This window comes from Salvelinus fontinalis, chromosome 37 (genome assembly GCF_029448725.1).
Source record: "Salvelinus fontinalis isolate EN_2023a chromosome 37, ASM2944872v1, whole genome shotgun sequence".
Lineage (NCBI taxonomy): Eukaryota > Metazoa > Chordata > Actinopteri > Salmoniformes > Salmonidae > Salvelinus > Salvelinus fontinalis.
Genome location: NC_074701.1, coordinates 811,972 through 1,930,000, shown reverse-complemented (window position 1 = coordinate 1,930,000; position 1,118,029 = coordinate 811,972). Strand labels below are relative to the sequence as shown.

General features: G+C 42.2%; 6 protein-coding genes and 4 non-coding genes across 11 annotated transcripts in view; 7 read left to right on the top strand and 3 right to left on the bottom strand.

The window, feature by feature from the left end:
- Window positions 1-11,680, bottom strand: part of LOC129835976 (NLR family CARD domain-containing protein 3-like) — a 15,249-nt gene extending 3,569 nt beyond the window's left edge. The window contains exons 1-12 of the mRNA XM_055901688.1: window positions 11,595-11,680; window positions 10,429-10,570; window positions 8,069-8,185; window positions 6,674-6,790; window positions 6,241-6,325; window positions 5,883-6,111; window positions 3,738-5,502; window positions 3,276-3,449; window positions 2,085-2,258; window positions 971-1,144; window positions 686-732; window positions 1-237 (exon numbers count right to left, since the gene is read on the bottom strand). The exon at window positions 1-237 is cut by the window's left edge and continues 3,569 nt beyond it. Of these exons, the coding sequence (XP_055757663.1) occupies window positions 1-237; window positions 686-732; window positions 971-1,144; window positions 2,085-2,258; window positions 3,276-3,449; window positions 3,738-5,502; window positions 5,883-6,111; window positions 6,241-6,325; window positions 6,674-6,790; window positions 8,069-8,185; window positions 10,429-10,511 (3,202 nt within the window). The 5' untranslated portion in view covers window positions 10,512-10,570; window positions 11,595-11,680. The remainder of the gene's footprint in view (window positions 238-685; window positions 733-970; window positions 1,145-2,084; window positions 2,259-3,275; window positions 3,450-3,737; window positions 5,503-5,882; window positions 6,112-6,240; window positions 6,326-6,673; window positions 6,791-8,068; window positions 8,186-10,428; window positions 10,571-11,594) is intronic.
- A 40,102-nt stretch (window positions 11,681-51,782) lies between these two features.
- On the bottom strand, window positions 51,783-114,859 carry LOC129835973 (NACHT, LRR and PYD domains-containing protein 6-like). The gene is given in 20 exon segments (XM_055901681.1): window positions 51,783-54,706; window positions 56,989-57,035; window positions 57,205-57,378; window positions 69,402-69,740; window positions 72,818-72,991; window positions 73,229-74,741; window positions 74,744-75,019; window positions 75,400-75,628; window positions 78,190-78,274; window positions 78,612-78,728; window positions 79,585-79,701; window positions 82,832-82,948; window positions 84,016-84,132; window positions 85,165-85,281; window positions 86,131-86,235; window positions 90,452-90,568; window positions 91,564-91,680; window positions 92,672-92,788; window positions 93,566-93,670; window positions 114,739-114,859. Coding segments are annotated over 19 exon segments (4,524 nt in total). The 5' UTR covers window positions 93,655-93,670; window positions 114,739-114,859; the 3' UTR covers window positions 51,783-54,149.
- Window positions 114,860-150,756: 35,897 nt separating this feature from the next.
- On the top strand, window positions 150,757-159,356 carry eif3s6ip (eukaryotic translation initiation factor 3, subunit 6 interacting protein). The gene is made up of 15 exons (XM_055901678.1): window positions 150,757-150,921; window positions 151,253-151,295; window positions 151,491-151,701; window positions 151,795-151,874; window positions 152,279-152,340; window positions 152,527-152,596; window positions 152,706-152,779; window positions 152,968-153,139; window positions 153,415-153,569; window positions 155,141-155,311; window positions 157,248-157,381; window positions 157,766-157,939; window positions 158,263-158,452; window positions 158,587-158,667; window positions 158,898-159,356. The coding sequence occupies exons 1-15, from the start codon at window positions 150,892-150,894 to the stop codon at window positions 158,970-158,972; spliced, it is 1,722 nt and encodes a 573-aa protein (XP_055757653.1). The 5' UTR covers window positions 150,757-150,891; the 3' UTR covers window positions 158,973-159,356.
- A 385-nt stretch (window positions 159,357-159,741) lies between these two features.
- On the bottom strand, window positions 159,742-877,633 carry LOC129835970 (cadherin-23-like). 2 transcript variants are annotated; one of them, XM_055901677.1, is made up of 67 exons: window positions 877,331-877,633; window positions 822,288-822,391; window positions 795,625-795,699; window positions 677,582-677,724; window positions 668,898-668,945; window positions 664,955-665,047; window positions 535,361-535,555; window positions 535,012-535,140; window positions 481,681-481,759; window positions 454,468-454,580; window positions 450,817-451,005; window positions 427,207-427,356; window positions 425,274-425,432; window positions 386,111-386,175; window positions 385,715-385,952; window positions 376,856-376,961; window positions 376,373-376,500; window positions 367,653-367,725; window positions 366,171-366,287; window positions 365,314-365,426; window positions 362,603-362,710; window positions 337,873-338,062; window positions 337,376-337,521; window positions 336,761-336,980; window positions 336,225-336,377; window positions 334,949-335,062; window positions 333,116-333,264; window positions 319,098-319,158; window positions 318,509-318,657; window positions 317,698-317,833; window positions 316,171-316,559; window positions 315,754-315,855; window positions 314,276-314,425; window positions 311,228-311,356; window positions 300,816-300,944; window positions 299,993-300,220; window positions 261,810-262,031; window positions 253,440-253,559; window positions 252,972-253,152; window positions 226,552-226,685; window positions 226,151-226,360; window positions 225,691-225,798; window positions 219,897-219,999; window positions 219,481-219,606; window positions 219,081-219,284; window positions 217,129-217,587; window positions 216,759-216,875; window positions 206,226-206,450; window positions 185,074-185,243; window positions 184,330-184,467; window positions 172,799-172,918; window positions 171,476-171,653; window positions 171,058-171,269; window positions 170,634-170,828; window positions 170,154-170,267; window positions 168,294-168,423; window positions 167,811-168,074; window positions 167,335-167,496; window positions 165,220-165,476; window positions 164,974-165,071; window positions 164,515-164,715; window positions 164,231-164,271; window positions 163,913-163,973; window positions 163,558-163,687; window positions 162,862-162,981; window positions 162,562-162,672; window positions 159,742-162,180 (listed from the first exon to the last, which is right to left on the bottom strand). In XM_055901677.1, exons 2-67 carry the CDS (start codon window positions 822,370-822,372, stop codon window positions 161,842-161,844), a joined length of 10,101 nt encoding a protein of 3,366 aa, XP_055757652.1. In that variant the 5' UTR covers window positions 822,373-822,391; window positions 877,331-877,633; the 3' UTR covers window positions 159,742-161,841. The 2 variants fall into 2 exon arrangements, with proteins under 2 accessions (XP_055757652.1, XP_055757651.1); XM_055901676.1 differs by lacking the exons at window positions 162,562-162,672; window positions 315,754-315,855; window positions 316,171-316,559; ... (28 more) ...; window positions 822,288-822,391; window positions 877,331-877,633 and having other exon boundaries at window positions 314,276-315,110.
- vsir (V-set immunoregulatory receptor) lies at window positions 263,709-292,281 on the top strand. Its single transcript, XM_055901680.1, has 7 exons — window positions 263,709-264,033; window positions 281,772-282,173; window positions 282,430-282,480; window positions 283,445-283,555; window positions 283,765-283,792; window positions 284,214-284,398; window positions 289,245-292,281. Exons 1-7 carry the CDS (start codon window positions 263,943-263,945, stop codon window positions 289,280-289,282), a joined length of 906 nt encoding a protein of 301 aa, XP_055757655.1. The 5' UTR covers window positions 263,709-263,942; the 3' UTR covers window positions 289,283-292,281.
- trnav-aac (transfer RNA valine (anticodon AAC)) lies at window positions 726,832-726,904 on the top strand. The gene has a single exon. It is a non-coding gene; the product is annotated as a tRNA-Val (tRNA).
- Window positions 727,031-727,103, top strand: trnav-cac (transfer RNA valine (anticodon CAC)). Its single transcript has one exon. It is a non-coding gene; the product is annotated as a tRNA-Val (tRNA).
- On the top strand, window positions 727,428-727,500 carry trnaf-aaa (transfer RNA phenylalanine (anticodon AAA)). Its single transcript has one exon. It is a non-coding gene; the product is annotated as a tRNA-Phe (tRNA).
- trnav-aac (transfer RNA valine (anticodon AAC)) lies at window positions 727,826-727,898 on the top strand. Its single transcript has one exon. It is a non-coding gene; the product is annotated as a tRNA-Val (tRNA).
- Window positions 877,634-895,713: 18,080 nt separating the features above from the next.
- Window positions 895,714-1,095,115, top strand: LOC129835969 (phospholipid phosphatase 4-like). The gene is made up of 7 exons (XM_055901675.1): window positions 895,714-896,284; window positions 994,264-994,372; window positions 1,005,263-1,005,353; window positions 1,062,815-1,062,878; window positions 1,063,214-1,063,338; window positions 1,081,698-1,081,868; window positions 1,087,764-1,095,115. Exons 1-7 carry the CDS (start codon window positions 896,196-896,198, stop codon window positions 1,087,973-1,087,975), a joined length of 861 nt encoding a protein of 286 aa, XP_055757650.1. The 5' UTR covers window positions 895,714-896,195; the 3' UTR covers window positions 1,087,976-1,095,115.
- The last annotated feature ends 22,914 nt before the right edge of the window (window positions 1,095,116-1,118,029 follow it).

Genomic DNA, 1,118,029 nt, shown 5'->3' with positions numbered 1-1,118,029 from the left:
TCCTGTTGATTCTTTTATATGTCACTCCTATACCAGCCTCTCTACCACTCCACTCTACCTCCCAGTAACAGCGCCCAGTCAGACCCTCTCTACACAGCACCTGTCCACAGTCCTCAAATCTCTCTGGGTGATCAGGATACGGCTGCTTCTCTGTCCTACGTGTCACCTTTCTGTTCTCCTCAGAAAGAGAGAGGAGTCTGTTTACTGTGTTTGGGTCCAGTGTGAGATCACAGACATCTGATGGATGAAACCAGACACAATATTAGAAATCATCATCATTCACATTAGAATGTTAACTCACTTTTCACTAATTAATTTAATGTAGATGTTTCTAGGTATCAAAAGGAGAAGTTTAGGTAACTTGAGACTTGTTGAATGATCATATGTTAAACTGTATGGTAATATAAAACACACTTATTCCCATTAATTACACACACACACACACACACACACCTGTATGCATCATGAACACACACACACATTTCTAATTTAACACGAACGCACCACACACACCGACATCGTCAAAGCAACTCTTGTAAACTTTGGTGTCCCTGATTTCTGCTTCTGTAGAACTACAGCTGATATTTAATATGACCAAGTAAGTAATGATGGTGGTCTTTGACTTTGACTTAACTTGAATTAAGACTAATTCTTAGTCATATTCTTCACAGCAGTCAACACTCACATTTTCTAAGCCCAGGTTTCATTGTGTTCTCTCCACCATGTTCCACACTGTAGCGGTAAGCAGAAGAACAAACAGTCATTGAGGGACACACACACACACACACACACACACACACACACACACACACACACACACACACACACACACACACACACACACACACACACACACACACACACACACACACAGTCAGCATATAATTTGTCCAAGTGGTGGTATTTGTCTTAACTAGCCTGATAAGTCAAACATGTCTGATATGAACATTGACATAAACCCTCTACATACTTGAGTTTCTCCAGTCTGTAGTGTGGATCCTCCAGTCCAGCAGAGAGCAGTCTGACTCCGGAGTCTCCTGGGAGATTGTAGCTCAGGTCCAGCTCTCTCAGGTGTGAGGGGTTTGATCTCAGAGCTGAGACCAGAGAAGCACAGCCTTCCTCTGTGACTAGACAGCCTGACAGCCTGCAATGAGAAAATCATATTAAAATCACACTGATATTCTTTGGTGGTGAAAATAGAAGCAGTATACTTTTTTTCAACATTCAGATATATCGTATAAAGTACAAATATTTGAGTAGACTGACCAGACCCGTTTAAAAAGCAGTATCAGTCAAAAGACAGACAGTGAGGTATCAGATTTAGATTGTATTGAGTATATAGTCCACACCATATCAGTTTTGACAGTGAAGCTAACATTTCAAATGTGTCTCTATACTCTAACCTGTTCGATTTCAGATCAAATGTTTCATTTGAGGTGACAGTATATAATGTTACCTTTTATTTGAGAGCATTTTCATTACGCATCTGTATCACAATAAAGAAAAATGAAGCCACTTTATGTATCTAGTCCCCCTATTTGAAGAAGTCATACGTATTCTGACCAATTCACTTAAAGTGTATTAAAGTAGTCAAAAGTTGAGTATTTGGTCCCATATTCTTTGAATGCAATGACTACATCAAGCCTGTGACTGCCATGATTAAGAACGATCATGAATGAATCATGAATAATGATGAGTGAGAGAGTTACAGATGCTACAACAAAACATGCTAACCTCTCACCATTACCAATAACAGAGGTTACAACAAAACATGCTAACCTCTCACCATTACCAATAACAGAGGCTACAACAAAACATGCTAACCTCTCACCATTACCAATAACAGAGGCTACAACAAAACATACTAACCTCTCACCATTAACCTCAAATAAAAGGTGACATTCTGTACTGTTACCTGATATGAAACATTCTATCTAAAATCCAACATGCTGGAGCATAGCACCAAATTTAAAACTGTAAGCTTCACTGTCTAAACAAATATGGTGTGGACTATCTGTGCCTGGTAAACACATTTGGATGTGGTGAACAGTTATCACTTGTGGACCAACTACAGGATTACTGACCTCAGAGTCTCCAGTTTACAGTGGGGATTCCCCAGTCCAGCAGAGAGCAGCTTCACTCCTGAATCCTTCAGGTCATTGTTACTCAGATCCAGCTCTCTCAGATGTGAGGGGTTTGACCTCAGAGCTGAGGCCAGAGAAGTACAGCCTTCCTTTGTGACTAGACAGCATGACAGCCTGCAAAGAGTAAAATCATATTAAAATCACACTGCTATTCTTTGGTGGTGAAAATGGTTGCAGTATATATTTTCAACATATTCAGATATATTAGTGTCCTGAAACATGCCATGTCTACATAAATGAATGAATTAATCATTATTATAAATTCTCATAATATTACTTGTAGAGAGAAAAATGTATAGTACAACTATTTGAGTAGACTGACAAGACCAGTTTAAAAAGCAGTATCAGTCAAAAGATAGACAGTGAGGTATCAGATTTAGATTGTATTGAGTATACAGTCCACACCATATCTATTTTGACAGTGAAGCTAACATTTTAAATGTGGCTCTCTACTCCAACATTTTGGATTTTAGATCAAATATTTCATATGAGATGACAGTATTTAATGTTACCTTTTATTTGAGGATATTTTAATACATATCTGTTTCACCATTTAGAAAAACGAAATCACTTTATGTATCTAGTCCCCCTATTTGAATAAGTATTCTGACCAATTAACTCATAGTGTTTTAAAGTAATCAAAGTATAGTATTTGGTCCCAAATTCTTTGAACACAATGACTACATCAACCCTGGGACTGCCATGATTGTGAAAGATCATTAATGAATCATGAATAATGATGAGAGAGAAAGTTACAGAGGCTACAACAAAACATACTAACCTCTCAACATGACCAATAACAGAGGCTACAACAAAACATACTAACCTCTCACCATTACCAATAACAGAGGCTACAACAAAACATGCTAACCTCTCACCATTACCAATAACAGAGGCTACAACAAAACATGCTAACCTCTCACCTTTAATCTCAAATTAAAAGGTTACATTCTGTACTGTTACCTAATATGAAAAACTCCGCCTCAAATCCAAAATGCTGGAGCATAGCACCAAATGTAAACTGTAAGCTTCACTGTCCAAACACATATGATGTGGACTATGTGTGCCTGGTAAACACATGTGGATCTGGTGAACAGTTATCATTTGATGACCAACTACAGGAATACTGACCTCAGAGTCTCCAGTTTACAGTGGAGATTCCCCAGTCCAGCAGAGAGCAGCTTCACTCCTGAATCCTTCAGGTCATTGTTACTCAGGTCCAGCTCTCTCAGGTGTGAGGGGTTTGAGCTCAGAACTGAGACCAGAGAAGCACAGCCTTCCTCTGTGACTCCACAGCCTGACAACCTGACAAAGAGATCATCATGACTTCACAAACAGACTGTTGATTTCACGAGTAGTGTAGAAGGACAATGGCAGATGCATTTGGTTTATTCTCGCAAACAAAATATAGATTCATCTTCGGTCTCGTAGAATTTTATGGTCATAATGTTATACTAATGTGAAAATCAATGCATTGATTCATTATTTGTTTCAATATAATATTATATACATATTATAATACATATATACATTTCTCTAAACTGAATATTTCTTCCTGATGATTAGTTCGTATATGTCATTTGATGTACTCACAGAGCAGCTCTGGAGGCTTTGACCACTGGCAGCAGCCTCAGAAGACCTTCCTCTGATCTGGAGTATTTCTTCAGGTCAAACACATCCAGCTCCTTTTCTGAAGTCATCAACACAAAGACCAGAGCTGACCACTGTGCAGGTGACAGGTTGGCTCTAGAGAGACTTCCTGAGCTCAGGTAGTTTTGGATCTCCTCCAATAGAGAATGGTCATTCAGTTCATTCAGACAGTGGAACAGATTGATGCACCTCTCTGGAGAAGGATTCTTCCTGATTTTCTTCTTTATGTACTTGACTGTTTCTTCATGGCTCTGTGAGCTGCTTCTTGTATTCGTCAGTAGACCTCGTAAGTGCTTCTGATTGGACTCCAGTGATAGGCCCAGAAGGAATCGGAGGAAAAGGTCCAGGTTTCCCGTCTCACTTTGTAAGGCTTTGTCCACAGCACTCTTGTAGAAAATAACTTCAGGCTTGTCTTTTGTTTGCAGTTTGTCCATTAGATTCTCATTGTTGTTGATGAATGAGAGGAGCACATATACAGCAGCCAGAAACTCCTGAATGCTCAGATGAACAAAGCAGTACACCTTGTTCTGGTACAGCCCACATTCCTCTTTAAAGAGCTGTGTGCACAATCCTGAGTACACTGAGGCTTCATTGACATCAATGCCAACCTCTTTCAGGTCTTCTTCATAGAAAATAAGATTGCCCTTCACAAGCTGTTGAAAAGCCAATTTTCCCAGTGACAGAATGCTCTCTTTATTCCAGTGTGGACCTGTCTTTTCTTTCCCAAGATACTTTTCATTATTCTGTTTAGTATGAAACACCACAAGGTGTGTGTACATCTCAGTCAGAGTCTTGGGCATCTCTTCTCTCTTATGTTTCAGCATGTGTTCAAGGACTGTTGCAGAAATCCAACAGAAGACAGGAATGTGGCACATGATGTGGAGGCTCCTTGATGTCTTTATGTGTGAGATGATTCTGCTGGCCAGGTCCTCATCACTGAATCTCTTCCTGAAGTACTCCTCCTTCTGTGGGTCATTGAATCCTCGTACCTCTGTCACCTGGTCAACACACCCTGAAGGGATCTTATTGGCTGCTGCAGGTCGGGTAGTTATCCAGATAAGAGCAGAGGGAAGCAGATTTCCCTTGATGAGATTTGTCAGCAGAACATCCACTGAGGTTGACTCTGTGACGTCCCAACAGATCTTGTTCTTCTGGAAGTCTAGGGGCAGTCGGCACTCATCCAGACCATCAAAGATGAACAGAACTTTGTACTTCTTGTAGTTGGAGATTCTTGATTCTTTGGTTTTCATTGAGAAGTAATTAAGAAGTCCAATCAAAGTGTGTTTGTCCTCTTTCATCAAATTCAGCTCCCGAAAAGGGAATGAAAATACAAATTGGACATCCTGATTTGCTTTTCCTTCAGCCCAGTCCAGAATGAACTTCTGCACAGAGACTGTTTTTCCAATGCCAGCGACTCCCTTTGTCAACACAGTTCTGATAAGTTTGTTTTGTCCAGTTAAGGGTTTGAAGATGTCGTTACCTTTGATTGCAGTCTCTGGTCTTGCTTGTTTCCTGGTTGTTGTCTCAATCTGTCTCAGCTCATGTTCATTATTGACCTCTCCTGTTCCACCCTCTGTGATGTAGAGCTCTGTGTAGATCTTATTGAGAAGTGTTGGGTTTCCTTGTTTAGCGATCCCCTCAAACACACATTGAAACTTCTTCTTTAGATTAGATTTGAGTTCACGTTGGCAAATCACAGCAAGCTCATCTGAATCTAGAAATAACACAGAGGATATTAATATTATATCTGTTTTAATGACTACAGTATTGAAGGACTGTTTTAAAGTTTGAATTATAATAATTTATTATCTTAACTGTCTGCATAAATCTATACATTTTTTAATACTGCGTTAAATACCGGTGTGACTAATTATATTATTATTGATGGTGCTATTAATGTTGTCTCTCTCTCTCTCTCTCTCTAAATTAATCAACACAACACATCCCTGCTGCTACTTGATGAGGTCACTAGGTGTTGTGTTAAAGCTGCTACAATATCATTGAGTTACACAGCTACTTTAGCTGTACTTTAGCTACAGCTTTTAAATGTTATAAAACAGCATTCAACATGAGGCTGACAGATCTTACATTTCTCCAGTGTGTTAGCAAGCTCCTTCTGGTTCATTTTCCTCAGGACGTGCAGTGTGATCTTCAGAGCCCCCTCTCTGGCACTGCTCTCATGCTTCTCATCTTCAGCATCCACCACTTCCTTATCCTGCTTCTGACTAGCAAAGCCTTCTGGGAGATCTGGACTAAGAATCCTCTTGAAGATCTTCAGCTCGCTCTTCATAAATGACATAATATTCTCTTCAAGCAACTGAAATAAATCAAGTAAATAAGTTAAGCAAGTGAAGAAATGCTTTCTCAAGAACACATTAATGATTGATTGACAGATCAACTTTACTTGAGAAAAACAAAAACAAATGAACATAACAGGACAACATACTCTGAATATGCAGGCCAGGTCTGTTTGATGACTCTGGGAAGACTGACCACTGAGAATCTCTGACTCTGATCTCTCCTGTTGGTTTCTGTGGACAAAACATGAGATTCCATCTCCTGATCCAGGGAGTACACACACACACACACACACACACACACACACACACACACACACACACACACACACACACACACACACACACACACACACACACACACACACACACACACACACACACACACACACACACACACACACACACACACACACACACACACATACACACACACACACACACACTGGACAATGAAAATGTAAAAAAGGATTAGCCTATGGATTATGAAAACAACCATTAGAAACGGGAAAATGTGAGAGGAGAAATGACTAGAGACAGTGTTGTTTAACTCACTGACCATGACCCATGAGTTCTTCTTACCTTTGTTCAGTAGAGAAGTCTCCCTCTCTAAACATTATAGGAGGTTCCATAGACTGGTCACTCTTCATGGACAGACAGCTGGGTACAGGGGAGGCTGGTCTCTCCTGCTTGATTGGGCTTCAACACAACAGAGACAAACATTATGTCTCTCATCTACTCCGGAGCACACACCCTTACAGAATCACTGACCCAGTATGGAGTCAGCAGGAGCAGGTGCCCCGGTTATAGAGGTGGAGGAGCGCGTCCGGGAGCACGCACCCTTACAGAATCACCGACCCAGTATGGAGTCAGCAGGTTATAGAGGTGGAGGAGCGCGTCCGGGAGCACGCACCCTTACAGAATCACTGACCCAGTATGGAGTCAGCAGGAGCAGGTACCCCGGTTATAGAGGTGGAGGAGCGCGTCAGGGAGCACGGACCCTTACAGAATCACTGACCCAGTATGGAGTCAACAGGAGCAGGTACCCCGGTTATAGAGGTGGAGGAGCGCGTCCGGGAGCACGCACCCTTACAGAATCACCGACCCAGTATGGAGTCAGCAGGTTATAGAGGTGGAGGAGAGCGTCCGGGAGCACGCACCCTTACAGAATCACTGACCCAGTATGGAGTCAGCAGGAGCAGGTACCCCGGTTATAGAGGTGGAGGAGCGCGTCCGGGAGCACGCACCCTTACAGAATCACTGACCCAGTATGGAGTCAGCAGGTTATAGAGGTGGAGGAGCGCGTCCGGGAGCACGCACCCTTATAGAATCACCGACCCAGTATGGAGTCAGCAGGTTATAGAGGTGGAGGAGCGCGTCCGGGAGCACGCACCCTTATAGAATCACTGACCCAGTATGGAGTCAGCAGGTTATAGAGGTGGAGGAGCGCGTCCGGGAGCACGCACCCTTATAGAATCACCGACCCAGTATGGAGTCAGCAGGTTATAGAGGTGGAGGAGCGCGTCCGGGAGCACGCACCCTTACAGAATCACTGACCCAGAATGGAGTCAGCAGGTTATAGAGGTGGAGGAGCGCGTCCGGGAGCACGCACCCTTATAGAATCACCGACCCAGTATGGAGTCAGCAGGTTATAGAGGTGGAGGAGCGCGTCCGGGAGCACGCACCCTTACAGAATCACCGACCCAGTATGGAGTCAGCAGGTTATAGAGGTGGAGGAGCGCGTCTGGAGCACGCACCCTTATAGAATCCCCGACCCAGTATGGAGTCAGCAGGAGCAGGTACCCCGGTTATAGAGGTGGAGGGGGTCGTCCGGAGCACGCACCCTTACAAGAGATTGGTGTGTTTTTTCACTATCTAATCATGGCATGGGGTTGTTCAATGACATCCATGTATTTGTTTAAAATCTAGAGACAATGTTGTTTAACTCACTGACCATGACCCATGAGTTCTTCTTACCTTTGTTCAGTAGAAAAGTCTCCCTTTCTAAAGTTTATAGGTTGACTCATAGACTTGTCACTCTTCATGGACACACAGCTGGGTACAGGGGAGGCTGGTCTCTTCCGCTTGATTGGGCTTCAACACAACAGAAGAAAACATTTGATTGCTCATCTGTTCATCTACTCTGGAAACGTAAGAAGAGTTTTATTCCAAAACGCTGTATATTCATTTTCAGAAATGTTGGTAAATGAGATTTTATTGTTTAAAGAAATTATTTAACCACTACAAGGCTTTACAAAATGATTCTAAAGTGGGTAACATACACTTCAAAATGTCAGCGCTAATGAAAAAAGGATCAGCCACTACAAAAAATGTCTCTTAATTATAATCCATATAAAAATGCACATTTGCTGTTATTTTCCTGCTGTGAGAAACTTTGTCAAATTAAGATTTGGCATCTGTAAGTGTCTGTGTATACATTGATGTTTACACAGACACGGTGACTGAGTTCATCATGAAGTATAGGGGACGTTGTTCCCACTGTGACTATTAAAACCTACCCAAACCAGAAACCGTGGATAGAGGGACGCATTCGCGCTAAACTGAAAGCGCGAAACACCGCATTTAACCGTGGCAAGGCGACTAACAATATGGTTGAATACAAACAGTGTAGTTATTCCCTCCGTAAGGCAATCAAACAGGCAGAACGTCGGTAGAAAAACCCTGCCCTAGATCCAATCCGATTACCGCCCCAATACATTACCGCCCCCACAGACAATGCAATCGCCACTGCACTGCAGACTGCCCTATCAAACCTGTACAAGAGGAATACCTATGTAAGAATGCTTATCATTGACTATAGCTCAGCATTCAGTCTGAACCCAGCCCTGTACAACTGGGTCCTGGACTTCCTGACGGGCCGCCAACAGGTGGTGAAGGTAGGAAACAACACCTCCACTTCACTGATCCTCAACACTGGGTCATCACAAGTGTGCATGCTCAGTCCCCTTCTGTACTCCCTGTTCACCCATGACTGCGTGGCCATGCACGCTTCCAAATCAATCATCAAGTTTGCAGACGACACAACAGTAGTAGGCCTGAATACCAACAATGACGAGACAGCCTACAGGGAGGAGGTGAAGGCCCTGGCGAGGTGATGCCAGGAAAATAACCTCTCCCTCTATGTCAACAAAATGAAGGAGCTGATCGTGGAATGACGGAGCACCCCCTATCCACATCGACGGGACAGCAGTGGAGAAGGTGGAAAGCTTCAAGTTCCTCGGCGTACACATCACTGACAATCTGAAATGGTCCACCCACACAGACAGTGTGGTGAAGAAGGCTCAACAGCGCCTCTTCAACCTCAGGAGGCTGAAGAAATTTGGCTTGGCCCCTAAGACCCTCACAAACTTTTACAGATGCACAATTGAGAGCATCCTGTCGGGCTGTATCACTGCCTAGTATGGCAACTGCACCGTCCACAACCGCAGGACTCTCCAGAGGGTAGTGAGGTCGGCACAACGCATCACCGGGGGCACATTTCCTGCCCTCCAGGACACCTACACTACCCGATGTCACAGGAAGGACAAAAAGATCATCAAGGACAACAACCACCCGAGCCACTGCCTGTTCACCCCGCTATCATCCAGAAGGCGAGGTCAGTACAGGTGCATCAAAGCTGGGACCGAGAGACTGAAAAACAGCTTCTATCTCAAGGCCCTCGGACTGTTAAATAGACATCACTAGCCGTCTCCCACCCGGTTACTCAACCCTGCACCTTAGAGGCTGCTGCCCTATATACATAGACAAGGAATCACAGGTCACTCTAATAATGGAACACAAGTCACTTTAATAATGTTTACATACTGCTTTACTCATTTCATATGTATATACTGTATTCTATTCTACTGTATTTTTGTCAATGCCACTCCAACATTGCTCTTTACATTTTTTTATAGATTTCTTAATTCCATTATTTTACTTTTAGATTCATTTGTGAATGTATTTTTTTGAATTGTTAGATATTACTGCACTGTTGGAGCTAAGAACACAAGAATTTCACTACATATTAACATCTGCTAAATATGTACTATATGTGACCAATAACATTTTATTTGATTGAATTAATCTTAAGGTAGCTAGTTGAGACAACCACATATCACAGTCAAATATAAAGGATACAAACATTCCATTCCTGCTAAACAATGGATAAATAGAGTTTTGCAAAAAAAACTAACATTTTCATACACATCTACAATCTGGTACAGAAATGTTGAAGGTACCAATAAGCAATCAATTCTGAGGAAAAAACACAAATGTGAAAAAAAAATGGTATATTGTTTTGGAATATAAGTTCTTAAACAATATTGTCAGCTCACCTCTTAGCTTTGGTGTCACGTCCCTCAGAGAGACCACTTTTAGTGGCAGGGCACCCCACCTCTCTCTCCACAGAGAGACTCATTTTAGAGGCAGGACCCCCCTCCTCTCTCTCCCCAGAGAGACTAATTTGAGCGCTGACCCCTAAACAGAGATCAAGCATGTTGGTTGTGGTTAACACAGTGACAAATAATTATTGAAGGTCAATTGTTCTCTTTTATTCATTATTCATTCAGTATCTCTTAGAAATAAAACATTTACTAACAGACAAATCCAAACAGTCAGGTGATTTAATTACTTTTTCTTGCCCAATGACTACTCAAAACCTGAAAACTAGGCCAAAAAATGTGCCCCTGATAGGCCTACAGCTTATTTCAGATAGACTACAGTAGTAAACTAGCCCCTGATAGGCCTACATCTTATTTCAGATAGACTACAGTAGTACACTAGCCCCTGATAGGCCTACATCTTATTTCAGATAGACTACAGTAGTCTGGGCAAGAAGTAGGCAAGATGTAAGCTGAATGATTTAGCAGCTTGCTTAATTCAAACTGACAGATTAATTAATTTAACATGAATAGCAAGGCGATTTTGAGGTAAGAAGTGCTTCTGTTGCCCAGTAGCCTGCTGCAATAGAATACTGAGGATGGGGTCGTAATTTCAATCAATGAATCTAATATTAATACTATGATTATGAACTGAACAGGTCTATGAATCTAATATTAATACTATGGATATGAACTGAATATGTCGATGCTTGTCAACAACAGCCAGGGTTTTATTACCTGTAGCCTAATCTGAATGACTGTTACCTTCAATCTAATGCATTCTAACATCTGATCAGCCATTGAGATAGAACTGTTACCTTGGTCACACTTGATAACTTCCAATTGAATTAACTAAACATGCACATTACTAGTTGCATAATAACACAAGGCTACAACAACAATAAACTGAAGTTACAGGCTTACTTTAATGACAATTTAAATAGCCTACCTTAGAACATGTAGGCCTACTGATTAGATTCCACTTTGAAAAAACTGCTGTCTGTCAGCAACTCAACTCAAGTAGTTGTTCTACTAACCAGTAATATCTCATTCCTGGTATTAATTATCTTACTCTGTCCTTTAGAATAGATTATTGTTCAGAAATACTTAGAAATACTTACTTTATTTTTTTAGTTCTCGACAAATAGTGTTTTCTACTCTGTCGTCTCAAAATGGATCCTGTACAAAATAACAACTTTACTTTCTGTTTCACTCAGGCATCTCTCCACTCTGATAATAAAACGTTATTTTGGCATCTTCCACTAGATGGAAGTAAACACCTGCTGTAACTAGACTTTACAACGGTAAGTGTTTGGTTTCTTGGTCCTGGTGACTCCTGGGAAGTGTCTCAGAGTTGGAGTGCTGATCTAGGATCAAGTCCCTCTCTCCATGTAATCTGATTCATTATGATCTAGGATCAGGTCCTCCTCGCCATGTAATCTGATTCATTATGATCTAGGATCAGGTCCTCCTCTCCATGTAATCTGATTCATTATGATCTAGGATCAGGTCCACCTCTCCATGTAATCTGATTCATTATGATCTAAGATCAGGTCGCCCTCTCCATGTAATCTGATTCATTATGATCTAGGATCAGGTCCACCTCTCCATGTAATCTGATTCATTATGATCTAAGATCAGGTCGCCCTCTCCATGTAATCTGATTCATTATGATCTAGGATCAGGTCCCCCTCTCCATGTAATCTGATTCATTGTGATCTAGGATCAGGTCCCCCTCTCCATGTAATCTGATTAATTATGACCTAGGATCAGGCCCCCTTTCCATGTGTAACAGTATAACTTTAGTCCGTCCCCTCGCCCTGACCCGGGCGCAAACCAGGGACCCTCTGCACACATCAACAATAGTCACCCACAAAGCATTGTTACCCATCGCTCCACAAAAGCCGTGGCCCTTGCAGAGCAAGGGGAACCACTACTTCAAGGTCTCAGAGCAAGTGACGTCACCGATTGAAAGGCTATTAGCGCGCACCACCGCTAACTAGATAGCCATTTCACATCGGTTACACATGTAATCTGATTCACTATTATCTAGGATCAGGTCCCCCTCTCCATGTAATCTGATTCATTATGATCTAGGATCAGGTCCCCCTGTCCATGTAATCTGATTCATTATGATTGTTTTGTCTCATGTCTCTTTATATTCATGTAGCCTGGGGGCCATGTAATCTGATTCATTATGATTGTTTTGTCTCATGTCTCTTTATATTCATGTAGCCTGGGGGCCATGTAATCTGATTCCTTATGATTGTTTTGTCTCATGTCTCTTTATATTCATGTAGCCTGGGGGCCATGTAATCTGATTCATTATGATTGTTTTGTATCATGTCTCTTTATATTCATGTAGCCTGGGGGCCATGTAATCTGATTCCTTATGATTGTTTTGTCTCATGTCTCTTTATATTCATGTAGCCTGGGGGGAATGTAGCTGTATTGAAATGACCTTGTTTTATAACCTTCTTTGTTGCTCAGTGGTACTTCAATTGTCCTGACCACGCCCAATTCTTTCACACAGTAATGCTCCAGCATCCACTCAGATCTTATGCATCTAATGCATTCCTCAAATACTGCAGAGTTGTTAACAACTTTAGTAGGCCTAATAATTTTATTCTGAGTCATGAGAAAACATTTAGCAAAAGTGATGGGAATATTGCATTTTGAAAAGCAAATACTTTTTGAATACCATTGAGAATGAGGCCGTTTTGAAGGGGCTGATACAGTGTTGCACTATTTAGGGTGTTTTGAAGGGGCTGATACAGTGTTGCCACTATTTAGGGTGTTTTGAAGGGGCTGATACAGTGTTACCACTATTTAGGGTGTTTTGAAGGGGCTGATACAGTGTTACCACTATTTAGGGTGTTTTGAAGGGGCTGATACAGTGTTACCACTATTTAGGGTGTTTTGAAGGGGCTGATACAGTGTTACCACTATTTAGGGTGTTTTGAAGGGGCTGATACAGTGTTACCACTATTTAGGGTGTTTTGAAGGGGCTGATACAGTGTTACCACTATTTAGGGTGTTTTGAAGGGGCTGATACAGTGTTACCACTATTTAGGGTGTTTTGAAGGGGCTGATACAGTGTTACCACTATTTAGGGTGTTTTGAAGGGGCTGATACAGTGTTGCCACTATTTAGGGTGTTTTGAAGGGGCTGATACAGTGTTGCCACTATTTAGGGTGTTTTGAAGGGGCTGATACAGTGTTACCACTATTTAGTCTGCGTAGGGCTACTGGTACCGTCTGTAACACGGAAAAACGTATTATAGTTTATTATATTGCCGACTGACCTTCAAATAGGCTACGCAATATAGTGATAATAAGCACATCTTCATAGAGGAGTTTATTATAGACCTCTAATAGGCTGGGTGGAGATATAGAGTATAATACATATAGGTCCGTAATAAACTAGGTGGAGATATAGATTATAATACATATAGGTCTATAACAGGCTAGGTGGAGATATAGATTATAATACATATAGACCTCTAATAGACTAGGTGGAAATATAGGTTGTCTACGAGTATATCATCATAGTTTATATGCTGTATATATAGCCTACCATGCTATTATATTTATTACCTTACATTCTTTCTGTAGGCTACGACTGTATCATATTGACATTCTGCTTGGGTTCTGTAGGCTACGACTGTATCATATTGACATGCTGCATGGGTTCTGTAGGCTACTACTGTATCATATTGACATGCTGCATGGGTTCTGTAGGCTACTACTGTATCATATTGACATGCTGCTTGGGTTCTGTAAGCTACTACTGTATCATATTGACATGCTGCATGGGTTCTGTAGGCTACTACTGTATCATATTGACATGCTGCATGGGTTCTGTAGGCTACTACTGTATCATATTGACATGCTGCATGGGTTCTGTAGGCTACTACTGTATCATACTGACATGCTGCATGGGTTCTGTAGGCTACTACTGTATCATATTGACATGCTGCATGGGTTCTGTAGGCTACTACTGTATCATATTGACATGCTGCATGGGTTCTGTAGGCTACTACTGTATCATATTGACATGCTGCATGGGTTCTGTAGGCTACGACTGTATCATATTGACATGCTGCATGGGTTCTGTAGGCTACTACTGTATCATATTGACATGCTGCATGGGTTCTGTAGGCTACTACTGTATCATATTGACATTCTGCTTGGGTTCTGTAAGCTACTACTGTATCATATTGACATGCTGCATGGGTTCTGTAGGCTACTACTGTATCATATTGACATGCTGCATGGGTTCTGTAGGCTACTACTGTATCATATTGACATGCTGCATGCGTTCTGTAGGCTACTACTGTATCATACTGACATGCTGCATGGGTTCTGTAGGCTACTACTGTATCATATTGACATGCTGCATGGGTTCTGTAGGCTACTACTGTATCATATTGACATGCTGCATGGGTTCTGTAGGCTACTACTGTATCATATTGACATGCTGCATGGGTTCTGTAGGCTACTACTGTATCATATTGACATGCTGCATGGGTTCTGTAGGCTACTACTGTATCATATTGACATGCTGCATGGGTTCTGTAGGCTACTACTGTATCATATTGACATGCTGCATGGGTTCTGTAGGCTACTACTGTATCATATTAACATGCTGCTTGGGTTCTGTAGACTACTACTGTATCATATTGACATGCTGTATGGGTTCTGTAGGCTACTACTGTATCATATTGACATGCTGTATGGGTTCTGTAGACTACTACTGTATCATATTAACATGCTGCTTGGGTTCTGTAGACTACTACTGTATCATATTAACATGCTGCTTGGGTTCTGTAGACTACTACTGTATCATATTGACATGCTGCATGGGTTCTGTAGGCTACTACTGTATCATATTGACATGCTGCATGGGTTCTGTAGGCTACTACTGTATCATATTGACATGCTGCTTGGGTTCTGTAGACTACTACTGTATCATATTGACATGCTGCTTGGGTTCTGTAGACTACTACTGTATCATATTGACATGCTGTATGGGTTCTGTAGGCTACTACTGTATCATACTGACATGCTGCTTGGGTTCTGTAGGCTACTACTGTATCATATTGACATGCTGCTTGGGTTCTGTAAGCTACTACTGTATCATATTGACATGCTGTTTGGGTTCTGTAAGCTACTACTGTATCATACTGACATGCTGCTTGGGTTCTGTAGGCTACTACTGTATCATATTGACATGCTGCATGGGTTCTGTAGGCTACTACTGTATCATATTGACATGCTGCATGGGTTCTGTAGGCTACTACTGTATCATATTGACATGCTGCTTGGGTTCTGTAGACTACTACTGTATCATATTGACATGCTGTTTGGGTTCTGTAGACTACTACTGTATCATATTGACATGCTGTATGGGTTCTGTAGGCTACTACTGTATCATACTGACATGCTGCTTGGGTTCTGTAGGCTACTACTGTATCATATTGACATGCTGCTTGGGTTCTGTAAGCTACTACTGTATCATATTGACATGCTGTTTGGGTTCTGTAAGCTACTACTGTATCATACTGACATGCTGCTTGGGTTCTGTAGGCTACTACTGTATAATATTGACATGCTGTTTGGGTTCTGTAAGCTACTACTGTATCATATTGACATGCTGCTTGGGTTCTGTAGGCTACTACTGTATCATATTGACATGCTGTATGGGTTCTGTAGGCTACTACTGTGTCATATTGACATGCTGCTCGGGTTCTGTAGGCTACTACTGTATCATATTGACATGCTGCATGGGTTCTGTAGGCTACTACTGTATTATATTGACATGCTGCTTGGGTTCTGTAGGCTACTACTGTATCATATTGACATGCTGCTTGGGTTCTGTAGGCTACTACTGTATCATATTGACATGCTGTATGGGTTCTGTAGGCTACTACTGTATCATACTGACATGCTGCTTGGGTTCTGTAGGCTACTACTGTATCATATTGACATGCTGCTTGTGTTCTGTAGACTACTACTGTATCATACTGACATGCTGCTTGGGTTCTGTAGGCTACTACTTTATCATATTGACATGCTGCTTGGGTTCTGTAAGCTACTACTGTATCATACTGACATCCTGCTTGGGTTCTGTAAGCTACTACTGTATCATATTGACATGCTGCTTGGGTTCTGTAAGCTACTACTGTATCATATTGACATCCTGCTTGGGTTCTGTAAGCTACTACTGTATCATATTGACATGCTGCTTGGGTTCTGTAGGCTACTACTGTATCATATTGACATGCTGCTTGGGTTCTGTAGGCTACTACTGTATCATATTGACATACTGCATGGGTTCTGTAGGCTACTACTGTATCATATTGACATACTGCATGGGTTCTGTAGGCTACTACTGTATCATATTGACATGCTGCTTGGGTTCTGTAGGCTACTACTGTATCATATTGACATGCTGCTTGGGTTCTGTAGACTACTACTGTATCATATTGACATGCTGCTTGGGTTCTGTAGGCTACTACTGTATCATACTGACATGCTGCTTGGGTTCTGTAGGCTACTACTGTATCATATTGACATGCTGCTTGGGTTCTGTAAGCTACTACTGTATCATATTGACATGCTGTTTGGGTTCTGTAAGCTACTACTGTATCATACTGACATGCTGCTTGGGTTCTGTAGGCTACTACTGTATCATATTGACATGCTGCATGGGTTCTGTAGGCTACTACTGTATCATATTGACATGCTGCATGGGTTCTGTAGGCTACTACTGTATCATATTGACATGCTGCTTGGGTTCTGTAGACTACTACTGTATCATATTGACATGCTGCTTGGGTTCTGTAGACTACTACTGTATCATATTGACATGCTGTATGGGTTCTGTAGGCTACTACTGTATCATACTGACATGCTGCTTGGGTTCTGTAGGCTACTACTGTATCATATTGACATGCTGCTTGGGTTCTGTAAGCTACTACTGTATCATATTGACATGCTGTTTGGGTTCTGTAAGCTACTACTGTATCATACTGACATGCTGCTTGGGTTCTGTAGGCTACTACTGTATCATATTGACATGCTGTTTGGGTTCTGTAAGCTACTACTGTATCATATTGACATGCTGCTTGGGTTCTGTAGGCTACTACTGTATCATATTGACATGCTGTATGGGTTCTGTAGGCTACTACTGTGTCATATTGACATGCTGCTCGGGTTCTGTAGGCTACTACTGTATCATATTGACATGCTGCATGGGTTCTGTAGGCTACTACTGTATCATATTGACATGCTGCTTGGGTTCTGTAGGCTACTACTGTATCATATTGACATGCTGCTTGGGTTCTGTAGGCTACTACTGTATCATATTGACATGCTGTATGGGTTCTGTAGGCTACTACTGTATCATACTGACATGCTGCTTGGGTTCTGTAGGCTACTACTGTATCATATTGACATGCTGCTTGTGTTCTGTAGACTACTACTGTATCATACTGACATGCTGCTTGGGTTCTGTAGGCTACTACTTTATCATATTGACATGCTGCTTGGGTTCTGTAAGCTACTACTGTATCATATTGACATCCTGCTTGGGTTCTGTAAGCTACTACTGTATCATATTGACATGCTGCTTGGGTTCTGTAAGCTACTACTGTATCATATTGACATCCTGCTTGGGTTCTGTAAGCTACTACTGTATCATATTGACATGCTGCTTGGGTTCTGTAGGCTACTACTGTATCATATTGACATGCTGCTTGGGTTCTGTAGGCTACTACTGTATCATATTGACATACTGCATGGGTTCTGTAGGCTACTACTGTATCATATTGACATACTGCATGGGTTCTGTAGGCTACTACTGTATCATATTGACATGCTGCTTGGGTTCTGTAGGCTACTACTGTATCATATTGACATGCTGCTTGGGTTCTGTAAGCTACTACTGTATCATATTGACATGCTGCTTGGGTTCTGTAAGCTACTACTGTATCATATTGACATGCTGCTTGGGTTCTCTAGGCTACTACTGTATCATATTGACATGCTGCTTGGGTTCTGTAGGCTACTACTGTATCATATTGACATGCTGCTTGGGTTCTGTAGGCTACTACTGTATCATATTGACATGCTGCTTGGGTTCTGTAGGCTACTACTGTATCATATTGACATGCTGCTTGGGTTCCGTAGACTACTACTGTATCATATTGACATGCTGCTTGGGTTTCTGTAGACTACTACTGTATCATATTGACATGCTGCTTGGGTTCTGTAGGCTACTACTGTATCATATTGACATGCTGCATGGGTTCTGTAGACTACTACTGTATCATATTGACATGCTGCTTGGGTCCTGTAGGCTACTACTCTATCATATTGACATGCTGCTTGGGTTCTGTAGGCTACTACTGTATCATATTGACATGCTGCTTGTGTTCTGTAGGCTACTACTGTATCATACTGACATGCTGCTTTGGTTCTGTAGACCACTACTGTATCATATTGACGTGCTGCTTGGGTTCTGTAGGCTACTACTGTATCATATTGACATGCTGCTTGGGTTCTGTAGACTACTTGTGTATCATATTGACATGCTGCTTTGGTTCTGTAGACTACTACTGTATCATATTGACGTGCTGCTTGGGTTCTGTAGGCTACTACTGTATCATACTGACATGCTGCTTTGGTTCTGTAGACTACTGTATCATATTGACATGCTGCTTGGGTTCTGTAGGCTACTACTGTATCATATTGACATTCTGCTTGGGTTCTGTAGGCTACTACTGTATCATATTGACATGCTGCTTGGGTTCTGTAGGCTACTACTGTGTCATATTGACATGCTGCTTGGGTTCTGTAGGCTACTACTGTATCATATTGACATGCTGCTTGGGTTCTGTAGACTACTACTGTATCATATTGACATGCTGCTTGGGTTCTGTAGGCTACTACTGTATCATATTGACATGCTGCTTGGGTTCTGTAGGCTACTACTGTATCATATTGACATGCTGTTTGGGTTCTGTATGCTACTACTGTATCATATTGACATGCTGCTTGGGTTCTGTAGGCTACTACTGTATCATATTGACAAGCTGCTTGGGTTCTGTAGGCTACTACTGTATCATATTGATATGCTGCATGGGTTCTGTAGGCTACTACTGTATCATATTGACATGCTGCTTGGGTTCTGTAAGCTACTACTGTATCATATTGACATGCTGCTTGGGTTCTGTAGGCTACTACTGTAGCATATTGACATGTTGCTTGGGTTCTGTAGGCTACTACTGTATCATATTGACATGTTGCTTGGGTTCTGTAGGCTACTACTGTATCATATTGACATGCTGCTTGGGTTCTGTAGGCTACTACTGTATCATATTGACATGCTGCTTGGGTTCTGTAGGCTACTACTGTATCATATTGACATGCTGCTTGGGTTCTGTAGGCTACTACTGTATCATATTGACATGCTGCTTGGGTTCTGTAGGCTACTACTGTATCATATTGACATGCTGCTTGGGTTCTGTAGATTACTACTGTATCATATTGACATGCTGCTTGGGTTCTGTAGGCTACTACTGTATCATATTGACATGCTGCTTGGGTTCTGTAGACTACTACTGTATCATATTGACATGCTGCTTGGGTTCTGTAGACTACTACTGTATCATAATGACATGCTGCTTGGGTACTGTATGCTACTACTGTATCATATTGACATGCTGCTTGGGTTCTGTAGGCTACCACTGTATCATATTGACATGCTGCTTGGGTTCTGTAGGCTACTACTGTATCATATTGACATGCTGCTTGTGTTCTGTAGGCTACTACTGTGTCATACTGACATGCTGCTTTGGTTCTGTAGACTACTACTGTATCATATTGACGTGCTGCTTGGGTTCTGTAGGCTACTACTGTATCATATTGACATGCTGCTTGGGTTCTGTAGACTACTACTGTATCATATTGACATGCTGCTTGGGTTTCTGTAGACTACTACTGTATCATATTGACATGCTGCTTGGGTTCTGTAGGCTACTACTGTATCATATTGACATGCTGCATGGGTTCTGTAGACTACTACTGTATCATATTGACATGCTGCTTGGGTCCTGTAGGCTACTACTGTATCATATTGACGTGCTGCTTGGGTTCTGTAGGCTACTACTGTATCATATTGACATTCTGCTTGGGTTCTGTAGGCTACTACTGTATCATATTGACATGCTGCTTGGGTTCTGTAGGCTACTACTGTATCATATTGACATGCTGTATGGGTTCTGTAGACTACTAATGTTTCATATTGACATGCTGCTTGGGTTCTGTAGACTACTACTGTATCATATTGACATGCTGCTTGGGTTCTGTAGGCTACTACTGTATCATATTGACATGCTGCTTGGGTTCTGTAGACTACTACTGTATCATATTGACATGCTGCTTGGGTTCTGTAGGCTACTACTGTATCATATTGACATGCTGCTTGGGTTCTGTAGGCTACTACTGTATCATATTGATATGCTGCATGGGTTCTGTAGGCTACTACTGTATCATATTGACATGCTGCTTGGGTTCTGTAAGCTACTACTGTATCATATTGACATGCTGCTTGGGTTCTGTAGGCTACTACTGTAGCATATTGACATGTTGCTTGGGTTCTGTAGGCTACTACTGTATCATATTGACATGTTGCTTGGGTTCTGTAGGCTACTACTGTATCATATTGACATGCTGCTTGGGTTCTGTAGGCTACTACTGTATCATATTGACATGCTGCTTGGGTTCTGTAGGCTACTACTGTATCATATTGACATGCTGCTTGGGTTCTGTAGGCTACTACTGTATCATATTGACATGCTGCTTGGGTTCTGTAGACTACTACTGTATCATAATGACATGCTGCTTGGGTACTGTATGCTACTACTGTATCATATTGACATGCTGCTTGGGTTCTGTAGGCTACCACTGTATCATATTGACATGCTGCTTGGGTTCTGTAGGCTACTACTGTATCATATTGACATGCTGCTTGTGTTCTGTAGGCTACTACTGTATCATACTGACATGCTGCTTTGGTTCTGTAGACTACTACTGTATCATATTGACGTGCTGCTTGGGTTCTGTAGGCTACTACTGTATCATATTGACATGCTGCTTGGGTTCTGTAGACTACTACTGTATCATATTGACATGCTGCTTGGGTTTCTGTAGACTACTACTGTATCATATTGACATGCTGCTTGGGTTCTGTAAGCTACTACTGTATCATATTGACATGCTGCATGGGTTCTGTAGACTACTACTGTATCATATTGACATGCTGCTTGGGTCCTGTAGGCTACTACTGTATCATATTGACGTGCTGCTTGGGTTCTGTAGGCTACTACTGTATCATATTGACATGCTGCTTGGGTTCTGTAGACTACTTCTGTATCATATTGACATGCTGCTTTGGTTCTGTAGACTACTACTGTATCATATTGACGTGCTGCTTGGGTTCTGTAGGCTACTACTGTATCATACTGACATGCTGCTTTGGTTCTGTAGACTACTGTATCATATTGACATGCTGCTTGGGTTCTGTAGGCTACTACTGTATCATATTGACATTCTGCTTGGGTTCTGTGGGCTACTACTGTATCATATTGACATGCTGCTTTGGTTCTGTAGGCTACTACTGTATCATATTGACATGCTGTTTGGGTTCTGTAGACTACTACTGTTTCATATTGACATGCTGCTTGGGTTCTGTAGACTACTACTGTATCATATTGACATGCTGCTTGGGTTCTGTAGGCTACTACTGTATCATATTGACATGCTGCTTGGGTTCTGTAGACTACTACTGTATCATATTGACATGCTGCTTGGGTTCTGTAGGCTACTACTGTATCATATTGACATGCTGCTTGGGTTCTGTAGGCTACTACTGTATCATATTGACATGCTGTTTGGGTTCTGTATGCTACTACTGTATCATATTGACATGCTGCTTGGGTTCTGTAGGCTACTACTGTATCATATTGACATGCTGCTTGGGTTCTGTAGGCTACTACTGTATCATATTGATATGCTGCATGGGTTCTGTAGGCTACTACTGTATCATATTGACATGCTGCTTGGGTTCTGTAAGCTACTACTGTATCATATTGACATGCTGCTTGGGTTCTGTAGGCTACTACTGTAGCATATTGACATGTTGCTTGGGTTCTGTAGGCTACTACTGTATCATATTGACATGTTGCTTGGGTTCTGTAGGCTACTACTGTATCATATTGACATGCTGCTTGGGTTCTGTAGGCTACTACTGTATCATATTGACATGCTGCTTGGGTTCTGTAGGCTACTACTGTATCATATTGACATGCTGCTTGGGTTCTGTAGACTACTACTGTATCATATTGACATGCTGCTTGTGTTCTGTAGGCTACTACTGTATCATATTGACATGCTGCTTGGGTTCTGTAGGCTACTACTGTATCATATTGACATGCTGCTTGGGTTCTGTAGATTACTACTGTATCATATTGACATGCTGCTTGGGTTCTGTAGGCTACTACTGTATCATATTGACATGCTGCTTGGGTTCTGTAGACTACTACTGTATCATATTGACATGCTGCTTGGGTTCTGTAGACTACTACTGTATCATAATGACATGCTGCTTGGGTACTGTATGCTACTACTGTATCATATTGACATGCTGCTTGGGTTCTGTAGGCTACCACTGTATCATATTGACATGCTGCTTGGGTTCTGTAGGCTACTACTGTATCATATTGACATGCTGCTTGTGTTCTGTAGGCTACTACTGTATCATACTGACATGCTGCTTTGGTTCTGTAGACTACTACTGTATCATATTGACGTGCTGCTTGGGTTCTGTAGGCTACTACTGTATCATATTGACATGCTGCTTGGGTTCTGTAGACTACTTCTGTATCATATTGACATGCTGTATCAATAACAATCTGAAAAAGAATCGAATCCACAATTACATAATATGCAATGAACTATTGACTTTTTCCTTTGTAAATCATTATTATAACCCAAATGAAACCTAAATGAAACCTTTGGTACACATACAAAAAGTTGTATTTGTATTTTGTATTAAAACTTTGATTACATGTAAAAAACACCTCAATGCTGAACTAAATCTAAATATGTATTTGTATTATAACCTCTGAAGAATGTGTCTACAACTCACAAGTATTATTAAAAATGTGTAAGAAAGGGCCTCCCGGGTGGCGCAGTGGTCTATGGCACTGCATCGCAGTGCTAACTGCGCCACCAGAGTCTCTGGGTTCGCCCCCAGGCTCTGTCGCAGCCGGCCGCGACCGGGAGGTCCGTGGGGCGACGCACAATTGGGCTAGCGTCGTCCGGGTTAGGGAGGATTTGGCCGGTAGGGATTTCCTTGTCTCATCGCGCCCCAGCGACTCCTGTGGAGGGCTGGGAGCAGTGCGAGCTAACCAAGGGGGCCAGGTGCACGGTGTTTCCTCCGACACATTGGTGCAGCTGGCTTCCGGGTTGGAGGCGCGCTGTGTTAAAGAAGCAGTGCGGCTTGTTTGGGTTGTGCTTCGGAGGACGCATGACTTTCGACCTTCGTCTCTCCCGAGCCCGTACGGGAGTTGTAGCGATGAGACAAGATAGTAATTACTAGCGATTGGATACCACGAAAATTGGGGAGAAAAGGGGAGAAAAATAAAAAAATAAAAATAAAAATGTGTAAGAAATTCAAATACATAATATTTGTACCCTGTCTCAATAGTCACAAGAGAAATATTCGGAACTTTTAAACAACATTGTAAACTCTTTACACATACTTATGCTACTTTCACATAACAAAATACAATGTCAGTGTCAGTGTCTGCATCCTTCGATGCTGTGGGGAATGTGTTATATCTGGTACATGTTCCTCCCTATAGATATTCTTAAGACTAGGGGGCGATATTTTCGTTTTTGGCTAAAAACACATACCCATTTGAAACTGCCTATTTCTCAGCCCCCGAAACTAGAATATGCATATAATTGTCAGATTAGGATAGAAAACACTCTGAAGTTTCCAAAACTGTATTTTTTTTGTCTATGAGTTAAACAGAACTGATATTGCTGGCTAAAACCTGAGGAAAATCCAGTCAGGAAGTGCCCCTGTTCTTGAAACCTCTCTGTTCCTATGCATACCTAGTGCCCATAAAAAGGGAAATCAACCAGAATTCATTTTCAATGGCTTCCCAAAGATGTCAACAGCCTTTAGACATCGTTTCAGGCTTTTATTTGAAGAATGAGCGTGAACGACCACATTGTGTAAGTGGATAGGTGGGGGCTCTCAGAGTGACTTGTGCACAAAAGAGAAAGTCAGCCATTGTTACTCCCGGTCCTAGTGAAGAGCCAACTGTCCCGGTTGATATATTATCGAATAGATATTTGAAAAATACCCCGAGGATGGATTATAAAAAACTTTGACATGTTTCTGTGGACATTATGGATATAATTTGGAATTTTTGTCGGCGTTTGACCGCTCTTTCCGGTGGATTCCTGGGCCTAACGCATAAAACTAATGGAGGTATTTGGATATAAAACATATCTTTATGGAACAAAAGGAACATTTGTTGTCTAACTGGGAGTCTCGTGAGTGAAAACATCCGAAGATCATCAAAGGTAAACGATTAATTTGATTGCTTTTCTGATTTTCGTGACCAAGTTACCTGATCCTAGGTGTACTTATTGTTTTGTCGAGCGATCGATAAACTTACACAAACGCTTGTATTGCTTTCGCTGTAAAGCATAATTTCAAAATCTAAGACGACAGATGGACTAACAAAAGGCTAAGCTGTGTTTTGCAATATTGCACTTGTGATTTCATGAAATTATATTATATTATATACTTGTGGCGCTAGGCTAGGCTATGCTAGTCAGCATTTCTGATGACAATTATCCCGGATCCTGGATGGGTGGTTCAGAAAGGTTAACATCCTCGATACTAGTACATTAGTTGCTGTAGGGAATGTGTTATATCTGGTATATGTTCCCCCTATAGATATTCCTCACCATCCTAGATACTAGTACATTAGATGCTGTGGGGAATGTGTTATATCTGGTACATGTTCCCCCCCTATAGATTTTCCTTACCATCCTTGATACTAGTACATTAGTAGTACATACCAGTGTAATAGTGTAGTACTACAGTAGGGCCCTGTCTTCTGGATACGTGCAGTACTGTATATAAAACATCAGCGACTCTTTGATTCAACAAAAGTTCTTGTTCTCTACAGTTTAACAGAAACAATATTTCACTCCACTCTAAAAATATACTTTTGGTTTATAAACATGTAAATAAAAACTAGAAAAGGAATACTAAAATAGCCAATGTATCGTCATGTCATGTACATCATAACCCGTGGGGGTTCACAGTTGTTCAAATGTTGCATATACATTTTTTTTGTATCTCGATATTGTGTTATATTGTTTTCTAGAGTGTACGGACAATAATATATATGAATGCAGCTGCCACTTCATTAAAAAACTTTAGATGCATTTGACCCTAGATAATTGTGTTATATAATGGGTACATGGGGGTTTGCTAACTCTGGAAATTCCTTTGGTTTGTACAGAGTTAGTTAAATCAGCTCTTTGCCCCCCTTACATGGGGAATAATCTCCAAGCTGCTTTAAACATTGCTGTTTTTTGTGTCTCTAGGTTAATCTCTAGACTGAGTGAGGCCTGTTACAGCTTACTTACAAAACCTTTAAAAGGAGTTTGTGAAACCGTTCAGTCATGGATGGATGTAAAACATATTTAACACATATTGCTTGTTACAGAAGACTACTGTTGTACATTGAATCGCCATTCATCCCTGTTACATCTTGATGTGATAGTTCTCTATTTCTGTACATGTTTCTAATCCACATAGTGTGAATAGTGGATTCCATAAAGTTATTACCCCCCTAAACCGAAATATGAATTTACCATTATGATCTTTCTTAGCACTATTACTTTTGGGTTCTAATCTCCCTCTTTCAAAATCCCCTCTGTGACCAAATCTCTAACATTCATGATCCTTCACATATATTTTAACCCTAAACCTCCCACAAGAACTATTGTCTATTGTTTGTCTCAATGACCTTACTGATAATATCAACGTTTTATACAGATCGAAATACAATGTTGGCTACAGTTTTCATGTCTTTCATTATGCAGACATTTGTTTATTAGATTATATTTCTCATTAAGAATACTGTTGTTTTAATTCTATATGGTTCCTGCATTGCTTTGGTCCCGTGTTCTCTTATGGGTCATTGATTTAAATTACAATATATCAATTATGTTCTCGGGTCAGTTACTTAGAAGGGCCTGTGGTCCCACCCCACCCTTGTGTTCCCAGGTCCATATTTGGGAGCCCATATACATTCAGGATGTTAGGCTTACTAGTTATGGAAAATGTTAGGAAGACCTGTTGGTTGTAACAAAAACAAAACATAAAAATTACATTTGACCCCATCTTTTCACATGCTTTTTATATGGGTCTTTTTAATTTAGCCTGTTGGAGGGCTCCAGCCACTTGGAGGCTCGGTGCATATACAAAGAAAAAGTACCCAACTCAACCATTGATGGTTGGTAACTAAAATAATGACATGTTAAGGTTTTCATTGTTTTGTTTTCGGAGTTTCTTGTTTTTGCATATGACTGTACATTATATGATGCCGTAAGAGGGTTGAGGATCAGATCATGCCTATTGGTATTATTGATCAATTACTGATCCCAAAAAGACACACACAGGTTATGGGTTAATTCCATAGCTTTTTTTCATTGCTTGGTAGTGTATTATTAGCCTGGTATGAGACACGATAAATAATACAATTTAAGTAAAGTATAAATAAACCATATTATCTTAAGGTGTGAGATGAATAAAAACATGTGTTATCACATCAACATCATAATCTTTCAGAATGTACCCGTTTTCAGTATAGAATGACATGTATACAGATTATATTACAATTTTTTGGTGTTTTGTCTTAATGATTGTTCTTTAGTAAATAGGAAACTCAACAGTGTGTTAGGCCGAGAAACATTATATAGATGGTTGTTTTATTGTTGTTGAAAGCTTGAAATGTACACAATGAGAAGTGATATTGTAACAACAGTTTTAACGGTGTAATTGTATCAAATATATATCTTTGCATGTTTGAATTAGAGCTCTTTTAAACTGTTTTCATCACTGCCTGGTAAACACATTCTTGTAAGTTGGAGCTATGGTTATATGGGCTGCTGTACAGATCTGAGCACATGACAAGATGTTTCTGGGTATGTCTCACCTGCAACATAATAATAATAAAGATTATGATAATAATAATGTTATATTCCTTTTACAATAATACAAATCTGTCAACCAAATGTATTTCTGAAAACCCCTTTTTTGCATCTTCAATAGTTCTAACCGTTAATGTTGGATGCCTCCAAATCAATTATTTCCTGTCTCAGCTGTGTATCCTATAGACGTTTTAAATCATTGAAAGGTTAGTTGAATCTGTGTTGGTGGCTGGACAGGTAGTATGACTGACAGTGAAAGTGAACAGGTTCCAGAGGAATGGATGATAGTGTGGCCTGAAGTCCTTTAACCATAAAGTGATATATTTACTGAGTAGTGTGTGCGGCCTAACATATGAAACAGAATAACAGGTATCCTATCAAATTCATAACATGTATTCTATCAAATTCATAATCACAAAGATCAAATCATAACAATCATTATTAATAACATACGTAGGGAATTCCACATGCCGGTTCATTAAGAAGTCAATAGGTATCATCCTTGAGTCATTTACATTTCACCCTTTCAAGTGTCTTCATGTGTACATGTAATTTCATGACATATTAACCATGTAACTTTGGCATAATTGATCTGTGATGATCAGTAGAGTCTTGATCATTGACCAAATGACATTACACGTTAGATTTGAAGCGTGCGCTCCAAGCCGCTCTCCGCGGTAATAACTATAAACAATACCTGATGGCCCACTCTGCCGATCGCAACAGAAAGTTCAGATGAAAGGTAACCAATTCGGTGGACTTCCAAAGATTCCTGGACGCACAGAACTTCTGGATTAGTCGGAGTTAAGGAAAAGAAAGCAGCGAGATCGGGCTATGGCTATTTCCTCATTTTATGGGATGAGATCGGTCGTACATTACCACCCGGCCTAAGTCATAAGTAAAGGACTTTCAAAAAGAGGCTGGCTTGATTGACTGTGACAGCCCCCCACCCTGGAGAGCAGCTCTCCTTTGATCCCCAACCTAGGAAAATCACCTGTTGTTTGGGTATCATTATGTATATATGCCCTCCTATTGTTGAATTGTTTAGATAAAAAAACATTGTTTCAAACACTACTGCAGAGACACACACACACACACACACCCCCACACACACACCCACACACACACACACCCACACACCCACACACACACACACACACACCAGGAGAGATCAAATGCATACACATGCTTTAACATATACAGATGCACCATCTTGTTAAATAAACACCAACTAAAGCAGCGTCAAAGGAATAGATGCACTATATGCATAAATTAACACTCACTCTAAGGCGTGAGAACAGGAACAGGATGTCCTGACAGGATGCCCCTATATTGGCACTCCCTAGAGCACGTGATAACTTCCACTAATGCCAAACATATCACTTTTACCAGTCAGTGTATATCCTGCGAACCCTCCACTAATGTTAAACAGCTCACTGTTACCAGTCAGTGTATATCCTGAGAACCCTCCACTAATGTTAAACAACTCACTGTTACCAGTCAGTGTATATCCTGAGAACCCTCCACTAATGTTAACCTGACTGTTACCAGTCAGTGTATATCCTGAGAACCCTCCACTAATGTTAAACATCTCATTGTTACTAGTCAGTGTATATCCTGAGAAACCTCCACTAGAGAGAATAAAGTAGATGTCACGTAAAAGTCTGATTTATGACCCTATGTCATGATGACGTGTGCACGCCCATATTTGGGCTTCCTGTCAGGACATCCTGGCGGGAAAGTGACCATGTGGTTATATATGGGCATCCTGTTCCTGTTCTCACGGCTTAGAACGAGTGCGAAAAAAAAGTTATATAATGTCTTTGAAGTTGTCATGATGCTTGATGTCTAGGGTCCTCTTTGAACGCAGTGGGGGGGGTGAACATTTCAAAGAGTAAGCATTTCAAAGAGTAAGGCCCCCCCTATTTTATTGCCCTCAGGGTTGTTGTCCATGAAACACGAATGTCCTGGGGTATTGGGCTTTGCAGACGCCTTATAAAGCCCCAGAACAATACACGCGTAAGACTGAACAAGATTTAAAAAATCACCATGGATTTTGTGATCAGTGGCAAAGCAGTGTTGACTGTAGCAACGAAAGCAGGACCTCGGGTGGTACATAGAGCAAGGGCAAAGTATCAAGCCGCAATATATGATGCGCCAAAAATGTTTTTAAATGTGTATAGAACCCAAATACCTCCCGCAGCTGCTCTGAAAGATCAAGTGCTGATGTCTAATGGACAGCAATGGGGGTATCGGTTTGATTACCTGGCCTGTAAAGTGAACTCTATATGGTAGCTGAAGGAGAAGAATATACAGACCAGACTTTAGGAGTGGACTATGGGGTTGAAGACTGGTCGGTTTTTCGCAAGGTTGTGTGTCCTGAACTGGGCCTTATCACCAAGGGGTATAGCGTGTTCACGGGCTACGAGCCCGTTGGGAAGGTACTCCTAACTCCTCAGGAAGAATATTTCACAGGGTGAAAATACAAAGAAAGAATGGACTTCCCTGTGGCTGCGTGGAGTTCTATATCGGCAACGAGGAAATCCGCAACCAAAACATCCGTGAGGGTGGCCTGACTGGGGATTTCAGGCTGCGCATGCTTATACCTTTTAAAAGTTGGGATCTAATGGAATTGAACATGTTGCAGGTGTTGGATGCTCTCTTTGTACAGAGCCAACAGCGGCAGAGCCTTGTTCATGTAAAGAAGTGCATAATATATACGAATCGTGAAGATTACGATTCAAACGAGTCTCAAGAAGGTACATCGTCAGAAGAAAACTAAGTACGAGGCTTCATTAACCACGCCCAGATACCCAAAGGCCTGGTTCCACAATAAAAGGAAAAAAGGAGCCAGTTCTTCATTTCATCATATACCATGGATATCCATACCACCTACGAGTACTCCGATACGACATGGGGGCCCGACACTAAGGACTCTATGCCTCGCAGCCCGACACTCTACTCCCTCCTGGCAAGACCCGCGACACCACCTACATTTACACAGCCTGAGGATGGTCAGTACAATTTTTGTGGACACCATCAAGGCCTCTGTAGCTACACTTTTAGACGTGGTGATTGGAGAATATATAAGAGAAAAATGCATCGGCTGTGAGATCAATCATCCCAGCCAGCGTCGTCATCCGTGCCTATACGACCCGCCTAGATACTACTTCTTCAATCATTTTGAGGAGCTGGTGAAAAGACTGTGGTCCTGCAGGTTTATACCAGCGCTGGTCAGAACCCTGGAGTCTATGGGTCTTGTGCCGTCTATCCCCAGAGTTAACGGGGTAACCGAGGCCTTCCTACATGAACTGAAGGAGGCAATCTACATCCACGAGAAACTCAAAGAAATCCGACACACCCTGGTGGACGACAATAAATACCGGGAAGCTGTGGTGGCTGATGTGATGACTTTCTGGCTCAATAAACCCCAAGAGACCGAGTGACATTTTGTTATTTAGACGTAAAGCTATGGGTAACTATGTGTCTAAGATGTTAGAGAGAATAAATACATTTTTTCTTTTGAGACAACTTACAAATGTTATGCAATGTTATCATTCATCATTAAATCACAAGTCCAAGACACCAGATGAAAGATATACATCTTGGTAATCAAGCCATCATTTCTGATTTTTTTAAATGTTTTACAGGGAAGACACAATATGTAAATCTATTTGCTAACCACGTTAGCAAAAGACACCACTTCTTTACTCCACCATTTTTTTTTACTCCATCAGCAGCTATCACAAATTCGACCAAATAAAGATATAAATAGCCACTAACCAAGAAACAACCTCATCAGATGACAGTCTGATAACATATTTATTGTATAGCATAGGTTTTGTTAGAAAAATTTGCATATTTAAGGTATAAATCAGAGTTTACTATTGCAGCCCCCATCACAACTCTCACCAAAGCGACTAGAATAACTACAGAGACCATCGTGTATTAGCTAATTACTCATCATAAAACATTTTTTTTAAATACACAGCGTACAGCAAATGAAAGACACAGATCTTGTGAATCCAGCCAATATTTCAGATTTTCTAAGTGTTTTACAGCGAAAACACAATATAGCGTTATATTAGCTTACCACATGTGCAAACATCACCCCAGGATTGATTCAAGGCAAAAAGAGCGATAACGTGTAAACCACCAAAATATATAAATTTTTTCACTAACCTTCTCAGAATTCTTCAGATGACAGTCCTGTAACATCATATTACACAATGCATATAGAGTTTGTTCAAAAATGTGCATATTTAGCGGCACAAATCGTGCTTATACAATGAGAATAGTGTCCATAACGTCAAGCAATCTGTCCGGCGCCATCTTGGAAAGGCACCTATTCTTATCGAAAACTATTCATAAACTTGACTAAAAAAATACAGGTTGGACAGCAATTGAAAGACAAATTAGTTCTTAATGCAATCGCTGAATTACATTTTAAAAATTAACGTTACTGCGCAATACAGGGTGCAATAACGCAAGGCTACACTGCAAATAATGGCGTCTTATGCATTTTACTTTTTTCAACAGAACAACGAATTATCAGCATAAATAGTTCCTACTTTTTGATGAACTCCCATCAGAATCTTGGGATAGGTGTCCTTTGTCCAAAAGAATCGTTGCTGGGTTGGAGAATGTTGTCTTCCACGTTGCCATTAGCAGTACACAATGGCATGCGAGAGAGATATACCCAACAGCCTACAACGCCAGAAAATGAAATACCCGAAATCGCAATATACTGACATAAACTGATATAAATCGGTTTAAAATAACAAGATTATGATGTCTTCAAAGCCTATATCGAATAAAAACAGAGCCGGATATAACTAGAAGCTAAAACGGGAGCTTCTAAAACGACATGCCAATGTCCTCAGTGCGTCAGCGCAAAGAATCAAAAGGAGGGACACATCGATTACAATCCATTTATAGACTTTCTGATCTGCATAGAGACTCCATTTCAAGGCCCTCTATTCGCTGACACCCAGGGGAAGGCGTATGCAGTGCATCTCAACCAATAGAAGACAGGCAAAGTATACACAGGTCTGAGAACAGGTTGGAAAAATCTGCATTTCTCAACTCCACATAGGGAAATTGCTCTGTCGTGTCTTTGACTATGCCAGATTAATTGCTATGACATGCTATTCTATAAAAGAATTTCTCCGTAATGAATATTACCTGATTGAAATAATCATGTAAATATGAATTAACTAGAGAGGGACACCACGAAATAATATTTATAGAGCTATTATCTTTCGAATAAACTCTTAAAGATTTAGTAATATTTTACTAAATAGCAGTCACATTAATCGTCATTTATTCAGTCTCATCTGAAAGTTGTAAGTCCTTGATTATCTGCAAGAATCCTGGCTAACAAGTTGAATCAGCAATACAAAATTGGGTTTAATTATTTATTTACTAAATACCTAACTAATCACACAGAAACACACATACATAATTAAATCATAGCTTGATCACAAATTACGTCATACAGAAAAACGTCCCTAGCGGGCAGATTCGATATGACAGCTTGTTACACAAAGGAAAGGGGGGGAGTCCTAGTGAAAGAGCGGGAGACTTGACATAGGCGAGCTGTGCTATCGTAAATACAGTATCTTATGCATTCTAAATTACCGCCCATTTGAAGAGGAAAATGCAATCAATATTTACTCTGAGCTGCGCTTCAGTAGGTTGGTGGTAGATGGCCCGTGTCATCACCTGAGTCCTCTGTCCTTTGAAGAATGTCTCTGGTAGTCACGGGAACGTTGTGTGTATTAGACGGGATACTTGGACTGTCCTTCCGAACCTGCGTTTAGCTGTTGCTAACTCAAAGGCTAGGAGATATCACTTCTGTAGTGAATACGAGTTCAAAGTTCATACCATTCACAATCAAAGTCCATGCTGATGTTGGCTTCATCTATAGTGATTATCTGAACCATTCTGACACTGGATCGTCATCCTAGAGTACCCGGAACAGAAAGTTATTTTATGGGAAAATGGCTTTTATAGTGGAGGGAGAGGGGTGTGTCTGAAAGGTTTATAACCCATGCCTCTTCACAGGGGCGGACCACTGTGAGCAGAGGAAAACTTATGAAAGCACAGATCTCTCATTTGGAAGCTAAAATTACATTTCATCTCTTCACAAATAATGTCATATTCAAACATTTGAATTAAACAACAATTCCACGTGAATCCGATATCTCTGACATTATCGACTTTCCACAGTAGAGTTTATGTCATTCAATCCTTTATGAGAATTGTGTCAGAGGGCAACCGAACTGACATATTATATCTTAAGTACCACCACATATGTTCAGTTGGTCGGATCACCAGAATATAGTTAATTTCCCCAAAATTTTGATGTTACCAGAACCTCTATGTTAACCCATGGGTTTCCTTTTGTCACATCAGTTATAGTAGGGAGAGAGAAAAAGGGGGAAAGAGGTATTTATGACTGTCATAAGCCTACCCCCAACCCAACGTCATGACAGCTCTAAGTCTAGTTCTGTTTCACTTACAGACATAATTCAAACGGTTTTAGAAACTAGAGAGTGTTTTCTACCCAATAGTAATAATAATATGCATATTGTTCGAGCAAGAATTGAGTACGAGGCGGTTTAATTTGGGAACACCAAGAAAAAAATAGTACTAACAGCTCCCCCTATTGACAAGAAGTTAACGTATCATATTTGTTGTTTATATGCTTATATATCTGACGTGTGTGTTTTAAAAATTCAGCGACACAAGCCTGTAAATCTAAACCAAATATATAGGGCGCTGCATGCTGTGATTGTTGAGAACTGGGACGTGTATCTTGCAACGAATCCTGAATTGTCTGTATACGTAATACTGCATTCATAAAAATAAAAATTCTCAAAATGAAAATGAAATGTTGTCGTTATTTGAAAGTGGCTCATTAACGTTATTCTACCTCAGAGAGGCAAGAAGGATGGCGGAGCAGCTGTTAAAAACATTTGTTATAATCCCGCTAACCCCGGGTCTTATGGGGGTAAAGAGTGTTTACAGAGAGCTATAGCCGAAGAAACAGGTAGCCTGTTAAGCGATGCTAAAGTGAATGAGTGGTTATCAGAGCAGGACGCATATACTCTCCATAAACCTGTAAGAAAACTATTTCCAAGAAATATATGACCTCCAGCAGGCCACAAATGTGCATGTGTCTGCTCAAACGGTCAGAAACAGACTCCATGAGGGTGGTATGAGGGCCCGACGTCCACAGGTGGGGGTTGTGCTTACAGCCCACCACCGTGCAGGACGTTTGGCATTTGCCAGAGAACACCAAGATTGGCAAATTCGCCACTGGCGCCCTGTGCTCTTCACAGATGAAAGCAGGTTCACACTGAGCACATGAGCACATGTGACAGACGTGACAGAGTCTGGAGAAGCTGTGGAGAACGTTCTGCTGCCTGCAACATCCTCCAGCATGACCGGTTTGGCGATGGGTCAGTCATGGTGTGGGGTGGCATATCTTTGTGGGGCCGCACAGCCCTCCATGTGCTCGCCAGAGGTAGCCTGACTGCCATTAGGTACCGAGATGAGATCCTCAGACCCCTTGTGAGACCATATGCTGACACATGCACATTTGTGGCGTGCTGGAGGTCATTTGGCAGGGCTCTGGCAGTGCACCTCCTTGCACAAAGGCGGAGGTAGCGGTCCTGCTGCTGGGTTGTTGCCCTCCTATGGCCTCCTCCGCGTCTCCTGATGTACTGGCCTGTCTCCTGGTAGCGCCTCCATGCTCTGGACACTACGCTGACAGACACAGCAAACCTTTTTGCCACAGCTAGCATTGATGTGCCATCCTGGATGAACTGCACTACCTGAGCTACTGTGTGGGTTGTAGACTCCGTCTCATGCTACCACTAGAGTGAGAGCACCGCCAGCATTCAAAAGTGACCAAAACATCAGCCAGGAAGCATAGGAACTGAGAAGTGGTCTGTGGTCACCACCTGCAGAATCACTCCTTTTTTGGGGGTGTCTTGCTAATTGCCTATAATTTCCACCTTTTGTCTATTCCATTTGCACAACAGCATGTGAAATTTATTGTCAATCAGTGTTGCTTCCTAAGTGGACAGTTTGATTTCACAGAAGTGTGATTGACTTGGAGTTACATTGTGTTGTTTAATGTTCCCTTTATTTCTTTGAGCAGTGTATATATTATAATTATTTCACGAACTCACCTTCAGAAAGCTTCATTAAGAGGTTTTCACAGATGATCTTTTTAACTGTTCAGTCCGATAACTATTCTGGGGTTGCAGGCCTGTGGGATTGCAGCTGCGCTAAAACGATGCTAACATCATGGGGACTATCTGTTTCACAAGACTCGTTCCGCGGTTGTGTCCCTAACGACAGATACTACGGAATGAGTTTACAGAGCAGGGGTGACATTTTTTTTTCTTTTCGGGCGCTATCCGGTATGCAACAAACGGTATATTTGATTACAAAGGTAGTGGGTTCAAACAACAGGATTGGGGTGTCGAGACAGTATCCCCCTTTTGATATCCTGCATCCTACACGACAGCACAGGCACGCACACACACGCTCGCACATGGCTTTTACGCAAGTCTTTTTTTCTCCGGGACCGAACGGTGTGAGAGAGAAAACGAGAGCTTCCCGTTCATTAAGTGGTGAGATATTGCTTTTAAAACCATTTTAATTCATAAAAAAAATCAAGTACATACAGTTTATAGCCGTTCATAATTAATTTCGCCTTTTTAGTATGCCTTTCTTACAGATAAAGGGCCTGGGTAACCATCCCCATTATCCGTGTCCAATTCCCCATCAAACTGCCTGGCTCTCTTGCACGATCCATCAAAACTCCGTAAGTTTTCACTACATGGGTATATAATCCGTCGGGCATTTAGGTCCTGGGTATGTCTCAAGGATAGCCGCGGCCAGCGCCGTAATTGTTCACGATTTTGGAAAAGATTGTCCAGTTTATTCATAAGTGTTATGAAAATGGGATAATCCACCCATTTAAAACTGTCTGTGAATATCTTAACCGTAGAATCCTCCGGTTGGAATATGTAAGACATATGTCCCTCACTCGTACCCAAAACTCTTTTGAAACACTCTGGGGCTTTACACAGAACTTCCTCGAGGCTTTGGTCCCTGGGTTCATGACAAGAGGCGCATAACATACTGAGAATTGGCCTAGGTGTCATTTTTTGTTTAATGTTAAGGGGGTTATTTAAAAAAAACTTGTTTAGTATTATGCATGTATTGTTCTGGGCTTTATAAGGCGTCTGCAAAGCCCAATACCCCAGGCCTTTCGTGTTTCATAGACAACAACCCTAAGGACAATAAAATAGGGGGTGCCTTACTCTTTGAAATGTTCACCCCCCCCCCACGCAGTTCAAAGAGGTCCCTAGACATCAATCGTCATGACAACTTCAAAGACCTTATATACATATTTTCGCACTCGTCCTAAGGCGTGAGAACAGGAACAGGATGCCCATATGTTGGCATAACCACCTGGTCACTTTCCCGCCAGGATGTCCTGACCGTATGCCCAAATATGGGCGTGCACACGTCATCATGACATAGGGTCATACATCAGACTCTTGACATGCGACATCTACTTTATTCTCTCTCATGTCCTTACACCAACATGTAGAAGTCTGATGTCCCTTTATACCACAGGCTGGACAAACCATGTCCTTACACCAACATGTAGAAGTCTGATGTCCCTTTATACCACAGGCTGGACAATCCATGTCCTTACACCAGCATGTAGATGTCTGATGTCCCACCTTGCCACAGTGGAAGCATGTGACTTGATTTCCCATCACTGATTTTCAGTTGAAACACTTTTCCTTTTTTTGTGATTAGCTTATTATGTATTTTAAAGGAACAAAGACAAGAACAAATAGCAGCAGGAATGGTTATACAGCTGGAGACACAATACTGTTAAAATATATATCAGAACAAATAGCAGCAGGAATGGTTATACAGCTAGAGACACAATACTGTTAATATATATATCAGAACAAATAGCAGCAGGAATGATTATACAGCTAGAGACACAATACTGTTCAAATATATATCAGAACAAATAGCAGCAGGAATGATTATACAGCTGGAGACACAATACTGTTAATATATATATCAGAACAAATAGCAGCAGGACTGGTTATACAGCTAGAGACACAACACTGTTAACATATATATCAGAACAAATAGCAGCACGAATGGTTATACAGCTGGAGACACATTACTGTTAAAACATATGTCAGAAAACCACGTATTGCAGGTAAATACAATTATGATAATAAAATCAGTAAGGTTCACATTTGCACTAAAATGATAATGAACAGGCAATCAGTAGGGTGAAAAACCCACAACAGTAGATATTTTATGGTTTCAGTTGCAGATAACCAGCTGTCAAATGTTGTGCTACATATCAAATCAAATCAAATCTTATTTGTCACACGCACCGAATACAACAGGTGTAGACCTTACAGTGAAATGCTGTCTTACAAGCCCTTATGCAGTTTTAAGAAAAATACCCTGAAAAACAAGAAATAAAAGTAACAAATAATTAAAGAGCAAAGTAAAAAAAAAACTGCATATGTAGAAAGGAGCCCAAGACACCTTAATTACATAGATCACACAGAGGAGAGGTTATGATTTTCATTAAATGATGTTTTCTGGGTGGAAGGTGAACCCTGTGTATGAGATTACAATGTATCAGCTGGTGATTAGGATTGTTAGATGAACCCACTAAATTCCTGATGAACTCAACTGGTGAGCCTCTTTAGCAGCTAGTTCCATGGACACACTGATTTCAATGTCCTTCACCAAGGTCAGATGACTTTCAGTCAACAGTCTCTTTAGTGTAGCTTCACTCCGTAGCCCACATACTAGTCTGTCTCTTATGATGTCATTTACAACACCATTCAACTCACAGTGTTCTGATAGTTTCTTTAATGCAGCAGCAAACATTGGTACTGATTCTCCCTCTTCCTGATGTCTCCTGTGGAGCCTGAACCTTTCAGCATTAACTATTCGTTCTGGTGAAAAATATCCTTTAAGTATCTTCACAATATCCCTATACGTGTTATTACCTGTTCTGGCTGTCTTTGGCCCCATTACACCAAAAACTGTAGATACAATGTTGTGCTCATCAATGTAATTTACAAGAACAACATTTTCAAACCGTTCTGTATATGAGGTCCCCTGCTCAATACTTTCATCAAACTGTCCAATGTTTCCAACAATTCACACCATTTTTCATTTCTCAATAGGCTCATGATTGTCACTCACTTCAGTATTGTCCTCAAACACAGCAATAGTTTCCTCCGTCACATGATCTTCCTTCACTTTGCTCATTTAGAAGTTTTTAATTCCAAAGTTCTTCTCCACAGTTTAACTTTTTCAGGCTAGGGGCAGTTTTCGGAAGTTTGGATGACTGAGGTGCCCAAAGTAAACTGCCTGTTACTCAGGCCCAGAATCTAGGATATGCAAATGCATGGTAGTATTGGATAGAAAACACTCTATAGTTTCTAAAACTGTTAAAATAATGCCTGTGAGTAGAACAGAACTGATTCAGAACAGAAAAATTCAGCTCAACAGTGATTACTGTACCAATGGGAATGGGAATATCAAAGGAATACCTCCCAGATTGCAGTTCCTAGGGCTTCCACTAGATGTCAACAGTCTTTAGAAAGAGTTTCAGGCTTGTTTTTGGAAAAATGAGCTAGAATTTGTAGTTTTTCTAAGTGGCTCCCATTTTGGCTGTAGTGTTTATAGCGCGTACCGGTGAATGCGTATACTTTGTTGTTTATCTCCGCTAATAACAATAACGATTCTCCGTCTTAAATTGTATCATTTATTTACATTTTAGGGTACCTGATGTTTGATTAGAAACGTTGCTTGACTTGTTTAGAGAAGTTCATTGGTAACGTTTGGGATTCATTTTATATGCAATTTGAACAGGGGAAACCGGTGGATTATTGAATGAAGCGCGCCAGCTAAATTGAGTTTTTGGGGATATAAAGAAGGACTTTATCAAACAAAACGACCAAGGTCGCTGGGACCTTTTGGATTGCCAACAGAAGAAGACCTTCAAAGGTAAGTGATTTTTTGTTGTTGCTATTTCTGACTTTTGTGACACATCTGCCTGTTTGGAAAATGTTTTTAATGCATTTGTGTGCTGGGCGCTATCCTCAGATAATCGCATGGTGTGCTTTCGCCATAAAGCCTTTTTTAAATCTGACACAGCGGCTGGATTAACAAGAAGTTACACTTTTAACTGATGTGTAACACTTGTATTTTCATGAATGTTGAATATTAATATTTCTGTAATTAGAATTTTGCGCTCTGCAATTTCACCGGAAGTTGTCGAGATGGAAGGCTAGCGTCCAACTGATCCACAAGAAGTTAATTGATGTCCTTTCCTTTAATCAATGTATCTTCCTCCCTTTTACTCACATTTTTTTCCCGCTCCGACATCCGTCTTGAGTCCTTTTCTGCCATCCATGACGATATTAACTCTCTTTCCTAGCTAGCTCCACTATGCACTTGCCTCTGCTAGCAATACACTGTGCTAACGGTAGCCTAGATTGTACCACAGAAAATAACATTTTCAAACAGTTGAAAAACCGACTTCTTCCAGACAGAATAATTCCTGTAGATTCAGACTTACTCATCGGCAATCTTTTGTTATGTTTTGTGGGTTTCATTACCTCGTCTGTATAACAATTCAATAATGATGAGACTGAAGACAGGAATCAGTTCAACCATTTATCTGGAAAGTGATCATCTCAACACATACAAACCCCCATGGTGCTCTGCGGCACAACCCCAATATACAACAGATACATCAATAAATAAGTAAGTGGACAGTAAACAAAACTCGTAGAGGGATTTCAATGTTCAGTTATAGAAAGTAGGGCCATGGGATAGGGTCAGAAAGGTCATTATGTTTGATACCTGGTTACAGAGGTGACGTAACAAGCACAAGTTCCATTATAACACAGTGAATTAGAGTTTAGAGCTAAAAGCAGACATGGACAGTGAGACGGTGTGAGGAGGTCAGGGGTGAAACACTGGACACATTCTGATCATGGCTCAGACCTGACCTGAGACACCCAAACAGAAGATGCCATATCAAAGTACTGGCCAGTAGGCTATATGGGATTTCCTTTCATCAAAATCCAGAACATTTAAATGAGGCATCTGTCAATAAAACGTTTCTTTAGAGCTTTAGTGAAAGGATGGAATGACTGAAGTGTGTTACTAACATTTAGTGAAAATATGGAATGGCTTAGTGTTACTACCATTTAGTGAAAGGATGGAATGACTTAGTGTTACTACCATTTAGTGAAAGGATGGAATGACTTAGTGTTACTACCATTTAGTGAAAGGATGGAATGACTTAGTGTTACTAAAATTTAGTGAAAGGATGGAATGACTTAGTGTTACTACCATTTAGTGAAAGGATGGAAAGACTTAGTGTTACTACCATTTAGTGAAAGGATGGAATGACTTAAGAGTGTTACTAACATCATATCAAACATAAAACATTTACAACTTCTCTTTTTATTACACTGAACAATAAAATAAACCTAACAAGATTTTACTGAGTTACAGTTCATGTAAGGACATCAGTCAGTTGAAATACATTCATTAGGCCCTAATCTACGGATTTCAAAAAGTAAGAGTGTGGATCAGAAAACCAGTCAGTATCTGGTGTGACCACCATTTGCCTCATGCAGCACGACACATCTCCTTCACATAGAGTTGATCAGGCTGTTGATTGTGGCCTGCGGAATGTTGTCCCACTCCTCTTCAATGGCCGTGCAAAGTTGCTGGATATTGGCGGGAACTGGAACACGCTGTCGTACAAGTCCATCCAGAGCATCCCAAACATGCTCAATGGGTGACATGTCTGGTGAGTACTCAGGTTATGGAAGAACTGTTTTTTTTTCAGCTTCCAGGAATTTTGTTCAGATCCTTGCGACATGGGGCCGTGCATTATCATGAAACATGAGGTGATGGCGGCGGACAATGGCACGACAATAGGATCTCATCACAGTATCCTTGTTCATTTAAATTGCCATTGATAAAATGCACTTCTGTTCATGGTCCGTAGTTTATGCCTACCCATACCATAACCTCACCGCCACAATGGGGCACTCTGTTCACAATGTTGACATCAGCAAACCGCTCATACAAGTGGTCTGAGGTTTTTGTATGATAAAACTGCACATTTTAGAGAGACCTTTGGAATGATCATGCTGTTAATCAGCTTCTTGATATGCCACACCTGTCAGGTGGATGGATTATTTTAGCAAATGAGAAATGTTCACTGTGTGTGTGTGTGTGTCCAGTGTTTGTGTGTGTGTTTACTGTATGTGTGTATGTGTCCAAGATGTGTGTTGTACAAGTGTGTGTGTGTGGCATGTGTGTGTGTGTCCAAGGTGTGTGTTTGTCAAGTGTGTGTGTGTCATGTGTGTGTGTGTGTTGTCGTGGATTTATATAATTGAGGATCTGCTGGAGTCTAAGTCAAAGCAAGATTGTTTATTTGTGATCTTGGAGAGTTCCACAGTTTATTTGTGAACAGAGTGTGTCACAGCACAGTGTAGACAGTCTGAATTCAGAAGCATTGTGATCTCAGAGAGAATAACAGAGTTCCACAGTGTAGACAGTCTGAATTCAGAAGCATTGTGATCTCAGAGAGAATAACAGAGTTCACAGTGTAGACAGTCTGAATTCAGAAGCATTGTGATCTCAGAGAGAATAACAGAGTTCACAGTGTAGACAGTCTGAATTCAGAAGCATTGTGATCTCAGAGAGAATAACAGAGTTCACAGTGTAGACAGTCTGAATTCAGAAGCATTGTGATCTCAGAGAGAATGACAGAGTTCCACAGTGCAGACAGTCTGAATTCAGAAGCATTGGGTGATCATCACATATCTTTATATATTTTTTTTACATTTATTTCATTTCACCTTTATTTAACCAGGTAGGCAAATTGAGAACACGTTCTCATTTACAATTGCGACCTGGCCAAGATAAAGCAAAGCAGTTCGACACATACAACAACACATAGTTACACATGGAACAAACATACAGTCAATAATACAGTGAAAAATAAGTCTATATACAATGTGAGCAAGGGAGGTGAAGGCAAACAAAATATATATATATAAATAAATAAAAATATAAAAAAGGCCATGGTGGCGAAGTAAATACAATATAGCAAGTAAAAAAACACTGGAATGGTTGGTTTGCAGTGGAAGAAAGTGCAAAATAGAGATAGAAATAATGGGGTGCAAAGGAGCAAAATAAATAAATAAATACAGTAGGTAAAGAGGTAGTTGTTTGGGCTAAATTATAGATGGGCTATGTACAGGTGCAGTAATCTATGAGCTGCTCTGACAGCTGGTGCTTAAAGCTAGTGAGGGAGATAAGTGTTTACAATTTCAGAGATTTTTGTAGTTCGTTCCAGTCATTGGCAGCAGAGAACTGGAAGGAGAGGCGGCCAAAGGAAGAATTGGCTTTGGGGGTGACCAGAGAGATATACCTGCTGGAGCGCGTGCTACAGGTAGGTGCTGCTATGGGTGACCAGCGAGCTGAGATAAGGGGGGACTTTACCTAGCAGGGTCTTGTGGATGACCTGGAGCCAGTGGGTTTGACGACGAGTATGAAGCGAGGGCCAGCCAACGAGAGTGTACAGGTCGCAGTGGTGGGTAGTATATGGGGCTTTGGTGACAAAACGGATGGCATTGTGATAGACTGCATCCAATTTATTGAGTAGGGTTTTGGAGGCTATTTTGTAAATGACATCACCGAAGTCGAGGATTGGTAGGATGGTCAGTTTTACAAGGGTATGTTTGGCAGCATGAGTGAAGGATGCTTTGTTGCGGAATAGGAAGCCAATTCTAGATTTAACTTTGGATGGGAGATGTTTGATGTGAGTCTGGAAGGAGAGTTTACAGTCTAACCAGACACCTAGGTATTTGTAGTTTTCCACATATTCTAAGTCAGAGCCGTCCAGAGTAGTGATGTTGGACAGGCGGGCAGGTGCAGGCAGCGATCGTTGAAGAGCATGCATTTAGTTTTACTTGTATTTAAGAGCAGTTGGAGGCCACGGAAGGAGAGTTGTATGGCATTGAAGCTCGCCTGGAGGGTTGTTAACTTCTTGATGATAGGGTGCAGAGTTTTCACTTAGGGAAAAATAGCGTGCGCAATTTCAACTTCGTGCTACTCATCCCCAGAATATAAGATATGCATATAATTAGTAGATTTGGATAGAAAACACTCTGAAGTTTCTGAAACTGTTTGAATCATATCTGTAAGTATAACAGAACTTATATAGCAGTCAAAACCCTGAGGACTAACTTTTTTATTGTTAAGTTCCTCTATGTTCAATGGATTGTTTTGGGCAAACCAGAATTCTAATCAGTAAATGCGCAGTTTCTACTGCTTCCACTGGATGTCGCCATTGTATGGAAAATGGTTAAGGTTTTTTCTTAGTGAGGTGAAAAAGATATTGACCCGGAAGTGGAGGGACGTCATTTGTTTATGTTTGAGATTTGGGCAAGACATGAAATGTTCCGTGAGTTTGTTGATATCCTGTATTGAAAACAGATTGACCTGTCTTCAATTTGATCGATTATTAACGTTTACAAATACCTTAAGCTGTATTACAAAAGTACTTTGAAATGTTTTGGCAAAGTTTAGAGGTAATTTTTTTTAGATATTGTGTCGTGATTTTGTTCAAATTGAACGCTGTTTTTCCTGGTACAACGGCGCCAAATAAATGGACAATTTGGATATATATGGATGGAATTAATCGAACAAAAGGACCATTTGTGATGTTTATGGGACATATTGGAGTGCCAACAAAAGAATCTCGTCAAAGGTAATGCATGTTTTATATTTTATATTAGCGTTTTGAGTAGCGCTAGCATGGTTGAAATAGGCTACACTCTCTTGTTTACATTGGGCTATCATCAGATAATAGCATCTTATGCTTTCGCCGAAAAGCCTTTTTGAAATCTGACATGTTGGCTGGATTCACAACGAGTGTAGCTTTAATTTGATATCTTATATGTGTGATTTAATCAAGTTTAATTTTATATAATTTTTTTGAATTTGGCGCTCTACATTTTGACATGGCTGTTGGGACGCAAGCGTCCCATCTATCCCAGAGAGGTTAACACAGTGTCAAAAGAAGGGACAGAAGTATACAGAATAGTGTCGTCTGCGTAGAGGTGGATCAGAGACTCACCAGCAGCAAGAGCGACATCATTGATGTATACAGAGAAGAGAGTCGGTCCAAGAATTGAGCCCTGTGGCACCCCCATAGAGACTGCCGGAGGTCCGGACAACACACCCTCCGATTTGACACACTGAACTCGATCAGAGAAGTAGTTGGTGAACCAGGCGAGGCAATCATTAGAGAAACCAAGGCTGTCGAGTCTGCCGATGAGGATGTGGTGATTGACAGAGTCAAAAGCCTTGGCCTGGTCAATGAATACGGCTGCACAGTATTGTTTCCTATCGATGGCGGTTAAGATATCGTTTATGACCTTGAGCGTGGCTGAGGTGCACCCATGACCAGCTCTGAAACCAGATTGCATAGCGGAGAAGGTATGGTGGGATTCGAAATGGTCGGTAATCTGTTTGTTGACTTGGCTTTCGAAGACCTTAGAAAGGCAGGGTAGGATAGATATAGGTCTGTAGCTGTTTGGGTCAAGAGTGTCCCCCCCTTTGAAGAGGGGGATAACCGCAGCTGCTTTCCAATCTTTGGGAATCTCAGACACGAAAGAAAGGTTGAAAAGGCTAGTAATAGGGGTGGCAACAATTTCAGCAGATAGTTTTAGAAAGAAAGGGTCCAGATTATCTAGCCCGGCTGATTTGTAAGGGTCCAGCTCTTTCAGAACATCAGCTGACTGTATTTGGGAGAAAGAGAAATGGGGAAGGCGTGGGCGAGTAGCAGAGGGGAGGGCAGTGCTGTTGACCGGGGTAGGGGTAGCCAGGTGGAAAGCATGGCCAGCCGTAGAAAAATGCTTATTGAAATTCTCAATTATAGTGGATTTGTCGGTGGTGACAGTGTTTCCTATCTTCAGTGCAGTTGGAAGCTGGGTGGAGGTGTTCTTATTCTCCATGGACTTTACAGTGTCCCAGAACTTTTTTGAGTTTGTGTTGCAGGAAGCAAATTTTTGCTTGAAAAAGCTAGCTTTGGCTTTTCTAACTGCCTGTGTATATTGGTTTCTAGCTTCCCTGAAAAGTTGCATATCACGGGGGCTGTTCGATGCTAATGCAGAACGCCATAGGATGTTTTTCTGTTGGTTAAGGGCAGTCAGGTCAGTAGAGAACCAAGGGCTATATCTGTTCCTGGTTCTAAATTTCTTGAATGGGGCATGCTTATTCAAGATGGTGAGGAAGGCATTTAAAAAAAATATCCAGGCATCCTCTACTGACGGGATGAGATCAATATCCTTCCAGGATACCTCGGCCAGGTCGATTAGAAAGGCCTGCTCGCTGAAGTGTTTCAGGGAGCGTTTGACAGTGATGAGTGGAGGTCGTTTGAACGCTGACCCATTACGGATGCAGGCAATGAGGCAGTGATCGCTGAGATCTTGGTTGAAAACAGCAGAGGTGTATTTGGAGGGCAAGTTGGTTAGGATGATATCTATGAGGGTACACGTGTTTACGGAATTGGGGTGGTACCTGGTAGGTTCATTGATAATTTGTGTGAGATTGAGGGCATCAAGCTTAGATTGTAGGATGGCTGGGGTGTTAAGCATGTTCCAATTTAGGTCGCCTAGCAGCACGAGCTCTGAAGATAGATGGGGGGCAATCAGTTCACATATGGTGTCCAGAGCACAGCTGGGGGCAGAGGGTGGTCTATAGCAGGCGGCAACAGTGAGAGACTTGTTTTTAGAGAGGTGGATTTTTAAAAGTAGAAGTTCAAATTGTTTGGGAACAGTTGGATAGTAAAACAGAACTCTGCAGGCAATCTTTGCAGTAGATTGCAACACCGCCCCCTTTGTCCGTTCTATCTTGTCTGAAAATCTTGTAGTTAGGGAAGAAAATGTCAGAATTTTTGGTGGTCTTCCTAAACCAGGATTCAGACACGGCTAAAACATCTGGGTTGGCAGAGTGTGCTAAAGCAGTGAACAAAACAAACTTAGGGAGGAGGCTTCTAATGTTAACATGCATGAAACCACGGCTATTACGGTTACATTTACATTTAAGTCATTTAGCAGATGCCCTTATCCAGAGCGACTTACAAATTGGAAAGTTCATACATATTCATCCTGGTCCCCCCGTGGGAATTGAACCCTGGTCCCCACCGTGGGAATTGAACCCACAACCCTGGCGTTGCAAGCACCATGCTCTACCAACTGAGCCACACGGGACAGAAGTCATCAAAAGAGAGCGCCTGGGGAATAGGAGTGGAGCTAGGTACTGCAGGGCCTGGATTCACCTCTACATCACCAGAGGAACAGAGGAGGAGTAGGATAAGGGTACGGCTAAAAGCTATGAGAATTGGTCGTCTAGAACGTCTAGAACAGAGAGTAAAAGGAAGTTTCTGGGAGCGATAAAATAGCTTCAAGGAATAATGTACAGACAAAGGTATGGTAGGATGTGAATACAGTGGAGGTAAACCTAGGTATTGAGTGATGATGAGAGAGATATTGTCTCTAGAAACATCATTGAAACCAGGTGATGTCATCGCATATGTGGGTGGTGGAACTGAAAGGTTGGATATGGTATAGTGAGCAGGGCTAGAGGCTCTACAGTGAAATAAGCCAATAAACACTAACCAGAACAGCAATGGACAAGGCATATTTACATTAAGGAGAGGCATGCTTAATCGAGTGATCATAAGGGTCCAGTGAGTAGAGGTTGGTTGGGGTCACGGCGATCCAGACAGCTGGCCGGGTAGCTGGCTATCGGTCGCAAGATAGCATAGGATGGAGGTCTATTTTTAGTCACCTCGTGCGTTTCCGTCGGTAGATTAGTGGGGTTCCGTGTGGTAGAGGGGATCAATCCAATTGGCAAAATAGATATAGTGACCCAAGAAAAATTGTCCGATATACTTATTCAGATAGCAGCCGATAAGACAGCTAACGATTAGCGGGCCCCAGATGAGCGTTCAGGTAACGTCGCAACGGAGGTGCCAGTTGGATAACTCCCTCGGGCAGATAACGTCGCTAGTCAGTCGTGAAGGCCCGGTGGGGCTCCGCATTTGTAGTAAAAAAAACGGGTCCGGATAGGTGATTGTAGCCCAGGAATGGCTGATGGAACTCTTCAGCTGGCTAGCGCCGGAATAATTTAAGTTTGCTCCGGGATCGACGTAAGCCAATCGTCACACGCTTTGCAGCTAGCTGCGAAATCAAGGTGTAAATGTCCAGAGCTTGCGGTTGAAATCCGGGGATATTGAGAAAAATAGGTCCAGTATGTTATGGTCTGAGTCGCGTTGTACAAAAGTGCCGATAGATTATCGAGCTAAAGGAATAGCTGATGACCACAAAACGTGGGTAGCTGAAATACTAACGTTAGCCAGTAAACCGGCTAACTTCTGGGTAGTTTCAGGTTAGCTTCTGGCTAGCTTCTGGTTAGCTTCTGGCTAGCTTCAATTGTGAGGTAAATAATACTTTTTTTTGTAATTGGTGAGGCGGGTTGCAGGAAAGCCTTTTGTAGTTGAGTTCTTGGATAATAAAATATATAAAAGATATGCGAAGAAAGGTGTAAATATATATATATATATATATATATATTCAGGACACGACAATACGAGGATAAATGACGTCTGAACTACTATGCCATCTTGGAGTTGGGCTGATCTTGATCTCTTCTTGGGCGGGACTCTACCTTCCCTTTTTATCTCTACAAGGACACAGGAGACAGCTGGTTTGACTCAACCTTCCCTTTTTATCTCTACAAGGACACAGGAGACAGCTGGTCTGACTCTACCTTCCCTTTTTATCTATACAAGGACACAGGAGACAGCTGGTCTGACTCTCACTTCCCTTTTTATCTATACAAGTACACAGGAGACAGCTGGTCTGACTCTCACTTCCCTTTGTATCTATACAAGGACACAGGAGACAAGTGGATTGACTCTACCTTCCCTTTTTATCTATACAAGGACACAGGAGACAGCTGGTTTGACTCTCACTTCCCTTTTTATCTATACAAGGACACAGGAGAGAGCTGGATTGACATTCACTTCCCTTTGTATCTATACAAAGACACAGGAGACAGCTGGTTTGACTCTCAGTTCCCTTTTTATCTATACCAGTACACAGGAGACAGCTGGTTTGACTCTCCGTTCCCTTTTTATCTATACAAGGACACAGGAGACAGCTGGTTTGACTCTCCGTTCCCTTTTTATCTATACAAGTACACAGGAGACAGCTGGTTTGACTCTCCGTTCCCTTTTTATCTATACAAGGACACAGGAGACAGCTGGTTTGACTCTACCTTCCCTTTTTATCTCTACAAGGACACAGGAGACAGCTGGTCTGACTCTACCTTCCCTTTTTATCTATACAAGGACACAGGAGACAGCTGGTTTGACTCTACCTTCCCTTTTCATCTGTACAAGGACACAGGAGACAGCTGGTTTGACTCTCAGTTCCCTTTTTATCTATACAAGTACACAGGAGACAGCTGGTTTGACTCTCCGTTCCCTTTTTATCAAGGACACAGGAGACAGCTGGTTTGACTCTCCGTTCCCTTTTTATCTATACAAGGACACAGGAGAGAGCTGGATTGACATTCACTTCCCTTTGTATCTATACAAAGACACAGGAGACGGCTGGTTTGACTCCCACTTCCCTTTTTATCTGTACAAGGACACAGGAGACAGCTGGTTTGACTCTACCTTCCTTTTTTATCTGTACAAGGACACAGGAGACAGCTGGTTTGACTCTCAGTTCCCTTTTTATCTATACCAGTACACAGGAGACAGCTGGTTTGACTCTCTGTTCCCTTTTTATCTATACAAGGACACAGGAGACAGCTGGTTTGACTCTCCGTTCCCTTTTTATCTATACAATGACACAGGAGACAGCTGGTTTGACTCTACCTTCCCTTTTTATCTCTACAAGGACACAGGAGACAGCTGGTCTGACTCTACCTTCCCTTTTTATCTATACAAGGACACAGGAGACAGCTGGTTTGACTCTACCTTCCCTTTTCATCTGTACAAGGACACAGGAGACAGCTGGTTTGACTCTCAGTTCCCTTTTTATCTATACAAGTACACAGGAGACAGCTGGTTTGACTCTCCGTTCCCTTTTTATCAAGGACACAGGAGACAGCTGGTTTGACTCTCCGTTCCCTTTTTATCTATACAAGGACACAGGAGACAGCTGGTTTGACTCTACATTCCCTTTTTATCTGTACACGGACACAGGAGACAGCATGTTTGACTCTCACTTCCCTTTTTATCTGTACACGGACACAGGAGACAGCTGGTCTGACTCTACCTTCCCTTTTTATCAAGGACACAGGAGACAGCTGGTTTGACTCTCCGTTCCCTTTTTATCTGTACACGGACACAGGAGACAGCATGTTTGACTCTCACTTCCCTTTTTATCAAGGACACAGGAGACAGCTGGTTTGACTCTACATTCCCTTTTTATCTGTACACGGACACAGGAGACAGCTGGTTTGACTCTACCTTCCCTTTTTATCTGTACACGGACACAGGAGCAACACAGAATTATACTCAGAAGAACAGGAGATTATAACATGACAGTTTCACAAGGTTAGTCACATACTCAGTTATGTGGACACATACAATTAACATTTTCATTTACAGTCTGTGTGTCCAGTGTGTGTGTGTCTCCAGTGTGTGTGTGCCCAGTGTGGGCGTGTTTAACTATACTTGTGGGGACCAGAATACTAAACCAAGAGACATTTGATCAACTGGGGACATTTTGTTGGCCCTCACAAGGTCAAATGTTATTTCTAGGGGGTATATGGTTAGGGTTAGAATTAGGTTTAGGGTTAGAATGAGTTTTAGGGTTAGTTTTAGGGTTAGTTTGTTGGTCGGTGGAGCAAACAGGGAGTCACGCACGCCGGAAGGCAGGAGAGAGAAGCTATGAACAGCAGACAAAAACGCGACTGTGGGCTTTGTTCCAAGCAAAACATCGGGCGGATAGACCGACATTTCAAAGTTGGCCACAAACTTAAGTCTGGTACTATCGAATGGAAGCAAGCTATGCTAGCGAGCCGGCATTCGACTGACAGACAGCAGCCCGAATTAGGGCAGTACATGCAGCAGAACGATGGTGGAGGAACACTGGGGCTTTGCCGGGGGCTGACAGTGAGTGGTTAGCGGAGCAGCAGCTGGGGGGCGAGAGTGAGCAGGAGTGGTGGTGGTGGTGGTGGTGGTGGCACAGCCAACCAGTCAGAGCGGTGGTGAAACACGGTCGGAACCGAGGGAGCAGGGCTGCGTCGGGGGGACTTCAACGGATAGCGAGAGAGATGAGGTCGACGGTGAGTCATCCACTATTGAAGGTCGGGGGCCTACCCGGAAGCAAGTAGAAAAAAATATAAAAAGGGTAAAAACCCTTCAGTGAAACTTATTGACAATAGTCATTTACATTATAGTCGCACAAGTCTATCCCAAGTACGGGGATTCCTCCGCATTATGACAGAGGGCATGGCCGGTGTGATTTGGGTGGGCATTCTATGTTTTCTATTTCTTTGTTTTTGGCCGAGTATGGTTCCCAATCAGAGGCAGCTGTCTATCGTTGTCTCTGATTGGGAATCATACTTAGGCAGCCTTTATCCCACCCAATGTGCTGGGTAATTATTTATTTTGTGTGTGTGTGTGTGTGTGTGTGTGTGTGTGTGTGTGTGTGTGTGTGTGTGTGTGTGTGTGTGTGTGTGTGTGTGTGTGTGTGTGTGTGTGTGTGTGTGCGTGCGTGCGTGCGTGCGTGCGTGCGTGCGTGCGTGCGTGCGTGCGTGCGTGCGTGCGTGCGTGCGTGCGTGTGTTTGTGTGTGTGCGCCACGGTTGCGTCACATTTGTTTCTGTTTACCTGTTCTTTTTGTGAAGGTTTCACTATGATTAAAAGAAATGTGGAATTACACGCTGCGCCTTCGCTCATCTATGACAGGGAGTTTGAAGACAGTGAACGTGACACCGATGAAGGACTGTGTTCCCTGGATAATTACAGACGTGTGTCGGAGTGGTATAGCCAATGTGAAGACCGTGGTTTGGCACCATCCACATTAAAAATCTATCGGGCCGATGTTCAAAGTTTTCTGAAGTATCTTCTGCAGTTCCGATTGAAGATTCTGCGGGCTAAAGCCGGTGGAATTAGAAAGGTTGCTTGGCAAAGATGGATCGGGATTTGCGGAAGACCCAGGCAGCGCACAGGGCAAAATTTCACAAACGCTGTAGAGACGAGGTGCTCAACGCTGCGGAGTTAACCCGGTTTGTCGAGCTAAGTAATCAGTCTATTCCTTCGGTTCTCAATAGACTGGATGTCCGAGCAACCTGATCTGACAGACGTAGGTTTGCGGCTCTCATGACCAGCCGGTTGGCCATATTTAATGGCACTAGGCAATCCCCAGTCACCATGTTCAGTGAGAGGGATTTTATGGAAGTAACCCTGGAAAATGGGGGATACCAGCTGTGCGTTGCAAGCCACAAAACAAACTATAGCTTCAGGGAATGCAGAATTGTGATGTCGGAGAAGGAATACACTTGGCTTAAAAACAACCTGAGGATTGATTATAAAAAACGTTTGACATGTTTCTATGAACATTACGGATACTTTTGAAATTTTCGTCTGCCCTTCAGGACCGGAACGAGCCTGTGGTTTTCTGAACATGACGCGCAAACCAAATGGCAGTTTTTGGTTATAAAACTAATCTTTATCAAACAAAAATAAAATGTATTGTGTAACTGGGAGTCTCGTGAGTTTAAACATCCGAAGATCATCAAAGGTAAGCGATTAATTTTATTGCTTTTCTGACTTTCGTGACCAAGCTAATTTGCGGCTAGCTGTTCTTACTGTTTTGTCTAATGATTGATAAACGCACAAACGCTTGGATTGCTTTCGCTGTAAAGCATATTTTCTAAATCTGACATGATAGGTGGATTAACAACAAGCTAAGCTGTGTTTTGGTATATTTCACTTGTGATTTCATGATTATAAATATATTTAGTATTTTTTTTGAATTTGGTGCTCTGCAATTCAGCGGCTGTTACGAAAATTATCCCACTAAAGGGAAAAGGAAAGGACCCAGTCCACCCGGAAGCTATTCCCCCCTGCCCCCTGCACTTATTTTCATTACCTACATGATTTTATTGAAAAACGGTTTTGATTACATGGAAATGTGCGTCTATTTGTGCCCTTTCGTGCAAAAACAGTCCCATCCAGATTGTACATTTACTTTTTGAGTTATTAATGGTTAAAGACCAAAACGGTGATTGGGGGATTTGACCCCTGACGGCAGAGCAACACTGAAACCCTGTAGGTGACAGGGCTTATGTCGATAATGCACCTAGTCCGGTAGTGTACACACTTAGCTCCGGGTTGACTAGACTGGAACCGGACCGATTTCAGAAACCTGGGTTTCGACAAACAGATAACCATTTCCTAGAGATCCGGGGATGGTGGCAAACTTCTAGACCGTGCAGATATTTAGAAACGGGCTGTTTCGAGGGTTCTGGGTCCTTCAGAACCACGGTTCGAAGCCTCCGAAGGTGACCATCCCTTCGGCGACCGATTGGAGGTTGTTAAGCCCTGGGGAGGGCCTGGCTTTTGAGCCCATGTTCTGGATTTAAAAAAGGCTGGGTCTTTTGTCCCATTTGTGCTTTGGGCCTTACACCTCGGGCATATCCTAGGTGGGGATCGAACCTGGGTTGGCAGATGAGGCTCGTGCGCTACACGTTGAGCCATCGCCCTTTGATGGACAAAGAGGTACCGAGGTAAGGTACGGGTTCAAATTTCCCTCCAGCCCAATTCATCACATCTTGCCCCACAGCTGGGGCACATTAAGCCCTTGTTTAGGGTTAGGGGCGAAGGTTTAGGGTTAGGGTTAAGGTAAGGATACGGGTTAGGTTTAGGGTTGGGGGTAAGGGAAAATTGGATTTTTCATGGGACTGAATTGTATGTTCCCACAAGGTTAGCTATACAAGATTGTGTTTGTGTGTGTGTGTGTGTGTGTGTGTGTGTGTCCAGTGTGTCCAGTGTGTGTGTGTGTGTGTGTGTCCAGTGTGTGATTGTGTATCCAGTGTGTGTGTGTATGTGTCCAGTGTGTGTGTGTGTGTATGTGTCCAGTGTGTATGTGTGTCCAGTGCGTGTGTGTGTCCAGTGTGTGTGTGTGTCCAGTGTGTGTGTGTGTGTGTGTGTGTCAGGTTATTATTTCCAGGGATACTGAAGAGTCAACATACCAAACCTAAAACCCTGGATAAAGAGGCTCAGTGAATGTGGAGGTGAATGTGTACAGGTGGGTCAGTGTGTCAGAGGAAGCTCTATAGAAGGACAGAGTGCCGGCTGGCCAGTCCAGATACACTCCTACTCTGTGGGGGCTGGAGGAGGGGACGTCTATGGTAGTGTCATTATTATTGTGCCAGGCAGTGTAACTTTTCTCAGAGCAGTCCAGACTCCAGGACTTGTCACTGTATCCAAGACAACAGTCATTAAACTCTCCTCTCCTGCTGATTCCTCTCCTGCTAATTCCTTTATATGTCACTCCTATAACAGCACCTCTCCCACTCCACTCTACCTCCCAGTAACAGCGCCCAGTCAGACCCTCTCTACACAGCACCTGCTGCCAGTCCTTAAATCTCTCTGGGTGATCAGGATACGGCTGTTGCTTCTTTCTCCTCCATGTCACTTTTCTGTTCTCCTCAGACAGAGAGAGGAGTCTGTGTGCCGTGTTTGGGTCCATTGTGAGATCACAGACATCTGATGGATGAAACCAGACACATTATTAGAAATCATCATCATTCACATTTAATGTTAACTCACTTTTCAATAATTATTTTAATGTAGATGTTTGTAGGTATCAAAAGGAGAAGTTAAACCTGTTAGTGTGTAGGGGGCTATTTTCACTTTGGGAAAAAATTGTGCCCAATTTAAACGGCCTCGTACTCTATTCTAGATCGTACAATATGCATATTATTATTACTATTGGATAGAAAACATTCTCAAGTTTCTAAAACCGTTTGAATTATATCTATGAGTAAAACAGAACTCATTTTGCAGCAAACTTCCTGACAGGAAGTGAAAAATCTGAAATCGAGGCTCTGTTCCAGGGCCTTCCTATTAATTTGCCTGAAATCTATGGATATATATGCACTGCATACGCCTTCCACTAGATGTCAACAGGCAGTGAGAGGCGGAATGGGGTGTCTAGCTTGATCTGAGGCCGAACAAGAGCTTTTGGAATGACGTGTCTGGAATTTTCATTGTCTTCGAAGGCGCGAGAAGGAACACCAGATTGCCTTCTGGAAAGCTTTCGGTATACACGTTAGATATCTCCGGCTCTGATTTTATTTGATATATGTGATAAAAACATCATAAAGTAGTTTTTTAAAACCGAGTTATATCAGTTTATTGAACGTTTATTGCGATTTTCTGAATTTTCTTTTCTTTGCGTCATGTGAAGTTGGGCATGTTTGCGCCACATGGCTAGCTATGTTTGCTAATTCGACAGGAGAAGAGGACATTCTAAAACCAAACAACAATTATTCTGGACAAAGGACTCCTTGTACAACATTCTGATGGAAGCTCAGCAAAAGTAGGAACCATTTATGATGTTATTTCGTATTTCTGTGGAAAATGTTTAGTTCTATTTTCCGCCCTCATTGCAGGCGCTGTCTCGTTATAACGTAAGCTGTATGTCGTACTAAAGTTATTTTTAAAAATCTAACACAGCGGCTGCATTAAGAACTAGTGTATCTTTCATTTGCTGTACAACATGTATTTTTTAGTAAAGTTTATGATGAGTTATTTGATTAGATTAGGTGACTGTCTAAAATATCTTTGTGCATTTTGACTACGTATTCACATTGTAAAACCACGATTTTGTACCGCTAAATATGCACATTTTCGAACAAAACATGTATGTATTGTGTAACATGGTGTTATAGGACTGTCATCTGATGAAGTTTGTCAAGGTTAGTGAATCATTTTATATCTTTTGCTGTTTTTTTTGCGATCGCTACCTTTGCGGTGAATGAATGTGGTTGTGTGTTTGGCTATTGTAGTAAGCTAATATAATGCTATATTGTGTTTTCGCTGTAAAACACTTAAAAAATCTGAAATATTGGCTGGATTCACAAGATGTTTATCTTTCATTTGCTGTACACCATGTATTTTTCATAAATGTTTTATGATGAGTATTTGGGTATTTCACGTTGCTCTCTGTAATTATTCTAGCTGCTTTGGTGATATTTGTGATTGTAGCTGCAAAGTAAAACTATGATTTATACCTGAAATATGCAAATTTTTCAAACAAAACATAGATTTATTGTATAACATGTTATAAGACTGTCATCTGATGAAGTTGTTTCTTGGTTAGTGACTAATTCTATCTCTATTTGGGGGTTTTGTGCAAGCTACCTGTGCTGTGAAAGAAATGTCTGTGCTTTTTTGTATTTGGTGGTGAGCTAACATAAATATACATGGTGTTTTCGGTGTAAAACATTTAAAAAATCTGACATATTGGCTGGATTCACAAGATGTTGTTTATCTTTCATTTGCTGTATTGGACTTGTTAATGTGTGAAAGTTAAATATTTAAAAACATATTTTTTTTTAATTTCGTGCGCTGCCTTTTCAGTGGAATGTGGGGGGGGTTCCGCTAGGGGCTAGAAAGGTTATTAAGGTAACTTGAGACTTGTTGGATGATCAAATGTGATACTGTATGATAACATAAAACACACTTATTCCCATTAATTACACACACACATCCTGAACACACACACACACACACCTTCATGCACACATGCATGAACACACACAAACACACACACATACATTTCTGACGTAACACGAACACATACACACACCTACACATGGTCAAAGCAACTCTTTGTAAACTTTTGTGTCTCTGATTTCTGCTTCTGTAGAACTACAGTTGATATTTAATATGACCAAGTAAGTAATGATGGTGGTCTTTGACTTTGACTTAACTTGAATTAAGACTTATTCTTAGTCATATTCTTCACAGCAGTCAACACTCACATTTTCTAAGCCCAGGTTTCATTGTGTACTCTCCACCATGTTCCACACTGTAGCGGTAAGCAGAAGAACAGACAGTCATTGAGTAATACACCTAAACTCACACACACACTATCATATAATATAACTTTGTCCAAGTGGTGGTAAGAATGTTTGTCTTAACTATCCTGATAAGTCAAACATGTCTGATATGAACATTGACATAAACCCTCTACATACTTGAGTTTATCCAGTCTGCAGTGTGGATCCTCCAGTCCAGCAGAGAGCAGTCTGACTCCTGAGTCTCCTGGGTGATTGTAGCTCAGGTCCAGCTCTCTCAGGTGTGAGGGGTTTGACCTCAGAGCTGAGACCAGAGAAGCACAGCCTTCCTCTGTGACTAGACAGCCTGACAGTCTGTAAATAGTCAAATCATATTAAAATCACACTGCTATTCTTTGGTGGTGAAAATAGTGGAAGTATTTTTTCAACATATTCAGATACATCAGTGTCCTGAAACCTGCCATGTCTATTTATAAATGTATGTTTCATTATTAGAAATGACAAAGTATCAAAGTATTGCCTGCAGATAGAAACATGTATAGTACAAATATTTGAGTAGACTGACCAGACCAGTTTAAAAAGCAATATCAGTCAGAAGACAGACAGTGAGGTATCAGATTTAGATTGCATTGAGTATACGGTCCACACCATATCTATTTTGACAGTGAAGCTAACATTTTAAATATGGTTCTATATTCCAACATTTTGGATTTCAGATCAAATGTTTCATATGAGGTGACAGTATAAAATGTCACCTTTTATTTGAGGATATTTTAATACATATCTGTTTCACCGTTTAGAAAAATGAAAGCACTTTATGTATCTAGTCCCCCTATCATTCACGACTCATTAAGTATTTTGACCAATTCACTCAAAGTGTATTAAAGTAGTAAAAAGTTTAGTATTTGGTTGTAAATTCATTTGTGCATTTGCAGTTTGTTTGGGTTATGTTTTGCCCAATAGTAAATGAATGGTGGATGATGAATGGAGCCATTTTCTGTCTAATCCTGATGATGCCATGATTAATACAAATCATAAATCAATCATGACAAATGGTGAGTGAGAAAGTTAGAGGCTACAAAAAAAACAGCTAACTTCTCACCATTACCAATGTTGGGTTCTGAGAATATGAAATATACTTATTCATGTCACTGATGGAGTGTGGAGGTTTACAGGGTCTACACCAGAAGGTAATGGTTATAGGAGGAAGGCATATAGTGGAGGGTCTACACCAGACGTGAATGGTTATAGGAGGAAGGTATTAAGTGGAGGGTCTACACCAGACGTGAATGGTTATAGGAGGAAGGTATATAGTGGAGGGTCTACACCAGAAGTTAATGTTATAGGAGGAATGTATATAGAGGAGGGTCTACACCAGAAGTTAAGGGTTATAGGAGGAAGGTATATAGTGGAGGGTCTACACCAGAAGTTAAGGGTATAGGAGGAAGGTATGTAGCGTAGTCACCTAAGCTTGGAATATGTTGAGTGCAGGAAGCGATTACATGTGGCAGGTATTGATAAGGAGAGAGAGCCTTGAATTAGTGATGGAGGGGGTTGAGGTCAGGTCACCTATAGGGAGAAATAAAAGTGTATGCCCCGTATCACTAGTGTCCTGCCGAGCATTAAAAAAATGATGTTCGTACAGATCTTTAGGAGGAGACTCAAACTATGAGGAATGGTTAAATGTGCTTGTGTGAACATGTTTTTGTCTGAATGCAGCTGTATTGATCCTATGGAAAGAATAAACTTGGTTAAGCTTTCATAATGTCTGTTGAGTGTTTTACTCTGAGTATACTTCCTGTTGAATCTGCAGACATGTTGCTGTGCGTTTTGTTGCTGTGCGTTTTGCTGCCAACTTTACTTTACTTTGCTAGCTGACAACTTTACGTTTTTTGTTTTGTTTCTGTTTTTAATTACCGTTTATATTTTTAGTTTTTCCATCGCAACTTTTTTCCCTCATTCAACTTTTTCACTCCGGACGCTTTATCTGGACATGGTTCGTCAACACCTTCAACAGCCGAAGCTAAGTAGTAACATTAACATGATGTCTTCTAATTGCAGTCGCTGTACTCATAATATACAGGAGAACGATCGCCTTACGGCGAAAATAGCTGTGCTGCAAGCCCAGCTTCAGATGCAATCGTTAGGCACGGGTAATTTCAGTGTAGGAAAGGAAGAAACAGCGTCTGTGCCACCAGTAAGTACAGATAGTAACGTTAGTATAAATCCCCCCGCACAGTCCCCGCAGCCGGACAACTTTCTCATGGCTTCTGGAGGGAAATGCTGTTGGAATGCTCAACCGGTGTCGCTCATTCAGCCGACAGAAACTTTCAACCGGTTTTCCCCATTATGTAGCGAGTCGGAGTCTGAGTCTGAGTCTTCTCTTGTCTCTACTCCTCCCGTTACGGGGTCTGAGACGCCGAAGGCTCCCACCGTTAGCTCTGACAAATTGAAAACCCTAGTCATTGGAGACTCCATTACCCGCAGTATTAGACTTAAAACGAATCACCCAGCGATCATACACTGTTTACCAGGGGGCAGGGCTACCGACGTTAAGGCTAATCTTAAGATGGTGCTGGCTAAAGCTAAATCTGGCGAGTGTAGAGAGTATAGAGATATTGTTATCCACGTCGGCACCAACGATGTTAGGATGAAACAGTCAGAGGTCACCAAGTGCAACATAGCTTCAGCGTGTAAATCAGCTAGAAAGATGTGTCGGCATCGAGTAATTGTCTCTGGCCCCCTCCCAGTTAGGGGGAGTGACGAGCTCTACAGCAGAGTCTCAGCACTCAATCGCTGGTTGAAAACTGATTTCTGCCCCTCCCAAAAGATAGAATTTGTAGATAATTGGCCCTCTTTCTGGGACTCACCCACAAACAGGACCAAGCCTGACCTGCTAAGGAGTGACGGACTCCATCCTACCTGGAGGGGTGCTCTCATCTTATCTACCAACATAGATAGGGCTCTAACTCATTTAGCCCCACAATGAAATAGGGTGCAGGCCAGGCAGCAGGCTGTTAGCCAACCTGCCAGCTTAGTGGAGTCTGCCAATAGCACAGTCAGTGTAGTCAGCTCAGCCATACCCATTGAGACTGTGTCTGTGCCTCGACCTAGGTTGGGCAAAACTAAACATGGCGGTGTTCGCCTTAGCAATCTTATTAGGATAAAGACCTCCTCCATTCCTGCCATTATTGAAAGAGATCGTGATACCTCACATCTCAAAATAGGGTTACTTAAAACCTCTACCGAGTACCTAACCCGGATTCGGGAGCACCCCCCACCCCCCCCCCCCCACACTGATTAGCATCGTTAGCATAGCGTCACAATTAAATAGTAGCATCTAAATATCATTAAATCACAAGTCCAAGACACCCAATGAAAGACACAGATCTTGTGAATAAAGCCACCATTTCAGATTTTTTAAATGTTTTACAGGGAAGACACAATATGTAAATCTATTAGCTAAACACGTTAGCAAAAGACACCATTTTTTTACTCCAACAGTTTTTTCCTGCGTCAGTAGCTATCACTAATTCGACTAAATGAAAATATATATAGCCACTAACCAACAAACAAATTCATAAGATGACAGTCTGATAACATATTTATGGTATAGCATAGTTTTTTATATTTTTTAAATGTGCATTTTTCAGGTATAAATCACAGTTCTACATTGCAGCTGCAATCTGATATAGCGCTGATGCAGCCAGAACAATTACAGAGACCAACGTCATATAACTAATTACTTGTCTTAAAACATTTCAGAAAAAATACACAGCGTACAGATATTGAAAGCCCAACATCTGGTGAATCCAAACAATATTTCAGATATATTTAATGTTTTATAGCGAAAACAAAATGTAGCGCTAAATTAGCATAGCCACGCCAGCCAGAACCAGCTGGGCGCGCCCGACCAGTTCACATGCACGACAGATATATGAAATAACATCGTAAATTGGGTCTTACTATTGCTGATCTTTCATCAGAATGTTGATAAAGGTGTCCTTAGTCCTGATGAGTCGTTCAATCCATTCACAATGGCAACTTTCCCTCTTCATTTAGCATAGGTACTGGTCGACTAGCACGGTTCTGTCCAAAGTTAAAAAACTCACAGAACGGAACACGGCAAAACTCCCGAAAAAATTCAAATAATCTGATTAAACTATATTGAAAAAACATACATTAAGATGATATGGTCACATGTATCAAACAAACTTCGAGACGGAGATAGTTTTCATCCGTAACGGCAGCATAACAAAAGACAATTGCACCTCTAAAACGCGCGTTTCAGAGAACCGGAAGTTGTCGGTCACGCTAAAGAAATAGGTCTTATTTCACGTCAGTACAAGATAAACAAAAAATTTCTCCTCTGACGTCTTCCTGACAACCAGAGGAAGACGAATGAAGTGTGTTTCGGGTCATCGGTGGCGTGACCATATATAGGCAGAGCGTTGAAGCGAGCATACACATCTTGCAATCTTCTTCTTGCTCTGGGAAAGTGCTGTCAAATGACTTGTGTTTCACTCAGAGACAAAATTGAAACGGTTTTAGAAACCATAGCTTGTTTTCTATCCAATGGTATATGGTTATATGCATATAGTAACAGCAATAATTGAATAAGAGGCAGTTTAATCTGTAGAGGAAATTATGCTAATGCGAAAACAGCACCCCCTGTATTCTCAAGAAGTTAATGTTAGATCCCTCACTTCAAAGGCAGTCATAGTCAATGAACTAATCACTGATCATAATCTTGATGTGATTGGCCTGACTGAAACATGGCTTAAGCCTGATGAATTTACTGTGTTAAATGAGGCCTCACCTCCTGGTTACACTAGTGACCATATCCCCCGTGCATCCCGCAAAGGCGGAGGTGTTGCTAACATCTACGATAGCAAATTTCAATTTACAAAAAAAAAAATGGCGTTTTCGTCTTTTGAGCTTCTAGTCATGAAATCTATGCAGCCTACTCAATCACTTTTTATAGCTACTGTTTACAGGCCTCCTGGGCCATATACAGCGTTCCTCTCTGAGTTTCCTGAATTCCTATCAGACCTTGTAGTCATAGCAGATCATATTCTAATTTTTGGTGATTTTAATATTCACATGGAGAAGTCCACAGACCCACTCCAAAAGTCTTTCGGAGCCATCATCGACTCAGTGGGTTTTGTCCAACATGTCTCTGGACCTACTCACTGCCACAGTCATACTCTGGACCTAGTTTTGTCCCATGGAATAAAGGTTGTAGATCTTAATGTTTTTCCACATAATCCTGGACTATCGGACCACCATTTTATTACGTTTGCAATCGCAACAAATAATCTGCTCAGACCCCAACCAAGGAGCATCAAAAGTCGTGCTATAAATTCTCAGACAACACAAAAATTCCTTGATGCCCTTCCAGACTCCTTCTGCCTACCCAAGGACGTCAGAGGACAAAAATCAGTTAACCACTTAACTGAGGAACTCAATTTAACCTTGCGCAATACCCTAGATGCAGTTGCACCCCTAAAAACGAAAAACATTTGTCATAAGAAACTAGCTCCCTGGTATACAGAAAATACCCGAGCTTTGAAGCAAGCTTCCAGGAAATTGGAACGGAAATGGCGCCACACAAAACTGGAAGTCTTCCGACTAGCTTGGAAAGACAGTACCGTGCAGTACCGAAGAGCCCTCACTGCTGCTCGATCATCCTACTTTTCCAACTTAATCGAGGAAAATAAGAACAATCCAAAATTTATTTTTGATACTGTTGCAAAGCTAACTAAAAAGCAGCATTCCCCAAGAGAGGATGGCTTTCACTTCAGCAGTAATAAATTAACCTGTTATGGCTGCTAGCTGAATATTGAAAAAACTGGAAAATGTGTGCACATTTTCAAACGGCCTCCTAAGAAACTTTTTATTTTCCAATATGCATATATTTACTACTGTTGGATAGATAACAGTCTGTAGTTTCTAAAAAGGTTTGAATTGTTTCTCTAAGTCAAACAGAAATATTTTTACAGCCATTTTCCCAGCCGAATTGAGTTTTCCAAAATGCGATGTGTCTCTTTAAGACCTTCTCTATAAAAGGCCCTTTGACTTAGGACCATAGGGACACGTCACAGGCGTTCGTCAGACTGTAATGCGGAAGTGAGAATTGAAAGGAGTCGAATATCTCGTCCATGGACTGAATAACACACCTTCTTGTGAGACCTGCGCAGTTAAAAAAAAATTCCGGGCGCGAAGGATAATTTGTTCTCGGCTTCTGGAACAAGGTAGATAACGTTGAATATGATGCCTGACTACGATATTATTTGATACATGTCACAAAATCATCCTAAAGTATGTTTTTTCAATATACTTTAATTATATTATTGCAATTTATTCTGGACTTTAGATGTGAAACGACGGAAGAATTTTTTGAAGAAACGCTTTCTAGCGCCGCAATGCTATCGTGCCTGCTAACCAAAGAGGGAAATAATTCGTTCTGGAACCCAACTAAAGACTCTACTGGACATTGGACCCCGTTACAACATTCTGATGGAATATCAAGAAAGATAAGACCCAATTTGGGATGCTTTTTCATATATATGTCGAACTGTTGTATGCTAACTCTGCTAACTGTGCTAGGCTAGCGCTTGACTAGAATCAATGCTGCCTTATGCTAGCTTATGTTGTTAGCTAATATAACGATATATTGTGTTTTCGCTGTAAAACACTTCAAAAATCGGAAATGTTGGCTTTATTCACACGATATCTGTCTTTCATTAGTTATCCACCATATGTTTTTCTGAAATGTTTTATGAGGTGTAATTAGTAGCCGACGTTGGTGTATGTATTTTCTCTGGCTACTCCCGGCTGGATTCAGACTCTAGCTATGTATTAGCATTTTTGGGTAGCATCAATGTAAAACTGATTTATAGCTAAAATATGCACTTTTTATGAACAAAACATAGATTTATTGTGTAACATGTTATATGACTGTCATCTGAGGTAGTTTTTTCTGGGCTCTTTAGGTTGGTTTTAGTTTATTTCGGTTGGCTTGTGCATGCTACTTCAATCATAATTCATACTTCATAATCATAATTCATACGTGTCTGTCCACTTTTGTATTTGGTGGTGAGCTAACATAAATATATGTGGTGTTTTCTCTGTAAAACATTTAAAAAATCGGACATGTTGGCTGGATTGACAAGATGTTTATCTTTCAAATGCTGTATTGGACTTGTTAATGTGTAAAATTTCAATATTTTAAAAAAATAGATTTTGAATTTCGCGCCCTGCAGCTGTTGTCATTTTCGTCCGATTTCGGGCTTGCACCCCAAACAGGTTAATGAACTTCTTTGAGGAAAAGATCATGACCATTAGAAAGCAAATTACGGACTCCTCTTTGAATCTGCGTATTCCTCCAGGGCTTAGCTGTCCTGGATCTGCACAGCTCTGCGAGGGCCTGGGATCGGGAGAGACACTTAAGTGTTTTAGTACTATATCTCTTGACACAATGATGAAAATAATCATGGCCTCTAAACCTTCAAGCTGCATACTGGATCCTATTCCTACTAAACTGCTGAAGGAGCTGCTTCCTGTGCTTGGCCCTCCTATGTTGAACATAATAAACAGCTCTCTATCCACCGGATGTGTACCAAACTCACTAAAAGTGGCAGTGATAAAGCCTCTCTTGAAAAAGCCAAACCTTGACCCGGAAAATATAAAAAACTATCGGCCTATATCGAATCTTCCATTCCTCTCAAAAATTTTAGAAAAAGCTGTTGCGCAGCAACTCACTGCCTTTCTGAAGACAAACAATGTATACGAAATGCTTCAGTCTGGTTTTAGACCCCATCATAGCACTGAGACTGCACTTGTGAAGGTGGTAAATGACCTTTTAATGGCGTCAGACCGAGGCTCTGCATCTGTCCTCGTGCTACTAGACCTTAGTGCTGCCTTTGACACCATCGATCACCACATTCTTTTGGAGAGACTGGAAACCCAAATTGGTCTACACGGACAAGTTCTGGCCTGGTTTAGATCTTACCTGTCGGAAAGATATCAGTTTGTCTCTGTGAATGGTCTGTCCTCTGACAAATCAACTGTACATTTCGGTGTTCCTCAAGGTTCCGTTTTAGGATCACTATATATTTTACCTCTTGGGGATGTTATTCGAAAACATAATGTTAACTTTCACTGCTATGCGGATGACACACAGCTGTACATTTCAATGAAACATGGTGAAGCCCCAAAATTGCCCTCGCTAGAAGCCTGTGTTTCAGACATAAGGACGTGTGGGTCGCTGAAAACGTTCTACTTTTAAACTCGGACAAAACAGAGATGCTTGTTCTAGGTCCCAAGAAACAAAGAGATCTTCTGTTAAATCTGACAATTAATCTTGATGGTTGTAAAGTCGTCTCAAATAAAACTGTGAAGGACCTTGGCGTTACTCTTGACCCTGATCTCTCTTTTGACGAACATATCAAGACTGTTTCAAGGACAGCTTTTTTCCATCTACGTAACATTGCAAAAATCAGAAATTTTCTGTCCAAAAATGATGCAGAAAAATTAATCCATGCATTTGTTACTTCTAGGTTAGACTACTGCAATGCTCTACTTTCCGGCTACCCGGATAAAGCACTAAATAAACTTCAGTTAGTGCTAAATACGGCTGCTAGAATCCTGACTAGAACCAAGAAATTTGATCATATTACTCCAGTGCTAGCTTCCCTACACTGGCTTCCCGTTAAGGCAAGGGCTGATTTCAAGGTTTTACTGTTAACCTATAAAGCGTTACATGGGCTTGCTCCTACCTATCTTTCCGAGTTGGTCCTGCCGTACATACCTACACGTACGCTACGGTCACAAGACGCAGGCCTCCTAATTGTCCCTAAAATTTCTAAGCAAACAGCTGGAGGCAGGGCTTTCTCCTATAGATCTCCATTTTTATGGAACAGTCTGCCTACCCATGTGAGAGACGCAGACTCGGTCTCAACCTTTAAGTCTTTACTGAAGACTTATCTCTTCAGTAGGTCATATGATTGAGTGTAGTCTGGCCCAGGAGTGTGAAGGTGAACGGAAAGGCTCTGGAGCAACGAACCGCCCTTGCTGTCTCTCCAGGGCCGGTTCCCCTCTCTCCACTGGGATTCTCTGCCTCTAACCCTGTTACTGGGGCTGAGTCACTGGCTTGCTGGTGCTCTTTCATGCCGTCCCTAGGAGGGGTGCGTCACTTGAGTGGGTTGAGTTACTGACGTGAACTTCCTGTCTGGGTTGGCGCCCCCCCTTGGTTGTGCTGTGGTGGAGACCTTTGTGGGCTATACTCGGCCTTGTCTCAGGATTGTAAGTTGGTGGTTGAGGATATCCCTCTAGTGGTGTGGGGGCTGTGCTTTGGCAGAGTGGGTGGGGTTATATCCTTCCTGTTTGGCCCTGTCCGGGGGTTTCTTCGGATGGGGCCACAGTGTCTCCTGACCGCTCCTGTCTCAGCCTCCAGTATTTATGCTGCAGTAGTTTATGTGTCGGGGGGCTAGGGTCAGTTGGTTATACCTGGAGTACTTCTCCTGTCTTATCCAGTGTCCTGTGTGAATTTAAGTATGCTCTCTCTAATTCTTTCGTTCTCTCTTTCTCTCTGAGAACCTGAGCCCTAGGACCATACGTCAGGACTACCGGGCATGCTGACACCTTGCTGTCCCCAGTCCGCCCGGCCTTGCTGCTATTCCAGTTTCAACTGTTTCTGCCTGCGGTTACGAAACCCCTACCTGTCCCAGACCTGCTGTTTTCAACTCTTAATGATCGGCTATGAAAAGCCAACTGAGATTTATTCCTGATTATTATTTGACCATGCTTGTCATTTATGAACATTTTGAAAATCTTGGCTCTCTCTAATTTTCTCCTTCTCTCTTTCTCTCTGAGAACCTGAGCCCTAGGACCATACGTCGGGACTACCGGCCGTGGTGACTCCTTGCTGCCCCCAGTCCGCCTGGCCTTGCTGCTATTCCAGTTTCAACTCTTCTGCCTGCGGTTATGGAACCCCTACCTGTCCCAGACCTGTTGTTTTTCAACTCTTAATGATCAGCTATGAAAAGCCAACTGAAAATTATTCATGATTATTATTTGACCATGCTTGTCACTTATGAACATTTTTGAACATCTTGGCATAGTTCTGTTATAATCTCCACCCGGCACAGCCAGAAGAGGACTGGCCACCCCTCATAGCCTGGTTCCTCTCTAGGTTTCTTCCTAGGTTTTGGCCTTTCTAGGGAGTTTTTCCTAGCCACCGTGCTTCTACACCTGCATTCTAGCTGTTTGGGGTTTTAGGCTGGGTTTCTGTACAGCACTTCGAGATATTATCTGATGTACGAAGGGCTATATAAAATAAAATTGATTGATTGAGTATTAGAACCTAACACCAATAACAGAGGGGGTATGATCTTTGTGCCTATGTAACTTTCTCAATCATCATCATTCACGACTCCTTCATGATTATTCATAATTATCGTAGCATCCACATGAATGTAGAAGTGTTCAGAAACATCTTCTATTCTTACTGACAATACAAGTGAAGTGACTCCAAAATGACAGGACATTATTCACCATTCAGTTTCTATTAGGAAAAACATCCAAAACACAACCAAGACAAACTGCAAATGCATTCAACAAGTTAGTAGAATCACAGATTGATGTAATCACTGCAGGCATGGAATATGGGACCAAATACTAAACTTATGACAAAATAAATTTGTCCAAATAATTAAGAATTTTAGAGACTTAAAACTTCTTCTTAATAGGGAGCGCCGTTTTCACTTTGGGAAAATATCGTGCCCAAATTAAACGGCCTCGTACTCTGTTCTAGATCATACAATATGCATATTATTATTACTATTGGAGAAAACACTCTATAGAAAACACTCTGAAGTTTCTAAAACTGTTTGAAATATATCTGTGAGTAAAACAGAACTCATTTGGCAGCAAACTTCCAAACAGGAAGTGAAAATTCTGAAAATGGGTCTCTGTGAAAGGACTTGCCTATTCAATTGCCTTGTATTAATGGATCTGTATACACTTCATACGCCTTCCACTAGATGTCAACAGGCAGTAGAATGTTGAATGAGGTGTCTAGCCCGATGTGGGACCGAATGAGAGCTTTTGGAGTGACAGGTCAGCCATATTGGCAGTATTTTGCTGCGCACCAGGGAGCACCATATAATTTTCTGCAATGCGTTAGGTAGACACGATGAAATGCTCCGTCTGGGTTCTTATTGGATACATATGAGAAAAACATCATAAAGATGGATTTTCAACTGAGTTTGACCAGTTTACTCGACTTTTATGACTTTTGGAATTTTTCGTTCCATGCGCCAAGCGTTCATGGACACGTGAGCACCATTATGCTAGCCAAACGTATTGTATAACATGATGTTATAAGACTGTCATCTGATGAAGTTGTTCAAAGGTTAGTGATTCATTTTATCTCTATTTGTGGGTTTTGTGAATGTCAGAGACGTGTGTGTAGGTGGCAGGGAAGTCAGGCGCAGGAGAGTCAAACAGAGTGTAAAATGGAGTCTTTTAATAAATGTCCAAGAAACATGCTCCATAACACTCATAAGAAAATGAATAATAAACAAATATGGGTACGAAGACCCGACGCGCACCTATACAAAATAAACACTACACTGACAGCAAACAATCTCTGACAAAGACATGAGGGGAAACAGAGGGTTAAATACACAACAAGTAATGGATGGGATTGAAAACAGGTGTGTGGGAAGACAAGACAAAACCAATGGAAAATGAAAAATGGATCGATGATGGCCAGAAGACCGGTGACGTCGACCGCCGAGCACCACCCGAACAAGGAGAGGCAACGACTTCGACAGAAGTCGTGACAGTGAAAGCTATGTTTGCGGTGAAAAAATGGCGTTGTGTGTTTGACTATTGTGGTGAGCTAACTAAAATATATATTGTGTGTTTTCTCTGTAAAACATTTTAAAAATCGGAAATGTTGGCTGGATTCACAAGATGTTTATCTTTCATTTGCTGTATTGGACTTGTGATTTCATGAAATGATATTATATGATATCACTGTGGCGCAAGGCTAGGATATGCTAGTCAGCTTTTCTGATGAGGATGATCCCGGATCCGGGAGGGTGATTAAGTAGAGGATAAAGTGCTTTCATATCTAAACGGTGAAACAGATATGTATGTAAATACCCTCAAATAAAAGGTGACATTCTGTACTGTCACCTAATATGTAACATTCCATCTCAAATCCAAAATGCTGGAGAATAGCACCAAATGTAAAACTGTAAGCTTCACTGTCCAAACACATATGATGTAGACTATTTTGTGCCTGGTAAACACATGTGGATCTGGTGAACAGTTATCAGTTGTTGACCAACTACAGGAATACTGACCTCAGAGTCTTCAGTTTACAGTGGGGAGTCCCCAGTCCAGCAGAGAGCAGCTTCACTCCTGAATCCTTCAGGTCATTGTTACTCAGATCCAGCTCTCTCAGGTGTGAGGGGTTTGAACTGAGAACTGAGGCCAACACTTTACAGGATGTGTCTGTGAGTTTACAGCCAGTGAGTCTGCGAACACAGAAGAAATACAATGACAGACAGGTTGTATTAAAGTGTTACGCTTAGCTTTCCCTGCTTACACTGTAACCTGTGCACAAATAATGTGTTGGGATTGACCTCAGAGCTGAGACCAGAGAAGCACAGCCTTCCTCTGTGACTAGACAGTCTGACAGCCTGCAAAGAGTCAAGTCATATTAAAACCACACTGCTACTGTTTGGTGGTGAAAATAGTGGCCGTATATTTTTTTCAACATATTCAAATATATCAGTGTCCTGAAACCTGCCATATGTATTCATAAATTAATGAATGTATCAGTATTATAAATTATCATTATATTATTGTAGAGAGAAAAATGTATAGTACAAATATTTGAGTAGACTGACCAGACCAGTTTAAAAAGCAGTATCAGTCAAATGACAGACAGTGAGGTATCAGATTTAGATTGTATTGAGTATACAGTCCAAACCATATCTTTTGACAGTGATGCTAACATTTTAAATATGTCTCTATACTCCAACATTTTGGATTTCAGATCAAATGTTTTATATGAGGTGACAGTATAAAATGTCAACTTTTATTTGAGGGTACTTTAATACATATCTGTTTCATGTTAAGAAATGAAAGCACTTTATGTATCCAGTCCCCCAATTTGAAGAAGTCATAAGTATTTTGACAAACTCACTCATGATGTATGAAAGTAGTCAGAAGTTCAGAATTTGGTTCAATATTCCTTGAACGCAATGACGACATCAAGCTTGTGAATCATACTTGGTGATTGTATTTGCAGTTAATTTGGGGTTATGATTTGCCCAATATTAAAATGGATGATTAATGGTTATAGGAGGAAGGTATAGAGTGGAGGGTCTACACCAGAAGTTAATGGTTATAGGGGCGGCAGGTAGCCTAGTAGTTAGAGCATTGGACTAGTAACCGAAAAGTTGCAAAATCGAATCCGCGAACTGACAAGGTAAAAATCTATCGATCTGCCCCTGAACAAGGCAGTTAATTAACCCACTGTTCCTAGGCCGTCATTGTAAAATAAGAATTTGTTCTTAACTGACTTACCTAGTTAAATAAAGGTAAAATACATTTTTTTAAATAGGAGGAAGGTATATGTTGGAGGGTCTACACCAGATGTTAATGGGTATCTGTAGGAGGAAGGTATATGGTGGAAGATCTACACCAGATGTTAATGGGTATCTGTAGGAGGAAGGTATATGGTGGAAGATCTACACCAGATGTTAATGGGTATCTGTAGGAGGAAGGTATATAGTGGCGGGTCTACACCAGAAGTTAAGGGTTATAGGAGGAATGTATTAAGTGGAGGGTCTACACCAGATGTTAATGGGTATCTATAGGAGGAAGGTATATGGTGGAAGATCTACACCAGATGTTAATGGGTATCTGTAGGAGGAAGGTATATAGTGGCGGGTCTACACCAGAAGTTAAGGGTTATAGGAGGAATGTATTAAGTGGAGGGTCTACACCAGATGTTAATGGGTATCTGTAGGAGGAAGGTATATGGTGGAAGATCTACACCAGATGTTAATGGGTATCTGTAGGAGGAATGTATTAAGTGGAGGGTCTACACCAGATGTTAATGGGTATCTGTAGGAGGAAGGTATATAGTGGCGGGTCTACACCAGAAGTTAAGGGTTATAGGAGGAATGTATTAAGTGGAGGGTCTACACCAGATGTTAATGGGTATCTGTAGGAGGAAGGTATATGGTGGAAGATCTACACCAGATGTTAATGGGTATCTGTAGGAGGAAGGTATATAGTGGCGGGTCTACACCAGAAGTTAAGGGTTATAGGAGGGATGTATTAAGTGGAGGGTCTACACCAGATGTTAATGGGTATCTGTAGGAGGAAGGTATATAGTGGGTGCAACTAAGCTTGGAATGTGTGAAGTGCAGGGAAGCGATTACATGTGGCAGGCATTGATAAGGGGAGAGAGACATGAATTGGTGATGGAGGGTGTTGAGGTCAGGTCACCTATAGGGAGAAATAAAAGTTTATGCCCCGTATCACTAGTGTCCTGCCGAGCAATAAAAAAACGATGTTCGTACAGATCTTTAGGAGGAGACTCAAACTATGAGGAATGGTTAAATATGAGTGCTTGTGTGAAAATGTGTTTGTCTGAATGCAGCTGTATTGATCCTATGGAAAGAATAAACTTGGTTAAGCTTTCATAATGTCTGTTGAGTGTTTTACTCTTAGTATTAGAACCTAACACCAATAACAGAGGGGGTATGATCTTTGTGCCTATGTAACTTTCTCAATCATCATCATTCACGACTCCTTCATGATTATTCATAATTATCGTAGCATCCACATGAATGTAAAAGTGTTCAGAAACATCTTCTATTCTTACTGACAATACAAGTGAAGTGACTCCAAAATGACAGGACATTATTCACCATTCAGTTTCTATTAGAAAAAACATCCAAAACACAACCAAGACAACCTGCAAATTAATTAAACAAGTTTGTAGAATTACAAGCTTGATGTAATCACTGCAGGTAAAGAATATTGGACCAAACACCAAACCTTTGACTAAATTAATTTGTCCTAATATATACTTAACACTTTTTCAAATGGGAGAACAAGATACATAAAGTGCTTACATATCTAAATGGTGAAACAGATATGTATGAAAATACCCTCAAATAAAAGATGACTGTCACGTTCGACTTCCTCCTCATCTGAGGAGGAGTAGTTGGAAGGATTGGAGGACCAAAATGCAGAGTGGTATGTGTTCATCATGAATTTAATAAAGAGAGAACACTGAACAAACTATACAAAACAATAAAACGAACGTGAAGCTATAAGAAATGTGCTGACACAATCAACTAACATAGACAATCACCCACAACCCACAATGACAAAACAGGCTACCTAAATATGGTTCCCAATCAGAGACAACGACTAACACCTGCCTTTGATTGAGAACCATATCAGGCCAAACACAGAAACAGAAAAACTAGACATACCACATAGAATGCCCACTCAGATCACACCCTGACCAAACAAAACATAAAACATACAAAGCAAACTATGGTCAGGGCGTGACAGTGACATTCTGTACTGTCGCCTTATATGAAACATTATATCTCAAATCCAAAATGCTGGAGCATAGACCCAAATTTAAAACTGTAAGCTTCACTGTCCAAACACATATGGTGTGGACTATATGTGCCTGGTAAACACACACAGTTATCACTTGTTGACCAACTATAGGAATACTAACCTCAGAGTCTCCAGTTTACAGTGGGGATTCCCCAGTCCAGCAGAGAGCAGCTTCACTCCTGAATCCTTCAGGTCATTGTTACTCAGATCCAGCTCTCTCAGGTGTGAGGGGTTTGACCTCAGAGCTGAGATCAGAGAAGTACAGCCTTTCTCTGTGACAAGACAGCCTGACAGACTGAGAAAGAGATCATCATGACTTCACAAAGACACTGTTAATTTAACAAGTAGTGAAGAAGGACAACGGCAGATGCTAGAATTGTATGGTCATATTGTTATACTAATGTGAACATCAATTAATTTATTCAATATGTTTTTCAATATAATATTATATACATATTATAATACAGATTTTTCTCTAAACTGAACATTTCTTCCTGATGATTAGTTCTTATATGTCATTTTATTTTCTCACAGAGCAGCTCTGGAGGCTTTGACCACTGGCAGCAGCCTCAGAAGACCTTCTTCTGATCTGGAGTATTTCTTCAGGTCAAACACACCCAGCTCCTTTTCTGAAGTCAGTAACACAAAGACCAGAGCTGACCACTGTGCAGGTGACAGTTTGTCTTCTGAGAGACTTCCTGAGCTCAGGTAGCTTTGGATCTCCTCCACTAGAGAATGGTCATTCAGTTCATTCAGACAGTGGAACAGATTGATGCACCTCTCTGGAGAAGGATTCTTCCTGATTTTCTCCTTGATGTACTTGACTGTTTCTTCATGGGTCTGTGAGCTGCTTCTTGTCTTTGTCAGTAGACCTCGTAAGTGCTTCTGATTGGACTCCAGTGAGAGTCCCAGAAGGAAGCGGAGGAAAAGGTCCAGGTTTCCCGTCTCACTTTGTAAGGCTTTATCCACAGCACTCTTGTATAAAGTAACTTCAGGCTTGTCTCTGAACAGCAAAGAAAAGATACTGGACTTGGTTTGTAGTTTGTCCATTACATTCTCATTGTTGTTGATGAATGAGAGGAGCACATATACAGCAGCCAGAAACTCCTGAATGCTCATATGAACAAAGCAGTACACCTTCTCCTGGTACAGCCCACATTCCTCTTTAAAGAGCTGTGTGCACAATCCTGAGTACACTGAGGCTTCATTAACATCAATGCCAGCCTCTTTCAAGTCTTTTTCATAGAAAATCAGATTGCCATTCACAAGCTGTTGAAAAGCCAGTTTTCCCAGTGACAGAATACTCTCTTTATTCCAGTGTGGACCTGTCTTTTCTGTCCCAAGATACTTTTCATTCTTCTGTTTGGTATGAAACACCACAAGGTGTGTGTACATCTCAGTCAGAGTCTTGGGCATCTCTTCTCGCTTATGTTTCAGCATGTGTTCAAGGACTATTGCAGAAATCCAACAGAAGACTGGAATGTGGCACATGATGTGGAGGCTCCTTGATGTCTTTATGTGTGAGATGATTCTGCTGGCCAGGTCCTCATCACTGAATCTCTTCCTGAAGTACTCCTCCTTCTGTGTGTCATTGAACCCTTGTACCTCTGTCACCTGGTCAAAACACCCTGAAGGGATCTTATTGGCTGCTGCAGGTCGGGTAGTTATCCAGAGGAGAGCAGAGGGAAGCAGATTTCCCATGATGAGATTTGTCAGCAGAACATCCACTGAGGTTGACTCTGTGATGTCCCAACAGATCTTGTTCTTCTGGAAGTCTAGGTGCAGTCGGCACTCATCCAGACCATCAAAGATGAACAGAGCTTTGTACTTGTCATAGTTGGAGATTCTTGATTGTTTGGTTTCCATTGAGAAGTGATTAAGAAGTTCAATGAAAGTGTGTTCATCCCCTTTCATTAAATTCAGCTCCCGGAAAGGGAATGAAAATACAAATTGGACATCCTGATTGGCTTTTCCTTCAGCCCAGTCCAGAATGAACTTCTGCACAGAGACTGTTTTTCCAATGCCAGCGACTCCCTTTGTCAGCCAGTTCTGATACGTTTGTCTTGTCCAGTTAAGGGTTTGAAGATGTTGTTACATTTGATTGCAGTCTCTGGTCTTGCTTGTTTCCTGGTTGTTGTCTCAATCGGTCTCAGCTCATGTTCATTATTGACCTCTCCTGTTCCACCCTCTGTGATGTAGAGCTCTGTGTAGATCTTATTGAGAAGTGTTGGGTTTCCTTGTTTAGCGATCCCCTCAAATACACATTGAAACTTCTTCTTTAGATTAGATTTGAGTTCACGTTGGCAAATCACAGCAAGCTCATCTGAATGAAGAAATAACACAGAGGATATTAATATTATGTCTGTTTTAAGGCCTACGGTATTGTAGGACTGTTATAAAGTTTAAAATTAAAATTATAATAGTTTATTATCTTAACTGACAGTATAAATGTTTAAATGTTTTCATAATGCATTACAGACTGGTGTGACTGATTATATTATTATTGATGGTATTATTAATGTTGTCTCTCTCTCTCTCTATAAATGAATCCCAACACATCCCTGCTGCCACTTGATGAGGTGACTAGGTGTCGTGTTAAGGTTGCTACAACATCATTGAGTTACACAGCTACTTTAGCTGTACTTTAGCTACAGCTTTTAAATGTTATAAATCATCATTCAACATGCGGCAGACAGCTCTTGCTTTTCTCCAGTGTATCAGCAAGCTCCTTCTGGTTCATTTTCCTCAGGACGTGCAGTGTGATCTTCAGAGCCCCCTTTCTGGCACTTCTCTCCTGCTTCTCATCTTCAGCATCCACCACTTCCTTGTCCTGCTTCTGACTCTCAAAGCCTTCTGGGAGTTCTGGACTAAGAATACTCTTGAACCTCTTCAGTTCATTCTTCATAAATGTCATAATATTCTCTTCAAGCAACTGAAATAAATAAAGTAAATACGTTTAGAAAGAGAAGAAATGCTTTCTCATAAACAAATTAACTGCTTTTTCAAGCGAAGGCCTTGTAAAACTTCTTATGGATACGTGGGACGGTAGCGTCCCACCAGGCCAACATCCGGTGCAATTGCAGCGATTAAAAAATACTAAATTCAAATATTTAACTTTCATGAAAATATACGTGTAATACATACAAATAAAGCTTATTTTCTTGTTAATCCAGCCGCTGTGTCAGATTTCAAAAAGGCTTTATGGCGGAAGCTCACCATGCGATTATCTGAGGACAGTGCCCCGCATACAAATGCATGACAAATAATTTTTCAACCAGGCAGTTGCGACACACGAAAGTCAGAAATAGCGATATAATATGCCTTACCTTTGAAGATCTTCTTCTGTTGGCAATCCAAAAGGTCCCAGTTACATTACAAATGGTCCTTTTGTTCAATAAAGTCCTTCTTAAAACCTTGTATGGCTGCAATCCCGCTACCGGGATGATATGACAAAAGCCAGTGATAGTGCAGGGCGCCATATTCAAACAACAGAAATCTCATAATTAAAATTCCTCAGACATTCATGTGTTTTATATCATTTTCAAGGTAATCTTGTTGTTAATCCCACCAAAGTGTCCGATTTCAAATATGCTTTTCAGCGAAAGCACTACCAACGATTATGTTAGGTCACCACCAAACCACAATAAGCACAGCCATTTTTCCAGCGAAAGATAGTTTTCACAAAAAGCAGAAATAGAGATAAAATGAATCACTAAACTTTGATTATTTTCATCAGATGACACTCATAGGACTTCATGTTACACAATACATGCATGTTTTGTTTGATTAAGTTCACATTTATATAAAAAAATCAGAGTTTAGATTGGCGCGTTAGATTCAATAGTTGCAAAAACATCAAGTGATTTTGCATAGCCACATCGTTTCAACAGAAATACTCATCATAAATGTCGATGATAATACAAGTTATACACATGGACTTATTGATATACCTCTCCTTAATGCAACCGCTGTGTCAGATTTCAAAAAAGATTTACGGAAAAATAAACCATGCAATAATCTGAGACGGAGCTCAGAACAATAGCCAAATTAGCCGCCATGTTGGACTCAACAGAAACCAGAAAATACTTGATAAATGTTTCCTTACCTTTGATGAACTTCATCAGAATGCAGTCCTAGGAATCACATTTCCACAATAAATGCTTGATTTGTTCGATAATGTCCGTTATTTATGTCCAATTAGCTACTTTGGAATTGTTTACCAAAAGCCCTAACCAAAGTCACAAAGCGCGACCACTATAACGTGACGAAATGTCCAAAAGTTCCGTTACAGTCAGTAGAAACATGTCAAACGATGTACTGAATCAATCTTTAGAATGTTGTTAACATACATCTTGAATAACGTTCCAACCGGAGAATTACATTGACTTCAGTTGAGAGATGGAACGGAGCTCCCTCTTATGTGAACGCGCCTCTTCAATGCGTGATCACCTCGTGGCAGTGGTGACTAAATCCTGTCTCCTTCGCCCCCCCTTCACATTAGAGTCATCAGACAAAGTTCCATTGACTGTTGACATCTAGTGGAAGCCGTAGGAAGTGAAAATACATCAATATCTCGCTGTAATATCAATGAGAACTTGGTTGAAAATCTGGCACCCCCAGAAAAATTCCAAGCAGGAAGTGGAACTTCTCAGGTTTTTGCCTGCCATATGACATAATTCAAACATTTTTAGAAACTTCAGAGTGTTTTCTATCCAATACTAATAATAATATGCATATATTAGCAACTATGACATAGGAGCAGGCCGTTTACTCTGGGCACCTCTGTGCAACTTTCATCCAAGCTACTCAACACTGCCCCTGCAGCCATAAGCAGTTAATATCCATAAAAACTCAAACGTTACCAATAAACTTATCCAAACAAGTCAAACAACGTTTATAATCAAACCGTAGGTACCCTAATACGTAAATAAACGATCAAATTTTAGACGGAAAATCGTTATTGTCTTTACCGGAGATAAACAAAAAGAACGCGCTCTCGTCCATGCGCATGGAAACACTACAGCCAAAATGGGAGCCACTTAGAAAAACTACAAATTCTACCTCATTTTTGCAAAGACCAGCCTGAAACTCTTTCTAAAGACTGTTGACATCTAGTGGAAGCTCTAGGATCTGCAATCGGGAAGGATTTTGCCTTATAATAAAATTGACAGACATTGAAAACAGTGGTAGGATGAATTTGTTTTGGGGGGGGGGATGGTTTGTCCTCAGGGTTTCGCCTGCATTTCAGTTCTGTTGTACTCACAGACATTATTTTAACAGTTTTAGAAACTTTAGAGTGTTTTATATCCAAATCTACATCTATTTGCATATCCTAGCTTCTGGGCCTGAGTATCAGGCAGTTTAAAATGGGCACGCTATTCATCCAGACGTGAAAATACTGCCCCCTACCCCAGAGAGGTTAATAAATTATTGACAGATTGATAGATTAACTTGAGGTAAACAAAAACAAATGTACATAAAAGGACCACATACACTAAATATGAAGGCCAGGTCTGTTTGATGACTCTGGGAAGACTGACCACTGAGAATCTCTGACTCTGATCTCTCCAGTTGGTTTCTGTGGACAAAACATGAGATTACATCTCCTCATCCAGGGAGTACACACACACACACACACACACACACACACACACACACACACACACACACACACACACACACACACACACACACACACACACACACACACACACACACACACACACACACACACACACACACACACACACACACACACACACACACACACACACACAGACTATGGACTATGAAAATGGACAAAAGGATTAGCCTGATTATGAAAACAACTAAAATAAATGGGAAAATGGGAGAGGAGAAATGACTAGAGACAGTGTTGTTTAACTCACTGACCATGACTCATGAGTTCTTCTTACCTTTGTTCAGTAGAAAAGTCTCCCTCTCTAAACTCTATAGGTAGACGCATAGACCAGATACTCTTCATGGACACAAAGCTGGGTACAGGGGAGGCTGGTCTCTCCTGCTTGATTGGGCTTCAAAACAACAGAGACAAACATTACATCTCTCATCTACTCTGAGCTCAAATGGGGAAACATGAGTTTCATTCCAAAATGTTGGTAAATTATCTCATATTGTTTAAAGAAATGATTAAACCACTACAAGGCTTTATAAAGACTTCTAAAGTGGGTAATTTACACATTAAAAGCACATTTGCTGGTATTTTCCTATTGTGAGAAACTTGAGTCAAATTAACATGGCATCTGTAAGTGCATTCATCTTTAGATATCTGGGTGAGACAACCACATATCACAGTCAAATATACAGGATGCCAACCTTCCATTCCTGATAAACAATGGATATATAGACATCTGGGTGAGACAACCACATATCACAGTCAAATATACAGGATACCAACATTCCATTCCTGTTAAACAATGGATATATAGATATCTGGGTGAGACAACCACATATCACAGTCAGATATACAGGATACCAAACAGTCAGTTGATTTAATGTAATTACTTTTTCTTGCCCAACGACTACTCAAAACACCCCCACAAGGCCTGAAAACTAGCCCAAAAGTTGCTCTTGATAGGCCTACATCTTATTTTGGGGCGACAGGTAGCCGCACACACACACACACACACACACACACACACACACACACACACACACACACACACACACACACACACACACACACACACACACACACACAGGGGGGAAATGTTGTGTTTGTTTAATATTGTTTTAGGACTGTGTAAATGGACAAAAGGATTAGCCTATGGATTATGAAAACAACAGAAAGAAATGGGAAATTGGAAGAGGAGAAATGACTAGAGACAGTGTGGTTTAACTCACTGACCATGACCCATGAGTTCTTCTTACCTTTGTTCTGGAGAAAAGTCTCCCTCTCTAAACAGTATAGGTAGTTCCATAGACTGGTCACTCTTCATGGACACACAGCTGGGTACAGGGGAGGCTGGTATCTCCTGCTTGATTGGGCTTCAACACAACAGAGACAAACATTACATCTCTCATCTACTCTGAACTCAGATGGGGAAACAAGTTTCATTCCAAAACGCTATATATACATTTTCAGAAATGTTGGAAAATTATCTCGTATTGTTTAAAGAAATGATTAAACCACTACAAGGCTTTATAAAGACTTCTAAAGTGGGTAATTTACGCATTAAATGCACATTTGCTGGTATTTTCCTATTGTGAGAAACTTGAGTCAAATTAACATGGCATCTGTAAGTGCATTCATCTTTAGATATCTGGGTGAGACAACCACATATCACAGTCAAATATACAGGATACCAACATTCCAGTCCTGATAAACAATGGATATATAGATATCTGGGTGAGACAACCACATATCACAGTCAAATATACAGGATGCCAACATTCCATTCCTGGTAAACAATGGATATATAGATATCTAGGTGAGACAACCACTTATCACAGTCTAATGTACAGGATACCAACACAAGTCATGCAGAAGAACAGCTCCTTACTTGTTATAACTTTTTGGTTGTTAAGAGCGAGATTGACACGATTCAATTAGCAAAAAATGTATAGGTAATCAAATTGTACAACTGAAGATCAACACAGGAGGAAAAGATTGACAGAGAGTGAGTTAAAAGACCAATCTTCATCGTGGTAGCTAGCCAAATTCAAATCGGTCAGCTAGCTTACCGTCTAGCTCTAACTGTTTCCTGGTGGTAACCATAGCAACATGGCCACCGAGGCAGCGTTAGCAGCGACAGAAACTGAGAGACTTTCCCCACTTTTTTTTGAATACCCAGCAGAAATCAAATCAGAGAAAGGAAGAATCAATTTTAAACACAGAATTCTGAGGGAGAACCCAGAAACTTTGTTTGCCGACTGCTCACAAAACAGGACTGTTACAAACCTGTTATTTTACACAGACCACACTACTGCCTGGCATGCAGCTGTAACCAGGCATTTCAGCTATACCACGAAGAAAGGCATCTGCAAGGGAAGGCAAATCCACATTTTTGAGGACAGCGATAAGGACCAGGAAAACAGGTTTCTGACGGTAAACATGTATCAGAACGGCACTGTCATGGTCCAGGGCAGTGAGGCTGCACTCAGCTCTGTTGTGCAGGACTTCCCCACCCTAACGAAGACAGCGGAAAGCAACAAAGAAAAGGACAGCACCCCGACCTCTCCTCTCACCTCAGGCACCCCAACAGCAGGACCATCCTCCCCCCTGCCGGCCTGCAACCACCAGAGCCAAGGCCACACTACCATCAGCCTGTTGAGAGACAGGCTGGCTGTGATAGAGGTATGGGTTACTGAGCTGAAGGAGCAGCCCCTCAGCTACACCAACACCAGCCCAGACACAGAGCTTCTACAGGACCAGATCAACCAGTGCAGGACCCAGCTGAAGAACTCTGTCCAGGAGCTGAGAGAGAGCCTTACCACAGCGCTTGAGGAGGTAAAGGCCACCATGAGGAGAGAGCTGGTGCAGGTAAAGGAGGAGATGGCAAAGGAGTTGTCTGGCATCAAGAGGGTGCTGCAGCACAGAGAGCAGACTGTAGAGACTCTAGAGAGAAGCTGCAGCCCCTCACCACCCCTAACAACCCCACCACCCCTAACACCCCCACTGACCCACCTTTACCCACAACCCCCCCCCATACCGACAACACTTTACCCACACACCCAGTCAACAAGGAGGCTCACATGGAGACACCTACTACAGAGAGAAGCTCTCTGGCCCCCCCTGACACAACCCCACACACCCCTCCATGTACACAGGCCCTATGTACTCCAGCCCCAGACTGTAAACGCACTAATATGGTAAAACCCGCTGAGGTGGCCATTTTAATTGACTCAAATGGGAAATTCATCCAAGAAGATAAACTCTTCCCCCAACACAAGGTGCGCAAAATATGGTGCCCAAAAACACAGGATGCACTCCACATCCTGTCCCAGCCTGTCTTTGGCACACCAGGCCACATTATTATTCACACCAGCACCAACAACCTGCGAGAGGAGCAGGAGAGAGTAGGCAGCCTGGTCAACAGAGTAGCAGAGAGGGGAGCAGGAGAGAGTAGGTAGCCTGGTCAACAGAGTAGCAGAGAGGGCCTCTGAGTGGTTCCCCAACTCCCACATCACCATCTCCACTCTGCTGCCCCGCAAAGACTTTCATCCCAGTACCATTCAGAAAGTCAACGCTGACATCACCAGAGGGTGTGGCCTACTCCCGAACGTACACGTTGATCACCACCCAACAATCACCCCAGAGCATCTGCACGACCACTCCCATCTGAGGAAGCAGACAGTAGGGATGTTTGCCAAGTCTCTAAAGGACGTGGCACTTGGTAGACAAACACCCCATGCCGCACTGGACAGAGGACCACCCAGAGACCCCTACCAGACCACTGCACCAACAAGGAGCCCCAGGCCCCTTCAACGCCCCACCAGACCCAGCGCACCCCACAGGCCCCACCCACCACCAGACCATCACCACTTCCATCGGCTTAGCCAGACCGGACCGGGCCCAGCCTACTACCCCGCACCAGACCACCACCCCTACCAGACCAGAGAGGAAGCCCCACGGCCCAGACCTGGCCCTCCTCCACTCCGCAGGGCCCAACGGCAGGACCAGCGCAGCTACGCAGAGGTCGTCAGAGGACAGGAGAACCCTGTAGGATTAAGTGAGATTAAACAGCTCCTCCAATACATCTGCACTAAACTGCACTAAACACACACGGACGCACACAGACGCACACACACGGACGCGCACACACACACACACACACACACACACACACACACACACACACACACACACACACACACACACACACACACACACACACACGCACGCGCACACACACACACACACACACACACACACACACACACACACACACACACACACACACACACACACACACACACACACACACACACACACACACACACACGGAGGGAGGAAATGTTGTGTTTGTTTAATACTGTTTTAGGACAGTGAAAATGGACAAAAGGATTAGCCTATGGATTATGAAAACATCAGAAAGAAATGGGAAAATGGGAGAGGAAAAATGACTAGAGACAGTGTTGTTAAACTCACTGACCATGACCCATGAGTTCTTCTTACCTTTGTTTTGGAGAAAAGTCTCCCTCTCTAAACAGTATAGGTAGACCCATAGACCGGTTACTCTTCATGGACACACAGCTGGGTACAGGGGAGGCTGGTCTCTCCTGCTTGATTGGGCTTCAACACAACAGAGACAAACATTACATCTCTCATCTACTCTGAGCTCAGATGGGGAAACAAGAGTTTCATTCCAAAACGCTATATATACATTTTCAGAAATTATCTCATATTGTTTAAAGAAATGATTAAACCACTACAAGGCTTTATAAAGACTTCTAAAGTGGGTAATTTACACATTAAATGCACATTTGCTGGTATTTTCCTATTGTGAGAAACTGAGTCAAATTAACATGGCATCTGTAAGTGCATTCATCTTTAGTTATCTGGGTGAGACAACCACATATCACAGTCAAATATACAGGATACCAACATTAAATTCCTGCTAAACAATGGATATATAGATATCTGGGTGAGACAACCACATATCACAGTCAAATATACAGGATACAGACATTCCATTCCTGCTAAACAATGGATATATAGATATCTAGGTGAGACAACCACATAGCACAATTAAATATACAGGATACCAACATTCCATTCCTGATAAACAATGGGTGAGACAACCACATATCACAGTCAAATATACAGGATACAGACATTCCATTCTTGATAAACAATGGATATATAGATATCTGGGTGACACAACCACATATCACAGTCAGATATACAGGAAACCAAACAGTCAGGGGATTTAATGTAATTACTTTTTCTTGCCCAACGACTACTCAAAACCCGCCCACAAGGCCTGAAAACTAGCCCAAAAAATTTGCCCGTGGTAAGCCTACATCTTATTGTGGGGCGACAGGTAGCCACACACACACACACACACACACACACACACACACACACACACACACACACACACACACACACACACACACACACACACACACACACACACACACACACACACACACACACACACACACACACACACACACACGCACATGGAGGGAAAAATGTTGTGTTTGTTTAATACTGTTTTAGGACTGTGAAAATGGACAAAAGAATTAGCCTATGGATTATGAAAACATCAGAAAGAAATGGGAAAATGGGAGAGGAAAAATGACTAGAGACAGTGTTGTTAAACTCACTGACCATGACCCATGAGTTCTTCTTACCTTTGTTTTGGAGAAAAGTCTCCCTCTCTAAACAGTATAGGTAGACCCATAGACCGGTTACTCTTCATGGACACACAGCTGGGTACAGGGGAGGCTGGTCTCTCCTGCTTGATTGGGCTTCAACACAACAGAGACAAACATTACATCTCTCATCTACTCTGAGCTCAGATGGGGAAACAAGAGTTTCATTCCAAAACGCTATATATACATTTTCAGAAATTATCTCATATTGTTTAAAGAAATGATTAAACCACTACAAGGCTTTATAAAGACTTCTAAAGTGGGTAATTTACACATTAAATGCACATTTGCTGGTATTTTCCTATTGTGAGAAACTGAGTCAAATTAACATGGCATCTGTAAGTGCATTCATCTTTAGTTATCTGGGTGAGACAACCACATATCACAGTCAAATATACAGGATACCAACATTAAATTCCTGCTAAACAATGGATATATAGATATCTGGGTGAGACAACCACATATCACAGTCAAATATACAGGATACAGACATTCCATTCCTGCTAAACAATGGATATATAGATATCTAGGTGAGACAACCACATAGCACAATTAAATATACAGGATACCAACATTCCATTCCTGATAAACAATGGGTGAGACAACCACATATCACAGTCAAATATACAGGATACAGACATTCCATTCTTGATAAACAATGGATATATAGATATCTGGGTGACACAACCACATATCACAGTCAGATATACAGGAAACCAAACAGTCAGGGGATTTAATGTAATTACTTTTTCTTGCCCAACGACTACTCAAAACCCGCCCACAAGGCCTGAAAACTAGCCCAAAAAATTTGCCCGTGGTAAGCCTACATCTTATTGTGGGGCGACAGGTAGCCACACACACACACACACACACACACACACACACACACACACACACACACACACACACACACACACACACACACACACACACACACACACACACACACACGCACATGGAGGGAAAAATGTTGTGTTTGTTTAATACTGTTTTAGGACTGTGAAAATGGACAAAAGAATTAGCCTATGGATTATGAAAACAACAGAAAGAAATGGAAAATGGAAGAGGAGAAATGACTAGAGACAGTGTTGTTAAACTCACTGACCATGACCCATGAGTTCTTCTTACCTTTGTTTTGGAGAAAAGTCTCCCTCTCTAAACAGTATAGGTAGACCCATAGACCGGTTACTCTTCATGGACACACAGCTGGGTACAGGGGAGGCTGGTCTCTCCTGCTTGATTGGGCTTCAACACAACAGAGACAAACATTACATCTCTCATCTACTCTGAGCTCAGATGGGAAACAAGAGTTTCATTCCAAAACGCTATATATACATTTTCAGAAATTATCTCATATTGTTTAAAGAAATGATTAAACCACTACAAGGCTTTATAAAGACTTCTAAAGTAGGTAATTTACACATTAAATGCACATTTGCTGGTATTTTCCTATTGTGAGAAACTGAGTCAAATTAACATGGAATCTGTAAGTGCATTCATCTTTAGATATCTGGGTGAGACAACCACATATCACAGTCAAATATACAGGATACCAACATTCCATTCCTGCTAAACAATGGATATATAGATATCTGGGTGAGACAACCACAAATCACAGTCAAATATACAGGATACCAACATTCCATTCCTGTTAAATAATGGATATATAGATATCTGGGTGAGACAACCACATATCACAGTCAGATATACAGGATACCAACATTCCATTCCTGATAAACAATGGATATATAGATATCTGGGTGAGACAACCACAAATCACAGTCAAATATACAGGATACCAACATCCCATTCCTGTTAAACAATGGATATATAGATATCTGGGTGAGACAACCACATATCACAGTCAGATATACAGGATACAGATATTCCACTCCTGCTAAACAATGGATATATAGCATTTGCAAAAAACTTTTTTCATACACATCTAACATCTATTAATAATAAATATGAGATCAGTAATATTGAAGGCACCTATAAGCAAACATTTCTGGTTAAAAAACAAATGTGAAAAAATTGTGGAAAGAAAGTTTTGGAAATAAACTTAATAAATTCCTCATAAAATTGTTATCTTACCTCGTAGCTTTGGTGTCATGTCCCCCAGAGAGATACATTTTAGAGGCAGTGGCCCCGTCCTCTCTCTCCGCAGAGAAACTGTTCCCCATTTTAGAGCACTGACCCCTAAACAGAGACCCAACATGTTGGTTGTGTTTAACACAGTGACAAGTAATTATTGAATGTAATTTGTTCTCTCTTATTCATTATCATAGAAATAAAACATTACTAACAGACACATCCAAACAGTGATTTAATGCAATTACTTTTTCTAGCCCAATGACTACTCAAAACCCGCCCGTAAGGCCTGAAAACTAGCCCAAAATATTTGCCCTACATCTTTTTTTTTACTATTATAAAAAAATATATAATTACATTCAGAGCGACACACAGAATTATACAGGGTCAATGCCCTGCTCAAGTGCACATTGACAGATCTCACACCAAACCAAAAAACGTGAACCCAAACCCTCCAAAATCCTCCCACAGTTCCCCAATAGCTGTCCCTCAACTATTTGAGACCTCTCCCACAGTGCCCCCCTAGAAAAAAAGAAGAAAAAAAATACAATTAATTCCCACCCCCAACACCCCCCCCCCCCCCCCAATGCACCAACAACCAAGAGAATGAACAAAAGATAAAAAAGAAAAAGACAGAAGAAAACAGGAAACAGCAATGCAGAAAAAACAACAAAAAACAAAGGACATCAAGAACAACTAAAATCATAACAGCAATGTGTGAGGTTCTGAGTTATGCACTACAACCCAATACAAATGTGATTGTGATTGAATACTCAATGTGATTGAATATTAGCAACTGTTGGCCTGGGCGCCTGGGTGTCTGTGTGTGTGTGCTGGAAGTAACAGTTAGCCCCAGATACGTGTGCTGGGAAGCTGTGGATAGCCTTGAGCGAGAACAGTGGGCTTTGTATGCAGGTGCAAATAGCTCAGACAATGTTGCAGAGCTGTCTGACCTCAGTCTCTGGGGTGAGGGAGCGTAATCTACACAGCAACAGCGCCGGGACACCAAAGAGCGCAAAGAGGCTAGGACTAGCCTGAGCGACGGCGATAGGCTGGGTGAGTCTAAACCACGCCCAGTCTCTACTCTGACAGGCCGGCTCGGAAGCGGGAACTATCTCTGTCATGAGTATATTATAATATCCTTGTCAGGAACAAGTCAGTTCCTTGTTCCACCCTGCGGGGTGGTGCAGTGAACCCGTATATACGAAAGTTGCATTTGCCATTTATTACTTAGTTAATAAAAAATACATAGCATACAATTAGTGACTCATTGTCATACTTGTCCTTATACCAGATTGAATTGATGCAACCCTAACAAATGCCAACTGTATACGTTTTTGTGCATGTCTGGCACTATTACATGGATGTGTGTGTTCTTGTATGCGTTTATTTGAATGGGAGTGTGTACAAACACCTGCACCGCATCAGCCTCAGGCAAACCGGCATTAGCTGTAAAAACTTTTCCCCTCACTGTCATTCAAACTGACTTTTTGTTATGTTTTATTTTGACTTTATTTTTTATTTGTATCTTTACATTCTATCTCCGGCACAGCAACTCCACTCCCTCTTGTCTCCAATTCCACATCCCAACCCTCAGCTTCTCTTAGCCTATCCCACCCATCTCTGCTGGCCACCATGTTCGGATTTCTACGCAACATATATCTTTCAACAATGCTGTGATGTTTAACGTACAATTTCAATCTATCTAATCCAATAGAATCCACAGATTGCGAGTTGAAGATAAATACTTGTACTAAGAGTATTAGTATATTAGTAATTGACTGACCCGGTCTCTCCAGATCTCCCAACAGTACTATTTCTAGGGTCAATTTTAGATCAAATCTATGCATTTTCAGCCATTCCTGAACCTGAGACAAGAAACAGGCTACCTGAGGGCAATACCAAAATAAATGGTCTATTGATTCTGTATCCTCATGTCGTGTCTTTGGCGTCATTAATCTGAAGATTAATCTTTATCAAATGACTCTCTGTAATTATTATTACGCGATTAACCTGTTTGGGCTGCAGGGGCAGTATTGAGTAGCCTGGATAAAAGGTGCCCATTTCAAATGGCCTCGTACTCAATTCTTGCTCATACAATATGCATATTATTATTACTATTGGATAGAAAACACTCTCTAGTTTCTAAAACCATTTGAATTATATCTGTGAGTAAAACAGAACTCATTTTGCAGCAAACTTCCTGACAGGAAGTGGAAAATCTGAAATCGATGCTCTGTTGTAGGGCCTGCCTATAAATGTGCTTGATATGTATTAGTATACATGCACTTCATACGCCTTCCACTAGATGTCAACAGGCAGTGAGAGAAGAAATGGAGTGTATAACATGATCTGAGGTCGAATAAAAGCTCTTGGCATGACGTGACCCCAATTTCCTGTTTTCTGGAACGCGCGAGAAGGGACCTGGTATTGCCTTCTGAAAAGCTGTCGTTATAGACGACTAATATCTCCGGCTTTGATTTTATTTGATAAATGTGACAATATCATCGTAAAGTATGTTTTTTCAATATAGTTTTATTAGATTATTGAAATTTTTTCGGGATGTTAGGCGTGTTGCTTTGTCTGCGTATGTTCAGGAAGGAGAGCTTCGCGCCACTTTGCTAGCTTTCCGTGCTAATTGACTGGAGAAGAGGACATTCTAAATCCCAACAACGATTGTTCTGGACAAAGGACCCCTTGTACAACATTCTGATGGAAGATCATCAAAAGTAGGACCCATTTTATGATGTTATTTCATATATCTGTTGTACATGTGTACTAGTAGTTTGCGGCCAGGTTTTGGGCACGCTCTCGCCATAACGTAAACTACATATCGTAATGAAGTTATTTTTAGAATTCTAACACGGCGATTGCATTAAGAACTAGTGTATCTATCATTTCCTTTACAACATGTATTTTTTTGTAATGTTTATGAATAGTTATTTGGTCAGAATATGTGAGTGTCAGAAAAATATCCGGACGTTGTGGGAAAAACTGGCTACATTAGCATAATGTATAACCACTGATTTCAGCTCTAAATATGCACATTTTCGAACAAAACATAAGTGTATGTATAACCTGATGTTATAGGACTGTCATCTGATGAAGCTTATCAAGGTTAGTCCAAAATTATATATCTTTTGCTGGTTTGTTATGATCGCTAACTTTTACTGCTGGTAAATGGCTTGTGTTTCTGGCTATTGTGGTAAGCTAATATAATGCTATATTGTGTTTTCGCTGTAAAACACTTAAGAAATCGGAAATGTAAAACTGATTTATACCTCAAATATGCACATTTTCGAACAAAACATAGATTTATTGTATAACATGTTATAAGACTGTCATCTCATGAAGTTGTTTCTTGGTTAGTTTGGTTGGTTCTTGGTTAGTTAGGTTGGTTTTGTGCATGCTACCTGTGCTGTGAAAAATGTCTGTCCTTTTTTGTATGTGATGGTGAGCTAACATAAATATACGTGGTGTTTTCGCTGTAAAACATTTTAAAAATCGGACATGTTGGCTGGATTCACAAGATGTTTATCTTTCATTTATTTGCTGTATTGGACTTGTTAATGTGTGAAAGTTAAATATTTCTAAAAAATATCTTTTGAATTTCGCGCCCTGCACTTGAAGTGGCTGTTGTCATATTGTGCCCGGCTTAAGAAGAAGTTAAACTGATTAATCATGTAACTGTAATTAACTAGGAAGTCGGGGCACCAAGGAAAATATTGAGATTACAAAGTTATAATTTTCCTAATGTAACTTTTCAGATATTTTCATATCTGATCAATAGTCTTCTGATTAATGAATTCTTCTTTACCTCACGTTAGTCTCATTCCAAACGTCGTAAGTTGTTGGTTATCTGCACGAACCCAGTCTTCACTACGAGTCATCCATACATCAATTGTCTTAAAATAATTTATTTACTAACTAAGTAATTCACAGAAATGCATAAACAAACAGTAGATAGTTACAAGGAAATGATAGAGGAGTTTACCTAGTGGGATAAACCGGTATCACACACACACACACACACACACACACACACACACACACACACACACACACACACACACACACACACACACACACACACACACACACACACACACACACACACACACACACACACACACACACACACACACACACACACACAGGGAGGAAATGTTGTGTTTGTTTAATATTGTTTAATGATTATGAAAATGGACAAAAGGATTAGCCTATGGATTATGAAAACAACAGAAAGAAATGGGAAAATGGGAGAGGAGAAATGACTAGACAGTGTTGTTTAACTCACTGACCATGACACGTGAGTTCTTCTTACCTTTGTTCAGTAGAAAAGTCTCCCTCTCTAAACATTATAGGATGATCCATAGACTGGTCACTCTTCATGAACACACAGCTGGGTACATGGGAGGCTGGTCTCTCCTGCTTGATTGGGCTTCAACACAGCAGAGACAAACATTACATCTCATCTACTCTGAGCTCAGATGGGGAAACATAAGAATAGTTTCATTCCAAAAAGCTATATATCCATTTTCAGAAATGTTGGTAAATTATCTCATATTGTTTAAAGAAATGATTAAACCACTACAAGGCTTTATAAAGACTTCTAAAGTGGGTAATTTACACATTAAATGCACATTTGCTGGTATTTTCCTATTGTGAGAAACTGAGTCAAATTAACATGGCATCTGTAAGTGCATTCATCTTTAGATATCTGGGTGAGACAACCACATATCACAGTCTAATATACAGGATACCAACATTCCATTCCAGCTAAACAATGGATATATAGATATCTAGATGAGTCAACCACATATCACAGTCAAATATACAGGATACCAACATTCCATTCCTGTTAAACAATGGATATATAGATATCTGGGTGAGACAACCACATATCACAGTCAAATATACAGGATACAGACATTCCATTCTTGATAAACAATGGATATATAGATATCTAGGTGAGACAACCACATATCACAGTCAGATATACAGGATACCAAACAGTCAGGTGATTTAATGTAATTACTTTTTCTTGCCCAACGACTACTCAAAACCCGCCCACATGGCCTGAAAACTAGCCCAAAAAATTTGCTCGTGATAGGCCTACATCTTATTTTGGGGCGACATGTAGCCGCACACACGCACACACACACACGCGCACACGCACACGCACACACACACACACACACACACACACACACACACACACACACACACACACACACACACACACACACACACACACACACACACAGGGAGGGAGTGTTGTGTTTGTTTAATATTGTTTTAGGGCTGTGAAAATGGACAAAAAGATTAGCCTATGGATTATGAAAACAACAGAAAGAAATGGGAAATTGGAAGAGGAGAAATGACTAGAGACAGTGTGGTTTAACTCACTGACCATGACTTATGAGTTCTTCTTACCTTTGTTCTGGAGAAAAGTCTCCCTCTCTAAACTTTATAGGAGGTTTCATAGACTGGTCACTCTTCATGGACACACAGCTGGGTACAGGGGAGACTGGTCTCTCCTGCTTGATTGGGCTTCAACACAACAGAGACAAACATTACATCTCTCATCTAATCTGAGCTCACATGGGAAACATGAGTTTCATTCCAAAACGCTATATATACATTTTCAGAAATGTTGGTGAATTATCTCATATTGTTTAAAGAAATGATTAAACCACTACAAGGCTTTATAAAGACTTCTAAAGTGTGTAATTTACACATTAAATGCACATTTGCTGGTATTTTCCTATTGTGAGAAACGGTGTCAAATTAACATGGCATCTGTAAGTGCATTCATCTTTAGATATCTGGGTGAGACAACCACATATCACAGTCTAATATACAGGATACCAACATTCCATTCCAGCTAAACAATGGATATATAGATATCTAGATGAGTCAACCACATATCACAGTCAAATATACAGGATACCAACATTCCATTCCTGTTAAACAATGGATATATAGATATCTGGGTGAGACAACCACATATCACAGTCAAATATACAGGATACAGACATTCCATTCTTGATAAACAATGGATATATAGATATCTAGGTGAGACAACCACATATCACAGTCAGATATACAGGATACCAAACAGTCAGGTGATTTAATGTAATTACTTTTTCTTGCCCAACGACTACTCAAAACCCGCCCACATGGCCTGAAAACTAGCCCAAAAAATTTGCTCGTGATAGGCCTACATCTTATTTTGGGGCGACATGTAGCCGCACACACGCACACACACACACGCGCACACGCACACGCACACACACACACACACACACACACACACACACACACACACACACACACACACACACACACACACACACACACACACACACACAGGGAGGGAGTGTTGTGTTTGTTTAATATTGTTTTAGGGCTGTGAAAATGGACAAAAAGATTAGCCTATGGATTATGAAAACAACAGAAAGAAATGGGAAATTGGAAGAGGAGAAATGACTAGAGACAGTGTGGTTTAACTCACTGACCATGACTTATGAGTTCTTCTTACCTTTGTTCTGGAGAAAAGTCTCCCTCTCTAAACTTTATAGGAGGTTTCATAGACTGGTCACTCTTCATGGACACACAGCTGGGTACAGGGGAGACTGGTCTCTCCTGCTTGATTGGGCTTCAACACAACAGAGACAAACATTACATCTCTCATCTAATCTGAGCTCACATGGGAAACATGAGTTTCATTCCAAAACGCTATATATACATTTTCAGAAATGTTGGTGAATTATCTCATATTGTTTAAAGAAATGATTAAACCACTACAAGGCTTTATAAAGACTTCTAAAGTGTGTAATTTACACATTAAATGCACATTTGCTGGTATTTTCCTGCTGTGAGAAACGGTGTCAAATTAACATGGCATCTGTAAGTGCATTCATCTTTAGATATCTGGGTGAGACAACCACATATCACAGTCAAATATACAGGATACCAACATTCCATTCCTGTTAAACAATGGATATATAGACATCTGGGTGAGACAACCACATATCACAGTCAAATATACAGGATACCAACATTCCATTCCTGATAAACAATTGATATATAGATATCTGGGTGAGACAACCACAAATCACAGTCAAATATACAGGATACCAACATTCCATTCCTGCTAAACAATGGATATATAGATATCTAGGCGGGACAACCACATATCACAGTCAGATATACAGGATACAGACATTCCACTCCTGCTAAACAATGGATATATAGCATTTGCAAAAAACTTTTTTCATACACATCTAACATCTATTGATAATAAATATGAGATCAGTAATATTGAAGGTACCTATAAGCAATCATTTCTGATTAAAAAACAAATGTGAAAATATTGTGGAAAGAAAGTTTTGGAAATAAACTTAATAAATTCTTCATAAAATTCTCATCTTACCTCGTAGCTTTGGTGTCATGTCCCCCAGAGAGATGCATTTTAGAGGCAGGGGCCCCGTCCGCTCTCTCCCCAGATAGACTGTTCCCCATTTTAGAGCACTGACCCCTAAACAGAGATCCAACATGTTGGTTGTGGTTAACACAGTGACAACTAGTTATCGAATGTCATTTGTTCTCTCTTATTCATTAACATAAAAATAAAACATTACTAACAGACACATCCAAACAGTGATTTAATGCAATTACTTTTTCTAGTCCAATGACTACTCAAAACACGCCCGTAAGGCCTGAAAACTAGCCCAAAATATTATAAAGTTAATATCAAAGACTTGTTCTTATTTTGTCGGTATCGATAGTCTAAGAGTTTAGCCACGTGAGATGGTTAAAAGATTCAGTAGTCTGGTCTCAAACCTTGGCCCTCTCGTTATTGAGGTAAGCTGGTCTGCAACCTCAACCTCAACATGGTCTGTCGAGAAATTCTCAAGTGGGGGTTTTATTCGGAATTGCAGAAAAGGGCCTGTTCCAGGATGCCCCACCCTACCTGGGCTCATGGGCAGTCCTCTGATTTAGTTAAACTCCAAAGGGAATTGGAGTTTCCTTCATTAAACAGTCCAAAATCACATTACACAATTTCACAAACAGTATCATCCTCACTCATTCATCTTATACAACAATTAGATGTAAGCCTCATATCTGAGGCTATTATATAAACAGCGTTATGGTAATGTGGCCGTATTGTCTCCCATGAGTTTCAAAAAATTGTACCAAACGGACCATTTCGCAGCTGGATTCTTCACCGATCTTTTATACCTTCTCCAGAACATAAATGTTTCTTCGGTTCTCCAGTTCTGTGAGGTGGAAGAAATTACTTTGTTCTCTCTATGAAACTTTACTCTCTCTTTATACTGTGGCCATGAGGAGATAATCTCCTCCAGGAATTTACGACCTTTTGTCTATTTCTATTTGGTTTCCATTCGAAATTCATTGTGGAGATCTTATTTATATCTTTTGTGATATGAATACCAAGTATGTCTACTTCACCATCAGCCCATTTTATAGGTAAACTACAGGGTAATGTAAAAGTTGTATTTTTTAAAGATCCAATACGTAATATTGTACACTTATCATAATTAGGTTTCAGTCCAGAGAGTACAGAAAAGTTATCTAGATCTTCAAAGAGACATTGCAGGGATCTAGCTTGCGGACTTAATATAAAACTTGAGTCATCGGCATACACGGACACCTTTGATTTTAAGCATTGGATTTCTAATCCTCTAATGTTGTTATTGGATCTGATTTTAATAGCTAGCATTTCGATGGCCATAACGAACAGATATGGTGACAGCGGACACCCTTCTTTAACTCCTCTTGACAATTCAAAACTCTCTGAGAAGTAGCCGTTATTTATTGTTTTACACCTGGGGTTGCTATACATTACTTTTACCCATGTTATAAGAGAATCACCGAAATTGAAAAAATCCAGGCATTTATAAATAAAATCCAGTCTTACTTTATCAAATGCCTTTTCAAAATCTGCAATAAATACCAGGCCTGGCTTCTTAGATGTTTCATGATGTTCTCTTATTTCTAGTAGTTGTCGTTTATTATCTCCAATGTATCATCCATGCAAAAAACCTGTCTGATCAGGATGAACAATATCTGTTAAAACCCTTTTAATTCTGAGTGCATTTCGCTAGTATTTTTGCATCACAACATTGAAGTGTAAGGGGCCTCCAGTTTGTTAGATAGACCGGGTCTTTATATTTGCCATCTGGGTCTTGTTTTAATAATAGAGAAATCAGACCTTCCTGCTGAGTACCTGACAGACTACCATTTCTATAGGAGTAGTTAAAGCAATCTAACAATGGAGCTTTTAGTAAAAAAAAAGGCTTGAAATACATTTGAAGTAGGAAGTTTACATACACCTTAGCCAACTAAATTTAAACTCAGTTTTTCACAACTCCTGACATTTAATATTCGTAAAAATTCCCTGTCCTAAGTCAGCTAGGATCACCACTTTATTTTAAGAATGTGAAATGTCAGAATAATAGTAGAGAGAATTATTTATTTCAGCTTTTTTTCTTTCATCACATTCCCAGTGGGCCAGAAGTTTACATACACTCAATTACTATTTGGTAGCATTGCCTTTAAATTGTTTAACTTGGGTCAAACGTTTTGGGTAGCTTGCCACAAGCTTCCCACAATAAGTTGGGTGAATTTTGGCCCATTCCTCCTGACAGAGCTGGTGTAACTGAGTCAGGTTTGTAGGCCTCCTTGCTCGCACACACTTTTTCAGTTCTGCCCACAAATTTTCTATAGGATTGAGGTCAGGGCTTTGTGATGGCCACTCCAATACCTTGACTTTGTTGTCCTTAAGCCATTTTGCCACAACTTTGGAAGTATGCTTGGGATCATTGTCCATTTGGAAGACCCATATGCAACCAAGCTTTAACTTCCTGACTGATGTCTTGAGATGTTGCTTCAATACATCCACATAATTTTCCTCTGTCATGATGCCATCTATTTTGTGAAGTGCACCAGTCCTTCCTGCAGCAAGGCACCCACACAACGTGATGCTGCTACCCCCGTGATTCACGGTTGGGATGGTGTTCTTTGGCTTGCAAGCCTCCCCCTTTTTCCTCCAAACATAACGATTGTCATTAAGGCCAAACAGTTCTAGTTTTGTTTCATCAGACCAGAGGACAATTCTCCAAAAAGTACGATCTTTGTACCCATGTGCAGTTGTACACCGTAGTCTGTATTTTTTATGCCGGTTTTGGAGCAGTGGCTTCTTCCTTGCTGAGCGGCCTTTCAGGTTATGTCGATATAGGATATGTTTTACTGTGGATATAGATACTTTTGTACCTGTTCCCTCCAGCATCTTCACGACGTCCTTTGCTGTTGTTCTGGGATTGATTTGCACTTTTTGTACCAAAGTACATTCATCTCCAGGAGGCAGAACACGTCTCCTTCCTGAGCGGTATGGCGGCTGCGTGGTCCCATGTTGTTTGAGGGTAGACTTTGAAACACATCCACAGGTACACCTCCAATTGACTCAAATTATGTCAATTAGCCGATCAGAAGCTTCTAAAGCCATGACATTATTTTCTGCAATTTTCCAAGCTGTTTAAAGGCACAGTCAACATAGTGTATGTAAACTTCTGGCCCAATGGAATTGTGATACAGTGAATTATAAGTGAAATAATCTGTCTGTAAACAAGTGTTGGAAAAATTACTTGTGTCATGCACAAAGCAGATCATAACCGACTTGCCAAATCTGTAGTTTGTTAACAAAAATTTGTGGAGTGGTTGAAAAACAAGTTTTAATGACTCCAACCTAAGTGTATGTAAACTTCCGACTTCAACTGTACCTCTACCTGGAGTTTTTCCAACTGAAAGGATTTAATAGCCTCAAAACGTTATTCCATTGTAATTTGGCCTTGCCACTGATCTTTCTGTGCGTTTGTTAATTTTCAATGTTTTTATATTATTTGGAAAGAATTCCTTACGGTAATCTTCATTCATTCAGTGGGAGAGGATGAGACGGAAAGAGAACATCCTTTTTTTAAATATCATTCAGAGAATCATAAATGACTCCGTCTTCAGTAACGGGTTATTGAAAATTATTTTTGTTAGCGTTCCTGTATTGGAGATTCAGGAAGAATTTTGTGCATTTTTCTCCATATTCCTTCCATTTTGCTTTATTTTTGTAATATATTACATTAGATCGTTCTTGAATAAGTTCCTCAGGTTCTTTTTGTTTTTCCTCTAACTTATCTCTGTATCTCTGTAGTATCGTTTTTATTGCTATATACCTGTACTATTAGTTCATGTATTTCCCTTGTTAGTCTTTTCTCTTTAGCCAGAAACTGCTTTTTTATTATTGATGAATATTGAATGACCTCTGAAGGTACATTTAAAGGTATCCCAAACAATAAGGAGATTTGCTGAACCTTTATTATACTGAAAAAATTCAGTTAAATATTATTTTGTCTTAGTTAAAAATAAGTTGTTCTCCAGTAAACTTTGATTAAATTTCCAATATCCCCGTCCACGTGGAAAATATATAAGAGTTATGTGAATGCCAATTAGATAATTATCCTATCACATTCTGTCTCCTATTAAAACTTTTTTAACCTTTGATGCAAGAGAAAAAGAGACAAGAAAGTAATCAAGACGACTAGCTTAATTAAGTCTCCTCCATATATATCTCACTATGTCGGGGTTTTTTAGTCTCCAAATATCCATTATTTCTAATGTTTCCATAATATTTGTGATTTCCTTAAGGGCACAGTGACGATAGTTTGTAGAGTGATTACCTTTACGGTCCATTGAGGTACTTAACACTGTGTTATATATCTCCTACCATAATGATTTGATCATTTGTTGCTTGTAAATTCAATAAATTGGTATAAATGTTTTCGAAGAAGTGTGGATCATCCTGATTTGGACCATATAGATTAAATAGCCCAATCTCTTTTTCGTCCACTTTCATATCCAAAAAGATCCACCTTCCTTGTGAATCCTTCCTGACTATTTGTACATTAAGATCTACATTTTTGTTAATTAATATCATCACACCCTTTGAGTTCCTTTGTCCATGACAGAAAATTATTTCACCACCCCATTCCTTTTTCCACGCAACTTCATCTAAGGATGTAGAGTGAGTTTCCTGTAAACAGTATATGTTATGTTTCTTTTCTTTTAGCCATGTAAAGAATGTTCTTCTTTTTTTTATCTGCCAAACCGTTACAATTATAACTAGCTATACTTATTTCACCCCTTACCATAACTAGATACTATTCTCAGGCTAAATTGACCATAATTGGTGCTTGTAAAGTTGCTGCCATCAGAGGTATTATGAAGGTCAAAATTAGAGCTTTCAAATGTCTGATATTTAGAATTCTAGAAATAGGTTCTTTCAAAATGTGTATTCTTCCCTTGCCTGTTTGCCTATGACCCAATGCCACAGATGTTAGAAAATTGGGACAAGATATTGTGTGTAGTAAATCTGAGTAGGATGATGTGTATGATATTGGATGTGATTTCGTGAGAGTGTGTACGACGTCTGTATAAGAGTAAGACTATAATGTGTGCTTTCCAAATAAATAATAACTCCGCCAATTTGCATGGTTGAGTGTCTATGTGTGTAACATGTAGTGCGTATAGTCTTAATATTCATGAACGTTATTTATTTATCCGTTATTTTTACCAGGTATGTTGACTGAGCACACGTTCTCATTTGCAGCAACGACCTGGGGAATAGTTACAGGGGAGAGGAGGGGGATGAATGAGCCTATTGTAAACTGGGGATTATTAGGTGACCGTGATGGTTTGATGGCCAGATTGGGAATTTAGCCAGGACACCAGGGTTAACTTCTCTAGGATATGTGGGACGCTAACGTCCCACTTGGCCAAAATCCAGAAAAAATGTAGCGCGCCAAATTCCAATATATTACTATAAAAATCTATACTTCATGAAATCACACATGAAAGACACCAAATTACTACACATGCTACACATGTTGTGAATCCAGCCAACATGTCTGATTTCAAAAAGTATTTACGGGGAAAGCACACCAAACAATTATGTTTGCTCAGTACATAGCCACAGAAAAACACAGTCATTTTCCCAGCAAAAGATAGTAATAACAAAAAACAGAAATAGAGATAAAATGAATCACTAACCTTTGAACATCTTCATCAGATGACACTCATATGACATCATGTTAAACAAAAAATGTATGTTTTGTTCGATAATGTGCATATTTATATCCACAAATCTCGGTTTACATTGGCGCCATGTTCAGAAATGCCTCCAAAATATCCGGAGTAATTACAGACAGCCACGTCAAATAACAGAAATACTCATCATAAACTTTGATGAAAGATACATGTTTTACATATAATTAAAGATACACTGGTTCTTAATGTAACTGCTGTGTCAGATTTTTTTTAAACTTTAGGAAAAAGCATACGATGCAATAATCTGAGATGACGCTCAGAAATAAACAACATTTCTCTGCCATGTTGGAGTCAACAGAAATACGAAATTACATCATAAATATTCCCTTACCTTTGATCATCTTCATCAGAATGCAGTGCCAGGAATCCTAGTTCCACAATAAATCGTTGTTCTGTTCGATAATGTCCATTACTTATGTCCATTTAGCTAATTTTGCTAGCATGTGTAGTACACGTGTCCAAACGCTCGCGCAGATGCAGGCAAACGTCGGACGAAAACTTCAAAAAGTTATATTCCAGGTCGAATAAACTGGTCAAACTTAGTAGAGAATCAATCTTCAGGATGTTGTTGTCATTTATATCCAATAAGGTTCCAAACGGATAATTATTTTCAGTCTCTATAAGTTATGGAACGCAAGACGATATAATGAGGAAAGCGCGTGACCAAGAACTGGCAATCTGTCAGACCACTGACTCATTCCCCTCCCATCCGGTCCCACAGCACACCATAAGCTTCATTCCACGTTTTACTGACTGTTGACATCTAGTGGAAGGCGTATGAAGTGCAAACAGATCCATATATTACAGGGAATTGAATAGGCGATGACTTTAACAACGACCACTCTCAGAATTTTCACTTCCTGTTTGGATTTTTTCTCAGGTTTTTGCCTGCCATATGAGTTCTGTTATACTCACAGACATCATTCAAACAGTTTTAGAACCTTCAGAGTGTTTTCTATCCAATAGTAATAATAATATGCATATATTAGCATGTGGGACAGAGTAGGAGGCAGTTCACTATGGGCACGAAATTCATCCAAAAGTGAAAATGCTGCCCCCTATACCAAAGAAGTTAACAACCCTACTCTTACAATAAGTGCCATGGGATCTTTAATGACCTCAGAGAGTCAGGACACCCGTTTTAACATCCCATCCGAAAGACAGCACCCTACACAGGGCAGTGTCCCCAATTACTGCCTCCTACTGGCCCTCCAATACCACTTCCAGCAACATCTGGTCTCCCATCCAGGAACTGACCAGGACCAACCCTGCTTAGCTTCAGAAGCAAGCCAGCAGTGGTACGCAGGGTGGTATGCTGCTGGCAAACATAATTGTAATTCATATCGAATCACATCCCAGCATTTCCATGTATTTTTTATTTTTATTTATTCATTTATTTCATAGCAATTGACGTTTCACATGATCATGAGAGAAACCTTGCATTACTCTAGACACGGCTTCGCTATAGTACAAATGTATTCCGTACAATATGTTATTATTCCCCAATGCCCCTATTCTGATATCTTCCCCTTGCTTGTTGTAAACGTATATAAACTTGTAGACAAATACATAAAAAAGATAGACAAACAAGAAACATATTAAATTATAAAATAGTTCTTGACAATAGTGTCACGGCTCCTCCTCTGCAGTGCAGGGGGCGGTTCCTCCTGCAGGCAGAGGAGGGTCGTTAGTGATTGGAGCCACCTGGGCTCAGGGTATAAAACTGCTTACTAATCACCTCTCTCTCTCTCTCTCTCTCTGCTCCTCCAGGTATGCTCATGATTTGTTTGTTCCTTTTTAGTTTTGCATAGTTTTCACTCAGTCATGTTCACACACACATATTCATGCACCCATGCACTTTACATACACCTTACATTATGATACATCCACACCTCATTCCTATTTCTTAGTTTAAGTTAATAGTTTGTTTAATAATAAAGAACACTTTTGAATTGGCCTATACCTGTTGTTCGTGTCCCCTCATTTTTGTCACAGGCTATGAGCCGGCTTGTGACAAGTGGGGGCTCGTCCGGGATAGTAGTTAACTTGGGTTAGTTTAGTTCAGATTGACAATTTTTTTTTGTTTGAGTGGATGTTTTGGTTGGGCCAATTTTGTTGAAAAGAGAGTTGAGAGCCATGTGTTCTTTTGGTTCAGTTAGCTTGGTAGCTAAGCAATTCACTCTGTGTTTTTCTGGGTTTTGTTCAGGTGGGAGTCCTCTCCTGTTGAGGCATATCAGCAAGTGTCAATAGGAGGCTTGTGGTGTTTTTGTTTTAGGTGGCAGTGAACGTGGGTAGAGCATCCCTTTCCCTTTTCCCCTACATCGGCTCGGGAGCACCTCCGTGGTTATGGGAGGGCCGCCAGTTTCTGGTTGTCTTTTCCACTCCACTGGTTTTGTGTGCATAAAACCCCACCACATGTGACTGCACGAAGACCAGGGCCAGTTAGTTAGTAGTTTTGGAGGATAGTGGGGTGTGGCTCCTGTCCTTGAACCCAGATTGACAGCAGGTGAGTTGTGTTTTTTTGAGCATTTGTTATAGTTGTATTGGTTGAGGAAAATGTCTTCCATTTTGAGTAGTTTTGTTCAAGCTCCTTCAGAGGTAGCCTTAGAGTTGTGTACTAAGGAACAGTTAATTGAAATTGCTGAACATTATCAGATTGAGATTGTTGATAAAAAAATTAAAGAGACTGTTAAAACTAGCTTAAAGCAGGGTCTTAGGGAAATGGGTGTTTTTGGCGGTCAGTCTGCTAGTAGTGAGGGTGCAAGTTTTCAGTCTAGCCCTTCATTAACTTTTGAGCAGCAGAGGGAACTGTTGCAAATGCAATTAGAGATAGAGCGATTGAGAAATGCTAATAGACCGGAAAGACTACCCCAGTTTGATGTTTCACAGAATCTTCGTTTGTTGCCTAAATTTGAGTCAGATCCAGACACATACTTTACTTTATTTGAGCGTATTGCGGAAGCTAGAGCTTGGTCAGATTTGGACATGACTATGTTGTTGCAATGTGTACTTACAGGTAAAGCACGTGAGGCTTTTGCAGCACTGAGTGTAGCTGACAGTAAAGTTTATGCTAAAGTTAAATCAGCAGTTCTGAAGGTCTACGAGCTTGTGCCAGAGGCATATCGTCAACGTTTTCGTTACAGGAAAAAGTTAGATTCACAAACCTATTCTGAGTTTGTTTGTGATTTGACTTCTGCATTCAATCGTTGGTGTACAGCTTCTGAAGTTAGTACTTTTGAGGGTCTGTCTAATTTGATTGTGTTAGAACAGTTAAAAAATTCTGTGTCTGACCAGGTTGCTACATACATGAATGAACGTAAAGTTAAGTCTCCAAGTGATGCAGCCATCCTTGCAGATGAGTACAGGCTAACACATAAAAGCCATTTTGAGTCAAACAGTGACATGTACCATAAAAATAACTTTACTCCTAGGAATAGGAGGTCACCTTTTTTTGGAGATTTTTTCAAAAGGCCTCGGCAGAAGTTTGGGTCTGGAGGACTTAAAGCACCGGTTAATGCTAATACTTGTCGCTACTGTTTAGTTGAAGGACATTGGAAGAAAGATTGTCCTCGGCTTCATTCAAAACAGTCAGGTCAAGTTAAACCTGCTATGATGGCAGCTCCTGTTACAGCCTCTGACCACCAGGGTGAGCTGTTTCAACCACTAGTTGAGTTTGATTCTCAGGTTTCCCGCTGTGATTTTTCAGCCTTTATTTCAGATGGTGTAGTGTCCCTGGTAGATGGCAACCAGAATGTTAAAATCAAGATCCTAAGAGACACTGGAGCTTTAGATTCTTTTATTCTGGAATCTGTTTTGCCGTTCTCTAAAGAGTCTGATACTGGCCGTTGTGTAATGGTATGTGGTATGGGTTTAGTTCCATTCTCTTGTCCTTTACATGAAGTTACCCTAAAATGTGGTCTGGTAGAGGGTGATGTAGATGTTGGGGTTAGACCCCAGTTGCCAGTAGAGGGAGTCCACATGATTTTGGGGAATGACTTGGCAGGTAGTAAGGTGTGGGCAGATGGCAAATTAAACATCTGTAAGAAGCAACCTTCAGTGTCCCCTGCAAGGGAATCTCCGGATCAAAACTGTGTCTCCTGAGGTATTTCCAGTTTGTGCGGTTACCCGCGCAGCCTCTCGTAAGGAGATTGAGAGTAAGCCAGAAAGTCTTGAGTTGCCAGTCAAACTCCAGACAGAACAGTTGACTAGTTCTAGAGATTCATTGATGGCTGAGCAAAAAGCCGATACTAATTTGGCTGATCTGTTTGATAAAGTGGTTCCTGATTCAGTGGTGAGGAATAGTGCTCAGTGTTATTTTCTTCTTGATGGGCTGTTGGTCAGGAAATGGGTTCCACACTATGATCAGGGTCTAGGAGAACCAGTCTTTCAAATAGTTGTACCTACTACTTTGCGAAATAAAGTGTTGCAAACTTCACATGGTGATGTGGCAGGTCATATGGGTGTTCGTAAAACGTATGATCGTATACTTCGTTATTTTTTCTGGCCACATTTAAAGCGGGATGTATCTCAGTTTATTAAAACTTGTCATACGTGTCAGTGTACAAGTAAGCCAAACCAGGTCTTACAAGGTCGGTTGAAAAACTCTCAGACTTTGCAAAACCTTGGGGTTTTGGTAGATCATTTAGACTCTGAGAAATGTGATGAATTGGTAGCTCTTATTAGAAACTACCCTGTTTTGTTTTCTGACACTCCATCACAAACCCACTTAATTGAACATGATATAGACATCGGAGATGATAAGCCTATCAAACACAGATTTTATCGTGTATCTGAGGAGAAGAGACTAAAACTGGAAAAAGAGATGCAGTCTATGTTGGACACAGGTATTGATTTGGCAAAATGTGAGTTTGCCAAAGTGAGTTTGCCAAAGTCACATACTTTGGCAAGGTTGTTGGTCAGGGATTTGTCTGTCCCGTAGAAGCCAAGGTTCAGGCTGTGAAGCAGTTCCCACAGCCCTCTACAAAGAAAGAACTGATGCGCTTCCTGGAAATGGCGGGGTACTACCGTGCTTTTTGTAAACTTTTCGGTAGTAGTGTCCCCACTGACCAATCTGTTGAAGGCCAAGGCTGAATTTATCTGGTCCACCCAGTGTCAAGAGGCATTTGATGCAGTTAAGACTCTTTTGTGTTTGGCACCTGTGTTGGCAGCACCAAATTTTGGGAAACCTTTCAAATTGCAGGTAGACGCCAGTCAAATCGGTGCTGGGGCTGTGCTTCTCCAGGAGAATGACGACAAGGTTGAGTGTCCAGTCAGTTTCTTCTCCCGAAAATTTAATAAGTATCAGAAAAACTATTCTGTAATTGAAAAGGAGGCTTTAGGTCTCATTTGGGCTTTACAGCACTTCGAGGTCTATGTTGGTTCTGGTTTGACCCCTTTAACTGTGTTCACTGACCACAACCCACTTGTTTTTCTGAGGTCTCTGCAAAACCCAAACCAGCGCCTGATGCGTTGGGCTTTGTTCTTGCAACCTTTCAACCTTGATATTAGACACATTAGTGGTAAGGATAATATCATTGCTGATGCTCTGTCCCGTGCTCCTTTAACCTAGCTTGTAGCTTTTCTCTGCTGACCCCTACGGGCTATCTGCGCCTCTTTTCTCTTAAATTGCTCCCCAGGTACCAGGGCTGCTGAGTTTGAGGGGCGGACAGTCAACTGGGGGACACGGAGATACTGCTAGGAGCCGGGATTGGTATTTTTGTTGTTTATTTGTTTTTTGGGAAATTTGAATTATTTTGAATATGTTGGAGGAAGTTGGGTTGAGGGTGGGACCCTCATTTTAAGGAGGGGGGTGTCACGGCTCCTCCTCTGCAGTGCAGGGGGCGGTTCCTCCTGCAGGCAGAGGAGGGTCGTTAGTGATTGGAGCCACCTGGGCTCAGGGTATAAAACTGCTTACTAATCACCTCTCTCTCTCTCTCTCTCTCTCTGCTCCTCCAGGTATGCTCATGATTTGTTTGTTCCTTTTTAGTTTTGCATAGTTTTCACTCAGTCATGTTCACACACACATATTCATGCACCCATGCACTTTACATACACCTTACATTATGATACATCCACACCTCATTCCTATTTCTTAGTTTAAGTTAATAGTTTGTTTAATAATAAAGAACACTTTTGAATTGGCCTATACCTGTTGTTCGTGTCCCCTCATTTTTGTCACAGGCTATGAGCCGGCTTGTGACAATAGAGAGAGAGAGAAGAGAAGAGAGAGTGAGAGCAGAGAGCGAGATCAGGTGTGTGTATGTATAAGTCCGTATGTGTAAGCGAGCATGTAATTCAGTATGTGTGTGTTCATATCCACTTCATAGTGTTCAGATATTTTTACAGCTCCCATACTTTTTTTTGTAACCTGACGTCCCTGTAGAATTTAGTACAGCCACAGTGTTATGTAGCTCTCTCGGAATAGCTGTCCATCTATAAAGAGTTTGTCCACAATGAGAAAGGCACTCTTACCCTTCTCCCTCTGTTGCTTCTGTACCGGACACAGTCTCTTTTCGACGTTTGTTTATCTCCCTTGGAAATTGGTCATTGAGACCGAATTTGGTCCCTTTAAGCTTCCTTCCCCTGCTTTTGATCAGCTCCTTTTGTTGGTAGTGTTCAATTTTTGCGATGATCGGTTGGACCCTTGGTCTTGTTGCTCTGAGCTCCAAGTCTGTGTACTCGGTGGAAAGCCACCTTGTTTACAGTCTCTATAGGGAGATTCAAGGCGGATATCATGATTTCTCTGATCGCGCCCTCTGAATTATTGAATGCGTTCTCAGGAATCCCAGAAAAAATAGATTTAGCTTGGCTGTGAGTGCCTTGTTCTCTCCTTGAAGCGTCATAATTTAATTCTGGCTAAACTCCAAACTCCCCCTCAGCCCTGCTACCTCCTCACACAACTTTTCCAGTGTTGTATGGATTCCAGCCAGAGCACTAGCCTCTACTTCCACGGTAAGTAAACTGTCCGTGTCTGTAGATGAATCTTAAAAAATTGTCGGGTTAAAAGTTATTTTGTGAGGTAGTCAGATCTTTCCATGATTGAGTATGTTGTTCCTCCATAGCGTAAAGCTGTTGCTACTCATCGATTTCCCTCAGGATCTCCTTAGTATCCAGGTTGGCTCTTTACTGCAACCAGTTGTTTTACAAAAAGATAACAATGAGTCTTCCCCATGACAACAACAGTTGTCTGTAGTACAGCCAGCTAGCACTCGCGGAATCCACGCAAAAAATGCAGTCCCAGCCGTAAAAGGGTAACCGCGTTGTGGCATCCTTTGCAGCAAATGTTTAGTTCTGATTAAAATCGATTTAATAAGAAATATTTAATATAAACAATAAAACCAAGTGTAGACAGTACAATGTTCTGTTGCGCGCTCGATAGGCCTACATCTTATTTCAGATAGGCTACAATTGCCTGGGCAAGAAGCAAGATGAACGATTTAGCAGTTTGCTTAGTTAAAATTGACATTAATTTATTTAACATCAATAGCAAAGCCAGGGTTTTATTACCTGTAGCCTAATCTGAATGACTGTTACCTTCAATCTAATGCATTCTAACATCTGATCAGCCATTGACATTGACAGCCATTGACAAGTGTGACCATGTTACCATGGTCACACTTGATAACTTCCTAATGAATTAACTAAACATGGACATTAATAGTTGCATAATAACACAAGGCTACAACAACAATAAACGGAAGTTATAGGCTGTTCATTATATACGTTTGCCAGCTCCAGGTTGGCTACACAAATGGCACAAAATGATTTGCAACGACACCAGTCATTTCAACATATTTATAGTACAAAATGGCAGCCTACAGTAGCCTAGATAGGCATAAAGATAAATAGGCTATTTGACGGCCAACAGATGTATCATTCTCCACAATTAATGTCAGTTTCATTGTGGAGTTTTTCTCATAACAGAAGCACATGATGGAGTTCACAAACTTTCCTTCCAAATTTTCACTCCAGAGACCCAAGAACTGAGCATGCGTAAAACCCTCTGCATGATATGGTTTTCCATTAGCAAAGTCGACATTAAAACGCAGTTTAAACCACCTCCAAGTGAATTTATCTAAAGCGCTCTAGAGCCCCTAAAGTAGTTTCCTGTTTTTTGTCACCGTATCTCTAGAGCCCCTAAAGTAGTTTTCCTGTGTTTTGTCACCTTATCTCTAGAGCCCCTAAAGTAGTTTTCCTGTGTTTTGTCACCTTATCTCTAGAGCTCCTAAAGTAGTTTTCCTGTGCTTTGTCACCATATCTCTAGAGCTCCTAAAGTAGTTTTCCTTTGTCACCGTATCTCTAGAGCCCCTAAAGTAGTTTTACTGTGCTTTGTCACCTTATCTCTAGAGTTCCTAAAGTAGTTTTCCTGTGTTTTGTCATCTTATCTCTAGAGCCCCTAAAGTAGTTTTCCTGTGCCTTGTCACCTTATCTCTAGAGCCCCCTAAAGTAGTTTTCCTGTGTTTTCACCTTATCTCTAGAGCCCCCTAAAGTAGTTTTACTGTGCTTTGTCACCTTATTTCTTGATGCACATCAGTTCTAGAGCTTTAACCTGTTTTTTTTCTATTTAAGTAGGGAAGTCAGTTAAGAACAAATTCTTACTGACAATGGCAGCCTAGAAACAGTGAGTTAAGTGCCTTGTTCAGGGGCAGAACGATAGAGTTGTACCTTGTCTGCTCTGGGATTTGATCTTACACCCTTTTGGTTACTGGCCCAATGCTCTAATCACTTGGCTACCTGCTGCCCGCTATGGAAAAATGGTTGTAAAATAGTTGCCTACATGAAGACTATTTAAATAGTCTACCTGATAACATGTAGGCCTACTGATTAGTTTCCACTTTGAAAACTGCTGTCTGTCAGCAACTCAGCTCAAGTAGCAGTTCTACTAACTAGTAATATCTCATTACAGGTATTCATTCTCTTACTCTGTCCTTTAGAATAAATTATTGTTCAGAAATACTTACTTTTTTTTCAGTAGTGTTTTCTGCTCTGTCGTCTCTAAATGGATCCTCTACAAAATAACACATTGACTTTCTTTTCCAACCTGATAATAGTGTTTTATTGGTATTTCCACTAGATGACAGTTAACACCTGCTGTAACTAGACAATCCAACAACAGTGACCACGTTGACATGCACACCAATATCCCATTACTATTTGGGATACTCTGAAGTATTATGTTTTTGAGTTGATGCATGTACACATCTTATCCCATGTACTGTTGTTTCTGCTGTCTACTCAGGCTGTTTCACATATATGTGTTGTGTTATGATGTTTTCATCTGATTGTCAAAACAAAATCACTTCTTAAAGTAGGCTACTTGTGCAGTTTGATCCACTGTAGTAATGTATTTATCTGATACTCTGTACTGGACCGTATAGCCTACTGGCTACTTTTACCCCTCATTTAGATACCTTTCTGCTTATAATTTTCTACATTTGGTAGGCCATTTTGTTGTCAACTATAGTTTGATACGTGCAGCTTCTCTTCTGTCATAAATTGTTGCCCCAGAAGACTAAATAAAGTAGTTCTCTCCAGAATAATGTTTTACATTGATAGACTAAATACAGTAGTGCTCTCCAGAATAATGTTTTACATTGATAGACTAAATACAGTAGTTCTCTCCAGAATAATGTTTTACATTGATAGACTAAATACAGTAGTGCTCTCCAGAATAATGTTTTACATTGATAGAATGAATGCATTAGTAATCTACAAGTTAACACTGGTAAAGTTGACCATTGAGTTTTAGTTACCAGATGAAAACACAATAACTCCATAACAGTGGAACGATTGTTCCTGTGCAAAATGTCCAAATGTCTGAACGGTTTTAAGGAAATGAAAAGCTGAGAAAACGACTAAACACGTTTCTGATCAGGTTTCAAATACGGTCTGCTTGCATCATAATGTCAAAGATAACACCTTACACTCTCATCCACATTATCTGAAGAGATACTGTCTGCTTGCATCATAATGTCAAAGATAACACCTTACACTCTCATTCACATTATCTCAAGAGATACTGTCTGCTTGCATCATAATGTCAAAGATAACACCTTACACTCTCATTCACGTTCTCAAGAGATATTGAAATAAATCATATTTATCCACCCCTGTTCCCCGGACTAATTTTACATTTGTTGTTTCATTTAAATGCAAGAAATGCATAATTCTGCAGATCATATTATATTCGTTTATAGGCCTATAGTCAATGTCCAGATTTCAGTTACTATTCAATTTAACCCATATGATTTTAAATTAGTACTATTATGTTTATTTATGGCTACAGGGATACTCGTGAACGGGATATCAAAGGTGCATGTGTGACAAAGTGAAAAAGTAGAGTTTCCATCAAACTCACTCGTGATGCGCGCAACCTTGGATATCAGAGAACACCGCAGTTCCGGGTAGAGTAGTGGGTGAAACCATTCACCTCAGAAAAAGGGGTGATATGAATAACGTTTCCTTTCCTTATGTTATGTCGAATTCATAAAAAAATATTTGCTGCCATTCTAGTAAGGTTGTTAAAACGAGAGGTCTTCAGACTTACCATTTTTGTATTATTTTCCTTGAAAGAACAAGTAGTGGGTTTTGAGTGCTTCTCCCCTATTTGGAAAGTTGGTCTGCCTGCTGTTCAATCTGAGGTATTCTGAGAGCACGTCTCTCAGAATATGCTGTACATAAAAACTGTTTAAAACTGTAAAACACAATAGTGTATCTGGAACACTGGTTCATATATCCAAAGTCAATAGTGAATGTGACCATGTATATATTGTAGCAACCCGCACAGACAGCTGTGTGTTATGTGTTAGGCTAGTAGGTGGTTGTGTTGTACTGACCAGTACCCAGTGTTCGCGGGGTCCGACATGTCAATCAACCTGCTATCTGCCAATCACGGGAATGCCTGGAATGTTCTGATGCCGGGCATCCTTGCGGTTGGCGGAGTGGCGTGGAGGGGGTTTGGGCAGGGGGATGGAGCATTGGAAGGTTCAGCCTTTGTTCTCTCTCTTACATCTGGGCTTCACAAGAGAAGGTCACGATTGGCTTGTGGGTTATCCTCCATTTATTTGGCGTGGGCTACGGCCAAACAGTAGCCTGTGTAAAGTTGGTTAAATAAACCGTCAATTCGCAAACTCAATCCTCTGTCTGGACAATTGTTCATTTATGATCTAGTCAGGTCATTACAATATTTATGTTGCCGGTATTTATGTATATATTTATGTTGCCGGTATTTATGTATTTATTTATTGTGTATTTAAGGCATATTTGTGCAAGTTTATCAAGTGTCTGCTAGCTTAGCTAGCCATGTTAATGACGAGCTAAATAGCACTGTAATGTCACCCTAGCTATTGCTAGCAGGTGATTTATTGGTAATTCAAGACTTATTTATTGAAATATTAAGTGAATGATTATTTTCTTACTACCTTCAAAGGTTTATATAAAAGGGTTGTACTTGTGCTCTGTATTTATGGATTAATGTCACTTCACATTAAGGGCATGTATCATTACTGTTGCTCCTATCTAACAGTTATCTTGTGTTCTACTTAACCAGTGAACATGTGGCTGTGACCATCCTGTCAATGCCTGTCCTGGTGACTCATTTTACATTTACATTTTAGTCATTGAGCAGACACTCTTATCCAGAGCAATATACATGCGGTCCTGGTGCCCCCGGGGCCTTATTCATAAAGGCAGTGTCCCAGAGGAGGAGTGCTGATCTAGGATCAGGTCCCCCTCTCCATGTAATCTGATTCATTATGATCTAGGATCTGATCCCCTTGTCCATGTAATCTGATTCATTATGATCTAGGATAAGGTCCCCATCTCCATGTAATCTGATTCATAATGATCTAAGATCAGGTCCCCCTCTCCATGTAATATGATGCATTATGATCTAGGATCAGGTCCCCCTCTCCATTTAATCTGATTCATTATGATCTAGGATCAGGTCCTCCATGTAATCTGATTCATAATGATCTAAAAGGCTAAACTGATCCTCCTTTAAAAGAGCCTTTGGAGACCAGGTCATCCTCATTTAAAACCCTTAGCCTACAATGGTCACACCCCCACTGAAATCTAATAAATTAACATAATAAACAAATCAAATCTCTGTTTAAGATAGCTATGTCTGTTTTTTTCCTTGGGCTGTGTCTCAATCCACCTCATCCTCTGATATCACACTTACGCATCTGTGGTAATGGTTGCAGAGCTAGATTGGTGATTGTCAGACCATGACACATCCCGAAAATCGGTCTTCTCACAAAATCGTAAGTAGAGTCTGAACGGTTTGGCCAACAAACTATTATGATACCACTCTATTGAAATCTGAGACTCGTACGAACACGATGGTGTTCTCCGTTTTGCTCTAGGAATTACAACAAACTAACAGGGTGGAAAGTGATATTAGGGGGACAGAAAAACTTAAATTAAATAATATGAATGAAAAATGAATGAACAAATGAATGATTGAATGAATGACATTTTATTTTCATGTCAAATCGCCAACTGGCAACACTTCCCTTATGGGCTTATTAATTACCACATAAACAAACATTATAATAATTCACTGTGGTAATTAAATGATCATTCTCCTTCCAGTGTTCTCTGCATTGAGCATCACATGAAGAATGAAAACAATGAAAGGTAAAAATCAATACATAATAGTAAATAAGGTGATGGAAAATATAATTATATCCCTAGAGCAGTAAATTAATATATACACATACATAACATATACAGATAAATGAATACAGAAAAAAAGAAACAAAAGGCATTTGAACCCAGTCTGGAACAAAGAGAAGATTCATATGGGAGACAAGTCTATACACAATCTATATACACACACATACCATTTACCACATAGAAGATTCATATGGGAGACAAGTCTATACACAATCTATACACACACATACCATTTACCACATAGAAGATTCATATGGGAGACAAGTCTATACACAATCTATATACACACACATACCATTTACCACATAGAAGATTCATATGGGAGACAAGTCTATACACAATCTATATACACACATACCATTTACCACATAGAAGATTCATATGGGAGACAAGTCTATACACAATCTATATACACACATACCATTTACCACATAGAAGATTCATATGGGAGACAAGTCTATACACAATCTATATACACACACATACCATTTACCACATAGAAGATTCATATGGGAGACAAGTCTATACACAATCTATTTACACACGAACCATTTACCACATAGAAGCTAAATATTTGTACAATTTAATTATAGGTAGCCCTTTTTATTTTATTCCAGGATTTATAAAAATATTCCGCAAACGGAAACACACAATGGACAAAAAAAACATTTAAATTGCTCCTCATCACTCAGCCACATTCTGCCAGGGTATATCTGGTGGTCTGTCTCCTCATCACTCAGCCACATAATGCCAGGGTATATCTGCTGTGCTTTCTGGAATAAGAGCAAGTGTATATCATGGTATAAAGGGCAATAGAGGATAACATGAGTTTCATTCTCTATTTCTTCGATGTCACAATAGTTACATAGTCTTTCCTCCATTTCACCACAATACCTGTTTCAATTCGCAGAGACAATATCCGTGATCTGACCTGTTTCAATACGCAGAGGCAATATCCTTGATCTTACCTGTTTCAATACGCAGAGACAATATCCCTGATCTTACCTGTTTCAATACACAGAGACAATATCCCTGATCTGACCTGTTTCAATACGCAGAGACAATATCCCTGATCTGACCTGTTTCAATACGCAGAGACAATATCCCTGATCTTACCTGTTTCAATACGCAGAGACAATATCCGTGATCTGACCTGTTTCAATACGCAGAGACAATATCCCTGATCTGACCTGTTTCAATACGCAGAGACAATATCCCTGATCTTACCTGTTTCAATACGCAGAGACAATATCCCTGATCTTACCTGTTTCAATACGCAGAGGCAGTATCCCTGATCGTACCTGTGCACATAGCGATCTCTTGTTTTGAGGTAGGTTATACATAATATTTCTCTCACACACCAATTCACCGTTAATCAAACAAAAGGTTCTACATTTGGGTTTATGATTCATCTCACACACCCATTTTCTTTTCATATTGCATCAACAGTTGTTTTTAATCATGAAAAAAGTAATTAATGAAAGAGACTTTAGCTAGGACTATAAAATAATGAAGAAATAGGTTAAAAAAATGTATGCTTTATATTTCTTGTGGAAGTTGATAAATAACACCTGGGGACAAAAACACCTACATCTTATGACAAAAAGTGTTAAAATGCATAAAATTCCCTTTGATCCATATTTTGGTGTTTTTAAGGTAAAGGACACCTTATATTTAAAGCCTTTTGGAATCCACATTTTACACTAAATTAGAACTGATATTTCCTGGGGACAGAAAAGGCACCGCATGGTAGGAATGACTCAGCATCACTCCGACACTAGTTTTGTGGATTCCAAATGTTCCCTCTACTTCATTCTAGATTATTAACCTGAAATACTCACTTTAATTGGAAACTGCATTGCAGTATAGAGATTAAACTATGAGCTGCTCTGTCATCTCAAAATGGCCCTGTACAGATACTTTCTGTTTTTCAGTTTCAACTGCAGTCAAGGCGTCACCCCTTCATGTAACTATAGTAACCAGAGGGTGGCGCTAACAGTCAGTTTCATGCGACAGCAGTAACTCATGACATCGCATCTTGCTTCAATTTTATTATAGTCTTTCTTCAAGACATTATTTTTGCAAAATATATAATTTACTCGAAACCAGGTTTAGTTGTGTTTTTTCCCCTCCTTATTGTGTGACGTTAATAATTGTAAACAGGCCTACAAACCCAAAAGGTTATAATTTGAGAATGTTAATTTGTATGCCTCAAATATTAAACTGTCTTAAAATATTTGATGATTAGTTGAATCAGGTGTGTAAGTGCTGGTAAGAACAACATGATTGAGAAACCCTGAGATAAACATAAAACCATATAATTGAAAAGCCCCTCCACCATCTCTACCAGACGTTTTACTGCAAACATGTAGGCCTACTGATTAGTTTAAACTTTGAAAACTGCTGTCTGTCAGCAACTCAGCTCAAGTAGCGGTTCTACTAACTAGTAATATTTAAATTACAGGTATTCATTCACATACTCTTTCCTTTTAGAATTCATTATTGTTCAGAAATACTTAGACAACGTTTACGCATCTTTTTATTTGTAAAATAATGTTTACTCAACTTTGTATTTGGATAATTATCGTTTTCCCACTTTTTATGCGTTTCTAGCGTTAAGTCTAAATTCCATCGTGGAAACCGGGCCCAGGTTGTTCAGCATGATTAAGAATCATATCTCAAGCCTACTCTGTCTGTTGAATGTCTGACTACGACCTAACTTTATAATAGTTTTATGTAGCCTAGACTTACCAGAGTCTGCCCGTCTGTCCTTCAAATCAACACATTTATCTTACTTCTAATGTTGCCGAGATACGTGCGCTACATTTTCACAGCTGTTTTGTAAATGCGTAGACCACACCCTTACTTTCACTTTCATATGAGGAAATCACGTCACTTCTGACGTCACTGGTGTATGGTAAAAATAATGACGATAGAACCCTGTGAGTTCTACTAACTAGTAATAATATGTCATTCCAGGTATTTATTCTCTTACTCTGTCCTTTATTGTTCAGAAATACTTTATTTGTACTTCTTTCCATATAGTGTTTTCTGCTCTGTCATCTCACCATGGATCCTGCATTCAGGTATCTCCCCACCCTGATAAGAAAGTGTTTTATTAGTACCTTCCACTAGATGTCAGTAAACACCTGCTGTAACTAGACTTTACAACAGCATTCCTTATTCATACAGGCAGTGTCTGAGGATGAGTGCTGATCTAGGATCAGGTCCCCCTTGTCCATGTAATCTGATTCTTTATGATCTAGGATCAGGTCCCCCCTCTCCATGTAATCTGATTCATTATGATCTAGGATCAGGTCCCCCTCTCCATGTAATCTGATTCATTGTGATCTCGGATCAGGTCCCTTCCTAAGCCAGGATTCAGACACGGCTAAGACATCCGGACATCAGGCCAGCACCGGAAATCCTTCATAATCACCTTCTCCTCAAAGACCACGTAGACTCTTCCTGGATGGAATGGCACAGCAGCTACATCTCTATCGTCATCAATGACTGAGATGATGGCTGCTGGTCTCTTGAGTCATCCTCTTGGAGTATTACAATAACACAACCCACCAAGTTATGAACACTCCAGATTCATCCTCTTGGAGTCTTACACTAACACAACCCACCAAATTATAAACAATCCAGAGTCATCATCTTGGAGTGTTACACTAACACAACCCACCAAGTTATGAACACTCTGGAGTCATCCTCTTGGAGTATTACACTAACACAACCCACCAAGTTATGAACACTCCAGAGTCATCCTCTTGGAGTGTTGCTGGAAGACATCTGAGGACAACAGTTAGATCGGTGTTCACATCACGTGGTTGCTAGAGAACCATTACAAACATGAACTATTTAACTATGTAAGGGTATCACTGATCTTAAAATGTAACATTTAAATCAATTAATTTGCCTCACATTTTGCTTACTGATTTAATGTATATACCTGGCTGTAACCATTCAGAATGGCAGCCATCTTCAGTCCATTTCTTCCTGTCTTTCCCTGCTTCTCTCTGGATAGGGCTAGCAAGCGTTCTGTGTGTTGGTCCAACATTGAATTAAATAATCCCGCAGTTGCTGGGTTGTGATGCGATGGTACTCTGCACATACCTAAAACAAAGTACAAAGGCAATTGAAAACTGCTTTACCACCCACCCATACACACACATACTTGTTCCTTGAGGAAAAGTGCTGGCGATCTGTCTTGGATATGCTCTATGGTGGGGCTCAAGGTAACAATCTCTTTATGTCTCAATGCAAAGGTCCTACACATACTGCTGTTGACCAATGATAAGTCAATCCTGTCTTGGTCAGTTTCTTCCAACTCCTCCACAAGGACAACCCTCAACCTCTCAAGACCTTCTTCAGTTTCACCTTGTGGGAGAAAGTTTACTTCTGCTGGTCAAGGCCGCTTTATCTTTGAAATGTGGCGAGTCGCCATCTGGGCTACTTTTACACCTCTTGCCGCTGTTAACTTTCACTTCTGGACACCCTGACTTGCTGAGTTTGAGTCTGAAATGTCCCATTTTGAACACCAAGCTGTCTCTCCATCCATCACATCCCCTTTTGGAGCCAGACTCTTCCAGGCATGGATGTTTCTGAACTAATCAAATCAAATCAATTTTATTTATATAGCCCTTCTTACATCAGCTGATATCTCAAAGTGCAGAAAAACGAATGCTTCAGCAGCACTTTATATCTCCTTGTTGCCAGGGTTACATCTTGTATTCACATACTGCTCCAGCCATGCCCTCAAGAATCTGATGTTTTTGCTCTTTGTTTAAAGTAAGGCATTTCCCATGCATATCTTTGGCTTCATTGCCTTCCCTGAGAGCAAACTCTATGTTGTGTGGAAAATTGGGAACCACAAACACGTCTGGCCATGCACTTTCCCTTCGGGGTGATAGGCAGCTGTAGGTCTCTCCACTGTCACTTGTCCCTGCAGAGCTGGAAGTTGAGCTACAGTACAAGTCCTTTACTCTAATTTGACAGTTCCCATGTTTTGTAGTTCATGAATACTGCTCAGATTGCATAGCTGGCCACCAAAATCAGGGTCTTCAAACTGGACAAGGACACTATGGAATTTCACATTTTTCACGCAGTAAAGCAGTCAGTTGAGGGCCAGAATCTGGACGACAGGGGGGTGTCACCCGTTCAATGCCTCCCTCTCCTAAGTGGACTCTCAGTCTGAAGAGACTTGTCAGCCATATCGCTGTAGGACAGGGGAACAAAGATGACTTTTCTACCTGCTCAAAAGTATGAAGTGCTTAGTAGTACGGACAAGTTGTCCATTCAGTCTGTCTGCAGTTAGAGGCATAAAGTCATGGAGATCTGATGGTGTTGTTACAACATATGACTCTTCTGTTGTCACCTCAGAGGAGCTTCAGGCGCTCTATATACAAGACTGGCAGCTTTGGCATATAAACAGAGTTTGATTGTTGATGAGTTTGAGGTTTCCAATTAGTTTGAATTGGGGCAAACCAGCATGTAGTCCAGACTTTGATGTTTCCAATTAGTTTGAATTGGGGCAAACCAGCATGTAGTCCAGAGTTTGATGTTTCCAATTAGTTTGAATTGGGGCAAACCAGCATGTAGTCCAAAGTTTGATGTTTCCAATTAGTTTGAATTGGGGCAAACCAGCATGTAGTCCAGAGTTTGATGTTTCCAATTAGTTTGAATTGGGGCAAACCAGCATGTAGTCCAGAGTTTGACGTTTCCAATTAGTTTGAATTGGGGCAAACCAGCATGTAGTCCAGAGTTTGATGTTTCCAATTAGTTTGAATTGGGGCAAACCAGCATGTAGTCCAGAGTTTGATGTTTCCAATTAGTTTGAATTGGGGCAAACCAGCATGTAGTCCAGAGTTTGATGTTAGGGTCAGCACAGATTAGGGTCAGCACACTGACAGAGTACAATGTTACAGAGGGACAGATTAGGGTCAGCACACTGACAGAGTACAATGTTACAGAGGGACAGATTAGGGTCAGTACACTGACAGAGTACAATGTTATAGAGGGACAGATTAGGGTCAGTACACTGACAGAGTACAATGTTATAGAGGGACAGATTAGGGTCAGCACACTGACAGAGTACAATGTTATAGAGGGACAGATTAGGGTCAGCACACTGACAGAGTACAATGTTATAGAGGGACAGATTAGGGTCAGCACACTGACAGAGTACAATGTTATAGAGGGACAGATGAGGGTCAGCACACTGACAGAGTACAATGTTATAGAGGGACAGATTAGGGTCAGCACACTGACAGAGTACAATGTTATAGAGGGACAGATTAGGGTCAGCACAGAAGTCATTGCAGAGGACAGTACATCAGCACCATGTACTCTGTCTGATGGGGAGACTATAGGGTGGACAAATTGTGTAAGGCATAAACAATTGACAAAAGAGTCGAGAGCATGACAAGACCTCACCAACCTTATTCAACACCCTTTAATTTCTTATCTGGCTGCATCCACATGATGTCTGTATCCCTAGTTTCAGGAGGATGTGTATGGTGTGTTAGACCTCACTACCCAGTCCTTTCCTAACCGTTCCATTCCCCTAGTTTCAGGAGGATGTGTATGGTGTGTTAGACCTCACTAGCCAGTCCTTTCCTAACCTTTCCATTCCCCTAGTTTCAGGAGGATGTGTATGGTGTGTTAGACCTCACTAGCCAGTCCTTTCCTAACCTTTCCATTCCCCTAGTTTCAGGAGGATGTGTATGGTGTGTTAGACCTCACTAGCCAGTCCTTTCCTAACCTTTCCATTCCCCTAGTTTTAGGAGGATGTGTATGGTGTGTTAGACCTCACTAGCCAGTCCTTTCCTAACCGTTCCATTCCCCTAGTTTCAGGAGGATGTGTATGGTGTGTTAGACCAGGTTTGCACACACTGCAGCAGGGACTTTGGCCCACTCCTCCATACAGACCTTCTCCAGATCCTTCAGGTTTCGGAGCTGTCGCTGGGCAATACGGACTTTCAGCTCCCTCCAAAGATGTTCTATTGGGTTCAGGTCTGGAGACTGGCTAGGCCACTCCAGGACCTTGAGATGCTTCTTACGGAGCCACTCTTTAGTTGCCCTGGCTGTGTGTTTCGGGTCGTTGTCATGCTGGAAGACCCAGCCACGACCCATCTTCAATGCTCCAACTGAGGGAAGGAGGTTGTTGGCCAAGATCTCGCGATACATGGCCCCATCCATCCTCCCCTCAATACGGTGGAGTCATCCTATCCCCTTTGCAGAAAAGCATCCCCAAAGAATGATGTTTCCACCTCCATGCTTCAAGGTTGGGATGGTGTTCTTGGGGTTGTACTCATCCTTCTTCCTCCAAACACGGCGAGTGGAGTTTAGACCAAAAAGCTCTATTTTTGTCTCATCAGACCACATGACCTTCTCCCATTTCCTCCTCTGGATCATCCAGATGGTCATTGGCAAACTTCAGACGGGCATGCGCTGGCTTGAGCAGGGGGACCTTGCGTGCGCTGCAGGATTTTAATCCATGACGGCGTAGTGTGTTACTAATGGTTTTCTTTGAGACTGTGGTCCCAGCTCTCTTCAGGTCATCGACCAGGTCCTGCCGTGTAGTTCTGGGCTGATCCCTCACCTTCCTCATGATCATTGATGCCCCACGAGGTGAGATCTTGCATGGAGCCCCAGACCGAGGGTGATTGACCGTCATCTTGAACTTCTTCCATTTTCTAAAAATTGCTTTCTCACCAAGCTGCTTGCCTATTGTCCTGTAGCCCATCCCAGCCTTGTGCAGGTCTACAATTTTATCCCTGATGTCCTTACACAGCTCTCTGGTCTTGACCATTATGGAGAGGTTTTAGTCTGTTTGATTGAGTGTGTGGACAGGTGTCTTTTATACAGGTAACGAGCTCAAACAGGTGCAGTTAAGGAGGTGATATGTTTTTGGAAAAAAATTCACATTTTCAAAATTTTACTCTTGGGTCTTGACTTGTGTTACATTTGCAATATGAAAAATTACAGTAGAGCACACTCGCCATCTATTGGATTTTTGGAGTGTTACAATTGGCATTTGCCATATGGCATTTGCAATCAGTTTTGGATGAAACGACGCTGAATTGAGTGGTATTGTACATCGTGTATCGTGTATGTTTCGTACGGTGCCAATAAATTCCCATTCATTTTTGTCCATTTCAGGGGGGTGTTCCCTTACATGTGGGGCAGGCATGGCTGATTAGTGTTCTGCACATTGAGGGCCTTACATATGGGGCAGGCATGACTGATTAGTGTTCTGCACATTGAGGGCCTTACATATGGGGCAGGCATGGCTGATTATTGTTCTGCACATTGAGGGCCTTACATATGGGGCAGGCATGGCTGATTAGTGTTCTGCACATTGAGGTGCCTTACATATGGGGCAGGTATGGCTGATTAGTGTTCTGCAAATTGAGGGCCTTACATATGGGGCAGGCATGACTGATTAGTGTTCTGCAAATTGAGGGCCTTACATATGGGGCAGGCATGGCTGATTAGTGTTCTGCAAATTGAGGGCCTTACATATGGGGCAGGTATGGCTGATTAGTGTTCTGCACATTTCAACAACCATACAAAAGCCTTGTTAGTGACAAATTGAGCAAAGTGATATGAGAATTTTCCCAAAACTGCATATTTGCCCCACAGACCAGTATTCAAAGCATATCCTCTATTGGTTGTAACAAATGTATTAAATGTGCTGATGTTTTGGTAAAAGGTATATTTGATGTTATTTGTCAGTTTAAAAGGTGATAAATGAAAAATAGTTTAATTAATGTGACATAAATGGTCATATTTATGGAAAGTACTTTTTAATTGCATTAGCCTATCTTTATTGGCCATTTTCTCAAAATGACATGTTCCCCGTGCTCCAATTCATTTCTCTCAGTCTTCAAAGGATGAACATTCACATTATTCCACACACAGGTTCTTAGGTTTTATAGTCAGACTTTTACAGAGATTTTTTTTTAATATCTTGTGTCGTTTTGATGTTAAGTGTCATTTTATCTGTAAATATATGCAAAATATGCATCCATCATACATGTGAATAGTGTTTTTTAAATAATTCCATGAAATGAAAATCTTTTGATAAACTGTTGTGTAAAAGTCTGACCATTGAGTGTCTTATCACAATAAAAGAAAAAGAAAAAACATTCTTCCTTGAAGCAATGTGTTTAAAAACGAATTCTCGTAATATGCAAATTAGTGCATGTTTAAGGAGGTTTTGCCTCATTTGCATATTTACATGTTATAATAAATAAAACTTGTGATACAAAAATATATTGTATTTATGTATACTTTCAACTGGTAAAGTTTCAGACTGATGAGAGTAAAGGAAATAAATCCCTATTAGCCTGTGATGCCTGGGTTTAAGAGCAACTGGGCTGGCAGGTAGGATTTAGTTTCTCCCTGTTTCTGGCCCACACTCCAGTACAGTAGGTGGTGGTAATGCAAAATAACGTTGGATGCCATCTGCTGTTAAACCCCACCGAAGAAGAAGAAGTAGCAGTACTAGTACTAGTACTAGTAGTAGTACTAGTAGTAGCAGTAGTAGCAGTAGCAGTAGTAGCAGTAGTAGAAGTAGTAGAAGTAATAGAAGTAGTAGGCGTAGTAGTAGTGGTGGTAGTAGTAGTAGTAGTAGAAGTAGAAGTAGTAGTAGGAGGAGTAGTAGTAGTAGTAGTAGAAGAAGAAGAAGATCACAGTTGAGTCATAAAACCAAAGACGGCTTTCAGGTACGGACACAAACATTTTATATTTTATAATTTGGGCGAAGTATATGTTTAAAATAGGGCTGGAAGAAAATCCTGCTTGCTCTCCAGGAAGGTTGGCCACCCCGACCTATTTCCCAGGTGTTTGAACATTTTCTTGTTATAAATATTAATTTCTAAAAATCCCCCAACCTTGAAGAAAAATCTATTGAATATCAATATTCAGGTGGTTTCTACCTACTAGTTGAAGGTCCTTGTCATCATCTAACTGTGGCTGTGGCTCAGTTGTGGCTCAGTTGGTAGAGCATGGCGCTTGCAACGCCAGGGTTGTGGGTTTAATTCCCACGGGGGGACCAGGGTTCAATTCCCACGGGGGGACCAGGATGAATATGTATGAACTTTCCAATTTGTAAGTCGCTCTGGATAAGAGCGTCTGCTAAATGACTTAAATGTAAATGTAACTATACATAGATATAATACGATGTCTTTATGAGTTGTAAGACCCCCAACCATCTCTGCATGTGGACAATACTAAAATGTCAAAAAGGATATTTGATTCCTGGAACATTTAATATCCAATGCTTATTTGTATGACTGATTCAAAACTGTCCGTGACGAGCTGCAAAAAATACATAGCCTCATATCATTCATTTTCAAAGACAGAAGTAGGGTATAAGACTTCAAATATGTGATTGCTGTAGACTGGCAACACTGGCAAGAAGTGGAATAATAAAATAAGTCTGGGGAATAACAGTAGTGTTCTTGCTGACAAGTACATTAATTACCCTGATCAGACTTACTGTATATTATGGACCATTGTTAAGAAGGAGATCAGACTTACTGTATATTATAGACCATTGTCTATAATGGGCCTGACTGAAACATGGCTTAAGCCTGATGAATTTACTGTGTTAAATGAGGCCTCACCTCCTGGTTACACTAGTGACCATATCCCCCGTCCATCCCGCAAAGGCGGAGGTGTTGCTAACATTTGCGATAACAAATTTCAATTTACAAAAAAAAAAATGACGTTTTCGTCTTTTGAGCTTCTAGTCATGAAATCTATGCAGCCTACTCAATCACTTTTTATAGCTAATGTTTACATGCCTCCTGGGCCATATACAGCGTTCCTCACTGAGTTCCCTGAATTCCTATCGGACCTTGTAGTCATAGCAGATAATATTCTAATTTTTGGTGATTTTAATATTCATATGGAAAAGTCCACAGACCCACTCCAAAAGGCTTTTGGAGCCATCATTGACTCAGTGGGTTTTGTCCAACATGTCTCTGGACCTAGTTTTGTCCCATGGAATAAATGTTGTGGATCTTAATGTTTTTCCTCATAATCCTGGACTATTGGACCACCATTTTATTACGTTTGCAATCGCAACAAATAATCTGCTCAGACCCCAACCAAGGAGGATCAAAAGTCGTGCTATAAATTCTCACACAACACAAAGATTTCTTGATGCCCTTCCAGACTCCTTCTGCCTACCCAAGGACGTCAGAGGACAAAAATTGGTTAACCACCTAACTGAGGAACTCAATTTAACCTTGCGCAATACCCTAGATGCAGTTGCACCCCTAAAAACTAAAAACATTTGTCATAAGAAACTAGCTCCCTGGTATACAGAAAATACCCGAGCTCTGAAGCAAGCTTCCAGAAAATTGGAACGGAAATGGCGCCACACCAAACTGGAAGTCTTCCGACTAGCTTGGAAAGACAGTACCGTGCAGTATCGAAGAGCCCTCACTGCTGCTCGATCATCCTACTTTTCCATCTTAATTGAGGAAAATAAGAACAATACAACATTTATTTTTGATACTGTTGCAAAGCTAACTAAAAAGCAGCATTCCCCAAGTGAGGATGGCTTTCACTTCAGCAGTGATAAATTCATGAACGTCATTGAGGAAAAGATCATGATCATTAGAAAGCAAATTACGGACTCCTCTTTAAATCTGCGTATTCCTCCAAAGCTTTGCTGTCCTGAGTCTGCACAACTCTGCCAGGACCTGGGATCAAGAGAGACACTTAACCTGTTTGGGCTGCAGGGGCAGTATTGAGTAGCCGGATAAAAGGTGCCCATTTCAAACGGTCTCGTACTCAATTCTTGCTCGTACCATATGCATATTATTATGACTATTGGATAGAAAACACTCTCTAGTTTCTTAAACCGTTTGAATTATATCTGTGAGTAAAACAGAACTAATTTTGCAGTAAACTTCCTGACAGGAAGTGGAAAATCTGAAATCGATGCTCTCTTCTAGGGCCTGCCTATAAAGGTCCTTGATATTTATTAGAATACAAACAACGATCGCTCCCGACAAAGGACCCCTTGTACAACATTCTGATGAAAGATCATCAAAAGTAGGACCCATTTTATGATGTTATTTCATATATCTGTCGAACATGTTGTACTAGTAGTTTGCGGCCAGGTTTTGGGCACGCTCTCGCCAGCAGCATACCACCCTGCATACCACTACTGGCTTGCTTCTGAAGCTAAGCAGGGTTGGTCCTGGTCAGGCCCTGGATGGGAGACCAGATGCTGCTGGAAGTGGTGTTGGAGGGCCAGTAGGAGGCACTCTTTCCTCTGGTCTCAAAAATATCCCAATGCCCCAGGGCAGTGATTGGGGACACTGCCCTGTGTAGGGTGCCGTCTTTCGGATGGGACGTTAAACGGGTGTCCTGACTCTCTGAGGTCATTAAAGATCCCATGGCACTTATCGTAAGAGTAGGGGTGTTAACCCCGGTGTCCTGGCTAAATTCCCAATCTGGCCCTCAAACCATCATGGTCACCTAATAATCCCCACTTTACAATTGGCTCATTCATCCCCCTCCTCTCCCCTGTAACTATTCCCCAGGTCGTTTCTGCAAATGAGAACGTGTTCTCAGTCAACTTACCTGGTAAAATAACGGTAAAATAAATAACGTAAACTGCATATCGTAATGAAGTTATTTTTAGAATTCTAACACGGCGATTGCATTAAGAACTAGTGTATCTATCATTTCCTATACAACATGTATTTTTTAGTTATGTTTATGAATAGTTATTTGGTCAGAATATGTGAGTTCCAGAAAAATATCCGGACGTTGTGGGAAAAATATACTACGTTAGCACAATGTATAACCACTGATTTCAGCTCTAAATATAGACATTTCAGAACAAAACATAAGTGTATGTGTAACATGATGTTATAGGACTGTCATCTGATGAAGCTTATCAAGGTTAGTCAAAAATTATATATCTTTTGCTGGTTTGTTACGATCGCTAACTTTTGCTGCTGGGGAATGGCTTGTGTTTCTGGCTATTGTGGTAAGCTAATATAATGCTATATTGTGTTTTCGCTGTAAAACACTTAAGAAATCGGAAATATTGGCTAAAATCACAAGATGCCTGGCTTTCATTTGTTGTACACCATGTATTTTTCAGAAATGTTTTATGATTATTTAGGTATTTGACGTTGGTGTCTGTAATTACTCTGGCTGCTTCGGTGCCATTTCTGACGGTAGCTGTGATGGTAGCTGCAATGTAAAACTGATTTATAGCTAAAATATGCTCATTTTTCGAACAAAACATAGATTTATTGAATAACATGTTATAAGACTGTCATCTGATAAAGTTGTTTCTTGGTTAGTTTGGTTGGTTCTTGGTTAGTTAGGTTGGTTTTGTGCATGCTACCTGTGCTGTGAAAAATGTCTGTCCTTTTTTGTATTTGGTGGTGAGCTAACATAAATATACGTGCTGTTTTCGCTGTAAAACATTTTAAAAATCGGACATGTTGGCTGGATTCACAAGATGTTTATCTTTCAAATGCTGTATTGGACTTGATAACCTTTTACGGGGGCAGCCCGACACCGGTACACTTATGACAACATCCAGCTCAAAGTGCAGGGCACGAAATTCAAAATCTATTTTTTTTTTAATATTTAACTTTCACACATTAACAAGTCCAAGACACCAGATGAAAGGTGCACATCTTGTGAATCAAGCCAACATGTCCGATTTTTAAAATGTTTTACAGGGAAGACAAAATATGTAAATCTATTAGCTAACCACGTTAGCAAAAGACACAACTTTTCTAACTCCATCAGTTTCTTACTCGATCAGGTGCTATCACAAATTCGACCAAATAAAGATATAAATAGCCACTAACCAAGAAACAAATTCATCAGATGACAGTCTGATAACATATTTATTGTATAGCATGTTTTGTTCGAAAAATTTGCATATTTCATGTATAAACCATAGTTTACATTTCAGCTACAATCCGAAATTGCACCGAAAGCAGCCATAATATTTACAGACACCAACGTCAAATAGCTAATTACTCATCATAAAACATTTCTGAAAAATACATAGTCTGCAGCAATTGAAAGACAGGCATCTTGTGATTCCAAACAATATTTCCGATTTATTAAATGTTTTACAGCGCAAACAAAATGTATCGCTATATTAGCGTAGCTACAATAGACAGAAATAATTGGGCGCCCACGGCCAGTTCACATGCACGACAGATATATGAAATAACATTATAAAATGGGTCTTACTTTTGCTGATCTTTCATCAGAATGTTGAAGAACGTGTCCTCTGTCCAGATGAGTCGTTGTTTCGATTCAGAATGGCAAATATCCCTCTTCAATTAGCATTGGCACTAGCCGAGTGGCATAAATTTCTCCAACGTAAACACAGTCAGAGGACGGAACACGGCAAAACTCCTGAATAAAGTTTCAATAATCTGATTAAACTATATTGAAAAAACATACATTACGATGATATGGTCACATGTATCAAAAAAAATTCAAGCCGGAGACGTTAGCCGTTCGTTACCAAGGCAAAACAGAAGTCAATCCCACTTCCTTCAGAGTACCGGAAGTGGGCGGTCACGTCAAAGAAATAGGTTTTTTTCCACCACAGACCGAGAGGAGCAAAAAAAATTCACCAATAGGAAGGCGTATAGAGTGTCAGCAGACTCCTAAGTGTTAAGACCATGTATAGGCATCAAGTTGAAAAGAGCATCGATTTCTGACATTTCACTTCCTGGTCAGGAAAAGTGCTGCAGAAGGACTTCTGTTTTACTCAGAGAAATAATTCCAACTCTTTTAGAAACTAGAAAGTGTTTTCTATCCAAAAAGAATAATAATATTCATATTGTACGAGCAAGATTTGAGTAGGAGGCCGTTTGAAATGGGCACGATTTCACTGGCTACTCAACACTTTGCCTTGCAGATGTGTGAAAGTTAAATATTTAAAAAAATATATATTTTGAATTTCGCGCCCTGCACTTCGAGCTGGATGTTGTCATAAGTGTACCGGTGTCGGGCTGCCCCCCTAAAAGGTTTTAATGATCGGCTATGAAAAGCCAACTGACATTTTCTCCTGATTATTATTTGACCATGCTGGTCATTTATGAACATTTGAACATCTTGGCCATGTTCTGTTATAATCTCCACCCGGCACAGCCAGAAGAGGACTGGCCACCCCTCATAGCCTGGTTCCTCTCTAGGTTTCTTCCTAGGTTTTGGCCTTTCTAGGGAGTTTTTCCTAGCCGCCATGCTTCTACACCTGCATTGCTTGCTGTTTGGGGTTTTAGGCTGGGTTTCTGTACAGCACTTCGAGATTTTAGCTGATGTACGAAGGGCTATATAAAATAAACTTGATTTGATTTGATTTGTTAAGGAGAATTGTTCCACTGAACAGACTTACTGTATATTATAGACCATTGTTAAGAAGGAGAATTGTTCCACTGATCAGACTTACTGTATATTATAGATCATTGTTAAGAAGGATAATTGTTCCACTGATCAGACTTACTGTATATTATAGACCATTGTTAATCTCTTGGAAATAGGGGGCGCCCTTTTCACTTTTGGATAAAATGGTGCCCAAATTAAACGGCCTCGTGCTCTGTCTTTCATACGCATTCCACTAGATGGCAACAGGCAGTAGAACGTGGAATGAGGTGTCTAGCCTGATATGGGACCGAATGAGAGCTTTTGGAGTGACAGGTCAGCCATATTGGCAGTACTTGGCAACGCACCTGGGTATGTCATATCTTTGTCTGCAATGCGTTAGGTAGACACGAAGAAATGCTCCGTCTGGGACGTTATTGAATATATGAGAAAAACATCCTGAAGTTTGATTTTCAACTGAGTTTGACCAGTTTATTCGACTTTTATTATCACATTTAGAAGTTTTCGTTCAATGCGTCAAATCTTCATGGACACGTGAGCTACACATGCAGCTAAAGTTGCTAATTTGACAGAAGAAATGGACATTCTAAAACAAAACAACGATTTATTGTGGAACTAGGATTCCTGGCACTGCATTCTGATGACAGTTCATCAAAAGTAAGGGAATATTTATGATGTTATTTCGTATTTTTGTTACTCTGTTGACTCCAACATGGCGGAGAATGGCTGAGCGCTGTCTCAGATTATTGCATGCTGTGCTTTTTACTAAAGTTATTTTTTTTAATCTAACACAGCGGTTGCGTTAATGAGGGAGCAAGGACGGACGTAGTCAATATAACTATTTGTTCAGCACTTTTGAAATGTAGAGCAACAGAATTCAAAACGTAGGCCATTCTTACAGTGTTCTCCCTGTACACCAAGTCAGAACCATAGGATAAATAAAGGGGGCATGTAAGCAAACAATGAAAGCTCTTACAATATTCAACGATTAAATTTTTTAAAACAGGTTATAGGCTACATGTGCAACACCAAGTCAGAACAGAAGGAGAAATTAAGAGGGGTAAATATACCAAATTCTTAGGGTGAGACACATGGGCTACTAACATCTTACTAGACAACATACACTTAGTATTACTTTCTTAGCTACAGTATACATATCTCCCTGGCAAATTATATAATTTATGCAGCACCACAGAAGACATTTTTGAACTCAACTTGTTGTGCTGTGCTGTGCTCACTTGAACAGGAAGGTGGCACGGTGGTCCTTCGTGGGAAAATGTTGTCATCAAAGTCTGCCATTCTCTGGATTTATGGTGCTTTCAAAACAACTGGGAACTCGGAAAAAAACAAGGTCAAGTCATGATGACGTAATTGAGCTTCAGGTCGTTGCTCTAGTAAGAGGCCGGATTTACAATTCCGAGTTGGATGACCGTTCAAAACGCATTTTCCCAGTCGGAGCTCGTTTATTCCCGACTTCCCAGTTGTCTTGACCTCACTGAAGTCAAGTTTCCGCAGATCCAAGTTAACTTCTCTGCGCTACGGATCCCTTTTACGGTATCACTTTCCTAAACAACCGCTAGAATTGCAGGGCGCCAAATGCATAAATATCACTAAAAATATTTATAATCATGCAATCACAAGTGAAATATACCAAAACACAGTTTAGCTTGTTGTTAATCCACCTATCGTGTCAGATTTTGAAAATATATTTTACAGCGAAAGAAATCCAAGCTTTTGTGAGTGTAGCTTTCAATGCTACAACAGTTATCCCCAAATTAGCATGGTCACGAAAGTCAGAAAAGCAATAAAATGAATCGCTTACCTTTGATAGTCTTCGGATGTTTCCACTCACGAGACTCCCAGTTACACAACAAATGTTCTTTTTGTTCGATAAATATTATTTTTATCACAAAAAATCACCATTTGGGTTGCGCATTATGTTGAGAAAACAGAAGCCGTGTTCCGTTCGACAAATTCCAAAAAGTATCCGTAATGGTCGTAGAAACATGTCAAATGTTTTTTATAATCAATCCTCAGGTTGTTTTTAACAAACATAATCGATAATATTTCAAACGGACCATAACCTATTCTTTAAGAGAGAAACGGAAAATGGTGAGCCCCTCTGTCGCGCGCAGGAAATATTCAGAGGACAATTGACTACTTTGAAAAATATCGCTCATTTTTCAAAATAAAAGCTTGAAACGATGTCTAAAGCCTGGTCATAGCCTGATGAAGCCCTTGGAAAAGGAATCTGGTTGATACCCCTTTAAATGGAGGTTAGACGGTGTAACGGCGTTCCTCTCTCTCTTCATAAGAAGAGGAGGAGTAGTGATCGAGCCAAGGCGCAGCGGGTTGTGAAAACATGATGAGTTTTATTTATAAGACAAACGAAACAAACTATACTTTAATAAACTAACAAAATAACAAAACGAAACTAGACAGACTAGTACGACGAACTGACATAACACACGCAGAACGAACGAACAAGTACTTACTACAAAAAACGCACGAACAAACCGAAACAATCCCGTATGGTGTAAACATCGACACAGACACAGGAGACAATCACCCACAAACAAACAGTGAGAACACCCTACCTAAATATGACTCTTAATTAGAGGAGAACGCAAAACACCTGCCTCTAATTAAGAGCCATACCAGGCAACCAAAACCAACATAGAAACAGATAACATAGACTGCCCACCCAAAACACATGCCCTGACCTAAACACATACAAAAACAACATAAAACAGGTCAGGACCGTTACAGACGGGCCAGGGAACACAGATTTCTTTTTTTAAATATCACCTCCGGGTTACATTTTCTCAGGTTTTCACTTGCAGAATAAATATTGTTATACTCACAGACAATATTTTGACAGTTTTGGAAACTTTGGACGGTTTTCTATCCTAATCTGTAAATTATATGCATATTCTACGATCTGGGCCAGAGAAAATGTCCGTTTATGTTGGGCACGTTATTTAAAATAAAATAAAAATCTGACCCCTAGCGCTAAGAAGTTAACAGTTGTTTTGAGTGCGGCACAAATCATGCTTTATTGATAGCATGGCCAATGTTGAATGTTAATCATTTTAAACTAGGAAAAGAGACCCTTAATCCCAGATGTGGGACTACACAGCCACTCCACTGAATAGCAGGCTAGTGATGCTTTGCAATGCGTGTAGTTAGCCAGTATCACTAAATCCTTCGAAACCACTCATTGTCGCATTTACGATTTCCAATATGTTGTGTAATGTTTATGTCCAATGGCCGATGAGCACTGATATGTTTAACCTATTATTTCTCTTCATTAGTTATCTTCATGTGATTTGCCAGTAGATTGTCAACTTGATTCATGATGATGACTGCAAGCTTGCTAGCTAAGATTTTGAAGGTATGATGTTGACATGATCAGTCCAATCAAAGCTACTGTAGATATAACGTGATTTGACGTCATTTTATCTGTGGCCAATGACATTGAGCCTTCTTGGATGGGCACTTTTAATGTATCTCTATGAGAGCACCCAAAGGTGCTCAAATTCTCCAGGTCTCCCCTTAGACTTGGAGGTGACGTAGTTTCCCCATGAGTGACAGAACACTTGGTCAATCACGGCGCAACACTTTTTTCTGCTGGGTTGCCCCACCACCACTAAAAAGCACTGAGCTCGGCTGAAACACCTACATTTTGGAGTTGCCTTACTCAAGAAAACAAAAAAGAAACCATGTTTGTATGCAGCTTTATTAATTCAATGATATATATATATATTTTTTTTTTACATTGTTTGCAAACTTATATGTGTCACGTATTAATGCCAAAATAACATGCAAAACAGGCAAGCCCCCAATTCTTGGGTGGGATTTGATTTATTTTGCTAAAGATTTAGGACTCAAAACAGCCCCACCTGCCTTGAATGACGGGTCGCCACTGCACCCGTAAGTGATTCAGTCCTGCAATAATGAGGCTGGTCAACCCCACACTCTTGAGTGTTGGGCCAAGAGCTCTGACATACAGAAACCAACAGAGATCTTATATAGTAGACCTATAAACGCTTAGTCATGGCTGGTTCCACCACAACTGACTCAATGTGTTGAACATGTGGATGAGGTGGCCAAATATTCAGAGTCCTCTGTGTTCTCCTACGAGTACCAAGAACTGTTGGTTCTTAGAATAGAGGATGAGGAGAGACTTTGTTCAGAACAGACAAGTTTCAGAGAACAGAGGGTAAGAACACGAGATGTGCACAGCCGTGGTGAATTAGGTACAGAGTTATGTGAAAACAGCAACTTACACAACCAGAGTAACAGGATTGTACACATATTTATATTACATACACACCTATCCTTTATATTACCTGGAAATAATGCTAATACACATGTTTTATACCAAACACCCTGGATAGAGGGGTTTCCACACTAGAGAGATATTCATACCAAACACCCTGGATAGAGGGGTTTCCACACTAGAGAGATATTCATACCAAACACCCTGGATAGAGGGGTTTCCACACTAGAGAGATATTCATACCAAACACCCTGGATAGAGGGGTTTCCACACTAGAGAGATATTCATACCAAACACCCTGGATAGAGGGGTTTACACACTAGAGAGATATTCATACCAAACACCCTGGATAGAGGGGTTTACACACTAGAGAGATATCCATACCAAACACCCTGGATAGAGGGGTTTACACACTAGAGAGATATTCATACCAAACACCCTGGATAGAGGGGTTTACACACTAGAGAGATATTCATACCAAACACCCTGGATAGAGGGGTTTACACACTAGAGAGGTATTCATACCAAACACCCTGGATAGAGGGGTTTACACACTAGAGAGATATTCATACCAAACACCATGGATTGAGGGGTTTACACACTAGAGAGATATTCTACATTGCTGCTCCAGTGTGTCTTACTGAACATGACCATAATTAGAGTGAAACATCACGTAGTGCTTGACACAGGGACACTGACTCGCCATCATACCAAAGCATAAACCCTGGATAGAGGGGCTCAGTGAATGTGGAGGTGAATGTGTACAGGTGGGTCAGTGTGTCAGAGGAGACTACGTAGAAGGACAGAGTGCCGGCTGGCCAGTCCAGATACACTCCTACTCTGTGGGAGCTGGAGGGGCGGATGTCTATGGTAATGGGATTATTATTGTGACAGGCAATGTAACTGTTGTCATAGCAGAAAAGAGTCCAGGACGTGTCATTGTATCCAAGACAACAGTCATTAGCCCTTCCTTTCCTACTGATTCCTTTATATGTCACTCCTATATCAACCCTTCTCCCACTCCACTCTACCTCCCAGTAACAGCGCCCAGTCAGACCCTCTCTACACAGCACCTGTTCATAGTTCTCAAATCTCTCTGGGTGATCAGGATACGGTTGCTCCTCTCTCCTCCATGTCACCTTTCTGTTCTCCTCAGACAGAGAGAGGAGTCTGTTTACTGTGTTTAGGTCCAGTGGGAGATCACAGACATCTGATGGATGAAACCAGACACAATATTAGATATCATCTTAACTCACTTTTCACTAATTCATTTAATGTAGATGTTTCTAGGTATCAAAAGGAGAAGTTAAGGTAACTTGAGACTTGTTGAATGATCATATGTTAAACCTTATGGTAATATAAAACACACTTATTCCCATTAATTACACACACACACACACATTTCTTATGTAACACGAACACGCCACACATACACACACACACACACACACACACACACACACACACACACACACACACACACACACACACACACACACACACACACACACACACACACACACACACACACACACACACACACACACACACACACACACACACACACACACATTGTCACTGCAACTCTGTGTAAACTTTGGTGTCCCTGATTTCTGCTTCTGTAGAACTACAGCTGATATTGAATATGACCAAGTAAGTAATGATGGTGGTCTTTGACTTTGACTTAACTTGAATTAAGACTTATTCTTAGTCATATTCTTCACAGCAGTCAACACTCACATTTTCTAAGCCCAGGTTTCATTGTGTGCTCTCCACCATGTTCCACACTGTAACGGTAAGCAGAAGAACAGACAGTAATTGAGTGATACACAGGAACACACACACACACATACACACACAAACACACACACACACACACACACACACACACACACACACACACACACACACACACACACACACACACACACACACTGGACACACACACACTGGACACACACACACTGGACACACACAAACACACCACACACACACACTAACGCACAAACACAGTCAACATATACCGTTGTCCAAGTGGTGGTAAGAATGTTTGTCTTAACTAGCCTGATAAGTCCAACATGTCTGATATGAACATTGACATAAACCCTCTACATACTTGAGTTTCTCCAGTCTGCAGTGTGGATCCTTCAGTCCAGCAGAGAGCAGTCTGACTCCTGAGTCTCCTGGGTGATTGTAGCTCAGGTCCAGCTCTCTCAGGTGTGAGGGGTTTGACCTCAGAGCTGAGACCAGAGAAGCACAGCCTTCCTCTGTGACTAGACAGTGTGACAACCTGCAAAGAGTCAAGTCATATTAAAACCACACTGCTATTCTTTGGTGGTGAAAATAGTGGCAGTATATGTGTTTCAAAATTTCCAGATATATCAGTGTCTTGAAACCTGCCATATCTATTTATAAATGGATATCTCATTATTATTTGTTTTACTCACTGCTTAAGCATACTCTGCCAAACCGGATGTCTTAGCCGTGTCTGAATCCTGGCTTAGGAAAACCACCAAAAACCCTGAAATCTCCTTCGCTAACTATAACATTTTCCGCCAAGATAGAACTGCCAAAGTGGGCGGTGTTGCAATCTACTGCAAAGATAGCCTGCAGAGTTCTGTCCTACTATCCAAGTCTGTACCCAAACAATTCGAGCTTCTACTTCTAAAAATGCACCTTTCCAGAAACAAGTCTCTCACTGTTGCCGCTTGCTATAGACCACCCTCTGTGCCCAGCTGTGCCCTGGACACCATATGTGAATTGATTGCCCCCCATCTATCTTCTGAGCTCGTGATACTAGGTGACCTAAACTGGGACATGCTTAACACCGCGGCAATCCTACAATCTAAGCTTGATGCCCTCAATCTCACTCAAATTATCAATTAACCTACCAGGTACAACTCCAAATCCGTAAACATGGGCACCCTCATAGATGTCATCCTAACTAACTCACCCTCCAAATACACCTCTGCTGTTTTCAATCAAGATCTCAGCGATCACTGCCTCATTGCCTGCATCCGTAATGGGTCTGCAACCAAACGACCACCCCTCATCACTGTCAAACGCTCCCTAAAACACTTCTGCGAGCAGGCCTTTCTAATTGACCTGGCCGGGGTATCCTGGAATGACATTGACCTCATCCCGTCAGTAAATGATGCCTGGCTATTCTTTAAAAGTGCCTTCCTGAACATCTTAATTAAGCATGCCCCGTTCAAAAATGTTAGAACTAGGAATAGATATAGTCCTTGGTTCACTCCAGATCTGTCTGCCCTTGACCAGCACAAAAACATCCTGTGGCGTTCTGCATTAGCATCGAATAATTTGCATCCTGTAGTACTAACTCAAAAAGTTCTGGGACACTGTAAAGTCCATGGAGAAGAAGAGCACCTCCTCCCAGCTGCCCACTGCTCTGAGGTTAGGAAACACTGTCACCACCGATACATCCACTATAATTGAGAATTTCAATAAGCATTTCTCTACGGCTGGCCATGCTTTCCACCTGGCTACCCCTACCCCGGTCAACTGCCCGGCACCCTCCACAGCAACCCGCCAAAGCCCCCACCATTTCTCCGTCACCCAAATCCAGATAGCTGATGTTCTGAAAGAGCTGCATAATCTGTACCCCTACAAATCAGCCGGGCTAGACAATCTGGACCCTCTCTTTCTAAAATTATCTGCCGAAATTGTTGCAACCCCTATTACTAGCATGTTCAACCTCTCTTTCATATCTTCTGAGATTCCCAAAGATTGGAAAGCTGCCGCGGTCATCCCCCTCTTCAAAGGGGGTGACACTCTAGACCCAAACTGCTACAGACCTATATCTATCCTACCCTGTCTTTCTAAGGTCTTCGAAAGCCAAGTCAACAAACAGATTACCAACCATTTCGAATCCCACCGTACCTTCTCCGCTATGCAATCTGGTTTCAGAGCTGGTCATGGGTGCACCTCAGCCACGCTCAAGGTCCTAAACGACATCATAACCGCCATCGATAAGAGACATTACTGTGCAGCCGTTTTCATCGACCTGGCCAAGGCTTTCGACTCTGTCAAACACCACATTCTTATTGGCAGACTCGATAGCCTTGGTTTCTCAAATGACTGCCTCGCCTGGTTTACCAACTACTTCTCTGATAGAGTTCAGTGTGTCAAATCGGAGGGCCTGTTGTCCGGACCTCTGGCAGTCTCTATGGGGGTGCCACAGGGTTCAATTCTCGGGTCGACTCTCTCCTCTGTATACATCAATGATATCGCTCTTGCTGCTGGTGATTCTCTGATCCACCTCTACGCAGACGACACCTTTCTGTATACATCTGGCCCTTCTTTGGACACTGTGTTAACTAACCTCCAGACAAGCTTCAATGCCATACAACTCTCCTTCTGTGGCCTCCAACTGCTCTTAAACGCAAGTAAAACTAAATGCATGGTTTTCAACGATCACTGCCCGCACCTGCTCGGCCGTCCAGCATCATTACTCTGGACGGCTCTGACTTAGGTGTCTGGTTAGACTGTAAACTCTCCTTCCAGACTCACATTAAGCTTCTCCAATCCAAAATTAAATCTAGAATCGGCTTCCTATATTGCAACAAAGCATCCTTCACTCATGCTGCCAAACATACCCTCGTAAAACTGACCATCCTACCGATCCTTGACTTCGGTGATGTCATCTATAAAATAGCCTCCAACACTCTACTCAACAAACTGGATGCAGTCTATCACAGTGCCATCCGTTTTGTCACCAAAGCCCCATACACTACCCACCATTGTGACCTGTATGCTCTCGTTGGTTGGCCCTTGCTTCATACTCGTCGCCAATCCCACTGTTATCTACAAGTCTCTGCTAGGTAAAGCCCTGCCTTATCTCAGCTCACTGGTCACCATAGCAGCACCCACGCGTAGCACGCGCTCCAGCAGGTATATCTCACTGGTCACCCCCAAAGCCAATTCCTCCTTTGGTTGTCTTTCCTTCCAGTTCTCTGACGCCAATGACTGGAACAAACTGCAAAAATCTCTTAACCTCTAACGAGTCACCCTCCCGGATCCGGGATCCTCCTCATCAAAAAAGCTGACTAGCATAGCCTAGCGTAACGGGACAGGGATATCATATAATATAATTTATGAAATCACAAGTCCAATACAGCAAATGAAAGATAAACATCTTGTGAATCCAGCCATCATTTCCGATTTATAAAATGTTTTACAGCGAAAACACAATATGTATTTCTATTAGCTAACCACAATAGCCAAAGACTCAACCGCATATTTTCACCATGTTTCTACCGCATAGGTAGCTATCACAAAACCAACCAAATAGAGATATAATTAGTCACTAACCAAGAAACAACTTCATCAGATGACAGTCTTATAACATGTTATACAATAAATGTATGTTTTGTTCGAAAATGTGCATATTTGAGGTATAAATCATAGTTTTACATTGCAGCTACCATAAAAAATATCACCAAAGCAGCCAGAATAATTACAGAGAGCAACGTGAAATACCTAAATACTCATCATAAAACATTTATGAAAAATACATGGTGTACAGCAAATGAAAGATAAACATCTTGTGAATCCATCCAATATTTCCGATTTTTTAAGTGTTTTACAGCGAAAACACAATATAGAATTATATTAGCTTACCACAATAGCCAAACACACAAATGCATTTATTCACTGCAAAAGGTAGCTATCGCAAAAACCAGCAAAAGATATAAAATTAATCACTAACCTTGAACAACTTCATCAGATGACAGTCTTATAACATCAGGTTATACAATACACTTATGTTTTGTTCGAAAATGTGCATATTTAGAGCTGCAAACCGTGGTTATACATTGTGAATATGTAGCAACATTTCCCCAGAATGTCCGGAGCTATTTTGGACACTCACCTAATCTGACCAAAGAACTAATCATAAACGTTACATAAAAATACTTGTTGTATGTCAAATGAAAGATACACTGGTTCTTAATGCAACCACTGTATTAGATTTTTAAAAATAACTTTACCATAACAAACAGCTTGAGTTATTGCGAGACAGCCCTCGCCAAAACGGCGGAGAATAGGAATCAACATTTTCCACAGAAATACGAAATAACATCATAAATTGTTCTTACTTTTGCTGAGCTTCCATCAGAATCTTGTACAAGGAGTCCTTGGTCCAGAATAAATCGTTGTTTGGTTTTAGAATATCCTTTTCTTCTGTCGAATTCGTGCCACAAGGCTAGCCAATGTTGATAACGTTCCCATTTTCTCTCGACGCAAAGAACGGAAAACTCCAAAAGTCCCAATAAACGTTGAATAATCTGATAAAACTCGGTTGAAAAAACCTACTCTACGATGTTATTATCACATGTATCAAATAAAATCAGAGCCGGAGATATTCGCCGTGTAAACCGAACGCTTATCAGAAGACAATATCGAGGTGCTTCATGCACCTAGGTAGACAAAGGAAATTCCTGACCTGCCACTCCAAAAGCTCTTGTTCGACCTCAGATCAAGCTAGACACCCCATTCCACCTTCCACTGCCTGTTGACATCTAGTTGAAGGCGTATGAAGTGCATGCATATCGATAAATATAAGGCAATTGAATAGGCAGGCCCTGAAACAGAGCCTCGTTTTCAGATTCTTCACTTCCTGCATGGAAGTTTGCTGCAAAATGAGTTCTGTTTTACTCACAGACATAATTCAAACAGTTTTAGAAACTTCTGAGTGTTTTCTATCCAATAGTAATAATAATATGCATATTGTATGATCTAGAAAAGAGTACGAGGCCGTTTCATTTGGGCACAATTTTTTCCAAAGTGAAAACAGCACCCCCCTATTGACAAGAAGTTTAAGCTGGAGACTCATATCTCCCTCACTAACTTAAAGCACCAGCTGTCAGAGCAGCTCACAGATCACTGCACCTGCACATAGTCCATCTGTAAACAGCCCATCTATCTACCTACCTCATCCCCATACTGTATTTATTTATTTATCTTCTCCTTTGCACCCCAGTATCTCTACTTGCACATTCATCTTCTGTACATCTACCATTCCAGTGTTTAATTGCTATATTGTAATTACTTCGCCACATTGGCCTATTTATTGCCTTAACTCCCTTATCTTACCTCATTTGCACTCACTGTATATTGACTTTTTTTCTTTTGTTCTACCGTATTATTGACTATGTTTTGTTTATTCCATGTGTAACTCTGTGTTGTTGTATGTGTCGAATTGCTATGCTTTATCTTGGCCAGGTCGCAGTTGCAAATGAGAACTTGTTCTCAACTAGCCTACCTGGTTAAATAAAGGTGAAATGAAAAAATAAAAAATAAAAAATATATATTATGACAAATTATCAAAGTATTGCTTTTAGAGAGAAAAACAAATATTTAAGTACCGACCAGACCCGATTAAAAAGCAGTATCAGTCAAAAGACAGACAGTGAGGTATCAGATTCTGATTGTATTGAGTATACAGTCCACACCATATCTATTTGATAGTGAAGTTAACATTTTAAATGTGGCTCTTTACTCCAGCATTATTGATTTCAGACCAAATGTTTCATATGAGGTGACAGTATATAATGTCACCTTTTATTTGAGGATATTTTAACACATATCTGTTTCACCATTTTGAAATAACAGAACTTGATCTATTCAGTTCCTCCATTTGAAGAAGTTATAAGTATTCTGACAAATGTACTTCTAGAGTATTAAAGTAGTCAAAAGTTGAGAATTTGGTTGTAAACTCGTTGGTTGCATTTGCAGTTTGTTTTGGTTGTGTTTTGGGTTATGTTTTGGCCAATAATAACTCAATGGTGGATGATGACTGGAGTCATTTTATTTCTAAGTGAGTAGATAACATGTTTCTAAACACGACTAAACTAATCCTGATGATGCCATAACTAATTCAAATCATAAATCAATCATGAAAACTTTGATGTGAAAAAGTCACAGAGGCTACAACAAAACATGCTAACCTGTCACCATTACCAATAACAGAGACTACAACAAAACATGCTAACCTCTCACCATTACCAATAACAGAGGCTACAACAAAACATAGTAACCTGTCACCATTACCAATAATAGAGGTTACAACAAAACATGCTAACCTGTCACCATTACCAATAACAGAGGCTACAACAAAACATGCTAACCTCTCACCATTACCAATAACAGAGGCTACAACAAAACATGCTAACCTCTCACCATTACCAATAACAGAGGCTACAACAAAACATGCTAACCTCTCACCATTACCAATAACAGAGGCTACAACAAAACATGCTAACCTCTCACCATTACCAATAACAGAGGCTACAACAAAACATGCTAACCTCTCACCATTACCAATAACAGAGACTACAACAAAACATTCTAACCTCTCACCATTACCAATAACAGAGACTACAACAAAACATACTAACCTCTCACCATTACCAATAACAGAGGCTACAACAAAGCATGCTAACCTCTCACCATTACCAATAACAGAGGGGGTATGATCCTTGTGCCTCTGTAACTTTCTCATTCATCATCATTCAAGATTCTTTCATAATTATTCATAATCATGGTAGCATCCAAATGAATGTAGAAGTGTTCAGAAACATCTTCTATTCTTACTGACAATACAAGTGAAGATACTCTAAAATGACAGAACATTATTCACCATTCAGTTTCTACTAGGAAAAACATCATCCAAAACACAACCAAGACAAACTGCAAATGAATTCAACAAATGAATCGCAAGCTTGATGTCATCACTGCAAGCAAAGAATATTGGATTAAACAGAACATTTTTGACAAAATTAATTTGTCCAAATAATTAAGACTAAACGGTAAAATATATATGTATGAATACCTTTAAATAAAAGGTGACATTCTGTACTGTTGCCTAATATGAGACATTCTATCTCAATCCAAAATGGTGGAGCATAGCACCAAATTTAAAACTGTAAACTTCACTGTCCAAACACATATGGTGTGGACTATGTGTGCCTGGTAAACACATGTGGATCTGGTGAACAGTTATCACTTGTTAACCAACTACAGGAATACTGACCTCAGAGTCTCCAGTTTACAGTGGGGATTCCCCAGTCCAGGAGAGAGCAGCTTCACTCCTGAATCCTTCAGGTCATTGTTACTCAGGTCCAGCTCTCTCAGGTGTGAGGGGATTGACCTCAGAGCTGAGACCAGAGAAGCACAGCCTTCCTCTGTGACTCCACAGCCGGACAGCCTGACAAAGAGATCATCATGACTTCACAAACACATTGTTCATTTAACACCAGTAGTGTAGAAGGACAATGGCAGGTGCATGTGGATTTTCTCTCAAACGGCATACAGATTCAACTTCTGTCTCCTACATAGTCTCCTGGAATTGTATGGTCATAATGTTATACTAATGTGAACATCAATGACCAGAGCTGACCACTGTGCAGATGACAATTTGGCTTCTGAGAGACTTCCTGAGCTCAGGAAGCTTTGGATCTCCTCCACTAGAGAATGGTCATTCAGTTCATTCAGACAGTGGAACAGATTGATGGACCTCTCTGGAGAGGGATTCTCCCTGATTTTCTCCTTGAAGTACTTGACTGTTTCTTCATGGCTCTTTGAGCTGCTTCTTGTCTTTGTCAGTAGACCTCGTAAGTGCTTCTGATTGGACTCCATTGAGAGGCCCAGAAGGAAGCTGAGGAACAGGTCCAGGTTTCCCGTCTCACTTTGTAAGGCTTTATCCACAGCACTCTTGTAGAAAGTAACTTCAGATTTGTCTTTTGTTTTCAGTTTGTCCATTAGATTATCATTGTTGTTAATGAATGAGAGGAACACATATACCGCAGCCAGAAACTCCTGAATGCTCAGATGAACAAATCAGTACACCTTGTACTGGTACAGCCCACATTCCTATTTAAAGAGCTGTGTGCACAATCCTGAGTACACTGAGGCTTCTTTGACATCAATGCCAGCCTCTTTCAGGTCTTCTTTATAGAAAATCAGATTGCCATTCACAAGCTGTTGAAAAGCCAATTTTCCCAGTGACAGAATGCTCTCTTTATTCCAGTGTGGACCTGTCTTTTCTTTCCCAAGATACTTTTCATTCTTCTGTTTGGTATGAAACACCACAAGGTATGTGTACATCTCAGTCAGAGTCTTGGGCATCTCTTCTCTCTTATGTTTCAGCATGTGTTCAAGGACTATTGCAGAAATCCAACAGAAGACTGGAATGTGGCACATGATGTGGAGGCTCCTTGATGTCTTTATGTGTGAGATGATTCTGCTGGCCAGATCCTCATCACTGAATCTCTTCCTGAAGTACTCCTCCTTCTGTGGGTCATTGAACCCTCGTACCTCTGTCACCTGGTCAACACACCCTGAAGGGATCTTATTGGCTGCTGCAGGTCGGGTAGTTATCCAGAGGAGAGCAGAGGGAAACAGATTTCCCTTGATGAGATTTGTCAGCAGAACATCCACTGAAGTTAACTCTGTGACGTCACAACAGATCTTGTTCTTCTGGAAGACTAGGGGCAGTCGGCACTCATCCAGACCATCAAAGATGAACAGAACTTTGTACTTGTCGAAGTTGGAGATTCTTGACAGTTTGGTTTCCATTGAGAAGTAATTAAGAAGTTCAATGAAAGTGTGTTCATCCCCTTTCATTAAATTCAGCTCTCAGAAAGGGAATGAAAATACAAATTGGACATCCTGATTTGCTTTTTCTTCAGCCCAGTCCAGAATGAACTTCTGCACAGAGACTGTTTTTCCAATGCCAGCGACTCCCTTTGTCAGCACAGTTCTGATAAGTTTGTCTTGTTCAGTTAAAGGTGTGAAGATGTCGTTACATTTGATTGCAGTCTCTGGTCTTGCTCGTTTCCTGGTTGTTGTCTCAATCTGTCTCAGCTCATGTTCATTATTGACCTCTCCTGTCCCACCCTCTGTGATGTAGAGCTCTGTGTAGATCTTATTGAGAGGTGTTGGGTTTCCTTGTTTAGCGATCCCCTCAAATACACATTGAAACTTCTTCTTTAGATTAGATTTGAGTTCACGTTGGTAAATCACAGCAAGCTCATCTGAATCTAGAAATAACATAGAGGATATTAATATTACGTCTGTTTTAATGCCTACAGTATTGTAGGACTGTTACATAGTTTTAAAATATAATTTATTCTCTTAACTGACTGTACAATGTGTAAATGTTGTCATAATGCATTACAGACTAGTGTGACCTCTCTCTCTCTCTCTTTCTCTCTCTCTCTCTCTCTCTCTCTCTCTCTCTCTCTCTCTCTCTCTCTCTCTCTCTCTCTAAGTTAATCAACACAACACATCTCTGCTGCTACTTGATGAGGTGTTGTGTTAAATCTGCTACAATGTCATTGAGTTACACAGCTACTTTAGCTGTAATTTAGCTACAGCTTTTAAATGTTATAAAACAGCATTCAACATGAGGCAGACAGATCTTACTTTTCTCCAGTGTGTCAGCAAGGTCATTCTGGTTCATTTTCCTCAGGACGTGCAGTGTGATCTCCAGAGCCCCCTCTCTGGCACTGCTCTCCTGCTTCTCATCTTCAGTGTCCACCACTTCCTTATCCTGCTTCTGACTCTCAAAGCCTTCTGGGAGTTCTGGACTAAGAATCCTCTTGAACATCTTCAGCTCGTTCTTCACAAATGTCAAAATGTTCTCTTCAAGCAACTGAAATAAATCAAGTAAATATGTTAAGCAAGAAAAGAAATGCTTTCTCATCAACACATTAATGAATGATTGACAAATCAACTTTACTTGAGGTAAACAAAAACAAATGTACATAACAGGACCACATACATTGAATATGGAGGCCAGGTCTGTTTGATGACTCTGGGAAGACGGACCACTGAGCATCTCTGACTCTGATCTCTCCTGTTGGTTTCTGTGGACAAAACATGAGATTACATCTTGCCCAACGACTCCTCAAAACCCGCCCACAATGCCTGAAAACTGGTCCAAAAAATTTGCTTGTGATAAGCCTACATCTTATTTTGGGGCGACAGGTAGCCGCACACACGCACACACACACACACACACACACACACACACACACACACACACACACACACACACACACACACACACACACACACACACACACACACACACACACACACACACACACACACACACACACACACACACACACACACACACACACACACACGGAGGGAATGTTGTGTTTGTTTAATATTGTTTTAGGACTGTGAAAATGGACAAAAGGATTAGCCTATGGATTATGAAAACAATCTAATTAAAAGGGAAAATGGGAGAGGAGAAATGACTGGAGACAGTGTTGTTTAACTCACTGACCATGACCCATGAGGAGAAAAGTCTCCCTCTCTAAACTGTATAGGTTTACCCATAGACCGGTCACTCTTCATGGACACACAACTGGGTACAGGGGAAGCTGGTCTCTCCTGCTTGATTGGGCTTCAACACAACAGAGACAAACATTACATCTCAGATGGGGAAACAAGAGTTTCATTCCAAAACGCTATATATCCATTTTCAGAAATGTTCGTCAATTAGCTTTTATTGTTTAAAGAAATTCTCAAATAAATTGTTGTGTTTTTTCACGATCTAATCATGGCATGGGGGTTGTTCAGACATGTCTTTGTTTATAATTGTTTATAATCTATCACTTCATTTCAGAGAGACAAATGTTTTTTTGCTAAATGCTATATGTCTGCCTCAATCTCAGAGAAATATGTAGTACTTCTAGGTTTTACACAGTCAAATGTTACAAATAAATACATTTTAATAAAGAACTGTACAAATTATACACTTGTGACATCAATATTTACATATTTTAAAATAATAATTCAATTCAGTAATATGAGATCTGTATGTATAACATTTACATTTGGCATTTTAGTCATTTAGCAGATGTTTTCAGGGTCTGGTTTCCCAAAAGCATTTCAAGGCTCAGTTCATCATTAGAATCTTCGTATTATCATTGTTAAATCTCTGAGCTGTTTCATAAAAACATCGTTACTAACGTTGAAAACGCTCGTAATCTAACACCTGCCTCAGACCACTAGAACAGCTGAGTGTGTCATTAGTTGCTTTCTTGCCCTTCCGCGTGACTTTATACACAGAAGATCTCTGCTAAACTTAGAATCACATGGTTTATCCGTCTCTTTGTGATGGCCAATAATTTATCTCCATATATTTCATGATGTGTAGCCTAACACGATCACAATTATGTGCCAAATCTGTGATTTAGTGCATTTTTATTGGTTAGGCATTAGAATAAGCCGCCTCAATATTTGTAGCCATAGGTGATAATATTTATCTCGATGCTGATCCGTCATCAGTATTGCGAAATAATTATTATGTTGAGGAAAGATTTGAATGGAGAAAACTGATCTGAGAGCAGCGTTCCCTGTCTTTCCGTCCTATCAGAATTGATACATGCTCCACCAGACGTGATACCTTGTAGTGCTGCTGATCCAGTTTCTACTGGTCTGCCTGAGGATATGGAACTCTGACCTGTTCACCAGACGTGATACCGTGTAGTGCTGCTGATCCAGTTTCTACTGGTCTGCCTGAGGATATGAACTCTGACCTGTTCACCAGACGTGATACCCTGTAGTGCTACTGATCCAGTTTCTACTGGTCTGACTGAGGATATGGAACTCTGACCTGTTCACCAGACATGATACGTTGCCCTTATACCTTGTAAATTAAAAAAAGGAAATAGTAACACAAAATAACAATAATGAGACTATAAGGTGTACCAGTACTGAGTCAATGTGCAGGGTACCAGGTAGTTGTGGTAATAATGAGGCTATAAGGAGTACCAGTACTGAGTCAATGTGTAGGGCTACCAGGTAGTTGAGGTAATAATGAGACTATAAGGAGTACCAGTACTGAGTCAATGTGCAGGGGTACCAGGTAGTTGAGGTAATAATGAGGCTATAAGGAGTATCAGTACTTCGTGGTTTTATGCTGCCATCTATTGGAAACATTTAGTAATTAAAAGTTATTAATTCATTACAGACATTGGTGAGGCAGCTGAGAATAAAGCGTATTTTTCTTGTTAATTCCTTAGATCAGTCTCAAACCTGCCCCACCTATCCCAATTTATGGACTTTCACAAAGAGGTTACTAGGTCACAGTTCAAAACACTAATAACAAAATAAAAACAGCAAAATGCTTAGACAGGTTTTATTAACAAAATAATCAAAATGCTATTTAGTACTATAATTGTATTTACTAACATAATATTATTACTAAAATAGTTTCTAAAAGTGTTCTACGCCACACTACCCTAGAATTATGGTTAGGGTTAAGGTTTGCACACACTGTATATAGATTTTCTTTTCTATTGTATTATTGACTATGTTTTGTTTATTCCATGTGTAACTCTGTGTTGTTGTATGTGTCAAACTGCTGTGCTTTATCTTGGCCAGGTCACAGTTGTAAATGAGAACTTCTCAACTAGCCTACATGGCTAAATAAAGGTGAAATAAAAATAAAAATAAATAAGGCTAAGATAGGTAACACGTAGGGTTATGGGGTTAGGGGTTAAGGATAAAATTGATTATACATAGGGTAAGAGTTTCTGTATAGCACTTTGTGACATCTGCTGATGTAAAAAGGGTTTTATAAATACATTTGATTGATTGTTTGGTTTAGGGTTTTTAAGGCAAAAAACAGTATGCGTTTATAGCTCTCTTGTCCCCTCCCTGTGGCCTTCTGTGGGTACTACTTAAATCATTCACGACACCTGCTAGGCTCATAATCTGAGGTAGCAACTGAGTCAGATCTACAAATCAATGAGCTAGACCTATCCATTTGGTTTGCAACTCAGTGAACCTGCGCAGCATTCGCTCAATTCGATGCCTACAAACGAAGATTTTGATGCATATCAAATTACCCAGCAGCCATTCAGAAACAATATGTCGTCCAAAAAAAGTGTTATTTCTTAATTGAAACAAATATTATAGCTGTTTAAATCAGCCACATCTTGTAAAAGAGGGCAGAGACATATGTTTTGTTAAGGTTGTATACCTTTTTTCTGAGAAAATGAAATCAATCCTGAAAAAGCACTGGCATATTCTGCAATCAGACAAAACAATCACACACCTCTTCAAGGAACCCCCACTGGTCGTCTATAAGCGTGGTCACAATATTGGAGATATCTTGGTGAGATCTGACCTGCCCCCTGAGCCCCCTCAGACACTCTTGACACCCATTCCAAATGGGAACTACAAACGTGGCTCATGCGCACAGTGCAATAGCACTATAAAAACATCCTTCTTCAGACACCCACATACAGGTAGAAAAATCCCTGTTATAGGTATCATCTCATGCAAGACCAATGGAGTAATCTATCTCATCACCTGTTCATGTGGAAAAGCCTATGTAGGACAAACGAAAAGACAATTAAAACAACGCATAGCTGAACACCGCAGCTCAATCAGGTGTAAAGAACATTGACTATCCAGTAGCAGCTCACTTTGTTGAAGCTAACCATCCCATCTCCTCTCTCAAATACACAGGCATTGAGGATGTAGTTCTACCAAGGAGAGGAGTTAACATCGAGATCCTACTACTACAAAGGGAGACAGGATATCCTGTCTAAAAACATGGTCTGAATAATGACTTTGAACCTCATGAGGCCCTACGCTGGACGCCAGCTGCAATTGCCAAAGCCTGTAAGGATCTTTAACAAACGATAATCCAGGGCAAGGTTAGTTGTTGAATGCACCTTTGGGATTCTGGCAGCCCGGTGGAGAATGTATTGGAGAGTGCTTGGTCTCAGCCCCTCAAATGTCGATGCCTGCGTGAAGGCCACATGTGTTCTCTATAACTACCCGCGGAGGTCATTCCAGGAGCCGCTCCGGATGGAGATGGGCACGCCAAATGGTCACCTACCTGATGTCACCAGGGCAGGTGCCAACAACGCCCCCAGACAGGCACTCCAGGTGAGGGAGAAGCTGACCACCTACTTCTCATCGCCAGCAGGTGAAGTCCCATGGCAGTATGCCGTGGAGTGAAACTGCTCTTTTAAGAGCCCCGTAACACAAAGGTTATTTTAAGAGCCATCCACCGTTGTCCATAAAGTTGCATTTCCCCCCCAGATTACTTTATGTATCATTGTCTCTCTTCATTTGGAAGTTATATTGAAGTGAAATTTGGGAGTAAAGACCACACCTTAAAACCCCTTCCCTCTCCCATTAACGTCAGTATTATACACACCTGGCATGGTACATCAGGTGAGCAGGAGCACTTATTAAGGTTATACGACATACAGTTAAGTATGATAACAAAGGGAAAGGGTAACCATGTTCACTGGCCTGACAAAAAACAGGTGGTAAAAAAACAAATTAGGAAGAGAATGTTTTTACTTTCATCAAGAAATAAGCAGATTAAGTCTAAATTAGATATTAATAGACAACTGAAACAACTGACTATGAAAACATTATTTAATTAGTATTCAAGTACAGGAAAGAACATGACAGGTATGTGTGTTGTAAAAATGTTTAAAAAAAATATATAACTATTAAAAGAGGTGTGTATGTGCGTGTAAAAAATAAATAAAATGAATGTGTGGCCTGTAATCTGTAAGGGAACAACAAGAGCATGTATTTTTGGCACCACTGCAGACCGATACAGGGACAACTCATAAAGCCTAGACGTAGTAGGGGAACTTCAGACATGGCCATAGAGAGAGAGGGCAGGGCACTGGAGATCTGAGGGACAGAGAGGAGTGGAGAAGAGGTGTATGTGTCTCTGTCTCTGGAAAAAATAAAATAATGTGTAACCATAACACAGCTAAACAAACAAATGGCCCTTGGATGTCATGGACCAGTCGATGGAACATAACTTCACAAACAGTTTCAACACTCTGGTTTTCAAGTGGTTTTAAATGAAAGAAATATATTCACCTTTAGTCTCGTAAGAGACCAACAAGAGCATCTGTGAATTCTCCGGTGTGTGAGTTTCAATTCTGTCAATTCATAAATCTATGTAACACTAATAATGAATGCTATCCTAAGACTTTATAAACAAATGACTTTATGAATTGACTGAATTTAAAGGGAACTGACGTGTGTGTGAAAGGAAAGGTACAATGAGAGAGGTCAAAACAGCAACCAGACAACTCCTCTTCCTGTCCTTCCTGTGAGCTGGTCAGCTAAATTGACTCCATCTATGGAAGGGAAGAGAAAAACAACACATACAAACATTACATAATATAACACCATGAAAAGGTGAGATTTATGTTAACTAAATACTGCATGTATAGTGTCGTTAGTGGCATAAATATTAGAACAGTGTGGTAAAGTTGGTAATACTTGCTGTTTACTCATGGAATGTGTATTTCAGATCAGAAGATGAATGTGACAGGCAAATATTTAGACAGCAAACCGTTGTTTTAGGATATTTTCTAACCCAGAAACAACAGCTATACATGTTCCTCATATTTATACTTTGATCTGAAATACCAATTAACCTACATGAGTATACTGTAAAAATGACCTACTTTACTTTACTGTCACAACACTTAATGACACTACCTGTGATGTAGTGTACCCTTGAACTTGTCATTGAAAAGCAGCTGATACATGTTAACCTTGACTGCTGCTTTTCTTTGCTGAGGCAGCCTCTTCAGTGTTGGCACCAGTCTCATGGCAAAGAGGGTCTCTTCATCCTCCTTCCTGTGAGCATCAGGTTGGGCTGCATCCCTCTCGACGGCTTGGAGGAGCCTCTGCTGAAATGAGTTGAGTGGATCTGGGGGCTGGTACCTCCGATGACGCCTGGTGTGACGTTGTTCCTCTTCGTTTCTCTCCACGGGCCACATGCTGTTCAACGAGGTCCTCAGTGGTCACTTCCGTGAGGTTCATAATAATCTCAGGTGGTCCTAGATCCTGAGGTGCTTCCTCCATTTCATAATCTTCCATGGCTGCACCGGTGGTGGTCATACTCGTGGATGATGTAGACGTTGTAGAGGGTCTTGATGAACCGGTGGGGACAACACTTGTGGTTGACGTAGTAGAGGGTCTGGCTGTAAAATTTCCACTCATTGCCCTAGGTACAATAAATGGATCCAGAAAAGAAAGAATGTGGCAGAAGCGCCAAGGCTGCTGGCCTGAAGCTGCTGACCCAGACCTCTTCTTCTCTTTCTCTGCCCTTCTCTCTCTATGATACCTGTCCCTGAGTCCTCTCCACTTCCTCCTACAGTCTTCTTCTACATAGACATGAACATGATAAGCCAAACCATTACCTAGCCTAACTAGAGTTATTAGATAGCTATCATGGACATGTCACCTACTGTACACATAGACACACACACACACGGTTATCTAACCAAATTATCCGGGGTACAGTAGTATCTACCATTTATATTACTATTTATCTAGCATACACTCACACTCTTTCAAACATGATTATTTGGTAAAGTTATCAGGGGTAGTAACTAGCATGATTTATTTGACTATTTCTTTTACACACACACCTCATTGGCTAGGTTAGCAAGCTAGGTTAGCTAGCTAGCTAACGCTAACTAGCCACATCTAGCACAAGCTCACTACTAAACTGACCTGGCAATCCTACTATCGTGGACACTTGTCTCCAAGCAGCATTTTTTTGTGTTTATGTCCCTATAGCTGTCAGCAGTTGTGTCAGAAAGACACGGTTTTGAGGATACTGCGAAAATGATTCTCTCCTCCATGTGTCCAACCGCATGCAAGCATCTGCAAAAGGTACCTGCATCAGTATAGTTGCCTAGCTGCGCAAAATGTTAGCAGCAGTGATGCAAAGACACAGTCGGTGTGTTTGAAACGTTAGCATTTTGGTACACCAGAATTACATTCGTTTCCAATGAGACGCTCCGTTTGCTTTGCAGCATTGCGTTGCAGAGGCAGTTGCAGTGCGTTCGGTGTGGTGCATACGTTGGATTTATCGAACGTATGCGTCAAACTGTATGCGTTTATGGCTTGACAGAATTAGCAGCAGAATACTATTGGCGTCGAACTGTTGGTGTGTTCGAAGCGTGACTGTCTACTATTTGCGTTGAACTGTTGGTGTGTTCGAAGCGTGACTGTCTACTATTTGCGTTGAACTGTTGGTGTGTTCGAAGCGTGACTGTCTACTATTTGCTCGAGCTACAAATCGATTTCCGGTTCCTTTCCAGCGCGGTTTTGTGAAGCGCACATTTCTATATAGCAGCTGTTTTCTTTGAGTTTGAACATATCCTAACATCATGTCGTACCCAACCGAAGAAACCGAAGAAGTACGTAGCTAGCTAACTGCCTATTTTATTTTCAACAGTTTATCTGGTGATCATAGTGCGGGTCCGACACATTGGGACGTAACGCTAGCTAGGTAACGTTAGCTAGCTAGGCAGTTGATTTGATAACGTTTTACTCGGAAACTCACTCACTTTTTGCCTTTCATGTGCGAAGTAGTGTTTATGAATTAACGTTACATAACTAGCTAGCTATTTTAGATAGACACCGGCTTCACCAACTAGGATTTGGACTGTTGATGACTGATTGCTAGGTAAAGAGGAAGGCCATACGTCATGTTGTTCATCATTTACATACTTCTCCATCTCTCCACAGTATGACCCTTATTCCTACACAAATGACGATTATCTTCATACTGGTGAGTGTGTAGTTTCATCTAGATATTTGTCACAGTCTATTTGTACCAAATAGTAGACACCATAAAAATATAATCACGTCAATGATTACATTTCTATGGTAGACACTTTTTGCACACTATCCCACCATTACAACTTCAGTGCAAAACTAATCCTCAAGAATGCCAGTACCTCACCCATCCTCAATCTTCTTGCAGGTGACCCTAAAGCCGACCTGGCCTACGAGCGCCAGTACGAGCAGCAGACCTACCATGTCATCCCCGAGGTGATCAAAAACTTCCTTCAGTACTTCCACAAGACCATCTCGGACCTCATCGACCAGAAGGTGTACGAGCTGCAGGCCAACCGTGTGTCGAGCGAGAGCATCGAGCAGAAGATTTATGAAATCCAAGATGTCTACGAGAACAGGTACTCTCTCACACACTTTTCTGTAGTGATATCGTAACATTAAAACACTTGAGTGTCATGTTTTTCATCTTACACATTCTCCCCTCTCCCCAGCTGGAACAAACTGACGGACCGCTTCTTCAAGACGTCTCCTTGGCCAGAGGCTGAGGCCATCGCTTCCCTCGTCGGAAACGGTGAGTGTGTCAGTGTACTTTTACATAGTTGCTAGAGGGGAGTGAGAGAAGTACAAGTTATTATAGTGTAAATTGCTACGTTGTGTGGAGTGCATTAGTAACATATCTGTTTCAATAAAGCTGTGGCAGCAGGAGTGAATGACTGACTTTATTTGTTGTTTTTGCAACGGTGGGCAGAGAAACGTGGACCTAATGGTAGGAGTTTAAACTGTAAACAGGATATCTAGTGTCCTTTTAGGGGGTTCTTTGCTTCTTCTTTTTTTTAGAGCCCTTTGCTTGTAGAGTGGCAACCATGTGGTTCACAAACTAGTTTGCCTCGTCTGTTCTTGTTGTTGCTCTTCTCAATTTGTGTTCTATAATGAAGTGGGAAGAAAGCAGGTAATCGTGTATTGTTAATAATTCAGATGCTGTGTTCCTGATCCTGTATAAGGAGTTGTACTACAGGCACATCTACGCCAAAGTCAGCGTGAGTATCTATCCATCCTGCCACCGAACCATTGTTTAACCCCTGTCGGCTTTCAAATGAAAGTCTGACATCACCGGTCCTGGATGGATTCAAGCCAATGGAGTCATAATGCACAGACGATAATCATGTCAGTACTTCGAGGAGTTTTTACTTAAATGATGCCATTTTGTATTTTTTGACCATCAGGGAGGACCCACTCTCGACCAAAGATTTGAGTCTTACTATAATTACTGCAACCTCTTCAACTACATTCTAAGTAAGTCTGAGCACTAAAGATCTGTTGCCTTGATATATTTTCATATATATGTTGCCTTTTGGACTTTTTCAACGTCTCATTAAGCAGGTATATATTTTGTTGTATACAGATGCAGATGGACCTGCCCCCCTGGAGCTGCCCAACCAGTGGCTCTGGGACATTATTGATGAGTTCATTTATCAGGTAAATGAACATAGGTTGGTGTGCCGCTTGTGCATTTTTGTTTTTCCAGCTTCAAAATGTGATTTTCGGACCAAATTTCTTCTTCATACTATAATGGCATTCATTTGATACCCCTCGGTCTTCAAGGTGCTATGGCACGTGGACTACATTAGAATAAGAAACGAGTATCCTCTTGTTCCCCTAACCAGTTCCAGTCATTCAGCCAGTATCGCTGCAAGACAGCCAAGAAGTCTGAGGAGGAGATTGAGTTCCTTAGGAACAACCCCAAGATCTGGAACGTCCATAGTGTTCTGAACGTACTCCACTCGCTGGTGGACAAAAGCAACATCAACCGCCAGCTGGAGGTCTATACCAGTGGAGGTAAAGAAAGGAGCTACAGCGGTAGATGCATTGGATCCGTATTCATATGTTGCGTATTGTTATAACGATATATCATTTGTTGTGAAATAATGTTATAACGATATATTTTGCATCAATATATTGTTAAATCGTTGCAACACTGTCATTAATACAGACGGAGCATTATCTTACAACACAGATTACCTTCAGATTCTTGTCAGTGGTCAACACTGAATGGTTGAGGAAGTGCATGGTTCATTTGCGACAGCTCTTAAAGGTTGCGTGTTGTGTTGCAGGCGATCCAGAGAGTGTGGCTGGGGAGTATGGCCGTCACTCCCTGTATAAGATGTTGGGATACTTCAGCCTGGTGGGGCTGCTGCGGCTGCACTCTCTGTTGGGGGACTACTACCAGGCCATCAAAGTCCTGGAGAACATCGAGCTCAACAAGAAGGTACACTTGCCACTGTAGTAGGACTCTCTGTGCATATACAGTACTGCTGAATGGAGGTCGACCGATTCAGATTTTTTAACACCGATGCCGATTATTGGAGGACCAAAAAAAGCTGATAGTGATTAATCGGACAATTTATATATATATATATATATCTGTGTATATATATATATGTGTGTGTGTGTGTGTGTATATATATATATATATATATATATCTATATATACACACACACATATATACGTTTATATATGTATATATATATCTATATACGTATATGTGTATATATATATATACAGATACACGTGCGTATATACGTATATATATATACACACACGTGTGTATGTGTATATATACACTGCTCAAAAAAATAAAGGGAACACTTAAACAACACAATGTAACTCCAAGTCAATCACACTTCTGTGAAATCAAACTGTCCACTTAGGAAGCAACACTGATTGACAATAAATTTCACATGCTGTTGTGCAAATGGAATAGACAACAGGTGGAAATTATAGGTAATTAGCAAGACACCCCCCCAAAACAGGAGTGATTCTGCAGGTGGTGACCACAGACCACTTCTCAGTTCCTATGCTTCCTGGCTGATGTTTTGGTCACTTTTGAATGCTGGCGGTGCTCTCACTCTAGTGGTAGCATGAGACGGAGTCTACAACCCACACAAGTGGCTCAGGTAGTGCAGTTCATCCAGGATGGCACATCAATGTGAACTGTGGCAAAAAGGTTTGCTGTGTCTGTCAGCGTAGTGTCCAGAGCATGCAGGCGCTACCAGGAGACAGGCCAGTACATCAGGAGACGTGGAGGAGGCCGTAGGAGGGCAACAACCCAGCAGCAGGACCGCTACCTCCGCCTTTGTGCAAGGAGGTGCACTGCCAGAGCCCTGCAAAATGACCTCCAGCAGGTTAAAAAAATCTACTTCTGTGAATTGATTTTATGAAAGGCATTGATGTTCATGGTTAGGTACATTCGTGCAACGATTGTGCTTTTTTTCCGCGAATGGGCTTTTGTTAAATCATTCCCCATTTGGCGAAGTAGGCTGTGATTCGATGATAAATTAACATGCACCGGATTGATTAAATGCAACACAGGACAAGCTAATTAACCTAGTAATATCATCAACCATGTGGTTGATGTGTAGTTAACTAGTGGTTATGTGAAGATTGATTGTGTTTTATAAGATATGTTTAATACTAGCTAGCAACTTACCATGGCTCCTTGCTGCACTCGCGTAACAGGTGCTCAGCCTGCCACACAGTTTCCTCATGGAATGCAATTTAATCGCAGTCCAAAAATGTCGATTACCGATTGTTATGAAAACTTGATATTGGCCCTAATCAATCTGCCCTGTCAATTAATCGGTCGACCTCTACTGCTGAAGACTTGTATCTATCCCCAAATGCCCGCTGATATTTACAGACCTACAAATTAAGCAGTGTGCCTTTTTACTGTTGAGACCCCTCTTATCTTTGTGTACTCCATTTAACACTTATTCCATATTCCCTCTCATTTGTAACCCAGTCACCATCCTTTACTTTATATTTCATCTCTCTTACAGAGTATGTACTCTCGTGTGCCCGAGTGCCAGATCACCACCTACTACTACGTGGGCTTTGCCTACCTAATGATGAGGAGGTACCAGGACGCCATCCGCGTGTTCGCCAACATCCTCCTCTACATCCAGAGGACCAGGAACATGTTCCAGAGGTCCACCTACAAATATGAGATGGTCAGTGGCCAGTGTTTCCCCTATATGCATTTAGTAGCGGCGCAACGCTGCTGTAAAATCGTGACCGTCGAATACCAAAAAACGATGTAATTATTAAAAATACAAAAATAAATTGGAATGGTAAAATGTTTTCAGTGGAAACTTAAACAACCAAATGAGATATAAAGTATGTCGAAAAGATGATAGCGTAATATATTTTTAATAAGATAATCTTTGAGAACTAACAATCACCTAAATAAAAACTACAGTCTGGGAACGTAAAATGTAAGAAATTTCATGGCATGGGCCCCCATTGTTTTTGTCATAGCGAGTTACTCAGATGGCATAAAAAAAATGCATAAGCAATGGCAAAATGTGTAGAATTTCAGGATATTAGCTTTATATTGTCTGTGGTCAAGAGGAAGGGCCACCGCTGCTGGAAAAAATTCTAGGGAAACACTGGTGGCAATGCTTCAGGCCTGCAGCGCAGAAGATATGCCAGCCGGCGCAGGGATGCTCCCTGCACATTTGTTGATATTGTTTGTTAGTTAACAAACATTAGCCAAGTTGTTTTTTCGTTTATTTTTTTGCAATGATTGCTTCCAACAAGAGCACACAACCTGTACATCTTTAGCCAGTAAGTCAGGTAACGACCTTTCTTTTTGTCTGAAATGTGCAGTGTTTTGTTTTGAGACAGGCTTGAATAGGTAGCCCCCCCCCCAAAAAACAATATATATAATCTGATTATCTGAATAATAATAATAATAATAGTGTTTTGTGCGTTATACACAATACAAAGCAATTTCCAGTCACCTATTAGGCCCATGGTGTTAACAGTCCATTTTCAATGACTTAAGCTTTCAGTCAAGTTCAAGCCCTACATTTAAAAAAAAATGTCCAATGGAATAAAACATTTTTTCCCACCATTTTTAAATGGTCCCTAACAGTGCAACATTTTGTATTATGTTTTCATTGTAAACTTAAAATGACTAAAACTAGATAGAAAATAGAATGGATAAACAGTACCAGTCAAGTTGACACACCTAGTCATTTAAGGGTTTTTCTTTATTTTTACTATTTTCTACATTGTAGAATAATAGTGACGACATCAAAACTATTAAATAACACATGGAATCATGTAGTAACCAAACAAGTGTAAAAAATCTGTGTTTTTTATTTGAGATTCTTCAAATAGCCACCCTTTTCCTTGATGACAACTTTGCACTCTAGTCGGGGGGAATTGAACATTCCAAAAACAATACATTTAGCAGAATAGATTTTATGTTTGAGCAAAATTTCACAGAATTAGCCATTGTAAAATGCATAGGATTGCAGGAAATTTACTTGAACGCAATAATGTCTCTACACTGCCAAGATAGGGAGTCTGTAAAATGTTTGCTGAAATTCAGGCACGCCGATGGGCTGACCGCGCCCCCTGCAATGCCCACCACCTAAGCCCCTTTTTTTATCCAGAAACAACCCTGTAAAAGGCCTACATTGAACACCATAGGCTGCTGTAGACGCACAGAAATCAATATCTATTTTAATATGAACATTTTATGGGATGCATTTGATCCATTGCTTTTACTGGTACGTCACTCTGATAGGCCTAGTGAGCTCAAATAGCCTCAGTAGCTTACTTGGCCACTGTCTAAAACTGCAACCTGAAGTGCATGCAGCCGAAGTGTTCAACGTAAATGCATGCAGGAAGTTGCACAGAATGCTCACAAAGTTCAAGTTTCCCCTCACAAGAGTTTAAATTGGCTTAGTTCCCCCCCCCCAAAATTTGAGGGAACATTGGTCAGTGGGCCTAACCTGCAATAACTATGATAGCTAGATGACTGATTTGTGATTGACATCTCTCGCTTAGAGCTGGGTCATGTTCCTAAGGGCACACGATGGAGGTTTTAAATGATCACGACCCTGGTGACCGGTTGAGTTCTTCCTGCTCCTCCAGATCAACAAGCAGAACGAGCAGATGCACGGCCTGCTGGCCATCGCCCTGACCATGTACCCCATGCGCATCGACGAGAGCATCCACACCCAGCTCCGGGAGAAGTACGGAGACAAGATGCTTCGCATGCAGAAGGGGTGAGCGAGAGAGAGACACTCGGGACAGAGACAGTTATAGGCCCAATCCCAAATCAGCCCCTAGACACTACGTGGAGATCTGACAGGATTTGATTGGTCTAAGTCAGTGGCTCCCAACCGTTGTGCACTGGTGTGCTTTGAGGAACTCTCTGGTGTGCGGCGAAACTTTTTACAGCCATGGGTGTGCCACGGTTAAAAGAAAAGTTGGGAACCACAGGTCTAAGCAATTTGGTGAATCTTCCACCGTGCTTATCAGAGGGCATGGTAGAGCTATTACAACATTGCTTACACCTGTAAGGGTCTAGGGTTTGAATTTGCCCATGGTTGGTGTTTGAGACCTGACTGACATGACTGTGCGTCCCCCCCCCCCCCCCCCCCCCCCAGAGACCTGCAGGTGTTTGAGGAGCTCTTCAGCTTCGCCTGTCCCAAGTTCCTGTCCCCGGTGGTGCCCAACTACGACAACGTGCACCCCAACTACCACAAGGAGCCCTTCCAGCAGCAGCTCAAGGTGTTCGCCGAGGAGGTGCAGCAACAGGCCCAGCTCTCCACCATCCGCAGGTAATGCGCTATCTTTGTGAGAGTCGGATGTGCTGCTACACTCATATCTCTCATATCTCTGTTAGGGGCCATGATGTTGATTAGGGTTGACGTCAGTGGGGTACACTGTAGAAAATCTAAAACGTGTGTCTTATTGGACAGATAAAATAAGATTAGCTTTAATGTCCTCAAAGGGAATTTGTATTGGGAATTCAAGTTCAGCACCTCCTTGTTTCACAGCGTTTTCTAAACGTTTCTCCCTACTGAACACGACCCAGCTCTCTAACATGCTTCCTTAGTTCCCTCCCTCTAAACTCTCCCTGCTCCATCTCTCTCCTGTCCAGTTTCCTGAAGCTCTACACCACCATGCCTGTGGCCAAGCTGGCAGGCTTCCTGGACATGACAGAGCAGGAATTCCGCATCCAGCTGCTGGTCTTCAAACACAAGATGAAGAACCTGGTGTGGACCAGTGGCATCTCTGCCTTGGACGGAGAGTTTCAGTCCGCCTCTGAGGTCGACTTCTACATCGACAAGGTGTGTGCACTGTGTGTGAGACAAAGCCTGCTCGTGTCATTTTAGAGACTGTTTAATGAATTAACTATTGAATTAACTCTTTGGAAATAATGTATTGAACTAACCTGTATTCCCTGTCTGGTATGTGCCTGCAGGACATGATCCACATCGCAGACACCAAGGTGGCCCGCCGCTATGGAGACTTCTTCATCAGACAGATCCACAAGTTTGAGGAGGTGAGAAATGCTACATTTTCAAAATGACTTTAGTGCTGTATTTCCATGTAGCAACAGTCCTCGTTCTCCTTTTGTCCTAGTATTTCTGTTACATTGCAGACATTTGCTTCTGTATTATTTTAATTTTCTTAATAAACCTTCTCTATCAGAGAATAGAAAAGTTGGTCTCCTTCATGCTATTGGATTAACTTAATAAACATTTCTGCTTGTGTGTGTTATTCACCGTGCAGTTGAACAGAACGCTGAAGAAGATGGCTATGAGTGGAGCCAGCACCACTGCCACCACAACCACCCGGGCCACATGAGTCGGAACTCTGATTTACAGTGTGTGGCCTACCTATGCTCCACCAAGAGAACTATCAATAATGCTTTTTCTATGTAGTTTGAAAAAAACTAAAGATGAAGTGGTTTCCTGCTGGTGTTTTGTTCAGGTGCACATGTAGTCATCGTGGTCATTTCTATTAATGAACAGGTTGTACTGTGATTTTTAGTACCTTTTATGAATAGTACAGTGGTTGATGATACATCAGAACCACTAGATGGCAACATTTAGCTACTAATGTCCAACGTATACGTTACTCTTTATCGTAAAAGTTATAGAACTTGAGTTTTGTATGTTATTAGGTGAACTACTGAGATTATCTAATGTTTAACAAATGTCACCTATAAAATGTCATCCAATATCATGAGCTGTGTATTGAAATTGTCAGCTTTCATGTATTTCCAGATACTAAGTTATTCTATCGCTCTGTCGTTCGCTACATACTTTGGTGTTCTGGCTCTGGTCCAATCTATCAGTTTCTGGACCAATCGGATGCCCCTGAGTGTGTTCGCATTCTGTGAAGGGTCAAGGAGGTACTCAGATCCAGACTTGTGGAGGAGAAACTAATGTCTGTGGGTGTGGTGTAGTGTTTGGCCCGGAGCAAGGAGTCTGGGTAGCCAGGGGTCTGTCAGGTCAACTTCATCAAGATAGTCAGTGACTGCTCAATCAGTATAGTGTGTAGTTTTACAGTATAACTAGTTACCAGCTCCTCAGTGCTCCCAATAGTGAAAGGAATTGGCTACACACTCCTATCAACCCACTGACCCCGGGACGGAGGCAGTTGCATATTTATTTTTTTATCACAGATCATCCACAACAACATTTCTCAACACGTAACTCAGGGCTGGGTGACAATGACAAATGGGAATATAAAAATAAATCATGCTTAACATTCAGGTCGGGAAACGGTTGCTATACAAAAGGAAAACCGACAAATGTCTCCAAAGTACAATGTAGTACACATATTTCAAACATCCATTTTGTCTCTACTCATTTTGGTAAGAGCATTTTTTTCTTCCAAAATATTTTTCTAGGGGTCTTTTTTTTTTTTTTTTTGCTTTACAATAAAATAAAGCAAATGCTGCTAATTTTGACCATGAACTCACTCTGGTGGCAATGTCAAGTTTTTTTGTGGGGCAGCATGCCCTCTTTTCCATATATATACTCCCACCCTTACCCCTTCTGGCAATCCAAGGGCTAGATTCAGTCCATAGGGCTGAAGATCCGGGGTATAGCGCGGGTGATATTTAAAAACATAGTTCTCTGAAACTGCATTCACGGTAAACACTGCATATATTGGCTCAATCTTGCTATACCGCAGATCTTCAGTGCTATGGATTTAATTTTGCCTGAAGATAAGGCTTCCAGTTCCATACTGAGGCATTGTTCCACTCTTCCTCAGTCCCAATTATTTGTATTACCATATTGCCCATGTAAGTTGAAGCGAAGAACTGTATTGATGCGCTCGCTGTGGCTCTGTCAGTGTACTCTTCAAGTAACAGTGAGTGTTCTCTTTTATTATTCGTTCATCCAGTCCTGGAGCTGCTCTACTGGGCCACTAGCCTGGCACGCAAAACAGATGTTACAGTGTTCAGCGTTCAGTCTGGTTTAACCAGGCTACTTGGCCACTATAGCAGAGTGGGTTTATTTATTAACCCGCTGCATACTGAAGTGGTCTCTTGTGCTAATATCCAGACAAAGCCTCCTCTTCATCTGTGCTCCTCAATGATGACATCATTAAACAAGTCCTTCTGTAGTCCTTTGTCCTTTAATAGTCAAATATCATGGAGACCTATGTTGGTGTCCAGTTAGGTCTCCAAATTCAGGGTACCCAAGACAAATCATTCATCGGGAGACAGAACAGAAGTGCATTGCAGTCACCATATCCAGACCTCAAGTCCTTTCAACTCAAAGAATGTCCTTATCCCCTCTTCCCTTCCTCACCCAATAAGTGCTCATCCCTTACCTCTTTTACAGTAAATAAAATAAAAATAAATTCTATGTCATGTTAACTATTTTCGACAGTCCATTTGGTGGCCGTTCGCTGGTCTGTGTTTTTTTTTGTTGTGTGCGAGTGTGTGCAACCTAGGACATAACTCCAGAAGGACACTGTACTTCTGTCTGACAGTAGGCTGTTATTGGACAGATCTCCCCTTATAAAAAACAGTCTTGGCCTCTCTCCATCTTGATCTTAGAATGACTGTAGGAGACCAAATGGTGTCCTGCAAGAGATGTCCCAGACAAGCTGGCCATAGTGTCTTCTTTTTCACCATGTTTAATCTTAGTAGTCTTTCAATTTGGTCTGCTATTCTATGTTCCAGGTCTTCGATTGACACATTTATTATTTTTTATTTTACCTTTAATTAGCTAGGCAAGTCAGTTAAGTACAAATTCTCATTTACAGGGGCAAACCCGGACGACGCTGGGCCAATTGTGCACCGCCCTATGGGACTCCCAATCACGGCTCGTTGTGATACAGCCTGGATTCGAACCAGGGTGTCTGTAGTGACGCCTCTAGCACTGAGATGCAGCCCCTAAGCCTTTGCATTTGGTCCACCATCAGACATTAAACCAAATTCAAATCCATCTTTGAAGGGATCCCTCACACATGCCATCCATGGCTCACGAAGATCTTCACTGGCATTTGAAGTTCCCAGACTGCACACACTCCACCTCCTCCAACCCCTGGCCCTCTACCCGCTTTCCCCAATCTCCCCTGGCTGTATCCTGGTCACAGTGGTCAGTGTCTGACCCTCAGTTTTTGAGGAGAGGATAGGGGAGAAGGCAGGGGGACAGCAGCAGGACACTCCACTCAGTCGTGGCTCTTCTCAGACCAGCGAGGCCTCGGCTAGTCATAACTCTGTGATCTCCAGCGGGCTCTCGTTCAGCATGTCAGTATCCTTGTTGCTACGGTGCAGCGGTGTGGACTTGGCTGACTCAGTACGGGTGTTGCGCTCAGCGTACAGCCCGCCATCGGTGACGTTCAGTGCCTCTGTGGAGCCGGCCAGTGCCCGCTGGTCGTCCTCTGGCAGGCTGTTGAGGTCAGAGGTTAGGAGTGTGCCCGTGCTGCTGTGGACGCCGTCGGGCCCCCTCATCTCAACGGGGAGCTTGTGTCTGAAGCGCAGCGTGCCCCAGCTGTCACCCATGCCCACGCGGTCATCCTCGTCATCATCCAGGTCACTCTGGATCAGCTGGGAGAGGAATGAAGGGACAGGCATGGAGGATAGGAGAAAAATGTACAAAAGTAGTTAGCACCAATTGTCTCATCAAAAGTAAATAACATTGACATTCAGATGCAATATTGTGAAAAGGAGTGCAGCAGTCAGAAATTTGCCTCAAAGGAATTCTGAGGAGAAAAACAGCAGGTAGTTAGCACTAGCAGTGAGTTGCAACATCCTATCGAGCGGTAAAGTGGGCTGGCAGTGGCCTACAGAAGTCATGCAAACAGAGTGAGCGGCAGTGAGATGGGGAAGCGCCAGTAGAGGAAACAGTAGTGAGAGCGCGCCCTCCAGTGGCAGGGAACAGGACAGCACACAGCAGCAGGATTGGACCTGCTTTTTCTCACGTTCCACCTCTGTGACTGACGATTGGTCGCATTGGCTGGTCGACTTGGTGACCAGTCTGGCTGCAAATAGCTTTTTGAGCCTCAGGTAGTTGTCCAAAACCCCATTGAGCAGTGAGCCCTGATAGGACAGCAGTTAAGGTAAGTCACAGTCAATCAAAATCACATTTACCCATCCCAATATGTTTTAGATAGCTGCACAAAACCTAAAAAACAATGTTTTAATATTAGTCCTCAACAGGAATGTGTGCACTCTGCCACTTGAGAGGACACCTGTGTGTGTGTGTGTGTGTGTGTGTGTGTTCCTCACCTTAATAGGCCCCTCCCTCATGATCTGGCCCAGCTTGGCGACATTGTCGTACTCCTGGATGGCTGCCCTCAGGTAGCGGTCATCCTCAGGCTTGGCCTGGGGCTCGCGGCCAAACGTTCCCTGCGGGGTGTAATGCAAACACACACACACTTCAGTTAAAGACTAACGCCAAGCTTCGAACATCACTGGGGATAGGAGAGACAAAGAAATCCAGAGTTGACTTTGGTCGGGATTCAATGAAATGCGTACTGCACTGTCGACAATGCAGGCAATTTCCATGATGTTTGCGGGGATCGCATTCACGGTAAAATGCAGCAGTCGGCTCAAGCATAAATGACCTTTAAAAGTCAAGTGCAGTGCGCTTGTCAACAATGTGCCTTTGATTGAATCCCGGCCTGTGGGTCACTCGGAGGGCAGAGCCATGATGACTAATTGGAGCTCATGTAAACCTGAGACAGATGGTGGTTTCATCTTCCCTATGGTGTTAGTAGCACAATACTGTAGCACAATCCTGTGTAGTGTGGTGTTCTGTGTGCTGTATAGTGGATATTCACAAGCCCCATGGTTGGGCACAGTACTTCTTAACAAAGATAACTCGCTGCACTCATAGAAATTCATAAAGTTGGATAAATTAATATAAACATAAATGGCTGTACTCATAGAAGTACATGAACATACGTAGATAGCTGTACTCACGTGAGTCCGAGCAGGGCTGTTCCACAGGTCAGTGATCTCACTGAGGTTCACTGGCAGGTCTTCCTCATGCTCTGTCTGGGCAGCTAGCTCCAGGTTCCGACAGAACGGGTCCAGCCAAACAGGGTTGGCCCTGAGTGTCAACAACACAGTCTTAGCTATAACCACACCTAGCTAACACTCCACCAGTCTAATTAGATCATGTATACACAACTGTCAGACATTTAAGAGCAGCACAACATGCATCTGTGAGCTTGCAAAAGAAACCACAGACATATCAATGAAATGAGTGAAGTGCAACAGAGTAGGTTTTAAAGATTTCTAAAATATATTCACATTGTAATCTAGATTGTCTCACCCCTCGAATGCGTATATATTGGTGTTGGGCATATCCAGGATGTCCATGAGACCTTGGTTTCCTGGAAGACAGACAGGTGGATTTTTAATTTCTCTCTCTCTGTCTCTGTCTCTGTCTCTGTCTCTGTCTCTGTCTCTGTCTCTGTCTCTGTCTCTGTCTCTGTCTCTCTCTCTCTCTCTCTCTCTCTCTCTCTCTCTCTCTCTCTGTCTATCTCTCTCTCTCTCTCTCTCTCTCTCACTCTCTCTGTCTATCTCTCTCTCTCTCTCTCTCTCTCTCTCTCTCTCTCTCACTCACTCACTCACTCACTCACTCACTCACCTGTGGATCCTGCTACAATGGCTTTCAGCTTCCTCTTGTGTCTGTAGCACAGAACATCACACAAACAGGTGAGAGTTAGTCTCCTATCATAGCCAGTGTGAAGTAACACCATTACAAATTCCTTTGAAAGAACAAGTAATTGACAATTGAGATGAACTGAAAGAACAATCAATACTTTGATACATAAGAGCATATTGTAAAATGGAGTGGTTTAGTATGAGTATGATTATTGGATTGTATAAATTAAAGTGGATTATAATATGTTTGACAATTACAGATCTTACACTGTGCGATAGTACCAGTTCGTGAAGATGAACAACATGGCTGCCAAGAAGAGCAACACAGCTAGGATAATGATGGCCATCTGTAGCGTTGTGAGGTCATCAGGTGCTCTCCTGCTGATGGCAGGCTGGACGTCCATGATGTTGTAATTCCTGAACAGGTTCCTCAGCTGGTCCTTGTTCTCATCAATCATCTGAATCACCCTGTCAATCACAAGACCAGGGAAGGAGAGACAATGGGCTTAGCATAGAGAGGAGTAGACTTATTCAGCATGCTTTTAGTGTAGTAACAATGTAATGACATAGAAATATAATTACTAGAAGGGACAAATCCCCCTCAGACCACTGCAGTTTGACCGGAAAATTCATGGCTACACTAAATATGGGGAATGTCCGTTCTAGTAATTACATTTCTATAGGTAATAACATGATAATAAATGATACTGCCAGGCAGCAACTGACTTGTCCACGTCCAGGATGCGGTTGGTCTGCTTGTTGACCACATGTATGAGCACGTCTGTCTGGGCAAAATTCACTCTGCCTTTCTTGTCCACGTGGAACTGAGCAGAAACAGAGGAGGAGATGACAAAGGGGGATAGTGGGACACACACATTTCATACGTCATTTTATACACTAGCATGCATACATGCACACACACCCACCTGCACAGAGACACACACATCTTTCACATCCCCCAACCCCACCTACCTGCACATCGTCCGTGTTGACTATGGCTCTGGTGATGTTGGATAGCAGGTTGATAAACTCCTCCTGGAACTGTTGAACCCGCTCGGGTATCTCGTTGATGATGATCTTTACCCGCTGGTCGTCCCGCAGGATGTAGATGTCTACCATGGCGATGTCACTGTGGCCCGCCAGGTCCCGTGCCAATACCTCCACCATGAAGTAGCCCGGGTCGTAGGCCGTGAACAGGTCAAAGGTACGGATGATCCCATCTGTCTCTCCTAAGGTTCAGGGCCAATTCCATTGTGATTCACGGTTATCAATGGGGTTGAGGCTCATTCCTTTTCAATTCAGTCAATTTACAGTAGTAAATGTATTATCTGAGTTTAAATTAAATTGATCCCAACCATTGTTATAAAGGAATGGTAAGGAGACTTTGAAGGGAGAAAGATTTATCAACACGGTTAGGGCCAATTTAATTTCTGTCAATATTTTCACCTTAATTGAAATGGAATTGATCCCAACCTTAGTTATCAATGAGTATAGGAGGGGGCAATTCTATTTCATTTCAATGAATTGCCTTCATTTTGAATTGAAATGGAATTGATCCCAACATTGGTTATCAAGGATTAACTTCTCTAGGGTAGGGGGCAGCATTCGGAATTTTGGATGAAAAGCATGCCCAAATTAAACTGCCAGCTACTCACCCCCAGAAGATAAGATATGCACATTATTAGTCGATTTGGATAGAAAACACTCTTAAGTTTCAAAAACTGTTTGAATCATGTCTGTGAGTATAACAGAACGTATTTAGCAGGCGAAACCCCGAGGACAAACCATTCAGATTTTTTTTTTGAGGTCACTCTCTTTTCAATGGGTTTTCATTGGGAAAACAGATTTCTAAGGGACCTGCTTGCAGTTCCTACCGATTCCACTGGATGTCAACAGTCTTTAGAAATTGGTTTAGGTTATTCCTTTGTGTAATGAAGAAGTACGGCTATCTTGAAGGAGAGTCACTCGAAGTGTCCTGTTTGTTAGAAGCGCATGCCCAGAAAGCTAGCTACAGTTGGTTTTAATCCTGTATTGAACACAGATCATCCCGGCTTCAATTTTATCGATTATTAACGTTAAAAAATACCTAAAGTTGTATTACAAAAGTAGTTTGACATTTTTTGGCAAAGTTTACAGGTAACCGTTGAGATATTTTGTAGTCACGTTTGAGCAAGTTGGAAATTGTGTTTTTCTGGATCAAACGTGCCAAATAAATGAACATTTTGTATATATATCGACGGAATTAATCGAACAAAAGGACCATTTGTTTATGGGACATATTGGAGTGCCAACAACAGAAGCTCGTCAAAGGTAAGGCATGAATTATATTTTTATTTCTGTGTTTTGTGTCGCGCCTGCAGGGTTGAAATATGCTTCTCTGTCTTTGTTTACTATTGTGCTATCCTCAGATAATAGCATCGTTTGCTTTCGCCGAAAAGCCTATTTGAATTCTGACATGTTGGCTGGATTTACAACCAGTGTAGCTTCAATTTGGTATCTTTCATGTGTGATTTAATGAAAGTTAGATTTTTATAGTAATTTTCATAGTAATTAATTTGAATTTGGCGCTCTGCATTTTCTCAGGCTTTTTGCCAAGTGAGACAGTAGCGACCCGCCTAAACTCAGATTTTTGGAAAGAAATTAAAAACTTTACCGAACAAAACATACATCTATTGTGTAACATGTCCTATGAGTGTCATCTGATGAAAATCCTCAAAGGTTAGTGATTAATTTTATCTCTATTTCTGCTTTTTGTTACTCCTCTCTTTGGCTGGAAAATGGCTGTCTTTTTCTGTGACTTGGCTCATACCTAACATAATCGTTTGGTGTGCTTTCGTCGTAAAACCTTTTGGAAATCGGACACTTCGGCTGGATTTACAACAAGTGTATCTTTAAAATGGTGTAAAATACTTGTATGTTTGAGGAATTTAAATTATGGGATTTCTGTTGTTTTGAATTTGGCGCCCTGCAGTTTCACTGGTTGTTGACGAGGTGGGACGCTACCGCCCCACATACCCTAGAGAAGTTAACAAGGGATACTACACAAACACAGATAATAGTCATGCTAGGCAGTAGGCAGTGACTGACCTATGATGAAGACATTTCCTATGTCCTCAGAGTCATTGGACTGGAGTTTAATGTAGCGAATGGACAGGACATGGTACAGCACCAGGCTGTTGTTCCCTATGTCGTTGTCTATGGCCTGTACCCGGATCAGATCTGAGCCCACCTTGGCATCAGCTGCCACACCTAAAAGGAGAGAGAGAGAGGGGAAGGGGGGGACACAAAGAGAGAGGATGAGAGAGAGAGAGAGGATGAGAGAGAGAGAGAGAGAGAGAGAGAGAGAGAGAGAGAGAGAGAGAGAGAGAGAGAGAGAGGGAGAGGGAGAGGGAGAGGGAGAGGGAGAGGGAGAGAGAAAGAGAGAGAGAGAGAGAGAGAGAGAGAGAGAGAGAGAGAGAGAGAGAGAGAGAGAGAGAACTGGTTAGTGAGAGCAGCACAATATTATCAATTCACACACATGCACATAGAAACACAAACCACCACCCCAGTTTTATGTACAGTACCTGCAGTGTACTCCAGCTTGGTGAAGCGCGGTGGCTGGTCGTTGATGTCCTCTAGGTAGATTCTGATCTCCTGCAGGGTGGCGTCATGGCTGGGGTCAAGCACACTGCCCCGGGCTGACCTCCGATCCCTGGGAGGGACCCAATTCCTGTGGCTGGAGGCCTTGACGATGATGGAGTATACTGAGATGTCCTCACGATCCAGATCCTTCTTCACCTTCAGTATGCCCCCTGGGCTCAGGCCAAAGTTCCCCTCAGTATCTCCCCCTAAAGGGCAGGGGTGGAAATCAGTGTTAGATCCATTCAGAGAAGGGACAGCAACAGGCAGAGGCCAAAAAGGTATTTCATTATTCAGTATTAGTAATAATGGACTGATATTTCTACATTGTCCGGTATGGATGAATCCGTGTGTGTGTGTGTGTGTGCATGTGCTTCTGTGCCTGTTTGTGTGTGTGTCTGTAGTGTTGTGTTGTCCTCTCCACAGACCTGCTATGAAGTAGTAGACTACAGCGTTTGAGCCTTCGTCTGCGTCCACAGCTCCTTTCACATTACCCACTACTGTCCCTGGAGTAGAGTGCTCTGCCACAGACAGAGTCTGGTACGGTAGGCTGCCTCGCTGAGAGCGAACCAGACAGACAGGCATGCATGCACACACACACGCACACGCACACAGATACATGAGCCAGACGTAAGACAAAATCGTCACACATATGAAAGCAACACATTAGCCCCGTTTATACCTGGTTCTAACATGCATCCTTTGTCCCGATCTTGTCCACATTCAGATTGTGCTCACATTTTCAGACAGGTGTAGACGAGTAAAAGACGCATTGTGATCTGATTGTGACCAGATCTTCCTGACCACCTCCGGAGGTAGTCAGGCACACATTGTGTCATGATATCTTTCAAGTGTAGATGGATCTGGAAAGTATTCATACCACCTTGACTTTTTCCACAGTGATTGTGTTACAGCCTGAATTCAAAATGGATTAAATAGATATAAATATCTAATTTACATAAGTATTCACAACCATCGGTCAATACTTTGTAGAAGCACCTTTGCTGCAATTACAGATTTGGGTCTTTCTGGGTAAGTGTCTAAGAACTTTCCATACAAAGTGTTATGTTTGGGGCAAATCCAATACAACACATTATGGAGTACCACTCTCCATATATTCTATTACTTTAGTGACTTGTTGCAAACAGGATGCATGTTTTGGAATCTGTTTACTGTGTATATTTGGAATATGTTTATTCTGTATAGGCTTCCTTCTTTTCACTCTGTCAATTAGGTTAGTATTATGGAGTAACTACAATGTTGTTACTCCACAACAACATTGTAGTTTGTTTTCTCCTATCACAACCATTAAACGCTGAAACTGTTTTAAAGTCACCATTGGCCTCATGGTGAAATCCCTGAGCGGTTTCCTTCCTCTCCGGCAACTGAGTTAGGAAGGACGCCTGTATCTTTGTAGTGACTGGGTGAATTGATACACCATCCAAACTGTAATGAATAACTTCACCATATTCAAAGGGATATTCCATGTCAGTTTATTTTTTATTTTTTTTACCCATCTACAGTACCAATAGGTGCCTCCCTGGTCTTTGTGGTTGAATCTGTTTTTGAAATTCACTGCTCGGGGTAGAGAGATGAGGTAGTCATTCAAAAATCAGGTTAAACATTATTATTTGCCACAGAGTAAGTCCATGCAACATATGTATCTTGTTAAGCACATTTTTACTTAGCTTTTCATTTTTTATTAATTTGTAAAAATGTCAAAAAACTTCATTCCACTTTGACATTTTTGGTATTGTGTGTAGGCCAGTGAAAACAAATCTCAATTACATCCATTTTAAATTCAGGTTGTAACACAACAAAATGTGGAAAAAGTAAAGGGGTGTGAATATATTCTGAAGGCACTGTAAATCGCCATAATCCCGTAAAATCTGGTCACAATGCAGACACAGTGGACAAATATGACATATTTCTGAAAATGTGGACAAGATCAGGACAAAGGACGCAGGCTAGTGCCAGGTGTATATGAGGTTATTGACTAATACACAAACACAGTTCACAAAATACCAAATAAAAAACAAATATGAAGGGAGATATATCTACAGATTTGAAAAGGTGGTTTGATCACACAAACATGCTCGGTACAGAAAGAATATACTGCCGTTTCAAGTATCACTTAGTGGTAAGGTATAAACCCAGAGTTTGATTTATAGCTGAGGAGTCCAGGGCTATGTTTCATTGCAGGAAGATGAGTGTGAATTAGGGCAGAGTGGAGGGAACATCTTCCTCGAATGAGACACGGCCAAGCTCTCTAACTCTCCTCCACTCACCGGGGGCTTGAAGAAGACAGGCTCGTTGTCATCGATGTCCAACAGCGCCACCTGTAGGGGCTGGGTTGTCTCATAAGGCACGGGCTGACCTAGGTCATAGGCCACAACAATCAGCTGAGGGACAGGACACAGTCCGTTAGTTAGACATAAACAATACACACACACACACACACACACACACACACACACACACACACACACACACACACACACACACACACACACACACACACACACACACACACACACACACACAAACAAACATAATGCACACACTCCATTACTGTGTAGGTTTATAAGTTGCATATCAGCTTGTTCATTCCTGTCTGGGCTGAATCCTAACCAGAAATCTGCCAGGCCTACACTCAAACTTTGCATTTCTTCCATTGACCTCAAGGTATGATGCAGGTTGTCACCAGCTACAAGTGCATGTGTATGGTTAGAATTGGGCCCTAGGTCGTGTCTTGTCAGTCCACTCACGCTGTGCAGGGCCTGCTTCTCTCGGTCCAGTTTGACGGCGGTGGTGATGACTCCTGTAATAGCGTCAATGTGGAAGTTCTCCCAATCTCTGTTCCTAGCACCTGTCTGGAGGAAGGCATAGCGCACCTCTCCATTCACCCCCTCATCCCCATCTGTCGCAAACACCTCGTACACCAGCAGGCCTGGGGCCTGCTCCTACAAGGAGGGGGGGGGGGCAGACATCATTGAGATTTGAGATATCCTGTTTGTATGCACTATAACTACAACTGCAGAGATTTTTACAGTAGCATTGTGTAGTTGAGCAACAGCTTCATACATGCAAAAAAATAAAATAATCTGTTTATACATTTTTACTATAGTGCTAGGGACTTCTAACACCATACTCTAGTGCCACCAACATGCACAAGCAAACATATACACACACCTCCATGATGTGCATGATGGTGCCGTTGGTGGGCCTGACGAACATGGGCCTGTTGTCGTTGACATCTATAATGATGATGTGTAAGGTGGCGGTACCCCAGAGGGGTGGTTTGCCCTGGTCTGTAGCCACCACCGTCAGGTTAAAGCGCTCAAAGGACTGCAGCAGACGGAGAGAACGCACCAGGCCTGTGTCAGCGTCCAGAGAGAAGGCATCTGATATACCATAGAGAGGGAGAGAGAGAGAAAGAGAGAGAGATACAGGCTTTTGTTTTAGCCCAGCACTATCACACCTGATTCAACTAATCAATTGCTAATGAAGACCATAATAAGTTAAATCAGATGTGTAGAAACTGGGCTGGAACAAAAGCCTCTTACAGTACCTATGACAATGTGTGTGTGTGTGTTTGTGTGGCTCCTACCTGCCCCTGGGCCCTGGAGGCTGTAGTACAGCAGACCGTTCTCCCCCTCATCCAGGTCATTGGCAGTCAGCGTGATCACAGATGTCCCACTGGGCTCGTTCTCAAATACACTGGTCTCAAAGACCTGGTCGGAGAACCGTGGACGGAAGTCATTCACATCCAGAACGGTCACCAAGACCTGAGAGAGACAGACCAGGGACAGGAAAATATGATGTGGCCCTGTGTGGCTCAGTTGGTAAGAGTGTGGCGCTAGCAATACCAATGTTATGGTTTCAATCCTCATAGGGATCATAATACACTTATTACCAATGCAAAGTTATACACAAAGTAGCCAGTTTATTAAGTACACCCATCTAGTACTGGGTCGGATCCCCCTTTGCCTCCAAAACACTCTGAATTCTTCGGGGCATGGATTATACAAGGTGTGCTATTCAAACGTTGCTCAATTGGTATCAAGGGACTTAACATGTGCCAGGAAAACATTCCCCACACCATTCCACCACTGCCACCATCCTGTACCGTTGACACCAGACAGGATGGGGCCATGGTCTCATGTTGCTTACGCCAAAACCTGAATCTGCCATCAGCATGACGCAACAGGAACCAGGATTCGTCAGACCAGGCAATGCTTTTCCACTCCTCAATTCCAGTGTTGTTGATCATGTGCCCACTGGATCCACGTTCTGGTTTTAGCTGATAGGAGTGGAACCCAGTGTGGTCGTCTGCTGCAATAGCCCATCCGTGACAAGGACCGACAAGTTGTGCATTACGAGATATCGTTCTGCACACCATTGTTGTACTGCGACATTATTTGCCTGTTTGTGGCCCGCCTATTAGCTTACGTGATTATTGCCATTCTCCATCAACCTCTCTCATCAACGAGTTGTTTTCACCCACAGGACGCCCACTGACTGGACGTTTTTTTGTTTGTTGCACCATTCTCGGTAAACCCTAGACTCTGTCTTGTGGGAAAAGCACAGGAGGCTGGACGTTTCTGAGGTACTGGAACCGGTGCGCCCGGCACCGACAATCATACTCTGCTCAAAGTCACTTAGGTCACTCGTTTTGACCATTCTAATGTTCAATCGATCAGTAACAGAATGCCCCGATGCCTGTCTGCCTGCTTTATATGAAAAGCCACGGCCACTTGACTCTCTGTCTGTGGGAGTGAACTATTTTTGTGAACGGGGTGCTGTCCCTAATAAACTGGCCGCAGAGTATTTTGAACATACATTTTCATTCACATTTTAGTCTTATCCAGAGTGATTACAGGCAGTGTATTCAACTATGTTTACTTATGTCCTGCTACATTATGAATCCCACCTGAACAGATTTCTCCCGTCGGTTGTTGGGGCTGCCCCCAGGGTTGTCCCTAGCTATGGCCGTCAGGGTGTAGTGGTCTTTAGTCTCTCTGTCCAGTGGAGACAGAATGTAGATGTCACCCTGACAAGAGAGGGAGGAGGAAAAGTAGGAGGAGAAAGAGAAAGAGGAGAAAGAGGAAGATGATTATAAGGTGTAGGCAGTTTCGGGGAGAGAGTTTTGGCTTCAGACAACACATCTAATCCACAGCAGGAACTTCCATATTTGGGTTTGTCTTCAGTATTGGAATGCAGCCAGAGCAGGAACTCCTTCTTCTTTGGCATCCAACTTTTAGATGCATACAACGCTACCTACTGTACTGATGTGCCATTCACGGCCTACCTACATTCAATTATTTGATATGGTAATACAACATTTGGAAAAAGGAAAAGGAACATTGCCCTGCCAACTATTAGCCTTCACAAAAAACACCACCCCATTCCACTATTTAACCCTATCTAGTTCTACTCCAGACTAACACTGTTTTGCTGTAAAGCTGTTTTGCCGTAAATCCTCGCAATTCCAAGTACTTCTCTGCAGCTGCCACCAAAACCTTTATTTTCTATGACTTTCGATCCATTTCTGCAGTACAATTGACAACCATGGCTGTACAGTACCAGTCAAAAGTTTGGACACACCAACTAAATCAAGGGTTTTTCTTTATTTTTTATATTTTCTACAGTCGTGGCCAAAAGTTTTGAGAATGACACAAATATTAATTTTCACAAAGTTTGCTGCTTCTGTGTCTTTAGATATTTTTGTCAGATGTTACTATGGACTACTGAAGTATAATTGCAAGCATTTCGTAAGTGTCAAAGGCTTTTATTGACAATTACATGAAGTTGATGCAAAGAGTCAATATTTGCAGTGTTGACCCTTCTTTTTTAAGACCTCTGCAATCCACCTTGGCATGCTGTCAATTAAACTTCTGGGCCACATTCTAACTGATGGCAGACCATTCTTGCATAATCAATGCTTGGAGTTTGTCAGAATTTGGGGGTTTTTGTTTGTCCATCCACCTCTTGTGGATTGACCACAAGTTCTCAAAGGGATTAAGGTCTGGGGAGTTTCCTGGCCATGGACCCAAAATATCAATGGTTTGTTCCCCGAGCCACTTAGTTATCACTTTCGCCTTATGGCAAGGTGCTCCATCATGCTGGAAACGGCATTGTTCGTCACCAAACTGTTCCTGGATGGTTGGGAGAAGTTGCCCTCGGAGGATGTGTTTGTCCAATTCTTTATTCATGGCTGTGTTATGAGGCAACATTGTGAGTGAGCCCACTCCCTTGGCTGAGAAGCAACCCCACACATGAATGCTCTCAGGATGCTTTACTGATGGCATGCACAGGACTGATTGTAGCGCTCACTTTGTCTTCTCCAGACAAGCTTTTATCCGGATGCCCCAAATAATTGGAAAGGGGGTTCATCAGAGAAAATGACTTTACCCCAGTCCTCAGCAGTCCAATCCATGTACCCTTTGCAGAATATCAGTCTGTCCCTGATGTTTTTCCTGGAGAGAAGTGGCTTCTTTGCTGCCCTTCTTGACACCAGGACATCCTCCAAAAGTATTTGCCTCACTGTGCGTGCAGATGCACTCACACCTGCCTGCTGCCATTCCTGAGCAAGCTCTGTACTGGTGGTGCTCCGATCCCGCAGCTGAATCAACTTTAGGAGACGGTCCTGGCGCTTGCTAGACTTTCTTGGGCGCCCTGAAGCATTCTTCACAACAATTGAACCGCTCTCCTTGAAGTTCTTGATGATCCGATAAATGGTTGATTTAGGTGCAATCTTACTGGCAGCAATATCCTTGCCTGTGAAGCCCTTTTTGTGCAAAGCAATAATGACGGCACGTGTTTCCTTGCGGGTTACCATGATTGACAGAGGAAGAACAATGATTCCAAGCACCACCCTCCTTTTTGAAGCTTCCAGTCTGTTATTCAAACTCAATCAGCATGACAGAGTGATCTCCAGCCTTGTCCTCGTCAACACTCACACCTGTGTTAATGAGAGAATCACTGACATGATGTCAGCTTGTCCTTTTGTGGCAGGGCTGAAATGCAGTGGAAATGTTTTTGGGGGATTCAGTTCATTTGCATGGCAGAGGGACTTTGCAATTAATTGAAATTCATCTGATCACTCTTCATAACATTCTGGAGTATATGCAAATTGCCATCATACAAACTGAGGTAGCAGACTTGTGAAAATGTATATTTGCATCATTATCAAAACTTTTGGCCACAACTGTACATTGTAGAATAATAGTGAAGACATCAAAACTGTGAAATAACACATACGGAGTCATGTAGTGTCCTGTTGAAAAACAAAATGATAGTCTCACTAAACGCAAACCAGATGGGATGGCGCGTCGCTGCAGAATGCTGTGGTAGCGATGCTGGTTAAATGTGCATTGAATTTGAATTCTAAATAAATCACAGACAGTGTCAACAGCACCCCCACACCATCACAACTCCTCCTCTATACTTCACAGTGGGATCCACACATGCAGAGATCCTCCATTCATCTACTCTGCGTCTCACAAAGACACAGCGGTTGGAACCAAACATCTCATATTTGGACTCATCAGACCAAAGGACAGATTTCCACCGGTCTAATGTAAATTGCTCGTGTTTCTTGGCACAACCAAGTCTCTTCTTCTTATTGTTGTAGTGATTTCTTTGAAGCAATTTGACCATCACTGGTGCTCTTTCATGCCGTCCCTAGGAGGGGTGCGTCACTTGAGTGGGTTGAGTTACTGACGTGATCTTCCTGTCTGGGTTGGCGCCCGCCCTTGGTTTGTGCTGTGGTGGAGATCTTTGTGGGCTATACTCGGCCTTGTCTCAGGATTGTAAGTTGGTGGTTGAAGATATCCCTCTAGTGGTGCGGGGGCTGTGCTTTGGCAAAGTGGGTGGGGTTTTATCCTTCCTGTTTGGCTTTGTCCGGGGGTATCATTGGATGGGGCCACAGTGTCTCCTGACCCCTCCTGTCTCAGCCTCCAGTATTTATGCTGCAGTAGTTTATGTGTTGGTGGGCTAGGGTCAGTCTGTTATATCTGGAGTATTTCTCCTGTCTTATCCGGTGTCCTGTGTGAATTTAAGTATGCTCTCTAATTCTCTCTTTCTCTAGTTCTCTCTTCACTCTCTCTTGGAGGAGGACCTGAGTCCTAGGACCATGCCTCAGGACTACCTGGCCTGATGACTCCTTGCTGCCCCCAGTCCACCTGGTCGTGCTGCTGCTCCGGTTTCAACTGCTCTGCCTGCGGCTATGGAGCCCTGACCTGTTCACCGGACATACTACCTTGTCCCGGACCTGCTGTTTTCAACTTTCTAGAGACAGCAGGTGCGGTAGAGATACTCTGAATGCTCGGCTATGAAAAGCCAACTGACTCCTGAGGTGCTGACCTGTTGCACCCTCTACAACCACTGTGATTATTATTGTTTGACCCTGCTGGTCATCTATGAACATTTGAACATCTTGGCCATGTTCTGTTATAATCTCCACCCGGCACAGCCAGAAGAGGACTGGCCACCCCTCATAGGCTGGTTCCTCTCTAGGTTTCTTCCTAGGTTCCGGCCTTTCCAGGGAGTTTTTCCTAGCCACCGTGCTTCTACACCTGCATTGCTTGCTGTTTGGGGTTTTAGGCTGGCTTTCTGTACAGCACTTTGTGACATCAGCTGATGTCAGTAGGGCATTATGAATAAATTTGACTGAATTTGATTGATTGATGTTGAGATGTGTCTGTTACTTGAACTTGAGCACTTTCTGAGGCTGGTAACTCTAATGAACTTATCCCCTGCAGCATAGGTAATTCTGGGTTTTCCTTTCCTGTGGTGGTCCTCATGAGAGCCAGTTTCATCATAGCGATTGATTGTTCTTACGACTGCACTTGAAGAAACTTTCAAAGTTCTTGAAAATATCCGGATTGACTGACCATGTCTTAAAATAATGATGGGCATTCATTCCTCTTTACTTATTTGAGGTGTTCTTGCCATAATATTGAATTGGTCTGTTACCAAATAGGGCTATCTTCTGTATACCACCGCTAACTTGTCACAACACAACTGATTGGCTCAAATGCATTAAGAAGGAAAGAAATTCCACTATTTAACATCTAAAAAGGCACACCTGTTAATTGAAATGCATTCCATATGACTACCTCAGGAAGCTGGTTAAGAGAATGCCAAGAGTGTGCAAAGCTGTCACCATGGCAAAGGGTGGCTACTTTGAAGACTCTCAAATATAAAATATATTTTGATTTGTTTAAAACTTTTTTGGTTACGACATGATTCCATGTGTGTTATTTCATAGTTTTGATGTCTTCACTATATTATTCTACAATGTAGAAAATAGTACAGACAAAGAAAAACCCTGGAATGAGTGGGTGTGTGCAAACTTTTGACTGGTACTGTAAATGCTAAAAAGCCCACCTTACTGAAGCACATATTCTTCCCATCACTCTCGGTCTCTGCCTACTCACAGGAATCCTCTTAGGATCTCTCACCCTGTACCTACTTTCCTCTACCACTCTCTTCACTGCTTCGACATACGACACTTTCTGTACTACTCTCACCCTAGCAACCTCAATCTGCCTTTTTCTCACTGGACACCTCCGATCTCCAGCCCCATGGGCACCCCCGCAACTAACACACATAACTTTCTCCAACGATACCACACATTCCTTTGTCTCATGCCCTCCTGCACACTTCTCACATCTAGGCATCTCCCTCTTACACACTGCTGCAACATGCCCATAAACTTGACACCTAAAACACTGTAGGATTTTCAGAACAAAAGCCCCCACAGAATAACTGACACTACCTAAATTGACCTTTATCTGGCAAAGACTCAGCATGACAGACAATGTCTTCTCTGTTTCCCCACACTCTTTACCGGATCTATGTCGGCAGCCAAATGGCAGCCGTCACAGACACCAGGAATCTTCCATTTGAACTGCTCCTCCTCAACACTGAATAACACCTCCATTATCACTCCTTTCAACGGCACCCTGCTCCGGAGAGCAAAGCAAGTCACAATACTTGTCCCTAACTGCATAATCCGGAGTGCCCGCTCCCTCTGGGCGGAGGAAACAATAAATCATCACGAGTCCACTCCGAGTTACTTTCACCAACTCAAAATTCCCCAACCTCTTCTCCACCCAACCTTACACCACATGTGGATCAGCCAGAATGCAAAGATCCATTCTCTCTACAAATCTCACTCCCACTGGGCCAGAATCATCCTCGGGGCGAGGCCCGAACTCGGCAGTCCTCACCGCAGGTACTTCATCCTTACTCTCGCCAGGTTTCATCTCTGAACTGTTGGAGCACGTATCCCTCTTTTTGCACTTGACGCAAACCTACCACACTGCTTCCCTCTTCACTCAACTTCTCAGCATTCATCACTGCACCTGCCACCACAGTTAATCCATCCTCACTCTCGTCCCATTCAATTTCCTCCTCAAGCTCTCCAAAAGTTCTGTAAAATCCTCCACTCCCCCTCCTCCCTAGCCTTCTCAGCCACTATCACCCCTCCTTTGTCGCCGCTCCCGCAGTTCCTCTCACCTTCTTGGCCACTATCACCCCTCCCTCCTCCTCCCTCACTGCTCCTGCTTCTGGAGGCAGTGGATCATCTGGACCAACCATTGAGGAAGTCGACTAAACCATTCCATAGTTTCTGCAACTGCCTCCCCCTATCAAGCAATGTTGAAATGTGTTCTACCCACTTGTGGCTTTGAGTCTTTAATGACTCTTGTCACGGAGTGAAAAAGTAATGTTTAATGTTAATGTTTAAAGTAATGTTTAAAATGTGTTCTCCACGGTACACCTCCACGGTGCATCTCCTGGGTCCACACCGCGCCTCCACCTCGCCCCTCCCTGACATGCCTCTACGGAGCACCTGCCACCTCCACAGCGCCCCGTCTCCACAGTGCACCTCCTGTCTTCCCTGCGGCCCCTCTCAACCTCTGGCAGTTTATGGCTCCTCCAGATGAGCCATTCTGGCAGCCATGACCTGTATCCTTCGTCTCCCTGGATAATTTTGGAGGCAACCAACTTTAACTTTTTAAACCATTGTGCGAGTCTTAACACTAATTCAACCGACATGGTAATCCATCAAAAGATGCACCAAACTGGGGAAATAAACCCACAGTTATAAAGGCAACCTCAGAGCAAGATCATGCTAAAGATGGCCATGAAAGAGCTAGCTCCAAAGGACAACCTGGCTAAAGACTTTGCGGATATTCACCGGCTCCTGGAAAAACTACCATAAGAGAAGAACTACCATACCTCCCTCTCCCTTCTACTTTTCCCTGCTCTAGCCAGTCCAGCACAACCTTGGTCCATTACCAGGGTCTTTCCCTGCGCTGGGTAGTCCGACACAACCCCAGTTAACAACTGAGGGATGACCCTACCATGAAGGGGGGGTTCAGCACAACCTTGGTCCAAGACTGAGGGTTGGGTCTTCCTTACACTATATTCTTGTCCCTTCTGCTCTTTTCGCCTCCTCAATGCTAAACGCACCACCTGCCACTCAATGTGCTCCACTGTAGTGCATGTCTACAAGCAAAACTTCAAGCAGATTAAGTGATTGACTTGGCTCATTCACCAAAGTGCAACTTGGCCAGTCCAACTTTGCGCCCTACTGGAGCCCTGGCACCTTGCCTGGACCAAACCTTCGACCTCCTGAAAAAGTGGAGGAGAGATTGACTTCATCACTGCTTGTATTTACAAGAGGTATTGACATGTTGAATGCACCGAGCTGTCTGTTCGAACTACTGGTGCACATGCATACCCACATCGGACACCCATGCATACCCACAAGACATGCCACAAGAGGTCTCTTCACAGTCCCCAAGTCCAGAGCAGACTGTGGAAGGCGCAAAGTACTAAATAGAGCCATGACTACATGGAACTCTATTCTACATCAAGTAACTCATGCAAGCAGTAAAATTTGATTTTAAAACAGATTAAAAAACACCTTATGGAACAGCGGGGACTGTGAAGCAACACAAACACAGGCACAGACACACTCATATACACACACGATAGCATACGCACTATACACACACGTACACATGGATTTTGTACTGTATATTTGTGGTAGTGGTGGAGGGCACACAGTCTGTGAATGTATTGTAATGTTTTTAAAAAGTGTATAAACTGCCTTAATTTTGGTGGACGACAGGAAGAGTAGGGAACACACATATAACCATATAAAATGGTTGCAGGTCAGAGGGCCATCTAACAAGTGCAGATCGGAGGGCCATCAAGCGAAACAGACCAATGAAGCACGGGTAAACGGCGGGAGTACCTATGACTCTCCGCTTCTACCTTCCCTTGGCACGGGGTTCTGGGCCGGGAAGGTGGCTTCGGCTCCCACCGGAGCTCAGATCCCTGCATTTCCATGTCGCCTGGGCACGGCCACATGGCACACCCCTTTCCCTGTTAGGCACGACCGCATGGCGCACCCCCTTTGCCTGTTAGGCACGGCCGCATGGCACACCCCCAATATCAAGGCCTATTTATATAGTGAATATGAATTCGGAGGGCAGAAATTATTAAATATTAAAGCATTAGACATTTCACTAAAGGCGTCATGTCATACAAAAGCTATACTTAAATCCGAACCGGTTGGAGATTATAAGAGTACGAGGCCATAAAGGCTAGATAATGACTAGCACGGTCAAATAATATAAACAGTGTTTATAGAGGGTGCAACCGGTCAGCACCTTAGGAATAAATGCCAGGTGGCTTTCCATTGCCGAGCATTCAGAGGTCAAGACAGCAAGTGCATGTGCGTGTGCGAGAGAGAGGATCGAAACGTACACACTAACACGTGGAATATAGCAATAAGAATGTCAGTTTAATATGCAGTGCAGATCACCTTCTATTACCCTTCTCAGAGTTTTAAGAATTGTGTGTGTTCAATTATTAGAGCATATTGAAGATAGAAGCAATAGGATTTGAAGCAACAGCCTACCCGCATGTGGTCAACTATTTCAGCACCGTTTCGTGTTGCTCTGAGACAAGCATGGGGACAGGTCTTGATAAAACAATGAGATTTTTATTTTCACTGAATCTCTGTTTGGGTAATGGTTAGACTACAATTAGGGTGTGGAAATGTTAGGATTATTTGGCTCTTAGTACTGTAGCCTACTCCAGACCGGTCACGTTGTACAGCTCCATATTTTCCCTGAGGGTTTCGTTTTTAATTTTTCTTGGAATAGTAACACCATAATATTAATACAATTATTTAAATTGTTTTAAATTCTCTAGTACAGCCAATATTAAAGACTGTCAAATGCTTCTCAAAGATGCCCTCTGGTGGTCAAACTAGCACTAACTAGCATTAATGGCAACAATGGCTGACACTTAAATAACGTGCCATAGAATTCTGTGGAAGCCGGCAAGGTGTGCTGCAGTATGACACAACTTGTACAGGAAGAACCACTGTAGGATCAGCCTCCCCTCCCCCAGTCATAACCTTAAAGGGTAGGAAGCAGTTTTGAGTTTTTACTCTCCAAAGGAACAACACAGTGTGGTCAAAGACTTAGTAACTTAGTTGTAGTCACGATCTGCTTACCTATAACTACAAACATAGTTATATATTTTTTACATATTTTACATATTTTTTACATATTTGTTAACCTATTTCTAGATATCTTCTAAACTACCCACAATGCAATATTTCTCTACATCATATGGATAATCTACTCTGCGTTAGCTAGCTCAGGTTAGTTAGCCACTAGCCATGGAGATCGAGTGTTGGCAATGGTGAGCTACAATCCCCCGATCACGAGGAGGTGTGTAAACATATTCCTCACACAAGGGGTCCGCATGATCTCTGTGAAGTAGGCTAGAGTTTTTCAACCTTGGCTTAGTACTAGCGAGCTACAGTAGCTGACTGACTGTCCTGTTGTGATCATCTCCATTTGCCTGGAGCCTTCCTCCAATCGCAGTCTTATTGTTGACTCTTCCCTCCCCTCTTCTCCTTTGCCCAATGCCGCCTCTGGATTATTGCCTCCGGAATGTATCTACTTTGGATTTAACCTACTATATCGCTATTGGATTAGCTGACTCTCAAACAGTATAGAGCCGAAAGAAGAAAAAAATGTTCACTGTCCTAATAAGTATGGAGGGCACTGTAACTAACTTTAGCTGGCTGGTTTTCTGGCTAAGATAACTGCATATACCGGTAACATTATTTGATGGTTAGATGGTGTTATATATTTAATGTAATAATAATAATCATAATCATTTTTTACAATTTCTATAGCGCTTTTAATAGAATCTCAAAGCATTTCAAAATCAAAAAACAAACAAGCAATGTAGCATGACAGGCCAACCAATAGAGGCCAAGCATTTGAAAGCTGCATCCTCCGAAGATGTAAAGGGACAGTTAATGGCTTGAGCTGAGAGAGCTGGTCAGACGATGGTAGATGATGGTGATGGAGTCTGCTGATGGTCTTGTACATGGCAAGTCTAAGAACCAGCCTGATTTATAGCCACTGGACTTCTCCAATCCCACTCTGCGTAGCACCCACTTGGGTGATGCCTAAGCAGCTCTTGGCGCCAGAAAGCTCAATACTAGGCCCAGTACGATAACAGTATCGCACAAATGAAAACAGGAGGCAGACCAAACTATTTGGTCCTTTAGAAACCTGCTGTATGTAAAATAGTATGTGCTATAGGTTAGTAAATAAATAAATGTGACTCTGGATGACAACATAATAATGATTTTTAATTTCAACATTAGGGCTGTTTTCCTAAAAATGTTAAATCAGCTTCATGTTTTGTTTTCTTGCCACAATACTAACGAGTATCGCAATACTGGCATCGTCCCAGTACATGTGCAAACGATTTGGTTTAATTTGAAGTTATACATTTGAAGTCATTTCTGTTGGAGTTTACATTATAGGGAATAGGCTGGCTTGCCGGGTCCTCCATATAATGTCACACCCGCAAAAACATTTTCCGGCATGTTACATGTGGTTACATTTATACTACCTACCATTAGTGGAAATGCAAAACTGCACAAGATCAGTGTCTAAGGGCAACTACACCAGACTCCAATGAAATGCGGAAGACTGACAGGAGTCAAAACAGCAGAGATAGAACATTTAGGCAGAAAAAAACGAACTCTTTGACAAAAGTTAATCGCCCTTACAAGAATGTAATGTCTGTTTCATGTCAGAAATAATGTACATAATTGTGACACTGAAGTGATCAATGCATACCTCTAGATTAAGGACGTTTCATTATGCACTAGCTTATAGCTCTGAGGTAAAGGGATAGTTCACTAATATGAGGTAAAAGGCAGCATCATCATCACAATTGTTGCTCTGTGGTGAGAGTGCTCCATCTTACAAAACCTGACCATTTTGGGCGACTGTATTAACAGTGGACTAATGAACAACACACCAAAAGAGTAAAGTGATCCTTAAAAAGCTATTATTCCAACCGCAACCTTGGACTCGAGTCTCCTCCTTTACCTCAACAAAGTCCCCTTGTATCTGAAAATGTCTTTCTTCTTAGGCTAGTAAGATGTATCATTCCAGGTCCCATTTAAGTGCAATTTCGATGATCAGGCAACATACACTGGGTGTACAAAACATTAGGAACGCCTGCTCTTTCCATGACATAGACTGACCAGGTGAATCCAGGTGACAGCTATGATCCCTTATTGATGTCACCTGTTAAGAGCACTTCAATCAGTGTGGATGAAGTGGAGGAGACAGGTTAAAGAAGGATTTGTAAGCCTCAAGACCATTGAGACATGGGACTGTGTATGTGTGCCATTCAGAGGGTGAATGGGCAAGACAAAAGATTTAAGTGTCGGTGCCAGGCGCACCAGTTTGAGTGTGTCAAGAACTGCAACGCTGCTGTGTTTCAACAGTTTCCCGTGTGTATCAAGAATGGTCCACCACCCAAAGGACATCCAGCCAACTTGACACAGCTGTGGGAAGCATTGGAGTCAAAATGGGCCAGCATCCCTGTGGAACGCTTTCGACACCGTGTAGAGTCCATGCCCCAATGGATTGAAGCTGTTCTAAGGGAAAAAGGGGGTGCAACTCAATATTAGGAAGGGGTTTGTTCCTAATGTTTTGTACATTCAATGTAGATGAGTCTGTTCTTTTTCTTTGAAAGAGTACAAAATAGAGTGAAAACAAAAGAGGGGAGCGAGTGCGTGTGTGTGTGTGTCTGTGTTTGTGTGTATGTATGTGTGTTTGTGCGTAAGTGCTTGGATTGGGCAGGTGCACACCGGTAGCTAGTACTAGCACATTGAGTTTTATACTGCTCGAGGACCATCAACCCCTACAGAATATTGGCTAAAAAGTTCCAGCTCCTAAATATAAACAGTACCAGCACCCAAAAAATGAGTGCCTGCACCAATTTGTGAAGTTCAGTGATACGTGAAGTAAAAATAAGTCCACTTCAAGCACTGCAAAGTGTGTGTGTGTGTGTGTTTCTTCACGTGTTAAAACATGTTAAGGAACTCACAGTGGAGGGAGTGATGCCAAACTTGCCCTCTCCGTCTACCAGGCCGTACTCGATGGCAGAGAAGAGGCCCGAATCTGCATCTGTGGCACTGACTGTCACTATGACCGTGCCCAAGTCAACATCCTCAAACACTGGCTTCTGCAAAGGGACAGCATGACACAACAACATCAGCATGCACACAGACAAGCACAAACTCAGACCATCACAATAGAAATGATATCAAGTGAGTACTATTAAAGGTGTCCGCATGCATCCCACCCGAAATAGTTTGTGCATATATAATGACCCAAAAAATTGACGGTTTTGTTTGTTTTGGTCTTCCGCAAGTGTTTTTTCGGCAGATCGTGCACACACATTTTTTCTCGAGGAAAGCCGAAGTCGGTAGCCAACGTCTATGCCCCTTTGTTGGTGATTGGTCAACAGTAGGGATTGTTCAATGAAGTGTCATTCAACAAGAAACAAATCGTTTTCATGCAACATTTTTTATTTGACAAATACTGCACCAAACATCTTACATGTAAAATTGAGCGACTAAGATCTTCTTGGGAAAAACGTAGACATTTATGACATATTTCTTGAGTTATCTTTTTTTTTCTCAAGTGAATGTCTTTTAAGGTAGTATGTGAGAACACTCGTTCAGTTCGCCTAGCCGAGTTCGACTACGTGCCAGCTGAACCGAAGTATGCTGACGAATTAAGGGTGACGCCCTTTGCAGTGTATGTTATGAACTAGTATTTTTGGTACCTGGTAAGAGGGTTGTGTAAAGATGGGCTTGTTATCATTGATGTCTACTATACGCAGGTAGACAGGAAGCTCAGCCACTCTGGGTGGACTGCCGTGGTCCTGAGCTCTCACTGTGAAGTTCAGCCACTGCACCTGCTCAAAGTCCACTGTCCGGTTGGCTACGATCTTACCTGCACAACAACAAAATGGTTACCAGCACACTTCTCATCATACACATACTAATTATAGGGGAGAACGGGTTGGTTGTCTTACAGGTTGGTTGTCACAGTGCTTATTACTCAAAATCCAGAAGGGGCTGTGTAATAATTGAATTTCAAGATAAAAATGTTTGTCCTCTATAGGAGAGTTCATCCATGTGGTCAATTCAGGACAGGATCTACAAATATTGAGGTGAGAGGAATATTTGCATTTTTCAAGGGTGAAAGAATATAATCATATGCTTCTTATTTCTTTCATAAATAGCTAGCATCCATAAACAATTACCTTATTGAAAAGAGGAAAGGAAGAGCTTTATTTAAATGTGTATTTTTTTTCCATAGATCAAGTCATGCGGTAACTAGCATCTTAATTAGCATTGGGGGGTGTTTAGGGATAGTTGTCACATTCGCCCTGTTTCTACCGGCACTTAAATTTAGGGCCAAATTCCAGCTGACTCTAATCTAAATCGCAAATTCGAGCCCGGTCGGGGTAAACTTGGGCTAGCGTAGCCCAGTTTCACAACTTGTGCTAGTTCGATTAGGATTCGGCTGGTGACGCCATTTTTACACTACCGTTCAAAAGTTTTCTGTCACTTAGAAATGTCCTTGTTTTTGAAAGAAAAGCAATTTTTTTGTCCATTAAAATAACATCAAATTCATCAGAAATACAGTGTAGACATTGTTAATGTTGCAAATGACTATTGTAGCTGGAAACTGCATTATTTTTTTATGGAATATCTACATAGGCGTACAGAGGCCCATTATCAGCAACCATCATTCCTGTGTTCCAATGGCACGTTGTGTTAGCTAATCCAAGTATATAATTTTAAAAGGCTAATTGATAGTACCCGCAAAACACCAGTCTCAACATCAACAGTGAAGAGGCGACACCGGGATGTCCCTAGAATTTCTAAGCAAACAGCTGGAGGCAGGGCTTTCTCTTATAGAGCTCAGTTTTTATGGAATGGTCTGCCTATCCATGTGAGAGATGCAGACTTGGTCTCGACCTTTAAGTCATTACTGAAGACTCATCATTCAGTAGGTACTATGATTGATTGTAGTCTGGCCCTGGGGTGAGAAGGTGAACGGCAAGGCACTGGAGCGACGAAGCGTCTTTGATGTCTCTGCTTGGCCAGCTCTCCTATCTCCACTGGGATTCTCTGCCTCTGACCCTGTTATTGGGGCTGAGTCACTGTGGTGGAGAAGATTGTTGTGGGCTATGCTTGGCCTTATCTCAGGGTAGTAAGTTGTTGGTCTGTTGATATCCCTCTAGTGGTGTGGGTACTGTGCTTTGGCAAAGTGGGTGGGGTTTTATCCTGCCTGGTTGGCCCTGTCTGGGGGTATCGTCGGACGGTGCCACAGTGTCCCCTGACCCACCCCTGTTACAGTCTCCAGTATCTATGCTGCAATAGTCTATGTGCCGGGGGGGGGGGGGGGGGGGCAGGTTCAGTCTGTTATATCTGGTGTAATTCTCCTGTCTTATCTGGTGTCCTGTGTGAATTTATGTATGCTCCCTCTAATTCTCGCTCCCTCCCCTCCCGGAGGACCTGAGCCCTAGGATCTTGCCTTAGGACTACCTGGCCTGATGACTCCTGGCTGTCCCCAGTCCACCTGGTCATGCTGCTGCTCCAGTTTCAACTGTTCTGCCTGCGGCTAGGGAACCCTGACCTATTCACCGGACGTGGTACCTTGTCCTGGACCTGCTGTTTTTTACTCTCTCTCTACCGCACCAGCTGTCTCGACCTCTGAATGCTCGGCTATCAAAAGCCAAATGACATTTACTCCTGACGTACTGACCTGCTGCACCCTCTACAACCACTTATTATTATTTGACCCTGCTGGTCGTCTATGAACGTTTGAACATCTTGAAGAACAATCTGGCCATGTACTCTTATAATCTCCACCCGGCACAGCCAGAAAAGGACTGGCCACCCCTCAGAGCCTGGTTCCTCTCTAGGTTTCTTCCTAGGTTCCAGTCATTCTAGGGAGTTTTCCTAGCCTGCTCTTTGGGGTTTTAGGCTGAGTTTCTGCATAGCACTTTGTGACATCTGCTGACGTAAAAGGGCTTTATAAATACATTTGAATGATTGATTGATATTCCATGAAAATATTACATTCCAATTAATATATATTTTTTATTAATTAAAAACAACTATTGCAATCTTTTTGCTCCTGAATGTCATTTTAAATACTGCTGGGATTTCAAATCTTGCATTATTCAAATCATAAAAAGAGGGAATTTACATCAAATCTCCTCATAGTGGGGATGTTAATGTGCAGCAACATTTCCCCCCATATTTCATTTAAATAATTTAAATAAGACAACTAGATTTAGAATGACTTACTAAAAAATTTCTAAATAAAATGGATTAAATGTATTTTAACACACTTGTGTGAAACCATATCCCATAATCTTCCCCCCCGGGATGCCAGTTACCCGGTACTGAAAAAAAAACAGCCAATCTTCTAAAAAAATATATATTTCATAAAATAACAAAAAAACTGTAAACTGTAGCCATTTATTTCTCTTTATAGTTTATTCGCCTAAGCATGACCTTTATCCACATACTATTTCTTTCCTCAAATGTTGTTTTTTTGTGTCAGCAATTAGACATTATTCTTGGGGGGGGGGGGGGGGGGCTAGGGTACTAAAAGGGTAGGGTACTACTAGGGTGCCCCCTAGTACCCTACTTTTGTTTGTTTTATTAAGCATTGATATGAACATTTGAGTAGAGTAAGAACTGCAATGCCAAAGCAAATATTCAACAATGTTGAATTTATTTCTACACATTTATTTGTATAATGTTAGATAGAAATACTGTTCAGTAAATAAAGGCTTTCCTTTTTTTCAAATTGAAATATACAACGTTTTGAAACTTTTTCAAGACGTTGTATATTGGTTCATTTGTTGCTGAAAAACGAATGGCAAACACTATGACAACCAACCCCATACTGTGTGACAACCAACCTCGGACAGAGTATGTTTAATGGCTCCGTGTTGGAATAAGATATGAGGATAACAAATGGTCCACATTTCAACCGAAGACCTTGTTTTTTCTCCTAACAGTGAAAATAAGATATACTGGTGCTGAGAAATACATGAATTTGTAAAAAGTGTGACAACTAACCCCGGTCTACAGTATGTGACCAATAAAATTTGATTCAAATTTGATTTGATGCCCTCAAAGCCGGTGTTTGGTGAATATATTGGCACGGGCGTCGTTAGGCCCGGGCCGGCACACTGTGCCAATATCCTCCAAACACAGGCTTTGAGCGCATTATCTCTTTTATACAATGGGTTACCAACATATTCAAATAAATATTGACATGTTTTAATTTTAAACCTTATTTTGATGAATTTATTCATACTATTTCATCCTTCCAGACATAGTCCTGACACAATTCTAGGGTTGCTACCCAAGCTGACTGGTCATTCGATCTATCGGTTTTGGTTGCCAGTCCCAGTCATTCAGTCTTTTTGTTCTGTATCTATGAAAGAGACACAGTTATTTGTTCTAAATGTTCCATTGCCATACTGGCTGAATAACAGCAAAGTAGCTGTATTTGTATTTGTTTAAACTGTTTTCTAATTACATTTATTTGGGATACATCCATAACAATGAGCTAATGAGGTGCAATTTCGCCTGGCATAGGACATTTGCTCTCTCGTCAGGACACTGTTGTTCAACAACACAGCTAACACAATCACTTCACTTGTTTCATTTGACCTTTTTTCAATTTATATTTCTTTGTATATTATCCATTAAAATGGTGATTCCTGATTTCAACTGGCTGAGAAAACGCTGCTTGTCTGTCTCGTCCCGACTCCCGACACGTTCATTACTATGGGACAGCTTTATATCAAATTTGAATATTGAAACAATGTCATAAAGGTCAAAGAGACAGACAGCAAGGTTTATACAAACGTCCACTGTTGAAACCTAAATGTTAGTGTAAAAGAAATGTGAGAAAATGTCTATATGCTTTTTATAGTAGAGATCAAATGTATAAATTGCCTGGCTGGGCTGATGAGACAGTGGATTGCTCAATCAAACGGGACAGAGTAAATAGGCATTTTTAACGTCATAGATTTAGCCGGTGGTAACTTGTGGACTAGATACAGGCTGGAATGCAATTTTAACCAATCAACATTCAGGATTGTATAAAATAATATAATATGCTACATCGAAAAACGTCATAATTTTTGTCATGGCAAGTTGGTAGAATGTTTGCATTTAGAATGTTTGGTTGATTATTTGTAAATTAGCTTCAATACCCAGCGAATCATTTCTAGAAGGAATCAAATTGAATAGCGCGACAAATCTGTTTCCATTTCTGTGAATTTCAAATCTGCCATTGTTTGAGGGTTCAATGTAAAACTGATTTGACATGATACACAGCAGCTACATCTATAGACCATATATCAGTGTTCCTTTTTCTGTAAAGTGTATTGTGACAGGATTCTCTATCTATGGCTGGGGTGTCAAAGTCAAATGGACGGAGGGCCAAATAAAAAATTTAGCTACAAGCCGAGGGCCGGACTGTTCGAATGTTCATTGAAAAAAATTTAAATGACGCATATAGTCTAGTGAACCTAATTGAACCTACTGAAAACCTAACAAATATATTCCAATATGATCAGATAAATAAAGCAATATTTTCTTATGGCTCTGTCAGTAATCTTTAATTTTCAACAGACACAAAAGACAAATTTCCTTTATATAAAAATCCCCATAACATGAACATTAAATGAAAGAAACCGGTATTCAAGGCACCATCAGTAGCCTATATTTTCTATTTTAGCAAAAGTGGGCTAAATTTACTTCAAAGAAAAAAACAATAATAGCAATTTTCTATCATCCACTCAACTGAAATATTTTTAAAATATAATTGGATTGAAATACAATAAAATAAAGTGCAAAAATCTATTAATCAAAAACAACACTTTGTTTAAGGAGAAGTAACATGCAGTGAAAACAAATATTAAACTTTAACTTTTAAACTTGAACTGAGTAAAAACTCTAAATATGTGATTGCACAGTAATGTTCACTTGTTTGAGGTTGAGGGTGATACTTGGTGGTGTCCCATCTTTTCCACAGGTTCATCAATGTTCGGGGTAAGGCTCTGAGCTGAGGAAATCCTCAGAATTGAGTGGAGGTGTTCAGCAGTAAGTCGACTTCTGTGTGATGTTTTGTTCAGGTTCATCAAAGAAAACAGTTGTTCACACAGGTATGTGCTGCCAAACATAGACAACGTTTGAGCAGCCTGGATGCGCAGCTGGGGCATTGTGTCGGGGAGGAAACGGGCGAACTCCGCAGCACCCACTGCCGCATATTTTGCCCTCAGTGCATCATTGCATTGGAGGTCAATCAACTCCATTTGGAGGTTTGGTGGTGAGCTTTCCACGTCAACAGCAAATGGGTTACCGAGCAGTTCCAACCTGCTTTTTTGTGCTTCAAAGTCAGCAAATCGGCGTCGAAAGTCAGCGGCAAGCATACCTATTTTATCAGCCAACTGTGCGCTCGGGAACGCACTGGTAGAGAGCTTCTCTTTCATGGTCTGGCAGCTGGGAAAGTGGCTCAAATTTTCTTTCCGCATCTGCGTCTCCCACAGAGTCAGTTTGGTTTTAAATGCCTTCACTGTACTGTACATATCAGAGATGACATGATCCCGACCCTGCAGCTGCAAGTTCATTGCATTCAGATGACTCGTAATGTCACACAGAAAAGCCATTTCACACAGAAACATTTCGTCTCGGAGTTGTGTTGTGTCTTTCCCTTTGCTGTCCAAGAACAGACAAATCTCCTCACGAAGCTCGAAACATCTTTGAAGCACCTTTCCCTGGCTTAGCCATCGCACCTCTGTGTGATAAGGCAAATCACCATGCTCCGTTTCTAACTCCGTCAGAAATGCCTTGAACTGGCGGTGATTCAAACCTTTGGCTCTGATAAAGTTAACTGTGCGCGTGATGATGCTCATTACATGCTCCATTTTCAAGGCTTTACCGCACAACGCTTCCTGGTGTATGATACAATGATAAGCTGTCAGCTCACCTGTCGCGTTTTCCTCTTGCATCTTTTCCCGTATCTTCGCCACCAGTCCGCTCCTGTGTCCACACATCGCAGGTGCTCCGTCGGTTGTCAAACCCACGAGTTTTTCCCAAGGCAGCTCCATCTCATTTACACATCTTGACACCTCTTCATACAAATCATGCCCCGTAGTTGTGCCATGCATAGGACGTAAAGCCAAAAACTCCTCTGTCACGCTTAGGCTGGAGTCCACTCCGCGGATGAAAATTGACAACTGGGCAATGTCAGAAATGTCGGTGCTCTCATCCACAGCCAAGGAATATGCAATGAAATCTTTTCCCTTTTTCACAAGCTGCTCTTTTAGATTGATGGACAACTGGTCTACTCTCTCGGCAATGGTGTTTCTGCTCAGACTCACATTTAAAAAGAGTTGCCTTTTTTCTGGGCAAACTTTGTCACAAACTTTAATCATGCAGTTTTTGATGAAATCCCCCTCCGTAAATGGCCGGGCTGATTTAGCGATCTCTTCTGCCAAAATAAAACTGGCCTTGACAGCAGCCTGGCCTTGTGATTTGGCTTTTTTGAACAGAGCCTGTCGAGATTTGAGGCCTCGTTTTAATTCCTCTGCCTTTTGTAGCCTTTGTTCCATGTCCATATTCTTGTTTTTGTCCGCGTGTTTCGTTTCATAATGTCGTCTCAGATTATACTCTTTCAGTACCGCCACACTTTCTCCACACAGAAGACACACAGGTTTTCCAGCTACCTCCGTGAACATATACTCCGACTCCCACCTTGTTTGAAACCCCCGGTTCTCAGTGTCCACCTTCCGTTTTGCCATTTTTGATGGGTATCTGAAAGTTAATTTTACTGTGATGCTGACGACTGCTGTGCCAATAAATATTGAAATGAAGCAGCCTACTGCTCGGTGCGTCACCGTTGCATTTTGGGAAATGTAGTATTGGTGCGTGTAAAAGATCTGCGGGCTGCCGGCTTGCTGCGGTCTGCGGGCCGGTTCTAATAATAAATCAAGATCATCCCAGGGGCCGTAAAAAACCTTCTCGCGGGCCGGATGTGGCCCGCGGGCCTTGACTCTGACATATGTGATCTATGGCTACATCTAGAGATATGTATTTATGTCACACCCTGGCCTTAGTTTTCTTTGTTTTCTTAATTATTTTAGTTAGGTCAGGGTGTGACATGGGGAATGTTTGTGTTTTTGTAGTGTCTAGGGTGGTTGTAAGGTTTAGGGGGTTTATTAGAGTAGTTGGGTTTATGTTTAGTATAGAAGTCTAGCTGTGTCTATGGTTGAGTGTAGGTATCTAGGAAAGTCTATGGTTGCCTGAATTGGGTCTCAATTAGAGACAGCTGGTTATTGTTGTCTCTGATTGGGAGCCATATTTAAGGCAACCATAGGCTTTAGCTGTTTGTGGGGAATTGTCTATGTCGATGTTCTATGTTGCATGCTGTGCACTTAGTCCTTGCTTAGCTTCACGTTCGTCTGTTTGTTGTTTTGTTTTGTTTTTTCCTTCTTATAATAAAAAGAAGATGTATTTTTCACGCGCTGCGCCTTGGTCCTCTCTCTCTCCTAAAGACGATCGTGACAGAATTCCCCACCAACATCGGACCAAGCAGCGTAAATCAAGGCAGAGTGGCTGGAAGCCCGAGAGGCCCCCCAGAAATTTCTTGGGGGAGGGCACACGGGGAGTGTGGCTGGGTCAAGTGGGAGAATTGAGCCAGTTCCCCGTGCTTACCATCAGGAGCAGTTGGCTAAACTAAGGTATGAGTCAGAGAATGTGGAGGAGTTATTGGACAGATTGGAGGAAAGTGAAAGGATGGGAGATTATGAGACATTTGAGGAGTTGTTGGTGTTATTGGAGAAGAGCGAAGAGAGAGAGATGTTGATATGGGGGAGCATACAACCAGGTAAGGTTGGGAAGCCTCCTGTGCATCTCCTGAGCCCTGTACGCACTGTTCCTTCTCCCCGCACTCGCCCTGAGGTGCGTGCCCTCAGCCCGGTACCTCCAGTTCTGGTACCACACACCAGGCCTATAGTGCGTCTCGAGAGTCCAGTGTGCCCTGTTCCTGCTCCACGCAGTCTCCCTGTGGTACGTGTCTCCAGCCCAGTCCCTCCAGTTCCGGCACCACGCACCAAGCCTCATGTGCTTCTCCAGAGCCCTGTACGCACTGATCCTTCTCCCCGCACTCGCCCTGATGTGCGTGCCCTCAGCCCTGTACCACCAGTCCCGGTACCACGCACCAGTCCTATAGTGCGCCTCGAGAACTCAGTGTGCCCTGTTCCTGCTCCCCGCACTAGCCTGAAGGTGCGTGTCCTTAGCCCGGTACCTCCAGTTCCGGCACCACGCACTAGGCCTACAGTGCGCCTCAGCCGGCCAGAGTCTGCCGTCTGCACAGCGGTGCCTGAACTGCCCGTCTGCCAAGCGCCATATGAGCCACCCGTCTGCCAAGCGCCATATGAGCCACCCGTCTGCCCAGTGCCATCTGAGCCATCTGTCTGCCCAGCGCCATCTGAGCTATCCGTCTACCCAGCGCCATCTGAGCCATCCGTCTACCCAGCGCCATCTGAGCCATCCGTCTACCCAGCGCCATCTGAGCCATCCGTCTGTCCCGAGCCGTCAGAGCCGTTCGTCAGTCAGGAGCCGCTAGAGCCATTCGTCAGTCAGGATCTGCCAGAGCCGCCAACCAGACAGGATCTGCCAGAGCCGCCAAACAGACAGGATCTTCCAGAGCCGCCAACCAGACAGGATCTGCCAGAGCCGCCAACCAGACAGGATCTGCCAGAGCCGCCAACCAGACAGGATCTGCCATATCCGTCAGCCAGCCATGAGCAGCCAGATCCGTCAGCCAGCCATGAGCAGCCAGATCCGTCAGCCAGCCATGAGCAGCCAGATCCGTCAGCCAGCCATGAGCAGCCAGATCCGTCAGCCAGCCATGAGCAGCCAGATCCGTCAGCCAGCCATGAGCAGCCAGATCCGTCAGCCAGCCATGAGCAGCCAGATCCGTCAGCCAGCCATGAGCAGCCAGATCCGTCAGCCAGCCATGAGCAGCCAGATCCGTCAGACAGCCATGAGCAGCCAGATCCGTCAGCCAGCCATGAGCAGCCAGATCCGTCAGCCAGCCATGAGCCATCCAGCCAGGATCCGCCAGAGCCGTCATCCAGCCAGGATCCGCCAGAGCCAGCCAGCCAGGATCCGCCAGCCAGCCAGGATCCGCCAGAGCCAGCCAGCCAGGATCCGCCATCCAGCCAGGATCCGTCCCTCAGTCCGGAGCTGCCGTCCCTCAGTCCGGAGCTGCCCCTTATCCCGGTGCTGCCCCTTATCCCGGTGCTGCCCCTTATCCCGGTGCTGCCCCTTATCCCGGTGCTGCCCCTTAGTCCGGTGCTGCCCCTTAGTCCGGTGCTGCCCCTTAGTCCGGTGCTGCCCCTTAGTCCGGTGCTGCCCCTTAGTCCGGTGCTGCCCCTTAGTCCGGTGCTGCCCCTTAGTCCAGTGCTGCCCCTTAGTCCGGTGCTGCCCCTTAATCCAGTGGGGTTAATGTGGAGGGTGGCTATTTGGAGGAGGCTACGAAAGCGGGTAGTGACTATGGTGGGGTGGGGACCACGACCAGTGCCAGAGCCGCCACCGTGGACAGACGCCCACCCAGACCCTCCCCTAGACTTTATGCTGGTGCGCCCGGAGTTCGCACCTTAAGGGGGGGGGGGGGGGGGTTTATGTCACACCCTGGCCTTAGTTTTCTTTGTTTTCTTAATTATTTTAGTTAGGTCAGGGTGTGACATGGGGAATGTTTGTGTTTTTGTAGTGTCTAGGGTGGTTGTAAGGTTTAGGGGGTTTATTAGAGTAGTTGGGTTTATGTTTAGTATAGAAGTCTAGCTGTGTCTATGGTTGAGTGTAGGTATCTAGGAAAGTCTATGGTTGCCTGAATTGGGTCTCAATTAGAGACAGCTGGTTATTGTTGTCTCTGATTGGGAGCCATATTTAAGGCAACCATAGGCTTTAGCTGTTTGTGGGGAATTGTCGATGTTCTATGTTGCATGTTGTGCACTTAGTCCTTGCTTAGCTTCACGTTCGTCTGTTTGTTGTTTTGTTTCGTTTTTTCCTTCTTATAATAAAAAGAAGATGTATTTTTCACGCGCTGCGCCTTGGTCCTCTCTCTCTCTTAAAGACGATCGTGACAATTTAGAGAGTTGGGACATTGAGGTTTCTGCATTATGATGCATTTACATGACACTACAAAATTATATGGCAGCAATGTTAGCACCGCATTAACATTACATGGGGAATATTTGAACAATCCTATGTAACTGAATGTCTACAATTAGAAGAATATTATTAATTCTAAAAGTTGGTGTAACTGTCTAAACTATAACCATTAAGCCTAAAAGCGCTAACATAGTTATAACCACTGAAGTACATGGTTTTAATTCCCCCAAATACACATATATTTGAACATTCTCACACATTTAGGGTCAAATTTGAGCTTTTAAAATACAAGTTTATGCATGTTTTTCATGTTTTGAACAGTTGAACTTATCATGAAAATGTTTCTGTTATTTTTTTTAAGTGTTTCTGTGATACTGAGAAAATGGCGAATTAGCTAATCTGACATACCAGTGAGACCAAAAATGAAAGATGAGACTCTCAACTTTGTATATGGAGACATTGACTGGAAGCTACAAATGTATTCAAATATATTAGTTATTGTTTAGTCATAGTGCCTGTCAACCCCAAATCAGGGGTGGCACCATATCTACATATTTTCAGGGTACATACAGTGTCTTGCAAAATTATTCATTCCCCTTGGCGTTTTTCATATTTTGTTGCATTACAACCTGTAATTTAAATGGATTTTTATTTGGATTTCATGTAACGGAGATACACAAAACAGTCCAAATTGGTGAAGTGAAATGAAAGAAATAACAAAAAAGAATCAAATTAAAAATAAAAAAAACGGAAAAGTGGTTAGTGCATATATATTCACCCTCTTTGCTATGAAGCCCCTAAAAAAGATCTGGTGCAACCAATTACCTTCAGAAGTCACATAATTAGTTAAATAAAGTCCACCTGTGTGCAATCTAAGTGTCACATGATCCCAGTATATATACACCTGTACACCTGTTCTGAAAGGCCCCAGAGTCTGCAACACCACTAAGCAAGGGGCACCACCAAGCAAGCGGCACCATGAAGACCAAGGAGCTCTGCAAACAGGTCAGGGACAAAGTTGTGGAGAAGTACAGATCGGGGTTGGGTTATAAAAAAATATCAGAAACTTTGAACATCCCATGGAGCACCATTACATCCATTATAAAAAGGTGGAAAGAATATTGAAACGACAACAAACCTGCCAAGAGAGGGCCGGGGAGGGCATTAATCAGAGAGGCAACAAAGAGGAGGGCATTAATCAGAGAGGCAACAAAGAGACCAGAGATAACCCTGAAAGGGGCTGCAAAGCTTCACATTGGAAATTGGAGTATGTGTCCATAGGACCACTTTAAGCCGTACACTCCACAGAGCTGGGCTTTATGGAAGAGTGGCCAGAAAAAAAGCCATTGCTTAAAGAAAAGATAAAGCTAACATGTTTGGTGTTCACCAAAAGGCATGTGGGAGACTCCACAAACATATCGAAGAAGGTACTCTGGTCAGATGAGACTAAAATTTAGCTTTTTGGCCATCAAGGAAAACGCTATGTCTGGCGCAAACCCAACACCTCTCATCACCCCGAGAACACCATGCTGTGGGGATGTTTTTCATTGGCAGGGACTGGGAAACTGATCAGAATTTAAGGAATGATGGGCTAAATACAGGGAAATTCTTGAGGGAAACCTGTTTCAGTCTTCCAGAGATTTGAGACTGGGAAGGAGGTTCACCTTCCAGCAGGACAATTACCCTAAGCATAGTGCTAAAGCAACACTCGAGTGGTGTAAGGGGAAATATTTAAATGTCTTGGAATGGCCTAGTCAAAGCCCAGACCTCAATCCAATTGAGAATCTGTGGCATGACTTTCCGCTGTACACCAGCGGAACCCATCCAACTTGATGGAGCTGGAGCAGTTTGTCCTTAAAGAATGGGCAAAAATCCCAGTGGCTAGATGTGCCAAGCTTATAGAGACACACCCCAAAAGACTTGCAACTGTAATTGCTGCAAAATGTGGCTCTACAAAGTATTGACTTTGGGGGGTGAATAGTTATGCACGCTCAAGTTTTCTTTTTTTTTTTGTCTTTTTCTTTGTTTGTTTCACAAAAAAATATATTTTGCATCTTCAAAGTGGTAGGCATGTTGTGTAAATCAAATGATACAAACCCCCCAAAAATCTATTTTAATTCCAGGTTGTAAGGCAACAAAATAGGAAAAAGGCCAAGGGGGGTGAATACTTAAAAGTATATATATTTTTATTTATTTATTTTCTGTACCAAATTTTGTTGAGTCAACATTTTCAGTTTAAAGATTATACTTCACCACTAGCATGTAAAAAAGCGATTATATTGCATTTCTCCGTAATAACACAGAAATCATATTAAATTGTTGTGTTTTCTTGTCGGTAAGTAGCTGCTTGAAAAAGTCCAACAATTTCTAATGGATCAAAAAAATTGTCAAAATTGACCCCTGTTGACATTTTTTGGGTTAATTTGACCCTTTTCATTGTCATGGCAATTCTGAATCATACAAATACTAAAATCAACCAAACCAAAGTTGGTGGCATGTTTGAATTTAGAATGTTTGGTTGAATGGAGAGACAGTGTTGATATCAACATTCTAAAAAGCAACTTTAGTAGCATTTCGAATGTTTGGTTAATAAGCACCAACACAGATTTGGAACTCAGTTTGGTGGCAACAATCCCAATACTTTTTTAAAAATGAGCTTCTACACACAATTTCACAAGTCCGTCCGTACCATGGATGGTACAGGGACATCTGCATTATCATCAAATATCATCATCAATGGTAAGAATCAAATAATGTATTTAAAATGATAATGGCTTATTTAATTTTGTTTCATGTGCACTATGGCAGCTAAAAGCAGAATTGCAGTAACACATACCAGAAACACATTTAAATTAATAAAATGAGATACAACAAATTGAACAAAATCAAAAAGTCTTGGAGTTACAGTGCATTCGGAAAATAATCAGACCCCTTGACTTTTTCCACATTATCCAACCTTATTCTAAAATGGATAAAATAAAATAAAAATCTCATCAATCTACACACAATAACCCATAATGACAAAGCAAAAACAGGTTTTTAGAAATGTATTAAAAATAAAATAATTACATAAGTATTCAGACCCTTTGCTATGAGACTCGAAATTGAGCTCAGATGCATCCTGTTTCCATTGATTATCATTGAGATGTTTCTACAACTTGATTGGAGTCCACCTGTTGTAAATTCAATTGATTGGACATGATTTTGAAAGGTACACACCTGTCTATTTAAGGTCCCACAGTTGACAGTGCAGGTCAGAGAACCAAGCAATGTCCGTGGAGCTCCGAGAGGAATTGTCCATGGAGCTCCGAGACAGGATTGTGTCGAGGCACAGATCTGGGGAAAGGTACCAAAACATTTCTGCAGCATTGAAGGTCCCCAAGAAGACAATGTCCTCCATCATTCTTAAATGGAAGAAGTTTGGAACAACCAAGACTCTTCCAAAAATTGTCTGCCCAGCCAAACTGAGCAATCGGAGGAGAAGGGCTTGGTCAGGGAGGTAACCAAGAACCCTATGACAGAGCTCCAGAAGTCCTCTATGGAGATGGGAGAACCTTCCAGATGGACAACTATCTCTACAGCACTCCAACTATCAGGCCTTTATGGTAGAGTGGCTAGATGGAAGCCACTCCTCAATTAAAAAGGCACATGACAGCCCGCTTGGAGTTTGCAAAAAGGCACCTAAAGGACGCTCAGACCATGAGAAACAAGATTCTCTGTTCTGATGAAACCAAGATTAAACTCTTTGGCCTGAATGCCAAGCGTCACATCTGGAGGAAACCTGGAACTATTCCTACGGTGAAGCATGGTGGTGGCAGCATCATGCTGTGGGGATGTTTTTCATAAACAGGGACTGAGAGACTAGTCAGGATCGAGGGAAAGATGAATGGAGCAAAGTACAGAGAAATCCTTGATGAAAACCTGCTCTGGAGCGCTCAGGACCTCAGACTGGGGTGAAGGTTCACCTTCCAACAGGACAACGACCTTAAGCACACAGCCAAGACAATGCAGGAGTGGCCTCAAGACAAGTCGCTGAATGTCCTTCAGAGGCCCACCCAGAGCCTGGACTTGAACCCGATCAAACATCTCTGGAGAGAAGTGAAACTGTGCAGCGACGCTCCCCATCCAACCTGACAGAGCTTGAAAGGATCTGCAAAGAGGAATGGGAGAAACTCCCCAAATACAGTTGTGTTAAGCTTGTAGTATCATACCCAAGAAGCCTCGGAGCTGTAATCACTGTCAAAGGTGCTTCAAGAAAGTACTGAGTAAAGGGTCTGAATACTTATGTTTTTTATTTTTAATACATTCTCCCCCCAGAAATGTAATTGTCATTATGGGGTGCTGTGTGTAGATTGATGAGGAGACTAAACAATTTGATATATTTTAAAATAAGGCTGTAACGTAACAAAATGTGAAAAAGTCAAGGGGTCTGAATACTTTCTTAATGTACTGCCGAACAGTCTAAGCGATAGAGGGAGGAGGATTCTCACCAGGATTTGGTTCATTGCACATTTTCTAGTATTTTTTTTAACATTCCATGTTTACAACGCATTTAGTTACATCGAGAACTGGTTTAATGTATGACTTTAGGTCAGGCTGTGGCGGTCATCAAATTTTGTCAGCTCGTAACTGTCATGCAAATAACTGCCAGTCTCTCGGTAATTGACCGTTAGTTAACATAAACATATTTTGCATGTCCGGGCTTTCACGCATAGCCAACAAGACATTAATGCGGACCTTTGGAACATCTACATTTTAAAAAGTCTAATAAATCGATTTAATATAACCAACACCATCATAATAAATCCATTATTTATTTCAGGCAGTTTTAAAGAAACAGTATATGAAGAAAATGTAACCTATTTCAGAAGAATAGAATAGCATATTCTGATCTGGCTAGGACATATGGCTGTGGGCTACACTAGTTAATTTAGCAGACAAGATTTGCCATTTCCGTGGCAATATTTTAAATTCTTTTATAGTAGAATAAAAAACATGAACTGTCGCACACCCAGAAAAATTAGTTCGTGTGGAATTGCTGACAAACGGCGAATAAACTATAAACTATCAAAATAAAGAGAGTCGCACACTCCATATATAAACTCCCAGTAATTTATTGGGTATTTACCAATGTTTTGGCATCACTGTGCTACCCAATAAATTACTGGGAGTTTAAATTATTTTACAGTAACAACAATACAATTGAACATAGCTGAATGAAATAGAAAGGATCTTTTTTCCAAACGATTTCCAGAGGGAGTGCGCACACGCGGCTATTGTTGTAACAGTCCTGACCTGTTTTATGTTGTTTTTTATGTGTTTATGGTCAGGGCATGTGTTTTGGGTGGGCAGTCTTTGTTATCTGTTTCTATGTTGGTTTTGGGTTACCTGGTATGGCTCTTGATTAGAGGCAGGTGGTTTGCGTTTTCCTCTAATTAAGAGTCATATTTAGGTAGGGCGTTCTCACTGTTTGTTTGTGGGTGATTGTCTCCTGTGTTTGTGTATGTCGTTGCGCCACACGGGACTGGTTTCGGTTTGTTTGTTAAGTATCATTTATGTGTAGGCTTTTTCCCTGTTCGTGCGTTCTCGTGTGTTATGTGAGTCCGTCGTTCAGATCTGTTCTACACCGTTTATTTGTTTTGTTAGTGTATAGTCAAGTTCGTGTTTTTTCGTCTTGTCAATAAATTCATTATGTATTCAAACTCCACTGCGCCTTGGTTCAATCCCTGCTCCTCTTCGGATGAAGAAGAGGAGGACAGCCGTTACAGAATCACCCACCACTCCAGAGCCAAGCAGCGGAGTCAACGGAGAAAGGGACAGGAAAAGAAGGAGCAATGGACATGGGACGATGTATTGGACGGAAAGGGTTGCTACACTTGGGAGGAGATCCTGGCTGGTAGGGATCGCCTCCCATGGGAACAGGTGGAGGCACTGAGGAGAGCAGAGGCTACCGGGGAGAGGAACCGGAGCTATGAGGGAACGCGTCTGGCACGGAAGCCAAAAAAGCCCGTAAGTAATTCCCAAAAATTTCTTGGGGGGGGGCTGGGAGGTAGTGGGCCAAGGGCAGGTAGGAGACCTGCGCCCACTTCCCAGGCTTACCGTGGAGAGCGGGAGTACGGGCAGGCGCCGTGTTACGCAGTAGAGCGCACGGTGTCTCCTGTACGAGTGCATAGCCCAGTGCGGGTTATTCCACCTCCCCGCACTGGGAGGGCTAGATTGGGTATTGAGCCAGGTGTCATGAGGCCGGCTCAACGCGTCTGGTCTCCAGTGCGTCTCCTCGGGCCGGCATACATGGCACCGGCCTTACGCATGGTTTCCCCGGTTCGCCTACATAGGCCGGTGCGGGTTATTCCACCTCCCCGCACTGGTCGGGCAACCGGGAGCATTCAACCAGGTAAGGTTGGGCAGGCTCAATGCTCAAGAGTGCCAGTACGTCTCCACGGTCCGGTATTTCCGGCACCACCTCCCCGCCCCAGCCTAGTACCTACAGTGTCTACACTACGCACTAGGCTACCAGTGCGTATCCTGAGCCCTGTTCCTCCTCCACGCACTCTCCCTGTAGTGCGTGTATCTAGCCCGGTGCCTCCAGTTCCGGCCCCACGCACTAAGCTACCAGTGCGTCTCCAGAGCCCTGTACAAACTGTATCTTCTCCCCCTACTAATCCTGATGTGCTTGTCCTCAGCCCGGTGTCACCAGTGCCGGTACCTCGCATCAGGGATAGAGTAGGCTTTGAGAAGGCAGTGTGCCCTGTTCCTGCTCCCCGCACTAGTAGGAAGGTGCTTATCCTTAGCACGGTGCCTCCAGTTCCGGCACCACGCACCAGGTCTACAGTGCGCCGTATCCGGCCAGAGCCATCCGTCTCCCCAGCGCCATCTGAGCCATCCGTCTCCCCAGCGCCATCTGAGCCATCCGTCTCCCCAGCGCCATCTGAGCCATCCGTCTCCCCAGCGCCATCTGAGCCATCCGTCTTCCCAGCGCCGTCTGAGCCATCCGTCTGCCAGGAGCCTGCAAAGCCGCCCGTCTGCCATGAGCCTGCAAAGCCGCCCGTCTGCCATGAGCCTACAGAGCCGTCAGCCAGACAGGAGTCGCCAGAGCCGCCAGCCAGACAGGATCTGCCAGAGCCGCCCGCCAGACAGGATCTGCCAGAGCCGCCAACCAGACAGGATCTGCCAGAGCCGCCAACCAGACAGGATCTGCCAGAGCCGCCAACCAGACAGGATCTGCCAGAGCCATCAGAGAGCCATGAGCAGCCAGAGCCGTCAGAGAGCCATGAGCAGCCAGAGCCGTCAGAGAGCCATGAGCAGCCAGAGCCGTCAGAGAGCCATGAGCAGCCAGAGCCGTCAGAGAGCCATGAGCAGCCAGAGCCGTCAGAGAGCCATGAGCGTCGAGAGCCGTCAGCCTGCCATGAGCGTCGAGAGCCGTCAGCCTGCCATGAGCGTCGAGAGCCGTCAGCCTGCCATGAGCGTCGAGAGCCGTCAGCCTGCATACACCTGCCAGAGTCCCTCAGCCAGGATCTGCCAGAGTTTATCAGCCGGGACCTGCCCCTTGTCCCGGTGTTGCCCCTTGTCCCGGTGCTGCCCCTTGTCCCGGTGCTGCCCCTTGTCCCGGTGCTGCCCCTTATTCCGGTGCTGGTCCTTATCCTGGTGCTGCCCCTTGTTCCGGTGCTGCCCCTTGTCCCGGTGCTACCCCTTGTCCCGGTGCTGCCCCTTGTCCCGGTGCTGGCCGTTTATTTAGGGGAAGGTAGTTTTAGGGTGGTCAGTGGAAGGGGTAGACAGAAGAGGGGAGTGACTATGGTGGTGTGGGGAGAGCGTCCAGAGCCGGAGCCACCACCGTGGTCAACTGCCCACCCAGACCCTCCCCTGGACTTTGTGCTGGTGCGCCCGGCGTTCGCACCTTGAGGGGGGGGGGTTCTGTAACAGTCCTGACCTGTTTTATGTTGTTTTTTATGTGTTTATGGTCAGGGCATGTGTTTTGGGTGGGCAGTCTATGTTATCTGTTTCTATGTTGGTTTTGGGTTACCTGGTATGGCTCTTGATTAGAGGCAGGTGGTTTGCGTTTTCCTCTAATTAAGAGTCATATTTAGGTAGGGCGTTCTCACTGTTTGTTTGTGGGTGATTGTCTCCTGTGTTTGTGTATGTCGTTGCGCCACACGGGACTGGTTTCGGTTTGTTTGTTAAGTATCATTTATGTGTAGGCTTTTTCCCTGTTCGTGCGTTCTCGTGTGTTATGTGAGTCCGTCGTTCAGATCTGTTCTACACCGTTTATTTGTTTTGTTAGTGTATAGTCAAGTTCGTGTTTTTTCGTCTTGTCAATAAATTCATTATGTATTCAAACTCCACTGCGCCTTGGTTCAATCCCTGCTCCTCTTCGGATGAAGAAGAGGAGGACAGCCGTTACAATTGTTTTGAGAGGTTAATAACGTGATCATTTGAAATGGGTCCTCCTTTATTTAGATTTATTTATGTAACTTCAGTTGTGATACAAAGCTTAAACTATATGTTTTGATTTGTAATACATTCTAAGTCTGCATGATGCGACTAATGATGATCTGAAAAAAGTCGCATGAAAAGCATGCCCTCTGCTCTGTTTCTTGATCATGCTGCACATACTTCATCAGTCTCTCATTCACAATTTGACAAGCACTTGATAATATTATCATCCATCAGACTATTCTAAATTACATATAGCCTACAGTGTGCCTACATATGTGTGGAAGAATTTTTTATTTAGAATGTCCTACAAAAGAAAACGGCATCCCTAGCCTGGTCTCGAATAGCGAATGGAGGAAGCGCTTCCCGAGTTTCATTTTTAATATGACAGGTATTATACACCGGTTGTAAAGCTTCATAATGTGCTTCATTTTAAGAATCGAGGGATAAAAATAGCAGCACGAAAAAGCTGGGATCCTCTTTTAAATAGTGGTCAGTCAAATGTCTGTTTTCACACGCGATTGCGCAATGACTGGGCTTATAAGAACTAGGCTCTGTATGCTATGAGCTCTCCAACCTGGTTACAGGGGTCCTACAGTAGGACTACAGGCTACACTTAGAGTTATTTGGCCACTTTAGCTGTGATACAAACCTTATCTAAACATATATGCCAGTGGCCTAGGCTACGTGCGACTATGATTTGAAAAACGGGCAAAAAATGCATGCTCTGTTTCTTGCATTAGACTGCACATGCTGGGCATCACTCACAAGTTCTCAAATGAATCTTGCCTTTACATATACTAAATAATATATGTGTGAAATTTGTTTTGGTTTAGAATGGGCCATTATCATGCACCCTTCGGAACAGGGAGAGAAAAAAAGTAATCTGTATGCACTTGAGTAGCATATGGAGGATGCTTCTCCTGCGGTTCATTTTCATGCCAGCCAGGTAGTCTACTCCAGTTGTACAGCAGAGCAATGTGCTTAATATTCAGAAAGTTTAAAAATAAATATAGAAGGCCAGGCCTAGCCTATAGAAGGTTTATGGGATCCTCTTTTTAAGAGGCCATCAGAACACTGTTTTCTCATGCAATTGCATAGCATAGCTTATATAAATGTTGCGCAGCATGGGCTCTAATTAAGTGTTTGAATTGAGTTTCGATTGCATGTGCATTTATGTCAGTGATTAGGGGGACAATGAAGCGCTGAGTACCAGGCAGTTAGCACTTTTGGTAGGCTACTAATGACTATCAGCTGCATCAGAGCACATTTTTGGAGAAGCCTAGTTACCGTGGCAGTAATATGGTCATGGTGGAGTTTTACAAGAGAGTGAGGAGGGAGTTTTAGGAGCAGTGTGTGAGCTCTGGCGAACAGGGACTCTTTTCTGATGAAGAGATGGAGAAACTGGAAGCAATTCCGGGGGTGTTTGAATTGGCTGCAGAGATGGGCGTCCAGTGAAAATCTGATGTACTGTATATTGTAGAAGTAGTAGTACGATAAGAATAGATAAACTAATATCCAGGCTAGCAAATTGGTAGGTATAATACGTTTGATAAGTGTATGTTATTGTCTATTTTATACCACAAAAAATAAATAATATTTGAATGAAAGGAAATTTTAATTTGCCTTTTTTTGAGTGAGATTTGAGTGTGTCATTGAGTTCTGAGAATATTAAATATACTTATGTCACTGAGGGAGAGAGGGTAATGTATAACATTTACTTTATGTCAGGATATGTTATTGTTAGTCATCAGGGATCCTATGGGAGGGATCCTCTGGGAGGAGAAGAGACACAGTCTGGTACCAGGCACCATGACAGACTTGAGTTGGGGAGTAGTGAGCACTTTGGGGTAGAGGTCAGGTCAGATGAAATGAGGAAGAACAGATATCACTAAGGTTATGTCTAGCAACAGAGAAGCATTGGCTGTTCAAATGTGTAGGAGGAGCCTCAGGAGGAAGGGTTAAATATCAGTGCTTGTGTGAAATGTCGTTGTCTAATGCAGCTGTATTGATCCTCTGGGAAGAATTAAACTTGTTCAAGCTTTCATTAGAGAATTAGAACCTAACAGTGTGCTACTTATAAGAAGATATTTGAAAATACATTCAAATACACAGAAAATAATAAATATACTTAAATACTGTATGCATGTATTTGAACCCAGGTCTGGTGTGTTTGTGTGTTCACATCTGTTTATGCAAGTTTGGTGTGAGTTTAGTTCGAATATACAGCAAGCTGTTGAAGACTACATAGTGTGTGTGTATATGTGTGCGTGTGTTGTACCAGTAGAGGGGTCCTCCAGTCTGAGGTAGTCCCCTCGGGGTAGATGTAGCAGCTGGTAGATGACCTGTCCATTAGGGCCTTTGTCTGGGTCCACGGCTGACACCGACAGCAGAGTGGTGCCTGGCTGAGCACCTTCCAGAATCTTCTCTGAGAAGTTGGCCACTCCAAAGGGTCTGAACCGCGGGGCGTTGTCATTCACATCCAGCACGTTCACTGTCAGTCTCGCTGTCAATGGTTGAGAGGCAATCGAGAGGGTTAGTATTGGGAAGAGACAGAGAAGAGATTAGAGTCGATGTCCGAACCACCGTAGAAATCGAATTAGCATAATACAATTAAAAAAACATAAAAATCAGTCTGTTTAAGCTAGAGATTTGAGTTTTTTTTGTTGCATATGCTGCATCTCAAGTGGCAGAGCTACAGTGGCTTTTTCCAGACCAGGAGACATCCCCAAAAAATCGGGCTTGTCACAGAAACGTCTGTGGCGTTTGAACGGTTTGACAAACATACTAATATGAACCCTCTATGGAAAGATGACTCTCACAATGGTGTTCTCCGTTTTGCTCTATGACTGAAGTCGATACCGTGAAGCATTCATCCATTCATTCATCCGATGTGCCAACTTCTGTCAGTAACGTCCGAATGGTTTGGGCTACACACTAACATGAAAGGTGAGACTCTCACGAACACATACAGTACATGTCGGTTGTTTTGTCTACGATTCTAACAAGCCTCACAAGACTCGTCTGAAGGTAACCCGGACCAGTTTAAAAGATTAATGGAAGTACTGTACATGTGACCCAATTCAGGAAACTAGGCATATGTCGCAAGTCGCGACTTCACAGGAGAGGCTTTTGAACGTAAAAAATATGTTTTATCAAAATGCATTTTTTGGCATAAATGCCTTCTCGAACATGTGAACATTCTTGTGCCTTAATACCAAACTTGTATGTCATCTGTAAATACGAATTAAATTGTAAAATTATGAGCCTAATTGGTTTAGCCACAGAGAAAGCCAGTAACCTTTCCACTAGCCATGGTTGGCTGAGATAATGAGTGGGCTGGACATGCAGAGAGATGAGTTTGGATTGGTCTGTGGTGTTGCATCTATTGTCTATAAAATGAGCTACTCGTAATGTGTAGATAATCCTTTCTATTGCAGTTTTTTTAACGATATAACGTTACCATTGGAGAACTGCAAATATGTCGCTACTGCTCTCAATATCATTGCTGCCCTGAATTTATCAGGCGCTATCGACAAAGGTCAGTGGGAAAAAGTTATGATGGACTACTTTCTGGATGACAATCGTGCCATGCAACGCTGACTCTCTCTCACTCTGAAAATAACACATTTTGAAATCAGTGGAACACACCGGGCCAAACAAGGTGTGCAAACTGAACAGAAACAACACAGGGTGTCTTATAAAAGGGGTTGCAGTCTGCCGTGAAGCATTCATCCATGTATACAGGTAAGAATCTAGCTACAGATTCAGATATTATACGTTTCCAATTTTGTCAGAAAGTTGTTGTCATTGCAAGCTAAAGCTTGCTGTTAGCTAGCCACCTAGAGTCCGATGGCTGGCTTGCTGACTAACATTGAACCTAACACTATTTGGTTAACCTTAGCTTGCTATGACAATCGGTTTATATTGCTAGTAATGTTACTCGATAGATTGGGATTATAGCTAACGATAACGTGACATGTCTAAACAAAAGGCCCCAAGTTAAAGCTTCTGTTAGCTAGCTAACATTAGCTGAGGTTAGATGGCTGGCTTGCTAGCTAACATTAACTTATGTGTAGGAAGTATGTGTAACGTTAGTGATGTTTTCTCAGAATGCATTTTGCATTGCTAGTTGTAGCCTAATGTGAGCTAGTTAGCTAGCTATCATTGCACCTATTGGTTAACTTTAGTTAGTCGCTGCTATCTAGCCAGCTGACGTCATATGGCTGGCTAGCTACTGTCACGAGCGTCGTCTAGGTGGAAATGACCGGACCAAGGTGCAGCGTGGTGAGCGTACATTTCTTTTTATTTATGAATGTCGCTAACAAAAAACAACAAAAAAACGAACGTGAAGCTGACTAGGGCTATACAGGCCACTAACACAGACAACTACCCACAACTAAGGTGGCAAAACAGGCTGCCTAAGTATGATTCCCAATCAGAGACAACGGTAGACAGCTGTCCCTGATTGAGAAACATGCCCGGCCAAAACATAGAAACAGAAAACATAGAAATAAAGAAACTAGAATGCCCACCCGTGTCACGTGACAGCTACAGTAGCTAACACTACCTGTATGAACTGTGTGCAGTGATGTTCTCAGAATGCCATTTAGCATCTATTGTATAATAATGCTAAAAATATTTGTATCTGGAATTTGTCTTTCAGCATCAATCAGTAGAACACACCTGACTCTAATCCATCAGTCATACAATCATCAAAAAGATGATGAAAGACAAATTCCAGGCCCAAGCAAGCAAAGGCAGCAGCCACGTAGTCATCAGCTACACACACCATTACTTCACCAACTACGGAGTTGGGAAAATACGTGTGGACCTGAATTGTGATAACTGCAGTGGACACAACAAGAACAAGTTTGTGCTCTGGTATTGTGCCTGGACCTTCACTTCCTGATCACAGGCCACACCAAGTTTGCCCCTGACTGGTGCTTCGGCCTCATCAAGCAGCGCTTCAGAAAGACCAGAGTGAACACTTTGTCTGAGATTGCTGGTGTTGTGAGAGACAGCACTGTGACAGGGGTAAACATCCCACAGCTGGTTGGACTGAAGGATGGTACGGTGCTAGTGGAAAGCTATGGCTTGGCAACAACACCTGACTTTGTAATTCAGGCTTCTGCCACAGATCAAGCAGTACCAGCACTTCAGGTAAAGCATATCATTTTCATTGAATGAGCTTATTCTTATCTAAACTTGGGAGGTGAATTGATGTTGTGGAGGGTTGTAATGTCTTTAGATTTTTTTTTGTTGTTATTCCGTTTTACAGCTTCGATGCTCTGGAGCCTGGTGTTGTCGCCAAGAAGCATTCGGACTGTCTGGACCAGGTTTCAGCTGCTGCGCAACGCTGTCATCCTTCCTCCCATAGATGGTCTGCCTGTAAAAGCACCACCTGGACTGGACACAGCTAGACAAACTATATTTTTGACAAGATCAGGGAGTTTTGTGACGAAGAGGCTATGGACATCACATGCCCTGCACCAAAGTCAAGGGCAGGACAGAAGCAGGCTCTCCGAATATAAATTCCCTTGTTCATGCGTGGTTCGGACAGACCAGTTATCAGCACTATCTGCACTGCCTCTATTCACATGACTCTCTCCTAACACACACGCCATACGTTGTTGCTACAATTTTTTTTTTATCCTGCTGCTCAGCCACTTTACCCCTGATTGTACGCATATAACTACCTCGTCTATCACTGATATCGTTATTGTTCTTGTACATACCGTATATTATTTTATTAATATTAATATCTATTTCTGATATTGCTACTATGCAAGTAACCATTTGGCTGTACCGTTTACACCTTCTTTAGAGACCATGCACTTAGCAAGACTTAGCAAGATAAATAAAATGAATATTGCTATGTGTGGCCGTAACATGATTTTGTGACATACCACAACAATATTATGTAACCGTATCAAGTGGCACCACATAAATATATTGCGCATGCATCTGTTAATGTACTGTACAGTGCCTTGTAAAAGTATTCATCCCCCTTGGTGTTTTTCCTATTTTGTTGCATTACAACCTGTAATTTAAATTGATTTTAATTTGGACATACACAAAATAGTCCAAGTTTTGGAGAAGTACAGATCAGGGTTGAGTTATAAAAAAATATCCAAAACTTTGAACATCCCACAGAGCACCATTAAATCCATTATTTAAAAAAAATATAGAGTATGGCACCACAACAAACATGCCAAGAGAGGGCCGCCCACCAAAACTCACAGACCAGGCAAGGAGGGCATTAATCAGAGGCAACAAAAAGACTGAAGATAACCCTGAAGGAGCTGAAAAGCTCCACAGCTGAGATTGGAGTATCTGTCCACAGGACCACTTTAAGCCGCACACTCCACAGAGCTGGGCTTTTTTTAGCCATGCAAAAAAAAATAATAAGCAAGCACATTTGGTGTTTGCCAAAAGGCATGTGGGAGACTCCCCAAACAAATGGAAGAAGGTATTCTGGTCAGATGAGACTAAAATGTAGCTTTTTGTCCATAAAGGAAAACGCTATGTCTGGCGCAAACCCAACACCGCTCATTACCCCGAGAACACCATCCCCACAGTGAAGCATGGTGGTGGCAGCATCATGCTGTGAGGATGTTTTTCATCGGCAGGGACTGGTAAACTGAACATGACAATGGGATACAGTGTTTAAACCCTTTACAATTAAGATCTGTGAATTTATTTAGATTTTTATGAATTATCTTTGAAAGACAGGGTCCTGAAAAAGGTATGTTTATTTTTTTGCTGAGTCAATATGTTCCAAAGGTCTGCATCAGTGGCTTGTAGGCTATGTGTGGAAGCCAGGAGATGCTAAATGTGTTTAGGTCAATTAACGGTTAATTACCATGAGACCGAGAGTTATTTGCTTGACAATCACCGGCTGACAACATTTTGTGACCGCCTCAGCCACAGTCATACCAAGAATCATTTAGCTATTTAATTTGGAATTTTAGGACCCCTGTAGGTATAAAGTAAAAAACAAATGGAAGAAACATTGAATTTGGCCTTAATGCTATTAGAAAAACCGTAGAAAAATACATGGCAAAACAGATAGATTTTTTGACTATCAAAAGGAAGCGTATTTTGAAGTGTTTGTCCTATATCTGAGAGATATAAGAATGCTCAGGAATGTTGTTTTTTTGACCCATATTTAACCCCTTTTTTGGTACTAAAGTATTTCCATATATGTGACTCACCAGCTCAAATCGGTCTTATGTAGCAAAATCTGAAATTAGTTTTTTTTACATTGGATAATAGTAGAGACTCAGAGCTAACAAATGGTATATCATACATTGCATTTTTTGAGGAACAATGGTAAAGTAATTCTGCTTTGAAATTTGATTAAACTTTTAAACTCACTTTTGAGAAAAGGGCCTTTGAATATTTTGGAACCTACTGGAGAGCTCTCATTTGTCTACACCCTTTCAGCATTGTTCACACCCTCTTAATGTCACGTTCTGACCTTTAGTTCCTTTTTTATGTCTTTATTTCAGTTGGTCAGGGCGTGAGTTGGGGTGGGCATTCTATGTTGTTTTTCTATGTTTTGTTCTGTTGTTATATCTCTATGTGTTTGGCCTAGTATGGTTCTCAATCAGAGGCAGGTGTCAGTCGTTGTCTCTGATTGGGAGCCATATTTAGGTAGCCTGTTTTCTATTGTGTTTTGTGGGTGATTGTTTCCTGTGTTAGTGTTTGCACCATACGGTACTGTTTCGGTTTTCATTTATTCTCTTGTTCTTTTGTATTTTGTATTCATTCTCGATTAAATTATATTATGGATACGTACCACGCTGCATTTTGGTCCTCCTCTCCTTCCACCAACGAAAGCCGTTACAGAATCACCCACCCGAAAAGGACCAAGCAGCGTGGTAACCAGGAGCAGAGGGTTCTGGACTCCTGGACATGGGAGGACATTTTGGACGGCAAAAGACCCTGGGCACAGCAGGGGGAGTATCGCCGTCCGAAAGAGGAGCTGGAGGCAGCTAGAGCGGAGCGGCGCCACTACGAGGAATTGGCACGAGGTAACGGGGGGGGGGGGGGGGGGGGGGGGGGATAAAAACGGGTAGATCAACTCCCCGTGCTTACCGGGGCGAGAGAGTGACTGGGCAGGCACCGCGTTATGCGGGGGAGCGCACGGTGTCCCCAGTGCGCACGCATAGCCCGGTGCGCTACATCACAGCTCCTCGAATCGGCCGGGCTAGAGTGGGCATCGAGCCAGGAGGGATGATGCCGGCTCAGCGCATCTGGTCTCCAGTGCGTCTCCTCGGCCCGGGGTATACTGCACCAGCCCTACGCAAGGTGTCTCCAGTTCGCCAGCACAGCCCAGTGCGGCCTGTTCCAACTCCCCGCACTTGCCGGGCTACAGGGGGGGATCCAGCCAGGACGAGTGGTGCTAGCTCTGCGATCGAGAGCGCCAGTGCGCCTCCATGGTCCAGTGCATCCGGTGCCTCGGCCAAGGACAAGGCCTCCTGTATGTCTCCCCTGCCTGGTGAGTTCTGTGTCTGTGCTAAGCACTAACCCTCCTGCATGTCTCCCTAGCCTGGTGAGTCCTGTGCCTTCTCCCAGAGCCAGGCCTTCTGTGTGTCTCTCCAATCCAGTAATAATCCATGGCAAGAAGCCTCCAGTGATAATCCATGGCACAAAGCCTCCAGTGACAATCCATGGCAAGAAGCCTCCAGTGACAATCCATGGCAAGAAGCCTCCAGTGATAATCCATGGCATGAAGCCTCCAGTGATAATCCATGGCACAAAGCCTCCAGTGATGATCCATGGCAAGAAGCCTCCAGTGATAATCCATGGCACGAAGCCTCCAGTGATAATCCATGGCAAGAAGCCTCCAGTGATAATCCATGGCACGAAGCCTCCGGTGATGATCCATGGCACGAAGCCTCCGGTGATGATCCATGGCACGAAGCCTCCGGTGATGATCCATGGCACGAAGCCTCTGGTGATGATCCATGGCACGAAGCCTCCTGTGAGGATCCATGGCACGAAGCCTCCAGTGAGGATCCATGGCATGTGGCCTCCAACGAAGGACGTCTCCAGTGCAGGACGTATAAATTGAGAATGTTCAGCACTGTTGCTACTCTCCCTAGGAGTGGCCGTCCTGCAAAGATGACTGCAAGAGCACAGCGCAGAAGGCTCAATGAAGTTAAGACGAATCCTAGTGTCAGTTAAAGACTTACAGAAATCTCTGGAACATGCTAACCTCTCTGTTGATGAGTCTACGATACTTAAAACAAAACAAGAATGGTGTTCATGGGAGGACACCACGGAAGAAAAAAAAGTCTGAAGTTTGCAAAAGAGCACCTGGATGTTCCACAGCGCTTCTGGCAAAATATTCTGTGGACAGATGAAACTGAAGTTGAGCTGTTTGGAAGCGACACACAACACTATGCATGGAGAGAAAAAAGGCACAGCACACCAACATAACAACCTCATCAACTGTAAAGTATGGTGGAGGGAGCATCATGGTTTCGGGCTGCTTTGCTGCCTCAGGGCCTGGAAAGCTTGATATCATTGACGGAAAAAATTCATTCCCATGTTTATCAACACATTTTGAAGGAGAATGTAAAGCTATCTGTCCGCCAATTGAAGCTCAACAGAAGTTGGGTGATGCTACAGGACAATGACCCAAAACACAGAAGTAAATTACCAACAGAATGGCTTCAACAGAAGAAAATACACCTTCTGGAGTGGCCCAGTCAGAGTCCTGACCTCAACCCGACCTCGAGAGTGGTTCACACCAGACATCCCAAGAATATTGCTGAACTGAAACAGGGTTCACATACTTTTCCCACCCTGCACGGTGAATAGTTACACGGTGTGTTCAAAAAAGACATGAAAACGTATAATTGTTTGTGTGTTATTAGTTTAAGCAGACTTTTTGTCTGTTGTGACTTGATGAAGATCAGGTCAAATGTTATGACCAATTTATGCAGAAATCCAGGTAATTCCAAAGGGTTCACATACTTTTTCTTGCCAATAAATATTCTAAAAGCTCCATTGGTAGCTCGTTTGAACAACTCCTATAGAAATGGTAGTCTGTCAGGTATTCAGCAGGAAGTTCTGATTTCACTATTATTAAACCATGACCAAGGTGGCAAATATAAAGATCCAGTCTATCTAAAAAACTGGAGGCCTCTTACTCTTCAATGTTGTCATGCAAAAATACTGGCAAAATGCATAGCACTCAGAATTAAAAAGGTTTTACCAGATATTGTTCATCCTGATCAGACAGGTTTTTTACATGGACGATACTTTGGAGATAATATACGACCACTATTAAAAATAATAAAATAACATAAAAAATCTAAGAAACCAGGCCTGGTATTTATACTGGTACAATTGCCTTGGTTAACTCTTTAGTCATATCTCAGTTTACTCACTTACTTATGGCGTTGCCTACACCTAATGATTCGTTTTTCAAATCATATGAGCAAAAAATATTTAGCTTTATCTGGGATGCTAAAGACAAGATAAAGCGTGCCTATCTATATAAAGAATATTAACTGGGTCGGTTGAGATTATTAAATATAAAAACACTAAATCTCTCTCAAAGCTTCACTTATCCCAAAGTTTTACTTGAACCCAAATAGATTACTAACAAAAGCTGTTTGTTTCAAAATTGCCTTTTTGCCTTTGTGCAGATTGCCATGTCTCATTTTCGAATAATTGAAAATTTAACTTTTTTCTAAGTATCTCTTTTTCAAACAAGCATTGCAGAGCTGGCGACAATTACAATTCCATCCTCCTGAAAAGATAAAATAAATATTATGGCTGAATTAAATTGTGCTGGTTGATAAAATACCTGTATTTATGGAAAAGATGTTTGAAAATGATATTTTGTTTAAAAAAAAGATTGTAAATTGGAATGGTAGAATTATGTCTTTCATGGAGTTATCAGAATTGTATGGGAAGGTCTGCTGAATCCAAGATAACAACCAATTGATTACAGCATTACCCCAAAAATGGAGGAAGCATGTGGCAGCGGGAGGAGGTAGTGAACTGGTATGTCTGCCCAATATAAAGGATCAAAACTGGTGGAGGAATAAAAATAGCATAAATAGGAAAGTATACTAGTTTCATTTGAGGACCAGGATGTTGACAGCTGTGCCATACAGATTGCAAAATAGTTGGGAAGAGATTTTTGATGTACTGATTCCATGGTACAGCGTGGATGAGTTGATATATAAAATGAAGCAAGATTCAAGATTTTGTGCATTTCAGCAAAAATGATTATACAGAACTCTTGCCACCAACTAAATGTAGAATATTTGGGCCATACAATCATAGCAGCTCTGCAGATTTTGTTGTGAGGATAAAGAATCAATAGAGCATTTATTTTGGTGTTGCCCTCAGGTAGCCTGTTTCTGGTCTCAGGTTCAGGAATGGCTGAAAATGCAGAACATTGATCTAAAATAGACCCTAGAAATAGCATTGTTGGGAGATCTGGAGAGACCGGGTGAGTCAATTACTAATATACTAATACTCTTCGTAAAAGTATTTATCTTCAACTCGCAATCTGTAGATTTGATTTGATGGATTCAAACTGTATGTTAAACATCACAGCATGGTTGAAAGAGACCCGGGGTGTAGAAATCCGAAGAGGGTGGCCAGCAGAGACAGGTAGGATGGGCTGAAGTAAGCTGAGGGTTGGGTTGTGGAATTGGAGACAAGTGGGAGTGGAGTTGCTGGGCGGAGGATAGAATGGCGGTCAAAGATAAAGTAAAAAAAAAAGTAAAAATACAAAGTATGTTTGAATGACACCGAGGGGCAGTGTTGTAACAGCTAATGCTTGTTTGCCTGAGGATGGTGCCGCGCAGGTGTTTGTACACATGCATATACACACACTCTCATTCAAGTGAGAGTCTTGGGGGTGGGGTCTCGGATAGTTGTGGGGCAGCTATTGGGAAACTGTGGGAGGGGGGGGGGGGGGTCTTAGAGGGCTCGTGGCCCGGGGGTTGGGAGCTTGGGCCGGTGGCTGATGGGTCGCTGGTTCGGGTCCCGTTTTTCACCTTGTGGGAGATCTGTCGACATGCCCTTGAGCAGGGCGTTGACCCTGGTTGCTTCTGCAGATCGCTCTGGACGGGAGTCTGTTAGATGACTGTATGTGATGTAGATGGTGAGCGGCTTCACTGCAAGTAGATTGGCAGCCAAATGGCAGCCAAAGAGCTGAGCCACAGATCTCGGAGATATACTGCAGCAGGTAACACACGCCTGTTCGCAAGGTTATCTGGAGATATGGAATCAGAGCATGACAATGTTCTATTTCACACCAAGGCTTGGTGGTTATCGCGGGTGAGTGTTGGAAATATATTTCGCATTGAGAGAGGAACTGTTGTCATTCACAATGGATATAAAAAAAAGAAAACAGCATCAAACCCACCCATCTCATTAGTGGTGGTGAGATAAAATACATTATGCCAGACTAATTTGCAAATGACTGTCATAGCCCCACATTAATAGTATGTGTAATACTGTTAGAATGTTTTTCAATTGACTGCCATAGCCCAAAATAAAAATGTTAACATTGGCTGTTAATTACATAATTGTTTTCACATGGTTGAGGTCACGAGACCAAAGAAGTTTGGGAAGCATTGCTTTCAACCTATTTTGAGTGCATTGTAGTGATTGTGGTTTGTGTGTACGCTTGTTTTTAGCATGAGCTGCACTAAGTCATTTCCGATCAACTTCTGTTGGTTTAACAAAGTGCTGAATCTTGAGGGACATAAAGGGCCACAAAACGGTGATAAAATAACAAACAAAAGTAGGGTGATTTTAGATGAAGCCTCACCATTAGGTACGCTGACAGACATGTCGATGACATCACTGGCGTTGTCATGCACCGACACAAGGATCTCAAATGTGGCCACCAGCTCTCTGTTGAGTGGGTTATGCACGAACACAGCACCTGTGGGAACACACACACATATACACACATACCGGTAACATATACACACAATTAACACACACACAAATAGGCTCACACACATGCACATACACACGCACAGGCAGACACACAGACACACACAGATGCACGCCCACACATACACACACTTACTTATACTGCATACACATATTTACACAACATCCACAGAATCTGACAGGCAACTAAGTAAAGATACAATACGAAACATTATCTACTGTGTTTGTTGACTACTAACCCGTGTGGAAATCGATGCCGAACGACTCTTGCAGGCCATCTACAGGGTTATTCCCATCATCCTTGGCCTCCACAGAGATGATGTAATATTCCAGCCGAGGTCGTAGGTCATGATCCTCGGCGGCGAGCGTAGCCACCACCACGCCTGGCGGCGTAGACTCGTTTACGTTGATAGTCGTCACGGGTTCAATGAAACGCGGTCGCGAGTCGTTGACGTCATCCAGGATGACTGACAGGGTGACAGTGCCCGACAACGAGGGCGTGCCGCGGTCTGTAGCCAAGATGACCAGGCGGTAGGAGCCGCGCTCCTCACGGTCGAGGATGGCGTTGCCCACCAGAACGGCGCCGGACAGGGAGTCGACTATGAAGCGGTCCTGGGCGCCACTTTCCAGCCGGTAGAGCAGCCAGGCGTTAGAGCCCGAATCAGCGTCACTGGCAGACAGCTGGGTCACCACCACACCTAAAACAGAGAGAGAGGGAAGAGGGCACAGGGGTGAGGATAGAACACAAGGGGCATGTTTCCCAGACATAGATTAAGCCTAGTCCTGGACAAAAAATAATGTTTAATGGAGAAACTCCATTGAAATAGATTTTTTTGTCCAGGACTAGGCTTAAAGGGGCAATTTGCCATTCAAACAATAAAAAAGCTGTCACTCCGCCACTGTTTTGGTACACAGCTGAGGGATGGGGCTGGAGAAATGCAACCATTCTTAAATTAATAGACAGAGCTATGGATGCAAAGTCTGACCATCCGTGATATAACAATTATAGTGTGTATACAGTGTTTGTTTACAATTACATTGTTTCCAAACAATCAAGTAAAACAAGCTTAGATTTGGGGTTCTATACATCTATTTTGATGTATAGGAAAATATACTAGTTTCATTTGAGGACCAGGATGATATCTATTTTGTGAAGTGCACCAGTCCCTCCTGCAGCAAAGCACCCCCAGAACATGATGCTGCCACCCCCGTGCTTCACGGTTGGGATGGTGTTCTTTGACTTGCAGGCCTCCCCCTTTTTCCTCCAAACATAACGATGGTCATCATGGCCAATCTGTTCTATTTTTGTTTCATCAGACCAGAGGACCTTTCTCTAAAAAGTACGATCTTTGTCCCCATATGCAGTTGCAAACCGTAGTCTGGCTTTTTTATGGCGGTTTTGGAGCAGTGGCTTCTTCCTTGCTGAGCAGCCTTTCAGATTATGTCGATATAGGACTCGTTTTACTGTGGATATAGATATTTTATACCTCTTTCCTCCAGCATCTTCACAAGGTCCTTTGCTGTTGTTCTGGGATTGATTTGCACTTTTCGCACCAAAGTACGTTCATCTCTAGGAGACAGAATGCGTCTTCTTCCTGAGCGGTATGACGGCTGCATGGTGTTTATACTTGTGTACTATTGTTTGTACAGATGAACGTGGTACCTTCAGGTGTTTGAAAATTTCTCCCAAGGAGGTCTTTTCCTGAGGTCTTGGCTGATTTCTTATGATTTTCCCATGATGTCAAGTAGAGGCACTGAGTTTGAAGGTAGACCTTGACATACATCCACAGGTACAACTCCAATTGGCTCAAATGATGTCAATTAGCCTATCAGAAGCGGCTAAAGCCATGACACAATGTTCTGGAATTTTCAAAGCTGTTTAAAGGCACAGTCAACTTAGTGTATGTAAACTTCTGACCCACTGGAATTGTGATACAGTGAATTATAAGTGAAATAATCTGTCTGTAAACTATTTTCGGAAAAATGACTTGTGTCATGCACAAAGTAGATGTCCTAAGCGACTTGCCAAAACTATAGTTTGTTAACAATAAATTTGTTGAGTGGTTGAAAAACGAGTTTTAATGACTCCAACCTAAGTGTATGTAAACTTCCGACGTCAACTGTATACACGCTTGCATGCATGAATTGAGTCACGCAGACATAAGACACAGACACACCAACACACACGTACCAGTGGGGCTGTTCTCAGGAAGGTGCACAGTGAGGCTGGGGGGTTTGAAGACAGGAGGGTTGTCGTTCTGGTCCAGGATTGTCACAGTGAGGGGTACACTGCTGTTGAGCCCCCACACATCCTCCCCCACCAGGAACAGCTCCACCCGAGGCTCCACAAACATCTCACGGTCCAACAGCGCCGCCTGTCGCACACGCACCACACCTGCAAGGGGGAACAAGGGAGAGGTACAGGCAGTGGCTTCATTGACGATGACTTTGTGGCAGTGGCTTCAAGGTGTTCTAATTAATTGCGTGTGTGTATTGTTGTGAGTGAGAGTGTGTGTGTGTGTATGTGTTTGAGTGTGCATCTATTAGAGGTGTGTGATTGAGTGATCAATATGTTTGTCTGTGTGTGTGACCTGTATCAGAGTCCACAGTGAAGAGGTCCTGTCTTGTTCCCAGCAGATGGTACCTGACCACAGCGTTGGGCCCAATGTCTTTGTCCTCAGCCAACACTGGTCCGTTCAACACTAAAACAGCACTGCCTAAGAGAGGGAGAGATAGAGAAAGGAAGATGTGCGTGATGGCAGAAGGGGAGAGGGCAGTTAAATACAAGAGTTGAAGAGGGAAAAGCAAGAAAGATTGATGAAAGAGGGAAAGATTGAGATTGGGGAGAGAGTGGGAAGAGAGAAAAATGAGTGATGGAAACAGAGGAAAGCAAAGATAGGTAGTGGGTGCCAAGGTAGGGACAGAGGTAGCAGAGGAATTATACATTATCAATTGAAACAAACAGACACACAGACAGACTATAAAAACACACCAGTGAGGCTGTTACCTGTGGGGGAGTTCTCAGTGATCTCAGCCCGGTAGCTGGTCTGTGTGAATATGGGCCTGTTGTCATTCTCATCCAAAACTGTGATCACCAGCAGTTCTGAGTCCTGGAGAGAGGAATGGATGGAGGGAGAGGGTGACAGATTGGGGAGGGAGGGATGGGTGGATGGGGAAGGGAAGGAGAGAAGGGCAAAGAAGAAGGTGAGAAATGTTCTCAATAAAAAAGCAAATAGCTGTAATTTCATACATATGGAAAAAATCCATACTTGAAAATACAGAGGATCAACAACATTGCATTCACTCCACATTGCTTGCAACAAGAATGTTTAGTAATACTGTCACGACTTCCGCCGAAGTCGGTTCCTCTCCTTGTTCGGGCGGCGTTTGGCGGTCGGCGTCGCCGGTCTTCTAGCCATCGTCGATCCACTTTTCATTTTCCATTTGTTTTGTCTTGTCTTCCCACACACCTGGTTTCAATTCCCTCATTACATGTTGTGTATTTAACCCTCTGTTACCCCCCATGTCCTTGTCCGGAATTGTTTATTGTAAGTGCATGTGCACGTTTATCTGGTGTGCAACGGGTTTTGTACCCACTGATTGTTTGTTCTGATTCCGGTGGTTTTTATTATTTAAACTACTCCATTGTAAACACGGTTTTTGCTCTCCTGCGCCTGACTTCTCTGCCGCCAGTACGCACCCCTTACAAATACTGCTGGACAACACAGCGAAGAAATTCACTTATTGGCCTAATCTAAAAACTACAGGTTTGGGTCAAATCCAAAACAACACAACACAGAGTGAAACCCGCTGTATTTTCAAGTATTGTCAAATCCAATCAAATCAAATTTTATTTGTCACATACACATGGTTAGTGGATGTTAATGCGAGTGTAGCGAAATGCTTGTGCTTCTAGTTCCGACCAAGAAGTAATATCTAACAAGTAATCTAAACTAACAATTTCACAACAACTAGCTTATAAACACAAGTGTAAAGGAATTAATAAGGCCGAACGGCATAAGCAAAATGCAGTAGGTATAGAGTACAGTATATACATATGAGATGAGTAATGTAGGGTATGTAAACATTATATAAAGTGGCATTGTTTAAAGTGGCTAGTGATACATTTATTACATACATTTTTCCATTATTGAAGTGGCTAGAGTTGAGTCAGTATGTTGGCAGTAGCCACTCAATGTTAGTGATGGCTGTTTAACAGTCTGATGGCCTCGGTCCCCGCTTTGATGCACCTGTACTGACCTCGCCTTCTGGAGGATAGCGGGGTGAACAGGCAGTGGCTCGGGTGGTTGTTGTCCTTGATGATCTTTTTGGCCTTCCTGTGACATCGGGTGGTGTAGGAATCTTGGAGGGAAGGTAGTTTGCCCCCCGGTGATGCGTTGTTCAGACCTCACTACCCTCTGGAGAGCCTTACGGTTGTGGGCGGAGCAGTTGCTGTACCAGGCGGTGATACAGCCCGACAGGATGCTCTCGATTGTGCATCTGTAAAAGTTTGTGAGTGTTTTTGGTGACGAGCCAAATTCTTCAGCCTCCTGAGGTTGAAGAGGTGCTTTCCTGAAGTCCACGATCATCTCCTTTGTTTTGTTGACATTGAGTGTGAGGTTATTTTCCTGACACAACACTCCAAGGGCCCTCACCTCCTCCCTGTATGCTGTCTCGTCATTGTTGGTAATCAAGCCTACCACTACAGTGTCGTCTGCAAACTTGATGATTGAGTTGGAGGCGTGCATGGCCACGCAGTCATGGGTGAACAAGGAGTACAGGAGAGGGCTGAGAACGCACCCTTGTGGGGCCCCAGTGTTGAGTATCAGTGGGGTGGAGATGTTGTTACCTACCCTCACCACCTGGGGGCGGGGTAGGAAGTCCAGGACCCAGTTGCACAGGGCGGGGTCGAGACCCAGGGTCTCGAGCTTGATGACGAGTTTGGAGGGTACTATGGTGTTAAATGCTGAGCTGTAGTCGATGAACAGCATTCTCACATAGGTATTCCTCTTGTCCAGATGGGTTAGGGCAGTGTGCAGTGTGATTGTGATCGCGTCGTCTGTGGACCTATTGGGGTGGTAAGCAAATTGGAGTGGGTCTAGGCTGTCAGGTAGGGTGGAGGTGATATGGTCCTTGACTAGTCTCTCAAAGCACTTCATGATGACGAAAGTGAGTGCAACGGGGCGGTAGTCATTTAGCTCAGTTACCTTAGCTTTCTTGGGAACAGGAACAATGGTGACCCTCTTGAAGCATGTGGGAACAGCAGACTGGGATAAGGATTGATTGAATGTATCCGTAAACACACCAGCCAGCTGGCCTGCGCATGCTCTGAGATTGCGGCTGGTGATGCCGTCTGGGCCTCCAGCCTTGTGAGGGTTAACACGTTTAAATGTTTTACTCACGTTGGCTGCAGTGAAGGAGAGCCCGCAGGTTTTGGTAGTGGGCCATGTCAGTGGCACTGTATTGTCCTCAAAGCGAGCAAAGAAGTTGTTTAGTTTGTCTGGGAAAATCCGTGATTGACTGTAGACCCTGCCACATACCACTCGTTTCTGAGCCATTGAATTGTGACTCTACTTTGTCTCTATACTGACGCTTAGCTTGTTTGATTGGCTTGTGGAGGGAATAGCTACACTGTTTGTATTCGGTCATGTTTCCGGTCACCTTGCCATGATTAAAAGCAGTGGTTCGCGCTTTCAGTTTTGCGCGAATGTTGCCATCAATCCACGGTTTCTGGTTAGGGAATGTTTTAATAGACTCTGTGGGTACAACATCACCGATGCACTTGCTAAGAAACCCGAATCAGAGTATTCATCAATGGTGATGTTCAACGCAATGCGGAACATATCCCAGTCCACGTGATCGAAACATTCTTGAAGCGTGGAATCCGATTGGTCGGACCAGCGTTGAACAGACCTGAGAGCGGGTGCTTCCTGTTTTAGTTTCTGTCTATAGGCTGGGAGCAACAACATGGAGTCGTGGTTAGCGTTTCTGAAAGGAGGGCGGGGGAGGGCCTTATATGCATCGCGGAAGTTAGAATAACAATGATCCAGGGTTTTGCCATCCCGGGTCGCGCAACTGATATGCTGATAAAATTTAGGGAGCCTAGTTTTCAGATTAGCTTCGTTAAAATCCCCAGCTACAATAAATGCAGCCTCAGGATATGTGGTTTCCAGTTTACATAGAGTCAAATTCATTTCGTTCAGGGCCGTCGATGTGTCTGCTTGGGGGGGAATATATGTGATTATGATCGAAGAGAATTCTCTTGGTAGATAATGCGGTCGGCATTTGATTGTGAGGAATTCTAAGTCAGGTGAACAAAAGGACTTGAGTTGCTGTATGTTGTTATTATCACACCAACTCTCGTTAAGGCATACACCCCTGCACTTCTTCTTACCAGAGAGATGCTTGTTTCTGTCGGCGCGATGCGTGAAGAAACCAGGTGGCTGTACCGACTCCGATAGCGTGTCTCGAGTGAGCCATGTTTCCGCGAAACAAAGAACGTTACAGTCTCTGATGTCTCTCTGGAAGGCAATCCTTGCTCAGATTTCGTCTACCTTATTGTCAAGAGACTGGACATTGGCGAGTGGTATGCTCGGGAGCGGTGCGCGATATGCCCGTCTACGGAGCCTGACCAGAAGGCCACTCCGTCTGTCCCTTCTGCAGCGCTGTTGTTTTGGTTCGCCGGCTGGGATCTGATCCATTGTCCTGGCTGGTGGGCCAAACAGAGGATCTGCTTCGAGACAGTCGTATTCCTGGTCGTAATGTTGGTGAGTTGACGTTGCTCTTATATCCAATAGTTCCTCCCGGCTGTATGTAATAAAACCTAAGATTTCCTGGGGTAACAATGTAAGAAATAACACATAAAAAACAAAATACTGCATAGTTTCCTAGGAACGCGAAGCGAGGCGGCCATATCTGTCGGCGCCGGAAGACACCAGGTGGCAGCATCATGTTATGGGTATGCTTATCAACAGCAGGGACTGGGGAGTTTGTTAGGATCAAATTAAATATGAAAGGACCAAAGCAGAGGTAAATAATTATACGAAAACCCTGGGATGGAGATACATTTTTCAGCGGGACATTTGCAAAAATGTCAATGCCAAAGACGCACCAAAATTGCTTTTCAATATGTATTGAGTGGTTCCTGAGTGGTCCAGTCTCAGTCCTGACTTACAGTGCATCCGGGAAGTATTCAGACCTCTTCACTTTTTCCAAAATGTTTTACGTTACAGCCTTATTCTGAAATTGATGAGGTAATAAAAAAACATCAATCTACACACAATACCCGATAATGACAAAGCAAAAACAGTTTAGACATTTTTACAAATGTATACAAATAAAAAAATCGACATAAGTATTAAAACCATTCACTCAGTACTTTGTTGAAGCACCTTTGGCATGATTACAGCCTCAAGTCTTCTTGGGTATGATACTACAAGCGGCACACGTGTATTTGGGGAGTTTAGGGTCGTTGTCCTGTTGGAAGGTGAACCTTTGCCCCAGAGGTCCTGAGCACTCTGGAGCAGGTTTTCATCAAGGATCTCTCTGTAATTTGCTCTGTTCATCTTTCCCTCAATCCTGATTAGTCTCCCAGTCCCTGAAAATCATCCCCACAGCATGATGCTTGCACCTCCATGCTTCACCGTAGGGATGATATTGGCCAGGTGATGAGCGGTGCCAGGCGAAAGAGTTCAATCTTGGTTTCATCAGACCAGAGAATCTTGTTTCTTATGGTCTGAGAGTCCTTTAGGTGCCTTTTGGCAAACTCCAAGATGGATGACAAGTGACATTTACTGAGGAGTGGCTTCCGTCTAGCCACTCTACCATAACGGCTGATTGGTGGAGTGCTGCAGAGATGGTTGTCCTTCTGGAAGGTTCTCCCATCTCCACAGAGCAACTATGGAGCTCTGTCAGAGTGACCATCGGGTTCTTGGTCACCTCCTGACACAGGCCCTTCTCTCCCGATTGCTCAGTTTGGCTGGCAGCCAGCTTAAGGAAGAGTCTTGGTGGTTCCAAACCTCTTTCATTTAAGAATGATGGAGGCCACTGTGTTCTTGGGGACCTTCAATGCTGCAGTTTTTGGTACCCTTCCCCACATCTGTGCCTCAACACAATCCTGTCTCGGAGCTCTACGGACAATTCTTTTGACCTCATGGCTTCTTTTTTGCTCTGACATGCACTGTCAGGTGTGGGACTTTATATAGACAGGTGTGTGCCTTTCCAAATCATGTCCAATCAATTGAATTTACCACAGGTGTAGAAACAAGTTGTAGAAACATCTCAAGGATGGTCAATGGAAGCAGGATGCACCTGATTTTTATTTTATTTTAATACATTTGCAAAAATACAGAAAAAAAAGTTTTTGCTTTGTCATTATGGGGTATTGTGTGTAGAAATAATTTAATTCATTTTAGCATAAGACTGTAACGTAACAAAAAGTGGATAAAGTGAAGGGGTCTGAATACTTTCCAAATCCACTGTATATTTTGCTTGAAAATCTGAGACAGGGTTTGAATATAGCTGTCCATCAATGACTCCCAACCAAATTTTGTGAACTTGAGCACTTTTTACAAAAACAATGGATATATCTATGTTTCCATAAGAGTTGCAATTTGATAGAATCTTATTCAAAATTATTCACGGCTTCCAAAGGTGCTTGCACCAAGTATTAACTCTGGGGTTAAAGACATAAAGACATGCAGCGTTTCGGTAGCTTACAGCTGAGGAATCAGTGACTTGACTTTGCCTGTAAATAGTGTATATGCTGAGAGGGGGTTATGTGTGTGTGTGTGTGGCAGTACCCGGCGAGCGATGCGGGGGTTCTCAGGGTTGTCTTTGACTGTAATTGCCAATATGTACTCCGCCACCCTCTCTCTGTCCAGAGGCCTGTTCACCTGCACCACCCCTGTCTGAGAGAGAGAGAGAGAGAGAGAGAGAGAGAGAGAGAGAGAGAGAGAGAGAGAGAGAGAGAGAGAGAGAGATGATGATGATAGAAATGACTCATCAATTACGCCAGTATACCCTTCCCTTTTCAATGCCTTTCTATCTATTTCTCTGTCTACATTTTTCTACCTCTCCTCTATATGTTCTACCCCTTTACTCCCTCTCCGTAACCCTTCTTCCTTTATCCACATTTTTCCATTTTCCCTCTATCCCTTTCCCAACCTTCTCACCCTCTCGCTCTCCTTTTCTTCCCTCACACCGTCTGTCCCCATCCCCTCTTTCCCTCCCCCTCCACCCCCTCCTTTCCCTCCCTCTCACAGTGTCGTTGATGTAGAAGGCGCCGTCGCGGTTTCCAGCAGTGATGTTGTAGGTGATTAGGGCGTTGCGTCCACTGTCTACATCCTGCGCCCGGACCCTGGCCACCAAGGTGTATACGGACGCCCCCTCGCTCACACTGGTGTTGTGGGGCAGGTTGAGCAGCACGGGGTCGTTGTCATTGATGTCCAGAACATGGACGCCCACCACCACCTGGGAGATAGAGGAGACATAAGACAGGGTGGCACTTAGTCTTTGTGTGTGTGTGTGTGTGTGTGTGTGTGTGTGTGTGTGTGCGTGCGTGCGTGCGTGCGTGCGTGCACATGGGCACATGTGTTCATTGAAGTGTCTGAGCATGTTAGCAGGAAGCACCACAAGATCAGTGCATGTCTGTGCGAACACACCATGCTGCTGCGTGGTGGTTTGCCCAGGTCTTTGGCCATGACAGTGATGTTGTAGAAGGGTGTGGTCTCTCTGTCCAGCTCCACATCTCTCCTCACACGCAGCTCTCCCTCCACTGGAGATATCACAAACTCATCTGAGAGAGTAAGAGAGAGAGAGAGGAGGGCATGATTAGTTGGTTACTAGCCGCATATACTGCACACACATACACACACACACGGACGGTAGCTCACCAGCATGCATGCACACACACACACACAATAACCCATCCCATCCTCCACAAAGATACACACACATACACCCACCGCAACTACGGCTGTGCCGGTCATTACATTTTCTCAACCGGTAACTGTCATGCAAATAAATAACCCAGTCAGTAACACCAGCAACCATCCAGGGCCTCGTATCCCAGAGCCTTCATAGGTTTAAGATTGTCATTAGAACCATTTTACAATGTATCTTCAGTAGCTAAGCTGTTTCCCAGAACCTTCGTTAGTAATGTGCCTCTTGAAAACCTTTGCACATTTAAAGCAGCCAAAGTGCATCGTTAGATGTTTTGCATTTTATTCTCAGTAGATATCAGCTAAACATAGAATCAAAATGTCTGTCTGACTGTGACCGCTAATAACTTGAGAACGAAGTTGACTACAAATTCAAAGTTGCCAAAGTATTTGCAATTGTTACAAACAATTGAAAGATAAAACGATGCTTCAAATGAAACCCGAGATGACTGCATTAAAAGATAAATAGGCTACATTGGCCTATATACTTCAATCATATTGGAATCATATTGAGTTCTATTTTGCCACTAGTCTACTGTCAAATCTTTGGCTCAATATGTTGCATGATGTCCTAGCCATGTCTGAATCCTGGTTTAGGAAGGCCACCAAAAATCCTGAAATTTCCATTCCTAACTATAACATTTTACAACAAGATAGAACTGCCAAAGACGGGGAAATTGCAATCTACTGCAGAGATAGCCTGCAGAGTTCTGTCATACTATCCAGGTCTGTGCCCAAACTTTTTCTACTTTTAAAAATTCACCTTTCCAGAAACAAGTCTCTCACCATTGCTGCTTGTTATAGACCACCTTCTGCCCCCAGCTATGCCCTGAACATCATATGTGAATTGACTGCCCCCATTCTTCAGAGCTCGTATTGTTCAGTGACCTATACTGGGACATGCTTGACACCCTGGCTATCCTACAATCTAAGCTAGATGACCTCAATCTCACACAGATTATCAATGAACCTACCAGGTACAACCCCAAATCCGTAAACACGGGCACCCTCATAGATATCATCCTGACCAACCTGCCCTCTGCTGACTTCAACCAGGATTTCAGCGATCACTGCCTCATTGGTCAAACGACCACCCCTCATCACTGTCAAACACTCCCTAAAACACTTCAGCAAGCAGGCCTTTCTAATCGACCTGGCCCGGGTATCCTGGAAGGATATTGACCTCATTCCATCAGTCGAGGATGCGTGGTTATTCTTTAAAAGTGCTTTCCTCACAATCTTCAATAAGCATGCCCCATTCAAAAAAAAAGGAACCAGGAACAGATATAGCACATGGTTCACTCCAGACTTGACTGCACTTGACCAGCACAAAAACATCCTGTGGTGTACTGCATTAGCATCGAATAGCCCCCACGATATGCAACTTTTCAGGGAAGTTAGGAAAGCAAAGGCTAGCTTTGCATTTGCATCCTGTAGCACAAACTCCAAAAAGTTCTGGGACATTGTAAAGTCCATGGAGAATAAGAGCACCTCCTCCCAGCTGCCAACTGCGCTGAGGCTAGGAAACACGATAAATCCATGATAATTGAGAATTTCAAAAAACATTATTTCTACGGCTGGCCATGCTTTCCACCTGGCTACTCCTACCCTGGTCAACAGCCCTGCAACCCCCACAGCAGCCCAAGCCTCCCCCATTTCTCCTTCACCCAAATCCAGGTAGCTGATGCTCTGAAAGAGTTGCAAAATCTGGACTCCTACAAATCAGCTGGGCTAGACAATCTGGACCCTCTTTTTCTAAAATGATCTGCCGCAATTGTTGCAAACCCTATTACGAGCCTGTTCAACGTCTCTTTTGTATCGTCTGAGATCCCCAAAGACTGGAAAGGTGGAGACACTCCAGACCCAAACCGGTACAGACCTATATCTATCCAAAACTGCCTTTCTAAGGTCTTCGAAAGCCAAGATAACAAACAGATCATCGACCATTTTGAAATCCACTATACCTTCTCCGCTATGCAGTCTGGTTTCCGAACTGGTCACGGGTGCACCTCAGCCACGCTCAAGGTCCTAAACAATATCATAACCACCATCGATAAAAAAACTCAACAGCCTTGGTTTCTCAAATGACTGCCTCGCCTGGATCACCAACTACTTCTCAGACAGAGTTCAGTGTGTCATATCGGAGGGCCTGTTGTCCGGACCTCTGGCAATGTCTATGGGGGTGCCACAGGGTTCAATTCTCAGGCCAACTCTTTTCTCTGTAAATATCAATGGTGTCACACTTGCTGCTGGTGATTGTCTGATCCACCTCTACGTAGACGACACCATTCTGTATACTTCCGGCCCTTCTTTGGACACTGTGTTAACTAACCTCCAGACAAGCTTCAATAAGATACATCTCTCCTTCCGTGGCCTGCAACTGCTCTTAAATGCAAGTAAAACTAAATGCATGCTCTTCAACCGATTGCTGCCCGCACCTGCCCACCCATCCAGCATCACTACTCTGGAAGGTTCTGACTTAGAATATGTGAACAACTACAAATACCTAAGGTGTCTGGTTAGACTGTAAACTCTCCTTCCAGACTCACATTAAGCATCTCCAATTCAAATTTAAAGCTAGAATCGGCTTCCTATTTCGCAACAAAGCATCCTTCACTCATGCTGCCAAACATAGCCTAGTAAAACTGACTATCCTACCAATCCTTGACTTTGGCGATGTCATTTACAAAATAGCCTCCAACACTCTACTCAGCAAATTGGATGCAGTCTATCACAGTGCCATCCGTTTTGTCACCAAAGCCCCATATACTACCCACCACTGCGACCTGTATGCTCTCGTTGGCTGGTCCTCGCTACATATTCGTCGTCAAACTCACTAGCTCCAGGTCATCTATAAGTGTTTTCTAGGTAAAGCCTGCCTTATTTCAGCTCACTGGTCACCATAGCAGAACCCACTCGTAGCACGCGCTCCAGCTGGTATATCTCACTGGTCACTCCAAAAGCCAATTTCTCCATTGGCCGCCTTTCCTTCCAGTTCCCTGCTGCCAATGACTGGAACGAATTGCAAAAATCTCTGAAGCTGGAGACTCATATCTCCATCACTAACTTTAAGCATCAGCTGTCAGAGCAGCTCACAGATCATTGCACCTGTACATAGCCCATCTGTAAATAGCTCATCCAACTACCGCGTCCCCATATTGTTATTTATTTTTTGCTCCTTTGCACGCCAGTATCTCTACTTGCACATCTATCACTCAGGTGTTTAAATGCTAAATTGTAATTTAGTTGCCACTACAGCCTATTTATTGCCTTACATCCCTAATCTTACCTCATTTGCACACACTGTGTATAGTTGTTTCTATTGTGTTATTGACTGTACGTTTGTTTTTTCCATGTGTAACTCTGTGTTGTTTGTGTCGCACAACTTTGCTTTATCTTGGCCAGGTCCCAGTTGTAAATGAGAACTTGTTCTCAACTGGCCTACCTGGTTAAATAAAGGTAAAACATTTTTTTTTTAAATGTGTGGCAAGATATGCGCAATGATGTGCACAATCTGTGATTTTTGCAGTCATATGTGCTAATATCTTTCTAGGAGCTGATCAGTCGTCAGAATTGTGGAATAATTATAACGTTAAGTTAAGATTTGATCCACTAGCAGCACTGCTTTTCTTTAGATCCTATCAGTATCGACACATGGTCTGACAATGCACATAGCGAACGTTCTCTCTACGTGCTTGTCTTGGAAACACTCTTAGTTAGGTCGTAAAAAACGATGCATCTGGTTGCCTACAATCATGGCAATGCTTAAAGTGCAATTCCTCCACTTTCACTTTCATTTTGATAATCTGCCCCATCAAACCAATGTCTACATACACTGTATATACAAAAGTATGTGGACACCTCTTCAAATGAGTGGATTCGGCTATTTCAGCCACACCTGTTGCTGACAGGTATATAAAATCCAGCACACAGCCGAGCAATATCCATAGACAAACATTGACAGTAGAATGGCCTTACTATGGAGCTCAGTGACTTTCAGAGTGGAACCGTCATAGGCTGCGACCTTTCCAACAAGTCAATTCGTCAAATTTCTGCCTTGCTTGAGCTGCCTCCGGTCAACTGTAAGTGCTGTTGGGAAGTGGAAACCTCTAGGAGCAACACAAAGTGGTAGGCCACACAAGATCACAGAACGGGACCGGCGAGTGCTGAAGCGTGTAGCCCGTAAAAAACATTTGTCCTCGGTTGAAACACTACTGAGTTCCAAACTGCATCGTCAGCACAATAACTGTTCGCGAGGAGCTTCATGAAATGGGTTTCCATGGCCGAGCAGCCACACACAAGCCTAAGATCACCATATGCAATGCCAAGCGTCGGCTGGAGTTGTATAAAGCTTGCCGCCATTGGACTCTGGAGCAGTGGAAATGCATTCTCTGTAGTGATAAATAAGGCTTCACTATCTGGCAGCGCGACGGACAAATCTGTGTTTGGGGAATGCCCGAATGCATAGTGCCAACTATAAAGTTTGGTGGAGGAGGAATAATGGTCTGGGGTTGTTTTCATGGTTCGGTGAAGGGAAATCTTAATGCTACAGCACACAATGACATTCTAGACGATTCTGTGCTTCCAAATTTGGGGCAAGTAAAAACAAAATGCTTCTCTCTGACATCAATGATTTTCCAAACCTGTAGCGAGCTTCTAGCCCAGGGAAGGGTCTTTCTCTATACATCATCGCGAATCTCACAGTGTTCTAAAATCACTGATTTTAAAATGTTTGAACTTTTGATGACGTCATACGGTATAACTTTTTAACTTTAACTTCTCTTCAAACGTGCCGTTTTCACATATGTAGAAACCGGTATCGTGTTGGAGATAACGAAAGGGAGATTGGAAAAGTGGTGGAGTTGACCGAGCAGATGTTTCTACTATAAAATAACTTAATACTGTAATGAAAGCATGACATTTGTTTTGAAGATGACATATTAGTCATGTTTAATGTGGTTATAATGTTATGATGATTGACACTGGAACATTCATGAAAGGGTTATGAATGATTTCATAAAGGTGTTGTCAATGCACATGCATGTATATCCACTTTGGTACACCCCCCACAAATACAGACTCAACCTGTATTACAAACACCAGCATGCACACACATTCACCGGACCACATGGGCACGTGACAAAATAACACACACACACACACATAATCAGGCAATCATTTATTTCAAAATGAAAGTATATTGTATAATGGAAACATGTGTTTTTGTTGTTACCGTACCCAATCCTTCGACACACCAAACACAGAACAGGCTTGGAGCGAAACAGGGTCAGCCTTGAACATGTAGCAGTTAAGGGGATAGCACTTGAAAAGTGATGTAGGTGTAATTTTGTCACACCCTGATCTGTTTCACCTGTCTTTGTGATTGTCTCCACCCCTCTCCAGGTGTCGCCCATCTTCCCCATTATCCGCTTTGTACAGTGGGGCAAAAAAGTATTTAGTCAGCCACCAATTGTGCAAGTTATCCCACTTAAAAAGATGAGAGAGGCATGTAATTTTCATCATAGGTACACTTCAACTATGACAGACAAAAGGAGGGGAAAAAATCCAGAAAATCACATTGTAGGATTTTTAATGAATTTATTTGCAAATTATGGTGGAAAATAAGTATTTGGTCACCTACAAACAAGCAAGATTTCTGGCTCTCACAGACCTGTAACTTCTTCTTTAAGAGGCTCCTCTGTCCTCCACTTGTTACCTGTATAAATGGCACCTGTTTGAACTTGTTATCAGTATAAAAGACACCTGTCCACAACCTCAAACAGTCACACTCCAAACTCCACTATGGCCAAGACCAAAGAGCTGTCAAAGGACACCAGAAAAAAAATTGTAGACCTGCACCAGGCTGGGAAGACTGAATCTGCAATAAGTAAGCAGCTTGGTTTGAAGAAATCAACTGTGGGAGCAATTATTAGGAAATGGAAGACATACAAGACCACTGATAATCTCCCTCGATCTGGGGCTCCACGCAAGATCTCACCCCGTGGGGTCAAAATGATCACAAGAACGGTGAGCATAAATCCCAGAACCACACGGGGGGACCTAGTGAATGACCTGCAGAGAGCTGGGACCAAAGTAACAAAGCCTACCATCAGTAACACACTACGCCGCCAGGGACTCAAATCCTGCAGTGCGAGGCGTGTCCCCCTGCTTAAGCCAGTACATGTCCCGTCTGAAGTTTGCTAGAGAGCATTTGGATGATCCAGAAGAAGATTGGGAGAATGTCATATGGTCAGATGAAACCAAAATAGAACTTGTTGGTAAAAACTCAACTCGTCGTGTTTGGAGGACAAAGAATGCTGAGTTGCATCCAAAGAACACCATACCTACTGTGAAGCATGGGGGTGGAAACATCATGCTTTGGGGCTGTTTTTCTGCAAAGGGACCAGGACGACTGATCCGTGTAAAGGAAAGAATGAATGGGGCCATGTATCGTGAGATTTTGAGTGAAAACCTCCTTCCATCAGCAAGGTTATTGAAGATGAAACGTGGCTGGGTCTTTCAGCATGACAATGATACCAAACACACCGCCCGGGCAACGAAGGAGTGGCTTCGTAAGAAGCATTTCAAGGTCCTGGAGTGGCCTAGCCAGTCTCCAGATCTCAACCCCATAGAAAATCTTTGGAGGGAGTTGAAAGTCCGTGTTGCCCAGCAACAGCCCCAAAACATCACTGCTCTAGAGGAGATCTGCATGGAGGAATGGGCCAAAATACCAGCAACAGTGTGTGAAAACCTTGTGAAGACTTACAGAAAACGTTTGACCTCTGTCATTGCCAACAAAGGGTATATAACAAAGTATTGATAAACTTTTGTTATTGACCAAATACTTATTTTCCACCATAATTTGCAAAAAAATTCATTAAAAATGTGATTTTCTGGAAAAAAAATTCTCATTTTGTCTGTCATAGTTGAAGTGTACCTATGATGAAAATTACAGGCCTCTTTCATCTTTTTAAGTGGGAGAACTTGCACAATTGGTGGCTGACTAAATACTTTTTTGCCCCACTGTATTTATACCTGTGTTCTCTGTTTGTCTGTTGTCAGTAGGCCTTGTTAAGTCAACCAATGTTTTTGTCTCAGCTCCTGCTTTTCCCAGTCTTTTTATCTCGCCCTCCTGGTTTTGACCCTTGCCTGTCCTGACCCTGAGCCTGCCTGCCGACCTGTACCTTTGCCCCACCTCTGGATTATTGACCTCTGCCTACCCTGAGTCTGCCTGCCATAGAGTACCTTTGCCCCACCTCTAGTTTACTAACCCCTGCCTGCCTTGACCCGTCTACTGCCTGCCCCTGTTGGATTATTAAACCATTGTTAATTCGACGTTGCCTGCATTTCTGTAGCCTATGTGGCCGATGCAGGCACACATAATAAAGCCATGAATAGCGGTATCATTAATCTCACCATTTTGATTTCACCATCGCTGTTTTTGTAACGAGAAAGCAACCAAAAACCAGATCATTTTTGTAATGGAAGGATTTGCATAGAAAGCCAAGTTGAAGCCAGCATTAGATGTTGTCGTCCTCATAATAACCGCACAAGTTTTACCGCAACAGAGTAGCGCAACACCCTTCAATTGAAGTGGCGGGAAACAAACGAAAGTCACCACATCTCTCACAAAAATGAAATCATAGATAAGTATATGGGAGCAGGAGAAATTTTGCTTTTGTATAATTACAAGGACTTCCTACTTGAATTTCTGAGCTCCAAATTCAAGTAGGCTACTTCAAGCCCCTTGTATATTTTAAAATTGCAGGTATAACATGGAAACCAAGATGTATGTGTCATGTTATTTCATACCAGATCATATTGTGAAGAAGCCCACTAGACTATGTAATTTGTCATTATATAGTAGAGTATAGAGTTGGGGGTTGGGCAATAGTCTATCCTACACAATTGCGTAGAGTGAACTTGTTTTCCAATCTGAGGCACAAAAAAAACATATGAAAACATGAACTCATTACCTTGATGTGTTCTCTGTTAAATCTAACGAGACCCGGCTGTAAATCAAGCAGACAACATCAATTGGCTAGAGATATTAGATCCAACATGGATCCAGGCTCAACTGTCTATACCAGAGTAATGAATGAGACACCAAAATATTCTGGACATTCCTAGCAAACACCTTTTTTCCAGCTCTTGGGCTGTTGTTGCATCGCATGTGCTATCACAACAGCTGTTTGTCACTTGACTGTCATTCAGAAAAATGTCTTCCTGGATCAGATGATGATGTGTGAAAATATCACAGTGTAATTTAACAGTTTAACATCAAATGCGCATCCAACAAGTATTATGCATAATTATTGAAGAACCATTTTAATGACAGTATAGATTTAGGTGTTAAGTATCAAGACTCTTTCGGTTTAAGCATTCAATTTTGCAATTCCATAAATGATTTAGGATGTGTGTGCCCATGTAACATAACACGACATGTTACAAAGTTACACTGCATCTCTGTGATGTCTAAAACTGTCCAACAGCTAGATCCAGGATTATTAAGGGGTTCAAGTGTCTAATGTCCAATTTAACTGATTAACACTTAATATATGACATGAAGACAATTTACACTGCCGTAAATGCAAGGACAGAAAAGTTATGTTTTATGTCAAATGATTTAGGACAAATCTGTCAAGACAACATCCATGAGAATGGGTTTAAATCAACTTGTGAATTTTATTTAATATAAATATGTCCCCCCCCCTTAAATCTTAATGTAATGACATTAAAATATTTTTGCAGATTATTATCAATGACTCATCAACAGCTATAACAAGTTGTCCAACATAGGAAATCCTCACTGGTACCCTAGTTATATAAAGACCCATGTGTGCCATTCAGAGGGTGAATGGGCAAGACAAAATATTTAAGTGCCTTTGAATGGGGTATGGTAGGAGGTGCCAGGTACACCGGTTTGTGTCAAGAACTGCAACGCTGCTGGGTTTTTCACACTCAACAGTTTCCCCGCGTGTATCAAGACGGGTCCACCACCCAAAGGACATCCAGCCAACTTGACACAACTGTGGAAAGCCTTGGAGTCAACACAACTGTGGAAAGCTTGGCATCTTGTAGAGTCCATGCCCCAACAAATTGAGAATGTTCTGAGGGCAAAAGTGGGTGCAGCTCAATATTAGAAAGGTGTTCCTAATGTTTTGAACACCCAGCGCACATGCATTCATTGTGTCAAGAACAGCAGTAACCTAGCAAACAGGAGTACTTTGAAGTGCAAAGTGTGGGAATAGGGCTACAGGTGAAATCAGTAATTAATATAGACAAGATTGGATTGACGAGTTTAAATCCCAGGTGAGGACATAATTTATTGTATGAATAAACATACACAAAGCAATGTATGTCAAATTGTGTCATACAGTATGTCATTTGAAATCACTATGTTAAAAGTGTGTGTCCCGTGTCCCGAACATTGCCAAAAGACAAAGAGCTGTGCATGGATCAGTGATTCACCAATCAGGGCCTTAATGGGCTTGGCAACTGTAACAAGGGGTGATGTGTAATGAAACTAGGATCCGTATGCCATAGGTAAAATACTTATTAATTTTGGGGTGGATAATGTTTATTTGAGACCAGAAGACATCCCCGGGACAAACCAGGAACTAGACAAAAAACCTCCTGAGTACCATGATTTAACGTCCCATGAACGTCCGAAAAACGTCCCCGGGGAAGTCCTTTGGACCAAACAAGAACGAGACAAAACCTCCAGGGGACCATGACACAATGTCCAGATGACTTTAAGTGACCATTTCATGACATCCTGGGTACATCCTAACAACTCAATATCGTTTGCAGGGAACTATCGCAGATGAGATGTTTAATACTAGGGCCTACAGATTAATTTAGGTCAACTTTTATCAATATGTGTGTGTACATTTCAATGTGTGCTCATGAGTGTCTCTACGCACGAGCATTCCTGTATGATGTGCATGAGTTACTTTGTTTGTGTTGTAATTAGGGCTGTCGAGGTCATGAGATTTTGTTAGAACGTTTGAAATCAAGTACTTTATCTCCAGGCTTCCACGCTACGTACAAGCCGCTGATGTGCACCATTGGAACATCTACATTTAACAAAATATAATAAATCAATAGAATATACACCATCACAATAAATCCATTACAAATTTTAGTCAGGACTAAAGAAACATTATGACATAAAGAAAATGTTTTTCATAAGAACAGAATATTAGTTGGCCTACTGTATGTTATATGGCTATGCTCCATGCCATAGGCTGTAGGCGTGTTTGTTTAGATGACAAATATGCCTATAAATCCTGTTGGGTTCTAGATTAAAATAGTTGCTATACTGGAAGTTAATGGTTAAATGTATGAGAAATGTATAATGGTGGGGTCAATGGAGGTTGGATAAGTTACTAAGTAAGGGAAAAGAAAGTTATTAAGTAAGGGAAAAGGCAATCACATGGTTGCGGTCACTGATAAGGGTGACTGTGACTGATGATAAGGGTGAGGGTGACTGACGATAGCTGTGGAATAGTGAGGATTGTGGGCCGAGGTCAGATCAGGTCACATGAAGGGAGGAGGAACAGTTTATTCCCAAATCACTTAACTTCTTTGGGACAGGGGGTCAGTATTGAGTAGCTTGGATAAAAAGGTGCCCAGAGTAAACTGCCTGCCACTCAGTCCTAAAAGCTAGAATATGCATATAATTATTATGTTATTAGTATGGTTAGTGTTTTCGATAGAAAACACTCTGAAGTTTCTAAAACTGTTTGAATGATGTCTGTGAGTATAACTGAACTCATATGGCAGGCAAAACCTGAGAAAAAATCCAACCAGGAAGTGGGAAATCTGAGGTTTGTAGTTTTTTTAACTCTTTGTGTAACGGCTTTCCTCCTCCTCTTCATCAGAAGAGGAGGAGCAGGGATTGAACCAAAATGCAGCGGAGTTTGAAGACATCATTTATTAAAGAATAACACGAAAACACGAACTTGACTAATAAACTAACAAAACAACAAACGGTGTAGACAGACCTGGACGACGGACTCACATAACACGAATAACGCACGAACAGGGAAAATAGCCTACACATAAATTAACGATGAACAAACAAACCGAAACAGTCCCATATGGTGCGACAAACACTGACACAGGAGACAACCACCCACAACGAACACTGTGAAAACACCTACCTAAATATGACTCTTAATTAGAGGAACGCCAAACACCTGCCTCTAATTAAGAGCCATACCAGGCAACCCATAAACCAACATAGAAACAGAAAACATAGAATGCCCACCCAAACTCACGTCCTGACCAACTAACACATACAACAAACTAACAGAAATAGGTCAGGAACGTGACATAACCCCCCCCCCCATAAGGTGCGAACTCCGGGCGCACCAGCACAAAGTCTAGGGGAGGGTCTGGGTGGGCATCTGACCACGGTGGTGGCTCAGGCTCCGGGCGAGGTCCCCACCCCACCATAGTCAATCCCAGCTTCCATCTCCCCCTACAAATGACCACCCTAATATTACCCCCACTTAATCTTTTTGGAAACACTGACACAGGAGACAACCACCCACAACGAACACTGTGAAAACACCTACCTAAATATGACTCTTAATTAGAGGAACGCCAAACACCTGCCTCTAATTAAGAGCCATACCAGGCAACCCATAAACCAACATAGAAACAGAAAACATAGAATGCCCACCCAAACTCACGTCCTGACCAACTAACACATACAACAAACTAACAGAAATAGGTCAGGAACGTGACACTTTGCCTATCAAAGATACAGTGGAAATGGGGTAATATTGCACTTCCGAAGGCTTCCACTAGATGTCAACCGTCTTTAGAAACTTGTTTGATGCTTCTACTGTGAAGGAGGGGGGAATGGGAGCTGAATGAGTCAGAGGTCTACCAGAGTGGCATGAGCTGGTCACGCACATGAGAGGTGGCTTGCGTTCCATTGCAATTCTACAGACAATGGAATTCTCCGGTTGGAACATTATTGAAGATTTATGATAAAAACATCCTAAAGATTGATTCTATACTTAGTTTGACATGTTTCTACGAACTGTAATATGACTTTTTGTCTGAACTTTCATCTGGACCTGCGTTGTGAGTTTGGATTGTGTACTAACAAAACGGCGAACAAAACGGAGGTATTTGGACATAAATGATGGACTTTATCGAACAAATCAAACATTTATTGTGGAACTGGGATTCCTGGGAGTGCATTCTGATGAAGATCATCAAAGGTAAGTGAATATTTATAATGCTATTTCTGACTTTGTTGACTCCACAACACGGTGGATATCTGTATGGCTTGTTTGGGCTCTGAGCACAGTACTCAGATTATTTCATGGTGTGCTTTTTCGGTAAAGCTTTTTTGAAATTTAACACAGCGGTTGCATTAACCTCTAATTCCTCCCAAACCCGGATCCGGGAGCACCCCCATCAGTAAAAAAGCTGACTAGCATAGCCTAGCATAGCGTCACAAGTAAATACTAGCATCTAAATATCATTAACTCACAAGTCCAAGACACCAGATGAAAGATACACATCTTGTGAATCCAGCCATCATTTCTGATTTTTAAAATGTTTTACAGGGAAGACACAATATGTAAATCTATTAGCTAACCACGTTAGCAAAAGACACCACTTTTTTTACTCCACCATTTTTTTACTCCATCAGTAGCTATCACAAATTCGACCAAACAACTTCATCAGATGACAGTCTGATAACATATTTATTGTATAGCATATGTTTTGTTAGAAAAATGTGCATATTTCAGGTATAAATCATAGTTTACCATTGCAGCCACCATCACAACTCTCACCAAAGCGACCAGAATAACTACAGAGAGCAACGTGAATTACCTAAATACTCATCATAAAACATTTCTGAAAAATACATAGCGTACAGCAAATGAAAGACAAACATCTTGTGAATCCAGCCAATATTTCAGATTTTTTAAGTGTTTTACAGCGAAAACACAATATAGCATTATATTAGCTTACCACAATAGCAAACAACACAACAGCATTGATTCAAGCCAAAAACAGCGATAACGTATAACCCAGCAAAATATATAAATTTTTTCACTGACCTGCTCAGAATTCTTCAGATGACAGTCCTATAACATCATATTACACAATGCATATAGAGTTTGTTCGAAAATGTACATATTTCGCGGCACAAATCGTGGTTATACAATGAGAAAAGTAGCCAAGCTGCAAAGAAAATGTCAGGAGAAATCTTGGGAAAGGCACCTATTCTAATTGATAAGTAATCATAAACTTGACTAAAAAATACAGGTTGGACAGCAAATAAAAGATAAATTAGTTCTTAATGCAATCGCTGTCTTATATTTTTTAAATTAACGTTACTGCTACATACAGCGTGCGCTAAAGCGAGACCGCACCGAAATTCATGGTGGAATTAGTGTTTAACATTTCTCAACATAAATACGAATTAACAGCATAAAGACTTCTTACTATTTGACGAGCTTCCATCAGAATCTTGGGCAAGGTGTCCTTTCTCCAGAACAATCGTCTTTTGGTTGAAAGATGTCCTCTTCTCCTGTAGAAATAGCAGCTAACGCTAGCTATGTGCAGGAGAGGTGTCCAACTGGTGATAGCGCGACACAAAGAAATTCCAGAAAATCGCAATAAACTGATATAAACTGCTATAAGTCGGTTTAAATTAACTACCTTATGAAGTTTTTAAGACAAAAATCAAATTAAATCAGAGCTGGAGATATAGAACTGCTAAAACGAAAGCTTTTCAGGACGCCATTGTGATGTCCCTCCTGCGTCAGGCGCCCCGTTGAAAAGGTCGGACCTTCCGTTCCACGGGCTTATATAGGGCCCCAGATGGTGCAATCCACTCCAAATTCTCACCGCTTACTGACATCTAGAGGAAGGCGTATGCAGTGCATGTAGCCCCATAGCTTACATAGGAATTTATAAACTGACCCCAGAACAGAGACCTCGATTTCAGAAATCTCACTCCTTGACAGGAAGTGTGCTGCAGAATGAGTTCTGTTTCACTCAGAGAAATAATTCAAACGGTTTTAGAAACTAGAGAGTGTTTTCTATCCAATAGTAATAATAATATGCATATTGTACGAGCAAGAATTGAGTACGAGGCAGTTTAATTTGGGAACGAATTTTTACAAAGTCGAAATGGCGCCCCCCTATTGCCAAGAGGAGAAGTTTATCTAAAGTTCCATGCATAACACTTGTATTTCATCAACATTCATGATGAGTATTTCTGTAAATTGATGTGGCTATCTGCAAAATCACCTGATGTTTTGGGATCAAAACATTACTGCACGTATCGCGCAGTGTAAACTGAGATTTTTGGATATAAATATGCACATTATCGAACAAAACATACATGTATTGTGTAAAATGATGTCCTATGAGTGTCATCTGATGAAGATCATCAAAGGTTAGTGATTAATTTTATCTACATTTCTGCTTTTTGTGAATCCTACCTTTGGCTGAAAAAATGGCTGTGTGTATTTTTGACTTGGCTCTGACCTATCATAATCATATGTTGTGCTATCGCTGTAAAGCCTTTTTGAAATCGGACACGATGGGTAGATTAACAAGAAGTTTATCTTTCATTTGTGGAATTGGACTTGTTAAAGTTAAATATTTCCCCAAAATATTTTTGAATTTGCCGCGCTGCCTTTTCAGCGGAATGTTGTCGAGGGGTTCCGCTAGCGGAAGCCTGAGCTAGAAAGGATAAAAGACCCCTGGTGGCATGTCTGGTGGGGTAAGTGTGTGTGTCAGAGCTGTGTGTAAATTGACTATGGAAACAATTTGGGATTTTCAACACATTAATGTTTCTTATAAAAAGAAGAAGTGATGCAGTCGGCCTCTCCTCAACTCTTAGCCAAGAGATATTGGCATGCATAGAATTTATCTCAGCCCTCAAACTTATCTCATGCTGCTGGTGCACTGGTGGGGAAATGGACTGTACAGAATGGTGGTGGAGGCTCTGATGAGAGATTTGTGTGATTGGGAAAATTCCCCAGATGTGTCACACTCTGATCTGTTTCACCTGTCTTTGTGCTTGTCTCCACCCCAACTTTCCCATTATCCCCTGTGTATTTATACCTGTCTTCTCTATTTGTCTCTTGCCAGTTCGTTTTGTTCGTGAAACCTAGCAGCGTTTGATCCCCTGCTCTTGACTGTTTCTTGCGCCTGTTTTCTAGTCCTTCCCGGTTTTTATCGTTCAGCCTGCCTGAAGTTCTGTACCTTACCCCACCTTATTTGATTATTGACCCCTGCTTGCCCTGACCCTGAGACTGCCTGCTCTTCTGGAACCTTTGCACCCTCTCTGGATTATTGATCCCTGTCTGCCTTTCACCTGTCATTTGTCTGCCCCTGTATTAGAAATAAACTTTTGTTTCTTTGACACTGTCTTCATCTGGGTCATTGCTGAAACGTGATAGTACGAACTGGCCATGACTGACCCAGCAGACTCGGACCAGCCCCGCAACGCCCTCTCCTCCCAAGGAGCCACCTTTGGAAGGTACGAGGAGTTGCTTCGTGGTGTTATGGAAGGGTTCCAGACCTTGGCCGAATGTCACGACCGAGCACATTGAACACATTTCTGGAGCAATTCCGTGGGTTGTCTACTATGCAGCCATGACGGTAACCTGCCAGCACCTTCAGTAACCCGGCTGTTAGCAGTGCCATCACCCCCGTTTCCCGAGAACCCTGCTTCGATGGAGAGTCGGGCACCTGTCGGGCGTTTCTCACTCAGTGTTCACTCATCATCGAGCTGCAGTCCTCCTCCTTCCCCGTAGACCAATAAAGTACCTCATCACGCTGATGTCCGGGAGGGCTCTCGCCTGGGCTACGGCAGTATGGGAACAACAATCGGCCATATGCTCCAGTCTGGAGGAGTTTGTGGCAGAGGTAAAGAAGGTTTTTGCTGCTCCGTTGTCCGGGAGAGAGGCTGCCCGGAAGTTACTCCAGCTTCGGCAAGGCTCCCACAGTGTGGCAGACTACGCAGTGGATTTCCGCACGCCGGCAACTGAGAGTGCCTGGAACCACGGAAGCACTGTTCGACATGTTCCTGCACAGAGTTTCGGAGGAAGTAAAGGACGAGCTTGCTACCCGAGATCTGAACTACCGACGGATCTCGATTCGCTCATCGCCTTGACCATTCAGATCGATGGGCGACTACGTGAATAAAGGGAGGAGATTATATTTCCCTCGCCCGTCCAAGGATTCCATCTCGCCTCCGAGGTATCCCGGAAGTCCCCGACGGCTCCGTTGCTGAGAGAATCCGAGGCTACCCGAGTTCCCCTGAGAGTCTACGAAGGCTGCCGAATCACCTCTTCCCGAGCCCATGCAACTAGGCAGAGTTAGGCTGTCTCCAGCTGAACGGCTATACAGGCTTCACACTAAGAGCTGCCTGTATTGCGGGACTACTGGTCATTTTGTCTCCACCTGTTCACTAAAAGACTTGGCTCACCGGTAGGAGCGAGTACTCTGGTGGGCCATAACGGAGAATTTTTCCTCTCCCCTTACTTGCATCTCTTTTTATGCCATGTTGCTGTGGGGGAACCAGTCGAAATCTCTCCGGGTCCTCATCGACTCTGGGGCCGATGAGAGCTTCATGGATGCTGGATTCCGAGCTGGATATCCCCACTCAGTCCCTCTCCATTCCCATGGACGTTAGAGCACTGGATGGGTGCCTATTAGCCGGGTCACCCACAATACCACCCCCATCAACCTACACTACATTTCAAAAGTTTGGGTTCACTTAGAAATGTCCTTGTTTTTGAAAGAAAATCCACTTTTTTTGTCCATTAAAATAACATCAGATTGATCAGAAATACAGTGTAGACATTGTTAATGTTGTAAATGACTATTGTAGCTGGAAACAGGATGATTTCTTTATGGAATATCTGCATACAGAGACCCATTATCAGCAACCATCACTCCTGTGGGTTCGATTACAGGCTCAAAACGGCCAGAAACAAAGAACTTTCTTGTGAAACTTGGCAGTCTATTCTTGTTCTGAGAAATGAAGGCTATTCCATGTGAGAAATTGCCAAGAAACTGAAGATCTCGTACAATGCTGTGTACTACTCCCTTCACAGAACAGCACAAACTGGCCCTAACCAGAAAGAAAGAGCAGTGGGAGGCCCCGGTGCACAACTGAGCAAGAGGACAAGCATTAGAGAGTCTAGTTTGAGAGTAGAGAGTCTAGTTCGAGAAACAGATGCAGTCCTCAAATGGCAGCTTCATTAAATAGTACCCGCAAAACACCAGTCTCAACGTTAACAGTGAAGAGGAAACTCCTGGATGCTGGCCTTCTAGGCCTTCTAGTTTCTCTGTCCATTGTCTGTGTTCTTTTGCCCATCTTAATCTTTTATTTTTATTGGCCAGTCTGAGATATGGCTTTTTCTTTGCAACTCTGCCTAGAAGGCCAGCATCCCGGAATCACCAGGGGTGGAATTGGGAGGGGGAGAGTAATTAAATCCCTGCAGGTAGCACGGTGCATGTCGTCACAGCATTCCAAATCAAAATCACCACACTGTTTATACCTTTTTGGTGAGCACATACAGTACACTTGTGAATCAACATTTTCAACAATTAACTTTGTGAAGAGAAAACAGACAGGAACAGACTGACCAATGCACAACTTGACTTCATTGCTAGGATTTCCATGACAAAGTACAAGTATTGCATGAGGAGAGTCAAGGCGCAGCAGGCACAAGTCTGCTCATCAAACTATTAAGTATGTTTCTCTTACATAGGGGTGTTTATGACACGTCTAGGACTATTTATTTATGTGAAGAGTCAAGGAGCAGCTGGTACACTTCCACTTTTCAGGTTATTATCAGGTTTGCTCTTCAATAGGGGTGTTTATAAATAGCTATTTGTTTTATGCGCTGAATGTGGAGTGTATTTTAATTAGAAAAATTAAATTAGCAGATAAAACTACTAAATTGAGGTATGTTGTTTCAATTTGCGCTTAATACGGTAAGGTGGCGGCTCTCTCATTGACTGAATTATGCCTACGTGGCTCACTGGCAAAAATGTGTGACTACCAATGAGCTAGGCCTACTATATTTATTTCTCAACTTTCCTAATATTAAGCACATTGCTTGCTTTACAACCAGAGTAGCCTACCTGGCTGGCATGAAAATTAACCTATTTAATCCCATCGGTCACAATAGTGACCGTAAAAAACGTTTTCAGTTATAAGGCTCTAAACACGTTACTGAATGATGTATCAATGCATTTCCAGCAAATATTGAAATAATAAAGGGTCTCAATGAAAGATGTGCAGTGTCACATGTTTAGTGTAAATTGTCACATGACCAGAGCTGTTTACTTCCTGGTTGCACCATGAGAAGAGGATGGCTGCATCAAAGCTCCCAAACAAAAGGTTAGTAAAGTATGTTAACATAAAGTTAGGACAAAGATTTTTGGTACACATCATCTTTAAGGTGTCTAGTATTGATATATGCATTTGCAATTACTCAACTTTGTTCAGTGTGGTCATAGAATGTGTAAACATGTTGACGGCAACAATAGTGACCGGTGGGATATCACAGTGTATCTAGGTATACACATCTTATACACATACATAGTTCTTGTTCTAACTTTCTACTCTGTTCTTTCTATTAGTTTCACTTTGAGTCAAGTTCTGGATATGTTGGATCTAGGTGACTGCCCAGACAAGCCATGCAACATTGTAGTTATCCCTCAAAATGAGAAAGATGCTGTCCTGAGTGATTGTGATAGTGATGGGTCAGATATGGACTATGGACAGGCCATTTGCCAGCCAGGCTGTTGAATGAATATGCTGAACATATGCAAACAGATCATGACAGGAACAACGTTATCAGTGATGATGACCTACCCCGCACAACCCCCACTCCCCCATCCACCACAACCCCCCTCCCCCACCACCCTCCACCGTTGATAATGAAGAGCCAACGGCCTCTACTCGCCAGAGGGTCCAGTCAGAAGAGTCAAGGGCAAAGCTGCAGGTCGTCAAAAATAAGGAGCGAGTGTTCAAACGATCGAAGAGGCCTGCCACCGCTGTGATTCCAAAACACATTGTATACAGCCCAAATGCTGCAGAATGTGTAAAACTAAGCTGTCCCAACCCAATGGATGTTTTCCTACTAATGTATCCACCCACCCTAAGAGAGATCACCATTGAAATGTCCAACCTCTACTCCACCCAGACCAAGGACAAGCAACTGTATCTGAGTATGGATGAGCTCCTTACATTCTATGGGATCCTTATCACATATGGGTACAGCTCTGTTCCAAGAAGACACATGGTCACTTGACAGTGATGTACACAATGAAAGCATTTCAGATTCAATGCGGAGAAATCGCTTTGATGAAATAATGGCCTCAGTTCATGTGGTTGACAACACAAAGATCACTGACGACCCATTTTTTAAAGTTAGGCCCATCTTCTCTGAGCTCAATCAGTCATACAAAGTCATGCCATTTCAGGAATGGCTGTCAGTGGATTAGAGCCTGATCCGATACTATGGCCGACATGGATGTAAGCAATTCATTAGAGGTAAACCAATCTGTTTTGGTTACAAGCTATGGAGCCTTGCCTCCTACAGTGGTTACATGTATCACATGGAGCCATATGGTGGATCCCACACACTCCTCCCTGAGACTGGGCTGGGTCAGGGACCCAGTGTCGTTCTCGGTCTTGCAGAGCAATCTCAGGTGCCTCAAGGCTGCAAGTTCCTTCATGACAACCTCTTCACTTCGCTTGCACTCCTCGATGAAATGACAAAAAGAGGATATGGGAGCTCTGGAACGATGAGGCAGAATCGTCTGTTTGATGTCCCATTCAAGCCACAGAAGGACTTCATGAAGTTACCCCGGGGAACCTTTGAGGTTCTGACCCAAGGAGACAAGTTGCTGGTCCGTTGGAAAGATAATAACATTGTCACAGTGGCAACAAACATGGAGGAGAAATACAGTGAGACCTCTGTCAGAAGATGGAACAAGGAGCGACGTGCCTTTGACAAAGTCCCACAACCAAAATGCATCAACCGATACAATGAGCACATGGGTGGTGTTGACCTTCATGACCTACAGGTTTCAAGATACCATATCTCGATCAGGCATGGTCTCTCAACAGTGCACTCGTAAACAGCCATTTCTTTTACAGAGACGTTATGGGAGGGGCCATCGACCTGCTCACCTTCTCACGGAGAGTGGCACAGTCTCCTATGCAAAAGTTTGGCACGAAACCACTGAGCCAAGGAAGGAGATCTTTACTGGCTGCTACTGTTGAAGATCAGGCAAGATATGACAAAGCTTCTCACTGGCCAATCAACACGATGCACCGGTTCCAGAGATGTCGTCATTGTGACAAACGCACTACCTATGCAAGTGAGAAATGCAAAGTGCCACTGCACATTGAGTGCTTCAAGATATACCATGGACAGTAGAAAGGGAGATAAGAGTGAATGAAAAAGCCAATAAAAGAAAAGTCGATAAAGGGTGAGGTGAAGCAGTACAACGGACTCTAGGAAGAAAAGAAAAGTAGACGAAAAAGACAACCAAAATGACTGAAATGTTTTTGGAAAAAAAGCTCAATTAGGTCTGACTGATCACAGTTCAAAATAGTGATGCACAAACTAATCGTGCACTTGGTTCTGAAGCCTACCTCTATGATACACATTATTTTGTCCAGTGTAGACTTCTACTTGAATGCATATTCTACAGGCTACCTCTATCCTAAATGTTACCTATATGTTCAATGTGAATGAATAACACAACTGCTATACAGTTGTTAGTGAATGTTGCACTAAAATGTCACAATGACAATGTTACAATGAGTATTGCACTAAAGTACAAGTTCAAATGTTACAATAAAGTTACAATGTTAATGTTTCAATACATGTTACAATAAAGTAACAATGTTGAAATACGTCGATGGTTGTTGATTTTTGTCTTTGCTCTCAGTATTCGTATCGGTGTTGCATAAGGGTTTTTGTTATGTAAAATAGTCACACTAGAATGTGATGGGGCATTTTAGTAGCAATGCTGGGGACTGGCAGTGACAGTTTTACATGTGTTAATAACTGGGCTAGGTTATAAAGAAGTTTGATGACTGCATAGGAGAAATATGTTAATTCAGTATATACATCACATTTTCCCACCGGTCACAATTGTGACCGACCATAAAACACACTTTTTCACCTACTTTTCCATGAAAATAAAAAAAAATGATGATCGATTATTTCAAAAGGTTACTAATGACACATGATTTAGATATTTTCATGTATGGGTTAACCTTGGGAAAAGCGTCCTCTTTTCACTATTCAAGTGCATACGGATAACAAGTATTCTTTTTTTATCCCTGCTCCTTTTCCGACAGGTGCGTGATAATGGCCCATTCTAAATCCAAGCAAATTTCACACATACACTTACAGTTCAAAAGTTTGGGCTCCCTTAGAAATGTCCTTGTTTTTGAAAGAAAAGCACATTTTCTGTCAATCAAAATAACATCAAATTGATCAGAAATACATCATCCCCTGTGCATGTTTGCGGCTCCATCAGGGCACACATCAGTTCAGATTGTTCTCATTCATAAAGGTCTGAATAGGGCTGGGCAATATGGCCAAAATATCATATCATGGCATTATTCCCATTTTTGACGGTATGACAGTATTTTATGTTTTTGATTAATAAAAGTTCTAAATTTGCTTGATGAGGTCTTTTTGGAGAAATGCCCTCTGGTCTGATGAAACCAAAATAGAACTGTTTGGCCATAACGACCATCGTTATGTTTGGAGGAAAAAGGGGGAGGGTTGCAAACCATCCCAACTGTGAAGCTGCGGTGGCAGCATTATGTTGTGGGGTGCTTTGCTGCAGGAGGGACTGGTGCACGTCACAAAATAGATGGCATCACGAGGCAAGGAAAATTATGTGGATACATTGAAGCAACATCTCAAGACTTCAGTCAGGAAGTTAAAGCTTGGTCGCAAATGGATCTTCCAAATGGACAATGACCCCGAACATAATTCCAAAGTTGTGGAAAAATGGCTTAAGGACAACAAAGTCAATGTATTGGAGTGACCATCACAAAACACTGGCCTCAAACCTATATAAAATGTATGTGCAGAACAAAAAAAGTGTGTGCGAGCAAGGAAGCCTACACACCAGCTCTGTCAGTAGGAATGGGCCAAAATTTACCCAATTCATTGTGGGAAGCTTGTGGAAGGCTACCCGAAACATTTGACACAAGTTAAACAATTTAAAGGCAATACTACCAAATACTAATTGAGTGTATGTAAACTTCTGACCCTGTGGGAATGTGATGAAATAAATAAAAGCTGAAATAAATCATTCTCTCTACTATTATTCTGACATTTCACATTCTTAAAATAAAGTTGTGATCCTAACTGACCTAAGACAGGGAATTTTTACTAGGATAAAATGTCAGGTATTGTGAAAAACTGAGTTTAAATGTATTTGGCTAAGGTGTATGTAAACTTCCGACTTCAACTGTATATTCTAAATTATTTCAATGGATCTTTCTACTTTCGGACTTTTTGATACTGTTCAATTCAACATCAACCTAAAATAATTTCCTGCATTTACATACATTTCTGCATTTTCTGCACTCATTTGAGATCATTTCTATACTGCCACGATATGGGCAAAAATACTAAGCCTTATTTTTAACCAAATGTTGCAATTGTGATTTAGATCGAAACACTTGGGTGAACTTTTGGAATCATGGAAATAGAAAGTTTATTTTAATTCTATAGTTGGAATATAAATAATAGTGGGCTAGCCAGCTAACACAATTTAGCTTAAACAACAAAATTATGTTTTGTCATACAATTGCATAGCATAACCTATTGAAATGTTGCGCAGCATGGGCTTATAGAAACACATATTTCATTCTATGCATCCATCAGCTATGAGGAGCTGGCTCTCGCTGCGCAACAGGCGATCCTATTCCGCTAAAACTCTGAATACCAGGGCTCTCATTAAGTTTTTGATTTGATTTTCGATTGTATTGACGTTAGAGTGGTTAGAGCGTCAATATAAACCGGGTGGATCGAGGCCTGAATGCTGATTGGCTGAAAGCCATGGTAGATCAGACTGTACACCACGGGTATGGCCAAAAATGACTTTTTACTGTTCTAATTATGTTGGTAACCAGTTTATAATACCAGTAATGCACCTCTGGGTTTTGTGGTACATGGCCAATATACCACGGCTAAGGGCTGAATCCAGGCACTCCACGCTGCGTTGTGCATAAGAACAGCCATTATGATTGGTATATTGGCCATATACCACACGACCTCGTGCCTTATTGCTTAAATAGAGTGCTGAGTACCAGGCCATTGGCAAGTTTGGTAGGTTACTAATGACCATCATGGGCATCAGAGCGCAGTTTTAGAGAAGTCCACAGTCGTGGCCAAAAGTTTTGAGAATGACACAAATATTAATTTTCACAAAGTTTGCTGCTTCAATGTCTTTAGACATTTTTGTCAGATGTTCCTATAGTAAAATTACAATCATTTCATAAGTGTCAAAGGCTTTTATTGACAATTACATGAAGTTGATATTAGTCAATATTTGCAGTGTTGACCCTTCTTTTTCAAGACCTCTGCAATCCGCCCTGGCATGCTGTCAATTAATCTTCTGGGCCACAATCTAACTGATGGCAGACCATTCTTGCATAATCAATGCTTGGAGTTTGTCAGAATATGTGGGTTTTTGTTTGTCCACCCGCCTCTTGAGGATTGACCACAAGTTCTCAATGGGATTAAGGTCTGGGGAGTTTCCTGGCAATGGACCCAAAATATCGATGTTTTGTTCCCCGAGCCAATTAGTTATCACTTTCTCCTTATGGCAAGGTGCTCCATCATGCTGGAAAACACATTGTTTCTCACCAAACTGTTCCTGGATGGTTGGGAGAAGTTGTTCTCGGAGGATGTGTTGGTACCGTTCTTTATTCATAGCTGTGTTCTGAGGCAAAATTGTGAGTGAGCACACTCCCTTGGATGAGAAGCAACCCCACACATGAATGGGCTCAGAATGCTTTACTGTTGGCATGACACAGGACTGATGGTAGCGCTCACCTTGTCTTCTCCAGACAAGCTTTTTTTCAGATTCCCCAAACATTCGGAAAGGGGATTCATCAGAGAAAATTACTTTACCCCAGTCCTCAGCAGTCCAATCCCTGTACATTTTGCAGAATACCAGTCTGTCCCTGATGTTTTTCCTGGAGAGAAGTGGCTTCTTTGCTGCCCTTCTTGACACCAGGACATCCTCCAAAAGTCTTCGCCTCACTGTGCGAGCAGATGCACTCACACCTGCCTGCTGCCATTCCTGAGCAAGCTCTGTACTGGTGGTGCCCCAATCCTGCAGCTGAATCAACTTTAGGAGACGGTCCTGGCGCTTGCTGGACTTTCTTGGGCGCCCTGAAGCCTTCTTCACATCAATTGAACCGCTCTCCTTGAAGTTCTTGATGATCCGATAAATGGTTGATTTAGGTGCAATCTTACTAGCAGCAATATCCTTGCCTGTGAAGCCCTTTTTGTGCAAAGCAATGATGACTCACGTGTTTCCTTGCAGGTAACCATGTTTGACAGAGTAAGAATAATGATTCCAAGCACCACCCTCCTTTGAAGCTTCCAGTCTGTTATTCAAACTCAATCAGCATGACAGAGTGATATCCAGCCTTGTCCTCGTCAACACTCAGACCTGTGTTAACCTCTTTTGGGTAGGGGGCAGTATTTTGACGTACGGATGAAAAGCGTGCCCAAAGTAAACTGCCTGTTACTCAGGCCCAGAAGCTAGGATATGCATATCAGTAGATTTGGATAGAAAACACTCTAAAGTTTTTAAAACTGTTAAAATAATGTCTGCGAGTATAACACAACTGATATGGCAGGCGAAATCCTGAGGACAAACCATCCCCTCCCAAAAATCAGCCTACCACTGTTTTCAATGGCTGTCACTTTTATTATAAGACGAAATCCTCCCAGGTTGCAGTTTCTAGGGCTTCCACTAGATGTCAACATACTTTAGAAAGAGTTTCAGGCTTGTTTCTGGAAAAATTTGCCAGAAATTGTAGTTTTTCTAAGTGGCTCCCATTTTGGCTGTGTTTCCAAGCGTGTGAAAGAGAGCGCCTTCTTTGGTATTTTTCTCCGGTAAAGACAATAACGATTCTCCGTCTTAAATTGTATCGTTTATTTACGTATTAGGGTACCTGAGGTTTGATTAAAAACGTTGTTTGACTTGTTTGGAAAAGTTTATTAGTAACGTTTGGGATTCATTTTGTATGCATTTTGATGGAGAGAAACTGGGTGGATTATTGACTGAAGAGGGCCAGCTAAACTGAGTTTTTATGGATATAAAGAAGGACATTATCGAACAAAAGGACCACTTGTGATGTATCTGGGACCTTTTGGAGTGCCAACAGAAGAAGATCTTCAAAGGTAAGGCATTTATTATATCGCTATTTCTGACTTTCGTGGCGCACCTGCCTGGTTGAAATATGTTTTTCATGCTTTTGTATGTGGGGCGCTGTCCTCGGATTATCGCATGGTGAGCTTTCGCCGTAAAGCCTTTTTTGAAATCTGACACAGCTGCTCGATTAACAAGAAGTTAAGCTTTATGTTGATGTATTACACTTGTGATTTTATGAAAGTTAAATATTTATAATTCTGTAGTTTGAATTTCACGCTCTGCAATTTCACCGGATGTTGGCCAGGTGGGACCTGCCCGTAAGAAGTTAACGAGAGAATCACTGACATGATGTCAGCTGGTCCTTTTGTGGCAGGGCTGAAATGCAGTGGAAATGTTTTTGGGGGATTCAGATAATTTGCATGGCAAAGAGGGACTCCGCAATTAATTGGAACTCATCTGATCACTCTTCATAACATACTTGAGTATATGCAAATTGCCATCATACAAACTGAGGCAGCAGACTGTGAAAATGTATTTTAATTTGTGTCATTCTCAAAACTTTTGGCTATGACTGCAGTTGCCATGACTCAAAGGTTACATGGAATTTGACTGTGGGTCATGACTCATGACTGCTGGTGTGGCGGTAATACGTCACCGTAACAGCCCTAACCCCAATTCACACACATCCTACTCACTCTGGGGATCTCCAGCAGTGATGCTGTACTCCACTTTGCCGTTGAGTCCAGAGTCTTGGTCAGTGGCTTTGAGGGTCCAGACCCGGGGCCCCGGCTGGCCCTCTGTTATCTTAAAGGGCCCCTCATAGACCTTGGGGAAGGTGGGGGTCACATCGTTCACATCCAGGACATTCACCAACACCTGGAAAAGACCGGTGGAAAGAACCTGCTAAGAGATCTGTATGGTCTATAGGTATGTTTATCATGTGATTAAAGGGATAGTTCACCTTTTGGATAAAAAAAAAATGTGGTTCATTAATTTTAATGAACAAAAACTCCTGCATATATCACAGATTGCAACTTCAATATGATGTGTGTACAAACTACATTAAAACAATGCCTTGATAAACATGATGTGTATAAAGAGTGATTTGTGCATGTAGTGTGTAGGTGTGTGTGTGTGTGTCTGTGTCTGTGTTTTGTCATCACCGTAGTGCTGGATGTCAGGCGGAGGGCATGGATGGGACACTGGTCTGTTGCTGTGACGACAAGTGCGTAGTGTCCATTGCTGATCTCAAAGTCCAGCTCCTTCACGGCAACAATCTTTCCCTGGACACACCCATGCACAAAAAGACAACTACTTTAACACTCAACACTTTTCAAAATATTGTATTATAGTGTGTTCACAAACTACACACAATACCAGACCTTGGTTCAAATACTTACTGACATTTTTTTTTAAATACTTTGAATGTTTGCTTTAGCCTGCCTGGAGGGCAGGGTTTGCACTTCTGCAACAATTCTATTGGTTTCATTGAGTCAGGCAAGCTAAACTATCTGAAAGGTTTACAAATAGTGTTTGGATCAAAGTCTGCACAGTAAGTTAGGTATCAGTCTAAACAAAAGAGCAATTTTAGTTTTAGAAGTGCTGGGGACATAATAATAATATATACTGTATATATACAGTACCAGTCAAAAGTTTGGACACACATACTCATTCAAGGGTTTTTCTATATTTTTTACAATTTTCTATATTGTAGAATAATAGTGAAGACATCAAAACTATGAAATGACACATATGGAATCATGAAGTAATCAAAAAGTGTTAAATTAATCAAAAAAGATTTTAGATTTTAGATTCTTCAAAGTAGCCACCCTTTGCCTTGATGACAGCTTTGCACTCTTGGCATTCTCTCAACCAGCTTCACTTGGAATGCTTTTCCAACAGTCTTGAAGCAGTTCGTACATATGATGAGCACTTGTTGGCTGCTTTTAATTCACTCTGCGGTCCAACTCATCCTAAACAATCTCAATTGGGTTGAGGTCAGATGATTGTGGAGGCCAGGTCATCTGATGCAGCACTCCATCACTCTCCTTCTTGGTCAAATAGCCCTTACACAGCCTGGAGGTGTGTTTTGGGTCATTGTCCTATTGAAAAACAAATGATAGTCCCAATAAGCGCAAACCAGATGGGATGGCGTATCGCTGCAGAATGCTATGGTGGCCATGCTGGTTAAGTGCGCCATGAATTCTAAATAATTCACCAACAGTGTTACCAGCAAAGCAACCCCACACCTCCTCATCAATGTTACACGGTGGGAACCACACATCCATTCACGCGGCATCCATTCACATACTCTGGCTCTCACAAAGACACAGCAGTTGTAACTAAAATCTCTTCAGACCAAAGAACAGATTTCCATCTGTCTAATGTCCATTGCTCGTGTTTCTTGGCCCAAGCAAGTCTCTTCTTATGATTGGTGTCTTTTAGTAGTGGTTTCTTGCAGCAATTCAACCATTAAGGCTTGATTCACACAGTCTCTTCTGAACAGTTGATGTTGAGATGTGTCTGTTACAGGAACTCTGTGAAGCATTTACTTGGGCTGCAATTTCTGAGGCTGGTAACTCTAATAAACGTATCCTCTGCAGCCGAGGTAACTCTGGTTCTTCCTTTCCTGTGGCGATTCTCAGGAGAGCCCGTTTCATCATAGGGCTTGATGGTTTTTGCGACTGCACTTGAAGAAACTTTCAAAGTTCTTGAAATGTTCCGTATTGACTGACCTTCATGTCTTAAAGTAATGATGGACTGTCATTTCTCTTTGCTTATTTGAGCTGTTCTTGCCATAATATGGATTTGGTATTTTACCAAAATAGGGCTATCTTCTGTATACAACACAACAGATTAGCTCAGAAGCATTAACAAAATAAATTCCACAAATTAACTTTAAACAAGGCACATCTGTTAATTGAAATGCATTCCAGGTGACTAACTCATGAAGCTGGTTGAGAGAATGCCAAAAGTGTGCAAAGCTGTCATCAAGGCAAAGGGTGGCTACTTTGAAGAATCTCAAATTGAAAATATATTTTGATTTGTTTAACACTTTTTGGGTTACTACATGAGTCCTTAGGTGTTATTTCATAGTTTTGATGTCTTCACTATTATTGTACAATGTAGAAAATAGTAAACATAAAGAAAAACCCTGGAATAAGCAGATGTGTCTAAACTGTTGACTGGTACTGTATCTATTTTTTTAAATATATTTTCCTTTATTATTTTCCCCTAACCCTACCATCCCTCCCCTAATGGACAACATTTAGGCTTCTACTTCCAGTATATACATATCATATACATTTTACAGACACAGTATACATTACAATAGTTATCTTTTGTTTGTTTTTAGTCCCATCATTCAGCTCCACTCATCCCCTCCCATCTGTCTCTGAACACCATCCAGTTTTGATTTCTATTTGCCATATATTTTAAACTGTGCTGTTTCACAAAGTTTTTACATATTGTAAATTAAAAATATATATTTTTGCTAAAAGTATTATTAAATTATTGATCGATTGAATATGACTTTTTAAATCACCCAGCAGTGCAATTTGCAGAGGGGGTCATAACTTGGCAGTGGGTCTGGGGGCCCTCCATTTTGGGGTCATCTAAAGCAAACCACATTTCCTGCATTTCTACTCAATTTAATATGACCAATGGCCCATCAACAAAAAGTAAGCAAAAATGCCAACTGTCAAGAGATTATTAAGTACAGAGCATTCGGAAAGTATTCAGACCCCCCTTTTCCACGTTTTGTTACATAACAGCCCTATTCTAAAATTTATTAAATACATATTTTTACTCATCAATCTACACACAATAACCCATGATGTCAAATCGTACATGTCAGAGCAAAAAACAAGCCATGAGGTCAAAGGAATTGTCCGTAGAGCTCCGAGACAGGATTGTCTCCAGGCACAGATCTCGGGAAAGGCACAAGAAAATGTCCGTAGCAATAAAGGTCCCGAACAACGCAGTGGCCTCCATCATTCTTAAATGGAAGAAGTCTGGAACCACCCAGACTCTTCCTAGAGCTGGCCGCCCAGCCAGACTGAGCAATCGGGGGAGAAGGGCCTTGGTCAGGGAGGTGACCAAGAACCCGATGGTCACTCTGACAGAGCTCCAGAGTTCCTCTGGGGAGTTGGGAGGACCTTCCAGAAGTACAACCATCTCTGCAGCACTCCACCAATCAGGCCTTTTTGTTAGAGTGGCTAGACAGAAGACACTCCTCAGTAAAAGAAACATGACACTTGGCACCTACAGGAATACCCGGACCATGAGAAACAAGATTGAACTCTTCGGCCAGAAACCCAAGCATCACGTCTGGAGGAAACATGGCACCATCCCTACGGTGAAACGTGGTGGCAGCATCATGCTGTTGGAATGTTTTTCAGGGGCAGGGACTGGGAGACTAGTCAAGATCGAGGGAAAGATGAACAGCGCAAAGTACAGAGAGATCCTTGATGAAAACCTGCTCCAGAGCGCTCATGACCTCAGACTATGGTGAAGGTTCAACTTCCAACAGGACAATGACCCGAAGCACACTGCCAAGACAACGCAGAAGTGGCAACCCCTCCTTTTACGCTACTGCTACTCTCTGTTCATCATATATATATATATATACACTGCTCAAAAAAATAAAGGGAACACTTAAACAACACAATGTAACTCCAAGTCAATCACACTTCTGTGAAATCAAACTGTCCACTTAGGAAGCAACACTGATTGACAATAAATTTCACATGCTGTTGGAAGTCATTTTGCAGGGCGCTGGCAGTGCAGCTCCTTGCACAAAGGCGGAGGTAGTGGTCCCGCTGCTGGGTTGTTGCCCTCCTACGGCCTCCTCCACGTCTCCTGATGTACTGGCCTGTCTCCTGGTAGCGCCTTCATGCTCTGGACACTACGCTGACAGACACAGCAAACCTTTTCGCCACAGCTCACATTGATGTGCCATCCTGGATGAACTGCACTATCTGAGCCACTTGTGTGGGTTGTAGACTCCGTCTCATGCTACCACTAGAGTGAGAGCACCGCCAGCATTCAAAAGTGACCAAAACATCAGCCAGGAAGCATAGGAACTGAGAAGTGGTCTGTGGTCACCACCTGCAGAATCACTCCTTTTTTGATGGTGTCTTGCTAATTGCCTATAATTTCCACCTTTTGTCTATTCCATTTGCACAACAGCATGTGAAATTTATTGTCAATCAGTGTTGCTTCCTAAGTGGACAGTTTGATTTCACAGAAGTGTGATTGACTTGGAGTTACATTGTGTTGTTTAAGTGTTCCCTTTATTTTTTTGAGCAGTGTATATCATATATGTTCATCATATATGCATAGTCACTTTAACCATACCTACATGTACATACTACCTGTATATAGTCTGTATATAGTCTTGCTACTCTTATTTTCAAATGTATTTTTACTGTTGTTTACTGATCAAACATTGCTGGAAAGACCTGAAAATAGCTTTGCAGCAACACTCCCCATCCAACCTGACAGAACTTGAGATGATCTGCAGTGAAGAATGGGAGAAACTCCCCAAATACAGGTGTGCCCAGCTTGTAGAGTCATACCCAAGAAGACTCGAGGCTGTAATCGCTGCCAAAGGTTCTTCAACAAAGTAATGAGTAAAGGGTCTGAATACTTACGTAAATATATATATATATTTTTAAAACATTTTCTAAAATGTCTAAAATACAGTTTTTGCTTTTTCATTATGGGGTATTGTGTGTAGATTGATGAGGAAGAAAAAATGATTTAATCAATTTTAGAATAAGGCTATAACGTAACACAATGTGGAAAAAGTCAAGGGATCTGAATACTTCCTGAATGTTTAAGTGTTTGATAAGTCTTGAACTAGATACATGATCTTTCAATCATCAATATTGTCTTGGACCTTTAACAAATAGTCTAACAAATGAACAACTCTTACAAATATAGTACAAAGACAACCTTTGATTGTCTTTAAGACATCCTCTATATGCAAACTCGAAACTTATTGTAGCTGGGGATTTTGACAAAGCAAATTTGAGGACAAGGCTGCCGAAGATCAACATATCGACTGTACTACTCGCGCTGCTAACTCTCGACCACTGCTTTTCAAACTTCCGGAATGCTTACATGGCCTTCCCCCGCCCTCCTTTCGGCAAATCTGACCACGACTCCATGTTGCTCCTCCCTTCCTATAGGCAGAAACTCAAACAGGAAGTACCCGTAATAAGCTCTATTCAACGCTGGTCTGACCAATTGGAATCCACACTTCAGGATTGTTTTGATCAAGTGGACTGGGATATGTTCCGGGTAGCTTGCGAAAATAAGCTAGATGCATACACAGATACAGTGACTGAGTTTATAAGGGAGTGTATAGGAGCTGTAGTAGGCACAGTGACTATGAAAACCTACCCTAACCAGAAACCGTGGATAGATTGCATCATTAACTCAAAACTGAAAGAGCGAACCACCACATTTAACCATGGCAAGGTGGATAACACGTTGAGGATAACACAGTGCCACCAACACGGCCCGCTACCAAGGACTGTGGGCACTCCTTTTCCGTGGCCGACGTGAGTAAAACATTTAAACGTGTTAACCCTCGCAAGGTTGCCGGCCCAGACGGCATCCCTAGCCGCGTCCTCAGAGCATACGCAGACCAGCTGACTGGTGTGTTTACGGGCATATTCAATCTCTCCCTATCTCAGTCTGCTGTCCCCACATGCTTCAAGATGGCCACCATTGTTCCTGTACCCAAGAAGGCATACGTAAATTAACTTAATGACTATCGCCCCGTAGCACTCACCTCTGTCATCATGAAGTGCTTTGAGAGACTAGTCAAGGGTCATATCACCTCTCCCTTACCTGCCACCCTAGACCCCCTTCAATATGCTTACCGTCTCCAATAGATCCACAGATGATGCAATCGCCATCACTCTGCACACTGCCCTATCCCATCTGGACAAGAGGAATACCCATTAAGCTCGAAGCCCTGGTCTGAACCCCGCCCTGTGCAACTGGGTCCTGGACTTCCTGACAGGTCTCCCCCAGGTGGTGAAGGTAGGAAACATCACCTCCACTCCGCTGATCCTCAACATTGGGGCCCCACAAGGGTGCATGCTCAACCCCCTCCTGTACTCCCTGTTCACCCATGACTGCATGGCCAAGCACGCCTCCAACTCAATCATCAAGTTTGCAGATATTATTAATCTGCGTACAGTGAAGTACCGTTAATCAACAGTAGTAGGCTTGATTACCAACGATGACGAGACAGCCTACAGGGAGGACTCTGGGAGTGTGGTGCCTGGAAAACAACCTCTCACTCAACGTCAACAAAACAAAGGTGATGATCGGAAACAGCACAGGGTGCACCCCCCTATGTACATCGACGGGACCGCAGTGGAGAAGGTGGAAAGCTTCAAGTTCCTTGGCGTAAACATCACTGACAAACTGAAATGGACCACCCACACAGACAGTGTGGTGAAGAAGGCGCAAAAGAGCCTCTTCAACCTCAGGAGGCTAAAGAAATATCGCTTGTCACCTAAAACTCTCACAAACCTTTACAGATGCACAATTGAAAGCATCCTGTCGGGCTGTATCATCGCCTGGTACGGCAACTGCACCGCCCGCAAACGAAAGGCTTAAGGGTGGTGCGATCTGCCCAACGCATTACCAGGGACAAACTATCCGCCCTTCAGGACACCTGCAGCACCCGGTGTCACAGGAAGGCCTAAAATACCAAGGACATCAACCACCCGATCCACTGCCTGGTCACCCCGCTATCATCCATAAGGCGAGGTCAGTACAGGTGCATCAAAGCTTGGACCGAGAGACAGAAAAACAGCTTCTATTTCAATATCATCAGACTGTTAAACAGCCATCACTAGCACATAGAGGCTGCTGCCTATAGTCATAGACTAGAAATCACTGGCCACTTTAAGGAATGGAACACTAGTCACTTTAATAATGTTCACATATCTGGCATTATTCATCTCATGTGAATATACTGTGTTCTATACCATGCTACGGTATCTCAGTCACTTAATAATGTTTACATATCTTGCATTACTCATCTCATATGTATATACTGTATTCTATACTATACTATTCTACTGTATCTTATTCTGTTACGCTCTAGGAGCATTTACCCACGTGCCACCTCCTCATTGGTTTTTAGGATCATATACCCACGTGGGTGATTGAAAGATGAACTGAGGTCTACACTCCAGTCCAGTTGGTGGTGGTAATGCACCTTAAAGTTGGTTGCCAACCGCCATATAAAGTCAAACGAAGAAGAAGAAGCCTGAAGGAGGAGAGATTACCTAAAACAAACTTGGTTTACCCTTTTATCTGTAGATTAATTGTCAAAGTAGAGGACATTTTGCATTTCAGGTAAAATAAGAACCCAATGTTGTAATTTTAAATTAGATAGCAGCAGCAAGCTAGCTAGTTAAATTTCCATGAAAGTTTGCTTATCGACCTGTCCCCAAATTACTATAGTTGGTTCAGAGTTTGTTTTGATATTTCAACCTGCGTGTCCTGATCGAGTCTGGTGTGGGGGGCGTACGCGCACAGGCTTTCTGGTCAGCATGTTAGGCTACTATGGTGAGCGAGCGTGTTACCTTTGCATTTTCATTAAGTATGGATTACCCATGCATTTGTCTCTGCCTGCAAATCGTCATCCTAAAAGGTAGGCTACATCCTATTGGAAAATGCAAAATGTAGTGTTGCTGTCATCATTCTTGCTGCCTCCAGTTCAGTAGCCATACTTGCGAGATCAGTTGCGCGTGTGGTCTCAAATAAATAAAGTAGGCTATGGGTGGAGAAGCACGTGGCAGTTATCTTTCCAAGGAAATGTACTTCCTAAATAGGCCTGTGATTAGGCTATAGTTTACTACATTGCCTGTAAATAGGCCTAAAAATTGATCACCCATATTTCTCCATCTGAAAATCTTCCCACTCCTAAAAGGTAGTCTAGAAAAATAGCTCAAGTGAAAGTGCAAGTCAATCGAACTCTGCTCTCTTCAAACTACATCTAGCTACTCACTAGCATAGCTTATTCATTCACCTCAGTCGAGAGGGGATGAAACAGTAGCTAACTTTGCATGTCAGTTACAATACTAGCGCAGCGCTGCGAATAAGCACTAGTTTTTTTTTCTTTGCCAGGTACATTAGTCAACTAAAGAGTAGCCCGTTTCTGTTCCTTTTACAACTCTGTGAAAGAGTGCAACGTGTACACTGAACCATGATCAACTATCTCGTGCTGGTCCAGCCAGCCTTCCAGAAGCTTTGCTTTCACACAGCCTGTCAGCCCATCCTATGGTGTCCGGGTGGTCCTAAATCCAGTCGGATAAACACTTCAAACAGCCTAGCCGACCGCCCGGAGGCGTCTGCATAGTCCTGAAGCACACCGTTGCCTAGCATTGTATCACATTCCAATGATAAAACTAGGGTGGACAAAAATGCAATTTCAGAATGTGGGGGGGACATGTGAAAGTTACCACCATCTAGTGTAAAATATCTGTCCATATTCTTACGGTAGTTTGATTGATGCAGAAGGTGATGGCCAGGTTGCCGTGGTCGATGGTGTATCGGAGGGTGCCATTGAGGCCCTCGTCTGGGTCGATGGCGGTTACTGTGGCAATGGTGGCCCCCAAGGTGTCGGGGCCCTCGCTCAGCACCGTCACATACTCCTCCTCCGGAAACTCTGGTGCGTTGTCGTTTTCATCCACTATACGCACGTAGATGGTGGTCGATGACTGGTGGGGAAACAAAAATGGATGTAGAAAAAGCATTTTGAGGGCACATACATTACTGAGTGAAAAATACACTCCAGCACACTAGTGATCTTGACACTCCACATGTTTGATAGATCTATATGGTCACAGGAAATATATAGATTTCCCTTTTACACATTTACCATAACATATACTGTATAACAATGTTTTGGTCTGGGTAGATCTTCATTGAGGACTTAAAAAAAAATGGTATACTGTTTTTCTCCATCAAATCAAATGTTATTTGTCACATACACATGTTTAGCAGATGTTATTGCGGGTTTAGAAAAATGCTTGTGTTTCTAGCTCCAACGATGCAGTAATATCTAACACAACAATACACACAACCTAAAAGTAAAAGAATGGAATTAAGGAATATATAAATATTAGGAAAGGCATTGTCACAGTGGCATAGACTAAAATACAGTTGAATAGAATACAGTATATACATATGAGATGAGTAAACGCAAAAATATGTAAACATTAATAAAGTAACTACTGTTCCATTATTAAAGTGGCCAGTGATTTCAAGTCTATGTATATGGGGCAGCAGCCTCTAAGGTGCAGGGTTACGTAACCGGGTGGAAGCCGCCTAGTGATGGTTATTTAACAGTCTGATGGCTTTGAATAATACGCACCTAATAATACAATAGGTGCGAGTTATATATTTTTCTATTGAATGTAGGGCCTACATACACTGTGTTTACAAAATATTAGGAACACCTTCCTAATATTGCGTTTCACCCCCTTTAGCCCTCATAACAGCCTCAATTTGTCGGGGAATGGACTGTACAAGGTGTCGAAAGCGTTCCACAGGGACGCTGGCCCATGTTGACTCCAATGCTTCCCACGGTTGTGTCAAGTTGGCTCAATGTCCTTTGAGTGTTGGACCAGTTTGTGTGAACATAGTTTGTCTTGCCCATTCACCTTCACCTTCTCTTGTAGACAGAGTGAGTTACAGTAGCGAGTGCCTACATTTTCATACTTTTTCTTGGTACTGTCTCAATTGTCTCGAGAATTTAAAATATATTTTTTAACATGTCTGCTCTCCTTCTAACCTACTGCTATTTTAGCAACTCTCTCCTCTATCTATCCAGAAAAACTAAAATGGATACTTCAAACACTACATTTCCTGCTATTCTACACATTTTGCCATGAGGTTGAGAGAAAATGTTGCAGTTTTAAAGCTAATTTACTGCAATTCTACACCTTTTTCTATCACATGTGATCTGGGGACCTGCTGACCTCCCCTGCACCTTGGTTAGATGTTTCCGTTTTGTTGTGCACAAAATGTTGGCCTATATGTAAGGGGCTGTGGGCGTGCACAGGACTGCAGGCACAGATACAGACACATGCAGACACTTCACACACACACAGGAAATGAAGTAACAAAGAACAGAAGCCAAGTTCAAATACTGAAATTATACTTTGGATTAAATAATATATATATATATATTATTTAATATATATATTATATATATATGTAATAAATCAGTCAAACTATCTACTGTAACTACAATTCGGTGTCAAAATACACTTATGCAGTTGTTTTTGGAATGGAGGAACATTCAACAGCTAAAGGAGTGTGGGTAGGGGGAGGAGCGAGACAGAGAGAGAAGGTAGGGGGAGACGCGAGCGCGCATGGGCGGTTTTTGTTGGAGTGCATTATTTTGCCAACAGTATATCCCCCTGCAAGACATCAAGTCACAACATTTTGGCAGGACTACTTGTAACTTACTTTTACTAGTGACATTGTAGCATAGAGTGTCACGTGTCAAAGGCTGTTATTCCAACGCAGTTAAAATAATTAACATATCAGCAGGGCAAAAAAAAACTACGTCTGAAGGAAGAACAATATTAAAAAGTAGGCTACATAGACGACAGAAGACAATAATGACGTGGGAATTATACAGCAGAGAAACTTTACGGATCCATTTGCTGCTGAGGTTTCTGCTCTATTTGCACCTGGCGACCGTGGTTGGAGGTAAGCAAAGCAATCCAATCTCTCCTGTGCGCCCTGGGTGTGTGAGCTTGTTGCTACTCTGTGTCGTTGAAACTAAATAGCCTACTCTCTTCCTTTTAACTTTTACAAGAGTTTGTAAATATGAAATGTTTTCAGGCAAAACCGACAGGGTTGCCAGGTCATGCGAAAATGTCTAACCCAATGAACAGATAAACAAACACTGCAGAAAAGCCCCTTTTTTCACAGCAAGAGAAGAATTGCCATATTTATACAATAAACTGTTTTCCCATAAAGTTATCAAGCCAATTAAGAAGGAATATCACAGTAACTTGCAAAGATATTAGAAGCAAAATTCAGGGTTCCTCAAAATAATGAATCATATCAAATGTTATTTGTCACATACACATTTTTAGTACGTTATTGGGGGTGTAGCGAAATGCTTTAGTTCCCAGCTCCAACAGTGCTGTAGTGTCTAACAATTAAAAAATGATTGCAAGCTATGACATGACCTAATAAAGGAATTTGAATATGTGGCAAGAGAAAAGATAATTCACCTTTATTAAACTTGCCAAATTATTTGTACAATGGTATATGGCCAATATACCACGGCTAACGGCTGTTCTTACGCATGATGCGCCTGGATACAGCTGTTAGCTGTGGTATATTGTCCATATACCGCAAACCCAGGGGGTGCCTGAATGATATTAGAAACTGGTTACCAACGTAATTACAGCAGTAAAACGTAACGTTTGTCATACGTGTGGTATATGGTCGGATATACCACGGCTTTCAGCCAATCAGCATTCAGGGCTTGAACCAGGTTTATAATTGTAAATAAATCCCCTTTGCGCATGTTCATAACTATAGATAAATCTGAAAGGAGAGTTTGAGTGCTGAAAGTTGGACAGAAGATCTTGAAATCTCTGACCTGAATATGTTTGACAACAACAGCCAGTGTTTAATTTTTTTGAATTTGTTTTAACTGTAGCCTAATCTGACTACTGTTACGTCAATGGTATACGTTCTAACAACTGAATGGCAATTGCAATAGAGCTTAGATAATTTCCAATTGGAAATGAACTAAACATGGCCATTAATAATTGCATTATAACACAAGGCTACAACAACAATAAACTGAAGGCTACTTGATCTCCAACCGAGTCAAATGTATCATTCTTCACATTTAGCCTAATGTCAGATTCATTGAGGACTTGAACCCCATAAAAAGAACCACGCGAGGGAGTTCCATAACGTCCATTTCAAATGTCCACTCGGGCAGCCCCCAAGACTCAAGAACTGAGCATGCATGAAGCACTTCGCTTGATACTGTATTCTTAAGCAGTCAAATTATACCACCTCCTCTAGTGCATTGTCTCCATTATTTATTGATGTGCATCAGTTCTAGCGTATTAATATGTTGTATGTAAAATGGGTTGGAAAGAGGTGTCTCCAAAATGACAATAACTGGTAAAAAGTTATCAGTGTTTGCGTGCTTCTCTCGCCTCTCGCTCACATGACTCAGCCAATAGCTGTACTGCTCTATCAACACACACCTCTTTTGTTATCAGTGTTGCCATGTTCGCGGTTTTCCGGGCAAAATTGGTCTACTTTGAAAACGATGTCGAGGGTGAAAAAAGTATTTGTAGCGGGTTGCAGGTTTTGGGGCTAGTTCTAAGTTGCACCGCGGCCGCCATGATATTTCTCTTACAAATATATTTCACTGTGACCTGCTGCTGACTGTCATTCAAGACAGGAGAACTAGATTAATTTAGGTGATAATAAAACATGTTTGTTTAGTTACTTTATAGCAAAACAAGCTAACTCGCAGAGCAGCTAGCTAGGCTAGGTTGTTGATACCACTGTAGCTAGCAACCTTCACCTAATCATTCTTATCAAAGACTAATGTCTTTACATTCAACTTAAATGGGAGGCTACAGTCATAATATAATTGGCTTAGCACCCAATGTGTATTATTTAACATTGCTATTAAAATAGTACTCATTGGAATGGGTAATTGTTTACATGTTGCTAGCTATCCCATAAAGCCATTACCCAAAACCACATTTTCATCTTCTGTGGTTTGGTCACTTCCTGTTCTTTGATTGACTCCAGCTGGACTGAAGACGACCCAAAGTTTGGAACAATTGAAAGCATTTTTTTAATTGAAAGTACTTGTACTGCGCTCTTAACCTGGAAGCCAGCCACACCAATGTATCGGAGGAAACATTGCCAAGCTGGTGATCGGGGTAAGCTTGCAGGCACCTAGCCCGCCACAAGGAGTCACTAGAGCGCAATGGGACAATGGAATCCCGGCCGGCCAAACCCTTCCCTAACCCGGACGACGCTTCCTATAAGTTTGTGATATTTTAATAGTATGTTTAAAAAATAATACACATTGGCTGTTAAGACAATTCTACTTTATGACTGTTGCCTTCCGTTTAAAGTTTATTGTCATGGTTGGACCCACATTTCTTTAGCCAATCGTTTCGTTCTGAACAGAACCACTATTTTTTTTGCTCAGTTCAACTCTTCCGACCAGCAAAATAAAGTTCTGAACAGCTTCGAACCAAATAAGGGCCGGTTTATATCATTATTTTCTGTTCCTTTTTAACCTGTGAATCAAGTTTTTTACATTTCGCTCATTAAATGACTTCACCAATCAGTGCAGATAGAGCAGGAAAGCTAGTTTTTTACATGCGTCATGGAGAGAAAAGTGTTGCCTATGGCACAAGATGCGACTGAAATTTTGCAAGTGGGACTGGGGAGAGAGGGTTGAGGAGGAGGCTTGAAGTGCTGGGTATCTTGTTATGACATGTATTATCTGAATAAGGTCCACAGAATTATACCTAGTCGGAGCGACTTCCATGGAGGAACTTTGAATGTCCTTTGAGCTAGCTGGCTAACAAGCTTGAGCTAGCTAACATTAGCTAACAAGTTTGTGTGTGGAGAGCGGCACAAATAAAAACACGTCTTACCTTTTTGTTGTTAATAAATCCAACGTGACAGAGTGAGGGCTTTTTTGCAAAGTGTAGGTGTTTTGTTGCAAAGAATGTTATTAACCGGTTCCCATGTTCTCTTCCGGGAACGGTATTGATCACTTTAGTTATGTTTCTGTTCCTTGAAAATGAAATTTTCCGGTTTTTGGTTCTGTTCCCTGAACTGGTTTCAACCCCTTGATTCTAATGACGTTTGTTTTTGATGATAATTATTAGGTGGAGGTCGCTAGCTACAGTATAGATAGATAGCAGTTCTGTAAGAATACTTTCTAGGAAGTCAAGCCATCCAAACAAGTTAAGGAAAAAGTAAGTAAGCTAAATGTTTCTCCTGTCTTGAATGAAAAGGGCATATTTTGCATGAATATGATGTGCGGCGTAATGAAATGTGTCAAGATGTAAACGGTGCATGAGACAACATCTGGCACTGCTTAAGAGTTTGTTTAACCCCCTGCACCACTCCCCGGTCCACCTGGACAAAGCATGAAAAGCAGCTGCTGCGCCCGCTAACTCACTTCAATTGGATAAGGGCTCCGATTTAGACCTCACAGGTTATCAGTAGCCGATTTGACCTGTGATGGCACAGGTATTTGCTAATTTTAGATAAACTCAAGTGATTAAACAATCAAAGGGATATTATAAACTGAGAGGATCGAGCCCTGAAGGCTGATTGGCTGAAAGCCGTGTTATCAGACCGTATGACAAAACATTTCTTTTTACTGCTCCAGTTATGTTGGTAACCAGTTTATAATTGCACTAAGGCACCTCGGGTGTTTGTGGTATATTGCCATTATTACACGGCTAAGGGCTATATCCATACACTCTGCGTTGCGTTGTGCATATTAACAGCCCTTGGCCATGGTATATTGGCCATATACCACACCCCCTCGAGCCTTATTGCTTAATTATACACTATTTACTAAGACATAAAAGCCTTTGGTAAAGCCAACCGAGGCAAGCTCTCCAGTCTCCACTTTGCATATGTAGCTGCCCCAGAACTGCAGATGTTAAAGCTGTGTGACCCTGCAGATCACACACACACACACACACACACACACAGAGAGAGAAATAGCAAAGAAGCATTCTCACTTCTGCTTCGAGAGTCTGTTTAAAAGGATGTTTAAAATCCTACAGCATTGTGCCTACAGCATTGTCTTGAACTGGCTGTAAACTAAAGATACAGAACCCAACCCACTCTCTTGACCACAACCCTCTACTGCAGTGGTTTTCAACTGGTGTGCTGCAGCATATTGGTGTGCCTTCAGGAACTCTCAAGTGTGCCGCAAAACTTTTTATAATCTTTTAGATGTTTTGGAACCCTCACTTATAAACCTGAGATGTGTGTGTGAAATGCACATAGATTTTTGAGTTGGGAGCACCAGTGCCGCTCAGATAATACATTGAACAAAAATATAAACGCATCATGTAAAGTGTTGGTCCCATGTTTCATTACCTGAAATAAAAGATCACAGAAATGTTCCAATACGGTCAAAGAGCTTATTTCTCGAACATGTTGTGCACAAATGTGTTTGCATCACTGTTAGTTAGCATTTATCCTTTGCCAAGATAATCCATCCACCTGGCAGGTGTGGCATATCAAGAATTTGATTAAACAGCATGATCATTACACAGATGCACCTTGGCCTGGGAACAATAAAAGGCCACTCTAAAATGTGCCATTTTGTCACAAATTTTGAGGGAGTGTGGAATTGGCATGCTGACTGCAGGAATGTCCACCAGAGCTGTTGCATGGAATTTAATGTTAATTTCCCTTCCATAAGCCACCTTAACCTCGCGCCAGCCCAGGACTTCCACATCCAACTTCTTCACCTGTGGGATCGTCTGAGGGGGGAGGTAGGGAAATATGTTGAGGTGTATTTCTGGCCTATGTCCTCCCAGGGTCACCCATGGCTGCGCCCCTGCTTAGTCATGTGAAATACATAGATTAGGGCCTAATGAATTTATTTAAATTGACTAACTCAGTAAAATCGTGGGATGTTGCTTTTATATTTTTGTTCAATCTACATGGTTACATCTCTATCATGGTTTCAAGACTGGTGCGCTCAGACTGTTACATTTGTATAATTTGAGGGGCACATCATGAGCAACGTCATCTGTATCGTCTCACTTCACCTGTGATAACTGTCAGCACATTGCGCTTATAAAAATATATACAGTGCCTTCGGACAGTATTCAGACCCCTTGACTTTTTCCACATTTTGTTACATTACAGCCTTATTCTAAAATGGATTCAATCGTTTTTTTCTCATCAACCTACACACAATACTCAATGACAAAGCAAAAACAGTTTTTAAAAATAAAATATATATCAAATGTACAAGTATTCAGTCCCTTTATTCAGTACTTTGTTGAAATACCTTTGGTAGTGATGACAGCCTCGAGTCTTCTTGGGTATGACGCTACAAGCTTGTATTAAAATGGCGCCGGAAGAAATGGCAGCAGTTTTACGGGCGCCTAACCAATTGTTCTATTATGTGTTTTTTTTCCGCGTTATTTGTAACTTATTTTGTACATAATGTTTCTGCCACCGTATCTTATGGAAAAAAAGAGCTTCTGGATATCAGGACAGCGATCACTCTCCTCAGATTAGACAAAGATTTTTTCTTCAACAAACAGGACGCACAGGATGTACTTCGAACACCCGACAAGGCCAACATCCCCGTCATTGGCAAGAGACACAGGTACAGAGGACACAGAGCGGGGTGCCTCATAAGGATCCGCAGACGGAGAGTGGGAAAGCTGACGTTACCGTCAAAATTGCTTGCCAACGTGCAATCATTAGACAATAAACTAGACGAGGTACGATCACGAATGTCCTACCAATGGGACATCAAAAACTGTAATATCCTATGTTTCACGAAATCGTGGCTGAATGACGAAATCTAAGGAAGTCTCTTTTTGCTCGCCTGAAGTAGAGTATCTTATAAAAAACTGTAGACCACACTATTTGCCAAGAGAGTTTTCATCCATACTTTCCGTGGCTGTTTATTTACCAACACAGACAGATGCTGGCACGAAGACTGCACTCAGTCAGCTGTATAAGGAAATAAGGAAATAAGCAAACAGGAAACCACTCACCCAGAGGCGGCGCTCCTAGTGGCCGGGGATTTTAATGCAGGGAAACTTAAATCAGTATTACCTTTCCATCAACACGTTAAATGCGCAACCAGAGAGAAAAAAATTCTAGATCACCTGTACGCCACACACAGAGATGCATACAAAGCTCTCCCTCGCCCTCCATTGGTAATTCTGACCACAATTCTATCCTCCTGATTCCTGCTCACAAGCAAAATTAAAGCAGGAAGCTCCAGTGACTCGGTCTATAAAAAAATTGTGAAATGAAGCAGATGCTAAACTACAGGATTGTTTTGCTAGCACAGACTGGATCATGTTCCGGGATTCTTCCGATGGCATTTAGTAGTACACTACATCAGTCACTGGCTTTATCAATGAGTGCATCGAGGACGTACGTGACTGTACGAACATACTCCAACCGTAAGCCATGGATTAAAAGCAACATTCACACTGAGCTAAAGGGTAGAGCCGCCGCTTTCAAAGTGCGGGACTCTAACCCGGAAGCTTATAAGAAATCCTGCTATGCCTTATAAGAAACCCTAGACCCACTCCAATTTGCATACTGTCCAAACAGATCCACAGATGATGCAACCTCAATTGCACTCCACACTGCCCTTTCCCACTTGGATAAAAGGAACACCTACGTGAGAATGCTATTCATTGACTACAGCTCAGCATTCAACACCATAGTAGCCTCAAAGCTCATCACTAAGCTAAGGATCCTGGGACTAAACACCTCCCTCTGCAACTGGATCCTGGATTTCCTGACAGGCCGCCCCCAGGTGGTGAGGGTAGGTAGCAATACATCCACCACGCTGATACTCAACACTGGAGCACCTCAGTGGTGCATGCTCAGTCCCCTCCTGTACTCCCTGTTCACCCACGACTGCGTGGCCAGGCACGACCCCAACACCATTATTACGTTTGCCGACGACACAACAGTGGTAGGTCTGATCACCGACAACGACGAGACAGCCTATAGGGAGGAGGTCCGATACCTGGCCGGGTTGTGCCAGAATAACAACCTATCCCTCAACATAATCAAGACAAAGGAGATGATTGTGGAATACAGGAAAAGGAGGACCGAGCACTCCCCCATTCTCATCGACAGGGCTGTAGTGGAGCAGGTTGAGAGCTTCAAGTTCCTTGGTGTCCACATCAACAACAAACTAGAATGGTCCAAACACACCAAGATAGTTGTGAAGAGGGATCGACAAAGCCTATTCCCCCTCAGGAAACTAAAAAGATTTGGCATGGGTCCTCAGATCCTCAAAAGGTTCAACAGCTGCAACATCGAGAGCATCCTGACTGGTTGCATCACTGCCTGGTACAGCAACTGCTCGGCCTCCGATGACACAGGGTAGTGCGTACGGCCCAGTACATCACTGGGGCTAAGCTGCCTGCCATCCAGGACCTCTACAACAGGCGGTGTCAGAGGAAGGCCCTAAAAATTGTCAAAGACCCCAGCCACCCCTGTCATAGAATGTTCTCTCTACTACCGCATGGCAAGCGGTACCGGAGCACCAAGTCTACCTAACCATTTTTACCCCCAAGCCATAAGACTCCTGAACAAGTAACGAAATGGCTACCCGGACGATTTGCATTGTCCCGGACCCCCCCCCCTCCCCCCCCCCTCCCCCCTCTTTTACGCTGCTGCTACTCTCTGTTTATCGTATATGCATAGTCACTTTAGCTATACATTTACGAACATAATATCTCAATTAGCCCGACTAACCGGTGCCCCCGCACATTGGCTACCCGGACTATCTGCATTGTGTCCCTCACCCACCACCCGCCAACCCCTCTTTTACGCTACTGCTACTCTCTGTTCATCATATATGCATAGTCACTTTAACCATACCTACATGTTCTTTAAAAGTGCCTTCCTCACCATCTTAAATAAGCATGCCCCATTCAAAAAATGTAGAACTAGGCATAGATATAGTCCTTGGTTCACTCCAGACCTGTATAACCTCGACCAGCACAAAAACATCCTGTGGCATTCTGCATTAGCATCGAGTAGCCCCCGTGATATGCAACTTTTCAGGGAAGTTAGGAACAAATATACACAGGAACCTAAGGCTAACTTTTTCAAACAGAAATTTGCATCCTGTAGTGCTAACTCAAAGTTCTGGGACACAAAGTCCATGGAGAATAAGAGCACCTCCTCCCAGCTGCCCACTGCTCTGAGGCAAAAAAACACTGTTACCACCGATAAATCCACTATAATTGAGAATTTCAATAAGCATTTCTCTACGGCTGGCCATGCTTTCCACCTGGCTACCCCTACCCCGGTCAACTGCCCGGCACACTCCACAGCAACCCGCCAAAGCCACCAACAATTCTCCTTCACCCAAATCCAGATAGCTGATGTTCTGAAAGAGCTGCAAAATCTGGACCCCTACAAATCAGCCGGGCTAGACAATCTGGACCCTCTCTTTCTAAAATTATCTGCTGAAATTGTTGCAACCCCTATTACTAGCCTGTTCAACCTCTCTTTCGTATCGTCTGAGATTCCCAAAGATTGGAAAGCTGCCGCAGTCTTCCCCCTCTTCAAAGGGGGTGACACTCTAGACCCAAACTGCTACTGACCTATATCTATCCTACCCTGTCTTTCTAAGGTCTTCGAAAGCCAAGTTAACAAACAGATTACCGACCATTTCGAATCCCACCTTACCTCCTCCGCTATGCAATCTGGATTCAGAGCTGGTCATGGGTGCACCTCAGCCACGCTCAAGGTCCTAAAGAACATCATAACCGCCATCAATAAGAGACATTACTGTGCAGCCGTATTCATCAACCTGGCCAAGGCTTTCGACTCTGACAATCACCACATTCTTATTGGCAGACTCGACAGCCTTGGTTTCTCAAATGATTGCCTCGCCTGGTTCACCAACTACTTCTCTGATCGAGTTCAGTGTGTCAAATCGGAGGGCCTGTTGTCCGGACCTCTGACAGTCTCTATGGGGGTGCCACTGGGTTCAATTCTCGGGCCGACTCTCTTCTCTGTATACATCAATGATGTCGCTCTTGCTGCTGGTGATTCTCTGATCCACCTCTACGCAGACGACACCATTCTGTATACTTCTGGCCCCCCTATACTTCTGGCCCCACTGTGTTAACTAACCTCCAGACGAGCTTCAATGCCTTACAACTCTTCTTCCGTGGCCTCCAACTGCTCTTAAACACAAGTAAAACTAAATGCATGCTATTCAATCGATCACTGCCCGCACCTGCTCGCACCTGGACGGATCTGACTTAGAATACGTGGACAACTACAAATACCTAGGTGTCTGGTTAGACTGTAAACTCTCCTTCCAGACTCACATTAAGCATCTCCAATCCAAAATTAAAGCTAGAATCGGCTTCCTATATTCACCTATTTCGCAACAAAGAATCCTTCACTCATGCTGCCAAACATACCCTCGTAAAACTGACCATCCTACCGATCCTCGACTTCGGCGATGTCATCTATAACGTAGCCTCCAACACTCTACTCAACAAATTGGATGCAGTCTATCACAGTGCCATCCGTTTTGTCATCAAAGCCCCATATACTACCCACCAATGTGACCTGTACGCTCTCGTTGGTTGGCCCTAGCTTCATACTGAATAAACTTTCCCTGCATTAAAATCCCCTGCCACTAGGAGCGTCGCCAAACCAAGGTTACAGGTTATCTACAAGTCTCTGCTAGGTAAAGCCCCGCCTTATCTCAGCTCACTGGTCACCATAGCAGCACCCACTCGTAGCACGTGCTCCAGCAGGTATATCTCACTGGTCATCCCCAAAGCCAATTCCTCATTTGGTCGTCTTTCCTTCCAGTTCTCTGCTGTCAATGACTGGAACGAACTGCAAAAATCTCTGAAGCTGGACTCAACTCCCTCACTAGCTTTAAGCACCAGCTGTCAGAGCATCTCACAGATCACTGCACCTGTACATAGTCCATCTGTAAACAGCCCATCTATCTACCTACCTCATCCCCATACTGTATTTATTTATTTATCTTGCTCCTTTGCACCCCAGTATATCTACTTGCACATTTATCTTCTGCACATCTACCATTCCAGTGTTAAATTGCTATATTGTAATTACTTCGCCACCATGGCCTATTTATTGCCTTAACTCGCTTATCTTACCTCACTGTATATAGACCTTTTGTTTTCTTTTGTTCTACTGTATTATTGACTGTATGTTCTGTTTATCCCATGTGTAACTCTGTGTTGTTGTATGTGTCGAATTGCTATGCTTTACCTTGGCCAGGTCGCAGTATGCAAATGAGAACTTGTTCTCAACTAGCCTACCTGGTTAAATAAAGGTGAAATAAACTTACTACCTCAATTAGCCTTACTAACCGGTGCCTGTATACAGCCTCGCTAATGTTATTTTTCTGTCTTTTTACAGTTCTTTTTATTTCTTTACTTATCTATTGTTCACCAAATACCTATTTTTACTTAAAAATTGCATTGTTGGTTAGGGCCTGTAAGTAAGCATTTAACTGTAAGGTTGCCATCTGGCAACAAAAAATAAATACAAATACAAATAGAAACAAAGGGAAAGAAATCCCTCAGTTTAAAACAAGTCATACGATATGCATTTGGTAAGGAAAAATAATCACATTGCAGTGAATCAGAAAAAAAACGGGAAAAAGCCTTGAACTGTACAGCAAGAAGCTACATAACTACCTCAATTGTATAATGTTCTCAACAATGGTAAGGAGAAAAACAACAACAGATGACTATGCAGTAGGATTAGCACGACACCTGTATTCGGTGTACGTGACAAATAAACTTTGATTTGTAGCTTGGCACACCTGTATTTGGGGAGTTTCTCCCATTCTTCCCTGCAGATCCTCTCAAAGCTGCACATCTATTTTCAGGTCTCTCCAGAGATGTTCGATCGAGTTCAAGACTGGGCTCTGTCTGGGTCACTCAAGGACATTCAGAGACTTGTCCCAAAGCCACTCCTGCATTGTCTTGGCTGTGTGCTTAGGGTTGTTGTCCTGTTGGATGGTGAACCTTAGCCCCAGTGTGAGGTCCTGAGCATGCTGGAGCAGGTTTTCATCAAGCATCTCTCTGTAATTTGTTCTATTTATCTTTGCCTCGATCGTGGCTAGTCTTCCAGTCACTGCCACTGCAAAACATCCCCACAGCATTATGCTGCCACCACCATGATTCACCGTAGGGATGGTGCCAGGTTTCCTCCAGGCGTGACGCTTGACATTCAGGCCAAATAGTTAAATCTTTGTTTCATCAGACCAGATAATCTTGTTTCTCATGGTCTGAGAGTCTTAAGGTGCCTTTTGGCAAATTCCAAGTGGGTTGTCATGTGTCTTTTACTGAGGAGTGGCTTCCGTCTGGCCACTACCATAAAGGCCTGATTGGTGGAGTGCTGCAGAGATGGTTGTCCTCCTGGAAGGTTTTCCCATCTTCACAGAGGAACTCTACAGCTCTGTCAGAGTGACCATTGGGTTCTTGGTGACCTCCCTGACCGAGACCCTTCTCCCCCGATTGCTCAGTTTGGCCGGGACGGCACAATCCAGGAAGACTCTTGGTGGTTCCAAACGTCTTCCATTTAAGAATGATGTAGGCCACTGTGTTCTTGGGGACCATCAATGCTGCATAATTGTTTTGGTACCCTTCCCCAGATCTGTGCCTGGACACAATCCTGTCTCTAAGCTCTACGTACAATTCCTTCGACCTCAAGGCTTGGTTTTTGCTCTGACCTGGACTGTCAACTGTGTGACCTTTAAATTGACAGGTGTGTGCCTTTCCAAATCATGTCCAATCAATTTAATTTACCACAGGTGGACTCCAATCAAATTGTTGAAACATCAAGGATAAACAATGGAAACAGGATGCACCTGAGCTCAATTTCAAGTCTCATAGCAAAGGGTCTGAATACTTATGTAAATAAGTTATCTGTTTTTGTATTTAATACATTTGCAAACATTTCTAAAAACCTGTTTTTACTTTGCCATTAGAGGGTATTGTGTGTAGATTGCTGAGGAAGTTGTTTAATTTAATCCATTTTAGTGTAACGGTCGTCATAGTCGTTCTCCTCCTCAGACGAGGAGGTAAACCTAGTTAGTTTCTTGTAATCTCTCCTTCAGTCTTCTTCTCGTGTGGACTTTATATGGCGGCTGGCAACCAACTTTAAGGTGCATTACCACCACCAACTGGACTGGAGTGTGGACCTCAGTTCATATTTCAATCACCCACGTGAGTATATGGTCACGTGGGTGAGGAGATGGGAGAGGTGGGACATGCGAGCAGTTTGTGTGAAATTATTGAATAACGTGTACGAGTACATTTGTTTTGCAACACTCGCATGCAATGCGGGCAGTGTGGTAAGCATGTTAGGCCTATCGTCAATCAATCAGATTTCTCAAGTCCTTTTGGCCTAAATTCCAGCTAAACTTGAAGAAGACAGTAGGCTTAAGAAAGCAATGCTAATGCCACCAGTTATTCTGGTCTAAAGTATTTTTACTAGACTGACGGCCAAATTCTGTGCTATATGAACACAAAAGAATATTGAATGTCGACATTCTGGTACTGCGTCAAGTCTTGGCGGTCTGTTCAAGGCTCTATTGCTTTAGTCACTGATGATCAATCATGATGGTGATGACATTGCGAGTGTCATCTACACTACTTTCATGAAGATAGCTGTTTTCCTCCTGTTTCTCAGAAAAACCCCTGCTTGTTCATTGATCCCATCCTCTCTATCTCCAGAGGCAAATCATGAGATGGTTACTATGATTAGAGACACTTTCCTGGGTCACTTTGACAGGGCCAGGCCTGGGTTTATTCCTAACTGAGCACAAATTGACCTGTGCGTATGTATGTTTAGGAAATCTACTTGAGGATGGTTTAATGGGCCTACATTTCTGACCTATAGCTTGAACCCACTGTCCGGGACAGACAAGACCAGACCTGGGTTCCAAATACTAGCTTTTCTTGATTGAGCCTGCCTGTTGCAATGGAACCAATAGAAAAGTCCAGACATTGCAAACCTTGCCCACCTGACACTCCAGGCAGGCTAAAACAAACATCCAAGCATAAAATAGTGTTTAAACCCTCTAACAATATTGAGTCAGAGCAGAGTCCTTCCTTCCCACAGTGTCCTTCAGCCTGCCACCACCTAGACCTTGGGACCGACACTCCTACTCAGTCACTTCTTTAACAGGCCCAAGGACACAACACTGACTAGCTGTGACTATAGCCCCGTTTTATACCTGGTTCTAACATGCCTCCTTTGTTCTGATCTTGTCCACATTCTGATTGTGCCCACAGACAGGTGTAGACCAAGGTTTCTCAAACTCGGTCCTGGGGCCCCCCCTGGGTGCACATTTAGTTTTTTGCCCTAGCACTACACAGCTGATTCAAATAATCTAAGTTTGATGATGAGTTGGTTATTTGAATCAGCTGTGTAGTGCTAAGGCAAAAACCAAAACGTTTAACCGGGAGGGGACCCAGGACCGAGTTTGGGAACCATGGTGTAGACAATTAAAAGATGCATTGTGATCTGATTATGGTCAGATCTTCCTGACCACCTCTGGAGGTAGTCAGGCACAAGTTGTGTCTGGATATCTTACAAGTCTAGACAGATATGGAAAGTGAAATAATTAAAATCATCATTAGGCCTCCTTCTAAAATCATTGACAGGCGGGTCATTTAACCAATTTGGTGCTTTTTTTGAGAAGTGTAACTTAGTGTAACGGTCGTCGTATGAAGAAGGTGTGAACCAAAGCACAGCGTGGGAAGTGTTCATGATTATTTATTTAAAAAACTGAACACTGAGACAAAATAACAAAATGTAACAACACGAGACAGATCTGTCTGGTGAAGACACAAAAACAGAAAACAACTACTCACAAAAACCATGTGGGAAAAGCTACCTAAGTATGGTTCTCAATCAGAGGCAACGATAGACAGCTGCCTCTGATTGAGAACCACACCCGCCAAACAACAAAGAAATACAAAACATAGAAAAGGAACATAGAATGCCCACCCAAATCACACCCTGACCAAACCAAAATAGAGACATAAAAAGCTCTCTACGGTCAGGGCGTGACACTTAGTCCCCCCAAAAAATTTGATTTCACCTAATTTTAACATTCTGTTAACAAAACATTTTCCCTTATCAAGAGGTTGAATAAAAAATTGACTTTCTCAAGTGCCAAATAAAATAACAGGGTTAACGAATGCATGTCAAATCCGCCCTAAATCCCCTTGTAACATGGGGAATGGAAGCTTGTTGTGTCCAACAGGAAGTGGCAATTGAATGCAAGCTTCACAAATTAGTTTTAATTGTTAAAACAGGATTGATGTTTTATGCTAGATCCTCTCACACAAAACACCAGAAAATGGCCAGAAAGAGTAGAACCAGCTCACCTGCTTTTACACCATGATGTGAATATTACATGTTCAGTGTTTCTCTTGAATTTTTGTATTTATTTTTACTTTACCTGTATTTAACTAGGCAAGTCAGTTAAGACCAAATTCTTATTTTCAATGACGGCCTAGTGGGTTAACTGCCTTGTTCAGGGGCAGAACGACAGATTTGTACCTTGTCAGCTCGGGGATTTGATCTATATATATATATATATTTTTTTTTTAAAGGAATACTTTCACCATAGTTCAGTTCACATAACATGGTTGACCTTAAAATGAGGGACAGACGTAAATGAATCACTACTCGCATGAAAAACATGATCATCTTATACTTATTGCTCTATTAACTCATTTACTGCATGGTGATGTCACCATGGGAGGCCAAAACTCCCTCCCACCAAAACAGGCTGACCTTTCATAAAGCCTTTTCAAACAGCTCTTACACTAAACGGGAATTCTCATAATTCAAACTCAGTGTGGAAATACAATGAGTATACAAAGCATTAGGAACACATTCAAAATATTGAGTTGCACCCCTTTTGTCCACAGAACAGCCTCAATTTGTCAGGGCATGGACTCTAGAAGGTGTCGAAAGCGTTCCTCAGAGATGCTGGCCCATGTTGATTCCAGTGCTTGCCACAGTTGTGTCAAGTTGGCTGGACATCTTTGGGTGGTGGACCATTCATGATACATGGGAAATTGTTGAGTGTGAAACCGTGCAGCATTGCAGTTCTTGACACACTCAAACTGGTGCCCCATGCTACCTACCACCATACACTGTTCAAAGACACGTACATCTTTTGTCTTGCCCATATTCATCCTCTGAATGGAACACATACACAATCCATGTCTCCTCCTCTTCATCTACACTGATTTTTGAAGTGTGTGTATATCTTGTTTCTCATGGTCTGGTCGTCTTCAGGTGCCTTTTGGCAAACTCCAAGCGGGCTGTCATGTGCCTTTTTACTGAGGCGTGGCTTAAATCTGGAGAATGCCAAGAGTTTGCAAAGCTGTCATCAAGGCAAAGGGTGGCTACTTTGAACAATCTTAAAAATAAAATATATTTTGATTTGTTTAACACTTTTTTTTGTTAGATGTCTTCACTATTATTCTACAATGTATAAAATAGTAAAAACAAAGAAATAGAATGAGTAGGTATGTCCAAGCTTCTGACAGGTACTGTACATTGGAACTGTGTCCAACTGAAATATGCAAAAGCTCAACAGACACTCACAATTGGCATGCATCTCTCTCTCTCTTTCTTTCTTTCTTCCCCCCCCCCCCCCCCCCCCCCCACACACATGTGTTTGCGACTCTGTCCGTCTGTCTGTCTCTCTCTATTAACTATCTGGAGAGCATTTGTATAGACAGCAGACTAGAACACTCTCTGTCTGTACTTTCTAACCAGCAAACGGATACCCAGAATACAGGAAATGAAACAAGCTGACCTATAATATGCAAAAGCAGAATGTATCATAACAAGCCTCAGTGTGCAGTTTTAAAGGGTTGTTTTTGTACTTGTAACCATAGTACTTTGTACAGTGCATTCGGAAAGTATTCAGATCCCTCGACTTTTTCCACATTTTGTTAGGTTACAGCCTTATTCTAAAATGGATTAAATAGTTTTTTTCCCTCATAAATCTAAACACAATACCCATAATGACAAAGCAAAAATGTATTTAAAAAAAACAACTTGTGAAATATCACATTTGCATAAGTATTCAGACCCTTTACTCAGTACTTTGTTGAAGGACCTTTGGCAGCGATTACAGCCTAGAGTTTTCTTGGATAGGACGCTACAAGCCTGGCACACCTGTATTTGGGGAGTTTCTCTGATTCTTCACTGCAGATCATCTCAAGCTCTGTCAGGTTAGATGGGGAGGGTTGCTGCAAAGATATTTTCAGGTCTTTCCAGCAATGTTCGATCAGGTTCAAGTCCGGGCTCTGGCTGGGCCACTCAATGACATTCAGAGCCTTGTCCTGTACCACTCCTACGTGGTCTTGGATATGTGCTTAGGGTCGTTGTCCTGTTTGAAGGTGAACCTTCGCCCCAGTCGGAGGTCCTTAGTGCTCTGGAGCAGGATTTCATCAAGGATCTCTCTGTACTTTGCTCCGTTCATCTTTGCCTCGATCCTGACTAGTCTCCCAGTCCCTGCCGTTGAAAAACATTCCCACAGCATGATGCTGCCACCACCATGCTTCACCATAGGGATGGTGCCAGGTTTCCTGCAGGCGTGACGCGTGGCATTCAGGCCAAAGAGTTCAATATTGGTTTCATTAGACCAGAGAATCTTGTTTCTCATGTTCTGATAGTCATTAGGCGCCTTTTGGCAAACTCCAAGCGGGCTGTCATGTGCCTTTTACTGAGGAGTGGCTTCTGTCTGGCCACTATACCATCCATAAAGGCCTCATTGATGGAATGCTCCAGAGATGGTTGTCCTTCTGGAAGGTTCTCCCATCTTCAAAGAGGAACTCTAGAGCTCTGTCAGAGTGACCATCAGGTTTTTAGTCATCTCCCTGATCAAGGCCCTTCTTCCCCGATTGCTAAGTTTGGCAAGGCAGCCAGCTTTAGGAAGAGTCTTGGTGGTTCCAAACTTCATCCTTTTAAGAATGAGGGAAGCCACTGTGTTCTTGGGGAACTTCAATGCTGCAGACATTTTTGGGTACCCTTCCCTAGATCTGTGCCTCGACACAATCCTGTCTCGGAGCTCTACGGACAATTCCTTCGATCTCATGGCTTGGTTTTTGTTCTGACATGCACTGTCAACTGTGAGACCTTTTATAGACAGGTCTGTGCCTTTCCAAACCATGTCCAATCAATTGAGTTTACCACAGGTGGACTCCAATCAAGTTGTAGAAACATCTTAAGGATGACCAATGGAAACAGGATGCACCTGAGCTCAATTTCGAGTATCACAGCAAAGGGTCTGAATACTTATGTAAATACGTTTTTTCAGGTTGAATTATACATTTTTTTGTTGCAAAAATCTGTTTTAGCTTTGTCATGTAATGTAACAAAATGTGTAAAAAGTCAAGGATAGTTTCTGAAGGCACTGTTTCTTCCTGAAACAACTTCTATGATGATGTGACTACCCTTACCAAATGGGACAAAACAGGGAGGGACGTACTTGAAATAGTCCAATGAAAAATATTTAGTTGCAAAATGTTTTCATTTCTCACTAATGAATATACCCCAGTTCTTTGCTTAACCAACTAGTGCCTAATTTGTCAGTTGACAAGTGCTCCCACCAATAAGTGTCCACTCTGTCTCCTCTGCAGCCAATGGAGACGTGACCCATCCTCACACCCGCTTGACTGTCACCGCCCCCCACCTTTCCTACATCTGCGAGAAGGGTGCCAACGTCACCCTGCTCTGTGCCCAGAGAGGTGCCAAGCTGCACCCCTTGGACCGCCTGCATCAAAGCTGGCTCTTCACCCCCCACTCAGCTGAGCATTGCCATGACAAGGTGCACCCCCGCGCCCACAATCACAAGGGCAATTATTCCCGTGCGGCGCTTCCTTGGGGGGTACAGTACGGGTCAAGCGAAGAGTCTTTCTGGGTGCAACTGCAGCTCGTCACCGAATCTGACCAAGGGCGCTACTGCTGCCTCTCCCTGGATATAAACAATGGCAAGGTGGTGCAGAGGACGCATAGCCACGTCTTTCTCACTATCACACCTTGTAAGTCTGTCTGTGTGTGTGTGTGTGTGTGTGTGTGTGTGTGAGAGAGAGAGAAAATGTGTGTTTTGAGTTTCTGCGTGTGTTTGAATTCACATGTCTGTCAATTGTTTTAATATTTGTGTGTGTGTGTGTGTGTGTGTGTGTGTGTGTGTGTGTGTGTGTGTGTGTGCACGGTGCAACTACGAGTCAATGTCCATTCTTATCATGACATTTAAAAATGCTAAACTGTCTTGTATGTCGCCTCATCTCTCTGTAGGGAAAAGCGACGAGGCGAAATGCACTCAATTGGACATCAAGCCACCAGAAGGTATACTTTATTCACATGGACAATTGTACCTGCCTCTAGCACAGGGAAATAGAATTGTACCTGCCTCTAGCACAGGGAAATAGAATTGTACCTGCCTCTAGCACAGGGAAATACAATTGTACCTGCCTCTAGCACAGGGCAACTCCAGTCCTTGGGCGCCGGAGTGGTGTCACACTTTTTCCCCATCCCTAGCAAACACAGCTGATTAAACTAATTGCATTCTAAACTGAAGGTCATGATTAGTTGATTATTGGAGTCACCTCCCCATACGAAAAAAGGCTATATAGTGTGTATATATAAGTAATTACGTAACTTGTGCGGGACGGAATGGCTCATAGGGCAGGAGCCCATCTCCTGTTTCTGTAGCGCGAGGCAGCTTGATGGACAAGTACACCCTCTGGACAGGACGCTAGTCTATTGCATGGCTTTGCCCCCAATCCATCTCCTTAATGCTGAGTGCCAAGCAGAGATGCATCAGGTCCCATTTTTATAGTATTTGGTATGACTCGACCAGGGATTGGACTCACAACCTTCCAATCTCAGCGCAGACACTCTAACCACAAGGCCAATGAGTTGGTATAAATACTATCGTTTTCACTGTAGTGTTTTTGCTGACTTTACAGTAGTATTCACTGTAGTGTTTTTGCAGACTAAATATGGGCGTTTGGTATAAAGGGACCAATCAGCATCCTCTCAGAAACAATGGGTGGGTTTAGTGCAAAATCAGACATGTACGTTGAATTAGGCTGTCCTCTGGTTGGTTGAAAGAGATCCAGCCACAGACCAGTTAGTTTTAAATATAGCCCCTCATTATAGGCTCAAACTGTTTCAATGAGGAGGAAGTTTAGACTGATTATAGCAAGGAAATAAAATGGTGGACACAGCGATCAGGCTGGTTCCATCAGGCTAAGTAAAATGCTCTTTGAGGTTAATTTTGCCCCTGGTCTCTTTACGGTATCCTCAGGGTCAGTGACTGCAGGCCTGGCCACAGCTGCATGCATCATGGCTATTCTCTCTTTGCCCCTCATCCTGGTGTTAGTGTACAAGCAAAGGCAATCTGCCCAGTCCAGACGACGTGAGTAACAAAGACACACACACACACACACACACACACACACACACACACACACACACACACACACACACACACACACACACACAGCTTCAGCTCTTAAACTCATTTCCTCTACACTAGCAAGTATGACGTTAGGGAATAAACATGCATAGATTTAGCACGCTGCTTTGTTGTCTGATAATGGGCCATTTCCCTTTCCCCCCTCCCAGGTGCACACGAGCTGGTGAGAATGGACAGGTGAGTTGAGTTTCGCACAGCCCAGACGCCAGCTATGGCTTCCCTCTGACATTAGGCTAACACTAACCACAGACACACTTCCATAACACTGTTGATAACAGATACAAATGTGGTAATCACACTGTTATGTACAGTATGTATGTATTCATGCACAGTCAACTGTTGATATAAGTATGCAATGTCTTGAGAACTTGTACATGTGCACTCACCGACTCATACAATTGGAGGAGTGTAAAAATAATGTACTTGAATTGGGACTGATGAAGTGCACTGCACAGAGGGAGTTTACACTTAATCCAATATGTATAAGAAGTTATCTGTATCGGATAGCAGTTGTGTACAATATACAATACGGTATATGTTTTCTGTATACATCTATCTGGTAGTTTATTTCCTCTCCCCTGTGTGTGTCTCTCCTCAGTGAGGCTGCGGGCCATGAGAACCCAGTGTTTCTGGGGGGTTCACCCCTGGGCCAGGCTAAGACCAGGACTGTGTCTCAAATCATGACCAGGCAGTCCTCAGAGACAGGCCGACACCTGCTTCTGTCCGACCCTGGCACCCCCCTATCTCCTCCCGCACACGGAGTCGTGTTCTTCCCAGAACAGGGTAAGACGCATACACACAGGATATAACACACAGACATGCATGCACACACACACACATACATACACGCACGAATGCATGAATGCTCATGCACACACAGGGCATAAATCTTTATTTATCGCGTTGGTACTATTTTCACAAGTATCACTTGTAACGCAGCCAGTCTTGCGTTCAAAAACGATTGTTGTACAGTACATGAATTTTGTTTGTAGACTTCTTTCAACACAACCTTTGATCCAAAATGCAATATTACTGTGAAATATAATGAGTTGGTTTAAGCACCAAAACACAACATAATGTTAGCTTCTCAATTGTGTTATTTTAACAATACATGAATCCAATAACCCAAAAAAATGAAGATACATGTTTCAAAATTGACGTCTGAATGTAGTATGCTACAGTTCTGTAAATCACAATGTCTACACTGTTTTCACATTAGGCAATACACTTGCTTTACCCATAAATTTGACTGAACATAATTTCCATAATTTCTATCCCATGTGTCATCATTGAAGACATCTTTCAAATGAAAGAATGAAAGAAACTATGTTTAGCAGGCACTACTAGTTTGCATCAAGCCTGTCTTGAGCATTTGGCCATATGTTCTCATCGAAATCGCAGGAAATATCCACATTGTTCATGCACCTGGCGAAAAACCTTTTGGCATGGCGAATCCAAGCATGACATACAGTACCAGTCAAGAGTTTGGACACACCTACTCATTCAAGGATGTTTCTTTATTTGTACTATTTTCTACATTGTAGAATAATAGTGAAGACATCAAAACCTATGAAATAACACATATGGAATCATGTAGTAACCAACAAAGTGTTGAACAAATCAAATTATGTTTTAGATTGTTCAAAGTAGCCACCCTTTGCCTTGATGACAGATTTGCACACTCCTGGCATTCTCTCGACCTTCATGTCTTAAAGTAATGATGAACTGTAATTTCTCTCTGCTTACTTGAGATGTTCTTGACATAATACGGACTTGGTCTTTTACCAAATAGGGCTATCTTCTGTATATCACCCCTACCCTGTCACAACAACTCATTGGCTCAAAGGCATTCCACAAATTAACAAGGCACACCTGTTAATTGAAATTCATTCCAGGTGAGTACCTCATGAAGCTGGTTGAGAGAATGCCAAGTGTGCAAAGCTGTCAACAAGGCAAAGGGTGGCTACTTTGAAGAATCTCAAATATAACATATGTTGATTTGCTTAACACTTTTTTGGTTACTACATGATTCCAACTATTTCATAGTTTTGATGTCTTCACTATTATTCAACAATGTAGAAAACAGTAAAAATATAGAAAAACCCTGGAATGAATAGGTGTGTCCAAACTTTTGACTGGTACTGTAGGTCTGTATTGAAATCATTGCATGCTTTATCCATGGCCTGAAGGAGGGTGGTACGCTCATGTGGATGGCAATCATGCATTTTCTTCCTGTATTGTAATTGTGTATTGTACTAATGTATTGTAGTGGTCATGTACGTGGCTCAGTTCACAAGAGCGTGTCACTAGCAACACTGGAATTGTGGGTTTGAGTCGCACACCAAAATGGAGTCACACACCAAAATGTGTGGACTGTTGTCACTTTGGATAAAATTGTCTGCTACTTAAATGGAAAATATATCACCATATTACAGTACTGTATTGGCCAATGGTCCATTACCACCCCCCCCCCCCCCCTCTCAGTTTACTATATAGGGGTTGTTTTGGAGTTTCTGTATTATTTGCATGTTTGTATTGATATTGTATTACTGCACTCTAGGAGCTCGAAACACAAGCATTTTGCTGCACCTGCTGTAACATCTGCTAATCTGTGTACACTACCAATACACTTTGATTTGTTATATACAGTACATCTCTGATCTTGTCAATATTTTTAAGCCTTGAGAAAATTGAGACACGGATCGTGTACGTGTGCCATTCAGAGGGTGAATTGGTAAGACAAAAGACTTTTGTGCCTTTGAGCAGGATATGGTAGTAGGTGCCAGGTGCACCGATTTGTGTCAAGAACTGCAACACCGCTGGGTTTTTCACACTCAACAGTTTCCTGTGTGTATCAACAATGGTCCACCACCCAAAGGACATCCAGCCAACTTGACACAACTGTGGGCAGCATTGGAGTCAACATCAACCAACATCCCTGTGGATGATATCTAAAGTAATGTGAGCATTGCCTTGTGAAAGGTATTTACTTTAGATGAAGATGTATTGCAATGTGAAACATGTATTTCCAGATGGAACACTTATTAACTTGGGTGAAAAATTGACTGTATGATTTTGTGTGTTGTGCTTAGAGTTTTGAAACAAGAGTTTACCACATACTTGTGAAAATTGCACCAAAAGCGCTTTTTTATTTTTTTTTATACACAAATGGCCACCTTCCACACACATGCAAGTACATACACATAGATGTTGACACAGAGAAGCAGACAGCCACCTATTGATATTGCACAAGAGTTGACTGCTGTCATTTTAATTTCCACACAAACGCAACCAAGGTCTGACGTAATATGAGCTTACCATTGCTTTACACGCCTGTCAGAGCACAGAGCAACAACCAGCATATGAAGGAAGTCTTGGCTAAAACACACACACACACAGTTGGCTTTAGTGTGACGGGACTAAGGAAACTGGTTTGCACCAAAAGTCAAATCCAGTTTCACTCCCCATTCCCACTTCCCAGTCCCCACTGAATAGAGCATGGCTGCACCACCCCACTTACCTCCTCTGACTCCTTCCCCCTCTCACCCTCTTAATGTCCAGATCTGTGTTAAAATACTATTCAAAATCGTTCAAATATTTGAAGTGTTTGCTATAGCCTACTTGGAGTCCCAGATGAGCAGCATTCACAGTTTTGCAACTATTCTTCTGGTTGAATTGAGCCAGGCAAGTTCAATCATGCCCAGCTTAAGTATTTGAGCCCAAGTCTGCTACTGTCATTTATCACTCAGATCAACTTTACTTTCACACCTGACAGACAGTCATTTGACCCCTCTGCCCCATCCTACCCCAACCATACACACAGCCCTTAGTGCTTTCTACATAGGGAATAGGGCGCAATTTCAGATAGCCACTCTCCATCTTCATAGTCTAGAACATGAGCTCCTTTGATCAACACATTTTTTTCAATCTTTATTCCTGGGGAACCTGTACAGACATTCACGGCATTCCGAGGTGGATTGCCCGGTTTCCTGGTAGCCAAGTCTTGGCGGAACAGAGAGAGGAGAGAGGGCCTGTCTTAGGCCACTAAGCCTGTCTTAGATATAAAAGCTTGTTCCACAGCTGATTCTCTAACGCACACAAACACAGGCTCACTTCATGTTTTCTGCTTAAAAATAATAGCCCACACTGACCTTCAACTCGGTGGAATTTTAGCATCAATAGTTTCCGCTTTCTTTTTCAGTATTTCACAACACTGGTCTAGAACCTCTTTCTGGTTCTGCTTTTGACTGACACATCTTATTCGTCTTATTCTATGAAATGCAGACTGTCTGTAGAATTGCTTGTGTCTTGTACAGAATGTGCAGTATTCTTTTATCTATTTTGAGGGGGACTGTGTTGGCAAAGTACTGAGAAAGTATTGAAACATTTATGTACAAAGACTTTGTTTCCTCATCAGTTACAAATGTTCCCTAAGCAAACCAATATTACAACAGACCGACTTACAGTATCTGATGCAGTAACTAACTTCCCTCTCTTGGTGTGTGTGTACAGTGAGCTCCAAAAGTATTGGGACAGTGACACATTTTTTTTTTTTTTTTTTGGCACTGTACTGAATTTGAAATGATACAATGAGGTTAAAGTGCAGACTGTCAGCTTTAATGTGAGGGTATTTTCATCCATATAACTGTTTAGAAATTACAGCACTTATTGTACATAGTCCCCACATTTAGGGGACCAAAAACTATTGTGACAAATTCACTTACGTATATTAAAGTAGTCAAACGTTTAGTATTTGGTGCCATAGTCCTAGCACGCAATGATTACATCAAGCCAAGCCTAGTCGCCCAACATCAGTGCCCGACCTCACTAATGCTCTTGTAGGTGAATGGAAGCAAATCCCCGCAGCAATGTTCCAACCATCTAGTGGAAAGCCTTCCCAGGAGAGTGGAGGCTTTAATAGCAGCAAAGGGGGGACCAACTCCATACTAATGCCCTTGATTTTGGAATTAGATGTTCGACGAGCAGGTGTACACATACTTTTGGTCATGTTGTGTATCATACTACACCCAAACATGCTAACCTTCCATGTTATTGTAATGGTGAGAGGTTAGCATGTCTTGGGGTATGATATTTGTACACCTGTAACTTACTCACTCATCATTATTCATTCATTCAGGACTATACGTAAGCATGGTAGCATCCACATTAATGTAGACATGTTTAGAAATATTATATTCTTATTTAGAATAAAAGTGACTCCAAAATGACACTACATTTTTTACCATTCATTTCTATTGGGCACGAAATAATCTGAAACTCAACCAAAACAAACACCAAATGCATCCAACAAGTTTGTAGAGACACAAGCTAGATGAAGTCATTGCGTGCTAGGAATACTAAACGTTTGACTACTTACACAAGTCAATTTGTCCCAATACTTTTGGTCCCCTAAAATGGTGGGACTGTGTACAAAAAGTCTTGTAATTTCTAAACGGTTCACCCAATATGGGTGAAAATGCCCTCAAATTTAAAGCGGTCAGTCTGCACTTTAACCTCATAGTCAATGTATCATTTCAAATCCAAAGTGCTGGAGTACAGAGCCAAAAGAACAAAACATTTGTCACTGTCCCAATACTTTTGGAGCTCACTGTATGCGTCTGTTTTCTAGAGCCCGTCCTGGAGTCTCCTGATTTCCTGCAAATGTAGAGAGAAGCAGTCAATGGCTCCCTAACCCAGAAACTCCTTGTGGTTAGTTATTCATCTTCGCTCTGCCACGTCACCCTGAAGCCTGTCTCACAACCTTCTGTGCTGGGAGAGCTCTCTCGCTGTGTACCGCATCATGGATGGATGAGAGAAGGAAGGAGGGGACAGTTTCATCTAAAAAATAAAATGTTCCACCTGCAACAACAACTGGAGGAGGCCAAAGAGGGGGGAGGGATTTGTTCTCGACACTTGTGTTGCAGTGGGGGGGGCCCGCTAAGCATGTGATGCACCATCTGACCACTGACGACAGCTCAAGGACCAGCAGGTGCTCCTGATTTGATGTCCCAGGACTGTACTGAGGGGAGTGTGGGTGCAAGGTGGGCTGTAGAGGATACAAAGCAGCTCCTGTGGACTCTTGATGATATGCTCCTCACCATTTCCCTCGCCATTTTCCCCAAAAGAGATTTCCCCCATATAGGGCCTGTTCCCCGGACACAGATTAAGCATCAATTTAGACATTTGTTTTCCCCTAATATTTGTCAAACCTATTTTCAGTGGCAATTGACGAGACTGACTAAACAGACGTAGGAAAAAAAACGAACTGAGCGAAAGTGATTTTTCATTTCAGTTGACTAAAATGAGACAAGACAACATTATCTCTGTGATTAAAATCGGACTCTTTAGTGGACAGGACAACAGTTTTTGAACAAATCTAGCACTTTTCAGTGATAAGCACAATTAATATAAGCAGGACAGATGCAGTTATTTTCACACACAGCCTACATCAGCTGGTGAGCTGGGGGGGAGCAAGCGATGAGTGTGGACAGGCTTCACTCCAGCTCCGTCTCCGATTATACACATTGCGCAGGCAACTCTTTTTGATTTCCCGTAGCTAACCAGTCACCACCAGCCTTCTAGTCAGCTACCGTTTGCCTGGTTAAGAAACACAAGATGCTTTACAAAATGCAAAACAATAGCAGCATTGAGTTTAATAGTAAAACTACAGTCTAGCTACGTTCTTCTCTTCCTTGAGTAGAGAAAAGTAGGCTGTTTTTAGAATTTGTAGTCTCGCGCAACCCTCCCACCTTCCCCACTGCCTTTCATAGGCAGGTTCTGTAGCCAAGTCTCCCTCTTTTCCTCAGAGAAAACGCTTGATGCTAGCCCTTACTGTTCAAAAGACATGACCCGGGTCTATGTTGTCTCTTTTTATTGTGCGTTGGCGGGCTGCATTTTATATTCATAAAGAATATTGTGGGCCTTGCTAAAAGTAGGTTACTTGCGGACCAGACCGTTAACCATTTGTTTAGACTACACCTTGTTCAGTCATGTTACCTCAATAGCTAGCTATAGCTAACAAACTGGGGCGTTCAGCAGGATGCAACTTTTTGGAATGTTCAGATAGAAATATGCTATGTAGAACAAACATGCCTCTGACATTTTGCTACTGAATGTGGCCCTGGTACATTACCAGTAGCCTACTGTATATGCAAACATTTGGTGGCACAGAAAGAAAGGAAGAAAAGCACTGCAAAAAATGTATTGACTAAATTCTTCTTGCCAGGACACCTATATCTGACTGGGCAAATAACTTTATTTTGAGTTAATGTGCTCCCAGTGACTCGAGCACTGGGACTTTGTGTGTGTGTGTGTGTGTGTGTGTGTGTGTGTGTGTGTGTGTGTGTGTGTGTGTAATATCTATGTAGCCTGAATTAGGAATTTACGTGGCCAGATAATTCTTATATAAGTTAGTAATTTCTGCTGTTGAGAATAGGATGGTATGCATAAAAATATGTTTGTAGGACACAGCTATATATGTTTGTGCACATGGAAGTCAGTGATTTATGTTTAGTATAAGTTTAATAAGGCAATATAAATGATGTGACTAAAATGAAAGAGCATTTAGTTGACTAAAATGGCCCATTTGTTTTCTTCATTTTGACAATAACTTGACTAAATTATTAATCAAATAATTTATTTACTAAGACGTAATATTTTTGTCAAAATTACAAAGACTAGACTAAATCTAAAATAGAGGGACAAAATTAAATGGAGATTCTCCATTGAAAGTGCTTCTTAGTCCAATAGCATTAGCGTTATCTGTGTCCTGGAAACTGGCCCATAGTGTTCTATTTATTTCTATGATGTTTCCCTCTTCCTATGACTCTGAAATGCATATTCAGCACATTTGCTTGTGCCAAAGTGATCAGGGTAGTAAGAGGTACCCATGGGCTGACAGTAGTTTTTTAAGGCAATTCCCAACCAGCCTTAAACAATTGTTTCTAAAAATGTGCTTCTCTGAGCTGTTCTAACGAGACCAAAGCCCACTTTTATGTATCTAAACTTCCCATTTTGGGGTTGTTCCTCTTTCCCCTTGTATATATTTCACTACCTAAATGACTGTGTTTCTGTAACCCCCCCCTCCATCCCTTTCCTCGCTCTCATTCCTTCCCATACCCTTCCCTGCACTTAACAATGTCAAAGAAATATTGGAGATATATTGCTATGCTGGACGGTCTGTTTTTAAAGAGAAGTGTCAATTTTGGTTCTACTGTAGTAGATGGATCTAGTAACCCAAACTCAACCAGCCCAATGCCTTCACTGCCAAGATGACCAACGTGTCTTATTACATGGTGTTGTTGGGTTTACTGTTTTGTGATATCCTTTGGCATATTTTGTGCTTATACTTGATTTTTTGTTATCTTTATGTTTATCTATCTGTATGTATACATAAGTGAATTGAAAAGTTGTTGACCAAAGCACAGTCAGACAGAGAAGGACAGTGAAAGCATGTTGTGAAGTCGACTAAACTGGCATTTCAGACATGATGTTTAGATTGTGTCTACGGTAGTGATAGCCACTGGTGGTCTTTGTTTGTGTGTGTGTAATAGCCAAACAGCTGCAGCTTTGGCAACACCATGTGAAATAAAGCCTTTTCCAATATGTTTATCAAATAAAATGCTGATGTAATTTTTTTCTATAATAAATCGGCGCTCTTAAACCTTTCTGTTTTTGTTTTCAGTCATTTATATCACTGAGCATAATATACACTCACTGGCAGGTTTCCCAATGCTACAAGGACATGTTGTTCTAGTAGGCCTAGGAGGGACCTATTATATTATGGGTGATTTTACAGAATAGGTGTGTCGTGTCTGGACTATCATTAAATGTGAAGACTTATTTATATCAAATCAGTTCTCTAGGTCTAATTATTATGTGATTAAACGAATCATGTAAACATTAATTAACTAGGAAGTCAGGGCACCATGGAAAATGTCGAGATTACAAAGTTATAATTTTCCACATTTAACTCTTAATTTTAATCTTCTATTAATTAATTAATTATTAATTGCCTCATCAGTTCTCATTACTGGAAGTTGCAAACCCTTGAATATTTGCATGAACCCTAGCCAAAATCATGAATCAGCGATATACAAATTGGCTTAATTATTTATTTACTAATTACACTAAATCATCACACAGAATTACATAGCAAACAAACAGTTAATATTGGTTACTAGCAATGATAGAAAAGTCCCTAGGTGGCTAAGCTGATACGACGGCTTGGTAGACAAAGGAAAGGGGTGGGGACTGAGAAGAGCAGAAAATACAGATTATATCCACTACAAACAGTGGATAATTATAATCATTAAAATGCTAATCCTTTGCAATTATTCTCGAATGAGCGGCTGTTCATGTGCAATGTATATATTTACGCCCGTATGTGGTTGTTGCCTTCTCTGTTGCTCGATCGTCGTGTAGAGTTCAGAGTCTCTGGTTAAAACTTCTTGTCAATAGGGGGTCGCTATTTCCACTTTAGAAAAAATCGTGCCCAAATTAAACTGCCTCGTACTCTATTCTAGATCATACAATATGCATATTATTATTACTATTTGATAGAAAACACTCAAGTTTCTAAAACTGTTTGAATTATATCTGTGAGTAAAACATAACTCATTTTGCAGCAAACTTCCATACAGGAAGTGAAAAATCTGAAAGCGAGGCTCTGTTCCAGGGCCTGCCTATTCAACTGGCTAATATTTATCAATATGCATGCACTTCATACGCCTTCCACTAGATGTCAACAGGCAGTGGAAGGTGGAATGGGGTGTCTAGCTTGATCTGAGGTCGAACAAGAGCTTTTGGAGTGGCAGGTCAGGAATTTCCTTTCTCTACCTAGGCGCGCGAAGCACCTCCATATTGTCTTCTGATAAGCGGTCGGTATACACGACTAAGTTCTCCGGCTCTGATTTTATCTGATACATGTGATAATAACATCGTAAAGTATGTTTTTTCAACCGAGTTTTATCAGATTATTCAACGTGTATTGGGACTTTTGGAGTTTTCCGTTCTTTGCGTCGAGAGAAAATGGGAACATCATCAACATTGGCTAGCATTGTGGCGCGAATTCGACATGAGAAAAGGACATTCTAAAACCAAACAACGATTTATTCTGGACCAATGACTCCTTGTACAAGATTCTGATGGAAGCTCAGCAAAAGTAAGAACAATTTATGATGTTATTTCGTATTTCTGTGGATAATGTTATTTCTATTCTCCGCCGTTTTGGCGGGTGCTGTCTCGCAATAACGCAGGCTGTTTTATGGTAAAGTTATTTTTAAAAATCTAACACGGCGGTTGCATTAACAACCAGTGTATCTTTCATTTGCTGTACGACATGTATTTTTTAGTAAAGTTTATGATGAGTTCTTTGGTCAGATTAGGTGAGTGTCCAAAATAGCTCCTGACATTCTGGGGAAATGTTGCTACATTTTCACAATGTATAACCACGGTTTGCAGCTCTAAATATGCACATTTTCGAATCAAACATAAGTGTATTGTATAACATGATGTTATAAGACTGTCATCTGATGAAGTTGTTCAAGGTTAGTGATTAATTTGATATCTTTTGCTGGTTTTTGCGAATGCTATCTATGCGGTGAATAAATGTGTTTGTGTGTTTGGCTATTGTGGTAAGCTAATATAATGCTATATTGTGTTTTCGCTGTAAAACACTTTAAAAAAATTGGAAATATTGGCTGGATTCACAAGATGTTTATCTTTCATTTGCTGTACACCATGTATTTTTCATAAATGTTTTATGATGAGTATTTAGGTATTTCACGTTGCTCTCTGTAATTATTCTGGCTGCTTTGGGGATATTTTTGATGGTAGCTGCAATGTAAAACTATGATTTATACCTCAAATATGCACATTTTCGAACAAAACATACATTTATTGTATAACATGTTATAAGACTGTCATCTGATGAAGTTGTTTCTTGGTTAGTGACTAATTATATCTCTATTTGGTCGGTTTTGTGATAGCTACCTATGCGGTAGAAACATGGTGAAAATATGCGGTTGAGTCTTTGGCTATTGTGGTTAGCTAATAGAAATACATATTGTGTTTTCGCTGTAAAACGTTTTAAAAATCGGAAATGATGGCTGGATTCACAAGATGTTTATCTTTCATTTGCTGTATTGGACTTGTGATTTCATGAAAATTATATTATATGATATCCCTGTCCCGTTAGGCTAGGCTATGCTAGTCAGCTTTTTTGATGAGGAGGATCCCGGATCCGGGATGGGTATTGAGTAAAGGTCTGGTTAACTTTCCCAGAAATCACAATGTATTTCGTGGTTGTAGTTGGTGAGAATGTACTGTATAATTCAGAGTACCATTCGGAAATGTTCTCATAGAATAGATGCTTCGGCGGTTGTCGGTATTCTCGTTCTAGACTTACGTAATTTCTAGCTGCAGACTAGAAATTATACGTTTGAGAGTTGCTCCTATTCTGTAGTGATGAATAGTCTCAGAGTTTAACCATTTCCAGCTGTGTAGCCAAAACTACAGCTGTATGGTCTCCGATGGCCCATAGAATTGTAGCCATTCCAAAGTGGGTACTCTGTCCCGGCGTTATCTGACTTCTTAACCATTCGAGATGTCCGGTTTACCGTGGCTCTCTTTGGCATCAAATATACATTTTGTCACGGGTGGTTTTATACTCTGGAGTAGAAAAGGGCAGTTCCATGGCGCCGAAGTCATGTCTAGGCTCACGTGGGCGTGGCCATTGATATGGTTAACGTTATATGAAAACCCATACTCTCATTTAGAAGGTTAATATCACATTACATCTTTTTACAAATAGTTTCATGTTTAATCACATACGTTTCATAATATTTAGATATCATGACAGGTGTAAATTGCTGTCCCACCCCCCAAAAAAAATATTTGAAAAAACAGTTAAGTCTCCAGTTAACAGTTAAGACATTTTATTAACATATGTTCTAATTCAATCCAAGGCAATAACAAACACATTGTTAAATTAATACAGTATAAAGCCATTGTTTATACAGCTATTTCTTTTGAGGTGGCTGTCCCAAACCCAGCCTCCTAAACTTTATGTTGGAAAATAAAGAAATGCAGGATTCATGTAATTTGTTTAACACTATTACTTCAATGGAACATCCTGATTTGTTCTATTATTACAATGAAAGATAGTGATCTAATTATTTGTTCTGTCTGTTTTTAAACATCTTTCTCTGAAAAATGCTGTCCCCCCCATGCTTTAAAATAATGAATGTGCCTTAAGCCACAACCCTACAAATATCACAAGGTGATGGGATTGCATCCCCCTCCACTATGGCCACATGGTGAGCAGTCTGTCTGCAAACATTTAGGATACATTTTTTATTGTATTAATGTTTTTTTAAGCGGTGTTCTTGCCAAACTTTAGGAACACCTTCCTAATATTAAGTTGCCCTCAGAACAGCCTCAAATCGTCATACATGGACTCTACAAGGTGTAGAAAGCATTCCACACTGATGCTAGCCAATTTTGATGCCAATGCTTCCACAGGTGTCAAGTTGGCTGGATGTCAAGAGTGGATCACTCTTGATACACACGGGAAACTGTTGAGCGTGAAAAACCCAGCAGCGTTGCGGTTCTCGACACAAACCGTTGCGCCTGGCACCTACTGCCCCGTTCAAAGGCACTTAAATATTTTGTTTTGTCCATTCACCCTCTGAATGGCACTCACACAATACATGTCTTAATTGTCTTAAGGCTTGAAAATCCTTCTTTAACCTCCCTTGATGTTGAGATGTGTCTGTTATTTGAACTCTGTGAAGCATTTATTTTGGCTACAATTTCTGAGGCTGGTAACTATAATGATCGTATCCTCTGCTGCAGAGGTAACTCTGGGTCTTCCATTCCTGTGGCGGTCCTCATGAGAGCCAGTTTCATCATAGTGCTTGATGGTTTTTGCGACTGCCCTTGAAGAAACTTGAAAATGTATTGAAAATTCCGGATTGACTGACCTTCATGTCTTAAAGTAATGATGAACTGTTGTTTCTCTTTGCTTACTTGAGATGTTCTTGACATATTACGGCCTTGGTCTTTTACCAAACAGGGCTATCTTCTGTATACCACCCCTACCTTGTAACAAAACAAATGATTGGCTCAAATGCATTAAGAAGGAAAGACATTCTACAAATTAACTTTTAACAAGGCACACCTGTTATTTGAAATGCATTCCAGGTGACTACCTCATGAAGCTGGTTGAGAGAATGCGAAGAGTAGGCAAAGCGGTCATCAAGGCAAAGGTTGGCTACTGTGAAGAATCTCAAATATAAAATAAATGTTGATGTGTTTAACACTTTCTTGGTTACTGCATTATTCCATATGTGTAATTTCATAGTTTTGATGTCTTCACTATTATTCTACAATGTAGAAAATATTAAAAATAAAGAAAAACCCTGCAATGAGTAGGTGTGTCCAAACTTTTGACTGGTACTGTATATGTGTGTATATGTTGCCTCATCTTCGTATCTTACCATTATGGAGTCTGTTACGGAACCGGCCAATTGAGCTACCAACTGAGCTACAGAGGACCACCATGTAGATAGTGGACACGTGCACACTTTAGGAAGAAGTGGAGAGCAGGGGGGGGGGGGTGGCACTAGCCCTCCAAGAGCCCAAACATTGACATCAATTTGGCCAAGACATAGACGTCTATAATTTGCTATACTGTGCTCTACTGTTCTGCACTGTACTGTGCTCTACTAAACTTTACCCCACTGTCCTGTACTCTGCTGTACTATGCACTACTTTACTTTTCTGAACTGTGCTCTACTGTACTGTGCTCAAACTCTCATTGAGTTTCTTACAATTGAAGAAAGGGCCCATGGACTCCTGATCTAGTGGTGTTTCAGTAGTGACACATTTCTCTATTGTCAAGTGTCAGTCAGTGGTGTAATGTACTTAAGTATACATTATCACTCCAGTGTTAATCTACTAAATTGTAATTATTCGATTTATTGCCTACCTCCTCATGCCTTTTGCACACATTGTATATAGATTCTCTTTTTTCTACCATGTTATTGACTTGTTTATTGTCTACTCCATGTGTAACTCTGTGTTGTTTTCTGTTCACACTGCTATGCTTTATCTTGGCTAGGTCGCAGTTGCAAATGAGAACTTGTTCTCAACTAGCCTACCTGGTTAAATAAAGGTGAATAAAAAATAAAAAAAATACTTTAAAGTACTACTTAAAACCTCTTAAGGATCCACTCCTTTATTTCAATTTTAGCCTAATATGACATACCCAAAACTAACTGCCTGTAGCTCAGGACCTGAAGCAAGGAAATGCATATTATTGATCATCATCTTTGAAATGCAAGAGCAATGGCCATAATGTATTATTCCAGCCCAGGTGCAATTTCGATTTTGGCCACTAGATGGCAGCAGCGTATATGTAATGTTTTAGACTGATCCAATGAACCATTACCTTTCTGTTCAACATTTTGTATCAAGACTGCCCAAATGTGCCTAATTGGTTTATTAATACATTTTCAAGTTCATAACTGTGCACTCTCCTCAAACAATACCATGACATTATTCCACTGTAATAGCAACTGTAAATTGGACAGTGCAGTTAGATTAACAAGAATGTAAGCTTTCTGAGAATATCAGATGTCTATGTCCTGGGAAATGTTCTTGTTACTTACAACCTCATGCTGATCACATTAGCCTACGTTAGCTCAACCGTCCTGCTGGGAACCCACCGATCCTGTTGAAGTTAAAGTCGTTTTTTGGGGTATCTGTACCTTAATATTCATATTTTTGAGAACTTTTACTTTTACTCCACTATATTCCTAAAGAAAAAAACATACTTTTAACTCCATACATTTTCCCTGACACCCAAAATTACTCCTTACATTTTGAATTCTTAGAAGGAAAGGAAAATGGTCTAATTTACACACTTATCAAGATAACATCTCTGGTCATCCCTAATGATGATCTGGTGGACTCACTAAATACATATGCTTCGTTTGTAAATGATGTCTTAGTGTTGGAGTGTGCCTCTAGCTCTCCGTAATTTAAAAAACAAGACAATGGTGCCGTCTGGTTTGCTTAATATAAGGAATTTGACATTATTTATACTTTTACTTTTGATACTTATGTATACTTAAAACCAAATCATTTTAGACATTTACTCAAGTAGTATTTACTGGGTGACTTTAACTTGAGTCATTTTCTATTAAGGTATCTTTACTTTTACTCAAGTATGACAATTGGGTACTTTTTCCACCAAGCGTGTCAATCATAGACTCTGTGAGACGGAGGCCACACATAGGCGACGACAAAGACCGATCACATGACATAGAGGACGCAAAAATAGAGGACGCACGCTTGCATGCATGCACACACTCAGACATATCACATTGTGGTAAGGAACACGTGAAGAGCTATTGCACTGTTTCTAAACAGGAAGTAACAAGTCTCTTCTTCCTCTTTCAGTAAAATGGCACCACAGCCGTGGATTTCCTGTTATTGCACATCGTCATGCACTTCCTGTGTATCACAGTGTACTTCTTGTTCATATACCTCTGATCAGCCAACGCAGAACACATGGGATTAAACCATCAACCTGCTACTCATCATGGGGACACTTTAAATAATCAAAAAAATGTATATAGCATACATGAAGTCTTAATATGCACTACATACAGGTACATCCTTCACAAATCATCTATAAACGTATGCCATACTATATAAAAGCTTTATATTTATAGCTCCTTAAGTAGGGAGCATTGCCATGTGAACATTGTCTTCACATGCGTTATAATGTGTTTTGAAGTCTTTCTCCATGTTCTGAGGCCTGAATAAATGATTTGCCAATATTAGTTTGATATATTATTTCAAATATTTCCTTATTCAAAATGTTTTCCTTATTTCATACAGCTTCATCATATTCGGTCACTGAAATCACTTCAAAGTTATTGACTCATTCAAAATACCAGGAATAAACCAGGCTAATCCTAGCCCATCCATATGGTGAAATGCTTGCAGTACAGAGGAACACCAAGAGAGGGCAACATGTTTTCAACTGTGATTCACCTGATATGACTCTTCTGACTGAAGCCAGTTCAACAACCTATAGCCAAGTCACAAGTTACACAGCTACTGTCCAGGGGAGTGTTGAACAAGGCACAATGTTGTGTAACGTTGAGATAAAACAAGCATGCCTCTCTGACATGTAGACGGCTCTATTCATTATGTTCTGCAACATTTGCCTACTAAACGTGACCCTGGTAACACCGTGACCAAAACCCTGTCCAATTCAAATCATCCATGTTCCCTTAGCTCTGTGTGTCAGCCCCCAACCCCCTCCCACCCTTGACCTCTAACCTCTGACCCTCTCTGACTCACCGATAGTGGCGGCGTGCCGTCGTCCTCTACCATCACGGTCAGCCGGTACTCCTGCTGGCGCTCACGGTCGGGTGGGCACGGTCGGGTTGTCATCTCACCTGTCATGCGGTCCATACGGAAGGTGAGGTCCTGGTTACCCGAGGTGATGTAGTAGAAGAGCATGGCGTTTGTCCCGATGTCATAGTCGGCGGCCACCACGCGCAGGACGGACGTACCACCCCCCACATTCTAACACACACACACACACACACACAGATAGAAGGACAATAACTTTTTCAGCATCATGTGCGTAATACACTATCTTTTCTGTGTACTGTATATATTTCATAGTTTTTTGTTGTTGTTTTTATAGCAGAGTGAAATTCCACCCATTCATATTTTTGTGGGACTTGTATCCAGGCAGTACAGAATGAAATGGGGAGACAGGGTAGGGAGACAGAACGCTTCAAAGGCTTTGGGTCAGTGTTGGGGAGTAGTTCCAATACATGTAATTCAACTAGTAATTTAACTACATTTTGCAGTAGTTTGGTGGTAGTTTCACTAAATTCAGACCGAAATGGAGTTAATTACTTTTTTAAAACCCAGGCAAACATCCCTTTCAGATGTTCTTTTTTTGGAAGCACTTTAAAAGTTGAATTGATAGATGCGTGTGTGTGTTTTGGTGTGTGTATATTATTCTGTATGTAATTGACTGATGTGTGTGTTTGTGTGTGCGTGCATATGATTGTATAGGCTGACTGATGTGTGTGTGTGTGTGTGTGTGTGTGTGTGTGTGTGTGTGTGTGTGTGTGTGTGTGTGTGTCTGTGTGTGCGTGTGACACACTTCACTGATGCTGACGTTGTAGCCCCCCTGGCTCTCGATGATGGGTGTGTTGTCGTTGACGTCCAGGATGTTGACAGTGAGAGAGAGGTCGCTGTAGTGGGGAGGCACACCGCTGTCCATGGCACGCACCTGTCATAACACACACACATAAACTACATTACCAAAAGTATGACGTTGCTTCCAGAGGCAGTTTGGAACTCAGTAGTGAGTGTTGCAAATGCGGACAGATGATTTCCGTTTCCATTTCACAATAACAGCACTCACTGTTGACCGGGGAAGCTCTAAAAGGGCAGATCTATTATTATTATTATTTTTTAACCCCCATTTTTCTCCCCAATTTGACAAACAACTTGTTGGAAAGGCGGCATCCTATGACGGTGCCACGTTGAAAGTCACTGAGCTCTTCAGTAAGGCCAATCTACTGCCAATGTTTGTCTATGAAGATTGCATGGCAGTGTGCTTGATTTTATACACCTGTCAGCAACGGGTGTGGCGAAATAGCCAAATCCACTAATTTGAAGGGGTGTCCACATACCTTTGTATATATGTGACCCGTTTCAGGAAACTAGGCTTATGTCACAAGTCACTACTTCACAGGGGAGTCTTTAAAAAAAGAAAAAGTAATCAAAATGTGTTTTTTGGAAGAAATGCCTTCTGGAACATGTGAACTTTCATGTGCCTTAATAACAAACATGTATGCCATCTGTAAATACGAATAAAATTGTTCAATTACTAGCCTTGTTGGTTAAAATACAGAGCCATGATTGGCTGAGTTAATGAGTAGGCTGGACATGCCGAGAGAGGAGCTTGTCTATTTGAGCTGGTCAGTCGGTGTTGAACGTGGCTTTTTTTTTATATCAGGTAGCGGAGCTCCATAAGTGTTGATCTCCACTTTCTGCAGGATCGAGTTTTGAAATCCGTGAAATTAGAGTAGGATAGTTAAAGAGATGGAGAAAACACCTGTTTCGGGATGACATCTTCAAACTAAGGGCAACCGTGGCATGCCATCTCTGACAGGGAGACGCGTCCATCATGCATGATGATGTATATGGGTAAGATAGTCTAGCTAGCTACATTTTCAGATATTAAATGTTTCAAATTTTGACAGAAAGTGGTTTTTATTTCAAGCTAAAGTCGACTGTTAGCTAGCTAGCTAATGTTAGCTGGCTGGCTCCCGAGCTAACGTTACGTGTATGACTTTATTCGTATCCCAGAACTGTTTGCTTTGCTAATTAGAGCCTAATGTTAGCTAGCTAACATTGAACCTGGTTGGTTAGCTCCCAGCAGATTCATGCAGGGTAGTAACGACATGATTTGGCACAATGTTCATTGTTGTTTAACTAGCTGGCTGGCTCGTTAGCTAACGTTACATGCGTGACCTTACATGATGTTCACCTAGCTACGTTTATTGTTTACCTAGCTAGCTACATGTCTTAAGCTAAAGTGTACAACACCCGTTGAATATGACCGGTGTCAGTAAACACTCGCAAAAAAGCGTAATAAAATTGTTGCCAGCAGAGCTGGTTAGGCTGTTTTCGTGTTATCCAGAGGTAAACAAATCATCGACCAGAGCATCAAGTGTGTGCTCTGAACGCTCCGAGACCGAAACGAGATGGGTGGGGCTAAAGCTTAAGAGGGTGTGAAAGATGCTGAATGGATGTAGGCAAAGAAGAACTCTTCACTAGATGCCAAAATATTCAAAGTCCATTTTCTCAAAGGTGAGTTTACAAATTTATCAACTTTCAAAGCAAAATTACTTTCCCATTGTTCCTCAAAAATGCAATGTATGATATACCATTTTGTTGCCTTGAGTCTGTAGTTTTTCCAATTTAAAAAACAAATTTAAAATTTTGCCACATAAGACCAAATCCAGGAGGTGCGTCAGATATAGTGTACGTGCACACGCGTTCAATTACTCACACACATACGTAAGTAGGTGGGCATACATTTGGGTATACAGTACACTGCGGTATTCTTCTCTGAAGGAGAAGCCCGATATCTTACGAGTTCCAACCCAACTTTGCTATATAGTGAATTTTATCATATTTATCTTTACTTTTTTGTACAGAAAGTTCACACCACTAAGCACTTCTGGACATCAGATTCGATAGTTACTAACCTCGATTTAGACTTCAAATACAACTTCAACTCCGACTCAGCTGTTCCACTGTTCATACCGGACCCTATTCCTTTGTTCCGTGGGCTACCAAAACACTGAAGGCATAGACGCAGGAGATAAGGTGGAGTCCTGGTGAAATTGAGGCGAAGAGAAATCCAAACGGCGCTCAACTCCGTTCTATTGGCAAATGTCCAGTCACTCAACAATTAAATGGATGAGCTTAGTTCGAGAGTCTCTTATCAGAGACACTTGAAAACTGAAATATTCTAGGTCTTACTGAAACGTGGCTATGCACGCAGTACTCAGTGGATTCTCCATGCTGCGGCAGGATCGGACGGCAGCTTCTGGAAAGTCGAAAGGAGGTGGAGTGTGTTTTTTCATAAATAACAACTGATGTGCTGCTTCAAGTGTAAAGGACATCTCTTGCTTTTGTCACCTGATGTACTGTAGAATACCTCATTGTGAGCTGCCAAGAGTTCTCATCTGTAATCATCACTGCTGTCCACATCTCTCCACAAGCCGACATCACACTGGCAGCCAACAAACTGTGTGGGGCCATAAATAAACAAGAAACCGCTCACCAAGAGGCAGCATTTCTGGTGGGTGATGACTTTAACGGGGGAGACTTAAAACCATCCTACCTCACTTCTACCAACACGTCTCCTGTGCCACTAGGGGCGCTAAAACTCTAGACCCCATTTATTCTACCAACAGAAATGCATACAAGGCCCTACCTCGTCCTCCCTTCGGCAAATCTGACCATGACTCCATTTTCCTGCATCCTGTTTACATAGAAAAGCTCAAACAGGAATTACCAGTGATGCGCTCACTACGGAAGTGGTCGGATGAAGCAGATGCGAGGCTACAAGACTGTTTTGCTAGTACAGACTGGAATATGTTCCGGGATTCATCAGATAGCATTGATGAGTTTACAGTCATGGGCTTCATCAATAAGCGCATGATGATGTTGTCCCCACAGTGACTAAGAACGTATCCAAACCAAAAACCATGGATTACAGGCAATATCCATGCTGGGCTAAAGGCTAGAGCTACCGCTTACAATGAACGGGCCAGGGACATGGACACATACAGGAAAGCCCGCTATGACCACTGACGAGACATCAAACATGCAAAAGGATAATATAGGAAGAAGGTGGAATCCTATTACAGTGCCTCCGACATTCATCGTTTGTGGCAAGGCTTGCAGACGATAACGGATTACAAAGGGAAACCCAGCCATGAGTTGCCCAGCGATGCAGAAATCCTAAACTAGCTAAATGCCTTTTATGTTCGCTTCGAGGAATATAACACTGTGCTTTGTGTGAAAGCCCCTGTTTTTCCAGATAACTGTGTGATCTCGCGCTTCGTGGCCTATATGAGCAAAACATTTAACTTAAGGATTGGTGGGTCGCCTGAGGGACGGTTGAGCTAACGTAGGCTAATGCAAATAGCATGAGGTTGTAAGTAACAAGAACATTTCCTAGGACATAGACATATCTGATATTGGCAGAAAGCTTAAATTCTTGTTAATCTAACTGCACTGTTCAATTTACAGTAGCTATTACAGTGAAATAATATTATGCTATTGTTTGAGGAGAGTTCATAGTTTTGAACATGAAAAGTTATTAATAAACCAATTAGGCACATTTGGGCAGTCTTGATACAAAATGTTGAACAGAAAGGCAATGGTTCATTGGATCAGTCTAAAACATTGCATATACACTGCTGCCATCTAGTGGCCAACATCGAAATTGCACCTGGGCTGGAATAATACATTATGGCCATTGCTCTTGCATTTCAAAGATGATGATACAAAAAAAATACAAAAAATATATAGTTTTTTTCTTTGTATTATCTTTTACCAGATCTAATGTGTTATATTCTCCTACAATCCTTTCACAATTCCACAAACGTCAAAGTGTTTCCTTTCAAATGGTATCAAGAAAATGCATATTCTTGCTTCAGGGCCTGAGCTACAGGCAGTTAGATTTGGGTATGTCATTTTAGGCAAAAATTGGGGGAAAAAGGGGACAATCCTTTTAACAGGTTAAAAATCCCAATGCAAATGCTATACCAGGACGCATTCTCAAAGCATGCACAGACCAGCTGGCAAGTGGCTTCACATACATTTTAAATCTCTCCTTGTCCTAGTCTGTAATCCTGACATGTTTTAACTGACCACCATTGTCCCTGTTCCCAAGAGCTCAAAAGGTAACCTGCCTAAATGATTATTGCCCTGTAGCACTCACATCTGTAATTATGAAGTGTTTTGAAAGGCTAGTCATGACACATCATCCCAGACACCCTAGACACATTCCAATTCGCACACGGCCCCAACATATCCACAGATGATGCCATCTCAATTGCACTTCACACTGCCCTCCCCCACACTGACAAGAGGGGAAATAACTAATGTGAGAATGCTGTTCATAGACTACAGCTCAGAGTTCAACACCATAGTCCCCTCCAAGCTCATCACCAAGCTAGGGACCCTGGGACTGAACCCCTCCATCTGCAACTGGATCCTGGACTTCCTGACGGGCCAGCCCCCGATGCATGACTCCAACACTATTATCTATTATTGGTAGGCCTGATCACCAATGGCGATGAGTCAGCCTACAGGGAGGAGGTCAGAGACTTAGCAGTGTGCCAGGACAACAATCTCTACCTCAATGTCAGTAAGACAAAGAGCATTCCCCTATCCACATCGACAGGGCTATTGTGGAGCGGGTAGAGAGCTTCAAGTTCCTTGGCGTCCACATCACCAAGGACTTAACATGGTCCACACCCGCACAGTCATGAAGATGGCACGACAGCACCTCTTCTCCCTCAGAAGGCTGAAAAGATTTTGTATGGGCCCTCAGATCTTCAAAAAGTTCTACAGCTGCACCATCGAGAGCATCTTGACTGGCTGCATCACCGCTTGGTATGGCAAATGCACTGCCCTTGACCGCAAAGTGCTACAGAGGGACCGCCATCTCTATTTCAGGCAGTGTCAGAGGAAGTGCCTAAAAATTGCCAAAGACTCCAGCCACCCAAGCCATTGACTGTTCACTCTGCTACCGTCCGGCAATCGGAGCATCGGCTCTCGGACCAACAGGCTCCTACCCAAAAGCAGCTCCTACCCTCCTACCCAGCTTCTACCCAAAAGCCGCAAGACTGCTAAATAGCCAGATTGCTAAATTGTCAATTAATGGTACCCAAACTATCTGCACTGACTCTGTCTTGTACTGACCCTACGCGCACTCACTAGAGTATATATACACTCACTCACTACATTGACACTCCCATACAAGATCAACACACATTCATATGCACATCCGCACACACATAACACACACACATGCATACCGACACAACACGCACATACATACACATTACACACACGCACGCACTTTTATAGTCCTTTGCTTGTCACGTTCCTGACCTGTTTTCTGTTGTTTTGTATGTGTGTGATGGTCAGGGCGTGAGTTTTGGGTGGGCAGTCTATGTTTTCTGTTTCTATGTTGGTTTTGGGTTGCCTGGTATGGCTCTTAATTAGAGGCAGGTGTTTTGCGTTTTCCTCTAATTGAGAGTCATATTAAGGTAGGTTGTTCTCACTGTTTGTTTGTGGGTGATTGTCGCTGTGTCTGTGTTTATTGCACCACACGGTACTGTCTCGTCTCGTTCGTTCGTTCGTTCCTGTTCATGTGTTCTTCGTTTTCATGTAAGTTCGTAGTTTAGGTCTGTCTAGTTCGTTTTGTTATTTTGTAAATTAGTCAAGTGTATTTCTTGTCTGTCTTCGTCTTGCAATAAAGCATTATGTATTCATCACCCGCTGCGCCTTGGTCTACTAACTCACCGAAGGACGACCGTTACAGAATCACCCACCAAACCCAGATCAAGCAGCGGGTTAACGGACAGCAACGACAGCAGCAGTGGGTTAAGGAGGATTGGACATGGGAAGAGATTCTGGACGGAGAGGGACCCTGGGCAGAGCCAGAGGAGTGTCGCCGTTCCAAGGCGGAGCTGGAGGCATCTAAAGCGGAGAGGCGACGTTATGAGGAGGCAGCACGGAAGCAAGGCTGGAAGCCCGCAAGTACTACCCAAAAATTTCTTGGGGGGGGGCTAAGAGGTAGTGGGCCGAGGGCAGGTAGGAGACCTGCGCCCACTTCCCAGGCTAACCGTGGAGACCGTGAGCCGTCCGTCTGCCCAGCGCCTTCTGAGCCGTCCGTCTGCACAGCGCCTTCTGAGCCGTCCGTCTGCCACGAGCCGCTAGAGCCGTCCGTCAGTCAGGAGCCGCCAGAGCCGCCAGCCAGTCAGGAGCCGCCAGAGCCGCCAGCCAGTCAGGAGCCGCCAGAGCCGCCAGCCAGTCAGGAGCCGCCAGAGCCGCCAGCCAGTCAGGAGCCGCCAGAGACGCCAGCCAGTCAGGAGCCGCCAGAGACGCCAGCCAGTCAGGAGCCGCCAGAGACGCCAGCCAGTCAGGAGCTGCCAGAGACGCCAGCCAGTCAGGAGCTGCCAGAGACGCCAGCCAGTCAGGAGCTGCCAGAGCTGCCCTACAGTCATGAGCTGCCCTACAGTCATGAGCTGCCCTCCAGTCATGAGCTGCCCTCCAGTCATGAGCTGCCCTCCAGTCATGAGCTGCCCTCCAGTCATGAGCTGCCCTCCAGTCATGAGCTGCCCTCCAGTCATGAGCTGCCCTCCAGTCATGAGCTGCCCTACAGTCATGAGCTACCCTACAGTCCGGAGCTGCCCTACAGTCCGGAGCTGCCACTCAGTCCGGAGCTGCCACTCAGTCCGGAGCTGCCACTCAGTCCGGAGCTGCCACTCAGTCCGGAGCTGCCACCCAGTCCGGAGCTGCCACCCAGTCCGGAGTTGCCATTAGTACAGAGTTGTCCCTCTGTCCTAAGCTGTCACCCTGTCCTAAGCTGTCCCTCTGTCCTAAGCTGTCCCTCTGTCCTAAGCTGTCCCTCTGTCCTAAGCTGTCCCTCTGTCCTAAGCTGTCCCTCTGTCCTAAGCTGTCCCTCTGTCCTAAGCTGTCCCTCTGTCCTAAGCTGTCCCTCTGTCCTAAGCTGTCCCTCTGTCCTAAGCTGTCCCTCTGTCCTAAGCTGTCCCTCTGTCCTAAGCTGTCCCTCTGTCCTAAGCTGTCCCTCTGTCCTAAGCTGTCCCTCTGTCCTGAGCTCTCCTCTATGTAGGAGGGGCCTTAGTAAATGTTCCTGGACCATGGTTGGGGGCGAGGGTCGCCACTCAAAGGACGCTAAGGAGGGGGATAAAGACAGTGGTGGAGTGGTGTCCTCGTCCACCGCCGGAGCCGCCACCGCGGACAGATGCCCACCCAGACCCTCCCCTTGAGTTTTAGGGGTGCGCCCGGAGTTCGCACCTTGAGGGGGGGGTTCTGTCACGTTCCTGACCTGTTTTCTGTTGTTTTGTATGTGTGTGATGGTCAGGGCGTGATTTTTGGGTGGGCAGTCTATGTTTTCTGTTTCTATGTTGGTTTTGGGTTGCCTGGTACGGCTCTTAATTAGAGGCAGGTGTTTTGCGTTTTCCTCTAATTGAGAGTCATATTAAGGTAGGTTGTTCTCACTGTTTGTTTGTGGGTGATTGTCGCTGTGTCTGTGTTTATTGCACCACACGGTACTGTCTCGTCTCGTTCGTTCGTTCCTTTTCATGTAAGTTCGTAGTTTAGGTCTGTCTAGTTCGTTTTGTTATTTTGTAAATTAGTCAAGTGTATTTCGTGTCTGTCTTCGTCTTGCAATAAAGCATTATGTATTCATCACCCGCTGCGCCTTGGTCTACTAACTCACCGAAGGACGACCGTTACATTGCTGCTGTTACTATGTTCTTTATTTTACTCTTATTATTATCTATCCTCATGCATAGTCACTTTACCTTGCCTTCATGTACATCATTGGAGCTAATGAAATATTATGGAAACCATGTGTTTGATGTATTTGATACCATTCCACCCATTCCGCTACAGCCATTACCACAAGCCCGTCCTCCCCAATTAAGGTGCCACCAACCTCCCGTGATGTACATACAGTATCTACCGCAAATACCTCATACCTACACTCCCTGTCTGTAGCGCCATTCTTGTGTATTTTATTTTATTATTCTTGTTACTATATCATTTGCATTATTATTTTTTATACTCTGCATCATTGGGAAGGGTCCGTAAGCAAGCATTTCACGGTAAGGTATACACCAGTTCTATTTGGCGCATGTGACAAATAAAATGTTATTTGATGTGTACGCACATAACGACACACCCACCGGCAAAACATACATTTTAAAATGAGAATACTTAATTCCATAACGCTATACAGTGCATTCGAAAAGTATTGACTTTATCCACATTTTGTTACGTTACAGCCTTATTCTAAAGTTGAGTAAATCTTTTTTTCCCCCTCATCAATCTACACACAATACCCCATAACGACAAAGCAAAAATGTGTTTTTAGACATTTTATCAAATTTATAAAAACTAAAATATGTCTGTTCAATTTAAATGACTATTCAGACCCTTCACTCAGTACTTTGTTGAAGGACCAGTGGCAGTGATTAAAGCCTCAAGTCTTCTTGGGTATGACGCTAGAAGCTTGGCACACCTGTATTTGGGGAGTTTCTCCTATTCTTCTCTGCAGATCCTCTCAAGCTCTGTCAGGTTGGAAGGGAAGCGTCGCTTCACACCTATTTTCAAGTCGATCCAGAGATGTTGAATCGGTTTCAGATCCGGACTCTGGCTGGGCCAGTCAAGGACATTCAGCGACTTGTCCCGAAGCCACTTCTGCGTTGTCTTGGCTGTGTGCTTAGGATCAGTGTCCTGTTGGAAGGTGAACCTTCGCCCCAGTCTGACGTCCTGAGTGCTCTGGAGCAGGTTTTCATTAAGGATCTCTCTGTCCTTTGCTCAGTTCATTTTTCCCTCGATCCTGACTAGTCTCCCAGTCCCTGCCGCTGAAAAACATCCCCACAGCATTATGCTGCCACCACCATGCTTCACCGTGGGGATGGTGCCACGTTTCCCCCAGACGTCTTAGGTCTCACTTCATGTAGCGTTGTGTTGTCTCTCTTGTCGTGATGTGTGTTTTGTCCAATATTTACAGTTGATGTCGGAAGTTTACATACACCTTAGCCAAATACATTTAAACTCAGTTTTTCACCATTCCTGACATTTAATCCTTGTATAAATTAGTCAGTTAGGATCACCACTTTATTTTAAGAATGTGAAATGTAAGAATAATAGTAGAGAGAATGATTTATTTCAGCTTTTCTTTCTTTCATCACATTCCCAGTGGGTCAGAAGTTTACATACACTCAATTAGTATTTGGTAGCATTGCCTTTAAAATGTTTAACTTGAGGCAAACTTTTTGGGTAGCTTTCCACAAGCTTCCCACAATAAGTTGGATGAATTCTGGCCCATTCCTCCTGACAGAGCTGGTGTAACTGAGCCAGGTTTGTAGGCCTCCTTGCTCGCACACGCCTTGTCAGTTCTTCCCACAAATCTTCAATGGGATTGAGGTCAGGGCTTTGATGGCCACTCGAATACCTTGACTTTGTTGTCCTTAAGCCATTTTGCCACAACTTTGGAAGTATGCTTGGGGTCATTGTCCATTTGGAAGACTAATTTGCGGCCAAGCTTTAACTTCCTGACTCATGTCTTGAGATGTTGCTTCAATATATCCACATAATTTTCCTCCCTCATGATGCCATCTACTTTGTGAAGTGCTCTAGTCCCTCCTGCAGCAAAGCACCCTCACAACATGATGCTGCCACCCCCGTGCTTCACGGTTGGGATGGTGTTCTTCGGCTTGCAAGCTTCACCCTTTTTTCCTCCAAACATAACGATGGTCATTATGGCCAAACAGTTCCATTTTTGTTTCATCAGACCAGAGGACATTTCTCCAAGCTGTTTAAAGGCACAGTCAACTTAGTGTATGTAAACTTCTGACCCACTGGAATTGTGATACAGTGAATTATGAGTGAAATAATCTGTCTGTAAACAATGGTTGGAAAAATGACTTGTGTCATGCACAAAGTAGATGTCCTAACCAACTTGCCAAAATTATAGTTTGTTAACAAGAAATTTGTTGAGTGGTTGAAACACTAGTTTTAATGACTCCAACCTAAGTGTATGTAAACCTCCGACTTCAACTGTATATATATATTTTTTATCCCCGTACCCGCAGGAGGCCTTTTGCCTTTTGGCAGGCTGTCATTGTAAATAAGAATTAGTTCTAACTGACTTGCCTAGTTAAATAAGGGTTAAAATCAAATAAATAAATAAATAAAATGGATGTGACCCAGGTGTCTAACCTTGAGCAGGTAGCGGTCAACAGACTCTCGGTCCAGAGGGGAGTTGACGTAGATCTCTCCATTGGTGTGGTTCACTGTCCGGATCTCAAACACATCCTGCATGTTTCCTGCCACCAGACTGAAGTTCACCTGAGAGAGAGAGAGAGAGACAAAGAGCAGAAAATAGTTCAACTAGGCTTGCTTGATCGATCTCTCCCTCCGCATGGTGGTGGTGGTGTAGCTGAGGCTAGGTCTAGTCATGCTATGGAATGTGGTGCAGAAGAGGCTGGGTCTAGTCATGTCATAGATGGTGGTGTAGATGAGGCTGGGTCTAGTCAGGGTATAGATGGTGGTGGTGGTGTAGCCGAGGCTAGGTCTAGTCATGCTATGGAATGTGGTGCAGAAGAGGCTGGGTCTAGTCATGTCATGGATGGTGGTGTAGATGAGGCTGGGCCTAGTCAGGTTATGCTAGTGGATGAGGAGAGTGTAGTGGGGAGAGGCAAGCGACTATGGGCGGTGGATGAGGGTGTCAAGCTGAAGAGGAATAAGGGGGCGAATAAAGGAGGTGGGAGGGGAGAGGCTGGTGTGGTCAAAGGCACCTTCATCTGTTGTTGGGGGGAGGCTCTGACTAGAAAGAAAGGGCAGGTGGTCAGGATGGGAGATGGAGATGAGAAGGAGGAGGAAGGTGAGTCTGAGGACGATGAGGAGGCTTTCTTTTCAGACTCCGCCTCAATGGGTCCAGAGCTGACAGACAGTCAGGCAGAGGTCAAAGTAACTGTCAAAGTTCCTGAATGAGACTAAAGGGAAAACGTTTCATCTTTAAGCTTTTTTTGTTGTGATCCGGGAAAGTTTGTGAGATCAGTACAACACGCTATGAAAAATGAGGGGCATGGTGTTCTCTCACCCAGGAAATGTTTTAGGTTGAGAAAGTGGGTCACAACTGTGCGTAAGGGTCTACCTTCAGACGCTGTTTAGATTTAAAAAAGGCATGGGGCTTTTTGAGCTTTACTATTGGTCTCTTTCTTTGCTGGCTGTTCTCCCACTTCTTATGTCGACTCTTCGGGTAGGCTCGCTTAAAATAAAGGGCACCAGAGATGAGGGAAAGAGGAGGAGAGGAGTCTGTTGGGTGAGTATGTAAAACCCCCAAAAATACAGGTATTGTTTCTGCAGGAGACGCATAGTGATGTGGTGAATGAAGTCGATTGGGGGCTCTGGTAGAAAGGGTCAAGTGTGCTGAGCCATAGAACAAATATTAGTGCAGGGGTGGCAGTCCTTTTTGCACCGGGTTTGGCCGTTAAAAATTTGCTCCTCAAAGGAGGTGTGTATGAGTAGACTGCTTGTAGTAAAAGCAGAAATTATCAACAGGGGTTTTGTCCTTATAAATGTGTATGTGACTAACGCAGGGAGAGAGATGGGGCATCTGTTTTGGTGTCTTAGACAGGAACTCTCACAGGTAGCGCCTGAGGAGACGCTGGTGGTCGGCGGGGACTGGAACTGCATAATGGATTTCAGGGACATCATTAAGCAGTTTGACCTAGTGGATGTTTGGAGAACTAGATATCCCAACAAAAGACAGTATACATGGGTGAAGGTCTTTGGGGCTAGGGTGAGTGCAGCGCGACTCGATCAGTTTTACATCAGAGCAATAGGCTGTTGGGCGCTACCATTCTCCCGGTGGGTTTTTCGGATCACCACATAACCATAGCTCGGCTATCTATTTCACCAGGGCCATCGGCAGGCATCCTATTGGAAGTTAAATGGTAAGCTCTGCCACTTTTTGATCAGGTTTCCAGACTTTTTGTTGGGGGCAGCGAAGAGAGGAGTATGAATCTCTGAGTCAAGAGTGGGATGTGGTAAATATAAACCTTTGTATTTTCTGTCATCAGAATACAGCGCTCCCATCCTTAGAGGCTAGGAGAGTATTGGGGGAACTCGAGTGTAGTATCAGTGAAGTGGAGGTAGAGCTGGTTTGGGCAAGGCTAATTTAGCTGAATTACGTAGGGGCCTGGGCAGTTTTTTCCAGGTTAAAGCAAAGGGAGCACTTGTAAGAGCTAGGTTCTCCATGCTCAGGGAGATTGCTCCTTCTTCTTTGTTTGGAAAGACAGAGCGGTGAAGCCAAGGGTATGCATTGTCTGCGGCTGTCGGATGGGCGGGTGACCTCTGTGGTGGGGGAGATGCGGGAGCAGACTGTGGAGTTTTATACTGAGTTGTATAGGGCAGAACTGTGAGATCCAATATGTGCTCAGGTGTTGTTTGCATAACTCCCTAAGCTCTCTCTGGCACAGAGGGATGAAATGTACATTCCCCTATTGTCCCATGTATTGGCGGAGGCCGCAACCCAGATGTCCCCCAGCCGTGCACCGGGGGTCGATGGAATCCCAGTGGAGTTGGACTGGACTTCTTTTGCGTGTTGCGTGAGTGTGTTGGGGTAGGAGATGGTTGGTTTTAGATGGAGGAGGCTCTACAAACTCCCAGTACGAAAGAGGTCAGGGGACCTCAAGTGGAGGGTTCTACATGGAGCCCTGGCCACTAATAGCTGGTTGGCACGGGTCGACCCGGGAGTCAGACAGGGGAGTCCTTTCTGTGTCATGAGTGAAACTGTGCATTATGTGTTTTCTGTGTGCGCCAGGTTAATGCCATTAATGTCTCTGTCTCTGTAATGTCTGTGTGAGTGTATGTTTATAATGGGGTACAGGTATTCGAATAAGGAAAAGGCCAATATGTGTTGTTGAATTTTCTGTTTGCTCAGGCAAAGTTGGCTATTTGGCTAACAAGGAGGAACAGGATCAAAGGTGGGGGGGATAACAGACCCTTTACTATGATTTAATGGGATCTCTGCGCGCCTTACGGTGCAATTTGAGTTCTATACAATTATCAACAGTATGGCGATGTTTAAGGAGATATGGTGTGTCGGGGAGGCCGTCTATATAACTGGGGAAGATGGGTTAGATATACAGTTGTAGAAGTGGTGAGGTTTTGGTTATTGTGATGTGTGATGTTGTTTTGTATCGTGGGGTAGAGGGCAAGGTGAGTATGCAGCACACAAATTCAAAAGTCTCTCTCTCTAACCAGTGCATTATTCCCAGCATCTTTGTCGCGCCCCAGCACCACAGCCACTCTCTTCCCGACGGGCGTGTTCTCTGGAATCTCCACCGACGAATCAGATGTGATATCAAACTCGGGACTGTTGTCATTCTCATCGAGTATGGTGATTGACACCTGCCACATGTATAGACACAACCAACGAGAGATTGCCATTGACAAGGAGGATGGAATGCCACATACCTTTTGATTTTAATATGATTAACACGGTATGCTGTTTAAAAATAATGAAAGAACATTTGTGACACATCCGTACACACACACGCACAAACGTAATTAAGCTTTTCATTAAAACTTTAAGGCTGTTCTCCAGACTGAAGACGGAAAGCAATACGTACCTTCTGCAATTTCCCCATGAGATAGCAGTAACAAGGTGAAAACAAAGCTGGTCATTAACTGACATTTTCTACAACAGAATAGATGAAACAAATTGTTACATGGTTCATTATTGAAAACAGGTGAGACCTGACAACGGGCAGAGATGGGCAAAGATACTTTCTTGTTCAAATGACAAAATACTCTAAAGACCAATGTATCAAAATGCCATTTAAAATACTTCTGCAAAGGGTTGTATCAAATCACAATATAATTATTTGAGGTATTTTGGTATTTTCAAAATACAATATACTTTTGCAAGTACATGCCTTCACCACAACATTCTCAGTTAAAGTAACAATATGGGATAGACTGTGATATGGTAACAGACTGTGATATGTGGTTGTTTACCTACTTTAGTTGAACGCAACGACTGTAAGTCACTTTGGATACGAGTGTCTGCTAAATTACCAAAATGTAAATGTTTATGTAAAAATTATTATTGGCCTTGTGTTAGGGGCAGAGCTCTTTAGAATAATGCCCAGCATGCTTTGCAAGTGTTCATTTTTATATTAACATTCTGGTCATTTACCATTTACCACTCTTATCACACCATAGTGCCATCAGACTTGCAGGGTGAAAAGGGGCCACGCAATTGTTAATTTATTGTGTTACTTTTTTGGGGTTTTTACTTTTGTTTTATTTAGTAAATATTTTGTTAAATCTATTTTCTTAAAACTGCGTTGTTGGTTAAGGGCTTGTAAGTAAGCGTTTCACACTAAACAACAGTGTTGTTTTTGACACATGACACATAAAATTTGATTTGATTTGAAAATTGTGAACCGCTTAAGAAAATAGAATGGAAAAGTACAGTATATTAATATATAAAAATGTTTATGACATGTCTCAAAAGTATCTTGCTACAAAACACATTGGATTGTAGTTCAGGCCAGTGAAATACATTTTTTTTTAAATACTTAAAAGTAATTCAAATACCTATTTCAAATACATATAACAGAAATACTGCCCATCTCTGACAACAGGGAATACACATTTACAAGCAAATAATGTCAAAAGAAGAAAAAATAAGAAAAAAAAGAACGATTAAAAGAAAGAAGTGACTGCCGTACCACAGTGGAGTCTTTTTTTGGTCCCCCATCGTCAGCCACTACAGTCAGGGTGTAGAGGTCCCCCTTCTCTCTGTCCAGCAGCCCTGTGACTGTGATACGACCCTGCGGATGGACAGATAGATGAAGAGAGAAGGAGAAAGAGAGGGAGAGAAGAAGGAAAACACATGAACAAACAACCTGATTTATCCTAGTTTGAAATATACAGTATGAACCTATTTTGAGCAGAGGACAGTATCCAGCAGGGTTGGGGTTCAATTCAATTTCAATTGTCAATTCAGGAAAAATGATTTAATGGAAAATTGTAATTGGATTTGTAGTTACTTCCTGATTTTAAATGGAATTGGCCTTAACACTACAGTCCACTAAGAGTGAAAAATGCTAATATGGTGTTACACCCTATCCTGTCCACCGACTCACCGTGATACTGTCAATCTTGAAGAGGGTGAGGGCGGCGGGCGACGTGTCCGGGTCGAAGCGATACGACAGCTGGTTGAGGTTGTCCGCCGACTGCGCCTGTACCTGCACCACCTCCGTTCCCGTGGCGATGTTCTCCTGGAGCGACACCTCGTAGCCCGCCGAGAAGAACGCCACTGCCTCGTCCAGCTCATTAAGTAAGGTCACGTAGACCGTGCAGAAGCCACGGTGGAACGGCGGTGCCTGGTTAGTAGCCGACACGTTCATCAGGTAGCTGGTCTTGGTCTCGTAGTCTAGGTAGTCTACAGTGGTCACCAGGCCCGTGCTCACGTCCACATCGAATTTACGGTCGGACCCGGAGACGAGGGCATAGGCCACCGCACCGCCATCACCTGGATGGAGGGGTGGGAAGACAGGGAGGAGGTGAGGGAGTTGCAGGGCAAGGTGTAAAGGGATGGACGTTCGGAGAAGGGATGCAAAAACAAGTGAGAGAAGTAACAAACAAAATGTTTTTTTTCTTTAACAATGCAGCTGTTTTTATCTCAATATGAAATAATTTCTGGGTAACAATAAAGTACATTACTGTGATTGTTTTTGAATTTAAATGCTCAAAAAGCAACAAAAATAGCTTCTTAGCAAGAGCAGTTTTTCAAGAATTTTGCTAGGACTGTCTGGGAGTGGTCCGAGTGGAGGGGGCAAAACTGAAAACTAGCTGTTATTGGCAGAGAGGTTTGGAACTCTCTTTCTTATTGGTTTATTAACTACTACTGATGTCACCAGGCAGGCCAAAACTCCATCCCACCCAGGCTGAAATTTCAGGAGGTATTTTCAAACAGCTCTCACACTAAAACGTAGTATGTAGCCATGCATTGTTGCTACACACACTTATCTAAAATGTCCAACCCCAATATAACCAAAAATCTATATTCTGCTCTAACAAAGAGACATTTCCAACTTTCCATAACATGTGGGCAGGATATGACATCATTATGTCCTCAGAGGTGATGTAGACCAAAGTTGTAGTGTTTGGTGACTGTCAACATCACAGCAAGAGTCCTCCCACACGGTGTTTGCGCTACACATTACAGGACGGGAAGTGAATAGAGGAAGCCCACACAGAATAGCAGAAGCAGAGGGTTAAATGCCACTCAGATTAATTATGCTCAGCTAAAGGCCAGTTTCAGTAACGGGGGCAGACAGCACAATACAACTCAGCATAAAAGCTGTATGAGAGTCATATAACACCAATAACTATGGAGGCGGGGAGAGCCCTCTAACACCCCACTTCATTGGCTTACCGAGGGACACCCCTGTTGCATGATGTACTACAGTACCCATAATGCTCTGTACAGTATATTCCGTTTTATTTTCGTAAAGATGTTCCGAAGCTGACAATGTTGTCCTGTCTCTTTATCAATAAATACTAGTATGTATATGTATGTACATTACACTGTATTTATTATCAACAATACCAGCTTGTACAGAGGGCTATGGGTACTGTAGTACATTATGTTACACTACAACACCCACCGGTGTCGGGGTCTGTGGCTCGAACTACGATGACAGAGGTGCCAATGCCAGCGGTCTCCCTCAGGCCCAGGCGGTTGTACTGCTGTTGGGTGAACACTGGTGGCTCGTCGTTGGCGTCTTCCACATACACTATCACCTGTAGGGGGAAGACAGAGAGACTGGGAGTCAAAGGAGTATAACTGGACAACTACTCACAAGTTTACACGTGCCCTTTATGTTATACCCCTACAGCCCTCTCCCTTTTGCCCCACACTCTACTCCAGCCCTATACTCTAACATGTCCTGTCCAACACCGTCTCATCTCCCAATACACAACCCTCTCTCTCCTTTGTTATTTTCTAAATCCTGCCACATATCCTCTCCTTTTTCCTCCCTCATGTATGACCCCCAACAGTCTCCTCTTCTATGTTCTGCCATATCCCCTCTTCCCTCCTCTTCTCCCCTCCTTCCCCATCCCCTCTTCCTCCCCTATCTCCTGCCTCACCCGTACAAAGCTTCTCATCCTGCCCTGGTCACTATTTGTAGGCCTCCACCTCTAGCCCTGTCCCCTCTCCTCCCCATCCCTTTTTAATTCTCACCCGTATGGAGCTCCTCACCTCCAGCCCTGTCCCCTCCCTTCCCCTACTCTGTCCTCTACCCAGTCTCCCACTACCCTCCACTGTATCCTCCTTCCGTCCTCACTCGTCCGGAGCTCATTATCCTGCCCTGGTCACTGTTGTAGGCCTCCACCTCCAGCCCTGTCCTCTCTCCCGACCCGGTCTCCCCTCCTACCCTGTCCCCCTCTCCCTCTCTTCCCTCCTACTCTACTTACCCGCACAGAGCTCCTCATCCTGCCTTGGTCTCTGTTGTAGGCCTCTACCTCTAGCACGTGGGAGCTGCTGCTCTCTCTATCCAGAGCCCTCTGGCCCCGGGTCACGAGCCCCGAGAGCTCATTGATTCTAAACAGACTTTGACTGTTTCCTACACATGCAGACATAGAGAGAGAGATAGAGAGACACACACATAGAGAGAGAGGGGGGGCAGAGAAAGAGGCAGAACGAGGGGTTGGAGTGGGAGGGGGGAGAAACAGAGAGGGAGTTGTGTGAGAGAGGGAGAAATGGAAAGACAGATGTGAGCTGCAGGTTAAGAGTGATCGCGTGCAGGATGGCCATGAGGGTATTGGTATAGGTTCAAATATTAATACTAGAATATTACCAACAGTAATCTGATACTGCATTTTGTAAATTTATCATTGAGCATTCAAATGGCTAATACAGTATGACTCCAAATAAACCATTATGATTATGCATGCAGGGTATGATTAGCGTGCAGGGTTGTTGTTAAGTCTTATGTGTGTACTTGTTTTTGTGCGAGCAAGTGTGAAAAGTATCTCCACCTGGCGACTGGGAAGTTGTACTCACCAGAGAGGATCTTGTACAAAACCCTGCCGTTCTCCCCCTGGTCTGCATCTGTGGCCTGCACCTGCACACACAAACACAGAATAAAACTTAACACATATTAATAGCACAGCCATATGCGGCCATTATACTCACTTAAAACCACAGCGACTTGAAACCACATGAATAGGCCTACATAGCTACATAAACATTTACACACTCGCACACGAACACATGCATGCCCACAGACACACACGCTGACATTCAACTGTACCTACGTGTACACTTTTAGAGGTGCTATCTAGAAACTAAAAGGGTTCTCCCTGTCTCTCACTCTGTCTATCGCACTCTCCCTCTGTGTGTGTGTGTGTGTGTGTGTGTGTGTGTGTGTGTGTGTGTGTGTGTGTGTGTGTGTGTGTGTGTGTGTGTGTGTGTGTGTGTGTGTGTGTGTGTGTGTGTGTGAGAAGAGAGGGGCCCTGCTTCAGTCTCATTAGCTTTATAAAGAGATGTGGAGAGGAGAAGAGAAAGAGGAGGAGAGGGGTAAACAGGAGAAAAGAGAGTGGTGGGTCAGAATGGTGAGTGATGAATAGGATATTACACAGTGGAACGCACTCACTTTGGCTATAAAAGTCGTGCAGAACTTCCCAGTACGTGTTAGCTAAGCTTAGATGTTGTGATTGTAAGTATTTGCAGTGTTAGTGCTCTTAGATAGTGTTGGAAATTGACCATTGTTTTAGGCTCTCCCAGCTCTCTGTACCCTCTTTCTTCCCCGTGCATTCCCTAACACTCTCTCAAAGAAGCAGAGTAAGGGAGAAAAGTTGATACTGGAAGTGACTGAAGAAGTTAGAGTATATTCTAGTGTGTGTGTGTGTGTATATAAAATGTGTAAATGTGTTTATCAAATATATGTGTGTTTGCTAACATGGTTACATGTGTTGGTTTATTTATATGTGTTATGCCCAAATGTGTGTGTGTGTGTGTGTGTGTGTGTGTGTGTGTGTGTGTGTGGTGTGTGTGTGTGTGTGTGTGTGTGTGGTGTGTGTGTGTGTGTGCGTGCGTGCGTGCGTGCGTGCGCGTTTGGGTCAGTGTAAGTGCATACATCGAAGTATGGAGTCCCGGGTGGCGCTGTGGTCTAGGGCACTGCTTCGCAGTGCTAGCTGCGCCACCAGAGTCTCTGGGTTCGCGCCCAGGCTGGGCTGGGTTCGCGCCCAGGCTCTGTCGCAGCCGGCCGCAACCGGGAGGTCCGTGGGGCGACGCACAATTGGCATAGCGTCGTCCGGGTTAGGGAGGGTTTGGCCGGTAGGGATATCCTTGTCTCAGTATGTAAAAATGTAATAAAATGTATGCACTCTACTGTAAGTCGCTCTGGATAAGAGCGTCTGCTAAATGACTAAAATGTAAATGTAAATGAGTCACAGTCACTGTGAGAGAGAGAGAGAGTGGATGGTGGACAGTGGAAGATGTCTGAACTCTCTGGAGTTTGTGGTTTGTTTGTGCGAGTTTGTCCTTTGTGGTGCTCACAGATGAAGAGAATATAGAAATGTATAGGGAATTGGATAGTAATGGGTGGATGAAACACATGGAGACCAAACAAAGAGAGAAAAACAGCATAAAACTGTGATACAATTTACTGATTGATAACTAATCTTGAGGAAATTAACTGAACTGGATTATTTACGTATTGATTTGAGACCCACAGAGAGAGGATTTGTTGCAGTGTAGGGAGAATGGTGATCTCTTTCTCCCTGAGTATGAGAATTACATTTGCTTTAGACTCAACAGTACAAGAAGCAGAAAAGAGCAAAACTGGAGAGATAGAGGTAGAATAGTGTGAAAACTTGGTAGAGTAGTGTGTGTTACAGGTGGCACGTGTGTGTGGGTATGTCTATTCTGTAAGAGAGCCTGGATTCAATATCTTGTGTCTGAGTGTGTGTGTGTGTTTTGTGTGTGAGTGAGTGAGTGAGTGTGTGTGTGAGAAGGTAAAGACTAACGAGACGATGGCTGCTCCAGTGACCTTTCCACACAGCTTCACTGTCATTTGGTGTTAAAAATAATTTAACGTCCCAATGTGTTTCCCCTTAAACTGATAAGGCACGCTTTGTCCTCATCAAATTAAAGACTATGACACTTACAAATGTTATTGTGCAAATGGAGGGGGGGCAGAAGTAACGAGGGGGGGGGTATAGCGGGTGGGGGGGGGGGGGGGTTGGGTATAATTGTGGGGGGGGGGGGGGGGGTACATTTTAATAAACCCGATTTGTATTACATTGAAGAAACCCTGTCAAGCAGCGACTGTTGTGTAGTCATTAATTTAATAGCTACCCAATTGGTACAAATGCCAAGTGTGTGTGTGTGTGTGGTAAATGCACATTTGATTACCATGCAAAGCTTGTAATAGCCAAACAGCTGAAGCTTTGGCAACACCATGTGTGTGTGTGTGTGTTGCAACTCCTTCAGGGTATGATGATAATAACCCCTACTAAATAGGCCTAAATCAACTTGGTTTGGCTTGGCCAATAAGGCAAGACATTTCATATCAAGAGACCTGCTGTGTGCCCGAGCACACACACACACACACACACACACACACACACACACACACACACACACACACACACACACACACACACACACACACACACACACACACACACACACACACACACACACACACACACACACACACACACACACACGTCCACCCACTTCTCAGCTAACCTCATTCTGATGCCTCTCCCTTCCAGAACTTGGCGACCATGAACACAACAGTAAACACCAACAGTGATCCAGCGGTCAACATCTAGTTCACAGAGCCACCACTACATTTCAACCTCTACAGCCTCCCCATCTCCCTCTTCCCCTCCCCTGTACTGCTGTGCAGCACTCACATCTGTAATCATGAAGTGCTTTGAAAGGCTGGTTATGGTACACATCAGCTCCATCATCCCAGGCACCGTAGACCCACTTCAATTTGCACACCACCCCAACAGATACGTAGATGACACAATCTCAATTGCACTCCACACTGCCCACACCCACCTAAATAAGAGGAATACCTATGTGAGAATGCTTTCCATTAACGACAGATCAGCATTCAACACCATAGTGCCTTCCAAGTTCGTCACCAAGCTTGGGATCGAACACCTCCATCTGCATCTGGATCCTGGACTTCCTGACAGGCCGGCCCCAGGTGGTGAGGGTAGGCAACGGTGGTAGGCCTCATCACTGGCAATGATGAGAAACCCTACAGGGAGGTCAGTGACCTGGCAGTGTGGTGTCAGATCAACAACCTTTCCCTCAATGTCAGGAAGACCAAGGAACTGATCGTAGACGACAGGAAAAGGGGGGTGAGGTATGCAGTAGTGGAGCGGGTCGAGACCTTCAAGTTCCTCAGTGTCTGAATTACTAAGGACTTAAAATGGTCCACACACACGCACACAGTCATGAAAAAAGCGGGCAGCGCCCGTTGCTAGAACCTGTCAAATTCTTCCCTGGCTACGTAATGGAAAAAAATTGAAATATGCAATGCTGGTTGCTACACTACATGACCAAAGTATCCAACACCATCCAACGATATCATCCAACATCTCATACCAAAATCATGGGCATTAGTTTGGAGTTGGTCCCCCTGCTATAGCAGCCTCAACTCTTCTAGACGTTGGAACATTGCTGCGGGGACTGGCTTCCATTCAGCCACAAGAGCATTAGTGAGGTCAGGCACTGATGTTGGGTGATTAGGCCTGGCTCACAGTTGGCATTCCAATTAATCCCAAAGGTGTTCGATAGGGTTGAGGTCAGGGCTCTGTGCAGGCCAGTCAAGTTCTTCCACACCGATCTCGACAAACCATTTCTGAATGGACCTCACTTTGTGCACAGGGGCATTGTCATGCTGAAACAGGTAAGCACCTTCCCCAAACTGTTGCCACACATTTGGAAGCACAGAATCATCAAGAATTTCATTTTATGCTGTAGCGTTTAGATTTCCCTTTACTGGAACTAAGCGGCCTAGCCCAAACCATGAAAAACAGCCCAAGACAATTATTTATCCTCCACCAAACTTTACAGTTGGCACTATGCATTGGGGCAGGTAGCATTCTCCTGGCATCCACCAAACCTAGATTAGTCCGTCAGACTGCCACATCAGTCCTGTTCTGTGAGTTTGTGTGGATTACCACTTTGCAGCTGAGCCTTTGTTGCTCCTAGACGTTTCCATTTCACAATAACAGCACTTACAGTTGACCAGGGCAGCTGTAGCAGGGCAGACAATTTACAAACTTAGTTGTTGAAAGTCACTGAGCTTTTTAGTAAATCCATTATACAGTACTGCCAATGTTTGTCTATGGAGATTGCATGGCGGTGTGCTAGATTTTATACATAGCCAAATCCACTGATTTGAAGGGGTGTCCACATACTTTTGTATATATACAGTTGAAGTCGGAAGTTTAAATACATTTAGGTTGGAGACATTAAAGCTCGTTTTCAACCAATGCACACATTTCTTGTTAACAAACTATAGTTTTAGCAAGTCGGTTAGGACATCTACTTCGTGCATAATATTTCCAACAATTGTTTACAAACAGATTATTTCACTTATAATTCACTGTATCACAGTTTCAGTGGGTCAGAAGTTTACATACACTAAGTTGACTGTGCCTTTAAACAGCATTGAAAAATTCCAGAAAATTATGTCATGGCTTTAGAAGCTTGTGATAGGCTAATTTACATAATTTGAGTCTATTGGAGGTGTACCTGTGGATGCATTTCAAGGCCTACCTTCAAACTCAGTGCCTTTTTGCTTGACATCATGGGAAAATCAAAAGAAATCAGCCAAGACCTCAGACATTTTTTTGTAGACCTCCACAAGGCTGGTTCATCCTTGGGAGCAATTTCCAAAGGCCTGAAGGTACAATGTTCATCTGTACAAACAATAGAACGCAAGTATAAACACCATAGGACCATGCAGCTGTCATACCGCTCAGGAAGGAGACGCGTTCTGTCTCCTAGAGATGAACGTACATTGGTGCGAAAAGTGAAAATAAATCCCAGAACAGCAGCAAAGGACCTTGTGAAGATGCTGGAGGAAACAGGTACAAAAGTATCTATATCCACAGTAAAACAGGTCCTATATTGACATAGCCTGAAAGGCCGCTCAGTAAGGAAGAAGCCACTGCTCCAAAACCGCCATAAAAAAGCCAGACTACGGTTTGAAACTGCACATGGGGACAAAGATCGTACTTTTTGGAGAAATGTCCTCCGGTCTGATGAAGCAAATATAGAACTGTTTGGCCATAATGACCATCATTATGTTTGGAGGAGAAAGGATGAGGCTTGCAAGCCGAATAACACCATCCCAACCGTGAAGCACGGGGGTGGCAGCATCATGTTGTGAGGGTGTTTTGCTGCAGGAGGGACTGGTGCACTTCAAGAAATAGATGGCATGGTTTTGTTTTCGACTGATGGTTATTTGATCATTTATTGTCGCCCTGGATGTCTGCCTAGTCGAGGGCCTCTCTTCGGCTTCCTCCTGTTACCTGCTGCACTGCTCCCCGCCTGCCCTGGTCTGTCTCTCCCTATCTGGTACAGGTGCCCCCATCGCTCTCTCTCTCCACAGAGCTTTGCTCGCCTACATCATATGCATGCGCCGCTGACTTTTTGCCGATCTGCTGTTTGACTATTTCAAATTTTATTATTCGCATGCGCCGAATACAACCAACAATGCAGTTAAGAAAAATACGGATAAGAATAAGAAACAGAAGTAACAAATAATTAAAAAGCAGCAGAAAAATAACAATAGCGAGACTATATACAGGGCGGTACCAGTACAGAATCAATATGCGTGGGCACCGGTTAGTTGAGGTAATATGTACATGTAGGTAGAGTTATTAAAGTGACTATGCATAGATGATAACAACAGAGTTGCAACAGCGTAAAAGAGGGTGGGGGGGGGGCAATGCAAATTGTCTGGGTAGCCATTTGACTTGGTGCAGAAGCTGTTTAGAAGCCTCTTGGACCTAGACTTGGTGCTCCGGTACCACTTGCTGTGCGGTAGCAGAGAGAACAGTCTATGGCTAGGGTGGCTGGAGTCTTTGACAATTGAATAGGGATTCTTACTATGTTTGTATTATTATTTAGGAACACTTTTATATTAAGTCGTAGTACATTTAATATTAGTGTTTAGCGTTGTGTTGGCTACATATCTTAGATTGATAGGGCAAACAACGAACATGCTGCTGTTACTTATTTTGCTCTTGGCTTTTACAATGTTGGTGATACCTTCTCCTCGTGCCTTGGGAGAAACCACACGCTTGCTCTGTAAAAGCATGCGAGAACTCTGCACTTCCCCCCCAAACAACATGAGCGAAATTGGACTCTTGCACTTAAATATCAGGACTTTTCTCTTGGTACTTAACCATATCTCTAGACTCTCCTGAAATGTGTGGCGTTAAAGACTCTGGTGAGTGTGGATTGTCGTTCAAGCGCTGTCTGTAAATCCAAATGTTGTAACCCCCGATTTAGACTTCTGGAAATGTGCAATCGAACCCAGGTCCTGACATTTTTAGTCAGTGGCCTGAAGTTTCTGTATATAAATGTAAGAAGACATCTGCCGAAGCTTGATTTTGTGAATATATGCATAAAAACTGCTGACCCTGACATATTTATGCTTTCTGAAACCTGGCTCCAAAAATCTATTACAGACAAAAATATTGGCATAAATGGTTACAATGTTTTCATGCAGATCGTAAATCTAAGGGTGGTGGTGTTACTGTATACATAAAAGACATGTTCTCAGACGGTCGCTCTAACCGAAGCAATTTGAATATCTGTCTTTGAACCTAAATCTCGGCTCATCTTTAAATATTGTTGTATCTTGCTGGCTCCCTGGGTTGTATTTTCAAATTGTTATCGCAGCATGTCAACTCTGAGCTTGTCTTGTCTTGATGGGTGATCTGAATCAGGATTGGTTAACATCTAGCTCTGATCATCTCAAAATTCTATGCAATACCTATAATCTCACTCAGATGGTCAACAGTGTAAGTACGTTTACTATAAAGTATCCTCTGAAATCCTCTTTGATTGATTTGATCTTAACCAATGCTCCTCATCATTTTAATGCTACTGGTATTTTTGCAAATGACATACGTGATCACTGTGCTATTGCCTGTGTGAGGGATGGTAAAATTCCTAAGTGATCTCCACGTCATTACGAAAAAGAAACTGGAAGCAGTTTGATATTCAAGGTTTTTTACATGATGTATTAAACATTGAATGGAATAGAATTGAATTAATCCCTGATGTTGAATTAACCTTCTCTTACTTCCACAAAGCATTCCAGGATGTATGCAATAGGCATGCCCCTTCCAAAAAATTCAGGATTAAGGACAGAGAGAACCCTAGGTTTACAGACAAACTTACTCAAATCAAAAGGGAACGAAATGCTATGTGGGTTCAAATAAGAGGGTCGGGTTTGGCGGATGATTGGATGGCTGTTAAATGTCTTCGAAATCTGGGTGTGGCTATGACCCGAAAACTGAAAGCAGATCATTAACTTAAATCTACATCAGATCATTGAAATAACCCCTCCAAATTTTGGCATGTCGTGAAAGGTTTGGACTGCAAAAAAAAAAGATACACAACTTCCCAAACAATTGTTGGTAGATACACAGATTGTAACTAAGAGAACCTCTTTTCTGAAAGCCTTAAATCAGCATTTGCTAGCATTTGCTAGACAGTTTTTTAAAAAAGGTTAAAGGTCTAAATGAGCCCCCTTTGAATTTACCTGACACCCCTGTGCACTCCACCAGATTGTCTTACTGATTCTGCCCTGTTTCAGAAGTGCGTAAAGCCCTGAATGAAATTGATAAAAAAATCCCCTGGACCTGATGATCTGACCCACGCCTCCTACACTTAGCTGCAGACATCATTGCTCCCCCTTAACATGTATTTTTAACCTTACACTTGATGTTAAGGAAATCCCCAAGTTATGGAAATCTGCTTTTGTACTGCCTCTCCTGAAAGGTGGAGATCCTTCGCTACTTGACAACTGTCGACCCCTATCAAAATTGTCTGTACTGTCTCTAAGGTACTGGAATCTGTAGTTAGTAGGCAGCTGAAGGCCTACCTCCAAGAAAACAACATTTTAAATGCCATACAATCAGGTTTTAGGTCTGGCCACAGCACGGTTTAAGCAACATTGAAGGTTTTAAATGCTCTTGACAAGAATTTACATTGTGTGTCTGTCTTTATTGATTTGTCGAAGGCATTTGACACCGTGGACCATGCTGTGTCTAGAGCATGACCAGTAATTCCACAACATTTTAACCTTTGCACCAGCAAAGGCTTGCACCTATCAAATCGTACACAAAGTTTAATGGCGGATGGTTGTAAATCCATAGAGTTGTGCTCTGATGTTCCGCAAGGTTCTATTTTGGGCCCACTGTTGATCATTTTGTATTTAAACAACATCGGGGATCATATTCAAACAGCAGATGTTCATTTTTATGCAGATGATACTGTTATTTATTCAAGTGGTAGTAGTTTATCTTTAGCATTTGAAAATGCCCAAAGAGCATTTAACACAGAATCTGTATGATTTGAAGCTGGTTCTGAATTCAGGTAAAACCAAATGCATGGTATTTTCAAAGGCCAGGCATGTTACTAATCATGTCATTGTTACATCGGATGGACATACTATAGAGCAGGGGTGTCAAACATACGGCCCGCGGGCCGGAACCGGCCCCCAAGGAGGTTCGATCAGGCCCGCAGGATAATTTGAAAGTGGAAAAAATGCATAAAAGACATGGAATTAATATTTTTTATTCGCTGCAATTCATGGATTATCCGCTAAGGGGCGCACTCTTTCCATCAGAGTAGAAGACAAGCCGCATCACTGAGACAGACTGAAAACAGCAGACGGTATCAATGCGCCATCTGCTGCTTGTTACGACGTTGTTAATACCTTGGTCTCTACCTCTCCGCTACACCCTCATTAGCCAAAATGTCGTTATCCAAACGGAGAAAAGTAGATAAGGAGTGTAGAATTTTCAAAGAAAAATGGACCACGTCCTATTTATTTACAGAGATGCACGGAAAACCTTCGTGCTTGGTGTGTTTGCAACAAGTTTCGGTATTGAAGGAATATAATATTCGACGCCACTACGAGACTCATCACAGCGAAAAATATGACGGCTTGCAAGGACAACTGAGAAGAGATAAGATTAACGAATTGCTGGCGGGTCTGAGGAAACAGCAGTCAACTTTCATCCAGAGCCGAGAAGTCAGTGAAGCAGCGGTAAAAGCCAGCTACCTAATTGCTAGCGAAATAGCATTAGCATCGAAGCCGTATTCCGACGGTGACTTTGTTAAACGATGCATGATGAAGGCGGCTGAACTTGTATGTCCCGAGAAGCGACAAGCTTTTGCCAATATTAGCCTGACGAGGAATACTATAGCAGAGAGGATTTCGGAACTATCGGCAGATTTAGACAGTCAATTGAAACAGAGAGTCAAGTCATTTATTGCATTTTCCGTGGCAATTGACGAGAGCACTGACATCACAGACGTGGCCCAACTGGCCATATTTATTCGAGGAGTTGATGAGACATTGACTGTTACTGAAGAGTTTCTTGAGTTGGTGCCAATGATGGACACCACAACAGCCGAGGACATTTTCGGCTCTGTCGTTGCTGCATTGGACAGAGTTGGAGTGGACTGGTCCCGCGCTGTCAGCCTGGCTACAGACGGCGCGCCATCCATGGTCGGAAAGAAAGCAGGTGTCGCGACAAAGTTCAAAGACAAAGTACAAGCCCTTAATGGAGGAGATCGTTTCTGGACATTTCACTGTATTTTGCACCAGGAGGCATTGTGTTGCAAGTCGCTGAAAATGGACCACGTCATGGAGGTGGTTGTTCGCACTGTAAATTTCATCCGGTCCAGAGGTCTGAACCATCGTCAGTTTGACAAACTTCTCAGCGACAGCAACATTACCCACAGCCTGCCATACCACACTGAAGTGAGATGGTTAAGCCGAGGCGCTGTGCTGAGGCATTTCTTTGATCTACGAGAGGAAATCGGACAGTTCATGGAGAAAAAAGGAAAACCGGTGTTGGAATTACAATCTCAGGAATGGCTACGGGACCTTGCATTCTTGGTTGATATTACTGAACACTTGAACAATCTGAACAAAATGTTGCAAGGCCGCAAAAAAGTTGTCACACAGTTTTCTGACAACATACATGCATTTAAGTTGAAGCTGACTTTGTGGGAGATGCAACTGGCAAATGGCAACCCTGCTCATTTCCCCTGTCTGAGAGATGTGTGTGTGACCAGACCTGATGCGGACATGAAACGGTACAAAGACAAAATTGCAGGACTACTGCGGGAGTTTGAGAAACGTTTTCAGGTATTTGGTGAACTTGAGACAGAACTTTCAGTTTTTCGCTCACCTTTCACAGTTAAAGCTTCTGATCTGCCGGTCGAAATTCAGCTAGAGATAATTGATTTGCAGTGTGATGCAGATTTGAAAAAAAAATGCGTTCAAGGCTCACAAACAAGCACTTAAATGACATTCTGAAAGTGACAGCTAGTCAGGACATGACACCTGGTGTTGATGCACTTGTACAGGCCAAAAGATGCCAAGTTTCAGGAACAAATACAAGTCCAGACTAGACTAACACCTTTAAAATGCTGCCTTAGATACTGTTTGCATTGAAAGAATACAGCTCTGTGAAGATGAATCCTTACTGTGGTGATTTAAAAAATGTGCACTTTAATGTTAGTCAGCAGCTTCAAAACAAAAGTTGTGTGATGGAATTCTACTGTTCATACAACTCCATAAATTTTCAGTATGTATTGTATGTGTATGTATGTTTCATGTATGAAGTTTACAGATTTACAGGACAGGCGAACACTTTCTTCATTACACATTTAAAATCACTCTCCTTAGTTTGTAAGGTGTACGCAGGGATTACATTTAGATTTTATATGCGTATGTGTAAGTGGTTTAAAAATTCCTTTCTTTAAAAGTCTCATTTAATCTTAAAGTGCATTACTATATTTTTCAGTACCAATTAAAGTTTTGTGCCTTTGTACAATCAGTGGGATCAGTTGCAATGCATATTTGTGAATGATAAAAGTAAATTGCACATTTGTCTAAGGAAATATGAGGTGTTTCATGAAATGTTTTGTAAAAGGATAGTTCATTAAATTTCAATATTTTCCTAATGTTCTTGTGCTTCTTTACACCAAAACAAAGGAAAGACATGATATTTTGGTTATTTATAGCAGAGTATGGTATAATTTTAATGGTCCGGCCCACTTGACATCTCCCTAGGCCGTATGTGGCCCACGATGCGAAATGAGTTTGACACCCCTGCTATAGAGCAAGTCAAAGTGTACAAATATTTGGGAGTGTGGGTAGATGACAAGCTGAGCTTCACTGTTCATGTGGAGAAGTTGACAAGGAAGTTCAAGTTGAAAATAGGTTTTTACCTGCATAAGGCAGTATTCAGTATATTATGCAGCCCTCAGGTTCATAACCAATCAAAAACGTCGAACACATCATTGTGATCTCTATTGTGCCGTTGGCTGGTCGTCACTGACCCTGCGTAGGCTGAAACATGCACTGATTTATAAGGCCATATTGGGAGAAATGCCACTTTACCTTTGTTCTTTTTTTAATCAGATCAGTAAATTCATATAAATTACGGTCCCATTTATCAGTACCAAGAATTAGAACAGGTCATGGTAGAAATTGTTTTAGTTACTCAGCTCTGTGGTCCTGGAATATACTGCAAGGGGCACACTTTACAAATGATGCATGTGTTTTTAGTGAGTCCACCAGATCAGAGGCAGTTGAGATGTTCTCTTGATAAGTGCGTGAATTGGACCGTTTTGCTGTGCTGCTAAGCATGTAACGAGTACTTTTGGGTGTATGGAGTAAAAAGTACCTCATTTTCATGAGGATGTAGTGAAGTAAAAGTTGTCAAAAAAATATAAACAGTACAGATAGCCCACATAACAAGCTAAGTCGTACTTTAAAGTATTTGTACTTAAATACTTTACACCACTGTGTGTGTGTGTGTATGTGTGTGTGTGTGTGTGTGTGTGTGTGTGTGTGTGTACAGTGGGTATAGAAAGTCACCACCCCTTTCAAAATGTTAAACTTTTGTTGCCTTTCAGCCTGAAATGAAAACACATAAAATCAGACTTTTTCCCGGCTTCATTTACACACAGTAACCCACAATATCGAAGTGGGGGAAAAAATCTAAAGAACTCTGAACATTCATTACAATTAAAACAGTAAAATACCCTATTTGGACAAGTGAACACCCCCTCAGGTAAGAACCTTTTGCTTGAATTACAGTCATTACACTCTTTGAACACGTATCTACTAACCTTGCACACCTAGACTGTGCAATATTTGCCCATTCTCCCCTGCAGAGGTGTTCAAGCTCAGTCAAATTGCATGGCGACTGCTCAATGACTGGGCTCTGACTAGGCCACTCAAGGACATTCCCCTCCTTGTACTTCAGCCACTGTACGGTTGCTTCGGCGGTGTGCTTTGGGTCAGTGTCATGTTGAACCATGAACCATCTTTCCATTTTCAACTTCCTGGCAGAGGGCTGCAGGTTCTCCTCAGAAAATCTGTTGGTATTTTGCACTGTCCATTTTCCCTTCTATCCTGACAAGTCCCTCCATTCACCTGCTGAACAGAAACACCCCTAGAACAGGATGCTGCCACCGCCATGCTTTACTGTAGGCATGGTGTTATTTGGGTGGAAAGATGTATCGTTTTGCGTTCAGGCCAAAAAATTACATTTTGGTCTCATCTAACCACAGTACATTTTGCCACTTGGCCTCGGGAATCTACAAGGTACTTTTTGGCAAAGCTCAAACGAGACCCGAGTGTTTCTTTTCTTGCCACCCTCCCATAGAGGCCAGATTTGTGGAGCGCTTGTGATATTGTGGTCACATACACTAGTCTTTACCATAAAGGCCTGAAGCTTCTTCAAAGTCACCATTGGCTTCTTGGTAGCCTCTCTGATCAGTCTCCTCCTTGCCCGGTCATCTAGTTTGGAGGGACGGCCTGATCTATGCAGGGTCTGGGTGGTGCCATACGCCTTCCACTTCTTAATAATGGTCTTAACTGTGCTCTGGGGGATATACAAAGCCTTTGAAATATTTTTATATCCATCCCTGACCTGTGCCTGGATTCTTTGCTTTGAATTGCACTACTAAGCACTGGAGTCCTCCATGAACAGCTGCTTTTATTCTGAACTAATCAGAGTCACTACAATTGATCACAGATGGAAGCCAATTAGCTTGATTTGTGATCTGGAAGGTGGTTGGTTATACCTCAGCAAGTATGCAATTGCAATTCTAAGGGGGGGTTCACTTATCCAAAAAGGGTATTTTACTGTGTTAATTGTCATTATTTTTCACTTGAATATTGTGGGTTAGTGTGTGTAAATAAAGTCACATTTTATGTGTTTACATTTCAGGCTGTAAAGCAACAAAAGGTGAACATTTTGAAAGGGGGTGGTGACTTTCTATACCCACTGTGTGTGTGTGTGTGTGTGTGTGTGTGTGTATGTGTGTATGTGTGTATGTGTGTGTGTGTGTGTGTGTGTGTGTGTGTGTGTGTGTGTGTGTGTGTGTGTGTGTGTGTGTGTGTGTGTGTGTGTGTGTGTGTGTGTGTGTGTGTGTACACAGATGTAGGATATTCATTTGAGCCAGTTTGCTACAGCAGGAGAATAGGAAATGGGAATTATGATGCAGATTATGATTCATGGACATCTTTGTATAGGTTTATACATTTAGAGTTTTTTACATTACACATTTCAGAAGCCTTTTTAAATTTCAAATTGCATTGCAAGAAAGTTCTGATGCAACAGGGCGATCAAATTAAGATCATACATCTATCTATCTCTGTGTGTGTGTGTGTGTGTGTGTGTGTGTGTGTGTGTGTGTGTGTGTGTGTGTGTGTGTGTGTGTGTGTGTGTGTGTGTGTGTGTGTGTGTGTGTGTTTCAGCCTGCCTGGGTACCTGCAGGATGCTGGTTCCTATGGGGACATTCTCTAGTATGCTGGTCTCGTAGCTGTTCTGGAGGAAGATGGGTCTGTTGTCGTTCACATCCAGTACTTTTACAAACACTGTGGCTGTGCCCGTCCTCCTGCTGCCTGATGGACCATTGTCTGAGGGACACACACATTCACACATAACACCACTGTGTGTATGAGCCTGTCAGTTTCTGAGAAACTGGGCCAGTGAACATATTTTAATGTTTTTTTTTATGACACAACTACATTTTTATTACATTTGAATAATTTCACAACTTACACTCATTGAGTTCATTGGCTGCATTTCAACTAACGTAAGTCAAGATCTTTGCAAATAAAACCAACTGTATAATCTAATCATTAAAATCATACAATAGAAACCATCCCTTCAATCCCTTCTGAGGTAATTACATGTGTACTCCCTTCTTCTCTCAATCCTTCTTCTCTCCCCCTCTTCTTCCCCCCCCCCCTCTCTCTCTCTCTCTTCCCCTCTCCTTGCCTAAATTAGTATATTGTAACGATTTTCCTCTCTGTCTGAGGAGGAGTAGGAAATATCGGACCAATGTGCAGCGTTTAATAGATTTTTAATAAATCAAATGAACACAGAACAAAAGAACACAGAACAAAATAACAAAAAACCACAGAACAAACAACCGAAACAGTTCTGTATGGTGAAACACAGACACAGAAATTAACTACCCACAACCCATAGTGGGAAAACAGGCTATCTAAGTATGATTCTCAATCAGAGACAACGATCGACACCCGCCTCTGATTGAGAACCATACTAGGCCAAAAACATAGAAATATAACACACAGAACAAAACATAGAATAACAACATAGAATGCCCACCCCAACTCACGCCCTGACCAAACTAAAAATAAAGACGTAAAAAAGGAACTAAGGTCAGAACGTGACATATATAAAACATCAAGAACACCTGCTCTTTCTATGACATAGACTGACCATGTGTATGCTATGGTCCCTTATTGATATCACGTGTTTAAATCCACTTCAATCAGCGTAGATGAATAGATAGGTTAAAGAAGGATTTTCAAGCCTTGAGGGTGAATGGGCAAGACACAATATTTAAGTGCCTTTGAACGCGGTATGGTAGTAGGTACCAGGCGCGCCGGTTTGTGTAAAAGAACTGCAACAGCTCAGCAGTTTCCTGTGTGTATCAACAATGGCCCACCACCCAAATGACATCCAGCCAACTTGACACAACTGTGGGCAGCATTGGAGTCAATATTAGGAAGGTGTTTCTAATGTTTCGTATACTCAGTGTATACCCACAGTGAGGTGTCTGAGCAGCCCTATCAGCGCACACAGACACCCCAGAACAACTCAGATGTACTTAAAAGATTCAAGAAACACAACAACAGGAAACCTCAAACCTTGCCTGCATCCCAATTGGCAGCCTAGTCCTTACAAAGTTCACATCATTGAACCAGAGCCCTATGGGCCCTGGTGAAAAGTAGTGCAGTACATAGGGAATAGTGTTGCCTTTGGGATGCAGGCCTTATTGTTCTATCTTTGGTAAGATGATGAAAAGAAACTGAGACCATAGCGCAGCACTTTTACATCACTGACGACTTGCACGCATCCCTTCTCACTTCTCAATCTCACAGATGTATAAAAAGGATCGTAGCTTTGAACCAACTTATTTGAAGTTTGAAATCATACAGAGCATGTACACTGAAACGAGCCCGAAATTCAACAAATACAATTGGTCTAAATACACAGAGTAAAAAGAAAGATGAAGAGGAATAGTATAGGGCTAGGACTGAAACATACTTTTATAGGGCTAGGACTCACCGATGGCCTCTATGACCAGTGTGTATGCAGCCAGTGTCTCTCTGTCCAGGGCAACCACAGTCCGGACCACACCATTTCTGAAGCCAACACTGAATTTACCATCCTGGTTACCACCTGCAGAACACAACACACAGATGGTGGGACATGTAAATCACGGCTATTCACTTATACACACGAAGAAACGCACGTCTGCATGCACACACACACATACATACTCTACACTCATAGAAAAAAAAAAGGTGCTAAGTAAAACCATACAGGGTTCTTCGGGTTGTTCCAATAAGGGGAACCCTTTTTGGTGCTGGGTAGAATCCTTTGTAGAGGTTTCTATCTAGAACCCTCTACATACGGTCCTTCAAAGAACCCACTGTATATAGTTCTACCTAGAACCCTCTATGAAGGGTTCTATCAATAACCATTTTATAATCTAAAGGTTCTTCCTAGAACCCTCTATGAACAGTTCCACCAGCCGTAGTAGCCTTTAAAATTGTATGATAATACATTACATACATGAGAACTTTCTTTGAGGGCCTAGTTATATGTTAACACAGGTGTGTTAGGAATCTCCTGGTTTACAGGCCACAGCAGGCCTGCAAGTCACATTAAGCTGGCTTGCAAAGTGATGTGTATCCAAGAAGTAGAGTTGTTAATCACCCGCAACCTGCATTCAGAATGAGTGTTAGGTTAGGGAAGATTGAATACTGAGACCACCTCGATCATCTAAACAGGAACAACCATCTCAGTAACGGGTGCAATAAATCCAATTACTAACAGATTGGAGTAGTTTAGAAAATGTATGTTATGTATCTTTGTGTAGCATAAAATGTATCAACCAATCAAAGCAAAAACAACAGATATAACACTTCTCAACATATCACTGCAATATAGCATGCTGGGAAATATTATACATGGTTACTTGTAAAACCCTTCTTGCCTTCCAAAGAATTCTACTTTCATTCCAAAGAACCATTAAATAACGCTCTCTTCCAAAAACTATTCTTATGGTGTAAAAGGTTATAAGATAGAACCCTTTGACTTACAAATAACCCTTGTCTTCCGAAAAGGGTTCTTCTGATTAAAACAGTTCTTAGTAGAACCATATCCCTCTGCAAAGAACCCCTTGGGAACCCTTTTTTCTAAGAGAGGTGTATTATGTGAATTTCCTACTCCATGTGTATGTGTGTACACTACATACACACGGAGTAGGAAATTCACATAACACACACTCGCAGACGCACACATTTGTGGCTGCCATGGCTTTAGTTTGACCTCTGACCTGTGATGAAGTAGCTGAGCTCAGCGTTGAGGCCGGCGTCATTGTCGAAACAGTTGAGGTGAGCCACCACATGGTCCCTGGGGACGCTCTCCTGCAGGGACACATTGTACACTTTGGGGAAGAACGTGGGCGTCTCGTCGTTGGCATCTAGGACTGAGGGACATAGAGAGACAAGACAGCCATACAGACAGGCAGAAAGACAGACAGACAAAGAGACTGAGTTATCATGTTTTCCTATTCATGTATCATGCTCAGTAGGTGTACAAGACAAGCAACACATTTACTAGATTCTCATTAGTCTCTCAGCGCATCTAAAAGATCTGCTTCAGACCAGAAGGTTATACTCTGCAAATCTCTGCGAGACTTGAATCTCTCTTTACAAGGTGCAAAGTTTCATAGCATCTGAAAGTAGGTGTGGTGTTCCAGGATCAGGTCCCCACTATGTTAGTTATTATGTTCTGAAAGGCAAAACTGATCCTAGATCAGCAGTTCTACTCTGAGATGCTTTATGAATATGGGCCCTGACTATTGCATACCTGTGATGGTGAGGGTGCTGGTGGAGGTGCGCGGGTTCTGCCCTTGGTCATATCCCACAATCCTCAGGTGGTACAGGCCAATCTGTTCACGGTCCAGCGTTGCTGTGGAGTACAGCACGCCCGTGGTGCTGTTGAGATAGAAGTCAAGGCGTGGCATGCCCACCTGTAGCGCCATGGTGACCATACCATTCTCCTCCTCATCAGGGTCATCCACCTGGATCTGAGGGAGGAGAGGAGAGAGGGATTGAGGGGAAGGAACGGAGAGGGAGAGAAAGAGACAGGAAGAAGGGAGAGGACAGGGAGGGAGAGGAGAGGAAGGGAGGAGAGGAAAGGGGAGGTGGTCGGGTGAGAGGGGAGAAGAATACGAGGAGGTGTGTGGATTGGAAACAGAGGGGAGATAGAGGGGGAGAGAGATGGAAGTGGCATGGTGAGCAGAAGTGAGAGGAGGACATGACAGACAGATACAGAAACAAAGGAAATCTTCAATTAGCCTACACACGCACACACGCTGTCATGATATCTGATTAATCCGCCACACTGGCATTTATTGATGACATATCATGGAATGAGGCCCGTCAGACTAAATCTGATGATATCTTGTAATGGTGTGCTAACCTTGAACACCGAGGATCCACTAGGCAGGCCTTCTGGCACCTCGGCCACAAAGGGCAGGTTAAGGAAGGTGGGGTCGTTGTCATTCAGGTCCAGCAGGTTGACGTACACCGTGGTGCTGAATGAGGAACGCAGTGGAGGTCTGCCAACTGGAGGAGGCGCCAGAGGAACAAACACGGCATTTACAAGAGCACAAACCACCAATAAAAGTTTCACCCTCAATATTAAAGTAGCAGGAACATTTTGTTGAAACAGTGTTATTGCTGAGACTCACATATAAACTGCCAATGTAATTTAGATACTGATGCTACAGGCTGACAGATTTACACACTCTTCAGCCCCAGACAGACACACATACACACAAATACATGGACAGACCGACGTCTCAGTCACAGCTAGCCAGCCAAACAGACAGACAAATAGACACGTAGACCAACCGACCGACGGAACAAACGATTGACCAACAAACAGACATAGTTCTGGCCTTGGTTGGGACTCACTGTCAACAGCAGACACGATGATGGTCCTCATGAGGAGTGTGTCTTTGGGGTTGGAGCTCTCTCTGTCCAGCACAACCCCGCTGGTCCTGATCTTCCCTGTGCTGCTGTTGATGGTGTAGAAGGGGTTCTCTGGGCTGATGCTGTACACCACTGTCCCATTGTCCCCATCGTCTGGGTCTATCGCTAGCACCTGGGGGGATTTATGAGGGGGGTGAGGGGAAGGGGGAGTGGGGAGAGGAGGGAGTGGAGAGGAGAGGAGAGGAGAGGAGAGGAGAGGAGAGGAGAGGAAGGAAGGAGGACGCAGGGTGAGGATGGGGTAATGAGTGAGAAGAGATAGGAAGAGAGAAGAGAGGATAAGAAATAAGGAGTTAGGGGAGAGGGGAGGAATGAGTCTTACCAAAATGGTTTGGTATTGTTTTTCTGAACTCTGGTGAGTTTTCCCCCTTATTTCAGTTCGTTTGGACTGATGTGAACAATACATCCGCACTCAGGAGCACACTAAACAAAGCACCGTGGTTCGCCCACAAACGATGGTCTCACCATGGTGCGGTTCGCTGCCGGAGAGAACACAGTACAGACCAAACACAGGGTTGAAAATTATGATTGATTGTTTGACTGCAAGCGTTTGATGAAATGCAGTCAGCATCATAACTTGAGGTCTCTGAAACATTCTGTGAGTAGCAGCACATCGATGAGTGCATTCGATGCAGATTAGGAAAAAGACGGAGGTGTATGTTTCATGATTAACTTGGCTTTCAAAGACCTTAGAAAGGCAGGGTAGGATAGATATAAGTCTGTAACAGTTTGGGTCTAGAGTGTCTCCCCCTTTGAAGAGGGCAGCTTTCCAATCTTTGGGGATCTCAGACGATACAAAAGATAGGTTAAACAGGCTAGTAATAGTTGTTGCAGCAATTGGGGCGGATCATTTTAGAAAGAGAGGGTCCAGATTGTCTAACCCGGATGATTTGTAGGGGTCCAGATTTTGCAGCTCTTTCAGAACATAGGCTATCTGAATTTGGGTGAAGGACAAATGGGGGAGGCTTGGGCAAGTTGCTGAGGGGGGTGTGGGTGTGGGGCTGTTAACCAGGGTAGGGGTAGCTAGGTGGAAAGCATGGCCAGCTGTAGAATAATGCTTAGTGAAATTCGCAATTATCGTGGATTTATCGGTGGTGACAGTGTTTCCAGAGTGAACCAAGGGCTATATCTGTTCCTGGTTCTACATTTTTTTGAATGGGGAATGCTTATTTAAGATGATGGGGAAAGGACATTTAAAGAATATCCAGGCATCCTCTGCTGACGGAATGAGGTCAATATCCTTCCACGATACCCGGGCCAGGTCGATTAGAAAGGCCTGCTTTCTAAAGTGTTTTAGGGAGCATTTGACATTGATGAGGGGTGGTCGTTTGACCGCAGACCCGTTAAGGACGCAGGCAATGAGGCAGTGATTGCTGAGATCCTGGTTGAAGACAGCAGAGGTGTATTTGGAGAGCAGGTTGGTTAGGCTGATATCTATGAGGGTGCCCGTGTTTACAGATTTTGGGTTGTACCTGGTAGGTTCATTGATAATTTGTGTGAGATTGAGGGCATCTAGTTTAGATTGTAGGACGGCCGCGGTGTTAAGCATGTCCCAGTTTAGGTGACCTAACAGTACGAGGTCTGACAATAGATGGGGGGGTAATCAATTCACGTATGGTGTCCAGGGCACAGCTGGGGGCAAATGTTGGTCTATAGCAAGTGGCAATTGTGAGAGACTTATTTCTGGAAAGGTGGATTTTTAGAGGCATAAGATCAAATTGTTTGGGCACAGACCTGGATAGTATGACAGAACTCTGCAGGCTATCTCTGCAGTAGATTGCAACTCCGCCCCCTTTGGCAGTTCTATCTTGTCGGAAAATGTTATAGTTAGGAATGGAAATTTCAGAGTTTTTGTTGGCCTTCCTAAGCCAGGATTCAGACATGGCTAGGACATCCGGGTTGGCAGAGTGTGCTAAAGCAGTGTATAAAACAAACTTAGGGAGGAGGCTTCTACTGTTAACCTGTTGNTAGACAGGTTAACATGCATGAAACCAATGTTTTTACAGTTACATAAGTCAACAAATGAGAGTGCCTTTGTAATGGGAGTGGATCTAGGCACTGCAGGGCCTGGATTAACCTCTACATCACCAGAGGAGCAGAGGAGGAGTAGGATAAGGGTATGGCTAAAGGCAATAAGAACTGGTCGTCTGGTGCGTTCGGAACAGAGAGTAAAAGGAGCAGGTTTCTAGGCACGGAAGAATAGACAGACAAGGGTATCGTAGGATGTGAATACAGTGGAGGTAAACCTAGGCATTGAGTGACGATGAGAGAGGTATTGTCTCTAGAGACACCATGTAAACCAGGTGAGGTCACCGCATGTGTAGGACGTGGAACAAAAGGGTTAGCTAAGGCATATTGAGCAGGGCTGGAGGCTCTACAGTGAAATAAGACAATAATCACTAACCAAAACAGAAATGGACAAGTCATATTGACATCATGCGTAGCCGAGTGATCATGGGGTCTAGTGAGTAGCTAGGCGGGCTGGAGACACAGCGATTCAGACAGCTAGCGGACCGGGGCTAGCAGAAGAGCCTTAGGGGGACATCGCGACGGAAGAGTTAGTTGTAGCCCCCTCGGGCGGTTACGTCGGCAGACCAGTCGTGATGGATAGCTAGTTAGCTGGCTAACTTTTGTTGGGGTTTTCCGGTCCTAAAGTAAAGAAAATTGCAGATCTATACTACATACATACATACTACAGAGGGGGTTGCAGGAGAGTATGTTGGAGTTGAGGTTTAAAAGATATATGCAAAGAAAATACGAAGAAAAAAGATACATTCACGTGACAAGACAAGACAAAGACACCTGACTGCTACGCCATCTTGGATATACATTTATAGTTATTCCAGTTTGTACATCTCAATTGTCAGTAGAAACCACATTTGTTTAATTAAGCAAGTCGGCCATCCGAGTGACTATCGGCTAACATCAATTCCGGAGCAAACACCAATTATCCCGGAGCTAGCCAGCTGAAGAGTGCCATCAGCCACTCCTGGGCTACAATCACCTATCCGGACCCGTTTTACTGCCGATGCGGAGCCCCACCGGGCCTTCACGACTGGGATACCGACGTTATCTGCCCGAGGGAGTATTTCAACCGGCCCCTCCATCGCGACGTAACCTGAACGTCCATATGCTAACTGCGGCCCGCTAATCGTTAGCTGTCTTGAGCATATCGGCTGCTATCTGAACAGGTCTATCGAACAATCTTCTTAGGCCACTATAACTATTTTGACAACTGGATTGGTCCCCTCTACCACACGGAACCCCACTAATCTACCGACGGAATTGCACGGCGTGGCTAAAAACAGACCTCCATCTTCTGCTAGCTTGCTACCCATGACTAGCTGTCTGAATCACGAAGCTAGCACCAGTTAGCAAACACAATTCTACAACTCACAACCTCTCTTTCGCCACCGCCATCCGGCTTGGATTCTCTGTCGACACGACCACGTCTGGTCTGCAGACAAATACCCCATCCGCTGTGCCCTCAACCGGCCTCCGTCTGAGCAGACCCCCTCCGTCTGAGCAGACCACCCCCCCGGGCTACTAACTTTAACTTCTTGAGAATACAGGGGGTGCTGTTTTCGCATTAGCATAATTTCCTCTACAGATTAAACTGCCTCTTATTCAATTATTGCTGTTACTATATGCATATAATTAATACCATTGGATAGAAAACAAGCTATGGTTTCTAAAACCGTTTCAATTTTGTCTCTGAGTGAAACATAAGTCATTTGACAGCACTTTCCCTGAGTAAGAAGAAGATTGCAAGATGTGTATGCTCGCTTCAACGCTCTGCCTATATATGGTCACGCCACCTATGACCCGAAACACACTTCATTCGTCTTCCTCTGGGTGTCAAGATGACGTCAGAGGAGAAATTTTTTGTTTATCTTGTACTGACGTGAAATAAGACCTATTTCTTTAGCGTGACCGACAACTTCCGGTTTTCTGAAATGCGCGTTTTAGAGGTGCAATTGTCTTTTGTTATGCTGCCGTTACGGATGAAAACTATCTCCGTCTCGAAGTTTGTTTGATACATGTGACCATATCATCTTAATGTATGTTTTTTCAATATAGTTTAATCAGATTATTTGAATTTTTTCGGGAGTTTTGCCGTGTTCCGTTCTGTGAGTTTTTTAACTTTGGACAGAACCGTGCTAGTCGACCAGTACCTATGCTAAATGAAGAGGGAAAGTTGCCATTGTGAATGGATTGAACGACTCATCAGGACTAAGGACACCTTTATCAACATTCTGATGAAAGATCAGCAATAGTAAGACCCAATTTACGATGTTATTTCATATATCTGTCGTGCATGTGAACTGGTCGGGCGCGCCCAGCTGGTTCTGGCTGGCGTGGCTATGCTAATTTAGCGCTACATTTTGTTTTCGCTATAAAACATTTAATAAATCTGAAATATTGTTTGGATTCACCAGATGTTGGGCTTTCAATATCTATACGCTGTGTATTTTTTCTGAAATGTTTTAAGACAAGTAATTAGTTATATGACGTTGGTCTCTGTAATTGTTCTGGCTGCATCAGCACTATATCAGATTGCAGCTGCAATGTAGAACTGTGATTTATACCTGAAAAATGCACATTTAAAAAAAAAATAAAATGCTATACCATAAATATGTTATCAGACTGTCATCTTATGAATTTGTTTCTTTGTTAGTGGCTATATATATTTTCAAATAGTCGAATTAGTGATAGCTACTGACGCAGGAAAAAACTGTTGGAGTAAAAAAATGGTGTCTTTTGCTAACGTGTTTAGCTAATAGATTTACATATTGTGTCTTCCCTGTAAAACATTTTAAAAATCTGAAATGGTGGCTTTATTCACAAGATCTGTGTCTTTCATTGGGTGTCTTGGACTTGTGATTTAATGATATTTAGATGCTACTATTTAATTGTGACGCTATGCTAGCGATGCTAATCAGTGTGGGGGGGGGGGTGGGGGGTGCTCCCGAATCCGGGTTAGGTACTCGGTAGAGGTTAAACGCCGCGGGCTAGCTTAGTGGAGGCCTCACTACTTCATCTACGGCTGGCCCCTGGACACTATGATCACTTGGCTACATAGCTTATGCCTGCTTGACTGTCCATTAATTCACGGTACTCCATTCTGTTTATTTGTGTTTTATCTGTCGGCTCTGTGCCTTAACTCAGGATCTGTGTGTAGTTAATCTGACCCTCTCTGCCCAGTCGTCGCCCATTTTTTACCTTCTGTTGCTGTGTTAGCCGACTAGCTGCTGTTATCTGACCTGCTGTTTTAGCTAGCTCTCCCAATCATGACCTGCAATCACTTTATGCCTTATTGTATGTCTCTCTCAAATATCAATATGCCTTGCATACTGTTGTTCAGGCTAGTTATCATTGTTTTGGTTTGCAATGGACCCCGTAGTTCCACTCTCCGTACCTCTGATACCTCCTTTGTCCCACCCCCCACACATGCGGTGACCTCACCCATTGAGACCAGCATGTCCAGAGATACAACCTCTCTTATCATCACCCAGTGCCTGGGCTTGCCTCCGCTGTACCCGTGCCCCACCATACCCTGGTCTGCACATTATGCCCAGAATCTATTCTACCACGCCCATAAATCTGCTCCTTTTATTCCTTGTCCCCAACGCTCTAGGCGACCAGTTTTGATAGCCTTTAGCCGCACCCTCATCCTACTGCTCCTCTGTTCCTCGGGTGATGTGGAGGTAAACCCAGGCCCTGCATGTCCCCAGTCACCCTCATTTGTTGACTTCTGTGATCGAAAAAGCCTTGGCCTCATGCATGTCAACATCAGAAGCCTCCTGCCTAAGTTTGCCTTACTCACCGCTTTAGCACAGTCTGCCAACCCTGATGTCCTTGCCGTGTCTGAATCCTGGCTTAGGAAGGCCACCAAAAACTCTGAGATTTCCATACCCAACTATAACACTTTCCGTCGAGATAGAACTGCCAAAGGGGGAGGAGTTGCAATCTACTGCAGAGATAGCCTGCAAAGTTCTGTCATACTTTCCAAGTCTATGCCCAAACAGTTTGAACTTCTAATTTTAAAAATTAATCTCTCCAGAAATAAGTCTCTCACTGTTGCCGCCTGCTACCGACCCCCCTCAGCTCCCAGCTGTGCCCTGGACACCATCTGTGAATTGATCGCTCCCCATCTAGCTTCAGAGTTTGTTCTGTTAGGTGACCTAAACTGGGATATGCTTAACACCCCGGCAGTCCTACAATCTAAGCTTGATGCCCTCAATCTCACACAAATCATCAAGGAACCCACCAGGTACAACCCCAAATCCGTAAACATGGGCACCCTAATAGACATTATCCTGACCAACTTGCCCTCCAAATACACCTCTGCTGTCTTCAATCAAGATCTCAGCGATCACTGCCTCATTGCCTGTATCCGCCACGGGTCCACGGTCAAACGACCACCCCTCATCACTGTCAAACGCTCCTTGAAACACTTCTGCGAGCAGGCCTTTCTAATCGACCTGGCCCGGGTACCCTGGAAGGATATTGACCTCATCCCGTCAGTTGAGGATGCCTGGTCATTCTTTAAAAGTTACTTCCTCACCATATTAGACAAGCATGCTCCGTTCAAAAATGCAGAACCAAGAACAGATATAGCCCTTGGTTCACTCCAGACCTGACTGCCCTCGACCAGCACAAAAACATCCTGTGGCGAACTGCGATAGCATCGAAGAGCCCCCGTGATATGCAACTGTTCAGGGAAGTCAGGAACCAATACACGCAGTCAGTCAGGAAAGCAAAGGCCAGCTTTTTCAAGCAGAAATTTGCATCCTGTAGCTCTAACTCCAAAAAGTTCTGGGATACTGTAAAGTCCATGGAAAACAAGAGCACCTCCTCCCAGCTGCCCACTGCACTGAGGCTAGATAACACGATCACCACTGATAAGTCCGTGATAATCGAAAACTTCAACAAACATTTCTCAATGGCTGGCCATGCCTTCCACCTGGCGACTCCAACCTTGGCCAGCAGCCCCGCCCGGCCCGCTGCTACTCGCCCAAGCGTCCCCAGCTTCTCCTTTACCCATATCCAGATAGCAGATGTTCTGAAAGAGCTGGGAAACCTGGACCCATACAAATCAGCTGGGCTTGACAATCTGGACCCCCCTATTTCTGAAACTGTCCGCCGCCATTGTCGCACCCCCTATTACCAGCCTGTTCAACCTCTCCTTCGTATCATCTGAGATCCCCAAGGATTGGAAAGCTGCCGCTGTCATTCCCCTCTTCAAAGGGGGAGACACCCTGGACCCAAACTGTTACAGACCTATATCCATCCTGCCCTGCCTAGCTAAGGTCTTCGAAAGCCAAGTCAACAAACAGATCACTGACCATCTCGAATCCCACCGTACCTTCTCCGCTGTGCAATCCGGTTTCCGAGCCGGTCACGGGTGCACCTCAGCCACGCTCAAGGTACTAAACGATATCATAACCGCCATCGATAAAAGACATTACTGTGCAGCCGTCTTCATCGACCTGGCCAAGGCTTTCGACTCTGTCAATCACCATATTCTTATCGGCAGACTCAATAGCCTCGGTTTTTCTAATGACTGCCTTGCCTGGTTCACCAACTACTTTGCAGACAGAGTTCAGTGTGTCAAATCGGAGGGCATGTTGTCCGGTCCTCTGGCAGTCTCTATGGGGGTACCACAGGGTTCAATTCTCGGGCCGACTCTTTTCTCTGTATACATCAATGATGTTGCTCTTGCTGCGGGCGATTCCCTGATCCACCTCTACGCAGACGACACCATTCTGTATACTTCCGGCCCTTCCCTGGACACTGTGCTATCTAACCTCCAAATGAGCTTCAATGCCACACAACACTCCTTCCGTGGCCTCCAACTGCTCTTAAATGCTAGTAAAACCAAATGCATGCTTTTCAACTGTTCGCTGCCTGCACCCGCACGCCCGACTAGCATCACCACCCTGGACGGTTCCGACCTAGAATATGTGGACATCTATAAGTACCTAGGTGTCTGGCTAGACTGCAAACTCTCCTTCCAGACTCATATCAAACATCTCCAATCCAAAATCAAATCTAGAGTCGGCTTTCTATTCCGGAACAAAGCCTCCTTCACTCACGCCGCCAAACTTACCCTAGTAAAACTGACTATCCTACCGATCCTCGACTTCGGCGATGTCATCTACAAAATAGCTTCCAATACTCTACTTAGCAAACTGGATGCAGTTTATCACAGTGCCATCCGTTTTGTTACTAAAGCACCTTATACGACCCACCACTGCGACCTGTATGCCCTAGTCGGCTGGCCCTCGCTACATGTTCGTCGTCAGACCCACTGGCTCCAGGTCATCTACAAGGCTATGCTAGGTAAAGTGCCGCCTTATCTCAGTTCACTGGTCACGATGGCTACACCCACCCGTAGCACGCGCTCCAGCAGGTGTATCTCACGGATCATCCCTAAAGCCAAAACCTCATTTGGACGCCTTTCCTTCCAGTTCTCTGCTGCCTGCGACTGGAACAAATTGCAAAAATCTCTGAAGTTGGAGACTTTTATCTCCCTCAACAACTTTAAAAATCTGCTATCCGAGCAGCTAACCGATCGCTGCAGCTGTACATAGTCCATCTGTAAACTACCCACCCAATTTACCTACCTCACCCCCATACTGCTTTTATTTATTTACTTTTCTGCTCTTTTGCACACCAGTATCTCTTCTTGCACATGATCATCTGATGATTTATCACTCCAGTGTTAATCTGCTAAATTGTAATTATTCGATTTATTGCCTACCTCATGCCTTTTGCACACATTGTATATAGATTCTCTTTTTCCTACCATGTTATTGACTTGTTTATTGTTTACTCCATGTGTAACTCTGTGTTGTTGTCTGTTCACACTGCTATGCTTTATCTTGGCCAGGTCGCAGTTGCAAATGAGAACCTGTTCTCAACTAGCCTACCTGGTTAAATAAAGGTGAAATAAAAAAAATAAAAAAAAATATCAGATATCAGCTTTTTAAAAAGGCAGTAAATGAGGCAGAATGAACTGTTTCGCTGCCGGAGAAGGCTCCGCTGATAGCCAGGTGTAGCATTGGTAAGGATTCACTCCATGGTGCTGAGAAGAAAGCTCTGCTGTAGGGATGCTTCATGTTGTCCTAACAGTTTGTGGGCACCGTTTGTCACCATTATAGTGCAATTAATGTATTGTTTAGTGTTGTGTAGTGGCTTTGCTGGCATGCATAATGTATTATATATACTTTTTTGCTTCACAAAGATTTACATGCTAATATCACCAATGCGTACATATTATTTTGAATTTATGTCTCAATGAAAATTCAACTTCACCTTCAGATTAATTCCTTATTGGCGCTAGGCCATTCTGCTGGCATGATTAGTTTTCCTTGAAACAGCACCACCATTCATTCAAACAAAACCATATTATTATTATACTCTGCAGATTTGCTCAGCTCCCATTTACAGTGAGGCAGTGTTGTATCATGAATACAGTCACAGGTGATTTGTACAGAAACATGATGATATTCTTATGAAGGCTCAGTGATAATTCAGATGGATCTATTAGCAGGCATAGTGCACCTGTGACGGCCAATACAGTACGGCTTGGAACACTGCACGTCCAAACAGCCTTTAGAAGCCTTTAAAAAGAAGCTTTTAAAAGGATTAAACCAACGGCTCATTGAAAGGCAGGGGCTGTGAGGGGACACACAAACACACACACACACTAACGCACAAATTGTTTTTATTGTATTTTTTGTTGTATTCTTTTGTTGTATTGTTTGTATATCGTTGTATTTTGGTGACTGTCCTTGTCTATCAGCGTATCAGACCCCAGGAAGAGTAGCTGCTGCTTCTGTTGAAGTTAATGGGGATCCAAATTAAGAGGTAAATGGGTTGACTTGTCCTCCGCTATCACTTCGGGCTGAACAATGCCATTTACCTGTGACTCACATGAGGTTGGTGGAACCTTAATTAGGGAGGACGGGCTCGTGGTAATGGCTGGAGTGGGATAGTTGGAATGGTATCAAATACAGCAAATGCATGGTTTCCATGTGTTTGTTTTTCCATTCGCTCCGTTTCAGCCATTATTATGAGCCGTCCTCGACTCAGCAGCTTCCACTGCTGTGACTAATCAGAAAATCCATAATGGGGGAAGTCAGGTACTGTGGTAAATGTATTCCTTTTATGCAAATGTATGCACGTTTAAATAATGATATAGTTCATAAACAAGTTACGTAAATGTAAGACCTTTTTAAAGTTGGTCTAGTGAAGATATATTCAACTCTTACCCTACGAGGTCTGAAGCCTGCTGTCTTTCTGTTAATTGCACCCTGGAAATTAATAGACAAATAAAATGTTTTAAGTGAATTATTAGCTTTTGTCTAAAGAAGAAAAAAGTTAAATAGACCTGTGCACTAACAAGGCTTTTCAGCATAAGCAGCTTGACTACTGCAAATAATTTTAGATATCAGTATGAAAAATAATATTGTTTTTGAATTAGGTAAGTAACCTCAGTAGAGATTAGATTACCTACTGTGTGTGTGTGTGGTTCAGAAAACCATCTGTGTGTGTGCTGAATGTAAATAAGTGTCTTGGGTGGCCGGCTAGACGGAGTGGTTTGTGTGTGTGTGTGTGTCTTTATGTTGTAGGCTCTAACCTTTGCCCAGGGCACTGCAAACAAATTCCTCGGCTCACTGGGCTCTGCAGGTGTCGCCCCATTGCCATGGTAACACACAGCGGGCAGGGGCACACATCAACTCAATTATGGGACTGTATGGCACAGGAGAGGTTGTCGTCTGCCTGGCCTTATTGAGCTTTGGTCAGAGGGGGGAAAGAGAGACGGGGAGCACCGTCTCCATCGATGAATGTCTGCATCACTGTTTCTCTCGCTCTCTGCATGATGCTCCTGAAGTGCATCCAATGCAATGGAAAAGTGGCAAATTTACAAGTACATAGGGAGGAAGTGAAGAGAGGGAGAAAGACAAAAAAATCGGTTCCAACACCACTTGTTCTCTCCTCTCTTCATCTCTCTTCATCTCTCGTTTCTCAATGATGGCTGAAGTGCTCAAATCAAAGATAGATACACATGGAGGGAGATGAGAGAAACACATTTGAGTGTGCCCACCACCAGTAGTTCTCATCACTCTATTCCTTTCCATTTCCACCATGGAGGGAGAGAAGAGCAGAAAGACAAAAACATTTTGCTGCCAACCACCACTCCTTTTCTTTCCTTTCTCTACTTCTCTCCAATCCTCTCGTTTCTTCCTCTTCAGCCCAGCAGCAGAGTCATTTGCAATGCGTTTGACTGCGGTCTACATTTTAATTAGCGATTGGACTGCCTTAATTGCACTCACCGGTGCCTTGTTAATTAATGGACAATCAAGGGTTCATTAGTAACATGTTGCCAAAGACACCAATGAGGGAGGGAGGGATAATAATATCAAAATGTTGACTTAATATGAGCTACACTGTGACTTACAGTAGTCGTAGAGTGTATTGCCCAATAATAAAAGTTTGGTCTGGTGGCCTGGGGTGGTCTAGCTGTTCCCCTGATTGAGTTCAACCACTCCCTCGGAACTTATTATTCTAAACATCATGTATGACTCTGGGCTATATTTTTGGCTGGTGCTAAGGGGGTGCATTGTCAAACACATGTTCGTTTGCAATTTCGCCATGTAAACTAGAGCTGTGGCATTTTCAACCACTTGCGCCAGGTTCGCCAACTTTCCTGTCTAACATCAGCTTGCTTGCGCTGAGGTGGGAAGCGTGGGAATATTTTAGGTGTGTCCTTATAAACAAGTGCAAAAATGTCAATTTCATGCCATGCAAATGGCAAGATTTAAGACAATCGAAAAGCAGGTCTTAACGGTAATGCGGTTGGTAATGGTATGGATTTTGAGAGTGGAAGCGCAGCCTATCCAGCTGAGACGCACAGTGGTCATATTTTCTTAATTTTTTTCTTTATTTTACCTTTTTAACTAGGCAAGTGAGTTAAGAATAAATTCTTATTTACAATGACGGCCTAGGAACAGTGAGTTAACTGCCTTGTTCAGGGGCAGAAAGACAGGTTTTTACCTTACCATATGCTCATGGATTAAGGGAGGATTGCTTTTAAGGGCGGTAAACCTCGTATTTAGAAACATTTTCCATTAAGTTTAATTTGATTTAAAAAAAAGCATAGCCTCCTCTCCCCTCAATGGAGGCTGTTTTTTATGTCCTGCCCAATGCATTCGCAAAGTACTAGTAGCCAAGCCTATCAATAAAAGCTATGGCTCGTGAGACTGCTTTGAAATAAATCTTAATCACCAAAGCTTTATTAACCTGTTATGGCTGCACGCTGAATATTGAAAAAACTGGAAAATGTGTGCACATTTTCAAACGGCCTCCTAAGAAACTTTTTATTTTCCAATATGCATATATTTACTACTGTTGGATAGATAACAGTCTGTAGTTTCTAAAAAGGTTTGAATTGTTTCTCTAAGTCAAACAGAAATATTTTTACAGCCATTTTCCCAGCCGAATTGAGTTTCCCAAAATGCGATGTGTCTCTTTAAGACCTTCTCTATAAAAGGCCGTTTGACTTAGGACCATAGGGACACGTCAGAGGCGTACCTCAGACTGTAATGCGGAAGTGAGAATTGAAAGGGGTCGAATATCTCGTCCCTGGACTGAATAACAGAACTTCTTGTGAGACATGCGCAGTTAAAATAAAAATCCGGGCGCGAAGGATAATTTGATCTCGGCTTCTGGAACAAGGTAGGTAACTTTGAATATGATGCCTGACTACGATATTATTTGCTACATGTCACAAAATCATCCTAAAGGTTGTTTTTTCAATATACTTTAATTATATTATTGCAATTTATTCTGGACTTTAGATGTGAAACGACGGAAGAATTTTTTGAAGAAACGCTTTCTGGCGCAGCAATGCTACCGTGCTAGCTAACCAAAGAGGGGAATCCTTCGTTCTGGAACCCAACTAAAGACTCTACTGGACATTGGACCCCGTTACAACATTCTGATGGAGTACCAAGAAAGATAAGACCCAATTTGGGATGCTTTTTCATATATATGTCGAACTGTTGAATGCTAACGCTGCTAACTATGCTAGGCTAGCGCTTGACTAGAATCAATGCTGCCTTATGCTAGCTTATGATGTTAGCTAATATAACGATATATTGTGTTTTCGCTGTAAAACACTTCAAAAATCGGAAATGTTGTCTGTATTCACAAGATATCTGTCTTTCATTAGTTATCCACCATATGTTTTTCTGAAATGTTTTATGAGGTGTAATTAGTAGCCGACGTTGGTGTATGTATTTTCTCTGGCTACTCCCGGCTGGATTCAGACTCTAGCTATGTGTTAGCATTTTTGGGTAGCATCAATGTAAAACAGATTTATAGCTAAAATATGCACTTTTTATGAACAAAACATAGATTTATTGTGTAACATGTTATATGACTGTCATCTGAGGTCGTTTTTTCTGGGCTCTTTAGGTTGGTTTTAGTTTATTTCGGTTGGTTGTGCATGCTACTTCAATCATAATTCATACTTCATAATCATAATTCATACGTGTCTGTCCACTTTTGTATTTGGTGGTGAGCTAACATAAATATATGTGGTGTTTTCTCTGTAAAACATTTAAAAAATCGGACATGTTGGCTGGATTGACAAGATGTTTATCTTTCAAATGCTGTATTGGACTTGTTAATGTGTAAAAGTTAAATATTTAAAAAAAATAGATTTTGAATTTCGCGCTCTGCAGCTGTTGTCATTTTTGGTCCGAGGTCGGGCTTGCACCCCAAACAGGTTAAAAGATAACGTTTGGATGCAGAAAACGGTGAGCAGACACCCTTTTTATCTGTGTAGGCTATTGTACATTATTTTAGCCGGTTGACGTTATTATTTTGGACTTGCATAAAACCCCCTCCATACATTTTGTACATGTGCCCATCATGAAACGCGAGTTGAGATTACACACCGTTGACCCACGTAATTAGAAACATTTATTTTACTGTAACTGTTGCTTGATTTCCATGCCGCACAATGAAAAACCAAGCCATTATCCTGCTATAACAAAGTCTGGTTCAACAGTAGTGCGTCGTTGGGTGTGTAAAGTGGTTCTTAGTGTGTCGTTGGGTGTATAGTAGTGTGTCGTTGGGTGTATAAAGTGGTTCTTCCTTTAAAAGTTGCGTCATACTGCAGCACATACTGCAGCACAGCTTGCGAGTTGCCGCAAAATTCTAGGGCACTTTATTTAAGTGTCAGCATTTGTTGCCATTAATGGTAGTTAGTGCTAGTTTGCCCACCAGAGGGAACCTTTGAGGATCTATGTTTTTGAAAGTCAAAGGGAGCATTGAATAGAAGAGACTATATGGGATTGATTTTTATACATTTTGCTTAATTCATTTGATGAATATTTTTTCTATTCCGAGAAAAACTAAAAAGCATTTCTTACTGTAGCTCATGTACTGTAGGCATAAAGGTTTCCGTTAGGACAAAATGGCACTGGACAATGTGTTTCTATTCCAAGAAAATGAAAATACTTTTGTTACTGTAGCTGTTTTAGCGTAACTTACTTATTGGCCTAAAGGCCTACTTAATTTAATCGCCTTAGCCGTGATTTTAACCTGTTGGGTATGGGGGCGCTGTTTAGACTATTTATGCTAATTGGGTAATTTTTGAAACGGCTTCCCACAAAATCCTTGATCGTACAATATGCATATTATTATTATTATTGGATAGAAAACAGTCTATAGTTTCTATAGGAGTTGAAATTTTGTCTCTAAGTGGAACAGAGCCCATTCTACAGCAATTTCCCTGACATGGATTCAGATTTCAGAAATGTTGGCCACTGTTCTGAAGTCAGTTAAAACGGCACTGATATTGCTATGACTATACGGACACTTCTTACGTCTTCCCCTGGATGCCTTTACGTGATGACGATTCCAATGGGGTCGATTGCGCGTTCACAGGCCCCACAAATGAAAAAACCCTGAAGCTAGTCATTCTTTTGGAGCTGCGTCATGCGCCTAGAGGACACCGGCCCGCTCCTGTTCCAAGCATTAGTGAAGGGGGTAATATTACTCGGGTCATGTTTCTACTCGTTATGGGAGTTAAAAACATCATAAGGTAGTTAATTTAAAGCGTTTTATAGCAATTTATATCCGTTTAGTGCGATTTTGGGACATTTATTTTTGCAACGATGTGAATAGTTGGGCACGCTTTTCAATTCATCCCGAACGCAGTAGGCATTTCCACATGGCAAGAGGACAGCTTTCCACCAAAAGACGATTGCTCTCAAGAAAGGATCCTTTGCCCAAGATACTGATGGAAGAACAGCTCAAGGTAGGACATTTTTATTATGATAAATCGTGTTTCTGTCGAAACATTTTAGTGGCTTAGGACGCCATGTTTTATGACGTAGCTTCGCTAGCCGCAAACTGTATTGAAAAGTAAGGATAAATTAAAAAATGTTATTCCGCAATTGTATTAAGAATTAAATTGTCTATCAATCCCTGTCCACCCTATATTTTTTAGTCACGTTTATGAGTATTTATGTATAAGAGTAGATCACTGTCTAAGTGGCGCAAGGACTTTTTCTGACCAGCTTGTCTACATTTCACATTGTCTAACCATGATTTTGGTGGCTAAATATAAACATTTGCGATCAAACTCTATATGGAATGTGTAATATGATGTTACTGGAGTGTCATCGGAAGAATTCTGAGAAGGTTAGTGAAAAAATTAATATCTTTTGGCGATGTTGACTTTTATCGCTCACTTTGGCTAGAATCAATGCTGGGCTGCTATGTGCTATGTGCTACGCTAATATAACGATTTATTGTGTTTTCGCTGTAAGACACTTAGAAAATCTGAAATATTGTCTGTATTCACAGGATCTGTGTCTTTCGATTCGTGTATGCTGTGTATTTTTACGAAATGTTTGATGATTAGTAAGTAGGTAAACACGTTGCTCTAAGTAGTTTTTCTATTCCATTTGTGACGGTGGGTGCAATTGTAACCTATGCCATCTACCTGAAATATGCACTTTTTTCTAACAAAACCTATCCCATACCATAAATATGTTATCAGACTGTCATCTAATGAGTTTTTTTGTTGGTTAGGGGCTATAAATATCTTAGTTTAGCCGAATTGGTGATGGCTACTGGTGTTGGTGGACAAATAAAAGATGGTGGATTATGCTAATGTGTTTTTAGGTAATAGATGTACATCTTTACATATTGTGTCTTCCCTGTAAAACATTTTAAAAATCGGACAAGTTGATTGGATTCACAAGATCTGTGTCTTTCATTAGCTGTATTGGACTTTAATGTGTGAAAGTTAAATATTTTAAAAATATATATTTTTTGAATTTCGCGGCACTGGTTTTTCAGTGGGGGGGGGGGGGGGGGGGGTGCCGCTAGCGCCACGCAGATCCTAGACAGGTTAAAAGCAATCAAGGCTCCTTTTGTTATTTAGTTTTATAACTAAAATGCTTGACTGTATTTAAAGACATGGATGACTTGTATGCTGTGTGATGACATGCACAAATGAGTGAGTGATTGAATGATGTACTGTATATTTAACCACATCTGGATGGATCCATAACAAATTACTATGTGAATAAATATCACTGAATGACAGATATTGGAAAAAAGTAGGCTAATGAAGGTAACAATGTGTTGCTTACTGGAACACCCAAAGTCATCCAATTGTTATAATAGGATTTGAAGCAATAGCCTACCCACGTGTGGTCAACTATTTCTGCATTGTTTCGCGCTGCTCTGAGACAAGCATGGGGACTGGTCTTGATAAATCAATGAGATTTTTATTTTCACTGAATCTCCCTTTAGGTATTGGTTAGACTACAATTAGGGTCTGGAAATGTTAGGATTATTTTGCTCTTCACTCGCTGTCACTTAGTAGCCTACTCCCGACCGGTCACGTTGTACAGCGCCATATTTTCCTAACAGAAACCCTGAGGGGTTTTCTTGGAATCGAAACACCATGATATTAATCAAATGAACATTTCTTAAAATCAATCCCATATACAATGTTCTTGCACAAACGGTTTTACATTCTCTAGTACAGCCAATGTTAAAAAAGTCAAATGCTTCTCAAAGATACCCTCTGGTGGAAAATCTAGCACTAACTAGCATTAATGGCAACATTGGCTAACAAACTTCTTCTGGCTGCAAGGGAAAGTGTTGAGTAGCCAGTGAAATCGTGCTCATTTCATACGGCCTCCTACTCAATTCTTGCTCGTACAATATGGATATTATTATTAATATTGGATAGAAAACACTCTCTAGTTTCTAAAACCGTTGGAATTATTTCTCTGAGTGAAACAGAATTCCTTTGGCAGCACTTTCCCTGACCAGGAAGTGAAATGTCAGAAATATGTGTTCTGTTCAACTTGATGCCTATATATGGTCATTACACTTAGGAGTCTACTTACACTCCATACGCCTTCCTCTTGGTCTCAAGAGGATGTGAGAGAAGAAATTTTGTGTTCATCTTGGTCAGGGGTGGAATAAAAGCGATTTCTTTGACGTGACCGTCCACTTCCGGTTCTCTGAAACGCGTGACAAGGAAGTGCCATTGCCTTCTGTTTTGCTGCCGTAATAGAAGAAAACTATCCCCGGCTCGGAATTTTTTTGATACATGTGAACATATCATCGTAATGTATGTTTTTTCAATATAGTTTAATCAGATTATTGAAATTTTTTCGTGAGTTTTGCCGTGTTCCGTCCTCTGACTGTGTTTACGTCGGAGAGATTTGTGCCACTCGGCTAGTGCCAATGCTAAGTGAAGAGGGAAATTTGCCATTGTGAATCCAAACAACGACTCATCTGGACAGAGGACACCTTGTTCAACATTCTGATGAAAGATCAGCAAAAGTAAAAGCCAATTTATGATGTTATTTCATATATCTGTCGTGCATGTTGACTGGTCGTGGGCGTCCAAGTTTTTCTGTCTATTGCTGCTATGCTAATATCACGCTACATTTTGTTTGCGCTGTAAAACATTTAATAAATCGGAAATATTGTCTAGAATCACAAGATGCCTGTCTTTCAATTGCTGTACACTATGTATTTTTCAGAAATGTTTTATGATGAGTAATTAGGTATTTGACGTTGGTGTCTGTAAATATTATGGCTGCTTTCAGTGCATTTTCAGATTGTAGCTGAAATGTAAACTATGAATTATACCTGAAATATGCACATTTTTTGAAAAAAACATATGCTATACAATAAATATGTTATCAGATTGTCATCTGATGAGGTTGTTTCTTGGTTAGTGGCTATTTTTTATCTTTATTTGGCCGAATTTGTGATAGCTACTGATGGAGTAAAAAACTGATGGAGTAAGAAAAGTGGTGTCTTTTGCTAACGTGGTTAGCTAATAGATTTACATATTGTGTCTTCCCTGTAAAACATTAAAAAAATCGGACATGTTGGCTTGATTCACAAGATGTGTACCTTTCATATGCTGTATTGGACTTGTTAATGTGTGAAAGTTAAATATTTAAAAAAATATCTTTTGAATTTTGCGCCCTGCACTTTGAGCTGGATGTTGTCATAAGTGTACCGGTGTCGGGCTGCACCCCTAACAGGTTAAAATAACGTGACAGCAGACACTACTTTTAAAGGAAGAACCACTGTATCACCCCACTATCAGATTAGGCAATGTATGTTTTTTTCCCCCCCCCACTTTTATCTGAAATCACCATCATCTACTAATTAACTTTAGTTATTTGTTTGCAGATAATAAGTGTTTGAAATAGTAATGTCAATATTTATCTTCAAAAATATCTGTGATATATAGCACAATTTTGGATTTCACCCAGTCTCAAAATCGAATGGTTTTGACCATTTGGAAGTTTTTGTCAGTGAGCCTCTCTTCTCCTCCTGCTTCTCTTCTCCTCCTGCTTCGGCCATGCAGTGCGGTTCGCAAGCGTACCCCTTATCAACTTTACCCTGTTGCCTGCTGGAGGTCATTTTGCAGGGTGCTGGCAGTGCACCTCCTTGCACTAAGGCGGAGGTACCGGTCCTGCTGCTGGGTTGTTGCCCTCCTACGGCCTCCTCCACGTCTCCTGATGTACTGGCCTGTCTCCTGGTAGCGCCTGCATGCTCTGGACACTACGCTGACAGACACAGCAAACCTTTTTGCCACAGTTCGCGTTGATGTGCCATCCTGAATGAACTGCACTACCTGAGCCACTTGTGTGGGTTGTAGACTCCGTCTCATGCTACCACTAGAGTGAGAGCACCGCCAGCATTCAAAAGTGGATGTCATAAGGTGAATGCACCAATTTGTAAGTCGCTCTGGATAAGAGCGTCTGCTAAATGACTTAAATGTAATGTAAATGTAAAAGTGACCAAAACATCAGCCAGGAAGCATAGGAACTGAGAAGTGGTCTGTGGTCACCACCTGCAGAATCACTCCTGTTTTGGGGGGTGTCTTGCTAATTGCCTATCATTTCCACCTTTTGTCTATTCCATTTGCACAACAGCATGTGAAATTTATTGTCAATCAGTGTTGCTTCCTAAGTGGACAGTTTGATTTCACAGAAGTGTGATTGACTTGGAGTTACATTGTGTTGTTTAAGTGTTCCCTTTATTTTTTTGAGCAGTGTATTTCATAACAATAACCAGGCAATTTACATTGGTTGTCACTCAACTAATAAAGCCTAATATTGCGCAAGCCATTTTGCAAGCATTTGAATGCTGATGGTGCCACGCAGATATCACTGAGAAACCAGTGATATCAGTGAATGAAATGTGGGTTAATGTCCAGTTCATTCATTTTGGCTAGTAGAAGGTGTGGTTATAGGGAGTTAAAGGCAGAGGAAAAATCTATGAAGAATGCTCTGGTGTAGGTTTTTGGTTGGTCAAGGTGTTTCAGGATCAGGTGTGTGAGGGCATCCTGGTCTCAGAGCATTTCATATTATTCTGTACGCAAATCCGGGACACTCCATTTAGTACGGTATGATACTGTCACACCCTGATCTGTTTCACCTGTCTTTGTGATTGTCTCCACCCCCTCCAGGTGTCGCCCATCTTCCCCATTATCCGCTGTATATTTATACCTGTGTTCTCTAATGGTCTGTTGCCAGTTCGTCCTGTTTGTCAAGTCAACCAGCATTTTTTTTTTGTCTCAGCTCCTGCTTTTCAGTCTCTCCCTTTCTCGCCTTCCTGGTTTTAACCCTTGCCTGTCCTGACTCTGAGCCCACCTGCCTGACAACTCTGACTGCCCCTGACCCTGAGCCCGCCTGCCATCCTGTACCTTTGTCCCACCTCTGGATTTACCTGACCTGTGCCTGCCTGCCGTCCTGTACCTTTCCCCCACTACTCTGGTTATCGACTCCTGCCTGCCTTGACCTGGCGTTTGCCTGCCATGTTGCTGTAATAAACAGTGTTACTTTGACACAGTCTGCATCTGGGTCTTACCTTCAAACCTGATAGATACAGTATGTTACATATCGTATGTTAAGTAGTAATATTTGGATGTCCACCACCCATTTTGAATGATATGTTACGAATTACAATTCGTATTATATGTTCCGTATATCCAAAATGTGCAATATGTTAAGAATTTGCTAAACGTATTATATGTTACAAATTCTAGCTAGGTGCCTAGGTGGCTAACGTTAGCTAGCTGGCTAGGGTTAGAGGTTAGGTTAAAGGGTTAAGGTTGGGGAAAGGGTTAGGGGAAGGGTTACCTAAAACGCTTAAGGTTAGGGGAACGTGAACTAACATGCTAAGTAGTTGCAAAATAGAAAAAAGTTGTAATTAGTTGAAAAGATGCTAATTCGCTAAAATGCTTGATTTAGCTAGATTGGTACAATAGCAATAATCCCAAAGTGCCAAATGCGCTCACCCATCGAGCTAAAGCAAGCATACCGCCTTATCCACTGCCCCCATTTTGAGGTTATAGTCAAACACACAGTCTGGTTTAATCTTTCTCTCTCCCATCAGGTGGTACACCTTCCCTGTGGCCGACATGGTTGCTGTATGGAAAGTGGAGAGGACATGGACGTCTCGTTTGCCAGCTGTTGACCGTTCTCCTTGAACTCCACCTCCCCTCTCTGCATCTTCCTGCTTCCGAATGCCGGCATCCCCTTTTCTGTTTGACCTGACTGTGCCACAGGCCCCTGTACTGTTGGAGAGCAGATGCTGGAAGAGTGTGGGACTGCTGTACCAATTGTTCACATACAAAGTTTGTCCCTTGCCGAGATGAGGAGCCAGCATTGTCGCCACCGCGGACCCGGACACCCCAAGCCCCTCATAATGTTGGATGTCAATGGTGGACCCTTTGCAGACTGTAACGTCCTGGACAAATCCTGTCTTCACGTCGCACATGACGCAGAACTTGACCCCAAACCTGTGCCTTTTGGAGGGAATATATTGACAGAACGCCAGCCTACCTTTCCATAACATGAGGGATTCATCAATGCATAGGTCCTTGTATGGCACAAAGACCCAACCAAATGCTAATGTCAGGCTGGTAAGAACATTTCTTATTTTGTATAAAGGGTCATTTAGGTTGGCAGTAGCATTGTTGACAAAATGCAGGCATCACAGCAGAACTAGGAAGCGGTCTTGGGAAAAGAGGGTGGCAAAGAAGTAAGTTGCAAACATAGGATCTGTGCTCCAGTATTATCTTTGGGAGTTCTTCTTTACTATTACCATGAGGACTGTCACCAGGAAGGTATACATTTCACTAATTGTGGTTTCACACATTTAGCTAGTTTCCCCCTTACTCCTGGCTCTCTCTTCTCCTGTAGCTCCAAGGCATAGCGTTTGGTCTCTTCTACTATGTCTCCCACCACTTCTGTCAGAAACAACTTGAAGCACTCTGCCTCAGATGGAAATGGCAAGGGGCTTTGCACTCCAGACTGGGACTCATCAAAGCAAACAGCAGGGCCAAGAGGGGTGAAATGGCTGGCAGCCTTCCAGCTACCACAGAACTCCTGTACTTCATCCACTGTCGGTCTGCCTCCATCACCACCAGCATCTTCAAAGGGACCTGGGACTTCATCAGTAGGTAAGGGGTCCTCAGATTCAGGGTTCTCAATGGCTACAAGGTTGGGGGGCAGCTCCTCACTGTCACTGTCAGAATCCGATTCCCGACTTTCAGACTCATTATCAGAATATTAAAAAATCTACAGAATATCCACATTTGTGAGTTGTCTCCTTTTGGAAGACATTGCTAATGCTACAGCTTAGCTCACTAGCTACATACATGAACAACAACACCGAATGGCTGAGTGGGAGTGAGAGGTTACGTGATTGACTGCCGGCACGCTCCGCTTGTATCAATAAATCACTATCAGAAAATGTTTTGTGTGATAATTATTTATATATTTACTGTTTTATTCAAATGTTTTAAAGTACTGGTGACAAAACATGCATTCCGATTATTGCATAGATTGTAACAGACACATATTATCTGTGTAAAATACTTTATTGAAGTTTGAACTGATTATGATGAGTTAAGCTAATTCCAGCTGTGTGTGGAGCCAAGTTTGTTGACATAAAATGCATTCTGGGTTTCACGTAATCGTTTGTTGGACCAAGGATGTTCTATCAAAATGAGGTGAGTAAAGGTTCACCCATTTTTAGAGAACTTCCGGAAGTGAATGGTGGGATGTGAACGACGGTAGACGACACACCCCCTTCAACATGCATACTATAAACAGACCAAACTCATCTTGTCTCCTCTTACCTTTGGTTTCTGTGAAAAAACAAACATGGCGATGCACAGAAACTAACCATCGTCGGATTACTATCAATTTCTACAAAGTGTTTTCCTCAATTATTTCGATCAAGGGTGAGCTCACCCGTGATGTGATTAATTATAAATAGTAATTGCTATTAGTTCATTCATATTGTAGTTTCTGTCAGCCGAGAGTTATAAAAATTTGAATGCTTGTGATACGTCAGTCTTTCCTCAGTTGGCGCGAGGACAAACATAGCCTACATTTTTATCGGTTTGGATGATTGTGTTTTACTGTATCTACTTCTGTGAATGTCGGAATATTGCATCCAAAAATAAACTGCTCACATTCTGGACATAATTTCAAATATCGAATTGCAAAAATCGCTGAAGCTGGAGACTTATATTTCCCTCACTAACTTTAAACATCAGCAATCTGAGCAGCTAACCGATTGCTGCAGCTGTATATAGCCCATCTGTACATAGCTCACCCAATCTACCAACTTCATCTCCATATTGTTTTTATTTACTTTTCTGCTCTTTTGCACACCAGTATTTCTACTTTTACATCACCATCTGCTAATCTATCACTCAAGTGTTAATTTGCTAAATTGTAATTACTTCGCTACTATGGCCTATTTATTACCTTACCACCTCACGCCATTTGCACACACTATATATATACTTTTTTTCTATTGTGTTATTGACTGTACGCTTGTTTATTCCACGTGTAACTCTGTGTTGTTGTTTGTGTCGTACTGCTTTGCTTTATCTTGGCCAGGTCGCAGTTGTAATTGAGAACGTGTTCTCAACTAGCCTACCTGGTTAGATAAAGGTGAAATAAAAATAAAAAAATAACTTTGTAATGACTGTGTTTGTGCAAAATGTTTCTGAAAAAAAACAGTGTGGCCAGCTCAAATGCTGATTGTTGCGTCATACCTAAACTGGACGTTCTTTTTATCACACCGGCTTGATCTTATGCTACAGGGACCACTGTAGAATGATCACAGCCGTGTGTTGGCACGTGTGAACAGGTTAATAGCGTACAACTATTATGGGTGATGTTTTGGTAATTCAGAGACTATTTTTATTTGGGGAAATAGGATGATTGTGCGGGACCTTTACACATTTGAACCGGGACCATGGGTATCAGTCGATTGTTACATCCCTACTCATTACTGTAGCCTATGCTATTTAATAAACTGTAGTATCAATCAACAATGGACTAGCACAAAAATATTCCGTGCCCCCAGCCATATTGGAGTTGTTGACAACGCAAAGACCATCAATAACCTACAGAAGGTGAAACAAATGCATGCAGTATTAAGCCATGGAACGTGTTGATTGAAAACCAAGCCCCTTTGCCACCGACAGCTATTGTGCTCATAATTCCTGCAGTGAAAATAGCAAAAAATATTTCTGACACACCCTCTGACCCATAGCGCTACCGCCAGTGATAAGATGTATCATTGTGTCAGGTTGGTTAAAATGGAGCCCTCTGAGTTGATTTGCACAGTGGGAAATGTATTGTATATTTTCTGTCAGAGTACAGTGGGTTAGGTCTAAATATGCTGAAATCAAGTCTTTGTCTCTCAGCAGAATCCGCCTTACCTGTAGAAGTGTCTCTAAATCCCTGAACTGTAACCCATTTAGTATGTTTCCTCAGGCTACACATTGTACAGCACAGTTCATTTATTTCCACCGAAATACCCCGCATATCTGATCTAAGGGAGAAGCATTCAAATGCATTTAAAGTTCCTAGTCCCTATCAGTTTAGTATTTATTTAATTAAAAAAAGATTATTTAACCTTTATTTAACTAGGCAAGTCAGAACAGGAAAAACAATATCCACCAAAAAGTCAGCGATCTGTCTTATCTACAAGCAAAAGCGTATCTTTGGGGGTCAGGGCATCAAAGGTCAAGGCAAGCTGAACTCACAGAGATTACGTCAGTGTCCATGGGGCTCATCTCCACCACGTTGGCATGGTAGGGCTCACCTCGCCACATAGGGGCATTGTCGTTGATGTCCAGGATGGTGATGTTCACCTGGAGGGAGGAGAAGAAAGGGTTGATGACTGTTCTGATTTCAGTTGAAGGCATAGAGATAGAAGAGATAGAGAGTCAAAGTGAAAAGAAGCATGTAAATCAGGCCTAGGCAAAGGCTGGCCCGGGGGACATACGCGGCCTGCGACCCGATTCAATACGGCCCGCGGAATCATGCTCAGATCACATAAAGAATTTGCGATTAGTAAAGTTTTGAAAAAAAACATATTTGTTATTCAAATGAAAAGTCCAATGAATACTTGCCTTTGTGTAATGATTTAACTCCCACCGCTTGTGGGACATTTATTTTGAAGGCACGTATAAATAACAACTGCACATGGACAGACAGTGACTGACAGGCTGACACACATGTCACAGTTACAAATTCGTTTTTCAAAGATTTCAATGAAAAGGAAAGGAAAGTAGACAATGAATGTAGGGTGTTCCAGCAAGAGTGGATAATGAAATATTTCTTTATTGAGGTATCAGGGAAAGCTTTGTGCTTAGCGTGCAAAGAGAGCATCGCTGTCTGGAAAGACTACCACTTGTCCCGACACTTCCAGATGAAGCATGCAGAGAAACCTAGGAACATGTCTTCTAAGCAGAGGGCAAGTGCATCGAAGGAGTTGATTTCTCAGCTGCAAAAGCAGCAAAGACTTTTCACAAAACTGCATTCAGCAAATGACAGAATTGCGAGAGCTAGCTATGTACTGTCCCACAAAATTGCTAAACATAGCAAGCCATTAGCTGAGGGGGCGAATTCATTAAATAATGTTTAATTCACTCTCCAGCAATACTAGGCCCGGACAAGAAAGAGCTATTTGAAAATGTTTCCCTGTCAAGACGAGCAGTGACACGGCATGTTGAGGACATCGCAGAGAATATGGATCAACAGTTGAAAGACAAGGTAAGGGATTTCACTTATTTCTCCTTGGCCCTGGATGACAGCAGTGATGCACGTGACATGGCACAGTTGTTGATATTCTTACGAGGCATTACCCCAGACTTTGAAATTACAGAGGAGCTTGCTTCAGTGCAGTCAATGAAGAGCACAACCACAGGGAAATATTTATTGGTGGAGGTTAATAAGTGTGTGGCAAAGCTGGGACTGAGTTTTGAAAAGTTATCCAGTGTGACCACCGATGGGCGCCCAAACTTGAAAGGAAAAAAACCTTGGTCTTTTGAAAAGGATACAAGATCAAGTAGCTGAGGTGAACCCAGATCAGAAAATTATTTTCCTGCATTGTATTATTCATCAGGAGGTGCTCTGTAAATGTGTTCTGAAAATGAGCCATTTTGTGGATACAGTCACTAAAGTGGTAAACTTCATAAGAGCAAAACTCTTTAAACCATAGGCAGGTTGTCTCACTGTTGGAAGAGACAGAGTTAGGTCATGCAGATCTCCCCTACCAGTCAAACGTGAGATCGCTGAGTTTTGAGAAGGTGCTTAAAAGGGTGTGGGACCTGAAGTCAGAGATTGTTGAGTTTTTGCAAATGAAAGGAAAATATGTGGATTTCCCTCAACTGCAAGATAAAGAATGGCTGGCTGATTTTGCCTTCACCATGGACATCATGGCCCTCATGAATGAACTGAATTTCAAACTAAAAGGGAAGGGCCTTTTTGCACATCAGATGTACAGCCTTGTAAAACCCTTCAAGGGAAAATTACTCCTCCTGACACACCAAGTAGAAGCCAACAATCTCACCCACCTTCCGACACTACTAGTCTGTTCCCTATCAGAAGACCAGCGGGAGAAGTATACAACGCTGCTGCGTGCTTTGAGCTGTGAGTTATCTCGTCGTTTTGAGGTTTTCAAAGTGTTGGAAAATGACATGCTTTAAGTTTCCTCTCCTTTCACCTTCAATGTGGATAACACTCCCACTGAGCTTATCAAACTTCAGTCTGATGCAGTGATTGGAGAACTATTCAAAACAATGTCCCTGACGAGGTTTTATGCATCTCTCGATGAACAAAACTTTCCAATGATTAGGAGTCATGTTCAGAAGATGTTTGTACAGTTTGGGTCAACCTATGTATGTGAACAGACATTTTAATGATAAAATATAACAAGGCAAGGCACAGATCATCTCTTACTGACTCTCACCTCTCAGCAATCCTGCGCATAGCGACATCAGAAACTATACTTGACTTCACTGCTCTAGTCAATACCCATCAGAGACTTCACTCCTCACACTGATTGAGTAGTTTAAATGTAATGTTGAGCTCTCTCTCGTTCTTGTTTTTGTGCATACCAGTTAACAAGACTTATGTCCGTGGTGCTGAATGCACAGTGTACTTTTCCCTCTGTGTAGTTCATTGCATGTTAAATAATGAAACTACCTACCAAAAGGAGAACATGGATGTGGTTTATTTCTGTGCATGTTAAAAAAGTAAAATAAGTAGCATATCTGGATATGATTTACAGTAGCTATATCGGTCAACACAGTCATACACATGATGTATAATCCTGTAATATGATTCTGGCCCGCGATGACACAAATATATTCTAATGTGGCCCTCCGTAGAAAATAATTGACCAGGTCTGATCTAAATGCTCTGAGAACAATAAGAAACATGAAGAGGTATGAAAATGGCGATGGGTTACCGTGGCAATGCCAGTTTTTTGCAGTGGCCCCACCCCTCCATCCACAGCTCTGACGATAAGGATATACTCCGACTTAAGCTCTCTGTCCAGTAAGGCTGTAGTGGTGATCTCTCCTGAAACACACGCACAGCAATATATAGGTCAAACACACATCTGACACTATACAAGCATGTACAAAAACACACTCGCTTTCTTGCATTTACACATGCTCATATACATGCAGGTCCACACGCAAACACACACACACACACACACACACACACACACACACACACACACACACACACACACACACACACACACACACACACACACACACACACACACACACACACACACACACACACACACACACACACACACACACACACACACACACACACACACATATACATAGGGGCAGACTTAGTGATTTGGAGGCCCCCGCAGAGGCCACTCTGAGGCCCCCTCCCAGAGCCTTTTGGGGGCCCTAAGCGAGATTTGGTTGCAGGTCAGGACCCCAAACCGCTAGAGGGGGGCTGCTGGAGGTGCCATTCGTTCCCGGAAGGTAATTCAGCCATGATTACAACAAGGTTTAGGGTAGCTAGCTAGACTAACTCACCTAGCTAACTCACCTAGCAAATGTAGTTGACATGCTAATTGAGTGACAGTCAATGACTAACATAACAAGAGGAAAACCGCTGATGCACCACAACATTTTTAAATCGCAACATTGTGCATTCTACAATTCTAACGCCCAACGGTAAGTTGACACCCCGACTTCACAAAAAAAATGGAATCACGAGGCCCTCTGATGATTTGAGGCCCCAGGCAATTGCCTTAGTTGCCTGATGTTAAGTCCGCCACTGCACACACACCTGAGCGAGTGTTGAGGCGGAACTGGGAGGAGCCCTGTAGGGAGTAAATGAGGGAGGCCTGTCCAAACTCTCGGGAGGCATCCAGATCAGTGGCATTCACAAACACAACTGTCGCCCCTGAGGAAGAGAGAGAGAGTGAGTAAAAGAGGAGTGAGTAAAAGAGAGGGGAAGAGAGAAGAAGGGATATCAAGGGGGATGGGGCGAGGAATCAAGGGATATGAGGAGGGAAAGAGAGAAGGGGGAGCAAGAATGGGGGATCTCAGTGAGATAGGGGGAGAGAAAGGGGTGGTTATTCAGAGTGAAAGAGAGAGAAGGAGACAGAGTAGTGAGAAAGAGAGAAACACAGAAAAAGGACAACAGAACAGAGGCAGTCAGTGGAGAGAGAAACAGACTGTCTGCGTCTATAATTCTAAAAACAGAACTTTCCATCCCCCCTTTCCAGTGAAGGATAGTGGCAGTGAGTGGGTTTATAGATTAGTGGATTATCAGCTTGTTTGGCATTGTGGTCCATGCCTGGCAGAGCCATGATCAATAATACCCAGGGAAGGGGATGAGAGGCTGGGAGAGGCTGAGTCCAGAGGCCTGGTGTTAGCTAGCTAAATTAGCTCCATGATCCAGCCTCACAGTCCACCAGCCCCACTTTGCTTTCAAATCAGCCCTCCAGTGTATATTTATATGTGTGTGTGTGTGTGTGTGTGTGTGTGTGTATCGGTGGGGGCAGTGTGTGTGTGTGTGTGTCTGAACTATTTGCCAAGCTCCGCAGCAGCTTTGACGGACGAGGGGGTAGTCAAATATCTCATTTCCTCCAGCGATTGGAAACAAATCTATTGTCTGGGATGAAAGAGTCCACTGAATACATTCATGAGAATGAATAAGCATAATCGGCTATTCTGCTCTGGATAGAGATAGTCATTTAACTGCACTGGCGCGCTAAGCACTTAAAAATACTATACAAATCTACACAAAAAGATAAGACAAGTTAAGAAAAAAGAAAAAGAATCAAATAAAAAAAATTGACAAATAAAATACGGACACAAAGCAAAGGAAGGAATATACTTGAAAAAGCTCATGTTTAAGGAACTCAAGGTAAAGGGTAAAAAGTGATATGGTGTGATTTAGCCATTGAATTACTGTATTGTTATTTTAAAAGGCAATTGTAATGATCTATGTCAAAGCTTTTTGAATTGAACAGAGGGAATGCATAGTCTCCCAGTCTCAGCCATTCTCAGCCATTGACCTCATTGTAACACCAGGGCTGTGTCTGAAAACATGACTAGCTGTCAAATCCTTGCTTCCTCTGTCCTTGTTTCCTCCACGCCTGGCCTTTCTCCCAAAGTGCATTGGAGGATGGAGGACGCAGGGTTTTTTGACAGCTAGTAAGGCGTTTAGACACAACCCAGCTGTCTTCGCTAAATGACTCCAACCGTAGAAATATAATTATTTATGTAATAAAGTTATTCTATTTCTATGACTCCAACGCACCTGCAATGATGTTCTCGGGGATCTTGGCAATGTAGGACGGCTTGCTGAACTTTGGTGGGTTGTCATTTTCATCCTATGGGAGAAGGCGAGCAAAGAAAATAGACGAAGTCTTCACAATCACATGAACAGTAAATAGATCGTACTTAAACAATAAATAAACACATTATGATATGTAGCCTGTTTCTTTGTGTGTAAATGTATTGTGCGGGGAGTCTGATAGTCTCTTGCTTAGTAGTAGTATAATGTTGGTGATATATTTGTGGCCCTTTTTCTGTGGTCTGTCGGGACTGTAGTGGAATAGTTACTTTGTCCAACAATGGATATTAAGGCTGTGACATTTCTCTGTTTCATTATTATGGTTCTGATTACCAACATATCGTACCAGCAGGGTTTTAGACATCCAGCTTACAGTGTGTGTATCTGTGTGGGTGTGTGTTAGTGTGTAGGTACAGTTGTACAAGTCGGAAGTTTACATACACCTTAGCCAAATACATTTAAAATCAGTTTTTCACAATTCCTGACATTTAATTCTAGTAAAAATGCCCTGTCTTAGGTCAGTTAGGATCACCACTTTATTTTAAGAATGTGAAATGTCAGAAAAAAAGTAGAGAATGATTTATTTCAGCTTTTATTTCATTCATCACATTCCCAGTGGGTCAGAAGTTTACATACACTCAATTAGTATTTTGTAGCATTGTCTTTAAATTGTTTAACTTCTGTCAAACGTTTCGAGTAGCCTTCCATAAGCTTCCCACAGTACATTGGGTGAATTTTGCCCATTCCTCCTGACAGAGCTGGTGTAACTGAGTCAGGTTTGTAGGCCTCCTTGCTCGCACATGCTTTTTCAGTTCTGGCTACAAATTTTCTATAGGATTGAGGTCAGGGCTTTGTGATGGCCACTCCAATACCTTGACTTTGTTGTCCTTAAGCCATTTTGCCACAACTTTGGAAATATGCTTGGGGTCATTGTGCATTTGGAAGACACATTTGCAACCAAGCTTTAACATCCTGACTGATGTCTTGAGATGTTGCTTCAATATATCCACATGATTTTCCTCCCTCATGATGCCATCTATTTTGTGAAGTGCACCAGTCCCTCCTGAGTGCTTCACAGTTTGTATGGTGTTCTTCGGCTTGTAAGCGTCCCCCTTTTTCCTACAAACATAATGATGGTCATTATGGCCAAATAGTTACATTTTTGTTTCATCAGACCAGAGAACCTTTCTCCAAAAAGTATGATCTTTGTCCCCATGTGTAGTTGCAAACCGTAGTCTGGCTTTTTATGGCGGTTTTGGAGCAGTGGCTTCTTCCTTGCTGAGCGGCCTTTCAGGTTATGTCGATATAGGACTCGTTTTACTGTGTATATAGCTACTTTTGTACCTGTTTCCTCCAGCATCTTCACAAGGTCTTTTGCTGTTGTTCTGGGATTGATTTGCACTTTTCGCACCAAAATACGTTCATCTCTAGGAGACAGAACGCGTCTCCTTCCTGAGCGGTATGACGGCTGCGTTGTCCCATGGTGTTTATACTTGCGTACTGTTGTTTGTTACAGAGATGAACATGGTACCTTCAGGCATTTGGAGATTGCTCCCAAGGATGAACCAGACTTGTGGGGGTCTACAATGTTTATCTGAGGTCTTGGCTGATTTCTTTTGATTTTCCCATGATGTCAAGCAAAGAGGCACTGAGTTTGAAGGTAGGCCTTGAAATACATCCACATTTAAACCTTCAATTGACTCAAATTATATCAATTAGCCTAACATAAACTTCTAAAGCCATGAAATAATTTTCTGCAATTTTCCAAACTGTTTAAAGGCACAGTCAACTTAGTATATGTAAACTTCTGACCAACTGAAATTGTGATACAGTGAATTTTAAGTGAAATAATCTGTCTGTCAACAATTGTTGGAAAAATGACTTGTGTCATGCACAAAGTAGATGTCCTAACCGTCTTGCCAAAACGATAGTTTGTTAACAAGAAATGTGTGGAGTGGTTGAAAAATTAGTTTTAATGACTCCAACCTAAGTGTATGTAAACTTCCGACTTCAACTGTATACTATGTACTCATTTATTTGGGAAGTCTCTGATACAAGATGAGCTATGAATCCCAGCTGTAGCCTCAGCGTGTATGGGAGACGACAGAGACAGAGACAGAGAGACAGAGAGACAGAGAGACAGAGAGACAGAGAGACAGAGAGAGAGAGAGAGAGAGAGAGAGAGAGAGAGAGAGAGAGAGAGAGAGAGAGAGAGAGAGAGAGAGAGAGAGAGAGAGAGAGAGAGAGAGAGAGAGAGAGAGAGAGAGAGAGAGAGAGAGGAGAGAGAGAGAGAGAGAGAGAGAGAGAGAGAGAGAGAGAGAGAGAGAGAGAGAGAGAGAGAGAGAGAGAGAGACGATGTGAGCTTGAGCTGTTCTTCTCTTTACTCCATCTCTCTCTCTATGTAGAAGGTAGAGAGTCTCTCGGTCTCACATCAGTTCTGTGGCGCACGCACCACAGGGGGTTATCACTGTGGCTGCATCACACACAGGGCTTTAGTAGCGCAGCACAAGGCACAGATAGTGTGAGTGACATTTGTCAAAGTGTTAACACTCTATAGCAGCTGCCACAGCAGGGGACACGCCAGAAATAGTGACAGAAATGAACATTTTAGTGTTTGTCTATGCAGCTAGTGTTTATTAGCTGTTTATGTAGGGGTCATTTACTGTTTTTTACATGTTTCTCTATGTAATGATGAACAGAGAATGTTAAACCTTTTAAGGATCGTACCCTTTTTTTCAATTTTCACCTAAAATGTCATACCCAAATCTAACTGCCTTTAGCTCAGGACCTGAAGCAATGATTTATTTATTTATTTTTTATTTCACCTTTATTAGGTAGGTAGGCTAGTTGAGGTAGACTAGGTAGGCTAGTTGAGAACAAGTTCTCATTTGCAACTGCGACCTGGCCATGGTAAAGCATAGCAATTCGACACATACAACAACACACACATGGGATAAACAAAACATACAGTCAATAATACAGTGGAACAAAAGAAAAGAAAAAGTCTATATACAGTGAGTGCAAATAAGGTAAGATAAGGGAGTTAAGGCAATAAATAGGCCATGATGGCGAAGTAATTACAATATAGCAATTAAACACTGGAATGGTAGATGTGCAGAAGATGAATGTGCAAGTAGAGATACTGGGGTGCAAAGGAGCAAGATAAATACATAAATACAGTATGGGAATGAGGTAGGTAGATAGATGGGCTGTTTACAGATGGGTTATGTACAGGTGCAGTGATCGGTGAGCTGCTCTGACAGCTGGTGCTTAAACTTCTTATGGCTGCAAGGCAAAGTGTTGAGTAGCCAGTGAAATCGTGGCCATTTCAAACGGCCTCCTACTCAAATCTTGCTCGTACAATATGAATATTATTTTTCTTTTTGGATAGAAAACACTTTCTAGTTTCTAAAAGAGTTGGAATTATTTCTCTGAGTGAAACAGAAGTCCTTCTGCAGCACTTTTCCTGACCAGGAAGTGAAATGTCAGAAATCAATGCTCTTTTCAACTTGATGCCTATACATGGTCTTGACACTTAGGAGTCTGTTGACACTCTATACGCCTTCTTATTGGTGTAAAGAGGATGTCAGAGAAGAAATTTTTGTGCTCATCTTGGTCTGTGGTGGAAAAAAACCTATTCCTTTGACGTGACCGTCCACTTCCGGTACTCTGAAGGAAGTGGGATTGACTTCTGTTTTGCCTTGGTAACGAACGGCTAACGTCTCCGGCTCGATTTTGATACATGTGACCATATCATCGTAATGTATGTTTTTTCAATATAGTTTAATCAGATTATTGAAACTTTATTCGGGAGTTTTGCCGTGTTCCGAGAAATTTATGCCACTCGGCTAGTGCCAATGCTAACTGAAGAGGGAAATTTGCCATTCTGAATCGAAACAACGACTCATCTGGACAGAGGACACGTTCTTCAACATTCTGATGAAAGATCAGCAAAAGTAAGACCCATTTTATGATGTTATTTCTTATATCTGTCGTGCATGTGAACTGGCCGTGGGCGCCCAATTATTTCTGTCTATTGTAGCTACGCTAATATAGCGATACATTTTGTTTTCGCTGTAAAACATTTAATAAATCGGAAATATTGTTTGGAATCACAAGATGCCTGTCTTTCAATTGCTGCAGACTATGTATTTTTCAGAAATGTTTTATGATGAGTAATTAGCTATTTGACGTTGGTGTCTGTAAATATTCTGTCTGCTTTCGGTGCAATTTCGGATTGTAGCTGAAATGTAAACTATGGTTTATACATGAAATATGCAAATTTTTCGAACAAAACACATGCTATACAATAAATATGTTATCAGATTGTCATCTGATGAGGTTGTTTCTTGGTTAGTGGCTATTTATATCTTTATTTGGTCGAATTTGTGATAGCACCTGATGGAGTAAGAAACTGATGGAGTTAGAAAAGTTGTGTCTTTTGCTAACGTGGTTAGCTAATAGATTTACATATTTTGTCTTCCCTGTAAAACATTTTAAAAATCGGACATGTTGGCTTGATTCACAAGATGTGCACCTTTCATCTGGTGTCTTGGACTTGTTAATGTGTGAAAGTTAAATATAAAAAAAAAATAGATTTTGAATTTCGCGCCCTGCACTTTGAGCTGGATGTTGTCATAAGTGTACCGGTGTCGGGCTGCCCCCGTAAAAGGTTAAAGCTAGTGAGGGAGATATGAGTCTCCAGCTTCAGAGATTTTTGCAGTTCGTTCCAGTCATTGGCAGCAGAGAACTGGAAGGAAAGACGACCAAAGGAGGAATTGGCTTTGGGGGTGACCAGTGAGATATACCTGCTGGAGCGTGTGCTACGAGTGGGTGCTGCTATGGTGACCAGTGAGCTGAGATAAGGCGGGGCTTTACCTAGCAGAGACTTGTAGATAACCTGTAGCCAGTGGGTTTGTCGACGAGTATGAAGCGAGAGCCAACCAACGAGAGCGTAAAGGTAGCAATGGTGGGTAGTGTATGGGGCTTTGGTGACAAAACGGATGGCACTGTGATAGACTGCATCCAGTTTGTTGAGTAGAGTGTTGGAGGCTATTTTATAGACGACATCACCGAAGTCGAGGATCGGTAGGATGGTCAGTTTTACGAGGGTATGTTTGGCAGCATGAGTGAAGGATGCTTTGTTGCAATATAGGAAGCTGATTCTAGATTAAATTTTTGATTGGAGAAGCTTAATGTGAGTCTGGAAGGAGAGTTTACAGTCTAACCAGACACCTAGGTATTTGTAGTTGTCCATCTATTCAAAGTCAGAGCCGTCCAGAGTAGTGATGCTGGACGGGCGAGCAGGTGCGGGTAGTGATCGGTTGAAAAGCATGCATTTAGTTTTACTTGTGTTTAAGAGCAGTTGGAGGCCACGGAAGGAGAGTTGTATGGCATTGAAGCTCATCTGGAGGTTAGTTAACACAGTGTCCAAAGAGGGGCCATAAGTATACAGAATGGTGTCGTCTGCGTAGAGGTGTATCAGAGAATCACCAGCAGTAAGAGCAACATCATTGATGTAAACAGAAAAGAGATTCGGCCCGAGGGTTGAACCCTGTGGCACCCCATAGAGACTACCAGATGTCCGGACAACAGGCCCTCCGATTTGACACACTGAACTCTATCAGAGAAGTAGTTGGTAAACCAGGCGAGGCAATCATTTGAGAAACCAAGGCTGTCGAGTCTGCCAATAAGAATGTGATGATTGACAAAGTCGAAAGCCTTGGCCAGGTCGATGAATACGGCTGCACAGTAATGTCTCTTATCGATGGCGGTTATGATGTCGTTTAGGACCTTGAGCGTGGCTGAGGTGCACCCATGACCAGCTCTGAAACCAGATTGCATAGCGGAGAAGGTACGGTGGGAATTGAAATGGTCGGTAATCTGTTTGTTAACTTGGCTTTCAAAGACCTTAGAAAGACAGGGTAGGATAGATATAGGTCTGTAGCAGTTTGGGTCTAGAGTGTCACCCCCTTTGAAGAGGGGGATGACTGCGGCAGCTTTCCAATCTTTGGAAATCTCAGACGATGCTAAAGAGAGGTTGAACAGGCAAGTAATAGGGGTTGCAACAATTTCGGCAAATAATTTTAGAAAGAGAGGGTCCAGATTGTCTAGCCCGGCTGATTTGTAGGGGTCCAGATTTTGCAGCTCTTTCAGAACATCAGCTATCTGGATTTGGGTGAAGTGGAAATGGTGGGGGCTTTGGCGGGTTGCTGTGGAGGATGCCGGGCAGTTGACCGGGGTTGGGGTAGCCAAATGGAAAGCATGGCCAGCCGTAGTGTCACGCCCTGGCCATAGAGAGGCTTGTATTCTCTATTTTGGTTAGGCCAGGGTGTGACTAGGGTGGGCATTCTAGTTTCTTTATTTCTATGTTTTCTGTTTCTATTTTTTGGCCGGGTATGGTTCTCAATCAGGGACAGCTGTCTATCGTTGTCTCTGATTGGGAATCATACTTAGGCAGCCTGTTTTTCCACCTTAGTTGTGGGTAGTTGTCTGTGTTAATGGCCTGTATAGCCCTAGTCAGCTTCACGTTCGTTTTTGTTGTTTCTTGTTTTTGTTGGCGACATTCATAATACAAATAAATGTACGCTCACAACGCTGCACCTTGGTCCGGTCATTTCCACCCTGACAACGATCATGACACGTAGAGAAATGCTTATTGAAATTCTCACTTATAGTGGATTTATCGGTGGTGACAGTGTTTCCTAGCCTCAGAGCAGTGGGCAGCTGGGAGGAGGTGCTCTTATTCTCCATGGACTTTACAGTGTCCCAGAACTTTTTTGAGTTAGTTCTACAGGATGCAAATTTCTGTTTGAAAAAGCTAGCCTTAGCTTTCCTAACTGCCTGTGTATTTTGTTCCTAACTTCCCTGAAAAGTTGCATACCACGGGGGCTATTCGATGCTAACGCAGAATGCCACAGCATGTTTTTGTGCTGGCCAAGGGCAGACAGGTCTGGAGTGAAACAAGGACTGTATCTATTCCTAGTTCTACATTTTTTGAACGGGGCATGCTTATTTAAGATGGTGAGGAAGGCACTTTTAAAGAATAGCCAGGCATCATCTACTGACTGGATGAGGTCAATGTCATTCCAGGAAATCCTGGCCAGGTCGATTAGAGAGGCCTGCTCGCAGAAGTGTTTTACAGAGCGTTTGACAGTGATGAGGGGTGATCGTTTGGTCGCAGACCCATTACGGATGCAGGCAATGAGGCAGTGATCGCTGAGATCTTGATTGAAAACAGCAGAGGTGTATTTGGAGGGCGAGTTAGTTAGGATGACATCAATGAGGGTGCCCGTGTTTACGAATTTGGAGTTGTACCTGGTAGGTTCATTGATAATTTGTGTGAGATTGAAGGCATCAAGCTTGGATTGTAGGATGGCCGGGGTGTTAAGCATGTCCCAGTTTAGGTCACCTAGTAGCACAAGCTCAGAAGATAGATGGGGGGCAATCAATTCACATATGGTATTGAGGGCACAGCTGGGGGCAGAGGGAGGTCTATAGCAAGCGGCAACAGTGAGAGACTTGTTTCTGGAAAGGTGCATTTTTAGAATTAGAAGTTCGAATTGTTTGGGTACAGACTTGGATAGTAATACAGAACTCTGCAGGCTATCTAGTAGATTGCAACACCGTCCCCTTGATAAGCACATTCTTGATACCATTTGAAAGGAAACACTTTGAAGTTTGTGGAAATGTGAAATTTATGTAGGAGTGTTATATACATTAGATCTGGTAAAAGATAATATAAACCAAAAAACATGTGTTTATTTATTTTTAAAATGCAAGAGGAAGGCCATACTTTCAGATATGAGTCTAGGTCTAATTTAGATCTTTTCCACCAGATGGCAGCATTGTGCGGGCAAAGTTTCAGACTCATCCAGTGAAGAATTACATTACTGCACACCATTTTGTATCAAGTGTGCCAGGAGTTTGTCCATGTGCTGAATTGTCCAATTGATACATTTTCAAGTACATAACTATAGAGAACATACAAAAATGGTATGGTAAATAATGTAAGTTTACACGCTCCCAGGGATATCATACATGATGGATCATTAGCTTAACCACTAACTTTCACACATGACCAGGTGGGGTGGGTGTGTCGCCAGAGACAGCAGTTGGGTCAAACTGTAGACCCAAGTTCCTACATTTGAACATAAAAATAGATTTTATCAAACAAAACTATGCCACATTTAATCTCCGGGACCCTCAGGTTGATAAATCAGAGCAAGATTACTGAATGTAAGTACATTATTTACCTTCAGAGGTGAATATATCAAACCAGATGCCGTGATAAGTTTTTTTGTAGTTGTGCACTCTCCTCAAACAATAGCATGGTATTTTTTTCCACTGCAATAGCTACTGTTGATTGGACACTGCAGTTAGATTAACAAGAATTTAAGCTGCCTGCCCATATAAGACATGTCTATGTACCGGAAAGTTGGCTGTTGTGTACAATGTCATTCTAGTCACATTAGCGCATGTTAGCAACAACCGTCACGGTTTAGGGACACCCATCCCATAGAGGTTAAAATTGAGAAACTATTTATATCTAAAGTTTCCATTTTTAAATTGTAAATTCAAGTCACTTCCTGAATCGACTGACTTCCATTCGAATTAAACCCAATCCTGGTACGTGAGTTTTGGATGAAACTATTAGAAAGCATAAAGGGGGGTGATGTACTGACAAACAGCTCCACGGTGACAGCGACACTGCTGTTGAGGGCTGGGTTCCCCCCGTCTTTGGCCATCACAGTCAGGTAGATCAGTCCTTCAGGGACCATCTCGTAGTCCAGTGGGCTGTTCACACTGATCACTGAGGAGAGGAGAGGGGAGGAGAGACGAGGGAGGGAGAGCGTGGCGAGAGAGCGTTGAGAGAGCAGAGTGCTGAGGACGTGTGTGATGCTAAGGACTGTAGAGACAGCAGGGTTTACAGCCGGAGCATGACATAACACAGCAACTTTATATTCTAGTTAGGCCTACATACAAAATATGTACAGTACTTAGTGTAAAAATTGCTTGCCAAATATCAAAATGAATGTGTATTATGTTCAGACAACAAGTTCCTTTGTATCATGTAAAGCCCTACTCGGAGGTTTTTGAGGTTACTCAAAACAAGCATCATTCCAATATGTGCGTGCATGTGTGTGTTTATCTGCGTGTATGCTGACCTGCGTAGCCCTCCACCATGATAATTCTGAAGTAACTACGGAATGCAGATGCCGATGTGATGGTGTAGGTCAGGAAGTTGTTAGGGGGCGAGTCTTCGTCTGTGGCCTGAGAAAGAAAGACGGTGATTACAAGTCAATACTTTTTATTTGATTGAATTACAATGTGTATAACTCAAGTGCAGTTGCGACATTGATGCTTTGGCAATATTTACTCAACGTATATCATGCCAATGAAGCAATTCGTACATGAATTTGACTGAGCGAGAAGGGGGGGGGGGGGGGTTGGGGAGGAAGGGAGAGACAGTGACTGACTTAGTGAGTGAGTCAGAGATAATACGATTTCACGTGAAAGAGACAGACAGTGTGTATGAGTATGGATGCCCAGATGCTACAGTAGACAGTGTTACAGTGTTGGGACCTATGGATAATAACACACTGTCAGCCAGTCAGTGTGTTATTGGACAGATTAGAACCAAAGCCCAGTGTTAATATTGGGTGAACACAGCAAACAGACAGTAGTGTGTGTGTGTGTGTGTCTAATTCTAGGTTAATCGACACAACAATAACAGAACTACATCTGACAAGGATAGAACATTAATCATGAGAAGAGTGAGAGTCATTGGAGCTTCCTAGGGAATCAATATAGGTTGGACATGTCAAATGCTGACTTGGGAACAAATGCAAAAAATGTTATGACTATGTAGAGATTTTATTGGTAACTTCTCTCACTGAGAAAGTGCTACTCTTGTCTCTCTCAATTGAACCCTCTCTCCATATCTCCTTCTCTAACATGATCACCTTCGGCTCTCCTCTCTCGCTCTCTCTTTCTATCTCTCTCCCTCTCTTTCGCTCACTCTATCGCTCTTCAAAATACTTTATGATAAGGCATTCACTCTCCAACCAACTGAGGAGAGAGAAAGACAAACAGAGAGAGGGGAAAGAGGGAAGAAGAGGGGTAAAAGAAGAAAGGTAGAGGAAAGGAGAGGCGGAAGCGGGGAAGAAGAGACTGTTGAAGGCATGAGATGTGGGAGGCAAAGAGAACGCACTGTTGTAGAGAGAAAGAGACAGGGAGAGACAGTTCCCCCTTCCCCATCATTTCTCTCCCTCCTTTCCTTTCTCTTTTGGCTTCACACTACCCCTTCCTCTCTCGCTCTCTGTCTCTCTCTCTCTTTTTCCAGGGTGCGTTCTCATAGCATGTGCAGAACAGCTGGCGGGCATATTCACAGGCATTTTCAACCTCTCCGTTGCCCAGTATATAATCTCCGCTTATGCTTATGTTTCTTTTTGTCAAGCAAAACATTTTGTGGAAGGTACTGCGCAGCGCACAGACCCCCTCGTGCAATTAGTTTCGTTGAGATACGTCAGCTTTACTTGTAGGCCTATTTGGCGGGACAAATGTGTAGCCACCTGTATAGCCTCTTGCCTCTTTCTGTTTGAGGCTTTTATTGGAGAATATGAAAATGTTTGTGTCTGTTGCTTTTCATTAAATCATGCATAGCTCTTCTTTATAAGGCCTAAAATAAATGTGTTCATATGGGCAAAATATTATCTATAGGCTACAGCATACAGAATTTTTATCAGTTATAAAAAAAACATTTAATACCGAAAAAAAAAATCTGGTAAAAGGCCAACATTTGGACCATTCAGTTAAAGCAGACTCTTTGTCACATGACTATAGGAATGGAAACATTGTGATTTTAGAGACAAAAAGTGACAATAGCCTATGATTAAAGGCTATACTGGGCTCTCACAATTCAGTTCAAGTCACGATTATCAGCTTTGGTATTGTCTTCTGTGAGCAGGCTTTCTGAGTGAGGAGAAACACATGGGTAGGAAAAAGTCGGAAAATGAAAATGATTATGAAATTTGGACCACATAAATCCAATGTTTATATAAAATATTTTAACTGTCGATTAAGTCAATTTAATATAGGACATCATAAAATCAATTTGGCCAATATCGTTTTAATCGTTTTCTCATTATAATACGGAAAATGTAGGCCATTTCAAAAGAACAGAATTCCATATTTTGAGTTGACTCTATAGTCTATTATACTAAAGATCTAGCCAAGGTTCAACTTTATTAAGGAAAGGGCATCTTTTAAAACAATTTTGATACTCACCTCATGTCTTGATAATATGAATGAGAATGTAGTCCATTTTATTTTGAAATCAGTATTTCTCCCAATGCTCTCTCCCATTGCTCCCATTTAAAAAAATATATATGCATAAGAGATTCACAAGACTATAACATTGGATTGTTGTAAAATGCTGCCCTGCCCTGGCTGGACACTTACATTAAAATAATTTCCCCCTGTCATTGCTCCCATTGTTCCCTTTTCAAAAATATATATGCATGAGTGACTTGCTGGCATTCCACCGCCATGGCAAAAACCCCGCTACCTGCAAGCAACAGAAGGATCTGATGTCACTGGTTGAAAAGTACACGAGTCAACGGCTGGAGTCTTACCCGAAGAGCGTCGCCTACACTTTCGAGTTGCAGTTGTGAATATTTCAAAATCCATCTGAGAAAAAAATGAGCACTGCCTATTTTGATACTGCTTCGTGACAATTATCAATTTCATCCCTTTCAATGACTCCAAAATCCTTATCAGGCCAGAATACAAAGCACATTCTTGGATGGTTTGTTCGTGAACTTGTTTTTACGGCACTGCATTGTTATATTTTGGGGTATTTTTGGGTTATTTGAAATACATGTTTTATAGTGATTGGGGTGTTGTAAAAACAAAAAATACATTGTAGGAACTAGATATAGGCCTAGATATAGTATAGTCTGTTTTTAGCCTTCAGCCTTTATATAACCACATAAACAAATGTATATACAATATTCTGCCCATATGAACACATGTATTTTAGGCCATAACTTAACCAATTTCTGTAGGCTATATATAAAATATTCTGCACATATGAACGAATGTGTTAACAATATTTGTAGCCATACTTGATTTAATGAAAAGTAGTCAACATACCTATAGCTTCACATTCTATAATAACTGACTCATGAACACAAATCACACAATAGTAAACATACACAGCATTGTTTTACATGATTTAATAAAAAACGAATAAACACAACCACGCAATAGCCCTTCACGACTTCCCCGGGATACTCAACGTACTGCAGCCTCATGCGGGTGAATGAGTAACAGAGGAAGGAGTTTGCTTCTGCTGCAGTATTAGCAGTTGTAATATTTGTGTTGTGGAAAATATCATCAGACAGGAGACAGGAGTACAGTTCAGTGTTGTTTAGAAAATAATCTCGTGCCATACAGCCCCGGACCAATAGTGCGCATGTGCACTTTCTGTTAGGTGTCGTGTCTCAACATAACACTGCCTTAATACATTACTGCTCGGTAACAGCCTAGTAACTAATATAGACAGATGTCGATCACCGATACTACAGCGGTAAAATATTGCGTGTTGTGGTGGTGCTTCAGGAATCCCAACATGTCTTAACCTGACCACAGTCAATCCTGTTCCCAAGGTCTCTATGGCTACCTGCCACAATGACTACCGCCCTGATGCACACACATCTGTAGTCATGAAGGGTTTTGAAAGGCTGGTTATGGCACACACAAACACGCATACACACACACATACAGTGGTGGGAAAAAGTACCTAATTGTTATACTTGAGTAAAAGTAAAGATAACTTAATAGAAAACGACTCAAGTAAAAGTGAAAGTCACCCAGTAAAATACTACTTGAGTAAAAGTCTAAAAGTATTTGGTTTTAAATATACTTAAGTATCAAAAGTAAATGTCATTGCTAAAATATACTTAAAAACTTCTTCGGGATTGGTGTCCCTTCTACAGGACGGTTGAGCTAACATAGGCTAATGCGATTAGCATGAGGTTGTAAGTAACGCGATCATTTCCCTGAACATATCTGATATTTGCAGAAAGCTTAAATTCTTGTTAATCTAACTGCACTGTCCAATTTACAGCAGCTATTAGAGTGAAAGAATACCATGCATTTGTTTGAGGAGAGTGCACAGTTTTGAACATTTAAAGTTATTAATAAACAAATTAGGCACATTTGGGCTTGATACAACATTTTGATCAGAAATGCAATGGTTCATTGGATCAGTCTAAAACTTTGCACATACACTGATGCCATCTACTGGCCAAAATCTAAACTGCAGCTGGGCTGGAATAATACATTATACTTTCTCTTGCATTTCAAAATGAGGATGATACAAAAAAATACAGAAGAACGGTTGTTTTTTCTTTGTATTATCTTTTACCAGATCTAATGTGTTATATTCTACTACATTGTTTCACATTTCCATAAACTTCAAAGTGTTCCCTTTCAAATGGTGCCAAGAAAATGCAAATCCTTGCTTCACGTCCTGAGCTACAAGCAGTTAGATTTGGATATGTCATTTTAGGCGAAAATTGAAAAAAAGGGAGTGGATCCTCAAGAGGTTTTTAAGTAAAAGGTATAAAGGTATAAATAATTTCAAATTCCTTATATTAAGCAAACCAGACGGCACCATTTTCTTGTTATTGTAATGTACGGAAAGCCAGTGGCACACTCCAACACTCAGACATAATTTACAAACGAAGCACGTGTGTTTAGTGAGCCCGCCAGATCAGAGGCAGAGGATGACCAGGGATGTTCTCTTGATAAGTGTGTGAATTGGACTATTTTGCTGTCCTGCTAAGCATTCAAAATGTAAAGAGGACTTTTGGGTGTCAGGGAAAATGTATGGAGTAAAAAGTATATCATTTAGGAATGTAGTGAAGTATAAGTAAAGGTTGTAAAAAACATAAATAGTAAAGTACAGATACCCTGAAAAACAACTTAAGTAGTACTTGAAAGTATTTTCACTTAAGTACTTTACACCACTGCACACACTCACATACACACACACTTAATTTGATCACACACACATAACACACACATATTCATACTGACTCTATACACACACCCACTCAAATACAATCATCATATACGCTGCAGCTATATAGTTTATCACATATCCTGATCACTACTCACCGTACCCCTATTCATATCTACCCCTACCACTCCAGTATCCCTGCGCATTTTAAATATGGTATTGGCACTGACCCTGTAAATTACTGTAGCTTACTTACTTTCTCGTGTCCTTCATATTTCTATTTCTCCGGTATTTTTTTAGATTTTTGTTCTACTTGACTTTTTTTTATAGTACTACCTAAACTGATTACTGCAATGTTGAGAAAGACCATCTCTCACTCTCATATTTCCTCCCTCCTTCTCTCCCCTCCTTACCTTCTTCTATTAGCTCCAGTGTTTTCAGAGACTTGGGAGTCCAGTCCTTGGCAAAACCAGAATTGCTGACACACTTTATGCTTGCTGGTTTCCCTTTTTCTCTTAGGCATCCTATTAATAACCAGTGTGTTTAAGGTTAGCTCTGTCTAATCAAAGACAGCAAGTCGAGCGTTCAGTTCCCACTCACACACATACGCACACACGCACACACACACCCACACACGCACACACGCACACACGCACACACACGGCAAATAAAGCATGGCTGAGCTGTGTAGAGCCAAGTCAGGATCACATGGCCAATAATTGGCTTTGGATGCATCCAAAATGGCACCCTATCCCCTATATAGTGCACTCCTTTTGACAAGGGTCAAATGGAGTGCACTAAATAGGGAATATAGTGCTATTTGGGAAGCAAGCTTTCTCTCCAGGGGTGGTTAAGAGGAAACGCAGAGCCATTAGTTACTATTACACCCCCCCGACCTCTGACCTAACTGGAAACCTGACTAATAGGGGGCTGTAGAGAGATGGAGGTATAGGAGTTCTAACAGGAAGACAGAGTGGATGGCAGAGAGGGTGAGGCAGACAGAGGTGTGTAACACACACAGTGACACATGTGTGTGTGTGTGTGAGAAGGCACATATGCATGCACAGCTATTGCTCGCCTGAGGTAGAGTATCTCATGATAAGCTGTAGACCACACTATCTACCTAGTGAGTTTTCATCTGTATTTTTCATAGCTGTTTACACACCACCACAGTCAGAGGCTGCCACTAAGACAGCATTGAATGAGCTGTATTCCACCATAAGCAAACAAGAAAACACTCACCCAGAGCCGGAGCTCCTATAGCAGGGAAACTTAAATCCGTTTTACCAAATTTCTATCAGCATGTTAAACGTGCAACCAGAAGAAAAAAAACTGCAGGGCCAGACGGATTACCAGGACGTGTACTGCGAGCATGCGCTGACCAACTGTCAATTGTCTTTACTGACATTTTCAACCTCTCCCTGTCCGAGTCTGTAACACCAGCATATTTTAAGCAGACCACCATAATTCCTGTGCCCAAGAAAACTAAGGTAACCATCCTATATGACTACCGACCCGTAGCACTCATGTCTGTAGCCATGAAGTGCTTTGAAAGGCTGGTCACAGCTCACATCAACACCATTATCCCAGAAACCCGCCCCAACAGATCCACAGATGATGCAATCTCTACTGCACTCCACACTGCCCTTTCCCACCTGGACAAAAGGAACACCTATGTGAGAATGCTATTCATTGACAAAAGCTTAGTGTTCAACACCATAGTGCCCTCAAAGCTAATCAATAAGCTAAGGACCCTGGGACTAAACACTCTCTGCAACTGGATGCTGGACTTCCTGACGTGCTGCCCCCAGGTGGTAAGGGTAGGTAACAACACATCTGCCACGCAGATCCTCAACACAGGGGCCCCTCAGGGGTGCGTGCTCAGTCTGATCCTGTACTCCCTGTTCACTCATGACTGAACGGACTACAACACCTTCATTGAATTTGCCAATGACACAGTGATAGGCCTGATCACCGACAACGAAAAGTCAGCCTTTAGGGAGGTCAGAGACCTGGCCGTGTGGTGCCAGGACAACAACCTATTCCTCAATGTGATCAAGACAAAGGAGATGATTGTGGACGACAGGAAAAAGAGGACCGAGCATGCCCCCATTCTCATCGACGGGGCTGCAGTGGAGCAGGTTGAGAGCTTCAAGTTCCTTGGTGTCCACATCACCAACAAACTAACATAGTCCAAGCACGCCAAGAAAGTCGTGAAGAGGGCACGACGAAACCTATTCCCCCTCAGGAGACTGAAAAGATTTGGCATGGGTTCTCAGATCCTCAAAAAGTTCTACAGCTGCACCATTGAGAGCATCCTGACTGGTTGCATCACTGGTTGCATCACATCAATGGCAACTGCTATGGCAACGAACGGCCCAGTGCATCACTGGGGCCAAGCTTCCTGCCATCCAGGACCTCTATACCAGGTGGTGTCAGAGGATGGCCCTAAAAATTGTCAAAGACTCCAGCCACCCTAGTCATAGACTGTTCTCTCTGTTACCGCACGGCAAGTGGTACTGGAGCGCCAAGTCTAGGACCAAGAGTCTTCTAAACAGCTTCTACACATATGTCATAAGACTCGTGAAGATCTAATCAAATGGCTACCCAGACTATTTGCATTGCCCCCCCCCCCCCCCCCCCCTCTTTACACCGCTGCTGCTCTCTGTTGTTGTTATCTATGCATAGTCACTTCAATAACTCTACCTACATGAACATACTACCTCAATTAACCGGTGCCCCCGTACATTGACTCTGTACCGGTACCTCCCTGTATATAGTCTCGATATTGTTGTTTTACTGCTCCTCTTTAATTACTTGTTACTTTTATCTCTCATTCTTGTTCGTATTTTTTGAAATTGCATTGGTGGTTGGGGGCTCGTAAGTAACCATTTCACTGTAAGGTCTACACCTGTTGTATTCGGCGCTGGTGACTAATACAATTTGATTTGAAGTGTGCACGCACACACATGCACACATGTAGGCAGCCACCCATGCACGCACACGCACACACACAAATACAAGCACACAGACAAACACACATGCACACAGACACAGACCACTTAAACTGTGTAAGTCAAATTGAAGAGGGCAATCAGCATGGGTGAAAGATTACGAAAAAATTGACATCAAAGTCAACTTGATATGGAGCTCAGGAGGTATCCTTTGGTATCACAACTTAGACCTCCTCCCATCATGAAGTGCTTTGAAAATGCTGGTTATGGCACACATCAACTCCATCATTCTAGACACCCTGGACCCATTCCAATTTGCATACCGCCCCAACAGATCCATAGACAACGTAATCTGAATTGCGCTCTACACTGCCCTCACCCACCTAGATAAGAAGATCACCTCCGTGAGAATGATGTTCATTGTCTACAGCTCAGCTTTCAACACCATAGTCCCCTCCAAGGTTGTCACCAAGCCTGGGACCCTGGGACAGAAAACTTCCCTCTGCAACTGGATCCTGGACTTCCTAATAGGCCCGACCCCAGGTGGTGAGGGTAGGCAACATCACCTCTGCCACGCTGACCCTCAACACAGGGGACCCACAGAGTGTGTGCTTAGTCCCTTCCTGTACTCCCTGTTCACCAATGACTGCATGGTGAGGCATGACTCCAACAACATCATCAAGTTTGCTGACGACACGACAGTGGTAGGCCTGATCACCGGCGATGATGAGACAGCCTAAAGGGAGGAGGTCAGTGACCTGGAAGTGTTGTGTCAGGACAACAACCTCTCCCTCAACGCCAGTAAGACCAACAAGATGATCATGGACTACAGGAAATGGGGGGGGTGAGCACGCCCTCATCCACATCGACGGGGCTGCAATGGAGCGGGTCGACAGCTTTTAGTTCCTCGTTGTCCAAATCACTAAGGACTTAAAATAGTCCACACACAAGCATTGTCCTTCTTCCCTGGTGTGTGTGCGTATTTGTGTCTGTCTATCTATGTGTGTGTGTGTGTGTTTGTATGTGTGTGTGTTCTAACTTACCCTGACTCGGGCCACCTGCTGTGTGGCCTGTTCGTTCTCTCTCAGCGAACCCATGTAGAATTCCTTCTGAAAGAGTGGTGTGTTGTCGTTGACATCCAGCACGTTGACCCTCAGCCTGCCCGTGGTCTCTTCTCCACCCCCATCCCGGGCCAGCACGGTCAGGGTGAACCGACGCATCAGCTCGTAGTCCAGATTTCCCCTCAGACTCACCCAGCCCGTCTCAGCGTCCAACAAAAACCTGGGTGAGGGGCATGTGACAGGACAATAAGAAACTCCATCATTCAACAGATGAGACTTATTTCATTAGAATACTTTTTAATCATGCATATTGATTGAGAAAAGGTGGGGCAGTTTATTTATATGGTGTCTTAGTCAGTGTATTTAGGTGTTTCTTACTGGTCAGGCTCGTCACTGAAGTAGTACCGCACGGTCCCAAATGTGCCAAAGTCACCGTCTATGGCCTGAGGAGAGGGGAGAAAATGTAATTATTTAATGTTTGTTTGTGTGTATGTAGATTATAGTAAGAGGAAAGGGGCAAGGCACCAGCAGTCTTTGGACACATGATAGGCCGAGGAATGCATTTAAACATAATACCCCACGGGATATTCAATGGATGGCCTTCTGTCTACAGTACACCATTTAAAAACCCTAGGCTGAATCCAAAATGGCACCCTATACCCTATATAGTGCACTACTTTTGGCCAGAGCCCTATTTGGCAAAGTGGAGAGCTATAAATGGAATAGGGTGCCATTTGACTGTGGTATTGTATTCCCTTAAAACAAGTTGGAGAACAATAAATATAGTGAAAATCACATTCTGGTGAAGCAGCTGTGAATGCAATAAAATACATAAAACATCAGACCAAAAACAGCATGGTTAGAATTGGTCATCCTTCCCTGACTGATATCTGTTTTCTTTAAAGCTACAGTCTCGAGGCTGTAAACGCTGCCAAAGGTGCTTCAACAAAGTACTGATTAAGGGTTTGAATACTTATTTAAATGTGATATTTCAGTTTTTGCAAAAATGTAAAAAAAACAAAACCGTTTTTGCTTTGAAATTAAAGGGGTATTGAGTGTAGATTGATGAGGGGAAAAAACAATGTAATACATTTTAGAATAGGGTTGTAACGTAATAAAATGTGGGAAAAGTCAAGGGGTCTGAATACTTTCCGAATGCACTGTGGCTGAGGGATGGGGCTAAGACATGTAACCTCTATCCAATTCAATGACAGCACTCTAGATGCAAGGACTGACAGTCCATGACATCCACATGATAGTTTTAAACAAATTTGGAAGCTATACACTGTTTCTTTACATGTAAACAATGGAGTAATAAAACCATATTTTTTGGCAATAGAGTAAGAAACGTGTGCTTAGCTCATGAGGCATTAATAAGTTATATTCTTCAAGATTCAATGGGTATATATTTAAGGCCCAATGCAGCCGTTATTATATCAATATCAAATAATGTTGGGTAACAAATCAAATCTTATTGGTCACATACACATGGTTAGCAGATGTTAATGCGAGCACAGCGAAATGCTTGTGCTTCTAGTTCTGATAGTGCAGTAATATCTAGCAAGTAATCTAACAATTCCCCAACAACTACCTAATACACACAAATCTAAAGGGGTGAATGAGAACATGTACATATAAGTATATGGATGAGCGATGGTCGAGCGGCATAGGCAAGGTGCAAAAGATAGAATAAAATACATGTGAAATGAGTAATGTACACATTGTTAAAGTGGAATTACTTAAAGTGCCATTGTTTAAAGTGACTAGTGATCCATTTACTAAAGTGGCCAGTGATTGGGTCTCAATGTAGGCAGCAGCCTCTCTGAGTTAATGATTGCTGTTTAGCAGTCTGATGGCTTTGAGATAGAAGCTGTTTTTTAAATCTCTCGGTCCCAGCTTTAAAGCACCTGTACTGAACTCCTTCTGGATGGTAACGGTGTGAACAGGCAGTGGCTCGGGTGGTTGTAGCCCTTGATGATTTTTTTGGCCTTCCTGTGACATCGGGTGCTGTAGGTGTCATGGAGGGCAGGTAGTTTGCCCCCAGTGATTCATTCTGCAGACTGCACGACCCTCTGGAGAGCTTTGCGGTTGAGTTGCCGTACCACTCTGTAATTTAGCCTGACACGATGCTCTCAATTGTGCATCTGTTAAAGCTTGTCAGAGTTTTGGGTGAGAAGCCAATTTCTTCATCCTCCTGAGATTGAAGAGACTCTGGTGCACCTTCTTCACCACACTGTCTGTGTGGGTGGACCATTTCAGTTTGTCTTTGATGTGTATGCTGAGGAAAATATAACTTTCCACCTTCTCCACTACTGTCCCTTTGATGTGGATAGGGAGGTGCTCCCTCTGCTGTTTCCTGAAGTCCACGATCATCTCCTTTAATTTGTTGACGTTGAGTGAGAGGTTGTTTTCCTGACACCACACTCTGAGTGCCCTCACCTCCTCCCTATAGGCTGTCTCATCGTTGTTGGTGATAAGGCCCAATACTGTTGTGTCGTCTGAAAACTTGATGATTGAGTTGGAGGCATGTGTGGCCACGCAGTCGTGGGTAAACAGGGAGTACAGGAGGGGGCTGAGCACGCACACTTGTGGGGCCCCAGGGTTGAGGGTCAGCGAAGTGGAGATGTTGTTTCCTACCTTCACCACCTGGGTGCGGCCCATCAGAAAGTCCAGGACCCAATTGCACAGGGCAGGGTTGAGACCCATGGCCTCCAGCTTGATGATGAGCTTGGAGGGTACTATGGTGTTTAATACTGAGCTGTAGTCAATGAACAGCATTCTTACATAGGTATTCCTCTTGTACAGATGGGATAGGGCTGTGTGCAGTGTGATGGCGATTGCATCGTCTGTGGACCTGTTGGGGCCGTATGCAAACTGAAGTGGGTCTAGCGTGGCCGGTAAGGTGGAGGTGATATGATCCTTGACTAGTCTCTCAAAGCACTTCATGAGGACAGAAGTGAGTGCAACCGGGCGGTAGTCATTTAGTTCAGTTATCTTTGCCTTCTTGGGGACAGGAACAATGGTAGCTAGGGGCGGCAGGTAGCCTAGTGGTTAGAGCGTTGGGCCAGTAACCGAAAGGTTGCTGGATTGAATCCTCAAAATGACAATGTATAAATCTGTCGTTCTGCCCCTGAACAAGGCAGTTAACCCACTGTTCCCCGGTAGGCTGTCATTGTAAATAAGAATTTGTTCTTAACTTCTCTAGGGTAGGGGGCAGCATTTGAAATTTTGGATGAAATGAATGCCCAAATTAATCTGCCTGCTTCTCGGGCCCAGAAGATTTGATATGCATATAACTGGTAGATTTGGATAGAAAACACTCTGGATAGAAAACTGTTAAAATAGTGTCTGTGAGTATAACAGAACTGATTTGGCAGGCGAAAACCTGAGAAAAATCCATTCAGGAAGTAGTTTTTTGGCGGGTTTTGTAGTTTTCTATTCAATGCCATTACAGTATCCATTGACTTAGAACTCAAATTGCAGTTTCTATGCCTTCCACTAGATGTCAACAGTCTTTAGAAATTGTTTCAGGCTTGTATTCTGAAAAATTAGGAAGTAAGAGCAGTCTGAATGAGTGGACTCTAAAGTGTCACAGAGCTTTTTCATGTGCGAGACCGAGAGAGTGCCTTTCTTGTTTACCTTTTATATTGACGATGTTATTGTCTGGTTGAAATATTATCGATTATTTAGGCTAAAAACAACCTGAGGATTGAATATAAACATCGTTTGACATGTTTCTATGAACTTTACGGATACAATTTAGATTTTTTGTCTGCCTGTTTTGACTGTGTTTGAGCCTGTGGATTACTGAAGAAAACACGCAAACAAAACAGAGGTTTTTGGATATAAAGAGACTTTATCGAACAAAAGGAACATTTATTGAGTAAATGAATGGCTGCTGAGTGCAACCATATGAAGATCATCAAAGGTAAGGGATACATTTTATCTCTATATCTCTATCTACTTGGCTGGTTACTGTTTGTAATGATTTGTCTGCTGGGCTATATTCTCAAATAATCGCAAGGTATGCTTTCGCCGTAAAGCATTTTTTAAATCTGACACCGTGGTTGGATTCACAAGAAGTTAATCTTTAAACCTATGTAAAATATGTTTTGTTTTCTAAATTTTTATAATGAGTATTTCTGTATTTGAATTTGGCGCCCAGCAGTTTCACTGGCTGTTGTAGAGGTGGGACGCTAACGTCTCACGTATCCAAGAGAGGTTAACTGACTTGCCTAGTTAAATAAAGGTTAAATAAAACAATTAAATGTAATATTCTTGAAGCATGTGGGGACAACAGACTGGGAAAGCGATTGAATGTGTCCGTAAACTGGTCTATGCATGCTCTAAAGACGCGGCTAGCGATGCCGTCTGGGCCAGCAGCCTTGCGAGGGTTAACACGTTTAAATGTTTCACTCACGTCGGCCATGGAGAAGGAGGGGAGGGGGGAACACGACGATGGCACTGTATTATCCTCAAAGTGGGCAAAGAAGGTGTTTAGTTTGTCTGGAAGCGTGACGTCGGTGTCCGTGACGTGGCTGGTTTTCTTTTTGTAGTTCATGACTATTTAACAGGATACACAATAAACATTACCAGCAGCGTATGTGATGAGTCAAAAGAGTTAGTGCAAAAAGGGTCAATGCAGATAGTCCAGGTAGCTATTGGTTAACTATTTAACTAACAATTTAGCAGTTCTATGCCTTGGTAGAAGCTGTTCAGGGTCCTGTTGGTTCCAGACTTTGTTTTCAGCAAACGTAATGATGATGTTGGATGTAATTACGTACGTGTCTGTCATTGTTACGTGTCCTGTCCTTGTAAGTTATTGATGATGTATGTTGTGATAAAACTATATCCCAAGTAAAGATTAATAAAGTAATACTCCGCTCTGTACTCTACCAAGTATAAACTCTGGGGTGTGAAGACCTACGCAATCAATACATCTTCCTTTTTTAATTTTACGCACACAGCTTGAGAGTGAAGTTCTCTCTCTCTCTCTCTCTCGCTCTTGTTGGAGTGCATGCTGGGAGTCGGATGCTGGGAGTGGGAGTTTCACTATTGGGTTTCTGTGTTTTCAGTGTGTGTATATATACAGTTGAAGTCCGAAGTTTACATACACCTTAGCCAAATACATTTAAACTCAGTTTTTCACAATTCCGGACATTTAATCCTAGTAAAAATTCCCTGGCTTAAGTCTGTTAGGATCACCACTTTATTTTAAGAATGTGAAGTGCCAGAATAATAGTAGAGAGAATGATTTATTTCAGCTTTTATTTCTTTCATCACATTCCCCGTGGGTCAGAAGTTTACATACACTCAGTGAGTATTTGGTAGCATTGCCTTTAAATTGTTTAACTTGGGTCAACCGTTTCAGGTAGCCTTCCACAAGCTTCCCACAATAAGTTGGGTTAATTTTGGCCCATTCCTCCTGACAGAGCTGGTGTAACTGAGTCAGGTTTGTAGGCCTCCTTGCACACACACGCTTTTTCAGTTCTGCCCACAAATTTTCTATGGAATTGAGGTCAGGGCTTTGTGATGGCCAGTCTTATACCTTGACTTTGTTGTCCTTAAGCCATTTTGCCACAACTTTGGAAATATGCTTGGGGTCATTGTCCATTTTGGAAGACCCAAAGCTATAACTTCCTGACTGATGTCTTGAGATGTTGCTTCAATATATCCACATCATTTTCCTCCCTCATGATGCTGTCTATTTTGTGAAGTGCACCAGTCCCTCTTGCAGCAATGCACCCCCACAACATGATGCTGCCTCCTCCGTGCTTCACGGTTGGGATGGTGTTCTTTGGCTTGCAAGCCTCCCCCTTTTTCCTCTAAACATAACGATGGTCATTATGGCCAATCAGTTCTATTTTTTTTTCATCAGACCAGAGGACATTTCTCCAAAAAGTACGATCTTTGTCCCCGTGTGCATTTGCAAACCGTAGTCTGTTTTTTTTATGGCGGTTTTGGAGCTGTGGCTTCTTCATTGCTGAGCGGCATCTCAGGTTAGGTCGATATAGGACTCGTTTTACTGTGGATATAGATAATTTGTACCTGTTTCCTCCAGCATCTTCACAAGTTCCTTTGCTGTTCTGGGATTGATTTGCACTTTTCGCACCAAAGGACATTCATCTCCAGGAGACAGAACGCTTCTCCTTCCTGAGCGGTATGACAGCTGCATTGTCCCATGGTGTTTATACTTGCGTACTATTGTTTGTACAGATGAACGTGGTACCTTTAGGCATTTGGAAATTGCTCCCAAAGATAAACCAGACTTGTGGAGGTCTACAATTTTTTTCTGAGGTCTTGGCTGATTTCTTATGGTTTTCCCATGATGTCAAGCAAAGAGGCACTGAGTTTGAAGGTAGGCCTTGAAATACATCCACAGGTAAACCTCCAATTGACTCAAAGTATGTCAATTAGCCTATCACAAGCTTCTAAAGCCATGACAGACTTTTCTGGAATTTTCCAAGCTGTTTAAAGGCACAGTCAACTTAGTGTATGTAAACTTAAGTGAAATAATCTGTATGTAAACAATTGCTGGAAAAATTACTTGTGTCATGCACAAAGTAGATGTCCTAACCAACTTGCCAAAACTATAGTTTGTTAACAAGACATTTGTGGAGTGTGGTTGAAAAATGAGTTTTAATGACTCCAACCTAAGTGTTTGTAAACTTCCGACTTCAACTGTAAATATATATTGATTAGTTTAGTTGTTCTTAGGTTATATTTGTCTCACTGTCACTAAGCATGTATAGGGGTGGTGTGATAGTTGAGGTTGTTTTTCTCGAGGGCGCAACCAGCGTGTAGGGCTGGTTGCAATGGCCACTTGCGGAGGGTTGGGGTTTGAAAAACTTAGTCGGCGGCATGAAATATAGATTCCATGCTGCGGCACGGTGTTCGGTGGAAGAATATAGCTTAGCATTTGGCGCTATCATTGGGTATGATAGCATAAAATCGGCCTCAAGGATAAATACCGCTGAAGTGATATTCTTAGATTACATTGAATACAATAGTTGAGAGTGGTGTTGTATTGCGGGATACACAGACATCAGTATTTCCTCTTATGAATCCGACGAAGAAAGTTGTACTTTCTAATGTGCCACCATTTGTTGGAGATGAAGTGTTGGAGCGAGAGTTCTCGTCATGGTTAACTTGTGTCTACAATAAAAATGTTATTTTTGGATGCAAATCTCCTTTGTTGAAACATGTCGTGTCTCATGGGAGACAAGTGCACATGATAATGAAGAAGGATATTGACTAACTGAATTTAGCGTCAGGTTTAAGATTGACAGATTTGATTATGTGTTCCACGCTTCTGCTGAATCAATGAAATGCTTTGTCTCCCGGAAAAAGTGGCATTCGGTATGTTATTGTCCCGAGTACGAGCGCGCAGAGCCTGTTAGCACCTCTAGGGCTGGTGCAGGTAATGCACCACCACAAAGGGATGAACATGCTAAGGGTTCAGGGGAAGGGAGAAGGTGGGCAGCAGTGGTTGGAAAAGTAGGAAAGGAGAGCGGTGTGGCTACAGGGGCAATTGTGGTGGATGAGAGCAAAGAGGGAGGGGAAACAGCCAGACTGCAACTGGAGTCACTGAGTTGGTGCTGGAAAATTAAGTTGGAGTTCAAGAGGAGATTGAAACAATGGAAAATTAAGCAGCTGTTTTCAAAGTACCGAGGATTAAGAGGAAGAATATAAAGGGTGATGAAAGTTCCAATTCTAAGAGAAAGGTAGAGATTGATAACTCAGTTGAGGATTAACAGGTTGTAGAGATGGTTGAGTTGTCCTCTGAGGTGGAGAGCGAGTGAGTCATCTGACCGAGAGAAATGGGGTGGAAGGGAGGTATGGGATTGAGAAGGGTAGGTCAATTTCTGTAATTGACAAAAGGGAAGAAATGTATGCAGGATTATAATGTAACAATTTTTTTTCCTGAAAGGGATTTGTTTGCTGATTCAACAAAGGTTCTGAGAGGTTTGACAAGCCCTGAAATCGCTAGATTCAAGAAGGTTGTCACGAGAGTGACAAGTGATTTCAATTCTAAAGAAAATGAGAGTTCAGTCGCAGCCTTAACTCTGTAAATAGTTGTGTTTTCTGTCTCTTCCCCTGTATTTTTTTTCCAGCTAGAGCAGTTTTAAGTTTTCTTTAAAAAAGCGCTGTGGTGTATGAATTAATGAAGGGAAAGGGAAGTGGCAAAACTTTTGTCCAAGAAACTCATAGTAATATTGGAAATTAAGTTAACTGAGGGGCCCAGTGTTGTGTAGTCATAAAAGCTCAAAAAGTGGGTGATGTGGCTATCCTGTTCTCAAAAGGGTTTTTGCCTTTGTCGTATGAGGTTGAACAGGTAGTTGAGGGGAGGTTATTAAAAGTTAGAACGAGGTATGAAAACAAAACTGTGCGTTTAATAAATGTATATGCCCCAGTGGTGGCAGTAGAGAGGGTATGTTTTTAATAGACTGTATCAAATACCATTGAGAAATGTAACACTGAGGAGGATTTATTTCTTGCTGGGAATTTTACCTGCACAGTCAGTGATTTAGATTGAACCTCACATAGCCTCAAATACTTTTTTTAAACACCTTATTGTAACACATGAACTGTGTGATATTTGGCAGAGCTAACATGGAGGCACGAGACAGTACACATGGTCCCATGTGAGAGAGAACACCATCTCTCTGGCCAGGTTTGATTGTTTTGAGCATCAATCTCACGTCTGTAAATCAAGTGTGATAACCCCAGTGGGATTTTCTGATCATTCTTTAACAACAGAGGTAGTGTTCACTAACGCTGTAAAACCCGAAAGCACAAACATAACTTTATTGAGTGATGCTCACTTCAGGACATGTTTTAGTTCTTTCTGGGAGAGGTGGAGGTCTCAAAAGGTATCCCTTCAACAGTGGTGGGATATAGGGAAAATCCAGATTCAACAATTCTGTAATCAGTACACAATGAATGTCACCAGAGACATCACCAGATCAACGAACGTGTTAAAGTCTGAAATAGTGGAACTCCTGACGTTGGTTGAGACCACAGGAGATTGAGGCCATACTCAGGCCCTCAAGAAAAAAAGCCACATTGGCAGACCTGCTGGGTACCAGAGCACAGGGGGCATTGGTGTGAAGTAAGTTTCAGGGAATCTCTGATGCCTCTTCCAAAAAAAAAGTGGTTTCGAGAAAAAGAATGGACAAAGAATAATTATTAATTGCCTCAAATCAGCTGTTGGACAAGAGCTCACTAGCCCAACTGAAATTAGAAAGAGGGCAGTAGAGTTCTATGCTGAGCTCTACAAGTGTGAGTACAAAGCGGATAAAATAGTGACACAGCAGATCCTTGATGGGCTCCCACAGGTGGTTGCAGAAGCTCAGGTTGAGCTAGAGCAACTATTGTCTTTGCAGGTCCTATGCACTGCATTAAAAGGCATGGAAAATAGAAGGGCACCAGGCATTGACAAGGTTCCTGTTGTTCTAGCATTGACTATCATTAAAAGTGAAGACTGTTCATTTATCAAATCAATTCTCTATCTGTAATTTAATTACGGGATTAAACTAATCATGTAACTTTAATTAACTAGGAAGTCGGGGCACCACGGGAAAATGTTTAAAGAGTTTCTATTTCCCAAATGTAACTCTTCAGATATTTTCACATCTTATCGATTACAGTCACTTATTAATGTATTATTACCTCATCAGTCATATTCGGAATTTCGCAAATCCTTGGATATCTGCATGAACCGTAGCATAGATCATGAATCAGCGATATACATATTGGCTTAATTATTGATTTACTAACTAACTTAATCAACCACAGAATTACATAAACACACACACAATAGGTCATACATTGGTTACTAACATGATACACATTTAAGTCCCTAGTGGACGAAACCGATATGACGGCTTGGTAGACAAAGGAAAGGTTTGGGGACAGTTCAAGAGCGGGAAACTCAGAGTGGACCACTGTAATACAGTTCATAACTACAGTAATGTAAATGTTAATACTTTGAACATGAACAGCTGCTCATTAGAAATAAATATCAATTTACACACTAGTGTTTGCTTTTGCTGTCCCTCTCTTATCACCGGTCCATCTGCTGGATAATAGTTCATCAGAGAGTCTCTGGCTGCATTCCCCAGAAGTCCCAAGGTCTTTTGTGGTTGTAGTTGTTATAATGGATGCTTCAGAGTACCATTCGAAATTGTTCTTAGATCGAGTGCGTTTAGGATATTCCTCCTATTTGTCTCTCAGCCTATGCTGATAATGTAGTTATTTTAGTGAAATTTGAAGCAGAGGTGGATAGTTTTAGTCTCATGGTTGAGCGGTTTAGGGGAATATCCTCTGCAAAGGTAAATTGGGAAAGAAGTTGTGATTTACAGATTTGCCAGGGGGGCTGGAATGGTGTAAGGGAGGTTTTGAGTATCTTGGAGTGTGCATATGGGATGAGGGGACAATGGAAAAATTGGAATGGGGTGCTTGAAATGGAGGAAGGGGGGGATGAGGAGATGGTGTTGGTTATTGCCTATGTCACACAGGGAGGGGCACACTATAATTGTTAACCCTTCTATTAAGTTGCGGGTAAATTTGACCCATTTCAATGTTTGAGTTATCTCAAACACTCTCTTTTTGTCCGTAAATTAAATGACTTTCCTCATTTAGGGTTATGAACTGAACTTCAAAATGTGGACACTGATGTGTTTTGGAATGACTGTGTAGATTTTGTATACAAACATGATGTTGTGGGTCATTTTGACCTGGAGGATTTCATGTGTATAGAGGTGGCAGTAATAAAGCCTCTCTTGAAAAAGCCAAACCTTGACCCAGAAAAGATTAAAAAAACTATCGGCCTATATCGAATCTCCCATTCCTCTCAAAAATGTTAGAAAAAGCTGTTGCACATCAACTCACTGCCTTCCTGAAGACAACAATGTATACGAAATGCTTCAGTCTGGTTTTAGACCCCATCATAGCACTGAGACTGCACCTGTGAAGGTGGTAAATTACCTTTTAATGGCGTCAGACCGAGGCTCTGCATCTGTCCTCGTGCTACTAGACATTAGTGCTGCCTTTGATACCATCGATCACCACATTCTTTTGGAGAGATTGGAAACCCAAATTGGTCTACATGGACAAGTTCTGGCCTGGTTTAGATCTTATCTGTCGGAAAGATGTCAGTATGTCTCTGTAGACGGTTTGTCCTCTGACAAATCAACTGTACATTTTGGTGTTCCTCAAGGCTCCGTTTTAGGACCACTATTGTTTTCACTATATATTTGACCTTTTGGTGATGTCATTCGGAAACATAATGTTAATTTTCACTGCTATGCGGATGACACACAGCTGTACATTTCGATGAAACATGGTGAAGGCCCAAAATTGCCGTCCCTGGAAGCCTGTGTTTCAGATATAAGGAAGTGGATGGTGTAGGAGTTAGTACTTAGACATATAGAGACAGATATCCCACTATTGAGCAAAAGACAGGTGTACATTAGAATATAAGAGGAGAAGGCAATTTGTGAGTGCATTTGCCATTCTGGTAAAAACAGGAAACCAAAGATTAAACAGATAGTAAAATGGCCGAAAGCATACGTGCTTTAAAGTGCATTTATGGAATAAGCAGGACACCATTATGAAGATTAAATAGAGAGGTAAGGCCATAAGTGCTTAGGGTAAAGGCCATACGGCTTAGGGTAAGATAGACATATATTCATTTTAGGACACGAGAGGGTCCTGCCACCATTATAATCTAATCAAGAGCGGATACAGGCGTTATTGGGCGTAAACAAGCAGGAAGCCGAAATAAAAGATAATGGTGGCGGATGACCTAGGAGAAGTAATTTAATTAACATATGTGCTGAACTCATGTGCTGTGTGTGTATAAAGACAGAGCCAGTGCTCTGGGAAGGGGTGTGTCCCGCGGACCATCTAGGCTAAGATAAACTTTGTATTAAAGCCTATATTGAATTTACAAGTTCTTGTAAGAGTGTTATATTTCTGAGACGATTATCCACGACAATGGCGGATAATGTTCTACTTTTAAACTCAGACAAAACAGAGATGCTAGTTCTAGGTCCCAAGAAACAAAGAGATCTTCTGTTGAATCTGACAATTAATCTTGATGGTTGTACAGTCGTCTCAAATAAAACTGTGAAGGACCTCAGCATTACTCTGGACCCTGATCTCTCTTTTGGAGAACATTTCAAGACTTTTTCAAGGACAGCTTTTTTCCATTTACGTAACATTGCAAAAATCTGAAAATGTCTGTCCAAAAATGATGCAGAAAAATGTATCTATGTTCTTCGCTGGCCATGGTGAACACTGACATTCCTGTCTTGCAGGAAATCACGAACAGAACGAGCAGTATGGCTGGTGGCATTGTCATGCTGGAGGGTCATGTCAGGATGAGCCTGCAGGAAGGGTACCACATGAGGGAGGAGGATGTCTTCCCTGTAACGCACAGCATTGAGATTGCCTGCAATGACAACAAGCTCAGTCCGATGATGCTGTGACACATCGCCTCAGACCATGACGGACCCTCCACCTCCAAATCGATCCCGCTCCAGAGTATAGGCCTCGGTGTAACACTCATTCCTTCGATGATAAACGTGAATCAGACCATCAACCCTTGTGAGACAAAACCTGCTACTCGTCAGTGAAAAGCACTTTTTGCAAGTCCTGTCTGGTCCAGCTACGGTGGTTTTGTGCCAATAGGCGACGTTGTTGCCGGTGATGTCTGATGACGACCTGACTTACAACAGGTCCTCAACAGGTCCTTAGTCCAGCCTCTCTCAGCCTATTGCGGACAGTCTGAGCACTGATGGAGGGATTGTGTGTTCCTGGTGTAACTCAGGCAGTTGTTGTTGCCATCCTGTACCTGTCCCACAGGTGAGAGGTTCGGATGTACCGATCCTGTGCAGGTGTGGCTACAGGTGGTCTGCCACTGCGAGGACGATCAGCTGTCTGTCCTGTCTCTCTGTAGCGCTGTCTTAGGCATCTCACAGCACGGACATTGAAATGTATTGCCCTGGCCACATCTGCAGTCCTCATGCCTCCTTGAAGCATGCCTAAGGCATGTTCACACAGATGAGCAGGGACCCTGGGCATCTTTCTTTTGGTGTTTTTCAGAGTCAGTAGAAAGGCCTCTTTAGTGTCCTACGTTTTCAGAACTGTGACCTTAATTGCCTACCGTCTGTAATCTGCTAGTGTCTTAAAACGTATTTGGGGTAGGGGGCAGTATTTTCACGTCCGGATGAAAAGCATGCCCAGAGTAAACGGCCTACTACTCAGCCATAAAAGCTAGAATATGCATACGTTTCTAAAACTGTTTGAATGATATCTGTGAGTATAACAGAATTCATATGGCAGGCAAAAACCTGAGAAAAAATCCAACCAGGAAGTGGGAAATCTGAGGTTGGACGATTTTCAACTCGGCTCCTATTGAAGATACAGTGGGATATTGGTCATGTTGCACTTCCTAAGCCTTCCACTAGATGTCTACAGTCTTTAGAGCCTTGTCCGATGCTTCTACTGTGAAGTGGGGCTGAATGAGAGGGGATTGAGTAAAGTCTACCATGAGCTGAACATGCGCTGACCATGCGCGTTCATGTGAGAGCGCGCTCTGTTCCATCGCACTTCTGAAGACAAATTAATTCTCCGGTTGGAACATTATTGAAGAATTATGTTAAAAACATCCTAAAGATTGATTCAATACTTCGTTTGTCTTTTTTTTTTACGGACTGTAATAAAACTTTTTTAACTTTTCGTCCGTACTTTCCGCTGGACTTGCCCGCGCGTCGTGAGTTTGGAAAGTGTACTGAACGCTAGAACAACAAGGAGGAATTTGGACATAAATAATGGACATTATCGAACATAACAAACATATATTGTGGAACTGGGATTCCTGGGAGTGCATTCTAATGAATATCATCAAAGGTAAGTGAATGTTTGTAATGTTATTTCTGACTTCTGTTGACTGCACAATATGGCGGATACATTTTTGTCTTGATTGGGCTCTGAGCGCCGACCTCAGATTATTGCATGGTTTGTCACGTTCCTGACCTGTTTTCTTTTGTCTTGTATTTATTTAGTTGGTCAGGGTGTGAGTTGGGTGGGTTTGTCTATGTGTGATTTTCTATGTTGGGATGTTTGTGTTCGGCCGGGTATGATTCTCAATCAGAGGCAGCTGTCAATCGTTGTCCCTGTTTGAGAATCATACTTAGGCAGCCTGAGTTTCACGTGTGTTTTGTGGGTGTTTGTTTCCGTGTTTGTATTCGTGCCACACGGGACTGTTGTCAGTTGTTTCATTTTGTTATTTTGTTTCATGTTAGTGTTCAGTTTCGATTTAATAAATTATCATGAGCACTACCCACTCTGCGTGTTGGGTCCGATCCATGCTCCTCCTCGTCTGAGGAGGAGCACGACTATGACGACCGTTACAGGTTTGCTTTTTCCGTAAAGCTTTTTTGAAATCTGACAGCGGTTGCATTATTAAGGAGAAGTGCATCTAAAATTCCATGCATAACACTTGTGTTTTCATCAACATTTATAATGAGTATTTCTGTAAATTGATGTGGCTCTCTGCAAAATCACCGGATATTTTGGAACTACTGAACGTAACGCGCCAATGTAAACTCAGATTTTTGCATATAAATATGAACTTTACCGAACAAAACATACATTGTGTAACATGAAGTCCTATGAGTGTCATCTGATGTAGATCATCAATGGTTAGTGATTAATTGTATCTATATTTCTGCTTTTTGTGAATCCTCTTTTTGGCTGGAAAAATGTCTGTGTTATTCTGTGAATAGGCACTCACCTAACATAATCTTTTGGTTCGCTTTCGTCGTAAAGCCTTTTTCAAATCGGACACTGTGGCTGGATTTACAACAAGTGTATCTTTAAAATTGTGTAAAATACATGTATGTTTGAGGAAGTGTAATTATGGGATTTCTGTTGTTTTGAATTTGGCGCCCTGCAGTTTCACTGGCTGTTGAAGAGGTGGGACGCTACCGTCCCACGTACCCTAGAGAGGTTAACCTGTTATGGCTGCAGGGGGCGTATTGAGTAGCCAGATAATATGTGCCCATTTCAAACGGCGTCGTACTCAATTCTTGCTCATACAATATGCATATTATTATTACAATTGGATAGAAAGCACTCTCTAGTTTCTAAAAACGTTTGAATTATTTCTCTGAGTGAAACAGAAATCCTTCTGCAGCACTTTTCCTGACCAGGAAGTGAAATGTCAGAAATCTATGCTCTGTTCAACTGCATGCCTATACATGGGCGTGTTACGTAAGAGTCTACAAACACTTCCTACGCCTTCCCCTGGTTGTCAAGATGCGGTGAGAGAAGAAATTTCGTGTCTATCTTGGTCTGAGGTGGAATAAAAGGTCTTTGTTTGACGTGACCGTCCATTTCCTGTTTCTGGAGCGCACGAAAGAGGACATGGATGTGGCTTCTGTTTAGCTGTCGTTATGAAAGACGAACATCTCCGTCTTAGATTTGATTTGATACATGTCACCATATCATCGTAACGTATGTTTTTTCAATATAGTTTAATCAGATTATTGAAACTTTTTCGGGAGTTTTGCCGTGTTCCGTTTTCTAACTTTGTTGACGTTGGAGTAATCCGTGTCACTTGGCAAGTGCCCATGCTAAATGAAGAGGGATATTTGCCGTTCCAGATCAAAACAACGACTATTCTGGACAAAGGACACCTTATCCAACATTCTGACGGAAGATCACCAAAAGTAAGAAACATTTATGATGCTATTTCTAATATCTGTCGTGCATGTTGACTGGTCGTGGGCGCCCAAGTGTTTCTGGCTATTGTGGCTATGCTAATATCACGCTACATTTTGTTTGCGCTGTAAAACATTTAATAAATCGGAAATATTGTCTAGAATCACAAGATGCCTGTCTTTCAATTGCTGTACACTATGTATTTTTCAGAAATGTTTTATGATGAGTAATTAGGTATTTGACGTTGGTGTCTGTAAATATTATGGCTGCTTTCGGTGCAATTTCTGATTGTAGCTGAAATGTAAACTATGAATTATACCTGAAATATGCACATTTTTTGAAAAAAAACATATGCTATACAATAAATATGTTATCAGGCTGTCATCTGATGAGGTTGTTTCTTGGTTAGTGGCTATTTTTATCTTTATTTGGCCGAATTTGTGATAGCTACTGATGGAGTCATAAACTGATGGAGTAAGAATATTGGTGTCTTTTGCTAACGTGATTAGCTAATAGATTTACATATTGTGTCTTTCCTGTAAAACATTTTACAAATCTGACATGTTGGCTTGATTCACAAGATGTGCACCTTTCATCTGGTGTCTTGGACTTGTTAATGTGTGAAAGTGAAATATTAAAAAAAAAATATCTTTTGAATTTCGCGCCCTGCACTTTGAGCTGGCTGTTGTCATAAGTGTACCGACGTCAGGCTGCAGCCAGAAGAAGTTAACGACCGTTCCACAGGTGCATGTTCATTAATTGTTTATGGTTCATTGAACAATCATGGGAAACAGTGTTTAAACCCTTTACAATGAAGATCTGTGAAGTATTTTGGATTTCTACAAATGATCTTTGAAAGACAGGGTCCTGAAAAAGGGACGTGTTTGACCAAATACTCTGTAAACAAATTAACAATGGACTTTCAGCATGCTTATAGAGAAGGGCACTCAATATATTCTGCACTGACACAAATGACTGATGATTGTTTGAAATAATTTGATCATAAGAAAATTGTTGGAGCTGTACTGTTAGATTTCAGTGGAGCCTTTGATATTATTGACCATAACCTGTTGTTGAAAAAATGTATATGTTATGTCTTTTCAACCTCTGCCTTTTAGTGGATTCAGAGTTATTTATCTAATAGAATTCAAAAGGGTTTTCTTTAAGGGAAGCTTCTATAATGTCAAATATGTAACGTGCGGTGTACCACAGGGCAGCTCTGTAGGCCCTCTACACTTTTCTATTTTTACCAATGACCTGCCACTGGCATTAAACAAAGCATGTGTGTCCATGTATGCTGATGATTCAACCATTTACGCATCAGCAACCACGTCTAATAAAGTCACTGAGACCCTTAACAAAGAGTTGCAGTCTGTTTTGGAATGGTGGCCGGTAATAAACTGGTCCTGAACATCTCCAAAACTAAGAGCACTGTATTTGGTACAAATCATTCCTTAAGTTCTACACCTCAGCTGATTCTGGTAATGAATGCTGTGGCTGTTGAACAAGTTGAGGAGACTAAATGACTTGGCGTTACCTTAGATTGTAAACTGTCATTGTCAAAACATATAGATTCAACAGTTGTAAAAATGGGGAGCGGTCTGGTCGTAATAAAGAGATGCTCTGCTTTTTTGATACCACAATCCAAAATGCAAGTTGTGCAGGCTCTAGTTTGGTCTAATCTTGATTATTGTCCAGTCGTGTGGTCCAGTGCTGCAAGGAAAGACCTAGTTAAGCTGCAGCTGGCCCAGAACAGAGTGGCGAGTTCTACTCTCATTGTACTCAGAGGGCTGATATAAATACTGTGCATGCCAGTCTCTCTTGACTAAGAGTTGAGGAGAGACTGACTGCATCACTACTTCTCTTTATAAGAAACATTGTGTTGAAAATCCCAAATTGTTTGCATAGTCAATTTACACACAGCTCTGACACACACACTTATCCCATCAGACATGCCACCAGGGGTCTTTTTCACAGTCCCCAAATCCAGGACACATTTAAGAAAGCGTACAGTATTATATAGAGACATCTGTTCCATCTCATATTGCTCAAATAAACAGCAAACCTTTTTTTTAAACAGATAAAGCAACACCTCACGGCACAACGCCTCTCCCCTATTTGACCTAGATAGTTTGTGTGTATGTATTGATATGTAGGCTACATGTGCCTTTAAACAAATGCATGTAGTTCTGTCCTTGAGCTGTTCTTGTCTAATGATGTTCTGTATTATGTCGTTCTGTATTATGTTTCATGTTTTGTGTGGACCCCAGGAAGAGTAGCTGCTGCTTTTGCAAAAGCTCATGGGGATCCTAATAAAATACAAAAAAATAGTGTGTTGTCTGCTGGAGTAACCTCTGGTGTATGGGGCAAGACTGGATTGGACAACTGCAGCTGTTCCACATTTCTCCAAGATTCTGGTGAAGGTCAAAATCATCACCCTAAAACAGTTAATGGCCATGGCTGGGCCCACCTTAATGGATGGAGGACGGGTGGAGTCAGAAAGAAAGGCACTATTCAAGAATTTTAGAGGGTTGAGAGAGGTGTGTTTGGATGAGGTGAATGGGAAAGACTTATATAGGGGGTGTGTCAAGGTTTTGAATAAAGATCAATTGAAAAGACACTCTTTGGAGGATATAAACTGGGTATTGGTGACAAGGTAAAGCCAGCATGGAGAGCACTGTACAAGCCACCATTACAAAAGGGCACTGGTGACATGCAATGGAGTGTTTTACATGGCATCATTGCAGTTAATGATTTTGTATCTGTTATTAACTCAGATGTTGGAGATGGTTGTCCTTTTTGTAACATAAGATAGCACATTTTCACTGTTTTATGGAGTGTGAAAGGATAAAGCTTCTCTTTGAAGTCTTTGTTTACAGCTGTAGGGGACATTTTCAATGACACTATTTTTATTCGGGGGTTTCAAAGTAACCAACTGAAAAGAAAATGTCAACTGTTAAATTTGATTTTGGGACAAGCTGACATGTCAATTTTTTTGAGTAGGAAACATAACATGGACATGGGATATGGGCAGGATGTAAGATGTGTTTTAAAGGATAAGTCGAAACGAGAATAAAAGTGGATTTTGAGTTCTTCTTGGCTGTAAAAAAAAAATCGGCCATTGTTTGAGGAAAAGTGGGCTTATGAAGAAGCAGTTTGTTTTGTGGAGGAGGGGGAAAAAATGTTGTTGATGAAATGAGTTGAATGTATACATATGCTTTTGTATTATATTTTATTTATTTTTATTTCGGAATTACAAATTTGTATTATATTTCTGAAAAGTCAAAGTGTGCCATTGTTTGTGTTAATAATTAAGTATAAAATAAAGGTTTTATAAAAACTCTCACTCTATCTCTCTCTGTATCTCTCTCTCCCTCACCATCTCTGCCTTCTCCATAGTAATGTGGCCTGGTTGGGCTGATGGATCATGGCTGGAGAGGCTTTTGTAATGTAGTTCCAGTTGAGTGGCTGTATAGTCTGTTTAGAGGGCCATACCAGTGTGTGTCTCCACCCTGCTCTGTCAATCCTGCTGTTAGCCACCGGCTGTGTCCCAAATGGCACCCTATTACCTATATTGTGCACGACGAGAGCCCTATGGGCCCTGTTCAAAAAGTAGTGCACTATACATGATACAGAGTGTCATTTGGGACTCAGCCACTGTGATTCAATGATGCCCCAATGGTGACCTCATCATGGAGACCTGGCTGTGTGGGGAAGGCAACCTGGACATGTGTTTGTGAGGTGTGTGTGTGTGTGCGTGCGCCTGCGTGTGCGTTCGTGTGTTCCTTTTACTCATTTCCACACAGATGGCACAACGGCTGGTGCTATCAATGCTTAAAAAAGAACAACTTTTCAAAATCACACCATGCTGTTTAGCCAAGGCCTATAATTTCACCATCATGCTCTTAAATATCAGTATCATGGACAGTGGATCTATAATGCCCAAATGACCCGTTCTTTGTTGTGATGCACGCTCAGAGCATATCAAACTTCAACTTAGATGTTAAGAAAGGGGGGGTGAGAAGGGATGGAGGGAAAGAAGGAGAGAGCGAGAGAGAGAGAGAGAGAGAGAGGGTGTGAGAGAGCGATAGATAGGTGTTTGGGGACCAGTCAGGTTCTCATAACTGTGAGCTTTCATCTGTCCCATCTCTCTGACCCTATCGGTTGGTGTCACTCAAACGCTTTCGTCTCTCTCACTCTCTCCCTCTCTCTTCCGCTTTCATATTCCTCCTCCTCCTTCCTTCTTTATCTCTCCCTTCCTCTTCCTTTCATATCTTCTCCTCACGTTCCATCCCAACTCTGCCCCTCCCTCAATCTCTTCCCACCTTCCCCCTTTCCTTATCTCTGTCTGCACACTCTTTCCCCTTGAAGTCTTCCCTCTCTCCTTCCCTCCTTTCCTCATTCCCTCTCTCCCGAGGTGAGTGACAGGCCCATAAGTATTCCAATGATAGCACTGGGGGGTGTTAGCGTGACAGGCGTCGCCGCGGTGACAGGGGCTGCACTCTGCCAGAGAGTTAATACTGCAGGCTTGGCGCTGCGGCCTACTCTCGCCGTGACGACAGAGAGAGAGAGAGAATTAATCAATAGCCATTCTTCCCTCCCTCCATCCCACCTTCCCCACTTCTCCAGTTTTTCCTTCACTGTCTCCCTCTTTTTTTTCTTGACCTTCTCATCATTCACTCAGTCAACTCACTCTCCATGCCAAACAATCACCTGGCAAGCGCAGGCGCAGTTACTTTGCCAAGAGCAATTAACTTTAGACACAGTCCCAAAGACGATTGAGGGAATTGAGATTGAAATGAGTTTGTTAAGGGGTGGGAAGGAGATGGCATCTCAGAATGTGGCCTGGTGGGTTTGACTATAGATTATAGGAGGCTGTGCTGGTGTTTTCGAGTAGTGTAAAGGCCATATAGCATAGCATAACGTAGCATAACATACTCTCGCTTAAGTAAGGGGAACTGTGAGGAAAGTCAAAGTTATGTGGGACAAGAGTCCATACAACCAGATATTGTACAAGATGCTAGTCCCACGAGGTTGCGCTATCTGACGTAAGACATTGTACAGACATATATTGTATCCATACACCACTAACTAGAGACCCATAAAACCATATGAACACAGTGCAAACGGAGGCCCCTCTCTCTCCAAGTGAACGTGGGTACACACAGGACCGATTGAGTGCAACGTTAAAAGTCTCCCCAACACAGAGCAGGGAAGTAAAGGTTTGCGTCCCAAATGGCATCTTATTCCTTATATAGTGGACTACTTTTGACCAGGGCTCTATGGGCCCTGGTCAAAAGTAGTGCACTATGAAGGGAATAGGATGCCATTTGGGACCCAGCCTAAGAGTATTAAAATCAGCGACACAGCATCTTGACCAAATCCAAACTAAGCTCTTTAGGAGTGGCTGCACAGAGAGCCTAGTGCAGCTCCTGATTGCCAATATAAACTCTGTGAGCCTCATAGTCCTCAGGCAGTAACTACAAAAAAGAAATTAGTTCTCAGTTGACCAGTCCGGTTAAATTATGTGTTTCTTCCCATCAGAGTCAGCAAACAGGCATATATGCAAAGAGTGTGTGGGGTTGAGTGTGTGTGTGCGTGTTTGTGTGTGTGAGGTGCATGCATCTAAGTGATTGTGTTTGCACTTTTCCTCCACACAAATCCACCTATGTGCTTAGTTGATCCACCCCTCAAAGATTCAAACATCTTAAGCCAGACCCACCAACAGAATATCCAGTCACCATTCCTCCAACTCAAAAGTCTGCACTCTCCAACCAATGACAGAGCATAAAATCCTCCTTCCTTTGTGTAGGTAGGTTTCCAAACGTTTGGGAGTGAAAGCTTCCACTCAGTGATGACAGAGAGGTAGATAGGAACACAGATAAGGCCGTACCATCTCAGGTCAGAGGAGGGGTGATGCAGCACCAAGCTTTTGTATCTTAAGAATTTAAATTGACCGGCTCCTAAAATTGCTTTTCTGACATGGCTCTGAGGAAAGGGAGGCGTGGAAAGTGAAACCAATTACGGTCTGTCAGGCTTGCTATCAAGCAGACACGACCCTCAGTCCAAACACAGACAACCCCCTCTCTCCTCCTTCCGCATCACAGCTAAACACCTCCACACACACACAGCAACACACACAAACACATACACACACCATCACATCAGCAATATGGTGTCAATAGCTTCACAAACACACCAATACAAACATATGCATGCATGGGAGCGCACACACACAAACACACACTGTACAGACATACAGGGGCATAATGCACCGCACAAATTGAGGGCACATAGCTTGGCCCCCAATCCTGAAGATGGAGAATTTAGCATTTTTCAAACACCTTAAATAGCTTTTACTTGCAATCTAAAGACATAATCATTATGCTTAATTCTATTTAAAAGAATCTGTTTTATTTTCTGCATATATAAGCATACCTTTCCGTAGCTATGCATAGTCACTTCGCCCCCACCTACATGTACAGATTAGCTCAACTAGCCTGTACCCCTGCACACTGACTCGGTACCGGTGCCCCCTGTATATAGCCTCATTATTCTTATTTTTATTGTGTTACTTTTTATTATTACTTTTTATTTGAGCCTTCTTGGTAAAGATTTTATTCTTCTTGAACTGGTTAAGGGCTTGTAATAAAGTTTGATTTGATTTTTGATAATTTTTCATCCAAATTGTCAGACACCGGTGGCTTGTCATTCTTGATAGACAACAATCATTTTCTCACTTTACGGAATTCAAAATGACAATGCTTGTCTTTCATCATTTGGTCAGATATACTTGGATGTGTAGTATATAAGCTTTTGTTGCTGGCATGTCATGCCTAAGTATGCAAATCTTGAAAATGAACAAAAAACATTCAAGTAGTTGGTAATATCAATGGTTTTTGTGACGAATGAGCTATCCTTTTTTTTTTACCTTTATTTAAACTAGGCAAGTCCGTTAAGAACAACTTCTTATTTTCAATGACGGCCTAGGAACGGTGGGTGAACTGCCTTATTCAGGGGCAAAACAACGGATATTTACCATGTCAGCTCGGGGATTCGATCTTGCAACCTTTCGCTTACTAGTCCAATGCTCTAACCACTAGGCTACCTGCCGCCCCAATGGAGTTGAGCTTGCCTTTTTGCCAAAAAATGTAATTTAGGTGCTCCAAAGCTTTTTACAATCATTCTTTACATCATTTATCTTTGTTTCATAGTGCAGTTTCTTGACTGAGCAAGGACGTCTGCGATCTTGTCGTCCCACATAATGGTCTATAGCACAGGAAAAACACTGCTGTAACTGTGGTAGCAAAACTGCAGATTTTGCCTCTGGACATGATGCTTGGGCTCACTCACCCTAGTGATTGGGTGTAGGGTCTTAAATATTTCCAAAAATAGGGTCCAGTGCCACTCTGGCAAGTCAACCAGCTCTTCGACCTCTTTGTTCGAGATGGTCACATGCAGTGGACCTCCATTTGTCTCGAAGCTTAAATGGCAGCTTGGAGATTACTGATTTCATATTTGAGGGGTTGTCGAACTCTTACATGTACTGAATAGCTTGCATAGTGTTGCAGCAACAATGAGCAGGCCTGCATTTCTGCCCCATCTTCAGGTTTGATAACAGCCCAACCTAGGGCCTTCATCCTAGGGCCTTCTTCATCACCAAAATGTTACTTCAGCGGCCGCTTTGCATCATTGTATCTTCTTCATGGGTTCATATGCTGGCAGCTACATACCATCTCTTGGTTGGCCAGTGATGAATCCTCCCAGAGCGCTAAGAACCTTGGCGTGATCCTGGACAACACCCTGTCGTTCTCAACTAACATCAAGGCGGTGGCCCGTTCCTGTAGGTTCATGCTCTACAACATCCGCAGAGTACAACCCTGCCTCACACAGGAAGCGGCGCAGGTCCTAATCCAGGCACTTGTCATCTCCCGTCTGGATTACTGCAACTCGCTGTTGGCTGGGCTCCCTGCCTGTGCCATTAAACCCCTACAACTCATCCAGAACGCCGCAGCCCGTCTGGTGTTCAACCTTCCCAAGTTCTCTCACGTCACCCCGCTCCTCCGCTCTCTCCACTGGCTTCCAGTTGAAGCTCGCATCCGCTACAAGACCATGGTGCTTGCCTACGGAGCTGTGAGGGGAACGGCACCTCAGTACCTTCAGGCTCTGATCAGGCCCTACACCCAAACAAGGGCACTGCGTTCATCCACCTCTGGCCTGCTCGCCTCCCTACCACTGAGGAAGTACAGTTCCCGCTCAGCCCAGTCAAAACTGTTCGCTGCTCTGGCACCCCAATGGTGGAACAAACTCCCTCACGACGCCAGGACAGCGGAGTCAATCACCACCTTCCGGAGACACCTGAAACCCCACCTCTTCAAGGAATACCTAGGATAGGATAAAGCAATCCTTCTGCCCACCCCCCCCCCCTAAAAGATTTAGATGCACTATTGTAAAGTGGCTGTTCCACTGGGTGTCATAAGGTGAATGCACCAATTTGTAAGTCGCTCTGGATAAGAGCGTCTGCTAAATGACTTAAATGTAAAATGTAAATGAATTGCTCCTGATAACATAGCCTGTATAGGCTGTTTTGGACTCAATCCCATGTCCGACAGCAGTGATGAATGACTGGTACAGCAATAGAATTGCTCCAAATACAGGGATATCTCTGGCAGGTAGTAAAGACAATTTTTGCTGGTGCACAACAAGCTCTGTAATTTTTTAAATGTTTTTATTTAACATTTATTTAACTAGGCAAGTCAGTTAATAAGAACAAATTCTTATTTTACAATGATAGCCTACCACGGCTAAACCCTCCCCTAACCTGGATGATGCTGTGCCAATTGCACGGCGCCCTATTGGACTCTCAATCACGGCCGATTGTGATACAGCCTGGAATCAAACCAGGGTCTGTAGTGACACCTCTAGCCCTCTCGCACTGATATGCAGTGAGCACTGAGATGCAGTGCCTTAGACCGCTGCGCCACTCGGGAGCCCAAAATTTCATTTTGCATTTCACTTAGCCTCAGAACACTGATCAATGCATTCTTAAAGGTATTGCCATTTTCAATCAACGTTGTTGTCCAATGCTGCTCCCAGCTGAATGTCACCTCTTGCAGGAACGTCTTGCACCTCTTGTGATGAGATGTGGTAGGGTTAGGGTTACGGTTAAGTTCGCAGCACGATGTTAGATAGAGGAGCAGAGGAACATTGATCTTAAAGAGGGACATCTAATTGAGGCAAATCTGTTTTAGTGAGGGAAACCATTCTGAGAGTGAATCTGAGGGAAATTCTGAGGCCAAGAAAGGCTAAAATACTGAAATGAAGAGAAAAGGTCAAATGAACTCAGCAAACAAATAAACGTTCTCTCACTGTCAAGCGCGTTTATTTTCAGCAAACTTAACATGTGTAAATATTTGTATGAACATAACAAAATTCTACCACTGAGACATAAACTGAACAAGTTCCACAGACATGTGACTAACAGAAATGGAACAAGGAGTCCCTGAACAAAAGGGGGGGATTCAAAAGTAACCCCACTCTTCCACCAAGGCGCCTGCAAGTCCCCGAACATTTCTGGGGGGAATGGCCCTAGCCCTCACCCTCCAATCCAACAGGTCTCAGACGTGCTTAATGTGATTAAGATCTGGGCTCTTCGCTGGCCATGGCAGAACACTGACATTCCTGGCTTACAGGAAATCACGCACAGAATGAGTAGTATGGCTGGTGGCATTGTCATGCTGGAGGGTCATGTTAGGATGAGCCTGCAGGAAGGGTACCACATGAGGGAGGAGGATGTCTTCCCTGTAACGCACAGTATTGACATTGCCTGCAATGACAACAAGCTCAGTCCAATGATGCTGTGACACACTGCCCCAGACCATGACGGCCCCTCCACCTCCAAATCGATCCCGCTCCAGAGTACAGGCCTCATTTTAACACTTATTCCTTCGACGGCAAACGCTAATCCAACCATCACCCCTGGTGAGACAAAACCACGACTCGTCAGTGAAGAGCACTTTTTGCCAGGCCTGTCTGGTCCAGCGACGGTGGGTTTGTGCCCATAGGCGACGTTGTTGCCGGTGATGTCTGGTGAGGACTTGCCTTACAACATGCCTACAAGCCTTCAGTCCAGCCTCTCTAAGCCTATTGTGGACATTCTAAGAACTGATGGAGGGATTGTGCGTTCCTTATGTAACTCGGGCAGTTGTTGTTTCCATCCTGTACCTGTCCCACAGGTCTGAGCTTCGGATGTACCAATCCTGTGCAGGTGTTGTTACAGGTGGACTGCCACTGCGAGGACGATCAGCTGTCCGTCCCGTCTTCCCGTAGTGCTGTTTTAGGCGTCTCACAGTACGGACATTGAAATGGATTGCTCTGGCCACATCTGCAGGGCTCATGCCTCCTTGCAGCATACCTAAGGCATGTTCACGCAGATGAGCAGGGACCCTGGGCATCTTTCTTTCAGTGTTTTTCTGAGTCAGTAGAAAGGCCTCTTTAGTGTCCTACGTTTTCATAACTCAAGTCAAATCAAACATATTTATATAGCCCTTCTTACATCAGCTGATATATCAAAGTGCTGTATAGAAACCCAGCCTAAAACCCCAAACAGCAAGCAATGCAGGTGTGGAAGCACAGTGGCTAGGAAAAACTCCCTAGACAGGCCAAAACCTAGGAAGAATAACTGCTGTTAGTGTTTTAGTGACCGTTCCACAGGTGCATGTTCATTAATTGTTTATGGTTCATTGAACAAGCATGGGAAACAGTGTTTAAACCCTTCACAATAAAGATATGTGACGTTATTTGAATTTTTACAAATTATCTTTGGAAGACAGAGTCCTGAAAAAGGGATGTTTATTTTTTGCTGAGTTTATATTGTCTACATCCTATATATTTCTGATCCACTGAATACACAGGCTGAGAGGTATTATGTATATTGTAATTCAGCTCTCAGGATGATCAACCAATCTGTCTTGTTGGACGTGGAACTCATCCCAAAATTGTACAATGGCTGAGCATCCACCATTCAACAATGAAAACATAGTTACACATTTTTATATCAATGTTCTCCTATTAAATATGTATGAAATAGGCAGAAAAGCTAGGTAGCTAACTCACTACACACATCATAACAGTGTTTTAACTTCACTAGGATACGGGGCAGATTTGGGAAGTTTGAATGAAAAGCATGCCCGGAGTAAACTGCCTGCTACTCAGGCCCAGAAGGTATGATATGCATGATATTAGTAGATTTCGAAATACAACACTATGAATTTTCTAAAACTGTTTGACTGATGTCTGTGAGTATAACAGAACTCATATGGCAGGCAAAAACCTGAGAAAAATCCAACCAGGAAGTGGGAAATCTGAGGTTTGTAGTTTTTCAAGTGATTGCCTATCCAATATACAGTGTCTATGGGGTCATATTGCACTTCCTAAGGCTTCCAATAGATGTCAACAGTCTTTATAATGTTGTTTCAGGCTTCTACTGTGAAAGGGGAGTGAATAAGAGCTGTTTGAACCAGGGGTCTGGCTGAAAGCCTTGAGTTGTTGATCGTGCGCAGCCGTGAGCACAAGCTCTGTTCCCTTTCATTTCTAAAGACAAAGGAATTGTCCGGTTGGAATATTATTTTAGATTTATGATAAAAACATCCTAAAAATTGATTATATACATTGTTTGACATGTTTCTACGAACTGTAATGGTACTTTTTTGACTTTTCGTCTGGACTTAGTGCCCGCGCCTTGTGCATTTGGATTGGTGAACCTAACGCGCGAACAAAAGGAGGTATTTGGACATAAAGATAAACTTTATCGAACAAAACCAAAACGTACATTTATTGTGGAACAGGGATTCCTGGGAGTGCATTCCGAGGAAGATAATCAAAGGTAAGTGAAAATTTATAACGCTATTTCTGACTTTTATTAACTCCGCAGCATCTGTATGGCTTGTTTTGGTGGCTGAGCGCTGTACTCAGATTAATGCATGGTGTGCTTTCGCTGTAAAGCTTTTTTGAAACCTGACACAGCGGTTGCATTAAGGAGAAGTTTATCTTTAATTCTATGCATAACACTTGTATCTTTCATCAAAGTTTATGATGAGTATTTCTGTAAATTGTGTTGGCTCTGCAAATTAGCCAGATGTTTTCGAGGCAAAACATTACTGAACATAACGCGCCAATGTAAACTGAGATTTTTGGATATAAATATGAACTTTATCAAACAAAACATACATGTCTTGTGTAACATGAAGTCCTATGAGTGCCATCTGATGAAGATCAAAGGTTAGTGATTAATTTTATCTCTATTTCTGCTTTTTGTGACTCCTCTCTTTGGCTGGAAAATGGCTGTATGTTTTGTGTGACTAGGCGCTGTCCTCAGATAATCGCAATGTATGCTTTCGCCGTAAAGCCTTTTTGAAATCGGACACTGTGGTTGGATTAACAAGAAGTGTATCTTTAAAATGGTGTATAATACTAGTATGTATGAGGAATTTTAATTATGAGATTTCTGTTGTTTGAATTTGGCGCCCTGCAATTTCACTGGCTGTTGTCGAGGTGGGATGCTAGCGTCCCACATATCCCAGAGAGGTTTTAATAACTTGAGGAAATAAAAACAAAACAGTGGCTACCTCCTGTGAATATAATGTGCAATGACTTGCAGCAGAACAGCTGCTTCATCCAAACTCATAATAATGTTAGCTAGCTAGCTTTTGTTTGAATCATTTAGCAGTGTGTATGCAGCACTAGGTAGGTAGCTGATTGGTTAGCAACATCGTTTCACATGAAGTGTGACTTGCTCAGCTCGCAAGCTAGCTAATGTATGTTGGACAAATTTAAGCTAGCATTTGTGCACATTCTCAAACTTCAAAAATACTGTTAATTGAATCACACAACTCCTTAGCTAGATGTGAAATTGTGCAACTAAGACTTCATCACCAAAAATTATCAACATTATTTACAGATGTATTGTTTTAGCTTAGATTAATTCAACATGTTTTGAGCATGAAATGGAGTTCATTAAGTAATGTCACAATACATTGAAGCCTCACTACTTTCAAGCTAAATCAAATCAAATTAAATTGTATTGGTCACATACACGTGTTTAGCAGATGTTATTGTGGGTGTAGCGAAATGCTTGCTATCCCATTACTTTTTGCAAGATATGAGACAGATCAGTGCAGGGGGAATCATCTCGCTATCTGATGTAAGACAATGAGAGGATCTTAGTGAGGGAAATCTGTCTTAGTGAGGGAAATCTTTCTTAGTGAAGGAAATTTGTCTCAGTGAGGTAAATCTGTCTTAAAACAAGATACGCCTGGCCTCATTGTGCCAATGATATCGTGAAACTGGCTCCTGTGCTGGAGATGGCATGTTAAGAGTGGGATGCAGACTCAGTAAGATGGCCATGCCTGAAGAGGTGAAGCACACAGTTTAACTGTCAAAGGATCAACATGTATCAAAACTCATCCTACAGCATATTCACAAGCAGCTGTGACATGCTGGAAGGAACCACATGCTATCTACACTTCTAAATGTGTATTGGATCATGAGTGCCAACTCTGCCTGCAGAAGAAAAACTCTATCACCGTGTCACAAGAAAGGACTGTTCCTGAGCTACCTCCTTTCACAAATGTGGGGGTTGACTGCTTTGGGCCAGTTGAAGACAAGAGAGGGCACACGCAGTACGGTCAAGAGAAAGTCTTGTTTTCACTTGCATGGAAAGCAGAGCAACGCACCTTGAAGTGGCTTATTCATTGGACACTGATGCCTGTATTAATGTTGTGCAACGATTCATGTGTCGACGAGGTCAAGTGTCTCAAATAAGGTCAGAGAATGGCACGAATTCCATTGGAGCTGAACGAGAGCTCAGAGAAGTATTGGGCACTCTGGACCACAGCATGATGCAGAGTGCTTCAAGTCTCCATCTGGTTCGCATCATGGTGTGGGAGCATCCCATTTGTCTTGTGAGAAAAGTTCTCTACTCTATTCTACAACAACCAACTGTGGATGATGAGGTCTTCCATACCGCTTTGTGTGTAGCGGAGGCAATTCGGAATGACTGTTTCTGGACTGTTTCAAGACAGTGATCTGTCTTGAAGAATGTAAAATGTAGAAACATTTTACATTTTGTTTTTTACATTGGATAAAAGTAGAGACTCAGAGCTACAAAATGGTATATCATACACTACAGTTGAGTAACATTGGGAAAGTAATTTTGCTTTCAAAGTTGATAAACTTGTAAACTAACTTTTGAGAAAATCACCTTTTAATGTTTTGGAACTACTATTGGAGAGCCCATCTTTGTCTACACCCATTCAGCACTGTTCACACCCTCTTAAGCTCTTAAGCCCCACCCATCTCTTTAAGGGTTGATCCGAATGTACTAACAACAGCAGTCAAGCACCCAAGCTAACTTGCCAGCTACTTCCAGACATCTAAGTGAGAGAGAACAGCTCACTGAACATTACTCGTTCGAGCAGAGCTGGTTAGGCTGTTATGTTATCCAGAGCGTTGGTGACTGCAACTGTGCTGTCAGATCGTCCGTTCATAAATTCAGAGCTCACACCGGACGCTCTGGTCGATGATTATGGTTGATCCGAACTTTTTGACATCACAATGGTAGCCGAAGACCCAAGTTAACTGGCTAACATTGGCTAGCTTGCTAGCTACTTCCAGACACATAATGAGAGAACACCCGACTCTGACCATTTTACTCACCCTAGCAGAGCTGGTTAGACTGGATTCATGTTATCCAAAGCGTTGGTGACTAACTGTGCTGCAAGAAACAGTTTAATTATGCTTTTTTGCTGACGTTTACAGACACCGGCCTTATTCAACCAGTATTGAGCATTTGCAAATTCCTCAGTTATTCTGCGCTCTCTGGCACACTCAGACGAGAGTGCTCTGAAATCGAAGTAGATGGCCAGACTGAATTTGCATAGTGGAATCTTTTGCTAAAATAATGAACCATAATCCCAACTCATGACATTACTAACCTACATGAATCTGCAGGTACAGTAGCTAACCAACCAGGTTCAACGTTAGCTAGCTAAAATTAAGCTATAGCTAAGCAAATGGCTCTGAGATACGAATGATAATGTCATACACGTTACGTTAGCGAGCTAGCCAGCTAACGTTAGCTAGCTAGCTAGGTAAACAATGAACCATAATCACAACTCGTGACGTTACTACCCTGCATTAATCTGTAGGTAGCTAACCAACCAGGTTCTATGTTAGCTAGCTAAGCGGATGGCTCTTTCTGTCAAATTTAGAAACGTGTAATATCGGAAAATGTAGCTAGCTAGACTATCTTACCCATGGACATCATTCATAGTTGGACTTGTCTCCTGTCGGATGCCATGGTTGCCCTTAGTTTGAAGATGTAATCCGGAGACAGGTGTTTTCTCCATCTCCTTAGCTATCATACTCGAATTCCACTGAATTCAAAAATGTTTAAACCCTCATGCAGTTTTAATACACCATACATTTTTTTTTAAAGACGCTTTAGGTAGCATTACCTAGACATACTGACCAGCTCAAATAGGCAGAAGTGTGCTATATGGTAGACCAATCCCAACTCATCTCTTGGGATGTCCAGCCCACTCATTATCTCAGCCAATCATGGCTAGGGAAGGTTGCTGACTTTTTATTTGGCTAAACCAACTAGGCTTGTAATTTAACAATTTTATTCGTATCTACGGATGGCATACAAGTTTGTTAATAAGGCACATGAAAGTTCACATGTTCGAGAAGGCATTTTTGCCAGAAAACGCATTTAGATTAAAAAAAAGTTTACGTTCAAACGGCTCTCCTGTGAAGTAGTGACCTGCGACATACGCCTCGTTTCCTGATCATGGTATTTCTTAAGGCAATTACACTCCCAACCACTAGGAGCAGACACATGGTGGTGGTAAACACATCAGGTGATATATAAAGACACAGGTGTTTGAACATATGGTGTGTGTGGATGGTGGGAGAGCTCACGATTCTTACTGCAATCAAACCATCACAAACAAATCCCCCAAAACGCCAAACAAGATACAAAGGATTACTACAGTCAACTTTCCGGATGAACATTCATTCATTCAAGGGGATCACTATTTTAAAGTTTGAGGTGCGTAAAGAACAAGCCTATTTGCTCACATCCACTTATCTGGTGACATTCATTGGCTACTTAGACTTCGTAGATTTTCCAAAGCCAATTGTCAGATGCATATTATGCAGATGCATATTATGTAACCTTTGTTCGGTTGTGGTGCGTAATAGTCTCCGTTTTTCTCTTTATTGTGTCCCTGTCAATGGGAACTGTCAGATGCATGGTGCTCATGGCACAAACATTCTTTCTTGCCTTGCTTTGGTGAAGTGTGAGCGTTGTCTTGTCATTTTTCAGGACCATTGTGGAGTGCAGCTGCTGTGCAGATGCCTTGTTTCGTGCGGAGGGAGGGAGCTCCCATCTCTCTTTGACGACCATGTTGTTTTATTTGACCAGGTTGTTTGCTTCCCCTCGCTCATCACCTCACCCATTCTTACACTTTCTCCCGTTCACACTTTACTACATTGATTTCATCTTTTGTTATATTGTATGACATTAGTTTCAGTATAGTTTAGGTTAGTTTTGAGGCAATTATCAAGGTAATTATCAACTGGGCATGGTCGCTTTAACTGTCGGGAGAAATAGGGGCAATGGGGGAAAACCATTCAGGAAATGACATGCACTCCTAAAACTGGTTAGAACTCCAGGTATTTTCATGGTATTAAGATTCTAACAATGACAGTGTGTTTACATAGACTTATTTAGGAAAGGTCAAGGATGAGGGGGATTTGTTTTGTGTCATTATGACGCTCCTCTATCTTTCTAGTGTTTCAAGAATCAGGGCCCGTATTCACAAAGCGTATCAGAATAGGTGTGCTGATCCTAGATTAGCTATGGAGTGATGTCTACACAAAAGGATGAACAATTATAATATCACAAACGCTCTGACAAAGGGCTGTGAGTGTCACACCCTGATCTGCTTCACCTGTCCTTGTGATTGTCTCCACCCCCTCCAGGTGTGACTTATTTTCCCCGGTGTATTTATCCCTGTGTTTCCTGTCTCTCTGCGCCAATTCGTCTTGTCAAGTCAACCAGTGTGTTTTCCCGTCCTCCTGCTTTTTCTTATCTTATTCTCTTTTGCTAGTCCTCCTGGTTTTTACCCTTGCCTGCCCTGACTCTGAACCTGCCTGCCGGACCTTTCTGGCTGCCCTGACCTCGAGCCTGCCTGCCACTCTGTACCTCCTGGACTCTGACCGGATTTTGATCTTTTGCCCGTCCACGACCATTCTCTTGCCTACCCTTGGATTATAATAAATATCAGGGACTCGAACCATCTGCCTCCCGTGTCTGCATCTGGGTCTCGCCTTGTACCCTTATAGTGAGGACAATAAATATGCTTAAATAAAAAGGTGGTAAGCGATACTGGCAAGTGCAGTGTGCAAGTTATTTTATTTTAAGTCATGTCAGATCTTATATTTCCCAAACACATGCAACAAGACTTCAAATGTGAGAGTGAGTTTCCTACTTCTAAAGAAGGAAGGGTAAAAGACTGAAGGAATGGAGAATAGGAGTGAGAAGAAAATGGACATTGTGAATAAATATTACCAAGCACCCACCACACACACACTTTTTCTCACACACATTGATAGAACCCAAAATCCATTAGCGTTACAACGGCTAAAGGAAAGTGAGAGACTGAAAATACGATTGGAGGCTATGAATAAGAAATGAAAGAATACAAACACACTCAAACCCAAGGAGGGGAGAAAACAAAGAGCAATTTTACTGATATGAGGAGATGCCGGAGTCTAAACTCTCCAGGGTGAGAAAGAGTGTGATGGAGAGAGAGACCTGGACAGAGAGTAAATCAAAATAAATATTTATAATGATAAGTAACACTGCAGCTGATAAATATGAAACAGTCTGTGGTCTGGGCTGCTCTCCGTTTGTGTGTTTGTGGGTGTGCGTGCGTGTCAGAGCGAGAGAGTTTGTGCGTGCGTGTGCATTTTTGTGTGTGTGTGTGGGAAGGTGGAGCTGCAAGACGGCACATTGAGTAGGCATTGAGTAAGGCTTGTACGTATATAAACCATAATCAGTTGAATCATAAATGTTAACCTAAAAAAGCATTTCAATTACATTTCTGGTGCTCATTTGGCACTGTTCGAAACCACTGGGAAAATGACCTTAACATACTTATAATTATTTATACTTATACACATTTAAATATGCATATCTACTTTGCCCTACCTCCACATGAAGACCCACCTCACATACTAAACTCTGGAATGCACAACACCCTGGTAGCTTGTAGACTAGAGGCATGGCCATAAAATGTAGGGCAATAATTCTGTTAATTGAATGAATGAACGAATGAGCTAGCTAGCTGACTGACTCATAAAAACAAATGAACGAGCGAACAAACAAACGGACAAACTAACGAATGAACAAACAAACAAACGAACCAACAGACGGACGGATGGACAGATGGGCTGGCTGGCTGGCTGACAGACTAACTAACTAACTAACATAAGCCTTCAAGTGCTGTCATACTGACGTACACCTGACTCACACAGGTAGAGTGCTGGATCATGTTCAGTAGGCACAAAACAGAAGAAAATAGTCCGAAACAGAGAGGTACTATCTGAACTTGTCCAATATGAAATAATTATTTTTGTTTTCCATCACAAGCAGTTTTAAACCTTTTACTTTATGTGCCCCAATGAACACGACCCTGAGCTCTCCAGTGAGCTGGAGGAGTTAGAGTATCTGTCCAGGCGTGTGGTGCTGAAATGGCATTTGCCTGCCATCTGGTGCAGTTCACACCCTGTCTGTGACTTAGTTCACTGAGTTCTTGGTGTGGCAATGACTGCCTAAAAAGTCTGTTCACATTTAACATTGGCACTCTGAAGTGCTAAGAGGATTTACACAGTATGTACTGTTAGTCCCATTTTTTCACATTGAATATCCCTTATAGCAACAGTGGCTGATTTGAAATAGTTATCTACAATTTCAGAATGTTTATTAATGATGATACAATTTATAAACACGACTTTTGGTGTGCTTTAAAATTGCTCATCTTTACGCAGAATATTTAGAAGAATAATGTGTCTTCGTATTAATCTAAGGAATTAGGTAGGGCATCATTCATACATTTCTGTGCACACACAGGATAGTAAGATGTCATACATTTGTTTGATCAGGGCTGAGCATATCCAACAAATAGCAATATCTTCCCCATATTAAACAGGCCTGTAATCGTTAGTTCATAACTATGAACAGAAACAAAGCGCAGAACCACATACACATACCAGCATGTACATTAACTCATTGAAATTACTTCACTGGCATTTATTCACACGTAGCACACAAGTACACGCAAAAGCACAAGAAGGGACACATGCGCATGCACACAGGCAAACACGTTCATGTGTGTACACACACACACATTCACTTGCACACAGACACACACACTTGTGAGGTGTGTGTGATGACTGTCTGTCAGGCTCTAGCGTGATAATTCACTGCTCTGTCCGTGTGCTGACCTTGAGGGATGGTGGTGAGGGATGAGGCAGTGGTACACAGGACTGTGTGTGTGTTTGTGGGTGTGTCAGCCATAATGCCACCCCGGCTCTAACAGGTATTTATGGACAGAGGCTGGAGGAGTGGGGAAACATCTGTTTAGTCAGAGGAGATGGCCGGTCACTCAGTGAGTGTGTTTGTGTGTGTCTCTGTTCACAGAGGACAGCAGCTGTTGACCGCATAGAGTGAAGTACACAACTGTGGTACTAGAATAGTGGAAAGGTCGAGTGGTTGGCTTTCAAATTATGTTCCCCAAACTAGAGTGCACACGGCACAGGACACACTGACAGACATGACTACACACACACCAAGTCATGACATGCAGTATAGTGTGTATACAGACGTTCTGACACTAGTGAGTGGTGTCATGACTGACCTGTGATGGTCCCGCAGATGGGGAGAGGTATAGAGGGATTGATTGGGGTGGGGGGGGGGTTATGACACCTCACGCCCATTGTAAATCTTAAGAATCCTTGGTCCTGTCAATGTTTGGGACTGGAATGTCTTTGTGTGGGCCTTTTGGAGAATCTACCTCAGAACTGTAACATGCAATGAATGGACTTTGGGACAATATATTTCATCAGCCAAAATGGTGGCAACAATGATCGATGGAATATGAAAATGAATGCTGTTTTTGTTATTTTATTGAAAGTTAAATGACGACGTCATAACGAAAACATTAACTTGAAGAGATTTCATAACATGTCCATGATGTTTACATACTGTGCGTTGTGTCGAAAATATCCAGATCAAAGAGAATGTTTTTGTAAAGACGAACTGTGAATTTAGTTGTCTAAACTAGATCGGAGTAAAATCCTGATACCTTGCCTTTGTAACGAGCTACGCCACAGGGAACCCAGAGAGCATGCCATAAAGAATTTACATCCAGACTAAGTTGACCGCCTGCTGCAGCCAAGGTCTATGGATAGTCGTGATCCCAAAACACAACACGAGGAAAAGGACAAAGGAACCTCTTAACAATCAAGGCTATGGTGGATTATTGTATCTAAGATGGTGAATTCAAGAAGAACCAACCGGTTTTCTCTTTCAGTCATCGGTTGTCTACACGGCCCTCCTGCCCAAACTGGGAGCGTCGATATGGCTGATTATCCTCCTCAGAAGTCCACTCTCACAGAACGAGTGCAAGAGAACAGATTACCAAGAGAAAGGACACTGACATCGTGTGGACAATCAGAGACATACACCTGGTGATGAAGGAAACGCGGACATCTAAGATTGTTGGCTTAATCTCCTAAGCGGAACTCGGTCCACAAAGAAATACCCAACGCAGATTTTCAACAAGCAACTACATTCATTATAATTCTGACCCATAACAGCGGCAGTTTGGGGCAAGGTGTTAAACTAAACTAAACATAGTTTACAAATGTGCTTTTCTCTTGTGCAATCTCCTCTCTCTAAATCCACATCTTGTGTAACACGTGTAATATTGTGTTGGTCCGCTAGGGACCTGTTTTCCATTGTATGAAGTTCTAACCAATAACCTAGACTGTTTTGTATATGTTTATCTTATATTATCCTTTAGCTTGTTAGTAAATAAATAATCAACTCAATTGGTGTGGTATGGAATGATTTAATGAGACCCGGGTTTGTGTAGATTTACGAATTATGCGACGTTCAGAATGAGACTGAAAATAATTAATTAATTAGCGACTGGAAATTAATTAATTAGCGACTGCTATGAATTTGATATTCTTTGAGTTAATTTGGGGAACGGTAACTCAAACAAACGTTTCCCATGGTGCCCCAGGTTACTGAGTTAATTATAAACACAGTTAATTATTCAATGAATAGCAGTCGTCACATTAATGATACAATGTCACGACAGTGGTGATGAGCTTGGACGTGCTGAAGTGCTGTGTGTGAAATAACAGCAAAAATAATTGGGCCTTTACTGGCTAGACACTACAGTACAACAGCCTCAGAAAGAGAGGGATGAGAGAGAAAGAAGGAGAGGGAGAGGAAACAGGAAGGGGAGAAAGAATGGGGAGGATGATAAGAGACTTAGTGATATAGCAGCTAGAGCAGACAGGACAGAGCGAAAGACCTACAGCCACACTTTATAATAACGTTCATGAATGAACATATACAAATGCTTGTGAATGTCTTTATGCTTTACAAATAATTATACATGATTTAAGTGCTTATGGAATGGATAGCTAGAAATGCTTAGAAATGCTTGTTAATACATGTTTATACATGTTTCCAAATACATGTGTTAATGGTTTATACATGTTTATTGATGCTTATTCATGATAGTTATTCTACAATGTTACCAGACATACTGTACTGAGGCTACATAGAAGCATGAGAGATTAGTCAGGACAGCAGTGTGCAGCAGTGTGTCCGGCGTGAGTGTTAGGACAGTAGTGTGCAGCAGTGTGTCCGGCGTGAGTGTTAGGACAGTAGTGTGCAGCAGTGTGTCCGGCGTGAGTGTTAGGACAGTAGTGTGCAGCAGTGTGTCCGGCGTGAGTGTTAGGACAGTAGTGTGCAGCAGTGTGTCCGGCGTGAGTGTTAGGACAGTAGTGTGCAGCAGTGTGTCCGGCGTGAGTGTTAGGACAGTAGTGTGCAGCAGTGTGTCCGGTGTGAGTGTTAGGACAGCAGTGTGCAGCAGTGTGTCCGGCGTGAGTGTTAGGACAGCAGTGTGCAGCAGTGTGTCTGGCGTAAGTGTTAGGACAGTAGTGTGCAGCAGTGTGTCCGGCGTGAGTGTTAGGACAGCAGTGTGCAGCAGTGTGTCTGGCGTAAGTGTTAGGACAGTAGTGTGCAGCAGTGTGTCCGGCGTGAGTGTTAGGACAGTAGTGTGCAGCAGTGTGTCCGGTGTGAGTGTTAGGACAGTAGTGTGCAGCAGTGTGTCTGGCGTAAGTGTTAGGACAGTAGTGTGCAGCAGTGTGTCCGGTGTGAGTGTTAGGACAGTAGTGTGCAGCAGTGTGTCCGGCGTGAGTGTTTGTGTGTGTGTGTGCATGTGTGTGTCCACGATGTGTGTGTGTGAGTCTTTGTGTCCGATGTGACTGTCTGTCTGACCTGCTTTGTGTGTGTGTGTGTGTGTGTGTGTGTGTGTGTGTGTGTGTGTGTGTGTGTGTGTGTGTGTGTGTGTGTGTGTGTGTGTGTGTGTGTGTGTGTGTGTGTGTGTGTGCCTGCGCACAGCGAACGTCATCAAGAAGACTTATTGGGTATTAGATTGCCCGGGTGTGTCGCAATTTCCATTTCATGAGCACACAGTCTATAAACAGTATGGATTTTCCACCGTATGCTTTTTGCGCTTCTTGTATCTACTGGAGCAGGTTAGAGTCCAAGTGTGTGTGTGTGTGTAAGTCTGAGAGTACTGTCATCGTAATTAATGGTAATCCAGTTATTATGGGAACTATGTGCAGATAACTGGGTGTGCTTCCCAAATGGCACTCTATTCCCTATCTGGTGCACTACTTTTGACTAGAGCCCTATGGGCTATGGTCAAACTGCAAGGTGAGATTATATCGATGATAGTGACCTCTGGTCCTGGTATGGGTTAAACGTAGAGAGTAATAAAGGCAGGGCGATACTAGGACACACACACATACGTGCCTACCCACACACAAACGCTCACTCCCACACACAGGAAGAGTAACAGACACACACACACACACACACACACACACACACACACACACACACACACACACACACACACACACACACACACACACACACACACACACACACACACACACACACACACACACACACACACACACACACACACACACACACACACACACACACACACACACACACACACACACACACACACACGAGGATGAGTGTCAGTGAGGGTCACTCACCTGGAGGCCATATCTGATCCTGATCAGAATGTTTTGATTGTATCAACATGTTGAGGATATTGGTTGGCCACTGTGTGTTAATATCACATTTACATGGTTTTAGGTAGCTACAGTATAACATACAGCAATTGGTACATTAAGCAAACGGGACAGTGCAATGCCCTTTGATGTTCTTGAACCTGGGTCTCCCAGCTAACTACTGCTCCAACGGGATAAACCATACTTCGGGGAGATCGTAACGAGCTTACCTAGGCAAGGGGTGTTACAGCACAACATACTCCATACCACAGCATGCTACAGTGTAATCCAGTGACAAGCTGTGTGTGTTACAGTGCGTTATAGCATGTTGCAGTGAAAACCTTACCTGGATGCGTAGCAGGGAGGTGCCTCTGGGTGTGTTCTCGGGCAGACTGATGTTGTACAGAGGTTTACTGAAGATGGGCCGGTTGTCATTCTCATTGATCAGGTCAATGTAGATACGAGCGAAACCCACATGGTCTGACATTGACTCATTGGCAAATAGCTGAAAGAGAGAGGGGAGAGTCTCTAATACTTAAATGAACACATAGGGTATAGGGAGAACGTGGAGACGTAATAGAAGGTCAAAAAGTAAAAATGCCCTGTTGACACCTTCACTTTAAAGCGGTTGCCGTGAATTTTGACAATAACTTACAGGCAGCCAGTGGCAAGTAAGTTACTCTATTTCATATTGAACTACACCTACCATAATCAACACAAAGCCCATCAGCTAATTTTGTAGAGCTGTTTGGCATATGTATGTGGGTTAAAACGCTTAGGCTCTGGTCAATCCGGTGGTATTTAGCAATCAAAACGTCTGGACTGCATATGACGGAATGAGGATTGGAAAATGTTTGTTAAAAATGCATGTTCTCCGTTCACAAGCTGCACTGTTCATCAGTCTCTTTATTTACAATTTGACCATTCATAATATTGTCACTCATCAGACGATTGCCAATTGTATCTTGCCAAATTCATCTATTATTATACACTACATGACAAAGTGTGGACACCTGCTCGTCGAACATCTCATTCCAAAATCATGGGCATTAATATGGAGTCGGTCCCCCCTTTGCTGTTATAACAGCATCCTCTCTTCTGGGAAGGCTGTCCACTAGATGTTGGAACATTGCTGCAGAAACTTGCTCCTATTTAGCCATGAGCATTAGTGAGGTCGGGCACCAATATCGGGCGATTAGGCCTGGTTCGCAGTTGACATTCCAGTTCATCCCAAAGGTGTTCAATGGGGTTGATGTCAGGGCTCTGTGCCGGCCAGTCAAGTTCTTCCACACCGATCTCGACAAATCATTTCTGCATGGACCTCGCTTTAGTACGTGTTTTACCGAATATGTGACTATATACCGTTACTGTCTTTATAGCTCTACCATGCTTTGGTTCTCAGGATGTGTGGACCTAAACATACACGTACAGTTGCAGTTCAAATCACTGAAAAAACGCTATGGGTCAGTTTCCAGGAACAAAGATGAATCCTAAGTATTTTCTAAAAAGCATGCCAAATGGAGCATGCCAATTGAAAGTGTATTTATGCCCAGGAGTAGGCATACTAAATTGACTGATGAGCGTGAAAAATACAGCAGCTTTGCAGTTCTTGGCACACTCAACCGGTGTGCCTGGCACCTACTACCATGCCCCGTTCAATGGCACGTAAATCTTTTGTCTTTCCCATTCACCCTCTGAATGGCACACAGACACAATCCATGTCTCAACTGTCTCAAGGCTTAAAAATCCTTCTTTAACCCGTCTCCTCCACTTCATATACACTGATTGAAGTGGATTTAACAGGAGACATCAATAAGAGATTATAGCTGTCACCTGGATAGTCTATGTCAAGGAAAGAGGAAGTGTTCCAAATGTTTTGTACACTCAGTGTATATAATTCATTTAAAAGTCAAAAAAATGGATGTACCAATCGCTCCTTATATCAGGGTCCTAGAAACCTGCCCATAGTGTCTTTGCTCACTGTGCTCCATACGGTAGATGACTTGCTCTTGTTAAAGTACATTTTACTGATAGTGTGTTTGTAACGGAGATAAGAACAAGTTTTTGTGTGGGTGTGTGTTTGTGTGCATGCGTTTGTGTGTGTGTGTGTGTGTGTGTGCATGCGTGTGTGTGTGTGTGTGTGTGTGTGTGTGTGTGTGTGTGTGTGTGTGTGTGTGTGTGTGTGTGTGTGTGTGTGTGTGTGTGTGTGTGTGTGTGTGTGTGTGTGTGTGTGTGTGTGTGTGTGTGTGTGTGTGTGTGGGCGTGCAGATTGAACTCACAGAGAAGCTGTAGGAGCGAATGTTCTCGTAGTCCAGCGGCACGGCCACCCTCATCCTGATGTCAGCCCGGCCCTGCACCGCCGTGGGGGAGATGGTGAAGTGATCCGAGTTGTTCCCCGTTAGGAACACCTGAAACATACTATTCACTCCCTAGAGGAGAGGATGGAGGGATGGAGAGAGGGAGGGATAGGGGTCACAAGGAAGAGAGAGTTAGATATTGGTTAAATATTCAAATGGATGATAATAAAAGCTGGAGTATGAGATGTGGGACTGCATTACGGACTATGGATGGAAATTAGTTATTTTGGTACTCCGGCATATATACATTGAAGTGAAAACTGAAATGTTGATTAAAGTGAACTGTTCTTTTAAACAACAAAAAGGAGGTATGCAGTCCTGGTGATGACTCACAAGCACAAGATCATGTCATTAGATACCTGAATCATAAAAGTATTAAAATAGTACTATGGCAACAACATATGTAGCAAAAAGTAATTACTATTTGTTAATCAATCAAGATCCAGATATTTAGCAGTATCATACATTCAGCATATGTACTTTTAAAGATACACACACAAGCATGTACTCTTACACACCAGTGTTTTGTTCGAGACCATCTAAAGCAAGACCGAATCAAGACCAAGACTGGAGCAAATCGAGACCGAGTCAAGACCAAGTCCAGAAAAATGTGAGTCCAATTCAAGACCATGGTTTTTCCAATGACCCTAACCAGTGTTGTAGTGGTGCCTGGAATAGTGGGTATATTCTAATTTTGCCCAAAAGTTTCCAAACGCAAAGGCAACCTGAGTAAAGAAATCCTATGTTTTCCTATAGTTTATGAGTTTTCCTATAGATTTTTCAGATTTGCATTCTCAAAATCTCACTTTCTTTTAATATAAAAAAGAAAAAAGTCCACAACAATGCTTAAACCACATCAATCTGATTGGGTGGGCCTGTCAGGGCCTGGCTCCCCAGTGGGTGTGCCTCTGTCCACCCAGGCCCATCCATGTCTACGCCCCTGACGCAAACAGCCATGATGACAATTGGCATCACAAATAGCCTACTAACCAACACTTCTAAACTTTTTCAATACCTGGTTTGCATACTTAGTTAACATTTACTGGTAGATATCATAAGCTGAAACGTCTTTCCTACCCTACCGGCTACAGATGTCATTCTTCTGGTTACCCCCTCTGATAACCAGGTGGTGAATCGCATCTCTGCATGTCTGGCAGACATATCAGTGTGGATGACGGATCACCACCTCAAGCTGAACCTCGGCAAGACGGAGCTGCTCTTCCTCCCGGGGAAGGACTGCCCGTTCCATGATCTCGCCATCACGGTTGACAAATCCATTGTGTCCTCCTCCCAGAGTGCTAAGAACCTTGGCGTGATCCTGGACAACACCCTGTCGTTCTCAACTAACATCAAGGCGGTGACCCGTTCCTGTAGGTTCATGCTCTACAACATTCGCAGAGTACGACCCTGCCTCACGCAGGAAGCGGCGCAGGTCCTAATCCAGGCACTTGTCATCTCCCGTCTGGATTACTGCAACTCGCTGTTGGCTGGGCTCCCTGCCTGTGCCATTAAACCCCTACAACTCATCCAGAACGCCGCAGCCCGTCTGGTGTTCAACTTTCCCAAGTTCTCTCACGTCACCCCGCTCCTCCGCTCTCTCCACTGGCTTCCAGTTGAAGCTCGCATCCGCTACAAGACCATGGTGCTTGCCTACGGAGCTGTGAGGGGAACGGCACCTCCGTACCTTCAGGCTCTGATCAGGCCCTACACCCAAACAAGGGCACTGCGTTCATCCACCTCTGGCCTGCTCGCCTCCCTACCTCTGAGGAAGTACAGTTCCCGCTCAGCCCAGTCAAAACTGTTCGCTGCTCTGGCACCCCAATGGTGGAACAAACTCCCTCACGACGCCAGGTCAGCGGAGTCAATCACCACCTTCCGGAGACACCTGAAACGCCACCTCTTTAAGGAATACCTAGGATAGGATAAAGTAATCCTTCTAATCCCCCCCCCCTAAAAGATTTAGATGCACTATTGTAAAGTGGTTGTTCCACTGGATATCATAAGGTGAATGCACCAATTTGTAAGTCGCTCTGGATAAGAGCGTCTGCTAAATGACTTAAATGTAAATGTAAATGTAATTCTGTGAGCTGCTCCTTGCGAAAACCAGTTGAGAGCTGGTTTGCAATTGTTTAAGCTACTTTGTCTACTTTGTGCATGATTTCTCTATTGTACTACCGAATTGATACGTCGTATTCCTCCACTACACTACTTCGATATGCACTAGTAGGGATTAAGAACTGAGTATAAGCAATGCCGATTGGAGAAAAAAAAGAGTAAGTAAACAGTATATACCTGCGTATACCCTCGACTACACAACTTGCCCTTTGTGTTTTACAAAAAGTACACTCTCCTACATGAGTTTGCTGGTATTTCATTTGCTTTCCTTTTAGAATCGCAAACCTGTTACACACTAAAGGCCTATAGGTTCACCACTGTGCAAACATGTCTATAATAGATATAAAGGCTGTTACGATATTAATGTTTCAAGGAGTGCATGTATCTGGCCTGTCGAAGTGATTTTATGCGCTAACTGAATGGAAGCTGATAATTATTTGTTTTTTACTCCGCTGGTCTCGGGAAGAAATTACATGTCCTCACTGTCCAAGGCCGAGTACAAATGTATCTGACACCGAGAAAAGACCGAGACATGCAATATGTGGTCTCGAGACCGGACTCGAGTACTACAACACTGCTACACACTACTAGCATGTACACACTACAAGCACGTACACCAGGGGTTGGCAATACTTTTGGCTTAAGGGCCACACAGATTGTTTTGGGTATAGATTTGTTTGTTAAAATCAATTTGCGTGCCAGAAAAAGTATCTAGGTCCATTATAATGTTTACATACTTTGCATCTGGTATACAACAATAAATTAGGGATGCACCGATGTGTAATTTCTGGACCAATACCAATATCTGATATTTTCTAAGCAATATCGATCAATAGAAATGTTTGTAATTTTATGGCCTTTTTAAACATTCTAGATACAAACTACAACCAAGTTTATGTCCATTGGGGTAATATGAAAAATCACAAATTGTCACGATCGCTGTCGTCGTGGAAATGACCGGACCAAGGTGCAGCATGGTGAGCGTACATTTCTTTTATTGATAAATGTCGCCAACAAAACAAAGAACAAGGAAACGACCGTGAAGCTTACTTAGGCCACTAAGTAATGCCACTAACAAAGACAACTACCCACAAATACAAAGAGGAAAAAAGGCTGCCTTAGGGGAGCTCGATTGATGCCAGGCACACACACGTGTGCCAATTATTGGATGGAGCCAAGCACATTTATTTTCTTATTATCTCTACATTTCATTCTTCTGTCCTCTCTCATCCCTCCCTCTGTATATCTCAGTATGTACACCCACCCCTCTACCTGTAATCTATCTCTTTTTCTCTCTTATCTCTGTCTTTGAGATGCAGGGTCAGAGGTTAGATCGTATCTCAGAGTGGCAGCTCTAACTTCCCCAGACTGGAAACCACCAGCCACCACACACACACAAGTACATGCACCCCCCACTGAGAGCATGCTTATGAACTGTGTCTCACCACCCGCAGCCAATTATAAAGACCCCTTTTCTATTTCTGCGGGAATCCATTTGCCAGCGAAATGGCTCATGACGACAGCGGGAGAATGATTGATCCGCAGAGAGAACACTTTTCGGAGTTCAATAAACATTTCACCTGGAGGGTTCTCTTTTTCGCGGAAAAAGACAAGAAGAGAGAACAAACAACGGAGGGAGAAAAAAAAAATCAACCCCTGAAAAAATAAACAAGTGAAGATTAGACCCCACTAAATAGACCCAAACATCCGTCTGACGACTGTCGGCGAGCAACGACGTGCGCCCCATATGACACCCTATTCAGTAGTGCACTACTTTGACCAGAGCCCTATTGGAGTCCATAATCTCGTATCCTCATCTGAATCGTCCTCTCTTCATCTCTCCCACATAAAAGTCACTCCACCGTATTGCTTAACATTATGTAAATTGTAATTGGGCGTTTGAGTACAGAATAGAGCAAACCTTCATGCACTGCCCACAAAGCTGCCACTGCTACAGCTGCCGTCACTTCTACTAAAGTGATGATTACACCGCCGATGGCAGCTCATTGAAGCCATGCGTTTAAATCACAATTGTATGTGTGTGTGATGTATGTTTGCGGACCGTCTGACTGTGCGTGTGTGTGTGTGTGTGTGTGTGTGTGTGTGTGTGTGTGTGTGTGTTTGATGAAAGCAGTGAGAGGATAAGCAGTGAGAACACAATGAGAGGATAATGTGTGATGTGGAGGAGATGAGGATGTTTAAGGAGCCATGTTGACGAGCATGACTATCTGAATCGCTCCGGCTTCACTTAGGCTGGGATTCACTCAGATCACGTTTGTAGACGATTCAGCTTTTAAAAGGCAAATGTTACCATGTTCGCGGAGATCACGTTCAAGGTAAAAAGCCGCAGATGGCATCTTAATTGGAATTTAACTTTCAATGTCAAGCACACAATAGTGAGGTTTCAGATTTACTCTTGGTTTTTTTTCCTCTGAGTCATGTTGGTTTTTATTGTGTGTACACACGATCCAGTGACATCATTTCTTAGTCAGAGATTAATAAGAGAAAACAAAAGCCTGGCGTAACATGAAGAACATGCAACGTGACGCTATTGTGTTATTTACAACTGTTTTATATTTGATCAAATACAAATAAAACACAAACTCATAAAGCTCACTTTTTACATTTTGACTTTCGCCATTTCACACCATTATTGGCTCCTTCAAGATGAGTGTCACATTATCCCTTAGCTCAAATCCCTCCTTTAGCACAACCAAATATTTTGTTTTACCAAGGTATTCACTTTATAGGGAATAGGGGGCCATTTAGGACTCAGAGAGTGGATCGATGGTGGAGGGCATTATGTTTGGCGGTTAAAATGGCCCTGTGTTTTTGTTTTGTTGTTCATCTCACAGAGAACCATTGTGGCTGATGACTGGCTATTTAAACAAATATTCAATATGCAGGGATGTCACCTCAAACTGCACATAAACGTAATTGCCCATCCATTTGCCTCTCTCTCTCTCTATCTCACCAGAAGCTCTCATACCAAGGTCCTGTCAGATGTCGCTGTCACAAAGTTTACTGACGAGTTTTGAGCGGAAAGTTTTAGATTCAAACGGAGAATAGTGATTAAGAAAGAGGTCTGTAACTACCACTTGTGTCACCCACTAGTAAAAATGGAACATCTCAGTCTCTCTCCCTCTCGACGTGTGGGTTAGTAGTGCATCTAGTAATGCATCTGTCAATGTCAACTCTGCCTTGATTGCTACGTATTGTTACCAGTGGAGACGGGTAGTGGGAGAAATATTTATGAATACAGAACTTTAATTTGTATGTCGTTGATATTGTTCCATTCATTCAATTCCAGACATTACAATGGGTCAATCCTCAACTTTTTACCTTTCATCAGTCTCTACTGGTTTTTACGATTCAGATCTTGTTCATTGTGTTGAGCATATGTATCAGAGCATGCATTTTTATGTGTAGGTGTTTCTACATGCATTAATGTGTATGTGTGTTATTGTGGTGTGAGGCAGTGTCTTTGTTGTGTTAACCTGTGTATGCTGTGTGTGTGTGTTAATCTAGGATGCACCCCAAATGGCACACTAGTCCCTACATAGTGAACTACACCGTACTTCTTTGTTGTTATTTCCAGTCATAAAGTTGTGTAGCATATTTCAAGCTTCACAAACTTTAAAATGTGAAGTTATACTATCTCACACCAAATTTACTTTGAACAATACAATATAGTTAACTTCACCATTTGTCAGTTCAACTTGCACTTCCTATTAAATCAATAGCAACTTAGTTATGCCAACTTTAAATGTAGAGTTATCCTAATTAACACCAAATTTACTTTGAATAACTTACTATGTATCATTTAATTAATTTAGGTTTAGGTAGCAATAACTACACCTCCATTTTAAAATGTAATATAACTTAGTATCAAGTTAAGTAGACTACAGTATATATACACAAGTGATGGGACGTTTGATACCGGAGAGCTGATGCAGTTTTCAAAGCACTACTGATCCGACAAAATGACCGATGCTCATTTCACGGTTAGATTAACAATGTGATCAATGATATCTTCAGACTTTTATAAAAGGTGTTTTGACTGCAATTAAATCAACTGTAATTTGGATTTTGTATGCGATCATACCTAGTAATAACCAGTTATAACCAATGCGAGTACATAAGGTGCTCCATCTCTGCAGGTGATCTGTCTTTCAGGACAAGATCACTGCAACAGGTCCCCCTCCACCCTATGATGATATGCATTACTTAATATTATGTCTCTAGAGAAACCTGATATCACAACTTTTTTAGATTTTCTCGACTTGTATCACAATTCCAGTGGGTCAGAAGTTTACATACTGTGCCTTTTAACAGCTTGGGAAATGCCAGAAAATTATGTCATGGCTTTAGAAGCTTCTGATAGGCTAATTGGCATCATTTGAGTCAATTGGAAGCATACCTGTGAATGTATTTCAAGGCCTACCTTCAAACTCAGTGCCTCTTTGCTTGACATCATGGGAAAATCAAAAGAAATCAGCCAAGACCTCAGAATTTTTTTTGTAGACAAGTCTGGTTCATCCTCGGGAGCAATTTCCAAACGCCTGACGGTACCACGTTCATCTGTACAAACAATAGTACACAAGTATAAACCCCATGGGACCACGCAGCTGTCATACCGCTCAGGAAGGAGACGCGTTCTGTCTCCTACTGCAAAGGACCTTGTGAAGATGCTGGAGGGAACAGGTACACAATTATCTATATCCACAGTAAAACGAGTCCTATATCGACCTAACCTGAAATGCCCTTTAGCAAAGAAGAAGCCACAGCTCCAAAACCACCATAAAAAAAGCCAGACTACGGTTTGCAAATGCACATGGGGACAAAGATCGTTCTTTTTGGAGAAATGTCCTCTCGTCCGATGAAACAAAAATAGAACTGTTTGGCCATAATGACCATCGTTACGTTTGGAGGAAAAAGAGGGAGGCTTGCAAGCCGAATAACAACATCCCAACCGTGAAGCATTGGGGTGGCACCATCAAGTTGTGGGGGTGCTTTGCTGCAGGAGGGACTGGTGCACTTTACAAAATAGATGCCATTATAAGAAAGGAAAATTATGTGGATATATTGAAGCAACATCTCAAGACATCAGTCAGGAAGTTAAAACTTGGTTGGAAATGGGTTTTCCAAATGGACAATGACCCCAAGCATAATTCCAAAGTTGTGGCAAAATTGAATACATCTTCTTAGGGACAGTGTCCATTTTTCAGAATTTCCGCTTGACTCACGTGCCCAAAGTAAACTGCCTGTTTGTTACTCAGGCCCAGAAGCCAGGATATGCATATAATTGGTAGCATTGGATAGAAAACCCTTGAAGTTTGTAGAAATGTTAAAATAATGCATGAGACTCTAACACAATTGATATGTCAGGCGAAAGTCCAAAGAAAAACAAAACAGGCTCTTATAATGGAAAGCTATCGGTCCTATGTAATTCCAGCTCCCAGATCGCAATTCCTATGGCTTCCACTAGATGTCAACAGTCTTTGTTCATTGTTCCAGCCTTGTTTCTTCAAAAAATAGGAATAATTTGGAGTTTTGGTACAAAGAGTCCAAGTGGAAAATCACTCTGTCAGCGCGCGACGAAGAGGAGGGGTTTCTGCTCATTTGACTTTTCCATTGAACATACTCCCTTCCGTATGAAATATTATAGTTTATTTACATTTTATGGTACCTGACGATTAAATAGAAACGTAGTTTGACTTGTTTGAACAAAGTTTAGCAGTAGCTTTTTGGACTCCTTTGTCTGCATGTTGAACGAGTGGATTAGTGAAATCGATGGCGCTAACTAAACGGACCTTTTGAGATATAAATAAGGACTTTATATAACAAAACGACCATTCATGTTGTAGCTTGGACCCTTGTGATTGGAAGAGGAAGATTTTCAAAAGTAAGTGATTTATTTATTCACTATTTGTGATTTTATGAAGCCTGTGCTGGTTGAAAAATATGTTGATGTGGGGCACCGTCCTTAAACAATTGCATGGTATGCTTTCGCTGTAAAGCCTATTGTAAATCGGACAATGCAGTTAGATTAAGACATTCAGCTTTATAAACAATATAAGACACTTGTATGTTCATAAATGTTTAATATTACGATTATTTATTTGAATTGCGCCCCCTCCAATTTCACCGGATGTTGTCGACAGGTGTCCCGCTAGCGGGTCTCCTAGCCTTATTAACACAAAGATAAGGTATTGGAGTGGCCATCACAAAGCCCTGACCTCAATCCCATAGAATATTTGTGGGCAGAACTGAAAAAGTGTGTGCGAGCAAGGAGGCCTACAAACCTGACTCAGTTACATCAGCTCTGTCAGGAGGAATGGGCCAAAATTCACCCAACTTATTGTGGGAAGCTTGTGGAAGGCTACCCGGAACATTTGACCAAAGTTAAACAATTTAAAGGCAATGCTACACTCAATTAGTATTTGGTATGTGAACTTCTGACCCACTGGGAATGTGATGAAAGAAATAAAAGCTGAAATAAATAATTCTCTCTACTATTATTCTGACATTTCACAATCTTAAAATAAAGTGGTGATCCTAACAGACCTAAAACAGCAAATTTTTACTAGGATTAAATGTCAGGAATTGTGAAAAACTGAATTTGGCTAAGGTGTATGTAAACTTCCGACTTCAACTGTGTATATATATATATTTTACACACTACCGTTCAAACGTTTGGGGTCACTTAGAAATGTGCTTGTTTTTAAAAGAAAAGCAAATGTTTTGTCCATTAATTAATATAGCACAAAATTTATCAGAAATACAGTGTACATTTACATTTACATTTAAGTCATTTAGCAGACGCTCTTATCCAGAGCGACTTACAAATTGGTGCATTCACCTTATGATATCCAGTGGAACAACCACTTTACAATAGTGCATCTAAATCTTTTAGGGGGGGGGGGGGGGTTAGAAGGATTACTTTATCCTATCCTAGGTATTCCTTAAAGAGGTGGGGTTTCAGGTGTCTCCGGAAGGTGGTGATTGACTCCGCTGACCTGGCGTCGTGAGGGAGTTTGTTCCACCATTGGGGTGCCAGAGCAGCGAACAGTTTTGACTGGGCTGAGCGGGAACTGTACTTCCTCAGAGGTAGGGAGGCGAGCAGGCCAGAGGTGGATGAACGCAGTGCCCTTATTTGGGTGTAGGGCCTGATCAGAGCCGGAAGGTACGGAGGTGCCGTTCCCCTCACAGCTCCGTAGGCAAGCACCATGGTCTTGTAGCGGATGCGAGCTTCAACTGGAAGCCAGTGGAGAGAGCGGAGGAGCGGGGTGACGTGATTATTAATGTTGTAAATGACTATTGTTGCTGGAAACGGCAGATTTTTTGGTGTGGAATATCTACATAGGCATAGCTCCTCTGTCCAGTGTCTATGCTCTTTTGCACATCTTAATCTTTTCTTTTTATTGGCCAGTCTGAGATATGGCTTTTTCTTTGCAACTCTGCCTAAAGGCCAGCATCCCGTAGTTGCCTCTTCACTGTTGACGTTGAGACTGGTGTTTTGCGGGTACTATTTAATGAAGCTGCCAGTTGAGTACATGTGAGGCATCTGTTTTTCAAACTAGACACTCTAATGTACTTGCTCAGTTGTGCACCGGGGCCTCCCACTCCACTTTCTATTCTGGTTAGAGCCAGTTTTGTCACGCCCTGATCTGTTTCACCTGTCTTTATGATTGTCTCCACCCACCTCCAGGTGTCTCCTGTTTTCCCCATTAGTCCCCGGTGTATTTATCCCTGTGTCTCTCTGTGCCAGTTCGTCTTGTTTTTTCCAAGTCAACCTGCGTTTCTCCTAGCTCCTATTTTTTCCAGTCTCTGTTTTTTCCTAGCCCTCCTGGTTTTGACCCTTGTCTGTCCTGATGCTGAATCCGCCTGCCTGACCACTCTGCCTGTTCTGACCTCGAGCCTGCCTATCCCCTTGTACTGTTTGGACTGGAACCTGTTCACTGAACCCCTGCCTGTCCCGACCTCGAGCCTGCCTATTGCCTTGTACTGTTTGGACTCTGAACTGGTTTATGAACTCTCGCCTGTCCCCGACCTGTCTATTGCCTACCCCTTTTGGTGCAATAAATATCGGAGCTCAACCATCTGCCACCTGTGTCTGCATTTGGGTCTCACCTTCTGCCCGTATAGTACGAACTGGCCATGACAGACCCAGCAGACTAGAACCAGCTCCGTCACGCTGTCTCCCTGCAGGGAGCCACCATTGCGGAGCAACTGCTGGTCCTTTTGGCAGGGCTTTGTTCCCTGATGGAACGCCACAACAAAGTGTTCAAGGCTATAATGGAGCAAATCAGTGAGTTAGCTCATAGGCAGCCCTCCACCTCTGAGACCTCCCAACCACCCATTAACCTTTCTACTACTAGTGGATTTGTTCAACCTACCCCGGTTCCTCGAGATCTACGCTTACCTCCTCCGGAGTGTTATGCAGGCGATCCTGATACTTCCGGGTATTCCTTTCCCAGTGCTCCCTCATTTTTGAACTCCAGCCCTCTTCATTCTCATCAGACTGATCGAAGATAGCGTATTTAATCACGATAATGTCCGGAAGAGCGCTCTCCTGGGCAACGGCTGTGTGAGAGCAGCAATCTGCTGTGTGCCATAGCCTGGAGGAATTCATGGCAGAAGTGAGGAAGGTTTTCGATTCTCCGTTGCACGGGAGGGAGGTGGCTCAAACTACTGCAGGTACATCAGAACTCCTGTAGTGGGACATGACTAAGCAGTAGATTTTTGCACATTGGCCATCGAGAGTTCCTGGAATCCGGAGGCTCTGTTTGACACCTTTCTCCACGGACTGTCAGAGGGGATAAAGGATGAGCTCGCAGCTCGGGAAATACCACGGGACATTGATTCCCTCATCGCCCTGGCAATTAGGATTGATGGGCACCTACGAGAACGCAGGTGTGAGAGGTGGTCGTGTCTCGGGAACACTCATTCATCTGCTGATGTTGGCGCCCATCCGAAGGAATCCGTAAATCCCAGATGTTTGCATTTCCCGAGGAGAGCCGAAAACACCCGAGGTTCCCAGTGAATCATCGGCGACGGGTAAGTTGGATACTCCTGAGCCCATGCAGCTGGGAAGAGCTAGGTTATCGGTTGGGTAACGCTCACGCAGGCTAAATTCTCACTGTTGTCTGTACTGTGGAGGGGCGGGATATTATATACCCACTTTCCCAGTTAGGGAATATAGGGATATAGGGGGTGCTGTTTCGACTTAGGGAAAATTGGTCTCCAAATTAAACTGCCTAGTACTCAATTCTTGCTCGTACAATATGCATATTATTGTTATTATTGGATAGAAAACACTCTCTAGTTTCTATAACCGTTGGAATTATGTCTCTGAGTGAAACAGAACTCATTCTACAGCACTTTTCCTGCCAGGGAGTGAGATTTCATAAATCTTGGCCCCTGCTCCCAGGTCAGTTCATAAGTCCCTGTGAATGCTATGATGCTACAAACACTGCCTACGCCTTCCTCTAGATGTCAGTAAGCGGGGAGATTTTGAATGGAGTGCATTGCGCAATCCGGGTTCTATAAATAGACCCTGGAGCGGAAAGAACGTCCTTTTCGACGCAGAGTGGTCGTCGGACTGGCCTCATTCCAAGCTTTGGTTTAGCCACTTATATATCGCCGGTCATGTTTTTATTCGTTATAGGTGTTAAAGACATCATAAGGTAGTTAATTTAAACCGTTTTATAGCAATTTATATCCGTTTAGTGCGATTTTGAGGCATTTCTTTGTGACGTACTTTGAAGAGCTGGTCACGTTTCCAGTACATGCCGAACGTTAGTGGCCATTTCGACAGGACAAGAGGACATCTTTCGACCAAAAGACGATTAGACCGGAGAAAGGATACATTGCCCAAGATTCTGATTGAAGATCAGCTCATAGTAAGAACTATTTTTGATGATAAATCGTTATTCTGTTGAAAAATGTCAAACGCATAAGCCGCCATTTTGTTTTGTGTAGCTTCGATTGGCGAACCCTGTATTCTACAGTAAGGATAATTTTAGAAATGTAATTCAGCGATTGCATTAAGAACTAATTTGTCTTTCGATAGCTGTCCAACTTATATTTTTTTAGTCAAGTTTATGATTAGTTATTCATTACGCTAGATCACTTTCCAAAATGGCGCCCGATATTTTCAGCCCAGGTTGGCTACTATTCTCATTGTATAACCACGTTTTTTTGTGGCTAAATATGCACATTTTCGAACAAACTCTATATGTATGTTGTAATATGATGTTACAGGAGTGTCATCGGAAGAATTCTGAGAAGGTTAGTGAAAAAATTAATATATTTTGGCGATGATAACGATATCGCTCTCTTTGGCTTGAATCAATGCTCGGGTAACGTTTGCATATGTGGTATGCTAATATAACGATTTATTGCGTTTTCGCTGTAAAACACTTAGAACATCTGAAATATTGTCTGAATTCACAAGATCTGTGTCTTTCCATTGCTGTGAGCTGTGTATTTTTAAGAAATGTTTTATGATTAGTAATTAGGTAATACACGTTGCTCTCTGTATTTGTTCTAGTCAAGTTGTGATGGTGGGTGCAATTGTAAACTATAATTTCTACCTGAAATATGCAAATTTTTCTAACAAAACCTATCCTATACAATAAATATGTTATCAGACTGTCATCTGATGAGGTTTTTTCTTGGTTAGTGGCTATCAATATGTTTATTTGGCCGAATTGGTGATAGCTACTGGTGGAGAGAAAAAATGTTGGACAAAGAAAAATGGTGTCTTTTGCTAACGTGGTTCGCTAATAGATTTACATATTTTGTCTTCCCTGTAAAACATTTAAAAAATCTGAAATGGTGGCTTTATTCACAAGATCTGTATCTTTCATTTGGTGTCTTGGACTTGTGATTTAATGATATTTAGATGCTACTATTTAATTGTGACGCGATGCTAATCAGTGAGGGGGAGGGGGGGGGTTGGGGGTGCTTGTCCCAGAGAAGTTAAGAAACCCCTTTCTTTTGTGGGTACAAGTACTCTGGTGAGCCAGACTGGGAGTCCCCTAACTTCAATCTCCCGTCCACCTTTGTTTGTGATTCTGCTGTGGGCAGACCAGTCTAAGTCTCTCTGGGTGCTCATTGACTCTGGGGCTTATGAAAGTTTTATGGATGCTATCATGGTTTCTAAATGAGGTATTCCCACAACTTCTCTCTGTCCCCATGGATGAAAGGGCACTGGACGGCCGCTCTATTGGAAGAGTCACCCATAGCAGTGCCCGTTCATATATGGGTATCAGGAAACCACAGTGAGATCTTACAGTTCCTCCTCATCGATTTCCCCCCCATGTTCCTGTGGTTTTGGGATTTATTTTCTTGGCTCCAGAAACACAATCCTGTTATTGACTGGACCACGAGCTTCATGCTGGGTTGGAGCCCGTTTTGTCATTTTCATTGCCTAAAAGCGTTCCCCTCAGGATGTAAGCAAAGCCAGGGATGTCGCTGTCGTCCCCACTGAGTACCATGACCTCCTGGAGGTTTTCAGTAAGGCACGGGCTACTTCTCTTCCCCCACACCGTCCTTATGATTGTGCCATTTATCTCCTCACAGACAGACACCACACTGGCTATATTCTCTATCTGGCCCAGAGACCAAAGCCATGGAAGAGTACATTGAGGATTATCTGCTACTGGAGGCATCAATCCGTCTTCATCTGCTGCTGGCGCAGGGTTTTTCTTCGTGGAGAAGGGTTAGGGTTAGAGAAGTGGAGAAGAAGGACAAGATCCTGTGTCAGTGCATTGACTACCGGGGTCTGAATGATATAACGATCAAGTATCGTTACCCCGTACCACTCCTCTCCTCAGCTTTCGAACCTCTCCAGGTGGCCACCATGTTTTACAAACTGTACCTTTGGAATGCCTACCATCTGGTTCAGATACGCGAATGAGATCAGTGGAAGACAGCCTTTAACACAGCCAGTAGACATTATGACTTCCAGGTCTTGCTGTTTGGACTCACCAAGGCTCTGGTAAACAATGTGCTCCAAGAAATGCTAAACCATTTCGTGTTCATCTACCTTGACGACATCCTGTTTTTTTTCCCGGTCTGCCCAAGAACACATTCTTCATGTCAGACCAGTCCCTTAGCGCCTCCTGGAGAACCAATCGTTCGTGAAAACTGAGAAGTGTGAGTTCCACCGCTCTACAATCTCCTTTATGGGATATGTCATAGCTGATGGATATATCCAAATGGATCCTGAAAAAGTGAAAGCAGTGGTAGAGTGGCCAAAACCTACGTCCAGGGTGGAGTTACAACATTTCCTGGCGTTCACTAACTTCTTCTACTGCCGTTTCATTGTTCTGGGAGTAGTACACAGCGTTGTACGATATCTTTAGTTTCTTGCATGGAATAGCCTTAATTTCTCAGAACAAAAATAGATGGACAAGTTTCAGAAGAAAGGTCTTTGTGTCTGGCCATTTTGAGCCTGTAATCGAACGCACTAATGCTGATTCTCCAGATACTCAACCAGTCTAAATAAGGACAGTTTGTAGCTGTGCTAACATAGCTTCAAAAGGGTTTTCTAATGATAAATTAGCCTTTTAAAATGATAAACTTTGATTAGCTAACACAACATGCCATTAGAACACAAGAGTGATGGTTTCTGGTAATGGGCCTCTGTACGCCTATGTAGATATTCCATAAACAATCTGCCATTTCCAGCTACAATAGTGATTTACAACATTACCAATGTCTACACTTTATTTCTGATCAATTTTAATGGACAAAAACGAGATTTTCTTTCAAAAACGTGGACATTTCTAAGTGCCCCCAAACTTTTGAATGGTTGGGTGTGTATATACTATATCGTGGCAGACCAGGGGATTTGGTCAAGACGTTTACATAGATCAGACACGGACAGAGTATGATCAGCTCGGTTTCAAGGGTGTTTATTAAATAATAAATCAAAAGAAAAGGATAGGTCTCCCCCATGAGACCCTCTCTGGGATTCCATCTCCTGGGCTCCGGGTCTTGCTGTATCCTGATGGGCACACAAACTCAACTCCCTCGTCTTTGCTCGGGCGCCGTCTCCAGCTACACGGAAGTCACCTTACTTCCCCCAGTCCTCTCTGTGTGCTGCCCTTCTGGCAGCTTTATGGACTTGTGCAGCTGGTGAGCAATCAATTGATTACTCACCAACTCCCCAATCAGCCCTAATTAGTCCTGGGCGGAGAGCCCGTCGAGACCTGGCACGTCCAGCAGATGGAGCCATCGCCTTGTGATGTATACTCCGTATGTCACCAGGCCTCGTCGAGTCTCCCCCTGGTGGCTGACCTGCTGTACGTCACACACCCCTTAGCTCTGTCGGGGAGGGGACTGTCATCAGTGCGACGTATGTCTCCCTTCTCGATAGGGCATCCATGTTTCCATGCTTCGCCCCTGACCTGTGCACAACAGAAAAAGAGAAGCGTTGAAGGGACAAGAACCACCTGGTAACCCGATCGTTTGTGTCCTTTTTCCTGGCCATCCAGACCAGGGGAGCATGGTCCATGACCAGGGTGAAGTGGGTACCTAACAGGTAATACTTGAGTGTCTAGCGCCCACTTCACCGCTATACACTCTTTCTCAACAATGGAGTACTTTTTTTCTCTAGGAACCAGCTTTCTGCTGATGTACATGATGGGGTGCTCCTCGCCATTGTGTATCTGGGACAGAACGGCGCCTAGTCCCGTATCACATGCATCTGTCTGGACCACCATCGGCACCTGGAAATCAGGCATTACGAAAATCGGATGGAAGCACAGCGCTTCCTTCAGATGGCTGAACGCCGCTTCTGTCTCGTTCGTCCATTTCACTGTTTTCGGGAGGCGGGCCTGGGTTAGATCGTTGAGGGGGGAAGCTATAGCCCCAAAGTTGGGGGTAAATCGGCTATAGTATTCTGCCATTCTCCCAGGAAGGACTTGACCTGTGTCTTGTTGCGTGGAACGGGCCAGTCACGTACCGCGTGAACCTTCCTCTCCTGGGGCTTGACGTTCCCCCGTCCGATCAAATACCCCAGGTACTCCACCTCCTCAAATCCTAGTTTTCACTTCTTGGGGTTCGCGGTTAACCCGGCTTGTCTGAGCGTGTCCAGCACCGCCTGGAGGCGCGTCAGGTGCTTTTCCCAACCTTAGGTAATTGACAGGTCCCAGCTTCTCGACCACCTCATATGGTCCGTACAATGTTGCCAGGAACTTACTTTCAGCTGTGGGGATTAAGACCAGCACCCTGTCTCCCACATGGAATTCTCGGGGCTGGAATCCCCAATTTCTAGACCTGGGCTTGGGCGCGTTGGGCCTTCTCCATATGTTCCTTCACGACGGGCCATATGGCTGTCGTCCGCTCCCTCATCGTCTCCACATGCTCTACCACGCTGCGTAATGGGGTCGGTAGAGCTTCCCACACCTCCTTTACGAGGTCCAGTAGGCCGCGTGGCCTCCTCCCGTAGAGGAGTTTGAACGGGGAAAACCCAGCGGAGGATTGGGGTACTTCTTAGATTGAGAACATTAGGTGGGGTATTAGCTGGTCCCAGTTCTTCCCGTCCTGCTCGATGACCTTCCGCAGCATCTGTTTGAGCATTTTATTAAAATCCTCGACGAGTCCATCCGTCTGCAGGTGAAAAATGAAGGTCCGGATCTGCTTGATCTGCAGGAGGGCACACAACTCTTTCATGAGGCGGGTCATAAACTCCGTACCTAGGTCTGTCAAGATCTCGTTTGGGATGCCCACCCGGCTAAAAAGGTGGAACAGTTCCCGAGCGATTCCCTTGGATACCGCCGCCCGTAGGGGAATAGCCTTGGGATACCGTGTAGCATAATCTACCATCACCAGGATGTACCGGTGTCCTCGTGCTATTTTTACCAGGGGTCCCACTATGTCCATGGCAATGCGTTCAAAGGGCACCCCGATGATCGGTAGGGGGACCAATGGGCTTCGGGAGTTTGGCATTCGGGGCCATGAGTTGACATTCTGGGCAGCTGCGGCAGTAGTCTTCCACGGCCCTCCTCATCCCGGGCCAGTGGAACCGGGTGGCGATCCGTTCCCGGGTCTTCTCCATTCCCAGGTGCGCCCCCAACAGGTGGGTATGGGCCAGCTGAAGAACGGTTCCCACGTACCGTCGGGGCAGCAATACCTCTCGAAGTTCCCCCTGTTGGCGCGACACCTGATACAAAAGGTTATTCTTGATTTGGAAATGGGGATATCGCCAGTCACTCATCCCCGGAAGTAGCTATCCAACCACCACTATCACTTGTGCTGCGGCGGCTTTCAAGTTCGGATCCTCCCACTGGGCCGTCCCGAATTGTCTCCTCAGTTGGCCCCCAGGAGTGGTCTCGACTGGCCCCTCGAAATCGAGGAGGGGGAGGCTGGGCTCTGGTTCGGAATCCGGAGCCCCCTCCAACTCCGCCGCCGTAGACACATGCTGGTTAACTGGTTGCTTCCGGACCGCACAGGCTATTGGTCATCCCCGCTCTCTTCTTTGGACGGCTCGTACCTTCTTCCTCAACTCGTGCCCCCATAAGGCCGTGAACAGCGGACAATCCCATCCCACTAGGAGAGGTAGCAGCAACTCTGGCACTGTACCCACCGTCATCTGGTACCTCCCTTGTGGTGTCACAATGTTGGTCCATATGGTTGGATACCGCTTTGTGTCACTGTGAACACAGAAAATTGACATCTCCCTACCCTTTTTGGTCTCCTGGTTCAGCAGGTTCATGGTTACGAGAGTAACCATACTTCCGGAGTCCAATAGCGCTTCCGTGTCATGTCTGTCAACCTTCACCGGGACCATGGGTGCAGTTGATTCGGGGTGCGCCCCACAGGAGGTGACATAGTTCACGGCGTAACCCACCTTGCCTCCGGGGCTTACTGATGGCCCCGACTCCTCTCGAGCCGGGCAATTCCAGGCAATATGCCCCCGGGAGCCACACTCAAAACACTTCCTTTGGTCTCCTACCTGGGGTCGTCAGTGGCAGGGCGGCACTACCCAAGCCGTCTCTCCACAGATTTGCAGTCTTTTGGCCCTGTCGACTGTCGGTGCGGGGTACACAGCGGTGGGGCTGTCCTTCCTTCCCCTCGAACGGGTCGCCGACTCTGCCCGGCTCACACTCAGCAGAGCCTGAGTGTTCTGATGCCTCTCCACTGCTTCCAGGAGGCCCTCCAAAGTCTGGGGTGCGCATAGACTCGCCGCCCTCTTCATGTCGTGGGGTAGCGCCCGTAAGAAGCGATCCAGGACAACTTTGGAGAGGGTGGATACGTCGGATTGGAGCCATGCCCTGATGACGAGCAGTAGGTCGCTCATCTGTGCTCGGGGGGATGCGTCGGCTACGAACCTCCAGTCGTAGAACCGTTGAGCCCGATGGGCCAGGCTGTACCTGTAGCGGCTGAGTATCTCCCATTTGAGTCCGTCGTAATTAGCCGCCTGTTCGTTGTTCAGGTCCCAATACGCCTTTTGGTCATTCCCAGAGAGGAACGGGGCCAGCAGACTGGCCCACTTCGGCCTTGACCATCCTTCCCGTAGAGCTGTCCGTTCAAACGTACAAAGGTAGGTTTCGACATCATCGTCTTCCGTTAGTTTGAGTAAAAACTGATTGGGATGGGATTCAGGAGACGCTCCTCCTTGCAGCTTCTTGATTTCCTCAACGAGGCGGACGTTTTGTAATCGGTGTTCCTCCAGCGTTCGTTCCTGAACCGCCTGTTGTGCTTGTTGGGCCCGTACGAACTGAGCTATCAACTTGTCCATGGTGATGCTGCGTAAACGTCAACCCTGATCTGACCACGTTATCAGATTGCCCGCATTCTCCACCACATGTGGCAGACCAGGGGATTTGGTCAAGATGTTTACACAGATCAGACATGGACAGAGTATGATTAGCTCAGTTTCAAGGGTGTTTATTAAATAATAAAACGGGATACCGTCTCCTGGGCTCCGAGTCTTGCTGTATCCTGACGGGCACACAAACTCAACTCCCTCATCTTAGCTCGGGCACCGTCTCCAACTACACAGAAGTCACCTTACTTCCCCCAGTCATCTCTGTGTGCTGCCCTTCTGGCAGCTTTATGGGCTTGTGCAGCTGGTGAGCAATCAGCCCTTGATTACTCACCAACTCCCCAATCAGCCCCAATTAGTCTTGGGCGGAGACCCTGTCGAGACCTGGCACGTCCAGCAGATGGAGCCACCGCCTCGTGATGTATACTCCGTCTGTCACCAGGCATCGACGAGTCTCACCCTGGTGGCTGACCTACTGTACGCCACTATATATTTATATATATATATATATATAACTATATATATATATATATATATATAGTTGAAGTCGTAAGTTTACATACACTTAGGTTGGAGTCATTAAAACTCGTTTTTCATCCACTCCACAAATTTCTTGTTAACAAACTATCGTTTTTGGCAAGTTGGTTAGGACATCTACTTTGTGCATGACACAAGTAATTTTTCCAACAATTCTTTACAGACAGATTATTTCACTTTTTATTCACTGTGTCACAATTTCAGTGGGTCAGAAGTTTACACATACACTAAGTTGACTGTGCCTTTAAACAGCTTGGAAAATTCCAGAAAATTATGTCATGGCTTTAGAAGCTTCTGATAGGCTAATTTACATCATTTGAGTCAATTGCAGGTGTACCTGTGGATGTATTTCACCTTGACTGGACACAGCTAGACAAACTTATGTTTTTGAGAAAATCAGGGAGTTTTGCAACGAAGAGGACATCACATGCACTGCACTAAAGTCAAGGGCAGCACAGAAACAGGCTCTCCGAATATAGATTCCCTTGTTCATATGTGGTTCGGACGGACCAGTGATCAGCACTATCTGCAGAGCCTCTATTTAAATGACTCTCTCCTAACACACACGCCATACGCCGTTGCTGCTACTATTTTTTTTAACCCTGCTGCTCAACCACTTTACCCCTGATTGTATGCATATAACTACCTTGTCTATCACGGATATCATTATTGATATTATTTTTGTACATACTGTATATTATTTTATTTATATTGACACTTTCTGATATTGCTGCTATGGAAGAAATCATTTGGCTGTACCGTTTACACCTTCTGTAGAGACCCATCCAACTAGCAAGATGTGGCCAGTGGTGTAAAGTGGTTCAGTAAAAATACTTGAAAGTACTACTTAAGTATTTTTGGGGGTATCTGTACTTTACTTTACTATTTATATTTTTTGCCAACTTTACATTTTTCTTCAATACATTCCGAAATAAAATAATGTACTTTTTACTTCATACATTTTCCCTGACACCCAAAAGTACTCGTTACATTTTGACAAGAAAATTGTCAAATTCCCACACTTATCAAGAGAACATCCCTACTGTATCTGATCTGGCAGACTCACTAAACACAAATGCTTTGTTTGTAAGTTATGTCTGAGTGTTGGAGTGTGCCCCTGGCTATCCGTCAATAAACATAAAAAAATGTAATTGTGCCGCCTGGTTTAATATATGGTATTTGAAATTATTTATACTTTTACTTTTGATACTTAAGTACATTTTAGCAATTCCATTTACTTTTGATACTTAAGTATTTTTAAATCAAATACTTTTAGACTTTTACTCAAGTAGTATTTTACTGGGTGACTTATATTTACTTGAGTAGTTTTCTATTTAGGTATCTTTACTTTTACTCAAGTATGACAATTTAGTACTTTTTCCACCACTGGATGTGGCTGGGGGTTACAGCGTTTATTTCACATGACCCACCAATTTAGACAAGTGTGTCTAGGTAAGCGTCATCTAATACTTAGAAAATATTTTTATCTGGAACTTTCTGTTTTCCTGGAATTTGTCCTTATTGTAGGCTACTACTTTTACCACTTTTAGTCTTAATTTGTACTACTATGTTTAGCACATGACCTCACATGTGAATCCTTACAGAGATGGGTGGGGCTGGCTTAAGAGGGTGTGAACCATGCTGAATGGGTGTAGATAAGGGAGAGCTCTCCAGTAGGTACCAAAAATTCAAAGGCTCTTTTCTCAAAAGTGAGTATATAAATGTATCAACTTTCCAAAAAGAATTACTTTCTAATTGTTCCTCAAAAATGTGGTGTTTGATATACCATGTTGTAGCTCTGAGTCTCTACTTTTATCCAATGTAAAAAAAACAAATCAAACATTTTGCTTTATAAGACCGATTTGAGCCGGTCGGTCAAAATGTGTTTACATTCCTGCTTTGCCAAGATAATCCATCAACCTGACTAGTGTGCACTGTGTTACAAGTTCGGAGGAATTAACATATTTTCTACACAATTTGGTGAAAGCCCCAAAGGCTTCAGAAAGCATCGTTTTCCCATCACTATTATATACAGTACATGAACTAAACAACCTTAACCCTAACTATAATAAAATAGAGATTTCAGTAGGGAACATCATGCTCCCATTTGTATCTTACTCATGTGTGAGCTTTTTTTGTCAGTCTCAAAACCTTAAAAGGGTGCGTACTGATAACCAAAAAGGGTTTGAATGGCTTCTTCACCTGTGGGATTGTCTGAAGGGGGTTGAGGGGGTCTTTTGTGGGGGAAAACTCCTTCTGATTGGCTGGGCCTGGCTCCCCATGGCTGCACCCCTGCCCAGTCATGTGAAATCCATAGATATGGGCCTAGTTATTTCAACCGACTGATGTCTTTTATATGAACTGTAACTCAGTAAAATCTTTGAAATTGTTGCATGTTGCATTTTTATTTTTGTTCGGGCCCCGGTCAAAAGTGTGTACGGGCCCCGGTCAAAAGTAATGCACTATATAGGGACTATGGTGCCATTAGGTACTCATCACTAGTGATGGACAGGTAAGGAGTGTAGTTAAGCTGGGGGTTGAATAGGGATGCCCAGTTGGGGCTGAATTCTGATTCATTCTCCGCTGTAGATCTGGTTGAAATCCATCCACTGTAGTTATGTGGCTGTCCTCCTTGAGCCCACCCAGCTTACATAGAGAGAAGAATGGAAATAAACCTAAAGGCATCTATTATGGAGAATTCACAGGGGCACTGCTTGTATTGATAGAGGCATGCTTTTGCCTGGGAGGAATTGAGGAGGGTCGGATGGCAACATTCTGTATTTTCTTTTTAAATGCCATGCACATGTGTTATTTTTGGTAAATTTCCTCTGCCAACTTCTGCACATGCGCACACAAACGCACACACATGCGCACACACACACACATGCGCGCACACACACACACACACACACACATGCTCTGACACTCTGACAGCCTCTGGGGGCAGAGGGTTGAATAGGGGATAGGGCGCAGTCAGAGCAGCACCCCTCGTATCATCTACCAGGTGTGCCCATCACCACCTGGTGGAGGAGCTCCTAGCACTCCTATCCATCTCCATGCTGACAAGAGCAAACAAACTCCATGGCATGAATAAACAAACCTGCTGCTAAATAGGCCACTATCTCTCCATCAGACACTTTCTCTCTGTCTCTCTCTGCATCTCTCTCACTATCGTACTCTCTATCTCTCCTTCAGCCTCTCTCTCTCTATCCTCACCCCTTTCTCACTCTCTTCTTCTCTCCCTCCACCTCTCACTCTGACTATCTCAGCTTCCCTCTGTCTGTACAACTGCCCTATTCACTTAACTTCCTGCCAGTACTCCATTAGTTATGCTACTTTCTCTACACCTTCTTCCCTCTTTCCCAACCCCTCTACCTCCCTCTTCTCCTCCTTCTCGTTCTCTCTCCACTTGACTTGCAGTTATCTATCAAATTTCATCCTGGCGGCTGTGGTGCTGGAATCAATCAGAGTTGACTAGCTTTCGGCTTATCTCAACCTGTGGTGATTGATTTTCCTCGTTAGGTATAATTTGATGCTGTATCCCATATCTTCCAAAGCAAATTAAATTGTAGTCTAGTCGAAATGGGGCTCCTAGTCTTGGGCTGCTGTGAGTGACCGAGCAAGTGTGTGTGTAAGAAGATTGTCTGTGTGTCTGTTTATGAGCGCATGTGCATGTGTGTCTGTGTGTCAGCGCGGTGGGATGTTAGATAGAGCTAATGGGAAGTGGCGGACACATGATGGAAAACTAAAGAGGACGCTGTTGAACAGGGCTGCTTTCCCACTGGGCTGACACAGTCACTCAGCACAGCACAATGTCTCCTCTGCAACTACTCCCTACTGCTAAAATACACTACATCTGAATCCATACTGCTGTACTGAGCCAACGCAACATCTAGGATTGCAAGATTCCATTAAAGTTCCCAAAATTCTCAGGTTTTCCAGATATCCTGGTTGGAGGATTCTGGATTTCCTGCTATTCGGTCCTGATCCCAGGAACTTTCAACCATGTCAAATAAAGCGTTACTGTTTATTACACCATTTGTTACCATTTGTTGCCATGTGTATTGTTACAGGCATGCATGGTGAAGGTAACCCACCTCATCCTTGTCTTCAGCCTGTATGAAGAGAGGTAGGGCGAAGCCCACCTGGGCCAGCTCGGTGATGTGCACACGGTACTCGGAGCTGTTGAACTTGGGCGCGTTGTCATTCTTGTCAATCAGCAGGATGGTGAAGGTGGTCGTCACCGAGGCATCTGACGGTGTACGGTCATCGTTCAACTCTGTGCCCTGAGGGAGGAATGGAGGGGAGAAACGGGGGAGAGAGAGAGAGAGAGCGGAGAGAGAGAGAGAGACACACAGGGGGAGTATGGGAAGAGGACGGGCAGAGAATACAGGCGAATAAGTGCAAGTGCAATTAATTTCCAGTGTGAACAAGAAAGCAAATGAGAAAGTGAGAGAGGTGTCATATTGGAGCTGAAATTGTTCTGGTGGAGTGAAAGCAGTAAGCACTCAATGGATGCGTCCAAATGGCACCCTATTCCCTACACTGGGCTTCCGAGTGGCGCAGTGGTCTAAGGCACTGTATCTCAGTGCTAGAGGTGTCCCAAAGGCACTCTGGTTTGATTCCATGCTGTATCACAACCGGTCACGATTGGGAGTCCCATAGGGCGGTTCACAATTTGCCCAGCGTCGTCTGGGTTTGGCCGGTGTAGGCAGTCATTATAAATAAGAATTTGTTCTTAAAAAGATCGGACCCTTTTTTTTAAATGTTCGCCTAAAATTACATACCCAAATCTAACTGCCTGTAGCTCAGGACCTGAAGCAAGGATATGCATATTCTTGATACCATTTGAAAGGAAACACTTTGAAGTTTGTTTACGTGTGAAATTAATGTAGGAGAATATTAACTGACTTGCCTAGTTAAATAAAGGTTAAATAAAAATGTATAAATAGTGTACTACTTTTGATCAGGGCCCATAAGACTCTTTATAGGGATAGGGTCCCATTTGGGATGTAACCAATCTCCTCCAGGTATTTACAGCTGTACCTTTATTGGATCAGGGGGGTGGGGGGGGTCAGAGTGACTCAAAGCAATCATAGAAAGCATCTCTAAGTGGGGGCGCGAAGAGTTCACTGTAGATACACATCACACACACAATGAGATTTAAGAGAAAATAGTCCCATTACTCTCTCCCTCTCTTTTTTTCTCTCTTTCGGGGTTGATGAGTGAAGGGCATTTGCCAGCAGCAGGTTCGGCAGCAGCTAGAAGGCCGGCGACGCCGGACGCCTGAGCTGGACAGGAGGGGGAGCCAAAGCGAAGGCTGGTGTGACAAAGATGAAGACTACTGTTCACAGTCTGCAGCTGTTTAAGTACTGGAAGTCTAGGAAACTCAACTGAAGACGAGAGGGGATGAACATTTCCCTCTCACCACCGTGTGGTACATCTTACATCTCCAACCTAATGACCACTCCAGAACAAAAGAAGCCTACAACTACAAAGGACATTGTGACCTCTGGTGGACAAACCAGAGTCTTACATCCTTCGAACTACTCGACATAGACGGACAAGGGGTTTCAACAGAGAGACGACAGAAAGACATCTAAGCGTAAATATATGTTGCATTTCTAAATCTGTATCAGCGGTTGTTAGGGTGCTAAATATCCATATTTACGCTGAGCGTGTTTTCCCAATGTATGTCCGATAATTCCACTCACTTTGTCTCTCCCGCTCTATCTTTCCCCACACCATTTCCATTGTGTAACAAGCCATCATATCGGGTTAGTTCACAAGGGACTGTTTCATTGCATTATGTTAGTAATCAGTAATCTCTAGTGTGCGTGTTTATGTATTTCTGTGTGATTATTTAGTTAGTTAGTGAATAAATAATTAAGCTAATTTGTGTATCACTGAATCATCACTTAGGCTAGGGTTCGTGCAGATTGACGAGGTCAACGACGTTCAGAATGAGACTGATGAGGTAATAATACATTTTTAAGTGACTATCTATAGATGTTAATATATCTTGAAAGAGTTTAATTCGTCCATCATTTATAGTAACTTGTTAAATACGTTATCCAATGGTGCCACAAGTTATGAGTTAATTGTTACATATTAATTTAATCATGTAATAATTAAACATAGTTCATTGATTTGATAAAATAACATTCATCACATTAATGATAGTCACGTCAAGACAAGTTCTATCACAGTCGTGTCGTCAGCAAACTTGATGATGGTGTTGGAGTCGTGCGCGGCGTCGCAGTCATGGTTGAACAGGGAGTACAGGAGGGGACTAAGCACACACTACTGAGGGGTAGCCATGTTGAGGGTCAGCCTGGCGGATGTGTTGTTGCCTATCCTCATCCCTGGGGGCGGCCCGTCAGGAAGTCCAGGATCCAATTGCAGAGGGAGGTGTTCAACCCCAGGGTCCTGAGCTTGGTGATGAGCTTGGAGCGGACTGAATGCTGAGCTCCACACACTCAAAACGGATTGTATCCCAAATGACACCCTATTTCTTATAGTGCCCTATTGGCCCTGGTCAAAAGTTGGACGCTACCACTATCTAAGCTGGACTAAAGTTGGGAAAATAGTTGTATTACTACAGTACTCAGAATCAATAAAGACACCAAAGAAGAGGGAAGAAAAATCTCCATATTATAAATTTACAAAAATACATTTTTATTTTGGTCTATAAATTTCTCCTAGTTTATTGAAATGGTTGATTTCAATCAAGAATAACGAGTGAGGTGGGGGGGGGGGGGGGTATATTATCAAAAAAGATGTGATGGAATTCCCTGTTTGCATTATTATACTAATGCCATTAGAAGAATGTTTATAAATGGTTCGCTGTTTCTACCTGGAACAATGTAAAGGGTACTTCTACAGGGATAAGCCGAATAACCCTTCATGGTTTTAGTTAGCACCTTTTTTTCTAAGAGTGTACACACTCATACAAACACTCTCAGCGTGCAACTCTCACACACGCACACCTATGTGTGTGTCTAAACCAGACTAAAGGTTCTGGTAGAAAGCAATCATCACGATTCACTCTGAGAAAACTGGCTTTTAACCAAAAATCCCTCCACCTCTTCCCCTCTCCCGTTGCCACACTAAAATTAATTTCATGCCCCCTCTCTCAAACTCTGGGAACCATTTGGTGAGGAGAGGAGGAGAGGAAGCAGAGAAGTGTAAGGAGATGAAGAGGCCAGGGGTGAGAAGGAAAGACTCCCACTATGATAGAATGCACCAAATTGAGAGAGAAAGCGAGAGAGGGAGTGAGAGAGACTTCTCAAGGCTCAGTGGAGGGATATTCGGAATCTACATCTGGCTCAGAAAGACAAAGATGAAGAGGGAGAGAGAAGAAGCAAATAATCTCCAAAGCATTGGCCTGGCAGGACTCCATCAACATTAAGAATATCTTCCATTCCTTTATCCTCCCAGGTTGCTCCCAAAGAAGTCGAACTGTTCTCTAAATATGAGGATCTCAGCAGGACCCTGTCATAGTAAGCCTTAGGGTGGGGTGTGGAAATGCACACCTGGAAGATTATACCTCACATCCCAATGCCTTGAATTATGTACTGATGATGTATTCTATACCTTACCAGCATACAGGATATCTTCATTCAAAATGTGCAATACTGCGTGTGACTGGGAAGGTTTACAACTAAATAAAATGTAGAGTGGTGGTGTAGCTATATGTTCAGTTTAGGTCTCTCATCACTCCCAGGCCTAAACACAAACAGACAGACCTTGACGGTGAAAGTGAATCCGGATGAGTAGAGGGGGTTCTCTCTGTCCAGCTGTCCATTTACCGTCAGAGAGCCACTGATGTAGTCGAGAGCAAAGATACTGTTGGTATTGCCTGGAGGGACGAGAAGAGATGGGGAGAGAGGGAAAGGATGGAAGAGAGGGGGGGTATGAGAGGTTGAGAGAGGGGGAGGAGAGAAAGAGAGAGAGAGAGAGTAGAGAGACATAAGGGAAGAGATGAGAGAGAGCGGAAAGGGAGAGAGAGAGTCAGTGATCCTCATATCTCCGTCTAAGGTTTGTAGCGGTCATAAGATTTTGTCAGCTGGTGATTGTCATTGAAACAACTGCTGGACTCATGGTAATTGACTATTAATTAACATCAACACAGTCAGCATCTCCGTCTTCTACGCATAGCCTACAAGCCACTCATGCGGACCTTTAATATAGCTTACACATTTCAAACTCAATTCTAGACCTCGAAGCCAGATCTGCAGCATTTTTTCATTGTTCCCCTCTAGTAAGGGACGGATCTAGACCTGTGACACCAGGTGTGTGCAATTAATGATCAGGTAGAACATAAAACCAGCAGGCTCCGGACTTCGGAAAGAGCTGAGTACCCCAGGCCTACACCATCACAATAAATCCATTATTTATTTTAGACAGGTCTAAAGAATCCTTATGATTATGAAGAAAATGTAACCAGAAAATCAGAATAGCATATTTTGAGTCTTCCTTACGTTAGGCCCTGATCTAGCTATGCCATATGGCTGTGGGCTACATTAGTTCATTTAGCAGGCAAGATTTGCTTATAATTCCAATGACATTATTGAATAGTAAAAACAATTAACCTGTTGAGGACAGAGGGCGCTGTTTTCACTTTGGGGGAAAATCGTGCCCAATTTAAACGGCCTCGTACTCAATTCTTGCTCATACAATATGCATATTATTATTACTATTGGATAGAAAACCCTCTCTAGTTTCTAAAACCGTTTGAATTATATCTGTGAGTAAAACAGAACTCCTTTTGCAGCAAACTTCCTGACAGGAAGTGGAAAATCTGAAATCGATGCACTGTTCTAGGGCCTGCATATTAAAGTCCTTGATATTTATTAGTTTAGATGCACTTCATACGTCTTCCACTAGATGTCGACAGGCAGTGAGAGAAGAAATGGAGTGTGTAACTTGATCTGGTGTCGAATAATAGCTCTCGGCATGACGTGTCACCAGTTTCCTGTTTTCTGGAGAGCGCGTGAAGGGACCGGGTTTTGCCTTCTGATAAGCTGTCGTTATGGACGACTAATATCTCCGGCTTTGATTTTATTTGATACATGTGACAATATCATCGTAAAGTATGTTTTTTTAATATAGTTTAATCAGATTATTGAATTTTTTTCGGGACGTTAGGCGTGTTGCTTTGTCTGCCTTTGTTCAGGAAGGAGAGCTTCGCGCTACTTTGCTAGCTTTCTGTGCTAATTGACTGGAGAAGAGGACATTCTAAATCCAAACAACGATTGTTCTGGACAAAGGATCCCTTGTACAACATTCTGATGGAAGATCATCAAAAGTAGGACCCATTTTATGATGCTGGTTTGTTACGATCGCTAACATTTGCTGCTGGTAAATGGCTTGTGTTTCTGGCTATTGTGGTAAGCTAAAATAATGCTTCATTGTGTTTTCGCTGTAAAACACTTAAGAAGTCGGAAATATTGGCTGGAATCACAAGATACCTGTCTTTCATTTGCTGTACACCATGTATTTTCCAGAAATGTTTTATGATGAGTATTTGGGTATTTGACGTTGGTGTATAATTACTCTGGCTGCTTCGGTGCTATTTGTGACGGTAGCTGTGATGGTAGCTGCAATGTAAAACTGATTTATAGCTCAAATATGCACATTTTTCGAACAAGACATAGATTTATTGAATAACATGTTATAAGACTGTCATCTGATGAAGTTGTTTCTTGGTTAGTTTGGTCGGTTATTCGTTAGTTAGGTTGGTTTTGTGCATGCTACCTGTGCTGTGAAAAATGTCTACTCTAATTTAAAGTTATTTAATCTTCTGTCTGCAAGCCCGAGGCCGGCCACAATATGACAACAGCCACTTCAAGTGCAGGGCGCGAAATTAAAAATATATTTTTTAGAAATATTTAACTTTCACACATTAACAAGTCCAATACAGCATATGAAAGATAAACATCTTGTGAATCCAGCCCACATGTCCGATTTTTAAAATGTTTTACAGGGAAGACACAATATGTAAATCTATTAGCTAACCACGTTAGCAAAAGACACCACTTTTTTTACTCCAACAGTTTTTTAGTCCATCAGTCGCTATCACAAATTCGACCAAATAAAGATATAAATAGCCACTAACCAAGAAACAACTTCATCAGATGACAGTCTGATAACATATTTATTGTATAGCATATGTTTTGTTAGAAAAATGTGCATATTTCAGGTATAAATCATAGTTTACATTGCAGCTACAGTCAGAAATTGCACCGAAAGCAGCCATAAAACTTACAGACACCAACGTCAAATACCTAATTACTCATCATAAAACATTTCTGAAAAATACATAGTGTACAGCAAATGAAAGACAGGCATCTTGTCATTCCAGACAATATTTCTGATTTATTAACCTGTTGGGGATGGGGGCGCTGTTGAGACTATTTATGCTAATTGGGTAATTTTTGAAACGGCTTCCCACAAAATCCTTGATCGTACAATATGCATATTATTATTATTATTGAATAGAAAACAGTCTATAGTTTCTATAGGAGTTGAAATTTTGTCTCTAAGTGGAACAGAGCCCATTCTACAGCAATTTCCCTGACATGGAGTCAGATTTCAGAAATGTTGGCCACTGTTCTGAAGTCAGTTAAAAGGGCACTGTTATTGCTATGACTATACGGACACTTCTTACGTCTTCCCCTGGATGCCTTTACGTGATGACGATTCCAATGGGGTCGATTGCGCGTTCACAGGCCCTACAAATGAAAAAACCCTGTAGCTAGCAAGTCTTTTCTTGCTGCGTAACGCGCGTGGAGGACACCGACCCCCTCCTGTTCCAAGCGTTAGTTTAGCCTGTTATATTTCTCAGGTCATCTTTTCACTCGTTATAGGAGTTAAAAACATCATAAGGTAGTTAATTTAAAGCGTTTTATAGCAATTTATATCCGTTTAGTGCGATTTTGAGACATTTATTTTTGAAACGATGTGAATAGTTGGGCACGCTTTTCAGTTCATCCCGAACGCAGTTGGCATTTCCACATGGCAAGAGGACAGCTTTCCACCAAAAGACGATTACTCCCAAGAAAGGATCCTTTGCCCAAGATACTGATGGAAGAACAGCTCAAGGTAGGACATTTTTATTATGATAAATCGTGTTTCTGTCGAAACATTTTAGTGGCTTAGGACGCCATGTTTTTTGACGTAGCTTCGCTTGGCGCAAACTGTATTGAAAAGTAAGGATAAATTAAAAAATGTAATTCCGCAATTGTATTAAGAATTAAATTGTCTATCAATCCCTGTCCACCCTATATTTTTTAGTCACGTTTATGAGTATTTATGTATAAGAGTAGATCACTGTCTAAGTGGCGCAAGGACATATTCTGACCAGCTGAGTTACATTTCACATTGTCTAACCATGGTTTTGGTGGCTAAATATAAACGTTTTCGATCAAACTCTATATGCATTGTGTAATATGATGTTACAGGAGTGTCATCTGAAGAATTCTGAGAAGGTTAGTGAAAAAATTAATATATTTTTGGCGATGTTGACGTTATCGCTCACTTTGGCTAGAATCAATGCTGGGCTGCTATGTGCTATGTGCTATGCTAATATAACGATTTATTGTGTTTTCGCTGTAAGACACTTAGAAAATCTGAAATATTGTCTGTATTCACAGGATCTGTGTCTTTCGATTCGTGTATGCTGTGTATTTTTACGAAATGTTTGATGATTAGTAAGTAGGTAAACACGTTGCTCAATGTAGTTTTTCTATTCCATTTGTGACGGTGGGTGCAATTGTAACCTATGCCATCTACCTGAAATATGCACTTTTTTCTAACAAAACCTATCCCATACCATAAATATGTTATCAGACTGTCATCTGATGAGTTTTTTTCTTGGTTAGGGGCTATAAATATCTTAGTTTAGCCGAATTGGTGATGGCTACTGGTGTTGGTGGACAAATAAAAGATGGTGGATTATGCTAATGTGTTTTTAGGTAATAGATGTACATCTTTACATATTGTGTCTTCCCTGTAAAACATTTTAAAAATCGGACATGTTGACTGGATTCACAAGATCTGTGTCTTTCATTAGCTGTATTGGACTTTAATGTGTGAAAGTTAAATATTTTTAAAAAATATTTTTTTTGAATTTCGCGGCACTGGTTTTTCAGTGGGGGGGGGGGGGTGTGCCGCTAGCGCCACGCTGATCCTAGACAGGTTAAGTGTTTTACAGCGGAAAAAAAATGTAGAGTTATATTAGCTTAGCACAATAGCCAGAAACACTTGGGCGCCGGCGACTACGACAGATATATGAAATAACATCATAAATTGGGTCTTACTTTTGCTGATCTTTCATCAGAATGTTGGACAAGGTGTCCTTTGTCCAGAACAGTCGTTGTTTGGATTCAGAACGGACACTTCCCTCTTCATTTAGCAAGCGCGCTAGCCGGGTAGCACGACACTCTCCATGTCAACAAACGGAAGAGAACGGAACACGGCAAAACTCCCGAAAAAATTTCAATAATCTGATGAAACCATATTGAAAAAACATACTTTACGATGATATGGTGACATGTATCAAATAAAATCAAAGCAGGAAGATTGTAGTCGCCTATAACGGCAGCTAAACAAAAGGCAATCCGACTGTCCAGCTCGCGCTCTTCAGAGTACCGAAAATGGTGGACACGTCATTCTAAAATGATGTGTTCCATCTCAGACCAAGATAACCAACTCATTTCTTCTCTCACAGCCTCTTGACACCCAGAGGAAGGTGTATGACGTGCATGTATACTAATAAGTCTTGTGCCCATTTATAGGCAGGAAGAAGAACAGAGCATCGATTTCAGACTTTCCACTTCCTGGTCAGGAAATGTGCTGCAGAACGAGTTCTGTTTCACTCAGAGAAATAATTCAAACGGTTTTAGAAACTAGAGAGTGTTTTCTATCCAATAGTAATAATAATATGCATATTGTACGAGCAAGAATTGAGTACGAGGCCGTTTGAAATGGGCACATTTTATCTGGCTACTCAATACTGCCCCTTGCAGCCCAAACAGGTTAACTCACGTTAGTCTCATTCCAAACGTCATAAATTGTTGGTTATCTGCACGAACCCAGCCTTCACTATGAATCATCCATACACCAATTGTCTTAATCATTGATTTACTAACTAACTAAATAATCACAGAAATGCATAAACACACAAACAGTAGATATGGTTACAAGGAAATGATAGGGGAGGTTCCCTAGTGGGCTAAGCGGATATGACAGCTTGGTGGACAAAGGGAAGTGGGTGTGGGCTGAAAAGGGCGGGAAAGACAAAAGGAGTCACTACACAGTTGATAATTATATTAATTGAAATGCTAATCCTTTGCACATGAACGCTCACTCTTTCGGGAATAATTGCAATCAATTTATATTTACACCTAGTGTGTCGTCGTGATCTCTGTTGGAATTGTCAGTCTGCGGAGAGTCAGTTCATCTGAGCGTCTCTCTCTCTGCTTTCTTGAAGTCTTAGGTGGTTAGAATGGATACTACAGAGTACCATTCAGAAATGTTCTCATAGATAGATATTCCGGCAGTTGTCGGTCATCGCATCCCAGGTTGACATAATTTCTCGCTGCAGACTAGTAATTATTATCTATGATTTCTTCTTATTCGGTAAGGATCGATAGTCTCAGAGTTTAACCATTTCCAGCCGTGTAGCCAATGCTCCACGTGGTATGGTTAGGTATTCAACAACCATTACAACCTTAGCTTATACTGACGTTTTTGTGGTCTAAACTCAACATGTGCCCCCCCTGTCTCCATCGATGTATGCTCGGTCTGAAGAGGATTTCCTCAGGAGGGTTTTTTATTTGTAACAGTAGAAAAGGGCTGTTCCATTATGCCAGATCATGTCTGTGTTCAGCGGGCCAATGACCTCGTTAAACTTTAAAAGGAATGCAATTATCTTTCAATAACTTCTTTGGGACAGGGGGGCAGTATTGAGTAGCTTGGATAAAAAGGTGCCCAGAGTAAACTGCCTGCTACTCAGTCCTAAAAGCTAGAATATTCATATTATTAGTAGATTTGGATAGAAAACACTCTGAAGTTTATAAAACTGTTTGAATGATGTCTGTGAGTATAACAGAACTCATATGGCAGGCAAAAACCTGAGAAAAAATCCAACCAGGAAGTGGGAAATCTGAGGTTTGTAGTTTTTCAACTCTTTGCCTATCGAAGATACAGTGGAAATGGGGTCATATTGCACTTCCTAAGACTTACACTAGATGTCAACAGTCTTTAGAACCTTTTTTGATGCTTCTACTGTGAAGGAGGGGGGAATGGGATCTGAATGAGTCAGAGGTCTGCCAGAGTGGCATGAGCTGGTCACGCGCGCTCACGTGAGAGTTAGCTGCGTTCCATTGCATTTCTACAGACAAAGGATTTCTCCGGTTGAAACATTATTGAAGATTTATGTTAAAAACATCCTAAAGATTGATTCTATACATCGTTTGACATGTTTCTACAAACTGTAATATGACTTTTCGTCTGAACTTTTGCCTGGACCTGCCTGGGACAAAAAGGAGGTATTTGACCATAAATGATGGACTTTATCGAACAAATAAAACATTTATTGTCGAACTGGGATCCCTGGGAGGGCATTCTGATGAAGATAATCAAAGGTAAGTGAATATTTATAATGCTATTTCTGACTTTGTTGACTCCACAACATGGTGTATATCTGTATGGCTTGCTTTGTTGTCTGAGTGCTGTACTCAGATTATTGCATGGGGTGCTTTTTCGGTAAAGCTTTTTTGAAATCTGACAAAGCGGTTGCATTAAGGAGAAGTTTATCTTTAATTCTATGCATAACACTTGTATCTTTCATCAAAGTTTATGATGAGTATTTCTGTAAATTGATGTGGCTCTCTGCAAAACCACCAGATGTTTTGGAACTACTGAATATAACGCGCCAATGTAAACTGAGATTTTTGGATATAAATATGAACTTTATCGAACAAAACATACATGTATTGTGTAACATGAAGTCCTATGAGTGCCATCTGATGATGATCATCAAAGGTTAGTGATACATTTTATCTCTATTTCTGCTTTTTGTGACTCCTCTCTTTGGCTGGAAAAATGGCTGTATGGTTTTCTGTGACTAGGTGCTGACCTAACATAATCGCATGGGGTGCTTTCACAGTAAAGCCTTTTTGAAATCGGACACTGTGGTTAGATTTACAAGAAGTGTATCTTTAAAATGGTGAATAATACTTGTATGTTTGAAGAATTTTAATTATGGGATTTCTGTTGTTTTGAATTTGGCGCCCTGCAATTTCACTGGCTGTTGTCGAGGTGGGACGCTACCAGAGAGGTTAATTGTTAAGGATTTAAAAAGATATGCTAACTGTGGATAACAGTCATTCAAGTTCAGCATAGCTAGCTAGCAATACGATTCACATTTCTTGCTAGCTAACCTAATGACACATGCATCTCTAGCTGTAACCACCGAAAAAAAATATGAGGGAAAAACGTCAGTCACTCACCCACACAATGACATGACATCCTCCCAGCAGCTAGCTAGCTAGCTAATGTTAGGCTCTGTGTTTTTAGCTAGCTAAATACATAGCTAGCTACACAAAGAGATAAGCTAGACCAGAGATGTCAAATTCAATCAGCGCACGGGCCATGTTAAATAAATACAACAAATTCTCGTGCTAGACATAGCCTTATTCTTTTTACAAAAACACTTGCAACTGCGACCCAAACTGGCAATTGTTTTGTAGAAAAAATATGGCCTTTTATAATGTCCAATTATGTACATCGGATGTATATCGGATGTTTACAAACACTTAGGTTAGAAATTTTAATACTCGTCTTTCAACCACTCCACAAATTTCTTGTTAACAAACTATAGTTTTGGCAAGTTGGCTAGGACATCTACTTTGTGCATGACACAAGTCATTTTTCCAACAATTGTTTACAGATTATTTCACTTATAATTCACTGTATCACAATTCCAGTAGATCAAAAGTTTACACACACTAAGTTGACTGTGCCTTTAAACAGCTTGGGAAATTCCAGAAAATGATATCATGGCTTAGAAGCTTCTGATAGGCTAAATGACATCATTTGAGTCAATTGAAGGTGAAAACTGAATTACAACGGTGTCGATTAATATCCATAAACCACCGTCAACAGAACAATACAATAAATGGGTAAAAAAAATATGGTAAATACTGTGCATAAGCACTACACGAAACAATTACCGACAAGGACATGAGGGGGAATAGAGGGTTAAATACACAACAAGTAATTGATGGAATTGGAGCCAGGTGTGATGGAAGACAAGACAAAACCAATGGAAAATTAAAAGTGGATCAGCGATAACTAGAAGGTCGGTGACTTCGACCGCCGAACGCCGCCCGAATAAGGAGAGGGACCAACTTCGGCGGAAGTCGTGACAATGTATTTCAAGGCCTACCTTCAAACTCAGTGCATCTTTGCTTGAAATCAAGGGAAAATCAAAAGAAATCAGCCAAGACCTCAGAAAAATAATTGTAGGCCTCCACAAGTCTGGTTCATCCTTGGGAACAATTTCCAAAAGCCTGAAGGTACCACGTTCATCTGTACAAACAATAGTACGCAAGTATAGACATCAAGCTTCGAAAAGTGCCAATCAATCCCAGAACAACTTCTAAGGACCTTATGAAGATGCTGGAGGAAACAGGTACAAAAGTATCTGTATCCACAGTCAAACGAGTCCTATATCGACATAGCCTGAAAGGCCGCTCAGCAAGGAAGAAGCCACTGCTCCAAAACTGCCATAAAAAAGCCAGACTACGGTTTGCAAATGCACATGGGAAAAAAGATTTTGAGAAATGTCCTCTGGTCTGATTAAACACACATAGAACTGTTTGGCCATAATGACCATCGTTATGTTTGGAGGAAAAAGGATGCTTGCAAGCCGAAGAACACCATCCCAACCGTGAAGCACGGGGGTGGCAGCATCATGTTGTGGAGGTGCATTGCTGCAGGAGGGACTGGTGCACTTCACAAAATAGATGGCGTCATGAGACTGGAAAATTATGTGGATATATTGAAGCAACTTCTCAAGACATCAGTCAGGAAGTTAAAGCTTGGTCGCAAATGGGTCTTCCAAATGGACAATGACCCCAAGCATACTTCAAAAAGTTGTGACAACAAAGTCAAGGTATTGGAGTGGCCATCACAAAGCCCTGACCTCAATCCAATAGAAAATGTGTGGGCAGAACTGAAAAAGCATGTGCGAGCAAGCAGGCCTACAAACCTGACTCAGTTACACCAGCTCTGTCAGGAGGAATGGGCCAAAATTCCCCCAACTTATTGTGGGAAGCTTGTGGAAGGCTAATCGAAACGTTTGACCCAAGTTAAACAACTTAAAGCCAATGCTACCAAATTCTAATTGAGTGTATGTAAAATTCTGAAATAAAGTAAAGCTGAAATATATCATTCTCTCTACTATTATTCTAACATTTCACATTCTTAAAATAAAGTGGTGATCCTAACTGACGTAAGAGAGGGACATTTTACCAGGATTAAATGTCAGGAATTGTGAAAAACTGAGTTTAAATGTATTTGGCTAAGGTGTATGTAAACTTCCGACTGCAACTGATGCTGTATATCTAATTTTGACAAATTGCAACTGATGCTGTATATCTAATTTTGACAAATTACAACAAATGAAAAGACAAATAATATTTGTCCATCCTTTGCTGCTGCGCTTGCAGATGTGCGAAATATGCTGCGACCCTAATCAAAAAGTCCTTAACTACAAACAACAAAAACGTAGGTTAGAGGTTTGTTGCAACATTTCAACTTCAAAGAATTTTACATTTTTCTTTGCACTGCATGGTTCAATGTTGCGGTTGAATACAGCATTGCTGTCTGGTAAACTCAAAATGTATTGTAGCTGAGTAGCTAGTCTAGGCTACTGCTCAAATGTTGCTGTAATAGGCCTACATGTTTCTCCTTTGCATGATGTTCATAAAGTAGATGGCTCTGTTGACTGTTGACTCATTTATGCTCACTTGTGTCCTATTCAGCCTGCAGGCCTTGTGTCCGCACTAGTCCATTAGCAACGTTATGACTGACTTGTGATCATTACCCTTGCTAGTTTGATTGTACTGACTTTCCAGCCTTAGTTACAGTCGTAAAGGTGATTGGTTAGCATGTCTTAGGGGTATAACATTTGTGAATCATCTGCACAACTGGACAGTTTTTGGGGTTTTGGGAACATATCTTTTATGATGTCCCCACAATGTTCCCACCAGTCTATTCCCAAAACCTAATTAAACATTTAAAGAACAGAAAAAATGTGTTCTTGGAACATTCTTGCAACATCAGGCAGATGTTCTATACAAACATTGTATAATCGTCAGCACGACTGGACAGCATTTGTGTTATGAGAACATTTGCCGCAACATAATGAATGTTCTGGAAATGTTGGTTTGCTGGGAAAGTCAATTTTGGTTTGCTGGGAAAACATTACTGGTACATTGTATTGGTACATTACTTGGAAACCTAATGAGAACTTTTGGGGAATGTTCTGTGGTGGTTATTACAGATATTCTGCACAACATTTTTGTGAATGTTAGGAGAACATTTCAAAGATATTTAATGCATTTTTTGTTGTTGAAAATGTTATTATCCTAAATGCTATCCTAATATCAGGTAAAACCCAAACTACAACATAAGGGAAATCTTAGCTAATGTTCGAGGAATGTTCCTGGTTTGCTGGGGAGAAGAGGCAGTCTGCGAGAAGGAGGAGGAGGAGGTTTGCCCTGTGGGTAATTACGCTGGATTGAGGGCAAGAGGTGGAGAGAGAAGCGGGAGAGGAGGGAGAGAGGGACTGGGACTGCTAGAGTCTATAGTCAGTCACCCTACTCAAAATGAAGTCACAGCAGAGAGAGAGCGTGTGTGCTGGGGGTGGGAGAGTAAACAGAGATTAGTGGTAGGCACCAATATTGATATTTTAGGGTAGGGTTTGGGGTTAGCAAGTGGCCATCTCTCTCGGTGGAAGGCAGATTAGCTGGGTTTGCAGCACCGTGTAGAGAGGGTTTTGACTTTGACTGCCTCAGGTTTCGCAGATGCCTTTCTCCGCGGCTTCGCAGCCTGCAAAGGTTGGCCAAAGAGACAGATTGAAATTATACAGATTGCCTCCTGGGTCTCATTAAGAAAAATATATTTATTTTCTAATTGCTGTTGTGACAAAAAGAGTGCTCCTCTTCTCCCATTCGCAATGACATTGAGATTGGACCTCTGGAGGGGGAAGAGGCAGTGTCACATGTAGGCAGGCAGGCAGGCACGCACACACACACACACACACACACACACACGCAGGCAGGCAGGCAGGCAGACAGACAGACAGACACACACACACACACACACAGGCAGGCAGGCAGGCAGGCAGGCAGACACACACACACACACACACACACACACACACACACAATCGCAGACAGGCACGTATGCAGGCGGGCAGACAGGCACTCACACATACACACAGAATGCTGCTCATTCAGAAGCGCACAGACACACAGACTCAAATACACACATCCCCCTAAAAACATGTTCACACACCTGATGTATTCCAACTCCCAATTACTTTCTATTTGCATGTGGAATGGAAAGTGTGTGTGTGTGTGTGTGTGTGTGTGTGTGTGTGTGTGTGTGTGTGTGTGTGTGTGTGTGTGTGTGTGTGTGTGTGTGTGTGTGTGTGTGTGTGTGTGTGTGTGTCAGAGTGTGTGGGCTGTGGAGCACAGTGACAGGGGTTGATACTATGAAGCTCTCACATTACCAACTGTAGTGGACTGGAAAATAAGAAATGCATTGTTTCTCAAGAAGCATGCTACACACACACACACACTCTAATTTAGTGTTCGGTGGGGGCCCAATTAGTAGAGCCAGAGGGGCCACCAACACAAAGAAGTTCAGGAAGAAATTATTTATTTATTTTGCCCCATCTTGTTTTGTCTATAGTTTATTTTACTATATTTTACTATATTATTTACTTATTCAATTATTTATCTATCCATTTATTCATCCAGCTTGCATTCTTTATTACTGTTATTTGTTCTACTTGTTTACACTCACCACTTGATCAACCCTCGTCTTCCTCTCATTGAACTGTCGCTGGTCACCCCTCTGAGCTCTCGGCCTCCATTGATGCCTCAGGCAAACAACAGCCCCATGTTCCCCCACCCTGTCCATACCAACTTGCCATACACATATGCGGCCCGAGCAGGAAGTTGCAATAGGCCCGTGCAAACCAAGGATTAATACCAGCACAAACAGAAATCCTCTTAAACCTAATTCCTAACTCTAAACCTAACCCCTAACCCTAATTGTAACCCTAACCTTAAACCTTACTCCTAAGCCTAAAATAGCCTTTTTCCTTGTGGGGACCAGTGAAATGTCCCCACTTTTCCGCAATTTCCTTGTTTTACTATCCTTGTGAGAACTTCTGGTCTTCACAAGGATGGTAAAACCAAACACACACACACACGCTGGTGTGTACATTTCCCGTTTTCAAATGCAAATAGGGAAGTTAGTGTGTGATTACTTGTAGTGGAATTGTTGGAATACACCAGTGATCTTGTTGCCGATTACCAATACTACAGCCTTGGTTGGGTCTCATGTTAAATCCCTATTTGGATAGAACTGACATAGGGGTTAATAGGTAGGATTGCGATACTGTAACATATCCATATAGTAGGCTATGTTACTGTTACATATATAGGGCAAGTCTCATTGACTTGATATGTGCTGCAGACAAGCAAGGCAGCATTCACTGCTGAGAGAAGAGCTATTGAAATTCTCAACATCTGTTTGCTATGAGCAAGAGAAAGAGCGAGCGAAAGAAATAGGAGACAGTGCATTGAATCACAAAAGTGGAGGACATACTGTACATGTGTCATTTTTTTTTTGGGGGGGGGGGTGTGCTTTGAGAACAGGAAACAGAACAATCTGTCGAGTTCAATCAAGTGCGTGGCAAGGTGATGACATTAAAAGTATTTTGCGTCCCAAATTACACCCTATTCCCTATTTAGCGCACCACTTTGTCACACACAAAAGTTGGGCACTATGCAATCTTGTGTGATTCAGGGCGTAGCCAATGACACTCACAGCAATGAGCTTTGGAGGACCGCATGCAGCAAGAGTTCTCACATTTTAATCAATACGACGACGCCAAGGAGAGAAGTTTTCACAATGTTTTAACAAGGTTCTGACTAGGGCTGTGGCGGTCAAGCAAATAACTGTCGGTCTCACGGTAAGTGACCGTTAATTAACACAAATACATTTAGAATCTCCTGGCTTCCAGGAGAACAGAATAGCATACTCTGAGTTGTCCTTATGTGAGCTCCTGATCTGGCTATGCAAATTGGCTTTGGGCTACACTAGTTCATTTAGCAGAAAAGAATTGCTTAGAATTCCATGGAATTATTGGGTCTTTCTCATAGGCTACAAGTGAAGACAGAGACATCGGGGACGCAATCGCGCACGTCCTTATCTAATTCCAAGGTGCATATTGACGATATTGGAAGAACTGTCCACATTTACTTTTCATCAGCCAACAAGATGAGTAGGCCTAACGAACAGCAAAAGCACTAGCCTATGTCAATCTACTCTCCCCCTTAGTACGAAAGTCAACCTATTCTGTGCTGTGCAAGAAATACATATTCCAAACATTTGTGGGATGCGATAGATCCCAAATGAATACAACCACTAGCATCACAACACTTTTTATGCAATGTGGCTGACGCAACAGATCAGAACATTTAGCTTAACTAAACTATTAGGCTATTTCTTCACATTATAAGCGCAGCAATGCGATTATGCATGTTATGTCTTTATTATAAAGGTGCATTTTTCGTGGTGAAAATTATCTTCCCCAAACTTGAAGCTACTTATGTATGCCAGTTAGGCTCTACACCCCTTGTAAAGTGGATTCATGTGCACAATTTTGATAAGATATTTGGCCACTGTAGGTAATACAAACCTTATCAAAAAATAAAGGCCTATGGGCTTGGCTACTATGATGAGTCGGTTTGTTAAAAATGTATTTTCGAAGTTATTGTAAAAAAATAGCGAGAGAATGAAATAATCAAGACGATACAGTAATAACAATGTGGATAAGAAAGGAGATAAGTGGAGAGCAGCGTCCCAAATGGCACTCTATTCCCTATATAGGGCACTACTTTTGACCAGGGAAGAGGGGGGCATTTGGGATGTACACTAGTAGTGTGTGAACAGCACAAGTTACAGTCACATCTGTGTGTTCACTAGCCACTCTACAGAAGATTACTCAACTGGAATTGTTTCCCTTTCCTCCCCACCTTGATCCATTTGGTTGACCCCTTTCTTGTATTCTTGAGAAAGTCTTTTTTTAAGTTATAGTGGGAAAGTATCTCAAACCTAATTTCTCTGTTCTACATTTCAACTTGTATTTCCGTCTTTGATTCTTGTAGTCTTTGTACTTTCTCTGTGTGTAGGATTCCGGCTTTGAAAGGAGCATGTTGTAGTGCATTGTAAGACTTTGAACCAACCTATGTCTGGATTTCAAACAGATTTCTCCTTTGTTTTTCAAGCTGCTGCTGAATTAAATAACAGACGAAAAAGTAACACACACTCACACTTACAGTATTGATAGGCATATGCATTGAGGATAGTGTGTGCGTTGGTGACAGTCCCCAGACATTGTATTTATTATGTAGTGTGTATATGACCTTCTAACAGACAGACTAACCGATAAGTATGGCTTCTCTATTACTGTAACATAATATGTATAATATCTGTATTGCTATTAGATAGAGATGGAGGGCACACTTATTATTTTATTCATAGTTGAATAGAGTCATAACAGGGCTTAGATTTATCTGTGTACCAAATGGCACTCTATGGGCCCTGGTCAAAAGAAGTGCACTAAATAGGAAATAGAGTGCCCTTTGGGATGGACCCCCAGTGAACTACACATACTCTCCTCAGAGAGATTACAGGAAGCACCCAGTCTGAGCGCAGTTAGCCCCAAAGTGGCTAACTGAAAAACCTACAGAAATCCCCCAGGCAGACTTCAGAGCTCCCTATAAAATAAGCAGGTATTAGCCTTAGCCAATGTTACAGCTTGTAGCTGATACAGAGTTACAGACCCAAGCCTGAAGAAAAGGGAATCAGAGTATCTAGTCACACTGAGGGATAGAGATATGTGTAGAGATGAGAGAAGGAGGATGGTGGGAAATAATCGCCTTTACTTGCTTATCTCTGCGTCCAGGCGGGAAATGTTGTGGCTGTGCCGGGCTGACCTGTGTGCTGGGGCAGGTGTACGACAAGGCCAGCCCCCCCCCCCCCCCCCCCCCCCAATCTACCATTGTCTGTCTCCTACAAACATGCATACAAACACACACACACACACACACAAACACACACGCACACTCACGCACACACACGCATCCACACACACTCTGATGGGAGGAGGTGAAAGGTTCAGTTCCACCCCTCAGTCTCCGGTCACAGGGTCAAACACCTGCTTGGGTTTGGCTACAGATGCTATATGCAAATACACATTTGCGTTTTATCAGCCTCTAGCCTCGGACAAACTTATTCATACAGTATAAGAAAATGGGAGTCTTGTGTTTGAAATCATTGCATTTTAAAATCATAATACATACTCAAACCCTTAACTCTTACTATTCTAGTTGGAATGTTGAGAGAGACGCTTAAGATATGGATTAGTTCTGTCAGTATCTGTGCACGAGAGAGATATAGTAAGAGAAAGGTTGAGTTTTTGCCTGTGGTGCTCAATACTGTACATACAAGCGCAGCTGAACATTTGCCCAGATCTTTTCAGGGCTCCATAAGATTACTACACCTACAGCCACAGAAGTTGAGACAGCTGAGTGTGTGGGGCTGGCTGCATGGGCCTCATCTGGGCATTCAGACTGGCAAGACTGGCAGTCCCAGAGATCATCACTGTGATGTACTGTGCATCCCCCTGACCAAGCCTGTTTGATCATGGATGTGTGTCTGTCATGCATGTCTGTCTGTCTGTCTTTCTGGCTCTGGGACATAGGCTTTGAGGGACGAGAGGAGCCAGGGGGGACTGATTCCAGGACTTGGGCTGAGGTAATGTGTGCTGTACTTTGCATAAGAATCAGGGTGAAAGTTCTGGCACCTAAATATAAACAGTATCAAACTAAATCACAGTTTATTGGTAGCGTACACAGATTTGCAGATGTTATCGCAGGTGGAGCAAAATGCTTGTGTTTCTAGCTCCAACAGTACAGTAATACCAAGCAATAAAATAATAAAAAACAATACACACAATGTGTTGATCCAGCTTCAAATTTCCTGAAATTTCCTAGAAATAAGTCTATCATATAATGTTAAGCAATCTAACAACCTGTATAGCAGTTTATCCAATTCCAAGAGAAGCTTATTTTCTACCTTTCATTCGGAACGTTCGCAGTCTTCCTAAAAATCATGACCACCTTGTTCATTATCTGTTTTCTCTCAGTCACCTATTGTTGCCCATTGTTGCCCTTTCAGAAACATGGTTGACTGAAGAGACAACCATGCTTTATGATATCTCCTTATAATACTGTTCACCACTGTAGAACATTAGGAGTTGGAGGAGAAGTGTGTATTTTTGTTCATAAATATTTTAAAATATTTGTAGTAGAGGACCTCGCACTTACATCAGATAACATTAATGTTTAATCTCTATTCATAAAAGTTCTCACCTGTTCATTTTTTGGTAGTAAAAAGTGGTAATTGAGGAGTACACCATATCAGTCACTGGCTTTATCAATAAGTGGATCAAGGACGTCATCCCCACAGTGACTGTACGTACATACCCCAAACAGAAGCCATGGATTACAGGCAACATTCGCACTGAGCTAAAGGATAGAGCTGCCGCTTTCAAGGAGCGTGAACCTAACCCGGAAGCTTATAAGAAATCCCGCTATGCCCTCCGACGAACCATCAAACAGGCAAAGCTTCAATACAGGACTAAGATCAAATCGTACTACACCGGCTCCGACTCTCGTCGGATGTGGCATGGCTTGCAAACTATTACAGACTACAAAGGGAAGCACAGCCGAGAGCTGCCCACTGACACGAGCCTACAAGACGAGCTAAATAACTTCTATGCTCGCTTCGAGGCAAGTTACACTGAAACATGCATCAGAGCATCAACCGTTCCGGATGACTGTGTGATCACGCTCTCCGCAGCCGATGTGAGTAAGACCTTCAAATAGGTCAACATTCACAAGGCCGCTGGGCCAGACGGATTACCAGGATGTGTACTCCGAGCATGTGCTGACCAACTGGCAAGTGTCTTCACTGACATTTTCAACATGTCCCTGTCTGAGTCTGTAATACCAACATGTTTCAAGCAGACCACCATAGTCCCTGTGCCCAAGAACACTAAGGTAACCTGTCTAAATGACTACCGACCCATAGCACTCACGTCTGTAGCCATGAAATGCTTTGAAAGGCTGGTTATGGTTCACATCAACACCATTATCCCAGAAACCCTAGACCCACTCCAATTTCCATACAGCACCAACAGATCCACAGATGATGCAATCTCTATTGCACTCCACACTGCCCTTTCCCACCTTGACAAAAGGAACATCTATGTGAGAATGCTATTCATTGACTAGAGCTCAGCGTTCAACACCATAGTGCCATTAAAACTCATCACTAAGCTAAGGATCCTGGGACTAAACAGCTCCCCTCTGGCAACTGGATCCTAGACTACCTGACAGGCCGCCCCCAGGTGGTAAGGGTAGGTAACAACACATCCACCACGCTGATCCTCAACACGGGGGCCCTTCAGGGGTGCGTGCTCAGTCCATTCCTGTTCTCCCTGTTCGCAACTGCTCTGCCTCCGACCGCAAGGCACTACAGAGGGTTGTGCATATGGCCTAGTACATCACCAGGGGCAAGCTTCCTGCCTGCCATCCAGGACCTCTAAACCAGGCTGTGTCAGAGGAAGGCCCTAAAAATCGTCAACGACTCCAGCCACCCTAGTCATAGACTGTTCTCTCTGCTACTGCACGACAAGCGATACCGGATCGCCAAGTCTAGGTCCAAGAGGCTTCTAAACAGCTTCTACCCACAAGCCATAAGACTCCTGAACAGCTAATCAAATGGCCACCCAGACTATTTGCACCCTCCCATGCTGCTACTACTCTGTTATTATCTATGCATAGCTACTTTATCAACCCTACCTGCATGTACATCATTATCTCAATTACTTCGGCACCGTTCCCCCCGCACACTGACACATTGACTCAGTACCAGTACCCCCTGTATACAGCCCCACTATTGTTATTCACTGCTGCTCTTTAATTATTTGTTTTTCTTATCTCTTACTTTTGTCTTCATTTGTATTTTTTTAGGTATTTTCTGAAACTGCATCGTTGGTTAAGGGCTTGTAAGTAAGCATTTCATTGTAAGGTCTACACATGTATTCGGCGCATGTGACGAATAAAATTTGATTTGATTAATTGGATGCATCTATTGCCCTTGATTTTGACGTTAGTTTCATTGATATCCTTGCATCAACCTTGGATTTGATTAATAATTAATATAACATTTGTTTTCTATTGGGTGATCACAACACACATTTATTTAAAAGTGGGAACCACTCACTGACATTAGATTTTTGAATACTTTATCTATAAGCCCAGAGCTGCCACCCTTATTGATAATATGTTTTACAAATTATTTGAACAATGTTGCTAATACAGCTATACTTTATACTGACATTTCTGACCACTTCCCAGTTTTCTCTTTGGCAGCTGGAAATTAAGAGCCGATAAGACGGCAGCCCTACCCTCCGGCGCCATGCCTTCTGGGAATATTTAAAAGTCCGAAGGTTATGGGTGGTGTTAGATTTTTGGCTGTCAGAAGTATTAAAATCAACCATGTCAGCCTTTAAATGCTGTTTTATCCAAATATTTAAAGTGTGTGTGGGCGACAGAGAATGCGTTTTTAATATTAGGGCTTTCGGGAGGAACGTAAAATTGCGTGTCAATTCATAATCCATGTGCCATGGAATCGGTACATCGAAAATCTCTTCCCAACTCATTTGCAATCTATATGGCACAGCTGTCAATTTCACAAACAGATAGTCAATGTGTGCCACAGATTAGACTACCGATTGAGCAGCATTCAAACTCCCCCTTGTGATAGTGTTGTGCAATGACAGTATGCCACCATCTACCACTAACGGTCACAGCATAAGCTAGAAACTTTTAAAGGAAGAACCACTGTAGCCTAACTCTCACACCCCCATACACACACACACACATTATCAAACTTTTTTTTTTCTTGTATACTGAGTATATCATGTACAATTATAATGAATATGCTTTGTTTAACTGATTGAACCAACCAACTTTTTTTTGTACTTATATTTGTGGTGTAGTTTTCAAATAAGCCCTTTTGGGCGTCCAACCTCACCTGCAAACCGTTTTTACACATTATTTTTTATCTGTACTGTTTTGTCTTTCACTTATTTCCTTTGGTGCGAATAAATAACCTAAAAACTATGCATATTAACTTAACAGTGTTTCGCTTTATTTAGATTGCAGATATGCATTGGGACAGAGGGTTACTAGAGGGTTACTGAATGCACTAAACATGTTCATCAGTTGATACATATTTGAATGTGAAGTAGATAGTCTGTAGACCATCATCTAAGCTCAACTTGTATTTCACTTTATTTGGATAGTCCTAAAGCATATCTACATATAATTACTAGTGTCACAACCTCATCTGTTTCACCTGTCTTGTACTTGTCTCCAGTCCCTACCAGGTGTCTCCCATTTGTCCCCATTATCCCCTGTGTATTTATACCGGTGTTTTCTGTTTGTCTGTTGCCAGTTCGTCTTGTCTCGTCAAGCCTACCTTGTTTTTCCATACTCCTGTTTTTCTAGTCCCTGTTTTCTAGTCCTCCCGGTTCTGACCATTGCTGCCTGCCCTGACCCTGAGCCCGCCTGCCCATACCATTCGGCTTGCCCTGACCTTGAGTCTGCCGTCCTGTACCTATTTGACTCTGATCCGGTTTACGAACTTCTGCCTGTCCTCAACTTGCCTCTTGCCTACCCCTTGTCTATTAATAAATATCAGAGACTCTAACTATCTGCCTCCTGTTTCTGCACCTGGGTCTCATCCAGTGTCATTATAACTCGAATGACAAATATGCTGTTCAATTGCAACTGATATATAGTTGAGATGCTGCTGATTGTTTGTTGATCATCTATACATGGGCTTGGCATTTGTGCAAGTGAGGCATGCTGATATTGACTTTGGTATTACTGTGTGTAGCTATATTTTCTAGCTAGCTACCTAGCTAGTCAGCCAGTCAGCCCAGGGTGACAGAGAACATTGCATTGTGGGATGTGTAGTAGACTTGAGCTGCAACAGATTTCCCGAAACAATTTTCACATTTCTACCAATCTTGTTATTACAACAAAATGAAACATTTGTTCACAATTTTTTTAAATTATTTAACACTGTTAATTGTCACGGTGTATACATTATTGGAGACAGGCGCAGGTATACGTAATAGTGTCACACTTTTTATGTCTCTATTTTGGTTTGGTCAGGGTGTGATTTGGGGTGGGCATTCTATGTTATTTTTTTTATGTTTTGTATTTCTTTGTTTTGGCCGGGTATGGTTCTCAATCAGGGACAGTATCGTTGTCTCTGATTGGGAATCATACTTAGGTAGCACTTTTCCCACCTGTGTTTTGTGGGTAGTTGTTTTCTGTTTAATGTTTTCTGCACCTGACAGGACTGTTTCGGTTTCATTTTTGCACTATGTTATTTTGTTCAGTGTTCAGTTCAATAAAAGTCATGGACACTTACCATGCTGCGCTTTGCTCCGATTCTTCCTCATCCGACGACGACACCCGCTACAAACAGAGGGTTTCAATACTCCACCCAAAAATACAACATGCCATGAAAAGACAGAAAAGGATTAAGCCCAAAACAAACACGTATACAAAAACACAGGGATGTAACCCAAACAAAATAGCGAGGTTAAACCTCTAATAAATACACGGGACGAGACCCGTAATAAACATTACACGGGATGAGACAGGTAATAACAAGTGCACAATACAAGCAGCACAAAAGCCGAAACAACAAAGCACAGGTACTCACACGACCAACGGACATGGGAACAATAATCGAAAGACAATGGTGAACAGAGGGCACATATATACAATTACTAATTAGGGGGAATGGGAACCAGGTGTGCGTAATGAGATAGTTCAGTGTCGCCTAGAGGCCGGTGGGGTAGACCTCCGGAACTGGTGGACGGATAGAACAGCAGTACCAGGGGGGATTCGTGACATCAATAATAGGAATTCGTGGTTAGGGGTGGACTATCCCTTTAAGATATTGGTTAAGTTGGCTTTTTTTTACAGTATGGGTAATGTCAAATCAACAGCAGGAGCAGAAGTGAGTTTCAGAGGGTCATGGGGTCAGGGAGTGGGCACTGGGTAGTCACTGTTAACATAACGAGAACGTTCGATCGAGTCAATTCCGTATAGTCGGTGGACATCGTTGGTCACTACCTTTTAAACTGTGTTGCATTACGAGGAAAAAGATTGTCGACTGCCGTGAACTTTACAGAAACTATTTGATCAAAGGTCACGCAGTTTTTGATGAAGTCTCCTTCAAGTCGCTGCAGTTGCTTATCAACAACTGCACCATGCAGCCATCACCTGCATTGTGGGAGGCACTATTTGTCAACCAATCATTAGGGTGTTTTTGGTTGGCCCAAGTGAACGTGACCAAAGACGTGATTGAAACGGAAACCAACTTTGCTGCGATTCTAAAGCTACAGGGGGGATGCAAATTAAAGTGATATTTGAGACCTCTCTCTAACCAATTAATTGTACACACGTTATGTTTTTAATTTGCGAGTGTGTGATATGGGGGTTTCGAGAAATGTATTTAGACACCATTCTGTATACTTCTGGACCTTCTTTGGACACTGTGTTAACAACCCTCCAGACGAGCTTCAATGCCATACAACTCTCCTTCCGTGGCCTCCAACTGCTCTTAAACACAAGTAAAACTAAATGCATGCTCTTCAACTGATCGCTGCCTGCACCTGCCCGTCCGTCCAGCATCACTACTCTGGACGGTTCTGACTTAGAATATGTGGACAACTACAAATACCTAGGTGTCTGGTTAGACTGTAAACTCTCCTTTCAGACTCACATCAAACATCTCCAATCCAAAGTAAAATCTAGAATCGGCTTCCTATTTCGCAACAAAGCATCCTTCACTCATGCTGCCAAACATACCCTCGTAAAATTGACCATCCTACCGATCCCCGACTTCGGCGATGTCATTTACAAAATAGCCTCCAATACCCTACTCAATAAATTGGATGCAGTCTATCACAGTGCCATCCATTTTGTCACCAAAGCGCCATATACTACCGACCACTGTGACCTGTACGCTCTCGTTGGCTGGCCCTCGCTTCATACTCATCGCCAAGACAAGACAAGACCCTGCTAGGTAGTGTCTCCCCTTATCTCAGCTCGCTGGTCACCAGCAGGCATATCTCTCTGGTCACCCCCAAAACCAATTCCTCTTTGGCCGCCTCTCCTTCCAGTTCTCTGCTGCCAATGACTGGAACGAACTACAAAAATCTCTGAAACTGGAAACACTTATCTCCCTCACTAGCTTTAAGCACCAGCTGTCAGAGCAGCTCATAGATTACTGCACCTGTACATAGCCCATCTATAATTTAGCCCAAACAACTACCTCTTCCCCTACTGTATTTACATATTTATTTTTCTCCTTTGCACCCCATTATTTCTATTTCTACTTTGCACATTCTTCCACTGCAAATCTACCATTCCAGTGTTTTACTTGCTATATTGTATTTACTTCGCCACCATGGCCATTTTTTGCCTTCACCTCCCTTATCTCACCTCATTTGCTCACATTGTATATAGACTTATTTTTCTACTGTATTATTGACTGTATGTTTGTTTTACTCCATGTGTAACTCTGTGTTGTTGTATGTGTCGAACTGCTTTGCTTTATCTTGGCCAGGTCGCAATTGTAAATGAGTACTTGTTCTCAACTTGCCTACCTGGTTAAATAAAGGGGAAATAAATAAATAAAACATTTTATATAGAAAACTTTTATTAACAATAGCAGCTATTTTGACACTTGCATGTTGATGTGAGCCTGCTGTTTGAAAACCACCACAGTCATCTGTCGCAGATGCACGTTCCCGACATCAATCGCCGACTTTCGTCTCCAGTCGGCTTCGTTACCCTTACTGCTCGAACACACCCAACCTCTTTCTTAGCCCCCCCCCAAACACACACTCATGCACACACGCACCCATCAACAAAAGATCCAGAACTCACAGAGCGTCACAATCTATTGTATGCATCAAATCCCAGATTACCCCTCTGATGGAGAGAGAGAGGGAGAGGGAGGATATCCTGATCCAGGTCTCCAGATCATTAACATAAATCATCTCTGCAATTAAAACCTTGTTTATCTTAATTACTGAACTAATGAGACGAGTCCCACAGGACTAAGTCACACCCTCTGAGGACACTCGAGGATATGAGACGTAGAAGTCTTACAAAAGCACACAGGCGCGCACACACACACTTATGCGCACGCAAGCACACGAACATGTGGAAACACACACACACAAATATACACACACCACACACCAAATTGCATCATCCTCCCACCTCCCCGCCTCATCCTCCTACCTTATTATCCGGGCGCTGCATCATCATCCTTCACTATCCATGATCTATTTAACTGATAGTGACTTGATCAAGCCTACAAGCTCCAGCTCCATAAGGGCTTAGTACAGCACTATATCTTATGATTTCCCTCTACCACAGGGACTAGACACACTATCTAATTCATGACTTTTTAATACTGTAAAACATATGACAGCATCCCTGCTGTCAATGTACGGTAAAAAGTATCCTTGAAATCTAAATGTAAGAAAAAGAACACATTTGTACATAAAATACATTTATTAAAATTGGTAACAACATGAACAACAAATGAACAGCATAATTGACAATAGAAGTAACAACCGTTAATTAACACAAAATAAGAGCATCATTACAACACTCATTTAAAAACAATATTGTGTGCCTCTTGTGTGTGGGATGTGGGTGAGAGAGAGAGGCAAAGAGAGAGATGGAGATGGAGTTAACATTGGGATTGGGTACAATCCTAGATCTATGATCAGGGGCAACTCTATCCGGAGAAAGCGGGTTTAAAGGCGGTGAAACACACAACAGGACAGTTTGGGTAGGAGAGCATCCAGGAGAGAGAAGTCAACGCAGCTTAAGGTGTTCCTCATGGGGCTCAGAAACAATCCTCCTCAGTTCTGGGTCACCTCTTCTCACCCCTAGGACAAGAATGAAAATATATATATATAACAGTAGCCAGAGAGCACCAGGGCTGTTACTCTGTAGGTAAAAAGATAAGTGACAAGGGACATATTAAGCTGGGGTGTGTGTGTACCTACCTCACTAGAGGTCTTCAATCAAACTCAGTGAGCTGTTGGAAGAATTGTGCAATGTAGGGGTTGAGAACAGCTAGTTTCCTCTGGGCCACCTTCTCATGCATTTTGTCCAATCTTCAGGGTTCGTCGTCTTGGGTTGATTTGAACCAGGTATCTGTACAGCCATATATCTAATATAGTTTATAAAATCATTTGAGGCATTGAACAAACACAAATAAGACAGCTAGATACACCTATTTCAAACCCTAGCTAACTAATAAAAATTGCTATAGCCCACGCAGTACCACAGATTATTTAAACAGACTCACAACATTTTCCTTTCTTTGCATACTACGAGTAAAGTGAACGGGTTTAGCTAATACTTTAACATTGTGGAACAATGTTGTTGAGAGGTCATACGGACACGGACGTATGTCGCGCAGCTGAGAGCCGAGTGCACCAACTCACACAGCCTTTGTCACAGGGTTGTGACAGCTAAAGAAGACACTGTCCGGGTGTTGTCGCCGTTCATGCGCTCCCCATTGAGTAGACTGTATCACAGGGACACCTAGATGGCTAACAATATTTGGGTGTTTTCGTAAATTCACTCTGGCTATCTACAGCGATTTCAGAGCACTCTCGTCTGAGTGTGCCAGATCGCAAAATAACGGAGGAATTTACGAACGTGCAACTCCTGTTGAATATGACTACTATAACCTGTTGAATATGACTACTATAAGTAAACGTCGGCAAAAAAAACGGTTTGCACACAAGTGAGCTCAATCCTCTGCATGACTTTCGATCTAGTCCTCTCTATATTTCTATTAATTTACTGTACGATATGTATCCTCCGTTTTTCTCATTAGTTGAATCTCATCGTAGTATGTGTCCTGCTGTAAACTAGCGATACTGATCTGCTCTTACTTTGTAATATATAGTTGAGGAAAGTGCATTCTCTGCATTAATACAGTCCTCTCTTATCCGCATGAAATTCCGTTTAGCAATGGACTGCTGACTCATTTTATTGATCATTTTCACATTTCAGATATGCCTAATTTGGGTGGCTACTGGCTGTAGGTCTAAAGATAAATCAGCAGTAACATACCTCTACCGTCAATATTAAGAGATGAAGATGTAACATATTCTGGAAATTTCGGTACAATGTTTGTGAGCAAGAACAGGGCTACGACAGGCAGGCTTGCCCTCCAAAGTGATGGTGCAGAAAGAACATGCTTTCCATCTGATCCTGCAACCTCCGTTACAAGTAGGCCATATGATTCTGCTTGCGCTGGACTCCAGCGAAGTGACATGATACATCCCTAGTTGATATCGGCCGCTAACGTGAATTACTATCAGCTCCAAATGCAGGTGTAAAACGCAGTTGATTTCTGTGGCTTATCTTGCCTTTTGAAAAAGCATAATTGTTCATGAGTGTAACGATGGGCTTCATTTATTGCATGTGGACATGTGCGGAGGTTGCGTGTTTACTCATCAGATTGTGTTGCTTTATCCTGTTCTAGTAGGCCTAATAATTGCGCAACGAGTCTGTGCGGAACAAAACATGTTGGGGTCGCCCTGCCACCCCCACACCTCTCTCTCCCTCTCCTTCCATTGTGGCCTAAGAGGTTAAAGAACCGGGACCCAGCCACCAAACCCCACATGACTCGGTTTGTGTCATACAACAACAAAACATAAAGTAGGTCTCGTAGCACAATACAGACGGGTGGAAATGATCCTCATCCTTTCCTTACGACATTTCATATTCAGCTGCAGTACATACTGTACAGTACATGGAAGGGAGTTGAAGAAAGTTCTGTTTGAAGTGTCTGTATTTTTGTGGGATTCAAAGACATGGAGCACATCACAGAGGACGTCCCAAACACGCACGCACGCACACACACAAACAAACACCCTCACTGCCCCAACTCCTGTGTGTTGGTTTACAGGACATTGTTTCTTTTCTGTCTAACTGGAGTGAGGTATTGTAACAGAACTTGTGGGGTTTAAAACAGAGTTAAACATGGAGGTATAAACATTTGTCCCCCCCCAAAAAATTGTTATTTGCAGTGTCCGTTGCAAAATGTTTTGCTACAGTGTCCAACTGAACACAACCCAGGTGGAGGAGACATGGTAGCCAAACTCCCTGATGTACAGTATGATCTTGATTCATCATATTAATATTTAGACTTATTTATATTTATATATTTAATGTTCTGCACAGTTGCACTGAACAGAGATTGATAGTTTACAGACTATTCTATTATTCTATTGCATTATTATATGAAAGCATTGATTGCTATGTGTTTGGATTAGCCTTGTGTAGTATTCTGTAAGATTATCATCATCATAGTGATTGATTTTGAGTGTCTGTGTGTATGTGTGTGATGGGGATTGATTAACTGATTGATTGTGTCTGACAGACCTGAGATGATGGTGTAGCCAATGCCCCTCGGTCTCCCCAGATCCTGGTCAATGGCTTTTATCTTGCGTACCTCATAGCCCTGTGGACACACACAAACACACAGGCATACAGACAGGCATGAACACATGTATACACGCACACAAACATACAGAAGAAAGATGTTTAGAACACTGCCACACCGAGAAACTCAGTACGCATACGGACACATAGACACACAACCACCCCACCCCCCCACTAATTAACCATTTATCGCCAATATCCCTGAGCCATTACGCACTTAGTAAACAAGAAAATGTCTGCTGCCACAAAATAACTAACATCAATCCAAAGCACAAATGGACTGGCCTTTTTTGCATTGGCCTTATTTCTCTACTGTTGTTTCAAAACTCTACAGCTGAGCAGATAAGGCTGCAAGTCATGAACAAAAAAATGTAGAGAACGATAAAGAGAGAGGGTTCAGAAAAAAAGCGATTTGAAAAGTCTTTGATCAGCGGAGCTTTCTCGGCCTCCGCGCCTCAATCAGACACGGTGGCGGTGCTTAAAAGTCTCTCTTTCTCGCCATCCCTCTCTCTCCCTTTCCCTCCCTCTCGCTACCTCTTCCAAGCTGACCAGAGAACGCCCCCTCCCTCTCTTGTATCCACCCCCCCCCCCTCCTTTCCTATCTACCTCTCATTGATCCCACAAATTGTGTCTGAGCCGTGTTTATGCTCCACTTCTGCCAAAGCATCTCCCGTCATTGACCAATTACAGCAGAATCAATTACAGCTCTTTTAGAGGGGAGCGATCACTACCAGACAGACAGAGAGAGAGGCAGAGGGAGAGGGGAGAGAGGAAGATAGGGGGGGAGTGGAGACAGGGAAAGAGACACTGTGAGAGGAAAGTGAGCGAGAGAGAAAGAGAGCTGAAGTAATATGAGCAATATTCTCCTGCTGTCCACACAATATGTTCAATCAACCGGCATTTAAACTCCCCTCACCCTCCTCCCTCCTTCCCTCTCTCTCTATTACTCACTCCCTCTCAGCTCAAACATATTCCCCCTCTCCTCTGTGTCTTCATCCCTTATCCCTGTACAATACTACCTTCCCTCATCCCCCTCCCAAAATATACTCCCACTTCTACCATTTCAGCTCAGTGGTTTGACAGCCAAATTGTGTTTGTCCCAGAAAGGGTTTAAATGTCATTTCTGACAACACAGATCCAAAACAACAGCCACAAACTCGGGGCCCTGCGCTGTTCTTTGACAAAGACTTTTCTCTCTCAACCCATCATCAAAGTTTTGTACAGATGGCAGGTTGGTTAGCGGAAACAGAGAGACAGAAAGAGATGGAATGAGAGAGATAGAGACAGGGAGGGATGGAGAAAAAGGGAAAGAGAGGGATGGAGGGAGAATGAAAAGGGAACAGAGGGAGAGAGAAAGAAAGAGAGAGAGAGAAAGAAAGAAAGAGATGGCATTTGAGAAATGACCTACGACAGGGCTACATGTTTGAAATCCTTTTACGTGTAAATATCAGCGGCCTTGAAGACAGTTGACACCCACTCAGGCAATCTAGCCCTGCAGCTTATCACAGGCAAACACTCGTGTGGTGTATTGGGGGTGTGAGGGTTCTATACATTGAGATGTGCATGTTCAAGACGAATGGCTGATTCCTGTCTCCCGTCTCACCATTATTTAATTGTTATAAGACGTGGTTAGGAAACCTACCATAACAAAAGATTGGTGACAAGTAAGTCTGAACCTTCGGCAACTCTTCTGTCCAGAAGAAGTCGTTTTTTCCCCTTAAGTTTAAAACTGTTATTTTCCTTGGTACCGTGTAGGCTAATGTTAGCACAGTGTATTGCTAGCAGAGGCAAGTGCATAGTTGAGCTAGCTAAGAGAGAGAGTTAGCCTTGTCATGGACTGCAGAAAAGGATACGAGACAGACTTTGGAGCGGGAAAACAATGTGATTAAAAAGAGAGGAGGAAAGGAAGAGGAAAGGAAAGGCCATTGGCTGTGAAGACGAACGTTGGAATTAAAAACTGCTAAGTGAGCAAACTCGAAGATGAAATGCCAGTGAGTGACGTGAATGAAGATCACATGATTGAGGAAGATATTGCTGCGGCGGAACATAACGATGCCGTGGTTGAGAACAATTTTGAGAGTGAGAATCAGACGCTAATTGAAAAACTTAAAATGGTTGGAATTGTTGAAAATAATGGACAGTTTGATGAAAGTATTGAGGAGTAGAGCTCATATACAGAATGATTGGAACATTTTGCTCTCGCAAATGACATTGATGAGGGCAAAATTGTGCCTACATTTCTTCGTGTAATGCAATACTACGCAGCCTGCTACAGCCAGACAGGCAGGGTAAGACGTATGGGGATATTGTGGAAATACTGAAAGGACACTTTTCACCAAAACCACCAGTTATTGATGAAAGGTTTGACAGAAGAAATCAGGAAGAGGGAAAATCAGTGACAATGTGTTGTTTGCTGCTGCATTAAGTAAACTATCAGAGCACTGTGAGTTTAATAATGTTTTAAATGACACACCACCAGACTAGTATGTGGGCTACGGAGTGAAATTACAAAAAAGAGACTTGACTGAAAGTAATCTGACCTTGGCAAAGGCAATTGTAAAGTCAGTGTGTCCATGGAACGAGCTCCTTAAGAGGCTTAGCAGTTGAGTTCATCAGGACGAGCCTGCGGTAAAAAGGGTCACATCGAACGAGCCTGCCTACATTTTGTGTGTGTAATGTGGCTAAATACATTGCATTTACTATACACCCTTCTACAGTCAGACAGGCCAAGTAATAAGATGTAGGCATCACCGAGGTCACAGTTAAATTAACAAACTGAAAAACTGCCACTCTAAGTAATAAAAGGAGACTATGCATCACTACTGGGACATTCGTAGCTAGGGAAAATCACACTGGACTGGCCTTCAATGGGTAGAATGGCACATGGAGAAACAGTCCTGCCCGTAATTGTAAATAAATTGTCGTCGGGAGAAAGAGAGGACCAAGGTGCAGCGTGGTAAGTGTTCATCTTATTTAATTAAAGTGAACACTACAAAACAACAAAGTGAAAACCGAAACAGTTCTATCTGGTGCAGACACACAAAGACTGAAAATAACCACCCACAAAACCCAACAGAAAACAGGCTACCTAAATATGGTTCCCAATCAGGGACAACGATTGACAGCTGCCTCTGATTGAGAACCATATCAGGCCAAACACAGAAATAGAAAATCATAGAAAAACTAACATAGACAACCCACCCAACTCACGCCCTGACCATACTAAAACAAAAGACAAAACAAAGGAACTAAGGTCAGAACGTGACAATAAACATGGAGAAGTCTTTAATGGAGAGCTAGGTAGCGTGAAATACATTATATTGAAGCTTAGCTTTATACCAGATAGCAAACCAAAGTTTCTGAAAGCGCGACCTATAACTTATGCTATCACGCAAAAAGTTTAGTCAAGAACAAAGTACTGGAGCCGGTCAGCGTGAGTGAATGGGCGACACTCCTCCTTAAGAAGAATGGTGGAATCAGAATATGTGGAGACTTTAAAGTCACAGTTAAGCCTGTGTTATCTGCTAACACACAGACAACGTTTTCGCGAGCTTAGCTGGGGGTCAAAAGTTCACCAAAATCGACCTCTGCCAAGCCTATTTATTTCACCCCTAGCTCTACCACCCCACCCCTAATCGGAGTACACTAATGGATAACAATACTTAGGGTTCCACTTCCAGCTTATACATACTACATACAGTTCACGAACAGTATATTTTACATTAGTTATCTTTGTTTGTTTTTAGTACCAGCCTTCAGCTACCCTCAAACCCTCCCATCTATCTCTAAAGACCACCCTGTTGTGATTTCTAGCTGTCATATAGTTTTCCACTGTGTTGTGATGTTTCACAAAAGTTCTGAACCTTTATATGATCATAGTTTATACAGATTGTAAATTAAAGTATAACACCTTTGCAAAGAGTATTATTATATTATTGATTGATTGACTGTGATGTTTCAAATCACCCAGCAGGTCTGTTTGCAGAGTTAGCTCCAAGTAAATGTTGTAATTTTTCAACCATTTCTGAACCTTTGATCTAAAACAAGCTACATATGGGCAGTACCAAAACCAAAGTGATCTAATGATTCTGTCTCTTCACAGCCACATTTTCAGAGCTGGGATGGTTGTGTTCCCCATATAACATTCTATTGGTTGCAAGCATTTTGTATAATCATTTAAATGGAAAAACTCTGTTGAATCTGGCGTCATTTTGTGTATCAGTTCATAAACAATGTGCCATGGAATCGGTACATCGAAGATCTCCTCCCAACTATTTTTCAACATGTATGGTGCAGCTGTCAATTTTTTGGTCCTTAAATGAAACTGGTATACTTGTTTTATTTTTCACAATTTTCTTTAGCCAATCTTGGTCTTTAATGCAGGGCCGGCGGAGACGTTCCTTACCTTCTCCCCTTTCCACTTGCCTCAAATTTTTGTGGTAATGCTGCAATCAGTTGATTGTTTTTTTGGATAGAGCAGACATTTCCATATAGTTTTTTAACTACATGTGTGACATAACTCCACCAGTTCTATTTATGATATTTTGTATATTTTTTTGTAATATTTTTTTTCCATTAATTAGTATATTTTCGTTTAACCATAATATTTGTTATACTATTTGTCGTGTCTTTTCTGGTGGAGTAAACTGAAATTACAACCAGTTTTCTATTGCTTGTTTTAAAAATAGAGCTATTTTAGATATTATTTAATTTTCAAATAACCGAAAGTGAGAGGTTGTGTTCTGAATGAAGCGAAAAAGGCCATTCTTGAACATGGGGTGAGCCATTCTTACTAATCTGCCATTGAACCTGTTTGAATTGAAGTATAGTTTTTGTATGACTGAAGCCTTTAGTGAGAGGGCCAATGCTTTAATATTTATTCATATCTGCACTCCGAAATCATATTCATTATATAAATAGGCCTGTTTATATTTGTCTGACTTGCCGTTCCAAATAAAGTGGAATATTTGTTGATAACATATTTTTTTTAAACAAGTCTTTAGGTGTAGGCAGGGCCATAAGTAATTAAGTAAAATGAGAAATTACTAAAGAATTAATCAGGGTGCTTTTTCCATAAATATAATAGTATTGTCCTTTCCACAATAGCAAAATTGTATCTAATTTGGCTAACTTTCTTTAAAATGTATTGCAGGGAGATACAGTGGGGAGAACAAGTATTTACACTGCTGATTTTGCAGATTTTCCTACTTACAAAGCATGTAGAGGTCTGTCATTTTTATCATAGGTATACTTCAACTGTGAGAGACAGAATCTAAAACAAAAATCCAGAAAATCACATTGTATAATTTTTAAGTAATTATTTGCATTTTATTGCATGTTATCAGGGTGATTGGAGGTGTTGTGTTTGCGCCAGACATAGCGTTTTCCTTTATGGCCATTTTTTTTAAATTTTAGTCACATCTAACAAGAGTACCTTCTTCCAAATGATTGGGGAGTCTTTCACCTTCCTTTTGGTGAACACCAAACGTGTTTGCTTATTTTTTCTTTAAGCAACGGCTGTTTTCTGGCCACTCTTTGGAGTGTAAGCCCAGCTCTGTGGAGTGTATGGATTAAAGTGGTTCCAAGGAAAGATACTCCAATTTCCACTGTGGTAATTTGCAGCTCCTTCAGGGTTATCTTTGGTCTCTTTGTTGCCTCTCTGGCTAATGCCCTCCTTGCCTGGTCTGTGAGTTTTGGTGGACAGCACTCTATTGGCAGGTTTGTTGTGGTGCCATGTTCTTTCCATTTTTTTATAATGGATTTAATGTTCAAAGTTTTGGATATTTTTTTATAACCCAACCCCAATCTGTACTTCTCCATAACTTTGTCCCTGACCTGTTTGGAAAGATCCTTGGTTTTCATGGTGCTGCTTGCTTGGTGGTGTTGCAAACTATGGGGCCTTTCAGAACAGGTGTATATATACTGAGATCATGTGACAGATCATGGACACTTAAATTGCTCAAAGGTGGACTTTATTTAACTAATTATGTGACTTATGAAGGTAGTAATTGGTTGCACCAGATCTTATTTAGGACTTCATAGCAAAGGGGTGAATGCATATGCATGCACAACTTTTCCGTTTAAAATTTTGTCAAATTTTTTGCAAAGAGTATTTTTTTTTTTTCACTTGCCCAATTTGGACTCTTTTGTGTTTGTCCATTACATGAAATCCACATAAAAATCTATTTCAATTACAGGCTGTAATTAACGTTTTAGGGATAGGAGGTAGCATTTTCACTTTGGATGAATAGAGTGCCCAGAGTGAACTGCCTCCTACTCTGTCCTAGATGCTAATATATGCAGAGTATTATTACTATTGGATAGAAACCACTCTGAAGTTTCTAAAACTGTTTCAATGATAGCTGTGAGTATAACAGAACTCATATGGCAGGCGAAAACCTGAGAAAAATCCGACCAGGAAGTGGGATATCTGAGGTTGGTTGATATTCAACTCATCGCCTATTGAATTCCCAGTGGGATATGGATCTGTTTGCACCTTCTACGGCGTCCACTAGATGTCAACAGTCTGTAGAACCTTGAATGAAGCCTCTACTGTGATGTGGGGCCGGATGAGAGGGGAATGAGTCAGTGGTCTGGCAGAGAGCCATGTCCTTGTCACGCTCATTGCACATGATATCGACTTGCGTTCCATTACTTCTATAGACACAAAGGAATTCTCCGGTTGGAACATTATTGAATATTTATGATAACAACGTCCTAAAGATTGATTCTATACTTAGTTTGACAAGTTTATTTGACATGTAATATAACTTTTAGAAGTTTTCGTCCGACGTTCGCCTGGACCTGCACAAGCGTTTGGATATGTGTACTACACGTGCTAACAAAAGTAGCTACTTGGACATAAATAATGGACATTATCAAACAAAACAACAATTTATTGTGGAACTAGGATTCCTGAGAGTACATTCTGATGAAGATCATCAAAGGTAAGGGAATATTTATAATGTAACTTCGTATTTCTGTTGACTCCAACATGGCGGAGAAATTTTGTTTCTATCTGAGCGCCGTCTCAGACTATTGCAGGGTTTGCTTTTTCTGTAAAGTTTTTGGAAATCTGACACAGCGGTTGCATTAACCTGTCTAGGATCAGCGTGGCGCTAGCGGCACCCCCCCCCCCCCCCACTGAAAAACCAGTGCCGCGAAATTCAAAAAAAATATTTTTTTAAAATATTTAACTTTCACACATTAAAGTCCAATACAGCTAATGAAAGACACAGATCTTGTGAATCCAGTCAACATTTCCGATTTTTAAAATGTTTTACAGGGAAGACACAATATGTAAAGATGTACATCTATTACCTAAAAACACATTAGCATAATCCACCATCTTTTATTTGTCCACCAACACCAGTAGCCATCACCAATTCGGCTAAACTAAGATATTTATAGCCCCTAACCAACAAAAAAACTCATTAGATGACAGTCTGATAACATATTTATGGTATGGGATAGGTTTTGTTAGAAAAAAGTGCATATTTCAGGTATATGGCATAGTTTACAATTGCACCCACCATCACAAATGGACTAGAATAATTACAATGAGCAACGTGTTTACCTAACTACTAATCATCAAACATTTCGTAAAAATACACAGCATACACGAATCGAAAGACACAGATCCTGTGAATACAGACAATATTTCAGATTTTCTAAGTGTCTTACAGCGAAAACACAATAAATCGTTATATTAGCATAGCACATAGCACATAGCAGCCCAGCATTGATTCTAGCCAAAGTGGGCGATAACGTCAACATCGCCAAAAATATATTAATTTTTTCACTAACCTTCTCAGAATTCTTCAGATGACACTCCTGTAACATCATATTACACAATCCATATAGAGTTTGATCGAAAATGTTTATATTTAGCCACCAAAATCATGGTTAGACAATGTGAAATGTAACTCAGCTGGTCAGAATTTGTCCTTGCGCCACTTAGACAGTGATCTACTCTTATACATAAATACTCATAAACGTGACTAAAAAATATAGGGTGGACAGGGATTGATAGACAATTTAATTCTTAATACAATTGCGTTATTACATTTTTTAATTTATCCTTACTTTTCAATACAGTTTGCGCCAAGCGAAGCTACGTCAAAAAACATGGCGTCCTAAGCCACTAAAATGTTTCGACAGAAACACGATTTATCATAATAAAAATGTCCTACCTTGAGCTGTTCTTCCATCAGTATCTTGGGCAAAGGATCCTTTCTTGGGAGAAATCGTCTTTTGGTGGAAAGCTGTCCTCTTGCCATGTGGAAAAGTCAACTGCGTTCGGGATGAACTGAAAAGCGTGCCCAACTTTTCACATCGTTGCAAAAATAAATGTCCCAAAATCGCACTAAACGGATATAAATTGCTATAAAACGCTTTAAATTAACTACCTTATGATGTTTTTAACTCCTATAACGAGTGAAAAGATGACCGGAGAAATATAACAGGCTAAACTAACGCTTGGAACAGGTGCGCGCCGGTGTCCACTTTGCTCATGACGCAGCTCCCAAAGAATGACTAGCTTCAGGGTTTTTTCATTTGTAGGGCCTGTGAACGTGCAATCGACCCCGTTGGAATCGTCATCACGTAAAGGCATCCAGGGGAAGACGTAAGAAGTGTCCGTATAGTCATAGCAACGACAGTGCCCTTTTAAATGACTTCAGAAGAGTGGCCAACATTTCTCAAATCTGACTCCATGTCAGGGAAATTGCTGTAGAATGGGCTCTGTTCCACTTAGAGACAAAATTTCAACTCCTATAGAAACTATAGACTGTTTTCTATCCAATAATAATAATAATATGCATATTGTACGATCAAGGATTTTGTGGGAAGCCGTTTAAAAAATTAGCCACATTAGCATAAGTAGTCTAAACAGCGCCCCCATCCCCAACAGGTTAAGAACAATTGTATCTTTAATTCTATGTAAAACATGTATCTTTCATCAAAGTTTATGATGAGTATTTCTGTTATTTGATGTGGCTCTCTGCAATTTCTCCGGATATTTTGGAGGCATTTCTGAACATGGCGCCAATGTAAACTGAGATTTTTGGATATAAATATGCACATTATCGAACAAAACATACATGTATTGTGTAACATGATGTCTAATGAGTGTCATCTGATGAAGATCATCAAAGGTTCTGCTTTTTGTGACTCCTATCTTTGGCTGGAAAATGGCTGTGTGTTTTTTGGACTTGGCGGTGATCTAACATAATCATATGTTGTGTTTTCGCTGTAAAGCATTTTTTAAATCGGACACGATGGGTAGATTAACAAGATGTTTATCTTTCATTTGCTGTATTGGACTTGTTAATGTGTGAAAGTTACATATTTCAAATAAATATTTTTGAATTTCCCGCGCTGCCTTTTCAGCGGAATGTTGTCGAGGGGCTCCGCTAGTGTGTCCTAGAAAGGTTAACTTCTCGGGGATATGTGGGACGCTAACGTCCCACTTGGCCAAAAGCCAGTAAAAATACAGAGCGCCAAATTCAATGAAATTACTATAAAAAATCAAACTTTTATGAAATCGCACATGGAAGACACCAAATTAAAGCTACACTTGTTGTGAATCCAGCCAACATGTCTGATTTCAAAAAGGATTTACGGCGAAAGCACACCTTGCGATTATGTTAGGTCAGTACATAGCCAACGAAAAACACAGCCATTTTTCCAGCCAAAGACAGGAGTCACAAAAAGCAAAAATAGAGATAAAAATGATCACTAACCTTTGATGATCTTCATCAGATGACACTCATAGGACTTCATGTTACACAATACATGTATGTTTTGTTCGGTAAAGTTCATATTTATATCCAAAAATCTGGAGGGACGCTACTGTCTCACTTGGCCAAAAGCCAGAGAAAATGCAAAGCGCCAAATTCAAATAAATTACTATAAAAATCAAACTTTCATTAAATCACACATGAAAGATACCAAATTAAAGCTACACTGGTTGTGAATCCAGCCAAAATGTCAGAATTCAAATAGGCTTTTTGACGAAAGCAAACGATGCTATTATCTGAGGATAGCACCTTAGTAAAGAGAAGCATATTTCAACCCTGCAGGCGCGACACAAAACACAGAAATAAAAATATAATTCATGCCTTACCTTTGACGAGCTTGTTGGCACTCCAATTAATTCCGTCGATATATATCCAAAATGTCCATTTATTTCGCGCATTTGATCCAGAAAAAAACCAGTTCCAACTTGTGAAACGTGACTACAAAATATCTCAAAAGTTACCTGTAAACTTTGCCAAAACATTTCAAACTACTTTTGTAATACAACTTTAGGTATTTTTTAACGTAAATAATCAATAAATTGAAGACGGGATGATCTGTGTTCAATACAGGATTAAAACAAACTTTAGCTAGCTTTCTGGTCATGCGCCTCTAACAAACAGGATACTCGAGTGACCCTCGTTCAAGATGGCGGTACTTCTTCATTACACAAAGGAAAAACCCTCAACCAATTTCTAATGACTGTTGACATCCAGTGGAAGCAGTCGGAACTGCCAATCTGAATGGTCTGTCCTCTGGGTTTTGCCTGCTAAATAAGTTATGTTATACTCACAGACATGATTCAAACAGTTTTAGAAACTGCTAATAATATGCATATCTTATCTTCTGGGGATGAGTAGCTGGCAGTTGAATGTTGGTAAGCTTTTCATCCAAACGTGAAAATGCTGCCCTCTATCCTAGAGAAGTTAAACAATATAGGAAAAACGCCAAGGGGATGAAAAGCCTACTTGCAGATGCGCATGGATGAAAAGTCAAATGAGCTGCTGATTGTCGTGACTCACAAGGGGCTCTTCAGGTAGTGTTGTCTACTGTTTGGAATCACAAGTGCACCAGCATGTTATAGAGGGCGATGGACCAGATATTGAGTGTATTGTCCGGAGTACAATGCTACCTGGATGACATCCTCATTACTGGAAAGGATGAAGAACTTGACCATCTCCAGAACTTGGATGCGACCTACGGACTGTGAGTTCGTAAGGACAATCATCGGTTGAAAACCATCAAACAGGACAGAGACAACGTCAGAACCGGGTATGCAAAGACAAACAAACATTAACCTGTCTAGGATGAGGGTGCCGCTAGCGGCACTCCCCCCCCCCACCCCCACTGAAAAGGCAGAGCCGCGAAATTCAAAAAAAGTATTTTTTTTAAATATTTAACTTTCACACATTAAAGTCCAATACAGCTAATGAAAGACACTGATCTTGTGAATCCAGCCAACATGTCCGATTTTTAAAATGTTTTACAGGGAAGACACAATATGTAAAGATGTAAATCTATTACCTAAAAATACATTAGCATAATCCACCATCTTTTATTTGTCCACCAACACCAGTAGCTATCACCAATTCGGCTAAACTAAGATATTTATAGCCCCTAACCAAGAAAAAAACTCATCAGATGACAGTCTGATAACATATTTATGGTATGGGATAGGTTTTGTTAGAAAAATGTGCATATTTCAGGTAGATGGCATAGGTTACAATTGCACCCACCGTCACAAATGGACTAGAATAACTACATAGAGCAACGTGTTTACCTACTTACTAATCATCAAACATTTCGTAAAAATACACAGCATACACTAATCGAAAGACACAGATCCTGTGAATACAGACAATATTTCAGATTTTCTAAGTGTCTTACAGCGAAAACACAATAAATCGTTATATTAGCATAGCACATAGCACATAGCAGCCCAGCATTGATTCTAGCCAAAGAGAGCGATAACGTCAACATCGCCAAAATATATTATTTTTTTCACTAACCTTCTCAGAATTCTTCAGATGACACCCCTGTAACATCACATTACAACATACATATACAGTTTGTTCGAAAATGTGTATATTTAGCCACCAAAATCATGGTTAGACAATGTGAAATGTAGCCCAGCTGGTGAGAAAATGTCCTTGCGCCACTTAGACAGTGATCTACTCTTATACATAAATACTCATAAACGTGACTAAAAAATATAGGGTGGACAGGGATTGATAGACAATTTAATTCTTAATACAATCGCGGAATTACATTTTTTAAATTATCCTTACTTTTCAATACAGTTTGCGCCAAGCGAAGCTACGTCAAAAAACATGGAGTCCTAAGCCACTAACATTTTTCGACAGAAACACGATTTATCATAATAAAAATGTCCTACTTTGAGCTGTTCTTCCATCAGTATCTTGGGCAAAGGATCCTTTCTTGGGTCTAATCGTCTTTTGGTGGAAAGCTGTCCTCTTGCCATGTGGAAATGCCAACTGCGTTCAGCATGAACTGGAAGCGTGCCCAGCAATTCACAGCGTTTCAGAAATAAATGTCCCAAAATCGCACTAAACGGATATAAATTGCTATAAAACGCTTTAAATTAACTACCTTATGATGTTTTTAACTCCTATAACGAGTCTTAACATGACCGGAGAAAGATTACTCCCAACACTAATGCTTGGAACAGGTCCGGGTCGGTGTCCTCCACGCGCATAACGCAGCTCCAAAAGACTTACTAGCTACAGGGTTTTTTAATTTATAGTGCCTGTGAACGCGCAATCGACCCCATTCAAATCGTCATCACGTAAAGGCATCCAGGGGAAGACGTAAGCAGTGTCCGTATACTCATAGCAATAACTGTGGCCTTTTAACTGACTCCAGATCAGGGGCCAACATTTCTGAAATCTGACTCCATGTCAGGGAAATTGCTGTAGAATGGGTTCTGTTCCACTTAGAGACAAAATTTCAACTCCTATAGAAACTATAGACTGTTTTCTATCCAATAATAATAATAATATGCATATTGTACGATCAAGAATTTTGTGGGAAGCCGTTTCAAAAATTACACGATTAGCATAAATAGTGACAACAGCGCCCCCAGCCTCAACAGGTTAATCCTGAAGCAGGGAACAGAGCTTGGGAACAGACATATATAGGGGAGGTAATGACACAGGTGATTGAGTCCAATAATCGCAGATGCGCATGACGGGGGAAGGCAGGTGTGCGTACTGCTGGTGGCAGGAGTACATAATGCTGGGGATCCTAGAGCCTTTGAGCGCCAGGGAGGGGGAGCGGGAGTAGGCGCGACAACAAGGCTCTGTCCATGGTCAAGGCTATCTTGTATGCCCCCAGCTCCTCAGAACGTGAGCCAAATACGTTATTTTCTGGAGTTATTGAAGTACTACCGATGTTTTATTCAGAGCTTAGCAATCAAGCTGAAGTACTCCATTGAGTTTGTACTCTGAAAATTAGAACCTAACAGTTGGTGCTGCGAGCAGGGTTTACCACGATTTGTAGTCAAACCAGAGAGTCCAGATCAGTGGAGCAGGAGCTGGCAACAAACAAGGTAGGCACAGTTCCTACACCTGTTTCCAATCATTTTGACATCTTGGGGAGATGAGAATCATATGCTGAACATTTATAGGATACGGACCTAGAAATCCTGAGTTTACTCAGTAGGCCCATCGTGCAACGACCTCTCGGAAATATCTGTTGCAGGGTAGGTCCCGAGTGAAAGTTTTCCTCTGCAAGATCCAGGTAAAAATCAGGTGTAGGGTATGTTCCATAAGGAAAGATCCTGAGTGCAGGTTTTCCTCTGCGAGATCCATGAGTGACAATACAGTATAGGGTAGGTTCCGTATAGGATAGGTCCCTAGTGGGGGTATTCCCCTGCGAGATCTGTAAAAGGGAAAAAAGTCCCAGCTGCAGTGACATTTAGTTTTAGGAAGACGAGAGTTCTAGAAGCTAGTGAGTAAAAAAAGTATTAAAAAATATATTCGAACACTGTTTGAGTTACGTGTTGTAGCAGTAGCAATATGGAGAGAGTTTGGTTTATGTCCTATGGGGAGGGGGAACCATGAAAGATTATGTGGAAATAGGAAGACAAGTGTGAACAATTTAGGTTGTTCACACTTTCTCACTCAACTGCAAAAAGACTGGGTATGGGAGTGCAATGGTAGAATTTGTACTTCGGCTATGATGGCAGGTTTGAAACCTGTGATCAAAATGGCAATTGCGGGGGTTGTGGATGAAATAGAGCAAGATGTTGTGAGAGTGGAATGTGCGAGGGGTTAATATGGCCACAGGGAAAGTCGCTAACATTGGTTTCAATGGCCAAGATAAGACAAGGAAACATAGCGAAAAAACATCGAAGCTTAGGGAGATAGCTACATTTTTTTAAATGTGGGACTATCGGACATTGGAAGAATGAGTGTGGGGTGGTACTGGAACCTGCTGCATTCGCAGGAAATGCCATTAAAAAAGCCTTTGGATCCTGGTCAAATGAGCAGAGACACATCCTCTTGAGGGCAATGAGACAGGAACATTTTACATTGCAGTGCATGGCTTCGGTTTGATCAATAGTGGTTCATAGAGTTTGCAGTTTATTTTTGAAGGAAGACGTATGGGATCACGTCTTGCACAACTTTTTAATAGATGCTGGGGATCAAATATTGTGGATTCCTGATGAGAAATTGGGAAGAATTGCAACAGGAAAAAGTATTTTGGGTTAAAGAATCTAGGCAAAATGCCAGGGGAATGGATTCTAAAGAGGAAACAAATTAAAATGATCTGGCCAAACACTCCTGGTATATCAGAAAACCTTGGGGGGGGTTTCATCTCATGAGACATTTTATGTCGTCTTATTCTGAAATAGATTTCTAGAATGAACGAAAGGGTGCTATGCTAGCGATGCTAATCAGTGTGGGGGGCGTGGGGGGTGATCCCCGATCCGGGGTAGATACTCGTGAAAGGTTAAGAACATTCCTGATGTCAAATTGTGCTTCTAACCTTAACGGTTCTCTCTCTGTCTCCCAAAAGTAAATAAAATTGACATTGAGGTCAAAGGGTCATTTGGGTCCGTCTTCTTGTAATGGTCGCTGCGCTCAGACCGAGCAAGCTACGGTCAAGCGGGGCATCCCGTTGAACTCGGCACGTTCTGGAGACTATGGTGATTTCATTTTAGTGGTGATTTCAGAATGCTATTTTGGTGCATTCATGGTAGGCGCTGTGAATTTCGGGCCTGCTCTGAAATATATCCAAAAAGAATGCACGTTACATTTGCAATATAAAAAACATCACATCATATTGCAAATGTAACGTGCATTTGCAATGTGCTTCAACAGTGAAAAACATCACATTATTGCAAATGTAACGTGCATTCTCTTAAATACTTTAGAAATGCAAAAGTGAACGGCCTGATGACCTCAGGATGGCCGGGCAGTGATAGTGGTTCCTCTCCATCGCTCGTTGCGTGAAATTTCATCATGTCGATTTTGGTGATGGTACCCCCCCGTTGAAACATATTGCAAATGCTCAAAAGTCAACTAGCAAGTCGGTGTCCATCAGTCAATTGGATATTTTCAGACACCAAACTGATACCATCAGACTCCAAACTCACTTTTTCCAACTCCTTTAGAAGCCAACTATAACATATTTCAGAGCAGTCCCAAAATTCACAGCGCCTTCTATTTAAACCATAATAAAACAAATAATACGTAGTTATGTTCTAGCTGCGGGTCCAATTCTCACATTATGTTTAGCCCTATGTGAGGCGACCTCGAATCCCAAGTTTCGGCTCGATAGGTCATTCGGTGCCCGAGCAAAACCTTAATTGGTGCTGAAATTCCACTTTTTTCCATGCATGCTACGGGGTGCTTGAATGAGCAATCGGACAGAATCGTTGGGGTCCATCTCTATGGGCCGAGCCGGTTTCAATGCACCTAGTCTTGAGACTCTGGGACTTTTCTAAATGTCGCCAGTTTCGTTGAGCTCAAAATGAATTGAAAACATTGCAAATACACAAGACTTTTTATCGGTCCGAGAACCTTCTAGAGCCACATAACTCACCGTGCACAATCGACCTGGGGTCTAGAACAGGTTTGTAAAGTTTCAGAACTCTAGGTCTGACGGTTCTTTAAAAGTTTGAACAAAAGTAACTACTACATGCACTGTCTGCCTCTAAGCCCCTCAGTGTGTCCCTCCATAATTTCTGTGTGGGTGTGTAATTTTTTTATTGAAATCTGATGGGATGAATGACTGATTTACAGTTCAGGAGGGTTGTCTATTCACATATATGAAGTTTTGGAAAGATTTGACATTTTTAACCCTTCGAAACAGCCCGTTTGACACCAATTATGGCCCTTCCGGTTGGCACAGGAAGCTGAAAGTAAACACATATACTCACTGGAGTATGTTGTTACAGAATCCTGAGTTTTAAGTATATATGTTAAAAATTGACTGATTTACATATGGTTGAATGCACTATTTCTCTAAAACTGCAGGTTGGGTATGGCAAACACTTTTCGGGTGATTTAACTTCTTGCGACTATAGGGGGTGCTGTTTCAAATTAGCATAATTGTCTCTACAGATGAAACGGCTTCCTACTCAATTCTTGATCGTACAATATGCATATTATTGTTATACTATCTAGTTTCTATAGCCGTTTGAATTATGTCTCTGAGTGGAACAGAACTCTTTCTACAGCGAAATCCATGACAGGTTTTGCGAAGGTCTGAGAGCGAAGCTCTGATCTCAGTTCAGTTTAAAGGGGTGTGTATATCCTATGGAACGACACGAACTGCACCCGCCTTCCCCTGGATGTCAGTAACCAATGAGAAGTGGAATGGGCTTCCTACGTTACTCTCAGAGGTTATAAAAGACCAAGGAGTGAGGTACGCCTTCTTTTCGACGTTGAACTTTACGCAGAGAGAGACCTGGGGATGCCATTTTCGAACGCTCACTAATGAACTTTAGATATATCAGTCTGTAATTTAATTTGATATAGGTGTTAGAAACATCATAACGAAGCTATTTGAAACCGAGTTATATCAGATTATGCGAGTATATTGCTATTTTTCGGAATTTCCTCAGTATTGCGTATTGAGGATTTGGACACGTTAGCTAATGTTAGCAATTGTTAGCTATAGTTAGCTGCTATATCAGAAGTTGAATGCAACGTTTTACAACCAAGCAACGATTCTTTTGGACAAAAGTACCACTTGGCCAAGATTCCGATGGAAGCTCGTCGAAAAGTAAGAGCTATTTATGATGTTATTCCATTTTTATGTGGAAAAATGTAAACTCAATAATGGCAAATAGTGACGTCGTTAATGCGGCACTAGTCTGTCTGTAACGCACACTGTATGTCTAGTAACGTTAATTTTAAAAATCTAACTTAGCGGTTGCATTAATAACTAATGCATCTTTCATTTCATGGCCAACCTGTATTTTTTTAGTCAAGTTTATGAATAGTTTTCGATAAAAATAGTTGTATTATCATGATGCTGCCGGGCAGATTGCTTGAGTAGTTGGACAGTATTTCCAATGTGTAAGCACGATTTGTGCCGCTAAATGTGCACATTTTCGATCAAACTCTATATGGATTGTGTAATATGATGTTACAGGAGTGTCATCGGAAGAATTCTGAGAAGGTTAGTGAAAATTTTTATATATTTTGGCAATGTTGACGTTATCGCTCTCTTTGGCTAGAATCTATGCTGGGGTAATGTTTGAACATGTGGTATGCTAATATAACGATTTATTGTGTTTTCGCTGTAAGACACTTAGAAAATCTGAAATATTGTCTGTATTCACAGGATCTGTGTCTTTCGATTAGTGTATGCTGTGTATTTTTACGAAATGTTTGATGATTAGTAATTAGGTAATACACGTTGCTCTAAGTAGTTTTTCTATTCCATTTGTGACGGTGGGTGCAATTGTAACCTATGCCATCTACCTGAAATATGCACTTTTTTCTAACAAAACCTATCCCATACCATAAATATGTTATACAGATTTTCTAAGTGTCTTACAGCGAAAACACAATAAATCGTTATATTAGCATAGCACATAGCACATAGCAGCCCAGCATTGATTCTAGCCAAAGTGAGCGATAAAAGTCAACATCGCCAAAAGATATTAATTTTTTCACTAACCTTCTCAGAATTCTTCCGATGACACTCCTGTAACATCATATTACACAATCCATATAGAGTTTGATCGAAAAATTTTATATTTAGCCACCAAAATCATGGTTAGACAATGTGAAATGTAGACAAGCTGTTAACCTGTCTAGGATCAGCGTGGCGCTAGCGGCACACCCCCCCCCCCCCCCACTGAAAAACCAGTGCCGCGAAATTCAAAAAAAATATTTTTTTAAAATATTTAACTTTCACACATTAAAGTCCAATACAGCTAATGAAAGACACAGATCTTATGAATCCAGTCAACATTTCCGATTTTTAAAATGTTTTACAGGGAAGACACAATATGTAAAGATGTACATCTATTACCTAAAAACACATTAGCATAATCCACCATCTTTTATTTGTCCACCAACACCAGTAGCCATCACCAATTCGGCTAAACTAAGATATTTATAGCCCCTAACCAACAAAAAAACTCATTAGATGACAGTCTGATAACATATTTATGGTATGGGATAGGTTTTGTTAGAAAAAAGTGCATATTTCAGGTATATGGCATAGTTTACAATTGCACCCACCATCACAAATGGACTAGAATAATTACAATGAGCAACGTGTTTACCTAACTACTAATCATCAAACATTTCGTAAAAATACACAGCATACACGAATCGAAAGACACAGATCCTGTGAATACAGACAATATTTCAGATTTTCTAAGTGTCTTACAGCGAAAACACAATAAATCGTTATATTAGCTTAGCACATAGCAATTAGCAGCCCAGCATTGATTCTAGCCAAAGTGAGCGATAAAAGTCAACATCGCCAAAAGATATTAATTTTTTCACTAACCTTCTCAGAATTCTTCCGATGACACTCCTGTAACATCACATTACAACATGCATATACAGTTTGATCGAAAATGTTTATATTTAGCCACCAAAATCATGGTTAGACAATGTGAAATGTAGACAAGCTGGTAAAGAAAACGTCCTTGCGCCACTTAGACAGTGATCTACTCTTATACATAAATACTCATAAACGTGACTAAAAAATATAGGGTGGACAGGGATTGATAGACAATTTAATTCTTAATACAATTGCGTTATTACATTTTTTAATTTATCCTTACTTTTCAATACAGTTTGCGCCAAGCGAAGCTACGTCAAAAAACATGGCGTCCTAAGCCACTAAAATGTTTCGACAGAAACACGATTTATCATAATAAAAATGTCCTACCTTGAGCTGTTCTTCCATCAGTATCTTGGGCAAAGGATCCTTTCTTGGGAGAAATCGTCTTTTGGTGGAAAGCTGTCCTCTTGCCATGTGGAAATGTCAACTACGTTCGGGATGAACTGAAAAGCTTGCCCAACTTTTCACATCGTTGCAAAAATAAATGTCCCAAAATCGCACTAAACGGATATAAATTGCTATAAAACGCTTTAAATTAACTACTTTGTGATGTTTGTAACTCCTATAACGAGTGAAAAGATGACCGGAGAAATATAACAGGCTAAACTAACGCTTGGAACAGGAGAGGGTCGGTGTCTTCCACGCGCGTTACGCAGCAAGAAAAGACTTGCTAGCTAAAGGTTTTTTTCATTTGTAGGGCCTGTGAACGAGCAATCGAGCCCGTTGGAATCGTCATCACGTAAAGGCATCCAGGGGAAGACGTAAGAAGTGTCCGTATAGTCATAGCAACGACAGTGCCCGTTTAAATGACTTCAGAAAAGTGGCCAACGTTTCTCAAATCTGACTCCATGTCAGGGAAATTGCTGTAGAATGGGCTCTGTTCCACTTAGAGACAAAATTTCAACTCCTATAGAAACTATAGACTGTTTTCTATCCAATAATAATAATAATATGCATATTGTACGATCAAGGATTTTGTGGGAAGCCGTTTAAAAAATTAGCCACATTAGCATAAATAGTCTAAACAGCGCCCCCATCCCCAACAGGTTAACTACCTTATGATGTTTGTAACTCCTATAACGAGTGAAAAGATGACCGGAGAAATATAACAGGCTAAACTAACGCTTGGAACAGGAGCGGGTCGGTGTCCAGCACGCGCGTTACGCAGCAAGGAAAGACTTGCTAGCTACAGGGTTTTTTGATTTATAGGGCCTGTGAACGCGCAATCGACCCCATTGGAATCGTCATCACGTAAAGGCATCCAGGGGAAGACGTAAGAAGTGTCCGTATAGTCATAGCAATATCAGTGCCCTTTTAACTGACTTCAGAACAGTGGCCAACATTTCTGAAATCTGAATCCATGTCAGGGAAATTGCTGTAGAATGGGCTCTGTTCCACTTAGAGACAAAATTTCAACTCCTATAGAAACTATAGACTGTTTTCTATCCAATAATAATAATAATATGCATATTGTACGATCAAGGATTTTGTGGGAAGCCGTTTCAAAAATTACCCAATTAGCATAAATAGTCTAAACAGCGCCCCCATCCCCAACAGGTTAAGCACTGTACTTTTTCACTCCATCATTGCTTTTTGTGTGTGTGTGTTTGTGTGAGAGAGCTTTTCTTTGACATCTGTTGGGAGAAATGACTGATTACAGTTCATGAGGGTTGTCTAATCACACAAGGGAAGTTTTGAAAAGATCTGACCTTATTACCCTTCAAACCTGACCCTATGGTACCATTTTAAGGTACTTCCAGTTGACATAGGAAGCTGAAAGTGAACACATACCCTCCTTGGGGTAGGCTCTTATATAATATTGAGTTTTAAGTCTTTATGTTAAGAACTGACTTATTTAAAGAGGGTTAAATGAGTGTGTGTTATTTCATAAAATCACATAAAATCACAGGATTCTCGCAGAGCTTCGAGACCCACTTTAAAAATGTACGTCTGAACACACTGCAACTGGATCTGTGAGTTTTTGGAGAAAAAAAAATCCTCTTTGTGAACATCACCAAACGGTCAATGTACGATTTCTCTTAAATTACGATAGATAAATGGCTGGTTCTTTTTTTCCTGACACCGTATGCTTATGTACTTTGACGTGAAGCGGTCAAATAGCACCCTACTTTGCGTTTTTGACCTTTAATCCCAGAAAAATGGCCATAACTCAAAAAGCGCCGAGGCCTCGACGCCGACTCGTTCGGGGCCAACTGCCCATTACTCCAAACCTACACTCGCCGAGTTTCGCCTTCGAAATATTTTCCGTTTAGGAGAAAAGGCCGTGCGCGTTTGCCACGTGCTCGTGCGCTTGCAATATGATTTATTTTCCCTCTTGTAGGAATTTTCGAGAATGCCGAAAAAGGTCCAAAATTTGTTATTTTTATAGAACGGAAACCGAACGTCCGAGACGTTTTCTTCGATGACTTCCCGAAAGATCTCTCTCCCGCCTCCGGCCCGACGCCGTCCGCGATTTTTAGAAACGTCGCCGGACGTCAGGTAAGGGACAGTACATTTGCAATGGGACTTTCTTCACCGACCATACGGCTCCCGTCTCAGATGTCCCTTAAGGTATGGTATATCTATAATTCTATGTTTATTATCATCTATATTTATGATGATAAATATCTAATGCCTCAATGTAAATTCAGATTTTTTTATATAAATATGAATTTAATCAAACAAACATGCATGTATTGTGTAACATGAAGTCCTATGAGTGTCATCTGATGAAAATAATCGAAGGTTAGTGATTCATTTTATCTCTATTATGGTTTTTGTGAAAGCTATCTTTAGCTGTTAAAAATGGCTGTGGTTATTGTGGTTTTGTGGTGACCTAACATAATCACTTGTAGTGCTTTTGCTGAAAAGCCTATTTGAAATCGGACACTTTGGTGGGATTAACAACACGATTAGCTTTAAAATGATATAAGACACATAATTTTAATTATGAGATTTCTGTTTTTTGAATTTGGCGCCCTGCACTTCGACTGGCTGTTGTCATATCAATCCCGTTAACGGGACTGCAGCCATAAAAGGTTAACTTTTTAAGGCTAGGGGGCAGTATTCGGAAGATTGGATGACTGAGGTGCCCAAAATAAACTGCCTGTTACTCAGGCCCAGAAACTAGGATATGCATATGCATGGTAGTATTGGATAGAAAAACACTCTAAAGTTCCTAAAACTGTTAAAATGATGTCTGTGAGTATAACAGAACTGATTTGGCAGGCGAAACCCAGAGGACATCCATCCAGGATTTTTTTTATTTTGAGGTCATTGGACTTTTCAATGCTTTTCTTTGGAAAGTCTAATAATTAGGAACTGTATTGCAGTTCCTATGGCTTCCACTAGATGTCAACAGTCTTTAGAAATTGTTTCATGCTTGTTTTTTGAAAAATTATGAAGTATTCGTATTCTTTTGAAGTATCCCTCAGAAGGACTCGTCTTTTGGTGCGTGTGAATGAGTGCGCACCCCTCATTCTTTATTTCCGATATTGAACACAGTATATTCCGTCTTAAATTGTATTAACTATTTACATATTAGGGTACCTGAGGTTGGATTAGAAACATTGTTTAAATTGTTTGGACGAAGTTTACAGGTAACTTTTTAGATTCCTTTGTAGGCATGTTGGGCGAGTTGGAACAGGTGTATTTCTGAATCAACGCGCCAAATAAATTGACATTTTTGGATATAAAGAAGGACTTTATCAAACAAAACCACCATTCATTGAGTAACTGGGACCCTTTGGATTGAAAAAAAGATGAAGATCTTCAAAGGTAAGTCTGTTTCTGTTATCGCTGTTTTTGAGTTTTGTGACACCTGTGCAGGTTATGAATTCATGTTAATGCAGGAAGTGGGTGAGGCGCTGTGCCTTCAGACGATCAAATACTACGCTTTCGCCGTAAAGCCTATTGTAAATCCGACAAAGCGGTTCAATTACCAAGATTCTAAGCTAAAGAATGGTGTATAACACTTGTATTTTTATGGATGTTTAATATTACTACTTTTGTTTTTTGAATTTCGCGTTCTGCAATTTTACCGGATGTTGTCGAGGTAGTACGCTAGCGTCCCAATGATCCGAAAGAAGTTGAACAATTACACGTTTAATGCAACTGCTGTGTAAGATTTTTAAAAAAAATTACGGAAAAAGCACACCATGCTATAATCTGAGTACAGCGCTCAGAGCCCAAAAAAGCCATGAAGATATCCGCCATGTTGTGGAGTCAACAGATGTCAGAATAGTATTATAAATATTCACTTACCTTTGATGACCTTCCTCAGAATGCACTCCCAGGAATCCCAATTCCACAATAAATGTTTGATTTGTTCCATAAAGTCCTTAATTTATGTCCAAATACCTCCTTTTAGTTTGCGCGTTCAGTACACCATCCAAACTCACGACGCGCGGGAAAGTCCATGCGAAAGTTCAGACGAAAAGTCATGTTACAGTTCGTAGAAACATTTCAAACGAAGTATAGAATCAATCTTTAGGATGTTTGTAACATAAATCTTCAATAATGTTCCAACCGGAGAATTCCTTTGTCTTCAAAAATGCAATGGAACGCAAGCTAACTCTCTCACGTGTACACGCATTTTTTTTCTTGGCACTCTGCCAGACCCATGACTCAAAGAGAGAAAAAGCGGCAAAAAAAAGAAAAAGCGGCATGGAGAGAAAGAGGGGACTTTGCATTCGCTCTGCAGGTAGTATAACTTTTCATTTCATTTTCATTACATTTCATTATAGTACAACGGTTTAATTTGTCTAACCTTAGCAATTTCTTCTTAGCTAGCTACTTAGCCGTCTGTGTATAAAAGATAATTGCGTAATTATCGTATTCCGTCGTCTATCGTAGTCCACACTGCTATCTGCCCAGCAGCTAGCAAACGTCCACCGTCTACCGAATAGTAGTATAAACTTTTCATTACATTTCATTATAGTACAACGGTCTGATTTTCATTTTCACTACAGTACAACGGTTTGATTTGTTTGATCTTAGCTAGCTACATAGCCGTCTTTGCATCAAACATAATTGTGTAGTTATTGAGGTTCGCCAGCCAGCTATTTTCGCACTAACGTAACGCAAGGTAGCTAACACTGCTAGCTAGCCAGCTTGCCACCGAATAGCAGCATTGTAGAAACGAGTGCATTACAACGGAACGACTTGATCAGTGTAGTGTTGGCTGACTACACAGTTGTCTTTGCTATCTTTGATTTGTATTTGTTCGATCTTAGCTAGCTACTTAGCTGGCTACATAGCCGTCTTTGTATCGGTGATAATTGTGTAGTTATCAAGGTTCGCTGAGGTTCGCTAGCCAGGTATTCTCGCCCTAACGTAACGTAGTCAACCCTGCTAGCTAGCCAGCTAGCCACCGATTAGCAGCACTGTAGAAACGATTACATTACAACGGAACGACTTGACTTGTGTAGTGTTAGCTAGCTACATAGTTTTCTTTGCTATCTTTTTATCTAAGATAATTGTGTAGCTTTGAGTAATTATCGGTTAGCTAGCCAGCTATTTTTCGCCTGCCGCGCTGCCGTCCTCCTACCTAGCCAACACTGCTAGCTAGCCAACTTCTACCGAATAGCAGCACTGTAGAAACTAACATTACAACGGAACGACTTGATTAGCGTAGTGTTAGCTAGTTGTCTTTCCTGTCCTTGTATCCATGATAATTGTGTAGTCTAGAGAAATTTAGTGAAATTGTCGAGGTTACCTAGCCAGCTTCACTTTCAACAACGTAGCCACTGCTAGCCAGGCTACTTCACCAGCCAGCAGTACTATATCATTTTAGTCAATAAGATCTTGTATTTTATTCTTATTTTTTTGCAACGTAAGCTTAACTTTCTGAACATTCGAGACGTGTAGCCCACTTGTCATTCTAATCTCCTTTGCATTAGCGTAGCCTCTTCTGTAGCCTGTCAACCATGTGTCTGTCTATCCCTGTTCTCTCCTCTCTGCACAGACCATACAAACGCTTCACACCGCGTGGCCGCGCCCACCCTAACCTGGTGGTCCCAGCCCGCACGACCCACGTGGAGTTCCAGGTCTCCGGTAGCCTCTGGAACTGCCGATCTGCGGCCAACAAGGCAGAGCTCATCTCAGCCTATGCGTCCCTCCAGTCCCTCGACTTCCTGGCACTGACGGAAACATGGCTCACCACAGATAACACTGCTACTCCTACTGCTCTCTCTTCGTCTGCCCACGTGTTCTCGCACACCCCGAGACCTTCTGGTCAGCGGGGTGGTGGCACCGGGATCCTCATCTCTCCCAAGTGGTCATTCTCTCTTTCTCCCCTTACCCATCTGTCTATCGCCTCCTTTGAATTCCATGCTGTCACAGTTACCAGCCCTTTCAAGCTTAACATCCTTATCATTTATCGCCCTCCAGGTTCCCTTGGAGAGTTCATCAATGAGCTTGATGCCTTGAGAAGCTCCTTTCCTGAGGACGGCTCACCTCTCACAGTTCTGGGTGACTTTAACCTCCCCATGTCTACCTTTGACTCATTCCTCTCTGCCTCCTTCTTTCCACTCCTCTCCTCTTTTGACCTCACCCTCTCACCTTCCCCCCCTACTCACAAGGCAGGCAATACGCTTGACCTCATCTTTACTAGATGCTGTTCTTCCACTAACCTCATTGCAACTCCCCTCCAAGTCTCCGACCACTACCTTGTATCCTTCTCCCTCTCGCTCTCATCCAACACTTCCCACACTGCCCCTACTCGGATGGTATCGCGCCGTCCCAACCTCCGCTCTCTCTCCCCCGCTACTCTCTCCTCTTCCATCCTATCATCTCTTCCCTCTGCCCAAACCTTCTCCAACCTATCTCCTGATTCTGCCTCCTCAACCCTCCTCTCCTCCCTTTCTGCATCCTTTGACTCTCTATGTCCCCTATCCTCCAGGCCGGCTCGGTCCTCCCCTCCCGCTCCGTGGCTCGACGACTCATTGCGAGCTCACAGAACAGGGCTCCGGGCAGCCGAGCGGAAATGGAGGAAAACTCGCCTCCCTGCGGACCTGGCATCCTTTCACTCACTCCTCTCTACATTTTCCTCTTCTGTCTCTGCTGCTAAAGCCACTTTCTACCACTCTAAATTCCAAGCATCTGCCTCTAACCCTAGGAAGCTCTTTGCCACCTTCTCCTCCCTCCTGAATCCTCCTCCCCCTCCCCCCCCCTCCTCCCTCTCTGCAGACGACTTCGTCAACCATTTTGAAAAGAAGGTCGACGACATCCGATCCTCGTTCGCTAAGTCAAACGACACCGCTGGTTCTGCTCACACTGCCCAACCCTGTGCTTTGACCTCTTTCTCCCCTCTCTCTCCAGATGAAATCTCGCGTCTTGTGACGGCCGGCCGCCCAACAACCTGCCCGCTTGACCCTATCCCCTCCTCTCTTCTCCAGACCATTTCCGGAGACCTTCTACCTTACCTCACCTCGCTCATCAACTCATCCCTGACCGCTGGCTACGTCCCTTCCGTCTTCAAGAGAGCGAGAGTTGCACCCCTTCTGAAAAAACCTACACTCGATCCCTCCGATGTCAACAACTACAGACCAGTATCCCTTCTTTCTTTTCTCTCCAAAACTCTTGAACGTGCCGTCCTTGGCCAGCTCTCCTGCTATCTCTCTCAGAATGACCTTCTTGATCCAAATCAGTCAGGTTTCAAGACTAGTCACTCAACTGAGACTGCTCTTCTCTGTATCACGGAGGCGCTCCGCACTGCTAAAGCTAACTCTCTCTCCTCTGCTCTCATCCTTCTAGACCTATCGGCTGCCTTCGATACTGTGAACCATCAGATCCTCCTCTCCACCCTCTCCGAGTTGGGCATCTCCGGCGCGGCCCACGCTTGGATTGCGTCCTACCTGACAGGTCGCTCCTACCAGGTGGCGTGGCGAGAATCTGTCTCCTCACCACGCGCTCTCACCACTGGTGTCCCCCAGGGCTCTGTTCTAGGCCCTCTCCTATTCTCGCTATACACCAAGTCACTTGGCTCTGTCATAACCTCACATGGTCTCTCCTATCATTGCTATGCAGACGACACACAATTAATCTTCTCCTTTCCCCCTTCTGATGACCAGGTGGCGAATCGCATCTCTGCATGTCTGGCAGACATATCAGTGTGGATGACGGATCACCACCTCAAGCTGAACCTCGGCAAGACGGAGCTGCTCTTCCTCCCGGGGAAGGACTGTCCGTTCCATGATCTCGCCATCACGGTTGACAACTCCATTGTGTCCTCCTCCCAGAGCGCTAAGAACCTTGGCGTGATCCTGGACAACACCCTGTCGTTCTCCACCAACATCAAGGCGGTGGCCCGTTCCTGTAGGTTCATGCTCTACAACATCCGCAGAGTACGACCCTGCCTCACACAGGAAGCGGCGCAGGTCCTAATCCAGGCACTTGTCATCTCCCGTCTGGATTACTGCAACTCGCTGCTGGCTGGGCTCCCTGCCTGTGCCATTAAACCCCTACAACTCATCCAGAACGCCGCAGCCCGTCTGGTGTTCAACCTTCCCAAGTTCTCTCACGTCACCCCGCTCCTCCGCTCTCTCCACTGGCTTCCAGTTGAAGCTCGCATCCGCTACAAGACCATGGTGCTTGCCTACGGAGCTGTGAGGGGAACGGCACCTCAGTACCTTCAGGCTCTGATCAGGCCCTACACCCAAACAAGGGCACTGCGTTCATCCACCTCTGGCCTGCTCGCCTCCCTACCACTGAGGAAGTACAGTTCCCGCTCAGCCCAGTCAAAACTGTTCGCTGCTCTGGCACCCCAATGGTGGAACAAACTCCCTCACGACGCCAGGACAGCGGAGTCAATCACCACCTTCCGGAGACACCTGAAACCCCACCTCTTCAAGGAATACCTAGGATAAAGCAATCCTTCTGCCCCCCCCCCCCCCCCCCCCCTTAAAAGATCTGATGCACTATTGTAAAGTGGCTGTTCCACTGGATGTCATAAGGTGAATGCACCAATTTGTAAGTCGCTCTGGATAAGAGCGTCTGCTAAATGACTTAAATGTAAATGTAAATGTAATTCCCCCCTCCTTCACAGTAGAAGCATCAAACACGGTTCTAAAGACTGTTGACATCTAGTGGAAGCCTTAGGAAGTGCAATATGACCAATATTCCACTTTATCTTCGATTGGCAATGAGTTGAAAACCTACAAACATCAGATTTCCCACTTCCTGGTTGGATTTTTTCTCAGGTTTATGCCTGCCATATGACTTCTGTTATACTCACAGACATCATTCAAACAGTTTTAGAAACTTCAGAGTGTTCGGAATCTACTAATAATATGCATATATTAGCAACTGGGCCTGAGTAGCAGGCAGTTTACTCTGGGCACCTTATTCATCCAAGCTACTCAATACTGCCCCCAGCCATAAGAATAAGTTAATAATTTCACAACCCCCTTGATGTGACTAAGACTGGGGACAGAACCATCCGTTACGTTCTATGCCCATGTGATGCTGGTCTTTATCATCCAGAAATCTATATGTATTGATGTGATTTACCATTTAAATTCTGATGACATGCTAAGACAAAAGTAAAAAAAAAAAAAAAAAAAAATTATGGTTTACCCAGTGAGTTCTCTAATAACCTCCCTGTTGGATGACACTTAAATATAACGTTTATAGAGCCTCCCAAGGCCTAATCAATTTAAGCAGTGCCCCCACCCCTCCATTTTGATAGCAACTCTCCCACGCTGTATCCGAATCATAACAAAAAAAAAATATGAATTATCCAACCCAAATTTAGATAGACCGTCCTTAGTGCTTTACTTCAAGCTTGTCAACCTAGCACACATCATCACGGTTAGAATGTACATTTATAAATGGAACCTTTTATTGCCGGTAATAACCCTTCTCATTACAGTCCCCCTTTGTCCCGCGAGTGGCCTGGTAATGAAAGATCGGTATCTCAATGCATTCTTAGTCCAAATTGTTCCAAATAGATACATCTGTTTTACCCATGTACACGAGTCTTTCACCTGATCCTCTACCAAGCCATTCTGTCTGGTCCGTTTCTCCCATCAGCAGAGAAATTTGAACATTATATCTCTCCATGCTCACTCCACATGTGCGGTCTCAGCACTCCTGCTGCCCACACCCAGGTTTGGTTCGGACTCAGATTGGAGTGTTTAAGTCAATATGTTTTTAGGTTTTGTGGAATATAAGAGTGATCATTCTACCAAAGGAGGGACTGATGTATATTGACTAATTGATTTAAGAATGTTTTAGTATGTTTATAACTTTAGAAGTGTATTAGGAGTAGGGACTATTGTGTTATGGGTTAGATGGAATGATATATGCGCAAATGTATCTGTAGCAGGAGGCAAGGTACAAATAAGGCATGTGTTTGAGACATAATGTTTACATCAGACTGTTAAGTGGGATGGAATGTGATCGAGTGTGATAGAGTGGTATCATTCCCAGAGACTGTATATTGTTACAGGAGATAGCTCGTAGGAGAGGGAGAACTGTGTACAATATAGGGACTGTTATGGCGTTAGATTGAACGTTACACATACCCAGATCATGGTGAAAGTAGCAGAGATAGTGTTGGCATTTCAGACACTAATGTCAACTTTCCAGAAACCAGTTGTGTTAGGTTGGATATTCTTCCAACTTCATTAATCTCTTCCCCATTCATAACAGCCTGCGAACGCTTGACAGATTACATGCAGTAGTTATTCTCACGGCAGTCGCTGTAGGGACAGTAATTGAAGGAGGCAATAGTCATGGGCCATGTTAGTAGTAGCAGGGGTTACTTTAGTAGCATTGTTGGTATATCATTTTATGAGGACTCAGGCCACATGGCTTGGTAGCTGGTAACTGGGAGACCGATGGGAGTACCGGGGGCTGTTATTCAAATGTCAAAAATGTGTGATTTAGCCATAAAGGGGGAGTCTGTGTTGTCAGGAAATGACCCACGCGTTGCAGTGTGTATATCCTCAGGTGAAAGTAGAATATGAGGAGCAGGAGATAACTGAGGGCACGGGCTGAATTCTTGAGATTGAGTGTACATCAAGATACGGGGTTGTTGGGACAGCGTTGGTCTGATCACACAATACTCCGTACAGCACCTGCAGCGGTAAAGATTGTCATGTCTCTCCTCTGTGGGTTCACGGTTCTCACATGAAGTGAGGTCTGGCTGCATAATTGGTGAGCTTGAAGACGCCATGACAGAGGAAGCGGAGGTAAAGAGAGAAAGAAAGACAAGATTCCACTGTAGACATACAGATGGGTTTGGTCTGGGAGCCACTTTAAATGCTAGTAAAACCAAATGCATGCTTTTCAACCATTCGCTGCCCGCACCCGCCCAGCCGGCTAGCATCACTACTCTGGACGGTTCTGACCTAGAACACGTGGACAACTACAAATACCTAGGTGTCTGGCTAGACTATAAACTCTCCTTCCAGACTCATATCAAACATCTCCAATCCAAAATCAAATCTAGAATCGGCTTTCTATTTCACAACAAAGCCTCCTTCACTCACACCGCCAAACTTACCCTAGTAAAACTGACTATCCTACCGATCCTTGATTTCGGCGATGTCATCAACAAAATAGCTTCCAATATTCTACTCAGCTAATTGGATGTAATCTATCACAGTGCCATCCGTTTTGTTACCAAAGCGCCTTATACCACCTACCACTGCGACCTGTATGCTCTAGTCAGCTGGCTCTCGCTACATATTCGTCGCTAGACCCACTGGCTCCAGGTCATCTACAAGTCTATGCTAGGTAAAGCTCCCCCTTATCTCAGCTCACTGGTCACGATGACAACACCCACCCGTAGTACGCGCTCCAGCAGGTATATCTCACTGGTCATCCCCAAAGCCAACACCTCCTTTGACATCCTTTGCTTCCAGTTCTCTGCTGCCAGTGACTGGAACGAATTGCAAAAATCAGTGATGCTGGAGACTTACATTTCCCTCACTAACTTTAAACATCAGCTATCTGAGCAGCTAACCGATCACTGCAGCTGTACATAGTCAATCTGTAAATACCCCACCCAATCTACCTACCTCACCCCCATATTGTTTTGATTTACTTTGCTGCTCTTTTGCACACCAGTATCACTACTTACACACCATCATCTGCTCATCTATCACTCTAGTGTTAATCTGGTAAATTGTAGTTACTTTGCTACTATGGCCTATTTATTGCTTTACCTCCTCATGCCATTTGCACACACTGCACATAGACTATCTTTTTTCTCTATTGTGTTATTGACTGTACGGTTGTTTATTCCATGTGTTACTCTGTGTTGTTGTTTCTGTGGCACTGCTTTGCTTTATCTTGGCCAGGTCGCAGTTGTAAATGAGAACTTGTTCTCAACTAGCTTACCTGGTTAAATAAAGGTGAAATAAAAAATATATTTTGAGATGTGAGATATCACAATCTCTTTCAATAATGACAGGAATGGAGGAGGTCTTTATTCCAGTGAGATTGCTAAGGCGAACACCGCCATGTTTAGTTTTGCCCAACCTAGGTCGAGGCACAGACACAGTCTCAATGGGGATAGCTGAGCTGACTACACTGACTATGCTAGGGGCAGACTCCACTAAGCTGACAGGTTGGCTAACAGCCTGCTTCCTGGCCTGCACCCTATCTCATTGTGGAGCTAGGGGAGTTAGATCCCTGTCTATGTTCGTAGATAAGATGAGAGCACCCCTCCAGCTAGGATGGAGTTCGTCACTCCTCAGCAGACCAGGCTTGGTCCTGTTTTTGGGTGAGTCCCAGAAAGAGGGCCAATTTTCTACAAATTCTATCTTTTGGGAGGGGCAGATAGAATGGGCTGGGTTTTTCAACCAGCGATTGAGTTGTGAGACTCTGCTGTAGAGCTCATCGCTCCCCCTAACTGGGAGAGGGCAAGAGACAATTACTCGATGCCGACATATTTTAGCTGAATAACATGCTGATGCTATGTTGCGCTTGGTGACCTCTGACTGTTTCATCCTAACATTGTTGGTGCCAACGTGGATTACAATATCCCTATACTCTCTAACACTCGCCATTTTTAGCCTTAGCCAGCACCATCTTCAGATTAGCCTTGACGTCGGAAGCCCTGCCCCCTGGTAAACAGTGTATGATCACTGGATGATTCGTTTTAAGTCTAATACTGCGGGTAATGGAGTCACCAATGACTAGGGTTTTCAATTTGTCAGAGCTAATGGTGGGAGGCTTCGGCATCTCAGACCCCGTTATGGGAGGTGGAGAGACCAGAGAAGACTTGGCCTCTGGCTCTTACCAGTTGCTTAATGGGGAGAACCGGTTCACATTTTCTGTCGGCTGAATGACCGGTTGAGCATTCCTAGAGCATTTCCCTCCAGAAGCCATGAGAAAATTGTCCGGCTGCGGGGACTGTGCGAGGGGATTCATACTACTATCTGTACTTATTGGTGGCATTGACGCGGTTTCATCATTCCTTACACTTAAATTACCCTTGCCTAACGATTGCGTCTGAATCTGGGCTTGCATCACAGCTATACTTGCCATAAGGCAATCATTCTCCTGTATATTGTACAGCGACTGCAATTAGAAGGCATAATGTTGATGTTACTACTTAGATTCGGCTGGTGGAGGACCTGCCGAACAACGTCCAGATAAAGCATCCGGAGTGAAAAAGTTAAATGAAAAAAGTTGAGGGGAAAAAAGAAAATAAAACGGTATGTAAAAAGTAAAAACCATAAAGTTGGTAGGTAGCAAAGTAAGGTTAGCAACAAACCGCACAGAAGCACGTGTACAAGTTGTAACCGGAAATGATGTCAGATTAACAGGCCTTGTTGGTTTATAGGAGAAGGAGAAGTAAAATATGTTTGGAGGGGATATTTATTTAGCTACCTTCTGTTTAGAAGAGAGACACGCTTAGCTAGCTAATAAGTGGCTACCTGGTCTTCCTCTTTGTTGAAACGTTTGCGCCGGTAAGACACTGCTGCTGCATGCAGATTCCCCAAAATCCAAACGACGCAACACTAGCGTAGGTTAACAAAGTATGTTATCAGCATCAGTAAAAGTTGTGTCAATGGGAGATTAGTGCCCCCTGTAGGAAAATATCTGCATACAGATAATCCAAAGTCCAAATTACATAGTGGGTCGTCACCCCCAACCTCTCATCCCATTCCCCTAACCCCACCCAGCCAACATGTCTCTATCCCACCACCCCCACCCACCACTCACTGAAACCATGTTTCCCAGCTGAGACTGACAAAGGTGTCAATAAAAGCTGTGTCAGCAGAAGTAGTCAGTCTCAGCAGAAGTAGAGTCAGTGGGAGTTGAATTGAATTTTTATTGAATTTAAATGATTTATGGTTCTTTAAAATATGAGAATATAATATAAGCATAATAACATTCAATCAATCTACTGGTGTATCTGTCTTTCTATCTTGTAATCAAAAAAAAAAGTTCCATCCTGCTGAATGCACCCCTGGTTTGATTTTCAGGCGGGTGGTCACGTGTATTTGCGATCAAGAGGACAACTGGTTTTTGCCCAGTAGGGGGGCAGGGACAGTGGAGGAAGAAAAGCTGGTTGCAGCACAGTGACACAGGTTACATTTACACACATTTCCTTTGAACATATGAAGAGTAAAATTATATTATGATTAAACTACCACCTTTCAGAGACAGCTGTGGTTACTGTTAGATGCTGGAAATGTCCAAGAGAATAATACCATTTGCTGAAATAAAGACGACATTTTTAGAAAGGCATCCAGCTGCAGTGCCACAGCATGGTATATCACTAAAACCTGCATGTCACAAAAAAACTGGCCTCTCATTAAAAGGGGTATCTGGAGTTGCTACATATACATTCATTATATTGTAGCGAACAGTGGGGCAGGGAAGCAAACCTGGGTCGCTCGCTGGAGTGAAAGGAAAACACCATACACATCACACCAATAGGGTAACTGACTTGGTGGAAATAGAAGTGTGGCTCATATAGTGAGGATTGCTACACTGCGAATGGGAAGGCACGTCGCCATGCTTTGACTACTCAGTCCTCTCGCACGTCCCGGGCTGCACGTTTCAATGGCCCCACAGTCACCACCCCACTTCTGACATTATTGTAGTGAAAGGCGGGGCAGGGGAGCGAAAAAAGGGTAGCCGGTTTGAAAGATCCTGTGTGGCTCAGTTGGTAGAGCATGGCGCTTGCAAAACCAGGGCTGTGGGTTTCGATTCCCACGGGGGAGCAGTGTGACAATGTTTATTAGGTAAACCCATCCGCTGCTGGGTCGGACACCCCTTTGCTTCCAGAACAGCCTGAATTCAGGGCATATAAACATTGCTCAGTTGGTATCAAGGTACCTAACGTGTGCTAGGAAAACATTCCTGCCACCAAGTGCACCACTGCTATGATGCATTAACCAATAAAGCAGCTAAACGAACTCAACTATGGTGTTTAAATAAAGGTTGAGTAAAAAATATATATATAATAATAACGTAAGCCACTATAGCCCGGATGTGATGGTTGAGAGAATGCCAACACGTAAACAAAATGTACAAACTAAGCATTTGTGTTTCATGAGTCCGTGAGCGCCAGATCAGAGGCAGTATGGATGACGAGGGATGTTCTCTTGACTGGTGCGTGAATTGGACCATTTTCCTTTCTTGCAAAGCCTTAAAAATGTAAAGAGTACTTTTGGGTGTCAGGGAAAATGTATGTAGTAAAAAGTACATCGTTTTTCTTTTGGAATGTAGTGAAGTAAAAGTTGAATAAAAATACCCCAAAAAACTATTTTGCGCCGAATACAACAGGTGTAAACCTTACAGTAAAATGCTTACTTACAAGCCCTTAACCAACAATATAGTTTGAGGAAAAATAAGGGTTAAGTAAAAAATAGATAAGTAACAATTTTTAAATAAAAAATGGTTAAAAAGCAGCAGTAAAATAATAGTAGCGAGGCTATATACAGGGGGTACAGGTACAGAGTCAATGTGCGGGGACACAGGTTAGTCAAGGTAATTGAGGTAATATGTTCATGAAGGTAGAGTTAAAATGACTATGCATAGATAATAACCTAGAGAGTAGCAGCAGCGTAAAGTGGATTGGTCTGGGTAGCCATTTGATTAGCGTTTCAGGAGTCTTATGGCTTGGGGGTAGAAGCTCATAAGAAGCATTTTGGACCTAGACTTGGCGCATCCGGTACATCTTGCTGTGGGGTAGCAGAGAGAACAGTCTATGACTAGGGTTCCTGGAGTCTTTGACAATTTTTAGGGTTTTCCTCTGACACCACCTGGTATAGAAGTCCTGGATGGCAGGAAGCTTGGTTCAATGAAGTACTGGGCTGTCGGAGGCAGAGGCACAAGCAATTGTCATACCAGGCAGTGATACAACCAGTCAGGATGCTCTCAATGGTGCATTTGTAGAACATTTTGACGAACTGAGGACGCATGCCAAATCTTTTCAGTCTCCTGAGGGAGAATAGGCTTTGTTGTGCCCTCTTCACAAATATCTTGGTGTGTTTGAACCATGATAGTTTGTTGGTGATGTTGACACCACGGAACTTGAAGCTCCCAACCTGCTCCACTACAGCCCAGTCGATGAGAATGGGGGCATGGCCGGTCCTCCTTTTCCGGTAGTCCACAATAATCTCTTTTGTCTTGATCACATTGAGGGAGAGGTTGTTATCCTGGCACCACACGGCCAGGTTTCTGACCACCTCCCTATAGGCTGTCTCATCGTTGTCGGTGATCAGGCCTACCACTGTTGTCTCGTCTGCAAACTTAAGTGTGTGGGAGTGTGGGAGTGTGGGCGTCGTGCCTGACCATACAGTCATGGGTGAACAGGGAGTACAGGAGCAGACTGAGCACTCACCCCTGAGGGTCCCCCGTATTGAGGATCAGCGTGGCAGATGTGTTGTTACCTACCCTTACCATCTGGGGGTGGCCCGTCAGGAAGACCAGGATCCAGTTGCAGAGGGAGGTGTTTGGTCCCAGGGTCATTAGCTTATTGATGAGCTTTGAGGGCACTATGGTATTCAACGCTGAACTGTAGTCAATGAATAGCATTCACACATAGGTTTTCCTTTTGTCCAGGTGGGAAAGGGCAGTGTGAAGTGCAATAGAGATTGCATGATTTGTGGATCTGTTGGGGTGGTATGCAAATTGTAGTGGGTCTAGTGTTTCTGGGATAATGGTGTTGATGTGAGTCATGACCAGCCTTTCAAAGCACTTCATGGCTACAGACATGAGTGCTACGGGTCGGTAATCGTTTAGGCAGGTTACCTGTGTGTTCTTGGGCACAGTGAAAATGGTGGTCTGCTTGAAACATGTTGGTATTACAGACTCAGTCAGGGACAGGTTGAAAATGTCAGTGAAGACAATTGCCATTTGTCCAGCGCATGCACGGAGTACAAGTCCTGGTAATCCGTCTGGCCCCGCGGCCTTGTGAATTTTGACCTGTTTTAAGTTCTTACTCACATCGGCTATGGAAAGTGTGGTCACACAGTCATCCTGAACAGCTGATGCTCTCATGCATGCTTCAGTGTTGCTTGCTTTGTAGCGAGCATAAAAGTCATTTAGTTTGTCTGGTAGGCTCGTGTCACTGGGCAGCTCTCGGCTGTGCTTCCGTTTGTGGTCTGTAATAGTTTGCAAGCCCTGCCACATCCGATTAGCGTTGAAGCCGGTGTAGTACGATTCAATCTTAGTCCTGTATTGATGCTTTGCCTGTTTGATGGTTTGTCTGAGGACATAGCGGGATTTCTTTTAAGTGTCCGGGTTAGAGTCATGCTCTTTGAAAGTGGCAGCTCTACCGTTTAGCTTAGTGCAGATGTAGCCTGTAATCCATGGCTTCTGTTTGGGGTATGTAGGTACAATCACTATAAGGACGACGTCATCAATGCACTTATTGATGAAGCCAGTGACTGATGTGGTGTACTCCTCAATGCCATCGGGAAGAATCCCGGAACATATTCCAGTTTGTGCTAGCTAGCAAAAAAGTTCTGTAGCTTAGCAACTGCATCATCTGACCACTTCTTTATTGACCGAGTCACTGATGCTCCCTGCTTTAGTTTCTGCTTACAAGCAGGAATCAGGAGGATATAATTACGGTCAGATTTGCCAAATGGAGGCCAAGCTTTTTACGTGTCTCTGTTTATGGACTAAAGGTTGGATAGAGTTTTTTCCCTCCGGTTGTACATTTAACATGCTGATAGAAATGAGGTAAAACTGATTTAAGTTTCCCTACATTAAGAACATGTTTATCTTTAATTCTATGTAAAACATTTATCTTTCATCAAAGTTTATGATGAGTGTTTCTGTTATTTGATGTGGCTCTCTGCAATTTCTCCGGATATTTTGGAGGCATTTCTGAACATGGCGCCAATGTAAACTGAGGTTTTTGGATATAAATATGAACTTTATCGAACAAAACATATATGTATTGTGTAACATGAAGTCCTATGACTGTCATCTGATGAAGATCATCAAAGGTTAGTGATTCATTTTATCTCTATTTCTGCTTTTTGTGACTCCTGTCTTTGGCTGGAAAAATGGCTGTGTTTTTCTGTGATTTGGCGGTGACCTAACATAATCGTTTGTGGTGCTTTCGCTGTAAAGCCTTTTTGAAATTGGACACTGTGGTGGGATTAACAAGAAGTGTATCTTCAAAATGGTGTGAAATACGTGTATGCTTGAGGAATTTTAATTATGAGATTTCTGTTGTTTGAATTTGGCGCCCTGCACTTTCACTGGCTGTTGTCATATCATCCCGTTAACGAGATTGCAGCCCTAAGAAGTATAACCAATTGTGCTATTGTGTGTGTTTTGTTTCGCATTATTCGTAACTTATTTTGTACATGTTTCTGCCACCGTCTCTTTTGACCGAAAAGAGCTTCTGTATATCAGGACAGCGATTACTCACCTCGTACTGGATGAAGATTTTTTCTTTAACGAGTCAAACGTGAAGGATTTACTTCAGACACCCTACAAGGCCCACATCCCTGTCCTTTGCAGGAGAAAGAGGCAGAGGTTTCCTTGAAAGGATCCGACTGCAAGTGCCTCTACCATCTACCAACTTCTTTGTCTTCAGAAATGCGATAGAACAGAGCTCGCTCTCACATGAACGCGCATGGTCAGCGCATGTTCAGCTCATGATAGACCTTACTCAATCCCCTCTCCTTTGGCCCCACTTCACAGTAGATGCATCAGACAAGGTTCTAAAGACTGGTAACATCTATTGGAAGCCGTAGGAAGTGCAAAATGACCCATATCCCACTGTGTATGTGATAGGTGATGAGTTGAAAACCTACAAACCTCAGATTTACCACTTCCTGGTTGGATTTTTTTCGCAGGTTTTTGCCTGCCATATAAGTTCTGTTATACTCACAGACATCATTCAAACAGTTTTAGAAACTTCAGAGTGTTTTCTATCCAAATGGACTAATAATATGCATATATTAGCAACTGGGACTGAGGAGCAGGCAGTTTACTCTGTGCACATCTGGGCACCTTTTCATCCACGCTACTCAATACTGCCCCTGAAGCCATAAGAAGTTAACCTTTTCTCAATAGGGGGTGCTGTTTGCACTTTGTAATAATTTCGATCCCAAATTAAACTGCCTCGTACTCAATTCTTGCTCGTACAATATGCATATTATTATTACTATTGGATAGAAAACACTATCTAGTTTCTAAAACCGTTTGAATTATTTCTCTGAGTGAAACAGAACTCATTCTGCAGCACATTTCCTGACCAGGAAGTGGAAAGTCTGAAATCGAGGCTCTATTCTTCTTCCTGCCTATAAATGGGCACGAGACCTATTAGTATACATGCACGTCATACACCTTCCCCTGGGTGTCAAGAGGCTGTGAGAGAAGAAATGAGGTGATTATCTTGGTCTGAGATGGAACAAAACATCTTGGAATGACATGTCCCCCATTTTCGGTACTCTGAAGAGCACGAGCTGGACAGTGGGATTGCATTTACGTCATTTAGCAGACGCTCATATCCAGAGCGACTTACAAATTGGAAAGTTCATACATATTCATCCTGGTCCCCCCGTGGGGTATGAACCCACAACCCTGGCGTTGCAAGTGCCATGTTCTACCAACTGAGCCACACGGGACACACGGGATTGCCTTTTGTTTAGCTGCCGTTATAGGCGACTATTATCTCCGGCTTTGAAATTATTTGATACATGTCACCATATCATCGTAAAGTATGTTTTTCAATATAGTTTCATCAGATTATTGAACATTTTTCGGAAAGTTTTGCCGTGTTCCGTTCGCTTCCGTTTGTTGACATGGAGAGATTCGAGGCACTTGGCTAGCGCGCTTGCTAAATGAAGAGGGAAACACGATGTTCTAAATCCAAACAACGACTGTTCTGGACAAAGGACACCTTGTCCAACATTCTGATGGAAGATCAGCAAAAGTAAGAAACATTTTATGATGCTATTTCATATATCTGTCGTAGTCGTCGGCGCCCAAGTGTTTCTGGCTATTGTGCTAAGCTAATATAACGCTACATTTCTTTTCGCTGTAAAACACTTAATAAATCGAAAATATTGGCTGGAATCACAAGATGCCTGTCTTTCATTTGCTGTACATTATGTATTTTTCAGAAAAGTTTTATGATGAGTAATTAGGTATTTGACGTTGGTGCCTGTAATTATTATGGCTGCTTTCGGTGCAATGTCTGATAGTAGCTGCAATGTAAACTATGATTTATACCTGAAATATGCACATTTTTCCAACAAAACATATGCTATACAATAAATATGTTATCAGACTGTCATCTGATGAAGTTGTTTCTTGGTTAGTGGCTATTTAATTCTTTATTTGGTCGAATTTGTGATAGCTACTGATGGAGTAAAAAACTGGTGGAGTTAAAAAAGTTGTGTCTTTTGCTAACGTGTTTAGCTAATAGATTTACATATTGTGTCTTCCCTGTAAAACATTTAAAAAATTGGACATGTTGGCTGGATTCACAAGATGTGTACCTTTCATATGCTGTATTGGACTTGTTAATGTGTGAAAGTTAAATATTTAAAAAAATATATATTTTGAATTTCGCGCCCTGCACTTGAAGTGGCTGTTGTCATAAGTGTACCGACGCCGGGCTGCAGCCATAAGAAGTTAATGAGGAATTGGTGAAGAGTGTAGTTCAGTAAACCAACAGGTATGCATGCCCATTATTATATTACAGAAAAATCCAAAGCACTCTTCAAATGTATCACAATTCAGAATTCCTTTAGCCTACTAAATATGCCTAATTGTTTCCAGGTATGAACTGAAAGAGAAGATTGCCCCTGGCATAAAAGGGAAGCTCCTAAAATGGATGAACACTACCACCAGTGAAATGTATACCTTCCTGGTCACAGTGCTGCTAATGGGGCAAGTAAACAAGGGCTCTGTGAGCAGTGGTGTAAAGTACTTAACCTGTCTAGGATCAGCGTGGCGCTAGCGGCACACCCCCCCCCCCCCCACTGAAAAACCAGTGCCGCGAAATTCAAAAAAAATATTTTTTTAAAATATTTAACTTTCACACATTAAAGTCCAATACAGCTAATGAAAGACACAGATCTTATGAATCCAGTCAACATTTCCGATTTTTAAAATGTTTTACAGGGAAGACACAATATGTAAAGATGTACATCTATTACCTAAAAACACATTAGCATAATCCACCATCTTTTATTTGTCCACCAACACCAGTAGCCATCACCAATTCGGCTAAACTAAGATATTTATAGCCCCTAACCAACAAAAAAACTCATTAGATGACAGTCTGATAACATATTTATGGTATGGGATAGGTTTTGTTAGAAAAAAGTGCATATTTCAGGTATATGGCATAGTTTACAATTGCACCCACCATCACAAATGGACTAGAATAATTACAATGAGCAACGTGTTTACCTAACTACTAATCATCAAACATTTCGTAAAAATACACAGCATACACGAATCGAAAGACACAGATCCTGTGAATACAGACAATATTTCAGATTTTCTAAGTGTCTTACAGCGAAAACACAATAAATCGTTATATTAGCTTAGCACATAGCAATTAGCAGCCCAGCATTGATTCTAGCCAAAGTGAGCGATAAAAGTCAACATCGCCAAAAGATATTAATTTTTTCACTAACCTTCTCAGAATTCTTCCGATGACACTCCTGTAACATCACATTACAACATGCATATACAGTTTGATCGAAAATGTTTATATTTAGCCACCAAAATCATGGTTAGACAATGTGAAATGTAGACAAGCTGGTAAAGAAAACGTCCTTGCGCCACTTAGACAGTGATCTACTCTTATACATAAATACTCATAAACGTGACTAAAAAATATAGGGTGGACAGGGATTGATAGACAATTTAATTCTTAATACAATTGCGTTATTACATTTTTTAATTTATCCTTACTTTTCAATACAGTTTGCGCCAAGCGAAGCTACGTCAAAAAACATGGCGTCCTAAGCCACTAAAATGTTTCGACAGAAACACGATTTATCATAATAAAAATGTCCTACCTTGAGCTGTTCTTCCATCAGTATCTTGGGCAAAGGATCCGTTCTTGGGAGAAATCGTCTTTTGGTGGAAAGCTGTCCTCTTGCCATGTGGAAATGTCAACTACGTTCGGGATGAACTGAAAAGCGTTCCCAACTTTTCACATCGTTGCAAAAATAAATGTCCCAAAATCGCACTAAACGGATATAAATTGCTATAAAACGCTTTAAATTAACTACTTTGTGATGTTTGTAACTCCTATAACGAGTGAAAAGATGACCGGAGAAATATAACAGGCTAAACTAACGCTTGGAACAGGAGAGGGTCGGTGTCTTCCACGCGCGTTACGCAGCAAGAAAAGACTTGCTAGCTAAAGGTTTTTTTCATTTGTAGGGCCTGTGAACGAGCAATCGAGCCCGTTGGAATCGTCATCACGTAAAGGCATCCAGGGGAAGACGTAAGAAGTGTCCGTATAGTCATAGCAACGACAGTGCCCGTTTAAATGACTTCAGAAAAGTGGCCAACGTTTCTCAAATCTGACTCCATGTCAGGGAAATTGCTGTAGAATGGGCTCTGTTCCACTTAGAGACAAAATTTCAACTCCTATAGAAACTATAGACTGTTTTCTATCCAATAATAATAATAATATGCATATTGTACGATCAAGGATTTTGTGGGAAGCCGTTTAAAAAATTAGCCACATTAGCATAAATAGTCTAAACAGCGCCCCCATCCCCAACAGGTTAACTAAAAATACTTTAAAGTACTACTTAAGTAGTACTGAATGGGACTGAATGGCGCCAGAGAAGATGGCTGCCGTTTTACGGGCTCTTAATTTAAAAAATCTAACACAGCGGTTGCATTAAGAACTAATGTATCTTTCATTTGCTGTCCAACCTGTATTTTTTAGTCAAGTTTATGATCAGTTACTGATTAGATTAGGTGCCTCTCCCAAGATTTCTCCCGACATTTTGTTGGCAGCTTGGCTACTATTCTCATTGTATAACCACCATTTGTGCCGCTAAATATGCACATTTTCGAACAAACTCTATATGTATTGTGTAATATGATGTTATAGGACTGTCATCTGAAGAAGTTTGAGAAGGTTAGTGAAAAAATTAATATCTTTTGCTGGTTTATTCGTTATCGCTATTGTTGGCTTGAATCAATGCTGTTGTGTGGTTGGCTATTGTAGTATGCTAATATAATGCTATATTGTGTTTTCGCTGTAAAACACTTAAGAAATCTGAAATATTGGCTGGATTCACAAGATCTTTGTCTTTCATTTGCTGTATGCTGTGTATTTTTCATAAATGTTTTATGATGAGTATTTAGGTAATTCACGTTGGTCTCTGTAGTTATTCTAGTTGCTTTGGTGAGAGTTGTGATGGTGGCTGCAATGGTAAACTATGATTTATACCTGAAATATGCACATTTTTCTAACAAAACATATGCTATACAATAAATATGTTATCAGACTGTCATCTGATGAAGTTGTTTCTTGGTTAGTGACTATTATATCTTTATTTGGTCGAAATTGTGATAGCTACCTATGCAGGAAAAAAATGGTGGAAAAAAATGGTGGGAAAAAAAAGTTGTGTCTTTTGCTATTGTGGTTAGCTAATAGATTTACATATTGTGTCTTCACTGTAATTCTCTATGAAATATATTTCACTTTTGAATACAGAAGTTATGCTGGATAATGTAGCACGCTGCTAAGTAACTAGCTAGCTATCTAACTAATGTTTGCTAGCACCTCTGTCTATTTATTTCAATAAATAGACTTCACGGCTGTCTACATCCCTCCACACCCATTGTAGTTGTATTCACCGCATGTGACAAATAACATTTGATCAAATTTGATTTGATTTTGATTCTGACAATGATTCAACTCCTACTGACAATGACCTCAACTCCTACGGACACGGACGCAATTCTTACCGAGAGCGTCCTAATATGGACAGCATACACGAGGTCAGATTTTGGTTAGAGTTATTAACATGCTAATTCACAGGTGACTTTCAAACATGTCATTACAAAACATTAGTTACGTACTGGAACAAAAAAAACATCAGTAATTACACATGTGAAAAAACATTCAGCAAGGGGATGTGTCATCACACATTCCTTGTTCCAACTGTGTAGTAACTGATTGCGCTACAACCTTAATTACCATGTAATGACATAGTAACACCTAGGTAACTACCATGTTGTTACGGCAGAGGACGTTACCTGGAGACGGCACACAGATCAGTTACTGTTGAGTAGACCAACACCGACAGAACCAACAGTTTTGATTTTTATTTTATTTGAGTGGACCGAAACTGTTACTGGGTGACACCCTGACCCAGAAGTCATCGCCTAGGGGCTCACGGTCCCCTTCCAGGACTGTTGTTCAAAATGGGGACAAATAAAGTATGGGGAGGAGGATGTATTGGGGTTGTGCCGCAGAGCATCACGAGGGTTCTATATGTTGAGATGAGCACGTTCTAGATAATTGGTTGAACTGATTCCTGTCCACCGTCTCGTCATTATTGCATTGTTATAAAGACAGGGTTATAAAACTCACGAGACAGAACAACTAGCAAACTGAAAACGACAGATGCCAGTTAGAATATGATGTTGGGGCAGGACTGTGTGTGTAAGCATATTGCATGTACAGCATAGTGGATGTCTGTCTGTGTTTCAGTGGCGCTGTAGCTAACTGCTTTTGTTATCCAGTTCATCACATCACTATCAGGCCACAGAGGGACAAGTGTGGGTGGGAGGGTGGTTGGATGGCTGTGCGTGTGTATGTATATGTCTCTCTGTGTGTGTGTGTGTGTGTGTGTGTGTGTGTGTGTGTGTGTGTGTGTGTGTGTGTGTGTGTGTGTGTGTGTGTGTGTGTGTGTGTGTGTGTGTGTGTGTGTGACAGAGACAGAGACAGAGAGAGCTACCGGGTGTGCAGGATTTTGTGTTATTCTAACATGCCTGATTCTACTAATCAGCTACTCCTCAGGACCTACATTAGCTGAATCAGGTGTGTTAGTGTAGGGCTGGAGCAAAAGCCAAACCCATCCAGTAGCTCTCCATGAAGACAAGATACTCTGTGAGCCCCACGTTCCCTCTGCCCGCCCTTCTCCCTTCCTTCTCTCTCTCTCCCTCTCTCTTACCTTTCTCTCCCTCCCCCTCTTTCTCCCTTTCTCCCCCTCCCTCTATTCTTCCCTTCTCCCTCTCTCCTCTTTCCTCCACCTTCTTTCTCCCTCTTCTCTCTCTCCCTCATCTCTTCCCTCTACCTCTTCCTCCCTCTCTCTTTCTCTCCCCCTGACCTTCGCTGTGACAGCTGATGAATCGGAGAGTCTGGGAGACACCAGGCTTCGCCTCCGTCACACCCCGTTAATATGCATGCAAATGTAGCACTTGACATTTCACTACTGCACCGCATAGAGGGTACTAGGAGAGGGATGGAGTTGTGTGGTGTGGGGAAGGGACAAAGAGAGGGACAGAGGGAGTTAGTGAGGTAAGGAGTGAGGGAGGGAGGACAGGAAGGGGGCCGGGGGTGGGCAGTGCATTTAGAGATGGGATAGAGCAAGGGAGTAGGAAAGGGGGATAGAGAAAGAGAGAGTGAATGGGCAGAGAGGGGAGCTGTGGGGAGAGGGGGGATAGTGAGAGGGACAGGATAGGGCAGTTAGAGAGGGGAGAGAGGGAGGGGATGGAATGATGGAGGGGGGAAGTAATAGAGGGTCAGATAGAGGGACAGACAGGGTAGTGCAGTTAGAGGGGACAGAGAGAAGGAGGAATTCAGGGAACGTACAGAGAGATGGGACATAGAGAGGGGACAGAGAGAACAGATGGAGGAAGAGGGGAGAAAGAGAGAAAGCAGCACAGCTGGGAAGGGGACAGAGAAAGGGAGTGAGGGAGATGGGAAGAAGGGCGAGTGGAGTGAGTAAAATATAGGGAGTGAGGGAGGGAACAGAGTGAGAGAGGGTGAGAGAGAGACGTGATAGTTCAGTTAGCGGGGGGACAAAGAAAGGGAGGGAGTGAGGGAGGGAATAAGAGAGGGCATGAGATAGGGGACTGAGAGAGGCAGAGAGAAGGAGTGAGGGAGGGAACGAGAGCGGGACAGACAGAGTGGACAGAGAGGGGAGGAGGGGGACAGAGAGAGGGGGTGAGGGAACATAGGAGGGAGGAAGACAGAGAGAGGACAAAGAGGGAGATGGAGATGAGAGAGGTACAGGGGAGAGCACTTAGAGAAGTTACAGAGGGAGGAAGGTAGTGAAGGAGGGGACAGAGAGAGGGGGAGAGGGATTGAGTAAGAGAGGGTAAGAGAGAAGGACTGGGTAGTGCAGTTAGAGAGGGAAAAGAGGGAGGCAGTGAGAAACGTAATGTACTAGTGCACAACCATTAACATGAACCAGAATACAGACCCCATTTAGTAAAACTCTATGCATCATGAGCACAGCCAAGATGGATACACTCTCTCTCACACACACACACACACACACACACACACACACACACACACACACACACACACACACACACACACACACACACACACACACACACACACACACACACACACACACACACACACACAGAGAGGAGGGGAGTGAGAGGGAGTACTGTAAGAGACGGGACAGAGAGAGGGAATGATAGAGGAGACACGCACTGCCCCTCCCATTCTAGCCCGGCAGTCTGCGCATATGGGGTGGTGACACGGTGAGTAAATTTGTGTCTCAGATCTCCTGTGGGTCTCAGAGATAAATCCTGGCCTGGATGACCTTTGATAGAGGCCTCACAATGGAGGAAGCACAATGTAAATCTAACGCTGCAATTGTGTTCACCCCTTACCTAATGCATCTGTGGGGACCTGGGGGAGGGAGGGACAGACAGACAGAGACGAAGAGAGACAGAACAACAGAGAGAGAGAGAGACGAAAATAAAGAGAGCGAGAGAGAGTGAGCGAGAGAGTGAGAGACAGAGATAGCAAGTGAGTGAGAGAGAGAAAGACAGAGATTGGTCTCCCAAATTGACTCAGAGTCTAACCTCAGTCTCCTGCTAACAATCTCACTGATGGACAGATAAGAGGAAAAGGAGAGGCAGAGAAGGAGATGGTTAAGTAAAGTAAAGGGGAAACTTTTAAATGTGCCTTTAGAGGCCAACAATTCAAAACTCATCTTCAAACAAAAGTAATTTAGGTCAAAAGAGTTCAATAGAGGGACTAACAGTATTGATAGTTAGCAATAAAAACTGTACCAAAGAGGCACAGAATAAGTTAGAGGAAAACAAAAATAACTTATTCAAGAAAGATCAAGAGTAATATATTATAAAAATTAAGCAGCGGTCTAAGGCACTGCATTGCAGTCTTGCGGCATCAGTACAGCCTGGATTCCCATAGGACGTCAGTTGAACAGTGTTTCCTCCGACACATTGGTACAGCTGGAGGATACATGATTCGCGAGCCCATTAGGGAGTTGTTTGGGGTGAAAAAGGGCGTAAAAACTACAACAAAAACAACAATAACATTTAATTAGCATGCGGTTGTAAGTTACAATAACATTTCCCAGGACATAGACATATCTGATATTGACAGAAAGCTTAAATTCTTGTTAATCTAACTGCACTGTCCAATTTGCAGTAGCTATTACAGTGAACTAATACCATTAGTGTTTGGTTAGTGTTTGAAGAGAGTTTACAGTTTTGAACTTGAAAAGTTATTAATAAACCAGTTAGGCACATGTGAGCAGTTTTGATACATTTTTTTTTACAGAAATGCAGTAGCTATTACAGCGAACGAATACCATGCTATTGTTTGACGAGAGTGCACAGTTTTGAACTGAAAGTTATTAATAAACCAATTAGGCACATGTGGGCAGTATTGATAACAAACATTTCACTGGATCAGTCTAAAACTTTGCACATACACTGCTGCCATCTAGTGCCCAAAATCTAAATTGCAACTGGGCTGGAATAATATATTATGGCCTTGCATTTCAAAGATGATGGTACAAAAATACAAAAAATGTGTTGTTTTTTTCTTTGTATTATCTTTTACCAGATCTAAGGTGGTATATTCTCCTATTCACATTTCCACAAACTTCAAAGTATTTCCTTTCAAATGGTATCAAGAATATGCATATCCTTGCTTCGGGGTCTGAGCTACCGGCAGTAAGATTTGGGTATGTCATTTTAGGCGTATCGGTATTAAGCATATGTTTTCGTTCACTAACCGAAGTTAATTGTAAGGATTTTTTTCTATTAATAATGTAACATTTGCCTCCCTAGTGGCGCAGCGGTCTAAGGCACTGCATTGCAGTCTTGCGGCATCAGTACAGCCTGGATTCCCATAGGACGTCAGTTGAACAGTGTTTCCTCCGACACATTGGTACAGCTGGAGGATACATGATTCGCGAGCCCATTAGGGAGTTGTTTGGGGTGAAAAAGGGCGTAAAAACTACAACAAAAACAACAATAACATTTAAAATTAAGAATAACAATGTTAAATTAACAGCTGTACAAAAAGACTCATGTGAAGGCCAAATTACAGAGGAGGAACTTCTTGATGCAATTAAAGCCTTTAAGTCCAGGAAAACTCCAAGGCTGGATGGCATACCAGTTGAGGTATATCAGTCCTTTTTTGATGTACTCAGAAGACAATTATTAGCATATTTTAACCACTCCTATACAAATGGTAGATTATCATATATTCAACAAGAAGGTATGATTTCAATATTACCGAAACAGGGCCGAGGTGGTAAATATAAAGATCCTGTCACACCTGCTCCCGCTCTCCCTCTCGCCCTCTCTGTCACCATCATTACGCGCATCAGCGCTCATTGGACTCACAAGGACTCCTTCATGTTTTGATTGCCTTCCCTCTATCTGTCTGTTTCCTCTGTTTCATTCCCGTGTCAGCATTATTGTCGTTTCCGTTTCCCCTGTCCAGACGCTGTCCATAGTCTGTTCCTGTCCGTGGTTATTAAATGTTCACTCTCTTTACCTGCTTCTCGCCTCCAGCGTTGACCCTTACAGATCCAGTCCATAAAAAAATTGGAGGCCCCTCACACTTCAGTGTTGTGACGCAAAAATTCTATCAAAATGCATAGCACATAGAATTAAAAAGGTATTATCGGATATTATTCATCCTAATCAGACATTTTTTTTTTGCATGGACGATACATTGGTGAAAATATTAGACAAGTACTGGAAACATAGAACACTATGAAAAATCTAGGAAACCAGGCCTGGTATTCATAGCTGACTTTGAAAAGGCTTTTTATAAAGTATGACTGGAATTTACAGTGCATTCGGAAAGTATTCAGCCCTTAACGTTTTCCACATTTTGTTACGTTACAGCCTTATTCCAAAATGGATTTGAAAAAATCCTCATCAATCTACAGACAATAACCCATGATGTCAACTCAAAAACATGTTTTGAGAAATGTTTTCAAATATATTAAAATAAAAACTTCTCTGCAGATCCTCTCAAGCTCTATCAGGTTGGACAGAGAGCATTGCTGCACAGCTATTTTCAGTTTTCTCCAGAGATGTTAGATCGGGTTCAAGACCGGCCTCTGGCTGGGCCACTCAAGGACATTCAGAGACTTATACCGAAGCCATTCCTGCGTTGTCTTGGCTGTGTGCATAGAGTCGTTGTCCTGTTGGACGGTGAACCTTCGCCCCAGTCTGAGGTTCTGAGCGCTCTGGAGCAAGTTTTCATCAAGGATCTCTCTGCACTTTGCTCTTTCACTCTATCATGACTATTCTCCCAGTCCCTACCACTGAAAAACATCCCCACAGCATGATGCTGCCACCACATGCTTCACCGTAGGGATGGTGCCAGTTTTCATCCAGACTTGACGCTTGGCATTCAGGCCAAATAGTTCAATCTTGGCTTTATCAGACCAGAGAATCTTGTTTTTCCATGGTCAAAGAGTCCTTTATTAACCTGTTGAGGATGGGGGCGCTGTTGTGACTATTTATGCTAATCGTGTAATTTTTGAAACGGCTTCCCACAAAATTCTTGATCGTACAATATGCATATTATTATTATTATTGGATAGAAAACAGTCTATAGTTTCTATAGGAGTTGAAATTTTGTCTCTAAGTGGAACAGAGCCCATTCTACAGCAATTTCCCTGACATGGAGTCAGATTTCAGAAATGTTGGCCCCTGATCTGGAGTCAGTTAAAAGGGCACTGTTATTGCTATGAGTATACGGACACTGCTTACGTCTTCCCCTGGATGCCTTTACGTGATGACGATTTGAATGGGGTCGATTGCGCGTTCACAGGCACTATAAATTAAAAAAACCTGTAGCTAGCAAGTCTTTTCTTGCTGCGTAATGCGCCTGGAGGACATCACCCGCACTTGTTCCAAGCATTAGTGGAGGGAGTAATATTACTCTGGTCATGTTTCTACTCGTTATGGGAGTTAAAAACATCATAAGGTAGTTAATTTAAAGCGTTTTATAGCAATTTATATCCGTTTAGTGCGATTTTGGGACATTTATTTCTGAAACGCTGTGAATTGCTGGGCACGCTTCCAGTTCATCCCGAACGCAGTTGGCATTTCCACATGGCAAGAGGACAGCTTTCCACCAAAAGACGATTGGACCCAAGAAAGGATCCTTTGCCCAAGATACTGATGGAAGAACAGCTCAAAGTAGGACATTTTTATTATGATAAATCGTGTTTCTGTCGAAAAATGTTAGTGGCTTAGGACGCCATGTTTTTTGACGTAGCTTCGCTTGGCGCAAACTGTATTGAAAAGTAAGGATAATTTAAAAAATGTAATTCCGCGATTGTATTAAGAATTAAATTGTCTATCAATCCCTGTCCACCCTATATTTTTTAGTCACGTTTATGAGTATTTATGTATAAGAGTAGATCACTGTCTAATATGGCGCACGGACATTTTCTCACCAGCTGGGCTACATTTCACATTGTCTAACCATGATTTTGGTGGCTAAATATAAACATTTTCGATCAAACTCTATATGGATTGTGTAATATGATGTTACAGGAGTGTCATCTGAAGAATTCTGAGAAGGTTAGTGAAAAAATTAATATATTTTGGCGATGTTGACTTTTATCGCTCACTTTGGCTAGAATCAATGCTGGGCTGCTATGTGCTATGTGCTATGCTAATATAACGATTTATTGTGTTTTCGCTGTAAGACACTTCGAAAATCTGAAATATTGTCTGTATTCACAGGATCTGTGTCTTTCGATTCGTGTATGCTGTGTATTTTTACGAAATGTTTGATGATTAGTAAGTAGGTAAACACGTTGCTCTATGTAGTTTTTCTAGTCCATTTGTGACGGTGGGTGCAATTGTAACCTATGCCATCTACCTGAAATATGCACTTTTTTCTAACAAAACCTATCCCATACCATAAATATGTTATCAGACTGTCATCTGATGAGTTTTTTTCTTGGTTAGGGGCTATAAATATCTTAGTTTAGCCGAATTGGTGATAGCTACTGGTGTTGGTGGACAAATAAAAGATGGTGGATTATGCTAATGTGTTTTTAGGTAATAGATGTACATCTTTACATATTGTGTCTTCCCTGTAAAACATTTTAAAAATCGGACATGTTGGCTGGATTCACAAGATCTGTGTCTTTCATTAGCTGTATTGGACTTTAATGTGTGAAAGTTAAATATTTTAAAAATATATTTTTTTTGAATTTCGCGGCACTGGTTTTTCAGTGGGGGTGGGGGGGGAGTGCCGCTAGCGGCACCTTCATCCTAGACAGGTTAAGTCCCTTTTGGAAAACTCCAAGCGAGATGTCATGTGCCTTTTACAGAGGAGTGGCTTCCGTCTGGCCACTCTACCATAAAAGCCTGATTGGTGGAGTGCTGCAGAGATGGTTGCCCTTCTGGAAGGTTCTCCCATCTCCACAAAGGAACTCTGGAGCTCTGTCAGAGTGACCATCAGGTTCTTGGTCACCTCCCTGACTAAGGCCTTCTCCCCCGATTGCTCAGTTTGGCAGAGCAACCAGCCCTAGGAAGAGTCTTGGTGGTCCCAAACTTCATCTATTTAAGAATGATGGACATGTGTGTGCCTTTCCAAATCATGTCCAGTCAATTGAATTTATCACAGGTGGACTCCAATCAAATAATTTTTTTAAACTGCAAAAATCTGTAAAAACCTGTTTTTCTTTGTCATTATGCGGTATTTTTGTGTAGATTATGGGGTACTGTTTAATGAATTTTAGAATAAGGCTGTAACGTAACAAAATGAGGAAAAAGTCAAGGGGTATGAATACTTTCTGAAAGCACTGTATGTGTTTATTATGGCCATCTAAATGTTAGCTATTAAAATCAGATCCAACAATAATATCAAGGGGCTAGAAATCCAGGGCTTCAAAACAAATGTATCATTGTATGCTGATGATACATGTTTTCATTTAAATCCACAATTCGGTTCATAGAAGATCTAGATACATTTCTAAGCTCTCTGGATTACAAAAATTAAAAAATGACTGAGTAGTTTACCAATAAAATTGTCTGACAGTGAAGTGGACATACTTGGTACTCATATCCCGAAATAAATAAATGATATCACTAGTATATTTTAATATAAAGTTAGCAAAAATAGATAAGATCTTGCTACCATGGAAAGGAAAATACCTGTCTATTTGTGGAAAAATCACCCTGATTAACTCTTTAGTCATATCCCAGTTTACCTACTTGCTTATGGTCTTGCCTACACCTAACAACTTGTTTTTGAAATGATATGAGAAAAACTATTCAATTTTTTTGGGAGTGGCAAGCCAGACAAAATTTAACGGGCCTATGTATGTAATTAATATTAATTCCGAGGGCAGAAATTATTAAATATTTAAGCATTAGACCTCTCACTAAAGTCATACAAAAGCTATACCTAAATCGGAACTGGTTCTCTAGCAGATTAGTAAGAATGGCTCACACCGTGTTCAAGAATGGCCTTTTTCCCTTTATTCAGATTACAACTTTTGGTTATTTAAAAATTAAATAATCTCTAATATCGCTATTTTTAAAACAAGCCATAAAAAGTTGGTTGCAAGTTCAATTTAATCCACCAGAAAAGACAGTACACATATTACAACAAATATAATGGTTAAACTCAAATATAGTCATTGATATGTACTAATTACGCAAATTATTTATACTAATTATTATCAAATATACTCATTATTTTTGTATTAAAAATGTTTTTAACAGTATAATCTTTTAAAATATATCATAAATCGGACTCCTGGAGTTATGTCACCCATGCAGCTAACAAAAATATATGGAAATGTCTGCTCTGTCCAAAATTACAACCAAAAATGGAAGAGGCAAAAGGAAGGGGGAGAAAGTGAGGAACTTGTCTGTCACCCCTGCATTAAAGACCAAAATTGGCGAAAGAAAATTGTGATAAATAAAAAAGTATACCAGTTTCATTTAAGGACCAAAAAATGGACAGATGTGCCATACAGATTGCAAAATAGCTGGTTTTCAAGGCACATGGTTTATGAACTGATAAACAAGATGATGCCTGATTCAAAACTCAGAGACAGAATCATTTGATTATTTATTTTGATACTGTCCATATGTAGCTTGGTTTTGGTCGCAGGAATAACTGAAGAATTGCTACATTTACTATGCAAATAGCACCGCTGGGTAATCTGAAAAGTCATAGTCAATCAATCAATAACATAATACTCCTAGCAAAAAATATTATCTTTAATTTACAATCTGTAGAAACTATGAGACTAGAAAGTTTCAGAACTTTTGTGAAACATCACAGCCCAGTTGACAGATATATGGCAACTAGAAATCAAAACTGGATGGTGTTCAGAGACAGGAGGGAGATGAGACAGAGTGTTACTGACCGGCATGGAGGAGTCCTCTGTGTTGGTGCCTTAGGATAGAGCAGGTAAGGAGAAGAGGTGGGGGAGGAGATGGACAAGTAGAGAAAGAGGGAAAGAGAGGAGGAGTATTACTGACCAGTGGGGCGTCCTCCTCTATGTTGGTGCTGTAAGGCAGGTTGGTGAAGATGGGGTCCATGTCCTGGACATCAGTGATGGTGATTGCCAAGTTAGACAGACTGGATAGAGGCCGCTTCTTATCCTGGTCCTGATGGAGAGAGCAGATCAAACACAAGCATGGTCACACCTTGGTCATGTTCACTAGGAAGAAAACAGACTGAAACAGGCAGGGATTACCGGGACTTGCTCCTTTTCATTTTTAAAACATTATGCGACACTGTGCCCTACTGAACACCATCCTGCCTTGTTACGTTATTTTTTTTAAAACTGTGTGTGTAAGCTTATCTGTACTTTGTGTGTTCCCTCACCGTGGCATTGACCGTGAGCTGGTAGGCCGAGGTGGTCTCGTAGTCCAGAGCCCTGGTGACAGTGACCGTACCACGGGCTCCATCGATGGAGAAAAAGGGAGAAGGGGGCTGGAAGGAGAAGAGCACACTTCCCCCTGTGCCTTGGTCTGGGTCTGTGGCATTCACCTGGTACACTGAGGTGCCCACTGGAGTGTTCTGGAACCCAGGGAGAGACAGGCACACAGATTGGCATACAGTCATTGTTCTGTAGTATGAAGGGTTCTTCAAAAGATGGATGGATGACTCTATGTCGAAACACTGAATTGAGACAGATTACTGTTCTGCAGATTTAATGATGAATTGGCCACATTTGCAGCCAAGCACCAACTCATCTATGTCCTTTTTCTTCTCAACTAATTAACAAGATCTGACCAATGAGAATGAAGCAAAGTAGTAACTGGGGAAATAATGAAATACGATTACCATTCACAACAACTGATTCCTCACATTTTAGAACTACACAGAAGTGTCTTAGAAAATAACAGATCCCAGTATGAAAAAAAAGATAGATGTTATTTAACCTTTATTTAACTAGGCAAGTCAGTTAAGAACAAACTCTTATTTGCTATGACGGCCTACACCAGCCAAACCCGGACGACACTGGGCCAATTGTGAGCCACCCTATGGGACTCCCAATAATGTACAGTTGTGATACAGCCTGGAATTGAACCAGGGTGTCTGTAGTGATGCCTCAAGCCCTGAGATGTAATACCTTAGACCGCTGCACCACTCGGGAGCCCCAAAATAATCATTTTTTAAAACTCAACAGTGATCTAATGTCAAGATGAGTCCATGTCTCACACAATTCAGTGTGTAGACCCAAGACTCATTTCCTTAATTCCAAATGATGGGAGAGATCAGCACCATAAGTTAGATGTTGCCAATCTTTCCCATTCATTAGGGGTTGAGAGGGGGGAGCTCCCTTGTCCATGCAAAGGAGATGGTCAGTCTATAACTTGGGTGGCTGGAGACTTTGACAATGGTTTCCTCTGACACCGTCTGGTATAGAGGTCCTGGATGGCAATGAGCTCGGCCACAGCGATGTACTGGGCTGAATGCACTACCCTCTGTAGCACATTGCGGTCAGATACCAAGCAGTTGCCATGCCAAGCGGTGATGCAGCCAGTCAAGATGCTTTCAATGGCGAAGCTGTATAACTTTTTGAGAATCTGAGGGCCCATGACGAATCTGAGGGAGAAGAGGCAATGTCGCGTCCTCTTCATGACTGCATTGGTGTGTGTGGACCATGATAAATCCTTAGTGATGTGGACACTGAGGAAGCTCTCAACCTGCTCCACTACAGCCTCATCGATGTTGATGGGGTTGTCCTCGGCTCTCCATTTCCTATTGTCCATGATCAGCTCCTTTGTCTTGCTGACGTTGAGGCCAGGTCTCTGACCTCCCTGTAGGCTTCATCATTGTCCATACTATTTACTCTCTTGGTAAATAGTATGCTCTACAGCTTATCATGAGGTATTCTAACTCAGGCGAGTAGAACCTTGAGACTTCCTTAATATTAAAGATCGCACACCAGCTGTAGTCAACAAAAAGGCACCAGCCCCCTCCCCTGAGTTTCCCTGATGCCACCGTTCTGTCCTGCCGATGTATAGAAAAAAACAGCTCGATTTATATTTACCATGTCCTTGTTCTTGTTCTTTAGATCACGTTGATAGGATAGTCTCGAAAGGAGCTCATCCAGTTTATTCTGCAGTGATTGCACGTTCGCCAATAGAACAGAGTGTAGAGGCGATTTATCCACTCTCCGATGTATTCTCGTCAGGCATGCCGCAACGCCAGCCTCTATAGAGCCGTCTCCTCCTTCTTCGAGGGTCGGGGATTTGGGCCTGGTCCAGGATAAGAAATATGTCTTTCGCCTCTGACTCATTGAAGAAGAAGTCCTCGTCCAAATCGAGGTTAGTGATGGCTGTTATGATGTCCAGAAGCTCTTTACCATCATAGGAAATTATGACGGAAACATTATCTACAAAACAAGTTAAGATCAGCGCAAAAAGAATACCCAAAATAACGCAATTGGTCAGGATCCCATAAAACGGACGCTATGACCTTGAGAGCCATTTTTTGCAAATATATCCAAACTCCAAAACACAATAGAAACAAAGAAAGCCACATATACACGTGTAGATACGTGCGCGCACACACCTGGCCAGGAGCAGTAGAGAGTGACCAAGTGTGTCCGTGTGTGTGTTTGTGTGTGTGTGGGGGGGTCGTAAGCCAAATGTAAAGTGGCACTGGCAGGAAAGTATGGTCTGCTGCACCTCCCACGGAACAAAGGAGAGGGTGTGTGGTGTGTGTGAGTGCTCCTCGGCCCCTATCAGTCGTACTACAGGGGTATGCTGGGAGGCCAAGGGCCATTGCCCAGGGAACACAACAGCATAACACAGGTAATAGAAGCTGACTAGCTCCCCATGTCTACATCACCTGACATCACTCTGCCTATCACTCTATCTTACCCTCCATGTCTCTTTCTCTCAGATTGTCTCTCTTATTCCTACACCTACACCCTCTCTCTCTCTCGCTCTCTCTCTAACTCCTACATCCCTCCCTCCTGTCCTCTTGCAGAAAGACAGGCATGCATCAGCAGGTCTGTCTCACTGGATTAAGGTGCCTGCCACCCAGAGAGAGGGATGGAGAGAGAGATATGGAGAGAGAGAGTGAGAGAGAGAGAGAGAGAGAGCGTGAGAGAGAGAGAGAAAGAAAGAAAGAAAATAAGAATGGTGGCAGTGGAGGGGGGGGTGTCATCGGGCATAGAATCCGCAGGGTCAATCAATCATGTGATTTAGTAAAGCCACCCTCCATACAAGGAGAATCATAAAACACCTTCACAAAGCAAATACAACAACGAATCGCCATATCTTACAGATCCCTTTACACATCAACGGATTTTATAACTAGTCAGATAGCAACATAGACTGCCTCAAGCCTCTTTTTTTCACCTAGTATTTATCACGTAATTTACTTGCACCTTCACATGTGGGCAGGCATAAGGTCAAGGGCAGGTATTACGTTGCAAAGGTGGGCATGTAAGTGTCCTGGCTTATACCAAAGATTTTTTATAACTAACCCAAGAGAGACCATTGCCTGTTGTCTCCAATGGGAGCAAATCAATCATAGTGGGCAGAACAAGCAAGAAGGTGGGCACAGCCAAGCACGAGCTCGTGAGATCCTATTGGCGTGTTCTACAGTTATTTGCATATTTCCGTTAGGGAACGGCTACTCTACAAAGTGCTCATTTGCAATAACTCAATGCGCCATTGCACTCCTAAACAACACCATTTTTAAAAACTTTAGTAAAGGGTAAAGTCCACAAAATGCAGTCCACTATGTTTCTTACACATTATATTTTAGGAAATCAAAAAATGTATGAAGATCAAATGTTTCATCGATGAGAAAATGTGCAGAATTTCGGCCAAATTCATCTTGCTCCATCTTTTCCCACTGCCGGCCACTGGGCTTCCTCTCAACACCATATTTGGCAGTGAGTGGAAACGCCAACCAGATGCTTCATATTTATACAGCCTGTGAAATATCTGACTCATCGTTCTATCTGTGCTTATACTAGTTTTGTCAACAGCAAACACACATCACCGGAGGAACAATGGGCTACAAGTGGTCCCTGCCAGCTTTGTGTCTGATGACATTCTCGAGAAAGATTTGCTTCCCTTGGAAGATCTGGAGAGTGAATTCCAACAGATCCAACCATATATGTTCGAGCCATTGGCTTCTAGCGACAAAGAAGATTTCATTTCAGAAAACTAAGTTCAACCACCCTTGACCCGTAAAGTGCTTGAACAGTATGTAACGTCAGGGTTGGGGAGTAATGGATTACAAAAAAAACGTTAACTGTAATCCGTTACGTTCACCAGCAAAAATATTGTAATCAGATTACAGATACTTTTGAAAAACTAGATGATTATTTCGAGGATTACTTTTAAATTCAGAAAGGATGTTTGCGAAAAATAATCTTTGACACTTCTCTGTTTTCTCAATGACATTCAAATCAGCATTGATAAAAGGTGCAAGTTTAAATTTGTTCCACCTGAGTGAGTCTGACCACAAGTCAGAGACCACTATGATGACACACTAAATGTGTTTGATGGATCGCGGAAAAAGAGGAATAGGCTTTTGTAGGCTCCAGTCCAAGCTATGTCTTCCAATGGTGTGACTGCTGTCGGCATCCAACGATTATCCAACTTGAATAAATGTTTGGAGGTAAGGATGACAGCAGTGCTTTAGTCTTCGGCGATACGGTTATCACTTATTATTTATATCTACATAGCGCATTGACGTGAATAAGACTGCTGCTCTCAGATTTAGCTATTTGCGCCTCCCGAGTGGCACAGAGATCTAAGGCACTGCATCTCAATGCTAGAGGTGTCACTACAGACCCTGGTTCAATTCCAGGCTTTATCACAACCAGCCGAGATTTGGAGTCCCATAGGGCGGCGCACAATTGGCCCATTGTCGTCCGGGTTAGGGTTTGGCCAGGGTAGGCCGTCATTGTAAATACGAATTTGTTCTTAACTGACTTGTCTAGTTAAATAAAAAATACAAATTACAGATTGTGGTTGTTGTGGATGGCTGTTAACAAATCTAAATGTGTATTTGAACCCAATAATGGTTGAATTCAAGAAGTTTAAGCTGCCTGTCAGTCGTTGTTTTTGAAGCCAGTGGACACCCAATGAAAAATGCTCTCTTGCAACAGCTGCACAGTACGCATCCGAGCTTATCCGAGCTTGTTTCTTCAGTAGTGCTCTAAGCATGCCATTCCATGAGCACAGCATTTATTTTTCAACTCAAATCAATGAGCCCAATCAGTCTTCCATGACAACAAAATCAGAAACAACAGAATATCGCTGGCTAATTTCGTCCTTCGTTTTGGGGTCATGCTCAGGTAAAACAATTTGGTTAATCTATAAGTCCATATTTCCAAGTCCTATTCACGAAGATCAAGGGGTATAACATTTATTGGAATGACTGGAACTCTGATAGACTTTAGTTTTTAATGTAAATATATAATTGAATCGTGTTGTTATATGTAGTAGAACGTGATTGGTTAGAAGAAGCCTACACAACCAATCAATAAAGTAAAATGTAACATCCATATATGGCCAGCTATGTAAACTTTAACATTGATTTATCCTGCAATAGATGTTGTTCAATTGATAATACATTTTTATCTTCTAATGCCTCTTAAGTAGAAAGTAATCTAAAAGTAACAGAATGTAATCAGATTACGTTGCTGAGTTTGGGTAATCCCAAATTTATGTTACTGATTACAATGTTGGACAGGTATCTAGTAGCTGTAACGGATTACATTTAGAAAGTAACCTACCCAACCCTGTGCAATGTTATAGCTAGCTAATATTAACCTGTTGAGGATGGGGGGCGCTGTTGAGACTATTTATGCTAATTGGGTAATTTTTGAAACGGCTTCCCACAAAATCCTTGATCGTACAATATGCATATTATTATTATTATTGGATAGAAAACAGTCTATAGTTTCTATAGGAGTTGAAATTTTGTCTCTAAGTGGAACAGAGCCCATTCTACAGCAATTTCCCTGACACGGAGTCAGATTTCAGAAATGTTGGCCACTGTTCTGAAGTCAGTTAAAAGGGCACTGTTATTGCTATGACTATACGGACACTTCTTACGTCTTCCCCTGGATGCCTTTACGTGATGACGATTCCAATGGGGTCGATTGCGCGTTCACAGGCACTACAAATGAAAGAACCCTGAGGCTAGCAAGTCTTTTCTTGCTGCGTAACGCGCGTGGAGGACTCCGACCCGCTCCTGTTCCAAGCGTTAGTTTAGCCTGTTATATTTCTCCGGTCATCTTTTCACTCGTTATAGGAGTTAAAAACATCATAAGGTAGTTAATTTAAAGCGTTTTATAGCAATTTATATCCGTTTAGTGCGATTTTGGGACATTTATTTTTGAAACGATGTGAATAACTGGGCACGCTTTTCAGTTCATCCCAAACGCAGTTGGCATTTCCACATGGCAAGAGGACAGCTTTCCACCAAAAGACGATTACTCCCAAGAAAGGATCCTTTGCCCAAGATACTGATGGAAGAACAGCTCAAAGTAGGACATTTTTATTATGATAAATCGTGTTTCTGTCGAAACATTTTAGTGGCTTAGGACGCCATGTTTTTTGACGTAGCTTCGCTTGGCGCAAACTGTATTGAAAAGTAAGGATAAATTAAAAAATGTAATTCCGCAATTGTATTAAGAATTAAATTGTCTATCAATCCCTGTCCACCCTATATTTTTTAGTCACGTTTATGAGTATTTATGTATAAGAGTAGATCACTGTCTAAGTGGCGCAAGGACATTTTCTGACCAGCTGAGTTACATTTCACATTGTCTAACCATGATTTTGGTGGCTAAATATAAACGTTTTCGATCAAACTCTATATGTATTGTGTAATATGATGTTACAGGAGTGTCATCTGAAGAATTCTGAGAAGGTTAGTGAAAAAATTAATATATTTTTGGCGATGTTGACGTTATCGCTCACTTTGGCTAGAATCAATGCTGGGCTGCTATGTGCTATGTGCTATGCTAATATAACGATTTATTGTGTTTTCGCTGTAAGACACTTAGAAAATCTGAAATATTGTCTGTATTCACAGGATCTGTGTCTTTCGATTCGTGTATGCTGTGTATTTTTACGAAATGTTTGATGATTAGTAAGTAGGTAAACACGTTGCTCTAAGTAGTTTTTCTATTCCATTTGTGACGGTGGGTGCAATTGTAACCTATGCCATCTACCTGAAATATGCACTTTTTTCTAACAAAACCTATCCCATACCATAAATATGTTATCAGACTGTCATCTGATGAGTTTTTTTGTTGGTTAGGGGCTATAAATATCTTAGTTTAGCCGAATTGGTGATGGCTACTGGTGTTGGTGGACAAATAAAAGATGGTGGATTATGCTAATGTGTTTTTAGGTAATAGATGTACATCTTTACATATTGTGTCTTCCCTGTAAAACATTTTAAAAATCGGACATGTTGACTGGATTCACAAGATCTGTGTCTTTCATTAGCTGTATTGGACTTTAATGTGTGAAAGTTAAATATTTTAAAAAAATATTTTTTTTGAATTTCGCGGCACTGGTTTTTCAGTGGGGGGGGGGGGGGGGGGTGTGCCGCTAGCGCCACGCTGATCCTAGACAGGTTAACTTGCTATATGTATTTCCAGCTGGCATAACACTGAAAGTTCTGACAAAGCCTGTATATAATTGTTAGCTGTTAACCTGTCTAGGATCAGCGTGGCGCTAGCGGCACCCCCCCCCCCCCCCCCCACTGAAAAACCTGTGCCGCGAAATTCAAAAAAAATATTTTTTTAAAATATTTAACTTTCACACATTAAAGTCCAATACAGCTAATGAAAGACACAGATCTTATGAATCCAGTCAACATTTCCGATTTTTAAAATGTTTTACAGGGAAGACACAATATGTAAAGATGTACATCTATTACCTAAAAACACATTAGCATAATCCACCATCTTTTATTTGTCCACCAACACCAGTAGCCATCACCAATTCGGCTAAACTAAGATATTTATAGCCCCTAACCAACAAAAAAACTCATTAGATGACAGTCTGATAACATATTTATGGTATGGGATAGGTTTTGTTAGAAAAAAGTGCATATTTCAGGTATATGGCATAGTTTACAATTGCACCCACCATCACAAATGGAATAGAATAATTACAATGAGCAACGTGTTTACCTAACTACTAATCATCAAACATTTCGTAAAAATACACAGCATACACGAATCGAAAGACACAGATCCTGTGAATACAGACAATATTTCAGATTTTCTAAGTGTCTTACAGCGAAAACACAATAAATCGTTATATTAGCTTAGCACATAGCAATTAGCAGCCCAGCATTGATTCTAGCCAAAGTGAGCGATAAAAGTCAACATCGCCAAAAGATATTAATTTTTTCACTAACCTTCTCAGAATTCTTCCGATGACACTCCTGTAACATCACATTACAACATGCATATACAGTTTGATCGAAAATGTTTATATTTAGCCACCAAAATCATGGTTAGACAATGTGAAATGTAGACAAGCTGGTAAAGAAAACGTCCTTGCGCCACTTAGACAGTGATCTACTCTTATACATAAATACTCATAAACGTGACTAAAAAATATAGGGTGGACAGGGATTGATAGACAATTTAATTCTTAATACAATTGCGTTATTACATTTTTTAATTTATCCTTACTTTTCAATACAGTTTGCGCCAAGCGAAGCTACGTCAAAAAACATGGCGTCCTAAGCCACTAAAATGTTTCGACAGAAACACGATTTATCATAATAAAAATGTCCTACCTTGAGCTGTTCTTCCATCAGTATCTTGGGCAAAGGATCCTTTCTTGGGAGAAATCGTCTTTTGGTGGAAAGCTGTCCTCTTGCCATGTGGAAATGTCAACTACGTTCGGGATGAACTGAAAAGCGTGCCCAACTTTTCACATCGTTGCAAAAATAAATGTCCCAAAATCGCACTAAACGGATATAAATTGCTATAAAACGCTTTAAATTAACTACTTTGTGATGTTTGTAACTCCTATAACGAGTGAAAAGATGACCGGAGAAATATAACAGGCTAAACTAACGCTTGGAACAGGAGAGGGTCGGTGTCTTCCACGCGCGTTACGCAGCAAGAAAAGACTTGCTAGCTAAAGGTTTTTTTCATTTGTAGGGCCTGTGAACGAGCAATCGAGCCCGTTGGAATCGTCATCACGTAAAGGCATCCAGGGGAAGACGTAAGAAGTGTCCGTATAGTCATAGCAACGACAGAGCCCTTTTAAATGACTTCAGAAAAGTGGCCAACGTTTCTCAAATCTGACTCCATGTCAGGGAAATTGCTGTAGAATGGGCTCTGTTCCACTTAGAGACAAAATTTCAACTCCTATAGAAACTATAGACTGTTTTCTATCCAATAATAATAATAATATGCATATTGTACGATCAAGGATTTTGTGGGAAGCCGTTTAAAAAATTAGCCACATTAGCATAAATAGTCTAAACAGCGCCCGCCCCCATCCCCAACAGGTTAACACAAACTGGAGCCTTAACCATTTGTTTATGGCGCTTATTTTCCCCAAATTTTTTAAATGCTGTTGCGAAGCATCTCACTGCCTTCCTGAAGACAAACAATGTATACGAGACACTTCAGTCTGGTTTTAGACCCCATCATAGCACTGATACTGCATTCGTGAAGGTGGTAAATTATCTTTAGTGGCGTCAGACCAAGTCTCTGCATCTGTCCTCATGCACCTTGACCTTAGTGCTGCTTTTGATACCATCGATCACCACATTCTTTTGGAGGGACTGGAAACCCAAATTGGTCTACACGGACAAGTTCTGGCCTGGTTTAGATCTTATTTGTCTCTGTGGATGGTTTGTCCTCTGACAAATCAACTGTACATTTCGGTGATCCTCAAGGTTACGTTTTACGTCCACTATTGTTTTCACTATATATTTTACCTCTTGGTGATGTCATTCGTAAACATAATGTTAACTTTTACTGCTATGCAGACGATACACAGCTGTACATTTCGAAGAAATATGGTGAAGCCCCAAACTTGCCCTCCCTGAAGCCTGTGTTACAGACATAAGGAAGTGGATGGTGGCAAATGGTTTACTTTTAAACTCAGACAAAACAGAGATGCTAGTTCTAGATCCCAAGAAACAAAGAGATCTTCTGTTGGATCTGACAATTAATCTTGATGATTGTACAGTCATCTCAAATAAAACTGTGAAGGACCTCGGCGTTACTATGGACCCTGATCTCTCTCTTGACAAACATATCAAGAACATTTCAAGGACAGCTTTTTTCCATCTTCGTAACATTGCAACAATCAGAAACTTTATGTCCAAAAATGATGCAGAAAAATGTATACATGCTTTTGTTACTTCTAGATGCAACGGTCTACTTTCCGGCTACCCGGATAAAGCACTAAATTAGTTTGACAAAATTTTTACCAGCATGTCACGTGCAACCAGGGGGAAAAAAAATCCTAGACCACCTTTACTCCACACACAGAGATGCATACAAAGCTCTCGATGTGGCACATCGGACCATAATTATATCCTCCTGATTCCTGCTTACAAGCAAAAACTAAAGCAGGAAGCACCAGTGAGTCGCTTAATACGGAAGTGGTCAGATGATGCGGATGCTACACTACAGGACTGTTTTGCTAGCACAGACTGGAATATGTTCCGGGATTCATCCAATGGCATTGAAGAATACACCACCTCAGTCATCGGCTTCATCAATAAGTACATCGATGACGACGTCCCCACAGTGACTGTACGCACATATCCTAACCAGAAGCCATGGATTCCAGGCAACATCCGCAACGAGCTAAAGGCTAGAGCTGCCGCTTTCAAGGAGCGGGAGAGTAATCCGGACGCTTATATGAAATCCTGCTATGCCCTCCGACGAACCATCAAACAAGCAAAGCATCAACACAGGATTAAGATTGAATCCTACTACATCGGCTCTGACGCTCGTCGGATGTGGCAGGGCTTGAAAACTATTAGGGACTACAAAGGGAAACCCAGACGCGAGCTGCCCTGTGACGCGAGCCTACCAGACAAGCTAAATGCTTTTTATGCTCGCTTCGAGGCAAGCAACACTGAAGCATGCATGAGAGCACCAGCTGTTCTGGATGACAGTGTGATAACGCTCTCGGTAGCCGATGTGAACAAAACCTTTAAACAGGTCAAAATTCACAAAGCCGCTGGGCCAGACTGATTACCAGGACATGTACTCAAAGCATGCACGGACCAACTGTGATGTGTCTTCAATGACATTTTCAACCTCTCCCTGACCGAGTCTGAAATACCTACATGCTTCAAGCAGACCACCACAGTCCCTGTGCCCAAGGAAGTGAAGGTAACCTGCCTACATGATTACCGCCATGCGGCACTCATGTCGGTAGCCATAAAGTGCCTTGAAAGGATTCTCCCGGACACCCTAGACCCACTCCAATTCGCATACCACCTCAACAGATCCACAGATGATCAATCTCAATCGCACTCCACACTGCCCTTTCTCAACTGGACAAAAGGAACACCTATGTGAGAATGCTGTTCAGCTACAGCTCAGCGTTCAAAACCATAGTGCCCACGAAGCTCATCACTAAGCTAAGGACACTAAGCTGGGACTAAACACCTCCCTCTGTAACTGGATCCTGCACTTCCTGATGGGCTACCTCCAGGTGGTAAGAGAGGCAACAATACGTCTGCCATGCAAATCCTTAACACTGGGGCCCCACAGGGGTGTGTACTAGGTCCCCTCCTGTACTCCCTCTTCACCCACGACTGCGTTGCCGAACACGACTCCAACACCATCATTAATTTTGCTGACGACACAACAGTGGTAGGCCTGATCACCGACAACCTATGAGACAGCCTATAGAGAGGAGGTCAGAGAACTGGCAGTGTGGTGCCTGGACAACAACCTCAACCCTAAATGTGAGCAAGACAAAGGTGCTTATCGTGGACTACAGGAAAAGGCAGGCCGAACATTCTCCCATTAACATTGACGGGGCTGTAGTGGAGAAGGGTCGAGAGTTTCAAGTTCCTTGGTGTCAACATCCCCCTAGGAAGACTGAAAAGATTTGGCATGGGTCCCCAGATCCTGAAAAGTTTCTACAGCTGCACCATCAAGAGCATCCTGCCCGGTTGCATCACCTCCTGATATGGCAACTGCTTGGCATCTGACTGTAAGGTGCTACAGGGGGTAGTTTGAACATCCCAGTACATCAGTGAGGGCAAGGTTCCTGCCATCCAGGACCTATATAATAGGCGTGTCAGAGGAAAGCCCATAAAATTGTCAGTGACTCCAGTCACCCAAGTTATAAAATGTTTTCTCTGCTACCGCACGTCAAGCGATACCGCAACGCCAAGTCTATGACCAAAAGGCTCCTCAACAGCTTGTACACCATTAGACTGCTGAACAAATCATAAAAATCGCCACCTGACAATTTACACTGCTGCTACACGCTGTTTGTTTGTTACCTATGCATAGTCACTTCGCCCCCACCTACATGTACAGATTACCTCAACTAGCCTGTACCCCTGCACACTGACTTGGTACCGGTGACCCCTGTTTATAGCCTCGTTAATTATTCTTATTGTGTTACTTTTTTTTATTACTTTTTATTTTAGCGTACCGGGTAAATATTTTCTTCTTCTTGAACTGCACTGTTGGTTAAGGGCTTGTAAGTAAGCATTTCACGGTAAAGTCTTCACTTGTTGTATTTTCTGTATGTGGCAAAGAAAGTTTCATTTGATTTGAAATAAACTTCTGTTTGTGCTAAACACAGCTGCTAGAATCTTGACTAGAACCAAAAAATGTGATCATATAAATCCAGCGCTAGCATCTCTACACTGGCTTCCTGTTAAGGCTAGGGCTGATTTCAAGATATTACTGCTATCCTACAAAGCATTACATGGGCTTGCTCCTACCTATCATTCCGATTTGATCCTGCTGTACATACCTACACATACGCTATGGTCACAAGACTCAGGTCTCCTTACTGTCCCTAGAATTTCTAAGCAAACAGCTAGAGGCAGGGCTTTCTCCTATAGAGCTCAATTTTTATGGAACGGTCTGCCTACCCATGTGAGAGACGCAGACTCGGTCTCAACCTTTAAGTCTTTACTGAAGACTTATCTCTTCAGTAGGTCATATGATTGAGTGTAGTCTGGCCCAGGAGTGTGAAGGTGAACGGAAAGGCTCTGGAGCAACGAACCACACTTGCTGTCTCTGCCTGGCCGGTTCCCCTCTCTCCACTGGGATTATCTGCCTCTAACCTTATTACAGGGGCTGAGTCACTGACTTACTGGTGCTCTTTCATGCCGTCCCTAGGAGGGGTGCGTCACTTGAGTGGGTTGAGTTACTGACGTGATCTTCCTGTCTGGGTTGGCGCCCCCCCTTGGTTTGTGCTGTGGTGGAGATCTTTGTGGGCTATACTCGGCCTTGTCTCAGGATTGTAAGTTGGTGGTTGAAGATATCCCTCTAGTGGTGCGGGTGCTGTGCTTTGGCAAAGTGGGTGGGGTTATATCCTTCCTGTTTGGCCCTGTCCGGGGGTATCTTCGGATGGGGCCACAGTGTCTCCTGACCGCTCCTGTCTCAGCCTCCAGTATTTATGCTGCAGTAGTTTGTGTCGGGGGTCTAGGGTCAGTTGGTTATACCTGGAGTACTTCTGTCTTATCCAGTGTCCTGTGTGAATTTAAGTATGCTCTCTCTAATTCTCTCGTTCTCTCTTTCTTTCTCTCTGAGAACCTGAGCCCTAGGATCATACGTCACGGCAAACCAGGCATGATGACTCCTTGCTGTCCCCAGTCCACCTGGCCTTGCTGCTGTTCCAGTTTCAACTGCTCTGCCTGCGGTTATGGAACCCCTACCTGTCCCAGACCTGCTGCTTTCAACTCTTAATGATCGGCTATGAAAAGCCAACTGACTTTTATTCCTGATTATTATTTGACCATGCTTGTCATTTATGAACATTTTGAAAATCTTGGCTCTCTCTAATTCTCTCTTTCTCTCTTTCTTTCTCTCTCTCGGAGGACCTGAGCCCTAGGACCATACGTCAAGACTACCGGGCATGATGACTCCTTGCTGTCCCCAGCCCGCCTGGCCTTGCTGCTATTCCAGTTTCAACTGTTCTGCCTGCGGTTATGGAACCGCCACCTGTCCCAGACCTGCTGTTTTCAACTCTTAATGATCGGCTATGAAAAGCCAACTGAAAATTATTATTTGACCATGCTTGTCACTTATGAACATTTTGAAAATCTTGGCATAGTTCTGTTATAATCTCCACCCGGCACAGCCAGAAGACGACTGGCCACCCCTCATAGCCTGGTTCCTCTCTAGGTTTCTTCCTAGGTTTTGGCCTTTCTAGGGAGTTTTTCCAAGCCACTGTGCTTCTACACCTGCATTGCTTGCTGTTTGGGGTTTTAGGCTGGGTTTCTGTACAGCACTTCGAGATATTAGCTGATGTACGAAGGGCTATATAAAATAAACTTGATTGATTGATATTAGTTTGCGCCCAGATTTTGGGCGCTCTCTCGTCATAACGTAAGCTGCATGTCGTAATGAAGATATTTTTAGAATTCTAACACGGCGATTGCATTAAGAACTAAGCTATCTTTAATTTGCTGTCCAACATGTATTTTTTAGTAAAGTCTATGAATAGTTATTTGATTAGAATAGGTGAGTGTCAGAAATATATCCGGACATTCTGGGAAAAAGATGCTAAGTTTTCCCAATGTATAACCACGATTCGTGCCGCTAAATATGCACATTTTCGAACAAACCATATATGTATTGTGTAATATGATGTTATTGGACTGTCATCTGATGAAGTTTGAGAAGGTTAGTGAAAAAATGTATATATTTTGCTTATTTTTTCGCTATCGCTAACGTGCCTAACGAATCAATGTAGCTGTGTTGTTGGCTATTGTAGTAAGCTAATAAAATGCTATATTGTGTTTTCGCTGTAAAACACTTAAAGAATCGGAAATATTGGCTGGATTTACAAGATGTTTGTCTTTCATTTGCTGTACACCATGTATTTTTCATAAATGTTTTATGATGAGTATTTAGGTATTTCAATTTGGTCTCTGTAATTGTTCTAGCTGCTTCGGTGCTATTTCCGATTGTAGCTGCAATGTAAAACTATGATTTATGCCTCAAATATGCACATTTTTCGAACAAAACATAGATTTATTGAATAACTTGTTATAAGACTGTCATCTGATGAAGTTGTTTCTTGGTTAGTTTGGTTGGTTCTTGGTTAGTTAGGTTGGTTTTGTGCAAGCTACCTGTGCTATGAAAAATGTCTGTGCTTTTTTGTATTTGGTGGTGAGCTAACATAAATATACGTGCTGTTTTCGCTGTAAAACATTTAAAAAATCGGATATGTTGGCTGGATTCACAAGATGTGTATATTTCATTTGCTGTAATGGACTTGTTAATGTGTGAAAGTTAAATATTTAAAAAAAACATCTTTTGAATTTCGCGCCCTGCACTTGGACGGGCTGTTGTCATAAGTGTACCGGCACCGCCCTGCAGCCATAAAAGGTTAAGAACATATTCTTATTTACAATGACGGCCTACACTGGCCAAACTTGAACCACGCTGGGACAATTTTGCACCTGGCTATGGGACTCCCAATCATGGCCGGTTGTGATACAGCCTGGAATCGAACCAAGGCGTCTGTAGTGACACCTTAAGCATTGAGATGGAGTGCCTTAGACAACTGCGCCAATCGATGGGCTCTGTAACAGTAATAAAGGGTGATGTGTAATGAAACGAGGGTGGGCATGGCCAGCTAGGTGGGTAAACAGATCTTTTGGGGGAACAACGTTCCCTTACGACCTTCAGACATCGTCCTGATGACTGGAACACTGAATGTCCTGAGAACATCCTGAAATTGTCCTGACTTGGTCCTCACTGACGTCCCGGGAACTAGACAAAAGTCTCCTAGAGAAAGCTTAATTGTGACCATCACACTATGTCTTGATGACAGGTAAAAAAATGCCTTGTGAACGTCATAAATCGTCTTAAAGTGTGTCCCTGTAACAAACCAGGAACTAGAAGAAAACAATTCCAGGGGACCATGAAACTGAGAACCTCCTGGAAATGTCCTTTGGCATGTCCCTGGAACAAACAGGGAACTAGACTAAACCTCCAGGAGACACAACATCCTGACGACTAGGCAACCATTTTGAGACGCTCCGAGAACGTCCTAGCAACACATTTTTGTTTGTAGGGTACTCCGAGGGTCTATCCACTATCTGAGACATTGTCTGTCCACTGGTTGGCTTGTGTTTGAATCTTACAATGGGGGACCAATGGTTTCTCCATCAGAGCATTGATTGGCTCTTGGTGCTGCCGATTAGTCAATGGGGGCAACTGGGCGCAAAGAGCAGCGCAGTGAATCCTTCTGCTTTTATTAGCCCATGAGTCTGTCCAATCACTTATCCATAAAGATACCAGACAATGACTGATCAATCCCCCCTGTTCATGTAGCCTTATTCATTGTGATCTAAAACACTACACTGATTCTAGATTAGCACTCCTACTCTGAGACGCTTGATATGGCTCAAGACCTCTAAACTGTCCAGCACAATCTGCTAGTTGAATCATAATTTCAGACAACCTTTTATAGAAGGACGGTTGAGCTATTGGGTCAATCTTCCATGATCATCGACTTAGTGTAGTAAGTAGGGATCGTTTGCCCGGTTTTGAAAAAAATTGGGTATTTTTGTTCGGGAGCGACATGTTAAAAAGGTGAAAGGTAGCAGAGGATAAAAGGGATGGAAAAAGAGGGATGAAGGGGAGCAAGATGGAGACACGCAGACATAGTGTTCTCTTACTTGAAGAGGCACTGCTGAAATCACCCTCCTCTCCTGAGAGGAGACACTTAGAGAGAGAGAAAGAGACAGGGGGGGTTAGGGAGAGAAAGAGAGAGAGAGAAAGAGAGGTGGAGGCGGAGAGAGAGTGAGGGGAGGGAGAAGGTGACAGAGAGGGAAGAGTAAGATAGGAGAGAAAAATGAGAAACAGAGAGGTGAAAGGAGGAAGAGAGGGGGAGAGTGAGAGATCTGACATAAAGAGATAAGGGCAGAGAAAGAGAATGAGAGGTTGGCCTGTGTTTTATTAATCTCACAATGGGGATCAATGGCCTCTCCATCAGAGCATTGATTGGCTCTCGGTGCCACCGATTAGGAGTCAATGGGGGCAACTGGGCGCAAAGAGCAGCGCAGTAAATTCTTCTGCTTTCATTAGCCCATGAATGTGTCCAACCACTTATCGATAAAGACACCACACAATGACAGCTCAATCTCCCCCTGTTCATGTAGCCTTATTCCTTGTGATCTAAAATACAAAACTGATTCTAGATTAAAACTTCTACAACATACTCCATCATGGAAATATCCGACTACCTCACAAAATAACTTTAACAAAAAAAAGAAAAACAGATTCATCTACAGGCATGGACGATTTATTTACCGTCGAAGTAGAGGCTAGTGCTCTGGTTGGAATCCATGCAACACTGGAAAAGTTGTGTGAGGAGCTAGCAGGGCTGGGGGGGGGGGTTGGAGTTTAGCCAGAGTGAAATTATCACGCTCCAAGCAGAGAACAAGGCACTCACAGCCAAGGTAAAAATCCACGATTCCAACATGGATGGTCTTCTCAGGGAAAACAGGGTGATGAAGGAGACGCTACTTGACATACAAAGTCATAGCATGCGTGAAATTTTTTCAAGGTTTCCTGAGGACGCATCCAATAATCCAGAGGGCGCTATCAGAGAATTCATGCACTCCGCCTTGAAACTTCCTATAGAGACTGTAAACAAGGTGGCGTTCCACCGAGTACACAGACTTGGAGCTCGGAACGACAAGACCAAGGGTCCCCCCCGACCGATCATCGCAAAATTTGAACACTACCAACAAAAGGAGCTGATCAAAAGCATGGGAAGGGAGCTTAAAGGGACCAAATTCGGTCTCAATGACCAATTTCCAAGGGAGATAAACGAACGTCGTAAGAGACTATATCCGGTACAAAGGCAAACAGAGGGGGGAGGTTAACTTCTCTAGGGTAGGGGGCAGCATTTGGAATTTTGGATGAAAAGCATGCCCAAATTAAACTGCCTGCGACTCGGGCCCAGAAGATATGATATGCATATAACTGGTAGATTTGGATATAAAACATTCTACAGTTTCCAAAACTGTTAAAATAGTGTCTGTGAGTATAACAGAACTGATTTGGCAGGCGAAAACCTGAGAAAAATCCATTCAGGCAGTAGTTTTTGGGGAGGTTTTGTAGTTTTCTATTCAATGCCATTACAGTATCCATTGACTTAGGACTCAAATTGCAGTTCCTATGCCTTCCACTAGATGTCACCAGTCTTTAGAAATTGTTTCAGGCTTGTATTTTGAAAAATTAGGAAGTACGAGCAGTTTGAATGAGTGGACCCTAAAGTGTCACAGAGCTTTTTCATGCGCACGACCGAGAGAGTGCCTTGTTTACCTTTTATATTGACGACGTTATTGTGCGGCCGAAATATTATCGATTATTTAGGCTAAAAACAACCTGAGGATTGAATATAAACATCGTTTGACATGTTTCTATGAACTTTACGGATACAATTAGGATTTTTTGTCTTCCTGTTTTGACTGCATTTGAGCCTGTGGATTACTGAAGAAAATGCGCGAACAAAACAGGTTTTTGGGTATAAAGAGACTTCATCGAACAAAAGGCACATTTATTGAGTAAATGAATGTCTGCTGAGTGCAACCATATGAAGATCATCAAAGGTAAGGGATTAATTGTATCCCTATTTCTGAATTGTTTAACTGTTCTACCTGGCTGGCTACTGTTTGTAATGATTTGTCTAGTGGGCTATGTTCTCAAATAATCGTAAGGTATGCTTTCGCCGTAAAGCATTTTTAAAATCTGACACCGTGGTTGGATTCACAAGCAGTTAATCTTTAAACCTATGTAAAATATGTTTTATTTTCGGAATATTTATAATGAGTATTTCTGTATTTGAATTTGGCGCCCAGCAGTTTCACTGGCTGTTGAAGAGGTGGGACGCTACCGTCTCAGGTGCCCAAGAGAGGTTAAACATAAAAGCACTAAGCCTCTCTCTAAAAGCTTCACTTATTCAAACGTTTTACTTGAACTGTAAATGGTTCTCAAGTAGATTATAAATAAAAGCTCATCCATTGTTTCAAAATGGCCTTTTTCAAAAAGGCATTGCAGAGCTGGCTACAATTTCAATTTCATCCCCTCAAAAGATATAACAAATATTACAACAAATATTATGGCTGAACTCAAATGTGCTGGTTGATAAAATACCTGTAATTATGGGAAATATGTTTGAAAAGGGTATTTTGTTCTTAAATTATATTGTATTGTAAATTATATTGTATTGTAAATTATATTGTAAATTGGAATGGTAGAGTTATCAGAATTGTACAGGAAGATCTGCTCAATCCAACCAATTGATTACAGAATTTCCCCAAAAATGGAGGAGGCAGGTGGCAGTGGGAGGAGGTAGAGAACTGGTCTGTCTGCCCAATATAAAGGATAAAATATGGCAGAGGAATAAAAATAGCATAAATAGGAAAGTATATTTGAGGAATAGGATGTTGACAACTGTGCCATACAGATTGAAAATAGTTGGGAAGAGAGTTCTGATGTACCGATTCCATGGTACAAGGTGTATGAGTTGATATATAGCACCTGTTTGGCCCTGTCCGGGGGTTTCGTTGTCTCCCGACCCCTCCTGTCTCGGCCTCCAGTATTTATGCTGCAATAGTTTATGTGTCGGGGGGCTAGGGTCAGTCTGTTATATCTGAAGTATTTCTCCTGTCTTATCTGGTGTCCTGTGTGAATTTAAGTAAGCTCTCTCTAATTCTCTCTCTCTCTTTTTTCTCTATCTCTCTATCTCTCTTTGTCTCTCTCGGAGGACCTGAGCCCTAGGACCATGCATCAGGACTATCTGACTTGATGACTCGTTGCTGTCCCCAGTCCACCTGGGCGTGCCCAGACGGCATCCCTAGCCTTGTCCTCAGAGCATGTGCCGACCAGCTGGCTGGTGTGTTTATCGACATTTAATCTCTCCCTATCGCAGTCTGCTGTCCCCACATGCTTCAAGATGGCCACCATTGTTCCTGTACCCAAGAAGGCAAAGGTAACTGAACTAAATGACTATCGGCAGTAGCACTCACTTCTGTCATCATGTAGTGCTTTGAGAGACTAGTAAAGGATCACATCACCTCTTCCTTACCTGTCACCCTAGACCCACTTCAATTTCCATAGACGATGCAATCGCCATCACACTGCACACTGCCCTATCCCATCTCGACAAGAGGAATACCTATGTAAGAATGCTGTTCATTGACTATAGCTCAGCATTCAACACCATAGTACACTCCAAGCTCATCATTAAGCTTGAGGCCCTGGGTCTCAACCCCGCCATGTGCAACTGGGTCCTGGACCTTCTGACGGGTCCCGGACCCAGCCGACCCCCAGGTGGTGAAGGTAGGAAACAACTCCTCCACTTTGCTGATCCTCAACACTGGGGCCCCACAAGGGTGCATGCTCAGCACTCTCCTGTACTCCCTGTGTACTCCCGCCCAGGAGTGTGAAGGTGAACAGAAAGGCACTGGAGCAACGAACCGCCCTTGCTGTCTCTGCCTGGCCGGTTCCCCTCTCTCCACTGGGATTTCCTGCCCCTAACCCTATTACAAGGGCTGAGTCACTGGCTTACTGGTGCTGTACCATGCTGTCCCTAGGAGGGGTGCATCACTTGAGTGGGTTGAGTCACTGACATGATATTCCTGTCTGGGTTTGGTATTTTTTGCATTGTGTGCTGTTTTCTTCTGTTTTTTTTCTTTTTTCTCTTTAGTTCATTCTCTTGGTTGGTGGTGCATTGGGGGGTTCTTGGGGGTGGGGAATGGAATTAATTGTATTTTTTATTTTATAATTTTTCTTGGGGGGGGCTGTGGGAGGGATCTCAAATGGTTCAGGGACAGCTATTGGGGAACTGTGGGGGGGGGGGGGGGTTGGAGGGTTCGGGTTCACGTTTTTTGGTCTGGTGGGAGATCTGTCAACATGCCTTTGAGCAGGGCATTGACTCTGGATGCTTCTGTGTGTCGTTCTGAATGGAAGTCTGTTGGATGACTGGTATGGTGTAGTTCTTGAGCGGCTTCAATAAAATAAAAAAATCCTAATCTGAGACGCTTGATATGGCTCCAGACCTCTAAACTGTCTAGCACAATCTGCTAGTTGAATCATACTGTCAGACAACTTTTTTTTTTATAAACGGACGGTTTGGCTATTGTGTCAATCTTCCATAATCATCAAATTAGTGTAGTGATCGTTTGCCTGGTTTTGAAATAAATTGGGAGTGACATGTTATAAGGGAGAAAGATAGCAGAGAATAAAGGGGATGGAGAGAGTGGGATGAAGGGGAGAGAGATGGAGATAGGCAGATGGAGTCTTGTCTTATTTCTTGTCTTATTTGAAGAGGCACCACAGGAATCACGCTTAGAGAGAGAAAAAGAGAAAGAAAGAGAGAGAGAGGGGTTAGGGAGAGAAAGCGAGAGAGAGGGAGGAGATGGAGACAGAGAGGAAAAGAGAGGAAGATATTTGAAAAACATGAGGAACAGAGAGATGTGGAAGGAGGAAAGTGGAGAGTGAGAGATCCGACATAAAGAGAAGGAGAAAGAGAGAGAGAGAGAAAGAGAGAGAGGGAGATAGAGAGAGTAAAAGCAAACAGAGAAATGAAGAGGAGGGGGGAGTGGGTTGAACGTTGATTGAGAGAAGAGCGATATGAGCAATGAGCACACACCAAAGGAGCTATCCCTGCCTCTAATAGCCATGATAAATCCAGAATGCATAAGGGACTCTCCCTTCTCTTTTAACTGGCCTGGCTGCTGTATGATGTATAATAGGGCTCTCTTCCCTCAGCCTTCAACTCTTCTCCAGTTTCCCCTTCTCTCCCCCAGTGTCCTCCTAGGAGCTGAACCCCCTGCTCTTCTGTGGAGCTGGGGCCGGGTGAAGCAGCACGGCAGGGGAGCATAGGGAAGTTCTGAAGGGGCTCTGGGGTCACCCAGGCCACATCTTAGAACTGGAGAAACCAGTCTCTCTGGATCCCCAACCAGTAAGAGAAGCAAGTCTCTCTCCCTAGCTTCAACCTTAGTTCTTAGTCCTTCTAGATCTAGAAGCGTGAGACTACTTTTTCCCCAAACACTTATAAAGAGGAGAATTCGAGCTTCATGTCTTCATTCTGACCCAGGGAGGGTGGTGGAGTGTCCATTGGGAGTGGGAGCAAAGTCTGACTGAAGAACTTTGGTATTTGTCTTTATGATTTACATATTAATATGCGCTTCTCTGTAATTAGGTTAAGGATTTCAGAAGCATGAATAGCCTGTGCAAAAGTGAGTGGGAATTGATGTGATGAAGATAATACTGGGACTTCCTTTATTTTCTAAGCTAAGTAATACAGAGTAGTCGTCTGGAGACAGTTTTCTAAACTTTTTGATCAGATTTTGACAATCAGATTCGATTAAATGTTAGAATTATCCGTAGAGCTCCAAGACAAGATTGTGTCGAGGCACGGATCTGAGGAAGGGTACCATAACATTTCTGCAGCATAGAAGGTCCCCAAGAACATAGTGTCCTCCATCATTCTTAAATGGAAGAAGTTTGTAACCACCAAGACTCTTCTTAGAGCTGGCCGTCCAGGACAAACTGAGCAATCGGGGAACAAGGGCTTTGGTCGGGGAGGTGACCAAGAACCAGATGGTCAGACTGACATAGCTCCCGAGTACCTATGTGGAGATGGGAGAACCTTCCAGAAGGACAACCATCTCTGCAGCCCTCTACCAATTAGGCCTTCATTATAGAGTGGCCAGACGGAAGCCACTCCTCAGTAAAAGGCACATGACAGCCTGCTTGGAGCTTGCCAAAATACACTTAAAGGACTCTCAGACCATGAGAAACAAGATTCTCTGGTCTGATGAAACCAAGATTGAACTTTTTAGCCTGAATGTCAAGCGTCACGTCTGGAGGAAAACTAGAACCATCCCTACGGTGAAGCACGGTGGTGGCAGCATCATGCTGTGGGGATGTTTTTCAGCGGCAGGGGCTGGGAGACTAGTCAGGCTCGAGGGAAAGATGAACGGAGCGAAGTACAGAGAGATCCTTGATGAAAACCTGCGCTGAGGACCTCAGACTGGTGCGAAGGGGTTCAACTTCCATCAGGACACTGACCCTAAGCACACAACCAAGACAATGCTGGAGAGGTTTAAGGACAAATCTCTGAATGTCCTTGAGTTTTTGAATTGTGCAAACATTTCTAAAAACCTGTTTTTGCTTTGTCATTATGGTGTATTGTATGTAGATTGATGAATAAAAACAAGTATTTCATCCATTTTAGAATAAGGTTGTAACGTAACAAAATGTAGAGAAAGTCAAGGGGTCTGAATACTTTCCAAATGCACTGTACATAAAAAAGTGCTTTATTAACAAACTATTATTATAAAGAATAACATTGTAAGCCAGCTACATCGTAAGTCAGCTATTTTCCAAGAGCACTCACAGACAGCATTTCCTTCCGTTTATGAAAAACGAAATGTCTGATATTCAAAGTATACAGAACACTGAACACACGTCAAGTTGCAGTCATTTGACGTAATGTTCTTTTATGCATGTTAAAAAGTTGTCATTTCTGGGGGCGGTGTCTGGACACGGGGTGTAAAAAGGGGCTAAAAGGGGCTGAATAGGCTTTGAGCCGGGGAGTCCCATGGGGCGCAGGTACAGAGGTACAGAGGTCCAACTGCTCGCACATAATGGAGCCATGATTACACCTATGTTATCGAAGGGGGCTCACCTCTCACCTCATCCTGTTCTCGTGCTCTCCGCTGCTCTCCGCTTTTCTAGCCAGCGGGGCTGTGATTGTGCCGGTTCCCTCACACTCCTTCTTTCATTCTCAAACTCCCTCATTCCTTCTCTTTCAGAGTACAGTTTGTCTCACTACTCAAGTTGTTATTGGGTTTGAAGGAAGGAAGTGAGATAAAAGACACGGGGGTTGAGAAGGTGAGAATGAAGGGTCAGGCTAAAAGGAAATGGCTGGAGCCTTCATTGTTAACTGAGAGGTTACATGCTGTATGAAACAAAGATTAAAATCTGTATGCATTGTTTCTTAATACAAAAATACACTAGTTAAGGCTGTTAGAGCTAATTGGTCACTGTACTAGTTGTACTAGGTTATATGAGGTTATAAGTGGTTACAAGCAGTGGTGTAGTGTTCTTTTTTTTACGACAATCATTTCTCAATCAACGTTTGTACTGACAGATGTAGCCTGTTGAATATCATTATAGAATATGTATAAAAATATCCATTATCTGCCTTTGCCCACACATAATGTCTTAAGAAAATGTTGTATTTTTAATACCCTCAAACATCGATCCATACCTATTTCAAAATAAACCATCATCACTATCATGAATGATAATTCTTAAACATTTTCCTGTGAAGTTCCTCCAAACTACATCTGCATGCCAATCATTTGATCTCAATCAGTTTCATGGTAATCTGCATTTAGCTATTCTTTAATTACTGTTTTGTGAGTGAATTAGAGCAGAGGGTGTAAGGATCAGACCCTTTTTGTAAACATTTTGCCTAAAATGTCATACCCAAATCTAACTGCCTGTAGCTCAGGACCTGAAGCAAGGATATGCATATTCTTGATACCAGTTGAAAGGAAACACTTTGAAGTTTGTGGAAATGTGAAATGAATGTAGGAGAATATAAAACATTATATCTGGTAAAAGTGAATACAAAGAAAAAAGCATGAATATTTGTTTTTTTCCCATCATGTTTGAAATGCAAGAGAAAGGCCAAAATGTAATATTCCAGGTTAGGCGCAATTTAGATTTTGGCCATTTTGGCAGCAGTGCATGTGCAAAGACTGATTCAATGAACCATTGCATTTATGTTCAAAATGTTGTATCAAGACTGCCCAAATGTGCCTAATTGGTTCATTAACACATTTTCAAGTTCATAACTGTGCGCTCTCCTCAAACAATAGCATGGTATTATTTCACTGTAGTAGCTACTGTAAATTGGACAGTGCAGTTAGATTAACAATAATTTAAGCTTTCTGCCCATATCAGATTTGTTTATGTCCTGGAACATGTTCTTGTTACTTACAACTTTATGCTAATCACATTAGCCTACGGAACACCGATCTACACCGATTAAACTATTAGCCTTTCTTGTATTTCATTTAAATCATAGGATAGGTTATATCCTGCCTAGTGGCAGTCATAAGAAATGACTGAGGAGGTTTTATTTGGTGTAACAGTAATATAGGCCTACTACTATGCTATATGCTACTATATTAGGTTATTTATAGTAAAATACAAATGAATCATTTGGCCTATGTGATCTTGCAAGACAGGCTACACTCGGGCAAGTTTATTAAATACGTTTTGCGCCAAGCCCACAAGAAACAGAGAGTTTTCTGTCTGTGGCTGATCTTGTTGCGTCGGATTCAAAGTGAGTACAGAGCGTGTTGGACCAAGAAAGCGCTCGCCTCCCAGCGTGTTCCCAATACACGCCCTACTTTAGCCACTTGTTGCTGCAGTTCGGCAACGCACTCAGCGAGTTGGTTACGTCTAGGCTGCTATACATATTTATTTCGTTTATATTGTTTTGCATGGATTTTCTGGGGTATTTAAATACAATTTATTTACAATTTATCAGAATACATTTTCCAGGAAAATTTTGAACGGCTTCTTGTATTCTCAAATTGAAAAAAGTGAGGGAGCACCGCTCCTCCACGCTGCGGCAGAACTACAAACCTGGTTACACTAGTTAATAAGAGGTGATGTGTGATTGGCAGTTGAGATACAGGTACAGTACTGATTAGCGACATATACTGTAAGAGTTTCACCCTCCAGTTTCTGCCTGAGATCCTGAAACAGATGCAGCTACCCCAGGAACCCTTCCATTAAAAATGCTGTATTAACCCTGGATTGCACTTTCTATGATTTGGTCATGGAGAGGCTTTGACGCCACTGGTCGGCCATATTGACACTCCTCAGAAAATAGGAATGAATGAAATTCTACAGTATTTCATTTAAATGTTTCAAGGACAAAATGACATTCATTTAAGTATTTTCCTGTTGTAGTGGGGACAGTAACATTAGTACTTTCAAAAAATTCCACTTTAAATGTTTATATATATTACATTTTGTACGCTTAGCTCACATAATATTTCATTTAAAAGTATGCATTAAGGTGTCTGTAATAGAAAAAACATGACAAAAACTAAAGGGGACGTCAGTAAATGCATTTCTATAGCTTCCAAAATATATTTTATACAACGTTGGGGGAGTGCAAACATGGAGTTGTGGTGGATTCAAAACATCGCCCCCTGTCAGCCATCTAGTGCATATATAAATATTTGTCCATTAATCACTGAAGCGAGACAATCAGACATGTTTTACCTCTGAAATGAGCTGATCAATAATTCAGCATGTTATTGAAATATGTCTAAATGTCCATTATCCGCAGGGCTCCAACTATAAATTTAGAAATGGCTAAGAAATTACTTCTCCATATGGAGGTTGAATGAAGTTGGAGTGTGTGTGTGTGTGTGTGTGTGGCGGAAAAGGAACAGAAATGAAAGAGTAAATGAAATATAAACGTGGAAGATTATTCATGCACTTTTTGTCTGTTTGATTTATCTGATGCTCCCATTGGTCAACCTCTATTAGAAGGTCAGGGGAGCAGTGGCTGTCTTGAGACACAGGTTCAGATGTGAGGTTGCAGGTACACACGTGTGTGTGTGTGTGTGTGTGTGTGTGTGTGTGTGTGTGTGTGTGTGTGTGTGTGTGTGTGTGTGTGTGTGTGTGTGTGTGTGTGTGTGTGTGTGTGTGTGTGTGTGTGTGTGTGTGTGTGTGTCGGGCAAAACAGACACATGCAGTATCTGCAACCTCAAATCTGAACCTGTGTCTCAGACAGCCACTGGTTCCCCGACCTTCTAATAGAGGTTGACCAAACGGGCGCAGCAGATAAATCAAATAGACAAAAAAGTGCAGGAAGGAAGAGAGAGATGAAGGGAGGAAGCAGGAGAACGAGAGAGAAAAGAAAAGGGAGCAAGCGGAGCATTCACATTCTCACAAAAGCAACATTTCCTGGGATCTAATGTTCAATAATCTTCCATTTTTATATTTAATTTACTATTTTTTTTTTGCTCCTTTTCCTCCTCCCTCTCCTCCGTCCTTGTATCTTGGAGCTGATGGCCTGAGTGAGGGGAGGAGAGACGCGAGAGAATGAGAAAGAGAGGGATGTTAAATGAAGTGAAAGAGGGTTCCACCCTGTCTTTAGGAGACTAATGGAAGCTAGCCCACAAGTGTCAGCTAAAGAAGAAAGAAAAAAAGAGATAGAACGAGGGGTTGTCAGGCTTCCACATATTTCTTAGTCTTAGACAATTTCTTAGCCTTTGCTCGGAGTAGTCTAGAATTGCAGTATTGGGCATTTTGGAAATGCATAACATTGCACTGCAATCGATCTTAGCGTAAAATCGATGGGTTAACTGGTCAGTTGGACAGTTTGCATGTTAGTGTAGTGCTACGTCTTCCCCCGAGCCTCTAATAAATGAATGACATCCGCTAGGCTGTCTTTTCATCGTTTCCTCTCCTTGGCTAGTGAACCAGGCAGCTTACCCTTATTTTTTAGTTTGACCTACTGCACCTAAAAAAATGTCCACTCCCAGTGAAAGATATGTCAATTGTACCTAATAATTTGCAAATGCATGCCTGCATACAAACACAAAACACTCACTTGCACACATACATATTCCACCTCAGACGACACTCTCTTTTTATTCCCCTCTTCTTTCTCCATCTCCCCTTGTCCGTGCTCTCTGGCCAGGCTGAGCGATGGGCGATTTTCTAAAGAGGCACTCAGCCGAGGAAAATGATTCCACACCGACTGACAGCAAGGGGAGCCACTCTTGAAAGACAAGGACATCTGTGGTGTGTTTGTGTGTGTGCGTTTGCGTGTGTGTGTGTGAGAGAGAGAGTGAACGAGTAAGAGAGAAAGCATGAGTCCATGACGCTGCGTGTGTGTGTGCTTGCGTGTTTGTGTGTGTGTGTTTGTGTGTACACGTATGCTCGTACACGTATTCTCATTTGCATATGTGTGCATGTGCTTGTGTGTGTGCGTGCATCATCGTGTGGGTGCACAGAGGCATGTTTTTTATGCGTGTATGCTAGAGTGTGTGTGTGTGTGTATGTACAGAGTACATCGGCCTATCTGTGAGGTGGGTTTCTATCAGCAGAGAGAGAGAGAGAAACAGACTGCATGTTTATCTCCTCATCAGCCTCCTCCCACCTCCTGCCTGTCTCGTCCTCCTCATGGCTGGCTGCCTTCTAAGAGCCTCTCCTGTTTATTTAAGTGTAAAGGTAATCAAGTCCAGTCACTCTTTAGGGAATGGGAAAGAGAGAAAAAGACAGGCCTGTGGCTCAGGGTTGATCCCACAGGAAGAGGACAAGGACGGGCCAGCCAAATGGCCCTGCTGCTGTTTAAACTTATGACTCTTATTCTGTGTCAGAGACTCTGAGGAGAGGTGGCTAGAGAGTGGAGACGGAGGTTATTGTTACAGACAAGGAGAGATGGAGAAATCAAAAGGCAAAGACTGATGTTTGTTCATAGATAATGCTGTGGCAACGTTATTGCCAATGTCTGGGGAACGTTTGGTTTCATCCGGATAGTGTATGGATAATAAGGAGCTTATATTTAATTCCTAGGTTCCGTTTAAATACATTCTCAGATATACTGACAGCTTATAATGTGATGCTTAATTATGCTGTTACAGAATTAAGTTCATATTGATCAGCTACAGTGCCTTCAGAAAGGATTCACATCCCTTGACATTTTCCACATTTTGTTGTTTACAGCCTGAATCAAAAACGGAGTAAATTGGCCTACATTGGCCCACATTGGCCCCGATAATGTCAAATGAACTAATAATGAAAAGGTGATATGTCTTGAGTCAATAAGTGTTCAACCCCTTTGTTTTAGGAAGCCTAAATAAGTTCAGGAGTAAACATTTGCTTAACAAGTCGCATAATAAGTTGCATGGACCCCCGCTGTGTGTAATAATAGATGAACATGCTTTTTGAATGACTAGCTCTCACATACAGATAAATGTAAGGTCCTTCAGTCGAGCAGTGAATTTCAAACACAGGTTCAACCACAAAGACCAATGAGGTTTTCCAAGGCCTCGCAAAGAAGGGCACCTTTTGGAACATTGAATATCCCTTTGAGCATGATGAAGTTACCATTTACACTTTGGATGGTGTATCAATACACCCAGTCACTGCAAAGATACAGGCGTCCTTCGTAACTCAGTTGCAGAAGACGAAGGAAACTGCTCAGGGATTTCACCATGATGCCAATGTCAACTTTAAAACAGTTACCGTTATATCACTGTGATAGGAGGAAACTGAGGATGGATCGACAACATTGTAGTTACTTAATTGTTAGCCTGTACAGAATAAAACATTTCGAAAACACTCATCCTGTTTGCAACAAGGCACTAAAGTAATACTGCAAAAAAGCAAAGCAATTATCTTTTTGTCCTGAATATAAAGTGTTTGGGACAAATCCAATACAACACATTACTGAGTACCACTCTCCATATATGTTCAATCATGGTGGTGGCTGCATCATGTTATGGATATGCTTGTAATCGTTAAGGACTGGGGAGGTTTTCTGGATAAAAAAATGTATGGAATGGAGATAAGCACAGACAAAATCCTAGAGGAAAACCTGGGTCAGTCTGCCTTCCACCAAACACTGAGAGAAGAATTCATCTTTCAGCAGGACAATGACCTAAAACACAAGGCGAAATCTACATGTGACTTGCTTACCAAGAAGACAGTGAATGTTCCTTAGTAGCCGAGATAAAGTTTTGACTTAAATCTTCTTAAACATCTATGGCAAGACCTGAAAATGGTTGACTAGCGATGATCAACAACCAATTTGACAGAAGTTGAAGAATTTTGAACAGAATAATGGGCAAATGTTGCCCAATCGAGGTGTGGAAACCTCTTAGAGACTTACTCATAAAGACTCACAGCCTTAATAGCCGCCAAAAGTGATTCTAACATGTATTGACTCAGGGGATGAATACTTAGCTAATCAAGATATATTAATGTCATTTTGATAATTTCTTTTTACAAAAGTTCTATTTTTTCCTTCCACTTTGACTTTACAGAGTATTTTGTGTAGATAGTTTACCAAAAAGGACAAAAAAATAAATAATATTCCCACTTTGCAGCGCAACAAAATCTGGAAAAAGTCAAGGGGTGTGAATACTTTATTACAACATTGTATGCTTGATATAAATGTATTTTTTGTTTTTGGACATTATAGTAATATTGGAATTGAAACAATCAAAGTCAAAATGTATCACCCCAAATGAATCAAGCCATCTATTGCAATAGTTGGCAAAGGTGAAGCCCTAAACTGGGGTGAGAGAACAAGCCCGAGTGATTTTCGTTTATCTTTCATTATCTTTACTCTCTCTTTTTTTCCTCACTCTTTCTCTCTCTCTCTCATCTTGCTCTTTCCCTCTCTCTCTCTCCTATATCCATTTTTTCCCCCACTTCTATTCTTAAAGAAGAAGTCATTTTTTAAATAGAATTAAATGCAAATGAGAGCCGAGCTAATTATCATACAAACGTCCGTTGCCTAGGGTGCTAGACACTCCAGCTTTATTTATTTATTTTCAAAAATGTTCCCCTGCTCTCTATAAAACAGAGACTTTAATCAGTCCAACGCTTTGGTCTTATAAAGACATAAGGGGATCAGGGACACTTCGAGAGGGAGAGTGTATGTGTGTGAGAAAGAGTAAGAGTAAGAAGGAGAGAAACAGTAAGAGATGTGTGTATGAAGTGAAGGGAAATAAGCGTGAGTGTATGTACAGTACTAGTCAAAAGTTTGGACACACCTACTCGTACCCAGGGTTTTTATTTATTTGTACTATTTTCCACATTGTAGAATAATAGTGAAAACATAAAAACTATGAAATAACACATATGGAATCATGTAGGAACCAAAAAACTGTTAAACAAATAGCCACCCTTTGCCTTGATAACAGCTTTGCACACTCTTGGGATTCTCTCAACCAGCTTCACGAGGTAGTCACCTGGAATGCATTTCAATTAACAGGTGTGCCTTGTTAAAAGTTCATTTGTGGAATTTCTTTCCTTCTTAATGTGTTTGAGCCAATCAGTTGTGTTATGACAAGGTAGGTGTTAGTACACAGAATATATCCCTATTTGGTAAAATACCAAATCCATGTTGTATTATGGCAAGAACAGCTCATATAAGCAAAGAGAAATGACAGTCCATCATTACTTTAAGACATGAAGGTCAGTCAATCTAGAAAATGTCAAGAACTTTGAAAGTTTCTTCAAGCGCAGTCGCAAAAACCTTCAAGCGCTACGATGAAACTGGCTCTCATGATGACTACCACAGGAAAGGAAGACCCAGAGTTACCTTTGCTGCAGAGGATAGATTCATTAGAGTCACCAGTCGGAGGAATTGCAGCCCAAATAAATGCTTCATAGAGTTCAAGTAACAGACACATGTCAACATCAACTGTTCAGAGACTGCCTGAATCAAGCCTTTATGGTAGAATTGCTGCAAAGTAACCACTACTAAAGGACACCAATAAGAAGAAGAGACTTGCTTGGGCCAAGAAACACGAGCAATGGACGTTAGAAGCATGGAGGAAGAGGTGGGATGGTGTGGGGGTGGGATGGTGTGCTTTGCTCAGTGATTTATTTAGAATTCAAGGCACACTTAACCAGCATGGCCACCACTGCATTCTGTAGCGATACACCATCCCATCTGGTTTAAGCTTAGTGGGACTATCATTTGTTTTTTTAACATCACAATGACACAACACACATCCAGGCTGTGTAAGTGCTATTTGACCAAGAAGGAGGGTGATGGAGTGCTGCATCAGATGATCTGACATCCACAATCACCCGACCTCAACCCAATTGAGATGATTTTGGATGAGTTTTGGATGAGTTGGACCGGAGAGTGAAGGAAAAGCAGCCAACAAGTGCTCAGCATATGCGGGAACTCCTTCAAGACTGTTGGAAAAGCATTCCAGGGGAACCTCGTTGAGAGAATGCCAAGAGTGTGCAAAGCTGTCATCAAGTCAAATGTTTTTTTTTGTTACTACTTGATTCCATATGTGTTATCTCATAGTTGTGATGTCTTCACGATTATTCTACAATATAGAAAATAGTGAAAATAAAGAAAAATTAGTAGGTGTGTCCAGAACTCTGACTAGAACTGTATGAGAGAGAAGCAGTGAGATATGTGTGTGTGAAGTGAAGGGAAATAGGTGTGCGTGTGTTTTTGTTTGTGTGTGTGCCATGTGTGAGTGCTGGTGTGAGGGTGAGGGCCACAAATGAGTGTCTGTGTGTGCCACGTGTAATTGCCGGTGTGAGAAAGGTAGCGAGAGATCTGTGTACGTACGCGGCGGAGAGAGATATTTCTCAATCATGAGCTTCGTAAACCAATTTCCCCTCATTAGAGTCACGTTAAGCAGGCTGTATGCACGTATAGCGCATGTCGAAAATCACTTACTGCTCTCACAAGACCCAGAGTTGGAGTGCTGATTTAGGATCAGCTTTGCATTTTAGATTGTTATGAACAAGATTACTTGGACTCGTTGCAAACCTCCCTGTAATTTACCAAAGTTACAGGAATTTTCAGATACTATTGTAATTAACAGACAATTTTGGAAATCTATGGAAACGTAATACTTTAATCATGATTTTTTACATTATAATTATTTGTTCAGATTTGTATACAGTATATGTCTCCAGGAGAGGAGATGAGAGTAGATTAGAGGAGGGCAGGGGTACTTTAACTAACCATTCGAATGCATGTACACTGAACAAAAATATAAAATTCAACACGAAACAATTTCAAATGTTTTACTGGGTTCATATAAGTAAATCATTCAATTGGAATGAAAATGATTAGGCCCTAATCTATGGATTTAACATGACTGGGAATACAGATTCTGTATGTATCTGTTGATCACAGATACCTTAAAAAAAAGGTAGGGGCAAGGATCAGAAAACCAGTCAGTATCTGTTGTGATCACCATTTGCCTCATGCAGCGTGACAGATCCCTTTTGCATAAAGTTGATCAGGCTGTTGATTGTGGCCTGTGGAATGTTGTCCCACTCCTCTTCAATGACTGTGTGAAATTGGTAGATATTGGCGGGAACTGGAACAGACTGTCGTACACGTCAATCCAGAGCATCACAATCATGCCCAGTTGGTGACATGGCTGGTGAGTATGCAGGCCATGGAAAAACTGGGACATTTTCAGCTTCTAGGAATTATTTACAGATCTTTGAGCCACGGGGCCGCGCACTATCATGCTGAATCATTAGGCGATGGCGACGGATGAATGGCACGACAATGGGCCTCGGGATCTCGTCATGCGCTCAAATTGCCAAAAATGAAATGCAATTGTGTTTGTTGTCCGTAGTTTATACCTGTCCATACCTTAACCCCTCCTGGGATCATGGGGCAGTCTATTCACAACGTTGACATCAACAAACCTGTCTCCCAACACCATACTCGCTGTCTGAGATATGTTGTACAGTTGATTAATCCTCGAAGAGCCCACTTCTCCAGCTTGCCAGTGGCCATCGAAGATAAGCATTTGCCCACTGAAGTCAGTTAAGACGCCGACAATGAGCAGGCAGGTGAGCTACCACGAGACGGTTTATGACAGTTTGTGCAGACATTATTTGGTTGTGCAAATGATCCTGCAGGTGTGAGGCCAGTTAGACGTACTGCCAAATTCTCTAAAACGACGTTGCTTATGGTAGAGAAATGAACATTCAATTCTCTGGCAACAGCGCTGGTGGACATTCTGGGCAGTCAGAATGCCAATTGCACCCTCCTTCAAAACTTTGTGTTATGTGATAAAACTGCACATTTTAGAGTGGCCTTTTGTTGTCCCCAGCACAAGGTGCACCTGTGTAATGATACTGCTGTTTAATCGGCTTATTGATATGCCACACCTGTCAGGTGGATAGATTATCTTGGCAAAGGAGAAATGCTCACTAACAGGGATGCAAACAAATTTGAGTACAACATTTGAAAACAATATGCTTTTAAAGCATATGGAAAATTTCTGCTTTTATATTTTTGTTCAGTATATACTCCCGCTCAATCACAGACAGATATGTATGAATAAAAATTGCACTCCTTGTCACTTGAGTAGTTTTCTTAACAAGGGAAAGATGTTCTTATATCCAATAACCTGAACTTAATGGTGCCAATTTGGGAGAGTGGAGGAGAAAGGAGGAGAAAGTAATAGTCCTTAAACTTCCATTAGGTTACAGTATATTCTGAAACTGTTCAGACCCCTTGACTTTTTCCACATTTTGTTACATTACAGCCTAGTTCTAAAATGGATTACAATTATTATTTTTTATCATCAATCTACACTACAAGCTTGGCACACCTGTATTTGGGAGTTTCTCCCATTCCTCTTTGCAGATCCTCTCAAGCTCTCAGGTTAAATGGGGGAGTTTTGCTGCACAGCTATTCTCAGGTCTCTCCAGAGATGTTCGATCAGGTTCAAGTCCGGGCTCTGGCTGGGCCACTCAAGGACTGTCACGTTCCTGACCTGTTTTCTCTTGTTTTATATGTCTTTATTGGTCAGGGCGTGAGTGTTGGGTGGGCAGTCTATGTTTTCTATTACTATGTGGGGTTTTGTGTTCGGCCTGGTATGATTCTCAATTAGAGACAGGTGTGTATCGTTTGTCTCTGATTGAGAGTCATACTAAGGCAGCCAGGGTTTCACTGGTGTTTTGTGGGTGTTTGTTTCCTGTGTTAGCGTTTGGGCCACACAGGACTGTTGCAGGTTAGTCACGTTTGTTGTTTTGTTAATTTGTAGTGTTTGTTGGTTTGCCATTAAAATCATGAATACCTCCTACTCCGCATCTTGGTCCGATCCATGCTCCTCTTCGTCTGAGGAGGAGAACGACATTGACAACCTTTACAAGGACATTCAGAGACTTGTCCCGAAGCCACTTCTTTGTTGTCGTGGCTGTGTGCTTAGGGTCGTTGTCCTGTTGGAAGTTAGACCTTTTTCCCAGTCAGAGGTCCTGAGCGCTCTGGAGAATGTTTTCATCAAGGATCTCTCTGTACTTTGCTCCGTTCATCTTTCCCTCAATCCTGACTAGTCTCTAAGTCCCTGCCACTGAAAAACATCTCCACAGCATGATGCTGCCGCCACCATGCTTCACCGGAGCGATGGTGCCAGGTTTCCTCGGATGTGACACTTGGCATTCAGGCCAAAGTTTTCAATCTTGGTTTCATCAGACCAGAGAATCTTGTTTCTCATGGTCTGAGAGTCCTTTAGGTGCCTTTTGACAAACTCCAAGTGGGCTGTCATATGCCTTTTACTGAGGAGTGGTTTCGGTCTGGCCACTCTACCATAAAGTCCTGATTGGTGGAGTGCTATAGAGATGGTTGTCCTTCTGGAAGGTTCTTCCATCTCCACAGAGGAACTCTGGAGCTCTGTCACAGTGACCATTGGGTTCTTGGTCACCTCAGTGATTTCTCCCCCAATTGCTCAGTTTGGCCGGGCAGTCAGCTCTAGGAAGAGTCTTGTTGGTTCCAAACTTCTTCCATTTAATAATGATGGAGGCTACTGTGTTCTTGGGGATCTTCAACATTGCAGAAACATTTTGATACACGTCCCTAGATCTGTGCCTCACATTTTGATACACGTCCCTAGATCTGTGCCTCAACACAATCTTGTCTTGGATCTCTATGGACAATTCCTTATACATCATGCCTTGGTTTTTGCTCTGACATGCACTGTCAACAGTGGGACCTTCTATAGACAGGTGTGTGCCTTCCAAATCATGTCCAATCAATTGAATTTACCACAGTTAGAAATATCTCAAGGACGATCAATGGAAACAGGATGCAGCTGAGCACAATTTTGAGTCTCATAGCAAAGGGTCTGAGTGCTTACGTAAATAAGGTATTTAAAAAATATATACATTACATTTGCAAAAAAACAAACATGTTTTCACGTTGTCATTATGGGATATTGTGTGTAGATTGATGAGGAACTGTTTTTATTAAATCAATTTTAGAATAAGGCTGTAACGTAACAAAATGTGGAAAAACGGAAGTGGTCTGAATACTTTCCGAATGCACTGTATGTAGAAGCCAGACAACATAGTTTAAATTAAGCCTCTGAAATCAATATATTAATATATCCGAAAGTGAGCGGTCAATTACAGTATAAACAACAGCGAAACAATCTGTAGGTAAAGCGACGCCGCTACTTGAACCCAGCAAGCAATGGCTTCCCTTAGGAAAAGACAAAGTACAACTTGGAGATGCAAATGAGAGCCACAAACAGTTAAATGATATCCAGGAAAACATAGCTAAAATGCTCTCAATGCTCACCAAAATAAACAACATTTTGCAATCTATCATGTCAGATATGCATATACAGGGCAGGCACGTGAGCGAACAGGAAGAAGTGGACCAGCAAGAAAACAGAATGAGACAAAACAACATGAGAATATTGTCCATACCGGAAGACGAGGGAAAAGGAAACATTTCCATCTACGTGATCAAGCTGATGTCGGAGGAGCTTGGCGTGGATGTATGACCAGAGGATTTGGAGCGATGACTTTGGATTGGCGTGAAACAGAAGAATGCTAAATACCCTCGCATGGTAATCTTTAAGCTGTGGAACTATCAGACCAAAATCAACATTCTGAAGAAACAGGGGGGAAAGGAGATCAAAATTCATGGCCACTCCGTTCACTTCATCCAGAACCTGTGGATGGCTTTCCAATAGAATTTGATGAAACAGATTAGGCTTCACTGTAGCCTACAGTTGTTATCGAGTGCCATAGAGAAAAAAAGCAAGTGCATATTTGTTTAATCCAAAGCCCACATGTAAAGAATATTAAAGAATGCATCAGTGATTTGTAGGCTATTTCTAGCAACTTTCTGAACACTTCTTGCAACTTTCTGAAGACGTTCTGTGTCTACCACTTTGTGTAGCCAGTTAGCCATGCAGAAACAGTCATTACTAAAGGTTTTCCCATAAAACATTCCGAAGTAGGCTTACCTGGCAGAATGATATCATGATGATTTGTATCAATCGGATGGTCAGTTGTTTTGAAAACTCTGCTAGCGTGCATGCCGTACAGAAACTATACCCTTCAAATTATATATTTTTAAAATCAGACATCAATAGTGGTTTCCTGGTGTGGTTTAAGCATTGTTGTGGACAATTATTATTTTTTTTTAAGTGTGATTTTGGAAAATATCTGAAACCATTGAAAAACAAAATGGATCAAGTTTTTTGTTGTTGTGGTTTTTGGTGTAATTATAGCGATACATGTATTGGAAGGTTTAAATTCTGAGTGGCTGGTAGATTCCATCATGTACTTGCAACAGTGGCAGGTGGACATAAAAGTTTGTTTTAAACCACTCGCGGGCATTTGTTTAAACCTTGTTCCGTCATGTTACCTAAATAACAACCTAACAACTTTGATACTTTACCAGTATATACAAACATCTGGGGGCACAGAAAGAAAGGAAATGGGATAGCTTCTTTCAGGAGATCAATGATCATAGCAATGAATGAATGCCTAATCACTTGCATGTCGTCACCAAAGATGATCTATTATTTTGACAGGATAGTCGAGTGACCGCTCTAACAATGGAAATACATGTACTAAAAGATGGAAGGCAGGCGGTAATGAGAGGAAGGAAGGAGGCAATGAGAGGGTAGATATGCATGTGAACAACAGACACAACTAAGTTGCCAGAATGCCACATGCATCCACTTACAGTATATCAGTACATTTGTAACAACCTACTCATTACAAAACTCAAGTAAGCCTCATGTAATTCAACACTCTCTCATAGACCTCCACACAAAAAGGGCATATGTCACGCGGACAGATTTTGGACGGAGTAAATCCTCTAGCTCCGCCTCTTCCTCCCACAAACTTGACACTTTTAAAGAGACAGTGTACAGTTTTCTGTGTAATGCATCTCAATAGGTAGTGCATTTACACAATGTAGAATCCTAATATTCCACAAATGACGATGTAATTTCACAGCTTTTTTATAATAAACAAATGTCTGTACAGGGTTAAATATGAATTTCTAGGGCATGACATGTGCTTCAAAATAATTAATATAGGCCCAATATAGGTTATAACTCAATCAATAATACAAATAAATCTCTTCTGGTGCTCCACAAAGTTATGTGTGCTCCTATATTTTTTTAATTGGGAGCACCTGTGCTACCAACACTCACTGGAATTAAAATGTGCTGTCAGTATTAGTTCAGTAAAATTCATCAAAGGTTGATCATTAGGCAATGGACAACTTGTATGTTCTTTCTATGTTAGCCTACTAATGGTTGTCAATTTCATCTTCATCATAGGCCTTTATGCTATCTGTCTCTCTCTCGCCCTTCAAACTTTCCTCGTCAATTCATTTGACAGGCTACATTGCATTAGCATTATCCCATGCCTATAGGTTTTAATAGCCAATTGTGACGAGACTGTGGTGTTATCAGTTTTGCAGAGCACTTGGCCAATGGCCATGGTCCTGATATTATCACTCCCATTGTCACTCCTGTCGCAGGGATGCAAAAAACAGCTGGTGTGGTGATAAGCCCACAGATGGTTTGTTGACAACTGTAGCATTTTAGAGTAGCCTAACCCAGCTATGGACAGAAGTCACTTTACGCTAACTGTATTTTTGGAAGGTCTGCGGTCACCATTCAAGCAGAGCAGAACGTGTATAGGCTATTACATGCCATTGGAATAGCCTATTCTCATACATTTGTCATGGCATCTAAACTGATTGGATTCCCTTCTCCAAAACTCTCGCTATTGAATGAACAAGTTATCCAGCGCAAAGCCCATATGATACAAGATGGCGCCGACAGAGAGGGCTGCCTCGCTTTTAGTCCTTAGGAAACTTTGCAGCCGGGAAGAACTATTGGATATCAGAGCGACGTCAACTTACCAGCAATTTGACCAGGAATATGAATTTCCCGAAGCGGATCAGTTGTCCGAACCACCCAGGGCATTTGAACTGATTCCAGAGGCTTAACCAAAACAATGCAGCCGGAGAAGATGTAGACGGAGTGGTCTTCTGGTCAAACTTCGGAGGTACACACACCACCCACCGCTTCCAAGTATATTACTCGCAAATGTCCAGTCTCTATGAATAACAAGGTAGATGAAATTAGGGCAAGGGTTACTTTCCAGAGAGACATCCGGGATTGTAACATACTCTGGAATGAGAAGGGCAGGGGTGTATGTTTCATGATTAATGACTCATGGTGTAATTGTAACAACATACAGGAACTCAAGTCCTTTTGTTCCCCTGACCTAGAATTCCTCACAATCGAATGCCGACCGTATTATCTCGCAAGAGAATTCTCCTATTGTCACAGCCGTGTATATCCCCCCTCAAGCCGACACCACGGCGGCCCTGAAGGAACTTCAATGGACTTTATGCAAACTGGAAAGCATATATACCGAGGATACATTTATTGTAGCTGAGGATTTTAACAAAGCAAATTTGAGAACAAGGCTACCAAATTCTATCAGAATATTGACTGCAGCACTCACGCTGGAAAAACACTGGATCACTGCTACTCTAACTTCCGCAATGCATACAAGGCCCTACCCTGCCCTCCTTTCGGGCAAATCTGACAACGACTCCATTTTGCGCCTCCCTTCCTATAGGCAAAAACTCAAATAGGATGTACCCGTGCTAAGGACTATTCAACGCTGGTCTGACCAATCGGAATCCACTCATCAACATTGTTTTGAGAATAAAATTGATGTATACGTTGATTCGGTGAGAGTGTTTATAAGGAAGTGTATATGAGATGTTGCACCCACTGTGACTATCAAAACCTACCCTAACCAGAAACCGTGGATAGATGGCGGCATTCACGCAAAACTGAAAGCACGAACCATCGCATTTAATGGAAAGGTGACTGGAAATGTGTCTGAATACAAACAGTGTAGTTATTCACTCCGCAAGGCAATCAAACAAGCGATATGTCAATATAGAGACAAAGTGGAGTCGCAATTCAACGGCTCAGACACGAGAAGTACGTGCTAGGGTCTAAAGACAATCAGAGATTACAAAAGGAAAACCAGCCATGTCACGGACACCGACATCTTGCTTCCAGACAAACTAAACACCTTCTTTGCCTGCTTTGAGGATAATACATGGCCACCAACGCGGCCCGCTACCAAGGACTGCGAGCTCTCGTTCTCCGTGGTCGACGTGAGTAAGACATTTAAACGTGTTAACCCTCGCAAGGCTGCCGGCCCAGACGGCATCCTTAGCCTCGTCCTCAGATCGTGCGCAAACCAGCTGGCTGGTGTGTTTATGGACATATTGAATATCTCTCTATCGCAGTCTGCTGTCCCCACATGCTTCAAGATGGCCACCATTATTCTGTACCCAAGAAGGCAAAGGTAACTGAACTAAATGACTATCGCCCAGTAGCACTCACTTCGGTCATCATGAAGTGCTTTGAGAGACTAGTCAAGGATCACATCACCTCTTCCTTACCTGTCACCCTAGACCCACTTCAAGTTCCATAGACGATGCAATCGCCATCACACTGCACACTGCCCTATCCCATCTCGACAAGTGGAATACCTATGTAAGAATGCTGTTCATTGACTATAGCTCAGCATTCAACACCATAGTACACTCCAAGCTCATCATTAAGCTTGAGGCCCTGGGTCTCAACCCCGCCATGTGCAATTGGGTCCTGGACTTCCTTACGGGTCGACCCCAGGTGGTGAAGGTAGGAAACAACACCTCCACTTCGCTGATCCTCAACACTGGGGCCCCACAAGGGTATATGCTCAGTCCTCTTCTGTACTCCCTGTTCAGCTATGACTGCGTGGCCAGGCACGCCTCCAACTCAATCATCAATGATTGAGTGCAGTCTGGCCCAGGAGTGTGAAGGTGAACGGAAAAGCACTGGCCGGTTCCCCTCTCTCCACTGGGATTCTCTGCCTCTAACCCTATTATAGGGGCTGAGTCCCTGGCTTACTGGTGCTATTCCATGCTGTCCCTAGGAGGGGTGCATCACTTGAGTGGGTTGAGTCACTGACGTGTTCTTCCTGTCTCGGTTGGCGCTTGGGTTGTGCCGTGGCGGAGATCTTTGTGGGCTATACTCGCCCTTGTCTCAGGATGGTAAGTTGGTGGTTAGAGAAATCCCTCTAGTGGTGTGGGGAATGTGCTTTGGCAAAGTGGGTGGGGTTATATCCTGCCTATTTGGCCCTTTCCGGGGGTATCGTCGGATGGGGCCACAGTGTCTCCCAACCTCTCCTGTCTCAGCCTCCAGTATTTATGCTGCAGTAGTTTATTTATCGGGGGGCAAGGGTCAGTCTGTTATATCTGGAGTATTTCTCCTTTCTTATCCGGTGTCCTGTGTGAATTTTAGTTTAATCTCTCTAATTCTATCTTTCTCTCTCTCGGAGGACCTGAGCCCTAGGACCATGCCTCAGGACTACCTGGCCTGAAGACTCCTTGCTGTCCCCAGTCCACCCGTCCGTGCTGCTGCTCCAGTTTCAACTGTTCTGCCTGAGGCTATGGAACCCTGACCTGTTCACCGGACATGCTCCCTGTCCCAGACCTGCTGTTTTCAACTTGCTAGAGACAGCAGGAGCAGTAGAGATACTCTGAATGATCAGCTATGAAAAGCCAACTGACATTTACTCCTGAGGTGCTGACCTGTTGCACCCTCGACACCTACTGTGATTATTATTATTTCACCCTGCTGGTCATCTGTGAACATTTGAACATCTTGGCCATGTTCTGTTATAATCTCCATCCGGCACAGCCAGAAGAGGACTGGCCACCCCTCACAGCCTGGTTCCTCTCTAGCTTTCTTCCTAGGTTCTGGCCTTTCTAGGGAGTTTTTCCTAGCCACCGTGCTTCTACACCTGTATTGCTTGCTGTTTGGGGTTTTAGGCTGGGTTTCTGTAAAGTACTTTGAGATATCAGCTGATCTAAGAAGGGCTATATAAATACATTTGATTTGATTTTGATTTAGTGAATGATTTCAACCAAGTACAATGCCACCCATTCTGAAACTAACTGCAGCTCTTTGTTAAGTGTTGCAGTCATTTCAGTTGCTGTAGTAGCTGACATGTATAGTGTTGAGTCATCTGCTAACAGAGACACACTGGCTTTACTCAATGCCATGTTGTTAGTAACATAGACAGCTGCCCTGGGGAATTCCTTCCTGTATTATGTTGGATAGGATTCCATTAAAGAACACCCTCTGTGTCCAGTTCGACAGGTAACTCTTTATCCACAATATAGTAGGGGATGTAAAGCCATAGCACATACTGTACATGTTTCCAGCAGCAGACTATGATCCATTGTGTAAAAAGCCGCACTGAAGTGTAACAAAAGAGCCACCAGTATATTTTTATCATCAATTTCTCTCAGCCAATCATCAGTCATTTGTTTAAGTGCTGTGCTTGTTGAATGTCCTTCCTATAAGCGTGCTGAAAATCTGCTGTCAATATGTTTACTGTAAAATAGCATTGTATCTGGTCAACACCATTTTTTTGAAAAGTTTATTAATGGTGGGCAACAGGCGGATTGGTTGGCTACTTGAGCCAGTAAAGGGGCTTTACTATTCTAAGGTAGCAGAATTACTTTTGCTTCCCTCCAGGCCTGAGGGCACATGCCTACTCTACTCTAGTAGGCCTAAATTGAAGATATGGCAAATAGGAGTGGCAATATTATTTCCATCCAAGCTGTCAGACCCCATTGGCTTGTCATTGTTGCTAGACAACCATCATTTTTTCACCTCTTCCACACTCATTTTGCAGAATTCAAAATTACAATGCTTGTCTTTCATAATTTGTTCAGATATACTTGGATGTGTAGTGTCAGCGTTTGTTGCTGGCATCTCAGGCCAAAGTTTGCTCATCTTGCCAATGAAAAAAAACATTAAAGTAGTTGGCAATATCAGTGGGTTTTGTATTGATTGATTTAATGAATGATCAGATTCATCTGATTCAATGAATGATGGAGCGGAGCTTGCATTTTTGCACGAAATGTTATTTAAGGTGCTCCAAATCATTTTACTATCATTATATCATTTATCTTTGTTTCATAGGGTAGTTACTTCTATTTTTAAATTCAGTTTAGTCATCTGATTTCTCAGTTTGCAGTACGTTTGCCAATCAGTTGTGCAGCCAGACTTATTTTACAATTTCATTTGCCTCATCACTCTCAACCATTCCATTTTTAAATTCATCAATCCACAGGGATGTAAACAGTTTTACAGTCATTTTCTTAATGTGACTCTTGTTGGATGCATTTCCTGTTTGTTTTGGTTATGTTTCAGATTATTTTGTGCCCAATAGAAATGAATGGTAAATAATGTATTGTGCCATTTTGGAGTCAATATTCTTGTAAATAAGAATAGAATGTTTCTGAACACTTCTTCATTCATCTGCCATTATTACGTATAGTCCTGAATGAATTGTGAATAATGATGAGTGAAAAAGGAAGACGCAAAATAATCACACCCCCCAAAAATGATAACCTCCCATGTTATTGTAATGGTGAGAGGTTAGCATGTCTTGGGGATATGATATTTGTGAGTCTAACTTTCTCACTCATCGTTCAGGACTATCCATAATCATGGCAACTTCCACATTAATGTAGAAGTGTTTAGAAACATATTCAACTTACAGTACAGAGCCAAAACAACCAAAAATGGGTCACTGTCCCAATACTTTTGGAGCTCACTGTCCTAATCCCTTTGGAGCTCACTGTATATACACCGAGTGTACAAAACATTAGGAACAGATGCTCTTTCAATGACATAGACTGACTGACCAGGTGAATCCAGGTGAAAGCTATAATCCCTTATTGATGTCACCTGTTACACCCACTTCAATCAGTGTAGATGAAGGGGAGGAGACAGGTTGAATGAGTATAGTTAAGCCTTGAGACAATTGAAACATGGATTACATATGTGTGCCATTCAGAGGGTGGGCAAGACAAAATATTTAAGTGCCTTTGAACGAGATACGATAGTAGGTGCCAGGCGCAACGGTTTGAGTGTGTAAAGAACTGCAACGCTGCTGGGTTTTTCATGCTCAACAGTTTCCCGTGTGTGTCAAGAATGGTCCAACACCCACGGCAGGCCAGTGGTCTAAAAAACGGGTCATTGATGAAAGAGGACAAAGGAGGCTGACATGAATTGTGCAGAGCAACAGACGGGCTACAGTTAATCAACTGAAATTCAAGTAGAACATTGGTGCTCAAAGACCCATAAAAGAATGCACAACTCAGAATTGGCCTTTCTAATCGACCTGGCCCGGGTACCCTGGAAGGATATTGACCTCATCCCGTCAGTTGAGGATGCCTGGTCATTCTTTAAAAGTTACTTCCTCACCATATTAGACAAGCATGCTCCGTTCAAAAAATGCAGAACTAAGAACAGATATAGCCCTTGGTTCACTCCAGACCTGACTGCCCTCGACCAGCACAAAAACATCCTGTGGCAAACTGCAATAGCATCGAAGACTCCCCGCGATATGCAACTGTTCAGGGAAGTCAGGAACCAATACACGCAGTCGGTCAGGAAAGCAAAGGCCAGCTTTTTCAAGCAGAAATTTGCATCCTGTAGCTCTAACTCCAAAAAGTTCTGGGATACTGTAAAGTCCATGGAGAACAAGAGCACCTCCTCACAGCTGCCCACTGCACTGAGGCTAGGTAACACGGTCACCACCGATAAATCCGTGATAATCGAAAACTTCAACAAGCATTTCTCAACGGCTGGCCATGCCTTCCTCCTGGCGACTCCAACCTTGGCCAACAGCTCCCCCCCCCCCCCCCCCCCCCGCTGCTACTCGCCTAAGCCTCCCCAGCTTCTCCTTTACCCAAATCTAGATAGCAGATGTTCTGAAAGAGCTGCAAAACCTGGACCCATACAAATCAGCTGGGCTTGACAATCTGGACCCCCTATTTCTGAAACTGTCCACCGCCATTGTCGCACCCCCTATTACCAGCCTGTTCAACCTCTCCTTCGTATCATCTGAGATCCCCAAGGATTGGAAAGCTGCCGTGGTCATCCCCCTCTTCAAAGGGGGAGACACCCTGGACCCAAACTGTTACAGACCTATATCCATCCTGCCCTGCCTATCTAAGGTCTTTGAAAGCCAAGTCAACAAACAGATCATTGACCATCTCGAATCCCATCGTACCTTCTCCGCTGTGCAATCCGGTTTCCGAGCCGGTCACGGGTGCACCTCAGCCACGCTCAAGGTACTAAACGATATCATAACCGCCATCGATAAAAGACAGTACTGTGCAGCCGTCTTCATCGACCTGGCCAAGGCTTTCGACTCTGTCAATCACCATATTCTTATCGGCAGACTCAGTGGCCTCGGTTCTTCTAATGACTGCCTTGCCTGGTTGACCAACTACTTTGCAGAAAGAGTTCAGTGTGTCAAATCGGAGGGCATGTTGTCTGGTTCTCTGGCAGTCTCTATGGGGGTACCACAGGGTTCAATTCTCGGGCCGACTCTTGTCTCTGTATATATCAATGATGTTGCTCTTGCTGCGGGTGATTCCCTGATCCACCTCTACGCAGACGACACCGTTCTGTATACTTCTGGCCCTTCCTTGGACACTGTGCTATCTAACCTCCAAACGAGCTTCAATGCCATACAACACTCCTTCCATGGCCTCCAACTGCTCTTAAACGCTAGTAAAACCAAATGCATGCTTTTCAACCGTTTGCTGCCTGCACCCGCACGCCCGACTAGCATCACCACCCTGGACGGTTCCGACCTAGAATATGTGGACATCTATAAGTACCTAGGTGTCTGGCTAGACTGCAAACTCTCCTTCCAGACTCATATCAAACATCTCCAATCCAAAATCAAATCTAGAGTCGGTTTTCTATTTCGCAACAAAGCCTCCTTCACTCACGCCGCCAAACTTACCCTAGTAAAACTGACTATCCTACCGATCCTCAACTTCGGCGATGTCATCTACAAAATAGCTTCCAATACTCTACTCAGCAAACTGGATGCAGTTTATCACAGTGCCATCCGTTTTGTTACTAAAGCACCTTATACCACCCACCACTGCGACCTGTATGCTCTAGTCGGCTGGCCCTCGCTACATGTTCGTCGTCAGACCCACTGGTTCCAGGTCATCTACAAGGCTATGCTAGGTAAAGCGCCGCCTTATCTCAGTTCACTAGTCACGATGGCTACACCCACCCGTAGCACGCGCTCCAGCAGGTGTATCTCACTGATCATCCCTAAAGCCAAAACCTCATTTGGCCGCCTTTCCTTCCAATTCTCTGCTGCCTGCGACTGGAACAAATTGCAAAAATCTCTGAAGTTGGAGACTTTTATCTCCCTCAACAACTTTAAACATCTGCAATCTGAGCAGCTAACCGATCGCTGCAGCTGTACATAGTCCATCGGTATATAGCCCACCCAATTTACCTACCTCACCCCCATACTGCTTTTATTAATTTACTTTTCTGCTCTTTTGCACACCAGTATCTCTACTTGCACATGATCATCTGATGATTTATCACTCCAGTGTTAATCTGCTAAATTGTAATTATTCGATTTATTGCCTACCTCCTCATGCCTTTTGCACACATTGTATATAGATTCTCTTTTTTCTACCATGTTATTGACTTGTTTATTGTTTACTCCATGTGTAACTGTAACTCTGTGTTGTTGTCTGTTCACACTGCTATGCTTTATCTTGGCCAGGTCGCAGTTGCAAATGAGAACTTGTTCTCAACTAGCCTACCTGGTTAAATAAAGGTGAAATAAAAAATAAAATAATTATATCTTGACACAAATGGGGTATGGCAGCCAACGACCTTGCAGAGTTCCACTTCTTTCAGCAAAAAAACAAGGAACTGCAGTTGGAGTGTGCTAAGGAACGAAAACACTGGACATTAGAGAATTGGAAAAACATTGCCTGGTCTGATGAATCCCAGTTCCTGCTGTTTCACACTGATGGGAGGACTAGTGTATGGAGAAAACCACATGAGTACATGCATCCATCATGCCACGTGTCAAAATTACAGGCTGGTGGTGTTGTGATGGTGTGGGGTGTGTTTTCATGGCACACATTGGGCCTTGATAAAAGTCGAGCAACGTTTGAATGCCACAGGACATCTGAACATCATTGCCAATCAGGTGCATAACTTCATGGCAGCAACCATCTTATTTTTTTCTGCAGGACAATGCACCATGCCACAAGGCTAAGATTGTCCAGGAATGGTTCCATGAACATGAAATTGAATTAAGCTTACTGCAGTGGCCCGCCCAGTCACCAGAACTCAATCCAATTGAGCTTCTGTGAAATGAGATGGAACTAGCGATTCGGAGTAGAGATCCATTACCAGCCAACTTGACACAACTGTGAGAAGCATTTAAGTCAACATGGGCCAGCATCCCTGTGGAACACTTTCGACACCTTGTATAGTCCATGCCCCGACGAATTGAAGCTGTTCTAAGGGCAAAAAGGCGTGCAACTCAATATTATATCAGATGTTTTTATCCACTCTTATTCTTTCTAAAACTGCATGAGCCAGAGGTTTTGGCTCACCCTCATGATACATTCCATAGCTATAGCATTTTTCATATTATACTGTCAAAGCAATATTCCAAACCAAAATTACATTTTCACAGATTGATGAAAGTTATCTTGGCTATTATGACATGGACATTTCTTAATCAGTTACTGGAACAGTATTGATATCTGCAATAAGAGGATAAGCCATTCCACTGCAATAAAGATACCATTAGTATAGTCCTAGGAAATAATTAAACAACGAAAACATTGGGTTTTTAGTAAAAAAATATATATATTTATTAATTAAAGAGGCCGGGTGCTCCTCTGGGGAATTATTCTTCTGTTCTTTTCAATGAAGCCCCAAGCTCAGGATGATCAGACCTTGTGGGTTGTCAGGGAGACTCCACATGGCTCAACAAGTTGTCCTGACCAACCTCCCAGCGCTCCCTTTTCTCAGGAGTGAGGTACCTCAACCACCTGATATGGGCCTGTAAAAAAAAAAAACAGAATTAAAAATACACATTTTAAGTCATATGTGCAGCTAAATGTAATACAAGCAGAATTCTAAACCTCTGTCACAGCTTATCCTCCAGTAAGTGCTAATACATGTACATATGTAGTTATCAAAAACAGCTCATGTAGAACATATTGTGCTCATCACACCTAAACCACAGGAATAAATGTCAAGCCTCTAACCGCTGCACAACTGTGAAAATCATGTCAGTTGTCCACTATGAGAACTAGGCCAAACCAGGCTGAACTAGAGGGTCCTTTTGAGGGTCCTAGAGGGTCCTTTTGATGAAGCTGAAAATATCCTGTTGGTTCCTAGAACCAAGAGGGCTGTTGTATCGGTAATTCAAGTGGAACCAGGATTTGTGATGCTTGTGTAGTTCTGACATATTCCATACATATTAGGCAATATGGTTGCTGCTCCAGCTTGCCCCCGACAGGCTAGATGGGACCTTCACCATATTGCTTACACCTACTGTATCCAGACCTTTCAAAAGTACCTAGGGGTGAGGAGCTAAGGGTTGTTTCTGGATGGGGTCAGGGTCCTCCAGGTGGAGGATCGAACAGACCTGGTAAAAGCAATATTGTAATAGCTATACTTTGTCCTCGGTGATGGGACAAGTGGAAGATTCACCATCTTTCTTTTATCAAATCCTCGTAGATTTACACACGGGTGAAAGGTGAGAGGGTTGGGTTCTAGGTGGCCTAGATTGCAGTAGACTCAAAATGTGTAGACGGACATTTTAAGCGTGGTCCTTTATATGACATATCAATCTGGTGGCAGACTGCACAGTAAATGATGCAGCACGCAACCATTTTCACGCAGCGAGACTGCAATGTAGGTCACCTGGAAGAGCGCATTAGGTGGTAATTTAAGATTCACGACAAGGCTAACCTGACATTGACGGCGACGCCTCCTTTTTACCCTTTCTCTCCTCCTAGCCCTCTGGCTGTTCTCCAGTAGGCCCATTCGGAAGGCCTCCCTCTGTCCACTATCGTTTACTGGTTGCCTCTTAATTAAGGGAGAAACATAGAGATGAAAATGACAATTATGTAGTGTGTGGTTGAAAAAAATTCCCAATAAGGACAGAAAAAATGTACATTCATTCACTCTGATTAAAATACAGATTTGACAACGAAAGAACATCTCAAATTGATTTGAACAAGACTAGGAAGCGAATGATGAAAGGTGGATGGAAACTGTGACATTCAAGAGGATTTTAGCTAGATGTTATATGATGTTAAACAGAGGACAAACATCAAAAAAGTTCAAACTCACCTTCCAGTTCCTTGTCGGTCCACGCCTCCTGGAATTTGGACCTCAGCTGGGTTAACAGGACTTTGTTCATCCTTATATTGTGTGCACTGTTTTTACTGTGGATATTATGAAAATACATTTTTGTAAATATGTATTTCAGACACTATTTTCAGACGCTGAAATCCGACTCCTCCCATGACCGTATCAGACCTACTTCACCTACTTTGAGCAGTCCATTGAGCCAGTCTGAGTGTTGGGGTGGGCAGAGTTTGCACTTGTGGGACTATTCCATTAGGTCAGGCAAGCTCAATCATGCACAGCTACAGTATTTAAAATAACGATTATCCAAGTGAGTCTGATAATTGTGGCTGAATTCCATTCATACATTCGATACGTCACAACAACACCACCTTCCTCAACCCAGTAACACCTTACCTTACATCAAGTTTCAAAATTAGGCCTCTGATGGTTTGAGTAGAAAACAAACTCAATATATTTTCAAATGACTAAAAGCAAATTGAAACTGTGTAGAAAAGATAATGGACTTATATTTATACCGTTTCTTGACTGTCCAGCTCGCTAATTATCACTAGACAGTCAGGGAACATGAATATTCCAAAAACCATGGTTTGAGGACAATTTTTTTTTAAAGATTTTGAGGAAATATAACACATTTTCAGTGCGGCCCTCTGGACCTCGTTAAAGAGCGAATGCAGCCCCTGGGTTAAAATGAGTTTGACACCCTTGCATTACATGTTTACATACCCTGAAAGTAGTCTACGAAAGTAGGCTAACAAAGTATAAAACACCATGATTGTCCCTAAGTGGGTTGAGTGTGATGGTATTAGGCCTACTAATTGGTGTGATGTATCGAAATGACAAAAGAATGGGTGCCTAACCCTCCTCTCACCTTTCATCACCTTTATACTTCTCCCCAACATTGTGCAAGTCCTTGTCTGTGAATTACAAGAGAACTGCACCGAAATGCTATTGTCTGAGTAGGAGTAATATGAGAAGAATATTTCATAGACACTAATATTAAGACAAATAAAGAGTGATGTTGGCTAGGTTGTTACCAATAACTCATCCCGTGTCCTCCATCTTCCTCCTGACCTCTAAGCTGAGGGCCCAGTGCCGGGAACTGGCTGTGATATGGCTGATATCTCAGCTCCCCCACAGCACTTTTGAGCTCCCACAGCTCTTTTGCAGGTCCTGCAAGCTCTGGGTGTTTGTGGTCTACTGCTCCTGGACTTGCCCGTGTAGGTCCACAACAACATTATAAAGATGATCTTGGGACGGGTCTTCTTCATATTTCTGACTGGACTATCTTTGGCTGGGGCTGGGGCGGTTGAGGGAATGGTGCACTAACTGATAAAAATGAATCTGATAGGCAAACTATCTATCACTACAGCAATAACTAGTTGGGATGAAATCAAAATACACCTATTTACACTATATCACAAAAAGTATATGGACACCCCTTCAAATTAGTGGATTCGACTATTTCAGCAACACCCATTGCTGACAGGTGTATAAAATCGAATGCACAGCCATAAAATTGCCATAGACAAACATTTGTTGTAGAATGGCCTTACTGAAGAGCTCAGTGATTGTAAACGTGGCACTGTCATAGGATGCCACCTTTCCAACAAGTCAGTTGTTAAATGTCTGCCCTGCTAGAGCTTTGCCGTTCAACTGTACAGTCGTGGCCAACATTTTTGAGAATGAACCAAATATACATTTTCACAACGTCTGCTGCCTCAGTTTGCATGATGGCAATTTGCATATACTCCAGAATGTTATGAAGAGTGAAAAGATTAATTGCAATTAATTACAAAAGGACCAGCAAACATCCTGTCAGTGATTCTCTCGTTAACTTCTACTTGGTCACAATCCCGGATCCGGGAGCACCCTCATCAGTAAAAAAGCTGACTAGCATAGCCTAGCATAGCGCCACAAGTAAATACTAGCATCTAAATATCATGAAATCACAAGTCCAAGACACCAGATGAAAGATACACATCTTGTGAATCCAGCCATCTTTTCCAATTTTTAAAATGTTTTACAGGGAAAACACAATATGTATTTCTATTAGCTAACGACGATAGCAAAAGACCCAACCGCATATTTTCACAATTTTTTTACTGCATAGGTAGCTATCACAAATTCGACCAAATAAAGATATAAATAGTCACTAACCAAGAAACAACTTCATCAGATGACATTCTGATAACATATTTATTGTAGAGCATATGTTTTGTTCGAAAAATGTGCATATTTCAGGTATAAATCATAGTTTTACATTGCAGTAGTCTCACCAAAGCAGCTAGAATAACTACAGAAACCAACGTGAAATACCTAAATACTCATCATAAAACATTTATGAAAAATACACAGTGTACAGCAAATGAAAGAGAAACATCTTGTGAATCCAGCCAATATTTCAGATTTTTTAAGTGTTTTACAGCGAAAACACAATATAGCATTATATTAGCTTACTACAATAGCCTACCACACAGCCGCATTCATTCAAGACACGTTAGCGATAGCGAATAAACCAGCAAAATATATACATTTTTTCACTAACCTTCTCAAACTTCATCAGATGACAGTCCTATAACATCATATTACACAATACATATATGGTTTGTTCGAAAATGTGCATATTTAGCGGCACAAATCGTGGTTGAACAATGTGAATACGTAATGAAAATGCAGAAATATTGTCCAGAGGAATCTTGGAGAGGCACCTATTCTAATCAAATAACTAATCAGAAGCTTTACTAAAAAATACATGTTGGACAGCAAATTAAAGATACACTAGTTCTTAATGCAACCGCTGTGTTAGATTTTTAAAATTAACTTTAGTACGACTTACAGCTTACGTTATAGCGATACAGCGCCCAAAATCAGCGCCCAAATTACGTCTAAACATTTTCGACAGATAAACGAAAAAACATCATAAATCGTTCCTAATTTTGATGAGCTTCCATCAGAATCTTGTACAAGTTGTCCTTTGTCCAGAATAATCGTTGCTCGGTTGTAGAATGTCGTCTTCATCTGTAGAACGCTAGCCAACGTTAGCCTTGCGGCACGTCCCCAGAACGCATCACAAAGAAAATACCGAAAATCGGAATAAACTTATATAAGCTGATATAAGTCGGTTTAATATAACTAGTTGATGATGTTTTTAACACATATATCGAATAAAATCAGAGCTGGATATATCTAACGCCTATAACGACAGCTTTTCAGAACGCAATCCAGGTGACCGATTCGCGCCATGGTGAAGAAAAGAAAGAGTGGTCGCGTCATTCCAACAGGTCTTATTCGGCCTCAGATAGAGCTATACACCCCATTCCAATTCTCACTGCCTACTGACATCTAGGGGAAGGCGTATGCAGTGCATGTAGACCCATAGATTCCATGCAATTTAATAAACTGACCCTGGAACAGAGCCCTCAATTTCAGATTTCTCACTTCCTGACAGGAAGTTTGCTGCAAAATGAGTTCTGTTTTACTCACAGATATAATTCAAACGGTTTTAGAAACTAGAGAGTGTTTTCTATCCAATAGTAATAATAATATGCATATTGTACGAGCAAGAATTGAGTACGAGGCAGTTTAATTTGGGAACGATTTTCTACAAAGTGAAAACAGCGCCCCCCTATTGAGAAAAGGTTTTAACACAGGTGTGAGTGTTGACGCGGACAAGGCTGGAGATCACTCTGTCATGCTGATTGAGTTCGAATAACAGACTGGAAGCTTCAAAAGGAGGGTGGTGCTTGGAATCATTGTTCTTCCTCTGTCAACCATGGTTACCTGCAAGGAAACACGTGCCATCATCATTGCTTTGCACAAAAAGGGCTTCCCAGGCAAGGATATTTCTGCCAGTAAGATTGCACCTAAATCAACCATTTATCAGATCATCAAGAACTTCAAGGAGAGGGGTTCAATTGTTGTGAAGAAGGCTTCAGGGCACCCAAGAAAGTCCAGCAAGCGCCAGGAACGTCTCCTAAAGTTGACTCAGCTGCATGATCGGGACACCACCAGTACTTGCTCAGGAACGGCAGCAGGCAGGTGTGAGTGCATCTGCACACACAGAGAGGCAAAGACTTTTGGAGGATGGCCTGGTGTCAAAAGGGCAGCAAAGAAGCCACTTCTGTACAGGGATTGGACTGCTGAGGTCTGGGGTAAAGTCATTTTCTCTGATGAATCCCCTTTCCGATTGTTTGGGGCATCCGGAAAAAAGACAAGAGAAGACAAGGTGAGCGCTACCATCAGTCCTGTGTCAAGCCAACAGTAAAGCATCCTGAGACCATTCATGTGTAGGGTTGCTTCTCAGCCAAGGGAGTGAGCTAACTCACAATTTTGCCTAAGAACACAGCCATGAATAAAGAATGGTACCAACACATCCTCCGAGAGCAACTTCTCCCAACCATCCAGAAACAGTTTGGTGACGAACAATGCCTTTTCCAGCATGGTGGAGCGCCTTGCCATAAGGCAAAAATGATAACTAAGTGACTCGGGGAACAAAACATCAATATTTTGGGTCCATGGCCAGGAAACACCCCAGCCCTTAATCCCATTGAGAACTTGTGGTCAATCCTCAAGAGGCGGGTGGACAAACAAAAACCCACAAATTCTGACAAACTCCAAGCATTGATTATGCAAGAATGGGCTGCCATCAGTCAGGATGTGGCCCAGAAGTTAATTGACAGCATGCCAGGGCAGATTGCAGATGTCTTGAAAAAGAAGGGTCAACACTGCAAATATTGACTCTTTGCATCAACATCATGTAATTGTCAATAAAAGCCTTTGACACTTATGAAATGCTTGTAATTATACTTCAATATTCCATAGTAACATCTGACAAAAATATCTAAAGACACTGAAGTGGCAAACCTTGTGGAAATTAATATGTGCTGAAGTGAGTAACAATCGTCTGTCCACGATTGCAACACTCACTACCAAGTTCCAAACTGCCTATGGAAGCAACGTCAGCACAATAACTGTTCATTGGGAGGTTCATGAAATGGGTTTTCATGGCCGAGCAGCTGCACAGGGCTGGAGGCTCTGCAGTAAAAATAAGACAATAATCACTAACCAAATCAGCAATGGACAAGGCATATTGACATTAGGGAGAGGCATGGGGACCAGTGGGTAGCTGGGCGAGCTGGAGACACGGCGATTCAGACAGCTAGTGTGCCGGGGATAGCAGGCTAGCATAAGGGCCTTAGGGGGACGTCACGATGGAAGAAGTCTGTTTTAGCTACCTCGGACGATTACGTCGGCAGATCGGCAGTATAACGGTCTCGGCCAATTGGCAAAATAGGTATTGTAGCCCAAGAAATTGGCTGATGGTTCTCTTCAGCTAACAGTCCGATATGCTCTAGACAGCTAGCGGGCTGTGGCTAGCAGGCTAGCGGATGGGCCTTCAGGGTACGTCGCGACGGAGGAGCCTGTTGAAACCCCTCGGGCGGAAGTCGCGATGGAATCGGTGGGGTTCCGTGTTGGCAGTCAAAGGGGTCCAGGCCAATTGGCAAAATATGTATTGTAGACCAAGGAGTGGCTGATGGACCTCTTCAGCAAGCTGGGATATGGGCCTAGCACGAGACTAGTTCCAGGCTCACTGGTGCTTGCTTCAGGACAGAGACGTTAGCCAGGGGGTAGCCACTCAGATAGCAGCTGGCTAGCTGCGATGATCCAGGTGAAAAGGTTCAGAGCTTGAGGAAGGACACCGGAGATGAGGAGAAAAAGCAGTCCGGTATGCTCTGGGTTGAGTCACTGTGCAGACTGGCAGGAGTTGACCGGGCTAAGGTTAGCTGATGACCGCTAACAGTGCCAAACTGACTACTAGCTATTAGCTAGTTAGCTGGCTAGCTGCTGCTGGGGGTTCTGGTTCTAAAGTATAGAAAATAGCAGATACATATCACATTGGGTGAAGCGGGTTGCAGGAGAGTATGTTGAAACTGAGGTTAAAAATAAAAATATATATTTTTACAAATATACACAATGGCAAAAAAAGACATATACACGGGACACGACAAGACAAAGACAAAGACGTCTTAAGAACTAGTGTATCTATCATTTGCTGTACAACAAGTATTTTTTAGTAACGTTTGATTAGTTATTTGGTCAGAATAGGTGAGTGTCAGAAATATATCCGGAGATTCTGGAAAATATTTGCTACGTTTTCACAATGTATTACCACGGATTTCAGCTCTAAATATGCACATTTTCGAACAAACCATATATGTATTGTGTAATATAATGTTATAGGACTGTCATCTGATGAAGTTTATGAAGGTTCGTGAAATAATGAATATCTTTTGTTGGTTTTGTCGCTATCGCTACTGTTGCCATGAATCAATGTAGTTGTGTGGTTGGCTATTGTAGTAAGCTAATATAATGCTATATTGTGTTTTCGCTGTAAAACACTTAAAGAATCGGAAATATTGGCTGGATTCACAAGATGTTTGTCTTTCATTTGCTGTACACCATGTATTTTTCATAAATGTTTTATGATGAGTATTTAGGTATTTCAATTTGGTCTCTGTAATTGTTCTAGCTGCTTCGGTGCTATTTCCGATTGTAGCTGCAATGTAAAACTATGATTTATACCTCAAATATGCATATTTTTCGAACAAAACATAGATTTATTGTATAACATGTTATAAGACTGTCATCTGATGAAGTTGTTTCTTGGTTAGTTTGGTTGATTCTTGGTTAGTTTGTTTGGTTTTGTGCAAGCTACCTGTGCTGTGAAAAATGTCTGTGCATTTTTGTATTTGTTGGTGAGCTAACATAAATATACGTGGTGTTTTCGCTGTAAAACATTTAAAAAATCAGACATGTTGGCTGGATTCACAAGATGTTTATATTTCAATGGCTGTATTGGACTTGTTAATGTGTGAAAGATAAATATTTCAAAAAAATATATTTTGAATTTCGCGCCCTGCACTTGGACTGGCTGTTGTCATATGTGTACCGACACCGGGCTTGCAGCCATAAGAAGATATATTACTATTGTAATGCATCATTTCCAAAGTTGCCAGCAGTACCATGTATGAGGATGACACACTTCTTTTGAGCCTAAAATCAAGAAAGTCCTATCAAAATTAGAGGAGTAGACACTCCTGCAGTTGAGAGGCTTACAGTATTATAATAGCCTATAGATTACATTATAGCTCTAGGCTATTTTTTAAGATGCAGGCGTCACGCAGACGTTAGTCAGGCATTTGTATCACGACATGTTAGTTAGTTGTTGCTCCTCCTGAATATTGGCCTGAATCACTCTTCATTCAAACACAGACAAACAGATAGATGGGCTCGACAATTTTATTGTTGAGAGGGCTGGTCGAAATTGACACACATTTTTATTGTCTGTTATACTAATCAGTGGAAACGGCTGGCCCCCCTACAAAGATGGGATGTCACGCAAACTCACATTCAAAGTCAAAAGCGGCATCAGCAAAGAGACCTGCCTCTGTCATCAGTTAGACAGCCAAGATCATCGTAAAAAATGGAAAGGGTGGCTATAAATGTACAAAGAGCCCATTCTACATTGTCACCTCACTAAAAACTTCTTATCTAAAACCATGAACTAGGCCAAACAGTAAAGTGCATTATCCTCATGATTCATGTAATGAAAGTGTCTGCCCTGTGCCTGTGCCCTCGCTGGGGCCTGCTGCTGTGATGAGCGAACCACTCTCCTCTCTGCCCATGCATGTGATCCCATCGTGTAACATTTCATAATGCAATTGCAGGAAAAACAGAGCTTTGGAACCTTCGTCCCATTGTCACTGTAGAAGAGAGAAGGGCCACAGCTTCTGTAGGAATCATTTTGAATTTTTCATGTCTCAAGATTCAACTTAATAGCAACTATTTTACAACCAAGATATTTACATAAAGATGTATGTAATTTATCTCTATTGAACAAACATTTAAATTGGGAAATTCTGGATGCCTATTTAGTGACTATAATCTAATTGTCAACCCAAAATTCATGACAATCACTGGATTATGTTGCACATAAAAACATATTGAATCATGCATTCCTGCTTGGAGGTGTTAGATGAAACCGCGTATTTATTGAATACCTCAGTAGTCTATTTATTTTACTTCTTAACTTCTCTAGGGTAGGGGGCAGCATTTTCACGTTTGGATGAAAAGCATACCCAAATTCAACTGCCAGCTACTCATCCCCAGAAGATAAGATGTGCATATTGTTAGTAGATTTGGATAGAACACACTCTGAAGTTTCTAAAACTGTTTGAATCATGTCTGTGAGTATACCAGAACTTATTTAGCAGGCGAAACCCAGAGGACAAACCATTCAGATTTTTTGTTGTTGTTGAGGTCACTCTCTTTTCAATGATTTTTCATTGGGAATACATATTTCTAATTGACCTTCTTGCAGTTCCTACCGCTTCCACTGGATGTCAACAGTCTTTAGAAATTAGTTGAGTGTTTTTCCTTTGTATAATGAAGAAGTACGGCCATTTTAAATCAGGGTCACTTGAAGTGTCCTGTTAGATAGAGGCGCGTGACCAGAAAGCATGCTACAGAATGTTTTAATCCTGTATTGAACACAGATCATACCTAAAGTTGTATTACAAAAGTAGTTTGAAATGTTTCGGCGAAGTTTACAGGTAACTTTTAAGATATTTTGTAGTCATGTTTCACGAGTTGGAACCAGTGTTTTTCTGGATCAAACGCGCCAAATAAATGGACATTTTGGATATATTTCGACGGACTTAATCGAACAAAAGGACCATTTGTGATGTTTATGGGACATATTGGAGTGCCAACAACAGAAGCTCTTCAAAGGTAAGGCATGAATTATATTTTTATTTCTGCGTTTTGTGTCGCGCCTGCAGGGTTGAAATATGCTTATCTCTCTTTGTTTACAATGGTGCTAACTCAGATAATAGCATCGTTTGATATCGCCGAAAAGCCTATTTGAATTCTGACATGTTGGCTGGATTCACAACCAGTGTAGCTTTAATTTGGTACCTTTCATGTGTGATTTAATGAAAGTTAGATTTTTATAGTATTTTATTTGAATTTGGCGCGCTGCATTTCTCTGGCTTTTGGCCAAGTGAGACAGTAGCATCCCACCTAAACTCAGATTTTTGGATATAAATATGAACTTTACCGAACAAAACATACATGTATTGTGTAACATGAAGTCCTATGAGTGTCATCTGATGAAGATCATCAAAGGTTAATGATTCATTTTATCTCTATTTCTGCTTTTTGTGACTCCTGTCTTTGGCTGGAAAAATGGCTGTGTTTTTCTGTGGCTATGTACTGAGCTAACATAATCGCAAGGTGTGCTTTCGCCGTAAATCCTTTTTGAAATTAGACACTTTGGCTGGATTAACGAAAGGTTTATCTTTAAAATGGTGTATAATACTTGAGGAATTTAAATTCTGAGATTTCTGTTGTTTTGAATTTGGCGCCCTGCAATTTCACTGGCTGTTGGTTAGGTGGGACGCTACCGTCCCACATATCCCAGAGAAGTTAAACAAGGGTATCTGCTGTCACCATATCTATTCGTTATGTCCATCGAAAATGCTAGCTATTAAAAACAGATCCAATAACGACATTATAGGAGTAAAAATCCAAGGATTAAAAACAAAGGTGTCCATGTATGCCAATGACTCCAAGTTTTAAATTAATTCCGCAAGATAGATCCCTGTAATGTCTCATTGAAGATCTAGATAAGATTTCTGTACTCTCTGGACTAAAACCAGAGATTACGTATTGAAACTTTAAAAAAATATTCCTTTTACATTACCCTGCAGTTTACCTATAAAATCGGCTGATGGTGAAGTAGACATATTTGGTATTCATATCACCAAATATATACATAAGCTCCACAATGAATTTGAATAGTAAACTTGTAAAAATAGACAAGATCCTGCAAACATATTTATGGAAAAATAGCCCTGATTAACTACTTAGTCATATCTCAGTTTACTCACTTACTTATGTTGCTGCCTACTCTTGATGATTCGTTTTTCAAATCATATGAGCAAAAATTATTTTGCTTTATCTGGGACGCAAAATCAGACAAAATAAAGCGTGCCTATCTATATAATGAATATGAATTGGGTGGGTTGAGATTATTAAATATAAAAGCACTAAGCCTCTCTAAAAGCTTCACTTATTCAAACGTTTTACTTGAACTCTAAATGGTTCTCAAGTAGATTACTAAGAAAAGCTCATCCATTGCTTCAAAATTGCCTTTTCCAAACAAGCATTGCAGAGCTGGCTACAATTTCATCCCCTGAAAATATATAACAAATATTACAACAAATATTATGGCTGAACTCAAATGTGCTGGTTGATAAAATACCTGTATTTATGGGAAAGAAGTTCTGAAAAGGGTATTTTGTTCTTAAATTATATTGTAAATTGGAATGGTAGAGTTATCAGAATTGTACAGGAAGGGCTGCTCAATCCAAGAGTACAACCAATTGATTGCTGAATTTCCACAAAAATGGAGGAGGCAGGTGGCAGTGGGAGGAAGTAGAGAACTGGTCTGTCTGCCCAATATAAAGGATCAAATCTGGCAGAGGAATAAAAATAGCATAAATAGGAAAGTATACCAGTTTCATTTGAGGACCAGGATGTTGACAACTGTGCCATACAGATTGAAAATAGTTGGGAAGAGATTTCTGATGTACCGATTCCATGGTACAAGGTGTATGAGTTGATATATAGCACCTGTTTGGCCCTGTCCGGGGGTATCGTTGTCTCCCGACCCCTCCTGTCTCAGCCTCCAGTATTTATGCTGCAATAGTTTATGTGTCCGGGGGCTAGGGTCAGTCTGCTCTCTCTCTCTCTCTCTCTCTCTCTCTCTCTCTCTCTCTCTCCCTCTCTCTCTCTCTCTCTCTCCTCTCTCTCCTCTCTCTCTCTCTCTCTCCTCTCTCTCTCTCTCTCTCTCTCTCTCTCTCCTCTCTCTCTCTCTCTCTCTCTCTCTCTCTCTCTCTCTCCTCTCTCTCTCTCTCTCTCTCTCTCTCTCTCTCTCTCTCTCTCTCTCCTCTCTCCTCTCTCTCTCTCTCTCTCTCTCTCTCTCTCTCTCTCTCTCTCTCTCTCTCTCTCTCTCTCTCTCTCTCTCTCTCTCTCTCTCTCTCTCTCTCTCTCTCTCTCTCTCTCTCTCTCTCAGGACCTGAGCCCTAGTACCATGCCTCAGGACTACCTGGCCTGATGACTCCACCTGGCCGTGCCCAGACGGCATCCCTAGCCTCGTCCTCAGAGCATGTGCAGACCAGCTGGCTGGTGTGTTTATCGACATATTCAATCTCTCCCTATCAGGGTCTGCTGTCCCCACATGCTTCAAATGGCCACCATTGTTCCTGTACCCAAGAAGACAAAGCTAACTGAACTAAATGACTATCGGCAGTAGCACTCACTTCTGTCATCATGTAGTGCTTTGAGAGACTAGTAAAGGATCACATCACCTCTTCCTTACCTGTCACCCTAGACCCACTTCAAGTTCCATAGACGATGCAATCGCCATCACACTGCACACTGCCCTATCCCATCTAAACATGAGGAATAACTATGTAAGAATGCTGTTCATTGACTATAGCTCAGCATTCAACATAACAGTACACTCCAAGCTCATCATTAAGCTTCAGGCCCTGGGTCTCAAACCCGCACTGTGCAACTGGGTCCTGGACCTTCTGACGGGCCGACCCCGAGGTGGTGAAGGTAGGAAACAACACCTCCACTTCGCTGATCCTCAACACTGGGGCCCCACAAGGGTGCATGCTCAGCCCTCTCCTGTACTCCCTGTTCAGCCATGACTGCGTGGCCATGCACGCCTCCAACTCAATCATCAATGATTGAGTGTAGTCTGCCCAGGAGTGTGAAGGTGAACGGAAAGGCACTGGAGCAACGAACCACCCTTGCTGTCTCTGCCTGGCCGGTTCCCCTCTCTCCACTGGGATTTCCTGCCTCTAACCCTATTATAGGGGCTGAGTCACTGGCTTACTGCTGCTGTACCATGCTGTCCCTAGGAGGGGTGTCACTTGAGTGGGTGATCACTTGAGTCACTGACGTGATCTTCCTGTCTTGGTTGGCGCCCCCCCTTGGGTTGTGCCGTGGCGGAGATCTTTGTGGGCTATACTCGTTCTTGTCTCAGGATGGTAAGTTGGTGGTTGACGATATCCCTCTAGTGGTGTGGGGGCTGTGCTTTGGCAAAGTGGGTGGGGTTATATCCTTCCTGTTTGGCCCTGTCTAGGGGTATCGGCGGATGGGGCCACAGTGTCTCCTGACCTCTCCTGTCTCAGCCTCCAGTATTTATGCTGCAGTAGTTATTTTTCGGGGGGCTAGGGTCAGTCTGTTATATTTGAAGTATTTCTCCTGTCTTATCCGGTGTCCTGTGTGAATTTAAGTGTGCTCTCTAATTCTTTCTTTCTATGTTGGAGGACCTGAGCCACCTGGCCGTGCTGCTCCAGTTTCAACTGCTCTGCATGCGGCTATGGAACCCTGACGTGCTACCTGTCCCAGACCTGCTGTTTTCAACTCTCTAGAGACAGCAGGAGCGGTAGAGATACTCTTAATGATCGGCTATGAAAAGCCAACTGACATTTACTCCTGAGGTGCTGACTTCCTGCACCCTCGACAACTACTTTATTATTATTTGACCATGCTGGTCATTTATGAACATTTGAACATCTTGGCCATGTTCTGTTATAATCTCCAACCGGCACAGCCAGAAGAGGACTGTTCACCCCTCATAGCCTGGTTCCTCATAGCCTAGGTTTCTTCCTAGGTTTTGACCTTTCCAGGGATTTTTTCCTAGCCACCGTGCTTCTACACCTGCATTGCTTGCTGTTTGGGGTTTTAGGCTGGGTTTCTTTACAGCACTTTGAGATATCAGCTGATGTAAGAAGGGCTATATAAATACATTTGATTTGATTTGATCTAACTCCTTACCTCATTTGCACAGACTGTATTCAGATTTTCCATGGTGTTATTGACGTTACGTTTGTTTATCCCATGTGTAATTCTGTGTTGTTGTTTTTGTCGCACTGCTTTGCTTTATCTTGGCCAGATGGCAGTTGTATATGAGAACTTGGTTAAATAAAGGTGAAATAAAAATTGGGGGAAAAAAGGTGAGGTCAGTACTAGTGCATCAAAGCTGGGACCGAGAAACAGCTTCTATCTCAAGGCCATCAGACTGTTAAATTCCCTAAGTACATAGACATGGAATCACTGGTCACTTAATTAATGGAACACTAGTCACTTTAATAATGTTTACATACCGCTTTATTCGTTTCATATAGATACAATGTATTTCACTGTATGTCACGTTCCTGACCTATTTATGTTAGTTGTTATGTGTGTTTAGTTGGTCAGGACGTGAGGTTGGGTGGGCATTCTATGTTTTCTGTTTCTGTGTTGGTTTTGGGTTGCCTGGTATGGCTCTTAATTAGAGGCAGGTGTTTGGCGTTCCTCTAATTAAGAGTCATATTTAGGTAGGCGTTGTCACAGTGTTCGTTGTGGGTGATTGTCTTCCGTGTTTGTGTTATGGTTGCACCATACGGAACTGTATACGGTTTGTTCGGTTTATGTAGTCTGTTTCCTATTCGTGCGTTCTTCGTGTTTATGTAAGTTCTCATGTTTAGGTCAGTCTACGTCGTTTGTTATTTTGTATCATTTCAAGTGTAGTTCGTGTTCGTTTTTTCGTCTTGTCATTAAATTCATTATGTGTTCAAACTTCGCTGCGCCTTGGTTCAATCCCTGCTCCTCTTCGGATGAAGAAGAGGAGGACAGCCGTTACAGAATCACCCACCACTCCAGAGCCAAGCAGCGGAGTCAACGGAGAAAGGGACAGGAAAAGAAGGAGCAATGGACATGGGACGATGTATTGGATGGAAAGGGTTGCTACACTTGGGAGGAGATCCTGGCTGGTAGGGATCGCCTCCCATGGGAACAGCTGGAGGCACTAAGGAGAGCAGAGGCTACCGGAGAGAGGAACCGGAGCTATGAGGGAACGCGTCTGGCACGGAAGCCAAAAAAGCCCGTAAGTAACTCCCAAAAATTTCTTGGGGGGGGGGCTAGGAGGTAGTGGGCCTAGGGCAGGTAGGAGACCTGCGCCCACTTCCCAGGCTTACCGTGGAGAGCGGGAGTACGGGCAGGCGCCGTGTTACGCAGTAGAGCGCACGGTGTCTCCTGTACGAGTGCATAGCCCAGTGCGGGTTATTCCACCTCCCCGCACTGGTAGGGCTAGATTGGGTATTGAGCCAGGTGTCATGAGGCCGGCTCAACGCGTCTGGTCTCCAGTGCGTCTCCTCGGGCCGGCATACATGGCACCTGCCTTACGCATGGTTTCCCCGGTTCGCCTACATAGGCCGGTGCGGGTTATTCCACCTCCCCGCACTGGTCGGGCAACCGGGAGCATTCAACCAGGTAAGGTTGGGCAGGCTCAATGCTCAAGAGTGCCAGTACGTCTCCACGGTCCGGTATTTCCGGCACCACCTCCCCGCCCCAGCCTAGTACCTACAGTGTCTACACTACGCACTAGGCTACCAGTGCGTATCCTGAGCCCTGTTCCTCCTCCACGCACTCTCCCTGTAGTGCGTGTATCTAGCCCGGTGCCTCCAGTTCCGGCCCCACGCACTAAGCTACCAGTGCGTCTCCAGAGCCCTGTACAAACTGTATCTTCTCCCCCTACTAATCCTGATGTGCTTGTCCTCAGCCCGGCGTCACCAGTGCCGGTACCACGCATCAGTTATAGAGTGGGCTTTGAGAATACAGTGTGCCCTGTTCCTGCTCCCCGCACTAGTAGGAAGGTGCTTATCCTTAGCCCGGTGCCTCCAGTTCCGGCACCACGCACCAGGTCTACAGTGCACCGTATCCGGCCAGAGCCATCCGTCTCCCCAGCGCCATCTGAGCCATCCGTCTCCCCAGCGCCATCTGAGCCATCCGTCTCCCCAGCGCCATCTGAGCCATCCGTCTCCCCAGCGCCATCTGAGCCATCCGTCTCCCCAGCGCCGTCTGAGCCATCCGTCTGCCAGGAGCCTGCAAAGCCGCCCGTCTGCCATGAGCCTGCAAAGCCGCCCGTCTGCCATGAGCCTACAGAGCCATCCGCCAGACAGGAGCCGCTAGAGCCGTCAGCCAGACAGGAGCCGCTAGAGCCGTCAGCCAGACAGGATCTGCCAGAGCCGCCAACCAGACAGGATCTGCCAGAGCCGCCAACCAGACAGGATCTGCCAGAGCCGCCAACCAGACAGGATCTGCCAGAGCCGTCAGAGAGCCATGAGCAGCCAGAGCCGTCAGAGAGCCATGAGCAGCCAGAGCCGTCAGAGAGCCATGAGCAGCCAGAGCCGTCAGAGAGCCATGAGCAGCCAGAGCCGTCAGAGCGCCATGAGCAGCCAGAGCCGTCAGAGCGCCATGAGCGTCGAGAGCCGTCAGCCTGCCATGAGCGTCGAGAGCCGTCAGCCTGCCATGAGCGTCGAGAGCCGTCAGCCTGCCATGAGCGTCGAGAGCCGTCAGCCTGCCATGAGCGTCGAGAGCCGTCAGCCTGCCATGAGCGTCGAGAGCCGTCAGCCTGCCATGAGCGTCGAAAGCCGTCAGCCAGCCATGAGCGTCGAGAGCCGTCAGCCAGCCATGAGCGTCGAGATTCGTCAGTCAGCCATGAGCTGCCCTTCAGCCTGAAACGGCTAGATACCCAGAACTGCCCATCAGTCCAGAGCTGTCTCTCTGTCCGGAGCTGCCTTTCAGTCCGGAGTTGCCCCTCTATCCTGATCTCCCTCTCTATCTTGATCTACCTCTATATTCTTATCTATCCCTCTGTCTTGATCTATCTCTCTGTCCCGGTGCTGTCCTTATTAGTGATGTTATTAAGAGGATTTTGTGGGGGTAAAAAGAGGGTGGACATTCTTAGAGGGAGGAAGCTAGGATGGATTATGGTGGGGTGGGGACCTCGCCCGGAGCCTGAGCCACCACCGTGGTTAGATGCCCACCCAGACCCTCCCCTAGACTTTGTGCTGTTGCGTCCGGAGTTCGCACCTTATGGGGGGGGTAATGTCACGTTCCTGACCTATTTATGTTAGTTGTTATGTGTGTTAGTTGGTCAGGACGTGAGGTTGGGTGGGCATTCTATGTTTTCTGTTTCTGTGTTGGTTTTGGGTTGCCTGGTATGGCTCTTAATTAGAGGCAGGTGTTTGGCGTTCCTCTAATTAAGAGTCATATTTAGGTAGGCGTTGTCACAGTGTTCGTTGTGGGTGATTGTCTTCCGTGTTTGTGTTATGGTTGCACCATACGGAACTGTATACGGTTTGTTCGGTTTATGTAGTCTGTTTCCTATTCGTGCGTTCTTCGTGTTTATGTAAGTTCTCATGTTTAGGTCAGTCTACGTCGTTTGTTATTTTGTATCATTTCAAGTGTAGTTCGTGTTCGTTTTTTCGTCTTGTCATTAAATTCATTATGTGTTCAAACTTCGCTGCGCCTTGGTTCAATCCCTGCTCCTCTTCGGATGAAGAAGAGGAGGACAGCCGTTACACTGTATTTTAGTTAATTCCACTCCGACATTGGTCATCACAATATGTATATATTTCTTAATTCCATTCTTTTACTTTTAGATTTGTGTGTATTGTTGCTAGATACTACTGCACTGTTGGAGCTAGGAACACAAGCATTTCGCTACACCCGCAAAAACATCTGCTAAATATTTGTATGTGACCCCTAGTATATGGTTATTGCCACAATAACAGAGCCAAATTATTGTCCCAGTCCGCCCCTGCTCACACACACAAACACTCCTGATGCCTGTCTCCTGTGTGATGGTGTGTGCTGTGACTCTCAGAGCCTGTTATTTCCCATGCATTATTCCATCGCTTGGAGAGGTTCACAGGTCATTTCTCAGAGGAGCATGTGTGTGTGTTCACCATGCCTGTCACCTGTCCTTAGGGACCACACAGACAGACAGACAGACAGACAGGCAGACAGACAGACAGACAGACAGACAGACAGACAGACAGACAGACAGACAGACAGACAGACCTGTATGCATTACATCACTGCACAACAGCCATGACAGAACGTCTCTTCAGACAGAGACACACACACATTCACAGACGCAGCACGCACACGGACACAGACACACACACACACACAGACACACAGACAAACACACACACGACCAGTTAGCTATCTGGCTTCCTCATCATTCTAGAGAGTGACCTGCCATGGGATTCATGACAGAATGTCAGTCAGACAAGGAGACACACAGGTGCATGGAGGCATACACACACACACACAACCTACGGAGTGATCTGCTAAGTGCTAATAGAGTTACAGCAGTGTGAATTATAAGCTGCACAAATTACTCTCCCTGAGATCCCTGTCAGTAGAAATCCCTAATTACATTTACAGTCACTCTGAATAAGAGTGTTATTTAAATGACTCAAACGTAATGTAGAAAGCAATACGAGGGTTTTCGCTAGGACTAGAATAAAAATAATAAAATTAAGTATATTTTTGCATCTCAGCCTCCTTGGTTTTTCCTTTTCATGGGTTGAGTGTGAGTACCTTTTTATCCCTAACCCTAACCCTAACCCTAACCCTAACCCTAACGCTCATGCACCGGCCACCAAATGTCACTTCAGACAGAGACACACACACACGCATGCGCCTGTGTGTCTCCTTGTGTGTCTCTATGTGTGTGCTTGTGTGTGATTTAGCACTTTTTAGCACTTTGCACTTTCACCTTTTTGGTATTATTTTAGGCATGGATTAAATGAATAAACGTTTTGCATCTGGGTATCCTTGGCTTTTCCTTCTCGTTGTTTGATTGCGAGTACCTGTTAAACTCTACATAAAATCTCAAAATGTACGTAGAGCAGTATGACCATTTTCAAATGTCACTATAAGAAAATGCAGCGGAGAGAAATAGTTAGAAAGAGGAAAGTAAGATGGGTATGAGAGGTTGAGAGAGACAGAAAGATGATCATATTAAGTGGTTACTATAGGAGAAAACACAATGAAAGCGACAGTGCACCAGTACCGCATGGCAAGCGGTACCGGAGCGACAAATCTAGGACCAAGAGGCTCCTCAACAGCTTTTACCCCCAAGCCATAAGACTGCTGAACAATTAATAAAATCACCACCGGACAATTTACATTGACCCCCCCCCCCCCTCCCTTTTGTACACTGCTGCTACGTGCTGTTTATTATCTATGCATAGTCACTTCACCCCCACCTACATGTTCAAATTACCTCAACTAACCTGCACCCCTGCACACCGACTCGGTACCGGTGCACCCTGTATATAACCTCATTATTGTTATTCTGATTGTGTTACTTTTTAATTATTACTTTTTATTTTAGTCTACTTGGTAAATATTTTCTTAATTAACCAACAGTGCAGTTCTAGAAGAGTTAAGGGCTTGTAAGTAAGCATATCACGCTAAAGTCGACACTTGTTGTATTCGGCGCACGTGAGAAATAAAGTTTGATTTGAGAGAGAGTGGGAGAGAAAGAGATGACCAGAGGACATGTCTGTGCTACAGCAGCGGGTAAAAGAAGAGGGGAAGACGAGAGAGAGAGAGAGAGAAGTAAAGGGGGTATTCGTTGTGTCTGAGCCCCCTGCACCACAGACACTCAGTTTGCAATCAATTCATGTAGCTCTGCAGTAGACACATGGAGAGAGGGATATATATAGAGAGGGATTGAGATGGAGAGGGGGAGAGAGAGAGGGGGTAAAATAAGAGTGAGGGATGAAGAAGGGGACAATGAAGCTACACTAACAAAGAAAGAAAGAAAGAAAGAAAGAAAGAAAGAAAGAAAGAAAGAAAGAAAGAAAGAAAGAAAGAAAGAAAGAGGGGGAAGGAGAGAGATGGGGAGAGAGAGAGATAGAGGGGGGATGGATGGATGAAGATGGAGAGGGGGAAGACAAGTGAGGGGAGAAGAAGAGGACAATGAAGCTATACTACTGTAACACTAGGGAAACAATGGATTGAGTTTATTGTGTGTTTGAGTAGGATATGAACACAAAAAGGTTAGCCATGATTGGCTAATGGATATCTTAATAAACTAAGCTACAGTAGACAGACACATAAGGTATGCAATCAATTGAGATGTTGCATATTACAATGTAACAGTAGAGTTAGAGTATACTGTTTTGTATGAGAGCCACTATGAGCTATGATCAACAGCATCAGTCACTCTCTAGCAGCCTTACAGTCCCAGTCTTTCAGTGCTCTCTCTCTCTTCCCTAATCTATCCTGTTCCCTCCATCCTTCTATTTCTCTCTCTGTTCCCTCCATTTCCTTAGAGGGGCAGACAGGAGAAGCAGCTAGTAGATCTAGATGTTCTGTGTTGTAGTGACAAGGTCAAATTAAATCAATCAAATCAAACTGACGGGCAGTGACAAAGTAATATAAACACATAAGAATACCTGTCTCTCTCTATGTTTCTCTCTAGCCTTTTAGGGGTACTACGCAAACACAATTCAGCAACATGGAGTTGCTCTGGTTAGCGGTGAAACTGCTGATACAGAGGTAGAAATGTTTTCTGTTTTTTTTTTGGTGTGCAAATGTTAAACGTCTAAATGGGGCTAAAGGTGTATCACATTCACCAGGGAACGCTTCACACCCTTGAAACAATCGGAGCGCTAGAGCACTTTTCCCATGCACAAAATTAAGTGAAATTCAAGAACTAAGAAAGAGCCTAAGCAATGTATTTCAGGTCATTTTTAACAAAACATTTGTAAAGAGCCTGGTAGACAATCTAGTCGTAAACCATCAGTGGCAGTCCTGTGTATGTTTGGTGCTTGAAAGATGAGAAGATCACTTGAGATCCATTAGGCCATCTGTGTTAGGTAGATATCTCCACAATATGTTATCATTACAACAAACCAACTTCCAACTCAGTGGCATTGTGGTTAGAGTGTCCGCTCTGAGAAAGGAAGGTTAGGAGTTTGATCCCGGCCGAATCATACCAAAGACTGTAAAAATGGGACCCAAAGAATCTCTGCTTGGCACTCAGCATTAAGGAGATAGATTGGGGGTGTGCTTGTACATCAAGTTGCCTCACGCTACAGAAACAAGAGATAGGCTCCTATGAACTGTTCTGGCTCGCAGAAAGCAAGGCTACTTCCTTACAGCAAAACAACTCCTTGTTCCTCCAGAGGACTTATTTTGGATGACAGCGCTCTTTGCCACAAACAATGATTGTTTTATAAAAAAAATAAGAATAATATTTCAAGCAGGCCTATACAGCCCCACAGTGGAAGAGTCATAATAACCATAACGTAGCGGTCAAACACGGAAATGGTTCCAATCTTTTTTTTCACCATCCATTTTTCCACTTCAAACAAGATCTGGGTTTCATTAAGATAACCGTGTAAATTTCTCTTGGACAAGGTAACTTTTATCAATATATTTCCGCTCTATTTACTCTCGGATTCTAAAATGCTAATTACATCAAAGTAAACATCGTGTACGTGTTGTAACAAGAGCCCACAAGTGACGTCTTCGCACCCTCCAGGCAAAGATTTGCAGTTTAACTAGACAAGTCAGTTAAGAACAAATTCTTTGTTCAGGGGCAGAACGACAGAATTTGACCTTGTCAGCTCAGGGAGTTGATCTAGCAACCTTTCGGTTACTGACCCAACACTCTAACCACAAGGCTACCTGCCGCCCGTAGACAGTTATCTTATTGACAGATCTATGAACGATGAAGGAGCAAATGTTCCATGGAACACATAAATGGTGTGAAAGAGGGTGATGGTGGGGGGGGCAGCCCTTCCTGTCACTGAGTAGCTTACAAGATGCCCCTATCACAATAATAAATAACTCCTCTCCTTTTCCCCCTTTTATGACTGTCCCCTGAAGTAGATTACAGAGACAAAGAACAGACACCCTCTGTAGATCAGCAGATCATCTTTACGATTCACGTGTGCTACTGGGGATTACCAACTAGACTTTCGGGCACCGTATATGAGGATTACAAGATCGGGGTCAGGCTATGATATTCCTTGTAGCAAGAGGGAAAAGTAGTGCCAATTGCACCAGTGACATTAAAACACGTTTTTGAACAATGCATCAAACTGATGGACTCATGACATCAAATAAAACATTTTTGGTAACATGCTCTGAATACAACAGTAGACCTCACCAGCCCTTAACCAACAATGCAGACATTTTAAAAATGTAAGTAAGAAAAATGTGCTATATAAACCAAAGAAAAAATAGTAACACAATAAACTAAAAATAATGATGCTTTAGATAAGGGGTACCGGTACCGAGTCAATGTGCAGGGGTACGGGTTAGTCGAGGTAATTGAGGTAATATGTACATGTAGGTAAAGGTGAAGTAACTATGCATGGATAATAAACAGAGAGTAGCAGCAGCATATGTGAAGACTGTGGAGGAATGTGAATGTATATATGTGTGTGTGTGTGTGTGTGTTTTTATGTGTGTGTAAGAAGTAAGAAGTGTTGGCGTGTTGGAGTTTCAGTCTAGTATGTGTGAGTACGTGGTTAGAGTCCAGTGAATGTACATCTAGTCTGTGGAAGAGAGTCAGTGCAAAAAAATATTATTAATAATCAAATAAAATAAGGGTGTCAATGCAAATTTATGCCCTGTCCTGGTAGCCATTTGATTAACTGTTCATCAGTCTTATGGCTTGGTGGTAGAAGCTGCTAACTTCTCTAGGATAGGGGCAGCATTTTCACGTTTGGATGAAAAGCGTGCCCAGAGTAAACTGCCTCCTACTCAGTCCCAGATGCTAATATATGCATATTATTATTAGTATTGCATGGAAAACACTCTGAAGTTTCTAAAACTGTTTGAATCATGTCTGTGACTATAACATCACTTATTTGGCAGGCAAAACCCAGAGGACAAACCATTCAGAATATCTTTTTTTTGAGGTCACTCTTTTCAATGGTTTTCATTGGGAATCCAGATTTCTAAGGGACCTTCCTGCAGTTCCTATCACTTCCACTGGATGTCAACAGTCTTTAGAAATTGGTTGAGGATTTTCCTTTGAGAAATAAAGAAGTAGCCATGTTCAGAATGAGGCTCCAGTAAAGTGTACTGTTTGTTAGAGGCGCATGACCAGAAAGCATGTAACATTGTTTTCCTCCGGTATTGAACGCAGATCATCCTGTCTTAAATTTTATCGATTATTTACGCAAAAAAATAGCAAAAATTGGATTACAAAAGTAGTTTGAAATGTTTGGACAATGCTTACAGGTAACTTTTGAGATATTTTGTAGTCACGTTGGAACCAGTGTTTTTCTGGATCAAACGCGCAAATAAATTGACATTTTGGATATATATCGACGGAATTAATCGAACAAAAGGACCATTTGTGATGTTTATGGGACATATTGGAGTGCCAACAGAAGAAGCTTGTCAAAGGTAAGTCATGAATTATATCTTTATTTCTGTGTTTTGTGTCGCGCCTGGAAGGTTGAAATATGATGGTCTGTGATTGTTAGCTGGGGTGCTATCCTCAGATAATAGCATTGTTTGCTTTCGCCGTAAAGCATTTTTGAAATCTGACACGTGGGCTGGATTCACAACAAGTGTAGCTTAAATTTATTTTATTGAATGTGTGATTTCATGAAAGTAAAATTTCTATAGTAAATTATTTGAATTTGGCGCTCTGCATTTTCACTGGATGTTGGCCAGGTGGGTCGCTACCATCCCATATATCCCAGAAAGGTTAAGGAGCGGTTTGGTTCCAGACTTGAAGCTCCGGTACTGCTTGCTGTGTGGTAGCAGAGAGAACAGTATATGACTTGGGTGGCTGGAGTCTTTGACAATTTTTAGGGCCTTCCTAAACCACTTGGTATAGAGGTCCTGAATGGTAGGAAGCTTGGCCCCAGTGATGTACTGGGACGTATGCACTACCCTCTGTAGCGCCTTCTGGTCAGATGCCGAGCAGTTGCCATACCAAGCGGTGATGCAACAAGTCAGGATGCTCTCAATGGTGCAGCTGTAAAACTTTTTGAGGATCTGTGGTACCTTGCAAAATCTTTTCAGCCTCCTGAGGGGGAACAGGTCTTGCCGTGCCCTCTTCACGATTGTCTTGGTGTGTTTGGACCATAATAGGTCCTTAGTGATGTGGACACCAAAGAACTTGAAGCTCTGGACACACTCCACTACAGCCCCTTCGATGTGAATGGGGATGTGATCAGCCCTCATTTTGCTGTAGTCCACGATCACGCAGTTGTGGGTGAACAGGGAGTACAGGAGGGGACTAAGCACACACCCCTGAGGGGCCCCCATGTTTAGGGGTCAGCGTGGAGGATGTGTTGTTTCCTACCCTCACCACCTGGGGGTTGGCCCGTCAGGAAGTCCAGGATCCAGTTGCAGAGGGAAGTGTTTAGTCCCAGAGTCCTAGCTTAGTAATGAGCTTGGAGGGCACTATGGTGTTATACTCTGAGCTGTAGTCAATGAACAGCATTTTCATGTACAATGTATTCGGAAAGTATTCAGACCCCTTGACTTTTTCCACATTTTGTTTCGTTGCAGGCTTATTCTAAAATGGATGGAATAGTTTTTTTTCCTTTCAGAATCAATCTACACACAATACCTCATAATGACAAAGCAAAAACAGGTTTAAAAACAGTTTGCAAATGTATTAAAAATAAAAAACTTGAATATTACATTTACATAAGTATTCAGACCCTTTACTCATTACTTTGTTGAAGCACCTTTGGCAGCAATTACAGCATTGCGTCTTCTTGGGTGTGACGCTACAAGCTTGACACACCTGTATTTGGGGAGTTTCTCCCATTCTCTGCAGATCCTCTCAAGTTCTGCCAGGTTGGATGGGTAGCATGGCAGTAAAGCTATTTTCAGGTCTCTCCAGAGATGTTTCGATTGGGTTCAAGTTTGGGCTCTGGCTGGGCCACTCAAGGAGCCACTCCGGGCTCTGGCTGGGCCACTCAGAGAATTGTCCCTAAGCCACTCCTGTGTTGTTTTGGCTGTGTGCTTAGGGTCGTTGTCCTGTTGGAAGGTAAACCTTCGCCCCAGTCTGAGGTCCTGAGCGCTCTGGAGCAGGTTTTCATAAATTATCTCATTGTACTTTGCTCCATTCATCTTTCCCTCGATCCTGGATAGTCTCCCAGTCCCTGCTGCTGAAAAACATCCACACAGCATGTTGCTGCCCCCACCATGCTTCACCGTAGGAATGGTGCCAGGTCTACTCCAGAAGTGACGCTTGGCATTCAGGCCAAAGAGTTCAATCTTGGTTTCATCAGATCTTGTTTCTCATGCAGGCTGTCATGTGCCTTAATTAGGAGTGGATTCCATCTGGCCCCTCCACCATAAAAGCCTAATTGTGGAGTGCTGCAGAGATGGTTGTCCTTCTAAAAGGTTCTCCCATCTCCACAGGGAACTCTGGAGCTCTGTCAGAGTGACCATCGGGTTCTTGGTCAGCTCCCTGACCATGGCCCGTCTCCCCCGATTGCTCAGTTTGGCCGTGCGGCCAGCTCTAGGAAGAGTCTTCGTGGTTCCACATTTCTTCCATTTAACCATCCTGCTGTGTTCCGGAATTAAACCGATTTACAAGTTTTCTCTCTGAAAAATGCAGTTCATTTAATCTGATTGTCATAAAATTCCATGACTTTGTCCACACAGGGCATCTGAACACACAAAATACATTTTGATAATTCTCATACAATTTTGGTTGTTTTATTTAACTTTTGTACAGATGTGGTGTTCCCGGTCAAAAATGACCGGTCATTCGGAATTAATGGGTGAGACTACAGTTAGTGTACAAAATTAAGTTCAGGTACATGCCCATTCATCAGATGGACACACTTCCTCTCCCAGACCCCCACATGCATGTGTGTTTGAGCACACACACACACACCTCACTCCCCTTCTCGCCTCCATGGCAACCCCCACGGGAACCTTTCCCCAATAGAATCTTTCCCCACGGGAACCACGCCTGTTGGCATTCTCACAAACAATCCCAACATTGTTTCAATAATATATAGAACTTTTCTCGCAGCTCTGATATATAAAGCTTTTTTGAGTCCTTGTTCACAATTCATTCTGTGGCAGCACAATGACCAAACAATATACTGTATGTGTGTCACGTTCGTCATAAGGAATGGACCAAGGCGCAGCGTGCGAAGAGTTCCACATACTTTAATAAATAGAAACTCACCAAACAAAACAAACAAGCACAAACGAAACGTGACGTTCTGGACAACTCACAGGCAGCTACACAAACACAAGATCCCACAAAGCTCAAAGGGGAAATGGCTGCCTAAATATGATCCCCAATCAGAGACAATGATAAACAGCTGTCTCTGATTGGGAACCACAACAGGCCAACATCGACATATGAACGCCTAGATGACCCAGCCTAAATCACACCCTCACCTAACCAACATAGAGAACAAAAGCTCTCTATGGTCAGGGCGTGACAATGTGAGGCTCTTGATCATATCTTTAATCATGACACTGCTGAGGAGCAGAGAGTCCTTGTGATAAAAAGCACAATAAGTTTCGTCTGAGTATTTGTTATAGTCAAAATAATCCATACATTATGCTTGTTTTACTCAAAAATGAGTTGTATGAGCTCAGGTCAATGAGGCCTACAGGGCATAAATGGCAATAGCAAGTCCAAAAGGTGTAATGTTCACAAGAACTGAAGTTGATAAAAAAAAAATCTAACACAACATTAGGGGATAATTTATGTATTATTGTGGATTTATAATCAGCTATAATGGGGCGGTCATTTTGGACAGGAAGGAGAGCATAGAAGGCATTTAGCTTGTCTGGTATGATCGCGTCACTGGGCAGCTCGCGTGTGGATGTGTGGATGTTGCCTGTAAATTAATGGCTTCTGGTTGGGATATGTACGTACGATCACTTTGGGGATGACGTAGTCGATGCACTTATTAATGAAGCCGGTGACTGATGTGGTATACTCCTCAATGCCATCAGATGAATCCTGGAATATATTCCAGTCTGTGCTAGTGAAACAGTACTGTAGTTAGCATCCGGTTCATCGCACCACCTCCATATCACTGGTACTTCCTGAGTTTTTGTTTGTAAGCAGGAATCAGGAGGATAGAGTTATGGTCAGATATGTCAATTGGAGGGTGAGGGAGAGCTTTGTACGTGTCTATGTGTGTGGAGTAAATGTGATCGAGAGTTTTTTTTTCCTCTAGTTGCACATGTGACATTATGGCCGATATTAGGTCCAACGGATTCCATTCAAGTCCCTGGCCACTAGGAGCGCCGCCTCTGGTTGCGAATTGTCTTGTTTGCTTATGGCCTTACACAGCTCGTTGAGTGTGGACTTAGTGCCAACATCTGTTTGTGGTGGTAAATCGACAGCTATGAAGAATATAGATGAAAACTCTATTGGTAAACAGTGTGGTCTACAGCTTATCATGAGGTACTCTATATCAGGCAAGCAAAACCTTGATACTTCCTGTATATTAGAGATTGCGCACCAGCTGTTGTTGACAAAGTGTCGCACACCACCTCCCCTGATCTTACCAGTTGCTGCTGTTCTGTCTTGCCGTTGTATGGAAAACCCAGCAAACCGTATATGTGACCGATCGCCTTGATTTGGTCTTATGTAGAAACATTTTAATTTAGTTTTTTACATTGAAAACAAGTATAGACTCAGTGCTACACAATGCATTTCATACACTGCATTTGAGGAACAATGGGAAAATAATTCTGCTTTGAAAGTTGATAAACTTTTAACCCACTTTTTGAGAAAATGGCCCTTGAATGTTTTGGTACACCTACTAGAGAGCTCTTTTGTCGGCACCCATTCAGTATTGTTCACACCCTCTTAAGCCTTAGCCCCACCCATCTCTTTAAGGATTCATATGTGAGGTCATGTGCTAAAGGTCATATAGTGTGGTAAAGATTAAGACTAAAAGTGGTCAAAGTAGTAGCCTACAATAAGGAAAAATTCCAGGTAAAAAAGAAAGTGTCCAGATAAAAATATTTTATAAATATTAGATTACGCTACCCAGACATACTAATATCATACTAATCTAATATAAATATTAGATTACTCTTACCCAGACATACTTGTCTAAATTGATGGGTCATGTGAAAGAAATGCTATAACCCCCAGCCACAAGTTTCTAAGTGGATGCGTCTATATTTCTAAGTGGATGCGTAATATGTGATTCACCACCTGGATTCGGTCTTATGTAGCAAATGTGAAATTGTGTTTTTTACATTGGATAAAAGCAGAGACTTAGAGCTACAAAATGGTATATCATACACTGCATTTGAGGAACAATAAGAAACGAATTCTGCTTTGAAAGTTAACTTCTTGATGATAGGGTGCAGAATTTTCACTTAGGGAAAAATAGCGTGCGCAATTTCAACTTCGTGCTACTCATCCCCAGAATATAAGATATGCATATAATTAGTAGATGTGGATAGAAAACACTCTGAAGTTTCTAAAACTGTTTGAATCATATCTGTAAGTATAACAGAACTTATATAGCAGTCAAAACCCTGAGGACTAACTTTTTTATTGTTAAGTTCCTCTATGTTCAATGGATTGTTTTGGGCAAACCAGAATTCTAATCAGTAAATGCGCAGTTTCTACTGCTTCCACTGGATGTCGCCATTGTATGGAAAATGGTTAAGGTTTTTTCTTAGTGAGGTGAAAAAGATATTGACCCGGAAGTGGAGTGACGTCGTTTGTTTATGTTTGAGATTTGGGCAAGACATGAAATGTTCCGTGAGTTTGTTGATATCCTGTATTGAAAACAGATTGACCTGTCTTCAATTTGATCGATTATTAACGTTTACAAATACCTTAAGCTGTATTACAAAAGTACTTTGAAATGTTTTGGCAAAGTTTAGAGGTAATTTTTTTTAGATATTGTGTCGTGATTTTGTTCAAATTGAACGCTGTTTTTCCTGGTACAACGGCGCCAAATAAATGGACAATTTGGATATATATGGATGGAATTAATCGAACAAAAGGACCATTTGTGATGTTTATGGGACATATTGGAGTGCCAACAAAAGAATCTCGTCAAAGGTAATGCATGTTTTATATTTTATATTAGCGTTTTGAGTAGCGCTAGCATGTAGCATGTAGCGCTAGCAATAGGCTACACTCTCTTGTTTACATTGGGCTATCATCAGATAATAGCATCTTATGCTTTCGCCGAAAAGCCTTTTTGAAATCTGACATGTTGGCTGGATTCACAACGAGTGTAGCTTTAATTTGATATGTTATATGTGTGATTTAATCAAGTTTAATTTTATATAATTTTTTTGAATTTGGCGCTCTACATTTTGACATGGCTGTTGGGACGCAAGCGTCCCATCTATCCCAGAGAGGTTAATCAACTTGTAAACTCACTTTTGTAAGTATCTACTGAAGAGCTCTTCTTTGTCTACACCCATTCAGCATCGTTCACGCCCTCTTAAGCTTTAGCCCCACCCATCTCGCTTTGCTCTCGGAGCGCAGACTTGACGCTCTGGACGATTATTTGTTTACCTCTGGATAACATGAAAACAGCCTAACAAACAATTTCGTTACGCTTTTTTTGCAGATGTTTACTGACACAACCCATATTCAACGGGTGTTGTACACACGTCACGTAACATTAGCTAATGAGCCAGCCAGCTAATGTTAGCTAGTTAAACAACAATGAACAAAGTGTCAACAGACTCTAACTAGAAAAGCAAACAACTCTGGGAAACAAATAATAGCGTCTGCTAGGGAGTGAGCCAGCTAATGTTAGCTAGCTAGCTAACAATACACTATAGCTTAAGACATATAGCTAGCTAGGTAGGTAAACAATGAACCTAGCTAGATACACAATGTTTAAGACAAGACACTTCACGTAACATTAGCTAACGAGCCAGCCAGCTAGCGTTAGCTAGTTAACAACTATGAAGAAAGTGGCAACAATGTCTAACATTAGGCTCTAACCAGAAAAGCAAACAGCTTGGGGAAACGAATAATAACGTCCACCAGGCAGCCAGCTAACGTTAGCTAGCTAGCTAACAGTACAATTTATCTTAAGACATATAGCTAGCTAGCTAGGTAATCAAAGAGCCTAGCTAGGTAAACAACGTTTAAGATCACAAACATCACGTAATGTTAGCTAACGAGCCAGCCAGATAATTTTTGCTAGTTAAACAACCATGAACAAAGTGCCAAAGTGCTGGGAGCTAACCAACCAGGTCCAATGTTAGCTAGCTAACATTAGGCTCTAACTAGAAAAGCAAATGGCTCTGGGAAACAAATAATAACGTCAGCTAGGGGGCCAGCCAGCTAACGTTAGGTAGCTAGCTAACAGTACACTTTAGCTTGAAATGAAACCACTTTCTGTCAAAATTAGAAACGTGTATATCTGAAAATGTAGCTAGGTAAAGCTAGACTATATTACCTGTATACATCATCATGCATGATGGACGCATCTCCCTGTCAGGAATGCCATGCCACGGTTGCCCTTAGTTTGAAGATGTAATCCGGATATTAAGTTCACATGTTCGAGATGTCCTGATGTCTTTGCTTGCTGGTTAAGTAGGGTCCCCCAGAGACAACTGCAGGTATTGACTGGTGGTCTTGCAGTTAGCAACCATCTTCTGCTAGACAGACCGCTCACTCTGAACAAGCAGGAGATGCTGCTCTTGCTTCTTCACCTTGGCTGACTTAACAGCTTCTGGCAGATTGACAGATCTGAAGACCTGATAGTTGTTCCTCTGGCACTGCCAGCACAGGTCTGTCCTGGGCATAGTGCTTGAGATGTGGGACAGCAATTTTCTCTACAGATTCCTGAAGGAAGACAGCCCGACTACACATACCTCGGGACAATACAGAAATATTTTGACATCAATAAAAGTAATGACAATCATGTTGGAGGTAAATTAAGTAATCAAAATGTATTGTTGATGCTGTACATACCAAGTGTTCTCTTTGATTCCTTGTAGACATGCCACAGCACTGCTTTTGTCAAATTAGATATCAGCAGCTTTCCACCAAAGTGTTTGTGTCCTGGGTGGCGTCCTGGTAATACTATTGCATTATCCTCTGTGTAGTTGTTGATGAAATCTTTTGTTAAGACATGTAGCAAGCTAGGTACCTAAACAATGAACCATAATCCCAATCCATAGAGTACTAGCAATACAAACTGATTGTCATAGCTAGCTAAAGTTAACCAAACAGGTTCAATGTTAGCTAGTTAGCTATTTAACATTAAACTATAACTAGCAATGAAAATGGTTTTCTGAGATAATATTACTATACAGATCATACTCTTAATGCTAATGTTAGCTCGAAAGCCAGCCACCTAACATCAGCCAGCTAGCTAACAGTAAGCTTTAACTTGGAATGAAAACAACTTTGACAAAATTAGAAACGTATAATATCTGAAACTGTAGCTAGATTCTTACCCGTATACATGGATGAACACTTTACGGAAGACTGCAACACCTTTCATTAAATAAGACGTCCTCTGTCATTTCCGTTTTCTTTGTACAGCTTGCTTGGCCCTTTGTGTCAAGTCACTCTGGTTCACACGTGTGTAATAATATAATAATCATCAGATCTTGCTTACTCTCTGTCACGGATGCCATGGTTGTCCATGGCTTGAAGATGTAATCCGGAGACAGGTGTTTTATACAACAGCCTTCTGCGTTCTCTTTTCGACTCCCTCTGCATTTGCAATCAAACGTCAGAATTGTATTCATCTCCTTATCATACTCGGCTTCTACCATACATTTCACTGATTTCAAAACTCGGTCTACTTCTTCTGTGACAACAACACTGTTGATCCCAGTTTCTCCCCCATCACGGTCATCAGAAAACTCTACAATGTCTTCTTCCTTGAAAATGTTTTTACCTAAATCAGGGATTTCCTCATTCGCCTGATTCATTTTCAGAGTCAAAGAGAGTCAGCATGGTATGATCGTCCTGAAAGTACATTAGGAAGCTGCTATAGACCACCAAGTTATAACATTCAGTATCTGGATAATATGTGTGAAATGCTTGATAATGGATGTGATATAAACAGAGAGGTATATTTTCTGGGTGACCTAAATATTGAATGGCTTTCATCAAGATGCCCACTCAAGAAAAAGATTCAAACCGTAACAAGTGCCTGTAACCTGGGTTAGGTTATCAATAAACCACAGCACAGGGATTAAATCATTAAGAAAAATACTTTAAAAACAGTTCAATCCATGTGGATTTATGAAGAATTTAAAAAATGTTATGGTTGAGACGGATGAGGCAAAAGCAATGGCAAATAAGTCTGGCTGCATAACCGATTGGCAAACCTACTGCAACTGAGAAATCATGTGACTAAACAGAACACAAGGAACAATAAACTATACAATTAAACAAAGATAAATGATTCAAAGAATTATTGTAAAAAGCTTTGGAGCACCTTAAATAACATTTTGGCAAAAAGGCACACTCAGCTCCATCATTCATTGAATGAGATTGCTCATTAATCACAATACCCACTGATATTGGCAACTACTTTTCTATGGAGAGATTAGCATACTTAGACATTACATGACAGCAACAAATGCTGAACCTACATATCAAAGTATAACTGGCCAAATTATGAAAGACAAGCATTGGAATTTTGAATTCAGTTAAGTGAGTGTGGAAGAGTTTGGAAGTGAAGCCATCAAAACTATGAAATAACACATATGGAATCATGTAGTAACCAAAAAAGTGTTAAACAAACAAACAAACACAATTTCAGCAAGCTACATTTTCTACTTCTTATTAACTAGGCTACTTTTCATTTAACATTCTATTTTGCTAGTCCGTTGAGCCCTCTTCCGCTAGAATGTGCCTGTCAGTCACAAAGCGAGCAATGACAGGGAAACGCTGCAGATAGGTAGAGGCAAAGCGAAAGGTTTCGCTCTATGGGCTTAATTTGGACCTAAGCTTGATGCCTGCCTTTCCGCCTTTGGGACAACGACTCATTGTTAAGGTGGGGATATGAGCATCTTGTCATTATATACAGATCTCTGGTTGCAATCAAATGTCTTTATATAGAGGAGAGAGCTTGATGCTCTTGAATTTGCACATCCCAATTTTATAACGATAAGTAAAAATCCACGACTTAGCCTAGTTATTGTTTTCCCGACACATTCATTTAGGCCTATTTCTTTTGCGCTTCACATACGATAGTTAGTGCCCTCTATCACAACTTTCTCTGAAGTCGGTCCCTCTCCTTGTTCGGGCAATGTTCGGCGGTCGACATCACCGGTCTTCTAGCCATCACCGATCCACTTTTCATTTTCCATTTTTTTTTATCTTGTCTTCCCACACACCTGGTTTCAATCCCATCAATTACATGTTGTGTATTTAACCCTCTGTTCCCCCCCATGTCCTTGTCCGGTATTGTTTATTGTAAGTGCTTATGCACGTTATGTCTGGTGTGCGTCGGGTTACGTACACATTTATTGATTGTTCTGTTTTCCGGTGGGTATTTATTATTAAACTGCGCCGCTGGACTTCTCTGCTGCCAGTACGCACCGCTTACACCCTCACGGAATCCAGGTATTAAAATGGAATTCAATAATACTAAAAAACAATTATTGACCTTAGTTGGGAATCAACTAAATGTATTGAAAATGAATACAATTGCCCAAGATTATAATAATATTTTTATTTAACCTTTATTTAACTAGGCGAGTCAGTTAAGAACAAATTCTTATTTAAAATGAAGGCCTACCAAAAGGCAAAAGGCCTCCTGCGGGAACAAGGACTGTGATATTTTACATTTGTTTTAATAATTATAATACAAAATACACAATACGACAAGAGAGACAACACAACACTACATAAAGAGAGACTTAAGACAATAAAATAGCATGGCAGCAACACATGATAACACAGCATGGTAGCAACACAACATGGCAGCAGCACAACATGGTAGCAGCACAAAACATGGTGTAAACACTATTGGGCACAAACACCAGCACAAAGGGAAATAAGGAAGAGACAACAATATATCACGCAAAGCAGCCATAACTGTCAGTAAGAGTGTCCATGATTGAGTCTTTGAATGAAGAGTTTTAGTGTTTGTTGCAGCTCATTGCATTCGATCACTGCAGCAAATTGAAAAGACGAGAGACCCAGGTACGTGTGTGCTTTTGGGACCTTTAACAGAATGTGACTGGCCGTGCGGGTGTTGTATGTGGAGGATGAGGGCTGCAGTAAATATCACAGATAGGGGGGAGTAAGGCCTAAGAGGTTTTTATAAGTAAGCATCAACTAGTGGATCTTGCGACGGGTATACAGAGATGACCAGTTTACAGAGGAGTATAGAGTGCAGTGATGTGTCCTACAAGGAGCATTGCTGGCAAATCTGATGGCCGAATGGTAAAGAACATCTAGACGCTCGAGAGCACCCTTACCTGCATCTATACATTTCATCTCAATCATCTAGCATGGGTAGGATGGTCATCTGAATCAGGGTTAGTTTGGCAGCTGGGGTGAAAGAGGAGTGAATACTACTTCCCCCGAAGCGGATCCTCTATTCTGACTACCACACAGGACAATGGATCTAATTCCAGTAGTCAAACCAAAACAACAGCGCCACAGAAGGTGCAGACGAAGCGGCCACCTGGTCAGGCTTAGTAGATGTGCACAGCGCCCACCGCTCCCAAGTATACTACTAGCCAATGCCCAGTCTCGTGACAATAAGGTAGACGAAATTCAAGCAAGGGTTGCCTTCCAGAGAGACATCAGAGATTGTAAAATTCTCTGCTTAACGGAAATATGGCTCTCTCGGGATATGTTGTCGGAATCTGTTCAGCCACCGGGCTTTTCCATGCATCGCGCCGACAGAGATAAACACCTCTCTGGGAAGAGGAAGGGCGGGGTTGTATGCTTCCTGATTAACGACTCATGGTGTAATCATAACAACATACAGGAACACAAGTCCTTCTGCTCACCCAACGTAGAATTCCTTTCAATCAATTCAATCAATTCCTTTCAATCAATTCCTTTCAATCATTTTAGTTATAGTCACAGCTGTGTACATTCCGCTTCAAACGGACACCAAGACGGCCATCAAGGAACTTCACTGGAATATATGCAAACTGGAAACCATATATCCTGAGGCAGCATTTGTTGTAGCTGGGGATTTTAACAAAGCTACTCTATCTTCTGCGATGCATACAAAGCCCTCCCCTGAACTCCCTTCGGGATATCCGACCACAACACCGTATTGCACCTATCGTCCTATAGGTAGAAACTCATAAAGGGAGTGATGGTTCTCAGTGACGAGAACCATTTAATGCTGGTCCGACCAATCGGGAAAAAAACGCTTCAAGATTGTTTTGATCATGTAGACTGGAATATGTTCCGGTCAGCCTCAGAGAACAACATTGACCTATACGCTGACTCGGTGAGTGCATTTATAAAGAAGTGCATTGGAGATGTTGTACCCACTGTGACTATTAAAACCTACCCTGACCAGAAACCGTGGATAGATGAGGCAATTCGCGCAAAACTGAAAACACAAACCAACGCATTTAACCATGGAAGAGGCCTGGGAATATGACTGAATATAAACAGTGTAGTTATTCCCTCCGCAAGGCAATCAAACAAGCGAAATGCCAGTACAGGGACAAGGTGAAGTCGCAATTCAACGGCTCGCAATTCAACCAGCCACGTCACGGACACAGACGTCATGCTTCCAGACGAACTAAACACCTTCTTTGCACGCTTTGAGGATATCACAGTGCAAACCGTCGGAGCCCGCTAACAAGGACTGCACCCCCCCTCTCCCTCCTTCTCCGTGGCTTACGTGAGTAAAACATTTAAACGTGTTAACCCTCGCAAGGCTGCTGGCCCAGACGGCATCCCTAGCCACGTGCTCAAAGCATGCGCAGACCAGCTGGCTGGTGTGTTTACGGACATATTCAATTGCTCCCTATCCCAGTCTGTTGTCCCCACATCCTTCAAGATGGCTACCATTGTTCCTGTACCCAAGAAGGCAAAGATAACTGAACTAAATGACTACTGCCCCGTAGCACTCACTTCTGTCATCATGAAGTGCTTTGAGAGACTAGTCAAGGATCATATCACCTCCACCTTACCGGCCACACTAGACACACTGTGTTTGCATACCACCCCAACAGGTCCACAGAGGACGCAATCGCCAACACACTGCACACTGCCCTAATCCATCTGGACAAGAGGAATACCTACGTAAGAATGCTGTTCATTGATTATAGCACATCATTCATCACCATAGTACCTTTCAAGCTCATCATCAAGCTGGAGGCCCTGGGTCTCAACCCTGCCCTGTGCAATTGGGTCCTGGACTTCCTGACAGGCCGCCCCCAGGTGGTGAAGGTAGGAAACAACATCTCCATTTTGCTGACCCTCAACACTGGGGCCCACACAAGGGTGCGCGCTCAGCCCCCTCTTGTACTCCCCATTCACCCACGACTGCGTGGCCATGCACGCCTCCAACTCAATCATCAAGTTTGCAGACGACACAACAGTAGTGGGCTTGATTACCAACAACGACGAGACAGCCTACAGGGAGGAGGTGAGGGCACTTATTCAACTTATTTTATATCAAGTTTTATTTTCTAAAAACAGTTTGAATTGAGGTGTGTTCCACCTCCTCATTAATTCACATAGAACTAGCCCACTTCACTGTTGCGGACAAATTATGTTTGAGGCATTACTGAGCTGGACAAACTTCTCTCTTCAATGAGAGCCAAAGCACTTCCCCAGTGTGTCCACAGATCAAGTATGCAGACATTTGCTCATCTCCAGTTAGAACAGAACTTGCACAAACCTTTTCACCCCTGGCACATTTTCCGGGCCGGCGCCCGCATTGCGTTCTTTATTGTTTCCTTCCTTATAATAACTTTGGACATGTGTGCATTCCTAACAAAGTAAGTGCCTTATTACATTATCATTATAGCCTCTGTATATTGTGTTGCTGTTTCTACTGTACACACCATATTTATGAAGCATAATGTATTTCATGTTTTATTCATATATTTTCAAGTTCTGGTGACAAACGATGCAATGCACAATGCACATTGCCAAGCGTCAGCTGGAGTGGTGTAAAGCTCACCACCATTGGACTCTGGAGCAGTGGAACACGTTCTCTGGAGTGATGAATCACGCTTCACCATCTGGCAGTCCGACATCCAAATCTGGGTTTGGCGGATGCCTGGAGAACGCTATCTGCGTATTTGTGGCGCCATGTTTGTTGACATCATACAATATATTCTGATTGTCACGTAAACGTCTGTCAAAGCAAAGACGTTATAACAAAACAAGGTGAAGGGATGGTTCACTCGTCTTGTAGTAAACTTCCAGATGTGAATAATGGAAGTGAATGATGGTAGATGACACATCCCCTTCAACATGCATACTGCAAACAGACACAACTCATCTTGTAAACTCTTACATTTGGTTGACATGAAAAAACAAACATGGCGGCGTGCACAAACTACCCATCTTCGGATTATTTTAGAATTTTAGAAAGCATTTTACTCAATTATTTCAATCACTAGTGAGCTCACCCGTGATGTGATGAATTGTAAATAGTAATTGATATTATCCAATTCATATTATGGTTTCTGTCAGCCCGAGAGTTAGCTAAATATGACCGCTTGTGTGAGGTCACTCTTCCCTTAGTTAGCGCTATGACTAATGTAGCCTTCATTTTATGGTTTGGATGAGAATTGTGTTACGCTGTAGGTACTTCTGTGAATGTCTGAACATTGCATCCAAGAATAAACTGCTCACATTGAGAACAGTACATTGGAAAATACTATTATCGTACAAAATGTTTCTGTGAAAAAAAGAGTGTGGCCAGCGCAAACGCTGACCGTTGCGTCAATCGTGACTGGACTTTCTAAAGACATGTTCTAACGACACCGGTTTGAGCCTATGCTGCAGGGACCACTGTAGAAGGATCACACCGGCGTGTTAGTAAGTGTATAAGGCAGGGGTCGGGAACCTATGGCTCCCGAGCCAGGCGTGGCTCTTTTGATGATTGCATCTGGCTCGCAGATAAAACAAAATATTCTCACTTGTTTTAATCCATCCATCGATTTTTTCACTGCTCATGTCCTGTTCAGGGCTGCAGGAGCAATTGTCCATTATTTTAATTAAATGATACTGGCCTACGTTGGCCGTTGCTAGGTAAAACAGGTAAACGCCTCCTTTTGAATCAGTCTGCTCGGTCATTAGCTCAAAGCTAACCCTTCGACGAAGAAGATGGCGAAAAGAAAAAAAGATGACGAGTATCGTACATTTCAGGACGAATGGACCGAAGAATTCGCCTTTGTGGAGAGAGCAGGTTCTGCGGTGTGTCTAATTTGCAATGACAAAATTACATCGATGAAACGGTCGAATGTAAAGCGGCACTTCGACACGCGCCATGCTACCTTTGCATCAAAATATCCTGTGGGAGACAGCAGAAAGAAAGCGTGCCAAGAGCTACTGAGCAGGGTGCAAGCTAGCCAGCAGCAACTCCGCGTATGGACCCGGCAAGGTGACTATAATTCCTATAATTCCTAATTCCTAATTCCTATTTAGCAATAGTGAGGAACGGAAAACCATTCACAGATGGCGAGTATGCTAAAACGTTCATGCTGGATGTAGCCAATGAACTTTTTGATGATCTTCCGAACAAAGACAAGATAATTAAACGGATACAAGACATGCCTCTGTCGGCAAGAACTGTTCATGATCGTACCATCGTGATGGCAAACAAAGTGGAGGAAACGCAAGTGAAGGACATAAATGCAGAGCCGTTCTTTTCCCTGGCTTTGGATGAGTCAACAGACGTGAGCCATTTGTGGCAGTTCAGCGTGATTGCAAGATATGCTGTTGGTGACACACTGCGCAAAGAAAGTCTTGCAGTTCTGCCATTAAAAGCAGCACCAGAAGCAGCACCAGAAGTCACATTAATGGTGAATATTATAACAACATTATTTAAGAATAAATTCAGAGGCTTATTATACTGACATTTAGTTTAATTCACTTTTAAAATATATTATATGGCTCTCACTGAAATAAATTTCCAAATTTTTTGCTTTCATGGCTCTCTTAGTCAAAAAGGTTCCCGACCTCTGGTATAAGGGTTAAGCATGGTTGTGGACTTAGAACATCCAATTTAGTTGTTTTTGTATTAATAAAGTTACATTTTGAGAGAAAAAACCTGAAAAAAACTGGGAAAAAGTTTTTATTTATTTTTCAAGATAATGTGGACTGTTCACTGTTTTAATAAAATACATAATTTGAAGAACAAACATTGTGTATGCCACAGTAAAACTGTAAATAAGACTTCGATCTCAAGAGAACAAATTATGAAAAATGTATGAACCATACAAAAATGTCCATTAATTGACCTCTCCTGTTGCTGTAGGATTATTTTCCTGCTGTAGCAAACTGGCTGAAATTAAGATCCTACAACTGTAGATATACCTGTCCTGCGAAGTGTTTATAAGTGACCTTTTGTGGGTTTTTGTCAGTTCAATAGGGAGGCTGCATCTGAGTTTAGTAGACACCACCTGTGCTTTTCTGGTTAAGACAGGATTTGCCTGATAAGAGGCTTTTCTTTTTGAATACAGACATTTTGAAGTCAAACGTTTGTAAATATATCAACTTGTCAATTCATCACCGTCATCACCAGCGCTGTGTAAATGAAACCAACATCTATTTGCACCTCCACCATTTGCACCTATACACAGACACACACACTTATTTTTGTTACTTATTTTGTAAATAATGATGTTGCTCCCGTCTCTTATGACCGAAAATAACTTCTGGACATCATAACAGCGATTACTCACCACGGACTGGCAGAAACTTTTATTTTCTTTAACGAGTCCAACGTGAACGATATACTGCCCAAATCCCCGTCATTTGCGTGAAGAGACGACGGAGAAAAAGATGACGGAGGACGGGCTGCCTTCTGAGAATTCGAAGGTGATCGAATTATCCCTCCCTGCCTTACGTTCTTCTAGCTAATGGAAATCATTGGAAAATAAAATTGACGACCTACGAGGAAGATTAAACTACTATTAAAAACTGTAATATATTATGCTTCACGGAGTCATGGCTGAACAATGACATTATCAAAATACAGCTGGCTTGCTCTATCGGCAAGATAGAACAGCGGCGTCTGGTAAGACAATGGGGTGCAAACTACGCATATATGTAAACAACAGCTGGTGCACGATATCTAAGGAAATCTCAAGTTTTTCTTGCCTGAGGTACAGCATCTCATGATAAGCTGTAGACCACACTATCTACCTAGAGAGTTCCATCTATATTTTTCGTAACTGTCTACATACCACCAGAGACCGATGCTGGCACTAAGGCCGCACTCAATGAGCTGTATTCTGCCATAAGCAAACATGAAAACATTCATCCAGAGGCAGCGCTCCTAGTGGTCGGGACATTAATGCAGGGAAATTGACATCTGTTTTAGCAAATTTCTATCAGCATGTCAAATGTGCAACCAGAGGGGAAAAAAACTCTAAACCATGTTTACTCCACTCACAGAGACGCGTACAAAGCTCTCCCTCATCAATCATCAAACAGGCAAAGTGTCAATACAGGACTAAGATTGAATTGTACTACACCTGCTGCGACGCTCGTCGGATGTGGCAGGGCTTGCAAACTAGTACAGGCTACAAAGAGAAGCACAGTCGAGAGCTGCCCAGTGACACGAGCGTACCAGACAAGCTAAACTACTTCAATTCTTGTTTCAAGGAAAATAACACTGAAACATGCATGAGAGCACCAGCTGTTCCCGGACAAGTCTGTGATCACGTTCTCCGCAGTCGATGTGAGTAAGAACTTTAAACAGGTCAACATTCACAAGGCCGCTGTGCCAGACGGATTACCAGGACGTGTACTGCAAGCATAAACTGACCAACTGGCAAGTGTCTTCACTGACATTTTCAACCTCTCCCTGTCCGAGTCTGTAATACCAACATGTTTCAAGGAGACCACCACAGTCCCTGTGCCCAAGAACACTAAGGAATCCGGCCTAAATGACTATGACCCGTAGCACTCACGTCTGTAGCCATGAAATGCTTTGAACGGGCGATAATGACTCACATCAACACCCTTATCCCAGAAACCCTAGGCTCACTCCAATTTGCATACTGCCCTAACAGATCCACAGATGATGCAAACTCTATTGCACTCCACACTGTCCTTTCCCACCTGGACAAAAGGAACACCTAAGTGAGAATGCTATTAATTGCCAGCTCAGCGTTCAACACTGAGTTCAAAGTTCATCAATAAGCTAAGAACCATGGGTCCAAACACCTCCCTCTGAACCTGGATCCTGGACTTCCTTATGGGTCGCCTCCATGTGGTAATGGTAGGTAACAACACATCTTCCATGCTGATCCTCAACACAGGGGCCCCTCAGGGGTGCGTGCTTACTCCCTTCCTGTACTTCCTGTTCACTCATGACTGCACGGCCAGAAACGACTCCATCACCATCATTAAGTTTGCCGATGACACAACAGTAGTAGGCCTGATCACCGACAATGACGAGACAACTTATAGGGAGGAGGTCAGAGACCTGGCCGTGTGGTGCAAGGACAACAACCTCTCCCTCAATGTGATCAAGACAAAGGAGAGGATTGTGGACTACAGGAAAAGGAGGACTGAGCACACCACCATTCTCATCGATGGGGCTGTAGTGGAGCAGGTTGAGAGCTTTAAGTTCCTTGGTGTCCACATCACCAACAAACTAACATGGTCCAAGCATACCACAACAGTCGTGAAGAGGGAATGACAAAACCTATTCTCCCTCAGGAGACTAAAAAGATTTGGTATTGGACCTCAGATCCTCAAAAGGTTCTACAGCTGCACCATTGAGAGCATCCTGACTGGTTGCATCACTGCCTGTTATGGTAACAGCTCGGCCTCCGAACGCAAGGCACTACAGAGGGTAGTGCGTACGGCCAGGTACATCAATGGGACCAAGCTTCCTGCCATCCAGGAACTCTATACCAGGCGGTGTCAGAGGAAGGCCCTAAAAATGTTCAAAGACTCCAGCCACCCTATTCATAGACTGTTCTCTCTGCTACCGCACGGCAAGCGGTACCGGAGAGCCAAGTCTAGGTCCAAGAAGCTTCACAACAGCTTCTATCCCCAAGCCATAAGACTCCTGAACATCTAATCAAATGGCTACCCAGACTATTTGCATTGCCCCCCCTTTACACCGCTGGTACTCTCTGTTATTATCTATGCATAGTAACTTTAATAACTCTCCCTACCTTACTTCAATTACCTCGACTAACCGGTGCCCCCGCACATTAACTATGTACCTGTATATAGACTCACTATTGTTATTTTACTGCTGCTATTTAACTACTTGTTACTTTTATTTCTTATTCTCATTAGTATTTTTTAAACTGCATTGTTGGTTAGGGGCTTGTAAGTAAGTATTTCACTGTAAGGTCCACACCTGTTGTATTTGGCACATGTGACTAATAACATTTGATTTTATTTGATATTGATGTACCGTATGGGTTGTGCCGTGGCGGAGATCTTTGTGGGCTATACACGGCCTTGTCTCAGGATGATAGGTTGGTGGTTAGAGATATCCCTCTAGTGGTGTGGGGGCTGTGCGTTGGCAAAGTGGATTGGGTTATATCCTGCCTGTTTGGCCCTGAACGGGGGTATCGTTGGATGGGGCCACAGTGTCTCCCAACCCCTCCTGTCTCAGCCTCCAGTATCTATGCTGCAGTAGTTTATGTGTCGGGGGGCTAGGGCCAGTCTGTTTTATCTGGAGTATTTCTCCTGTCTTATCCAGTGTGAATTTAAGTATGCTCTCTGTTTGGGATTTTCTTTCTTTCTCTCTCGGAGGACTCGAGTGCACCATGCCTCAGTACTACCTGGTCTAATGACTCCTTGCTGTCCCCAGTCCACCTGGCCGTGCTGCTGCTGGTCATATATGAACATTTGAAAATCTTGGCCATGTTCTGTTATAATCTCCACCCGGCACAGCCAGAAGAGGACTGGCCACCCCTCATAGCCTGGTTCCTCTCTAGGTTTCTTCCTAGGTTTTGCCTTTCTAGGGAGTTTTTTGTAGCCACCGTGCTTCTACACCTGCATTGCTTGCTGTTTGCGATTTTAGGCTGGGTTTCTGTACAGCACTTTGAGACATCAGCTGATGAAAGAAGGGCTTTATAAATACATTTTATTTGATTTTATGTGTATGGCTGTGAACAATTGTGGTTTTTTTTACCACCAAATGGGATGACGCAGAAAAGCCACAGCCACTAAACAGCTGATTGATTGGAATGACAACATCTGGGGACATTTGCAGCAAACATTTGTCAACGTTTGGATTTATAATTGAGTGAATAAACATCCGTTCCTCGCTTTAATTGGACAAAGTGGTTGTTTCGTGTGTGTCACGTCAAATGCAAGTTTGTCACGTATAATAATGATGGAGATTATGATGTTGGTGGCAATATGCCACCGATGGAGAACGGAGACAACTTAGGTGTTCCAAACTGCCTTTGCTATATTATGCAACGTTCTTGTGGTTTTTTTAAAACTTGTTTTGTATAGAAGTTCATACTATTTTCACATATGACCACACAGTGATCTGGTACTGGTACTCCCTGTACATAGCTCAATTTTTGTGTATATTATTCCTCTTATGTTGCTATTTTTCTTTTTATTATAATGTTTTAACTGCATCGTTGGTAAGGGCTCTTAAGCAAGCTTTTCATGGTAAAGTCTACACCCATTGTATTCGGGTGCATGTGACAAATACAATTTGATTTGATTTGTGTGTGTGTGTGTGTGTGTGTGGAAACTGATCATGGATGGGTGGGAGCTTGCTATGGCGTGAAAAGGTTAAGACAAGCTAAATTAAACTGAACAGTAGTAGTGACATTAGAGGGAGTTACACAGCCCTGATTACATTCACCAACACCAGCAAAAATGATAACATGTTTCTTAGTCCATGTAATTTCCACTCTTCCCTACAGTGAAGTAAGTAGGTCATGGTCCGTGTCCAAAATCTGTCTTGCCTACTACTTACTAAAGCTACATACTGTGTACTAATCATACTAAAAACTATTTAGAACGTACTGTTTAGTATAAATGTATGGAGTAAATAACAAATAGACATACATAGGCTCACCCATACTGAGAACGCATAATCTAATGTGCAATTGGCTTATTTCCGCCATTCATTCATTTTTGTACAGCCCGTCCACTAATCTGATTATCAGCTGTTGTCAAACACATGTGGGTCTGAAAACACACTTCTCTTCCTCAATAGTGTGCCGCGAATTCTACTGGAGGAAAAGCGGAAATCAGTATGACATCCTGGAATTTAAAGTATACCACATTTTAGAAATGTCACATATTATAAAACGTTCCATTTTCGCACAGCCAATCAGGATTCCATTTAGGACGCAAGTACTGGCATTGTCGAACGCAAGGGTGAATCACACCTCGAGAAATTCAGCATTCACTGTGATCAAGACCAGAGAGACAGAGAGTGAGGCTATGGAAATTGGGAACTCACTGAAAAACTCTGATGAAGGTTAAGGTCTAAAACAAGTTGGTTTTATCAATAAAGTAGTGTGCCCTCCAAGAGTTCCCTCTTCACTTCAATTGGGAACTCACGGTAAGCACCACACATTCAGTAGCTAAGGACGGTGACAGAGAGGAATTATGAAAAAAAATGGTAGGTCGCTAGAGAAAAAAAAGAAGGAACTGTACATCCAGAATACCAGAAATGGTGGGAAAGACTCTTTCGGTCAGTACAGCATTTCTCTTTAGTTTTCAGTTCGCTCTCTGCTTCCACTTTTGTACCACCCATGGCTCACCAAACGTCTTCTGTCACCAAAGGGCATCTTGTGAAACTGATGTGGTTTGCTGTAGGGTGAATGGAAAATGCCTGCAAAATATTACCTCTTATTTTTTTTCTCTCTTCAGACTTGAATAACAGAATAATATTCTAATCTGTCAAAGATCGTAAATACAGTGCAGAGGAAGGAAGAAGACGCATACACGCCCGCAGGCACGCACGCACACATACACAACACAGAGAGAGAGAAAACTATCCGCACCGTTAAAAGAGATTGACAAGTAGCACAATGGCTTTCCATGTTAGCCAAACCTTGTCAGAATTCAAAACTATGTATGTGAGTTTGAGAGAGAAGGAGAAAGCACGAGAGAGAGAAACTGACAGACAGAGAAAGAGAGAGAGAGAGAGCAGGAGGAAGCAAAAGAGAGAAAAAGGGGGAAGCCGAGGTGGACTTGAAAGAAACAGAGAGAGAGAGAGGAATGACAGGTTGATTTATTCAAAGAGTGAGGAGTGGGGTGAATCAAACTTTAATGGCTTTTGGGAGTGCAAGATGTTTCTCTCTCCCTTCAATCTTTCCTCTCTCTCACTGAATCTCTCCCTTGCCATCCCCTCTCTCTCCAACAAGCTCCCACAATCTCACTGCAGAATCAGACGTCCAAACCCTTCTCCATAAACGTCCACATGGTTAAGTTATTAAGGGTTAAGGTTTGGGATTTAAAAAATGTAAACGAGTGCCTGGCACTGGGATTGAAGACTAGTCCCTGGGAGCCGGAGCTCGCGGCTTACGCCCAACTGCCCTCCCCGTCCACAACGCCCTTGCAAAACCCAAGATTACTTGATGGTAATAGCGCTCACCGTTGTCCCTAGTGGTCAGTTTTGAAGTCATCTCCTGACGACCTGATTACCTGGACGGACGTCAAATTTTGAAGTGGATCTTGAGCGATCCCTCTGCTCTCTCATCGACAGAGGAGTTTCCAAACCCACACGACACACGCACACGCCATTGCCACACCTAAACCAAGGTGCTCTTCATGCTCAGTGGAATAAAGTAAACGGTGGAGATAAAGAGAGTGAGAAGGTGATTTACCTTCACGACTGGCAGCATACATACACACACACACACACATAGACACTTCTGAGTCTATACTTTACCTTCACGACTGGCAGCATACGTGATGGACAGACACAAACACAGTTTGGACAACCCCTTGGACTGGAAACGATGTACGAGCAGTAAACTATTACTATAGTGCAACGATGGTAGGCTTTTACATAATTCACTCAAAAAGCCATTTTTGTCTGAAAGGACTACGTAGGGACTGACTGGAATGAACACAGAAACAGACACGGATGCACACAAATGACAATACACACACATGTACACAAGTACATACACGCACACCGGCGCATACACACACACACACACACACACACACACACACACACACACACACACACACACACACACACACACACACACACACACTCATTGAGAGTCAAAATGGAAGGTTGGAGCTTATTCTATGTTTGTGTGTGTTCCGTAGGAGGCAAGTTCAGCCACGGACATAAACAGACCAAATGTACACTGTAAAGGGGTTGCCGTAAATGTGACAGTAATTTATAGACAGCTAATTGGCAAGTAAGTTACTGTATTTCATACTGCAGTAACGTGTAATCTAAATACAGTATCAAAGCAAGTAATGTGCAATGACACACAGTACAATACTGTAAAACTGACTGTATTATAATGCAACAAAGTAAATGCAACTGTAATCGTAATGAAGGAATTCATAAAATTCATTCAGAGGAGATGGAGTATTTTACAACATTTTACAGGATTGGGGATTGGTACACGTAGGTTGGCTGGTAATGTGTTTACAGATTACAGCATATCAATTCATATTTGGTGTTTTATATGACTTGCACTTCTAGAGTTCTTAAAGGCCCAGTGCAATCAAAAGTTTGATTTTACATATATTCCCACCCTATCAGATTGGAATAATACAGTGACACTGTAAGAGCTGTTTGAAAACACCACTTGAAATGTTAGCCTGTTTTGGTGGCGGGTAGTTTTGGCTTTCCATGGTGACATCCCCATGCAGTAAATTAGTTAACAGACCAATAAGAAAAAGAGATCCAAAACAGTTTTCAAACCACTCCCAGACAGTGATAGCAAAATTCTTGCTTGAGAAATTGCTCATTGACATTTTAATTGGAAACCATCACATTACGGTACTTAACTGTTACCCAGAAATGATTTGATATTGAGATAATAATGGCTCCACTGGACAAAGGATTCCAAACTGGCAGCGACTACAGGGCAAAACAGACCAAAAGGACATGGCAAAATGCTCAACCAATAAAGGTTCAAGACTTGCTGCCACTCCTATCTGTCCACAATACATTTTAAATTGATGGGGAACTATAACCATCCTTCTCACTAACATGTAGCACTGCACAGTAATGGAATACAGTACCGTATCTTTGCAGCATCAAAAACCTTTTTGACCGCTAGCCTTTTGACACGCACGATCACATATTTGTGATCATTGTTGAGTGGTCCCTGCAGCGTACCATTGCGAATATGTGATTGAAACAGTAGCAAGAGAAAGTCTACATGTGATGCAACAAACCCGTCTAAATAGCAATGTTATATGAAAAGCATCTGAACAATGTGTTGTCCTGATAGAAAATATAGGTCTTGACAACTTTGTTCCCAATTCATTTGTGGGGGTTTTTCATGTCCATGTGGGGGTAGAAATGGAGGACGGTATCGTGAGGGGATATGATGTCACGCTCCTCGTTGTAAGCATACTCGGACCAAAGCGCAGCGTGATATGGGTTCCACATCTTTAATTAGTGAAACGCACCAAAAACAATAAAGAACAAACAACACGTGAAGCTATGGAGTGCCAGTAGGCCTCACCCTACTAGAATCTTGCAGACGTCACTTCCTCTTGAACTTGCAGACGTGTTGCTGTGCGTTTTGTTGCCAACCTTACTTTGCTAGCTGACAACTTTACGTTTTTTTCTTTTTACTTTTTAATTACCGTTTATATTTGTAGTTTTTCCCTCAACTTTTTTCCCTCATTCAACTTTTTCACTCCGGACGCTTTATCTGGACATGGTTCGTCAGCACCTTCAACAGCCGAAGCTAAGTAGTAACATTACCATGATGTCTTCTAATTGCAGTCGCTGTACTCATATTATACAGGAGAATGATCGCCCTACGGCGAGGATAGCTGTGCTGCAAGCCCAGCTTCAGACGCAATCGTTAGGCAAGGGTAATTTCAGTGTAGGAAAGGATGAAACAGCGTCTGTGCCACCAGTAAGTACAGATAGTAACGTTAGTATAAATCCCCCCGCACAGTCCCCGCAGTCGGACAACTTTCTCATGGCTTCTGGAGGGAAATGCTGTAGGAATGCTCAACTGGTGTCGCTCATTCAGCCGACAGAAACTTTCAACCGGTTTTCCCCATTAAGTAGCGAGTCGGAGTCTGAGGCCGAGTCTTCTCTTGTCTCTACTCCTCCCGTTACGGGGTCTGAGACGCCAAAGGCTCCCACCATTAGCTCTGACATATTGAAAACCCTAGTCATTGGCGACTCCATTACCCGCAGTATTAGACTTAAAACGAATCACCCAGAGATCATACACTGTTTACCAGGGTGCAGGGCTACCGACGTTAAGGCTAATCTGAAGATGGTGCTGGCTAAAGCTAAAACTGGCGAGTGTAGAGAGTATAGAGATATTGTTATTCACGTCGGCACCAACGATGTTAGGATGAAACAGTCAGAGGTCACCATGCGCAACATAGCTTCAGCGTGTAAATCAGCTAGAAAGATGTGTCGGCATCGAGTAATTGTCTCTGGCCCCCTCCCAGTTAGGGGGAGTGATCAGCTCTACAGCAGAGTCTCACAACTCAATCGCTGGTTGAAAACTGTTTTCTGCCCCTCCCAAAAGATAGAATTTGTAGATAATTGGCCCTCTTTCTGGAACTCACCCACAAACAGGACCAAGCCTGACCTGCTGAGGAGTGACGGACTCCATCCTAGCTGGAGGGGTGCTCTCATCTTATCTACCAACATAGACAGGGCTCTAACTCCTCTAGCTCCACAATTAAATAGGGTGCAGGCAAGGCAGCAGGCTGTTAGCCAACCTGTCAGCTTAGTGGAGTCTGCCACTAGCATAGTCAGTGTAGTCAGCTCAGCTATCCCCATTGAGACTGTGTCTGTGCCTCGACCTAGGTTGGGCAAAACTAAACATGGCGGTGTTCGCCTTAGCAATCTCATTAGGATAAAGACCTCCTCCATTTCTGCCATAATTGAAAGAGATCGTGATACCTCACATCTCAAAATAGGGTTACTTAATGTTAGATCCCTCACTTCCAAGGCAGTTATAGTCAATGAACTAATCACTGATCATAATCTTGATGTGATTGGCCTGACTGAAACATGGCTTAAGCCTGATGACTTTACTGTGTTAAATGAGGCCTCACCTCCTGGTTACACTAGTGACCATATCCCCCATGCATCCCGCAAAGGCGGAGGTGTTGCTAAAATTTACGATAGCATATTTCGATTTACAAAAAAAATATGGCGTTTTCGTCTTTTGAGCTTCTAGTCATGACATTATGCAGCCTACTCAATCACTTTTTATAGCTACTGTTTACAGGCCTCCTGTGCCATATACAGCGTTCTTAACTGAGTTCCCTGAATTCCTATCGGACCTTGTTGTCATAGCAGATAATATTCAAATTTTTGGTGATTTTAATATTCATATGGAAAAGTCCACAGACCCACTAAAAAAAGGCTTTCGGAGCCATCATCGACTCAGTGGGTTTTGTCCAACATGTCTCTGGACCTACTCACTGCCACAATCATACTCTGGACCTAGTTTTGTCCCATGGAATAAATGTTGTAGATCTTAATGTTTTTCCTCATAATCCTGGACTATCGGACCACCATTTTATTACGTTTGCAATCGCAACAAATAATCTGCTCAGACCCCAACCAAGGAGCATCAAAAGTCGTGCTATAAATTCTCAGACAACACAAAAAATCCTTGATGCCCTTCCAGACTCCTGCCTACCCAAGGACGCCAGAGGACAAAAATCAGTTAACCACCTAACTGAGGAACTCAATTTAACCTTGCGCAATACCCTAGATGCAGTTGCACCCCAAAAAACATTTGTCATAAGAAACTAGCTCCCTGGTATACAGAAAATACCCGAGCTCTGAAGCAAGCTTCCAGAAAATTGGAACGGAAATGGCGCCACACCAAACTGGAAGTCTTCCGACTAGCTTGGAAAAACAGTACCGTGCAGTATCGAAGAGCCCTCACTGCTGCTCGATCATCCTACTTTTCCAACTTAAATGAGGAAAATAAGAACAATCCAAAAGTTATTTTTGACACGGTTGCAAAGCTAACTAAAAAGCAGCATTCCTAAAAAGAGGATGGCTTTCACTTCAGCAGTAATGATTTCATGAACTTCTTTGAGGAAAAGATCATGATCATTAGAAAGCAAATTACGGACTCCTCTTTAAATCTGCGTATTCCTCCAGGGCTTAGCTGTTCTGGATCTGCACAGCTCTGCCAGGGCCTGGGATCGGGAGAGACACGCAAGTGTTTTAGTACTATATCTCTTGACACAATGATAAAAATAATCATGGCCTCTAAACCTTCAAGCTGCATACTGGATCCTATTCCAACTAAACTACTGAAAGAGCTGCTTCATGTGCTTGGCCCTCCTATGTTGAACATAATAAACGGCTCTCTATCCACCGTATGTGTACCAAACTCACTAAAAGTGGCAGTAATAAAGCCTCTCTTGAAAAAGCCACACCTTGACCCAGAAAATATAAAAAAACTATCGGCCTATATCGAATCTTCCATTCCTCTCAAAAATTTTAGAAAAAGCTGTTGCGCAGCAACTCACTGCCTTCCTGAAGACAAACAATGTATACGAAATGCATCAGTCTGGTTTTAGACCCCATCATAGCACTGAGACTGCACTTGTGAAGGTGGTAAATTACCTTTTAATGGCGTCAGACCGAGGCTCTGCATCTGTCCTCATGCTACTAGACCTTAGTGCTGCCTTTGATACCATCGATCACCACATTCTTTTGGAGAGACTAGAAACCCAAATTGGTCTACACGGACAAGTTCTGGCCTGGTTTAGATCTTATCTGTCGGAAAGATATCAGTTTGTCTCTGTGAATGGTTTGTCCTCTGACAAATCAATTGTACATTTCGGTGTTCCTCAAGGTTCCGTTTTAGGACCACTATTGTTTTCACTATATATTTTACCTCTTGGGGATGTCATTCGAAAACATAATGTCAACTTTCACTGCTATGCAGATGACACACAGCTGTACATTTCAATGAAACATGGTGAAGCCCCAAAATTGCCCTCGCTAGAAGCCTGTGTTTCAGACATAAGAAAGTGGATGGCTGAAAACTTTCTACTTTTAAACTCGGACAAAACAGAGATGCTTGTTCTAGGTCCCAAGAAACAAAGAGATCTTCTGTTAAATCTGACAATTAATCTTGATGGTTGTAAAGTCGTCTCAAATAAAACTGTGAAGGACCTCGGCGTTACTCTGGACCCTGATCTCTCTTTTGACGAACATATCAAGACTGTTTCAAGGACAGCTTTTTTCCATCTACGTAACATTGCAAAAATCAGAAATTTTCTGTCCAAAAATGATGAAGAAAAATTAATCCATGCATTTGTTACTTATAGGTTAGACTACTGCAATGCTCTACTTTCCGGCTACCCGGATAAAGCACTAAATAAACTTCAGTTAGTGCTAAATACGGCTGCTAGAATCCTGACTAGAACCAATAAATTTGATCATATTACTCCAGTGCTAGCTTCCCTACACTGGCTTCCTGTTAAGGCAAGGGCTGATTTCAAGGTTTTACTGTTAACCTATAAAGCGTTACATGGGCTTGCTCCTACCTATCTTTCCGAGTTGGTCCTGCTGTACATACCTACACGTACGCTACGTTCACAAGACGCAGGCCTCCTAATTGTCCCTAGAATTTCTAAGCAAACAGCTGGAGGCAGGGCTTTCTCCTATACATCTCCATTTTTATGGAATGGTCTGCCTACCCATGTGAGAGACGCAGACTCGGTCTCAACCTTTATGTCTTTACCGAAGACTTATCTCTTCAGTAGGTCATATGATTGAGTGTAGTCTGGCCCAGGAGTGTGAAGGTGAACGGAAAGGCTCTGGAGCAACGAACCGCCCTTGTCTCTGGCTGGCCGGTTCCCCTCTCTCCACTGGGATTCTCTGCCTCTAACCCTATTACAGGGGCTGAGTCACTGACTTACTGGTGCTCTTTCATGCCGTCCCTAGGAGGGGTGCGTTACTTGAGTGGGTTGAGTTACTGACGTGATCTTCCTGTCTGGGTTGGCGCCCCCCCTTGGTTTGTGCTGTGGTGGAGATCTTTGTGGGCTATACTCGGCCTTGTCTCAGGATTGTAAGTTGGTGGTTGAAGATATCCCTCTAGTGGTGCAGGGGCTGTGCTTTGGCAAAGTGGGTGGGGTTATATCCTTCCTGTTTGGCCCTGTCCGGGGGTATCATCGGATGGAGCCACAGTGTCTCCTGACCCCTCCTGTCTCAGCCTCCAGTATTTATGCTGCAGTAGTTTATGTGTCGGGGGGCTAGGGTCAGTTGGTTATATCTGGAGTACTTCTCCTGTCTTATCCAGTGTCCTGTGTGAATTTAAGTATGCTCTCTCTAATTCTCTCCTTCTCTCTTTCTTTCTCTCTCTCTCTCTCGGAGGACCTGAGCCCTAGGACCATGCGTCAGGACGACCGGGCATGATGACTCCTTGCTGTCCCCAGTCCACCTGGCCTTGCTGCTGTTCCAGTTTCAACTGTTCTGCCTGCGGTTATGGAACCCTGACCTATCCACCGGACGTGCTACCTGTCCCAGACCTGCTGTTTTCAACTCTTAATGATTGGCTATGAAAAGCCAACTGACATTTATTCCTGATTATTATTTGACCATGCTGGTCATTTATGAACATTTTGAACATCTTGGCCATGTTCTGTTATAATATCCACCCGGCACAGCCAGAAGAGGACTGGCCACCCCTCATAGCCTGGTTCATCTCTAGGTTTCTTCCTAGGTTTTGTTCTTTCTAGGGAGTTTTTCCCAGCCACCGTGCTTCTACACCTGCATTGCTTGCTGTTTGGGGTTTTAGGCTGGGTTTCTGTACAGCACTTCGAGATATTAGCTGATGTACGAAGGGCTATATAAAATAAAATAAACTTAAACTTAAAAGTCACAGGCAACTATACATAAACAAGATCCCACAAAAACCAGTGGGGAAATGGCTGCCTAAATTTGATACCCGTTCAGAGAATACGCTAAACAGCTGTCTCCGATTGGGAACCATACCAGGCCACCAAAGAAATACACACACTAGATTACCCACCCTAGTCACACCCCAACCTAACCAAAATAGAGAATAAAAAGCTCTCTCAGGTCAGGGCGTGACATGATGATGGATGACATATTACTATGATGGGAAATGTATCAATAAATGGGGGGCAAACACAGGAGAAGTTTATAACATGAATAACAATAAAATCCCTGGGTCTGCGCTGGCAACCCCGAGTAACCATAGTTACAATATAACTCAGTCCTGACGTAAAAACGTACGTTTTGACAGACATTGACAACCATTAACCTGTTGGGGATGGGGGCGCTGTTTAGACTATTTATGCTAATTTGGTAATTTTTGAAACGGCTTCCCACAAAATCCTTGATCGTACAATATGCATATTATTATTATTATTGGATAGAAAACAGTCTATAGTTTCTATAGGAGTTGAAATTTTGTCTCTAAGTGGAACAGAGCCCATTCTACAGCAATTTCCCTGACATGGATTCAGATTTCAGAAATGTTGGCCACTGTTCTGAAGTCAGTTAAAAGGGCACTGATTTTGCTATGACTATACGGACACTTCTTACGTCTTCCCCTGGATGCCTTTACGTGATGACGATTCCAATGGGGTCGATTGCGCGTTCACAGGCCCTACAAATGAAAAAACCCTGAAGCTAGTCATTCTTTTGGAGCTGCGTCATGAGCCTAGAGGACACCGGCGCGCACCTGTTCCAAGCGTTAGTTTAGCCTGTTATATTTCTCCGGTCATCTTTTCACTCGTTATAGGAGTTAAAAACATCATAAGGTAGTTAATTTAAAGCGTTTTATAGCAATTTATATCCGTTTAGTGCGATTTTGGGACATTTCTTTTTGAAACGATGTGAATAGTTGGGCACGCTTTTCAGTTCATCCCGGACGCAGTTGGCATTTCGACATGGCAAGAGGACAGCTTTCCACCAAAAGACGATTTCTCCCAAGAAAGGATCCTTTGCCCAAGATACTGATGGAAGAACAGCTCAAGGTAGGACATTTTTATTATGATAAATCGTGTTTCTGTCGAAACATTTTAGTGGCTTAGGACGCCATGTTTTATGACGTAGCTTCGCTAGGCGCAAACTGTATTGAAAAGTAAGGATAAATTAAAAAATGTTATTCCGCAATTGTATTAAGAATTAAATTGTCTATCAATCCCTGTCCACCCTATATTTTTTAGTCACGTTTATGAGTATTTATGTATAAGAGTAGATCACTGTCTAAGTGGCGCAAGGACATATTATGACCAGCTGAGTTACATTTCACATTGTCTAACCATGATTTTGGTGGCTAAATATAAACGTTTTCGATCAAACTCTATATGCATTGTGTAATATGATGTTACAGGAGTGTCATCTGAAGAATTCTGAGAAGGTTAGTGAAAAAATTAATATTTTTTGGCGATGTTGACTTTTATCGCTCACTTTGGCTAGAATCAATGCTGGGCTGCTATGTGGTATGTGCTATGCTAATATAACGATTTATTGTGTTTTCGCTGTAAGACACTTAGAAAATCTGAAATATTGTCTGTATTCACAGGATCTGTGTCTTTCGATTCGTGTATGCTGTGTATTTTTACGAAATGTTTGATGATTAGTAAGTAGGTAAACACGTTGCTCTAAGTAGTTTTTCTATTCCATTTGTGACGGTGGGTGCAATTGTAACCTATGCCATCTACCTGAAATATGCACTTTTTTCTAACAAAACCTATCCCATACCATAAATATGTTATCAGACTGTCATCTAATGAGTTTTTTTGTTGGTTAGGGGCTATAAATATCTTAGTTTAGCAGAATTGGTGATGGCTACTGGTGTTGGTGGACAAATAAAAGATGGTGGATTATGCTAATGTATTTTTAGGTAATAGATGTACATCTTTACATATTGTGTCTTCCCTGTAAAACATTTAAAAAATCGGACATGTTGACTGGATTCACAAGATCTGTGTCTTTCATTAGCTGTATTGGACTTTAATGTGTGAAAGTTAAATATTTTAAAAAAATATATTTTTTGAATTCCGCGGCACTGGTTTTTCAGTGGGGGGGGGGGGGGGGTGCCGCTAGCGCCACGCTGATCCTAGACAGGTTAAGTAATTTCCGGTCACAACTTGTGGAATTCTTTACATGCTGCTGTGCGGTTTGTTGCTAACTTTACTTTGCTGCCTGCCATCTTTAGAGTTTTTACTTTTTAATTACCGTTTTATATTTAAAAAACTTCCCTCACTCAAATTTTTTCATTCAACCTTTTCACCCCGGACGCTTTATCTGGACGTGGTAGTACAGCACCTTCATCGGCCGAAGCTAAGTAGTAACATTAACATTACGCCTTCTAATTGCAGTCGCTGTACTCATAATATACAGGAGAACGATCGTCTTATGGCGAGAATAGCCGTGCTGCAAGCCCAGCTTCAGAAGCAATCGTTAGGCAAGGCTACTTTAAGTGTAGGAAAGGATGTAACAGCTTCTGTGCCACCAATAAGTACAGATAGTACAATATATCCCCTTGCACAGTCCCCGCAACCGGACAATTTTCTCATGGCTTCTGGAGGGAAATGCTGTCGGAATGCTCATCCGGTGTCGCTCAGTCAGCTGACAGAAACTTTCAACCGGTTCTTCCCATTAAGCAACGAGTCGGAGTCAGAGGCCGAGCCATCTCTGGTCTCTCCTCCACCCGTTACGGGGTCTGAGATGCCGAAGCCTCCCACCATTAGCTCTGACAAATTGAAAACCCTAGTCAGAGGCGACTCCATTACCCACAGTATTAGACTTAAAACAAATAATCCAGCGATCATACACTGTTTACCAGGGGGCAGGGCTACCGATGTAAAGGCTAATCTGAAGATGGTGCTGGCTAAGGCTAAAACTGGCGAGTGTAGAGAGTATAGGGATATTGTTATCCACGTCGGCCCCAACGAGGTTAGGATGAAACAGTCAGAGGTCACCAAGCGCAACATAGCTTCAGCGTGTAAATCAGCTAGAAAGATGTGTCGGCATCGAGTAATTATCTCTGGCCCCCTCCCAGTTAGGGGGAGTGATGAGCTCTACAGCAGAGTCTCACAACTCAATCGCTGGTTGAAAACTGTTTTCTGCCCCTCCCAAAAGATAGAATTTGTAGATAATTGGCCCTCTTTCTGGAACTCACCCACAAACAGGACCAAGCCTGACCTGCTGAGGAGTGACGGACTCCATCCTAGCTGGAGGGGTGCTCTCATCTTATCTACCAACATAGACAGGGCTCTAACTCCTCTAGCTCCACAATTAAATAGGGTGCAGGCAAGGCAGCAGGCTGTTAGCCAACCTGTCAGCTTAGTGGAGTCTGCCACTAGCATAGTCAGTGTAGTCAGCTCAGCTATCCCCATTGAGACTGTGTCTGTGCCTCGACCTAGGTTGGGCAAAACTAAACATGGCGGTGTTCGCCTTAGCAATCTCATTAGGATAAAGACCTCCTCCATTTCTGCCATAATTGAAAGAGATCGTGATACCTCACATCTCAAAATAGGGTTACTTAATGTTAGATCCCTCACTTCAAAGGCAGTTATAGTCAATGAACTAATCACTGATCATAATCTTGATGTGATTGGCCTGACTGAAACATGGCTTAAGCCTGATGACTTTACTGTGTTAAATGAGGCCTCACCTCCTGGTTACACTAGTGACCATATCCCCCATGCATCCCGCAAAGGCGGAGGTGTTGCTAAAATTTACGATAGCATATTTCGATTTACAAAAAAAATATGGCGTTTTCGTCTTTTGAGCTTCTAGTCATGACATCTATGCAGCCTACTCAATCACTTTTTATAGCTACTGTTTACAGGCCTCCTGTGCCATATACAGCGTTCTTAACTGAGTTCCCTGAATTCCTATCGGACCTTGTTGTCATAGCAGATAATATTCAAATTTTTGGTGATTTTAATATTCATATGGAAAAGTCCACAGACCCACTAAAAAAAGGCTTTCGGAGCCATCATCGACTCAGTGGGTTTTGTCCAACATGTCTCTGGACCTACTCACTGCCACAATCATACTCTGGACCTAGTTTTGTCCCATGGAATAAATGTTGTAGATCTTAATGTTTTTCCTCATAATCCTGGACTATCGGACCACCATTTTATTATGTTTACAATCGCAACAAATAATCTGCTCAGACCCCAACCAAGAATCATCAAAAGCCGTGCTATAAATTTTCAGACAAGCCAAAGATTCCTAGATGCCCTTCCAGACTCCCTCCACCTACCCAAGGACGTCGGAGTACAAAAAGGAACTAAATTTAACCTTGCATAATACCCTAGATGCCGTCACACAGTTAAAAACAAAACACATTTGTCATAAGAAACTGGGTAATTGGAACGGAAACGGCACTACACCAAACTGGAAGTCTTCCGATTAGCTTGGAAAGACAGTACCGTGCAGAATCGAAGAGCCCTCACTACCGTTTTTCCAACTTAATTGAGGAGAATAATTATTTTTTATACTGTCGCAAAGCTAACTAAAAAGCAGCATTCCCCAAGAGAGGATGACTTTCACTTCAGCAGTGATACATTCATGAACTTCTTTGACGACAAGATCATGATCATTAGAAAGCAAATTACGGACTCCTCTTTAAATCTGCATATTTCTTCAAAGCTCAGTTGTCCTGAGTCTGCACAGCACTGCCAGGACCTAGGAACAAGGGAGACTCAAGTTTTTTAATACTATATCTCTTGACACATTGATGAAAACAGCCTTGGCCTCTAAACCTTCAAGCTGCATACTGGACCTTATTCCAACTAAACTACTGAAAGAGCTGCTTCCTGTGCTTGGCCCTCCTATGTTGAAAATAAATAAATGGCTCCCTATCCACCGGATGTGAAGCAAACTCACTAAAAGTGGCAGTAATAACCTATGTTGAAAATAAATAAATGGCTCCCTATCCACCGGATGTGAAGCAAACTCACTAAAAGTGGCAGTAATAAAGCCTCACTTGAAAAAGACAAACCTTGACCCAGAAAATATGAAAAAATATCGGCCTATATCGAATCTCCCATTCCTCTCAAATGTTAGAAAAAGCTGTTGTTAGAAAAAACTCACTGCCTTCCTGAAGACAAACAACGTATATGAAATGCTTCAGACTGGCTTTAGACCCCATCATATCACTGAGACTGCACTCGTGAAGGTGGCTAATTACCTTTTAATGGTGTCAGACCAAGGCTCTGCATCTGTCCTCATGCTCCTAGACCTTAGTGCTGCTTTTGATACCATCGATCACCACATTCTTTTGGAGAGATTGGAAACCAAAATTGGACTACATGGACAGGTTCTGGCCTGGTTTAGATCATATCTGTCGGAAAGATATCAGTTTGTCTCTGTGGATGGTTTTACCTCTGACAAATCAACTGTAAATTTCGGTGTTCCTCAAGGCAAAGTGGGTGGGGTTATATCCTGCCTGGTTGGCCCTGTCCGGGGGTATCGTCGGACGGGGACAAGGTGTCTCCCGACCCCTTTGGTCTCAGCCTCCAGTATTTATGCTGCAATAGTTTATGTGTCGGGGGGCTAGGGTCAGTCTGTTATATCTGGAGTATTTCACCTGTCTTATCTGGGGTCCTGTGTGAATTTAAGTCTGCTCCCTCTAATTCTCTCTCTCTTTCTCTCTTCTCTCGGAGGACTTGAGACCTAGGACCATGCCTCAGGACTACCTTGCCTGATGACTCCTTGCTGTCCGCTGTCCACCTGGTCGTGCTGCTGCTCCAGTTTCAACTGTTCTGAAACCCTGATCTGTTCACCGGACGTGCTTCCTTGTCCTGGACCTGCTGTTTTCAACTGTCTCTCTCTCTACCGCACCAGCTGTCTCTAACTCTGAATGATCGGCAATGAAAAGCCAACTGACATTTACTTCTGAGGTGCTGACCTGTTGCAACCACTGTGATTATTATTATTTGACCCTGTTGGTCATCTATGAACGTTTGAACATTTTGGCCATGTACTGTTATAATCTCCACCGGGCATCGCCAGAAGAGGACTGGCAACCCCTCAGAGCCTGGTTCCTCTCTAGGTTTCTACCTAGGTTCCTGCCTTTCTAGGGAGTTTTTCCTTGCCACCCTGCTTCTACATCTGCATTGCTTGCTGTTTGGGTCTTTAGGCTGGGTTTCTGTACAGCACTTTGTGACATCGGCTGATGTAAACATTTATTTGATTGATTGATTGATAATGTCCAGATCCTTCATCAGAATGACTAAATATTTCTCATATCTCCTCATCAGTGATGCGTTTCCTTTTGAATCTGTGTATGAGAGTGAGGCGGGTCAATCAGATAGTGATGAGGAATATCCGACCGCCAACCTTCTGGACTGTGAGACGTCTGAGGACAATGGTGCCCAGCCAAACCTTGCGGTCAATGAGCATCCCTCACCTTCCCAAGATGTTAGTGCTGCTGCCAATCTTGTAGGCAGTGAGGGAGAAGAGGGTGAAGTTGAGGAGGAAGCCCCTCTGCTGCAGATCCTGTCACACCACCAGAGATAGACTTCAATGACACACTGTCTGGCGTACAAAGCACCCTACCTACCCCTTCAGAGGCAGAATGTTTAAAACTGTTCCTTGATGAGGAATTGGTGGAGAGTATGGTGGAGGAAACCAACAGGTATGCCCACTATCAAATGAAAGGGTCTCATCAAATGTATCATAATTCAGAATGCCTTTTCTAAATATGCATATTTGTTTGCAGGTATGCTCATGAACAGAGCGAGAAGACTGCACCTGGCGTAAAATCTGTGGCGCCACCACAGATATAAAGCATGGTGAGGGTCATGACATATCTGGATCAGTGGTAATCACCACCATGCTGCAGCTGGTACAGTAGCCCTACTCTTTTCCAGTACCTTTTGTGAGATCCAAAAGGAAGGGGATGCCAATATTTAAAAAGGAAATGGGCATGGGGGAGGTGGAGTTCCAAACCAACAGGGAGATAATGGCAGTGAAATGGGATGACCAGGATGTCCATGTTCTGTTCACAGTGCACACCTCCAAAATATCAGACACAGGAAAACTAGATTGTGTCACCGGAGAGAGGAAAAAAGCCAGACCGTGTCTGCGAGTACAAAAACAAAATGGGAGCAGTTGACAAAGTGGACATGAAGAACAGTTTTGTTGAGTTTGCCAGAAAGTCCCTCAATTGGTACAAGAAGCAATTTTTTCCACCTAATAGACGTAGCTCTCCTCAACAGCCACATTGTTCACCGGCAGGTCACAGGACAGGTGATCTCATACCAGCAGTACAGGATAAATCGGCAGCTCACACTTCGCATCGTCCATCCACTGGGGGCCGGCCTGTCTGACACTCCTCTACCCCTCACTTGATGTCATTCAAGCAATATCCCCCTTAGGGGAAAACCACAAAGAGGCATTGCAAGGTCTGTCTATCATCTACCCGGCGACCAAAACAGAAGATGACCAAGTACATGTGTTAGCCTTGTAACACAGCCTTGTGTGCAGTCCCTTGCTTTGGCAAGTACCACACCCTCAAGCACTACTGAGTGGAAAGTAGGCCTATAGTGTCATACGGGAATAGCTGATTGACCTATGACCTGACTGGTAGGCGAACAATAAGTAAAATGTGTGTGGGGGTGGGGCACAATTGTCGCTTTATGCTGATATTAAAAAAATATACATATTTAAAAATGTATTGAAATGTGTGACTTGAGGTGTTTGATGTGTGGTGGGTGAGGGCGGATTGGGGAAATTGAAAAAAAATTACCGCAAAACGACCCATTGTAATGCATTCGCACAATCATATTTTATCAATTTCAATCAAACTTTTCAAAATCATTGTTTCAGTCGTCAACATCCTTTAGCCTAACCCGTTTCATCAGCTGACTAATAAAGTAGACAAAGAATCACAATTTGAGTCGTTACATTACATCTATTTTTCCAAGGAATATATAGTTAGCAATACTTGAAGTTTATACAAATGTAAGCACGTTTTGGAAGGAGATCGATAACTGGTCTACATAACATTCAGCCTGTGCCAAAGCATAAACCTAGAAAATCCTGTCTAGCTCCATAGTTTATGATAACCCATTATAATCTCCAACCTCGCCTCACTCATGCCACAGTCTCCGCATACAATATAGCTGATTACACGCACACACCATTCAATCTGATCACTGCACAAACTCTCACGTTGTTGCTTACACGACTTGATCCACCCTGCTCTCAATCTCCTCTCACTCTCCTCCACCCCGACCAGGCTTAAACCTATCCAAAACAATTACATTGGAAGCAACATTCTTTCCGCAATATTAAGCTGATCCACCCCCCAGAAAAAAAAAAAAAAAAAAAAAAAAAAAAACTATCCAACTCCAAGCCATAATACTGACCACATTTGATGATTGCGAAATATCTTCCTTGCTTGGCGATGAGGCAGGCCTCTGGCTGACTGTAGGCTACATGTCCAGTTGTGATAATATGTTGATGAAATGTAGCCACCGCTATAGTCTACTTTTTCCAGGGGAGAATGAATTAAATACATTTAAAAAATGAACAAAACGTATGTAGGATGCCAGTGTTTCCCTTAGCCATGGTCGGAATATGTAATATGATCATACCCCGCTCTCACTATAGAATCAAATACACCAGATTTAGCACTTTAGGTTTCCCACCATGTCTCACACGCGCATCCCCTCAGACAGGCTAATACCAAAGCCTCTTTTAGATAATAATATATTTTATATAGATGATAATAATAATTATATACAGTAATTATCAATAGAACTATAGATACTCGCTGCCACTACTATAGGAATAGATTGTGTGGTAAAAATGTACCGTGTTATAGAGCTCTATATAAAGACAATGTGGTCTTGATACAGTGAGGGGCGCAAAGAATAGTCCCCGTTGGTATTAATTAGAGCATCGTGGCCCTGCCCACCTGTGGGGAAAACAACATGTGGTGATCTACTTTACCCTTTTGGCTTACAGCAAAAAAATCGACCAATTTCAAACACAATTTTCTTGTTGTGTGCTTGTTTTCGTCAATTACAAAACTACATTTAACCTCTCTGGGATATGTGGGACGGTAGAGTCCCACCTGGCCAACATCCAGTGAAAATGCAGAGCGCCAAATTCAAATAATTTACTATAAAAATTTAACTTTCATGAAATCACACATTCAATGTACCAAATTAAAGCTACACTTGTTGTGAATCCAGCAGACATGTCAGATTTCAAAAATGCTGTACGGCGAAAGCAAACAATGCTATTATCTGAGGATAGCACCCCAGCAAACAATCACAGACCATCATATTTCAACCTTCTAGGTTGTAGCGATGAGACAAGATAGTAATTACTAGCGAATGGATACCACGAAAATTGGGGAGAAAAGGGGATAAAATTAAAAAATAAAAACAAATAAAAATGTTTTGCATTGGTATACAGTAGTTTCAACAGCACCCTCTAAGGGTAGCATCCTCACTCTATGTGTAGCCACATCCTCACTCCCCGACAGACGACAAGCAAGAAGTCTTTACATAAATGTTGCAGCAGCTTGGTTACACCTAAACATTAGCAATCAGTCTGATCAACTGTAGGCTACTAAGAACAGCAGTTGCATACAGCCTATGTGCCCTGTCCGTAAAAATTGGTACAAATTGGTATAGTTTTGTATTTATAGTCCATTTGGTTGTGAAAGGTGAAAATGTGGATGTGATCAAATGTGGTTTGTATTTCAACTCGGGCTGGCTAGGCTGCCAAGAATTTTTCAATACATTTTAAACTGGAATTAGTCAATCAACAAAATATTGATGACATAGGCTGTGAGTTCATTATTAATTAGGCATTTGGTTTGCATAGGCCTACACGATGCACACATGCATAAAGAAACCTCAGCCCTGTGAGATCTATTGTCCATCAGTTGTAGTCTCTGTGTCTGTGTGGAGGAAACTCCCCCTGTTAGTCTAGTTAAAATGTAATTTATGTGAACAAGCTGCTGCAGTTTGACAGGGTTTTCATCCTCTTCAGGGCCAGGAGTTTTTCCAGGAGTTTTGTAAAACCATTTGACCTGATTAGAAAAACTGGTCCCATCATGTCCCATATAAAATATTTTTACAACTGATGAATCACTGTCATAGCCTATAGGGTCCAGAGTTTTACCAGGTTAGGTTTCCAGACAAGGAAAAACTCTGGGCCCCAGGAAAAAAAACTGTGGTTCCCCAATAAATTGACAGTTATTGGCAGGTATGTGGATGATCAGGACTTTATTCAGGAATATTTATTGGACTACTTTTGATGTGTTAAGTGAGTGAGATGCACAGTCTGTGTTTGACTTTGTGAATTCTGAGATTTCTTAGTTTAACTTCATAGAGAATCTTTTTTGTATTAGCTGCTATTTGTATTTACAGCTAAGTCCCTTCCAGTTCCCAGTTTAAGGGGTGATGGCAACTCCAATAACTGTCAACTCTCTCCTGACATGAACTGAAGCCATGTCTCATATCATGTGCACTCTCATCCACTTGAACATTGAATGTTTCCTCTCCAAGCACTGTGAGCAGCCCTGTCAATTTTCTCTCATTACCGTATGTAGAGTCAGTCACATACACAATCACATTATTACAGATCAATGTGGTTTTTATCCTTGCTTGGACTAACTAATACTTTGCTCTTTTTTGTTGTTGTCTCCCGATTCAAATCATGTCCTGTGTGTGGGGGGGGGGGGGGGGGGGGATTGACTGCTCTCTCTCTCAAGTGGTTGTGCATCAGTATTTTTTCCCTTGTTTAATTGCAGAAAATTTACTTTAATAAAAGACCATGTGCATGTGACCAATAACATTTGATTTGATTTGATCAAGTCCTCGGTGATGTAGAGGAACTTAAAACTGCTGACACTCTCTACTGCAGTCTCGTGGGGGGGGGGGGGGGGTTATGCTATGGTAGATGCAGAGGGAGTGTTTGATTTTATGACAACTACATTACAAACAGCCATTTTCTTTTTGCCAACAGTAATGAGGAGAGTTTACAAATTCTAAAATGAATAGGATTGTTTCATAATGTCTTAGCTTATAAGTCAGATAAAATGCAAATAATGGCTTTAATATGACCAAGGTGAGATGGGTACAATAACATCTGGCAGGATAATAAGATAGGAGTCACAGAGACATACATGATTAGGGCTTGAAGTTATGCTTTCACAATAATAAACATTTTACAAAGTAAAGAGAAAAGGGGACTAGATCAGACTAATCTGATATCTACTTTATAGTGACACAGGGCACATCAAGAGTGCAAGTCCTCTGTTATTCTGCACAATAGAACAACACACTTTAAATATCTCATTCACAGGCATAATGAACGTATGTGTGTGCATGCGTGCGTACGTCTCTATGTCTGCCCGCCTGCCTCTCTGCCAACCACGCTCCATTCCCCAGCCCAACCCTCCAGTACCGTCCTGCCATTCTTTGACCTCTTGTGATGTGATTTCAACATCAATGTAACATCAGTTCACATGAATGCTGTGGCAGTCAGTACTGTATTACCAGATAGATACATGCACAGTGATGATGACCTGACCACTCTCAAGCTTCGATCCTGTTTGACTTTCTCTGGTCTGGTATTGTTCCAGTAACGCTTGTCCCCCATAGAAATTGAATGATAAAAACGGACATTCCCATTCAAGTCAACATTCCGTGATTACGTTTACTGTAAATTCTGGTGGCCATATTGAGTGTACCCATATTCTAGTCATTCTATTTCTATTGTGTGGCATGTCCACCCCCAGCTAAGACAGAGATGGGTCTATAATGCAGTCAATGGGAGAGCTAGCTCATCAGCTCTGTGAGAGGGACACTAAGATAGAGCTGATAGAAAATACAGAAATACCTGGGCTGAGCAGGGATTTGCCTTCACCTGCTGCCTGACAGAATGGAGAGAGGAGAGAAAACAGATAAGCTCACATTTAGCTATCTACCTGTGAAAAAAAAACAGATAGCTTAAAGTTTCCTATCTAGCAGTGCTTGTCTGTCTGCCTGTTTGCCAATATATTCAATCCATCTGTATAGCACACTAGAAAAACAAGTGCTAAGTAGAATCATATAGGGTTCTTCGGTTTGTCCCGCTCGTGATTCAGAACAATTATATTGAGAGTCGAAAACGCTGTTTAAACAAATATTATTTTTTACTAACCAAGGAGCTTGTTGTGTTGCGAATGTTTCGTGTTGCAAAATCCATTCGGCTATGTGAGCAGTGAGGCAGACATAGCCTAGGCCTAGGCTACCATGCGGTCACGTAGTGAGAGTGGAGCCGGCGACTGTTCATTACTAGGCTATTTGTGTGGTGCTGAAACATTCCTAATTTGTCCACCTGCAAAGCTCATGTTTCCTTCCGTCGTGCAACAATACATTGTCAAGTTTATTTTCCCTGACTCCTAGCTCACACACAAAAAAGAAACGACTAACGTAACAAGATAAATAAAAAGAAAGGTTAAGATGGTGAAATATACCATCGTGGAAACAGGTCCCGGCGCGAGTGAAATCCTCGTGAATTGTGGAGTCATTGTGGATAAGGAGGACAACATCCCGATTGATAGACACGTGTTTGTTGACGATAACTCAGTTACTTATCAGTTAATTATGACATTCATTCGGACTTTTGTTTGTTTAAACCACACACAGGCCATGTAAAGTTTAAGCCTGTGTGGCCGATAATAGTTTGAGTAGCCAATTTCATACTAAATAAATAAATGTAGGCTATACTTGCAGACTGTAGCCGATTCGATTCAGGCAATTGTTTATTTAAGTTTAAATGATACTATTTGATTATCTAAACAACATTGAATTTGATGGTGTGTTTTGTTGTCAGCTATACGTTTCCATTAGGTAAGACGAAGGCCAATTAGAAGGCTCTTTTTCAAAGCGAATAGAGTTCTCAGTGTGCCGCATCGCAGCGTGTAAATAAGAAGATGAGCCTATTGTTCTTAATTCATGGCATGGTTTTCTTTTATCCAAATGTTGCATAGACATGCAGACAAACACGTGCAGGGAATATCAATAGCTTAATAGCCCACTCCTCTGGAGTCATAAAAACAATTCAGAAATTAATGTTATTCGTTGGGCCACGGATCGGCTCTCTGAAAAATGATATGAGAGTGTCTGGTTGAGGAGAAAAATCCGTCGTGACTGGGGCTCGGAATTGACGTGTCCGGCACAAAGCGGCTGCAGCTAAAAATAACGGACCCGTGCAGGACTCTAATTTGAGGGCCTAGTTATACCCGAACACAGTGACGTTATGGAAACTCCTGCTTTTACAGGCCACATCAGGCCTGTGGAGCACATTATGCTGGTTTTCAAAGTGATATGGAATTCCTATTGGAATCCAGCCGGTGTGAGAATATCCAACAATTGGAACTTTCAATCACCCACAACCTACATTCGGGAATGATGAGACTACCTAAATCATCCGAACTGGAACAACCATCTCAGTAATGGGTGCGATAAGTCCAACTGCTGACAGATTGGAATTGTTAAAAAAAAGTTATTTATCTTTGTATAGCAAAAAATGTATCAATGCAAAAACAAAGGTATTTGAAACAAAGAATTCTGAAAATCAACCTGCAATAGAGCAAGATGGGAAATATAATGGACGTGTTTGAGTGTTACTCACACAAAGTAAAAATTACACAACCAGACTCAACTCTGGCTATTAACACCAACACTGGGGTTATTTAACACCACTAAGTGTTAGATAGATCTGTCATTAAAAGCAAGGTTAAGAAGCTGCATTTCTGTTCTATGTGTGCTAATTCTATGCTTCCGGTTCTTAAGTTTCATTTTTGCATCTTTCACTTCGGTTTTGTACACCAGCTTCAACCAGCTGAAAATACAATATTTCTGGTTATGGAATGGATAGCGGTTTAGATAGTACAATGAATATTTAAACTATACTTGCTTGCTTTGTCACATAAACTGAAATTAAGCGAACTATTAGAATTTTAGCATTCGAATTTAGAGCTATTTCTGCATAGTGTACCTTTTAAGTTAAGTTAACTTCTTAATCAACACTAGAAAGTTACAAAAAAAAATCAACAATAGTTAAAACTGGCCAATTTGCTGTGTACCATGCAATACACTGCTGGTTCACTGCCTTCTATTATACTACTCTCTGCTTAATAATATCACATAAAATACAAATTTGAAAGACAGAAATCATGGGAATGATATGAACTATGTCAGTACGGTATATGTAAAATTACTAAGAGAATACCATGCATAAATATTCCTATATACTGTAGGTACAGTTTAAAACATCCTCACACCTATTGTTTTAAAATGATCGGATTACTCAAACTATTGATGTTGAAGTTTAAACACTGAGGTAAACACTAATAATCAGGCACTATTTAAAATAAGAAAAATATAAATAATTAAAAAACATATTCAGATTCAGAAGGGTTCTTTGTAGAACCCTTCCTGCCTTCTAAAGAATCCTTATTGCCTTCTAAAGAATCCTTCTTGCTTTCCAAAGAATCATCAAAAAACCCTTTCTTCCAAAAACGTTTCTTGGGTTTTTAAAGGTTCTAGGTAAAACGGTTCTTGGTAGAACCCTATTCCTCCGCAAAGAAGTCTTTTGGAACCCTTTTTTTTCTAAGAGTGTGTATTTCAGGGCCAGACATGGCTGTACTATCTCCCTCGGCATCGCTGTTGGCTTATCTGTGTTCAATATTCTACTACACCGCCTGTCTACTGGAGGATAAAAAACAATTGATGAATGGACGAGTTAAGGTGTAGATAAAGTAAGGAGAGAGAGTGACAGTACAGAAAAGGTATAGGTTTGTGTGTGTGTGTGTGCGTGCTTGCCTGTCTCTCTGTATGTACAGTATATGTCATGAACGGGAGAGAATGGAATTCAAAGAAAGAAAGAGGGGTATTTGGGGAAAGAAAAAATAAGAGAGAAAGAGAGCAGGAGAAAGAGTGTGTTTGTGTCATTGGGGTAGGGTACAGCTGGGGCGAGCAACAGGACACAAAACACACTTGGCGAGTCTTAAAGTCATTAGTGGTGGCATTTGATAATGCCGACATTTCAATGACACAGAGACTAACTCACAGTGGGAGAGGGTTTTAGGGGTCAGGGAGCATGGGACGAGAGGCTGGGGGGTGGGGAATTAGAACTCCCTGGGGTGACTGGTTTTTATTAAACACTGAGTTGCTGTACACACAAAGACACATGCACACGCACAAAAGCACACACACACACACACACACACACACACACAGACAGACAGACAGACACAGAGAGACAGGCAGACAGGCAGACAGACAGACAGACAGACAGACAGACAGACAGACAGACAGACAGAGACAGACTACATTTCAAATACTTTGAGGTGTGTTATACTAGCTCTAGATCAAGAGTCATAGGGCTGAATGCCAGTAACTGTACTATCACCTTTCTTGAGCTCATTCCAAAAAGTTAACTGGCAAGAATGATGTGAAGAAAAAAGAAAACATCTCCCTTACTCAACATGCAGGACCCCTGCACCATGACCATCACCATCATTCTATCACATGGGGAATCTGTTGTTTTAGTCAAACGTGTTTGGGTGATAGCCTCTGTGTGCATCCCAAATGGCACCAAATACCCTATATAGTGCACACGTTTTCACCTGGGCCGTATGGAGGGACCCGATGGGCTCTAGTCAAAAGTAGTAGACTATATGCGGAATAGGGAGCCATTTGAGATGCAGCCATTATCTCTTTGTCTCCACAATGTCTGGTTGCTGTAAATCTGCCCAGCTCATTAGCACTGACAGAGGGAATGCTAGCAGCCCACCTGCTACCCTTCACCCTCTTTATAGCACCACAAATTAAACCCACAATTACCACACACACACTCCTCGCCTCTCCACCTCCTCAATTACACACACTCCTCTCCTCTGCACCTGCTCAATTACACACACACACTCCACTCGTCTATACACTACCCGTCCCTGTCCTCAGATCATATTGAGCCAGTGTAACGGCTTAAACGGTTCACTGTGCTAACTGGGCTGTAGTTCCTTTCAATATCTTCATCCACCTTCTGCTTTCTCTTCCAAGACCTCTTACATCATCACTTTTCTTCTTTCTCTTTTCATATTGTCATGTCATTTAGCTGTTTCCCTTTTCTCTCTCTCTCTCTCTCTCTCTCTCTCTCTCTCTCTCTCTCTGTATTCCTGTTTGATCTCACTTTCCCGCTCCCTCCCTTCCACCTCTTTCCCATTCCTTACATTGTTGTTGTTTCTCTCCGTCTTTCTCTCTGTATCTGTCTCTCACACGTAACACATTTCTGTCTATCCTTTTCACTCCCTGTCTCCCATCTCTTTCCACTCCTTTCCATGTTACTTTCCCTATCTCTGTCTCTGTCCCTCCCCCATGTCTATTTTTCTCTGCAGTCAATTTCAGGAACTAGTTTGTTGTCTCAGAGTTGTTAATTAAAGCCGTAATCTGTGATTGACTGGTTACGGTGGCATGTGCGGTGAGTGACAGGTTGATGGAGTGATGTTGCGACGTTTGCTTTGCCCGTGGTCACCAGAGGTCACCGACGGAGACCATAAAAAATGCAGGGGACAAAAAGTTGACAGAGGAGGAAGACGATGAGAGGGAGGAAGGAAAGAAGGGACGGGGTGGAGGAAACAGGATAGAACAAGGAACGGATTGAGTCACAACACCCTCACTGCCTTATCTTCTCCTCGTTTCTCCCATGACTTAGCACTCTGAGTATTCTGTGAGCTGTAGCTGGTGCCAGTAATATACTGTGTGCCTATATCATACATGCATCGTACATCAAATATGTTAAGATAATTTGATGAATTGCCTGGCTGGCCAAAGAAAAAAAGGGACATTGGAAATATTCTTATGGACACAGTGATACTTTAGTAAACAGGCATTTACCATGGTTTCTATTGAAATAACACCATTTCAGAAACACCATTTCAGCCAATCAACATCCAACCTGACTGGTCTTTTGTATACTATGCTGTATTTACAGGAAGTATAACCTCCCTTGCCTGCCCTAAATGTCTATATCTATTCAAATGTGTAATTGCATAAGGTTAAGGTTTAAATGAACAGTTAACATTGGCAGTTCTTAGTAACTGGAACCCTGAGAGAATCCTGAGAGAACCATGATATATGCTGATACAACTGTGACATAACCCGGATAGAACCCTCAGACAACCCAGAGAGAACCCTGAGAGAACCCTTCACTCCTATCATAGGAGGAGGTAAACAGGGCAGGCTAAACAGGCTCCTATTTCTCTGCATTTATTTGCTGGACTTTATGGATTGAAGAGGAGAAAAATCCCAGTGGCTTTGAAGATTTGGAGAGGACTGGGGGTAGGCTATGCACTCAATATAAACACAACACAATATATGTGTGTGCGTGCTGAGATAGATTTTAGCCTCTGTTTGAAGTTCCACACTCCAACACTTTACCCCACTCTGGCAATTACTTAATATCAAGGATTAGATTGGGGACAGGGCAAAGAGGGATAGAGGGAGAAAGAGAGAGAGAGAAAGATGGAGAGGGGGAAGAGAGCAACTGAAAATGGGAGAGGACGGGAGGGATAGAAAGAGAGGAGTGAGATAGATACTGAAAAAAGGTGGAAGGTGGAAGAGAGTTGGTGGAAGTAGTAGACAGAGAGAGAAAGACAAGCTGTAGGGGAGAGATTTAGGACAGCACTGCACAGGGGGAGTTGTTCTATTTGGAAGGCAAGTTGACTTTCTCCAAATAAGAGGAAGAAGATGATTCCCAAACCAGTTCTTTCCTTACATTTTCTGACCATTAAAATTGAATGTTTTTTAAACATTCTGAGAACAAATTTAAACATTCCTGACTGTTCTAGAAATATTTGTTTTTAGGTTGCAGTTTCGGAGAATGTTTTACTCGAGTTCCTTTAAAAAATGTCCTGGTTGGTTTTATTAACACACTGAGAACGTTATCTGGAAAGTTATTTGAAGGTAATTAAATAACATTCTGAGAACATTCACTAAATCGTGTGAACATTTTCTTATGGTTATTATTGAACGTTTTCTTAACCCTCTAAGAATGAAATGTAAAGGTTTTTTGTAGGTTTTTTAATAAGACTTTTAATAACACTGCGAGCTTATTTTGGGTTAGATTATTTTTACTCCAAACACAGAGGACACATAGAAATTAATGCAAACACATTTATTGTTTATTGTGACACGGCATCAATGAGTTTCAAACCTATGATCTTCTGTTCGCTATCCATGGAATTAGTCCACTGCGCCATCATGTTTTTTACACATACCAGCTCTTCATTTTAGCCTATTGAAACAGACACCAGTTCAAAGGAAACAAAGCGATTGTGGCTGTGACCGCGGATAATGGCTGTTTAAATCTCTGCTGTTTGTTGCTGTTTCCATTGGCCCTGTGAGCTGTGCTGGTTGGAATTGTGTGGAGTACCAGCGTTAGACTACGTTGTTACCATCATGGCTCCCAAAGTTAAAGAAGGTGGAAGTAATGGAGGACAGTGTTTCACTGTCAGAGGTGCGTGATCTTTAAAATCAACAAAAACATGTCTAAAAGCAATTGTTACAGCAACAAGAAAAGAGCTTCAAGAGCATTGTCCAAATAACAAACAAAATAATGGATGATCTGACCAGAGAGGTCCAAGACCTTAACTTCTTGTGGGCAGGGGCCAGCATTTTCACTTTCAGAAAAATAATATGCAAAAATTCAACTGTCTGCTACTCATCCCCAGATTATAAGATATGTATATTATTAGTAGATTTGGATAGAAAACACTCTGAAGTTTCTAAAACTGTTTGAATCATATCTGTGAGAATAACAGAACTTATGTAGCAGGCAAAACCCTGAGGACAAACCATTCAGAATTTGTATTTTTTTGATGTCACTGTCTTTTCAATTAAGTTTTTTAGAGACACCAGATTTCTAATTGACTTGCTTGCAGTTCCTACCGCTTCCACTGGATGTCACCAGTCCTTGGAAATTGGTTGTGGTTATTCCTTTGTGTACTGAAGAAGTAGGGCTATCGTAAATGAGGGTCACATGAAGTAAATTTTTTGAGAGAGCCACGTTACGAAAAAAGTTTGTTTTCTTTTGTATTGGACACAGATCATCCCGTCTTCAAATTGATCGATTATTAACGTTTAAAAATACCTAACGTTGTATTACAAAATTAGTTTGAAATGTTTTGGTAAAGTTTACATGTAACTTTTGATATATTTTGTAAAGAAGTGGCGAAAGTTGGAAGCTGTGTTTTTCTGGATGAAACGGTCCAAATAAATTGACATTTTGGATATATATCGATGGAATGAATCGAACAAAAGGACCATTTCTGATGTTTATGGGGCAACAAAATAATTTTGTCAAAGGTAAGGCATGATTTATATTTTATTTCTGCGTTTTGTGTCGTGCTTGCAGTGTTGAAATATGCTACTCTCTCTTTGTTGACATTGTGCTGTCATCAGATATTAGCATCTTATGCTTTTGCCGAAAAGCCCTTTTGAAATCTGACATGTTGGCTGGATTCACAACGAGTGTAGCTTTAATTTGGTATCTTACATGTGTGATTTAATGAAAGTTAGATTTTTATATTTTATATCATGTTTTCCCTGGCTATTGGTCGGTGGGACGTTTGCGTCCTACCTACCCCAGAGAGGTTAAGAACAGTTTGCAGTTCTCCCAGGGAGAGGTGGACGTCCTGAAAGAGACTTGCAGCAAGATGACAATAAACAATTCCACACAAAACCGGCACTGTATGTGAATCATTATCACACATGACTGGGAAAACAGACTATGTAGATTCTAGAAGGACAATCCATGAGGAATAACATTGAAATAACACATATGGAATCATGTTGTAACCAAAAAAGTGTAAAACAAATTTGAGATTCTTCAAAGTAGACACCCTTTGCCTTTGCTTATTTAAGCTGTTCTTGCCATACCATGGACTTGGTATTTTATCAAATATTCTGTATACCACACCTACATTGTCACAACACAACTGATTGGCTCCAAAACATTAAGAAGGAAAGAAATCTCACAATTTAACTTTTATCAAGGCACACCTGATATTTGAAATGCATTCCAGGTGACTATCTCATGAAGCTGGTTGAGAGAATGCCAATGACCCGTCAGTATGTTCAACAGCAGAGAAAAAAACATAATTGATCTTTTTCCAACTTGAAATTTGATGACTTTTCCTAGAGTGACACCAACATTAGAAAAACTGAAACATCGCCGTTATTCATATTTCCATGAAAACTGTACACAACCAGGGTACAACGATTGTCTGAGGGTCAGTTTTGACCCAGCAGTTATAAAATCATTTACACTCCACAAAAAACACAAAGACACACGCACACGCACACGCACACGCACACGCACACGCACACGCACACGCACACGCACACACACACACACACACACACACACACACACACACACACACACACACACACACACACACACACACACACACACAATGACAAATTGAGATTATGTGTGCTACTGATTGAACTCAGCCAGCAGCTCCCGAAAAGGAAGATCACCATGGTTGGTGACCTCTCATCAAAGTTCCCACCACCACTCTAGTTTCTTACCTCCCAAAGAGAAACAAGAATTTTGTCCTCCTGAGAACACTGCACAAAACGGCTGATATCAGTGATTGTGAGGACAGGAAGCCAGCATCATCCTGGACTACAACCACAACAAAGGAGGCGTGAACAACCTGGACAAGATGATTGGAACTTGCAGATGCAGGATGATGACTACCCGCTGGCCCCTGGTCATCTTCCATAACATCATTAATGTGTCCTCATACAATGCCTGATATGGAACAAGATCAACCCTGCCTGGATGCCTGAACAAGAGGACAGTGTTCCTGGATCAGCTGGGACAGGCACTTGTAACCCCACACATTCAAAGAAGGGAGTGCCTCCCCCGCACAGCAGTCTCTACAGCGCTTGTGAAAGCTGTTCAGGGGGCTGAATCATGTCCTGATCCACCTGAGGCTGCAGTTGGGGCAGGCAAGAGGAGGAGATGCCAATTCTGTCCCCCAAAGAAGGACTGTCAAACAAATACTATGTGCTGCACATGTGAGAAATACATCTGCAAAGTCCATGCACACACACTTGCATACTGTCCTACATGTGCTAATTAGAGTTGATTCATTTATGTTCTTCATGTTTTTGTTTTGTATCTATTATCTAATTGTATTCTTATTTATTGTTGTTTGTACACCTTGTGGGTGGGAGCAATGGTTCAGAAAATGGGAGAAGACTAGAATTTTGTAGTTGAATTCTTCATTGTACAGTATATTAAGAATATATCACTATGTTGCAAAAAAATTCAAGACTGTTATTGTTTCCCTTCAATAAAATGCATTCAAAACAACTGTCTGCACATTTCTGCTACTTTCTTAGGCTATGCAAGTGCTATCTCTTGCAAAAAAAAATATATTTACACCTATGCAGTACCTTTGGCAATAATAATAATAATTAACCTCTACTTTAGTAAAGAAAACAATTATGACAGGTTTGTTGTAATAAAAACGAGTGGTGTCCACTGATTATATGTCTTTCTGCACTGTGAAGAGGGAAAACGCAGATATTACAAAGTTTGTGATGAATGGCAGGTTGTTTCTTCATGCAAAATAGTGTTGGGGTTAACATTCAATTAAGCTCCTTCATTTTAGGGGTTTAAAGAAGGCGGGTCATTTTTTACCCTTAGGACAAAGGGAGAATACAGAATTGTAAGACTACACAAGGGTTAAATGAAACTGGTATTCTTTTTTATTTATTACAATTTTCTTTAACCAATTAGGGTCTTTAATGCAGGGCCAACAGAAAGATGCCCTACTTTTTCCCCCTTCGACTTTCCTCTTCCATTTTTGCAGTAATGCTGCAATTAGGTAGTTGTAATTGTGGGTAGAGCAGACATTTCCATATATTTTGTTAGCTGCATGTGTGAGAACTCCACCAGTCCTATTTAAGATATCATTTAGAAAGATTATAGCATGTTTTTATTCCAAAAATAATGTTTATTTTATCTATTAGTATATTTGAATTTAACCATAATATTAGTTGTATTATTTTTTCTGGTGGATTAAATTGAAATTGTAACCAACTTTCTATGGTTGTTTTAAAAATAGCGATATTTGGGAGATTATTTCCTTTTCAAATAACCGAAAGTGCGACGTTGTAATCTGAATAAAAGGAAAAAGGCCATTCTTGAACATGGGGTGAGACATTCTTATTAATTTGCTAGAGAACCAGTTCAGATTTAAGTATAACTTTTGTATGACTGAAGCCTTTATTGAGAAGTCTAATGTTGAATATTTAAGAATTTCTGCCCTCCGAATTCATAGTCATTATATAAATAGGCCTGTTTAATTTTGTCTGGCTTGCCGTTCCAAATAAAATGGAATCTTTTTTTCTCAAACATTTTAAATAACTATTTGCTAGGTGTAGGCAAGACCATAAGCTAACTGGTAAACTGGGATATGACTAAAGAGTTAAACAGGTGTCACGATCGTGTGGCGGATTAACGGACCAAAATGCAGCAGTTGGAAAATATGCCATCTTCTTTTATTTTAACACGAAGATGAACACGACACAAAAACACTTTAACAAAACAACAAAATAACAAAACGACCGTGAAGCTACAAACGTTGTGCACAAACATACACAGGCTACTAACGTTCTTACATAGACAATTACCCACAACCAATGAGAGCCTATGGCTACCCTAAATAAGGCTCCCAATCAGAGACAACCGAAATCAGCTGTCTCTAATTGGGAACTCATTCAGGTAACCATAGACTCTCCTAGACCACTAAACATACATAGACAACACTAGACACATTTACTCCACACAAACCCATATACTATACAACAACCCCTTTACCATAAAAAACACCCAAAACCAACAAAACACAAACATTCCCCATGTCACACCCTGACCTAACTAAAATAATAAAGAAAACAAAGAATACTAAGGCCAGGGCGTGACATAACCCCCCCCTTGAGGCGCGAACTCCGGGCGCACCATACACAGTCTAGGGGAGGGTCTGGGTGGGCTTCCTTCCACGGTGGCGGCTCCGGCTCTGGTTGTGGTCCCCACGTCACCACAGTACCTAACCACCTCCTAGGCTTCCTCCAAACGACCCCCCTCCACATTAACCCCATTGCATGAAGGGGCAGTTCCGGACTAAGGGGCAGTACCAGGGTAAGGGGCAGTACCAGGGTCAGGGGCAGTACCAGGGTCAGGGGCAGTACCAGGGTCAGGGGCAGTACCAGGGTCAGGGGCAGCACCAGGGTAAGGGGCAGCACCAGGGTAAGGGGCAGCACCAGGGTAAGGGGCAGCACCAGGATAAGGGGCAGCACCAGGATAAGGGGCAGCTCCGGACTGAGGAATGGCAGCTCTGGACTGAGGAATGGCAGCTCCGGACTGAGGGACTGCAGCTCCGGACTGAGGGACTGCAGCTCCGGACTGAGGGACTGCAGCTCCGGACTGAGGGACGGCCCATGGCTGGCTGACAGATCTGGCTGCTCATGGCTGGCTAACGGATCTGGCTGCTCATGGCTGGCTGACTGATCTGGCTGCTCATGGCTGGCTGACTGATCTGACTGCTCATGGCTGGCTGACGGATCTGACTGCTCATGGCTGGCTGACGGATCTGACTGCTCATGGCTGGCTGACGGATCTGGCTGCTCATGGCTAGCTGACGGATCTGGCTGCTCATGGCTAGCTGACGGATCTGGCTGCTCATGGCTAGCTGACGGATCTGGCTGCTCATGGCTAGCTGACGGATCTGGCTGCTCATGGCTAGCTGACGGATCTGGCTGCTCATGGCTAGCTGACGGATCTGGCTGCTCATGGCTAGCTGACGGATCTGGCTGCTCATGGCTAGCTGACTGATCTGGCTGCTCCTGTCTGGTTGGCGGCTCTGGCAGATCCTGTCTGGTTGGCGGCTCTGGCAGATCCTGTCTGGTTGGCGGCTCTGGCAGATCCTGTCTGACGGACGGCTCTAGCGGCTCCTGTCTGGCTGGCGGCTCTAGCGGCTCCTGTCTGGCGGACGGCTCAGTGGGCTCATGGCAGACGGGCGGCTTTGCAGGCTCATGGCAGACGGGCGGCTTTGCAGGCTCATTGCAGACGGATGGCTCAGATGGCGCTGGGGAGACGGATGGCTCAGATGGCGCTGGGGAGACGGATGGCTCAGATGGCGCTGGGGAGACGGGCAGTTCAGTCATTGCTGTGCAGACGGCAGACTCCTGCCGGCTGAGGCGCACTGTAGGCCTGGTGCGTGGTGCCGGGACTGGTGGCACCGGGCTGGGGACACGCATCTCAGGGCTAGTGCGGGGAGCAGGAACAGGGCATACTGGACCCTGGGGACGCACATTAGGCCTAGTGCGTGGGGCCGGAACTGGTGGTACCGGACTGAGGACACGCATCTCAGGGCTAATGCGGGGAGCAGCAACAGGATGCACAGGACTCTGGAGACGCACAAGAGGCTTAGTGCGTGGTGCCGGAATTGGTGATACCGGGCTGGAGACACGCACCATAGGACGAGTGCGTGGAGGAGGAACAGGGCTCTGGAGACACACTGGAAGCCTGTTACGTGGTGTAGGCACTGGTGGCACTGAACTGGGGCGGGGAGGTGGCGCCGGAAATACCGGACCGTGCAGGCGTATTGGCTCCCTTGAGCATTGAGCCTGACCAACCTTACCTGGTTGAATGCTCCCCGTTGCCCGACCAGTGCGGGGAGGTGGAATAACCCGCACCGGGCTATGTAGGCGAACCGGGGACACCATGCGTAAGGCTGGTGCCATGTAAACCGGCCCGAGGAGACGCACTGGTGGCCAGATATGTAGGGCCGGCTTCATGACATCCGGCTCAATACTCAATCTAGCCCTGCCAGTGCGGGGAGGTGGAATAACCCGCACCGGGCTATGCACACGTACAGGAGACACCGTGCGCTCTACTGCGTAACACGGTGTCTGCCCGTACTCTCGCTCTCCACGGTAATTACAGGGAGTAGGCGCAGGTTTCCTACCTGACTTCGCCACTCTCCCTTTAAGCCCCCCCCAAAGAAATTTTTTGGGTTTTCCCACAGGCTTCCTACCGGTTCGTCGTGCTGCCTCCATTCGCCGGTATCCCTCCTCGCACTGCGCCAGAGAATCCCAGGCGGGCTCCGGCACTCTCCCTGGGTTGATCGCCCACCTGTCGATCTCCTCCCATGTAGTGTAACCCAGATCCTTTGTAGGTTCCTTTTCCTGCCTCCGAGCTAGCTCCTCATATCGCCGCCTCTCTGCTTTCGCTGCCTCCAGCTCAGCTTTGGGACGGTTATATTCTCCTGGTACCTCCCGGTCTAAAATTTCCTCCCATGTCCATAAATCCTTGTATTGCTCCTGTTGCCGCTGGTCATGCCGCTTGGTCCTATGGTGGGTAATTCTGTCACGATCGTGTGGCGGATTAACGGACCAAAATGCAGCAGTTGGAAAATATGCCATCTTCTTTTATTTTAACACGAAGATGAACACGACACAAAAACACTTTAACAAAACAACAAAATAACAAAACGACCGTGAAGCTACAAACGTTGTGCACAAACATACACAGGCTACTAACGTTCTTACATAGACAATTACCCACAACCAATGAGAGCCTATGGCTACCCTAAATAAGGCTCCCAATCAGAGACAACCGAAATCAGCTGTCTCTAATTGGGAACTCATTCAGGTAACCATAGACTCTCCTAGACCACTAAACATACATAGACAACACTAGACACATTTACTCCACACAAACCCATATACTATACAACAACCCCTTTACCATAAAAAACACCCAAAACCAACAAAACACAAACATTCCCCATGTCACACCCTGACCTAACTAAAATAATAAAGAAAACAAAGAATACTAAGGCCAGGGCGTGACAACAGGGTGATTTTTGCTAACTTTCTATAAAAATGTATCGGTGTGAGATCATTTATTTATTTTGTAATATGTATACTGAGTATGTCCAAATCACCATCAGACAATTGTATTGGTAAACTACACGGTAGAGTAAAAGTAAAAAATTTTAGTGATCCAATATGTAATATAGTACACTTATTATCATTTGGTTGTAATCCAGAGAGGTTAGGAAAAGTATCTAGATACTCTATGATTCTGGATTTAAAATAACACATGAACATCAGTGTACAATGACACCTTTGTTTTTAAGCCCTGGATTTCTAACCATTTGAACTTATTGTTGGATCAGATTTTAATAGATAACATTTCAATACATAGTGGACAACCTTGTTTTACTCCTCTTGACAACTTAAAACTTTCTGAGAAGTAGCCATTATTTACCATTTTACACCTAGGGTTATTATCCATCATGTTAACCCATTTTATAACAGATTGTCCAAAATTGAAATGTTCCAGGTATTTAAATATAAACTTCAGTCGTACTTTATCAAAGATATTTTCAAAGTCAGCTATGAAAAGCAGACCTGGTTTCCCCGATTTTTCATAGTGTTCTATTGTTTCCAGTACTTGTTTTATACTATCTCTAATGTATCGTCCATGTAAAAAACCTGTCTGTTTAGAAATAATAATATCCAACAAAACCTTTTTTAATTCTATGCGCTATACATTTTGCTAGAATTTTTGCATCACAACACCAAAGTGTAAGGGGCATCCAATTTTTTCAATGGACTGGATCTCTATGTACACCACTTCTATCCTGTTTCAGTAATAATGAAATCACACCTTCTTGTTGAGTTTCCGGTAATCTACCATTAAACTGTCAATCTCTGAAACTCAATTCGATAATTCCTTTGAGGATACAGCAGTAACAATCCAAGGATATAACGTCTGAAGAAAAGACAGGAATGCCGATGGGGGAGGTGTTGCTGTATATGTTCAGAGCCATAATCTTGTAAAGCTTAAAGAATATCTTACGTCAAATGTTGTTGAAGTGTTGTGGTTGCAAGTTCACCTGCCTCATCTAAAACCTCTTCTTTTGGGGTGCTGCTATAGGATAACAGTCAGTACTTGAATAAAATGTGTGCAAAGCTTGATAGTGTGTGTGTGATGTTAACAGAGTGGTGTATTTTCTGGGTGACCTGAACATTGACTGGTTAGCAAATAGCTGTCCTCTCAAGAGGAAGCTTCTAACTGTGACGAATGGCTGTAATATGATCCAGGTTATCACTCAACCAACTAGAGTGCATACCAATAGTGTTGGATTTGTGACATCCACTTGTATTGATCATATCTTCACTAATGCTACTGAGCTTTGTTCCGAAGCAACATCAGTTCCCAATGGCTGTAGTGACCGTAACATTGTGGTAATAACAAGGAAAGCCAAAGTACCAACGGCAGGTCCAAAAGTAAATGATAAGAGATCATACAACATGTGTTCTCATGATTCTTTTGTTGAAGATTTAGAAAATGCATGTTGGCTGATGTGTGTGAGGAACTGAACCGATGCAGCTCTGGAAGTGTTTATAAAATGATTCATGACAATTGTTGACAAGCATGAACCTGTTATGAAATTAACTGTGAAAACTGTTAGAGCCTCCTGGTTTGATGATGAATTGAAAATTAAATTATGCAAAAGAGACGGCAAACAAGTCAGGCTGCTCAGCTAATCGGTTGACATACTGTACATTTAGAAAGGTTGTGAATAAACTTAACAAAAATAACAAGAAATGATATTGCCAAACCAAGATAAATGACATAAAACACAATGAAAAAATACTTGGAGTACGTTAAATGATATCATGGGCAGAAAACGCAATTCATCTCCATCGAGTTGATGAGTTATTTATACCAAAATGTTTTGATATTGCCAAAAATGTCAATGACTATTTCGCTAGTAAAGTGGAAAAACGATTTTTATAACGTACTGTGATTAAAAATTCCAAATTTTACACATAATCAAATAACATACATCCATACACCCACGCAAGACATGCCATCAGGGGTCTCTTCACACTCCCCAAGACAAAAACAAATTCACGGCAACAGAGCCATGATCGCAAGGAACTCCCTTCCATTTCCAATTACACTAGCAACCAGCAAAATTGTCTTAAAAAAATTGATAAAACATCTCATGGCACAATAGGAATTTTGAAGTGACATACACACAAACACAGACACACTATCACACTACAACACACACATAGTGTACATGACTGTAGCCTACCTCTGCGATGTGTACCGTGTACAGCTGGCCATGGAAAGTTGGGGAGTTGTCATTCACGTCTCCTATCTGGATATTTACTGTGTCTTTGACCACCTGCGAAGGCACAAGAGGTACTGATGTGTTAATACACAAACGCACACAGACAAAGAGAAATACAGACACACACTTACCTCCCCCCCCCCACACACACACACACACAGTACATACACTATGCACAGCAGGGCCTCCCCCTAAAAATAAAACATATTCAAACATACAAACTGCATCTGAAGAGATTTATTTTAATATGTTTCTTTCAATAGACCTATTTATTTCACCAACACATCACAAATTGTAAGCAAGCTAGTTGCAATGCCTCCTAAAGACATGATCGACATCAGGAATAGAGGGTAGGGTATATGCTGATCTAGATTTTGCTCGCCTGAAGTAGAGTATATTGTGATAAATTGCAGGCCACACTACTTCCCTAGAGTTTTCGGCTATACTTTTCGTGGCTGTTTATTTCCCACCACAGACAGATGCTGGCACTAGGACCGCACTCAGTCAAATGTATAAGGAAATAAGCAACCAGGAAACAACTCACCCAGAGGCGGCGTTCCTAGTGGCAGTAGACTTTAATGCAGGGAAACTTAAATCAGTTCTACCAAATTTTCATCAACATGTTAAATGTGCAACCAGAGGGAAAACAATTCTAGATCACCTGTACTCCACACACAGAGACGCGTACAATGCTCTCCCTCGCCCTCCATTTGGTAAATCCGACCACAACTCTGTCCTTTCCATTCCTGCTTACAAGCAAAAATTAAAGCAGGAAGCACCAGTGAATCTTTCTATAAAAAAGTGGTCAGATGAAGCGGGTGCTAAACTACAGGACTGTTTTACTATCTCAGACTGGAACATGTTCCAGGATTCTTCCGATGACATTGAGGAATACACCACATCAGTCACTGGCTTTATCAATAAGTGCATCGAGGACGTCATCCCTACAGTGACTGTACGTACATACCACAACCAGAAGCCATGGATTACAGTCAACATTCGCACTGAGCTAATGGTTAGAGCTGCCGCTTTCAATGTGCTGGACTCTAACCCAGAAGCTTACAAGAAATCCTGCTATGCCCTGTGACAAACCATCAAACAGGCAAAGCCTCTATACAGGGCTAAGATTGAATCATACTACACCGGCTCCGACGCTCGTCTTATGTGGCAGGGCTTGCAAATTATTACAAACTATTACACACTACAAAGGGAAGCACAGCCGCGAGCTTCCGAGTGACACAAGCCTACCAGACGAGCTAAATCATTTCTATGCGCATCGAGTTAAGCAACACTGAGGCATGCATGAGAGCATTAGCTGTTCCGGACGACTGTGTGATCACACTCTCCGTAGCCGACGTGAGTAAGACATTTAAAAAAGTACACAAGGACATACACAAGGATGCGAGGCAAGACGGATTACCAGGACGTGTGCTCCGGGCATGTGCTGACCAACTGGCAGGTGTCTTCACGGCTTGATCACAGATTGAGTCTGTAATACCAACATGTTTCAAGCAGACCACCATAGTCCCTGTGCCCAAGAACACAAACGCATCCTGCCTAAATGACTACAGACCCGTAGCACTCACGTCCGTAGTCATGAAGTGCTTTGAAAGGTTGGTAATGGTTCACATCAACACCATTATCCCAGAAACTCTAGACCCACTCCAATTTGCATACCGTCCCAACAGATCCAAAAATAATGCAACCTCTATTGCATTCCACACAGCCTTTTCCCACCTGGACAAAAGGAACACTTATGTGATAATGCTATTCATTGACTACAGCTCAGCGTTCAACACCATAGTACCCTCAAAGCTCATCACTAAGCTAAGGATCCTGCGACTAAACACCTCCCTTTCAACTGGATCCTGGACTTCCTGACGGGCCGCTCCCAGGTGGTGAGGGTAGGTAGCAACACATCTGCCACGCTGATCCTCAACACTGGAGCTCCACAGGGGTGCGTGCTCAGTCCCCTCCTCTCTTCCCTGTTCACCCACGACCGCATGGCCAGGCATGAACCCAACACCATCATTAAGTTTGCAGACAACACAACATTGATAGGCCTGATCACCGACAACAATGAGACAGCCTATAGGGAGGAGGTCAGAGACCTGGCTGTGTGGTGCCAGAATAGCAACCTATCCCTCAACGTCACCAAAACTAAGGAGATTATTGTGGACTAAAGGAAAAGGAGGACCGAGCACACCCCCATTCTCATCGACGGGGCTGTAGTGGAGCAGGTTGAGAGCTTCAAGTTCTTGGTGTCCACATTAACAAAAAACTGGAATGGTCCAAACACACCAAGACAGTCGTGAAGAGGGCCTGACAAAACCTATTCCCCCTCAGGAATCTAAAAATATTTGGCATGGGTCCTGAGATCCTCAAAAGGTTCTACAGCTGCAACACCGAGAGCATCCTGACTGGTTGCATCACTGCCTGGTATGGCAATTGCTCAGCCTCTGACCGCAAGGCACTACAGAGTAGTGTGTACGACCCATTACATCACTGGGGCTAAGCTGCCTGCCATCCAGGACCTCTACACCAGGCGGTGTCAGAGGAAGGCTCAAAAAATTCTCAAAGACCCCCACCCCAGTCATAGACTGTTCTCTCTACTACCGCATGGCAAGCGGTACCGGAGTGCCAAATCTAGGACAAAAATACTTCTCAACAGCTTTTACCCCCAAGCCATAAGACTCCTGAACAGGTAATCAAATGGCTAACCGGACTATTTGCATGTTATGCCCCCCCCAACCCCTCTTTTTACGCTGCTGGTACTCTCTGTTTATCATACATGCATAGTCACTTTAACTATACATTCATGTACATACTACCTCAATTGGGCCGACCAACCAGTGCTCCCGCACATTGGCTAACCGGGCTATCTGCATTGTGTCCCACCCACCACCCGCCAACCCCTCTTTTACTCTACTGCTCCTCTCTGATCATCATATATGCATAGTCACTTTAACTATATCTACATGTACATACTACCTCAATCAGCCTGACTAACCGGTGTCTATATGTAGCTACTTCTATAGCCTCGCTACTGTATATAGCCTGTCTTTTTACTGTTGTTTTATTTCTTTACCTACCTATTGTTCACCTAATACCTTTTTTGGACTATTGGTTAGAGCCTGTAAGTAAGCATTTCACTGTTGTAGTTAGCGCACGTGACAAATTATTAATAATATCTTCATAATATTGCCTAATACTCATAAGCTTCTAACTCATGATATATGGCTAGCTGGACAGTGGCTTGTGTGGATATTTTAGAATATGGTAGTTATAAGGAGTCTAGACTACCTGTGTTCAGTGCTTAATTTGTAAATCATGAGTGGTGAGTGGAAAGGGGGAGTGACCTGTGGAGCTTTTAGGTGGTTAGGCCAGGGTGTGACTAGGGTGGGCATTCTACTTTCTTTATTTCTATGATTTCTATTTCTTTGTGTTTGGCCGGGTATGGTTCTCAATCAGAGGCAGCTGTCTATCGTTGTCTCTGATTGAGAACCATACTTAGGTACCCCTTTTTTTCCACCTGTCTTGGTGGGAAGTTGACTTTGTTTAGGGCACATAGCCTTTGAACTTCACGGTTTGTTTTTGCAGTGTAAATTAATTTGTTTGGCGTCATTTTGATTAAATAAAAGAAAATGTACGCTCACCACGCTGCACCTTGGTCCTCTACTTTCAACAGCCGTGACAGTACTGTCTTAACTATGACGTATACGGTTGTGTCGGTTGAAATGCCAGTGTGTTTTAGCATTCGAATGTTACGTGTGAGAAAGGTGTCAGAGTAAATAACTCTAAGGAAAGTTAGTCAGGAGTTGTATATAAGGTGTGTGAGCTGCTTGACAGACAGGATGTGATACATCATGTCACAGCGTTGATCATAGTGCAGGTTGACTCTTACCCCTTGGCTGTCACTCACAGAGAACTCCACCTGCATCTCCGACTTGGTCTGGAAGAGATGGAGAGAGAGACAAGTCAGCATAACCCTTCATAGAGTATGTGAGGGAGGGAGGGGAGTGTGGGGAGGGAAGGTGGGAGGGAGGTTGTGTGTTTGTTTGTGTGTCAAGGTTATTGTATTTTTGTGTTTTTATATATTTTTTATTTCAGTTTCAGTTAGTTTTCAGACCAGATTTGCTAGTTTTTATTCAGCTGAAGATGTTATTTTAAAGTATTTATATTTCGTTTTTATATTATTTAGTTTCAGTTTTAGTGTTAGGGACAGAAAGCACGTGTTTTTTGGGATGTCACTTTTTGCTACGGGAGGGCAGCAATACATAAGGTGATCAAATCAAATTGTATTGGTCACATACACATAGTTAGCAGATGTTAATGCAAGTGTAGTGAAATGCTTGTGCTTCTAGATCCGACCGTGCAGTAATAACTAACAAGTAATCTAACAATTTCACAACAACTACCTTATACACAAGTGCAAAGGAATGAATAAGAATATGTACTTATAAATATATGGATGAGCGATGGCCGAACGGCATAGGCAAGATGCAGTAGATGGTATAGAGTACAGTATATACATGTGAGATGAGTAATGTAGGGTATGTAAACATTACATAAAGTGGCATTGTTTAAAGAGACTAGTGATACATTTATTGCATACAATTTTTACATTATTAAAGTGGCTAAAGATTTGAGTCAGTATGTTGGCAGCAGATACTCAATGTCAGTGATGGCTGTTTAACCTGTCTAGGATGTGGGTGCCGCTAGCGGCACTCCCCCCCCCCCACTGAAAAGGCAGAGCCGCGAAATTCAATTTTTTTTTTTTTTTTTTAATATTTAACTTTCACACATTAAAGTCCAATACAGCTAATGAAAGACACAGATCTTGTGAATCCAGCCAACATGTCCGATTTTTTAAAATGTTTTACAGGGAAGACACAATATGTAAAGATGTAAATCTATTAGCTAAAAACACATTAGCATAATCCACCATCTTTTATTTGTCCACCAACACCAGTAGCTATCACCAATTCGGCTAAACTAAGATATTTATAGCCCCTAACCAAGAAAAAAACTCATCAGATGACAGTCTGATAACATATTTATGGTATGGGATAGGTTTTGTTAGAAAAATGTGCATATTTCAGGTAGATGGCATAGGTTACAATTGCACCCACCGTCACAAATGGACTAGAATAACTACATAGAGCAACGTGTTTACCTACTTACTAATCATCAAACATTTCGTAAAAATACACAGCATACACTAATCGAAAGACACAGATCCTGTGAATACAGACAATATTTCAGATTTTCTAAGTGTCTTACAGCGAAAACACAATAAATCGTTATATTAGCATAGCACATAGCACATAGCAGCCCAGCATTGATTCTAGCCAAAGTGAGCGATAACGTCAACATCGCCAAAATATATTAATTTTTTCACTAACCTTCTCAGAATTCTTCAGATGACACTCCTGTAACATCATATTACACAATCCATATAGAGTTTGATCGAAAATGTGCATATTTAGCCACCAAAATCATGGTTAGACAATGTGAAATGTAGCCCAGCTGGTGAGAAAATGTCCGTGCGCCATATTAGACAGTGATCTACTCTTATACATAAATACTCATAAACGTGACTAAAAAATATAGGGTGGACAGGGATTGATAGACAATTTAATTCTTAATACAATCGCGGAATTACATTTTTTAAATTATCCTTACTTTTCAATACAGTTTGCGCCAAGCAAAGCTACGTCAAAAAACATGGCGTCCTAAGCCACTAACATTTTTCGACAGAAACACGATTTATCATAATAAAAATGTGTAACGGTCCTGACCTGTTTTATGTTGTTTTTTATGTGTTTATGGTCAGGGCATGTGTTTTGGGTGGGCAGTCTATGTTATCTGTTTCTATGTTGGTTTTGGGTGCCTGGTATGGCTCTTAATTAGAGGCAGGTGGTTTGCGTTTTCCTCTAATTAAGAGTCATATTTAGGTAGGGCGTTCTCACTGTTTGTTGGTGGGTGATTGTCTCCTGTGTCGTTGCATGTATTTACCATACAGGACTGTTTGGCTGTTCGTTTCGATGTCATCTGTTTCCTGTTCGTGAGTTTACGTTTCAGTTATGTAAGTTTATGTTCAGGTTTCGTTCTACGTCGTTTTCTTATTTTGTAAGTTTGTTAAAGTGTTTGTTTTCGTGTTGCCATCATCATCGTTTTTTTGAAATAAAAAGATGGCTTATTTCCCTCAAGCTGCATTTTGGTCTGAAGATCCTTCTCTCCTCACCTCGTCCGAGGATGAGGAGAGTGACAGCCTTAACAGAATCACCCACCACGCTAAGACCAAGCGGCATGGGAATGCTCTACGGAGCAACAAGGACTCCTGGACTTGGGAGGAGATTCTGGACGGTAGAGGACCTTGGGCTCAACCAGGGGAATATCGCCGTCCAAAGGAGGAGTTGGAAGCAGCGAGGGCTGAGAGGCGCTGGTATGAGGAGGCAGCGCGACGACGCGGTTGGGAGCCCGTGAGTCAGACCAAAAAATTTCTTGGGGGGGGGCACACGAGGAGTGTGGCAAAGCCGGGTAGGATACCCGAGCCAACTCCCCGTGCTTACCGTGGAGGTAGAAGGCGTCGTACTGGTAAGACACCGTGTTATGCGGTAAAGCGCACGGTGTCCCCAGTACGCGTGCTGAGCCCAGTGCGGGCTATTCCACCTTGCCGCACTGGGAGGGCTAGGTTGGGCATCGAGCCGGATGTCATGAAGCCGGCCCAACGTATCTGGCCTCCAGTACGTCTCCTCGGGCCGGCGTACATGGCACCAGCCTTACAGGTGGTGTCCCCGGTTCGCCTGCATAGGCCAGTGCGGGCTATTCCACCTCGCCGCACTGGCAGGGCTACGGGGATCATTCAACCTGGTAGGGTTGGGGAGGCTCGGTGTTCAAGAGCACGTGTCCTCCTTCACGGTCCGGTAGACCCGGTGCCACCTCCATGTACCGGTCCTCCGGTTGCAGCCCCCCGTACCAGGCTGTCTCTCCGGGTTCTCTCTCCTGCTGTTTCCTCCTCTCCAGCGCAGCCAGTGCCTAGACCACGCACCAGGCTGTCTCTCCTTCTCCTCCTTACAGAGCCGTCCTGCTATGACCTGCCAGAGCCGTCCTGCTATGACCTGCCAGAGCCGTCCTGCTATGACCTGCCAGAGCCGTCCTGCTATGACCTGCCAGAGCCGTCCTGCTATGACCTGCCAGAGCCGTCCTGCTAGGACCTGCCAGAGCCGTCCTGCTAGGACCTGCCAGAGCCGTCCAGCCAGGACCTGCCAGAGCCGTCCAGCCAGGACCTGCCAGAGCCGTCCAGCCAGGACCTGCCAGAGCCGTCCAGCCAGGACCTGCCAGAGCCGTCCAGCCGGGACCTGCCAGAGCCGTCCAGCCGGGACCTGCCAGAGCCGTCCAGCCGGGACCTGCCAGAGCCGTCCAGCCGGGACCTGCCAGAGCCGTCCAGCCGGGACCTGCCAGAGCCGTCCAGCCGGGACCTGCCAGAGCCGTCCAGCAGGGACCTGCCAGAGCCGTCCAGCCGGGACCTGCCAGAGTCCCTCAGCCGGGATCTGCCCTTTGTCCCGGTGCTGCCCCTTGTCCCGGTGCTGCCCTTTGTCCCGGTGCTGCCCCTTGTCCCGGTGCTGCCCCTTGTCCCGGTGCTGCCCCTTGTCCCGGTGCTGCCCCTTGTCCCGGTGCTGCCCCTTGTCCCGGTGCTGCCCCTTGTCCCGGTGCTGCCCCTTGTCCCGGTGCTGCCCCTTGTCCCGGTGCTGCCCCTTGTCCCGGTGCTGCCCCTTGTCCCGGTGCTGCCCCTTGTCCCGGTGCTGCCCCTTGTCCCGGTGCTACCCCTTGTCCCGGTGCTGCCCCTTGTCCCGGTGCTGCCCCTTGTCCCGGTGCTGCCCCTTCTCCCGGTGCTGGCCGTTTATTTAGGGGAAGTTAGTTTTAGGGTGGTCATTGGAGGGGGTAGACAGAAGAGGGGAGTGACTATGGTGGTGTGGGGACAGCGTCCAGAGCCGGAGCCACCACCGTGGTCAACTGCCCACCCAGACCCTCCCCTGGACTTTGTGCTGGTGCGCCCGGCGTTCGCACCTTGAGGGGGGGGTTCTGTAACGGTCCTGACCTGTTTTATGTTGTTTTTTATGTGTTTATGGTCAGGGCATGTGTTTTGGGTGGGCAGTCTATGTTATCTGTTTCTATGTTGGTTTTGGGTGCCTGGTATGGCTCTTAATTAGAGGCAGGTGGTTTGCGTTTTCCTCTAATTAAGAGTCATATTTAGGTAGGGCGTTCTCACTGTTTGTTGGTGGGTGATTGTCTCCTGTGTCGTTGCATGTATTTACCATACAGGACTGTTTGGCTGTTCGTTTCGATGTCGTCTGTTTCCTGTTCGTGAGTTTACGTTTCAGTTATGTAAGTTTATGTTCAGGTTTCGTTCTACGTCGTTTTCTTATTTTGTAAGTTTGTTAAAGTGTTTGTTTTCGTGTTGCCATCATCATCGTTTTTTGAAATAAAAAGATGGCTTATTTCCCTCAAGCTGCATTTTGGTCTGAAGATCCTTCTCTCCTCACCTCGTCCGAGGATGAGGAGAGTGACAGCCTTAACAAAATGTCCTACTTTGAGCTGTTCTTCCATCAGTATCTTGGGCAAAGGATCCTTTCTTGGGTCTAATCGTCTTTTGGTGGAAAGCTGTCCTCTTGCCATGTGGAAATGCCAACTGCGTTCGGGATGAACTGGAAACGTGCCCAGCGATTCACAGCGTTTCAGAAATAAATGTCCCAAAATCGCACTAAACGGATATAAATTGCTATAAAACGCTTTAAATTAACTACCTTATGATGTTTTTAACTCCTATAACGAGTAGAAACATGACCAGAGTAATATTACTCCCTCCACTAATGCTTGGAACAGGTGCGGGTCGGTGTCCTCCACGCGCATAACGCAGCAAGAAAAGAGTTCCTAGCTACAGGGTTTTTTAATTTGTAGTGCCTGTGAACGCGCAATCGACCCCATTCAAATCGTCATCACGTAAAGGCATCCAGGGGAAGACGTAAGCAGTGTCCGTATACTCATAGCAATAACTGTGGCCTTTTAACTGACTCCAGATCAGGGGCCAACATTTCTGAAATCTGACTCCATGTCAGGGAAATTGCTGTAGAATGGGTTCTGTTCCACTTAGAGACAAAATTTCAACTCCTATAGAAACTATAGACTGTTTTCTATCCAATAATAATAATAATATTCATATTGTACGATCAAGAATTTTGTGGGAAGCTGTTTCAAAAATTACACGATTAGCATAAATAGTGACAACAGCGCCCCCAGCCTCAACAGGTTAACAGTCTGATGGCCTTGAGATAGAAGCTGTTTTTCAGTCTCTCGGTCCCAGCTTTGACGAACCTGTACTGACCTCGCCTTCTGGATGATAGCAGGGTGAACAGGCAGTGGCTCGGGTGGTTGTTGTCCTTGATGATCTTTTTGGCCTTCCTGTGACATCGGGTGGTGTAGGTGTCCTGGAGGGCAGGTAGTTTGTTCCCGGTGATGCATTGTGCAGACCTCACTACCCTCTGGAGTGCCTTACGGTAGTGGGCGGAGCAGGTGCTGTACCAGCCGGTGATACAGCCTGACAGGATGCTCTCGATTGTGCATCTGTAAAAGTGTGTGAGTGTTTTTGGTGAGCCAAATTCCTTCAGCCTCCTGTTGTTGAAGTGGCGTTGTTACGCCTTCTTCACCACACTGTCTGTGTGGGTGGACCATTTGAGTTTGTCCGTGATGTGTACGCCGAGGAACTTAAAACGTTCCACCTTCTCCACTACTGTCCCGTTGATGTGGATTGGGGGGTGCTCCCTATGCTGTTTCCTGAAGTCCACGATCATCTCCTTTGTTTTGTTGACTTTGAGTGTGAGGTTATTTTCCTGACACCACACTCTGAGGGCCCTCACCTCCTCCCTGTGGCCAATCTCGTCATTGTTGGTAATCAAGCCTACCACTGTAGTGTCGTCTGCAAACTTGATGATTGAGTTGGAGGTGTGCATGGCCACGCAGTCATGGGTGAACAGGGAGTACAGGAGAGGGCTGAGAACGCACCCTTGTGGGGCCCCAGTGTTGAGGATCAGCGGGGTGGAGCTGTTGTTTCCTACCCTCACCACCTGGGGGCGGTCTGTCAGAAAGTCTAGGACCCAGTTGCACAGGGCGGGGTCGAGACCCAGGTGACATGATCCTTGACTAGTCTCTCAAAGCACTTCATGATGACGGAAGTGAGTGCTACGGGGCGATAGTCATTTAGCTCAGTTACCTTAGCTTTCTTGGGAACATGAACAATGGTGGTCCTTCTTGGGAACATGAACAATGGTGGGAACTGCAGACTGGGATAGGAATTGATTTAATATGTCCGTAAACACCCCAGCCAGTGATGCCGTAGTGATGCCGTCTTGATGCCGTCAGCCCTGCGAGGGTTAACACGTTTACATGTTTTACTCACGTTGGCTGCGGTGAAGGAGAGCCCGCAGGTTTTGGTAGCGGGCCGTGTCAGTGGCACTGTATTGTCCTCAAAACGAGCAAAGAAGTTGTTTAGTTTTTCTGGGTGCAAGACATCGGTGTCCGCGACGGGGCTGGTTTTCATTTTGTAATCTGTGATTGACACCCTGCCACATACGTCTCGTGTCTGAGGAGCTGAATTGCGACTCTACTTTGTCTCTATACTGACTCTCAGCTTGTTTGATTGCCTTGCCGAGGGAATAGCTACACTGTTTGTATTCGTCATGTCGCCTTGCCATGAACAAAAGCAGTGGTTTGCGCTTTCAGTTTTGCCATCAATCCACGGTTTCTGGTTGGGGAAGGTTTTAATAGTCACCATCGGTACAACATCACTGATGCACTTGCTAATAAACTCGCTCACCGAATCAGCGTATACATCAATGTTGTTGTCCGATGCTATCCGGAACATATCCCAGACCACGTGATCGAAGCAATCTTGAAGTGGAATCAGATCAGTCGGACCAGCGTTGGACAGACCTGAGCCCGGGCGTATCCTGTTTAAGTTTCTGTCTATAGGCTGTGAGCAACAAAATGGAGTCATGGTCAGATTTGCTGAAAGGAGGGCGAGGGAGGGCTTTGTATGCATCGTGGAAGTTAGAGTAGCAATGATCCAAAACTGTGCCAGCCCGGGTCGTGCATTCGATGTGCTGATAAAATGTATGGAGCCTTGTTTTCAGATTGGCCTTGATAAAATCCCCAGCTACACTAAACTTGGACTTGAGTTCCTGTATGTTGTTATGATCACACCACGACTCGTTAATCATAAGGCATACTTCTTCTTACCAGAGAGATGTTTGTTTTTGCCGGCGCGATATGTGAAGAAACCAGGTGGCGGGTTATGTCATAGGTCAGGTTAGGTCTCAATTATAAAGTAAATCCCAAAATTACTTTGATTAAAAAGGAATAGAGTGGCTGCGGATCTGACTTTTCTCTGACCTTTTTTTCTCCGTACTAATGATCCCGAAGCTTCTGCACATGTGCGGAAAAAAACATCTGGTGAAAAGTCAGATCCGCAGTCACGGCCTAAAAGGAATAGCCCATGTTTACACCAATCCGATGCTTTTTAACTTTAGTAGTACATGTAAGAAGAATGAAGTTAACTACCTAGACAGTTGTTTCCCTGTTAGGTAGTGATTACTAGTAATAGTGATGCACAAGCTAGATCTATTTGAGACATATACAAGCTAGGCCTATTTGAAACACCGCCAGATTCTGTAGCTTGAAAACCCCCCCCCCCCCCCAAAAAAAAGTTTTAAAACCCCATTGAAAACCCCACTCAATTTTCGCCCAAAGTTTACAAAGAAAACTAAAACTGAACATTCATGATGTTTTTTTATTTTATTTTATTTTGTTTTGGAGTCAAAGAGAATTGTTTCAGTATAGTTTAAGTTTTTAAAACATATTTGTTAATTCTTTAATTTCAGTTTACTAAATCGTTTTTTTCATAATCTGTTTTCGTTTTCATTTAAATTTTAGTTTAATGTAATAACCTTTGTGTGTGTGAGTTTGTGTATTCATGCATGTGAATACAGTTTATTTAATTGAAACGTGATGATGTGTTTGCAAAGATTTTCTAAAACCCCACTCTTGCCAATTCCTCTTCTCCAATGCCCATACAATACACTAATTTCTCTTTTTTGTGTCTTCTTACAAGTTGTTCTTGGTCTTATTTTTTTAATTAATTGAACCTTTATTTAACTAGGCAAGTCAGTTAAGAACAAATTCTTATTTGCAATGACAGCCTACCCCAGTTAAACCCAGACGACGCTGGGCCAATTGTGCACCGCCCTATGGGTCTCCCAATCACGGCCGGATGTGATGCAGCCTGGATTTGAACAAGCGCAATGACACCTCTTGCACTGAGATGCAGTGTCTTAGACCACTGCCCCTTTCGGGAGCACTGTGAAGTTCATCATTACACTCTTCCTAAGCCTTTCTAAATCTCACTTCTCTCTGTTCCATCCTTAAGCCATCCCTCCTTTTCTGACGTTCTTCCTCTTCTCATGAATGTGTGTGTGTGTATACCTGCATGTGTACGTGCAAGTGCCTGTGTGTGTGTGTGTTTCTTCTAACCTCGCGGTCCAGGGGCTGTCGTAGCCACACCACTCCTGTGTCTCTCGCCACGGCAAAGTACCTCATGGCCTCCTCTCCCACGACACCAAAGATGAGTGGCTCCTGTTCTGGGTCCAGAGCCTCTAGCTGGGTCACTGATGTGCCTGACATACACAGGGGGAAACAGTGGTCAAAGGTCAGTCACAGGAATCTTTTTTTTTTTTGGTACAAAATGGCATTATATTCCCAATTTGGCACCTTATTCCCCACTAAATAAGGAATAGGGTGCCATTTCGGGCCAGTGGTGGAAAAAGTACCTAATTGTTATACTTGAGTAAAAGAAAAGATAACTTGATAGAAAATGACTCAAGTAAAAGTGGAAGTCACCCAGTAAAATACTACTTGAGTAAAAGTGTAAGGATCGACGATGGTAGACGAGAAGCAGGTACAGGGAGTGAGCATTTAATTATCAACGGACACATAACGACATGAATGCTGACACAGGGAACAAACGAGGGAGCAGACAGTTATACAGTGCCTTGCAAAAGTATTCATCCCCCTTGGTGTTTTTCCTATTTTGTTGCATTACAACCTGTTATTTAAATTCATTTGATTTGGATTTCATGTAATGGACATACACAAAATAGTCCAAATTGGTGAAGTGGAAGTAAACAAATAACTCATTCTAAAAAAATTTAAACGGAACAATAGTGCATGCATATGTATTCACCCCCTTTGCTATGAAGCCCCTAAAAAATATATTGCGTAACAAATTCACATAATTAGTCACATAATTAGTTAGATTTCACACGGGTGGACTTTATTAAGTGTCACATGATCCCAGTATATATACACCTGTTCTGAAAGGCCCAAGATTCTGCAACACCACTATGCAAGGGGCACCACCAAGCAAGCGGCACCATGAAGACCAAGGAGCTCTCCAATCAGGCCAGGATCAAAGTTTTGGAGTAGTACAGATCAGGGTTGATTTATAAAAAAACATTATACGGAGCACCATGTAAATCCATTATTAAAAAATGGAACAAATATGGCACAACAACGAACCTGCCAAGAGAGGGCCGCCCACCAAAATCCATGGACCAGGCAAGGAGGGCATTAATCAGAGAGGCAACAAAGAGTCTAAAGATAAACCTGACGGAGCTGCAAAGCTCCACAGTGGAGATTGGAGTATCTGTCCATCGGACCACTTTAAGCTATACACTCCACAGACCTGGCCTTTACGGAAAAGTGGCCAGAAAAAAAGCCATGTTTAAGAAAAGAATAAGCAAACACGTTTGGTGTTTGCCAAAAAGCATGTGGGAGACTCCCCAAACCTAGGGAAGAAGTTATTCTTGTCAGATGAGACTAAAATGTAGCTTTTTGGCAATAAAGGAAAACGTTATGTCTGACGCAAACCCAACATCTCTCATCACCCTGAGAACACCATCCCCACAGTAAAGCATGGTGGTGCTAACATCATGCTGTGAGGATGTTTTTCATCAGCCGGGACTGGAAAACTGGTCAGAATTTAAGGAATGATGGATGGTGCTAAATACAGGGAAATTCTTGAGGGAAAACGGTTTCAGTCTTCCAGAGATTTGAGACTCACCTTCCAACAGGACAATGACCCTAAGCATACTGCTAAAGTAACACTTGCGTTGTGTAAGGGGAAACATTTAAATGTCTTGCAATGGCCTAGTCAAAGCCCAGACCTCAATCCAATTCAGAATCTGTGGTATGACTTAAATATTGCTGTACACCAGTGGAACCCATCCAACTTGAAGGAGCTGGAGCAGTTTTGCCTTGAAGAATGATACAAAATCCCAGTGGCTCGATGTGCCAAGCTTATAGAGACATACCTAAAGAGACTTGCAGCTGTAATTGCAGCAAATGGTGGCTCTACAAAGTATTGACTTTGGGGGGAGGGGGGGGGTGAATAGTTATGCACGCTCAAGTTTAGTTTTTTGTCTTATTTCTTGTTTGTTTCACAATAAAACATATTTACATCATCAAAGAGGCATCAAAGAGGCATGTTGTGTAAATCAAATGATTCAAACCCCCCAAAAATCAATTTTAATTCCAGGTTGTAAGGCAACAAAATAGGAAAAATGCCAAGGGGGTGAATACTTTCGCAAGCCACTGTAGATGAGGCAATTAACAAAAGGGAAGGAGTCCAGGTGTGTCCAATGAGTGCTGCTGCGCGTAGTGATGGTGACAGGTGTGCGTAATGAAGGGCAGCCTGGCGCCCTCGAGCGCCAGAGAGGGGGAGTGGGAGCAAGTGTGACAGTACCCCCCCCCCCCAAGCCCACCGAGGCAAGAAGACCTCTCGAGACAGCTAGGGCGTGGAAGCACGACGAGCTAGCTGAGGCACCCCCGGTTCCATTGGCGACGGCACCCCGACCCAAAGTCACCAACCAAAAATCTAAACCCTCCTTGATGCTTTGTATAGAGGTGTCAGCATTCTGTAAGGATCGATGCTGGTAGACAAGAAGCAGGTACAGGGAGTGAAAATGTAATTATCAACGAACACATAACCACATTAATGCTGACACAGGGAAGAAACGGGGGAGTCGATAGTTATAGACGGGGCAATCAACAAAGGAAAGAAGTCCAGGTGAGTCCAATTAGCGCGGCTGCACGTAATGATGTTGGCAGGTTTGCGTAATGAAGGGCAGCCTGGCGTCCTCGAGTGCCAGAGAGGGAGGGCGGGAGCAGGAGTGACAAAAAGTCTAAAGGAATTTGAATTAAAATTGACTTAAGTATCAAAAGTTAATGTAATTGCTAAAATATACTTACATGTGGCTTACTTAAGTAAAAGTAGAAGTATAAATTACTTATATTAAGCAAACCAGGCAGAACAATTTTCATGTTATTTTAATGTACGGAGAGCCAGTGGCATACACCAAAACTCAGACATAATTTACAAACGAAACATGTGTGTTTAGTCAGCCCGCCAGATCAGAGGGAGTAGGATGACATGGGATGATCTCTTAATAAGTGTGTGAATTGGACCATTTTGCTGTCCTACTAAGCATTCAAAATGTAACGAGTACTTTTGTGTGTCAGGGAAAATGTATGGAGCAAAAAGTACATAATTTTAGGAATGTAGTGAAGTAAAAGTTGTAAAAAATATAAATAGTAAAGCAAACTACACATACCCTGAAAAACTACTTAAGTAGTACTTTAAAGTATTTTAGACCACTGCATTTTGTATGCAATGTTACCATATAAAGGAACAAAAAAAGGCATTAACCTGTATTACTTCTTTCTATACCAGTACTATAACATGAAAATGTTGTTTTAATTTTTTTAATTTAACCTTTATTTAACTAGGCAAGTCATTTATGAACACATTCTTATTGACAAAGATGGCCTACCAAAAGGCAAAATGCCTCCTGCGGGGACTGGGGCCTGGGATTAAACTAATAAATACAATATAAATATAGGACAACTCACATCACAACAAGAGAAATACAACACTACATAAAGAGAGACCTAAGACAACAACATAGCAAGGCAGCAACACATGACAACACGGCATGGTAGCAACACAATATGACAACATGGTAGCAACACAACATGGTAGCAGCACAAAAACATGGTACAAACATTATTGGGCAAAGTCAACAGCACAAAGGTCAAGAGGGACAACAATAGAGAGTAGAGACAACAATACATCATACAAAGCAGCCACAACTGTCAGTAAGAGTGTCCATGATTGAGTCTTTGAATGAAGAGATTGAGATAAAAATGTCCAGTTTGAGTGTTTGTTGCAGCTCGTTCCAGTCGCTAGCCGCGGCGAACTGATCGAGGAGCGACCCAGGGATGTGTGTGCTTTGGGGACCTTTAACAGAATGTGACTGGCAGAACGGGTGTTGTATGTGGAGAACGAGTGCTGCAGTAGATATCTCAGATAAGGGGGAGTGAGGCCTAAGAGGGTTTTATAAATAAGCATCAACCAGTGGGTCTTGCGACGGGTATACAGAGATGACCAGTTTACAGAGGAGTATAGAGTGCAGTGATGTGTCCTATAAGGAGCATTGGTGGCAAGTCTGATGGTCGAATGGTAAAGAACATCTAGCTGCTCGAGAACACCCTTACCTGCCGATCTATACAATATGTCTCCATAATCTAGCATGGGTAGGATGGTCATCTGAATCAGGGTTAGTTTGGCAGCTGGGGTGAAAGAGGAGCGATTAAGATAGAGGAAACCAAGTCTAGATTTAACTTTAGCCTGCAGCTTTGATATGTGCTTAGAGAAGGACGGTGCACCGTCTAGACATACTCCCAAGTACTTGTATGCGGTGGCTACCTCAAGCTCTAAACCCTCAGAGGTAGTAATAACACCTGTGGGAAGAGGGGCATTCTTCTTACCAAGCCACATGACCTTTGTTTTGGAGGTGTTCAGGTGTTCAGTGGAGAAAGCTTCTTGGACACTAAGAAACCTTTGTTGTAGAGCATTTAGCACAAAATCCAGGGAGGGGACAGCTGAGTATACGACTGTATCATCTGCATATAAATGGATAAGAGAGCTTCCTACTGCCTGAGCTATGTTGTTGATGTAAATTGAGAAGAGCGAGGGACCTAGGATTGAGCCTTGGGGTACTCCCTTGGTGACAGACAGTGGCTGAGACAGCAGATTTTCTGACTTTATACACTGCACTCTTTTAGAGAGGTAGTTAGCAAACCAGGCCAAAGACCCCTCAGAGACACCAATACTCTTGGAATGGTCTACCGTATCAAAAGCTTTGGCCAAGTCAATAAAAATAGCAGCACAATATTGCTTAGAATCACCTTTAATCTTTAAGGTTGCAGTGACACATCCATAACCTGAGCGGAAACCAGATTGCATACCCAAAAGAATACTAAAGACATCAAGAAAGCCAGTCGGGTGATTATTGACAAGTTTTTCCAACACTTTTGATAAATAAGACAAAATAGAAATATGCCTATAACAGTTAGAATCAGCTTGATCTCCCCTTTTAAATAAAAGACGAACTGTGGCTGCCGTCCAAGCAATGGGAACCTCCCCAGAAAGGAGTGACACGTATTGGCTTTTCCTACTGTACACTGATTTCTCTAAATAACAAATCAAAAACAATCAATACATCTATCAAAACTTTTGTTCAGTTATGAGGAGAAGTTTGAAAAAGGCTTATTAAAGCACACACACAACACACACGCACACACACACACAGACACACACACATTAGCCTTTTCTCAATAGGGGATGCTGTTGGCACTCTGTAATAATTTCGTTCCCAAATTAAACTGCCTCGTACTCAATTCTTGCTCGTACAATATGCATATTATTATTACTATTGGATAGAAAACACTCTCTAGTTTCTAAAACCGTTTGAATTATATCTGTGAGTAAAACAGAACTGGAGTTAGAGCAATTTTCCTATGAGGATGTGAGAATGCTGAAATCTGCCGTCTGTTCTGAGATCTGTTTATAAATCTGCCTGTCTTCTATTGGTTGAGATGCACTGCATACGCCTTCCCCTGGATGTCAGCGAATAGTGAGAATTGAAATGGTGTTGCTAGGCAGATCTGAGAGCTTATAAATCGGCTGGCAACGTTGGGTCCGTCCTTTGTTCTCTTCGCCATGACGCAAAAAGGAACTCTGGCGGTCGTTCTAGAAAGCTCCCGTTATAGCCCTTAGATATATCCGGCTCTGTTTTTATTCGATATAGGTGTTAAAGACATCATAATGTTGTTATATTAAAAACTTCTTATGGCTGCAGGGGGCGTATTGAAAAACTGGAAAATATGTGCACATTTTCAAACGGCCTCTTAATCAAATTTTTGCTCTTACAATATGCATATATTTACTACTATTGGATAGAAAACAGTCTCTAGTTTCTGAAAACGTTTGAATTATTTCTCTAAGTGGAACAGAACTATTTTTACAGCCTATTTCCTATCCGGGAAGGGAGATTTCCAAATGCGAGGTCTCTTTTCAAGAGCTTGTCTATAAAAGGGCATGTCACTTGGGACCATAGAAACACGTCATACGCCTTCCCCTGGCTGTCATGCGGAAGTGAGAGCAGAAAGCACTTGAATATCTTGTTCAGGGAATGAACACAGACTCTTGGAGTGAGAGGACCGCCATAATTTTTTTTCTCCATGGCGCGAAGTTGGACTTTGTATTGCCTCCTGGAAACGTGTCGTTATACATGAATATAATCTCCGGCTTCGATTTGACTTGATACATGTCACAATATCATCCTAAAGTACGTTTTTTCAATAGAGTTTAATTATATTATTGAAATTTATTCGGGACTTTAGACGTGATGCGACGCAAGAATTTTGTCAAGATGGAGAGGTTAGCGTTGCACTGCCAGTGTGCTTGCTAATTCAAGAGGGAAATCGTTCGTTCTGGATCGAAATAAAGACGTTTCTGAACAAAGGACCCCTTGGAGAACATTCTGATGGAAGATCAACAAAGATAAGGACCCAATTTGGGATGCTTTTTCATATATCTGTCGAACTGTGCTATGCTACCGTTTGACTAGAATCAATGCTGCCGTGTGCTAGCTAATGTAGTAAGCTAATATAACGATATATTGTGTTTTCGCTGTAAAACACTTCAAAAATCGGAAATATTGGCTCTATTCACACGATCTTTGTCTTTCATTAGCTATCCACCATATATTTTTCTGAAATGTTTTATGATGTGTAATTAGTAGTTGACGTTGGTGTCTGTATTTTCTCTGGCTACTCCCGTGCGATTTCAGACTGTAGCTATGATGGGAGCAGTAATGTAAAACTGATTTATAGCTAAAATATGCACATTTTTTGAACAAAACATAGATTTATTGTGTAACATGTTATAGGACTGTCATCTGAGGTAGTTTTTTCTAGGTTATTTAGGTTGGTTCTAGGTTAGTTAGGTTGGCTTGTGCATGCTACTTGCATCCTACTTGTGCTGTGAAAAATGTCTGTCCTCTTTTTTATTTGGTGGTGAGCTGTAAAACATTTAAAAAATCAGACATGTTGGCTGGATTGACAAGATGTTTATCTTTCAAATGCTGAATTGGACTTGTTAATGTGTGAAAGTTAAATATTAAAAAAAAATAGATTTTGAATTTCGCGCCCTGCACTTGAGGTGGATGTTGTCATAAGTGTACCTTTGTCGGGACAGCCCGCCTAACAGGTTAAACCGAGTTATATCAGTTTATATCAGTATATTGCGATTTTCTGATATTTATTAGTGCTGCGTTTTAGTGAGTTGGGCACGTCTTTGCCACATGGCTAATGTTTACTGCTAATTCGAACGTTGAAGACGACAATATACAACCGAGCAACGATTCTTTTGGAAAAAGGACAACTTGCCCAAGATTCTGATGGAAGCTCATCAAATAGTAAGAACTATTTATGATATTAATTCGTTGTTCTGTTGAAAAATGTTAAACTCATATTCCGCCATTAATCTCGGTGCGGTCTCGCTTTAACGCACGCTGTATGTCGTAGTAATGTTCACTTAAAAAAATCTAACACAGCGATTGCATTAAGAACTAATGTATCTTTCATTTGCTGTCCAACCTGTATTTTTTAGTCAAGTTTAAATTTAGTTACTGATTAGATTAGGTGCCTCTCCCAAGATTTCTCCCGACATATTGTTGGCAGCTTGGCTACTTTTCTCATTGTATAACCACGATTTGTGCCGCTAAATATGCACATTTTCGAACAAACTCTATATGTATTGTGTAATATGATGTTATAGGGCTGTCATCTGAAGAAGTTTGAGGTTAGTGAAAAAATGTATATCTTTTGCTGGTTTATTCGTTATCGCTATTGTTGGCCTGAATCAATGCTGTTGTGTGGTTGGCTATTGTAGTAAGCTAATATAATGCTACATTGTGTTTTCGCTTTAAAACACTTAAAAAATCTGAAATATTGGCTGGATTCACAAGATCTTTGTCTTTCATTTACTGTACGCTGTCTATTTTTCAGAAATGTTTTATGATGAGTATTTAGTTAATACACGATGGTCTCTGTAGTTATTCTAGTTGCTTTGGTGAGAGTTGTGATGGTGGCTGCAATGGTAAACTATGATTTATACCTGAAATATGCACATTTTTCTAACAAAGCATATGCTATACAATAAATATGTTATCAGACTGTCATCTGATTAAGTTGTTTCTTGGTTAGTGGCTATTTATATCTTTATTTGGTTGAAATTGTGATAGCTACCTATGCAGGAAAAAAATGGTGGGGAAAAAAGTTGTGTCTTTTGCTATCGTGGTTAGCTAATAGATTTACATATTGTGTCTTCCCTGTAAAACATTTTAAAAATCAGAAATGATGGCTGGATTCACAAGATGTGTATCTTTCATCTGGTGTCTTGGACTTGTGATTTAATGATATTTAGATGCTAGTATTTACTTGTGACGCTATGCTAGGCTATGCTAGTCAGCTTTTTTACTGATGGGGGTGCTCCCGGATCCGGGATTGTGATGAAGTAGAAGTTTAAACAACCTTTCCAAGTCCTGGACTTTCAAACACTGGCATAGGGAGGAAAAATGTAAATATTTACACATAGCACACCGACAGCATGCCCACAAACACACATCCAGGATATCCACATAGTCGCATATAGAGAACACATACACAAATAAAACAAACACACTTACACACACACACACACACACACATACACACACCGTGAGGTTAGGAGGGTAGAGTGATTTTAATTGTAGAGCTGCAGCGGTTCAGAGGCTTCATTCATCATAGACACAGAGCAACACACACACACACACACACACACACACACACACACACACACACACACACACACACACACACACACACACACACACACACACACACACACACACACACACACACACACTCTCGCTCTCTCTCTCTCTCTCTCTCTCTCCCTCTCTCTCCCTCTCTCTCCCTCTCTCTCACACGCATCCCGAGGCCCAGACAGGATGGCTAATCAAACCCAGGGGTGGAGCACTGACAGGTTGGCTAATCCAACATGCTGGACATGTGTCAGGGTGGATCCAGGGTAGGCAGAGTCCAGGGCATGGGCCTCGGGATGTGTATGAGTGTTTGTGTGTGTGCGTGCATGCATGCGTGCGAGTGTGTGTGTGTGTGGCGGGGGTATCTAATCAGGGTGAGGGGCGGGGTGGGGGGATAGGGGCTCATTATGGTACAGTTAAACTGAAGTGGAGATAGGGAGCCACTGAGGGAGAGATAGAGTCTGGTAGAGTGACCCACACGGAGAACATGAAGGGCCATTAAGAGGATTTATTAACGTGGTGCTGTGTAGTGTATTAACCAGCATTGCACACACACTCACACACATGCACACAGGCAGGCAAACACACGCACACACACACAGGCAAGCACCTGCACACACACACAGGCCCACATACACATGACCCCCCACACACACTAATATGCAGTATTATCTCCATACCTCCCTTCCTCTCTCTCCACCACTGCAGGTAGTCTATTAGAGATAGTACTTTAGAGATAGAACTAAATCAAGCCAAGCCACATCCAGGACCTGACTGCTTAACACAAAGACCAATTAGGCCCCACAATCACACACCCCTCTCTTTTTATTAATACACCCCATTTTCCTCATGAAAGGGAGGCAAAAATGACTAATTAATATAACGATTTATGAACCCCTCTCATTGTGTCTAATGAGATTTATGCAAATTCCTCTGCTTTCAATATGATTTATAATTTGGTCGAAGAGGGTTCAAATTAAGCATTTTACTGCACATTCATCAATAATAACGACCTAACTCACCCTTTCCCGCTCTCTCTCTCTCTCTCTCTCTCTCTCTTCCATTGAAAAATAAATGTCCACTGCATGTGGTAAGACATGGTTATGTCCCAGCATACGAGTGAAGAGTAACAAATGGTGCCTTCATACCAGGACCCTGTCTCTACTAGCCACGGTAATGTGGAAGATTAACTCCTACCAAGGGAAAGAGCGAGTGATTGAGTGTAGAACATTACGTGTAAAGGGTTCTTTGCTGTGAGTAAAAGTGAGAGTGTGCATGAGTGGGATGTCTCGTGTGCTTGTTTAGGCTAAACGATGTATGCATTGTTTTAAGAATGCATTACTGCACATGCAGGGGTGTACATGCGTGTTGACATGCACTCTTTGCTGTGTGTGTGCGCTATTTTTGCGTGCCTATGTGCATTCTTGTGTCAACTTGTGCACGTTTGTGTGCGTGTGTGTATGTGTTCGCAAGTGTGTGGTGCAGTGAGGGCAACCTGTTGGTGCTTATCTGTAACAGTGAGGCACCCAGCCCTTTTCCCTGACAAATGATGCTATTTAGCAGCAAGTGACGCCAGTATTACTGTTATGAATGATACAGTGCACATTAACAGTTCCCCTCCTTCATTTCTCGAGTACTGCTACTCGGACAAGAGCAATGGGCTCGGGAATCATCTCTCTCTTTCTCTCTTTCTCTCTCTCTCGTCTATCTCCCTGCCCTCTGCAACAATCTGACACTGTCTATGGAGAGACCAAACCAGGCCAAACTGAGGTGAGCAGAGTGAGATCATACAAGGGCAACCAGGGTAGAAACAGACGGGGTTAAAGAAGACATGATTGGGCCATAGAGAGAGCATCCTCATTACAAATGCCTGACCCGAACCAAAGTGAGCTGGGTCTGATCATCTATTTTCCCATTGTCCTTTTCAGCACAATTCTAGCAACTACGGTAACCAGGCTGGTAGGCTGGTAGTAGTGCAAAAATGGTATAAGTGCGAAGGCACCAATAACAATGATTACCAATTTGACTTCAAATTCTGACGTTTATATACATTTCTCCAAACATCTAATTTCGAGGTTGTGCCAAACGTCACATTTTTCAGTGTTTTATACACCCTGGATTGGTCCTCCTGGTCCACATCGTTCTGTTTCTCCAAACGTAAAATGTCGAAGTTGTTCCAAACGCCAAATTTTAAATGAAGGTTTTAAATAGGGTTAAAACAATATGTTTAGACATTATTCCCGAATGGTTAAGTTCAGGGTTAAGGTTTGGGGTAGGGATAGGGTTAAAACCACCAGAAATGGACGTCCTTAGGACGTGAGCAATTTGGAAGGGGGAGAGAACATGAGGGAGCTTTGTGCCTAAATGCAGGATGTCGCCTCTAGGGGAAACGGTGAGCGCTAGTACCATCAAGTAAACTTGGGTTTTGATAGGGCATTGTAGACGGGGGGTGGTGAATAGGCTAAATTCATGAGCTCTAGCTCTGAGGGTCACGGGTTCAATCCCAGTGATATGCACGTATTTTTGCAACTTTTAAAATGTTAGGTTTGGAGCAACTTTGAAAGTTGACGTTGGAGAAATGTGGAAAACGTCTAATTCGGCAGTGAGATGATAAGAGCTTGTTAGAATTGACAATGTTTGTGTGTGTGTCTGCTGCGAGTGTGTTTGCATGTGTGCTAGTGTGTATGCATTCATGCACGCGTGCTTGTTTTGGACGTGCGTGCAAAATGCGTGTGTGTTCGTGTGCCTTTAAAGCGGATGCACTTCACAGTGGTTATAATTGGCTATGTGTCATAATCGGAGGACAGGGCTGTTGCTCACCAAAAGGCCATAATGTGTGTGCTTCCTCTCTGTGTTAACGCATGCACCGCTAACTCTGCTACTAATGTGTTTTCATTCATTCACTACAACTATACATATTTGTACTAAAACAATGTCAAAAAGAACATTCCTACTCATAAATGTATCTGTGAATTGACACTTGATAGTCGGATAGGCTGATACTCTCAGTCAGATTGTGCCTTTCATCTTTTACATTTTTTTTAACCTTGCTCCACTTGATAGATATATTGTGCACATTGATAGCTTGATAGCAAATGTCCTCATATCACTCCAAGATGGCGTAGCAGTAGGACGTGTGTGTTTGTCTTTGTCTTATCCCGCGCAAATAGACGGTCTTTTAGTATATATCTTCATCTCACTTTCTATCTACGAACTAAATATACTTTCCTGCAACCCGCCTCACCCAATGTGGTACGGATCTGCTATTTTTATTCCTTATAACTGGAACTTCCATCAGGAGCTAGCTAACTAGCTACTAGTCTTTGTTAGCCACGGCTAGCGGTCTTCACCTTTTTCTTGGTCACCAGCCAATACCACGACGGCCCTCAAAGGACTTAACCTGTTGGGGATGGGGGCGCTGTTTAGACTACTTATGCTAATTTGGCTAATTTTTTAAACGGCTTCCCACAAAATCCTTGATCGTACAATATGCATATTATTATTATTATTGGATAGAAAACAGTCTATAGTTTCTATAGGAGTTGAAATTTTGTCTCTAAGTGGAACAGAGCCCATTCTACAGCAATTTCCCTGACATGGAGTCAGATTTGAGAAATGTTGGCCACTGTTCTGAAGTCATTTAAAAGGGCACTGTCGTTGCTATGACTATACGGACACTTCTTACGTCTTCCCCTGGATGCCTTTACGTGATGACGATTCCAACGGGGTCGATTGCGCGTTCACAGGCCCTACAAATGAAAAAACCCTGAAGCTAGTCATTCTTTGGGAGCTGCGTCATGAGCCAAGAGGACACCGGCGCGCACCTGTTCCAAGCGTTAGTTTAGCCTGTTATATTTCTCCGGTCATCTTTTCACTCGTTATAGGAGTTAAAAACATCATAAGGTAGTTAATTTAAAGCGTTTTATAGCAATTTATATCCGTTTAGTGCGATTTTGGGACATTTATTTTTGCAACGATGTGAAAAGTTGGGCACGCTTTTCAGTTCATCCCGAACGCAGTTGACATTTCCACATGGCAAGAGGACAGCTTTCCACCAAAAGACGATTTCTCCCAAGAAAGGATCCTTTGCCCAAGATACTGATGGAAGAACAGCTCAAGGTAGGACATTTTTATTATGATAAATCGTGTTTCTGTCGAAACATTTTAGTGGCTTAGGACGCCATGTTTTTTGACGTAGCTTCGCTTGGCGCAAACTGTATTGAAAAGTAAGGATAAATTAAAAAATGTAATAACGCAATTGTATTAAGAATTAAATTGTCTATCAATCCCTGTCCACCCTGTATTTTTTAGTCACGTTTATGAGTATTTATGTATAAGAGTAGATCACTGTCTAAGTGGCGCAAGGACATTTTCTGACCAACTGAGCTACATTTCACATTGTCTAACCATGATTTTGGGGGCTAAATATAAACATTTTCGATCAAACTGTATATGCATGTTGTAATGTGATGTTACAGGAGTGTCATCGGAAGAATTCTGAGAAGGTTAGTGAAAAAATTAATATCTTTTGGCGATGTTGACTTTTATCGCTCACTTTGGCTAGAATCAATGCTGGGCTGCTAATTGCTATGTGCTAAGCTAATATAACGATTTATTGTGTTTTCGCTGTAAGACACTTAGAAAATCTGAAATATTGTCTGTATTCACAGGATCTGTGTCTTTCGATTCGTGTATGCTGTGTATTTTTACGAAATGTTTGATGATTAGTAGTTAGGTAAACACGTTGCTCATTGTAATTATTCTAGTCCATTTGTGATGGTGGGTGCAATTGTAAACTATGCCATCTACCTGAAATATGCACTTTTTGCACTTTTTTCTAACAAAACCTATCCCATACCATAAATATGTTTTTTGTTGGTTAGGGGCTATAAATATCTTAGTTTAGCCGAATTGGTGATGGCTACTGGTGTTGGTGGACAAATAAAAGATGGTGGATTATGCTAATGTGTTTTTAGGTAATAGATGTACATCTTTACATATTGTGTCTTCCCTGTAAAACATTTTAAAAATCGGAAATGTTGACTGGATTCACAAGATCTGTGTCTTTCATTAGCTGTATTGGACTTTAATGTGTGAAAGTTAAATATTTTAAAAAAATATTTTTTTTGAATTTCGCGGCACTGGTTTTTCAGTGGGGGGGGGGGGGGTGTGCCGCTAGCGCCACGCTGATCCTAGACAGGTTAACTGGACTTTATGCAAACTGGAAACCACATATCCTGAGGCTGCATTTATTATGGGGATTTTAACAAAGGACAAAGGACCGAAGTTCTACCAACACATTGACTGTATCACTCGCTCTGAGAAAACATTGGACTACTCCTACTCAGCTTTTCGGAATGCCTACAAGGCCCTACTCCGCCCTTCCTTCGGCAAATCTGATGACGACTCCATTTTGCTCCTCCCTTCCTATAGGCAGAAACTCTAACAGGAAGTACACCTGCTAAGGACCATTCAATACTGATCTGACCAATCGGAATCCACGCATCAAGATTGTTTTGATCACGCATACTGGGATATGTTCCGGGAAGCCTCTGAGAATAACATTGACGAATACACGGATATGTTGACTGAGTTTATCAGGAAGTGTATCGGAGATGTTGTACCCTCTGTGACAATTAAAACCTACCCTAACCAGAAACTGTGGATAGATGGCAGCATTTGCGCAAACCATGGCATTAACCATGACAAAGTGACTGGGAATATGGCGGAATACAAACAATGTAGTTATTCCCTTCGTAAGGCAATCAAACAGGCAAAATGTCAGTATAGAGACAAAGTGGAGTCGCAATTCAACAGCTCAGACACGAGACATAATGTGGCAGGGTCTACATACAATCACGGACTACAAAGGGAAAACCAGCCAGGTCGTGGACACCGACATCTTGCTTCCGGGCGAGCTAAATAATAATACATCTTCGCCCTCTTTGAGGATAACACAATTTCACCGACGCAGCCCGCTACCAAGGACTGCGGGCTCTCCTGCTCTGTGGCCGACTTGAGTAAGATATTTAACTGTGTTAACCCTCGTAATGCTGCTGGCCCAGACGGCATCCCTAGCCGCATCCTCAGAGTATGTGCAGACCAGCTGGCTGGAATGTTTACGGACATATCCAATCTCTCCTTATCCCAGTCTGCTGGCCCCACATGCTTCAAAATGTCCACCATTGTTCCTGTACCCAAGAAAGTCTATCGCCCCGTAGCACTCACTTCTGTGATCATAAAGTGCTTTGAGAGGCTAGTTAAGCATCATATCAACTCTACCTTACCTGACACCCTAGACCCACCGCCCCAATAGATCCACAGACGATGTATCGCCATCGCAGTTAACACTGCCCTATCCCATATGTACAAGAGAAATACTTATGTAAGAATATTGTTCATTGACAATAGCTCAGCATTCAACACCATAGTACCCACCAAGCTTATCATTAAGCTCGGGGCTCTGGGTCTAAACCCCGCCCTGTGCAACTTGGTCTTGGACCAACTTGGCTGATCCTCAACACAGGGGCCCCACAAGGGTGCGTGCTCAGTCCCCTCCTGCAATCCCTGGCCAAGCACGCCTCCAACTCAATCTTCAAGTTTGCAGACGACACAACAGTAGTAGGCCTGATAACGGCGAGACAGCCTACAGAGAGGAGGTGAGGGCCCTGGGAGTGTGGTGCCAGGAAAATATACACTTACTCAACGTTCACAAAACAAAGGAGCTGGTCATGGACTTCAGGAAACAGCAGAGGGAGCACGCCCCTATCCACATCAACAGGACCACAGTGGAGCAGGTGGAAAGCTTCAAGTTCCTCGGCGTGCATATCAATGACGACCTGAAATGGTCCACCCACAGACAAGGTGCAACAGCGCCTCTTCAACCTCAGGAAGCTGAAGAAACTAAAACCCTCACAAACTTTTACAGATGCACAATTGAGAGCATCCTGTCGGGCTGTATCACCGCCTGGTATGGCAACTGCACCGCCCGCAACCGCAGGGCTCTCCAGAAGGTGGTGCAATCTTCCCAACGCGTCACACGGGGCAAACTACCTGTCCTCCAAGACAACTACAGCACCTGATGCCACAGGAAGGCCAAAAGGATAATCAAGGACAACAACCACCAGAGCCACTGCATGTTCACTGCGCTAACATCTAGAAGGCGAGGTGCAGGTGCATCAAAGATTATTTTTCATGGCCATCAGACTGTTAAATAGCCAAAACTAGGCGGCTTCCACCCGGTTACCTAATCCTGCACCTTAAAGGTTGCTGCCCCATATACATAGACTTGAAATCACTGGCCACTTTAATAATGGAACACTAGTCACTTTAATGTGTACATATTTTTGCTTTACTTATCTGATATGTATATACTGTATTCTGTTGTATTTAGTCTATGCCACTTCAACATTGCTCATCCTAACAATTATATATTCCTTAATTCCATTGTTTTACTTTTAGTTTGTGTGTATTGTCTGTATTGTTAAATATTACTGCACTGTTGGAGCTAGAAACACAAGCATCTTGCTACACCCGCAATAACATCTGCTAAACATGTGTATTTGACAAATAAAATGTGATTTGATTTGAACATTAGCTATTAACGTTTTTTTGATAGTCAGCATTTGTCTGAGACTAATATCGAGTCAACAAACAGGTGATTTAGTGACAAGAAAGACAGTGGCCACCGCAATGTGGCTAGCTAGCTGAATAAAACATGACAGTGCTCAGCTCATGCTGCCACGTGTTAAGTGAGTCTGTTGCTACTCGTTCAAGGAAGCTAGCTAGCTAACGTACGCTGAAGAGTTTGTGAGTTTAATGGCTAACGTAAGCATTCATTATTTCAATTCCATATTGTTTCAGTTTGTTCTGTGCGCACAACGCGCCCTTGAAGTCTGAACTTCACGCAAATGCAACGGTTCTCTTAAAATAAATCAAATCAAACACGAGGTGAGTAATGAGGAAGTAGTAGTTTAAGGTATTCCCATTCTGCTTAATTAAGCCACTGAAAAATTGTGGCAGCATAGTTAATTAGCTTGACTGACTGGGCTGACTAACAAAGACTGGCTGCTGCTGTCTGGCTCGGTGAGGAGAGATAATGGCAATTTTGCCAAGCACCTCCACTGAGTTGAGAGCAGACTAGAAGTTTTGAAATTAACCTCTGACTCTTTCAAGTCGCTACACGTCAATTCTTCCCTTACCATGTACCCATTTTTGTCCTCTGTTGTTGCATTCCGTTCTTTGTTTGCTGAAATCCATACATCTTCAATAAAATACCACCACTGACTGTTTCATCATTGCTGTTTATCTAAGATGGCAATTTAGGGTGAATGCACATGTGCAAATTGAATCTCAACAAGGAAACAGTCAGTCGTTGTATATGTCTTTCTGGGTAACTCCGTTGCAGGTAGCTCCTTCCTCATCTTCAACAAGATCCCTGGAGAGGTATGTGTGTGTGCATGCTGGTCTTCTGGTAAAAAGTAATGCACACACACACACACACACACACACACACACACACACACACACACACACACACACACACACACACACACTCTCTAATAATTGTCCTCTGTTTCTGCTCTTTAGAATAAAGAGGCCCAATTGAGGCCCACTCCGAGGCCCAAATGATTCCACATCCATTGTATCATATGACAGCAACGATGCTGTCATACTGTCATCCCTTAAATCAACATCATCAAGGTCCTGCTCTTGGCCAGATGCATTTTTGGTATCTTGCTTTTCTTACAACGCAGAGATACAACTTGAATGGGGAAATACAGATTTCAGTGCGAATGGAACTTTCTTATCTCCTACCCCAAAGCTGAAATCTGACATTCTTGAGGGCATGGCAGAGGAAATAATCAACTACACCCAAATGAATCCCAATTAGAAGAGATGGTTGAAGCCTTAACAAAGATCTAACCTTGTTAGCATCCCGCGCCGGCTACGGTGGAAGGAACACTGCCTTAAGTACAAGATGGCCAAACCGACCGAAGCTTAGCTGACTTGGATGCCCAGAAGTCCACGTCACCTGCCTGAAATATAAGCGGCAAGGCCAGGGAAAGGATGCCTCAAATATGAATACACCGAGGAGGGCAGAGGTCAATTGTTGTCCAAACCCTCCGAAAGGGGAAACCACAGAGAGCTTGGAGAAAGGGAAGGTCACTCTCTTGATGCCAGTGAAAAAGACAGAGACAACAAGGTGGGGATCAAGGACGGTGCAAACCTTCTCAGACAGGACGTGGTTTAGGACAAGCCAATGATTGCTGAAATCCTAAAAAGTTCAAAGTGAGTAAGTAATGTGACGTGCATGTGCATGTGCTTGAACAATCAATTGTGTGATTTCTGATTTAAGGTTGTTTTCTTGTAATTATCCTCCGCCGTATTTGACATTCCCTTGATGGTTGGCTGTTCAAAATGGGTTTTCAGGTTAAAGCAGAATCAAAGTTCATGGCACAACTGGACCAGTATTCAGATAACCTGAGGAAGGTCGTCCGCACCAACGGAGGAGTTGCAGGAAAGAAGGTCTCCAAAATGATGTCGGTCACAGCTAAGGTGTTAGAAATGCATACTTCTCGTTGCTATTGTAGCAAAGTTCCATTTGGTATGATTGTTCATGGTAAAGCAGGACGCAGAACAAATACCCAGTTCCATCTTGATATGTTTTGTCTTATTGTAGAGTGATGACATTAACATCAAGAGATACTGGATTCTTAAAAGCCTGTTTGTCTACCTCAATGAGGATGAGAAGCTTGTCAAGGAGTACTTGGTTAGTATATATGGCAACAAACTCTCTGTGCAGTATAATTAAGCAATAAGGCCCGAGGAGGTGTGGTATATGGCCAATATACCACGGCTAAGGGCTGTTCTTAGCCACGACGCATTGCGGAGTGCCTAGCCGTGGTATATTGGCCATATATCACAAACCCCCGAGGTGCCTTATTGCTATTATAAACTGGTTACCAACGTAATTAGAGCAGTAAAAATATATATTTTGTCATACCCGTGGTATGCGGTCTGATATACCCAGTTTATAACAACAATTATAACAATTATAACAATGCTGAGGTGAAAGTAATATTTTTTGTAATATTTTTACAAATTCATTTGTCAAAAAAAATGCATGTTAAAATATTGAAGTATAGTTAATGGCTTTTGATTATTATCTGATCAGTTCTTAACTTGGTGTTCATTTGTGTTTATGTTGTGTGTTCTTCAGAACTGTGACATGACTGAGGTTGGGAAGGAGATCGTACAGACTGTCATGGAGATTTACATCATCCGAAAAGAGGGCACAGATTCCGAGGAGGGAGCCAGAGGATGTCGGAATTGTGATCGAGGGTGTTTCGGTTCTCAGTGACCTGGGAAGCGAAGCCTTCGGATGTGCCATGTTGTTTGGACTGTCTATGCACTCAACTTGAGCTACCCTCAGGACCTCAAATGCACCTTGATTATATGAAGTTCATCGCTCAGTGTTTTTCAGAAGAGTCAATTGTTGGTATTCTATTTAGATACTCTTGTTTTACAATTGCAGGACACCATGGTCTTGGCACAGCACATTCTTCAAGTTTGTTCTGTGCTTTACTTGATATGCTCTCTGAATTTAGATGAACATGTAGATTAAAATGTACCAAAAGATAAGCCAAGTCAACCATTTCCTGCATCTGTCTTGTTTGGAGGAGGTACAAATTGTGGAGAAAGTGAGCAGTTGAAAGAATTGGTGTTGGAAGTTGTTTCAATTGAATCCCAAATGACTACCTCGGTTAACTGCACTGTCTGAATGCTATGCATGGGATGGAACCAAAATAACTGCTTTGTACCTTGAAATAAGCTTTAGTCTGACTATTATTGTATTTATTTAACCCGTTTCGGGATGATTAACAAAATGGATGGTAATTTTATGCAAAATTACAATTTGACACAAAAACTATTTCAACGATTTTACTGAGTTACAGTTCATACAAGGAAATCAGTAAATTGACATAAAGTCATTACACCCTAATCTATGCTCTTAGAGTAGGTTTACCCCATGAATGTACCTGGTAATGATTTGACATATCTTTGTTTTAGTTATTGAGATGCTTAGTTTTCAGATTATTTAAAAATGATCTATAAATGATCTATAAAAATGAGCTATTTTTTAAGAAGCTTTTAATATTTGATTAAATAAATTAAAAAATGTCAATGATTATCAAATTTTTTGGTTGCACTCGACTCATGTTGGTTTAGCGACCTTCACTTTCTTCCCTAATTACTTTTAGCAACATTTCATTTTAAGAAAAGTGCTTTGTTGGTGGGTGCGCATAGATTTTTTTTTACAGCTTATACAGAAAGATGATATGTGGAAAATGTCCCCCTGCAATGAACCTTTTTTCACATCTGGACCCTGTAAAAATATAGTTGATGTAGCCCTGGTGTACGGTTTGTATAGTTGATGAAGCATGTGTTGATGTATTGTTGTCAGTACCGGTATGTGGAAGAGAGGGAAAGATTGATGTGTAAGGTCATTTAGGTTGGATGGGGATGGGGGGATTGGAAGATATTTGGGGGACGGGTTAGGGTTTATTAGAAGTTAGTAGGGCTCTTTTTAATATTCTTAGTAGTACAGAATTAGATAGGAGCATTTGTTTTTTCTTAATATTTGTTTCTTTATCCATTTTGTTTGTAAGCTGTGATTGAATACACACTCCAGTACAATAGATGGCGGCATTTCGAGAGGTGGACTTCAATTGTTTGTGTATCCACCTCCCAGAGGAAGCGGGCGCTTCAAGTCACGCGGCTCGGGGCTCAACCTGTTGTGTGCTTTGCTCTCCAGAGCAGGGTGCCGCTAAAAGGGGTGATCAGTGGTGTAGCCTTGAGTGTAGAGGTAGAAAATATGAAAAGGAATATTCCTTTGTGACGCCCTCCGTTTGGTGAGACATAGACACGGTGGCAATGGCGAGACTGAGAATACCCTGTCTGTCTTGTTGAGCTTTGACACAGTTTCTTCGTGATAAGGTCAGGTTAGGTTATATTTGCTATTCTGTGAGGACCTACGTTCCAAACCCACTTCGGTGCTTTAGGTACCAAGGAGTTCGGACATGTTGCAGCAGTGTGTAGAAGGGAGATCCCACAATGTGAGAAAAATGCAGGAGGGCTAAGTCAGAGGGAGTGTACAGTTGGGCTAGAGAAAGCACTGTGTGTCAACTGTGGGGGTGCCCATGCACCTGGGGATCCAAAGTGCCCTGTGAGAGAGAGATACGTTGAAATTGCCAGAGTTCGAGTGGGGCAGAAAGTGTCCTCTGCAGAAAATATTGTGTTTAATAAAATCAACAACACCTTTCTCTAATATTAAAACAGAAGGAAGTGGTCATAATTAATTGTTCTCTGTGATTTGAGTGTCACTGTTGACAACTTTGTGGAATTTCTTGGAGGTCATTTCAAAAAGTGCCTATTGGATAATGCTATTAAAGAAACCCCCTGTTTTAGCAAGAAAACTAGCGAATCGATCGTGGCACCATCTGGTCACCATTTAGGGAATGGAGTTCTCAGCTAAGGTCCCAATGTCATACAGGCTTGACAGAGAAAAGAGGGGGAAAATTCACTTTAACATGCATTGGCCAAACAAAACCTACTGTCGCATCTATAACGTTGGAAGTATTTAATTTACGTGGCAATGTGAAACGTAATTAAAATAAATAAATTTTATGATATTTTTTTTGGAGCAAATTTGATTTTAAAAGAAACAATCGTTTTTTTCAGAGTCCTTGGTGCTACATCTTTATTCAACAGGTCAAAGGCTATGGATAAGTCGAACTAATGTCGGGTCATCCCCGAATCCTAAAAGCAGTATACAGCCCCACTGCCACAGCTGATTCATTCGGACACAGTCATCTGAATTGCCTTTTTAAAGTAATTTATGAATACGATTCAGGAGGGCGACTGAATTCACAATTTCCGGTTTAGTATTTAACGGACCCCTGAGGACTCAACATTGGCTATCTCCTCCAACCCCCAACCTCATCCGCAGCGCAAAAAAATAACACTGTTTGTCTTCATTTAGAAATGATATGAAAGTTTGTTGAAAATAGTTCTTCTCTATCACTATTTCACCCTGGGGTTGTGTATATGTTTATAGCATGCCTACCTACAACCACACACCACCTCAGGTGAACCAATCAGACAAGAAATGGACCTGGCTAGATCATTACCTGGAATGGCAAACAATCCATTGTGGTGGGCGGATACTGCCGCCTTGTCAATTTACATACAAAGAGTGTCTTGTTTTTGTTTGCGTGTGTTCGGGAGGCATTTCTAATGGTGTGGCATCAATGGAGAATGCAGAATATTTCTTTCCTGTGGGAGGTTTAAAGGCCCATTGAAACAGACAGGAAAAATCAGTCCCCAGGGAGGTCAATTAGAAGAGAGGGAGTTAAAGCAGCAATTCTACAAAAGGACCTATGGCACAAATTATTGTGTTGGGTGCCATTTATTTATACACTGTAAACACAAACGGACACATACACACACACACACACACAAGCAAGCTTACACACACGCACACTCACGCACACACAAACACACAAAATCAATGTAACTTCCCTTTGTTTGCTCAATTTATTTCCTGCAAAGTGATAGGGCTACCACTGTGGGTAATTCTCTTACATTATGCATGCACCTCTTTCTCAGTTTCTCTCCATTTCTTTCTTTCTTTCTTTCTTTCTTTCTTTCTCCATGCTCTCCTGTTGTTTTTTCATCAAACAGTCTCTACCTTCTCCCAACTCTTCCCTTTGTCTTTTCCTCACCTCTCCTCCTCTCTCCATTCCATCCCCCCATCTCTCCTCGTGTGCGTGTGTGTGTGTGTGTGTGTGCCTGCCTGCCAGCCTGTGTGTGTGCGAGTATCTGCTTGTGTGCCTGCCTATACCTACCAGTCTGCCTCAAATCAAATCAATCAAATCAAATTGTATTGGTCACATACATGTGTTCAGCAGATGTTATTGCGGGTGTACTGAAATGCTTGTGCTTCTAGCTCTGACCCAATACACAAACATCTCGTAAAGGAATGGAATTAAGAATCTAAAAATATATGGACGAGCAATGTCAGAGAATAAGATACAGTAGAATAGTATAGGATAAGGTATAGACATATGAGATGGGTAATACAAAATATGTAGACATTATTAAAGTGACTAGCGTTCCATTAAAGTGGACAGTGATTTCAAGTCTATTTATACATGCAGCAACCTCTATGTGCTAGTGATGGCTATTTAACAGTCGGATGGCCTTGAAATATAAGCTGTTTTTCAGTCTCTCGGTCCCAGCTTTGTTGCACCTGTACTGACCTCGCCTTTTGGATGTTAGCGGTGAACAGGCAGTGGCCCGGGTGGTTGTTGTCCTTGATGATCTTTTTGGCCGTCCTGTAACATCCTGTGTGTGCTTGCACGTATGTGTATACAGGACATTAATAACAGCGCTGGTAAGTGAGCCGAAGATGGATAGCGCTGTGCATCAAGCTCTAAGTGACTCCTGTGTTTCAACAACACACACCATGATAGTCCTTGGGAGAGTGTGGATTAATCTAGCAGATTTATGGCTAAATCTGTCACAGACAAGAGAAATGCATCCTCTGCCTTTCTCTCACCTGTCTCAGAAACCTGGAGAAATACATACCCAAAGTCACACAACGTAGACCGTACACACAGCACACACCCCAACACAAACAGAGCATACTCACTTACGTACGGACACTCACTCCATTTCCACATAGGATAAATACACACTCCTAGCCACAAACACCATAGACCATAAACAGACAGCACATAAGTACCAGGCCTGTCACCTCATACGCTAGCACAACAAACACTCACTCACATATGAACACACACACTTTTCATACTAATTTGTATGGTGAAAAAAACACACTGACACAACTTTTCACCCATACACACTAGAGGTCGACCGATTCATCGGAATGGCCGATTAATTAGGGACGATTTCAAGTTTTCATAACAATCGGTAATCGTCATTTTTGGACACCGATCATGGCCATTACATTGCACTCCATGAGTAGACTGCGTGTCAGGCTGACTACGTGTTATGCGAGTGCAGCAAGGACCCAATGTAAAGTGGTAGCTAGCATTAAATATGTCTTCTAAAAAACAATCAATCTTAACATAATCACGAGTTAACTACACATGGTTGATGATATTACTAGTTTATCTAGCTTGTCCTGCGTTGCATATAATCGATGCGGTGCCCATTAATTTAGCATTGAATCACAGGCTTCTTCGCCAAATGGGTGATTTAACAAGCGCATTCGTGAAAAAATGCACCAATGTGTACCTATCCATAAACATCAACGCCTTTCTTAAAATCAATACACAAGTATATATTTTTAAACATGCATATTTAGTTAATATTGCCTGCTAACATTAATTTATTTTAACTAGGGAAATTGTGTCACTTCTCTTGCATTCTGTGCAACAGAGTCAGGGTATATGCAGCAGTTTGGGCCGCCTGGCTCGTTGTGAACTGTGTAAAGACCGTTTATCTTCCTAACAAAGACAGACAACTTTGTCAAACGGGATGATTTAACTTCTTATGGCTGCAGGGGCAGTATTGAGTAGCTTGGATGAAAGGTGCACAGAGGTGCCCATAGTAAACTGCCTGCTCCTCAGTCCCAGTTGCTAATATATGCATATTATTATTCGTATTGGATAGAAAACACTCTGAAGTTTCTAAAACTGTTTCAATGATGTCAATGAGTATAACATAACTCATATGGCAGGCAAAAACCTGAGAAAAAATCCAAACAGGAAGTGGGAATTCTGAGGTTGGCCGATTTTCAACCAAGACCCTATTGAATACACAGTGGGATATGGATGAGTTTGCACTTCCTACGGCTTCCACTAAATGTCAACAGTCTGTAGAACCTTGTCTGATGCCTCTACTGTGAAGGGGGCGAATGAGAGGGGATTGAGTAAGGTCTATCATGACCTGACCATGCTCTGACCACGCGCGTTCACATGATAGGGAGCTCTGTTCCATCAATGTAATTCTCCGGTTGGAACGTTACTGAGGATTTATGTTAAAAACATTCTAAAGATTGATTCAATACATCGTTTGACATGTTTCCACTGACTGTTATGGAACTTTTTGACATTTCGTCTGCTATTAGTGAATGCGCTTCCTGACTTTGGATTTGTTTACCAAACACGCTAACAAAAATAGCTATTTGGACATAAATGATGGACATTACCGAACAAAACAAACATTTCTTGTGGAAGTGGGAGTCCTGGGAGTGCATTCCGACGAAGATCAGCAAAGGTAAGTGAAGATTTATAATGCTTTTTTATGAGTTTTGTTGACTGCACAATTTGGCGGGTAACTTTATGGCTTCCTTTTGTGGCTGAACCCTGTTTTCAGATAATTGAATATTGTGCTTTTGCCGTAAAGCTTTTTGAAATCTGACACAGCGGTTGCATTAAGAACAAGTTTATCATTAATTCTATGTAAAACCTGTATCTTTCATCAAAGTTTATGATGAGTATTTATGTTATTTGACGTGGCTCTCTGCAATTTCTCTGGATATTTTGGAGTTATTTCTGAACATGGTGCCAATGTAAACTGGAGTTTTTGGATATAAATATGAACTTAATCGAACAAAACATATATGTATTGTGTATCATGAAGTCCTATGAGTGTCATCTGATGAAGATCATCAAAGGTTAGTGATTCATTTTATCTCTATTTCTGCTTTTTGTGACTCCTGTCTTTGGCTGGAAAAATGACTATGTTTGTCTGTGATTTTGCGGTGACCTAACATAATCGTTTGTGGTGCTTTTGCTGTAAAGCCTATTTGAAATCGGACACTTTGGTGGGATTAACAACAAGATTACCTTTCAAATGGTATAAGATACATGTATGTTTGAGGAATTTTTTTATGAGATTTCTGTTGTTTGATTTTGGCGCCCTGCACTTTCACTGGCTGTTGTCATATCATCCCGTTAACGGGATTGCAGCCGTAAGAAGTTTAACAAAAGCGCATTTGCGAAAAAAGCGCAATCGTTGCACGAATGTACCTAACCATAAACATCAACGCCTTTCTTAAAATCAATACACAGAAGTATATTTTTTTAAACCTGCAGATTTAGTTAAAGTAAATTCATGTTAGCAGGCAATATTAAACTAGGGAAATTGTGCCACTTCTCTTGCGTTCATTGCACGCAGAGTCAGGGTATATGCAACAGTTTGGGCCACCTGGCTCGTTGCGAACTAATTTGCCCGAATTTTACATAATTATGACATAACATTGAAGGTTGTGCAATGTAACAGCAATATTTAGACTTATGGATGCCACCCGTTAGATAAAATACGTAATGGTTCCGTATTTCACTGAAAGAATAAACGTTTTGTTTTCGAAATTATAGTTTACCGGATTTGGCCATATTAATGACGTAAGGCTTGTATTTCTGTGTGTTATTATAATTAAGTCTATGATTTGATAGAGCAGTCTGACTGAGCGGTGGTAGGTAGCAGTAGGCTCGTAAGCATTCATTCAAACTGCACTTTCCTGCGTTTGCCATCAGCTCTTCGCAATGCTTCAAGCCTATCAACTCCCGAGATTAGGCTGGCAATACTGAAGTACCTATTAGAACATCCAATAGTCAAAGGTATATGAAATACAAAATGGTATAGAGAGAAATGGTCCTATAATAACTACAACCTAAAACTTCTTACCTGGGAATATTGAAGACTCATGTTAAAAGGAACCACCAGCTTTCATGTGTTCTCATGTTCTGAGCAAGGAACTTAAACGTTAGCTTTTTTACATGGCACATATTGTACTTTTACTTTCTTCTCCAACACTTTGTTTTTGCATTATTTAAACCAAATTGAACATGTTTCGCTATGTATTTGAGACTAAATAGATTTATTGATGTATTAAGTTAAAATAAAAGTGTTCATTATTCATTCAATATTGTTGAAATTTTCATTATTACAAATATATATATATATATATATAAATCGGCCAATTAATCGGTATCGTCTTTTTTTGGTCCTCCAATAATCGTATTGGTATCGGTGTTGAAAAATCATAATCAGTCGACCTCTAATACACACACTCGTAGGTAGACGTAGACAAAGACAGACACACACAAGCACAAAACACACATTCACTGACATACGAACGCACACTTTTCATGGGCATTCATATGGTGACAAAAAAAGGTTTGCATGCACACACACCCGTAGGTGCACATCGAAGTGTGCACACGAACTCAGCAAAAAAATAAACATCCTCTCACTGTCAACTGCGTTTATTTTCAGCAATTAAAACATGTGTAAATATTCATATGAACATAACAAGATTCAACAACTGAGAATTAATCTGGACAAGATGCACAGACATGTGACTAACAGAAATGGAAAAATGTGTCCCTGAACAAAGGGGAGGTCAAAATCAAAAGTAACAGTCAATGCAGCTGATGGCCACACCAGACACTAAGTAATGCAGTGCATCTCCTCCTCATGGACTGCACCAGATTTGCCAGTTCTTGCTGTGAGATGTTACCCCACTCTTCTACCAAGGCACCTGCAAGTTCCTGGACATTTCTGGGGGGAATGGCCCTAGCCCTCAGCCTCCGATCCAACAGGTCTTCGCTGGCCATGGCAGAACACTGACATTCTTGTCTTGCAGGAAATCACGCACAGAACGAGCAGTATGGCTGGTGGCATTGTCATGCTGGAGGGTCATGTCAGGATGAGCCTGCAGGAAGGATACCACATGAGGGAGAAGGATGCCTTCCCTGTAACGCACAGCGTTGAGATTGCCTGCAATGACAACAAGCTCAGTCCGATGATGCTGTGACACACCGTCCCAGACCATGACAGACTCTCCACCTCCAAATCGATCCCGCTCCAGAGTACAGGCCTCGGTGTAACGCTCATTCCTTCGACGATAAACGCGAATCCGACCATCACCCCTGGTGAGACAAAACCGCGACTAGTCAGTGAAGAGCACTTTTTGCCAGTCCTGTCTGGTCCAGCAACGGTGGGTTGTTGCCGGTGATGTCTGGTGAGGACCAGCATTACAACAGGCCTACAAGCCTCAGTCCAGCCTTTCTCAGCCTATTGCGGATAGTCTGAGCGCTGATGGAGGGATTGTGCGTTCCTGGTGTAACTCGGGCAGTTGTTGTTGCCATCCTGTACCTGTCCCGCAGGTGTGATGTTCGGATGTGCCAATCCTCTGCAGGTGTTGTTACACATGGTCTGCCACTGCGAGGACGATCCGCTGTCCGTCCTGTCTCCCTGTAGCTCTGTCTTAGGCGTCTCACAGTACGGACATTGCAATTTATTGCTCTGGCCACATCTGCAGTCCTCATGCCTCCTTGCAGCATGCCTAAGTCAAAATTCACGCAGATGAGCAGGGACCCTGGGCATCTTTCTTCTTGTGTTTTTCAGAGTCAGTAGAAAGGCCTCTTTAGTATCCTAAGTTTTCATAGCTGTGACCTGAATTGCCTACCGTCAGTAAGCTGTTAGTGTCTTAACGACCGTTCCACAGGTGCATGTTCATTCATTCTTTATGGTTCATTGAACAAGCATGGGAAACAGTGTTTAAACCCTTTACAACGAAGATCTGTGAAGTTATTTGAATTTTTATGAATTATCTTTGAAAGACAGGGTCCTGAAAAAAGGGCGTTTCTTTTTTTGCTGAGTTTATATAAACACTGCCTTAAGGTCGTCTGCTGTAAATGATAAGTGCCTTAGCGCATCTATTTTCTATCACAGGCCTAGAAATAATCAGTCAATCTAGTACTTCCTTTCCTATGTGTTCAGGGGTGAGCAGAGGACACAGGGGATTGGATGACAGTAGTACGGTTTGTTTTCTAATCTGCCCGAACGGGATGACAACCGCTCAGTGACGATGTGACCAACCAATCACATCTCTTCTTACCGCTCCCTGTGAACATACACTGGCTTTGTGTTAAAACGTTACAAGCAGTCCAATCCTAGTTCAAACTGTCCTTGTTTCCTAAATTCTTCACCTCCTCAAAGCTAATTGGATGTCCGGGGCAGTGTTGCGGTCAATCCCATTTAAATTCTCTCAATTCAGGAAGCAGACTGAAAGAAAAATATCATAGAGAAGCATTCCTGAATTGACTGCATTTAAATGGAATTGACACTAACCCTGGTCAGGGGGATGGACCTTGGATCCTCTCCTAAAATGTGCTTTTAAATGGAGGTTAGAAATAGGAGGAAACAAGGACGGCGGCTTACAGCTTACTTACTTATTCGTAATTGTTTCATTTCTCCTGTGTTTTTGTTCTACTTTACTTATGATAGAGAGTCATATTTTTACTACTGCTATTGATTACTGCATTGTTGGAAAAGAGCTTGCAAGAAAGACATTTCTCTGTACTTCTGCACGTGACAATAAAACGTAAAACTTTCCAAATTTGACGGACACAGCCAGAGAGGACAGAGATAGATATTCTTAGGCCTTGTGTACTTGCCGGAGCATGCAACTAAGACGCAGAGTCCCATCAAGACTACTCCTTGGATAAGACAGCTTCCTCCAACCAATAAATTAAGCTCTGCTTTCTCGCTTTTCGTTTCCTTCACATCACATTTCATTGTCTCACCATGGACAGACAGACAGGGGTAGATGGTAGAGTGTGTGTGTGTGTGTCAGTGTGTGTGTGTGTCAGTGTGTGTGTTGGAGGGGGATCTAAAAGAGCAGAGATAGGAGTTGGGCTGTGGCAGTCATGAAATTTTGTCAACCGGTACCTGTCAAACAAATTGACCTTTAATGAACATAAACACGTTTGGCATCTCCAGGCCTCCACACATACAAGCCACTGATTTGCACCGATGGAACATCTACATTTAAAAAAGGATCATAACCCCCATTTAATATACTGTGTACACCATCATAATAAATCCATGATTTATTTTAGGCAGGTCTAAAGAAACATTATGATATGAATATTATTTTTTTCAGAAGAACAGAATAGCATGTTCTGAGTCAGCCTGTTGACTTTGTTATCTGGCTATGTCCCATGCCAATGCCAGCGTAGGCTGTAGGCTAGTTCATTTAGCAGACAAAATATGCTTCGAAATCCCATGACATTATTTGTTGTTATATGATTTTATTGTAAGAATAATATAATTGAACATGGCTGAATAAAATAGAAAGGATGTTTTTCCCATTTCCAAGCGAGTGCACATATGAATATGCTATGTTGAGCCTAAAAGTGATCATTTGCAACAGGTCCTATATGCTAGATTTAGAGAATGGCACAGAAGGAGATGGCTGCCGTTATAGGATCCCATAACCAATTGTGCTATTGTGTATGTTTCTTTGCGTTATTTGTAACTTATTTTGTACATGATGCTTCTGCCACCGTGTCTTATGACCGAAAAGAGCTTCTAGATATCAGGACAGCGATGAATCACCCCATACTGGAAGAATACTTTTCTTCAACGAGTCGGAGGCAGGAAAAAGAGACAGAGGTATTGAGGACGAAGGTCTGGGTGACTTGTAAGGATCTGTCGCCGTGAGGGTAATCTACCTTTACCATCGGTCCTATTAGCCAACGTACAATCAATCGATAATAAAATAGATGAACTATGATCACGTATATACTACCAATGGGACCAAAAAAATGTATATCTTATGTTTCACCGAGTCGTGGCTGAACGACGACATGAATAACATACAGCTGGTGGGTTTGAAACTTTTCGGCAGGATAGAACAGTGGTCTCTGGTAAGACAAGGGGTGGCGGTCTGTGTATATTTGTAAACAACAGATGTTGCACATAATCTAAGGAAGTCTCAAGGTTTTGCTCGCCTGAGGTAGAGTATCTCATGATAAGCTGTAGACCACACTATTTAACAAGAGAGGTTTTATCTGTATTTTTAGTAGCTGTCTATATACCACCACAAATCGATGTGGGCACTAAGACCGCACCCAATGAGCTGTATACAGCCATAAGCAAACAGGAAAAAGCTCATCCAGAGGCAGAGCTCCTAGTGGCCGGGGACTTCAATGCAAGAAAACTCAAATCCGTTTTACCTCATTTCTACCAGCATATTAAATGTGCAACCAGAGGGGAAAAAAACTCTAGACCACCTGTACTCCACACACAGAGACGCGTGCAAAACGGTCAATAAGAAAGTGGTCAGATGAAGCAGATGCTAAGCTGCAGGACTGTTTTGCTTGAACAGACTGGAATATGTTCCGGGATTCTTCCGATGGCATTGAGGAGTACACCACATCAGTCACTGGCTTCATCAATAAGTACATCGATGACGTCGTCCCCACAGTGACCGTACGAACATGCCCCAACCAGAAGCCATGGATTACAAGCAACATGGCAACATTACAGGCAACTGAGCTAAATTGTAGAGCTGCCGCTTTCAAGGAGCAGGACTCTAACCCGGAAGCTTATAAAAAATCCAACTATAGACATCTTTACAAATTAATAAAAAATGTTAATCTAAATTAACCAATGAACCATTAAACCCCTTTGTTATGGCAAGCCTAAATCAGCCTAAATCAGTTCAGGATCGGTGTCGCCCCCCACGGGACAGTTGAGCTAACGTTGGCTAATGTGATTAGCATGAGGTTGTAAGTAACATGAACATTTCCCAGGACATATCTGATATGGGCAGAAAGCTTAAATTCTTGTTAATCTAACTGCACTGTCCAATTTACGGTAGCTATTACAGTGAAAGAATACCATGCTATTGTTTGAGGAGAGTGCACATCTATGAACTTGAACATGTATTAGTAAACCAATTAGGCACATTTAGGCGGTCAACATTTTGAACAGAAATCCAATGGTTCATTGGATCAGTCTAAAACGGTGCACATACACTGATGCCATCTAGTGGCCAAAGTCAAAATTGCTCCTAGATCCCCAAGGCATATATTGACATTTCTCTTGCATTTCAAAGATGATGAAAAAAAATATATATATTTTTTCTTTGTATTATCTTTTACCAGATATATTGTGTTATATTCTCCAACATTAATTTCACATTTCCACAAACTTCAAAGTGTTTCCTTTCAAATGGTATCAAGAATATGCATATCCCTGCTTCAGGTCCTGAGGTACAGGCAGTTAGATTTGGGTATGTTATTTTAGGTGAAATTTGGGGGGAAAAAGGGTCCAATCCTCAAGAGATTTTTAACAAGTCACATAAAAAAGCTGCATGGACTCACTCTGTGTGCAATAAAAGTGGTTAACATGGTTTTGAACGACCCCGTCATCTCTATACCCCGCACATACAAAATCTGTACGGTCTCTCGATTGAGCAGTGAATTTGAAACACAGATTTAATATCTGTGACACGTTAAAACTGAGGATGGATCAACAACATTTGTAGTTACTCCACAATACTAACCTAAATGACAGAGTGAAAAGAAGGAGGCCAGAAAAGAATTCACATATTCCAAAACATGCATTCTGTTTGCGATAAGGCACTGAAGTAAAACTGCGAAAAAACACGGCAAAGAAATTAACTTTATGTCCTGAATAAAAAAGTGTTGTGCTTGGGGAAAATCCAACACAACACATCACTAAATACCACTCATCACTCACCCAAAAACTAGGGAGTTTTTAAGATACAAATTTATGGAATAGCGCTAAGCAGAGGCAAAATCTTGGAGGAAAACCTGGTTCAAAAGTTTGGGGTCGCTTAGAAATGTCCTTGTTTTTGAACGGCAGATTTTTTATGGAGTATCTACATAGGCGTACAGAGGCCCATTATCAGCAACCATCACTCCTGTGTCCCAATGGCACGTTGTGTTAGCTAATCCAAGTTTATCATTTTAAAAGGCTAATTGATCATTAGAAAACCTTTTTGCAATATTGTTAGCACAGCTGAAAACTGTTGTCCTGATTTAAAGAAGCAAAAAAACTAGCCTTCTTTAAACTAGTTAAGCATCTGGAGCATCAGCATTTGTGGGTTTGATTACAGGCTCAAAATGGCCGGAAACAAAGACCTTTCTTCTGAAATTCATGAGTCTAGTCTTGTTCTGAGAAATGAAGGCTATTCCATGCGAGAAATTGCCAAGAAATTGAGGATCTCGTACAACGCTGTGTACTACTCCATTCACAGAACAGTGCAAACTGGCTCTAGCCAGAATAGAAAGAGGAGGCCCCGGTGCACAACTGAGCAAGAGGACAAATACATTAAAGTGTCTAGTTTGAGAAACAAATGCCTCACAAGTCCTCAACTGCACGCTCAAGTTTTCAGTTTTTTTGTCTTCTTGTTTCTTGTTTGTTTCACAATGAAAAACATGTTGTATCTTCAAAGTGGTAGGCATGTTGTCTAAATCAAACGATACAAACCCCCCAAAAAATCTATTTTTATTCCAGGTTGTAAGGCAACAAAATAGGAAAAATGCCAAGGGGGTGAATACTTTCGCAAGCAACAGTAAGTGTTTGATGTGATTTTTATAGCATTTGCATTGCTGTCAGAGTGATTAGAGGGACAATAGAGCACTGAGTACCAGGCCATTAGCGACCTGACGGTCGTTAACGAGTTGGATGCTACAAACACATCAGCGCCATTCATGTACAGCATAGTAGGAGATTAATGTGACTCAATGGTCACGTGGCATTTGACTGTGGTCATGACTCATGACTGCTGGAGTGACGGTAATACGGTCACCACAACAGCCCTAGATAGGAGTGGACAGGTGGCTGCACGCTACTCAGAACTCTGGAGTGGCAGCTGATCTAAGCTGTCACAGAAACAAAACAGACTGGCTACACATTCAGACCCCATCCACCCGTCCACACGACAACGTGTCCGTCAGGGCTGGGTTGGAGCAGGGGCTGCCCACACCCACTTCTTTCTTTCTCTCTTTCTTTTTCTCTTTCTGTCTCCGTTTTCTCTCTCCCTTTCTCTCTCTGTCATTCCCCCTCATACCCATCTCTTTCTATTAATTTTTTTCTCTTTCTCTCTTTTCTTCTCTCAATCTCATACTCACCTCTCTCTCTCTGTCCAACCCCTTTTTCTCTCTCTTTGCTGGCCCTGTGTTGACCTCGTAAGGGCCAGCCATTACCTGAGCCAGACTAAATCACAGCAGGGTAATGGAACATGCCACCTCCACCCTACACACTACACACACACACACACACACACACACACACACACACACACACACACAAACGGAAACCGCACACTCACATTTTCCTTGCCCTTTTCCCTCTCTCCTCTACACTTTTAGAAAATAGGGTTCCAAAAGGGTTTTTCGGCTGTCCCCATAGCAGAACCCTTTTTGGTTCCAGGTAGAACCTCTTTGGATTTCATGTAGAGCCGTCATTGTAAAATATAGCCTAGTTAAAAAAGGTTAAATAAAAACAAGTTGATGTCGCTCTGATATCCAATAGTTCTTCCAGGCTGTATGTAATAACAGTTAAGATTTTCTGGGCTAGCAATTTAAGAAATAATACAAAAAAACGAAATACTGCGTAGTTTCCTGAGGACTAGAAGTGAGGTGACCCTCTCTGTCTGCGCCATCTTGCTCCTGTACTATGGGGGCAGCCGAATAATCATTTTAGGTTTCAAATAGCACTTTTTTTCTAAGAGTGTAAGGTAACTTTAACATGGTTATCATGTTAAAGCCCTTACACAGCCTGGAGGTGTGTTTTGGGTCATTGTCCCGTTGAAAGACAAATGATAGTCCCACTATGCACAAACCAGATGGGATGGCGTATTGCTGCAGAATGCTGTGGTAGCCATGCTGGTTAAGTGTGCCATACATTCTAAATAAATCACAGACAGTGTCACCAGCAAAGTATCCCCACAGCATCACCCCTCCTCCATGCTTCACGGTGGGAACCACACATACAGAGATCATTCATTCACCTACTCTGCATCTCACAAAGACACAGCGGTTGGAACCAAAAATCTCAAATTTGGACTCATCAGACCGGTCAAATGTCCATTGCCTGATTCACGCAGTCTCCCTTGAACAGTTGATGTTGAGATGTGTCTGTTACTTGAACTCTGTCAAGCATTTATTTGGGCTACAATCTGAAGTGCAGTTAATTCTAATGAACGTATCCTCTGCAGCAGAGGTAACTCTGGGTCTTCCTTTCCTGTGACGGTCCTCATTAGAGGCAGTTTCATCATTGCGATTAATGATTTTTGTGACTACAGCTGAAGACCGTTAAAAGTTATTGAAATGTTCTGTATTGCCTGACCTTCATGTCTTAAAGTAATGATGGACTGTAATTTCGCTTTGCTTATTTGAGCTGTTCTTGCCATAATGTGGACTGGGTCTTTTACCAAATAGGGCTATCTTGTGTAAACCAACCCTACCTTGTCACAATACAACTTATTGGCTAAAACGCATTAAGAAGGAAATAAATGACACAGATTAGCTTCTAACAAGGCACACCTGTTAATTGAAATGCATTCCAGGTGAATGCCAAGAATGTGCAAAGCTGTCATCAAGGCAAATGGTGGCTACTTTTAAGAATCTCAAATATAAAATATATTTTGATTTGATAAACAGTTTTTGCTTACTACATGATTCCATATGTGTTATTTCATGGTTTTGATTTCTTCACTATTATTCTACAATGTAGAAAATAGTAAAAGTGTGTCTAAACTTTTGACTGAAACTGTAAATCAAAAAAATAGTATATGAGGGCTCCAGACAAACGTTTCCCCGGGTGGCACTTGCGCCACTCACATGTTCAGTTTGTGCACTAGCCCATGATTTTGGTCGTAATAGAACATTTTTGGAATAATGTTATTAAGTACATTTTCAAACCCCTTGACTTTTTAAACATTTTGTAATGTTAAAGCCTTATTCTTAAATTGATTAAACATGATTTTCCTCATCAATCTACATACAATACCCCATAATGACAAAGCCTTAACAGGTTTTCAGAAATGTTTGCAAATGTATGAAATCAATTAAAAACTGAAAAATCAGATTTACATAAGTAATCAGACCCTTTACTCAGTACTTTGTTGAAGGACCTTTATTTGGGGAGTTTCTCCCTTTGTTCTCTTCAGATCCTCTCAAGCTCTGTCAGGTTGGACGGGGAACATTGCTGCACAGCTTTTTTCAGGTCTCTCCAGAGATGTTTGATCGGCTTCAAGTCCGGGCTCTGGCTGGGCCACACAAGGAAATTTGGAGACTTGTTTTACCGAAACCACTCCTTCGTTGTCTTGGCTGTGTGCTTAGGGTCGTTGTCCTGTTAGAAGGTGAACCTTTGCCCCAGTCTGAGGTCCTGAGCGCTCTGGAGCAGGTGTTCATCAAGGATCTCTCTGTACTTTGCTCTATTCATCTTTCCTTCGATCCTGACTAGTCTCCCAGTCCCTTCCGCTGAAAAACATCCACACAGCATGATGCTGCCACCACCATGCTTCACTACCATGCTTCACTGTAGGGATAGTGCCAGGTTTCCTCTAGACATGACACTTGGCAGTCAGGCCAAAGAATTCAATCTTGGTTTCATCATACCAGATAATATTGTTTCTCATGGTCTGAGAGTCCTTTAGGTGCCTTTTACTGAAGAGTGGCTTCCATCTGGCCACTCTACCATAAAGGCTAGATTGATGGAGTTCTGAAGAGATGGTTGTCCTTCTGGAAGGTTTTCCCATCTCCACAGAGGAATTCTGGAGTTCTGTCAGAGTGACCATCAGGTTATTGGTCACCTCCCTGACCATGGCACCATTCCCCAGATTGCTCAGTTTGGCTTAGCAGCCAGCTCTAGGAAGAGTATTGGTGGTTCCAAACTTCTTCCATTTAAGAACGAAGGAGGCCACTGTGTTCTTGGCGACCTTCAATGCTGCAGAAAGTTTTTGGCACCCATCCCCATATCTGTGCCTTGGCACAATCCTTTCTCAGAGCTCTACGGTCAATTCCTTCGACCTCATGGCTTGGTCTTTGCTCTGTGGGACCGTATATAGACAGGTGTGTACCTTTCATGTCCAATCAATTGAATTTACCACAGCTGTACTCCAATCCAGTTGTAGAAACATCTCAAGGATGATGAATGGAAACAGGATGCACCTGAGCTCAATTTCGAGTCTTATAGCAAAGGGTCTGAATACTTATGTAAATAAGGTATTTCTGTTTTTTGTTATGGGGTATTGTGTGTAGATTGATGAGGGGAAAAAATTATTTAATACATTTTAGAATTAGGCTGTAACGTAATAGAACGTGGAAAAAGTCAAGGGGTCTGAATACTTTCCGAATGAACTGTAAGTTGTTTCATCTAACATTTCCAAGCAGGAATGCATGATTAACATATTTTGATGTGCAACACCTAAACCAGTGATTGGCATGAATGTTGGGTTGACAATTAGGCCTTTGTTGCTATAACTTTACTGTCAAAATAGGGCTCCAGAAATGCTGATTTATTTTGTTACATAGATATATTTTTGTGTTCAAATCATGGGGCTAATCACCATCTGAAGAAGTGGAAACTCACAACTGATTAGCTAGATTGCTAAATAAAATGTCCTGCTAGTTAGCCATGTAATTGATAAATCGAACCGTTTTTAATATCTTAAAAAAATGGTTGCAGCATATGACCCAATGATGTCGTCTCTTGAATGAAAGATGCCCACTGCCTTGTGCTCCATAGCCTAGGCTGTATCAAAGATACTTTGGTTCAAACAGTACTTAAACGGTGAATATTGAGAATATTATTTTTTACACGCAATTGCAATTTTAAATGTTGCGCAATTAGAATGAATTTTTCTCCTCCTCTCCTTCTCTCCATCTAGGCTACGGCGAGTGCACAGGGAGAAACAGGGGCAAAGCAAACACTTTCATGCAGGAATTAGGATATTAATGCACTTTGGGCTGTTGTTTGACCAAATCATGGTTTTAGCCACCCCCAAAATAGAAAGATTTGAGTGAAGTGACCAGCTAGAATTTGCAGCTCGCACCAATGCGAACACATCCAAGCTGGGAGTGTAGGCTAATTTCCACCTCTCCAGTGTAGGCTGACTAACCTACGCTACCAGCTCACGTTTGTTGCCTATGTTTTAGTGTTTATTGGACACATGTAAATAGCTTTATTTGATAGCATAATTTGAGGGTCAGTTTAAGAATTGTGGAAAACAGGGCAGCGGGTCATGAGATATGCCTTTGAAGATTGTACATACGGGCCCGCCATGGACTTTAACAGGGGTGGGCAAACTTTGGCTAGAGGGCCACATCGGGATTTTGAAATTCAACGGAGGGACGCATTTTTTGGGGGACCAATTGTTTGTTAAAATCAATTTGCGGGGGCCTCCCAAGTGGCGCAGGGGTCTAACAAACTGTGTCTCAGTGCTTGAGGCATCACTACAGACCCGGGTTCAATCCCACAGCTGGCCGTGACTGGGAGACCCATGAGGGGGCGCACAATTGGCCCAGCGTTGTCCAGGTTAGGAGACGGTTTTTGCAGGCTGAGATTTCCTTGTCCCTCTAGCGACTCCTGTGGCACGTTTGCCAGGTGTTTCCTCGGACACATTGGTGCGGCTGTCAAGAAGCAGTGCGGCTTGGCTGGGCCGTGTTTCGGAGGATGCACGGCTCTCGACCTTCGCCTCTCGTGAGTCCGTACGGGAGTTGCAGCGATGGGACAAGACTGTAACTACCAATTGGATACCATTAAATTGGGGAGACTTTAAAAAAAAATAATAATAATGATATTATATATTTTTTTTTAATGTCTCGTGGGTCCGGATTGAAGTGCCTGGCGGGCCGGGCTTTGCCCACCGCTTGGACAATAAGCACAGTTGATACTGTACCTTCTAATCTACAGTGCCTTCAGAGAGTATTCACATCCCTTGATCTTTTCCACATTTTGTTGTTTTACAGCCTGAATTTAAAATGGATAGAATTGTTGATTCTTTGGTCACTGGCCTACTCACAATAATATCCCATAATGTCAAAGTGGAATTAAGGTTTTCATTTTTTTTACAAATTGAGTCAAGTTTTCAACCCAACCCAAGCCAAAAATAAGTTCAGAAGTAAATATTTCCTTAACAAGTCACATAATAAGTTGCATGGACTCACTCTGTGTGCAATACTAGTGTTTAACATGATTTGCAAATGACTACATCTCTGTAGCCCGCACATACAATTATCTTTAAGGTCCCTCAGTCGAGTAGTGAATTTCAAAAACGGATTCAACTACCAAGTCCAAGGAGCATGGTGAAGTTACTAATTACCCATTGGATTGTGTATCAATACACCCAGTCACTTCAAAGATACAGGCGTGTTTCCGAACTCAGTTGCCAGAGAGGAAGGAAACCACTCAGCGATTTCACTATGAGGCCAACAGTGACTTTAAAACAGTTACAGAGTTTAATGGCTTTGATAGGAGAAAACTGAGGATGGATCAACAACAATGTAGTTACTTCACAATACTAACCTATTTCACAAAGTGAAAAAAAGGTAGCTTGTATGGAATAAAAGTAAAACTGCAAAAAATGTGGCAAAGCAACTGACTTCTTGTCCTGAATAAAAAGTGTTATTTTTGGAGCAAAACCAACACAACACATTACTGAGTAGCACTCTCCATATTTTCAAGCATAGTGGTGCTGCATCATGTTATGGGTATGCTTGTAATCGATAAGGACTGGGGAGTTTTTCAGGATAAAACATTTATGGAATGGAGCTAACCCCTTGAATAAGTCAATGGGTATGAATTCTTTCTGAAGGCACTGTATACTGTCGATTGCTGCATAAATTATTATAGCTATTGTGATACATAATTGCCATGGTAATTTGAAATGTCCAATAAATGAGCATGGTTAATGTAGTTATTCAACAAATTCACAATTGGCTTACATCAAATACACCATGACAGCACAATCTCCTGTGGCAACGGTGCCACAGGAGATTATGTCAAATTGGCTGGATGGCCTTTGGGTGGTGGAACATTCTTGATACACATGGGAAACAGTCTCTTCCCTTTCATCTACACTGATTGAAGTGGATTTAACAAGTGACATCAATAAGTCCAGGTCAGTCAAGTTCTTCCACACCGATCTTAACATACTATTTCTGTATGGACCTCGCATGGGGGCATTGTCATGCTGAAACAGGAAAGGGCCTTCCCCAAACTTTTGCCACAAAATTGGAAGCGAAGAATAATTTAGATTGTCACTGTATGCTGTAGCGTTAAGATGTCCCTTCACTGGAACTAAGGGGCCTAGCCTCAACCAGTAAAAACAGCCCTAGACCATTATTCCTCCTCCACCAAACTTTACAGTTCACATGAAGCGTGATCCATCATTCCAGAGAACATGTTTTCACTGTTCCAGAGTCCAATGGCTGACGCTTGGCATTGCACATGGTGATCTTAGGCTTTTGTGTGGCTGCTCTGCCATGGAAACCCATTTCATGAAGCTCCCAAACAAACAGTGATTGTGCTGATGTTGCTTCCAAAGGAAGAACTCGTTAGTGAGTTTTGCAACCAAGGACAGAAGATTTTTACGCGCTACGCGCTTCAGGACTTGGAGGTCCCGTTCTGTGAGATTTTGTGGCCGGCCTACCACTCCTAGACGTTTCCACTTCACAATAAGAGCACTTACAGTTGACTGGGGCAGCTCTAGCAGGTCAGAATTACTTTTCATTAGCTGAAAGGGGACACCCTCGAGGCCCAGCAGTCCTAGTGTTAACCGCTAGGCTACCTGCGGCAGCTACTGGTACTACTGCTGCTGCTGCCACTACTACTACTGCTACTACTACAACACACTTTTTTATTGCGTGGCAATAGTCATGCTAGCATGGTTCAGACTGGCTGGGTCCAGTTCACTCGGCTCAACATCAGCATGCTTGACCAGGCCAGTCCACTCACGGAACAGAATGGAGAGCTGGACATTATCTATGTAGACAGACGGACAATGACAAATCTAGCTTCCCCGGCACTCTCTCTTTCCTTTCTTTTTCTCTCTCCTTTTTTCAAACATTGCTGCTTGCTGAAGCATCCCGTCCATCTGTTGCCATCACTCCCTCTCTCCCTCCTCTCCGCCAGTCTCTCCCTCCATCTCTCTGTATGTCCATCAGTTCCACTTCCAGTTTTATTCTATTATTCACCAGTCTCCTCTCTCTCTCTCTACAGTTCTACTCTTTCTGCACATTTTCTCACCCTGAACCATGCACACACACACACACACACACACACACACACACACACACACACACACACACACACACACACACACACACACACACACACACACACACACACACACACAACTGTCTCGCTGAGGTACTGTTATCACTGACTGCCCTCAGTAACCAGAGAGAGAGAGACAAAGAGGGAGAGAAAGCGATGGGAGAGATAAAGTCGAGAGAGAGAGAGAGGGGGGAGAGAGAGAGGGGAGAGAGAGAGTCGAGAGAGAGAGAGAATGACAAATAGAGATGGATGAAGAATGTAAGGCTGGCTCTAGTGGTCACTCTGAGGAGAGGAGCTGATGTCGCCAGAAGATTTGCTCAACAGTTGACCAGCCGATGACTGTAATGCATACAAGTCAGAGTAAGGTTACGGTCGGCAGGTGTCCGCGTGTGTGTACATGAATGCTGCAATAGGATTGTGACTGCTCAATGTCTGCTGAACATTTGGGCATGTAACTGAACAAATGCACATTTTCAAAATGATTCAACATACAATTGTAAGGCAACCAGCTGCAAAAGGATTGTGAGCTGGCTCAACATTCGGGCATATACTGTAGCTGAACCAACATACATTCTCAAGTTGAATTGTATGTTCAGTTAACTTTGAATTTATAGGTGAGTGAGCATACAATTCAACTTGAAAATGTATTCTACCTTATTTGCACATTTCCCAGTGTGCCTTGGCTTTCGAGTGAATTGTAGTTACCACCCATGACTGTATTTGTTAGCGACAGAAACTTTGTTTTTGCATTCAATCATTTTCAGTCCGAACTTGGTGAGCTGAAGCCTGAGCCCAGGCCTGGACTGCCATCACTAAAATAAAAAATAAAACAGATTTCTAGAAAACAGTAGGCTATATTGATTTAAACTAGCATTGAGAAAAAAAGTGGTGTAGGTGGGCGGCAGCGGAGTGAGGAGACGAGGAAACTGTCACGTTCCTGACCTATTTCTGTTAGTTTGTTGTATGTGTTAGTTGGTCAGGACGTGAGTTTGGGTGGGCATTCTATGTTTTCTGTTTCTATGTTGGTTTAAGGGTTGCCTGGTATGGCTCTCAATTAGAGGCAGGTGTTTGGCGTTTCCTCTAATTGAGAGTTATATTTAGGTAGGTTGTTTCACAGTGTTCGTTGTGGGTGGTTGTCTCCTGTGTCAGTGTTTGTCGCACCATACGGGACTGTTCGGTTTGTTTGTACCTCGTTCTTTTTGTATATGTCTAGTCTATGTTGAACGTAAGTAGTTTGTGTGTGCACTTGCGTTTGTAGTTTCACGGTCGTTTGTTGTTTTTGTTACTATGAATAAGTGTTTCGTGTTCCGTCTTCGTATAAATAAAAAGAAGATGTATTCATATCATGCTGCGCCTTGGTCCAATCTCTCATCTCAAGACGATCGTTACAGAAACTGCCATTGGGCCTAGAAAAAGCCCAGAGAGAAGAAACTCACCTTAGTTATGAATGATGAAAATATTGGAATAAAGTAGCCTAATGCAATTGAAGGCAGGTATCATATACTGAAACTCCCAGTCATATACAATCACTATACTCATTTAAAGCAGTAGTTCTGTTTAGTCACCTAGATTATAATTCCAGCACCATTGTCAGCGATGCAGAAAGGAGGCAAATATAGTGTTTGTTGTTGTGAATGCAGTTAGATGATTGAGCCATCGGGCTATCAACCTCGTGCCATCTTAAAGTCTGCAACTAGTTACCTTTTACACACTATCTGCTAACTGCCACATATACAGAAAGGGGTTGTATTTTCTCTATAAAAGCAGATTGCAGATTGCTCATATATGTGACCCGATTTAGGAAACTAGGTGTATGTCGCAAGAGATGGTCGCCTCGCTTCAGGTCGTTAGGAAACTATGCAGTAATTTGTTTTTTTTATGCATTATTTCTTACATTGTTAGCCCAGAAAATGTCAAGTTTTATTACATACAGCCGGGAAGAACTACTGGATATAAAAGTGACATCATCTTTCCAACATTATGACCAGGAATACAACTTTCCCGAAGCGGATCCTTTGTTCAGACCTCCACCATGGACATGGGATCTTATCCCAGAGGCCGACCCAAAACAATGCGATCGCCGCAGGAGAAGCAGGCGGAGCGGACTACTGGTCAGACTTAGAAGTCGAGCACACCATCCACTGCTTCCGAGCAAATTACTTGCCAATGTCCAATCTCTAGACAATAAGGTGGATGAAATTAGGGCACAAGTTGCCTTCCAGAGAGACATCAGAGATTGTAACATTCTCTGTTTCACAGACACATGGCTCACTTGGGATATGTTGTCAGAGTCAGTACAGCCACCCCGTTTCTTCACGCATCGCACCGACAGGAACAAACATCTCTCTGGAAAGAAGAAGGCTGGGGGTGTATGCCTTATGATTAACGACTCATGGTGTAATCATAACAACATACAAGAACTCAAGTCCTTTTGTTCACCTGACATAAAATTCCTGACAATCAAATGCCGACCGCATTATCTACCAAGATAATTCACTTTGATTATAATCACAGTCCTGTACAACCCCCCCCCCCAAGCAGATACCTTGACGGCCCTGAAAGAACTTCACTGGACTCTATGTAAACTGGAAACCATATATCCTGAGGATGCATTTATTGTAGCTGGGGATTTAAAAAAAGCTAATCTGAGAACAAAATTCTAAATTCTATCAGCATATTGAATGCGCGACACGAGCTGGTACCATTCTGGACCATTGCTACTCTAACTTCCGCGATGCATACAAAGCCCTCCCCCGCCGTCCCTTCGGCAAATCTGACCATGACTCCATTTTGTTACTCCCAGCCTATAGACAGAAACTCAAACAGGAAACACCCGTCAGGTCTATCCAACGCTGGTCTGACCAATTGAATTCCATGCTTCAAGATTGCTTCGATCACGTGGACTGGGATATGTTCCAGGTAGACTGGGATATGTTCCAGGTAGACTCAGACAACAACATTGATGTATACGTTGACTCGGTGAGTGAGTTTATTAGCAAGTGCATCAGTGATGTGGTACTCACTGTGACTATTACAACCTTCCCTAACCAGAAACTGTGGATTGATGGCAGCATTCGCGCAAAACTGAAAGCGTGAACCACCGCTTTTAATCATGGCAAGGCGACAGGAAACATGACCGAATAGAAACAGTGTAGCTATTCCCTCCGCAAGGCAATCAAACTGTACTGATGGCCTGCATCTGATGGTCAGTTTGAGGGGAGGGAACAGCGATGAGGCTGCCTCTCACCCGACTCACTGTCCCTCCTCTCTCCCTCCCTCAGCTGAGAAAAGAGGACACAGTCTTCCAGCTGATGGCGAAGCTTAATTCGCACTGCATTACTTCTGCCTCATGCACCAATTAATGTTGTTACTCCTATGACCAGAGAAAATGAAATATTCCTCGATATTAAAAAAAGACACAAGCACAAATAAAAACACTAGCTTATCAAAATGCATATTTTATGGTTAACAAAACTGTCATAGCATGCCACCTTTCCAACAAATCAGTTTGTCAAATTTCTGCCCTGCTAGAGCTGCCCCAGTCCACTGTAAATGTTGTTATTGTGAAGTGGAAATGTCTAGGAGCAACAACGGCTGCGTAGCACATAAAAACTGTCTGTCCTTGGTTGCAACACTCACTACCGAGTTCCAAACTGCCTCTGGAAGCAACGTCAGCACAATAACTGTTAAATCGGGAGCTTCAAGAAATACGTTTCCATGGCCAAGCAGCCACACACAAGCCTAAGATCACCATGCGCAATGCCAAGCGTCGGCTGGAGAGGTGAGAAATCATGCGCCATTGGACTCTGGATCAGTGGAAATGCGTTCTCTGTAGTGATGAATCACGCTTCACCATCTGTCAGTCCGATGGACGCATCTGGGTTTGGCAGATGGCAGGAGAACGCTACCTGCCCGAATGCATAGTGCCAACTGTAAAGTTTGGTGGAGTAGGAATAACGGTTTGGGACTGTTTTTCATGGTTCGGGCTAGGCTCCTTAGTTCCAGTGAAGGGATATATTTACACTACAGCAAATAATTACATTTTAGATGATTATGTGCTTCCAACAATTTGGGAAAGGCCCTTTCCTGTTTCAGCATGACAATGCCCCCCGTGCACAAAGTGAGGTGCATACAGAAATGGTTTGTTGAGATTGGTGTGAAAGAACTTGACTGGCCTGAACAGAGCCCTGACCTCAACCCCATCAAACACCTTTGGGATGAATTGGAACACCAACTGTGAGCCAACTAATCGCCCAACATCAGTGCACGACCTCACTAATGCTCTTGTGGCTAAATGGAAGCAAGTCCCTGCAGCAATGTTCCAACATCTAGTGGAAAGCCTTCCCAGAAGAGTGGAGGTTATTATAGAAGTAAAGGGGAGATCAACTCCGTATTAATGGCCATGATATTGGAATGAAATGTTTTGGCCATGTAGTGTACTCATAAAAACAGCAGCTCTTCGCTGTATTCATTGAGTCTCTCTCTAGTCAGTTCTGAAATCTCACAATATCTCCTTTGCTTTGAATTCAAGGCTTCTTTTTACAGTCTGTGGCACAAGGAAACTGTGCAGACACATTGATCTGAGCTATTGGCCAGCGGTAGGCCAACAGGTGCAGTGGATTTGCTCTCTGGGCCTGCCCGGTAGGCGGAGTCCAACCTTCAGATACATGAAATGGTTCAAAATGGGAACACTTTGCCTTCCCGGCACTAGGGCTGCTGAATCAAGTGCACCATCAATGAAAATGAATAAAACAAATAGGAACGCAAGGCTTTATTGTTTTGTTTTTTTACAGAAATGTTTGTTGATCGACTAGAAATCACGATCGACAGGTTGGGAACCACTGGCCTAGACTATTTTCCTATTGTCTCAATTCCACTGAAACTCCAAAATCCTGATTTCTGTCTCGCATGAAAATTCCTAACTTTATTCTGAAATCCACAGGTTGCATTGTCAAAGCATGTCTCACCTATGTATGTCAAAATTTCCCCCGCTTCTCTGCGCTGTCACTTATTGCTGCCCATATGAAAGCTTTGGTAGAGAATGTGTGATCAACAAACGGTATGAGAGTAGATATGGATATATTTTTTTAATTGGTCCCCGTTAAGATTCCTTGATATTTAAACAATTTCCTCTCTTCATCTCCCTGTTATTCATGAGCTGATCTGCTATCTGTATAAATATCAACTCGACTTTGCCAAATAGTGAAATGTGTCCCTTCCTATCAAATAAACGGCAGAATCCAACTTTTGTCTGAACCACGCCATATTCCTGCCAAGTTAGACAGCTGGCTGCCATTAGACCACACACTTCACACGATACGTCCTACCACAAAATCTACCACTTGCAGGAATATGGACAAAAGTTGGATTCCAATGTTTATTTGATAGCGAGGTACACATTTCACTCTATGTCTGGTAAATAGAGTTCCTAGAGATTATACATGTGCTTTTGTTGACAAGAAAAGTTTTTGGGAAAGGCTTTATTGTGGTATGGTTATTTTCCATCACCAACCACCAGAATGAGTCCAACCAATACACAGTCCCGATGTTGTGTCCCAAAGCTAGAGTGCGCTCTGTGTTAAGATAGCCTAGGCCTACCACTGAAATGCTCTTAATTAATTGAGGAACATGATAAAGCTCTGAATTTATCAACGTCCCGTTTCACAATTCACAACAATGTCATAGGCGATCAAAATTACTCTATCATTACTAAATATCAGTTTCACTTGCTGTGAAATCTTTACCACATTTTTAAAATTAACGTTAGTTCAACATACAGCGTGCGCTAAAGCGAGACAGCACCGAATTTCATGGCGGAATTATTATTTGACATTTGTCAACATAAATACGAATTAACAACATAAAGATTGCTTACTATTTGCTGAGCTTCCATCAGAATCTTGGGCAAGGTGTCCTTTCTCCAGTACAATCGTATTTTGGTTGAAAGATGTCCTCTTCTCCTGTAGAAATAGCAGCTAACGATAACCACCCATTGGAGAGGTGTCCAACTCGTGAAAGCGCGTCACAAAGAAATCCCAGAAAATCGTAATAAACTGATATAAACTGCTATAAGTCGGTTTAAATTAACTACCTTATGATGTCTTTAACACCTATAACGATTAAAAACATGACCGGAGATATAGAACTGCTAAAACAAAAGCTTTTGCAGGATGCCATTGTGATGTCCCCCTTGCGCCAGATGCCCCGTTGAAAAGAACGGTACTTCCGTTCCATGAGCCTTTATAGCGGCACAGATGGTGCAATCCACTCCATTCAAATTCTCACCGCTTACTGACATCTAGAGGAAGGCGTATGCAGTGCATGTAGCCCCATGGCTTACATGGGGACTTATAAACCGACCTCAGAACAGGGACCTCGATTTCAGAAATCTCACTTCCTGGTCAGGAAATGTGCTGCAGAATGAGTTCTGCTTCACTCAGAGAAATAATTCAAATGGTTTTAGAAACTAGAGAGTGTTTTCTATCCAATAGTAATAATAATATGCATATTGTACGAGCAAGAATTGAGTACGAGGCAGTTTAATTTGGGAACGTAAATATTACAAAGTCCCAACAGCACCCCCTATTGAGAAAAGGTTTTAATGTGGCACAGAGACAATTTTATTTTGGGAGAATCCTGAGTGACAGACCCTACTGTCTCTTGGCTTTAAATGGACACTTCAGATTCTTTCCCTGGACTCGAGGGATAAATATAAATTATTCCTCGTATTGACATTTTGTAGATTTTCAGGAAAATATGAATCCCGAGACAGGAGTCCACAACATAAGCAGCAAACAAATCCACATAAACTCAATATTGCTTTCTGTAGTCAAACAAAACAAGGAACTGAATCCCATGTGCCTGTTAGGCTGTAGTTCAACCTAATGATCTAATATTGAATAGACTACTTTTGCTTTCAGATTCCATTTAAATGTTACAGGGAAGAACACAATAAAAAGCCTACTCATCAAACAGATGTGTCCTGTTGTTGGGGTAAAAAGTGCTTCATCATGTGTAATCATGGAATAGGCCATGTAAAATTGTCAATCCATTTTGAAACGTAAAAAAAAAAAACTGGCAGAACCTAATCTGAACAAACGTCTATATATATACAGTGAGGAGAACAAGTATTTGATACACTGCCGATTTTGCAGGTTTTCCTACTTACAAAGCATATAGAGGTCTGTAATGTTTATCATAGGTACACTTCAACTGTGAGAGACGGAATCTAAAACAAAAATCCAGAAAATCACATTTGTATGATTTTTAACTAATTAATTTGCATTTTATTGCATGACATAAGTATTTGGTACATCAGAAAAGCAGAGCTTAATATTTGGTACATAAACCTTTGTTTGCAATTACAGAGATCAAACGTTTCCTGTAGTTCTTGACCAGGTTTGCACACACTGCAGCAGTAATTTTGGCCCACTCCTCCATACAGACCTTCTCCAGATCCTTCAGGTTTTGGGGCTGTCGCTGGGCAATACGGACTTTCAGCTCCCTCCAAAGAGTTTCTATTGGGTTCAGGTCTGGAGACTGGCTAGGCCACTCCAGGACCTTGAGATGCTTCTTACGGAGCCACTCCTTAGTTGCCCTGGCTGTGTGTTTCGGGTCGTTGTCATGCTGGAAGACCCAGCCATGACCTATCTTCAATGCTCTTACTGAGGGAAGGAGGTTGTTGGCCAAGATCTCGCGATACATGGCCCCATCCATCCTCCCCTCAATATGGTGCAGTCGTCCTGTCCCCTTTGCAGAAAAGCATCCCCAAAGAATGATGTTTCCACCTCCATGCTTCACGGTTGAGCTGGTGTTCTTGGGGTTGTACTCATCCTTCTTCTTCCTCCAAACACGGCGAGTGGAGTTTAGACCAAAAAGCTCTATTTTTGTCTAATCAGACCAAATTACCTTCTCCCATTCCTCCTCTGGATCATCCAGATGGTCATTGGCAAACTTCAGACGGGCCTGGACATACGCTGGTTTGAGCAGGTGGACCTTGCGTGCGCTGAAGGATTTTAATCCATGACGGCGTAGTGTGTTACTAATGGTTTTCCTTGAGACTGTGGTCCCAGCTCTCTTCAGGGCATTGACCAGATCCTGCCGTGTAGTTCTGACCTGATCCCTCACCTTCCTCATGATCATTGATGCCCCACGAGGTGAGATCTTCCATGGAGCCACAGACCGAGGGTGATTGACCGTCATCTTGAACTTCTTCCATTTTCTAATAATTGCGCCAACAGTTGTTGCCTTCTCACCAAGCTGCTTGCCTATTGTCCTGTAGCCCACCCCAGCCTTGTGTAGGTCTACAATTCTATCCCTTATGTCCTTACACAGTAAAATGTGGTTTAGTCCTTGCAAAAATCACATGCAGCAGTTTCTGTAGTGTAGTGGCTATCACGTTCGCTTAACACGCGAAAGGTCCCCGGTTCAAAACCGGGCAGAAACAGTGCTCTTTGACACATTCAGTAAGAACTGTATTTATAACAGTGAATAATAATATTTTGGAAATTCAAATACATGCAGTGAATATCAGTAAAATTTGGTTTAGTCCTTGCAAAAAACACAGGCAGTAGTTTCTGTAGTGTAGTGGTTATCACGTTTGCATCACAAGTGAAAGGTCCCCGGTTCGAAACCGGGTTGAAACAGTGCTCTTTGACACATTCAGTGAGAACTGTATTTATAACAGAGAATAGTTGCTTTCATAAATGCCTTATTTTGCAGTGAATATCAGTAAAATTTGGTTTAGTCCTTGCAAAAACCACATGCAGCAGTTTCTGTGGTATAGTAGTTATCACATTCGCATCACACGTGAAAGGTCCCCGGTTCGAAACCGGGCAGAAACAGTGCTCTTTGACACGTTCAGTAAGAACTGTATTTATAACAGAGAATAATAATATTTTGGAAATTCAAATACATGCAGTGAATATCAGTAACATTTGGTTTAGTCCTTGCAAAAATCACATGCAGTAGTTTCTGTAGTGTAGTGGCTATCACATTCGCTTAAAACGCGAAAGGTCCCCGGTTCGAAACCGGGTGGAAACAGTGCTCTTTGACACATTCAGTCAGAACTGTATTTTTAACAGAGAATAATAATATTTTGGAAATTCAAATACATGCAGTGAATGTCAGTAAAATGTGGTTTAGTCCTTGCAGAAATCACATGCAGCAGTTTCTGTAGTGTAGTAGTTATCACATTCGAATCACACGTGAAAGGTCCCCGGTTCGAAACCGGGCAGAAACAGTGCTCTTTGACACATTCAGTAAGAACTGTATTTATAACAGAGAATAATAATATTTTGGAAATTCAAATACATGCAGTGAATATCAGTAAAATTTGGTTTAGTCCTTGCAAAATTCACATGCAGCAGTTTCTGTAGTGTAGTGGTTATCACATTCGCTTAACACGCGAAAGGTCCCCGGTTCGAAACCGGGTGGAGACAGTGCTCTTTGACACATTCAGAAAGAACTGTATTTATGACAGAGAATAGTTGCTTTCATAAATGCCTTCTTTTGCAGTAAATATCAGTAAAATGTGGTTTAGTCCTTGCAGAAATCACATGCAGCAGTTTCTGTAGTGTAGTAGTTATCACATTCGAATCACACGTGAAAGGTCCCCGGTTCGAAACCGGGCAGAAACAGTGCTCTTTGACACATTGGTAGGTGATACTTATGTCATGCAATAAAATGCAAATTAATTACTTAAAAATCATACAATGTGATTTTCAGGATTTTTTCTCACAGTTAAAGTGTACCTATGATAAAAATTACCGACCTCTACATGCTTTGTAAGTAGGAAAACCTGCAAAATCGGCAGTGAATCAAATACTTGTTCTCCCCACTGTATATATTTAAAACATATACTTTTCTACTTTATTGTGTTAAACAGCGCATTCGAAAGATATTCGAACCTAATTTACTTTTTCCACATTTTATTACGTTACAGCCTCGTTCTAAAACTGATTACAAAAAAAAAAACTAATCGATCTACACACAATACCCCATAAACACAAAGCAAAAACAGGTATTTCGATTCCCCCCCCCAAAAAATTACCCTTTGAGATGCTGAAGTGGAGCAGGTTGACAGCTTCAAGTTCCTTGGTGTCCACATCACCAACAAACTATCATGGTCCAAACACACCAAGACAGTCGTGAGGAGGGCACGACAAAGGATATTCCCCCTCAGGAGACTAAAAATATTTGGCATGGCTCCTCAGATCCGCAAAAAGGTTCTACAGCTGTATCATCGAGAGCATCTTGACTGGTTGCATCACTGCCTGGTATGGCAACTGCTCGGCCTCCGACCGCAAGGCACTACAGAGGGTAGTAGTGTCGTCTGCAAACTTCATGATTGAGTTGGAGGTGTGCATGGCCAAGCAGTCATGGGTGAACAGGGAGTACAGGAGAGGGCTGAGAACACACCCTTGTGGGGCCCATGTGTTGAGGATCAGCAGGGTGGAGATGTTGTTTCCTACCCTCACCACCTGTTGGCGACTCATCAGAAAGTCCAGGACCCAGTTGAACAGGGCGGGGTCGAGACCCAGGGTCGCAAGCTTAATGACGAGTTTGGAGGGTATTATGGTGTTAAATGCTGAGCTGTAATCGATGAACAGCATTCTTACATAGGTATTCCTCTTGTCCAGATGGGTTAGGGCCGTGTGCAGTGTGGGTGCGATTGCGATTGCATTGTCTGTGGACATATTGGGGCGGTAAGCAAATTGGAGTGGGTTTAGGGTGTCAGGTATCGTGGAGGTGATATGATCCTTGACTCTCAAAGCACTTCATGATGACGCAAGTGAGTGCTACGGGGCGATAGTCGTTTAGCTCAGTTACCTTAGCTTTCTTGGGAACAGGAACAACGGTGGCCCTCTTGAAGCATGTGGGAACAGCAGTCTGGGATAAGGATTGATTGAATGTGTCCGTAAACACACCAGCCATCTGGTCTGCGCATGCTCTGAGGACGCGGCTAGGGATGTCGTCTGGGCTGGCAGCCTTGTGAGTGTTAACACGTTTAAATGTTTTACTCATGTTGGCTGCAGTGAAGGAGAGTGTGTGTGTGACACAATTTACACTGCCTGGATGGCAGGGAGCTCCACCTCAGTAATGTTCTAGGCCGAAATCACTACCCTCTGTAATGCCTTGTGGTCAGACGCCAAGCAGTTGCCATGCAAAGGTGTTTTTGCAGCCAGTCAGGATGCCCTCATTGGTGCAGCTGTATAATTTATTGAGGCCCATGCCAAATCTCTTGAGGGTGAAGAGGCGCTATTGTGCCCTCTTCATGACTGTGCGGGTTTGTCTGGACCATGTTAAGTCCTTAGTGATGTGGACGCCGCCCTCCCTCTTCTTTGTCTGTCTCTTCTCTCTACCTCAAGGCTCTCCAACCCTGTTCCTGGAGCGCTACCGTCCTGTAGGTTTTCGCTAATCTAGCTCACCTGATTCTAATAATGAACTGGTTAATAAGCAGAATCAAGTTAAATACAACAGGGGTTGTAGCGAAAAACCTACAGGACGGTAGCTCTCCAGGAACAGGGTTGGAGATCCATGCTCTTCCTCCTCTTTATCCCCTATCTTTTTCTTCTCTCTCCCTCCCCCTTCTTTCATCCCCTCAACCTTCTCACTCCCTCTGAAACTGTCTGTGTCTGTCTGCCGGTCTGCCTGCCTGGCCTTGTCTTTCTGCCTTCCTGTCTGTCTGTACAACAGTCTCTGGGTTGCTTGAACCCAGAAATCCATGATCATAGAATAAATGTCCACCAGGCCTTGCCCACCCATGTGCAGTGGCAGGTACAGGGATGCAGCTTTAATCAAATGTTGTCCGGACCAGAAGAAATTGACAAGGGTCCTCTGAAGCTCTTGTATCAGGACCCCGGTGGCTGTAAAATCATTTGTCTGTGCCACAGAGTAGAGGCACAGACAAATGGTTATTGGCTACCAGCACCCTTCCCTTATAAGACAGCTCGGGTAGCACCCATTTCCACCTAGACAATCTGGCACACACCTTCTCCACTACACCCTCGCAGTTCTTTTTTTGAAAGACATCGGAACCTAGAAATAACTCCAGTCTTCATCCTATCTCTGAACCACTGAATCCCCCTGGTAACCGTGGAGCGGACCCTGTCTGAAGCTGACCTGCCCACGGCAATTCACTCTTTTCCCAATTGACACTAGCTGAGGAGGCCCCATCATACACTTTTAGAGTGTTTGAGAGAACCTTAACATCCACACCCCCTGTAATAAAAACTGTCATCTGCATACGCAGACAGTGCTATTGTGGTACCTCTCATAACCCCTGGCACAGAGAAACCAGTAAGCCTCGCTCTTAAAAAACAAAATGCATTGGTTTGATTGCCAGACAATATAACTGTCCTGAAATTAGGCATCCCTGCCTAATACCCCTATGGACGGGGATCAGGCAGTTCAAACCGCCCACTAGGTTCAACATACATGACGCCCCAGCATACAGTAAACTCATCTAAGACAAAAAAACATCCCCAATCGCAAAGACATTCATTGTTTTGCAACAAGTACTGGTGGTCCACACGGTCAAAAGCCTACTCCTGATCGAAAGAAAGCAAACCCACATTCACATGAGACAAATATCTAAAACATCTCTTATTAGAAAGAAGTTATCAATGCTAGAGCAGTCAGGTACATAGTAAGACTGGTCCTAGTGGACCAACAGCCCCAGGTATACTTTCAACCTGTTTGAGAGACACTTAGATATAATTTTATATTCTACACACAGCAATGCAACAGGTCGCCAGTTTTTTTAAAGAGACAAGTCCCCCTTTTTTTGGCAACATTGAAAGCACAGCACGTTGACAGGATACAGAAAGAGAACCCTCATGAAAAGATTCACACACCACTTCATAAGTAACCCCCCCAATACACCCCCAAAAGTGCTTTTAGAAATCAGCTGGTAAACCATGATGAGAGCTGCATAACTGCAGTGAACAGCTCCTGCAGAGTCCAAACCAGCTCTCTGCTCAAGGCCCAATTGAGGAAGTCCATGTAACAACTGCTCAGCACACAGAGGATCACAATCCTCCGCCTTGTAGAGGGCAGAGTAGAAATCCACGGCATGTTGGAGCATCTCACCGTCATCCGTGGTCACCTTCCTATCAGGGACACGAAGGAAGACCATCTGCTTGCATGGCCCTAGGTTAAAAAAAATTAAAAACGCTAGGAGTATCCATATCCTTGAAAGTAGCAACGCGAGACCTAATCAAGGTACCCTTCATTCTCATCTAAAAATGACCTCAGTTCATGTCTCTTCAATTCAATAGACTCAATGTCCTGTTCAAGGTCTCTGAAAGTCTCTTTAACTTCTCTTGGGTAGGCAGCAGCATTCGGAATTTTGGATGAAAAGCATGCCCAAATTAAACTGCCAGCTAAGATATTTATTTATTTATTTTATTTCACCATTATTTTACCAGGTAAGTTGACTGAGAACACATTCTGATTTGCAGCAACGACCTGGGGAATAGTTACAGGGGAGAGGAGGGGGATGAATGAGCCAATTGTAAACTGGGGATTATTAGGTGACCATGATGGTTTGAGGGCCAGATTGGGAATTTAGCCAGGACACCGGGGTTAACACCCCTACTCTTACGATAAGTGCCATGGGATCTTTAATGACCTCAGAGAGTCAGGACACCCGTTTAACGTCCCATCCGAAAGACGGCACCCTACACAGGGCAGTGTCCCCAATCACTGCCCTGGGGCATTGGGATATTTTTTAGACCAGAGGAAAGAGTGCCTCCTACTGGCCCTCCAACACCACTTCCAGCAGCATCTGGTCTCCCATCCAGGGCCTGACCAGGACCAACCCTGCTTAGCTTCAGAACCAAGCCAGTAGTGGTATGCAGGGTGGTATGCTGCTATGCATATTATTAGTAGATTTGGATGGAAAACACTCTGAAGTTTCTAAAACTGTTTGAATCATATCTGTGAGTATAACATTACTTATTTAGCAGGCGAAACCCCGAGGACAAACCATTCAGATTTTTTTTGTGGTCACTCTTTTCAATGAGCTTTCATTGGGAAACCAGATTTCTAAGGGACCTTTTTGCAGTTCCTACCGCTTCCACTGGATGTCAACAGTTTTTAGAAATTGGTTGAGGTTATTCCTTTGTGTAATGAAGAAGTACGGCCATCTTGAAGGAGGGTCACTCGAAGTGTCCTGTTTGTTAGAAGCGCATGACCAGAAAGCTAGCTACAGTTGGTTTTAATTCTGTATTGAACACAGATCGTCCCGTCTTCAAATTGATCAATTATTTACGTTAAGAATACCTAAAGTTGTATGACAAAAGTAGTTTGAAATTTTTGGGCAAAGTTGACAGGTAACTTTTGAGATATTTTGTAGTCACGTTTCACAATTTGGAATCAGTGTTTTTCTGGATCAAACGCCCCAAATAAATGAACATTTTGGATATATATCGACGGAAATAATCGAACAAAAGGACCATGCGATGTTTATGGGACATATTGGAGTGCCAACAACAGAAGCTCGTCAAAGGTAAGGCATGAATTATATTTTTATTTCTGCGTTTTGTGTCGCGCCTGCAGGGTTGAAATATGCGTATCTCTCTTTGTTTACAATGGTGCTATCCTCAGATAAGAGCATCGTTTGCTTTCGCCGAAAAGCCTATTTGAATTCTGACATGTTGGCTGGATTCACAACCAGTGTAGCTTTAATTTGGTATCTGTCATGTGTGATTTAATGAAAGTTCGATTTTTATAGTAATTGTTATAGTAATTTGTTTGAATTTGGCGCTCTGCATTTTCTCTGTCTTTTTGCCAAGTGAGACAGTAGCGTCCCGCCTAAACTCAGATTTTCGGATATAAATATGAACTTTACTGAACAAAACATACATGCATTGTGTAACATGAAGTCCTATGAGTATCATCTGATGAAGATCATCAAAGGTCAGTGATTGATTTTATCTCTTTCTGCTTTTTGTTACTCCTCTCTTTGCCTGGAAAAATGGCTGTCTTTTTCTGTGACTTGGCTCTAACCTAGCATAATCGTTTGGTGTGCTTTCGTCGTAAAACCTTTTTGAAATCGAACACTTTGGCTGGATTTACAACAAGTGTATCTTTAAAATGGTGTAAAATACCTGTATGTTTGAGGAATTTAAATTATAGGATTTTTGTTGTTTTGAATTTGGTGCCCTGCAGTTTCACTGGCTGTTGACGAGGTGGGACGCTACCGTCCCACATACCCTAGTAAGCTTAATGTCAATACCAGACAGAACAGTATACTGTTGACAAAACACACGTATTTGAGCCTTCCCAATCTCCAACCATTGTCTCAAGGACTCAAAATTCCATTGAATAGCTCTCCATTTTTCCCAAAACAACAAAAACATTTCACAAAACATGGCATCACGTAATAACTTAACATTAAAATACCAATAAGGTGATGACCTGCGTGGACAAGTGAATATCAACAGTAACAATATGATGATCAGAAAAACCCACCGGAGTAATGTCACACCTTACAACACTATTACAATAGTGCTCAGATACATACAACCTGTTTAACATTGCTGCACTAACACGACCTTCATTAACTTTTAACCATGTGTACTTCCTAACTTTTGCATTTCTTACTCTCCACACATCAGAAAGCTCAAACTCAGTTAATAGACCAGACAAACAAGTAGCTGACCGCTGGTGAGATTCTTCAGCAGTTCGATTAACAGAAAAATCCCCTGTACAGTTCCAGTCCCCCCCTAAAACCTTACACCTCTTTTGGTAACACTGTGTTAACTTCTTATGGCTGGGGGCAGTATTGAGTAGCTTGGATGAATAAGGTGCCCAGAGTAAACTGCCTGCTACTCAGGCCCAGATGCTAAGATATGCATAGTATTAGTAGATTTGGATAGAAAACACTCTGATGTTTCTAAAACTGTTTGAATGATGTCTGTGAGTATAACAGAACTCATATGGCAGGCAAAAACATGAGAAAATAATCCAATCAGGAAGTGGGAAATCTGAGGTTTGTAGATTTGCCTATCCAATATACAGGTGTCTATGGGGTCATATTGCACTTCATAAGGCTTCCACTAGATGTAAACAGTCTTTAGAACCTTGTTTCAGGCTTCTACTGTGAACAATGAGGGAATGAGAGCCGTTTCAACCAGGTGTCTGGCAGAGTGCCATGAGCTCACTCAGGCACGCCCCCGTGAAAGGTAGCTGCGTTCCTTTTCGTTTCTAAAGACAAAGGAATTCTCCGGTTGAAACACTATTGAAGATTTATGTTAAAAACATCCTAAAGATTGATTCTATACATTGTTTGACATGTTTCTACAAACTGTAATGGAATCTTTTTACTTTTCGTCTGGCCTACGCATCATGAATTTGGATTTTTGAACTAAACGCACAAACAAAAAGGAGGTATTTGGACATATATTATGGACTTCATCGAACAAAACAAACATTTATTGTGGAACTGGGATTCTTGGGAGTGCATTCTGATGAAGATCATCAAAGGTAAGTGAATATATATAATGCTATTTCTGACTTCTGTTGACTCCACAACATGGCGGGTACCTGTATGGCTTGTTTTTGTGTTTGAGCACTGTACTCAGATTATTGCATGGTGTGCTTTTTCTGTAAAGTTTTTTTGAAATCTGACACAGCGGTGGCATTAAGGAGAAGTTAATCTAAAGTTCCATGTGAAACACTTGTATCTTTTATCAATGTTTATTATGAGTATTTCTGTAAATTGATGTGGCTCTCTGCAAAATCACCGGATGTTTTGGAGGCAAAACATTACTGAACATAACGCGCTAATGTAAACTAAGATTTTTGGATATGAATATGAACTTTATCGAACAAAACATACATGTATTGTGTAACATGAAGTCCTATGAGTGTCATCTGATGAAGATCATCAAAGGTTAGTGATTCATTTTATCTTTATTTCTGCTTTTTGTGACTCCTGTCTTTGGCTGGAAAAATGGCTGTGTTTTTCTGTGACTAGGTACTGACCTAACATAATCAGATGGTGTGCTTTCGTCGTAAAGCCTTTTTCAAATCGGACACTGTGATGGGATTAACAACACGTGTATCTTTAAAATGGTGTAAAATACTTGTATGAGATTTCTGTTGTTTGAATTTAGCGCCCTGCACTTTCACTGGCTGTTGTCATATCATCCCGTTAACGGGATCTCAGCCGATCTCAGCCGTAAGAAGTTAAGGTTTCCTTTATTTGAACAAATACGGCAATACACGCTGTACCCTAATTAGGAGCATAAACATGAAAAAACTAAGAACCCATAACATCCGCCTTGACCAATAAAACCTGACTTGACAATCTCTGTTGTAGATACCACAGCCACCCCTAAGACGGAGGAAAACAAGATTGCCTCCCCAGCACTGAAATTAGTACCATGACTGAGTATGTGTTACCCCTCCCAACACATACCCCAGTCAACCTCATCACTATGTATCTCCGGTAAAAAACTACTCCACTAGCTCCACCTGAACCCCCTCCTGTACCACTCGTACTGGGCATCTCCTCACCAATCTGGGGAAATGTCTATTTTTCTGCTGCACATCAGACGCTATGTCTGCTGCAACCCAATACCGTCAACACAAACAACTTGTTCCTGAGCAACAGGTACTATTGGCTGCTCTACCACTGTCAACCCACTCTCCCTACATCAGTGGGCCCAGGCGTTACGATGACCACCTACATCCCGACCTCCGTCTTCTCCCTTTTCAAGCAAGCATGCCACGTATGGCCAATATCCCCACACTCAAAACACTGTTGACTACCTATACTAACTTAAGCCATATACAATATGTTGTCATACTTGACTTTAAACGATAACTCCAAAGTCTGCTTCCTGTTTCAGAGTGCTTGCAACCCAGCGGGACAATTTTAATTGAACTTGCAAACTTCACAAACCACGATAATAACTCTTGCTCCAATAGCTCATTGGGAATAAAAGGCAGTACATTAGAAAATCGTACCCTTGTTGAGGGAGAAAAAAGTGGCGTAACTTGAAAAAACATACCTTTAAGAAGTATGCCATGCTCAACCATCCGATCGACAATACGCGCTTCTTTAAGAAAAAACACCACCGCTTTATTCATCCGCGTCGCATAAGAAACATTTTCATAGCCTACCTTCTCTCCTACGGCGACCAGAAATTCCTACACAGTGACAGTAGCTTCAGTAACACGTCTGAAGCCGTGCCGAGTGACAGCGACGGCGTCCCCATGTGGGTTGCCATCCCCACCAAAACCAGGGCAATTCCAACAATTTAAAATATATAATTCTACCAAAGAAAAAAACCTTAATCATTCTTAGAACAAGGAAAATCACCAAGAAAAAGGAAACAAAAAGAAACATGCACTTCCCATCGTGCACCAACACTCCCAGCATACAGAGAGAGAGGGAGAAAGAAAGCAAGAGAGACGGGAAGAAAAGAGAGATAGGGGACGAGAGAAAACGAGAAGAGAAAGTGGAATAGCATAAGGGAGAGAGAAGAGAGAGGTTAGAAAAAGAACGGACAAGAGAGAAAAAAGTGCGAAAGAGCATACACCTTTAGTAAAGTTTTTCTCACAAAATGGTTATTTGCAGAGGGATAGGGTTCTACCAAGAACCATTTTCTTCAGAAGAAACCTTTTTGGAAGACGAGGGTTCTTTGTACGGCAAAGGGTTCAACCTTTGTCATCCTAATAACCACTTTTTGAAGAAAGGGTTATTTGATGATTAGTTGGAAGGCCCTTCTGAATCTGAGGAGCTTTATTATTGTATTATTTTTATTTATTTTTAATAGTGTCTCAGCATTAGTGTTTACCACTGTGTTTAAACTTTAACCCTGTAGAGTTTAAAAGGATATGTGTGAGAATGTTTTAAACTGTACCTACAGTATATGGGAATATTTGTACACAGCAAATTGGCCAGTTTCAACTAGAGTTGATTCAGGACTTAAAATAACTCTGTAAAGTTGTACATTAACACTATGTGGTGTAAAATAACACATGTTGGTGTAAATAACCAAAGGTGAGCGTGATTGTGTCATTTTTACTTTTTGTATAGTAAAACACTGAAAACCATGCCCATCATTATCATAATTCCCAGTATCCTCTATAGCAAGGTTGATTTTTGGAATTGTTTGTTTCAATATCTGTGTTTTTGCATGTATATTGATTGATTGATCTTATGCTATACGAAGATAAATAACATACCTTTTCTGAGCTAATCAAATCTGTTGGTAGCTATTTCACCTGTTACTGAGATGGTTGTTCCAGTTGAGTTGTTCCAGTTTAGATGGTTTAGGTAGTCTTATTTTATCAATCTCCCTTATATTGGCAGTCATTCTAAATGCAGGTTGCAGGTGATTAAAAGGTCAAATTTTTGTATAACCTCAATCTGGCTGGATTCCAATAGGAATTACGCATCCCTTTGCAAGCCAGCATAATGTGACTTGCAGGCCAATTGTGGCCTGTAAACCAGCAGTTTCCTAACACCCCCACGTTAGGGTATAACTAGATATTAAAAAAAAGGCCTTAAGATATATTTAATGTATTGTCAAACATAGTTACATTTTAAAGGCTAATAAGGCTAGTGGAACTGTTAATAAAGGGTTCTAGGAAGAACCCTCTACAGGGGGTTCTATGAAGGAAGCTACATAGAGAGTTATAGGTAGGATCTTCTACAAAGAGTTATACCTAGCACCAAAAAGGGTGCCCCTAGTATTGGGACATACTGAATAACCCTATATGGTTCTACTAGGTACCTTTTTTTCTAAGAGTGTAAGTATGACTTTAATTGGAGAGAGAGTGCAAATGCGCGAGCACATGCCTATTTGAAGGAGAGGAGAGCAAGATGGGGAGATTGATAGATAGGAGAAGAAGACAAAGGAATGATATGTCTCTTTCTCTCTGGGGAGCTAGAGGAATGTAGGTACAGACACACATCTTGTCAATGAATTATATCTGTCAATAGTGTGCTGTCCTTTATGGGAACAAATGTCAACTTTCAAACCAAGAACACAAAAACCTGTCTTCATTCAGCACACCTGTCTAAAACAACTAATCATTGATCTTGACTTCCGAATATAACTTACACACTCGTAAGCCACACACGCTTCCAGTCAGCACACATATGGTTCGAGATCAAGATATATTTCCCTGCACACACTCTGGTTAACACATAGAGACCATAGGAGGTTGGTGGCATATTATTTGGGGAGGATCGGCTTGTGTTAATGGTTGGAGCGGAATAGGTGGAATGGTAATCAGATAAATCCAACACGTGTTTGATGCCATTCCATTTGCTTCGTTCCAGGCATTATTATGAGCTGTCCTCCCCTCAGCAGCCTCCTGTGATACACACACACCAAAAGACACATACTCACAACGAGAGACAGACACATGCAAATACTCTCACTGTCCCTCACATACTCATACACGTAGGGCAAGAAACAAAACCAACAATTATACACATCTACATTAGCAGACACATACAAACACACAAACAAACAAAGACATATACACACACACACACACAGATCAAAACTCACAAAGAAACAGACACCAGGTGAAAGACATGCAAATAAAACAAGACCAAAAGATGAGCACATACACATTAGCAGACTGACACACACCCCAAACAGACGAACAAACTCCCAAGAAGGGTTCCTCCTAGCAGACAGTGGAGCAGAGAGTAGCAGGTTGGTGATGTGAAACATCAATTTCCAGGTTAGCTGCTCTCTGTGGCTCAGGCAGGTATCAGGCGTGACCCACCTGGGCCTGATAAGCAGCTGCAGGAGGCTGATCTGCCCCGCACCCAGTACACTGCTCCGTTTCCCCCCCAACAACACACAACATAGCCGCCGCTCAGCATTCACACACACACACACACACACACACACACACACACACACACACACACACACACACACACACACACACACAGGTGCATGCACATGGACTCATTCAAACAGCCACACACCCACAAACTTACAACATGAGAATGCACACCTTTCCCAAAACCAATGCCATCTAAATATATTAACCATGCACATCCAACTATACTAAAATAAAGAGACCACATTAAACAGTGGTATGTGTGTGTGTGTGCACATGTGAGCATGCGTGTTTGCTCGCATGTGTGTATGAGACGTGTGTGTGAGAGTGCTCCTTCATGTTCCCTCTAGCGGTCAGGTATAGTTTACATGGAGACACCGTCTCACTGTCACCTCTCAGCGGAGTCCTGAGTACCGCGGCAACTCTCACCTGGTACCTGGCCAGACTGCTCCAGACACTTCCATTAACTTCGACAGCGGAAATCACTCTTCCAGACGTAAAGCCTTCCTACTCTCTCAAAATGTACACTACATGACCAAAAGAATGTGGAAACCTACTCGGCGAACATCTCATTTCAAAATCATGGTCATTAATATGGAGTTTGCTCCCCCTTCGCTGTTATAACAGCCTCTACTCTTCTGGGAAGGCTTTTCACTAGATTTTGGAACATTGCTGCGGGACTTGCTTCCATTCAGCCACAAGAGCATTAGTGAGGTTGGGCACTGAAGTTGGGCGATTAGGCCTGGCTCATCCCAAAATTGTTCGATGGGGATGAGGTCAGGGCTCTGTGCAAGCCAGTCAAGTTCTTTCACACCGATCTCAACAAACCATTTCTGTATGCACCTTGTGAGCGGGGGAATTGTCAGGCTGAATGAGGAAAGGGCCTTCCCCAAACTGTTGCCGCAAAGTTGGAAGCACATAATCATCTAAAATGTCACTATATGCTGTAGTGTAAATATATCCCTTCACTGGAACTAAGGAGCCTAGCCCGAACCATGAAAAACAGTCCCAAATCGTTATTCCCACTCCACCAAACTTTACAGTTGGCACTATGGATTCGGGCAGGTAGCATTCTCCTGGCATCCGCCAAACCCAGATTTGTCCGTCGGACTGCCAGATGGTGAAGCGTGATTCAACACTCCAGAAAACGTGTTTCCATGTTCTCTGCAGTGCTTTCTTGGAAAGGTGGGATTCTATGACGGTGCCACATTGAATGTCACTGAGGTCTTCAGTAAGGCCATTCTACTGACAATGTTTGTCTTTGGAGATTGCATGGCTGTGTGCTCGATTGTATACCCCTGTCAGCAACATGTGTGACTGAAATAGCCAAATCCACTAATTTGAAGGGGTGTCCACATACAGTACCAGTCTGAAGTTTGTACTTCCCTACTCATTTAAGGGTTTTTCTTCATTTTTACTATTTTCTACATTGTATAATAATAGTGAAGACATCAAAACAATGAAATAACACACATGGAATCATGTAGGAACCAAAAAAGTGTTAAACAAATCAAAATATATTTTTTATTTGAGATTCTTCAAATAGCCACCCTTTGCCTTGATGACAGCTTTGCACACTTTTGGCATTATCTCAACCAGCTTCACGAGGTAGTCACGTGGAATGCATTTCAATTAACAGGTGTGCCTTGTTAGAAGTTAATTTGTGGAATTTATTTTCTTCTTATTGCGTTTGAGCCAATAAGTTGTGTTGTGACAAGGTAGGGTATACAGAAGATATTTGGTAAAAGACCAAGTCCATATTATGGCAAGAACAGCTCAAATAAGCAAAGAGAAACGACAGTCCATCATTACTTTGAGACGTGGAGGTCAGTCAATACGGAACATTTCAATAATTTTGAAAGTTTCTTCAAGTGCAGTTGCAACAACAATCAAGCGCTATGAGAAAATATATTTTGATTTGTTTTACACTTTTTTGGTTAAATCATGTGTGATTTCATAGATTGATGTGTTCACTATTATTCTACATGTAGAAAATAGTAAAAATAAAGAAAAACCCTTGAATGAGTAGGTGTTCTAAAACGTTTGACTGGTAGTGTATATAGGGTAACACATTGTCACGTGGCTGAGTGTAATTGTGTATGATAGTATACCACAGAACCATACCATGATGGATGGCATGTTTGCAGACATCACTGAACCGTAGAAACCATTATTTCCAGAGAGAGAAGGAGTGAATGGGGAAAGAGGGAGAGAGAGAGAGAGCGAGAGAGAGAAGGGATGATTAGATTTAAACAAAATAAACGTCCCTCGTGCAAGTCACTTGGTGTTATTGGGTAGCGATGGGGAGAGTAGACAGTAAGGCTGAGAGCTGAACAACACTAGAGGGAGAGGTAAGAAGGCTTGGAGGGCTGCATCCAAATGGCACCATACTGTATACCCTATATAGTCGTATTACTTTTGACGAAGGCCCATAAGGCTCTGGTCAAAAGTAGTGGCAAAATATGGAGATGGGTGCCATTTTGGTCACAGCCGAGAAGTAAGAAAATCAGCATTGTCCCTGTATAAAATCTGCAGGAGATTCAAGGAGAGGCATCAATGTATAGAGAGAGAAGAGGTTGGTCGTATAGGAAAAGTCTGATGGGTTGAGAGATTAATATTTCGGGAAAATGCAGGATGATATGCCTGCTCTGCACCAGCCAGGATTTGTAGTGCACACACACAGCTTGCCAAACAGCCATAGAGGGTGCAACACATTACGAGTCCAGGAGCCTAAAAGCACACCTCTGCCTGGCACTGCTACAGTACAGTAACACTCAGACAATGACAAATACAGGCACAGTTTGCTGCTGTGGAACAGACAGGGTTTGGCTAGCAGCCAGCACACACGGACAGACGGACAGACGGACAGACGGACAGACGGACAGACGGACAGACGGACAGCGACAGACAGACAGACAGACAGACAGACACAGACAGACAGACACAGAAAGAGGGGGGAGACGTCTCTCTCCCTCACAGGAGTTGGGTGTGTGAGGGTGCTGTAGGTGGTGAGAGGGTTTGCCGTTACCTTTTTTGATGTCTTTATCTTTATAAAAATTGTTGCCTGCATGATTTAGGTTCAAGTGATTTATTTAGTGGTTATACAGCCTACATTTTCAGGTGAGGAAGTTGCTTGGGTCGCATTTGTTTGGTGGGGGTGTGGATGATGTCTCACGTGGAGCAGCCGCCCCGGTACCTCCGCCACGGTTTCAGGTGTGTGCCTGAGGCAAATGTGATGTTGTTGGAATGAATAAAGTAGTGGTTGTGTTTGTGAAAGAGAACTGCCTTGTCAACGGGCCTGGTTGAGACAGGTGGTATTCCTAATGATGTATTTTTGTAAAACATGACACTTTTCTCCCCAGTTATGAGGGCTACTGCCGCGTCTGGCTCCAGATCTGAGAGCGAGCCGGGGGGTTCAGAGCAGCTCCAGCCTCTGCCCCAGATCCAGACTCAACCCCCAACATCGGAATGACAAGATTCATGATTTTCTAGAGGACTCATTTGGTAAACAGACTATCATGCAGGGTTTTGTTCCTGGTGTAGAGAAGTTTATCGGGACAGTCAATCACATTAAAACATCCGTGGGCTTGGATAACGTTAATCAGAGGGGGAAGTTGGCATTTAAATTAGCCATGTTGCATTATTAGGAAAAGGTAAAGGTCCAGCAAATGGAAAGAAAGTGGCAGAAGAGAAGAGTAAAGTTGGTAACACTATACTTGACACCCAAAGTCATAACATGCTGTGACACAGTCACGTCATAACAGCTGGCATAACTTGTCATAACCCGCCATAATATGGTCGTAACACTCTCATGACCCATATATTTACAGCTGTTGTGACATGCAGGTATATTGCATTATTTTATGGTTGGTTATGACACCTACATAAGAGCACGTGATATTGTTATTTTATGACATGGTTATGACCTGTAAGACACTGTGTGTCAAGTACAGTTTTACCGAAAAGTTTATAAATAATGATGGGTATGACCACATGGGGATTTATTTCCTTTGTTTGTTACCGCTGCTGGTTTTCTTACTTTCCATTTAATATTTTTTTATGGAGGCTTTAAAAGTGGCCTTTTTAAACATAAATTGGGAAAGGGACAGGAATAGGAGGGCTGTAGTGTATGAGTTCAGCAAACATTTTAAATGTGGTGTTCTTACAGTGGACAGGGTATGAAGTGGGAGTGGGTCCAATGTAAATGCATGATTAGCAGTTCTGTTCTCATCAGACCTAGACTTTAAACAACACTATCAACAAGGCAGGTCCTACAGGCCCTAGTTTTGTCGCACCTGGACTACTGTTCAGTAGTGTGGTCAGATGCCACAAAGAGGGGCCTCGGGAAAATTACAATTGGCTCAGAACAGGGCAACGCGGCTGGCCCTTTAATGTACACGGAGAGCTAGCATTAATAATACGCATGTAAATCTCTCATGGCTCAAAGTGGAGGAGAGATTGACTTCATCATTACTTGTTTTTGTAAGAAGTGTTGGCATGCTGAATGCACCGAGGATGTTTCATGTTTAAACTACTAGCACACAGCTCGGACACCTATATATATACCACACAATCCTCAAGTCCAGAACAGACTATGGGAGGCACACAGTACTGCATAGAGCCATAGCTACAAGGAACTCTATTCCACATCAGGTAACTGATTCAAGCAGCAGAATAGGATTAAATAAATGGATAAAAATACACTTTATGGAACAGAGGGGACTGTGAAGAGACACACAGGCACAGACACAAATACACATGATAAGACACGCGCTCCACACACACGTGCACATGGATGTTGCATTGTAAATATGTGGTGGTGGAGTGGTAGCCTGAGGAAACACACGGAATGTGTTGTGTTAGGCGTAATGAAATGTAATTTCATGTAGTATTTTAAACTGTATGTAACTGTCTGATGTTGCTGGGCCCCAGGAAGAGTAGCTGCTGCCTTGGCAGCAAATAATGTGGAGCCATAATAAATACAAATACAAATATAGGGAAGAGCGCTCAACTTTTACTCACTGACTCTTGACTGATGATTGGCAATTTTTTTTATAAGAAGACAATAGTTGGAGCTTTATTGTTAGATATCAAATAAAATTGTATTTGTCGCATGCGCCGAATACAACAGGTGTAGACCTTACAGTGAAATGCTTACTTACAAGCCCTTAACCAACAATGCAGTTTCAAGAAAAATACCTAAAAAAATAAGAAATAAAAGTAACAAATATTTAAAGGGCAGCAGTAAAATAACAATAGCGAGGCTATATACAGGGGGTACAGGTACAGAGTCAATGTGCGTGGGCAATGGTTAATCGAGGTAATTGAGGTAATATATACACGTAGGTAGAGTTAAAGTGACTTATGCATAGATAATAACAGAGTAGCAGCATCATAAAAGAGGGGGGAAATGTAAATAGTTTGGGTAGCCATTTCATCAGATGTTCAGGAGTCTTTTGGCTTGGGGGTAGAAGCTGTTTAGAATCCTCTTGGACCTAGACTTGGCGCTCCGGTACTGCTTGCCGTGCGGTAGCAGAGAGAAAAGTCTATGACTAGGGTGGCTGGAGTCTTTGACAATTTTTAGGGCCTTCCTCTGACAACGCCTGGTATAGAGGTCCTGGATGGCAGGAAGCTTGGCTCCAGTGATGTACTGGGCCGTACGCACTACTCTCTGTAGTGCCTTGCGGTCGGAGGCCGAGCAGTTGCCATACCAGGCAGTGATGCAACCAGTCAAGATGCTCTCGATGATACAGCTGTAGAACCTTTTGCGGATCTGAGAACCAATGCCAAATACACTGCTCAAAAAAATAAAGGGAACACTAAAATAACACATCCTAGATCTGAATGAATTAAATATTCTTATTAAATACTTTTTTCTTTACATAGTTGAATGTGCTGACAAGAAAATCACACAACTATTATCAACGGAAATCAAATTTATCAACCCATGGAGGTCTGGATTTGGAGTCACACTCAAAATTAAAGTGGAAAACCACACTACAGGCTGATCCAACTTTGATGTAATGTCCTTAAAACAAGTCAAAATGAGGCTCAGTAGTTGTGTATGACCTCCCTACAACGCCTGGGCATGCTCCTGATGAGGTGGCGGATGGTCTCCTGAGGGATCTCCTCCCAGACCTGGACTAAAGCATCTGCCAACTCCTGGACAGTCTGTGGTGCAACGTGGCATTGGTGGATGGAGCGAGACATGATGTCCCAGATGTTCTCAATTGGATTCAGGTCTGGGGAACGGGCGGGCCAGTCCATAGCATCAATGCCTTCCTCTTGCAGGAATTGCTGACACACTCCAGCCACATGAGGTCTAGCATTGTCTTGCATTAGGAGGAACCCAGGGCCAACCGCACCAGCATATGGTCTCACAAGGGGTCTGAGGATCTCATCTCGGTACCTAATGGCAGTCAGGCTACATCTGGCGAGCACATGGAGGGCTGTGCGGCCCCCCAAAGAAATGCCACCCCACACCATGACTGACCCACTGCCAAACCGGTCATGCTGGAGGATGTTGCAGGCAGCAGAACGTTCTCCACAGACTCTGTCACGTCTGTCACGTGCTCAGTGTGAACCTGCTTTCATCTGTGAAGAGCACAGGGCGCCAGTGGCGAATCTCTGGCAAATGCCAAACGTCCTGCACGGTGTTGAGCTGTAAGCACAACCCCCACCTGTGGACGTCGGGCCCTCATACCACCCTCATGGAGTCTGTTTCTGACCGTTTGAGCAGACACATGCACATTTGTGGCCTGCTGGAGGTCATTTTGCAGGGCTCTGGCAGTGCTCCTCCTACTCCTCCTTGCACAAAGGCGGAGATAGCGGTCCTGCTGCTGGGTTGTTGCCCTCCTACGGCCTCCTCCACGTCTCCTGATGTACTGGCCTGTCTCCTGGTAGCGCCTCCATGCTCTGGACACTACACTGACAGACACAGCAAACCTTTTTGCCACAGCTCGCATTGATGTGCCATCCTGGATGAACTGCACTACCTGAGCCACTTGTGTGGGTTGTAGACTCCGTCTTATGCTACCACTAGAGTGAGAGCACCACCAGCATTCAAAAGTGACCAAAACATCAGCCAGGAAGCATAGGAACTGAGAAGTGGTCTGTGGTCACCACCTGCAGAACCACTCCTTTATTGGGGGTGTCTTGCTAATTGCCTATAATTTACACCTGTTGTCTATTCCATTTGCACAACAGCATGTGAAATGTATTGTCAATCAGTGTTGCTTCCTAAGTGGACAGTTTGATTTCACAGAAGTGTGATTGACTTGGAGTTACATTGTGTTGTTTAAGTGTTCCCTTTATTTTTTTGAGCAGTGTATTTTCAGTCTCCTGCGAGGGAATAGGTTTTATCATACCCTCATCACGACTGTCTTGGTGTGCTTGGACCATGTTAGTTTGTTGGTGATGTGGACACCAAGGAACTTGAAGCTTTCAACTTGCTCCACTACAGCCCCGTTGATGAGAATGGGGGTGTGCTCGGTCCTCCTTTTCCTGTAGTCCACAATCATGTCCTTAGTCTTGATCATGTTGAGGGAGAGGTTGTTGTCCTGGCACCACACGGCCAGGTCTCTGACCTCCTCTCTATATGCTGTCTTGTCGTTGTTTGTGATCAGGCCTACCACTGTTTTGTCATCGGCAAACTTAATGATGGTGTTGGAGTTGTGCCTGGCCGTGCAATCATGAGTGAACAGGGAGTACAGGAGGGGACTGAGCTCACACCCCTGAGGGGCCCCCATGTTGAGGATCAGCGTTGCGGATGTGTTGTTACCTACCCTTACCACCTGGCTGCGGCCCGTCAGGAAGTCCAGTCCAGGTGCAGAAGGAGGTGTTTAGTCCCTTAGCTTAGTGATGAGCTTTGAGGGCACTATGGTGTTGAACTGCATTTCTAGGGAGTTTGCCTAGCCACTGTTCTTGTACATTTGCATTGCTTGCTGTTTTGAGTTTTAGGCTGAGTTTCTGTATAATACTTTGTGACTTCTGCTGATGTAAAAAGGGCTTTTTAAATATATTTGACTAATTGATACAGTGCAATATATTTTTTTCATTTATTTCATTACTTATTTTTTTGAAGGGGGTTCAAGAATACACAGTATATTTTTTACTTATGTCTTGGCTTATCTTGTACACCTCTTTTTATAATTTTTTTATTTCATTAGAGACATATTTTATACAATGAGCAAAAATATAAACGTAACATACAACCATTTCAAAGATTTGATTGAGTTACAGTTCATATAAGGAAATCCGTCAATTTAAATAAATAAATTAGGTCCTAATCTATGGATTTCACATGACTAGGAAAACAGATATGTATCTGTTAGTCACAGATACACTATGTATAAAAAAGTATGTGGGATGTTCTTCAAATTATTGGATTCGGCGATTTCAGCCACACCCGTTGCTGAATGGTGTAAAAATCGAGTACACAGCCATGCAATATCCACAGACAAACATTGGCAGTATAATGGCCTTACTGAAGAGCTCAGTGACTTTTAATGTGGCACCGTCATAAGATGGATGCCACCTTTCCAACACCTTTCCAGTAAGTGCTGTTACTGTGAAATTGAAATGTCTAGGAGCAACAATGGCTCAGCCGCGAAGTGGTAGTCCACACAAGCTCATAGAATGGGACCACCGAGTGCTGAACTGCGTAGCGCCAAAATATTGTCTGTCCTCGGTTGGAAGCAACGTCAGCACAAAATATTTTTGTCAGGAGCTCCATAAAATGGCTTTCCATGGCCGAGCAGCCACACACAAGCCTAAGAACACTATGCGCAATGCCTCGTGTCGGCTTGAGTTATGTAAAGCTTGGACTCTGGAGCAGTGGAAACGCGTTCTCTGGAGTGATGAATCACACTTCACCATCTGGCAGGTTTGGCGGATGCAAGGAAAACGCTACCTGCCCCAATGCATATTGGTGGAAGAGGAATAATGATCTGGGGCTGTTTTTATGGTTTGGGCTAGGTCCCTTAGTTCCAGTGAAGGGAAATCATAGCGCTACAGGATACAATGACATTCTAGACGATTCTGTGCTTCCAACTTTGTGGCAACAGTTTGGGGGAGGCCCTTCCCTATTTCAGCATGACAATGCTCGCATGCACAAAGCGAGGCCCATAGAGAAATGGTTTGTCAAGATTGGTGTGGAAGAACTTGACTGGCCTACACAGAGCCCTGACCTCAACCCCATCGAACACCTGTGGGATGAATTGGAATGCCGACTGTGAGCCAAGCGTAATCGCCCAGGATCAGTGCCCGTCAGTATCTGGTGTAATCAGCGATTCACATCTCCTTTGTAAAGAGTTGATCAGGCTGTTGATTGTGGCCTGTGGAATGTTGTCACAATCCTCTTCAATGGCTGTGCGAAGATGCTGGATATTGGGAGGAACTGGAACACGAAGACGTACATTTCGATCAAGAACATCCCAAACATCCTCAATGGGTGACATGTCTGGTGAGTATGCAAGCCATGGAGGAACTGTCATGGCTGTCCATGATAATCCAAACAGGTCAGATCAGGTTCGCAATGAATAACTTCAATCAGACCCCCTCTCACCCTAGAGTGGGAAGGAAAGAACTAGGGGGAGTTAACTTCTTTGGGCTAGGGGGCAGTATTTTGACTTCTGGATGACAAGCATGCCCAAAGTAAACTGCATATAACTCAGGCCCAGAAGATAGGATATACATATTATGGTAGATTTGGATAGAAAACAATCTGACGTTTCTAAAACTGTTACAATAATGTCTGTGAGTAAAACAGAACTGATATGGCTGATAAAGAACTGATAAAACCAGAGGAAAATCCATCCAGGAAATGGGATTTTTTGATGCGAGTGGTTTTCCATTGAAAGCCTATTGACTATATAAGTGGTTATGGCCCAGATTGCAGTTCTTATGGCTGCCACTAGATTTCAACAGTCTTTAGACATGGTTTCAGGCTTGTTTTCTGAAAAACGACGAAGAAAAATACCTTTGGTCAGGGGTCTATGTAATCATGCAGTACTGGTTTGCGCGCGTGACTGTGTGCGCACCTTTCGTTCTTTTTCCTTTCTATTGAAAACGCTATTGTCTAGTTGAAATAATAGCGATTATTTAGATAATTGACACCCTGAGGATTAGTTGTAAACATCGTTTGACATGTTTCAACGAACTTTACCGGTAATATTAGGATGTATTCGTCTGCATGTTTTGACCGCCTTTGAGCCAGTGGATTACTGAACAAAACGCGCCAACAAAACAGAGTTTTTGGGATATAAAGAAGAACTTTATCGATCGAAAGGACCATTTGTTATGTAGCTGTGACCCTTGTGATTGCAACCAGATGAAGATCTTCAAAGGTAAGTGATTTATTTTATTGCTATTTCTGACTTCCGTGACTCCTCTGCTTGGTTGGAAAATGTTTGTATGCTTTACTAAGCGGGCGCTGTCATCAAATAATCGCATGGTATGCTTTCGCCTTAAAGCCTTTTTGAAATCTGACAAAGCGGCTGGATTAACAAGAAGTTAAATTTTTAACCGATGTATATAACACTTGTATTTTCATGAATGTTTATTATTACTATTTATGTAATTTGAATTTGGCGCTCTGCAATTTCACAGGATGTTGTCGAGGTGGGTTGCTAGCGACACACCCTGCCCAAAGTATAATTGTTTTTATAACTTTGCACAGTGAGTAGTCACTGCCCCTTGAGTGAGGTCAGAGAGCGAGTCAGCCTGCCGGAACCGCGACTTCCCTGCACACTGTATAAGTGATGTGTTAAGAAATTAACATTAACATTACAAGAGTGAATGGAAGGAAAGTCAAGTTCTGTTCAGGACTGCACACGTCACCGGATACCGGACACCTACAAAGGAGTACAACAGCAGAAGACTTGCTGGAACCATTTTGGACAACCAGGGCCGTACAAGCGTGCCGCGAAAAGGCCCAAACCCCTTTCCATGGCTGCCCTGTCCACCGAGAGATCCCCAGCGAACCCAGACATTTCACGTAGAAACATTCATGATTTCTTACTCAAAGCGAGTGGCGGTTCGTGTGCAAAGTAAGTAGTTTCTGAAGGTACCAATGTTAAGTGTCTCTGTCCCTCTCTCTCTCTTCTTAACAAGCAGCCATGTTGTTATCACTCCTCCAGGGGGACCTGCTCTCAGCATATTAAGTCTTGAGTCAATAACTGATGCAAAGTGTTGTATGTTTATCCTGTGTTACCATTTATTTAGCTAATAAATGAATAATTAAACCAATTTGGGTAGTACTGAATCCTAAGTAAGCCTCAGGTTTTTGCAGATGCAAGGAGGTTACGACTGTTCAGAATGATGATATGATACGAGGTTATGATTAATAAGTTGACTGTCTATAGATGTGATAGGTAAATACCTTTTAGAGTTTAATTCAGGTGATGGTAACTCTTTAAAGATCCGCTCTCGTGGTGCCCCTGATCCTAATGAGTTAATTGTTACATGATAAATTAATCAGGTAACAATTAAATATAGTTAGTTAGATAAATTACGGTCTTCAAATGAATGTTAAAGTCACGACCGCACCTGGTTTTGTTCTCTGCGCTCCAGCATTGCCTGTTCAAGCACTACCTCTGTCCCCAGTACTACAACAATATCCATGCAGGACCTGGGAAGCTCTATCCTGGGCCCACCTCCAAGACATACTCCACTGGCTTTCTCCTCACCGGTGCCAAACAGCAGCAGCAGTAGTAGTAGCAGGGGTGTGAGAAGAAGGGAGAATAGAACTGGAGACTCAGTCCTTGACACATCACTTGCAAATGCATTGCAAATGATAGAACACATATTTCAAGACCTGGAGAACGTCCTGCACTTAGCCACCAGCTTTTCCCAGAGGTAAATAAAAAAAAAAAAATTCAGAATTTACTCTGATCCTCTTTCCTCTCTCCTGTTGTCCATTTTCCTCCTCTCCTCACCATGCACACTGCTCTCCAGACACTTCTAATTTCCCCAGTCTTCTCATCCTCTCCACAGGGTCCTGGCACCTGTAGCTGATTTCATGGATGAACTCTTGCCAAAACTCTGAGAGGAATGAGTTCGTACATGACTTCAAGAAGAGGACATGGACCGAACGATTGGGATCCCCAGTGAAATGAACAACTCATCTGAGTAGTCAGACACTAGACACATTCATTTTATTCCATAGACAATTTTGTTATTTACATGTCTGTTCATAAGCTACTGTTACTAAAGTTCCAAAATATTTATATTGCTCATAAATATTTGTATCTACAACTGACACTTTATATCTGACGCTTTTGTTGTTTACATGTCTGTACATAGCAGACACTGTTGTACTAATATTTAGAAATATTCATATTCAGAAATATTTGTAACTACACTCCAACACGGACATTTTATTCCATAGACAATTGTTTACATCTCTGTTCTCAGAAGACACTTTTGTATTGTGGTTTACTTTCAGAAGCAAGAATAAAGCTTAATTTATGTGCCGAACAAGCTCTGTTGGCATTTCTTCATCTCAATACAAGGTGTTTCAATGCATTCTATTTGAACAATGCATTCCATTTGAACAACAAGTGCTGACAACGTACAGAAGAGATGTGTGCCACAGATTTTACAGGCTTGCTTCTACTTGTGGTGTAGTTCAATCTAATCTAAATGACGGCACACTGAGACATCCCAGAATCAGGTTTCATTTTATTAACAAGATTAAAACTCTACTGGTTCACAGTGTACACAAAGAACTGTGCGTCTACCAAGATTCCTCAGCCTTGCAGCCACGTTGCCAAATGCCTTCTCTGACTCTCTGACAATGAGAGTGGTGGTAGTTCCAGGTATGCCTAGGTTTATTGAGATGGACACCTGTGAATGAGAGGTAACAATGCGATGTCGTGTATATATGTTATGTTTTTGTTGACCAAATATATTTGGATAACAAAAACATAACATTTTCCAGGAACCATATTGCAAAAGCGTTGTGAGCGATCGGCTCAATTCGGTTTTATGTAGCAAAATTAGAAAGTGTTTTTTACATTAGATAAAAAGTAGAGGCTCAGAGCTACAAAATGGTATATCATCCACTACAGTTGATGAACAATGGGAAAGTAATTATGCTTTGAACGTTCAGAAACTTGTAACCTCACTTTTGAGAAAATGACCATTGAATGTTTTGGTACACCTCCTGGAGAGCTCTTCTTTGTCTCCACCAATTCACCATTGTTCACACATTAGTAAGCTTTAGGCCCACCCAGCTCTTTAACCTTTCCACATGTGAGTTCCAAATATCTGTACCGGTCACCCCAGCAAGAGTTTTGTATGCGCGTGATGTCACAATGCGCTCACTGTTCCAAAATGTGATTGTTACGCAACAGGACAGTTAATCTGCGCTGCCCTATTTGTAGGCTGTTTCAACTTGTTAATTTGAAATGACTTTCGAACAAGTTTATTTTCTAACAACAATTTGAATTGAGGTGTGTTCCGCCTCATTAATTTTTTGGGGGCCATTTCACTTTAGCGGACAGTTGATTTTTATAGGCATTACTGAGGTGGACAAACTTCCCCAAGACACTCCCAAATGTTTCCGCAGATCAAGTATGCGGACATTTGCGCATCTCCAGTCAGAATAGGGCATTCGCAAACATATTCACATTTTCCGGCTTGTGCCCGCTTCGCTTTAATTGTTTTCATTACTACATGATAACTTTGGACATCTGTGCGTTTCAATCAAAGTAGGTGCTTTATTACGTTATAATAGTTTCAGTATGTCGTGTTATGTCGTTTCTACTGTAGCTCACTGTATGTATGGAGCATAATATATTTGTGTTTATTCATTATAACCACAGACACGCGATGTAACATTACTAATTTCATAACCTTTATGGTGTTATACTCAATCGTGCTTATGTAGCTAGCTACATTCTTCTATTAGCGCTGTAAAACAATTCAAATTGCATCAGAGAAGTATTAGCTTTTGACGCTACCCTGGTCGTATGACCATGGTTTGTTTTCATTTGGCCTGTTTAGCATCGCTCTGTTCAGTCTTGCCCTGCCCTCTTGTGGAGCTCAACAGTTAGTGTTTCTTACTGTTATAAAACTCAGATTTATGATTTTGTCAATGCAATTTATGATTTTGTCAATGCAAGGAAGAAGCCACTGCTCCAAAACCGCCATAAAAAAAGCCAGACTACAGTTTGCAACTGCACATGGGGACAAAGATCATACTTTTTGGAGAAATGCCCTCTGGTCCGATGAAACAAAAATATAACTGTTTGGTCATAATAACCATCGTTATGTTTGGAGGAAAAAGGGGGAGGATTGCAATCCAAAGAACACCATCCCAACCGTGAAGAACGGGGGTGGCAGCATCATGTGATGGGGGTGCATTGCTGCAGGAGGGACTGGTGAACTTTCCCAGAGGTAAATAAAAATAAAAAAATTCAGAATTTACTCTGATCCTCTTTCCTCTCTCCTGTTGTCCATTTTCCTCCTCTCCTCACCATGCACACTGCTCTCCAGACACTTCTAATTTCCCCAGTCTTCTCATCCTCTCCACAGGGTCCTGGCACCTGTAGCTGATTTCATGGATGAACTCTTGCCAAAACTCTGAGAGGAATGAGTTCGTACATGACTTCAAGAAGAGGACATGGACCGAACGATTGGGATCCCCAGTGAAATGAACAACTCATCTGAGTAGTCAGACACTAGACACATTCATTTTATTCCATAGACAATTTTGTTATTTACATGTCTGTTCATAAGCTACTGTTACTGCAAGGAAGAAGCCACTGCTCCAAAACCGCCATAAAAAAAGCCAGACTACAGTTTGCAACTGCACATGGGGACAAAGATCATACTTTTTGGAGAAATGCCCTCTGGTCCGATGAAACAAAAATATAACTGTTTGGTCATAATAACCATCGTTATGTTTGGAGGAAAAAGGGGGAGGATTGCAATCCAAAGAACACCATCCCAACCGTGAAGAACGGGGGTGGCAGCATCATGTGATGGGGGTGCATTGCTGCAGGAGGGACTGGTGAACTTTCCCAGAGGTAAATAAAAAAAAAAAAATTCAGAATTTACTCTGATCCTAAAGATCATACTTTTTGGAGAAATGCCCTCTGGTCCGATGAAACAAAAATATAACTGTTTGGTCATAATAACCATCGTTATGTTTGGAGGAAAAAGGGGGAGGATTGCAATCCAAAGAACACCATCCCAACCGTGAAGAACGGGGGTGGCAGCATCATGTGATGGGGGTGCATTGCTGCAGGAGGGACTGGTGAACTTTACAAAATAGATGGGATCATGAGGGAGGAAAAGTATGTGGATATATTGAGGCAACATCTCAAGACATCAGTCAGGAAGGTAAAGATTGGTCGCAAATGACAACTCCATTGTGTCCTCCTCCCGGAGTGCTAAGAACCTTGGCGTGATCCTGGACAACACCCTGTCGTTCTCAACTAACATCAAGGTGGTGACCCGTTCCTGTAGGTTCATGCTCTACAACGTTCGCAGTGTACGACCCTGCCTCACACAGGAAGCGGCGCAGGTCCTAATCCAGGCACTTGTCATCTCCCGTCTGGATTACTGCAACTCGCTGTTGGCTGGGCTCCCTGCCTGTGCCATTAAACCCCTACAACTCATCCAGAACGCCGCAGCCCGTCTGGTGTTCAACCTTCCCAAGTTCTCTCAAGTCACCCCGCTCCTCCGCTCTCTCCACTGGCTTCCAGTTGAAGCTCGCATCCGCTACAAGACCATGGTGCTTGCCTACGGAGCTGTGAGGGGAACGGCACCTCCGTACCTTCAGGCTCTGATCAGGCCCTACACCCAGACAAGGGCACTGCGTTCATCCACCTCTGGCCTGCTCGCCTCCCTACCTCTGAGGAAGTACAGTTCCCGCTCAGCCCACTCAAAACTGTTCGCTGCTCTGGCACCCCAATGGTGGAACAAACTCCCTCACGACGCCAGGTCAGCAGAGTCAATCACCACCTTCCGGAGACACCTGAAACTTCACCTCTTTAAGGAATACCTAGGATAGGATAAAGTAATCCTTCGAACCCCCCCCCCCCCCCCCTCGCTCTGGATAAGAGCGTCTGCTAAATGACTTAAATGTAAATGTTAAATGTAAATGGGTCTACCAAATGGACAATGACCTCAAGCATACTTCCAAAGTTGTGGCAAAATGGCTTAAGGACAACAAAGTCAAGGTATTGGAGTGGCCATCACCGAGACCAGACCTCAATCCAATAGAAAATGTGTGGGTAGAACTGAAAAAGCGTGTGCGAGCATGGAGGCCTACAAACCTGACTCAGTTACACCAGCTCTGTCAGGAGGAATGGGCCAACATTCACCCAACTTATTGTAGGAAGCTTTTGGAAGGCTACCCAAAACATTTGATCCAAGTTAAACAATTTAAAGGTAATGCTACCAAATACTAACTGAGTGTGTAAACTTCTCTCAAGTCCTTCTGTTCTGTAAAATGACGATTAATGTGACTGCTATGGATGTAAAATATTACTAAATCTTTAAGAGTTTATTCGGAAGATAACAGCTCTATAAATATTATTTCGTGGTGTCCCTCTCTAGTTAATTATATTTACATGATTAGTTCAATCAGGTAATATTAATTACGGAGAAATTATTTTATAGAATAGCATGTCATAGCAATTAATCTGGCATAGCCAAAGACACGACACTTCTGACCCACTGGGAATGTGATGAAAGAAATAAAAGCTGAAATAAATCACCCTCTACTATTATTCTGACATTTTACATTCTTAAAATAAAGTGGTGATCCTAACTGACCAGAGAGGGAATTTTTACTAGGATTAAATGTCAGAAATGGTGAAAAACTGAGTTTAAATGTATTTGCTTAAGGTGTAAGTAAACTTCAGACTTCAACTGTATATCCTGATATCGTATTCTAATTATTAATAATTTCTCTTTATTCTGTACTTTCAGAAACCAAACTCACAAATAGTACTGAACATTATTTGCCAATATCATAGCTGGGCATATTTGGAGCTGAAGATTGAGGCCAGCTTTTGTATGCTAGCGTAAATTCCTTAACCTGTTGGGGATGGGGGCGCTGTTTAGACTATTTATGCTAATGTGGCTAATTTTTTAAACGGCTTCCCACAAAATCCTTGATCGTACAATATGCATATTATTATTATTATTGGATAGAAAACAGTCTATAGTTTCTATAGGAGTTGAAATTTTGTCTCTAAGTGGAACAGAGCCCATTCTACAGCAATTTCCCTGACATGGAGTCAGATTTGAGAAACGTTGGCCACTTTTCTGAAGTCATTTAAACGGGCACTGTCGTTGCTATGACTATACGGACACTTCTTACGTCTTCCCCTGGATGCCTTTACGTGATGACGATTCCAACGGGCTCGATTGCTCGTTCACAGGCCCTACAAATGAAAAAAACCTTTAGCTAGCAAGTCTTTTCTTGCTGCGTAACGCGCGTGGAAGACACCGACCCTCTCCTGTTCCAAGCGTTAGTTTAGCCTGTTATATTTCTCCGGTCATCTTTTCACTCGTTATAGGAGTTACAAACATCACAAAGTAGTTAATTTAAAGCGTTTTATAGCAATTTATATCCGTTTAGTGCGATTTTGGGACATTTATTTTTGCAACGATGTGAAAAGTTGGGCACGCTTTTCAGTTCATCCCGAACGTAGTTGACATTTCCACATGGCAAGAGGACAGCTTTCCACCAAAAGACGATTTCTCCCAAGAAAGGATCCTTTGCCCAAGATACTGATGGAAGAACAGCTCAAGGTAGGACATTTTTATTATGATAAATCGTGTTTCTATCGAAACATTTTAGTGGCTTAGGACGCCATGTTTTTTGACGTAGCTTCGCTTGGCGCAAACTGTATTGAAAAGTAAGGATAAATTAAAAAATGTAATAACGCAATTGTATTAAGAATTAAATTGTCTATCAATCCCTGTCCACCCTATATTTTTTAGTCACGTTTATGAGTATTTATGTATAAGAGTAGATCACTGTCTAAGTGGCGCAAGGACGTTTTCTTTACCAGCTTGTCTACATTTCACATTGTCTAACCATGATTTTGGTGGCTAAATATAAACATTTTCGATCAAACTGTATATGCATGTTGTAATGTGATGTTACAGGAGTGTCATCGGAAGAATTCTGAGAAGGTTAGTGAAAAAATTAATATCTTTTGGCGATGTTGACTTTTATCGCTCACTTTGGCTAGAATCAATGCTGGGCTGCTAATTGCTATGTGCTAAGCTAATATAACGATTTATTGTGTTTTCGCTGTAAGACACTTAGAAAATCTGAAATATTGTCTGTATTCACAGGATCTGTGTCTTTCGATTCGTGTATGCTGTGTATTTTTACGAAATGTTTGATGATTAGTAGTTAGGTAAACACGTTGCTCATTGTAATTATTCTAGTCCATTTGTGATGGTGGGTGCAATTGTAAACTATGCCATATACCTGAAATATGCACTTTTTTCTAACAAAACCTATCCCATACCATAAATATGTTATCAGACTGTCATCTAATGAGTTTTTTTGTTGGTTAGGGGCTATAAATATCTTAGTTTAGCCGAATTGGTGATGGCTACTGGTGTTGGTGGACAAATAAAAGATGGTGGATTATGCTAATGTGTTTTTAGGTAATAGATGTACATCTTTACATATTGTGTCTTCCCTGTAAAACATTTTAAAAATCGGAAATGTTGACTGGATTCATAAGATCTGTGTCTTTCATTAGCTGTATTGGACTTTAATGTGTGAAAGTTAAATATTTTAAAAAAATATTTTTTTTGAATTTCGCGGCACTGGTTTTTCAGTGGGGGGGGGGGGGGAGTGCCGCTAGCGCCACGCTGATCCTAGACAGGTTAACAGTTTTACTGGATAAAAACACAGCAAGTAAACACATAGGCCTATATTTAATAGTTGTATATTTGATTGAGATATTGGTGGTGGTTGAACAACAAAAACTTGTTTTAGAGGAAAAAAACTGCAAGACTGAATACTTATGAATATGCACAACACATATGTTATATTCATGCAGTGACTGAACAACAACTGCGTCTCCATCCTCCACCTCTAAAGGCATAGTATCATGGCAGGTCACCTGTCAGGTCAGTCAGTAATTGCTGCAGATGTGTTCAATAGTTCTTGAGCATATGATACTCCCCAAAGCATGGTGAAACACCTAGAGCTGTGTGACAAGCTAAACACATGTACTTTGTCAACCTCCTCTGCTTCCTTCTCCTGGTGCCAGACAGGCAGACTTTGCAGTGCCTCTGTTTCCAATTACCATGAGCAGCAGTTTGAGGGACTTCGCATGGAAAATGCAGTGCAGTGAGGCGTAGGGGATTGTCTACAGCAGGACAGCCCCCAGTGGATGGGCGCCGAGGGGTGTCCTGCTCCTCCAGCAGCTCTCTCATGAAGTTTTCTCTGTACATTTGGTAGGCAATTACTTTACCTATGTGGGAGAGGGAGTGTGGAGGATGAGGGAAGGGAGAAGGTGAGGCAGTGGGTAGGTGGGGGAGATATTGTCAGAGGTGGGACCAAGTCACAAGTAAGTCTGAAGTCTTAGCACTCAAGTCCCAAGTCAATACAGGCAAGTCCGAGTCAAGTCTCAATTCAATTCAAGTAAGATAATGTTTTTTTTTTTTTTTTTGCCATGGCATATTTTATTCATAGTATAAAAATGTAGGCACACTACTGTAAGTCGCTCTGGATAAGAGCGTCTGCTAAATGACTAATGTAAATGTAAATGTAAATGTAAAGACCAACAAGTCTCGAGTCAAGTCTCAAGTCCTAAACTAAGGAGTTTTGAATCCTAAACAAGTCATAATGTGCTCTTCACCAAATGTAATACCATTTCATATTTTTAAAAAGAGTAATAGTTTGTATATTACATTTACGCAAATCATGAATGCTTTAAAAAATATATATTTATTACTTTCCAAATAAACTTTATATAAATACATGGGTAGCCATGAGAAGTTTGTCATGCCACTTTACTGCCAGCTGTTGACCATTCTCCATGAACTCCAACTCCCTTCTCTGCATCTTCCTGCATCCGAATGTCGGCATCCCTTTCCTGTTTGACCTGACTGTGCCACAGGCCCCTGTGCTGTTGGAGAGCAGATGCTGGAAGAGTGTGGGACTGCTGTACCAATTGTCCACATACAAAGTTTGTCCCTTGCCAAGATGAGGAGCCAGCATTGTCGCCACCGTGGACCCGGACACCCCAAGCCCCTCATAATGTTGGATGTCAGCAGTGGACCCTGTGCAGACTATAACATCCTGGACAAATCCTGTCTTCACGTCACACATAAATAACTTGACCCCAAACCTGTGTTTTTGGTGGGAATATATTGATGGAACGCCAGCCTACAATTCCATAACATCAGTTACTCATTAATGCATAGGTCCTTGGCACAAAGACCCAACCAAATGCTGATGTCAGGCTGGTAAGAACATTTCTTATTTTGTGTAACGGGTCATTTAGGTTGGCAGTAGCAATGCAGGCATCGCAAGAGAACAAGGACACGGTCTTGGGAAAAGAGGGTGGCAAAGGAGGGAGTTCCTAAGAGCATTCTCTTAGGTAGTTCTTCTTTACTATTTCCAAAAGAAGGACCGTCACCAGGAAGGTATACATTTCACGAATTGTGGTTGTCACCCATTTAGCGAGTTTCCCCCTTCCTCCTGGCTCTCTCTTCTGTAGCTCCAAGGCATAGCTCTCTCTTTTCCTGTAGCTCCTAACCTGTAGCTCCAAGGCATTGGTCTCTTTACTATGTTTCCCACCAGCTCCTCTGTCAGAAACAGCTTGAAGCACTCTGCCTCAGAGGGAAATGGCAAGGGGCGTTGCACTCCAGACTGGGACTCGTCAAAGCAAACAGCAGGGCCAGGAGGGGTGAAATGGCTACCGCAGAACTCATGATGTTCATACACCGTCGGTCTGCCTCCATCACCACCAGCATCTTCAAAGGGACCTGAGACTTCATCAGTGGACAAGGGGCTCAATGGCTTCAAGGTTGGGGGACATGAATTATTTATTGGTAATTATTTATTTACTTACTGTTATATTCACATCTTTTCAAGTACTGTTAACAAATCATGCATTCTGATTCTTGCATAGATTGTAATGGACAAATATGAAGTATATAATGTCTGAATGTCTGAACATTGCATCCAAAAATAAACTGCTCACATTCTGGACATAACTTTGTAAGGACCGTGTTTGTGCAAAATGTTTCTGTGAAAAACAGTGTGGCCGGCTCAAATGCTGACTGTTGCGTCAATCGAAACTGGACGTTCTAAAAAAGGGTTCTATTCACACTGGTTTAAGCGTATGCTGCAAAGTACCACTTTAAAATGATCACACCTGTTTGTTGGTACGTGTGAAAATGTTAAGGATTCACATGTGAGGCCATGTGCAAAACAATCAAAGATGTCAAGACTAAAGGATGTTTATACTACGGGTGTGTTCGTGAATTCAATTTTGTTTAACACTTTTTTTGATTACTAAATGATCCCATGTGTTATTTCATAGTTTTGTACGTCTTCACTGTTATTCTACAATGTAGAAAATAGTAAAAATAAAGAAAAATCCTTGAATGAGTAGGTGTGTCCAAACTTTTGACTGGTACTGTATGTCTTTCTGTCTGTTCGTCTATGAGCACATACACTGAGTATACAAAACATTAGGAACACCTTTTTGATCTCAGAACAGCCTCAATTCGCCAGGGCATGGACTCTACTAGGTGTCGAAAGCGTTCCACAGGGATGGTGGCCCATGTTAACTCCAATGCTTCCCACAGTTGTGTCAAGTTAGCTGGATGTCCTTTGGGTGGTGGACCATTCTTGATACACACAGGACACTTTTGAGGGTGAAAAACTTAGCAGTGTTGCAGTTCTTGACACAGAACGGTGCGCCTGGCACCTCTTACTATACCTCGTTCAAAGGCACGTAAATATTTGGTCTTACCCATTTACCCTCTGAATGGCAGCCATACACAATTAATATCTCAATTGTCTCAAGGCTTAAAAATCCTTCTTTAACTTCTTATGGCTGCAGGGGCAGTATTGAGTAGCTTGGATGAAAGGTGCAGAGGTGCCCATAGTAAACTGCCTGCTCCTCAGTCCTAGTTGCTAATATATGCATATTATTCGTATTATTATTCGTATTGGATAGAAAACACTCTGAAGTTTCTCAAACTGTTTGAATTATGGCTGTGAGTATAACAGAACTCATATGGCAGGCAAAAACCTGAAAAGTTCCACTTCCTGTTTGAAATTTTTCTGAGGTGGCAGATTTTCAACCAAGCTCTCATTGAAAATACAGTGAGATATTGATGAGTTTTCACTTCCTACGGCTTCCATTAGATGTCAACAGTCAATATAACTTTGTCTGATGACTCTATTGTGAAGGGGGACCGAAGGAGACAGGAATTAGTCAGGTCTGCCACGAGCTGACCATGCTTTCACATGAGGAGGACCTCCAGTCCACCACTCTTCTGAAGTCAATCTAATTCTCCGGTTGGAACGTTATTCAAGATGTATGTTAACAACATTCTAAAGATTGATTCAGTACATCGTTTGACATGTTTCTACTGACTGTTACGGAACTTTTGGACATTTCGTCACGTTATATTGGACGCGCTTTGTGAATTTGGAATTGTTTACCAAAAGCGCTAAACAAAGTAGCTAATTGGACATAAATGACGGACATTATCAAACAAATCAAGCGTTTATTGTGGACCTGGCATTCCTAGGACTGCATTCTGAGGAAGTTCATCAAAGGTAAGGAAACATTTATCATGTATTTTCTGGTTTCTGTTGACCCCAACATGGCGGCTAATTTGGCTATTGTTCTGAGCTCCGTCTCAGATTATTGCATGATTTGCTTTTTCCTTAAAGTTCTTTTAAAATCTGACACAGCGGTTGCATTAAGGAGAGGTATATCTATTCCATGTGTATAACTTGTATTATCATCTACATTTATGATGAGTATTTCTGTTGAAACGATGTGGCTATGCAAAATCACTTGATGTTTTTGGAACTAGTGAATGTAACGCGCCAATGTAAACTCAGATTTTTTGTTATAAATATGAACTTTATCAAACAAAACATGCATGTATTGTGTAACATGAAGTCCTATGAGTGTCATCTGATGAAGATAATCAAAGGTTAGTGATTAATCTTATCTCTATTTCTGCTTTTTCTGACTGCTATCTTTCACTGGAAAAATGGCTGTGCTTATTGTGGTTTGGTGGTGACCTAACATAATCGTTTGTAGTGCTTTCGCTGAAAAGCATATTTGAAATCGGACACTGTGGTGGGATTAACAACAAGATTACCTTTAAAATGATATAAGACATATGTATGTTTGAGGAATTTTAATTATGAGATTTCTGTTGTTTGAATTTGGTGCCCTGCACTTTCACTTGCTGTTGTCATATCATCCCGGTAGCGGGATGCAGCCATAAGAAGTTAACCTGTCTCCTCCCCTTCATTTACACTGATTGAAAGGGATTTAACAAATTGCCTCAATACGGGACCAAAGCTTTCACCTGGATTCATTTTCTGTCATGAAAATAGCAGGTATTCTTAATGTTAAGTACACTTAATGTCTGTCTGTCTCTTTCACCAATTTACCCATTGCAGCTTTATCACTAACGTTTCTGCATTGAATGCTATCATGTATATCTATGCGTCAATATCCTGTCTTTGGAGGTGGGAGAGAGAAGTGGAGGTGGGAGAGAGAGTAGCGAGAGAGTTGAGAGGAGGGGGAGGGAGGGGAAAAGAGAGGGGGGGAAATGAATGGGGGAGGAGGGAGGGAGAGACGGAAGGGGAGAGAGAGAGGGGGAGAGAAAAAGAGAGAGGGATAGGGTGAAAGAGGGAGGAGGATAGAGAGGAGGGAGGGTAGAGAGTCAACAAACAGACAATATATGCATCAATATCCTGTCTGTGGAGGTGGGAGAGCAGAGTGAGGTGGAGGTGGGAGAGAGGAGGGAGAGAGAGTGATGAGAGAAGGATGGAGGGAAAGGAGGGAAATAAAATGTACGGGTGAGGAGAGAGAGAAGGAGGAGAGTGAGAGGGGGAGAAAGAGAGCGAGAGAGGAGAGGGTGAAGGAGGGAGGAGGGATAGAGAGGAGGGAGTGGCGAGAGAGAGCCAACAGACTATCTATGCATCATAATCATGTTTGTGCAGTTGGGAAAGAGGAGAGAGAGGGTGAGGCAGAGAGAGGAGGGATGGGAGAGAGAAAAGGAGGAGAGATGGAGAGAGCGAGAGAGAGAGAAAGAGTTGGAGGAGGTAAAAGAAGGGGAAGGGAGAGAGAGACAGAGGGAGGCAATCCAAGGGATAGAGGAGAGAGCACTACTAGTCTACAGCACTGTACCAGCCACCATTGTTCTGCAACCCTCCTCTGACCGCTAACTAAACAAAGAAATACACAGACCATTGGGTAGTCCTTTAGATGTATTGACTATGACTAGTCTAATTCTGGCTTACTGGCTGGCAGAAAACAATAAGGTCTGCTGGATCATTGATGATAAATAAATAAATAAATAAATAAACAAACAAACAAATAAATAATGAGAAGGTCGTGAGGTACCTGGCAAATACCAGACCTAGTGCAAAGTAGAGCCTCTGAAGTGTGTGTGTCTGTAATAGAGAGAGAGTGAGAGAGAAATAAAGATAAGTTGACTTTTGATACATGGCTCTTCATTGAGACATCCTTACTAACTTAAAACCACCACTGTACACCCCCTCCGCCATGAAACCTCCCCCACCCCACTTGAAAAGCAAAGTTAACTCCCCCCTGCTTTTTGTTCTGTGTAAATCAGTTGGTCATTGAGTGGCCCTTGCCTCAGCTAGTGATTTACACATACAGAGCAAGGTGAGGCCCCTACTCCATCCTGGTAATGGCCTGGCGAATCAACAGAGAAAAGGAGAACAGACGAGACCAGGCTACTCCTCAACCCTGATGTACAATTAAGCACCTACAGTGCCTTCACAAAATATTTACGCCACTCAACTTTTCCACATACAAATTGGGATTAAAATGTATTTAATTGTATCCCCCCCCCCCCCCCATGATCTACACATAAAAAAAAAGATGGATTAGATAAGTATTCAAACCCTTGAGTCAAAACATGTTAGAATCACCTTTGGCAGCTATGACAGCTATGAGTCTGTTGGGGTAAGTCTCAAAGAGACTTATCTGGAGTATATCTGGAGTGTACAATATTTGTCCACATTTTTTTTAACTCTTCAAGTTCGGTTTGGTTGTTGATCATCACTAAATAGCTATTTTCAAGCCTAGCCATAGATGTTCAAGCCTGTATCTTTGTAGTGACTGGGTGTACACCATCCAAAGCATACCTAATAACTTCACCATGCTCAGTGGAATATTCACTGTCTGCTTTTTTACATTTTTTACCCATCTACCAAAAGGTGCCCTTCTTTGTGAGGCATTGGAAAACCTCCCTGGTTTTTGTGGTTGACTGAAATGCACTACTCGACTGAGGGACATTATATATAATTGTATGTGTGGGGTAGAGAGATGGGATAATGATTTTAAAATCATGTTAAACACTATTGCACACACTGAGGTCATGCAACTTATTATGTGACTTATTAAGCACATTTTTACTCCTGAACATATTTAGGCTTGCCAAAACAAAAGGGTTGAATACTTACTGAATCAAGACATTTCAGCTCACATTTTGTACTAATTTGTAAACATTTAGAAAAAAAATACTTTGACATTGTGGGGTATTGCGTGTAGAACAATGGCACAAAATCTCAATTTAAACCATTTTAAATTCAGGCTGTAACAAAAACAAGTCAAGGGGGTTGAATACTTTCTGAAGGTACTGTAAATACACAAGACACACACACACACACACACACACACACACACACACACACACTACCTCACCCCCCCCCCCCCCACACACACACACACATAGCGGTCAGAGAGAGAGGGATAAGTGCAAAAGTGTCCTCAGTAATGAGAAGCAGGCAATGGTAGTCAGCAGGGGTGGAGGAACTGAGTACGCACAAACATTATCAATGCGTTTAGGGGGAGGGTTTAATAAGTTGCTCCCAGGGGCAACATACTGCTCTTTAATTATTATTGAATTAGTAAAGCAAGGGAGCTAATTAAAACTGCCGGGTATTTAGTGAGGCAGCAAGTGGGAGACAGAGAGCAAGACAAGCACAACTTGTTAATATCGGAGGGAGAAAGAGAGAGGGAGGGAGAGAGAGAGAGGGAAAAAAGACTTTTAAACTACCTACAGCTATCCTCTTTTTGTAAAAATGTTATGTAACGACATAGCTCTTGAGCTTACTACAATGTGCAAATGAACACTAGAACCACGAAAGCACTCATTGTGACTGCGCATATTTTTTTTTTTAAGGTATTACTCTACCATTTTTTAAGTTATGCACCGTTCCTTCCTAGACTTTTCCTAAAAAAGTCTATATAACACACTGCCATTATTAGAATCTTAATATCACAAACAGAACCATTGCACCTCCTAGGGCCTGTTCCACTCCTTCTCCCAACAGTAGTATGTGGCGTGCCCAGTTGATAATCACCCAGATAATTGCCTTGAAATTGAACCTAACTTATACCGAAACTAATTTCACACATATAACAGATTAAATAAATTAAGTAAAGTATGCTCCCGAGTGGCACAGCGGTCAAAGGCACTGCATCTCAGAGCAAGAGGCGTCACTACAGTCCCTGGTTCCTCTCCAGGCTGTATCACAACCGGCCATGATTGGGAGTCCCATAGGGCGGCGCACAATTGGCCCAGTGTCGTCCGGGTTTGGCAATCATTGTAATTAAGAATTCGCTCTTAACTGACTTGCCTAGTTCAATTTAAAAAATGTTCAATAAAAAAATGATAGGGGAGAATGGGTGAGTTGATGAGCGATGGTAAACGAACAATGCATAATTATGTAATCACCATGTCACGCCCTGGCCTTAGTATTCTTTGTTTCCTTTATTATTTTAGTTAGGTCAGGGTGTGACATGGGGAAGGTATGTGTTTTTGTATTGTCTAGGGTGGTTGTATGGTTTAGGGGGTTAAGTAGAGTAGATGGGTTTGTGTTTAGTGTAGGTGTCTAGCTGTGTCTATGGTTGCCTGAATGGTTCTCAATCAGAGACAGATGTCAATAATTGTCTCTGATTGGGAGCCATATTTAAGACAGCCATAGGCACTAGGTTAAACCTGTTGAGGATGGGGGCGCTGTTGTGACTATTTATGCTAATCGTGTAATTTTTGAAACGGCTTCCCACAAAATCCTTGATCGTACAATATGCATATTATTATTATTATTGGATAGAAAACAGTCTATAGTTTCTATAGGAGTTGAAATTTTGTCTCTAAGTGGAACAGAGCCCATTCTACAGCAATTTCCCTGACATGGAGTCAGATTTCAGAAATTTTGGCCCCTGATCTGGAGTCAGTTAAAAGGGCACTGTTATTGCTATGAGTATACGGACACTGCTTACGTCTTCCCCTGGATGCCTTTACGTGATGACGATTTGAATGGGGTCGATTGCGCGTTCACAGGCACTACAAATTAAAAAACCCTGAGGCTAGTCACTCTTTTCTTGGTGCGTCATGCACCTAGAGGACACCGACCCGCACCTGTTCCAAGCATTAGTGGAGGGAGTAATATTACTCGGGTCATGTTTCTACTCGTTATGGGAGTTAAAAACATCATAAGGTAGTTAATTGAAAGCGTTTTATAGCAATTTATATCCGTTTAGTGCGATTTTGGGACATTTATTTCTGAAACGCTGTGAATTGCTGGGCACGCTTCCAGTTCATCCCGAACGCAGTTGGCATTTCCACATGGCAAGAGGACAGCTTTCCACCAAAAGACGATTACTCACAAGAAAGGATCCTTTGCCCAAGATACTGATGGAAGAACAGCTCAAAGTAGGACATTTTTATTATGATAAATCGTGTTTCTGTCGAAAAATGTTAGTGGCTTAGGACGCCATGTTTTTTGACGTAGCTTCGCTTGGCGCAAACTGTATTGAAAAGTAAGGATAAATTAAAAAATGTAATTCCGCGATTGTATTAAGAATTAAATTGTCTATCAATCCCTGTCCACCCTATATTTTTTTGTCACGTTTATGAGTATTTATGTATAAGAGTAGATCACTGTCTAAGTGGCGCACGGACATTTTCTCACCAGCTTGGCTACATTTCACATTGTCTAACCATGATTTTGGTGGCTAAATATAAACATTTTCGATCAAACTCTATATGGATTGTGTAATATGATGTTACAGGAGTGTCATCTGAAGAATTCTGAGAAGGTTAGTGAAAAAATTAATATATTTTGGCGATGTTGACTTTTATCGCTCACTTTGGCTAGAATCAATGCTGGGCTGCTATGTGCTATGTGCTATGCTAATATAACGATTTATTGTGTTTTCGCTGTAAGACACTTAGAAAATCTGAAATATTGTCTGTATTCACAGGATCTGTGTCTTTCGATTAGTGTATGCTGTGTATTTTTACGAAATGTTTGATGATTAGTAAGTAGGTAAACACTTTGCTCAATGTAGTTTTTCTAGTCCATTTGTGACGGTGGGTGCAATTGTAACCTATGCCATCTACCTGAAATATGCACTTTTTTCTAACAAAACCTATCCCATACCATAAATATGTTATCAGACTGTCATCTGATGAGTTTTTTTCTTGGTTAGGGGCTATAAATATCTTAGTTTAGCCGAATTGGTGATAGCTACTGGTGTTGGTGGACAAATAAAAGATGGTGGATTATGCTAATGTGTTTTTAGGTAATAGATGTACATCTTTACATATTGTGTCTTCCCTGTAAAACATTTTAAAAATCGGACATGTTGGCTGGATTCACAAGATCTGTGTCTTTCATTAGCTGTATTGGACTTTAATGTGTGAAAGTTAAATATTTTAAAAAAATATTTTTTTTGAATTTCGCAGCTCTGCCTTTTCAGTGGGGGGGGGGGGGGGGGGGGGAGTGCCGCTAGCGGCACCCTCATCCTAGACAGGTTAATGTGGGTAATTGTCTATGTTGAACGTTTGTAGCTTGTGTGTGCACTAACGTTTGTAGCTTCACGGTCGTTTGTTGTTTTGTTTCAGTTTATGTATAGTGTTCGTTTCGTGTTTTCTCTCTTCTAAATAAAAGAAGATGTATTTTCCACACGCTGCGCCTTGGTCCTCTCTCTCACCCATAGACGATCGTGACAGAATTACCCACCAGAATCGGACCAAGCGGCGTGAAATACAACAACGGGAGCAGCGCATAAAGGATTCATGGACATGGGAGGAGATATTGGATGGAAAGGGACCTTGGGCACAACCGGGAAATATCGCCTCCCTCGTGAAGAGCTGGAGGCAGCTAAAGCTGAGAGGCGGCGATATGAGGAGGCAGCACGGAAACAAGGCTGGAAGCCTGTAAGTCAAACCCAAAAACCCCAAAAACCCAACTGCTGAGCAGTTCCGGCACCACACATCAAGCCTCCTGTGCGTCTCCAGAGCCCTGTACGCACTGTTCCTTCTCCCCGTACTCGCCCTGATGTGCGTGCCCTCAGCCCGGTACCACCAGTGCCGGTACCACGCACCAGGCCTATAGTACGCCTTGAGAGTCCAGTGTGCCCTGTTGTTGTTCCCCGCACTAGCATGATGGTGCGTGTTATTAGCCCGGTACCTCCAGTTCCGGCACCATGCAATAGGCCTACAGTGCGTCTCAGCCGGCCAGAGTCTGCCGTCTGCTCAGCGGCGCCTGAACTGCCCGTCTGCCCAACGGCGCCTGAACTGCTGTCTGCCCAACGGCGCCTGAACTGCCCGTCTGCGTGTGATCACAGTCTTCTAGTACAGCTGGTGCTGTCATGCATGTTTCAGCATTATTTGCCTCAAAGAGAGAATAGAAGTAGTTTAGCTTGTCCGGTAGGCTTGTGTCACTGGGCAGCTCTCGGCTGTGCTTCCCTTTGTAGTCTGTAATGGTTTGCAGGCCCTGCCACATCCGACGAGCATCAGAACCAGTGTAGTACGACTCGATCTTAGTCCTGTATTGATGCTTTGCCTGTTTGATGGTTCGTCAGAGGGCACAGCGGGATTTCTTATAAGCTTCCCGGGTTAGAGTTCCGCTCCTTGAAAGCGGCAGCTCTAGCCTTTAGCTCAGTGTGGATGCTGCCTGTAATTCATGCCTTCTGGTTGGAGAATATACCTACGGTCACTGTGGGGACGACGTCATCGACGCACTTATTAAAGAAGCCAATGACAGATGTGGTGTACTCCTCAATGCCATTGGCGGAATCCCGGAACATATTCCAGTCTGTGCTAGCAAAACAGTCATTTTGCTTAGCATCTGCTTCATCTGACCTTTATTTTATTGATGTAGTGCCACGAACCGGCTCAAAGTCCGTAACAAAAAGGGAGACAACGGGAGATAAGGAATAATACAAATATATATATTATTTGAAGTAACCTAAATACGTATGAGAGTGGTTGCGTGCATATATGTGATAATGAGGGGTGTTGAAAGGTGCCAAAGCAAACAAACAAAATGGCCACAAAAATGTCACAACCAAAATCTAACAGTGTGTCTGCATGGAGAGAGTCTCCTCAATGAATGGGGAAGAGGTGTATTTATCCCGGGACACACCCGAAACCTGGTTGCAGGAATCAGGAGGATGGAATTATTGTCAGATTTGCCAAATGGAGGGTGACGGAGAACTGTGTATGCATCTCTGTGTGTGGAGCATAGGTGGTCCAGAGTTCTTTTCCCTTTGGTTGCACATTTAACATGCTGATAGAAATTTGGTAAAACTGATTTAAGTTTCCCTGTATTAAAGTCTCCGGCTACTAGGAGCGCCATCTCTGGGTGAGCGTTTACTTGTTTGCTTATGGCGAAATAGAGCTCATTCAATGTTATCTTAGTGCCAGCCTCTGACTGTGGTGGTATTTAAACAGCTACAAAGAATACAGATGAAAACTCTCTCGGTAGGTAGTGTGGTCTACAGCTTATCATGAGAAACTCTACCTCAGGCAAGCAATAGCTCAAGACTTCCTTAGATATTGTGCACCAGCTGTAGTTTACAAAAAAATACATAGACCGCCGCCCCTTGTCTTACCACACGCCGCTGTTCTATCCTGCCGGTACATCATATAACCAGCCAGCTGTATGTTGATATTGTCGTCGTTCAGCCACGACTCCGTGAAGCATAAGATGTTACAGTTTTTAATATCCCCTTTAATGTCCCCGTTAGTAGTTTAATATTCCCAGTAACTCGTTCATTTTATTGACCAAAGATTGCATGTTTGCTAGCGGAATTGAGGGAAGTTGGGGTTTATTCGATCGCCTCCGACTTCTCAGAAGGCAGCCCACACTCCGGCCTCTCTTTCTCCGCCTCCTTTTCACGCAGATCACTGGGGTCGGGGAGTGTTCCCAAGGGAGCCGTATATATCCTCCGCCTCGGGCTCGTCAGAGTCATGAAAGAAGAAAAAGGATTCTGCTAGTCCGTGTTGATTAATCGCAGACCTGACGTCTAGAAGCTATTTTCGGTCATAAGAGACGGTAGCGGCGAAATTACGTACAAAAAGAGGAAAAAAATAAGTTACAAACAACGCAGATAAACAAACAAAAAAACACAATCGGTTCGGGGCACGTAAAACGTCTGCCTTCTTCTCTGGCGCCATCTTACAATTCTCTAGCAACCAAAAGTTGAAAGTATGAATTTGGTTATACAAATGAAAGTATACATTTAAAAAAAGTATTCATACCAGTAAATGTGTGCTTTCAAATAGTTTTCTCTGGCAAATGTGGTATAAGTGGGATAAACGCCTCATCCCGCTGCGTGTCCATTATTTCCAAGGTAACGTACAGAACGTCGGTGTTTATCCCTTAGTTAGATGTCAGAAAAGGTAATGAGCGGGGTATACATTCAAATCATCCAGCTGAAATTGTTACTAGGATACATGGCCACTGCAAATTAAAGCCTTGCTGAACCTCTGTTATATTAAGTGATTGTTTACACCCTCAATTTAAGTGTTACTGTACATCAGGTGTGAGAAACCTAACTCTGTGCTTCCTAACTAGTCCTATTGCAAAGTATGCATGGTGATATAATTGCTTGGTCACCTCACCAAATATTTATTTTTGATTGAGTGTGTTACCTGTGTTTGACCTATTATAAATAATTTCTAAACATAAATAAATTACATAAGACATGAAAAGTAAATCAGAAATCAGTTTGTTAGGTATGTTGTTAGTGTAAAGCAACACTTTTTGCCAGTCTAAAGTAGTACTTACAACATTTTGTGTGAGATCTGTCTTGTAGCATGTAGAGGGTCGTAGCCACCAAGCGAGCAGGTGACCATGGTCTGATCATGAATTAAGGGACACTCTGTTACTAATTGGGGGGAAAGAGTTTCTGCTCTAGTCCAGCCTTTTAAAAGTACTCTGTATATGTCTATATCATCAGGATATAGTATCTAAACTGTTATTGTAGAGGTGTGTATTTTGCTAAGTGTTTATTGGCTTAGTTTGACAAAGTGCTTTCTATTAATACAAGTGTTTCTGATCTCCGACAGGTGACAGGAATATGCTCAGGTGTTGAGCTTTATGGAGTTGCACGGATTAGTTAGGGTTGTTGTGAGCCCTAGGGGCTAGTCAGACTAATAGTCAATCTTTATATTCATTTGACTTTTTTATTTTTTATTATTTACTTTAACCCTGGTCCAGCATATTGTTGGATGATTTGCAATTTTTGCAAATATCTGCACCTGCTCCAAGAGCCTTAACTAGCCTGTTGTCAACATGACATTAACTACGGAGGCCCCCGAGGATCAACCTTGAACACATTGTATATCAAGTACCAGTCAAAAGTTTGGACACCTACTCATTCAAAAGTTTTTCTTTATTTTCTACATTGTATAACAAGAATGAAGACATCAAAACGATTAAATAACACATATGGAATCATGCAGTAACTAAAAAAGTGTTAAACAAATCAAAATATATAATTTTTTTTAGATTCTTCAAAGTAGCCACCCTTTGCCTTGATGACAGCTTAGCACAATCTTGGCATTATTTCATTCTTTCATGTTTCTGCCTGTTTCTTGCTCCTGTTTTCTAGTCTTTCCCGGTTTTGACCGTTCTGCCTGCCCTGACCCTGAGACTGCTTGTCGTTCTGTACCTTGCCCTACGATTATTGACCCCTGCCTGCTGTTCTGGACCCTTTGCACCATCTCTGCGTTATTGACCCCTGCCTGCCTTTGACCTGTCATTTACCTGTCCCTGTACTAGAAATAAATGTTTGTTTCTTCGACACTGTCTGCATTTGGGTGATACCTGAAATGTGATAACTTGGGGCTCGGGCCAATTCTGGTGTGAGTTATCTGGCCCAAATGTATTACTTGGGGCTCGGGCCGATTGTGGCTACTCTCTGGCAGATGACTACACGAGGTGCTTTATATAATTTACATTTCATTATTTATTTATTTTTCCATATTTTCTCATTATTTCTGTGATCCAAAAATTCAATTTACATTTAAATTAAATTATTTAAGAGTCCTGTTTAAGTAGTATTTTAGTATTTGATACTTTATGCAAGGCAATTGATAAGCATTAAAACCTTTGTGGATGGAGCCTCCTGAGTGGCACAGCGGTCTAAGACCTTGCATCGCAGTGCAAACTGCATTGCTACAGATGCCGATTCGATGACCGGGAGACCCATGAGGTGACGCACAATTTGCCCAGCATCGTCCGGGTTAGGGGAGGGTTTGGCCGGCCGGGATGTCCCGGGGTCCACTTCTTCTTGGACTGTCATTCCAGTGTCCTCCGCAATGGATAAATTCAATGAGATGGGCGCGAATAAGACAGGTATCTCATGTGCCATAAAAATATATATATTTGCTACTGCTCGACTAAAAAAAATATTGGTTGACCAACAGCCTACCAATCAAAAAATCGACCAGTCGAATAATTGGGGTAAGTTCTACAGTGATAACACATTCATCTGTTTAAATAAACCACAAAATATGACATTGTATTCCCACTTGAACTTTGAGCTTTTAAAATGGTTGAAAGCATAGTGATAACACATTGGAAATTTAACAAACGTTTGGCCGTCTTTTTGAGTGGGTGAATATAAATTGTCATCTTTTTGATCAACATCTCAACTAAATAATTCCCAATTATCCACGTTGAAACGACGTGGTGTGCCCAGTAGAAACGTCTCTGAAATAAGAAACTCTTCAGTAAAATATTTATATACATCAAACAACCTAGACTTCAGTGTATAGCCAAACATCCAAGGCAACCTGTGAACACTATCGCTGTACTGTATGTGTCAAGCATCTCCCATGTCGAGACCAGACCCCTTCCGGTGAAAAGGGAGGAGAGGAGACGCTACAGCCTCAGATCAAATATCCATGTAGTGATCAGATGGTGATGTACCTTCATAAATACACATGGGCACCCTCTGGCTGGGGCTGGCTAGGGCTAGAGGCTCCAGGGCCCGGTGGTGGAGGCAGCCCAGCTACTGATCCTCTGCCCAGGGGGAGAGGGAAGTGAAGGGATGGAGTGTAGGGATGGAAAGGTAGGTAGGGGCAATACACAAAAGGAAAAGCTGCTTCTGTACATCACTCTCACACACACACATTTGAAAATCATGATCTGTGCCCCTATTTGTGCGTCAGTTTGAGTCAGGCCACCACAGGGCCACGGGATATGGGGTCTGCTGACACATAGTGGCCCCGTCCTCACCTGGCCCAAAGCATTCCCCACACTGTTACGTCATCTACAAGACACACGGCAACTAGCACGGTCACTTAAACAGACCAATCAGACCAATTACGGAAACTTGATCGCCAAAGATCTAGTAATGCGGTCCCTTCTACAGTCGGTATATCTACTGAGTCCTGTGTGGCTGAGTTGGTCAAGTATGTCACTTCCAATGCTAGGTTAATGGGTTTAAATACCATTGGAGCCACCAGTAGAAAAATGTATGCAGACATGACTGTATGTCGCTTTGAACAGAAGTGTCTGCTAAATGGCATATATTTTTAGGCAACTTGTCTGTCTGAGACTGTATGCAGTAAAACCTTAGTTTACCCTCCAGACCTCAAATCCTCCTATACCATTATAGAGAGTAGTAAGGTCCTCCTACCCTTCAGTCCGTTATGCCCTCAACTCATCACACGTGCACACACACACCCCTCCCCCTTGCACACGCTCTTCCTACAGTTTGACAGGCCTGTCTGTGTTGCTTCAGTGGCATCATTGTGGATGTAGTAGAGGCCCTCCAGGACGAGGACATCTGCTGAGCTAATAAACAATAATCTTGACAAATAGTCACTGTCCAATCACTCAGCCCGCCCTCATAATCACCGCACTGAACAAGCCATCACAGGGCCCGTGACAGGGGCCATCATGGACCACACTGGGACATGACTGACTGCCCCCTGCACCAATGGTGGTGGGTGTTGGGCAGGAGCCAGCCGGCTGCCTGCAGAGAGGACACTGTGATTCATGACCAGACGGCACAGTGGGGAGAGACGGGTTAGTGGTTAGGGAAATGAGCTGCTCACACGTAGAGTGCAGAGTACACCAAGTACACACCGATACACACACAGTTTCATCCCATCCTCACTCAAACTGCAGCAAAAAGTTTGTGAACATTCCCAAAACTCAGATTAAGAGTGCACAAGGGCAGGAGAGGGATAGTAGAGGGTATATGTGATATAAAAAACAACCTATATGAAGCGATAGACTCTATAGACCTATATGTTTTTAATTCAAAGCCCCTGGGAGCCCTGGCTAGGTGATGAAAAGCCAGGCATCCTCAAATTGCTCCGTCAATCACTTCAACCACCAAAAATGAAAAAAAATGGATTAAAAGAGAACCATTAAATGAATCCTAAATGGCTTACTATAAAGTGCACTACTTTTGACCAGAGCCCTATGGGCTTACTATATGGACCCTGGTCAAAAGTAGTGCAGTATATGGAATAAGGTGCCATTTCGTATGCAGATATCGACTTGAGATACAAATGGCTCCTTACTGCCGTTTTATCCAGTGCCTATCAGCACTATTCACCCACTTGAATTTCTTAACATTTTATTGTGTTACAAAGTGGGATTAAAATGCATTTCATTTTCATCAACAATTTACACAATACTGTGATGTCAAAGTGGAAGAAAAATGCTAAAAAAAAAGTAAGATTAATGAGAAATATAGCACTAATATAACTTGATAAGTATTCACCTCCTGAGTCAAAACAAGCTAGAAACACCTTTGGCAGCGATTATAGGTAAGACTCTAAGAGCTTTGCACACCTGGATTGTGGAATATTTGCCCAGTACTATTTTCAAATTATTCAAGCTATGTCAAGGTGTTGGGGATCATGGCTAGAGAAGAAATGTTCAAGTCCTGCCATAGCAATGTCCAGGTCCTGCCATAGATATTTAAATAGTGGCGCAGCCAAGCCGACAAGGAGGCACAACACCACTCTTATTTGGGGAGAACACTGGCATAGTGACCATATCTTTTGTTTTAAACTTTAAACACTATAAATGGGCCCTAACGATTTTGCAGTATTTCCTGGGACTCTCGGGATAAATATGAATTATTCCCGGAATTAAAATGTCCCCCAAAATATGAATCCCTAGTGAATACTTATGATACCCACTGTACTCCAACACTTGTAGCACTTATGTTGGGAAGTTGATACCAATATTGATAAACATATGGTGTATTTTATCCAAAGCCACATTACATTACATACTGGGAGCTCTAAACTCCTTCTGTATTTTATCATTATTATTGAACAGTTGAACAGTTAGAGGTACAGATTGGGAGACAGGTAATGGAGAGGGACACATACATGAATGGCACAGACAGCCTCAACCCCCCCGTCACCAGGGGGCATGTGTGGTCCACATTACAGAATAGTTAACATTGACGCTGACACTTCAGTATACACTGAGTGTACAAAACATTAAGATCACATTTGTAATATTGAGTTGTAGCCCCCTCTTTTGCACTCAGAACAGCCTCAATTCATTTGGGCATGTACTCTACAAGGTGTATAAAGCGTTCCATAGGGATGATGGCGCATGTTGTGTACTGTAATGCTTCCCACATTTTTGTGAAGTTGGCTGGATGTCTTTTGGGTGGTGGACCATTGTTGATACACACAGAAACCTGTTGAGCCTGACAACAAACCGGTGCACATGGCACCTACAACCATACCCCGTTCAAAGGCACAAATAATTTGTCTTGCCCATTCACCCTCCGAATGGCATACATACACAATCCATGTCTCAATTGTCTCAAGGCTTAAAAATGATTATTTAACCATTCTCCTCCCCTTCATATACACTGATTTTAGTCACATATATAAGGGATCATAGCTTTCACCTGGTGTGAAACAGTGTGGGTAGCCCATATCCCTGGGTCGCTCCTCTTTTCAGTTCGCTGCTGCTAGTGATGGGAACGAGCTGCAACAAACACTCAAACTGGACAGTTTCATCTCAATCTCTTCATTCAAAGACTCAATCATGGACACTCTTACTGACAGTTGTGGCTGATTTGCGCGATATATTGTTGCCTCTACTGTCGTGACGTTGGCCTGTTTGGGGTGGTGTATGACCCCCATAAATACCTTTGCCCCCGTTTCTCTCTCTCTACTCTACAGAGTTGACTTTTGAAAACCCCTTTGTTAACATAGAGATTCTGGGAACATCAAAAGGTGGGAAACGGAACCATATTTCGGTATTCCAACCAGTTGAAAATATGCGTTGGTACTTAATGAATATGATGTCAGATCAGTTGGCGTCTGAGACATGATTACTGATGATAGGACGACATAAACTGTATCTTGGAAAATCTACACAGTCTAGTTATCAGATTCACATGGAATTGTTGTGCAATTAAAATGTTTAAATATGAAACTATTTGTGAAAAGATTAAATGTAATTTTTAGCTTCTTAACCTGTCTAGGATCAGCGTGGCGCTAGCGGCACACCCCCCCCCCCCCACTGAAAAACCAGTGCCGCGAAATTCACAAAAAATATTTTTTTAAAATATTTAACTTTCACACATTAAAGTCCAATACAGCTAATGAAAGACACAGATCTTGTGAATCCAGTCAACATTTCCGATTTTTAAAATGTTTTACAGGGAAGACACAATATGTAAAGATGTACATCTATTACCTAAAAACACATTAGCATAATCCACCATCTTTTATTTGTCCACCAACACCAGTAGCCATCACCAATTCGGCTAAACTAAGATATTTATAGCCCCTAACCAACAAAAAAACTCATTAGATGACAGTCTGATAACATATTTATGGTATGGGATAGGTTTTGTTAGAAAAAAGTGCATATTTCAGGTAGATGGCATAGTTTACAATTGCACCCACCATCACAAATGGACTAGAATAATTACAATGAGCAACGTGTTTACCTAACTACTAATCATCAAACATTTCGTAAAAATACACAGCATACACGAATCGAAAGACACAGATCCTGTGAATACAGACAATATTTCAGATTTTCTAAGTGTCTTACAGCGAAAACACAATAAATCGTTATATTAGCTTAGCACATAGCAATTAGCAGCCCAGCTCTGATTCTAGCCAAAGTGAGCGATAAAAGTCAACATCGCCAAAAGATATTAATTTTTTCACTAACCTTCTCAGAATTCTTCCGATGACACTCCTGTAACATCACATTACAACATGCATATACAGTTTGATCGAAAATGTTTATATTTAGCCACCAAAATCATGGTTAGACAATGTGAAATGTAGACAAGCTGGTAAAGAAAAAGTCCTTGCGCCACTTAGACAGTGATCTACTCTTATACATAAATACTCATAAACGTGACTAAAAAATATAGGGTGGACAGGGATTGATAGACAATTTAATTCTTAATACAATTGCGTTATTACATTTTTTAATTTATCCTTACTTTTCAATACAGTTTGCGCCAAGCGAAGCTACGTCAAAAAACATGGCGTCCTAAGCCACTAAAATGTTTCGACAGAAACACGATTTATCATAATAAAAATGTCCTACCTTGAGCTGTTCTTCCATCAGTATCTTGGGCAAAGGATCCTTTCTTGGGAGAAATCGTCTTTTGGTGGAAAGCTGTCCTCTTGCCATGTGGAAATGTCAACTGCGTTCGGGATGAACTGAAAAGCGTGCCCAACTTTTCACATCGTTGCAAAAATAAATGTCCCAAAATCGCACTAAACGGATATAAATTGCTATAAAATGCTTTAAATTAACTACCTTATGATGTTTTTAACTCCTATAACGAGTGAAAAGATGACCGGAGAAATATAACAGGCTAAACTAACGCTTGGAACAGGTGCGCGCCGGTGTCCTCTAGGCTCATGACGCAGCTCCCAAAGAATGACTAGCTTCAGGGTTTTTTCATTTGTAGGGCCTGTGAACGCGCAATCGACCCCGTTGGAATCGTCATCACGTAAAGGCATCCAGGGGAAGACGTAAGAAGTGTCCGTATAGTCATAGCAACGACAGTGCCCTTTTAACTGACTTCAGAAGAGTGGCCAACATTTCTCAAATCTGACTCCATGTCAGGGAAATTGCTGTAGAATGGGCTCTGTTCCACTTAGAGACAAAATTTCAACTCCTATAGAAACTATAGACTGTTTTCTATCCAATAATAATAATAATATGCATATTGTACGATCAAGGATTTTGTGGGAAGCCGTTTAAAAAATTAGCCAAATTAGCATAAATAGTCTAAACAGCGCCCCCATCCCCAACAGGTTAATGAGAGAACGGTTTGTCATAAGAACACCACTCTGCTCACTCAGAGGCCCCGCCCAAGTGAACAGACATGGGTTATAAACTATGAAACACGCCCTTCTTTCACCACTATATAAACCCGTTGACAAAAATGTAACTTCCTGTTCCGAGGACGTAAGGACGACGGTCCTACGTTAAAAGGGCTCAGATAATAACCTAACGAAATTAGCATTGTGTTCAACGTGACGCTCGACATGCCGAAAGGAGGAATTTAGACTATACCAGCCAGAAAATAGCACGAGCTTAAAAGTATGGCAACTTGGTATGAACTTTGAACTCTTATTCACTAAATAAGTGATACCCTCTCCGCCCGCTAAAAGTGGGCTGGGAGAGGACGGACAGAGTATCCATTCTACCATGCTCCAGTTCACCACTAGACATTCTTCAGAGGACAAGAGATCCATGCTGGACAACCCGGCCGTCTATCTACGGCCAATCTACCGAAGCGCAGCTTAGTGTGAATATTGCATTTTCCTTTTTCAAATGGGCGGTGATTTAGAATGCATAAGATAATGTATTTACGATAGCATAGCTGCCCAAATCCTTTTTGCTCTTCAGTCTTCCCGCTCTTTCATTCAAACCCAACCCCCTTCCTTTGTGTAACCCCCTTCCTTTGTGTGACCAGCCGTCATGTCGGCTCCGTCCACCAGGGACATTTTCTTTATGACATAATTTGTAATCAATGTATGATCCATTATGTGTAGATCTAATTCTGTGTGTTTATTTAGGTATTTAGTAAATAAATAATTAAACCAAATTTTGTATTGCTGATTCAACTTGTTAGCCAGGGTTTGTGAAGATAACCAAGAATTTACAACTTTCAGATGAGACTGAATAAGGCGACGATTAAATATTGACTGCTATTGGTGTAAAAGATTATCAGGTCTTTAAGAGTTTATTCTGAAGAAAACAGCTCTATAAACATGATTTCGTGGTGCCCCGACTTTCTAGTTAATTACATTTACATGATTAGCTTAATCAGGTAATATTAAATACAGAGAAATGATTTTATAGAATAGCATGTCATATCACTTCATCCGGCTGTGTCACGTTCCTGACCTTATTTTCCTTTGTTTAGCTTTGTTTAGTTGGTCAGGACGTGAGCTGTGTGGGCAGTCTATGTTATTTGTTTCTTGTGTAGGTTCATTGTTAATTAGTCTTATATGGTTCTCAATCAGGGGCAGGTGTTTGACGTTTCCTCTGATTGAGAACCATATTAAGGTAGGCTGTTCACACCGTTTGTTTGTGGGTGATTTTCTTCCGTGACAGTGTATGTACCACACGGGACTGTTTCGTTTGTTTAGTCTGTTCCTGTTTGTGCGTTCTTCGTGTTTTGTAAGTTCTCATGTTCAGGTCGGTCTACGTCGTTTTGTTATTTTGTAATTTATCAAGTGTGCTTCGTGTTCGTCTTGTTTAAATAAATTCTTCATGTATTCCAAACAAGCTGCATTTTGGTCCGATCCCTGCTCCTCATCAGACGAGGAGGAGAACAATCGTTACAGAATCACCCACCAATCAAGGACCACGCAGCGTGGGAAAAAGCAGCATCAGCGATCGCAGGATTTCTGGACATGGGAGGACGTTTTGGACGGCAAGGGTTGCTACACATGGGAGGAGATCCTGGCTGGTAAGGATCGCCTCCCATGGGAACAGCTGGAGGCAGCTAGGAGAGGGGGGGGCTAAAGGGTAATGTGGCTAAGTCAGGTAGGAGACCTGCGCCAACTTCCCGATCTTACCGCGGAGAGCGAGAGTACGGGCAGACACCGTGTTATGCAGTAAAGCGCACGGTGTCTCCTGTACGTGTGCTTAGCCCGGTGCGGGTTATTCCACCTCCCCGCACTGGCAGGGCTAGAATGAGCATTGAGCCAGGTGCCATGAAGCCGGCTCAACGCGTCTGGTCTCCAGTGCGTCTCCTCGGGCCGGCATACATGGCACCAGCCTTACGCATGGTGTTCCCGGTTCGCCAACACAGCCCAGTGCGGGTTATTCCACCTCCCCGCACTGGTCGGGCTACGGGGAGCATTCAACCGGGTAAGGTTGGGCAGGCTCAGTGCTCAAGGGAGCCACTACGCCTGCACGGTCCAGTTTATCTGGCGCTACCTCCCCGCCCCAGCTCAGTACCACCAGTGCCTACACCACGCACCAGGCTTCCAGTGCGTCTTCAGAGCCCTGTTCCTCCTCCACGCACTCGCCCTATTGTGCGTGTCTCCAGCCCAGTACCACCAGTTCCGGCACCAAGCACCAAGCCTCCTGTGCGTCTCCAGTCCTGTGCGCCCTGTTGCTGCTCCCCGCACTAGCCTTAAGGTGCGTGTCTTTAGCCCGGTACCACCAGTTCCGGCACCACGCACCAGGCCTACTGTGCGCCTCAACCGGCTAGAGTCTGCCGTCTGCCCAGTGCCGCCTGCACTGCCCGCCTGCCCAGAGCCGCCTGCGCTATCCGTCTGCCCAGCGATGTCTGAGCTGCCCGTCTGTCCCGAGCCGTCAGAGCTGCCCGTCTGTCCCGAGCCGTCAGAGCCGCCCGTCTGTCCCGAGCCGCTAGAGCCGTCCGCCAGACAGGATTAGCCAGAGCCGTCCGCCAGACAGGATTAGCCAGAGCCGTCCGCCAGACAGGATTAGCCAGAGCCGTCCGCCAGACAGGAGCAGCCAGAGCCGTCCGCCAGACAGGAGCAGCCAGAGCCGTCCGCCAGACAGGAGCAGCCAGAGCCGTCCGCCAGACAGGAGCAGCCAGAGCCGTCCGCCAGACAGGAGCAGCCAGAGCCGTCCGCCAGACAGGAGCAGCCAGAGCCGTCCGCCAGACAGGAGCAGCCAGAGCCGTCCGCCAGACAGGAGCAGCCAGAGCCGTCCGCCAGACAGGAGCAGCCAGAGCCGTCCGCCAGACAGGAGCAGCCAGAGCCGTCCGCCAGCCATGACCTGCCAGAGCCGTCCGCCAGCCATGACCAGCCAGAGCCGTCAGCCAGCCATGACCAGCCAGAGCCGTCAGCCAGCCATGACCAGCCAGAGCCGTCAGCCAGCCATGACCAGCCAGAGCCGTCAGTCAGCCATGACCAGCCAGAGCCGTCAGCCAGCCATGACCAGCCAGAGCCGTTAGACAGTCCGGAGCTGCCCCTCAGTCCGGAGCTGCCCCTCAGTCCGGTGTTGCCCTTCATCCCGGTGTTGCCCTTCATCCCGGTGTTGCCCCTTAGTCCGGTGCTGTCATTAATCCAGGTGGGTTAATTTGGAGGGTGGTCATTGGGAGGAGGCTACGGAAGCGGGGATTGACTATGGTGGGGTGGGGACAACGTCCAGAGCCAGAGCCGCCACCGTGGACAGATGCCCACCCACTCTTAACTGACTTGCCTGGTTAAATAAATTAAAATAATCTGGTGAAGGCAGCCATCACTTTTCCTGAAATAAGCCCATATTTTGCCAGAAAACATGCTCACATTGCCATGATGTGGGCCCAATACGAGTTAAAACACTGGACCCATGTAGGCTACCCATATTGGCCCGAATCGCCTTTGCTCATTTGTGAGAAAGTTACAGACACACAAATATCCTACCTTTACAATAACATGGTAGGTTAGAATTTTTGGGGGGGTATGATATGTATGCCTCTAACTTTCTCACTCATAATTATTAATGATTCATTCAGGACAATCCATAATCATGGTGGCACCCACATTAATGTAGAAGTGTTTAGAAAAATATTATATTCTTATTTACAATAAAAGTAACTCCAAAATGACAGAATACATTATTTACCATTCATCAGTTACAAAATAATCTGAAACACAACCAAAAGAAACAGCAATTGCATCCAACAATGTGTAGAGTCATAAACTTGATGTATTCATTGTGTGCTATGCATATGGGACCAAATACTTATTACGAGCCTAGTTGGTTTAGCCACAGAAAAAGCCAGCAACCTTCCCGCAAGCCATGATTGGCAGAGATAATGAGTGGCTGGACATGCCGAGAGATGAGTTTGGGTTGGTCTGGAGGTGTAGCATCTTGTATCTATAAAATGAGCTTCTCGTTATGTGTAGATAATCCTGTCTACTGCTGTTCTCTCTAAATATACACTGCTCAAAAAAATAAAGGGAACACTTAAACAACACAATGTAACTCCAAGTCAATCACACTTCTGTGAAATCAAACTGTCCACTTAGGAAGCAACACTGATTGACAATAAATTTCACATGCTGTTGTGCAAATGGAATAGACAAAAGGTGGAAATTATAGGCAATTAGCAAGACACCCCCCAAAACAGGAGTGATTCTGCAGGTGGTGACCACAGACCACTTCTCAGTTTCTATGCTTCCTGGCTGATGTTTTGGTCCCTTTTGAATGCTGGCGGTGCTCTCACTCTAGTGGTAGCATGAGACGGAGTCTACAACCCACACAAGTGGCTCAGGTAGTGCAGTTCATCCAGGATGGCACATCAATGCGAACTGTGGCAAAAAGGTTTGCTGTGTCTGTCAGCGTAGTGTCCAGAGCATGCAGGCGCTACCAGGAGACAGGCCAGTACATCAGGAGACGTGGAGGAGGCCGTAGGAGGGCAACAACCCAGCAGCAGGACCGCTACCTCCGCCTTTGTGCAAGGAGGTGCACTGCCAGCTCCCTGCAAAATGACCTCCAGCAGGCCACAAATGTGCATGTGTCTGCTCAAACGGTCAGAAACAGACTCCATGAGGGTGGTATGAGGGCCCGACGTCCACAGGTGGGGGTTGTGCTTACAGCCCAACACCGTGCAGGACGTTTGGCATTTGCCAGAAAACACCAAGATTGGCAAATTCGCCACTGGCGCCCTGTGCTCTTCACAGATGAAAGCAGGTTCACACTGAGCACAGGAGCGCATGTGACAGACGTGACAGAGTCTGGAGACTCCGTGGAGAACGTTCTGCTGCCTGCAACATCCTCCAGCATGACCGGTTTGGCGAGGGGTCAGTCATGGTGTGGGGTGGCATTTCTTTGTGGGGCCGCACAGCCCTCCATGTGCTCGCCAGAGGTAGCCTGACTGCCATTAGGTACCAAGATGAGATCCTCAGACCCCTTGTGAGACCATATGCTGACACATGCACATTTGTGGCCTGCTGTAGGTCATTTTGCAGGGCGCTGGCAGTGCACCTCCTTGCACAAAGGCGGAGGTAGCGGTCCTGCTGCTGGGTTGTTGCCCTCCTACGGCCTCCTCCACGTCTCCTGATGTACTGGCCTGTCTCCTGGTAGCGCCTGCATGCTCTGGACACTACGCTGACAGACACAGCAAACCTTTTTGCCACAGTTCGCATTGATGTGCCATCCTGGATGAACTGCACTACCTGAGCCACTTGTGTGGGTTGTAGACTCCGTCTCATGCTACCACTAGAGTGAGAGCACCGCCAGCATTCAAAAGTGACCAAAACATCAGCCAGGAAGCATAGGAACTGAGAAGTGGTCTGTGGTCACCACCTGCAGAATCACTCCTGTTTTGGGGGTGTCTTGCTAATTGCCTATAATTTCCACCTTTTGTCTATTCCATTTGCACAACAGCATGTGAAATTTATTGTCAATCAGTGTTGCTTCCTAAGTGGACAGTTTGATTTCACAGAAGTGTGATTGACTTGGAGTTACATTGTGTTGTTTAAGTGTTCCCTTTATTTTTTTGAGCAGTGTATATTGTTTAATTTACCTAAATATTGATTGTTTAATTGACCTCCAACATGATTGGCACCACATTTATTGATCTCACATCATTTCTGTATTTTCCAGAGGTACGTATAGTCAGGCTGTCTTCCTTCAGGAATCTGTGGAGAAAATTGCTGCCCCACATCTCTAGCACTAAGCCCAGGACAGACCTGTGCTGGCTGTGCCAGAGGAACAACTATCAGGTCTTCAGATCTGTCAATCTGCCAGAAGCTGTTAAGTCAGTCAAGGTGAAGAAGCAAGAGCAGCATCTCCTGCTTGTTCAGAATGAGCGGTCGGTCTACCAGAAGATGGTTGCTGACTGCAAGACCACCTGTCAAGACCTGCAGTTGTCTCTGGGGGCCCCTACTGAACCAGCAAGCAAACAAGTAAGCGACATTTCCTCCTTTAAACCGATTTAAGGACATAGATGGTTGTATAGATATACACAAAAAATTATAATATATTTATGGGAGGCAGGCAATATTTTTCACTGAGCTGTGTAAAGACAGATTGACAGGGGTGAGACAATGAATTGTAATTTATCTTAATGTTCTTTTGTTGTTTGCAGGTTCACTATCCTTCTGACCCTATGCAGCCAGGTCCCATCTACTTTTTAACTCCTCGCAAGCGTGGCTTGTTTGATGTCTGCTGTGAAAGAATACCACAACAAGTCAACTACATGCACCATTTCTTCACCAACTACGGAGTTGGGGAAACACCTGTGGACCCGAATTGTGATAACTGCAGACAAGAACAAGTTTGTGCTCTGGTATTGTGCCTGGCACAGTACCAGAGCACAGGTATCTTTACATTTACTCAGGTATGACAATTTAGTACTTTTTCCAGCACTGGATGTGGCTGGGGGTTACAGCATGTATTTCATATGACCCATCAACTTAGACGTGAAGTGTGTGTGTAAGCGTCATCTAATATTTATAAAAAACTTTTATTAATTAACCTGGAATTTTTCCTTATTGTAGGCTACTACCACTTTTAGTCTTAAACTTTACTACACTACTCACTGTTTAGCACATGACCTCACATGTGAATCCTTAAAGAGATTGGTGGGGCTGGCTTAAGAAAGTGTGAACAATGTTGAATGGTTTTAAACAAAGGAGAACTCTCCAGTAGCTACCACAACTTTCAAAGGCCCTTTTCTCAAAAGTGAAAAGTTACCTCTTTGTTGTTTATCTCCGGTAAAGACAATAACGATTCTCAGTCTTAAATTTGATTGTTTATTTACGTATTAGGGTACCTGAGGTTTGATTATAAACGTTGTTTGAATTGTTTGGAGAAGTTTATTGGTAACGTTTGTGATTGATTTTGTATGCATTTTGAAGGAGGGAAACCGGTGGATTATTGAATGAAGCGTGCCAGCTAAACTGCGTTTTTGGGGACATAAAGAAGGACTTTATCGAACAAAAGGACCATTTGTGATGTAGCTGGGACATTTTGGAGTGCCAACAGAAGAAGATCGTCAAAGGTAAGGCATTTATTTTATCGCTATTTCTGACTTTCGTGGTGCATCTGCCTGGTTGAAAAATGTTTTTAATGCTTTTGTGTGCGAGGTGTTATCTTCAGATAATCGCATGGTGTGTCTTTTAAAGAGGACAAGGAGCTTTATGGCTTGACAGATGCAGAAGATGGGAGTATCACTAGTCCAGAAATAGTGGCTCCAGAATGGATCATAGATCCGAGAGGTCTGGGATGGTGCCTGAACCCTTTGCGCCGACTCATTCCGGGGTATGGGCTGCAGTGCAGACATTTTCTTCACTGACTAGTGAGCAACAGAAAAAGATACTGAAAGTGGCCCGGAGTTGGGGGTAACGCATAGAGGTGTTTGGCCTCTGTGCGGGCGCTCGTGGTTCGGAAAGATGGCGGTTTCTATGTGGAAGAAGACGTGGGAAGCCACGTCTCACACAACTTCCTAGTAGACACCGGCACTGAAATATCACTGATTCATTTCGATGAAAAACTGGCTAAATTTACGACAGGAAAAATCATCATCTTCAGCGGAGTAATAGGGACAGAATCAAAAGATATTCAACTACCCATGCCATTTACAATAGGTCCAGTGACAATACCGGGCTCATTATTCATGGTAGCTGAAGTGGAACTGATTTTGGGTAATGGATTTCGGTTGTGTCCAGGGGACGAGAGGCCTCAGTATTGGTTCGGGTTCCATGGTAAATGTGAAAAAGAATCACTAAAAGGGTGTAAATTCAAGGGGTCTGTTGTGGTGCAGTATGTCAACGATTTGCTGTTAGCCTCAAAAGACAGACACTCACATGTGCGATCTGACTATACTGGTAAACTATTTGGATGAGCAGAGCCATGAAGCATCGTATGAAATAGCCCAACTGGCAAAACAGGAGGTAACATATTTGGGGGTCTCGATTTCTAAAGGTATTAAAAGCATTACTAGCACCCGCATCAACACCATTTGTTCCCTGGCACGACCAAACACTCACCACATGCTCAGACAAACCACGTTTTTTATTTCATTTTGTGAGACACTTTATTCTGTCTTATTCTGAAATAGCTGAATCTCTTACAGAATTGACAAAAGGGAGGAGGGGTCCTCACGAGAGAATAGAGAGGAGTCAAGATTGTGAGGAAGCGTTTATAGAGTTAAAGAAAAAATTGTGTCAAGCGCCTGCATTTGGGTTGACAAACCTAAAATGACCCTTTAAAAATATTGTACATGAACAGGGTGGACTGTAGAACAGTAGTTAATTAAGCAGAACCATGGAGGAAAAGACAGACCAGTCAGGTACTGGAGTACATCTTTAGACTCAGTGGCAGGAGGAATGCCACTGTGCCTGAGAGCAGTACAAGCAACTGAAATGGTTCTGGATAACACTGCCTCGATTACTATGGGTCAAAATGTATATTTGTACGTTCCACAAGCGGTAGAAACCATAGTTAATAATGCAAAAGCTTTGTATATGACTTGTGCCCATGGGACAAAAAATGGGAAGTTATGCTGAATGGGGAAAATATAAAATTCCATAAAGTTGGCTCATGATTGTGACCAAGACCAAATTACTCAAAACCCGAGCCCCGGTTTACAAGAAACAGAACTGGAATTGGGTAAAGTAGGCTATTATACACCGACAGCTCTAGTTACATGACAACAGGAAGAAAGTGATTGACTGGCTATGTTGTGTGTGATGATGTGGGAGTAGTTAAAGCTGTCCCATTGCCCGCATCAATTTCAGCGCAGAGAGCTGAGCTGTCGGTTGTCAGCAGGGGAGGATGTTACAGTATACACGGACTCTCAAGATTTTGAGACTCGAGTCACAAAGGGGCATGCTAACGGTGACAGGAACACCAATCAAATATGGACATGAAGTAGAGGCAATGCAAGAAGTGTGTCTATTACCCAGTGAATTAGCTATGGTAAAATATGAAGCTCACACCAATCGTACTGATAAGGATAACAGTAGGGAATCGCCAAGCAGACGCGGTGGCGGCACGATCTAAAATAGATGCTACCGAACCGCATGTAAATTGTATAAATACTAAAGCCGGGATTCTCAGTTTGAGAGACCGACCTACCAATCAGCAGTGAACATGTACTCTCAGTTCAAGACCACGTGTTGGGGGTGGGGAGTGTTGGGCCAGGACTGGTTTAAACAATGTGTTGTGTGTGTACAATGCAGTGTTGCACCCACCATTCCTCCTAAGGGAGGTGATTCCACAATGGGCAAATCAATGTTGAAAATGGCCCATGCCTTGCAATGTTTGTACTACAGGTAAAAGTAGCACAAAAGGAACGGACCCCAGGAGATGACCGCAAGCGCGGGCTGAGTCAAAGGGACCAAGTGTACATCAAGTTCTACCAAGCCGGAGTGTTCGGACAACGCTGGTCCAGGCCCCACACTGTACTCCTCACCGCACCTACATCAGTGAAAACTACAGCCTCTCCTCGGTGGGTCCATACGTCTCATGTGAAACGAGATCCGGAAAGCTAAGCTTGAAGAGGCGCTCCTAGCAGAGGAGCTGGAGAAAAGGAGTCTGGAGAGTAGGAGTTATGTTAAGAAAAGTGTTGTCATAACAGGATCCATCGGTGTACTGATAACCATATACCTAGCACTAGCATTCGTGCTATGGGAACAATGATAATGACCGCATTTCAATGGCAGTACAATGAATAGGTGAGTGGACAGATGAGAGGGTGAATTGGGGATGAGAGGGTGAATTGGGTGAGAAGTGATGTTAATGTCACAGGGGCAGAGCAAATCATTAATCGCCTAGGGTATGTTGTGTCGGTTGTTGAGGGAGATATCAAACCTGTAATCTGAGGGTGAGTTGTGCCTCGGGCGGAGAAATTGTGTTGCAGGAAGGGATCTAGACAGAACAGAACGGCACTTCGTCTGATGAACACAATGAGATTGTCACTCCTGCCTGCGCCAACAGCGCCCCTGTGTGGAAGAAACTACACTCTCGAAACCATATCCTTTCACGTCCTCCCAGAGGCAGGGGCGTAGGAACCCCACCTTAGTCACAGAAGTTCAGCCATCTGAGAGTAGCTCAGGGCTGGGTAGAGTTCATTAAAATAATGTTTGCTCACCAAATGCCGATATTGTATCAAGTTAAAGATAGAAACCCAAAGACTCTCTTGGGGGGAAATTTTCTCGTACCTGCGCTGGGATAACGCGACTCTAAGATGTTAACCAAGCAATATGCTAACAAAAGTACAATTGTAGTGAAATTGTTGATCCAATTGACCAATATGAGGTCACCACGGGAAAACATATTTAATGATTGACTATCTCCCGAAATAAACTCTTATAAGCTATATTCATATCTATAGATAAGTCACTTAACCTGTTTGGGCTGCAGGGGGAGTATTGAGTAGCCAGATAAAAGGTGCCCATTTCAAACGGCCTCGTACTCAATTCTTGCTCGTACAATATGCATATTATTATTACTATTGGATAGAAAACACTATCTAGTTTCTAAAACCGTTTTAATTATTTCTCTGAGTGAAACAGAACTCATTCTGCAGCACATTTCCTGACCAGGAAGTGGAAAGTCTGAAATCGATGCTCTGTTCTACTTCCTGCCTATACATGGGCATGATACGTAAGAGTCTACGTGCACTTCATACACCTTCCCCTGGATGTCAAGAGGCGGTGAGAGAAGAAATTTCGTGTTTATCTTGGTCTGAGGTGGAATAAAAGCTCTTTGTATGACGTGACCGTCCATTTTCTGTTTTCTGGAGCGCGCGAAAGGGGACATGGATTTGCCTTCTGTTTAGCTGTCGTTATGGACGACTAATATCTCCGGCTATGATTTTATTTGATACATGTGACCATATCATCGTAATGTATGTTTTTTCAATATAGTTTCATCAGATTATTGGAAATTTTTCGGGAGTTTTGCCGTGTTCCGTTCTCTTCCGTTTGTTGACTTGGAGAGCTTTGTGCCACTTGGCAAGTGCGCGTGCTAAATCGAGAGGGAAAATGACTGTTCTAAATCCAAACAACGACTGTTCTTGACAAAGGACACCTTCTACAACATTCTGATGGAAGATCACCAAAAGTAAGAAACATTTTATGATGCTAATTCATATATCTGTCGTGCATGTGAATTAGTCGTGGGCGCCCAACTTTGGGGTACTCAGCTATACCGAAGCTGGATGTCGTAATGAAGTTATTTTTTAGAATTCTAACACTGCGATTTCATTAAGAACTAATGGATCTATCATTTCCTATACAACATGTATTTTTTACTTATGTTTATGAATAGCTATTTGGTCAGAATATGTGTGTCAGAAAACGTGTCAGAAAAATATCGTTGCTGTTTAGACGTTGTGGAAAAAGTAGCTAAGTTAGCACAATGTGTAACCACTGATTTCAGCTCTAAATATGCACATTTTCGAACAAAACATAAGTGTATGTATAACCTGATGTTATAGGACTGTCATCTGATGAAGAAAATCAAGGTTAGTCAAAAATTATATATCTTTTGCTTGTTTGTTACGATCGCTAACACTTGATAAACACTTGATAAATCGGAAATATTGTCTGGAATCACAAGATGCCTGTCTTTCAATTGCTGTACACTATGTATTTTTCAGAAATATTTTATGATGAGTATTTAATTACTCATTTAGTGGCTGCAGCAATAAGAAGTTAATGCATTATTCATGTATTATTACCGCATCCGTCTCATTCTGAACAATCCCCACAAACCCTAGCCTTAGAGATGATTCAGCGATACACAAATTGGCTTAATTATTTATTTATTTAACTAAATAAATAATCGCAAAAATACGTAAACACACACACAGTATAGATCATTGATTACTAACCTCATACAATGAAAACAGTTGCTAGTGGACTAACCCGATATGACGGTTTGTTACACCATGGAAAGGGGGTGAGGGAAAGATAGAGGAGAGGAGAGACAGTGAGTGGGCTTATTGTACATACAAGTGGAAGCTATGCTCATGGGAATATGAATACTTTGCACACGAACGACCGCTCATTCAAAAATAATTGCAATGTATATATTTACGTGTGGATGTCTTTGTCATCTCTCTGTTGAACTCGATCCGTCTATGGGAAGTGGTTCGATGTTACGTCTCTGGTTGTGTAAATCTCTGGTTGTCCACCAGAGGTCACAATGTCCTTAGTTGTAGTAGGCTCCTTTGTCTTAGACTGTTCCTAGAATGGATACTTCAGACGTTCTAATGGTTGTTTGATGAGATCTTCTTTGTGTCTTTGGTCGAGTTTCCTAGACTACCTGTACTTAAACAGCTGCAGACTGAATGTTACGGTGTAGTCTTTATCTCTTCCCTCGTCGAGAGTTTCAGAGGGTGTTACCATTTTCTGGTCTTGTAGTTTTAACCATTTCCAGCCGTGTAGCCACCGCTCCACTCTGTCTGGTCTGTAGAGATTTAACCATTTGTAACGTATTCAGCTCACGCTGGATGTAGACTGCTCTCAATGGTTGATTATTCAGGGTACAGCTAGGACCACTTTACACACCGGCAGTAAACCGGAATGTTTTGGTCTCATGTAAATTTCGCTAAGAGTCCATTTATGCTTGAGTAAAAAGGGGGCGTTCCATCATGTTGACACAAAGTCTGTACTCACGTGGGCATGGTTACTGACTTGGCAAAAGTTTACATGAAAAACAATTATCTAATTTAGAAGGCTAAAATCACATTTTATCTTCACAAAAGTATTCTTATACCTAATCATTTACTTTATACAACATCTATACATTGTGAAAGCTCTTAAAGTTATAATGTTATTTAGTTATACCATCCTTAATGATATCAAAAAATAATACACTTTTGACAGGATTATTGTTTGGATCCCCACCAACCATTCCAAACTTTTGGATTTCAAAACGTATGTTCCAATGTCCAATTTTTTATCTTACATTTTTAAGATAACACTCAGACATTCCATTCTCAATACTGCAAAGGGAACGTTTCTGCCAGGTATTTACAATCCTGTCATTAAATCATAAAACCAGGCCAACACCCCCAGGATCTGTAAGCCATTGGCCTAGCTGAACCGGCACCTTTGATCCTCACCAAGGAGAGACAGTCATGACAGGTGTTAGAATCAGACACGGGTGAACAGGTGTTAACAGCACCTTCCAACCATGGTAGAGTGTTCATCAAGGCACAGGTGGTGAATGACATATATATAAGGGAAGTGAATGTCACTCAAATTGAATTCCTTACGAGTTTTGACAAGCAGCGTGAATAAGTTCACCATGTCAATGATGGTGACTGGAGTCGTGGTGGTGACTGGAGTCGAGAAGCAGTAGTAACCACGTGGTAATGGACTAAGGCACAAATTATGTGGATAACTGAGTATGCAGCTTGGGAAATTTTTGCCATTATTGGGATTTTGATGTTTGACCATGCCATCAAAACTCTAATGTTAACTTCTTTGTGATAGGGGGCGGCATTTTCACTTTTGGATGAATTGCGTGCCCATAGTGAACTGCCTCCTACTCTGTCCCAGATGCTAATATATGCATATTATTATTTATATTGGATAAAAAACACTCTGAAGTTTCTAAAACTGTTTGAATGATGTCTGTGAGTATAACAGAACTCATATGGCAGGCAAAAACCTGAGAAATATTCCAAACAGGAAGTGAGAATTCTGAGGCTGGTGGATGTTCAACTCATCGCCTTTTTAATTCCCTGTAAGATATGGATCTGTTTGCACTTCCTACGCCTTCCACTAAATGTCAACAGTCTGTAGAACGTGGAATGAAGCCTCTGCTGTGATGTTGAGCCGGATGGGAGGTGTTTCAGTCAGTGGTCTGGCAGAATGCCAGTTCCTGGTCACGCGCATTACACATGATATCGCCTTGCGTTCCATTTCTTGTAGAGACAGTAAGGAATTCGTTATTGGATAGTTATGATAACAACATCCTGAAGATTGGTTTTCTACTTAGTTTGACCAGTTTATTCGACCTGTTATATAACTGTTTTAAGTTTTCGTCCGAGTTCGCCTGCATCTGCGCGAGCGTTTGGACACGTGCACTAAACATGCTAGCAAAAGTAGCTACTTAGACATAAGTAATGGACATTATCGAACAAAACAACGATTTATTGTGGAACTAGGATTCCTGGGAGTGCTTTCTGATGAAGATCATAAAAGGTAAGGGAATATTTATGATGTAATTTTGTATTTCTGTTGACTCCAACATGGCGGAGAAATGTTGTTATTTTTGAGCGCCGTCTCAGATTATTGCATGGTGTGCTTTTTTTAAGTTTTTTTGAAATCTGATACAGCGGTTGCATTAAGAACAAGTGTATCTTTAATTATATCTAAAATATGTGTCTTTCATCAAAGTTTATGATGAGTTTTTCTGTTATTTGACGTGGCTCTCTGCAATTTCTCCAGATATTTTGGAGGCATTTCTGAACATGGCGCCAATGTAAACCGAGATTTGTGGATATAAATATGCACATTATCGAACAAAACATACATGTATTGTGTAACATGATGTCCTATGAGTGTCATCTGATGAAGATCATCAAAAAATCTATTTCTGCTTTTTGTGACTACTATCTTTTGCTGGGAAAATGGCTGTGTTTTTTTGTGGCTATGTACTGAGCTAACATAATTGTTTGGTGTGCCTTCCCCGTAAATCCTTTTTGAAATCAGACATGTTGGCTGGATTCCCAACATGTGTAGCTTTAATTTGGAGTCTTTCATGTGTGATTTCATGAAAGATAGATTTTTATAGTAATATATTTGAATTTGGCGCGCTACATTTTCTTCTGGATTTTGGCCAAGTGGGACGCTACCGTCCCACATATCCCAGAGAAGTTAAAGTACATTAATAAGTATGGCTTGCCGGGCGCTACAGTACAATTAACTACTTTCAAGGCTCGTAGTCTGAAGCTTGCTATGACACCAGAGGATGAGGATAAAGGAGAGGGAGCGAATGACTTGTCTCTGATGATCTTAGGCCAATTGGGGAAGTCTAGGGGAACGTGTGAGGGAAACCAATAGGGTCCTATTTTCACGGAGCCCAGCATAAAATGTAACATCCAATTCGCATAGAACAGATCGGATGGATGGTCCTTGCCCCAAATACATTTTCATCAAGGGTGGTGTGAAATTATTACCATGTATTTTCTTTCTCTTCTCTGCTCAAGTCATTATGTTTTACAGATGGTGTGGTACATCACTTTTCCAGAGGGAGGACTGTTAAAAGACTATTTGACTTGAGCCCGTTATAATGTGTTTATAATTGTATAATTAGCAGAGCAGGAGTCATTACCGTGTTATGGATGTCTTGAAATGATCTATGTGCTTCTAGTTTGAGTTTCCTTTGGTGTCCGGCTGGATTTATACCAGAACTTAGAACCTAACAATATGTTTATGTTGTTTGAAAAATGAAATAAAATCTATAAAAAAGGAGACAAAACAAACATGAGGCAGAGAGAGCAATCATTCGATCTTCACCGCTGATGTGCTCACCTGTACCAACCAAGTGATCATGACAGTACTTGCTAATCCGAGAGCTTTCACAACATCAAACATCGACAAAACCAAACATATATCTGCTGTTTACTTAATTCACTCAACTTGACATCATCATCATCCATTCGGAGCTCAACGATGTGTCCAAATCCGTATGATCAACCGACATAGCTTCCGTTTCTTCTAAAGTGAAAAGTTGAGGCCGCTTTGGCGCCACCATTTTGAATCATTTTAAATAAATGACCCTGTTTATGGTTTCTGGTTGACGACAACAGCTTCTTAGCAAGTACATTTTTCAACATTGACACATATTGTTAGAAAAACAACGCCAATCGCGGCCGCTATAGAAATTTAGAGGACAGCCATCGAGGGCCGCTATGAGTCCTACTGGGCTAAACATAGATCTCATCAATGATATCAAAAATATTGATACTGTGATATGAGAAATACAAGGCATAAAAACGGAAGACTCCATTTGATAGTGAAGTTGTTCCTACAACCTTTGAGTCAACTATGCATTAGCATCCAGGGCCTAGAAGGCTATTCTGTTCGCAACTGCAAAACATCTCTCTCTCTATCTATATATCTCTCTCTTTATCGTCAGATACTCCTCACTTCATATGCGTTCTCCCGGTCTTTGTCACACATTTTCCTTCCTTTTCTTTCTCTAAAGCAGAGTAATTCACACCTGAACCAGTGACTCTTTAATGTTTTATATCTCTCTGATCTTCCATATCTCTCTAAATCACAAATGACGACTGGATGGTCTGCTGAATTCCACCACGACTTGGGACGTTGACACACAATGTGCACAGTAAATTACATCAGACATAGTCACACACACACTGAAAGACTCACCGACTGGTGTGTTCTCATAGATGAGAAGGTATGAGTGGAAAAAGTAGTTCTGGAAGCGTGGAGGCTGGTTGGAGGCTATGGAAGAGGGGAGAAAGAGAGGAGGATAGTGGGATTAAGTTAGGCACTACAGGGTCTTATAATATCCCTATATAGGTGTGAGAAATGTAAATTAAATAAATGTTTCAGTGCCTGGAGGCATAGGCATACACTGCAGGCATACATACGTGTGTATGTGCGAGTGTGTGTGTTCATCTATGATGTGAATGACTCCTACCTATGTGCAGTTTACATGAAAGCATACTGGAGTGTGCGCTCACATATTTCAGAGACACTGCATGTTAAGCTGTGCCTGTGTACATACTGATTGCTCAGTATGAAAAGGGAGATGTTGATATCACCACCAACCCACACTACTACTGGAGTAATATAGGTATTCGTATTAGTTGACTTATTCCAAACGTTCTTGTGTTACAGCCTGAATTCAAATTCTATTTTTTTTTGTCAACCATCTGCACACAATACCCCACAATGACAAAGTGAAAACATGTTTTTAGAAATGTTTGCAAATGTATTGAAAATGAAATACGGAAATATCTAATATAAATAAGTATTCACAACCCTGAATCAATACCTTGTAGAAATACCTTTGAAAGCAATTACAGCTGTGAGTCTTTCTGGATAAGTCACTAAGAGCTTTCCAAATGTGGGTTGTGCAACATTTGCCCATTATTATAAAAAAAAATATGCAAGCTCTATCAAATTAGTTGTTGATCATTTCTAGACAACGATTTTTCACAGTCTTCTTGGTGAGCAACTCTAGTGTAGATTTGGCCCCAGTCCTTAACAATTGCAAGCATACCCATAACATGATGCAGCCACCACTATGATTGAATATATGGAGAGTGTTCCTCAGTAATGTATTTTATTGGAGTTGCCCCAAACATAAAACTTTCTATTCAGTACAAAAAGCTAATTGCTTTTCCAATTTTCAATTTTCAGTATTACTTTAGCGCATTGTTGCAAACAGGATGCATGTTTTGGAATAAAAACATTTTTTACCTGACATTTTAAAACTACCTCATCTCTGTATACCACCCATATAATTATCTGTAAGGTCCTTCAGTCGAGCAATGAATTTCAAACACAGATTACACCACAAAGACCAGGGAGGTTTTCCAATACCTCGAAAAAAGTGCACCTATTGGTAGATGGGTAAAACATTTGAAATAGAATATCCCTTTGAGCCTGGTGAAGTTATTAATTATACTTTGTAACTAATAAATACACCCAGTCGCTAAAAAGACACAGGCGTCCTTCCTAACTCAGTTGCCAAAGGCGAAGGAAACTGCTCAAGGATTTCAACATGAGGCCAATGGTGACGTTAAACCAGTTACAGAGTTTAATTCATGTCTGTGATAGGAGAAAACTGAGGATGAATCAACAACAGGATGAACCGATCGGCTCACACATGCATACCTGGATGCTGTCACTAAGCCTTAATTACATAGGATGTGTCACAAATGGCACGCTATTACTATTAGAATGCACTACAAAGCGAATATGGTGCCATTTGGGATCACTCCTAGGCTATGGCCACCACAATGGATAGATTACACAAAAGGGAGTACTATAAATGGAGGGCTGCTACTGTGCTCTCCAGGACCTCCTGATTCCTTTATTTTATTATTTCAAGGGGGCTAAATCAGAGAGGGAACATAAATTGTCCGGGTCACTGGGCTAATTGGCTGGTCTGGAGAAAGAAAGATAGAGGTGGGGGGGGTAAAGAGAAATAGGGGGGATGGAGAGGGAGAGTGTGAGAGAGATGGGCGAGGGGATAAAGGGAGAGAGAGAGAGAAAGGAGTGGAGACGGAGAGGGAGGTAAAAGTAAGAGAGCAGTAGTCATAGAGAGATGGAAAACAGGGTGAGAGAAGGAGAGTGAGATATAGAGGAGGGAGGAGGGGTGGAAGAATGGTGCCAGAGAGGATGGTTGCCGTTTTATGGGCTCCTAACCAATTGTGCTATTTTGTGTGTTTTTTGTGTGTGTTTGTAACTTATTTTGTCCACAATGTTTCTGCCACTCTCTCTTATGACCAAAAAGAGCGTATGGATATTTGAACAGTGATTACTCAACTCAAACTGGATGGATATTTTTTCTTTAACGAGTCAGGCACAAGGGACTTACTGCTGCTACCGGACCAGGCCCAAATCCCTGTCATTCGCATGAAGAGGACAAGCCGATACAGGGGGGAAGCAGATCCGGGTGCCTTGTGAGAATTTGTCGGCGAGTGGGTAACCCGCCTCTACCATCCGTCCTATTAGCCAACGTGCAATCACTGGAGAATAAACTGGATGAGCTCTGTTTGAGACTATCCTAACAACGGGACATTAAAAACGGTAATATCTTATGTTTCATAGAGACGTGGCTGAACGACGACATAGATAATATACAGTTGGCTGGGTTTTCTATGCATCGGCAGAACAAAACAGCTACCTCTGGTAAGATGAGCGGTAGTGGTCTGTGTCTATTTGTCAATAACAGCTGGTGTGCGAAATCTTATATTGCAGTGGTCTCGAGGATTTGCTCGCCTGAGGTAGAGTACCTAATGATAAGCTATAGACCACACGATTTACCAAGAGAGTTTTCATCTATATTCTTTGTAGCTGTCTATTTACCAACACAAACTGATGCTGGCACTAAGACTGCACTCAACAAGCTGTATAAGGCCATAAGCAGACAAGAAAATGCTCATCAAAAGGTGGTGCTCATAGTGGCTGTGGACTTTAATGCAGGGAAACTTAAATCCGTTTACCTAATTTATGCCAGCATGTCACATGTGCAACCAGAGGGAAAAAACTGTAGAACACCTTTACTCCACACACAGAGACGCGAACAAAGCTCTCCCTCGTTCGCCATTTGGCAAATCTGACGATAGTTATATCGTCCTGATTCCTGCTTATAAGCTAAAACTAAAGCAGGAAGTACCAGTGACTCGCATAATACGCAAGTGGTTAGATGACGCAGATGCTAAACTACAGGATTGTTTTGCTAGCATAGACTGCAATATGTTCCGGGATTTAAATTTTTTACAATTTTTTTTTTTTTTTTTCACCTTTATGTTACCAGATAGACCAGTTAAGAACAAGTTCTCATTTACAACTGCAACCTGGCCAAGATAAAGCAAACCCGTGCGACAAAAACAACAACACAGTGTTACAAATAAACAAATTTACAGTCAATAACACAATAGAAACATTTTTGAAAAATCTATGACAGTGTGTGCAAATGTAGAAGAGTAGGGAGGTAGACAATAAATAGGCCATAGAAGCAAAATAATGACAATTTAGCATTAACACTGGAGTGATAGATGTGCAGATGATGATGTGCAAGTAGAGATACTGGGGTGAAAAAAAGAGCGAGAGTAAGTAATAATATGGGGATGAGGTAGTTAGTTGTTCTGTGTACAGGTACAGTGATCGGTAAGCTGCGCTGAGAGCTGATGCTTAAAGTTAGAGAGGGGTTTATAAGACTCCAGCTTCAGTGATTTTTGCAATTCGTTCCAGTCATTGGCAGCGGAGAATTGGAAGGGAAGGCGGCCAAAGCAAGTGTTGGCTTTGGGGATGACCAGTGAAATATACCTGCTGGACCACGTGCTACGGGTGGGTGTTGCTATGGTGACCAGTGAGCTGAGATAAGGCAGAGCTTTACCGAGGAAAGACTTATAGACGGCCTGGAACCAGTGGGTTTGGCGACGAATATGTGTTGAGGGCCAGCCAACGAGAGCATACAGGTCGCAGTGTTCGGGTAGTATATGGGGCTTTGGTGACAAAATGGATGGCAATGTGATAGACTGCATCCAATTTTTTGAGTAGAGTGTTGTGGACTATTTTGTAAATGACATCGCCGAAGTCAAGGATCGGTAGGATAGTCAGTTTTACGAGGGTATGTTTGGCAGCATGAGTGAAGGAGGCTTTGTTGCGAAATAGGAAGCCGATTCTAGATGTAGTTTTGGATTGGAGATGCTTAATGTGAGTCTGAAAGGAGAGTTTACAGTCTAACCAGACACCTAGGAATTTGTAGTTGTCCACATATTCCAGGTCAGAACCGTCCAGAGTAGTGATGCTAGTCGGGCGGGAGGGTGTGGGCAGCAATCGTTTGAAGAGCATGCACATAGTTTCACTAGCATTTAAAAGCAGTTGGAGGCCACGGTAGGAGTGTTGTGTGGCGTGTAAGCTCGTTTGGAGGTTTGTTAAAACACAGTGTCCAAAGAAGGGCCAGATGTATACAGAATGGTGTCGTCTGCGTAGAGATGGATCAGAGAATCACCAGCAGCAAGAGCGACATCATTGATGTATACAGAGAAAAGAGTCGGCCTGAGAATTGAACCCTGTGGCACCCCCATAGAGACTGCCAGAGGTCCAGACAACAGTCCCTCCGATTTGACACACTGAACTCTATCTGAGAAGTAGTTGGTGAACCAGGCGAGGCAGTCATTTGAGAAGCCAAGGCTATTGAGTCTGCCAATAAGAATGTGGTGATCGACAGAGTCGAAAGCCTTGGCCAGGTCGATGAAGACGGCTGCACAGTACTGTCTTTTATCGTTGGCGGTTATGATATCGTTTAGGACCTTGAGCGTGGCTGAGGTGCACCCATGACCAGCTCGGAAACCAGATTGCATCAGATTCATCCGATGGCATTGAGGAATATATCACATCAGTCCCCGGCTTCATCAATAAGTGCATCGATGACGTTGTCCCCACAGTGACCATACGTCCATACCCCAACCAGAAACCATGGATTACAGGCAACATCCGCACTGAGCTAAAGGGTAGAGCTGCCGCTTTCAAGGAGTGGGACTCTAACCTGGACGCTTATAAGAAATCTCGCTATGCCCTCCGACAAACCATCAAACAGGCAACACATCAATACAGAACTAAGTATCAACCTCTCCTTCCTTCCTTTTAACACTCCCTCAAGCTCTCCCCTCCCACAGAAATGGAAACATTCCCTTTAGTTGAGATTCGTTATTTTACCATACCTCTTCCTTATCGAACGGTTTGTCCTGTCTCTGAACTAGTTTAATTTTTGGCTTGATGATGTGGCAGGTGGCAGCATAGTAGGCTCAGCTTGTCCCATGAATTAATTATAAAAATGGAGGATTAGCTGATATCTGCGAAACAAACATTCTGGATAATATAGAGAACCATTAACTATTTATTGATCAGCATTTTGATATGCTCGAAAAAGAATCAGATACATCAAAGCAAATAAGAGAAGACCTTTCCTCGAGCTCTGGGAGCGAAACTGAAGGGAAGCCGCCGTCTAAAATTCTAAATGTGACATTTGAGGGAGACGAGGCCTTAAAAACAGGAATGGATTACAGTAATAAAATGATGGAAGAAATATGAGCGGAAAATAAGATATTGAAATATACCGTGGACTCCCTAAAAGACACCACAGAGATGCTACGGTATGATAATAAAACAATGAAAGTCAAATTACTTGATCCAAAGTGCAGAAGTATGAAAAATAATATGGTTATAATGGAAATAAAGGAGGGCGAAACGGAGGAAAAAATAAAGGTGTTCATGAAACGTAATCTCAAGATGACGAACGAACAGGTGGATACAATTATTTTCAAAGTGCTTGCCATTTTGGTGCAGAGGGAAGGCCCCGTCCGATCGTAGCTATGCTAACTCACTACAAAATGAAAAGTGCCTTGTTACAAAAGGGGAAGAGAACTGAAGAATGACCCGTTCTCTATTAATGAACACCCCGGTCTCTATTCCCCATGAAATAGTGGAGAGAAGATGTGATGTGCCCTGTACCCTACTTTCAAAAGGCTCCGAACTGAGAAGCAGAATGTTCGTCTAGTGGTCGATAAATTGTATGTAAACAAACAAATGTTCAAGGACTCTGAGATTCCAACGTGGCTGTGATAGCTACCTCCTGCTGAAGTAGTCCCCGATACACATTTGCACCGCATTACACAGAATAATTATGGATCCATTTGTTTTTTTACAATTTTTTTTTTGCATGATTGACTTTAAAAAAAAAAAAGTTTTATGCAGTATGGAACCGTGAACTATTTGGACTTCAAATAAGGTTGGACTTATGGTAATGCAAAATGGGTATGATGAACTTATGCATTTTTTATTTGGGCAATATGGAACTTTGGATGATATGGACTTAAAATCAGGTTTTGATTTAGCGGAAAGGCGAAGATGGGTAAGGCTGACCTTTTATCTTTTTGATTGTTTATTTATTTAATTTGAAGATTGCACAGTAGTACATTAGACATACCATTTTTATTTTTGTATATGATATGGCCTAATTCTAGAGGTCGGGTATATTATAACTTAAAAGCTGTTATATAGTGTGGCCACCGGATGTGAATTGGAATGTTTAGCTTTTAAGATAAAATGTAATAAATATGAATAGATCTAATGTAGGGCTGGGATAAAGGATTATAGAATGAAAAACCTGCCTAGGTTCTCTATTGGAGTAGCCCTATACATTTCTAAAATAATTGGTATCATCATCATTTTACATTTAAAAAATACATCTCAATATTAAAAATGTAAAGGACATATTATTGTTACGATACACACCGGCAAATGGATTGTTGGAAATATACCACAAAACCCTGAGGTGCCTTATTGCTATTGTAAGCTGGTTGCCGCCGTAATTAGAGCAGTAAAAATGGGTGCTTTGTCGTGCCCGTGGTGTACGGTCAGATGTACCACGCCTCTCGGCCGGTCAGCATTCAGCATTCAGGGCTCGAGTTCATCATTCTATATAAGCTATTTACGAAACCTTTTATATTCTTGATCCAAATGATATATGCCTAGGTGTAAAACAGCCGAGATGATAGAGCAACGACCCTGGAATAGAAAATAAATGTGTGTGGGTGGGTTGCTAGGGGGAGAGAGATGGTTTTACAGGTTTAGTTGCTCTGGATTGTCAATACTGCATGTATTCTTGGCTATTGTGCCATTGCTGTGTCAGGGTCGATTGTAAGTTATACTTAGGTATTCCTTTATGGGTAGTGTGATGCTAAAGACTCATTTTTACAGGCAGTTGTTAGCAGATGTTAGAATCGATATTCCTTTTTCCTTCTTCCTTTTTGTCGGATAAAAACTGGATATAATGAGGGCTACATGAAATATGTCTTGCATGTAATGGATATAAAGAACTGTTTTTGCGATTTATATATATATGTAGTTTTCGCTTCATTTTTACCCCCAAAAATTTGAACAATTGGATCCAATGAACTGAGCAGGCTGGGCTGACATGCTAAGACTTTCTAAATATGAGCATGACTTTATAATATTGTACTGTTATTATTTCTATTACCATGATCTATTATTGTTATTATTTAAAAAAATCGGACTGTTTTAAATGTTATTTGGTTAGTTCTCTTGAAAAGCACCCTCATAGATATGCACTAGACCTACAGGGCTTTCAATGTGTTAGTGAAGGGTGGCAGCATTGAATTATGTTTTCATGGGACTGCCCATATTTCCCTCTGGCCTACGACAATTGGCGGCCAAGGGTTTGTCTTAGGACGCAAAGGTCCGTCATGAGTCAGGGAGATGGTCTGATGGTCTTAGTGTCAACAGACCTAGATATGGGGGGAGTTTTAGTGGGTTGAATATTAGGACAATTGGAAGTTTTTAAAGTTGCAGCTACAGTCTGCTTAACAGTGCAAATCTTATGATACTGCTATATGGACACTTAATCATCATGGCGCTTTTTAATGGTAAGTTTACAAACATTGGTTGTGGGAAGTATAACTGAAGCTAGGGTATCATTATGGTAAGTGGGGAAATAAGTATAGCCAGTTACAATTGAAATGGCTATCATATAAAAAGAAGATACATTTTTACCTGGCTACAAGTGTCACGCCCTGGCCTTATTATTCTTTGTTTTCTTTATTATTTTAGTTAGGTCAGGGTGTGACATGGGGAATGTTTATGTTTTGTTGGTTTTGGGTGTTTATTTGGTAAAGGGGTTATGGGGTGTAGTAGATGGTTTTGTGTTGAGTGTATATGTCTAGAGTTGTCTATGTTGGTTAGTTATCTAGGAGAGTCTATGGTTACCTGAATGAGTTCCCAATTAGAGACAGCTGATTTCGGTTGTCTCTGATTGGGAGCCTTATTTAGGGTAGCCATAGGCTCTCATTGATTGTGGGTAATTGTCTATGTAGAACGTTTGTAGCCTGTATGTATGTGCACAACGTTTGTAGCTTCACGGTCGTTTTGTTGTTTTGTTATTTTGTTTAAGTGTTTCGTGTTTATTGTTTGTCATCTTTTAAAATAAAAGAAGATGGCTTATTTTCCAACTGCTGCATTTTGGTCTGTCAATCCGCCACACGATCGTGACAGAATTACCCACCATAGGACCAAGCGGCATGGAAGGCGGCAACAGGACCTACCCACAATGGATTTATGGACATGGGAGGAAATTTTAGACCGGGAGGTACCAGGAGAATATAACCGCCCCAAAGCTGAGCTGGAGGCAGCGAAAGCAGAGAGGCGGCGATATGAGGAGCTAGCTCGGAGGCAGGAAAAGGAACCTACAAAGGATCTGGGTTACACTACGTGGGAGGAGATCGACAGGTGGGCGATCAACCCAGGGAGAGTGCCGGAGCCCGCCTGGGATTCTCTGGCGCAGTGCGAGGAGGGATACCGGCGAATGGAGGCAGCACGACGAAGCGGTAGGAAGCCTGTGGGAAAACCCAAAAAATTTCTTTGGGGGGGGGCTTAAAGGGAGAGTGGCGAAGTCAGGTAGGAAACCTGCGCCTACTCCCTGTAATTACCGTGGAGAGCGAGAGTACGGGCAGACACCGTGTTACGCAGTAGAGCGCACGGTGTCTCCTGTACGTGTGCATAGCCCGGTGCGGGTTATTCCACCTCCCCGCACTGGCAGGGCTAGATTGAGTATTGAGCCGGATGTCATGAAGCCGGCCCTACATATCTGGCCACCAGTGCGTCTCCTCGGGCCGGTTTACATGGCACCAGCCTTACGCATGGTGTCCCCGGTTCGCCTACATAGCCCGGTGCGGGTTATTTCACCTCCCCGCACTGGTCGGGCAACGGGGAGCATTCAACCAGGTAAGGTTGGTCAGGCTCAATGCTCAAGGGAGCCAATACGCCTGCACGGTCCGGTATTTCCGGCGCCACCTCCCCGCCCCAGTTCAGTGCCACCAGTGCCTACACCACGTAACAGGCTTCCAGTGGGTCTCCAGAGCCCTGTTCCTCCTCCACGCACTCGTCCTATGGTGCGTGTCTCCAGCCCGGTATCACCAATTCCGGCACCACGCACTAAGCCTCTTGTGCGTCTCCAGAGTCCTGTGCATCCTGTTGCTGCTCCCCGCATTAGCCCTGAGATGCGTGTCCCCAGTCCGGTACCACCAGTTCCGGCCCCACGCACTAGGCCTAATGTGCGTCCCCAGGGTCCAGTATGCCCTGTTCCTGCTCCCCGCACTAGCCCTGAGATGCGTGTCCCCAGCCCGGTGCCACCAGTCCCGGCACCACGCACCAGGCCTACAGTGCGCCTCAGCCGGCAGGAGTCTGCCGTCTGCACAGCAATGACTGAACTGCCCGTCTCCCCAGCGCCATCTGAGCCATCCGTCTCCCCAGCGCCATCTGAGCCATCCGTCTCCCCAGCGCCATCTGAGCCATCCGTCTGCAATGAGCCTGCAAAGCCGCCCGTCTGCCATGAGCCTGCAAAGCCGCCCGTCTGCCATGAGCCCACTGAGCCGCCAGCCAGACAGGAGCCGCTAGAGCCGCCAGCCAGACAGGAGCCGCTAGAGCCGTCCGTCAGACAGGATCTGCCAGAGCCGCCAACCAGACAGGATCTGCCAGAGCCGCCAACCAGACAGGATCTGCCAGATCCGTCAGCCAGCCATGAGCAGCCAGATCCGTCAGCCAGCCATGAGCAGCCAGATCCGTCAGCCAGCCATGAGCAGCCAGATCCGTCAGCTAGCCATGAGCAGCCAGATCCGTCAGCTAGCCATGAGCAGCCAGATCCGTCAGCTAGCCATGAGCAGCCAGATCCGTCAGCTAGCCATGAGCAGCCAGATCCGTCAGCTAGCCATGAGCAGCCAGATCCGTCAGCCAGCCATGGGCCATCCCTCAGTCCGGAGCTGCAGTCCCTCAGTCCGGAGCTGCCATTCTTCAGTCCGGAGCTGCCCCTTACCCTGGTGCTGCCCCTTACCCTGGTACTGCCCCTTACCCTGGTACTGCCCCTGATCCTGGTACTGCCCCTTACCCTGGTACTGGACCTTAGTCCGGAGCTGTCCCTTAGTCCGGAACTGCCCCTTAATACAATGGGGTTAATGTGGAGGGGGGTCGTTTGGAGGAGGCCTAGGAGGTGGTTAGGTACTGTGGTGACGTGGGGACTACGACCAGAGCCGGAGCCGCCACCGTGGAGGGGAGCCCACCCAGACTCTCCCCTAGACTGTGTATGGTGCGCCCGGAGTTCGCGCCTCAAGGGGGGGGTTATGTCACGCCCTGGCCTTATTATTCTTTGTTTTCTTTATTATTTTAGTTAGGTCAGGGTGTGACATGGGGAATGTTTATGTTTTGTTGGTTTTGGGTGTTTATTTGGTAAAGGGGTTATGGGGTGTAGTAGATGGTTTTGTGTTGAGTGTATATGTCTAGAGTTGTCTATGTTGGTTAGTTATCTAGGAGAGTCTATGGTTACCTGAATGAGTTCCCAATTAGAGACAGCTGATTTCGGTTGTCTCTGATTGGGAGCCTTATTTAGGGTAGCCATAGGCTCTCATTGATTGTGGGTAATTGTCTATGTAGAACGTTTGTAGCCTGTATGTATGTGCACAACGTTTGTAGCTTCACGGTCGTTTTGTTGTTTTGTTATTTTGTTTAAGTGTTTCGTGTTTATTGTTTGTCATCTTTTAAAATAAAAGAAGATGGCTTATTTTCCAACTGCTGCATTTTGGTCTGTCAATCCGCCACACGATCGTGACAACAAGAGAAATAATATCATATCAATTGTTTACTGGATACTCACTACAAATATAGATGAGGTTGGGTGGAAAAATGACTGGGAGGGAGAAGTATAGAGGTTTTTGTCATGTGCAAAGAAAATCAAAAGGGGTAATTAATAAAAATGTTGATCCGATTTGTGCAAACTGTGCAAACAGATCCTCAAGGAAGATTGATTCTTTTAAATATGATATTGGACCAAAAAAAGATCTGGCTAATAAATCTATATTACCGAAAAAAGGGTGATCCACACCACTTATTCGAAAATCTACATATATAATAATCTATTGAGCTCACAAGAAACAACTGAATCTATTATTATGGTGGGAGATTATAATACGGTTTTAAATACCTCAATGGATTGTAAAGAAAATCACGGAACAAACTATCACCCTCAAGCCCTTAAGGAAATCCTGAATATCATGGATACATTAGAGCTAGCGTATATTTGGAGGGTGAAAAACCCTGACCTCGTGAGATATACAGTGCTTTCAGAAAGTATTCCAACCCTTCTAGTTCCGACAATGCAGTAATAACGAACAAGTAATCTAACCTAACAATTCCACAACAACTACCTTATACACACAGTGTAAAGGAATGAAAGAATATGTACATAAAAATATATAAATGAGTGATGGTACAGAACGGCAGAGGCAAGATGCAGTAAATGGTATCGAGTACAGTATATACATATCAGATGAGTAACGTAGGCTATGTAAACAATATATGACGTAGCATTGTTTAAAGTGGCTAGTGATACATTTTTTACATACATTTTTACATTATTAAAGTGGCTGGAGTTGAGTCAGTATGTTGACAGCAGCTACACAATGTTAGTGGTGGCTGTTTAATAGTCTGATGGCCTTGAGATAGAAGCTGTCTTTCAGTGTCTCGGTCCCAGCTTTGATGCACCTGTACTGACCTCACCTTCTGGATGAGAGCTAGGTGAACAGGCAGTGGCTCAGGTGGTTGTTGTCCTTGATGATCTTTATGGCCTTCCTGTGACATCGGATGGGTAGGTGTCCTGGAGGGCAGGTAGTTTGCCCCCGGTGATGCGTTGTGCAGACCTTACTACCCTCTGGAGAGCCTTACGGTTGTGGGTGGAGCAGTTGCCGTACCATGCGGTGATACAGCCCGACAGGATGCTCTTGATTGTGCATCTGTAAAAGTTTGTCAGTGCTTTTGGTGACAAGCCAAATTTCTTCAGCCTCCTGAGGTTGAAGAGGCGCTGCTGCGCCTTCTTCACCACGTTGTCTGTGTGGGTGGACCAATTCAGTTTGTCCGTGATGTGTACGCCGAGGAATTTAAAACTTCTTACGGCTAGGGGGCAGTATTTTCGCTTTTGGCTAAAAAACGTACCCATTTGAAACTGCCTATTTCTCAGCCCCCGAAACTAGAATATGGATATAATTGTCAGAGTAGGATAGAAAACACTCTAAAGTTTCCAAAACTGTCAAGATTTTGTCTATGAGTTAAACAGAACTGATATTGCAGGCTAAAACCTGAGGAAAATCCAATCAGGAAGTGCCCCTGTTTTTGAAACGCTCTGTTCCTATGCATCCCTATTGCCCATTTAAAAGGATATCAACCAGACTCCTTTTTCTATGGCTTCCCTAAGGTGTCAACAGCCTTTAGACATAGTTTCAGGCTTTTATTTTGAAGAATGAGCGTGAACGACCACATTGCGTAAGTGGATAGGTGGGGGCTCTCAGAGTGAGTTGTGCGCAAAAGAGAAAGGCGGCCATTGTTACTCCCGGTCCTAGTGAAAAGCCAACTGTCCCGGTTGATATATTATTGAATAGATATTTGAAAAACACCCTGAGGATGGACATGTTTCTGTGGACATTATGGATATCATTTGGAATTTTTGTCTGCGTTGTCGTGACCGCTCTTTCCGGTGGATTCCTGGGCATAACGCACCAAACTAACGGAGGCATTTGGATATAAAAATATCTTTATGGAACAAAAGGAACATTTGTTGTCTAACTGGGAGTCTCGTGAGTGAAAACATCCGAAGATCATCAAAGGTAAACGATTAATTTGATTGCTTTTCTGATTGTCGTGACCAAGTTACCTGATGCTAAGTGTACTTATTGTTTTGTCGAGCGATCGATAAACTTGCACAAACGCTTGTATTGCTTCGCTGTAAAGCATAATTTCAAAAACTGAGACGACAGGTGGATTAACAAAAGGCTAAGCTGTGTTTTGCAATATTGTACTTGTTATTTCATGAATATTAATATTGTCTAGTAATATTATTTACCTGTGGGGCTATGCTACGCTATGCTATTCAGCATTGCTGATGACAATTATCCCGGATCCGGGATGGGTGGTTCAGAAAGGTTAAAACTTACTACCCTCTCCACTACTGTCCCGTCGATGTGGATAGGGGGGTGCTCACTCTGCTGTTTCCTGAAGTCCACGCTCATCTCCTTTGTTTTGTTGACGTTGAGCGTGAGGTTATTTTCCTGACACCACACTCCGAGGGCCCTCACCTGGAGGCCGTCTCGTCGTTGTTGGTAATCAAGCCTACCACTGTAGTGTCGTCTGCAAACTTGATGATTGAGTTGGAGGTGTGCATGGCCACGTAGTCATGGGTGAACAGGGAGTACAGGAGAGGGCTCAGAACGCACCCTTGTGGGGCCCCAGTGTTGAGGATCAGCGTGGTGGAGATGTTGTTACCTACAATCACCACCGGGGGACGGCCAGTCAGGAAGTCCAGTACCCAGTTGCACAGGGTGGAGTCGAGACCCAGGGTCTCGAGCTTGATGACGAGTTTGGAGGGTATAATGGTGTTAAATGCTGAGCTGTAGTTGATGAACATTCTCAAATAGGTATTCCTCTTGTCCAGATGGGTTAGAGCAGTGTGCAGTGTGGTTGCGATTGCGTCGTCTGTGGACCTATTGGGGCGGTAAGCAAGTTGGAGTGGGTCTAGGGTGTCAGGTAGGGTGGAGATGATATGGTCCTTGACTAGTCTCTCAAAGCACTTCATGATGACGGAAGTGAGTGCTACGGGGCGGTAGTCGTTTAGCTCAGTTACCTTAGCTTTCTTGGGAACAGGAACAATGGCGGCCCTCTTGAAGCATGTGGGAACAGCAGACTGGGACAAGGATTGATTGACTATGTCCGTAAACACACCAGCCAGCTGGTCTGCACATGCTCTGAGGACGCGGCTGGGGATGCCGTCTGGGCCTCCAGCCTTGCGAGGGTTAACACGTTTTAATGTTTTACTCACGTTGGCTGCAGTGAAGGAGAGTCCGCATGTTTTAGTAACGGGCCGTGTCAGTGGCACTGTATTGTCCTCAAAGCGAGCAAAGAAGTTGTTTAGTCTGTCTGGGAGCAAGAAATCCTATTCTGCGACGGGGCTGATTTTCTTTTTGTAATCCGTGATTGACTGTAGACCCTGCCACATACCTCTCATGTCTGAGCCGTTGAATTGTGACTCTACTTTGTCTCTATACTGACGCTTAGCTTGTTTGATTGCCTTGCGGAGGTAATGGCTACATTGTTTGTATTCGGTCAAGTTTCCGGTCACCTTGCCCTGATTAAAAGCAGTGGTTCGCGCTTTCAGTTTTGCGCGAATGCTGCCATCAATCCACGGTTTCTGGTTGGGGAATGTTTTAATAAACGCTGTGGGTACAACATCACCGATGCACTTGCTAATATACTCGCTCACCGAATCAGCGTATTCGGCAATGTTGTTCGCCGCTATGCGGAACATATCCCAGTCCACGTGATCGAAGCAATCTTGAAGTGTGGAATCAGATTGGTCGGACCAGTGTTGAACAGACCTGAGCACGGGAGCTTCCTGTTTTAGTCTCTGTCTATAGGCTGGAAGCAACAAAATGGAGTCGTGGTCAGCTTTCCGAAAGGAGGGCGGGGGAGGGCCTTATATGCGTCGCAGAAGTAAGAATAACAATGATCCAGGGTTTTTTACCAGCCCTGGTTGCACAATTGATATGCTGATAGAATTTAGGGAGTCTTGTTTTCAGATTAGCCTTGCTAACCTGTTTGGGATAGGGGGAAGCCCAGAGTAAACTGCCTGCTACTCAGTCCCAGTTTCTAAATATGCACATTATTAGTAGATGTGGATAGAAAACACTCTGAAGTTTCTGAAACTGTTTGAATGATGTCTGTGAGTATAACAGAACGCATATGGCAGACCTGAGAAAAATCCAACCAGGAAGTGGGAAAACTGAGGTTTGTAGATTTTCAACTCTTGGCCTATCGAATATACAGTGGGATATTGGTCATATTGCACTTCATAAGGCTTCCACTAGATGTAAACAGTCTTTAGAACCTTGTGTGATGCTTCTACTGTGAAGGAGGGGGAAAGGAGGGCTCTTTGAGACAGGGCTCTGGCAGAGTGCCATGAGCTGACCATGCGTGTTCACGTGAGAGTTAGCTTACGTTCCATTGCATTTCTGAAGACAAAGGAATTCTCCGGTTGGAACATTATTGAAGATTTACGTTAAAAACATCCTAAAAATCTATTCTATACTTCGTTTGACATGTTTCTACGAACTGTAATATGACCTTTCGTCTGAACTTTCGCATGGACTTGCCCGTGAGTTTGGATTGTGTACTGAACGCGCAAACAAAAAGGAGTTATTTGGACATAAATGATGGACTTTATGGAACAAATCAAACATTAATTGTGGAACTGGGATTCCTGGGAGTGCATTCTGATGAAGATCATCAGTTGACTCCACAACATGGCGGATATCTTCATGGCTTATTTGGGCTCTGAGCGCTGTACTCAGAATATAGCATGGTGTGCTTTTTCCGGAAAGTTTTTTTGAAATCTGACACAGCGGTTGCATTAATCATAAGGCATTTCCCCCTGCCCTTCTTCTTACCAGAAAGATGCTTGTTTCTGTGGGCGCGACGTGTGAAGAAACCAGCTGGCTGTACCGACTCCGATAGCGTGTCTCGAATGAGCCATGTTTCCGTGAAGCAAAGAACGTTACAGTCTCTTATGTCTCTCTGGAATGCAACCCTTGCTCGGATTTCATCTACCTTGCTGTCAAGAGACTGGACATTGGCGAGTAGTATGCTCGGGAGCGGTGTGCCCGTCTCCGGAGCCTGACCAGAAGACCGCTTCGTTTGCCCTTTTTACGGCGTCATTGTTTTAGTTCACCGGCTGGGATCCGATCCATTGTCCTGGGTGGTGGGCAAAACAGAGGAGCCGCTTCGGGAAAGTCGTATTCCTGGTCGTAATGTTGGTGAGTTGACGTTGCTCTTATATCCAATAGTTCCTCCCGACTGTATGTAATAACCTGGAACCTACCAGGTACAACCCTAAATCCGTAAAACACAGCACCCTCATAGATATCATCTTGACCAACCTGCCCTCTAAAAAAACCTTTGCTGTCTTCAACCAGGATCTCAGCGATCACTGCCTCATTGCCTGCGTCCGTAGTGGGTCCGCGGTCAAACGACCACCCCTCATCACTGTCAAACGCTCCTTAAAACACTAAAGCGAGCAGGCCTTTCTATTCAACCTGGCCCGGGTATCCTGGAAGGATATTGACCTCATTATGTCAGTAGAGGATGCCTGGTTATTCTTTAAAAGTGCTTTCCTCACCATCTTAAATAAGCATGCCACATTAAAAAATGTAGAACTAAGAACAGATACAGCCCTTGGTTCACTCCAGACTTGACTACCCTTGACCAGCACAAAAACATCCTGTGGCATACTGCATTAGCATCGAATAGCCCCGCAATATGTATACTTTTCAGGAATGTTAGGCACCAAAATACACAGACAGTTAGGAAAGCGAAGGCTAGCTTTTTCAAACAGAAATTTGCATCTTGTAGCACAAACTCAAAAAAGTTCTGGGACACTGTAAAGCACCTCCTCCCAGCTGCCCACTGCACTGAGGCTAGGAAACACTGTTACCACCGATAAATCTACAATAATCGAGAATTTCAATAAGCATTTTTCTAGGGCTGGCCATGCTTTCCACCTGGCTACCCCTATCCCGGTCAACAGCTCTGCACCTCCCGCAGCAACTTGCCCAAGCCTCCCCCAGTTCTCCTTCATCCAAATCCAGATAGCTGATGTTCTGAATGATCTGCAAAATCTGGACCGCTACAAATCAGCTGGGCTAGACAATCTGGACCCTCTTTCTAAAATTATCTGTTTGTTGCAACCCCTATTACTAGCCTGTTCAACCTTTCTTTGGTATCGTCTGAGATCCCTAAAGATTGGAAAGCTGCCGCGGTCATCCCCCTCTTCAAAGATGGAGACACTCTAGACCCAAACTGTTACAGACCTATATCTATCCTACCCTGCCTTTCGAAAGCCAATTAACAAACAGATCACCGACCATTTCGAATCCCACCGAACCTTCTCCACTCTGCAATCTGGTTTCCGAGCTGGTCATGGGTGCACCTCAGCCACACTCAAGGTCCTAAACAATATCGTAACTGCCATCGATAAAAGACAATACTGTGCAGCCATCTTCATCGACCTGGCCAAGGCTTTGAACTCTGTCAATCACCACATTCTTATCGGCAGACTCAACAGCCTTGGTTTCTCAAATGCCTGCCTCACCTGGTTCACCAACTACTTCTCAGACAGAGTTCAGTGTGTCAAATCGGAGGGCCTGTTGTCCGGGCCTCTGGCAGTCTCTATGGGGGTGCCACAGGGTTCAATTCTCAGGCCGACTATTTTCTCTGTATACATCAATGATGTCGCTCTTGCTGCTGGTGATTCTCTGATCCACCTCTACGCAGACGACACCATTCTGTATACTTCTGGCCCTTCTTTGGACACTGTGTTAATTAACAAACCTCCAAATGAGCTTCAATGCCATACAATGCTCCTTCCGTGACCTCCAACTGCTCTTAAATGCAAGTAAAACATGCTCTTCAACCAATTGCTGCCCGCACCCGCCCGCCCGCCTATCATCACTGCTCTGGACAGTTCTGAATTAGAATATGTGGACAACTGCAAATACCTAGGTGTCTGGTTAGATTGTAAACTCTCCTTCCAGAATCACATTAAGCATCTCCAATCCAAAATTAAATCTAGAATCGGCTTCCTATTTTGCAACAAAGCGTCCTTTACTCATGCTGCCAAACATGCCCTCGTAAAACTAACTATACTACCGATCCTTGACTTCGACGATGTCATTTACAAAATAGCCTCCAACACTCTACTCAGCAAATAGATGTAGTCTATCACAGTGCCATCCATTTTGTCACAAAAGCCCCATATACTACCCACCACCACCAACTGTATGCTCTCGTTGGCTGGCCTTTGCTTCATATTCGTCACCAAAACCACTGGATCCAGGTCATCTATAAGTCTTTGCTAGGTAAAGCCCCGCCTTATCTCAGCTCACTGGTCACCATAGATGCACCCACCCGTAGCATGCACTCCAGCAGGTATATTTCACTGGTCTTACCAGAAGTCGTCTCCTGATCCTCCTTCCAGGTCTCGCTGCCAATGACTGGAATGAATTGCAGAAATCACTGAAGCTGGAGTCTTTTATCTCCCTCACTAACTTTAAGCATCAGCTGTCAGAGTAGCTTACCGATCATTGCACCTGTACACAGCCCATCTGCAAATAGCCAACCCAACAACCTCATCCCCATATTATTATTGTTTTGCTCCTTTGGACCCCAGTATCTCTACTTGCACATTCATCTTCTGCACACATTGACTGTACGTTTTTGTAAACGAGAACTTGTTCTCAACTGGCCTACCTGGTTAAATAAAGGTGAAAAAAAATCACACACAATTGATTAATGGACTGTTGACTGCATATACAGTACTTTTCTCTTGCTTTGTTTGCTCTTTTCCATATTATGTCTGTCTACCCAGGAAAGGGCTAAAATATCCCATATTAATATATGTTGCCTTTAGAAATAAGGTTAATGAAATCAATAACTTGCTAACATCAGATAACATTCATATATTAGCCATTTCTGAGAATCACTTAATTATTTTGATGATACATCATTAGCAATACAAGTATATAACATCTATAGAAGAGACAGAAAAGCTTATGGGGAGGTGTTGCTGTAAATATTCAAAGCCATATCCCTGTAATGCTTATAGAAGATCTTATGCCAAGTGTTATTGAAGTGTTGTGGTTGCAGGTTCACTTGGCCCATCTAGAGCCTTGTCTTTTGGGGTGTTGCAATAGGCCACCAAGTGCTAACAGTCAGTATCTAAATAATATGTGTGAAATCCTTGATAGTGTATGTGATGTAAACCGAGAGGTCTACTTTCTCAGGGACCTGAATATTGACTGGTTTTCATCAAGCTGTCCGCTAAAGAGGAAGCTTCTCACTGTATGCAGTGCCATAATCTGGGTTAGGTTATTAATAAATCTACCAGGGTGTTTACAAACACTACAGGAACAAGATCATCCACATGTATCGATCACATTTTTACTAATACTGTAGAACCTTATTCTAAAGCTGTATCCATACCCACTGGATGCAAAATGTGTATGTAAAATGTATGTACAGTTGAAGTTGGAAGTTTACATACACTTTAGCCATATACATTTAATCTGAGTTCATCATTTCACAATTTCTGACATTTAATCCTAGTAAAATTCCCTATTTTAGGTCAGTTAGGATCACAACTTTATTTTAAGAATGTGAAATGTCAGAATAATAGGAGAGAGTGATTTATTTCAGATTTGATTTATTTCATCACATTCCCAGTGGGTCAAAAGTTTACATACACTCAATTAGTATTTGGTAGCATTGCCGTTAAATTGTTTAACTTGGGTCAAACGTTTCGGGTAGCCTTTCACAAGCTTCCCACAATAAGTTGGGTGAATTTTGGCCCATTCCTCCAGACAGAGATGGTGTAACTGAGTCATTATTGTAGAACTCCTTGCTCGCACACGCTTTTTTAGTTCTGCCCACACATTTTCTATAGGATTGAGGTCAGGGCTTTGTGATGGCCACTCCAATACCTTGACTTTGTTGTCCTTAAGCCATTTTGCCACAACTTTGGAAGTATTCTTGGAGTCATTGTACATTCGGAAGACCCATTTGCGACCAAGCTTTAACTTCCTGACTGATGTCTTGTGGATATATTGAAGCAACATCTCATGATTTTCCTACCTCATGAAGCCATCTATTTTGTGAAGTGCAAGCCTACCCCTTTTCCCTCCAAGCATAACGATGGTTATTATGGCCAAACAGTTCTATTTTTGTTTCATCAGACCAGAGAACATTTCTCCAAAAAGTAAAACCTTTGTCCCCATGTGCAGTTGCAAACCGTGGTCTGTCTTTATGGCGGTTTTGGAGCAGTGGCTTCTTCCTTGCTGAGCGGCCTTTAAGGTTATGTTGATATAGGACTCGTTTTACTGTGGATATAGATACTTTTTTTATTTAATACATTTTAGTATAAGGCTGTCACGTAACAAAATGTAGAAAAAGTCAAGGGGTCTGAATACTTTCCGAAGGCACTGTATATGTTTTGACCATGACAGTTTACAATCTAAGGTAATGCCAAGTAATTTTGTCTCAATCATGCGTATCATGCATGGCAAACTATTTTAGTTCATACTTTTTTAATAAATGTGATTAGCTATGATCATAATCCTTTTTGGTACACATGTATGTTTTAGATTACTTTATAAGAAAATGTGTATAGGTGTTAGCACGAGTACTTTCCATTTGCCCAGCAGACTCTATTGTTCAGTCCACGTGAACCTGGTGCTGTAGTTAAAAGTCTAAAGCAGTTTGACTCAGCTTTATTTTCTTATTCATCTAAGAGGTTAAAGCTAAGAGCTATATTAATGTTTCTATGAAAGGTACTCATGGTATATATATATATATTGTGTGATCCTGTTTGTTTAGGTTTTTTTGACTGTAATAAGAACATACCACATTTAAGTACCTTAAAGTGTTTATTGATATGCACAGTCACTCACAGTATTTGTGAATTGGGTTGTGTTTTTCTGTGGATTCATGTTTATTGTATTTATATTGAACTTTGCACATTGATATGTGAGCTACCATCAGATTAAAATAGAGTTGGGTGCAGCCTAGTAAACTATAGGCCGGATATATGGCCAATATCTAAGTATATTGTACTGTTGTTGTATTGAATTCATATTGAGCTCATTGTACAAATTTCAAATATTAATATTTACTCAAGGTGATTCTTTTTTTTGTAAGAATTTGAATTTACCAAACACAAGCCGGTATTCTTTTCCTAAATGATTCAGTTGTGTGGTTTTCATTTCTCCCTACTGCTCCAGTAGCGAACCTAACTGGTCCAATAGAGTTTAAGCTTAAACATACAGTAGCCAATAGTGTTAAGCAGTTGTTAGACACACCTGTTTACATAATGTCCCACAGATGACAGTGCATGTCAGAGCAAAAACCAAGCCATGTGTCAAATCAAATCAACGTTTATTTGTCACGTGCGCCGAAACAACAGGTATAGATAGACCTTACAGTGAAATGCTTACTGATCAACAGGGTAATTCTTAAGTAAAAACTAGGTATTAGGTGAACAATAGATAAAGAAATAAAAACAACAGTTAAAAGACAGTGAGAATAACAGTAGCGAGGCTATATACAGGCATCGGTTAGTCGGACTAATTGAGGCAGTATGTACATGTAGGTATAGTTACATTGACTATGCATATGTGGTAAACAGAGAGTAGAAGCAGCATAAAAGAGGGGTTGGCGGTTGGGTGGTGGCGGGACACAATGCAGATAGTACGGGTAGCCTATGTAACGATGGCTACCCTTACTATCTGCATTGTGTCTCGCCACCCCCAAACCGTCAACCCCTCTTTTACGCTGCTGCTACTCTCTGTTTATCACATATGCATAGTCAATGTAACTATATCTACAGGTACATACTGTTGCAACCTACCCTCACCACCTGGGGGCAGCCCGTCAGGAAGTCCAGGAACCAGTTGCAAAGGGAGGTGTTTAGTCCCAGGATCCTTAGCTTAGTGATGAGGTTTGAGGGCACTATGGTGTTGAACGCTGAGCTGTAGTCAATGAATAGCATTCAAACGTAGGTGTTCCTTTTGTCCAGGTGGGAAAGGGAAGTGTGGAGTGCAATAGAGATTGTATCATCTGTGGATCTGTTTGGGCGGTATGCAAATTGGAGTGGGTCTAGGGTTTCTGGGATAATGGTGTTAATGTGAGCCATTACCAGCCTTTCAAAGCACTTCATGGCTATGGACGTGAGTGCTACGTGTCTCAGGTCATTTAGGCAGGTTTGTGTTCTTGGGCACAGGGACTATGGTGGTCTGCTTGAAACATGTTGGTATTACAGACTCAATCAGGGACATGTTGAAAATGTCAGTGAAGACACCTGCCAGTTGGTCAGCACATGCTCGGAGTACACGTCCTGGTAATCCATCTGGCCCCGCGGCCTTATGAATGTTGACCTGTTTAAAGGTCTTACTCATGTCGGCTATGGAGAGTGTGATCACACAGTTGTCTGGAACAGCTCATGCTCTCATGCATGCCTCAGTGTTGCTTGCCTCGAAGCGAGCATAGAAGTGATTTAGCTCGCCTGGTAGGCTTGTGTCACTGGGCAGCTCTCGGCTGTGATTCCCTTTGTAGTCTGCAAAAGTTTGTAGGCCCTGCCACATAAGACTAGTATCGGAGCCGGTGTAGTACGATTCAATCTTAGTCCTGTATTTGCACTTTGCCTGTTTGATGGTTCGTCGCAGGGCATAGCAGGATTTCTTATAAGCTTCTGGGTTAGAGTCCCACACCTTGAAAGTATGGGCTCTACCCTTTAGCTCAGTGCGAATGTTGCCTGTAATCCATGGCTTCTGGTTGGGGTATGTACGTACAGTCACTGTGGGGATGACGTCCTTGATGCACTTATTGATAAAGCCAGTAAATGATGTGGTGTACTCCTCAATGACATCGGAAGAATTCCGGAAAGTTTGTGCTAGCAAAACAGTCCTTTGGTTTAGCATCTGCTTCATTTGACCACTTTTTTATAGACCGAGTCACTGGTGCTTCCTGCTTTAATTTTTGCTTGTAAGCAGGAATTAGGAGGACAGAATTGTGGTCAGATTTGCCAAATGGAGGACGAGGGAGAGCTTTGTATGCGTCTCTGTGTGCGGAGTACAGGGAGAATTGTCCTCCCTCTGGTTGCGCATTTAATATGCTGATAGAAATTAGGTAAAACTGATTTAAGTTTCCCTGCATTAAAGTCCCCGGCCACTAGGAGTGCCGCCTCTGGGTGAGCGGTGTCCTGTTTGCTAATTTCCTTATACAGTTGACTGAGTGCGGTCTTAGTGCGAGCATCTGTCTGTGGTGATAAATATACAGCCACGAAAAATATGGACAAAAACTCTTGGCAAATAGTGTGGTCTACAGCTTATCATGAGATACTCTACTTCAGGCGAACAAAATCTAGAGACTTCCTTAGATTTTGTGCACCAGATGTTGTTTACAAATATGCACAGACCCCCCCCCCCCCCCCCCCGTCTTACCTGAGTGTGCTGTTCTATCTAGCCAGTGCAGCGTATATCCCACAAGCTGAATATCCATGTCGTCATTTAGCCACGATACGGTGAAACATAAGAGGTTAAAGTTTTGATGTCCCGTTGGTAGGATATTCGTGATCTAATAAATTGTCCAATGATTGTAAGTTGGCAAGTAATACTGACGGTAAAGGCAGATTGCCCACTTGCCGTCGGCAGGTCCTTAAGAGGCACCCCGCTCTGTGTCCTCTGTACCTGCCTCTCTTTCTCTTGCCAATGACAGGGATTTTGGCCTTGTCGGGTTTCTGAAGTACATCCTGCTTCTTGAAGAAAAAATCTTTGTCTAATCCAAGGTTGATGATCATTGTCCTGATATCACACCCTGATCTGTTTCACCTGTCTTGGTGCTATCTTTCTGATTGTCTCCACCCCACTCCAGGTGTCGCACATCTTTACCATTATCCCCAGTGTATTTATACCTGTGCATTCTGTGGTCTGTTGCCAGTTCGTTTTGATTGTCAAGCCTACCAGTGTTTCTACCCTTGTTCATGTCTGTTTCTAGTTCCTGGTTTTGACCATTCTGCTTGCCATTCTGTACCTAGTCACATCCCACTGGGTTATTGATCTCTGCCTTCCCTGACCCTGAGACTGCCTGCTGTTCTGTTTTTGTACTCTGAACTGGAGTTGACTTGTCGTTTTGCCTTCCCAACGTTCTAGTAATAAACTTTGTTATTTTGACACTGTCTGCATCTGGGTCTTCCCTAAAACGTGATACCATGAGGTCGAAGGAATTGTCTGTAGAGCTCCGAGACAGGCTTGTGTCGAAAAGGAAGGGTACCAAAACATTTCTGCCTTATTGAAGGTCCCCAAGAACACAGTGGCCTCCATCATTGTTAAATGGAAGCAGTTTGGAACCACCAAGACCCTTCCTAGTTCCTCTTTGGAGATGGGAGAACCTTCCAGAAGGATAACCATCTCTGCAGCACTCCACCTATCAGGCCTTTACGGTAGAGAGGCCAGACGGAAGCCACTCCTCAGTAAAAGGCACATGACCGCCCACTTGGAGTTTGCCTGAAGGCATCTAAAGACTCTCATGAGAAACAAGATTCTCTGGTCTGATGAAACCAAGATTGAATACTTTGGCCTGAATGCCAAGTGACTAGTCAGGATCGAGGAAAAGATGAATGGAGAAAAGTACAGAGATCCTTGATCAAAACCTGCTCCAGAGAGCTCAGGACCTCTGAATGTCCTTGGGTGGCCCAGCTAGAGCCTGGACTTGAACCCGATCGAACAGTCTCTGGAGAGACCTGGAAATAGCTGTGCAGCGATGGTCCCCATCGAACCTGACAGAGCTTGAGAGGATCTGCAGAGAAGAATTGGAGAATGTCCCCAAAAACAGGTGTGCCAAGCTTGTAGCGTCATACCCAAGAAGACTCAAGGCTGTAATCTCTGCCAAAGGTGCTTCAACAAACTACTGAGTAAATGGTCTGAATACTTATGTAAATGTGATATTTCCGGGGTTTTTTGTGTTTTTTTGCAAACAATTCTTTAAACCTGTTTTTGTTTTGTCATTAAGGGGTGTTGTTTGTAGATTGATGATTGAAAGAAAAAAAACTATTGAATACATTTTAGAATAAGGCTGTAACGTAAAAAAATGTGGAAAAAGTCAAGGGGTCTGAATATTTTCCGAATGCACTGTAGAATCACTGGTTGTAAAGATGGGGAGAGGTGTGTCCGAAATAAAGATACGCTCTGCTTTTTTGAGACCGCACTCCAAAAAGCAAGTTCTGCAGGCTCTAGTTTTATCTTATCTTGATTATTGTCCAGTCATGTGGTTGAGTTTTGCAAGGAAAGACCTACTGTAGTTAAGCTGCAGCTGGTCCAGAACAGAGTGGCACGTCTTGCTCTTCATTGTAATCAGAGGGCTGATATCAATTCTATGAATGCCAGTCTCTCTTGGCTAAGAGCTGAGGAGAGACTGGCTGCATTACTTCTTATTTTTCATAAGAAACATTAATGTGCTGAAAATCCCAAATTGTTTGCATAGTCAATTTACAGACAGCTCTGACACACACACTTACCCCACCAGACATGCCACCAGGGGTCTTTTCACAGTCCCCAAATCCAGAACAAATTCAAGAAAGTGTACAGTATTCTATAGAGACATTATTGCATGAAACTCCGTTCCATCTCATATTGCTCAAATAAACAGCAAACCTGCTTTCAAAAAACATAGAAAGCAAAACCTCACGGCACAACACCTCTCCCCTATTTGACCTAGATAGTTTGTGTGTATGTATTGATATGTAGGCTACGTGTGCCTTTAAAAATGTATGTCATTCTGTCCTTGAGCAGTTCTTGTCTATTAATGTTCTGTATTATGTCATGTTTCATGTTTTGTGTGGACCCCAGGAAGAGTAGCTGCTGCTTTTGCAACAGCTATTGGGGATCCTAACTAAATACCTAAATACCAAATACCCCCTGTATATACCCTCGCTATTGTTATTTTATTGTGTTACTTTTCTTTTTTTAAACTTTCGTAAATTTAGTAAATATTTTCTGAACTTATTTTTCTTAAAACGACATTGTTGGTTAAGGGCTTGTAAGTAAGCATTTCACCGTACCTGTTGTATTCGGCCCAAATGACAAATAAAATGTGATTTGAATCCAGAGAGTGTAGGCCCTTTATAAACTCATTGGGGTTGATCTAAAGAGGTTGTGACATTCACATAATAACGTTCCCCTGCAGCATCAGCAGTGGGTGTGATTGGACGTGTCTCCTGCCTGTCACAGCATTGCTGTCACAACCAGTTTACACTGCATCGTAATTCACAACACACTCAAACACACACACAAACACAAACATACATGCATGCACACACAAACACACACACACACACACACACACACACACACACACACACACACACACACACACACGATCGATCATCAGGTGTAGATGAAGAAAGCTTGACTAGAGAGACAAGAAGTGATAAGGGGGAGAATAGTAGAAATGTAAAACAAAGAAAACATTTACACAAAGGGTCAAAAATAGGGGTTCAGAGAAAAGAGCGCAAGAATAAAAGAAGGGTAGAGGAGAGGGAGGGGAAAAGAGAGAATAAGGAGCGGAGTGTGATGGACGGAAGGAGATGAGAGAGTGAGCGAGCGGGGGGATAACATGGAAAGTAAGTAGCGGGGACTCACCTTCGCAGAACGTGTGGAGGACGAAGAAGAATAGGAGGACCTTGGCCACAGTCATCCTGCCACCGAAACCCACACTCCACAACATCGCCAGCTCCTGCTCCGCACTGCAACATACACACATATAGGAAATACTCAGCATGTCTTTGTGTGTGTGTGTTTTTAAAGACAATGTCAGCCTCAGAGAGAAAACAAAGTAAGGTTTTACGAGAAGGAGCAAGTGTTAAGAACACTTAGAAGCAGGGCAGTTTTTCAAAACATTTAAAGGGACATTTCACACTGGGGGAAATCAGGGCTTGTTTTCATCATGTCTGAATCGTTCCTAGGACAGTGAGATGTGGCAGGTCAGGAAGGCAGGCCAGGGCTTCGCTCGCTGAATGATACACGCTGTGACGACTTCCAGTCTATTGTTGGGGTGGGGGGAATCTATGTTACACTGATTGCATTATATGTTTTTGTGGCTGTAGATATGGTTGTCCTTGTTCGATAGAGCCATTTGAAGTCTTTCAGCAATATTCTCGGCTAAATATACAAGCAGAAACATTTCTTCCAGTCTCTGAAAGACTACAACTTGGGCTGGGCGGTACTTCATGCTATGGCCCCCGTCCCTCCACCAAGGCGGGCTTTTTTTGAAAAGGAAGCGGACACTAACAACAATCCTTTGGGGAAAACTGGCCAGATGCAATGGCTTCAAGTGATTCCTCTCATGAACACGAATTCGACAATGGAACATCTATAACTGCAATATAGCGAAGAGGATTTTGAAACGAAAGCGTTTAGCTAACTTTAGAAGCTCAGCCACAGCCAATGTCAGAACCAAGAGGTCACATGACAAATACGGTGCCTAGCTAAGTAAGTTATTTATTCTGCAAGGCACCTAGCTAACTTTAGTTCCTCTACTGAAACCCATAGTGTGTATTTCTGGCTAACATACTACTTGTTAGTGTAAAGCAGTGCGTAACTGGCTGCATGGAAGTCAGGCGCAGGAGAGCAGAAATGGGTAGCAAACGGAGCCCTTTATTGAGGTGAACAAAACACGGTACTAAGAAAACTAAACCCACACGGGTTACAATAACCTGGTGCAAACCAGCCTGGAGTACACATACATTTACATATAACAATTCCACACACAGACATGGGGGGAACCAGAGGGTTATATGCAAGATGATTAATGAGGGAATGCAAACCAGGTGTGCGGGAAAAAAAGACAAAACAAATGGAAAATGAAAGGTGGATCGGCGATGGCTAGAAGACCGGTGACGTCGACCGCCGAACGCCGCCCGAACAAGGAGAGGGACCGACCTCGGCGGAAGTAGTGCCAGTTAGAGTGAGGGGAAATCAGATTTTTTTCTGTTTGCTAATTTACCTAACTAGGTAGCTAGTTAAACAACTACCAGTAGCCATATCTATGACTAAAACTATAAGAGATCTTTAGTATCTCGATTGTAAAACCTCTTCTCTTTTTAGTCGTAAATATGGCTAGCTGCTAAACAGCAAGCTACAATGTTACAACCAGCCACCTAAAGCTAGGTTTATCAGCAAACGTTAGCACATGACTGGAGTTGGCTAGCTAGTTAGCCTGGCGCGTGCTAACTTGTAATGTGCCATGCCTTATATTTGTAACATTTGAGCAAAGGTGCAATGCCGGCAACTGTAAATAATTTTACTAGCTAGCTATGTAACATAATTGACGACGGTTGACATTGGTTGTGATTATGAATGTGGATGCATTTCAATCTCACAAAATTATAGGCATAACGCAAGATAGGATTCCAAATAGATGTAAATAACAATTATTGCATATCCAGAAAGCTAGCTAGGCAAGTTTACTAGCAAACAGTAATGAGGAACAATCATAAAACAATTTACTTTGTAAATCTCTAAAACTGAAGCTGGTATTACTATAAACATATTTGCGTAAGCATGCCTTTTAGACATGGCTGTAATTAGATACTGCCGTGTGGTGCCTGGGTTTATTCCTGGAGTGGATTCTAGATTAAAGAAACGTAATTATTTTGCCTGCGTGTGTCATGGTATCCCGTGAACTGTATCCCTCTGCTGTAATTCAAGCAGATGACTCATGAGGAGCTGAATGGCACTCCTTCCACAGCTTTACAAGTATCACCTGAACATACTGTATGTTTCTTGAGAATTGCAATTTCATTATGACCACCTCTCCCATCATCTGCTGATCACCAGTTCTCTTAGCTACAGATTTTTACACCAGATAATGTGATTTAACCAAAGAGTTTGGAATCCATTACTGGAAGTTACAGGATAGGTACTGTTTGGTGTAGCACAGAGATTTTTTGCGATGTCGTCTTCGACCTTGATTCGGGGAAACATGAGTCTTATAACATATCTGTGTCCAGTTGCAGGGAGTCAGATTGAATTTAGAAAATGCTCCATTATTCAAATAAATATTTTTTTCTCCATAAAGTCATCCAACAATATGTGCATCACCATTGTGTCTATTTCAAGTATTCTCACTCATTGACCGAGACAGGTAAGCATTAAATAGTGTACAAATAAACAAACATTATTTGGATATAATAACATTATTTTGATATCTGAATGTTGAGCATCTGTTTGATGCAACAGAGCCCTGTACAGCTTATATAAAAATATTTGGTGAATCCATTAGGGCAGATAAATTTCAAAGATGAATATGAATATTTTGTATCAATTTATTTTATGTTGGTTCTACATCAGGGCTCTCCAACCCTGTTCCTGGAGATCTACCGTTCTGTAGGTTTTCACTCCAACCCTAATCTAGCGCAGCTGATTCTTATAATTAGCTGGTTGATAAACTGAACCAGGTTAGTTACAGCTGGGGTTGGAGCGAAAACCTACAGGAGGGTAGCTCTCCAGGAACAGGGTTGGAGACCTCAGGTCTACACGGTCTTATGCTGAGCCACACTGGCTGTGTTGACACAGGCAGACCAATTTATATTTTTTCCACTAATTGGTCTTAATCACATCAGATTTTTCAGAACTAAACACAGCCATAGTTCTTTATCTGGCTTCGGTACACTAGCAATGGTGTTTGGCATGGTGGGCTGGGGAAGCTGAGACTCTTGTGCTTATGGCGATTGGCGTGATGACAAACAGTGAAAAACATATCTTGCCTAAAGAAGTTCTGAGATCATTGTGTGTTGGTCGTTCGAAGTAAACAATGCTGCCTTTGTTCAAGTTTGTGGGCACGCCCTCTCTACCTAGGGGGAAGTATGAGCATTCGCTTTGAATGCTGGACTTTGTGGTTCACTATGAGCAGACTAAAACACAGGGAGTCAAAACTTCTCGATACTACCGGCGAAATGAACATGTGCTAGTTCTACTTTGCGGTTTGGATAATTGTGATGTTTACGAATAAAATGTAATGTTGTTAATAGTAGTGACTATATCCCGTGGCAAAGCCAGGGTGAAATTCCCCTTTAATCCAGATGGTCATGTGTAATCTCAATCCTTTTCCCCCCATAAAATGTTGCCCCCCCCCCTCAGTTTTAGAAAGACACAGAAGGACATTGGGTGAATCTCAATTAGATTTCCTCGATTCCTCACATCCTCTCCTCCGTCCTCTTGTCGCCTCCTTCTGACAAAGGTCAAGAGTAGACGAAACATGGAAAGAAATATGCTTGTATGGAAATTACATTAACAGAGATGGAATCCCAAAATACATGTGTAAAGTGGTAGAAATAAAATGTAGCTGGTTGTGCCATACATTTTATAGATAAAATGATTAAGTAGCGTATCTTTTTTAAATGTGTGCATGCTTTTCTCCGCACTCAAGGACAGGCGCAAACTCCTATGTTCACCTTATAACAAATTGACTCTCTCCTACAAATTGACCACTTCTATTTTTCCGGGTCACAGAGAGGAAGGCAGAGAAGAGAGAGGAGAGGAGAGGAGAGGACGGACTTGTGTCCAATTGAGAAAAGGCAAATATTTCTGCCAAATGTCATGGGATCATATAACAATCTTTGCTGAAGCATATGATGTGATATGTTAGAGATTTGCTTCCATTCTGTCTTAAATCTATATCCAAAAATGAGGAGGTACCACATCCGAAAGGGGGAGTAGAATTTGCACACAAACATTTGCTAAACTCATGAGGTATTTCCATTCAATGTTTTTCTTTGCTGTTTAGTCCTTGGGAGCTCCTCGCCTGTCTGTGTCGAAGTTCGGTACTTGTCAGAGTTCTGTGCAGGCACGGACACATTGCCTTCTTTTTCTGTGAAGGTTTATGGCAGACTAGAATTTAAAAGGTGTACTGAACCCCACCTACAGTGAGAGGTGTGTGGGGGGGGAAATAACATCACACAAAATACAAAAAAAATAGACAAATCAAAACCCCTCTCCTTCAGTCACAGTCCAATCAAAATCAACTCCCTACAGAGATTCAGGGGGCTGTGAGAGCGATACAGTAATCGACAGGATTCCTTGCAAGACCTCTGCTGTGAAATCACGGTCCCAAAAAGCATTAGGCAAACTCACAATGATGCTAATTTTCTCCGATTTCTTTCTCCATTTGTACTGTGCAGTTTATGACCATTGCAAAAATGTATACAAAGTCCACCTTTTTCACATGCAATATGTCAGGATCACTCGGTTGGCGAGAAACATTCACTGGTGACTACTAACGGAGAGTGTGGTTAGTTCAGCCAAAGGGGTAAGTTGAGCAACCTATGTTTCTAGGAAACCACACACAAAATTTATAATTTGACCAAATATTTAGGAAGAGGTCATCATTTTTCTGAGAAGGAAGAAACCACATGAAAAAAAGTGGTAAGCAAGTAAGGTAAAAAGAAAAATAACATTTTAACTATGTCAAATTAATTTATTGTTTTAGGGGTTTCATGATGCTTGTACAGTGCCTTGCAAAAGTATTCACCCCCTTGGCATTTTTCCTATTTTGTTGCAATACAACCTGTAATTTAAATGGATTTTTATTTGGATTTCATGTAATGGACATACACAAAATAGTCCAAATTGGTGAAGTGTAATGAAAAAAATAACAAAACAACTGAAAATTGGGGCGTGCATATGTATTCAACCCCTTTGCTATGAAGCCCCTAAAAAAGTTCTGGTGCAACCAATTACCTTCAGAAGTCACATAAATAGTTAGATTGCACACAGGTGGACTTTATTTAAGTGTCACATGATCTCAGTATATATACACCAGTTCTGAAAGGCCCCAGAGTCTGCAACACCACTAAGCAAAGGGCACCACCAAGCAAGTGGCACCATGAAGACCAAGGAGCTCTCCCATGGGATAAGCTGAGCCAATGGTTGAGCCAATGGCAAGTTTAGCTAATTGTAAGTGTTTTCTTCCCAGGCGTAATGCAAAGCATTATTGCTGAGATATGAGGTAACAACAATGTTAAAGTGCAGTGTTTGTTAGTTGGTAAGCCAGTGTTAAAATATGCTTAAAATTATTAAAAGACAAAAAGTGATAAAATGAATTGTGTTTAAAAAATAAAGATATACATGGTTTTATAATGGTAGTGGTTACATTTCATTCAGTACAGAAATGTGTAGGCGGCTTAACTTACCCTGTCCTGCAGCTCAAGTTACCACATATATATATATATATATATATATATATATATATATATATATATATATATATATATATATATATATATATATATATATATATATATATATATATATATATATATATATACGGTATGTACAGTACATTCGTGAATTATTCAGACCCTTTGACTTTATCAACGTTTTGTTAAATTACAGCCTTATTCTAAAATGTATCAAATAAAACATTTTCCTCATCAATGTACACTCAATACCCCGTAATGACAATGGGAAAACAGGTTTTTAGAAAGTTTTGCAAATGTATTCAAATTTCAAAAACAAAATACCTTATTTACATCGGTACTCAGACCCTTTCCTATGAGATTCGAAATTGAGCTCCGGTGCATCCTGTTTCCATTTAAATGTTTCTACAACTTAATTGGAGGCAACCTGTTGTAAATTTCAATTGATTGGATATGATTTGGAAAGGTACACACCAGTGTATCTAAGGTCCTGAAGTTGACAGAGCATGCCAGACCAAAAATCAAGCCATGAGGTCAAAGGAGTTGTCTGTAGAGCTCCGAGACAAGGTTATGTCAAGGCCCAGATCTGGGAAAGGGTACCAAAAAATGTCTGCAGCATTGAAGGTCCCCAAGAACACAGTTGCCTCCATCATTCTTAAATGGAAGAATTTTGGTACCACCAAGACTCTTTCTAGAGCTGGCCGCCCGGCCAAACTGAGAAATCGGGGGAGAAGGGCCTTGGTCAGGGAGGTGACCAAGAACCCGATGGTCACTCTGACAGAGCTCCAGAGTTCCTCTGTGGAGATGCGAGAACCTTCCAGAAGGACAACCATCTCTGCAGCACTCCACAAATCAGGCCTTAATGGAAGAGTGGCCAGATGAAAGCCACCCCTCAGTAAAAGGCAAATGACATCCCGCTTGGAGTTTTGTCAAAAAGCACCTGAAGGACTCTCAAACCATGAGAAAGAAGATTCTCTGGTCTGATGAAACCAAGATTGAACTCTTTGGCCTGAATGGCAAGTGTCACGTCTGGAAGAAACCTGGCACCATCCCTACGGTGAAGCAAAGTGGTAGCAGCATCATGCTGTGGGGATGTTTTTCAGCGGTAGGGACTGGGAGACTAGTCAGGATCGAGGGAAAGATGAACGGAGCAAAGTACAGAGAGGTCCTTGATGACAACCTGCTCCAGAGCGCTCAGGACCTCAGATTGGGGTGAAGGTTCACCTTCCAACAGGACAATGTTCCTAAGCACACAGACAAGACAGTATAGGAGTGGCTTCGATACAAGTCTCTGAATGTCCTTGAGTAGCCCAGCCAGAGCCAGGAATTGAACCCGATCCAACATCTCTGGAGAGACCTGGAAATAGTGCAGCGATGATTCCCATCCAACCTGACAGAGCATGAGAGGATCTGCAGAAAATAATCTGTGAAATCTCCCCAAATACAGGTGTGCCAGGTGTGTAGCGTCATACTCTAGGCTATAATCGCTGCCAAAGGTGCTTCAACAAAGTACTGAGTAAAGGGTCTGAATACTTATGTAAATGTGATCTGTTTTTTATTTGTAATAAATGTGACAACTATTCTAAAAAGCTGTTTTTGCACCGTCATTATGTGGTATTGTGTGTAGATTGAGGGGAACAAACAATCTCATCGATTTTAGAATAAGGCTGTAACATAACAAAATGTGGAAAAAGTCACATGGTCTGAATACTTTCCGAATACACAGTATATAAGTAGATAACTTTGTTAGAAAGAATACTATATTTCCCTTGACAGAGTGAAAAAAAAACATCTCAACATACCCCACTCTCCCCTACCCTTTTTTTCTTCAAAGGCGCTTGTTCCTTCAACTCTCGTCACTGCCTCCAGATGAGACAGTGGACACCCCTTATTCCTGCCACCTGTCTCCTTCACCTTGTAATTCTCACTGGCGCCACATTATCCAATGTATCCATTACTTTTATTGAGACCTCCCAGGTAACTCCATCAGTCCAAAACCCCCACTCCGACTAAAAACGAGGCAGAACTAGGCTCAGTTTTACTAGATTCCACCACAGCTTTAGTTCTCTTGTTTCCTTTCATGGTCGCCACTGTAACCCACTCATTCTCACTGTCATCTTCACCCGATGCGCCATTCGTTTCTTAATGGAATAGACAGGTTTGCCTGCTCCAAGGCATTTACGTTTCATTGAACAGCTTTAGAAATGTGTAATTATTTATTTAATATTGTCGATTTGTAAATGAGAACAACTTCTGCACCTGAACCTGCATGCCTCCTGTGTAGCGGAGGCAAGTAGCACTCGTGATGAAGTAGTCCTGCCTGCGACTTCAAAATCAAGGTTACCCTCGGTCCAATGAGAATTTCCTCTTGGCCTGATGGTTAAGACGTTGGTTTCCCAAGTTGGAGACCAGGTTTCGGATCCCATCTGTGAAACCTAAAACATTCCTGCCCTCAAAAATGTACGGCCATCTTTGAGGAAATGTGTGGATCCTGGAGTTTTAAGTGAGTGTGTAAGATGATGTAAACTATGTTATTAGGCGGAGGGGAAGCGCGATGCTATGCTGTCTCTGCTTAGCTAGATATATGTGCGAAAACAGCCTGGCAACTAGCAGACGGGGAATTTAACAGGAACTGCTCACTTACACACACTTTTTAAATGCCCCATAACAAGGCTATCTAGGTGTTAATGGTAACAGGAAACTCAGTCTGTCTGAAAAAAATGAACAAGGAAGGGAAGTGTAAATGATATTTAGAAAACTCATCTGGCAGCACAGTGTCACTAAGGCAACTGTAAGGTTGAAATTAATGATGCAAAATAACACTTAATATGAAGAGGGCTTAATTAAGCTCCTTGCTAATTGCAGATTTTGTTTACTGGTATTTACTGTTAATGTCACGGAGTCTAGTGTCAAGTCTAGTGTTGGTGCCACAAGGGAACATAACTCGACACTTACATTCTATCCACATCTTACCTCGACTGGGGTTTGTTCATTAGTGCACACTGTAGCAGACCATAGCAGAACACAACAACGGAAATGAGAGTTTCTTAACAGACAAGTTCTGGTAGATCCCTCCCTGTTTTGGCATGTTTGCTTCCGTTTGGTTTTTAGTGGATACACCCATGATATACTGAGAGATGTCACATTGTCTCACTACCTCACTACCTCTCACGTCTTATCCTTCAATTCCCATTAGCTAAGATGCCCATTTATAGTAAACGTGGCAAGTTCAAGGAAAAATAAAATGTGTTATTTTGCAGTGACCAGTGGGCAAAAAAAAAACTCCTTTCAACTGGTCCTCTTCTCAAATCTATAGCTACAGTGCATTTGGAAACTATTCAAACACCTTAACTTTTTTACAGCCTCATTCTAAAATGGATTCAATTAAATGTTTTCCACATCAATCTATACACAATAGCCCATAATTACAAAGTGAAAATGGGTTTTAAAGAAAATGTTGCTAAAATGTTAGTTTTTTTTGAAAATGTTGATTGTGTATACAAAACAGAAATACATTATTTACATAAGTATTCAGACCCTTTGCTATGAGACTCGAAATTGATCTCCGTGCCAAAAGGCACATAAAAAAAACTCCAAGCTGGCTGTCTGGTACCTTTTACTGAGGGGCTTCCTTCTGGCCACTCGACCATAAAGGCCTGATTCCTGGAGTGTCGCACAGATGGTTGTCCTTCTGGACGGTTCTCCAATCTCCACAGAGGAACTAGGAAGAGTCTTGGTGGTTCCAAACTTATTCCATTAAAGAATGATGGAGGCCACTGATTTTTGCTCTGACATGCACTGCCAACTGTGCAACCTTATGTAGACAGGTGTGTGCCTTTCCAAATCATGTACAATCAATTGAATATACCACAGGTTGACTCCAATCAAGTTGTAGGAACATCTCAAGGTTAATCAATTTCGAGTCTCATCGCAAAGGGTCTGAATACTTACGTAAATAAGTTATTTCTGTTATTTGTTTCGCATAAAATAGCAACATTTCTAAAACCCCATTTTCACTTTGTCATGATGGGGTATTGTTTGTTGATTGATGAGGGGGAATTTTTTTTAAATCCATTTTAGAATAAGGCTGTAACGTAACATGTGGGGTCTTAATACTTTCCGAATGTACTGTACTTTGATACCTAGGAAGTTCATCTTAGAAGTCGCGTTAACGCAGAGTTCTGTGTTTTTCACGCAGGAAGAAAAATATAAAAACGCATAAATATCTTTCTGAGTTTTGTAAACGTAGATGTAAAATGCTTCTTTAATCAGCAGACAGCGCTCTTACTTTTGTGTAGCTACAGTACTTTTCTTGGTGTAGCCACCCTACTTTTCTCCCGGAACATGCAAGATTAACTTCATTCAGTGCTTTTCTCTGGGCTATAGTAGTAAAGCCCAAATAAAATATTTGATCAAATATATTTTTTGGGGGGGGGGTGATTCCTAAAGGGGTCCTAACATTCAAAATTAAATAACTAAATGATCCATAGTATGAACATCTTAACAATTACACATGTCAGCTCCAGCTTAGCATAGTTTTTGCAAGAAATACCTTGCTTTTTCATTGTAAGCTCATTTTCTTGTCTGGCTGTCAGCCAAATAACGCTGCACTTCTATGGTCATCTGATAAAAATGAAGCTACTTTCTGCCGAATGTGTTGCACTAAAGTATTTTCTGTGAAGGAAACTATAGTTGCTCATCCCTGATAACTATTGAGGCAAAAAAAAATAACTTTACTTCAAATATAAAACGCGATCCCTGGACTAACCTGCTGCCACTTTTTCCCATTGGACTATTTACACACAAACATGTGACTGGCTCAACTGTTCTAGGGATCTATGGTAAACTTCGTAATGTGACAGGTGAAATGAAGAACGCAATCTCCTTTATCTCCTAACATATTGCACAAGTTGAGACTGCAGGTGCAGTTCTCTCTCTCTCTAAAGGTAAATAAACAGCCCAAAATCCTGTGTAAAATAAAACATGCAGTTCCCAGCCATTCAGTCTCTGGTGTGCTGTTTGAGATATGGCGGGCGGCGGAATCAATTCAGCCAAAGAAAAAGATCAAAATGTACAGGTGAGGCAGAAGGAGAGGGGAAAGGTTGAGAAGAGAATAGCAGTGGTGTATCTGTTTCCTGTAGCCCTCTCTATACCTGTTTCCCTCCCTCTTCCTTTTTCCATCCTTTCCCTGCGGAGCCCTGGAGGCCCTTCTCTCTCTCCACCTCCCCCTATACCTCCATTCCCGGTTGGGCCCTGGAGACCCTAGAGACCTGTAGCAGGAGAGATTATGTCCACTCAGTGGCTGCACAGAGAGCCTCAGTATCATGATACCAAAAATGTGTGTGTGTGTGTGTGTTTGTGATTCATGTTTTCTATAATCTACTCCTTCAGCAGTAGTTATCAGTTCAACATAAAACCCCTGAGGCAGTATTAGCTGCAAATCCTGGAGCAAGGTTAAACGGATCCAATCTAGCCAAATGCATATCAGTGCGATAACTCAGTGGAAGTAAATAGTGAGACTCATGAGTCCTGTATTTTGAAATTCTCCTGGAGTTGTGTTAATACGCTACGGGAAGAGAAGCGCTTCATCCAAAATGGCACTTTATTCCCTATTTAGTGTACTGTGTAGGGAATATGTGACTGACCGGCTTGATTCGGTTCTACATAGCATAATTTGGAATTGTGTTTTTTACGTTGGATAAAAGAAAAGACTCAGAAGGTATATCATAGACTGCAGTTGAGGAACAATGTGAAAGTATTCTGCTTTGAAAGTTGATAAACTAGTAACCCCACTTTTGAGAAAATGACCATTGAAAGTTTTGGTACTCCTACTGGAGAGCTCTTCTTTGTCTGTCACACCCTGATCTGTTTCCCCTGTCCTTGTGATTGTATCGCCCTTCTTCCCCATTATCCCGTGTTTATATACCTGTGTTCTCTGTTTGTCCGTTGCCAGTTTGTCTTGTTTGTCAAGTTAACCAGCATTTTATTACTAGAAAATACATGTTGTATAGGAAATGATAGATACACTAGTTCTTAATGCAATCGCCGTGTTAGAATTCTAAAAAATAACTTCATTACGACATCCAGCTTAGGTATAGCGAGAGAGTACCCAAAATCTGGGCGCAAACGACTAGTACAACATGTTCGACAGATATATGAAATAGCATCATAAAATGGGTCCTACTTTTGATGATCTTTCATCAGAATGTTGTACAAGGGGCCCTTTGTCCAGAACAATCGTTGTTTGGATTTAGAATGTCCTCTTCTCCAGTCAATTAGCACGGAAAGCTAGCAAAGTGGCGCTAAGCTCTCCTTCCTGAACAAAGGCACACAACGCAACACGCCTAACGTCCCGAATAAATTTCAATAATCTAATAAAACTATATTGAAAAAACATACTTTACGATGATATTGTCACATGTATCAAATAAAATCAAAGCCGGAGATATTAGTCGTCCATAACGACAGCTTATCAGAAGGCAAATCCAGGTCCCTTCACGCGCTCTCCAGAAAACAGGAAACTGGTGACACGTCATGCCGAAAGCTATTATTCGACCCCAGATCAAGTTACACACTCCATTTCTTCTCTCACTGCCTGTCGACATCTAGTGGAAGACGTATGAAGTGCATCTATACTAATAAATATCAAAGACATTAATAGGCAGGCCCTAGAACAGTGCATCGATTTCAGATTTTCCACTTCCTGTCAGGAAGTTTGCTGCAAAAGGAGTTCTGTTTTACTCACAGAAATAATTCAAACGGTTTTAGAAACTAGAGTGTTTTCTATCCAATAGTAATAATAATATGCATATTGTACGAGCAAGAATTGAGTACGAGGCCGTTTAAATTGGGCACGATTTTCCCCCAAAGTGAAAACAGCGCCCTCTGTCCTCAACAGGTTAATGTGTGAAAGTTAAATATTTCTTTTGAATTTCGCGCTCTGCCTTTTCAGTGGAATGTAGGACGAGTTCCGCTAGCGGAACGCCGGAGCCAGACAGGTTAACCATACTGTCTCTGATTTTATTTGATATAGAGTGTGTTTACCAAAGTTAATTTGTCACATGCTTAGGATACAGAAGGTGTAAACGGTACAGCGGCACAGTGGTCTAAGGCACTGCATCTCAGTGCAAGAGGTGTCACTACAGTCCCTGGTTCGATTCCGGGCTGTATCAAATCCGGCCGCGATTGGTAGTCCCATAGGGTGGCGCACAATTGGCCCAGCGTCGTCCGGCTTTGGCCAGGGTAGGACGTCATTGTAAATAAGAATTTGTTCTTAACTGACTTGCCTAGTTAAATAAAGATATAAATAAAATATAAAAATGGTTATTTGCATAGTAGGAATATCAAAAACAGAAAATGTCAAGATAAATATTGTATAATTAGATGATTCTTACCCGACACTCCTTGTCTAAATTGATGGGTCATGTGAAATAAATGCTATAACCACCACCCAGCCACATCTAAGTGGATAGGTCACTATTGTCTACACATGTTCATGGAATACAACAGATAACTGTAATCATCCCCTGACCCACCTGGCAAACTTGATGGGTCATGTAATCATCTAGTGAAGTGGAGTCTTTTGTTCAGAAATGTAACTAGCTAAACAATGAACCTAATGCTGCTTTCAAGACAACTGGGAACTTGGAAAAATACTAGGTCAAATGATGACATCAGTGATCTTAATGTCAGAAAGTAGGTGCTCTAGAAACAATTCCGAGTTGGATGACCGTTAAAAATATTTTTTCCCAGTCAGAGCTAGTTTTTTTCAGAGTTCACAGTTGTCTTGAAAGCACTGAAATTGGAAGTCGGAGATTTCCCAAGTTCCCACTTGTTTTGAATGCGGCTCCAATCCCAACCCATACTGATTGTCATCGCTAGCCACCATGCATGAATCTGCAGATGGCTAAAGCTAACCAACTGGGTTCAATGTTTGCTAGCTAATTAACATTAGGCTATAACCAGCAATATAAAATGTTTTCTGAGATACGAATAACATTACTACACAGATCATACATGTAACGTTCGCTAGCGAGCCAGCCAGCCAGCCAGCTAACACTAGCTAACTAATAGTACAATTTAACTTGCAATGAAAATAACTTTATGACAAAAAACGAAACGTATAATATCTGAAAATGTAGCCATGGTTGCCCTTAGTATGACGATGCAATCCGGAGACACATGTTTTATACAACAGTCTTCTGTATTCACTTTTCGACTCCCTCCGCATATTTGCAATCAAATGTCAGAATTTCTCTATCTCCTTAGCTATCATACTCTGCTTCCATCAGGCATTCCACAGATTTTTTAAACTCGGTCAACTTCTTCCGTGAGAACAACACTGTTGATCGACGTTTCTTCCCCATCACTGTCATCAGAAGACTCCACAATATCTGGTGCAATGAAAATGTTACCTAAATCAGGGATTTCCTCATCGTCTGATTCATTTTCAGAGTCAGAGCGAGTTAGCATGGCACGATCGTCCTCAAGAAAGCGGAGACACTTATGCAGTTCATGATATCTTTCAAAAAAGCTGTGGTAGAAAGGATTATCTACACATACTACACAGCTCATGTTACAGACAGACGCATGCTACAAGGCAGACCAATCCGAACTGATCTCTTGGCATTATCTCAGACAATCATGGTTAGAGGGAAAGTTCTTGTCTTTTTCCGTGGCTAAAGCAACTAGTCTTGTAATTTAACCATTTTTATTAGCATTTTCAGATGGCATACAAGTTTGTTATTAAGGCACATGAACGTTCACATGTTCCAGAAAGCATTTCTGGCAACAATAAAAAGCGCATTTTGATTAAAAAAAGTATATTTACGTTCAAATGCCTCTCCTGTAAAGTAGTGATGTGGGACATACACCTCATTTCCTGAAACGAGTCACAAATGGTGTCATTTGGGACGCGACCATGTTTTAGAGCAGGAATAATATCAACACCCTCCCAGTCCCAGACCAATGTTTATTATTACTTATAATCATAAAGGGTCTGATTGGATTTATTGAGTTATTGAATGTAGTCCATGGTCACATCCCAAGTGGTACCCTATTTCCTATATAGTGCACTACTTTTAACCAGGGCCTATAAAGCTAGTCAAAAGTAGTGCATTATGTTGGGCTATGGTCAAAAGCAGTGCACTATGTAGGGAATATGGTGCCATTTGAGATTTAAACCATGTGGTCAATGGGCCCTGGAGTAAGCAGCAATTTAAAGCACACCTATAAGGTTCACATGTGGATACGAACAATGAGCCGAATTGCTCACTTTGGCTAAACACACACATGCACGCACGCAGATACACACACACACAGACAGGCACATACTGGCAGGTGTGCGCGCACAAACACACACACAGAATGACTGACAGGCACATACTGACAGGAGCACACACACACACACACATTGGCACACACCTCTGCCACCACAGTCTCGTCACTAATCCCACTCCCAAGCGCTAAGGACATCTCTGAGATGACAGATGGATGGAGTGGAGATGATGGCTACTGGCTGAGACAGACACACTGGGTGTCAGAGGGGTGAGCTTAGATCAATGCTTCAGCAGTTTCCTTGGGAGACACCGGCCACTCTGCCTTGTACTTTGACTTTTTCGCAGGGCTGATGTGAGAAGAGCATAGAACTTTGGCTGTGACTGACTGGTTCAATAAATGTACTGTTTGCATCTATGGGTCTTTGGCTGAGTTTTCGCAAAGGTTCGTAGCACTAAGATCATCTTACATCCATTGCCAAAAATGTACTTAAGATGATCTTAGTGCTTCAAAGTGTTTGGGAAACACACCCCTGTATGATAAAGGTTTGGTTCTACATGGCACAGACCGAATTAGGTAAAATATAGAGTAATTTGGTCTCTCTCTCTAAAAGAGTTTCTCTCAAACTCACTTGATTGTTGAAGACCAAGTTCCAAATTACTCATACTTTGAGTGCAAAGCATTTTCACTCTGGAAGTGTAAGTTAAAGTCCACTGCAACACACGGAACACATTGCCAAATGGCTCAAATTCACTACTACCTAGCCCTTTACAGTCACAGCCTCTGTCATCACGTATACGGGTGTAAAATGGCAGGTTTGGTCATTGATAAGCACCTAAATTGAAACGCAGTGTCTGTACAGTAACGTACTATATATGATGTCAGATCTCATGCCTTACAGCGTTGTATGGGTTTCAAACGACAGCCGTTCTAAACGTGTGTACCACGTGCAACAAAAAGATGCCGCCATTGCTCCTGCTAATTGGGCTATATTTGCAAATTTTTTGTAGTCTGATTGAGGGGAATGCTGTACATCGAGAGGACTCGATGAGTTCTGAAAGATGGGATGCTGAAGATTGTAATAAATACCGCGTTGATGTCATAGAAGCAAATGACACACATCACAGTCCAAATGTGCCTTCAGTATCAACATTTATCATCGCTATACTTGATGTACAGTTAAAAGGATGATATTCTTCATACCCTGGATTTTACTGATTGTGAAGAAAATGTTCGACGAAACACGGATGTGAATGTTTTTCAGCGGTAGGGACTGGGAGACTAGTCATGATCGAGGGAAAGATGAACGGAGTAAAGTACAGAGAGATCTTTGATAAAAAACCTGCTCCTGAGTGCTCAGGACATCAGACTGGGGCGAAGGTTCGCCTTCCAACAGGACAACGACCCAAAGCACACAAACTTGTCCCGAAAATGCTTCGGGACAAGTCTCTCAATGTTCTTGAGTGGCCCAGCCAAAACCTGGACTTGAACCCGATCGAAAAACTCTGGAAAGACCTGAAAATTGATGTACAGTGACACTCCCAATCCAGCTTGAGAGGATCTGCAGAGAAGAATGGGAGAAACTCCAAAAATACAGGTGTGCCAAACTTGTAGCGTCATACCCAAGAAGACTCAAGGCTGTAATCGCTGCCAATGGTGCTTCAACAAAGTTCTGAATACTTATGTAAATGTGATATTTCAGTTTTGTATTTGTAATGAACGTCGTAATCCTCCTCGTCTGAGTAGGAGCAAGGATCGGACCAAAACGCAGCGTGGTATGTATCCATATAAATTTGAATACTTTTAATCACGAACAAAAACAACAAACAGAAAGAAACCAACGACGCTACAGTCCTGAACTTGAGAACATAAAAACATGAGCGCACGAACAGGAACAATCACCCACAAACAAACAGTGAACACAGCCTACCTAAATATGGTTCCCAATCAGAGACAACGTAAAACACCTGCCTCTGATTGAGGACCATATCAGGCAAATCAGACAGACCTAAACCAATGAGACACATAACATAGACTACACCCACCCAGCTCACGTCCTGACCAACTAAACAAAGGAAATAAGGTCAGGAACGTGACAGTATTTTTAATACATTTGCAAAATAAAAATAAAAACTGTTTTTGCTTTGTCATTGTGGGGTATTATGTGTAGATTGATGTGGGGGAAAACTATTGAATCCATTTAAGAGTAAGGATGTAACATAACAAAGAGTGGAAAAAGTGAAGGGGTCAGAATACTTTCAGAATACACTGTAAATTGCTATCTGTTTGTCTAAAGTGTGTTTTGAAAGCCAAACACTGTAAGATCGTATTTTATAACTTAGCTTGTCATGTTGGCAATAGAATAAGCTTTAACCTTTGGCACGTACAAACACACAAGTATGATCATTCTACAGCGTACGCTCAAACTGGTGTGATTAGAACACTTATTTAGAACGTCCAATTACAACTGACACAACATTCAGCGTTTGAGCAGGCCACACTGTTTTTTCACAGAAACATTTTGAACAAACAGTCTTTACAACGTTTTGTCCCCAATGTGAACAGTTTATTTTTGGATGCAATGTTTAGACATCCACAGAAGTAGCTACAGCATAACAGAATTCTCATCCAAACCAGAATATGAAGGCTACATTAGTTGTAGAGCTAACTGAGGAAAGAGTGACCTAACACAAGCGTTCATGTTTAGCTAACTCTTGGCTGACAGAAACCATAATATGAATTAGCTAATATCAATTACTATTAACTTTTTGGGTAAAGCGGGCAGCATTTTCACTTTTGGATGAATTTCGTGCCCATAGTGAACTGCCTCCTACTCTGTCCCACATGCTAATATATGCATATTATTATTACTATTTGATAGAAAACACTCTGAAGTTTCTAAAACTGTTTGAATGATGTCTGTGAGTATAACAGAACTCATATGTCAGGCAAAAACCTAAGAAAAAATCCAAACAGGAAGTGAAAATTCTGAGAGTGGTCGTTGTTAAAGTCATCGCCTATTCAATTCCCTGTAATATATGGATCTGTAGATTGATTCTCTACTAAGTTTGACCAGTTTATTCGACCTGGAATATAACTTTTTGAAGTTTTCGTCCGACGTTTGCCTGCATCTGCGCGAGCGTTTGGACACGTGTACTACACATGCTAGCAAAATTAGCTAATTGGACATAAGTAATGGACATTATTGAACAAAACAACGATTTATTGTGGAACTAGGATTCCTGGCACTGCATTCTGATGAAGATAATCAAAGGTAAGGGAATATATATGATGTAATTTCGTATTTCTGTTGACTCCAACATGGCGGAGAAATATTGTTACATCTGAGCGCCGTCTCAGATTATTGCATGGTGTGCTTTTACGTAATGTAAAACATGTATCTTTCATCAAAGTTTATGATGAATATTTCTGTTATTTGACGTGGCTCTCTGTAATTACTCTGGATATAATGGAGGCATTTCTGAACATGGCGCCAATGTAAACCGAGATTTGTGGATATAAATATGCACATTATCGAACAAAACATAAATGTATTGTGTAACATGATGTCATATGAGTGTCATCTGATGAAGATGTTCAAAGGTTAGTGATTAATTTTATCTCTATTTCTGGTTTTTGTTACTACTATCTTTTGCTGGGAAAATGGCTGTGTTTTTCTGTGGTTATGTACTGAGCTAACATAATTGTTTGGTGTGCCTTCCCCGTAAATCCTTTTTGAAATCAGACATGTTCGCTGGATTCACAACATGTGTAGCTTTAATGTGGTGTCTTTCTTGTGTGATTTCATGAAAGATTGATTTTTACAGTAATATATTTGAATTTGGCGCGCTACATTTCTGGATTTTGGCCAAGTGGGACGCAACCGTCCCACCTATCCTAGAGAAGTTAACCTGTTGGGGATGGGGGCGCTGTTTAGACTATTTATGCTAATGTGGCTAATTTTTTAAACGGCTTCCCACAAAATCCTTGATCGTACAATATGCATATTATTATTATTATTGGATAGAAAACAGTCTATAGTTTCTATAGGAGTTGAAATTTTGTCTCTAAGTGGAACAGAGCCCATTCTACAGCAATTTCCCTGACATGGAGTCAGATTTGAGAAATGTTGGCCACTCTTCTGAAGTCATTTAAAAGGGCACTGTCGTTGCTATGACTATACGGACACTTCTTACGTCTTCCCCTGGATGCCTTTACGTGATGACGATTCCAACGGGGTCGATTGCGCGTTCACAGGCCCTACAAATCAAAAAACCCTGAAGCTAGTCATTCTTTGGGAGCTGCGTCATGAGCCTAGAGGACCCCGGCGCGCACCTGTTCCAAGCGTTAGTTTAGCCTGTTATATTTCTCCGGTCATCTTTTCACTCGTTATAGGAGTTAAAAACATCATAAGGTAGTTAATTTAAAGCGTTTTATATCAATTTATATCCGTTTAGTGCGATTTTGGGACATTTATTTTTGCAACGATGTGAAAAGTTGGGCACGCTTTTCAGTTCATCCCGAACGCAGTTGACATTTCCACATGGCAAGAGGACAGCTTTCCACCAAAAGACGATTTCTCCCAAGAAAGGATCCTTTGCCCAAGATACTGATGGAAGAACAGCTCAAGGTAGGACATTTTTATTATGATAAATCGTGTTTCTGTCGAAACATTTTAGTGGCTTAGGACGCCATGTTTTTTGACGTAGCTTCGCTTGGCGCAAACTGTATTGAAAAGTAAGGATAAATTAAAAAATGTAATAACGCAATTGTATTAAGAATTAAATTCTCTATCAATCCCTGTCCACCCTATATTTTTTAGTCACGTTTATGAGTATTTATGTATAAGAGTAGATCACTGTCTAAGTGGCGCAAGGACATTTTCTGACCAGCCTGTCTACATTTCACATTGTCTAACCATGATTTTGGTGGCTAAATATAAACATTTTCGATCAAACTGTATATGCATGTTGTAATGTGATGTTACAGGAGTGTCATCGGAAGAATTCTGAGAAGGTTAGTGAAAAAATTAATATCTTTTGGCGATGTTGACTTTTATCGCTCACTTTGGCTAGAATCAATGCTGGGCTGCTAATTGCTATGTGCTAAGCTAATATAACGATTTATTGTGTTTTCGCTGTAAGACACTTAGAAAATCTGAAATATTGTCTGTATTCACAGGATCTGTGTCTTTCGATTCGTGTATGCTGTGTATTTTTACGAAATGTTTGATGATTAGTAGTTAGGTAAACACGTTGCTCATTGTAATTATTCTAGTCCATTTGTGATGGTGGGTGCAATTGTAAACTATGCCATCTACCTGAAATATGCACTTTTTTCTAACAAAACCTATCCCATACCATAAATATGTTATCAGACTGTCATCTAATGAGTTTTTTTGTTGGTTAGGGGCTATAAATATCTTAGTTTAGCCGAATTGGTGATGGCTACTGGTGTTGGTGGACAAATAAAAGATGGTGGATTATGCTAATGTGTTTTTAGGTAATAGATGTACATCTTTACATATTGTGTCTTCCCTGTAAAACATTTTAAAAATCGGAAATGTTGACTGGATTCACAAGATCTGTGTCTTTCATTAGCTGTATTGGACTTTAATGTGTGAAAGTTAAATATTTAAAAAAAATATTTTTTTTGAATTTCGCGGCACTGGTTTTTCAGTGGGGGGGGGGGGGGGTGCCGCTAGCGCCACGCTGATCCTAGACAGGTTAACCAATCAGCACATCACAGGTGGTGTACAAGATGAGTTGGGTCTGTTTGCAGTATGCAAGTTGAAGGGGGTGTGTTGTTGTCTACCATCATTCAATGTTTACTCATGGAACGTTTAGTGCAATCATTTTACAAAAGTAACACATTTTACAGAATAACAGATCTACAGGAAATAGAGTTTTGTAGGGTACAAGGCTTATTCAAATCATAACAGTATACACTGTACATCACTGAAACAAATACTATTTTCAATATAACTGTCAAGCAAAGCTTTAACTCAGTAAACCAAAACACAATTTATCAACAGGCAATAAAGTGTTTGAAAAACCATTACACAAATATCACCGCAAAATATCTTATTAACAACGCACAGGTTCATTCACAATCGACATAAAATGGCAGCTACGTAGCAGTACCTAGCAGTGCGTAGCTAACTGCAACCGAGCACGGCTCATATTACTCTGCAAACTTAACTAACTTCCTCAATATGTTACTAAAACAAACCTTAAACACTCTTGACATGTTAGCAAGTTATTACATTTAAATTACTCTTTTTAATCATCAATAACGTACCTGAAAAAGGGTAGAAAGAATCACGAGAGCGTGATACGGAATGTTTACTCATGGAACGTTTAGTGCAATGAGAAAAAAGACCGCGAATTCTCCGTGAACTTGAGTGGAGACCAGAGCAATCGATCTCAGGCTCATAGATTAAGAGCATTTAGTAGATCACAGATTAACACTTTTATCCACGACAACATAAAGTAATCAACATAACGTTTACACATTCCTCTCACAATTCGTACCCTTTGTATGCTTGACGGATTTTAACATTTATTATATAAATGTTATCAATCTATCAACTAATACTGAATGCATGATCTTCTTAACCTTAGATGTTTTAAGATCCTCACATACTATGAATTTACTAATACTTTTTAATGTATAACAGGCTATTAGTATTTCCTTTAACCTGTCACACTCTCCCCGACAAAATAAATGTTGTCCCAACATTACCAACATTGTCTTCTTCAACAGTCTGTATGCACTGGACCTAGAAAATCCTCTTCTGTAAGGTAGTACTTGAGCAGAGGTCAAGGGTCACAGTTCAAATATAAGTAACAAGTTATTCACAGTCCATATCTGTTGACCAAGCTGTATAACATAAACAGTCCTTTCTCATACTATTGATCAACAGTCCATCAATTTTAATGATCTAAATGCATAGTCTGCAAATTGTCTCGTGACAGTCTGTGAAATCAGTCAGTAGTCCATGGTCAAACATGTCAACTCTGTAGCCTCATGTTTGCTGAAGCCCATACATGTAAGGTGGCTGAAAGTAACATTGCTGTAGTGATGGCAGCCATGGAACCAGTCCTGGTGCAGAGTAGACAGGGAACAACTGTGGCTGGATACTGTAGCAGGAAGGGATACCAAGCTGATCATAGGTGATACGTCTTGGAGGCTGTCTCTCTCTTTGTGGCAGCTGGTAGGCTGGTTCCTCAGGTTCAGCAGCATCAGTTAAGGAAGGAAAGGCACTTGGTGGACGATCATCAGGCAAATTTTCAGCAGGCAAGTTCATCTCCTCAGCAGGCAGGTCTTGAACTGTTGTTGTCTCCTCCAGCCGCTTTTCAACAAGAGGCTGTGCTGGTAGCGTATCAGGGACTGGCACCGCAACTGTCTGTTTCACTGGTGGGGGCCTGTGTTCCCACTCTCTCGCTGGTTCAGCATTCCTCTCCTCAGGTACTGTAGGAGATGTGGGAACCTGTAGCGGCTCATGATGAAGGTCATATTCATCCCCGCTGTCATCAGAATCTAGAGGATGTGATGCAGGCTGATGTCTCCTTTTTTTCAGACTTTTGTCATCTTTGGTCATTTCTGGTTGTGTCTCAAAAGGTAAGTGGTCACAGGACATGAGCAGGTTTCTGTGCAGGACCCTGGAGCGTCCCCTACCCTTTTCTGGTCTCAATTCATAAATCGGCAGGTCTGAACCCATTTGTCTCACTACTGTGTGAATTGTATCTTCCCAATAGTTACGGAGTTTGCCTGGTCCTCCTCTTGGTGTCAGGTTTTTAATCAGAACTCGCTCGCCAGGCTGTAGCACTGAACTCCTAACTTTAGTGTCATAGTACTTCTTACTTCTTTCAGCAGCTTTCTGAGCATTTTCATTTGCAATTGCGTATGCTTCTTCCATCCCTCGTTTCCAGTTCTCCACGTAGTCTCGATGGTTACTGGAACCTGCCTCTGTGCACAATCCAAAGAGCATATCAACTGGAAGCCTGGGTGATCTCCCAAACAGAAGATAAAATGGTGAATAGCCAGTCACTTCGCAACGGGTGCAGTTATAGGCATAAACCAGTTTGTTCAGAGACTCCTTCCAATTTGACTTTTGTGTCTCAGTTAGTGTCTTTAACATTTGCAACAATGTTCTGTTCATGCGTTCCACTTGACCATTCCCCATCGGGTGGTAGGGTGTTGTTCTGGACCCCGCCATGCCACTGAGTTTCTTTAACTGATGGAACAACTGATTTTCAAATTCTCCCCCTTGGTCATGGTGGATGCGGGACGGGAACCCAAATTTCAGGGCAAAGTCATTGAAGATGAGATTTGCAGCAGTTTTACCTGACTTTGATGTGGTGGCGTAGGCTTGAGTGAAACGTGTAAAATGATCAACAATCACGAGGATGTACTCATATCCCCCTTTGCATCTGTCGAGATGAAGGAAGTCTATACATACCAGTTCAAATGGCTGTATTGTCACAATGTTTGTCAGAGGAGCTCTTGCTTCATGGGCTGGCTTTTTCTGCTTGACACAGCTACAAGTTTTAGTCACATAGTGCTCGATGTCAGATTGCATATATGGCCAGAAGAAGCGGTCACGTACTAGTGATACAGTGCGGTCAGTACCTTGGTGTCCCATGTTATTGTACAACTCTTCCATCACTTTACCTTTGTACTGCTCTGGTAGAACTAACTGCTTGCGGGCTGTAGTGATTCTGTACAGAATGCCATCACTGTCTATTGTCAATTTGTCCCATTCTCTGAATAGGCATTTTGTCTTTGGACTGAATTCCTTTTGCTCTTTAACTGGCGGTTTGAAACCCGACAGTTTGAAATTGAGCACAGGACGGATGACCGGATCAGATTCTTGTGCTTCTCTTATCCTATCTTTTGGGATCGAGCTGGTTGTTGCAGTGGTTGTCTCACCTTCAGCTGACACTGACATAGCTGCAGCTGAAAGTGACCAAGGTACAACAGCCTCTTTCTGAACCTCGACTGCTTGTATCGTGGCGGCAATGGTGTCTGGTGGAAGCTCCTCAGAACATTCTCTCATCAGTGACTCTACATCCAGTGGCATCCTTGACAACGCATCTGCATCACCGTTCTCTCTGCCTGGCCTGTACTTTATTGTGAAGTGGAAATCAGCCAATTCTGAGACCCACCTGGAAGTAGTTGCGTTCAGTTTCGCAGTAGACAGAATGTAGCTGAGCGGGTTGTTATCGCTGTATACAGTGAAGGACGGAGCATAGTACAAATAATCATGGAACTTATCAGTGATTGCCCATTTTAGAGCTAGAAATTCTAGCTTGCCTGAGTGATAGTGATAGTTCTTCTCAGCTGTTGTTAAGGTTCGAGAGCCATAAGCAATGACCCTAAGCTTCCCATCTTGCTTTTGATAGAGAACTGCTCCCAAGCCTTGGTGTGACGCATCAGTGTGTACAACAAATGGCTGAGTGAAATCAGGGAAACCTAAGACTGGTGGGTGAAGCAAACACTCAATCAGCTGTTCAAGTGCCTGTTGATGCTGGTCAGTCCACAGGATTGGCTTGTTTGAGGGCACCACATGACTTAGTTTCTTTGTTTTTGTTTTCCGTGGGTGGTCAGGTAATTTCTCTGAGTCTGCTTTCAGGAGGTCATACAGGCAGCTGGCCCTCCTAGAAAAGTCTTTGATGTACTGTCTGTAGTAAGTGAGTAAACCAAGCATTTGTCTGAGCTGGCCCACAGTCCCTGGTCTGATTTCTTTCAATGCTCTTACTGCTTCAAAATCGGCTGGGTCAACTCGGCTGCCCTCTGCAGACACTACTCTGCCCAAATAACGGACCTGGGGTTTAAAGAGATCACACTTACTTGGTTTGAGTTTAATGCCATACTCTCTGAGGCGCCTCAAAACTTTTCGCACATCATTCACATGGCTGTCGAAAGTTTTACTGAAAACAAGCGTGTCGTCCAGATAAGGAATGCAGATGTCATCCCGGAGCCCTTCCAAACACTCCTCCATACACCGCTGAAAAGCTGCAGGAGCGTTCATGAGGCCGAATGGCATCCATATCCACTCAGAGTCCCCACGGAGTCACAAATGCTGTCAGTGGTCTGCTTTCTTCAGAGATGAACCTATGGTGATAAGCTTTTCCCTGATCTAAGAGGGAGAACCAGGAATTACCACCTAAACTGTCCATGATGTCTTGGACCCGAGGGATGGGCTGGCGGTCGGGATGTGTCTTTCTGTTCAGGTCTCTGTAATCTATACACAACCGGAGGGTCCCATCCTTCTTACGAACGCACACGACAGGTGAAGAATATGAAGAGTTTGACTTCCTAACCCAGCCCTGGGCTATGAGGTCATAAAGGTAACCCTTCATCTCCTGATACAGTGGCCTGGGCACTGACATGTATGTGCGCTTGACTGGTTCAGAGTCCTTTAGAGAAATAGTCATTTTCAATCGTTCAATGCAGCCAATGTCATTGTCTGACCTGGAGAAGGAGTGACACTCTTCTCTAAGCATTTGCCTAACAACCTCTCTCTGCTCTTCAGTTAGGTGAGTTAAACCTACTGGTGGATCCCACTGTTCAGTAGCAGTACATGGGGTTCGAACGCTGGTGTGATTCACTGTGGCTGGGGTAACAGTTTTTTCAAAGACTTGGGCAGGTAACACAGTCATAATGGTTTGTACTGTACCGATTATTGTGCGTCCTAGCAGGGCAATGTCGTGGTCAGTAGGGTTAGAGACATCAAGCCTGACAACTGGAAAAACACCTTTCCTGACTCTGACTAGTGTGTCAAAGAACTCAAGGTTGTCTGGCCACTGCGGGTTCAGGTCTGGCTGGAAAAGCATTGTCATGTCCTCTTTGAAAGGCTGGGAAGCTACGCGGCACTCAATCTGAATGCTACTGTGTTTTGGGATAGCAACCTTCTCTTTCTTGGTTTTCACTGCATATTCATCTGTCTGTTCTGCGCTAACAGCCTGTATAAAAGCACTCACCTTGTTTCTTTTGAGGCTTGGGAAAGCTGTTCTTATTGTACTGTATCGTTTAGTCTTTTCGGTCATTGTCAGGATGTGCTCGATAACATTGAAACCTATAATGGGATGAGATAGGTGACAGCCTTTCATTACCAGCACTGGGATGATCAGTTCCTTTGTTTCGTCAGTTTCAGAGGCTAGCCGAAACGTTGTTTCAATCCATCCCAGGTACGGCATTTCAGTCCCATTTGCTGCAGTCAACCTGAGATCAGCAGGTGAGTCCAGGATTTCTGAAACATCCCTAAGCCTTGCGTTTGGGAGAGATTCCTCTTTCCATCGTTCATCAATGACCGATACCTGAGAGCCTGTGTCCCATAGAGCTTGGAGGTGGTGGCGATTCAGGTGACACTCAATAAGGCACTGTCTGCCGACTAGCGAGGTGACCTTACGGGGGTGGCGACCTTGAGCTAGGGATGGTAAGGAGTGGGCATTTTCCTCTGTGCAGGAAAACCTTCCACTGGTAGAGTTACTTTTCAGGTGAGTGCATTTTTCCTTATGTTTAATCCAATGTTGATTTTGACATACTTTGGAACAGTACAGTGTCTCTTTACATGATGAACATTGTTTCAGGTTCTCAAATGAATCTTCTCTGGCACAATTTGCACATTTCTGGAACTTTTTGGTAGCTATGGTTAACACTCGTCCCTCAGCGGTAACCTTTCCCCGTTTAAATGGCCCTCCCTTGATGGTCTGACTCCCCGGATTTTACATCCAGCTTGAAAATGTTCTCCACTCCCACATCGGAAGCAGTGTGTGCAGCGTGCATCTGTTCTGGCCTGCTGGCAGACAAAACACCTCCTTGGAGCTTGAGCAGAGCGGTTGGCATACCGGTTAGGTGCATATTGATGCTGCGCAGGGTCAGGTGCTTGGGACTGACTGTAGTTGCTGTAATACTGCTGCTGGGAAACAGGTGGCTGGGGGCCCCAATCTGGCCTCCTAACTGGAGGTGGGGCATAGGCACAAGGCGGTGACTGAAACATAGGCTGCTGTAATGTCTCCTTAATCTGAGCAATCTCTGCACTGAGACCTTTTAGAGAAGCTACACCTGTCTTAACCTGTCTAGGATCAGCGTGGCGCTAGCGGCACACCCCCCCCCCCCCCCCCACTGAAAAACCAGTGCCGCGAAATTCAAAAAAAATTTTTTTTTTAAATATTTAACTTTCACACATTAAAGTCCAATACAGCTAATGAAAGACACAGATCTTGTGAATCCAGTCAACATGTCCGATTTTTAAAATGTTTTACAGGGAAGACACAATATGTAAAGATGTACATCTATTACCTAAAAACACATTAGCATAATCCACCATCTTTTATTTGTCCACCAACACCAGTAGCCATCACCAATTCGGCTAAACTAAGAAAGTTATAGCCCCTAACCAACAAAAAAACTCATTAGATGACAGTCTGATAACATATTTATGGTATGGGATAGGTTTTGTTAGAAAAAAGTGCATATTTCAGGTAGATGGCATAGGTTACAATTGCACCCACCGTCACAAATGGAATAGAAAAACTACTTAGAGCAACGTGTTTACCTACTTACTAATCATCAAACATTTCGTAAAAATACACAGCATACACGAATCGAAAGACACAGATCCTGTGAATACAGACAATATTTCAGATTTTCTAAGTGTCTTACAGCGAAAACACAATAAATCGTTATATTAGCATAGCACATAGCACATAGCAGCCCAGCATTGATTCTAGCCAAAGTGAGCGATAAAAGTCAACATCGCCAAAAGATATTAATTTTTTCACTAACCTTCTCAGAATTCTTCCGATGACACTCCTGTAACATCATATTACACATTCCATATAGAGTTTGATCGCAAATGTTTATATTTAGCCACCAAAATCATGGTTAGACAATGTGAAATGTAGACAAGCTGGTCAGAAAAAGTCCTTGCGCCACTTAGACAGTGATCTACTCTTATACATAAATACTCATAAACGTGACTAAAAAATATAGGGTGGACAGGAATTGATAGACAATTTAATTCTTAATACAATTGCGGAATAACATTTTTTAATTTATCCTTACTTTTCAATACAGTTTGCGCCAAGCGAAGCTACGTCAAAAAACATGGCGTCCTAAGCCACTAAAATGTTTCGACAGAAACACGATTTATCATAATAAAAATGTCCTACCTTGAGCTGTTCTTCCATCAGTATCTTGGGCAAAGGATCCTTTCTTGGGAGCAATCGTCTTTTGGTGGAAAGCTGTCCTCTTGCCATGTGGAAATGCCAACTGCGTTCGGGATGAACTGAAAAGCGTGCCCAACTATTCACATCGTTGCAAAAATAAATGTCCCAAAATCGCACTAAACGGATATAAATTGCTATAAAACGCTTTAAATTAACTACCTTATGATGTTTTTAACTCCTATAACGAGTGAAAAGATGACCGGAGAAATATAACAGGCTAAACTAACGCTTGGAACAGGAGCGGGTCGGTGTCCAGCACGCGCGTTACGCAGCAAGGAAAGACTTGCTAGCTACAGGGTTTTTTGATTTATAGGGCCTGTGAACGGGCAATCGACCCCATTGGAATCGTCACCACGTAAAGGCATCCAGGGGAAGACGTAAGAAGTGTCCGTATAGTCATAGCAATATCAGTGCCGTTTTAACTGACTTCAGAACAGTGGCCAACATTTCTGAAATCTGAATCCATGTCAGGGAAATTGCTGTAGAATGGGCTCTGTTCCACTTAGAGACAAAATTTCAACTCCTATAGAAACTATAGACTGTTTTCTATCCAATAATAATAATAATATGCATATTGTACGATCAAGGATTTTGTGGGAAGCCGTTTCAAAAATTACCCAATTAGCATAAATAGTCTAAACAGCGCCCCCATCCCCAACAGGTTAAGTTCAGCTAACTCTGTTAACAGTTCTACTGGTATCTTGACTTTGGCTTCCTTCACAGGACACTTTGTGGATGGCGTATCATCTAACTGGACTACACTTACAGTTGTAGCAGGCTGTGGGGCATGAAACCGCTTTTTGTTTCGTCTTTCTATCTCATTAGCACAAGCAATGTTAAGCTTCTCTAGCAAAACCTCATCTGATGTTTCGCTATCTAGCAGGAGAGGCTGCATGTCTATCCTGATACTGTCACTCTGGAGACCTGTAAGGACTGTGTGCAAACACATGCGCTGGACTAGAGCAGGGTCATACTTAAGCCCTGATTCTGACTCCTGGGATGCAAACAGTACTTTTTGCCTCAAATCTAAAACACGCATCAGGAAGCTTTGAGGGGTCTCCTTGCTATACTGTGCTTCTGAAGCTAGCTGTTTGTAAAGCTCTGTAGCACTCTTCTCTTGGAAGTGGGAACGCAGGATACATCTAAGTGTGGGAAGAGTTAGCTGGGGTTTACCTTCCAAGTAACTGCGTAGCTGTGAGCCTGGAGAAATAGCCCTGACTACTGCGTCTACTATTTCTACCTCAGGATAGCCTCTGTTAAGTCCACTCTCGATCTGATGGGCAAGGCTGGAAAAAATCAGTTTATCTTTCTGGCCCGGTTCACCTATCTGACCAGATATTTTAAACTTAATTTAATTTAAGCACATTAGAGGCTTCTGCCTATATACATAGACTTGAAATCACTGACTACTTTAATAAATGGAACACCAGTCACTTTAATACTGTTTACATATCTTGCATTACTCATCTCATATGTATATACTGTATTCTACTGCATCTTAGTCTATGCCGCTCTGACATTGCTCATCCATATATTTAAATATTCTTAAATCATTACTCTTTAGTTAGATTTGTGTGTATTGGGTAAATGTTGTGAAATTGTTAGATATTACTTATTAGATATTACTGCACTGTCGGAGCTAGAAACACAAGCATTTCACTAGACCCGCAATAACATCTGCTAAATACGTGTATAAGAGCAATAACATTTGATTTGTTTGATATCGACAAACATGGCACCACATATAACTGGCATTTAGCTTAGCATTAGCACATCATAATCAGTAAAACCTTCAAAAAAGTAGTTTACCAACATCATATACAATTGAAGTCGGAAGTTTAGATACACCTTAGCCAAATACATTTCAATTCAGTTTTTCACAATTCCTGACTTTTAATCTGAGTAAATATTTCCTGTTAGGTCTGTTAGGATCACCACTTTTTTTAAGATTGTGAAATGTCAGAATAATAGTAGAGAATGATTTATTTCAGATTTGATTTTTCATCACATTCCCAGTGTGTCAGAAGTTTACATACACTCAATTAGTATGTGGTAGCATTGCCTTTAACTTGTTTAACTTGGATCAAATGTTTCGGGAATCCTTCCACAAGCTTTCCACAATAAGTTGGGTGAATTTTGGCCCATTCCTCCTGACAGACCTAGTGTAACTGAGCCAGGTTTGTAGACCTCCTTGCTCACACACGCTTTTTCAGTTCTGCCCACAAATTTTCTATGGAATTGAGGTCAGGGCTTTGTGATGGCCACTCCAACTGTTGTCCTTAAGCCATTATGCTTGGGGTCTTTGTCCATTTGGAAAACCGATTTGCGACCAAGCTTTAACTTCCTGACTGATGTCTTGAGATGTTGCTTCAATATATCCACATAATTTTCCTGCCTCATGAAGCCATCTATTTAGTGAAGTGCACCAGTCCCTCCTGCAGCAAAGCACTCCCACAACATGATGCTGCCACCCCGTGCTTCACGGTTGGGATGGTGTTCTTTGGCTTGCAAGCCTCCCCCGTTTTCCTCCAAACATATTGATGGTCATTATGGCCAAACAGTTCTGTTTGTTTTAACAGACCAGAGGACATTTCTCCAAAAAGTACGATCTTTGTCCCCATGCGCAGTTGCAAACCGTAGTCTGGCTTTTTTATGGCGGTATTGGAGCAGTGGCTTCTTCCTTGCTGAGCGACCTTTCAGGTTATGTCAATATAGGACTCGTTTTACTGTGGATATAGATACTTTTGTACCCGTTTCCTCCAGCATCTTCACAAGGTCCTTGCTGTTGTTCTGGGATTGATTTGCACTATTCGCACCAAAGTACGTTCATCTCTAGGAGACAGAACGCGTCCCCTTCCTGAGTGGTATGATGGCTGCGTGGTCCCATGGTGTTTATACTTGCGTACTATTGTTTGTACAGATGAACTTGGTACCTTCAGGAATTTGCAAAATGTTCTCAAGGATGAACCAGACTTTTTCTTCTGTAACGCTCGTCTTCCTCCTTGTCTGAGGAGGAGCAAGGATCGGACCAAAATGCAGCATAGTTTAAATACATACTTTTAATAATATCAATGAAGACGAAAAACACTTGATAAACTACAAAACAACAAAACGATGTGAACAGACCTGAACATGAGAACATAAAACATGAACGCACGAACAGGAACGAACGAAACGAAACAGTACCATGTGGCGAACAAACACAGACACAGCAACAATCACCCACAAACAAACAGTGAGAACAGCCTACCTTAATATGGTTCTCAATCAGAGGAAACGTAAAACACTGATTAAGAACCATATCAGGCTAGTTGACAATGAACCCAACATAGAAACACATAACATAGAATGCCCACCCAGCTCACGTCCTGACCAACTAAACAATACAGAACAAAGGAAATAAGGTCAGGAACGTGACATCTTCTGAGGTGTTGGCTAGTTTATTTTGATTTCCCCATGATGTCAAGCAGAGGCACTGAGTTTGAAGGTAGGCCTTGAAATACATCCATAGGTACACCTACAATTGACTCAAATGATGTCAATTAGCCTATCATCATTTTCTGGAATTTTCCAAGGTGTAAAGACACAGTCAACTTCGTGTATGTTAACTTCTGAACCACTGGAATTGTGATACAGTGAATTATAAAAGAAATAATCTGCCTGTAAACAATTGTTGAAAAATTACTTGTGTCATGCACAAATAGAAGTACTAACCGACTTGCCAAAACTATAGTTTGTGAACAAGAAATTGGTGGAGTGGTTGAAAAATGAGTTTTAATGACTACAACCTAAGTGTATGGGTTAGGGTTAGCAGCGTAAAATAGGGTTTGGGTGGAACACAATGCAAATAGTCCAGGTAGCCATTTACCTGTTCAGGAGTCTTATAGCAAGCGGTACCGCTAGCCATGCGGTAGTAGAGAGAACAGTCTATGACTGGGGTGGCTGGGATCTTTGACAATTTTTAGGGCCTTCCTTTGACACCGCCTGGTGTAGAGGTCCTGGATGGAAGGCAGCTTAGCCAAAGTGATGTACTCGGACATACAAACTACCCTCTGTAGTGCCTTGCAGTCAGTGGCCGAGCAATTGCCATACCAGGCAGTGATGCAACCAGTCAGTATGCTCTCAATGTTGCAGCTGTAGAACCTTTTGACCCATGCCTTCAGGACCCATGCCAAATATTTTTAGTTTCCTGAGGGGGAATGGGCTTTGTTGTGCCCTCTTCACAACTGTCTTGGTGTGTTTGGATCATTCTATTTTGTTGGTGATGTGGACACCAAGGAACTTGAAGCTGTCAACCTGCTCCACTTCACCCCCGTCGATGAGAATGTCCTCCTTTTCCTGTAGCCCACAATCATCTCCTTAGTCTTGGTTATTTTGAGGGATAGGTTGTTATTCTGGCACCACCAGGCTAAGTCTCTGACCTCCTCCCTATAGGCTGCCTCGTTATTGTCGGTGATCTGGCCTACCACTGTTGTGTCGTCTGAAAACTTAATGATGGTGTTGGAGTCGTGCCTGGACATGGAGTTGTGGGTGAACAGGGAGTACAGGAGGGGGCTGAACACGCACCCCTGGGGGTTCCAGTGTTGAGGATCAGCGTTGCAGATGTGTTGCTACCTACCCTCAGCACCGGCGGGTGACCTGTCAGGAAGTCCAGGATCCAGTTGCTGAGTGAGGTGTTTAGTCGCAGGATCCTTAGCTTAGTGATGAGCTTTGAGGGTACTATGGTGTTCAACGCTGAGCTGTAGTCAATGAATAGCATTCTCACATAAGTGTTACTTTGTCCAGGTGAGAAAGGGAAGTGTGGAGTGCAATAGAGATTGCATCATTTGTGGATCTGTTTGGGCGGTATGGAAATTGTAGAGGGTCTAAGATTTCTGGGATAAAGGTGTTGTTGAGCCATTACCAGCCTTTCAAAGCACTTCATGGCTACGGACGTGAGTGATACGGGTCTGTAGACATTTATGCAGGCTGCCTTTGTGTTCTTGGGCACAGGGACTATGGTGGTCTGCTTGAAACATATTGGTATTACAGACTTAGTCAGGGACATGTTGAAAATGTCAGTGAAGACACATGCCAGTTGGTCAGCACATGCCCGGAACACACATCCTGGTAATCCATCTGGCCCCGCAGCCTTGTGTATGTTGACCTGTTTATGGAGAGTGTGATCACACAGTTGTCTGGAACAGCTCATGCTCTCATGCATGCCTCAGTGTTGCTTGCCTCGAAGTGAGCATAGAAGTGATTTAGCACGTCTGGTAGGCTCGTGTCACTGGGCAGCTCGGGGCTGTGCTTCCCTTTGTAGTCTGTAATAGTTTGCAAGCCCTGCCACATAAGACGAGCGTCGGAGCCGGTGTAGTATGATTCAATCTTAGCCCTGTATTGACGCTTTGCCTGTTTGATGGGTCGTCACAGGGCATAGCAGGATTTCTTGTAAGCTTCCGGGTTAGAGTCCCGCACCTTGAAGCAGCAGCTCTGCCCTTTAGCTCAGTGCGAATGTTGTCTGTAATCCATGGCTTCTGGTTGGGGTATGTACGTACAGTCACTGTGGGGACGACGTCCTCGATGCACTTATTGATAAAGCCAGTGACTGATGTGGTGTACTCCTCAATGCCATCGGAAGAATCCCGGAACATGGTCCAGTCTGTAATAGCAAAACAGTCCTGTAGTTTAGCATCTGCTTCTTCTGACCACTTTTTTAAAGACCGAGTCGCTGGTGTTTTCTGTTTTAATTTTTGCCTGTAAGCAGGAATAAAGAGGATAGAGTTGTGGTCAGATTTACCAAATGGAGGGCGAGGGAGAGCTTTGTACGCGTCTCTGTGTGTGGAGTAAAGGTGATCTAGAATTTTTTTCCCTCTGGTTGCACATTTAACATGTTGATAGAAATTTGGTAGAACTCATTTAAGTTTCATCAACTTCTCTGGCCACTAGGAGCGCCGCCTCTGGGTGAGTGGTTTCCTGTTTGCTTATTTCCTTATACAGTTGACTGAGTGCGGTCTTAGTGCTAGCATCTGTCCATGGTGGTAAATAAACAGCCACGAAATGTATAGCTGAAAACTCTAGGCAAGTAGATGCTTAATGTGAGTCTGGAAGGAGAGTTTACAGTCTAACCAAACACCTAGGTATTTGTAATTGTCAGAACCGTCCAGAGTAGTGATACAGGCCATGGAAGGAGAGTTGTATGGCATTGAAGCTCGTCTGGAGGTTAGTCAACACAGTGTCCAAAAAAAGGGCCAGAAGTATACAGAATGGTGTCATCTGCGTAGGGGTGGAGCAGAGAATCAACAGCAGCAAGAGCAACATCATTGAAGTATATAGAGAAAAGAGTTGGCCCAGAATTGAACCCTGTGGCACCCTCATAGAGACTGCCAGAGGTCCAGACAACAGGCCCTCCGATTTGACACATTGAACTCTATCTGAGAAGTAGTTAGTGAACCAGGCGAGGCAGTCATTTGAGAAACCAAGGCTGTTGAGTCTGCCGATAAGAATGTGGTGATTGACAGAGTCAAAAGCCTTGGCCAGGTCGATGAACACGACTGCACAGTATTGTCTTTTATTGATGGCGGTTATGATATCGTTTAGGACCTTGAGCGTGGCTGAGGTGCACCCATGACCAGCTCGGAAATCAGATGGCAGAGAGGAGAAGGTACGGTGGGATTCGAAATGGTCGGTGATCTGTTTGTTAACTTGGCTTTCGAAGACCTTAGAAAGGCAGGGTAGGATAGATATAGGTCTGTTGCAGTTTGGGTCTAGAGTGTCTCCCCCTTTGAAGAGGGGGATGACTGCGGCAAATTTCCAATCTTTGGAGATCTCAGACAATAGGAAAGAGAGGTTGAACAGGCTAGTAATAGAGGTTGCGACAATTTCGACAGATCATTTTAGAAAGAGAGGGTCCAGATTGTCTAGCCCGGTTGATTTGTAGGGGTCCAGATTTTGCAACTCTTTCAGAACATCAGCTATCTGGATTTGGATGAAGGAGAACTGGTTGGAGGTTTGGGCAATTTGCTGTGGGGGGTGCAGGGCTGTTGACCGGGGTAGGGGTAGCCAGGTGGAAAGCATGGCCAGCCGTAGAAAAATCCTTCTTGAAATTCTCAATTATTGTGGATTTATCAGTGGTGACAGTGTTTCCTAGTCTCAGTGCAGTGGGCAGCTGGGAGGAGGTACTCTCATTCTCCATGGACTATTTAGTGTCCCAGAACTTTTGGGAGTTTGTGCTACAGGATGCAAATTTCTGTTTGAAAAAGCTAACCTTTCATTTCCTAACTGCCTGTGTATAAATAAATATAAATGCCTGTGTATAAATAAATAAAAGCTGAAATAAATAATTATCTTTACTATTATTCTGACATTTCACATTCTTAAAATAAAGTGGCGATCTGTAGTCTGTTGAATGAGAGCCCCATCCAACAGACTAGTGAATTTTTACTAGGATTAAAGTTGAAATGTAAACTTCTGACTTCAACTGTATAAAAGCAAACCTTGATTTCATATTTAAAGAAAATCTTGAAAGAGTAGTGGGATGGGATTAGTGTGGTATGTGTGAGAAGAGTCCAGTACTTTCACTTTTATGCATTACAAATCACATTATTATGGGCGCACCTCCTCTCCATAGAAACCTGCATACACATTGTTTGAAGTACAATTGACCAACATAGCTACTGTCGTAGGTCAAAGCTGTGTGCTGTAAAACCTTGGTAGAGCATGGGTGGAGTAGGGATTGTGGCGCTCATGTCAATTTCTTATTTTTTTCGGCTTCAGACCAATGCCTACTTCTCACATAAAAACAGTTTTTTGTTTTTAATTACATGTAATTGGAGCTGCTTAATCTGCCAAACTATTCTACTACAGTATTTCACTAACGTGAAGTGTTCAATCAAGGTCAGGATAGGCTACACTGCAGAAACAAGTCACTCCTGGCAATTTGGCTAATGACCAGAGTCCATTTAGAATTGCTTTCGCCACAATAGAAAAATGTATTGCTATTTAATCACGGGAAAGCACGTTTTGGGATCTTGTCTCGGTTATCTCTCTGTAATTTGTGAATAAGGCCAAGAAAAAAAATGTAAAGTGAAGCGTAACAATATCTGGGCCCTCTGGGTCGATTCCAGAAAGAGCCCCATCCAACAGACGAACAGGGAACTATATCTCCTTGACTCCCTCCCGGCCCACATCACTCGATAAAATTGATCACATGGCAATTGTGTCTGACTTCCTCACTGACAACCCTTCTTGAGGCCAGCGCCAGCCAGGGCCCCAGTTGCAGTCTGGAGCTGCCTGAGCAGATCTGTGGATTATCACGGCACTCAATTAGAGATGGATACATCTCTCCCCAGCTCACCATGAAAAAGCCATTGGACCTTAGCGGAGTGATCAGGGGACATTCGGCTCTGTCAGGGAGGGAGGGCCTGACAACGCTGCTCTGATGAGCTGAGCCACCCCTCAATTTCATCTCTGTGGTCTCACTCCAGTGACACTGTGTTTGGAAAGGCTGTTGCCCGACTCAGCATTCCTGAGTATAGTATGACAACAGTAGGGTGACGTGACAGCATGTGGAGAGTACTGTGGGTACAATAGACCACACAGGAATAATGAAGGTGTGTGTGTGTGTGTGTGTGAGTGTGTGTGTGTGTGTGTGTGTGTGTGTGTGTGTGTGTGTGTGGTTTTATAGTGTTATGCTGAAACTATGCACGTTGCACGCTCTGGGCTGGAAATTGCTGTCGATGTTTGTTCACTCATGTCATTTAGAATGACACTTTTGTAAACACACATTACAAGGTGTGAAAGCCTTTTCCACAGCACAGTGCTACACTGTGTATGATATAGATACTTTCTCATGTTCATGTGGTGAAGTGAAATATTTCCAATCAACTTTGAGAGATTGGTAAGTATCAGATACATGATTTGAGCAGAGGAGCAGAGGAAGCGGGATGCTGCTATCCTGGTCCCAGATCTGTTTGTATTTCATAACTTATGGACGTGACAATTATATCAAACAAAAACAGTTCTGGGACCAGGTTAGGCTACTGCAGGAATAGTAACAAACATGTTCCTCTGCTTCTTTTCAGTGTTACTGGACTAGAGCCTGAGCCTCATCTCAGAGGAGATGGAGAGGTGGGGTACAGGTCAGATGCCAGGAAAACTCTCCTCTCCCCCAGTAGCTCCCGGAGGCCCCTTTGATCCTGTGGGATGTCGGGGGATGCACTGACACCTCCAAAACAGGCACATGGGAGGAAAAGAGGGATCCGGGGAGAGGGTAAATATCGGGACAGGACGGGAGCGCTGTGAGTTGTCGCGCCTGGTCCCGCTTGCCCTGTCACTATCACTCAGCTGTCACTACCACCCGTCACCGATTGTCCTATCTGTAATTGGGACAAAGACAATAGCTGTCAAAAGTACCCTATTCCATATTTAGTGGGCTACATTTGACCTGGGAATAGGGTGCCATTTGGGTGCCATTTTTCTCAATAGGATGAACAATAGTTAGAAATCATCCTCACTAAAAGGGATTGTGCTAGTACACCTGTTCAAATGGCCACAGACAAAAACAAAAGCCCTATTTGTCATAGCAGCACCAGCTGACAGCTTAAAAATATTTTGTTTTACTAAAAAAGGGTTTGCAAGAACATAAATTGAGTGAAACGTCATGAAGAGAACATTGCCAGTGTCCCAAATGACAACCCTATTCCCTGTGGTCAAAAGTAGTGCACTGTATAGGGTGCCATTTGGACACCCAATTCAGTTTTTTTTTTAAACTAAGATCAGACTGAGAATCCACTCAAGTTCTAACACTTCCATTACGTCTGAGAATAACCAGATTTGTATCCGACTATTTCATGTAAAATGATGAAATGATCACAACAGGCCTTATGGAAACTGCAAATTTGTCTGTAAAATGTCACAATTTCGAGAAAAAAATAAATGCATACGCTAGGCAAGGGCGGATAATTATTTGGTCGGTGAAATAGACTATGCCACAATTGTGGTGCAAACGCTTTAATGAGCAACTATTGATATAAAAACCCTAATGTCGTAGTAAACTTGGAGTCACGCAATATGTTATGTTGTACTACCACCACGACATGGAAAACATGCAGAGTTTATAGGCAGATGGAATAAGATATGATGAACTGTATAACTTATTTCATAACTTATGGTGGTTAAGTGCACAGTGATGAAATTAAAATATCGAGGGTAGGCCATTATTTTAATGATGCCGTTTACATGATGATCGGTGCTTGGCTGCCAATTATCGAATAAAAATGATTGCTTTTAATCATATCTCATCATACAACCTACATGCATGCACCAAAACCAACTCGCTAGAGTTGAAAATGCAATTGTAACACATTGAACTTTTTTTATTCAGTACGTGAAAACTTAAGCACAAAAGTGCTTTTATATGGACTGATGGAAACACCTCTGGTGTGAAAATGTGCATATGTTAAATTGGAGGGAAACTTAGCTTGTGATAACAATGCCATTCTCACTTACTGATATCCGACTGTTAATTTGTTTTTTTGAGAGTAAATCTTGGAAGAGGAATAGTGATGCATTTCTTTCCTGGTGCTTGTTCTCTAAAAGGCTTGGATCAATAAGCTGTCAGTCCACAGAAAGGCTTTAGACTAAAGAGTGACTCATATACCTACATACTACTGCTTGTCTACCAATTAACAATAAACTGTCAAAAACTGTATTTTTGTCAATCGAAAGGCACATGATATCAATTAACACGTAAAGCCTAGAAAAGAAAAATGTAGACCTACACAACACGGTTCATATTGACATATACCAAACATCGGTTTTGATGTCATTATTAGTCCCTCTTCTCTCCATAACCCTCTATTTTACTTCAATGTAAACTCCAATTAACGCTGACACATCAACACCCATACTGTACATAAAAAAAACTGCACTTTTTAGCCCCACAGACTACAGCTCTTAAAATACCTGCCTGTGGTTCTATGTCCCAACGCATATGGAAAATAAATGTGTGTAAATAAATATGGTATATTTGGACAATGTTTGAATGGCACCATTTTCCCTATAGTGCACTATTTGTGACCAGGGCATGACACCCTATTCCCAATACTTGTTTATATGCATCCCAAATGGTATCATATTCCCTATATAGTGCACTAATCCAGATCCCTTAGTGTAAAAGTAGTACACTAAATATGGTGCCATTTGGGACGCATCGTAGGTCTCTATCCCTTTCTCCCACTTGGCCATTATCTGCTAGAATGCGCTTGGAAAAGCTGTCCATATCAGACAACACAAACACAGCTGTCAGAGGGCACCAGATAGCCTGCAGAGACTCATTCATCTATTTGTTTGTATCCCCTGTATACCTGGTCAAAAGTAGTGCACTACATAGGACATAAGGGGCCATTGGGAACAAGACATTTCTGTTAGGTCCTCCCCTGGTCTAGTTGAGCAAGAGTATGTCGCTGTGTAGTCTGCAGTCTATATCAGTCTCACAGTCAACAGGTCAAAACACCCCATTTAGTGTCTGCTTTGAACTATATATAGGCTACACCTGACCTTTGGCTCCTAACCAGTTTACACAAAACTATAAACCCAAGCAGGCACACGCACGCGCACAATTGTGCATATGAAAACCATAACTGGCACATAGATCAGCAGAAATGGTAAGATAAATTGTAGCCAATTTCCGGCAAATTCAGGAGAGTAACGGCAGAATCTCCGAAAGCCAGCAGGATAGGGTTGTTTGGGTCAGGTTTAAGTTTTTTTTCTTCTTGTTATATTGATCTCTGGCTCCCTCTTGAGTCAATTGTGTCTTATTTCATCAAACAGTGGGCTTAACGCATCAGACAAGCTAAACAAATAAAGTTGATTTTATTGAAACACATAGGGTGTCTATATATAGAAAAGTACATGTATAGAAATGTCGACCAATCGATTGGTTGAAAGAACAGAAGACTTTTGATGAACCAAGATTTTTCATAGTTGGGGACAGCCCTAATGCACAAACACTCTCTCTCTCTGATATGGTATTGGAACTGACCCTGTATATAAGCTTCTTACTTTCTAGTGTTCTTATTTATTGTGTGTTTTTGTTCTACATTGATTACTGCATTGTTGGGTTTGGAGATTACAAGAAAGGCATTTCACTGTACTTGTCCACCTGACATTAAAACGTGAAACTCTCTCCTCCCCTAAAGTCAGGAAGTAAATTAAAATTACAATTCAATAATCGAAAAAAAAAGGGCATTTATTTTCAATAACTTCTCAGTAAAACTGAAAAGTAGAAGCTATTTTTGATCATGCGGACTGGGACATGTTCCAGGTAGCCTCAGAGAATAATATTGATGTATACGCTGATTCGGTGAGTGAGTTTATAAGGAAGTGCATAGGAAATGTTGCACCAAATGTGACTTTTAAAACCTACCCTAACCAGAAACCGTGGATAGATGGTGGCATTCGAGCAAAACTGAAAGCGCGAACCATCGCATTTAACCATGGCAAGGTAACTGGGAATATGATTGAGTACAAACATTCCAGTTATGCCTTTCGTAAGGCAAGCAAACAGGCAAAACAAAAAAACGTGGAGTTGCAATTCAAGACTTATGTGGCAGCAACTCCAGATAATCACAGATTATAAAGGAAAAACCAGCCACGTCCCTGACACCAACGTCTTGCTCCCGGACAAGCTAAACACCTTCGCCCACTTCGATGAAAACCACCGCTCCCGTGGACTGTGAGCTCTCGTTCTCAGTGGCCGACGTGAGTAAGATATTTTAGCGCGTTAACCCTCACAAGGCTGCCGACCCAGATGGCATCCCTAACCGTGTTCTGAGAGCATGCGCAGACCAGTTGGCTGGAGAATTTAAGGACATATTCAAGCTCTCCCTATCCCAGTCTTCTGTACCCACTTGTTCAAGATGTACACCATTTGTTCCTGTACTCAAGTAAGTGAAGGTAACTCAACTAAATAACTATCGCCCCATTGCACTCACTTCTGTCATCAAGTGCTTTGAGAGGCTAGTTAAGGATCATATCACTTCCAGCTTACCCGACCCCCTTGACCCACTGCAATTTGCATACCGCCCTAATAGATCCACACAACCGCCATCTCACTGCACACTGCCCTATTTCATCTGGACAAGACGAATACTTATGTAAGAATGTTGTTCATTGACTACAGCTCAGCCTTCAACACCATAGTACCAGCCAAGCTCATCATTAAACTTGGAGCCCTGAGTCTGAACCCCGCCCTGTGCAACTGGGTCCTGAACTTCTGACGGGCCGCCACCAGACGGGGGGACTGCAGTGGAGAAGTTCCTTTGCATGCACATTACTTACAATCTTTTTTTTATTTATTTACCTCCTTTTCTCCCCAATTTTCGTGGTATCCAATCGCTAGTAATTACTATCTTGTCTCATCGCTACAACTCCCGTACGGGCTTGGGAGAGACGAAGTTTGAAAGCCATGCGTCCTCCGAAGCACAACCCAACCAAGCCGCACTGCTTCTTAACACAGCGTACCTCCAACCCGGAAGCCAGCCGCACCAATGTGTCGGAGGAAACACCGTGCACCCGCCCCCCTTGGTTAGCGCGCACTGCGCAAGGCCCGCCACAGGAGTCGCTGGAGCGCGATGAGACAAGGATATCCCTACCGGCCAAACCCTCCCTAACCCGGACAACGCTAGGCCAATTGTGCGTCGCCCCACGGACCTCGCGGCCGGCTGCGACAGAGCCTGGGCGCGAACCCAGAGACTCTGGTGGCACAGCTAGCGCTGCGATGCAGTGCCCTAGACCACTGCGCCACCCGGGAGGCCATTACTGACAATCTTAAATGGTCCACTCACACAGGCAGTGTGGTGAAGAAGGTGCAACAAGGCCTTTTCAACCTCAGGAGGATGAAGAAATTCGGCTTGGCACCGAAGTCCCTCACAAACTTTTACAGACGCACCATTGAGAACATCCTGTCAGGCTATATCACCGGCAACTGCACCATCCGCAACCGCAGTGCTCTCCAGGGGACGGTGCGGTCTGCCCAACGCATCACCAGGGGCACATTGCCTGCCCTCCTGGACATCTACAGCACCCGGCCAGGAAGATTAAAGACCTCAGCCACCAGAGCCACGGCCTGCTCACCCTGCCACCATCCAGTAGGCAAAGAACATCATCAAGGACCTCATCCATTTGAGCCACGGACTGTTCACCCTGCTAATATCCAGAAGGTGGGGTCAGAACAGGTGCATCAAAGCTGGGACCGAGACACTGAAAAACAGCTTCTATCGCAAGGCCATCAGACTGTTAAGTAGTTATCTCAAGCCAGACTCCACCCAGTACCCTGCCCTGAACTTTAGTCACTGTCACTAGCCGGCTACCAAACGGTTACGCTACCATACACCTTAGAGGTTGCTGCCATCTGTACATAGTCAGGGAAAACTGGTCACTTTAATAATGCTTACATACTGTTTTACCGGCTTCATATGTATATAGTGTATTCTAGTCAAGGCCTTTCCAGTTTTACTATTGCTGTACATACACTGTTCTTCAGGTAAACTAAATATTATATCCATATACTGTCCATAATGTCTATACATCCCATCATATACAGTGCCTTCAGAATGTATTCAGACCCCTTGACATTTTCCCCATTTTGTTAAGTTACAGCCTTATTCTAAAATGCTCCTCATCAATCTACACACAACACCCCATACTGACAAAGCAAAAACTGTTTGTTTTATTTTTGCTAATTTTTTATTTATTTTTGTAATTTTTTTTTTTTTTTTTTGCATTTACATAAGTATACAGACCCTTTTTTCACTACTTTGTTTAAGCACTGTTGGCAGCGATTAAAGCCTAGAGTCATCTTGGGTATGACACTACAAGCTTGGCACCCTTCTGTTTGAGGAGTTTCTCCCATTCTTCTCTGTAGATCCTCTCAAGCTCGGTCAGGTTGGACGGGGAGCGTTGCTGCACAGCTATCTTCAGGTGTCTCCAGAGATGTTCGATCGGCTTCAAATCTGGGCTCTGGCTGGGCCACTCTAGGACATTCAGATACTTATCCCGAAGCCACTCCTGCGTTGTCTTGGCTATGTGCTTAGGGTCATTGTCCTGTTGGAAGGTGAACCTTCACACCAGTCTGAGGTCCTGAGCGCTCTGGAGCAGGTTTTTATCAAGGATCTTTCTGTACTTTGCTCCATTCATCTTTGCCTCGATCCTGACTAGTCTCCCAGTCCCTGCCGCTGAAAAACATCCCCACAGCATGTTGCTGCCACCACCATGCTTCACCGTAGGGATGGTGCCAGGTTTCCTCCAGACGTGACGCTTGGCATACAGGCCAAAAAGGTCAACCTTCATTTCGTAAGACCAGAGAATCTTGTTTTTAGGTGCCTTTTGGAAAACTCCAAGCGGGCTGTCATGTGCCTTTTACTGAGGAGTGGCTTCTGTCTGGCCACTCTACCATGAAGGCCTAATTTGTGGAGTGGTTGTACTTCTGGAAGGTTATCCCATCTCCACGGAGGAACTCTGGAGCTCTGACAGGGTCACCATCGGGATCTTGGTCACCTCCCTGTCCAAGGCCATTCTTCCCCGATTGCTAACTTTGACCAGGGGTTGAGCTCTAGGAAGAGTCTTGGTGGTTCCAAACTTCTTCCATTTAAGAATGATGGAGGCCACTGTGTTCATAGGTACAGTTGAAGTCAGAAATGTACATACACCTAGGATGGAGTCATTAAAACTCGTTTTTAAACCACTCCACAAATATCTTGTTAACAAACTATAGTTTTGGTTGGTTATCACAATTCCAGTGGGTCAGAAGTTCACATACACTAAGTTGACTGTGCCTTCAAACAGCTTGCAAAATTCCAGAAAATTATGTCATGGCTTTAGAAGCTTCTGATAGGCTAATTGACATCATTTGAGTTAATTGGAGGTGTACCAGTGGATGTATTTCAAGGTCTACCTTCAAACGCAGTGCCTCTTTGCTTGACATCATGGGAAAATCAAAAGAAATCAGCTAAGACCTCAGAATAAGAATTGTAGACCTCCACAATTCTGATTCATCATTGGGAGCAATTTCCAAACGCCTGAAGGTACCACGTTCATCTGTACAAACAATAGTACGCAAGTATAAACACCATGGGACCACAAAGCCGTCATACCGCTCAGGAAGGAGACGCGTTCTGTCTCCTAGAGATGAAACTACTTTGGTGCAAAAAGTGCAAATCAATCCCAGAACAACAGCAAAGGACCTTGTGAAGACGCTGGAGGAAGCCGGTACAAAAGTATCTATATACACAGTAAAACGAGTCCTATATCGACATAACCTGAAAGGCCGCACAGCAAGGAAGAAGCTACTGCTCCAAAACCGCCATAAAAAAGCCAGACTACAGTTTGAAACTGCACATGGGGACAAAGACTGTACATTTTTGAGAAATGTTCTCTGGTCTGATGAAACAAAAATAGAACTGTTTGGCCATAATGACCATCGTAATGTTTGGAGGAAAATGGGGGATGCTTGCAAGCCAAAGAACCTCATCCCAACTGGGAAGAACGGGGGTGGCAGCATCATGTTGTGGGGGTGCTTTGCTGCAGGAGGGTCTGGTGCACTTCACAAAATAGATGGCATCATAAGGCCGGAAAATTATGTGGATATATTGAAGCAACATCTCAAGACATCAGCCAGGAAGTTAAAGCTTGGTCGCAAATGGGTCTTTCAAATGGACAGTGATCAACTTCCAAAGTTGTGGCAAAATGGCTTAAGAACAACAATGTCAAGGTATTGGAGTGGCCATCAAAGCCCCTCAAAGCCCCTCAATCCTATAGAAAATTTGTGGGCAGAACTGAAAAAGCGTGTGCGAGCAAGGAGGCCTACAAACCTGACTCAGTTACCCCAGCTCTGTCAGTAGGAATGGGCCACAATTCACCCAACTTATTGTGGGAAGCTTGTGGAAGGCTACCAAAAATGTTTGACCCAAGTTTAACAATTTAAAGGCAATGTTACCAAATACTAACTGAGTGTATGTAAACTTCTGACCCACTGGGAATGTGATGAAAGAAATAAAAGCTTAAATCACTCTACTATTATTCTGACATTTCACATTATAAAAACAAACAAACACCCGCAATAACATCTACTAAATATTTGTATGCGACCAATAACATTTTATTTGATTTAAAGAAATTACTTGACATTGATGATTACTTCTAGAGTTTGATGTGAAGGCTTTCAACCTGCTTCAATCTGAAGGCACGTTGATCTACGATGTGTTCCCTCTTTAGTGCACTACTTTAAAAATTGTGGGTTTCATTTGGGATGCAACCCCATACTCCACTATCCTGTATAGGTTTTCCATAAGGAGAGAGAGATTTAAACTTGCTCTCTTTTTATTCCACTCTCTCGTTCTTCCTTTCCCCCCCTGCTATACAGTAAACCCCACCCTGCTCCCTCCCCTGTTACTCTTTGGACACTGTATCTGTATCTCACTGTATCTGCAAGCCATTGCTACTATATCCCTCATATTGTGTTTCATTTGAGCCTGTCGCTGACAGAGACTGTCAGATATGGCCCCCTTCATTTCAAATGATACTTTTCCTCCCCCTCTCGTATTTTGAGTGGATTCAGTAAAAGTGACAGACACTCCGAGAGAGAGCGACTGTGTCAGAGGTTTGCTGTTTCCACACTGCAGAAAAACAGGAGCGGGAGAGAGAGGGAAACGATACACAACGAGTTAATGTTTCTTTCTCCTACACTTATTTCTAAGACAAGGAGATAAACAAATGAGTGGCAGCACTTCAAATGATATTGAGTCACTGGACAGATAATGTGGTAGACTGTGTGTGTGTGCGTGTAAATTAATCCCAAATGATCTTGGAGATGGTTATGCACAGGCCATTTCATCCACTGGCCAACTACAGAATTGAAGCTTGTGACCCCCGAAAGCAGAGGGCTGTTACAGGCCGTGAGTTCAGTGCAATATCATTCAGCACATTTGGCCCAGCAATACAGAAGTGCATACAGCAACATAGAAGTTCAAAGGCTTTGATGCAGAGAAAGAAGAGATACCCTGCATGAAATCCCTCTTGGATGACTGAAGTTGGATACAGTGGTTTAACGCCTGTCTTGGTGATATTGTTCTATTCTGAAACTTTTTGAAAAGCTAGATGACACCTTTCTTTTTTCTCAATGACAGCATTGAAAAAAAGTGCTAGTTTACTTCTTGCGAATATAGGGGGTGCTGTTTCGAATTAGCATAAATTCGTCTCCAGATTAAACTGCCTAGTACTCAATTCTTGCTCGTACAATATGCATATTATTATTATTATTGGATAGAAAACACTCTCTAGTTTCTATAGCCGTTAGAATAATGTCTCTGAGTGAAACAGAACTCCTTCTACAGCACTTTTCATGACAGGGAGTGAGATTTCAGAAATCTTGGTCCCTGTTCCCAGGTCAGTTGTAATGTCCCTGTGAATGCTATGGGGAAACAAACACTGCCTACGTCTTCCTCTAGATGTCAGTAAGTGGTGACAATGTGAATGGAGTCGATTGCGCAATCAGGGACTTTATAAAAGACAGAAAGGCGGAAGTAGCTTTCTTTTCTTCAATGCGCTCGACGCACGATGGACGTCGGACTGGCCTCCTTCCAAGCTTTGGTTTAGCCAGTAATATATCTCCGGTCATGTTTTTACTCGTTATAGGTGTTAAAAACATCATAAGGTAGTTAATTTAACCTGTTGAGGATGGGGGCGCTGTTGAGACTATTTATGCTAATTGGGTAATTTTTGAAACGGCTTCCCACAAAATCCTTGATCGTACAATATGCATATTATTATTATTATTGGATAGAAAACAGTCTATAGTTTCTATAGGAGTTGAAATTTTGTCTCTAAGTGGAACAGAGCCCATTCTACAGCAATTTCCCTGACATGGAGTCAGATTTCAGAAATGTTGGCCACTGTTCTGAAGTCAGTTAAAAGGGCACTGTTATTGCTATGACTATACGGACACTTCTTACGTCTTCTCCTGGATGCCTTTACGTGATGACGATTCCAATGGGGTCGATTGCGCGTTCACAGGCACTACAAATTAAAAAACCCTGTAGCTAGCAAGTCTTTTCTTGGTGCGTAACGCGCGTGGAGGACACCGACCCTCTCCTGTTACAAGCGTTAGTTTAGCCTGTTATATTTCTCCGGTCATCTTTTCACTCGTTATAGGAGTTAAAAACATCATAAGGTAGTTAATTTAAAGCGTTTTATAGCAATTTATATCCGTTTAGTGCGATTTTGGGACATTTATTTTTGCAACGATGTGAATAGCTGGGCACGCTTTTCAGTTCATCCCGAACGCAGTTGGCATTTCCACATGGCAAGAGGACAGCTTTCCACCAAAAGACGATTACTCCCAAGAAAGGATCCTTTGCCCAAGATACTGATGGAAGAACAGCTCAAAGTAGGACATTTTTATTATGATAAATCGTGTTTCTGTCGAAACATTTTAGTGGCTTAGGACGCCATGTTTTTTGACGTAGCTTCGCTTGGCGCAAACTGTATTGAAAAGTAAGGATAAATTAAAAAATGTAATTCCGCAATTGTATTAAGAATTAAATTGTCTATCAATCCCTGTCCACCCTATATTTTTTAGTCACGTTTATGAGTATTTATGTATAAGAGTAGATCACTGTCTAAGTGGCGCAAGGACATTTTCTGACCAGCTGAGCTACATTTCACATTGTCTAACCATGATTTTGGTGGCTAAATATAAACGTTTTCGATCAAACTCTATATGTATTGTGTAATATGATGTTACAGGAGTGTCATCTGAAGAATTCTGAGAAGGTTAGTGAAAAAATTAATATATTTTTGGCGATGTTGACGTTATCGCTCACTTTGGCTAGAATCAATGCTGGGCTGCTATGTGCTATGTGCTATGCTAATATAACGATTTATTGTGTTTTCGCTGTAAGACACTTAGAAAATCTGAAATATTGTCTGTATTCACAGGATCTGTGTCTTTCGATTCGTGTATGCTGTGTATTTTTACGAAATGTTTGATGATTAGTAAGTAGGTAAACACGTTGCTCTAAGTAGTTTTTCTATTCCATTTGTGACGGTGGGTGCAATTGTAACCTATGCCATCTACCTGAAATATGCACTTTTTTCTAACAAAACCTATCCCATACCATAAATATGTTATCAGACTGTCATCTGATGAGTTTTTTTGTTGGTTAGGGGCTATAAATATCTTAGTTTAGCCGAATTGGTGATGGCTACTGGTGTTGGTGGACAAATAAAAGATGGTGGATTATGCTAATGTGTTTTTAGGTAATAGATGTACATCTTTACATATTGTGTCTTCCCTGTAAAACATTTTAAAAATCGGACATGTTGACTGGATTCACAAGATCTGTGTCTTTCATTAGCTGTATTGGACTTTAATGTGTGAAAGTTAAATATTTAAAAAAATATATTTTTTTTGAATTTCGCAGCACTGGTTTTTCAGTGGGGGGGGGGGGGGGGGGGTGGCGCTAGCGGCACGCTGATCCTAGACAGGTTAAACCGTTTTATAGCAATTTATATCCGTTTAGTGCAATTTTATGGCATTTCTGTGTGACGCACTTTCAAGAGCTGGGCACTTTTCTAGTACATGCTGAACGTTAGTGGCCATTTCGACGGGACAAGAGGACATCTTTCGACCAAAAGACGATTAGACCGGAGAAAGGATACATTGCCCAAGATTCTGATGGAAGATCAGCTCATAGTAAGAACTATTTATGATGATAAATTGTTGTTCTGTAGAAAAATGTTAAACGCATATTCCGCCATTTTCTTTGGGGTAGCTTCGCTTTGGCGCACCCGGTATTGCACAGTAAGGATAATTTAAAAAATGTAATTCAGCGATTGCATTAAGAACTAATTTGTCTTTCGATAGCTGTCAACCCTGTATTTTTTTGTCAAGTTTATGAGTATTTATTCATTAGACTAGATCACTGTCCAATATGGCGCCGGACATTTTCTGACCAGCTTGGCTACTTTTCTCACTGTATAACCACAATTTTGGTGGCTAAATATGCACATTTTCGAACAAACTCTATATGTATGTTGTAATATGATGTTACAGGAGTGTCATCTGAAGAATTCTGAGAAGGTTCGTGAAAAAAATAATACATTTTGGTGGTGATAATGCTATCGCTCTTTTTGCCGTGAATCAATACTGGGGTAATGTTTGCACATGTGGTATGCTAATATAACGATTTATTGTGTTTTCGCTGTAAGACACTTAGAAAATCTGAAATATTGTCTGGATTCACAGGATCTGTGTCTTTCAAGTAGTGTATGCTGTGTATTTTTAAGAAATGTTTTATGATTAGTAATTAGGTAATACACGTTGCTCTCTGTATTTATTCTAGTCGAGTTGTGATGGTGGGTGCAATTGTAAACTATGCCATCTACCTGAAATATGCACATTTTTTTAACAAAACCTATCCTATACAATAAATATGTTATCAGACTGCCATCTGAGGAGGTTTTTTCTTGGTTAGTGGCTATCAATATCTTTATTTGGCCGAATTGGTGATAGCTACTGATGCAGTAAGAAAATGTTGGAGTAAGAAAATTGTTGTCTTTTGCTAACGTGGTTAGCTAATAGATTTACATATTGTGTCTTCCCTGTAAAACATTTTACAAATCAGAGATGATGGCTTGAATCACAAGATCTGTATCTTTCATTTGGTGTCTTGGACTTGTGATTTCATGAACATTTTATTTTATGATATCCCTGTAACTTTAGGCTAGGCTATGCTAGTCAGCTTTTGTGTTGGGGGGGATCCCGGATCCGGGTTAGGGAGGCGTTAGAGGTTAAGTTTATTCTGCCTGGGCGATACCAATATCTACATAGCGCATTGATGTGAATCACACTGCTGCTATTTCTGCCTTACTGATTGTGGTTGTTGTGGATGGCTGTTTACAAATGTGTATTTTAAGTAGGGCTGACCCCACTGGTCGATTGTTTGGTTGATAGGCTGTTGGTCGACCGATAATTTTTTTTAGTCGAACAGTTGCAAATCAAAATTTAAGGCACATCTTGATTGACGCCTGTCTCAGTGGACTAATCCATTGCAGAGGCCGCGGGATGGCACACCAGTATCACCAGTAGTACATTTACCGTTAATTCCCCTCATTTCTAATCCACAATGTTTGTTTGGTTACTGTAATTTCTGTACCATTGGATAGAAAACACGTTGAAGTTTGAAGAAATGTTAAAATAATGTATGAGTCTATAACACAATTGATATGGTAGGAGAAAATCCAAAGATTTTTTTTTGGAGATCTCATGCTCTTACAATGGAAAGCTATGGGTCCTATGCAATTCCAGCTCCCATATTGCAAGTCCTGTGGATGTCAACAGTCTTTGTTCAAGGTTTCAGGCTTGTTTCTTCCAAAACGAGGAAGAATTTTAAGTCTGTGGGCGCGCGACGAAGAGGACGCGCACTTGCTAATTTTACTTTTCTAGTGAACATACTTCTTTCCATATGAAATATTAGTTTAAAACGTCTTAAGACTAGGGGGCGGTATTTTCGTTTTTGGCTAAAAAACGTACCCATTTGAAACTGTCTATTTCTCAGCCCCCGAAACTAGAATATGCATATAATTGTCAGATTAAGATGGTTTTGGAAACTTTAGAGTGTTTTCTGTCTTATTAATATTGTCTATGAGTTAAACAGAACTGATATTGCAGGCTAAAACCCGAGGAAAATCCAACCAGGAAGTGCCCCTGTTTTTGAAACCTCTCTGTTCCTATGCATCCCTATTGCCCATTGAAAGGGATATCAACCAGACTCCTTTTTCTATGGCTTCCCTAAGGTGTCAACAGCCTTTAGACATAGTTTCAGGCTTTTATTTTGAAGAATGAGCGTGAACGACCACATTGCGTAAGTGGATAGGTGGGGGTTCTCAGTGAGTTGTGCGCAAAGAGAAAGGCGGCCATTGTTACTCCCGGTCCTAGTGAAAAGCCAACTGTCCCGGTTGATATATTATTGAATAGATATTTGAAAAACACCCTGAGGATGGACATGTTTCTGTGGACATTATGGATATAATTTGGAATTTTTGTCTGCGTTGTTGTGACCGCTCTTTCCGGTGGATTCCTGGGCATAACGCAGCAAACTAACGGAGGTATTTGGATATAAAAAATATCTTTATGGAACAAAAGGAACATTTGTTGTCTAACTGGTAGTCTCGTGAGTGAAAACATCCAAAGATCATCAAAGGTAAACTATTAATTTGATTCCTTTTCTGATTTTCGTGACCAAGTTACCTGATGCTAAGTGTACTTAATGTTTTGTCGAGCAATCGATAAATTTACACAAACGCTTGTATTGCTTTCGCTGTAAAGCATAATTTCAAAATCTGAGACGACAGGTGGATTAACAAAAGGCTAAGCTGTGTTTTGCAATATTTCACTTGTGATTTCATGAATATGAATATTTTCTAGTAATACTATTTACCTGTGGCGCTATGCTACGCTATGCTAGTCAGCGTTTCTGATGACAATTATCCCGGATCTGGGATGGGTGGTTCAGAAAGGTTAATTACATTCTAGGGTACCTGAGGACTAAATAGAAACGTAGTTTGACTTGTTTTAACAAAATTTAGCGGTAGCTTTTTGGATTACTTTGTCTGCATGTTGAACTCAAATCGATGGCACAAACTAAACAGACTTTTTGGGATATAAAGAAGGATTTTAACTAACAAAATGACCCAGCGTGTTGCTGGGACCCTTTGGATTGCAAATCAGAGGAAGATTTTCAAAAAGTAAGTGATTACTTAATCGCTATTTGTGAGTTTTATGAAGCCTGTGTGTCACGACTTCCTCCGAAGTCGGTCCCTCTCCTTGTTCGGGCGACGTCACCGGTCTTCTAGCCATCGCCGATCCACCTTTCATTTTCCATTTGTTTTGTCTAGTCTTCCCACACACCTGGTTTCAATCCCATCAATTACATGTTGTGTATTTAACCCTCTGTTCCCCACATGTCCTTGTCCGGTATTGTTTTTTGTAAGTGCTTATGCACGTTATGTCTGGGGTATTGTCCCATTATGATTGTTGTGTTTTGTTCAGTGATTTTAATCATTAATCTGCACCGTTGGAACAGAGTCTTTGCTCTCCTGCGCCTGACTTCTCTACCGCCAGTACGCACACCTTACACTGTGCAGGTTGAAAAATATGTTGATGGGGGCCGTCCTCAAACAGATGCATGGCATGCTTTAGCTGTAAAGCCTATTGTAAATCAGACAATGCAGTTAGATTAACAATAATTTAAGCTTTTAACCAATAGCATGTAAATCTTTGTTGGGGCAAAAATAATAATAATAATAATCATTATGCATTCCAGCAAAGCCACTACACAACACTAAACAATAATTAATTGCACTATAAAGGTGACACGGTGCCCACAAACTGTTAGGGCCTACATAAATCTGTCCCAACAGCAGAGTCCCAACAGCAGTCCCAACACCTTACCACTGCTACACCTGGCTATCAGCAGAACCTTGTCTGGCAGCGAAAACAGTTTATTCAGCCTCATTTACTGCCTTTTTGAAAAACATAGCTGATATGGCTGACTTGTTTAAACAAATGTGGTTTCTACTGACAATTGAGATGTACAAACTATCGCATAAGGGAACGACGAGCAGATAAGAGGCCATCTGTAATTTCGATTTTGACTTAATGAGCGAGCTAGGACGGACGTTCAGCACTTTTGAAATGTACAGCGACGTAATTCAGAACATGGGCCGTTCTTACAGTATTCTCCCTGTACACCAAGTCAGAACCGTAGGATACATAACGGGGGCATATAAGCAGAATGAAAGCGCTTACAATATTTGATGATTACATTTCTCTAAAACAGGCTGTAGGCTAATTAAAAGTGGAAAAGGGCCCAAATTATTAGCGCGAGGCACATGGGCTACTAACAGCTTAGTACACAACATACACTTAGTAACGTTATTACTTTCTTAGTTACAGTATACATATCTCCCTGGAATATTACATAATTTAAGCAGCAGCACATAATACCTTTTAGGACTCACGCTGTTGTGCTGTGCTCACTTCCTTCCAAACCACTCTTTGTTGAATTTGCAATTCCCAACTTGTTGTGTAATGTTTAAGTCCAATGACCGAGGAGCACTGATAAGTTTTATCATTCATTTCTCTTCATTATTCATCTTCATATGACAAGGATTGAAATGAATTTACAAGTAGATTGTCGACTTGATTCATGATGATGACTCCTAGCTAAGATTTTGAAAGTATGATGTTGACATGATCAGTCCAATCAATGCTACTGTACATATAACGTGATTTGACATCATTAAATCTGTGGTCAATGACCTTGAGCCATGCATAAATACTGGTGTATATAGTAAATTACGGTATACCGCCCAGCCCTAGTTTGTATGCGGCTTTATTAACTCAATTATATATATATTTTTTTTTTTACATTGTTTGCAAACTGATATGTGACACATATTAATGCGAAAATAACATGCAAAACAGGGAAGCCCAAAATAGTTGTATTTATTTACATATTTTTTGCTAAAAATGCGGGGCTCAAAACACCCACCTGCCCTGAATGACCGGTCGCTGCTGCCACACACCAATACATGGATTTAACAGTCAAACGACCACTTAAAAAGCAGCCCATCGTTGTCACTGTTGATATCCTATGCTGCGTCGTGATGCGTTTAAGTTAACAGAAAAAGTGTCCCGTTCCCTTTTCCATGATGGAAGCCTCCCGAAATCAACTGTTAACCTTCCACAATATAGATATAAGCCTTCTACAAGTTCTCATCGAACTAACCATGTATAGATTATTCAAAGTTTCCATGTGGCCTTTGAATAGTGTTAGTTTAAACAGGCTACACCCCAAAAGTTTGCCCCCTGTTCTATTGATTTTTATCGAGATATCGATCAAAGTGATTAACAAAAAGCGTTGCGTTGCACTTACCACCTTGGCGACCCACTTAAATCAAAGTGCAACACTTCAAAATGTTGAGCTGTCTTCTACAAATTGTCCTCAAGCTAGTGATGTACACATTATTCCCAGATTCCGTATGGTTTTTGAGCTGTGTTTAATAGTTTTAACTGGACGTGCAACCTCATCTCCACCCTCTCGCAACTGATTTCAAGGTCATATCAATATGAGTGATTGACAAATAAGTGTTGCGTTTCTCTTTCCCGTTTGGCGACCTCCAAATCAAAATGCATCACTCTAAATTATAACTGTCTTCATCAGGTTGTTCTCCAACCAGTGATGTAAAAAAATATATCCAGTTTCCATGTGGATTTTAAGTTGTTAGTTTCAACAGGACGTACAACCTGATTTCCCCCTAATCGATATTAGTGATGTATTGCCACTTGTCAAAACAGGGTTTTTGGAGCGTGTGCAATTTATAAGGTGCTCGTAAAAATAATATACAAAAATATAAACACTATTGTTGCACATGTATGTGTAGATAGTATCTTACATGTTTATGTTTTCAATATATCACCAACTGTTTCTGCATATTGGTTATTGATTTGGACACCTTAAAACTATGTTTTGACATTGGGCTAGTTATCAAAATGTCTTGTCAACAGGAAACAGCGACAGCATGCATCATTTTCAACTTAAGTTTAAGGAATATAAATTTAACTTTCAGGATTAATTTCCAATGGTATTGCTGAATCAGTCCAAAAATGTCCTGCGATTGATTGATTTTGATGATACCAGAAATCGCCAAAACGGGTATGCCCTGCCTACTAGCAAGCAAGTCCAGAAATAAGCAACCAAGTAGCCTAAAAACGTGCCTATAGGCTACCCTCTATCAATCGGTTAGGTGACACAGTACACAAAAATCATCAAAGTATCAGTTATTCAATTCATTGTGCTCATTGCTCTATACTGCGATTGCTTTTACGCAACCAAATTTTGTTAATTATCACAGCTTCATCATCTAATCTTACCTGCCTTGTCCGTGTCCGTTGGGGCTAAGTGCCTTGAGATTCGATCGACGGTCCTGCTGTGATGCGTTACGAAGTAAACGCTATAGGTAGGCTACTTATTTACGCTCCTCTCTCTCTCTCTCTCTCTCGCTCTTCTTCTCTCCCTCTCACAACACTTTTTCCACCTCCAGTCGAAAATGTCACGTCTTGGCTCTGGCTCTCCACTTCAACTTCATCTCAGCATAGGCTGCATCAAATTCCGACACGCGCTGCCTTGTTCCGTGCGCACTTACTATTTTCCTGCACCAACTCCCGTTTTGCTTCTCCCTGTGTTGTAGCATTTTATAAACTGATGGTTTGAGCCCTGAATGCTAATTGGCTGAAAGCCGTGGTATACCAGACCATATACAGGGCTATGATTTTTTTTAAACTGTTTTAATTACTTTGGTAACAAGTTTATAATAGCAATAAGGCATCTTGGGTAATTGTTGTGTGTATATGGCCAATATACCACGGCTAATGGCTGTATCCAGGCACTCTGCGTTGCGTTATGGATAAGAACAGCCTATGGGCTCGTGCTAAAATAGAACATGTAACTGGATGACTTGAATGACATAAAACAGGTAACCAATAGGCCTATACTTATATTGGCCATATACTACAAATCCCAGAGTTGCCTTATTGCTATTATAATGTAAATAAAACAGTAAAACATACCTATGGTATACAGTCTGATATACCACGGCTTCCAGCCAATCAGCAGTCAGGGCTAGAACCACCCAGTTTATAATTGCTTACTTTATAATCCCCACTGGAAAAATGTAAATAATGAAATACATAATTCTTGAGGTAATTAGCCAGACTGGAGCTCGTTTCACAATGCTCATGTTTGAAGGCTTGTTTCCTGTGTCAGGCTCCTCATGCACTCTGAGCACATTCAAGTGGCCAAATTCTCTGCCACAGTGTGAGCAACAATAGGGTTTCTCTCCCGAGTGTGTGCTCTGGTGTATCCTGAAGTATTGTACTGTTTTGAAGCTCTTTTTGCATTGTGTGCAGTGGTTTGGCTTCTCCTCTGAGTGTATCGTCTAGTGCTCTGAGATTCTGGACAAAACTGAAGCTCTTCCCACACAGTGCACACAAACCGCTGTCCCGTGTCTCTTTTTGTGGTCTGTCAATGCCCCCTTCTGGACAAAACTTTTATCACACTGAGAGGCTGTAAGCCCTCTTGCCAGTTTGAATCCGCTTGTGTAACTTGACAGTCTTCTGCCAACAGTCGGTCCAGCTTTGTTAACCTTACTCCCGAGTGTACCAGTTTATGGTTTTAAACGCTTTTCCCACATTGGTTACAACAAGTCTTCTTTCCCTTTTGCTTTTTGTTGTCCGGTTGGTGAGATGAGCCTATGTTGACTGTGGTGCTGTGGGTTTCCTCACACTTTACTTCCTCACACTTTAATGTCGCCATTTTGGTTCTTCTTCCTATCCTGACTTTTAGGACTTGCAGTCAGAACTATGGTGATACTTTAACTTGTTTCCAACTTGATTGGGGATATCCTCAGATGTCTGACCTCTTACACTATATACAGTGCATTCGGAAAGTTTTCAGACCTCTTGACTTTTTCTACATTTTGGTTACGTTACAGCCTTATTTTAAAATGGACAAAATATTTTTTTACTCATTAACTATGCACAATAATCCATAATGACAAACCAAAATCAGCCTTGAGTCTTCTTAGGTATGACGCTACAAGCTTGGTACACCTGTATTTGGGGAGTTTCTCCTATTCTTCTCTGTAGAACCTCTCGAGCTCTGTCAGGTTGGATGGGGAGCGTCGCTACACAGCTATTTTCAGGTCTCTCCAGACATGTTTGATTGGGTTCAACTCCGGGCTCTGGCTGGGACACTCAAGGACATTCAGAGACTTGTCTCAAAGCCACTCTTGCGCTGTCTTGGCTATGTGATTAGGGTCGTTGTCCTGTTGGAAGGTGAACCTTTACCCCAGTCTGAGATCCTGAGCGCTCTGGAGCAGGTTTCCATCAAGGATCTCTCTGTACTTTGCTCAGTTCATCTTTCTATCAATCCTGACTAGTCTCCCAGTCCCTGCACTGAAATACATCCCCACAGCATGATGCTGCCACCACCATGCTTCATCGTAGGGATGGTGCCAGGTTTCCTCCCGACGTGACACTTGGCATTCAAGCCAAAGAGTTCAATCTTGGTTTCATCAGACCAGTGCCTTTTGGCAAACTCCAAGCGGGCTGTCATGTGCTTTTTATTGAGGAGTGGCTCCCGTCTGGCCACTCTACCATGAAGGCCTGGTTGGTGGAGTGCTGCAGAGATGGTTGTCCTTCTGGAAGGTTATCCCATCTCCACTGAGGAACTCTGGAGTTCTGTCAGAGTGATCATCACGTTCCTGGTCACCTCCCTGTCCAAGGCCATTCTCCCCCGATTGCTCATTTTGGCCAGGCAGCCAGCTCTAGTAAGTCTTGGTGTTTCCAAACTTCTTCCATTTAAGAATGATGGAGGCCACTGGAGTTCTTGCGGACCTTCAATGCCACACTTCCCCAGATCTGTGCCCCGACACAATCCTGTCTCGGAGCTCTACAAACAATTATTTTGACCTTATCTGTTTTTATTTTGAATACATTTGCAAACTTTTCTAAAATCCTGTTTTCACTTTGTCATTATTGGGTATTGTGTGTAGATTGCTGAGGATTTGTTTCATTTAATCCATTTTAGAATAAGGCTCATAACGTATCAAAATGTGCAAAAAGTCAAGGGGTCTGAATACTTTCCGAAGGCACTGTACATATGAAATGGGTAAAACAGTATGTAAATATTATTTAAGTGACCATTGTTCCATGTTTAAATAAATAGGGCAGCAGCCTCTAAGGTGCAGGGTTGAGTAACCGGGTGGTAGTCGGCTATTGAAAGTGACTACGTTCAGGGCAAGGTACTGCTCTTTGAAGAGGTAGGGTTTCAGACATTTTCAGAGGATGGGCAGCGACTCTGCTGAATATGTGCTGACAACATGTGACCACAAGTCTTCACACTCCTGTGAGAAGTCTGTTGGTCAGCTAGCTGCTGTGGACCCGGATCGGGATCACTTTTCACACAAACAGGAAGGTACTTTGGTTCTGTTGATTCACTGGAGGTATTATCTGGGTTCAGATTCGAGTGTGAGTCAGAATAGTTGCCATGAAGATGCTGGTCCATTAGGACACATACTGTAGTTCTGATCATTTTTTTTATGAATCTGAGCCCAAACCTGGAGATGTCACACCTTACATAGTCAGGGTTGCTGAGATGGCTGTGTGCCACTGTACTCCAGATTATTTATCCTCATGGTGCTTCCAATGAACAAACCACAGCTCACAGCTGCCTCCCGTCTGAAAACACACAACAGTCCAATGTCACAAACCAGTAATAATTGAGAAAAGTTTCATCAAAGTAATATAGTATGTAGGTACAAAGACAGTGGTGCCTGTGACACATTACTCTATGCTTAGAAATCCATGTTTAGCCCCGCACCACATTTTTTAAGAGTATCTGCAGTCTTTGCATGCGGCCATACTACTTTGTATCCACTGTAGCACTGCACCAATATTGTTTGTTCTGCTGTGTGTGGTTGATGTCAATATATTTCTTTCATTAGTCAACTGTCGACACAGTCCCAAAATGTTTTGCATGTCAGCAGTTAAGGTTTAAGATATATGATTTATCAAATTTTAGCATTTTGCATCATATGATGCGTTTTACATCATTATGATGATGTGGCAAATTACACTTTGCTTCTTGAAAGTCCAATACCTTGAAAACTTGACTGCTGACATACAAAACAAGAAGCAAGATGGCGGCGCCAAATGTCTCATGAGAATACGTAAGAATCAATCTGAAGCTAACGAAATAGTACCACTTTACTGCAACGCTGATCTGCTCACTCGCCATCAAGCTGGATAACAACCCCAAAAAACTTTTATGGCTCGAGCGGTTGATTGACAAATACTACTAATGCTTTGAACGCCAAAACATGTCGGAGCATCATCCGAACACCCGGCATGGTAAACATGGACAACCAAGTGCAAAAAGAAAACGGGAATCCTCAGACACAGATGCCCGGACACACTAGGAGCTGCCTTACTGTGGCCAGGTTGGTCACTTGTCTCCACTTGTTCCCTGCATCCAGCAAAAGAGGTGGCTTGGCAGTAGTGGGGGATGTACAGTGGCTTGCGAAAGTATTCACCCCCCTGGCATTTTTCCTATTTTGTTGCCTTACAACCTGGAGATAAAATGTATAATTTGATTTACACAACATGCCTACCACTTTGAAGATACAAAATATTTTTTCTTGTGAAACAAACAAGAAATAAGACAAAAAAACTGAAAACTTGAGCGTGCATAACTATTCACCCCCCCCAAAGTCAATACTTTGTAGAGCCACCTTTTGCAGCAATCACAGCTGCAAGTCTATTGGGGTATGTCTCTATAAGCTTGGCACATCTAGCCACTGGGATTGTTGCCCATTATTCAAGGCACAACTGCTCCAGCTCCTTCAAGTTGGATGGGTTCTGCTGGTGAACAGCAATCTTTAAGTCATACAACAGATTCTCAATTGGATTGAGGTCTGGGCTTTGACTAGGCTATTCCAAGACATTTAAATGTTTCCCCTTAAACCACTCGAGTGTTGCATTAGTAGTATGCTTAGGGTCATTGTCCTGCTGGAAGGTGAACCTCCATCCCAGTCTCAAATCTTTGGAAGACTGAAACAGGTTTCCCTCAAGAATTTCAATGTATTTAGCACCATCCATCATTCCTTCAATTCTGACGAGTTTCCCAGTCCCTGCCAATGAAAAACATCCCCACAGGATGGTGTTCTCGGGGTCATGAGGTGTTTGGTTTGCGCCAGACTTTGCGGTTTTTCCTTGATGGTCAAAAAGCTAAATTTTAGTCTCATCTGACCAGAGTACCTTCTTCCATATGTTTGGGGAGTCTCCCACAAGCCTTTTGGCAAACACCAAACGTGTTTGCTTATTTTTTTCTTTAAGCAATGGCTTTTTTCTGGCCACTCTCTTCTGTAAAATCCAGCTCTGTGGAGTGTATGGACAGATACTCCAATCTTTGCAGCTCCTTCAGGGTTATCTTTGGTCTCTTTGTTGCCTCTGATTAATGCCCTACTTGCCTGGTCTGTGAATTTTGGTGGGTGGCCCTCTCTTGGCAGGTTTGTTGTGGTGCCATATTTTTTTTACATTTTAATAATGGATTTAAATGGTGTTCCGGGGGATGTTCAAAGTTTCAGATATTTTTTTATAACTCAACCCTGATCTGTACTTCTCCTCAACTTTGTCCCTGACCTGTTTGGAGAGCTCCTTGGTCTTCATGTTGTCGCTTGCTTGGTGGCGCCCCATGCTTAGTGTGTTGCAGACTCTGGGGCCTTTCAGAACAGGTGCATATATACTGAGATCATGTGACAGGAATTGTGACACTTAGATTACACACAGGTGGACTTTATTTAACTAATTATGTGACTTCTGGAGGTAATTGGTTGCACCAGATCTTATTTAGGGGCTTCAGAGCAAAGGGGGTAAATATATATGCACCCACCACTTCTCAAATTTCATTTTTTAGAATTAATTGAACATGTTTTGGTTTTTTTCGCTTCTCCAATTTGGACTATTTTGTGTATGTCCATTATATGAAATACAAAATACAACTCAATTTAAATTACAGGTTGTAATGCAACAAAATAGGAAAAACACCAAAGGGGGTGAATACTTTTGCAAGGCACTGTACTGTTGTGCTAAATCACTTGCCCATCTCACCCCAGGCCCCTACTTGACGGCCAGAGCTTTTCCTCTGCCTGCTCTCATCGACTCGGACGCCGACGAGACTTTCCTGGACCGTGGTGTAGTTACCCAGTTGGGCCTGGACGCTGTTCCACTCGATTCACCCCTCGATGCCAACGCTCTCAACGGTCAGTTCCTCGCCCGTGTCTGTGAGAGAACCATCCCTGTCGTCCTGCGTCTCTCTGGAAATCACCAGGTTTCAGTTTCCACATAATCAACTGCCCTCACTCTCCCCTGGTTCTTGGCCGTCCACGATTAAAGCTGCACAACTCACAGATCAACTGGACCGCCGGAAAGGTAACCGCTTGGAGTTAATTTTGTCACTCAAATTGTCTACATTCTGCCCTTGCTCCTGCCATTGCTGTGCCCCAGTCCATTCCAGAACCTCTGGACCTGTCATTAGTTCCTCCTGAGTATCACGATCTAGCGCCTGTGTTCAGCAAGCATCCCTCCCTGTTGCTGCCGCCCCATCAGCCGTATGACTGTGCCATTGACCTCCAGCATGGAGCTCCTGTAACGATCTTCGTTGGGAGAAAGAGAGGAGGACCAATGCGCAGCGTGGTACGTGTTCAATTTCTTTAACGAACGAACACAGAAACAAAACAATAAACGATACGTGAAATACAAACCGAAACAGTTCCGTGTGGAACAAACACTGACACGTAAAATAACCACCCACGAAAACCAGGTGAAAAAAGGCTACCTAAGTATGATTCTCAATCAGAGACAACTAACGACACCTGCCTCTGATTGAGAATCATACCAGGCCAAACGAACAAACCAACATAGAAAAACGAACATAGATAACCCACCCAAATCACGCCCTGACTATACTAAAACATAGAAATAACAAAAGAACCAAGGTCAGAACGTGACAGCTCCTCTCCCCAGTAGCCGGTTGAATAACCTCTCTCACCCAGAGCACGAGCCTATGGATAGTTAAATCCAGGATTCTCTGGCTGCAGGACTTATTAGGCCTTCTTCCTCTCCGGTGAGTACTGGTGTTTTCTTTATAAATAAAAGGGATGGGTCACTGAGGCCATGCATAGACTTCAGTGGGCTGAATAATATCACAGTAAAGAACAAGTATCCCTTGCCACTCATCAGTTCTGCTTTTGCCCCCCTCCATGGTGCCACGGTGTTCACCAAACTCAACCTCCGAAATGCCTACCACCTAGTCCGCATCAGAGAGGGGGACGAGTGGAAAACTGCGTTCAACACACCACTTGGCCACTTTGAGTATTTAGTCATGCCGTTCGATCTTACTAATGCCCCTGCTGTTTTCCAGAACCTAGTCAATGATGTGCTGAGGGATGTGACTGGATAATTCGTTTTTGTCTATTTGGATGATGTTCAGATTTTTTCTAAGGACCCTGAGGCTCACCAGCAACACGTTCGCCATGTTCTCCAACGGCTGTGGGTGAATAAGCTTTTTGTTAAATCTGAGAAATGTGAGTTCCATGCTTCCTCTGTGTCTTTCCTGGGTTATATTATTTTACAGGGACAGTTACGTATGGACCCCTCAAGTCATGGCAGTCACAGAGTGGCCTGTGCCCTCTAACCTGAAGCAGCTACAGCGTTTCCTGGTTTTTTTACAGACGTTTCATCCACAACTACAGCCATCTGGCATCATCTCTCACCACTCTCACCTTCACCTCCACTCCGTTCCACTGGACCCTTGAGGCAGAGGCAGCATTCCTGGAACTCAAGCTCCGCTTCACTTCCGCTCTGGTTCTCACTCAGCCAGACTCAGAACTCCAGTTCATCGTGGAGGTGGACGCCTCCAACACCAGGGTAGGTGCTGTTCTGTCTCAACATGTGCATTCTTTTCCAGTAAGATTTCACCTGCAGATAAAAATGTTGACATTGTTAACCGGGAACTCCTGGCAGTTACGCTGGATCTTGAGGAATGGCGTCACTGGCTGGAGGGCTCTGTACTTCCCTTCATCATGTAGACAGACCCCAAAAACCTGTCCTACATCCAGACCGCCAAACGTCTGAACTCCCGGCATGCCAGGTGGGCCTTGTTCTTTAGTAGATTCAATTTCATACTCACTTATCGCCCAGGTTCTAGGAATACCAAGCCTGACGCCCTGTCCTGCCAGTTCACCGCCGACAACACTGGTTCTGAGCCAGATTCCATTGTGCCATCCACCTGCATCGTTGCCGCTGTCTCCTGGGAGATCGAGTTCCGTATCCACCAACCTCAGTAGAACCAGCCTGACCCGGGAAATGGTCCTACAAATGCTCTGTTAGTTCCAGATTCTGTTCGCTCTGATGTTCTTCAGTGGGCCCATTCTACCCACCTCACCTGTCACCCTGGTGTGAACCGGACCCTCGCCTTCCTGCATCAGTGCTTTTGGTGGCCCAAGATGGAGAGATGCCCGGGAGTTTGTCTCAACCTGCTCGGTCTGTGCCTGGAACAAAACTTCCACTAAATCCACTTCCGGACTGCTTCACCCTCTTCCCATACCCAGTCGCCCCTATTCACACATAGCTCTGGACTTCGTCACTGGCCTTCCCCCATCTAACAGTAACTCAGCCATCCTCACCACCTCATTCCCCTCTCCAAGCTTCTGTCCTCCAGGGAGACTGCGGCCCTGCTGGTATCCCATGTGTTTGGTCTACATGACATTCCCACTGACATTGTTTCCGAAGGGGTACCCCAGTTTACATCCCAGGTTCTTCTGTTCAGCTCATGGTATCAATGTCAGTCTTTATTCTGGATGTCACCCCCAGACTGAACAGGCGGTGTTCGCCTTAGCAATCTCACTAGGATAAAGACCTCCTCCATTCCTGCCATTATTGAAAGAGATCGTGATACCTCACATCTCAAAATAGGGCTACTTAATATTAGATCCCTCACTTCAAAGGCAGTTATAGTCAATGAACTAATCACTGATCGTAATCTTGATGTGATTGGCCTGACTGAAACATGGCTTAAGCCTGATGAATTTACTGTGTTGAATGAGGCCTCACCTCCTGGTTACACTAGTGACCATATCCCCCGTGCATCCCGCAAAGGCGGAGGTGTTGCTAACATTTACGATAGCAAATGTCAATTTACAACAAAAAAAAAGACGTTTTCGTCTTTTGAGCTTCTAGTCATGAAATCTATGCAGCTTACTCAATCACTTTTTATAGCTACTGTTTACAGGCCTCCTGGGCCATATACAGCGTTCCTCACTGAGTTCCCTGAATTCCTATCGTACCTTGTAGTCATAGCAGATAATATTCACATTTTTGGTGATTTTAATATTCATATGGAAAAGTCCACAGACCCACTCCAAAAGGCTTTTGGAGCCATCATCGACTCATGTCTCTGAACCTACTCACTGACACAGTCATACTGTGGACCTAGTCTTGTCCCATGGAATAAATGTTGTGGATCTTAATGTTTTTCCTCATAATCCTGGACTATCGGACCACCATTTTATTACGTTTGCAATCGCAACAAATAATCTGCTCAGACCCCAACTAAGGAGCATCAAAAGTAGTGCTATAAATTCTCAGACAACACAAAGATTCCTTGATGCCCTTCCAGACTCCTTCTGCCTACCCAAGGACGTCAAAGGACAAAAATCAGTTAACCACCTAACTGAGGAACTCAATTTAACCTTGCGCAATACCCTAGATGCAGTTGCACCCCTAAAAACTAAAAACATTTGTCATAAGAAACTAGTTCCCTGGTATACAGAAAATACCCGAGCTCTGAAGCAAGCTTCCAGAAAATTGGAACGGAAATGGCGCCACACCAAACTGGAAGTCTTCCGACTAGCTTGGAAAGACAGTACCGTGCAGTATCGAAGAGCCCTCACTACTGCTCGATCATCCTACTTTTCCAACTTAATTGAGGAAAATAAGAACAATCCAAAATTTATTTTGATACTGTTGCAAAGCTAACTAAAAAGCAGCATTCCCCAAGTGAGGATGGCTTTCACTTCAGCAGTAATACATTCATGAACTTCTTTGAGGAAAAGATCATGATCATTAGAAAGCAAATTACGGACTCCTCTTTAAATCTGCGTATTCCTCCACAGCTTAGCTGCCCTGAGTCTGCACAACTCTGCAAGGAACTGGGATTCTCTGCCTCTAACACTATTACAGGGGCTGAGTCACTGGCTTACTGGTGATCTTTCATGCCGGCCCTAGGAGGGGTGCGTCACTTGAGTGGGTTGAGCTACTGACGTGATCTTCCTGTCTGGGTTGGCGGCCCCCCTTGATTTGTGCTGTGGTGGAGATCTTTGTGGGCTATACTCGGCCTTGTCTCAAGATGGTAAGTTGGTGGTTGAAGATATCCCTCTAGTGGTGTGGGGGCTGTGCTTTGGCAAAGTGGGTGGGGTTATATCCTTCCTGTTTGGCCCTGTCCGGGGATATCATCGGATGGGGCCACAGTGTCTCCTGACCCCTCCTGTCTCAGCCTCCAGTATTTATGCTGCAGTAGTTTATGTGTTGGGGGGCTAGGGTCAGTTGGTTATATCTGGAGTACTTCTCCTGTCTTATCCAGTGTCCTGTGTGAATTTAAGTATGCTCTCTCTAATTCTCTCCTTTCTCTCCTCTCCTTTCTTTCTCTCTCTCGGAGGACCTGTGCCCTAGGACCATACGTCAGGACTACCGGGCATGATGACTCCTTGCTGTCCCCAGTCCACCTGGCCTTGCTGCTGTTCCAGTTTCAACTGTTCTGCCTGCGGCTATGGAACCCTGACCTGTCCAACGGACGTGCAACCTGTCCCAGACCTGCTGTTTTCAACTCTCTAGAGACCGCAGGAGCAGTAGAGATACTCTTAATGATCGGCTATGAAAAGCCAACGGACATGTACTCCTGATTATTATTTTACCATGCTGGTCATTTATGAACATTTGAACATCTTGGCCATGTTCTGTTATAATCTCCACCCGGCACAGCCAGAAGAGGACTGGCCACCCCTCATAGCCTGGTTCCTCTCTAGGTTTCTTCCTAGGTTTTGGCCTTTCTAGGGAGTTTTTCCTAGCTGCCGTGCTTCTACACCTACATTGCTTGCTGTTTGGGGTTTTAGGCTGGGTATGAGGGGTGGCTATGAGGGGTGGCCAGTCCTCTTCTGGCTGTGCCGGGTGGAGATTATAACAGAACATGCTTAGGTCTATCAAATGCTGGTCTGACCAAACGGATTCCACACTTCAAGATTGCTTCGATCATGTGGACTGGGATATGTTCCGGGTAGCCTCAGATAATAACATTGACATATACACTGACTCGGTGAATGAGTTTATGAGGAAGTGTATAGGAGATGTTGTACCCACTGTGACTATTAAAACCTTCCCTAACCAGAAACCATGGATTGATGGCAGCATTTGCGCAAAGCTGCATTTAATCATGACAAGGCGACTGGAAATATGACCGAATACAAACAGTGTAGTTATTCCCTCCGTAAGGCAATCAAACAAGCAACGTGTCAGTATAGAGACAAAGTGGAGTCGCAATTCAACGGCTCAAACACGAGACATATGTGGCAGGGTCTAGAGACAAACACGGATTACAAAAAGAAAACCGGCCCTGCCGCGGACATCGAAGTCTTACTCCCAGACCAATTAACTTCTTATGGCTGCAAGGGTTCAGTATTGAGTAGCCTGATAAAATGAGTCCATTTCAAACGGCCTCGTACTCAATTCTTGCTCGTACAATATGCATATTATTATTACTATTGGATAGAAAACACTCTCTAGTTTCTAAAACCGTTTGAATTATTTCTCTGAGTGAAACAGAACTCATTCTGCAGCACTTTTCCTGACCAGGAAGTGGAACGTCTGAAATCGATGCTCTGTTCTTCTTCATGCCTATACATGGGCACAAGACCTATTAGTATACATACATGTCATACACCTTCCTCTGGGTGTCAAGAAAGCTGTGAGAGAAGAAATTAGGTGATTATCTCGATCTGGGATGGAATAAATCCTCTTGAAATGACGGTACTCTGAAGAACGCAATTTGGACAGTGGGGTTGCCTTTTGTTTTATTGACGTTATATGCAACTATTATTTCCGGCTTTTTTGATACATGTCACCATATAATCGTAAAGTATGTATTTTTTTTTTTTTATTATTATTATTTTTTTTTATCCCATTTTCTCCCCAATTTTTCGTGGTATCCAATCGCTAGTAATTACTACCTTGTCTCATCGCTACAACTCCCGTACGGGCTCGGGAGAGACGAAGGTCGAAAGCCATGCGTCCTCCGAAGCACAACCCAACCAGCCGTACTGCTTCTTTAACACAGCGCGCCTCCAACCCGGAAGCCAGCCGCACCAATGTGTTGGAGGAAACACCGTGTACCTGGCCCCCTTGGTTGGCGCGCACTGCGCCCGGCCAGCCACAGGAGTCGCTGGAGCGCGATGAGACAAGGATATCCCTACCGGCCAAACCCTCCCTACCCCGGACGACGCTATGCCAATTGTGCGTCGCCCCACGGACCTCCCGGTCGCGGCCGGAGGCGACAGAGCCTGGGCGCGAACCCAGAGACTCTGGTGGCGCAGTTAGCACTGCGATGCAGTGCCCTAGACCACTGCGCCACCCGGGAGGCCCTAGTATGTTTTTTCAATATAGTTTCATCAGATTATTGAAATTTTTTCGGGAGTTTTGCCGTGTTCCGTTCTCTTCCGTTTGTTTACATGGAGAGATCCGTGCAACCCGGCTAGCGCGCTTGCTAAATGGAGAGAGAAAGTTGCCATTCTGAATCCAAACAACGACTCATCTGGACAAAGGACACCTTGTTCAACATTCTGATGAAAGATCAGCAAAAGTAAGAACCATTTTATGATGTTGTTTCATTTATCTGTCGTAGTCGCCGGCGCCCAAGTGTTTCTGGCTATTGTGCTAAGCTAATATAACGCTACATTTTGTTTTCGCTGTAAAACACTTAATAAATCGGAAATATTGTCTGGCATCACAAGATGCCTGTCTTTCATTTGCTGTACACTATGTATTTTTCAGAAATGTTTTATGATGAGTAATTAGGTATTTGACGTTGGTGTCTGTAAATATTATGGCTGCTTTCGGTGCAATTTCTGAATGTAGCTGCAATGTAAACTATGATTTATACCTGAAATATGCAAATTTTTCGAAAAAAACATATGCTATACAATAAATATGTTATCAGACTGTCATCTGATGAGGTTGTTTCTTGGTTAGTGGCTATTTATATCTTTATTTGGCCGAATTTGTGATAGCTACTGATGGAGTCAAAAACTGATGGAGTAATAAAAGTGGAGTCTTTTGCTAACGTGGTTAGCTAATAGATTTACATATTTTGTCTTCCCTGTAAAACATTTTAAAAATCGAACATGTTGGCTGGATTCACGAGATGTGTACCTTTCATATGCTGTATTGGACTTGTTAACCTCTAACGAGCATCTACCCCGGATCCGGGAGCACCCCCCCCCCCCTCTCACACACTGATTAGCATCGCTAGCATAGCGTCACAATTAAATAGTAGCATCTAAATATCATTAAATCACAAGTCCAAGACACCTAATGAAGGATACAGATCCTGTGAATAAAGCCACCATTTCAGATTTTTTAAATGTTTTACAGGGAAGACAAAATATGTAAATCTATTAGCTAACCACGTTAGCAAAAGACACCACTTTTCTAACTCCATCAGTTTCTTACTCCATCAGGTGCTATCACCAATTCGGCTAAACTAAGATATTGATAGCCACTAACCAAGAAAAAACCTCCTCAGATGACAGTCTGATAACATATTTATGGTATAGGATAGGTTTTGTTAGAAAAATGTGCATATTTCAGGTAGATATCATAGTTTACAATTGCACCCACCGTCACAAATGGACTAGAATAAATACATAGAGCAACGTGTTTACCTAATTACTAATCATCAAACATTTCGTAAAAATACACAGCATACACTAATCGAAAGACACAGATCCTGTGAATACAGACAATATTTCAGATTTTCTAAGTGTCTTACAGCGAAAACACAATAAATCGTTATATTAGCATACCACATACGCAAACGTTACCCGAGCACTGATTCTAGCCAAAGAGAGCGATATCATATCATCGCCAAAATATATTAATTTTTTCACTAACCTTCTCAGAATTCTTGCGATGACACTCCTGTAACATCATATTACAACATACATATACAGTTTGTTCGAAAATGTGCATATTTAGCCACCAAAATCATGGTTAGACAATGACAAAAGTTGCCCAGCTGGTCAGACAATGTCGTGCGCCATATTAGACAGTGATCTAGTCGTATACATAAATACTCATAAACGTGACAAAAAAATATAGGGTGGACAGCGATTGATAGACAATTTAATTCTTAATACAATCGCTGATTTACATTTTTTAAATTATCCTTACTTTTCAATACAGTTTGCGCCAAGCGAAGCTACGTCAAACAAAATGGCGTCATAAGCGATTAACATTTCTCGACAGAAACACGATTTATCATAATAAATTGTTCCTACTTTGAGCTGTTCTTCCATCAGAATCTTGGGCAAAGAATCCTTTCTTGGGTCTAATCGTCTTTTGGTCGAAAGCTGTCCTCTTGCCATGTGGAAATGCCAACTGCGTTCGGCATGAACTGGAAACCTGCCAGGCTCTTCAAAAAGTCTCAGAAATAAATGTCCCAAAATGCGCACTAAACGGATATAAATTGCTATAAAACGGTTTAAATTAACTACCTTATGATGTTTTTAACTCCTATAACGAGTAAAAACATGACCTGAGAAATATTACTGGCTCCACTAATGCTTGGAAAAAGAACGGGTCGGTGTCCACCGTGCGTCCGGCGCAGCTGGAAAGGAGTTCCTACCTACACGTGTTTTTGTTTTATAGTGGCTGTGATTGGGCAATTGATACCATTCAAAGCGTCATCACGTAAAGGCATCCAGGGGAAGACGTAAGCAGTGTCCGTATCCTTATAGCATTCACAGTGGCCTTTAAACTGACTCCAGATCAGGGGCCAAAATGTGTAAAATCTGACTCCATGTCAGGGAAATTGCTGTAGAATGAGTTCTGTTCCACTCAGAGACAAAATTCCAACGGCTATAGAAACTAGAGACTGTTTTCTATATGTATATTGTACGATAAAGTAGGAGAGTAGGAAGCCGTTTAATCTGTAATACAAATATGCTAATGTGGCCTGCTGGGGGTCATTTTGCAGGGCTCTGGCAGTGCACCTCCTTGCACAAAGTCGGAGGTAGCGGTCCTGCTGCTGGGTTGTTGCCCTCCTACGGCATCCTCCACGTCTCCTGATGTACTGGCCTGTCTCCTGGTAGCGCTTGCATGCTCTGGACACTACGCTGACAGACACAGCAAACCTTTTTGCCACAGTTCGCATTGATGTGCCATCCTGAATGAACTGCACTACCTGAGCCACTTGTGTGGGTTGTAGACTCCGTCTCATGCTACCACTAGAGTGAGAGCACCGCCAGCATTCAAAAGTGACCAAAACATCAGCCAGGAAGCATAGGAACTGAGAAGTGGTCTGTGTTCACCACCTGTAGAATCACTCCTGTTTTGGGGGGTGTCTTGCTAATTGCCTATAATTTCCACCTTTTGTCTATTCTATTTGCACAACAGCATGTGAAATTTATTGTCAATCAGTGTTGCTTCCTAAGTGGACAGTTTGATTTCACAGAAGTGTGATTGACTTGGAGTTACATTGTGTTGTTTAAGTGTTCCCTTTATTTTTTTGAGCAGTGTATTTAACTTATGGTAATCAGCTGCCTTTTTAAAGTACTCCTCCGTAGATATACTGATATGGAAAAAAAAATTGAGGGATTGCCCATTTTTATATACTGAATAATTTGATAAATATATCTCTGTACTCTTGGACACATAAGTTATGTTTCCTAGGATCATGTTTCGGGTCTTTCAACACCATACAGTTTCACCTATCAGACCTTAGCTTGTGTCATAAGTCACTGATCTCTCGCCATTTCAAGGCACGACTAACCACTGGCCAATTCCCTGTCACAAAATAACAATATGCACTTGTTCCTATCTTTCAGGACAATCTTGAAAGGATGGGGCCAATGTGAAGAAGACAGGGTTGAGTGTTTGGTATGATGGAGGTCAAACACAACAGAGACACCCATTCTTAAAATGGTGGAAAAGCAACCTTAATCCCTATCATCAGACAACATGTGCAAAGAGTTCCCACCATTCTGAGTGACTACTGGGGAGCGTATGTCAGGTCTCTGAATAGGCTGGGTTACATTCACCAGACAGTCAACCACTCAAACAATTTTGTGGATCCTCACACAGGACGTCACACACAACACATTGAAAGAGTGTGGGAGACAATATAGGGGCAGGTCTGGAGGCTAAGGGGCAATTAGACCCCCCAAAAAGTTTAAAGAAGCATCTCCATTTTATTGAGTGGATCTCTCAACTCTTCAAAGACTTCCGATTAGTATATCAGCTGAAAGATTTTCACTCTTAGCATGCACCCCCTAGAGCAGGCCTGGGCAATTATTTTCCATGGAGGGCCACATTCAAATATATTTTTGCCATCGCGGGCCAGAGTCATATTACAGGATTATACATCATGTGTATGACTGTTTTGACCGATATATCTACTGTAAATCACATCCAGATATGCTACTTATTTTACTTTTTTAACGTCTAGAAGTGTAAGTGATTTAAAACACCAAATGTTAATTGATCTGTTGTATTGGCCAGTGTTACCTAGTCTTGATTTTACAATGTAACATTTTTAGTGTTGATTCAAGAGGTGAATTAACTCTCTAAGAGTGAAATTCACACTCAGTGGTGTAAGAAAAACTGGGTTTGTGATTGAGTGAGATTGGGATTGTGTCAGTTTTACTCTGTGGAGAGTAAAACATTCCAATCAAAACCACAGCCATTATTATCATATTTACCAGCATGCTCAACTGCAACTACATTTTCTTTTTTTTTTTATCCCCTTTTCGTAGTATCCAATCGCTAGTAATTACCATCTTGTCTCATCGCTACAACTCCCGTACGGGCTCGGGAGAGACGAAGGTCGAAAGCCATGCGTCCTCCGAGGCACAACCCAACCAAGCCGCACTGCTTCTTTAACACAGCGCGCCTCCAACCCGGAAGCCAGACGCACCAATGTGTCGGAGGAAACACCGTGCACCTGGCCCCCTTGGCAGCGCGCACTGCACCCAGCCCGCCACAGGAGTCGCTGGAGCGCGATGAGACAAGGAAATCCCTACCGGCCAAACCCTCCCTAACCCGGACGACGCTAGCCCAATTGTGCGTCGCCCCACGGACCTCCCGGTCGCGGCCGGCTGCGACAGAGCCTGGGGGCGAACCCAGAGACTCTGGTGGCGCAGTTAGCACTGCGATGCAGTGCCCTAGACCACTGCGCCACCCGGGAGGCCTGCAACTACATTTTTTAGGATTGTATTCATTGTCTGTGTGTTTGCATGTACATTGATTGATTGATTAATCTTATGCTACACAAAGGTAAATGTTTCTAAACTAATCCAATCAGTTAGTTAGATTTATTGCACCCTATACTGAAACGTTTTTCCATTTTAAATGGTTTAATCAGTCTCCTTCTAAAAAATTTCCTAACCTTGACAGTCTTTGCTGGAAGAGGCCTAGCAACCCCTCAGATCCTATATCCGCTCTAAGTTTCTTCCTAAGGTAATGCTTTTCTAGGGAGTTTTTCCTAGCCACTGTGCGTCTGCATTGCTTGCACTCTGGGATTTTAGGTTTGGTTTCTGTATAAGCACTAAGTGACAACTGCGGATGTGAAAAGGGCTTTATAAATACATTAAATTGATTGATTCTGAAAGTGTGTTGGATGTGAATAGAAGTTCCAAATGTTGCATGTCCTAACCGACATAATGTGACTTGCAGGCCTTGATGTTTTCTGTAAACCAGGAGGTTCCTAATAGTGATGGGGATACTAAGCTTTCTGAAGCATTTAGCATTTCCAGCCAATTGTGTCAAATAGGTGCATTACTCGAGGCTTTGATCGACACAGTGTACAATAGTGGCACCTGCTGGTCAAAATAATTTTGAACAGACAAAATATTATAGATGATGTCGCACACCGACAAAGTGTAACAAAACTGTGGACCTTCGAAGACACTGGCCCAGTGTTACATGTAACACTGTCATTGTTGATTCAACAGTTGATTATTTGCTGTGCATTACCTAGCAGCCAACCTGCTTACACCAATCCTTTGTAATTTCAGTAAAATCCCCTCCCCTTATTGAAATTCATTTATTCATCCATTCATCATGGTTACAGTAGCAATTACTTGTTCACACATAATATAGTAAATTTTATGATATTGTACGGCGTTTCATTACACAGTACTTGATTTTATGGTGTATTCAGATTACAGAAGGTGGACTGCAATATGAAATAGAGTATGCCTAACTTAATTGCCAATGAGCTGCCTGTAAGCTACTGTCACGGCAACCCCATTACAGTGTACATAGCCTACCAAGAATTTACATATTATTGTTGTCTGTAAGCTCCTTGGCTGTATCTGGTAGACAAGTGTATAGAGTCAGGCACTTCTTAAGGTAGAGGGGGCAATGAAAAGGAGACAACTCCCCACAATCACTTTGTGCCGCTCCGCCTCATATGTCTCACTTTCTCCCTCCTTTTTTCCTCTCCCTCCTCCTCTCCCATTCTCCAGATTTTCAGGAGAGTCTCTCATAGCAGCGTGTCCACCGTTCTCTCCCGCTTCTCACCTAATTGGCTAATTGATGGAACGGACGAATGAGACAATCATGCAGTAAAGGAGGAGCATTCATCAATTGAGGTGCAATAAGGAGAATTCTCCCCAAAACCTCCGACGGTGGAGCTACAGTGGCGAAGAAAGGAGGCGGCGGGGAGGGAAGATTCCGTTTCAGCTGACCAAGTCGCGACAGATGTGCAACGACGTGTGGATACGCGAACTGCTTCCTGTAGTGCCTGACAGTGAATAAGCCTTAGTCGAAAGGTGGATTATTTTATGAAGTGAGCACAGAGAATTGACTGCCCCTGCTTGTCAATTCAACCACGCGGATTGTCTCAAGATTCATGAATATGTCGCTCCCAGACCGGAGGAGAAACATAAGAGCGCTGGTGATGGAGACTGGCATACGAGTTCTGCTTTTTGGAGTTTTTGTGTAAGTACACCAGTGATGACATTTGTTATAGAGCCATATTATTACAGACCCTTCAGGTATGCTATCAGTTATCCTCTGTAAGAGACATTATATGTCACGTCAACTCTCATTTTGGTCAACAAGTACAGTATGTATCCCTCAAGTAATTTGCCTATTGAGTAGTCGCTACACGCCGTATGCCATCACCGCCCTCCTTCCTAAGTTAAATAGCTGAGGATACAATAGCTATCTTTCAGTTCCACTTGAATGATCCATCATGTTATGAATGTATGACTCTGTCAGTTAGGCAGGACCACTACACTGTAAAACATTTCCTGTAGTTTTACTGTCAGCAAAGTAGCAAGTAAGTTACTATAAATGTACAGTACATATACTGTAAACAACATTTACAGGATGGTACTGTAAATATAAAAAACACATTTACTGTGTTTAATGAATTTGTAGTCAATTGCTCGCAGCACAGTAGCCTGTAAATTACTGTAGATTTACAGGACATTTAATGTAACACACATTTACAGCATATTACTGTAACACCTATAATTTACAGTGCATTACTGGAAGCACAGTGGTTACCCAAAATTACAGGAATTAGTCGTAACACTAAGAATTTAAACATAGAATCTTTGTTTAGGAGAACAACAGTGAACATATCAGTCTAATGTACTGTATATTACCATTCAAATGCGGAGAGTGTGGACACAAATGTGAAAAGAATAGACCAAACATTAGCTATGCAAGTCAGCAACAAAGACAGCCTTTCAATATCAACTTATTCGTGAAGAAACAAAATACATTGTCTAGAGGACTCTAGTCTAGACGCTAAGATCCAAGTGAGCATTACTTGTTTGACTTCTTCCTAAAATAATACAATAGGATGTTGGCCTTTTCAAACAAAGAAACACCATAGAGCCTTTTCAAACATTCAATCATAACATAGGGTACAAAGGCATTGGCATTGGCACACAAAGGCACATCCATTCCAAAACACAGATCGAATGGTTGCCTCACTCTTGAGAAAGTTTGTGTGTAATGAAGAAAATAGCAAAGACAGGATATTTCCCAAATAAATTGTTTATTTAATATATGTATGTAGCTACAACATTTACATGAGAGAAATGTGAACACTATCAATCAATCAAGTGTATTTTATATAGCCCTTCGTACATCAGCTAATATCTCGAAGTGCTGTACAGAAACCCAGCCTAAAACCCCAAACAGCAAGCAATGCAGGTGTAGAAGCACGGTGGCTAGGAAAAACTCCCTAGAAAGGCCAAAACCTAGGAAGAAACCTAGAGAGGAACCAGGCTATGAGGGGTGGCCAGTCTTCTGGCTGTGCCGGGTGGAGATTATAACAGAACATGGCCAAGATGTTCATAAATGACAAGCATGGTCAAATAATAATCAGGAATAAATGTCAGTTGGCTTTTCATAGCCGATCATTAAGAGTTGAAAGCAGCAGGTCTGGGACAGGTAGGGGTTCCATAACCGCAGGCAGAACAGTTGAAACTGGAACAGCAGCAAGGCCAGGTGGACTGGGGACAGCAAGGAGTCATAATGCCCGGTAGTCCTGACGTATGGTCCTAGGGCTCAGGTCCTCCAGAGAGAGAAAGAAAGAGAGAAGGAGAGAATTATAGAGAGCATACTTAAATTCACACAGGACACTGGATAAGACAGGAGAAGTACTCCAGATATAACCAACTTACCCTAGCCCCCCGACACATAAACTACTGCAGCATAAATACTGGAGGCTGAGACAGGAGGGGTCAGGAGACACTGTGGCCCCATCCGATGATACCCCCGGACAGGGCCAAACAGGAAGGATATAACCCCACCCACTTTGCCAAAGCACAGCCCCGCACCACTAGAGGGATATTTTCAACCACCAATGTACAATCCTGAGACAAGGCCGAGTATAGCCCACAAAGATCTCCACCACAGCACAAACCAAGGGGGGGCGCCAACCCAGACAGGAAGATCACGTCAGTAACTCAACCCACTCAAGTGACGCACCCCTCCTAGGGACGGCATGAAAGATCACCAGTAAGCCAGTGACTCAGCCCCTGTAATAGGGTTAGAGGCAGAGAATCCCAGTGGAGAGAAGGGAACCGGCCAGGCAGAGACAGCAAGGGCGGTTTGTTGCTCCAGAGCCTTTCCGTTCACCTTCACACTCCTGGGCCAGACTACACTCAATCATATGACCTACTGAAGAGATAAGTCTTCAGTAAAGACTTAAAGGTTGAGACAGAGTCTGTGGGGATTGGGGATTATGGGGATTATGTAGGGATTACTATGGGGATTATGACTTTAGGATGTTTAAAGGGACAACTAGATAATTATTTACATGATTCTAGTGATAACAGAGCAATTGATTAATTAACCAATGGACGTTTGAAAGATAATTAACAAAATTGTTATAATTAAAACAACAAAACTAAATCAAAACCAAGTTCAGAACTATTGCCATTTTGAGTGAACTTTGGAGATGGAAGTCCTTCGTCCAAAGCTTTTTGTATGCATGCACTGAAACAATCAGAAAAGAAAAGGAAATTAGGAAACTGAAAACAATTACTCAATTTCTATATTTGCATCTTAAAAGGTAGAAATTGAATTACGTCTAATATGACAATTCATATACTTTTTCCAAAATGAATTATTGTTACTCTAAAAAATGCTGGGTTAAAAATAATATCGGGCAAACACAGCATTGGGTTAATTCAACCCAGCGGTTTTGGGTTATGCTTTCAAACCAGCGTTTTGGGTTGAGTGCTTGACCCAACTGCTGGGTAAAATATATGGTATTACTGGGTTAAAACAATCCATTGTGTTGGGTTGTGACATAAACACCCCATATTGGGTTGAGGGATTGACAGAGCAGATGGGTCCTTTTTTTTAGTCATCCTATTTTCAATGTCATCCTATTTTAACCTGTTGAGGATGGGGGCGCTGTTGAGACTATTTATGCTAATTGGGTAATTTTTGAAACGGCTTCCCACAAAATCCTTGATCGTACAATATGCATATTATTATTATTATTGGATAGAAAACAGTCTATAGTTTCTATAGGAGTTGAAATTTTGTCTCTAAGTGGAACAGAGCCCATTCTACAGCAATTTCCCTGACATGGAGTCAGATTTGAGAAATGTTGGCCACTGTTCTGAAGTCAGTTAAAAGGGCACTGTTATTGCTATGACTATACGGACACTTCTTACGTTTTCCCCTGGATGCCTTTACGTGATGACGATTCCAATGGGGTCGATTGCGCGTTCACAGGCACTACAAATGAAAAAACCCTGAGGCTAGCAAGTCTTTTCTTGGTGCGTAACGCGCGTGGAGGACTCCGACCCGCTCCTGTTCCAAGCGTTAGTTTAGCCTGTTATATTTCTCCGGTCATCTTTTCACTCATTATAGGAGTTAAAAACATCATAAGGTAGTTAATTTAAAGCGTTTTATAGCAATTTATATCCGTTTAGTGCGATTTTGGGACATTTATTTTTGAAACGATGTGAATAGCTGGGCACGCTTTTCAGTTCATCCCGAACGCAGTTGGCATTTCCACATGGCAAGAGGACAGCTTTCCACCAAAAGACGATTACTCCCAAGAAAGGATCCTTTGCCCAAGATACTGATGGAAGAACAGCTCAAGGTAGGACATTTTTATTATGATAAATCGTGTTTCTGTCGAAACATTTTAGTGGCTTAGGACGCCATGTTTTTTGACGTAGCTTCGCTTGGCGCAAACTGTGTTGAAAAGTAAGGATAAATTAAAAAATGTAATTCCGCAATTGTATTAAGAATTAAATTGTCTATCAATCCCTGTCCACCCTATATTTTTTAGTCACGTTTATGAGTATTTATGTATAAGAGTAGATCACTGTCTAAGTGGCGCAAGGACATTTTGTGACCAGCTGAGCTACATTTCACATTGTCTAACCATGATTTTGGTGGCTAAATATAAACATTCTCGATCAAACTCTATATGGATTGTGTAATATGATGTTACAGGAGTGTCATCGGAAGAATTCTGAGAAGGTTAGTGAAAAAATTAATATCTTTTGGCGATGTTGACTTTTATCGCTCACTTTGGCTAGAATCAATGCTGGGCTGCTATGTGCTATGTGCTATGCTAATATAACGATTTATTGTGTTTTCGCTGTAAGACACTTAGAAAATCTGAAATATTGTCTGTATTCACAGGATCTGTGTCTTTCGATTCGTGTATGCTGTGTATTTTTACGAAATGTTTGATGATTAGTAAGTAGGTAAACACGTTGCTCTAAGTAGTTTTTCTATTCCATTTGTGACGGTGGGTGCAATTGTAACCTATGCCATCTACCTGAAATATGCACTTTTTTCTAACAAAACCTATCCCATACCATAAATATGTTATCAGACTGTCATCTGATGAGTTTTTTTGTTGGTTAGGGGCTATAAATATCTTAGTTTAGCCGAATTGGTGATGGCTACTGGTGTTGGTGGACAAATAAAAGATGGTGGATTATGCTAATGTGTTTTTAGGTAATAGATGTACATCTTTACATATTGTGTCTTCCCTGTAAAACATTTTAAAAATCGGACATGTTGACTGGATTCACAAGATCTGTGTCTTTCATTAGCTGTATTGGACTTTAACCTGTTGGGGATGGGGGCGCTGTTTAGACTATTTATGCTAATGTGGCTAATTTTTTAAACGGCTTCCCACAAAATCCTTGATCGTACAATATGCATATTATTATTATTATTGGATAGAAAACAGTCTATAGTTTCTATAGGAGTTGAAATTTTGTCTCTAAGTGGAACAGAGCCCATTCTACAGCAATTTCCCTGACATGGAGTCAGATTTGAGAAACGTTGGCCACTTTTCTGAAGTCATTTAAACGGGCACTGTCGTTGCTATGACTATACGGACACTTCTTACGTCTTCCCCTGGATGCCTTTACGTGATGACGATTCCAACGGGCTCGATTGCTCGTTCACAGGCACTACAAATGAAAAAAACCTTTAGCTAGCAAGTCTTTTCTTGCTGCGTAACGCGCGTGGAAGACACCGACCCTCTCCTGTTCCAAGCATTAGTTTAGCCTGTTATATTTCTCCGGTCATCTTTTCACTCGTTATAGGAGTTACAAACATCACAAAGTAGTTAATTTAAAGCGTTTTATAGCAATTTATATCCGTTTAGTGCGATTTTGGGACATTTATTTTTGCAACGATGTGAAAAGTTGGGAACGCTTTTCAGTTCATCCCGAACGTAGTTGACATTTCCACATGGCAAGAGGACAGCTTTCCACCAAAAGACGATTTCTCCCAAGAAAGGATCCTTTGCCCAAGATACTGATGGAAGAACAGCTCAAGGTAGGACATTTTTATTATGATAAATCGTGTTTCTGTCGAAACATTTTAGTGGCTTAGGACGCCATGTTTTTTGACGTAGCTTCGCTTGGCGCAAACTGTATTGAAAAGTAAGGATAAATTAAAAAATGTAATAACGCAATTGTATTAAGAATTAAATTGTCTATCAATCCCTGTCCACCCTATATTTTTTAGTCACGTTTATGAGTATTTATGTATAAGAGTAGATCACTGTCTAAGTGGCGCAAGGACGTTTTCTTTACCAGCTTGTCTACATTTCACATTGTCTAACCATGATTTTGGTGGCTAAATATAAACATTTTCGATCAAACTGTATATGCATGTTGTAATTTGATGTTACAGGAGTGTCATCGGAAGAATTCTGAGAAGGTTAGTGAAAAAATTAATATCTTTTGGCGATGTTGACTTTTATCGCTCACTTTGGCTAGAATCAATGCTGGGCTGCTAATTGCTATGTGCTAAGCTAATATAACGATTTATTGTGTTTTCGCTGTAAGACACTTAGAAAATCTGAAATATTGTCTGTATTCACAGGATCTGTGTCTTTCGATTCGTGTATGCTGTGTATTTTTACGAAATGTTTGATGATTAGTAGTTAGGTAAACACGTTGCTCATTGTAATTATTCTAGTCCATTTGTGATGGTGGGTGCAATTGTAAACTATGCCATATACCTGAAATATGCACTTTTTTCTAACAAAACCTATCCCATACCATAAATATGTTATCAGACTGTCATCTAATGAGTTTTTTTGTTGGTTAGGGGCTATAAATATCTTAGTTTAGCCGAATTGGTGATGGCTACTGGTGTTGGTGGACAAATAAAAGATGGTGGAATATGCTAATGTGTTTTTAGGTAATAGATGTACATCTTTACATATTGTGTCTTCCCTGTAAAACATTTTAAAAATCGGAAATGTTGACTGGATTCATAAGATCTGTGTCTTTCATTAGCTGTATTGGACTTTAATGTGTGAAAGTTAAATATTTTAAAAAAATATTTTTTTTGAATTTCGCGGCACTGGTTTTTCAGTGGGGGGGGGGGGGGTGTGCCGCTAGCGCCACGCTGATCCTAGACAGGTTAATGTGTGAAAGTTAAATATTTAAAAAAAAAAAAAAAATTGAATTTCGCGGCACTGGTTTTTCAGTGGGGGGGGGGGGGGGGGTGCCGCTAGCGCCACGCTGATCCTAGACAGGTTAAATTTTGCTTGCCTACACAATCAAAAAAACAATATCGAATTTCAAATAATACATTTATAATGCCTGCATTTCAGATGAGTTCAGATTGGTTTGCCAAGTAGCAGCTTCTGTTTATAACATGAGCTGCTCGGTATGTGTATGTAATCCTTCCTACTGCAGCTTTTTTTTAAGATATCATGGAGAACTTAAAAAGTGTTTCTCTGGATTACATCTTCAAACTAAATGCAACCATGGCATCCGTGACAGAGAGGGAGAAAGATCTGATGATTCTTAATTAAAGCATTGCACACGGTCAGTGTGAACCAGAGTGACTTGGTACAACGGGGCAAGCAAGCTGTACAAACAAAACGGAAACGACACAGGACGTCTTATTTAATGAAAGTGTTGCAGTCTGCTGTGAAGCGATCATCCATGTATACAGGTAAGAGTCTTACAATCGGTTTGTATTGCTAGTACTCTATGGATTGGGATTACGGTTCATTGTTTAGCTAGCTAGCTACTGTAGCTACATGTCTAAACAAAAGACTCCGTTAAAGTGGAATGTTAGCTAGCTAGCTAAAATTAGCTGGCTGGCTCATTAGCTAACGGTACGCGTACGTTCCGTGTAGTAAAATTGATTATATCTGAGAAATGCATTTGCATTGCTAGTTATAGCCTAGTGTTAGCTAGATAACTAACATTGAACCTGGTTGGGTGGCTTTAGCTAACTATGAAAATCGGATTGTATTGCTAATACTCTAAGGGTTGGGATTACGGTTCACTGTTTCGCTAGCTAACTAGCTAAATGTCTAAACAAAAGACTCCACTCCGAAAGATGATTACATGACCCATCAAGTTAGCCAGGTGTGTATGGCGGTGATTACGGCCATCTATTGTATTATAATGCTAAAATATTTGTATTTGGAATTTGTCTTTCAGCATCAGTAGAACACGCCTGACTCTCCTCCACCAGTCATACAAAGAGAACGGTCGAATGCCTCCCATCAAAAAGAGAGCTGGCCCAAGCATGCACAGGTTACACATGAAGCATGAGGATTTGCAGCGAGTAGTGAACTTTATCAACAACTATGCAAAAGATAATGCAATAGTATTACCAGGACGCCACCTAGGACACAAACACTTTGGTGGAAAGCTGCTGCCATGTCATGTGACAAAAGCAGCGGTGTGGCATATCTACAAGGAATCGATGACAACACTTGGTATGTAAAGCATGAACAACACATCTTTTGATTATTTAATTTACCTCCAACATGATTGTCACTACTTTTATTGATCTCACTGTAACGGCAGTCTAAGTCGTCTTCCTCCTCAGACGAGGAGAGGCGAGAAGGATCTGAGGACCAATGTGCAGCGTGGTAATTTTCCATGATTTAATTAACACAAAACAAGACACTATACAAATGACAAAACAAACTAACCGTCACAGTCCTAGCTGGTGCAGACAAAACACAAAGACAGGAAACAACCACCCACAATCCCCAACACAAAACAAGCCACCTATATATGATTCTCAATCAGGGACAACGATTGACAGCTGCCTCTGATTGAGAACCATATTAGGCTGGACACAGAAACAGACGAACTAGACACACAACATAGAATTCCCACCCAGCTCACGTCCTGACCAACACTAAACAAGCAAAACACATAAGAACTCTGGTCAGGACGTTACAGTACCCCCCTCCTGAGGTGCGGACTCCGAACGCACAACTGAAACTCAAGAGGAGGGTCTGGGTGGGCATCTGTCCGCGGTGGCGGCTCCGGCGCAGGACGAGGACACCACTCCACCACTGTCTTTGTCCCCCTCCCTAACGTCCTTTGAGTGGCGACCCTCGCCCACGACCATGGCCTAAGAATCCTCTCCAAGGCCCTCACATGATTTAGGAGGTAGCTCAGGACAGAGAGGTAGCTCAGGACAGAGAGGTAGCTCAGGACTGAGTGGCAGCTCATGACTGAGTGGCAGCTCATGACTGTAGGGCAGCTCATGACTGTAGGGCAGCTCATGACTGTAGGGCAGCTCATGACTGGAAGGCAGCTCATGACTGGAGGGCAGCTCATGACTGGAGTGCAGCTCATGACTGGAGTGCACCTCATGACTGGAGTGCACCTCATGACTGGAGTGCACCTCATGACTGGAGTGCACCTCATGACTGGAGTGCACCTCATGACTGGAGTGCACCTCATGACTGGAGTGCACCTCATGACTGGAGTGCACCTCATGACTGGAAGGCAGCTCATGACTGGAGGGCAGCTCATGACTGGAAGGCAGCTCATGACTGGAGGGCAGCTCATGACTGGAGGGCAGCTCTGGCAGCTCCTGACTGGCTGGCGGCTCTGGCAGCTCCTGACTGGCTGGCGGCTCTGGCAGCTCCTGACTGGCTGGCGGCTCTGGCAGCTCCTGACTGGCTGGCGGCTCTGGCAGCTCCTGACTGGCTGGCGGCTCTGGCAGCTCCTGACTGGCTGGCGGCTCTGGCGGCTCCTGACTGGCTGGCGGCTCTGGCGGCTCCTGACTGGCTGGCGGCTCTGGCGGCTCCTGACTGACGGACGGCTCTGGCGGCTCCTGACTGACGGACGGCTCTAGCGGCTCCTGACTGACGGACGGCTCTAGCGGCTCCTGACTGACGGACGGCTCTAGCGGCTCCTGACTGACGGACGGCTCTAGCGGCTCCTGACTGACGGACAGCTCTAATGGCTCGGGAGAGACGGGCGGCTCTGAAGGCTCGTGGCAGTATTAATCAAATGGCCACCCTGACAATTTACAATCTGCATTTCAATAAAATGAATTCATAATGCAAACCAAGATCTAATGAAAAATGTCTTCTGATTTTGATGGTTGATGATTGTCTCAGATGGCGCTGGGCAGACGGATGGCTCAGATTGCGCTGGGCAGACGGATGGCTCAGATGGCGCTGGGCAGACGGATGGCTCAGATGGCGCTGGGCAGACGGATGGCTCAGATGGTGCTGGGCAGACGGATGGTTCAGATGGCGCTGGGCAGATGAGCAGTGCAGGCAGCTCAGACGGCGCTGGGCAGACGAGCAGTGCAGGCGGCGTTGGGCAGACGGCCGACTCTGACCTGCTGAAGCGCACAGTAGGCCTGGTGCGTGGTGCCGGAATTGGTGGTACCGGACTGGAGACACGCACCTCAAGGCTAGTGTGAGGAGCAGGAACAGGGCACACTGGACTCTCAAAGCGCACTATAGTCCTGGTGCGTTGCACCGGCACTGGTGGAACCGGGCTGAGGGGACGCACCTCAGGGCGAGTGCAGGGAGAAGGAAATGTGCATACAGGGCTCTGGAGATGCACAGGAGGCTTGATGCGTGGTGCCGGAACTGGAGGCACTGGGCTGGAGACACGCACCACAGGGAGAGTGCGTGGAGGAGGAACAGGGCTCTGGAGACGCACTAGAAGCCTGGTGCGTGGTGTAGGCACTGGTGGTACTGGGCTGGGGCGGGAAGGTGGCGCCGGATATACCGGACCGTGCAGGCGTACTGGCTCCCTTGAGCACCGAGCCTGCCCAACCTTACCTGGTTGAATGCTCCCCGTAGCCCGTCCAGTGCGGGGAGGTGGAATAACCCGCACTGGCCTGTGTTGGCGAACCGGGGACACCATGCGTAAGGTTGATGCCATGTACACCGGCCCGAGGAGACGTACTGGAGGCCAGATATGTAGAGCCGGCTTCATGGCACTTGGCTCAATGCTCAATCTAGTCCGGCCAGTGCGGGGAGGTGGAATAACCCGCACCGGGCTATGCACACGTACAGGAGACACCGTGTGCTCTTCCGCATAACACGGTGTCTGCCCGTACTCCCGCTCTCCACGGTAAGCATGGGAAGTGGGTGCAGGTTTCCTACCTACCTTCGCCACACCACCCTTTATCCCCCCCCCCCCCCCCAATACATTTTTGGGGTTTCTTCACGGGCTTCCAGCCACGCTTCCGTGCTGCCTCCTCATACCACCGCTCCTGGGCTTTAGCTGCCTCCATCTCTTCCCGAGAGCGGCGATATTCTCCAATGTGAGCCCAGTGTCCTTTACCCTCCAGAATTTCATGTGTAGTGGGCCGATGCTGCTCGTACTCACGCTGCTTGGTCCGAGTTTGGTGGGTGGTTCTGTAACGGCAGTCTAAGTCGTCCTCCTCCTCAGACGAGTAGAGGCGAGAAGGATCTGAGGACCAATGTGCAGCGTGGTAATTTTCCATGATTTAATTAACACAAAACAAGACACTATACAAAATGACAAAACAAACTAACCGTCACAGTCCTAGCTGGTGCAGACAAAACACAAAGACAGGAAACAACCACCCACAATCCCCAACACATAACAAGCCACCTATATATGATTCTCAATCAGGGACAACGATTGACAGCTGCCTCTGATTGAGAACCATATTAGGCTGGACACAGAAACAGACGAACTAGACACACAACATAGAATTCCCACCCAGCTCTCGTCCTGACCAACACTAAACAAGCAAAACACATAAGAACTCTGGTCAGGACGTTACACTCACATTATTTGTGTATTTTTCAGAGGTACGTGTAGCATCATACCCAAGAGGACTTGAGGCTGTAATCTCTGCCAAAGATGCATCAACAAAGAACTGAGTAAAGGGTCTGAATGCTTATGTAAATGTGACATTTCAGTCTATTTTTAATTGTTATTCATTTTTATTGACAAAAAAACATTTTTTGCTTTGTCATTATGGGGTATTGTGTGTAGATTGATGAGGAAAAATAACAATTTCATCCAATTTAGAATATGGCTGTAACGTAACAAAATGTGAATAAAGTGAAAGGGGTCTGAATACTTTCTGAATGCACTGTAACTACCTTGTCTATCACCATTATCACTGTAATCTTTATTGATATTTTTCTTGTACATACTGTATATTATTACTTCTCTACTGGTATTGACACTTTCTATTTTGGATATTGCTACTATGCAAATATGCAAGTAGCTATTGCATTGTAACGTTTACACTTTCTGTAGAGACCCATTCACTCTAGCAAGATGTGGCTGGGGATAATAGCATTTCTTTCACATAACTTATCAATTTAGACAAGTGTGTCTGGGTAAGCATCATCTAATGTTTTTGTCTGGAAAAATTCTGTTTTTGATATTGCTACTATGCAAATATGCAAGAAACCATTCCACTGTACCGTTTCCACCTTCTGTATCCTGTGTATGTGACAAATAAACTTTGATTTAGTGTGTGCTTTACCAGAGACAGTAATGTGAAGAACAACATGACCTGCATCTAAATCAGATTAGGATATAGGCCAAGGAATAGATAGTGTATTTTTACCTGGAGTTTTTCCTTATTGTAAGGTATTAATTTTACCACTTTTAGTCTTGAAATCTTTGGTTCTTTACTACACTTCTCACTCTGTTTAGCACAGGGCCTCACGTGTGAGGTGGGGGTAAGGTTTAAGAGGGTGTGAACGAGGCTGAATGGGTGTAGACAAAGAAGAGCTCTCCAGTAAGTGTTTATCAATTCTCAAAGCAGAATTACTTTCCCATTGCCCCTCAACTGCAGTTTATGATATACCATTTTGTAGCTCTGAGTCTCTACTTTTTATCTCATGTAAAGACACAATTTCAAATTTTGCTACATGAGATTGAAATGATGATGAACTTCACAGGATGGTGAATGTGCAAGGTGATGAGCTTGATACTCCTTTCCAATAAATCATGAGGGTCTTATTCTGGTGACATGATGATCAATGCTTGGCTGGGTTTGACAGACACAAATGATATCGCTCTTATCCATCATAATCTCATAATGTAGATAGCCTACACCCACTGTATGTGTGAGATGTTGGCTAGAGCTCATGTGCCAAGACCAGAGTGGGCCCATTTGCTATATAGTGCAACAGTTTGTGACAAAACCATCAGTAGAGTTGAAAATGTGATGGAAACCCATTCATCTTGATGTTGTTTTGTATTAGGTACATGAGAATTGATAAGCAAAAGTCATTTTTATGTGCACAACGTTATTTTTATGTTCATCACGCACAGCCTTTTATCCGCAAAAACTCTGTTTTATGCAGATTTTAGAATATTTGCATGAAATCTGTCTCAAATTGGATGGAATCCTGCCTAATGTCTTGGAGTGTGCAGTTATGCGTAACAGATTTTTGAATGATGTGCCTTTCATTCAAGGTTTACAAAATGTCATCATCTAATTTCCCCATCAATCTCCCAATGCCTATCCACTATTTAAACTTACAGCTAAAAGTCAATGAAGGACTTTTTGGTTTCATTGAAGCTAGGTCGAAATGTCTTCTTGCCTATCTTGTAGACTGGTGTTGGGAGGACTACTGGCAGAAGTCTTGAAGCGATGTCACATTGTGTATCTGAAGAAAATATTGTTTAGTAAATAACTTGATTGTTACTTTTTATTTTAACCTGTCTAGCCTTTGTCTTTTTTTAAATATTTAACTTTCACACATTAAAGTCCAATACAGCTAATGAAAGACACAGATCTTGTGAATCCAGCCAACATGTCCGATTTTTAAAATGTTTTACAGGGAAGACACAATATGTAAAGATGTAAATCTATTAGCTAAATACTGTCACGTTCCTGACCTATTTATGTTAGTTTTGTGTGTTAGTTGGTCAGGACGTGAGGTTGGGTGGGCATTCTATGTTATCTGTTTCTATGTTGGTTTTGGTTTGCCTGGTATGGCTCTTGATTAGAGGCAGGTGGTTTGCGTTTGCCTCTAATTAAGAGTCATATTTAGGTAGGGCATTCTCACTGTTTGTTGGTGGGTGATTGTCTCCTGTGTCAGTATGTTTGTTTGTACCACACTGGACTGTAGCGTTTGTTTGTTTCGTTTTCGTTTCGATGTCGTCTGTTTCCTGTACGTAAGTTTATGTTTAGTTATATAAGTTTATGTTCAGGTTTCGTCAACGTCGTTTTCTTATTTTGTAGTTTTGAAAGTGTTTTGTTTCGTTTCGTGTTTTGCCATCATCGTTGTTAATAAAGATGGCTTATTTCCCAAAGCCTGCGTTTTGGTCTGAGGATCCTTCTCTCCTCACCTCATCTGAGGATGAGGAGAGCACAAGCCGTTACAGAATCACCCACCACGCTAAGACCAAGCGGCCAGGGAAAAATAAACGGAGTAAGGGACAGAAGAAGGAGCAATGGACATGGGAGGATTTATTGGATGGAAAAGGTGTCTACACATGGGAGGAGATCCTAGCTGGTAGAGATCGCCTCCCATGGGAACAGCTGGAGGCACTGAGGAGAGCAGAGGCTACCGGGGAGAGGAACCGGAGCTATGAGGGAACGCGTCTGGCACGGAAGCCAAAAAAGCCCGTAAGTAATTCCCAAAAATTTCTTGGGGGGGGGCTAGGAGGTAGTGGGCCAAGGGCAGGTAGGAGACCTGCGCCCACTTCCCAGGCTTACCGTGGAGAGCGGGAGTACGGGCAGGCGCCGTGTTAGGCAGTAGAGCGCACGGTGTCTCCTGTACGAGTGCATAGCCCAGTGCGGGTTATTCCACCTCCCCGCACTGGTAGGGCTAGATTGAGTATTGAGCCAGTTGTCATGAGGCCGGCTCAACGCGTCTGGTCTCCAGTGCGTCTCCTCGGGCCGGCATACATGGCACTTGCCTTACGCATGGTTTCCCCGGTTCGCCTACATAGCCCGGTGCGGGTTATTCCACCTCCCCGCACTGGTCGGGCAACCGGGAGTATTCAACCAGGTAAGGTTGGGCAAGCTCAATGCTCAAGAGAGCCAGTACGCCTCCACGGTCCGGTATTTCCGGCACCACCTCCCCGCCCCAGCCTAGTACCTACAGTGTATACACTACGCACTAGGCTACCAGTGCGTATCCTGAGCCCTGTTCCTCCTCCACGCACTCTCCCTGTAGTGCGTGTATCTAGCCCGGTGCCTCCAGTTCCGGCACCACGCACTAAGCTACCAGTGCGTTTCCAGAGCCCTGTACAAACTGTATCTTCTCCCCCTACTAATCCTGATGTGCTTGTCCTCAGCCCGGCGTCACCAGTGCCGGTACCACGCATCAGGGATAGAGTAGGCTTTGAGAATACAGTGTGCCCTGTCCCTGCTCCCCGCACTAGTAGGAAGGTGCTTATCCTTAGCCCGGTGCCTCCAGTTCCGGCACCACGCACCAGGTCTACAGTGCACCGTATCCGGCCAGAGCCATCCGTCTCCCCAGCGCCATCTGAGCCATCCGTCTCCCCAGCGCCATCTGAGCCATCCGTCTCCCCAGCGCCATCTGAGCCATCCGTCTCCCCAGCGCCATCTGAGCCATCCGTCTCCCCAGCTCCATCTGAGCCATCCGTCTGCCAGGAGCCTGCAAAGCCGCCCGTCTGCCATGAGCCTGCAAAGCCGCCCGTCTGCCATGAGCCTACAGAGCCGTCAGCCAGACAGGAGCCGCTAGAGCCGTCAGCCAGACAGGAGCCGCTAGAGCCGTCAGCCAGACAGGATCTGCCAGAGCCGCCAACCAGACAGGATCTGCCAGAGCCGCCAACCAGACAGGATCTGCCAGAGCCGCCAACCAGACAGGATCTGCCAGAGCCGCCAACCAGACAGGATCTGCCAGAGCCGCAAACCAGACAGGATCTGCCAGAGCCGCCAGCGAGCCATGAGCAGCCAGAGCCGTCAGAGCGCCATGAGCAGCCAGAGCCGTCAGAGCGCCATGAGCAGCCAGAGCCGTCAGAGCGCCATGAGCGTCGAGAGCCGTCAGAGCGCCATGAGCGTCGAGAGCCGTCAGCCTGCCATGAGCGTCGAGAGCCGTCAGCCTGCCATGAGCGTCTAGAGCCGTCAGCCTGCCATGAGCGTCGAGAGCCGTCAGCCTGCCATGAGCGTCGAGAGCCGTCAGCCTGCCATGAGCGTCGAGAGCCGTCAGCCTGCCATGAGCGTCGAGAGCCGTCAGCCTGCCATGAGCGTCGAGAGTTGTCAGTCAGCCATGAGCTGCCCTTCAGCCTGAAAAGGCTAGATACCCAGAACTGCCCATCAGTCCAGAGCTGTCTCTCTGTCCGGAGCTGCCTTTCAGTCCGGAGTTGCCCCTCTATCCTGATCTCCCTCTCTATCTTTATCTACCTCTATATTCTTATCTATCCCTCTGTCTTGGTTTATCTCTCTGTCCCGGTGTTGTCATTCTTAGATATGTTATTAAGAGGATTTTGTGGGGGAAGAAAGAGGGTGGACATTCTTGGAGGGAGGAGGCTAGGATGGATTATGGTGGGGTGGGAACCGCGCCCGGAGCCTGAGCCACCACCGTGGTTAGATGCCCACCCAGACCCTCCCCTAGACTTTGTGCTGGTGCGTCCGGAGTTCGCACCTTGTGGGGGGGGTACTGTCACGTTCCTGACCTATTTATGTTAGTTTTGTGTGTTAGTTGGTCAGGACGTGAGGTTGGGTGGGCATTCTATGTTATCTGTTTCTATGTTGGTTTTGGTTTGCCTGGTATGGCTCTTGATTAGAGGCAGGTGGTTTGCGTTTGCCTCTAATTAAGAGTCATATTTAGGTAGGGCATTCTCACTGTTTGTTGGTGGGTGATTGTCTCCTGTGTCAGTATGTTTGTTTGTACCACACTGGACTGTAGCGTTTGTTTGTTTCGTTTTCGTTTCGATGTCGTCTGTTTCCTGTACGTAAGTTTATGTTTAGTTATATAAGTTTCTGTTCAGGTTTCGTCAACGTCGTTTTCTTATTTTGTAGTTTTGAAAGTGTTTTGTTTCGTTTCGTGTTTTGCCATCATCGTTGTTAATAAAGATGGCTTATTTCCCAAAGCCTGCGTTTTGGTCTGAGGATCCTTCTCTCCTCACCTCATCTGAGGATGAGGAGAGCACAAGCCGTTACAAATACATTAGCATAATCCACCATTTTTTCTTTGTCCACCAACACCAGTAGCTATCACCAATTCGGCTAAACTAAGATATTGATAGCCCCTAACCAAGAAAAAACCTCCTCTGATGACAGTCTGATAACATATTTATGGTATAGGATAGGTTTTGTTAGACAAATGTACATATTTCAGGTAGATGTCATAGTTTACAATTGCACCCACCGTCACAAATGGACTTGAATAATTACAATGAGCAACGTGTTTACCTAACTACTAATCATCAAACATTTCGTAAAAATACACAGCATACACTAATCGAAAGACACCGATCCTGTGAATACAGACAATATTTCAGATTTTCTAAGTGTCTTACAGCGAAAACACAATAAATCGTTATATTAGCATAGCACATGTGCAAACATTACCCCCGCATTGATTCTAGCCAAAGTGAGCGATAACGTAAACATCGCCAAAATATATACATTTTTTCACTAACCTTCTCAGAATTCTTCAGATGACACTCCTGTAACATCACATTACAACATACATATACAGTTTGTTCGAAAATGTGCATATTTAGCCACCAAAATCATGGTTAGACAATGAGAAAAGTAGCCCAGCTGGTCAGAAAATGTTCGTGCGCCATATTAGACAGTGATCTAGTCGTATACATAAATACTCATAAACGTGACTAAAAAATATAGGGTGGACAGCGATTGATAGACAATTTAATTTTTAATACAATCGCGGAATTACATTTTTTTAATTATCCTTACTTTTCAATACAGTTTGCGCCAAGCGAAGCTAAGTAAAAAAAAATGGCGTCCTAAGCCACTAACATTTTTCTACAGAAACACGATTTATCATAATAAATTGTTCCTACTTTGAGCTGTTCTTCCATCAGAATCTTGGTCAAAGAATCCTTTCTTGGGTCTAATCGTCTTTTGGTCAAAAGCTGTCCTCTTGCCATGCAGAAATGCACATTGCGTTCGGCATGAACTGGAACGGTGCCCAGAGATTCACAGTGGCTCAGAAATAAATGTCCCAAAATCGCACTAAACGGATATAAATTGCTATAAAACGCTTTAAATTAACTACCTTATGATGTTTTTAACTCCTATAACGAGTAAAAATATGACCGGAGAAATATAACTGGCTAAACTAATGCTTGGAAAAACAGTAGTTCGGTATCCTCCGCGCGCATGACGCACCAAGAAAAGAGTTCCTACCTACAGGGTTTTTTCATTTATAGTGGCTGTGATTGGGCAATCGATACCATTCAAATCGTCATCACGTAAAGGCATCCAGGGGAAGACGTAAGCAGTGTCCGTATACTCATAGGAATAACAGTGGCCTTAAAACTGACTCCAGAACAGGGGCCAAAATGTGTGAAAATTGCTGTAGAATGAGTTCTGTTCCACTTAGAGACAAAATTTCAACGCCTATAGAAACTATAGACTGTTTTCTATCCAATAATAATAATAATATGCATATTTTACGATCAAGAATTTTGTAGGAAGCCGTTTCAAAAATTACACGATTTCCATAAATAGTGACAACAGCACCCCCTATCCTTAACAAACAAAAACATACATCGACAAAAACAATAGACAACTTAACATTTACGGCACATACATATCCACAAACATTGATGACGTCACACTAGCTCAGAGGTTCCAACCGTATCCACATCAAATGCTGTTTCTAATGCTTGTGAGACTCTGCCCAATATGACTTCAAATTGTTTTGTTTTAGACAGGCAAACAATTACTTTTCCTTTGCAGTTAATCACTAGTCCTCCTGACTTCAGTCTGGAATGGCTCTTTGATGTTGTCGGCAAAATGCGTCGATAATGAAGGCGGCTGTGCTTTTGCTGGTTGGCTCTCTGTGTCTCAACACAAAGGAAAAAATAAATCATTTGAGATAACAAATCAAACCCTGTCGCACAAATTAGCGGATATTGCATTAACAAACAGCGTGGTCACAGCTTTACCTGTGCTGTGAGTCACGTAGGTCGCATCAGCCAGGGTAGTTAACCTGTTGAGGACAGAGGGCGCTGTTTTCACTTTGGGGGAAAATCGTGCCCAATTTAAACGGCCTCGTACTCAATTCTTGCTCGTACAATATGCATATTATTATTACTATTGGATAGAAAACACTCTCTAGTTTCTAAAACCGTTTGAATTATATCTGTGAGTAAAAATGAACTCATTTTGCAGCGAACTTCCTGACAGGAAGTGGAAAATCTGAAATCGATGCTATGTTCTAGGGCCTGCCTATAAATGTCCTTGATATTTTTTAGTATACATGCACTTCATACGTCTTCCACTAGATGTCGACAGGCAGTGAGAGAAGAAATGGAGTGTATAACTTGATCTGGGGTCGAATAAAAGCTCTTGGCATGACGTGTCACCAGCCTTCTGAAAAGCTGTCGCTATAGACGACTAATATCTCCGGCTTTGATTTTATTTGATAAATGTGACAATATCATCGTAAAGTATGTTTTTTCAATGTAGTTTTATTAGATTATTGAAATTTATTCGGGACGTTAGGCGTGTTGCGTTGTGTGTCTTTGTTCAGAAACGAGAGCTTCGCGCTACTTTGCTAGCTTTCCGTGCTAATTGAATGGAGAAGAGGACATTCTAACCAAACAACGATTGTTCTGGACAAAGGACCCCTTGTACAACATTCTGATGGAAAATCATCAAAAGTAGGACCCATTTTATGATGCTATTTCAGATATCTGTCGAACATGTGAAATAGTAGTTTGCGCCCAGATTTTGGGCACGCTCTCGCTATAACTAAGCTGGATGTCGTAATGAAGTTATTTTTAGAATTCTAACAGGGCGATTGCAATAACTTCTTATGGCTGCAAGGGGCAGTATTGAGTAGCCTGATAAAATGTGTCCATTTCAAACGGCCTCGTACTCAATTCTTGCTCGTACAATATGCATATTATTATTACTATTGGATGGAAAACACTCTCTAGTTTCTAAAACCGTTTGAATTATTTCTCTGAGTGAAACAGAACTCATTCTGCAGCACTTTTCCTGACCCGGAAGTTCAAAGTCTGAAATCGATGCTCTCTTCCTCTTCCTGCCTATAAATGGGCACAAGAGCTATTAGTATACATGCACGTCATACACCTTCCTCTGGGTGTCAAGAAGGCTGTGAGAGAAGAAATTAGGTGATTATCTCGATCTGGGATGGAATAAATCCTCTTGGGATGATGTGTACCCCATTTCCGGTACTCTGAAGAACGCGATTTGGACAGTGGGGTTGCCTTTTGCTTTGCTGACGTTATAGGCGACTATTATTTCCGGCTTTGATTTTATTTGATACATGTCACCATATCATCGTAAAGTATGTTTTTTCAATATAGTTTCATCAGACTTTTGAAATTTTTCCGGGAGTTTTGCCGTGTTCCGTTCACTTCCGTTTGTTTACATGGAGAGATCCGTGCAACCCGGCTAGCGCGCTTGCTAAATGGAGAGAGAAAGTTGCCATTCTGAATCCAAACAACAACTCATCTGGACAAAGGACACCTTGTTCAACATTCTGATGAAAGATCAGCAAAAGTAAGACCCATTTTATGATGTTGTTTCATATATCTGTCGTAGTCGCCGGCGCCCAAGTTTTTCTGGCTATTGTGCTAAGCTAATATAACGCTACATTATGTTTTCGCTGTAAAACCCTTAATAAATCGGAAATATTGTCTGGCATCACAAGATGCCTGTCTTTCATTTGCTGTACACTATGTATTTTTCAGAAATGTTTTATGATGAGTAATTAGGTATTTGACGTTGGTGTCTGTAAATATTATGGCTGCTTTCGGTGCAATTTCTGAATGTAGCTGCAATGTAAACTTTGATTTATACCTGAAATATGCAAATTTTTTGAAAAAAACATATGCTATACAATAAATATGTTATCAGACTGTCATCTGATGAGGTTGTTTCTTGGTTAGTGGCTATTTATATCTTTATTTGGCCGAATTTGTGATAGCTACTGATGGAGTAATAAAAGTGGAGTCTTTTGCTAACGTGGTTAGCTAATAGATTTACATATTTTGTCTTTCCTGTAAAACATTTTAAAAATCGGACATGTTGGCTGGATTCACGAGATGTGTACCTTTCATGTGCTGTATTGGACTTGTTAATGTGTGAAAGTTAAATATTTAAAAAAAATATCTTTTGAATTTCGCGCCCTGCACTTGAAGTGGCTGTTGTCATAAGTGTACCGACGTCGGGCTTGCACGCCAAACAGGTTAAGAACTAGTGTATCTATCATTTCCTATACAACATGTATTTTCTAGTAACGTTTATGAATAGTTATTTGGTCAGAATAGTTGAGTGTCATAAAAATATCCGCACATTCTGGAAAAATATGCTACGTTAGCACAATGTATAACCACTGATTTCAGCTCTAAATATGCACATTTTCGAACAAAACATACGTGTATGTATAACCTGATGTTATAGGACTGTCATCTGATGAAGGTTTATGAAGGTTAGTGAAAATTAATATATTTTGCTGGTTTATACGCTATCGCTAACGTGCCTATTGCTATCGCTAACGTGCCTTGATGAATGAATGCGGTAGTGTGGTAGGCTATTGTAGTAAGCTAATATAATGCTATATTGTGTTTTCGCTGTAAAACACTTAAAAAATTGGAAATATTGTCTGGATTCACAAGATGTTTGTCTTTAATTTGCTGTACACCATCAATTTTTCAGAAATGTTTTATGATGAGAATTTAGGTATTTGACGTTGGTGTCTAATTACTCTGGCTGCTTCGGTGCTATTTCTGACGGTAGCTGTGATGGTAGCTGCAATGTAAAACTGATTTATACCTCAAATATGCACATTTTTTGAACTAAAAATAGATTTATTGTATAACATGTTATAAGACTGTCATCTGATGAAGTTGTTTCTTGGTTAGTTTGTTTGGTTCTTGGTTAGTTAGGTTGTCTTTGTGCATGCTACCTGTGCTGTGAAAAATGTCTGTCCTTTTTTGTATTTGGTGGTGAGCTAACATAAATCGATGTGGTGTTTTCGCTGTAAAACATTTTAAAAATCGGACATGTTGACTGGATTCACAAGATGTGTATCTTTCATTTGCTGTATTGGACTTGTTAATGTGTGAAAGTTAAATATTTCTCAAAAATATTTTTTTAATTTCGCGCTCTGCCTTTTCAGTGGAATGTGGGAGGAGTTCCGCTAGCGGAACCCCGGTGCCAGACAGGTTTATCACAGAAAACAGAATCAAAATCAAGTCTTATGTTTATGTAAAAAAATACCCAGCATGCCTGGAGTATCCAGCAAATGCGGATACTCTTGGACTATCTTGACTGTCTTGGCCCCATTCTGTCTGGTCCTCTGTATCACGGTCTCCTTCATGCACTACGCAACCTGGTTTGCCTGAGCTGACGTTGTTCAGCCACTTAGGTCAACTGGGCTGCCCTTTTACATTTGACTCTGATGTGAGCATGAAGTATACAACGAATTATACATTCCTTTCATCAATCAGTTTTCAAAACACACAACAAATCTTTCAACATTCAACTGGCAAGACCCGGCTACTGCTCAAGCTTGGTGTGTCGCATGGTTTGTCCAGAGTCCTATGTATTTATGTGTGTTTCCCACGGACCTCTACTAGTGTATAAAAAAGGTTGCATTTACAGAATACTCATGCGTGTAAGGCTTTTATGTTCTTCTTTAACTTCAGGCTATAGAAAAGTCGCCACAAAAGCAAGAGCCTTTCCTGGTCCATCTCTTCCACTGCAATAGAGAGGGTAAAAGGGAGCACCTAATCAGTTGCACAACTGAATGCATTAAACCAAAATGTGTCTTCAGCATTTAACCCAACCCCTCTGAATCAGAGAGGTGCAGGAGGCTACCTTAATAGACATCCACGGAACCCAGGGAGCAGTTGTTGTTGGGGGTTAACTGCCTTGCTGAAGGGCCGAATGGCTGATTTCTCCACCTTGCTGACACTGGGATTTGAACAAGTGATGTAGAATTTCCAGTACTATGTGGATTTTCCAGTACCTATACTGTTCTCCCAGAATTAGTGAGCAAAATCAACACAGAGTTATCCATTAGAGATGTAACAACAAAACGTAAGCAGAATCCATGGGAGTGTACAAGGCTGGATCCACATGGAGTTAATCACTAGACGTGTAAAAACAGAACGTAAGCAGAAATGTGTACCTTAGGTAACTGGGATTCCTACAAATCTCTGGGATTTGTGGGAAGCTAGAAAGTCGACAACAGCCAGTGAAATTGCAGGGCGCCAAATTCAAACAACAGAAATCTCATAATTAAAATTCCTGAAACATACAAGTATTACACACCATTTTAAAGACACTTCTTGTTAATTGTGTGTCCGATTTCAAAAAGGCTTTACGGCGAAAGCACACCATGTGATTAAGTTAGGACAGTGCCTAGCAAAGAAAACATACAGACATTTTCCAGCCAAGGAAAGGGCTCACAAAAGTCAGAAATAGCGATTAAAATAATCACTAACCTTTGATCTTCATCTGGTGGTACTAGCAGGACTCCATGTTACACAATAAAAGTTTGTTTTGTTCAATAAAGTCCCTCTTTAACCTCAGTTTAAATTGGCGTGTTATGTTCAGTAATGCATTGTCTCAAATAACATTTGGTGAAATTGCAGAGAGCCAAATCAAATTACAGAAATACTCATCATAAACATTGATGAAGGATACAGGTGTTATACATAGGTTTAAAGCTTAACTTGTTAATCCAGCCACTGTATCAGATTTCAAAAAGGCTTTACGGCGAAAGCAAACCATACTATTATCTGAGGATAGCACCCCTTCAAACAAACGCCAGGCGCGACACAAAACTCAGAAATAATGATATAATTCATGCCTTACCTTTCAAGATCTTCGTTTGTTGGCACTCCAATATGTCCCATAAACATCATAAATGGTCCTTTTGTTCGATTAATTCCGTCGGTATATCTCAAAAATGTCAATTTATTTGGCGCGTTTGACCCAGAGAAACGCCGGTTCCAACTCGCGCAACATGACTACAAAAAATCTCATAAATTACCTGTAACCTTTGTCCAAACATTTCAAACAACTTTCCTAATACAACTTCAGGAATTTTTTTACATAAAAAATAGATCATATTTAAGATGTGATAAACTGCGTTCAATAGCGGATAAAAACTAATTGGAGCGAGCTTTCAGGTCACGTGCCTCAACCACAACAGTACACTTCACTTGACCCTCCTTCTGAACAGGGCTGCTTCTTCATTTCTCAAAGGAAAAACATCAACCAATTTCTAAAGACTGTAGACATACATGGAAGCGATAGGAACTGCAAGCAACTGCCTTAGAATTCTAGATTACCATTGAAAAGTCATTGAAAAGAGAGTGACCTCAAAAAAATAAAATCCTGGTTGGTTTGTCCTCTGGGTTTTGCCTGCCAAATAAGTTCTGTTATACTCACATACATCATTCAAACAGTTGTAGAACCTTCAGAGTGTTTTCTATCCAAATCTTCTAATAATATGCATATCCTAGCTTCTGGGCCTAGCAGGCAGTTTACTTTGGGCACGCTTTTCATCCGGACGTGAAAATGCTGCCCCCTAGCCTAGAGAGGATAAACCCCAATAACAACTGCTCCCTGGGCGTCTCATAGTCCCAGAGCATCTGTTTGACGCGATGGTGGCAGAGGGCTACTCATTTCTCCTTGAATAGTAAGACCCCTTGAAGTATCAAAAAGAATATATATATATACATATTTTTTTATCTTACTGCTATTGTGGCATTAAATAACTGAACAAAATCAAAAGGAAGTTTGAACTGAAGTGTCTATCCCATATCTGCGGGGGGGGGGGGCGGGGGGGTCTACTAAGCTATATGGAACTGTTTAAGAAGAACTTCCTCACTACACTCAAATACGAGCGTTTCTGCATCTTATACGGTAGAAACGGGCCAGCTACATTGCCTGGTTGTAAACAAAACACAATATCCAGAATTCATAGTGATTTCAGGACATAGAGGATGGAGGTAGAGGTTTGATGAGTATTCAAATGCCTGTCTTTGTAGCCAGCCCTTTCAGCCAGAGGATTTCAAATCGGAACTGAAGTCTCAACTGATGGGGTTGACGTGTCATCAAGCGTTGAACAGTGATGTCATTCTATAGATTTTCCCCTTGACATCAAAGAGGGAGCTCCCTGAACTTACGTTGGAGTCATTAAAACTCTTTTTCAACCACTCCACAAATTTCTTGTTAACAAACTATAGTTTTGGCAATTCGGTTAGGACATCTAATTTGTGCATGACACAAGTAATTTTTCCAACAATTGTTTACAGACAGATTATTTCACTGTATCACAATTCCATTGGGTCAGAAGTTTACATACACTAAGTTGACTGTGCATTTAAACAGCTTGGAACATTCCAGAAAATGATGTAATGTCTTTAGAAGCTTCTGATAGGCTAATTGACCTAATTTGAGCCAATTGGAGGTGTACCTGTGGATGTATTTCAAGGCCTTACTTCAAAATCAATTCCTCTTTGAAAAAAGAAAGGAGGACCAAGGCACTCTTCATATAATAAATTAAAATGCCTTGTTCAATAGAAACAAAGTTGTTAAAAACCGACGCCTTTCGGCTGCATGGCCTTCGTCAGGGACTCCCTGTACTCCCTGACGAAGGCCATGCAGCCGAAACGCGTCGCACCTTTTACCAAAGAGCACCTTCTATCTACCAAAATATACTATAGTGTACCTCAGTAGCGCTTCCCTTCCTCCTCTTTCTATCAATTCCTCTTTGCTTGACATCATGGGAAAATCAAAAGAAATCAGCCAAGACCTCAGAAAAATAATTGTAGACCTACACAAGGATTTGAGCCTTGGGCGCAATTTCTTAACACCTGAAGGTATCACGTTCATCTGTACAAACAATAGTGCGCAAGTATAAACACCATGGGACCACGCAGCCGTCATACCGCTCAGAAAGGAGACACTTTCTTACTTAGGTGCAAATAGTGCAAATCAATCCCGGAACAACAGCATAGGTCCTTGTGTAGATGCTGGAGGAAACAGGTACAAAGTATCTATATCCACAGTAAAACGAGTCCTATATCGACATAACCTGAAAGGTCACTCAGCAAGGAAGAAGCCACTGCTCCAAAACCACCATAAAAAAGTCAGACAACGGTTTGCAACTGCACGTGGATAAAGATTTTGATAAATGTCCTATAAAATCGTACTAAAATCTTCTCTATCTTTCCATGTCATAGTTGGTGTGTTTACAAGTAGTTTACAACTTCTAAATGGTATGTAGTTTGAGTGTGTATCTATGGGGGAAAAGTAGTAAAATGTTGGCTGGTCATTGACTACTGTGTGTCCTACAGGCTTATCCTGCTGATGACGATGACCGTGATACCAGCTTTAGTAGTACAGAGGCTGTAGACCCATTGGGGTCTACAAGGTTTCAGCCTGGAATAAGCCCAAGCTCAACATCATCTGACTTTCAAACAAGCCAGGACAGCCAATTGTATTCATAAATGCTCAATACCCTCTTGAGAAAACAAAATCACCAATACACTGAACTGTCTACAAGACAAGTGCTCCTCAAACTTTGCACAACCTTGCAATCAGTTCTTTGGCATGGCGGCTGTAGTATACTATTTTAGTCTATTCACTCTATTGTTGGCAGTTCTTGTCTACTCAACAGCACAACTGTAGGTGTTCATACACAGCATTATACTACTAGACTGTCTACAAGTCAAGTCCCTCTCAAACTGTTCACATCTTCGCTAACAGTCCATCTAAATGCCCCATTATTGACTCTGAGTGTAACAAGACACATACCAGTCTACTTTTTTGTTTACAGATGAACATCATATATGGTATGGTTACGCATCCTCATGATCAGTCGTCTTGTTATAGCATCTTTGGTCTGACAGATGTTTACGTGACACAGAATACATTGAATGATGACAATGACAACAAGAATGGCTGCACATAGCTGGAAATTATTTTAGCATTAGCTTATCATAATCAGTGCAACCTTCAAGAAAGTATTTGTGTTCATTACAAAGTATGCAAGAATTGGAATGCATGATTTGTCAACAGTACTTGAAAATGTGAATAAAACAGTAAATAAAAAATATTACCACAAAAACTATTTTCTGATAGTGATTTATTGATACAAGTGGCACATGCTGGCAGGCTGGCAGCCAATCACATCACCCCTGGCACTCACTTGGAGCCATTCAGTGTTATTGTTTATGTCAGTAGCTAGTGGGCTAAGCTAAAGCATTATGTCTTTCAAAAGGAGACAATTCACAAATGCAAAAATTCCAGAGATTGTAAATTCTGTCAATGAGTTTGAGTATGAACGTGAGGAATCCGATTCTGATAGTGACAGTGAGAAGCTTCCCCTCAAACTTGTGGCCATTGAGAACCCTGAATCTGATTACCCCTTTCCCACCGACGAAGTCCCAAGTCCCTCTGAAGATGCTTGTGGTTATGGAGGCAGACCAACAGTAGGTGAAGTACGAGAGGTCTACGGTAGCTGGAAGGCCGCCAGCCATTTCACCCCTCCTGGGCCTGCTGCTGGCTTTGATGAGTCCTAGTCTGGAGTGCAAAGCCCTTTGCCATCAACCTCTGAGGCAGAATGCTTCAAGCTGTTTCTGACAGAGAAGGCAGTGAGAGACATGGTGGAGGACACCAATCGCTATGCCTTGGAGCTACAGGAGTAGAGAGAACCAGGAGTGAGGTGACAACAACAATGTGAAATGTATACCTTCCTTGTGACAGTCCTTCTCGTGGGAGTAGTTTAAAATAACTCCCTAAAGTGAATACAGGAGTGGGATCCTATGTTTGCAACTCCAAATCTGCCACTTTTCCCAAGGCCGCTTCCTAGTCCTGATGCGATGCATGCACTTCGTCAACAATCATTGGATGATTTTTTTGTATGCAAATGAACTCAAGCTTACGGACATTGTCAAATGTGGTATAGCGAAGCACCTGAGTGAGTTGGATGCGCAATTACGCAGGTACTTTCCCGAAACGGATGACACTAACTGGATTCGTTATCCCTTTCATGCCTTGCCTCCAGTCCACTTACTGATATCTGAACATGAAAGCCTCATCAAAATTGCAACAAGCGCCTCTGTGAAAATTTAATTTAAATCAGAAGCCGCTGCCAGATTTCTGGACTGGGCTGCCCTCAGAGTATCCTCCCTTGGCAAATTGCGCTGTTAAGACACTGATGCCCTTTGCAAACACGTACCCATATGAGAGTGGATTTTTGGCCCTCACTAGCATGAACTAAATATAAGATGGTTAAATAAAGAGAAAAATTATTGATTATTATTATTATATTATTATTTGTGCTCTAGTCCTATAAATCCTTTTCAACATCTTGTCTATATTTCCTATTCATTTTGCAACTCCCTTCATGTATGTTTTCATGGAAAACAAGGACGTTTCTAAGTGACCCCAAACGTTTGAACGGTAGTGTAGATGGTCTATGAGTGTGCACGCTGGCTACAACGTTCTCATTGGTTCAGCGATGTGTTCTGTTGAGCCAGCGTGTACACCCACAGATCTAGATTCATGTGACACATTTCTCTAAGTCTCTCTGTTTTTACCACACACACACAGCCAGCCAACTATTTCACTCTGTTCTCTTTGGAGCCCCATCTGCTAACTGCCAGCCTGTACCAGGGGAGCAGATCAGGGTGTGATAGCAGCTATTTTCACATTAAGATAGCTTTTTTTGAATTGCAGAGATATTCAAGTATAATGTAACCCGCCACCAAGTCAGGCATGGTTACCATTCAAGGAGAATAGCATGTAAAGAAAATGTGACTGATAGTGACAAATGTCTTAAGGTAAATGTAATAACCATACATTTCCTTTTTTTGCCCAGTAAACAACCAGGATGTTTCTTCCTCACAATCCATCTAAAATAAATAAGCACCTGAGCAATGCTTCACAAATGTACAGAATTCCACCACACACACAATTGAATATGAATGATTCAAATATGATCCATGAGCAGAGAAACCAGTAGACTGAAAACAAGTCAACAGCACATTACTCAGGCTCATGGCTGTGAGAATCAACACTTTGTGAATGTGTTGATTGATTGACACCACGTAGAGCGCCTCTACACCTACTAATGTAAGAAATCCCTCCTTGGCGTGTTTTCTAATCGCTCACTTTAAAAAAAAACTTTGGATCATGTTGTCGACTCTGAAAAGGAACCAGCTCATTATCCTCTCTTCTTATGAGCACCGGCAAATAACACCAACACTCTGCAGAGGATTCTACATGGAACCAAAAAGGGTTCTTTCTTTCTACCTGAAACAAAAAGGGTTCTATGGGGACAGCCGAATAACCCTTATATCTTTGAGTGAAGAATTCATCATATTTTCTATTCTTTTTTGTGTAAAAAAAACAGGAAGTTTGTTTTAAAGTGTCTGTCCGATATCTGATAGACCCATATTCAACACATTTATTTTGGCACTAAACTACATCCATATATAAACTCTTAGAAGAAAATGTACTACAAACACTCAGAGCCAATGTAACACAATAGAGTTATCAAAATAAACCCGTTGCAGAAGATTGACAGATTGTGAGTGGTGTAGAAAACAGCGTGTGTGTGTGTGTGTGTGTGTACCGCACGCACTGGGTATACCAAATAGTTGTGTCTACAAGCATGATGGCTTTCCACACGACTGCTTCCACTGTGGTGAAGTGCTGGGGCGTTACTGCATGACTTGGCCCATCCTTGTCCCTGTGTGTCCAAGTCATTCCTTGGGCACTACCACTGTTACTTGAGGTGCTTTGTATAATGATATTTTCTGTGTGCATACTTGTACATTAGAGATTCACCTTTACCAGAGCATAATGGTTGCTTTGCATTTAAATGGTTGCTTAAGTCAGCTCCTCTCCTTGTTTGGGCGGCATTCGGCGTCACCGGCTTTCTAGCCATCGCCGCTCCATTTTTCATGTATCCATTTGTTTTGTCTTGTTCCCTGCACACCTGCCTTTCATTCCCCAATCAATCTACATGTATTTATTCCTCTGTTCCCCATCATATCTTGTGTAAGATTGCTTGTGTGTATTGTTGACGTGCCAGATTGGCTTGTTATTTTACGTGTTATTTTACACGAAGATGTTTATTGTTAAACATAATTCTTGTGACTGTTTTGCACATTTTGCACTTTTGCCTAAATAAAGTCTGTGCCTGATCACAAATTTCTGCTCTCCTGCACCTGACTTCACTACCAGTACGCACACACCTGACATAATGAATGGTAAAAAGGCTTAATGTTGTACTCTAATCCAGAATGTGCAACGCAATTTGTATATCCTGTTAAGAGGTAAATAGATTAAATAACTTGTGATTGAATTGGAAATAGAGAGAGAGGGAGTTTGGGAGGGATGAGTGCGTGGATGGATTAACCATACAACTACATTTTAGTATTCATTTGACAGGATCTTTGTGAAATGGATTGCTGAGACTGTGGACGTAGTTCCCAAACACACTAACAAACAATATCCCACAAACACAGGTGGGAAAATGCTACCTAAATATGATCCCCAATTAGAGGCAACGGTTACCAGCTGCCTCTAATTGGGAACCAAACCAAAACACCATAGAAATCTTTAACTAGAACACCCCCTCGTCGCGCCCTGCACTTTCACTCGCTGTAGTCATATCATCCCGGTAGCGGAATGGCAGCCATAAAAGGTTAAGGGCTTGTAAGTAAGCATTTCAATGTCACACCCTGACCATAGAGAGCCCTTGTTTCTCTATGGTGTAGTAGGTCAGGGTGTGACATTGAAATGCTTACTTACAAGCCCTTAAATGATATTGCAAATTGGAATGGTAGAGTTATGTCCTTCATGGAGTTATCAGAATTGTACGGAAAGGTCTGCTCAATCCAAGAGTACAACCAATTGATTACAGCATTACGTCAAAAATGGAGGAGGCGGGTGGAGACAGGGAATTGGTCTGTCTGCCGAATATAAATGATCGAAACTTGCGGAGGAATAAAAGTAGCATACATAGGAAAGTTCATTTGAGGACCAGGATGTTGACAGCTGTGCCATGCAGATTGCAAAATAGTTGGGAAGAGATTTTAGATGTACCGATTCCATGTACAGGGTGTTAGAGTTGTTATATAAAACAACGCAAGATTCAAGACCTTGTGCTTTTCAGCTAAAATTATTATGTCGAATTCTTGCTACCAACAAAATGTTGAATATTTGGGGCATGAAATTATCGAAGCTCTGTAGATTTTGTTGTGACGATATTGAATCAATAGACCATTTATCTTGGTATTGCCCTCAGGTAGCCTGTTTCCGGTCTCAGGTTCAGGAATGGCTGAAAATGCATAGCATTGATCTAAAATTGACCCTAGAAATAGTACTGTTAGGAGATCTGGAGAGACCGGGTCAGTCAATTACTAATACTCTTAGTAAAAGTATTTATCTTCAACTCGCAATCTGTGGATTCTATTCAATTAGATAGATCGAAATTGTACGTTAAACATCAGAGCATAGTTGAAAGATATGTTGCATAGAAGCCATACGTGGGTGGCCAGCAGAGATAGATGGGATGGGCTGAGGGAAGCTGAGGGTTGGTATGTGGAATTGGAGACAAGTGAAAGTGGAGTTCCTGTGTGAGGGATAGAATGATGGTCAAAGATAAAAGTAAAAAAAATAAATAAAAAAAAGTCAAAATTAAACATAATAAAAAGTACACTTGAATGACACTGTGGCAAGTGGCAGTGTTTTTACAACTAATTCCGGTTTGCCTGAGGCTGATGCCGTGCAGGTGTTTGAACACATGCATATTCACACACTCATTCAAATCAACACGAAGAACACACATACATGTAATAGTGCCAGACATGCACACAAACATATACAGTTGGCATTGCGGTTATGATTTTAGTTGTCCTTGATGTCCTTTGTTGTAAATATATATATAAAAAAAATCATTGTTGTTTGCTGTTTTGACGTCTTTTCCTTTATTCTCTTTAGTTATTATCTTGGTTGTTGGTGCATTAGGGGTGGAGAATGGAATTAGTTGTATTTTTCTTCCTTAGGGGGACTGTGGGAGGGGTCTCGAATGGTTGAGGGACAGCTACTGGGGAACTGTGGGGGATCTTGAAGGGTTCAGGTTCACGTTTTTTGGCCTGGTGGTAGGTTTGTCAACGTGCCCTTGAACAGGTTATTGACCCTGGATGCTTCAGTGTGTCGCTCTGAATGGGAATCTGTTGGATGACTGGTATGATGTAGTTATTGAGCATCTTCACTGCAAGTATATTGTATGTTTCAAAAATTCAATAAAAAAATATGCTGATAGAATTTAGGTAGCCTTGTTCTGAAATTTGCTTTGTTAAAATCCCCAGCTACCATAAATGAAGTCTCAGGATATATGGTTTCCAGTTAACATTGAATCCAGTGAAGTTCCTAGATGGTTATCTTGGTGTCTGCTTGAGGTGGAATATACACAGCTGTTACGATAACTGACTAGAATTGTCTTGTATGGTAATATTTGATTTTGAGGAATTCTAGATCGGGTGAGCAGAAGCACTTCAATTCCTGTATGTTATTATTATTAACACCATTGTTAATCATGAAGCATACACTCCCGCCCTTCCTCTTCCCAGAGAGGTGTTTATCTCTATCGGCGCGATGCATGGAGAAGCCCAGTGGCTGAACCGATTCTGAAAACATATACCGAGAGAGCCATTTGTCCATGAAACAAAGAATGTTACAGTCTCTGATGTCTCTCTGGAAGGCAACCCTTGCTCAAATTTCATCAACCTTGTTGTCAAGAGACTGGACATTGGCAAGTAGTATACTCGGGAGCGGTACCCTTACCATGTGGGGGCGTCCCATCAGGAAGTTCAGGATCCATTTGCAGAGGGAGGTGTTTAGTCCCAGGGCCCGTAGCTTAGTGATTAGCTTCTTGGGTACTATGGTGTTGAACACTGAGCTGTAGTCATTGAACAGCATTCTCAGATTTCTTTTTTTTTTTTACCTTTAATTTAACTAGGCAAGTCAGTTAAGAACAATATTTTTTTTCAATGACAGCCTAGGAACAATGGGTTAACTTCCTTGTTCAGAGGCAGAACGACAGATTTCTACCTTGTCAGCTTGGGGATTCGATCTTACAACCTTTCGGTTACTAGCACAACGCTGTAACCACTAGGCTACCTGCCGCCCCGACCCAACACATAGATGTTCCTTTTGTCCAGGTGGGAAAGGGCAGTGTGATTGAGATTGTCTCATCTGTTGGTGCAGTATGCAAATTAAGTGGGTCTAGGGTATCCAGGAGGATGATGTTGATGTGAGCCATGACCTGCCTTTCAAAGCACTTCATGTTTACCGACGTGGGCGATAATAATTTAGCCAGGTTACTTTTGCTTCCTTGGGCACAGGGACTATGGTGGTCTGCTTGAAACATGTAGGTATTACAGACTCAGTCAGGGAGAGGTTGAAAATGTCAGTGAAGACACTTGCCAGTTGGTCTGCGCATGCTTTGAGTACACGTGCTGGTAATCCATCTGGTCCAGCAACTTTGTGAATGTTGACCTGTTTAAAGGTCTTGCTCACATTGGCTACTGAGAGTGTTATCACAGTCATCCAGAGCAGCTGGTGCTCTCATGCATGCTCCAGTGTTGCTTGCCTCGAAGAAAGCATAAAAGGCATTTAGCTCTTGTCACTGGGCAGCTCCCGTCTGGTTTTCCCTTTGTTGTCCGTAATAGTTTAAGCCCTGTCACATCCGACGAGCATCAGAGCCGGTGTCGTAGGAATCAATCTTAATCCCATATTGGCGCTTTACATGTTTGATGGTTAGTCTGAGGGCATAGCGGGATTTCTTATAAACATCTGGATGAGTGTCCCACTCCTTGATAGAGGCAGCTCTAGCCTTTAGCTTGATGCGGATGTTGCCTGTAATCCATGGCTTCTGGTTGGGTTATGTACGTACGGTCACTGTGGGAACGACGTCATCGATGCACTTATTGATGAAGCCGATGACTTGAGGTGGTATACTCCTCAATGCCGTTGGATGAATCCTGGCACAAATTCCAGTCTGTGCTAGCAAAACAGTCCTGTAGCTTAGCATCCGCGTCAATGCACCAAATTATGATGCATTGTGGGGAAATGTTTTGGATGTGAAAAATATTGCTGCTTTTCGAATGGTACTGTATTTCCACCCCACAGAATACAGTACTTTACCATATTTTGGAGTGAAAAAAACCTTTTGACCATTAGTGGGTGCATGGTATAGTTGTTTCTGTCTCATTACCATATTTAGAGGCATGCCTTGGAAGAGGTGCTATTTGTTGCACCCGTGAGTGAGAATGCGCTACCAATTTAAATCGTATTTGGTTATAGTGCCAAATATATGGAATATTTATAGGGGACAGAGTGGAGTGACAACAAATCTTAAACCTTACATGGGTAAGCAATTTGTCATGTCATTTTGATCTGTTTTGCTCTATAGTTGCTGCCATTTTGGTAGCCTTTGTTTAGACCTCTGAAAGTGCAAGTGTTATAAAACACCAAATATCCAAAAATACTTTGTAGCAATTAATTTCATTAATTCATTCCGATTACAGTAGCACTGACTTTTTTTACAGTATAATACAGTGACTTAAAATATTGTACCCTGTGTCATTACAGAATACTTGCATTGATACCGTATTTATATTACAGAAAGTGAACTGCAATATGAAATACAGAATTTCTTGCCAGCTGTCTGTAAACTGCTGTCAAATTCACAGTAACCCTTTTATAGTGTGTCTTGCACTTATCCAGCTCCTTATGCTCCAGTTCTGGGAAATCTAATTACAGGAGTCTGTCATGCCGATTCACTGGAGTGTGTTGTTCTTGTTCTCCCAGAAAGGCTGTGTGAGCAACAGGAAGACTCTTACATAGGAAAATACCATTATTGTTCTGCCTCAGATGAAATAGGAGAATAAAAGAGGCCTATTATGATCATCAATGTTTGTAACATTTGGGTTTCCTATTCTCGCTCCTCGTTGTCAACTATTATTGATGTCACAGATTGGCTATGACTGCCATGCGGATGTCACATCTCTCCAGCAGGGGTTAATCTCGTCCTGTTTGGCTTTTGGAGATGTGAGTCTGCTACAGTATCTCTGCTGCCCTGCTCAGTGTGACAAGCAGTAACTGAGCAACTGACTCACAGGTGAGCCAAATCGTGACCCTTATTATCTGAAATTCAGAATGTGAGAGTTTGATGACCACATTTTACTGCAGTTTAAATAAAAATATAGGGAAATTATGTCAGAATGGCCTCCTGTTGTTACAATGACTACTTATTGATAGCAGGCTTGGAATTCCATTGAGTTGAGAGATCCATTCCCATAAGAATTAAAAGTCTGACGGACAAAACGAAAGCCAAGTTAACAAACAGATTACCGACCATTTCGAATCCCACCGTACCTTCTCCGCTATGCAATCTGGTTTCAGAGCTGGTCATGGGTGCACCTCAGCCACGCTCAAGGTCCTAAATGATTTCATAACCGCCATCAATAAGACATTACTGCGCAGCCGTATTCATCGACCTGGCCAAGGCTTTCGACTGTCAATCACCACATTCTTATTGGCAGACTCGACAGCCTTGGTTTCTCAAATTATTCCCTCGCCTGGTTTACCAACTACTTCTCTGATAGAGTTCAGTGTGTCATATCGGAGGGCCTGTTGTCCGGACCTGTTTGTTATGGTAAAGTTATTTTTTAAAATCTAACACGGCGGTTGCATTAAGAACCAGTGTATCTTTCATTTGCTGTACAACATGTATTTTTTATTTTTTTATTTTAATTTAAAATTTTATCCCCTTTTCTCCCCAATTTTCGTGGTATCCAATCGCTAGTAATTACTATCTTGTCTCATCGCTACAACTACCGTACGGGCTCGGGAGAGACAAAGGTCGAAAGCCATGCGTCCTCCGAGGCACAACCCAACCAAGCCGCACTGCTTCTTTAACACAGCGCGCTTCCAACCCGGAAGCCAGCCACACCAATGTGTCGGAGGAAACACCATGCACCTGGCCCCCTTGGTTAGCGCGCACTGCGCCCAGCCCGCCACAGGAGTCGAAGCAGCGCGATGAAACAAGGAAATCCCTACCGGCCAAACCCTCCCTATCCCGGACGACGCTAGCCCAATTGTGCGTCGCCCCACGGACCTCCCGGTCGCGGCCGGCTGCGACAGAGCCTGGGGGCGAACCCAGAGACTCTGGTGGCACAGTTAGCACTGCGATGCAGTGCCCTAGACCACTGCGCCACCCGGGAGGCACAACATGTATTTTTTAGTAAAGTTTATGATGAGTTCTTTGGTCAGATTAGGTGAGTGTCCAAAATAGCTCCTGACATTCTGGGGAAACGTTGCTACATTTTCACAATGTATAACCACGGTTTGCAGCTCTAAATATGCACATTTTCGAACAAAACATAAGTGTATTGTATAACCTGATGTTATAAGACTGTCATCTGATGAAGTTGTTCAAGGTTAGTGATTCATTTTATATCTTTTGCTGGTTTTTGCGAATGCTATCTATGCGGTGAATAAATGCGGTTGTGTTTGGCTATTGTGGTAAGCTAATATAATTATATTTTGTGTTTTCGCTGTAAAACACTTAAAATCAGAAATATTGGCTGGATTCACAAGATGTTTATCTTTCATTTGCTGTACACCATGTATTTTTCATAAATGTTTTATGATGAGTATTTAGGTATTTCACGTTGCTCTCTGTAATTATTCTGGCTGCTTTGGTGATATTTTTGATGGTAGCTGCAATGTAAAACTGATCTATACCTCAGATATGCACATTTTCAAACAAAACATAAATTTATTGTATAACATGTTATAAGACTGTCATCTGATGAAGTTGTTTCTTGGTTAGTGACTATTTATATCTCTGTTTGGTCAGTTTTGTGAAAGCTATCTATGCGGTAGAAACATGGTGAAAATATGCGGTTGAGTCTTTGGCTATTGTGGTTAGCTAATAGAAATACATTTTGTTTTCGCTGTAAAACATTTTAAAAATCGGAAATGATGGCTGGATTCACAAGATGTTTATCTTTCATTTGCTGTATTGGACTTGTGATTTCATGAAAATTATATTATATGATACAAATGCATTTATTAGCAGCTAAAACCAGCAAAAGATATAAATTTAATCACTAACCTTGACCAACTTCATCAGATGACAGTCTTATAACATCAGGTTATACAATACACTTATGTTTTGTTCGAAAATGTGCATATTTAGAGCTGCAAACAGTGGTTATACATTGTGAATATGTAGCATCGATTCACCAGAATATCCGGAGCTAGTTTGGACACTCACCTAATCTGACCAAAGAACTCATCATAAACTTTACTAAAAAATACATGTTGGACAGCAAATGAAAGATACACTGGTTCTTAATGCAACCGCTGTGTTAGATTTTTAAAAATAACTTTACCATAACAAACAGCTTGCGTTATAGCGAGACAGCGCCCGCCAAAACGGCGGATAATAGGACTCAACATTTTACACAGAAATACGAAATTACATCATAAATGGTTCTTACTTTTGCTGAGCTTCCATCAGAATCTTGTACAAGGAGTCCTTGGTCAAGAATAAATCGTTGTTTGGTTTAAAATGTCCTTCTCTCCTGTCGAATTCGCTACACAAGGCTAGCAAATGTTGATGACGTTCCCAATTTCTCTCGACGCAGAGAACGGAAAACTCCAAAAGTCCCATTAAACGTTGAATAAACTGATGAAACTCGGTTGAAAATCTGCTTTACGATGTTATCACATGTATCAAATAAAATCATAGCCGGAGATATTAGCCGTCTATACCGAACGCGTATCATAAGACAATATGGAGGTGCTTCCCGCGCCTAGGTAGAGAAAGGAAATTCTGGACACGTCATTCCAAAAGCTCTTGTTAGACCTCAGATCAAGCTAGACATCCCATTCCACCTTCCACTGCCTGTTGACATCTAGTGGAAGGCGTATGCAGTGCATGCATATCCATAAATATAAGGCAATTCAATAGGCAGGCCTGAAACAGAGCCTCGTTTTCAGATTTTTCACTTCCTGTCTGGAAGTTTGCTGCGAAATGAGTTCTGTTTTACTCACAGATATACTTCAAACAGTTTTCGAAACTTGAGTGTTTTCTATCGAATAGTAATAATATGCATATTGTATGATCTAGAATAGAGTACGAGGCCGTATAAATTGGGCACGATTTTTTTCCCAAAGTGAAAACAGCTCCCCCTATTAAGAAGAAGTTAAATAAAATAACTTTTGTTGTCCTTATCTTCATCATTCTAATGACATCATTGAATAATATAGGACTAGAATTAGATACAGTAAGCTTATGGTTATCGTTCTCAATAAATAACTGGTATAGCCTACCACCATTGCGCGTTCACTCTTTTTTCAAACTACACGTGAGTTCTATTGGGCTGCTGTAATTAACGTTCAGCAAAAAACAGCTTGCGTCCTACTTAATGAAATGCTAAACAAATCATGTCCAGCAAGCTATTCTACCCAATCCTGCATGTTATTCAGATTTCTGCGGAGCACGGATATTTACCTTAGGGGGCTAATTAGGAAAATATTTTTGATATCATGAATGGTTATTGACACTGTTCTACCATACGTGGGGCACTTTTATTTTGACAATTTCTTAAATACCGTGACCCGGAAGTACTTTGATGTTCCTGACCAGACACTGAGTTCACAAATCAAATGCCTATTGTGCTGCCACTGGACAGAAAAAAATGTGTAAATTATCCTTTATTTATTGTAAATTAAATTAGTTTGAAGTAGTTGAGTTAGATTACCTACTGGGGTTTTTTTTCACAGAAATTGCTAGCTAGCTGAAATTTTGCTAGCTAGCTAGCAGGCTCAGCCTAATATAAATCCCCTAGATACAGACAAATCTCATAGTCACATCATGAGATTTGGAAATAAGAGGAATATAATAATAATTCATCTGTATTTTTGAACATACAGTACATTGAGTGATTGCTTGATTAATCTCAAAGATAAATAAAACATTTCTAAACTAATCCAATCATTTAGTTAATCGTTTTGCACCCACTACTGAAATGGTTGTTCCAGTTTAAATAGTTTAGGTAGTCTCCTCACACTGTTCCTAACTCTGACAGTCATTAGGAATGCAGGTTTCAGGTGAATAAAAATTCAAACTTGTGGATATCCTAACTTTGGATGGATTCCAGAAGGATTTACACATTACTTTGCCAGCCAGCATAATGTGACTTGTAGGCCTGATGTGACCTGTAATTTTTGATTAAGGATTTACAATTCACTCTAACAGAGAAGGCACTATGCAACTTTACACCGTATAGTGTTAAAGAAACAGACAAAATCACGTAATGTTTTTGCAAAACACTAATAGGAGTGTTGAAGAGAAATATCACTGAGTATTAATTACCCCAAAGTGTTACACTTGAGTAACACTGGCCAGTGTAATGCAATGTAGATTTCACAAGTCTCTTGGGGTATGTCTCTATACACTTGGCACATCAAGCCACTGGGATTTTTGCCCTTTGTTCAAGGCAAAACTGCTCCAGCTCCTTCAAGCTGGATGGGTTCTGCTGGTGTACAGCAATCTTTAAGTCACACAACAGATTCTCAATTGGATTGAGGTCTGGGCTTTGACTAGGCCATTCCAAGACATTTAAATGTTTCACCTTAAACCACTCGAGTGTTGCTTTAGCAGTATGCTTAGGGTCATTGTCCTGCTGGAAGGTGAACCTCCGTCCCAGTCTCAAATCTCTTGAAGACTGAAACAGGTTTCCCTCAAGAATTTCCCTGTTTTTAGCGCCATCCATCGTTCCTTCAATTCTGACCAGTTTCCCAGTCCCTGCAGATGAAAAACATTCTCACAGCAAGATGCTGCCACCACCATGCTTCACTGTGGGGATTGTGTTCTCGGGGTGATGAGAGGTGTTGGGTTTGTGCCAGACATAGCATTTCCTTGATGTCCAGAAAGCTCACATTTAGTCTCATCTGACCAGTGTACCTTCTCCCATATGTTTGGGGAGTCTCCCACATGCCTTTCGGCAAACACCAAATGGATTTGCTTATTTTTTTCTTTAAGCAATGGCTTTTTTTCTGGACACTGATCCGAAAAGCCCAGCTCTGTGAAGTGTATGGCTTAAAGTGGTCCTATGTAGATAACCCTGAAGGAGCTGCAAAGCCTATCTTTGGTCTCTTTGTTGCCTCTCTGATTAATGCCCTCCTTTTCTGGTCAATGTGTTTTGGTGGGCGGCCCTCTCTTGGCAGATTTATTGTGGTGCCATATTCTTTCCTTTTTTTAATAATGAATTTGATAGTGCTCCATGGGATGTTCAAAGTTTTGGATATTTTTTTTCACAACCCAACCATGATCTGTACTTCTCCACAACTTTGTCCCTGACCTGTTTGGAGAGCTCCTTGGTCTTCATGGTGCCGCTTGCTTGGTGGATTCCCTTTGCTTATTGGTTTTGCAGACTCTGTGGCCTTTCAGAACTGGTGCATATATGAGATCATGTGACAGATTGTGTGACACTTAGATTGCACACAGGTGGACTTTATTTAACTAATGATGTGACTTCTGAGGGTAATTGGTTGTACCTGATCTTATTTAGGGGTTTCATAGCAAATGCGGTGAATACATATGCACACACTACTTTTCCATTATGTTTTTTATTTATTTTCTGAAACAAGTCATTTTTTTTTCACTTCACCAATTTGGACTATTCTGTATGTCCATTACATGAAATCCAGATAAAAAAATCTATTTAAATTACAGGTTGTAATGCAAAAAAAATAGGAAAAATGCCAAGTGGGTGAATACTTTTGGTCAATCCCATGTGACCAAAGACTAAATATAGTAGTCTTTGTCAAAAACTCATATTGTAGAAAAATGCTTCGCAAATAAAATAAAAAATACTCAGAGAACAAGTGTACTAAAGGAAATTATACATTTCTGTTATGGACATTTATAGTGCCTTGCAAAGTATTCACCCCCTTGGCATTTTTCGCATTACAACCTGTAATTTAAATGGTCGATTGGCAAGTATTATGTAGATGTATCATAAATGTTCACTTAAAATATACTATGGAGTTTCGAGTAGGCAGTATGAGGGTCTGAGACATGATTCGAACCTGGCACACACAAAAAAAAGCTGGTTTGTTTGGCTGACCCAGCTTCTGGGTTGTTGACAATGAGGGGGTTAGATTAATCTCACCTGGGCACCCGTGTAGGTCTTTTGCATCGGATGAAAGTTGATTGCATTCGATTTGGAACCATGCTGCCAAGTGCCCCACTCTGTATGATGGCAATTTGGCTCAAAACAAAAGTGATGTAATTAAGCATGTGTTTTCATTTGTAGGATGTTGTGTTTTCCTTGCAAAAGTGATTGCTTTTGATAAAAATGCTTTATCTGCCTTCCAATCAATTTGTTTTGAAAATTGATTTTTTTTTTATGCTAAAGATATGTAAGTTTATGTACAACATTCTGCCTTGTTGACAACCTGACCGAGCTGCGCGGATTACAGTTCGATTTGAGGGCGCATCTCCCTCCCCGCTTTCACCTGAAGACGTGACGGGCCTTTGCCCGGTTCAGCCTTTACCAGTGTAAAATAACTCACTCATTGGGTCACACGGGTTGTTTCTTTAAAAAGAGCAAGGTTGGGTTGTTGATGCTGGATTACTGAGATATGACCAAGTGGGTCTGATCAGTAGACTGGACGCGTGGCTTATTAGGGGCATGGCTTTTAGATAGTTCCTTTTGGCCACCCGAAAGAGTAAATGTCACTCCTGTTTATCTGTTCTGTTGTATTGTTATTACCTGTAAAGATGGGACACTGAAACTTTTGTAGCTTTAACAAGTCTTACACAACTGTATGAGCCTCTTAAGAGATTAATAAGAGACTATACAAACACCAATGTTGGTGTTTCCACTTTATTATTACAGTTATTTTGAAAAGTGCTCAGACCCCTTGACATTATCCATATTTTGTGACATGACAGCCTTATTTTAATTTGGATACAAAAAACATTCTGCTGTCAATCTAAACACAGTGCCCCATACCGACAAAGTAAAATCAGGTATTTATACATTTTTGCAAATGTATATTAAAAAATATATACAATATTTACATAAGTATTTAGACCTTTTACTCAGTACTTTGTTGAAGCCCCATTGGCAGCGATTACAGCCTCAAGTATTCTTTGGTATGACACTACAAGCTTGGCACACCTTTATTTGGGGAGAATCTCATTCTTCTTTGCAGATCCTTTCAAGCTCTGTCAGGATGGATGAAGAGTGTGACTGCACAGCTATTTTCAGATCTCTCCAGAGATGGGTTCAAGTCTGAACTCTGGCTGGGCCACTCGGGGACATTCAGAGACTTGTCCCGAAGCCATTCCTGCATTGTCTTGGCTGTGTGCTTTGGGTCATTGTCCTGTTCACCCCAGTCTGAGGTCCTGAGTGCTCTGGAGCAGGTTTTCATCAAGGATCTGTCAGTACTTTGCTCCATTCATCTTTCCCTTAATCCCGACTAGTCTCCCAGTCCCTGCCGCTGAAAAACATCCCACAGCACGATGCTGCCACCACCATGCTTCACAGTAGGGGTGGTGCCAGGTTTCCTCCAGACCTGATGCTTTGCATTGAGGCCAAAGAGTTCAATATTGTTCTCATCAGACCAGAGAATCTTATTTCTCATGGTCTGAGAGTCCTTTAGGTGTCTTTTGGCAAACTCCAAGCGGGAGTGGCTTCCATCTGGCCACTCTAACATAAAGGCCTGTTTGGTAGAGTGCTGCAGAGAGGGTTGTCCTTCCATCTACCCAGAGGAACTCTGGAGCTCTGTCAGTGTGACAATCAGGTTCTTGGTCACCTTCCTGACCAAGGCCCTTCACCCCCGATGGATCAGTTTGTCCAGGCAGCCAGCTCTAGGAAGAGTCTTGGTGGTTCCAAACTTCTTCAATTTAAGAATGATGGAGGCCACTGTGTTCTTGGGGACCTTCAATGCTGCAGAAATGTTTTGGTACCCTTCCCCAGATCTGTACCTCAACACAATCCTGTCTTGGAGTTCTAAGTACAATTCCTTCGACCTCATAGCTTGGTTTTTGCTCTGACATGCACTGTCAACTGTGGAACCTTTTATAGACAGGTGTGCCTTTCCAAAACATGTTAAATCAATTGAATTTACCACAGGTGGACTCCAATCAAGTTGTAGAAACATCTCAAGGATGATCAATGGATACAGGATGCACCTGAGCTCAATTTCTAGTCTCATAGTAAAGGTTCTGCATACTTATGTAAATAAGGAATTTCAGTTTTTTTTGGAATACATTTGCAAAAATGTCTAAACCTGTTTTCGCCTTGACAGTATGGGGTATTGTGTGTAGATCGATAGCAAAAAAAAAATTTAATCAATTTTGGAATAGGGCTGTCGTAAGAATGTGGAAAGTCAAGGGGTCTGAATACATTCCGAATGCACTGTATATGTAAATAGTAATGAGCACATGCTCAAATTATTTTTGTGGGGCTTGCAAAACAAAAGCCTCCATTTAATCTTAGACATAGTTTATTGTGGGGCTAGCGAAGCATAATCCCGACTTAAATCTTCAACATACTTATTATTCTTTAATCACTCAACACCTCAAACACAGTTAAAGCTAGAAATGCCATTAACTTCTTATGGCTGCAGGGGCAGTATTGAGTAGCTTGGATGAAAGGTGCACAAAGGTGCCCATAGTAAACTGCCTGCTCCTCAGTCCCAGTTGCTAATATATGCATATTATTATTCACATTGGATAGAAAACACTGAAGTTTCTAAAACTGTTTGAATTATGTCTGTGAGTATAACAGAACTCACATGGCAGGCAAAAAACCTGAGCAGTTCCACTTCCTGTTTGAATTGTTTCTGAGGTGGCAGATTTTCAATCAAGCTCTCATTGAAATTACAACGAGATATGAGTTTTCACTTCCTACGGCTTCCACTAGATGTCAGTCAATAGAACTTTGTCTGATGAATCTAATGTGAAGGGGGGCCGAAGGAGACAGGAGTGAGTATTCGCTTTCACGTGCGCCTTCACATGAGGACCTCCGTTCCACCGCTCTTCTGAAGTCAATCTAATTCTCCGGTTGGAACGTTATTCAAGATGTATGTTAACAACATTCTAAAGATTGATTCAGTACATCGTTTGACATGTTTCTACTAACTGTTACAGAACTTTTGGACATTGTCACGTTATAGTGGATGCGCTTTGTGACTTTGGAATTGTTTACCGCTAACCAAAGTAGCTAATTGGACATAATTAACGGACATTATTGAACAAACCAAGCATTTATTGTGGACCTGGGATTCCTAGGACAGCATTCTGATGAAGTTCATCAAAGCTAAGGAAACATTTATCATGTATTTTCTGGTTTCTGTTGACCAACATGGCAGCTAATTTGGCTATTGTTCTGATCTCCGTCTCAGATTATTGCATGATTTGCTTATTCCGTAATCTGACACAGCGGTTGCATTAAGGAGAGATATATCTATAATTCCAAGTGTATAACTTGTATTATCATCTACATTTATGATGAGTATTTCTGTTGAAACGATGTGGCTATGCAAAATCACTTGATGTTTTTGGAACTAGTGAATATAACGCGCCAATGTAAACTCAGATTTTTTGTTATAAATATGAACTTTATCAAACAAAACATGCATGTATTGTGTAACATGAAGTCATATGAGTGTCATCTGATAAAGATAATCAAAGGTTAGTGATTAATTTGATCTCTTTCTGCTTTTTCTGACTGCGATCTTTCACTGGAAAAATGGCTGTGCTTATTGTGGTTTGGTGGTGACCTAACAATCGTTTGTAGTGCTTAGGCTGAAAAGAATATTTGAAATCGGACACTTTGGTGGGATTAACAACAAGGTTACCTTTAAAATGATATAAAACACATGTATGTTTGAGGAATTTTAATTATGAGATTTGTTTGAATTTGGCACCCTGCACTGTCACTGGCTGCTGTCATATCGATCCCGGTAGCGGGATGCAGACATAATTAATCTTTCTAGCGCAGCTGTTCCGCTAGCGGAACCCCTCGACAACATTCCGCTGAAAAGGCAGCGCGGGAAAATCAAAAATGATATTTTTTGAAATATGTAACTTTCACACATTAACAAGACCAAAACAGCAAATGAAATATAAACGTCTTGTTAATCTACCCATCATGTCCAATTTCAAAAATACTTTACAGCAAAAGCACAACATATGATTGTTAGTTCAGAGCCAATTTAAAAAAACTGCCATTTTCCAGCCAAAGATAGGAGTCACAAAAAGCAGAAATATAGATAAAATGAATCACTAACCTTTGATGATCTTCATCAGATGACACTCATAGGACATCATGTTACACAATACATGTATGTTTTGTTCGGTAATGTGCATATTTATATCCAAATATTTCAGTTTACATTGGCGCGTTACGTGCAGTAATGTTTTGATTCCAAAACATCCAGTGATCTTGCAGATAGCCACAGTGTTATTCACGGAATTAAAGATAGATTTCTCCTTATTGCAACTGCTGTGTCAGATAAAATAAAAAATAAAAAAAGTAGGCCAAGCTTTGAAAAACTACAAATCTCAGATTTCCCACTTCCTGGTTGGATTTTTCTCAGGTTTTCACCTGCCATATGAGTTCTGTTATACTCAGACATCATTCAAACAGTTTTAGAAACTTCAGAGTGTTTATCCAATACTACTAATCATTTGCATATAGTAGCATCTTGGACAGAGTAGCAGGCAGTTTACTCTGGGCACGTATTTCATGCAAATGTGAAAATGCTGGCCCCTATCCCAAACATTGTGTGGACTTGACTGAGTTGCTTGTATTCAAATGTTTGATACTTGAAGTAAATGTTTTTTTATTTTTTTTTATCTTCTTTGACTTTCCTCAACATTCTAAAGCCCTCCATTTTGACATAATCACTTCCAACATTCACTGTAAACAATGTATCCTTTGACACAAATCGGCTACTTTGACAACTTAGACAAAAGTAGAAAAATCTGAAAAAATAACAGAATTATCTGGTATCGATCAATTGTTACAGCTGCTTAAGTAACCATATCAACAACATTTCTAAACAAAATAAAAATGTTGACCACTTCCCCCAAAATTTTGACAAGATGTTACAGGGTATGACATCTACTTCTCTGCTATTCAAAAACATCTGAAAACTACTATCTTCTAAAAATAAAAAGTTGTTTGTCAGAGTTGAGTGACAAAAAGTAGGTAGCTAACAGCTCTGTCTCATAATTGAGCAGTCCAAACAGAGCTGTTGCTATGGATACTCAGACACATTTGGCAGCGTTGGGAAGAATTATGACTATGGAGAGAGTGACCCCAATTACCAACCACTGTTACGAATCCTTTTGGCCCGACAGTCTAGGGGGGAATGGTAATGGGACCTGTAACACTGCTCACGCAAAATAAATTAGTGAAAGCGTAACAGTGTGAACAAATAACCACATCAACTTAAATCTACCGTCAAACTCAGGGTTTATTAGTAAACACAGGGAAATGGGGGGGGGGGGGGCAGGAAAAGGGGCTGAGCTGGACCCAAGGAAAGAAAGAATAAGCATCCAAAAACACCCCTAAACTAGACTAGCCTATTTCAACAACAGCTAACTACCTAACCAAAAATACAGTGGGTGGTCCGCCCAGTTCTAACTAGTGTATTTAACAAAGTTAACCTACGGGTAGTGTATGCCCATGGGCGACCTGTCTGGTTACCCCCTTTTCCCACCATCAAACAAACACTCAAACACCATACCAAAAACAATACTCAGAGGTGGGTACAGAGTGACATGTATCCGAAACCACACAAGAGATCTACAGACATATGGCATTTACAGAGAGATTGCTCCAGAGAACACAACTGACAGGGTTTTTAAACCAAGGGAAAGGGGAATGATTGGGTAAGTGAAACAGGAGGTGTGTCTTCTGATTAGTGACTGATTGATGACTGATTGGGGAATGATGATTGCCACCTGTGAGAAGGGGAGATGGAGAGAAAAGAAACACACACAGAATACTTGTATCTGTAACAACCACACAACTAATGACCACAACTCCTGACCTCTACTACTGACCACATAACTGCTGACAACAACTGCGGACCACAGCCACACAACGTCTGATCACACAACTACTGACCACAACAACACAACTACAGACCACAACTCCAGACCATAGATCATGAGCACAACTTCTGAGCACAACTACTGACCATAAGCACATCTGTCCTATACACAGCTGATGACATCCACAAAAATACTGACCACACAAATACTGAGCACAAGCACACAACTATTGACCAAAACTAATGACCACAACCTCAACCACTGACTATAACCACACAACTACTAACCACACAAGTACTGACCAAAACACCACAACTATTGACTACACACCTACTGACCACAATTACTAACCACAAACTGACAACACACCACAACTCCTGACTATCAATCATGAGCACAACTTCTGAGCACAATTACTGACCATAAGCACATATGTCCTAACCACAGCTGAGGACCACAATTACTGACTATAACCACACAACTACTGAGCACAAAAACACAACTACTGACCAACTAATCACCACAAACTCACAAATAATCAGCCAAATACTGACCTCAACTACTGTACACAACTACTGACCACAACTACAAAACTATTGACCACACAACTACTGAAACACACAACCACAGACCAAAACTAATGACCACAATTACTGAGCACAACCTCACAACTACTGACCGCACAAGTACTGACCACAACTACTACTGACCACAACTAACGGCCATAACCACACAACTACTGACCACAGCTGATGACCATCACTACTGACCAGAATTACTGACCACAACGATTGATGACAACCACACAACTAATGATCCCATAAATAGTGAACTAAAACCATACAACTACTGACAACCTCCACACAACTCCTGACCAAACATCTACTGATAACACATTTAATGACGATAGCTACTGACCACAAATAGGGAACACAGCACAACTAGACCAGAACTACTGACCAAAACCACAAAACTACTGACCAAAAGTATTGACCACAACCACACAACTACTGACCACATCTAATGGCCATAACCACACAACAACCACACTTGCTGACCACAGCAACACAACTACTGACCATAACTACTGAGCAGAACCACACAACTATTGGCCACAACTCCTGACCACAACCACTGACCAAAACTATTGACCAAAATAAAAAAACTGCTGATGAATACCACAAAAATATTAACTACTAAACCACACAACAACTGACCACAACCACACAACTATTGATGACAACCACACAACTGTTGATCACATAAATACTGAACCAAAACTATACAACAACCATAACTTCTGACCAAACACCTACTGATCACACATTTAATGACGATAGCTACTGACCACAACTACTGATCACAGCTACTGATCACAACAGCTAACCACAAATAGGGACCACAGCACAACTACAGACCCAAACTACTGACCAAAACCACACAACTATTGGCCAGAACCACACAACAATTGACCAAAAATAATTAACCACACAACTAAAGACAACCACAACTCCTGACCATCATTCATGAGCACAACTACTGACCTCTACCACAGAAGTCCTGACCACAATTACTGACAACACACAACTACTGACCACAACCACACAACTACTGTCGACAACCACACACCTACTGTCCAAAACGAATGTCCACATTTACTGAATACAACCTCAAACTACTGACCACAACTACTCACCAAAACTATTGAATACTACTAACCACAAATAGGGACCACAGCACAACTAAAGACCAAAACTACTGACCAAAACAACACAACTATTGACCACAACAATTGACCACAAAAATAATGACCAACACAACTACTAAAGACAACCACACAACTACTAACCACAACTCCTTACCACAATTCATCAGCACAACAACTGATCACAACCACATAACTGACCACAACGATTCACTACAACCACACAACTGATGACCATAACAACTGACCACAACCCCTGCCCGCACCTACTAACCGCAACCACACAACTACTATTCACCACAACCACACAACTTTTGACCACAACCACACAACTACTGACAACAATTACTGACCACAACCAAACAACTACTAACCACAGTACAAATACATGTATTGTGTGGTTGTGGTTAGTAAATTTGGTCAGGGGTTGTGGCCAGTTGGTGTGCGGTTGTGGTCATCGGCTGTGGTCAGAAATTGTGTGGTTGTGGTGAATAGTTGTGGTTAGTTCTTAGTTGCAGTCAGTAGTTGTGTGGTTGTGGTTACCAAAACCACACAAATACTGACCACAACTACTAACCACAACCACACTACTACTGACTACAACCACAAAAATATTGACATCACAACTACTGAAACACACAACTGCTGAACACAACCACATAACGACTGAACAAATTAATTACTACTGACTACACCTCATGACCAGTGACCAAACTACTGACCACAACTACTGATCACAACACAACTATAGATCACAACTACTGACCACAACCACAAAACTATTTATCATCACTACAAAATGATTGACCACATTACAGTACCAGTCAAAAGTTTGGAGACTTCAACTCATTCAAGGGTTTTTCTTTATTTTTAAAATGTTCTACATTGTAGAATAATAGTGAAGACATCGACACTATGAAATAACACATATGGAATCATGCAGTAACCAAAAAAGTGTTAAACATGTCAAAATATATTTTATATTTGAGATTCTTCACAGTAGCCACCCTTTGCCTTGACAGGTTTGCACACTCTTGGCATACTCTCAACCAGCTTTATTTCAAGTAACAGTTGTGCCTTGTTAAAAGTTAATTTGTGGAATTTCTTTTCTTCTAAATGCGCTTGAGCCAATCAGTTGTGTTGTGACAAGGTAGTGGTCGTTTACATAAGATAGCCCTATTTGATATAAGAACATGGCCATGTTATGGCAAGAACAGCTCAAAAAGCAAAGAGAAACATTTACAATACATGTTTAACATTTACATTACTTTAAGACATGAAGGCCAGTCAATATGGAAAATGTCAAGGACTTTGAAAGTTTTTTCAAAGGCAGTTGCAATCGCTATGATGAAACTAGCTCTCATGAGGACGGCCACAGGAAAGGAAGACCCAGAGTTACTTCTGCTGCAGAGGATAAGTTCATTAGAGTTACCTGCCTCAGAAATTGCAGCCCAAATAAATGCTTCAGTTCAAGTAACAGACGCATCTCAAAATTAACTGTTCAGAGGAGACGTGAATCAGGCCTTCAAGGTCAAATTGCTTCAAAGAAACCACTACTAAAGGACACCCATAAGACAAAAAACGTGCTTAGGCCAATAAACATGAGCAATGGACATTAGACCAGTGGAAATCTGTCTTTTGGTTTGATAAGTCCAAATTTGAGATTTTTGGTTCCAAACGTCTTGTCTTTGTGAGACACGGAGTAGGTGAACGGATTCTCTGCATGTGTGGTTCCCATCGTGAAGCATGGTGGAGGAGGTGTGATGGTGTGGGAGTGCATTTATAAAGACACTGTGTGATTTATTTAGAATTCAAGGCACTTAACCTTTTCTCAACAGGGGGTGCTGTTTTCACTTTGTAAAAATTTGTTCCCAAATTAAACTGCCTCGTACTCAATTCTTGCTCGTACAATATGCATATTATTATTACTATTAGATAGAAAACACTCTCTAGTTTCTAAAACCGTTTGAATTATATCTGTGAGTAAAACAGAACTCAAGTTGGAGCAAACTTCCTGTCAGGAAGTGAGAAATATGAAATCAGGCAATCTGTTCCAGGATCAGTTTATTAATTTGCATGTATTCTATTGGTCGACATGCACTGCATACGCCTTCCCCTAGATGTCAGCAAGCAGTGAGAATTGGAATGGAGTTGCTAGGCAGATCTGAGGCCATATAAATGGTCTTGGAACGTGGGGTGCACTCTTTTCAATGTTCGTCATGGCGCAAGACAGACCTCAGGATGGCATTCTGAAAAGCTCTCGTTATAGGCATTAGATATATCCGGCTCTGATTTTATTCGATATAGGTGTTAAAGACATCATAATGTAGTTATTTTAAACCGAGTTATATCAGTTTATATCAGTATATTGCAATTTTCAGATATTTCTTTGTGCTGCGTTATAGTGAGTCGGGCACATCTGGGCCACATAGCTAATGTTTGCTGCTAATTCCTAAGTTGAAGACGGCAATCTACAACCGAGCAACGATGATTCTGGACAAAGGACAACTTGCCCAAGATTCTGATGGAAGCTCATCAAAAAGTAAGAACTATTTATGATGTTAATTCGTTGTTCTGTTGAAAAATGTCAAACTACTATTCCGCCATTAATTTCGGTGCGGTCTCGCTTTAACGCACGCTGTATGTCGTAGTAACGTTAATTTTAAAAATCGAACACAGCGGTTGCATTAAGAACTAATGTATCTTTCATTTGCTGTCCAACCTGTATTTTTTTGTCAAGTTTATGATTAGTTATTGATTAGATTAGGTGCCTCTCCCAAGATTTCTCCCAACATTTTGTTGGCAGCTTGGCTACTATTCTCATTGTATAACCACGATTTGTGCCGCTAGATATGCACATTTTTGAACAAACAATATATGTATTGTGTAATATGATGTTATAGGACTGTCATCTGATGAAGTTTTGAGAAGGTTAGTGAAAAAATGTATATCTTTTGCTGGTTTATTCGCTATCGCTAACGTGCATGAATCAATGCTGCTGTGTGGTTGGCTATTGTAGTAAGCTAATATAATGCTAAATTGTGTTTTCGCTGTAAAACACTTAAAGAATCTGAAATATTGGCTGGATTCACAAGATCTTTGTCTTTCATTTGCTGTACGCTGTGAATTTTTCATAAATGTTTTATGATGAGTATTTAGGTAATTCACGTTGGTCTCTGTAGTTATTCTAGTTGCTTTGGTGAGAGTTGTGATGGTGGCTGCAATGTAAAACTATGATTTATACCTGAAATATGCACATTTTTCTAACAAAACATATGCTATACAATAAATATGTTATCAGACTGTCCTCTGATAACGTTGTTTCTTGGTTAGTGACTATTTATATCTTTATTTGGTCGAATTTGTGATAGCTACCTATGCAGGAAAAAAATGGTGGGAAAAAAAAGTTGTGTCTTTTGCTATCGTGGTTAGCTAATAGAAATACATATTGTGTCTTCCCTGTAAAACATTTTAAAAATCAGAAATGATGGCTGGATTCACAAGATGTGTATCTTTCATCTGGTGTCTTGGACTTGTGATTTAATGATATTTAGATGCTTGTATTTACTTGTGGCGCTATGCTAGGCTATGCTAGTCAGCTTTTTTACTGATGAGGGTGCTCCCGGATCCGGGATTGTGACCAAGTAGAAGTTAACCAGCATGGCTACGACAGCATTCTGCACCAATACACCGTCCCATCTGGTTTGCACTTAGTGGGACTATCATGTGTATTTCAATAGGACAATGACCCAGGCTGTATAAGGGCTATTTGACCAAAAGGAGAGTTATGGAGTGCTGCATTAGATGACCTGGCCACAATCACCTGACCTCTACTAAATTGAGATTGTTTGGGATGAGTTGGACTGCAGAGTGAAGGAAAACTTTGAAGAATATAAAATATTTTTTGATTTGTTTAACACTATTTTGGTTACTACATGATTCCATATTTCAATCAAATGTATTTATCAAGCCCTAATTACATCAGCTGATGCCACAAAGTCCTGTACAGAAACCCAGCCTAAAATCCCAAACAGCAAGCAATGCAGGTATAGAAGCACTGTGGCTAGGAAAAATTCCATAGAAAGGCCAAAACCTAGAGAGGAACCAGGCAATGAGGGTTGGCCAGTCCTCTTCTGGCTGTGCCAGGTGGAGATTATAACAGAACATGGCCAAGATGTTCATAGATGACCAGCAGGGTCAAATAATAATAATCACAGTGGTTGTCGAGGGTGCAACAGGTCAGCACCTCAGGAGTAAATGTCAGTTGGCTTTTCATAGACGATCATTCAGAGCATCCACCGCTCCTGCTGTCTCTAGAGAGTTGAAAACAGCAGGTCTGGGACAGGTAGCACGTCCGGTGAACAGGTCAGGGTTCCATTGCCGCAGGCAGAACAGTTGAAACTGGAGCAACAGCACGGCCAGGTGGACTGGGGACAGCAAGGAGTCATCAGGCCAGGTAGTCCTGAGGGATGGTCCTAGGGCTCAGGTCCTCTGAGAAAGAAAGAGAGATTTTGAGAAAGCATACTTATATTCGCACAGGACACCGGATAAGACAGGAGAAATACTTCAGACTGACCCTATCCCCCCGACAAACTACTGGAGCATAAATACTTGAGGCAGAGAGGGGTCGGAAGACACTTTGGTCCCGTCTGACGATACCCCCGGACAGGGCCAAACAGGCAGGATATAACCCCACCCACTTTGCCAAAGCACAGCCTCCACACCACTAGAGGGATATTCCCAACCACCAACTTACCAACCGGCGCCAACCCGGACAGGAAGAGCAAGTCAGTGACTCAACCCACTCAAGTGATGCACAGTTTCATAGTTTTGATGTCTCACTATTATTCTACAATGTAGAAAATTTGACAAATAAAGAGAAACCCTTGAATGAGTAGGTGTCCAAACTTTTGACTGGTACTGTGCGCATACATACTGTACATATGGTGTGATAGAGCAGAAATTACAACAAAATATATACAGAAAATAAGTAACTTACTTTGATAGCAACACACATGTCCAAAGTTATTATTTGTAAGGAAAACATCAATAAAGGTCTTTGTCGTAGCTGAATCAGAATTAGTTAGGTAACATAGATAAATAAGATCTTTATTTACTTTCATAATATGCCGAATATCAGAAAGGGAGATGTCAGGTTTGAACATTGTCTTCATATGTGAATGTATCTGTTAAACCATGTCAAGGGCTCCACCATGTCTGTACTCCAGTCACTCCCTCATTTTCCCATTGGGGGAAGGAGTATGGCAGTGTCTGGAACCATTGTATTACCACTCTGATGTTGAACTTATCTTTCATAGTATATGACCTAGAGGCTCACTCCCCTCCGTGAGCTTGTCCAGGAGGGGCGGTATTTGAGAGGGGAGTATCTAGAATTGACAATTGATATATGCCATTGGATGAGGTAATGTTTTGGTACTATGAAGTACCAAGAACGAGAAGTAGAACCTCGTCTAAGAGACCAAACTGAATGATAATTTATAGCTAATGCTATCTGGCCATGGGATACTCCTCTCTCAAATAAAAGGCCCTTTGCGAAGTTCCTAAGATCTGTGGTTCGTCATGTGAGTTGAGAGAGGTGTATCTTGGCTATAAAATATACTAAGTATTCTTTTGTAAACACTCTCAGAGAATTCATTTATAGACACTGAATTGATCTGAGAATCAAAGGGCTATGGTGAAGCTCATTTGATTAAAGATGAAGTTTAAAATATAACTCTGACTTGTGTGTGGTTTGTATGCTCTCCTCATTTAGTAATACAGGAAATTACCACGGCACCTTTCAGACATCAGCCAGAAAATGTGCCATGGGGAAAAAGAGATGCACATGAATCATACTTGATCTGGGGAAACACTGGGGAAGTGTGTGGGCTCTTGTCGAATAGAGACATTTGTTCCTCGCAATAAATCCTCAAACAAATTGGCCACAACAGTGACATTGTCTATTTTTTATGTGAATTAACCTGTTTGGGCTGCAGGGGAAGTATTGAGTAGCCGGATAAAAGGTGCCCATTTCAAACGGCCTCGTACTCAATTCTTGCTCGTACAATATGCATATTATTATTACTATTGGATAGAAAACACTCTAGTTTCTAAAACCGTTTGAATTATATCTGTGAGTAAAACAGAACTCATTTTGCAGCAAACTTCCTGACAGGAAGTGGAAAATCTGAAATCGATGCTCTCTTCTAGGGGCTGCCTATAAAGATCCTTGATATTTAATAGAATACATGCACTTCATACGTCTTCCACTAGATGTCGACAGGCAGTGAGAGAAGAAATTGAGTGTATAACTTGATCTGGGCTCGAATAAATGCTCTTTGTATGACGTGTCACCAGTTTCCTGTTTTCTGGAGAGTGCGCGAAGGGACCTGGTTTTGCCTTATGTACAGCTGTCGTTATAGATGACTAATATCTCCGGCTTTGATTTTATTTGATACATGTGGATTTTATTTGATACATGTGACAATATCATCGTAAAGTATGTTCTCAATATAGTTTCATTAGATTATTGAAATTTTTTCGGGACGGTAGGCGTGTTGCGTTGTCTGCGTTTGTTCACGAAGGAAAGCTTAGCGCCACTTTGCTAGCTTTCCGTGCTAATTGAGGACATTCTAAATCCAAACAACGATTGTTCCCGATCGCTAACTTTTGCTGCTGGGGAATGGCTTATGTTTCTGGCTATTGTGGTAAGCTAATATAATGCTATATTGTGTTTTCGCTGTAAAACACTTAAGAAATCGGAAATATTGGCTGGAATCACAAGATGCCTGTCTTTGATTTGCTGTACACCATGTATTTTTCAGAAATGTTTTATGATGAGTATGGCTGCTGGCTGCTTTGGTGCCATTTCTGATGGTAGCTGTGATGGTAGCTGCAATGTAAAACTGATTTATAGCTAAAATATGCAAATTTTTCGAACAAAACATAGATTTATTGAATGACATGTTATAAGACTGTCATCTGATGAAGTTGTTTCTTGGTTAGTTTGGTTGGTTCTTGGTTAGTTAGGTTGGCTTTGTGCATGCTACCTGTGCTGTGAAAAATGTCTGTCCTTATTTGTATTTGGTGGTGAGCTAACAGAAATATACGTGGTGTTTTCCCTGTAAAATATTTTTTAAATCGGACATGTTGGCTGGATTCACAAGATGTTTATCTTTCAAATGCTGTATTGGACTTGTTAATGTGTGAAAGTTAAATATTTCTAAAAAATATATTTTGAATTTCGCGCCCTGCACTTGAAGTGGCTGTTGTCATATTGTGCCCGGCTTCAGGCTTGCAGCCATAAGAAGTTAATAAGGAGGCAGAACACACCTCTATTCAAAGTATTGTTAGAAAATAAAACTAGTTATAAAATATTTTGAAATTGACAAGTTGAAACAGTTAACAGGCAACATGCATTGGTTTGAGGCCAGAGTGGTTTAATTTTCCTTTTGCGCCACAATCACCTTTTGGAACAGTGAGTGCCTTTTGACATCAAGTACACAAAAATTCACGCTGGGGTGACCGTTAGAGATATTTGGAACTCACACGTGAAAAGGTTAAGCTAAACGTTCTGATCTGTTGCAATAGCCTCACTGCTTTTTAAATATTTGATGCTAGAGGTTGTATTAATTTGGGATCTATCGCATCCCACAACTGTCCCAGACTATGTTTGGAATATTTATTTATTGCACAGAAGGAAAAGTTGACCAACAGAATAGGTCAACTTTTGTAGAATGACATAGGCTAGTGCTTTCGCTGTTGGCAGATCGGATGTACCGACTTCAGATGAGTCCCAAGGTGCTTGTGGGGGTCGTAGAGCAAAACTGAGAACACCATCGTGTTCATGAGAGTAATATTTCCACATAGGGGTCAAAATAGTTAGCCAAACTATCCGTACGATAGAGACGATTTTGTGAGAAGATAGATTTTTGGGATGGCTCATTGTCTCACAAACACCACTCTAGCTGTCACCTTTCGTCGAAGATGCGAAAGTGCGACATCGGCGGATGCGGTGGATTGAGATTCATCCAATTCAAAAGAAAACTGTCTCAAACAGACAAATTTTTATGGTGATTTTTGTATTATGCTAATTCGATTTAAGCCAGTGCGGGGACATCAGCTCTAGGTTAATGTACCTGGCTGGCTGAATAGATCCAGTGTCGTCGAGTAATTACAGAACGTGATAGATCTTGCATTCCCTCCTCCCAGAGTCCCCAGCATCTTCCCAGAGATCTGAGTAGCGAGAGGATGCCAATTTCTATCTCAACTCTCTCCCTCTTGCCCATCTTGGGAGAGTAATTATTTGGGGGAGCCACTGCAAGTCTGGGCTGTGCCAAAGTGTCAGACTCAGATTTCCCTCCTCTCCCAAGAGAGTGACAGGTATGGTGCTGAGAATTCTGGGCACGTAGGCACCTGGCTGACTGTAACGCCTCATATCACACTGTTGCCTGACTGAGTGTGTGAGTAAGAGAATAAAAACAAAACAAAAAAGACGAGATGACAACTGGTTTGATGCAGATTGTAAAATTATAAGGAAAAAAAGTTAGAACACTATCCAACCAAAAGCACAGTCCCAAATAATGGTGAATTATGGCTTCATTACTGCGAGACTTTAAAATTCTAAAAACGTACACTCAGAACCAAAAAAATCACAGTACAACAGCAAGCAGCTGACACTAATTGAGGAGTCCATAAACACGAACAACTTCTGGCAAAATTGGAAAAATCTAAAGAGGAATTAGCTATACAAAATGGTGACATATGGACAGCCCATTTTAAAACAATCTACAACACCGTTCAAATTGACACAATCTCAGAATGCCAAATTCATGAGAAGTTGAATGGATTAGAAAAAGCTATAAAGGACAATCAAAATCCATTGGACTCCCAAATTACTGACCAGGAGCTCTATAAGAAACTTCAGGGCCTCAATTTTTTTTTTTTAAACATGCGGACCTGATGGCATCCTAAATGAGATGCTCAAACTCACTAGTGCAAAATTTAAATTGGCTATATTAAAACTGTTTAATTTTATCCTGAGTGTGGGTTATTTCCCTGACATCTGGAATCAAGGACTCGTAAAAATTACAGAGGCATTTGTGTGAACAGTAACCTGGGGAAGGTTTTCTGTAGTATTATACATGTAAGAGTTCTAAATGTCCTTAATTAGCACAATGTCTTGAGTAAAAGCCAAATTGGATTTATACCAAAACATCGCACGAGTGATCATGTACACCCTTCACACGCTGATAGATAAACATGTCCACCAAAATATACGCTTGCTTTATCGACTTCCAAAATGCATTTGATTCTATTTGGCATACAGGACTGTTCTACAAATGTATTGAAAGTGGTGTAGGGGGTAAAACATATGACAGAATTAAATCAATGTATACTGGCAATATGTGCAGCATTAAAATTGTCAATAAAATAAAATAATTCTTTAACCAGGGGCGGGGCCTTTACCAGGGTTGCAATCTGAGCCCTGCACTCTTCAATATTTACATAAATGAATTGGCCACTATTCTAGAAAAATCCTCAGCCCCTGGTGTTAGTCTCCACAACTCACATTTTCTGTCACCCACAGCACATGGCCTACAGCAAAGCCTGGACCTGCTAGAGCAGTACTGCCAGACCTGGGCCCTGTCTGTAAACCCCAAAAAGACTAAAGTAATGATTTTCCAGAGAAGATCCATATCTCAGGGAATTAGACCAAAGTTCTCAATTGGTACAAAATATATAGAGTACTGCACACACTACAATTACTTAGGTTTAAAAATAAGCTCAACTGAACACCTTAATGAGACAGTGAATGAACTGAGAGAGAAAGCACGCAGGACATTCTACGCCATTAAAAAACAAATTCAAATTGAAATACCTATTAAAATTTGTCTAAAACTAATTGAATTTGTCATTGAACCAATTGCACTTTATGGCAGTGAGGTGTGGGGTCCACTTGCAAAACAAGATTTCATCAAATGGGACAAACACCCAATTAAAACCCTGCATGCAGAGTTCTGTCAGATTCTCCTACATGTCCAGAGGAAAACTACAAACAATGCATGCAGAGCAGAATTAGGCCAATATCCACTAATAATTAATACTCAAAAAAGAACAATTAGGTTTTGGAAACATAAAAAATACAGTGACCCCCTCTCATATCATTACCAAGCCCTGCAATGCCAAGAGCTGAGCAAAGAAAATAGTCCCCTCATCCAGCTGGTCCCGGGGCGAGTTCACAAACTTGTTCTACTAACACACTGAAGCATCAGGACAAGAACATCCAATCAATCCGAATAAACCAAATTACAACAGTCAAAACAAAACTACATTGCTTATTGGGAAACACAAGCACAAAGCAAAATGTAGTGCTATCTGGCCCTAAATCGACAGCACACCGTGGCTAACTATTTGACCATGGTTACTGATCAAAACCTTAGAAAAACCTTGACAAAGTACAGGCTCAGTGAGCACAGCCTTCCCATTGAGAAGGGTAGACACAGGAAAACCTGTCTCCCTGTAGAGGAAAGGATGTGCAACCACTGCACAACAACAGAACCTGAGACGGAGCTGAATTTCCTGACAAAATGTGAAAAATATAAAACAGTGAGAGTGTCATTTCCCCAAATTTGAAACCCTTACTCAAGGTTTCAATGACCTCTGATGAGAGTAGGCTACCCATCCTGTTGGGGAGGACACAGCTGTGGGTATCCTCTACTGTATGCTTATTGTTATTGTTCAAAGTATGGTTATTTTGACCCTTGTTTATTGTTGTTACTGTTGTCCCGTTGACAATTTTGATTCTTATTATTTTCATACTGTAAATATCCGAAGTAAGATTTGGCAATATGTACATTGTTACGTCATGCGAATAAAGCAAATTGAATTTAATTGAGAGAGAGAGAGACAGAGATTAGAAATTAAATATATACATAACATATCTATAGCACATTCATGTTAAACTATGCAAGCGACTTTTTATATTTTTATATATGCCTTCACCTCCCTTATCTCACCTCATTTGCTCACATTGTATATAGACTTATTTTTCACTGTATTATTGACTGTATGTTTGTTCTACTCCATGTGTAACTATGTGTTGTTGTATGTATCGAACTGCTTTGCTTTATCTTGGTCAGGTCGCAATTGTAAATGAGAACGTGTTCTCAATTTGCCTACCTGGTTAAATAAAGGTGAAATAAAATGAAAAAAATTAAAATATGTAGGTATGTTAATAGATGCATCATTACAATGACAGAGACCTGGCCATCTTTTTCATCTGCATGTGTCACGCCTGGCCGACTCCGACCAAGCCTTCTTCAGTGTCTGGCCAGAGCATGTGGTTACAAATGGGAACAACTTAACAAGTCAATCAATAAAGCAGGAGGGGAGAATTACTGGGTTGGCAATGCACCTCATCCAATCAATTGGTTTAATTAATTCACCATGGCGGTAACTACCTCAAGAGGAGTCCACTCTATATCCTGCAGAGCAGACTGACATTTAAAACCCTGTAAACCTTCCCTGGCTGGTCATGTAAATAGCTGCTCATAAACTCACCTGTGGCTAATTCTAAATCAAATGTATCGAGACCTCTAGAAATGACTTGCAAATGGTTTTAGTAATGAGTAGGAAGTATCTATATGGTACATGATCATAGATAGATATACACACACTACCTTTCAAAAGTTTGGGGTCACTTAGAAATGTCTTTGTTTTTTAAGAAAAGCAAATTTTGTACATCAAATTGAATAGATACAGTGTTGACATTGTTAACCTGTTGAGGACAGAGGGCGCTATTTTCACTTTGGGGGAAAATCGTGCCCAATTTAAACGGCCTCGTACTCAATTCTTGCTTGTACAATATGCGTATTATTATTACTATTGGATAGAAAACACTCTAGTTTCTAAAACCGTTTGAATTATATCTGTGAGTAAAACAGAACTCATTTTGCAGCAAACTTCCTGACAGGAAGTGGAAAATCTGAAATCGATGCTCTGTTCTAGGGCCTGCCTATAAATGTGCTTGATATATCTTAGTATACATGCACTTCATACGCCTTCCACTAGATGTCGACAGGCAGTGAGAGAAGAAATGGAGTGTATAACATGATCTGAGGTGGAATAAAAGCTCTTGGCATGACGTGACACCCATTTCCTGTTTCCTGGAACGCGTGAGAAGGGACCTGGTATTGCCTTCTGTAAAGCTGTCGTTATAGACGACTAATATCTCCGGCTTTGATTTTATTTGATAAATGTGACAATATCATCGTAAAGTATGTTTTTTCAATATAGTTTTATTAGATTATTGAAATTTATTTCGGGACGTTAGGCGTGTTGCGTTGTGTGCCTTTGTTCAGGAAGGAGAGCTTCGCGCCACTTTGATAGCTTTCCGTGCTAATTGACTGGAGAAGAGGACATTCTAAAACCAAACAACGATTGTTCTGGACAAAGGACCACTTATACAACATTCTGATGGAAGATCATCAAAAGTAGGACCCATTTTATGATGCTATTTCATATATCTGTCGAACATGTGAACTAGTAGTTTGCGCCCAGATTTTGGGCACGCTCTCGCTATAACTAAGCTGGAAGTCGTAATGAAGTTCTTTTTAGAATTCTAACACGGTGATTGCATTAAGAACTAGTGTATCTATCATTTCCTATACAACATGTATTTTCTAGTAACGTTTATGAATAGTTATTTGGTCAGAATAGTTGAGTGTCGTAAAAATATCCGCACATTCTGGGAAAAAGATGCTACGTTAGCACAATGTATAACCACTGATTTCAGCTCTAAATATGCACATTTTCGAACAAAACATAAGTGTATGTATAACCTGATGCTATAGGACTGTCATCTGATGAAGGTTTATGAAGGTTAGTGAAAATTAATATATTTTGCTGGTTCATTCGCTAACGTGTCTATTGCTATCGCTAACGTGCCTTGATGAATGAATGCGGTAGTGTGGTAGGCTATTGTAGTAAGCTAATATAATGCTATATTGTGTTTTTGCTGTAAAACACTTAAGAAATCGGAAATATTGGCTGGGATCACAAGATGCCTGTCTTTCATTTGCTGTACACCATGTATTTTTCAGAAATGTTTTATGACGAGTATTTAGGTATTTGACTTTGGTGTCTGTAATTACTCTGGCTGCTTCGGTGCTATTTTTGATGGTAGCTGTGATGGTGGCTGCAATGTAAAACTGATTTATACCTCAAATATGCACATTTTCCAAACAAAACATAGATTTATTGTGTAACATGTTATAGGACTGTCTTCTGATGAAGTTATTACTTGGTTAGTTTGGTTGGATCTTGGTTAGTTATTTACATTTACATTTACATTTAAGTCCTTTAGCAGACGCTCTTATCCAGAGCGACTTACAAATTGGTGCATTCACCTTATGATATCCAGTGGAACAACCACTTTACAATAGTGCATCTAAATCTTTTAGGGGGGGGGGGGGGGTTAGAAGGATTACTTTATCCTATCCTAGGTATTCCTTAAAGAGGTGGGGTTTCAGGTGTCTCCGGAAGGTGGTGATTGACTCCGCTGACCTGGCGTCGTGAGGGAGTTTGTTCCACCATTGGGGTGCCAGAGCAGCGAACAGTTTTGACTGATTTTTTTATGGAATATCTACATAGGTGTACATAGGCCCGTTAACAGCAACCATCACTCATGTGTTCCAATGGCATGTTGTGTTAGCTAATCCAAGTTTATCATTTTAGACGGCTAATTGATCATTAGTCTCTAGGATGCTGGGCATCTAGGCAGAGTTCCTCTGTCCATTGTCTGTGTTCTTTCGCCCATGTTAATCTTTTATTTTTATTGTCCAGTCAGATATGGCTTTTTCTTTGCATCTCTGCCTAGAAGGCCAGCATCCCGGAGTCGCCTCTTCACTGTTGGCATTGAGACTGGTGTTTTGCGGGTACCATTTAATGCAGGGTAACATAAATCCGTTTTACCAAAAAAATTAAATAAAAAATAAAAACTCTGTACCACCATTACTCCACACACAGAAACGCATACAAAGCAAATCTGACCATAATTCTATCTCCCTGAATCCTGCTTACAGGCAAAAATTAAAGCAAGAAGCACCAATGACTAGATCAATAAGAGTGGTCAGATGAAGCAAATTCTAATCTACAGAACTTTTTTGTTAGGACAGACTGGAATATGTTCTGGGATTCCATTGAGAAGTGCACCACATCAGTCATTGGCTTCATCAATAAGTGCATCGACGACATCGTCCCCACTGTGACCGTGCGTACACACCCCAACCAGAAGCCATGGAATACAGGCAACATCAGCACTGAGTTAAAGGCTTGAGCTGCCGCTTTCAAGATGCGGGACTCTAACCCAGAAGTTTAGAAAATCCCGTTATGTCCTCCATCGAACAATCAAACAGGCAAAGAGTCAATACAGTAGTAAGATCGAATCGTACTACGCCGGCTCTGAATCTCGTCGGATGTGGCAGGGCTTGCAAAACATTAGACTACAAAGGGAAGCACAGCCGAGAGTGACAAAAGCGTACCAGACGAGCTAAACTACTTCTATGCGCGCTTCAAGGTGAACACAGAAAAATGCATGAGAGCACCAGCTGTCCCGGAAAACTGTGATCACGCTCTCCAACAGCCAATGTGAGTAAGACCTTAATTAAACAGGTCAACATTCAGACAGATTACCAAGATGTGTTCTGCGAGCATGCGATGAACAACTGGCAGGTGTCTTCACTGATATTTTCAACCTGACTCTGTCCGTAATACCAACATGTTTTAAGCAGACCACCATAGTGCCTGTGACCAAGACCACGAAGGTAACTTGCCTAAATGACTACCGACCCGTAGCACTCATGTCTGTAGCCATGAAGTGCTTTGAAAGGCTGGTCATGGCTCACATCAACATTATCATCTCAGAAACCCTAGACCCACTCCAATTTGCATACTGCCCCAACAGACACAGCAAACCTTTTTGCCACAGCTCGCATTGATGTGCCATCCTGGATGAACTGTACTACCTGAGCCACTTGTGTGGGTTGTAGACTCCGTCTCATGCTACCACTAGAGTGAGAGCACCGCCAGCATTCAAAAGTGACCAAAACATCAGCCAGGAAGCATAGGAACTGAGAAGTGGTCTGTGGTCACCACCTGCAGAATCACTCCTGTTTTGGGGGGTGTCTTGCTAATTGCCTATAATTTCCACATTTTGTCTATTCCATTTGCACAACAGCATGTGAAATTTATTGCCAATCAGTGTTGCTTCCTAAGTGGACAGTTTTGATTTCACAGAAGTGTGATTGACTTGGAGTTACATTGTGTTGTTTAAGTGTTCCCTTTATTTTTTTGAGCAGTGTATATATAATTTACAATGGTATGTGTAGTCAGTAATCAGTAGTGTAAGTGTCAAGTTGTCTAGGTGTTATAATTATTTCAGGGACAACTCAACTCCTTTCCAGTGTTTTATTATGGTTTTGATGCCATTTGTTGAATATGTTGAAACAGTTGATTTGTTGAATAGTGTAGTTGAACGACAGAGGAATAAGGAATAGGTTGATAACCTTAAACAGAGAATAAACATGCATTATTTTACCCAATGAACAAAGCATGGCTTTGAATAAAGTAAACATTTAAACAATTTAATATAGCACTTCAAACAATTACTTCTGCAGTCTGAAAATATCCACAACAAAAGAAGTCACCACTCCTACCAGAGTTAAACATGTAAATTGTGCTAAGCACTGGATGCAACATAATAAATAATTCCAAACATTACATACCAGTTGCGTCTTTAGGGTTGAACAATGAGCTGTTTGTATGTTGAGGACCCAAGCAAAGCTAAGCCCAAACATTTTATACCCATGCTTATCTGCCAGGTGCCCATGTAAAAGTAGTCCCTCCAGAAATCCTGGCTCAATTTTTTAGTTCCACCCGTGTTTTTGGGTTATCTGCCCTCTTGAGGCCTGGAGTTCTTTAAAGGAAGAGCTGCCATTGTGCTCATGTTTTGAGTGTTCTGTTTTTTGACGCAACAGTAAGTGAGTGGTTGCATGCATAAATGTGATAATGAGGGGTGTTGAAAGGTGCCACCGCAAACAACCAAACACAGCCACAAAAAAAAACCGTCACAACCAAAATCTGTGTCTGCATGGAGAGAGTCTCCCCAATGAATGGTGAAGAGGTGCATTTATCCTGGGACACACCCGGGCCCAGGTGTGTCCCATTTCGCTGACGACCCTCCCGGCTCTGCCCACCCGACATCACATTAAGGAAAACAAGAGCAAAGAGACAGAATATGGCAGACAGAGTGGGAGGGTCGTCACACTAACAGTGAAATTATTACTGATTTCTCATTTATAAACATAATAGCCTTCCCAACAATGCAGAGGGGAAAAAAATCCAGATGTATTGTGTAATTCATAAAGCAGGTGATGAGAACAGTTACAGCAAGTATTACAATGCCAAAACATAAAAAAACATAATATTTCACTCAAGTCGACCTTACCAACATGATTGTAATACAGTCATCAATACTATTCATATGAACCTACTGGACTTCTTTAACACAAACAAAAGTTGACATTCATTCAAACGGAACTTGACCTGAGAATGTGCTTACTCTCCCGCAAACTTTAGACCATACGAATTGATTCCATGTCGATCTGGTCATCCTCATCATGGAACTCCAGCCCTCAGGAGCCTGATTGCTATCACACTATTTCACCAGCCCCAGATAACACACCTGATTAAACAAATTGCTTTCAGAGGACTAGAGTTGCCCATCTCTATGATGTATTATCACCATGATCACCTGAAAAATATAAATAGTGTCACAATTACTTTGTTGGCAAACTGTAGCAACACTGAAACTTTTTAAAAACCAAGCAATGGTTATATATCTAACCTGCATGCTTGTGGTTGGCAAGGAAAGCAAACAGGTACACGTAACAATCAATCATTGAAGTACAATTAGTGTTCACAGAGTTGGATCATGTCTATACACAGTTTCCAGTGTTTGGTTCTTATTTCTGGTACAAAAAAACCTCGATTTATTTACAACTCTGGGTGTTGCAGCTACAAAAAGACAACCTACAGGTCAGACAAGCACATATATTTTTGCCTTCCGACTAGACCCCCCTACCGAATAGGCTCCCCTTCTATGTCTAGGATCAGCGGTGACCCGTCATTCAGGGCAGGTGGGGCAGAGAATGTTTTGCATGTTATTTTTCAATTAACAAGTGGCACATATCAGTTTGCAAACAATGTATAAAAAAAATAATTGAGTTAATAAAGCCTCTTGCAAACATGGTCTCTTTTTTGTTTTCTTGAGTAAGGCAGCTCCAAAATGCAGGTTTTTCAGCCTAGCTCAGTGCTTTCTGTGTTGATGGGGCAAGTCAGCAGAAAATACAGAGCGTTGTGCCGTGATCGGCTCAGTGTTCTGTCACTCATAGGGACACTACGTCACCGCCAAGTCCAAGGGTACACCTCGAAAATTCTAGCCCCTTGGGTGCTGCCATAGAGTTACATCAGAAGTGCCCATCCAAGAAGGATTAAGATCATTGGCCACAGATAAAATTATATCAAATCACGTTATATCTAAAGTAGCTTTGATTAGTTAGCAGTCATCATCATGAATCAAATCGACAATCTACTGGCAAATCCTTTTTAATCCTTGTCATATGAAGAGAAATAATGAAGAGAAATTAAATATAAAACGTGTTGGTGCTCATTGGCCATTGGACATGAAAATTACACAACAAGTACACAACAAATTGCAAATTTAACAATGAGTGGTTTGGAAGGAATCAGTGGATAACTGCAAGCATTGCAAAGGAATCATTAGTCTGCTTTTCAGTGGAGTGGCTGTGGCTGTGTGGTCCCAAGTCTAAGATTAAGGGTCTCTTTTCCTAGTTTAAAGTTCTAAACATTCAACATTGGCCATGCTGTCAATGAAGCACGATTTGTCCGTGCTCAAAATAACTGTTAACTCTGAACTGCAAAATCTGACTTTAGTGAGTTCAAGACAACTAGGAACTCTGGAAAAATGAGCCACGACTGGGAAAATACGTTTTGAGCTTTCGTCCAACTCGGAATTGTAAATCCAGAACTTGGACCTCTTTCTAGAGCTATGACCTGAAGATCACTGACGTCATCATGATTCAACAGTTTTTTTCTCTCGAGTTCCCAGTTGTCTTGAAAGCACCTTAAATACAGAGAATGACAGTTTCAAGTGAGCACAGCACAACAAGGTGAGTCCAAGAATGTCTTGTATGCTGCGGCATAAATTATGTAATATGCCAGGGAGATATGTATACTTTAGCTAAGAAAGTACTATTAAGTGTTTGTTGTGTAGTAAGTTGTTAGTAGCCCATGTGCCTCACCCCAAAAATTGGTCTATTTTCACCCCTTCCGCCTACTTTTCTGACTTGGTGGTGCAAATGTAGCTTATAACCTGTTTTTGAGAAATGTAATCATCGAATATTGTTAGAGCTATCATTTTCTGCTTACATGCCCCCTTTATTTATCTTTCGGTTCTGACTTGGTGGACAGGGAGAAACCTGCAAGAATGGCCCATGTTCTGAATTCTGTCGCTGTACATTTCAAAAGTGCTGAACAAATAGTTTATTAACCTTGTCTGTCCTAGCTCGCTCATGAATGTCTTAATCGAAATTACGGATTGCTTCTTATCTGCTTGTCGTCCCCAAATGCCATAGTTTGTACATCTCATTTGTCAGCAGAAACCACATTTGTTAAGCAAGTCAGCCATATCAGCTATGCTTTTTTTAAAGGCAGTAAATGAGGATGAATGAACTGTTTCGCTGCCAGACAAGGCTCCACTGATAGCCAGGTGTAGCAGTGATATAGTGCAATAAATGTATAGTTTTGTGTTGTGTAGTGGCTTTTCTGGAATGCAACCCACTTTTTTTCCCCCACCAAGATGTATATGCTAAAATCGACACTGTATAGGATGAATGGTCTCTGTTACTGGGCAGGAACCTCTGTATTCCTCTGTGCCTTTCACAGATCTTCTTATCGGTCAGGAGAATCTTTGAGTTATTGGGAGTACCCATTCCTACAGTCTACTAAATAAGTACACATCTCAATCACAAACAGCTTTAATTTAACACTACTTTCTATCTCTAAGACTATATAATACTAAGAGTATATAATGATAAAAAACAGTGAAACTATAAGACAGTGTTATAGAGAGTAAATTACAATCTATCAGATCTAACCCCAGACACATGGCTCCTATTTGACCCTCATGGAATCATTGAAAGACAGCCCCCTTTCACCTTCGCTCTGCCCAAATACAATGCAAATAGATAATTCCATCTAACCCATAACAAAATAATCACTACTGCTAGGCTAATAGAGAATGGCGCCGGAGGCGATGGCTAACTAATTTGTGTTGTTTGTGACTTATTTTGGCACTCACACATCTGAGCTATCTTTTGTGCAGGTGCATTGTAACAGTTGAATAAAATGAGAAAAAATAAGAAACCCACATACTGCTCTTGATAGTATCACTGTTCTTTAATAAGCTTAACGTATCGGCCACACGGCCTTCATCAGAGCTTTTGTGAGTTTTTTAAATTAGCACCCTTATGTAGACCTAGCCCCACCCACATCCGTTACACGCATCGAATGGAGTTAGAGCCGAGGGAAAGTAAATGAGTGCTACCAAATACAACAATATGCATTTCATAAATATTCAAATAAAGTGTGTACATGAAACTTATTAAACACATCTGTAAAACCACAATAAGGACATTGACCTACCAAAGAAGTTTTCATAAACCAATGGATACATCGCAAGAAAAACATCACAGTAATCTGAAGTAGGGGCATAATTCATGATCACATTTCCAACATAACATACATAGGCATTTCATCATTAAGACCTTTAGGAAATAATGTCTGGCGGGTGAAAATCCTAAAACATTCTCTTTTGCTCAGAGTATTATTTATATCACCTCACGTGTCTGACATCTTAACTTTCTCTATGCCACAAAATCGAAAGGTAGAAATGTTTTAGTTTTTTTGTGACTGGCAGTTGGCATGGACCAATTTTTTGCGTAAATTGCAACCTCTCCTATATACAATAAGTGGTAGATTCTTAAATGCAGCTGCCAAAGCTGGGTCCGATGAGAAAACATGCCAGTGTTTCTGAAAGCATCTCCCACTTTTCGTGAGGTCAAAGTATATGTGGTCGTGAACATTACAGAGTGTTCGTTAGCTCTAGTGGGTCTTTTTTTGTAGCAGTTCATCTCCTGTTTTCCCCAATGCCAAATTAAGTGCTTCATCCACACATTGTGGATAGTAGCTTCTTCTTAGAAACCTCTTGCGCATCTCTGCTGCCTTTTCTAGATAGTCCTCTGTGACGTAGCATATGCAGGCGCAGTCTGCTTTTTCTAGATAGTCCTCTGTGGCGTAGCATATGCAGGCGCAGTCTGAAAAACTGGCTTCTTTGGAAGCCCTTTTTTTAATGGCGCAGGGTGGAAGCTGTCCCCCTGTAATAGTGTTTCTGTCCATTTCAATTCTATGCAGAGTTGTAAACAGAGTTCCATTTGATTTCTCAATCCACATATCGAGGTAATGAACACGTTTCGTGTCACATTCAATAGTGATTTTGAGATTGGGATCAATGTCATTGAGTAATGCCATAAAGTCTGACAGCTCTTTTCCCGTTCCTCCCCATATGCAAAAAATAGATGTTCGTTATTGACAAAACGTTAATAAAATAAAAAGACCCACATAAAGGTTAGCATAGCTCGGAGCGAATGTGGAGCCCATCGATGTTCCATTCGTTTAGAGGTAGTTCATCATGAAACCTGAAATAGTTATACATCAAAACATATTCAGACAGTTTTAGAATAAAGTTTAGTAGTGAGCTAGGGCTGCCAGCCCCCGTATGGGGAATACTGGTATATAGACTCTAAACATCTAATGTGACCCAAATACAGTCTTCTGTTAAACCCGTTATTGGTGAGATCTTGTTTATGAAGTCTATAGACTCGCGCAGGTGAAACAAACTTAAACGTGCACCTTTTTCAATGCTGATTTGAATGTCATTGAGAAAAAAGAGAAGTGTCAAAGATTTATTTTCGCAAACATCCTTTCTGAATTTAAAAGTAATGCTCTAGGTAATCATCTAGTTTTTTTTTTTACTGTAATCTGATTACAATATTGCATTCCATACTAAACTCAGCAACAACAAAAAACACGTCATCTCACTCTCAACTGCATTTATTTTCAGCAAATTTAACATGTGTAAATATGTGTATGAACATAACAAGATTCAACAACTGAGATATAAACTGAACAAGTTCCACAAACATGTGACTAACATAAATGGAATAATGTGTCCCTGAACAAAGGGGGGGGTCAAAAGTAACAGTCAGTATCTGGTGTGGCTACCAGCTGCATTAAGTACTGCAGTGCATCTCCTCCTCATGGACTGCACCAGATTTGCCAGTTCTTGCTGTGAGATGGTACCCGCCTCTTCCACCAAGGCGCCTGCAAGTTCAAGGGATTAAGATCCGGGCTCTTTGCTGGCTATGGCAGAACACTGACATTCCTGTCTTGCAGGAAATCACGCACAGAATGAGCAGTATGGCTGGTGGCATTGTCATGCTGGAGGGTCATGTCAGGATGAGCCTGCAGGAAGGGTACCACATGAGGGAGGAGGATGTCTTCCGTGTAACGCACAGCGTTGAGATTGCCTGCAATGACAACAAGCTCAGTCCGATGATGCTGTGACACACCGCCCCAGACCATGATGGACCCTCCACCTCCAAATTGATCCCGCTCCAGAGTACAGGCCTTGGTGTAACGCTCATTCCTTCGACGATAAATGTGAATCCAACCATCACCCCTGGTGAGACAAAACCACGACTCGTCAGTGAAGAGCATTTTTTGCCAGTCCTGTCTTGTCCAGCAATGGTGGGTTTGTGCCCATAGGCGACGTTGTTGCCAGTTATGTCTGGTGAGGACCTGCCTTAAAACAGGCCTACAAGCCATCACTCCAGCCTCTCTCAGCCTATTGCGGACAGTCTGAGCGCTGATGGAGGGATTTGCTTTCCTGGTGTAACTCGGGCAGTTGTTGTTGCCATCCTTTATCTGTCCCGCAGGTGTGATGTTCAGATGTACCGATCCTGTGCAGGTGTTGTTACACGTGGTCTGCCACTACGAGGATGATCAGCTGTCCATTCTGTCTCCCTGTAGCGCTGCCTTAGGCATCTCACAGTACAGACATTGCAATGTATTGCCCTGGCCACATCTGCAGTCCTCATGCCTCCTTGCAGCATGCCTAAGGCACTTTCACGCAGACGAGCAGGGACCCTGGGCATCTTTCTTTTGGTGTTTTTCAGAGTCAGTCGAATGGCCTCTCTCTTTAGTGTCCTAAGTTTCCATAACTGCGACCTTAATTGCCTACCGTCTGTAAGATGTTAGTGTTTTAACGACCGTTCCACAGGTGCATGTTCATTAATTGTTTATGGTTCATTTAATAAGCATGGGAAACATTGAAGAGCTGTGAAGTTATTTGGATTTTTACGATTATCTTTGATAGACAGGGTCCTGAAAAAGGGACATTTCTTTTTTTGCTGAGTTTAGGAACCTACGTGTCACCTGTAGCCTCAGTAATCGGTTTCTCTCCATCCAGCCTAGCCATTGTGACAGGTATAACGGTCATGACCGCTGGCTATAGGGAATGAAGTCTGCAGTTAGCGAACACCAGTGCCCTCCTGCACCTGTAGATAGTGGTGGTGGATGGCTCTCTAAGTGAACCAGAGCTCTGGGCCCTCCCGTCCAGCCCTCTCCTGCTGTCAGAATTAAATCAATAGGGATGAAATAGTGTTGCCTTCCACAGATAAATCTGTGTTCGTCTGACGCCGACTCTGGGAGCAGTCCAACAGATTACCTTTAGTTTGTGCTTTTGGAAAATGGCGGCCAGCCTTAAAGATAATAGCTTAATCCAAATGGAGCAGACAGAGCGATTCCCTGTCACGCCAGATGGCTTTGCAGCAAATCTAATGTTTGTGGGAGAGAAATTATACTTCATAAAATCTGGGTCTGGAAAAGGGCTTGATTATATTCAGATGCATTGCTAGAAATATTTCATGTCTCTTTGTGCTTCACAGTTGGGAACAGATGAGGGATCGAGGGATAACTGAGTTGTATCTCCTTTCCTGTTTGTGCTACTTTGTTGGCATTTGAATATATATCTGATAGTGAAAGATAGGAGGAATTTGTGATGATTAATTGGCCCACTTCACAACCCTCTGGAAAAGAAAAGAGGAAAACAAAAAGTCTCCACTGAAAACGCCAGAATAAAAGTTCAGCAAAATGTCAGAAGGATCTCAAATGAGTTGTACTTTTGTGGAGCTTGAGGAAAAGTTGCAACCAAAATCTGTGCTCAGTTGAATGTTCAACTGTTTGATATTAATTTCCATAGTATGACGAATGTCCCCTATTCAAGTTCTTATTTCTTTAAGGCCTGGGGCAGTCCAACTGCTCACATATATTTTTTTTATTGGATAGGACAGAAGTAGAGAGGAAAAGAGTGTCCTGAAAATATCAGTAGGCCGGATTTAAGCACATGCTGCAGCAGTATGTGCACAGGAGGCAGCGGCTTAGACAAACCTAGGCACTAATTCTGCTTTTCAACTGTAACACCAGTGTAACACTAGTGTATACACCCTTATGTTATGCTTGAGAAATTGTTTTTCCATAGCTAGGCCTGACAGTGAGGACTTGTGAAGTGAAAAATCATCAACCTCTGCATAATCAAAACAGTTGCTTTGTGAGAAGGTGTTTTTAAAGTTCACAGTTAGTCATTTTCATGTTAATGTCAGCTTAAAAGTACCGGTCGCCTGGCTTTGGCCCCAAGTGAGTGCAGGTCCGCCGCAGCCATGGCCCAGTGAGTACATTTTACAGATTACGATAGTAAAATGTTTACTATAGTATAAATACTGTAGTAAAAACAGTAGTACATACTATAGCAATTACTGTACGTTTTTTTGTGGCTGTAGTACACTGTCGTATTGACTGTAGTGTTTTTGTGGACTCTAGTATCCTGTAATATTTAATGTAGTGTTTCTGCAGACTGTAGTATTTACTGTAGTGTTTTGGGTGATATCACTGTAGTATTTACTAAAGTGATTTTGCTTTATTACCTTTGACAAAGAAGTGGGGGGCATTCTCCTTGAGGAAACCTACTGGAGAAATATGAAATTAGCAAATGTTTCATAACCTCAATAGGGTATGTGGGCCAACATCCTGTAAAATTACCGAGCGCCAAATTCAAAATACAGGAATACACATAATAAGCATTCATAAAATATACAAGTGTTATACATTGGCTTAAAGATTAACTTCTTGTTAATCCAGCCACTGTGTCAGATTTCAAAAAGGCTTCATGGCGAAAGCATACCATGCGATTATCTGAGGACAGCGCCCCGTGTAAAAGAGCATTCAAACTTTTACCAGCCAAGTAGACGAGTCATTAAAGTCACTTACCTTTGATGATCTTCATATGGTTGCACTCACAAGACTCCCAGTTACACAGTAAATGTTTGTTTTGTTCGATAAAGTCCCTCTTTATGTCCTAAAAACTCTGTTTTGTTGGCGCATTTTGTTCAGTAATTCAATGGCTCCAAGGCAGTCACAACAGTCAGACGAATACATACTAAAAGTACCGGTAAAGTTTGTCAAAACATGTCAAACGATGTTTATAATTATTCCTCAGGTTGTTTATTGTCTTAATAAATCAATAATATTTCAATAGAAAGGGAAAAAAAACTAACGACGAGCTCACGGGAGTGCGCCAAATCAGGTCTGCAAACTTCCTCTGTCCTCTGACCAAAATGGCTTTTTACACGTCGTTTTTCAAAATAAAAGCTTGAAACCATGTCTAAAGACTGTTGACATCTAGTGGAAGCTATAGGAACTGCAATCGGATTCCTAACCCATTGGATTTTCTATAGGCATTGAGTTGAAAAACAGCCACATGAAAATAATTCCACTTCCTGGATGGATTCTTCTCAGGTATTTGCTTGCCATATCAGTTATGTTATACTCACATACATAATTCTAACAGTGTTGGAAACTTTAGAGTATTTTCTATCCAAATCTACCAATTATATGCATATCCTAGCTTCTGGGCCTGAGTAACAGGCAGTTTACTTTGGGCACGCTTTTCATCCGGAGGGTGAAAATACTGCCCTCTACCGAAGAGAGGATAACCTGTTTGTAGGTAGGTAGGACTGAGCTCTGAACAGAGAGCTCTGCTCTTTTCTATAATGTCGGGGAACGTAATATATGGTATATACATGGCACATACAGTGTATTTGGAAAGTCTTGTCTTACATTATAGCCCGATTCTAAAATGTTTTTAAAAAACGATTTCTCATCAATGTACACACAATACCCCATAATGACAAAACAAAAACAGGTTTTTCGAAATTTTTGCAAATGTATTGAGAATGAAAATAGAACCTACCTCATACCTTACTTACATAACTATTCAGACACTTTGCTATGAGACTCGAAATTGAGCTCAGGTGCATCCTGTTTCTAAAACTTGATACGAGTCCACCTGTGGTAAATTCAATTGATTGGACATGATTTGGAAAGCACACACCTGTCTATATAATGTCCCACAGTTGACAGTGCATGTCAGAGCAAAAACCAAGCCATGAGGTCAAAGGATTTGTCTGTAGAGCTCCGAGACAGGATTGTGTCAAGGCATAGATCTGGGGAAGTGTACCAAAAATGTTCTGCAGTATTGACGGTCCCCAAGAACACAGTGGCCTCCATTATTCTTAAATGGAAGAAGTTTAGAACCACCAAGACTCTTCCTAGAGCTGGCCGTCTGGCCAAACCGAGCAATCGGGGCAGAAGGGCTTGGTCAGGGAGTCCACCAAAAACCCGATGGTCACTCTGACAGAGCTCCAGAGTTCCTCTGTGGAGATGGGAGAACCTTCCAGAAGGACAACCATCTATGCAGCACTCCATTAACCAGGCCTTTATGTTAGAATGGCCAGACGGAAGCTACTCCTCAGTAAAAGGCTCATGACAGCCTGCTTGGAGTTAGCTAAAAGGCACAAAAAAGACTCTCAGACCATGAGAAACAAGATTCCCTGGTCTGATGAAACCAAGATTGATCTCTTTGGCCTGAATGCCAAGCGTTATGTCTGGAGGCAACCTGACACCATCCGTACTTTGAAGTATGGTGGTGGTGTAACAGTACTCTTCTTGCATTGTGTACAATCAATCATCGACACAAACTCCAACTTGTAGCACAAAATTGCATGTCATGCAATGCACGGCTCACCATCCAACTCTGCACTCTCGCACTGTACAAAATATACAACCCCCCCCACCAGACACAGTAAGTTACTAGCTAGCATTAGCTTGAATTCTCTACAACAAAATGCACAACAAATATTCCCCCCCAAAATTCTGCATCTTGTTTGTGATGTTTGAATAACATTAACAAACAATTTATATAAATTGTACAATCAAATCATCACTTGGGAGTGTAAAAATCACTTTTGACTTACAGTGCTTTGCAACCAACAACTTACCGCTGGTTTGGTGCTTATTCGCTGGGAAGAGTCTAACTGAAACATCCTCCCTCGTAAGCAAGCCACGCAAACCAGCCAATAAGATGCCATGTTCAGTAGGTGAAGGCATGACCAAACTCAAACCAAAAAACGCATTGGCTTAACAATAAAGTGGCAAGGGGAATCACCAATATAACCTTGTTACAGTGGGAACATCATGCTGTGGGGATGTTTTGCAGCGTCAGGGTCTGGGAGACTAGTCAGGATCGAGGGAAAGATGAACGGAGCAAAGTGCTTTGATCAAAACCTGCTCCAGAGCACTTAGGTCCTCAGACTGGGGTTAGGTTCACCTTCCAACAGGACAACGACCCTATGCACACAGCCAAGACACTGCAGGAGTGGCATTGGGGCAAGTCTCTTATTGGGACAAGTCTCTGACTGGCCCAGCCAGACCGATCTAACATCTCTGAAGAGACCATAAAATAGCTGTGCAGTGACGCTCCCAATCCAACCTGACAGAGCTTGAGAGGATCTGCAGAGACGAATGGGAGAAACTCCCCAAATACAGGTGTGACAAGCTTGTAGTGTCATACCCATGAAGACTTGAGGCTTTAATCACTGCCAACGATTCTTCAACAAAGTACTGAGTAAAGGGTCTGAATACTTTTGTAAATGTCTCTAATTTGATCTAATGTGAAAAACACCATTTCAAATGTTGATGCATAAGACCGAATCCAGGTGGTGAGTCACATTTGAGATTTCAGTGGAGGCTCCTCAGAGGAGGAAGGGGAGGACCATCCTACTCAGTGAATTTCAGAATTTGGCCAAATGTAGTCTGTGTATATATAGCTTGTGTTCAATTCAATTGGGGAGCTATCTAAAAGAAACCAACGAGGCACTGAAACAACTCTGTACTCTGCTAAAGTTATCTAGATGTACAGCATTAACCATTCGCTTCCAGAACCGTATGTCAGCAGTAAGATATGCTCTCAGGACTGTATTATGGCTGTACTCAAATGTGCTGGTTGATAAAATACCTGTAATGTTTGAAAAGGGTATGTTGTTCTTAAATTATATTGTAAATTGGCATGGTAGAGTTATGTCCTTCATGGAGTCATCAGAATTGCACGGGAAGGTCTGCTCAATCCAAGAATACAACCAATTGATTACAGCATTTCCCCAAAAATGGAGGAGGCATGGAACTGGTCTGTCTGCCATATAATATAAAGGATCAAAACTGGCGGAGGAATAAAAATAGCATAAATTGTGCCATACAGATTGCAAAATAGTTGGGAAGAGATTTTTGATGTAACGATTGCATGGTATGAGTTGATATAAAAAACTATGCAAAATTCAAGACGTGCTTTTCAGCTAAAATTATTATATAGAATTCTTGCCACCACCAAAATGTTGAATATTTGGGGCATAAAGTCATCAAAGCTCTGCAGATTTTGTTGTGAGGATACAGAATCAATTTACCATTTATCTTGATATTGCCTTCAGGTAGCCTGTTTCCGGTCTCAGGTTCAGGAATGGCTGAAAATGCATAGCATTGATCTAAAATTGACCCTAGAAATAGTTATGTTAGGAGATCTGGAGAGACCGGGTCAGTCAATTACTAATATACTAATACTCTTAGTAAAAGTATTTATCTTCAACTTGCAATCTGTGGATTCTATTCGTTTAGATAGATTGAAATTGGACATTAAACATCACAGCATAGTTGAAAGATATGTGTTGCGTAGAAACACAAAGTGGGTGGCCAGCAGTGCTAGATGGGATGGGCTGAGGGAAGCTGAGGGTGGCCAGCAGTGCTAGATGGGATGGGCTGAGGGAAGCTGAGGATTAGGATGTGGAATTGGATACAAGTGAGGGGTGGAGTTACTGTGTGAGCGATAGAATGATGGTCAAAGATAAAAGTAAAAAAAAAACTGAGGGGGAGTGGTTTTACAACTAATGCAGGTTTGCCTGAGGCTGATGCCGTGCCGGTGTTTGTACACATGCATATACACACACTCTCATTCAAATAAACACATACAAGAACACACACATACATGTAATAGTGCCAGACATGCACACAAACATATACAGTTGGCATTACTGTTATGATTTTAGTTGTCCTTGACGTCCTTTGTTTTAAATGTATTATTTTGTTATTATTTTGTGTTTGCATTGTTGTTTGTTGTTTTCTTCTGTCTTTTCCTTTTTCCTCTTTATTTCATTCTCTTGGTTGTTGGTGCATTGGGGGGTTCTTGGGGGTGGAGAAATGAAATAATTAAATGTTTTATGTTTTATTTTTCTTCTTTGGCGGGGGACTGTGGGAGGGGTCTCGAATGGTTGAGGGACAGCTATTGGGGAACTGTGGGGGGATCTTGGAGGGTTCAGGTTCACGTGTTTTGGCCTGGTGGTAGATTCGTCAACGTGCCCTTGAGCAGGGCATTGACCATGGATGCGCTCCGTGTGGGAATCTCTGAATTACATTTATGAACTGAATGACTAGAGAGGTGGAGGTAAAAAAGAAATAGGCAAGCCTGGTGAACTCCTGTGTGGGCTACATTGATCTGTTCTAAAAGGAGACATAAAGCACTTTCTACACCTGAGGAAGAAATATCATCGTAATTTGAAATAGAACATTTCATTACTTTGAGCCTCTGATGGAGGCAGATTCATACATTCCTCTGTGACCTATAAAGCATGTCGACCTTGACTTAATATCTTACAATAACTGAAGCCAGAGTAAATAGATTTTAGATGTTGCCATTCTGAAGCTGAATAAATGAAAAGAGGTGAAATGACAGGGTTTTTGTGGGATTTGCATCTTTTTTTCAAACTTTACTTAAGATTATCGCCTCTGTGAACGTACATGGCTAAGTGCCGTAGCTCCCTATCATAAAATAAAGAAGAAAGATCCCTTCCAAAGTACATTTCCTGCCGCTGCTCAATCTTGAGTGAGTGTGTGTGTGTGACTGCATTCATGGCTGCGTGTGCATGTGTGTGTGCAGTGGTGGAAAAGGCACATTTTTCCCAAGATGGCGTAGCAGTGCAGACGTGTTTTGTCGTTGTCCCGTGTAAATTTAGTGTTTTCATCTTTTTTTGTATATACACTGCTCAAAAAAATAAAGGGAACACTTAAACAACACAATGTAACTCCAAGTCAATCACACTTCTGTGAAATCAAACTGTCCAATTAGGAAGCAACACTGATTGACAATAAATTTCACATGCTGTTGTGCAAATGGAATAGACAAAAGGTGGAATTTATAGGCAATTAGTAAGACACCCCCAAAAAAGGAGTGATTCTGCAGGTGGTGACCACAGATCACTTCTCAGTTCCTATGCTTCCTGGCTGATGTTTTGGTCACTTTTGAATGCTGGCGGTGCTCTCACTCTAGTGGTAGCATGAGACGGAGTCTACAACCCACACAAGTGGCTCAGGTAGTGCAGTTCATCCAGGATGGCACATCAATGCGAGCTGTGGCAAAAAGGTTTGCTGTGTCTGTCAGCGTAGTGTCCAGAGCATGGAGGTGCTACCAGGAGACAGGCCAGTACATCAGGAGACGTGGAGGAGGCCGTAGGAGGGCAACAACCCAGCAGCAGGACCGCTACCTCCGCCTTTGTGCCAGGAGGTGCACTGCCAGAGCCCTGCAAAATGACCTCCAGCAGGCCACAAATGTGCATGTGTCTGCTCAAACGGTCAGAAACAGACTCTATGAGGGTGGTATGAGGGCCCGACGTCCACAGGTGGGGTTGTGCTTACAGCCCAGCACCGTGCAGGACGTTTGGCATTTGCCAGAAAACACCAAGATTGGCAAATTCGCCACTGGCGCCCTGTGCTCTCACAGATGAAAGCAGGTTCACACTGAGCACATGAGCACATGTGACAGACGTGACAGAGTCTGGAGACGCCTTGGAGAACGTTCTGCTGCCTGCAACATCCTCCAGCATGACCGGTTTGGCGGTGGGTCAGTCATGGTGTGGGGTGGCATTTCTTTGTGGGGCCGCACAGCCCTCCATGTGCTCGCCAGAGGTAGCCTGACTGCCATTAGGTACCGAGATGAGATCCTCAGACCCCTTGTGAGACCATATGCTGACACATGCACATTTGTGGCCTGCTGGAGGTCATTTTGCAGGGCTCTGGCAGTGCACCTCCTTGCACAAAGGCGGAGGTAGCGGTTCTGCTGCTGGGTTGTTGCCCTCCTACGGCCTCCTCCACGTCTCCTGATGTACTGGCCTGTCTCCTGGTAGCACCTCCATGCTCTGGACACTACGCTGACAGACACAGCAAACCTTTTTGCCACAGCTCGCATTGATGTGCCATCCTGGATGAACTGCACTACCTGAGCCACTTGTGTGGGTTGTAGACTCCGTCTCATGCTACCACTAGAGTGAGAGCACCGCCAGCATTCAAAAGTGACCAAAACATCAGCCAGGAAGCATAGGAACTGAGAAGTGATCTATGGTCACCACCTGCAGAATCACTCCTTTTTGGGGGTGTCTTGCTAATTGCCTATAATTTCCACCTTTTGTCTATTCCATTTGCACAACAGCATGTGAAATTTATTGTCAATCAGTGTTGCTTCCTAAGTGGACAGTTTGATTTCATAGAAGTGTGATTGACCTGGAGTTACATTGTGTTGTTTAAGTGTTCCCTTCATTTTTTTGAGCAGTGTATTTCAATCTTTTTCAATCTTTTTTTCCATGTTTAAATTAAACATACCTTCCGGCAACCCGCCTCACACAATTGTGATACGGATCTGCTATTTTTAGACCTCAGCTAGAACCTCCATCAGAAGCTAGCCATCAGATGCTAATTAGCTGCTAGCTATTTAGTCATTGTTAGCCACTACTAGTGGTCTTTATCTTTAGCTCAGGCACTCAGCCACTTTTAGCCTGGATAATACCCGCCAGTCTGCACAGCGCGATATCAACCCTGAGCTTATCGGACTCCTTTTCTCCACTACTTCACCAGATTCCTCCCGTAAGCTCTGGACCATTACTCCAGAGTTGCCCAGCCCCGAAGCTAGCCTTGAGACAGGCCCATCTCCCGGCCTGCTCAGTGGGCCCTATGATCACTCGGGTACACAGCTGATGCCTCCCGGACTCTTCACTAACACGACTAGAAGCCACTACATCACCGGATTCCTGCCGTAAACTCTGGACCTTTGCATCGGATCACCGCAGCTAGCTGCTACCGTGTGGCTATACAATAGTGGCTAATGTCCTTGTCCCGAAGCTAGCACCAGTTACTCTCGAGCAAGGCGCATCTCCCGGCTAGCAAACGGAATTACTCCAGCTACAATACCTCTTTTGCCAATTGGCCTGCACCCTTTGTCGAGACGGAGCTCCGCCGATCCATCACGACTGGTCTGCCGACTTAATCCCGTCCAATGTGCCCTCAACCGGCCTTTGTCGGACGTCGGTGAAGAAGTTTCTGCTAGACCCGGCCTGCTTAACTTTAGGATCGCTGTGTCCCCCGCTTGCTAGTGTAGTAACAACTACCTAACGGATTCGCTGTTTCATCTATTGCTGTTCACTGGACCCTATGATCACCTGGCTACATAGCTGATGCCTGCTTGACTGTTCATTAATTATGGTACGCCTTGATTATGGTACTCGGGCCCTGTGTGTAGTTAACTGAGTCTCTCTGCCAATTCATCGCCCTTTTACCTGTTGTTGTTTTTGTCTTTGCTGATTAGCTGTTGTTGTCTTTCCCGTTGTTGTCTTAGCTAGCTCTCCCAATCAACACCTGTGGTTGCTTTATGTCTCTCTCTAATGTCAATATGCCTTGTATACTGTTGTTTAGGGTAGTCATCATTGTTTTATTTTACTGCGGAGCCCCTAGCCCCACTCAACATGCCTCAGATACCTATTTTGTCCCACCTCCCAGACATGCGGTGACCTCACCTAGCATAACTAGTGCCTCCAGAGATGCAACCTCTCTTATCGGCACCCAATGCCCAGGTTTACCTCCACTGTACTCGCACCCTACCATACCCCCGTCTGTACATTATGCCCTGAATCTATTCCACCACGCCCAGAAATCTGCTCCTTTTGTTCTCTGTCCCCAACGTACAAGAAGAACAGTTTTGATAGTCTTTTAGCCGTACCCTCATCCTACTCCTCCTCTGTTCCTCAGGTGGTGTAGAGGTTAACCCAGACCCTGTGTGTCCCCAGGCGCTCTCATTTGTTGAGTTCTGTAACCGTAAAAGCCTTGGTTTCACGCATGTTAACATCAGAAGCCTCCTCCCGAAGTTTGTTTTACTTACTGCTTTTAGCACACCCGCCAAACCTGATGTCCTTGCCGTGTCTGAATCCTGGCTTAGGAAGGCCACCAAAAATTCTGAGATTCCATCCCCAAATACAACATCTTCCATCAAGATAGAATTGCCAAAAGGGGAGGAGTTGCAATCTGCTGCAGAGAAAGCCTGCAGAGATCGGTCATATTTCCAGGTCTATGCCCAAACAGTTCGAGCTTCTAATTAAAAAAATGATACTCTCTAGAAATAAGTCTCTCACTGTTGCCGTTAAGTTATAGACCCCTCTCAGCTCCCAGCTGTGCCCTGGACACCATATGTGAATTGATTTCCCCCCATCTATCTTCAGAGTTTGTTCTGTTAGGTGACCTAAACTGGAATATGTTAACACACCGGCCGTCCGACAGTCTAAGCTAGATGCCGTCAATCTCATACAAATTATCAAGGAACCCACCAGGTACAAATCTGTAAACACCATCATAGATATTATCCTGACCATCTCCAAATACACCTCTGCTGTTTTCAATCAGGATCTTAGCGATCACTGCCTCATTGCCTGCATCCGTTATGGGTCAACGGTCAAATGACCACCCCTCATCACTGTCAAACGCTCCCTAAAACACTTCTGCGAGCAGGCCTTTGTAATCGACCTGGCCCAGGTATCCTGGAAGGATATTGTCCTCATCCCGTCAGTAGAGGATGCCTGGTTGATCTTGAAAAGCAATTTCCTCACCATCTTAAATAAGCATGCCCCATTTAAAAAATGTAGAACTAAGAACAGATATAGCCCTTGGTTGACTCCAGACTTGACTGCCCTCGACCAGCACAAAAACATCCTGTGGCGTACTGCACTAGCATCGAATTGTCCCCGCGATATGCAACTTTTCAGGGCATTCAGGAACCAATACACACAGTCAGTTAGGAAAGCAAAGGCTAGCTTTTTCAAACAGAAATGTGCATCCTGTAGCTCTAACTCCAAAACTTTCTGGAACACTGTAAAGTCCATGGAGAATAAGAGCACCTCCTCCCAGCTGCCCACTGCACTGAGGCTAGGAAACACTGTCACCACGATAAATCCACGATAATCAAGAATTTCAAGAAGCATTTCTCTACATCTGGCCATGCTTTCCTCTTGGCTACCCCAACCCCCAGCCAACAGCTCTAAACCCCCAGCAGCGACTTGCCCAAGCCTACCCAGGTTCTCCTTCAACCAAATGCAGATAGCAGATGTTCTGAAAGAGCTGCAAAACCTGGACCCGTACAAATCAGCTGGGCTAGACAATCTGGAACCTCTCTTTCTAAAATTATCAACCGCCATTGTTGCAACCCTTATTACTAGTCTGTTCAACATCTCTTTCATATTTTCCAAGATTCCTAAAGATTGGAAAGCTGCCACGGTCATCCCCCTCTTCTAAGGGGGTGACACTCTAAACCCAAACTGGTACAGACCTATATCCATCCTGCCCTGCCTTTCTAAAGTCTTCGAAAGCCAAGTTAACAATCAGATCACTGATCATTTCAAATCCTACCATACCTTCTCCGCTGTGCAATCTGGTTTCCGAGCTGGTCAAGGGTGCACCTCAGCCACGTTCAAGGTACTAAATGATATCATAACCACCATCGATAAAAGATAGTACTGTGCAGCCGTCTTCAGCGACCTGGCCAAGGCATTAGATTCTGTCAATCACCGTATTCTTATTGGTTTCTCAAATGACTGCCTTCTTCTTAATAGGGGGCGCAGTTTTCACTTTGGGAAAAAATCGTGCCCAAATTAAACTGCCTCATACTCTGTTCTAGATCATACAATATGCATATTATTATTACTATTGGATAGAAAACACTCTGAAGTTTCTAAAACTGTTTGAATTATATCTGTGAGTAAAACAGAACTCATTTGGCAGCAAACTTCCAAACAGGAAGTGAAAATTATGAAAATGGGGCTCTGTGTCAGGGCCTGCCTATTCAACTGGCTTATATTTATGGATCTGTATGCACTTCATACAGATACAGATCACTTCACAGGCAGTAGAATGTTGAATGGGGTGTCTAGCTTGTTGTGAGACCGAATGAGAGCTTTTGGAGTGACAGGTCCGCTCTTTTGTCAGTATTCAACTGCGCACCAGGGAACTCACATTGTCTTCTGAAATGCGTTCGGTTTACACGACGAAATGCTCCGGCTCTGATTTTATTGGATACATATGAGAAAAACATCATAAAGTAGAATTTTCAAACGAGTTTGACCAGTTTATTCGACGTTTAATAGGACTTTTGGAATTTTTCGTTACAGGCGCAAAGATTTCTTGGACATGTGCCCTCCACATGGCTAGCCAAAGTTGCTAATTCGACAGAAGAAATGGACATTCTAAAACAAAACAACGATTTATTCTGGAACTAGGACTCCTTGCACAACATTCTGATGGAAGATCATCAAACGTAAGAGAATATTTATGATGTTATTTCGTATTTTTGTGGTTTATGTTGGCTCCAACAAGGCGGAGAATTGGTGAGCGCTGTCTCACAATATTGCATGCTGTACGTTGTACTTAAGTTATTTTGAAAGATCTAACACAGCGGTTGCATTAAGAACCAGTGTATCTTTCATTTGCTGTACAACATGTATTTTTTAGTAAAGTTTATGATGAGTTTTTTGGTTAGATTACGTGACTGTCCAAAATTTCTCCGGACAATTTGGTGCATCAGTATTCACAATGTAAAACCACAATTTGTACCTTTAACCTTTACTTCACACTTTTCCCGGATCCTGGAGCATCCTCATCAAAAAAGCTGACTAGCATAGCCTAGCCTAACGGGACAGGGATATCATATAATTTCATGAAATCACAAGTCCCAATACAGCAAATGAAAGATAAACATCTTGTGAATCCAGCCATCATTTCCGATTTTTAAAATGTTTTACAGCGAAAACACAATATGTATTTATATTAGCTAACCACAAAAGCCAAACACACAACGGTATATTTTCACCACGTTTCCACCGCATAGGTAGCCTTCACAAAACCCACAAATAAAGATAAAATGAATCACTAACCTTGAACAACTTCATCAGGTGACAGTCTTATAACATCATGTTATACACTATTGACAATATTAACATAATGTTATAAGACTGTCATCTGATGAAGTTGTTCAAAGGTTAGTGATTCATTTTATCTCTATTTGTGGGTTTTGTGAAAGCTACCTTTGTGGAAAACTACAAATGTGGAAAACTACAAATACCTAGGTGTCTGACTAGACTGTAAACTCTCCTTCCAGACTCATATTAAGTTTCTCCAATTCAAAATGAAATCTAGAAGAATCGGCTTCCTATTTTGTGTAACGGTCCTGACCTGTTTTATGTTGTTTTTGTATGTGTTTATGGTCAGGGCATGTGTTTTGGGTGGGCAGTCTATGTTATCTGTTTCTATGTTGGTTTTGGTTGCCTGGTATGGCTCTTAATTAGAGGCAGGTGTTTTGCGTTCTCCTCTAATTAAGAGTCATATTTAGGTAGGGTGTTCTCACTGTTTGTTGGTGGGTGATTGTCTTCCGTATCTGTGTTATGTTTGCACCATACGGGACTGTTTGGCTGTTCGTTTCGTTTTGATGTAGTCTGTTCCTGTCCGTGAGTTTTACGTTAGTTATGTAGTTCATGTTCAGGTTTTCGTCTACGTCGTTTTCTTGTTTTGTAATTTTGTAAGTGTTTTTGTTTTCGTGTTGCCATCGTTGCAAATAAAGAGATGGCTTATTTCCCGAATGCTGCGTATTGGTCTACTGATCCTTCTCTCCTCTCCTCATCCGAGGATGAGGAGAACGACAGCCCTTACATTTTGCAACAAAGCCTCCTTCGCACACGCTGCCAAACATACCCTCGTAAAACTGACTATCCTACCGATCCTCAACAATGTCAGTTACAGAATTTGCCTCCAACACTCTACTCAGCAAACTGGATGCAGTCTTTCACAGTGCATCCATTTTGTCACCAAAGCTCAATATACCACTCACCACTGCGACCTGTAAGCTCGTGTTAGCTGGCCCTCGATACATATTCGTCACCAGACCCATTGGTTCCAGGTCATCTATTAGTCTTTGCTAGGTAAAGCTCAGCCTTATCTTAGCTCACTAGTCACCATAACAACACCCACCCGTAGCACGCGCTCCAGCAGGTATAGTTCACTGGTCATTCCCAATGCCAACACTTCCTTTGGCCACCTTTCCTTCCAGTTCTCTGCTGCCAATGACTGGAACAAATTGCAGAAATCGCTGAAGGTGAAGACTTATAACTCCCTCACTAACTTTAAGCATCAGCTATCTGAGCATCTTACCGATTGCTGCAGCTGTACACAGCCCATCTGTAGATAGCCCAACTACCTACTTCATACCCATATTGTTTTTATTTACTTTTTTTTCTCTTTTGCACACCAGTATTTCTACTTGCATATCAACATCTATCACTCCAGTGTTCATTTTCTAAATTGTTATTATTTTGCTTCTATTGGCCTATTTATTGCCTTAACTCCTTACTACATTTGCCTACACTGTATATAGATTTTCTATTGTGTTATTGACTGTACTTTTGTGTAACTCTGTGTTGTTTTTGTCGCACTGCTTTGCTTTATTTTGGCCAGGTCGCAGTTGGCCAGGCCAGGTCGCAGTTGCAAATGAGAACTTGTTCTCAACTGGCATACCTGGTTAAAAAAAGGTGAAAAAAAAGAGTAAAATTAAAGATACCTTAATAGAAAATGAGTCAAGTATAAGTGAAAGTAACCCAGTAAAATACTACTTGAGTAAAAGTTTTGAAAAAAAAGTTTTAAATATAAGTGTCTAAAGTAAATTGCTAAATTGCTAAAATATGCTTAAGTATCAAAAGTAAAAGTATAAATAATTTACAATTCCTTATATTAAGCGAACCAGAATGCACAATTTTCTTGTTTAACCTTCCAGGAGCCTCTACCCCGGGTCCGGTGTGCACCCCCCCCCCCCCCCCCCCCCCCCCCCCCCCCCACACTGATTAGCATCGCTAGCATAGCGTCACAATTAAATAGTAGCATCTAAATATCATTAAATCACAAGTCCAAGACACCTAATGAAAGATACAGATCCTGTGAATAAAGCCACCATTTCAGATTTTTTAAATGTTTTACAGGGAAGAAACAATATGTAAATCTATTAGCTAAACACGTTAGCAAAAATCACCATTTTTCTTTGTCCACCATTTTCTCTCAAAACCAGTAGCTATCACCAATTCGGCTAAACTAAGATATTGATAGCCACTAACCAAGAAAAAACCTCATCAGATGACAGTCTGATAACATATTTATGGTATAGGATAGGTTTTGTTAGAAAAATGTGCATATTTCAGGTATAAATCATAGTTTGCCATTGCAGCCAGCATCACAAATCTCACCAAAGCTCCTAGAATTACTACAGACAGCAACGTGTATTACCAATTTACTCATCATAAAACATTTCTTAAAAATACACAGCACATAGCAATGGAAAGACACAGATCTTGTGAATTCAGACAACATTTCAGATTTTCTAAGTGTTTTACGGCGAAAACACAATAAATCGTTATATTAGCATACCACATACGCAAACGTTACCAGAGCATTGATTCTAGCCAAAGAGAGCGATAACGTAATCATCGCCAAAATATATTAATTTTTTCACTAACCTTCTCAGAATTCTTCAGATGACACTCCTGTAACATCATATTACAACATACATAGAGTTTTTTCGAAAATGTGCATATTTAGCCACCAAAATCATGGTTAGACAATGACAAAAGTAGCTCAGCTGGTCAGAAAATGTCCTGCACCATATTAGACAGTGATCTAGTCTTATACATAAATACTCATAAACTTGACTAAAAAATACAGGGTGGACAGCGATTGATAGACAATTTAATTCTTAATACAATCCCGGAATTACATTATTTAAATTATCCTTACTTTTCAATACAGGTTTCGCCAAGCAAAGCTACATCTAACAAAATGGCGGAACGTGCGTTTGACATTTTTCTACAGAACAACGATTTATCATCTTAAATATTTCTTACTATGAGGCGATCTTCCATCAGATTCTTGGGCAATGTATCCTTTCTTGGGTCTAATCTTCTTTTGGTCGAAAGATGTCCACTTGTCCGTCGAAATGCCCACTAACGTACGACCGGGACCCCGAAACGTGCCCGGAGCTTCAAAGTCTATTACAAAGCAATGCCTCAAAATCGCACTAAACGGATATAAATTGCTATAAAACGGTTTAAATTAACTACATTATGATGTTTCTAACACCTATAACGAGTAAAAAGATGACCGACGCTATATTACTGGCTAAACCAAGGCTTGGAAAAAGGCCAGTCAGATATCCTTCTTGCGTTGAGCGCACAGTCCAAAGGAACGCTACTTCCGGTATTTGGTGATTTATAGAGCCAATGATTGCGCAATCGACTCCATTCAAATTGTCACCACTTACTGACATCTAGAGGAAGGCGTGGGCAGTGTTTGTATCTCATAGGATTAACAGAGACTTTTAAAACTGATCTGGAACCAGAGGCCAAGATGTCTAAATCTCACACACTGGGAGGAAAAGTGCTGTAGAATGAGTTCTGTTTCCCTCAGAGACATAATTCAAATGGCTATAAAAACTAGAGAGTGTTTTCTATCCAATAATAACAATAATATGCATATTGTACGAGCAAGAATTGAGTACTAGGCAGTTTAATCTGTAGAGACAATTATGCTAATTTGAAACAGCACCCCCTATAGTTGCAAGAAGTTAATTTACGGTATGGCCAGGGGCATAGTCCAACACTTAGACATAATTTACAAACTAAGCACTTGTCTGAAGTGAGTCCGCCAGATCAGAGACAGTAGGGAAGACCAGGAATGTTTTCTTGATAAGTATGTGAATTGGACCATTTTCATGTCGTGCTAAACATTCAAAATGTAACGCGTACTTTTGGGTGTACAGGAAAATGTATGGAGTAAAAGGTTGATTATTTTCTTTAGGAACGTAGTGAAGTAAAAGTAAAAGTATTTTTACTTAAGTACTTTACACCACTGTGTGTGTGAATGTGTGTATTTGTGTGTGCCCTCTGCCTGTGTGTGTACATGTATATCCATTCAGGCATGTGGGGGTTCGGTATGTAAGTGTGTTCCAGGAGAAACTCATTAAGGCAGAGGGGAGTGGGAGAAGAAATCCCAGTAGAGTGACAGGTCTATTAACCCTGTAGTCTGTAGTTAAGGACTGAGGGGGTGGACACAGTGCTTGCACACTCCTTTAAAAGACACTCAATTGAAAAATGAAAAAAAAGAGGCAATAGTACTGTTTGTCTATTTTGAGAGGCCATAGCCAGTATAAACTTCCTCAAAATAGTCCAAATTAATCAATTATAACTCAAGAAATGTGTGAGTTGTCACGATCATCAAAGGGACTGAGAGAGGACCAAGGCGCGGCGTGTGAAAAATACATCTTCTCTTTATTAAAAGAAGGAAAAAACGAGACAAGACAATAAAAAGACGACCGTGAAGCTATATAAACAGAAATGGTGCTGACACTGACCACTACACACTGACATAGACAATTCCCCACAAACAGCTAAAGCCTATGGTTGCCTTAAATATGGCTCCCAATCAGAGACAACAATAACCAGCTGTCTCTAATTGAGACCCAATTCAGGCAACCATAGACTTTCCTAGAACCTACACTCAACCATAGACACAGCTAGACACATTCACTCAACACAAACCCATACACTACACCTAACACCCCCTTTACCATATAACCACCCAAAACCGACAAAACACAAACATTCCCCATGTCACACCCTGACCTAACTAAAATAATAAAGAAAACAAAGAATACTAAGGCCAGGGCGTGACATAACCCCCCCCTTAAGGTGCGAACTCCGGGCGCACCAGCACATAGTCTAGGGGAGGGTCTGGGTGGGCGTCCGTCCACGGCGGCGGCTCCGGCACTGGTCGTGGTCCCCGCCCCACCATAGTCACTACCCGCTTACGTAGCCTCCTCCAAATGGCCACCCTCCACCTTAACCCCACTGGATTAAGGGGCAGCACCGGACTAAGGGGCAGCACCGGACTAAGGGGCAGCACCGGACTAAGGGGCAGCACCGGACTAAGGGGCAGCAGCTCCGGACTGAAGGACGGCAGCTCCGGACTGAGGGACGGATCCTGGCTGGATGGCTCATGGTTGGCTGACGGATCTGGCTGCTCATGGCTGGCAGACGGATCTGGCTGCTCATGGCTGGCTGACGGATCTGGCTGCTCATGGCTGGCTGACGGATCTGGCTGCTCATGGCTGGCTGACGGATCTGGCTGCTCATGGCTGGCTGACGGATCTGGCTGCTCATGGCTGGCTGGCGGCTCCGGCAGATCCTGTCTAGTTGGCGGCTCTGGCAGATCCTGTCTGGTTGGCGGCTCTGGCAGATCCTGATTGGTTGGCGGCTCTGGCAGATCCTGACTGACGAATGGCTCTAGCGGCTCCTGACAGACGGGCGGCTCTGACGGCTCGGGGCAGACGGATGGCTCAGATGGCGCTGGGTAGACGGATGGCTCAGATGGCGCTGGGTAGACGGATGGCTCAGATGGCGCTTGGCAGACGGGTGGCTCAGATGGCGCTTGGCAGACGGGTGGCTCAGATGGCGCTTGGCAGACGGGTGGCTCAGATGGCGCTTGGCAGACGGGCAGTTCAGGCCCCGCTGTGCAGAAGGCAGACTCTGGCCGGCTGAGGCGCACTGTAGGCCTGGTGCGTGGTGCCGGAACTGGTGTTACCTGGCTGGGGACACGCACCTTCAGGCTAGTGCGGGGAGAAGGAACAGGGCATACTGGACCCTGGAGACGCACATTAGGCCTAGTGCGTGGTGCCGGGAACTGGTGGTACCGGGCTGGGGACACGCATCTCAGGGCTAGTGCGGGGAGCAGCAACAGGACGCACAGGACTCTGGGGACACACAGGAGGCTTGGTGCGCGGTGTAGGCACCGGTGGCAAAGGGCTGGAGACACGCACCATAGGGCTAGTGCGTGGAGGAGGCACTGGTGGTACTGGGTCGGGGCGGGGAGGTGGCGCCGGAAATACCGGACCGTGCATGCGTACTGGCTCCCTTGAGCACTGAGCCTGCCCAACCTTACCTGGTTGTATGCTCCCCGTCGCCCGACCAGTGCGGGGAGGTGGAATAACCCGCACCGGGCTATGTAGGCGAACCGGGGACACCATGCGTAAGGCTGGTGCCATGTACACCGGCCCGAGGAGACGCACTGGTGACCAGATGCCTTGGGCCGGCTTCATGACATACGGCTCAACGCTCAATCTCGCCCGGCCGATACGTGGAGCTGGAATGTACCGAACCGGGCTATGCACGCGTACAGTAGACACCATGCGCTCTACTGCGTAACCCGATGTCTGCCCGTACTCTCGCTCTCCACGGTAAGTACAGGGAGTAGGCGCAGGTCTCCTACCTGACTTCGCCACACTCCCTTTAAGGCCCCCCCCAAGAACTTTTTGGGTTGTACTCACGGGCTTCCAGCCTTGCTTCCGTGCTGCCTCCTCATATCGCCTCCTCTCGGCTTTAGCTGCCTCCAGCTCTTCACGAGGGAGGCGATATTCTCCCGGTTGTGCCCAAGGCCCCTTACCATCCAGTATCTCCTCCCATGTCCATGAATCCTGTGTAGTTGGATCCTGTTGCCGCTTGACACGCCGCTTGGTCGTAGATTGGTGGGGAATTCTGTCACGATCATCAAAGGGACTGAGAGAGGACCAAGGCGCGGCGTGTGAAAAATACATCTTCTCTTTATTAAAAGAAGGAAAAAACGAGACAAAACAACAAAAAGACTACCGTGAAGCTATATAAACAGAAATGGTGCTGACACTGACCACTACACACTGACATAGACAATTCCCCACAAACAGCTAAAGCCTATGGTTGCCTTAAATATGGCTCCCAATCAGAGACAACAATAACCAGCTGTCTCTAATTGAGACCCAATTCAGGCAACCATATACTTTCCTAGAACCTACACTCAACCATAGACACAGCTAGACACATTCACTCAACACAAACCCATACACTACACCCAACAACCCCTTTACCATATAACCACCCAAAACCGACAAAACATAAGCATTCCCCATGTCACACCCTGACCTAACTAAAATAATAAAGAAAACAAAGAATACTAAGGCCAGGGCGTGACAGTAGTCGCTCAATTTTGCATCTGACTAGGATGTTTGGTCACTATTTCTCAAGTGAAAAAAATTGCATGTGGATGAGTCATCTCTCATTGAATGACAAGAGGTACTTCAATGAAAAATCCCTACTGTTGAACAACTGCCAACAAGGGTGTTCTCCGTTTTGCTCTACGACCCCCACAAGTGTCACAGTACACATCTGAAGGTAACCTGGTACAGGTTTTTCTTAAATGAATGGAGGTATTTTTTTACCAACAATTTATTTATTTTTTTGTTAAATACAGTGGCATTGGCATTTTTCCTATTTTGTTGCCTTACAACCTGGAATTAAAATATATTTTTTGAGGGGTTTGTATCATTTTGATTTTGATATTTGATGTACACAACACGCCTACGACTATGAAGATACAAAATGTTTTTTATTGTTAAACAATCAAGAAATAAGACAAGAAAACAGAAAACTTGAGCATGCATAACTGTTCACCCCCCCCCCCCCCCAAAGTCAATACTTTGTAGAGCCACCTTTTGCAGAAAATACAGCTGCAAGTCTCTTGGAGTATGTCTCTATAAACTTGTCACATCGAGCCACTGGGAATTTTGCCCATTCTTCAAGACAAAACTGCTCCAGCTTCTCAAGTTGGATGGGTTCCGCTGGTGTACAGCAGTCTTTAAGTCATACCACATATTCTCAATTGGATTGAGGTCTGGGCTGTGACTAGGCCATTGCAAGACATTTAAATGTTTCCCCTTAAACCACTCGAGTGTTGCTTAGGGTCATTGTCCTGCTGGAAGGTGATCCTCCATCCTAGTGTCATTCTCTTGAAGATTGAAACAGGTTTCCCTCAAGAATTTCCCGGTTTTTAGCACCATCCATCATTCTTTCAATTCTGAAAAGTTTCCCTGTCCCTGTCGACTGGGACATCCTCACAGCATGATGCTTCCACCACCATGAATCACTGGGGGTTGGTGTTCTGGGGGTGATGAGGTGTTGAGTTTGCGTTTCCTTTATGGCCAAAAGCTACATTTTAGTCTCACTTGACCAGAATACCTTTTTGTCATATGTTTGGGGAGTCTCCCAACATGACTTTTGGCGAACACCAACTGTGTTCTTTTTTTCTTTAAGCGTGGCTTTTTTCTGGCCAGTCTTCTGTAAAGGCCATCTCTGTGGAGTGTACAGCTTAAGGTGGTCCTATAGACAGATACTCCAATCTCCACTGTGGAGCTTTGCAGCTCCTTCATGGTTATCTTTAGTCTCTTTGTTGCCTCTCTGATTAATGCCCTCCTTGCCTGGTCCGTGAGTTTTGGTGGGTGGCCCTCTCTTGGCAGGTTTGTTGTGGTGCCATATTCTTAAAACATTTTAATAATGGATTTAATGGTGCTCTGTGGGATGATCAAAGTTTCTGATATTTTTTTATAACTCAAGCCTGATCTGTCCTTCTACAAAACGTTGTCCTTGAACTGTTTGGAGAGCTCCTTGGTCTTTATGGTGCAGCTTGCTAGGTAGTCTAGTTTAATGACTTCCGGGTTGGAGGGAGTAGTCGCATTCCGCTTCGCTCCACAGGTAGTATTACCATTTCATTTTCATTTTCATTTTCATTACAGTACAACGGTTTGATTTGTTTGATCTTAGCTAGCTACATAGCCGTCTTTGTATCAAACATAATTGTGTAGTTATTGAGGTTCGCTAGCCAGCTATTTTCGTCCTAACGTAACGCAACGTAGCCAACATTGCTAGCTAGCCAGCTAGCCACCGAATAGCAGCATTTTAGAAACGAGTGCATTACAACGGAACGACTTGATTAGTGTAGTGTTAGCTGGCTACACAGTTGTCTTTGCTATCTTTGATTGTTTGATCTTAGCTAGCTACTTAGCTGGCTACATAGCCGTCTTTGTATCAAAGATAATTGTGTAGTTATTGAGGTTCGCTGAGGTTCGCTAGCCAGGTATTCTCGTCCTAACGTAACGTAACGTAACGTAGTCAACCCTGCTAGCTAGCCAACTAGCCACCGATTAGCAGCACTGTAGAAACGATTACATTACAACGGAACGACTTGATTAGTGTAGTGTTAGCTAGCTACATAGTTGTCTTTGCTATCTTTGTATCTAAGATAATTGTGTAGCTTTGAGTAATTATCGGTTAGCTAGCCAGCTATTTTCGCCTGCCGCGCTGCCGTCCTCCTACCTAGCCAACACTGCTAGCTAACACTGCTAGCTAGCCAACTTCTACCGAATAGCAGCACTGTAGAAACTTACATTACAACGGAACGACTTGATTAGCGTAGTGTTAGCTAGTTGTCTTTGCTGTTCTTGTATCCAAGATAATTGTGTAGTTTAGAGAAATTTTGAGAAATTGTCGAGGTTACCTAGCCAGCTTCACTTTCAACAACACAGCCACTGCTAGCCAGCCTACTTCACCAGCCAGCAGTACTATATCATTTTTAGTCAATAAGATCTTTTATTTTATTTTTTTGCAACGTAAGCTTAACTTTCTGAACATTCGAAACGTGTAGTCCACTTGTCATTCTAATCTCCTTTGCATTAGCGTAGCCTCTTCTGTAGCCTGTCAACTATGTGTCTGTCTATCCCTGTTCTCTCCTCTCTGCACAGACCATACAAACGCTTCACACCGCGTGGCCGCGGCCACCCTAACCTGGTGGTCCCAGCCCGAACGACCCACGTGGAGTTCCAGGTCTCCGGTAGCCTCTGGAACTGCCGATCTGCGGCCAACAAGGCAGAGCTCATCTCAGCCTATGCGTCCCTCCAGTCCCTCGACTTCTTGGCACTGACGGAAACATGGCTCACCACAGATAACACTGCTACTCCTACTGCTCTCTCTTAGTCTGCCCACGTGTTCTCGCACACCCCGAGAGCTTCTGGTCAGCGGGGTGGTGGCACCGGGATCCTCATCTCTCCCAAGTGGTCATTCTCTCTTTCTCCCCTTACCCATCTATCTATCGCCTCCTTTGAATTCCATGCTGTCACAGTTACCAGCCCTTTCAAGCTTAACATCTATATCATTTATCGCCCTCCAGGTTCCCTCGGAGAGTTCATCAATGAGCTTGATGCCTTGATAAGCTCCTTTCCTGAGGACGGCTCACCTCTCACAGTTCTGGGTGACTTTAACCTCCCCACGTCTACCTTTGACTCATTCCTCTCTGCCTCCTTCTTTCCACTCCTCTCCTCTTTTGACCTCACCCTCTCACCTTCCCCCCCTACTCACAAGGCAGGCAATACGCTTGACCTCATCTTTACTAGATGCTGTTCTTCCACTAACCTCATTGCAACTCCCCTCCAAGTCTCCGACCACTACCTTGTATCCTTTTCCCTCTCGCTCTCATCCAACACTTCCCACACTGCCCCTACTCGGATGGTATAGCGCCGTCCCAACCTTCGCTCTCTCTCCCCCGCTACTCTCTCCTCTTCCATCCTATCATCTCTTCCCTCTGCCCAAACCTTCTCCAACCTATCTCCTGATTCTGCCTCCTCAACCCTCCTCTCCTCCCTTTCTGCATCCTTTGACTCTCTATGTCCCCTATCCTCCAGGCCGGCTCGGTCCTCCCCTCCCGCTCCGTGGCTCGACAACTCATTGCGAGCTCACAGAACAGGGCTCCGGGCAGCCGAGCGGAAATGGAGGAAAACTCGCCTCCCTGCGGACCTGGCATCCTTTCACTCCCTCCTCTCTACATTTTCCTCTTCTGTCTCTGCTGCTAAAGCCACTTTCTACCACTCTAAATTCCAAGCATCTGCCTCTAACCCTAGGAAGCTCTTTGCCACCTTCTCCTCCCTCCTGAATCCTCCTCCCCCTCCCCCCCCTCCTCCCTCTCTGCAGACGACTTCGTCAACCATTTCGAAAAGAAGGTCGACGACATCCGATCCTCGTTTGCTAAGTCAAACGCCACCGCTGGTTCTGCTCACACTGCCCTACCCTGTGCTCTGACCTCTTTCTCCCCTCTCTCTCCAGATGAAATCTCGCGTCTTGTGACGGCCGGCCGCCCAACAACCTGCCCGCTTGACCCTATCCCCTCCTCTCTTCTCCAGACCATTTCCGGAGACCTTCTCCCTTACCTCACCTCGTTCATCAACTCATCCTTTACCGCTGGCTACGTCCCTTCCGTATTCAAGAGAGCGAGAGTTGCACCCCTTCTGAAAAAACCTACACTCGATCCCTCCGATGTCAACAACTACAGACCAGTATCCCTTCTTTCTTTTCTCTCCAAAACTCTTGAACGTGCCGTCCTTGGCCAGCTCTCCTGCTATCTCTCTCAGAATGACCTTCTTGATCCAAATCAGTCAGGTTTCAAGACTAGTCACTCAACTGAGACTGCTCTTCTCTGTATCACGGAGGCGCTCCGCACTGCTAAAGCTAACTCTCTCTCCTCTGCTCTCATCCTTCTAGACCTATCGGCTGCCTTCGATACTGTGAACCATCAGATCCTCCTCTCCACCCTCTCCGAGTTGGGCATCTCCGGCGCGGCCCACGCTTGGATTGCGTCCTACCTGACAGGTCGCTCCTACCAGGTGACGTGGCGAGAATCTGTCTCTTCACCACGCGCTCTCACCACTGGTGTCCCCCAGGGCTCTGTTCTAGGCCCTCTCCTATTCTCGCTATACACCAAGTCACTTGGCTCTGTCATAACCTCACATGGTCTCTCCTATCATTGCTATGCAGACGACACACAATTAATCTTCTCCTTTCCCCCTTCTGATGACCAGGTGGCGAATCGCATCTCTGCATGTCTGGCAGACATATCAGTGTGGATGACGGATCACCACCTCAAGCTGAACCTCGGCAAGACGGAGCTGCTCTTCCTCCCGGGGAAGGACTGCCCATTCCATGATCTCGCCATCACGGTTGACAACTCCATTGTGTCCTCCTCCCAGAGCGCTAAGAACCTTGGCGTGATCCTGGACAACACCCTGTCGTTCTCAACTAACATCAAGACGGTGGCCCGTTCCTGTAGGTTCATGCTCTACAACATCCGCAGAGTACGACCCTGCCTCACACAGGAAGCGGCGCAGGTCCTAATCCAGGCACTTGTCATCTCCCGTCTGGATTACTGCAACTCGCTGTTGGCTGGGCTCCCTGCCTGTGCCATTAAACCCCTACAACTCATCCAGAACGCCGCAGCCCGTCTGGTGTTCAACCTTCCCAAGTTCTCTCACGTCACCCCGCTCCTCCGCTCTCTCCACTGGCTTCCAGTTGAAGCTCGCATCCGCTACAAGACCATGGTGCTTGCCTACGGAGCTGTGAGGGGAACGGCACCTCAGTACCTTCAGGCTCTGATCAGGCCCTACACCCAAACAAGGGCACTGCGTTCATCCACCTCTGGCCTGCTCGCCTCCCTACCACTGAGGAAGTACAGTTCCCGCTCAGCCCAGTCAAAACTGTTCGCTGCTCTGGCACCCCAATGGTGGAACAAACTCTCTCACGACGCCAGGACAGCGGAGTCAATCACCACCTTCCGGAGACACCTGAAACCCCACCTCTTCAAGGAATACCTAGGATAGGATAAAGCAATCCTTCTGCCCCCCCCCCCCCCTAAAAGATTTAGATGCACTATTGTAAAGTGGCTGTTCCACTGGATGTCATAAGGTGAATGCACCAATTTGTAAGTCGCCCTGGATAAGAGCGTCTGCTAAATGACTTAAATGTAAATGTAAATGTAGTCCCCCTTGCATAGTGGTGTTGCAGACTCTGGGGCCTTTCAGAACAGGTGTATATATACTGAGATCATGTGACATTTAAATAAAGTCCACCTGTGTGCAATCTACCTACTTATGTGACTTCTGAAGGTAATTGTTTGCACCAGATCTTATTTAGGGGCTTCATAGCAAAGGGGGTGAAAACTTATGCACACACCACTTTTCCATTTATTTATTTTTTTGAATTTTTTGAAAGAAGTACTTTTTTCATTTCACTTCACCAATTTGGACTATTTTGTTTATCTCCATTACATGAAATCCAAATTAAAAATACATTTAAATGACAGGTTGTAATGCAACAAAATAGGAAAAACACCAAGGGGGATGAATACTTTTGCAAGGCACTGTACATGTCCAAAATACAAAAATATTTACTCAGCTTTCTTAAATCTCCTAGTTATAAGACAGACACTTCAAAACCTTATTCTTTATGATACATTTTTTTACTGTCTGTTTAGCCATTTGTGAATGTGTTACTCAATGTGTTTCTATGAGCTATTTTAGTAAAGGCCAAAGTCAATATTTTATCAAATAATGTTCTAATATTCAAGATCTAAAATTCTAATATTCAAAATCAAATAGCTAAATGATCCATGGTATGACCATCTTAAAACTATTTGATATGTTAGCTTAGTAGAACCCCCCCCCCCCTTAAAGGCTTAGACTTTTAGAGATTTGAACAGTTAAAAGTGTAAAAATGTTTTAAGTCCAGTATCAAATATCGAATCCTCTTCAAAGTTCTATAGATACAATGTTGGAGCGCCAGTTTGCTGTCTAACGTATCAAATAACTAAAAACATGGTATTTCCGTAAAGAGATTGTGTGGTCCTGTAGAGCATGGGGCTTGCAAAGCCAGGATTGTGGGTTTGAGTCCAGCTGGGGCCACCCATATGAAAATAAATGTATTGTGAGTGACTGAGAGCTAATGTGCATATGTGTGTCTCCCTCAGATTAACAGAGTTCCTGGAGCCCTTTGAGAGAGTAATCCAACCAGAGGAGCTGTGGCTCTACAAAAACCCCTTGGTGGAGTCAGACCACATCCCCAAGAGGGTCATGTTCGTAAGTGACACACACACAGAGACAGATGGCCGCACACACACAAGAGCACACACGTGCACACACCATCATCACCATCACCATCATCCTCATCCCACTCATTATATTACCTCTCACAAATGAGACTCAAATGCAAGAATTCAGATGGTCTGTGAACTGGAGAAATAAGTCATTCAGGATAATCAATATCTTGTAATGCGTCAAATTCTCTATTGGCATAGGTTCTAAACATTCATCAAAAGATATGAAAAGTGCATCACAGAGCCATATTGATCAATCGTCCTGAAAGAAATTGCCTGCAAGTCTCCACGGAAAGAATACGGGCAGTGGAGGTCCATGGAGGACATTGCCAATCAATTTTCACAAACATAACATAGCAAAATCTCCAGTACACCTTTTTCAGTTGGAAACATATAGAACATAAGCAAATCAACTACTGTAAATCGAAAACCCCCAAACTCCTTAATGTTGATTGCCAAGAGACGCATCGGGTCCCATTTTTACGGTCTTTGTTATGACATGAACAAGGGATTGATGAAATTTGCCTTTCAGTTGATATGTATTTATATATTCTTGTCAATTGTGAATTTAGCATTATATGAATCTTTTTTGGGGGGGGGATTGCACTCCAAACCTTCCAATCTCAGGACAGACCATAAGGCCACTGAGTTGGCTCTTTCATATGTTAGTGCTGTCTTATTGTTGAGGGATATGTTATACTGTAATGTCATGTACACTCGTGGCCAAAAGTTTTGAGAATGACAAAAATTAATTTCCACAAAGTTTGCTGCTTCAGTCTCTTTAGATATTTTTGTCAGATGTTATTATGGGATACTGAAGTATAATTACAAGCATTTCATAAGTGTCAAAGGCTTTTATTGACAATTACATGAAGTTGATGCAAAGAGTCTATATTTGCAGTGTTGACCCTTCTTTTTCAAGACCTCTGCAATCTGCCTGGCATGCTGTCAATTAACTTCTGGGCCACATCCTGACTGATGGCAACCCATTCTTACAAAATAAATGCTTGGAGTTTGTCAGAATTTGTGGGGTTTTGTTTGTCCACCCGCCTCTTCAGGATTGACCACACGTTCTCAATGGGATTAAGGTCCGGGGAATTTCCTGGTCATGGACCCAAAATATTGATGTTTTGTTCCCCGGGCCACTTAGTTATCACTTTTGCCTTATGGCAAGGTGCTCCATCATGCTGGAAAAGGCATTGTTCGTCACCAAACTGTTCCTGGATGGTTGGGAGAAATTGCTCTCAGGGGATGTGTTGGTACCATTCTTTTTTCATGGCTGTGTTCTAAGGCAAAATTGTGAGTGAGCCCACTCCCTTGGCTGAGAAGCAAACCCACACATGAATGGTCTCAGGATGCTTTACTGTTGGCATGACACAGGACTGATGGTAGCGCTCACCTTGTCTTCTCCGGACAAGCTTTTTTCCGGATGCCCTAAACAATCGGAAAGGGGATTGATCAGAGAAAATTACTTTACCCAGTCCTCAGCAGTCCAATCACTGTACCTTTTGCAGAATATCAGTCTGTCCCTGATGTTTTTCCTGGGGAGAATTGGCTTCTTTGCTGCCCTTCTTGACACCAGTCCATCCTCCAAAAGTCTTCACCTCACTGTGCGCGCAGATGCACTCACACCTGCCTGCTGCCATTCCTGAGCAAGCTCTGTACTGGTGGTGCCCCGATCCCGCAGCTGAATCAACTTTAGGAGATGGTCCTGGCGCGTGTTGGACTTTCTTGGGCGCCCTGAAGCCTTCTTCACAACATTTGAACCTCTCTCCTTAAAGTTCTTGATGATCCGATAAATGGTTGATTTAGGTGCAATCTTACTGGCAGCAATATCCTTGCCTGTGAAGCCCTTTTTGTGCAAAGCAATGATGACGGCACATGTTTCCTTGCAGGTAACCATGTTTGACAGAGGAAGAACAATGATTCCAAGCACCACCCTCCTTTTGAAGCTTTCAGTCTGTTATTCAAACTCAATCAGCATGACAGAGTGATCTCCATCCTTGTCCTCGTCAACACTCACACCTGTGTTACCGAGAGAATCACTGACATGATGTCAGCTGGTCCTTTTGTGGCAGGGCTGAAATGCAGTGGAAATGTTTTTTGCGATTCAGTTTATTTGCATGGCAAAGATGGACTTTGCAATTAATTGGATTATTGGACTCTTAACTTCTCTAGGGTATGTGGGACAGTAGCATCCCGCCTCGTCAACAGCCATTGAAACTGCAGGGCGCCAAATTCAAAACAACAGAAATCCCATCATTTAAATTCCTCAAACATACAAGGATTTCAAACCATTTTAAAGCTACACTAGTTGTAAGTCCAGCTAAAGTATTCGATATTCAAAAAGGTTTTACGACGAAAGCACACCAAACGATTATGTTAGGTATGAGCCAAGTCACAGAAAAAGACAGCCATTTTTCCAGCCAAAGAGAGCAGTAACAAAAAGCAGAAATAGAGATAAAATTAATCACTAACCTCTGATGATCTTCATCAGATGAGACTCATAGGACTTCATGTTACACAATATGTATTTTTGTTCGGTAAAGTTCATATTTATATCCAAAAATCTGAATTTAGGCAAGACGCTACTGTCTCACTTGGCAAAAAGCCTGAGAAAATGCAGAGCGCCATATTCAAATGAATTACTATGAAAATTACTATAAAATCTAACTTTCATTAAATCACACATGAAAGATACCAAATTAAAGCTACAATGGTTGTGAATCCAGCCAACGTGTCAGAATTCAAATCGGCTTTCCGGCGAAAGCATACGATGCTATTATCTGAGTATAGCACAATAGTAAGCAGAGAGAAGCATATTGTAACCATGCAGGTGCGACACAAAACGCAGAAATAAAAATATAATTCATGCCTTATCTTTGACGAGCTTCTGTTGTTGGCACTCCAATATGTCCCATAAACATCACAAATGGTTCTTTTGTTAAATTAATTCTGTCGATATATATCCAAAATGTCCAGTTATTTGGCGCGTTTGATCCAGAAAAACACAGGTTCCAACTTGCTCAAACTTGACAACAAAATATCTCAAAGGTTACCTGTAAACTTTGCCAAAAAAATTCAAACTACTTTTGTAATACAACTTTAGGTATTTTTTAACGTTAATAATCGAGACGGGATGATCTGTGTTCAATGCAGGATTAAAACCAAATGTAGCATGCCTTCTGGACATGCGCTTCAATCAAACAGAACACCTGGAGTGACTCGACTTCAAGATGGCCGTATTTCTCCATTACGGAATAACCTCAAACTCAACTTCATTACGGAATAACCTCAAAGGCATAACCTCAACCGATTTCTCAGGAATGTTGACATCTAGTGGAAGCCATAGGAACTGCAAGCAATTCGCTTAGAAATCTGGTTTCCCAATGAAAAATCATTGAAAAGAGTGACCTCAACAACAAAAAAATCTGAATGGTTTGTCCTCGGGGTTTCGCCTGCTAAATAAGTTCTGTTATACTCACAGACATGATTCAAACCGTTTTAGAATCTTCAGAGTGTTTCATATCCAAATCTACTAATAATATGCATATCTTATCTCCTGGGGATGAGTAGCTGGCAGTTGAATTTGGGTATACTTTTCATCCAAATGTGAAAATGCTGCCCCCTACCCTAGAGAAGTTAAGGATCAATAGACTCCTAAGGATTAACCTGTTTAACCTGGATTAACCTGGTTTAACCTGTTATTTCATATGAACAAACATGTCCATCTTATCTCCCATTGGCACAAAATACTAGGCTACTTGCCTGCTTGCAGTGCAATACACCCACCACTAGAAACTGTGTATGCATGGTCTAAAGTTTATGTACATTCTTACATCAAGTTGAATTTTTATAAATGACAACTTGCATTACAACTTGCACACAAATGTTTTGGGATTTATTTTATGCACACTCATGGTTTATAAGTGTGACCCGTTTCAGGAATCTAGGAGTGTGTATCGGATCATTACTTCACGGAGCCGTTTGAACGGAGCCGTTTGAACGGAGCCGTTTGAACGGAGCCGTTTGAACGGAGCCGTTTGAACGGAGCCGTTTGAACGGAGCCGTTTGAACGGAGCCGTTTGAACGGAGCCGTTTGAACGGAGCCGTTTGAACGTCATTTTTTATATCAGGACTTTACTACCCTGCATGAATCTGCAGCCAGTCAGCTAACGTTAACTGGCTAACAGTACACTTTAACTTGAAATGTAACCACTTTCTGTTGAAATTAGAAACGTGTAATATCTGAAAATGTTGCTATCATAATTGAATTCCACTGATTTCAAAACTTGGTCCTCCAGAAAGTGGGGAGCATACACATAATGGTAGCTAGCTAACAGTACACTTCAACTTGACAGTAGGCTTATGCAGTTTAATTGTAATAGTTGGCATTATGGTTCATTGTTTAGCTTGCTAGCTACATGTCTTAACAACAAACTCCACTATGCAAATATCCATTTAAATAGAATGTCACTGCATCAACTGTTGACAGACATACTAGCTGGTAAATTTGCTCTGGTTATCTACTGCAATTTCAGACCACAGGTAAAATAGTCTAGCTGGCTACATTTTCAGATATTACACATTTCAAATTTTGACAGGATGTAGTTTCATTTCAAGTTAAAGTGTACTGTTAGCTAGCTAGCTAACGTTATCTGGCTGGCTCGCTATCTAATGTTACGTGTATGATCTTATTATTCATATCTCAGACCCATTTGCTTGACTAGTTATAGCCTAATGTTATCTAGCTAACATTAGACCTGGTGGTTAGATACCTGCAGATTCATGCAGGGTAGTAACGTCACGAGTTAGGATTATGGTTCATTGGTTCACCTAGATAGCTACATGACTCAACAAAAGACTCTCGTCAGACTGTGCAAGAGCACAGAATAACTGATGAATTTACGAACGCTCAACACCCGTTGAATATGGCTGGTGTCCGTAAACGTTGGCAAAAAAGCGTAATTAAATTGCGGATAACATGGATAACATGAAAACAGCCTAACCAGCTCTACTTTGGCGAGTTAAATGGTCAGAGCGGGGTGTTCTCTCATTATGGAAGTAGCTAGCAAGCTAGCCAATGTTAGCCATTTAGCTTGGGTGCTTGACTGACGTTGGGAGGTCAGAATGCTCAGATCAACCCTACTCCTCGGCCAGAGCGTCCAGTGTGTGCTTGAACACTTCGAGAGCAAAATGCTCTGAATTTACGAATGGACAATCTGACACTACAGTTGCAGTCACCAACGCTCTGGATAACATAACAGCCTAACCAGCTCTGCTATGGCGAGTAATGTTCAGTGAGCTCTCATTTGTGTGTGGAAGTGGCTACCAAGTTAGCTTGGTAGCTTGACTGCTTTTTACCCTTTGTATTGTTATTATGAACAGAACACACACAAAAAAAGAAATATATAAACAAGAGTACATATTACATATTGAGATACATTTTCAATTTCTCAAAAAGATTTATGGTAGGTAAGGATTTTTTGTTTTTACACTTAATATTAATATTTCAAATCTATCTTAAACAATGTGAAGAGGGGTTTGTTTTCCACCCACTTTAGTTTAAATCAAGGTCCATATAATTTGGATCAAAATAAAATGTAATATCAGAGTCTTTCAAATTAACATTAATAGTAGTTAATTTTAAAATGAAATCTTACTCACTCCAAAATCTTCTGACATAAGAACAGTACCAAAATAAATCTCTGGTGAGTCTCTGGTTCACAACCACAAAATACACATTTGTTATCAATAGCTATTTTTTTTAAAGGGGTGGATCAGCTTAATATTGCGGAAATATTGTTGCATCCATCAATGTAATTGTCTGCATAATTTCCAATCCCCCATAGCTTTTTTGGGGTAAATATATACATCCATAAACATATGCATACTGTGGCAGACCAACGGATTTGGTCAATACTTTTACCCAGATCAGACACGGACAGAGAAGGCTCAGTTTCAAGGGTGTTTATTTAAATAATCCATCAAAAACAAAAGGTTAGGTCTCCCCTTTGAGACCATCTCTGGGATACCCACTTCGGGGTTCCGGTTCTGGCTATATCCTGTCGGGCACAAAACTGAACTCCCTCTTGTTACCTCTCCAACCATCCACAATAACACGGGAGTCCTTTCTTCCCCCACCCCCTGTGTGCTGCCCTTCTGGCAGCTTTATGGACCTTGCACAGCTGATGAGCAATCCGCCCTTGATTACTCACCAGCTCCCAATTTGTCCTGGCTGGAGAGCCCGTTGAGACCTGGCACGTCCAGCAGATGGAGCCATCGCCTCGTGACGTATACTCCATCTGTTACCAGGCCTCGACGAGTCTCCCCCTGGTGGCTGACCTGCTGTACGCCACAATACATATGCTCATATATACATATACATACCTATAAAGATATACGTATATGGACGGAATTAATCAAACAAAAGGACCATTTGTGATGTTTATGGGACACATTGGAGTGCCAACAAAAGAAGCTTGTCAAAGGTAAGGCATGATTTATATTTTATTTCTGCTTTTTGTGTTGCGTCTGCAGGGTTGAAATATGCTACACTTTCTTTGTTTACTGTTGTGTTATCATCAGATAATAGCATCTTATGCATTCACCGAAAAGCCTTTTTTAAATCTGACATGTCGGCTGGATTCACAATGAGTGTAGCTTTAATTTGGTATCTTACATGTGTGATTTAATGAAAGTTTGATTTTATATAATTTTTGGAATTTGGCGCTCTACATTTTCCCTGGCTATTGGCCAAGTGGGACGCAAGTGTCCCGCCTATCCCAGAGAGATTAATAAATAAATAATTAAGCCAATTTGTGTATTGCTGAATCATCACTTAGGCTAGGGTTTGTGCAGATTTACGAGGTCAATTATGTTCAGAATGAGAATGATGAAGTACTAATACATTAATAAGTGACTTATCTATAGATATGAATATATCTTATAAGAGGTAATTCGGGAGATAGTAACTCGTCAAATAGGTTTTCCTGTGGTGCTCCAAGTTACTAATGAATTAACTGTTACATGATTAATTTAATCATGTAGTAATTAAACATAGTTAATTGATTTAATAAAATAACAGTCATCACATTAATTATAGTCACCTCACGACACAGGCCTACTTCAATATACAGTTAATCAATCAATCATTCATTCATCTATGCATGTCATCACACAGCATACAAGTCATCTTTAAATACATTCAATATTTTTTGTTATAAAATGAAATAACAAAGGGAGTCTTGAATATTTAAACAATGAATAAACCTCAACATGTCGGCTAAAGCGGTTAAATTCAGGAATGCATTTGACTGTTTTTAATATTAGGAAAATATGGTGCTGTACAACGTGACCGGTCGGGAGTAGGCCTAGGCTACTAAGTGACTGCGTGTAACGGCTTTCTTCCTGGGATGAAGGAGAGGACCAAAACGCAGTGCTGCTAGTGTTCAACATGTTTAATAAAGAATAATACCGTGAACACTACAAGCTACAAAACAATAAATGTGAATACCGAAAACAGTCCTATCTGGTGCAGAACACAAAGACAGAAAACAATCATCCACAAACCAACAGTGCAAACAGGCTACCTTAACATGGTTCCCAATCAGAGACAATGACAAACACCTGCCTCTGATTGAGAACCATATTAGGCCAAACAACAAACCCAACATAGAAACACAAAACATAGAATGCCCACCCAGCTCACGTCCTGACCAACTTAACAAAGACTAAACAAAGGAAATAAGGTCAGGAACATGACACTGCGAGTGAAGAGCAAAGTAATCCTAACATTTCCACACCCTAACTGTAAGCTAATCAATACCCAAACAGAGATTAAGTGAAAATAAAAATCGAATTAATTTATCAAGACCAGTTCCCATGCTTGTCTCAGAGCAGCACAAAATGGTGCTGAAAAATTTGACCACACACGAGTAGGCTATTGCTTCAAATCCTATTATAACAATTGGACGACTTTGGGAGTTTCAGTAAGCAACAATTTGTTATCTTCCTTTGCCTACTTTATTCCAATATTTTTGTTATCTCCATAGTGGGTCGTTATGGATCCATCCAGATATGGTTAGAAAACAATGCATTTGGTGGGCTATGAAGAAATGGAAGAAGTGACATAACTCACAAACACCCATGAATACGTTTAAAGTCCCTAAACTTGGCAAGAGTCTATTGTCCTGCTGATAACCCATCAAGGGTGGAAGGCATCTTTTGTATTCTTAAAAGAACTCCAGTACAGAGAAGAGAAAGAACCCTTAAATAATTTAACAATGTATAAACTGCAACATGTCAGCTAAAGCGATTGAATTCACACATGCATTTGATTGTTTTTAATATTGGCTGTCAAACAAAAACACAGAAGCTGGCTTGATAAACTATGTACATTTTCTCTGTTGTCTTTGGTTGCAATGTCATTTTATTTTAGATAACTCAGTTACCTTTCAAAAACGACCTATTTAAGGGTGGAGTTTTGTGCGGGTTGAGGAGTACTGTGCGGGTTGAGGAGTACTGGAAAGGTGTGACTCCAGGTTACAATAGGCCATAAGTATACAGCAGATTGCCGATTGTCCTCACCTTGATTATCCTGTAACAACATACTGTAGCATGACCAGGATCTCTATTCATTTAAGTGAACAGATTAGGGCTTTCAGGAAGAAAGGAAAATCTACTGGAGACATTTCAAAAATACTATTAAATTGGGGGATTATGTAGCTGAGATGTACAGTAGTTGAAATAAACATCTGCATTTTTAAAGAGTATTTTTATCATTATTTTATTAACAAAAGCATGAAGATGTTGATGGAAAAATACTGTACATTATATGCTTGATCCAACATTTTATGTAATTTTAATGCAGGGTTAATAATAATAAAAATAATAATCGTTGGATAACAGATCGGCTCTCATCTATCTTCAGTATGATTTAAAATCTTCCAGGACCACCGACAGTTTTTTTTATGCCTGACGCAGGACTCTAGTGTCAGAGAAGAGAGACTCTCTCAGACTGAAAACACCTCCATTAACACCTCCACCGATAGATCAGCGTTCTAACTCCCCATTGTGATAGATTGGTGCAATGACAGAATGCCACCATCTACCACTAACGGTCGCAGCATAAGCTCAAAACTTTCAAAGGAAGAACCACTGTAGTCTAGCTCTCCCCTCACTTGAGAATATCGATCACCCCAGCTCATGGCTTCAGCCAATCAAACTGACCCCATGCATCCCACACTGACCCCATGCACTTATCATGCATCCTGTGATTGGTCAGATGCTCCTAGCAGTCTAGTCAATCTAGTCCTTTGCATGCTCCCTCAAAAGTATAAGTATTAGCCGGGCCTGAACCATGTTTTCTGGTCTGAGAACGTGAGTGGACATATAGGCATGAGATGTGTTAACAAAGTAAGTTATTGTCGATGTTGTTGTCATTGCCGTATGTGCAGAGTAGCGTTATTCTATGTAGTTCTCATTCCTGTTATTACTAAGTGACTACTACTGATATTGTCTGCAATGATTAGTGACTGTTTACTACTACCTATTTCCTATAGATTTAAATACAGTCCTTGCTCTTGAATGTTGGTGTGCAATAGCCTACTATATGCTATATACAGTCCTTGCCATTATTCTTACTGTCCTATTGCCATGCTAGTCATTAATCTGGTGTTACTATGTAATACATGGTAATTATTAGGTCAATATTAGATACAATTCGTGTTCTATTCCATATCCCATTCTATCGTACTGCATATTTCCATTCAGGACAGTGTATTTATCTCCTGTATAGCATATTCATTCTACAGTATCTCTGTTTCTGTCCGTTACAGAACCATCCCCATGCATATGCCCATGTTCATCTCCAGTGTGTTTAATAAATATTGTTCCTGTGTGTGTTAATTCTTTGGCTGCTCCCATCTAACTGGGAATGTGTGTCACAGGTCAGCAAATACGTAGAGTGACAGCGGCTTACTGCTGTCCCCTGATACACATTGAAGAAGGTTAACACCATAACGTCTGTGTAACTTCCTCCCCTGCCTTCTATAAAAAGCAAGGAAAATTATATTAAAAGACTAAAAAGGAACTCTTTCCAAAAAGTAATTTTATTGTGATGACAAAATAACATATTTGTATTGACAGAGCAACAATAGGCTAACTTTGCTTCTCCATCTATCGCTTTTGGCGCTTCACACAGACAGGGCTGTGCCTATCCTGTATCTAATCCATAGTCATCCTTCATCCCAGAAGTTTAAGAGCCCTACCCAGTCTGACCTCTCATAGACCCGCTGTGATCTCCTGGGTGAGGTTATAATTGCCAGAGAGCGATAGTGATTTTGATACAGATTGCTTAACTGATACGATAAATTTGAATTTAAAGACTTAAATGGTCCAATTATCACTATCTCAAGGGAAATTCGATGTGCTGTGAACATCAATGTGCTGCACATCTTATGAATCAAGTGTTTGCATCCACTGCAGACTTTGAAGGAAAAACAGGATTATTGAATTTGGGCCGAAAGTAATGAACACTTTTTGAAGCAGAAATAATAACCTGGTGTCTGTGAAGGCCCAAGTCTCCTACGGAGTGACAGCCACTGAACACCAAACAGAATGCTCCCTTTAGTGCAAGAGATTCCAGAGCACAATAAAGAACCTTGTCAGTGGCAGCTCATTTTGCACTATTTTGATTAAAACCTTTAAAGGTAGATGCCACACTGCACACTCCCAGTGTAAGGAAAAGTAATTTTGTGTCAAGCCAGGAAAATCGCTCTTGTGGACCTCTGGGAAATGATTAAGAGTTCCTGTAATCGGCAACAATGTCAGGGTTGTCTTTAGATTGTGTTTGTTCTTGTTTTCGTCACAGGCAATTTCGTTTCTCACTCCTTTGGCTGTGATATTCGTGGTGAAGATCATTCGGCGGACAGATAAGACAGAAATCAAGGAAGCGTGTCTAGGTATGTATGTTTGAACCCTTAAATTGTCTCGTCATTTTCTCGGAACTGTTATCATTATTTACATCCTACAGACACGCTGTGAGTATGATTAAATAAGTGGCTGTAATGCAGGCCTTACCACATCTCACATCCTGTAGGAGGAATAGTAGGTGGGAAGGTAACATCTAAATGGGGATCCGTATAAGCAACTTTAATAAGGTTAATTACATCCTCCTCCTTTCGTTCTTCATATTCACCATTGTCCTGAATCTGTGTTTTATTATGCCAATTTTTGGTCACACTATAAACAAACTACAACTTATAGCATACATAAAGTCATCCGAAGCATTACATAAATGCTTCACACATCATCTATAAGCTTATGTCATACTATGTATAAATGGTGTATAAAGTGTGACATAACAGTGATGTTTTCTAATGCGGACTTGATGTGAAAGAAATACGGTAGGGTGCTTGAGTTGTGATGACTGGTCTAATGTGTGGGAATGAAATCATTGAGTTGATGTGTCCATATTAAGTGCATATTATGTATTTTTGCATTACTGAGGCATAGAAATTGTGTGGGCGGGGTGCTAAGCTGACGTATGGAATTGTTTTACGATGGTAATCCTATGGATCATTTAGCTATTCGATTTGGAATGTTAGGAACCCTTTAGATATCACTGAAATAAATATGGGGCGGCAGGTAGCCTAGTGGTTAGAGCGTTGGACTAGTAACCGAAAGGTTGCAAGGTCAAATCCCCAAGCTGACAAGGGAAAAATCTGCTGTTCTGCCCCTGATCAAGGCAGCTAAGCCTCTGTTCCTAGGCCGTCATTGAAAATTAGAATTTGTTCTGACTTGCCTAGTTAAATCAAAGTAAAAATGATTTGATAAAATATAGATTTTTGCTTTTACCCATGTAAATGCATTGAATAGCACATTCATAAATGGCATAAAGGACATTTCAAAAATGGTAATAAGAAACAAGGTTTTGAAGTTTCTGTCCTAAATCAAGGAAATATATGTACAGTATATATATGTATACACATGTATATGTTTTACAAATATTTAACCCCTTTTTTGGGTAGGCACAAAACTACCTTCATACAGTACTTCCATTAGTTTAAAAAAAATGGTACCGGTTACTTTCAGACGAATCCCGTGACACTTGTGAGGGTCGTAGAGCAAAACGGAGAACGCATCAGGTAACACTTTACATCAGGTGCACATTAATTAAAATGTAACTAAATAGTAATACATGTACTCATAACATAGTAGTTACATGTAAACGTTTTAGAACACCGACTCATTCAAGTGTTTTTCTTTATTTGTACTATTTTCTACATTGTGGAATAATAGTGAAGACATCAAAACTAGGAAATAACACATGGAATCAAATAGTAACCAAAAAAGTGTTAAACAAATCAAAATATATTTTATATTTGAGATTCTTCAAGTAACCACCCTTTGCCTTGATGACAGCTTAGCACACTCTTGGTATTATCTCAACCAGCTTCACCTGGAATGCTTTTCCAACAGTCTTGAAGGAGTTCCCACATATGCTAAGCACTTGTTGGCTGCTTTTCCTTCATTCTGTGGTCCGACTCATCCAAAACCAACTCAATTTGGTTGATGTCGGGGGATTGTGGCCAGGTGTATGTAATAAGGGTTAAGCAATATAGGTTATTACACAAGTGGAACAAAGATATGTAATTACAAACCAGCTTGTGTGCGATTATTCCACGTGTAATTACTCATAATTTATGTAATTACAAGATGTCTTGTTCCAAATGTAGCGAACATGTTCTGTAATTACACTTTTGCAGTCTCCTGTGTAGCACCATGTAACCTTGTTACATGAATCACTCCCACCAAAATAAGCTAGGCTAGGACTCCGCCAGCTACTGTAACAATGCACACCCTATCATTAACTACATCTAGAGTTATCTTATTTCCATATTATTTGGCTTAAAGGATGTATTGAATGAAACCTGGCCGTGACTGAGTCTGAACACTCCTTGGCGACAACACCACCAGGCTCCAGAGCATCAAAGCTGTAAAACAGGAAATAACAAACAAACAAATTGAAGACATTACAACCTTGCATAACATCAATTCACCTCCCAAGTTTAGATAAGAAGAATAACCTCATACAATGCAATGAAAAGGATATTCACCTGAAGTGCTGGTACTGCTTGATCTGTGGCAGCGGCCTGAAGTACGGAGTCAGGTGTTGTTGTTTTTTTTTATTTTTAGGGTTGTATCAGCTTAATATTGCGGAAAGAATGTTGCTTCCAATGTAATTGTCTGCATCATTTCCAATCCCCCATATTTTTTGGGGTAAATATATATATCCATACATATACACATATATACATACACATACCTATATAGACATACATGCTTTTTTAAAGAGTATACCTTTATTATTATTCCCCGCAAACCCTACCACCGATCCCCCAATTGTGGTAAACTGATTAACATTTCTGTTTTTACCTTCAATTTATACATCTCATACACATTTTACAGACACAGTCTACTTTATAATAGTTCTCTCTTGTTTGTTCTTAGTCCTTCCTCTATTTCTGTTGTCCATCCAGTTTGATTTCCACTTGTAACTGTGCTATTTCACAAAAGCTCCGCACCTATACACATTTCACAGATCCCGTATGCCCTACATTGTTTATCTTGTTATTAGTCCCACCCTTCAGCTCCACTCAACCCTTCCCATCTATCTTCCAACATCATCCATTTTGGATTTTTATTTGCCATATATTTTTCAACTGTGCTGTGATGCTTCACAAAAGATTTGAATCTTCCTATTCTCATAGCTTCCACGGATTGTAAATTAAAAATATTTTTTTTTACTAAAATAATTATTATATTATTGATTGATTGACTATGGCTTTTCAAATCCCCCAGTATTGCTATCTGTAGCGTTAGTTCTACGCAAATGTTGCAATTCTTCAACCATTCCTGGACCTGTGACCAAAAACGAGCTACATACGGACAATACCAAAATAAATGATCTAATGACTCTGCCTCCTCACAGCAGAATTTGCAGAGCTGGGAACATTGTATCCCCCATATATTTAACATTCTATTAGTTGCAAGAATTTTGTACAATAATTTAAATTGAAAAATTCGAAGTTTTGAATCCGGCGTTGTTTTGCGTATCAATTCATAAACCATGTGCCATGGAATGGGTACATCGAAAATCTCTTCCCAACTATTTTGCAATTTATATGGCACAGCTGTCAGTTTTTTGGTCCTTAAATTAAATTGGTAAATGCTTTTATTTATCACACTTTTCTTTAACCATTTATGTTCTTTAATATAGGGCCGACATACAAGTTCCTTACTTTTATCCCCTTCTACTTGCCTCTTCCATTTTTGTGGTATTGCTGCAATTAATTGGTTGTAATTTTGGGTAGAGCAGACATTTCCATATGTCTGTGTTAGCTGCATGTGTGACATTACTCCACCAGTCCTATTTATGATATCATTCACAAAAATTATACCTTTTTTAAACATTTCTTCGATAAAGTTTTTTTTATCAATTACTATATTTGAATTTAACCCCAATATGTTGTACTATTTGTTCCGTCCTTTCAGGTGGATTAAACTGAAATTGCAACCAACTTTCTAAGGCTTGTTTAAAAAATAAAGATATTTTGGAGATTATTTCCCTTTCAAACAACCGAAAGTGAGCAGGTGTAATCTGAATAAAGGGAAAGGCCCTTCTTGAACATAGGATGAGACATTCGTACCAATCTACTAGAGAACCAGTTTGGATTTAAGTATATAGTCAGGTGTTGTTGCCAGCCATAGCTTTCCACCAGTACCGTAACAGGTCCAATCAGCTCTAGGATGTGGACCCGTCACAGTGCTGTCCTTCACAACACCAGCAATCTCAGACAAAGTGTTCCCTCTGGTCTATCTGGAGCACTGCTTGATGAGGCTGAAGCACCAGTCGGGGGCAAACATGGTGTGGCCTGTGATCAGGAAGTGAAGGTCCAAACTGTGGTGGAGCTTGTGCATGGTCAGCCAGGCACAATACCAGAGCACAAACTGTTCTTGTTTTGGCCACTGCAGTTATCACAATTCAGGTCCACACATGTTTTCCCAACTCCATAGATGGTGAAGAAATGGTGCATGTAGTTGATGACTGCGCTGCTGCCTTTGCTGAAAGACATCATTTAATCAAGTAGTTGACTTGTTGTGGTATTCCTTCACAGCAGACACCAAACAAGCCACACTTGCGAGGAGTTAAAAAGTAGATGGGACGTGGCTAATTAGGGTCAGAATGATAGTGCACCTCCAAACAACAAAAGAACATTAAGATACGTTACAATTCATTGTCTCACCCCTGTCAATCTGTCTTTACACAGCTCAGTGAAAGGTATTTGCCTGCCTCCCATATACAGACGTGCTCAAATTTGTTGGTACCCCTCCACAAAAAACAAAGAATGCACAGTTCTCCCTAAAATAACTTGAAACTGACAAAAGTAATTGGCATCCACCATCGTTTATTCCATATTTAATAGAAATCAGACTTTGCCTTTGATTTTTTATTAAACATAATATTGTAAATAATAAAACAAATGAAAATGGCATGGACAAATATGATGGGACCCTTAACCTAATATTTTGATGCACAACCTTTAGAGGCAATCACTGCAATCAACATTTTCTGTAGCTCTCAATGAGACTTCTGCATCTGTTAACGGGTAGTTTGGCCCACTCTTCCTGAGCAAACTGCTCCAGCTGTCTCAGGTTTGATGGGTGCCTTCTCCGGACTGCAAGTTTCAGCTCTTTCCATAGATGTTCGATAGAATTCAAATCAGGTCTCATAGAAGGCCACTTCAGAATAGTCCAATGTTATGTTCTTATTCATTCTTGGGTTCTTTTAGCTGTGTGTTTTGGGTCATTATCCTGTTGGAGGACCCGTGACCTGCGACTGAGACAGAGCTTTCTGACACTGGGCAGTACGTTTTACTCCAGAATGCTTTGATAGTCTTGAGATTTCATTGTAACCTGCTGTTGAGGGAATTAAATAATTCCTCTAATGTACTCATTAATTAAAATCAATCTGTCTATTTATTAGAATTTGTAAGATACTTATTAACATAAAATAGACAGGATACAGTCTTATTAAAATTAGATAATATTATTTATTCTCGGAGCACGCTACCATTTGACCATAAACAACAGTTTATATACAAGATATGACATCATAGGTTACAGAAAAAATCTCCTCTTCCTGGTCAATATAAAACAGGTTCAAAAGTTCATTCCAACTCCCCAGCACACACACATGACACACAATATCATCTATTCTCCTGAAGGCTCACTATAATTTATTACCACTTTAGCAGACAACTCAAAATAATGGAAGACCTAAAAAGTTACTCACTTCCTTATCTAAACATCTCAGGGCTAAGTTGGGTCAGTTCAACCACAGTTTAACGACCCTTTTTGCTTATTTTATAACGCACAGCACAAATCTCTTTTCACTAGGCGTGCAGAGTTCAATTAGTTATAGTTTTATCTAAATCTAGAAATTGTTTTAGTTAGTATTAACAAAATTCCTAACACCTGCACAGATTCAAGGCACTCAAGCAAAGCTGCACCAACACATAACCGAGCCGCGTCCATGTTTTACTGTAGGTATGGTGTTCTTTTCTTTTCTGTGAACATAGAGCTGATGTGACTTGACAAAAAGCTCCAGTTTTGACTCATCTGTCCAAAGGACATTCTCCCAGAGGGATGGTGGCTTGTCGATATGCATTTTCCATGCAAATTCCAGTCTGGCTTTTTTATGTTTTTCTTTCAAAAGTGGAGTCTTCCTGGCTCTTCTTTCGCTCAAAAAACGGCGGATGTTGCGATTAGAAACTGACGTACCTTCACCTTGGAGTTCAGCTTGTATCTCTTTGGCAGCTATCCTTGGTTCTTTTTCTACCATTCGCACTATCCTTCTGTTCAATCTGGGGTCGATGTTCCTCTTGCGGCCCAGCCCAGGGAGGTTGGCTACAGTCCAATGTACCTGAAACTTCATAATTATATTTGCCACTGTTGTCACAGGAACATCAAGCTGCTTGGAGATAGTCTTGTTGTAACGGCTGTCAATGTCGTTCTCCTCCTCAGACGAGGAGGAGCATGGATCGGACCAAGATGCGGAGTAGGAGGTATTCATGATTTTAATGGCAAACCAACAAACACCACAAATTAACAAAACAACAAACGTGACTAACCTGCAACAGTCCTGTGTGGCCCAAACGCTAACACAGGAAACAAACACCCACAAAACACCAGTGAAACCCTGGCTGCCTTAGTATGACTCTCAATCAGAGACAAACGATACACACCTGTCTCTAATTGAGAATCATACCAGGCCGAACACAAAACCCCACATAGAAATAGAAAACATAGACTGCCCACCCAACACTCACGCCCTGACCAATAAAGACATATAAAACAAGAGAAAACAGGTCAGGAACGTGACACTTGTAGCCTTTACCTTTACCATGCTTGTCTATTATTTTCTTTCCGATCTCCTCAGACAAATCTCTCCTTTGCTTTCTCTGGTCCATGTTCAGTGTGGTGCACACAAGCTTCTTCGCTTTATTCTATGACGTTTGGTATTTTGTATTTTATTAGGATCGCCATTAGCTGTTGCAAAAGCAGCAGCTACTGTTTCTGGGGTCCGCACAAAACACAATACAGAATGACATAATACAGAGCATCAATAGACAAGAACAGCTCAAGGACAGAACTACATCATTTTTTTTCAAAGTCACACGTAGCCTACATACACAAAAACTGTCTAGGTCAAACCAAAGGCATGCAACATTTCATGATAAAATAGCTTTTAAATGTTATCAATTTTCCGGAGGAATGAAGCATTATTTCAATGAGCTATGAGGGGTACCAACACATTTGAGCATGTCTGAATATACACTACCGGTCAAAAGTTTTAGAACACCTACTCAAGGGTTTTTCTTTGTTTGTATTATTTTCTACATTGTAGAATAATAGTGAAGACATAAAAACTATGAAATAACACATATGGAATCATGTAGTAACCAAAAAAAGTGTTATACAAATCAAAATATATTTTATATTTGAGATTCTTCAAATAGCCACCCTTTGCTCTGATGATAGCTTTACACACTCTTCGCATTCACTCAACCAGCTTTACCTGGAATGCTTTTCCAACAAATGTGACGGAGGTCCCACATATGCTGAGCACTTGTTGGCTGCTTTTCCTTAAGTCTGCGGTCCTACTCATCCCAAACCATCTCAATTTGGTTGAGGTTGGGGGATTGTGGAGGCCAGGTCATCTCATGCAGCACTCCATCACTCTCCTTCTTGATCAAAAAATCCTTACACAGCCAGGAGGTCTGTTGGGTCATTATCCTGTTGAAAAACAAATGATAGTGGGCCTATGAGCAAACCAGATGGGATGGCGTATTGCTGCAGAATGCTGTGGTAGCCATGCTGTAAGTGTGCCTTGAATTCTAAATCAATCACAGACAGTGTCACCAGCAAAGCACCCCCACACCATAACTTCTCCCCCTCAATGTTTTACGGTGGGAAATACACATGCGGATATCATCGGTTCACCCACAATGCGTCTCACAAAGACTAAAGGACAAATTTCCACCGGTTTAATGTCCATTGCTCGTGTTTCTTGGCAAAGCAAGTCTCTTCTTCTTCTTATTGGTGTCCTTTAGTAGTGGTTTATTTGCAGCAACTCGACCATAAAGGCTCTGTGAAGCATTTATTTGAGTTGCAATTTCTGAGTCTGGTCACTCTAATGAACTTATCCTCTGCAGCAGAGGTAACTCTGGGTCCATTCCTGTGGCGGTCCTCATGAGAGCCAGTTTCATCATAGTGCTTGATGGTTTTTGGACTGTACTTGAAGAAACTTTCAAAGTTCTTGAAATGTTCCCCATTGACTGACCTTCATGTCTTAAAGTAATGATGGACTGTCGTTTCTCTTTGCTTATTTGAGCTGTTCTTGCCATAATATGGACTTTTGGTTCTTTTACCAAATAGGGCTATCTTCTGTATACTAGACACCTACTAGACTGGAGTAAAACTCCCTTGTACTTTGCTTGAAAAATAGAAATGTACTAAATAAATACCCCACCATCTAACACTACACTCACTAATTTCAAAATTATATAAAATAAGATTAACACCACCCTACTCCTGTCACGTGTGCTTCCTCTCCGGCCTCTAGGTCACCAGGCTGCTCGTTAGGGCGCACACCTGTCACCATCGTTCGGCGCATAATGACATTCACCTGGTCTCCATCACCTCCTTGATTACCTGCCCTTTATATGTCACTCCCTTTGGTTTTTTCCCCAGTCGTTATTGTTCCTGTTCTATGTCGGTGCGCTGTTCGTGGTTCTTGTGTTGCTCTTTTCTTTAATAAACGTATTCACTCCCTGAACTAGCTTTCCGACTTTCAGCGTACATCGTTACAACTCCACTAATTAAATGTATTTATCCCTACCTCATGCCATCATCCTGAAAGGATGGGACATCACCTCTTAACACACCCTGTAACTCTTCTAATGTCAAGTCTCGCACACCCAAATACCTCTCTGCAGCTGCCACCACAACCTCTATCTTCTGTGACTTCCATTCCATCCCTGCAGGACTTGTGATAACCATTGCTATAAGTGCTAAAAATCCAGTCTCACTGAAACTTATATCCCTTTTTGTCTATCCCTCTTTACTGGTATATCTCTGCTACTCTCACCACTCCTCCTGTCACGTTCTGACCATAGTTCTTGTGTGTTTAACTTGTTTTAGTGTTGGTCAGGACGTGAGCTGGGTGGGCATTCTATGTTGTGTGTCTAGTTTGTCCCTTTCTATGTATGCCTGATATGGTTCTCATTCAGAGGCAGGTGTTTGTCATTGTTTCTGATTGGGAACCATATTTAGGTGGCTTGTTTTGTTTTGGGGTTTGTGGGTGGTTGTTTCCTGTCTTTGTATTCTGCACCAGATAGGACTGTTTTCGGTTTTCACATTTATTGTTTTGTTGCTTGTAGTGTTCACGTTATTATTCTTTATTAAATCATGTTGAACACTAGCCGCGCTGCGTTTTGGTCCTCTCTTTCATCCCAGGAAGAAAGCTGTAACACCTCCCCCTTAACTTCTCTGGGATATGTGGGACGGTAGCGTCCCACTTGGCCAAAAGCCAGAAGAAATGTGGCGCACCAAATTCAAATATATTACTATAAAAATCAATCTTTCATGTAATCACACATGAAAGACACCAAATTAAACTACAGATGTTGTGAATCCAGCCAACAAGATTTACGAGGAAAGCACACCAAACAATTATATTAGCTCAGTACATAGCCACAGAAAACACAGCCATTTTCCCAGAAAAAGATAGTAGTCACAAAAAGCAGAAATAGAGATAAAATGAATCACTAACATTTGATGATCTTCATCAGATGACACTCATAGGACATCATGTTACACAATACATTTATGTTTCGTTCGATAATGTGCATATTTATATCCACAAATCTCGGTTTACATTGGCGCCATGTTCAGAAATGCCTCCAAAATATCCGGAGAAATTGCAGAGAGCCACGTCAAATAACAGAAATACTCATCATAAACTTTGATGAAAGATACATGTTTCACATATAATTAAAGATACACTTGTTTTTAATGCAACCGCTGTGTCAGATTTAAAAAAAAACTTTACGTAAAAAGCACACAATGCAATGATCTGAGACGGAGCTCAGATAAAAACAACATTTCTCCGCCATGTTGGAGTCAACAGAAATACAAAATGACATCATAAATATTCCCTTACCTTTGATCATCATAATGCACTCCCAGGAATCCTAGTTCCACAATAAATCGTTGTTTTGTTCGATAATGTCCATTATTTATGTCTAAGTAGCTACTTTTGCTAGCATGTTTAGTGCACAAGTCCAAACGATCGCGCAGATGCAGGCAAACTCGGACGAAAACTTCAAAAAAATATGTAACAGGTCGAATAAACTGGTCAAACTAAGTAGAGAATCAATCTTCAGGATGTTATCATATATATCCAATAACGTTCCAACCGGAGCATTCCTTCATGTCTGTAGAAGTTATGGAACGCAAGGCGATATCATGAGGAAAGCACGTGACCAGGAACACCTCGCATCCAGCCCCACATCACACTAGAGGCTTCATTCCACGTTCTACAGACTGTTGACATCTAGTGGAAGGCATAGGAAGTGCAAACAGATCCATATCTTACAGGGAATTGAATCGGCGATGAGTTGAACATTGACCAGTCTCAGAATTCTCACTCATTTTTTCTCAGGTTTTTGCCTGCCATATGAGTTCTGTTATACTCACAGACATCATTCAAACAGTTTTAGAAACTTCAGAGTGTTTCATATCCAATAGTAATAATAATATGCATATATTAGCATCTGGGACAGAGTAGGAGGCAGTTCACTATGGGCACGCAATTCATCCAAAAGTGAAAATGCTGCCCCCTATCATAAAGAAGTTAACCCATCTTCCTCTACTTTCTTCACTGCCTCAGCATATGACAACTTCTGCATTACTCTAACCCTTAAAACCTCAACCTGCCTCTCTCGCACGGAATCCTCAACCTGCCTCTCTCCTACAATTAACACATTCCATTGCTTTCCCCAATACTACACATTCCTTTGTCTCATGCCCTTCTGCACACTTCTCACACATTGGATCCTCCGTCCGAAACACTGCTGCCACATGCCCATAAGCTTGACACCTATAACACCGTAATGTATTCGGCACATACGCTTGTACAGGATAACATATATCCTAACTTCACTTTTTCTGGCAAAGACTCAACAGAACAGGCAATGACTCTTCTGTTCCCGCATTCTCACCATCCTGTCTGCATCACATCAAACGATGAGCATCACATACACCAGGAATCTTTCCCCTCAGCTGGTCAACATTTAAATGTACTGCTACCGCAGTTATCATTCATTTCATTTCTGCCCTTTCTTGAGTGAAACAATTCACTTTTCCTGCCCCGTTTTACTCTGAGCGCATTCTCCCTCTGACCAACAGAAACACAAACAATTATCACTAGACCACTTTTGGTTACCCTCACCGATTCCCCATTACTCAACTCTTTTTTTTGACCTACCATGAAACCACAAATGGATCAGTCAAAAGGCAAGAGTCCACTTTTTCCATAAACTTCACACCTACTGTCATCTTTTTCCATATCTTCGGGTGCGTACCTCGTCTCCAATAACTTCACTGCACGTATCACCTCCGATACTTCACCCTTACTCACTTCCATTCCTCCTCCTGTCTTTAGCTCCCTCTGCTTACAGAGTCTACCATTCTTCTTTAACAAACCATCTTCCACCATTACTCAAGCTCACCCTCTTCTTCCCTCTCGCTCTTAGACCTCCTCTCCCTCTCTTTTTCCCTCCATTCCTTCTCCGTTTTCCACGTGTACATCTCCTTATGATAATACTGCACTACTCCTGACAAACATCTTGTTTTTGCTTTCTCTAGGGACTCCATTTCCACCGAGGTGTCCGCCTTCCGCACACAAACTCATCTCTTGGCATGTCCAGCCCACTCATTATTATGACCCCTAGCGTTAAGAAGTTAAAGACTGTTCACAGCTAGAGGAAGCTGAAGGGAATGCAATCTGGGTCATATCCCTTTATATAGTGGATAGGTTTTCAATGGAAAAACACCCATTTCAAAATAATGGCACCTCCTGGAAGGATTTTCCTCAGGTTTTCGCCTGCCATATCAGTTCTGTTATACTCACATGCATTATTTGAACAGTTCTGGAAACTTTAGAGTGGTTTATATCCAAATCTACCAATTATATGCATATCCTAGCTTCTGGGCCTGATTTACTTTGGGCACGCTTCTCATCCGGAGGTGACAATACTGCCCACTTTCCCAAACAGGTTTAAATAAAGGTTAAAAAAAATGTTTTTTTTAAAAGACTAACTAAAGGATTCCAAAGTACTGTACAGGGTGGCTACCATTGTTGTAACATAGTACAGTTGTTCGTCCTTTAAAAAGTGCAGCATACTGCGACGCAGCTTGCATGGTGCTGCAGAATTCTATGGCACATGTGAACCACTGGTATTGAATGCTAGTTAGTGCTAGTTTGACCACAGAGGGCATCTTTGAGAACCATTTGATGGCCTTCAATAGTGACTGTACTAGATTATGCAGGCAAGCAGGTAAGCGGGAGACGGGGAGGAAGGAGTAGGCTGTCCTTGTAAATAAGAATTTGTTATTTACTGATTTGTGTTATTTCATAGTTGAGATGTTTTCACTTTTATTCTACAATGTAGAAAATAGTCATAATAAAGAAAAACCCTCGAATGAGTAGGTGTGTCCAAACTTTTGACTGGTACTTGCTTAATTAATTTGATTAATATTATGGTGTTTATATTCCAAGAAAATCAAAAAACCCTCTGGGTTTCCATTAGAATGGAACGGAAAATATGACGTTCTACAATGTGATGGTCGGGGGTACAGTACTGGGCTATTTAGCTAAAGCATCCCTGTGTCGTGTGGGCACGTGGGAGACCAGGGTTCAATTCCCCAATGGGGAAGAAGAAGTAGGATGTCCTTGTAAATAAGAATTTGTTCTTAACTGACTTGCCTAGTTAAATAAAGGTTACACTAAGGGCATACCATTTCTACACCCTAATTTTCTAATTCTAGTATAACCAATACCCAAACAGAGATTCAGTGAAAATAACCCTCTCATTGATTTATCAAGACCAGACCCCATTCTTCTCTCAGAGCAGCGCGAAACAGTGCTAAAATATTTGTAGGCTATTTCTTAAAATCCTATTGATTCTAACGTCAATATGCTCTTTAAATAAATAAGACCTACACCACTTTTACAGCACATTACTCAACACTAGTGAGAAATAAACATAATTGCAAAAGGGTTTTCTAATGATCAGCCTTTTAAAATGATAAACTTGGATTAGCTGTGCCATTGGAACACAGGAGTGATGGCTGCTGATAATGGGCCTCTGTACGCCTATGTAGATATTCCATAAAATCTGCCGTTCCCAGCTACAATAGTCATTTACAACATTAACAATGTCTATACTGCATTTATGATCAATTTTATGTTATTTTAATGGACAAGAAATGTGCTTTTCTTTCAAAAACAAGGACATTTCTATGTGACCCCAAACTTTTGAATGGTGGTGTAAGTGTTTTGATTTAGAATTCACCATTACCATGCACCTGTCTCGAAACAGTGGAAAAAATACATGTCATCTATGCACTTAAATAGCGAATGGAGGACGCTTTACCTGTGGTTCATTTTCATGCCAGCCAGGTAGGCTATACTCCTGTTGTAAAGATAAGCTATAGATATAGTAGGCCTAGCCTATAGAAAGCTGATTGGATCCTCCTCTTATTAATAGAGGCCATCACTCTCTTTTCTCATGCAATTGCGTAGCCTATAGAAATGTTGCACAATATAAGCTCATGTGCTCTAATGAAGTGTTTGATTAGATTTTCAATTACATTTGCATTGATGTCAGAGTGACAGAGTGCTGAGTACCAGACAGTTGGCAAGTTTGGTAGGCTACTAATGTCCATCATAAGCATTAGAGACACCTAATTTCCATGATTTAACTGTCACATGGAGTATGATAGACTTCATGATAGATGGCCACCGGTGTGGAATTTATATGGTCACCGCAATAGCCCTAGTCATGGGTGGGTATCTCTCACATTCATTTGAAAGGCATGCTGGGGAAATATGCAAATAAGGATTTTCAACCTACAATATTAAACAACAGGAAATGGAGTCTGTCCTAGTTTATGTGGGATTCAGTGACATTATAAAGGGCAGCTCAGAATATTTGAATATGGATTTTAAAGATCTGATTGGGTCACTACTTGACACCAATAAATGCCCCATAATATCGGGCCCTCTGTCCTCCCTAAAACATGGCATTGAACGGTTCAGCAGACTTTTAGCTCTCCATAACTGGCTACGAGACTATTGCAGGTCTGTGGGTGTAACATTTATTGACAATTTTTGATACCTTCTGGAAACAAAGCTCTTTTTATAAGGAGGATGGGATCCACCCAAATAATTTGGGTTCCTGGATCCTTTCACAGCATTATAAGGCTGCGTTGAGACAATGACTTTTCAATGACCCAAGCCCAGCTCATTTAATCCCTACCATTGTGTCGCTGAGTTGTCATAATGCTTCAGCAAATGTACATTATCCCAGGGGCGTTGGAAGACACAATGTAAGTGACCTAATTGATGTCCCTCTTACTGCCCTGCATGCCCCTCCTGATCCCACAGCTATTGTATGCAGTAATGTGCCCATGTGCCTATGAACCAGAGTCATACTGTTAGCACTGAGGTGATGTGCTCTAGTAAGAGGTCCACTGTGTGCAGCTCACCCTGCACTAACATAAATAACATGTTTACCTCTGCTAAGCTTCCCAGTAAAGCAATAAAAACAATCAAGAATCCCATAAAAGTGCTAAAAATAGCCCACGTTAATACATGAAATCAATAAATTGCTAATAACAGATGGAGTTCACATTCTGACCATCTCTGAAACTCACTTAGATAATTTAATGATAGATTGTTAGCAATACATGGTTATAAGATCTACAGAAAAGACAGAAATGCCAAAGGTGGCGATGTTGGTGTTTATATTCAGAACCATATTCCTGTAAAGCTTCGAGAGGATCTCATGTTAAATATTGTTGAAGTAATATGGCTACAGGTTCATCTGCCTCACCTAAAGCTCATTCTGGTGGGAAGCTGCTATAGACCACCAAGTGATAACAGTCATTATCTGGATAAAATGCTTGATAATGTGTGTGATATCAACAGAGAGGTATATTTTCTGGGTGATTCAAATATTGACTGGCTTTCATCAGGCTGCCCACTCAAGAGAAAGCTTCAAACTGTAACTAGTGCCTGCAACCTGGTTCAGGTTATCAGTCAACCTACCAGGGTAGTTACAAACAGCAGATGAATGAAATCATCAACATGTACATTTACATTTACATTTAAGTCATTTAGCAGACGCTCTTATCCAGAGCGACTTACAAATTGGTGCATTCACCTTATGACATCCAGTGGAACAGCCACTTTACAATAGTGCATCTAAATCTTTTAAGGGGGGGGGTCAGAAGGATTGCTTTATCCTATCCTAGGTATTCCTTAAAGAGGTGGGGTTTCAAGTGTCTCCGGAAGGTGGTGATTGACTCCGCTGTCCTGGCGTCGTGAGGGAGTTTGTTCCACCATTGGGGTGCCAGAGCAGCGAACAGTTTTGACTGGGCTGAGCGGGACCTGTACTTCCTCAGTGGTAGGGAGGCGAGCAGGCCAGAGGTGGATGAACGCAGTGCCCTTGTTTGGGTGTAGGGCCTGATCAGAGCCTGAAGGTACTGAGGTGCCGTTCCCCTCACAGCTCCGTAGGCAAGCACCATGGTCTTGTAGCGGATGCGAGCTTCAACTGGAAGCCAGTGGAGAGAGCGGAGGAGCGGGGTGACGTGAGAGAACTTGGGAAGGTTGAACACCAGACGGGCTGCGGCGTTCTGGATGAGTTGTTGGGGTTTAATGGCACAGGCAGGGAGCCCAGCCAACAGCGAGTTGCAGTAATCCAGACGGGAGATGACAAGTGCCTGGATTAGGACCTGCGCCGCTTCCTGTGTGAGGCAGGGTCGTACTCTGCGGATGTTGTAGAGCATGAACCTACAGGAACGGGCCACCGCCTTGATGTTAGTTGAGAACGACAGGGTGTTGTCCAGGATCACGCCAAGGTTCTTCGCGCTCTGGGAGGAGGACACAATGGAGTTGTCAACCGTGATGGCGAGATCATGGAACGGGCAGTCCTTCCCCGGGAGGAAGAGCAGCTCCGTCTTGCCGAGGTTCAGCTTGAGGTGGTGATCCGTCATCCACACTGATATGTCTGCCAGACATGCAGAGATGCGATTCGCCACCTGGTCATCAGAAGGGGGAAAGGAGAAGATTAATTGTGTGTCGTCTGCATAGCAATGATAGGAGAGACCATGTGAGGTTATGACAGAGCCAAGTGACTTGGTGTATAGCGAGAACAGGAGAGGGCCTAGGACAGAGCCCTGGGGGACACCAGTGGTGAGAGCGCGTGGTGAGGAGACAGATTCTCGCCACGCCACCTGGTAGGAGCGACCCTTACAGGTAGGACGCAATCCAAGCATGGGCCGCGCCGGAGATGCCCAACTCGGAGAGGGTGGAGAGGAGGATCTGATGGTTCACAGTATCGAAGGCAGCCGATAGGTCTAGAAGGATGAGAGCAGAGGAGAGAGAGTTAGCTTTAGCAGTGCGGAGCGCCTCCGTGATACAGAGAAGAGCAGTCTCAGTTGAATGACTAGTCTTGAAACCTGACTGATTTGGATCAAGAAGGTCATTCTGAGAGAGATAGCAGGAGAGCTGGCCAAGGACGGCACGTTCAAGAGTTTTGGAGAGAAAAGAAAGAAGGGATACTGGTCTGTAGTTGATGACATCGGAGTGATCGAGTGTAGGTTTTTTCAGAAGGGGTGCAACTCTTGCTCTCTTGAAGACGGAAGGGACGTAGCCAGCGGTCAAGGATGAGTTCATGAGCGAGGTGAGGTAGGGGAGAAGGTCTCCGGAAATGGTCTGGAGAAGAGAGGAGGGGATAGGGTCAAGCGGGCAGGTTGTTGGGCGGCCGGCCGTCACAAGACGCAAGATTTCATCTGGAGAGAGAGGGGAGAAAGAGGTCAGAGCACAGGGTAGGGCAGTGTGAGCAGAACCAGCGGTGTCGTTTGACTTGGCAAACGAGGATCGGATGTCGTCGACCTTCTTTTCAAAATGGTTGAAGAAGTCATCTGCAGAGAGGGAGGAGGGGGAGGAGGATGCAGGAGGGTGGAGAAGGTGGCAAAGAGCTTCCTAGGGTTAGAGGCAGATGCTTGGAATTTAGAGTGGTAGAAAGTGGCTTTAGCAGCAGAGACAGAAGAGGAAAATGTAGAGAGGAGGGAGTGAAAGGATGCCAGGTCCGCAGGGAGGCGAGTTTTCCTCCATTTCCGCTCGGCTGCCCGGAGCCCTGTTCTGTGAGCTCGCAATGAGTCGTCGAGCCACGGAGCGGGAGGGGAGGACCGAGCCAGCCTGGAGGATAGGGGACATAGAGAGTCAAAGGATGCAGAAAGGGAGGAGAGGAGGGTTGAGGAGGCAGGATCAGGAGATAGGTTGGAGAAGGTTTGAGCAGAGGGAAGAGATGATAGGATGGAAGAGGAGAGAGTAGCGGGGGAGAGAGAGCGAAGGTTGGGACGGCGCGATACCATCCGAGTAGGGGCAGTGTGGGAAGTGTTGGATGAGAGCGAGAGGGAAAAGGATACAAGGTAGTGGTCGGAGACTTGGAGGGGAGTTGCAATGAGGTTAGTGGAAGAACAGCATCTAGTAAAGATGAGGTCAAGCGTATTGCCTGCCTTGTGAGTAGGGGGGGAAGGTGAGAGGGTGAGGTCAAAAGAGGAGAGGAGTGGAAAGAAGGAGGCAGAGAGGAATGAGTCAAAGGTAGACGTGGGGAGGTTAAAGTCACCCAGAACTGTGAGAGGTGAGCCGTCCTCAGGAAAGGAGCTTATCAAGGCATCAAGCTCATTGATGAACTCTCCGAGGGGACCTGGAGGGCGATAAATGATAAGGATGTTAAGCTTGAAAGGGCTGGTAACTGTGACAGCATGGAATTCAAAGGAGGCGATAGACAGATTGGTAAGGGGAGAAAGAGAGAATGACCACTTGGGAGAGATGAGGATCCCGGTGCCACCACCCCGCTGACCAGAAGCTCTCGGGGTGTGCGAGAACACGTGGGCAGACGAAGAGAGAGCAGTAGGAGTAGCAGTGTTCTCTGTGGTGATCCATGTTTCCGTCAGTGCCAAGAAGTCGAGGGACTGGAGGGAAGCATAGGCTGAGATATACTCTGCCTTGTTGGCCGCAGATCGGTAGTTCCAGAGGCTACCGGAGACCTGGAACTCCACGTGGGTCGTGCGGGCTGGGACCACCAGGTTAGGGTGGCCGCGGCCACGCGGTGTGAAGCGTTTGTATGGTCTGTGCAGAGAGGAGAGAACAGGGATAGACAGACACATAGTTGACAGGCTACAGAAGAGGCTACGCTAATGCAAAGGAGATTGGAATGACAAGTGAACTACACGTCTCGAATGTTCAGAAAGTTAAGCTTACGTTGCAAAAATCTTATTGACTAAAATGATACAGTACTGCTGAAGTAGGCTAGCTAGCAGTGGCTGCGTTGTTGGCTTTGTTTGAATGTGTAGCTGGCTAGGTAACCTCGATAGCTGGCTAGGCAACCTCGGTAACTGGCCAGATAATTAGTCTAAAACTACACAATTGTCTTAGATACAAGGACAGCAAAGACAACTATGTAGCTAGCTAACACTAGCTAGCTAACACTACACTATTCAAATCGTTCCGTTGTAAAGTAATAGTTTCTACAGTGCTGCTATTCGGTAGAAGTTGGCTAGCTAGCAGTGTTAGCAGTGTTGACTAGCAGTATTGACTAGGTAGGAGAACGGCAGCGCGGCGTACGAAAATAGCTGGCTAGCTAACCGAAAATTACTCTAGACTCCACAGTTATCTTAGATACAAGGATAGCAAAGACAACTATGTAGCTAGCTAACACTACACTAATCAAGTCGTTCCGTTGTTCCGTTGAATGTAATAGATTCTACAGTGCTGCTATTCGGTGGCTAGCTGGCTAGCTGGCAGTGTTGATTACGTTACGTTACGTTAAAAGGACGAAAATAGCTGGCTAGCTAACCTAAAAAATCGCTCTAAACTACACAATTATCTTTGATACAAAGACGGCTATGTAGCTAGCTAAGATCAAACAAATCAAACCGTTGTACTGTAATGAAATGAAGTGAAATGTGATACTACCTGTGGAGCGAAGCGGAATGCGACCGGGTTGTTGAATGCGGAAGTAGTAATTAATCACATTAATCATTAATCATTAATGTATTAATCACATCTTTACTAATGAAGCAGAAATGTATTTAAAGCAGTATCCAAATCCATCAGATGTAGTGATCACAATACAGTAGCGATATCTGGGAAAACAAAAACCAAACCTAATATGGTTTGGTTTTTTGTTTAAGAGGTCATAAAATAAGTTTTGTAGTGATTTCTATGTTGTTGATGTAAAGAATATTTGTTGGTCCGTGGTGTGTAATGAAGAGCAACCAGAAGCTGCACTTGACACATTTATGAAATTGCTTATCCCAGTCGGTAATAAGCATGCACCCACTAAGAAAATGAATGTAAAAACTGTTAAATCCCCATGGATTGATGAGGAATTGAAAAATTGTATGGTTGAGACGGATGAGGCAAAATTAATGGCAAATAGGTCTGGCTGCACAAACGATTAGCAAACATACTGCAAATTAAGAAATCATGTGACTAAACTGAATAAAAAGAACACTTTGAAATAAAGATAAATGACATAAAGAATGATAGTAAAAAGCTTTGGAGCACCTTAAATGACATGTTGGGCAAAAAGGCAATCACAGCTCCGTCACTCATTGAATCAAATGGCTCATTCATCACAAAACCGACTGATATTGCCAACAACTTTAACAATTTTGTCCTTGACAAGATCAGAAAACTTAGGCCAGCAACAAATATGCCAGCAACAAATGCTGACACTACACATCCGAGTATATCTGACCAAATTATGAAAGACAGGCATTGTAGTTTTGAATTCTGTAAAGTGAGTGTGGAAGAGGTGAAAAAAAAAAGTTTTCTGTCAACAATGACAAGCCACTGGGGTCTGACAACTTGGATGGAAAATTACTGAGGATAATAGTGGACGATATTGGCAGTCCTATTTGCCATATCTTCAATTTAAGCCTGCTAGAAAGTGTGTGCCCTCAGGCCTGGAGGGAAGCAAAGGTCATTCCAATACCTAAGAATAGTAAAGCCGACCAATCAGCCTGTTGCCAACCCTTAGTAAAATTTGGGAAAAAATTATGTTTGACCAGATTAAGGTAAAAGTTTTGACAAAATACTTTCAGCACGCTTATAGGGAAGGACATTTAACTTTTTAAGGCTAGAGAGCAGTATTCGGAAGTTTGGATGACTGAGGTGCCCAAAGTAAACTGCCTGTTACTCAGGATATGCATATGCATGGTAGTATTGGATATAAAACACTCTAAAGTTTCATAGGGGGCAGCATTCGGAATTTTGGATGAAAAGCGTGCCCAAATTAAACTGCCTGCTACTCATGCCCAGAAGCTGAGATGTGCATATTATTAGTAGATGTGGATAGAAAACACTCTGAAGTTTCTAAAACAGTTTGAATCATGTCTGTGACTATAACAGAACTTATTTGGCAGGTGAAACCCCGAGGAGAAACCATTCAGATTGTTTTTTTTTAGGTCACTCTCTTTTCAATGAGATTTCATTGGGAATCAGGATTTCTAATGGACCTTCTTGCAGTTCCTATCGCTTCCACTGGATGTTAACAGTCTTTAGAAATTGGTTGAGGTTTTTTGCTTTGAGAAATGAAGAAGTAACACTGTTCAGAATGAGGGTAGAGGGAAGTGTACTCTTTGTTAGAGGCGAGTGACCTGAAAATTAGCTACACTTTGTTTTCCTCCGGTATTGAACACAGTATATCCCGTCTTAAATTTTAGCGATTATTTACGTTAACCTCTCCTGGGTATGTGAGACGTTAGCGTCCCACCTCTTCAACAGCCAGTGAAACAGCTGGGCACCAAATTCAACAAAATACAGAAATACTCAATATAAAAATTCAGAAAACAAAACACATTTTACATAGGTTTAAAGATGAACTTCTTGTGAATCCAACCACGGTGTCAGATTTAAAAAATGCTTTACGGCGAAAGCATACCTTAAGATTATTTGAGAACATAGCCCACTAGACAAATCATTACAAACAGTAACCAGCCAAGTAGAACAGTTACACAAGTCAGAAATAGATATAAAATTAATCCCTTACCTTTGATGATCTTCACATGGTTGCACTCAGCAGACATTCATTTACTCAATAAATGTTCCTTTTGTTCGATAAAGTCTCTTTATATCCAAAAACCTCAATTTTGTTCGCTTGTTTTCTTCAGTAATCCACAAGCTCAAACGCAGTCAAAACAGGAAGACAAAAAAAATCAAAATTGTATCCGTAAAGTTCATAGAAACATGTCAAACGATGTTTATATTCAAACCTCAGGTTGTTTTTAGCCTAAATAATTGATAATATTTCAACCAGACAATAACGTCGTCAATTTAAAAAGTAAACAAGAAAGGCACTCTCTCGGTCTCGAGCATGAAAAAGCTCTGTGACACTTTAGGGTCCACTCATTCAGACTGCTCTTACTTCCTCATTTTTCAGGATACAAGCCTGAAACAATTTCTAAAGACGGTTGACATCTAGTGGAAGGCGTAGAAACTGAAATTTGAGTCCTAAGTCAATGGATACTGTAATGGCATTGAATAGAAAATTACAAAACCAAAAGAAAAACTACTTCCTGAATGGATTTTTCTCAGGTTTTCGCCTACCAAATCAGTTCTGTAATACTCACAGACACTATTTTAACAGTTTTGGAAACTTTAGAGTGTTTTCTATCCAAATCTACCAGTTGTATGCATATCATATATTCTGGGCCCGAGAAGCAGGCAGTTTAATTTGGGCATGCATTTCATCCAAAATTCCGAATGCTGCCCCCTACCCTACAGAAGTTAAGAAATACCTAAAGTTGTGTTACAAAAGTAGTTTGAAATGTTTGAACAAAGCTTACAGGTAACTTTTGTAGTCATGTTGCGCGAGTTGGAACTGGTGTTTTTCCGGATCAAACGCGCTAAATAAATGGACATTTTGGATATATATCGATGGAATTAATCGGAAAAAAAGGACCATTTGTGATGATTATGGGACATATTGGAGTGCCACGAGAAGAAGCTCGACAAAGGTAAGGCATGAATTAAATTTTTGTTTCTGCGTTTTGTGTCGCTCCTGGAGGGTAGAAATATGATGGTCTGTGGTTGCTTCCTCAGATAATAACATCGTTTGCTTTCGCCGTAAAGCTTTTTTGAAATCTGACAGGTTGGCTGGATTCACAACAAGTGTAGCTTTAATTTGGTATATTGAATGTGTGATTTCATGAAAGTTAAATTGTTATAGTAATTTATTTGAATTTGGCGCTCTGCATTTTCACTGGATGTTGGCCAGTTGGGACGCTAGCGTCCCACATATCCCAGAGAGGTTCATATTTTCAAGCTTTACTAACGACATGACTCAACATATACTGTACACATCAGCTACTACAGCGACTGAAATGACTGCAACACTTTAGAGCTACAGTTAGTTTCAGAATGGATGGCAAGGAATAAGTTAGTCGGAAATATTTCAAAAACTTAAAGCATTGTTTTTGAGAAAAATAATTCACTAAACCCTAAACCTCAAATAAATCTTGTAATGATTAAAATGGAAATTGAGAAAATTGAGAAAATTGAACTGTCATGTTCAAAACATATGCAACAATAGCTAAGATGGAGAGAGGTCTGTCCATAATAAAGCGCTACTCTGCCTTCTTAAACCTCTACAGGATTGGTGTGTCCCCTCGTGGGACGGTTGAGCTAACGTAGGCTAATGTGATTAGCATGAGGTTGTAAGTAACCATTTTTTCCCCCAGGATATAGACATATTTGATATGGGCTGAAAGCTTAAATTCTTGTTAATCTAACTGCATTGTCCAATTTACAGTAGCTATTACAGTGAAAGAATGCCATGCTATTGTTTGAGGAGAATGGGCAGTCTTGATAAATCATTTTGAACAGATATGCAATGGTTCATTGGATCAGTCTAAAACTTTGCACATACATTGCTTCCATCGAGTAGCCAAATTCTAAATTGCACCTGGGCTGGAATAATACATTTTGGCCTTTCTCTTACATTTCATTTCATTGTTTGTATTATCTTTTACCAGATCTAATGTGTTATATTATCCTATATTAATTTCACATTTCCACAAACTTCAAAGTGTTTCCTTTCAAATGGTATCAAGAATATGCATATCCTTGCTTCAGGTCCTGAGCTTCAGGCAGTTAGATTTGGGGGTCATTTTAGGCTAAAATTTTTAAAATAGGTTAGATCCTTAAGAAGGTACAGGGCTACCAACAAGGCAGGTCCTACAGGCCCTAGTTTTTGTCACACCTGGACTACTGTTCAGTCGTGTGGTCCGGTCCCACAAAGAGGGATTTAGGAAAAATGCAATTGGCTCAGAACAGAGAGCGAACAGTAATAATATGCATGTCTGTGTGAGCTGTCTGTTTGACCTAGTGGCACACAGGTTGGAAACCCATGCCTACCCCACAAAACATGCTACCAGAGGTCTCTTCACAGTCCCCAAGTCCATAACAGACTATGGGCGACGCACAGTCCTACATAGAGCCATGACTACATGGAACTCTCATCCACATCAAGTAACTCATGCAAGCAGTAAAATTAGATTTAAAAAACAGATACAAATACACCTTATGGAACAGCGGGGACTGTGAAGCAACACAAACATAGGCACAGACACATGCATACACACACAAGATAACATATGCACTATAAACACACGTACAAGTGGGTTTTGTGTTATAGATATGTGGAAGTAGAGTAGGTGCCTGAGGGCACACACATAATGTGTTGTGAAATCTATTTTGAATGTATTGTAATGTTTTTGAAGTTGTATAACTAACTTAACTTTGCTGGACCCCAGGAAGAGTAGCTGCTTCCTTGGCAGCAGCAAATAGGGATCCATAATAAATACTGTTACACTATGTGTTTTTCCCCAACACTAAAACATGTTAACAGCATCAACTATAATAAAGTATTAATTTAAGTCAGAATATGCAACACCCATGATATTAGGGACCAACCCTCTAGGGATGTTAGTTTGTGAACACTTTGAAAAGTGTAATTTTAACACAATTTTGATGGGACACACTTTTGAAGAGAGTGTGGGTGTTAAAATTCCTTGTGGTTGTCTTACCTAGCTAACTTAAGTTGAATGCACTGATTGTAAGTCGTTCTGAATAAGAATGTCTGCTAAATCAGCCATTCTCACCCCCAGGTCTGTGAGCCAATGTGGTCCATGGAGCAATGCCTGCCTGTCTGTGTCATTTCCCTCATGAAAAAGTCCAACTGATTGCACTGTATTCTTCTCACTTCACTTCACCCTTGTGTGGTGTTCATGCTTTTTTATTCACCCAATGTTGCGGGTCTGATGGACGCACAACATTACTGGGTTTTTAAAACAATACAGCCGTAACAATTTGTGTCAAAATACTTAATACTTAGATGTTGACTTATATCATTTACAAGCAATATAGAAAGCATACATGTTTAAATATTTGTGATCCGCTAGATCACATGTATCAATAAAAGCGCAATTAGTTTCTTTAAAAATAAAATTTGATTTTTGTTTACAACAAAACGAATAGCGCAATTATAATCAAGACATGGGTGGAATAAATCATGTTTATCTTGAACAAATATAAATGAGCCAAGGTTTTCATCACTATTGATGTTTATTGCTTTGAACTGAACAAATTGGAAGGACACATTTTACATACAGTATTTTATGGAAATGATAAATGAGCCCAATTGAACACAAATTAAGGCTGGTCTATACACCACATGAGGGACAGAGTTTTACTGTGTGTGTGTTGCAAATGTATTTTTGCACTTGATGCGTGTGTACTTTGTCTTCCTGTCCTTGGGCCCACACACATCGCAACGCTTCTTCTTGTTGCTACCGCCTGCAATCTAGAACGATGAAAACACTTAGTTCAGGAATTTTACTAACATCTCATTCACATGTATAGTTACAGCGGGCCAAGGTAGGAGAGTCAGACACACACACACATGCAACAACATCACTCACACATACTTCCGGTATTGGAGTTGTTGCTTCTGTGGGTTGGAAGGATGGGGCACCAGCTTTCTCCTCCTGAATCCTCCTCACGATGGCTGCAGAAGCTGGGCTCCTTGGGATATGTTGGCTCCTCTGGATTTGAGGTATTACCAATGCCTTGCCCAGCTCCTCGAGAAAGAGCCATCTCCTCTTGAGCTTCCCTCTGTTCCATTCTGGGTTCAACGCCATCCAGATGACAAACCCGTGGTACGTCGAGATGTCCAAGAAATCACAAGCGGCCACCGCGTGTTCTTCTTTTGCGGCTGTAGCCAGTCATCAGCTTGTCTAAATTGTCCACCCCTTCTTTTGTGACATTGTAATCCATTATGATTTCTCTTTTTTTGTTGTTCCTGGCCACAGATTCTCCCATCCATATTTCTCCTCCTGCAGGCTGCTGATGAGCTGGTTGATGACGGTCTGGTCCTGGGGCTGGCTGAATGTCAATCTCATCCTCTTCTTCCAACTCACTGTCAGATTTCGACCTGACAAAGACATGATTCTCATATTCGGAAAATTCTTCATCTTCCAAAGTGGAAGACGCTCCTTCCACACTAGCTTCTCTCTCTACAAATACTATTTCTAAGGCCCTCTGAGCAGAGATTATTTTTGCCACACTGATTGATTGTGGTAAGGAGCCACAGATGCAAAACACTTTTCCACACTTTATTACCTTTGGTCCACTTAATGACAATGTATTATTTTACATGTTCTTCACAGTAAAGGAGCCAAGGCCAATGTGTCTCAGGTTGAAAAAAGTATTCATTGTATAATTTTTCTTTTAGTAAACATTGAAAATGGGTACCACAGAGCGGAACACCACATAAGGGTTAATGCGCCTCTTGGTTCATAGAACCCCGGTTACGTGAGTAGCCACCGATAGCCGCTATTAGCGGTTGTGACAAACAGATCGGCTTCTTTTTTCTTCTTACTCTCAAGCCGCGCAGGACACCTCAAAAGGGATTTTAACAAAATTGCATTTCAAACCAATGCAGTTCTTCTTTTCTACACGCAAATTATTACCTGATGTTTTCCTGAACTTCCCAATCAGGGCCGTAATTATAATATATATTGGGGGGGGGACACCCCCCCAATATTCAAATATGCTCAAAATGTCCCCCCAATATATTGATATAAAAATATATAAATAAATAAAACATTTGCTATGCTACGTACCGCTGTCCAAAATAATCGCTAGAAAATGTCATTATCATAAATAAATTTAACAAATTGGCATTATTATTACTACCGGTCGTAGTATTACGGTTTACTGTAGTTCTGCATGTGGTTTGTCCAAGTGGTGTTGCCGTACCCCAGCATAAGCTGTTGCTTGACTACTGTGGGTAGGTACAATCACTGTCAAGCACTGTACTGTCTCTCTATTTCAAAACTTTCAAATGTATTAAAAAGTGGAAAACTAGAATGTAATATGACTGTCGATTGTGATAGTTTTAATGTCAACGTCAGTACGTCAATACGTAATTTTGCGCTGGAACTGTAATTGTGGAAATAAATAATATTTTGCTATAAAGTGTCAGTAATTACATATAACAATGCATAGATTTCTGTGAATATGATTATGGTTATGGTTGAACTTTATTAATCTCTGATCTCTGCCAGTACATACAATGAAAGAAGAAAAGGTAAAAAATGTAAAACAGAGCAATGTAATACAATACAATACACTATTAGACATTATTGTAAAAAAAACAATTATAATAAAAAGTTCATCCCATGTGTTAGTGATTTTTATTTTATTTTAGAATGGCAGGAAATTCGTTTTCAAATGTATACATTTTTCTGGGGGAGCCTCAGACCTCACGGCAGATTCGGTCGCCCCCAATGTTGACTCCATGGCTACGGCCTTGTTCCCAATACCTTTCTGATGCATTTCAGGCACTAAACCACACGTTTTTCAAATATACATTTTGCCAACCTGATTTTACAAATCTCTGTGTTATTACTGTTTAGAGATAATGGCAGTAGAAAGTACAAATTCAAAAGTTTCAATTCTTTTTTGCTTCTTATACCTCGAGGTGTACTAACATAGAGAAAAAAATAGCTTGCTAGTCCATGAGTTTCTGTACCTTATCACAATCACACCATGAGTGGTTAATCATGAAACATACACCACCGCCCTTCTTCCCGGGGGATTCTTTATTCCTGTCTGAGCGATGTACTGAAAACCCAGCTGGCTGTATGGATGGGGACAGTATATCCGGAGCCATGATTTCTTGAAACCGGATATGTTTCAGTAACCGTTTGTCTCTCTGGAAGGAGATATTCGCCCTGAGCTCGTTGACTCTGTTGTTCAGAGACAGAACATTAGCAAGTAATATACTTCAAAGTGGTGGATGGTGTGCCTGCCTCCTGAGCTGGACTCGAAGTCCACTCCGAATACCTCTGCTCCGCCGGTGGCATCTTGGAGCAGCCTCTGGGATTTTTTTTTTTTAATACTGCAAAGTTGCTTAGGAGCTTGAAGCAGAGCTGCCATGTCTGTTGGCGCCATCTCTTGATACTCTGTTCTTGACATGTGTGCTCTAACCAACAGCTTGCAGATACAGTGCTGGTAGCCTATGTGAGCTGGAAAGTCTACATGATGAGAATATTATGGATAAGAGCATTTGTCAAACGGCATTAATTCATCGATCATCATGTCACCAGAATAAGACTTATCATCATTTATTTAATTTGTAGCCTTTTAAACTGCATGGTTTCCCGAGTCATAGTGGGAGGACCACACACAATATCTTACCATGACACCAAGTTTACTTTGATATGATGGTTATTAAATCTATATTTGCACATTTAATCATTTCCACAGCCATTTCTCGCATAATTTTGTTTTACCGACATGAAAAGGTCACACCATGTCAAACTAAGCTGTCTCCGTTCAATGGCTTCATTAATTCACCCGATCACTTCTCATTGCACTTCTTTCAGTTTTCACGTGCAACAACTGCAGTTTAGACACTGACCACAACTACTGAATTACAACTACTGACCACTACTGACCACAAAACTACTGAACGACACAACTAATGACCACAACTTCTCCAATACTACTGCAGACACTGCTATAACTTTTTCTTAAAACCATACATACTTTAAAGGATGCTAGCAAATACACCACATTTTCTCCAGGAAATGTACTTTTCAGTAATTACTGTTAGCCTAAAGAGTAAATTTAGGCCTTTAGAAAAAGGAGAAGAGCAAAGGGAGGAGAACGGGAAAAACCGCTGGTTGACTTGGAACACACAAGATGAACTGACACAGAGAGACAGGAAACACAGGGATATATACTAGGGAAAACAAGCAACACCTGGAGGGGGTGGAGACAATAACAAGGACAGGTGAAACAGATCAGGGTGTGACACCAACAAGTTAGACAAAACAGAAACTGAGCGAAATAAGAAACGTCCCTTTTCAGGACCCTGTCATTCAAAGATAATTTGTAAAAATCCAAATAACTTCACAGCTCTTCATTGTTTCCCATGCTTGTTCAATGAACCATAAACAATTAATGAACATGCACCTGCGGAACGGTCGTTAAGACACTAACAGCTTACAGACGGTAGGCAATTAAGGTCACAGTTATGAAAACTTAGGACACTAAAGAAGCCTTTCTACTGACTCTGAAAAACACCAAACGAAAGAAGTCCAGGGTCCCTGCTTATCTGTGTGAACGTGCCTTAGGCATGCTGCAAGGAGGCATGAGGACTGCAGATGTGGCAAGGGCAATACATTGCGATGTCCGTAATGTGAGCAGCTTAAGACAGCGCTACAGGGAGACAGGACGGACAGCTGATCATCCTTGCAGTGGCAGACCACGTGTAACAACACCTGCACAGGATAGGTACATCCGAACATCACACCTGCGGGACAGGTAAAGGATGGCAACAACAACTGCCCGAGTTACACAAGGAACACACAATCCCTCCATCAGTGCTCAGACTGTCCGCAATAGGCTGAGAGAGGCTGGACTGAGGGCTTGTAAGGCAGGTCCTCACCAGACATCACCGGCAACAACATCACCTATGGGCACAAACCCACCATCGCTGGACCAGACAGGACTGGCAAAAAGCGCCCTTCGCTGACAAGTCGCTGTTTTGTCTCACCAGGGGTGATGGTCTGATTCACGTTTGCCGTCGAAGGAATGAGCGTTACACCAAGGCCTGTACTCTGGAGCAGGATCGATTTGGAGGTGGAGGGCCCGTCATGGTCTGGGGCGGTGTGTCACAGCATCATCGGACTGAGCTTGTTGTCATTACAGGCAATCTCAACGCTGTGTATTACAGGGAAGACATCCTCCTCCCTCATGTGGTACCCTTCCTGCAGGCTCATCCTGACATGACCCTCCAGCATGACAATGCCACCAGCCATACTGCTCATTCTGTGCGTGATTTCCTGCAAGACAGGAATGTCAGTGTTCTGCCATGGCAGCGAAGAGCCCGGATCTCAATCCCATTGACCACGTCTGTGACCTGTTGGATCGGAGGGTGAGGGCGAATGTCCGGAAACTGGCAGGTGCCTTGGTGGAAGAGTGGAGTAACATCTCACAGCAAAAACTAGCAAATCTGGTGCAGTCCATGAGGAGGAGATGCACTGTAGTCATGTCATGTCATAATATAGCAGATTCATTACTGACAACCAGCAGCTGCAAATTCCAATTAAACTACATCACGTTTTGAAGTTCACTTTCCTTGCTTTGTCTAACAACACTATCATGAATCTAGCAAATAAGTTTTGTGGGTCACACAATTGCTGACCACATCTAGTGAACACAACCACATACCTACTGACCACATCCACACACTGCTGACCAAAACCACATCACTTCTGACCACAACCACACAAATTATGACCACACAACTACTGACCACTCAAATGCTGACCACAACTGCTGTCCACAACCACACCACTTCAGACCAACACCACACAATTACTGACCACAACAACACAAGTTTTGACCACATAAGTACTGACCACTCAACTGCTGACCACAATTACTGACCACAATCACACAATGTCTGATCATAACTCAGCAACTACTGACCAGAAACACACAACATCTGACCACATCTAGTGACAACAACAAAAGAGTGCAGGCAACCACTCAACTTTTTACCACACAACAACTGACCACAACCACACAACTTCTGACCACACAACTACTGACCAATCATGTACTGACCACAACAACTGACCACAACCACAGAACGTCTGACTAAAACCACACAACTTCTGGCCACACAACTGCTGTCCACAACTACTGACTACAACCATTCAACTTAATTCTACAAACACCCTACTACTGACAACAACCACATAACGTCTGCTCACATCTAGTGACCACAACCACACAACGCAGACAACAACCACACAACTTTTTACCACAACCACACTACTACTTACCCTATCTATTAACAACAACCACACAACTTCTGACCTCAACCAAACAAGTGCTTACCACAATTACTGACAAAAACCACACAACTACTGACCACAACCAAACAACTTCTGACCACACAACTACTGACCATGCTTATACTGACCACAACAACTGATCACAACCATTCAACTTCTGACCACAACCACACAACTTCTGACCACACAAGTATGACCACTCAACTGCTGACCACAACCAGACAACTTCTGACCACACAATTATGCTACTTATCAGCTCAAGATTAAAGTTAGATTCACTGTACATTTACATATTCAAACATTTCTTACAGTACAGTATTCCTAATTGCAAACGTTTCCAATGTTCTCTAGTTCAGTTGTACTATTAACTTACCATACGTATCCATCTTTGCACGCGTGACAGATCATTTTCTGCTGGTGGCCACAGATTGAACACCTTACAGATTTCTTGAGCAGGCCGTTCTTCTGGAGGTATTTGATAACCTTCTTTTTGTTTTTCTGATGTTTCTTGCCAACAATATATCACTTAGCACACAAGCCATGCGCACTTTAAGTGTACATTTGAAACCAGCTGAAAATTGTATAAATTGTCATGAATTACCCACGTGTAAGAAATTGTAGTAACGTTAATCAGCAGAAAAAAGACTTTCCCTTGTTCTCATGTTGTTGAATGACATCGAAGAGAAAAGCGCAGTGACAGTCAACATTGACCAAGGACAACCAAGGTAAATACAGTTGAAGTTGTAAGTTTGCAAATACCTTAGCCAAATACATTTAAACTCAGTTTTTCGCAATTCCAGACATGTAATCCAACTAATAATTCCCTGTCTTAGGTCAATTAGGATCACCACCTTATTTTAAGAATGTGAAATGTCAGAATAATAGTAGAGAGAATTATTTCTTTCAGCTTTTATTTCTTTCATCACATTCCCAGTGGGTCAGACGTTTACATACACTCAATTAGTATTTGGTAGCATTGCCTTTACATTGTTTAACTTGGGTCAAATGTTTTGCGTATCCTTCCACAAGCTTCCCACAATAAGATTGGTCCATTTTGGTCCATTCCTCCTGACAGAGCTTGTGTAACTGAATCCGGTTTGTAGGCCTCCTTGCTTGCACACGCTTTTCAGTTCTGCCCACAAATTTTCTATAGGATTGAGGTCAGGGCTTTGTGATGGCCACTCCAATACCTTGACTTTGTTGTCCTTAAGCCATTTTACCACAACTTTGGAAGTATGCTTGGGGTCATTGTCCATTTGGAAGACCCATTTGCGATCAAGCTTTAACTTCCTGACTGATGTCTTGAGATGTTGCTTCAATACATCCACATAATTTTCCTCCGTCATGATGCCATCTATTTTGTGTACAGGTGTACCAGTCCCTCCTGCAACAAAGCACCCCCACAACATGATGCTGCCACCCCTGTTTTTCACAGTTTTTCACTTTTTCCTCCAAACATAAAGATGGTCATTATGGCCAAACAGTTCTATCAGACCAGAGGATATGCAGTTGCAAACCATAGTCTGGCTTTTTTAGAGCAGTTTTGGAGCAGTGGCTTCTTCCTTGGTGAGCAGCCTTTCAGGTTATGTAGATATAGGACTTGTTTTACTGTGGATATAAATACTTTTGTACCTGTTTCCTCCAGCATCTTCACAACGTCCTTTGCTGTTGTTCTGGGATTTTTTCACCAAAGTACGTTCATCTCTAGGAGACAGAACGCGTCTCCTTCCTGAGCGGTATGACAGCTGTGTGGTCCCATGGTGTTTATACTTGCGTACTATTGTTTGTACAGATAAACGTGGTATCTTTAGACATTTGGAAATTGCTCCCAAGGATGAACCAGACTTGTGGAGGTCTACAATTGGTCTTGGCTGATTTCTTTTGATTTTCCCATGATGTCGCGAAAAGAGACACTGAGCATGAAGGTAGGCCTTGAAATACATCCACTGTTACACCTCCAATTGACTCAAATGATGTCAGTTAGCCTATCAGAAGCTTCTAAAGCATGACATAATTTTCTGGAATTTTCTAAGCTGTTTAAAGGCACAGTCAACTTAGTGTATGTACACTTCTGACCCATTGGAGTTGTGATACAGTGAATTATAAGTGAAATAATCTGTCTGTAAACAATTGTTTGAAAAATAACTTGTGTCATGCACAAAGTAGATGTCCTAACCGACTTGCCAAAACTATAGTTTGTTAACAAGAAATTTGTGGAGTGGTTGAAAAACGAGTTTTAATGACTCTTCTTCTTCCAACTTCAACTGTCAATAGTAAGATATTAATGTAGTTACATTTTTTTATTGAATTTGCCTTGACAATCTGTGGATTTCATCTGACATCTCAGTGCAAATAAGGCGCTAATTACATAAGCCTGGCTATAGCTTGGCTATGTATAACCATTTGCCATGTTTAGCCTGGCTATAGCTTGCCTGTATGTAGCTGAATAGAAGCCCACTCAAATAGTCTGGATCTAATTTAAATATCCTTCATAAAAAAGCAAATGTAAAGTAGCCTAGTCAGTACAGTAGCCTAGTTAGTTAGCTAGCTAGAAACCTCAGTCTCCTGTCAATGTGGTGCTAGCTAAGGTTAGCTTAGCAAAACCATTTGCTAGCATTTACTGTTACCTAGACAAGCTGGCTGCGTTAGCTTGCTAGCTAGTTGTATGCCATAGCTCTATTTTTTAGTAAAATTACAGATTTTTACTTTGTCATTCGATCTAGCAACCTTTCGGTTACTGGTACAATGCTCTAAACACTAGGCTACCTGCCACCCCTTCGCCACATCATTGGAAGTTTTTACCAACATTGTCGTTACTTAAGAAGTGATATACCAGATATGACCTAATACTACAAAAATATATACAATGTAGACATACAGCAATAGCTCCTATGTGATAATATATCTGTAATTATGTATGCATTCCTACAGTAATACCTGATGTATTAATATAGTTGGCCTTAGAAGTATTATGCAGTGTTGCACTTGTAATAACTATAGCTAGAATGAATACCCGTAATTACATAAAAGTACATTTTAGTAACTTTTTAGATGAGTGCTCGCTATACCCTTAGTTATTCAGAAAACCATTTTTGTATGTCCCATACATTTTAATAGATTCCTTTTGAAGTATATGACACATTTTTCAACAGTCCTTTGGTTTACACTGAAAATGTGTTCTTTGTTCATCCATAGAATGTCACGTAAAAGGACTTACAAACAATGCAAGAAGATGGCCTCATCAGCAGAGGATGATGCCATAAGCGAAGTGGTAGATGTTCGAGATTCCTAAGCAAGAGGTTCAAGAGGTTGCTTGATTCATCAAAATGTCTGTTTTCTCATTTGGAACCATGTACAGAATCGTTGAGGAATCAGTTCGTTAAGTATAGGAATCAATTAAATCTTATCAATACCAAACTGTAGCGTGTGATAGCCAGTTAGTGGGAAATGGAGGGATTAAATGCGGTGCTTTGATAGCACTATTGTTTAATTACCTGAACACAAAGCATGCAGGGAAAAAATGACTTGTTTAAAAGGCTGTGGTGGGTCGTTGGCGGGCTGTATGCACTGTCAGGTTCAGCAATCACTATCTTCATGCGCAACTGGAAAAGTTTTGTTCTGTAACATATGACTAACGGTCACTTTATATTTCAGGGGAAAATGAAAAAAAGAAGAACACGAAGAACAAAAACAAAGAAGGAAACGGCTAAATGCAGTGGTACTGTGTGCAGAAATTTAGATAATACATTCATTGAAATCAAAGAACAGTAGTTGTCATTTGGCATATATACTCGTGGAACATTGCATCTCAGTGCTAGAGGCGCCACTACAGACCCTGGTTCGATCCTGGGCTGTATCACAACCGGCCGTGAATACTACATAGAGTAGAACTTCAACAATATTTGCCCACACCCACAGAAAATCCCAAGGTCAAGTCGGAAAGACCCGATGATTGTAAGGGGAACACAAGCGGCCAGCTCCCTGTCTCTCCCGGCAAATTACTACATCTTACAACTAAGGTCATACATCTTTGAACTGCTGTCAGCGATTTCAACAAAAGCATATTATAGTCTGCACACATGTCAATACGTACCAGTGGAGGCTGATGAGGGGAGAATGGCTCATATTAATGACTGGAACAGAGCAAGTGGAATGGCATCAAACACCTGGAAACTAATATTTGATGTAGTTGATACCATTCCACCAATTCTGCTCCAGTCATTACCACGAGCCGGTTAGCCCCAATTAAGCTGCCACCAACCCTCCTGTGGCAACACATATTCCTGTTAATTTAATAAAATCAGTTTGAAGTGCAGCTAGCTCACTACTGCACAGGCTAGCCGGCAAACGTGCATAAGATGGTCAACTTTGAGCTAGCATGAGTTAGTCTTGTTCTTTCTTTGCCTGGGTTACCGTCCTGTCATAAAAAGAGTGCATTATGGGTAGAGTTCTGAAACAAGATCCAGATGAAGCAGAAACATATGAGGGACAGTGAAAATTGTACCTTTACCTTTAAATGTGTCCTTTTGGGAAATTCTGTAAGGGGCCTTTGTTGTTACTGTTGTGGATATTTCAGTGTTGAACCTTGCTTTTTGAGTGACAGTTTAAGGCATAGCGTACATGGGTAGTTGTCACTTTAAGGCTAAAATGCACCAACCAGATGGTTTAGATGTTTGCTCCTCACCCCGCAAAATATAGAACAGACCAGAGTTAATAAGCACAAAATTATTATTTAAACACAGTGTTCACACAGCCCCAACTTTGAGTTATCACATCATTTGAACAGCTTGTTCTGTACCTGCACACGAGTGGAGCCAGCTGGCAATTCATATTACTACTACCACTTGGTTTTCCAACACCATATTTAAGGTTACTCTACCCTCTGATTATTTTGGGCCCAAAAGCCCCTTGTCAAAAGCCATTTGGCACATTTGATATAGCTTAAAGTATAAAATTAACAAATTACCTGAGTAGTAATAGTAACTACTTAGTGTTAGTTATTGACAACATTTTTGTTTAATTGGAATTGCAACTGTGTAATTACATGGTAATATTGTTAAGAGCCATAGGTTATTACACAGGTGGAACAAGGTACAGGGGAGGGAGGACTCAGGGCGAGGCATCCTGTAATAACATGTGTCAAACTGTAATTACATTGCAATAACTAACGACACTTAAAGGTACTGTAACAACGTTTTTCCTGAATTGAGATGGATTCCCATTTATCACAACTACAAGTACTGCCATAGTAATTCACAACGTGTTTCACCTTACATTAAGTTGCTTGTTCCTGTGTAGAAACATTGTAATTAGAATACTTTTATTTATGGGTGGCGCAGTGGTCTAAGGCACTGCATCGCAATTACTGTGCCACCAGAGGTTCTGGGTTCGAGCCCAGACCGGGAGGCCCATGGGGCGGCGCACAATGGCCCAGCGTCGTCCGGGTTAGGGAGGATTGGGCTGGCAGGAATGTCCTTGTCTCATCGCGCACTAGCGACTCCTGTGGTGGGCTGAGCACAGTGCACGCTGACCAGGTGTACAGTGTTTCCTCCGACACATTGGTGTGGCTGGCTTCTAGGTTGGATGTGCATTATGTCAAGAAGCAGTGCGGCTTGGTTGTGTTGTGTTTCGGAGGACGCGTGGCTCTCGACCTTTGCCTCTCCCGAGTCCGTACAGGAGTTGCAGTGATGAGACAAGACTGTAACTCCTACCAATTGGAAACCATGAAATTGGGGAGAAAAAAGGTGTATAAAAAATATATATCATTTATTTATTTATAATGACATTCTAATAACTGACACATAACTGACATATAGATTTTGATATATCCTATGAAATATGTAATTGCCTTGAAACTACATTGTAATTACACTTACAAGTGCTGTAACAACAGTTATTCTACATTGAAGTGTATTTTCCCAATTATTGTAATAAAAAGGTTTACTCTACTATTTTTTTTATTTATTTCACCTTTATTTAACCAGGTAGGCAAATTGAGAACACGTTCTCATTTACAATTGCGACCTGGCCAAGATAAAGCAAAGCAGTTCGACACATACAACAACACATAGTTACACATGGAGTAAAACAAACATACAGTCAATAATACAGTGAAAATAAGTCTATATACAATATGAGCAAGTGAGGTGAGATAAGGGAGGTGAAGGCAAACAAAATATATATAAATAAATAAATAAAAATATAAAAAGGCCATGGTGGCGAAGTAAATACAATATAGCAAGTAAAAAAAATAACACTGGAATGGTTGGTTTGCAGTGGAAGAAGGTGCAAAGTAGAGATAGAAATAATGGGGTGCAAAGGAGCAAAATAAATAAATACAGTAGGTAAAGAGGTAGTTGTTTGGGCTAAATTATAGATGGGCTATGTACAGGTGCAGTAATCTATGAGCTGCTCTGACAGCTGGTGCTTAAAGCTAGTGAGGGAGATAAGTGTTTCCAGTTTCAGAGATTTTTGTAGTTCGTTCCAGTCATTGGCAGCAGAGAACTGGAAGGAGAGGCGGCCAAAGGAAGAATTGGTTTTGGGGGTGACCAGAGAGATATACCTGCTGGAGCGCGTGCTATGGGTGGGCGTTGCTATGGTGACCAGCGAGCTGAGATAAGGGGGGACTTTACCTAGCAGGGTCTTGTAGATGACCTGGAGCCAGTGGGTTTGGCGACGAGTGTGAAGCGAGGGCCAGCCAACGAGAGCGTACAGGTCGCAGTGGTGGGTAGTATATGGGGCTTTGGTGACAAAACGGATGGCACTGTGATAGACTGCATCCAATTTATTGAGTAGGGTTTTGGAGGCTATTTTGTAAATGACATCACCGAAGTCGAGGATTGGTAGGATGGTCAGTTTTACAAGGGTATGTTTGGCAGCATGAGTGAAGGATGCTTTGTTGCGGAATAGGAAGCCGATTCTAGATTTAACTTTGGATTGGAGATGCTTGATGTGAGTCTGGAAGGAGAGTTTACAGTCTAACCAGGCACCTAGGTATTTGTAGTTGTCCACATATTCTAAGTCAGAGCCGTCCAGAGTAGTGATGCTGGACAGGCGGGGAGGTGCAGGCAGCGATCGGTTGAGGAGCATGCATTTAGTTTTACTTGTATTTAAGAGCAATTGGAGGCCACGGAAGGAGAGTTGTATGGAATTGAAGCTCGCCTGGAGGGTTGTTAACACAGTGTCAAAAGAAGGGCCAGAAGTATACAGAATAGTGTCGTCTGCGTAGAGGTGGATCAGAGACTCACCAGCAGCAAGAGCGACATCATCACTATGTTTTACTGTACTTGAAACTGCTTGCTTTTAAGTAAATATATTTCCATTATACATTATATTATTTTGAACAACATCTCACTTAAATATAATAAACCCAAATAAACAATAAACCCTTAAATCCCTTTTCAAAGGTAGGGACATAGAATTTACAAAGGTTATACCGTTATGTGTTTCCCTTTACATTAAGTGACTTGCTCCTGGGTTGGTACATTATAGTTACTTGCAAAACTATTATAAATACTTTGCTCTTACATTTTAATTCAGTACATCCTGTAAGCCAAATAATGTGGCAATAAGATAACTGAAGCTTATTTTGGTGGTAGTGACTTATGTAGTTACATGTAACAAGGTTACATAATAGGACAAATTGTTAACTTTGACCTACACAGGAGACTGCAAAAGTGTAATTACAGAACCAGTTAGTTACATTTGGAACAAGACACCTTGTAATTACATATACATAAAGCATGAGCAATTACACATGTGGAATAACCTCACACAAGCTGATTTGTAATTACATATCCTTGTTCCCCTTGTGTAATAACCTATATAGCTAGACTCATATTACAGTGTAATTACATACTTTTTACATAGTAATTACATGTAAATACTTTGTTATAATACATTTATTACTATTTAGTTACATATGAATGAATGTACACTTAAGGTAAAGTGTTACCCAATATTTTTATCCGGACACATTCAAAGTCAGATTAGGATACAGGCCTGGGACTAGATAAAGTGTATTTAGGAGTACAGAGCCAAAACAACAAAAAATGTGTCACTGTCCCAATACGTTTGGAGCTCACTGTAGTTAAAAAAGTATATATAGTATCAAAAATCTTTCTACGACCAATCTAAGTAGGGTCAGACTGAACGTTTCAACGGAGCTCACTGTATTTGCATTCACATTTGCATAAAGTAACATGAGGTTGAATGAGAACCATAGGAATACAGAGGTAGCTGTTCAAAATGCTCCTGCTCTTTGGCCAATTAATGAGGAGGCATAATACACCTCAATACAAACTGTTGTTAGAAAAGGTAACTTGTTAGAAAATAATTTAATATTGACACGTTGAAATATAGCCCATAGATAATTAGCAGGCAACGTGTGTCTTGGTTTGAGGGCAGCGAGGGTTTACTTTCCTGTTGTGTAATGATCACATTTTGGAACATTGAGTGGATTCTGACATCACGCGCATTAAAAAAACTCCCGCTGGGGCGACCATTAGAGATATTTGGAACTCACACGGAAAATGTTCAGGCTATCCTAATTTCCAATTCTTAAACATTTTTATCAACAAAAATATATATTTGCTCACATTTGCATAAAATAACTCACCAACAGTAGTTATTGAACCGTTTAAGCAAGAGACACCAGATCAACATTCACATGTTCAGGCTATCCTAACTTCAAATTCTTGAAAACTACGAACTATTCACTTTTGCATAAATTAGAAGAAAATAACTGACCAACAGTAACTCTTGGCTGGCCACGAGACAAACACATTGTTATGTCCTCAACGTGACCAGTTTAGTTTTGGATGCAATGTTCAGAAATTCACAGAAGGCGCAACAGCATAACACAATTCTCATTCAAATTAGAAACTATAGGCTACTTTAGTCCTAGTGCTAACTGAGGAAATAGTGAGCTCCCACAAGGAGTCATAGTTAGCTAACTCTCAGCTGACAGAAATCATAATATGAATTAGCTAGTAGCAATTACTGGAAAAGTCTCAAATAGCTGTCCCTTTAATAGCTGGGCAACGGCACATATTTCAGCAAATAAACTCCTGTTTAAAATAAACAACGGTCTAAATGGATTGTTTATGAGTTTACCATGAATTACTCTGAATTGTTTAGAAGGTTTAATGTTTTATTTGCTACATTAAATAATTCAGTAATGACTCAAAAAAATGTATGGCAACTATCCGTTTTTAATCGCCAGTCAGAAACTGCTAGGCATTGGCAGCTGAGAACTGAAAACGGCTAGCTAACTGGTGTCATGACGTGACTATCTTTAATGTGATGACTGCTATTCATTGAATAATTACCTACTACACTTAGTTATTACTTGATTAAATTAATCACGTAAATCAAATCAAGTTAATTTTATATAGCCCTTCGTACATCAGCTAATATCTCGAAGTGCTGTACAGAAACACAGCCTAAAACCCCAAACAGCAAGCAATGCAGATGTAGAAGCACGGCGGCTAGGAAAAACTCCCTAGAAAGGTAAAACCTAGGAAGAAACCTAGAGAGGAACCAGGCTATGAGGGGTGGCCAGTCCTCTTCTGGCTGTGCCGGGTGGAGATTATAACAGAACATGGCCAAGATGTTCAAATGTTCATAAATGACCAGCATGGTCAAATAATAATCAGGAGTAAATGTCAGTAACAATTAACTCATCAGGAATTTGGGGCACCACGGAAAAGTTACTTTAATGAGTTACCATTTCCCGAATTATCTCAAGAATATATAGATATCATACCAGTCATCAATCAATCATTTCCTCATATCTGTCTCATTCTGAACGTTGTTGACTTCGTAAATCTGCACAAACCCTAACCTAATTGGTGAATCATCGATACACAAATTGGCTTAATTATTTATTTACTAACTAACAACATAATCACACAGAAATACATAAACACACACACGGTATACATAGGTTATTGATTACTAACATAATGCATTGAAAAGTCCCTAGTGGACTAACCAGATATGATGGCTTGTTAGCCAATGGAAAGGGGGTGAGGAAAGATAGAGCGGGAGAGACAAAGGGAGCGGACTTCTCATAGATACATTTGGAAACTATGCTCACCGTAAATATTAATATTTATCACCCTACCAACCGCTCATTCGGATTAGAAATGCAACATATTTACACGTAGAAGTCTTTCTCTGTCGTCTCTCTGTTGAAACCACTCGGTCTCTTTATGAGAAGTAGTTCGATGCAAGTCTCTGGTTGTCCACCACAGGTCACAATGTAGCTGTAAGCTTCTTTTGTTCTGGAGTGTTCTTAGAATGGATACATCAGATATACCACACTGTGGTGAGAGGGATTTGTTCTTCCCTCCAGTCTTGGTCAATTGTCCTAGACTACAGTACTTTGCATGCAGAGCTGCAGACGGTGTAGGTTTTGGTCTAGTCTTCACCTTCTTCACTCGTCGAGAGTTTCAGAGGGTCTTACCATTTTCTGGTATTGTAGTTAAAACCATTTCAACATGTGAACCACATCCTCACATTCTCTGGTGTGTATTTAAATTCTCAACAAGTCCTTTTAAGAACTATGGCCTTGGAAGGCGGTTCCATCATGTTGACACAAACTCTGACCTTATTCGGGGCGTGACTGTCACGTTCGTTCTCCTCCTCGTCTGAGGAGGAGCATGGATCGGACCAAAACGCAGAGAGATATGAATACATCTTCTTTTATTGGAGATGAAGACATAAATAACACTATACAAACTAATACAAAAAACAATAAACCACAAACGTGAAGCTACAAACAACACACAGCTACTAACGTTTGACATAGACAATTACCCACAAACACCTAAAGCCTATGGCTGCATTAAATATGGCTCCCAATCAGAGACAACAATAAACAGCTGTCTCGGATTGAGAACCAAATCAGGCAACCATAGACTTTCCTAAACACCTACACTGAACACTACCCCATACCTACTACAAAACCCCCTAAACAATAAACACACCCTAAACTAGAAAAAACACACAAACATCCCCCATGTCACACCCTGACCTAACTAAACTAATAAAGAAAATCAATTTAACAGAGGCCAGGGTGTGACAGTGACATAGTTAGTGCCACAGACAAGAAAAAACATTCTCATTAGAATACTAAAATCACATTTCTATCATATAAAAGTTTTACAACATTTAAATGTAAATCTGAAATATACTGTGTGAAAGCTCTTAAAGTTACAATTTCCCTGTTATAACGTCTTTCTGATCATTTTAATGACATCACAAAATAGACGTTAATTCCCCATGTTCCATTTCTCATCATTACCAACGTTCAGAGGATGAAATATATTGTCCCGGTGTCCTTTGATTGATGTTGAAGTTCTTGGGCGGTGACCTGTTCATCTGCTGCCTATGATTTACGATCGAGTGAGGTGTCATAAAACCCCCTCTTCCCTTCTGCGGGAGAGAGAGAGCGCTGTAGAGCTGATCCACTGTAACCTGATCTTTTGGATCCTCACAGGAGAGTCATGACACTGGCAAGAACAAAAACAGTTCAACAACTTGGGGGAGTACAGACCCCTATAAATCATCCAATTGCTCTCTAGTGGTGAAAGCAAGAACTGGCGAAAATGCACAGTCATAGAAGAGAATCGTTATTTTGTCAAGGATTTTGTTTAAATATATACAGTGGGGCAAAAAAGTATTTAGTCAGCCACCAATTGTGCAAGTTCTCCCACTTTAAAAGATGAGGCCTGTAATTTTCATCATAGGTACACTTCAACTATGACAGACAAAATTAGGGGAAAAAATCCAGAAAATCACATTGTAGGATTTTTAATGAATTTATTTGCAAATTATGGTGGAAAATAAGTACTTTCAACTCCCTCCAAAGATTTATGGGGTTGAGATCTGGAGACTGGCTAGGCCACTCCAGGACCTTGAAATGCTTCTTACGAAGCCACTCCTTCGTTGCCCGGGCGGTGTGTTTGGGATCATTGTCATGCTGAAAGACCCAGCCACGTTTCATCTTCAATGCCCTTGCTGATGGAAGGAGGTTTCACACAAAATCTCACGATACATGGCCCCATTCATTCTTTCCTTTACACGGATCAGTCGTCCTGGTCCCTTTGCAGACAAACAGCCCCAAAGCATGATGTTTCCACCCCCATGCTTCACAGTAGGTATGGTGTTCTTTGGATGCAACTCAGCATTCTTTGTCCTTCAAACACGACGAGTTGAGTTACCAAAAAGTTCTATTTTGGTTTCATCTGACCATATGACATTCTCCCAATCTTCTTCTGGATCATCCAAATGCTCTCTAGCAAACTTCAGATGGGCCTGGACATGTACTGGCTTAAGCAGGGGGACACGTCTGGCACTGCAGGATTTGAGTCCCTGGCGGCGTAGTGTGTTACTGATGGTAGACTTTGTTACTTTGGTCTCAGCTCTCTGCAGGTCATTCACTAGGTCCCCCCGTGTGGTTCTGGGATTTTTGCTCACCGTTCTTGTGATCATTTTGACCCCACGGGGGGGGAGATCTTGCGGGGAGCACCAGATCGAGGGAGATTATCAGTGGTCTTGTATGTCTTCCATTTCCTAATAATTGCTCCCACAATTGATTTCTTCAAACCAAGCTGCTTACTTATTGCAGATTCAGTCTTCCCAGCCTGGTGCAGGTCTACAATTTTGTTTCTGGTGTCCTTTGACAGCTCTTTGCCATAGTGGAGTTTGGAGTGTGACTGTTTGAGGTTGTGTACAGGTGTCTTTTATACTGATAACAAGTTCAAACAGGTGCCATTAGAGGTAACGAGTGGAGGACAGAGGAGCCTCTTAAAGAATAAGTTACAGGTCTGTGAGAGCCAGAAATCTTGCTTGTTTGTAGGTGACCAAATACTTATTTTCCACCATAATTTGCAAATAAATTAATTAAAAATCCTACAATGTGATTTTCAGGATTTTTTTTTCTCGTTTTGTCTGTCATAGTTGAAGTCTACCTATGATGACAATTACAGGCCTCTCGTCTTTAAGTGGGAGAACTTGCACAATTGGTGGCTGACTAAATACTTTTTTGCCCCACTGTATATACAGTACAAGTTAATACCCCTCAATGGGTTCTGTATTTTTTTTTATTTTGTACCTTTTAGAATAATAGTGAAGACATCAAAACTATGAAATAACACATATGGAATCACATAAACAAAAAAGTGTTAAATAAATCAAAATATATTTTAGATTCTTCAAAGTAGCCACCCTTTGCCTTGATGACAGCTTTACACAAACTTGGCATTCTCTCAAACAGATTCATGAGGTAATCTCCTGGAATGCATTTCAATTAACAGGTAGTATACAGAAGATAGCGCTATTTGGTAAAAGACCAAGTCCATATTATGGTGAGAACAGCTCAAATAAGCAAAGAGAAACAACAGTCCATCATTACTTAAAGATATGAAGGTCCGTCAATTCGTAAAATGTCAAGAACTTGAAGTTTCTTCAAGTGCAGTCGCAAAAACGATCAAGCGCTATGACGAAACTGGCTCTCATGAGTAGGTGTGTCCAAACTTTTGACTGGTACTGTATACATATACAGGTATATAGAGAGAGACATACTAAGACAAAAGAAACATGACAAAGTATGTAAACGATAACACATTAGTGCAGGAATGCTGGAATTAAACAATTAACTATGCAAATGAGCAGTAGCTGTGTGCATTAAGGAAAGAGATGCCTGACTTAAAAATAAGCCTTTTTCTTATAAGTGCCTGTTGTGTTCATTGTTTTTGGCAAATACATGCCTATGCTATTAATTTAAGTTTTACGGTACCATTTATAATTCATCACATTACGGGTGAGCTCACATAGCATTTTACATTACATTTAAGTCATTTAGCAGACGCTCTTATCCAGAGCGACTTACAAATTGGAAAGTTCATACATATTTATCCTGGTCCCCCCGTGAGAAATTAACCCACAACCCTGGCGTTGCAAGCGCCATGCTCTACCAACTGAGCCACACGGGACATAGCGATCAAAATAATTTTGTGAAACACTTTCTAAAAGTCTAAAGTAATCCCATGGTGGGGAGAGGGTCCCGTGTGGCTCAGTTGGTAGAGCATGGCGCTTGCAATGCCAGGGTTGTGGGTTCGATTCCCACGGGGGACCAGTACAAAAAAAAGTATGAATGTATGTACTTGTAAGTCGCTCTGGATAAGAGCGTCTGCTAAATGACTTAAGTGTTAAATGTAGAGTTTGTGTGTGCCGCTATGTTAATTTTCCACATCAACCAAAGATAAGATGCATCATTCAATTCCGGAAGTTTACACGAAAGACGAGTGAACAATCCCTTCACCTTTTTTTGTTTTGATATCTTTGTTCTGACAGATGTTTACGTGACACCCGGAATACATTGTATGATTTCAACAAACATGGCTCCACACATAGCTGGTTATAAAGGATTGCACACAGAATGCATGATGTACAACATATAGCTACAGTACATATGGTGTGCTACAGTAGAAACAACATAACACAGAAACTATTACGATAATGTATTGGGCCACTTAGATAGGAACGCACACATAATTAATCATTAAAGTAATTATTAGTATGGAAAACAACAATGAAGGCAACCCAGCACCTGTTGGAATAAAAGGCAGGGGGGGAAAGTTTGGGCAGGTTCTGTTCTGACTGGAGATATCTGCATACTTGACCTGGGGAAACACTGGGGAAGATCTTGGGCTCACATCAAAGAAAGACATTTGTCCGGCTCATCAAGCTAATCTTCTCCCTACATAATAGCATGCCTCAAAGGTAAATTGTCCGCCGCAGTGAAATGGGCTACTTCTACGTGAATTAATGAGGCGGAACACCTCATTTAAAAAAAAAAATATTTGAAAATAAAACTGTTCTTTGAAAACAAATAGAAATTGACAAGTTGAAACACAGCCTATCGATAATTAACAGGCAGCGTGCCTTGGTTTGAGGGCAATGTGGGTTAACTGTCCTGTTGCGTAACAATACCATTTTGGAAAAGTGAGGACATTCTGACATCACACTCATAAAAAACTCATGCTGGGGGGGACCATTAGAGATATTTGTAACTCACACATGAAAAGGTTAAAAAGCATACTGCCTACTGTGCTCTTGGTATGTGCGCTCTAGCCAACAGCTCACAGATACAGTGCTGATAGGCTGTGCGGGTAGGGTAGTCAAAATGAGATTTTTGTGGATAGGAGCGAGAATATTTTTATTTGTCAAACGGCAGTAAAGCAGCGCTCATGATGTCACCAGAATAAGGCCCTCAATATTTATTGGAAAGGAGAATCAAGATTATCACCGTGCACAGTCACCACCCTGTGAAGTTCTAACTGAATTCATTTGTAGCCTAATAAACTGCATGGTTTCCTGAATAGTAGTGGGAGGACCACACTCCATATCTCAGCGTGACTGATGGTTATTATATCAATATTTGCACATAATGGCATTTTCATTTTATTGACACAAAAAGATCCAACCATGTCAAATGAACAAATTATCTGTTGGCATATACAAAATTGGACCGAAAATTCCTGTTTCCATCTTTTTTTTTTATACGGTATTGTCAAGTTGTCTAGGTGTTATAATTATTTAAACTCTGCCCAAACTTGAAAACGGCTTGCTCAACACGTGAAGGATGCAAAGGGACAACTCAATTCCTTTCCAGTGTTTTATGGTTTTGATGCCATTTGTTGAATATGTTGAAACAGTTTATTTGTTGAATAGAGTAGTTGACTGACAGAGGAATAAGGAATAGGAATAGGTTGATAACCTTAAACAGAGAATAAACATGCATTATTTTACACAATAAACAATGCATGACAAAGCAACAAAGCATGGCTTTGAATAAAGTCAACGTTTAAACATTTTAATCTAGCACTTCAAGCAATTACTTCTGCAGTCAGAAAATATCCACAACAAAAGAAGTCACCACTCCTACCAGAGTTAAACATGTAAATTGTGCTAAGCACTGGATGCAACATAATAAATAATTCCAAACATTACATACCAGTTGCGTCTTTAGGGTTGAACAATGAGCTGTTTGTATGTTGAGGACCCAAGCAAAGCTAAGCCCAAACATTTTATACCCATGCTTATCTGCCAGGTGCGCATGTAAAAGTAGTCCCTCCAGAAATCCTGGCTCAATTTTTTTGTTCCACCCGTGTTTTGGGATATCTGCCCTCTTGAGGCCTGGAGTTCTTTAAAGGAAGAGCTGCCATTGTGCTCATGTTTTGAGTGTTCTGTTTTTTGACGCAATTTATTTGCACAAAAACTGTAGATGGAAACCATTGGTGGTCGGTGCCATTTAAGATTATGGAGGAATTGTTTTATGACCATGGTCATATTTCTATTATTTTCTATTTATTTTTTATTTAACCTTTATTTAACTAGGCAAGTCAGTTAAAAACAAATTCTTATTTACAATGACGGCCTAGGAACAGTGGGTTATCTGCCTTGTTCAGGGACAGAACAACAGATTTTTACATTGTCAGCTCAGAGATTCAATCTAGCAATCTTTTGGTTACTGGCCCAATGCTCTAACCACTAGGCCACCTGCTGCACCAGAAAAGGTAATTAAACACACGTGAATCCAATAAGAAATAATCAGGGTAACCTGGAAACTATAATACAGGGCAAGCCCTCCAGCAGTAACCTAAGGAAAAACAATCAAAAAACACAGAAACTGTAACATTTCCAAGCCAGAGCTACAGAACTGTGATACTCTGATTAGCTCCTGCATAATTAAGTGTATGTTTTAAGCAACAGAAAACAACTAATGAAGTGTAAGGGTGTTCTTTTGGTTCAATCCTTCTACTGCACCTCCGCAAACTAGTGAATTGTTTTTTACTTAGTCCACCCTATTGTCTGCTTTTGATAGATGTTTGCAGGGTATAATTAGCTAAAGAGAACGTTTCAGGGACAACTCCTAATTTGGTAATTTCTCCTTATTTTACTATTCAGTCTCAGTTGAATCCAATTTAGAGAATAAATTGGATTGTACACACCATGACACAAATTTGAAAATAAATACATTTTGCAGCAACATGGGAGTGTCTCAAGGACTACGGATAAAAATTTGCTGTTTAAATCAATCTGGCACTATTTAACCTGAGTATTTGATCCAAGTTTTTGATTATTGTGTACTGTCCCTGCTAAATAAATAACATACACATTTCAAAGTTCATGTGCGGATCTTACTTTATGAACTCAAGGGCTCTGCTTTCTTGTTACAGTAAGAAATCAGTAAATGTTGGCCAGGTAGCATCCCACCTGGCCAACATCCAGGGAAATTGCAGAGCGTGAGACTAAAAAAGACAAAATTTAAATATTTAACATCTTGAAAATATATGTGATTTACATCAATATAAAGCTTAACTTCTTGTTAATCCAGCAGATTTCAAAAAGGCTTTCGTACACCATGCGATTATCTGAGGACAGCGCCCCGCATACAAACACATGAAAATAATTTTTCAACCAGGCAGGTGCGACACAAAAGTCAGAAATAACGATATAATTAATCCCTTACCTTTGAAGATCTTCTTCTGTTGGCACTCCAAAATGTCCCAGAATCATCACAAATGGTCATTTTGTTCGATAATGTCCTTCTTTATGTCCCAAAAATGTTTGGCGCGTTTGAATACACTGGTTTCAACTCGCCCAACATGCCTACAAAGTATCTAATAACTTACCTGTAAACTTGGTACAAACATTTCAAACCACGTTCCTAATCCAACCTCAGGTACACAAAAAACGTAAATAATCGATAAAATTTCAGACGGAATAAACTGTTTCTAATACCGGATAAAAAGAACGTGGAGAGCGCTCCTGTTCACGCACACATGTTCACGCACATTTATTTATTTATTTATTTACCGTTATTTTACCAGGTAAGTTGACTGAGAACACGTTCTCATTTGCAGCAACGACCTGTTGAATAGTTACAGGGGAGAGGAGGGGGATGAATTAGACAATTGTAAACTGGGGATTATTAGGTGACCATGATAGTTTGAGGGCACATCACGCACACCACTCCACCTGAAGTGACACTTACAATGAATAGGACTACTTCTTCATTTCTCAGAAGAAAACCATCAAACAATTTCGAAAGACTGTTGACATCTAGTGGAAGCCATAGGAACTGCAACCAGGTTCCAAAAAATAAGGGTATCACATATAAATCTATTGGAAAATCCTATGACCTCAATTTTTTCCCCCCTGGATGGTTTGTCCTCGGGGTTTCGCCAGCCAAATCCGTTCTGTTATACTCGCAGACATTATTTTAACAGTTTTAGAAACTTTATAGTGTTTTCTATCCAAATCTACCAATTATATGCATATCCTAGCTTCTGGGCCTGAGTAACAGGCAGTTTACTTTGGGCACACTTTTCATTCGAATGTCAAAATACTGCCTCCTACCCAAGAGAGGTTAACCAAATACATTTATACTCAGTTTTTCACAATTCCTGACATTTAATCTTAGTAAAAATTCCCTGTCTTAGGTCAGTTAGGATCACCACTTTATTTTAAGAATGTGAAATGTCAGAATAATAGTGGAGAGAATGATTTATTTCAGCTTTTATTTCATTCATCACATTCCCAGTGGGTCAGAAGATTACATACACTCAATTAGTATTTGGCAGAATTGCCTTTAAATTGTTTAACTTGGGTCAAACATTTCGGGTAGCCTTCCATAACCTTCCCACAATAAGTTGGGTGAATTTTGGCCTCCTTGCTCGAACACGCTTTTTCAGGTTTGCCAACACATTTTCAATAGGATTGAGGTCATGGCTTTGAAATGGCCACTCCAATACCTTGACTTTGTTGTCCTTAACTTCTTATGGCTGCAGGGCGGTGCCGGTACACTTATGACAACAGCCAGCTCAAAGTGCAGGGCGCAAATTTTAATATATATAATAATATGCATATTGTACGAGCAAGAATTGAGTACGAGGCCTTTTTGAAATGGGCACCTTTTATCTGGCTACTCAATACTGCCCCTTGAGCCCAAACAGGTTAAGCCATTTTGCCACAATTTTGGAAGTATGCTTGGGATCCAATTCCATTTGGAAGACCCATTTGCGACCAAGCTTTAACTTCCTGACTGCTGTCTTGAGATGTTGCTTCAATATATGCACATCATTTTCCATCCTCATGAGTCATCTATTTTATGAAGTGCACCAGTCCCTCTTGCAGCAAATCACGCTCACACCATGATGCTGCCACCCGCGTGCTTCACGGTTGGGATGGTGTTCTTCAGCTTGCAAGCCTTACTTTTTACAGGTACAAAAGTATTTTGTACCTGTTTGCTCCAGCATCTTCTCAAGATCCTTTGCTGTTGTTCTGGGATTGATTTGCACTTTTCACAACAAACTAGATTCATCTCTAGGAGACAGAATACGTCGCCTTCCTGAGCGGTATGACGGCTGCGTGGTCCCATGATGTTTATACTTGCGTACTATTTTGTATAGATGAATGTGGTACCTTCAGGTGTTTGGAAAATGCTCCCAAGGATGAATCTACAATATTTTTTCTGAGGTCTTGGCTGATTTATTTTGATTTTCCCATGATGTCAAGCAAGAAGAACGGAGTTTGAAGGTAGGCCTTGAAATACATCCACAGGTACACCTCCAATTGACTCAAATGATGTCAATTAGCTTATCAGAAGCTTCTAAAGCCATGACATAATTTTCTGGAATTTTCAAGCAGTTTAAAGGCACAGTCAACTTAGTGTATGTACATTTCTGACCCACTGGAATTGTGATACAGTGAATTATAAGTGAAATAATCTGTCTATAAACAATTGTTGGAAAAATTACTTGTGTCATGCACAAAGTAGATGTCCTAACCGACTTGCCAAAACTATAGTTTGTTAAAAGAAATTTGTGGAGTGGTTGAAAAACGAGTTTTAATGAATCCAACCTAAATCTACGTAAACTTCCGACTTCAGCTGTAATTTCTACAGTAGATTGCTATCCTTCCAGTCACCTCTGCTATCTCCAGGCCCCAGAATCCTGGGGCGGCAGGTAGCCTAGTGGTTAGAGTGTTGGACTAGTAACTGGAAGGTTGCAAGATTGAATCCCTGAGCAGACACATTAAAACTCCGTCATTCTGCCCCTGAATAAGGCAGATAACCCCCTGTTCCTAGGCTGTCATTGAAAATAAGAATTTGTTCTTAAACCTCTCTAGGGTACGTGAGACGGTAGCATTCCACCACTTCAACAGCCAGTGAAACTGCAGAGAGCCAAATTCAAAACAACAGAAATCCCATAATTAAAATATCCTCAAACATACATGTATTTTGCACCATTTTAAAGATACACTTGTTGTAAATCCAGCCACAGTGTCCGATTTCAAAAAGGCTTTACGATGAAAGCAAACCAAACGATTATGTTAGGTGAGTGCCTATTCACAGAATAACACAGCCATTTTTACAGCCAAAGTGAGGAGTCACAAAAAGCAGAAAGAGATACAATTAATCACTAACCTTTGATGATCTTCATCAGATGACACTCATAGGACTTCATGTTACACAATACATGTATGTTTTGTTCGGTAAAGTTGATATTTATATCCAAAAATCTGACTTACATTGGCGCGTTACGTTCAGAAGTTCCAAAACAACCTTTGGTTTTGCAGAGAGCCACATCAATTTACAGGAATACTCAAAATAAACATTGCTAAAAGATACAACTGTTATGCATGGAATTTTAGATGCATTTCTCCTTAATGCAACCGGCATGTGTCACAGCGGCGTGTATAAGTGGCAGAGGAAGTCAGGCGCAGGAGAGTCAAAATAGAGTGTAGCATGGAGTACTTTAATAAAAGTCCCAGTAATTAGCTCCATAACACTCACGGAAAAATATCATACAAAATCTGGGTACGAAGACCCATCGCACACCTATACACAAACAGCACAACACTTGACAACGAACAATCTCTGACAAACACATGAAGGGAAACAGAGGGTTAAATACACAACAGGTAATAAATGGGATTGACAACAGGTGTGTGGGAAGACAAGACAAAACCAATGGAAAATGAAAAATGGATCGATGATGGCTAGAAGACCGGTGAAGTCGACCGCCGAACACCGCCCGGACAAGGAGAGGCAACGACTTCGGCAGAAGTCGTGACAGTACCCCCCCCCGACGCGCGGCTCCAGCAGTGCGTTGACACCGGCCTCGGGGACGACCCGGAGGGCGAGGTGCAGGGCGATCCGGATGGAGGCGTTGGAATTCTTTTAACATGGAAGGATCTAAAACGTCCTCCACCGGAACCCAGCATCTCTCCTCCGGCCCGTACCCCTCCCAGTCCACGAGGTACTGAAGGCCCCTCGCCCGACGTCTCGAATCCAAAATGGATCGAATAGCGTACGCCGGGACCCCCTCGATGTCTAGAGGAGGCGGAGGAACTTCACGCACTTCAGCCTCCTGGAGCGGGCCAGCCACCACCGGCCTGAGGAGAGACACATGGAACGAGGGGTTAATACGGTAATTAATGGGCAGTTGTAATCTATAACATACCTCGTTCACTCTCCTCAGGACTTTAAACGGCCCCACAAACCGCGGACACAGCTTCCGGCAGAGCAGGCGGAGGGGCAGGTTTCGGGTCGAGAGCCAGACCCTGTCCCCTGGTACGAACACCGGGGCCTCACTGCGGCGACGGTCTGCGCCAATTTTCTGGCGCCTTATGGCACGCTGAAGGTGGACGTGGGCTGCCTCCCAAGTTTCCTCAGCGTGCCGAAACCAATTGTCCACCGCAGGAGCTTCGGTCTGACTCTGATGCCAAGGAGCCAGAACCGGCTGATACCCTAATACACATTGAAAAGGGGTGAGGTTAGTGGAGGAGTGACGTAGCGAGTTCTGGGCTATCTCTGCCCAGGGCACGAACTTCGCCCACTCCCCTGGCCGGTCCTGGCAATAGGACCGCAGAAACCTGCCCATATCCTGGTTAACTCTCTTCACCTGCCCATTACTCTCGGGGTGAAAACCTGAGGTAAGACTAACCGAGATCCCCAGACGTTCCATGAACGCCTTCCAGACCCTTGACGTGAACTGGGAACCCCGATCAGACACTATATCCTCAGGCACCCCATAATGCCGGAAAACATGTGTAAACAGAGCCTCCGCAGTTTGTAAGGCCGTAGGGAGACCGGGCAAAAGGATAAGACGACAGGACTTAGAGAACCGATCCACAACGACCAGGATCGTGGTGTAACCCTGTGAAGGTGGAAGATCAGTCACAAAATCCACTGACAGGTGCGACCACGGCCGTTGAGGAACGGGTAAAGGTAAAAGCTTACCTCTAGGCAGGTGTCTAGGAGCCTTGCACTGGGCGCACACCGAACAGGAGGAAACATAAATCCTCACGTCCTTAGCTAAAGTGGGCCACCAGTACCTCCCATCAAGACAGCGCATCGTCCGACCTATCCCAGGATGACCAGAGGAGGGTGATGTGTGAGCCCAATAGATCAATCGGTCACGGACAGCAGACGGAACGTACAGACGACCAGCTGGACACTCAGGAGGAGAGGGCTCTGCACGTGACGCCCGCTCAATGTCCGCGTCCAGCTCCCACACTACTGGCGCCACCAAACACGACTCTGGGAGTATGGGAGTGGGATCCATGGGTCGCTCCTCTGTGTCATACAGCCGAGACAATGCGTCTGCCTTGACGTTCTGGGAGCCTGGTCTGTAAGTAAGCGTAAACACAAAACGAGTGAAAAACATGGCCCACCTTGCCTGGCGAGGATTTAGTCTCTTCGCCTGCCGGATGTACTCCAGATTGCGGTGATCAGTCCAGATGAGAAAAGGGTGATTAGCCCCCTCAAGCCAATGCCTCCACACCTTCAAGGCTTTTACGACAGCTAACAGCTCTCGGTCCCCCACATCATACTTACGCTCCGCCGGGCTGAGCTTCTTCGAGAAAAAAGCACAGGGGCGAAGCTTCGGTGGCACACCCGAACGCTGAGAGAGCACTGCTCCTATCCCAGCTTCGGATGCGTCCACCTCTACTATGAATGGCAAAGAGGGATCCGGATGAGCCAACACAGGCGCCGAGGTAAACAGAGCCTTCAGTTTACCAAAAGCCCTATTCGCCTCGACCGACCACTGCAAGCGCACCGGTCCCCCCTTTAGCAGTGAGGTAATGGGAGCTGCAACCTGACCAAAACCCCGGATAAATCTCCGGTAGTAATTGGCAAACCCTAAAAAACGCTGCACCTCCTTTACCGTGGTTGGAGTCGGCCAATTACGCACGGCTGTAATGCGGTCGCTCTCCATTTCCACTCCTGAAGTGGAAATCTGATGCCCTAGGAAGGAGATGGATTGTTGGAAGAACAAGCATTTCTCAGCCTTGACATATAAATCATGCTCCAACAGGCGACCAAGCACCCTGCGCACCAAGGACACATGCTCAGCGCGTGTAGCAGAGTATATCAAAATATCATCGATATACACCACTACACCCTGCCCATTCAGGTCCCTGAAGATCTCATCTACAAACGATTGGAAGACTGATGGAGCATTCATCAACCCATATGGCATGACCAGGTACTCATAATGACCTGAGGTGGTGCTAAATGCCGTCTTCCACTCATCACCCTTCCTAATACGCACCAGATTGTACGCACTCCTGAGATCCAATTTTGTGAAGAAGCGGGCCCCGCGCATTGACTCCATTACTGTATTAATCAAAGGTAGCGGGTAACTATATTTTACCGTGATTTTATTAAGGTCTCGATAATCAATGCACGGGCGTAAACCGCCATCCTTCTTCTTCACAAAAAAGAAACTCGAAGAGGCGGGTGAAATGGATGGCTGAATGAACCCCTGACGCAGGGATTCAGAGATATAATTATTCATAGCCACTGTCTCCGCTTGCGACAGAGGATACACATGACTCCTGGGATATGCAGCGTCTACCAGGAGATCTATCGCACAATCCCCCTGTCGATGGGGTGGTAATTGAGTCACCTTCTTTTTACAGAAGGCGAGTGCCAAATCGGCATATTCTGGGGGAATGCGCACGGTGGAAACCTGGTCTGGACTTTCCACCGTAGTAGCACCAACGGAAACCCCTACACACCTACCTGAGCACTCTCGCGACCACCCCGTGAGAGCCCTCTGTGGCCAAGAAACAGTGGGATTATGAGTAGTTAACCAGGGTAGGCCTAACACCACAGAATACGCAGGGGAATCAATAAGAAAAAGACTAATCTTTTCCTTGTGACCTCCCTGCGTTATCATAGACAAAGGTGCGGTGACCTCCCTGATAAACCCTGACCCTATTGGTCGACTATCTAAAGCATGAATAGGGAAAGGCATATCAACAGAAACAACAGGAATCCCTAAACTATGAGCAAAATTTTTATTAATGAAATTCCCAGCCGCGCCTGAATCTACTAGCGCCTTATACTGGGAATGCAGGGAAAAATCCGGAAAGGTGACAGAGACAAACATAAGTGCAACAGCGGGCTCTGGATGAGTATGGTGCCTACTCACCTGGGGTGATGCCAGAGTGCCCTGCCTGCCTTCTCTATTCCCAGAGGAACCAACCCGACACCGATCAGCAGTGTGATCTCTGCGATCATAGATGGTGCTCGAGCGGGTACCCCCTCCGGTCTCCCGACGCACCGTCCCTCCCAATTCCATTGGTTCGGGAGAGAGGGTGCGGGAGGATGGAACAACCAGACCCCGATCTAGACGTCCACGAGTAGCCAGCATGTTGTCCAGCCTGATGGACATGTCCACCAGCTGGTCGAAGTTAAGGGTGGTGTCTCTACAGGCCAGCTCCCGACGGACGTCCTCACGTAGGCTACAATGGTAATGGTCGATCAGGGCCCTGTCGCTCCATCCAGCGCCGGCAGCCAAGGTCCTAAACTCCAAAGCAAACTCCTGGGCACTCCTCGTCCCCTGCCTCAGATGATAGAGAAGCTCACCCGCCGTTTTTCCTTCGGGAGGATGGTCGAATACTCTCCTGAAATAACGGGTGAACTCCTCAAAATGGTCCAACGCCGCATTCTCCTCTCTACACACAGCGCTGGCCCACTCCCGGGCTCTCCCGGTGAGGCATGAGACGAGGGCGGAACTCTTCTCCCGGTCGGATGGTACTGGGGAGACCGTGGCCAGATATAAGTTCAGTTTAAGGAGGAAACCCTGGCAGCCAGCAGTATCTCCGTTGTAACCCGTGGGTAGGGGTAAACGGATTTTATTAGGTTCAGGTGGGGAAAACGCGTTAACGGTAAATCCCAGTTGTGGCAGTGGAGGCGCTGGAGAAACTCCCTGTCTCTCCAAGCGATCCATATTCTGGACAATACGATCCATGATGGCGCTCAAACAGTCAATCTCCTTAGCTTGTTCCATAACGCGCTTTTCCACCTCCATGGCCGTCGTGTCCTCTCCTGCTGACTTCATATATATTGGTCAGAGATTCTGTCACAGCGGCGTGTATAAGTGGCAGAGGAAGTCAGGCGCAGGAGAGTCAAAATAGAGTGTAGCATGGAGTACTTTAATAAAAGTCCCAGTAATTAGCTCCATAACACTCACGGAAAAATATCATACAAAATCTGGGTACGAAGACCCATCGCACACCTATACACAAACAGCACAACACTTGACAACGAACAATCTCTGACAAACACATGAAGGGAAACAGAAGGTTAAATACACAACAGGTAATAAATGGGATTGACAACAGGTGTGTGGGAAGACAAGACAAAACCAATGGAAAATGAAAAATGGATCGATGATGGCTAGAAGACCGGTGAAGTCGACCGCCGAACACCGCCCGGACAAGGAGAGGCAACGACTTCGGCGGAAGTCGTGACAGCATGTCAGATTTCAAAAAAGCTTTACGGAAAAAGCAAACCATGCAATAATCTGAGTCGGCGCTCAGAGCCCAATCAAGACACAAATATATCCGCCATATTGTGCAGTCAACATGTCAGAAATAACATTATAAAAATTCACTTACCTTTGATGATCTTCATAAAAATGCACTCCCAGGAATCCCAGTTCAACAATAAATGTTTGTTTTGTTCGATAATGTCCATCCTTTATGTCCAAATTCCTCCTTGTTGTTCTAGCGTTCAGTACACTTTCCAAACTCACGGCGCGCGGGCAAGTCCAGCGGAAAGTACGGCAGAAAAGTTAAAGTTATATTACAGTCCGTAAAAACATGACAAACTAAGTATTGAATCAATTTTTAGGATGTTTTTAACATAATTCATCAATAATGTTCCAACTGGAGAATTCCTTTGTCTTCAGAAAAGCAAATGGAACGGGAGCGAACTCTCATGTGAACGCGCATGGTCAGCTTGTGGCTGCTGGCAGACCTCTGACTCATTCCCCTCTCATTCACCCCCACTTCACAGTAGAAGCATCAGACAAGGTTCTAAAGACGGTTGACATCTAGTGGAAGCCTTAAGAAGTGCAACATTACCAATATCCCACTGTGTCTTCAATAGGAGCTGAGTTAAAAATCGACCAACCTCAGATTCCTCACTTCCTGGTTGGATTTCTTCTCAGGCTTTTGCCCGCCATATGAGTTCTGTTATACTCACAGACATCATTCAAATTGTTTTAGAAACTTCGGAATGTTTTCTATCCAAATCCACTAATAATATGCATATTCTAGCTTTTATGGCTTTGTAGCAGGCCGTTTACTCTGGGCATGCTTTTCATCCGGACGTGAAAATACTGCCCCCTACCCCAAAGAAGTTTTAACTGACTTGCCTAGTTAAATAAAGGTATAAAAAAAATACATCCCTTTAATGTTCTGTTTTATTACTACATCAAATGCAGAATAACTGGCACAGATCCAGAATCTCTACCAGAGTGGCAAAGAAAACAGCACAATGGAGCTCAAATCTTGGCACGCAACTTACTCCCCATAGATTATCATTCATCTGTAATAGATACATGCTTGCCCTCTGACTCAGGTGTATTGTTGAGGTTGTAAGTGCTGTGTCACCCCCGGTTGCTCAGTCATTTTGCTGTGTTGTGTTTTACCTGTTTCTGTCTCTGGTTCTTTCTCTGTCCTGCAGCTGTCTCACTGGCCTTAGCCTTGAATGGAGTCTTCACAAACACTATCAAGTTGATCGTTGGCAGGTAAATACATCATTGCAGTACACCAACTAGACTCAAAAACTGTTTGGGGAAGGTTGAATTATATATCAATGAGTACCTTAATAAAATTGGCATTCACCATTCAGTTATGCGGTGTGGCACTTATTTTCATTTATTTAATTTTTATTTAACCGTTATTTAACTAGGCAAGTCAGTTAAGAACAAATTCTTCTTTACATTGACTGCCTATGGGACTCCCAATCACGTTCGGTTGTGATTTAAATAATTAACTAAATGCCTTGACATGTACTTAAAGTAAACTTTAGGTGGCATAACTTTAGTGATTGATTGAAATGTTTTCTTCCTTTTCTCTGCAGACCCAGGCCAGACTACTTCCAGCGCTGTTTCCCAGATGGACAGGTGAACGTTAAGATGCTGTGCACCGGAGAACCATACCTGGTGTCAGAGGGACGCAAGAGTTTCCCGAGCAGCCACTCTTCTTGTGAGTATCAGTCAGTCAGCAGCCACAACACTGTCGATCAGTATGTTTTGGGGATCAGTTTGAGCCAGGCAAGGCACAGAACCCCTAATCTTGATCCCAGCAAACCAAAACTGGTTCTGTGTAAGTTCTCAGAACATCGGTGAGGTTGTAGCAAATGTTCTCATGACACAAAAACTGTCCAGTTGTGCTGATCATTATATAATGTTTGTATAAACATTCGCCTGACGTTGCAAGAACGTTCCCAGAAAACGTTACGTCTGTTCTTTAAAGGTTCTCAGAAAGTTTCATTAGGTTGTGGGAACATTGTGGGGATATCACAAAAGATATGTTCCCAAAACACCAAAACTCTCCAGTTGTGCAGATGACTATACCATGTTATTTTAGTGTGCAAAAAACACATTTCATTAGGTTGTGTGAACATTGTAGGGATTTTACAAGAGATAGTTTCCCAAAACACAAAATCAGTCTACTTGTGATGACATTCTTAAAATGTTTGATTCAGGGTGCACAAAAAACTCCCCCAATGTTCTTAGAATGGTTTTCATATGTTCCCAGAATGCTACAATTCACTTTTGAACAGTGGTTTCTTTCATGTGTTAGTGTTATCTTACTGATGTTAGGTTCTAAACAAACAGACGACTAGTAAAAAGCTCATACCAATTTTATTCGCCCACTGGGTCAAACAGCCGCCAAGACAAAAACATGATTACACAAGCACATATATTTATACCCTCCTACTAGAAGGAGTCAACTCTTTGCACATCTAGACAGCCAATACATCTCTGCTGCTAGTCAGGAACTCAATTGGTTCCTCTCACTGGTGTAGTCACGGCTCTGCCTCATGCTAGAACCTTAATGGGAATGGAAGTATATGTGTGTAATAGGACTTCTCACTTCACCCGACCTGACTTCGGGACAAATTCCTCACTCCTCCCTAATCCACGGCTGTCCTACCTTATCAGTGACTGAAACCAGACTGTTGCCTTTTGCCTCCCTCCTTAACTTCTTATGGCTGCAGGGGGCGTATTGAAAAACTGGAAAATATGTGCCCATTTTCAAACGGCCTCTTAATCAATTTTTGCTCTTACAATATGCATAGTATTACTACTATTGGAAGGAAAACAGTCTCTAGTTTCTAAAAACGTTTGAATTATTTCTCTAAGTGGAACAAAACTATTTTTACAGCCCATTTCCTATCCGGAAGTGAGATTTCCAAAATCGATGTCTCTCTTCAAGACCTTGTCTATAAAAGGGCATGTCACTTAGGACTGTAGAAACAAGTCATACGCCTTCCCCTGGGTGTCATGCGGAAGTGAGAGCAGAAAGGACTTGAATATCTCGTCCTGGGATTGAACACAACCTCTTGGAGTGAGACTTGCGCACTTTTTTTTTTTTTCTGGGCGCGAAGTAGAACCTGGACTCGGCTCCTGGAAAACGCTCGTTAAAGGTGAATATGATCTCCGGCCTCGATTTTATTTGGCACATGTCACAATATCATCCTAAAGTATGTTTTTTCAATATAGTTTAATTATATTATTGAAATTTATTCTGGACATTAAACGTGATGCGACGCAAGAATTTTGTCAAGATGGAGAGGTTAGCGTCGCACTGCCAGCGTGCTTGCTAATTCAAGAGGGAAATCGTTTGTTCTGGATCGAAATAAAGACGTTTCTGAACAAAGGACCCCTTGGAGAACATTCTGATGGAAGATCAACAAAGATAAGGACCCAATTTGGGATGCTTTTTCATATATCTGTCGAACTGTGCTATGCTACCGTTTGACTAGAATCAATGCTGCTGTGTGCTAGCTAATGTAGTAAGCTAATATAACGATATATTGTGTTTTCGCTGTAAAACACTTCAAAAATCGGAAATATTGGCTCTATTCACAAGATCTTTGTATTTCATTAGCTATCCACCATATATTTTTCTGAAATGTTTTATGATGTGTAATTAGTAGTTGACGTTGGTGTCTGTATTTTCTCTGGCTACTCCCGTGCGATTTCTGACTGTAGCTATGATGGTAACAGTAATGTAAAACTGATTTATAGCTAAAATATGCAAATTTTTTGAACAAAACAGATTTATTGTGTAACATGTTATAGGACTGTCATCTGAGGTAGTTTTTTCTAGGTTATTTAGGTTGGTTCTAGGTTAGTTAGGTTGGCTTTGTGCATGCTACTTGCATCCTACTTGTGCTGTGAAAAATGTCTGTCCTCTTTTTTATTCGGTGGTGAGCTAACATAAATATACGTGGTGTTTTCTCTGTAAAACATTTAAAAAATCGGACATGTTGGCTGGATTGACAAGATGTTTATCTTTCAAATGCTGTATTGGACTTGTTAATGTGTGAAAGTTAAATATTTAAAAAAATAGATTTTGAATTTCGCGCCCTGCACTTGAGCTGGATGTTGTCATAAGTGCACCGGTGTCCGGCTGCAGCCCAAACAGGTTTTAAGAACCATGGTATTTATCAATAACATGTTTGACAGAATCTAAAATTTCTGTAACTTTTTCTTAGAAAAAAATATTTGGTGATCAAAAACATTTTAATGTTTGTGGGACATTATCATCCTAATGTTAACTCAAACCCTAACCAGGCTTTTCTCAGAACCAATTTAATCGAATCCAAAGACGATTTGACGAATAATGTTTAGGGGAACGTTATTGAAAAAATCATGTCATAACGGCACACTATAACTTTATGAGAGCTTTGTGGGTGCTTCTTGTTATGGGTGATGTAATTAACATCATCAACATTAGCAGGACGTTCCTGTAATGTTTTCTCAGAACCATTTCTATTGTTCTCACATTTTGTTGCGGCAGAATATTCTGAAAACATTACTGATAAATTGTGTGATTACATTACCTGAAAACCTAATGAGAACGTTTGGGGAATGTTCTGTGTTTGTTGTGAAAGATGTTCTGGACAACATTTTTGTGAACGTTAGGAGAACATTCAAGAACATTCTTTGAATGTTTTTGGGGTGTTTATTATCCTAATTTTAGTTATAACCCTAACTAGAACTTAATAGGAATCTTAGCTTGTCACGACTTCCTCCGAAGTTGGTCGCTCTCCTTGTTCGGGCAGCGTTCGTCTTCTAGCCATCGCCTCTAAACCTTTCATTTTCCATTTGTTTTGTCTTGTTTTCCGCACACCTGGTTTACATCTGCTCATGATTACTATGTGTATTTAGCCGTCTGTTCCCTCCATGTCTGTGTGGGGTATTGTTTATTGTCTTGGTTGGCACGCTTCCGGCTGGTTTGCCCTGGGTTTTATTTGTACCCGTGATTTGTGGCAGCCGGTACTTTGTACTTGGTTGTTGTACTTTCTGCAGCCTCACTTGTTCTTTGGGCATTTGTTTTTGTGACGCGGTTGCATTCTGTTCTTACAAATTGCCTCAGTAAAGTGCTTCTTTGTTCACTCATCTCTGCTCTCCTGCGCCTGACTTCCACCAGCTACACCCACCGCATGACATAGCTAATGTTTTAGAAATGTCCTCGGTTTGCTGGGATCACATAATGAGTAGATATTTGGGATGCAAGAGGATTTTTAGATCAATGATTCTGTGCTGTCTGACTAATGTAGTCAATCTCAAACATTACTCTGTCAGTAGTGTCACAAGGACACCTTGCATTACACCTAAAGGCTGTATTACAGTAATCCAAATGAAATGGAAAGGTTTTTCCTTCCATGTATCAAATCATCCTATGGATGCCTCGAGACAGGATCAATGTCAATTTTGGCTACATCCCAAATGGCCCCCTATTCCCTACATAGTGAACTACTTTTGCCCAGAGCCCTATGGGCCCTGGTTAAAGGTAGTGCACTATAAAGGGAATAGGGTGTCATTTGGGGCATCACTTATGACTCAGTCAACATCAGTCTCACAGTGACAATGTGAGTGTCTTTTCTATTGCGGAGTCACTCATGGTACTGTATTTAGTAATTACTCTGAGCAGTACTGAAGATATACTGAGTTGTTATTCAATTTGAGTTTTGAGTACCTGATTTGGCTACTGAGTTCTTATTAGATTTGCCGATCCTGGCCTGGACTGAACCTACAAAGAGTCGTCCTCATTTGACTGCGTTGCTTAAGTGTATATTAGGTGTAGATTACTGAGCTAAAAGGTAGAGCTGCTGCTTTCAAGGAGCGGGACTCTAACCCGGAAGCTTATAAGAAATCCCGCTATGCCCTCCGACGAACCATCAAACAGGAAAAGCGTTTGGACTAAGATCGAATCGTACTACACCGGCTCTGACACACGTTGGATGTGGCAGGGGTTACAAACCATTACAGACTACAAGGGGAAGCACAGCTGACAGCTACCCAGTGACACGAGCCTACCAGACTAGCTAAACTACTTCTATGCTCGCCTGGAGGCAAATAACACTGCATGTTTATGCATGAGCACACCAGCTGTTCCGGAAGACTGTGTGATAACGCTCTCCACAGCCGATGTGAGTAAGTAAGACCTTTAAACAGGTCAATATTCACAAGTCCGCAGGGACAGACGGATTACCAGGACGTGTACTGCAAGCATGCGCTGACCAACTGGCAAGTGTCTTCACTGACATTTTCAACCTCTCCCTGTCCGAGTGTGTAATACCAACATGTTTTCAAGCAGACCAAGAACCCTAAGGTTACCTGCCTCAACGACTACTGACCCGTAGCACTCACGTCTGTAGCCATGAAGTGCTTTGAAAGGCTGGTCATTGCTCACATCAACTCCATCATCCCAGAAACCTTAGACCCACTCCAATTTGCATACCGCCCCAACAGATCCACAGATGATGCAATCTCCATTGCACTCCACACTGCCCTCACCCACCTGGACAAAAGTAATACCTATGTAAGAATGCTATTCATTGACTACAGATCAGCATTCAACACCATAGTCCCCTCCAAACTCATCACCAAGCTCAGGACCCTGGGACCTAACACCTCCCTCTGCATCTGGATCCTGGACTTCCTGACGGGCTGCCCTCAGTCGGTGAGGGTAGGCAACAACACATCTGCCACGTTGGCCATCAACACGGGGGGCCCTCAGGGGTGTATGCTTAGTCACTTTCTGTACTCCCTGTTCACAAATGACTGCGTAGCCGTGCACGACTCCAACACCATCATCAAGTTTGATGACGAAACAACGTTGGTAGGAGGAAGCCTATAGGGAGGAGGCCAGAGACCTGGCAGTGTGGTGCCAGGACAACAACCTCTCCCTCAATGTCAGCAAGGCAAAAGAGCTGATCGAAGGGGCGATCACGCCCCCTTCCACATTGATGGGGTTGTAGTGGAGCAGCCCCTTAGGTGGCTGAAAATATTTGGCATGGGCTCTCAAATAGGCCTACAGCTACACAATTGAGGGCTGCATCACCGCCCGGTACGTCAAATGCAAGGCACCGGACCGCTAGGCGTTTAGAGGGTGGGGAGAATGCTCCCTGCCATCCAGAACCTCCATATCAGGCGGTGTCAGAGGAAGGCCCATAAAGATTCCAGCCACCCAAGCCATAGACTGCTTTCCCTGCTACCGCACGGCAAGCGGTACAAGTGCGCCAAGTCTAGAACCAACAGGACCCCCAACAGCCTCTACCCCCAAGACATAAGACTGCTAAAAAAAACTGCTAAATAGCGAATCAAAGGGCTACCTGGACAACCTGCACTAACGCTCTTGCACTGACTCTATGCACACACACTGGACTCTGCACACACACACAAACATACTGACACTGACACCCCAACATACACACACTACATACGTCCACACATAACATGCGCACACATGCATAATATAGTCGTGACAATCAATCAATCAATCAAATGTATTTATAAAGCCCTTTTTACATCAGTCGATGTCACAAAGTGCTGTACAGAAACCCAGCCTTAAACCCCAAACAGCAAGCAATGCAGATGTAGAAGCACGGTGGCTAGGAAAAACTCCCTAGTAAGGCCAGAACCTAGGTAGAAACCTAGAGAGGAACCAGGCTCTTTTTCTTTTCTTTTTTTTATTTCACCTTTATTTAACCAGGTAGGCTAGTTGAGAACAAGTTCTCATTTACAACTGCGACCTGGCCAAGATAAAGCATAGCAGTGTGAACAGACAACAACACAGAGTTACACATGGAGTAAACAATAAACAAGTCAATAACACAGCAGGACAAAAAAGAGTCTATATACATTGTGTGCATAAGGCATGAGGAGGTAGGCAATAAATAGGCAATAAATAGGCCATAGGAGCGAATAATTACAATTTAGCAGATTAACACTGGAGTGATAAATCATCAGATGATCATGTGCAAGTAGAGATACTGGTGTGCAAAAGAGCAGAAAAGTAAATAAATAAAAACAGTATGGGGATGAGGTAGGTAAATTGGGTGGGCTATTTACAGATGGACTATGTACAGCTGCAGCGATCGGTTAGCTGCTCAGATAGCAGATGTTTAAAGTTGGTGAGGGAAATAAAAGACTCCAACTTCAGCAATTTTTGCAATTTGTTCCAGTCACAGGTAGCAGAGAACTGGAAGGAAAGGCGACCAAATGAGGTGTTGGCTTTGGGGATGATCAGTGAGATATACCTGCTGGAGCGCGTGCTGTGGGTGGGTGTTGTTATCGTGACCAGTGAACTGAAATAAGGCGGAGCTTTACCTAGCATCTACTTATAGATGACCTGGAGCCAGTGGGTCTGTCGACGAATATGTAGCGAGGGCCAGCCGACTAGAGCATACAGGTCGCAGTGGTGGGTGGTATAAGGTGTTTTAGTAACAAAACGGATGGCACTATGATAGACTGCATCTAGTTTGCTGAGTAGAATATTGGAAGCTATTTTGTAGATGACATCGCCGAAGTCGAGGATCGGTAGGATAGTCAGTTTTACTAGGTTAAGTTTGGCGGCGTGAGTGAAGGAGGCTTTGTTGAGAAATAGAAAGACGATTCTTCATTTGATTTTGGATTGGAGATGTTTAATATGAGTCTGGAAGGAGAGTTTACAGTCTAACCAGACACCTAGGTATTTATAGATGTCCACATATTCTAGGTCGGAAGCGTCCATGGTGGTGATGCTAGTCAGGCGGGCGGGTGCAGGCAGCGAACGGTTGAAAAGCATGCATTTGGTTTTACTAGCGTTTAAGAGCAGTTGGAGGCCGCAGAAGGAGTGTTGTATGGCATTGAAGCTCGTTTGGAGGTTAGATAGCACAGTGTCCAAGGAAGGGCCAGAAGTATACAGAATGGTGTCGTCTGCGTAGAGGTGGATCAGGGAATCGCCAGCAGCAAGAGCAACATCAATGATATATACAGAGAAAAGAGTCGGCCCGAGAATTGAACCCTGTGGTACCCCCATAGAGACTGCCAGAGGACCGGACGACATGCCCTCCGATTTGACACACTGAACTATGTCTGCAAAGTAGTTGGTGAACCAGGCAAGGCATTCATCAGAAAAACCGAGGCTACTGAGTCTGCCGATAAGAATATGGTGATTGACAAAGTCGAAAGCCTTGGCCAGGTCGATGAAGACGGCCGCACAGTACTGTCTTTTATCGATGGCAGTTATGATATCGTTTAGTACCTTGAGCGTGGCTGAGGTGCACCCGTGACCGGTTCGGAAACCGGATTGCACAGCGGAGAAGGTACGGTGGGATTCGAGATGGTCAGTGATCTGTTTATTAACTTGGATTTCGAAGACCTTAGATAGGCAGGGCAGGATGGAAATAGGTCTGTAACAGTTTGAATCCAGGGTGTCTCCACCTTTGAAGAGGGGGATGACCGCAGCAGCTTTCCAATCCTTGGGGATCTCAGACGATATGAAAGAGAGGTTTACCAGGCTGGTAATAGGGGTTGCGACAATGGCGGCGGATAGTTTCAGATATAGAGGGTCCAGAATGTCAAGCCCAGCTGATTTGTATGGGTCCAGGCTTTGCACCTCTTTCAGGACATCTGCTATCTGGATCTGGGTAAAGGAGAAGCTGGGGATGCTTGGGCGAGTTGCTGCGGGAGGGGGGGGGGGGGGGGGGGGGTGGAGCTGTTGGCCGAGGTTGGAGTATAGCCAGGTGGAAGGCATGGTCAGCCGTTGAGAAATGCTTGTTGAAGTTTTCGATTATCTTGGATTTATCGGTGGTGACCGTGTTACCTAGCCTCAGTGCAGCGGGCAGCTGGGAGGAGGTGCTCTTGTTCTCCATGGACTTTACAGTGTCCCAGAACTTTTTGGAGTTAGAGCTACAGGATGCAAATTTCTCCTTGAAAAAGCTAGCTTTTGCTTTCCTGACTGACTGCGTGTATTGGTTCCTGACTTCCCTGAACAGTTGCATATCGCGGGAACTATTCGATGCTATTGCAGTCCGCCACAGGATGTTTTTGTGCTGGTCGAGGGCAGTCAGGTCTGGAGTGAACCAAGGGCTATATCTGTTCTTAGTTCTGCAGTTTTTGAACGGGGCATGCTTATCTAAGATGGTGAGGAAGTTACTTTTAAAGAATGACCAGGCATCCTCAACTGACGGGATGAGGTCAATATCCTTCCAGGATACCCGGGCCAGGTCAATTAGAAAGGCCTGCTTGCAAAAGTGTTTTAGGGAGCGTTTGACAGTGATGAGGGGTGGTCGTTTGACCGCGGACCCGTAGCGGATACAGACAATGAGGCAGTGATCGCTGAGATCCTGATTGAAGACAGCAGAGGTGTATTTCGAGGGCAAGTTGGTCAGGACAATGTCTATGAGGGTGCCCATGTTTACGGATTTAGGGTTGTACCTGGTGGGTTCCTGAATAATTTGTGTGAGACTTAGGGCATCTAGCTTAGATTGTAGGACTGCCGGGGTGTTAAACTTCTACTGCCTCAGAAACCCGGATCCGGGATCTCCCCCCACCCCCCCCCCCCCACCCCACACTGATTAGCATCACTAGCATAGCGTCACATTTAAATAGTAGCATCTAAATATCATTCAATCACAAGTCCAAGACACCAAATGAAAGATACAGATCTTGTGAATAAAGTCACCATTTCAGATTTTCAAAATGTTTTACAGGGAAGACAAAATATGTAAATCTATTAGCTAACCATGTTAGCAAAAGACACCCTTTTTCTTTGTCCACCATTTTTTCTCAACACCAGTAGCTATCACCAATTCGGCTAAACTAAGATATTGATAGCCACTAACCAAGAAAAAACCTCATCAGATGACAGTCTGATAACATATTTATGGTATAGGATAGGTTTTGTTAGAAAAATTTGCATATTTCAGGTATAAATCATAGTTTGCCATTGCAGCCACCATCACAAATCTCACCAAAGCGAATAGAATTACTACAGAGAGCAACGTGTATGACCAATTTACTCATCATAAACCATTTCATAAAAATAGACAAAGCATAGCAATGGAAAGACACAGATCTTGTGATTTCAGACAATATTTCAGATTTTCTAAGCGTTTTACAGCGAAAACACAATAAATCGATAAGTTAGCATACATTTACATTACATTTAAGTCATTTAGCAGACGCTCTTATCCAGAGCGACTTACAAATTGGTGCATTCACCTAATGACATCCAGTGGAACAGCCACTTTACAATAGTGCATCTAAATCTTTTAAGGGGGGGGGGGGGGGCAGAAGGATTGCTTTATCCTAGGTATTCCTTGAAGAGGTGGGGTTTCAGGTGTCTCCGGAAGGTGGTGATTGACTCCGCTGTCCTGGCGTCGTGAGGGAGTTTGTTCCACCATTGGGGTGCCAGAGCAGCGAACAGTTTTGACTGGGCTGAGCGGGAACTGTACTTCCTCAGTGGTAGGGAGGCGAGCAGGCCAGAGGTGGATGAACGCAGTGCCCTTGTTTGGGTGTAGGGCCTGATCAGAGCCTGAAGGTACTGAGGTGCCGTTCCCCTCACAGCTCCGTAGGCAAGCACCATGGTCTTGTAGCGGATGCGAGCTTCAACTGGAAGCCAGTGGAGAGAGCGGAGGAGCGGGGTGACGTGAGAGAACTTGGGAAGGTTGAACACCAGACGGGCTGCGGCGTTCTGGATGAGTTGTAGGGGTTTGATGGCACAGACAGGGAGCCCAGCCAACAGCGAGTTGCAGTAATCCAGACGGGAGATGACAAGTGCCTGGATTAGGACCTGCGCCGCTTCCTGTGTGAGGCAGGGTCGTACTCTGCGGATGTTGTAGAGCATGAACCTACAGGAACGGGCCACCGCCTTGATGTTAGTTGAGAACGACAGGGTGTTGTCCAGGATCACGCCAAGGTTCTTAGCGCTATGGGAGGAGGACACAATGGAGTTGTCAACCGTGATGGCGAGATCATGGAACGGGCAGTCCTTCCCCGGGAGGAAGAGCAGCTCCGTCTTGCCGAGGTTCAGCTTGAGGTGGTGATCCGTCATCCACACTGATATGTCTGCCAGACATGCAGAGATGCGATTCGCCACCTGGTCATCAGAAGGGGGAAAGGAGAAGATTAATTGTGTGTCGTCTGCATAGCAATGATAGGAGAGACCATGTGAGGTTATGACAGAGCCAAGTGACTTGGTGTATAGCGAGAATAGGAGAGGGCCTAGAACAGAGCCCTGGGGGACACCAGTGGTGAGAGCGCGTGGTGAGGAGACAGATTCTCGCCACGCCACCTGGTAGGAGCGACCTGTCAGGTAGGACGCAATCCAAGCGTGGGCCGCGCCGGAGATGCCCAACTCGGAGAGGGTGGAGAGGAGGATCTGATGGTTCACAGTATCGAAGGCAGCCGATAGGTCTAGAAGGATGAGAGCAGAGGAGAGAGAGTTAGCTTTAGCAGTGCGGAGCGCCTCCGTGATACAGAGAAGAGCAGTCTCAGTTGAGTGACTAGTCTTGAAACCTGACTGATTTGGATCAAGAAGGTCATTCTGAGAGAGATAGCAGGAGAGCTGGCCAAGGACGGCACGTTCAAGAGTTTTGGAGAGAAAAGAAAGAAGGGATACTGGTCTGTAGTTGTTGACATCGGAGGGATCGAGTGTAGGTTTTTTCAGAAGGGGTGCAACTCTCGCTCTCTTGAAGATGGAAGGGACGTAGCCAGCGGTCAAGGATGAGTTGATGAGCGAGGTGAGGTAAGGGAGAAGGTCTCCGGAAATGATCTGGAGAAGAGAGGAGGGGATAGGGTCAAGCGGGCAGGTTGTTGGGCGGCCGGCCGTCACAAGACGCGAGATTTCATCTGGAGAGAGAGGGGAGAAAGAGGTCAAAGCACAGGGTAGGGCAGTGTGAGCAGAACCAGCGGTGTCGTTTGACTTAGCAAACGAGGATCGGATGTCGTCGACCTTCTTTTCAAAATGGTTGACGAAGTCGTCTGCAGAGAGGGAGGAGGGGGGGGAGGGGGAGGAGGATTCAGGAGGGAGGAGAAGGTGGCAAAGAGCTTCCTAGGGTTAGAGGCAGATGCTTGGAATTTAGAGTGGTAGAAAGTGGCTTTAGCAGCAGAGACAGAAGAGGAAAATGTAGAGAGGAGGGAGTGAAAGGATGCCAGGTCCGCAGGGAGGCGAGTTTTCCTCCATTTCCGCTCGGCTGCCCGGAGCCCTGTTCTGTGAGCTCGCAATGAGTCGTCGAGCCACGGAGCGGGAGGGGAGGACCGAGCCGGCCTGGAGGATAGGGGACATAGAGAGTCAAAGGATGCAGAAAGGGAGGAGAGGAGGGTTGAGGAGGCAGAATCAGGAGATAGGTTGGAGAAGGTTTGGGCAGAGGGAAGAGATGATAGGATGGAAGAGGAGAGAGTAGCGGGGGAGAGAGAGCGAAGGTTGGGACGGCGCGATACCATCCGAGTAGGGGCAGTGTGGGAAGTGTTGGATGAGAGCGAGAGGGAAAAGGATACAAGGTAGTGGTCGGAGACTTGGAGGGGAGTTGCAATGAGATTAGTGGAAGAACAGCATCTAGTAAAGATGAGGTCAAGCGTATTGCCTGCCTTGTGAGTAGGGGGGAAGGTGAGAGGGTGAGGTCAAAAGAGGAGAGGGGTGGAAAGATGGAGGCAGAGAGGAATGAGTCAAAGGTAGACATGGGGAGGTTAAAGTCACCCAGAACTGTGAGAGGTGAGCCGTCCTCAGGAAAGGAGCTTATCAAGGCATCAAGCTCATTGATGAACTCTCCAAGGGAACCTGGAGGGCGATAAATGATAAGGATGTTAAGCTTGAAAGGGCTGGTAACTGTGACAGCATGGAATTCAAAGGAGGCGATAGACAGATGGGTAAGGGGAGAAAGAGAGAATGACCACTTGGGAGAGATGAGGATCCCGGTGCCACCACCCCGCTGACCAGAAGCTCTGGGGGTGTGCGAGAACACGTGGGCAGACGAAGAGAGAGCAGTAGGAGTAGCAGTGTTATCTGTGGTGAGCCATGTTTCCGTCAGTGCCAAGAAGTCGAGGGACTGGAGGGACGCATAGGCTGAGATGAGCTCTGCCTTGTTGGCCGTGGATCGGCAGTTCCAGAGGCTACCGGAGACCTGGAACTCCACGGTCTCCACATACCACATGTGCAAACGTCACCCCAGCATGAATTCAAGCCAAAGGGAGCGATATCGTTATCATCGCCAAAATATATAAAAATTTTCACTAACCTTTTCAGAATTCTTCCGATGACACTCCTGTAACATCATATTACAACATACATATATTGTTTGTTCGAAAATGTGCATATTTAGCCATAAAAAAACGTGGTTATACAATGAAAATAGTAGCAAATCAAGCCTCAACATGTCGGACGCCATCTTTCATATTGATCTAGTTTAATCGAAAGCTAATCATATACTTGACTAAAAAATACAGGGTTGACAGGAATCGAAAGACAAATTAGTTCTTAATGCAATCGCTGATTTACATTTCTAAAATTATCCTTACTGTGCAATACAGGGTTCGCCAAGCGAAGCTATAGCAAACAAAATGGCGGATATATGCTTTTAAAATATTTCGACAGAACAACGATTTAACATATTAAATATTTCTTACTATGAGGTGATTTTCCATCAGATTCTTGGGCAATGCATCCTTTCTTGGGTCTAATCTTCTTTTGGTCGAAAGATGTCCTCTGTCCGTCGAAATGCCCACTAACGTTCGACCGGGACCCCGAAATGTGCCCAAAGCTTCAAAGAGCATCACATAGAAATTCCTCAAAATCGCACTAAACGGATATAAATTGCTATAAAACGGTTTAAATTAACTATGTTATGATGTTTCTAACTCCTATATCGAATTAAATTACAGACGGATACATTTCACGTTGATAACCGAGCCTCTGAAAATGGCATCCCGAGGTCCTCTTCTGCGTAATGGCCAGAGTCGAAAGGGGGGCTACCCTCACTCCTTGGCCTTTTATAACCTCTGAGAGCTACGCAGAAAGCCCATTCCACTTCTCATTGGTTACTGACATCCAGGGGAAGGCGGGTGCAGTTCATGTCGTTCCATAGGATATACACAGACTTTTAAAACTGATCTGAAATCAGAGCTTCACTTTCAGACCATCGCAGTACCTGTCATGGATTTCGCTGTAGAAAGAGTTCTGGGTCACCCACAGACAAAATTCCAACGGCTATAGAAACTAGAGAGTGTTTTCTATCCAATAGAATTAATAATATGCATATTGTACGATCAAGAATTGAGCACGAGGCAGTTTAATTTGGCGACACCCAGAAATAAAAAATGTTAATTGCGCCACCTATTGACAAAAGGTTATTAAGCATATCCCAGTTTAGGTCACCTAACAGAAAAAACTCTGAAGCTAGATGGGGGGCAATCAATTTACAAATGGTGTCCAAGGGGGGTCGGTAGCAGGCGGCAACAGTGAGAGACTTATTTCTGGAGAGATTCATTTTTAAAATTAGAAGTTCGAACTGTTTGGGTATGGACCTGGAATGTATGACGATACTTTGCAGGCTATCTCTGCAATAGATTTTCAACTCCTCCCCCTTTGGCAGTTCTATCTTGACGGAAAATGTTATAGTTGGGTATGGAAATCTCAGAATTTTTGGTGGCCTTCCTAAGCCAGGATTCAGACACGGCAAGGACATCAGGGTTGGCAGAGTGTGCTAAAGCAGTGAGTAAAACATACTTAGGGAGGAGGCTTCTGATGTTGACATGCATGAAACCAAGGCTTTTCCGATCACAGAAGTCAACAAATGAGGGTGCCTGGGGACATGCAGGGCCTGGGTTTACCTCCACATCACCCGAGGAACAGAGGAGGAGTAGGATGAGGGTGCGGCTAAAGGCTATCAAAACTGGTCGCTTAGAGCGTCGGAGACAAAGAATAAAAGGAGCAGATTTCTGGGCGTGGTAGAATAGATTCTGGGCATAATGTGCAGACAGGGGTATGGTGGGGTGCGGGTACAGCGGAGGCAAGCCCAGGCACTGGGTGATGATAAGAGAGGTTGTATCTCTGGACATGCTGGTTATAATGGGTGAGGTCACCGCATGTGTGGGAGGTGGGACAAAGGAGGTATCAGAGGTATGAAGAGTGGAACTAGGGGCTCCACTAACCTGAACAATAGTACACAAGGCATATTGACATTTGAGAGAGACATACAGCGAGGCATAAAGTAATCGCAGGTGTTGATTGGGAGAGCTAGCTAAGACAACAGGTGAGACAACAACAGCTAATCAGCTAACACAACAACAACAGGTAAAATGGCGATGACTAGGCAGAGAGGGTCGGATTAACTACACACAGAGCCTGAGTTCGCGGCTGGGGCCGACAGATAAAAAATAAACAGAATGGAGTACCGTGATTAATGGACAGTCCAGCAGGCATCAGCTATGTAGCCAAGTGATCATAGTGTCCAGGGGGCAGCAGTAGATGGAACAGGGAAGCCGCGGAGTAGTCGCCACTACGCTAGCACGCGGAAGACGCGGCATTTAAAGTTAGTAGCCTAGGGCTAGTAGGAGCGTCTGCTACGACGGAGGCCGGTTGAAGGTACAGCGGATGGAGTATTCGTCGGCAGACCAGTCGTGGTGGTGCGGCGGGTCGACAGAGGATCCAAGCCAGATGGCGAAAGAGGTATTATAGAATTTAGTTTTCCATCTGGGAGATGCGCCTGGCTCACGGCTAACTGGTGCTAGCTTCGTAGCAGGGGCGTTAGCCACTATAGCCACTCGGTAGCAGCGGTGAGTCCGGGTGAGCAGCTGAGTAGGCACTGGGTACTGGGTATTGGGTGCCACGGTGGGTGCTAGCTAGCTGTGAAGATCAGAAGTAGTGGTCCAGGGATTAAGGCAGGAATCCGGCGTTGTAGTGGAGAGACAGTCCAATACTGGTAGACTGGCGAGTATTATCCAGGCTAAAAACAGGGCTGGTATCTGTGCAGAAGGTAAAAGCCGATAGCAGTGGCTAACAATGACTAAATAGCTTGTAGCTAATTAGCGTGTTAGCTTCTGGTGGTTCTTGAATGTGTTCTAAAATAAAAAATAATAGAGATTCCGTATCACATTGGGTGAGGCAGGTTACCGGAAGGTATAATCGAATAAAAAATGGAAAAGAGTGAAAATAAAATAGAAATATATGCAAAAAAGAAGACAAATACAAAAGTACACGAGAGGTCGAACAAAAACACGTCTTCACTGCTACGCCATCTTGGAACATCAAGAGGGGTGGCCAGTCCTCTTCTGGCTGTGCCGGGTGGAGATTATAACAGAACATGGCCAACATGTTCAAACGTTCATAGATGACCAGCAGGGTCAAATAATAATAATCACAGTGGTTGTAGAGGGTGCAACAGGTCAGCACCTCAGGAGTAAATGTCAGTTGGCTTTCATAGCTGATCATTCAGAGTTAGAGACAGCATGTGCGGTAGAGAGAGAGTCCAAAACAGCAGGTCCGGGATAACACTGTCCTGACCCATAGATTTACACCTTTTATGACATAGGGCTGTTACGGTGACGGTATTACCGCCACACCGGCGGTCACGAGTCATGATGGAAGTGAAATTCCATGTGACTGTTTAGTCATGGTAATTAGGCTTCTCCAAGTTCTGATGCTGCTGATGGTCATTATTAGCCTACCAAACTTGCTAACTGCCTGGTACTCCATGCTCTATTGTCTCTCTAATCACTCAAAAATCTAATCAAACACTTCATGAGAGCCCATGAGCTCATGTTGCGCAACATTTCTATAGGCTATGCAATTCCGTGAGAAAACAGAATCAAATCAAATAAAAAAAAAATGGTCACATACACATGGTTAGCAGATGTTAATGCGAGTGTAGCAAAATGCTTGTGCTTCTAGTTCCGACTATGCAGGTAATATCTAAGAAGTAATCTAACAATTTCACAACAACTACCTTATACACATAAGTGTAAAGGAATGAATAAGAATATGTACATATAAATATATGGATGAGTGATGGCCGAACGGTATAGGCAAGATGCAGTAGATATACATATGAGATGAGTAATGTAGGGTATGTAAACATTATATAAAGCGGCATTGTTTAAAGTGGATATATTACATCCAATTTGTAATTATTAAGTGGCTAGAGATTTGAGTCAGTATGTTGGCAGCAGCCACTCAATATTAGTGATGGCTGTTTAACAGTCTGATGGCCTTGAGATAAAAGCTGTTTTTCAGTCTCTCAGGCCCAGCTTTGATGCACCAGTCGAAAGGCCTCTTTAGTGTCCTAAGTTTTCATAATTGTGACCTTAATTGCCTACCGTCTGTAAGCTGTTAGTGTCTTAACGACCGTTCCACAGGTGCATGTTCATTAATTGTTTATGGTTCATTGAACAAGCATGTGAAACAGTGTTTAAACCCTTTACAATGAACATCTGTGAAGTTATTTGGATTATTCTGAATTATCTTTGAAAGACAGGGTCCTGAAAAAGGGACGTTTCTTTTTTTGCTAGGTTATAACTGATTCAAGTATTTTTCGCCAGATCCTAATTGGTATATCACATTTTATGTTCCTTTTGATGGCATAGAAGGCCCTTCGTGCCTTGTCTCTTAGATCGTCCACAGCTTTTTGGAAGTTACCGTATGTTTAGGCCGAGGAATGGATCGTTTTTTGTGTGCTCTAGGGCAATGGTATCTAGATTACATTTGTATTTGTGGTCCTGGCAACTTTTTTGGAACACCAGTATTTTTGTCTTGCTGAGATTTACTGTCAGCGCCCAGGTCTGACAGAATCTGTGCAGCAGATCTAGGTGCTGCCGTAGGCCCTCCTTGGTTGGGGACACCAGATCATCAGCAAATAGTAGACATTTGACTTTCTAGTAGGGTGAGACCAGGTGGTGCAGACTGTTCTGTTGCTCTCGCCAATTCGTTGATATACATGTTGAAGAGGGCGGGGCTTAAGCTGCATCCCTGTCTCACCCCACGGCACTGTGGACAGAAAGGTGTGTTTTTTTGTTATGAGAATGTTGTTATCAATGTTCATTAACTTAAATTAATCTACTCAGTCTGCAACCCAGAGTTTGTAAGATTCCGATTGAATGATACAGACAAGAGTCCCAATTTACAAAAATCAAAGTGTTTTTTCACGAGAACGTTCTGACGTCCAAATACAAAAACATCAATTTTATACTGGCTCCTTACGCACATACCTCACACACAAACAGTAGGTATCCTACGCACATACATACAAGTTCAAATCTTAAGCTACGCCTTGCTCAGACAGTCTGTATTTTTCCACTATACAGATACATTGTTTAATCTGCAACATGTTTCAACATTTTCTGCAAGCCTAACAGTTTCTCCCCTCCACGGGCGGAGACAGAATGTCCTGTAAGGAACACAGTAGTACAGCTTGTCTGTCGATAGCTCCTCTTATCATTTGTTTCACACTTGCACCCACTTGCACCCATACAATTAAATGGTTTTAGAGTGGAATTATTTCATCATTATCTTTCAACATATAAATTATTTTATCAGTTTTTTGTCAATTTTAACCACACACTTGTTGTTTGTGTACATGGATTTTATAGCGTCATATGTTTTTCCCACAACACAACTTTCCATCAATTTGGGTAGCAGAGCCTCATGCCAAATTTTTTTTAATCAAAAAAGCATTTGAAGACTTTGCATTTGTTTTGGTTTGTTTGTTTGGCAATTAGGGTGTGCGGGGTGAATATGTGGTCTGTCAGTCCTTGGTTCCAAATATTGGGGAAGATGCCAGAGCTAAGGATGGTGTTAAAGAGTTTAAGTTTTGCCAATTGGAATTTGTTGTCTGTATATTTCATCATTTAATTCAGGATACCATCAACACTACAGGCCTTTTTGGGTTGGAGGTTTGTATTTTGTCCTGTAGTTCATTCAATGTAATTGGAGAATCCAGTGTGTTCTGGTCGTCTTTAATAGTTAATTCTAAGATTTGTACTTGATCATGAATATGTTTTGCTGTTTGTTCTCTCTCTCTCTTCTTTGCACTCCCCATCTCCCTCTCCCTCTCTCCCCCAATCCCTCAGTTGCATTCTCTGGCTTGGGGTTCACCTCCTTCTACCTGGCTGGAAAGCTGCATTGCTTCACGGACCAGGGCCGTGGGCGCAGCTGGCGTCTGTGTGCCATGTTGCTGCCCCTCTACAGTGCTGTGATGATCGCCCTGTCCCGCACCTGTGACTACAAACACCACTGGCAAGGTCTGTCACAGTCACATCCAAATTAACCAGCAGATATGCCATTTAGGTCGAGGAGTTTTTTCTGGCCATGTGACTTACCAAGAGTGCCAAGAGTGTGCAAGGCTGTCATCAAGGCAAAAGGTCACTACTTTGAAGAATCTAAAATCTAAAATCCACTGTATTTAGATTTGTTTAACACTTTTTTGCTTACTACATGATTCCATATGTGTTATTTCATAGTTTTGATGTCTTCACTATTATTCTACAATGTAGAAAATAGTAAAAATAAATAAAAATCCTTGAATGAGTAGGTATCCAAACTGTTGGCTGGTAATGTACTTTTACATCATTTAGATCTATGCCAGCACTCAAGGCCCAAGGTCTGTCAGGATACATACTGACTAACTGTTTGTGTAGCATCTGTCAGCCTGTGTAGGTTTAGTTAGGAACCAAAGCCCTATCTATAAATCATTATGCCCACATGAAGAAATTCTACCGTTTACTATAGTAAATTGTGATATACTATAGAATACTATACTTCACATGGTTGTATCCATCGATCATGTGTAGAACTTATTATAGAACGTTGTAGTATACTGTAGAACACTATAGTAAATACTACAGTATTATCTGCAAAAAGCACTGTAGTAAATGTTACAGTAATGACCTCAAAAACACTACAGTCCGCAAAAACACTACACTTGTTAAACTATAGTAACTACTAAAGTATTTAATTTGCCAATACCCTGCCCATTCCCCTCCCCATATTGTAATTTGTGCCACCCATAACTGAGAAACCTACATGCCAAGTATTAGATCGTATATGTTATAGAAAAAGAGCAAAGGGGCTGAATTATCTGTTCAGACCCTAGTCCTACTTACAGGTTAGGGTACGTTTTTTTTTTGTATGTCTCTAGTTGGTTTCTTGAAGGAGAAATCCTCCACTTTTATGTCAAAGATAATAAATCAAAAGCACTATAGTAAATACTACAGTGATGTTTTCAAAAACACTACAGTAAATACAGTTTACTACAGTCTGCAAAAACACTACAGTATAGTATAGTCCACAAAAACACTACAGTATATGTTACAGTTTCCTTTCACTACAGTATTTATGCTATAGTTACAGTAAATAGTACAGTAAACTACAGTATACTACAGTGAATACTACAAGAAAGTCTGCAAAAACGATACAATGAATACGATAGTATTTATACTATAGTATGCTATAGAATTTTTTCATGTGGGTGGTTTATCAAATATGGTGCTGCCTTGTTAACATTACTCTGCTAAGACACTTTATGTAACAGCAAGTGCATCATCACCACTGAGACAACACTGATGTCATTATATGAACCACAGTCATCAAGTAATCAACCAAGAGATAGGAACAGAACGCTAACCAGGGTGTAGAAGTGTAACTCATGTGAATAAGATGTAGACCGCAGGGCACCGAGTCTCCAGGTCTAAAAGGGAAACCTGTCTCTCTCTCTTTCACACACTCACACAAACACATGCACACACAAACCCTGCCAGACACACACACACACAGGGGTAATTAGAGGTTCCTATAAGGAAGAGGCTGATAAGTGTGTGAATCTCAAAACATTGGCGATGACAGTAACACATTTTCTATGGTGTCTTAACTGCTGTCTGTTCCTCAATCCCCACCAACATGGACAGTAATGTCCAGAAAGAGAGGGATAGAGAGAGAGACAGAAAGCAAGCACACAGCATTGAGTAATTATTTCCTGAGAGAGAGTGAGAGAAAGAACCACAGAGGGGAGAAAGAGAGAGAGATTTGATGTCCGGTGATAAAGTGACAGCAGAAATTAGGCGTTAGGTGACATTGCTGTCAGACACCACTAATTACTTTTAGAGGGATCGCATATGAAAAAAAACTAGAGTTTACTATCGAATACTACAGTATATACTATATAATTATGTAGTAAATTGTAGTATACCATAGAATTCTATACTATACACTGTAGTATTTATCGATCATGTGTAGTACTTACTATAAAATGTTGTAGTATGCTGTAGAATACTATAGAAAATACTACATTAACCTGTCTAGGATCAGCGTGGCGCTAGCGGCACCCCCCCCCCCCCCCCCCCCCACTGAAAAACCAGTGCCGCGAAATTCAAAAAAAATATATTTTTAAAATATTTAACTTTCACACATTAAAGTCCAATACAGCTAATGAAAGACACAGATCTTGTGAATCCAGTCAACATTTCCGATTTTTAAAATGTTTTACAGGGAAGACACAATATGTAAAGATGTACATCTATTACCTAAAAACACATTAGCATAATCCACCATCTTTTATTTGTCCACCAACACCAGTAGCCATCACCAATTCGGCTAAACTAAGATATTTATAGCCCCTAACCAACAAAAAAACTCATTAGATGACAGTCTGATAACATATTTATGGTATGGGATAGGTTTTGTTAGAAAAAAGTGCATATTTCAGGTAGATGGCATAGTTTACAATTGCACCCACCATCACAAATGGACTAGAATAATTACAATGAGCAACGTGTTTACCTAACTACTAATCATCAAACATTTCGTAAAAATACACAGCATACACGAATCGAAAGACACAGATCCTGTGAATACAGACAATATTTCAGATTTTCTAAGTGTCTTACAGCGAAAACACAATAAATCGTTATATTAGCTTAGCACATAGCAATTAGCAGCCCAGCATTGATTCTAGCCAAAGTGAGCGATAAAAGTCAACATCGCCAAAAGATATTAATTTTTTCACTAACCTTCTCAGAATTCTTCCGATGACACTCCTGTAACATCACATTACAACATGCATATACAGTTTGATCGAAAATGTTTATATTTAGCCACCAAAATCATGGTTAGACAATGTGAAATGTAACTCAGCTGGTCAGAATTTGTCCTTGCGCCACTTAGACAGTGATCTACTCTTATACATAAATACTCATAAACGTGACTAAAAAATATAGGGTGGACAGGGATTGATAGACAATTTAATTCTTAATACAATTGCGTTATTACATTTTTTAATTTATCCTTACTTTTCAATACAGTTTGCGCCAAGCGAAGCTACGTCAAAAAACATGGCGTCCTAAGCCACTAAAATGTTTCGACAGAAACACGATTTATCATAATAAAAATGTCCTACCTTGAGCTGTTCTTCCATCAGTATCTTGGGCAAAGGATCCTTTCTTGGGAGAAATCGTCTTTTGGTGGAAAGCTGTCCTCTTGCCATGTGGAAATGTCAACTGCGTTCGGGATGAACTGAAAAGCGTGCCCAACTTTTCACATCGTTGCAAAAATAAATGTCCCAAAATCGCACTAAACGGATATAAATTGCTATAAAACGCTTTAAATTAACTACTTTATGATGTTTGTAACTCCTATAACGAGTGAAAAGATGACCGGAGAAATATAACAGGCTAAACTAACGCTTGGAACAGGAGAGGGTCGGTGTCTTCCACGCGCGTTACGCAGCAAGAAAAGACTTGCTAGCTAAAGGTTTTTTTCATTTGTAGGGCCTGTGAACGAGCAATCGACCCCGTTGGAATCGTCATCACGTAAAGGCATCCAGGGGAAGACGTAAGAAGTGTCCGTATAGTCATAGCAACGACAGTGCCCTTTTAACTGACTTCAGAAAAGTGGCCAACATTTCTCAAATCTGACTCCATGTCAGGGAAATTGCTGTAGAATGGGCTCTGTTCCACTTAGAGACAAAATTTCAACTCCTATAGAAACTATAGACTGTTTTCTATCCAATAATAATAATAATATGCATATTGTACGATCAAGGATTTTGTGGGAAGCCGTTTAAAAAATTAGCCACATTAGCATAAATAGTCTAAACAGCGCCCCCATCCCCAACAGGTTTTAATGTGTGCAAAAAAACTACAGTCTGCAAAAACACAAATGTTTTTATTATTGCATATACCCTGCCCATTCCCCTCCCCCATAGCCCAATTTGTGCCACCTATAATTTAGAAACCTACATGACAAGAATGTATTGCATAATGCCTTCCCTACAGGTTATAGAAAAGAGTGCAAGTGATTAACTATTTGTTAAGTCCTACCTAAAGTGGCCTTTTAGTATTTCTCCAGAGGTTTTCTCAAGGAGAAAGCCTCCATTTTATGTCAAAGAAAGTAAACACTAAAGAAATTTCTGCAATAATACTACAGTCTGCAAAAAACGACAGTAAATACTGCAGCATATTAGTCCAAAAATACTGCAGTATAATACAACCTGCGAAAACACTACATTCAAGTGGAACTGACAGCGTTTTAGCACCATTCAATCTTATTCAAATCTGTTCATATACTGTACACCCCCAGGAAGAATATTACACCTTTTTTTATGTACATTTTCTAAAGCAGGAAATAACAAGGATGCAGCAGTGGTTTGGATCATTAAACTCGAGGGGCCCAATCTCCTATTACCCTGCTCTGTGAACAGTGCTGCGTGGATAACATCATGCACGCTTCCCCATTAAGGGATGCTGTAGCCCCCCCGGGTCCTTTGTAAATGTCTTGGTTCAGCTCCAGCATTGGAGAAGGGACCCGTACTGAAGCATCAACACCATCAACATTTAGATGACTCTGTACATATTACGATGCGTTTCAAATCACCAGCTCAGTGACAGAGTCTCCACGTCATTAGTTTGTAGTATCCCCACTTTTAGAATAGTCCTCCATCTCGACTGTATAGTTCAACTTGGCCATCAACAGGGGAAACGACTGGCTCTGTTCCAATCCGCACTAGCATACACTAGTTTAAATTATTCATTGGACATGTCTAAGTGGGATGCTACAATGGACATTGGAATGTTGTCACGGTTTGCTAGGAGTGGTGGGTAGGAGTCAGGCGCAGAGAGCAGAGGGTTCAGTGATTATTAGTTTATTTGCTCCGGCACAAAACGGCCCAAACACAGGGCAAACGATCCGGAGAACAATGAAAACACATCCACAACCGACAGAGAACACAAATAATCCCGCACAAACCTAGGCGGCAGGCTTAAATAGACTAAAAATCAAGAAACAAAAAGGAACAGGTGCAACTAGTAAGACTAAACTAACAGAAAAGGAAAAAGGGATTGGTGGCGGCTAGTAGACCGGCGACGACGACCGCCGAGCACCGCCCGAACAGGCAGGGGAGCCACCTTCGGTGGGAGTCGTGACAAATGTGGACAATCTATATTCAAGCACAATTTATGGTGCAGGTGTTAACTTAATTTTATCCAGCTGGATAGATAAATAATTGTTTGCAAAATCTTTTTGAGTCTAGTTCAGCCAGTCTAACTAATGCATTAGTTATTCATTTTCTCTACAACATTACAATGTATTTGTTTGTGAACAATTGTTTTTATTGGATCACAAATCCACATTACAATTTAGCACTTATTTTCAAACATTGATCATGACGAGGAAATCATTTTGTTCTCAGCTATGGTGACAAAGTGACAGACGGTCTGTCCAAGCCAGGGACATGTTGAGACTCAGCCAGGCCCAGTAGTGACATCAGCCGATCAGCCAAAGTTCACCCGATCTTAGCCCAACGTTCACAAGAGCAACTGATAAAACTAAATTAGCTGACATTTCCAATATAGACATCGTTAATTAAGTAAATCATCAATGATTCATCCACTGTATAAATAACTAAGTACCCACATGTAATTCCTACGGTAGATTTCTGAGACCTGAAGTGCAATCTAGCAATACTCCTGTGTGTGGCAGAGTGTGGTTAATTTGGTAGGAGTGTGGCACTAACTGTTGTGGATATCACTCACATAGACATACAAAAAATGTATGCACTCACTATACTGTAACTTGCTTTTGGAAAAAAACGTCTGCTACGGTAAGTAGCATATGTACATTATTAATATATTATTATTATTCCCCAGATGCCTTTGTTGGAGGGGTGATCGGCCTGCTCTTTGCCTACATCTGCTACCGGCAGCACTACCCCCCGTTCCTGCACACGGACTGCCATCTGCCTTACGCCAGTCTGGCCAAAGCCCCCCACCTCGTCTCTACCCATGGCAATCCCCTGGTCCTGCCCACCGAGAACACCACCAGCATACCTCTGAAGGGAATGACAGTGGGGCCTGTATGACTCCTGCCCACCCCTACACCCAGACCTGGCCCCTAGCCTCACACTCACCCAAGGAACACCCAACCCCCTCTCACTCACACAGACTGAGATGTGGACAAGACTGTACCCCCTCTCCCACTCTCAATCTTTCTCCCAGCCTCTCGCCTTCCTCCACCCTCGCTCTTTGTTTGTTTTACATGCCTGAATCAGGAGCATTTAGAGAGGCTGTGTATGTGTAGGAATATAGGACAACACTGCTGGAGCAAAAAGGCAATAAAAATATGAAAAAAGGAAAATAAGGGCCAGTTGCGCGAAATCAACATAAAACGGTTATGACATACATATGGAAAGTATTCAGACCACTTAACTTTTTACATATTTTTTTACATTACAGCCTTAATCTAACATGGATTAGCAACCTACACACAATAACCCATAATAACAAAGCAAAAAAATCAACAAAAATACCTTATTTACATAAGGATTCAGACCCTTTGCTATGAGACTCGTAATAGAACTCAGGTGCATCCTGCTACCATTGATCATCCTTTAGATATTTCTACAACTTGATTGGAGTCCACCTGTGGTAAATTCAATTGATTGGACATGATTTGGAAAGTCACACACCTGTCCATAGGTCGAAGGAATTGTCCGTAGAACTCCAAAACAGGATTGTTTTGAGGCACAGATCTGGGCAAGTGTACCAAAACATTTCTGCAGCATGGAATGTCCCCAAGAACACAGTGTCCTCCATTATTCTTAAATGGAAGAAGTTTGGAACCACCAAGACTCTTCCTAGAGCTCGCCACCCGGCCAAACTGAGCAATCGGGGGAGAAGGGCCTTGGTCAGGGAGGTGACCAAGAACCTGATGGTCACTCTGACAGAGCTCCAGAGTTCCTCTGTGGAGATGGGAGAACCTTCCAGAAGGACAACCATCTCTGCAGCACTCCACCAATTAGGCCTTTATGTACAGTGGCCAGACGGAAGCCACTCCTCAGTAAAAGGCACATGACAGCCCGCTTGGAGTTTGCCTAATGGCACCTAAAGACTCTCAGACCATGAGAAACAAGATTTTCTGGTCTTATGAAATCAACATGAAACTCTTTGGCTCAATGCCAAGTGTCACGTCTGGACGAAACCTGGCACCATCCCTACGGTGAAGCATGGTGGTGGCAGCATCATGCTGTGGGGATGTTTGTCAGCGGCAGGGACTGTGAGTCTAGTCAGGATCGAGGCAAAAATGAATGGAGCAAAGTACAGAGAGATCCTTGATGAAAACCTGCTCCAGAACTCTCAGGACCTCAGACTGTGGCAACTGTTAACCTTCCAACAGGACAATGACCCTAAGCACACAGCCAAGACAATGCAGGAGTGTGTTCGGGACAAGCCTCTGAATGTCCATAAGTGGCCCAGCCAGAGCCCGGACTTGAACCCGATCTAACATCTCTGGAGAGACCTTAAAATAGCTGTGCAGCAATGCTCCCCATTTAACCTGACAGCGCTTGAGAGTATCTGCAGAGAATAATAGGAGAAACTCCCCAAATACAGGTGTGCCAATCTTGTAGCGTCATACCCAAGAAGACTGAAGGCTGTAATCGCTGCCAAAGGTGCTTCAACAAAGTACTGAGTAAAGTGTCTGAATACTTATGTAAATGTATATTTCAGTTATTTCTATTTTATACATTTGCAAAAAAAAAAAAAATGCTTTGTCATTATGGGGTATTATGTGTAGATTGATTAGGATGAGCATACCTTTTAGAATAAGGCTGTTACGTAACAAAATGTGGAAAAGGTATAGGATTCTGAATACTTTACGAATGCACTGTAAATGATACCAGTGGGTCGATAAAAGGTTATGGTACAACGATTATGCTCATTATAAGTTGTTGGTCTACAATTTCTTCACTGTTCTCATCAGTAGAATGAAGTTAGCTGGTATGGCAGCTGGTATTAGTTTGATGTGGAGTTGGAGGGAAAGCAGAGCAGATGGTGATAATCCCATTCAATGTCACAGCAATAGAGAGCAATAGTAATAGCTTCTTTTTGTAATCACTAACGGAGGCCATGGCTCGTTGGCCAAAACCTATTGGGTAAGGAATGGAGTTTGAGGGTTTTTGGATTAATGCAAAAAATAAGGTATGTGGTAAACACAGGTTTAGGAGATTTTATATGTTTGTTGTACGAGATAATCTCATCAGCTAACATAATGTTTTGTGAATTTTGAAGCATTTATGTAATCAAAATAAGTAAAACTCTAATGATGTGTTGACATGTAAAACATTTTTAACTACACCTCAGGTCGCATGCCTTTGACGTCTAGCTAACAGGCTTAGCTTACCTTATCAGACGGACCCAAAGTCTCCTTTGTGCAACATTGTTCGGGAACCAATAAAACAAGCACTTTCCCGCGAAATCGATATGGTTGCAGCCTGGTGCAAAATAATACACCATCCTTGCTTTTTCGTTCGAGCTGATAAGCAAAACGCTAACTAACTTTTGGGGGAATGTAGCGTATACTAGTTTGCGTGGTCGGTGCAGTGACATGAAACACTTTGCGACTAATGTTGTAGTTCCATGTCTCCAACAGTTAGCGACTCGTTAGCAACTGACTTATTTTGAGCATATAAAGGCTTCAGAATTCATAAAGGTCCTGTTAACTGACTGGCATTATCTCATAGAACAAAACATATATGATCTCCTAAGCCTGTGTTAACCTCAGATGTATATCCCAAAACCACATTAATTTCCCTCATAGGAATGCCAAATGAACCAGAGGTAAAAAATGCTAACTAATTTCTAGTTTTTAGGACGACAAGCTGAAGAGCTATATGGAGGTCTCGTTACGGTAGATGTCACAGCTCCCCAATTTGATTAATGAGCTACAGTATCTAATGCAGTGGTCAAAAAAGTAACCAATCGTCATACTTGAGTAAAAGTAAACACACTTTAATAGAAAATGACAAGTAAAAGTGAATGTCACCCAGTAAAATTCCACTTGAGTAAACGTCAAAATGTATTTGATTTTAAATATACTTAAGTATCAAAAGAAAATGTAATTAAAAAAAAATACTTATGTACCAAAAGTAAAGTATAAATCATTTAAAATTCCTTATATTAAGCAAACCAGTTTTTTATTTTTATTTACAGATAGCCAGGGGCACACTCCAACACTCAGACAATTTATAGACAAAGCATGTGCTTTGAGTCCGACAGATCAGAGGCAATAGGGTTGACCAGGGACGTTCTCTTGATAAGTGCGTGAATTGGACCATTTTCCTGTCCCTCTAAGGATTCAAAATGTAAAGAGTACTTTTGGGTGTCAGGGAAAATGTATGGAGTAAAAAGTACATTATTTCTTTAGGAATTAAAAATAATAAAGTAAAGTACAGATACCACAAAAAATGACTTAAGTAGTACTTTAAAGTATTTATTACACCACTGATCTAACCACTTTGGCAGTGAGGGAATTCAGACTACAAAATCTGAGAGCTAAAACATTTCTAACTTTGAGAGCACACATGACCAAATGTATGGTCACTAATGTTGTCCAAACTGTATTTTATTATTATTATTCTACTAGCCTCTGCCTTGGTCTTAGACCCACAGAGGTTGCTATTGCATTGTTGCCATCTCTCCTGTTGCTGCTTCTCCATGGCAACATAAGGAAAAATATAGCAACAATACATACATGGAGAGAAGCACCGTTCGATGACAGAACAATCTTCTACCCAGTCCTGTGTTTATTTCTCTTTTCCCAATTCCTCCCATTCTTTCTATCAGTTTCTCTCCATCCAGTTTCTCTTTTCCCTCAAGTGTTTCTCATGGCACCTTTCTCATCCCTCCATCACACTTCTCTCTACCGCTTCTATTTATTTTCCTCTCTCTCTTTTTCTCTCTCTCCCTTTTTCTCTTCTCCCTTCTCTTTCTCTTTCGATCCCTCTTACTCTTTCCTTATCTACCACCCTCTCTCTCCCTCCATCTCCTCCCGCTCCCTCTCTCACACTCTCTCTCGCTAAGTAATCTCTCCCTCTTGCCATGACGTGGGCTGACTGGGTATTTAACGTTTCCTGCACTGAGGTAGATTTGAATACGGATTAAAGTTCAACGAGGGAAATTGATAGCGGGCAGGTGGAATTGGTATGGTAGAAGAGCGTTGAGCCAGGCACAAACTCCAATCTGATACTGCGTTAATCCTCATTATGTTCGGTTAGGCAGCACTGCTTGTGATGAAAGTAGGGTCAAATTAAAACTAAGCAGCCCCAAAGACAGCCCAAGTATTGCAAATAGGTTTTAGTCGACATTGGCCTCACAAAATAAATAGACAATCTGCACATTACTCTTTAATGGGTTTTGAGTTATGCCAAGCCCAATTTGAGTGCCAATTTACAGGGAAATACTAAGGATGGATATTTTCCAGCAACCGAGAGTGCTCTGTGATGTAAGCAACTGGAAGTTATTTAGTGAGATAACATATTCCTCCTTGTTAGTCATCAAACTGATTTGCATTTCCCCACTAAGAAGATGTAGTTAAGACTAAGATGAATTGGCATATTTTATATACTGCTGAAGCATACCATACCATTGTTGTGACATTATATGGATGGGCTGAGCTGAGCTTCTGCATTTTACTTAAAACCTCTAAATCGATCCAACCCTTTTTTTCAATGTTTGCCAAAAATGACATACCCAAATCTAAGTGCCTTGTAGCTCAGGACCTGAAGCAAGGATATGCATATTCTTGATCACATTTAAAAGGAAACACTTTGAAGTTTGTGGAAATGTGACATTTTTGTAGGAGAATATAACACATTAGATCTGGTAAAAGATAACACAAACAAAAAAACATGTATTTTCTTTTTTCTTTTTTTCATCATCTTTGAAATGCAAGAGAATGGCCAGACATGCAGAATGAAATTTAGATTTTGGCCACCAGATGGCACCAGTTTGAGTGCAAAGTTTCAGACTGATACAGTGAAAAATTACATTACGACACAATATTTTGTATCAAGTCTGCCAGGAGTTTGCCCAAATGTCCCGAATTGGTCAATTGATACATTTTCAAGTACATAACTATAACTATAGAGAACATACAAAAAATGCTATGCATCACTACTCTGGACGGTTCGGACTTATGTGGACAACTATAAATACCTAGGTGTCTGGCTAGACTGTAAAATCTCATTCCAGACTCATATTAAGCATTACAAATAGAAACAGTAGGGGTTCAAACTGTAGGACCCAGTTCCTATGTTTGAATATAAAAATAGATTTTATCAAACAAAACTATGCTACATTTTATCTCTGGGGCCCTCAGGATGACAAATCAGAGCAGAATGCTGAATGTAAGAACATTATTTACCTTCAGAGGTGAATGTATCAAACCAGTTGCCGTGATAAAAGTGTTTTGTTGTTGTGCACTCTCCTCAAACAATAGCATGGTCTTTTTTCACTTTAATAGCTACTGTAAATTGGACACTGCAGTTAGATTAACAAGACTTGAAGCTTTCTGCCCATATAAGACATGTCTATGTCAAGGAAAGTTGGCTTTTGTATACAACGTCATTCTAGTCACATTAGCACACATTATCAACAACCGTCCCGGTTTAGGGACACCAATCCCGTGTTAACTTTTTACTGAAGTGGTCTAAATCAGGGTCACAGAGTGTTTCTTGGTAGTCTTAAGCAAATCTACTTTGAAACAAAAGTTTACACCTCGCACATATGTTTATGGGATTACAAAAAAGAAGACACCTGTACCATGTCAGATATAGAGTTGAAATGTATTCAATTTTGAGCTTGTATCCCAATATTACACTTTGTATACATCACAGAAGACTGAAATATAACAAACTGTTTGAGATAGAAAAACACAGGATTTTCTGCTCAAATATTAATAACATTCCACCCATGAGGCCACTTGGTAATTTGACGGGTTGAATGGGCTACCTGCTTGCTGCCCCATCCAGCACTACTCACCAAAATGCAGAATGAGGGACCAATGCTGCACCCTAGTCCACCCAAAAAGGAAAACAAAACACTATGTCTCTTACTGCAGTCCCATACCAGTCTAACTCTGTTCTGCAATGATTAGTCAGTAGTTTGTTCTTTGTTGTTCTGAAACTTCATAAGATAGAGCTGAGTTATTTTACATCTTGGCTTTGAGAGCAAGATAAGAATCACAGTCATGATCAACAATCTGACACACTCGTTATAAGTGTGTGTGTGTGTGTGTGTGTGTGTGTGTGTGTGTGTGTGTGTGTGTGTGTGTCATAATTCTGTGATGTTGCCGGGAACGTTGCCATGACATATCAGAAGACTATTGGGAGTGTTTAAGTGATGTATGGACCTATGGATTGCCTATTGGAGCTACAAAGTACTGGAACTTGATCATTTTCCATTTTATTGGTTATTTTCCTAATGTAAAAAATAATGTGTGGCAGAAAAGTATTTATGTGTCTTGAAAATATATATCAAGTGAGAAAAAAGTTGATAATTAAAAGTGATTGTGGATAAATATTAAAAAACAAAATTGCTGTTCATGAGAGTACAATCATGTTTTGCTTCATTTTATCAACAACATTTTAGTTATCAATTTCTTCTAATCTGCATTTTGTAAATTGAAAAGGCAACCAGACCGATGTTGAATAGCCATCATTAAAGTAAAGTATCATTATTGACCATGGCATGACAATACCATTTATGAAAAGACACTATTGCATATGGATAAGCATGTCTGGCCTTGAGAGCAATATGTGTTTTGCTGTTTATATACTTTAGGTGCAACAATGAACTGGATCCTGAACTCTACATAAACCCCAAACTTTGAGGATGTTAATAGAAACTACATTTGGAGTGATTTTATGATATATATTATTACAACATTCTATTATACTATATTATGTTATATAATATGCAACTGAACAATTGTATACTGCATGTCCACATTTTAAATAGAATATGTCCTCAGTTCTAACCTGGCTGGATATGTTTTGTTATTTTTCTCCAACAGGACTCAGTGTCAGATGAAAATGTAGAACTGAAGGAGACTTGTGTGTGTTACTCTCTGTTCTCAGTGAAGGTGTGTGTTGTGTTGTCCTACATCAGTACAGCTGCACTCCTGTTTGTGGTGTTTCCAATAAACATCAGCATATGCTTATTAATATGGTATCTTTGATTTTGTGTTCACATGTCAAGACAAAATGTCGGTATTTTGCAGTGTGTTACAGACTGGGTGTGAGTATACTGTGTTAGAAGTGTCTGTGTATGTGGCATGAACAGTTTATGAGTGAGGCAGGGCAGGTCAATTCCATCTTATTATTTATTTATACAGTGTGTCTCTGTATATATGCGCATGCTGTGAAACAATGACTAGAGGGGTGTACAATGAATAGAGGGGTGTAGTATCTGTCTCTCACTATGTGCCCAGGTAAGCCTATCCCCTGGCACACCTCCCGCTGTGAGGATGACATGTCCATAATTCTTCATTATGAGCTGCACACCAAAGTGACCCACCACAAGGCTCTAGCTGGCAGGAAGGACCAGAGAAATTAGATGAACAACAGTGGCCTTCGTTGAACACATTTAGTATGCGTTCCAATTGGCACCCTATTCACTACATAATGCACTACTTTTGATCAAGACCGATAGTACTCTGATCAAAAGTAGTGCACTATATAGGGAATAGAGTGTCATTTGGTACGCAAACTTAGATGCACAAACCATTGAGCTACCGGAACTGTAGATGTTGCACCTCATTAGTGTAGACAGCATCCTAGAAGTGTAATCATAATCAGTCAGATTCCAATGACATTTCCTTTTTTCATTCACAGATGTAGGGCTAAGGATCATTTCAGTATTACGTCGGGGTCACCAAACTGTAGTGGGAATTATGTATTTTTTTTAATTAAGTGTTTGTTTTTATGGAATAACATACACATTATCGGTGGTCTGTGCCAATATATCCAATGTTTGTTTAGGACACTGTTTTCTTAAAGAGACTTGAAAACCTGAAACTCTGGACACAAACAACCATCAAAAAGGAACCATGAGCACCAACATGTAAAGTTCATAGGAGCATATCAAATGGGGTTTCAAATGACAGCTAAGAGTCTATATTTTTGAGAAATGAAGGCATATCTTTGTAAGTCGCTCTGGAAAAAAGCGTCTGCTAAATGACTTAAATGTAAATGTAAATGTAAGTTCCTTGGTGTCCATATCACCAACAAACTATCATGGTCCAACACACCAAGACAGTCATGAAAAAAGCATGACAAAAGATTCCCCTCAGGTGACTGAAAAGATTTGGCAAGGGTGCTCAGATCCTCAAAAGATTCTATAGCTGCACCATCGAGATCATCCTGACTGGTTGCATCACTGCCTGCTATGGCAACCGCTTGACCTCCAAACGCAAGGCACTACAGAGGGTAGTGCGTGTGCGGCCCAGTCCATCCAGGACCTCTATACCAGGCAGTGTCAGAGGAAGGCTCTAAAAATTGTCAAAGACTCCAGCCACCCTGGTCATAGACTGTTCTCTCTGCTACTGCACGGCAAGCGGCACCAGAACGCCAATACTAGATCCAAGAGGCTTCTAAACAGCTTCAATCCCCAAGCCATAAGACTCCAACCCCCAAGCCATAAGACTCCTCCCCCCTTTACGCTGCTGCTACTATCTGTTGTTATCTATGCAAAAGTCACTTTAATAACTCTACCTACATGTACACTACTGGTCAAAATTTTAGAACACCTGTTCATTCAAGGGTTTTACTTTATTTATTTTTTTACAATTTTCTACATTGTAGAATACTAGTGAAGACATCAAAACTATAAAATATAACTTATTGAGTCATGTAGTAACCAAAAAGTGTTAAACAAATCAAAATATGTTAAATATTTGAGATTTTTCTAATAGGCACCTTTTGCCTTGATGACAGATGACTGCTCTTCGCATTCTCTCAACCAGCTTCACCTGGAATGCTTTTCCAACAGTCTTGAAGGAGTTCTTCAACAAAAATGCTGAGCATTTGTTGGTTGCTTTTCCTTCACTCTGCGGTCCGACTCATCCGAAACCATCTCATTTTGGTTCAGGTCGAGTGATTGTGGAGGCCAGGTCATCTGATGCAGCACTCCATCACTCTCCTTCTTAATAAAATAGCCCTTACACAGCCTGGAGGTGTGTTGGGTCATTGTCCTGTTAAAAAACAAATGATAGTCCCACTAAGCCCAAACCAGATGGGATGGCGTATTGTTGCAGAATACTGAGGTAGACATGCTAGTTGAGTGTGCCTTGAATTATAAATAAATCACAGACAGAGTCACCAGCAAAGCACCCCACGCCATAACACCTCCTCCTCGATGCTTTACTGTGGGAAATACACATACGGAGATCATCCGTTCACCCACACCGATAATCTCCAATTTGGACTCCAGACCAAAGGACACATTTCTGTTAATGTTGAGATGTGTCTGTTACTTGAACTCTGTGAAGCATTTATTTGGGCTGCAATTTCTGAGGCTGGTAACTCTGATGAACTTATCTTCTGCAGCAGGAGTAACTCTGGGTCTTCCATTCCTGTGGCTGTCCTCATGAGAGTCAGTTTCATCATATCGCTTGATGGTTTTTGCAACTGCACTTGAAGAAACTTTAAAAGTCCTTGACTGACCTTCATGTCTTACAGTAGTGATGGACTGTTATTTCTCTTTGCTTATTTGTTCTTGCCATGATATGGACTCTGTCATTTACCAATAGGGCTAACTTCTGTATACCACCCCTACCTTGTGACAACACAACTGATTGGCTCAAACACATTATTAGGAAGGAAAGAAATTCCACACATGAACTTTTAAGAAGGCACACCTGTTAATTGAAATGCATTCCAGGTGACTACCTCATGAAGCTGGTTAAGAGAATGCCAAAAGTGTGCAAAGCAGTCTGCAAGGCAAAGGGTGGCTATTTGAAGAATCTAAAATATAAATATATTTTGATTTGTTCAGCACTTTTTTGGTTACTACCTGATTCCATATGTGTTATTTCATAGTTTTGATGTCTTCACTATTATTCTACATTGTAGAAAATAGTAAAAATTAAGAGAAACCCTTGAATGAGTAGGTGTTCTAAACCTTTTGACCGGTATTGTACATACTACCTCAATTACCTCTAGCAATAAGTGCCCCACACATTGACTCTGTACACCCTGTATATGGCCTAGCTATTGACATTTTATTTAATTATTTGTTAGTTTTAATTATTTGTTAGTTTTATTTATAATTTTTATTTATGTATTTTTCTTAAAACTGCGTTGTTGCTTAAGGGCTTAAATGCGTAAGGGCTTACGCATTTCACTGTCAGGTTGTATTTGGTGCATGTGACAAATAAAATGTTGATTTTATTTGATTTAAGTGGTGATAATAGTTTCAACGGTTTTTAAAGTAGATAGGGAGCACAGAAAATGGGCAGAAGAAGAATAATAACATTAGGTATGCAGAATAACAAGAGTGTTCTTGCTACTATGGAAACTTCATCTCCATCAATGGACACTAAGATAAAGGCACTTGAGAAACAGGTGCGCGAAATGGCGGAGCACATTGATGACTTGGATAACCGAGGACGCAGATGCAATATCTGTGTGGTGGGACTCCCGGAAAACACTGAATGGACACGTTCAGTTAAATTCTCAGAGAAATGGATCACTGGCTACCTACAAATGGATACTAAGGCTGGTCATGTGAATGTCCTGCTTTGGGGCAATTTATTTGGTTTCCATTCATCAATATTTCTTTTTTTTTTACGGGGTGGGGTAGTTAGCCCTTGCCCAACCCCTAACATGGAGGACCATGGACTGCTTTGTCTGCCTCCTACCCTTTGACCTGGTCGACTTGGTTTCACCTGCCAGGATTATAAATCCTCTCCGGATAAGCTCTCACGGTCATTGGAGTACGTAAGCCTCTCCACCGTGGCAATTAGGTTTATCTTATTAATTGAAGTGTGCTGGAGCTCAAATATAAGGACCACTTAATAGTGCAACATTATTAAGGGAATTATGTTGCAATCCTAAACCTTCAGCTTTAGTTATGTTATCATAATACACTTATCAGCCTTGGAGATGTACTTTGTCGTGACAGAAGCTCTGGATATTAACTTCTAGTTCCTCCCAAACCCGGATCCGGGAGCACCCCCATCAGTAAAAAAGCTGACTAGCATAGCCTAGCATAGCGTCACAAGTAAATACTAGCATCTAAATATCATTAAATCACAAGTCCAAGACACCAGATGAAAGATACACTTCTTGTGAATCCAGACATCATTTCTGATTTTTAAAATGTTTTACAGGGAAGACAAAATATGTAAATCTATTAGCTAACCACGTTAGCAAAAGACACCATTTTTCTTACTCCATCAGTTTCTTACTCCATCAGTAGCTATCACAAATTCGACCAAATAAAGAAATAAATAGCCACTAACCAAGAAAAAACTTCATCAGATGACAGTCTGATAACATATTTATTGTATAGCATATGTTTTGTTCGAAAAATTTGCATATTTCAGGTATAAATCATAGTTTACATTTCAGCTACAATCAGAAATTGCACCGAAAGCAGCCATAATATTTACAGACACCAACGTCAAATACCTAATTACTCATCATAAAACATTTCTGAAAAATACATAGTGTACAGCAATTGAAAGACAGGCATCTTGTGATTCCAGACAATATTTCCGATTTATTAAATGTTTTACAGCGAAAACAAAATGTAGCGCTATATTAGCGTAGCCACAATAGCCAGAAACACTTGGGCGCCCACGACCAGTTCACATGCACGACAGATATTAGAAATAGCATCATAAAATGTTTCTTACTTTTGGTGATCTTCCGTCAGAATGTTGGACAAGGTGTCCTTTGTCCAGAACAGTCGTTGTTTTGATCTGGAACGGCAAATATCCCTCTTCATTTAGCATGCACACTAGCCGAGTGGCACGGATCTCTCCAACGACAACAAAGTCAGAGAACGGAACACGGCAAAACTCCCGAAAAAAATTCAATAATCTGATTAAACTATATTGAAAAAACATACGTTACGATGATATGGTCACATGTATCAAATAAAATCCGAGCCGGAGATAGTTGTCGTCCATAACGGCAGCAAAACAGAAGGCAATCCCACTGTCCAAGGCGCGCGCTTCAGTGTACCGGAAATGAGGGACACGTCATACAAAGAGCTTGTATTCCAATTCAGATGAAGATAAACACAAAATTTCTTCTCTCACAGCCTCTTGACACCCAGAGGAAGGCGTATGAAGTGTACGTAGACTCTTACGTATCATGACCATGTATAGGCAGGAAGTTGAACAGAGCATATATTTCTGACATTCCACTTCCTGGTCAGGAAAAGTGCTGCCAAATGAGTTCTGTTTCACTCAGAGAAATAATTCAAACGGTTTTAGAAACTAGAGAGTGTTTTCTATCCAATAGTAATAATAATATACATATTGTACGAGCAAGAATTGAGTACGAGGCCGTTTGAAATGGGCACTATTTAACTGGCTACTCAATACTGCCCCTTGCAGCCATAAGAAGTTAAGACCCCTTGACTTTTCCACATTTTTTTACATTACAACCTTATTCTGAAATGGATTAAATTGTTTGGTTTTTTCCTCATAAAAAAAATATGGAAATATCACAATTACAAAACTATTCAGACCCTTTACTCAGTACTTTGTTGAAGCACCTTTGGCAGCAATTACATTCTTGAGTCTTATTGGGTATGACGCTGCAAGCTTGACACAACTGTATTTTGGGAGTTTCTCTCATTCTTCTCTGCAGATCCTCTCAATTTCTGTCAGGTTGTCAGAGCACAGCTATTTTCAGGTTTCTCCAGAGATGTTCAATCGGGTTCAAGTCTGAGCCACTCAAGAACATTAAGAGACTTGTCCTGAAGCCACTCCTGCGTTGTCTAGGCTGTGTGCTTAGGAATGTTGGCCTGTTGGAAGGTGAACCTTCGCCCCAGTCTGAGGTCCTGAGGGCTCTGGAGCAGGTTTTCATCAAGGGTCTCTCTGTATTTGGCTCCGTTCATCTTTCCCTCGATCCTGACCAGTCTCACAGTCCCTGCCACTGACAAACATCCCCACAGCATGATGCTGCCACCACCATGCTTCACCGTAGGGAGGGTGCCAGGTTTCCTCCAGATCTGGCGCTTGACATTCAGGCCAAAGAGTTCAATCTTGGTTTCATCAGACCAGAGAATCTTGTTTCTCATGGTCTGAGAGTCCTTTAGGTGTCTTTAGGCAAATTCCAAACGGGCTGTCATGTGCCTTTTACTGAGGAGTGGCTTCCGTCTGGCCTCTCTTCCATAAAGGTCTGATTGGTGGAGTGCTGCAGAGATGATTGTCCTTCTGGAAGGTTCTCCCATCTCCAAAGAGGTACTGGAGCTCTGTCAGAGTGACCATCGGGTTCTTGGTCACCTCCCTGACCAGGGCACTTCTCCCCCTGATTGTTCTGTTTAGCTGGGTGGACAGCTCTAGGAAGAGTCTTGGTGGTTTCATAATTCTTCCATTTAAAAATGATGGAGGCGGGGGACAAAATGGCACTGTAGAGAAAACATTGTTTCAGAGAGCTCCCATTTGTTAATTTCTCTCTTTATATACATTTTTTCGCTTGAAAAAAGTGGTAGAATTTGCTAAATAACTTACCCTACAATGAGTCTTGAGGGCTATTTCTCAAAAGTTTCCGACAACATGCCCAACAGAACTACTAAGAACTTGACCTAAATACCCACCCCTGTAGATGTGCAGGATGAGCGAAGCTGACTAACATCGTTGCAGATCCAGGCACAATGGACCTGGTGATTCAAAAGATGACTGATAACATTACTAAAGTGATCGATGTCAAGATTGGAATGGTCTTGGAAGAAATAGCAGGCCCTTCAGCTGAACTACAGAAGGTTGTCAGGTGTGTTGTTGAGGCGGAAGGAAGAATTACTACTGTGGAAACTTCAACTCCATCAATAGACACTAAGATAAAGGCACTTGAGAAACAGGTACGCGAAATGGCGGAGCACAATGATGACTTGGATAACCCGAGGACGCAGATGCAATATCTGTGTAGTGGGACTCCCAGAAAATGCTGAAGGGACACGTTCAGTTAAATTCTTAGAAGAAGGGATTACTGGCTACCTACAAATGGATACTAACGCTGGTCGTGTGAAGCTGGATAGAGCCCATCGCTCTCAAACATCGACACCCGGTCCCAATCAGCGCCTACTGCCAGTGGTTATAAAGGTACACAACTTCACCGACAAAACAGCGCGTCATGGATGCAGCCAGACGCATCAGATCTGACGGTATTCAACGCCAAGGGTCTCATTCTGCAATGATTACTCCACAGCGGTTGTATGAAGATGCAAGGTGTTTGATGAGGTGAATGCTCGACTCAAGAGAATGAAGATGGACTACGTACTGCTGTAGCCTGCCACATTGAAGATAATGGTCAACAGAATGCCTAAGAAGCTTTATACACCTGAAGAGGCTGCTGCGTTTATTGACTTTCTTGGGTAAATAACCTTACGCTGCGCCTTTGCAGCATTGGATATATTTTTTATTCAAATCTGGTCATGAAGTAGTGATGTGAGTTCTCAAGTGCTCTTGTTCAGTAACATTTGTATTTATATTAGTTTTCTTGCTACTGTAACTGCCACCATAGCTCAGACTGAGATCTGTGTGAATCTATATCGGTGCCCAGGCTTTGTCTTAGGTGGAAGAGCCTCAATCTTCTTTTATTGATTTTCATTTTCATATGTATAAATGACGAGGCTATAGAATGGTTATGCAGACTTAAGAGCCTACATTGGAGAGTTGAAATCCCCTTCGTTAGCTAGCTGGAAACCCCCCTTTTGGAACATTACATGTTTATTTTTCAAGTGTAGTATAGTTTGGGTTCAGGGTTCATGTAGTTTGTTTACGCTCGGTGAGAATGGAGAGAGTTCAACACATGGGGAAACATACCACCCTACCTCTACAGTAGGATTCAGTCTGCATATTGGTTAGTCAGTGCAATGGCAGGTAACAGAATGCATTTATGTACATTGAACATTAGAGGGAGCCATAACCCCATTAAAAGTAAAAAAGTACAATCTTTTTGGAAAAAAGCTAATATTGATATTGCTCTGAAGCAAAAACTCGTTTGGATGATAAGGAGCATCTGAAATTGCAACAAGGGGGGTTTGGTCAAGTGTTTTTCTCATCATTTACCTCCAGAAGTAGAGGTGACAATTCTTGTGAAAAAGAACCTACGGTGTTGAGTTGTGTGAAAGATACATTTTGTTGTTTTGTTATAATTAACGCTACTTTAAAGAGCAGGAAATTTCCATGATGAATATTTACTTCCACTCAGCCCACCCCCCGATTTCCTCACTAAGATATTTCTAGACTTCTCAGAATTAAACAGCAGTGGTTGGAGGAGATTTGAATTGTTTGTTGAACCCCCTTATTGACAAGTTTCCCAGGGACATAGCTTCACCCTCTCCTCAAGCTAGGTCGCTTAAAGCTATTTGTGATGATCTGGGGTATGCTGTTATCTGGAGAACCTTTCATCCCTCTAACAGAGAGTTCACCTTTTACTCTGCACCTCATGGATGTCAGACTAGAATAGATTACTTTTTATGCCCAGGATGTCTTTGCAGTCTGTTTTATCTGCTAATATAGGAAGCATAGTCATATCTGATCATGCTGAGGTGATCCTGGACATAAAACTCAATAGGGGCACCCAATCCATCAAGACACTGGAGATTGAATACAACCGTTCTTAAAGACCATACATTTACATGATATTCTATTACAGAGTTTAAAGCATTTTCACAATTAACTCTCAATCAACAGATACCCCCTCGCTCCTTTGAGAAAACTTTTAAAGCGTACGCCAGGGGTCTGATTATGTCATACTCAGTCACTAAGAGGCAGGAAAAACATGAAAGCAAAAAATGTTAGAGGGTGAATTGGCAACTAAAGAGAAGGACAACATTAAAATTCCCACTCCTGCCCTATTAAAGGAAATATCAGTCCTTAGATCAACATTGAAATGTCTCCTAACACAGGGCGCTGAAAAGAAAATGAGGTTTGTCAGGCAAAAGCTATATGAACATGACGATAAACCAGGAAAATATTTGGCGTACCTAGGTAAAAAGAGAGCAGACTCCCAGTCAATTGCTACTATTACTGATTCTGATGGCAACCATATATATGAAAATAAATGGATAAATTAGTTATTTAAGAAATGTTATGCAAATCTTTATGCCTCAGAACTGACAAATGCTGCACCCAAACTAATGGAGGACTTCTTTTCTAAGATTAAGCTCCCAACTATTTCCAAAGAACAGAGGTCTCTCCTTGATGCCCCTAAAAGATCCTGCAAGGGTTATTTAAAAAAATGTCTCGATGTCTAACAAAATAGAAGAGTCTTCCTTTGTGATCCTGTCAGATCCAGTCTTCCACATTTCAGTTCAGTTAAATCGACATCAACGTCTTCAGCGCCCGGGGAACAGTGGGTTAACTGCCTTGCTCAGGGGCAGATAATGATACCTTGTCAGCCTGGGGATTCGATCTAGCAACCTTTCGGTTACTGGCCCAACGCTCTAACCACCAGGCTACTACCAAGGAAGAGATCATGTTTGCAATTGAGAAACTGCAAAATGGTAGGGCCCCAGGACCAGATGGGTTTTGTAGTGAGTTCTATAAGGAGTTCAATGGCCTGATCCTTGAGCCATTGCTTGATATGTTTAACCCTTCATTTTCAAATGACCGCCTCCCTCAAATGCTGAGGGAAGCTAACATATCACTTATTCTCAAAAAGGGAAAATGCACAGTCTTATTCCTCATACATACCTGTTGCTCTTCTGAATGTGGATAGAAAATAGCTTTCTAAAATCCTAGCCACACGAATAGAGGACTTATTGCCACTAATTGTGAAAGGAAACCAAACTGGTTTCGTTAAGTGCCGTAAATCATGTAATAATGTCAGACGGCTTCTTAATATTATTCAAGCCTACCAACGTAGTGCTGTGGATGGTCTTGCGCTCTCCCTAGATGCTGAAAAACATTTGACCGTGTGAAGTGGTCCTACCTATTCTTTGCTCTAACTACATTTGGTCTAGGTGACAACTTTATAAAATGGGTTAAGGTTTTATATGATGATCCTCAGGCTGCTGTCCTTACTAATGGGCTGAAGCCAAATAGCTTCTCCACACACAGAGGTACCAGACAGGGCTGTCCTTTGTCCCCTCTCCTATTTGCGCTCGCTATGGAACCACTGGCCGATGCCATCAGAGTAACGCCTGCCATTCTGGTCTGATTATTGATGACGTTCATCATAAAATAAGCTTGTATGCTGATGATGTTTTGATATTCATCTCTACCCTGAGACTTCAATAACATCTCTTGTTAAAATTATTGAATTATTCTGTGAATTCTCATGCTACTGTCACGTTCCTGACCGGTTTTCTGTTATTTTGTATGTGTTTGACGGTCAGGGCGTGAGTTTGGGTGGGCAGTCTATGTTATGTGTTTCTATGTTTGTTAAAGGGTGACCTGATATGGTTCTCAATTAGAGGCAGGTGGTTTTCATTTCCTCTGATTGAGAGCCATATTAAGGTAGGTGTTTTCACATTGATTGTTGTGGGTGGTTGTCTCCTGTGTCTGTGTTTGTCGCGCCACACGGGACTGTCTCGGTTTGTTTGTACGTTCGTTCTTTTGTGTAGTCATTTTCCTGTTCGTGAGTTCTTCGTTTTATGTAAGTTTGCATGTCCAGGTCTGTCTACTCCGTTTTGTTATTTTGTTAGTTATTCAAGTTAGTTCGTTTTTTGTCTTGTTAAATAAATTCATTATGTCCCATTCCAACGCTGCATTTTGGTCGAATCCTTGCTCCTCCTCTTCGGATGAAGAGGAGGAGGAAATCCGTTACAGCTACAAGATTAATTTAGCTAAATCAGAGGCTATGCCACTTGGTAGTCTTCACTCTGTACCTACTACCTCTCCTCCCTTTCCTTTTAAATGGTCTCCCTCAGGTTTTACATGTCAGGGTATATATTAGTAACTCCTAAATTCCAGCAAATATACAAAGCTAATTTTGTTCCCTTATTTGATACATTAAGACTTTAGATGGCAATATTGCAGCTGCCAGGTTATATGGGGGGGCTTGGATCTGCCCAATATCAGGTTTTATCAGTGGTGTGACCACTTATGTTATATTTCTGACTGGATCACAAAGGAAGACTCTTCTATTTTGTTAGACATCGAGACTTATTTTTTTAAATACCCCTTGCGGGATCTTTTATTTTTCTGAAGCTTTAAGTCTGTAAAGATCACTGCAATAATCCCATTACACTTAACACACTTAAAGCACGTTTTATGAGAAGGTCCAAACTAACCTCTGCTCTTTCCCCGATTCTTAACAACACAGATATTGTACCAGGATTGCTGAATGCTGGCTTTAGCATTTGGCTTAATAAGGGCATAGACAGACTAAATGATTTGCTCGCTGACCAAGATTTTACTGTCATTTGAGTAGATGGTTGAGAAATATTGACTCCCAAAGCAGGACTTTTTCCACGTTCTACAAGTAAGACATTATAGTTTGAAGAGCACCACCTTGATTGGCAACCCTGATGTGTCTGTCATTGAAATAATGCTTTTTTTCTCTCAAAGGAAAATGTCTGTACGTTTATTTTATGATTCTTTGAGGTTGCTGAGGTAATGTTTGGGCTGGACATGCCGAGAGATGAGTTTGGGATTGGTCTGCCATATAGCACGTTTTGCCTATTTGAGCTGGTCAGTATGTGTATGGTAATCCTGTCTAACGCAGCTTATTTTATGTATCGCGTATTAAAACTTCACAAAAGACTCCAGTATGCAAGTATTCGTTTCAATAGAACGTCACTGCAACAACTGTTTCAGAGCACTCTCGTCTGAGTGTACCAGAGCTCAGAATAACTGATGAATTTGATCAATTAATGTTGTGCAAGGTTGTAATGTCTTCTCTCTTTTTTTTATTTCCTGTTTTATAGCTTCGACGCTCTGGAGCCTGATGTTGTTGTCGCCAAGGAGCATTCAGACTCAGTCGGGACCAGGTTTCAGCTGCTGCGCAACGCTAACATCCTTCCTCCCATAGATGTACATGCACCACCTGGACTGGACACAGCTAGACAAAATTATGTTTTTGAGAAGAACAGGGAGTTTTGCGGCAAAGAGGCTATGAATATCACATAACCTGCACCAAAGTCAAGGGCAGGACAGAAACAGGCTCCCCCCGGATATAAATTCCCTTGTTCATGCGTGGTTCGGACAGACCAGTTATCAGCACTGTCTGCACTGCCTCTATTCAAATGACTCTCTCCTAAAATAAGTTGCTGTTACAATTTTTTTCTTTATCCTGCTGCTCAGCTACTTTACCCCTGATTATATGCATATAACTACCTCATCTAGCACTGATATTGATGTTGTTTTTATACATACTGTATATTATTTTATTTCTATTGACACTATCTCTTTCTGATATTGCTACTATGCAAGTAACCAGTAGGAACCAAGACATTTTCTCAAAAAGTGAGTTTACAAGTTTATCAACTTTCATTGTTCCTCAAAAATGCACTGTGTGATATACAATTTTGTAGCTCTGAGTCTCTACTTTTATCCAATGTAAAAAAACACAATATCACATTTTGCGACATAAATCACAGACATGCTTTTAGCCCCTCCTCCTCTCCTCAGTGTCTTAAATGTAAAACTGATACAGGCACCATAACACATGGTTTATGGTCATGTTCCAAATGATAAAGATACTGGTCTAATTTTCTTAAAGAAAATGAAAAAATCCTAGCGGTTGACCTAGAATTGGACTCAGTTTCTTTGCTGTTAGGTCTCCTTAGTAGGCATGTCACTTCTGTGGGTAAGAGGAGGCTTTACAACGTCCTTACCCTCACAGTGAGGAAAAACATTCTCTTACATTGGATTAATGACACGGTCCCTTCTATTAAGGATTGGCATAAAATACTATTTGAATGGGTGCCATTGGAATATCTGATATGTACTGTACATTACATTCTAAAACAGATCAGTTCTACAAAGTGTGGGAACCTTATTTAAATTAGTTAGAACCCGATCTATCAACTATTATGCTGCAAGGATTTACTTAGAATGGTGGTTGTTTACTTGTCTCAAGATTACAAATCAAAACAAAATGTTATTTGTCACATACATGTGTTTAGCAGATGTTTTTGCGGGTGTAGCGAAATGCCTGTGTTTCTAGCTCCAACAGTTCAGTAATATCTAATAAGTAATACCTAACAATTTCACAACAATACACACAAATCTAAAATAATGGAATGGAATTAAGAAAATATAAATATTTGGGCGAGCAGTGTCCGAGCGGCATAGACTAAGATACAGTAGAATAGGATAGAATACAGTATATACAGTTGAAGTCGGAAGTTTACATACACTTAGGTTGGAGTCATTAAAACTATTTTTCACTCCACACATTTCTTGTTAATAACAAACTATAGTTTTGGCAAGTCGGTTAGGATTTACACAAGTAATTTTTCCAACAATTGTTTACAGACAGATTATTTCACTTATAACTGACTGTATCACAAATCCAGTGGGTCAGAAGTTTACATACACTAAGTTGGCTGTGCCTTTAAACAGCTTGGAAAATTCCAGAAAATGATGTCATGGGCTTAGAAGCTTCTGAAAGGCTAATTGACATCATTTGAGTCACAATGTACCTGTGGATGTATTTCAAGGCCTACATTCAAACTATATTGTAGACCTCCACAAGTCTGGTTCATCCTTGGGAGCAATTTCCAAACGCCTGAAGGTACCACGTTCATCTGTACAAACAATAGTACGCAAGTATAAACACCATGGGACCACGCAGCCGTCATACCGCTCAGGAAGGAGACACGTTCTGTCTCCTAGAGATGAACGTACTTTGGTGCGAAAAGTGCAAATCAATTCCAAAACAACAGCAAAGGACCTTGTGAAGATGCTGGAGGAAACAGGTACAAAGTATCTATATCCACAGTAAAACGAGTCCAATATCGACATAACCATTCAAAGGCCGCTCAGCAAGGAAGAAGTCACTGCTCAAAAACCGCCAATAAAAAAGACAGACTACGGTTTGCAACTGCACAAGGGGACAAAGATCATACTTTTTGGAGAAATGTCCTCTGGTTTGATGAAACAAAAATAGAACTGTTTGGCCATAATGACCATCGTTATGTTTGGAGGAAAAAGGGGAGGCTTGCAAGCCGAAGAACACCATCCCAACCGTGAAGCACGGGAGTGGCAGCATCATGTTGTGGGGGTGCTTTGCTGCAGGAGGGACTGGTACACTTCACAAAATAGATGGCATCATGAGGCAGGAAAATTATGTGGATACATTGAAGCATCATCTCAAGATGTCAGTCAGGTAGTTAAAGCTTGGTCGCAAATGGGTCTTCCAAATGGACAATGAACCCAAGCATACTTTCAAAGTTGTGGCAAAATGGCTTAAGGACAACAAAGTCAAGGTATCTGAGTGGCCATCAAAAAGCCCTGACCTCAATCCTATAGAACATTTGTAGGCAGAACTGAAAAAGCGTGTTCGAGCAAGGAGGCCTACAAACCTGACTCAGTTACATCAGCTCTGTCAGGAGGAATGGGCCAAAATGCACCCAATTTATTGTGGGAAGCTTTTGGAAGGATACCCAAAATGTTTGACCCAAGTTAAACAATTTAAGGCAATGCTACCAAATACTAATTGAGTGTTTGTAACTTCTGACACACTGGGAATGTGATAAAAGAAATTAAAGCTGAAATAAATCATTCTCTCTACTATTATTCTGACATTTCACATTCTTAAAATAAAGTTGTGATCCTAACTGACCTAAGACAGGGAATTTTTACTGGGATTAAATGTCAGGAATTGTTAAAAACTGAGTTTAAATGTATTTGGCTAAGGTGTCTGTAAACTTCCGACTTCAACTGTACATATATGAGATAAGTAATGCAAAATATGTAAACATTATTAAAGGGACTAAAGTTCAATTTTTAAAGTGGCCAGTGATTTCAAGTCTATATATATAGGCATCAGACTCTAATTTGCTAGTGATGACTATTTAACAGTCTGATGGCCTTGAGATAGAAGCTGTTTTTCAGTTTCGCGATCCCAGCTTTGATGCACCTGTACTGACCTTGCCTACTGGATTTTAACGGGGTGAACAGGCAGTGGCTTGGGTGGTTGCTGTCCTAGATGATCTTTTTGGCCTTCCTGTGACATCGGGTGCTGTTGATGTCCTGGAGGGCCGGTAGTTTGCCCCCGGTGATGCGTTGGGCAGACTGCACCACCTTCTGGCGATCCCTGTGGTTGCGGCTGGCGCTGTTCCAGTACCAGCCAGTTATACAGCCAGACAGGAAGGTCTCAATTGTGCATCTGTAAAAGATTGTGAAGTTTTTAGGTGCCAAGCCAAATTTCTTCAGCTTCCTGAGGTTGAAGAGGTGATGTTGTGCCTACTTCACCACACTGTCTGTGTGAATGGACCATTTCAGTTTGTTAGTGAAGTGTATGCCGAGGTACATGAAGCTTTCCACCTTCTCCACTGCCGTCCCGTCGATGTGGACAGGGGGTGGTCCCTCTTCTGTTTCCTGAAGTCCATGATCAGCTCCTTTGTTTTGTTGACATTGGGTGAAGGTTATTTTCCTGGCACCACACTCCCAGGGCCCTCACCTCCTCCCTGTAGGCTCTCTCATCATTGTTGGTAATCAAGCAAACTATTGTTGTGTCGTCTGCAACCTGATGATTGATGGCATGCGTGGCCACGCAGTCATCGGTGAACAGGGAGTACAGGAGGGGGCTGAGCACGCATCCTTGTGGGGCCCCAGTGTTGAGGATCAGTGAAGTGGAGGTGTTGTTTCCTACCTTCACCACCTGGGGGAGGCCCGTCAGGAAGTCCAGGACTCAGTTGCACAGGGCGGGGTTCAGCCCCAGGGCCTCAAGCTTAATGATGAGCTTGGAGGGTACCATGTTGAACCGTGTTGAATGCTGTGCTATGGTCAATGAACAGCATTCTTTCATAGGTATTCCTCTTGTCCAGATGGAATAGGGCAGTGTCAGGTAAGGTAGAAGTGATATGATCCTTGACTAGTCTCTCAAAGCACTTCATGATGACAGAAGTGAGTGCTACGGGTAAATGTCATTTACTTCAGTTACCTATGCTTTCCTAGGTACAAGAACAATGGTGAACATCTTGTAGCATGTGGGGACAGCAGACTGGGACAGGGAGAAATTGAATATGTCCGTAAACACTCCAGCCAGCTGGTGTGCGCATGTTCTGAGGAAGCAGCTGTGGCTGCCATCTGGGCTGGCAGCCTTGTGAAGGTTAACACGCTTAAATGTCTTTCTCATGTCGGCCACGTAGATGGAGAGCCTACAGTCCTTGTTAGCAGGCCATATCGGTGGCACTGTGTTATCGTTAAAGCAGGCAAAGAAGGTGTTTAGCTTGTCTGGAAGCAAGATGTCGGTGTCTGCAATGTGGCTGGTTTTCGCTTTGTTGTCAGGGAATGTCTGTACACCCTGCCACATACGCCTCGTGTCTGAGCCGTTGAATTGTGACTCCACTTTGTCTGTATACTGTCGTTTTGCCTGTTTTATCAACTTACAAAGGGAATAACTACCCTGTTTGTATTCGGCCATATTCCCAGTCATCTTGCCATGGTTAAATACGATGGTTTGTGCTTTCAGTTATGTGCGAATGCTGCCATCTACAGTATCCGCGGTTTCTGGTTTGGGTAGGTCTTAATAGTCAAAGTGGGTACAACACCTCCAATACACTTCCTAATAAACTCAGTCACCGTATCAGTGTATTTGTCGATATTATTCTTGGAGGCTACTCAGAACATATCCCAGTCCGCATAATCAAAACAATCTTGAAGCGTGGATTCCAATTGGTCAGACCAGCGTTGAATAGTCCTTAGCATGGGTATTTCCTGTTTGAGTTTCTGCCTATAGGAAAGGAGGAGCCAAATTTAGTCCTGATCAGATTTGCAAAACGGGGGGCAAGGGAGGGCCTTGTAGGCATCCCGGAAGTTGGAGTAGCAGGGGTCAAGTGTTTTAGCAGCGCGAGTACTACAGTTGATAGAAGTTGATAGTTTGTCTCAAATCTGCTTTGTTAAAATCCCCAGCTACAATAAATGCCGCCTCAGGATATTTGGTTTCCAGTTTGCATAAAGTCCAGTGATGTTCTTTGAGGGCCGTCGTGGTATCGGCTTGAGGGGGAATATACATGGCTGTGACTATAACCGAATATAATTCTCTTGGGAGGTAATACGGTCTGCATTGGATTGGGAGGCATTCTAGGTCGGGTGAACAAAAGTACTTAAGTTCCTGAATGTTATCACAATCATACCATGAGTAGTTAATCATAAAACGTACACCCCGGCCCTTCTTCTTCCCATAGCAAAATGTATTCCTGTCTGCGCAATGAACTGAAAACCCAACTGGCTGTATGGACTCAGACAGTATATCCCGAGAGAGCCATGTTTCCGTGAAACAGAGTATGTTACAATCGCCCTGAGCTCGTCAACAGTATTATCCAGAGTCTGAACAGTAGCGAGTAATATACTCGGAAGCGGTGGGTGGTGTGCACTTTTCCTGAGTCGGACTAGAAGTCCACTCCGAGTACCTCTCCTCCGTCAACAATGTTTTGGGTCAGCCTCTGGAATCAATTCAATTGCCCTGGGGTGTATGAACAAAGGATCCTTTGGGAAAGTTGTATTCCTGGCCGTAATGCTGGTAATGCTGGTGAGTTATCGCTGCTCTGATATCCAAAAGTTATTCCGAGCTGTATGTAATAACACCAAAAAATGTCTGGGCTAATAATGTAAGAAATAACATATTTTTAAAAATCCTGCAAAGTTTCCTATCCTAAGAGCTCGAAGCACGGTAGCCCTATCTGTCGGCGCCATTTTCAATGTGTGGTAACTGTATGTTCCATGTGTTGGACCTAATTCCATTATTTAAACTGAGCTTTTGGGTTTAATTTCTGTCTGTTTTTTTTTGTCTTTGTTGTTCTTATTTTATCTTTGTTACTAAATCTCTTAATATGGGAGAAAATTGTGAAATTCCAATAAAAATACTTTTACACTGTTCTTGGAGACCTTCAATGCTGCAGAAATGTTTTGGTACCCTTCCCCAGATCTGTGCCTCGACACAATCCTGTCTCGGAGCTGTAAGGACAATTCCTTCTACCTCATGGCTTGGTTTTTGCTATGACATGTATTGTCAACTGTGCGACATTATATAGACAGGTGTGTGTCTTTCCAAATCATGTCCAATCATTTGAATTTGCCACAGGTAGAAACATCTCAAGGATGATCAATGGAAACAGGATGCACGTGAGCTCAATTTCAAAGTCACTAAGCAAATGGTCTGAATACGTACGTAAATACGTTTTTTTATATATACATTTGCAAAAATGAAAAAACTGTTTTTGCTTCATCATTTTGGGGTATTGTGTGTAGATTAATGAGGGAAAAAAAATCGATGTAATCAATTTTAGAATAAGGCTGTAACGTAACAAAATGTGGTAAAAGGGAAAGGGTCTGTATATGCACTGAATATCTCGCCTCTACACATGTTGAGGGCCTTGAGGAGCATGCCGTGTCGGCAAACTGCTATCTCAAGGCCCTCATCTACTTTGTCAGATTACTTTCCTGACGTCTCTTTGGCCGCTGCCCACTTTGACGTGCCACACACTCCTTTGCCTGGCGCCTACAACATGAAAATCCCAGTGAAGTGCAGAGATTAATTTAAAAGAAACAAGTTCTAAACTGGATTGAAACTCTGAGAATAATTACATGATTGGTCTTTGTATGGACATGTTTGACAAAGGTTGACACCATCATCTTTCACAAGGAAGACACCGTCGTAGAATCCCTTCTCAACACTAAATAGAGATTCAGACTGCAAGATCACATCACAAGATTATAGATCAAACCAAACCATTAAGAGTGGCTAGTAGCCTAGAGGTTAGAAAGGTCTGTTGCTGGTTCAAATCCCAGACATCTGACTGTGTTGCTCCAACTTTTCTGTTTGTGTCTCAGAGGGTTTTTGATCAAGCAAAAAGACAAATCAATGTCCCACAATTTTTCTTCATGGAAAACGACCTTTTCGGTTGACAATTAATATTTGTCTAAAAAGAAGACCAACTGCAATATAACATCTCCAAAATATACATCATAACAAAAAGAAGATCATGCATGCACTTTAAGGTATAAATATAGCCTAAATAAAACACATAAGGTAATACAAACACTGAGCCTTTATGGAAGTGGTATTGCTTGCAATTCCCATCCACTGATACGGCATGCATCTCCTGTGAGATAGCTTCCACAAAGCTTGTCTATTTCAAACCGCCCATACGTCCACTTGAGGAATGCCTTCTGGAATGTGTTGCCACATATCTTCCCACTCTAATAAAATGCAAAACATACAGAGGTATAATTAAGGGTCAATTTTTATTAGGGACAAATATTAACCACTAATTCATAAAAAATATAATTTGATGAGTATATACACACTTACCCTTCCAAAGTGTTTTTTTTCTTCCGTCAAGCATACTCACAAAGGCTTGACGGGAGCATCCTGGGGCCAACAACTTCATGTCTTCAAAGGACTTGAAGAGGTCCACTGTGAAGATGGTGTGGTTCGTCATGGTGGCTGGCCTGTAGCCACTCTTTTGAAGTTCAACCAGCCCCACTGTCTAATGTCTCAGACACCCGGAGAAGTTCAGAGCAGGAAGGGACAGGTTGTAGCGCCCTGAGTCAATAGTAATTATTAGGAAGTAATTAATGACATTCTTTAAAAACATGTGAATATAAGTAAAGTCCTTAAAAACCACATACTTACCATTTGTTCCAATCAGGATGACCTGCTTGCCACTAGTCAATGTGTCACGATCGTCTTTAGGTGAAAGAGAGGACCAAGGTGTAGCGTGATAAAGATACATCTTTTATTAGAGAAGATGAAAAACGAACACTATACAAAAAAAAAAAAAAAGTGAAGCTACAAACGAAAGTGCATACACAAGCTACTAACGTCAAACATAGACAATTACCCACAACCTACCTAATGCCTATGGCTGCCTTAAATATGGCTCCCAATCAGAGACAACGATAGTCAGCTGTCTCTGATTGAGAACCATTCCAGGCAACCATAGACTTACCTAAACACCTACACTGAACACAACCCCATGAACTCTACAAAAACTCCCTAGACAATACAACCACCCAAAACGAGACAAACACACACAAACATCCCCCATGTCACACCCTGACCTAAAATAATAAAGAAAACAAAGATAACTAAGGCCAGGGCGTGACACAATGTTAGGGCGCTGAGGGGGGCAACCACACAGCTGTGGTACAGCCATGGGAAAAAGACAAACTAGAATCCAAAATGTGACACCCAAAAATCACAGATAAATTGTTCTATATATTTGGACTGTAAATACTGATGCATTGAAAATTGTACAGCATGTCTAAAAAGTTGGTATTGCAGGAGGTGCTATCAGATTTGATTTGAAACACCTAAACAATAAACACACATGTAATACAGGAATCTTCTCTGTGCCGCATGTGACATAGCCACCCATAGCACCAAGGTTTTACACCACAGGTAGTGTCTGTTTGAAGGGTTTTATCGCTCCTTGTCTCCAACCATCGTAATTCATCAGGATGATGAGGGGTCCCTTACCTTCCAGGAGCAACCTCTGTCTTGCAGGCATGAACTTTTAGGTTGCGTGTATTGCAAATATATATATTTTTTTATATTACTCCCAAAATAAGAGGAACCACAGCTAATGTACTTTAAAACCACAAAGTTAGGCACATATATATATCTGATATAATGACATACAATAATATCATAATTTTATGACATAATATGTCATAGTGGATTCTCATCTCTTCACCCAAAAACACACAATGCCTTTAATTTGTGTTGATGAAGAAATATAACACAATTTGTATTTAACAGTTTCCAGTACCAGTACCCATGCTCCTGCATCTATCCCCACAAGATACAGGTACAGTATGCTAGAATGCCAAACAAATGCCATGTTGACCTTAAAATTATACAGCCAAGCTATTATTTTCATGAATTCTGTCATGTTTTTGTATTTTTTTTATCTCCACAAGTCTCCCTGATGCAGGAGCCGATGGGGAGTTTCACGCGGCCAGATTGTCATGTAACCCAAAGGTGACTTGGGCAGGCCTTGTGTGCACAAAAGTGGGGGGAAAAGAGAGAGTCAATGGTGGACAGCATGCTCTCTACTGAAGATACTGTGTTGGGCAAGTGTCGGTATTTTAACAGTGAGGATATCAGAGGCTTAGGTTACAGTCAATCGGTCTGAGGAGTTAAATGTTTTATAGCACTACTTTGTATTTAATCCTACATTGAAATGAAAGCCAGTGACACAGCTAAACTTGATCAGTATATTGCAACTGCATTTAGTACTAGTTAGACATTTTCTAACAAGGTAGTCATGCTGCCTGACAAGTTGAAAGACACTAGCCTTGATGAGGCCCTTACTCTCTTGAGGTTGTTGTCTGTAGTGGGATTTCCTTCAAGCGACCTGACTTCAAGCCTACCTCAGGTCAATAACCCCTCCTACCATTTGCTCCTCTGATGAGCAGAAGAAGGACAGTGTATGAGAGTCAAAAGCATGTCGTGTTAAGGCGTGAGGCATTTGTGATAGAGATGCACAGGTTGTGTTTTCTGAACCGAGGGAGTGGTGTAATGATCTTAGCTTTGATAAGTCTGTTAAGAAATCCCCCAAGGGAGATCTCACTGTTGGCATCTCCCTTTGGGTTCCATTAGGGAAAGGTTTCCCAAACCTCTCCTCGGCCCCCTCCAGACGTTTCACATTTTTGTTTTAACCCTTAACTGACACACGTGGCTCAATTAGTCAACTAATCATCAAGCCTTGGACTAATTAAATCAGGTGTGGCAGTATAGTGTTAAAACAAAAATGTGAAACTTCTGTGGGGGAATCCCTGTTTTAGGGGCAAGGCTAGTGGCAGGAGCAGGTTACTGTCGCTTTGCAGTTCGCTCCTTCTGATCCTAAAGTATTTATTAAAATCAAACATAGAGTGGGAATCTGTCTGTGATTAAAATTACAACGTAACAAAACATTGTGGTATGTTCCCACAATTCAACTGCCCTAAAAATATACTGGGGAAGTGGGAAGAAATGTCACTTCCATCTACATTTTGAAATGATAATGTGGATGGAGGTGCCTCCTCGAATGCCACCAGCGCCGCATCCCCACTGTTTGCTCAAGCTCATTTCTCTATTTGGTACAACATAAACATGACTGTATGTTAACGACGTAGAAAAACAAGTACCAAAATGTGTGATCATATACCGTGAGACACAATCAAATAATATATAGTAGTTTCACACATGATAGAAGTAAATTGGTAAACATTGTGGATGGTTAATTTTCATTATCGTGGGAACTGCGTTATATTGTGGAAAATCAAAAGACAACGCCTCCACAGTTAACACTCAAATGTTTTTGTTATTTACCTGCTTGAATTCATTAACATCTCAGGTGCAAACAACACTGGTATTGTTATTTATGAACTGGATTGGTATATTCACATTTACACAATTGGTATACAGACAGCAAAATTAGATTGACAGTTTACAGTTTAAAATGTGCAGACACCAGCATAGCTATGGAATCATATTTATATGGGACACCTACAGGCCATAAATAAACTAGCTACGCCCTCAAAGATCTTATTAAAAGGCAAAATAGTTTAATCTGTTTATTATATGTTATGTATTATATGCAGAGTAGTTGTTTATTTTAAATTGAGTGCGGTATTCAACACAACCACAGGTGTAATAAGAACGAACACAACGGTCAGTTCCAGTACAAATTATTAAATGCCAGTTCTGGTACTACGGAATCATGGGAGATTGAGTTCCACAGTCCGTCACTCACAGCCAGACATTTAAGTCATGAAATAAATAGATCAATAATTC

Excerpts from the sequence above, each read along its gene's own strand:
- eif3s6ip (XM_055901678.1), top strand. The coding sequence starts at position 150,892 with ATGTCGTACCCAACCGAAGAAACCGAAGAA. Across the intron at positions 153,140-153,414 it reads GGAGGTCTATACCAGTGGAG|GCGATCCAGAGAGTGTGGCT; the intron begins GTAAAGAAAGGA and ends GTTGTGTTGCAG. Across the intron at positions 153,570-155,140 it reads ACATCGAGCTCAACAAGAAG|AGTATGTACTCTCGTGTGCC; the intron begins GTACACTTGCCA and ends TCTCTCTTACAG.
- vsir (XM_055901680.1), top strand. The coding sequence starts at position 263,943 with ATGACGTGGGAATTATACAGCAGAGAAACTTTACGGATCCATTTGCTG. Across the intron at positions 264,034-281,771 it reads CCTGGCGACCGTGGTTGGAG|CCAATGGAGACGTGACCCAT; the intron begins GTAAGCAAAGCA and ends TCTCCTCTGCAG. Across the intron at positions 282,174-282,429 it reads CTTTCTCACTATCACACCTT|GGAAAAGCGACGAGGCGAAA; the intron begins GTAAGTCTGTCT and ends ATCTCTCTGTAG.
- LOC129835970 (XM_055901677.1), bottom strand. The coding sequence starts at position 822,372 with ATGTTGTGGAGTGTGGGTTTCGGTGGCAGGATGACTGTGGCCAAGGTC. Across the intron at positions 337,522-337,872 it reads CATCGTGTCTGCTGTTGACA|TTGGCAGACCTCCACTGCGT; the intron begins GTGAGTCCCAAC and ends CGCCTCCTCCAG. Across the intron at positions 333,265-334,948 it reads ACTGGTCATAGAGGCCATCG|ACAATGGTCCATCAGGCAGC; the intron begins GTGAGTCCTAGC and ends TGTGTCCCTCAG.
- LOC129835969 (XM_055901675.1), top strand. The coding sequence starts at position 896,196 with ATGAATATGTCGCTCCCAGACCGGAGGAGAAACATAAGAGCGCTGGTG. Across the intron at positions 994,373-1,005,262 it reads TCCCCAAGAGGGTCATGTTC|GCAATTTCGTTTCTCACTCC; the intron begins GTAAGTGACACA and ends TTTTCGTCACAG. Across the intron at positions 1,005,354-1,062,814 it reads AATCAAGGAAGCGTGTCTAG|CTGTCTCACTGGCCTTAGCC; the intron begins GTATGTATGTTT and ends TCTGTCCTGCAG.